This window comes from Mesoplodon densirostris, chromosome 2 (assembly GCF_025265405.1).
Source record: "Mesoplodon densirostris isolate mMesDen1 chromosome 2, mMesDen1 primary haplotype, whole genome shotgun sequence".
NCBI lineage: Eukaryota > Metazoa > Chordata > Mammalia > Artiodactyla > Ziphiidae > Mesoplodon > Mesoplodon densirostris.
In genome coordinates this window covers 67,647,463-68,779,237 of record NC_082662.1, presented here as the reverse complement: position 1 = coordinate 68,779,237, position 1,131,775 = coordinate 67,647,463, and the positions used below count along the sequence as shown (strand labels likewise).

Sequence of the window (1,131,775 nt, the reverse complement as noted above, 5' to 3'; positions counted from 1 at the left end):
GTCTTTTTCCTTTTGTTTCAAAATATTGCATATGCCATTTAAAACAGCTGATTTTATTTAAGTAGCATTGAAATGTGACACTTTTAAAGAGTCAACTTTTTAAAAAAGTCAACTACATCCATGTTTGAATCTCAGCTCTACCATTTATAGGCTGTGACCTTGAGCAAGATACCAAGTCTCTCTAAGCTCCAGTTGTCCCATCCATGCAAGGGCAATGGTAATACTGCCCTCCTCAGCTGGGCCATTTTAAGGATTAAATGAGGTAATGATGAGGGTTTCCAATTGGTATATAGAATTTTTATGTATTTAATCCTCACAACAACCCTCTCAGCTAGCTACTGTTGTAGTGTCCTTTTATATATAAGGAAACTGAGGCATGCACAGGCAAAATATCTTGCTCAAGATCACAGAGTTACTAAGTCATAGTATCAATATTTGGACCCTCACACATAATGAACTTTAAAAAAACTGTCAATTATTATTGTAGTTTAAATAAAACATTTCCTGGAACTCATTGTGTGAGTTAAAATTGGAGCTGTCTGGTTGAGGTAGGAATGGGAAGCCCAGATCTCTTCCTCCTGCTGAGGTGGCCATAACTTGGAAGTTATGCTTGGAAACCACCGGCCTTCCTATTGCTGGTAGAGAAAAATAAACATGAATAAAAAATGAAAAACTGACGGATCCTTATAGGTGTTCTGTTTGTAATGCCTTCTATGTCCCACACCTGTCCTGTCGCTCCTCAAATAAACAGGTACATCTCCTAAGATGACAGACAAGGCAAGAGCCATGATGAGAGGTTTCTGGGGGGCCTGTTTTTGTGAGATCCAAACGAGGGTAGGTCAGTGGCACAACCGGATAATTTTGCATTAAAATTTGTACTTAACAACTTAAATTGTTTGAAAAATATTCACTCATTAAGCAAACAGTCATAGAGTATAAAGTATGTATCAGACATGGTTCCAGTATTTGGGTGTTGCTAGTTGGGCTCAAGATACTGAAGTAGAAACCCAGCTATATATGCTCACACCTCCTCTCCCCGAGTCATCCCACTTGGCACCTGCAGGTGTCCCTGCCTGCCCATTTCCCACTGTGTGTAGTCTGGATGACCACTTCTTTGTTGCACCATCTCAATCCAGACACTAACATCTTTTCCCATGCGTTCTTATATATTCTGTAATGTTTCTATCGTCACTTCCCATAGAGGCATGTGTTGTTTCATTTTCTATTTTCAGAACCTTACTTCCATGCCCTTCCAACCAGGGTAAACTTCTCATGTGAACTTATTTCCGTTTTCAAGTCAGAAGGCAGGGATTTTCTTCAACATGATATCTCTGAAGGGACAGGGCTGTCATAGCACCTAACTTGCAAGATGATCATGAAGCTTGACCTCTATAACACAGGCTCTGGCACATAGTAGGCCCTCAATTACATGTGATTTCCCCTCTTCTTTAAGAACACAGTAGCCTAAATTATATACTGTGAGATCATTTACAATTTATGCATTGTTATACATCAAGGAGTTAAAAATATGGAGGTCATTTCTTCCTTTTCTAAGTTATCATCAAATAGAATTTATGAGCCCTCAGATTCATGGACTTTCAATGAATGATATAAAATTGAGGCAATAAAGCTCCATTCCATATTTTGGCTCAGAAATTCTTTCACATACATTTTTGGACCTAATAATAGTATTTTGTACTTGTAAAACTTCTTTTCAACTTAGACACTTGTACGATGGTTGGCATTGTTTCATGCTTATGTCAACTAGTCCTATGTACCAATGAGTTGAGTTTTAATTTTCCATGTGTAAATTTGGTGCCTGCATTTGTATGTGTCATAAGTGGGAAGGCTAATTGAAAAGTGATGAGATTTGAATCTAAGTGATTTGACATGCAGGGGTTTCTAGGATAATTAAATAATTAATTGCTTCACCTATCTAGCATTTATTGAGAGCCTACACGGTTGACATGCAGCATGCTATGTGCTAATAATACGAAGACGAAAGAGTTTCTCAGGAAGCTAACAGGCAATTAAAGGATTGCATAAAGGATTCCATAAAGGATTGTAGTGTGGTATGTGGAAAGTGCAGCAATAGCAGCACTGGTATAGTGGTAGCAAAAAAGCAGGAGCAATCAATTCACTAAGTTTTCAAGTATGCTATGATGAGGCCAACAGATCATGATATGATTGCCACTGAAAAATAATGTATGCTCTGTTATATTCGGAGATCCCAAGAGGAGGGGCATGCTATACCACAGGGGGCCACGTGAGCAAGCTCCAGTGTTGGTCAGGATGTAGGGGGAGGAAGGGCTGTGGGCAGGAGCCTTTCTTGTGGTGGAGCAAGGCAGGATAAGCAAGTTTAGGAGTGGCTAGTTGAATGACTGCAGCAGGATCTGGGGCTGAGGGGCTGGCTCCAGTTGTCTAGTGCCTGGTCCTGGGGTGATTAGGGAAAGTGAATGAGAGCTGGTAAAGGAGACTGTTGGGGGTATGGGCTCTGGATTGCTTAGTTTATATGTGAAAGGCGTGCTTCTGGGCTAGTTGTTTGCTGTCTTTCTCTAGGAATTAGCTAACCCTTGGAGGAGCGGTCTGTCCAGAAACAGCAAGGCCCCAAATATCAAAGCATCAAAATATACAAAATGAAGAATATGGTTAATACAAACATGTTGGCCAGGGCAGCCAGGAGAACAGGACTAAACCAAGAGCAAAAGAACTTTCTGGACAGAGGGTTCAGTTTATGCAAATATCCAGAGACATGGAAGAACCTGTTTGTACTTTAATATGTTTGGAGTCTGGAGTCAGGACAAAATGTGAGCAGTAGGGCTGGGGTGGTGCTGTGAGCAGCAGCCAGTGCGTGAAGTTTGCCTGGATAAGGCATTTGGACTTCATGTGAAAGGTAGTAAGGTATAACTGAAGGGTTTTACCGAGGAGGGTGACAATGATTTCAGTTTCCTTCTGTTTGGTGAAAATCTATGCTATTATATCTATGCTACTTAAAAATTAAAGAGGTTTCACATTTCATCTTTGTAAGATAAACAACATGATCTCTTTAGTACTTTCAATGGTTATGTAAAGAATATTTACTCTTTGTCTCCTACAGATTGTAAATCCTTGGTGTTCTCTTTCCAGCACCCTCCAAGCAGGCAGGTAGTACAGCAGAGAGTACAGGGTGATAAGGCAGTCGTTAGAGGACCAAGGCCTGGTCATTCCATTGGTTGAGTCACCTCACTTCTCCAAAGAGAAGATAAGATCATCCACTGGAGCTGGTCAGTTGGCGTGGATCCTGTATCTGCCACTTACTGTGTGAGTGACCTCAGGCAAGTTATTGAACTATTGTCTCAATTTCCTCATATGTAAAATGGAAATAAAAGAATATTTATATTACAGGATTGACAACAGGATTTGGTTTCCCCATCCATCATGCCTCTTCCAACACCATCTCTGTGCAAACCAATGCCTTATAATATTATTATGACGGTCTAGGCAACGTTGGACCAAAGAATGTACATCATCGCAGAATAAAGGGCAACGGGATGATGTTTATGGAAATCACTGGTACTATCATATTCCTCAACCCCCAGGAGCAGCTACTCTTCTAAAGTGGAAGAATAGAATATTGAAGACTGTTGTTCTTGGCTGAAGCCGGCATTCTGTAAAGTTAGTGTGCTGTCTTATAGGTTGCTATAAACCAGAGATTACTATCTGGCATGTTTTCCTCCTCCTGTTCTCTATGACCAAAATACAGACATTGGGGAACCAAAAGCTAAGGGGAGTGGTGCCTTGTGTGATTACATCTTATGCCTCCTAGCAACCTTTGTGCTTCCTGTCCTTATGCCTCTGGGTTCTATTTCTACTAGGAGATACAATAATTGTTCCCATGAATTGGAAGCTACCAGTGCTGCCTTGTCCTTTCAGACTCTTCATGCCACTAGGAAACTGCCCCCCAAAGAGACTGTATTTCATCTGGGCTTGTTGATCATGCAGAGCAAAATAGGGTTACAGCTACATACACAGTGAGACTAGGCAGAAGCAAGGATGGAAACGCTAGATGCTTCGTGGGATCTTAATGGAAGACTGTCACAACCCCACATAGGCAGGTCCACCAAGGACTCATATCCTTCAAGAATGAAAGTCTGTGTCAGTGAACTGAGCAAAGAACCCCAACAAATGAGTTGATGGTTCAAAGCAAAGAGACACAGAATGTGTAGCCTTGAGTTGTATTTCCCTCCTTGCTATTCTATAGAGATGATACATAGATAGCTAGATAGTTAGGAGGTTGGCTGGTTGACTGGCTGGCTGGCTGAATGGGCACAGACACACATACATATTGATACATACGTAGGTGTTTCCATAGTGTAGTGTTTATTACATTCACCTCACACACATACATACATACATAATAAAACCTCTCACCATAAGATGAAAATTGGAGCCCAAACTTTGAAAAAGTTTGTGATTTTATAAGGTTCCTGAAAAACAATATTTGCAGTTGGTCTTTCAGTCACCGTGTAAAAGAAAAGGAATTGTTTTCAATTATTAGTTATGTGGAAAATAGGCCAACTTACAAACAAAATATGTCCTCTAAACAAAACTAGGAAAGTCCCAAATAATTATAAGGCAGTCACTCTCTAACTTACCCTTTCTCCTAACCCCTTTCAAGAAGATAAGAACTTTAGCTCAGCCCAATTTTGGAATAGGAGCTGGGTGGGGGCTAGGGGTCAATCTAATCACATTGCATTGCACTGGCACAGTCTTCCTTTTGTGGGAGAGAGTGTAAGTACATTTTTATTTTGGTATCGTTTCCTTCTTTTACCTGATAATGTGTTGCTTGAATTAAGTTTTAAAGATTATAGGGGTAAGATTTGTTAATTTTCCTGCCTCCCAGAATCCATTCTCCTCTGTTTTCTTTTGAGAAAGATTTTCTTGTGAGAAATCACCTCTCCCCCACAAATCACCTCTCATTTGTGTCATTTAGATGGAATTCTCAGTCAAGGGGCCCTGCCCTTCTCTAACCAATGAGTGGGTTCATGACCCCGCACACATGTCCTAGGCTAATTGAACTTTATCTTCCAATAGGTGAGAGCTTGAGCAGAGTAATGCAAAGAAGGAAACGAAATCAGGTTGAAATGGACTCATCCCCATGGTGGCAGCACCATGTCTGGCTCCTCCCACCAGAATCTCTGGAGCTGTCCTGATTCTTGCCCCTTCTGAGCCCAATTCTTCTAATATTACTTCCGTCTTGTGAACCATCCTATATCCGTCCAACAAATTCATTTTGTTTCATGTTAATTAGAGATTAGATTGGATTCCAAGACTAGACTGGAGTCTAATAACCCTAACTAGGTCAGAGTAGAAAAGCTCTTAAAGCAGGCAGGAAGGGGAAAGATAGATACTCTTGACATAAGGAAGTCCTGAGCAAAGTGATGATGGTCTTAAACAACATGATGAGTCTGGATAACCTCAAGTAGCGCAGAACAAAGAGTCAGTACAAAATTAATCCTGAAGGGTTTTATTTTATTTTATTATTACTTTTTTTTTGCGGTACGCGGGCCTCTCACTGTTGTGGCCTCTCCCGTTGCAGAGCACAGGCTCCGGACGCGCAGGCTCAGCGGCCATGGCTCACGAGCCCAGCCGCTCCGCGGCACGTGGGATCTTCCTGAACCGGGGCACGAACCCATGTCCCCTGCATCGGCAGGCGGACCCTCAACCACTGCGCCACCAGGGAAGCCCCTCCTGAAGAGGTTTTTATCCTTGCCTGGTGATTCCCAATATGTGGGCTATGGATCTCTAGGTTACTGCACAGTCTAAAAAGACAAATTCTTTAAGAACCTCATCTGTAGATTGAATGAAAATCCATGGGATTACTGTCATGTGATATTCTGTGAAAAAAATTTAAATACAAGAAGTCTTACCATTGAAATGGTAGGGAACAACTGGTCTAAGTCAGCAGTTCTCAATTGTAGAGTGGTTAACACATTTCCCTTTCATGGTGCAATTTGATATTAGTTGAAATGTCAAGGGTTACAGGTACATTACTTCTTTTATAAATTAGAGCAGATTCAAGGCTGTCCTTTCTATAAATTCATCTTGTCTACTTGTATTCTGATTTGTTTTCTTGAGTGGGAGAGAACTGAGTGGAATTTTAACTGCTGCTCCAAGAATTGTACACAAATCATTTGTCTATTCTGTCTCCATCACAGAGCATGGCGAGCTTCTGGTACTGGTGTGACACTGATGATTATAGAGCTAATGCATTGTCGAGGTGTTTGTGAGTTGTAGTTCCATCATTACTTTCTTTTATCTTTCATTTTACCCTCAGGTACATTTATTATTTATTTTGAAAAATCCAAACTTATGCAAAAGTTAACAGGAGAGTATAAAAAATTCTTACATTCCCTTCATTCAGATTTCCTAATTGTTAACATATTACTGCATTCCATCTATGGCTTCTAATCTCTCATATGTATATATCAGAAAGATGAGAGGAGATGGCGTATCTATCTATCTATCTATCTATCTATCTATATCAAGCAATCATTCATTGCTGTGGTATTCTTGCAAAGAATGCATGCTTGAGTCTAGTCATGAGGAAACGGGGTGGACCCCAACTGTGCACTTAACTGTCCTTTCTCCTTAGTCTCCTTCAGCCTGGAATAGTTCTTCAATCTTTCCGACTTTCGCATCCATGGTAGTTTCAAATAGCGCAGGCCTTTCAGCAATGCTCAAAACATGCACTAAGTATATATTTTAAAATTTTCTAGTGGAAAAGCAAAATGGAATTTTTTTCTAGCATTAGGAAAAGGAAAAAGAATCAGGTGAAATTAATAGTGATAATATACTTATTTAACCCATTTCTTTCAAAATGTTATTTAAAAATGTAATCAGTACAAAAATTATCTATTTATGTTATTTTTTCCATATAAAAATTTTGAAATCCAATGTAAATATAGCACATCTCAATTAAGACTGGTCACATTCCAAGTGCTCAGTAGCCACATGCAGCCAGCACTAGCATACTGGACAGTGCCCTGTCACTGTGTCTCATAGTCTGGGTCCCCCAGTAGTTTCCTCATGACCAGACTCAGGCATGCATTCTTTGTAGAAACGAAGCTGTGCTCTTTGTGGTTTGTCACATCAGTAGGTACATGGTGTTGACCTGACTCATCACTGCTGATGTTAACCTCGGTCACTGGGTCATGAGATGAGGGTGTCGTCCAGGTTTCTACACTGCAAAGTCACTATTTTTTCTTTTGTAATTGTTAAGTATTTATCCTGTTCCTCTTCAAACCATCAGCCACCAGCCTTTACTTCCAAGGCAACTTCTGCCTAAATCAACTACCAGCATATTGATGGCCAGATGGTGTTTTCTATTTCCATCATTCCTTCTATATTTATTAGTTGACTTTCTGTTGTAAGGAAAAACTTTTCCTTCTTTCCTCTTCATTCACTCATATCAGCATGGACTCATGGAAATTTATTTTACTCAATAATAGATTTTAATCTGTTACTATCAGTATTTATTTTGATGCTTATAATGTCCATATTTGACCAGTGGGAGACCCTTCAAGCTGACTCCTCTGTCCCTTTGATGTATCTTTGTCATTCTTTGAGCATTCCTTCAATTCTGGTCCAATAAGATATTCTAGGTTTGTCTTGTATTTTTCCTGTCTCACCCTTGGGATTAGTTATTTCCCCAAGGAGTCCTGTTTCCTTCTAATGTTAGACAGAATTTAGAAACCAAGATTTTGGTATGATGTGCTTATTTATACTGGGTCAGCGGACAGAGCTAAGATGCATACATATACATATATTTATATACACATACATTAATATTTATTTATATAGCTGTTAAAAAACCATGAGTTCCCACTGATGCCCCCCAATTCCAATTGAACACTTTAGAGTTCTTTTTCAGTCTTCCCCTTTTCTATACTTGTAATCCTTCTTCTTATAGTGAGAAACTTGGTTCGCATTATTTTGAGTATGTTTATTTATTTGTTCAGCCCCACTGCATGTCACCAATGGCTAGATCATGCCAGCTGTTGTTTTTGTTTGTTTGTTTGCTTTGTTTGTTTGTTTTTTTGCAGTACGCGGGCCTCTCACTGTTGTGGCCTCTCCCGTTGCAGAGCACAGGCTCCGGACGTGCAGGCTCAGCGGCCATGGCTCACAGGCCTAGCCGCTCCGTGGCATGTGGGATCTTCCCAGACCGGTGCACGAACCCGTGTCCCCTGCATCGGCAGGCGGACTCTCAACCACTGCGTCACCAGGGAATCCCCCAGCTTCCTTGATCCTCAGCATCACTGTTGTCTCCTTGTCCTTGCTGCTGTCTTCTTGGTCTCATAAATACCTCCTTCACACCACTGCCTCCTTGCCCCCCCGAACTTGCAGGTACCTCCTTGGCCTTACTGCCTATCAGCCCCTCCCTTGCTTAGCCCCATCCATGCTACTTCTCCAAGAGAAAGGGAAGGGAAGGGGAGGGAAGTGAAAAAGAAGAGGAAATGCTTCTTGTTTTTAAATTAAGAAGTCAAGCATAGACTTAGGCTTTTGGGAACATGGCAGATTGGATATTTTGAAAAGCTCTCTCACTGACAAACACCTAAGTGATGGATAAATTAAAAATCAAACAACCATAAAAAGTTTTAAGTATTGATGCATTACTAAATGTTCAAGAAAGTAAGAGAAATTTTTAAAGGGCAGTAACCCCTAAATGTAATAAACAGAACAAAATTTAAAATTATGATTATTAAGAGCTGAAACCAGAGTGGTTAAGTGGACACTGATAACTGGGCTGCCCTGAGTGGGAAGGGGGAGGGAATGTAGTTCCCAGTATAATAGAACTTTGAGGATTGATGCCTCATAGAGGGATAAGAAATACTAGGCCTGAGGCCTGTGCAATGTGGGCAGATGAGCAGACCAGTCCCACATACATTTGGGCACTAAAAGGAGTCACACCTTCATCAAAAGGTGGGTTAGACATTGACGGTGAAACCAGCCTACTTCTTCCAAGGGGAAAAACAAAAGTTATCTCCTGAGAATTTGCTACCATAGACCTACACTCGTGTGGTGTCTGGGGTTTAAGTTTAGACTACCTCTGTGGCTAGGCGAATATCAAGCTGAGATTAAATTAAACTGGTTCTGGAGTCTGAAGCTCTTGCAAGTCTTCTCTGGAGAAGGCCATTTTAACCCTAGGCTACTTAAATTTCCCAAGATTAAGTTCAGGCAAATACAAACTCATGATTAAGGAAAAAAAAAAAAAAACCCAAACATCAAACACATGAGAAAACAAGCTCCACATTTAAAAAGCAGTAGAAACAACCAATCAACGATTTGGGCTCAATAAACTTCAGCTATGTGGATTATCCCATATAGAATATAGCATACCCATGCATGAAATAGAAATGAAACTTAAAAATCAAAGAACAAGAGACTATCAAAAACAATCAGAAATGTTTAGGAAAAAATATATAATCATTGAAACTATGAAGAGCTCAAAAGCATCCAGAACTCTCACACACCATTGGTAGGAATGTGATTGGTACAGATACTTGGTGAAAAAGTTGTGTCTATTAAAAGTGAACCTATAGCAAATCCTATGACCTGGCAATTTCACTTCTAAGTACACTTCCAGCAGGAGTGCATGCATATGTGCACCAAAAACATGTCCTAGAATGTTCATAGCAGCACTATTGGTAACAGCCCTTAGCTAGCAACTTCCCACATGGCCACCAATACATTGTATTGAAAAATTAATTATGGTGTATTCCTGCAGTGGAAAGCTATACAGTAATGAGAGTGAACAAACTACAACTACACTTCTGAGTATACATCCGAAGAAAACTAAAATTCAAAAAGATATATGCACCCCAATGGCCATAGCAGCATTATTTACAATAGCCAAGAATGGAAGCTACCTAAATGTCCATCAACAGAGGAATGGATAAAGACGATGTGGTATATATACATGATGGAATATTACTCAGCCATAAAAAAGAATGAACTAATGCCATTTGCAGCAACATGGATGGACCTAGAGATTAACATGCTAAGTGAAGTAAGTTAGACAGAGAAAGACAAATATCATATGATATTGCTTATATGAGGAATCTAAAGAAAATGATACAAATGAACTTATTTACAATCAGAAATCGATTCACAGGCATAGAAAACAAATGTATGGTTACCAAAGGGGAAAGGGGGAGGAGCAATAAATTAGGAGTTTGGGATTAAAATGTACACATTACTATATATAAAATAGATAACCAGCAAGGACCTACTGTATAGCACAGGGAACTACACTCAGTACCTTATAATAACTTACAATGGAAAAAAATCTAAAAAAGAATATATAAATAAATTATCTATCTATCTATCTGAATCTTTGCTGTACCCCTGAAACTAAAACAACATTGTAAATCAGCTACATTTCAATAAAAATTTTAAAAAACAACAAAAACCAAACTACAACTACATACAACAATATATATGAATGTCACAAGCATCATGTGTAAAAGAAGTCGGACACAAAAGATAATATGCTCATTATTCCATTTAGATGAAGTTCAAAAATAGATAAAACTAATTTATGCTGTAAAAGTCAAGATAATAATTATCTGTGGTGGGAGTGAATGACTGAGAAGGAGGATGAGGGGATTTTGGAGTAGTTGGTCATATTACGTTATTTGATCTGGGTGATGGTTACACAAATGTGTCTCATCTGTGAAACTTAACATGTACATTTAGGATATGTAAGTATACTCTTCTGAATGTATATTATACTTTAATAACAAGTTTGAATATAAAAATAATTCTAGCTTAAGAAATAGCGGTGCCTCAATGTTTATTCATTCATTCAACAAATATATTTATGCACTGTTCTTGTAGTTACCGGGAATATAGCAGTAAATAAGAAAGAAAGATCTTGCCCTTAGAGAACTTATAGTCTCCTAGCAGAGAGAGAAAATAAATTCAAAAATGGATAAAATTATAAAATCTCAGGGAGTGATAAATGCAGTGAAGAAAAAATTAAGAAAATGCAATTCAGAGCATAAGGAAATAGATAACATTGACTGGGATCCATCAGAGAAGACCTCCCTAAGGAGGTGACAATAGAGCAGAAGCTGGAAGAAGTGAGTGCAAACGATGTGCAAAGTTGGGAGGATGTAAGCCCTGAATTAGGAAGAACCTTAGGGTTCTGTTGGAAAAAGTCGAAACTCCCCTTAGAATAAAGATTGGCAGTATTTGGCTATTTCTTTTTCTCATGAAATGAGATGTTTTGTTGGCTACATGTACATAAGGTTCTGTTAACAAATATTTGTGACAGTATCTGCTTTGCTTCTCTACAAAATGTGGGGAGTTGGGGTTTGGTCAGCAAGGGGTGGGTTCTTACATCTGAATGACATTTGTCCTGTGTGTTGCAGTGGGGGAGACATTGAGAGCCACTAACCTTGGCCATGAGAAGCCACTGAAGGGAATAAAGTAGTGGAGTGATACGATGAGATTTGTGTTTTAGAAGGATTATTCCAGCCACAAGATGGAGGATCCAGAGGAAAGAGAAATAGGCAGAGAACATGTGACAGAGAGAGCGCAGGGTGGAGAACCATTTTAGAATTGCCAGCACAGAGCAAAACCAGTCAACAAACTAAAATAATAAAAATACACTGCGAACGTGGCTTATTTCAGATTCTAATGGCACATGTGACACCTGTGGAAGGGTTAAGCTGTTAGAGGTGTCTCCCTCAGGCCGTGACAGGCTAAAGAGAGATTGTGCTGATTACACTAGTCTCCCAACTTAATTTTCATTTAGTTGAGTGTGTTTTCACTTAACTCGAATAAGTACTGATGGAGGGCTTGTTGGGGTTTTTTTTTTTTTTTTTTTAAACTTGTATTTGAATCACTCTTGGGACCCAAACCAATTTAGCCCAAATTCTTACAAATATCAAATAAAATGCTGGTTGGCACCTTTTTAACTTCATCCTCTACATCAAGCAAGAAAATATGTTGCTGAATTATTTAGATAATCCACTAAGAAAACAGACCAGTCATAACTGGACATTGCTTCTCTTCTTCATTCTAGAACAAACTGTGTCCAGGCAAGAAAGATTTCCCCTCTCTTTCCTGTTTTCATAGTGTCTTCCCACAGTAGGCCCACACAGAGGGAAAGGGGAGGATTAACCCCATCTCTCCATCACATCCACCTCCAGGGGCTTTTTTTTTTTTCATTTTACTGGAGTATAATTGATTTACAATGTTGTGTTAGTTTCAGATGTACAACAAAGTGATTCAGTTATACATATACATATATTCATTCTTTTTTTAGATTCTTTTCTCATATAGGTTGTCACAGAATACTGAGTAGAGTTCCCTGTGCTATACAGTAGGTCCTTCTTGGTTATCTATCATATATATAATAGTGTGTGTATGTTCATCCCAAACTCCTGATTTATCCCTTCCCTCTCCATGTTTCCCCTTTGGTAACCATAAGTTTGTTTTTGATATCTGTAGGTCTGTTTCTATTTTGTAAATAAATTCATTTGTATCATTTTTTTAAAATTAGATTCCACATATGAGTGATATCATATGACATTCGTCTTTCTCTGTCTGACTTACCTCACTTAGTATGATAATCTCTAGGTGCATCCCTGCTGCTGCAAATGGCATTATTTCATTCTTTTTTATAACTGAGTAATATTCCATTGTATATATGTACCACAACTTCTTTAGCCATTCCTCTGTCAATGGACCTTTAGGTTGCTTCCATGCCCTGGCTGTTGTAAATACTGCTGCAATGAACATCAGTGTGCATGTATCTTTTTGGATTATGGTTTTCTCTGGATATATGCCCAGGAGTGGGATTGCAGAGACTTTTAATCTACAGTAATGTGGTGTCTGCTACTTTTCAGTATGAGTGATGCTGATTTCTCTCCACTGAGTAACTGCAGTTGGCCTGGCACACAAGAGATTTTCATTTTTATGGGGACATCAGCTCTGTACCTCACACTGGACCTGCCAGGGAGGCTCACAGGTGCTGTTGTAGTCACTCTGCATAAATAAAGAGAAAGTACTCCTTTACCTCACCAGGTTAAATAAGAAATATTGTTGAAGACCTACACATATATTGGTTTGGCTTTTTAAGGAACTGACTCATCCAGATTACCTCTGGCAAGTGAATTTATTGCAAGGATGCACAGGACAGTGGATTATCATATTTTGAGTCTGTGAAGAAGACAGCTATCTGCTTCCCAGTGTTCTTTCTCTCCTTTATGTAGTCATAGACCCCCTACTCAACCCCATCAGATTTTATCAGGGCACACAGCTAGAGGCAATGCAGCCAAAGGCAAAATCTCCCAGCTCCCCTTGCACCTGGGTATGCCATATGAACCAGTTCTCCCAAAAGAGGATGAGTAGAAGGGAAATATGCAACTTCCATGCCACTTAAATAAATTCTTTTCCCCTGACTTCGGACTATACTACAAAGCTATAGTAATCAAGACAGTATGGTGCTGGCACAAAAACAGAAATATAAATCAATGGAACAGGATAGAAAGCCCAGAGATAAACCCACACACATATGACCACCTTATTTTGATAAAGGAGTCAAGAATATACAATGGAGAAAAGACGGCTTCTTCAATAAGTGGTGCTGGGAAAACTGAACAGCTACATGTAAAAGAATGAAATTAGAACACTTCTTAACACCATACACGAAAGTAAACTCAAAATGGATTAAAGACCTAAATGTAAGGCCAGACACTATCAAACTCTTAGAGGAAAACATAGGCAGAACACTCTATGACATACCTCATAGCAAGATCCTTTTTGACCCACCTCCTAGAGAAATGGAAATAAAAACAAAAATAAACAAATGGGACCTAATGAAACTTAAAAGCTTTTGCACAGCAAAGGAAACCATAAACAAGACCAAAAGACAACCCTCAGAATGGGAGAAAATATTTGCAAATGAAGCAACTGACACAGGATTAATCTCCAAAATATACAAGCAGCTCATGCAGCTCAATACCAAGAAAACAAACAACCCAATCCAAAAATCAGCGGAAGACCTAAATAGACATTTCTCCAAAGAAGATATACAGATTGCCAACAAACACATGAAAGGATGCTCAACACCACTAATCATTAGAGAAATGCAAATCAAAACTACAATGAGGTATCACCTCACACCAGTCAGAATGGCCATCATCAAAAAATCTAGAGACAATAAATGCTGGAGAGGGTGTGGAGAAAAAGGAACCCTCTTGCACTGTTGGTGGGAATGTAAATTGATACAGCCACTATGGAGAACAGTATGGTGGTTCCTTAAAAAACTAAAAATAGAATGACCATATGACCCAGCAATCCCACTACTTGGCATATACCCTGAGAAAACCATAATTCAAAAAGAGACATGCCACAGTGTTCATTGCAGCACTATTTACAATAGCCAGGACGTGGAAGCAACCTAACTATCCATCAACGGATGAGTGGATAAAGAAGATGTGGTACATATACACAATGGAATATTACTCAGGAATAAAAAGAAATGAAATTGAGTTATTTGTAGTGAGGTGGATGGACCTAGAGTCTGTCATACAGAGTGAAGTAAGTCAGAAAGAGAAAAACAAATACCGTATGCTAACACATATATATAGAATCTAAAAAAAAAAAATGGTTCTGAAGAACTTAGGGGCAGGACTGGAATAAAGATGCAGATGTAGAGGATGGACTTGAGGTCACAGGGAGGGGGAATGGGAAGCTGGGACAAAGTGAGAGAGTAGCATTGATATCACTAGCTACTAGTAAAACAGTAGCTATCTATTTTACTACCATATGTTAAATAGATAGCTAGTGGGAAGCAGCTGCATAGCACAGGGAGATCAGCTTGGTGCTTGGTATCCACCTAGAGGGCTGGGATAGGGAGGGTGTGAGGGAGGTGCAAGAGGGAGAGGATATGGGGATATATGTATACATATAGCTGATTCACTTTATTATACAGCAGAAACTAATACAACATTGTAAAGCAATTTTACTACAATAAAGATGTTAAAAAATTTTGCTTGTATTCTATATGCTCTCTTTCTGCTTCGCCAGAGGCTGAAAATGGATATTGTGCTGCTGAGATAGCTTTGATTATGTAACAAGGACCACTCCACTTCCCAGGCGATGGCAAAACCCCTATAGTTCAGAAGAGAGGAAGTCTGACATGTATGGTTTCCCACAAAGTTGATTTAACCACAGTTCCACACTCTAGAACATGACACAATATACTCAACAATTCAAAAGTTATTAACATACACATGAATCATTGCCAGGCTTCCAAAGATTTTTTTTTTTTTTTTTTTTTTTGCAGTACATTGAAAAGCATTAGTAATCTCCTTCTGAAGGCTCCACTCACCCTGACTTTCCCACTTCTTCATTTCAGAGGGTGAGCCAGTTCCACAGCACTCACATAGGGCTCACCTAACACACAGCTGGGTAAGCTGATGACAATGGGAGAGGAGTTAATTGCTTAAAAATATTTCTTTATCTGTTGTTAATGCCTGAAATTCTTCATTAGAAATTCATCCCCTTTGTTTAAGGGAATGTTTTCTGATCCAAAATGAAAATATCCCTGGAATGTCAAGAACTGTGAGAAGTCTGAGATTTTATTTACTCAAAAGCTAACAAGTTATCCTGCCACAATTTCATATATACTGGCAGGGGACCTGCATCTCCTGGGTCAGGACAAAGGACTCTATTACTGATGGCTTCGCAGCCTGCATGAGCTTTATTCACATTGGTTCCCCTTGCCCCCAACTCTCACAGGACACCTAGGTGAAGTTGTGCATCACAGTTGAGGAAATCCCTGTTTTTGAAAGAGTGATGCTGGTAAACTTGCCCAACCTTGGGATAATGTCTGGAAGGAGACATTATCTTAATTATCCGGGGTCATGAAACGAATGTGCTTTCTGTCCTGGAGGGAGATACTATCTCTATCTTCCAAGGCTGTCTGTTACCCAAACAACCTTGAAAAGGCAGTTTGGAACAAAAGCTGATACAAGACATGCAGAAACACTGTGGAGAATTGTCAACCAACATGTGAGAAGGAAGACTATTAAGCCCTTAGCAACTCACACACAACTTTACACACAAGTGTATCTAAGGACACTCTCTAAGGCTGGCCATCTGAAATGGTTCCCCAACAAAAGAAAGGCAAGCACAAGAGGTAGCTTCCAGAATCCTCGTGACTGGGTAGTCAATAAAGAGTGACAGATCTGGATAAAATACTCAACTGGGGATCCTGGAATAGGAATAAAGATGTCACCTTCGCATACTTGACTTAGTTCCTGTGGCTCTTTCTGCCTGAAGTACTCTTCCCTTCCCCTTTGCAAAGATATTTTTTTCACTTTTTCCTTTAAGACTCTGCTAAGGCATCTCCTCTTCTGCAAAACCTGCCTTAGGCCCTTGCCTCCAGCTGAGATAGGTGTTGTGCAACTGTGTTCCTATAGCACTCCATGCCTATTTTCCTCTGAAATAGCATCTACTGCACTATACCACAACTTTATGCATATTGATAAGTTTCCCTTAATCAGTGGAAAACTTCTTGAGGTCAAAATCTGCCTATCTCTCAATCTCCATGGTTTGCAATAAATGTTTGAGCAACTGAACTGAACTGGGGAGAATGTCACTACCTAGATTTGACCTTGCATCTTCACTAGTCTTTAAATTCAATGTAAATCTATACCAGATTATAATTTCCTGCAATGCTATGAATTCTTTGATATTTCCCTAAGAAGGACACTTGATAGCAGGTGGAAAATGAATTAGATGAGAGTCTTTCTTTTGGTAATTATAAAAGCTAAATGAACAAGAAGTTATTCAAGGTTAGGTTAGATGTCAAACAAGGCTGGACAATTGTTCTGATCTCTAAGACATTGACTGTAAAACTGAATCTTGGAAACAGTGATACTCAGAGAGATTTTATGGTTGTGTGTTAGGATACAAGCTAAGCTGCTATAACAAAGACACCCCCAAGCATACTAGCTCAAATATAGAAATTTATCTTTTGTGTATCAGCCCAGAGTCGATGGATAGATGGACCAGGGTGAGTTCTGCTGCAAAATCCAAAGTTCCTGTTTAGTTTGTTCATCAGTTAAGGTTGTTTTTACATTTCATATCTTACTGTTTGGGGATTGGAAGCAGTCGATTTTTTTGGTCTTGCAAGACCCCCACATTTCTAGACTCTCTATTCACTTCATTTCTGTTTGAAATTGCCTATTTTCCCCCCTGTGGTATTATTTGTCTTGTAGCATTGCCAAGCACACTTGGCAATGTGTGCCAAAATGTGCCAAGCATATTTTATGTGTTGTTATTGTCAATAACAACACACGTAAAATTAAATTTCAGTTTTCCTACCTCTCCCTCTAAAGATGCCTGCTCAGGCATCACGTGATCTGCCTCCCATATTACCTCAGGAGATGGTTTTACCAAATATGATACATGGATCTCCATCTCTCCCACTTCAGAGAGCAGTCTTCTCAACACCTCACTGCTGGACTAATACCACATATTATAGTTTTGGGGGTTTATTTTTGCTTTGTTATTTGGTGACAGCTTGCTTCTGTTCTAAATATGTGTATTAGCCAGGCTCAGGCATTATTGTAGGTTGTATTATTGTTCTCAGTTATTTGTTGCTCCTCCCTGTGGAGGGGGTATAGTTCTCTGCTCCATTGTAGTAAGGCTTGGCCATGTGACTTGGTATGAGCAATGAAATGATGACAGAAATGTTGTGTGCCACTTCTGAGCAGGAGCTTTATTTTTATTTTTTTTTAAATTTTTAAAATTTTATTTAAGTATAGCTGATTTCAAACTGAAAGATTTTTATTTATTTATTTTTTGGGGTACGCGGGCCTCTCACTGTTGTGGCTTCTCCCGTTGTGGAGCACAGGCTCCAGACGCACAGGCTCAGCGGCCATGGCTCACTGGCCCAGCCGCTCCGTGGCATGTGGGATCTTCCCAGACCGGGGCACGAACCCGTGTCCCCTGCATCGGCAGGCAGACTCTCAACCACTGCACCACCAGGGAAGCCCTGAGCAGGAGCTTTAAAAGCCATCATGTGGTTCCTCCCACTTTCTTGCCACTGCTGTGAGAACGGCAGCACCCCCAGATAGGGGCTGTTTCTTCACCGTGAATGCAGGATGAAGACACACAAAACAGAGACAGAGCCAACCACAACCACTTCTAATGTGAGAACATCTAATAGTGTTCTAAGCTACTGATATTTTGTGGTTGTTTCCACAGCATACCTTAGTGAAAGCTAATGTTACAGCTAGACTGTACTACAGCAGTAAATAAATCCCCATTTCTTAGTGGCTTAACATAAGAATTTAATGCTCTCCTTTAGGGTGGGGTGAGGGGAGCTCCATTTTCTTTAGTGTGCAGCCTGCTTTTAGGCAAATTGTCATGAACAATCATTGCTTTGAATTTATCTGACCAATGTCTCTTTGTACCATGTACAACCAAATCCACTGGGAGGGAGCCTCATGAAGGTCTGAATTTTTATTTTTATTCTCTTGTACTGCAAATCCTCTTAGCCTGTTTATATAGTTTGACTCTTGCCATTCTGAGATTTGTTTTGAACTTGGATGTACCATGTTTTTCCTCATTAAAGAAGGATTAATTTGGTGGCTCCAAAATGAATTTCATTCTATTTTCCAAATCCAATATCCTTTTTGAACTTATTCCAGAAACTGTGAAGGAGTGTTGGTCTTATGATGTAGAGAGCTGTTTGGGCCTCTGTAGTATTGGTGTGGGGAGAAGCTGTAGGCTCTGTCTTCTTCCTCTGCACTCTCGGTCTTAAACCTCACATAGAATTTCTAAATGTACCAAAGTGACCTGCTTACTTCTCTCTTATCTAAAGATGGTGATTAAAATTAGCTCAGTGCTGAAGCTCTCAAAGCCTTTGAACAGATTTCAGCTGCTCGGTCTATCTTTGATTAGGATATGTTCATTTAGGTGTTCCCACTCCTTTAAAAACTCTTCAGTAAATTTCCAACCCTCTTGTCAAACACCACTGACCAATTGCCTTTCTAACTCCCAGCCTAAAGGACTCTAAAATCATTTCTCTGACCTTCTCCGTTGAGTAATTGGGCTTTGATTGGTGTCAGCTGCTGCCAACTGTGATAAAACTGTTTTCAGTAAGCCTTGACATTCTGGAGGTGACATTAGGTCACTTTCTCATACTTATAAACAGGACAATTTTAGAATTGAGAGGGGAGTTGATGTTATGGATCATCTTTCATTCAACAGATCTAAATTAAGAACTGACTTCGTGCCAGATATTGCTGGAATGGGGTAAGAACTTACTCCCTTCTTCAAATTCCCATTGAAAACAACAAATTATTGCAGATGGAAAAGATGGTGAGCCCGGACTGAGGGAAGTACTTTCCAGCTTTGAAATCACAGGGTGGGGAGGAAGAGGCCGGGGCAGGAGATGTGGCAGAAGGGTGTGTGTGTGTGTGTGTGTGTGTGACGTCTCCATCCAATCCTCAAACACCACCACGAGGTAAGTACCAGCAGTGCTTCTCGTATGTGGGGAAACGGGCACCCTCAGAGCACTCACTGACAGTTTGGCTCAGCTGATGAGTTACGTTGTACAGGCTCCTAATGAAGGTGGTCGTGTCAGGTTGAGAAGGGAAGCAAGAGCCCCACATAACTTTCTGGCTGCCAGAACAGCTGTGGAAAAGAACCACTGCACAGAGATGAGGTTCCCTGAAGTGACTGACCTGGGGCTGCAGCTTCCTCCCGATTTCCCAGGGGGCAGCCATACCTCTAATCTCACAGAGTAAAACTACAGCAAATCTAAATCCTCTTTTTCTCTATGTGTCTTTGAGCCTGAAATATTTGCTCAGGGACCCATATTCTCTGGGGCAGAATCTGCCTGAACTATGCTGGGCAAACATAGCTGTCCCTCTGCAGAGTGGGCAAACAGAGAACACTCACCGGACATGTGATATAAAGCAACAGCAGCTCAAAAGACAGCAGGCGTGCTAATGCCACAGGGCAGATGGCACCCTTTGAGTCACAGGAAGACGAAGGAAAACTCTCAGATAACCTCTTATTTGCATTTTCAATAAGAGTAAATTGCATTTATGATGCAAAAGCAGGCAATCCGGAAAAGGGAGGAGTCTGAAAGTCATCATCTTGGAGATGAACATCAACTCTGAATTCATGCAGTGGAGCAAGCAGACAGTGAATTGAACCCAGGAGAAAATGGAATTAATGAATGAGAGGTAAGCTTGATAAATTGTCCCAAGACACTAAGGAAAAGGATAAAGGAATGGAAACAATAAGAGAAAAGAGACACAGGACATGATTGAAGTGAGCTGACACCCTATAATTGAAATACCTTCAGGAGAGGACATCACAGGTGGAGGGAAGTAAAAAAGAAACAGTAAAGAAAAATATTTTAATTAATTTATTTATTTGGCTGTGTTGGGTCTTCTTTGCTGCGTGTGGGCTTTCTCCAGTTGGGGCGAGCGGGGGCTACTCTTCATTGCGGTGCGCAGGTTTCTCATTGTCGTGACTTCTCTTGCTGCAGAGCATGGGCTCTAGGTGTGCAGCTTCAGTAGTTGTGGCATGCAGGCTCAGTAGTTGTGGCTCGCGGGCTCTGGAGCACAGGCTCAGTTGTTGTGCGCATGGGCTTTGTTGCTCCACGGCATGTGGGATCTTCCTGGACCAGGGATCGAACTGGTGTCCCCTGCATTGGCAGGTGGATTCTTAACCACTGCACCACCAGGGAAATCCTGAAAAATATTTTTAAGTGGAAGAAAAATATGAATCTTAGAGTTGAATTAATTAAAATGACTAGATACATCAGGGCAAAGTTTCTTAATTCAATGATTTCTCAATGCTTTAAAGCATGCAGATTCAAGGGAAGCATTCGTTATAATGGAAAATAATCCAGCTGAGATCAAAACTCTTCCTTTTACAGTTTTATTGGAGCCAAAATGATTTTATGTAAACAAATTTAATTTCATGTTGAAAGTTGGTGCAAATGTATGAGTAGGGTATATTAAATCAATGCAGAGTAATAAAAATAAAATAAAAATAATAAAGTAAAAAAAAAAGAACACTGGAAGAAAACAATGCAACACTGTCTACATAATGACTGCTGTGAAAAGTTTCAGCTTAGAGTGTAGATTTCCTTTCTCTTTTTTTGAAGCAATTTCGAGGAGCAAATATTGTGTTACCAGAATTCTAGCCCTGGACACATTAGCCTTCATATGGAAGGGTTGAAGGAAAACAATCTCCAATGTGCAAGGCTTCAGAGCACATACTGTTAGTGTACCTTTCCTGAAAAAAATTATTGAATATGTGCTCCAGTGAACCAAGAAATTAATCATAATAAAGAATTTAGAAATCAGGAAGATTTATAAAAGAAAATGTAGTGAAAGGTGGAACCAGTGAAATAGCATTAAATTTAGATTACTATTGCTAATGTAGTTATGAAACTTTCTGCAAATGTCAAAAATAAAGGGAAGGAGAAGATACATAATGTCAAAATGTATTAAAAAGATTGAGATCTAAAGTCCTAGATGATTTCAACAAAAACTGGCTGGTAAAGGGGGATGTGAAATTTCACATTTTATAGGAGGAAGTATACTGTTTCATGTTTGATGTTAATAGAAATATGTGTTTGTATATGATTTAAAAATTTTTAAAGATGAACACCAATATAGTCCTGTAGGTTAAAACCTTTTTGTTTTTAGCAGTTGAAATCTTCCCCTCTCCCTATACACACACCCACGTACCTAAATATAAAAGAGGTCACAGTGACACCTGCTCTGGTTGAGACAGGGCAGCAGACCCAGAACTCTAATCCTTGGGCTTCCCTTTCACCTCCAAGGCCTCTAAGGCCCTGGAACAAAATCCTGGAGCTCATAGAACAAATTTGAAAACCATTGTTCTAGTAGATAAAATGAATAAATCTTCCATGTCATTAGATCACAACTTGTGCCAAGGTGCTATAAATGCATTACAGCCTCCAGCTAAAGATCTCCTCTGACCGTGGGGTGGCTGACCAAGCCTGGGCTGTTGGAATCCCATAGCCTTTGACCTGGAGCTGCCTGGTCCAGGGCTCCTTGAAGGGTGAAGGGGTCTGATGGTGCCCCTTGTTCCCCACAGGGTGGCTGTGTCTTTCCTCATTTGCTGTCTGCTTCACCATGTGTGCAGAGCACAGTTGAAGAGATACTTGTGCATCCTGGATCTCTCTTTCAGAAGACAGTGTAAAAATAACGAGATGTGGTCAGGGGAACCACACTAGCTCCAGGAGAAGCTGGTCCAGTGTGGGACATCGGGTTGGGCACAGCTCCCTGTTTTCACATATATCCAAAAACTTCTGTTCATTGGTGGCAGAATGCCTCTTTAGTGGCAACTTAGCCAGCTTCACGATGGCCTTTTCAAGGATATATGTTCATTCTGAAAAGTAGAGCATTGTCATTATTTTGAAATACTTAATATGGAAATTTTCAATGGATTCAAAATTATTCCCATTATCACAAGAAATTTCAATATTACTTTAAAAGGTAAATGAAAGAGCTGTTAGTTTCTTTAAATGCAATCTAAATGTGTACATTTTTGAGTAACAGTAAAAGTGCTTTACATTTTTTTTTCATCACCAACCCATACAAAGTTTCTCACTGATGGTCCCTATAAAGAATTTGAAAATATCATCATGAAAAATTCTTCATCAGGACTTTTGTATTATTATTTTAAGAATAAACTCTGATATAAATAAAATACAAATAAGAGTATGGAAGCAAGCTAGTTTTTAATTAAATACCTTGAGACTCTTTTATTTGGAAGCTTTATACAAATTCAGTATTTTAAATGTTCCTCAATTTTACTTTTTTCTATTTTATTTTTAATCATAATTTTATAATATAAAGAAAATATATTTTGCACCAAGCCCTGTATATATGCCTTCATATTTCCTCCAGTTTTCTGAGTGTGAAACAGAAGTATTATTTTGCATCTGTGTGTGTCATAATGTAAAAATGATTGGGAAACATGGTTTTAGGGAAACAAATATGCAGAGAAAGTGTCATCAATAAAAAAATAAATGGGGAATAAAGGAAGCCTATTTGAACATTGGCCAACATGTATTAAGTGAGGGGGCAAGTTATAGAATAATATGTATGGTTTATCTTTTGCTTTTGCAAAATAAAAATATTAGAACTATTGCTAGTGGATATCTGTGGCTCACTGTGACTTCTCCCTTCTGGTTACTGTCCTTCAACCCAAGCATGCAGTTACAAAGGAAGCAGCCATGTTGCTGGGACATAAGTGTGCCACTTTGTTCAGGATGGACTCTTTTAAGAATCTTGAACCTTCCCAGGGAGCCTTGGGACTGTGACCAAGAATGTTCAGTCTCCATTTGGCTGCTTGCTTGAATAGAGGAAATTTAAAATCACAAGATGTTGGATGACCTAGAGATTAACATGCTAAGTGAAGTAAGTTAGACAGAGAAAGACAAATATCATATGATATTGCTTATATGAGGAATCTAAAGAAAATGATACAAATGAACTTATTTACAATCAGAAATCGATTCACAGGCATAGAAAACAAATGTATGGTTACCAAAGGGGAAAGGGGGAGGAGCAATAAATTAGGAGTTTGGGATTAAAATGTACACATTACTATATATAAAATAGATAACCAGCAAGGACCTACTGTATAGCACAGGGAACTACACTCAGTACCTTATAATAACTTACAATGGAAAAAAATCTAAAAAAGAATATATAAATAAATTATCTATCTATCTATCTGAATCTTTGCTGTACCCCTGAAACTAAAACAACATTGTAAATCAGCTACATTTCAATAAAAATTTTAAAAAACAACAAAAACCAAACTACAACTACATACAACAATATATATGAATGTCACAAGCATCATGTGTAAAAGAAGTCGGACACAAAAGATAATATGCTCATTATTCCATTTAGATGAAGTTCAAAAATAGATAAAACTAATTTATGCTGTAAAAGTCAAGATAATAATTATCTGTGGTGGGAGTGAATGACTGAGAAGGAGGATGAGGGGATTTTGGAGTAGTTGGTCATATTACGTTATTTGATCTGGGTGATGGTTACACAAATGTGTCTCATCTGTGAAACTTAACATGTACATTTAGGATATGTAAGTATACTCTTCTGAATGTATATTATACTTTAATAACAAGTTTGAATATAAAAATAATTCTAGCTTAAGAAATAGCGGTGCCTCAATGTTTATTCATTCATTCAACAAATATATTTATGCACTGTTCTTGTAGTTACCGGGAATATAGCAGTAAATAAGAAAGAAAGATCTTGCCCTTAGAGAACTTATAGTCTCCTAGCAGAGAGAGAAAATAAATTCAAAAATGGATAAAATTATAAAATCTCAGGGAGTGATAAATGCAGTGAAGAAAAAATTAAGAAAATGCAATTCAGAGCATAAGGAAATAGATAACATTGACTGGGATCCATCAGAGAAGACCTCCCTAAGGAGGTGACAATAGAGCAGAAGCTGGAAGAAGTGAGTGCAAACGATGTGCAAAGTTGGGAGGATGTAAGCCCTGAATTAGGAAGAACCTTAGGGTTCTGTTGGAAAAAGTCGAAACTCCCCTTAGAATAAAGATTGGCAGTATTTGGCTATTTCTTTTTCTCATGAAATGAGATGTTTTGTTGGCTACATGTACATAAGGTTCTGTTAACAAATATTTGTGACAGTATCTGCTTTGCTTCTCTACAAAATGTGGGGAGTTGGGGTTTGGTCAGCAAGGGGTGGGTTCTTACATCTGAATGACATTTGTCCTGTGTGTTGCAGTGGGGGAGACATTGAGAGCCACTAACCTTGGCCATGAGAAGCCACTGAAGGGAATAAAGTAGTGGAGTGATACGATGAGATTTGTGTTTTAGAAGGATTATTCCAGCCACAAGATGGAGGATCCAGAGGAAAGAGAAATAGGCAGAGAACATGTGACAGAGAGAGCGCAGGGTGGAGAACCATTTTAGAATTGCCAGCACAGAGCAAAACCAGTCAACAAACTAAAATAATAAAAATACACTGCGAACGTGGCTTATTTCAGATTCTAATGGCACATGTGACACCTGTGGAAGGGTTAAGCTGTTAGAGGTGTCTCCCTCAGGCCGTGACAGGCTAAAGAGAGATTGTGCTGATTACACTAGTCTCCCAACTTAATTTTCATTTAGTTGAGTGTGTTTTCACTTAACTCGAATAAGTACTGATGGAGGGCTTGTTGGGGTTTTTTTTTTTTTTTTTTTAAACTTGTATTTGAATCACTCTTGGGACCCAAACCAATTTAGCCCAAATTCTTACAAATATCAAATAAAATGCTGGTTGGCACCTTTTTAACTTCATCCTCTACATCAAGCAAGAAAATATGTTGCTGAATTATTTAGATAATCCACTAAGAAAACAGACCAGTCATAACTGGACATTGCTTCTCTTCTTCATTCTAGAACAAACTGTGTCCAGGCAAGAAAGATTTCCCCTCTCTTTCCTGTTTTCATAGTGTCTTCCCACAGTAGGCCCACACAGAGGGAAAGGGGAGGATTAACCCCATCTCTCCATCACATCCACCTCCAGGGGCTTTTTTTTTTTTCATTTTACTGGAGTATAATTGATTTACAATGTTGTGTTAGTTTCAGATGTACAACAAAGTGATTCAGTTATACATATACATATATTCATTCTTTTTTTAGATTCTTTTCTCATATAGGTTGTCACAGAATACTGAGTAGAGTTCCCTGTGCTATACAGTAGGTCCTTCTTGGTTATCTATCATATATATAATAGTGTGTGTATGTTCATCCCAAACTCCTGATTTATCCCTTCCCTCTCCATGTTTCCCCTTTGGTAACCATAAGTTTGTTTTTGATATCTGTAGGTCTGTTTCTATTTTGTAAATAAATTCATTTGTATCATTTTTTTAAAATTAGATTCCACATATGAGTGATATCATATGACATTCGTCTTTCTCTGTCTGACTTACCTCACTTAGTATGATAATCTCTAGGTGCATCCCTGCTGCTGCAAATGGCATTATTTCATTCTTTTTTATAACTGAGTAATATTCCATTGTATATATGTACCACAACTTCTTTAGCCATTCCTCTGTCAATGGACCTTTAGGTTGCTTCCATGCCCTGGCTGTTGTAAATACTGCTGCAATGAACATCAGTGTGCATGTATCTTTTTGGATTATGGTTTTCTCTGGATATATGCCCAGGAGTGGGATTGCAGAGACTTTTAATCTACAGTAATGTGGTGTCTGCTACTTTTCAGTATGAGTGATGCTGATTTCTCTCCACTGAGTAACTGCAGTTGGCCTGGCACACAAGAGATTTTCATTTTTATGGGGACATCAGCTCTGTACCTCACACTGGACCTGCCAGGGAGGCTCACAGGTGCTGTTGTAGTCACTCTGCATAAATAAAGAGAAAGTACTCCTTTACCTCACCAGGTTAAATAAGAAATATTGTTGAAGACCTACACATATATTGGTTTGGCTTTTTAAGGAACTGACTCATCCAGATTACCTCTGGCAAGTGAATTTATTGCAAGGATGCACAGGACAGTGGATTATCATATTTTGAGTCTGTGAAGAAGACAGCTATCTGCTTCCCAGTGTTCTTTCTCTCCTTTATGTAGTCATAGACCCCCTACTCAACCCCATCAGATTTTATCAGGGCACACAGCTAGAGGCAATGCAGCCAAAGGCAAAATCTCCCAGCTCCCCTTGCACCTGGGTATGCCATATGAACCAGTTCTCCCAAAAGAGGATGAGTAGAAGGGAAATATGCAACTTCCATGCCACTTAAATAAATTCTTTTCCCCTGACTTCGGACTATACTACAAAGCTATAGTAATCAAGACAGTATGGTGCTGGCACAAAAACAGAAATATAAATCAATGGAACAGGATAGAAAGCCCAGAGATAAACCCACACACATATGACCACCTTATTTTGATAAAGGAGTCAAGAATATACAATGGAGAAAAGACGGCTTCTTCAATAAGTGGTGCTGGGAAAACTGAACAGCTACATGTAAAAGAATGAAATTAGAACACTTCTTAACACCATACACGAAAGTAAACTCAAAATGGATTAAAGACCTAAATGTAAGGCCAGACACTATCAAACTCTTAGAGGAAAACATAGGCAGAACACTCTATGACATACCTCATAGCAAGATCCTTTTTGACCCACCTCCTAGAGAAATGGAAATAAAAACAAAAATAAACAAATGGGACCTAATGAAACTTAAAAGCTTTTGCACAGCAAAGGAAACCATAAACAAGACCAAAAGACAACCCTCAGAATGGGAGAAAATATTTGCAAATGAAGCAACTGACACAGGATTAATCTCCAAAATATACAAGCAGCTCATGCAGCTCAATACCAAGAAAACAAACAACCCAATCCAAAAATCAGCGGAAGACCTAAATAGACATTTCTCCAAAGAAGATATACAGATTGCCAACAAACACATGAAAGGATGCTCAACACCACTAATCATTAGAGAAATGCAAATCAAAACTACAATGAGGTATCACCTCACACCAGTCAGAATGGCCATCATCAAAAAATCTAGAGACAATAAATGCTGGAGAGGGTGTGGAGAAAAAGGAACCCTCTTGCACTGTTGGTGGGAATGTAAATTGATACAGCCACTATGGAGAACAGTATGGTGGTTCCTTAAAAAACTAAAAATAGAATGACCATATGACCCAGCAATCCCACTACTTGGCATATACCCTGAGAAAACCATAATTCAAAAAGAGACATGCCACAGTGTTCATTGCAGCACTATTTACAATAGCCAGGACGTGGAAGCAACCTAACTATCCATCAACGGATGAGTGGATAAAGAAGATGTGGTACATATACACAATGGAATATTACTCAGGAATAAAAAGAAATGAAATTGAGTTATTTGTAGTGAGGTGGATGGACCTAGAGTCTGTCATACAGAGTGAAGTAAGTCAGAAAGAGAAAAACAAATACCGTATGCTAACACATATATATAGAATCTAAAAAAAAAAAATGGTTCTGAAGAACTTAGGGGCAGGACTGGAATAAAGATGCAGATGTAGAGGATGGACTTGAGGTCACAGGGAGGGGGAATGGGAAGCTGGGACAAAGTGAGAGAGTAGCATTGATATCACTAGCTACTAGTAAAACAGTAGCTATCTATTTTACTACCATATGTTAAATAGATAGCTAGTGGGAAGCAGCTGCATAGCACAGGGAGATCAGCTTGGTGCTTGGTATCCACCTAGAGGGCTGGGATAGGGAGGGTGTGAGGGAGGTGCAAGAGGGAGAGGATATGGGGATATATGTATACATATAGCTGATTCACTTTATTATACAGCAGAAACTAATACAACATTGTAAAGCAATTTTACTACAATAAAGATGTTAAAAAATTTTGCTTGTATTCTATATGCTCTCTTTCTGCTTCGCCAGAGGCTGAAAATGGATATTGTGCTGCTGAGATAGCTTTGATTATGTAACAAGGACCACTCCACTTCCCAGGCGATGGCAAAACCCCTATAGTTCAGAAGAGAGGAAGTCTGACATGTATGGTTTCCCACAAAGTTGATTTAACCACAGTTCCACACTCTAGAACATGACACAATATACTCAACAATTCAAAAGTTATTAACATACACATGAATCATTGCCAGGCTTCCAAAGATTTTTTTTTTTTTTTTTTTTTTTGCAGTACATTGAAAAGCATTAGTAATCTCCTTCTGAAGGCTCCACTCACCCTGACTTTCCCACTTCTTCATTTCAGAGGGTGAGCCAGTTCCACAGCACTCACATAGGGCTCACCTAACACACAGCTGGGTAAGCTGATGACAATGGGAGAGTTAATTGCTTAAAAAATATTTCTTTATCTGTTGTTAATGCCTGAAATTCTTCATTAGAAATTCATCCCCTTTGTTTAAGGGAATGTTTTCTGATCCAAAATGAAAATATCCCTGGAATGTCAAGAACTGTGAGAAGTCTGAGATTTTATTTACTCAAAAGCTAACAAGTTATCCTGCCACAATTTCATATATACTGGCAGGGGACCTGCATCTCCTGGGTCAGGGACAAAGGACTCTATTACTGATGGCTTCGCAGCCTGCATGAGCTTTATTCACATTGGTTCCCCTTGCCCCCAACTCTCACAGGACACCTAGGTGAAGTTGTGCATCACAGTTGAGGAAATCCCTGTTTTTGAAAGAGTGATGCTGGTAAACTTGCCCAACCTTGGGATAATGTCTGGAAGGAGACATTATCTTAATTATCCGGGGTCATGAAACGAATGTGCTTTCTGTCCTGGAGGGAGATACTATCTCTATCTTCCAAGGCTGTCTGTTACCCAAACAACCTTGAAAAGGCAGTTTGGAACAAAAGCTGATACAAGACATGCAGAAACACTGTGGAGAATTGTCAACCAACATGTGAGAAGGAAGACTATTAAGCCCTTAGCAACTTCACACACAACTTTACACACAAGTGTATCTAAGGACACTCTCTAAGGCTGGCCATCTGAAATGGTTCCCCAACAAAAGAAAGGCAAGCACAAGAGGTAGCTTCCAGAATCCTCGTGACTGGGTAGTCAATAAAGAGTGACAGATCTGGATAAAATACTCAACTGGGGATCCTGGAATAGGAATAAAGATGTCACCTTCGCATACTTGACTTAGTTCCTGTGGCTCTTTCTGCCTGAAGTACTCTTCCCTTCCCCTTTGCAAAGATATTTTTTTCACTTTTTCCTTTAAGACTCTGCTAAGGCATCTCCTCTTCTGCAAAACCTGCCTTAGGCCCTTGCCTCCAGCTGAGATAGGTGTTGTGCAACTGTGTTCCTATAGCACTCCATGCCTATTTTCCTCTGAAATAGCATCTACTGCACTATACCACAACTTTATGCATATTGATAAGTTTCCCTTAATCAGTGGAAAACTTCTTGAGGTCAAAATCTGCCTATCTCTCAATCTCCATGGTTTGCAATAAATGTTTGAGCAACTGAACTGAACTGGGGAGAATGTCACTACCTAGATTTGACCTTGCATCTTCACTAGTCTTTAAATTCAATGTAAATCTATACCAGATTATAATTTCCTGCAATGCTATGAATTCTTTGATATTTCCCTAAGAAGGACACTTGATAGCAGGTGGAAAATGAATTAGATGAGAGTCTTTCTTTTGGTAATTATAAAAGCTAAATGAACAAGAAGTTATTCAAGGTTAGGTTAGATGTCAAACAAGGCTGGACAATTGTTCTGATCTCTAAGACATTGACTGTAAAACTGAATCTTGGAAACAGTGATACTCAGAGAGATTTTATGGTTGTGTGTTAGGATACAAGCTAAGCTGCTATAACAAAGACACCCCCAAGCATACTAGCTCAAATATAGAAATTTATCTTTTGTGTATCAGCCCAGAGTCGATGGATAGATGGACCAGGGTGAGTTCTGCTGCAAAATCCAAAGTTCCTGTTTAGTTTGTTCATCAGTTAAGGTTGTTTTTACATTTCATATCTTACTGTTTGGGGATTGGAAGCAGTCGATTTTTTTGGTCTTGCAAGACCCCCACATTTCTAGACTCTCTATTCACTTCATTTCTGTTTGAAATTGCCTATTTTCCCCCCTGTGGTATTATTTGTCTTGTAGCATTGCCAAGCACACTTGGCAATGTGTGCCAAAATGTGCCAAGCATATTTTATGTGTTGTTATTGTCAATAACAACACACGTAAAATTAAATTTCAGTTTTCCTACCTCTCCCTCTAAAGATGCCTGCTCAGGCATCACGTGATCTGCCTCCCATATTACCTCAGGAGATGGTTTTACCAAATATGATACATGGATCTCCATCTCTCCCACTTCAGAGAGCAGTCTTCTCAACACCTCACTGCTGGACTAATACCACATATTATAGTTTTGGGGGTTTATTTTTGCTTTGTTATTTGGTGACAGCTTGCTTCTGTTCTAAATATGTGTATTAGCCAGGCTCAGGCATTATTGTAGGTTGTATTATTGTTCTCAGTTATTTGTTGCTCCTCCCTGTGGAGGGGGTATAGTTCTCTGCTCCATTGTAGTAAGGCTTGGCCATGTGACTTGGTATGAGCAATGAAATGATGACAGAAATGTTGTGTGCCACTTCTGAGCAGGAGCTTTATTTTTATTTTTTTTTAAATTTTTAAAATTTTATTTAAGTATAGCTGATTTCAAACTGAAAGATTTTTATTTATTTATTTTTTGGGGTACGCGGGCCTCTCACTGTTGTGGCTTCTCCCGTTGTGGAGCACAGGCTCCAGACGCACAGGCTCAGCGGCCATGGCTCACTGGCCCAGCCGCTCCGTGGCATGTGGGATCTTCCCAGACCGGGGCACGAACCCGTGTCCCCTGCATCGGCAGGCAGACTCTCAACCACTGCACCACCAGGGAAGCCCTGAGCAGGAGCTTTAAAAGCCATCATGTGGTTCCTCCCACTTTCTTGCCACTGCTGTGAGAACGGCAGCACCCCCAGATAGGGGCTGTTTCTTCACCGTGAATGCAGGATGAAGACACACAAAACAGAGACAGAGCCAACCACAACCACTTCTAATGTGAGAACATCTAATAGTGTTCTAAGCTACTGATATTTTGTGGTTGTTTCCACAGCATACCTTAGTGAAAGCTAATGTTACAGCTAGACTGTACTACAGCAGTAAATAAATCCCCATTTCTTAGTGGCTTAACATAAGAATTTAATGCTCTCCTTTAGGGTGGGGTGAGGGGAGCTCCATTTTCTTTAGTGTGCAGCCTGCTTTTAGGCAAATTGTCATGAACAATCATTGCTTTGAATTTATCTGACCAATGTCTCTTTGTACCATGTACAACCAAATCCACTGGGAGGGAGCCTCATGAAGGTCTGAATTTTTATTTTTATTCTCTTGTACTGCAAATCCTCTTAGCCTGTTTATATAGTTTGACTCTTGCCATTCTGAGATTTGTTTTGAACTTGGATGTACCATGTTTTTCCTCATTAAAGAAGGATTAATTTGGTGGCTCCAAAATGAATTTCATTCTATTTTCCAAATCCAATATCCTTTTTGAACTTATTCCAGAAACTGTGAAGGAGTGTTGGTCTTATGATGTAGAGAGCTGTTTGGGCCTCTGTAGTATTGGTGTGGGGAGAAGCTGTAGGCTCTGTCTTCTTCCTCTGCACTCTCGGTCTTAAACCTCACATAGAATTTCTAAATGTACCAAAGTGACCTGCTTACTTCTCTCTTATCTAAAGATGGTGATTAAAATTAGCTCAGTGCTGAAGCTCTCAAAGCCTTTGAACAGATTTCAGCTGCTCGGTCTATCTTTGATTAGGATATGTTCATTTAGGTGTTCCCACTCCTTTAAAAACTCTTCAGTAAATTTCCAACCCTCTTGTCAAACACCACTGACCAATTGCCTTTCTAACTCCCAGCCTAAAGGACTCTAAAATCATTTCTCTGACCTTCTCCGTTGAGTAATTGGGCTTTGATTGGTGTCAGCTGCTGCCAACTGTGATAAAACTGTTTTCAGTAAGCCTTGACATTCTGGAGGTGACATTAGGTCACTTTCTCATACTTATAAACAGGACAATTTTAGAATTGAGAGGGGAGTTGATGTTATGGATCATCTTTCATTCAACAGATCTAAATTAAGAACTGACTTCGTGCCAGATATTGCTGGAATGGGGTAAGAACTTACTCCCTTCTTCAAATTCCCATTGAAAACAACAAATTATTGCAGATGGAAAAGATGGTGAGCCCGGACTGAGGGAAGTACTTTCCAGCTTTGAAATCACAGGGTGGGGAGGAAGAGGCCGGGGCAGGAGATGTGGCAGAAGGGTGTGTGTGTGTGTGTGTGTGTGTGACGTCTCCATCCAATCCTCAAACACCACCACGAGGTAAGTACCAGCAGTGCTTCTCGTATGTGGGGAAACGGGCACCCTCAGAGCACTCACTGACAGTTTGGCTCAGCTGATGAGTTACGTTGTACAGGCTCCTAATGAAGGTGGTCGTGTCAGGTTGAGAAGGGAAGCAAGAGCCCCACATAACTTTCTGGCTGCCAGAACAGCTGTGGAAAAGAACCACTGCACAGAGATGAGGTTCCCTGAAGTGACTGACCTGGGGCTGCAGCTTCCTCCCGATTTCCCAGGGGGCAGCCATACCTCTAATCTCACAGAGTAAAACTACAGCAAATCTAAATCCTCTTTTTCTCTATGTGTCTTTGAGCCTGAAATATTTGCTCAGGGACCCATATTCTCTGGGGCAGAATCTGCCTGAACTATGCTGGGCAAACATAGCTGTCCCTCTGCAGAGTGGGCAAACAGAGAACACTCACCGGACATGTGATATAAAGCAACAGCAGCTCAAAAGACAGCAGGCGTGCTAATGCCACAGGGCAGATGGCACCCTTTGAGTCACAGGAAGACGAAGGAAAACTCTCAGATAACCTCTTATTTGCATTTTCAATAAGAGTAAATTGCATTTATGATGCAAAAGCAGGCAATCCGGAAAAGGGAGGAGTCTGAAAGTCATCATCTTGGAGATGAACATCAACTCTGAATTCATGCAGTGGAGCAAGCAGACAGTGAATTGAACCCAGGAGAAAATGGAATTAATGAATGAGAGGTAAGCTTGATAAATTGTCCCAAGACACTAAGGAAAAGGATAAAGGAATGGAAACAATAAGAGAAAAGAGACACAGGACATGATTGAAGTGAGCTGACACCCTATAATTGAAATACCTTCAGGAGAGGACATCACAGGTGGAGGGAAGTAAAAAAGAAACAGTAAAGAAAAATATTTTAATTAATTTATTTATTTGGCTGTGTTGGGTCTTCTTTGCTGCGTGTGGGCTTTCTCCAGTTGGGGCGAGCGGGGGCTACTCTTCATTGCGGTGCGCAGGTTTCTCATTGTCGTGACTTCTCTTGCTGCAGAGCATGGGCTCTAGGTGTGCAGCTTCAGTAGTTGTGGCATGCAGGCTCAGTAGTTGTGGCTCGCGGGCTCTGGAGCACAGGCTCAGTTGTTGTGCGCATGGGCTTTGTTGCTCCACGGCATGTGGGATCTTCCTGGACCAGGGATCGAACTGGTGTCCCCTGCATTGGCAGGTGGATTCTTAACCACTGCACCACCAGGGAAATCCTGAAAAATATTTTTAAGTGGAAGAAAAATATGAATCTTAGAGTTGAATTAATTAAAATGACTAGATACATCAGGGCAAAGTTTCTTAATTCAATGATTTCTCAATGCTTTAAAGCATGCAGATTCAAGGGAAGCATTCGTTATAATGGAAAATAATCCAGCTGAGATCAAAACTCTTCCTTTTACAGTTTTATTGGAGCCAAAATGATTTTATGTAAACAAATTTAATTTCATGTTGAAAGTTGGTGCAAATGTATGAGTAGGGTATATTAAATCAATGCAGAGTAATAAAAATAAAATAAAAATAATAAAGTAAAAAAAAAAGAACACTGGAAGAAAACAATGCAACACTGTCTACATAATGACTGCTGTGAAAAGTTTCAGCTTAGAGTGTAGATTTCCTTTCTCTTTTTTTGAAGCAATTTCGAGGAGCAAATATTGTGTTACCAGAATTCTAGCCCTGGACACATTAGCCTTCATATGGAAGGGTTGAAGGAAAACAATCTCCAATGTGCAAGGCTTCAGAGCACATACTGTTAGTGTACCTTTCCTGAAAAAAATTATTGAATATGTGCTCCAGTGAACCAAGAAATTAATCATAATAAAGAATTTAGAAATCAGGAAGATTTATAAAAGAAAATGTAGTGAAAGGTGGAACCAGTGAAATAGCATTAAATTTAGATTACTATTGCTAATGTAGTTATGAAACTTTCTGCAAATGTCAAAAATAAAGGGAAGGAGAAGATACATAATGTCAAAATGTATTAAAAAGATTGAGATCTAAAGTCCTAGATGATTTCAACAAAAACTGGCTGGTAAAGGGGGATGTGAAATTTCACATTTTATAGGAGGAAGTATACTGTTTCATGTTTGATGTTAATAGAAATATGTGTTTGTATATGATTTAAAAATTTTTAAAGATGAACACCAATATAGTCCTGTAGGTTAAAACCTTTTTGTTTTTAGCAGTTGAAATCTTCCCCTCTCCCTATACACACACCCACGTACCTAAATATAAAAGAGGTCACAGTGACACCTGCTCTGGTTGAGACAGGGCAGCAGACCCAGAACTCTAATCCTTGGGCTTCCCTTTCACCTCCAAGGCCTCTAAGGCCCTGGAACAAAATCCTGGAGCTCATAGAACAAATTTGAAAACCATTGTTCTAGTAGATAAAATGAATAAATCTTCCATGTCATTAGATCACAACTTGTGCCAAGGTGCTATAAATGCATTACAGCCTCCAGCTAAAGATCTCCTCTGACCGTGGGGTGGCTGACCAAGCCTGGGCTGTTGGAATCCCATAGCCTTTGACCTGGAGCTGCCTGGTCCAGGGCTCCTTGAAGGGTGAAGGGGTCTGATGGTGCCCCTTGTTCCCCACAGGGTGGCTGTGTCTTTCCTCATTTGCTGTCTGCTTCACCATGTGTGCAGAGCACAGTTGAAGAGATACTTGTGCATCCTGGATCTCTCTTTCAGAAGACAGTGTAAAAATAACGAGATGTGGTCAGGGGAACCACACTAGCTCCAGGAGAAGCTGGTCCAGTGTGGGACATCGGGTTGGGCACAGCTCCCTGTTTTCACATATATCCAAAAACTTCTGTTCATTGGTGGCAGAATGCCTCTTTAGTGGCAACTTAGCCAGCTTCACGATGGCCTTTTCAAGGATATATGTTCATTCTGAAAAGTAGAGCATTGTCATTATTTTGAAATACTTAATATGGAAATTTTCAATGGATTCAAAATTATTCCCATTATCACAAGAAATTTCAATATTACTTTAAAAGGTAAATGAAAGAGCTGTTAGTTTCTTTAAATGCAATCTAAATGTGTACATTTTTGAGTAACAGTAAAAGTGCTTTACATTTTTTTTTCATCACCAACCCATACAAAGTTTCTCACTGATGGTCCCTATAAAGAATTTGAAAATATCATCATGAAAAATTCTTCATCAGGACTTTTGTATTATTATTTTAAGAATAAACTCTGATATAAATAAAATACAAATAAGAGTATGGAAGCAAGCTAGTTTTTAATTAAATACCTTGAGACTCTTTTATTTGGAAGCTTTATACAAATTCAGTATTTTAAATGTTCCTCAATTTTACTTTTTTCTATTTTATTTTTAATCATAATTTTATAATATAAAGAAAATATATTTTGCACCAAGCCCTGTATATATGCCTTCATATTTCCTCCAGTTTTCTGAGTGTGAAACAGAAGTATTATTTTGCATCTGTGTGTGTCATAATGTAAAAATGATTGGGAAACATGGTTTTAGGGAAACAAATATGCAGAGAAAGTGTCATCAATAAAAAAATAAATGGGGAATAAAGGAAGCCTATTTGAACATTGGCCAACATGTATTAAGTGAGGGGGCAAGTTATAGAATAATATGTATGGTTTATCTTTTGCTTTTGCAAAATAAAAATATTAGAACTATTGCTAGTGGATATCTGTGGCTCACTGTGACTTCTCCCTTCTGGTTACTGTCCTTCAACCCAAGCATGCAGTTACAAAGGAAGCAGCCATGTTGCTGGGACATAAGTGTGCCACTTTGTTCAGGATGGACTCTTTTAAGAATCTTGAACCTTCCCAGGGAGCCTTGGGACTGTGACCAAGAATGTTCAGTCTCCATTTGGCTGCTTGCTTGAATAGAGGAAATTTAAAATCACAAGATGTTGGTACTTGTCATTTTCTGCAACAGGATGAGGAAATAGAGTGAAGGATGGAGGGAACTGATTTTTCCAATTCGCTGCCATGTTTTAGTCTGTGTCTAAGACCTGGCTGCCTTCCTTCTTGTCAGTTCAGGGAGACATCTTACTATGCTTATTGTAAATCCCCCCGCCCTTTTGCATTAATTCCTTCAATTGGGTTTCCTTTGCTCACATCCAATAAATACATAATCTATATGTTAATTCACAAGGAAAGATGAAAGTCAGGGACATCTACATTAAAATATTAGCAGAGTTTAACTCCAGATAGTGGACTGTGGGTGAAACAAGACAACATTAAACAACATTAAAATATTTTTTATTTTGCTTTTAGTAAAACTTGCATGACATACAAGAAGCATGTATTACTCTTGTGAGAAGAAAAATAATTAAAGAACATATTTATTTAGGGGATAAGAAGTTGGGTAATTATGGTTAAGTCTAATTTTTATGTTTAAGCTCCTAATTTTGAGCCTTATTATACATAATATAAAATGGAAGAGTTGACAAATAATTCTGAAAAGACTGATATTAATTTTTATGAATGTAATACTAAAATAAACATTTAGCAATATACTCTTTAAATACCTATAGAAGTAATTTTATTTTAATTTGCTTGCTAGGAGAAGAATTTACAAATTTTTTGTTAGTGTATAAATCGTACTCCATTTAAAGAAATATTTTATGAAGGGAAGGATATTGTCCTCAATTTCTTTTTTTTTTTTTTTTTTGCGGTATGCGGGCCTCTCACTGTTGTGGCCTCTCCCGTTGCGGAACACTGGCTCCGGACGTGCAGGCTCAGCGGCCATGGCTCACGGGCCCAGCCGCTCTGCAGCATGTGGGACCTTCCCGGACCAGGGCACGAACCTGTGTCCCCTGCATCGGCAGGCGGACTCGCAACCACTGCGCCACCAGGGAAGCGCGCCCTCAATTTCTTTTTAGATTATGGCGAAGTGAGCCATAGGAAAAGTAACAGTTTCCCAATCCTGAACCTCCTAGTGGTCTTCCACTTCCCTGCAATATCTGTACCATCAACTAAGTGAGATTTCAATGAAGTTTGATCAATGTTATTATCCCAGGAGATGGGGAGCAATGAGGAAGCATATTTGATTTAGGAGCTGCCTAATGGTTGGCGGGTTAATAGGAGACACACGTTTTTTAATGAATTACAAGAAGGAAAAATAATGCAAAGTCTCCAGCCCCCAATTACTTTCAAAATGTCAGGAAAATCTGAGCCATTGAAACCTGAGATTTAAATTTAAGATGCTAAGAGGGCATGAGTGAGAACTTCCTTCTGAATTGTCTTTTTCTGAGAGAACATAAAAACACCCAACATGTTAATAATTGGACCAAGTTGGCTATGTGACTCCAAAAGCTTAAATGCTGAAATAATTCATTGTAAGGACCGTGTGCTTCTATGCTTAGCACAGATGGGTTCACCTGTGTGAATTTCGGTTCTTGTTTAATACTATCGTCTTCAAGATGAGAAATGGAAGGTTGACATTTCCTGATGCATTTTCTCTGGCAAGTGAACAGAAATAATCACTGGCATTATTTGCCTGATGACAGTACAATGGGGTAAAGTGAATGATGACAGCCCTTGGCACCTGCACATCAGGTGAGAAAGGAAAAGAGTTTGTCCTAGTGGAAGAAGAAATATTGGATTAAAATGAAAAACTATTGGATAAGAGAGTGTTCAAATGTGTGGCTAACTCTGTTTTCCATCTCAGTACCTAACACTAAAGGTTACTTAGATCTGGTTCTTGAGTCTATCACTGACTTCGGCCAGTCTCCAAATGTAGGATCCAGTGGCTTTGAATTTCAGTGTCAGTGCTTTCTGAGCCCAATCAAACATCATTTAAGGCTAATACTGATTTGCTTCTTAGGTTGCCTCATCAGGGTGGGCCCAGGCTTTGGATTCAGACAACTCGGTTTGAATCTGGGCTCCTAGAGGTGAGACTTTGAAAGGTGACTTCATCTCACTGAGTATTGTTTATTGTAGAAGTGGCTAATAACACTCACCCCCCAGGCAGTTGTGGAGATTAAGCATGGTGAAAGTATATCATTCCCTTGAATGAATACTCTTGCAGAATATTCTTTATATTTTATCTAGAGGCTTTATTTCAGCTCTAACCTTGTCCACCTTTCAAAACTTCCACTACACAGCCTTCTTATCTTTCATGAATATACTTTGTTCATGGCACTAGCATTCACATATTTTCAGGATCTCTTAAATATTTGTTATTTGAAGATTTTCCAGAGCATTATTCTAGCGACTCCTTTTTTGTCCAAAGACTAAAATGCCATTAGTTGTTAGGATTTGGGGGCTATCAAGTCAGGAGCTTGGAAATATGATTCACCTCTGAGACTACAGAACTGTCACAAAGTAGGGATCGGTTGTCCTTGCCTCAGATGGTTATTGGGAGGACTAAATGAGATAATCTATAAAGCCCTTAGCATGATGCCTAAACACAGCTATGTGAGTGACGATGTTGATGATGTTGAATAGCCCTGTGCATGCCACCCAAAATAATACCTTATAAGCAGTAATTATGTCACAGATTCTTTTCCAATCAAATATTAGAGTATAGCTATAGGATAGAGATAGCAAATAGAGTTTGACTCCTCTGCCCACATGCTATCTGAATGCTGGATTAGGAAGGATTCTGAAGCTGCATCTTAGCTCAGTGGGAGAAAGTGGCTGGATTTTGTCTTCCTGGGGGCAGGGCCTGGCATAATCCAGCCTGTGACTGATTAGAGGTGTCAGATCTGAGAGCGGGGGCAGGATGATCCGATGACATTTATTTAGCATTCCTCTTCTAGGTCAGTTTTTCCATTTTTTGACTGCTGCCTGCTTAGGTGGAACAAAAGATTCCTTGATTCATCTATCTTACCCATTCCCACCTTCTAGTGTAAAAAAAAAAAGAAACTCTATGGTAACAAAAAAATTGGAGAAAAACAAAATAATAAGCACTATACTCAAACTCTTCCATGTTAGTTCCTGAAAAATTATAGCCCCCCACCAAAAAGTCATTACCAATTTTAGAGTAATGAAACTAAAAGAATAGTAGTTGAAAAGCAAGCATAGCACCAGTTGAAAACCCCGATCAATCAAGACCACACTAATAATATTCTAATAAGAAGCTTTCTTCCTCTAAACAGTGGGAGTTTTAACTATGTGTATGTCCATGTAGAATAAGATTTCTAGTGTTGCCAAGCCTTGGAGAGTGGTCAGACTTAATAGAATCCTAAGTTATAGGCTTCTATAAATTCTGCTTACACACTAATTTTAGTTCAGTGTGACACAGATTACTAATGGCCCCCAGTATCCCTGAATGGACACTGGGAATAATAATTGTTTGTATTTATAGGGATTGTGGAGGTTAAGTGAGATGCTGAATGTAACACCAAGGACACTGGGTAGCACACAACACAAGCACAGAAAATGTTAGTTATTATAAGTTCATGCAGTTTTAGGAGTTCTAGTGAGATGCTGCTAATTCCTTAAACTCTTTACTATTTTCTTAAGGGAGCCCCACTATACCACTTGAATGTATTTCCTCTCACTTAAGGTTTTGATCCATGTTTTTAAAAAGCATATTGCCTTGGGAAGACTGATACTTTATTTCCTTATATGTTTAGCATATTTATAAGTGTAATGAGCTAGACACCATGCAATGCCCTGTGTGGGAGAGGGGGTCACTAAGATGAATGTCACAGCCCCTGACTCTAAGGAGCCATAGGTCTTTCTGGGATGTGTGTGGCTGCCTGAATTAATCTGATAACTTCTATGATCAGGCCCAACTTACCTTTCCAAATGAATTCCCTGTCACAGGATATTATCTTGTGTCCACATTGAACCACCATGTTTCCAAGCAATCCTTCTGCTTTCCAAACTCTGCCTCTTGTCGCATTCTATTTCTTCTAACTTGGAAAGATTCCCATCCTCACTTTTAGAATAGGTCAACTGTAGCCTCACCTGTGAAATTTTCCTTTATTATCACAATCTGAAAGCGATACTCTCTTCTTTGTATAGCTGTAGCAGTGTATATTTTTGGTGAATGAATCAATATAGGGATGATAAATAAGTTTGTATCTTACTATAGTCATGGAGCATGGGTAAAACATGTCAGGCATGCTGGGTACGTCTGCAGAATCTGGTGGCAAGAGATTCTGAAGGCAAGCATCAGAGGTTTGGCACTTAATGCATACACACAACAAGCCTTATTGTATCCTGGGATATTCAAGGGCACCAGTTCCGATGTCAAATCCCAGCTCTACCACTCTATGTTATGGCCTCAGGAAAGTCACTATGTTTTCTCGTCTGTAAAATGGAGATAACAATAGTACCAACATCACTGGGGCATGAAGATTAAATGAGATAATAACTATTAAGCTCTTGATAAGAACCCGACACATGGTAGGAATTCAATAAATGTTCATTATTATTATCATTTGCCCTTTTGTGAACTTCTCATACTCCATGTACCTGTAAGACTCGACCCAGTACTAGGTTTGAATCTAGCTCTTCAGAGCCATCTTTCATGATAGATAAACATTTTAATTTCTTTTTTTAATAGAAATTTTTAAATTTATTTTTGGCTGTGTTGGGTCTTCATTGCTGTGCGTGGGCTTTCTCTAGTTGCCGCGAGCAGGGGCCGCTCTCCTCTGCGGTGTGCGGGCTTCTCATTGTGGTGGCTTCTCTTGTTGCAGAGCATGGGTTCTAGGTGCATGGGCTTCAGTAGTTGTAGCACGGGGGCTCAGTAGCTGTGGCTCACAGGCTCTAGAGTGCAGGCTCAGTAGTTGTGGCGCACGGGCTTATCTGCTCTGCCACATGTGGGATCTTCCTGGACCAGGGATCGAACCCCGTGTCCCCTGCATTGGCAGGTGGATTCTTAACCACTGTGCCACCAGGGAAGTCCCTAAACATTTTAATTTCTTATGCAAATATAAAACTGGAGACAGTTAGAAGACTATTTGGAGTATCAATAAATGTGGTTTGTGGAACTTAAATTATGTTTCAGATAAGCCAGTTCTTCAACTGGAGTAGTTCCTACTCCATTCTCTTTCAAGTTAATATCTAACCACACTTAATGGTCATCTCCTCTTGTTAGCTGGCAATAAGTGAAACCAATTAAAATGCAATAAATAAATGATAACTCTGGTGTAGAATGATGTTGGCTTGTGGCAGAGGCTTTCAGGGACGAGCTGCCCAGGAGGCCTGTCAGGTTGGCAGAATAAGCTGGAAACCTATTTAAATGTTCTTTGAAAACAACTGAAATGCTTTCCTCTGAGTGTCACCAGTAAAGCACAAAAGTATACCAAAGAGCATCTTGATGTGGTGCTGTTTACAGCAAATTTCCCTGATCAAGGACAAATACATCATTTATGTTATATTTTGTGTGTATATATGTGTTAGATAATGCATGCCATCCACTGTAACAGGAAATTTGGATAATGTAATTTAGAAAGTAAAGTACAGGTGAGAAGATTAGACCCTTATCTGCAACACTACAAAGGATGCGAAAGACAGCATTTAAGGTCAATCAGATTTTCTTTCAAATCATTTTCCGTGAGGTACTTAAACTATACTTCATTTGCTGTTTCATGGTTTCCAAGTGAACTGTAGGCTGGATGGTGGTTGGGTGAATCCCTCGCAAAATAGAACTGAGAAACATTTGAATTAGGTATGAGACATGACAGGAAGAAACATTTCAGCAGAGAGGAGCTAGAGAAAGAAAGGGCACTTATGAAAACAGCATAGCTGGAGTGGTTGTATACCCTGGGCTTTTCAGGAGAGTCCCAGTTTATACCTGTGCTCAGACATTTATTTAGCACCCCTTTTCACTGTCAGTGTCCCAGTTTATGCTATAGATTAAATATCCAGCAGAGTTTACACTGAATGCTCAATTTCACTTTCATAAGCCAGAAAAAAGTAGCATGGACCCAAATCTGCCACTGGCTGCTGAAATTCCAATTTGCGTAATGGGAATTTAGAAGGAAAGGTAAGAGACTGCATGCTGAAAAGCCTAGGCACATTCACTTGGTCACTTAGGTAATAAAGATGACACATCTGGGGCTGGCAAGATAATCAAGTATATTAGTACCTAATGCAAATTTTGTCCTCTGCAGGATTGATAATGCATTTGCCTGGGATCTCCTACTGCTCAACTTGTGACAGAAACATTGGCTCGCTTTTCAAGGTAGTTGAAATAAGAGAAAACAGACAAATGTCATGGCTTCTTATGAGATTTTATTCAAGGAGGTGGGCTAGAGGGAGATATGGTCAAAAGGATGATTCTGGTCCAAAGGCTCAAACTTGTTGCCCTGGAAACAGCCTCTCACTCAGAAAGCAGAGCTCATCTGTGGAGTCATCTCCTCAGGTCCCTGCATGTCTACCCAGGAGGGGCCAGCTGCCACCTGAGGGAGCAGAGTTTAACTCTCTCACTTTGGCAGCACATATACCAACACTGGAGTGAGTTCAAAAATATCAGCATGACTCCTGTGCAAGAAGTTATTGATTTATTCCAATTTTGGAAGTCACATGTTATGAATTTATTCAGTGTTGTACTAGAGTCTTTGGCCACTGGACTAAGGCAAGAAAAAGAAAGAAAAGTTGCCATGAGGGGAAATAAATAAACAAAGCTGATTATTCAGAGATGACATGAAAATTGTCCAAGTAGAAGATCTAATGTATATACACGTATACACACTTGCACACACAACACATTAGGAGAGTTTAGGAAGATTGCTAGATATAAGATCAATTCTTAAAAGTCAATTGCATAGTCATAAAATAGAAACCAATAGTTATAAAGTGTTAATGTTACATAAAATGTCTAAAAATAGCAACAAAAAATTGACACCAAGGAATAAATTTAACAAAAGATGTCTGACTTTTATGTAGAAAGAAGGCCTAAATAAATGGAGACATGACATGTTGCTAGATATGATAATCAGGTCTCCCATAATTGATCTGTTAACATAGCAATTGAATTGTTGATAAAACTTGATAGATAGCATCCAAAGTGAATAAGTGGAAAAGGCAAGCAAACAGCCAAGAAGAGCTTGAAAAAAGAAAAATGTGGCGTAACTTGACCTAGGCCTGTAAAGATTTATTTTAATGCTTTATATTAGCTTGATGTATGGGTACATAAGGAGATCACTTAAACAGAAGAGAGAGCCAGAAACAGACCCACCCATACATAGACACCTGACATATATAGAGCTCACATTGCAAACCAAGCGGGAAAAAATGGGCTATGCAATCGATGGTGCTGGGACCATTGGCTTTTCCTATGGAAACAAGTACAAGTGTTTTCCTATGGAAACAAGTACAGTTGGAACTCTGCTTCATATTCTAAACAAATCTAGTTCAGGTGACTTAGAAGTTTAACAGTGAAAAGAAATCTTTAAAGCTATAAGAGAGAATATAGGATAAAATCTTTACCTCAGGTAAGGACATAGCATTTTTAAACAATTCACACAAAATATAAACCATAAAGGAAAGAGAAATAAATTGGATTACATTAACATAAAATTTTATGTTTACCAGAAGACAGATAAAAAGAAAACTTAAAAGGAAATGAGCAAAAGACATGAAAAAGACATTTCACAGAACAAGAGTCCTGATGCTAGTAAATATATGAAGAAAATATTCAACTTAATTAGTAACGAGAGAAATCCAAATTAAAACACCAGTGAATTAGTGTCTTATACCCATTAGACTGGCAAGGCTGGACAATACTAGTTGTGATGAGAATGAGAGACACGTAGACCTTGTAAGAGTATAAATTGGTACAAACACTTTGGAAAATTATTTGTCATTATTTTTTTAACTTAAAGAAAACATATTACCTAGCAATTTCTTTCTTAGGTGTATACTGTACAGAAATTCTTGCTCGTGTGTGTAGTGTATAAAAATGTTCATCCTGTGTTTACACAAATGTCTATCCAAATGTCCATTGCCAGGAGAATGGATCAATACTTTGCATACTATAGTAGTGAAGATGAATGAATAAAACTGCTGGGGTTGAATACAACTGCCTCAATGTGCATAGGAACCAAAGCATAATGCGAGTGAAGAAAGCAAATCACAAAAGGATACACAGAGTTCACATAATAAAGTTCAAATGTACAAAAATAAGTAACATATATTTCTGGGTTATATATGTAACCATGTATGGTTATATATAATAATATGGTTTTTAAAAGTGCATATATAATAAACTATTTTTAAAAGCCATAATCCTTGGTGGGGAGTCAGGGAAATAAGAAAAACTAATGGGGAAGGATATCAGGGGCTGTGCCATAATTAGTCATTTTCTATTTCTTAAGCTGGCTTGGGCACATGCATGGTCAGTCAATCATTCTTTATACCTTAGCTATTCACTAGACATAATTTTTTGAATGTATGAAATATTTCATGAAAAATAAAATTTTAAAAATGTTCCAGCTGGCCACAGATTTTCATCAACTGATGCATGCAGTCCAATTATCTCCTTATTTACAGCTGGATCTACACTTTTAACTCTGGCTCATCCTTGAACAAGTTTACTGAACATGGTCTAGTGGTCAGATTAGCAGCTCTCTATAACGTTTTAGCCAACCCCAACCTCAGCATATGCATAATACAATTTTAATGACCCAGAACAACATATTTAGTCATCTAGTATAGGCAGTTTCCCCATTAGCAATTGCACTGGAATCCCCCAGTACGTAATTTCTGTCAGTGACTTTATTATGAAACTCCATCGCTGCCTGCTGGGGGCTATAGGAGGAACCAGATTTGATGATTCCAACAAATGTTACTTTCTCAGTGAAGCCTTTCCCAATGCCTGAAGGCAGAATTTGTTTTTCTTTTCTGCTCATCCCAATAGCAAATGAGGAGTACTGACTTAGACCTTATTGGCTGCCAAGAGGAATAAACGAGATAATACATTTAGAGCTCACAGTAGGCACCAGCAAATATTAGTCATTCTTATATTTGTATTTATATTCTTATTTTTGTTATTGTTTTTATTCCTCGGGCTTTATTGGAACACATGGCCCAGTATGACAAGCATCAGCTAATTGCATCTGGCTCTGTCTCCCTCCTTAGTCTGTAAACCTGTTGAGGGTGAAAAGTGTGTCTTCTCATCTATGTGTCCCTGGTGCCTAGTACTGCTCCTGGTGTGTAGTAAGCACTCAGTACATATTTCTTGAATTTAGTTAAAATAGAATTGGTTTATGGTTTAAAATTCTTCTTTTAAAGTTTAGAATTTGCAAGGACTTCCCTGGTGGTCCAGTGTGTAAGACTCCATGCTCCTCATGCAGAGGGCCTGGGTTCGATCCCTGGTCAGGGAACTAGATCCCACACACATGCTGCAATTAAGAGTCCTCATGCTGCAACTAAGAGTCCGCATGCCACAGCTAAAGATCCCATATGCTGCAACTAAGACCCAGCACAGTCTAAATAAATAAATAAATAAATATTTTTAAAAAAAATTTAAAAAATGAAACTGAGGATTTGCAGATCTATCCCAGGTTCCAGTCCCTTGAAATCACCTGAAATTTGTGCCTCAACTCTGTGCCTCAGGGATGCCAGTGGTATTGGCACTTGTCCCTCCCTGGCTGTATTCCAAGATTTGGTGAGATGCTGGCAGGGCTCTCATAAACACTTCCTGAGGAAAATGAGAAATGTCTACCCTTGGGCAGTTTGCTATTCTGGTAAAAAAAAAAAAAATTAAATGCTATTCATTAGCCACCTGGCTTGGTCAGAAAATGTAGGGCCCAAACATGGGTAAAACCCTCTTTTCCTAAGTCAGATTGGTTTCTTGAAAAGATCTATTTTGGAAAGAAGACAAGGAACTCAACATTATTGATCATAAGACCATAATATTGTTTTCATAGGAGAATATAATTTGTTGCTGAAAATAACCCAGTGGATTATCTACAGCCAGCCTGATTCAACTGGCTCTAGACTTTACTCTCCCATATGGATCAACCTGAGAAATAAGTGAGAGCTGATATGATGCACAGCAAGGTGAGGGTTCAGAGAGTATAGACATTTAAGACATACAGTTAGTTCACTCCTCCAAAGACCTTATATACTAATCTTGATCTGTGACTAATTCTAGTTGTATAGTCATATGCTAAAGTGTTTAAGAATTTCTCTGTTAGAGAGGAGAATAGTGTGATGTGATGGGTAATATAGATCAGTAGGAAATTTTATTGGAAAGTTTATTAGTGTAATTAATAAGCATATAAAATGTATTGGGTTAGAGGGTTTATAGAGATATAATTGTGTGGTTACATATGCTTGGAAATAATTTGTGTTATATGAGTAGAATAGAATACACTAAATCAGTGGATTAGGGGAATAGATTTTTAGACAGTAAACTATTTTAAGGCACTGTCAAGATGGAGAGGAGGAGGCTGTGAGAATCCCTGTTTTTGTGACCATAGCAATGACAAGAGCCAGGGACAGCAATCAGAATCTCATGAAATGGGGCAGAGATCTTAGCTAAGAAGGGACTTTATAATCATCAATCTTGGTGGTCCAGGTACTGAACCCCTCCTCATCTTAAGATACTAGGCTGAGCAAAACTCCATGCAAAGGAAGTAAGCAGTCATCAAGGCAGAGCAGAACATGGTTTTATAAGTTGGCTTTTGGTGTAAGGCTCAGAGAGAAGGAATGGTTGGAGTAGATGGTATGGTGTGAGATCAAATGGGGAAGGGTTTTCTTCATAAGTAAGGGAGATGTACTAAGCTTTCATCCTCAAGAGCCGGGATGAACTGCTTTTACAAGTCATTTCGTTCACTGGAGTGATGGTGATACAGGTTAATAAACCAAGGTTCATAAATAACCCGTGGTACTGTCACATTAGTGGCAGGTAAGGAAAGGCTAGAAGCAGTAGGTAAAGGAGCCCACATAATACAAAGACCGTGATTTGGGGGCTTCCCTGGTGGCGCAGTGGTTGAGAGTCCGCCTGCCGATGCAGGGGACACGGGTTCGTGCCCCGGTCTGGGAAGATCCCACATGCCGCGGAGCGGCTGCGGCCATCCAGAGCCTGTGCTCCGCAACGGGAGAGGCTGCAACAGTGAGAGGCCTGCGTACCGCAAAAAAAAAAAAAAAAACAAGACTGTGACTTTGGAGTCAGTCAGTACTTTCTTGAAGTCCAACCTCTGCCACTCACAGGACCTGAGATCCTGTGTAAGTTACTTAATATTTCTGAGCCTCTTTCCTATTTTTCATAAAATGGGATGGAAACAGGTTCTTCTTAAACATAGCTTTATTGGTTTTTGTTTTGTATTTTAATTAAGAACTAGAGTTTACATCTATCAAGTGCCTTCCATTATAGGGGCTTCAAATTCTCCTTTACTAATAAGCATTGAGTGTAACTCCAGTCTGCCCTGTGCTAGAACTTGGGGAAGAAAGATGAGTGAGACACTGTTTTGTTTTGTGGGGTTTTTTTTTTTTCTTCAACGAACTTACTATGTGATTGATAAAACAGGTAAACAAGGGTGGTAACCATTCTACAACCAGCAGTAGAAGAACCTGCTAGCTGCCTTGTAGTACACATCTGTTCTTTCTTACAAATGAGAAGCCCAAATTTTTCTGGGAACACTGCCCTTCGGTTAAAATACTATTTTACAAACTCCAGTTGACAAGTAGTTATGTCCTTGCAATTAAGTAACAGCCAGTGGGAGATAAGCAGGACCTCTGTGTGCACCAACTGGGATGTTTCCTTAAGGTTAAGGGATATTCCTTCATTGTCTGCTTTTCTTTTTCTGCTACCTGGAATGTAATAGCTGGAGAATAAGCTGCTATCTTGAATCTGAGGAAGATATCCTGTAGGGAGGGGGTGAGGCAGGAGCAAAGCAGATTTACCCCTGAACCTAGATCCTTGGTGATTATGAGGCAAAGTCCAGCTTTGGGCTTCTTACCTTCAAATATCATGAGAGAAAAATAAACATATCTTTTGTTTAAGCCACTGTTCTCCTGAGTTTTCTGCAACTTCTAGTCTAACTTCAGTGAATTAATGCAGTAGGATACAGTGAGAGACACTAAGAAGGGACTGGTGACTTTTTTGGGGGGAGGACCAGGCAAGGCTTCTCAGAGTAGGTGATGCTTAAGCAGGGGGCCTGCCACCCGATATGGCGCCCAGATATTAGGAGTTTGGTACTGTGTCTATTTATAGATACTATTGGCATGTCCTAGACAAACTTATTAGAAGGAAGGTTTGAGAGCTTTTATATAAATTGATCTGCCATTTGCCAAATAAGACAGGGCTGGAAATTTTCATTGAGAGGCTTAAACAACTGGACTGGTTTTTAAAATTTACTCTGTATGTGTGTGTGCGCGTGTGTGTGTGATGCTTTGGAAATGCTAATAACTGTTTTCTCCTCATATTTCTTTTTATGTCTTGACCCTTCTCCCACGTTTTGATCAGCTAAACTAGTCTGTGTTCACTGGCACAGAAGAAGAAAGTGGGTACATAGAGCAGAGGAAAGGAAATTTATTCCTTTCTTTTGAGTTTCAAAAGCACAGATTCTGACTGTCCAAAGAAGAGTGGGGAAAAAAATCTGTCACTAGAGATAGAAGACAGTCAGACAAGAAGCATGGATGAACCCCTAAGAAAGAAGTTCTATATGCTCTGTTCTCTGGACCCAGCCCCAGGCCAAGGTGGGTGCAGCCACTGGAAAACCCAGATGGGTTTGTGGGATCTGAAAACAGAGGGTCTCTTATCCCTTTCCTAGGTAGAGTCCTGGGTAAGTGACAGGGCTCCAGAAGATAAATGACTGTGCTGTGTAGGTGAAATGAACATTAGATACTCAGAGTTCCAATATAGCTTGGGAGCTACAGAATGATGGCCTAGAAGTAGCAGAGAAAGAGCGAGAGGGCCACTAAACTCAGAGAAGTCTGGGGGAGGAGGAGGAATGACTCAGAGGCAACCAGAGGGCATATTTCTGTGGACGTCCACATGGAAAGATGACTGGGAGGATGTGTTGCCCACCCTCCAACACCTTGATACTATATAAGGCCCCCAGACCTTAGCTGTGATGGATGACCCTGCCATAGAAACATGGAGCTGAATCTTACACTGCCAATCTGGTGAACAGCAGCTAAGTTCAGTTATGGAAAAATAAAGAAAATGATTGTTCTTGCAGACTTGAGTATGAGGATAGAAATTAGGATCTGTTGCGTATTCGTTCATTCAACAATAATTTATTAAGTGCCTATGAACTGGCTAGCACTGTTTTTAGACATTTGGGATGCTGCAGTGAACAAAACTAAATCAATTCCTGCTCTGGTGTAGTTTGCATACTAGTTAGGGAGACATACAATCTATAGAAAACATAAATGTTGTATTATCTTCAGGTAGTCATAGGGATAAGGTAGAGAAATAGAGAAGGGTCAGGTATAACTTACCTATGCTAGAAGGTGAATATTTGTACATGAATGATGAGGCTGAATAGAAATGCTTGCTTTTATTGCCAGTCTTGCTGTGTGTCATATTGATCTTGTGTAACTGATGAGAGCACGCAATCACTGATGACTCTCAAGGTGGGGAATGTCAGAAATGATGATGAAGTAGGTAAGCTGGCTATTAATACCTTCCAAAGATCAAGGCCAAAGTTGAAGCTAGATACCACATTTTGGCTAAACCCCAGGGATGAAGCTGAACTTCAGTGCAGGCCTCATACGTTATCTCTTTTAACCCTTTATCCACCCCACTTGGTAAATATCTACACTCAGTTTTCTAGATGAGAGCGCTAACGCTCAGAGAGGTTATTCAATTGGGCTAAGTTTACACCAACATTCAGACCCAGGCCCTCAATTCAAGGCCCTCGCTCTGTACTAAATTGGGTAAAATACTCCAGCAGGCTCCATGGGCTTTATTTCTGGACTCTCTCTAGCTTTGCAACGAATTTGGGGGTTTCAAACAGGACAGGCCTGAGAAGTCCTCTACCATCCTAAAGGGCCCTCTCTTGGCCAGGTAAGTCTCAGAAAGTCATAGCACTGCCATTTGGGATTGAGGGTGGAGTGAAGAAAGAGGGGCAGAAATGTTTTGCAGTGAAACTCAGAAGTCTAGATTATTCTGCAGCAAACCACTATGGATTACATTCAGCTGTAATCAATCTGCAGACCATGGCAGAGACATTTGTTGTGGTTCTAAACCAGAGGATTAGAAAGTTTGAAAGGATTTGGGGAATCATCCATCCAGTCCTTGAATTTCCTCAATAGGATCTCTGACTTGGAGACACTTTACCTTTTTTCCCCCTCCCATCTCTTGTTTTCTTAGAGAGAAGCTCTAACCTGACTGAGCAAAATGCCTGTGTTCAAAGAGGTCCTCCTGTTCTAGAGGTGAGCAAAGGGTGATGACCAGACCTCAGGGATGAGTAGCCCTGGGTTGTCTGAAAGGGACATCTAAGAACAAAACTCAAGGGTCTCTGTCCCATTCCAATGTACCACTCCATAAGGGCAGAAGAAGAAGATTGGAGCTGATTTTATCATAGTGGGGGCCTTCCTCAGTAGAGAGTTTAACAATTTGGCAAAGTTATTGGCCAATTGACTCACAGAATAAGCCTTAATAAAGGAATTCAACCTGAACAATGTACTGTTTTATGGCTAGTACATGTTAGCTCACCTGTATGAATTTACTCTGCTTATTTAATATCCTCTTTAAGATGAAAAATGATGCTAACTCAGAGTTAACGGCATATTTTGACACTGAGAAAGTGTTCCTGTGGGTTGAATGGCAGCCGCTCCTTCCTCAGACAGAGATTGAAAACTTCATCCTGAATGTCTTGCACTGGTGATGGTATCCTGGGCAAATGTCAGCACCGGCGTACATGTTGATGGAACAGTGCATCACCACAGGTACCTTGACTTTGTGGGCTCACTGGCCAAGGGTGTCCTCTTTCAGAGAGCCTTTGTCAGTTGCCATCATATTAGTATAAAGAAAACTCCTAAACTCATATTTCAATTTACAGGTTAGCTCTTGAGATATTCTCCATCAGATGGCATATTTCGCTTTTTTGTTATTCTCTATCTTACCACCTCTTTGAGTCTTAAAATCTTATCATCAGGAAAAATGATAGATTTATGGAGACACTCTGGATGTGAAATTATTCAAAGTTCCCTGAGAGATCTTGAAAGTGATGGGGGAAATGTTATGAAAATACTTCAGGAAACAGGAGAAACATATGATACTGATCTTTTCTGGGGCTCAGGTTCCCTGCCTGTGAACTCAGGGAGAGGCTGAATGTATCTTCTAGCCCTAATATCTCAAAAGTCTATATTTTTTCTCTTGCTTTTAGGAACAGATTCTTAGAAAAGTCTTCCTGTTCAGGTACACAACATTTTATTGATATGTCTCATTATTTTCTCTATAAGATAGTGTAAGTTGGGTAAGATGTCAGGCAGAAAATAACATTGGATTAGGACTCAGGAAGTGGATTGTAGCTTTGGCCGATGAAAGCTGTATGGTCTTGAGGAAATCACTTAACTTCTCTAAATCTGGGTTCATTCATTTATACTATAAAATGAAAGTGCTAGATTAAACTCTCTCTGATATTTTTTTTAAGTCCTAAGAACTTAGGTTTTGTAGACTATTGGGATTTTGTGCTATCTAATAAATTATAAAAAAAAAACGATAACCTATGCTTGTTATTGTGACTTCTTTCTAACAAGATCAGATTCCTGTAAATAGAAAATAACCCGTTGGGTTCTTACATTGGGGGGTGGGGCTGGAATGCTGGATAAACCAATGCTTTTCACACTCCTGTCTGTGGACTCCTGGAGTCCATAAATGTACTTTCAGAGGCTTGCAAGTTCCTAAGTCTGAAAAACACTGATGTAGAGACACCAAACCAAGCAGTACCTGTTATTGGAAGTGGGTCGGGGGTAGGTAGAGGTGGGTGGGAGGTTGGGAGTAGGCGGGTATATCTGTCAGGGTCTTGTCAGCAAATAGAAAAGCATTGAAATTGAGTCATTGGAGGAGAGCTTATTAAAGAGAATATTGCTAAAGGTGCTCAGGGTCCAGGAAAACCATGAAGGATGTACAGGGTCCAGATACCATAACACCCCAGGTTAGCAAGGATGGAGAAAGGAGTAATCACCAGAATAGAAACAGAGAGGCTGTGGCCTTCAGCTGAAGTACACAGCCAGCCCACAGGAGAGGCTGGGAAGTACCCCAACATGACCCTCCTTCCCACCTCCATTCTCCTACATGTTCACTGAACTCCACCAGGCGGTCCGCTGATGTAACCAGACAGATCCGCCTCCAGGGGGCAAAGGACACAATGGTACAGCAGGAAGATTGGTCTTTAGAAGCAAAATGAAGAATCCAACACAAAGGGATAGAGAAAAAGAGAAGGTTCAATCCTTTTAACAGGATGACTTAAATGTCCAGCACCATCTATACTGAAGGCAGGCTTTGCTTAATGTGATTCTATTTCATAAAGTCCCATAAATGAACATGCCTCTGCCTTTCCTCTCTCCTTATGGTACCTAATGCAACGCACTGCACACCTGAGAAACTCAACAAGGCATGTTGATTTGATTAGATGGAACTTACTAATGCTTTAAATTTGGAAGTAAAAGTTAGAGGGACATGATAGTTTCTCAAAACTCATACTCTCCCTTACACATTGGGAGAAAGAAGAGAAATAAAAATACTCTAGATTTGGGGTTGGTTATAAAGAAGTGAAATAAAAAACAAAAAAGGATGCCAGGATTTAATTTTAATTATTAACCGGTATTGGTGATGTCGTTTCAGTTTACAATGCCGTTTCAAGGTTGCTCTCTTAACCTGTTCTTTTAAACAACCTTTGAGTTATTGTTGTTGTTGTCTTTACCCCTACTTTATGGATGAAGAGAATGAGGCTGGAGGAGGTTGAGCAATTTTCCCAAGGTCACACTGCTAGTAAATAGTTCTCATTCCCATGCTGATTCCACCACACTGCTCATTACTTTAAAAAGATTAATACAGGATTCCCTGAGGGGGAATGTTGGACTACTAATTTATTCATTTCTTACCTTTTCTTTTTGTAAGTGGAAAATATGACAATTTTATTTGCAACCTAATCGACTATTTTGGGGGGGGGTGTTGAATTTAAATGATATCATCAATCACCTAGACAGATGATGTATGGCTTCAGGAAACAAAATTAAAAGAGTTAAAGCAGTTAAGCATATATTTTATTTCTCTTTTGCATTTTAAACAGAATCAGAATACAGTCCAACACTTGTTCATTATTTGCAAACTACTATATTTAACTTGTTCTTTTCTTTAACTGAGCAAGATTTCATGTCACATTCAGATTCTGCAGATGGATTGTTTGGAAATAAAATGTCAAATTTCTTGTTCACACACCTAATTTTTCTTGACCTAGAGAATTCCCCAAATCTAATGAAACTGCTAAGTAGAGGAATGAGGAGAATCTGGCTGCTCTCAGGCAGTTTTCTTCCTCTTTATGTATTTTTATGATATGTTTTGCAGTTACTAAATGGTGGTCACAGGGATACCCATCTGTCATGCCTAATTAGGGACTAGAAATGGGTCTTCAGCAAATATTTCATTAAAAATGCGATTTCCAAGCTGTAGAAAAATATTACACCGAAGCTAAAATGGCAAGTACCTTACAGAAATATCACAGAGAAATAGGGGGAAATTAATAATATACTATATTATCCTGACTTTAATTAGACTCAGGGAACGTTAACATGAGAAGAGAGCTCAGAGAGAAAGTAGCTTCTGAGGTAGAGACCTAAACATCCATTTAAATAAATTTGCTTCATTTAATACCCATGACATAACTAGAAAGTTGAACTAATTATTGTTATTGTATATCCAAGGAAACAGGGGCTCTGAGAGGCCTTGTAATTTGCCCCAAATCACACAGCTAGAAAATGACAAAACCAGGATTCAAACCTGAGTTTATCTGAATCGATTGCCCAAACTCATACCAGTGAATCAGCTACATTAATAAGACAAGAACCCAGATTTTCTGACTCAGAGCCCAGTGCTCTTCCAACTCACTATGATGCCTCCAAGCAAGGGTGAACCTGGACTCTGAGAATAAAGCCTGAGTCTTCGACTATTCTTTTTCCCTCCTAGTAAATTTCCCATATCCTCATAACATCACATATGTGAACCTTTATTTATGTTTGATGTAACCCATTCAACATGTATCAAGGAGGAAGAGCTAAAGAGATATCCACATCTATTCTCTCTTATTCATTATAATCATCTTGTTTCTTATAATATTCACAGTTTATCAAGGATTGTAGTGACTTAAAATATATTGTATAAAGCCATGCATCTGCATGGGTATTATTGAAAAGATTTGTTGGAGATGATATACTCTTTCCTCCTACATTACCATATGGAAATTTAGTCCCAGAGAGCCTCAATGACTGATCTGGTCACCCATTTATATCAAGTTCTAGAACCCAGGTTTTCTGATCTCCAGGAGAGTATATTATTTCCTCACATAAGTTTGTTCCAGAAACAACAACAACAACAAGATACAAAAAATAAATAATCCCAAGGCATGGTATGGTGAAGCAACAAAACTCAAGAAAAATAAAAAAGAGCCCTACTGTTATCTAGGTTAAAAGAGCAAATGGCATTCCGGAAGGAAAAAATCAGATTGGCCTCAAAGTTTGGAGATACTGGAGCAATATCTTTAGTGGTCTGAGAAGAGAGAATAAAGGGTAACCCAGGAATTTGTATCAAGTCAAGTAGTTCATTAATAAAGACAGGAGGAAATAGATTCTTAAACATTTGAGCTGCAGATGATGAAGAAATCAAGCCAACCACGAGAATCAAATGAAGGCCTCTGGCATTAGAAAGCCATAGTAAGAAAGAAGAGACTAATAGGCTATGAGAATCAAGGTCACAGACCAAAATGTAAGTGTTGTTATACTTGACAAAGGTAAGAGTAATAACACAACTGAAAACACCCAAGATGTGAGGTGGTGAGGGTTTGGAGAGAAATGAGAGACTTACATGCACTAATATCTTCAACTTTCATACTGGAGTCTCAACAGATTCAGTACGACATTGTTAAACCAAGAAACGGGGACATATGTACATTTCATGTAGTTACAAAAGTAACACCAGAAGAGCTAAAAGCAGAGCAGAAATGAAAATTTACGAAACAAAATATACGTAAAATATAGACCGTCTAGTCAAAGATTGAAAACACATGAAAATTCAGGTGATTTTATGATCTCATTTATATAAAAATCAATGCATATAAAAATATTTATACATCTCTACACACATACACACACTACCTGTTCATAAAGCTGACGAATACATTGAAATGGGAGGGGAAGTGGGGAGGACTATAACTTTTTACCTGTAGCATTTTTTTTACGGTACCTAAGTATTCATTTTATAACCTGGTAAATATGATATAATACTTTAACAATTAAACAAGTAAATGAAAGATGAACCAGCAGTAGAGATTACCTTAAAATTTTAGCAGTGATTTGGACCAGAAAATACTGGGACATGTAAATTGCTACCTACAATCTACAATTGACTGTTAAAATCCTATCACCTCAGTGACTCAGATAACGAAGTCAGATGTTAGGATGCCAAGTCAGGCTGCTACTGCTGCTGCCGCTGCTGCCACCACAGGCTTTGGACACTTTGGAAGTCACTAGCACTTTCCTATATCCAGGCTGGATCAACACAGTTCTATTAAATTGTGTGAGAGCCCAAACTTCATATTCAATCCAGTTGTTTTGTCCCATCTACAAAGGAAAATATTTTGACAAAAATTAGAATTTTCCTTATCCCACAATGATGCAAGCAGAACTTACAGTTCTTTCTCTTTTCAGGAAAGTAGAATATGAGAGCAAGTTAGAGAGAGGATTTGAAGAAAAGCAGGTAAATTCCTCACATTTTAGGAAGGAGGCTATTATGCATAACATCTAATCTCACCAAGAACATTTTTCAAGTTCCCTTCCAGTTTTCTCTTTGTTGTGTGACCTTGCAACTAACACCACATATATTTTAACAAAATTTATTTGTATTTCTATTTTTTGAGTATATGAAAAGAGATAGTTTTTACAATACAAAGCACATTTTCAACTCTACCGTTGTGTTGCATTTGAGCCTCCATGAGAATTTTAAGCAGGAATACTGAATAACAAGTAACTTATTTTGTGTGTGTGTGAAAAATTCTAATTCTCTATGAAGTGCTATTTTTCTGTAAGATAATTTACTGAGAATAGAAGTTCGATAACTGCTCTGTGATAATGATGTAGTTGTGTTATTGATGATTTTGAAAATTATTAATATGCAATCTGGCTATCTAAGATTCAGACAAAAATGTGTGTTTTGGTATGTCTGTTTGAGGTGTGTGTGTGTGTGTATTTTTGCAGTCGTAACAATTTGGGACTGACAAAACATAGCAGGAATGATCCTCTTACCCCACCATTTTGTGTCCTCCTCAGGCTACCGAAACCTGCATTAGAGCCAAGAAAGCTAGAATTTACATGAGGGTACAGAGCTCAGATGTAGTTCTGTCGTGGACCTTATCAAATCAGCATCCCTGGGGTCTGGTCATTTATTTAACAAGTGTTTATTGAGAACCTAATGTGTATCAGGCAGAACTAGCACTGGAGGTAGACCAGAAAACAAAGTTATGATTTCAATGTTGCAGGTAATGTTGACAGGCAGGTTTTACCAGGGAGCAGACTCTGAGTTGGAGATTTATTAGATTATATTCCTGGGTTCAACACATGGGGAAGGGAAGGGCAGGAAGAAGGATTGGAAAGGGGGAGAGTGAGCTGCACTATAATCTTGGTAAATTATAAACATTTTGGGCCCACGACCCCATCCCTCTTCTCTAGAACTCCTTGTTCCTGGGATTCCCATATTGCTCCTTTTAGGCCCTGGGCTAACAAGCCAAGTCATCTGCCATAGCCCATGAGTCCACTTATACCCTTACCTTGGGCCACATCTCTTTCTACACAAATTGGATGACCTGGTAAACTGCCCAAAACTCTACCCGTTGATAGGATTTCCTCTCATTACTGTCTATCAAGGATACTTCTGAGTGAGGTTGTGTTGCTGCCACAGTTAATTTGCAGCTTTCACCCCTGTACCAAACTGATCACCCTATGAACCAGGCTTGGGGGTCTTTTCCATTAGTGGGTCATGAGGGATGTCTCAGGGCCCCCCCATGTTGAAGAGCAGGTGAGGGAGGACTGCTGGTATGCAAACAGTGGTGGATGACACGTGGGTCTGTCCTAACTCTTCTTGTAGCTTGTCCGTGCCCTCTAGAATCATTCGTGCTCAATCCTGGCTGTATCACTTCCAGTTTAAGATGGATTGCTGCTGGGCCCATCCAATTTTATGACTTGGTGAGTCTGACAAAACTCAGGCCATGATGGACAGCTCTGGCTCTATGGTCATTTGATGCTCCGTGACCTGTCTTTTTCTCAGAGCCCTGGGGCAAGACTGCAAACATACATGGCTGTCTACTCAAGTGAATGCAGCTATTTCTGATCCTCTTTTCTGATAGGGATGGAAAATAATCCATTTGCCAGCTCAATAGCTGCATAGCATGTATCTGAGACTGTGTTAATCTTCTCTAGCATATGTAATACATCTAACAGAGCAATTGGGGCTCCTACTTTTTGAGTTTGCAGTAACAGGTCGTGATCCTCCAGGATTCATCTGTTTCCTTATAGGGGCCAGATTTATGAACTGAATGCTGTTATGATGAGAATCACCATCCCTACATCTTTTAGGTATAATAGTAGCACTATTTTCTGCCATTCTCTCTGAGATGTGACAGTATTATTTTCCCATCTTAGCTTAGAGTGTGGAACAATGTCAGAGGCTTCTTCTTGGCCTTCCTCACTCTGATAGCACTTGCCATACAGGCCAAACACTATCTGTGTGATTGTGTCAACTACTAGGTGTGTTCAGACTAATTATTCATTCAGGGACTTGGGAAGTGAGTACTGGGTGGGTCCATGGACTCAATGGACCCACTGTGACCTGAACCTGGTCCAGGGCTACATTTATTTCCTGGCCCTTCTATATCCTCATACTAATGGGGGACCATGATGCCACCTCCAAGTGTCAGTGGCAGCTCATACTCCATGTCCAAGAGTCCTCTCAATGTTTGGGTAATCTTCTTTCTTCAATGTACAGCTACTCAAGCAAATGGCTATAGGTCACTTTGGGGGAACCACTATTATGTACACCTGCATGGTGTTAGAAGGCCCTTCTTCCTGGGGCCCGCCCTCTTTCAGTCAGTGGATTCTGGATCTGAATCCTGGCTCAGGCCTGCAAACTGGGTGAGGAATTGTGACCTTAAATTGGGGAGACTGCCCTCGTCCTTGATTTTAATCTTTGCAAGGTATCAGTTCATCTATCCTTGATATCATTTGATTACATATATTGACTAGTACCCATACTGGCTGCACATTTATTCTCCACTTCCCCATTCAGGGATGCCAAATATAATTAACCATCTTTATAATCCTCTGTAGGTCAGGGCCCCTGCCTGCACTTCTGACTGTGACTCACCATAATTGCATCCATTAGGCTTCTGGCATCTGGACTTATGTTTTAGGGTCTTACTATCCACCTGCTATTTGCGAGTCTAGCACTATAATAGAATCTCCAGCTCAGCCCTGGCCTGCAGAAGAAAGACACCACTGAACTTCTTAGTGATACTGGCACCCATCTGACCAGTGCATTCTTTATTACTTTGGTAATTGGTGGATCATTTGGGCTTTCTGATGAAACAGTCCTCTAGCTGGTTTTTCAGGCTTGCATAGTATATCCACTTTATTATGGCTCCCTTCTCTTAGTCTTTTAACCCCATTTCCCTCTTTAACCATCTGTCATGACTATTCTAGCTCACTTTGTGTGGATCATCATTTTTACCATGCTTCTAGATATTATCCTGGTAGCATGTTCACATTATCTTCCAAAGTCCTTGTCAGGGTGTTAAATCTTGTATCCTGGTAGAGTGCTTCCAAACTGATAGGCTTTTCCTTATCAGACATTATGTTCAAGCCCCTTAATCAAGCATCCTCAGAATCCAGGCCTCTGTGTATCCTCCCAGCTGCTGCCATCACATTAGTACCTCTTTTGGAGAACACTAGCTAGGTTATATTGTGACCTTTCCCTAGTTATTTGTCTAGTGAACAGGAAGGGAGCTGGAGGGGAACACATTTGGTCCTTTGCATCATCTTCAAGTGAAGGAGGGGGGTTCTAGTTCTTAGTAGACTGGGCTACCTCTGTAGGTTCAGAGTATTAAGGAGTATCTGAGATTCAATACTTTCAGATGCATCAACGCAGATATCCCTACCCCATGTATCAGGGTCACATTCTTTATCTACCAGGCCCCTGAGCTTGGCAGAGTAGACCTTCCTCATTTTGAAATTTAACTTTCTTGGAGCTCTGCTATGCTTTTAGTGAAGTCCTGGGCTTGGTCCTTCATTTCTCTGCTTTCCCACTCTAAGAGGTAAGAGCATCTGTACCTGCTTCCAAAAAAGTCCTCTGGCTTTCTCACTTAGCTTTTAATTGATGATCAAGAACTCCTAACATTTTGTTATCTTTTTCCAGAGGTCATGTGGGCTTAAGGATAGCCACTCAATTCCAGGTACTTAGAGGTACTATTTTCCCAAATATATCTCAAAAGCTTGAAAAGCAAAGGCATTACCTTCCACTGGTGTACCTTCTCCATTTACTGCTGGTGAAACAATTGCACTGTGTGTCAGAGACTCCCTGTGCCACCAGTGATTGGGTTCTCGTTGCCAGCAAGCAGCAGGTAGTCCAGCTCCAAGAGCCCACCAGGGCACATGATTCCTCCAGTCACTCCCAGCACCAGATGTCTCAGATTTGGTGCATGGGAAGCAGACTCTGAGATGGAGATGAATGCGCACAATGTTACTGGGGAGTGTTTTCAACTGTAGAAGGACACCCAGTTGGGTAGAGAGAGAAGTTGAACTGGGATACAATCTCAATGGAGGCTGAGCTGACCCTAAGGGGGGGTTCTAAAGCTGGGATAAGCCTTCAGAATTGTCCTGACTTGGGGTGAAAGGGCTGGGGCTTTATATCCCACGTGGACCAGTCATTGGATGCTTCCTGCTCCAGGAAGGGTCTGTAACCTGGGGCAAGGTGGCTCTCTGCAGCCAAGGCTATCCCTGTTGAAGCTGATAGGGCTTTCTGTTGGCAATACACTAACCTGGGGGAAGAAGTTCCTTTCTTCCTGAAGAGGAATCTAGAGGGTGGTGCATCAGTGTCAAAGTACAGTCATAACAATGGCAATCAGCATTTCTCAGGGCTTGGTCTGTGCTGAGCACTGTGCCATGTGAGTTATTGACTATTTCATCTAATCTTCTCAAGAATTCTATGGGACAAGTGCCATTATTTCCCCCATCTTAAAAATGAGAAAACTGAGGCCCATCAAGGTTAACTGACCTTTCTGAGGTGACAGCTAGTAAGCAAAGGAACTGGAATTTGAACTTAATCACTTACACCAAGAAACCCACATCCAACCTTCTTCATATTTTCAACAAAAAGCATCCGTGCATCAAAATGTAGCCCAGCTGAATGAGACAGGTGGTAGGTCCTTTGTTGCCATTCTACCCTCTTTCCTGGGCGCTCTTCATTCATACTCAGGCATGCTATTTGTCTGTATTATACTTCTGTGCAAATTAAAAAAAACATTCTCCTCCAGCTTTGGTGGGTGTGACAATTCCTTGGGCACATGGCTTACCCAGCAAATAGCACAGTTTGGTGAAGAGTACAACATCCTTTTTTTCCAGGGACCTCAGGTCTGCTCCAGGACACAAAGCTTGCACAGATTCACACTGGATTTCAGCCCCCACTTGACCCCCTGGATCAGTAGCAGTGTGCACGTACCTTGTCATACAAATGGTTTCAAGTGCTGCTGTCAAATACAGTTGGCTCTTAAGTCTCTATTTCCAGCCCGCATCAGTGCCCTGAGCTTCGTATGCATTTAATTAATGAGCCACTAGATAGTCCCATTTGCAATTTCTTCAAGAACTTAAAACTGATACTTAAAGCTTAAAAAACTTACAAAGCCGAATTTCTTCTCTTCCTCCTCCATCCCCACAGAAATCTGTTATTTCTTCTGTACTTTCTAACTTTGTCATTGGCACCACACTCTCTCAACTGCCCAGCTTAGAAATATGAACTCAACTAACATTTCTTATGCCCTTAGTATGTGTCTGGCCCTGTGCTGATGAATAGGACAAACAAGGTCTTTCTCCTCATTGAATTTATGATGTGATGAGAGAGACAGAAAAAAAACTAGTAAACCAAGAGGTAAAATAATTTTCGATTGAGATTGCTATTATGAAAAACATTAGCAGGATGATGTGGTAGACAGAAACTGGGGAAGGGCTTTATTTTTGTTAAGGTGGTCAGGGACTACTTTGAAGAAATGACATTTTTTTTTTTTTTTTTCGGTATGCGGGCCTCTCACTGTTGTGGCCTCCCCCGTTGCGGAGCACAGGCTCCGGACGCGCAGGCTCCGGACGCGCAGGCTCAGCGGCCATGGCTCACGGGCCCAGCCGCTCCGCGGCATATGGGATCCTCCCAGACCGGGGCACGAACCCGTATCCCCTGCATCGGCAGGCGGACTCTCAACCACTTGCGCCACCAGGGAGGCCCGAAGAAATGACATTTTAACAGAGACATGGGAAAGAGAAAAGAAGCAAGTGCAGATGTTTCAAATTTGATGGGTTATTTGCAATGCTTCACTCTCTTGTATCCCACACAACCCAGGTCTATGGCTTTTATTTCCTAACCTGTTCTTCCCAGTTTTCTTGAAATGTATTTCATCTCTTGCCAGAAGTTGCATCCACCCACTAAATTCTGCTCACCTAACACCCTGTAGAATGCTATGTGACTTGGTGTGTTCTTTTCTCCTACAGAGAGAATTTTTTATTGGGAAAAGGGATTAAAATGCAGTGTAGACCCCAAGTCCTCCTATTTCCTACTTAGAATTTTACACTCTCCAGGGAAAAAAATCTAGGGGGTTTTGATTGCATCATTGGCTTTGGGGATCTTCTCATTACATTCAGTGTTTATTCATTCATTCAAATACCATGTATTGAACATCTTAGTGGTTCAGAGCATAGATATGAAGTCAAAACATACATTGGTCCAATCCCACTCCACTACTAACCTACTTCTGAGCAAGTTATTTAAACTCACTGAATACCCATGTCTTTATATGGAAAGTGGGAATAAAAAGTCATTTTCATGTTACAGTGATAGTAATAAAAATAACATTATTCCATTTACTGAGTACCTACTTTGTGCCAACCTATGCTAAATGCATTACATATCTTGTCACTAGTTTTCAGTTATCCTGCAAATGGATATTATTAGCCTGTGCCTTACAGATGAGGAGTCCTCAGAGATTAAGGGACTTTCATAAGATCACTCAGGTAAAAGTGGTGGTCCAGGTCTAGGTCTGTGGTGCTCTAAATGGCGATCTCTTCTCTGGTCCTTTGGCAACTACAAGAGAATTTATTTCATCACTTAATACAGGTCTCCCTTCTTTGGTGTTAGTAGGGATGCTTCTTCTAATTTTCATGCCAGAAAGAGTCTCATGTACTTATTATAGCTCTAGTGGTATTATTCCCTGTCCCACCTTTTTTTGGGGAGTGACTTACAGTATTTATTTATGTAATCAAAATATAGTTAATTTATAATGTTATATTAGTTTCAGGTGTACAACGTAGTGATTCAAAATTTTTACAGATTATTCTCCATTTAAATCTATTATAGAATATTGGGTATATTCCCTGTGCTGTTCAACATATCCTTGTAGCTTATTTATTTTATACATAATAGCTTATGTCTCTTTATCCCCTGCCCACTAGTTTGTTTTCTATGTCTGTGAGTCTGCTTCTGTTTTGTTATATCCATTTGTTTTATATTTTAGATTCCATATATTGGCGATAATATACAGTATTTGTCTTTCTCTGCCTGGCTTATTTCACTAAGTATAATACCCTCCAGTTCTATCCATGTTGTCGCAAATGGAAGAATTTCATTCTTTTTAATGGCTGAATAATATAGCAGTGTGTGTGTGTGTATACCACATCTTCTTTATCCATTCATCTGTTGATAGACATTTAGGTTGTGTTCATATCTTGGCTATTGTAAATAATGCTGCTATGAACATAGGGGTGCATGCATCTTTTTTTTTTTTAAATAAATTGCCCTTAGCACTATGGTTTTTTTTTAATTTATTTATTTTATTTACTTATCTTTGGCTGTGTTGGGTCTTCATTGCTGTGTGCGGGCTCTCCTTAGTTGCAGCAAGCGGGGGCCACTCTTCGCTGTAGCATGCAGGATTCTCACTGCGGTGACTTCCCTTGTGGAACACAGGCTCCAGGCACACAAACTTCAGTAGTTGTGGTGTGTGGGCTCAGCAGCTGTGGCTCGCAGGCTGTAGAGTGCAGGCTTGGTAGCTGTGGTGCACCGGCATAGTTGCTCTGCAGCATGTGGGATCCTCCTGCACCAGGGCTTGAACCCGTGTTCCCTGCACTGGCAGGCAGATTCCCAACCACTGCACCACCAGGGAAGCCTCCTTGCATCTTTTCAAATTTTCAGTTTCTTTTGATATATACCCTGGAGTGGATTTGCCAGATCATATAGTAGTTCTATTTTTAGTTTTTTGAGAAACCTCCATATTGTTTTCCATAGTGGCTGAACCAATTTACATTCCCACCAACAGTGTACAAAGGTTCCCGTTTTTCCACATCCTCATCAACATTTGTTATTTGTAGACTTTTTGATGAGGGCCATTCTGACAGGGGTGAGGTGATATCTCATTGTGATTTTAATTTGCATTTCTCTAATGATTAGTGATGTTGAGCATCTTTTCATGTGCCTGTTGGTCATCTGTATGTTTTCTTTGGAAAAATGTCTATTCAGGTCTTCTGCCCATTTTTAAATAGGGTTGTTTCTTTTTTTGATATTGAGTTTTATGAGCTATTTATATATTTTGGATATTAACCGCTTATTGGTCATACTATCTGCAAATATTTTCTCCCATTCAGTAGGTTGTCTTTTCATTTTGTCAATGGTTTCCTTTGCTATGCAAAAGATTTTAAGTTCAGTTAGGTCTCACTTGTTTATTTTTGCTTTTGTTTCCTTTGTTTTAGGAGACAGATCAAAAAAACTATTGCTATAATTTACATCAAAGAGTGTTCTGCCTATGTTTTTCTTCTAGGAATTTTATTGTTTCCAGTCTCACATTTAGGTCTTTAATCCATTTTGAGTTTATATGGTGTGAGAAAATGTTCTGATTTCATTCTTTTACATGTAGCTGTCCAGTTTTCCCAGCACTACTTATTAAAGAGATTGTCTTTTCTCCATTGTATATTCTTGCTTCCTTTGTCATAGATTAATTCATCATAAGTGCATGCTTTATTTGTGGGCTCTTTATTCTATTTGTTTGATCTATGTATCTGTTTTTGTGCCAGTACCATACTGTTTTGATGACTGTAGCTTTGTAATATAGTCTGAAGTTAGAGCATGTGATCCTTCCAGCTTTGTTCTTTTTTCTCAAGATTCCTTTGTCTACTTGGGGGTTTTGTGGTTCCATATACATTTTAGGATTATTTGTTTTAGTTCTGTGAAAAATGTCCTGTGTATTTTGGTAGGGGTTGCATTAAATCTGTACATTGCTTTGGATAGTATGTACATTTTAACAATATTAGTTCTTCCAATCTGTAAACATGAGATATCTTTTTACTTATTTGTATTGTATTCAATTTCCTTCTTCAGTGTCTTATAGTTTTCAGAGTGTAGGTCTTTCACCTCTTTGGTTAAATTTATTCCTAAGTATTTCATTCTTTTTGATGCAATTGTACATGAGATTGTTTTCTTGAATTCTCTTTCTGATAGTTCATTATTAGTGTGTAGAAAAGGAACAGATTTCTATATATTAATCTTGTATCCTGCAACTTTACTGAATTCATTTATTAGTTATAATAGTTTTTTTGGTGGATACGTTAGGGTTTTCTATATATAGTATCATGTCATCTGCAAATAGTGACAGTTTTACTTCTTCCTTTCCAATTCGGATACCTTTTATTTCTTCATTTCCCCCTTATTTTAATTTTGTTAAATTTGTTGAACTTGCCAATCCTCCAGACCATTTTTTGAGATAATTTTATCATTTCATCTGATTATAAATAGTACATATGCACTGAAAAAATACAAAAAAGTGTAGGGATGGAAGTAAAGAACACTTCACTTCCCATCTTCCAGGTCATTATTAATGTTTGATTTTTATTTTTTTCTCCACATTTGTAATATTTTTTTACTGGATAATTTATTTTATCTTGTCTAGGAACCCACCATTCCAGCAATATAAAGCAACATAGAAGGTGATCTATAACTCTTATCATCTTAATTTGATTATCCGTGGATCAGTTTGGGTTTTTAATATTCATAATCAGTCATCACCTAGATAAAAAGTCAAATAGAATTCTTACCTTGAAGGCAAATACTGCAATTCCCTTGAGGCCATTAGGGTCTTTGGGACTCCTCTCTCCTCCTAAAAATGCCTGGCTCACTAGATGCCTTGTTATATAAAGGTCACTGGTTACAGATAACAGTTCTAAGCTTGGTTGTTAGTTTTCTCAATCTTTGTGATCTCTTTGACCATCTTCTGAAATGTTAATAATAACTTTTATGAATTAGAGCCAGTTGAATTGCCAAACTCTATTGATTTCAGGAAAAACATCTACTCATAGACCTTAGTCTCACGAAGCTATATTCATCCTTATATAAGGGACTTACATAAATCTTTAAGAAAATGAGCACTGCCCAATAGAAAAATGGGTATGTAAATATATTTTATAAAAGAAGAAATATAAACAATATAAAATATTCTAATTAACTCTTATTATCAATCAAAGAAATATAAATTAAAATAAGACTATTATTCTTTATTGGAATAGTAAAGATTTTAAAAATTGCTAATACTTAAAGCTGATAAATATATGGTGAAATGTACTCATGCTGGCAGTGGAAAGCAATTTGGAAATATTATTGAAAACCTTATTCTTTATATCCTTTAATGCAAAAATCTCCCCTCTAGAATCTAGTCTAAGGGAATAATGACATATACAGAGAAAAATTTAGTGACAAAAGTGTTTATTATAGTGTTATATAATAAAAGGAAAAAAGAAAATATCTTCAGTTAGGACTAGGGTTAAGTAAAATATGTGTATCTTTATAATGAAATACTACGTTGGCTATTAAAATGATGTTTATAAAGAATTTTTAATGACATGGTAAGATAATAATACTATAATATCTTATCAAAAAGAATACAAAATTGTATATTTAGATGTTCAAAGCTGCATGAAAATATTCATATAAAATACTAGAAGTAAATACGTCTGATCAAAATTAACAGAAGTTATTTCTGGGTGGCACCATTATTGGCTAATTTTTAATTGATTTCTTTCTACTTCTTACATTTCTTTCAAATCTCCTCTTAGCAAAAATAATAACGGTTATTTTTTAAAAAGCAATATACCAGAGCATTATTCATACTATTTATCACCACTTACAAGTTATTTTGATCGTGTTGAATGTGTTGGAAAAACTGTTCTGATTTTGTCTCCTTCCTGTCCTCCTTTGAGACAAGGAGCTGGAGTAGCTGGTCGTCAGTAAACCATGACATTCAGAGTCTGCAGAGTTCCTGCCCCTGCTGCTCTTGAAGTGGTCCCCAGTCCCAATCTGCTTTTGTTATTGGCCTCAGGACTGGGGTCCTCTTGAGATTCTAAGGAACTATGCGCCTTCCCTCCTGCTGCTCTGTCAAGTGGAAGGAGCAGACCATGCTTTACATGGAGGCTACCAGCTCTCAGCGACCAATTAAAGTAACTGGCTGGAGTTGGTCAGAACTACAGGGAGGGCACATTCCTCAGAGATAAGGAAACAAGTTAGTTTGTCTGTACTTATCTTCCTACCCCTTTGTTCTTTGTCTCCAACATTACATCCTTGATGACTTATGGGTTCTAAGATGGGGAGAGTTGAATAAAGTCTTAGTTTTAACTGGTTCAGATCAGAACACTATATTTATTACAGAAATATTCAAGAGACATTAATAATCAAGATGAACTTTTGTTTTTAGTGGTTGCTATTACAAGACACCTAACAAAATACTAAATTACTGAGACTGCCAACCAAACCAAAATGCAAGGATGCTGACAGTGTGGTGCCATGTAAGCAGGATATGCTAGAGACTTCTCTTCATCATTTGGTATCTCATATTGATGGTGAGCAGCAATACTGCCCTTTGTTTATTCTCTCAGCCTAGACGATAATGATAAAAACACCCAACCCTCACTAATATTTTTTACAAAGTGCTCTCACATTCATTGTCTCAGTTAAGAGAAGAAGTCAGAATGGTAACAGGGAAAGAATTCAGGCTTTGGATTCAGACAGGCCAGGCCTCTGCTGCTTACTGTTTGTGGAACCTGTCTGCAAATTTGGAATTTTTTCTTACTTTGTGGTTTTGATATAAAAATTATTAATTACATATGCAACGATCTGGTTTGTTCATTCTTTTATTCGTGGTTCAAAAGGCACTGTGCTTGTTCAACCTCAGCAATCAGAAAAGTATAAATTAAAACAATATGCAGTATATACGGAACCAAATAAGACATTTTCCTCTTTATTTAGAACTGACAGTCCAGTGGGTTTAGATAAGCATTGATCAAATAAAAACAAACAAATTTAAAATTGCCACTGTGTACCAATGAACCTAGTGGCAGGGCAGGAATAAAGATGCAGATGTAGAGAAAGGACTTGAGGACGCAGTGGGGGAAGGGGAAGCTGGGACAAAGTGAGAGAGTGGCACGGACATATATACACAACCAAATGTAAAATGGATGGCTAGTGGGAAGCAGCTGCATCGCACAGGAAGATCAGCTCGGTGTTTTGTGATGACCTAGAGGGGTGGGATAGGGAAGGAGGGAAGGAGGCTCAAGAAGGAGGAGATATGGGGATATATGTATACGTATAGCTGGTTCACTTTGGTATACAGCAGAAACTAACACACCATTGTGAAGCAATTATACTCCAATAAAGAAAATAAATAAATAAACAAATAAATAAATTGCCACTGTGATAGATGCTATAAAGGATACCTTCATGATCCTACTCAAGTCGGAAGTTGCGCTTAAGCTGAGATCTAAAGGATGCGTAAGAGCGCCCCAGGGAGAGAATGGAAAGAGGAGCGTTCTAGAAGAGGAATTAGCACGTGCGGTGGCTGGGAAGCATGGCATGCACAAGAGACAGCTAGAGAACCAGAGGCGGGGTGACAGGTAAGCTGAAAGAGTTGGGCAAGGGCCTGACTGCGCGGGGATTTGGGATGAGTGAATACGTTTGTCTTAATCTACAACATTTCTGTTGAAAACTGGCAAAACTGTAAAAACTAAATTAGAGGGGACCCAGAGAATATGCAGTTAGATCAGTTAAGAGACAAATTTAGTAGTTCAGGAGACAGATCGTGATAGGTTCAACCAGGATGGCGATGGTAGAAACATAAAAAAGTGAATGAAATCCAGAGACATTTAAGAGGCAGACTAGAACTTGGTTATGGAATGAATGTATGCACTGAGGGGACTATCTAAATTTCTGGACTGCATAACCCAAAGCTATAAGAACAAGTTTGAATGGCAAATATCAGGAGTTTGTGATCTGGACATGTTAAGTCTGGGGTATCTCTGAGATCTTCAGAAGGAGAGATAAGTAGGTAGTTGGCACACAGTCAGATTTTAATAAAATGGAGTGTATTATTCATCATATTATATAAACATATATTCATACAGTTCAAGAAACTGCTTATACACTGCCCCGTGGGTTAGTATTTCCGACACTGGTCAGGGTCCGTAACTGTAGAAAAATGACTCCACTCTAGCTACTTGTAGCAGGAGAGTGTTTATTAAAGAAAACTGTTTAACTAAAAAAAAATCTATAAGGGAGCCAGAGGATTAACTCTGGATCCTACATAGCCATGAACAACACAGCTGGGACTACAGACTCAGACCAAATACCCAACCACACCCCTGACCTATTAAGCTCAAAGAGAGGACCCCAGTACTCTGGCAGCACTAGAAGAGCAGACATCTCTGTCAACTGCTGACCAGAAAAGCTGATATCCCAAGTATTAAAATAGCACCACACATGGCTCACGTCTGCATCCCAAATTTGGGAGACTTTGTAGGATGGGTGTAAACTAGAAAATACGGTAGCATTCTAGCTGCAAAGAAGTCTAGGGATCTAGTCTAGGAAAGCAAGTTAGAAGAGGGCTGGGTGGGTTTTGAGTGAGCTGATGTACAGTATCTTCCAGGCCTCCTTTTCTGCCCTTTACATTCAAGCACAGTTCTCTTCCCATCATTAAACTTACAAACAGCAGCTTGCTTCTGCCTAACCTAGCACAGCCCTCCCGCATACAAGCCAACCATGCTCACCCTCCCTTCAAGAGATGAAAAGAGGTGGACAGGGACAGAGGCAGCTTTTTGTCTCTCAAATATCTGTTTTTCTCTTCTTCTTTTCAAAGTCTGATTTTGTCTGGCCTGGTAACAGACCCCGTTTTTTAAAAAATCAACATTTCTCAGCTCTCCTGCTGATAGAGTTGACCAGGTGACACAGTTCTGAGGAGTGAAATATGAGTAAACGCTATTGGGTGGATTCTGGGAAGGTCTTTTAAAAGGGGTGAGGACAGATGCTTGAGTTCATGTTCCATTTTTGCCTTAGAGCTTCTTTTTTCTTCCTCTCCAATGTATGGATGTGCTGGCATATTCTTGAGTGGTTGCCTTGTGACTACCCCACGAGGGAAAAGCCCAGATAGCCATAGAAGCCTCTGCTCCAGCCCTAGTTAGCTCTTCCTTTTACCTGTGAGGAGAGTCAGATACTAGCTTGTAAGCCATTGTTCTTTGGGGTTGTCTATTATAAGCAAACAAATCTAAGTTTCTAAACAAAAAGTCTTTTAATTGGGCTCTCATATTCCCTCTTGTCCCTTCAAATCTATTTTCTACACCACAGACAAGTGATCTTTTAAAATGAAAATGATTATATAATTTCCTTATTCAAAACCCTTCAATGGTTTCTCATTACTTGTAGAAATAATTCTATAATCTTTAGCATGATGTGGCCCCTGCTTACCTCTCCAACCCTATCTCCAGGGATTTACCCCCTCCTTCACCAGGCTCTGGACATGCCAACTGTGCAGTCAAAATACATTCTCGGGACTTCCTGGGTGGCACAGTGGTTAAGAACCCACCTGACAATGCGGGGGACACGGGTTCGATCCCACATGCCGCAGAGCAATTAAGCCCGTGAGCCACAACTACTGAGCCTGTGCTCTAGAGCCCACCAGCCACAACTACGGAGCCTGCATGACACAACTACTGAAACCCGCTCGCCTAGAGCCCTTGCTCCACAACAAGAGAAGCCACTGCAGTGAGAAGCACACACACCGCAACGAAGACCCAACGGGGCCAAAAATAAATAAATAAATCAAAACAGTCCAAAATACATTCTCAAATGCCTCCTCTTAGAAGGAAATAGTTTCTCACTGTCCTCACTTTCTATACACCCATTAGATCTTAGCTTTAAATATCTCTTCACCATATTCTGACCCCATAATTTAAAGTAAGCCGTCCCTGTTAGTCTCTCTTGCTGCACCATGTTATTTTTCTCCCATAGCTTTTATCTCAAACTGTATTTACATACAAACTTAGTTCTTTACTATATTTCCCTCATAGATCATAAATTCAATGAGGGCAAGGCCTTTATCTGCATGGTTAATACTTACATTGAGACCAGATCCTTGTACACAATGTTTAATAAATATTGGTTGAATGTTAAATGAATTACATAATCTGTCAGACTCTGCTGATAACAGACATGTTTGAGCAATCAGATCTTACTATGTTATATTCATAGACACAGAGAATCAAATAGAGTAATGGTATTTTATTGTGGTAAAGGATCTTAGTTATCAATAGCCAAACACAAAGCTGGAAAAGTTCAGAGAGATTAAATGAGTATTTCAAAGGTCACAGCACCCACTTGTCCCAAATCTTAAAAAGTTCTAGAATTAGATAATTCACTTGTCAAGGAACTTTTATTCACTCAGTCATTTAACAAACACTTATTGAACATTTACTATATGCCAGGCATTGTACTAGGAGGGAGGTATTAGAGATGAAAGACCTATCCTGCCCTGAAAAAGTACATGCATAGGTGGATGTGGAGACAAGTGTTTTTGCAGAAGTAACTGTAATAGCCTCTGGGATTATAAAACTGGGGCACTTAACCCAGTTGAGGAATGTAAAAGAAGCATCAGGGAAAACATGATATGTGTGTGAAATCTTGAAGATAAATAGGAATTCCACAGGCTGATGGACGTGGAGGTGGGTATTTCAGTTGTAAAGAACAGCATATACAAAGGCATGGAAGTTGAAACAAAAAGGCCAGAGCCAAGTGGGGCTTTTATGAAAGACACAGTGAGCTCCTGACATTCCCTTAGGACTCAGCTCAACCATCACCAAGCTGGAGAACTCTCTGGATCTGGTGTGCCAGGCCTCCCTATCATAGAAAGTACCATGCTATATATTAGGATTGCTCATTTACTTGTCTGTCTCCCATACCAGACTGCACATAGAGATATGTAATGAATACATGCTAAATGGATGTTTGAATTTGGGCAAGGACCAGATTATGGAAGTCATAAGCATGTGAGAGACGTGATTGGAATTTTATTTTTGATAGATTACCATGGTCTTGGGAATTGGAGGGAGGGCTGATTCCGAGGGGCTAAAAATGAAGGCAGGGGAAGCAATAGAAGGGTATTACAATAGAGAAATTATTTTGCAGATCACTTTATACTTAAAGTAAAATCTCTTCTGGTAAATTCCTTAAAAATAGTTATTATTTAAAAAAACTGGAGGTAGGCAAATATGACCCAAGTTTATCCCATACATATTATATATTGTCAACCCAAAACCTCATAGGTATTTCTTTAATATGATATGATAGCATAGTAAATAATATTGCCCTCTCCTGTGGTTCCCCTTTGATTCCTAGTCCATCTCTCCTCTTTCTCTCCTCTTCATCAGCAAACTTCTGGAGAAAAAGTCATCTGCTTCCTAAACTCAACTATATCTTAAACAATGGCAAAATATGCTTTCCTAAAATTTCTCACATGTTCTGAATGGTTCATTATGTTGATAGCTCTTGGGCTTCTAATATATGTTTTTTCTCTTTTGCCCCAGCCTCATCCCCACTCAACAATTGATCTACTATATCGAACTGCTTTTAAAATGTTAAAAGTCCCTTCACTTCTCCTCAGTCTACATAGAACAATGTCATTGCCATTCACTTTCCAAGCTTCAAGCATAAGCAGTGCATCCGACTTGCAAATCAGTGTTCTCTAGCCTCAACTTCTTTCAAATGAATGTATCAGGGATACTTCTAACTCAATATATCCACATGCGAATGCATCATCTCCCCCTCCCCGTAAAACCTTTTCTTCTCCTGCATCCTTTATCTCAGTTAATGGAATCATCATATACTCAATTAACCAAGGTGTAAACCTCAGAGTAATTCTTAACTCCTCTTTCCCTGTCTTATACACTCTTCCAGATTCAATTAATCACCAAGTCTGATGAATACTCTCCATAAAATAACTTCTATATTGCAGTGTAATGAGCAGAACTGTCCAAAAGTGATGCTGGAAGCTCACTCTCATTATTTGAACAGAGAACTAGCTAGATCTAGGATTTTTCTTCTCCCAAAGGGTGGGGCTGCACCCAAGCTCCACTTCCCATGGGTCAAGAAGTTTCTTCCTTTCAGCAGGGTCAATCTCATCATCTCATGGGCCCAAACTTTCTAGGTTTTGAAGAACAAGCACTCCTGATCAATTCCTAAACTGCTAGCACCTCAAATTCAGATAGTCTTGTACTAGGCAGCCTATGTATTCCTGCAATGGCTAGGCTGTTTTCTCAAGCTTGTCCTACAAAGAGACAGACCTATGGCTAAGTGGAGGGCATCTCTCCACTGGAATGTCGACCCAAAATGTATGTCCAGCAAGCTTAGGCCCCAGCATGCCCTCTGTGAAATAATGCTAAGATCTAGAGACCCTCACCTTTTCCTGACTTCTTGATCCAGATTGTACATTATCCTTTTCCCTAAAAAAGCATATTGCTAAACCCTTGCCATATGACCTTGTAAAATATATCCCAAACCATTGTACATAACAGGAGATAAGCGATGAGAGACCCACCTGGCACGTCACAGTTTCTGTACTCCTAAAGCAACATCTTCTGTTAAAATCCTCGTTACCTCTCAAGTGCATCACTGCTTCCTGACAGAGCTCCTGCCTTAGGTCTTGCTCCTTCTCATGTTAACCTTCACACACCTGAGGGTAAACTTAAAATGAAAATCTCATCACTTACTCCTTCTTTTAAATCGTTCAGTAGCCACATAGGGCCTATAATGGTGGCTTTTTTTTAAAGGAAAAAAATTCTTTCAGACTCCCAGTGTTGACTTAAATTATTTATCATAATATTAACAAAATCTATAAACATGTAAGACTAGATATAACAACTCCTTTATCTCATAGATGATGTACAAATTAAATCCAAAAATAAATACACAATTAAATATAAACAAAACTGTAAAACCTATACAATTCTAATTAACAATATTAATTTAATGTGAAAGATTAATAGTAAAAAGGTAAAGCTAAATCTTTCTATATTTCTATGTTCTATTTTTAATCTGTATCTTAAATTTAAAAATACTCTTTTTAAAGAGGGCAATACTGTTTATTTAACAATGTTGTCCATAATGGTATTAAGTAACGTCACAGTTTTGTTTACTATTTTATGATATTCAGACCACCTACTTATCCTAATTCTGCCTAGATTATTCTGTGGAATAATCATCAAATGCCAATTTTAATGAGTTGTCTCTTGATCCCTATGAGGCTATCTTGGTAACTTGAAGATAGTTTATTATTATGACACACAAATTTGCATTAAATGATTACCTAATCCAATTATTTCTGGACTTGTGAATGGGAAAATAACATTTGAAGTCATTTTTTGGTTCTTGTAGTTGTTAAAGAACTGTTCATGGCTGCAACACCGAGCTAGTGAAAAAATGTCAGTAAATATTGGAAGTGATTCATTCAGACCATTTTGAAATGACTCAACCATAAATCAAGTTCTCTACCATTGTTTCCATTTTGTCTGAAATTTGGAAGAAAGTCTATTCAAACTAAAACAAAACCTCCTTTGTACAGTGCTCCATGATGTTATTTGGCCTTTATTTGGCATAAACAAAGTATTTACTTAATAAATGTCTCTGATCATTTGTTATAAACCAGAAACACTTGAAGGGGCCATCATTCCTCTTGCAATGTTGTCTTCATGATCTCACATTGGTCTCGATTTATTGCCTAACTTAAACACATATCATATTCTAGGAAACTGTGTTTTATTTCAGTTGTCAATGAGAAAGAAACATTTTTTTGGTAATAACTGATAAAATAATTCAGCATAAATACAATGAATTCAGTGTAGGACAATTGTCATTTTGCCATTAGGATGTGTTGATATAACCCCATACAATCAAATACACTTACTAACACATTAAAAGTTAAAAACTGTCACTTTAGGTCAGGGTTGCAAACTGGAAGTGCCATGTTTTGTTTGAACTGCACAGAGTTATTTCTTTTAACATCAGATTTGAATACTTTTTAAAATAAGGCATGTAGTCTCTAATATACCATGGACCCTTCTACTCTTGATTGTTTATAGCCAGCATGCTCATTTATTTGCAAAATGGAATCTGTTAAGTGTTCAACTCCCATATTGAATCAAAGGTGACAGTGTAACCATGGACAACAAATACAGTGGTAATCAAAATGATCCAGAATACATCTGTATTCATTTTAGGGCTTTGGTTTGTTTGCTTTTGTTTTGTTCAGATTCTCATCTAAATGGGGGCGGGGAAGAAAGCTTTTCTGGGAGAACATTTGCCTCTCAAGAGTGTGCCCTCACTTCCTCCACCCCAAGGGTCTGTAGACTCCAGCTTGAGAAATACTGGCCTATAGGATGAGACCAAATTCGTTAAGTGAGTGCTCATTCCATTTTAGTGCCATCTTAATTGTTCAGCAGACATTTCCTCCTCTCCTATCATATACTCTATCTTCCACACATCAATTGTTTCTCTCTCAGACTTTCCGTGAATGATAATGTCTTGATGCAGGTACACATTTTCTTCCTTCTGCCTCGAGTGGCCATTCCACGTTATTAGATGACAAACTCCCATTCATCCTCAAGATTTTTTGTGATCCAGTTAAAGTGTCATCTCCTTGGTGAAGGGTTTTCAAACTCCCCATGGCTGAGTTAGTTTCTTCCTGCTCTATACTCCCCACAGCACTGTTTTAAAAAACACATCACTGTAGTACTGATTCCTTGACATTGTAAATGAGCTCCTTGTGAGTTACTCACTAAGTCTTTTACTCCATAGGAGATGGGGAGCTGCATCATCACCATTCTTCTAAGAACCAGAAATATTACAGTATTTTTCCAGAACAAATACAGATGATAAGAATAAATGAAGGAAAAGGGTAAATATCAAACTATAAAGAAGGCTGGGATGAAGAGATCCATGACTCTTCCAAACACAAGGAAAGAGCATACAGTTTGGAGTTATGAGCCTCGAGTTTAATTCCCCATTTTTTGAAAATTATCTACCATTGTCTTTTCAAATATTGCTCCCATCTCATGCTCTCTCTCCTCTCTTTATGGAAATCTGGTTTAAATGTGGGTTAGACATTCTCACAGTATTTTCTATGTATTTTACCTTTTCTATATTCTATATTTTGTTTCTTTGTGCTACATTCTGTACAATGTCTTCTGACCTGTCCTCCAGTTCACCAATTCGCTCTTCACCTGGATTTAATGTAGTTTAAATACAACAACTCAGTTTTTAATTTGTTATTATAATTTGAGTTTTAAAGGTTGTACTTGGTTCTTCTTCAAGTCTGGCATGTAACTTCTTATAGTTTCATATTACTTGTAGATAATTTATAGCATGCTTTTTATTTCTTTAAACGTGGCAAGCAAAATGTATTATTTTATTGTTTATGTCTGATATTTCAAGCATGTCAATTTCTTGTGAGTAGAGAAGATACTCTTGTTGACTTATGTCTCCTTGCTGTCTAGTTATATTTCTGTACTTGACATTGTATTTCAAAAAATTGGAGGCCTAGGATAATGACAGTTTTCTCCAAGAGGATTTTTATTGGCTTCTGCCAATAAACCTGGGCTGTAAGAGTTTATTTCTGGTTCACCCTTGAGACTGTAGCCCTTTGGGGTCCCACCTTAATGTGGAAGGATTGTCAGACTCCCCAGATGGGGCAGGTCCTGAGGGGTGTTTTTCCCTCTTGTTTCAATGCTACCAGAACCACAGCTTGGTTTTGCAGCTATTTCTTCCAAATAGTCAAGTGTGCTCAGGCCAAAGCACCTTTGGATGCTAGACTTGCTTCTCTGAATCCTCAGCAACTCCTAGACTATGGCCTTGTCATTCTTGGGTTTTGTTAGTTCTTATGTGCTTTTAAGAAATGCTTTTTATATTTCATCTATCCTTTTTGCTGTCTTCAGATAGAGGGTTAATTAAAATTACCTAGTTGCCATCATTAGAAGAAATTTCTAGGTAGTTGTGTCACTACTAAAGTTCTCTGCGCCTTACATTTGATCATTTCTAACACCTAGAACAGTGCAGGGCACAGGATTTAGTGCTCAACTAGTGTTTGCTGTTGGGCCTGTAGAACAAGGGTAGCAACATCTAACCTAAAAATCTGAATTAAGGGAAAAAATGAGAATACACATATAAAAACACAAATTCAAGGTATAGTTGGATGGGTCTAGAGAGGTTTAGTGACCTGTCCATGGTCCCGAAGCCCAGTGTGGGAAGAGGCAGAAGTGGAAACCGGAATTCCTGATTCCCACTCCAAGGTTCTATGAAAAATGATGCTCTAATGAATGACTGTGCTGTGGTCTTAGAAAAGTAAATCTTCCTGGGTGTGATGGAGCTCATTTCTAATAGCCTCCTGTCAGGACAAAACTGTTTCAGAGCAACATGACTGCTTCCCAGGATCTCTCTGGTTGCACATAAATTGATCGTCTCAACTCACAGTCTGGTGATACTGCATTGCATACACAATCCAGTGAAGTAACAAACCAAATAAATGGAACATGCATAGCACTGTTACAAAAGGGAAAAAAAGGACAAGAACCTTGGAGAAAGGCAGCCTTTCTCTGATCACAGTCTCTGTCTTTAAATTGAGCCTAGATCTGTGTTGAATCTGGTTGGGACGAATCCGTGGAATGTGATAACAGGTGTGTTGCTGTAGCTTGAAACTTTAATTTCTTCATCTTGCACTTTGCTCACTAAGCATGGCTTAGTTAACATCCACTCAGTTCAGTTTGCCTCAGAAAGTCTTTACAGAAGACATGCAACGTGTACTGTGCTAGGGGACCAGGGGTCCGGAATATTAGTAAAACACACACAACCTTCCTTCAAAGAGACTGTAGTGGGTGTAGACAGACACAGGACTACAATTATTATATCTCAAAGTACCTTGCTCTTGGTGTCCCTAAAGAATTACTTGTTTGGAGCCTGAATGTGTGGGCATTGCTACAGGTGGGTTTCTCCAACAGTTTTGGTCATAGATCACGTTAGATCTTTAATCCACTGAAGGTTTACACCAGAGTAAACACTGATCTCTGTATTAGGTGTACATGGGACTCAAACATGGCTGACTACAGACTCACTTAAGATTTCTAATAGCACATGTGTTTCCTCTAGCTGTGTATCCTGCAGTTGTGAGTCCATTCTATTTCCCTGGACCTGAATTTCTCCAACTGCCAGAAGGAAAGAACGTTCTTAGGAAAATTCAGCCCTAAAGAGAAGCTGGAGGCTGGGCAAATCTTCTCAGAAATCTGTTTCTCACCAAATTATTCATTCACTTTTACAAATTCAAAAGCTGGGATAAGTTTCAGGGGAAAAAAAGGAAGAAATGTGATCTGATAAGCTTCCATGCTTCCTAGATTTTGGGTGCTAATTCACTCTGAACTGATCCAGCCTTCACCATCTAATATTTCCACGCATCTCTAAAGGGTATAAAGAATAGAGAGTTTCGGGATACACCGGTCAGGTAAGGATAGGGAACGTGTGTGTGAGTGTGTGTGGTGTGTGTGTGTGTGTATGTGTGTGTGTTGTTAGGTTTGTGGGAAAGACAGTGGGTATAAATCCTACCTTGAAAAAAATAATGCATATCCAAAGTGGATCTGGCATTTGACACTGAGCAGGATGAATTTCCTGCACAGTATTTGATATAAATGGGAAAAGGGAAGGAGGGGAATGATGCTGTGTCAGCATACGGATTGCAAATGCAGTAAAAATGGTATCTGAAATGACGAAGAGGAAATGGGAAACAGTTTAAAACACTCTGAGGAGAAAAAGAGAAAGCAGGGACTGTTGTTTGAGTGGACAAAAATAAATGTGAATCAGAAAAGGAAGGAAAGAGGGGAGGGGGACGGAAGAAGACAGAGAGAGGGGAGAGTGGGGGAGGAATTTAGAATGCATAGAAGCTAGTCCATTCCTTAAAGCACTGTGAAAATATGAAGATCATGTCCATTGAGTACCCTCCCCTCTGCCTTTCTTCTGAAAGCTTTATCTTCTGTGTCCACATCCTTCATTTACTTTGTCACCCATTCCCTTCTAAGATATTTAGTTTTCCTATCAAGAAGGAAAAAGTTTTCATTGACTCCAGTTGAAGTGTTAACACAAATTTCTGTTTTATGGAGAACATGGTGAAATAAATTGCTAAGAGTAGAAATGTGAGATCCATAGTAGAGACATGTTTTGGAAGGAGGGTCTTTCTGGGAAACTTCAGACACACCTACCAGGTAATCAACAAGGATCCCACACCAAGGGCAGTTATGAAATTACAGGAAAAAGCAAGATTTTGAAGAGCTGGAGAGAAATAATAACAGACAAACTATGAGAAATTGGTATAATTAATGGAATATCATTCACGGAGGTATATTTGAGAGTAATCTTCAACAAGCATTATAATTACCAGAGCAGGCAAGAGAGGAAACAAGTATTGATTACTCACCAGGTGCCATGTATGTTGCCATCTGTTTTTTTTTTTAAATATATTTATTTATTTATTTATTGGCTGTGTTGGGTCTTCATTGCTGCATGTGGGGTCTATCTGTATTTGCGGCAAGTGGGGGCTACTCTTCATTGTGGTGCATGGGCTTCTCGCTGCAGTGGCTTCTCTTGTTGCAGAACATGGGGTCTAGGTGCACGGGCTTGGTAGTTGCGGCTCACGGGCTCTAGAACGCAGACTCAGTAGTTGTGATGCATGGGCTTCGCTGCTCCACGGCATGTGGGACCTTCCCCGACCAGGGCTTGAACCCATGTCCCCTGCACTGGCAGCCAGATTCTTAACCATGGCTCCACCAGGGAAGTCCCTTGCCATCTGTTTTTAAATGGTTTGTCTCAATTCTAACAATAGCCATACGAGGTATCTCCTACTACACCTATTTTACAGATGAGAAAATTAAGGCCTGGAAAGATTTAGAAAGTTGCTTAAAGTAAAACTGACAACAAATAGCTAGATATAGCTATCCTCCTTTAACTCTCTATCCAATGCTCCTACACCCTGACCTTCATCCCTCTCCCCACAAGAAAGAAAGAAAAAGATGTGCTTTGCTGTAGGCACTGTTCTGTTCTTATCGAATCTTGAAAACAACTCTGCAAAGTAGATGTTATTATCTCTATTTTACAGATGAGGAAACTGAGGCTTGTGTGGTTCAGATAACTTGCCCAAGGTCACACAGTTAGAAAGTGATGGATTTGGAATTTTAAATTAAATCCAGCTGACTCTGAAGACTGTGTCCTTCCCCTTCCCTGCAGGACCCCTCGATCCACGTTCTGGGGAGTAATCCTGTGCTCACAGTGGGGCAGGGGATTAGAATTCTGAACAAAGTGCTTTCTAATCATTTTACTGTCAGAGGGCCTCCACTTTACTTAGTACCAAACTCCAATTTTTCCACTGTGAAAAAAAGCCTTTGCAAAATAGAAAAAGTGCTTTCATTCCAGAGAGAGCCCTAGGAATAAAAAACCAAAAAGGAATCTGCAAAGAAAAGCAGTGGGGGAGATAGCTAATACCACTAGTTTCATTCTCAGAAGGGAAAAAGAGACATTTTAGAAAAGATCTATTGTGAGAACTTGAAAACAAGAAGTAGGGTCAGAAGTGCTGTGGTGTCAGGCCTGTGGAGGAAGTAGCCACTAGAATAGTAGCCTTGATTGCCAGCCAGTGTTAATTAGGCTCGTGGGACCCACGAGCAAAGAAGATTGAGCTCTTGCCATCAGTTCCCACATGAAGGTTTTGTAATACGAAAACATTATTTAATTTTCCTTTCACATTGTCCTTTTGAATGCTCACATTAATACAATTATTTTCAGTGGAAACATCAGCAGCAAGAAATATAAAATACCAATAGCAAGCATTTTTTTAAATGCCCACAAAAAGCAGCTAGGAAACTGACACCTGATTGCCAGCACATTTTACAGCCTTGCTCTTTACCGTGGACCAGAGATGATTTTTCTTCCGGAGAATTTACACGTTTTCGTATGCATCATGCTGAAGATAGCCAGGGTCCAGTACAAGGCAAGTGACCGCTCCCTGCTTGGTAGAGAAGAAACACAAAAGCAAAGAGGAGTGGTTAGAACACTCAGGGAGAGAGAAAGGGGGAGGATCACTTCCCCTTGGTTACCCTCACCAGACCCTGCCTTTCCAGTTCTTAATATTCTTTAAAGTTATTTGTTTAAAGTCTGTCTCTCCCAGTAAACTGAAACCATGGGGTTGGGGCATATCAATCAGTCTTTGTGTAAGGCATAGCGTAGGGGTTAAGAATTTGGCTCTGGAGCTAGGATTACTGTGTTCACATCCCAGCTTCATTTGCGTTAGCTTTGTAACCTTGGGAAAGCCCAGTTTCCTGAGCCATATAGCAAGGGTGATAGTAATACCTACCTCACAGGGCTATTAGAAAAACTATACGATTTAATATTTGTTATAATATGACTGGTGCCTATATAAATTAGACGAACTTTTGCTGCTATAATTATTCTTCACAGATGCATCCCCACTACCTAGCTAGTACAGTGCTTACGTAGAATAGTTCTTTTTTTGTGTGTAAAGAATGAATGGATAAATAAAACAATTTTCTTTCTTTTTCTTTTTGGAAGAAAACGATTATTTTCTTAAGAGAACTGGAAGTCCACATTTGCCAAACTACCTTTATTTTGTTCCAAATGCTGGAATAAAGTCAAATATCAGGATAAATGCCCAAAGTGGTGCACTATGTTTCGTTTATGTAGTCACACTCCTAAGGATTCTAATAATATACATAACTTCTGTTTCATGATTGTTTACAAAGCAGTAATATCTGTGAAAAGGCAGTTCACATCCACCCTTGAATATATTCCGGTTCTTAGTGATCATGTTTTAGCTTTACCTCCAAATGTAATCAACATTGACCTACTGGGGATTCTGTAGAACAAAGAGCTTCCCTTTTTAGAACTTCCTTTGAAGCCAATTTATTATTCTTATTGTGAATTTTAATGCCCTTATCCTTTTTCTTTTTCCCGCTTTCCTTAAAGTTACATTCCAAAACACCTGTTAGGGAGGTTGTATCTGACCAAGGAATGAATACTTCTTCTCTGATGGTAGTTAGTACAGAAGGCTGAGTTGAGACCAGTGTTTACATAAGGAAATGGCACCATCATTTAGCAATGCCTATCGTCTGAGAGACAATGTTGACAAATTTGGAACACTCTGGTACTTCTCTGTTCTTTTGGGATGGGCTCTAACAGCCCCCAAGGGCCTTAATAATCTTTGCTAGGTGATTTTGTATTCAATGGACAGTCTTTTAAAGACTTCTCTTCGCCTGCATTGAGATATCCTGAAGAGATGAAACAACAGTGTCCAGAGGTGCTGCATGATGTTTGTAATCTCTTTGGATTCTAAACAACATAAACATTCTCAGCTATCAGCAGTATCACCTCCATTGTGTGTATTCTGGGACTGGGACTTCTTGTTTTTTCAAAGGGTGTTGTCAAATAGCCTATGACAGGAAAAACTTTGAAAAGTAAGGCCTGCCAATAATGAAATAATAATTCTGAAAAATCAGGAATAGCATACAGTATGAAGGCCTGGGTACAACCTCTTGTCACTCACGTAAGAGAATAGGGTTCATTTCAGTATTTCAATGATTATCAATTTAGTATGTGTCTCCTTTACTATTTATCTTGAATTATTGAAGTTAAACCTCCAATGTGTCCTTTATGCATTTTTTTAATTAAAATTTTTATTTTGAAATAATTGCAGACTCACATGCAGTTATGAAAAATAATACAGAGAGACCTTGTGTATCTTTTACCCAGTTTCTCCCAAAGAGCACCTTTTAACTCTGTGGCACAATATCATAACTAGGTTACTGATATTGATACAGTCAAGACAGAGATCCCACAAGGATGCCACACTTTCTTGTCTCAGCCACACCCTCTTCCTCCACTCTCTTTCTTCTCTAGCCCCTGGCAATCGCTAATCTGCTCTCCCTTTCTAAAATTTTCTTATTTAAAGAACATTGTGTAACTAGAATCATACAGTATATCCTTTATTTTTATCTTTAAGAGAAAGAATGCCTTGGCTAAAGATGGAGATAAAAGCTAAAAATTAAGGTCCTTGGCTGGTGCTGCTACTCACTAATGCTGTGACCTCAGAAAGTCATCTAATCTCATATGTAAAGTGAGTTAGGTCTGATGAGTTCAAAGGTCCTTTCTAATTCAAAATTGTTATAATTTCATGGCTCCAGTGCTATCAGATTGGAACTGACACAATAGGAGGACAGAGCTGACGCTTTGAGAACCAGGAGGGTCACTCTCCAGGCTTCTCTCTGAGGATGTTTCCAGCAATGTTTGCATCTTTTCTAGTAGGGGGTCCCTACTGGATATTCTACTGCTGTGTAAAAATCTCCCTTCATTTCCAGCTGTAGAAAACAGCAGAATTTCAGAGACTTTTCTCCCTGCCCTTGTGTTAAGTAGAGTTATAGAGGCTTCTTTGAAATGCACCTCAATAGGAAAGGTATAAAATTCTTATTTGAAACTCCGCCTCCTCTTATTCTTCCTGAATCCTATAGAAAGGACACTGGGGTGAGCATTATACAGGGACACCTCCTTATAATGAGGAGTTCACAGGCTAAGCAGACTTCAGGGCTGAAGCTGTTGGGAGGGTAGGCTGTTTGATGGCTCTTGCTCCAAATACAAGTTCTTATGGTATCAGGGCCAGTTTCATAGTCTGACCTGTCACACAGGGGCTTATGCCCAGAAGTGGTGTGTCTTTGTCACTGTCCTGAAATTCTTAACAATTTTATTTTTTACCTTATATTTTATACATAAAATACAATGGGATAATGGAGTAGGTGTATGAGCAGAGGAGGTACAGGCAACACGCGTGCTCACTCTTATTCTTTGTCACCCCATTTGCATATAGCCTTTCGAATGCCCCAGGGGCACAGAATTCTGGTGGATTCACAAGGTGGGAGCTCACTGAGACTCAAAGGTAGTATAAGATAACTGTGGCATGTCTATGACTCAGTGCTGACAGCCCCAAGTGGCCATGCTTTCTATTCTAACCAGAACTTCCTCTGCATGCAGGAAGAAGGCAGTGATTTCTAAGAAATATGTATAACCAAGAAAGATTATCAGATCCTTTCTCACTTGTCTTGCTTCCTTGAAACATATGTTGGAAATGATGAATAAAGAAAAGGTTCCTGTAATTCTTATTTCTTTGGGTACTTCCTCACTTATCAGTAAGTCAAAGGTGAAGTGTATGTGTACCAAGAAGTGACATAAAAGCAGTTGGATTAGTTTTGTGTAGAGTTCCCACTATTCTGGAAAGAATAAAACCCATATGTATGAGCTACAAAATATGAATTGTGTAGTGTTGGTGATTTTACCTATCAGTTAAATGCTCTGATATTTGCATTTAAAACAGACATTGCACAATATAAATATAAACAGTAAAATTCATCATAATAATTTCAAATTTTAATTTCTTTTTTACTTAGAACAACATTAAATAGAAAAGAAACTCCATGATGAGTTGAGAGACCACAGAAGAAAGGAAAAGCTTATATTTTAGTAGCTTTAACGACACTTTCCCCTGTTTTGTAATAAGGAGCCCCACAATTTCATTTTGCATGGGGCTCACAAATGACACAGCCAACCCTAGATGGTATAATGGTCCTGAGATGCTGAGCACAGGCAAATAAGGAAAAGCCTCCTTAGATGCACTGGTTGAATACTTTGGTTTAAAGAAAGCAAAACCAACTTGGCTAACTTAATCAAAAACATTTTTGTTTTCTTTTGTTTTGTTTGGGAAGGATGCAAGGTATTCATAGCACTGAAAAAAACAGCTGATAAAACAGTTCAGAACAGGAAGAAATCAGAAACTTCCAGGGATCCCAGTTCAGGAACCAAAGGACAATCTTATGGGTATTGCAGCTAGGGTGAATCTGTTCCAACTGGCTGTCTGTGCCTGTGCAGCTCCACTCTATAGTCTCGGTCCAGAGGAGGAGCTGGATGGGTCCACCTTGGCTTGCCACATGGCTAGAGGAGAGCAGGTCTCCTTGACTGACAGTACTCCAAGATTGTACACCACGGGGAAGGAGTCATTCCCTAATTTGAAACTGGAGAGCTGTGCTGCAGGAAGGGAGAATGCAAGCTGAGTGGAAAACCAACAAATGCCCATTACATAAGAGAGACATTCTGAAAAGGGTGCTGAGTATCTGTACCACCAGAATATGTGAATGATTATTCATCCTGACTTTAATAATCGTGTAGCTCCTACGGGTCCACATATCTATATATAACAAACGTCACAGAGATTATTTTTATTTATTCCTTCATTTTTAATGCAAAAAATATATATTGGGAGACTACTAAAATCTCTGTGTTAAATATTGGTGATACAGGGACTTCCCTGGTGGTCCAGTGGTTAAGACTTCACGCTTCCACTGCAAGGGGCACAGGTTTGATCCCTGGTCCGGGAACTAGGATTCTTCATGTTGAGCAGCACGGCCAAAAAATATATATATATATTGGTGATACAGTTATATGAAAGACAGATATAAAACCCACCTCCATGGATCTTATAACCTGGGAAGATTAGGATGACAGCTAAAGGATTATTAGAGATTATGGAATAATAATGAACATGTATTTTACATCACACCAACATCTGCAAATATATACACCAAGGATGCACAGGTGGGTTCTGATACTGATGTCCCAGTTCTTCCCTCTGAGTAGCTGATGGAAAGCCATAGCCAGTGTCTGCAAAAGCACAGTCTTATTCATTTTTCAAACATCTCTTTATTAGGCTCCACCTGTCTGGGATGGGGAACTCTTCTTTCAGGTTCTATGGATCCTTTTCTATATCCTACCTCATGGTTGAGAGAATGGGCTTTTGAAACCCAATTGTCTGTATTTAAAGTTGGCTCCCCCTCCTCATAGCTGTGTAAGCTTGAGCATATTACATAATCTTCCTGTTCCCTTCTGTGAAACGGAAATAATTCCCATACCTACCTCGGTAGGTGCTTAATAAATGGCAAGCTATTACCACTACCACCGCCACTAACTGAGTCTACTTTGTGATGTCACCTTTATTGATCACACTCACTAAGCTCTAAGGAACTCTAACCCCTCCCGCTTTCTCTCCGTTGTCTAGATTTACAGTGCGGTTCATTTTCTGCAATGATGGAAATGTTCTACATCTGCGCTGACATAAGAGTAGCCTTTAGTCACACATGGCTCTTGATCTTTCAAAATGTGGCTAGTGTGACTGAGGAATTGAATCTTTAATTTTATGTCATCTTAATTAGTTAAAATTTAAATTTTAATATTCACTTGTACCATATTGGACAATACAAGTCTCAAGAAAGGAGCTTTGACTGGATAAAGGACAACATAGAATCTTCGAGTTACAGTCAATGGGATTTCTCTGATAGGAATGTAGCTGAATTGGAGGAGAGGAGAGGGTTAAAAAGTTATCTTCTTCCTCTCTTTTTCTTGCTTCTCTTTTCCTCCCTTTTATTCTTCCTTCCATCTCATATAGCATTGACTGTAGGGGACCCCCTCAGTTCTCAACCTCATCATTATGTGAGGAGTCAATGGTGGGCCTCAAGGGGAAGGTGGGAGGGAGGTCTGCCTCTAACCTTGACTTTAGCCTGAAAGGTTAAAGCCTTCTTGCAGGTCTCACACATACCAGCTCAGTTCACCAGGGTAAGACCTGAAAGAAAAGTGGAGCAAAAGCCTAGCTAGTGACAAGGAGTTTGCATTTTTCTGAGGCCTCTGTTAGGCCTCTACCCATTAGAAGCTTAGTTGGGGGTCAGAATTCAGGCACTTCAGTTCTTTGCTATAAAACTTTAGAAAGAACTATCAGCTTTTAAAATTCCCTATTTAGAGCCCTGCTCTTAGCTCCTTTTAGGTACAATCTTTAGAAATAATGTTATCAAGTTTTCTTCCTCCAAAAGACTGCAAAATGCTGGCCACCTGATTCTTGTTAAGATGATATGTGAAGATAATGGCAAGAAATGTGCACTTTTGTCCTCAGCACTCCCTTGAAGGTGATTGATGTGTTCCTTCCACGGCTGGAGGCTTCCGCTCTGCCCTGAAAAGAATGAGAATTGCAGCAGAAATGCAGAGAGGAAATGGTCAAGTGGGGTTTTTATTCTGGCTTTCATTATAGGCTATTGGAGCCCACAAAAGAAACAAGTTGTGAAAGGAGAAACTTGGGTTAGAAGAGATACATTAAGAAAGGAGAGGGGCTTCCCTGGTGGTGCAGCGGTTGAGAGTCTGCCTACCGATGCACGGGACACGGGTTCGTGCCCCAGTCCGGGAAGATTCCACATGCCGCGGAGTGGCTGGGCCTGTGAACCATGGCCGCTGAGCCTGCGTGTCCGGAGCCTGTGCTCCACAACGGGACAGGCCACAACAGTGAGAGGCCTGCGTACCACAACAAAAAAGAAAGAAAGGAGAGGCTCTGAGAATCACAAAGACAGCCCTCAAGCATGCAGAACCAAAGGATTATGCCAGAATATCATACTGGCAAGGGAAACAAAAAGATCAGATGATCTTACCTCCAGGGCCTTGAAATGATATCAAAGCTAAGCTAAGATGTGCTTAGCATTTGAGACCTGAAGGAAAGTAGAGAGTGGGATGGGGCATGACCTTAGAGAAGGAGCAGGGGCCACACCTAAGGGAACTACAGGGAAGGGCAAGGAATCAGCAACAGAAGGTTACTGAGCCCTGATACAGTGGGGCCTTGTGGAAGCCAGAGCAGCCCTGCAGACCCTCCACTCAGCATTCTGGGAGGCACTGTCCATCATCTGAGTGAGGAATCCATGTAAACCCTTCATGTTGTCTTTGATGCCTGGTGGGGCCCTTTTAGTAATGGCTTCCAGCACACCTGTTGTTAGCGGGTTGTCCACCAGAAGAGGTGAGGCTTTGCTCAGCCCCATCTGAACTGCCCCAAGTGGACATTCCTCCATTTTTCAATCCTTCTGGGACACTCATAAGCTCCCTTAATTAAATGATGAAAATGTTTGGTGCTGATAGGCATGTTGGCAGTGGGTAAGGGAACATGGGTGGGTTGCACAGTAGAGAAACCCACCTTAGCTATGTAGGGAGCACTTCACTGTCTTACTTTGCTTAGAGCTGCAGCTCGGTCTTTATAATCTGGATGCTTTAGGCCCTCTTTCTATGTTTTGTCTTCCCAGGTATGCTACATTGTAGGAGACTTTGTTTTGAACTTTTTTGGTAGAAAAGCACGTTTCTGATCTTCTCCCTTTTGGACAGAAACAACGGCTCCATGTATTAGTATCAGACATTCACCTCTAGTTGTAATAATCAAGAGACTATTTCCAACTTGCAGTCTCTAAATTCATTGAAGATGCTGAGGTCTGTTAACATCTGAGTGGCTCTACCTAATTAATTGTTGAGTATCCAAAGGCAAGAATAAAGGAACTATAGATGTTTGGTTTTCTGGGGTCCTCAGTTTTCCTCCTACTCACCAAGAAAGGGAGGTAGTGATATTTGGCAGATCAGAGTATGGAGTTAAAGCCCCAACTCTGCTGATCATCCATACAATAATGCAGTTATAACCTCAGTTTCCTCCTCTGTACCTCAATATCCTCATCTTCAAGTAGTATAATAATGTCCCTCCTTAACTAATTCAGGGATTTATTAAATGCCTACTAAGTGCCAAGCATTGTGCTAGGCTTGTAACACAGAGGTACTGCCCTCATATGTTTTCCAGTGTAATTTGAAGAACTACATTAAGAAGAAAAAAGGTACAGTATTTTAATTGTCATTATATATATATATATATATATATATATATATATATATATATAACACACATATATACATTTTACAATTATCACAAAATAGACATCAAAAGAGAATTCCCTGATGGTCCAGTGGTTAGGACTCCAAGCTTTCGCTGCTGAGGCCCAGGTTTAATCCCTGGCTGGGGAACTAGGATTCCATAAACTGCATGGCACGGCCAAAAAAACAAACAAACAAAAACCAAAAACAAAATAGACATCAGGGCTTCCCTGGTGGCGCAGTGGTTGAGAGTCCTCCTGCTAATGCAGGGGACGCAGGTTCATTCCCCGGTCCAGGAAGATCCCACATGCTGCGGAGTGGCTGGGCCCGTGAGCCATGGCCACTGAGCGTGCGTGTCCGGAGCCTGTGCTCCACAACGGGAGAGGCCACAACAGTGAGAGGCCCGCATACCGCAAAAAAAAAAAAAAAAAAAAAAAAAAGTTTCCCGGGTCATACCAATGTTCAGCCAAAATCAAGAGCATTGCTTAGAGGATACCATTCAGAAAGGCATTGAAGGCATACCTTGCATTTAATCTCAATGACAATGAAGTGCATTTGAATAGAAATTCACCATCTCACGGCTCCTATATTGTTGTTACAATGATTTATTAGTGGAAACAACAACCACAAATGGGCAGCTTTGAGGTGGGAAAGAGAGCAATGTTGTTAGAAATAAAATGTTTTGAGTTTTTCTCTTTGCTTGTAGAAACTTTGCAAGATATTGCAAACTGCCAAAACGGGGTTGGATTCCCACTCTATTTTATCTCCTGTAGCAATTCTAATTTCTAGCATCAAAATGCCCTCCTGCACCACCCTCTGGTTCACAGATCCCAAAGAGGTTGCATATTCCATCTCAGAAATTCATTCTTCCTTGAACTTACAACATGTTTGCACTCTGAGGGCATTTAGGAGGAATTTCTTAGAAAAAGGCCTGCAGGGAGCCTGTCATAATGATGCGGTTTTAAAGAGCTCCCCAGACCACTTGTGCGGAATCACTGACCACCTCCTGTGTTTTGTTTTCTTTCCTGATCTCCAAGCTTTCTGCAGTCCTTTGGTTTGGTTTCCAAGGCTGAATTTACAATATAATGCAGACTGAAGAACAATTGCATTTTATCCCACAGTCTTGTTGGGTTTCAATTTCTCACTAGGAGAACCAAGTCATATTTTCCCACAGTTTTCCCCAATATGTTCATTTTTATTTTGTTCCATGTCCTCCCTTAAGATGGAATGGAGCAAGGAGGCAGGTAAAAGGTGCAGATCTTTTTCTAAATGGGGAAGCAGGAATTCCAGCTGTGTTTGTGTGTGTGTACAAGTACATGTGTGCGTGTGTACTTGAGTCCTTTGGGGTGTGGGAATAGGGAAGAAAATGGATCTTCTTCTATGGCTTCAAATAATGGCCAAACAGGAGCTCAGGCTTATCTCCCAGACCCTGCTTGGTTGAGTTTCATGATACTAACATCACATGGGTATCTCGATCTCTGATCTTCCTGTTCAGCTAATCATTTCACCTGGCAAGCAATTGTTTCATGTGGATAAAGGCCCATGTTTGGGATTTAGAGGCTATAATTGAAAGCCCCAGAAGTTTACTTTTGAAGCCTCATTTTTAACCAGAGGATGCCAATTGCCTTTTATTACCAGATCACGCTGCCTTTTATGTGAATTCAGTTGAGTGGGTTTTCTTTAAAAAGTAGACTTCGTGTCCTTCCCCCATCTGTTTCCAAATGTTTTATTCAATATTTGTTTCTCATCAAAATTCGGGTGTCACTTCCCACATCTTCACATACCAGAGGCTAGTTTGCTTTCCAACTTAATGCCCCTAGTTGGTGGTCCTCCTCCTCTCTGCCTTACAACTGTTCATTTCTTCCCTTTCCGTATCAGGCCTAAAAAGACGTCACAGGTGTTGTCACATTTAACATATTTTTCTTTCAGCTCTGGATAAAGACAGTGGCTCTGCAGTGTCTGATATGAATCTATGGGCTAAATCAATAATGAGCATGTCGAGACAAATAGACCAGCAATTGTTCTAGCCAGGCCAAAAGAGGCGAGCAAAATGCCAATTGCAGACCCAGTGGTGAGCCAGCTGCGGAGAGCAGAGGCAGTACTGGATTAATTAAATTGCAGGGGCTCAGCTTGCACCAGGAACTAAAGCGGCTTTGGGTAAGGCATATGGCAACAGTAAGCCAAAGTTAATCGCAAAGTCAGGTGTCCAATAAAGCAGCATCTGCTTGAAAAGGAAAGCACATTGGCCCCTGCATGGTGACTTTTTTCCTGCTCCTGTCTAGCAGGGAGATGTGCAGGGTGGGGTTAGCAGGGCAACAAACCACAGCGCTGTGGCTGCCAGGGGAGCTGGGGAGCTCTGGTCCTTGTGTGCCTGGGGACCTGGACCCACTGAGCACCTGCTCCAGGCAGCCAGCTGTAGACCTGATTACCGGCAGAGGCAAGGACAGCTCTGGTGCTTGTTCCCCAACCCCCTTTTCTCTCCCCCCAGCCCCCCATAAAACTGCCTCCACCATGCTCTCTAGTTTCCCACAAATTCTTCCGGCACTGCCTGTTATCAGTAATAGTCTGTGCACTCAAGTGCATGACCTCATTTATGGTGCTTTGGCAGAATGTCAGCGTCATGTTTTTCCCTCCACCTTTAATAATGACATCCCACTTGGCCACTTGACTCTGAGTCTGTCATAATTGCCACAAAGGGCTTCTATGTCCAGGAGTTTGTAACACTCCCACTCTCCTCCCTAAGAGACAAGAAGAGGCCAGAGGGTTATAGACTGTCAAAGGCTTACTGCTTTGCCTGGAATTTGTTTTTGTAGTTGTTATAGGTGATCACCATGGTTTTAGCCTTGGGCTGTTCTCCTGCTTGAAATCCAATTGCATTTTCTGAGGTTTATTCTGGTTGAATTTTCTGAGGGATATGTGTGGGATATATACAAATGTCACTTAAGAAAATAGCTTCCCAAGTCACCTAAATTTGAGAAACACTGGGTTTTACAAAGATTTCTTATTGTACAATGTTTCTTTATTGTGTAGAGTCTCAATATTTTTAAGATGCTGATGTGCCTTGTGAATGTAGACAGTAGATAGAATTGGAAAAATTTCCCAATTTTTTTAGCCTCAGAACCCTACTTTGGAAGAGTATTTATGGGTTGAAATGTGTCCCCCCCAAATTCATATATTGAAGCATTGTCTTAATTTGGGCTGCTGTAACAAAAATACCATAGACTAGGTAGCATAACCAGGATTTATTTCTCAGAGTTCTGGAGTCTGGAAAGTCTAAGATCAAAAGATCAAGGAACTGACAGATTCTGTGTCTGGTGTAGGGCTCACTTCCTAGTTTATAGATGGCTGTCTTCTCACTGTGTCCTCACATGGTGGAAGAGGCAGAGGAGCTCCTGGGATCTCTTTTATGGTGGCACTAATCCCATTCATGAGGACTCCACCCTCATGACCTAATCACCTCCCAAAGGCCCCACCTCCTAATACTATCACACTGGGGAACAGGTTTCAATCTATGAATTTTGGGAAGACACAAACATTCAGTCTACAGCAAACCCTAATTCCCAGCATCTCAGAATGTGACTTTATTTGGAAATAGGGTCATTGCTGATGCAGTTAGTTTAAGATGAGGTCATACTGGAGTAGTCTGGGCCCCTAATCCAATATGACTAGAGTCCTTATAAAGAGGGAAAATTTGGACATAGAGACAGACATACACACACAAAGAGAATGCCATGTGAATATTGCAGTTGTACTGTCACAAGCCAAGGAACTACCAGAAGCTAGGAGAAAGGCCTGGAAACCCGCCCCCCACCCACCCAGTGCCTTCGGAGGGATCGTGTCCCTGATGACACGAGGTGGGGATCTCAGATATCTAGCCTCCAGAACTATGAGAGAATAAATATTTGTCGCTTAAGCCACTCAGCTTGTGGCACTTTGTTATGGCAGCCCCAGGAAACTAATACAATATTCAGGGGAATCCTGTTTTGAAGAACTTACTTTGAGAAACACTGCTTATCAGGCTTACCAGAATAGCAATTATAGCAGTCTAAGAACATATTTGTGGAAGTTTAAGATTTTAAGAAGTTTAAGGCTCAATTTAAGATTTTCTGTGTATTTGTGGGTAGAGTTAATTGTGACTACATTGATGTTATTTCACATTTAAAAGAAAAATCTAAGGTCAACCATATGAGATATTTTGTAAAGCAAATGGACACACTGCCCTCTGATATCCCCAAATGCTCAAATTATGAAACTAGTTTCATTAACTTAAGCTGATGGTAATCTTCCTGCCTTGCCTGAATAACTGCTGCAGCTTTAATTAGATGGGCTGGCAAAAGTGTCCCAGGAGTTGTACTGTCTTTATTGTATTCCTATTTCCCACTGGCTTGAATTAAAATGGAAAATCCTACAATTCGTGACTGCACAGGAGCTGGTGATGTAGTTATTTTATTGAGGGAATTCCTGAAGTTGAATAGTGATACCCAAACTTGGGCGTTTCATGAACCAGTAAATTTTTAAAAATTGGGGACTGACATATGTTTGTAAATTTTTTCTTTTGTCAAGTAAGCATATTAAAACAACAACAAATGACAAAATGAAGAAGAATCAACAACCACCATGTGTCAGCGACATCATTTAAACTTTTTATTTTTCCAAATAAGAATATTAAAACAACAACCAACTAAACATACAAAAAAAAAAACCCCAAACCAACATCTCTAGCAATTGTGTACTAGTGATACTGTTTATAAAAGGAAAAGATATTTCGCAAACCAAAAAGGTAGAAAGGACAGAATGTCATGATGATACTAGTGGGTTATGTGTATTTGAGTGCTATGTGCCAGGCTTATTCTAAATGCTTTATATGTGTGAACTCAATTAATCCTCACAAAAAATGTAAGGTTGAAACTACTACCTTCATTTTATAAGAGGGGAAACTGAGGCACCGGGTTTTAAAGTTGCCTAGGGTCACCCTCTGGTAGGTGGTGAGACTGGGAGTTGAATTCACAAGTCTAGCTCTGGAGTGTATGATGAGGTTTTGAATACAGTACAACCTTATGTCTCTAACAAGAGGGTCCTTCCCAAAAAAGAAACCTCCGCAAATTGAATGTGTGTGGATATTTTTATTCTATTTTCCCCATTTTGTTGCATAGCTGTATAACATCATCACAGAGCAGTCTGGACTGGCATTTGGGAAGCCCCAGATTGCTTCTCTGAAGACTATGCTCCAGCAAGGGACCCAGAATGGAAATGCACTGTGCTGTTTATGGAGGGAATTCCTAAGGTAGATAGGGAAATGGCTCATTTTTCTTTAATCAGTCATCTCTATTTTGTGGTAGGGCTTGAGAAACCTTAAAAAATGGTGAGTACAAATCAATCATTTCAGCTGACATTTTGAAAATACTTCAGGGTGGCAGAAAGTTAATGTATCAAATGTCATCAAAGGTTTAGAAGAACCAAACCAAAACTAATATACTTTAAACTTAACCTCAGAATCTGGGTTGTGATTCAGTGCTGAGCTTGGCTCTGTGTGTGTGTGTGTGTGTGTGTGTGTGTGTGTGTGTGTGGTGAGCTGAACTCGATAGCCAAGCTGCAAACGGCCCACATAAGCCACTCAAAGGGAAGAGCGTGAAGTACATAGACGGCCTTCTGTAACTGGAAATTACTATATCAATGTAACTTTTGCAAGTGCAGACTTTCACAGTGTAGCATGATTTAGTGAAAGGACTACATGCTTTGGGAGCAGATAAACATGGCTTCAAATCCCAGCTCTATTCTTCCTTGCGGTGTGATCTTGGAAACATCACTTAACCCTCCTGAGTCTCTTTTATTTCTTAAATGGGAACAATAAAACCTATCTTATAGTTTTTATTTTGTTTTATTTTTTTGCGGTACGTGGGCCTCTCACTGTTGTGGCCTCTCCCGCTGCAGAGCACAGGCTCCGGACGCGCAGGCTCAGCGGCCATGGCTCACGGGCCCAGCCACTCCGTGGCATGTGGGATCTTCCCGGACCGGGGCACGAACCTGTGTCCCCTGCATTGGCAGGCGGACTCTCAACCACTGCACCACCAGGGAAGCCCTATCTTATAGTTTTTAAATGAGGATTAGGCTAATTCATGTCCAATGGTTAGCATTATTGCTGACCAAAAGAGAATTTTATTTTTAAACAAATATTTATACAGTGTTCATATTGCCAGACCCTATCCTGAGTGATCTATAAACATTCATAATAACCCTATGAGGGGAGGTATTATTATGATCTCCATTTTACAGCTGAGAAAAATAAGGCACAGAAAGGATGAGAAATTTTCCCAAGGTCATGGAGCTGATTTCAGAGGAGGAGTTCAAACCCAGGCAGCCTGGTGTTAGAGACGATGTAATGTTATGTAATGTCCAGATAACTGACGCTGAAATACTCTCAAATTTAACTATTTTTCAGTCAACCATACTTGAAAGATGTGCTTTACCAGAACTTCAGAAACAAAGGAAATAGTTGGATATGGACAGATGGTGTATGGATTTAACGAGCTGTGAATACGTGCTGCTAAACGCACAGACGTCGTATAGTACGGATTTCCTTAACTGCCACTTTCTTTGCACTAGGGGTTGGCACTAGTGTGTGGGCATCAGCTTCCCAGATGGCCCCTAGTCCTCCCTGATCTCTTCCCTTTTAAGCCTTGGGGTCCTTTCTGACCTGACTGCCATCCACCAACCCTCAAGGTTCTGTGCTGGCCCTCCCTGGTTGCAGGGGTTCTCAAACCCTCTCATGGCCTTCCTGCCTTTGCCAGTGTCTTCAGTGTGGCCTGCCACTCTCCCAACCCCTTCTCTGATTCCAGGCCACTTCCTCTCCATACTCTTCACCCCATCCTGCCCAGGCTCCCACTTGTACCCGGTCGTCTCACTGTCAGCACAGGACTTTGCATCCTCATTCTCAGGAGAAACAGAGGCCAGTGCACGCAAGCTCCCAAGCTCACCTCGCCCACCACGTGTGCACAGCAGTATAAGCACAGAGGTGCTTCCTCTTCTCCAAAGCTTTCCTGCACTTGCACATCTGATCTCATTCTTTACTCTACAGGGCCTTCCTTTGTTCATGATTCTCCCTCTTTCTGTCTTGCATCTTCCTTTTTGTCAGGTTTTCCCCATCTTGCAACAACTCCTGTCTCAACCCTGCAATGCCATCAGGATCCTGCCCTTTCTCCTTTGCTTCATTGACACACAACTTGAAAGAGAGCTTATACGAGCTCCTTTCTCTCGTGGAACCGACTTTTCAACTCCTACATCTATTTGGCTTCTTGCCATAACGCTTGAGTGAACTGCTCTCACGGCGGTCATCAATGGCCTGCTAATTGTTGAATCCAATAGTGTCTTCTCAGTCATCACACTTGACCTCTCAGCAAGACCCCGCATGGTCTGGCCCAAAGCCAGCTCTCTCACCTCATTTCCCATCACATCCCCCTTACTCACCCCTCCACAGCTACCCTGGCCTACCCACTGTTCTGCAGACAAGCCAGCCCTGCTGCTTCACAGCCTTTGCATGTACTGGTGCCTTTGCCTCTAGAAAGTTACTCTCCCAGATATTTGCATGGCTCTCTCCTTCTCTTTATTCGGATCTTTGCATAAATGTCGCTTTCTAAAAAGGAACTCCCTGGGGAATCCCACTAACGGGCCAGTGGTTAGGACTCCTCAGCTTTCACTGCTTGGTGTGTGTGTGGCAAAAATAATAAAAATTAAAAAAAAAAGAGCCCCCCCCCCACCGAACCCTGGTATCTACAGTGGCACCCTCTTCCCTCATCACTTCCAATTCCCTTATCTTTAGATTTTTTCATAGCACACTTCACTACTTTCCTGTTCCTGATCTGCCTCTCCCTGAATATAACTCTATGAGGGCAGGGATTATTATTATTTTTTTTTTTGCAGGTGTATTTTCAGCACCCACAGTGGTGCCTGGCACATAGTAGATGTTCTATAAATGCTGGGTTGAATGAGCAAATTTGAATGTCCCTCATCTGTTAGCTTTTGTGATGCTACACTCTTTGGTTCTCCTATTGCCTCCCTGACCAAACCTTTCATTTGCACTTGGCCTTCTTCATCCACCTTGGACATTAAAGTTTTGTTCTTGGTCCTCTTTCTCCCCTGCTCTATATCTTGCTCTTAGGCAATCTCATCCATTTTAGTCATGTTGGCCCTCACTTATGTGGTGATGTCTCCTAGATTTTTATCTCCTGGACCTTTCTACCAAGAGGTAGATCCATATTGCCAACAGCGTACTGTACATCTCCACCCCGAGATACCTTCAACTTAACATGGTCAAAGGGAGGACTCATTGTCCTCCGTCCAGATCATTTATTTCTGTCTCAACTAACGGCACTGCTACCCACTCAGTTGTCTAAGCTAAAAACTTATCTTTCCCTTCCATGTCCGAGTTTTGGTATGTCTGCTTCAGAAGAAATTCATTTCTTCTGCCATGATTGGGGCCAGGCCCTCATCATCTCTTCCCTGGACTATTTTAACAGTGTCCTGTATGGTCTCCCTGCCTTTAGCCTCTTCTACCTCCAGTCCAACATATCTACATAAACTACTGCCAGAATTCTTTTTCTAAAATGAAAATTCGATCACCAGTTTTTCTTTCAAGAGTTTCAGAAGATACCCACTGCCTTGGGATTAAAATCTTAACCCCCTGGTATGTCCCACATGATCGGGCCTAGGGAACACTGAATCAGAGCCAAGAGGACAAAGAGCTGTAGCATAGGAGCTGTTGTCTTTCCGGCTGGGTAACAAGGAGCAGTAAATGTCTCATACCACAGCCAAACTCAAGTGAGGCAGGAATAGCCAAGGGCTTCTCAGTATAAGGTGGTGGTGGGGTGGGATATTTAATCTACGAGCAAATCCAACACTATACCAACTAGCAAAATATCCTTTCCTCCAAAGGTATGGAACTTTTCATGAGGAGGATTAATGAATATCTTTTTGAAGCATGCTTACTTCATAAGTAATAATGATAATATTTATCATTTACTATATAGTGACACTATTCTAAACACTTCATATGTATTAATTCATTTAATCATTAGACAACATTAGGTAGATACTATGATTCTCGCCATTTTACAGATGAAGAAATGGAAGCATAGAGAGTTAAGTTAAATCTTCAAAGATCTTACAGATGGAGGTCGGGCTGGGATTCAAATTCAGGTAACTTGACTTCGGCATTAGTAAGGAAGTCAGGGAAAATGCAGGTCTCATTGAAAAGGAAATGAAATTGGAACTGGGGCATCATATTCCCTCCTTCTTTCTCTGGGGCCCTCAGTGACTGGGCTAAAGAGAATTTCATGGGTAACTGAGGCAGGAGCATACAGGAAGAAATTTGCTGGAAAGGAGTTTAGTTTTCTTGAACAATAGTTTGGTGTTTGAACAGAGATATGAAGGAGAGGTATGGGGAAGAAAGGACAGGGGGAGAGACGGCAGGGGGAGGGAGAGAGAGAATATGAGAATCAGAGATGAATGAGAGTCGTCGGTGGCCTCCTTCCCTCTGAAGCACTGAGTATGAAAAAATCCTTGTTTGGCCAAGGACACAACTCAGTTGATTAAAATGTGACCTTTCATTCCTTTGTTCTTGGTTTCTGCTATCCCTCCAGCAAGCCTCAAGCCACTGTATCTTTCAGAGTGTTCTATCAGCTGGAAGTGGATGGACAGAATGGCCCAGAAAAAGGGCTGATTTCACCCCCCCTTGAGCATTTTGATGGAGAAAGGGCTGAAGGAGTATCGGCCTTTGAATGAATTAAACTTGGATACAGGAGAGACCAGTGATCAAGGAGGCACCTTAGATGAGCCCAGGTTCCAGAGGCAATAGTACTAAACTTATTATTGTCCCAGATTCACATCCAGTACAAAGCAAGGGCCTGTCACAACCAGATGCATGCACTTCAGCCACATCAAAAGACCCATCACTGATTCATCCTCTAGGATGTCTCCCATGATGTGTCTGTCAGTGTGCTGCTGTGAACTTCTCTTCCCCTCTCTTTCCTCCTACTCTTGTCACTCCCTTCAGTTCCTTCCCCTTTTGATGGAGGTCTTACAGGTCTCAAGACACATGGGGTGTATTTCTATTATCATATAAAGCACATTAAATTATGCTTTTCTCCCTAAGCTGTGAACTCCTTCAAGAGCTCACTTTGAATTCTATTCTTGGTATTCCCAGCAAGAAGCACAGGGCACATGGTAGCTGCTTAATAAATGTTTGATGAATACATAAATGAATAAATACCTGGAAAACATTTAATTTTGCTGCAGCTGTTGCTGCTGTCACTCCTCAAGCACCTTGTGGGTTTCTTTCTTTCTTTCTTTTTTTTTTTTTTTTTTTTTTGCATTGGCACACTGTTCCCACTGAGAAGTAAACAACCCCCTTTCCCTTTGGGAGGTTCCAAGGGTGTCATTTGTTACATGGCACTCCTTATGGCATGCAAATAATCCTTTATCCATTGTTATTTCTGTCTTTTTATTTAAACATCAACAAAAAATCTGCTTTGTGTTAGAATCCTCCTCTAATGGTGAATCTACACTGAAAAGATTTTAATTCTTAGTAATGATTACAGAAAATTTCACTGAAGGATTTATTTTATGCTGGCTACTGCACTAGACACTTTCATCACATTTTCTCTTTTAATCCTTAGAGCAATGTCCATTTGAAAAAGCATTACTTTTCATTTTAAAATGAAGATACTGAGGCTTACAGAGGTTGAGTGACTTGTCCAATCTACCTTAGTGGAGAAGTCAGAATTCAAAACCAGATTCCTCTGAATCCAAAAATCCACACAAGGTGGAGCCATGATGAGATCTGAGTTTCAGAAGGCCCTCTGACTGCTGCATGGAGGATGGCTGAGGGCTACATGTCCAGAGCTGAAGAGGCAAGCATAAGCACACGGCCGTGGTCCTGTGAGAGCTGACGGGGCCTTCAGCTGGGGTGATGGTGATGAAGACTGAGAGAAGCAGACAGATTGAAAGCATATTTAGGACATAAAATTTGAGGAATATTCTGATTGAATAGATGGAGGAGGATAGGCTGGGGAAGATTTTTTTGTGATGTTCTACCTCTTGATTGGTTGCCTGGGCATATGAGGGCTTCATTTGCTGTGTAGGAAATATTAGAAAGGGAACGAGGATTGGCGAGATGCTAATATAATTCAGTTGTTGGTGGTGGAGGGGTGTTGAGGGTTATGTACTTGGGGACATTTGTGTATATGAAATTCAGAGGGAATTCCTTGATCTTCTAAATCGTCGTTCATGCTATGTAATCATTTGATTTACATTTCTCTTTAGTTACCAAAGTTTTACACTTAATGGTCAGAAGAATTCAAGGGAGTATCTACTAGTGAATCAGAGCCTCTTGGGGAAATCTTTTCCATATTATCCTGTTAAATGCTTGAGTGAGGTTTTCCCCTTTATTGCATTTTTCCATTGCCTGAAATCATTCTGCAGCCTTAAATGTATTGAATATTGCTCATTGTCAGGAAGCAAAGAGCTGATGGTGCTATCTCTGCTTCTACAGTCTCAGCCTTTCCTTGGTTGTCAGATAATCTATCCACCTCTATGAGTTATGTCCAACTGTCTCTTTGAAAACACTTGTTATAATAATGTCTATTTTTCTTCCACACCATCATCTAATTTAAAAGAATTATTATTTTTCCCTTTTTTTTTTTTTTTTTTTTTTTTTTTTTTTTTTTGCTGTACGCGGGCCTCTCACTGCTGTGGCCCCTCCCGTTGCGGAGCACAGGCTCCGGACACACAGGCTCCGCGGCCATGGCTCGCGGGCCCAGCCGCTCCGCGGCACGTGGGATCCTCCGGGATCGGGGCACGAACCCGTGTCCCCTGCATCGGCAGGCGGACTCTCAACCACTGCGCCACCAGGGAAGCCCTATTTTTCCCTTTAATTAAGCATTTGGCCCTTCAATATAGCCTTGTTTATAGTCCTGGGCACAAATGAAAATACCATGATTAAATAAATCCTAGGAGTCCTGGCTGTCTCACCAAGGAGACTGCAAAATGCTCTCAGATAGAAGGGCCTATAGAATGGTAGCAAGTGAAAAAAAGCGTCATCTCATTGTACAAAGGAAGAAGGACATGCAAGCCATAGTGGGCTGCCTCCCAATCTCCTCCCCTTAACCTCGGTGTCCAGTATAGCTTGCTTGATGTAGGAGATGGTACAGTGAATGTTGGCCCCCCAGCATCTGAATACCCTTCATATGTTTGTGAGCCACCTCCCCACACATCAAATTATAAAGAGCTGGACCCTACTAGAGAAACTGAAAATATCATGATTATTCCTTAGATCCTTGAAATTACAGTGTAGGCACATGACCCAGATGCTGGCAATGAGAGATAGCCACTCCAGGCTGGCTGCTGGATGCTGGTGGCATGGAGAAGCTGCAACTGCGTGGACTCTGCTCTGGTGAGTGGCACCAGCGACATCCAGTTTCCGGAGACTGCAGAGTTCCCGTTCTGGGACCAGAAAGCTGTGTCCACTGTCAGTGGTACATGTTGTGGAACCTTCACCCAGCTCTTGTGGCAGTGGTGTCTTCGTCAGACCAGCTTTGTGTTATGTGACTTTGGGCATTGGCCAAGCCTCCATGCCTAGCTCTCCTAGAGATTTTGTAAGCTACTCAATGCATTTTTATTCAATTCATTTTCTGCTCATATTAGTGAGGGGTGTTGTCCGTTGCTTGCAACTGATTGATGGCCTCGAAATTCCAGGCTGTATACTAAATTTTAAGGATTCCCAACACTCTGTCCTCCTACAGCTTGCTTCTTGGAATGCCTTTAGAATGAATTTCACTTTGCCTTGTATTATAGTTACATTTTTTAATCAGATTTTTGAGATCAGAGACTATACCTTATTCATCTTTGTATCATTTTGCTAATGCTGCATCCCCAATGCTTTGGAAATAGTGAAGACTATTTATAAAAATGACTTCAGCAGGCTGTAAATAAGCCGTACATTCATAGCTGCAAGAAAATAACATGGGCTAAGCCCACTTGTAAGAGTGGACTGTGGAACCCTGAGAAACACTAGGGGGAAGAGTTAAAGGATGTATTCTTGTGGTCAAGACTCAATGAGATGCCCCCTGTGAGGCTTGGCTTGTTAACAGGTCCAGCCCACTGGTCAGTAATAGCCAGAGTGATGACAGTAATCCCTCTTCTGAGAATCTCCCATCAGAGTCGATTCACTGAGCAATAATTGTCTGCGTCTCAAACCCACTGGGTCTTCTGGTGAGTTATGGACCTAATGCTATTCCCCTTTTCAGCAGAGTGGAGAGAAGTTTCTTTCCCTGTTAAAGAAAAAAAAAAAAAGTAGTCCCTAGAATCAGCAGCATGTGCTCTAGATTGTAGTCTTTATTTCTCAGTATCTCACTTTCCTTTTATGGGCATGAAGGAAAACCCTATATGAAGATTGCATCCATTTCCTATACACACACGACTATTAGCCTAATTTTTTTATTATGCTTATTGGACATATGTATAAGATGGTACCTGAGGTCACATTTCCCTGCTGTTTGGCCTGAGTCTAGTGAGCAAACCTTTACTATGTTGTGCCCATCAAGCCTGAAATTGACCTAGCTCATCTTGGCATGAACATGAATAGAACTCCTTTCCCTTTTACCCCATATCTGTAAAGCTAATTATTGGTGTGGTCATGTATTTGCTTTGCAGGTTCAGTTATGGTCTTGATCCCTCCCCTACACTGTGGTCTTAAAAAGCGGCATGTGAATTCCATTCCTACCCTTCCTCTCACCTGTATATTATGACTTAGCAAAGGGCATATATAATATACTTTCCCTATACTCTAAAATGGATGCCATTTCTTTTAGTGGAGAGAGGTCCTTCAAAGGATTCTCAGAGTAGAGTAACTTCTAGGCCACATATTCATATTTTTCTTAAAAAACTCTAAAAAACCATTCTAGCTCCCTGCCCCCAACCATAGCCCTATTGTTAAGTGTGAATTTGCCTTTACCTATCTAGGGTCATCAATACAGGGCATAAGAGTATAGTATAGTGTAGTAATTAAAAGCATAGCCTCTGATATCTGACTACTTGGGATCAAATCCCTGCTCTTCTATTTAATGGTTTTGGACTATTAAAATAACCATACCTTGATTTTTCATCGGTAAAGAGTTTCATAACCTATCTCAGTGTTAAGAGGGACAAGTTAATATTTACGTGTAGAGACTTAGAGCAGAGTTCTTGATAAGACCTCAATAAGTGTTAGCTATTATTATCTATTTGTTTTTATTTATCTTGTTTGAAACTACAGAGACAAAGCCATTCCTTAAATGGTCTTCTAAAACTACAAACACTGGAATTCAAAAAGAATTAAAACAGGACTTCCCTGGTGGTGCAGTGGTTACGAATCCACCTGCCAACGCAGGGGACACAGGTTCCATCCCTGGTCCAGGAAGATCCCACATGCCACGGAGCAACTAAGCCCGTGTTCCACAACTACTGAGCCTGTGCTCTAGAGCCCGTGAGCCACAACTACTGAGCCCATGCGCCACAACTACTAAAGCCCATGTGCCTAGAGCCCGTGCTCCACAACAAGAGAAGCCACTGCAGTGAGAAGCCCGCGCACCACAATGAAGAGTGACCCCCACTCGCTACAACTAGAGAAAGCCCGCATGCAGAAACAAAGACCCAATGCAGCAAAAAATAATAATAATAAATTTTTTAAAATAGTAAATTACTAGATTGCAAGATTCAAGACAGAGCATCAAGTACCCTGATATTAGTTTATATTGCATTTACAAAATTTTAAATATTCTATATATTTTAAATAAACTAAGCAACTACTTTAAAAAAAAGAATCAAAACACTAACATTGAAGCATTAAGGGTCTTAGCATACATAATGGATCTAAAAGTTAAGCAATAAATTAATTTTTGAAACATGGCAAATTCATCAATTATTATTAATTACCTCCTGTGCCATTAAAACATTATTTCATAGATTAATAGATTTTTGTCAACCTAGGTACTAGTTTTTGATAGATCATAAATATATAACTCAAAAGAGAATCATGGCATTTTATACATTTTAGACTTAGAAGGGGTCTTAGATATTAGATGTTCTCATTTTCTACCTGGTAAGGGAAACCCATTGCCCAAGGTCTCACAATACTCAGGGCTTTCAAGCCCAGTAAAGCCCATATTTTGAGTAAGTAGCAGGACTAACTGGAAGAGAGTTTGTACTTCCTCCAACTGTAAGATTCTATTCATTTAAAAGATTCATACAAGTACAAAAATGTAGTCTACAAGGAAACAGTATGTAGAAATAGACAAAGTTAGACTGTTATTCAAAATAACTCTTACAAAGTAAAATTCATATATAAGAGAATAACTTAGTTCATGTTACTGAATTTATAAATAGGTAACTAACATTTTAATCTTGTCATTCAGGTTTCAGGTCAAGTGTCACCCCTCAGAGAGGGTTCCTAACCTTCCTAGCTAAGGGGCCCCCTCCCCGACCCCCTCTCTCCCTTATCCTTCTTTATTTTCTTCATAGTTTATATCAGAAATTATATTACTCATTTAATTTTTTATTATCTCACTGTCTCACACTAGAATGTAATTTTCACGAGGGTATATGATATCTTGTTTAATATCATATCTGTCTGTACTAGAACCATGCCTAGTACACAGGTTAGGAAAAACGCATTTGTTTGATTGAATGAATAAATGAAGGCCTTGATAAGGAAGTGTGATTTTTTTTTTTTTTTTTTTTTTTTTTTTTTTTTTTTAGCACGGTATGTGGGCCTCTCACTGTTGTGGCCTCTCCCGTTGCGGAGCACAGGCTCCAGACACGCAGGCTCAGTGGCCATGGCTCACGGGCTCAGCCGCTCCACGGCATGTGGGATCCTCCCAGACCGGGGCACGAACCCATGTCCCCCGCATCGGCAGGCAGACTCTCAACCACTGCGCCACCAGGGAAGCCCAGGAAGTGTGATTTTATTCTGAGTGCATAAGAAGTGCAGTTAAAGAATTTGGTACAGCAGGGTAACATGACCAGAGCTACATGTGAGCAAGATACTCTGGCAGCACTGTGTGCTTATCATTAGCAACCAGGAAATTACATTTACTTTTGGACTTAAATTGAGAGTACTAGCAAATGTCATTTGGAGCAAAGAAAGGCATGCAAATTGAAGAAATTAGAGATTAGAAGAGTAAGAAGAAAAATGAAGAGGAGGAGGAGAAGCAGAAGAAGAAAGAAAAGAAAACATAAAAAGAAAAGGCTTGTGAAAACAAAGCCTGGGAAAATTAACTCTAGACAACCAAACAGTCCGATTCAGTGAAAGGGAGAGCTTAGCAAGGCAGCGAAGCGTAAATGGACAAAGAATTCTCCCTGGCAAGAGCTTTGGGTTATGAAATTTCTACCGCTAGAGATTAATTTGAGCCTTTACAATGTTATTTTCAGAGCTGCTCTACCATCTTTTCACCTAAACTGTTCATGAAATTTTATGCTGATACATGGACTCAATGATCCAGGAAGTTACTGGTATCTTGGGAACTCTATTTAGCCCTTGTGGGTCATATATAAGCACCAAGCAAGCTGCTTGTGGGATTAGGGGTTGGGTGGTGCTGATGCTCGAGATGATTTTCTGTGTATTTTAATATAATAGTGGTGGCTGCCAAGAAAAACGGGGTCCCTTAGAATGCTAGATTCGATTTGGAAATCTCAGGCAGTGAAAAGAAGAAGCCACATAATTAACTCTGAGTTAATGGAAGGAGAACAGTGTCATGAATCACACCAAACAGTAGATCATCTTAAAACTACATATAAAACTGGGCTTTAGGGCTTCCCTGGTGGCGCTGTGGTTGGGAGTCTGCCTGTCGATGCAGGGGACGTGGGTTCGTGCCTCCGTCTGGGAGGATCACACATGCCCCGGAGCGGCTGGGCCCGTGAGCCATGGCCGCTGAGCCTGCGCGTCCAGAGCTTGTGCTCTGCAGTGGGATAGGCCACAACAGCGAGAGGCCTGCGTACCGCAAAAAAAAAAAAAAAAAAAGGACTGTATAACCAACTGATAAGTTAAAAACACAGGACCTGATAAAAACAGCATGCCATACATATTTGTTAACTGAATGAAACATTTTCTCTGATTTGGGGGTAATGACTTCTTATTTCATAGGAAATCTGCAAAAGTTTATTCAATGCTGTTTAATTTTTATTAGGTGCTGTCTTGAAGGCACAGATTCTCTTCCCTTTTTTTCTTATCAGACTGACTCCGGAATAGTTTTTAAAACATTTTTAGGCCTTGGATGTAAAACCAGCTCTTGCAACCAGAGTTTAACACACTAGCTTGAACTTTGGTGCCACTGCTGTTTTTGAAAAGCATTGTGTGATTGGCTTTTAAGTATATGTTTTTAAAAGACTGAAGAATTAGTTACTTTAGTCTGAAGTCTCCAAGTCTTGAATGTCTGGCCACTTTTGATGCCTGTCAACATGTGCATACCTGGTTACCACAGATGAAACCAGGATCCCGATCTCTGTATGCTCCGCTGCTTCCTCGGCTCAGGACTCCTCTCCGCTGGCCTAGCAGAGGTGGGCGCTACAGCCCATTCTCAGGACAGCCTGTGGCAGCAGGACACTCAGCCAGCCCACGCTGCTGCTCTTGTACCAGTTGGGACCCACGGACTAAGAGATCCAGAGCTCAGAGGATCTGTGGCCATCAGAAAAATGCCCACCAGCAGGTTGCTCCGTGAGAAACTTGAAGCCTTAATCTGTTCATTGACAGGAATCCTCCGTTCTCTTTTCCACTGGACCTCAGCAGGACCAGGACATTAAAGCTTACTTGGGATTGTAACCAGATGGTGTGGATCTATAAGTCCATGTAAATAGACTGATCTCAGAAAGAATCTGTTTTGCACCCCCCTCATCAGAATACATAGCCATCTGTTCTAAGACACCATGTCTCTACTATCTCACATATACCTATACTTAGGTGTAAAAGTATACAAACTCTGTGCGTCATGGCAGTAGAGCATCACACAAACAAAGTCAAAGCACACAGGGAGCAATTCTGACCACACACTGCCCAATCACCCTGGGGATGTCTACATTATTTCTAAAGTTGTGATCTAGCAGCCATACTGATCGACATTTTAAAGAACTCAATTTAGAACCCTTATGGTTAGAGATTATTCTCCTTCATTACTTCCAAATTGCTAACATAGTACAGAAAGCAAGCCAAGGTCCAGGCTGCTCTGTGACATTTGTCAATGTTCTTTTATGTCAAGAAATAGAGTGAGGGCAGGCATCACTGTACCCACTCTTGAAAGATTAAGAAACTAAGGCTAGAATGACTTGTAATTGATCTAAACTCAAATTATAAGTGGTAAAGCTTAGTATTTAGGCTTGAAAAAATAACATGCCATAAGCTTTCCTTATTTATAACCTACATTTTTTCAAAAAGGATTTAAGGAGGTGAGGAAATGTTATTTCTTTAATCTGGTTACCCTGAGGAACACATTCAATAGCTTACAGATAGCTTTATAGATAAGGTATCATTCAGCTGGAAGAAAAAATTGAAAGCCCTCATGAAGGGTTTTTAAGAATATAATGAACCCAAGGATATAGACAAAAGGAGTTGAAGCACAATAAAATTAGGCTAGGTATTGTTAAACATCAAGGGTTTTAAAACTCTAAAATGGGTTAACAAGGTTACTTTCTCTAGGATTTTAAAAAAAATAAGATAGCATCTCATCTCTGGGAGGTGGTTGAAGTACAGCATACTAAGAACAGACCATGTGGTCAGCCTCCTTAAGTGTGCCTTTGAGCCTTATAATCTCTAAACACTTAGACTCCATTATCACTTCTGCTTATTTACTTCAGAATAACAACTGACACTTTGCAATTTACAAAGTGCTTTCACACATAGCTTGTCATTTAATTCTCACAACAACCTCCTAATATATTATGCACATTTTTCAGAAGTAAATAACAAAACTGAAATTTGAACCAAGTTCTTCTTAATCTAAATGTGATGCTCTTTTCCAAACATTCCATCTACCTCCCACTTGCACGTGGTCAAGCTGTAGCTGGAGAACTGGTGAATTCACTGTCTTCTGCTTCAAACCTGCTTCTTCTCCTACAGTCCTGGTCTTGGTTCATGGAACCATTTTCTACCCAGTTGCCTGAGTCAGAGACCTAGGAGTCAAACTAGACTATTTATTCTTTCTCTCTCCCACTTCTGCTCAATCTGCTCAAGTCGTGTTCATGTTTAGTTCCTGAATATATCTCATAATGTTACCTTCTCTCCATCCCACCACTACCTTTTTAGTTTTAAGGCTTCACCACCCTTTACCTGAATTACAAAAATAATTTTCCTCCTAGATTTTCTCCTTTCACCATTGTCTCCTGAAGTCCAACCTGGGACCACAGTGAAGAGCTTATAAGTAGGAGCGTAAAATGGGCAGATTCTCATGGAAATCCCTAGTCCAGAGCCCTTCAACACTCCCTCTCTCCCAGTGCAGTGCTTCCTAGATTTCAACATTTTTATAGTCCTTTCGTTTTGTTGCCATAGTCCTACACCATTGAAAGTGATATTCGGTGTACTGTTGAAAAGAATGCATTGATACCCATAATATTCAATACTGGAGAATCCATGTGACCAACCCTTATCACGTGCTCTTTGCAACCTTCCAAAGAGCTGTGAAAGACGTTTCAGTTGTTAAAGATCTGAAATGCTCCTGTCAGAACATTGGGCCTGAAATTTATGGGTCCAGGTAGAAACAATCACCAGAGCAATAACCATTTTTAGTCTATCCAAGGCATAAATATTCATGAAATCATGAGCTTGATGTGCTAGCTATGCTTTCCTGCAATATACATTAAAAAGCACATTAAACTATTAAGAAATTTTTTTAGTGTTTGTGTATTACCTAAAATTATCTCCTTATATCAGTGATAAATGTAGTATACTTTTGGAAACTTCTCAGTGTGAAATAAAAGACTCTTTATGATTTGGCCTCTATTTCACTCTGCAACCTCATCTGTAGGGCGACTGTAGGGTGGCCATATAATTTATCAAACAAACCAGCATACTTTTGAGTGTAAAGAGATATCCACACTTAATTTAGTTGGAACATCAGGTATAAAACAGTACCATCCCAGGAAAATCTGGGCTTATAGCCACCCTATTCATCTGCTCACTCCCTAATTTCTATTTTATACACTTGAGTGAAACTCAAGTATTTTCAGGTTCTTCTACCCACTAGATGATTTCAATCCTCTGAGTTTTTGTAAATTCTGTTCCTTTAGCCTGGAAACCCTTTCTTACTTTTCTTCTGATACCTAAATAACTCCTAGGCATCAGCTTCTCCAGAAAGTCTTTCCAGACTCCAGACTGGACCAAATGACTGTATCTGGTATTTCCTGAGAACATACCTTTATCTCATTTGTACATTAAGGCAATCTCTAGAGCAGGTACCATGGCTTACTGATTTTGTTCCCTGCAGCGCATACATACATATTCAAGGCACATATATGACCCACTATTGACAATCCAGTGCAGAGACCCTTGCTGTCCTCCTGTAGATAACACTGAAGTTAACACTACCTGATGATGCTACCACTACCTCAAAGTATTGCTCTGGAAACAGGTGCTTTTCTCCACTCTCTTTTCTATATTTACCTTTACCTTTGGTGCAGAAGCAGAATATCATGATGCTTAAGACATGGCTTAGGGGTTGGACAGAACTGGTTTAGAATTCTTCCTTTGCACTTACTAGTTTTGTGACCATAGGCAAGTAATTCAACTTTCCTAGACATCAGTTTTCTTGCCTGTAAAATCTGGATGGAAATAAAACCCACCTCATGGGAATGTTATAGCGATTAAGTGCTATGATACATCTAAAAGGATGACTACAGCACCTGGCATGCAGTATGTGCTTAATAAATGTTTCAGAAAAGATCCATGGGTGGATGTGATGAGACTGTAAAGAAATTAATATCTTTCTTCTGCTGGCTCATTAAGGAACCTTGGATTTTCAAGGCTGATTTGTTTGAATCAAAGTTCAGGCATAAAGTACCATCCACAGGCTCTGAAGAAGTATAGAATGAATACAGAGAATTAAGCCTTTACTTTGGGGAGCATGTGTTTCCTCTCATGTAAAAATAAATCTTTTTAAAAATTAATGATTTTGTCTCACAATATAGCACTGAGATCATCGGCTGCTCCAGGTCTATTTGGAGCGCCTGGTACCTCACTTTCTGTGTACCCAAAAAAGTAGGTTGATAAGTCCCTAATGCCTTCTCCTCCAGCCCATGAACAACCTGGTTAATTAATCAATCATGCAATAATTAATTAATTGGTTAACCAGAGAGTTATGGCATGCCTATGAAGTGGCGGGTGCTCTTCTAGGCTACTATTATGTGTTAGGCATTGTAATATGTACTAGGGATAAAATGATGGTAATATAAGTATGTGGTCTTAGGAGCTCAAATGAGTCAGACAAAGCTTTAATTACATAAGCTTCCCACATGTGGCAGTCAGGTCCCTGACAAAGCCATGCCCAGGTGCTGAGGGAGTGTGGAGGAATGGTACCTAGTCTCCACAGGGGTGGGGATGGTGTGTCAAGAATGGCTTCTGTTCTGTTTCACGAAGTTTTTCTTCAGTGGGGATTACTTGATATGGATGATCTAATCATCCAATAATGAATTGCACAGGGCAAAAGCAAAGGCCTTTTTCAGTGAGTCCTCTGACCCTCCCCATTGTAATGAGGCCGTGAGGGAGTTCGGCAATTCCCGTGCATGCCTTTAGGGATTCAGCAATGCTCCCTGCCCCCAATCCCCAGTCCTCAATGCTAGAAATGGAGAGAATTGGGTACAGCAGGCAGGGAGGTAGTTTAGGCGACTTCCGCAACGCTAGATAAAAACACAGGTAGGAACCAGTGGAGTGGAAGAAATCCAAGCTTAAGAGTCAACACGAGGGAGAGAGAGACAAGTTCTGATGACACCACAGTTTCAGCCTGGGTGACCTAATGATGGTGAATAGTATTACAAGTTAGGGAATCATAGGATGAAGAGGAGAAAGCTATAATGGGAGCTACATCTTATTTTTTAAAGGGTATAATTTTTAACAAGAACTAATCTTTCCGACTATAAATGGCAATTGCCTTCTGCCCAGTGTTTTCACATTTTCTTCAGGCTCCAAACAAAATGAACACTGTCACACGTGTCCTGGTACTACCTAAGCACACTTGGAACAGAGTACATTTGAACGATTAGAGAGACAGTACAATTCCAGTCTGTGCACAGCTCTGGTCAAGCTCTGTCAATTGTTAGCCAGTGATTTCCAATAATTAATCAGCCATTTTTTATGTCTCTATAGACATGTGTTTAAAAAAATGACAGAGATAAAAACTGGTGGCTGCTCACCAATACTTGGCTGCCATCCTGGACCAGCTTGGTGGGCTGTACATCCTTGAAATGTTCCTTTAACAATCCCAGTGTTGGCTACTTAAAATCAGCCTTGTCAGGGGGCTTCCCTGGTGGTGCAGTGGTTGAGAGTCCGCCTGCCGATGCAGGGGACATGGGTTCATGCTCCGGTCCGGGAAGATCCCACATGCCGCGGAGCAGCTGGGTCCATGAGCCATGGCCGCTGAGCCTGCACATCTGGAGCCTATGCTCCACAACGGGAGAGGCCACAACAGTGAGAGGCCCACGTGCCGAAAAAAAAAAATCAGCCTTGTCACATTGGCATACAGTGCAAAGATCATGTCTGATTAAACTGTTCTAGTTTGGAGTAATCAGTAAAATGTCTGAACTGTGGGCTCTTCTAAAACAATTACAAATATCACAATGCTCGCTCTGTGTTGTGTCAGAAATTATGCCAATCGACGTGTTGCTGGACAGCTGTCCTGCCCTAACACAGAAGTAAAAAAAAATATTTTATAGCTGTTAAATCAAAGTTTCAGCATAAGTATTTAGATGATCACAAAGTTAGTATGAAAATGGGTGCTTCTAAGGTGGTTAAAGGTTTTGTTCTATGACATAGCCAAACATCCTCTTTGAAAGCTCCCTTATACATTTCACAGTTTTGAAATGTTCTGTTCATCTCTATTAGTACAAAATTAAATTGTAGGCCATTTCTCAATTTAATTTAGATCTAATCTAGGTCTAAGAGATATAGCCTAGTTCCTGACCTCATGGAACTTTCATTTATTTTGGTGAGTGGGATGATGAGATAGGATATTTATTCTAACAACACATTTTTATGTCACTAAGTGTTACAAACACACTAAATAGGGAGTTAGAATAAAGAATTCCTAGGGGAATGGGGGCTACCTTAGTTAGAGTATTAAGGAAAAGCTCTCTGAGGTGATTTGGTCTAAAATCTGAATGATGACAGAAAGACAGTCAAACTAATTTGTGGGAGGAAGAGGACACCAAGGCAAAGGAGAGAACATATGCAAAGACCTTGAGACATGATAGAAAATGATGTGTTTGAGGAACAGAAAGCAGGCCTGCTGTGGCTAGAATATATTATGTGGGAGAGAAGGAGGAGGAGAGGAGGTCAGCAGGAGATTCAGAGTTCCCTGATACCTTTACAATGGAAAGACAGTGGTGGGTGGTGTGATTTAATGTGAGTGTGGAAATCACTCTGGTGGCAGTGTGGAGCATGGTATTCAGGAGACCAAAAGGAAACAGGAGGGCTTCCCTGGTGGCGCAGTGGTTGAGAGTCCGCCTGCCGATGCAGGGGACACGGGTTTGTGCCCCGGTCCAGGAAGATCCCACATGCCACGGAGCGGCTGGGCCCGTGAGCCATGGCTGCTGAACCTGCGTGTCTGGAGCCTGTGCTCCGCAATGGGAGAGGCCACAACAGTGAGAGGGCCGGAAAAAACAAAAACAAAAACAAAAACAGGAATACAGGAGGTAATGCATTAGTCTAAGCAAGAGCTAACTGAAGCTTTGGAAGTTGGAGGTGGAGACAAGTGGTTAGGCTGGGATAAATGTTGACAGTCAGGTCTACAAAACTTGCTGAAGGACTGAATGAAGGTTATATTAAAAAAAGAAAAAATATAGATGGCAACTTTAGAGTTTTAGTTTGAACAACTTCCTGGGTGGTGGTGCCATTTACTGACATAGGGACCATTGGGGAAAGAGCAAGTTTGGGGGGAAAAAAACAAGAGCTAAGTTTAAGACATTAAGTTTGATGTAGCTTTTTAGACATCCGAATAGACATATCTCATAGATAGTCATAAATATGTGTCTGTAGTTCATGCCAAGGTCAGGATTGGAGATATAGATTTGGAAATCATGAGAATAATGAAATGGTGGAGGGTTAATAGACTGAACATTCCTCTAGGGTCAAAGGGGAGGTGGATTGGGCAGACTGGAATAAGAGAGCCGGAGTGGTAGAAGGAGGGTATTCAGAAGGTAAGATGAATTGGGCGTTTGTGTGTGTTACTGGCAAAAATGATGCCTAAATTAGGAGCACAGGAAGGAGGGACTGAAGTGGAGGGTGGAGGATAATATGTCAGGGAATGGTGGTTGGTCCTCCCCTGGGATGGGAAGTCATTTAGAATGACTGCAAGAACAGAGATGGAGATGAAGACAGAGGCTCAGATGCTATAGCGGCCATGACTGAGGGGAAGGGACCTCAGTGTTGGTGGATGGAAGCAATCAGGAAGGATGGCGGGGACCAAATTTTGATGACTTGCACTTTAAAGATTCTGGGAGGAAGGAGAATAAAAGCTTTGGGAGCACAAATTGGAGCAAGCAGGACATACTCTACCCCTATGTCTGAGATACAGGCCTAGGAGAGATGGGGGTGGGGAAACCATCTTCAGGAAAGTGCCAGGAAAACAGTATCTTCAAGGGAAATCTTAGTTCCAGTTAGAGCATCAGAATCCTCTTGGAGTCTTGTTAAAACATAGATTTCTGGGCCCTATCTCCAGAGTTTCCAGTTCTGTAAGTCTCGGTTAGGGCCTGAGAATTTGCATTTTTAATAAGTTCCCAGGTGATGCTGATGCTGCTGGTCCACAGACCACACCCTGAGACCCACTGACTTAGAGCCAGAAAGTGAAGTCAAGTTTCAGAGAAAAGGTTGGGGAGATTGTTGATGACAGACTGAACACCAGAGGGTAACTGGGAAGTTTTGGAAGAACAGAAGGAGTGTGATAATAAATGAAAACGATCAGCTTGGCTATCTGCGGGTGCCTGGAGAAACCAGAGATGTGAGCTCTCCTGGGATCAGCCCTCGTTGTCTATGGAAGGAAGGTAATCAGGGAAAGCTTCATGGTCCAGGTCACTTCTATCATTTAGAATGGTGTGTAGACCTGGAGGATGGCCAGGGGACTCCTCAGGGGCAGCTCAACATCCAGGACAGCTCTGTGAGTGTGGAGCCAGTGAAGGGGCATCTTACTAGGAATGGGAGAAAATGTGAGCTCCAGGCCACTGCTCTCTCCCCGCAGAAAGGGGATGACTCAGCAGGAGGACAAGCCTAGTTAAAGAGCATCAGGTAGCTGAGGTCATGTGGCTCCAGCTATTGGGTCAGCTGGAACTAGAGGTGATTTAAAGACAAGTTAGCTTAAAAGATACTGAGCACCTGTTTTGCACAGTGAACACTGGCGTGCACCACTGTGGCAGGACATGTTTTGCCCATTAGGATTTCAAAATTCTGGAGGTGCAGGAAGGAGAGGAAGTTGTTTATCCAGGACTCTTTCTCTTGTCAGTCCCTGGGTATGGCTGTTTCCAAGCACAGCTGGATCCAGAGGCTCAAGGCCTGTCATCTTGGAAACCACCCCCTGTCACTCTCTCCTTCCCTCTCCAATATTTCAGCTAGGTTGGCTTCATTTACCGAATTGCTCTCTTTCTGGTGGCCATCAGCAACCCAAGCTTACACCTTCCCACTCAGAAAACCCAGTGGAAAGAAACCTTCTCCTTCCTAATAGCCCCTTGTAAATTGAGGTGATTTACTAATCCTTGTACTGATCACTGTGGCCCGTGGGACAGAAGCTCTGATCTGACCTTATGTCATGTGCTCACCGCTGGAAAAGGAGGCGATGAATGGGGGGTTCTCTGTCACCTCCTTCTCAGCCACATGTGCTGAAAGGGAAGAAATTGATATCCTAAAAGAAAATTAAGATATGTTAGGATATACACTACCATATATAAAGTAGATAAACAGCAAGAACTTATTGTATAGTACAGGGGACTATATTCAATACCTTGTAATAAACTATAGTGGAAAATAATTGAAAAAAGATTATAGATATATACATATATATATGTGCATAACCGAATCACATTGCTGTACATCTGAAACTAACACAATGTTGTAAATCAACTATACTTCAATCAACCAAAAGATATGTTCATATAAAAATGATAGTAATCATGTTCATTGAATGCCTACTCTTTGTAAGGTATGATGCTGAGAATGCATTGTTTCATTTGATTTTCACCAAGCCTGGTGATATGTGATTTGTGAAATAAATAACAAAAAAATTTTTATTTAAAAAAAATTTGTTTTTGAAAAAAAGAACAAATTCCTGTTACTTTTCCATGTTACTGAAGCGCTGAGAGGTGAAGTCGGTCTATAGGTTTCTGTGGCTTGTGTGTGGTGGGGCCGGACCTGGAATCAGTACTGGGTGGGGAGCAAGGACCAAGGGCAGTGTGTGTGTGTGTGTGTGTGTGTGTGTGTGTGTGTGTGGACGGGGTTCTGACTGAGGAGCCCAAAGAGAGCCACCCGGCGGTGGATGGAAGGAATGGGGCCCACACGTGAGGCAGGATGGTGACAGGTGGCCATGGGGTGGGGGGCGCATTCTCAGTGCAGGGGCGAGCAGCACAAACAGTGACGCAACCGTGCCAGAGAGCAAGGCATGCCAGGATGGTAAGAAGCTGAACACAGAAAACGTCAAGTAAGTGACGATGGACTTAATGAGGCTTTCCTGCACTCAGCTGTTGCTGTCACGATCACTTACTCCCCCTGCAAACACGTTAAAGCTGAGGTGACACGAACGTTGAAGGAGAGAGAATTGGAGTCACGTGGATTATTGGTACCTCATTGACATGTTTGTGCAAATATTTATACATTTCCCATCTGCTTTTCTATTTCGCGTCATGAATCTGGAGTGTTTAGCAGATCCACCCCCTTTTGCCCGTAGGCAGAGTGGCGCTTAATTAGAATGAAGCTGGGTAGAAAACATGTGAGTATGACTCCAACTTCAGCCCTAAGAGAATGTTCATTTTGTTACCTCATACAACACGTTAAGTAAGATTGTGGGCATGAGAAACTTACAAGGTATTTTCAGCGATTGTGAAGCTCACAAAACAATGTGCTGTTTCTTTTGCGGGTGTCCTGAAGGAAAGCTCTTTGGTGAGAGAATCACCAGGATCACAGTGTGCCAGTGCGATTAGGTCAGTGTGATGGATTTCTAGCTGCCCTTGAGAGGCACCCCCTCCCTCTTCCGTGTAGATTTCCCTCTCTTTATTTGCCTTCAACTGATCATAACAGCTGCAATAAAACCCACTTCAGCTTAATAAAAATGAATCAGAGAGGCTCATTCTATATATTCCAGCCTCACTCACCCAGTACTGATTATTGATCTGAAACATGCTATGCCTTAGCCTGGTCATGTTTAGCTTTATTTTCCCATTCAAGTTTCAGTAACAGCCACCATTGCTGCAATGGAATTGCCCTAACAGAAAGATATTATAGCGGACAGGTCAGAAAATCTATCTTGGGTCAACAGTTCATCATAATGAAAATTGCAGACGCCCAAGTTTGTTCACTGAGCAGTTAGCGGTTAGCAGATAGAGCAATGCTTTCCCCCTGATACATCATAGGCATAGGACTTGCTGACTCTCGTCAATAAACTCAATTTATTGTTTATTGAATTGTTCTCAATTTCTTCAGAACAGCTGATAATTAGAGCATTAAAAAATTGATTTTGCATAACCAATAACCACATAACCAAAACCGATCTGGCTGTCATTGCTGCGAAAGGGAAAATGACAGTATTTCGCCACTGAATGTCCCCTGAAGAACTGTTAAGGCAGGTGAAACCCAAAAGCATCTAAGTCTTTCCAGATGAGCCGTTTTGCCAGCTCCTCATTGTGAACTGAGAAATAGATACCTTGGAAATGACAGCAAAATGATACCAAGGCCATGGCTACCTTTCCTTTCATTTTGTGATTTCCATCCTCTTCAAACCACAAAGCATACAGGTGGATGAGGTCATCTTGCCAAGGACGAGAACCACAGAGCAGTTCCAAGATGGGAACATCAAGCTGTGTGTTCTGCCTCTTACTTTATTGTGAACAATAAACCCTGTAATATTCCATTCTATTCGGTAGAGGTTTATGGAGGGTCCACATGTCTCAAGCTCTCTGCTAGAGGCACAGCTTCGTGTGATTTGTGTGCACCTTGTTTCTGTTCATGTTTGAAAGTGCCACGGGGATGTTTCCTGGGGTAGGCACTTCACTGTCAGCCAGAATTTCTGCTCAACCCCATGGCTGTCATGGCGTGCTATTGTGTCATCTACGTTCTCACACAAAGCACACACTGAGGGGAGCAACTTAACGGTTGAAATTCCAGGTGCCATAAGCTGCAAGTGGGGCTCCGTGGAGGTGGCTGGACAGACTCAGTACAAATATTGGGAAGTAAGATCTGACCTGGTAATCCCATGCAAATGCATGATAATTGAAGAACCCAGAAATTACAGACATTTTACAAAAAGAAAAGAATTGTTTATAGTCACCTAGAAATAACCACTGTTATTATTTTTGTTACTTTAATAGTTACTCTATACGCACACACAGAGGCAATACACACATACCCATACTTACAGAAATGCAGATATACCTATTTTACAGCCTGTTTTTTCCCGTTAAAAAGATACTGTGAATATATATTCATTTATTTCGCATGTATTTACTAAGCATCTGTTATGTGCCAGGCACTATTCCGGGCATGGAGATTTGTGAAGAAAAGAGGAAATTCCAGACTTAGCGGAGGACTCGTTCTAGTGGGGGTATGAAGAGAACAGAAAATAAAGACATAAGAAATTATGATGACCGCATAGCAGGCTGATGTGATAGATGGAGCTTGGGGGATGCTTTTGTTTGGTTAGGCAGAGGGGGCCTCCTTCAGAAAATGACACTAAGCAGTGAATCAAATGACAAAAGGAGCTGGGCACAGGAAGATTTAAGGAAGAGCATAGAGAAGCCAGCTTAAACCCAAGGGCTTAAAGAGGCACCCATCTTGGCCGGCTATGGGAACAAAGAGAAGGTCCTTGCAGCTGGGGTGGATGAGGGTGGGAAGACAAGTAAAAGATGGGGGTAGAGAGGGAGGCAGGGACCAGCTCTTTTCTACGCAGTTATTTCTCTGTGTGATCAAAGCCATTGGAGGATTTTAACAGGAGAGTTACATGAATGGACTTGTATTAAACACACACACACACACACACACACACACACACACACTCTCACACCCCGCCACCCAAAAACCCTCTAGCAGCTGAGTGAGAGTGGATTGCAGAGTGGGGATGGGAAGACTGTAACTAGGGATGCCATTTAGGAGAGGTCATTAAAGTGGTCCTGGAGAGTGATGATAATGGTTTGAATCAGGGAGTTCAAGCCATTACCCTACAGGAAGCTTATTCATATCATCTAGTGGAATTAACTTATTCCAAACATAAGTAACATATGGGCAGAATCCCCCCCAGTAGGCTCTTGGGGAAAAGAAAACACATGTGAATCTTTGGATATTTTATTCAGGAACAAGAAAACTCTTTATCCTTGAGTGCCACTAGCAGGGTCGATGTAGAAAGAGAGAGGGAGAGATGAGAAAGACCATGTGAGCAGAAAACAAGGAAGAGAAAGAAAGAAAAGCACCAAGGGGAGAAATTAGAAAAATAGACATCAAGTGGTTGTGAGTGGTAAGGCTATAAAAAATGTCTGCTCATTGGACCTGCAGCAAAAGTCATCTACCTCCTCCAACATGTGTCATTAGTAAAATTATCTAATTGTTAGGAATTTGCAAAGAATGACAGAATCCAGTGGCTTATTCACAGCTATAAGTGTTCTGTTGTCTGAACTGTGGTGGAATATTATTAAAATATGAAAAGAAGCAGCACAGGGTCTCAGGCAGAAGCAGATATATAGAATAACAAGATGACATCTCAGAATCTTAAAATCATTCTCCTGATAATTATACATAAAGAGCTTGATAGACTCTCTTTCATGCACTTAACTCCCAACTGAAGCCAATTATAAGTAGAGAACCTGACTTTCATACTTTATTATCACATCCTTTCTTCTCATCAGTCCCTTTATCTCTTCTCATGTGTTGTTGGCTAGTATCCTTTTCCAGGGTGGATGCAGAGGAGAGAGAGAGAGAGAGAGAAGGAGAGAGGGATTTGGAATTTAAATGACTTCATCTTGACTTAGAAGAATGTCTTCTATGTGGGCAGTGTGTGTGGAAATTTTGTTTTGCCTGAAATATATGGGCAGTAATAGGGAAAATTCTATATTCACAGAATAATTGCTTAATGCAAAGAACAGCAGGAGTTGTAGAAAAAGCAGGCATTTGAGTGTTGGGGTGATAATGATTGGAATTCTGGGCTTGATATCTGTCCTGGGACCTTGTCAGTTTATGTAACCTCTCTTGGAGTCTTGGTTTTGTCATCTGCCAAATGGAGGTGGGATTACCTGTCATGCAGAGCCATTGCAAAGAATAGATATGATCACTGTGAAAAGTGCCCTACACCCAGCAAACAGTCCTTGTCTCCTCTTCATTGCTTTCTACTGCTTGGGCACACACCCAGTCTAGAACTCCTTCCTTAAAGCCTCCTTCTATGTGGACACATCTACACATGTACAGACAAAATACTTCCTTGCCTCTCTCTCAGTTGTCACTTGTCCTCTTGTCCACTAAATCCTGCTGCCATTCTTTGGTGAATGAAGCTTTGGGATTTCAAGCTGTCAGCTCCTTGGACCACAGTTTGAACCTGTCAGCTTGGTTATGGGCCATGTAGTATGTAAATAATGACACCTCTTAAAATATTTTTAATCCTTCATCTTGATGGATGCTTTTGTGTTTCACATTTGTCCTTTGAGTGAGAAGGAAACTAATAGTTCCACTAGGTGACAGGGTAATTACACATCAAGAGCTATGTTATAGCCCCAAGATTATGCTGAGATATCTTGCTAAAGGACAGAGTTTTTCAAAATCCCACCCCTCCTCCTGATGGTGTTAAGAGAAGGGAGATGCACTTTTTTTTTTTTTTTTTTTTTTTTTGCTGTACGCGGGCCTCTCACTGCTGTGGCCTCTCCCGTCGCGGAGCACAGGCTCCGGACGCGCAGGCCCAGCGGCCATGGCCCATGCGCCCAGCTGCTCCGCGGCATGCAGGATCCCCCCAGACTGGGGCATGAACCCGTGTGCCCCGCATCGGCAGGTGGACTCCCAACCACTGCGCCACCAGGAAAGCCCGGGAGATGCACTTTTAATTACACTTAAAAACTGGATCATCAGGGAAATAAATAGCTATTGATGACTCAGCCCATTTCAGAATTGCCCAGAAGTTGAGACCTGAGAAAATGTCTTGGCCTCGGCATCAGGCTAAGCAAAGCCAGTTTGATGGCGACTGGAACTGAATTCATGCCCCACATGCCCAGAAGTTCTCACAGCTAGAGGAAAAGATCTGGTCCATGGTCTTTGTTCTGTTTCCTTGTTTATTCTTGGCATAATCTGATTTTAGTGGAATGATTCTGAGCCTCCCACATACCTACAGAGAAGGAAGGTGGCTATAAAATCCCCCACGAAAAGGACCCATCCAGGTTAATCTGATGAAGTCGTGTAGTGTAATAATGTATAATAGTAAAAGCTAACATTTATTGAGCACTTACTATGTACCAAGGACTTTCCATGCATGACTCCTCTCTAAAACCTCTTAGTTTCCCCATTTTACAGATGAGTAAGCCAATGCACCAAATAATTAAATGACTTCTCCGAGGTTATATAGGGGCTGACTCGAAATTGAACCTAGGCAGCCTAACTCTAAAATCTGTGCCATTAGCCACAATGTTGTATTGCCCGGTATAGACCCACATGCACAATAGAAGCCCGACAGACTCAGAGTCAGGAGATCTGGGCTTAAGTGCTGCCACATGCTTGCTGTGTGCTTACAGGCAAATCCTGTGCATTCTCTGGTGTTTTGTTATAAGGATGATAGTACTGCTTTCCCAATCTCAGAGGAAAAATAACTATGATTTATTAAGAATATACTATGGGGCTTCCCTGGTGGCCCAGGGGTTGAGAGTCTGCCTGCCAATGCAGGGGACACGGGTTCGTGCCCCGGTCCGGGAAGATCCCACATGCTGCGGAGCAGCTGGGCCCATGAGCCATGGCCGCTGAGCCTGCACGTCAAGAGCCTGTGCTCTGCAACGGGAGAGGCCACAACAGTGAGAGGCCCACGTACTGCAAAAAAAAAAAAAAAAAAGAAAAAAAAAAAGAAAAAAAAGAATATACTATGTTCTGGTATTTTATATACAGTTTAAATATTCCTTTAAAGCACTTGAAAAGGAGGAACAATTATCTCCTGTTTGTGGCTTAAATTTTTAAATAACATACCCAAGAGCTGTTAGATGAAAAGCTATCTGGATGCAAAGCCTACCTCTTTCTTGGGTATGTAAACTTAGAGGGTAAACCTGAATACAAGACTCTGAAACTGAGACGGTCACACTAGTCTGCACACACTCATAATGTTGCTCTTGACCAGCCCGCCAGCTGTTCTCTGTCCCCCACTCACCATTGCTGTTCCTTCACCTTGCCTCTTATTTGTACCATTTAGTGATTGCTCACTACATGCCAGGAACTATGCAATGTGCTTTTCATCCTTTAATACTCAAAATAACTCTATAAAATAGGATTTGAAGGCTCTTTTCTAGGTTGTTCACTTTTGAACACAAAAAGGAAGAAAGGAAGGAATGACAGGAGCAAGAAGTAACATGTTATTGACCTCTTACTACGTGTTTGGCAGTGTTCTTAGAATTTTATGTAGGCACTACAATTCTTGCCTTTGTATAGATGAGAAAACCGAGGTACAGGGTGATGAACAGAAAGCCCACATCAGGCAGTCTCACTCCAGATCCAGTAGTCTCAGCCATGTCTCGTTCTCAAGGTGCCTCCTCGGGGTGGGTACTTTCATTCTAATTTGCCTGTGCAAAGACTGAAGCTCAGAGGAGTTGACTTATGACATGCACCTAGCATGAGTCAGAGCTGTGATTCAAACTGAGCTTCCCCAACTTCGAAAGGCCATCATTTTCGTATTGCGCCATGTTGCTTCACTAACCTGTCCTTCAGTCACTGAGGCCTGCACTGATTCCAGCACTTCAGTGTGAAAGGCACTCTGTGACACTTGAAGCCACATTTAAATAAATCCTCTGAACGTGACCCTAAGCCCTAGATGATGTCGCTTTGTGGCACAATATCAGCTTTATAACTTTAGAGGCAAAGAAAGCTGTGGGATAAAGCAACCCAGTGGGTATCAGACAGAGATTCAACAGTATGATGTGGGACCCCTATTCCTTTGGTACAAATGGTTCCCCAGACCTGTGGTTACACCTTAAACGATGTATGATCACCTGTGAATGTGTGAGAGATACTTGAACACACCCCAAAACAGAAGAGTTTTTCTTAGCAAGAAGCCTCACCCTATGACATCTCAAACAAAATACCTTTCTGAATCAGATATCCACCCAAAGTTTAGGGGCATAAAACAACAATTTTATTTAGTTCACAGTTCTGTTGGTAATTTGGACAGGGCTCAACTGGGCGTTCTTCTGGTCTGGGTAGGGCTTGGCTATTTTCAGTTGGCCCCTTCACATATCTGGGGCCTCATCTGGGAGGGCTGGAACCACTGGGGCCCTCCTTCAAAGGGTCTCTCATCCTTCAAAAGGCTAGCCTGAGCCTGTTCACATGGAGATGGAATGGCTCCTGGTCCAAGAGCAAACGCTGCAAGGTCTAGGCTGGAAATTTGCACAATGTCATTTCTGATACATTCTGCTCATGAAAACAAGTTATAAAGTCAACTAGTATTCATGGGGTGAGGAAGTAGATTCCACTTCTTGGTAGGTGCTTCAATGGCTGTATGGCTATATGTGTAATCTATCACACTTTCCTTACTTGGTTCCTTCCATATGGAAATTTCCCAATTCTTTTCTGCTCACCAGTCGCCACAAACCTCATTCATTTCAGAGAGTCAATCTTACTTGAAGCCTTCCCAGTTACACAAACCGTTTCTATTCCCTTCTGGCTATGGTAAATAATTTAAATCATAATTATATATTATCTTCTATAGTTCTTTACGTTGAAGTATTTTGTTTGAAGTGAATATTGCCACTCCGGCTTTCTTCTTGCTAACGTTTGCCAAATAGAGCTTTGCTCTTCCCTTTATTTTCAACATTTCTATGTCATTTTATTTGAGGTATGTCTCTTGTAAATAGCACCCCCCAGAATTTTGGTATCTCACCTAATCTCAGAATCTTTTAATGGGGCTATTTGATGCATTTGGGTTCATTATAATTCTTTTTTACCTTTACCTAGATTGCTTTTATTGGTTCCTTTTTCCTCCGGAGTTTTGAAGTCATACATTTTATCTCCTTCCTCATAGGGGTTAACTTTATATTTTCTTACATGTGTTTAATCTCTATACACTTCCTTAGTCTAACCAAGACATTTAACATGCTTTAAAACTCCCTTAGCTTCTCCCATGCCTTACTGAAATAACTTGAGGTTCAGTTCTATATAGTTATTTGTCCCCATTAATCCTGTATTCTCCTTGGAAAACAATTCTTTCTTAATTTTCACCATACATTTATATGCAACACTAGGGAAAATTGATAAATTAAGACAAAAAATTTTGTATACCTAGATAAACTACTCAAAGTTCAAATTCCTATGGTTGGGAAATTTGCAATTTAATATATTATTTCTTTTAATGTTTATAATTAATTTTATCAAGGTACATTTCACAGATAACAAAATACACCAATTTTAAATACAGTGCAATAAGTTTTTTTTAAATTGAAGTACAGTTGATTTACAATACTGTATTATTTTCAGGTGTACAGCATAGTGATTCAGTATTTTTTTTAACATCTTTATTGGAGTATGAATGCTTTACAATGGTATGTTAGTTTCTGCTGTATAACAAAGTGAATCAGCTATACATATACGTATATCCCCACAGCTCCTCCCTCTTGCATCTCCCTCCCACACTCCCTATCCCACCCCTCTAGGTGGACACAGAACCCAGTTGATCTCCCTGTGCTATGTGGCTGCTTCTCACTAGCTATCTATTTTACATTTGGTAGTGTATATATGTCCATGGCACTCCCTCACTTCATCCCAGCTTACCCTTTCCCCTCCCCATGTCCTCAAGTCCATTGTCTACCTCTGTGTCTTTATTCCTGTCCTGTTCCTAGGTTCTTCAGAACCATTTTGGGGTCTTTTTGTTTGTTTTTTAGATTTCATATATATGTGTTAGCATATGGTATTTGTTTTTCCCTTCCTGATTTACTTCATTCTGTAAAACAGTCTCTAGGTCCATCCACTTCATTACAAATAACTCAATTTCATTTCTTTTTATGACTGAGTAATATTCCATTGTATATATGTGCCACATCTTCTTTATCCATTCATCTGTCAATGGACACGTAGTTTGTTTCCATCCTGGCTATTGTAAATAGAGCTACAGTGAACACTGTGGTACATGACTCTTTGAATTATGGTTTTATCAGGGTATATGCCCAGTAGTGGGATTGCTGGGTTGTGTGACAGTTCTATTTTTAGTTTCTTAAGGAAACTCCATACTGTCCTCCATAGAGGCTCTATCAATTTACATTCCCACCAACAGTGCAAGAGGGTTCCCTTTTCTCCACACCCTCTCCAGCATTTATTGTTTGTAGATTTTTTGATGATGGTCATTCTGACAGGTGTGAGGTGACACCTCATTGTAGTTTTGACTTGCATTTCTCTAATGATTAGTGATGTTGAGCATCCTTTCATGTGTTTGTTGGCAATCTGTATATCTTCTTTGGAGAAATGTCTATTCAGGTCTTCTGCCCATTTTTGGATTGGGTTGTTTGTTTTTTTGATATTGAGCTGCATGAGTTGCTTGTATATTTTGGAGGTTAATCCCTTGTCAGTTGCTTTGTTTGCAAATATTTTCTCCCATTCTGAGTGTTGTCTTTTTGTCTTGTTTATGGTTTCCTTTGCTGTGCAAAAGCTTTTAAGTTTCATTAGGTCCCATTTGTTTATTTTTGTTTTTATTTCCATTTCTCTAGGAGGTGGGTCAAAAGGAACTTGCTGTGATGTATGTCATAGAGTGTTCTGCCTATGTTTTCCCCTAAGAGTTTTATAGTGTCTGGCCTTGCATTTAGGTTTTATTCCATTTTGAGTTTACTTCTGTGTATGGTGTTAGGGAGTGTTCTAATTTCATTCTTTTACATGTAGCTGTCCAGTTTTCCCAGCACCACTTGTTGAAGAGGCTGTCTTTTCTCCATTGGATATTCTTGCCTCCTTTATCAAAGATAAAGTGACCATATGTTCATGGGTTAATCTCTGGGCTTTCTATCTTGTTCCATTGATCTATATTTCTGTTTTTGTGCCAGTACCATACTGTCTTGATTACTGTAGCTTTCTAGTATAGTCTGAAGTTAGGGAGCCTGATTCCTCCAGCTCTGTTTTTCTTTCTCAAGATTGCTTTGGCTATTCAGGGTCTTTTGTGTTTCCATAGAAATTGTGAAATTTCTTGTTCTAGTTCTGTGAAAAATGCCATTGGTAGTTTGATAGTCATTGCATGGAATCTGTAGATTGCTTTGGGTAGTATAGTCATTTTTGCAATGTTGATTCTTCCAATCCAAGAACATGGTATATCTCTCCATCTGTTTGTATCATCTTTAATTTCCTTCATCAGTGTCTTATGGTTTTCTGCATATAGGTATATTTGTCTCCTTAGGTAGGTTTATTCCTAGGTGTTTTATTCTTTTTGTTGCAGTGGTAGATGGGAGTTTTCCTTAATTTCTCTTTCAAATGTCTCATCATTCGTGTATAGGAATGCAAGAGATTTCTGTGCATTAATTTTGTATCTGGCTACATTATCAAATTCATTGATTAGCTCTAGTAGTTTTCTGGTATCATCTTTAGGATTCTCTATGCATAGTATCATGTCATCTGCAAACAGTGACAGCTTTACTTCTTTTCCGATTTGGATTCCTTTTATTCCTTTTTCATCTCTGATTGCTGTGGCTAAAGTTTCCAAAAGTATGTTGAATAATAGTGGTGAGAGTGGGCAACCTTGTCTTGTTCCTGATCTTATTGGAAATGGTTTCAGTTTTTCACCATTGAGAACGAGATTGGCTGTGTGTTTGTCATATATGGGCTTTATTATGTTGTGGTAAGTTCCCTCTATGGCTACTTTCTGGAGGGTTTTTATCATAAATTGGTGTTGAATTTTGTAAAAAGCTTTTTCTGCATCTATTGAGATGATCATATGGTTTTTCTCCTTCAATTTGTTAATATGGTGTATCACATTGATTGATTTGCATATATTGAAGAATCCTTGCATTCCTGGGATAAACCCCACTTGCTCATGTTGTATGATCCTTTTCATGTGCTGTTGGATTCTGTTTGCCAGTATTTTGTTGATGATTTTTGCATCTATGTTCATCAGTGATATTGGCCTGTAGTTTTCTTTCTTTGTGACATCTTTGTCTGGTTTTGGTATCAGGGTGATGGTGGCCTCATAGAATGAGTTTGGGAGTGTTCCTCCCTATGCCATATTTTGGAAGAGTTTCAGAAGGATAGGTGTTAGCTCTTCTGTAAATGTTTGATAAAATTCGCCTGTGAAGTCATCTGGTCCTGGGCTTTTGTTTGTTGGAAGATTTTTCATCACAGTTTCAATTTCAGTGCTTGTGGTTGGTCTGTTTATATTGTCTATTTCTTCCTGGTTCAGTCTTGGAAGGTTGTGCTTTCCTAAGAATTTGTCCATTTATTCCAGGTTGTCCATTTTATTGGCATATAGTCGCGTGTAATAATCTTTCATGATCCTTTGTATTTCTGCAGTGTCAGTTGTTACTTCTCCTTTTTCATTTCTAATTCCATTGATTTGAGTCTTCTCCCTTATTTTCTTGATGAGTCTGGCTAATGGTTTATCAATTTTGTTTATCTTCTCAAAGAACCAGCTTTTTTTGTTTGTTTGTTTGTTTGTTTGTTTGTTTGTTTGTTTCTTTTTGCGGTATGCGGGCCTCTCACTGTTGTGGCCTCTCCCGTTGCGGAGCACAGGCTCCGGATGCGCAGGCCCAGCGGCCATGGCTCACGGGCCCAGCCGCTCTGCGGCATATGGGATCCTCCCAGACCGGGGCACGAACCCGTATCCCCTGCATCGGCAGGCGGACTCTTAACCACTGCGCCACCAGGGAGGCCCAAAGAACCAGCTTTTAATTTTATTGATGTTTGCTATCATTTCCGCCATTTCTTTTTCATTTATTTCTGATCTGATATTTATGATTTCTTTCCTTCTGCTAACTTTGGGTTTTTTTTCGTTCTTCTTTCTCTAGTGGCTTTACGTGTAAGGTTAGATTATTTATTTGAGATGTTTCTTGTTTCTTCAGGTAGGATTGTATTGCTATAAACTTCTCTCTTAGAACTGATTTTGCTGCATCCCAAAGGTGTTGGGTTGTCATGTTTTCATTGTCATTTGTTTCTAGGTATTTTCTGATTTCCTCTTTGATTTCTTCAGTGATCTCTTGGTTATTTAGTAGTGTATTGTTTAGCCTCCATGTGTTTGTATTTTTTACAGTTTTTTTTCTTATAATTGATATCTAGTCTCATAGCGTTGTGGTCAGAAAAGATACTTGATACGATTTCAATTTTCTTAATTCCAAGGCTTGATTTGTGACCCAAGATATGATGTATCCTGGAGAATGTACCATGAGTGCTTGAGAAGAAAGTGTATTCTGTTGTTTTGGGATGGAATGTCCTATAAATATCAATTAAGTCCATCTTGTTTAATGTATCATTTAAAGCTTGTGTTTCTTTGTTTATTTCCATTTTGGATGATCTATGCATTGATGAAAGTGGGGTGTTAAAGTCACAACTATTATTTTGTTACTGCCAATTCCCCTTTTATGGCTGTTCGCATTTGACTTATATATTGAGGTGCTCCTATGTTGGGTATATAAATATTTACAATTGTTATATCTTCTTCTTGGATTGATCACTTGATCATTATGTAGTGTCCTTCTTTGTCTCTTGTAATAGTCTTTATTTTAAAATCTATTTTGTCTGATATGAGAATTGCTACTCTTTATTTTGATTTCCATTTGCATAGAATATTATTTTTCAACCCCTCACTTTCAGTCTGTATGTGTCCTTAGGTCTGAAGTGGGTCTCTTGTAGACAGGATATATATGGGTCTTGTTTTTATATCCATTCAGCCATTCTATATCTTTTGGTTGGAGCATTTAATCCATTTACATTTGAGGTAGTTATCTATATGTGTGTTCCTATTACCATTTTCTTAATTGTTTTGGGGTTTTATTGTAGGTCTTTTCCTTCTCTTTTGTTTCCTGCCTAGAGAAGTTCCTTTAGCATTTGTTGTAAAGCTGGTTTGGTGGTGCTGAATTCTCTTAGCTTTTGCTTGTCTGTAAAGGTTTTAATTTCTCCATTGAATCTGAATGAGATCCTTGCTGGGTAGAGTAATCTTGGTTGTAGGTTTTTCCCTTTCATCACTTTAAATATATCTTGCCATCCCTTCTGGCCTGTAGAGTTTCCTGAAATATCAGCTGTTAATCTTATGGGGATTCCATTGTATGTTTTTTGTTGCTTTTCCCTTGTTGCTTTTAAGATTTTTTCTCTGTGTTTAATTTTTGTTAGTTCAATTCATATGTGGCTCGGCATGTTTCTCCTTGGGTTTATCCTGTATGGGACTCTCTGTGCTTCCTGGACTTGTGTGGCTATTTCCTTTCCCATGTTGGGGAATTTTTCAACTACAATCTCTTCAAATATTTTCAGCACCATTCTTTTTTTCTTCTTCTTCTGGGACGCCTATAATTTGAATGTTGGTGTGCTTAATGTTGTCCCAGAGGTCTCTGTGACTGTCCTCAATTCTTTTCATTCTTTTTTCTATATTCTGTTGTGCGGTAGTTATTTCCACTGTTTTATCTTCCAGGGCACTTATCCGTTCTTCTGCCTCAGTTATTCTGCTATTGATTCCTTCTAGAGAATTTTTAATTTCACTTATTGTGTTGTTCATCATTGTTTGTTTGCTCTTTAATTCTTCTAGGTCCTTGTTAAATGTTTCTTGTTTTTTCTCCATTCGATTTCCAAGATTTTGGATCATTTTTACTATCATTACTCTGAATTCTTTTTCAAGTAGACTGCCTATTTCCTCTTCATTTGTTTGGTCTGGTGGGTTTTTACCTTGTTCCTTCATCTGCTGTGTATTTCTTTGTCTTCTCATTTTTCTTAATTTACTCCATTTGGGGTCTTGTTTTCACAGACTGCAAGTTCATAGTTCCCATTGTTTTTGCTGTTTGCCCCCAGTGGGTAAGGTTCATTCAGTGGGTTTTGTAGGCTTCCTGGTGGAGGGGATTGGTCCCTGTGTTCTGGTGGATGAGGCTGGATCTTGTCTTTCTGGTGGGCAGGACTGTGTCCAGTGTTGTGTTTTCAGCACACACATAGCCCTGAACATACACATGGCCTTTGAGGTTCCCATGAATATGTTGGAGCTTTTCAAAGCCCTAACAGACATCTCATTTTCTAGCTTTTCCTTCCAAGCTTTTTGGTTAGTATATTGCCTATTCCAACTGTACCTTAGGCAGCAGCAACTAAAACATCAGCCTGCAAAGGTTTTCAACAAATTCCCCATGGGAAGCAGCTTTAGCATTGGACCAGGTGATAAAGACAAAACCTTTGAGCCTGTCTTCCAGGGAGCCACCAAAATCAGAACAAATAATTACAAGTCTCTTAAATGTGGCCCCTTTGCTCCCTCTGGTAAGGGGAATGAGAGCTGTTATCTTAATGGCTACTGTTAAGCTGAAAAGCAGGGGATGGGTCTGGGGTAAGTTAAAATGCCACAAAGTTCTCTGTTCTGACTGAGAATCAGCTGTTTTTGTTGAGTAAGTGCTATCCAGACTGCTGCAAGGCTTTGGTTAATTTTCAGAGTTCTGAAAAAGTTGATTCTGAAAGTTTTTATCAGTTTTTTTTTCATTACTTTTATGGAAGAATAGAATTTAGATCTCCTGACTCTGCCATTTTTGCTGATTTCGTTCCTCTAGTGGATTTTTTTTTTTGCTAAAGAGTTGTATTTTCTTGAATCTTTATATGCCTCATAATTTTTTATTAGAGCTTAGGCATTTTGAAATTTATAATGTTGGATGATGGATTTTGCTGTATTTCTTTAAATATCGTTGGCCTTTGTGAAGGTGGGTCCAGAGCTGTCTTTATTCAGGGGCTAATTTTGCTCCATTACTAATTAATACTCTTCTGAGGACTCTACCCAATGCTTTATATATTTGGTGGGTTTTCTATCCTTCCTGGTTTGAACACAGACTCTTCCCAGCCCTGTGGGAGCTCCAGGGTTTATTACATCTACTCCATTCCAGTGCTTCTTCTCCAGATTTGGAAATTTTTTTCTCCTGCATGTGCAGAGTAGACCGAGATGTAAGGGGACCTCTCTGAGTTGTGTCTTTGTGCTGCTCCCTCATCCCTGGTATTCTGCCCTTTGATATCACTTTTGTCATTTGACATCTCTGTAATATGAAATAGCTCAGCTCAGCAACTGCTGAGATATTTGGCTTCTCTCTGTCTGCACTGAGGCCTGGAAACTCACCCCAAGCAGTAAACTAAGAAAGTGGAAGGACTGAACTTTTGCGGGGTTTTGTTTTGTTTTTTCCTTTCAGGCAGCAATATCCTGTACTGCCTGTTGTCCAATAAATGAAAACCAATGTGTGGTCTCTTTTGACTGGTTTTCCAGTTGTTTAAAGTAGTACTGCTCATTCAGTCCCTGATACTCTGTCATGACCAGAAGGAGAAGCATTTGTTAACACCTAATTAACACAGATGTAAATAGTTCTTTGTCTTATTGGTCTTTTCATCACCGTTTTTTCCCTTACACCCCAAACTTTCCTTCTGCTTAGATTTATTTTTGTTTTGCAGAAGTATATTCTGGTAGAAGAGATTCTTGGGTGGTATGCCTTCTGAACCTTTGTGTGTCTAAAGCTATATTCCTTCATTGGTTGGCTTGTCAAATAAATCTATGTTCAAAATCAATATAGCTTTAAGACATTGCCCTATTGTTTTCCAGAATCTAGTGGTTTATATAAGGTTTTGCATACCAATTTGTTGATTGCTTTTTTCTCTTTAGAAGCATTTCAAATTTTTTGTTTTTCTTGGAATTCAGAAATACCTGTGTTCCATGAGACATAAACTCAATTGCTTCGATGGTAGGAGGATATTTTAAAAATCTAGCACTATGGAAAAAAAGTGTGAAAAATGAGGCTTTCCCCTACAGATTTTTATGAGCTCCTAGTCACCTGTGCACTCTCTCTGATGCTTCAGGCTTGCTTTTCATTCCTGTCTGTGTCCTCCTTATTTCTTTGAACTTCCTCATCCAGTCTGCCAATGGCTCTCGCCTGCTTCTGTAGGATATTTTGGGTCCTGTGAACCAGGCCTGTGCTACTTGTTTCGTTAACAGTCATCCGCTTTGCGTAGAAACATAGTCTGAAAGTTTTATTACCCATATAAAAAAGCTCAGAGAATTATCTGATAAAACTTAGAGATTTTTACAGTTCAGAATACAAATGTTCTGAAGTTAGATGTATCAGCTGTGCAGCTAGGTCTAAAAGAAAAATGTTTCAGGTAGAAATTCAAGTTCCAATATGAGGGTAACATATACTTGCTGGTAAATCTTATAACCTGGGAAATTAATTTGAGGCTTAAATGGGCACAAAAGAATGATATTAGAGGTGGTAGTGTGTTACAGGGAGCATTGAAATGCCCATTTTCATTTTGTGAATTGTTCTTAAATTATGCCATGTCATTAAAGTTGAAGCCAGCCCATGGAAGGACACGGCTGTTGATTAAAAGCAGGAGAAATAGTTTTGCTTTCAGGTGTGTGTGTTTCTAACCTAGTGTATCTGTTACACAGGATAAAAAATGACTATCCCCTTCCCAAACATTCAGCAGAGAAGAGGAAAGAAAGGATGTAATCTGGGGTAGATGCTTTTTGCAAGAATATGGTTTCTGAAATACAAGTTTCAATATCATTGTACTGTAGCATAGTCTGACAGAGGTTTGATAGACACTCAAAAGGTGAAAAAAAGTAAGTTACATTCTTTTGGGATTTTAACATCTTGTACAATGAAATACAAGTTTAAATACTTGGATCAACAACGTTTGTCAGTGTTCCGCTCTATGGCTGCTGCAGTACAAACTGTTTTCAGTGCCCAGTATGTATCTTTATGGCTGAACTAGGTTTATGAAGGGTTTTGTTTCCTAAGGGGCTCTGGACAAGTTGCAGAGTCCAACTATACACTCTGGAAGGGGAGAATATGCAAAAAGAGGTTGGAAGAATAAAATAAAAGAATATGAGAGAATACACACTTAGGAGTTAACCTTAGAAAACAGAGTAAAATTGCCTCCAAATTTCTGGTGTTAATTTTTATGTCTTCTCTACGCTCTCCCCAGCAGGTATGTGGACTTGCTGATGGGGTGTTTTGAGTGAGTCCCGGAATAGCTTGTCAAGGTCACCAGAATGCTATGGATGGGGTGCCCACTGGAACAAAGGAGCCTAGGGCTGGGCTTATTTAATGCACCACTGTTCTAGCCTCTAACCTTCTTGTGCTTTGAAATGCAGATGGCAGAAAGTGATAATGATAGGATGTTAATTTCAAATAGGCCCTGCCCATATTGAAAGACTGGTAGAAAAGAAGAGCTCTTTTGAAAAGAAATGCTTTAAAAAAAATTTTTTAAGGACAAAACAGAAACAGGATGTTCTGAATGCAGTGTAGAGAAAAGGTCAAGGTCCAAGACTTAGGCAGACATACAAGCATGCTATCCAATGTAGAAAGATCTACATTGGATTTGGGAATGAAGATCTTAAAAATATCTTCAAGAAACTACTGAGATATAGTTGGGTGAGATAGGAATCTTGGGCAATATGGATTCCTTATAACAAATGCCTGGTCTCAGAAAGGATGAGCTCCTGTTACAGAAGAAACAGCATGTGGTAGAGAGGGAGAGACTGCGTGGCTCTCCATTAAGTTGTACACAACTTTGGTGTGCAGTCAAGCTAGTTGGTGAAGAAACTTTGGACAAGCCTGATTCAGGGAAGTTTTAATTTTTCAAAAAGAAAGAAAAATAAAGAGTCAAGCATTTCTATCTTGGGGAAAGAACTTATGAGAGCAGAAATGATTAATCTCACAAATGCCAGCTGCTTACATTCAAATTGGCACTTTCGTACATTTCTGGTGACAATTGTAAACTAGTATGATTCTCTTGAAAGCAATATGGCAACATAAAGGGAGAACTGTAGAGACAGGCATAGCTCTTAGCCCAGGAATCTCACCCTGGGGAATGGGTCCTAAGGAAATAATTCCACCCAAGCAAGACATCTATGTGCCAGAAAATATTCATTGTAGCAGCTTTATAATAACGAATAGAAAAATGCCTCTGAGAAACAATATATGTATAAAACAGTTGTGAAATTCTTTAGTAAATTATGCAACATTAAGTCTATGGAATATTATTCAGCCATTAAAATTATAATTATGAAGACCATGAATAACAAGGAACAATGTTCACACTATGACATTAAGAGCAAAAAAGCTGACTTAAAACACAATGTACATTATGATGGCATCTGTTTAAAAATACGTATGTGAGTGGAAAGAAAGTGTGCACAACAATATAGTTATGTTAGTTTGATGGACTTATGGATGATTTATTTTCTTTTTTCAAAATTAGGTTTAATAAATGATACATTTTAATAAAGTGCAGTGGAAATAGAACTGATAAAAATAGTAAATAATGGAGTAAAACTGGCAAAGAGGATATATAAGGCAATGCTATATGATGCTTGTGGAAATTTTGTTGCTTTAGTTCAGCAGAGGATAATCACTATAAAAATGTGCAGTATAATTTACCTTTCATAATCAAAATGACCACGCAGGTGAAGTGAGTCCAATGGAGCTGTTCTAAGCCTTGGTGTTATGTGTATGGTTTCCTTTCCATGATCACCAGTTATGGAGATGGAGTGTAAGCAAAACTGACCAAACCACTAGCTTATCAGAAACAGATTTGCCGACTCCTGATTCCCCATCCCCAGTGACTACTGCCACTGTCTACTCCCACCAAAACTTACCTCCATGTGTTTAATATATCCAAGTGAATATGTAATATGAATGTATCCTTGTGTTTGTGTGTATGTGTTTACTTTTAACTTTTAGAAATCATGTACTATTTTATACATACAGAAAAATATATGAAACCTATAAATGCAGTCTACAAAATAATCATGACGTGAATCCTTATATAACCATCATCTAGATTGGAAACTGGAATGTTGCCAGTACCTTAGAGACATCCAGTCATGGCCCCTTCTCTCACTAACCAGTGGTAGCCAAGGTCAGGAACTACTACCCTGATTTTGGGGGGATAATTGTTCCCTGCTTTTTCTCATGGGTTCCAGGTGCACAGAATTGTGTTAGTCATAGCTGTTGGTTCATGACACACTGTTATGATCAGTGTATGCAGAGGTAGCTATTTTCATTCCATTTCATAATAATATGATGAACATGAATTCATTACCTAACCCAAGCACTAGAACATTACCACTAACCTATAGCTTCCTAAGTGCTCCTCAACTATCCCATTCCATTGCCTCCTTCCCAGAGATACACAGGATCCAGAACTGTGTATTATTCTTTCCTTGCTTTTTTTAGAAATAGTTTAATACCTATACATGTGTCTTCCCCCTCCTCTTCCTCATAACATTTAATTATGTCTGGTTTTGAATTTACATGGATGGAGTTATACTGCACATATTATTCAGGGATTTGATTCTTTCCCTAAAGTTATGTTTGTAAGATTTATCCCTATTAATGTGCTATCTCTAGTTTGTTTATTTTCACCTCTAAGTAGTACCTGATTCTATAGATGTACTGCAATTTATTTATTCAATTTAATGTTGGTAGGCATTTGTGTTTCCAATTTAAAAATTATGAACAGTGCTGCTGTAAACGGTTTTGAACACGTTTCTGGATGCACATATTCTGGTGTCTCTCTAAGTTATATTCTGGAAGTACACCAAATGTACATTTCAGCAGGGTTTGGAAATCAATATTCAACCAAAGTTGAGGCCAAATGTTAATGCCATACTAATAGAATCAATTCTGTTGCATAAGAATAAAATCTGAAATTTTATTAAAGTGTAATTAAATCTAAATGTTGAAATTTTTCATAACCAAGGTTTAAACATTTGAAATGACACACTATTTCTCAGTGCTGTTGATCATTATCAGTTCTGTTGGTGAAACTATGATCACCATAATGCATTTTTACAATAGATACTTTGAATTAGAGTCAGGGGAGAAACAAGGTATCATCACCCACTCTGCCAAGATAGGGTTCTATGAGGAAGATGTTGGCACCAGTGCTTATTATGCATTCCTTTCTTTCTAGTGGTAACAGGCTAGCTTCACTAAACTAGTTAGGTAAAAGGCACAACTCCACTTCAACTCAGGAACTTGAAAATTTGGTCTATTGTGATGATGTAATTTTACTGAAGCAAACCAAAGCTTTGGGTATTTCTTGAAGAAGATCATATCTATTTTCTGAAGTATATTTAAGCTATTAATAATATCCTCATACATTTTTATTTCTAATATTTTTGCCTTCAACTTTTTTCCACACCCATAAAATTGAGAAAAAAAATTGTTTTTAAACCTTGAATTTAGAAATGAAGCAATGCAACGTGGTTATGTTTCAAGATTTTGTTTTAAAAGTCGTGAAGATTTCCATCTCAGCTTTCTCTACATGCAAAATAATTTCAAATTCTTCTTTTGAGTAGAATGATGGGAGAAATTTTTTTTCAGCAGGTGTCAGGTAAGAAGTACTTACATTTTCAAGGCACGTGAGTTTGGTTGCTTCTTCAGCAGCTTCTAGCAAATACATTATTTCATGTGTTCTAGCACATCCTGCTTTATTGATATTGTTCACTGCAATGTATAGTATTAATGTTTTTGTTGTTTTTTTAACACACAGAGGATGCTTTTCTGATTTTTAAAAAAACATCCTGTGTAAGTACAATACAAGAGTGTTCCAAAATCTCTTGTATGTCATGTAGGTTGACTTTGGTGAGAGAAAAATAACGGAAATGGCCCAACATCATTCTTTTTTTTATTGAGGTATAGTTGATTTACAGTGTTGTGTTAATTTCTACTCTACAGCAAAGCGACTCAGTTATACATATATACACATTCATTTTTATATTCTTTTCCATTATGCAGGACATTGAATATAGTTCCCTGTCCTGTACAATAGGACTTTGTTGTCCATCCATTCTAAATGTAATAGTTAACATCTACTAACTCCAAACTCCCAGTCCATCCTTCCCCCTCCCTCTCTCCCTCCCCCTTGGCAATCACGGGTCTGTTTTCTGTTTGTGAGTCTAATTCTATTTGGTCAATAAGTTCATTGGTGTCATTTTAGATTCCACATATGTGATATCATATGGTATCTGTCTTTCTCTTTCTGACTTACTTCACTTATTATGATAATTTCTTAGTCCATCCATGTAACTGCTAATGGCATTGTTTTGTTCTTTTTCATGGCTGAGTAATATTCCATTTATATTATATGGTATATTATATATACCTCATTTTCTTTGTCCATTCATCTGTTGATTCTTTATCCATTCATTCATTTAGGTAGTTTCCATGTCTTGGCTACTGTGAATAGTGCTGCTATAAACATAAGGGTTCATGTATCTTTTTCAGCTATAGTTTTGTCTGGATATATGCCCAGGAGTGGGATTGCTAGATCATATAGTAATTCTACTTTTAGTTTTCTGAGGAAACTCCATACTGTTTTCCAGAGTGGTTGTACCAACTTACATTCCCACCAACTGTGTAGAAGTGTTCCTTCTTCTCCACACCCTCTCCAGCATTTGTTATTTGTAGACTTTTTAATGATGGCCATTCTGACTGGTGTGAGGTGGTACCTCATTGTAGTTTTGATTTGCATTTCTCTAATAATTAGCAATGTTGATCATCTTTTCATGTGCCTATTAACCAGCCATCTGTATGTCTTCTTTGGAGAAATGTGTTTTAGTCTTCTGCCCATTTTTCAATTGGGCTTTTGTTGTTGTTGTTGTTGTTGAATATATGAGCTCTTTATATATTTTGGAAATTAAGCCCTTGCTGTTCGCATCACTTGCAAATATTTTCTCCCAATCCGTAGGTTGTCTTTTCATTTTGTTTATGGTCTCCTTTGCTGTGCAAAAGCTTGTAAGTTTGATTAGGTCCCATTTGTTTATTTTTGTTTTTATTGCTATTGCCATGGGAGACTGACCTAAGGAAACACTGGTACGATTTATGTCAGAAATGTTTTGCCTATGTTCTCTTCTAGGAGTTTTATGGTGTCTTGTCTTATACTTAAGTCTTTAAACCATTTTGAGTTTATTTTTGTGCATGGTGAGGGTGTGTTCTAACTTCATTGATTTACATGCAGCTGTCCAACTTTTCCAGCACCATTTGCTAAAGAGATTGTCTTTTTCCCATTTTATATTCTTATCTCCTTTGTCAAAGATTAATTGACTGTAGGTGTGTGAGTTTTTTTCTGGGCTCTCTATTCTGTTCCATTGATCTGTGTATCTGATTTTGTGCCAATACCACACTGTTTGGATTACTGTAGCTGTGTAGTATTGTCTGAAGTCTGGGAGGGTTTGTCCTTTGTTCTTTTTCCTCAGGAGTGCTTTGGCAATTCTGGGTCTTTTATGGTTCCATATAAATTTTAGGATTATTTGTTCTAATTCTATGAAAAATGTCATGCATAACTTGATAGGGATCACATTAAATCTGTATATTGCTTTGGATAGTATTGTCATTTTAACAATATTAATTCTTCCAATCCAAGAACATGGGGTATCTTTCCATTTCTTTGAGTCATCTTTAGTTTCCTTTATTAACGTTTTATAGTTCTCAGCATATAAGTCTTTCACCTCCTCAGTCACGTTTATTCCTAAGTATTTTATTTTTTTGGTGAAATTTTAAAAGGTTTCTTTATTTTTACATTCCCTTTCTGATGTTTCATTGTTAGTGTAAAGAAATGCAACTGATTTCTGTATGTTAATCTTTTATCCTGTTACCTTGCTGAATTCATTTATCAGTTCTAGTAGGTTTTTTGTGGCATCTTTAGGGTTTTCTATATATAGTATCATGTCATCTTCATATAATGACAATTTTACCTCTTCCCTCCCAATTTGGAAACATTTTATTTCTTTTTCTTGTCTGATTCCTGTGGCTAGGACTTCCAATACTACATTGAAGAGAAGTGGTGAGAGTGGGCATCTTTGTCTTGTTCCAGATTTTAGCAGGAAAGCTTTCAGCTTTTCACCATTGGATATTATATTGGCTGTGGGTTTGTCATAAATAGATTTTATTATGTTGAGATATGTTCCCTCTATACCCACTTTGGTAAGAGTTTTTATCATGAATTGATGTTGAATTTTGTCAAATGTTTTGCTGCATCTAGTGAGATGATCGTTTGGTTTTTGTCTTTTCTTTTGTTGATGTGATATACCATATTGATTGATTTTTGTATATTGAACCATCCTTGTGAACTTGGGATGAATCCCACGTGGTCATGGTGTATGATCTTTTATATATGTTGTTGGATTCGGTTTGCTAATATTTTGTTGAGAATTTTTACATCTGTATTCATGAAAGATATTGGCCTGTAATTTTCTTTTTTGGTGGTACCTTTTCTGGTTTTGGTATCAGGGTGATGGTGGCTTCATAGAATGTCTTTGGGAGTGTTCCCTCCTCTTCAACCTTTTGTAAGAATTTGAGAGGGATCAGTAAAAGTTCTTTGTATGTTTGGTAGAATTCACCTGTGAAGTCATCTGGTCCTGGACTTTTGTTTGTGGGTGGTTTTTAAAATTATATATTCTATTTTATTTCTAGTGATAGGTCTGTTCAAATTATCTATTTCTTCTTCTTTTTTTTAATTTTATTTTTGACTGCATTGGTTCTTTGCTGCTGTGTGTGGGCTTTCTCTAGTTGCAGCAAGTGGGGGCTACTCTTCATTGCGGTGCGTGGATGTCTCATTGTGGTGGCTTCTCTTGTTGCAGAACATGGGCTCTAGGCACACGGGCTTCAGTAGTTGTGGTTCAGTACTTCAGTACTTGTGGCTCACGGGCTCTAGAGTGCAGGCTCAGTAGCTGTGGTGCATGGGCTTAGTTGCTCTGCGGCATGTGGGATCTTCCTGGACAAGGGCTCAAACCTATGTCCCTTGCATTGGCAGGTGGATTCCCAACCACTGCACCACTAGGGAAGCCCTCTATTTCTTACTGATTCAATTTTGGTGGGCTGTATTTTATAGAAAATTTTCCATTTCTTCTAGGTTTTCGAATTTGTTGGCAAGTAATTGTTCTTAGTATTCTCTTATGGTTTTTTGTCTTTCTGCAGTATTGGTTGATATTTCTCCTTTTTCATATCTTATTTTGTTTATTTGGGTTCTCTCTCTTTTTTTCTTGGTAAGCCTAGCCAGAGATTTGTCATTTTTGTTTACCCTTTCAAAGAACTAACTCTTGGTTTTATTGATTTTTTCTATTGTTTTTTAATCTCTATTTTATTTATTTCCTCTCTAATCTTTATTATTTCCTTCCTTCTGCTGACTTTAGGTTTTGTTTGTTCTTCTTCTTCTAGTTCTTTTAGGTGGTATGTTTGGTTGTTTATTTGAGATTTTTCTTGCTTTTTGAGAAAGGCCTATATCACTATGAACTTCCCTCTAATAACTGCTTTTGCTGCATCCCAGAGATTTTGTATGATTGTGTGTTTTCATTGTCATTTGTTTCAAGGTTTTTTTAAATTTCTTTTTTATTTCTTTGTTGACCTTTTGGGTTTTTTAGTAGCATGTGTTTCATTTCCATGTAATTGTTTTTTTCATTTCCTTTTCTGTGGTTGATTTCTAACTTCATGCCACTGGTCAGAGAAGATGCTTGAAATAATTTCTATACTCTTAAATTTGTTGAGGTTTGTTTTGTGCCTTATGTATGTGGTCAATTCTAGAGAATGTTCCATGTGTACTTGAAAACCATGTGTATTCTGCTTTTTATAGGACATAGTGTCCTGAAAATATCAATTAAGTCTAACTGTTCCATTGTATCATTTACAATCTCTGTTGCCTTATCGGTTTTCTGTCTAAAAGATCTGTCATTGTTGTGAATGGGTGTTAAAGTCTCCTATTATTATTGTATTCCCATCAATTTCTCCCTTTATGTCTGTTAGTATTTGTTTTATGTATTTGGGTACTCTAATATTAGGTGCATACATGTTGACAAGTGTAAAATCCTCCTCTTGTATTGAACCTTTAATCATTAGGTAGTGTCCTTCTTTATCTTTCTTAGTGGCCTTTGTTTTAAAGTCTATTTTGTCTGATATGAGTATTGCAACCCCCACTTTCTTGTCATTTCCTTTTGCATGAAGTATCTTTTTCCATTCCCTCACTTTCAATGTATGTATAGCCTTTGCCCTAAAGTGGGTCTCTTGTAGGCAGCATGTTGTAGGCTCTTGTTTTTTTATCCAGTCTGCCACTCCATGCCTTTTGATTGGAGCATTTGGTCTGTTGACATTTAAGGTAATTATTGATAAATATGTATTTATTACCATTTTAAACCTTGTTTTCCAGTTGATTCTATGTTTCTTCTTTATTCCTTTTTCTTTTTGTTTTTCTTTTTGTGGTTTGATGATTTCCTTTTATTTTTTGCTTTGTTCTCTTCTTTTTGGTTTTTGTGAATCTGTTGTATTTTTTTGATTTCTGGTTACCCTGTTTTTCAAGTGTGTTAACCCCTTTCTATACCTGCTTGTTTTAGACTGATAGTCATAAAAGCTCAAACACATTCTTAAAAAGAAGAACCTACATTTTCTTACTCTCCTCCCCAACATTTTATGATTTTGATGTCCTCTTTTACATTTTCATCCAACATCATTCTTTTTGTGGCCAGTAATTCTGCAACATTAGTGTTGAAGATTTGAACACACCACCTGAGGGTATGAACAATATGTCATATGTGTATGATTTCTAAACTACTTGTAGTCCTTGCCATATAGTTTCATTATTAAATGACAATTGCATTACACGCATAAAGTTTTGTTTTGGGTGGGAGTTAAGTAATATGATTAACAGAATTCATGCAATGGACATATACAGAACATTGCATCCAACAACTACATAGAATGTATTTCATTCTATTCAAATAGTTGCGGTGCGTGGGTGTCTCATTGCGGTGGCTTCTCTTTTTGTGGAATTTGAACATTTTCTGGCTCATAAAACCTATCTCCACAAATATCTAAAGATTGGAATCATATAGACACATTCTGACCACAATACAATTAACCTAAGAATCAATAATTTTAAAATTATATTTGGAAATTTTAAAATATACATTTGTAAAGTCAACCAATGGATCAGAAAAGAAGTCACATTGGAAATTAGAAAACACTTTGGAACTGACAAGAATTAAAATGCTACATATCAAATATTTTGGGATTCAACAAAAACTAGAAGGAATTTTATAGCCATATAGTGTAAAAATGCTGACACTGAAAGGTAAGAAAAAATTTTTTTAAATTAATAAGCTAATTATCAAAACTAGATTTAGAAAGCAACTGTGGAATAAACTCAAAAAACAACAACAAAAAAGAAATAAAAATAAATATAATTATCAATTAATGAATAGAATTAAAATGTAAAATATAGAGAATTTAAAAAGATAAACTGTTCTTTGAGGCTAATATAATTTACAAACTGATGACTGAGAGTGAAGAAACAGAAAAAATGACACAAACTATATTAAGAATGTAAAAGTGTAGAAGCTGCAGACATTAAAGATAATAAAGTGTTATTTATTTATAGGCAGTTTCATGGAAATAAATTAGAATATACAGATGAGATAGGTTATAATCTTGTACAATATAAAAATATAAATGTAATAGATTATGTTCTTTAATAGGTTATATGCACCATTCTTCTCTAGAAGAAATAGGAAAACTGATGGAGCTATAAACATTAAAGAAATTATATTAGTAGTCAAAATTCTTCTCATAATGCAAGCTCCAGGACCAGATGGTTTCACTGGCAAGTTTCACCAAGCATTCAAGGAAAAGTTACTTCTAATCCTCAGCAAATGATTCAAGAGGGATGAAAACGAAGGAATGCTTTCAAACGCACATTATGAGACTAGTTTAATCTTGATACTAAGAATTGAAAAGGATTATTCAAGAAAGGAAGAATACAGGTCACTTATAAATGTAGATGCAAAAACTGTAAACAAAACATATTAACTCAAATCCAGCAATATATGAGGGATAATATATTATGGTCACTTCGGGTTTAACCCAAGAATTCAAGATTGATTTAATACTAGAAAAATTAATAAATGTAAGTTATCACATCAACAGGTGAAAGGAAAAAACCCACATGATTATCTCCATAGATGCAGAAAAATTGTTTGACAAAACTTAACATCTATTCGTGATTGAAACTCTAGGCAAATGAGGGACGTTTCTTTTTTAAATTAATTTTTATTTGAGTATAGTTGATTTATAATGTTGTACTAGCTTCTGCTGTACAGCAAAGTGAATCAGTTATATATATATATATCTATCCCCTCTTTTTTGGATTCTTTCCCCATATAGATCATTACAGAGTATTGAGTAGAGCTCCCTTTGCTATACAGTAGGTTCTTATTAGTTATCTATTTTATATATAGCATTGTGTATATGTCAATCCCAATTGGGAAATTTCTTAACCCATAAAGGTATTTACAACAATTTTTTTAAACCTCGTGTTTGAAATAAAATTCTTAAGGCTTTGTCTTTAAAATCAGTAAAAAACAAAAGGCTTCCACCTTCCCTTCTTTTAGTATTTGTTGGAGATCCTAGCCAGCACAATAAGGCAGGAAAAATAAATAAAAGAATTACAAAGAAACTCAGCTGTCATTTTTCTACTATGATAATGAGTATTATTAGAATTCATATTATTTTACATTGAGCCTTTAATTTTTTCTCAGTTGTTAAGACTCATCATTATTTTCTACTAAGAAAGAAAAAAAATGATACCAATTAAATTCTGACATTGCCTTAACAATGTTCCTGCATACTGCATGAATTAGTCTTTATTTCTATAGAAGGATTTGTCACTCCTTTCAGAATTTAGGGAAGTTCTGCTCTCAGTTTATTGCTTGATGTATGGCAGATAATTATTTTGCACTAATTATGGCAAAAACCTGTCACACAACTTCATCTGCTTAGGGATATTTTCCTTTTTTTGTCTTCTGTATAACACTTTATTGTTTTGCAAATAAATATAATATGTTCCTCCCATATGATATGATTATACCTCTCATGATGAATATTTACTACATTAATATCTAGTTTATGCTCTGTTGCTCTGTTTCTGTGCCTTTTTGTGTACTCAATAACTTTTCTTTCAAAAACTTACTAATAGGGAGTTCCTTGGTGGTCTAGTGGTTAGGATTCAGCACTTTCATTGCCCTGGCCTGGGTTCAGTCCCTGGTCAGGAAATTGAAATCCTGCAAGCTGCATGGCATGGTCAAAAAAAAAAAAAAACTACTTAATAACAGTGTAATTATTTTAAAGACATTTTAATTGATAGTTACACACAGCATACGTATTAATAACTATGTGCACAATTCAACTGAAAAGGTGACAATAGCTCTGACCAAGTTCACTATTCACAGGCTATGATGACTACTATCTACAAAATAGTGATCATAAATTGATTATAAGATACATTTTAATTTCAGAAGTGTTTGAATGTGGAAAAGGATACACTTTGGAATTACTTAAATATAAGACAGTTTAGCAGGTTTGCAGGATACAAGATCAATATAGAAGAAAGATTCCATTTCTGTACCAGTAGTAGACAAAACACCCAGTTAGTTGGGTTGGAGTTGCTGACTTTTTGCTCTACGTAGGGCAGTATAAGGTGGAACAAAGTACACTGTAAGAAAACTTTCCCCTACCTCCCTGCTCCTCTTCTACTCTAAGTGCTTTCCTGCCCCCTTCCAGCCCCAGCACACACTTCTGTTTCTCCAGGGGTTTCTTGCACTGCTCTTGTAATGTTTTGGCACTACGAATCTTTCTATGGCTTCTGGATTGGATTGGATTTGGAAAGTGGAATCACATCTGGGTTAGTTTTCCATCTCATAGAGAGATTCAGTTTAGACTTTTCTAAACCTCTTCAAATATCTCATATTTATGTGTGTATTTTTTTTTCTGTCAACAAACAACAATATGAGAGGGTTTTAGTCATTCAATGTTTCTATAGAACAGGGAAAAAATCACCATTTGATCTCTTTCTTTGTTTCACCATTTATGATCTTCATACATGTATATCTGAAAAATGTAATTTTTAAAAAATTTTGATCATTTAAAAATAAATTTATTTATTTATTTGCTTGTTTGTTTACTTATTTATTTTTGGCTGCATTAGCTCTTCGTTGCTGCACGCAGGCTTTCTCTAGCTGTGGCAAGTGGGGGCTACTCTTCATTGCAGTGTGTGGGCTTCTCATTGTGACAGCTTCTATTGTTGTGGAGCACAGGCTTTAGGTGCACGGGCTTTGGTAGCCGTGGCACACAGGCTCAGTAGTTGTGGCCCGCAGGCTCTAGAGCACAGGCTCAGTAGCTGTAGCGCACGAGCTTAGTTGTTCTGCAGCATATGGGATCTTCCCAGACCAGGGCTCGAACCCATGTCCCCTGCATTGGCAGGCAGATTCTTAATCACTATGCCAACAGGGAAGCCCCTGAAAAATGTAATTTTTACCAAACCCTGTAATGTATTATAACTAATTTAAATAAATGAGTACAGTGTTTGTTATTGGAGCTAACTCTCAAAGATCTGACAAAAGCTTTAAAATATAATAGAGAGATGGATCTTGTATGTATTTCCTTTATGTCAAATCTTTGTGAATCTCAAATCTAAAGAGATTTGAGCAGAAAACACACACTTTTTAAAAAACCACTTTATCCTCAATCCTTTCAGAAAGTTTCTAAGAGTTGATCAGCCAATTTTATCTTGCACTAAATAAACTCTAATGATAGATATTTTATGATTGGCAAATCTTTTATGACTTCTGTGTCTTGTAGCTGACCATTTTCTAAAATACAGCACCGTGAAAAGATCACCTGCCTGATGAGACAGGTAAGAAATCTGTTTTCAGACATGGGGATGCTTACCTTTTTACTCTCTCTCCAATTATTCCTGCAACCATTGTAGCCATTCTCCTTGGGTGATGCCTTTGACTTCATCAAGTAATGTGCCTCTTTTTGTTAATTACACAATATGGCTTTCTTGTCGACCCAAATCTATGCTGTGCTCTTTCTTTTTCCATCTTGGCCATTGTGTTGTGAATAAATGAGCAAAATAAGGTACATTTACTGTATTGCTTTGGAAGAAAGTGATTGTCAAAATAATACCATCCCACTCCATATATCTCTTCCCCAAGTGACACAGCTGACTGCTTTATTGACAACAACAAATGTTCTCTTTTGCAATGTTGCAAACCCAATGTAGCCAGGGAAGAGAAAAAGAAGCATCATCCAGTTTCTGTCATCAGCAATCAAATTATATCTAAAGTCTTACTACAAAATTTATATTAACAATATGTGAAAGACAGGAATGCCTGGACACTTTTGATAGAGTTTTAGGATGGACACATCTATGTTAAATATGTTATACCTGTATCTAAGTTTTTCTTTGTAGGAAAGTTAGTGGGACTGTAAGCTATAAATTGCTCTCAGGTCAATTTTACAGTTACTTTTGTTAGTCTATTTTGTGAGCAGGCTTATTGTGGAGGAGAACAGAGGGTGGAAGAATTCTGTGCTGGGTGTCTCTTTTGCCCTGTAACTTTTAACAAGTTCCCAAACCGTCTGCCTAGGGAGGTGGCAGAATTCTCAAGAATTATTTACCATTTGCTGCTTCATCAATATGTTTAAGTTCTTTTCACTGTTTATAGCAATACTCCCTTAAAAATTATGTTGAGTAGAAGTAAATAGAGTGGGCTATGCACTCAATTAATAGCTGTAACTTTGTGCAAGTCGTTTAACCCCTCTAGCCTCAGTTTCCTCATCTGTAAAATGAGAATAATAAATGTATTTACCTCATAGGGATTAAGTGAGAAAATGTGTATGATCATATAATACAGAGACAGGATGAGAGTAAATGCTTAACAAATGTAGTTATTATTTTTTTGCTAATATCAAGGCAAATGAGCAAAGGAAGTGGATGTGTGGATAAGAGTGTTTATGGTGTAAGGGGTATAACCACATCTGATATCATGAACCATGTTATCAAAAAGGTTTCTGTTGTTTTTACCAAAACTCAAAATGTACTCTAAATCATAGAAGATTCCTGAAAGAACATAGAGCTGAAATGAGTTGGAGAAAATTACAATGCTAACCCATTGGCTGTAAAACTTATTTTCAGCTTCTGAAGGAAATAAAAGCTAATGGAAGTGAAATAAAATTACCTTGAAATGGATGATTAACTGATGAATAGGTGATTAGAAAAGTCTTTAAAAATGAAATGTGACTTAGATCAAAGCTTTTGGATAATTGAGTATTTAAGAAATACAAGATGTCTTATAAAAGAACTTTCAGCCCTATACTGAAAACCCAAAGCAAATAAACAAAACAAACAAACAAAGCCAAACAAATCGGGAGACTCTGAACTGTATACAGTGATTAAGTTAAAATGTCTTACCATTTCGCTATCCATTTTCATCAGTATAATTTCCCAAATTAACGCAGTCTATTGCATCAGATGGAATAGGTGAGCCTAGACCCGAGGATGTGACACATCCAGAAATGTCAAGCAATAAAGGGAAGACATTTGCTTTATTACCATGAATGTTGTGGACCAGGGGTTAACAGTCCCATAACCTCTGACCAACGTGTCTTTCATTTGATGAAAAAGCCTCACAAATCTAACATGATGAAAGATAAATCAGAGCTCTTGAAAAAACATTAAGTGTTCATTTCTGTGGTGAAATCTTTGCTTCTTTACCTTGTTACACATGAATCACGTTATTAAAGTGAAACAGTGGTGCTCATAGACATTGAGGGCTCAGCTTTATGTCTCCTGGTCCTCAAACTTCTAGTAAAATATACCAATTTCTAAGAGCCTATTTAGAAGGTCTAAAAAAGGGAAGAGGTCATGTGGCAGGAAACCTGAACAAATGAAAAATGAAGACATATTTCACAGAGATCTCATTGACTTTTAGAAATACTTTGAACAACAGCCATGGCCACTGGGGTGCTGTAATGACATGCCCCATTTTAAAATGTAACACTAAGTAAACGTAGGAGTGGAAATTTAACAATTGAACATTTAATGGCTGCAATTATGGCAAAAGAATAATGAACCTATTAGACAGAAGAACTGGCAATTACTCTATAGCTTATTGGAATACAGCTATGAAAAAGTAATACAGCAGCATACTTAAGAATGGTTATTAAAAGAAGATAATGCATTCTATTTACACTGACAGAAGCAATTTTTCTTTTGAAATGAAATGGGGCTTTTTGGCTATCAGACATATGAACTCAGATATGATGAATCCTACTATTTAAAGGTAATGCATTTTCCACATATGCTTCTCTAGCTGTAAATAATGCCTCCACTCAGATGGTAAGGGTGAGGTTATTTTGGTGGAAGAAATGGAAGAAGATGTCAAAATGGACTTAGAAACACAACATAAATCACCTGGCGAAAAGTGGGCTAAATTTAAAATGATCCAAATAGCTGTAATAAATGAAACAGCTATAAGTTCAAAGATGAGGGTTGTTAAGAGAGGGTGTTCAGAACAATTACATGATCTATAAAATCATCATTCTGGTGTCCAGGAGTGATGGATGTGTCCCACGAAGTTTTTAAATGTATATACTTCTAAGTACAATTTATATGGCCTTCTCCATTTTCAGATATAACCTTCCAAATGTGGTTATTAGAAACCTGGGAGTCAGCCAAACATCAGGCTGGCTGAAAACAATAACTTAGACAAAGTGTCAGGCACTGAAATTCAGTTGAAGTGTAAGAAAAGTGTCCTACTTATGTGCATTTGACAGAATGGAGCGAGGGCTCAGCCCTTCAACACCCAGACACCTACCTGGAGACAGATTTTGGAGGGGAAGATGCATTCTTGTAACAAGATGTCATTTCTGGCCATTTTCAAGGTAGATTGGAGGAATGTAAAATAAAGTCTCAACTTCATAGAATGCTGGAAATTCAGAGATCCTTGGGGGATGTCCTCTGATCCATCCCTCTGCCTACTAGCAGGACCATAGTTAAGCCATTTAAAACAGAGAGACTCTTCCACTTTGTCTTTCATGGAGGAAGCCTCAAAGTCTTGGTATTTATAATGAGAAAAAATGTGTAATTCCCCCTTTGTGGGGAAAGTCTGCATGAAATTCAAACTCAGATCCCTTTTCCTATTCCTCTCATATAATTTTATAGGACAGGATTAAAGCATGGTGACCAGGACTTGAAACTCAACTTTCCTGGAAAACTGATGTGTATGCATGCCCTACCCGCTCCAGTCTAAATTTTGCAACAATCCAGTCAGGTCACAGCCTGGAGCTTCAAGCCAGCTGTGCTTATTATGCCTTAGATAACAAGCTTATGTGGCAAGAGACTGTTTTTAATGGTATATTCTGTCTGCAATAGGACCATTTTGATGTCTGACACATGTGAAAAGAACAAAGTAAATTATCTTTTGACCCGGAAGCAAGTTGCTTAGGGCAGGGAATGAATGTGAAGCTATAAAACAACAAGATATTTTTATAGTTTTAGGGTCACAGACCTCTTTTGAGGATCTAAGGGAATCTGTAGACAATCACCCCAGGAAAATGCACATACATACTAGTTTTGCATGAAATCTCAGGGCTAGAAACCTAGTAGGAAGCTGGCAGCCCTAGATTGACTTATACATACGAAGTGGCCATTATCAATTTATGCAACACTTTATCCAGGTAAAACTTATGCAACTGCCAGTTCTCAAACATTTGATTTAATAAGGTCAATGATAGTGGTGAAACAAAAACCATGTAATTAAAAAAAAAAGAAAATGATTATAGCTAAATGGTTTTCCTAGCCTTCCTGCCAAGCCAGATTCTAACCCATTTGGATTTTGCCCTCTCTTTCTTCCCATGTTTGAGCTGGTAGAGGGGCAATGGTGAGCAAATGTCTAGTGTGTGGACAAAGAAAGAGAATTTTAGATGACCAGCTCCTGAGTAATGAAAGTTGACTATTAGTTTTGAGATAGGGAAGAAGTGAAAGATGAGAGGATGGCTTTGTCCCTATTTTTCTACCAACTCTAGTCTCACCAGTGAACCAAACTTCTCCCCATTCAGGTTCAAGATGATGGGAAGATTGCCATGATGACATTTTAAGTCTGATGCCACAGGGGCCAATGAAAATGGACTGAAAAGGCCAGTCCCTTTGTGGAGTTTGCACAGCAAACTCCGGTTTCTCACCTGCCCTGCTTTAATTTCAGTCTCTGCCCTCCTTGGCCCACACCTTGGCCCATCTTTCAAATTTCAAGTTGGGGTTTGGATCTGGTCTCAAAATAAAATCATGCTTATCCCATTTACTTTTTGACTTGACTTGCTCTTAGATTTTATTCCCTCAAAATAGCTATTGGTGTTTCCTTGAGTGAACTCCTTTTTTTGGTATGCAGCTGCCCAACTAATCCCCACCTTCCCAACTCTGCAGCCCAGAGAGAGGGCCTGAGAGTGGTCCTGAACTTGTGCTTCCTGACAACTCTCTGCCGTGTGTGGGTACTGGCAACAGGAGAGAGGGAAACTGTTAAGAGATTATTAATTATATGGTGATTATTAAGGTGGGATAGAAGCAGGGGAGAGAGAGGAGGGTACTTGGTTGACATGTACACAAAAGTCCTCAAATTTAAACTTCTGGCTTCTCTCATCAGACAACTTAGAAAGAGGTTAGAAACACAGGTTAAAAAGAGGGTAGCCTTCCTACGATTTTAAGCTCGTGCGTCATTTCAGATCACAGCATCTATTGTGCAGTGAAATATTTCTTTAAAAATATAATTATCTTATGAATAGTGCAATTACATTGCTTTGTGTGTGTGTGTCAAAATTGTCAATGTAAGTGAAAACATTTAATATATGTTCTAGATTTGTCATTTTTAAATTTTTATGTACTTAGAGCCTCAAAAAAAGAAAGAAAATATCCTAAGCCTGAGAAGCCCTGGAGAAAGAAAGGAGAGGGGAAGGAGGAGGGGAACTTGGGAATAGAGAAAAGGAAAACAGTACTGGACTTTGTTTTGGTGCAGAAGAAACTTAGTCTACCTTTTACCATGATCCATTTGCTGTCCCCTCCATTTCTTCCCAGGAAAGTTGAAATGTCCCTTTTCCTCTCCCTCTCTATTGCCTGATATGTACTGATGAATATATGCAAATTAAAATATGCAGAGGACATGGTGTGGCTTCCATGAGAATAACCTGAAGGATTTTATTAGATGCTAAAAAAAGGAAGTGCAAAAATTCCCTGATTCTGTGACTTCACATAGTGGGGTCTCCATAAACATTTGTTATATTGAATTCAAGTGAGTAAGTTTTGCAATCAGTACATTTTCAAGTTCCTCTGCAATGTCTGTAGCAAATCAATGAACAGCTTTGCCTGCAGGTATCACCATGGATCACTTGGGTAGTGAATTGGCCACTCATGACTTGTCTGGTTAACCCTCTGCATTGTATGCACAGAAGAAATGTTTGACTATTTGAAAGACCTAAATCTGTCTTTGACTAGTGTGATGTTGAGTCAGTCACTTTATCCTTCTGAGCTCTGTTTCCTTTTCTGAAAATAGAGGCATTAAATGATGACAGTGTAAGAGATGTTTTCCAGATCTAAATGTTCGTGATTCTGTGATTTTATGCTGTTTGTGATGCTGTTTATGCTATATGACACAAAAACTCAATCCTACATATTTTGTTGTCTGAGAACACTGTATCAATATTTCTCAAGCAAACTAATATTTCTACCCATGTATACAACTATGGAGCCTTTGTTTTTCTGAATACATCAACAGCTTATTTTCATTCAGTATGTCAATACAGAGGTAATAGAAACTTGGTCTGAGGCACGATTGGAGAAATAAAGCTTGTGATTATTAAGGAACTTATGCAAATTTCTCCACAGAACCCAGTCCCTTCCTCGATTGCCATGATGAGATTTTTTAGTCTGATGCCAGCCTTAGCCTACCTCTGGAGATTATGATTACATGTTTAAACACGTCTTATCGTATCACAGTGGGAGCTGGTTGAAAGCACCAACCAAATGTGCTTTCTTGCCACGCATTAATGGCAACAAGCTATTTTCTTTAGGAAATGCATTTTACTGATTAGAAAATACAAAAATAAAGCCAAAGTCTGGCAAACAAGGAGCTCAGAAAGGTGATTAATAAGAAAGAGGAAATTATGCTGCAAGAACATATCTTTATGAATGTGTACTCTCTGTAGCTAATATCTGAGGCAAATATTTTGGATTTTGAATTGGCCAATAAATGCAACTATCAACAGAGTGATAGCAGAGTAATTCTTAGAGAATACGTGTATTGCTTAAAGAATAAACATAACTCTTTCTTAATAAGTGGTGAAGTTTTGTTGATTATTGGCAGAAAAAAATTGAAAAGCAGTAAGGGAAAATTTTCAGAAGAAACACTTCCAGCTTATGCCACTATAGGTAAATTGTATTTTACAGAAAAGAGAAGCACAGAAACTTGTTTTATTAGTATGTAGCATCATCTCTTCAATATTTTCTTTGCTAGCATTCAGTGTTCATGGTAAAGAAAGCAGCTGTTTACATCCAATGTACTCTTTTCTTGGCTTCCTTCTCTTTAGCAGACTTTGAAAAAGGAATATACTTCTTTTACAAATGCAATACAAAAATTCCTGCACTAGGGAATAGCTCTACCCTCTCAAATCTACAAATCGATGCAAAGCTTTTATTGTTTTCTCATTTATTCTCCCTGTAGCATATAAGTGCACACATCACTATTGGTGTATTAATAATATTTAATGATAATCACGTTAGCAACATTAATAAAGTATTTTAACTCTCTTTCCCAGTTAAATCAATTCCCTTGTGCTAGAATGAAATCATTAGTAATTCCACATCGATTCACAAAAGTTTCCAATTTTTTTAATGTTGTATTTTCAGATTTCCACAGAAATATGGTAAATAAATAATGCCTTTGTGTGTAGCAATTCAAGTCTTCCATTTCAGCTTCTACATGTGGCATTTTTGTGATCAGTCATAGGGAAAGGAAGAGCAAGCTCCTGGGGTGTTAGAAGGGGCTGGGAATTGGCACCTTCATTTACCAGTTTCAACAAGAGGCTTTTTCAGTAATATACAGGTAAGATTGAGATTGTACTTTTTTCCTTGGTTTCCTTTCTAATCTTTCAATAAATTGCGTTCATCTTTTACTGTTTTCCTTTGTCTTAATCTATAGCACAGTCTTTTCTATTTGTAAGGAATCAGCTCATTAAATAAAGCCCTAAGTCTTGTTAGGTTAATGCAATCAATGTTTATTTCTTACTCATGGCACAGTGCAATGCAGGCCATGTGGCAATCCTGCGTGGCAATCCTGCATGTCTCTCATCCTAGCTATGACTTGGAGACCAGGCTATTTCCATCTTGCAAGTTGGGAATCCCAGAATCCCTTGCTTTTAACCTCTTTGTTGGAAGACAAAGTGTGTGGAGAAGGCACATCCACTCTTCTCTGCCTCAGATTAGAAAGGATGCAGACTTCCTTTAACTTTTCACCAGCAGGAACTAGTCACATGCACCCACCTAGATACATGAGGACAGAGAAATACAGTGAAGCACATTTTGTGAGTGAGGATATTTTTGGAGTACCAACACTCTCAGCCATATCTTAAAAAAATTAGAACTATTTCTATTGAGAAGAGGGAAAAGGAAAATTCAAGGTGTCGCTAAACAAAACAAAGAAATTGTCCTCCTCTCAAGAGTGTGGAGGGTTTTGAGGATTAATGAATTCTAGACATTCAATAATATCAATAATTCCAACATTAGTAATGCTGGGCATTTCCACTTTGTAAGGCACTTTTACAATACTGTATCCTCAGAACTTTTACAGTTTCCAACACATAATAGTTGCTCAATAAATATTTGTTGAATCCACGAATGTGTGTCAATTCAATTCAAACCTTTCATAATCTTGCATCTTATCACTGGTTGGCTGATTAGCCACTGGTAATAATACAACTTTGGTTACAGATGACTTTGCCAGTTCATAAAGATCATTGGGCAGCAAATGAGCAAAGTTGCCTCTTCCTTCATTAGACTTTGCCCAGCCAGCTTGTGTATATGGAAGTGCTCTGGATCTGTTCTCTAGAGAGAAGAAAAAGGTATCCAATTGCAGCCTCATTCTCCTTTTCTTTTTCACTTAACTAGCTTTCCTGACATTGATTAGGGTAAATTCTAATGGCTGTTACAGATAAACCCCAACATCTTTGAAGTATATATTGCTGAAGTTTATTCCTTACTCATGGCATCCAGTGCAGATACTCCTGGTCAAGTAAGCCTGTTTGCAAGTTATGTCACAGTGACTAAGGCTCCTTCCATCTTAAAGCTCCACTGCCTTCCACTTGTGTCTCCAGGTTACACTGTGGGGTCACCTCCGTTCAAGCCAGCTGGAAGGGGAATATATCAGAGAAGGTCTTACCTGGGAGGTTTTTATGGTAGAATTTTCATAGGCCTAGAAGTTGTGCAAATCACTTCCACCTATATTCTACCAGCCACCATTCAGTCTTATGACCGTATCGAGCTGCAAGGGAGACTGGGAAGTGTTTTTGAACAATTATTCTAGGAGGAGAAAAACAGACAGTCTCTGTCACAATAATCAACACAGATTAAGTAGACGTGGTATTTATAAGATATTAATTCCCAGAAAACATAAGATACTTATGTTAAGAGGACTAAAAATTTTACTCACACTCTACACAGGTAAATATTTTATCTCTTAGCTATTCACTCTTTTTCACAAGCTGCCACCCACTGGTAAAAGAAAAAGAAAAGCAACTAGATTTTAGTCTAATTGACTGATATAATGCCATAGAAGCCTTCTTATCTGGTGTTTGCATTATCCATATTTGGTTGGCTATTTGAGAAAACTTAACAAGGCAGGAAATCACAAAAATAAATTCATAAATACATTAAAGATTTCAACTTAAAACATAAATAGGCATTATTTTGCCTAGCTTTTAATATAAGTTCAAAGACTTTCATTTGTGTATGAATTATTAATTCAAGTGAATCTTATCTTTTTTGCATAAGCTACATTCACTATGTTTTCTGTAGTTTTAAGTTTCAATTTTCTTAAAAAGGAGCAAATTTCCAGCTTCCTCTTTTACAGTTGTCTCTCCCACATCTAATTTGATAGTCATTTTAAATGTGACTTATCTTTAACAAGATTTTCCAAGACATTATATTCATTTTTTAATATAAATTTACTTATTTTATTATTTATTTTTGGCTGCGTTGGGTCTTCATTGCTGTGCGTGGGCTTTCTCTACTTGAGGCGAGCGGGGGCTACTCTTCGTAGCGGTGTGCGGGCTTCTCATTGCAGTGGATTCTCTTATTGTGGAGCATGGGCTTTAGGTGCACGGGCTTCAGTAGTTGTGGCTCGCGGGCTCTAGAGCACAGGCTCAGTAGTTGTGGTGCACCAGCTTAGTTGCTCTGCGACTTGTGGGATCTTCCCGGACCAGGGCTCCAACCCATGTCCCCTGCATTGGCAGGCGGATTCTTAACTGCTGCACCACCAGAGAAGCCCTATATTCATTTTTTATGGTGAAATGCATCAAACAAATCAAAATATATCTCTCTACAATTTTAGAATGTACCTACCACTCAGCTTTAGAAATATAACATTACTTGTATTCTAGAAGCCCTACTGGGTTCCCCTCCCCAACAGGCTACTCACTCTTCTCCTGCTTCTTAGGTAAACTTTACCTTGAATTTTGTGTTAATCAGTCCCTTTGCTTCTGACATAGTTTTACTAGATATGTAAATATTCCTGAAAATATGTCTTTTTAAAATTTTGCTATTGTTTGCACTTTATATATGTGTAATCATAAAGGCTATCAATGACTTACTTTTTTTCCTTCAAAATTATCTTTTAAAAAGCATCCATGTTCATGTGTATTTCTACTGTTCACTCATTTTAATTATTTCATATTTCAAATACGTCACAATTTATCCATTCTACTGTTGATGGAGAGTGGATTGTTTCTAGGTTTTACTGTTATAAACATTCTTGTACATGTCTCCTCATACACATATACAATATTTTCTTGGCTGTGTGTAGGAAATACTGGGTCATAGATAGTGGGCATATTCAAATTCACAATGTAATGTCAAACAGTTTTCCAAAGAGGCTGGGCCAATTTACAATCCTACCAGCCATAGGATCATGATCATCAAAACTTGATATTTTCCTACTGTTTATTTGGGATGCTAATCCATCGTTGGATAAATGTAATAAGCATCTTTTTGCCAGCTTTTGGATTCTTATATCTCTCTTCCTTGTATCTTTTATTGAACAAGCATTTTTAAAAATTTCATGTGATAAGATGTATTGTTTTTAGTTTATAAATTGAATTTTATGTCTTGTTTAAGAAATCTTTATTATCCTAAGGTCATAGATGAATTCTCTTATATTCTGTTTTAAATGTTTCATAATTTTCCTTTCACATATAAGTAGCCAAACTATTTGGGGTTGATTTTTGTGTCTGGCATTAGGTAAGAATCCAATTTCATTTTTTGTTCAGTGAAGAGCCAATTGTCTCAGTGCATTTTATTAAATAATCTGTCATTGCCCCACTAATCTGCAATGCTGGTTTTCTCATATATTCTGTTTCTATGTTAAATGGGTTCATTTCTAGGCTCTTGCTGTTCTATTGGGCTATTTATCAACCCCTGAGCCAATGCAAAGCTGATAATTGCTATAGCTTTATAAAAATTTTTTTTATATTGTAGGAAACTTTCCCAATTTCCCTTTGTGGAAAAATAGGCAACTGTATAATATTGAATTCTCATATTCATGATCATGATAAAGTTCTCCATTTATTTAGCATTTTAATATCTTTCAATAAGAGTTTATAATTTTATCCTTGAAAGTCTTTTATATTTAAAAATTTATTACTGGGGAACCCTCTTGCACTGTTGATGGGAATGTAAATTGATACAGCCTCTATGGAGAACAGTATGGAGGTTCCTTAAAAAACTAAAAATAGAACTATCATACAACCTAGCAATCTCACTACTGGGCATATACCCTGAGAAAACCATAATTCAAAAAGAGTCATGTACCAAAATATTCATTGCAGCTCTATTTACAACAGCCAGGACATGGAAGCAACCTAAGTGTCCATCAACAGATGAATGGATAAAGAAGATGTGGCACATATATACAACGGAATATTACTCAGCCATAAAAAGAAACGAAATTGTTATTTGTGGTGAGGTGGATGGACCTAGAGTCTGTCTTACAGAGTGAAGTCAGAAAGAGAAAAACAAATACCATATGCTAACACATATATATGGAATCTAAGAAAAAGAAAAAAAAAAAGGTCATGAAGAACGTAGGGGCAAGATGGGAATAAAGACACAGACCTACTAGAGAATGGATGAATAGGGAGGGTGGGAGGGAGGATATGCAAGAGGGAAGAGATATGGGAACATATGTATATGTATAACTGATTCACTCTGTTAAAAAGCAGAAACTAACACACCATTGTAAAGCAATTATACTGCAATAAAGATGTTAAAAAAATAATAATAAAATAATAATAAAATTGGATTTCTATTTAAAAAATTTATTACTGGATAATTTATATATTTCTTGATATTATAAATGTATATTTAAAATTATATTTTCTAACTAACTTTTTCTTTAATAGCTTAGTAAGATCTTTTGGGATGTCTATATACATAATAATGTTATTGTCAAATAATAGTTTTGTTTCTTGCTTTATTGAAACTCATCAAAGCAATTTTTCTGTAGTCATTGAGATGTTCATATCATTTTTTTCTTCTTTTATCTCTTAATGTAGTGAATTACATTTATTGATTTTCCAATGTTAAGCCAATTTTGAATTTCTGAGATAAATGCAACTTGGTCAACCATGTTTGGATTTGGTTGGCTAATAATTTAGCACTTCTACAATTATGTCCATAAGAAACATTGGACTGTAACTTTTCCCTTTTGTGCTATCATTATCAAATTTTGATATCCAAGTTGTGTCAACCTCAATAAATTAAAAGAGGAATGTACTCTTTCTTCTCTACTCTGGGGATACTTTGTGTGAGATTAGAATAATATTTGGTCTCTTAATATTTCATGGAAATATCAGTAAAACCAGCAAAAAAACCTCTGGTTTGTTTTCACTAAGGGTTATGTGACTATTCAGCTTTCTTATTTATTTGTGAGTCAATTTTGGTAATTATAAGTATTTAGGAATTTGCCTAACTCATCTCAGTTTTCAGATTTTTTGGCATGAAGTTGATCTAAATATTTTCTTTTTATTTCTTAATCTCCCCTCTATGTGTAGTTATACCACCTGATGCCTTCTTAAAGTTATTCATTTGTCACTTTTTCTGTTTATTCTTTCCATATTTTTGCCTATTTTTAAGAAACTTCTCTTTCTTAAAGAACAGATATTTGATTTGTTCATACTGTTTATAGTAGCCTTTTTTCGCCTCCATTTCATTGATGTTTACTCTTATCCCTATTATTTCCTTCCTTCTCTATTTTAAGGTTTACCTTGTGTTCTGTTTCTAACTTAATTCATTAATTTTCAGTTGTTCTTGTTTTCTAATCAGACATTTAAGACTATAAGTTCTCTTCTAAGTAACATATTAGGTGCACACCACAAGTTTTGATAAATATTGTTTCAAAATTGTTCAGTTATAAATATTTCCTGATTTCCTCTGCATTTTTTTACTAGGAATTGTTTTGAAGTATAATATAAAATTTCCATGCATTTAGTGTTTCTTTAGGTTTTTTTTTGTCGTTGTTGTTGTTAATTTCTAACTATATGCATTATAATCAGGAAATAAGCTATGTTTGGTACTAATCCTTTAAAAATTATTGAGGCTGGCGGAGATCACCTTCCTCCCCACAGATACACCAGAAATACAGCTACACATGGAACAACTCCTACAGAACACCTACTGAACGCTGGCAGAAGACCCCAGACCTCCCAAAAGGCAAGAAACTCCCCACATACCTGGGTAGGGCAAAGCAGAGAGATTCCCGCACAGAGGAGCGGTGCCGAGCGGCACTCACCAGCCCAAGAGGCTTGTCTGCTCCCCCGCCGGGGCGGGCGGCGCTGGAGCTGAGGCTCGGGCTTCGGTCAGAGCGCAGGGAGAGGACTGGGGCTGGCGGCGAGAACTCAGCCTGAAGGGGGCTAATGTGCCACAGCTAGCCGGGAGGGAGTCCGGGAAAACTCTGGAGCTGCCGAAGAGGCAGGAGACTTTTTCTTCCCTCTTGGTTTCCTGGTGCGCGAGGAGAGGGGATTAAGAGCGCCGCGTAAAGGAGCTCCAGAGACGGGCGCGAGTCGCGGCTAAAAGCGCCGAGCCCAGAGACGGGCGTGGGACGCTGGGGCTGCTGCTGCCGCCGCCAAGAAGCCTGTGTGCGAGCGCAGGTCACTGTCCACACCGCCCTTCCGGGAGCCTGTGCAGCCTGCCACTGCCGGGGTCCCGGGATCCAGGGGCGGCTTCCCTGAGAGAACGCACGGCGCGCCTCGTGCTGGTGCAACGTCACGCCGACCTCTGCCGCTGCAAGCTCGCCCCGCACTCCGTGCCCCTCCCTCCCGCCCGGCCTGAGTGAGCCAGAGTCCCCGAAGAGGCTGCTCCTTTAACCCTGTCCTGTCTGAGCGAAGAACAGACGCCCTCCGGCGACCTACACGCAGAGGCGGGGCCAAATCCAAAGCTGAGACCCAGGAGCTGTGAGAACAAAGAAGAGAAAGGGAAACCTCTCCCAGCAGCCTCAGAAGCAGCGGATTAAAGCTCCACAATCAACTTCATGTACCCTGCATCTGTGGAATACATGAATAGACAACAAATCATCCCAAATTGAGGAGCCAGGAGTCAGTGCTGTGCCTCTGAGGTGGGAGAGCGAACTTCAGGACACTGGTCCACAAGAGACCTCCCAGCTCCACATAATATCAAACGGCGAAAATCTTCCAGAGATCTCCATCTCAACACCAGCACCCAGCTTCACTCAACGACCAGCAAGCTACAGTGCTGGACACCCTATGCCAAACAACTAGCAAGACAGGAACACAATGCCACCCATTAGCAGAGAGGCTGCCTCAAATCATAAAAAGTCCGCAAACACCCCAAAACACACCACCAGACGTGGACCTGCCCACCAGAAAGACAAGATCCAGCCTCATCCACCAGAACACAGGCAGTAGTCCCCTCCACCAAGAAGCCTACACAACCCACTAAACCAACCTTAGCCACTGGGGACAGACACCAAAAACAACGGGAACTACGAACCTGCAGCCTGCAAAAAGGAGACCCCAAACACAGTAACATAAGCAAAATGAGAAGACAGAAAAACACACAGCAAGAGAAGGAGCAAGATAAAAACCCACCAGACCTAACAAATGAAGAGGTAATAGGCAGTCTATCTGAAAAATAATTCAGAATAATGATGGTAAAGATGATCCAAAATCTTGGAAATAGAATAGACAAAATGCAAGAAACAGTTAACAAGGACCTAGAAGAACTAAAGACGAATCAAGCATCGATTAAAAACACAATACATGAAATAAAAAATACTCTAGATGGGATCAATAGCAGACTAACTGAGGCAGAAGAACGGATAAGTGAGGTGGAAGATAAAATAGTGGAAATAACTGCTGCACAGCAAAATAAAGAAAAAAGAATGAAAAGAACAGAGGACAGTCTCAGAGACCTCTGGGACAACATTAAACGCACCAACATTCGAATTATAGGGGGTTCCAGAAGAAGAAGAGAAAAAGAAAGGGACTGAGAAAATATTTGAAGAGATTATAGTTGAAAACTTCCCTAATATGGGAAAGGAAATAGTTAATCAAGTCCAGGAGGCACAGAGAGTCCCATACAGAATAAATCCAAGGAGAAATACACCAAGACACATATTAATCAAACTGTCAAAAATTAAACGCAAAGAAATCATATTAAAAGCAGCAAGGCAAAAACAACAAATAACACACAAGGGAATCCCCATCAGGATAACAGCTGATCTCTCAGCAGAAACTCTACAAGCCAGAAAGGAGTGGCAGGACATACTTAAAGTGATGAAGGAGAAAAACCTGCAACCAAGATTACTCTACCCAGCAAAGATCTCATTCAGATTTGATGGAGAAATTAAAACCTTTACAGACAAGCAAAAGCTGAGAGAGTTCAGCACCACCAAACCAGCTTTACAACAAATGCTAAAGGAACTTCTCTAGGCAAGAAACACAACAGAAGGAAAAGAACTACAATAACAAACCCAAAACAATTAAGAAAATGGGAATAGGAACATACATATCAATAATTACCTTAAATGTAAATGGACTAAATGCTCCCACCAAAAGACACAGATTGGCTGAATGGATACAAAAACAAGACCCATATATATGCTGTCTACAAGAGACCCACTTCAGACCTAGAGACACATACAGACTGAAAGTAAGGGGATGGAAAAAGATATTCCATGCAAATGGAAACCAAAAGAAAGCTGGAGTAGCAATTCTCATATCAGACAAAATAGACTTTAAAATAAAGACTACTAGAAGAGACAAAGAAGGACACTACATAATGATCAAGGGATCAATCCAAGAAGAAGATATAACAATTGTAAATATTTATGCACCAAACATAGGAGCACCTCAATACATAAGGGAAATATTAACAGCCATAAAAGGAGAAATCGACAGTAACACAATCATAGTAGGAGACTTTAACACCCCACTTTCACCAATGGACAGGTCATCCAAAATGAAAATAAATAAGGAAACACAAGCTTTAAATGATACATTAAACAAGATGGACTTAATTGATATTTATAGGACATTCCATCCAAAAACAACAGAATACACATTTTTCTCAAGTGCTCATGGAACATTCTCCAGGATAGATCATATCTTGGGTCACAAATCAAGCCTTGGTAAATTTAAGAAAATTGAAATTGTATCAAGTATCTTTTCCGACCACAATGCTATGAGACTAGATATCAATTACAGGAAAAGAGCTGTAAAACATACAAACACATGGAGGCTAAACAATACACTACTTAATAACGAAGTGATCACTGAAGAAATCAAAGAGGAAATTAAAAAATACCTAGAAACAAATGACAATGGAGACACGACGACCCAAAACCTATGGGATGCAGCAAAAGCAGTTCTAAGAGGGAAGTTTATGGCAATACAATCCCACCTTAAGAAACAGGAAATATCTCGAATAAACAACCTAACCTTGCACCTAAAGCAATTAGAGAAAGAAGAACAAAAACATCCCAAAGTTAGCAGAAGGAAAGAAATCATAAAAATCAGATCAGAAATAAATGAAAAAGAAATGAAGGAAACGATAGCAAAGATCAATAAAACTAAAAGCTGGTTCTTTGAGAAGATAAACAAAATTGATAAACCATTAGCCAGACTCATCAAGAAAAAAAGGGAGAAGACTCAAATCAATAGAATTAGAAATGAAAAAGGAGAAGTAACAACTGACACTGCAGAAATACAAAAGATCATGAGAGATTACTATAAGCAACTCTATGCCAATAAAATGGACAACCTGGAAGAAATGGACAAATTCTTAGAAATGCACAACCTGCCAAGACTGAATCAGGAAGAAATAGAAAATATGAACAGACCAATCACAAGCACTGAAATTGAAACTGTGATTAAAAATCTTCCAACAAACAAAAGCCCAGGACCAGATGGCTTCACAGGCGAATTCTATCAAGCATTTAGAGAAGAGCTAACACCTATCCTTCTCAAACTCTTCCAAAATATAGCAGAGGGAGGAACACTCCCAAACTCATTCTACGAGGCCACCATCACCTTGATACCAAAACCAGACAAGGATGTCACAAAGAAAGAAAACTACAGGCCAATATCACTGATGAACATAGATGCAAAAATCCTCAACAAAATACTAGCAAACAGAATCCAACAGCACATTAAAAGGATCATACACCATGATCAAGTGGGGTTTATTCCAGGAATGCAAGGATTCTTCAATATACGCAAATCAATCAATGTGATACACCATATTAACAAACTGAAGGAGAAAAACCATATGATCATCTCAATAGATGCAGAGAAAGCTTTTGACAAAATTCAACACCCATTTATGATAAAAACCCTGCAGAAAGTAGGCATAGAGGGAACTTTCCTCAACATAATAAAGGCCATATATGACAAACCCACAGCCAGCATCGTCCTCAATGGTGAAAAACTGAAACCATTTCCACTAAGATCAGGAACAAGACAAGGTTGCCCACTCTCACCACTCTTATTCAACCTAGTTTTGGAAGTTTTAGCCACAGCAATCAGAGAAGAAAAGGAAATAAAAGGAATCCAAATCGGAAAAGAAGAAGTAAAGCTGTCACTGTTTGCAGATGACATGATACTATACATAGAGAATCCTAAAGATGCTACCAGAAAACTACTAGAGCTAATCAATGAATTTGGTAAAGTTGCAGGATACAAAATTAATGCACAGAAATCTCTGGCATTCCTATACACTAATGATGAAAAATCTGAAAGTGAAATCAAGGAAACACTCCCATTTACCATTGCAACAAAAAGAATAAAATATCTAGGAATAAACCTACCTAAGGAGACAAAAGACCTGTATGCAGAAAATTATAAGACACTGATGAAAGAAATTAAAGATGATACAAATAGATGGAGAGATGTACCATGTTCTTGGATTGGAAGAATCAACATTGTGAAAATGACTATACTACCCAAAGCAATCTACAGATTCAATGCAATACCTATCAAACTACCAATGGCATTTTTCACAGAACTAGAACAAAAAATTTCACAATTTGTATGGAAACACAAAAGACCCCGAATAGCCAAAACAATCTTGAGAACGAAAAACGGAGCTGGAGGAATCAGGCTCCCTGACTTCAGACTATACTACAAAGCTACAGTAATCAAGACAGTATGGTACTGGCACAAAAACAGAAAGATAGATCAATGGAACAGGATAGAAAGCCCAGAGATAAACCCACGGACATATGGTTACCTTATCTTTGATAAAGGAGGCAGGAATGTACAGTGGAGAAAGGACAGTCTCTTCAATAAGTGGTGCTGGGAAAACTGGACAGGGACATGTAAAAGTATGAGATTAGATCACTCCCTAACACCATACACAAAAATTAGCTCAAAATGGATCAAAGACCTAAATGTAAGGCCAGACACTATCAAACTCCTAGAGGAAAACATAGGCAGAACACTCTATGACATAAATCACAGCAAGATCCTTTTTGACCCACCTCCTAGAGAAATGGAAATAAAGACAAAAATAAACACATGGGACCTAATGAAACTTCAAAGCTTTTGCACAGCAAAGGAAACCATAAACAAGACGAAAAGACAACCCTCAGAATGGGAGAAAATATTTGCAAATGAAGCAACTGACAAAGGATTAATCTCCAAAATTTATAAGCAGCTCATGCAGCTCAATAGCAAAAAAACAAACAACCCAATCCAAAAATGGGCAGAAGACCTAAATAGACATTTCTCCACAAAAGATATACAGACAGCCAACAAACACATGAAAGGATGCTCAACATCTTTACTCATTAGAGAAATGCAAATCAAAACTACAATGAGATATCATCTCACACCAGTCAGAATGGCCATCATCAAAAAATCTAGAAACAATAAATGCTGGAGAGGGTGTGGAAAAAAGGGAACACTCTTGCACTGCTGGTGGGAATGTGAATTGGTACAGCCACTATGGAGAACGGTATGGAGGTTCCTTAAAAAACTACAAATAGAACTACCATATGACCCAGCAATCCCACTACTGGGCATATACCCTGAGAAAACCATAATTCAAAAAGAGACATGTACCAAAATGTTCATAGCAGCCCTATTTACAATAGCCCGGAGATGGAAACAACCTAAGTGTCCATCATCGGATGAATGGATAAAGAAGATGTGGCACATATATACAATGGAATATTACTCAGCCATAAAAAGAAATGAAATTGAGCTATTTGTAATGAGGTGGATGGACCTAGAGTCTGTCATACAGAGTGAAGTAAGTCAGAAAGAGAAAGACAAATACTGTATGCTGACACATATATATGGAATTTAAGAAAAAAATGTCATCAAGAACATAGGGGTAAGACAGGAATAAAGACACAGACCTACTAGAGCATGGACTTGAGGATATGGGGAGGGGGAAGGGTAAGCTGTGACAAAGTGAAAGAGCGGCATGGACATATATACACTACCAAACGTAAGGTAGATAGCTAGTGGGAAGCAGCCGCATAGCACAGGGAGATCAGCTCGGTTCTTTGTGACCGCCTGGAGGGGTGGGATAGGGAGGGTGGGAGGGAGACGCAAAAGGGAGGGGATATGGGAACATATGTATATGTATAACTGATTAAATTTGTAAAATAAAAAAAAATAAAAAATTAAAAAAAAAAAAATTATTGAGGCTGTCTTTATGGCCTAGCACATCATTAGTTTTCATGAATATTCCAAGTGTACCAAAGAAGAATGTGTATTCTGGAGTTTTAGGGTACAATGCTCTTACAAGTACAAAAACATTCATTGTGCTGTTTAAATTTCATCTAGCCTTACTTAATTTTGACTGCATATTCTATCAGCTATTGAGAACCTTGTGTTTAAGTGCACTATTATGATAGTAAATTGTCAATATCCAATTTTAGTGTAAAGATAGACTTCCCAATAAACTCTTGAGTAAGCAGATGCATATAAAATTATGGAGTTCAGAGGAGAGCTCCAATGTGGAAATGCAAATCTAGAAATCCTTGCATGTAGATGATCTTTCAGGCCAAGGGGCTAGATGATATCACACAAAGAGTGAAAACAAGACAGAAGAATAAATGTCTGAGGATTGAGCCATGGGGCACTCCAGTGTTTATGGGATAGGGAGATGGGGAAGAACAGGCAAAAATGACTGAAAAAAGAAAGAAGTTAGTGAAATAGGGAAGAAAAAAAAAAAAAACCTAGAGAGAGTGACATGCTGAAAGCTCAGTGAAGAAAGCTGTTCAAGGAGCAGGGGCTGATTAACTGTGTCACATGTTGCCAAGTTAGATGAGGACTAAGACTTGAACAACAAACCCAAAGGATCTAGTGATTGTGTATTTCAACTGATGGGAGCAGATGTCTGCGGATGAGTGGGGCCAAGAGCTGCTATTGCTAGCTGCCAGAATTCAGGGCACTGGGTCCTGTCCTTGCTGTCAAGAAGCCAAGGAGGAGGGCCTCCCTGGTGGCGCAAGTGGTTGAGAGTCCGCCTGCCGATGCAGGGGATACGGGTTCGTGCCCCGGTCTGGGAGGATCCCATATGCCGCGGAGCGGCTGGGCCCGTGAGCCATGGCCGCTGAGCCTGCGCGTCCGGAGCCTGCGCGTCCGGAGCCTGTGCTCCGCAACGGGGGAGGCCACAACAGTGAGAGGCCCGCATACCGAAAAAAAAAAAAAAAAAAAAAAAAAAAAAAAGAAGCCAAGGAGAAGGGGAGTCTGATAAGAGCACTCAGGCTGCCCCGCTCTGCTACCCTTGCTACCCAGCTGTAGTGGGGCAGTCCCCACTGTGGTTGGCACAAGCCTGTGAGGTAACCTCCTCTAGGTTCCTGTAAAGAGAGAGGGACAGGAGTCTTTGTGCCTTCAGAGTTCTGGTCCATAATCCAAAGACTTTCCTTTTCCTTTCAGGGTGGAGCTCATAGCACAACACTCTCACTGCCAACACTTCTCCTTCCCCTGGTAAACTCTTGCCCACACGTCCTGGCAGCCAGAAGAAACAGGGCTTTTTCTTTGCCTACCTGATATTCTTTTACTCTCTCTCCCTTCTCAATGGTAAAAGGAGGTAGGTATTCTTCTGTGCACTGGTGGAGAAGCACAGGGTGAACTATGATCTAAAGAACTTCGGAAAGGGTTTAATGTTTGATAATTAATAATCCATTACGTTGGGCCTGTAAGAAAGGTGAATTTTCCAACTCACTCTTCTGTCCCACACATACACATACAAACTGGCTGTTGACTCTGGCTTGGAGGAAAATGGCTGCAATAGATAGGCCTTTAAGGGAGAAATTAAAATGTAACAGTTGAACGAAGGAGCCATCTTATTGGAAAGTTTGGGAATATCAGCATAAAAAACCCTCAGTTCTAACCATCAGTGCTGTCCCTAGAAGGGTAAAGGACTCAAGATAATTCAACCACTGAAAGATGGAGGTGAGTGGGAACACTGCCTTTGGTTCTGGTTAAGAGAGCCCCACCCCTAACCCCTGTATCCTGCACTTTAGGGAACTTAACTTTGGCCCTTATCTAGCCCGGCTCTTCCCTACTGGGGTAGAAGTGCCCATATCCCTACAGAGGCAAGGGAACAGGCCCACCAGGAACCTGCATCTCCCCAAATCTCGACTTCTAGGCTGCATTTTGGGTACTCATCATCCATGTCTCAAAGCCCACTACTAAGGATTATGCAGAATTCTTCCCTGACATTATGTCCTCCCAAGAGTGGACCAAACCTCAAATGAACATCCCTCTAGGCCATGGGTATGACCAGTGAGTGGTTGGTTGTGGTCGGAGAGAGGGATGAGATGGAACTCATCAATGGTCAGAGGTATCCAGATATGTTTGAACATCCCACAGTGTGGGATGGAGTCAAGGATGGGAAGAGTGAGCAGTGGGCTATCAAGGAGATTTTCCCAAACCACCAAATTCCAGCATGGAACTGAGAGGGTTCCAAGAACTCTTAAATTCAAAACTGATCTTCCCGGTTGTTATGAAGATATATTTGTCAAGGTAGAAAGACAGAACAGTTTTCATTTGACATTTTGTTACATTGATTTATGAATTATAAATATTTATACATATTGTATATCTTGGTCTGTGTCCTATAGATGTGAGGGTTGGTGTACAAGGGGTAGAAATACATTGTTAAGGCTGGTGTATATATAAAATAATGTCACAAAACAATGCAAGTATATGAAAAATAAATACTTTAGGTGTCTCTTTTCGTAAGGCACAGCATCTTGCTGCAAGGCTTCCCAACACAGGGCCCTAGCAACACTGTAACTGCTGAAGCCGCAAGGTGGTCCTGCAGATCAGGCTGGCTTCGTCACTCCTCTGCAGTGCAGTCCTCCTCCAAATAAAAAGCCACTTCCTTCCCCAGTCTGTGTACCTTACCATGCTCCTATATTTCTCTTTTCCTCCTGCTGAGCTGAATTGTGCCATCTTACCAGCTCCTTTTTGCTCCGCCTATAGTAAAACCCTACCCGTCTTTCCAAGCCTAACAAAAAGCCCAACCATGGTGATTTCTGATCATCCGCTTATGTTTCTGTCTCTCAGAGTCCCTGAGGTCGGGGAGCATATCTGATTCATCTTTGTTTCTCCAGGCCTCCTCTAGAATCCTACACATGCAGGCATTCACTGGATGTCTTTAGGATAAATGAATAAATTATGTAATTCTTAAAGCATATGTATCTAGCATGTTGGGTTCAGTCCTCGAAGATACACTGAATATATCAGCAGGAGGGCTGTTTCTTCTCTGTATAGTCTGCCTTACCAAATGATTTGAAATTCTGAAAATTATACTGTAGTTATCTTTCAATGAATCTTTCAGAGTAACTAGCTTAGATGTAAGATCATAGCTGGTTTCTGGTAATACCTTGTTAAGTTGATTAAAGAAGGAAGGATGTGAAGAGTATGATTTAAGATAGAAATGGAGACTGGTACTTCTAAAATGATGGTAAGGAATGTCCTATGTCCACAGATGTATCTTGGTACGGGGAAAGGGAGAGAAAAATTGGAAAAGATTAGAAATTATCTCAAGATCCTGCAGTGAGAATTCTATTTTTTTCTTCCCTTATCACTGTCCTTATTTTTAGGATTCAAAGTGATCTTTGAGGTGATTTCCACTGTTACTACACCTTTCCCTCTCAGTACAGGCTGTCATACCACTTGACAGTTGCATATTTCTATCTGGATTATACAACATACAAATACCTTCCTAAGCATCATGCTGTCATGAAAAAATAATGCTGGCAGTTTTGACTTTGTATGATCGCTTAGACCAATAATAGAGCTTTAAAAACCCTCCTGCTTATTCTCATTGGTCTTTGGAATAATTTTTTTCTGAACATTATTAGTTCAGCAGTGAATTAACTTCATTATGGCTTTAATTAAGTTTTTTTAAAAAACCATCATCACAGATAATACAGTTGCGACGGCTAAAAAGAGTCACTATCAAGCCAAATGTTACACTATGATTAGGCAATATATCAGGACGACATCTTTCCTCACAATTCAAGTCAAATAAAAATGAGGAACAGAGAGTGAGGTAGCTGCTGAAACAAGGCAATCCTCTGCAGTCATGCCCCTTTCACATTAGTGGGAAGACCAGGGCTTAAGCAGGAGGCAAGTCAGAAACAGATGCAGTGAAAAGTAGATCTGGTAGCAAGAGCAAGCAACTGGATTTGCATGCATTTTTAAGTTAGAGAGAACTGGGTGCAAATTCCATTTTCTAAAACCTTGGGCAGCTTAATCTCTCTGAGCTTTGATTTCTTCGTGTTTTAGTAATTATTTCCATGAAACCAGCAGTAGATCTCAATAGGTTGCCACATATAGGCTCAATCTTGAAAGAAATTTAATAAGGAAATATAAAGTTCTACTCCTATGATTTAAAAAAATTACATCACCAAACACACAAATGCAGTAGTAATTAAACACACACTTAGAGTGGGACCAACAGAACTTGTAAAAGAAAAAAATACACCAGCTTTTAACTGCCACACACAGAAACTTTACAGAGAACTGACATAGGCATTTTAAGTCATGGAGGGCAAATCTGAATTCCCAGGAAAAGATTTTGGCAACAGACATATTAAACATTCTTATTACTCCAGAGAGCTCAATGGGTGGAAATATCAGAGAAGAAAATATGCATATGTAGAGCTGATTCACTTTGCTGTACAGTAGAAACTAACACAACATAGTAAAGCAGCTATACTCTAATAAAAATTAAAAAGAAAAGAAAAGAAAACTTTAGGTCATTGGAAGAATGTCCAACCACCAGAATGGACAAGAATGAAGTAGGCTGTTTCTGGGGTTAGTGAACTCCCCATGCCTGGAACTAGTCAAGCAAAACCTGCACTGAAGGCAGGAGAGTGTAATGGGTAATGGAACATTCTGGAGACAGATTGCCTGGGTTCAAGTCCCCAGCTCTGTCACTTACAAGCTGTGCCTTTTTGTGCCTCAGTGTAAAATGGAGATAAAAGCAATGCCTGCCTCATATGGTTGTCATGAGGATTAAATAATTAACAAATGTAAAGCACATTAGTGCTATGTAAGCTTTAGACATTATTAGTTTAATATTTTAGACATAATTGGTCTATTAGTGGTAGCATTTCTTGGAGGGATTGTTGTAGAAGAAATTCATGTTTTGGATGAGTTTCACTGGATAATCAATATGGGATCTGTCTCTTCTGAGGTCCCAGGATTCTGTATTTCTATATTCCCTGCCTTTAAGGGTTTAAAATTGCCAATCAGTTGAGCACCGGCTGAGACATTTTTGAAAAACAAAACAACAACAAAATCTCATGATTCTCTAAAAAAAGTTTGACCACTTTTTTTTTTTTTTTTTTTTTTTTTTGCTGTACGTGGGCCTCTCACTGCTTTGGCCTCTCCCATTGCGGAGCACAGGCTCTGGACGCAGGCTCAGTGGCCATGGTTCATGGGCCCAGCTCACAGGCCCAGCTGCTCCACAGCATGTGGGATCTTCCCGGACAGGGGCACGAACCCGTGTTCCCTGCATCGGCAGGCGGACTCTCAACCACTGTGCCACCAGAGAAGCCCCACCTTTTTTTGAATAGTAATGAATAGTATGTTTGAACAATCAGTCATGTAATTATTTTATGACTCCCAAAATAAAATAGCTTCCCTCAAACCAGCACTTGGGCACCGAGGATCATCAGGGATACAGATGGAAAGAGGAGAAGAATGGGAATCAAAATTAAATTCATTTCAAAAGAGACCAGTCTATACAATGACTCTTTACAGCGTGATGGATACAAAATGAAGGATGATTGCCTAGGGCCATGGTGAATACATCCCTTTTCTGTGAATACCAAGCTTTGTTGGGGCTCAGGATGACAGCCCTAATGTGTGTCCCCACCTCAAAGTAATATGATCATTCCTTATTGCATTTCAGCTTCCTCACTGTTCACACTATCTTAGACTTCCCTGTCTCCAATCCACTTGTGTACTATTGCCTGAGTGTTCCTTCTAAAATGCCAATTCATCTCTACCTAACGCCTCTCATGGGCTTCCTCGCATCTACGCTATGACATGTAAATTCTTTGTCTAGTGACTCATCATCAACCACAGTGAAGTCTCCACACCTTACGCCTGTTTTCCAACTGAGGCTGTTGACCACCCATGATGTTTGTTAAAATATAGCTCCCTAGGGCTTCCCTGGTGGCGCAGTGGTTGAGAATCCGCCTGCCGATGCAGGGGACACGGGTTCGTGCCCCGGTCCAGGAAGATCCCACATGCCGCGGAGCGGCTGGGCCCGTGAGCCATGGCCACTGAGCCTGCGTGTCCGGAGCCTGTGCTCCGCAACGGGAGAGGCCACAACAGTGAGAGGCCCGCGTACCGCAAAAAAATATATATATATAGCTCCCTAGGATTCACCCAGATGTACTAAATCAGGATCTCTGCAGAGGAACCCAGAGGTTAAGAAACTCAACCCAACCATCCATCCACATTTGATCTGGCTACCATTACATGTTGGGGGGGGGGGTCTCTTTTAATTGCAATTTCAGTGGAATGAGGTTGGGCCCCAGCCCTCACATATACCTCCCTATCAACAGCAGCAGCAGCAGTAAGGACTTAACAAAGCTCCTATTGAGGCAAATAGCCAAAGTCAGTTTAGCCCTTTTCTCCAGCACTGTCTTCCAGCTGAACCAGAGATATAATTCACAGCAGCAAACCTGCAACTGCAACTCTTGACAGATTAATTCTATAACAAAAATCAGTCATGGCACTTGTTGCCAGCATACGTAACATTTTGAGCTTCCTGTCTAGCACCACTGAGAAGCAGACCTCCCTGACTTTGACCACATTAAATGAATGCACTGATACATTAATGCAATCAGCTGATCATGTGTGTGCCGTCATCCAGGTCTGCATAATGGTGATCAGCCTTGAGCTCTTGCTTCCTGTGGCACCTCCTAACCCAACCAAATTACCATCCTTACAAGCAGAAAGAATGTCTCTTCTGGCTGAAAATAGTAGTTATAGCAACATCTTGAGAAGGTCTTAGTTTTTGACTGTTCACCTCAGGCGATATGGCAGCTGATTTGCCTGTTAGTTTTTCCCTGAGCAAATATAAGCCAGCCAAGGGGAAAGAAAAAAAAAGCTCACACTTGAAATCCCAGTTTGACTACAGATAAAATACACTCTTGTTCAGAAAGCACCCTTGTTCACTCCTAGGGCCAAAGAGGCTAAACGGGAAAGGAAACATGGGCAGGCGGCTGTCTGAGCGCATCACCTTCTAAGGAGGCAAATGCAAAGGCTGGAGGGGTGACAAGGTGAGTGGAGTGGAGGGAGGGAAAATAAGTTCATTAAGTTATAGTAGTTCCGTTTTCTCCACACCCTCTCCAGCATTTATTGTTTGTAGATTTTTTGATGATGGCCATTCTGACCAGTGTGAGGTGATATCTCATTGTAGTTTTGATTTGCATTTCTCTAATAATTAGTGATGTTGAGCATCCTTTCATGTGTTTGTTGGCAATCTGTATATCTTCTTTGGAGAAATGTCTATTAAGGTTTTCTGCCCATTTTTGGATTGGGTTGTTTGTTTTTTTGATACTGAGCTGCATGAGCTGCTTGTATATTTTGGAGATTAATCCTTTGTCAGTTGCTTCATTTGTAAATATTTTCTCCCATTCTGAGGGCTGTCTTTTTGTCTTGTTTATGGTTTCCTTTGCTGTGCAAAAGCTTTTAAGTTACAGTAGCCAGGACATGGAAGCAACCTAAGTGTCCATTGACAGATGAATGATAAAGAAGATGTGGCACATATATACAATGGAATATTACTCCGCCATAAAAAGAAACAAAACTGAGTTATTCGTAGTGAGGTGGATGGACCTGGAGACTGTCATACAGAGTGAAGTACGTCAGAAAGAGAAAATAATACCGTATGCTAACACATTTATATAGAATCTAGAAAAAAAAAAGTTCTGAAGAACCTAGGGGCAGGACAGGAATAAAGAGGCAGATGTAGACAGTGGACTTGAGGACATGGGGAGGGGGAAGGGTAAGCTGAGACAAAGTGAGAGAGTGGCATGGACGTATGCCACTCTACCACTCTACATTTACACTACCAAATGTAAAGTAGATAGCTAGTGGGAAGCAGCCACATAGCACAGGGAGATCAGCTCGGTGCTTTTTGACCACCTAGTGGGGTGGAATAGGGAGGAGATATGGGGATGCATGTATATGTATAGCTGATTCACTTTGTTATACAGCAGAAACTAGCACACCATTGTAAAGCAATTATACTCCAATAAAGATGTTAAAATAAATAAATAAATAAAAATAAAAGTAAGACTCAAACTGGAAAAAAAAATGATTAGAGCAGTTGACTGACTAGATTATACCTGACAATGTGAATTGCATTGAGGGGCAGTAGAACCCTCAGAAAAGCTCTCGACTCTCCAACTGCATTGCTCATCATAGTGTGGTCAAGATGGGTGAAGACTTTTGCTGTCGATGTCATCGGAGAGACAAAGCTTCTAAGTAGCCTAGAGTGAACTTCACTGGAAGTATTTTCCCAGAAACCAGGATGTGACTCTCCCTGATTTGCCCCAGTTGGTCATTTACAGATAAAGCAAGTGATATGTGGGCTTCTCAGGAAGTAGAGCTGGTGTGGCCACCATCACCAGCAACCCATGCCTATAGAGAAGTCTGTGTCCTGTGTGGAACCAGGAGCAACCCTGCATGATTATTTCAATTAGACAAAGATGGCTAAAGGAGACACCTGGACTTCAATAATTTTGTGCCACATAGAGATGTCTCATTTTCAAAGCTCTTAATTTACAGTTTTATAAAATGATTCTGTGGCAAAAAGAAAGAGCTAATTAAGCATTTCATTAACTGACAGATATAACAAAGCACACAGTGACGGTAAAAAAAATCAGCATTGGGAAATATCTGTCCCACTCGAATGCTGAGAATTTCACAGCCTAGGACAGCATGTGCAGATGGAGGATTTTAAAAATTGAAATAGAGGAATCTTTAAACAGCATGTTATAGAAATACCTACAGGGAATAAACTCCAGGTAACGTTTGCTCTTCAAACCTGTACGTAGAATTTACCATTCTTAGAAATGATAGTACACCCTCTGTACGAAGGAAATCATGTTCACATTGGCAGTGATGTAATGAATACAAGGAAATTATACTGGAATTTACAGTGTTTTTTCTCTCTCATGCTCAAGATTTTCCAAAGTGTCTTACTAATAAGCAATTAAAATATGAGGGACCAGGGATGGGCAATGGTAAAATGTCTGCTCTTCCCCCAGTAGCTTACAAATTGCTTAGAATATCTCTTTGGTTGCTGGAGGAATGTTGATTGCTGATGTCATAGCTGTCCCTGCAGTTGTTTGAACAGGCAATGAGATCTGGAATTCTCTCTAGTTAGTGGAATTTAAGAAAAAACTCCACTTGTAGCCTCTTCCATGGCTACTGTAGTAAACCAGTATGAACATAGGGCCATGCATTTATCCTGAAAATGCGCTTCCCAAAGACAGCCACTAAAGCACATCAACAAATAAAAACTCTCAGCTTAATTATTTTTAATATAAAATTAATAGGTGACTAGTACAGAAACACAGAAAATACAGACAAGCAACAAGAGGAAATAAAATCAATTTATAACCTCACCCCAGGGAGAGTTAATAGGCGCAATGCATGGTGCATAGTAGGCACTTCAGAAATACTGGCTAGATAAATATTTCCTCTCATTCTTCTCTAATGAAAATATATACATTGCTTAAATAACAGTTAGATAATATTGTAACTATTTTTCTGAAAGCCCTGATTGTAAAAATTTTACCACTAGATCATAAATAGCTTTCCAAGTCATTAAATATTGTAACTGGTTACATGACTGCTTCGTATTACCTTTGAGGACATGTTTAGAGTAAAAATTAGACAACATTTAGTATCATCTTCTCATTCTTTCATCCATTCAATAAATATATATTTTTTAAAACTTTTTAAATTTTGTTTAATTTATTTTTTTTATACAGCAGGTCCTTATTAGTCATCAATTTTATACACATCAGTGTATACATGTCAATCTCAATCGCACAACTTTTCACACCACCCCACTCACCCACCAGTACTTTCCGCCCTTGGTGTCCATAAGTTTGTTCTCTACAGCTGTGTCTCAATTTCTTCCCTGCAAACCGGTTCATCTGTACCATTTTTCTGGGTTCCACATATATACATTAATATACAAAATTTGTTTGTCTCTTTCTGACATACTTCACTCTGTATGTCAGTCTCTAGGTCCATCCACGTCTCCACAAATGACCGAATTTCATTCCTTCTTATTGCTGAGTAATAGTCTATCATATATATGTACCACATCTTCTTTATCCATTCATCTGTCGATGGGCATTTATGTTGCTTCCATGACCTGGCTATTGTAAATAGTGCTGCAATGACCATTGGGGTGCATGGGTCTTTTTGAATTATGGTATTCTCTGGGTATATTCCCAGTAGTGGGATTGCTAGATCATATGGTAATTTTATTTTTAGTCTTTTAAGGAGCCTCCATACTGTTCTCCATAGTGGCTGTATCAATTTACATTCCCACCAACAGTGCAAGCGGGTTCTCTTTTCTCCACAACCTCTCCAGCACTTGTTCGTTGTCGATTTTCTGATGATGCCCATTCTAACGGGTGTGAGGTGATACCTCATTGTAGCTTTGATTTGCATTTCTCTAATAATTAGTGATGTTGAGCGGCTTTGCATGTGCTTCTTGGCCATCTGTATGTCTTCTTTGGAGAAATGTCTATTTATGTCTTCTGCCCATTTTTGGATTGGGTTGGTTGTTTTTTGATATTGAGCTGCATGAGCTGTTTATATATTTTGGAGATTAATCTTTTGTCCATTGATTCACTTGAAAATATTTTCTCCCATTCTGAGAGTTGTCTTTTCAACTTGTTTATGGTTTCCTTTGCTGTGCAAAAGCTTTGAAGTTTCATTAGGTCCATTTCTTTATTTTTGTTTTTATTTCCATTACTCTAAGAGGTGGATCAAAAAAAGATCTTGCTGTGATTTATGTCAAAGAGTGTTCTTCCTATGTTTTCTTCTAAGATTTCATAGTGTCCAGTCTTACATTTGTGTCTCTAATCCATTTTGAGTTTATTTTTGTGTATGGTGTTAGGGAGTGTTCTAATTTCATTCTTTTCCATGTAGCTGTCCAGTTTTCCCAGCACCACTTATTGAAGAGACTGTCTTTTCTCCATTGTATATCCTTGCCTCCTTTGTCATAGATTAGTTGACCATAAGTGCATGGGTTTATCTCTGGGCTTTCTATCTTTTTCCATTGATCGTTTCTGTTTTTGTGTCAGTACCATATTGTCTTGATTACTGTAGCTTTATAGTATAGTCTGAAGACAGGGAGTCTAATTCCTCCAGCTCTGTTTTTCTCCCTCAAGTCTGCTTTGGCTATTCGGGGTCTTTTGTATCTCCATACAAATTTTGAGATCTTTTGTTCTAGTTCTGTTTTAAAAAAATGCCATTGGTAATTTGATAGGGATTACATTGAATCTGTAGATTGCTTTGGGTAGTATAGTCATTTTCACAGTATTGATTCTTCCAATCCAAAAACATGGTATATCTCTCCATCTGTTGGTGTCATCTTTAATTTCTTTCATCAGTGTCTTACAGTTTTCTGCATACAGGTCTTTTGTCTCCCTAGGTAGGTTTATTCCTAGGTATTTTATTTTTTTTGTTGCAATGGTAAATAGGAGCGTTTCCTTAATTTCTTTTTCAGATTTTTTATCATTCGTGTATAGGAATGCAAGAGATTTCTGTGCATTAATTTTATATCCTGTAACTTTACCAAATTCATTGATTAGCTCTAGTAGTTTTCTGGTGGCATCTTTAGGATTCAATATGTATAGTATCATGTCATCTGCAAACAGTGACAGTTTTACTTCTTCTTTTCCAATTTGGATTCCTTTTATTTCTTTTTCTTCTCTGATTGCCATGGCTAGGACTTCCAAAACTTTGTTGAATAATAGTGGTAAGAGTGGACATCCTTGTCTCATTCCTGATCTTAGAGGAAAGGCTTTCAGTTTTTCACCATTGAGAATGATGTTTGCCCTGGGTTTGTCATATATGGCCTTTATTATGTTGAGGTAGGTTCCCTCTATGCCCACTTTCTGGAGAGTTTTTATCATAACTGGGTGTTGAATTTTGTCAAAAGCTTTTTCTGCATCTACTGAGATGATCATATGGTTTTTATCCTTCAATTTGTTAAAATGGTGTATCACATTGACTGATTTACGTATATTGAAGAATCCTTGCATCCCTGGGATAAATCCCACTTGATCATTGTATATGATCCTTTTAATGTGTTGTTGGATTCTGTTTGCTAGTATTTTGTTGAGGATTTTTGCCTCCATATTCATCAGAGATATTGGTCTGTAATTTTCCTTTTTTGTACGATCTTTGTCTGGTTTTGGTATCAGGGTGATGGTGGCCTCATAGAATGAATTTGGGAGTGTTCCTTCTGCCGCAATTTTTTGGAAGAATTTGAGGAGGATGAGTGTTAGCTCTTCTCTAAATGTTTGATAGAATTCACCTGTGAAGCCATCTGGTCCTGGACTTCTATTTATTGGAAGATTTTTAATCACAGTTTCAATTTCATTACTTGTGTTTGGTCTGTTCATATTTTCTATTTCCTCCTGGTTCAGTCTTGGAAGGTTATACCTTTCTAAGAATTTGTCCATTTCTTCCAGGTTGTCCTTTTTATTGGCATAGAGTTGCTTGTAGTAGTCTCTTAAGATGCTTTGTATTTCTGTGGTGTCTGTTGTAACTTTTCCTTTTTCATTTCTAATTTTGTTGATTTGAGTACTCTCCCTATTTTTCTTGATGAGTCTGGCTAATGGTTTGTCAATTTTATTTATCTTCTCATAGAACCAGCTTTTAATTTTATTGATCTTTGCTATTGTTTTCTTTGTTTCTATTTCATTTATTTCTGCTCTGATCTTTATGATTTCTTTCCTGCTGCTAACTTTGGGTTTTCTTTTTTCTTCTTTCTCTACTTCCTTTAGGTGTAAGGTTAGATTGTTTACTTGGGATTTTTCTTGTTTCTTGAGGTAGGCTTGTATAGTTATAAACTTCCCTCTTAGAACTGTTTTTGCTGCATCCCACAAGTTTTGGATCATCATGTTTTCATTATAATTTGTCTCTAGGTATTTTTAATTTCCTTTTTGATTTCTTCAGTGATCTCTTGGTTATTTGGTAACGTATTGTTTAGCCTCCATGTGTTTGTGTTTTTTACATTTTTTCCCCCTGTAATTCATTCCTAATCTCATAGCATTGTGGTCAGAAAAGATGCTTGATATGATTTTAATTTTCTTAAAGTTACTGTGGCTTGATTTGTGACCCAAGATGTAACCTATCCTGGAGAATGTTTTGTGCGCATTTGAAAAGAATGTGTAATCTGCTGTTTTTGGATGGAATGTCCTATAAATATCAATTAAATATATCTCGTCTATTGTGTCATTTAAAGCTTCTGTTTCCTTATTTATTTTATTTTTGGATGATCTGTCCATTGGTGTAAGTGAGGTGTTAAAGTCCCCCATTATTATTGTGTTACTGTCGATTTCCTCTTTTAGAGCTGTTAGCAGTTGCCTTATGTATTGTGGAGCTCCAATGTTGGGTGCATATATATTTATAATTGTTATATCTTCTTACTGGATTGATCCCTTGATCATTATGTAGTCTCCTTCCTTGTTTCTTGTAACATTCTTTATTTTAAAGTCTACTTTATCTCATATGGGTATTGCTACTCCAGGTTTCTTTTGATTTCCACTTGCATGGAATATCTTTTTCCATCCCCTCACTTTCAGTCTGTATGTGTCCCCAGGTCTGAAATGGGTCTCTTGTAGGCAGCATATAGGTGGGTCTAGTTTTTGTAATGATTCAGCAAGCCTGTGTCTTTTGGTTGGAGCATTTAATCCATTCACGTTTAAGGTAATTATCGATATGGATGTTCCTATGACCATTTTCTTAATTGTTTTGGATTTGTTTTTGTAGGTCCTTTTCTTATCTTGTGGTTCCCACTTAGAGAAGTTCCTTTAACATTTGTTGTATAGCTGGTTTGGTGGTGTTGAATTCTCTTAGCTTTTGCTTGTCTGTAAAGCTTTTGATTTCTCCATCAAATCTGAATGAGATCCTTGCTGGGTAGAGTAATCTTGGTTGTAGTTTCTTCCCTTTAATCACTTTTAGTATATCATACCACTCCCTTCTGGCTTGTAGTGTTTCTGCTGAGAAATCATCTGTTACCCTTATGGGAGTTCCCTTGTATGTTATTGGTCATTTTTCCCTTGCTGCTTTCAATAATTTTTCTTTGTCTTTAATTTTTCCAGTTTGATTACTATGTGTCTCGGCATGTTTCTCCTTGGATTTATCCTGTATGTGACTCACTGAGCTTCCTGGACTTGTGTGGCTATTTCCTTTCCCATGTTAGGGAAGTTTTCAACTCTAATCTCTTCAAATATTTTCTCGGGTCCTTTCTCTCTGTCTTCTCCTTCTGGGACCCCTATAACGCAAATGTTGTTGCATTTAATGTTGTCCCTGAGGTCTCTTAGGCTGTCTTCATTTCTTCTCGTTCTTTTTTCTTTATTTTGTTCCACAGCAGTGAATTCCACCATTCTGTCTTCCAGGTCATTTATCTGTTCTTCTGCCTCAGTTGTTCTGCTATTGATTCCTCTAGTGTAGTTTTCATTTCAGTTATTGTATTGCTCATCTCTGTTTGTTTGTTCTTTAATTCTTCTAGGTCTTTGTTAAACATTTCTTTTTTTTTTTTTTTTTTTTTTTTTTTTTTGCGGTATGCGGGCCTCTCACTGTTGTGGCCTCCCCCGTTGCGGAGCACAGGCTCCGGACGCACAGGCTCCGGACGCACAGGCTCCGGACGCGCAGGCTCAGCGGCCATGGCTCACGGGCCCAGCCGCTCCGCGGCATATGGGATCCTCCCAGACCGGGGCACGAACCCGTTTCCCCTGCATCGGCAGGCGGACTCTCAACCACTTGCGCCACCAGGGAGGCCCTGTTAAACATTTCTTGCATCTTCTCGATCTTTGCCTCCATTCTTTTTCCGAGGTCCTGGATCATCTTCAATATCATTATTCTGAATTCTTTTTCTGGGAGGTTGCCTCTCTCTGCTTCATTTAGTTGTTTTTCTGGAGTTTTATCTTGTTCCTTCATCTCGTACATAGCCCTCTGCTTTTTGGTTCATCTATCTTTCTGTGAATGTGATTTTTGTTCCACAGGCTGCAGGATTGTAGTTCTTGCTTCTGCTGTCTTCCCTCTGGTGGATGAGGCTATCTAAGCGGCTTGTGCAAGTTTCCTGATGGGAGGGACTGGTCGTGGGTAGAGCTGACCTTTGCTCTGGTGGACAGAGCTCAGTAAAACTTTAATCCACTTGACTACTGATGGGTGGGACTGGCTTCCCTCCCTGTTGGTTGTTTGGACTGTGGCAACCCAACCACTGGAGCCTACCTGGGCTCTTTGGTGGGGCTAGTGGCTGACTCTGGGAGGTTTCACGCCAAGGAGTACTTCCCAGAACTTCTGCTGCCAGTGTCCTTGTCCCCACGGTAAGCCACAGCCACCACCCACCTCTGCAGGAGACCCTCCAACACTAGCAGGTAGGTCTGGTTCAGTCTCCCCTGGGGTCACTACTCCTTCCCCTGGGTCCCAGTGCACACACTATTTTGTGTGTGGCCTCCAAGATTGGAGACTCTGTTTCCCCCAGTCCTGTTGAAGTCCTGCAATCAAATCCCACTAGCCTTCAAAGTCTGATTCTCTAGGAAATCCTCCTCCCGTTGTCAGACCCCCAGGTTGGGAACCTGATGTGGGGCTCAGAACCTTCACGCCAGTGAGTGGACTTCTGTGGTATAAGTGTTCTCCAGTCTGTGAGTCACGCACCCAGCAGTTATGGGATTTGATTTTACTGCGATTGTGCCCCTCCTACCATCTCCTTTTGGCTTCTCCTTTGTCTTTGGATGTGGGGTATCTTTTTTGGTGAGTTCCAGTTTCTTCCTGTTGATCATTTTCCAGCAGCTAGTTGTGATTCTGCTGTTCTTGCAAGAGGCAGTGAGAGCACGTCCTTCTACTTCAACATTTTGGCCCCTAATCTCCAATAAATATTTTTTGAACATTAACTATGTGCATGATTCTATTCCATACACTTTGACTTCATTAGGGAAGAGACAGAACTGTTGCCTTCAAGGAACTTAAACTGTAGTTGTGGGAGACAGACCACCAAATTAAGCATAATAACTAAATATTTGAGGATGATCAGCACCGTGGAAGAGAATAAAGCTGAATAAAGGGGACAGAGCATATCAGGGAAGCAGGGGAACAGTATTAATTTTAAAAGATAAAATTTAAATAAAATCTTGAAGAAGGAGAGGGATTCGGTCACACAGATGTTTTTGAGATAGTGTTTCTGATACTGGAAACAGCCAATGCAAAGACCCTAAGGCTGGAATATAATGGGCATATTCAAGGAACAGCAAGGTGGCTGGAGCATGTACAGGAGAAGAAGAGAGTAGGGCATGGTCTGAAAAGCAAAGATGGACGATCAAGAGTTTTGGCTTTTGGGCATTGGATGGATCTTCAAGGTGGCAGAGGAGTAAGACGTGGAGATCACCTTCTTCCCCACAAATACATCAAAAATAGATCTACATGTGGAACAACTCCTACAGAACACCTACTGAACACTGGCAGAATATCTCAGATTTCCCAAAAGGGAAGAAACTCCCCCATTTACCTGGCCATGTGACTGATGGGACCTTGATGCTCTGGCCGGGTGTCAGGCCTGAGCCTCTGAGGTGGGAGAGCCGAGTTCAGGACATTGGATCACCAGAGACCTCCTTGCCCCACGTAATATCAATCAGTGAGAGCTCTCCCAGAGATTTCCTTCTCAGTGCTAAGACCGAGATCCACGCAATGACCAGCAAGCTCCAGTGCTGGACACCCTATGCCAAACAACTAGCAAGATAGGAACACAACCACATGTATTAGCAGAGAGGCTGCCTAAAATAATACTAAGTTCAAAGACACCCCAAAACACACCACCAGACGTAGACCTGCCCACCAGAAAGATAAGATCCAGACTCATCCACCAGAACACAGGCACCAGTCCCCTCCACTAGGAAGCCCAGAGAACCCACTGAACCAAAGTTACCCACTGGGGGTAGACACCAAAAACAACAGGAACTATGAACCTGCAGGCTGCAGAAAGGAGACCCCAAACACATTAAGTTAAACAAAATGACAAGACAGAGAAATACACAGCAGATGAAGGAGCAAGGTAAAAACCCACCAGACCAAAAAATGAGGAGTAAATAGGCAGTCTACCTGAAAAAAGAATTCTCAGTAATGATAGTAAAGATTATCCAAAATCTTGGAAATAGAATGGAGAAGATACAAGAAATGTTTAACAAGGACCTAGAAGAACTAAAGAGCAAACAAACAATGATGAACAACACAATAATTGAAATTAAAAATTCTCTAGAAGGAATCAACAGCAGAATAACTGAGGCAGAAGAATGGATAAGTGACCTGGAAGATAAAATAGTGGAAATAACTACCACACCACAGAACAAAGAAAAAAGAATGAAAAGAATTGAGGACAGTCTCAGAGATCTCTGGGACAACATCAAATGCACCAACACTCAAATTATATGGGTCCCAGAAAAAGAAGAGATAAAGAAAGGGTCTGAGAAAGTATTTGAAGAGATTATAGTTGAAAACTTCCCTAATATGGGAAAGGAAATAGTCAATCAAGTTCAGGAAGTTCAGAGAGTCCCATACAGGATAAATCCAAGAAGAAACAAACCAAGATACATAATAATCAAACTATTAAAAATTAAATACAAAGAAAAAGTATTAAAAGCAGCAAGGGAAAAACAACAAATAACACACAAGGAATCCCCATAAGGTTAACAGCTCATCTTTCAGCAGAAAGTCTGCAAGCCACAAGGGAGTGGCAGGACATATTTAAAGTAATGAAAGGGAACACCCTACAACCAAGATTACTCTACCCAGCAAGGATCTCATTCAGATTCAACAGAGAAATTAAAACCATTACAGACAAGAAAAAGCTAAGAGAATTCAGCACCACCGAACCAGCTTTACAACAAATGCTAAAGTAACTTCTCTAGGCAGGAAACACAAGAGAAGGAAAAGACCTACAATAACAAACTGAAAACAATGAAGAAGATGGTAATAGGAACATACATATCGATAATTACCTTAAACATAAGTGGATTAAATGCTCTAAAGAAAAGACATAGAATGGCTGAATGGATACAGAAACAAGACCCATATATATGCTGTATACAAGAGATCCACTTCAGACCTATGGACATACACAGACTGAAAGTGAGGGGACAGAAAAAGACATTCCAAGCAAATGTAAATCAAAAGAAAGCTGGAGCAGCAATTCTCATGTCAGAAAAAATAGACTTTAAAATAAAGACTATTATAAGAGACAAAGAAGGACACTACATAATGATCAAGGGATCAATCCAAGAAGAAGATATAACAATTGTAAATATTTATGCACCCAACATAGGTACACCGTAATACATAAGACTAATGCTAACAGCCATAAAAGGGGAAATCAACAGTAACACAATAATAGTAGGGGACGTTAACACCCCACTTTCACCATGGACAGGTCAACCAAAATGAAAATAAATAAGGAAACACAAGCTTTAAATGGTGCATTAAACAAGATGAACTTAATTGATATTTATAGGATATTCCATCCAAAAAAAACCTGAATACACTTTCTTCTCAAGTTCTTATGGAACATTCTCCAGGATAGATCATATCTTGGGTCACAAATCAAGCCTTGGTAAATTTAAGAAAATTGAAATGATATCACGTATCTTTTCTAACCAAAATGCTACAAGATTAGGTATCAATTACAGGGAAAAAAACTGTAAAAAATACAAACACATGGAGGCTAAACAATATGCTACATAATAACCAAGAGATCACTGAAGAAATAAAAAAATACTTAGAAACAAATGACAATGAAAACACAAAGACCCAAAACCTATGGGATGCAAAAAAAGCAGTTCTAAGAGGGAAGTTTATAGCAATACAATCCTACCTGAAGAAACAAGAAACATCTCAAATAAACAAACTTACTCCTAAAGAAGTTAGAGAGAGAAAAACAAAAAAACCCCAAAGTTAGCAGAAGGAAAGACATCATAAAGATCAGAGGAGAAATAAATGAAAAAGAAATGAAGGAAATGACAGCAAAGATCAATAAAACTAAAAGCTGGATCTTTAAGAAGATAAACAAAATTGATAAACCATTAACCAGGCTCATCAAGAAAAAAAGGGAGAAGATTCAGATCAGCAGAATTAGAAATGAAAAAAGGAGAAGTAACAAATGACACTGCAGAAATACAAAGGATCATGAGAGATTACTACAAGCAACTCTATGTCAATAAAATGGACAACCTGGAAGAAATGGACAAATTCTTAGAAAAGCACAAGATTCCAAGACTGAACCAGGAAGAAATAGAAAATATAAACAGAACAATCGCAAGCACTGAAATTGAAACTGTGATTAAAAATCTTCCAACAAACAAAAGCCCAGGACCAGATGACTTCACAGGAGAATTCCATCAAACATTTAGGGAAGAACCAACACCTATCCTTCTCAAACTCTTCCAAAATATAGCAGAGGGAGGAACACTCCCAAACTCATTCTATGAGGCCACCATCACCCTGATACCAAAACCAAAGATGTTACAAAAAAAGAACATTACAGGCCAATATTACTGATGAACATAGTTGCAAAAATCCTCAACAAAATACTAGCAAGCAGAATCCAAGAGGACATTAAAAGGATCATACACTATGATCAAGTGAGGTTTATCCCAGGGATGCAAAGATTCGTCAACATATGCAAATCAACCAATATGATACACCATATTAACAAATTGAAGAATAAAAACCATATGATCATTTCAATAGATGCAGAAAAAGCTTTTGACAAAATTCAACACAAATTTATGATAAAAACCCTCCAGAAAGTAGCCATAGAGGGAACTTACCTCAACATAATAAAGTCCATATATGACAAACACACAGCCAATCTCATTCCCAATGGTGGAAAACTGAAACCATTTCCACTAAGGTCAGGAACAAGACAAGGTTGCCCACTCTCACTACTATTATTCAGCATAGTTTTGGAAGTTTTAGCCACAGCAATCAGAGACAGCAAAGAAATAAAAGGAATCCAAATCAGAAAAGAAGAAGTAAAACTGTCACTGTTTTCAGGTGACCTGATACTATACATAGAGAATCCTAAAGATGCCACCAGAAAGCTACTAGAGCTAATCAATGAATTTGGTAAAGTAGCAGGATACAAAATTAATGCACAGAAATCTCTTGCATTCCTATACACTAATGATGAAAAATCTGAAACAGAAATTAAGGAGGGCTTCCCTGGTGGCGCAGTGGTTGAGAGTCCGCCTGCTGATGCAGGGGACACGGATTTGTGCCCCGGTCCGGGAAGATCCCACGTGCCGCAGAGCGGCTGGGCCCGTGAACCATGGCCGCTGAGCCTGCACATCCGGAGCATGTGCTCCACAACGGGAGAGGCCACAACAGTGAGAGGCCCGCGTACCGCAAAAAAAAAAAAAAAAAAAAAAAAAAAAAAAAAAAATTAAGGAAACATTCCCATGTACCATTGCAACAAAAAGAATAAAATATCTAGGAATAAACCTACCTACGGAGACAAAAGACTTGTATGCAGAAAACTATAAGACACTAATGAAAGAAATTAAAGATGATACAGATGGAAAGATATACCATGTTCTTGGACTGGAAGTATCAACATTGTGAAAATGACTATACTACCCAAAGCAATCTACAGATTCAATGCAATCCCTATCAAACTACCACTGGCATTTTTCACAGAACTAGAACAAAAAATTTCACAATTTGTATGGAAACACAGAAGACCCTGAATAGCCAAAGCCATCTTGAGAAAGTAAAATGGAGCTGGAGGAATCAGGCTCCCTGATTTCAGACTATACTACAAAGCTACAGTAATCAAGACAGTATGGTACTGGAACAAAAAACAGAAATATAGATCAATGGAACAGGATAGAAAGCCCAGAATTAAACCCATGCACATATGGTCACCTCCTCTTTGATAAAGGAGTCAAGAATATATAGTGGAGAAAAGACAGCCTCTTCAATAAGTGGTGCTGGGAAAACTGGACAGCTACATGTAAAAGAATGAAGTTAGAACACTCCTTAACACTGTATCCAAAAATAAACTCAAAATGGATTAAAAACCTAAGTGTAAAGCCAGACACTATAAAATTCTTAGAGGAAAACATAGGCAGAACACTCTATGACATAAATCACAGCAAAATCCTTTTTTACCCACCTCCTAGAGAAATGGAAATAAAAACAAAAATAAACAAATGGGACCTAATGAAACTTCAAAGCTTTTGCACAGCAAAGGAAACCATAAACAAGATGAAAGGAGAACCCTCAGAATGGGAGAAAATATGTGCAAATGAAGCAACTGACAAAAGGTTAATCTCCAAAATATACAAGCAGGTCATGCAGCTCAGTATCAAAAAAACAAACAACCCAACCCAAAAATGGGCAGAAGACTTAAATAGATATTTCTCCAAAGAAGATATACAGATTGCCAACAAACACATGAAAGAATGCTCAACATCATTAATCATTAGAGAAATGCAAATCAAAACTACAATGAGATATCATCTCACACCAGTCAGAATGGCCATCATCAAAAAATCTACAAACTATAAATGCTGGAGAGGGTGTGGAGAAAAGGGAACCCTCTTGCACTGTTGGTGGGAATGTAAATTGATACAGCCACTATGGAGAACAGTATGGAGCTTCCTTAAAAAACTAAAAATAGAACAACCATATGACCCAGCAATCCCACTACTGGGCACATACCCTGAGAAAACCATAATTCAGAAAGAGACATGTACCACAATGTTCATAGCAGCCCTATTTACAATAACCAGGGCATGGAAGCAACCTAAGTGTCCATTCATAGATGAATGGATAAAGAAGATGTGGCACATGCATACAATGGAATATTACTCCACCATAAAAAGAAACAAAACTGAGTTATTTGTAGTGAGGTGGATGGACCTAGCATCTCTTATACAGAGTGATGTAAGTCAGAAAGAGAAAAACAAATACCATATGCTAACACATATATATGGAATCTAAAAAAAAATATCTTCTGAAGAACCTAGGGGCAGGACAGGAATAAAGATGCAGACGTAGACAGTGGAGTTGAGGGCATGGGGAGGGGGAAGAGTAAGCTGGGAAGAAGTGAGTGAGTGGCATGGGCATACATACACTACCAAATGTAAAATAGATAAGTAGTGGGAAGCAGCCGCATAGCACAAGGAGATCAGCTCGGTGCTTTGTGACCACCTAGAGGGGTGGGCCAGGAATGGTGGGAAGGAGACGCAAGAGGGAGGACATATGGGGATATATGTATATGTATAGCTGATTCACTTTGTTATAAAGCAGAAACTAACACACCATTGTAAAGCAATTATGCTCCAATAAAGATTTTTTTAAAAATGTGAATGTTAAGAGGTTAAGAGAGAATGAGAACAGAGAAAGTGGAAACAGTGAATCTGCTCCTGTTTTGAGGAGCTTTGGTGCAAAGAGGAGCAGAGAACTCAGGCAGTAGCTCTTAGGGGACATGGGGGTCAAGAGAAATGGAAGAAATAGCAATGTATTTGTGTGCTAATGGGAGCAACGTACAGTACCATCCTCTCTTGCATCTACCACTGCAGTGGCTTTCTCACTTGTTTTCTTCTGTCTGCATCCTACAGTCTTTTCTCCAAAAACCCCTGCTAGTGGTCCTCTTAAATCATAAACCAAATAATGTCATGCTCTCTTCCTATCACACTTTAGATAAAATCCAAAGGCTCTACCATGACTTGTCTGACCCTGCCTGGCTCACCCGCTTCCTTCATTTCCTACTGCTCATCCCCTCAGATACACAGCTCCAGCCACGCCAGCCTCCTTGTTTTTCTTCAGATGCACCAAGCATTCTCCTGACACAGGGCTTCGCACCTGCTGTTCCTTCTGCTGGAACTCTTCCCCACATTTTTGCAGGCTTTGCTTCTGCACCAAATGTCACTTCCTCAGTCCTTGTCTAACTCCCTTATGATCTCTCTGTCACTCGCTGTTTTTTTACTATGCTCTTTTTTTTTCCATAATACTTATTGCTACGTGACTCTATGTAATTCCTTATTACTGTCTACCTCCCCTCCAAAATGCAAGTTTCGTGAAGATAGGGACTTTGTCTCATGTTATTCATGTTTACCCCTAGTTGGTAAAGTAATGTCTGGCATATAGCAGGCACTCACTAAGTACATTTTAAATAAATGAACAATTGGAAGAATACAATGAACACTAGGAACACTTTAATGCTTTTTAACACATTGGCAGTTGAGGGTCATGGCTTTGAGTTCTGTCGGCCATTGCAGATGAGCAGAGGAAGTCCAGTGTGTACTTTTCTTTTCAGCATACATGTGTGCCCTAAAGATATTCTGTCCAAAGGTCAAGGACTTTTGATTCAACCTAATTATACCATTTACAGTACTAATTTAATGGGAAAACTCTGGTAGAAAAAAAATTAGAGATGTCCTCTGTTGTGGCAGAAAAGACACTGGACATGCATCAGAAGGCTTGGATTCAAGTCTTAGCTCTGCTACTTTCCAGTGCTGTGTGACTTTCTGTAAGTCATTATCTCTCTCTTTGCTGTAGGTCCCTAATTTTATATCTGTGAGAAATAATACCTCATGTACTTCCATCACCTCATTGCTTGAGGACCAAATGAGATATTTGGGATAGTGTTAAACAAATGGGCATAAATATTTTCCCTGAATTAAAAAGAAGTGTTTGAAACTAATCTGAGGGGGTGGGGGAGAGAACACAGAGAGTTCTGCTGCAGCTTATGCACCACCTGGCTCTTTAAAATGTGTCCTCAGGAAGAAAAATGAGACTATTGTCAAGACTGCAGTAAAGAATCATTTCAAAAGTGATAGTTTCCAGCTCTAATAAGTCTGTGATCAAACAATCAGTTCCTGGGGTAAAGACCACTACTTTCCACCAACTGACCTGGATGCAGGTACCATATATTTAATGTCAAGAGTGTGCAACCATAAGCAGTTTCTGCCTGTGAAGAAGGGAAAACAAAGTCCTGTTGTGTAAGAGACTGGACACCCCATGTAGCTGGAAATTGAAAGAGAAATGTGCCTCCATGGACCTCCCCGATGTGCCACCTGGCAAATGCCAGCCTGTCCCTGGAGTGACCAGAGAGGTGTTTTAAATTCAGCATTTGTGTGAGCTAGTGGCAAGAAGAGAGGAGTTGCCTGAAAGGACGTGCAAGCCAGGAACAGCAGGGAGGAGGAGAGCTCAGGGCTACCTTCTACTTGATCTCTCCCTCCCAACAGCATTTTTTTCCTCTCTTGCCTGCTCTGGGCCCCTCTTCCACTGTCACCTTCCTTTGCTTACCCATATTTCTGCCCCCATTACCTCAGACTATGCATGTCCCACTAGGGTTGCCCTGAACATGTATCATTCTATTTGTGGTGGCCCACATAATGAAAAGAGCCTCTCAGCCTTCCAGTTCCAAATATTTACAGAGAAATCTCATTGGCTCAACTCACCTAAACATTTTGATCCTGGCCATATAAATCTTGGGTCACTGCTGTCTTTGCTGTGGACTCCCCTTGGGAGAGATGCTGACCCTGGGCTGAAGCTGTGGCCAGAGTGAGGTCAGGTGGTATAGAGTTTGGCTGGGCCCATTGACAGAGAGTGTGGGCTTGGGCAGATTCCCTCAGAAGGGGATTGGGTGGCACAGACATTTTAAATGATACCTGGTGCAGGTGAGGGCATGTTATGTGTGTGGGCTGCCCCAGAGTTTCTTTTAGAATCATTGTTTATTCAAAGAGTAGAAGGCTGTTACTCAGAGAGACAGGTTGAGTAGGTTACTGAATCTTCCACTTGGAATCTTTCTTTTCATCCTGTCTATCAATCTAAAATATTTTTTGTCAGCCTAATTCATTTTCGAGGCTAACAAACTAGTTTCTAATGGGCCAAAAAGAGGCCTAGACACTAAGTCCCATTAAGTTGTAAGAGCTGTTTCATGATACACACTTTACTAGGTAGGCTTAGGCTGCCCAATCTATAAACCCACACAGCATCGAACAACCTGGGATCTTACTCCACTACACCCCTCCTTTGGGGACCACGTCCCCAACTCTGATTCAGTTCTTCAAGAGGCTCTTCCTGGTTCCTACTGGTGAGAACTGGACCTCAAACCATGACCTCATATTCCTAGGAACATCCTTTAGGCTGTGCAAACCCAAGCAAGCGATCACTATAACCTAGGAAATGCTATAACCTTTTCATCTGCCATATTGAAAGTAGAGGATTCATTGGCCAGATGGGGGTGATCAGGGCTCCCTGCTCTGACCATCAATGCCCCTGATACCATCTTTCTGGAAAAATGAATTTTTATGTCATCGGCATAGAGATGGGAACTGAAAATGCTCTGCCTCTGAGCACTGAGCTGCCAGCACTGCCTGAGTGTGGTCAGCACCCCTGATGGTCCAAGGCTTGGACAATCACAAGGCCTCCCGAGAGAGGTTCTCAGAATGAGAGTGGGCTTCCTCCCAGAATCTGAAGCACAGTGCCCCCCACCCCTCACCATTACATCCAGAGGACTGAGGCTCTCAGGACTGTCTTGAAGTGGAGGTACCTATGGATTTCTTTGTCAACAGCCAGTGCCCAGCCCAGTTGTGTTTATTAAAAGAAGAATGAGGAGCTCTGGCTCTGCTGGATTAATGAGGCTGATTGTGTAAGTTTGCTATGACTCCCTCTCATTCCTAAATATCTGCACTGGTTGTGAGAGACATTCACACAGATAGACTTCTGGTGGGCAGACAGTCTTTCCATGTTTGAGAGATCATTGGTGAGAGATAACATTTCTCATCTCACCCAGGCAGTCTGACTACCCACAAAGGGTGTCAGAGAGCCTGAAGGGAGAGTTTCCCAACCGTGTTCTTTCTGACCAGATGTCCAGATGAGGATGAGGATGAGAATGAAGATAACATCAGTAAGACCCATGGATACCTGGGGACATTAAGTGACTTGGGTAGGGTCCCATATATGGTAAATGGCCTCAGTCCTAGAGAGACAGGTTTCCCACTAAGGATAAATGCAAATGATCAAGAGTTTCACATATGCAGAGACTGGTTCACTCTCAATTTATCCAGCCCCATTGCTTTTCTGACTAACTTTTAAAAGGGGGAATATTAAACAAATACTGTATGATATCACTTAGATGTGGAATCTAAAAAATAGTACAAATGAATGTATATGTTAAACAGAAACAAGCTCACAGATATAGAAGATAAACTTGTGGTTACTAAAGAGGAGAGGGAAGCAGAGATGGACAAATTAGGGGTGTGGGATTAACAGATACAACCTACAATACATAAAATAGATAAGCAACAAGGATATATTGTATAGCACAGGGAACTAGAGCCATTACCTTGTAGTAACTTACAATGGAATATAATCTACGAAAACACTGAATCACTATGCTGTACACTGGAAACGAATATACTATTGTAAATCAACTATACTTCAATAAAAAATAAATAAAGGGGGGAATACTCACCTGGACGTTAGACATTTAGAGACTAAAAGGATTCTACCCTCTTTCCATCTTGAGCCACCTCTATGTGTTTACAGGATGTACTGGGGGTTTTGGAAGATTCACTAGCAGGAAATGCCCTTGAGGACTGTGCCTGTGTTTGTTTTTCAGACATGGAACAATGGCAAAAGAATGCACACATCTATGCAGGAAGGATGGCTTTGGAGGTTCTGAGACTGGGCTGCCATGTACAGTTGGGCAGTTGGGCACTGTAAAAGGGGTCTGGCCTAAATGAAGCAGGGGTGTATTAAATAACATGCCCAGGTCATGGAAGTGGAAAGTGACAGATCCTCTAGCACAGTGCCTGAAAAACAGTAGGCTGTCCGTAAATAGTTACTGAATGAATGAAAGACAGACTCCAAGCCCAACTTTCCATTCCAAGGTCAGTGTCATTTCCATTTGGACAGTGTCTGATTCCATCTTAAAAGTCCTTCATTAATTAGCATCAAGAGAAAAGGCATTCTTAATTTTCCATGTTATCTCTGAAACAGAAACGTCATGTTTTGATATTGAATAATCACATCAGGGCCATGCTAGTATGAAGATGGCAGGAACTTAAGCATTCTGACCCCCTTCCTTGTCGTGGGTAAACATCAGGCCACAGTGGACCTGGAATTTCCATTGTGTTTGGCAATGAAATACCTACCAAGTGAGTGTAAAATAAGTTTCAACAAATATTGGAAGAAAAGAATCCCACTTGAAATGATTGTGTTGCCGTGAATATGATATATGGACAAAGGTGTCAGTCTCCACTGCTGAGAAGTGCAGTGTGATCAGATGGGGAAACACAATGACTCATAACTGAGTAGGACCATTCCTGAGATTCATTAGGTAAGTTAATCCAGGACTGCTTCATGTTTTAAAGGCTAGTTATCACCGTGGAATATCACTCTAATGCAACCTGCCACAGCTTAGAGTTTAGCATAAAGTTAAGTAACCTCTCCAAGGATGTTATCTTAATCAAGTAGCATAAAAGAACTTGTCCACTAGTAAGGCGGGCCCATAGTGTGGGTGGTTGTAGCACTGGATGAGCACTCTATTTAGAGTTTAACAGGGAGAAATTGGCTTTTTATGGTCTCTTTTGGATTTTAAAGTCTGAGGAATTCTCTCTCTCTCTCCCTTTTTCTCTCTCTCTCCCTCTTTCTCTATCTTACTCTCACTCTCTCCCCTCCCACCCTTTATTCCTCTCCTCCTCTTGTTTCCTTTCTTGAGCTCACTGGGTCAGTGATGTATGTTCACTCCCCCAAATTTCTTACCCACTACAACTGTGTCAGTGAAGCTCTCTCTCACTGCAACTCTTGGTGCAAAAAATGCTGTCACTGTGTCATTTAAAGCTTATAAAATAACTTCTTCCCCCTGGATTGCTCCAACAGCAATCTCTCTTCTCATCATCCTCTTGAACAACAGAGTAAATTTCAATTATGTTTCTTATGAGTGTAAAAAAATGCTTCACTTACTGCCTGCTTGTCTTCTAGCTTGCCTATGGATGTTGGGAATTGAGATGGGGAGAACTCTGACAGAAGGCATATGAATGGGCAGAGGCGGAGGGTGCCAGAGATATGGCCAGAATCTATGTTTCTGCGTCCTGGGCCAGAACTGATTTATTAAACCATGTAGGTATGCAAGAGGCCATCACAGCTCTAAAGTGATCTGTTTATCCTTGCCGGTGAGAGAAGGGTTCACTCTGGTTCCACTTCTGTTTCCTTCCATCTTCCTTTCATTATGGTATCACATAACCAAGAGTAGGCACACATGGATGGGAGCCAGGACCAAGTGAAGCACAATTCACAGCAGACCTGTATCCATGAAGACACTCATCACAGAGAGCCAGTTGTCTGGTCCAGACTGGAATTAGAAGATTTTCAGGTTCTCGAGACTTAACAAACCCTCTTCTTCAAAATGGAGAAATTGGTCTCAAGTGTTAAATGATCTCCAAGATCTTTCTAGCTCTTCAAAAACCTATTGACGGTATCAATTTACATTCCCATCAACAGTGCAAGAGGGTTCCCTTTTCTCCACACCCTCTCCAGCATTTATTGTTTGTTGATTTTTTTTAACATCTTTATTGGAGTATAATTGCTTTACAATGGTGTGTTAGTTTCTGCTTTATAACAAAGTGAATCAGTTATACATATACATTTGTTCCCATATCTCTTCCCATTTGCATCTCCCTCCCTCCCACCCTCCCTATCCCAGCCCTCTAGGTGGTCACAAAGCACTGAGTTGATCTGCCTGTGCTATGCGGCTGCTTCCCACTAGCTATCTATGTTACATTTGGTAGTGTATATATGTCCATGCCACTCTCTCACTTTGTCACAGCTTACCCGTCCCCCTCCCCATATCCTCAAATCCATTCTCTAGTAAGTCTGTGTCTTTATTCCCATCTTGCCCCTAGGTTTTTCATGACCTTTTTTTTTTCTTAGATTCCATATATATGTGTTAGCATACGGTATTTGTTTTTCTCTTTCTGACTTACTTCACTCTGTATGTTTGTAGATTTTTTGATGATGGCCATTCTGACTGGTGTGAGGTGATACCTCACTGTAGTTTTGATTTGAATTTCTCTAATGATTGGTGATGTTGAGCATCCTTTCATGTGTTTGTTGGCGATCTGTATATCTTCTTTGGAGAAATGCCTATTTAGGTCTTCTGCCCATTTTTGGATTGGGTTGTTTGTTTTTTTGATATTGAGCTGCACGAGTTGCTTGTGTATTTTGGAGATTAATCCTTTATCAGTTGCTTTGTTTGACAGAAGAATGGATAAAGAAGATGTGACACATATATACAATGGAATATTACTCCTCCATAAAAAGAAACGAGATTGAGGTATTTGTATTGAGGTGGATGGACCTAGGGTCTGTCATACAGAGTGAAGTAAGTCAAAAAGAGAAAAACAAATACCGTATGCTAACACATATATATGGAATCTAAAAAAATAAAAAAGGTTCTGAAGAGCCTAGGGGCAGGATAGGAATAAAGACACAGACGTAGAGAATGGACTTGAGGACACGGGGAAGGGAATGTGTAAGCTGAGATGAAGTGAGAGAGTGGCATGGACATATATACACTACCAAATGTAAAATAGATAGCTAGTAGGAAGCAGCCACATAGCACAAGGAGATCAGCTCGGTGCATTGTGACCACCTAGAGGGGTGGGATAAGGAAGGTGGGAGGGAGACGCAAGAAGGAGGGGATATATGTAAACATATAGCTGATTCACTTTGTTATACAGCAGCAAATAACACAACAATGTAAAGCAATTTTACTCCAATAAAGATGTTAAAAAAAAAAAAAAAGCCTATTGAGCCCTAAGTATGATCTTAATTATTCTGCTCACCTAGTGTCCATCACCAGCACAGCACCTCTGATTTTCCCTTGGATATATTTACTGTCTTAAAGCCCCCCTCCACCCACAAGTTTTAGCAACTTAAAATGGAATAAGGATTGTCACATATCACACTTGGACAGTGTCTTTGTCATACAAAAGCACACAGTTCTCTCAAAGGAATACGATGGAGAATAATTCCTTAATTAGTTTAGGTTATGGTTGTATGTGGGGGGTTGTGAAGTGGGTGAAGGGAGATAGACAGTGAGAAGTGTTATAAAAAATTCTTAATTTAAGCAAAAAAAATGTTTCTGGCAAGGGATTTATTTCTTAAGATTGTCACTTTTTTAGCAGTTGAGTAAATGTTATAAAATATAGACCTCAAAATGTAGCTATATAAAGTATAGCCACGTTCAGGTAGTCTTCTTTGGTAAATGAAGTTGGGGGCTAGGTGAAAACTAGATTCACTCTGGAACCAGGCAGAAGTGCCCCTGTTAACCCCACAGCTTGTAGGGGATTCATTTCAGCCATGTCCCACATCAGCAGGTCGTGTGGAAAAAATATCATCTTGGTTAGAGCCAAGCTGCATAGCTTAAACAACAATCCTGCAGCCCAGAGATTACCTGTGGGGCATAAGGTCAGTGAAGAGAATACCAGTCTAGAGAACCTTATGTATCTGGAGAAAATTACCTTCCGCTGCACAAAAAGCATTATGAATTTCAAGAAATATCATTCTTATTTTTAGAATTCTATGACTAACGTGCTACTTAACCTTGAGATTCAGATATTACAGGAGCTACAGTGTGGTCCACCATTGGCATGTATAATGACAAAGCTGCTTTGTCAGAGACAGATTTATGTGAGGGCTATTATGTTATTCTGATATTAAGATTAAAAACAAAAAATATACGTATGCGGGTAAGCAAATCGAGCTTCATATTTTGATCTGGGATTGAAAGACGTTTTCTAAGGCAAAGAATTCTTCTAAGTTCCTTTTGTTTGAATGAATTGTCTTCCTCCTACACTTCTGAAGCCTATTTTGGGCGCTGATTATAAATTTAGGGAAACTTTTTAGTGGTATGGTTTTTATTTGATGAGACTGACTTCTGCAACCAACTTTTTCCCTTTGGTTTTTGCTTCTGACACATGTGTATGGCCTTTCAGCTTAAGTTTTACAAACTTTTTTTAAAAAGCCTTGTCTGGGATACACACAAAGGCATGCCGCTTCCAGCTGGGAGTGAGTGGTTCTCAGGCCTTGCTCCGAATAGCTGAACCAGGTTAGAACTCACATTTAGAGTCAGTGTCAGGAGAGTGCTTGTGTAATATCGAGACCATGAAGGAAGGTGTTGTAGCTGGAAATTACTTATTTGTGGCGCAGTAACTTGGAGTTTTAGGCTGTTAATATTTCTAGGTGCTTATTCCTCCTCTTCTTCTCCTTCCCTTAAAGGAGGAACATAAAAACTGGCAATGCCTCTACTACCCACATGGGATCCCTTGAGAACTCCTCCAGGTCCTTTGAGACACCTCTTCTCTCCCATTCCAGCTCTTCCCAGGCCCTCACTATCAGACAAAGGAGATCAGAAAGAAGATTGGCAGTGTTCAGGGTCATTTCCAAGTATAGCAAATGTGAATCTCCAGCAGGATAAAGGAGACCAAAAGAGAAAGAGCATAGACCCATGGAGACAGTGGAGAACAACAGAGTTAAACAAAGGCTGGCTGGAGGCATGAGGCAGTAGAACATTTATACAAGAAAAAAGAAAAAAACCTCTAAGAGAATTCTTATGTTAGGGATGGTTTCCAGATGTACCGCTCCTGTGATTGGTGAAAACTGCATTACATCATCATTACTCCCCAGACTGTTATGAGAAACCTTTAGGGAATTAAACACTGCTTTTACATAATTGCCATTTACTTAACCTTTCATTGTTTTGATGGTGGTAAAATATATATAATATAGAATTTGATTTTTTAATAATTCTTAAGGTACAATTCCATTCAGTGGTATTAATTACATTCACAGTGTTGTGTAACCATCACCATCATTGATTTCTAAAATGTTTCATCACCCTAAACAGAACCTCTGTAACCATTAAGCAGTAGCTCACCATCCTTCCTCTCACCCCAGTCTCTGTTAACCTCTAATCTACTCTCTGTCTCTATGAATTTGCTTATTCTAAATACTTCATGGAAGTGAAACTATACATCTGTCCTTCTATGTCTGGCTTATTTCACTAACTGTAATGTTTTCAAGGTTCATCATTATGGTAGCATGTATCAGAACTTCATTCTTTTTTATGATGAAATAATATTCCATTGCATGTATATACCACATGCTATTCATCTATTCGTCTGTGGTGAACACTCGGGTAGTTTCTACCTCTTGGCTCTTGTGAATAATTCCACTATTAGCTAGACTTTTAAAACTTATGATAGGGGACTTCCCTAGTGGCGCAGTGGTTAGGAATCTGCCTGCCAATGCAGGGGACATGGGTTCGAGCCCTGGTCTGGGAAGATCCCACATGCTGCGGAGCAACTAAGCCCACGAGCCACAACTGCTGAGCCTGCGCACCCTAGAGCCCGTGCTCCACAACAAAAGAAGCCACCTCAATGAGAAGCCCGCGCACGGCAACGAAGAGTAGCCCCCACTTGCCGCAACTAGAGAAAGCCCGCGCGCAGCAACGAAGACCCAACACAGCCAAAAAAACCCAGAAACTTATGATAGCCATTTGCTGATGAGTAGTTCTTCCTTGCAAGGTTATTTCTTTAAGGGACAATTTTAAAATATCTTTTCTGGGGAAAAGAATTTCCAGATCCATCTTGACTGCTTAGTATGGTGGGAACCACATTCTTGCTTTAATATTAAGGCAGCAAAATCACTTCTGACCCTGTCCTAGTTCCACCAAGATGAACTAATGGGTATCACACAGTGAGATTACTGACCTAGGGCCCTGAATGAAACTGGATGATAAACAGTGCTCAGCACTGAGCCCAAAATAGAAGAGAAGTGAGATTCTAAGAAATGAATAAGTGGTTGAATTATAGCTGAGAGAGTTAGCTGGGTGAGCTATGTGGCTTTAGAGCTAATAATGAGTCAGTTAGAGATTCATACTGGAGACAGATCATTCTAAATACTTAAAGCAAGAAGGAATTTAAGATGGAGAATTGGTTGCTTTCAAAATTCTCAGAAGGACTGATGGAGTGGGTACTTGGAGGTTCTAGAAGGCTCTCAAACCCATTCTTCACTGACCCTTAGGGTAGCTACCGTCTGAAACCATCACTGGAGGTAAGAATTCAAGAACATGCTCTTGTACATGTGATCCAGGGTTCTGGAACCTGGAATCATTGCGGTTGGTGCTGCTTCTGCCTTGGCCACCTCCGTGGCAGTGGCATTGCAACATCTAGAAAGTTGGAAAATGGATTCTGGGTAATATCTGTAGGAATGTCTCACATTCTACAACTTTGCTTGCCAGCAGAAGCAGCAAAATGGACAGAAAAGGCCATCTATCTTACTTTCACCTGAGTTCCCTTTACTCTGATCTTGGGAGCATTTGCTTTCCAACATAGTAGAACAAACTTAGATAACATTGCACTTTTTTCTCCCCAAATTAGTTTCATGAACACCAAAGACAATTTAGGCTGAATCAAAGGTCATGTATCACCTGATGTGGTTTTCTTTCTTTTTCAAGTAGAATAAAAATAGAGATAGACTGGGAGTTCCCTGGTGGCCTAGTGCTTAGGATTCCGGGCTTTCACTGCTGTGGCCCAGATTGGGGAACTGAGAGCCTGCAAGCTATGCTGCGTGGCCAAAAAAAAAAAAAAAAAAATAGAGATACATTGTCTAGGGCTGTTCACTGTTATTTGAAATTTGTTTGGAAAGGAAATTGAAAATTTAGAAAGAGAACTCATCACTTTGTAAATAATTTTTTAAATTAGAAACTTAGAGATGTTGATGAAAAGTAGTATTTCCATGGTAGTGGATTGAAAATGAGTGTCTGGGTCTGTGCAACAGATAGAGAACTCTGTGATTTTGGACAGGAGTTTCTCCTGGGGAAAGGGATGGAGTTTCCACTATAGAAGACCGAACATTTCAATCAGAGCCCAGCAAGGTCTGGAATGACCCTCACAGTTTCTGAGGAAGAGGCTCTAAGTCAAGGGCTCTGAACATAGTTCTGCCTCTTTCTAACAAGATGCAATTGGTCAAATTTTCCTCAAGTGTCAAATGGGCTTGAAAGTACCCCTTCTACCTAACTTTCTCAAAGGATGTTGAAAAGACCAGGTGAAGTAAGAGCTTTGATAATGTTTTATAAAAACAAGCAAGAGCTATCCATATATAAGGTACTGTTGTTATTGTTACCATTCTTCTGATTTCATCAAGTGCCTTGCACTGCAGAATGCTCTATATAGGAAGCTGTTCAAGAAACTGCAGTTGAGTTGATTACCTCAAACACAAATTAATTTTTCTATGTGTCAAGACATTATGTCAGGGCTGGGGAGGCAGAGGTAGTTCTTGTCCTCAAAGAACTTTTCATCCAAAAGACTCATAAGCAGTATGTCCACTAGGTACATAAACAGAGCATTTCAATGCCAAGTGGAAAGAGCAATAATTGAGGTGTACACTGGGGACTGTGGGAGCACAGAACAGTTCCCTAACTTGGCCTGGGGAGCTAAGAAATGTTTGCTAGAGGAGGTGAGACATAGAGAATGAGGGACAGTAAAAGTATGAAGACACCTTTTGGCAGTGGTGACCAACACTTTCATTTTTTTCTTTCAGTAAGGAGGTCTGTTCACAGAGAAATAAACATATTTATAGGTCACACTAAAAATGATTTAAAAATAGGAAATGTAGTGCTTTGTGCCAAAGCAGGTTTTGGTGTTTCCTCCATAACTGAAAGACTTTGGTTTTGGGATAAAATTTTAGAAACTCTATCTAGCATACTTTACAGTATCTAGTTGTAACTAGCATCTTTGCAGACATTGTACAGAAGTTGAGATCTGTTAGTGGGGAGATGACACTGAGAGATTAGAAGAGAGTGATGGTTGTGTGAATTGTCAGTAAGGATATATTGTCTAAGAATATTCTAACGCTGGAAAATCTCAGGAATAAGCTGCCTTAACCTGTCATAAGAATGGTTGGGAAAAGAATGTAGATAGGAGGGCATATATCCATTATTAGTACTGGAGAAATAAAATGTTTGAATTAGTGATTGGGAATATATATTAAAAAAAAAAAAAGGAAGAGAGTGATGGATTGTCATCCAAATTCAGCCACAGAACAAGAATGGCAAAGGCAGCCCCAATAGGAGATTCCTAGGTACAAGGAAAGCAGAGGGGAGCTGACATTAGGTAGGGTGGGTCTAGGTGGGCTAGAAAGTTTCTGAGTCAGCAAGAAATGAAAGGTGGATAAATTCAAAATTCCATGTGCATCATGAACTTGTGTTCTCTATTGCCTGTTTATAAGATAGCAGTCTTTCTGCAGCACTTCTGGAAAGGGGGGTTGGTCTACTGTGCGTGTTGTGAGTGCGGGTGGGAGAGGGGGTATTTCTACTGCTTCCTTCCTTGGGGACTTCTGCTGGAGTCTCGCTGCTTCGTGAGTTTAGGAGGAGCAGGGGAGGCATGACGTAGCACTACCTCTTGCTCTCTCTTCGGGAGCTGGCTTCCCTCAGGAAGCGTACAGTCTGCTCTGTTCCTCCGTGTTTGGTGTTTGTAGTTTTGCAGGGGAGAGGTAAGAGCTTTTAGTGTTCAGTGCAGCCCACCATTCCTTGGGACTTTAATCTGCGAAGTTCAATTTCTCCTTGGGAATTTCACAAAGGAATATGGCCTTAGTTCAATTATGTGGCAGTCTTTTTTACTGGAGAGTCTTTAGGTTGTCATGTAATCTCATTGCAGAAGCAGTAATGAGCTAAATCAGACATTGTGATGGACATGATTTAGGTTGGGGAACCAAATGGCAGAGCAAATTTTCAGCCTTGAGTATAGAATGAACTTGTACTGTTCTCTCCTGTACTGTTCTAACCAACTTCAAAGTTTTCTGGGGCAAAATCTAAACTTCCCGCTAGTGCTTGGTAAAGGGTGATTTCTTTCTTCCATGGAATAACCACAGCCCTGAGCGACACTTAGGTTAGGGAATATCTGGGGAGAAACTAGTTTCTCCAGCTTCAGCTTTCCATATGATGAAACCTCAATTAATTGATGCAACGGGGGGGGGCACTGAGTTCACGATGTTAAGTTCCTTCCTCTCCCTGCTGTCTTTGGAGGCAGTAGTTGACTGAGTGCACACACTATGCTCTGCTTCACTCCTCCCTTCCAGGGGAAGCCTACTGTTGTTCAGCACTTCCGATGATTATGGATGGGTAAGTCTGTTTAAATCAGGGCAATGTATGACCAGACCCACTTGGCCAGTAGACCTAAATCATCAGTCTCCAATATCAGCTTTCATCAATAATCTGCCTGACTTTTGGATCTCTCTTTTTATTGATTCTAAACTTGGGTCTCTTTATTGATTCTGAACCTGGGTGGAGAAGGGAGAGTAATGTTAAGAATAAACCCTCTCAGATCCTTACAGGTGAGTGTTGGGAGGTTTCTCCTCACTCCATTATCCCATGCTGTATAGTGTGGTGCACAAATGAGGGAGTAAATGCCACACCCTGGATGGCTGACTTGGCCAGTGACACAGCTCTCCCATGGGAGTCATCTCCTAGCTCTGGACGGAGATGTCATCAACTTGGGAAGGGCTTTTGCAGTGCATTTGCTTTTCAAATGGATTATTAGTCAGATTTAATTTTTTAAGTTCTATCCAGATAAATTCCAAGGTTTCACAAAACTCAGTGTCACCATAATGTCTCACATAAAGAAACACAATCCAGCAACAAAAAATAACTTGAAAGTATTTTGGTTCCAATTTTTACATGCATCTCCATAAGGATAACGAAAAGGATTCAATTCAAAACACAGAAGCACTTATTCAAAAATCCTGTTTGTTCCTCTCCAATTTTTTCACAGTCTCAGTTGTTTCCTGGGCCTTGTGCTCAAAACTTTGCCTGAATCTCCTCACCACTATCCTAATTGCTTTTTTGTTTTCTCTTCCTTGCCCCCATTTCTTTATATAAAAATTGACTTAGTTGTTTTTTTTTCTTTACCTACTTATAGGATCCTTTAGAATAAGTGAGACCTGAGTGTCAATATGAAATTTTTAATATCCAAGGGTGGCTTTTGAAAATAGACAGAAATTGGTTTTATTTATACTTACTTGGGTTTTAAACTAATATTAGTTGATTAAAATCAGTCATAATTTTAAAACCTGGTTTTCTTTCAGCCTTTAAGTTTAACTAGCAAGTCTTGTTATTCTATTTATTAACTTAGTAATTTTGGCATAAAATAAAAACAATTTATCAATGTCCATTAACTCAGGTTAACAGACCAAGTTCGCTGTGACTGTTGTCAAATTGGACCACTCCATCCTTCATTACTTGCTTTTCAAAAATCAATCCTATGAGCCCTTGAAATACGGTTTCCTTTGTCAGCGGGCCTGATGTCAGTAGTGGGCGCTGGAGAGATACTGCAGCAAGAAGGGGCTTTTCTTCTAGAAAGGATACTACACAAATGCAGCCTCTCCACGTGCCCATCTTCTGTGGTGTGAGTGGCTTTTCCAAAGTCTAGAGTTTTCTGTTATGATGGCTTTTCCACCTCCAGGCTACTGCAGTGTGGATGGTTTCTCCAGCATCTGGTGCCTGCAGTATACAACTGGAAGCAAGCGACTCTTCCCAGAGCCTCATCAGGTTTCCTAGCAGGATTCCCTCTCGTAAGACATTCCCATAAACAGCTTTCCTTGGCATCTTAGAGAGTGGATTTCTGGAAAGTTCCACCAGCAGAGCACCACAGTTACTTCTCTGCCATTCAATGAGCCTTCAGCAAGGTCTGGATCTCACTCCTATCCTGGGTAGGCTTCTTCCTGTGTGTTCTATCTCACACTAAGGGTAAGACTGCTTCTTATACCTGCTATTCCTTTATTCTTTATAGTGCTTTTTACTTCTTACTAGACAATCCCTTATTACTCCAATCCTCCATTATAGATAATAACTCTTTATATTAAACTTTCCCTGCAACTATGTCTGTATGACTTCTGTCTCTCGATTGGACCCTGCCTGATACATACCCTTTAAACCAGCAGTCCCCTTTATAAACTTAATTATTAAATATGCTTAGACTTTTCAACTTCACATATGTACTAAACACATTTACTTTTCCTTAAAACCTTTAAAATGTCTGAAAAGGAAAATTGAAAATCCTAACAAGCAAAATCTTCTCAAATACTTAAGCAATCCTTATAAGTGTAATAAGTTAAACTAGTATAGGAAATTTCAAATTCACATAAGCATTCCAATTTGTTTACAGTCAAATTCTTCTAGAGGACTTCCCTGGTGGCGCAGTGGTTGAGAGTCTGCCTGCCGATGCAGGGGACACGGGTTCGTGCCCCGGTCCGGGAAGATCCCACATGCCATGGAGTGGCTAGGCCCGTGAGCCATGGCCACTGAGCCTGTGCGTCCGGAGCCTGTGCTCTGCAATGGGAGAGGCCACAACAGTGAGAGGCCCGTGTACCGCAAAAAAAAAAAAAAAAAATCTTCTAAGGATTTCAATTTAAATTATAAATCTAAAATCAATTACTGATTTAATTTTGGCAATAGAAGGCTAATCTTCCAGATTCGATATGCCAAGTTATCTTAACTACTATAATCATTTTATTATTTTTTTCTAGTAAACTCCTTTTTTTAACCATTTTTATCAAGGTGTAATTGACATATTATATTAGTTTCAGGTGTACAATGTAATGATTCAATATTTGTATATATGATCACTTTAAATAAGAAATATGGATTAGCTTAAACTTGACACAACAGTATTTACACTGTAGGTTTGAGTTGCTTATTCATTCTTTACTTATTTCCAAACCTTCCCAGGGTTGAAAAGATACTGACTTAGCTATGCGACAATTTAATCTCTAGTTAGCTAAGGTCATTAGATCAGTAATTCATACTCATGTTACAGTCACCATCTTAGACAGGCTAAAGAAATAGTCATACTTATTGGTCAAGATTTTGAGACTACAGGGGAGATATAGGGACTAAATTCACCCACGTCATTCTTTCTGAAGAACATATGGATATGTTTAGTCCTTTTAAAAAACTATTCCCTATGTCATCAGGGGACTCAAAGGTCATACCGTTCCCAATGCTTTCGTGTGATCTGGGTAATATGAATCCCATATTTTCACTCATATTTCAGTTAACTTCTCTCAATTCTTGATCAAGTTCTGAACTTTAGCAATGAGTCACAATTCTGAAGACATTTTAATGCCATTTGGTTAGATTGTGCATTCCCATTCATAGTTTTTTTTTTTTTTTTCTGGGTCTCAGTTTCAAACTGCTATTAAAATATCTTAAGCTGACACAGAAAGCTGGAATCCTGCCATCTGAAAAAAGGGTAGTGGGATTGTGAGGTTGTGTATAAATGTTTTCTTCCATTTCCATTGCATCTGTGTTTCTGAAATCAGGTTGTAGGAGGCAGTGAGCAGCTGCACAGGCCCCATGAAGACTGAGAGTTCAAATCTGGTCATTATTACTTTTATGCTATGGGATCTGTTTACATCTTACCCTGAGGGTAAGACTACTTCTCCTATCTGCTATTCCTATATTCTTTATAGTTCTCTTTACTGGTTTCCTGGGTCACACTAGTCTTGGGGATAATTAAGAGCTTCTGTATTTGACTTGGAGCCCCTCAGTTTTGTTATCAGAACTCAAAACCTGGTCTCATCCCTTTCTTGTGGGCTCAGAGTAGCTTACACATCTTTACTTTTTTAAACTGCTATTTATTGAGCACACTATCTTCCAGGCTCTGTGATAGTCACATTACATAAATTATTTCATTTAATTCTCACCATGTGTTAGGTACTTTTCACCACATTTTTATAGACAAAGAAACTGAGACACAGACACACACACACGCCTATGTTGTGCCAGGTACTCTGCTAGGTCCCAGGGATGGAGTGGTGAGCAAACAGGAGTCCCCTCCCTCTTGGAGTTTACAGTCAAGTATGGGGGCGGGGGGAACGATATACATAATACATATATACCATAATCAACATAGAACCCGACCAAGGACTGTGGGGCAAGGAAGGCTTACCTACTTTAACTCAACTCCAGTATGTTTGATAGCAAAGCCCTTTAAAGCCCCAATTAGCTGAGAACTGTTGAAAGCATATGAACTTTAGGTTCCAACAGACCTGGATTCAAATCCTAGCTCTATTTTCTACCATCTGTGTTAACCTATCTGAGCTTCAGTTTCTGCATTTGTAAAATGGCAGTGATGATGTTGATGATGATGATAATGATGACGACAGAGACCTCATAAGCTAAGGATTAAGTGAGGAAATGTACATAAACATTTAGCACAGTGTCTGGCATTAAGATTTTATTTTTCTGTTCCTCTTGTTATTGTCCAATTTTTGTCCTTCTTCTTTGTTGGGCAGTATTAATTCTGATTTCTAAGAGTCTGACTCTTTGTCTCAAAGTCTCCTTCCTTTTGGAAAGATTATGGAACCTTCATGCAAATAAGATTCCTAGAGGCATGTTCTCAAGCCCAAACTCCCTAAAGTGGATATGTAGATTAGGTGCCCACCACACAAACAAAGGATCCTTATGAGAAAAAGCTCCTCATAATGAGCCAAAGACTGACAAACAAACAAACAAACAAACAAACAAACAGGGAAGCTCATCTCAGACTGTATCCTTGCCAGTTAGCTGGCTTTTCTCAGCCCTGATTCCTTGGGATTCTATCTTTCTTAGGAAAGTTAAGAGATGTCTGCTCATTGCCACTGGTTATGCAGCTCCCTCTGCCTGCTGTGCAGGTTGTTGCAACCTCACTGAGCCTGCCAGCCCAGGATGCAATTACTGCCAATTGCATTGGGACATTTTGTGTGAGAGAATGCCCTGTTACAGAACACACAGAGGGAAGCAAAACACTGATTATTTAATTTGCATTGTTTTTCCATGAATCTAAAGAAACTCCCTTCTGCAAGGAGCAGGGAGACAAAATGATTAATACAGAACAGCCAGGATACAATAAAATAAACCTAGTTACTTAAAAGAAAAGAGTGGGGGAAACTGATGGAAGCAGAAGCAGTCATAAAAAACCATGTTATTTAAATAATACTATATCTCTCCTGCCTTATCATTCTGATTACATTCAACTAATCTACAAAATTGAAAGGTAATGAGCAGTATTTCCTTAAAGCACATTAAATAATAGTGTCAAGATGCAAATTTATTCATTAAGTATAGAGGAGTGTGTTAAATATTCATGAATTGTTGCTCACAGTATATAATTAATCCCATGGTCTTTGTGTCCAAAGCACTGAGAAGATAAAGGGTTGCACCACCACTGTTACAAAATGATATAATTCCCCAAAATACCCCTCAGGGCAAAGGTCAGGCACCTAGCAGATCACAATCTGGAACTTCATTTTATAAATACATTACACTGCATTTTAATAGAAACATGGCTATCTGATGACACAAGATTTATTTTTCCACCTCCTGTTGTCTGATAATCTAGGTGAGAAAAAAACATTTCAGGCTTGAAGAAGCTCTTGCTTGGCCGGAATATACTAGATCTGAGATTCTCTTTGTTTTTGACCTCGGGCAAATGGAAACATTTTATAAAAGTCCCCTTCTTAAGCAGAAAATGTCATGCTTCTACCTCCTTTTCTAATCCCTTTCATTTTTGAAAAACGATTAGTCCTTTCATTTGGGATGGAGCACCTTGGTTTTAGAATCTCTTGAAAATACACCTCTTTTCCTCTACATGGTCTGTGTCATCTAGGGCTATATGGAGTATGCAAATGATTTCTCTCCCTAAATGGTTAATATATCTTTGCAGGTTCTGGAATGTTAAAGACACTTGTTATAGTGTTCCTTATTTACTTTCTAGGTTACTTGTATCACTATTTTTATTCATGAGTATTACTGTTGATCTCTGGGGAAACTCACAGGTGTGAAGTAGCAAACAAAAAAAAAATTCAGATTTTCACTAAAAGTCCAAGCAGCTGTAAGTATTCCTTTTTTTATATCTAAGTTTATTAATAAACTTTGTGGTGTTTGGAAGTTTTAAAACTAGGAACCAGGTTCTTCCAATTCTGTGACTTAACAAGAATGAATTAGATATACATGATGTCTTTTATGTAAACTATATAAGTATATTTTTATGTCTGGGTGTAAATTGGATTCTTGTTCTCAATTCTTTATTTTCACTTCTTTTGGTTATATACCCAGAAGTGGAATTGCTGGATCATATGGCAATTCTATGACTACTATTTTGAGGAATTTCCATAATGATTTCTACAGCTGCTGGACCATTTTACATTCCTATCATCAATACACAAGGGTTCCAATTTTTCCACATCCTCACCAACACTTGTTATTTACTTTTTCTTTACTCTTTTTCATAAAAGCCATCTTACTGAATGTGAAATCTCACTGTAGTTTTTTTTTTTTTTTAGTTTCTGCTTTATAACAAAGTGAATCAGTCATACATATACATCTGTTCCCACATCCCTTCCCTCATGCATCTCCCTCCCTCCCACCCTCCCCATCCCACCTCTCCAGGCGGTCACAAAGCACCTAGCTGATCTCCCTGTGCTCTGCGGCTGCTTCCCACTATCTATCTACCTTACGTTTGGTAGTGTATATATGTCCATGCCTCTCTTTCGCTTTGTCACAGCTTACCCTTCCCCCACCCCATATCCTCAAGTCCATTCTCAAGTAGGTCCATGTCTTTATTCCTGTTTTACACCTAGGTTCTTCATGACATTTTTTTTTAATTCCATATATATGTGTTAGCATACGGTATTTGTCTTTCTCTTTCTGACTTACTTCACTCTGTATGACAGACTCTAGGTCTATCCACCTCATTACAAATAGCTCAGTTTCGTTTCTTTTTATGGCTGAGTAATATTCCATTGTATATATGTGCCACATCTTCTTTATCCATTCATCCGATGATGGACACTTAGGTTGTTTCCAGCTCCGGGCTATTGTGAATAGAGCTGCAATGAACATTTTGGTACATGTCTTTTTGAAATATGGTTTTCTCAGGGTATATGCCTAGTAGTGGGATTGTTGGATCATATGGTAGTTCTATTTTTAGTTTTTTAAGGAACCTCCATGCTGTTCTCCATAGTGGCTGTACCAATTCACATTCCCACCAGCAGTGCAAGAGTGTTCCCTTTTCTCCACACCCTCTCCAGCATTTATTGTTTCTAGATTTCTTGAGGATGGCCATTCTGACTGGTGTGAGATGATATCTCATTGTAGTTTTGATTTGCATTTCTCTAATGATTAATGATGTTGAGCATTCTTTCATGTGTTTGTTGGCAGTCTGTATATCTTCTTTGGAGAAATGCCTATTTAAGTCTTCTGCCCATTTTTGGATTGGGTTGTTTGTTTTTTGCTGTTGAGCTGCATGAGCTGTTTATAAATTTTGGAGATTAATCCTTTGTCCGTTGCTTCATTTGCAAATATTTTCTCCTATTCTGAGGGTTGTCTTTTGGTCTTGTTTATGGTTTCCCTTGCTGTGCAAAAGCTTTGAAGTTTCATTAGGTCCCATGTGTTTATCTTTGTTTTTATTTCCATTTCTCTAGGAGGTGGGTCCAAAAGGATCTTGCTGTGATTTATGTCATAGAGTGTTCTGCCTATGTTTTCCTCTAAGAGTTTGATAGTTTCTGGCCTTACATTTAGGTCTTTAATCCATTTTGAGCTTATTTTTGTGTATGGTGTTAGGGAATGATCTAATCTCATACTTTTACATGTCCCTGTCCAGTTTTCCCAGCACCACTTATTGAAGAGGCTGTCCTTTCTCCACTGTACATTCCTGCCTCCTTTATGAAAGATAAGTTGACCATATGTTCATGGGTTTATCTCTGGGCTTTCTATCCTGTTCCATTGATCTCTCTTTCTGTTTTTGTGCCAGTACCACACTGTCTTGATTACTGTAGCTTTGTAGTATAGTCTGAAGTCAGGGAGACTGATTCCTCCAGCTCCGTTTTTCGTTCTCAAGATTGCTTTGGCTATTCGGGGTCTTTTGTTTTCCCAAACAAATTTTGAAATTTTTTTTTCTAGTTCTGTGAAAAATGCCAGTGGTAGTTTGATAGGGATTGCATTGAATCTGTAGATTGCTTTGGGTAGTAGAGTCATTTTCACAATGTTGATTCTTCCAATCCAGGAGCATGGTATATCTCTCCATCTATTTGTATCATCTTTAATTTCTTTCATCAGTGTCTTATAATTTTGTGCATACAGGTCTTTTGTCTCCTTAGGTAGGTTTATTCCTAGATATTTTATTCTTCTTGTTGCAATGGTAAATGGGAGTGTTTTCTTGATTTCATTTTCAGATTTTTCATCATTAGTGTACAGGAATGCCAGAGATTTCTGTGCATTAATTTTGTATCCTGCTACTTTACCAAATTCATTGATTAGCTCTAGTAGTTTTCTGGTAGCATCTTTAGGATTCTCTATGTATAGTATCATGTCATCTGCAAACAGTGACAGCTTTACTTCTTCTTTTCCGATTTGGATTCCTTTTATTTCCTTTTCTTCTCTGATTGCTGTGGCTAAAACTTCCAAAACTAAGTTGAATAAGAGTGGTGAGAGTGGGCAGCCTTGTCTTGTTCCTGATCTTAGTGGAAATGGTTTCAGTTTTTCACCATTGAGGACAATGTTGGCTGTGGGTTTGTCATATATGGCCTTTATTATGTTGAGGAAAGTTCCCTCTATGCCTACTTTCTGCAGGGTTTTTATCATAAATGGGTGTTGAATTTTGTCGAAAGCTTTCTCTGCATCTATTGAGATGATCATATGGTTTTTCTCCTTCAACTTGTTAATATGGTGTATCACATTGATTGATTTGCGTATATTGAAGAATCCTTGCATTCCTGGAATAAACCCCACTTGATCATGGTGTATGATCCTTTTAATGTGCTGTTGGATTCTGTTTGCTAGTATTTTGTTGAGGATTTTTGCATCTATGTTCATCAGTGATATTGGCCTGTAGTTTTCTTTCTTTGTGACATCCTTGCCTGGTTTTGGTATCAAGGTGATGGTGGCCTCGTAGAATGAGTTTGGGAGTGTTCCTTCCTCTGAAATTGTTTGGAAGAGTTTGAGAAGGATGGGTGTTAGCTCTTTTCTAAATGTTTGATAGAATTCGCCTGTGAAGCCATCTGGTCCTGGGCTTTTGTTTGTTGGAAGATTTTTAATCACAGTTTCAATTTCAGTGCTTGTGATTGGTCTATTCATATTTTCTATTTCTTCCTGATTCAGTCTTGGCAGGTTGTGCATTTCTAATAATTTGTCCATTTCTTCCAGGTTGTCCATTTTATTGGCATAGAGTTGCTTGTAATAATCTCTCATGATCTTTTGTATTTTTGCAGTGTCAGTTGTTACTTCTCCTTTTTCATTTCTAATTCTATGATTTGAGTCTTCTCCCTTTTTGTCTTGATGAGTCTGGCTAATGGTTTGTCAATTTTGTTTATCTTCTCAAAGAACCAGCTTTTAGTTTTACTGATCTTTGCTATCGTTTCCTTCATTTATTTCTGATCTGATCTTTATGATTTCTTTCCTTCTGCTAACTTTGGGGGTTTTTTGTTCTTCTTTCTCTAATTGCTTTAGGTGCAGGGTCAGGTTGTTTACTCGAGATGTTTCCTGTTTCTTAAGGTGGGATTGTATTGCTATTCACTGTAGTTTTAATTTGCTTTTTCCTATCGCATTTCCCTAATAACTAGTGATGTTGGGCATCTTTTCATGTGCTTATTGGCCTTTTGTATTTCTTCTTTGGAGAAATTTCTATTTAAGTCTTTAAAAAAATGCAGCTGATTAATACAAGATATATGTGCACCAGAAAAATATGCATTAAAAGGGCATAGTAGTTTTTACTTGTAGAAATTCCAGTAAGTTTTGTTTTGTCTTTTATTCTTTTTTGTACTTTTTGAATATTTTTACAATCTTATACATTCTTTGTTTTTGTGTTTTGGATTTTTTTCTACCTTTATTATACTTTTAGCTTTTACGTTTAGGTCTATGATTCATAAAAAATAGAAAGAGAAACCATAGAGTGGGAGAAAACATTTGTAAACCGTACAACCAACAATGGACCTGCATTACAACATATAAAGAACTTTCTCAACTCAGTCATAAGTGTATAAACAACACTTTATAAATGCACCAGATATTTGAATAGACATTTCATCAAATAAAATATGTGATGGTTAATAAAGACACAAAGAGATGATCAACATCACTCTTCACCAGGGAAAGGCAAATCAAAATTCACAATGAGATACTACCACACACCCACCAGAATGGCCATAATCAATAATACATGCAATATCAAGTGTCAGGGACGATGAGGAAAAACCAGAACCCTCATGCATTTCTAATCAGAATGAAAATAAGGCAGCCACTGGCAAAACATTTGGCAGTTCCTCAAATAGTTAAACACAAATTCATCAGATTCCCCAACAATTCCACTCCTAGAAATTTACCCAAGAAAAATGAAATCATATGTCCACACAATGAGTTATGTGTGATTGGTCATAGCACCACCACTCATCACAGCCCTACACTGGAAAAATCTAAACGGCCATCAGCTGGTTGTGGACAACAAAATGCAGTTCATGCTTCCAAAGCACTCCTACTTCATAATAGATAGGAACAGAGTATTGGTACATAATACAGCATAAGGGAACCCCAAAAATATATGCTAAGTAAATTAAGACTGACAGAGTATACATATCGTATGACAATATATATGAAATATCCAGAAAAGGCAACCCTATAAGGGCAGAACATAGATCAGTAGTTGCCTGGGACTGGGAGTAAGAGCAGGTATTGTCTCTGAACTGACACTGGAGAAGCTTGTTAGGCTGATGGAAAAGTTCAAAAACTGTACTGTGATGATGCACGACTTGTTAATTTACTAAAACTCATTGAACTCTACACTTAAAATTGGTTAATTTTTCAGTATACAAATTGTATAATATCTAAATAAAGCTGTAAAAAATAATCAGCAAAAGGTAGAGGGTGTGAGGTACAGTAAAACAAATTTGGCAATACGTTGAGAATTGCTGAAGTTGGGTGATGGGTAATGCAGGTTCATTATACAATTCCTTCTACTTTTGTGTATATTTTAAATTTCTCATAATAAAATATTTTTTAGAAGATTGTCCTATGTGTTGTATTGGATAAAAGAAAAACTACAGAAAACAAGGCTGTTTTGTTCTTAGGTAAAGGACAATTTTATAGGAAGGATGAGTCAGATATGAAAATGATTCTAGTAGAAGGTAGAGAAGCCTACCAGTGATTTTCAAAACAGAAGGGAGGATGAGGAAAGGCTTCACGGTGGTGATGGCATTTGAGTTGCATCTTGGGGAGAGGATGGCTTTGATATCAGCCCAGGGTCAATGTGGAAGTAAGAGTGTGAGAAGTTTGAGGGCACATGTGAGGGCTGCAGAGTAAATTAACTGGGGAGTGTGATGCTTACGGATACTGAGAGAGAAATGATTTCATTTACTCACTATGTCCTTTTCACTTTTTAAATTTTTTCCTAGTGTTATTAAGGTATAATTGACAAATAAAAATTGTATGTATTTAAGGAGTACAATGTGATGGTCTGAAATCCCTATATATTGTGAGATAACCACAATCAAGTAATAACACATCATCACCTCATATAGTTACCATTTTGTGTGTGTGTGTTGTGAGAACACTTAACAAATTTCTTCCATTCTCTATGTATTCCTTTTTTTCCCCTAGCTCTATTGAGGTATAATTGACAAATAAAAATTATATATATTTAAGATGTATCAAAACATCAAAACTTGATGTTTTGATATATGTATACATTGTGATTACTACAAACAAGCTAATTAACATATTCCTCAACTCACATTATTTTTGTGTGTGCAGTAAGAATACTTAAGGTCTACTTTCTTAGCAAATTTCAAGTACAGCATATAATACATTATTAACTACAGTCATTATGCTGTGCATTAGGTCTCCAGAATGTCTTCATCTTATAACTGAAATTTGTACCCTTTGGCCAACATCCTCCCCTTTCCACCATCTTTGTCCCTTGATAACCACCCTTCTACTCTCTGTTCTTATGAGTTTGACCTTTTAAGATTCCACATGTAAGTGAGATCATGCAGTATTTATCTTTTTGTGTCTGTCTTATTTCACTCAACATAGCATCCTTTACATACATTTATCTATGTTGTTGCAAATGGCAAGATTTCCTTCTTTTTTAAGGCTGGATAATATGTCATTGTAAACCACATTCTCTTTATCCATTCATCTGTTGATGGACATTTAGGTTGTCTCCGTATCCTGACCTTGTGAATAATGGTGCAATAAACATGGGAGTACAGATATATCTTCATGATAGTGATTTTATTTCCTTTGGCTCTACACTCAGAAGCAGATTGCTGTTCTGGTAGGTCTACTTGTAAATTTTTGAGGACTCTTCATACTCTTTCCTATAATGGCTGTAACAATTTACATTCCCACCAGCAATACATAAGGATTCCCTCTTCTCCACATCTTCACCAACAGCTGTGATTTTTTGACTTTTTGCTAAAAGCCCTCCTAATATGTGCAGGGTGACTTCTCATTTGTGGTTCCAATTTGCAAATCCCTGTCAGAAGTGATACTGAGCACCCCTTCATATACCTGTTTTTCTTTTGCATATCTTCTTTGAAAAAATTTCTCTTCAGGTCCTTTGCCCATTTTTTAATTATTTTTGTTTGTTTGCCAATATATCATTGCCAAAATCAATGTCATGGTGTTTTTCCCTACATTTTCTTCTAGGAGTTTTACAGTTTCAGGTCTTATGTTTAAATTCTCTATCCATTTTGAGTTGATTTTTTGTGTATGGTGTAAGACAACATTCCAACTTCATTTTTTGCCATGCAGTTATCCAGTTTTCCCAGCTCCATTTATTGGTGAGATTATCTTTTCCCACTGGGTATTCTTGGTGCCTTCATCAAAAACTAGTTAACCACGTATATGCATCATTTTTATAATCAAAGAAAACAATAAGTTTATATTCATGTTAATTAATTAATTGATTAATTAATTAATTACCTAGACCAGAGTTGGTAAATAAATGGTTCCAAATCTGTACTTAGGATCATCATCCTCTTTTGAATGGCCCACATAGAAAGTTTTCAAGTAAAGACATGTTATAAATAATTTAAAAATTAGAAAATATCATAGAATTCTTTTTTTTCTTTTTTTTTTTTTTTTTTGTGGTACACGGGCCTCTCACTGTTGTGGCCTCTCCCATTGTGGAGCACAGGCTCCAGACGCGCAGGCCCAGTGGCCATGGCTCACGGGCCCAGCCGCTCCGCAGCATGCGGGATCCTCCCGGACCGGGGCACGAACCCGTGTCCCCTGCATCGGCAGGCAGACCCTCAACCACTGCGCCACCAGGGAAGCCCGAAAATATCATAGATTTCTGACTTCTCTTGGGAGAACTTACAAAGAAGCCCAAGCAACACTTGCCTACCTTCTGTCTTGTCTATACTAACTCAGGGCTGAATAGTGGCTGCTGACTTGCCTTGTAGAGGCTCCCCACATCACTTATCATGGTAGCTCCATTTGAATTTGTGTCTCCTGGGCAAAACAGAGGTGTATGAAAGCTTGGAGCATTTAACTTCCCCAAGTCCCCATATTCCATGTGGAGGAATGGAAAATGTCTAAGATTTGAAGTCAGAGAACTCTGAGGTCAAATCAAGTCTCATCTTAGTCTCTTGGTGACCTTGCATAAATATCTCAACTCCCCAAAATATGTGCTTTCTTCTTTATAAAATGAGGTTACCCATATTACAGGGTTATTTTGAGGATGATGTGAGGTAATATATATGGAAATGCCTAGATGTGTGCCAGCGAAAGGAAGCCCCTATATACGTGAGTATATATGAGTTCCCTTCCCAGACTCTTAGTGTTTAACAAGGACAATAACAACAGCAGCAATGTTAACTTTAATCTCTTGAGTGCTTATTAAATGCTAAATACTATGTTAAATACGTGATGATCACTATTTCTAGACCCATCATTTCAGTAATACCTGGGGTTGTCTTCCTTTGGATATCATGTGGCTATGTCCCTGTCTCTGTAAAATTTTTTGTTTAAAAGTCACCTCCTCTGTGAGATCCATCCTGAGTACCCCTTTATTTATTTTTTCTCTCTGTGTTTCACTTTGGATGGCTTCTATTGCTATGTCTTCAAGTTCACTAGCTTTTTCCTTTCTCTGTTATCTTATTTTTCCTATCTCAGTTATCTTCCTTTCTCAATTAATTTTATCCTGTGTATTTTTAATCTGATACATTGCAGTTTTCATGTCTAGAAATTTGATATGAGTCTTTTATATATCTTTGTCTTTACTTAATTTTTTGAACATAGGGAAAACAGTTATAATAATTTTTAAAATATCTTTGCTAATTCTAACATCCGTGTCAATTCTGGATTGGTTTTAATTGGTTAATTTTTCTTCATATTTTCCTGTTTCTTTGCATTCTTAGTAACTTTTGATTGAATACTAGATATTGTAGATTTTACTTTGTTGGGTAATGGACATCTTTGTATTTCTAGAAATATTCTTGAGCTTTGTTTTGGGACACAGTTAAGTTACTAGGATTCAGTTTAACCCTTTCAGATATTGCTCTTAAGATTTGTTAGGTGGGACTAGAGTGGTATTAAGGATAGACCTAATTATTCCCCAGCACTCAATCAAGAACTTTCCAGAGTACTGTACTCAGTGCTCTATAAATAATGAGATTTTCCAGCTTTGCTAACGCAAATGGGCACTATTCATGGCTGTGTGAACTCTGGCAATTGTTCCTTCTAATACTTGCAGGTAGTTAATCCCCTGGTCCCAAAGGTGTATGCTGATAACCATCTGAAGACTCTAGGGAGCCTTCTGCAAATCTCTGAAGTTCTCTCTCTGTGTATCATTCTCCTTTCTTGTACTCTGTCCTGCCAACTCTGGTCACCTTGGCCTCTCTAGAATTCCAGCTTCTTATTCTCTACTCACAGTATTCACCAGATTTTTCTTGGGTTCCCCCTCCCTGAGACAGGAAACTCTCAAGTAGTAAGCTGGGGCAATCATAAGACTCACCTCATTTGTTTCCCATTTCTCAGAGATTACTATCCTTTGTTGCTTGGTGTTCAGTATCTTGAAAAACAAGGTTTTATATATTTAGTTTACTTTTTTGGTTGTTTCCGGCAAAGAGCTAAATCCAGCCTTCCTTATCATGGTCAGAAGAGGAAGTCTTTAAATTTTTTCTTTAATTGTTTAAAAAATATATTTTTTAATGTATGTATCACAAGAAAAGTCAGAAGGCTTGAATTTATTTCTGTCATTTATTGATCAGGTAAAACTACTTTTGGCATGTGTGCTGGCCAATACTATTTGATTTTTTTAATGATAAGTTTAAGAATTTAGAACCAGAAATCACATGAAAACATGGAACTAATCATCTTTTCTGTAACTAACACACCATCAGCAATAAGAAGTAAAATAAAGAATGCTTTTATTTTCCCTTGTGAGTGTCTAGAAGTAGAGAGGGCAGGAAAACATCTGGACATAATTGGAATTTCCAGAAAGCAGGACCACAGACAGGCAAGATGAATTTCAAGGCATCTTTTATCATCGTAAGTCAAGTTATTAATGAGACAAAAGAATACACTGTGTAAAGCATTAGAATAAGATAGTGTCATTGTGAAGGACATTGCTTTGAGGTGTCATGATAGATGGAAATGAATAGTGACTGCATTGATTCTTCCTTCAGGAGTTGTGAGACCATAGATGCCCAGAGTGATAAACAAAAGGCTGCATTAAGCAAGAGCAGCAGCAGCATTTGTGGGGAAGCTGAGCTTGGGTTGCTTGGTATAACATAGCATAGGCTATGAAGTGGGTGGACGGCCGAGGCACCTGAATTTCCTCAAACAGGTGAATGTGGAGATGGTGTGAGGAAGCAGGTGGGAAGGGACGTCTGTCTGCCTCATTATCACTAGGTGATCCAGGGACATTTCTGGTATTTTTAAAGTGATCCCAGATTATTTGTTTATCTTTAACCTGACACCTAATCTCATATGTTGCTATCTTGAATTCTGCTTTCATAATGCAAAATGAAGTGGATATTGTCAACTATCATGAAAATGAAGACTTTGGTCAGAATAATTCAATTTGGCTGCATCTCTTGGAACTAATTGGCTGCATAATTTTTTGGTTTCTTCATATCATATATAAAGAATTCACATATGGGAAAGTGGAGGGTAATAATAATATTAGTAGATAATACTTATTTGGCTCGCTGTAGGCCAAGTTCTTTACAGGCATCCTCGTTTAGTCATGTCAGTATCTACAGAAATTAGCTCTGATAGCGTTTGTGGATGAGGTTTAGCGAGATTAAGTAACTTGCCCAAAGCCATACCTTTTATGAGTAGTGAATCTGAAAAACCTCAGATTCCTCATCTGACAATGTAGGTATTTATTGGATTCCCTTGAGTTATTAGCACTAAATGAGGTATTGTGTGAAAAATTCTTACCTACAGTGCCTAGCACAGAGTAAGCACCTAACACATGATAGATAAGCACCACCTTCATTATCATCAGTGTTTTGCTCAAGACCACACACTTTAATAAGTTGGAGGCTGGATTTGAAAGCTATGCTTCTGATTCCAGAGCTTAAGCTTTTATCCACTGTTCTCCTGCCTGTAATTTTAAAAGTATTATAATCTACTTCATACAGACTTTGATGTGATTAGAGACATGGCTTCAATCCCTGGCAGGAAGATCTGACAACAGGAAAGTTGAAAGGAAGAAAGGCAAGATAGAATCATAGAAGAGGGGATCCATGGTTTCCAGAGGAGCTGGCTTCTTCTGAGCACCTCATAGAAGATTTTCCTGCCTACTCAAAACCTAAGGCAAGATAGTTTGTTATGTAGATGACTTGCCAACCAAGGAGGAATGTATGGGATGCCATCAGAAATTCCTATGCATATCAGTCAAAATGGAAGCATGAAATAATCAGATGCAGTACTAGTCTGCTATAGGGGAGTAGAGTTTGCCAACCCAAAATGTGCCTCTTTGGCAGATGGATGCAGAAAAATCAGGATTGGTAAGAGAGAGTGTTGCTCACCACCGAGTTCTACAAGGGTTGAGTCATAACCCACTGCAATTGCTGACCAACAGTGCAATTTGAGAAGAAATTAAGATGATAACAGGATGTGGCACTCTGTGCTTTGGACAAGCACGCCCCTTAGATAGTTAGATGTATATCTCAGGAAGAATTTTAGTGACCCCAGATTCTTGCATCTTCCCATATGTAGAAAATGACTAAAATCATTACCTCAAGATATCTGTTTTCTGTGATTAGCAGGAACTTTTAACTGAGCTGTACGCTTGACTGCATGTATTCCTCAGCCAAAAATCATACATAAACTGGCTTCTCCCACCTCTTCAGAGCAGTCTTCTCAGAGCTAACTGCATAGTTGTGTCCTGGGCTACAATCCTCAGCAAGACCCTGAATACAACTTAAACTCACAACTCTTATGTTGTGCATCTTTCTTTAAGTTGACAGGAATAAGGATTATTTTAAGCTGGTTATTTTTAAGAAATAGCACATGGGGGCTTCCCTGGTGGTGCAGTGGTTAAGAATCCACCTGCCAATACAGGGGACACAGGTTCGAGCCCTGGTCTGGGAAGATCCCACACGCTGTGGAGCAACTAAGCCCATGAGCCACAACTACTGAGCCTGCACTCTAGAACCTGAAAGCCACAACTACTGGGCCCATGTGCCACAACTACTGAAGCCCGCACATCTAGAGCCCATGCTCCACAACAAAAAAGCCAATGCAATAAGAAGCCTGCACACCACAACGAAGAGTAGCCCCCGCTCGCCACAACTAGAGAAAGCCTGTGTGCAGCAACGAAGACCCAATGCAGTCAAAAATAAAAAAAGAAGGAAAGAAATAGCAGGCACAGGACAAGCTATGAAAACCCTGTAGAAGTTACCCTTTATAAAAATACAGAGGATTTACTCTGATCAATAGAGAAGGCAACAGTTTGTATCACAACCTTACCCTTGTTTACTGTGCTTTTACTGGTAACCTCCCATAACTGAGTCACGCATCCCCAACATCTCCTTTTGTCTTTAGCTGAAGATGGTATTTAAGGTGGTGGCTTCAGCCATTTGGCAAGTTAATCAGTTTTCCTGGGTCTCTCCCATGTATACAGGAGATATACAGGTTATTAAACTTTGTTTTTCTCCAGTTAATCTGTCTTATGTCAATTTGATTATTAGACAAGCCAAAGAAACTAGAAGGGTAGAAGGAAACTTTTTCTTCTGCCTGCCTTTAGATTAAGTATTCTTATTATATTTTCTATTTCTATTATCTTGTTAGTTATATAATCTTTTATTATTTTTTAGTGGTTATCTCAAGATTGCAATTCATCCTTGGTTTATTAAAGTCTAACATAAATTTGTACTTTTACCGTTTCCTGTAAGATATAAGGAATTAAGAAAACTTTATTTATCCTTCTCATGCCTATTGATTTTTGTGTCATATATTTCTTTCTTTATTTATTTTTGGCTGCGTTGGGTCTCCGTTGCTGTGTGCGGGCTTTCTCTAGTTGTGGCAAGCAGAGGCTACCCTTTGTTGCGGTGTGCGGGCTTCTCATTGTGGTGGTTTCTCTTGTTGCGGAGCACGGGCTCTAGGTGCACGGCCTTCAGTAGTTGCAGCATGCGGGCTTAGTAGTTGTAGTTCCCTGACTCTAGAGCGCAGGCCCAGTAGTTGTGGCGCATGGGCTTAGTTGCTCTGCGGCATGTGGGATCTTCCTGGATGAGCACTCGAACCTGTGTCCCCTGCGTTGGCAGGCAAATTCTTAACCACTGCACCACCAGGGAATCCCATGTCATATATTTCTATTTAACATATTTTAAATTCCATAAATTGATCATATGCTATCAATATGCATTTACTTACATATCAATCTTTCTATTGCTTTTTACTTCTTCCGACATTTCTATGTTTCCATTTAGGGTAGATTTCTATCTTCTGTATTAAGAAATCCTTTCATATTTATTTCAGCCCGGCTTACTGGTGAAAAATACATTTGCATGAAAATGTCTTTGTTTTGACTTCATACTTATAGGATATTATCGCTGGTTATAAAATTTAAGGTTGGCAATTTTGAAGATGGCATCACATTATCTTCTGGTTTCATTATTTCTAGTGAGAAGTCATCTGTCAGTATTCTTGTTGCTCCTTCAAAATTAATGTGTCTTTTTTCTCTTTGACCTCTTTTAAGACTTTCTCTTCATTTTTTCCCAGTTGTATTATGAACTGCTTAAGTGTTTCTTTCTTTGTATTTGTCCTTCTTGGAGTTTAAAGTATTTCTTGAAACTGTGGCTTGTTGTCTTTCTTGTTTTAGAAAAATGTTTGGCCACATATCTTCAAATATTCTCACTCTTTTCTCCTTCTAAGACTTCAATTACATGTATGTTAAACTTTTCCTGTGTTTAAGACTGGGTCTCTACTGCTGACCTGTATTTCAGTTCACTAGTCCTCTCTTCAGCTATGTCCAGTTTGCTATTGAACCTGTCTATTGAATTTCATTTTCAGTTTTTGAAGTTTTCTTGTTGTATAATTTCTATTTAATTTCTTATTTATCTGCTGAATTGTTCATCTTGACATATTTTTTCTTGAATATATTAGACACAGTTGTTTTTGTTTTATATATGATAACTCCAATATTTGTATTTCCCATAAGTTCATTTCCATTATCTACTTTTTCCTTGGTCTCTTCTATTGGTTTACCTAATAGATTTTTATTAAATTTTTTTTGGATCTTGTATATGAAAAAATGTACACATAATTTGATTTGGGGTAATATTATTTTCTTTCAGAGAAGGTTTATTTTCATTCTGGAAGCCAGTTAGCCTGGGAGCAAATTACTTTAATTCACTTTGAGATAGAGTTGAATAGAATCTGGTTTCAGGCAGGCTGGTCTATTTCTCGTTAACCTTTTTCTAGTGAGTAGTCCTTTCAAAGACCTCAACTGGAAACCTTAGATGTTTGCCATAGTCTCTTCTCTTTGGGGACTTTGAACTTGAATTTTTTACTCCCAAGCCCTATTAGTGTAAAATTTTGCTTAGCTTCTCAGTCTCTCAGAGGCTGCCTGCAAATCAGCAAATCCTTTGAAGGGAAAAGAAGAGCCAAGTGTCAGACTTAACTCTTTGTACTTCCTTTCTTTAAGGATCTTGCTTCCTTGATGGCTCCCCAATGTTTTCCAACAGATTTTTTTGGTTCATATTTTATCCTGCTTTCCCAGTTGTTCTTGACAGAAGTTAGTCCTGTATAAGTTAGTATGCCATCATTGGAATCAGAACCTCTTATCATGCTTTTCAGATTGTAATTTTTGATGTACATATTTTATCTTTACTACTAGGTGGTAAACTCATAGAAGACAGGTCGATGTTTTACTTATAACACTTTGCCCTACCTATAGTACATACATTACTGACTGACTGAATTAATGAATTTTTATTGGATGTCTCCCAATTAAAAAGATAATATTAAACTCATTTTCTTCAAGAGTTAAAATTTCTCATAAAGATGCTATTCAAGAGTTATTGTGATAGGTGAATATAGACTCAGAAAAGTGAGCCAGCTAAACTACATCAAAGTTTTAAAATAGTGTCAGAAAAGTCAGACACAGAAATTCTGAAAACCTTTAACTCCCCAGGATTTATTCATCCTACACAAAATAGGTGTTCTGCTACTGACACTTTGATCCAACATCCTCGTGTTGTCAGAATTCAGAAGCCTTAAGCCCTCAAAGTGCTCCTCTTATTTTGATCCAAAGCCATAATCAGGTTTTGAACCATTGCAGAAAAGAAGTCTAATCTCTAGAGTCCAGCAGCAGCTATGGCACCAGAGGAACCATAAATACATAGACCAAAGGCCCAGCTAGGGGCAAACAACTGATAAATGTGTTGCTGAAAATCTGCCCAATTTCTTCTTTCCTTTCTTCAGTTACTTGCTATAACAATATTTATTTCTCCTTTCCTAGTCTTTTCAATTATGGTTTTTGTTATAGTTATTTATCTAAGAAATATTTTAGTGTTTACTATGGGCTAAATACCATGCAAATACTAGGGCTGGGTAGATGCTGACAGGGATATGGAAAGTATTAAAAAGAACACTTTTTTCCAAAATAGGGGAGACAGGTGTGCATGTGTGTGGGGGGTGTGTGTGTGTGTGGTGATATATATGATGAAGACGGTAGATAACCTAGACAGCATGAAATAAGAGCCATCTTCCAAATTCCAGATTGAATCCTTACTGTGGAAAATACATGTTTATTGAATGAACAACTGGATTTCAAGAAAGTTGTTGAAGTGTAGGTTCTGATTGCTACAGGAAGTTCTTAGATGTGAGGTGCTTATAACTTAGGTGACAGGAAGATGGTAAATTAGGTTCACAGGATTTGGCAAAGGTTATTTCAAAATAAAAGCACCTCTGAAGTATTGCCTATTTTTGTTAATATAAAAAGGCTTCTAAGATTCCAGCAGACAGGAGAGTTTGGGAACTCAGGGTCTCTGAAACAGGAGTTTTAATCTAAGTTGAACAGTCCAGGAAAATACGGGCAGGGGTAACTCCAGTCAGAGTCCTGGGAACCTGAGCCAGGAGAGAGTCTGATTACTTTATTTAAATAGTTTTAAACCAGTTGAATGGATTATTTGTTATGGTGGTTCCATAGATAAAAATGCCTGACTTATCCAGGATAGGCTCAACCAAATCCTTCATTTTGCCAGGAAAGAATATGATGGTAAACTCTTCTCTTTCAACTTGTTAGTGAAATGGTTTTAATAATATTTTATAGCTTGCCTAACTGAGGGATATAGTATTTTGATATTTAATTGGTAACATTTCATTAAATTAATCTTTCTTTGTCCAGTAGTTATTTACTGAGTACATACATTATTAGATTTGGGGGGATCATAAATAAAAGATATTGACTGTATTATTTACAACAATTTTGAATGCTACTAACAGAAAACCCCCAAATAATATGCAGTACAGTGGTAATATATGCCTTTTTCCAGGTAATTGCCACCATCCACGTTGTCATGGTCCAAATTGGCATTCATGTTCCCAGGACAAAGTAGGTGGGACAAAGAATGGGTATCAGCTGTCCAGTTTTGAAAGACTTTTAATTATTATTATTTTAGTTTACATACTGAAAAATTAAATTTTTTCATACAATTTTGAGTTTTAGTACATATATAGATTTGTGTAGCCACCACTGATGCCGAAAACTTGGCCTCTGTGCACCAGTGCTAAATCAAATCTTGGAGACAGAGTTTTGGGTGAAGTAGAAAAGAATAGCTTTATTGCTTTGCCAGGCAAAGGGGGACACAGCGGGCTCGTGCCCCTCAAAACTTGTGTACCAATCGGGAGGATTTGGTGAGGAGTTTTATAGCAGTGGTTCAGGGGCAGAGTTGTTGATAAGGATCAGGGTGTGTGCAGGGCCTGCACCCCTTTAAACTGGTTTTGGTGTTCTCCTAATGAGCTTCTCTGGTTCCTTTAATCTGGCCTCAGGTGGTATCTTGATGAGCTTCTTTGCAATGAAGAATGCTAACATCTTCCATTTGGTGAGGGTTTTAGTTCTGTAACGAGCTCAAAGATATTGTTATGTGTATCCCTTGAGGTGGAACCAGGACCCTGCCACAAGGCTGCACTATTGTTTCTTGGCTGCTCCTCCCTTGTCTCTGTATCCCCTCCCTTCCCTGATTAGCAACTGTTTGAAAGGATTCCATGTCCAGGAGCCCCAGAGGGTCCTACTCAGTTTCACCACCACAAATAGGACACAGAGTAATTTCATCAGCCCCCAAATTCCTTCATTCTACCTCTTTGGGGTCAACTTCCTCAACAAACCCAACCCCTGGCAACTGCTGACCTGTTCTCCATTTCTATAGTTTTGCCTTTTAGAGAATGTTATATAAATGGAATCATATGTCATAAAAGTGTGCAATATTTTAGTTTTGGCTTCTTTGATATAGTATAATGCAATTGAAATTCATCATATTGTATGAATGATAGTTTATTTCTTTTTATTGCAGAGCAATATTCCATTGTGAGGATGTACCACAATTAATCCCTTCACCTGTTGAAGAATATTTTGGCTATTTCCAGTTGAGGTGATTATAAATAATATTGATATAAACACTCATATACACGTTTTTGTTCTGAACATAAGTTTTTTCTTTAAATGCCTAGGTAATAGGGTAAGTATATGCTTAAAATTATTAGAAACTGCCCAACTGTTTCCAGTGTAGCTGTATCATTTTGCAGTTCTCTCTACAATATATGAGTGTATAGGTTGCTGTATATCCTCAACAGCACTTAATATTGTGAGATTTTGTTGCTTTGCTTTTGTGTTTTTTTCTGTTTGTTAACAATTTTAAAGGCATTCTAATAGGTATGTATGTGGTATTTCAATGTGGTTTTAATGTGCATTTTCTTAATGACTAATGATGTTGACCATAATTACAAGTGCTTATTTCAATCCATATATTTTCATTAGAGAAATGTCTGTATATAGTTAATTTTATATGTCAACTTGGTTAGGTGGTACCCATATATTTGGTCAAACACATGTGTATGTTGCTGTAAAGATATTTTTCAGATGAGATTAACATTTAAATCAATAGACTCTGAGTAAAGCAGATTACCCTCCATAATGTGGGCAGGCCTCATCCAGTCAATTGAAGGCCTTAAGGAAAAGGACTGACCTCCCCTAGACCTCTGACTAATACACTGTCCAACTCTTTTGCCCATTTTTATATTGAGTTGTTTGGTTTCTCATTATTGAGCATTGAGAAGTCTTTGTATATTTTTGTTATGACTTGAATGTTTGTGTCCCAAAATTCATATGTTGAATCTCTAACCCAATGTAATGGATTAGGAGATGGGGTCTTTGGGAGGTAATTAGGCTTAGATGATATCATGAGGGTGGGGTTTTCATGATGTGCTTAGTGCACTTATTAGGAGAAACCAGAGAGCACTTTCTCTCTCTCTTTCTTTCTTTCTTCCTTCACTGTGTGAGACCATAGCAAGAAGGCAGTCCTCTGCAAGCCAGGAAGAGGGTCCTCATCAGGAACCAAATGGCTGACACCTTGATCTTGGGCTTCCCGGACTTCAGAACTTTGAGAAATAAATGTCTGTTGTTTAAGCCAAAGAGTCTATGGTATTTTGTTATAGCAGTCCAAAACATTTCTGTATAAAAATCCTTTGTTAGATAAATGATATGCAAATATTTCCCCAAGCTGTGACTTATTTTTTAATGATCTTTCTCATAGTGTCTCATAGTGTCTTTCTCATAGCAAAAATTTTCCATTTCTATGAAGTTCAACTTTTCAGTTTTGTGTGTGAGTGTTTGTGGATTGTACTTTAAATGTCATATATAAGAACTGCTTGCTCAACCCAAGGTCATGAAGATTTTCTCCTAAGAGTTTTACTGGGGTTTTGTTTTGTTTTGTTTTTTAATTTGGGTGCTGTCTCAATTATCCTTTATTTGTAGTTTACCTTGAATTACTCTGGTAACCTATTGAGGGTTTTTTTGTTTTGTTTTGTTTTTTCTCCAATTCACGCTGTCTCGGCGCACGTACGTGTCACCAGCTCTTTATTTTAATTTTTATTTATTTATTTATGGCTGTGTTGGGTCTTCGTTTCTGTGCAAGGGCTTTCTCTAGTTGTGGCAAGTGGGGGCCGCTCATCGCGGTGCATGGGCCTCTCACTATCGCGGCCTCTCTTGTTGCGGAGCACAGGCTCCAGATGCACAGGCTCAGTAATTGTGGCTCATGGGGCCAGCCGCTCCGCGGCATGTGGGATCTTCCCAGACCAGGGCTCGAACCCATGTGTCCTGCGTTGGCAGGCAGACTCTCAACCACTGCGCCACCAGGGAAGCCCCTACTGGTTTTTTTTAAGTCTATGACCCATTTTGAATTAAATTTTGTTTTGTTTGAGAAATGGATCTAGGTTCTGTTTTGTTTTGCATAGTGCTATCCAATTGTTCTAGCACCGTTGGTTGAAATGACTATCCTTTCTTTATTATCCTTCATTAAATTGCCTTTGCACCTTTGGCAAAACTTAATTGAACATATTTGTATGGCTTTATTTCTTTACTCTCAATTCTGTTCCATTGATCTATGTTTCTATCCTTTCACCACACTGTTGTCATTACTGTAGCTTTATAGTAAGTCTTAAAATTGGGTAGGGTGAGCCCTCCAACTTTGTTCTTCTCTTTTAAAATCATTTTAGTTAATTTAGTTTTCTTTGCTTTCCATAAAATATTAGAATCAGCATGTCTACATCAACAAAAAATCTTGCAGGGATTTTTATTTATGTTTCTTTAAATCTATGAATATTCTTGAAAGAGTAGTTTGGAACTAAGGGCAGCCAGTGCAGTGCCTTGACTGCAAGACAGGTAGGAATGTAAGAAGCCCATGAAAACTTGTCTCCCCCAAACTTATATGTAAGCATTTCTCTCTCTTTTTTTTAGCTATTGTAAATTTTTTTTTTTTTTTTTTTTTTTTTTTTTTTTTTTTTTTGCGGTACGCCGGCCTCTCACTGCTGTGGCCTCTCCCGTTGTGGAGCACAGGCTCCGGACGCGCAGGCTCAGCGGCCATGGCTCACGGGCCCAGCCGCTCCGCGGCATGTGGGATCCTCCCGGACCGGGGCACGAACCCGTGTCCCCTGCATCGGCAGGCGGACTCTCAACCACTGCGCCACCAGGGAAGCCCAGCTATTGTAAATTTATAAATGGTCTTTTTTAAAGAAATGTTTGCAATCACTCATTGTCAATATATAAAAATACAATTATTTTTTCATATATTGACCTTCTTTCCTACAACATTGCTAAAATCCCTCATTAGTGCTAGAAGTTTTTTTTTGTAGATTTTTAGGGATTTTCTATGCAAACAACCCTGTTATCTAGGAATAGGGAGAATTTTATTCTCATTTTACGCTTTTTATTTATTTTATTTATTTATTGCCTTATCACACTGGACAGGACTTCCAGTATAATGACGAATAGGAATTGAGAAAGCAGAAAACCTTGCCTGTTGCCAAACATAGTAGAAAAACATTCAGCCTTTCACCATTCAATGTGATGTTAGGTCACAGGTTTTGTAGATGCCACTTTTCATACACAATTTTAAAGGATTCCTTTTTCCACCTCCTTCCTCTCTGTGATTTCTCCCACATACTCTGGCTCTCAGAAGCACCCTTTTCAGGTGCTCTATTAATCCAGGCCTTTAGCCTCCCTGGTTGCCCTGTACTTCCTCCAGTTGGGTCCACCTTGGAGTAGAGAATTCAGAGAAAAGAGCCTTCAGGGCCACTCCTGCTACTGCCACCACTACTGTAGTGTCATAGCTTCATTACCATAGTTCCATCTTGTAGGAACCTATCTCTCTAGCCCTCTGGCTGAAGAGAGAGATAATTTTGGGAGGATAGATTTCTGTCAATGCATGATGCACTGTTCTAGGATTTGGGATACCTGGAGTATAATCCAGGATATATGAGAGGAAAAAAAAACAAAACACCAGGGAATTCACTGCTATATGGGATGGTCTTCAAATTTTTGTTTTCATGCTCAGTCTGACTGCTATTATTTACTTTTCAGAGTTCTCAGATAATTCCTTTATATTTTTGGACTAGGGATTTTAGCTCTAATCAGTCAGAGATGGTATGGAGTGTTCTCACTCCTTAAATGGAATCAAAAACCTGTCAGATATTTTTTAAGAAAATTTCAACCTCAGGCTTACACAACATCCATGCTTACATGTCATTGACCAGAATTTAATATGACCACACCCATCTGCAAAGGTATGTGACCATATGCCCAGCCAAAAAGTAGAGGCTATGTCATTATGGAGGAATGGAAAAATAGATATTAGCAAAAAGCCAGCAATTTCTGCACCACTTTCCTTATTTCTAAAAATCTGAAGGTCTAATAGGGAACATAAGCATGCAAATCATGTGTTACATTATTATATTGTAAATGCTAAAAGAGATTTATCTTGGTGAGCATAGTTTCCACACTGGAGTCTCTGTAATCTGGAGCACTTTGAGGGTAGTCATGTAGGTCCCAAAACCTTTGTAATATTTTGAAAAACTTCACAGAAATGATATGTTTACCTTTAATTAGGTTTCCAGAGGTTAGCAAAGTATTACACTTTTTTTCTTTGGTTGGAATTCTGTCAACTCAATTAGTAATTTTAGTTTTCTTATCCTGATTATTAGTTTAGAATAGATGTAACATTTCTCAGTTATTAAAAATGTAAGACAAATTACTTTTTACTTAATAGGTGCAACGTAGTAGACAATATCTTCCAAAGAATGGGACCTTCATGTTTTTGGTAGATTTCATTAGTCTAGATTCTTTTGACAGCAAATAACAAAATAGCTAAAAAACAATTTTGTTTTTTGATAGTTTCTCTGAAACAAAAGAGAAAAGGGGCATTTATTGGCTCATGTGATCAGGAAAAACATACTGGAATGGCATCATTCATGATTTTTTGAGGGTTCAAAAGTATCACCAAGCAGCTAGCTTTTTATCTCTTCACTTCTATGCAACATGGGTATTTTTCTCTTTGAAGGGACTGTAGCTATTGGCCAGATAGGCTGTTAGCATACTTTTGTAGCAACATCATTGGGAAGAGTTACTTCCTTTATCCCAGGGTCTATACGTAAATCACAGGAAAGGGATCTGATTGTCCCTGCTTGGGGTAGATACCCATTCCAAACCAATCATCATGGCCAAGGTGATATGGTACAAAGTTTGGCCCATCCTGGATTACAGGCCCACCTGTATGATCATGGTTTGTTACTGGATGAACACAGGAGAAGAAAGAATGTGTGCCGGGAAAAGAAAAATAACAGCTATCTAACCTTCATATGGAGTGCAATAAGAGAACAAAATATTACACCTGATACAATTGTCTTATTTTTTTTTTTGGTTGAGTATCTTATTTTTTCTTCAACTCCATACCTATATAATCCATCAAGTTTTTCATTTGAGAAGGATAACAATCAGAGAAGTTCTTGAAATTATTATTTATAGTAATATATTCTAAACTTAACCGTCTTCTTTCTCTCAGGAGTTCTGAACTGTCAGTTTGTGTCCCCAAGTCAGGAATATATTCTATCATTAGAGCGAAAAGAAATCTCAACTTTATTTTAGCCATAGGTGGTATAGATCTGAAAGCTCTTTACTATTTTTTCTCTATCCCTTTGCCACATTCCAGCTATGATATAGATAGCCTAGCCCCAGGCTTGAATATTAATTTGAAATATTATAGTTTCCTACTTTAAAAAATGTCCCAAACTATTTTTTAACATCTTTATTGGAGTATAATTTCTTTACATTTTTGTGTTAGTTTCTGCTGTATAACAAAGTGAATCAGCTATACGTATACATATATCCCCATATCCCCTCCCTCTTGTGTCTCCCTCCCACCCTCCCTATCCCACCCCTCTAGGTGGTCACAAATCACCGAGCTGATCTCCCTGTGCTATGCAGCTGCTTCCCACTAGCTATGTTTTTTACATTTGGTACTGTATATATGTCCATTCCACTCTCTCACTTCTAAACTTTCAACTGTTACTTAGTAAATATTTGTTAAATAAATGCATTTTAAATGAATAATAAATATTTTTCATTCACAATATCAAATATCAAAGATATTTTTGGAGACCCTGGGAAGATGGCGGAAGAGTAAGAGGCGGAGATCACCTTCCTCCCCAAAGATACATCAGAAATTCATCTACACGTGGAACAACTCCTACAGAACACCTACTGAACGCTGACAGAAGACCTCAGACCCCCCAAAAGGCAAGAAACTCCCCACATACCTGGGTAGGGCAAAAGAAAAAAGAATAAACAGAGACAAAAGGATAGGGACGGGACCTGCACCAGTGGGAGGGAGCCGTGAAGGAGGAAAGGTTTCCACACACTACAAGCCCCTTCGCGGGCGGAGACTGCAGGTGGCGGAGGGGGAAAGCTTCGGAGTAGCGGAGGAGAGCACAGCAACGGGTGTGGAGGGCAAAGCGGAGAGATTCCGGCACAGAGGATCGGTGCCCTCAGGCACACACCAGCCCGAGAGGCTTGTCTGCTCGACCGCGGGGCGGGCGGGGCTGGGAGCTGAGGTTCGGGTATCGGCTTTCAGTCGGAAGCAGGGAGAGGACTGGGGCTGGCGGCAGGAAGAGAGCCTGAAGGGGTTAGTGCACCACGGCTAGCCCGGAGGGAGTCCGGGGAAAGGGTCTGGAGCTGCCGAAGAGGCAAGAGGCTTTTTCTTCCCTTTTGTTTCCTGGTGCGCGAGGAGAGGGCATTAAGAGGGCTGCTTTGGGAAGCGCCGGAGACGGGCGCGAGCCGCAGCTAAAGGCGCGGACCCCGGAGACGGGCGTGGGACGCTGGGGCTGCTGCTGCTGCCGCCGCGGGGCCTGTGTGCGAGCGCGGGTCACTGTCCGCCCCGCCTTCCGGGGGGCCTGTGCACCCCGCCACTGCCGGGGTCCCGGGACCCGGGGACGGCTTTCCCGGGAGAGCGCACGGAGCGCCTCGGTCTGGTGCAACGTCACGCTGGCCTCTGCCGCCGCAGGCCCGCCCCACACTGCGCACCCCTCCCTCTGAGTGAGCCAGAGCTCCCGAATCAGCGGCTCCTTTAAACCCGTCCTGTCTGAGCGAAGAACGGACGCCCTCCGGCAACCTACGCGCAGAGGTGGGGCCAGGTCCAAGGCTGAGACCCGGGAGCTGTGAGAGCAGAGAAGAGACAGGGAAATCCCTCTGTGCAGCCTCGGAGGCAGTGGATTAAAGCTCCACGGTCCACTTGATGTGCCCTGCGTCTGTGGAGTGCATGAATGGACAGCGAATCATCGCAAATTGAGGAAGTGGACTTTGAGGACAAGATTTAAGACTTTCCCCCCTTTTCCTCTTTTTACAACGAATTATCCCAAATTAAGGAGGTGGACTTAGAGAGCAAGATTTCAGACTTCTCGCCCTTTTCCTCTTTTTACAACGAAGTATCCCAAATTGAGGAGGTGGACTTGGAGAGCAAGATTTTTTATTTTTCCCCCTGCTCTCTTTTTGTGAATGTGTATGTGTGTTCTTCTGTGTAAGATTCTCTCTGTATAGCTTTGCTTCCACCATATGTCCCAGGGTTCTATCTGTCCGTTTTTTTTTCCCAATAATTACTTTTTAATTTTAACAACGCTACTATATTTCATACTTTATTCTATTTTACTTGACCTGCTCTTTCTTTTTTTCCTACCTTCCCTTCCTCCCTCCCTCCGCCCCTCCTTTCCTTCTTTCTCTCTTGCTTTCCTTCCTCCATCCCTCCCTCCCTTCTTCCTTTCACGCTTTCTTTTTCTTTCCTTCCTCCCTCCCTCCCTCCCTCCTGTCTTTCTTTCCTTCCTCCCTCCCTCCCACCCCTCTTCCTTTCACTTTCTTTTTCTTTCCTTCCTCCCTCCCTCCCTCCCTCCTGTCTTTCTTTCTTTCTTTCTTTCTTTCTTTCTTTCTTTCTTTCTTTCTTTCCTTCCTCCCTCCCTCCCTTCTTCCATTCACTCTTCCTTTTTCTTTCATTCCTCCCTCTCTCCCTCCTTTCTTCTTTCTTTCTTTCCATCCTTCCTCCCTCCTTTCCTCCTTTCTCTCTTTCTTCCTTCCTTCCTTCCTTTCTTTCCTTCTTCCTTTCTTTCTCTCTCTCTTTCTTTCTTCTACTAATTCTTTCTTTCTACTTTTTCTCCCTTTTATTCTGAGCCGCGTAGATGAAAGGCTCTTGGTGCAACAGCCAGGAGTCAGTGCTGTGCCTCTGAAGTGCGAGAGCCAACTTCAGGACACGGGTCCACAAGAGACCTCCCAGCTCCACATAATATCAAGCAGCGAAAATCCCCCAGAGATCTCCATCTCAACACCAGCACCCAGCTTCAGTCAATGACCAGCAAACTACAGTGCTGGTCAACCTATGCCAAGCAACTAGAAAGGCAGGAACACAACCCCACCCATTAACAGAGAGGCTGCCTTAAAACATAATAAGGCCACAGGCACCCCAAAACACACCACCAGACGTGGACCTGTCCACCAGAAAGACAAGATCGAGCCTCAACCACCAGAACACAGGAACTAGTCCCCCACACCAGGAAGCCTACACAACCTACTGAAACAACCTTAGCCACTGGGGACAGACACCAAAAACAACGGGAACTACGAATCTGCAGCCTGCAAAAAGGAGACCCCAAACACAGTAACATAAGCAAAATGAGAAGACAGAAAAACACACAGCAGGTGAAGGAGCAAGATAAAAACCTACCAGACCTAACAAATGAAGAGGTAATAGGCAGTCTACCTGAAAAAGAATTCAGAATAATGATAGTAAAGATGATCCAAGATTCTATTTCCAAGATCCAAAATCTTGGAAATAGAATAGACAAAATGCAAGAAACAGTTAACAAGGACCTAGAAGAACTAAAGATGAATCAAGCATCAATTAAAAACACAATAAATGAAATGAAAAATACTCTAGATGGGATCAATAGCAGAATAACTGAGGCAGAAGAACGGATAAGTGAGGTGGAAGATAAAATAGTGGAAATAACTGCTGCAAAGAAAAATTAAGAAAAGAGAATGAAAAGAACAGAGGACAGTCTCAGAGACCTCTGGGACAACATTAAATGCACCAACATTCGAATTATAGGGGTTCCAGAAGAAGAAGAGAAAAAGAAAGGGACTGAGAAAATGTTTGAAGAGATTATAGTTGAAAACTTCCCTAATATGGGAAAGGAAATAGTTAATCAAGTCCAGGAGGCACAGAGAGTCCCATACAGAATAAATCCAAGGAGAAATACGCCAAGACACATATTAATCAAACTGTCAAAAATTAAACACAAAGAAATCATATTAAAAGCAGCAAGGGAAAAACAACAAATAACACGCAAGGGAATCCCCATCAGGTGAACAGCTGATCTCTCAGCAGAAACTCTACAAGCCAGAAGGGAGTGGCAGGACATAATTAAAGTGATGAAGGAGAGAAACATGCAACCAAGATTACTCTACCAAGCAAGGATCTCATTCAGATTTTTTTTTTTTTTTTTTTTTTTTAAATTTTTTTTTTTTTTTTTTTTTTGCTGTACGCGGGCCTCTCACTGCTGTGGCCTCTCCCGTTGCGGAGCACAGGCTCCGGACACACAGGCCCCGCGGCCATGGCTCGCGGGCCCAGCCGCTCCGCGGCACGTGGGATCCTCCGGGATCGGGGCACGAACCCGTGTCCCCTGCATCGGCAGGCGGACTCTCAACCACTGCGCCACCAGGGAGGCCCTCATTCAGATTTGATGGAGAAATTAAAACGTTTACAGACAAGCAAAAGCTGAGAGAGTTCAGCACCACCAAACCAGCTTTACAACAAATGCTAAAGGGACTTCTCTAGGCAAGAAACACAACAGAAGGAATATACCTACAATAACGAAGCCAAAGCAATTAAGGAAATGGGAATAGGAACATACATATCAATAATTACCTTAAATGTAAATGGACTAAATGCTCCCAGCAAAAGACACAGATGGGCTGAATGGATACAAAAGCAAGACCCATATATATGCTGTCTACAGGAGACCCACTTCAGACCTAGAGACACATACAGATTGAAAGTAAGGGGATGGAAAAAGATATTCCATGCAAATGGAAATCAAAAGAAAGCTGGAGTAGCAATTCTCATATCAGACAAAATAGACTTTAAAATAAAGACTACTAGAAGAGACAAAGAAGGACACTACATAATGATAAAGGGATCGATCCAAGAAGAAGATATAACAATTGTAAATATTTATGCACCCAACATAGGAGCACCTCAATACATAAGGCAAATACTAACAGCCATAAAAGGGGAAATCAACAGTAACACAATCATAGTAGGGGACTTTAACACCCCACTTTCACCAATGGACAGATCATCCAAAATGAAAATAAATAAGGAAACACAAGCTTTAAATGATACATTAAACAAGATGGACTTAATTGATATTTATAGGACATTCCATCCAAAAACAACAGAATACACATTTTTCTCAAGTGTTCATGGAACATTCTCCAGGATAGATCATATCTTGGGTCACAAATCAAGCCTTGGTAAATTTAAGAAAATTGAAATTGTATCAAGTATCTTTTCCAACCACAATGCTATGAGACTAGACATCAATTACAGGAAAAGATCTGTAAAAAATACAAACACATGGAGGCTAAACAATACACTACTCAATAACGAAGTGATCACTGAAGAAATCAAAGAGGAAATTAAAAAATACCTAGAAACAAATGACAATGGAGACATGACAACCCAAAACCTATGGGACGCAGCAAAAGCAGTTCTAAGGGGGAAGTTTATAGCAATACAATCCCACCGTAAGAAACAGGAAACATCTCGAGCAAACAACCTGACCCTGCACCTAAAGCAATTAGAGAAAGAAGAACAAAAAACCCCTAAAGCTAGCAGAAGGAAAGAAATCATAAAGATCAGATCAGAAATAAATGAAAAAGAAATGAAGGAAACGATAGCAAAGATCAATAAAACTAAAAGCTGGTTCTTTGAGAAGATAAACAAAATTGACAAACCATTAGCCAGACTCATCAAGAAAAAAAGGGAGAAGACTCAAATCAATAGAATTAGAAAGGAAAAAGGAGAAGTAACAACTGACACTGCAAAAATACAAAAGATCATGAGAGATTACTACAAGCAACTCTATGCCAATAAAATGGACAACCTGGAAGAAATGGACAAATTCTTAGAAATGCACAACCTGCCAAGACTGAATCAGGAAGAAATAGAAAATATGAATAGACCAATCACAAGCACTGAAATTGAAACTGTAATTAAAAATCTTCCAACAAACAGGGCTTCCCTGGTGGCGCAGTGGTTGAGAATCTGCCTGCTAATGCAGGGGACACGGGTTCGAGCCCTGGTCTGGGAGGATCCCACATGCCACGGAGCAACTAGGCCCGTGAGTTACAACTACTGAGCCTGCGCATCTGGAGCCTGTGCTCTGCAACAAGAGAGGCCGCGAGAGTGAGAGGTCCACGCACTGCGATGAAGAGTGGCCCCCGCTTGCCACAACTAGAGAAAGCCCTCGCACAGAAATGAAGACCCAACACAGAAAAAATTAATTCATTAATTAATAAACTCCTACAAAAAAAAAAAATCTTCCAACAAACAAAAGCCCAGGACCAGATGGCTTCACAGGCGAATTCTATCAAACATTTAGAGAAGAGCTAACACCCATCCTTCTCAAACTCTTCCAAACAATTTCAGAGGAAGGAACACTCCCAAACTCATTCTACGAGGCCACCATCACCTTGATACCAAAACCAGGCAAGGATGTCACAAAGAAAGAAAACTACAGGCCAATATCACTGATGAACATAGATGCAAAAATCCTCAACAAAATACTAGCAAACAGAATCCAACAGCACATTAAAAGGATCATACACCATGATCAAGTGGGGTTTATTCCAGGAATGCAAGGATTCTTCAATATACGCAAATCAATCAATGTGATACACCATATTAACAAACTGAAGGATAAAAACCATATGATCATCTCAATAGATGCAGAGAAAGCTTTCGACAAAATTCAACACCCATTTATGATAAAAACCCTGCAGAAAGTAGGCATAGAGGGAACTTTCCTCAACATAATAAAGGCCATATATGACAAACCCACAGCCAACATTGTCCTCAATGGTGAAAAACTGAAACCATTTCCACTAAGATCAGGAACAAGACAAGGCTGCCCACTCTCACCACTCTTATTCAACTTAGTTTTGGAAGTTTTAGCCACAGCAATCAGAGAAGAAAAGGAAATAAAAGGAATCCAAATCAGAAAAGAAGAAGTAAAGCTGTCACTGTTTGCAGATGACATGATACTATACATAGAGAATCCTAAAGATGCTACCAGAAAACTACTAGAGCTAATCAATGAATTTGGTAAAGTAGCAGGATACAAAATTAATGCACAGAAATCTCTGGCATTCCTGTACACTAATGATGAAAAATCTGAAAATGAAATCAAGAAAACACTCCCATTTACCATTGCAACAAGAAGAATAAAATATCTAGGAATAAACCTACCTAAGGAGACAAAAGACCTGTATGCACAAAATTATAAGACACTGATGAAAGAAATTAAAGATGATACAAATAGATGGAGAGATATACCATGCTCCTGGATTGGAAGAATCAACATTGTGAAAATGACTCTACTACCCAAAGCAATCTACAGATTCAATGCAATCCCTATCAAACTACCACTGGCATTTTTCACAGAACTAGAAAAAAAAATTTCAAAATTTGTTTGGGAAAACAAAAGACCCCGAATAGCCAAAGCAATCTTGAGAACGAAAAACGGAGCTGGAGGAATCAGTCTCCCTGACTTCAGACTATACTACAAAGCTACAGTAATCAAGACAGTGTGGTACTGGCACAAAAACAGAAAGAGAGATCAATGGAACAGGATAGAAAGCCCAGAGATAAACCCATGAACATATGGTCAACTTATCTTTCATAAAGGAGGCAGGAATGTACAGTGGAGAAAGGACAGCCTCTTCAATAAGTGGTGCTGGGAAAACTGGACAGGGACATGTAAAAGTATGAGATTAGATCATTCCCTAACACCATACACAAAAATAAGCTCAAAATGGATTAAAGACCTAAATGTAAGGCCAGAAACTATCAAACTCTTAGAGGAAAACATAGGCAGAACACTCTATGACATAAATCACAGCAAGATCCTTTTGGACCCACCTCCTAGAGAAATGGAAATAAAAACAAAGATAAACACATGGGACCTAATGAAACTTCAAAGCTTTTGCACAGCAAAGGAAACCATAAACAAGACCAAAAGACAACCCTCAGAATAGGAGAAAATATTTGCAAATGAAGCAACGGACAAAGGATTAATCTCCAAAATTTATAAACAGCTCATGCAGCTCAATAGCAAAAAAACTAACAACCCAATCCAAAAATGGGCAGAAGACTTAAATAGGCATTTCTCCAAAGAAGATATACAGACTGCCAACAAACACATGAAAGAATGCTCAACATCATTAATCATTAGAGAAATGCAAATCAAAACTACAATGAGATATCATCTCACACCAGTCAGAATGGCCATCCTCAAGAAATCTAGAAACAATAAATGCTGGAGAGGGTGTGGAGAAAAGGGAACACTCTTGCACTGCTGGTGGGAATGTGAATTGGTACAGCCACTATGGAGAACAGCATGGAGGTTCCTTAAAAAACTAAAAATAGAACTACCATATGATCCAACAATCCCACTACTAGGCATATACCCTGAGAAAACCATATTTCAAAAAGACATGTACCAAAATGTTCATTGCAGCTCTATTCACAATAGCCCGGAGCTGGAAACAACCTAAGTGTCCATCATCGGATGAATGGATAAAGAAGATGTGGCACATATATACAATGGAATATTACTCAGCCATAAAAAGAAACGAAACTGAGCTATTTGTAATGAGGTGGATAGACCTAGAGTCTGTCATACAGAGTGAAGTAAGTCAGAAAGAGAAAGACAAATACCGTATGCTAACACATATATATGGAATTAAAAAAAAATGTCATGAAGAACCTAGGTGTAAAACGGGAATAAAGACACAGACCTACTTGAGAATGGACTTGAGGATATGGGGAGGGGGAAGGGTAAGCTGTGACAAAGCGAAAGAGAGGCATGGACATATATACACTACCAAACGTAAGGTAGATAGATAGTGGGAAGCAGCCGCAGAGCACAGGGAGATCAGCTCGGTGCTTTGTGACCGCCTGGAGAGGTGGGATGGGGAGGGTGGGAGGGAGGGAGATGCATGAGGGAAGGGATGTGGGAACAGATGTATATGTATGACTGATTCACTTTGTTATAAAGCAGAAACTAATTTTAAAAAAGATATTTTTGTCTTTTTTTGAGATCTTATAATTTTCCCTCTATGCACTTAACATTCACGATGCATGTATCACCCTAACTTTATTTATTTATAATTTTTTAAATTTATTTATTAAAAATTTTTTTTAAAGTTAGGCTGTGTTGTTTCTTCATTGCTGCACGTGGACTTTCTCTGGCTGTGGCGAGTGGGAGCTACTCTTCGTTGCAGTGCGTGGGCTTCTCATTGTGGTGGCTTCTCTTGTTGTGGAGCACGGGTTCTAGGCACACGGGCTTCAGTAGCTGTGGCACTTGGACTCAGTAGTTGTGGCACACAGGCCCTAGAGCACAGGCTCAGTAGTTGTGGCACATGGACTTAGTTGTTCCACTACATGTGGGATCTTCCCAGACCAGGACTCAAACCGTGTCCCCTGCATTGGCAGGCAGATTCTTAACCACTGCTCCAAAGTTAGGGTGAACCACTGCTTCACCCTAACTTTAAAATGTAATATCAGAATTTCTGGAAAGGAGTTTTCCTGACATCACCTCAATTTTTAATACTTGAATGCATTTCTCACTGTTTTGTCCTTTTCCCATCATCTCAGAACCTATCCAGTGCCAAGGTGTCTGGGATTCTCAGTTCCCAAAGTATTTGTTCCTATTTAGGAAGCCAAACAACAAAAAATGCATGCTTAGAAACAAATCTCACTCCCTTGATAATGACTGATTTAATACTCCTTCATTCATACCTATTCATTCTGCCATATTTCTTTATATCACCATGACCTCCACTCTAAATATGTAATATTCTTTCCCCCAGTCATTTGTACATTTGTAAAATTATGTTTTTTTCTTCTAGTTTTGAGATATAATTGGCATACAGCACTGTATAATTTTAAGGTTTACAGCATAATGATTTGACTTACATAAATCATGAAATGATTACAATATGTTTAAGGAACATCCATCATCTCATATAGACACAAAATAAAAGAAAAAGGAAAACAATAATTTTTTCTTGTGATAAGAAATCTTAGGATTTACTCTCTTAATAACTTTCATAAATAACATGCTGCAGTGTTAATGATATTAATCATATTGTATATTATATCCCCAGTGCTTATTTATTTTATAACTAGAAGTTTGTACCTTTAATCAACTTTAACCATTTCCCCCTCTTCCACCCCCACCTCTGGCAACCACAGATCTAATCTCTTTTTCTATAAGTTTATTTACTTGTTTGAAGTATAATTGACCTACAACACAATGTTATTTCCTGGTGTGAAATACAGTGATTCGATATTTCTATACATTTTGAAATGATCACCACAATAAGTCTATTTACCATCTGTCATCACACAAAAATATTATAGAATTATTGACTATATTCCCCATGCTGTGCATTTCATACCTGTGACTCATTTATTTTGTAACTGTAAGTTTGTACCTCTTAATCTCCCTCTCCTCTTTCTTTCCAGCCCCCACCCATCTCCCCTCAATCACCTGTTTGCTATCTGTATCTATGATTCTGGTTCTGTTTTGTTATGTTTGCTCATTTGTTTTGTTTGTTAGATTCTACATGTAAGTAAAATCATATGGTTTTCATCTTTCTCTGTCTGACATCACTTAGTATAATACCCTCCAGGTCCATTCACGTTGTCACAAATGGCAAGATTTCATTCTTTTTATGGCTGAATAATATTCCATTATATCTATTTACTGCATCTTCTTTATCCATACATCTATCGATGGGAACTTAGTTGCTTCCATATCTTGGCTATTGTAAATAATGCTGCAATGAACATAGAGGTCCATATATCTTTTCAAATTAGTGTTTTTGTTTTCTTTGGAGATGTACTCAACAGTGAAATTGCTGGATTTTGCGGTAGTTCTATTTTCAATTATTTGAGGAGCTGCTATACTGTTTTCCATGGTGGCAACACCAGTTTACATTCCCACCAACAGTTCACCAAAGTTCCCAATTTTCCACATCCTTGCCAACACTTCTTATTTGTTGTCCTTTTATTATAACCATTTCATCAGGTATGAGGTGATATCTCATTGTGGTTTTGATTTGCATTTCCCTGATAATTAGTGATGTTGAGTGTATTTTCATGTGTCTGTTGGCCATCTGTATGTCTTCTTTGAAAAAAATGTCTATTCAGGTCCTTTGTCCATTTTTAAATGGGGTTGTTTTTTTTTTGATGTTGAGTTGTATGGGTTCTTTGTATAATTTGGATATCAACCCCTTATCAGATATATCTTTTACAAATATCTTCTCCCGTTCAGTAGGTGGCTTTTTCATTTTGTTGGTAATTCTCTTTGCTGTGCAAAAGCTTTTTAATTTGATATAATCCCATTTGTTTATTTTTGCTTTTGTTTCCCTTGTCTGAGGAGACATATCCAAATATATATATATATATATATATATATATATATATATATTGCTAAGACTGATATCAAAGAGTGTACTCCCTATGCTTTCTTGCAAAGGTTTTATGGTTTCAGGTCTTACATTTAAGTCTTTAATCCATTTTCAGTTTATTTTTATATATGGTGTGAGAAAGTAGTCCCATTTTATTCTTTGCATATAGTGGTCTAGTTTTCCCAACACCATTTATTGAAGAGGTTGTCTTTTCCTCATTGTATATTCTTGCTTTCTTTGTCATAGATTAATTGACCATATAAATATAGATTCATTTCTGCGCTCTCTATTCTGTTCCATTGATCTGTGTGTGTCTGTTTTTATGCCAGTACCATATTGTTTTGATTTCTATAGCTTTGTAGTATAGTTTGAAATCAGGGAGCATGATACCACCAGCTTTGTTCTTCGTTCTCCAGATTGTTTTTGCTATTCATGGTTTTTGTGTTTCCATACAAACTTTAGAATGATTTGTTCTAGTTCTGTGAAAAATGCCATTGGTATTTTGCTAGGGATTGCATTGAATCTGTAGATTGCCGTGGGCAGTATGGTCATTTCAATAATATTAATTCTTCCAATCCATAAGCATGGTATATCTTTCCATCTGTTTGTGTCTCCTTCAAGTTAATTCATCAGTTTCTTGTGGTTTTCTGAGTATAGGTCTTTTACCTCCTTAGTTAAATTTATTCCTATATATTTTATTCTTTTTGATGTAATTGTAAGTGGGATTGTTTTCTTAATTTCTCTTTCTAGTAGTTTGTTTTTAGTGTATAGAAATGAAACAGAGATATGTATATTAATTTTGTATCCTGCAACTTTGCTGAATTCATTTATTAGTTCTAATTTTTTTTTTTGGTGGCAACTTTAGGATTTTCTATGTATAATATCATGTCATCTGCAAACAGTGACAGTTTTACTTCGTCTTTCCAATTTGGATTCTCTTTATTTTATTTTTTTCTTATCTAATGCTGTGGCTATGACTTTCAATACTATGTTGAGTAAAAGTCATGAGAGTGGGGATCCTTGTCGTGTTCCTGATCTTAGAGGAAATGCTTTCAGCTTTTCATTGTTGAGTATAATGTTGGCTGTAGGTTTGTCATGTATGGATTTATTATGTTGAAGTATGTCCTTTCTATACCCACTTTGTTGAGAGTTTAAACAGGATAACTTCTCATAGTCTTTCTTATCCCTTTCATCTTGGTTTTCCTTGAAAAAGCAACTCCATTTGATTATTCCTAGCTGAATTCATTTTCTCATGTTATACACTTGATTTATTACAACTTTTAAAAGTTTGGTCAATTTGATCCATGATCAGTCCTGACATAGGAAAATATGGAAGTTTTGATAATCAACATCAAGATGGAAAACTGGGGAATCACTAATCTGCCCTCTTCTTTTGACTATTTGGAATTCACATATCTTCTCTCGCATTCATGAGTCGCTTTTATGTGGAAGCTTTTTTACTTCTTCTAGGTAGAGATGGAGAGGTAGGTAGCCCAAAATAATCCTGCCTATAGTTATTTACAGGCTTTTGCAATCTCCTTTCATTGAGGAACTTGCTTCTAACCAATGGAATATCTCAACATTGAAAGGATATCATGCTCATGATTAGATTATAACTTTAATCTTACTAGCAGACTCTTTCCATTGGTGACTTTGATGAAGCAAGCTGTCATGTTGTGAGCTGCCCTGTGGAGAGGCTCACATGGCAAGGAACTAAGAGCAGTCTCCAGCTGGCAGCCATCAAGAAACTAAATTTAGCCAACAATTACATGAACTTGGAAGTGGATCCTCCCCCAGTTGAGCTTTCAGACGAGATGTCAGCCCTGGTTGACACTTTGATTGTAGCTTTGTTAGAGACCCTAAAGAAGAGGATCCAGATAAGCAATGCTTTAATTCCTGACTCACAGGAATTGTGATATAATAAATGTGTGTTGTCATAAGCAACTAAGTTTGTGGTAGTTTGTCTCATAGCAATAGGTAACTAATAGAGAAGTTCTTTGTGCTTTTGTGATATTCTATACATATTTCTGTCATAGCACTGATCACATTTTATTCTTCATTATACAGATGACTCCCAAATTTATATCTTTAGATTAGATCTATCTCCTGAGCTTCATATATAGAACTTCATTTCCATGTCCTATACACATGTCAAACTAACCACGTCTACTAAACTTAATTCATCTCCAATTGCTTCTTCTACTATATTTCCTAGCATAGATAGTAGTATCAACATCTGCCCAATTGTTCAAGCCAAAAGCTTGTGAATTGTCCTTGATTTCTCTTCCTTCTCTGTGATGCTTTTAAACAACAAGTCAGATATACTCCTGTGCTTAAAATCTTTCTATGCTTTTCATGTGTTATTCTCATAATAAAGTTAAAATTTCTTATGACAACCTGTAAAGACTTATGTGGTCTGACCTCTGATTAAACTGCTCATCTATTTCTTACCACCACCTTCCACCTCTCACCCATGTGGTTTTTCTCCAACCAGTCATAGTAAACTTCTTTTAGATTCTTGAACTTGTCATGCTTTCTCTCTTCATTATGACTTTCTGCATTATGCTGTTCCTTGTCCATGCTTATCTTCTTCATACCCCTTTTACTCAATTTGCTTCCACTCACCTTATTGATCTCAACTTAAATTCACTTTTATCAGAAAGCCTGCCTTGATAATTCCCTTGTCTAACCTCTTGTCTGTGTTAGGATTCCCTCTGTCATCACCCCCAAAGCATCTGTATTCTTCCTGTCCCAGCACTTATCCAATTGTTTGTGAAAGCCTTTTAACTTTGTTTGTCTCTATCATTACACTATAAACTCCATAAAGGCAAGAACTATGTCAAATTTTTTCACCAAAGAGTCCTTAGTGCCTAGTAGAGTGTTCAGTTTTAATTGATATTTCCTGTTCACTGTGATGTTGAGCACATTTTAAAGTGTTTATTGGCCATTTGTATATCTTTCCTTGTGAGGCATATGTTCAAATTGTCCATGTTAAATTCAGATTTTTTTATTATTTAGTTGTAAGAATTCTTTATATATTCAGAATATGAGTCCTCTGCAAATATTTTCTCCTCTCTGTGGCTTATATTTTCTTAATAGTGTCTTTTTAAAAAAGGTATAAATTTGATTAATCTCATTTATTAATATTTTTCTGTTATGATTTTTGCATCCTAGGTATCTTTACGTAACCCAAAGTCATGAATATTTTATACTTTGTTTTCTTCTAGAATTTTTTTTTTCATCTTCTATGCTTAGACCAATCATCCTTTTCAGGTTAATTTTTTTGCATGGTGTGAAGTAAGAAATGAGATTCATTTTTTCCATGTAGATATCCAATTTTTTCATCCCCATATGTTGAAAAGATTATACTTTTTCCATTAAATTACTTTGACATCTCTAAGAAAATCAATTGACCAAAATATGTGGATCTTTTTTGTAAGTGTGGACTCAGTGACCATTGTTCATGAGAACTGGGTAGCCCGTCCAGCCGAATATATAATGGAGAAGAAGAACCATTAGGAAAGAATGTAAGATTTCCACAGAGATTGAGAAGAGACATGGAAAATTATTCATTTATGATTTTGAAACGACCTCTCCCCTCTCCCCAGTCAGGGTAACTCACCTACCACACAGGAGAGTAATTTTTCCTGGAATAGGTCACTTATAGAGAAACATAAGTAGGTTACTTAGGTCGTGAAATCTATTTAATCACATGAAAAAGTGTAATTCCTTCATTAGATTTTCTTCGGAAGTTGTAGACAACAGGTGAAAATCAGGTCAGGTGCATGTTATGATTTTTGTTTTCCCAGTCTGTTTCTTAGCCCTGCTTAAGTCTCCAAGTAGATGCATATAGCTATCATGACATTAGAAAATTTTCATTCAAGCTCAGTAGATACGTATAGATAAAGCCATCATAAGAAAAAGCATAATCAGGGTAATTCACATTCACAGTCACTCCTAAAGCTGAGAGTGAATGCATATAGAGAATAATAACACAAGACTAATTGATCTACATGGATAAAAGGGATAAAATGGATCCATATTTACACCTACATTTGTTCCATGTCCTATGCTATTTAAATTCACAGCTTACTTTGAACTGTCCTTTAAAGGTGCTATTTGTTCAATGAATACATTTAAAAATAGTACCAGAGCCTCCTCTGGGGTTCCCTTAGCAGATTTCAGAGAAGATATTTGCATTTTACTGTATCATGGACATTTTTATTTCATTTTTCAAAAATAAACTCTACATTTTCAAATAAACATCGTTATTCTACAAGATACTACTGTCAGAAAGCCTCATCTTGTTTTAGATGAAAGTGTCTTTATGTCTTGGTGGCTATCTCCTGTATTAACCACTTCCAAAAGGCATTGCTAATAGAAGTTCAAGATGAACTTCCTGACATCTAACATGTGCTGTGTCATCTGGAGAGCTTGAATCACCTTATAGGTATATTTGAACATTACTTGCACATATAATGTAATGACAATTTTTATATCTGAATCATCATTTCCTTATACTTCTTATTTTTTTGTATAACATATGATATTTTTTGTTTGCATCATTCTTTTGTTTATTACCTTGTTCTAAGCCATCTTGTAATTACTGGAAATTTTGTTTTATCTTTCTAGCTCTTCAGTAAACTCCATAAAGATAAATACTACAGGGCTTCCCTGGTGGCGCAGTGGTTGAGAGTCCGCCTGCCGATGCAGGGGACACGGGTTCGTGCCCCGATCCCGGAAGATCCCACATGCCGCGGAGCAGCTGGGCCCGTGAGCCATGGCCGCGGAGCCTGTGTGTCCGGAGCCTGTGCTCCGCAACGGGAGAGGCCACAGCAGTGAGAGGCCCGCGTACAGCAAAAAAAAAAAAAAAAAAAAAAGATAAATACTACAGCCTACCCATCTCTGTATTTTCCAAAGCTCTAATGAAGTACCATGAATTTGGTTATATTCAATGTATATTTGTTAAAATCATATTTTTGTATAGATATTAATAAAGACCAGGACTAATTCTATAGTTATATACTAATTATATTATCAAACTTTCACTCTAGTTACATTGCCAGGAACACACTTAAGCTTATGGCTTATCCAAGTCTCAGTAATGAGAAGACAAGTTTGACAGTGTGGGATGATTAAAATGCTTAATGTTCAATTAGCCTTCCTGGATTAAGTCTAGTAAAGGAAAAGGCAGGCAATTTAAAGTTGTATTATGGAGAATATTATTTTACAAAAATCTTAAGAAGGCAATTTGAAAAGGGCATTGATTGCTCAAAACTTAAAATATCCAAGGCAACATTTTGAAACTACAAAGATCAGATAAAAGGATTATGAATATACTGAAAGTGAGTGGTACAGACTAGAAAACTGAAAAATGTAGCTAAACTCAATATGAAGAATTTATTTAATCTAGCAGTAATAAGAAAATGTGGACAATATAAATGACTCCTAAATCTACAGTGATATCCATTGTCATAAATTACAAGCATGAGGAATGCTATGATACTAAATGTAATTTTCTTGAGTCATTACATTTCAAAGACATAGCACAATAACAAGTATATAAAAATATGGATATATGAAATGTGAACAAATTTTCCCCACTGGAGCAAAGGAAATTAGGGCTCCTTGTGAAGCATTACAAGAATGAAGTCAGTAATAGGCAGTGGTAAAGCTGGGGGTGGTGGTGTATGTGTGTGTGTACCTACCAGCAATTGAATATGTCCCCAGAATTCAGGAACCAACTCTGAACATGAATTCCGTGAAATTTGCCATCATCAGAAATAACTTGTTTTAAAAGGTGGCTTCTGAATACACTGCTGGTAAAGAAAAGGGTTCCCAAAGCTCAGCCATTTTAGGCTTATTTTTTCAGAGCTTCAGTGTGAAATCTTCCCACATGGAGTTGCATCCTATTTCACAGAACGTGTGCTTTGAAGGGAGTCTGGGGGTGAGGCTAGTACATCCAACTTTCTATCTAATTGCGTGAAACACTGAACGAGGGGATGGTCTGATCTCTCTGAGAATATTTACACAAATTCAGTCTAAAAATCCACACTTTACTTTTGGACTCTTCTGAATTTCCTCCTGAGATATAATCTGAAATTTCATTCATTGACTCTAGCTCTGTCCAATGGAGCCACAGAGTTTAACACTAATTTCACACCTCCATTAATGCCTTTTAAATGTTTGAATTTAGTTCTCCTTTAAACATTCTATCAAGCTAGATAAATGTCTTCAATTCCTGGTATAATATGACTTCCAGTTCCCAAGTGATCCTGGTCCCTCTCTTTTGAATGGATTCTTATTTGTCTGTATCTTTAAAGTGTTGTGACTCCCACTGCGATAGAAAAATGGACAAAATATTGGAAGAGCTAATTCATGAAAGAAAAAAATATAAAGTGTCAAAAAATATGCAAAAATGTTTAACTTCCATGGTAAGCAATTAAATGCTAATTAAAGCAAGATAATCTTTCTTGCATATGTAAAATTGGCAAAGATGAAAAAAACCCACCAATTTTTGGCGAGGATGCAGAGAAGCAGGCACACTGTATGTTGGAACAACAAAAGAAAAAATCAGAGAAGTGTTCAAAAATTCATGAACAAACTTGTTTACCATATAGAAAAAAATGACAGTGGAGGAATGGATAAATAGATTATGGAACACTGTAGCAACAGAAAATGTTGTAGGATAATTTAGTGACATTGGGAAAATGCCTGAGATTTCTTATTAAGGAGCAAAGCAGGCTATAAAATAACATATTTTATATTTATGTAATGTAACTATTATCTATAGAAAAGTACCAGATAAATACCAAGCAGTTTGATAATGAGTGTCATACCTTTCTGTCTTCTCTATTTTTTTGATTGTGAAAATGTACTACTTGTCCAATCAGAAATCAAGTAAAAACAAGTTATAAAAATACTGCCAGAAGTGGTCTGATTAATCCTGAACCTCCCCACTTGTTCTTAGACTCTCCTAGCATCTTAGGTCATAGTGATCTTTTAAATTGCTACGTCTCATATTAGATTGCTCTAAAACCTCCAAATATTTTTCACAAGTACTGCAGTGAAGTCATGCTACTGTCTTTTTTGAACCAAACTGCCTGTCTTTACATTTGTTCCTGTCAAATTTCATTTGGTTTCATTGAACGCATATGTTGGGCTGTTGAATGCTTTCTTTTTCTTTTTGCTTCTTCTATTGTTTCATAGTGAACAACCACCCATAGCTCTACATGATCCACAGATGCATTTGCATGGTAATAATGTCCTCATCCAACATTAATGCCCTTTTATCCATCAAAGATTGTAGCGTATGCCCTTTCTACTAGAGATGAAACATATTATAACCAGCATCACCAAAAGATATGTTGGACAAGCCATTTTAATTTGAAGCAAAACTGCCACTGAAGATGGAAGACCATTCTAAGTTAATTTCATTGTCGGTGTTTTACTTCTGGAGAAGTTCAGGCATTTGGAGGAAAATAGTTTTGGAAGATTATATAGATTTTTGAGTGATTTCATAAGCATAGAAAACAGTATATTTGAAAAGTCTTACCAATGTTAGATTCAAGAACTCTTAACAGTGCATGGTGTAAGATGTTACTGGTATACACTGTATACTTGTATTATTCAAGAATTTTAGCCATAGGATGAGGGATAGTAAGAACCTCATTTTATCCTTGCAAAGCAACTTAAGATATTCTTATCACCAGTTACAACTGTTAGAAATTGAAACCTTTGTCATTTACCAACCAGGAGCTATAGTTTCTTGTCCTTAAAAGGAATTTCACGTTGACCTGGAAGAAGGTAAACACTGGCAGGTTCTCTTCTCTAATTATTTTGTTTTTAGAGTCTCAACTAATCTGTCTCAATAGACAGACTAAGAAAATTTATATGCTAACATGCAAAGCATTTTTTCCCAAGACAGCAGTCTCCTATTAAATGAGAAAGAAATCTAGGATGTGAAATACAATTGCTGTTAGGAGTAAAGGATTTCTAGATATCTTACACAAAATAATATCAAAGAATAGAAAGTATTGGAAAGGGAAGAGAAATGTCAGGAGAGAGTATGAGGGGCTTCTCTCCATGAGGATACACCCTGTGCTGTTTTGGTGATGGACAACACTTTTGGCCTATTTGGACCTTTTTCCTTGAACAAGTTCATATGCCAGTGTGAACAGAGAAAGGGAGGAGGGTATGAAAGAGATATTTGTCATTTTAAAATATGAGAAATAGCAGTTTCATTTTTTTTTTTTTTCATTTTAAAATATCATTGCAGGGCCTCCCTGGTGGCGCAAGTGGTTGAGAGTCCGCCTGCCGATGCAGGGGATACGGGTTCGTGCCCCGGTCTGGGAGGATCCCATATGCCGCGGAGCGGCTGGGCCCGTGAGCCATGGCCGCTGAGCCTGCGCGTCCGGAGCCTGCGCGTCCGGAGCCTGTGCTCCGCAACGGGGGAGGCCACAACAGTGAGAGGCCCGCGTACCGCAAAAAAAAAAAAAAAAAAAAAAAAATATCATTGCAGCACTGCATAGACCTGAAGACCAAAGGAAAATTGAAAAGGGAGGCTAATCTTTGCAAAGGAAATAGGTACCCAAAGAAGATGGGATGATCAGAGACAAGGATCAGTCTGTATTACTTTAACCACAGATCATTAAGACATTCAAAGTCTACTGTTGGTAAATGCTTAGAAGTATTTCTTACTTACTAGTTTCTCATCTCACATTCTCTGGTAAAGGAAATCATATCCTCTCTTGGCATAAGATCTAAAACAGCATTTTGCTCCCTAGTTTATTTTGTTGAGGTGTGGGTACTGACATCCATGTAAAGCAGTTTTTTTTCTTGTGTTCTTGATAAGGATTATGAACATAAATGAGTCATCCATATAGCTGCACAAGGCTATATATCATCATGACTAAGAATATTATGGCAGAGACTGCTAAATGTTCATCAAGCCCTGTTTGTTTTCCTCTTGGGCACACAGACAACATTGCCAGGTCACACGACTGAGCCTGGCCAGTAGGATGTGGGTGGAATTATGTACACCACTTCTGGACTTGCCTGAAAAACAAGTTCCCCATGCTTTCCCTATAAGCAGGCTACATAGGGAGGTCTCTAAGCATGCTGTGGAGGACAAAGCCACATGATGGAAGGAGCCTGTGTCTCTGAGTCATCCTTGGAGACAAGCTGGTTAGAGAGGAGCATCTATAGCGGACTCATGTTTTAGAGAGAAACAAACCTTATTTTGTTAAGCCACTGAAATTTGGGGGTGGGGGTTTTGGTTACATCTATTAGCCTATTGCAACCAGGTATTGATTCTAGGTCAAATTGCCTGGGTTCAAAACCTCATTCTATCCCTAGCTGGCCAAGCTTGAACAAGTTACTTAAATTCTCTGTGATTCAGTTTTCTCATACGTGAAATGGTGATAGTAACATTACATACCTCACAGAGTATTTGAGGTGACTGAATGAGGTATAACAGTCCTTTAATAAACCTGACATATAAGCATAGGTTATTATTACTTTATTACCAGAAACACTCTCATTTTAAGATCATATCCAAATAAAGGTCTCTTACAGAGTTTGGTAAAGAACTGTAAGCTAATTTGTAAAATGAGAAACTATCCATGCATGATGTCCAACTGCAAGTGTGCTGAGTTTTCTAGAAGAAAATAAGGGAGAATGGGAGGAGTGAAAGGAGGAAAGGAAGGAAGTAATGAAAGAGGGAGGGAGAAAAGAAGGAAGACTTCTCTATTTTAAGTAGCTTATGTACTAACCCAACTTTGCTAACAGGTCTTACATAGCAAGATAGGAAATCTACTTCAGCATCAGATAGTTAATGTAGACAAAGCAAATTCTGGAGGCTGACCAACATTTTCTCTTGCCATTGTCTGCAGTAGTATCCTAGACATCTTTCTGCCTTGGATATTGAATACATTGAATCTCTCTCTCTCCCCACCCCACTGCCGCCCAACTTTTTTTTTTCCTCTTCAGTGACATATACTCTCTGGCTTTGTTCACCTCTCCTCATTTATCTTGTTGTAAAAGTAAATCAAACTGAAATATACCAGTAGTCCATTGCCACTTAGTAAGCTTTATTCTAAGACATGATGCCTATAAATAAAGCAATATGGTGCCAGAGGAAAAGAAAACCTCACCAAATTCACAACTGTGCATTTACAGTTTCTTCTATAAATAGGTGAAGATTATAGGTTTTTAAAGTGAATGAAAGACTACAGCAAAAATTGTGTGAATTTGGAAAAATGAGTGAAGCATAAAATATAGTGCATGTAATAGAAATGGGTTTTACTCAGTAGCAATGACAACAAAGTTAAACACAGGGAAATGAGTGCTTTGTAAGTTAGGTAACAAGGAACCATGAAATGCCCTGCTTTTGGTCCCTTTGGAGTTTCTTAGAAGAAGCTGCTCACTATGTAGGCAAATATATGAATTTAGCAGTTGGTTATTTTGTCAATATGTTCTTCATTTATGAAAGTGGACTTCTATTTTTCTGAAGTCTCCAAGGCAGGAACAAAAGGAGACATATCTGTGGAGAAAGAAGAGCTTTTTACTCCATAAACAAATTGTGCCTCTTCTGAAAAGAAAAAAAAAAAAAGTAGAGAAGTAAAAAAAATGACGTTTTCTGCAATGTTACAATGCCCAAGGACAGTTCTGATTTGATGCCTTAGCAATTTACATGGAATTTTACTCTAGTGGTTTCTATAAGATTCAGCAAAAACAAGGAACAGGACAGTATGCTATCTCTGAGCCACAGGAGCCATTTCAGAACCTAGTGCATATATTTCAAAATTCTCCTCTTCTAACAGTATCACGTGAATGGGCTGTAAAGAAAAAGCCCTTTCAATCTTCATGGTGATTGAGTCTTGTGGGGCATTTGATTTACCTTCCAGAGGGTAGGTGGGCTCAAAATCACGTGTAGTACAAACATGAGCACGATACCAAAGGTAACATTTCACCTACCAGTACAGATGAATTATTTCAGTAACCTAGGCAACTGAATTGGTTCCACGATGAGGACAGTTAGGCTCTGGGGATAATTCAACAACAGGACCTGCCAGTTACACCAGGCAACCTCCATACTCAACAGATCTTAGGACTATCAGTGGCTTCATCATACTCAATAACAAAAGAAGAAACTGACTTTTACATACTTTAAACTAATCCTAGAATCTTATGATAATCGAACATGGCCAAGTATAAGCAACAACATATATGATAGAGCATATCAACAATTACTGAGATATTACTTCAATTATGCAAATATTTATATACTTTAGTATAGAAATTTCTCAGATCGTGAGTAGAATCAACATTAATTGGAGCTACTGGTTTCCAGGAATAGACTCTTCCAATGAGTCACTTACGTATTTTCCAGCTACTATTCTGTGCTAAAACGAACAATGTAGTGGAAAAAGTATTAAAAAAGGAGACGTGAGATAAGAATTTAAGTCTCAGTACTTCCATTAGTCTGTTTTATAGCCACCAGCTAGCCACTTCACCTCTACCAGTCAATTTCCTGAACTCCAAGATGCAGGAGTTGGATTGTTTAGTCACTAAAGCCCCTTGCAGTTTTACAAGTCAAGACAATTTACAAAGGCTAGCACTGGCCCCTTTAGTCATGGGATCTATGTAAACTATTAAAATGATGAGGTCTTGCCTCTTAAAACTACAGTTAAGGGAAAAGCATTTTTCCCTCTTGGCCCTGGGACTATAAATCATTTATTGTGCTAAGACATGCAAACAACTGACGCTGGACAACAGAGTTTGTTCTTTGCATTTGACATGCCACATTAAACCCTGGATGGGTATGTTGTTTTAAAAAAAGGTGAGCCATCTGATTATAGTTTCTCACTTATTGAAATTAAACTGAGCTTATAATTAACATTCAATTAACAGCACCAGTTGAAGTACTTTAGTGTTGTTTTTTTTCCTGAGGAAGTAATGAGTGATTCTCTTCTAGTGGCTTTATACTTCTGGAAAGGTCAGCAAAGTCCCCAATTCAGACTCTTGCTCCCACATTAGCTGATTCATTCCAAATCCTCAAAGAGCAATCTCCTTATATAATTTTCTCTTTTCCACAGTGGTCACAGTTCTCTAGCCATATAATAAAAATCATGCAAATCTGAGTTTGCTTACAGTAAAGACAGGCTTATTTGAATAGGGGGACCAATGTTCATTCACATCAGTGCGAATGGAGCTTGATGCGCTGTTTTTCGATGTGACTTTAGCTGAGCTGCAATCAGCAGAGGCTACGATACAGATTGCTATACTTCCAGGTCTGATTTGTGACAACTGTGGCATCTAATTGTGCCCTCAGTTCTAGATTTAGCAGCTTCTCTAGCTTTGTTCTTTTGGCCAGCCACTGAATATGATTTTATGTACTCTTAGCAATCAGCACATTTAATCTGGATTTTCTTTTTTATTCAGGATTCAAAATGTAACCCCACAAATTTCAGATAAAGTCTAAAACAGATTTTCTGTGATTTATACACATCAGTGAGAAATATAGGATTGCATGTATATCTTTATACACACACACACACATAAACACACACACACACACACAGGGACTCTATGTGCATACATACAAACGTCCTCCCAAATTGTTTTTTCTTTGATAGGTTTGATAACAATGTAAAATCATATATTCTAAAAGGTTTCTAATGCACATTACCATCATAACAATATAAATAATTAGTACTTATCACTAGGCTAACTTAGAAAGGATTCCAACATTCATTTTAAAACCCCTTTAGGGCTTCCCTGGTGGCACAGCGGTTGAGAGTCCGCCTGCCGATGCAGGGGACATGGGTTCGTGCCCCGGTCCAGGAAGATCCCACATGCCGTGGAGTGTCTGAGCCCGTGAGCCATGGCCACTGAGCCTGCACGTCCGGAGCCTGTGCTCCGCAATGGGAGAGGCCACAACAGTGAGAGGCCCACGTACCGCAAAAAAAAAAAAAAAAAACCCTTTAAAATTTTCTTGCTTTTTATCAAGGATTCTGCAGAATTAAAAATAATGTTTACTTTATTATCTTTAGCTTGCATATTTTTATGTTGATTTCAGAAAATTGTAGCCATTTTCCACAGTCCATTTGCCTAGAGCCTTGGATGCTATTGAAATATTTTTATTTTTCACAGGTATTACTTAACTTCTGGGATGTATACATATCAGTGATGAATGAGTTAAATTTTCCAATGTTTAGGTGCTGGATGAAATCTCTTTCAGTTGCTAGAAAATGGACCAGAAATTTGCACTACAAAGGTCTCTCCTTGAATTGCTGCTTTACCATTCTCTTCTCTATCATTAAATCTTAGATGGAAAATTTCTCAACATGGGAGAAATTAGACTTTAAATTTCCACTTTATGTTTCCACATTAGGAAGCTGAGGGTAAAGAGGAACAGGAAATGGAAGCAGAGAACATTAAGAATGCAGAGAAAAATAAGTCATGTGATTCTATCAAAATGATGATGACACTGGGAGTCATTCAATTAGGTCCCCATGTTAAGAATAATCTGGTTTTTGTTTCCCAATTTTAGAAAAAAAAAGATAAGAGACAACAATAAAAAGTGTAGAGTTGGGGTTTAGTTAAGGAAAAAAAGGGAAGGGAGGAAAGGGGAGGCCCCCCCTTACCACTCCAAAGGAAACACTGCCTATTCTACACATACCTACTGTCATAGAGTGAGGGAGGCAGGGCTCTGCAAAAGTCTCCATCAGAGACCATGACAGTGAAGTAGGAGAGCAAGGATGTTTTCCAAAGTTTCTTATTAGTAAGGGCTAAAACAAATAGGGTTGGTCCTCCATTTACCAGGAAACTAAATAAATTACATTATGTCATTCCCTGAAACACTCTGATAACCAAGCTTCCTTTTTATTTCAAAGTGGAACTTCTGTATCACAACAGGGGGGAAAAACAGTCTGTATTACAATTTTGACATTTTCATCTGTTTATTTTTCTTTGAGTGGGCATTTCTATCCATCATTAGCTCACAAAAACTAGCATACGTAGAACTGAAAATCACATAAGGAAGCAACAAAAGAATAACAACAATAATAGTTCCAACAATGTAAGTGGCACTTGGTCATTTTTATGGATGTAAATATTGAGGTATTAAAATGGTAGAAAAGAGCAGGAAAGAGGCTTTCGTCCAAGATGGACCATTTTAAAGGTAGCCTATCATGGGACTTAGCACTGGTAGAGACCTGGAAAGGGCTCCCAAGGTGAAATGCATCATCACTTCCAGCCTCCAAAACAGGCTGTAAGTTAAGCCCAGCTTTTGTCTTTTGAATCATTGGTAAGGATGTTTTTGGTCCCTTAGCTACTCTCTCAGCAAATCAACCCTCTAATATTTAATGAGCAATGAATATATGGAGAACAAAGTAATCTTAAGATGGGGATGAGAAATGGTATTTCTTTGCTTTTATTTCTTCCTGTTGTCTCTGCTACCTCATCTTTTCCCCACCTAAATAGAGCCACGAAAAAAAAAATCAAAAGTACTTTTGTTCACAGGATTCCTAGTTTATGGCCAGGGCCATCCTTGGGATACTTTTTGTGTAATCCTGATATAATACATTGTATTTGGCACTGAAATCAATTGGTTACTAGTCTACATAAACTCTATTCTATACAAATATTAGCAAGGGGAGCAATCTGGAATATATTATAGCAATGAACAAATTAGAGATCATCTGCTAATATGTCAGAATGCATAGGCAATAGCCTGATGGAGTGGTCATGGGCATCACATGGGACAGCATATGTGAAAGGACTCTACATGACAAAGCACTTTGGACATCAAGGTCATTATTATTATTGTTATTATGGTATAGTAACTGATACAGTTTGGGGAAAATAAACCCCAAGAAGGCAAAAGCTCTGGTCAGATTAAATACAAAGAATCATTTCCTCTCCATGTCTAACAGTTGGCACTTGGCAATGATAATGAAATGTGTGGAGAGACACATCTTGGGCCTATAAAATAGAAATTTGAATATACAAATATATATTATGAAGTATGGTAGGATACAAATTGATGTAAAAATATGCTTTGCTTTCCCTGTTTCATGATTTTAAAAAGCATAAAATTTTGTGTTGTTGGATGTTGAAGCAGAGTTAGTAAACCCTTTTGGTTATGTTTTAAGAATGTTTTCACAGTCTATGTTACTACAGTGTTGGTATCTTACTTGTTGAATAGCTTTCTGAAATATTTAGCACTCAACCAAAAATAACTAAACATTAATACAGATCATTCTAGTAATATGTTTAGTTATATTTTGGGGGGTAGTAAAAATGGAGTGATGAGAGTAGAAATTCAAGAAGATTTGCTAGTTAGCCCATTTTGAATGAAGTGTTTGAGATAGTCAAGTAATCCTGGTGGGAAGGATGTCCATATGTTCCTTGTGAATTAGGAAATGGCCTGAGGCTTTAGCTGTAGGAGGTACTGTAGGATGATGGTAAGTCAGGAAGAGATTCCTTTCCTGCCCCCAGGCCAACTAGTTACTGTGGCAAGACCCTTGTACCCAGAAAGCATTTCTTGGGTCAGTGTTTGACAATCAACCATTCTTCAAGGTGGTGGAGCTGCTCAGGTTCAACAGACAGCAGAGTCAATAACCTTGCCTCATGAGACCAAATCCCAGGGCTTTTGGAAGTTACTCACTGTCCAAGAATCCTGGGCAACTCTCCTGAAGGATAATCTTCCCATTTCTTAGGTCACTCTTGTCATGTTACTGGCCTTTATTTCAATTCCAGTTAGATTATAAAGTACAGTATGAAATGTTGAACCTTCAGAAAGAACGTAATGAGCACAACTACCCTCCACGAAATCCCAAGTTCAAATTACTGGCAGAATCACCGTCCATATCTGAGAATGTACAGAAACTTGATCATCATTGTTGTTGCCTTTATCATCACCAGCATCAGCATCATTAGCATCACAGTTGCAGTATCATGATCATGTCAAGTGGTGTGGCAAGGTCAGAAAAGCCAACATCAAGACACTGTCCAGTTTGGGTGTGTAAATATTATCCTGTGTTTCTTGGCCCATTTAGCAAACACTTTCTTTTCAGTGATAAACCTATGCCCCCCATATGGGGCGTGTTCATGGAGAAAATATTCATCACATTCGTCTCTTCCTTGTTCATAGTAATGGTAGGGGACTTTTCTATACCCTTCTGTCCTAGAAAAGAAATAAAGAAAAGGAGAGAAAGACTGAGATGAAGAATGAAGTATTCATTTACAAGACTCCATTATGTGCCCAGTAAATGCATTTACTTGCAAACCCATGCATGATTCTTGTCCATGAACTCAGTTAAAAGCTATTATACATAAAAGCTTTTAGGAAGACATACCAGATCCTTAGTGCTTTAATAAATCAAATAAAATTTATATATCACACCAATTACATGCAAAAATATAGCTATCCTTTGAAGGAGGAAATGGTGTATAATGGAAACAAACTTTGGATAACCTGATTGCTCTTGCAGAGCTTGAAGAAGCTTAGTGATTTTTCAGAGTAAGATATTTGGTTCATCTGTGCTCCATTATGCTTATAGTTAGGGTAGAAATATTTGATTATGAAGATTGTGGCTTAGTTACCATTTTGACAATATGATTAAAACACTCTCTGAATTATATTGTGCCAATTGTTGGTAGGGAAATATATTTCATTACCTTCATGAAGCATGGAACGTTTGTTTTATTATCTACTTAGAAACGATCCCACCAGCAGGAATATACTGTGGATAAACATACCCATTTTAAATAAGGATCTGGCAGATTACTCACTTAGTAGTGAAATATAATTTCCAGGAATTCTCATTAAGGTATCAGCTTCTCTGAGGCTTCAGGACATTTTGTCCTTCAAGATCAAATACAACCATTGAGTAGATAGCCATCTATCAACCATTAGAGCAACAGAAGTGACAAACCTGCTTTGCAAATTAAATAACCACTGAACTTGTTCTGTATTTCCAAGCCACAAGTCCCTGATATGCCTCAGACTAAGGGAAAAATGTTCCTTCTGACATTTGACATTAGACTGTGGTAAATATTTTTCTTTTTTATCATCCCTAAAAGTCACAACTTGATGCACTGACAGTAAAATGTCATGTCAGCAAAGAATGCTGGGAAATAATTGTTGCTTTATCTGTTTCTCAGATTTATGATATTAAAATGAATTGTGAAATTTTGACAACATATCAGAATTGGAGATGCATAAAAATAATTTCCTGTGATCTTACTTGCAATAGGTGTCATTTATCATCCCGTAGACGTGAATGCCATAACAGGCATCCATGGCCAGAATGAAGGTAAACCAACCCGTGCTGAGATAAGAGCCAGACTGGACTCTGTAGGCGGAACAAAAACAAACAATGACAAACAAAACAAAACAACACAGAAGACATACACAGAGCAACAGCAAAGTGTGATGAGAAACGGGCAACATTTTTATCAAAAACATAGTCCTTGTTATCAGGAAAAAGCATAAGGAAACTTGACAATCTGTCAAAGATAAACACTTATTTTGAATTATCTCTGAATAATTTATAGGCATGCTCTCACTCTTAGTACGTTAAGCCTAAAAGCTATGTTGTATGGAAGAGAAGCCAAATGGTGAATATCTGGAGTTAAATAACCCTGCTCCCTTCAGGTGAAAAATAATTTATTTGATTTCCCGTAAGACACAAATTAGTACTGTATATCAGAGGACAGGTTTTCTAAAGTTGCTTGGAGCCCTGATGGGAGCTGAGTGATAATGGTGTTATATTACTTACCTGGACATGTCACTTTCTCTGAGGCTTGCTAAGTGAAAATTGGATGCAGTGCAGGTGAATGACTTGGTCTGTGAAAGCATCTGAAAAGTTTTCCTTCACTGTTTTCCAGGCATTGTGAGACAAGACTTTTCCTTTGTAAGACCTATCGTACCAATCTCTTTAATACACTGTTATTGAACACCACATCTACTCTGTGCCCCTCACCATTGTAGGTGCCGTGGATGCAGTAATTATCACAAAAACCAAGGCTTTTGTCTTCCTGCAGGCCAGAGGATTGGATCTGGAGGGGACTATATTATAAAGGTTGATCAGGGAAGGCCTTTTTGATAACAGAAGCAAAGATCTGGGAAAAAAGGGGGTGGGAGAGAGTGAATGGGAAGAAACCGTGTAAGCCATACTGGAAAGGCAGCCTCACGTGGATAGCCTTTCAACGCCCTCTTGGTCACATAAGAGTGGGCCTTGGGCCTGGAACACTTCCTTACCAAGGAGTTCTCACAGCCTGTGCTGGACTTATCACCCTGTGTGTGAGTATCTTTCTCTGTTTCACAGTCAAGTTGTACACGTTTGCTTAAATGTCATATGGCACATGGCTAACCTCACTGCTATATCCATCTCCTTTAAAAAGAGGTTGGGGTCTTTTGTTCTGTGGCACAAGAAGGTTGCATGCAGGCCAATAGCCTGTGTCAGCTGCTGGGAGGGACCTGCTGGCTGTGGGGGACCGATGCCCACTATTAGAGCTGACCTTGCTCTATCTCTTCTCTGTGTGAGGATAGCATTTTTCTATCCAGTGCTTGACTGTGCTGTGTTTTCTTTTGTGACTCCAATACCAAGATACAGTGGGCAGAAGTGTTTGGAATTCTACTCCTGGTGATAAGACACAGATGCCCCTTGCTCAACAGACTGTATGAGAGAAGAGTGTCCCAGGAAGTGCTCCATATCACAAATATGAGGAGTGTGCTTGGTATGTTTAAGGAAGAGGTGGGAAGTACAGTAGCTGAAGGGGGAGAGTAATTAGATAAGTGCTGATTGGAGGATTCTGTCAAGTTCCAAATGGTTCAAGGGAATATTTGATCTTCATATTTGTCTTTAGCCAAGACAACCCAATCCATCCAAAACAGATGACTGCCTATCTGCTGAAAACTTTCCCCGTAGGGGCATCTGGGTCACCCAGGTTGTTTGGCAACTGAGTAGCACCACTGTCTTAAAAGGACTATGTTTCCTATCTTCCATCTAGATGTCTTGGTAAACTAGAACATGGCCGGCTCTTCTCCTCCAAACCAACACTTCACCACTGGTACAGAACTCCAGCCAGTAGGTGTTCCCACTGACGTCCAATATCCTTGCTGCAGTTCTCCAGGACCAAGCCATCAGTGTGCTACAATTAGGACCCTGAATCCTTTGATTCCTTTTTTTAATTTTTTAAAATATTTTTTAAAGAAGATGTTGGGGGTAGGAGTTTATTAATTAATTTATTTTTGCTGTGTTGGACCTTCACTTCTGTGAGAGGGCTTTCTCTAGTTGTGGCAAGCGGGGGGCCAGTCTTCATTGCGGTGCGCAGGCCTCTCACTATCGCGGCCTCTCTTGTTGCGGAGCACAGGCTCCAGACGCGCAGGCTCAGTAGTTGTGGCTCAGGGGCCTAGCCGCTCCGCGGCATGTGGGATCCTCCCAGACCAGGGCTCGAACCCGTGTCCCCTGCATTAGCAGGCAGATTCTCAACCACTGCGCCACCAGGGAAGCCCTAATTCCTCTTTTTTAATCAGGCACCAGTTGGTGTCAAATCACTTAAAACAGGCAAGAATTTCAGACTCACAGTGGGGGTTGATAACTGGATTTTTAACCTTTATTTTCATCGACTTTGGTTGATTTGGAAGGAGAAACAGACCCAGAGCATTTATATCTACCCCCTCTGCCTATTTGTCACTGAGTCTGAAATGCCGCTATGTAAATTGACTTCCTTTGTATCTCCTGGTGTGTCTTCTAAATGGAAAACATTCCAGAAGCAAGATCCCATTAAGTTACATGCACTCTCCTCTGTGATAGGAACACTAGCAGCAGCATGGGTTAGGAGCAGGTGCCAAATGGGTGGGAAGACACAGCACAGGGAGGGGAAGACACAAAAGAGGAAAAGCTGGCTTAGAATAGAATGGAACCTGCAGTCAATCCTGCATTCTGGGGTCCGAGGAGGAGCAGCGATGAAGGGACCTGCTTAAAGCACCATCTGCTTAAAAAGTCATTTGAAAATTGGGAGAGATCAGAAGAACAGAGTCTTGACTAAAAGCTCCCAAATCGAAACTAGAAATTTTATCTATGTACTGATTCTTTCCCGTTATTATTCTTGCTGAATTGTATTTTTCCCCCTCTTCTTGCCTTTTCCTTCTACTTTTTCTACCTTCCAATCCTCTCTATCCTTCTTCATTACTAGGCTGACCAAGCACTAGTAGAGATCACTAAAAATTACAGCATCTATTTGCACATGATGAGAAAAGACAGGTCTCACATATTCACCCATTTATTCATTTTTTTCAAGAAACATTCATTGTTATCCTATTATATGCCACTGACTCTGCTAGGAGCTGGTGATGAATATGGGATTTTTTTTTTTTTTTTGCAGTACGCGGGCCTCTCACTATTGTGGCCTCTCCCGTTGCGGAGCACAGGTTCCGGACACGCAGGCTCAGCAGCCATGGCTCATGGGCCCAGCCGCTCCGTGGCATGTGGGATCTTCCCGGACCGGGACACGAACCTGTGTCCCCTGCATCGGCAGGCGGACTCTCAACCACTGCGCCACCAGGGAAGCCCGGGATATTTTCTTAAAGAGCACACGGTCTAGTGGAGGGAGGCACACATGTTATCACAATTAGTCACAATCAGTGTAACAAAGTGGAGTTTCAGAGTCAGTACCAAGTGCAGTACAGAAGTGAGGATGTCTTGTTTCCCATTCCAGCTGTGCCCCTACTCAAATGTCAAGCTTTGGACAACTTATTTGACCTCTTTGGGTCATCTTTGTTTCCTTGTCTCTAAAGTGAGATAGTTCAACTAGTCCTATCTAAGGTTTCTTCTAATTTTAAAATCAAGTGATTCTGCAATCATCACCTTCAGTGGTCAATCTGTTTTATTCTTTAGCCATTTGGCAGTTCCATGTTCCATGTGTGTTGGATGGGTAATTAACAAGCATATTAATTGATCAGGTCACATTTAATGCACAGTTGTGTGATGGGCATGCCACTAAATGCCTGGGGTGTATATAGAAAGGGTATACAGTTTTACCTGGCAATGGTAGTGGCTACAGTCACTAAATTTTGGAGGGAAAAGGTCCATGTTTTCCTCTTTCACACGATTGCTCATGGAAGGTGTTGGAATGGCTAAGACCAAAGGCACAGCCATAGCACTGAGGGTAAAGCTTAATTTGAGTGAGAAAAAAATCCAAATTAGGGCAAATTGTTTTTCTTTTTATGCATTTTTCCAGGAGCCAGTCCCTCCACGGAGTTGCTGTCAAGGATCAAAATAATATTAGAGCCCTGGAATAAAGGGGGGATCACTTGTGTGACATATGGACCCCTCCTCTGCAAAGTAAGCTCCCCTGGCTCACTCTGATCCAGCCCAGATATTCATGTCTGAGAGTTCAACTGCCAAGCTTTCAGAACAGAACCCCATAGGGTACAACTGTCAAAGTGATTTCTCTACATATTTATCTTCTCTTTACCACAGGAAAAGAGGGTCAGGAATTTCAGGGTTTGGCATCTGGTCAAAGATCTTTCCATCTCACCACCTAATAAGGACATTTTTACATTTCTGATATTGATTACTTTTAAGCCTAACCTAATTTATTTTGTTCTGGATTATTCTGGATAGACATCATAATAATTAGCTCAAAAGCTCTTCAAGCAAACTGTGTTGCATTTGATTCAGACTGGGAGGTTCATACTGCCCAAGTGCCCTGTCCTACAAACAGCACTTAATTAGACAGTTGCATTTTTTCCCTGGTGTCTCTGATATATTTGGGATGTGGTACCATGTGAGGTTTCCTACCGATAATACTTGCTGGGGCTAGGAAAGTGGTTTCTTCTCAAAATACTCAGAGCTAATGTCCATATAATGATACTTGCAGTGGAATAATGGCAGCTGCTGGATTAATACAGGAATTCTTCTGAAAAAATGCCCTGATGATCTGGGTCCCTAAGGGAATTCACTGGCTTGGATGGCACTGTATCTGGGAATTCTTGTAGCTGCACCATTTCTAAACTCTCCTGCTGTGTGGGTGTACTAGAAAGGAGGAGGTATAAACTATACACCCTAGTAGACCTTTGCAGGTTCAATAAAAAACAATAACAAAAAGACTTGAGCTGATGTACATGAAGTTGTTTATGCTTTTCAGCTTAGAGAGACCTAGTGATAACCATCAGATGCCTTAAAAAATTCTAAAAGAGTCCCCTCTGGGACCAAATATTGTCTTGTAATTTGTCACTCATGCACGCAACACTATGTACCAGCTGGCCATCAGCCATGGCACTTTTTATACCTTCCACATTTGGGGATCGATAAAAACAATTATTGTCATCTACAAATAAACAATCAAGATTCCCATAGGGATGATAAGAGAATTTAAGCCCCTAACTCAGTGCAATAGGAAAGCTTAAATTACTGCAGCAGAATAATGAGCTATGCAGGGGAAAATAAAGGCAGGAGTGTTAAAAGGAAGCTATCAATCATTTGTTTCCACCGGCCAAGCTTTGCATCCCACTGCTCCTTGGTAATAAAAATAGTTACCACTTGGGAACAACTTAAATTTACTTGCTCATCTCTTGGAAAAATGATGCTGTCAACACCTTGATGTAGCACATGCTTGAAGGCATATCATTTAAAATATGATCTTTCATCTAGTTTATTACCAATAAAATATAAGCTACCATGCCCCTTGATGTTTACCCCTGTTCTTTGATGTCTAAAGGCCATCACATGGCCACAGGGATTCGTTGTCTGTCATGCTGGCCTTATGTTTATCAGTCTCAATATTTGTGGCTGTCAGCATCCTTCATTCACCTGCACGCTTGCTTCTGAGCATGCTCCCTCACCTTCTCCTTTCCGGAAACATATTATGAAGCATTTCTTTCCTATTGCCTGGCAAGTTGAAACTTCTAGTGAGTGACATTTCCCTGTGGGATAATTTCAGGGGAGGAACTGAGGAAACAGAAATGGTTACTTTTCAAAAGAAAACTGAATTACATTGAACTTATTATCTATTCACAGGATGCTCTAATTATCGAGCACAATTAGCTCAATGACTTGGGCTCTAAACTCAAGAAGCTTATACTTTGATGGGCAAAATAATAGCACTTTCTCTATATTATGATTTTTTAATCTCGGCCTATTTTATTTATTTTTATTTATTTATTATTATTATTTTTGCGGTACGCGGGCATCTCACTGCTGTGGCTTCTCCCGTTGCGGAGCACAGGCTCTGGACGCACAGGCTCAGTGGCCATGGCTCATGGGCCCAGCCGCTCCGCAGCATGTGGGATCTTCCCGGACTGGGGCACGAACCCATGTCCCCTGCATTGGCAGGCGGACTCTCAACCACTGCACCACCAGGGAAGCCCTTGGCCTATTTTAAATGAGACAGTTCTCTGTTGTGGGGTATGTCCTGTGTAATAAGTTCTCTTTCACATTTCACCAGATTCCTCTCTGTTCCAAGCTCCCCTGAGCCCAAAGAGGGCAGTAGACTTCTTGACTCCCTGGTGTATAGTCTTTGGCTCAGGGGGGTTTGCCATGGGGATGTCTCTGACCCCAAATGCAGGCTCTCCAGGCTCTCCTTATCTACAGTTCCCTTTCTGGCTTCTCACTGTCCCACTGGCTTTCCTCACCAGCCAAGCATCTTACTTCCTTCTCCTTCTTGACAAGTCTATCTGAAGCCATTCAGGTTTGCTCAATACTGAATTATTATCTTATCTTTCAACACAGACCTAAGAATCAGCAAATTCACTTGGCCTGAACCCAAAGGGCAGGTCGTAGCCTGCAATGGGGAACGTACAATGAGGAAGGGAAACAAGTGTCAAGGAACAAGGATGAGGAGTGCAGTTGCCTCCATCTCTGTGCCTGCCTCTTCTTCGTGGAATGGTTCCTTTGGGGGCCTTTGGTCCTACTGTTTCTAATTCATTTCTTCCATAAGCTAATGCAAACAAGGCCTGGGGCATTCCAAACAAAAATTTCAAAAACATAATAATCATTTATTAAAGCCCAGAGAAGATCCAGACCCTCCCAACAATGGAGATTTATTGGACAGCACAATATTGGCAGCAGTTTCTGAAATCTGCTATACTCGGGAGCAAAAAGGAAGTTTTACAAAAGAATTAATCAACACTTCATGTCTTGTTTTAACACTACTGGATCTCAGTTCTCTCATCAATATACTACACTGGCAGGATAAATAAAAATAGAAATTAAGTTTCCATATACCTTCCTAGGGAGACGGAATACCTGACAGAATACAGATTATTCAATTAAAAACATTCTTCCCCCATTTTTTTCCAAAAGTACATGGATAATGAAAGAATACATTTAAACAAAGAGACTGGCCAAGAAAAACAGCTGGTGATTATCAGTAGCACCTTGGGATTCAATCTAATATTGTGAACCAGTCTAATGAAAGCAGAGCTCAAAGTGTGGAAGCAATTTCAGCTGTCCCCAAGTCATATATTTTTGTATGTTATTCGACAGTCGGGAGCTATGGTAATACTCTGGAGTTTGCCCATTGTATTAACACTGTATATTTGTACTATCTGTCAATGGGACATGCCCAGCAAATCTTTAGGCAGCAACAACTTTCTGCAAATCAGGCAGCAGAACTCCCCAACTTGGCTTGAATCATTTGCAAATGGACATAAACTTTTCAAATGGATAAAAACATCATACTGTGGATGATTCCTAAGAGAATGCACCAAATGAAAGGAATCTAGGCCTGGAAAATAATGAAAAATAGACCACGGGTAAATGGAGAAAGCCATAAATCTTAGAGGACTGTACTACCATCCCAATCCGCTGATGCAAAATGCCTGTGCTAATCAGTAGGCTCTTGGACTGTAAATATAACAAATAATTTTCTTGCTGTAGAATCAACAGGACTCTACGACTAGTGATGAATGCAATGAAATTGTACAAAATGAGCATAATAAGAAATGACTGTGTTCTTTTCAAAATGTACATTTAAAAGTAAAATGATATAGCTCCCAAAGATATGATTTATGACTGCTGTAGAAATAGCAGATACCACTCACAAAAATTACTTTTTTCATTCATCTCAGAAATTAAAAGGTTATTTTGCTCTTACCCTTGGGCTTTAAAGCCCTCTCAATTGGAAAAGTTGATTTCTGGGATTTCATTCAATTTCTTAAATGAACAATGGAACCTCAGGAATGGCAAGGATGGATAGTGGAGATCTCTTTGGGCAACTTCATTAAGGCAGGACTGGTTCCATAACCATTCAGTATTGGCTGAATTGTATTCCCTCCAAATTCATATGTTTAAGCCCTAACCCCCCATTGTGATGGTGTATCGAGATGGGGCCTTTGGGAGGTAATTAGTCATGAAGGTAGGGCCTTATTGATGGGATTACTGCCCTTATGTGAAGAGAAAGAGACACCAGAGCTCTGTCCTTTCATGCTATATGAGGACATAGCAAGAAGGCTACAAGCCAGGAGAGTTCTCACCAGAAACTGACCATGTTGGCGTCTTGATCTTGGACCACCAGCTTCCAAAACTATCTGAAAATGAATTTCTGTTGTTTAAGCCACCCAGTATATGGTATTTTGTTCCAGCAGCCCAAGCAGACTAAGGCAATGGGTATTTCTCAGGGCCCTCCCCTGACAAACCTGACCTCCCACTGTATTTTCCAGGACTTCTCTTCCTGAACTCCCATGTCTAGTCACATGGGTCTATTTATGACTCCTTAGCACATCTTGTATGTGTCAGCCTCTGTCTTTTTTTCCCTTGACTTGTGTACATGTCCCTTCTTCCTGAAATGCTCTCCCCATGACTTCTCCTGTTTCTAATCTTATAAAGCTTTGATTCCCTCGTCCTTTCAAGAAAGATTCATTGAGTGCACTGTAGGTGTGAGGTACTGCGCCAGGCACTGGAAAGACCAAGTTGCCCCTGATCTCAAATCAGGGTCAAGGCAGGGAGACAGACTCGATGACTATTTTCAAAAATAGGGTTATCAAGGGGGTAATTCCCCTGTGAGTGCTATGAGAGTACTGAGGGAAGAGCAACAGATGCTGCTGGAGGGAATTGGGGAAGGTAGGAGTTGAGAACTGAGCTGCAGCTCAGGCTGCAGGCTAAGGAAGCACACCAGGCAGAAAAAGGAGCAGAAGGAGAGCCTTTCAGGCAGAGGGAATGGGCTGTGCAGTTGCACTTGAGGAATGAGACTAACGGGAATACAGAGTAGCTCTGATCCGTCCTCTAATCTGGAAGAAACCTCAAAGCATCATCAGTGCTTAATTTCCATAATAAATTATCGGTTAGAGACCGAATGCATAGGTAACACTGACTTATTTGTTTTCCTTACATTATGTTTTGAAATATTAGAGATGTCTTGACGTTCTGTATAGCTAGTTGTTTCAGCTAAAGGAAATTTATGGATCTGGAGAAAAGTATCTGGGGGAAAATTGGCAGAATTATATATTTTCTTCCTTGTTAAATTCTTCATTAATTCAGAACTGAGAAAAGTGTTAACAATATATGACTAAGAATAAAAACAATTAAAAATGTGTGAGGCTATTGGAGGTACCCAGTGGTGTTCATCTGTGTTATAAACTAAGTTACAAGGCAGAAGCAAACTCATCTAATCTCCACATAGTCTCCAAGCGGACTTCCTCAGTACACACCTGAAGGCTCACAACCTGTTCCACTTAAAAGGGAAACAGTTTTTACAAAAACATTTAAATTACTGAGTTTGCTTTTTTTTGTTTGTTTTTTTAATTGGAAATGAAAATGGATACCACTGCTGCTTTAAGGACATGAACCCTTTGAAATACCTTCCTGGTCTAGAAATGCTGAGCTACATGACTTCCATAGTAACATCTCCTTTACCCAGTGAAGCTTCTGGGACAATGGATTACACTATGTACACTAACATCTAATCTCCACTCTGAGGAACTGTTGCCTTCCCTGGATCTCCGGTTTTCCTAAATGGCCCACAATTTTGAGGACATGAGGTATTATGGATAGTCTGTGTGGGTTCTAGTTTCAGACTATTCAAGCTGCCATAGAGGCCCTTGTCTCAACAACAATAGATGTTCTGTCAACTTTCCTGTGATAGATTGTATTGATCGTCCCCTCCTTGAACATGGCTTGCTCACGCCTCAGTAACTTTCCTGCCTTACGACTTTAGGCTTGGCCAAATGACTTACTTTGACCCATGGACCATAAGTAAAAGTGAACATTGAGACAGTTCTCAGTGGAGATTTTAAGAAGTGTCACATGGTTCCCATTTCTTACACTTCTTCCCTCCATCATGAGAACAACACATCCCAGGTAGAGGGTGCTCCTTCAGCCTGGGTCCCGTGATGCAGATACGAGCCCAAAACTAGAGCCAAGTTCAGCTAACCTAGCAGAGCTATAGCTCATCACAGACCTGTGAATAGTAAATAAATGTTCTTGTAAGCCACTGAGTTTTAGGGTTATTTGATACGCAGCAAAAAGCTAAGTAAACTTTTTTTGATAAATAATAACTGCTATTATTTATGGAGCATTTATATGTACTAGGCATTGTACCAAGAGCTGTACATAGGTCATTTTATTTAATTCTCACAACAACCCCTTCCTATAGGGAGTATTAATATCCCCACTATACAAATGAAGGTTTGGGGAGATATAACATACTTGCCCAAAGACAGTCATATCAGAGAACTCAGGTTCTTAACTAAGTTCTTTCTTGGTTACCATCATTCTCAGTATTGCCTGGGGGGTATCACATGTCTGATAGAGCGGTCATCAAAAGACCTCAATGCTTCTGGTTCTATTGTTAACTCTCTAGGCAGTCTTGAACATGTTGCTTCTTCTAGGGCCACATTTTCTTTTTTTTTTTTGGTGGCAGAATAAGAGGATTGGCCTAGGTAGGCTTAAGGTCTTTCATCACTAAAGTTCTATAATTGTAGTTATAGTAACATAATCCATGTTAGAGACATTATAAATGTCTAGCTGTATTTTTGGCACAGAGTTATTATCACCACTTTATAGATTTGTGTTTATAGCCTTACCATTCAAAACACTTTTTAGAATTTCAACCATGGTCATGTTCAAACAATAGCTTTAGGCCACTGATGTAGATATGTACATCAACTTTAAAAAGAAATAAAGGGTATGTATGTCAATCCCAATATCCCAATCCATCCCACCCCCCTTTCCCCCCTTGATATCCACACGTTTGTACTCTACGTCTGTGTCTCTATTTCTGCTTTGCAAATAAGTTCATCTATACCATTTTCTAGATTCCACATATACGTGTTAACATACGATATTTGTTTTTCTCTTTCTGACTTCTCTCTGTATGACAGTTTCTATATATACACTACTATGTATAAAATAGATAGCTAATGAGAACACACTGTTCAGCACAGGAAACTCTACTTAATGTACTGTGGTGACCTAAATGAGAAGGAAATCCAAGGAAGAGGGGATATACGTATACGTGTGGCTGATTCACTTTGCTGTACAACAGAAACTAACACAACATTGTAAAGCAACTATACTCTAATTAAAAAAAAAAGAAACAAAAGAAAGGAGGAAAGGTTGAAGGGAAGGAGGGAGGGAGGAAGGGGTAAGTCCTGAAAATAAAGATCAAGTTCCTAGATTTACTTCATTCCCCAGGCATGGCTTCCTTTCAGCCCTTAGGTTCTGCAACCTTTTAATAAATTCTCCTCTTCCGGCTTGTGTCAGCTGAAGGAGGCATCTGTTCCTTGCAACCAAAGATTTGAAGTTGGATTGGTTGACCTCCAAGATCCTTTCTAACATAATGAGTCTATTTAATACTCTAGGTATAATTAGGGGCTTTGCTTCTACTGAATCCTTAATTCTTATTAACAATCACTATCTGATCTGATCCAAGTTCTATACTTAGGCTTAAATAAGTTACTTCTTTCTAACTTACCCTTCAACTTATCTTGAAATCATGCCCTTCCTAAATTGATGTGGTCTTCAGTATTCTGAATGCTAATCACCTGTCTCTACCTAAGGCATAGGTAGGTGCCTGTTCCCTGCTAACTTGATAACGGTAAATAAAGGAAGGTTTTGGCTTTCTCTCCTAGTTCTCTTATCAGCAATTCCCTCTGCATATAATTCCCTTAAGACTAAGGAGAAAAAAAAAAAGGAAAGATTGTAATCAGGTAGGAGAATATCTAAATAGAAAAAAGACTTTTTCCTGCTACTTTAAGTTTTTAGAAGAGAAAAGAAAGGACTCACTCTCCCTTAGCTTTTTTTTTTTTTTTTTTGGTACTTGGGCCTCTCACTGTTGTGGTCTCTCCCGTTGCAGAACACAGGCTCCAGACGCGCAGGCTCAGCGGCCATGGCTCATGGGCCTAGCTGCTCCGTGGCATGTGGGATCTTCCCGGACCGGGGCTCGAACCCGTGTACCCTGTATCGTCAGGCGGACTCTCAACCACTGCGCCACCAGGGAAGCCCTCCCTTAGCTTTTTGACTTAACTAGAAATTGAGTTAAACCAAGCTTTTCCTTTAGAAATAGTTCTAGCACAGAATCAGACTCAAACTTGCTTCTGACAAAAATGAGCCCTTGTTGACATACAGCATTATATTAGTTTCAGGTGTACAACATAATGCTTGACGTTTGTATGTATATATTTCGAAATGATCACCACAATAAGTCTAGTTATCATTCGTCACCACACATAGTTTCAGAATTTAAAAAATAATTTTTAAACAACTGAAAAGGATTAAGACAGGATTTAACAAGGATTTAAGACAGAGACTTGAGGTGGTTTCACCCCATTGAAGGAGAATTGGGTATCCATGCTTGATGCTAAGGTCTCCAGTATCACTGGGATCATCATTAAACCAGCTTCGTCCAGAGCCAAGCAGCCAGCTATACATAAAACTGAAATTTAAAAAATACAAAGCAGCACTGACCTTCTTCTGATTAAGAAAGACCAATTTTGCTGCCACTTCCTGCCTATCTGAATCTATTATCGCTATTCTGAGTTACATGGCTCAATAAATCCTGAAATAATTTATTTTGAGGGGAATATTTATTTTCAATAGGAAAAGCTAAGCTGTACCCCCATCATCCCCATCTATTAAAGTTGTTTTTATTTGGCTCACTAAAGATAATTCAATTAGAAGGATAATTCAATTAGAAAAGGTCAGAAGTAACAACTGACATATGGGTCTTCAGGGACTGAGAATTTTAGTCTTCAACTTAGAGAAGGAGGTTTTATTTGTCATTTTTCCAATAGGCTGAGATTCATTGACTACCTTATACACAATACCTTTGCCAAATTATAGGCTATCATCAATGTGTCAAACAGACACTTATCTAGTTCTTCTACTACAGTACCAGCTGATTCCTAAGAGGGGCATCTGTCTGCACCAGAAGAACACCCGAATTCAGGTGACTTAGTGATTGAATCTTCCTTGAAACAGTCAAAGCTAATGGAGTCTCACCTATTAAACAAGCTGATTGTCCACTAAGGTAGAAAGTTATTCCAATTTAATTCTGCCCAGGAATTTTAGTCCTAAGAAATCCATTGTTCTCTCTATTCTTGAGAAGGGATAGGGTTTGAAAGCTATTCAGATTTTCCAGTTGAGCTAGATTCCTTGCCTAGTGAAGCAAAGAATTGCTTTCATGGAGGTATGTCTTCCCATAGCGTTGATACACAGGTTGTCTGACAATCTGGGGAAAGGACCTGTGTGTTTGTTGCTTACAGTAAAATCTGTACCTGCGAAGTCCTTCTGTGCACACCCTCCCCATACCAAAACTTCTCCTGTACTAGGTCCTTTTATCTAAGGACCATCTTTCTGATCAGAGAAAAGGTAATGGCAATAATTCCATTCTTCCAATCAGAGGAGATAACTTTCATGTGACTCTGGAATTCTTCTAGCCCAGTAATTATTTTTCTTATTGAAGTATAGTTGATATGCAATATTGTGTTAGTTTCAGGTGTACAGCATAATGATTCAGTTTTTTGCAAATTATATATATTCCATTATACAATGATTATTACAAGGTGATTACAAAATAATGGGTATAATCCCCTGTACAATAGAGTATATCATTGTTGCTTATTTATCTTATATACAGTAGTTTGTATCTGTTAATCCCTTACCCTTAATTTGCCCCTCCCCCCTTCCCTCTCCCCTTTGGTAATTAAAAATTTGTTTTCTATGTCTGTGAGTCAGTTTCTGTTTTGTATATACATTAAGCCCAGTAATATTGTTGATCCAGAGTAGAAAAAATTTCATAAAGTGGGAACTAGAACACAGAGCAAAAGCAATATATCTTAGAAGATGCCAGGAGAAATGCAGAATAGAACTTAGAAAATTCCTCTTATTTGAGAGCATCTGACTGAAACGTGAGAATGTTGTTCTCTCCCTAGATTTTCCTACATTGCAACAGTCACAAAATGGCAGAAATCTCCACGTCTAGCTATAAAAATGAGAAGGACACAGGAAAACAGTTGAGAAGATCCTCTGCCTTGCATCTTTGCTTTCACCAGCTGGTGATAACAGTTTATGCCCATGTCTCTGACTAAAGGGGCTGCAAAGAAGTGACGAGAAGAGCTACTGAACTCTGAAGCCTGTTGAACAGCAGCAGCAGATGAACAGAATTGCTATTTTTGGAGCCCACGGATTGGATTTCCTTCATTCCTCCTCTCTTCCCCTTACCTCTGCTTAGTCTTAAGTGTCCATAATCATGCCAAGAGGATGAAAAGAAATACATCATTGTTTTTTGTAGAGGGGAAATATGAGGCATGAAATTTTGTGAAAGCTTCACCCCAAAATAAGAAAGTAGGTTGAAGGAAGCTGCCTTCCTTCCTTATGAACCAGTTAAAGGGAACTGGTGAGTGATGCCGACCAGCTCCCTCCCCATCTTTGCAGCCACAATCCTTGTGCTCCTAGGCTGAATATTCTAGACCCTTCCACCATTTTTCCACTCTGGAAAAACTCTTTACTGTCATCAGAGGCCCAAATCTCTGATGTGATGATTGTGATTCCACAATCCTATTCCTTCTTGCAGGGGCATCTTTCTTCCTATGCAGTACTGGGATCCCACTCTTTACACCCAGAGCCCTGGCTCCACTTCCCAGCCATAGCCCTGATCCCACTCTCCCTAGAGGCATTGTTTCCATCCTCTGCACCTTTTTGCAAGCTCCATTTACCACCACTGCTACTGATAATGGATTCTGATTCTATTGTCCTGGGAGTATAGTCTGGGTATTTGTACTTAATAAAAATTTTTAAAAAGGGGGCTTCCCTGGTGGCGCAGTGGTTGAGAGTCTGCCTGCCGATGCAGGGGCATGGGTTCATGTCCTGGTCCGGGAAGATCCCACATGCTGCGGGAAGGCTGGGCCCGTGAGCCATGGCCACTGAGCCTGCGCGTCCGGAGCCTGTGCTCCACAGCGGGAGAGGCCACAACAGTGAGAGGCCCGCATACCGTAAAAAAAAAAAAAAAAAAAAAAAAAAAAAAAAACTATCCTGGGTGATTATAATGTGATATGTGTAGCCAGGGTTGAAAATCACTGCTATAAATGCTTGTTAGGTTTGAGGATTCTATTAGAAGTTGAGTTCCACTTTATTATGAATTAAATTAGCTTTTGAGGATTGGCCTGAGAACTAACCACTGTTTTAAAATTTGTTTCTTTAGGAAAATATGTCCCAATTTATAAATAGCTGACTTGCAAACTGACTGGAAACTTGCTAGTGAAGGAATGCTGGTAAGCAAAGGTATCCTGACTTTTTTTGAAAAGTTTATTTATTTAATTAAAGTATAATTGACTAGTATAGTTGATTTACAATATTACATTAATTTCAGGTATACAGCATAGTGATTCAATATTTTATAGATTATACTCCATTTAAACTTATTACAAAATGATGGCTATATTTCCCTGTGCTGTACAATACATCCTTGTTGCTTATCTATTTAATACACAGTAGTTTGTATTTCTTTTTTTTTAATCTTTTTTTTTTTTTTTTTTTTTTGCTCTACACGGGCCTCTCACTGTTGTGGCCTCTCCCGCTGTGGAGCACAGGCTCCGGACACGCAGGCTCAGTTACCATGGCTCACAGGCCCAGCCGCTCCGCAGCATGTGGGATCTTCCCAGACCAGGGCATGAACCCGTGCCCCCTGTATCAGCAGGCAGACTCTCAACCACTGCGCCACCAGGGAAGCCCAGTAGTTTGTATCTCTTAATCTCATACCCCTGTCTTGCCCCTCCCTTCTTCCCTTTCCCCACTGGTAACCACTAATTTGTTTTCCATATCTGTAAGTTTCCTTCTATTTTTTTAGATACACTCATTTGTTTTATTTTTTAGATTCCACATATAAATGATAACATACAGTATTTGTCTTTCTGTGTCTGAGTTACTTCACTAAGCTTAATACCCTCCAGGTCTATCCATGTTGTTGCAAACGGCAAAATTTCATTCTTTTTTATGGGTTGAATAATATTCCATTGTGTGTATATAAATGTATCCCACCTTAATAACTATGTCTGGCACACATTAGGCACTCAATTTGTCCAACTTAGTTGAATAATTTTTAGAATGCAGTCTGTTCCTAAGTAGAAATTGGTAACATTTTTCCCCCAAGGAATTTTAAACAGTTTACCAGTGTTTTCTCATTGATGATGTAACAGAGGTACTTACTGATATATCTAAGGATACACCACATGTCAGAGATACAACCCAAATCACCATGCAAAATTTGGTAAACCTCACATGTGCCCCTTGTATCCATTTACCTCCAGAATCAGGTTTTCCCCCAGCTTTACTGAGATATCAATGACACATAACATATGAAAGTTTAAGGTGTACAATGTAATGATTAGGTACATGTACACACTGCAAAACGATGACCACAATATGGTTAGCTAACATTTCCATCCCTTCAGGCTATTACAATTTGTGTGTGTGTGCACACGTATGCGTGTGTGTTTTGATAACATTTAAGACTTATTCTCTCAAAATTTTTCAGGTATATAATATGGTATTGTTAGTTATAGTCACCATGCTGTGCATTAGAATCCCAGCTCTTAATCTTATAGTTGAGATAGAATCAAATTTTAAAATCCTTTTTTTAGTCAGTTGACCCACAGTTCAGCCAAAATTCTGATTTCATCTGTCAGGATTGAAATATGCTCTGTATTTTTTATAAATAACAAATCATAGCACAGCGGTGGCCATATATGGCATGCCAAAGAAAGGAGAATAAACAAAGATGGGGCTCCAAAAGGTGGGAAGATGTGTTTTTGTAATTTATTGGACCCACAGTAGACATATCAACATCAAGAGGTGTATTCACTGTTAAATTCCTGAAATCGTGAGGTAAAATCTCAATTTACCTAAGTTAATTTCAGTCTTTTGAATTTTTCACTGCAAAGCAAACTCTCAGAAAATTGTCATTTGTACCTTCCTGAAGTTATAAAGCACATGCTTAATGGAATCTCGTGGCAATTAATGTCTTACGTCATTCTACAGGCACAGGGAAGTCTCTTTCCTCCCTGCTTTTGGCTGCCATCATGCACTCCTCTTGTCACTGTTGCCTCCAGTTTTGCAATCAACAAAGTCCAGAAAGTGACATTTGCATACTGGCCCCATAGGAAAGCTTCCTCAGTCTTCCTGTCAGCACAAAGCTCATTCAATTATGTTTGGCCTCAGAAGTGCCGTTTTATTTATCAGAAGGCCACTTTCCAGTTTTTAAATGGCTCTGGACCTGCCACTTCCTTGAGCAACCCTGACTGTAAGAGCATTTGCCATTCACCTCGGGCTGTGCTTGTAGCTAGCAATCATCCATAACTAGTATGCTGCTAACAGGATTAATGCATGAGAGACAGTGCCCAGCCTTATTGAGAAGCCTTTCTAAAACAAGCTGGCAGCTGCTGATTTGCACATTGCAAGAGAAGAAAACCTAAGTGCTCGGAACTGTGGTGCTGTGAGTACTGTTTCCTTCCATTCATAGCTCAAGAATTAATGGTGATATTAACACAGCCAAGAAAGATGTCAGATAGTAGATGGCTCCAGCTGCTGAATTATCTTGTTTAATTTATTTGTTTGGATGATGGCTCCATGATTCTCCAGGATATGTGCATCACCCTCGACTCCGCCCTCTTCCTCATCCTTTGTGTCCCGTTAGTCACTGGGTTGTGTTAACTCTTCACGTTACCTCTCACATCTGTTTCTTTGTATCCCTCTAGTACTTTAAAACCCTGGGTAACAAGGTGGCTTGGGTGTAGGCTTCAGATTAGGACAGTCACCCATTGTGGTACATCTATGAAATCTGTGTACAGATTTAACAGAAGGGAATGATGCGGTGGCTGGGCTGGAGGCAACAGTGGATATAAGCCCAGTCTCAGGGAGCCACCACGAACACCCAAGATGTCCCTTCACAATCTTGGCATTTTCTTTAAAATCACAAAAAAATAGGAAGCGGGGACTGTGGTAAAATTTTTAAAAAGGGAAACACTTCAGCACTGCTATGAAGAAAGGTATGTTTTCCGATCTCCCTACCCAATAATTTTCTAGTCACAGGTGACTTTATTGTGGAAACAGCCTCTCTGTATTTCCTGGTGAGGTGTTGAAACTGGAAAAGCACAAGCTGGGCTAGACACAGAGTCAATATTCTTTGATTCAGTTTCAGCTCTTCACTGTGGCACTTTCCCCCATCATCTCTTTCAAGAAGGCAATGCAAAGGAAAATCAGATTTTTCTCTAATCAGGGGTAAGGAATGATGTCTAGCTTTGTGATAATCAAGGAATTTCAGAGAACTCAGTGTTGGTTAAAATATTATAGCCATTCAAGTCCTGATTTCATATTGCAACATACCACCCAAAACTTCTTTCGATTATTATCATTTTTTCCTTTGTACACCAATACAAAAGTAACAGTATTTAATAAGCATGTTAAACATAGGCCTAGCACTATTAAGTGGAAGGATCTTTGAGTGAATGAACGGATGAATTAGTTTCTCCCAACAAGTCACCTAGACAAATGTGCTTCTGTAAAGAGCGGGATGGAGCATGGAGGGGAAGGAACCACTTTTCTATTGATAACCATTATTTTCTCCTAACACACATATTTCCTTTCTTGACATGCATGACATACAGAGGATAACTCAGGGATATGTGATCTTAGCAGGTTCTTTTTGTCTTAAAAAAAATACATCCAGGATTTGGTTCAAGACTTCATCTTGTGCAATTTGTGTTTTAGACAAAGGTACGTTATTTTTATTTTTAGGCTACCTGGCATGTGAAAATAGAAGGAGAAAAAATTGGTAACTTACTAGCTTATTTAGAAAGAATCATTTTGAATATTAAGTCCTCTTGAATATGCTGAAATATCTGAAATGATTATTGTACCTTGAAATTACTGAGGGAAAGAAAACTGAAGTTTAAAGATTCAGTGCTAAGAAATACACTAACTAATGAAGGAGTAAAAAACAATATATATTTAGCGCCTAAGGAGTTATTTAATACATATATATATATATGTATAAAAACCTGGGAAAAAGGATTCATTTCTCTCAATTGAATTTATGCCCCACATTGTTTCAGGAGCACATTCGTCGCATAAAAACAGGGGAAGAGAACACATGTGCATTTATTTAACGAGCACTGTGCAGCTACTCAACAAACACCAAGCACAGCAAGGTGCCTGCCATGAGCCTGGCCCTGCACCACTAAGGTACTTTGCTTTTTGATGTTGAGTAATTCTTGTATCAAAAAGGAAAACACATAAACATCTTTGTGGTGTTTTTATGCCCAAGCCCTTAGAAGAGCCATGAAGTATTTTGTCTATAATAATATGGCATTGCTCTGAATAAAGAGTTCTATGGCTTGGGGAGGAACTGGTCTCAAAAGTGGCCCTAAAACCCCATTTCTTCCCTTACAGAATGTCCAAAATTGTCCCAACAGTGCTTCAAAGGAAGTATTTTTAAAAATCAGATCGATAATTTTCGACCCTCTTCTTGGGATCCTAGACCCTCACAATTCACCCTGCTCTGTTTCCTCTCTCCCTCCGGCCTTTGTCCTTCTCTCCTCACTTTGTTCCCAGCATCAGGGACGACGTGCTCATGGAGAAGTTTGACTCCCTTGTCCAGGATTCTATCATTTCCTGCTTCCCTGACCTACCTTTGATGACCCCCTGTTCTGTGGTGAACTGGAGTGACAAGACAAGGAGTTATTGCTTCTAAGCAGAGGGCTCTATCTGAACGATTATCCCTCCGGAGCAAAGAGCAATCATGTTTACTCACAGTGAGGAAACATGGAGACACTTGAAGCCTCATCAGTAAAGAAAACAGAGCTAACAGGGGGATTCTACAAGCTCACTGACAACCAGTTGGTGCTGTGTTTGGTTCATCTCTCTTTTGGCTATTTTATAGAAAATATTTCAAATTAAGAAAATAAAATCCTATGATAAACAAATGAGACCTAATGAAACTTAAAAGCTTTTACACAGCAAAGGAAACCATAAATAAGACGAAAAGACAACCCTCAGAATGGGAGAAAACATTTGCAAATGAAGCAACTGACAAAGGATTAATCTCCAAAACATACAAGCAACTCATGCAGCTCAATATCAATAAAACAAACAACCCAATCCAAAAATGGGCAGAAGACCTAAATAGACATTTCTCCAAAGAAGATATACAGATTGCCAACAAACACATGAAAGAATGCTCAACATCATTAATCATTAGAGAAATGCAAATCAAAACTACAATGAGATATCATCTCACACCGGTCAGAATGGCCATCATCAAAAAATCTACAAACAATAAATGCTGGAGTGGGTGTGGAGAAAAGGGAACCCCCTTGCACTGTTGGTGGGAATGTAAATTGATACAGCCACTATGGGGAACAGTATGGAGGTTCCTTAAAAAACTAAAACTAGAACTACCATACAACCCAGCAATCCCACTACTGGGCATATACCCTGAGAAAACCATAATTCAAAAAGAGTCATGTACTAAAATGTTCATTGCAGCTCTATTTACAATAGCCAGGACATGGAAGCAACCTAAGTGTCCATCTACAGATGAATGGATAAAGAAGATGTGATAAATATATACAATGGAATATTACTCAGCCATAAAAAGGAAAGAAACTGAGTTATTTGTAGTGAGGTGGATGGACCTAGAGACTGTCATACAGAGTGAAGTAAGTCAGAAAGAGAAAAACAAATACCGTATGCTAACACATATATATATGGAATCTTAAAAAAAAGAAAAAGAAAAAGAAAATGGCCAGAAGAACCTAGGGGCAAGACAGGAATAAAGACACAGACCTACTAGACAATGGACTTGAGGGTACGGGGAGGGGGAACAGTAAGCTGGGACAAAGTGAGAGAGTGGCATGGACATATATACACTACCAAATGTAAATAGATAGCTAGTGGGAAGCAGCCACATAGCACAGGGAGATCAGCTCGGTGCTTTGTGACCACCTAGAGGGGTGGGATAGGGAGGGTGGGAGGAAGGGAGATGAAAGAGGGAAGAGATATAGGGACATATGTATATGTATAACTGATTCACTTTGTTATAAAGCAGAAACTGACACACCATTGTAAAGCAGTTATACTCTAATAAAGATGTTAAAAGAATCCTATGATAATTCCTATGCTGCATAAATTGTTCCAGAGTCCCCTAAAATATGGACCATTCCCCAGTTAATATAACCAATCTGGCATCACTCTGATACTGAAACCCAAGAAAGAGCCAAAAGCAGGTAGGGATGAAAAATGACAGTACAATCCCATTTATAATTACAGACTCAAAAATCTTCAATTAAAACCCAACCAACTGACCACAGCACTAAATTAAATAGCCATATTCTATGGTCAAACAAGTTCTATTCCAGGAGGGCAAGGATAATTTAATATAAGTAAAGCTGTTACTATGGCACTTCTCAAGTGTGTTAGGTTGAACCCTAAATCAGTGGGATACTAAACAATATTATACAAGGGAAAGAGGAACAGGTAATGTTTGGGAATGGTGGGTTTAACAAATTTAACTGAAATATAACTGACATACAGCACTGTATGTGTTTAAGATGTTCAGCGTAATGATTTGACTTACATACATTTTGACACAATTGCCATAATAAGTTCAGTTAACATCCATCACCTCATGTAGATACAAAAAACATGTGGGTTTTTTTTTGTGATAAGAACTTTTAGGATCTACTCTCTTAGCAACCTTCAAATACAGAATTACTCACCATATGGCATTATGGTGTCTATATTTTTTTAACTCAATTTCTTGACTGCTGGACTTCTCAGTATCTTCATATGATAAGAGCTAATATATCTCTAAGAAGTGAATATGTGAGGCAGCATTTCCCTAAGCTATTTGACTAGATGACAATTTCCTCCCCCACTCAACTTTTTTTTGATGGACCAGCCTGAGGAAAAAGTGTTCTCGGGAAATATTTTTGGTGGAGCCTATGTTAATTTAATGCGTTGTATCAGTCATTGAAGGCGACACCATATGATTTCTTCAGGAGATGCCAGAAATAATTTGATACAATCCAATATTCAATCCAAATAAAATTGTTTTAATCTACAAACAAAGGGATACCTGCTTAATGTAATAAAGAATCCCTCTCTTAGACTAAGTGCCAGCATCATAAGTAATGGTAAAATACTAGAAGGTATGTGTCATTAAGGTCAGGAATAAGAAAAAATGTGTATGCTGTTATTATTTTTTTTCTTTAACATTGTTCTGGAAATTTTACATAATGGAATAAGACATGAAATGTTAATGATGAGAAGAAACAGAACTCTTATACCTACATGAAATAATTGTTTAAAAATTATAGAAGGAAAGGACCTACTGTATAGCACAAGGAATTATACTCAATATTTTATAATAACCTATAAGAGAAAAGAATCTGAAAAAGAATATATATATAACTGAATCAATTTGCTGTGCACCTGAATCAATTTGCTGTACATTAACACAACATTGTAAATTAACTATACTTCAATAAAGAAAATAAAAAATTTAAAAAATTGTAGAAGGAAGCTCAAAACTATTAGAATAAGAGAGCTTGATAAAATGGTCAAATACAAAATATATATATTTGAAAATGAATAGTTTTCTCCTATAACCAGAACTAATAGGTAGAAAATATAATGTACTGAAATATTCCTAAAATTCATAACAGCAAAAATATTTTTTAAAATACTAAAGAATAATCTTAATAAAAATTTGTGGGGCTTTCAGGACTGGACTACCAGTTTCACTCACTGGGAAGACTGAAGGCTGAAAATATGTCTATTCTGCCCAAATTAATGAGTTTGAATGCAATTCTGACCAAAATTCTACTGGTACACCCTATGTTCATAACAGCACTATTCACAATGACCAAGACATGGAAACAACCTAGATGAATGGATAAAGGAGATGTGGTACACACACACACACACACACACACACACACACACACACACACACACACAATGGAATATTACTCAGCCATAAAAAAGAATGAAATAATGCCATTTGCAGCAACATGGATGCAATTGGAGATTATCATATTAAATGAAGTAAGTCAGAAAGAGAAAGACAAATACCATATGGTATCATTTATATGTAGAATTTAAAATATGACACAAATGAACCTATCTATGAAGCAGAAACAGACTCACAGACATAGAGAACAGACTTGTGGTTGCCAAGGTGGGGGTTGGGGGAGGGATGGATTGGAGTTTGGGGTTAGCAGATGCAAACTGTTATATGTAGAATGGATAAAAAACAAGGTCCTACAGTATATATAGCACAGGGGAACTATATTCAATATGCTGTGATAAACCATAATGGACAAGAATATAAGAAAAGAATGTATGTATATGTATAATGGAATCACATTGCTGTACAGCAGAAATTAACACAATATTATAAATCAACATATTCAATTAAAAAAAATTCCACTGGGGCAAAAATAATCACAAAAGTAAAATGCATTGACAGAGCGGGGGAAAAACATTGGTGACACACATGGAATGCAAAGGGTTAATGTTATAATATAAAAATTGCTTTTTATAGCCAAAGCAATCTTGAGAGAGAAAAATGGACCTGGAGGAATCAGGCTACCTGACTTCAGACTATACTACAAAGCTACAGTAACCAAGACAGTATGGTACTAGTACAAAAACAGAATATAGATCAATGGAACAGAATAGAAAGCCCAGAGGTAAACCCACACACATATGATTACCTTATCTTTGATAAAGGAGTCAAGAATATACAATGGAGAAAAGACAGCCTCTTCAATAAGTGGAGCTGTGAAAACTGGACAGCTACATGTAAAAGAATGAAATTAGGGCCTCCCTGGTGGCGCAAGTGGTTGAGAGTCCGCCTGCCGATGCAGGGGATACGGGTTCGTGCCCCGGTCTGGGAGGATCCCATGTGCCGCGGAGCGGCTGGGCCCGTGAGCCATGGCCGCTGAGCCTGCGCGTCCAGAGCCTGTGCTCCGCAACGGGGGAGGCCACAACAGTGAGAGGCCCGCATACCGCAAAAAAAAAAAAAAAAAAAAAAAAAAAAAAAAAAAAAAAAAAAAGAATGAAATTAGAACACTCCCTAACACCATACACAAAAATAAACTCAAAATGGATTAAAGACCTAAATGTAAGGCCAGACACTATAAAACTCTTAGAGGAAAACATAGGCAGAACACTCTATGACATAAATCACAGCAAGATCCTTTTTGACCCACCTCGTAGAGAAATGGAAATAAAAACAAAAATAAACAAATGGGACCTAATGAAACTTCAAAGCTTTTGCACAGCAATGGAAACCATAAACAAGACGAAAAGACAACCCTCAGAATGGGAGAAAACATTTGCAAATGAAGCAACTGACAAAGGATTAATCTCCAAAACATACAAGCAACTCATGCAGCTCAATATCAATAAAACAAACAACCCAATCCAAAAATGGGCAGAAGACCTAAATAGACATTTCTCCAAAGAAGATATACAGATTGCCAACAAACACATGAAAGCATGCTCAACATCACTAATCATTAGAGAAATGCAAATCAAAACTACAATGAGGTATCACCTCACACCGGTCAGAATGGCCATCATCAAAAAATCTACAAACAATAAATGCTGAAGGGGGTGTGGAGAAAAGGGAACCCCCTTGCACTGCTGGTGGGAATGTAAATTGATATAGCCACTATGGAGAACATTATGGAGGTTCCTTAAAAAACTAAAAATAAAACTGCCATATGACCCAGCAATGCCACTACTGGGCATATACCCTGAGAAAACCATAATTCAAAAAGAGTCATGTACCAAAATGTTCATTGCAGCTCTATTTACAACAGCCAGGACATGGAAGCAACCTAAGTGTCCCTCAACAGATGAATGGATAAAGAAGATGTGATACATATATACAATGGAATATTACTCAGCCATAAAAAGAAACGAACTTGAGTTATTTGTAGTGAGGTGGATGGACCTAGAGTTTGTCATACCGAGTGAAGTAAGAAAGAGAAAAACAAATACCATAGGCTAACACATATATATGGAATCTAAAAAACAAATAATGGTTCTGAAGAACCTAGGGCAGGACAGGAATAAAGACGCAGACGTAGAGAATGGACTTGAGGACATGGGGAGGGGGAAGGGTAAGCTGGGATGAAGTGAGAGAGTGGCATGGACATATATACACTACCAAATGTAAAATAGCTAGTGGGAAGCAGCCACATAGCACAGGGAGATCAGCTCAGTGCTTTGTGACCACCTAGAGGTGTGGGATAGGGAGGGTGGGAGAGAGACACAAGAGGGAGGGGATATGGGGATATATGTATATGTATAGCTGATTCACTTTGTTATACAGCAGAAACTAACACACAATTGTAAAGCAATTATACTCCAATAAAGATGTTGAAAAAAATTGCTTTTTAAAAAGGCAAACACTGAATAAAATGGGCACAGGTGCATACAGTCACACCTTTCTAGCTCACGAACTTTGGTCTTCTGTCTGACAAATGTTCCTTCTTGGTGAGCTCTCCTCTGACCACCCTGTATCAACAGCAAATTGACCACTCTTCACCCCTAGTCCCCTCACCCAGCTTCATTTTCCTCCACAGCACTTATCACCACCTGATAAATACCAGTAGAGATTTGTTTACTCTTTCTCCTCCCATTTGACTGTAAATTACATGAGTGTCACTTATTTGGTTAATTTCTGTTTATCCCAGGATCTAGAGTAATACCTGTCATATAGTAGGGGCTCAATAAGAATTTGTTGATTGAGTGAATAAATACCATTTAGTCTCTTCTATTTACTTAAGTATTTCCTAAATTCACTGGATGTTTTGACTCATTTATTTTATATGTAACTTTCTTTTTCATTTATATCAGTATGTTCATGCCTTAGGTTCATGTACTTAGGGCTACCTCATTGGCTTAGGCTAGACTGGCTCTTTTACAATGAAACTGTACTTTATATGAAGTAGGACACTGAAGCTTTAGGTACAAACCACAGTTTAATCAAAATCCATCACAGGCCTATGAAAATTCCCATCTGTGTTGACTGATTGGCTCATCTAAGTGTATCAGAAGATTCCTATAAGCCAGGTAGTTTAAGAGGCACTGTTACCTAGCAGCAGGCTGGCTGTCAGGGATAATTAGGCAAATGTTATGCTTGGTTGGGTAAGTCATGGGACCATATAAGATACAGCATTGCTGAGTCTGCACCAGAGCTGTAGGTCACGGCTGTACAGCTTGTCCCCTAAACAAGGGCACAGGGCCAGGAAGGAGGCTGGGGGCATGTGGGGCCTGAAATCAGCCTTTATTCTGCTTGCCAAGACTTATGCTTTGGTTCTGGCTGCATAAGCCCAGGGAAAGGGATGCTTTTCAGTAATCCCTCACCTAGACGGGACACCTTTCTCTTCTGTTATGAAGAGATATGATAGCATTGGGCCTAACCATACTGGAGAGTTTTCTTAGTAAATTAAGGTCTAGTTCAGAAGGCAGAGAAAAAAGGAAATCATCAGAGATTCCACAGATAGAACATTTGTTGCCAAAAAAAAAGAAAAAAAAAAGGTCCTGGGAAGAGTTTCTACTAATTAGCAGTTAGGGGAGCAAAATGCCTTGTTTTAATAAATCCCAATAAGCTTAACTAAAAAAAAAATTTTTTTTAAAACAAAGAGACTTAATTGAATAGTTTCTAAGAACCTGTTCCACAGTTTGTTACTCCAAAGCCTGAGGCCAAATAAGAGATCTAAAGCCCCTTCCTGTCCATGGCATTCCTTTATAAAATCTGATTACAAAACCTGCTTAGCTTTTTACAATATTAAGTCATTGACTAAAAAATAAAGAAATAAAAATAAAAACAAGGGGACCAAAGTGAGCACAGTCCTGGAAACATGACCTTAAAAAAGACTCTGAATAAGTTTACACCCAAAATTAAGTTCAGTAAAATTGATAAATGTTTAAAACAGAAGTTCCATCTATCCTTCTTTTCATGAATCCATACATTTAGTGAGATTCTTCCAAGTGCCAATAGGTTACGGAAAATACAAGGAGGATGGAGTTAGGTGAGGAGATAGTACAATGTGTTAGGTGCTACAGTGGATGTCCAAATTGGGAATGTTGAAGAAGGTATTCTATAGAAAGTGATATTTCTGGGTATTAAAGTATGAATAGGAGTTTGCTTGTTGGATGAAGAAGGAGAGAGCATTCCTGATGGACAAACTGTATATGATGAAAGACAAAGAAGTTAAACTGTGGCACATTCAGTGGATGATAAGAAGTTTACTATCACCACACCATAGAGTATACATGAGGGAAAGGCAGGAAATTAGGTGAAAGAGGTAGATTTTTAAATCTGGACTGTAAAAGAGTCTTCTTCACTATGTTTATGTGTTTTATTGTACCTTTTAACCCACAGAGATCTCACACATGTTTGTTAGGAAATAACATGATTTGATTTTTATGATAATAAGTCTATGTGGATTATGAAATGCGTTTGGGAAGTATTAGTGATAAAATGACAAGACAGGAAGCCCAGTTAAGACATAATGAAGACGGAGACTAAGGTATGACAAAGGATTAAAGAGAAGAGAGACTAGAACTAAGGAACATTCCAGAAGAATAGCAAAATGAATGCAAGATGATGCAGCAAAGAGCCAACTGAAGGTATTTCTAATTTGAAGACTAGGTGGGATAGTGACACCATAATGGAAATGGAGAATCCAGAGACCACAATATTTTAGGCTGTAAGATATCAGAGTTTGGTACAGATGTGTGAAATTTGAGATGCCTCTGCGACCTCAGCTTGGGAAGTTCCAAATCAAATTTAGAATATGATTTCGGACAAGTCAGGTCTAGATAGAGAGGTCTTGACATAACCAGATTATGGATTAGGGGAGGAAGGGAGATTTAAGGAGAGAAGAGGAACAACAATGGATCTTTAAGGAACTCCAACATTTGATGGGTCTGTAGAGGGTAAGGGGTCAAAGAAAGAGATGGAGAAGACAGTGTCAGAGGTCATTTGATGCATGATCCTTTTAGACCTTGCTAGAATTTATATTCTCTCTCCATCTCTCATAAAGAGTATTTAAATTGTGCATACTCTTCTTTTCATTAATGTTTTTAATAGAAAAAAACAATATAGCAGCCAGATTAGGTGTTTACTTATGAATTTCTAAGAGTGGGTATAGTATCCGGCATTTCCTGAACACATCTGATTAAAGAACAATTAAGCTCTGATGTTTCATGGAACATACTCTGGAAAAAATTATACTATATATTTTTAGTAATCTTGTCTTATGTACAGAAGTTAAATTGACAGATTCATTATAATAAAGTACTTCTTACCTATTAAAAATGAAACACTAAATTGATCTGTTATAATTCAAATAGTCAACCATTTTTTCAAAGAACTATGACTTTGCAAGGACCAACCAATTTTTATGTTGTTCAGGGTGAAAGTCACAAAGATTTATACATTTAAACCAGATATGTATGCTTATAGACTAATACCAAATTTTTTCTATATACTTGATTTTTCATTTCAAATTTAATTTGGGCCCAAATCTACATTCACTATTATGAAATATTTCATGCAGACGAAGGACTAGAGGTAATGTGTTCATCAGTCCACAGAATAATAAATTACCAAGCTTGAAAAACACAGCATTATCAATTCAGACCCTTGTATTCCAATCCCTTGTCTCCCTAGTGGGAGTATTCATTACTTTAGTTTTTGGATTTAGTTTAGTATAGTTATATATTATATTTAGTATAGCTTTACTCCACATTTATGAGTCCATAAACAAGATATTATTTGGTTTTGTGAGTTTTTCAACTTTATATACATGGCATCATTTTTTATGTATTCCTCTATGACTTGTCTTTTTCATTCAATATTTTGTTTGTGAGATTCATCTCTGTTAATGCTTGTGGCTATAGTTCCTTCATTTTTTTTACTACCATTGTAAAATCCATTAAATACATAACAATTTATTTATCCATTATTTTGTCAATGGATATCTAAGATGTTTCCAGTTCTCTTTTTCCTCTTGCAAACATTACTACTATGAACATTCACACCTGTACTAGTGTTTCTCTAGGGAAATATCTCGGAGTAGAATTTTTAGGTAGAAAGGTAAGCAACTGTTTAACTACACGGTAATTCCAAATTGTTTTCTAAAGGCTGGGGCCAATTTCTATGTCTATCAATAGCATATAATAGCTCCTGCTGCTGTTTGTACATCCTCAGTAATACTATATATTTTAAGACTTAAAATTTTTGCCAATCTGGTGGGTGTATAATGGTATTTAATTTTGGTTTGAATTTGCATTGCTGGTTACTAATGAGGTGAAGAATATTTTCACATGTTTATCAGCTATACATGTTTCTTCTTCTGTGAAACTGTCCAGGTTATTGCTTACTTTTTCCAGTGGGTTTGTCTTTTTCTTAGTGATTTTTTCAGTAATCCTTTATGATCCTCCAGTCTGTTATGTGTATAAGTATCTTCTGCCTCTGTGGCTTTTACTTTTTACGTTTTTTGAAATTTTTAAACTTAAAATTAATCAATCAGTTAAACTGATGAAAACTTTAAAAATAAAAATTAATATATTAATTTATTAACTAACATAATTAATAAGAGTAATCAAATATATCAATCTTTTCCTTTACAGTTTGTGCTTTGGGAGCTATTTTTAAGAAATCCATTCTTAATCGGATGTCAAATTTAAGATTCTTTAAAAAGCACATTTCCTTTGCTTGCCTTACACTTAAAAATCACAAACCTGTTATTATACTTCGATTTATTTTACTAACAACTTACAAACAAAAGGGTTTAGGAAGCCTCAAGGGTACATTTGTGTCTCTCCTGTTGGCCCCCTTCCTTGTCTCTGCTCACTCATCATTTCCCATGTGGATGCACATGTGCGCACACACACACACACAAATGGTGCACCTGCACATCTTTCTCTCCCTACCCTCATCTCCGCTTCTGCCGCACCACTGAAGTGGTCCCAGGTGCACTGCCAGCAACAGACTTTCACACTTATCGCTTCTTTCTATCTGTGCTTGCTATGCACAATCCTTAACCAAGCTGTAAGTAGTTAGGGCTGCCATTCATTTTTCTTCAGTCCTTTATTCTCTTTCTCTCTTTTTTTTAATCCAAGAGCACTGACTTTTATTAATTCACGTTAAGTCACCCGAAATTATATTTGTTGCATTTAAATGCTCACTAATGCAAATGGCTGAACAAATCCATTTCAGTGGCTACTCAGTATAGTTGTCACTTCAACACAGCCTCATGACAACTCCCATGTCCAAACAATACTTTATTTGCTAAATTTTGACCCATTTTAACTCCCATGTTATGTTTTTTTTCAGCTGTCAAGTGTACATTTACAGCGTTTTTTCTCTTCCTAGAAGCCTTGTTAACATTCTCTGTCTCTCACCTCTTTGCAAAGCAATTAGAGCCGATTAAGTCTCTGAATATTTCTTCCTCCCCATCTTCCCCACCCCCTCTGAACTTTTCTTCATTTGCCATCTGTTTTCATTTATTTGGGTGGAGAGGGATAGCTTCCACTCCATCCAGGACCCAGTGTTTGGATCCTGCCCCTGCCAACTTCTAGTTAGACTTCTTCGTACTCCTTCAAAAAAGTCTCTCCTTTCCTGACTTTTGCTCGGTATATGATAGCACTCTGCTCTCTCCCTCAACTGGTCACTTTCAGCACTCTCTGTGCTAATAATCTCTTTATTCCCAACCCATTTCTTCCTCATTCCAGTGCAAACTGGCTTCTCCCATTCAGTCTCTAGGCCATGGACTCCAAATGATTTTTCTTAGGAGACCTTGGTTTTGATCCTGGCTTGGCCACGGACATCCAAGCTTGGGAAGAAAGATAAGGAATTTTCCTCAGCCACAGTGTCCTTGGGAGTAATTATCCCTACATCATTGGGTTGTTGTGAGGATTAAATAAAACAGTCTTTGAAATTGAACTTCGTGCCAGCACATGATAGGAGTTCTATGTGTATAAATTCGCTTTCTTTATCTTTTAATTTAGTTGCCTTTTCTTTAATCTCCTCTTTTAACATTGAAAAATAAATTTCTATTGCGTCTTGAGCTAATGATTAAAATTCTTTTACCCCGTAATTATCTCTTTTAACCAAGACCCAATGTCCTAATTCCTTTATTTATTAAAAATAATTATACATTCCCCTCAAACTACCTTACTCATTTCATTTTATTTTTATTAATTATTTGGTTATATTTCAGTGAATATTAGAAAATAAAAAGTAAAAATAACTGAAATTAGTGAACTTTAATATGCTGTTTTCCTGAAAAAACCTGAAGATGACCTCAATATGTTTTGTCTATTTTATAGATGACCATTTCCAGGAAAATTTTTAGTGAAATGGGATTGGGAAAAATACATTAGATAAATGGCTTCTGAAGTAGTGTTCTAATCTAATTATTAAAACTAATCCATATTCATAAGTTGAAAGCTGGCCAAAAAAATGTTACTTTGCTGCATTTATTTGAGAATAACCCTGACATGTTTTAAAACATACCAAGCAGACATCTTCAAGACACAGTACAGCAGTCTCAGCACAGTGCAACAGCCACAGAGATGGAAGAGATTTATATACTGGGTGAGATTATATACTGGATAAGGTAGATTTATATACTGGATGAGGCATACACTCAGATCCAGGAATTTTTAGAGGGGAAGGGGACACAGAAAAATGAGCAGGGGTCCTGTCTTATTGGTCGTTATATCCCTAGCTCCCTGAAGAATGTATGTAGTCAGAGAGGGTACTCAGAGAAGGTTGGACTGAATAATGAGAGTAGGGTTGAAATAAGACTCTTCATTTGAGAGAGGTGAAGGCCATCCCATTTCCAGATTAGTATACCTTTAAAATAACCTTTGATAAAAAATAGATTTTTAAATTCCTACCTATTTCTCTCTTCCCACTAGATCAGTTTTCCAGATGTAGAGGATAAACACAGCACATAGGCTATCAAATTGTGTGTCCTGAAAACTGTGTATTAGTGATCATAATTTCATTGATATGCATTACCAAAAATAATAAAATATGATAGAGACCAGAAGTGGTTTTTGTTTTTGTTTTTGCGGTATGCGGGCCTCTCACTGTTGTGGCCTCTCCCGTTGTGGAGCACAGGCTCCGGACGCGCAGGCTCAGCGGCCATGGCTCACGGGCCCAGCCGCTCCGTGGCATGTGGTATCTTCCCGGACCGGGGCACGAACCTGTGTCCCCTGCATTGGCAGGCGGACTCTCAACCACTGCGCCACCAGGGAAGCCCTCAGAAGTATTTTTTAAGCAACACTCTTAACACTCTTCCCATCACACACATACACACTCACACCACACGCACACACACACACACACACACACTGAGCTAAAAATTGGAAAGGGTAATAAAATAAGCAAATAATGAATTTTATGATAATTTCTTGGATATTCATAGGTAGACATAGCACTCAGCTCCTTTTCACAATGTTCACTCTACAATTGTTCTATTACAATAAGCTAATACTCTAAAAGTGAAAACAATCATGAACTCTTACATAAACATTTCAATTATCTTATGCACAAGAGAATGATAAAAGATGATTTATTTTAATGTGCATAGCTAATGAAAAATAAATGAGAAGTATTAATGGTATTTCTTCTATCAGATTTATGGAAATCTGCAATCCTAAAATATCTGTAAGAAAAAAAGCAATGCAATGAACCTACAACCATGAAAAAAAATCAAATAATACTAACAAAGGTAGATTATTTTTGAAAAATAAATATTTCAATACTCAGTTTCATAAAGTGTTTTTAGTTTCCATGAAAAACACAGAAATGCAATGAGAACTAGATATACTTAGATTTCACATATTTTTGCCAGCAATTTATTTTTTATAAGTATATTAGGAAGTATATGGTAGATGCTGGTATTATTGAAGAAATGCCCTAATTACTCCTCACTTAGTAAAAAGAATCCTTCCTTTTGGCCTGACAGAGGTTTCCTGTTTATTTTTTAATTTTTGAAGTATTTATGGGAGGAATGGGCAGTGAAGCTATGTGCTTGTCTATAAAGCACACCTGAATCATGGGTATAGGAGAGATCAGTAGAAGGATTAATGGAGGTTTGAAAAGGTATTTTACTTTTTTCCATCATTGAATACAGTGGAGTATATACAAAAAGTTTTGATCCAGAAAGATTGAAATAGGATTAGAATTTATATTTCTTTCCCAAGGCCTCAACATCAGTTTAAATTCTGAATCTGTAAGCAATTTGCAAAACATTTCTACTTGTCAGCTCGACTCCAGTCGTTCCTTTGGTCCCCTGGGGCAGCCTCTCCTTCTGAAAGCCCTGGATACTCTGGGGTGGGCAGAAATGCAAGAGTGCATGGGATCCCTTCCCTTCTGGAGTCTGATTGGCACCCCTCTCATGAAGAGTCTGCCATCTTGGTTGTGAAGGCATCTGGTTATGTGCTCTTAAACTGAGCCTGGATGATTAAAATCAGGGCCTGGTGAACAAGAGCCATGCCAGACAGAGCAAAGAGTGTGAGCAATACATTATTTTAGAGAGAGCACAGACACACCCCAGGGCTCCCAATCCCAGGTCTGATACTTATTAGTGTGAATTTGAGCCCATCACTCAATCTCTTCAAGTCTCAGTTTCTTCATTAGTAAAGTGACAGTAAAAGTACAGAAGCCCTCTACTTACTAATAGTTTAGATTATCAACAGCTGTTCAGAGGTCCATTTGCTTGTTAAGCCCAAAGTAACCAATTTTTAAATTTCTTTCAAAATAGCAGTCTAATCTGGTCCTTCAAAGTTTAAAACAAGGAATAAATTTTCTCTCCTCATTATTGGTATATTATGGGGGTACCTTTTTAAAAAACAGAATTCTTTTACCCATTGCAAATCTGGAGAGAACAGTAAATAGTCTCCCTGCTGCCCTCCCACAAGAAATGATGCCCACAATAGTTAGATGGAGAAGTGCCAGCTCCAGTATCTGCACTCAGTGCCTACCCCACTTCTTCACATGATGCAGAGCTGAACAGTCTATGAGTGTATGGGACCATTCTCAGCACAGGTGAGTAGTTTTATCAGCAATTTCCCCATGCTTCTCAAATCATGCTTGACCACTCTTGAGTTAATGGAGAGTGGGTCTGAATATCAGGACACAAAATCAGATGTATAAGACATATAACTTAATTGGTATTTAGAGCTTCCATTCAGCTTTATATGGAAAAAGTGAAGTCAAGTGATACGTGTGTGTGTGTGTGTGTGTGTGTGTATGGTCTGTGTGTGACTATAGGTTCCCACTAGAAAGGGAAGGAAACTCACCACTGTCATCACCAGGACCCCACACATGGTAAGCAAGCAACTTACATTTATTGAATAAATGAAGAGAAGATGACTAGAAATGAATAATTAGTCAAACTGGAGTACCTAGGCTCTTTGCTTCATTAGAGCTTCTTGCCACTCCCTGAACGTTCTGGGTAGGAGTGTCTTTGGCAGGCCTCCTACACACATCAACTGGGAAAACTAATCAGTAGAAAACTGCCTACCATCTCTTTGCTTTATGCTTACAGACTCAGACTAAACTATGGATTTTCTTTCTTTTATTAATGTCCCCAGAAATCTTTTAGACTAGTAAATCTCTCTGAAAACACAGCAGTAGTTAGCAAGAAGGAAAAAACAAAAACCTTTTAAACCATCTCTTAAAATGAACTCAAGGATAATTATAAGCTCACAGGTATAAACACGTTCAATCAAAATTGAATTCAGGTTTTTTTCCAAATATTTTATTTATTTATTTATTTATTTATTTAAGATTTATTTATTAATTTATTTTTGGCTGTGTCGGGTCTTCTTTGCAGCACACAGGATCTTCCTTGAGGCATGTGGGCTCTTTGTTGTGGTGCACGGGTTCCTCTCTAGTTGTGGAGTGCGGTTTTTCTATTCTCTAGTTGTGGTGCACAGGCTCCAGGGTGCATGGGCTCTGTAGTTTGTGGCACTCAGGCTCTCTAGTTGAGGCACGCAGGCTCAGTAGTTGTGGCACACAAGCTCAGTAGTTGTGACACGCAGGCTTAGTTGCCCCGCGGCATATGGGATCTCAGTTCCCCGACCAGCGATCGCACTGGCGTCCCCTGCATTGCAAGGTGGATTCTTTACCAATGGACCACCAGGGAAGTCCCTGAATTCAGTTCTAAAGAGGCTGACTAATAGCATCCCAGACATCTCGGTGTGTGGAGATCCAGACTGTGGCTGGCCAAGTGTACAATTCATTGACAGCAACAGTCATAACAAATGTTCTGATGTGAAATATGGGAGGAAAGTCCTGGACTGATGTTATTTCAATTTTGTTGTGGCTTAATGGAACTAGTCATACTTGTTAGCAATCCCTATTTTACTATATGTTTCTTTGTTTTCTAAACTGAGATGCTAGGCTAAATTATTTAAATAAAAACTTGATATGTGCTATATATATTATAATTATCAGTAACAATACAAGTGCAGATTTGTCTCTACTGAATTTCTTGGAATTTGAAGTCAGTGTTGTCCAAGAAGACCTTTTTCAGTTAATACTAAAGAATACTTTGTCTTTTTGTTTTTTTGCAGATTTACAACCACTTTTCCTTCCTAAAGCCCTTATTGAGCAACTATTACTTGCCAGGAACTGTGTTAAAAGCTGAGACTATCTCACATAGACAGGAGATGGTCTCTACCTCAGAGACTGACTGGAGAGATAAGCATTAAAAATTTATGATAACTTCAAGTAACAAACAAAATAAAAGAGGCATTCATAAATTATTAAGGAGGGAATAATTAATTCTGTTTGGGGAGGCAAAGGGGAAACAAAAGCTAAAGCAGGAGATCCTTGAAGAGTTTTCCAGGAGTCCTCCAGGCCTCATGTTAATAAACAACGCCCACATTTCATGTGTTTATCTGAATTAAAAAGGTAAAGTCTCCATTTTCCAATGCAGTGGTTCTCAGCCTTGGTTGTGCATTAGAATCACCTGGGGAGAGCTCAGAAAATGGGGAGGAGGAGACTACAAAGATCAATTAATTCAGAGTCTTTGGAGTGAGGTCAGTCACTGGTCCCACACAAAAATTTCCCCAAGTGATTCAGATTATCTCTAGGCCTGAGAACTATTTTTCCATAGTAAGCAACTAGAGGACACCTTCTTTGCCTTAAGCCAAGGGGACCATTATTTTGGGAGGAGGGTAATAGATGGACTAGAAATATATATAGAAAAGAAAATATAAGAAAAGCCAAAGGCTTAAAATCCACACCTTCACTTTTATATACTTAACTTCACTCAATGTAAAAACCAGGTCCGAAGTGGCCTAATAAACATAAATGATGTTTATTGATAGTTACTGGGCCTTGAGAATTATAAATCAGTATGTGGACCTGAAGATTCTTACATACTAAGTACTGTGGGGTTATAAGTACTTGAAATGATTCCTGTCTCATTTAAACTATCCTGAGTGGTTTCTGAACATTTTAAGTATGCAATGGATTAAATATAGAATATAGCACCAAACAGAAGTCTCCTGTCTTTTGAAAAACGGAGGTAATCTGAATAAAACATGGATCTTAGTTAATACTAACATGATCTGTACATATTGGCTTATTAATTATGGCAAATGAAAAATATTAATGTAAGATGCTGGATGTGAGGTATATGGAAACTCTGTACTACAATCTTTGAAATGTATTGTAAATGTAAAACTGTTCAAAAATTTAACTTTCTTTTAAAAACGTCTCTCCATTTTGTTTTTAAAGCTTATATACATCAGTCAGTGCTACCTTTCTCTTTCTGCACGAGAATTATTTATTTATTTATTTATTTATTTATTTATTATTATTATTTTTCAGTACGCGGGCCTCTCACTGTTGGGGCCTCTCCCATTGCGGAGCACAGGCTCCAGACACACAGGCTCAGCGGCCATTGCTCACAGGCCCAGCCGCTCCGCAGCATGTGGGATCTTCCCGGACCTGCGCACGAACCCATGTCCCCAGCATCGGCAGGAAGACTCTCAACCACTGCACCACCAGGGAAGCCCTCTACATGAGAATTTTAACTTCAGTTAACTTTCTAGCTCTCTTCCCCTGTAACCTAATAAGGTAGAATATCATCTATGTTACTAGGCCAACACTGCTTATGATAAAAATGTTACCTCGTTGATAAACTGCATCTGTGCTGGAAGAACTATAAACACCTGATAGGAAGCCATAGCTTTAGGCTTACTTGAGTGTGGAGGCTCCTCCTAATTGGCATGACCCTTGCGGGGGCCTTGGAAGCTATACCTATGGTGCTGTAGGAGACAGTGGCTCTGTCAAACATGAGGCTTTTAGACCAAGGTAGCTCTCACACCTGCCTGGCATGAAGCTCATTTCCTTACACTTCAGCGGTCACCTGGATGCCAAGAGAATAGCTTCTGGATAGTTGTATGGATTCTGCAAGATGTCTGCCAAGAGGAGAGCCTGATGCTGTCCTGCTGGCAGGCTGTATTTCTTGTCCTAAAGTTTTCTGAGCAACTAAATTGCCAAGCATAGCCTATGGGAGACCTGTGAGCCTATTAGGGGAACACTGCCTGGTGGATATTGACTACCTATATCATTACCTCCTCAGAGAAGCTGTAGACAGATGAGAAATGGTATTATATTTTCGTTCATACACCCAGACATACTTTCATACATCTACTGAGTAGTTGCATAAATCAATTCAAAGATCAGTGGTAGTTTAGGTAATTGTTCAGGCAAATTCTGTGCAATCATAGTTAATTCAAAGATGATCAAAGAAAAAAGGTAAAGGGCCCAAAGGGTCACACCTCTCTCTCCCTCTCTCTCTCTCTCTCCCTTTCTGTGCATCCATCCATCCACCCATCCACCCATCCATACATCCATACATCCATACATCCATTCATCTATCTATTTACCTATTGTTATTGAGGTTTTCCTTCCTGAGAGAACAATATCAGGATATAGTTAAAAACAACTTATTATGAAGTATAAATTGGTAACTCAGGTCTCCTGAAATGCTAAATGTAACAAGAGGGTATTACAGATCTTTGATATGTTTGAAGGTCCCAAAAATCAAGAAAAATTCTGAGAGACAAGTATATTTTTTTCTAAGAGGAGGACAAAACATTTAAAGAATTAGGTAGATACGGTATGTTTTTCTTCATTTCTGCTTACCCCTAAGTAGTATTGCAAATGGAAATCATGGGATATCATATTTGTAATACTGACTGATGGGACTGCTAGCTCTCTACTTAAAAACAAAATCAGTTCTAGATCTGTCGAAACAGCTTCTTTTTTTTAATATCTTCATTTTTATGTTAGTACTCTTTCATTCTCTACATTTATCAGAAAAATATATTTATTTCCAAGAATCACAACTAAAATCCCATGGCCATATAACTGGATTTCAGCAGTCACTGAAAGTTATCCCCTAACCCATGTTCAGAGTCCTGTCCTAAGCCAATCCAGGAGCTCCTTATGGATGAAATGCAGGGAGGAGAGGTAGCACAAGGGTGCCTTCCACTCCAGGTTCTTTCTTATGCTGATTGTGATGGGCTTTGTGTGAACTGAGACAATTCTTAGAGATTTCTGCAGGTGAGTGGGTTGCAGATTCCAAATGAGTAAATCTCCCTGCTTTACCATCATGGCACCTACCTATGACCTATGACATTAGCATGTCTATTCCGTTATACTGAAACCATTTGCTTGCCGGCTGTGTTTCCCATTAGACTCCAGTGTGAGCGCCTTGAGAGCAGAGGCTGGGTCCCATTCATCTTTGATTCTCCAACAAGTATCACAACTAGTAGGCATTCAATGATTAATTTTTGGAATGAAAATAAACTTTGGGGGAAGTAGAGCAAAGAATCTCAGATAGAGTCCGGTAGGTGATTTTGAAACTCTGGACCGTGTTGTTACATTCTTTACCAAAGAGAGAAAATATTTAGAAAGATGGTTTATAAAGTATCTATTTATTCTGCCAAGTTCAATTTCTTAAAATTGTTCCTTGTTCAAGGCTAGCAGAGTCTCCGGATCTCTTTTCTATTTTAGATGAATAGTCATTTCCAAATGCTCACCATACCAAGATTTCGTTATCTAATGTGGGCACCAAGAACTCAAGGTAGGAGCTAATAACCTTGTTGCTAGTAAAGATATCAAATTAAAAATTAACAATGCAATCACACAAAATTCCAGCGACAGCATCACAATTAGCTCTGCAAAACAACACAGTTCTTTACAGAATCTTCCTTTGCTTCTATACTGCATTTTGTCTGATAATCACTTGCCAACACAGACATCATACTAATTACAATTTGTTATACAAGGGGCAGGAAAACTGATAAATGATTCATTGATTATTTTCTTTCAAAAATAATTATTCCATTCTTGTCCTTAAGTTACATTTGGATAATAAATGGAGGCTTTAAGTGCTTTCCCAGGGTGTTATTTAGAAGAAATCACGTTGACAGTTTTAATTCTTAGCAACTTAGCAACTCTGAGTGGACACCCATTTAAAAACAAAAAAGAAGGCAAAACACGTACGCACAAAATTTGTATTCTTTGCGTGTGTGGAAATGAGTCATTCTTTTAAGAGTGTATCTGTTCTATAAAACGTTCTTTGTATAATAGTTCAAGCCCCACCATTCTAAGTTACGTGAGGTGCGTCTCCCTCTCCTTTATATCCCCAGATGGATGGCCAAGAGGGGCAAGATATCGGGTAGCATTTATCCTGGTTTTCCTGTCCTGAAGAGGTTAACACATAATAGCTAATTTGTCTTGAAGACAATGGCTGGGCAATAGCAGGAATTTGGGCGGAGGAGAGATGTGAGCCAGTTTACAAGGTCTTCAGTGACTCAGAGGAGGGACCAGGAGGTCTGAGAGGAAGATGAGTAGAGGGTGATGGGGTGAGAATCAGGGCCTCCAAGGTTCTCTTTTATGCCTTCTCTTCCCTGAGTGAGGGCGTAAATAAGTATGTAAGTTTATGATCTTCAAATATGTAACAAGAGGCCCAGGGCTTTCTCCATCTGGACAATTTCCCTCTGTGTGTACAGTGTTCCTCATCAGTAACATGTCCCAAACTGATCTTTGTGTGTTTTCTCAACTGTTCTCCCATTTCTGTATCCTCGTCTTGGTTAAGGGTGTCAGCAGTCACGTAGCCAGAAACATTTCTTCATCATTTCCCTTAAATGATGTTTGTTTGTTTTCCCTTAACTCCACGTGTTATTGCTGGATTTTTCTTCATAATGTTTCTCAAATTCATCCCCTTCATCTTCCTTCACTTAGAACCGAATCCTCCCTGTTCCAAGAAACTATAATTGCTTCTTGACTGGTCTCTCTACTTTCAGCCTTTTCTCTAATGTACCCATCTCCTGAACTGCTGCCGCAGTGATTTTTCTATAAAGCAAAGCTGATTACATCATTCCCTTTGCCTACAATACTTCTATTGCTTTCCACCATCGAGACGAGAGAACCAAGGCTAGGATTCTTTACCTTGTATTAAAAAATCTTCACCATTTTACCCCTGTTTACATTTCTGGCCTCATATCTATAAGTTGACTCTTGCATGGTTTATTTGAACCACTTAGAATAACTTATAGAACTCCATACTGTGTCATTTGTAAATTAAACAGATACTTATTATTTAGATATAAGGTGCCAGGCACTTTGCTAGGTCCTGAGGATATAGATATGATGTCTTTGCACAGGCTGTTCTGGAGTGCCCGTCATGGGGAGTCTTTACTGACTCTCCCAGGAAGAGGCAGCCAGGCCATTTCTGTGCCACCAGAATTTATTGACCAAACATACACAGCTCTGATATGGCATATTATAAATATGTGCTTTGGTATCTCTTTTCCTCACTAAATTCTAGGATTGAAGTCTGTGAAGACAGGGGCTGTGCCTCCTTCATCTCTGTATCCTCAGTGTATGGGGTAGTGCCTGGCAGGAGTAGATGGCTGGTAAATGTTTTCTGAATGAATGACAAATATTGTCCATCATACGTGTCCAGGAGACATAGACTTCATGCACGTTGGCCCTGTGCTCTACAAAGTACAGACACATCACCAGAGGACCCACATATATACCTACTGTCAAAGTAATCCCCCAAATTTCCTGATCAAAAAATACAACTCATTTTGTTGAAGAATAAAAATAAACAAAACTGGCAGGAAAGTTAATAATAGTTTTCTCAGGGTGGTGGGCTTCCAGAGGGAACCTGAGTACGGGCCTGAATGTCCATCCCACACCCTACACACACATACACGCACACTCCCTGCCTAGTTAACTCAATAATCCTTCATATCTTCACTCATGTGCATTTTTTCAGAAAACCTTCTCTAATCCTCCCTCTCCCCAGATTAAGTGAAGTCCCCCTGTCATGTATTCTTGTAGCATCAAATATCTTCTTTTTGTAGCCTTTATCCACCTGTAATTATATTTATTTGTGTAATCATTTGACCAATATCTATTTCCCCTTCCAAGCCATAAGCTTGACAAGGACAGGCTCCATGTCTGTTACATAGGAGATGCTCCAAGTGTTATTTGTTGAATGACAAACAAATGAATGATCTAATTTAATCCTCATAATAATTATCCAAGGTAAACACCATTATCATCTGCATTTTCTAGGGAAAGCAGACACTGAGAACAATTAAATACTGCCCAAGGTCATACAGTCAAGGATGAAACCCTAGGACAATTACTGGGTTTCTGCATACTGGCTTCCTGTATCACAGAGAACTAATCTAGAGCTTTTTAAAAACTTTAAATGAATGAGCTCAGCTTTATTATTCACTGTTGAATGCCCAAGAAAATTATTAATTTTAAACATGAGTTTTAAAAAAAACTGAGTGGATGCACAGAGGGTTTATCTTTTTTGATGTCTCAGCTCTGATTGGAAATAAGTCAGTATTAAGAGTGCTCCTGAAGTCTCCACCATGAAAATCCATGTGGGTGTCAGGAGTCTGACAATAGAAAAGGTAAGCCTATTTTCTCCTCTAATGTATGGTTCTTATAGAATTCCCAGTGTGAGTTTGAAATGATTAAAAATGTAATCTGATATTTGCAATGTAGTGAAACATACCTGACAACTTGGTATTGGAAAATTTATTGTTGTTTTACTTTATAGCCTTCCTAAAATCCTAATCCTATTTCTCTTACAGCATAGATAGGTTCTTTCCTATGAAAAGACACTGAAACGTAATGGCAGATTAAATGTGGACACATTAAGCAGTTGTTCAGAACCTCAGTAAAGGGTGGATCTTGATTACACAGGGTTTAATGGACCCCAGTGAATAGGGAGTAGAAATAGAGGCACATCTTGAGTACAGACGTACAACATGGGTACAACTTAGCCACACTGAACACATTTTCCAAGGCCCCTTGCTGATTTCGCTCTTAGCTGCCATTGGACTCAGCCAGAGGTGACCAAAATACATGCCCAGTTTGCAGGGTACTTAGCCAAGTGAAAAGCAGGTGACACAATACAAAATGGATTACAAGAATAGAAGCTGGACCCACCTGCTACCCTTCAGAGAGAAATTAAGGAGTATCGTTGCCCCCTCCTTTCCAAGTCTGGTGTGGACGAAAAGCTCTATGCATGAAGGAGTGCTGGTTGTCAAGGAAGAATTGGTTTCTAACTCATTAAATACCTGAATGCCCAGTTCATCGGTTTCTAATTGAATTTTGCTATTTTTGATGCCAATTTCAGCTACCCTTAAAACAAGCCAGTTTTTTAGTGCCCCTTGTTTCAGATGGGTTCTCTGAATATTATTCAAGCAGCCGTGCAGTTAGGACCAAAACTCTGAGGAGTCAGTTCTCCACCTGACATTTTGTGTCATATTAATACTGAATTTCAGACATGAATTCTTTTTTTTTTTTTTTTTTTTGCGGTACGCGGGCCTCTCACTGTTGTGGCCTCTCCCGTTCTCCTGTTGCGGAGCACAGGCTCCGGACGCGTAGGCTCAGCGGCCATGGCTCACGGGCCTAGCCGCTCCGCAGCATGTGGGATCTTCCCAGATCGGGGCACAAACCCGTGTCCCCTGCATCGGCAGGCGGACTCTCAACCACTGCACCACCAGGGAAGCCCTGACATGAATTCTTTTAATGGCCCGTTTTATAAGCTACTGTCTGAATTCTTACAAAAATTAGCAAGTTTTGTTCTCTAACCACTTAATAAAATCTCTCTCCTGGTTTTCTCATTCAGAAGGGGATAGTGGAAAGCAAGTCAGGGCACATTTGTCCTGCTAACCAGGCAAATTTCTTTACACCAGGGCAATGGGCAGGCTTTCTGGTGAGTAGGAATGAACTATATGTTAGAAAGTACAGGGTGAAGGGAAAACTGAGTTCAGAGCTGTTTTTCTCAGCTGGAAAAATACAGAATTCTTGCAAGCTACTGTAGAAGTGTTTGACTGTCATATGAAATAGTTTAGCCCTAATGAAAAATCCTCAGAATAACAAACAGGGAGATAGTTGCAAATGGCATGAAATATTAGAGACCAAAGCAATACTTTGCTGGGATTGAATGTCTTGGTGCATTATTCACACAATTTTGTTTTTATTCAGAGCTGTGTAGACACACATCTGCTTAAATACATTAACTTTTCCATTCTAACTGAGTCATTGGACAGAGTAGGTTCCTATCACCATGTGTAACATATCAGGGTCTAGAAATGAAACAGAAACCACTCTAAGTACTTCAAATAGAGAAAATTTAATACTGGAATTGGTTACACAGAAAGACATGAAAAGCCAATGAAGGGAAGATGAGGCATCCCAAATATAGGCAGCAGCCAGGAATACAATTCTCCCAGGAAGTGGTATTTCTGGAAACCAGTACACTCAGGCTGAAACATGTACCACTGTGGAGGCTGCCTAGCAGAAGCTGGGGCCGTGGAGGGAAGGGATGTCCAGTGGGAGTGGAGCTAAAGGAGAAACAGCTTCTGCTGGAAATACCCTCCAAAGGCACAGGGAGAAACACCTTGACTTCTCCCTCTTCCCATCCTCCAGTCTTCTGCTAGTATCCTCTGCTGGCGAAAACTACCCGGAAGTTGGTTGTCAAGGGAATCTGAAAAATGGTGTTTCTTGTGATTGACAGTAGAGCAGGGGAAGGGAGGGAAATGGACCTAAGGACAAACAGGCAAATGGCCAACAAGCTCATGTGCGCTGCCCTGTAGCTTCCCATCCATGGCAAATATCAAGTGCATTCCTTCTGTGCTATAAGCTTTGCAATTCAGTTAACTTTTTCTTTTCCTTATATTTCTACTGACTGTTATTGACCTATCCCTTGTGTCCTGGGTAACACATAGATGCTGAAGTTTGTTGTGATAGAAAAGCAGAGATCAGGAGGAATGTACCAAAGGCGGAGAACAGTGGGAAAGCATTGTACACTTTATTCGATTATAGCTTCATTAAAAAAGAATCTGGGTGGAATGTTTTATTTTCACTATTTAAATTTGTTTCCTTTGACAGAGTCTACATTTAAAGAAAGTACTCATGACTAGTGAGCATTTACTGAGTCCATCATTCTTTTTTCTTTTTTTTTTTTTGGACTTCCGAAATTTTATTTCGCCATACTTTATTTTTGGACAGTAGCTTTAAAGGTACTACATTTTTATAACTCTTAAAAATACTCCTGGTGTTGGAGTCACAAAGGACTTTTCATTCTCAAAGATGACAAGTTGTATTTCTTCACATTACAATTATGTTAGGAACAGAAGACAAGTTTCTTTTTCAATGTTTCTTGAGTTTAGTTGAAATAATATTTTCTGTGAAGTATAGTTATCTGCATAATTTTAAGCATTTCCATCTTCTGCCTTCTCATTTTGTTTTTATCAGCTCTTATTCCCACTAGTTGTGCCACCTGCAACTTCTCACTGAGCTGTAGCTGAGTCTGCAAGAAAAGCTCTGATAATTTTCTGGACCTAGCCTTTGGTCTAGGAGTATTCAAGGGTCTCCTACACACAGTAAAGCCAGCCCACTGACACCACGTTGTGGTGAAGGATACTGCAGTGTTTATTGCAAGGCCAAGTAAGGAGTACAGGCAGCTCAATAGACCAGAATGACTCCCATGATTCATTTTTAGGATGGGTTTAGTGGTACACAGAGTAAGAACAGAAGTGAGCTCTAGGTTGTGATCTGTTCCAGCAAGGAGCAGAATGGCTATGGGTAAAAAAAACGGAAAAAAGGGCAAAGTGTGTTCTATGCATCTATCATCTCTGCTTCCCATTTCCATCCCCATCTGGCATTCCCCAGGCTTCCTGGAGTATAGCGCTCCTGGTAACTTCTTCATGTTCCTGGAGGCTCAGGTAGACCCTCCATGGTAGATGCTCTTAGGGAGCTAGTACTGTCATAAACAGCAGTGGGATCTTCTGCACCTTTCCGTGCCATGAGCCTGCCTCTAGACAATCCCAGCCTCCAGGCTTTACTGCCCACATGCCATTTCTCTTGTGCCACTGATACTCATTAGGCCTGAATCTCACCTCCTGAGGGTAGGGCTATCTTCATGACTTCTCTTTATCAAGAGCCCATTATGTGCCTGGAATTGGACTAGATACTTTGCCTGTATTCTTTCATTTAATCCTCATGGGAACTCTCAGTTTGGATATGAAGAGACAGATTCAGAGATTAAGTAGTTTGCCCAGGGTCACCCAACCAGTAAGTCATAGAAGTGTGATTTGAACCAACTTCTGTGTCCAAGCATGTATTCCATTATACCATCTCAGACAGCCCAGGGCCAGTACAGAGCAGCAGTACTGCAGGCTACTCCTCACTTATACCAGGTGTCAGCATCTAAAGAACTTGGTAATTTAACCAGGCATCTCAAACCCAGTCACAGCTCTGCACACACACACAGGAGCTGAGGAGAACTGGATGGACAGTAAAGCCTTCATGGACACCCAGCTGGCCAGTGACATGTACACGCCCATGGTGTACTGACCAGGATTCACACAATATCGTCTCCCAGTGCCTGGGCTTCTAATCAGCCTTCCATCTCACAGGGTGAATCGGTGTCAGGTAATCAAACACATTTCTTTCCTTGTCCCTTCTCATTTAGGGGCCTGTATCTACTTCCTACAGCTTATTTTGTACCACTTATCAATACTAATATAAAGTTATTCTAACAATAATCCACCCAAACTGGCCATCATATCTGGTGCCTGCTGGAGTCTAACAGAAATCTTCTCATTTCAGTTGTAAAGCATCGCTTCATCTAACTGAATGACTGAAAACTGGCACACATTCTAACCTCAATGTTATGGGTCAGCAGGTAAATGCAAAAATTCTATTAGTTTTAGGACCTGGGGTTTATGCTATTCATTTTAAATAAAACTAAAATCCTATACAGAAATAGGAAAAGTACCAGGGATAGATTCATTTTTAAAAGCATCCACTTAGCTATTATTTAAGGGCCAAGAAGGCAGTAGTTTCTGAGTTATCATGTAGATACTTTTTATTCTTGCTATTGACTTTGACAAAGCATACAAAGAGTAGATACATTTCAAAGAAATATTAAAACACTGATTTGTGTAACATTAAGATATATAAAGTCCATTGCAGAAAGAGAGAGAAAAGTTAAAATGCTTTTTGTTCTTAATGAAACTGTGCCAGGCTCATATAAATCTAAATTCCTTACCTTAACCTGAGCTGAAAATAACAGGCTAACTTGACAGAGCTTTACAAATCCTAGCAATGAACATTATCATTTATTACCAGAAAGAGTGATAATAGGAGTAGCAGGGAGATATCACATATTAGGAAGTGTCCCAAGAGTTTAGCAAGACAATATTTCTTTTTCACAATACAAAGATAAAAGAGTCGTAAAACTGAGAGCTCATTTCATTCACTTGGAAGAGAAGGGCAGGTGGGTGTTCTTGTTAAACAGAATGCAACCCTTTCCTCCAGGAGTGTAAAGGAGAATGAACAAACATAGGAGGTAATATTTACTCCATGGTGTAAGAAGGTACATGGATTTAAAGTCCATCACAGTAATTAAATTTCAATGTTGACACAGTACATCTCAACATTCAGAGTTCTAAATATAGTTTATACAGTGCCTGTGAGCAAAATGCAATGCACATGAATATTTATCTCAGCAGCGATGATTCTGCTGCCACACGCTCAGAAAAGAAGGGTTGAGATTAGGACAGACCAGAAGAGAGTCCGCAGAATTTGATGATAATCATTTCACATAGTGGAGGCAGTGGTTTTCTAAACATTTTTGGTCACAGAACCCTTTGTACAAATGAAATCTAATTAGAAGCCAAATATTTGAAATGGATTGAAGTGGAGTAGGTCAGTTGATTTATGAGGGGGGCAGGGTGCTCCAGACCCTTGACTGCTTAATGCCACAGTAGATTCTGAGATGCACAACCTAAAATTCCTATTTCAACCCATAAGTAAGTAAAACAAAAATCCATTTGGTATTTGTTTGTTTTTAAGGTACTGTAGTGATTTTAAGGTACTCACAGATGGTAGAGCGCTATGTATTTCAAAGGAAGGGATTATGGAATCGGTTGATTATGATAGGGAAGAAGAATAAGATTAGAAAAAGTAAATGTTATTTACTTTCTGCCACTCTTCAGGAAAATGCCATCTTCTTTCATATTATTCTCACACCCTCATCTGTGGACTTGGTCTCAGCATGAGCTGTACATCCACTCTGTGTATGCCTCTATCCCTAGTCTGTCCAACTCTACCCTCAGAAATGGTGTCTGTAATGGGGCTCTCCCTTTGCTGAAAGTGGCTGGGACAGCAAGGTGCTGCTCTTCCTTTTATGCCTAACATGTTTCTCCAGGATTAGTTCAGATTCCCTTAGCATAGCCACTAGTGTATCAGTCAGCTTAGGCTAAGCATGCTGTGGTAACAAATAACCACAAGTCCTCAGTGCTTATAACAACTTATTTCTTGCTAGTTTTACATGACCATAATGGGTTTCCTGTATGTCTTCTTCACTCCGGGACCCAAGCTAATGGAATCCTCATATTTGGGACATTGCTGGCCTTGTCACAGAAAAAAAAGGCCATGTGGCAGTATACTCCATAATGGTTCTGAAAACTTTCTGCTGGGAGTGGCACACATCACTTCTGCTCACATGCCATTGGCCCCAAAAAGTCAACTGTCCAAGTTGGATATCAAAGAAGTGGGGGGGGGTGTATCATCTTTCCACAGGGAGGTGCCCCATAGGAAGGGGCCCATAAGGAGAAGTGGCAATATTTTCAACAATCTACTACAATTAGCTAATTGATAAGATTCCCTTCCTCACTCCACCTTTGAGAAAGCTCAACAGTATGATCTTGCTTTGTTTCTTTTGACACATAATGTCAATGGTGGGTACCATATTTCTCTAAATTTGGCATGACCCATGTCAATCTCCACTGAGAGTCAGAAGTAGGATTTCTTGTATGTTCTTCTTTTAGAGCTTGTTTTTTCTATTAGGATTGCCCATTAAATAATTTCATGCCTGAGGCTGCTGCTAGCTTTTAAAATATTTGGAAAACACAAACACATAACATGTCCTGAACAAAAGGATTGCTCTGCCTCAGTGCTGCTCAATCTCCCAGAAGGATGTTTTTTGGAATTCTATAATTATGGACTCATAGATTAAAAGAAATATTTTCAGTATACATTAAGAGTGACAGACCTGATTTGCATCAAGAAGAATTGGGCTGTGTATCATAGATGCTTATTAGTGGATTCATGGATTGATTGGCCCATAACATATTCATTCATTCATTTGTTCAGCATTTCTGTGAACCAAGCAAGCACTGTCCCACATAAAGTCGTGTCCTCATGGAGTTTACAAATACAACCTAAACTGGTAGGGATAGCTGACTTTATAAATGGCATATTCAATATCTGATATCACCCCAAGTGATACACTGATACCAGATCTACCATTTACGGACTATAAGACCTACCTAGCTTCTATAATTTTCTCCATACCAAGGTGGAGAGAATATAAGTAACTTCCTCATTCTTTTGTTGCGAAGACTTCCTGAGATAGTGAAAGCACTTAATTGTGTCTGGAGCATAGCAAGTGTCCAATAAACATTAGTCCTGGGCCTCATCATCACCATGACCACATTTAATGTTGGAATGGGGGTGAGGAAGAGAATCTGGCTTTGTAGAATTTCATTTAAAAAGGATCTGGAGGTCTTCACTGAAGAAGTTTATGATGGGTCAACAGCGTAAAGTAGCTATTTTAAAGGCTAAATCCAACTGAAATAATAGATGGAAAATGTCATATTTTAGCAAAGTTAAGTCTCCTTCAGTCTTCCCTGATCAAAACTCACCTAGAATATTGAAATATGCTTTTTGGTGTGAGGTATGTATTTCTGTATCTGCATCACACAGGGTCCTAAGAACATAGCCTCTATAAAGATGAGTCCTTGGCATTATATGCTAGCAAGCAGTCTACCATTTTTGTTAAACACTAGGAATCATGACATGCTCTAGCTTTAGTTTCTTCTAGGAATTTTTCAGACAACCGTTGGTCAATCCTACAGGGATGCTTTACAAGGCCCTTCAGAATGTCAAAAGGACTTACACCAATCCCTGATTTCCTGCTGATCTTTACCATCTGCTACCTTGACCTTTTCATCAAAAGCTCCTCAAGCTGCTGGAAACCCTGCATGTTAACACCCAGTATGATATACTCTTCCTGTGTTTCTTTGCCTCATTCTCAGCACTAGACTTGCATACATTTTGTCTGCCATTATGGTTTGAAGCCGTTCACCAGAACACAAAAATATATGGCAAAAAGAGAGGCTCCTAAGGGGTATATAACACACATTGCTGAACACTTTCAACTCAATACGGTGCAGTGGAGTGTTCGCTGGATGAGAATATTTGCCATGTGGGGCACGAATGTTTGCTGCCTGGAAGCATATAGAACAGTCTACCACACCAGCTCTCGCTGGCTCAGAGTACGCCGACACTCCAAGCATCCGAAGAATTATATATTAACAATGTGCTTTAATAAATTGTTCTATAAATGCATGTGTTTTCTTTTGGGAAACTATTTCATATACAAATAGTATTGTAGCTACCCAGACAGCAAGGGGCAGTATTAAATGGAACATGTGGTCAAATTCAGCAGCATTTTCAGAGGGGTAAGAATAAACTGTTTGCTTAGAGGATAACCAGGTCATGAGAGATATGGGAAAGTTGGTTAGAGCACCTATAGGAATACGAACATCCAAAAGAAAAAGGTTTACTTGAAAAGTGAAGCTGACATGCTCTGTCTAGTTCCAGAGGGTGGAAGGAGGACCAAAAACTAAAAATTATGAAGAAGCATATTTTTGTTTAAGTTGAGAAAAGTTTTTCTAATATTTTATACTGTCCAAAAAAGGAATAGTTTGTCTTCTGCAATAATGAGCTCCTTATCACTAGAGGTAGTAAACCTGGATGACCATTTGTTAGAGACACAATATATGGGACTCATTAATTGGGTAGTGTGGTGGTTTATAAACAATGGCCACAAATTGACAATTTGACAAATTGACGTTCCTTCCATAGAGAGGTAAGGTCTATGTACCCTCTCCTCGAATCTGGGTAGGCCTGTAATTGCTTTAATTAATAAAGGATGGTAGAAGTGACACTATGTCACTTCCAAAACTAGGTCATAGCTACACAGCGTCTGCCTTGTGTTCTTGGAATGCTCGCTTTTGAGAGGCTCTCTCTCAGAACCCAGCCACCATGCTGTGAGAAATCCCAGTCATGTGGAAAGACCACATGTGGGAAGAAAAATTCCTATTACATTTAAACTTTCATTTATATCTATTTTCTATTTGAAAAATTAGAAATAAACTCCTACTAACATTTAATATTCTACATGACAATGGCAGCATCACTCATCCATATATCAGAGAGTCAACATATTAACATTCTTTTCAGTATATTGTGACACACTCTGATTTAGGAGGTTTAGTCAAATTGGGTTATACATTTATTATTTTATTTAACTTTGACTTATTAATTAACCCTTTCAAAGTGCACGAGAGCCTTAAATATATTCCTGCAAAGAAACCACAGACTGACAAAAAAATACTACCAATGCAAACACAGGCACACAGCAGAAACCGGGCAGAGCTGACACTTTCCCCTCCGAAGTCAAGTTTCTTGCTAGGCACAGTGCCAGAATAAAAGCTCTGACGATCTGAACACAAGTAAGTAAACAATTCAGAAACTATCTAGGAGCATATAAAATACAGATTTATACCCATTCTATTATTGACCCTTGCCTTAAAGAGTTGTGCTTTGGTATATTAGTGATCATAGTATCTATGTGCATATTTGTAAATAATAAATAGAAATAGAAGATTAAAAAATAGGAAATTGTCAATATTCAAATATTTTTTACCCATAAAATGTCCATTTCATATAGATGGTTTAACCTAATTTATTGAGATTAAATGTTCAAAAATCACTTACCTTTAGAGCGAGGGCAATAGAAAATTGTCTGTAGACTACTGATTTAAGGAATAAGATGTATGATCAGCATGGATTTAGTGTACACAGGAAACTGTTTACCACTGCTCCCCAACTGTATGTATCTCTTGTGTCTACGCAAGCACTGACACATGACAAGTTACAAAATTATTGCTTTCTTTGTCTGGGGGATAAATAATTTTATTACAACACATGGACCCCTTCCAGTTAGAGTGGCTTCTTAGCACCCGGATATATTGTGAAGCACTGACTTGAATGACAATGATTATTCTTTGCCTGACTCCGTTCTGCAGTGATCTATGTAGAAAATCAACATTCCTTAGGAAGAAACAAGGCTTTAAAAAGAATGATCTTTATGGGAGCTGGTGGTTATAGAGAATTTTAGTGCAAGAAGATGAGGATTACTTTTTCCTTTGAGGCCGTGAGGTAATTAAAAAACATTATTTAGTGGCTTTTAGAACACCTATTTCCATGAAATCTTGGCGCTAAACATTTCAGGGAAATCAAAATAGATAAATCACCTAAACAGATAAGAAATAGATAAGGCAACCATACTTCTAAGCTACCTCCAGCTCCTTCAGATTCACTGAGTATTTAACCTCTTGACACAAAACCCCGTAACACTCCAAAGCATGTGTCTTGCTTTGGTGCTTGTCAAAATTAGCGTTTGAGAGACTGCATAGGGAATGCTTCTCAGCACAAGGGATAATTTCCCGTTGAAGCCCTCCTTCCAAATGGCTCAGGAAATCCACCCTCATCCTCCTCATGCAGTATCAACTCTTTCCCATCGGCTAATATTGTGCTCAGTTTCACAGCACAGTATCTAAAACTGAATTTACTCCTGAAAATCAAAGGAGGTCATGGGTGTTTTTTTCATTTGTTGTTTTCCATCATGGATTCATTCAACAAATATTCCAGTGGCTACCAGGTGCCAGGCAGTGATGAAGGAGACACAGAGCATAGCAATTTGCAGTCTGGGACTAAGAGACCACCAAAAACACATCAGAATTCCAAACACCAGGTCAATTTGGTTCCCTAAGATAACATGAAAATGTGAGAAGAATAAGACATGTGGTTGAAAACTAATGTGTTCTGGCACTTTTGTGTCTCTCAGTCATTTACATTTAAAAACTAGCTCCTTGAGAAGTTATCCCAGAGTTGAAATCATGTGACAGAATCCCTGGAGTGAGCTGAAAATGAGGTAGGTTAGGCCGAATGCAGTGGAGAGGGTCTCTGAGATACAAAACTGCAAAAGAGTGGAGAGTGGACAGAAATGTGTCACAAGAACTTAGCCAACTTTAAGGGGCTCCTACCGCGCAAAAATGGGAGAATTTGAGCATCAGTAAGGATAATAACTATAATGGATAGAAATACTTCAATAAATTTTAAATTCCTGTGTTCTTCATGATGTTAAAAAAAATATTGGGGCTTGCCTGGTGGCGCAGTGGTTGGGAGTTCGCCTGCCGATGCGGGGGACATGGATTCGTGCCCCGGTCCGGGAGGATCCCACATGCCGAGGAGCGGCTGGGCCCGTGAGCCATGGCCGCTGAGCCTGCGCGTCCGGAGCCTGTGTTCTGCAGTGGGAGAGGCTGCAGCAGTGGGAAGCCCACGTACCGGAAAAAAATATATATATATATTGGGTACTAATTAAGAATGACAGGGTGGGGGGGCTCCCCTGGTGGCACAGTGGTTGAGAGTCCGCCTGCAGATGCAGGGGACATGGGTTCGTGCCCCGGTCCGGGAAGACCCCACATGCCGCGGAGCGGCTGGGCCCGTGAGCCATGGCCGCCAAGCCTGCGTGTCCGGAGCCTGTGCTCCGCAACGGGAGAGGCCACATCAGTGAGGACCTGCGTACCGCAAAAAAAAAAAAAAAAAAAGAAAAAAAAAGAAAAAGAGAAAAAAGAATGCCAGGGACCTAAGTCCTAAGCATTATTCTGAAAACTATAAAAGAATAAAAAATTTATCCTCCCTTTTCTACACTAACTGTACCACTGTTAACCCAAGAGTAATTAAGGGGAATTTTTTGATTGTAGAAATATTACACCTAATAAATGAAGAATGCATGAGAAAATAAGAAACTTACTGGTTTGTAATCAATCTCTAATGAACTAGTGGATCTGGGCATTGAACCCTAATGGCTAACCTCTCCAAAAGAAACAACTAGACATTACTGTATGAGCTTTCTACTAAGTAGACAATATCAGATATGTAGCTGTCTTATCAAAAAAAAATCAAATCTGAATATGATCAAATTTCTAGATCCCACTACTAACTATAGAAATAAGAGGACCAAAGAACATTTTAAACTATACCGTGAAGATGCAGTCAGCAAAAGCTAGACTGTGAGAAGGTACAGGACAAACAACCAAGTATCTTTAACAAATGAACTGCAAGGGAAAAAAAAGAAGGAGGAGAATACCTATATATTTCTAAGAGTCTTAAAGACCTATCAATCAATGTAATATATAAATTTTATTTGGATTCTGATTTTTTTAAAGGTATAAGTATTTATGACACTTATGAAATAACTGGAGATGTAAACACTGGATATTTGATGATACAAACAAGTAAGGTTAAGTTTTTTAGTGTGATATTAGTATCCTGATCATATATAAAAACTGAGTTTTTATCTTTTAGAAGTCCATACTGAAATATTTAGAAATGAAATAATGAAAAGCATATGATCTTAGATTTGCCTCAAAATAATACAAAGTGGGATTGGGCACATGTGGCTAGTGGTGAAGACTGGTCAGGGTAGATTGATGAATTGATGTTTGTTGGGGCTGGTGATAGATATGCAGAGGTTCATTACACTAGTCTGTTCATGTTTGTGTATGTTTGGAATTCTCCACAATAAAAAGAAAAAGAAAAAAATTAGTCGACATATAAACGCATATACCCCAAAGACCAGCAGAAACTGGCTAATTGAAGCTGTTCCAGGTTTTTCAGTCACGTTAACATACATCTAATGGTCTGATTTTTCTCAGGGCCAAAGCTATACCCACATGAAACATATGAATATATATAAACATGATAGAAGGAAAATAGGAACACTCTCTCAAAGGTGCATTTGTGTAGAATATATAATATACGTATGTCCACATACACACAAATGTGTGTATGCATAGATATATCCCGAGATGCATCTTTTTGATCTATTCTGCTTGACACTGTTTTTAGTCTTGTTGGGGAAGGCTGAGATCAGGCTGAAAGCAAATAAAACAATATTTCAATTAGCACAAAACCACATTTCAGATTATATACCAGACAAATGAGGCATGGGTAGGTAGCGTATATAAAGTGTGTCCATGTGAATGCAGACACTGGACCTCAATGATTAAGGGAATTCTACACAACCAAATATCTACGTCTAGGTAGATTTCAGCCTGGAGAAAATGCACTAGATCCAGGAATTCACACTGCAAAGCAGCTCCAAGTTTCCTGGGGTTAATCTTTAAAACTGAATACATAAGGACTCTTCCAACAAGTCAAGCAATAAAAAGATGGATCACCTACTTTTCATATCACAGGTCAAAGCATCCATCTTAAAACTGCCCTATGAAATGTTAACACAATAAAATTCCTAAAAGGAAACACAAGCAAGCAAACAACCCCCCTCCCCAAACTCCTGAAAACTGACAAAGGCCAGTTTATTATATAATGGCATCTTGCGTCTGATTGCTTACCACAACTAGTTGTTTAGACAACATAGAAACCCTCAAGGGCCCCTGCATTATTAGAGCAAATTAGCATGTTTCAAGAAAGTGGTGGATTATTGCAGATGAAAGTGATTTACCAACAGGGGTTTTATGGTTGGCAAATGTGATTATATATCCATTAGCATCTGCAAGTCAAACAAACATGTGCCATATACCTCCCGGACACACCTCAGTGTGTATATCCTAATTTCCACCATTTCAAAAGAACAAAGGGATTTTATCCAGGTGTGGCCAAAAATAATTTTTTAAAAACCGAGTAGTAAACTAGGGCAAATTATTTTTGTAACTTAAACGATTATTAACTCCCCATCTGCTATGGCAAAAAGAAACGTCTGTCATTTTTTGAAGTGTGGCAAATGTTGACCATCTACTTAATCAGTCTACTGTGCTCACTCACTAAACATATTGAAATTTTATAGAAGAGAAACTTAGGGAAAGTAACAAATAGTCTCTTTCTCCATCTGAACGGAATACGGTCACAAAAAATGAGAAAGCTGCCCTCGCGGAGCTGCTTGGCCTATGTATACAATTCTGCAGGGCTCCATCACTGTGCTGAGGCAGCCTTGCAGGTTAAATCACCACTGATGCAGGCAGCGTTTGCAGGGGGAAGAGGACAGCGCCTTGATGCTTTGCGGGTGTCAATACTAAATATTCCCCCACTTCCCCGCAGCTTTATTTTTGACAGTTACTGGTGTGTTTGTAATGAACTCTAAGCAACAGCTGGAGGAAGACATGCTCAGTTTTCAAGGTCTATGGGAAATGAATGCTTTTATGACACGATTTATAAATGATATTATATCTATGAAATTTTAATGTTTTAATTTTGGCCCACATGGCATGAATTAGTGAGCCAAGATACCATCAGGCCCCGTTTTCACAAGAGCAGTTTCCACTAAAAGATTAAGAGGCCATAGCTCTTGCTAAAGGTTACCTTCCCAGCAGAAGGATGTGGTGGTGATGGAAGCCTAGCGTGGCCTTCCAACAAAACAATTCCCTTGAAGGAATCAAAATGAGCTCCATTCTATAGTCTTGTCATCAAAATCAGAGTAATGGGAAGATGAACAAGTTTTGCTTGGATAAGATTCAGTGAGGACAGATTAAATAAAACAAAACATATCAGAAAAGAAAGAAAACCTTCCTATGAAAAAATATTTACATAGCACAATTTTCCCTCCTTTTTAAAAAAATCGCCATCGTAGCTGAATAATTATGCACCAAGTCAACAAAGGAAAAGAAGAACCCTGTGTAGATGCAGTTTTAACCTTTGAACCATAGAAACAGAAATGCATTTTGTTTTTCTTTCTTTTTGTCTTTTTTCCTTCTTTCCTTCCTTCCTACTGCCGGTGGTGGCAGCTACTGTTCAATCAGGCGACACTACATGGGCACCTCTGTACTAGCCATCGTGGGCGTGGAGAAGTAATTTCAGAACTTGTTTTGGTCTCAGTCTAGGGAGGAGGGGAGAGTAACCACTGCAGCACAGTTTGGCAAAATGGATGATGACATTGCCTTATGTCTCAGACTCTGAATAGTTCATGGAGAAAGGAAATCAAGGACATTCACAGTGAACACAAAGCGACTCCATAAAGAAGAGATGAGGAGTTAGGGCTTGAATGGGACATGGAAGAGGATAGAAGTTTGATGGCTACAGTGGGAAGGGACACTCCTTCCAGGCAAGAGATCCAGCTAGATCAGTAATGGAGTTTCTGGCCTCCAGATAATGAATGAGTATGGCAGTTTCAGAAAAATACACATTATAGATATAGGTATATATAATATATATAGAGAGAAGTACATTTCTGTATAGGTATATCTCTATATCTATCTATCTATCTATCTATCTATCTATCTATCTATCTATCTATCTTTCAATCTCTCTGAGAGACTGAAAGGAATTCGTTACGCATGCAAATCTAGTCCTTCAGTTATCAGAACACTCTCGTTTCCATGACTACTGTGGAAAGGGTTAATCAGGCTCCTCAGAGCTCATCCTTCTGGCGTTTCGTCTAACATGTCATCTGTACATTCCAGAGTTATTATGCAACTTTTATGAAACTAAGTCTACAAGACAGGCTCTAAGTTGTGACTGATGTCTCTTTTGTAAGTCAGAGAAATTTGCAGGGCCCGTGTCTCAGTAGACTAATATTTCAGCTCTTCCTGGGGTGTTATTACCTGTTTGTGCCTGGCTTCCACAGCACTAGACTGCCAAGATTCCTTGGTCTAACTGCAGCAAGGGAAAAGCTATCATCAATTATGGATTGGGAGTAAACAATTAACTTTGCAGGAAGCAATTCAAATGAGAGCCAAATTTCTTTTTGGACATTCTGTGATATAAAAACTTTGGTTTATCAAGAGATACAGAAACACTTCATCTTCCATAGTGTCTATGGGTTCCATTAAGTTCTATCCCTTGGACTTTCCCTGTGTTGCTGTAAGAATAAAAGCACCATCATGAAGAGAAACATCCTTTGCCAAATAGCTAATAATCCTGTTCTCCACTGCATCTGATAGTCTCTAGGGGAGAAGCAGAGAAATTCTTTGAGCAGAGTTGCCTAAGGTTTCCCTAGCTGGCCCCAACTACACTGGCCACCTGTTCCCTGTTTAGAGAAACCATCCTCCCTCCTCCAACCTTCTGTTCCTTGTCTCAGACTAATGATGATATATGGGGTTCTGTTCCTCCTAATTATGAAAATTGCTTTCCATAGGTTCCAAGATTTTTATTTGATATCTTCTCAGAATCTTGGCTAGCCTCTTAAGTAAAATTAGATCTTAGAGTCCCCATATGGGGTCGACATACAGCTTTAACCAGGAGCTCTTATTTTAAAATGGAAAGCCAATGTTTCAAAGAAAAGATGCCCGTTCTTTATCACGTAGTCCACCACACCACCAAGTCCGGGCTTCCTACCTAAAGAAAAGTTCCCAGATCCTGGTGCATGATCACCATCATTGGTGAACACGCCATTACTCACTCCTTTTTCCTGTAGATCTTCATCAGTATGCTGCTCCTTCATGATTCCTTACCTATGTCTGTGGGAGCACCACCATCCCCTTAACTCCCTGAGCCAGAAACCTGAGAGTTACCCTTGATGCCTTCCCCACTCCCATATTTAGTTATCATCAAACTTCTCTCCTTGATATCTGCTAACTTAGTCCACTCCAATCCACCCACACTCTACTACTTCATTTTAGGCTCTTATGATTTCTCACTGGGATTAGAGCAAGTAGATGGCAATCCACTCTTAGTGCCCCCTGCCCTCCTTGTTTTAACCTTATTCCCGTTTACTTGTTTCTGCACACTGTAGTCGGAATGATTGCTCTGAAATGCAAATCTTCTATTATTATTCCCTTCTTGCAAGCCCTTCAGTAGCTCTCCACTACCATCAGATGATGCACAAGCCTTTTTCCAACGATGCCCAGAATGTCCTACCCCTTCTTTTTCTAAGTAGCTCTGATTTGTCCTCTGGAACATGCCTCGTAGATGTCTTCATATCCTTGTGCTTTTCTCTAAAATAACTTGTTTATTTGTCTGTCTCCTTGAGTTCCTCTGGGGATGGGAGGATGCTCTGTCTGATTGGTCTGTGAATCCTCAGCACAATAATAGTGTCTGACACAGCCTAGGTTCTCAATATGTTTGGTAAATGAATCAATGATGCAATTAATGAATAGTCTTTCTGCCTCCTGATTGGCCACAAAGGACATAAGTGAATATGACAGTAGTTTTAAGGTGCTATTGGAAATCACAAGATGGAGAGAAAAAACGCAATTGTTTTATTTTTACAATGAAACAGAGTGTTTGTGATGGATGTTGGAAAGGAACTTAAGAATGATTATCTTTCCATTGATAATTATAGTGGATTTCATTTCCTCTGCACATCAAATGAACATTTGTTAAGGCACGAACGAAGACATTTCATCACTGGCTTCTCCATGACTCTGCATGTTAGAATCTCTCCTCAGCTATGAAAATAGGTATTTGGGCTGCTTTAAACTGCAATTCCACATTCAGAGTTTCTATTAAAAAAACTCAGCTATTCAGATATCTTTGACCAAAGAGGAGTCCAGATAGAGTTTAGAAGCTCATCTCTTTTGCCTTACAGTTTGAGGCAGGCCACATATAGACCAGCAAGGGAGGAAGGTGACACATTTCTAACTAGTAATCAGATAAAATCAGCCCTGCAGACAAGGGAGTGACAGATGTCAAAGCCAGATTACTTCCCCCTCGTCCTTCCATGCCTCACTGGTGTTTCCTTATCCACTCCATTATCTTCCTCACTGGTTTTATGGAAGAGAGTTTAGCACCTCAGACACTTTCAGGGCTCTTCCTGGCTGCATGACCTTTCACGCCTGGGAAAGAAATCTGCTCATGCCTCAACTCCACTGCCTGAGATGGTTCCTGAGACTTGCACATTATTTTCAACAGAAGAAACTATAGGTCGTGGATTTCAGCTTCATAGAAGGAAGATCATTTTTAAAACTGGAGTTACTGGCTGGTGGAATGGGTTGCCCCAGGAAGTAGAGAGCTTCCTGTGCTTGAAGATTTCAATGAGAGGTGGATAATTACTATTTAATATGCTGGGGAGAGGATTCAGCCATGGGGACTAGGGGTGTAGAGCAGGTAAGAACACAGAGGGCAGACCATATATAACATTCCAGTCTCTTCCATCTTTGAGATTCTATGAGCCTAATAGATTTGACTCAAGTTATGATAAGTTCTATATACAGGCTTAAATAATTGTCCAAAAACTGTAAAATACCATCTAGAAATAAGACTGACATGACTATCTCATTTTTATGTAATCCACTATTTTAGACACACAAATTGGATAAAAATTCCTGATCATAAATTTAACACATCATCACTCAAAACCTGTCAGATACCAGGTCCTGTAAGTCCCTATTTAGAACAGTTTGCTTGCAAATTATTTATTGGATTTTCAAGTTTTGCACTGGGTGTTTTTACCCTTTCCTGGCTACTTTCCATGGATTATAACTTCTACAAAGGCATTTTTGCATTAATCCCTGCAGTATTTTTAGTATCTAAAACAGTGCTTGGTGCATAGTAGATATTCAATTATCATTTATTGAACAATGAACATTTTCTTATCCAGACAAAAAGATAAAGGCATCTGTCTACAGCAGATATTTTCCTTGTATCCCTCTCCACTTCTCCTGCCAGCCACTCACTTCTATCCATAATTTAAATACGCTCTCAGTATTTAAATACGACCAGACCACTCATTATTTCCTAGAAGTACAAGACCAGAGGATAAATACAAAATGTTAGCAGTATTTATATTATGAATGTGTTTATTTTTTCTTTACCTTTTTCATTTTTTAATAGTTTTTCTTAAATGGACTTTTATTAATAGTATGACACAAAATTAAAAGAAAGTGGAATGGGAAAAAGATCTCACCTTGGCCATAGCTTCGTACAAATCTGAGCAACATCTTTATAAACATAGCATCAAGAGGATGTTTGCCCTTTTTCTCTGTATAGATGAAGCACAAGCAATGTGACCTAATTCACATAGTCACACAAAGATCTGGGCAGAGACAAGCTGAACAGTAGGGCTCCCCAGTTGGATCAGGGCAGGGTCCAATCTAGAGTTGCCCCCTCCTGTGCAATTCACATGCAGAGCCCTGCTTCCTTGAAAATAAGAACACTGCCTTTGGGTGTTTAAAATATACGTGATGGATGCTGCTGCCTGCCAGTCAACAACAGGATTTGTAATGTGAAAGGCGGAGGCCGGTGACACAATGACCTGTCAGAGGGTTCATATTACCTTTGATGCTTCAACAAGTAACTGGATGCTTGTGAGGGGACTGAAAGACAGTTTCACTCACAAGGACTGGTAATTACTTTTAAAAAGTGCCTGTAGAAATCATCAGGTGCCTTGCATGCTCTGTGGATGAGAGCTGGCCAAGTGACTTCTAAGGTTTTTACAGCTTTGCCTTCAGCCGGAAGTACAGCTAAAACAATGAAACCTATTTCCCCATGACTCCCCTGGTAACGTACTTCTAATCTAGCCACATCGATCACTGAGAAAAGATTATCCACTTCTACAAAACTTAGTTAACTTTCTGAGCTATGGTCTGAGATCAGCAAAGCTTCTCTTAGCTGATAAGACAAGCAATTTTATTTTCTTCTCTGGTGAGCTTAAGGTACTAAGTCACTACCTAGGATTGTTCAGTATTGTATATTCTTGTCTCTTTACCAAGCTATGAGACTAACAATACTTTTAACACGCTGAAAAATTCTTTAGCTGCCTGCTTGCTGTCTGCAACAAATTTCCTTCATCAACTAATTCGTTAATCTGGGCCTTCTTGAGAACTCGGCTAATTTGTAAGAACAGGTGGCTCATTCCACAAGTGTTCAATAAAGATTCACACATGATTACACATACAGCACTGCCTTAAAAACAAATGAAGAAATGTGTGTATTTATGGAGAAGCTAATGAGACAGACAAGAGATTCTTCAGTAGCTAAGAGTGTGCATCAGGTGGTCTGGTAAAATTATTTCAAAACCTGGTGGGGGCAGGGAATGGAGGCAGGTGACATAAGGATATAAAGTTCTTGTCACATGGACAATTAACTATTCTTGGGAAACTACCAAGAAGTGATGGATATGAAAACAAACAAACAAAGGAACTAATCACAGCCTCACTCTTATTTTTTCTTTATTCTTATGTTTACCTGGATTTGAGTTCCTTCATTCATGTAACATTTCTGGAGCACTTACTATGTGTCAGGCACTGTTTAAGTCACCTCAAAGTCTCCTATTTTCCTTTTTTTTTTTTTAAAGAAGAAAAGATATGTCGTGTGGTTAAGAAAATATCATTATCTTATTTAAAGTATAAATTAGATATTGAGATATTACTGGAATAGGTTAGAAAAAAATTAGTTCATGTAAAAACATTATAAAGCTAATCAATCCACCAGTTGTTTGGACACAAAATTTAAAAAAAAAAGAGGGAATCTGGATCAAGATGGCAGAATAGAAAGCTCTTGTACTCACCTCCATCCATGGACACACCGAAACTACAAATACATATAGAACAACTATCTCTGGGAATGACCTGAAGACTAGCAGAACAGATTTTTTACAACTAACAACATAAATAAAAGGCCACTTCAAGACAGATAGGAGGAGCAGAGATGCAGTCTAGCCAGAACCCACATCCCCAGTGCAGCAACTCACAAGTGGGAGGGATATTACAACTGCAGGCAGAGGTCCTCCTTGAGCAGTGAGGGTCTGAGTCCCACACTGGGCTTCCCATCCTGGAGGACCTACATTGGAAAGATGAGCCACCAAAATATCTGGCTTTGAAAACCAGCAGGGCTTATGTCAGGGAGAGCCAGAGGGCTGTGGGAAACCAAGATTCTGTTCTTGAAGGGCTCATTCACAAACTCACTCTCTCCAAGTCCCAGTGCAGAGACAATGACTTGCAAAGCACCTAGGTCATATGAGAAGGAGATTCATTGACTAATGTTATGGCATATGCTGGAGGTGCAGGGATCTGGTGGAACTTTCTCTGGGGACAGGAGCACTGGTGGGCACCATTTTTTTTCTCTCCTTCCACCTAGCTGGCCTGGAGCTGTTACTCTCCATTAACTTAGCTAACATCATTCACCCTGTCCTGGCATTCCTCTGAGAACCCTCCCAGCCCCTCCAAAGAAGCTTCCACCCATCCACCCAATCTGACAGACAGCCCTAGCCAGCACTGGTGCCCCTCCAAAGCAATTCCTCCTCCAGAGGGCTAGCCCCAGCCTGCCCAACAAGTGGCCTTACCAGCACTGGCACCTCTCCAAAGCAGCTCCCACTCTTGGGGGGCCAGCCTGGTCACAGCACGCCCATAGCAGTTGCAGCTGGGTCTTGCCACCAGCTGACCTGGGGGACAACCCTATGCACCAGCATGCTCACAGCAACTGTGGCCCAACCACAACAGAAGAACTGACACAGGGGATACCCCTGGAGCACCAAACTCTGGAGACCAGGAGGGATTGTGCCACTGGGTCCCACAGAACACTTTCTACATAAGGCTACTCTTTCAAGACTGTGGGGCATAGGTGATATACATAATACGTGGAAACAAGCATAGAGAGTTAGGCAAAATGAGGAAACAAAGTAACCTCAGGAAAAAGAACTAAACAAAAGAGAGCTAAGTGATTTACCAGATAAAAAATGCAAAATAATACCCATAAAGTTCATCACTGAATTCGGGCAACTCAGTGAGAAGTTCAAAAAGAGATAGAAAATACAATACAGAAAGAATCAGAACTGAAGAATACAATAACTCAAATGAAAAGTACACTAGAGAGAATCAATAGCAGATTAGAGGATGCAGAAGAACAGATCAGTGACCTGGAAGACAGGGTAGTGAAAATCAGCCAATCAGAACTGCAAAAAGAAAGAAGAATTTAAAAAATTAGGATAGTTTAAGGGAATTCTGAGACAACATCAAGGGTACTAACATTTACAGTATAGGGGTCCAGACGACAAGGGAGAGAGAAAGAGACAGAAAACCTACTTGAACAAATAATGGCTGAAAACTTTCCTAACGTGGTGAAGGAAACAGACATCCAAATCCAGGAAGCAAAGAGAGGATCAAACAAGATGAACCAAAAGAGATACATACCAAGATACATTGTAATTAAAATTTCAAAAATTAAAGAGAAAATCTTAAAAGCAGCAAGAAAAAAAAACAATTAGCTATGTGCAAAGAACTCCTATAAGACAATCACCTTATTTTTCAGCAGAAACTTTACAGGTCAGAAGGGACTGGCATGATATATTCAAAGTGCTGAAAGAAAAAAACTTGCAACCAGACTACTCTGCCTGGTAAGGCTATCACTCAGAATCTAAGGAGACATAGTTTCCCAGACAAGCAAAAGAAAAGGAGCTCATCACCACTAAACTGGCCTTATAAGAAATGTTAAAGGGACTTCTTTAAATTGAAAAGAAAAGGGCATAATGAGAAACAAGAAAATTATGAAAGAAAATATCTCACCAGTAAAGACAAACATATAATAAAGGTAGTATATCAACCACTTATAAAGATAGTATAAAGGTTAAAGGACAAAAGTAGTAAAATAATCTATATCAAAAATAATTTGTTAGGCAATACACAAAATAAAAAGATGTAAAGTATGACATCAAAATTTACATTTTTACATACATATGTGTATGACATCAAAAACATAAAATGTAATGAGGGGGAGTAAAAATGTAGTGCTTTTAGAATGTGCTTGAACTTAAGTGACCATAACTTAAAAATAGACTGCTCTACACATAGGTTGTTATATAGAAACCTCATTGTAACCACAAACCAAAAATCCATTACAGATATACAATAAATAAAGAGAAATGAATACACAAATAGCATTAAAGAAAGTCATCAAATAACATGAAAAGAGAAGAAAGGAACAGAGAAGAATTATAAAAACAAGAAAACAATTAACAAAATGGCAATAAGTATACACCTATCAATAATTACTTTAAGTGTAAGTGGCTAAATATGCCAATAAAAAGATATAAGATGTCTGAATGGATAAAAAAACCCAAGACCATCTATATGCTGCCTACAAGAGGCTCACTTCAGATCAAAAGGCACACACAGCCTGAAAGTGAAGGGATGGAAAAAGATATCCATGTGAATGAGAACATAAAGAAAGCTGGGGTAGCAATACTTATCTCAGATAAAATAAACTTTAAAACAAAGACTGTAATAAGGGACAAAAGACTATTACATAATGATAAATAGATCTAGGAGCAGACAGCTTCACAGGTAAATTCTACAAAACATTTAAAGAAGTGTAAATACCCATCCTTCTCAAATTATTCCAAAAAATATGAAGAGTACAAAATGCTTCCAAACTCATTCTGTGAGTCCAGCATTACCCTGAGACCAAAACCAGATAAAGACAATACAAAAAAAAAAAAAAAAAAAGAGAAAGAAAGAAAGGAAAATTACAGGCCAATAATACTGGTGAACATAGATGTAAAAATTCTCAACAAATTATCAACAAACTAAATTTAACAATACATTAAAAAGATCATATGACATAATTAAGTGAAATTTACTCCAGGGATGCAAGAGTGGTCAATATCCACAAATCATCAATGTGATACACATTAACAAAAAGAGATAAAAATCATACAATCATCTCAATAGATTCAGAAAAAGCATTCAATAAAACCCACCTCAACAAAGTGGGTATAGAGGGAACATACCTCAACATAATAAAGGTAATATATGACAAACCCACTAGCATCATACTCAACAGTGAAAAACTGCAACTTTTCCTCTAAATTCAGGAACAAGACAAGGATGCCCACTCTCGCCACTTTTATTCAACATAGTAATGGAAGTCCTTGCTGCAGCAATCAGATAAGAAAGAGATGAAAGGCATCAAAATTGGAAGAGAGAAGTAAAACTGTCATTATTTGCAAATGACATTATACTATATGTTGAAAACACTGAAGACTCCATCAAATAAATGATTTAAATTAATAAATGAATCCAGTAAAGTTGCAGGATACAAAATCAATATACAGAAATCTGTTGTGTTTCTATACACTAACAATGAACTATCAGAGAGAGATAATTAAGAAATAAATCCCATTTACAATTGCATCAAAAAAAAATAAAATACCTAGGAATAAATTTAGTCAAGGAGGTGAATAACATATACTCTGAAAACTATAAGACATTCATGAAAGAAATTAAAGACAACACAGAAAAATGAAAAGATGGACACTGTGATCATGAATTGACAGACTGATTATTATTCAAATATCCATACTAGGCAAAGCAATCTACAGATCAATGCAATCCTTATCAAAATACCAATGACATTTTTCACAAAACTGAAACAAATGATCCTAAAGTTTGTATGGAACCACAAAAGACTAAGAGTCAAAGAAATCTTAAAGCAGAAGAACAAAGCTAGAGGTATCATACTCCCTGGTCTTAAACTATACTACAAAGCTATAGTAATCAAAGCTGTAGCAGAGTGGCACAGAAACAGACAGACCAATAGAAGAGAGCCCAGAAATGAACCTATATTTATATGGTCAATTAATCTATGAAAAAGGAGGCAAGAATATACAATGGGGAAAAGATAGCCTCTTCAACAAATGATGTTGGGAAAACTGGACAGCTATATGCAAAGAATCAAATGGGACTACTTTCTCATACCATATATAAAAATAAACTCAAAATGGACTGAAGACCTAAATGTAAGACTTGAAACCATAAAGCTGCTAGAAGAAAGCATAGGTAGTATGCTTTTTGACATCATTCTTAGCAATATTTTTTTGGATATGTCTCCTCAGGCAAGGGAAACAAAGGCAAAAAAAAAACAATGGGACTTTATCAAATAAAAAGCTTTTGCACAGCAAAGGAAACTATCAATAAAACAAAAAGGCTACCTACTGTAAGAGAGAAGATATTTGCAAATTATATATCCAATAAGGAGTTAATATCCAAAATGTACAAAAAACTCACAGAACTTAACATCAAAGAATAATCAACATGAATAAAAAATTGGCAGAGGATGTGAATAGACATTTTACCAAAGAAGACATACAGATGGCCAACAGACACATGAAAAGATGTTCAACATCACTAATCATCAGGGGAATGGAAATCAAAACCACAATAAAATATCACCTCATACCTGGTGGCTATCATCAAAAGACAACAAATAACAAATGTTGGTGAGGATGTGGAGAAAAGTGAACCCTGGTGCACTATTGGTGGGAATATACATTGGTGCAGCCACTATAGAAAACAGTATTAAGGTTCCTCAAAAAAATTAAAATAGAGCTACCATACAATCCAGGTACTCCATTTCTGGGTATTTATCCAAAGAAAAAGAGAGCACAATTTAAAAAAGACATATGTAGGATCATATCATAGCTCTACTTTTAGTTCCTTAAGGAACCTCCATACTGTTCTCCATAGTGGCTGTACCAATTTCCATTCCCACAAACAGTGTAGGAGGGTTTCCTTTTCTCCACACCCTCTCCAGCATTTTTTTTTTTTTTCGGTATGCGGGCCTCTCACTGTTGTGGCCTCTCCCATTGCGGAGCACAGGCTCCGGACGTGCAGGCTCAGCAGCCACGGCTCATGGGCCCAGCCACTTCGCGGCACGTGGGATCTTCCCGGCCCGGGGCACGAACCCATGTCCCCTGCATTGGCAGGTGGACTCTCAACCACTGCACCACCAGGGAAGCCCTCCAGCATTTATTGTTTGTAGACTTTTTGATGATGGCCATTCTGACTGGTGTGAGGTGATATCTCACTGCAGTTTTTTTTTTTTTTGTGGTATGCGGGCCTCTCACTGTTGTGGCCTCCCCCGCTGTGGAGCACAGGCTCCGGATGCGCAGGCTCCGGATGCGCAGGCCCAGCGGCCATGGCTCACGGGCCCAGCCGCTCCGCGGCATATGGGATCCTCCCAGACCGGGGCACGAACCCGTATCCCCTGCATCGGCAGGCGGACTCTCAACCACTGCGCCACCAGGGAGGCCCTCACTGTAGTTTTGATTTGCATTTCTCTAATAATTAGCAATGTTGAGCATCTTTTCATGTGAAACAGACTCACAGACTTAGAGAACGAACTTAGGGTTACCAAGGGGGAAGGGTGGTCGGGGGAGGAATAGACTGGGAGTTTGGGATTGACATGTACACAATGCTATATTTAAAACAGATAACCAACAAGGACCTACTACATAGCACAGGGAACTCTGCTCAATATTCTGTAATAACCTAAATGGGAAAAGAATTTGAAAAAAAATAGATACATGTATATGGATAACTGAATCACTTTGCTGTACACCTGAAACTAATACAACATTGTTAATCAACTACACTCCAAAATAAAATAAAAAATAAAATAAAATTACAAAGAAAAACAAACATATGCACCCCTGCATTTGTTGCAACATTATTTACAATAGTCAAGGTATAGAAGCAACCTAAGTATCCATTGATAGAGGGATGGATAAAGATGATATAGTATATATATATATTTATATTCAATGGAGTATTACTTGGCTGTAATAAAGAATGAAATATGCCATATGTGACAGCATGGATGGACTTAGAGGGTATTATGCTAAGTGAAATAAGTCAGAGGGCATTATGCTAAGTGAAATACGTCAGACAGAGAAAGACAGATACCATATGATTTCATTTATATGTGGAATCTAACAAACAAAACAAATAAACGAACATATAAATGGATACAGAGAACAAACTGGTGGTCACCAGTTGTGAGGGGGTTGAGGAGGCTGGATGAAGTAGGTGAAGGGGATTAAGAGGTACAAACTTCATGTTATAAAATAAATAAGTCAGAGGACATAATGTACAGCATAAGAATGTAGTCAACAATATTGTAATAACTTTGCATGGTGACAGATGGTTACTAGACTTACTGTGGTGATCAGTTTGTACTGTATATAAATGTAGAATCACTATGTTGTACACCTGAAACTAATATAATATTGTATGTCAACTATACCTCAATAAAAAAATAAATAAAAAGAAAAAAAGAATTACAGTAAAAATTCTGGCTGATTTTTTGTCGAAAAGTATCACTTTTCCATGAGAAAAATATAGCTTCCTTGATAAAAAAAAAAATGCCGAACATACGATAACAATAGAAGATACAAAGTGATGCTATTATTATGTATTTTGATTAAAAGGGGAAGAATTTCTTCTAAGAGAGTTACTACAAGAGAACATAGAAATGTTCTTTCTTTTTTCTTAATAAGAGAATTAAGAAAGTCATGTGGAATTTGCATAAATCATTACATTACAAACCACCAGAACCAAACAGTACTAACTATATAGTGAGTGCCACAATGGTTTTGAATTAACACATACATAACAGGATGATAATGAATTCAGTCTCTCTTTCTATATGGTAAATAAAAAGCACCAACTCACTCATGCACAGTGGACCTTTCTTTCCTATATACAATTCTAGCTATCCTTTTCTATTCTTTTATCCAGGAAAATGAATCCTTTGCATTTCTAATATAGTAAACACTTCTAGCGCTCTGAAGATTTAAAACAGAGGTTAACAGAAGTGAAGAATTAAACACAGTCCCCTAACAAAACATGATTTTTTTTTTAAAGAAAGAGGATTCAGTTCTACAACCTTGGTAAAATCATGGCTGTGAAGACCCTTAAACTGGTATGAGGATACTAGGCTTTAAAAATGTAGATGTTACCTCTTTTAAAAGTAGATGGATACAGAAGTAGCCCACATGTTTTGGTCCAAGGAATCAAGAGGGACTCAGTCATTTATTCACCTTTTTTTTGGTTCATTTATTCTAAAAACATTTACTGAACATCTCACGAGAACTAGCTAGGTAGCATGAGAAGTTCAAGGCATATGAAGGCAAATAGAACATTACAGTAAACTTTACCACAGTAAAGTTTAGTAAGTGCTAAGAGAAGGATATGTGAACTGGAGAGGGGATGTAAACCAGAGTTCCCAATGGAGGGGATGATGGATCTAAGGTTTGAAGAATAAGCAGGAGATAGCTATAAGAAGAAGGAGGTTGGGATATAGGAAGTTTCCCCAGGGCAAAGGGAAGGCACAGACTGGTATAAAAACAAGCAAACAAAACAAAAACATAGTGTACTTGTGAGAGTAAAAGTAGTTTGTTGTATCAGTAGACATAGGAGGAAGCCATGCATGTAGGAGACAAGTTCAGGACAGGTTAAAGAAAAGTTTCATCTGCTAAACTAGGGTCTAGAAATAGTGGGTGCACAACAAGGAAAAAGAGTGAAAAAGTAAAAATGACTTAAGGGACTTATGGGACAACATAAGCCAACCTGTATACACATTATGGGAGTATAATGTATATATTATTTAGGAGAAGAGAGAGAAAGGGGAAGAAATCATTCAAAAGAATATTGGCCGAAAACTTCCCAAATTTGGAGAAGGAAATAGACATTCAGATCCAGGAGTCTCAAAAGATCCCCAAAAAAGATGAACCTCCCCAAATCCACACCAAGACACAGTATAATCAAATTGTCAAAAGTCAGAAATGAAGAGATAATTTTAAAGTAGCAAGACAAGATTGACTTGTCATATATAAAGGAACACCTATGGGACTATCAGCAGATTTTTCAGCAGAAAGCTTGCATGCTAGAAGGGTGCAAGATGATATATTCAAAGTACTCAAAGGAAAAAACACCTGCTGAACAAGAATTATACCTGGCAAAATTGTGATTCAAAAATAAAGGAGAGATGATAAAGATTTTCTCAGACGAATACTAGACTTTCCTGACAAGAAATACTAAAGGGTGTTCTGCAGGTTGAAGCAAAAGGACACTAAACAGCAACGTGATAGCATAAGAAAGTATGAAACTCATTGGTAAAGGTAAATATATAAACAAATACAGAATACTGTACTACTGAAAGGATGGTGGATAAATCCCTTTTAATTCTAGTATAAGAAGAAAAAGATAAAAGTATCAAAAATAACTATAAATAAAATTATGTTAATGAATATACAATAAAAATAGATGTAAAATGTGGTATCAGTAACATATAATGTGTGGGAAGAGGTAAATGTGTAGTTTTTGTATGTAAGTGAAGTTGTTATCAGCTTAAAATAGATTGTTACAAGATATTTTACATAAACCCCACGGTAAGCACTAAGAAAATGTCTACAGAAGTTCTATAATAGAAATAGTGGGTGTGATGGTTAATTTTATGTGTCAATTTGACTAGGCTAAGGGATGCTCAGATAATTGGTTAAACATTATTTCTGGGTGTGTCTGTGAGCATGCTTCTGGACACAAAGAAGAAAGGGACAGCCTAGAAGAAATGGATAAATTCCTAGAAATATATAACCTTCTAAGACTGAGTCAGGAAGAAATAGAAAATCTGAAATTACCAGTAATGAAATTGAATCGGTAATCAAAAAATTCCCAACAGGGCTTCCCTGGTGGCGCAATGGTTGAGAGTCCGCCTGCCAATGCAGGGGACACCGGTTCGTGTCCTGGTCCGGGAGGATCCCACATGCTGCAGAGCAGCTGGGCCTGTGAGCCATGGCCGCTGGGCCTGCGCGTCCGGAGCCTGTGCTCCACAACGGGAGAGGCCACAGCGGTGAGAGGTCCGCGTACCTCAAAAAAAAAAAAAAAAAAAAAATCCCAACAAACAAAAATCCAGGACCAGACAGCTTCACAGGAAAATTCTATCAAACATTTAAAGAAGAATAACTACTTATCCTTCTCACACTATTCCAAAAACTTGAACAGGAAGGCATGCTTCTTCTTCTGATAGAGATTAGTATTTGAATTAGAGTAAGGCAGATGACTTTCCTTAATGTGGATGGGCATTACCCAATCCACCAAGGGTGTGAATAGAACAAAAAGTCATAGGATGGTTAAATTCACTTTCTGCCTGACTGAGCTGGGACATCTGTCTCCTTTGCTCAGCACTCCTGGTACTTAGGCCTTCAGACTCAGATTGGAATCTACACCATTGGCTCTCCGGCTCTCAGGTCTTTGAAATACACTACCAGCTTTCCTGAGTCTTCAGCTTTTCAGCCTCCATAACTGTGTGAGCCAGTATCTTATGACAAATAGATATAGATAGATAGATAGATAGATAGATAGATAGATAGATAGATAGATAGATGATAGATAGATAGATAGACAGATAGAGATAAATAGGTAGATAGATATTTTCTGGAGAACCCTGACTAATACAGGTGGCAGCCACTGAGAGATTTTTATCAGGGGTGTGATGTGATTGGGTTTGCATTTAGTAGGAGGCCATATCAGAAATAGAGATAATATTCCAGAAAATATGTATATATATATATTTTTTTGCAGTACACGGGCCTTTCACTGTTGTGGCCTCTCTCGTTGCGGAGCACAGGCTCTGGACGCGCAGGCTAGCAGCCATGGCTCACAGGCCCAGCCGCTGCGCGGCATGTGGGATCCTCCCGGACCAGGGCACGAACCCGTGTCCCCTGCATCGGCAGGCAGACTCTCAACCACTGCGCCACCAGGGAAGCCCCAGAAAATATTTTAATAATTCAGTGGAGAGAGAATTAAAAAGTGGTGGAAATGGGGAGAAGTGTATAGATATGAAGTAGGATAGATAAGATTTGGCGTAAAATTGAATGTGATAAACAAGGAAGAAGAATCTTAAATAACTGAGATTCTGGCTTTAGGCCTGAATAGGAAGGAGCCTTGTTCATCACCAAGGATGTGCATCATCTTTGCTCTTTAGGAAAAATAAGCCAAGAACACTTTTGGGAGAAAGGAGAATATGTTCAGTTTCAGGCAGTTTGAGTTTTAGCTTTGTTGAAGGGTACTGAAGTAGAGACATCTAGCAGATAACTGATATTTGGGTCTGGATCTCAGCAGGCATAGGCCAAGAATACAAATATCTAAGTGGTACCTGAAGCCATGAGCATGGGTGGAGTCACCTAAGGACTACAAATAAAATGAGAAAAAGAGAACCTAGGGGGAAAAAAAGTCCTAGGAAGAATATTTCTGGATTAAGAAGAAGAAAATCCATAGAAGGAGATGAAAAAAGAACAAAGGAGATGAAAAAGAGTGGCCTCCTCTAAGGCAAAAGAAGAGAACATTTTGATAAATGGAAATATGTCAAATGTCCCAGAAAGAGAAGTTCAAAAAACAGAAAATGTCTATGTACTTTGGCAACATAGAATGTCATTGGTAAGTTTATTGGTGTGGTAGTAAGAAAAAACAGCCATATGGGTTACAGAGTAAATGAAAACTTAGGGAGAGAAACATGGAAAGTGCACACCTCTTTGAAGTACTTTAATATGAAGTATTGAGGAGTTTTACCACAGTAAACACAGGAGAACATGGGATTGAGAAGATAAAAAATAAGAAAAAAATGGATGGAATTACGCAACTTCATAGGCTATATGGAGAAAAATCAACAGTACAGAGAAATAATTGAAGGTGTAGAAGGAAGGAGAGAAGGAAGGAAGGAAGGAATGGAGGGAGGGAGGGAAGGGGGGAGGGAAGGAGGGAAGGAGGGAGGGAAGGAGGGAAGGAGGGAAAGAGGGAGGGAACGAGGGAAGGAGGGAGAGAAGGAGGGAGGCAAAATAAGGACCCTTGGTCTGAGGGCAGAGGATCCAAAGCACAGGTGAAGAATTGCCCATTACTATATATACATTTTAATGATATTTCATAAAGGTTTATATTTTATAAAAATATTTTCATAAAGATATTCTATAAAGGTTTAAATTTCATATTGATTTAAGATGGACATTATTAACTCAACCAATATGAGTGCACACTATTCAGAAATGACTGAATTAACTATTAGATCCATTACTTCCATAGTTCAGAGCATGGCTCAGCCCTTCTTTAACTTTGCTGCTTCATTACAGAAAATGGATTGGGTTCACATCTAGCCTCAGACCAAAAATGATCAGTGATTTGGGCCACCTAGACATGGCTGAGATACTAAGTCATTTGATTCTTGAAAAGTAGTTTTTAGGAACTGATTTCCCTAATTTTATGAACATCAAATCGAAGAACACAGAAGTTTCATGGCTTAAAAAAAAATCTGATGCTAATAGCACAAGCGATAAAATATGGGTCTAATCAAAATGAGTCAGTATTGAACATTAAGCCATGCAGCATCCAATTACTCAGTGCTCTTTCTGGTGAGAAATATGATATTTAGGGATATAATGTAACCTGCAGCCATAAATAATATACACGGTGAGAATAAGCAGGAAGAAGCTCCCTAGATGCTGTCCTACATGATCTAAATTGTAGTCTTATTAGGCCAGTTATTACTTGTTTTTTTTTTCAAGCAGTCAGGTTTTCACATTCAGACTGCACTTCTAAAGTTGACTTGCTAATAAAGTTGCATTTGCAATCCATATTAACATGATTTTATTTTGAAAGTGTCATTTTGATTTGCTTAGGAGTCTTGTTTTGATTTGCCTGGGCTAATTTTGCAGCAGAACAAACCGAATTTTCTTTAGTTGTCTCAGCTCACACAAGGTTAATTTGACAGTCCCTGGACTGGGTTAAATAATTGACTTGCCATGTTTCTATTAATTCATTTTTGCCAGGCTGAAATCCATTTTCAGGCTGGAGTACTTTCTCCTCCTTGCATATACTGAACTTTGTTTTGTACCAATACAATACAATATGTCTTGGAAGGAAAAGGTAACCTGAAAATAGAGAAACCCATATTTTATCATTTTTTTTATTGTATTGTTTTTGCTGCCTTCACTTCAAACAAGAGTATATTTGGGCGGCCGAGAGAGTGGTATATGCCCTTCATTCATTTCCCTAAAGAATGGTTTATCAACTGCTGAAAAAAGACTTATTTTATTCTGCAAAATGCATATCAGATCCTTAGACAAGCAGTACTCATTAAGGTCCATTCTGTACGCCTGGGATGTTTCCACAGACAAGCCGTCCCCTGGGGCAGTTTAACCCATTTATTCTTCTCAATTTACCTCTAGGTTTCTAGCTGCAACAAGCACACAATAAATTAAATTAACAAAATCCATTTGGAAAATGAATCTTTTGTAATGGGTTCCAGGAAATATTTAGGCAGGAATGAATACTACTAACATTTCCACTCACACCCGAGATGACTGCTTTGATATGCGAACAGAGACACTCTTGGCAAACCTGGGATTTGAAGCAAGTGCTCATTAATGCGCCTGCATGCTAAGTAACGTGCAGCGTGTTGGTGTCTCCACTGTGCCTTTCCATTGCCCCCTCTCCATATGTAGAACCTCAGTCTGCTATGGTTTGGCTGGGTAGAAACTGCCAGTATAGGTGGGAATGGTTGTGTGTGTCGAAGTAGGTGTTAACCCATGCATTGGTTCAATGATGTCGGGCTCCTGTAAAGATTCCAAATTACAATGCGATCACACAGGGTTTATAGACAACACTCACGCTGGGATAGAGATGGTCTGAGAGAGTGCCAGGAAGAAAGTACACACATGATACGGAAGCGGGCTTGGGCACAAACCTTCCATAACATTTTTGTACATGAGCTTTAGTGTGTTAAAACAAGGTGAAATGCTTAGCATATAAATCAATTCAATTGCTGGAGAAAATGCACAAGCGTCCTGGAATGAGTACCAGACTATGGTTGGAAGGCAGGGTTCAAATCATGCCTCTAACTTATACTTCCCTTCTGAGCTCTGGGCAAGCGCTGAATCTCTCTGAGCTTCACAGGAGGGCTTACAGGATAGGATGACATAATAGGTAAGCAACCTCCTAATGCCCACTGCGAGTTATCCAGGCATTCTGACGGCACTGGGGATACAAAATAATATGTGATTCCTGTCTTGAGTTTCAAGTGTTTTCTTCCTTTCTTTAATATCTAAAGCCCTTCTCCCTTTGTCATAAGACCTCAAGAGGCAATCATCTTATTTTTACCAAACAGACACAGCTGCTGAGGCACAGAGGTATATAAATATTTGCTTAAGTCAAATAAAACAGACACTCAATAGAGAACGGACGGTCCTGACACCCAATTGACAGTTCCAAGCTTAGGAAGGCAGGTCCTCCCTCATCACATTCCACAAACTGATGACAAATTTACACACCCACCTGAGACAGGCTGAAAAATTATTGAGGTAAATAACTGAAAAGCACCTAGAAGAGACATAGTAGGTTCTTGGGACCACAATATAAGGATTCATGAGAAGTACCTATTTCCCATAAGCACAAGTTTGATTTGATTTGGGCTGTTCAAAGGATATCTTTGAAATATCAAAGGAATTAAAACTGCAATATTATTAAGTACCTTCACATTAGGATATTATTATATCTGGTGGTGTGACTGCCAAGTTGTGTAGCTTTAAAATGCTTTATTGTGTAAACGGAAAGAAAAAATGGCATTTTATAATATTGTTTTGTTAGTACATCATTGGAAACAGTCTTTCATTTTGCTTGAGTTTTTCTAGTAAAATGTCATAGGTAAATAACAATTGGTACCTCCCCTGTTTCTTTGATTACTGTTCTCTTGTTGGTATCTTACTTTGCCAGTCACATCAAAAGTAAGGTCATGATTGCTCCCATGAATATGTGTAATTATAGGGCCTACACCAACTTGCACTTAAACCTGGAATTGAAATTCCAATCAGATGCATTGTAGTACTGTGAAGCATCAAAACCCAGAAAAAAAGGGTCTCAAGGCTTTAAGAACATATTTAATTTGATCCAGACCACTAAAAACAGTACAAAAATACCTCTTCTACTTTCCACATAAATAATCAGGAGATATTAATCCTTTCCCTGACTCTTTTTCTCTCTCTCCCCCTCTCCATTCCTTCCTAGCTCCCTCCCTCCTTCCCTGTCTTCATTCTTTTTTTTTTTTTTTTGCGGTACGCGGGCCTCTCACTGTTGTGGCCTCTCCCATTGCGGAGCACAGGCTCTGGACGCGCAGGCTCAGCGGCCATGGCTCACGGGCCCAGCCGCTCCGCGGCATGTGGGATCCTCTCGGACCGGGGCATGAACCCATGTCCCCTGCATCGGCAGGCGGACTCTCAACCACTCTGCCACCAGGGAAGCCCCCTTTTCTTTTTTTCCTTTCTTTCATTCAACAACAATTTATTGAGAGTAGGGTGACCAACTCTCCGGGATTTCCTGAGACAGAATGGGTTCCAAAGATGTGAAATTTTCACTGATAAGCCTGAGAAATTTCCAAGCAAACTGAATGAGTTGGTCAGTTAATTGACCTAGAGTAGTTCCTGGTCTGCTTTGTTCAGGTACTACTCCAGGTGCTGGGCCTTTGGTAATAAATAAAGCAGATCCCATCTCATGCTGTATATTTTCCAATGAAGAGACCAAAAATTAATTCTGACAAAGCTAGCAAGTGTTAGGAAGAAGAATGAAACAGGATAAGAGAAAGAATGATGGGTAAGACAAGGAGAGGACTCATTTTATTTAGGGTGGTTTAGCAAAAACTTTCTGGTTAGGTGACATTTCAACAGGGTGGAAGGAAATGAGGGAAGACTGCATAGTATCTCAGGGAAGGGTATCCCAGTAATGGGAAAGGCCCTGGGGCAGGAGTGTGTGGAAGGGTGGGAGGAACAGCAAGGAGACCAGTGTGGCTGGAATGGAGTGAGAGGAAGCAGGAAGTAGGAGGTGGGGGACCTGATGGGACATCGTAAAGAAGGTGAGCTTTTACTCTGAGTCTGGTTTAGAAGCCACTGGATGGGGTATTCAAGTTTATAAGAAAGGTTCTGGTTTCTGTATAGAAAATAAACTATAGGGAAAAAGGGTAGAAGCAGGAAGACTAGTTAGGAAGTTCTTGCCATAATCCCTCTATTTTGGGGATGTTTTGAGTATGAATTGCTCTTTACCTTCCAGGTATTAAGCCACACCCCTTTGAAAGCTGCTTTATATATCAAGACAGTCTGAGATAGATAGATAGATAGATAGATGGATGGATGGATGCATGGATGGATGCAAGGATGCATGGTTGAATAGACAGATACATAGATATAGCATGTCACCATTTTGGTTCAGAATCTGGGAGCTACTTGCTGTTTGGAATTTAGCCTCTAGGGATCCCGATGGCACCTGCCATTTACTATTACCTCATACCTACTATCCGAAGAAGTCATCTTTTCTTTAAAAACAAAATTGTTTATTAACCAAATATAAATATGTACTTACTTGACTAGTTTCTAAGTATATCACAATACCAAATTCTCACTTAGAACAATAACTGAAATAAAATAAAAATACAACACTACTCAAAATAGAAACACTTTCAGAAGAAAATCTTTTTAAAAAGGACTTTTAGTAGTCTAAATGGTAGAGATAACAATTTTGAATTAATGTGCTCTTTTCCTCTTCCTTCCTTTGTGCACACCCCTATATTGTTCCAGAGGCATCCATCTGCCCCAGGGAGGATTAGGATTGTTAGGGCAGGATTGCAAAGGTCAAGGGAGAGTTGAGATGCAGCTTTGGCTATTCAGATCTTTGGCACAGGTGGCAAGACAATAGTTTTTAACAACTGGCTCTGTTGAACATGAAAAGGATTTTCTAAAATCTGTTAGCTTCAATTAACACACGAAGAACCAGGCCTGAAGCACAAATCAGGTATGCTTGTGCTTTTTCTATAAGTAGAGAGGACACACTTTCTGACACTTCAGCTGAGCTGGGAGGCTAATTGTTCCAGGAAGAAAAGGTAGGACTTAGAGGAAGCTCATTCAAGAGGAGAAAAGAAAATGGAAGGGCCTCCCCTTTCTCTGAGGAATTTCTCTGTGGGAAGAAAGAGGAAGAGAGTGGTAGGGGAACCAACAGGAAGACATGTGCCTTGATGTCTCCTGGGGAAAGGGGGGACAGTTGTGCTCTGGGAAGAGACTTCAGTGGTGGCCTCACCAAAGAGAAATGGCCTGTGTTTAGCACTCCAGAATCTTTCTCAACTCATGTGTGGTATAGAGGCTATCCAGAAGCTTCCTCCTATGCTCTGGAAGACAGCAGAAGGAGCATGCGTGGTAAGCTTTGAAGCAGGCATACTTTCAGTTGGAGTCATTTTGTTCCCAGCGTGGCAAGTCCCTGTGAACTTACCCAATGAGAGCCCAGAATAAACCATGGGCATCATCAATGAGATCAGAGGAGTCCTCCCTCCCACCCCAAACCAGGACCAAGGGACCCTACCCCCTACCCCCATATACCCAGACACCATCTTTGGGAACAGAAAGGGGGAGGGGAAGAATTCAAGCATTTTCCTAGAAAGGAGTATTTTTTGTGTGTGGCTGCGCTGCGAGGCTTATGGGATCTTACTTCCCCAACTGGGGATCCAACCCTGGGCCCCAGCAGTGAAAGTGCCAAGTCCTAACCAGTGGACCACCAGGGAATTCCCAGAAAGGAGTATTGTAAATAGAAATAAAAAGAAGAAACAGAACTGTCAAGGTGAAGTTTCTCTCCTACCCAGGAGGAAGGTGAAAACTCATGAAGTTTAGATCAATTTCAGAAAAATAAAGATGCCACGTTTACTTTGCATATTTGAATCTGCCATGTTACCCTTGGATCTCACCAGTTTGGTATCACCAGTGGATCTACCACTAATTTGGCATTTAATCCAAATCTGGCCTTGCTGTGAAGGTTACAGTCATTTGCTGTGGTTTCTGAATAATTATTTTGAATTAAATTCTCGGCAAGAATGGATCCAGGTGATATGAAGCCTAAAGTCTATATGATTGGGGGCCATGAAGGTCTTTAAGAAAAAAAAATGAAATTATAAATACAAATTAGGTATGAAAGGAAATATTTAGAAGGACCAAATAAATCATAACAAATCATTGAAGACATGGAGATTTAGCTCCTTTTCTTTACTCCATGCAAGCAAGGGGCCCTGATGTCCAAGCTTCCTTAGCTTCATGTTAAATCTCTGGTCCTCAGTTTATTCCAGTATGTTACCCTGTTTTCTATAAGAACTTACGCTGTCACATTAAGTCTACAGTCTACTTAGAGGCAAAATAGCAGACCAGGAGAGGATAGCGTACTTCCTTTCTATGAAGGGCCTTGTTAGAGAAAGGGGAACGTGGTCATAATATGCTCACTCCCATGCCTCTTCTACTTCTCCCTGGACATGAGATGCTTAATGGATCCTTCCTGCACAAAATGGAAGAAATCATTACTACTGTCTAGTCCTGCTGAAGGTATTAGGAACATTGACTCTTAGCCAAAGTCTCTTTGCAGGGGCAGGAGGAAGAAAGAACATTACTGAGCGCTCTCATGGAAGCTGTGCTAAGATCCCTTCTATGGCCTTTAGTTTTCTGTGGAGGAAAAATTTTTGCTTCACGTTTTCTCACAGTAAAATCAAACAAAACATATATTGAACCGTCAAACCAGTACAGTTTTCTCCACTGTGTAAATTAAATAAGGCAATACATGCAAAGTACTTTGTAATTGTACCCTGCTAAATCAATGTAAAATACTTTTTAAATTGTCTTTACTGTTGTTATTTCTACTCCTTTGGGGTGTGAAAATTAAATTGATTACTAAATATGCCTAACCTTTTCATCAGGGTGATGCTGAGACTCTGAAACCCTAAGTACTATCTTCCTTTGGGGAATCCTGGAGAAAACTGTACAGGTAAAAAGAGCAACATTTTAAAGAAAGTGCTGGAAACCATCAGCATGACTTCTGAGATACCTCTGGATTCTCCAGACAAAAGAGACGTCAGGCATCTGCCTCTCTCAGTCTTTCCCTTTGCAGGACATGGAAAGTGATGCAGATTTTAAAATAGATGGGCCGACAAGATTTAATTTCATCTCTGGCTCAAGGCCTAATATCCCTCCCTCCCTTTCCACACGTCTCCTGCCTGCCTGGTTTGATGAGAGTGTTGCCAGACAAGATTGAAAACTGATTGATTTCCCATTTTGATACAGCTATGTTGTTGGTTGTATTTTTCTTTAGTGGTGTTAGTTAAGTATTTAATGGAATCTTAAGAGAAAAATTCTGTCTGTGTAATGTAAGCATATTGTTAGATTGCCTGAAAGGGTCACCTCTTGATTAAGCTGAATGTCAGGAGTCTCAATAGTACCTTCTCAGTATTCCAGAGAGATGCCCTCAGTAAAGCCCCACATGGCATTGGGGCTGCTTGGCCTTTTAGGCACAGTCCAGATGTATTCATGGTGAGAGAGCTGGGTCAACACCACACGGGGGTTTGATCCCTTCATCTGCACATCTGATTAACAGTTTAGTTTTTCAAAAATAGAATTCTAATTAGAGAATTAATCTCTCTGACCTTTATTGTACAAACATGTATACATTCTATAATCTACAACAGATCCTGATTGTTGACTAAACAAAGTTTTCCAAAGTTATCACAGCAACATATCTGTTTTTACAAGGCAGAATTAAAGACAATGGATAGATGTTGCAGACAAGTAAATTTTGCTTCGGAAACAATAAAATGAATTAAAATGATTCTCCAACTAGACCAGTGGGAGGATAAGAAGTGACGGACAGAGGCTTCAGCTCTGGCTATTTTATTTTATTTTTTTTTTGCTGTACGCGGGCCTCTCACTGTTGTGGCCTCCCCCATTGCGGAGCACAGGCTCCGGACGCACAGGCCCAGCGGCCATGGCTCACGGGCCCAGCCTCTCCGCGGCATGTGGGATCCTCCCAGACCGGGGCACGAACCCGTATCCCCTGCATCGGCAGGCGGACTCTCAACCACTGCGCCACCAGGGAAGCCCTGGCTGTTTTAAAATAAAGTGATGTTTCACCACCCATCAGGGATGATGCTGGGAGAGCCTGCCCAGTGACCTCCTTATAATCCTGCATTTGTTCTCGCTGTACCATCCCTGTTACCACTATGTTAGTTCAAGCCCTACTTATCACATCTTAGGACTGTATCTACATTCTTGAGCTTGTTTCTTTATGTACAGTTTCAGTTTCTGACACCCTGTCTTCCACATTCACACTTAATAACCTGTCGTTTTTTCTTTGTAACAACTTTGTTGTGCTATAACTCACATATCATATTATTCATTCATTTAAAGTACACAGTTTGGTGAGTTTTAGTACATGCTCTAAGTTTTGTATCAATTCTGACCTAATTTAGAACACTTTTATCAACCCCCAAAGAAACCCTGCACCCATTAGCAGTCATTCCTCATACCTGCCCCAGCCCTAGGAGACACTAATCAATCTCCTTTCTGTCTCTATAGATTTGCCTATTCTGAATATTTCATATTAGTGGAACTATAAATTACGTGGCCCTTTTTGACTGACTTATTTAGCATAATGTTTACAATATTCACCCATGTTGTAGCATTTATCTGTATTTTTTATTGCTTAATAATATTCTATTGTATGCATATACCACATTTTTTTAATCCATTCATTACTTGACAGGCATTTGGGTGGTTTCCACTTTTTGGCCATTATGAACATTGCTGCTGTGAATATTCACATACAAGTTTTTGTGTGAATATAAGTTTTCATTATCTTAGAGTGAAGTAACTAGAACGTGTACAACTGTAAGTTTAACATTTTGAGAAACTATCAGATTGTTTTTCAGAGCAGCTGCACCATTTCACATCCCAGCAGCAATGTATGAGGGCTCCAGTTTCTCTATCTTTGCCAACTCTTATTATCTATCTTTTGATAATAGTTACTCAAGTGGTTAGAAAGTGGTATATCATTGTGGGTTTGATTTGCATTTCTCTGATGTCTAATGATGTTGAATATCTTTTCATGTGTTATTGTCCATTCATATATTTTTTTGGAGAAGTGTCTATTCAAATCTTTTGCCCATGTTTAAATTGGGTTATTTGTCTTTTTGTTATTGAGTTGTAATAATTCTTTACATATTCTAGATACAGGTCCCTTATCTGATAAATAACTTGCAAATATGTTATCCAATTCTGTGGACTGTCTTTTCATTTTCTTGTCAGTCTCCTTTCAAGCACAAAAGTTTTTAATTTTGATGAAATCCAGTTTATCTGTTTTGCTGTTGTTGCTTATGCTTCTGGTGTCAGGTGTAAGAAACTATTGCCTAATCCAAGGTCACAAAAATTTGCTCCTGTGTTTTTTTCTAGGAGTTTTATAGTTCTGTTTACTCCATTTAAGTCAGTAGTCCACTTTGTTACTTTTTGTGTATTGTATGAGGTAGAGTCTAACTCCATTCTTCTGTATGTGGATACACAGTTGTCCTAACACTGTTTGTTGAAAGGGTGCTCTTTACTACACATAAAGATATGGTTTCATTTCATTTCACACTCAAAATTCTTTAGTAGTTCCCTATTGAGTATAGTGTGATTTCTAGACTTGGACTCCATGAACCAGAAAAGCAAAATAATTTTGGAAGACTTAGGTAAGTTTGCAAACTTTTTGTTATTATTCGGGAGAGCAATAAGTAAAGCAAATAGTGTTTATACTCTCTCTACATAATTTAACAAGAATATATTTTACATGGATGTACACACCAGGAAAGAAAATAATCTCAGAAGTCAAATATTTTAAGTAAATTTAGCTTTATTAAAAACTCAGCAGATTGCCCTTCTTTTTTTCATGTTCCTGTGTACTGGTGGAAATACTTATCACAGTCTGTAATTTGTGAAATGTCATGACTCCTCCTGCCTAAGAAGCTTCATTTCATTTCAGCCATACTGAAAAAACAGGACTTAGTTTCTTATCTTCTTTGCTTCTGGCTGGGAATGTCCCCACCCAATCCCATTCTCCAAATGGAAGAAGCATACATATAAACTCTAACATATTATGAATGGTATAATAGTAATACAAAGGCCATAGGAGTGCAAGAGTTAGTTTCCAGCTTATCTAATCTACATTTCCTGGGAAGGGAGTTAGCATAATTAATGCAAAAACCTAGTTAAATCTCAGTATCACTACTAACTATTGATGAGACAACATTTCTTAGATTCAGATTTATTACCTGTAATTGGAGATAATCAATCGTGTCTGTCCCACAGGGTTACTGTGAGGATCAAATGATTTAAAAAATGTAAGTTACCCAGTGCAAAAGCTAGATGCATAGTAATTGATCAGTAAATGTTATTTGCCTTTCTCTCAGTTCTATATTAGTGGTTTGCAACCCTGACTACACATAGAATCACCTGGGGGATTTGAAAAAACCCATATCCCATCGACAAGCTAATCCTAACATTCGTATGAAAATTCAAGGGAATACTCTTGAAAAAGAAGAAACAAGGTTGGAGAACTCATACTTTTTGATTTCAAAATTTGCTCCATACAGCTATACTCAACTGATTTTTTGCATGAATGCCAAGATAATTCAATAGAGGAAAAACAGATTTTTTTCACAAATAGTACTGGGACAACTACATACCTAAAGGAAAAAAATAAAGTTCTTCACACCATACACAAAAATTAACTAAAAATTGATCAGAGACCTAAGTGTAAGAGCTGAAACTATAAAACTCTTAAAAGACAGTACAGGAGTAAATATTCCTAACCTTGACTTAGGCTAAGCCTTCTTAGATATGATACCAAAAGCACAAATGACAAAAAAAAATAGGTAAGTTGGACTTCATCAAAATTAAAAACTTTTGTGCTTGAAAAGTAGAAAGACTCCCAAAGAATGAGAGAAAATATTTCTAAATTATATATCTGATAAGGAACTTCTATCTAGAATATATAGAGAATTATTACAACTCAATAACAAAAAGACCAATAACAAATGGGCAAAAGATTTGAACAGATATGTCTACAAAGAAGATATACAAATGGCCAAAAAGCATACGAAAAGTTGCCCAACATCATTAGGCATCAAGGAAGTACAAAGCAAATCCAGAATGAGATAGCACTTCATAACCACTTGGGTGACTATTACCAAAAGATAGATAATAATGAGAGTTGACGAAGTCGTAGAAACTGGAACCCTCATATGTTGTTGCTGGGAATGTAAAATGGTGCAGCTGCTCCAAAAAACAATCTGATAGTTTCTCAAAATGTTAAACATAGAGTTAGCACGTGACCCAGCAATTCCAGTTCTAGGTATATATCAAAAGAATCAAAAATATATGTCACACAAAGACTTGTACATGAACGCTTATAGCAGCATTATTCATAAAAGTCAAAATAGTAAAAACAATCCAAATGTCTATTAACTGATAAATGAATAAATAAAATGTATAGGTATATACCCATATAATGGAATATTTTTCTGCCACAAAAAATAAAGTGCTGATACATACTGCAGCGTGGATAAACCTTGAACACATAATGCTAAAGAAAGAAGCCAGTCACAAAAGGCCTGTGTGATTCCACTGATATGAATTACACAGAATAAGCAAATCTATACAAACAGAATAGATTAGTGGTTGCCTAGAACTAAGAGGGATTAGGGATACTGGGAGTGACTGCTAAGGATACAGTTTCTCTTTGGGGGTGATAAAAATGTTCTAAAATTGATTGTGGTGATGGTTACACAGCTCTATACTGAAAGCACTGAACTGTACACTTTAAATGGATGAATTATGTGGTGTGTGAATTATATATCTCAATAAACCTATAAAAATGCCCTACTCCCAGAGTTTCTGATTCAGTTATTCTGGCACCCTGGCCTTAATTAAAAAAATATAGGTTCCTGGTAATTCTAATGTGCTCTTTATCAACTTCTTCCTTAGTGTTCTTGGCCCATCTACTTTAGAAAAATTCATTCAATCTGCCACTCGTGCTCCCTTCTTTACACCTGCTATTTTCTCACTCTTTCTCCAGTTGTTCAAGGTCCTCACTCTGCCCTATCCCCAAATCAGAACTAATCAACATAACGCACCTTCTTTGGATCTGATTCAAATGTCATCTCCAGGAGACCTTGAATGACCAGCCCCACTTTGCTTTGCGGTGTTCTCCACATTGATTTGTTCACATGCACTCGTTAGAATCACCAACATAGGTTTGCAAGTGGGAAGAAAGTTTTAAGGGAAGTAGTTGTCCACCCTACCCCCATCATTTTGGTGTAAAAGCTGTAAAAGCTGATACAAATGGGGTCCAGAGGAAACAAAATTCAATTCCAAGCATTTGCCTACTTTGCCTTTGTTGATATTTTAAAAAATTATCTCAAGCAATTCCTCATGTATTTGTCTGCCTGATTACATTACAATCCTCTTGAAGATATACAGTAACTTCATGTTGCATGAATTTCCTGTGCCCGTTAACAATAAAATATATGTTTACCCTAATGAGCTGACATTTCTAGTGTCTTCCTGAATTCCCTTCTTATATTATTCAAGGAAACTTTTACATTTAAGGGCATTAAGGCTATTTTATAAAAGGCAATAATCAACCACTCTGTTTCCATTACACTGAAGACAAAGAATTTAACCTGCCAAAGGGGACATTTAGGTAACCTTGGGTAAATTACTCAACTTGTCTGAACCTCAGTTTCTAACTGTAAAATGACAGAATACCAATTATGTATGTTTTTCATGAGTACAAGTTAATGCTCTTTAATGTTTAGGGAGTGCTTAACTGTGGTATCCGCTCAGGCAATATTTGTTACTTTTATCATCATAGTCATTATGGTTATTGGAAGTATTTCTAGGCTGGAATCAGTCCTTACCAACCCAAAGATTTTTACATAGCTGGAATTTATTTTTGCTTCAGAGCATTGAAAGTGCTCTTCATGGGCCTGCTTGAGTTAATAAAGTTCCTCAGATAACTTTCATCCAATAAGTATAAGTGCTGATAAAACTATATGCAACAAATGTTCCAAATACTAATTTCCACCAGTCCCTGCATCAATCCATACGTCTAAAGGAACTGGCTTTATTAACCAAGTAAACCTCCAGACTTCAGCCTTAAGAGAGGAAGAGCCTGTGTCCCCAGAGAGCACTGGCTCCATCAAGCACTAGCATTCTCCAAGGGTGGGCAGGGGTGTCCTCATTAGTTAAGTTCTTCTGCCAATTTTCACATTGAAGTTTTGTTTTGAAGCTGAGTAAAGCTGGCTTAATTGGGTTTTCCCTCCTGTAGCAGAAGTTTTGGGGGAAGGCATGTATCTTGAAAAGTCATTATATATCTTAACTGTAATCTGAGAAACTTAAAATTCACAGATGCACCTTATCTGTCAAATATGGAGACAGTTGGCAAATGCAGACCACAAAGGTGGAGATTTAGTACCCAACTGCATGAATTGTTGCTGCTTTCCTGTGTTTATTACTTCACAGTTAATCAAAGAGATAACTCCCAGGAGTTTGGTATCGTTCATCCCTATGTTCTGTATGATGAGGCAGGAAGGAGAAAAGAATATTCTCTTTGTAACACATTTCCAACTGGAATAAGGTACTTGGTTCACAAAACCTGGAATGAAAAACTAACATTAAATGTTTTAATCAATTTCTGAAATCTTTTTTAAAGCCAACAGACCAGGACATCACATTATTGTTAGTATTTGTGTACCGTTCTTTTGGTACAGTAACTTCTCAGTAATTGTATGAATATGTGCATATAATTAGGATAGATATTCAGAAACAGAATTGCTCAACAACCATCAAAATGATATTTCTACCCTGACCTGATATTTTACCACCAAGAGCAATTACACTGAAATAATTTTGTAATATGGAAGCTCTAATTATTGAACAGAATATAGTTTCTTTGCTGAGCATCAGAACTACAAAAGGTTTTACATGTATATGAGTCTCAAAAATGATGCAATTACCCAAGATGAATAAAAACAGAGGAAAAAACAAAAGTGGAGCTAAGGGAATAAGAGCAGATTCATTCTTCACCACCATCAGTGCTACACAAGACAGCTTCTAGGAGGACAAGCCCTCCCAGTTCACAAGCTGGACCCAGTTACCTGGAGCAGTTAAGGGCCTGTTTCCTAAATAACTCTTAATACAGGCCTCACCAAGTTTTTAGACAAGGACTCAGCAATTAGGGTCATTACGGCACGGGATCAAGTTACCTCAGGAATCCTTGGCTGATAGGAAGTTCTTCTGCCCCCTTATTTCATGGTCCAGAATAAGCAGAGCTAATACTTCCACCCTCTTCATCTCTCACTGTTCATACCTTTTGCTATTACACGTTTTACATATTTCATTTTAAAAATGTAGAAATGCAAAAAAGTGAAAGAAATAAAGAAATTATGAACTAAACACACAAAGATCTAAAGAGAAACTTATGTAAAGTAAAATAAAAATAATAATTGCTTAAAAACCTTAAGGTTTCTTGTCCTTTAGGAAATGACCCAGGTGTCTCTATGAAATACTCTTGAACACCAATGTGTATTATTTGAAGAAGTAAAAGATGTTTCAACATTAGAAAATCTATTAATGCATTATATAATATTAACAAAGTAAAGAATAAACAATCCATGATAAACTCAATAGATGCCAAAAAAGTATTTAATAAAATTTAACTTTCATTTGTGTTTAAATCTTAGTAAATTAGAATAACAGGGAACTTCCCAAGCTTGATAATTATCATCTATCAAAAATCTATAGCCAGGATCAAACTTAACAATGAAACTTAACAATGTCTCCATTAGAGGTAGAATAAGACAAGGATGCCTGCTATCACTACTCCTTTTTAATGCTGTTAGGAGGTCTCAGTCAACACAGTAAGAAAAGAAAAATAAAATGAGGTACATAATGGAAAGACAGAAACAAAACTGTATTTTTGTGTAAAAGATCAGTGTGTTTGCGTAAATAATACACGAGAATCTACAGACCATTAGAATTAGTCATTGTTCAGCAAGGTGGCTAGATACAGGATCAAACTAAAAATAATAATAGGATTTCTACACAGCAGTAATAACTCATTCAAGAACAATAATATTAAAAAGTACCTCATTTACAATAACAACAAACTAAAACATAGCTAAGAAAAAATATAACAAATATGTGTTGATCTTTGTGGAATAAATTATAAAATTACTTTCCAATTGACATCAAAGAATAAAATAGACAGAGGTATACCAAGTTTATGGATAAGAAGGCTCAAATTAATCTATGTATAAATGCAATGACATTCAAATTTTCAACAGCCTTTTTCATGAGACATTATAAGCCAATCTTGAAATCCATTTGAAAGAGCACAAAAGGTCAATAATAGTTAAGACCATTTTGAAGAAGAAAAGGGCAGACATGGCCCAACCTATCAGATATCACAATTAGTAATAATAATAGTGATACTACAGCTAAAAATAATAGCAGCTGACTTTTACTGAGTATTTATTAAATGCCAGGCAAAACCTTTCATGTGTTATGAGTTTGGTACAATTATTGTCACCATTTTACAGTTAAGAAAGAAATGAGGGCACAAAGAGATTAAGGAGCTCTCTCAAGGTACCAAGGCTAAGCAATGGCAGAGTTAGGATTTAAACCCAAGCAGGTCCTGAGCCCCTGCACCTAACCCTATGCAATAATGTCTCTAAAGCTATGGTGATACACACGGTGTCTTATTGACACAGGGATAGAAAAACAGCCACTGAAATATAATACTGAACCCAGAAAGTGACCCAGGCAAAAATGGAAACTTGATATCAATCAATGATCAAAAAGGAAGCATTCAATAATGCTGCTGAGATTGCTAGTTATCCATGTGGAAAAAATAAAAGAAAACTAGATCCCTTTATGTTACATAAAATTAATTCCACCTGGACTAACTGTGGGAAGCAAAAACTTGAACTTTTTTAAAAGAGAATATGGGATGATATCTTTAAGATTTTGGAGGTAAAGAAAAGGATTTTTTGCATAAGACATAAAAAGCCCAAACCACAAACTCATAAGTTGGTATATTTTACTGTAGTAAAGTTTAATACTTCTATTCACAAAGCAACACTGTAAACAACATGAGTAGTCAAGCAACAGTCTGGAAAAGATATTTGTACTGTGTGTTAACACAAAGGATTGCTATCCAGAATATATAAAGAACTTTACAGATCAGTAAGAAAAAAAACAACTCCCTGTTCCCCTAAAAAGGGCAATGGATGTGAATAGGCAATTTTCATAAAAGGAAACTTGATTGGCTGACATACCTATTGAAAGGTCCTCAACCTTCCCCATTGTCAGGGAAATACACAATAAAACAATGAGATACCATTTCACATCAAAAATCAGAATCTGATACCAAATGTTGAGTACAGAAGCAGTTTCTCTCATCCACTACAGACTTTTGGCAAAATCAAAGAAAGTTGAAGAAATATACCTCCTTCACCCTGTAACTTTATTTCTGGATAAGTACCTTAGAACAAGAAACTTTCACACGTGTGACAAAGAAATATGTAGAAGAAAGTTAATCATGGGTAGCATTATTTGTAATAGGAAAGGACTGTAAACAGTCAATCAAAATACCGAGAGAAAAAAGGACAATTAAGTTGTGGTATATTTAGACAATGAAACAGTACTGAGCTACCTACAAAAATAGGGTTAAATATCAATAACTTGATAGTTCAAAAATATTGGAGAATAATAGTTTTAATACTCATGTAATTCATTATAGTGTTTATACAAAGTAGAATATTTATATACAGCTGGGAAACATGTACAATAATACCTTATAGTTTTATATTGCTTATGGATATGTATACAGTCATAGTATAAGAGCATAGCCTGGTAAACCCAAATTCAGGATACTGCTTACCTCCAGTGAGAGAAAGGCAGGAGTAGCAGCAGGAGCTTGGAGCCAGGGGAAGGGACATAGGGACTTCAGCTGTATTGGAAAGGTTTTGTTTGTCAAAACACAATAGCCTCAGGGCTTCCCTGGTGGCGCAGAGGCTGAGAGTCCGCCTGCCAGATGCAGGGGATGCGGGTTCATGCCCCAGGCCAGGAAGATCCCACATGCCGCGGAGTGGCTGGGCCCGTGAGCCATGGCCGCTGAGCCTGTGCGTCCGGAGCCTGTGCTCCGCAAGTGGGGAGGCCACAACAGTGAGAAGCCCGCATACCGCAAAAACAAAACAAAACAAAACACAATAGTCTCCACTGACCACAAAGGCCATGGCAAAATCTGCAAATCAGATAGAGCTGGGTAGTGGGTATTTGAATGTTCAGTATTCTATTTCATTTATATTTTACCTCTCTTTATATTTGAAATATTTTTAATAAATAAAAAGGAGCTATGTGGAAATCAAGTTTTATAACCAGAATCATATTTTCCCAGGAGGTTGTGATTCCATGATAATTTCAGAGGTAGCTTCTCTTCTCTCTTCTTTTAGAAGCCAAGCAGCCTGCGACTGAAGCAATATTTATTAAGTACCTGCCATTCATGAGGCACAGAGCAAGGTTCTGGCAATGCAGTGGTGAGAGACCCAGCTAGGGAAAAAAAATATATATATATACACACATATATATATGTATATATGTGTGTGTATATATATATATATATGTATATACACACATATATATATATGTATATATGTATATATATATATTCCAGTGGGATTACAAATGTACAACTGCAAACCATGATCAATGCCATGAAGAGAAGAGCAGGGAATTATGACTGAATAACTGGGGCAGGCACATACTGTGGCAGGTTTGGCTGCCTAGAAGCTATTCACATCCCCCCTTCTCCCTTGCCTTCCTCTGCGATAGAGGTTGGGAAGCTAATCATGATTTTCCAGACTCCCTTGCATCTGGCACAGTTCTAACCAATTAGATATAGTTAGGAGCTTCTGGGGACAGGGGCCTTTCCTGAATAAAAAAGCTAAGCCTCACAGGAAGAAAGCCTTTCTGACCCCTTAGCTCCTCCATGCCTGCAGCAGGATGTGATGTTGGGCGTGGAACAGACATCTTGAGATGAATGAATATGGAAGTAATATATTCTGGGGATAGAGCAAGAGGGACAGGCTCCTGGGCCCTTGATGACAGGGCTGAGCCATGGTACCAGCCGTGGACTGTTTACTCCGAACTTCTTTTTAGCAGGTTATAAAGATCTGTTGGCTTGGGCCGCTTTTAATAAGATTTCCTTTTGCAGCCCAAATCATTCTAAACAGCTACCTTCGAGAAGATGGGACATTGAAGCTGAGAGGAGGGGAGTGGGGGGAAGCGAACCCTGCAGAAAGCAGGATGGGGCAGGGGAGAGGGAGGGTAGACAAGGCCAGCAGAGGAGGGGACAGCACATTTGAGGAACTCAGGGAAGCCCTCCGAGGCTGGAGCTTGATAAAGGAACCAGTCTGCAACTGGCTGGGAATCTGAATACTTGACTCTCTCAGGCTCCAAGCTGAGAACAGTATAGTCGATCTGTAAACCAAGGTGAATTCAATAGTATTCAGGTAGTTGATATTTTGAGAGACTCCTCTCTATAAAAAAAAGAATTAATCCCTAATCAATCTACTTGGGTTTTTGTGTTCGAATTTTTAAAAATGAAGTCCACCTAGTCCACCTAAATCCAGAGATTCAGCTTCCTCTACCCGCCCCTCCACTGCCTAGGAGGGAAAAAAAAAAAAAAATCAGCACCTCACCAGCCCCCTTGACATGAAGTAAATTGCAATGATAGGACTTAACCAGAGTCTAGCCAACAGTGTCTTAGGCATTCCCCATGCTACAAAGGTTTCTGTTTTGTTCTGTATTTATCTGAATGGGAAGAGGCAACTTCATTGTTGAAGACAGTCTGATTTGAACAGCACAACAGAAACCTAGTTGCTTTAATCCTGTCCTCACTGGGCATTATGGAAAGGGCTGGCTTATTTTCTAATGTGCTTCCTATTGGCCTATTTCCTGGATCATATAATTTTATGGCAAATGAAGGTTATTTTATAAGATAGTATTCACTGATCACCTGAGTAGGCAGAGTGCCAGTCCAGGCAAGAAGTCCATGGCTTGGAAGAAAAATGTCCATTTTCATCTGAAAAGCCTTAATCTGAAGGGTATTCTGCAAATTTCCACTCGGCTATTTTCGAATAGACCTGGATATTTATTATTAGTTTCTGGGTCTCTCCCTCCTCTCTCCCTCAGCTTTCTGCAGCTAAACTCTAGCTCTCTCATCCTTTTACTCTTTCATCTGCGTCCTCTCCTCAGGCTCCTGAATTCATTCACCTGGTTGCTATTCTCTGCACTTCTTCCAAATTGCCTGAGCTTCCCTAGGAACGAGGCGGTGGGAACACAGCACGAGGGGCCAGGTACTGCTCAGCTAGAACTGGCCACAGAGGAACTGTTACTCCACGCCCTTCTGCACAGGCAGCCTCAACCTGGACTTCCCTTTTATCCTGCCGGACGGCCTGGCTGACCTGAATTTAATTTGCAGACCACTGTACCCCCTGGGCCTACTTTGGCATTACTGAGTTCCGGCGGCTGCTTCCGGAGAACAGCTCTGTGTTTGGATTCTCCTCCCCCAGGTATATTCACTGCTTTGCCTTTTTCAAATGCTCACAAAGTTATTATCCCCAGCCTACATACCTCAAGTCTCAAAGGTCGTTTGCATTTTATTTCTGTTGCCTGAGCTGCTCGCTATACTTTCCAAATTGCAACCATTAGTGAATTCCAAAAACAAGCAGCTTCTTCCCTCTTTCCATCCAGGTCATGAATAAGAACGCTTAAATAAGACTCGGACCCACAGTTGTGCCAACAGCAGAGTTGGCGGCACATCTTCTTCATCCTCCTTCAGTAGGGACCCCACCTCCGCCAGCAGTACTCACAGCCTTCTCGGTTTACAGTAGTTGTTCAGCCAGTTTTAAACCCACACGCTCAACCTTCCAAACATTTATTGGGAATTATGCTAGGTGCTGTGAGAGATTCCAAATCATGTTAAGACACAATTATTGCTCTTCAAGAGGCTTCTAGATTCACAGAGTACTGGTATACCTTGGAGATGTTGCGGGTTTACTTCCAGACCCCTGCAACAAAGTGAATAGCACAACATAGCGAGTCACACAGATTATTTTAGTATCTCAGTGCATATAAAAGTTATGTTTATACCATGCTGTAATTAATTAAGTGTGCAATAGCATGATGTCTAAAAAACAATGTACATAATACTTTGGTTAAAACATACTTTATTGCTAAAAAAACACTAACCATCATCTGAGCGTTCAGTGAGCTGTAATCTTTGTGCTACTGGAGGGTCTTGCCTCCATGGTGATGGTGGCTGACTGATCAGGGTGGTAATTGCTGAGGGTGGGTGGCCGTGGCAGTTTCTTAAGACAACGAAGAAGTTTGCTGCATCGCCTGACTCTTCCTTTTTTTTTTTTAATTTGCGGTACGCGGGCCTCTCACTGTTGTGGCCTCTCCCGTTGCGGAGCACAGGCTCCGGACACGCAGACTCAGCGGCCATGGCTCACGGGCCCAGCCGCTCCGCGGCATGTGGGATCCTCCCAGACTCGGGCACGAACCCATGTCTTCCGCATCGGCAGGCGGACTCTCAACCACTGCGCCACCAGGGAAGCCCCTGACTCTTCCTTTCACAAACGATTTCTTTGTAGCATGCGATGCTATTTGATAGCACTTTACCCACAGGAGAACTTTCAAAATTGGAGTCAATCCTCTCAAACTCTACTTTATCAACTAAGTTTATGTAATAGTCTAAATCCTTTGTTGTCATTTCAACGTTGATTAAGTTCGCCTTCTATCATGGGTTTGTCCCTCAAACAGTTACAGTAGTAACATCAAAGATCACTGATCACAGATCACCCACCGTAACAAATATAATAACGAAAAAGTTTGAAATATTGTGAGAATTACCAAAATGTGACACAGAGACAGGAAGTGAGCATAGGGCTTTTGGGAAAATGGTGCTGATAGATTTGCTTGATGCCGGGTTGCCACAAAACTTCAATTTATAAAAAAAATGTAATAAAGGGAAGCACAATGAGTATGCTTTTACATACATTCATCAGATTTTAATAAGCACCTTAAGCGTGCCAAGCATTATTACGTGCTGAGGTTTCAAACAGGAAAAGTATAGAGTCTCAGTGAGTTTCCATTGAAACAGATAATGGCATATAATTATAATCCAATGCAAAAACGATAATGAAATGTACTCCTGGGATGTCATTCTCTCAGCCTTGGTTTCTTCATCTGTGAAATGGCACCATTCTTCTAAGTTGTAGTTAGGGTTTGCATAATATGAAGTAGGGACAACCCTTAGTATGATGCATTACACAAAGTCTTTAGAATGTTAGTATTGATAATATCAGTTGCAAGTATAATAATAAAGTGGGTATTATTGTTAGCAGTAGTACTACTATTATCCCACATTCAATCTGATTGATCAAGCTGTCTGGAACATTGTGATAGGATCATTCAGAAACATTTACTAGGTCCACTAGAAAAGAATACTGTGATGGATGCCAATACCATGATGTGCAGAAGCGGGAGAAAGCCATGCAAGTGTTAAGTGATGCTGATGCACACAAATAACTATACTACATTTGCAATGTAGTCCTCTGACTTAGGAATGCCACAAAGTACATAGGAGGGAACTGACTTTGCATTTCAGGGTAGGGAGAAATTGACATCATATCATAGGATCTTGTGTCATTGTGAGTTTCAATCCTGTATTACTCTGAATCAGAAACCCCAGATGTGTTTTTAAGGGTGGAGAGACTAAGAGGTCAGGTAAAGCTGGCTGTGGATAAGACCTTCTGCTACCAAAATGAGGTCATTCCTGCTAAGGCAGTTGCAGAAACTCTAGGGCAGTGATTTGCAACTGCTGCTTCATGACGAAGTTCTCACTGATCTGCAGCAAAATGAGAATGATAACAACAATGGTGAGAGGAGTTCATGCAACTAAATGTCCATAATTTAAAGGACTGATATTGTGTTCTTTCTGTTTTGTGGGTGTTAAAAAGTCATCCCTTTCATAGGAGGAAAGATGCTCTGAAGACTTCCCCTCCTGTATTGGGCCTCGAAATGCTCAACGTTCCATAATACTTATTTCCGTGAAACCTTATCTAGTCCCATGACTTTAATACCATCAATAAGCTGATATCTCCTAAATGTATATCTAGTAGCAGAATACTCCTCCAAGCTTCTGACTCATGTATCTGCCTGCACTGGATATCTCACAGGCACCCTAAACTGACGAGCCCAAAAAGGGATGCTCAAGTCTCCCTTCCCGCCTCAACCTCTTCCTCTCTTGGTCTTTCTACCTCAGTAAACAGTACATTAAATGGCAAGTTGCTCAAACAAGAATATAAGAGAAATCCTTGATACCTCTCTCCTCCTCCCACCACCCCCTCATCTATCAGTATGTCTCAGCAATTCTAGTTTCAAAATATTCTTCAAATCCAACTACTCACCATCACCATAGCCATCACACTAGTTACATCTGTGCCACTGAAATTTCGTCCCAACTGATCTCACTCCTTCCACTCGTGTACCCCTCCAATCGCATCCAGAGGCATCTTTTAAGAACATAAATCCTGCTTCAAAATCTTTAATTGTTTTCTATTACTCTTAGCATAAAGTTCAAATTTCGCATCATGGCCTACATAGTCTGAGACCTGTTAAGTCCAAGCATCAGTTTTAAAGAGGAAGAGTTCCCTGACCCTCACTGTCCATATAAAATTAATGTGTCACATGCTGTCAGAAAACCACGTTTATTTCCTTAATAGCATCTTTATCACTGTGAATTTTATATACATTAGTGTAAGTGATTAAAAACTATCTCCCCCACCAGACTATATGATACTTGAGGGCATAGATTATGTCTAGCTTTGCTTTTTGTTGCATTCCCAGGACATACTCTAGTAGCTGCAGATAGTATGTGCTCAATAAATGCTCACAAATGAGTGGAAAGGAAGAAAAAATGTAAACATCTTTACTTGGTAAAATTAAAAAGTTACCACCCTTCATAGGACTCTAATTAAGAATAATTTTTTTCCCTGGTCTCTGAAATTCAAAGATATGAGAAATACTGCTCTGTGGTTGAAAAAGATAAATCAGTTTGCGCCTCTCAATGTAACAGTCTATGCGAATGGCTTTTGAAAGCTTGTGGGAGGTACTAGTAGGGACCAGCCAGTGCTGGGCTGGTTCTCTGCTCTTTTGGACGGAGCAATTTCTTTGGTCTAATTCTAGCTCTAGAACTCTGGGCATGGCCTCTAGAACACTTAAGTAAATGCTAAAGGAGTAAAGGAGTAAAGAAAATATGGTACCCATCCCAAGGATAAGCTCTGCATATATTAGAAAAAAATATTTGCCAATTTTATCTGACATGCTGATAAAGTCTAAAGATAGAAAAATTTATTTATGGTAGAACCTTGTCCATATACCAGTTGGCTCTACAGTATCTCAAATCATAATATGTGGACTATAAATTAGAAAAGCAATATTCTAAGCCAACCAATCAGGTTTATATTCCCAGTGGCAGCTCGTGTTATAGCACTTGGCTTGTTCTATCAAATAATTTATTGAGATCCAGATGTTCCAGTTTCCAATCTTCCCTGAGTGAGTGGTTGTCAGGTACTCCTGTCCAAAAACAAGGCCATTGGTACTTAACTATAGGCTCCCAACACTTGTCAAATGATCTCCAAAGAATATAAAATTGCTTGTCATCTCTGTTAAAATTACATGAGTGAGATATTGGCTATCTGTGTTGTAATTAAAAACTCAATTACAAGAAATTCCGAAATCATTATCAACTTTTTCAGGCATGAATCATCTTATCAAAAAGCAAGCTATTTATAGCTTAGGCTTTTCCCAGTATTCATAAGATGGCTGAATAGGCCCAAGGAAAGGATGAGATCTGGACTAAGGTGGAAGCAGCCTAAAGGAGGGCAGAAGCAAGATGCAGACAGTGACATTACCTGTCAGGTAGCAATTCTTTTCTTTCTAGCACTAGTGTATATAACTGCAATTCTCTAATTAGATTGTGTCATTTCATTAGCATTGAGGACCACTGTCCCTAATGAATCTCTTTTTAAAATGAGCAAACAGGAGGTAGCTTATCATCACAGCTCTCATTTCTACTGTGCCTATCTACTAGATGACTATTATTGGAAAAATTAATTGCATTACAGTGGGTGCCACTGAATGTAAGCACATCTGGTTCTTAGGAAATGATTACCCAAAGTGGTCGATCATGTTAATTGACTACAGAGAGTAGGCATCAGTGATGAGAGCAAAGCAAGTATGTGTGCACATCTGAAAAGGAAACTCACCATTTTATAGCCATATAGTAGAGACTTGGATGAGAAAGCAGCCTTTGCCTGGAGATAGTTAGACCAGGTAGTTTCTTAAGTCAAAGCATGAATTATTAATGGTAATAATTCAATAGCAGTCTCCACTTATTGAGAACTTACTGTGTACTGGCAATGAGGCGAAGCCCTTTAAGTTCATGATCATACTTAGTCCCCATAACTCTATGAGAGGTGTGTTGTAGGTTGTAAGTGGTAATCAGGAAGCAAAGCAGTTTGACTCTAAAACCAGTACCCCTAGCCATAAAGTTGTACATTTTAGATATAGACTCCACAGAGATCAGAGCCTCTGGGGTGTTTTTATTATTAGCCCAGCCATCCTATCAGCCTGGGCTTAGCCAGTACATCTGGGATTAAGGTATCTAGGTATGACACTGAGCCCAAGGAGCTGCTGTGGGTATTTTTTCCTTCTAGTCATTTGGACATAATGGAAAACACTATTTTTTTTAAAGAAGAAAAAGGCTTAGCTTTTGCTTTTGTGATTGTAACACTAACCAGCAAACAGCAGTAAAGCCTGATTTTTAAAAAGTAGCACTGGGGCTTCCCTGGTGGCGCAGTGGTTGAGAGTCCGCCTGCCGATGCAGGGGAACAGGTTCGTGCCCCGGTCCGGGAAGATCCCACATGCCACAGAGCGGCTGGGCCCGTGAGCCATGGCCACTGAGCCTGCGCGTCCGGAGCATGTGCTGCGCAACAGGAGAGGCCACAACAGTGAGAGGCCCGCATACCACACACACACACACACACACACACACACACACACACAGTAGCAGCGATTCAAATTTTCCTAACTTTCTATTAAGACAGAAGGGGTAAGCAGTACTCCTAATCTGTAGCTTAAAACTAATGAATGGAGGTAATTTATATTGGAATATGCCATATCAGAAGTAGCAGCAACCTTTCCTTCCAGAGCTGCCTGTGGCATACCTGACAATGGGGACACCTCAGAAAATCTTCACTGTCCTAACTATTATTCCAACCATGTGAACTTCATACCACGTGCTTCACTTTCTGAAAAAGTGAACACTTATGTGTGACTAGAACAGAGGGCGCATATTGATGGAGTGTGAGAAGAAAGGTTGAGAGGGTGGGTCTAATAGGGCAGGGCCCCTGAAAGCCCGAGTGCCCATCTATAGGGCAGATGCTTCTGGGAAAGCTGGCACAGTTGACTGGGTATCAGATATTTACTTCCTTGAAGGAGGTAGTTTGTAATATACTTAAATGCTGATAATCAATGGATTTTTTTTTTTTTTTTTTTTTTTTTTTTGCGGTACGCGGGCCTCTCACTGTTGTGGCCTCTCCCATTGCAGAGCACAGGCTCCGGATGCGCAGGCTCAGCGGCCATGGCTCACGGGCCCAGCTGCTCCGCGGCATGTGGGATCTTCCCGGACCGGGGCACAAACCCATGTCCCCTGCATCGGCAGGCGGACTCTCAACCACTGCGCCACCAGGGAAGCTCTCAATGGATATTTTAAGGGGAAGCCAGTGTGGGGTGGCGGGGAGTGGCTGGGGGATAATCCAGCACTGCTGGAGAAAAACTTGTGCATGGAGGTGGGAGAGGAGCCACAAGAGAACTGAAGCTGCTCGGGGGGAAAGCTTTAATGGCTGCTGGGAGAGCAACCCTGAAAAGGATGATGAAGGACTTGCGAAGATGATTTCACTTGCTAAATCAGTGTTTGGGCCTTAGGAGAATGAGTAAATACTAATGACCTTGTCCTGAAGCCAGGAAGCACGACTGACCTCCCTCCTCCACTCCCCCATCGCCCACTCTCTTCCTTTTACCCATCCTTCCAGCCTTGGAGGTTTAAGAGTTTAAGTCCTTCTGGCATAGAGACAACCTTTCCTGTGGATCCCATCCCCTTCACACCTCCCACTTTCTTTGGGAACATGCTACACCATTTTTTCCTGTTTTCTTATATATTTCTACCTTTCCCATTATCGGTTCCTTCTCTTCAGCCTCCGACCTTAACTTAAACTTCTACGCTCCTAAAATAACCTGCTCTTGCCCCTGCATTTCCTCTCACAGCCATCCTAGCCCTCTCCACCCTCCCACCCAAAATTCTCTGCAGAGAAAGACCTGTGCTCACTCTCCCCACATTTATTCTGCAATTGACTGTAGTTGATTGCCACCCCTGCAGTGAGACTGCTTTGATACAGTCACCTAAAGTCACAGTTTCCTAAATTTAAAGGATTCTTTTTAAGGCTTTATACTGGCTTTTATTGCTTTGGTTTCCCTTTGGATCCCACCACGTTCCTGATCCTCTGTCCCTCTGGTTTCTGTGCTATGACACTGTATCAGGTGCCTTCGCACCATCTCACTGTCCCCTCTAGGGTTTCTTGGCTTTCTCTTTGGCCCACTCTTTAAACACTGGCCTTCCCAGGTTTCTGCCCTCGCTTCTCTTCTCTGAGGGTTTTAACCACCACTTAAATGCTCATGACTTACAAACCTGAATTGCCTACTCAGATCTGCAGTTCACAATTCAGGGCCATATATCCAATTGCCTCCTGGACACCTTCACTCAAATGTCTTATAGCAACCTTGAGATAAACGTGACAAAAAAAATGAACATATATCTTATGCCCTATACCTGACTCTCCTTCAGTATTCCGTACGTAAACCGTACTACAAATCACCCAGTCTGTCAGACTATAAGCTTGAGGGTCATCCTCACCAACTCTCACAAAATTAATCACCATACGTTGCCTTTCTTCACTATTTTTCAGATTTGCCCTCCTTGTTTTATCGGAGAGCTTAAGTTCCCGCTCTCACCGTCTTTCACCTGAACTACAGTAATATCCTCCTCACTGCTCTCCCTGACCCTCAAATCCGCCTGCCATCCTCTCCCAGAGTGACCACATTGTGCTGTGGCTTCATTGGGTTTCTGTCAACAATGGGGTAAAATCTGAACCTCTAACACAGCATACAGGCCTGCTGTAATCTGACCTTTCAAAGACACGTTTTGCTATTCTCTGCTTGATATTTTAAGCTCTAGTCATATTGATCCCCTTACTGACTCAGAATATACTGCACTAATTTTTACCCCAAGGCTATATTCATGTCCTCTCCTCCTCCTGGGACTCCCTTCCTCTCCTCTCCCTAACTTCCTCTGTCTTTCTGACTCTAAAAGCTTAGTCAGGGATCCCTTACTATCCCTTTCTATGCTCCCAAGCACCTGGCACATATCCATCATTTCCACAATACACTGACATTCTCTGTTTCTCCAACCTAATTATAAATCCTTAAGGCAAAATCAGTGTTATTATTTCTCTGAATCCTCAGTGCCTAAAGCAGTTCCTGGTACATGGTACGCACTCTTCTGATTTTCACTTAATGCAGCAATAACAGAAACAAATATGTGTATAGGACTTTAGATTTTTCAGAGCATCTTCCAACATATTATATCTCACTGAATTTACATGGCAATCCTTCTTGGCTATTCAAAGTGTATATTTTACTTCAGTTTATTCCATATGGAAATAAATGGCAGCTGTAGCTGAGAACTACCTGAGAAACACAACGCAGAACAATGTTATTAGAACACAGTCCATCTTTATTTTACTAGGAAGCTATGGTACTCCTCCAAATAAAGTTCATGAGTAAAAGAAAAGAAAAACAGAAACAGAAGCAAAACCACAAGGTGTTTTTTTAAAATCCCCATTCCCCATTCCCATGTAAATCTTACAGTGTACTCCAGTGTTTCTGATCTCTAAAACAAATGATTCAAAGTCATTTTCCCGTGCTGTTGTTGGTAATTGAACATTTTACCTACTTATTTCTCCAACCTTTTAATTAGAGGTTGTACTTCTTTTTTGGCCAAAAATTTCTAGCCCTTATGGAGTCCCCAGTTCTCATTTTGTATTTTTACCTGATTTTTTTTTAACTTTTAAAATTTACAAATTGATTTTGTATGTAAAAGCATTAAACTGAAATGCTGTTTAAGACTTCATTTGCCCAATAGAACGGTAGAATAAAAGAGTTATCAAATGCTACTTTTGCTCATGAAGCAAATATAGTTAGCTTATAATACCTGTAGCCCATTACCAACACCATTTAGTGTTTTTTTCTTTAAGACAAATAGCTTTACCTCTGACCTAGAGAAAAAGAAGCCATCTAGCAACAAAGAAGCTCATGATTTAAATGCTGTTCAGAATTTTAAGAATGGTTTGTTCAATACTTGAATTCACTTCTTTAAAGATAAGAGAAAGCCAATTAGATTATTTAGTTACTGCTTCCCTACTAAAGGGAAAAATATCATCTGCATAAAATATTAATATATTCATATTCTGTTCCATTTCTAACTGACTACTCTATAGAGGAAACACTTGTTTCTGATAGATACCAAATATAGAACTCAAGATTCTTGTCTCAACATCTTTATTAGCTGCTGCATGAGCCTGAAGGACAATATTCTTTTGCTTTACTTCAAAAAAGAACCTTCCATATGCCAGACAAGAGATTGCTGCAAATGTTAGTAGATTTTCTTAAATTTATAAAAATAAGAGTAAATACTTATACTTCACTTATTATGTGTCAGACACGCTTCTAAGCACTTTACAGGTAGTAATCATTTTGTCCTTCCTATCATTCTGGAAGCCTAAGATCAGAAGCCATAGGACAGACTCTCACCTATACCCAACACCTCAACCCAACAGAGCCTTCCATATGATTGCTGTATTCCACAGAGATGATTTCATATTAAAGACTCTCTTCCTGTTGAAAAACTTCAGTGAAGTTACAGAACCTTTGCAAGTTAGAGTGAACAAGGACTCAAGAAATCATTCAGTTTAACCAAGACCTAAATGATGTGCTAAGTGTTGAACACCTAGTTGGTGGCAGATTAGAAACTAGAACATAGTATTCTGACCCCTGTATATTCTACTATTCCATATCCCTTTTCTTCTGTGAAAAGTGAGACACTCATTTGTGTCATATTTCCTGATCACCTACAACATACCAGGCACCATTTGCCAGACATTGTAAATATGGTTAAGAATAGAGAAAATGCCTACCCTCATGGAGTTCACGCTATTCAATTCACTAAGTAAACAAGGATTTACTGACCCCTGATTATGCACCGAGCTCCAGAGACGGTCTGCAGAGGTGGGGATGGGAAGAGGTGGAGTGGGAGAGGGAGTACTATGAGAAATAGTCCCTGATTTCCAAGGAGTTACACAAAAGACAAGGGAAAAACATGAAACACCATAGGAAAATACAGTACAATTAAGAGCCCAGTGTAGGGTAAATGAATACTGAGCGATTTCAGAGCAGGGGAGATCCAGAGAGTGGGAGGGATGTGGGCGTGTACATCATGGAGAAAGCTGAGAGTTGAAGGTGATGGTTGCCTACGATGCAGTATGCAGCAGCCAGATTTAGAGACATGGATGGACTTTAACGGTATAAGCCTGAGTGAAAATAGTAGGAGACACATGAAATTTAATATGTGTGTTAAGCAAAATAATTGTATATACAGTAGTAATAATTATTTGGTAAAGGTGTATACAATAAAAAATAATGCACATAAAACATAATAGAATGCCTGCCTATGCAGAGAGGTAAGGAGATAGGAATAAATATAATAAAAACATTAATTGATAGATTAATTTAAAGATAAGATCAGGGCCCTCACAGACCAATGTTGATGAAATTGTGTCATGACCTGATTAAGTTAACTCTCTGACATCAAGTCCAGGGAAAAACAAATCAAGGTGGCCTGGGATAGACACAGTGGAGCTTTGTAGGCTGTACAGACCATGTTCAGGCTGAGAGAGGAATGGAAAAGGTGATCTAGGTGAGGGGACAGTATGAGAGGGGAGAGACCATTATGCCCAGAGGGGAAGGTGCATGTGGAGGGAGTAGAGGAAATATGGGCAGATATATGGCTTGGGTCTCTTAGGGGAACCCTCAGAAGTCAGGCAGAGGCCTCAGAGGTGACAGAAAACATGAGCAGGGGAGTGATGCAGTGAAAGAGGAGACTAAGGAAGGGGAGGCTGCCAGCGTCCTTGGGAAGAACGACCCAGATGGTGAAGCATCTAGGAATTCAAATTGTGGAACATTCAGATGTGTGTGGATGAGGGCTGAATTAGTGGTGTCCATGGGGAAGAAAGGGAGATGAAGAAGGGACACGCACACTGTGAGAAGACCACAAAAATGCCACAGAGATGTATTAGTTTGGTTCTTTGTGCAGGACAGTTTTTGAAAGTTTGCTTCAGTGTAGCCGTGGTTCCTGAAAACAGTTAAGTGGGTCACTTGCTTAGCTTTCCTTAGTGGTAGATTAATTAGCCAGCTGTAACTCCCGGATCTCTATTTTTAAATAACGACTTGCATAAATCTCTGAAGACAAGAACTCACCACTAGTATACAGCATATTCCAGCAGCTGCAAGTTATTATGCCCAGTGGAAATTAAATATCTTTTAGGGAAATCATGCAAGATCTCATGACAAATATGAAATTAACCCCTGCCACCTCTATGTCCAACTCATTTCTTTGCTTGCCTGCCATCCTAATAAGCAGAGTCTCTGGGGTCCTGAAATGACAGCAGAATTGGCAATATTTTAAAAAGACATTATTCGTCTATGAGCATTAGTGAAAGACAGAGCCTTTGTCCCAGGCTGAGCCAGAAGCTCTGGAAATCAAACACTGATAAAAACACACAATAGGCTCCTACTGAAAAACTATTAACCCATGGTCAGACAAAGATACTTATAACTCCAAGGATGTAAACAAATAAACAAACAAGCCATTTGATTTATCATTTTAAGCATTGTGTCTCCTCTGCTTAACATCCTCAAGCTCCCATTCTTTTTCCTTCTGACCAAATGCATTCTCATCTGGTTATTACTTCTTTCTTTATTTACAAGCTTCAGGTTGCAGATAACATGTGACTTTTTACTTTCCCTTTTCATTGCCTATTTTTTACATTCAGGTTCTTGTAGTTTGTAGGAGATATGAAACACTGCATTCTCAGTCAGAGTGAAAATGGAAGAAAGAGAAAGAAGGGCAAGAGCTGGCTGTCAGTAACTCCTACACAGCTGCACTAGGAAGGGTCCTGAGGTCTGGAGCATTGTTGGATATTCAGGTGCCATTTGTAAATGTGTGTTTAATAAAATGGCAGTCAATACTGCCATAATCACCAAGAAAAGGACTTAATTTGTTTGGCCATTTTCAATAAAAGACAGAAGTCAGGCATGGTTTTGGCAGGAAACCCATCCCTGGGTGGGTGAAAACAGAATCCTCAAATTTCCCAAGTTATTGTAAAGACTCCATAAGAAATCCTTGATTTCCCATGTAAACACCAACAATCCAGAATCCAAGAGAATAAAAAGATGGAAGCAACCTAAATGTCCATCAGTAGATAAATGGATAAAGAAGATGTGGTATATATACCCAATGGAATACTACTCAGCCATAAAAATGAATGAGATAATGCCATGTGCAGCAACATGAATGGACCTAGAGATTATCATACTAAGTGAAGTAAGCCAGACAGTGAAAGACAAGTATCATATGATATCACTTATATGTGGAATCTAAAATATGACACAAAAGAACTTATTTATGAGACAGAAACAGACTCACAGACATAAAGAACTGATTTGTGGTTGCCAAGGGTCGGGGAGGGATAGAGGGGGAGTTTGGGGTTAGCAGATGCAAACTATTATATATAGACTAGATCAACAACAAGATCCTACTGTATAGCACAGGGAACTATATTCAATATCCTGTGATAAACCATAATGGAAAAGAATATGAAAAAGAATAGGTATATATATATGTATGTATAACTGAGTCACTTTGCTGTACACCAGAAACTAACACAATATTGTAAGTCAACTATATATCAATTAAAAAAAAGATGTAATGCTTTTGTATAGATGGCATACTTTAGGGTCAGAGGCAAAGGAAATGTTAGCAGTAAGGACCTGAAAAGAGAACAGAGGTGATGGTTACCACAGCACCCCTGCTTGGAGAGGCCCATCACTCAAGCCCATCGCTGTGGAGTTGGGATCTGCTGCCCTTTTATCAGTTCCCACCTTGGTTCCCCAGGCCTTCCCTTAGCTTTCCACATGCTCCAGGACATCTCTGACTCTCAGAGGGAAGGCTTCAAACCCCAGTGCTGCCAGACAGCACTGTTTTCCTTTCATCTGAGTCCAGACCTGGGCTTTCACCTTGACCCTGTGACCTCCTATGTCAAGAAGTTAACACGGTCCCTGCCTCTAGCTAATGGTTTCCAACATTGCTGAATGGGAGTCTATCTAATCAATTATGTGAACTTCAGACTTTGGCATAAAGGTCATTATTGTGTTGTGCACCTGGCATCACATTGTAATGAGGCAAACCACATTCTCCTACAGTCAATGAGGGGGAAAAAAGCACACAAAATGGAAATTACTCCTAAAATGACCTTGCTAGATTTCTACATCTGGCTAGCAGAGCCTGTTTCTATACATCAAGAAACTGACGTGGCAGCTTTGTCATACAACTAGGCAGCCCAATCCCACGTTAACAAACATGCTATTACGGAACATACGGCATAAGTCCATGAACTGTGTGCACAGTTGATGAATTCCCAGCGTAGTACCCATGATATTTACTGATTCACTGCCACCCTGCCCCAGGCTGCTTCCAAACATGTCAGGAAAATAAAATATCATCCATATATACATTCAGAAATTATTCCGTATTTACGCATGCTAATAAAAACAAAAGCTTGCTTTTTAAGGAAGAGGCAAGCTCCATAATCAATTTTCTGAGAGACCCCAAGGTTTGACACCTTCTGCATACACTGCATTCACTGGAATAGCAGCTCGAAAAACACAGGAGGCCTGGCTCTGTGGCTTCTCACCCCTTCCTATGCCGACAGCAGCTGAGAGCAGCCAGCCAGCCAGCAGAGCTGAGGGCACCTGTTGACCACTCATTTCCTCTTGCCAAACAACTCGCTTTAGATTGTTTCTTAGTGACTGAACAAATATTTAATGAACCAGTGAATGAATTAACTATGTGAATAGCTGTGACCCGAGGGTGACCCAAAGCTTCCCTGCCCCTTTCATTAATAATCAGCTCCATCTCCAATTCCTCAGCTTTGCTCTCTTCCCTGGAATATAACATTTGGGTTTATTAAATAGGGCATGAAGTTCTGAAAATCACTGGTAATGTGATCTTCATGAACAAATCACTTAACTTCTCAGAGCCTCAATTCCCTTATCCATAAAATGGGTGAATTTCAGCATTTGTCTTGTAAGCATTCTTTAAGTTGCAAGAGACAGAAACTTAATTCAAACTACTTTAAGAGAAACACAAAGAATAAGTCTAGTGGCTCACAGGGCTGGGAGGGATATTGGGCTATCTGACCCAATCAACGGATGGGAGCCTGGGCCTCAAATGCTAGGATCAGGACTCAAAGCCACCAGAACGCACTCCCTCCTCCATCTCTCAGCTCAGCTCAGCTCTGCTTGGCTTCACTTTCCTTCTGCAGCCATACCTCTTCAACTTGGAATGAACTTGGTCACTTTTAACACTAATTTCACAGTCATTTAGCATAATGAACACAATGGCAAAACTGTTTATTTTTCACTTTCAAATCGAATCCTTCTCTAGTATGTCAGGGGAGGCCTGAGATTGGCCCCACAGGTTCACATGTTAACCTTAGGGTGAGAAGTCTGATTGACGGGCATGGCATTGTGCCTGCCCCTGCACCTACGGTGAAAGGATGTGGCCAGAGTGAATTACCAGAAGAAGGGGGATCAAAACCTTACTGAGCAAATAAAGCAAAACTAAAAGCTGCCCCTGTCCTAACCCATCTCACCAGGTTGTTGTTAGCACCCAGGCACATGGCAAGTGCTGAGCAACCATAGGTTAATATTATACTTAAATGGGCTTTGTAAGCTGCCAGACGTCATACTTGAGTCCTAGCAAATTAACTACCAATTCTATTTATTATTTCTTTCTCTGAGGGTGGAAGCTGTAGAGGCCAGTATTAACGACGATTATAATGATAATAGTTAATATTTAAGGAGCAATTACTGCAAGTTAGGAATTGCTTTTCTGAGCAACTTATATATATCAGGTATGAGATAGATACTAAAACTGTCCCCAGTTTTTATATAAATAAACTAATGCAAGGAGAGGTAAAGCAACTTGCCCAAAGTTATCAATACTTAACCAGCAGTGGGGTGAGGGTTTGGCCCCAGGAAGTCTGGGCCAGAGTTCACACTCCCAACCACCAAGCCTCAATATTTCTTGTACTAGGATAATGGGATGTAGGTTGAAAAGCAACTAGTATTTTGCACTGTGCCTTTTCCTGATGCACCGAAAACTCCATGAGGTTGGTAATTATGTCTATTCTACTCACAGTTGCATAAATATGTCACTCTTAAAGTCTATATGACTGGTGTGAGAAGAGTAGAGATAATTAGGATTGGGTTAGACTTTTATTTGAGTGCCTGACTATCATTCAAATAATATTGCTTTTGAAAATGAATATGCACATTCATTTTTCTGAAATTCAGAAAAGATGCAGAATATTCAGGTGCCTAATAACTTGGCTGCTAGTTAATCATGCTTGACACTTACATAGCACTTCACCTTTTAAAATTATTCTAGAATATGTTAGTTCATTAATCCTTACAACATCCATGTAAGGATGGAACCTTCAGGGAAGGTTCCTGAACCTGCCTCCCATCTCCCAACAAGCTGGTATCTAAATACTTGGTGGATGAAGGAAGGAAGAAAAAAATCAGATAAACCAAGTAAGGAAAAAAACGCATGCCACCAAGAGTGACAGAGACACGTGGGCAGTGAATGCAAAAGGAATATCCTCTGACTTAGAGGTTTGCCCTTGACATGTAAACTTTAAACATACAATATCCATAGAATAATTATTATTCACTTCTGATTGGTTATAAATGTAAGAAAACAGCAATCAATCCACTTCAAATGCCCGTACACCAATCACTTAACCTTATCAGTGGTCATTTCCATTGATTAAGACTTCCTCCTTAAATTTTCATAGTATTTTTATATGTATATTCCACGTTCTGTTTCCCACCCCAATTCTACTTTTCTCAAAAAGGATCTGACTGATGTTAACATCTGGTATGGTTTTGGCTATGTTCAGTATCAATTCCTTCATGTTCTCTTGTCATCTGGCTAACAGTTGCTTCTAGATAGCAGGAGATGCTGAGGTGGTCCCACCAGTCACCTGAACAAAGATATTCTTGGCCACTGCTTTTTCATTCATATACTGTGACTGCCCCTGTTTCTCCTCAGGCATGGACGTTAATCACCACTGACAACCCAAAAAGGTGGATAGAGAAAGGTACCTGAACAAGGTAATAGGGTTAAACACTATCCTAGGAGGCTTTGGAGCCACAAACAATACTTTAAAAATTATTGTGAAGGCAATCCCGTTAATAGAATGGCATAAAAATCAGACCGAATGCAGGTGAGCATACAATCCTGGTTATAAACAATCATCTTATTTCTAACATCAGCTCATTCTGCTTTCTCAAGGTACTGAGGATTAAAGGGAAGGCAGTACAAGAAAATAGTTATGAGCTCAAGTTCTAGGATCAGGAAGACCTGGCTTCAAATTGATTAAACTAATTACTAACCGTGTGATCTTAGGCAAGTTGCTCAATCTCTCGGAGTATCAGTTACCACAGGATAATACCAGAACCTACCTGGTAGAACTGTTAAGGGATTAAGTAAGATAATTCACTCACAGCTCAGCTCAGTGCCAAGGATATACTGAATACTCAGAAATAAAGATTATTAACTGTCTCCAGAATTCTTTGATATTCTCACATTCAATTTTGAGGTATGATATTGAGGCTGCTTTAAAATGATAAACCCAGGAATTCCAGATAATGACTGCCGTGGAAGAGGAATACACAGGCTAGAAACAGAAATGCTCTAAATCACCCAAAAGGTCAGATACTTGCCAGCTGTTAGCAGACTAACATGCGATGTTGACAGTGGGCAAAGTCAGGGAATAGATGATATGTCTGTGATGAGCTTGTGTTTTCCTGCTTGCACCCTCTTCCCTCTTCTTGAGATGTTACCCTCACCCTATTTTATTTGGAGCATTTGAGGCCCTCCCAGATGCCTTGGAAGTTCCAACAACTAAATGACATCTTTACCTACTCATGAGTGCTACTCTGGCAGCTTAAGACTCTCAAGGTTACTGATGGTAGCCTTTGTCGATTCCCTGTCACCACATTATTAACCTGGAAGATTTTTCAGCTCCTTTCCCTTCCTTCAAACAGCTACAAAGATAATCCATAATAAAGGCACTTGATGGTGCCTCTGATTACCCATTAGCATGGGACATGGCAAGGATGTTGAAGGTTGAGGGGAGGTGTTATCAAGTTCATGGTTTAATTTGCATTGGTACAGGGAAATCTGAGCAGATCTTTTTAGAATCAATCCACTGAGGGAATATATAGAAGGAAGCATTTAAACCACGGTGCTCAAGCAGGGTGAACACTTATTTCACAGACACAATTACAACTGCCAGGAGAGAAAATTTTTCCAAAACTATTTAATCTCTGAAAAGGGCAATAAGCTTGTCAGCCTCTTGGGCATTTCACCCTTGGTGCAGTGGTTCATAGCAAATCTTTCTATGACCAAAACCCATTAGATTCATCAAGTGTCTTCATTCTCTCACAATAAAAGTCTTTTAAGACTCCGACGATGAGGTAAGTTTTGTGTGTGCAATATATCCTCCTCTCTGTCACCAGCGCAAAACCTGGGGATATGATAGAGAAAGGAGCCTTGAGAAATGAGGATGTTCATCTTGCAAGTGTTTGAGATGCTATTTCTAAGGTAATTTCCCCTACAAATCAAGAAGTCCAATTCAATTCAAGTTTGTTTTCCAGAATGTCTAGTAAATCCTCAAAACCATGAACTGTACACTTGCTTTTGTCTCATTTTCTACCCATCCTTCTTTGCGCTCCATGAATTCATCATGGCTATGAAAAGTATTAAGACTAGAATTAGCAGTCAGAAAAAGGGCTAGAACCAGCTTTTTTCCCCCATCATGTCTATTAATGACTGCAACATTATAAACATAAAGTTTAATTAGGAACTAAAGTGTCTACAGCAATTAAATATGAAGGAAGTATTAAAAAACACAGCAGGAAGGATCATATTTTTAAAGCATTTAAATTGCAAATGATGTTATTGACAGAACTTTTACATGAAATTTTGTGTTGGGGAAAAAAAAGAAAGAAATCTAAAGTGAAGCGTTGACTCCATGGCATTTACAGACAAATAAATATTTACGATGGATCAATTTGCAACCATGAGCAGATGCTTCAGGACATATATAGAGCTAATAGGAGCTATCCTTAATTTTTACCTCACTGAGTCAATGAGGAAAAAAAAATCAACTTAAAGGATTCCAGAGTAATGACATGACTCTTTAGTGTTATGGCCACTTCAAATTAAAGGATTCATCTTCAGTTACTGAGAGAAGAAAATTAATGAGCTTCATGCGTGAATATTTGGAAAGGGCTACAGCTCAATCTCTGGGCATAAAACTATCTGAAGTTGTAATCACAGGGTTTTAGGTTTCTGAGACCAGATTCTAAAAAAAAAAATTGCCTCCTTTTGGTTCTGTAGTTCACTGCTTGATAAACAGGGCTGGAAACAGAAGTTGTGTGCCCACTAAGCTATTGAGAAGAGCTGGAATATTGTAAACTACAGGGACAGGGTGAATGCTGGAGAGAAAGCAAAGTTCTAGCTTCATGGAAAGACACGCAAAAGAGGAGGGAAGATGAGCCTTCATTCCTCTAAGTTTATGCTATTCCAAAATACAGTGGTAGCAAATTCAGAACAAAATGGAAAGATGAAGAAAGGTCAGGCATCACTTTCTGAATGTTTTGCAGTACTGCACAGCTTCTGCATTTGTCATTGTTTTTGGCATTTGTCCTTGAGCTTGAATCTGGACAGTTTGCTTTCATCTTTAACTCCATCACACATTAGGCCCACTGCAGAGAGGTGTTCATTTGAAGCCTCTGGTAATAAAAGTTTGGCATTTGAAGGAACTGTGTTGAATGAGTTGTCTTATTCCTTGCAAACAAGTTGTATAAATAGCAGTCTAATGGAAAATGAAATATGCAAGTGTAAAGTAAAAGGGGAAGTCCAGAACGTGATGAGTACAAGGGGTTGGGAAGTTTGTAGCTAGTGGTGCTGCCTCCTGTACCAGTTATGAGAAAGATGTTAATGTTCTCTCTATTGGGTTTGAATATTGCCAAAACAACTGGACGTTTGTTCACTGGCTCATGGGATGACCTACAGCCGTAGCTTATTTCTAAGTTAGGGAAGAAAGGAACAGAGGTTGATCTTTTTGGAATTCCTATCTAATGGCCAGGAATCCTGGAAATTTTCTTTTCTAGTGCAATTATGTTTTTTCCTACTCTGTGTTTGAATAGCAAAGGAACAGAAGCATGGCATTCCCAGTTGAAGTCTTCAAGTTGACAGTCTGATACATTGATCTGTTTTTATTTACTTTAAATTTAAATTCAAAGCCAGTGTTCATAGGTGTCTTCACAACAAGCTGCAAGCCCATGGGAAGTACTCCCTGGCTCCTCTGTTTATCTAGTTTGGCCTCCTCACTATGATCAATTAATATTTCAGAAAGTTAATTTTTTCTGAGATTGGAATAGATGTCACTTTCCAGAAAGTCATTTACATTGCTATTCATTTTCTTTTCAGTGCCTTGTTTATGACTAAAAAAATGCACTGATGATTTCATAATGAGAGCATATTATGTAGAAGTGGAAATATAATCTTTGAAAAGTATGACTTTTTATGTGTTAGGTAACATTTCTTTTCAATTTTCTTTTTCATGTGATTTTTTTTTCTTTTCTAAAGGGAAATATAAGTGTTAGGAGAGAAGTGAAATATATATCAGGATTTTTTCCTATATATTTTGAACTACTATAAAATCTAAAGGGACCATATGATTAAAGTCCTTCATTTTTTTTTTTTTTTTTTTTTTTTTTTTTGCTGTACGTGGGCCTCTCACTGCTGCGGCCTCCCCCGTTGCGGAGCACAGGCTCCGGACACACAGGCTCCGCGGCCATGGCTCGCGGGCCCAGCCGCTCCGCGGCATGCGGGATCCTCCGGGATCGGGGCACGAACCCGCGTCCCCCGCATCGGCAGGCGGACTCTCAACCACTGCGCCACCATGGAAGCCCGTGTCCTTCATTTTTAAAGAATTTTCTTTGAGAAATCCTAGAAGCTAGAGACAAATTGTTTTTATTATTGTTTAAGTTTTGTTTAAGGGCATAGACTATACTACATTCTTTAAAGAAACAAAATATTTGTCTCTATTTCTCTAATATTTCATACAATATGTTAGATTTTTAAAAGCAATACTATTCAAAATGTGGAAGATATCAATAAAGTCATTGACCATGAACATCTTGAGGTCATTTATTCATTTATTTCATAATTTAGTTAACAAGTAAATGGTAAGCACCTCCTACATGTGATTACTTATGGCAAGTATTATAGCAAGCAAGAACATGAATACAGTATAGTTCCTACCTTTAAGAAATGTATAATATAGTAGTAGAGACAGATATAATCATAGAACAATAATATGCAGAAGGTTCAAAATGTTATGAGATTTCTAGTTCAAATGGCTTACTGCAGGTACTGCCTTTCTTCTTAAATTACTTCTGATGTGACTTTATAGCAAACCATTATAAAAGCATGGTAAGACTGGAAAACTGGGCATCCTAACAGTAGAGCAGTATACTGACAGGAATTTGGGATGACATAAATAAGAACAGATTGACAGGTTTTTCTGTCCCTTGTAGATTAAGGTAGTTTTTGGTAGACCAATTCACCTGCTAAGAATTTTTTTTAACGCAAAATAAACACAAAAATTCTCTGTTTAAAGATATATACAGCTACAGAAATAATAAGTACTAGAGAGGCTAAAATCATGGAAAGAGGAGACACTTGGAAGGGTGTAATAATAATCTTCAGTGGCATTTTCCCTGGAAACATGCTGATTCTTGCAAGGTGAGGCTGGGAACCGGGGCTTTCACTGGGTAGAGGACCACTGCTAAAGACAGAGAAACCAGCAGATACTTTGGCATTTAAATGAGATGGACTCACAAAATTGGATACTTGAGGAGCTTCAAGCCAGAAGTGATTCTTCCCTCAAAATACACACCAAACTGTGAAAGTATACAAGACAGAAGACTAAAGAGATAAACCACAAACTCTGAGAAGTAAAGTGGAAAAATGTGTAGTCTCCTGATGCTGAGAAGATAGATGTGTAGTGGGCCTAGTGAATACAGTAGGCTCTTAATTGAAAGCAATGAGGTCTCTGGAGGAGAGGCAGGAAAAACCAGCAATAGACTGAGTTTTAGTTTAGTTTAATAAAAACTTCAATAGAGCCCCCAAACTGGCTCATTCTTGAATGATTTAAGATAGCCCCTCACTCTACCTAGCAGGAGAAAAAATAATCCTTTTCTGATGCTAGATGACAAATCTGGGACTTCTTCAATATTTATACCCAGTGTTCTTCATTTATTAAAATCATCCTAGATAGGGCAAGAGACAGGACCATATGTCCAAAAACCAAGGGAGAAAAAAACAGGCAACAGAAACAGATTCATAGGTGATACAGACATTGGTGCTATAAGGGGTATAAAATAACTGATTAATATGAAGAAAAAAGAAAAATGATAGAGAAAAAAGATAAATGTTGGAGAATTTTCCCAGGTAATAAGAATCCGAATCAGTCATGTTACATTATTTATTTTTATTCACATACATTATATATGTGTGTGTGTATATATATACACACACATACATATATATATATACTCACATGTGATTTTCTAAGTTTTTATAGGAATTTAACCCTACACAACTGTGACAGTTAGTTAAATTCACTATACAGTGGATGTCTTTGTGTCTTATACTGGAGCTTTGCATCTAACATTTAGGTATTTGGGAAATAAAGACGGACATAAAGTTCCAGACAGTGAGAGTAAACTGGAATCCAAAAGAATGAGCTGGATAGGGATGGACTAACACCCATACCAGTCTCTCACTGCCTCTAACTTTAATGGCAATTGTCATGCACAAGAAGCTCTTACCCTTCATCACCCACTTGAACACACATTTGGCTGAGGGTTCAGAGAAGCTGAAAGAGGAGTAGTAGCTGAACACTTGACTGCTGCCCAACCCCAATGAGGTGAACAAACAGATCAGTGACAACGTGTATGAGATGCAATGGCATTTGATGTCACTGCATGACCTTCTAAGTGTAAAATCTATATGGCTACTACATCAATTCTACCTTCCAAATCCCACTGTGGCCCACCTGAACTCAAAACATGTAAGCAAGAGAATTCTTGGAAATGTAGTTCAGCCTAGCTTAATCGACACACACAAAAAGCCACCAAAGAATCTATAAAAGTAATTAGATGGGGGTTGCAGAAGTAAAAAGTGTCCTATCTTACAATAAGAACTAAATTAATGCATAGAACACCAAATTGGACAGAGTTGAGAGAAAAAAATAATGAATTTGAAGACAGTGGGAAAGATCCAAATGGAAGCACAGAGAGAGAGACCAAAGAACCAGTAGGGGGAGAGAACAGAGCAAAAGAGAAATATTATGACATATACGTAATTGGTTTAGCACAAGGAGAAGAGAGAATTGAAAAGAAATAGTATTTGAAGAGAGAATGGCACAAAATTTTCCAAACTGAAGAAAAACATCAATTCACAAATTCAAAATTCTCAGCAAACTAAAAGCAAAATAAATACTGTTAAAAAGAATTAAGGTACATCAATAAAAAACTGAGTTAAAAAAAGAGATAAATAGGGGCTTCCTTGGTGATGCAGTGGTTGAGAGTTTGCCTGCCAATGCAGGGGACATGGGTTCATGCCCCAGTCCGGGAAGATCCCATATGCCGTGGAGCAGCTAGGTCCGTGAGCCATGGCTGCTGAGCCTGCGTGTCCGGAGCCTGTGCTCCACAACGGGAGAGGCCACAGCAGTGAGAGGCCCGCATACCGCAAAAAAAAAAAAAAAAAAGAGAGAGATAAATAAAATAAATCTTAAATGCAGCCAGTGGAAGAAAAAGACACTATCTTCAAAGGAACATCAGTAAGAAAACAGCTGCCTTCTCAATAGAAATGAGGTAAGCCAGAAGGCAATGGAATAATACCTTAGAGGTGCCAAAAAATAACTGTTAATGTGGCATTCTACACCCAGTGAAAATGTACCTCAAAAATAAAGAAAAGAAAAAACATTACTAGAAAAAGAAAAATTAAAACAATTCATTGTCAGTATGATTGTACTAAAGGAAATATCAAACAAAGTTTTCAGGCCAAAGGGTTATGATCATAGAGGAAAATATGGAAATCGAGGAAGAAATTAGGAGCAACACAAAGATAAATATGTGGATAAATATAACTGAATATAGATGGCACAAAAACAATGGTTATATTTAAGGAATTTTAAATATATGCAGAATTAAAATGTGTGATGACAATAACACAAAAGGGATAAGTTCTATTATTATTATGGAAGAGGTAAAAATAAACATTTGTATTAGTCTGTAATAAGTCACGGATGAATATTTTGATCTCTTAACCATTAAGAGAATTATTTAAAATGTAAAGCTGAGAAAATATCAGATAGAAAAAATTGAATGACAAAAACCTCTTGATTAATCCCAAAGAAGGCAAAATACTAAAAACCACTTTTTACAAAACCCTCAGATGGGCCAAATATTAAACAAATAATAAGAGGGTTGTTGTAAACCCAAATATATAAGTACATTAACTATAAATGGACAAAGTAGTTCAAGTAAAAGATTAATATTTTCAGGCTAGGTTTTAAAAACTTACATGTGTTTACAACAATAAGGAGGTACTATGTACCAGGTAAATACTAACCAAAGAAAACTGGTTTAGCTATACTAATACCAGCTCAAAAAACTATAAGTCTAAAAGGATTACTAGGGCTGAAGAAGGTCATATTATAATAAGGTGCCAGGCCCCCAGGATGATATAATAATTCTAAATCATTTATGTATCCGATATTAAAAAAAACAAACTTAGCATGTCTCTGGAATCTCTAAGCCATACAGATAAAAGTGAGAGCCCCCAGAATAAGTGAAAATTTCCAGGAGAACCCTAACTAACCACAAGATCAGAAGTAGTAATGAAGGCTAGAAATAATAGAATGTGGGTGATTGGTCAGATAATTTTGTGTGTGTGTGTGTGTGTGTGTGTGTGTGTGTTTACTATACCAACCCCTGGTTCTTACAGCAGCCAACTCCTATGTTTGCCTCTAGGATTAAGCTCTAAGTATAGCTATATAAAGTGAGAATTCTGAGAAGTACCTCTGGTAATTTATGGTCTTCTGTACCAAGATAAGAGGCTATGAACTATCTCTAAAGAGTGGCCTGTCTAGTTATATGTCTCTCTTCCCTTCTTTAGTCCCGGGAACAAAGGCTCGTGTTATCAGAGCCTGTATTTGCTGCTAGGTCAATAGAGATTCTCATTTGTACTGAGTAAATAAATGTCACTATCAATACTTTTCAATCAAGATCCTTAGATACAAATATGAGCAAACATGCATGAATCACTAAGCATTTGAGGGAAGCTACAGCATGAAAAGAGTCGCTGACTCAACAAACAGAGGAAGTAACCACCAAGAAAACAGAAGTTAACAGAGGAAACAAGGGGAAAAAAGTATGTTAACAGAGAAAACAAGAAAAAAAAAGACACACGTATTTTTTAATCTCATACATATTTTAAAAATATATTATCTATGATAAAAGCAACTGGCTGCTATGAAAAATAAATGAGCAGAGTTCTTGAAATTAAAAACAGAATTACTATAAACATAAATCAGCAGAATGGTTGAAAAATGAACAATGAACTAGAAGATCAAATTGAGGGATTGTCCTACAAAAAAGTACAAATGAAAGAGTTGAAGAGTATGAAAGAAAGAATGACTCATGCAGAATGGAAGCCCATCCTGAGTATTAATAAAGGTTAATGAAACAACTAGCTATTTCTGCATGATCATAAAGCTGCATTAGTACAATAGTCACTAGCTACACATGGCTATTTAAATTTACATTTAAATTAATTAAACTGTGATAAAATTATAAATTCATTTAAAAAAATCTACTAGCCATATTTCAAAGACTCAATACCACCTGTGATGTGGGCAGCTACTATTTTGGACAATACAGTGAATAAAGATTATTTACAAAGAAACAAGGAACTGACTGATGTCAGCCTCTTCTTCAGAAAATTTGGATGCACAGAGCTTGTAGAACCAACCAAGTCTTCAAAGTTCTAGTAAACATTATTTTCAACCTAGAATTTCACACTTAAATTATTTTACAACTGTAAAAATGAATTTGATATTTTTAGACACAAGTTCTCAGGATGTACTATCCCATAGTTCTTTTTGAAGGGAGCACTTGAGGATATGCTCCAGAAAAAAACAAAAGAATCTAAAAAAGGATTAATGTCATAGAGTGTTCTGCCTACATTTTCCTCTAAGAGTTTTATAGTGTCTGGCCTTACATTTAGGTATTTAATCCATTTTGAGTTCATTTTTGTGTATGGTATTAGGGACTGTTCTAATTTCATTCTTTTACATGTAGCTGTCCAGTTTTCCCAGCAACATGTATTGAAGAGACTGTCTTTTCTCCATTGTATATCCTTGCCTCCTTTGTAACAGATTAGTTGACCATAGGTGCGTGGGTTTATCTCTGGGCTTTCGATCCTGTTCCATTGATATATTTTTCTGTTTTTGTGCCAGTACCATACTGTCTTGGTGACTGTAACTTTGTAGTAGAGTCTGAAGTCTGGGAGCCTGATTCCTCCAGCTCCGTTTTTCTTTCTCAAGATTGCTTTGGCTATTCAGGGTCTTTTGTGTCTCCATACAAATTCTAAAAACTTTTGTTCTAATTCTGTGGAAAATGCCATTGGTAGCTGGATAAGGATTGCACTGAATCTGTAGATTGCTTTGGGTAATAGAGTCATTTTCACAATGTTGATTCTTCCAATCCAAGAACATGGTATATCTCTCCATCTGTTTGTATCATCTTTAATTTCTTTCATCAGTGTCTTATAGTTTTCTGCATACAGTTCTTTTGCCTCCTAGGGTAGGTTTATTCCTAGGTATTTTATTCTTTTTGTTGCAATGGTAAATGGGAGTGTTTCCTTAATTTCTCTTTCAGATTTTTCATCATTCTTGTATAGGAATGCAAGAGATTTCTGTGCATTAATTTTGTATCCTGCTACTTCACCAAATTCATTGATTAGCTCTAGTAGTTATCTGGTAGCATCATTAGGATTCTCTATGTATAGTATCATGTCATCTGCAAACAGTGACAGATTTACTTTTTCTTTTCAGATTTGGATTCCTTTTATTTCTTTTTCTTTTCTGATTGCTGTGGCTAAAACTTCCAAAACTATGTTGAATAATAGTGGTGAGAGTGGACAACCTTGTCTTGTTCCTGATCTTAGAGGAAATGGTTGAGTTTTTCACCATTGAGAACGATGTTGGCTGTGGGTTTGTCATACATAGCATTTATTATGTTGAGGTAAGTTCCCTCTATGCCTACTTTCTGGAGGGTTTTTATCATAAATGGGTGTTGAAATTTGTCAAAAGCTTTTTCTGCATCTATTTAGATGATCCTATGGTTTTTTTCCTTCAGTTCATTAATATGGTTTATCACACTGATTGATTTGCGTATATTGAAGAATCCTTGCATTCCTGGGATAAACCCCACTTGATCATGGTGTATGATCCTTTTAAAACATAAACAAGTTGAAAAGACAACCCTCAGAATGGGAGAAAATGTTTGCAAATGAAGCAACTGACCAAGGATTAATCTCCAAAATTTACAAGCAGCTCATGCAGCTCAATATCAAAAAAGAAAGAACCCAATGCAAAAATGGGCAGAAGACCTAAATAGACATTCCTCCAAAGAAGATATACAGATTGCCAACAAACACATGAAAGGATGCTCAACATCACAATTATTAGAGAAATGCAAATCAAAACTGCAATGAGCTATCACCTCACACCAGTTAGAATGTCCATCATCAAAAAATCTACAAACAATAAATGCTGGAGAGGGTGTGGAGAAAAGGGAACCCTGTTGCACTGTTGGTAGGAATGTAGATTGATACATCCACTATGGAGAATAGTGTAGAGGTTCCTTAAAAACTAAAAATAGAACTACCATATGACCCAGCCACTACTGGGCATATACCCTGAGAAAACCATAATTCAAAAAGAGTCAGTTACCACAATATTCACTGCAGCTCTATTTACAATAGCCAGGACATGGAAGCAACCTAAGTGTCCATCAACAGATGAATGGATAAAGAAGATGTGGCACATATACAATGGAATATTACTCAGCCATAAAAAGAAATGAAATTGAGTTATTTGTAGTGAGGTGGATGGACCTAGAGTCTGTCATACAGAGTGAAGTAAGTCAGAAAGAGAAAAATAATACTGTATGCTTGCACATATATATGGAATCTTTAAAAAAAAAAAAGGTTCTGAAGAACCTAGGGGCAGGACAGGAATAAAGATGCAGACATAGAGAATGGACTTGAGGACACAGAGAGGGTGAACGGTAAGCTGGGATGAAGTGAGAGAGTGGTATGGACATATATACATTACCAAATGCAAACTAGATAGCTAGTGGGAAGCAGCTGTGGAGCACAGGGAGATCAGCTCGGTGTGTTGTGACCACCTAAAGGGGTGGGATGGGGAGGGTGGAAGGGAGACACAAGAGGGAGCAGATAAAGGGATATATGTATATGTATAGCTGATTCACTTTGTTATAAAGCAGAAAGTAACACACCATTGTAAAGCAGTTATACTCCAATAAAGATGTTAAAAAAGGGGGGGGGGCCTTAAACGTACCAGTTCAAAATAAAAACATATAGAAAATAAAAAATCAACTTAATAATGTTATAAACAACAAAGCAAACAAAAGAATGTTAAAGGAAGGAATTAATAAAAGTAGAAAGTAGACACCATAGCAATAATTAAAGGTAAACTTTAAAAAGATAAGATTGATTAATCACAGCAAAAGCTGATTCTTTGCAAGGGTAAAGAAGATCTACAAAAAATTGACAAGTCTAATGAAAAACTATATGAGATAAGTTAGGTAAAAATAATTAACTTTTTTATATGTCAAAAATAAAACATTAAGAGCATACGTAAAAAGTCATACTCACTAGAACAATAAAAGTATAAAGCACAAGGACATAAATCTATGCAAAATGTGCAAGACCTATATGAAGAAAATGATGAAATTTTACTATAAGACATAAAAGGAGCCTTGAATAAATGAAGCAATATATCATATTTCAGGGTGAGAAGAGTTCATATTTTAAAAGTTGATTCTCTCAATATAAATCTACAAAGTTAATAAAATTTCAATCACCATCCATGGTTACTTATAGATTTAAACAGAGAATTATTTAGTTTATAAAGAATAATAAAATGTTCAAGGATATCAAAGAAAACTTTTGAAATTAAAGCATAATTAATTGGGATCTGTCTGACCAGTTATCAAATTTATAAATAAAATGATAAATGGACTTAGAAAAAATAAAGGAAATGGCTGAAATCTTTTATTAAAAATGTATTTTAAACTTCTATATTGAAAAAGTTACAGTAAGCAGAGTTATAAGGTAACTAGGAGAAAATACCAATAACATGCATAATATACAATGGTTTATTATTAACTTTATACAGAGTTCTTTGAAAAAATTATAAAGACAAGATATTAGAAATATCAAAAAGGATCATTCACAAGAAAAGAAATACATGTGGTTAAGAAATTTAGGCACAATTCATCAATCTCACTAGTATAGGAGAATAAGTATTAAAATAAGAAGATATTATATATTAGATTTAGAATGTTGAAAAGATTGATAGTATTTTTGAAAATGTGGTGAAAACAGCAAGTTCATATACTATCCAGACATATACTCTTTGAAGCAATCTGTCATTGTGTAGCTCTCAAAATATAAAATGCATATACTCCCGGACCTAGAAACCTCACTTCTAGAAATCTCTCCTATCAAAAATCTTGCATTTATACAAAAGTAATATATACTGAGTAATAGCAAAAAAAAAAAGAGCAGAGAGGATTTTTTCAGTTGCCATTTATAGAAGCCCAACTCAATTAGTTTAAGCAAAACATTAACAACAAAAAAAGGAAAAACCATATATCCATTAAAAGAAAACAACAGGAAAAAGAAGAAAATTTATATATATGTATATAAATACATACACACATACATATATGTACGTATATGATTATTTATAGATACATATATGTATACATCTATTTATACGTATATGTACATATATCTATATATAGATATTCTCAAGACATATTGTTAGAGAACATGTAAAAAACAACTCAAGATGGCAGAGTATAAGGACGTGCTCTCACTCCCTCTTGCAAGAGCACTGGAATCAAAACTAACTGCTGAACAATCATCTACAGGAAGACACTGGGAACTCACCAAAAAAGATAAGCCACATGCAAAGACAAAGAAGAAGCCACAATGAGACTGTAGGAAGGGTGCAATCACAATAAAATCAAATCCCATAACTGCTGGGTGGGTGACTCACAAACTGGAGAACACTTATACCACAGAAGTCTACCCACTGGAGTGAAGGTTCTGAGCCACACGTCAGGCTTCCCAACTTGGGAGTCTGACAACAGGAAGAGGAATTCCTAGAGAATCAGACTTTGAAGGCTAATGGGATTTGATTACAGGACTACGACAGGACTGGGGGAAACAAAGACTCCACTCTTGGAGAGCACACACAAAGTAGTGTGCACATTGGGAACTAGGGGAAGGAGCAGTGACCACACAGGAGACTGAACCAGAGCCACCTGGTAGTGTTAGAGGGTCTCCTGCAGAGATGGGGTGTGGCTGCATCTCACTGTGAGGACAAGAACACTGGCAGCAGAAGTTCTGGGAAGTATTCCTTGGCGTGAAACCTCCCAGAGTCCGCCATTAGCCCCACCAAAGAGTCCGGGTAAGGTCCAGTGTTGAATCGCCTCAGGCCAAACAACCAACAGGGAGGGAACCCAGCTCCACCCATCAGCAGACAAGCATATTAAAGTTTTACTGAGCTCTGCCCACCAGAGCAGCAACCAGCTCTACCCACCACCAGTCCCTCCGTTAAGGAAGCTTGCACAAGCCTCTTAGATAGCCTCATCCACCACAGAACAGACAACAGAAGCAAGAAGAACTACAATCCTGCAGCCTGTGGAACAAAAACCACATTCACAGAAAGAATAGACAAGATGAAAAAGCAGAGGGCTATGTACCAAATGAAGGAACAAAATAAAGCCCCAGAAAAACAACTAAATGAAGTAGAGAGAGGCAACCTTCTAGAAAAAGAATTCAGAATAATGATAGTGAAGATGATCCAGGACCTTGAAAAAAGAATGGAGGCAAAGATCGAGAAGATGCAAGAAATGTTTAACAAAGACCTAGAAGAATTAAAGAATAAACAAACAGAGATGAACAATACAATAACTGAAATGAAAAATACACTAGAAGGAATCAATAGCAAAATAACTGAGGCAGAAGAACGGACAAGTGACCTGGAAGACAAAATGGTGGAATTCACTGCTGCGGAACAGAATAAAGAAAAAAGAATGAAAAGAAATGAAGACAGCCTAAGAGACCTCTGGGACAATATTAAATGCAACAACATTCACATTATCGGGGTCCCAGAAGGAGAAGAGAGAAAGAAAGGAACCGAGAAAATATTTGAAGAGATTATAGTCAAAAACTTCCCTAGCATGGGAAAGGAAATAGCCACCCAAGTCCAGGAAGCGCAGTGAGTCCCATACAGGATAAACCCAAGGAGAAACATGCTAAGACACATAGCAATCAAATTGGCAAAAATTAAAGACAAAGAAAAATTATTGAAAGCAGCAAGGGAAAAAGAACCAATAACATACAAGGGAACTCCCATAAGGTTAAAAGCTGATTTCTCAGCAGAAACTCTACAAGCCAGAGGGAGTGGGCTGACATATTTAAAGTGATGAAAGGGAAGAAACTACAACCATCATTACTCTACCCGTCAAGGATCTCATTCAGATTTGATCAAGAAATAAAAAGCTTCACAGACAAGCAGAAGCTAAGAGAATTCAGCACCACCAAACCAAACAAATGCTAAAGGAACTTGTCGAAGTGGGAAATACAAGAGAAGAAAAGGACCTACAAAAACAATCCCAAAGCAATTAAGAAAATGGTCATAGGAACATACATATCGATAATCACCTTAAACATGAATGGATTAAATTCTTCAACCAAAAGACACAGGCTGGTTGAATGGAAACAAAAACAAGACCCATATATATGCTGTCTACAAGAGACCCACGTCAGACCTAGGGACATATACAGACTGAAAGTGAGGGGATAGAAAGAGATATTCATTGTAAATGGAAATCGAAAGAAACCTGGAGTAACCATACTCATATAATATAACATAGATTTTAAAATAAAGAATGTTACAAGAGACAAGGAAGGACACTACAGAATGATCAAGGGAACAATCCAAGTAGAAGATATAAAAAGTATAAATATATATGCACCCAACATACGAGCACCTCAATACATAAGGCAACTGCTAACAGCTATAAAAGAGGAAATTGACAGTAACACAATAATAGTGGGGGACTTTAACACCTCCCTTACACCAATGGACAGATCATCCAAACAGAAAATTAATAAGGAGACACAAGCTTTAAATGACACAATAGACCACATAGATTTAATTGATATTTATAGGACATTCCATCCAAAAACAGCAGAATACACTTTCTTCTCAAGTGCCCACGGAATAGCCTCCAGGATAGATCACATCTTGGGTAACAAATCAAGCCTCAGTAAATTGAAGAAAACTGAAATCATATCACACATCTTTTTGGACTACAATGTTATGAGATTAGAAATCAATTAGAGGGAAAAAAAACCTTAAAAAACACAAAGACATGGAGGCTAAACAATACGTTACTAAATAACCAAGAGATCACTGAAGAAATCATAAAAGAAATCAAAAAATACCTAGAGACAAATGACAATGAAAACACAATGATCCAAAACCTATGGGATGCAGCAAAAGCAGTTCTAAGCAGGAAGTTTATAGCAATACAAGCCTACGACAAGAAACAAGAAAGATCTCAAATAAACAATCTAACATTACACCTAAAGGAACTAGAGAAAGAAGAACAAACATAACCCAACGTTAGCAAAAGGAAAGAAATCATAAATATCAGAGAAGAAATCAATGAAATAGAAACAAAGAAAACAATAGCAAAGATCACTAAATCTAAAAGCTGTTTTTTTGAGAAAATAAACAAAATTGATAAACCATTAGCCAGACTCATCAAGAAAAAGAGAGAGGACTCAAATCAATAAAATTAGAAATGAAAAAGGAGAAGTTACGACACCACAGAAATACAAAGCATCCTAAGAGACTACTACAAGCAACTATGCCAATAAAATGGACAACCTGGAAGAAATGGACAAATTCTTAGAAAGGTAACCTTCCAAGACTGAACCAGGAAGAAATAGAAAATATGAACAGACCAATCACAAGCACTGAAATTGAGACTGTGATTAAAACTCTTCCAACAAACAAAAGCCAAGGACCAGATGGCTTCACAGGCAAATTCTATCAAACATTTAGAGAAGAGCTAACACCTATCTTTGTCAAACTCTTCCAAAACATAGCAGAGGAAAGAACACTCCCAAACTCATTCTATGAGGCTACCATCACCCTGATACCAAAACCAAGGATACTACGAAGAAATGAAATTACAGACCAATACCACTGGTGAATATAGATGCAGAAATCCTCAACAAAATACTAGCAAACAGAATCCAACAACACATTAAAAGGATCATACACTATCATCAAGTGGGATTTATCCCAGGGATGCAAGGATTCTTCAATATCCGCAAATCAATCAATGTGATAAACCATATTAACAAACTGAAGAATAAAAACCATAAGATCATCTCAATAGATGCAGAAAAAGCTTTTGACAAAATTCAACACCCATTTATGATAAAAACTCTCCAGAAAATGGGTATAGAGGGAACCTACCTCAACACAATAAAGGCCATATATGACAAACCCACAGCAAACATCATTCTCAATGGTGAAAAACTGAAACCATTTCCACTAAGATCAGGAACAAGAAAAGGATGTCCACTCTCACCACTATCATTCAACATAGTTTTGGAAGTCCTAGCCATGGCAATCAGAGAAGAAAAAGAAATAAAAGGAATCCAAATCTGAAAAGAAAAAGTAAATCTGTCACTGTTTACAGATGACATGATACTATATATAGAGAATGCTAAAGATGCCACCAGAAAACTACTAGAGCTAGTCTATGAGCTTTGTAAAGTTGCAGGATACAAAATGCACAAAAATCTCTTGCATTCCTATACACGAATGATGAAAAATCTGAAAGAGAAATTAAGGAAACACTCCCATTTACCATTGCAGTAAAAAGAATAAAATACATAGGAATAAACCTACCTATGCAGAGAACTATGACACTGATGAAAGAAATTAAAGATGATACAAACAGATGGAGAGACATACAATGTTCTTGGATTGGAAGAATCAATATTGTGAAAATGATATACTATATTACCCAAAGCAATCTACAGATTCAATGCAATCCCTACCAAATTACCGATGACATTTTTTACAGAACTAGAACAAAAAATATTAAAATTTGTATGGAGACACCAAAGACCCCAATAGCCAAAGCAGTCTTGAGGGAAAAAAACGGAGCTGGAGGAATCAGACTCCCTGGCTTCAGACTATACTACAAAGCTACCGTAATCAAGACAATATGGTACTGGCACAAAAACAGAAATATAGATCAATGGAACAGGATCAACAGCCCAGAGATAAACCCACGCACATATGGTCACCTTATCTTTGATAAAGGAGGCAAGAATATACAGTGGAGAAAAGACAGCCTCTTCAATATGTGGTGCTAGGAAAACTGGACAGCTACATGTAAAACAATGAAATTAGAACACTTCCTAACACCATCCACAAAAATAAACTCAAAATGGATTAAAGACCTAAATGTTAGGCTAGACACCATCAAACTCTTAGAGGAAAATGTAGGCAGAACACTCTATGACATAAATAACAGCAAGATCCTTTTTGACACATCTCCTACAGAAATGGAAATAAAAACAAAAATAAACAAATGGGACCTAATGAAACTTCAAAGCTTTTGCACAGCAAAGGAAACCATAAACAAGACGAAAAGACAACCCTCAGAATGGGATAAAATATTTGCAAATGAAGCAACTGACTAAGGTTTAATCTCCAAAACATACAAGCAACTCATGCAGCTCAATATCAAAAAAACAAACAACCCAATCCAAAACTGGGCAGAAGACCTAAATAGACATTTCTCCAAAGAAGATATACAGATTGCCAACAAACACATGAAAGGATGCTCAACATCACTAATCATTAGAGAAATGCAAATCAAAACTACAATGAGGTATCATCTCACACCGGTCAGAATGGCCATCACCAAAAAATCTACAAACAATAAATGCTGGAGAGGGTGTGGAGAAAAGGGAACCCTCTTGCACTGTTGGTGGGAATGTAAATTGATACAGCCACTATGGAGAACAGTATGGAGGTTCCTCAGAAAACTAAAAATAGAACTACGATACAACCCAGCAATCCCACTACTGGGCATATACCCTCAGAAAACCATAATTCAAAAACAGTCATGTACCAAAATGTTCATTGCAGCTCTATTTACAATAGTCAGGACGTGGAAACAACCTAAGTGTCCATCGATAGATGAATGGATAAAGAAGATGTGGTACATATATACAATGGAATATTACTCAGGCATAAAAAGGAATGAAACAGAGTTATTTGTAGTGAGGTGGATGGACCTAGAGACTGTAATACAGAATGAAGTAAGTCAGAAAGAGAAAAACAAATACAGTATGCTTACACATATATATGGAATCTAAAAAAAAAAAAAAAGAAAATGGTCAGAAGAACCTAGGGGCAAGATGGGAGTAAAGATGCAGACCTACTAGGGAATGGACTTGAGGATACGGGGAGCAGGAAGGGAAGGGTAAGCTGGGACAAAGTGAGAGAGAGGCATGGACATATACACTACCAAACATAAAATAGACAGCTAGTGGGAAGCAGCCGCATATCACAGGGAGATCAGCTCGGTGCTTTGTGACCACCTAGAGGGGTGGGATAGGGAGGGTGGGAGGGAGGGAGATGCAAGAGGGAAGAGATATGGGGACATATGTATATGTATAACTGATTCACTTTGTTATAAAGCAGAAACTGACACACCATTGTAAAGCAATTATACTCTAATAAAGATGTTTAAAAAAAAAGGTAATATGGTACTGGCACAGAAACAGAAATATGGATCAATGGAACAGGATAGAAAGCCCACAGATAAAGCCACGTACCTATGGTCAACTAGTCTATGACAAAGGAGGCAAGGATATACAATGTAGAAAAGACAGTCTCTTCAATAAGTGGTGCTGGGAAAACTGGACAGCTACATGTAAAACAATGAAATTAGAACACTCCCTAACACCATACACAAAAATAAACTCAAAATGGATTAAAGACCTAAATGTAAGGCTAGACACCATCAAACTCTTAGAGAAAAACATAGGCAGAACACTGTATGACATAAATCACAGCAAAATCCTTTTTGACCCACCTCCTAGTGAGATGGAAATAAAAACAAAAATAAACAAATGGGACCTAACGAAACTTAAAAGCTTTTGCATAGCAGGGGAAACCATAAACAGGATGAAAAGACAACCCTCAGAATGGGAGAAAATATTTGCAAATGAATCAACGGACAAAGGATTAATCTCCAAAATATATAAACAGCTCATGCAGCTCAATATTAAAAAAACAAACCCAATCCAAAAACGGGCAGAAGACCTAAATAGAAATTTTCCCAAAAAGACATACAGATGGCCAAGAAGCACATAAAAAGCTGCTCAACATCACTAATTATTAGAGAAATGCAAATCAAAACTACAATGAGGTATCACCTCACACCAGTTAGAATCGTCATCATCAGAAAATCTACAAACAGCAAATGCTGGAGAGGGTGTGGAGAAAAGGGCACCCTCTTGTACTGTTGGTGGGAATGTAAATTGATACAGCCAGTATGCAGAGCAGTATGGAGGTTCCTTAAAAAACTAAAAATAGACTTACCATATTATCCAGCAATCCCACTACTGCACATATACCCAGAGAAAACCATAATTCAAAAAGAAACACGCATTCCAATGTTCATTGTAGCACTCTTTAAAATAGCCCGGTCATGGAAGCAAACTAAATGCCCATTGACAGACAAATGGATAAAGAAGATGTGGTACACATACACAATGGAATATTACTTAGCCATGAAAAGGAACGAAATTGGGTCATTTGTAGAGACGTGGATGAATCTAGCAACTGTCATACAGAGTGAAGTAAGTCAGAAACAGAAAAACAAATATCGTATATTAACGCATATATGTGGAACCTAGAAAAAATGCTACAGATGCGCTGGTTTGCAGGGCAGAAATTGAGACACAGATGTAGAGAACAAATGTATGGACACCAAGGGGGGAAAGCGGTGGGGATGGGGGGTGGGGTGTGATGAATTGGGAGATTGGGATTGACATGTATACACTAATATGTATAAAATGGATAACTAATAAGAACCTGCTGTATAAAAAAATAAATTAAATAAAATGCAAAAATTCAAAAAAATAAAAAAATGAAAAACAACTCAAGTGGCAGAATAATGCTAGTATAACTGCATCTACTAATATGAAGCAGCAGAAAGAACAAACACCATGTAAGTGCAGGGTGTGTGCGGGTGTGTGTCTATGCATAGAAAAAGGGCTAGACTCTTACTAGAGGTTACTTTGAAGGAAAAATGGAGGCAATCTTTCACATTTTTAAATTGTAGTTTACATATTATTAAATTCTTCCCCTACAAAAATCGTAATATTCAAATATGAGGTTTTTTTCATGTAAGAAGAATCATTTAAGGAAGAAATGATGTTATGGTAGCACAGAAGAAGAAGAAACTAACACCAGGAAATAATTCCGAATCTGGAGCCTAAGATACAGTCCCTGCCCTTTGGGACGTTAAGGGGGATAAATATTTCTCAGGTGGCCATGACACAAGTATAGAGGTCTGTAAGAGAAGTGAAACCAAATTGTAGGAGAATTCAGGAGAGAGCTATTACTTCAAATACATTACCTAATAATTCACGTTTTTCCACCACTTAATGTTGAGAGGAAAATTCAATTCATTTGAAATCATTTATTCATATCCCTAAACTGAGCAGCATATTGATTTTTTTTTTTTTTTTTTTTTTTTGCTGTACGCGGGCCTCTCACTGCTGTGGCCTCTCCCGTTGCGGAGCACAGGCTCCGGACACACAGGCTCCGCGGCCATGGCTCGCGGGCCCAGCCGCTCCGCGGCATGTGGGATCTTCCGGGATCGGGGCACGAACCCGTGTCCCCTGCATCGGCAGGCGGACTCTCAACCACTGCGCCACCAGGGAAGCCCAGCATATTGATTTTGATATTCATTTTCATTGCATTCAAGAGGCTTTCAGTGTGGAGCCCTTTCCGGTTTGAACTTTCCTCGAATCACCCACGATTCTACTACCACTCTCTGAATGTAATAAAGCATAGTCAGAGTACAGGCAGAGGGTGTTTTTGCTCAGTTTAGTTGACTGTAACATTTGTGTGCCAAGTACTGTGCAAGGGCTGGAGAGGGGAAGATGAAAATTCCATGTCTTGATGTGAAGACACTTGAGATCTATAGGGAGGGCAGAGGAACATGCTGGGCCTGTGTTCAGGGCCCTGTGGGAGGAAGGGGGAGGGAGCAGCACTGCACTCACTCAGCGGGGGAAGGAGCGGACTGGAAAAGAATTCTGAGGAGGAGCAGCCATTTAAGGGGAGAACAACAGCAGGATTTACTTGGGGGAAGGAGGTGTGGAGGGCAGGTCCACGGGTGTGAGACACGCAGCTGCCTATGGAGAGACGGAATCCACTGTGTCTGGATTGTAAATAGTAAGAGCGAATGAGGAAAGAGATGGGTGGAGGTGAGGTCAAAGAGGTCAGACTCTCCAGGGCTTTGAATGGAGAGTTTGAGAATTTACATTTTATACTTGGCGGGATTTGAAGGGTTTTATTTTATTTATTTATTTATTTATTATTTATTTTTTTCAAGTAGGTCTGTGTCTTTATTCCCATTTTACCCCTAGTTGAAGGGTTTTAAATCGCAGAGTTAGATTTATCTTATAAATGGATCTCTCTGGTGTAGGATAAGAGAAGGGAGCAGAGACACCAGTTAGGAAACACTGGCAAAAGATCCTGATGTCCCGACTAAAGTGGTAACAGCAGGTAGGGGAAGTAGACATGGGTCTGAGAAACTCTGCCTAGATAGTCAATTTACTAGACTTGACTTGTGAGGATTAAATGAATTTATATAGAAAAGGGTCTGAGGGCTTCCCTGGTGGTGCACTGGTTGAGAGTCCGCCTGCCGATGCAGGGGACACGGGTTCGTGCCCCGGTCCGGGAAGATCCCACATGCCGCGGAGCGGCTGGGCCCGTGAGCCATGGCCGCTGAGCCTGCACGTCCGGAGCCTGTGCTCCGCAACGGGAGAGGCCACGACAGTGAGAGGCCCACGTACCGCAAAAAAAAATAAAAATAAAAAAATAAGGGTCTGAGACCAGTGAATGGCATATGGTAAACTATTTGGTATTATTATTCTTGGATCCACTATGTTCTCTCTGCTCCTTAGTACTTTCTGCTCTGACTTCTTGGACCATCTTTCCTCTGGTGTCTCTCCCTCACTCTACTGTTCCTATCACGACACATTTGAATGGTGTATATGCTCTCTCTGGCTGTGAGCTGCTAGACTACATGTCTGTGTCTCACCTGTATTGTCTTCCCCAGCACCCAGCATACTACCTTACTCAGGGTATTCAAGACATTTTTGGTGAAGGGTAGGAACCAAAGCCCATAATATCTTACAGTACTATTTTTAGCTCAAAAACATGCCTTTTAGGTAATAAATTCAGTGTGGACACCCATTTTCAAGTTCCTGTCCACAGCTCTTAGTATGTTGTGGGTTAAATCATGTCCTATGTGTTGGTGCTGTGATCTCTTATTCTAAGGTGGAAAATCTATGTCATCCAAGCCTTTGATTTCATCATCAGCAGGTGACACTTCAGAACAGCCCACCATGTTTTAACTTGTGCCCTGGAGAGTATGGCTCAGCCCTCACAAAACAAACACACTCTGCACCACTTTCAGGCTACTATTCAAAGAACTGAGAAATTCCATTTTCCCTGAGGTAGTTAGAATGGCCCCCTAAAGATGCCTACGTCCTAATCCCTGAAACCTGTGAATGTATTACTTTACAGGGCAAAGAGACTTTGAAATTGTAATTGAGGATCTTGCGATGGAGAGATTATCATGGATTATTCAGTCCCAGTGTAATTACAAGGGGTTTTATAAAAAGAAAAAAGGGCTTCCCTGGTGGCGTAGTGGTTGAGAATCTGCCTGCCAATGCAGGGGACACAGGTTTGAGCCCTGGTCTGGGAAGATCCCGCATGCCGCAGAGTGACTAGGCCCGTGCGCCACAACTACTGAGCCTGCGCGTCTGGAGCCTGTGCTCCGCAACAAGAGAGGCAATGACAGTGAGAGGCCCGCACACCGCGATGAAGAGCAGCCCCAGCTCGCCGCAACTAGAGAAAGCCCTCACACAGAAACGAAGACCCAACACAGTCAAAAATAAATAAATAAATAAATAAATAGATAAATGAAAACAAAAACACCTTAAAAAAAAAAAAAGAAAAAAAGGAGGCAGGAGAGGAAGAAAGGAGATGTGAGAATAGAAGCAGAGTTCAGAGTGATGTGGGGTCATGAGCCAAGGAATGTGGACAGCCTTGCACACATCTTGCTGGAAAAGGCAGGAAAACAAGATTCTCTCTTAAAGCTTCCAGAAGGACCAGTCACAAAGGACCTTGCCAGCCCATTTTCAACTTCTCATTCCTGAACTGTAAGAAAAGTAATTTGTGTTGTTTTAAACCAGTAAGTCTGTGGTAATTTGTTACAGCAGCAGCAGTGGGAAGCTAATACACTCCCCTAACTCAAATCTCATTGGTACAAAAAATATCCAGTTTATTTGTTCCCTTTGATGTAGTTCCAATATCTCAAGAACTGTTCTTACATTTCATAGTGTCAGAGTAAGCATGACTCTTCATTCTTTTTATGATTCTAACCAAGATATTGCTGTAGCATCAGCCCAAACAAACCCAATATTATACATTTCCATCTATTCTTAATACGTTAAGTCAATTTGACCCAAGCCAGTACTCTGAATTTTTGCCAATATTCTTGGAACAATTCTTTGAATGCAAATTCGATAGCAGCTATAATCCTCTCCCCTCCCCCTTTTCTTTAGCTTCCATTTTGTGTTCACTTATTTGTTTACCTGTTTTTTTTTTCTCCTTAGACTGCACTGAGTGATAAAAAGATACTTCCTTAGACCACCAGCATTCAAATCATTTCACACTTTTTGTATCAACAGTTGAAGAATAACTCTGTTGGTCTTTCTAAATAATGCCATTCCCATTTCTTGATGAGCTTAAAAGTGACAAGCTGTTCAACTCATAGACTTTTATATTAGAAGCTTCTCAGATCTAGAAAATTCTGTCTTACTTGGTAAGATATTTATTCTAAATATAAATTGTCCTCACCAAATTGACGCTCTACACTCATGATCTGGTTTTTCCTGGCAGTTTCGGTATATCTTTATATGCCAATAAAAATCTTTCTTATTGGTTCTTAGGTGAGAAATATGCTCAGTGTCTCAGACATCATCATCAATTGTCAACTTCTCATTAACTTAAAAGTGACACTGTGCTCCAAAACCTGTAAAATTTTAGAGCATAAAATGAGAATGAAAGGAGGCCATGGGATATGTGCTACCTGATGCTCACCTAGGAGCCTGGGGTCCAGCTCAGCCCCTGTCTGGTGCCTTCCATTAGGCCCTCCTCCTTCCTTCCCTCCCTCCCTTCCTCCCTTCCTCCCTTTCTAGAGCCTCCCTTATATGCCTTTCTCAGCAACATGTGCTCTAGTGGCTGACTTCTGGATATCATGCTTCAGCAATACTGGGGCTCAAGTGACAGACTTCAAACAGGATGCAGCCTTCCTGAGTCTTTCTGCAGACACTCTAGGGGCTGTTTTGTCCACAGACATCAGAGGTGAAACTCTTCTGCATAACAAATCCATCTAAGGCAAGTTTACTAGTCAAAACAAAGTGAAAGGAGTTAATAAGGACATGAAAAGGTGATCAACATCATTAGGAAAATCCAAATCAAAACCACAATGACATACCACTTTCCACCCACTAGGAGAGCTATAATTTAAAAAATAGAGGGTAACAAGTAATTGGCAAGGACGTGAAGAAATTGGACCTCCATAAGCTGCTGGCTAGAAAGTAAAATGATGCAACTGCTTTAACAACAGTCTAGCACTTCCTCAAAAGTTTACACAGAGTTGTCACATGACCCAGCAGTTCCCCTCCTAGGTACATGGCCAAGAGAAATGAAAACTTATGTCCATGCAAAAACTTCTGTATGAATGTTCATAGCAGCATTATTCATAATAGCCCCAAAGTCAAAACAACCCAAATGTCTATTCACTGATGAATGAATAAATACAATGTGGTATATCCATATAATGGAATATTATTCAGCCATGAAAAGGAATGAAGTACTGATACATGTGACAGCATGGATGAATCTAGAAAACATGCTAAAAGAAGCCAGTCACAAGGGACCACATATTGTATGATTCCATTTATGTGGAATATCCAAAATAAGCAAATTCATAGAGACAGAAAGTGGATTGGTGGTTTCCTAGGGCTAGAGGGGGCTGAGGACCTGAGGGATGACACTTAAGGGGTATGGGGTTTCATTTTGGGGTGATGAAAATATGCTAAAATTAATTATGGTGATGGCTGTACAGCTCCCAATGTACTAAAAGCCACTACACTGTACACTTTAAATGAGTGAATTATACAGCACGTCAATTATATCTTAACAAACCTGTTTTATAAAAAAGAAGTGGAACAAATGAATATTTCCCACCATATTACATCCTGAGCTGCATCACTGGTTGCATAACCCATACTATCTCCTCCACCAGCTCCCCCTCTGGCTCCACCTCCTCTTTACTTAGGACCAACAGAATCAAAACCAGCAGCAGCTCCTAAGAGACACAGTACCGAGCTGGCCAGAATTTTGTATGTTTTGTTTGTGAAATAATGAATGGCAGGGGGCATTTGCTTAATCCTGCTGGCTTCTTCCTGAGAAGTCCTGCCAGAGCCCAGCTGCATATCATTTTTCATTATTTCCAAGGGGATGTTCACCTTAAATATTTATTTCTGTTACCTTCCACGTATGCTCTAAGGCTTCACTCCACTACCTCAACATTCATGCATATTTACTTCTATTGATTTCTACTCATTTCTCCAGGGCCTGCCCTGCACAGAGAGGTGACAGCTGATTGCTTTTATGACATTATCTGAGTGTTGTCTGAGCTAAGCCTCCTTAGCCAAATTGTCTCCAGCCTCCCCTTTTCACTAGCTAATCCTCCTGTCTTGGACCTGAAACCCCCATTATTAGCCTCTCCTTTGGGATAAGGCACAGAAGTCCTGCTTGAACTATAAATGTGCCTTGGAAAGGAAAGCATAATTATATACCCGTGTATATTTTTCCCAATACAGAGTCAAACACAACAGTTGCTCAATAATGTTTTTCAAGAATGGGTTGGGAAGGTCTGGGGCAAGCAGCACAGTCTAGGAAGGGTTTGCTATGTCGAAAACCTCAGCAGTGGGAAGATGCACAGAGCCAGGGAAAGCCTCAGGGCAATGAACATCTGTTTATGTGGGTCACTGAAAGAGAGAAAAGTACCATTAATGGAAAGAGGAAGTTTTAGTGTAAGAGATCTTTCACTTAATTTACACTTTTGCCTGGGATGGGCCCAGACTCCTTTTTTCCCTGGGACAAGAGTCTTCTTTCTTTATTCCATCTTAATGCAATATTATTCTACTACTATTGAACTTCTGTCATATTTCAGTGATAGTAAAATTAGCCTCCCTCTCCCCTTGGGTATACATTGGCTAATAAAGATTTGCAAGAGCCCCAAGATTCAATAGGGTGCAGGAGACTACCTAATGAAAGCAGAAGACCATTCTCATCTCAAGGGCTCCATTTCCAAGGGCCTCAGCAACATTCTGAAGTTTATTGGCATATAAGGTGTCAAATAAAACTCACGTCTCATATACAGCACATTATTAAATAATGATTACGTCTCAAAGTAGGAGCTGAACGCGTTTCATTTTTTCCTCTGATGTTAAATAAAGAGGGTTGCCCTCAGTGGTTGTTGACAAGAACAAACAGTCAAAATCAACACTGTGCCTGGCTCTGAAATTAAGTGGCACCTCTTCTCCCCATGCACAAGCTGCTCCATATGTCCATTTTTAAATTATTTCTGATTGTTAAGATCAGCAAAGGTGAAATATTAATGATTGTGCAGTCTAAAGCCCTCCATTCTGAGCTCTATTTTCAGTGTTTTTAATATACGGTGCTGCATTTCAAGCAATGTACAGACAGAGGGACTAGTTCTGCTTCTCGGGGGATGTAGAGGTGATTCTACATCTAAACTTCTTGAAGTCTTTGCCTCTTTGGAAATGAAATTCTCAAATTAGGCTGACTGAGTCTTGCCAGTTTAGGTTGTATGTGGATCTATTTATAAATTGAAGAATGACCACCCTGTGGTGTCAATAATTGACGATATAAGACAGCTCTAGTTTGATTACATGTCTAAATATTATCCTGAGTTTTGTAATAATAGTTTTGGCTGTCCATTTTTTTGCCTAAGTATGCTAATTAGCACATCACTACCTAAAATAATAATGCTTCTACTAGGTACCAGAAAATATTTAGCCCCATTAACTGATAGAGAATTGTTTTCTGTTTAGTAGGACTATGGTGTAATGATACCACCTCCTTGCTGGTCATGTTGGGTCTCAAATGTGAAATTACAAGATAAGAGAGAAGTACTAGAAGCTTCTGATCTATCACTGAACAGGCCACACCTGAAATATGCTAGAAAAAAATGATCATGGCATGATCCTATTAAAAGGCTTTCCAGGGCTTCCTTGGTGGCGCAGTGGTTGAGAGCCCGCCTGCTGATGAAGGGGACACGGGTTCGTACCCCGGTCCGGGAAGATCCCACATGCTGCGGAGCGGCTGGGTCCGTGAGCCATGGCCGCTGAGCCTGCACGTCCAGAGCCTGTGCTCCGCAATGGGAGAGGCCACAACAGTGAGAGGCCCGCGTACCGCAAAAAAAAAAAAAAAAAAAAAAAAAAAGTATCTTTAAAAAAAAAAAAAGGATGACTAATAAGAAAAAAATAAATTAAAAAATAAACATTAAAATAAAAAAGGCTTTCCACATCAGAATACATTTCTACAGTCTAAATCTTTTAAAATATCAATATTAATAGTACTACTTAATAGTTTAGAGACACTCAGGTTGTGAATATAACTCCAGCAATAGTAAAAGCTCACTGTAATATGATCTATTATGCCACTGACCACAGTTATGTTAGGTTCTGTCAACTCTAAGACTCCACACAATGAAGGCCCAAGATATCATGGTGTTACCCTCGAACACAAACATCTAAATGTTCTTTAAACATCCATTTCTGGGTTTCCTATGCTACCTGCGTGTTTGATCTGCATTTACATTTCTGTATAATTCAATAAACAGGTTACTTTCTTGTAGTATAAATGTATAAATGCTCACACTAAATAGTGAAGCCACACTGAATATTAATTCACTTATTCCCCCAGACATTCAGTCAATACTGTAGTGGGTTGAATTGTGACCCTACAAAATTATGTCCACCTGGAACCTAAGAGTGTGACCTTATATAAAATAAGGATCTTTGCAAATGTAATTAAGGCACCATTGAATGGCTTCTCCACTGGCAACTCCTGCTTGCCGATAGTCTTTGATGGGCCAGTTATTCTTTCTGCCCACTTCCTTGAATTCTTCTGCTGGCTTCCTTTATTTTAGTGTATAGAGCTTAAAGCATACTTAACTTCATGTCTGTTTCATGTTATCAGGCCTGTAAGTGTAATTTAAATTTTGTCTATGCTCAGATACACATTCAAATGTTTTAGCTGAGAATGTGTATTTTTTTTAACATAACCATATAATATTCCTACATTCTGTCCTATACATTAGAAATATCACAATATTATTCACTCACCATTTTTCATTCATTAACTTTTGCTTGCTTGTGTTATGGTGGGAAGAACACAAGTTTATTGTTAAAAAAAAAAGAGCTAGGTTTGGAGCTATTGTGGTGTTGGGCAAGTTATCTAATCTTTACTGGCCTCAGTTTCTTCTGTAAAATGGTGTTATAGATTGAATTGTGCCCTCCTAAAATTCATATGTTGAAGTCCTAACCTCCACTACCTCAGAATGTGAACTTATTTGGAAATAAAATCTTTACAGGGGTAATCAAGTTAAAATGATTTACTAGGGCCCATTTAGGTGGGCCCTAGTACAATGTAACTGGTACCCTTATAAAAAGGGGAAATGTGGACACAGAGGTAAGCACAGAAGGTAGACAATGTGAAGACATATAGGGAAAAAGAAAAAGCCATCACAAGCCAAAGAGAAAGAGCTGGAAGAGATCCTTCCTTCGAAGTCCTCCAACACCCTAATTTTGGACTTGTAGCCTCCAGAACTATGAAACAAGAAATTTCTGTTGTTTAAGCCACCCACTTTGTGGTAATTTGGTATGATAGCCCTAGAAAACTAATACTAATGGCAATAATAATACTTACCTCAAAAGGTTATTTGAGAAGATTAATGTGTCAGGCATTGCTGGTCACTTCCCCAAAGACCATCACCTTTTCTTACTTGCTAACAGAACTCTGATTTTTCTTTAGGTATCAGGAAGAGATCCTTTGATCTCAGAAATGTGGATGCAATCCTTGGAATAGGGTGAGCATGTGATGCAGCTATAGTTAAGGAGATGTGAGGGGAAACTGCTGGGGGAGGGGTTCTGAGAACGATACTGTTCCTGGATAAGAGAGTCACGGGTGGAGAAACACTGCCCTTTGTCACCCTTGTCTCAAGGCTTGGAAGTGGATCGTGGGAGGATGTGATGCTTAACACTGACATTTCAGAATGTAGGAATGCTGGGGAGGGCAAAAGTATCAGAGAGATGCTGAAATGATCAGGAGCTCTGATTTCATTGATTGGCTGAATCAACTTCAGCAGCTCCCTATATTCAGTCTGCTTGCTATATGAGGAAAAGAAACTTCTACTGTTTGGGCATCTGAGCCAGGGATTCTCAAACTGAAGCAACAGGGCTGCTATTTCATAGTATGCACTCATTAAATGTGGGCTGCCTTTCCCCTTTGTTCTCCTGTCAAAGCCTCCGTAGCTTTGTTCCCCATTCTGCATCTTGAGGTTTACTCATTTAGGGTACCTGGATATCCTGCTTCTCAATCTTTGGTTTCACTAATTTGGAAAAATTGTATTTAGCTTGTTCATAAGCATATTTTGTTCTTTTCTTTTCCTTTACTCACCTCATAAAATTTGCTTCCTTCAGTCAATTTTCCCTAAACTGATTCTCCTTCTGTTTCAGCTCAACAAAATGATTTAGTCTCCCTGGTGTTTGTGTGGCTTAGAGCATAATCTCTTGGGATAAGGACTTTACCTTTTGAAAGATTTGCCTTATAAAGCATCATGTATACATCTCGGGATTTACAAATTATAGATGGAGCATGCCCAGGGCTTTGGGACTGCCTGCATTAGAGAATGGATAGGAAAGAGGCTGGAATCATCGAACAGGCTCTGGCCTTTTCCACCAGGAGGTCAGTAGTTTAATTTGGCCCAAGGTAATAGCAGGCAGAAATCCAAATGAGAAATGGCTTGGATGAGGAGGCAGGGAGGCAAAGAAAAGGAGTGCATTTTAAACTAATTTCCATTTAATACATTACTGCCAACATTAGAACAAGGGAAAAAGAGAAAAATATGTGTCTTCCTCCTCCTCCTGGGGTCCTCCCCCCACTACCCTAGTAGTAATCACTGAGTATTATTCCAGGAAAGGTTTATGAATGCGTGCCATGTATAATTAGAGATAATGTTTACTAGTATTGCCTTTTTATTTTGTATAAATGGGTTCACTGTAAATACTATTCTGCAACCTGTTCCTTTACTTCAAAATATTTCTTGGATATTTTCCCACATCTATATACATTCCATAAAAGATGAGTAAAAGATGCCTGAGTAAAAGATGAAATTACTTTCCCAAAATTATCCTTCAGGAAAGAAGGATAATTATTTTGGAGTTCTTACAATGCCTCTCAGATCATGGAGAGCTTTCCTCATTACTCAATTTTTTAATTTAATTTTTATTTTATATCGGAGTAGAGCTGATTTACAATGCTGTGTTAATTTCAGGTGTACAGCAAAGTGATTCAGTTATACATATACATATAATCATTCTTTTTCAGATTTTTTTTCCCATACAGGTTATTGCACAATATTGAGTAGACTTTCCTGTGCTATACAGTAGATCCATGTTTATTATCAATTTTATATATAGTAGTGTGTATATGTTAATCCCAAACTCCTCATTTATCCCTCCCCCCACCACATTTCCCCTTTGGTAACCATAAGTTTGTTTTTTCATTACTTAATTTTGAACAAAAGATTGTTTTTTGGGAAAGATGCATCAGCCTGCAACAACCTCATTCAACCGTAATTCTGAATGCTTATTGAGGTTTCCTGACGGAATTGCTTAAAAGGGAGGTAAAGAAATTGATCAATTGATCAGATTAGTTTTTATTCCTGAGTGTAAGAACTCAAAATTTCAAGCTTGATATTGTGTAAACAAGCCTTTCAAAGATCTCTTAATAAACAACAGAATAAGTAGTTGCGCTGTGAAACCCCACATATACCCTTAGAGAATGAGTGATAGTAAAACAATTTTCCTGATGTTATGTGAACGGGGACTTGTGGTTTAGGATAAAATTTCTAGTGAGAGCGTCATATGTGGTCCAACAAATGTTGCATCTCAAGTAACAGATGGAAGTAAGTGAAACGTACTCTGAAAATTATATGTTAGATAGCACAGAAAGGAAATCCAGTTTGTTTAATATTTAAATAATTTAAATAATACTGATACAATAAATGCAGAAAGTGGAAACATTTCCAAAGCAATTATGTGATCTTAAATGTGAATGTGTAATTAGATTAATAAATTAAATATAAGTAGACATTTGACTATTCCATTTATAACACTAAAAGCCTATACATTTTAAGTAACCAAAGCCTTTAAAAAAGAATCCTCACATTGAATATGAGACTGCTTTCTATTCTAGGCAACTTTCTATGAGAGCATAATGGAAGATCTACTCCATTCTTGAGGGCTGCCTGGTATTCTATAACAGAGGTACCCCCATGGTTTATTTTGCCAGTTGTCTATGATGGCCATTTATATTTTATGTTCTGCAATTACAAACAAGATTGCAATCAGTTTCCTCAAATGCGTCTTCATGCACTCTTGCAAATATGTCTATGGAATAAATTCCTCCAAGTGTAATTTCTGGGTCAATTTATATTATAGTTGAATAGAATTTTCTATTCCTCCTTTATTTTCTTTCTTCCTCACAAGGACGAGTTCTATTAGTATAGTGCATTTGTGTTACACTGTATGTGGCGGTCAAAATCAGCAAGGGAAATGCTTTATTACCTTATATATTTTCACTCTGAAGTCCATAGGGCCCCCTCCCCTCCATTAAGCCCAGCACACAGCAGGATCTCACTAGGGGAGGACCTAACAGAACTGAGACTCTGGGAGCTGCAAATCTGGAGAATGACTCAAAAGATAAAAAGACCATCTGATGAGGGAAAAACCATGGAAAGAGGAGGTAAGAGAGGACATAGAAAAGGAGATTAGAGCAGAGGCTCCCTGGTTTTCATCTGAGCTGAACTCTGTGTAGTCTGATAAGGGAGCTGAGAAGCTAGAAAACATATCCTCTGGGTTTTATGTACATTTTATTTCCAGTAATGGGACTCTACCTTCACACTCTACCAGATATTATCAACATTACTAAGAGGTGATCATAAATATTGCCAAAATGCCCTCCAGAAAAGCTGTTTCAAATTCCTCCCCCACTGAAAGTTTTTCCCTATACCCTCATCAGTGTTTTCTGTCATCAAACTTTTAAATTATTGCGAATTAGTGAAACATATCTCAGTGGTACTTCTTTATATATGTTTAACCATCTTTTCTTGATCATTGACCAATTCTATGTCTTCTTCTTTGCCTATTTTTTTTGACTCCTGTTGTTTATATTTTTCTTATTGATATGTAAAGAGCTTGTTGCATATTAAGGAAATTAATCCTTTATCTGTTAAGTGGGGCAAATTACTCCATCTGTTACTTAGAGTTTTATGTTGTTTAATTAATTAATATTGCTATCCAGAAGATTTATATTCTTAAGTAATCAAATTTATCAATTGCTTTTCTTACAGATTCTGTTGTGAAGTGCTGTTATATTTTAATGCCAGCTGGTTAATGTATCAGAACACAGAAAAGCAGTCAGAATCTCATTCTAGCCACTTACCAGCAAAGCAATTTTGGACAAGTCACATAAACTTCAGTAATTTTCTACCTCTACAGAGAGGAAACTTTATCATCTGTCTCCCTCTGTTTTTCTCTGCTGTCCTGAGAAGTGAATGAGGCAAAGTTTATCAAAGGCCCTCCACCATACACAGTGTCCATGAATGGTAAAGTAGTTTAGATCTGCAAATGAAGGACGAAATGTGACGGAGTTTTAGAAACTGAATTCCTCAAAAATAAACACTTGAACTAGGAAAAAGTAATTCAAATTTGTGGGATCAACTATATAAATTTCAAGCAAGGCAGAGAGAGGATTTTATGAAAGCTTCTTTCTCTTGTTGATCAAAGCTCCACCAAACCATCCCAGATACTGTAAGCTATCAGATCATCTTAATGACCCTCATATTCAGAAAGTTCCTTCAAGTGTCTTGTCAGTCATGGAGAGTGGTGGTTAGGAAAAAACCTAACCACTTACTTTTTTTTTTAATTTATTTTTAAAAATTTAAAATTTTAATATAATTTTAAAGGTTACTTTCCATTTACAGTTATTACAAAATACTGGCTATCTTCCCCATTTTGTACAATATATCCTTGGGCCTATCTTACATCCAACAATTTGTGCCTCCCACTCTCCCACCCCTATATTGTAACCAACTCCCCCCACTGGTAACCACTAGTTTGTTCTCTGTATCTGTGAGTTTGCTTCTTTTTTGTTATATTCACTAGTTTGTTCTATTTTTTAGATTCCACACATAAGTGATATCATACAGTATTTGTCTTTCTCTGACATTTCAATTAGCCTAATGCTCTCCAAGTCCATCCATGTTGCTGCAAATGGCATTAATCCATTCATTTTTATGGCTGAGAGTATTCCATTGTGTGTGTGTGTACATGCCACATCTTCTTTACCCATTCATCTGTTGATGGACACTTAAGACACTAACCCACTAACCACTTACTCTTCATATCATAGGGGTTCTAACCAATTGAGAACAGAAAGAACAAGCTATTTGGTGATTACAGTAGAGCATCAGCTTTATGGGTGATAAAAAGCATTGGAGAATGTGGAAGGACTTCTTACCACCTTCTCTTGGGACCTCACTGCTCTGACTTGGCCACCAGGTACAAGCAGAAATGCAGAGAACAAGAGGGCAGCGCCCTGGTTGGGATGCCAGAAGCAGCTCTTGTGTGGCCTGTTTGCTGCATGGAATCACAGGGGCAAAGCCCTCAGAGGGGGACAGACTGGTGCACAGGGCATGAGAGAGCTCAGCCAAAGGGTCTGTGTTGTCCTCTTGCCCCTGACCAGCCTGGTCAAAGACACTCAGGCTTTCTGCATTCTCCCCTTTCAGATAAGGCCCTCCCTTGGGGAGAGTGAGGACACAGAGAGAGGAAAGAAGGGTTATTTTTTTAAAATATTGCCCACGTTGAAGAGGTGCTGATAGGAACTCCCTTGTCTTCTATTGGAAACATGAAGAAGGAGAGACAGAGATCAGTATTCATCCCCTAAGATTATGGACTTTGATGTGGACGATCTTGGCTTTGAATCTACTGACCCTAGCTGGGTACCATTAGGCAAGTTACTTAAATTCTCTGACCCCTAGCTGCCTCCTCTCTAAAATGGGACATGAATGCCTACCTGCTGGGGTAGGGGGTAGAATTCAAGAGACAACACATGTAAGGCTATTAGCAGAGTAACTGGAGCAGAATGTGAACTCAATAAATGTTAGTTTTCTTTCTGTATCACCTAAATCTTTTACAAGGATCAGGCCTAGTTTTGTTCCTTCACCTCAGTGAAGGCAAACAGTCACAGATTAACCTCCCATCCATGGTTTGTTTGGCTTCATGTTTTTGAGGCTAAACTATACCATTTCTTTTATCTTTTTCCACCTGGGCCCAAATTTTCCAGTCTTGGACATTACCATGGCCCTCTTCAGAACTCTCCTCTATTCTGCTTCATTTCTCTTAATTTATGGAGCAACAGACTGGACGATGGCTCTGCTCCCAAAGACCAAGAAGATCCAACAGGCTCAGATTCAACAGACTTTCTTCCTCTGTCCACCCTCCCCCTCAAAAGCTGCCCACAGTTACACCTCATTCCCCTCCAGGAACTGGAGAGTCCCTTTCTTTGAATTTCTGTGGTGTCAATGACTGCTCATTTCCTGCCATTCCAATATTATAGCTCCCCCTTCCTCAGAGAATCCTGAATTAGGGTTATTAATACTCCTGACTAGGTCCCCTGAAGAAAGCAGACCATCTGGCACCTTTGGTAAGGTTCCAAATTGTAATTGTTAAAAACGAATCCCCCCAACTAAATTAAAAATAAAGAACTAGTACCAAACTTTTCCGTTTCTTCATGCATGTGAAGAAGGCAGATGGCAGAATGGGCCCAGCATTGAAGAAAGCTCCCACCTGAGGCCACAGAGCAGTCAGCTTTCAAGGGCAGTGACTTCAGGATGCAGACATATGGAGAGGTCATTTGTTTCTCATTTACCCAACAGATAAGAATATGGAAATAGTCTCAGTCCATTTGTTTGATGGGCCTCCTAAGCCAGTAATAAACAAATCAATACAATTAGTTTTGGCTCATCATCATTAAGGAAACTTCACTGTTGGGACACAATTTAATTATACCTCTTGCTTCACAGGCAAGGAAAGCTCTCGAGACAGGTGGTTTCTCTTGGGGTTGTAGCAATGTGGTCGGGAGTGGGGTGGCTCAGTGGCAGTGTCTTTATGACTCCTTGAGAGTGGTGTGCCTGTGTAAGGCACAGCTGGGGTCTGCCCAGGGTTGTTCTAAGTGCTCCTGCTACAAGTTTGGGGAATTCATTTGAGCAAATCTGCATTCTGTGTGAAGCTCAGATATAACAATGCTAACAAATTGAAACAATGCATAAAGATTAAAATAAGGATGTCTAATCCAGAAATGAAATCAAACCAGAAGCCAGAATGCCTGGTGTGGGTTCTCCATGTCCCTCTGTGATAGTGACAGCGTTACAGAGCTGCCTTCTGCTTCAGCTTTTCCAGCTAAGTCTCTGGCACATTGTGACTAACAAGCAGCTAATACTCTGTGTAAGTGAGACTTGCGGACTCAGTGTTGCTGGTACAAAGCACTCTTTGGACCACAGTTGATGCTCCATTGACTTAAAGAGTTGAATAGCACCTGTCTACATCTCAGATGGATTGTTGCATATGGATAGAGGAACTGTTTCACATCTTTCCACTTCCTCCCCTCACTTCCAAGTAGAATTCATTCTTAAACCTAAAGGGAGGACTGTCCAGTTAGAAGAGTTGAAATTTTGATTTGGAAGTGATCTTAGACATACCAGTGTGGCCAACATCCAAAGTTTCAAAATAGGAAACTAAGGCACAGAGTAGCTAACTTATTTGCCTAGGTTACCCAGCTTGATGTGAAGAGTTTAGTACTTGCATCTAAAGCTCAATTGGAGGGCTCCCTCTGCTACATCCTAACAGCAAGTCCCTATTTCCAAAATTCCCTGCAAAGGAAGACTCTCAAATAACAAAACCTGTTGAAAGTTTAACTTACTATCTCAACTTGTAGTACTTTCCCACTGGGTTCCACAGAGATCATCAATGGAGAAAAATCATTTGTCTAAGATTATGCAGCTTCTAAGCCAGCAATCAATTAAATATATATGCTTGGAGTTGATTTTATATCTCTTTCCTTTTCAAAGTCCAGTGAGACACATGTTGATTTAAAAATCCATATTTAAACATATGGAAGGGTTCTACAACTAGATATTACAACTTGGATGTGAGTTACCTAGGATAGCCTCCTGACCTTTATCAGACTGTGACGAAAGTGAGAAATAACTTCTTTTCTTAAGCTACCATAATACAAGGGTTGATTGTTATAGGACATAGCATTACTTATCCTGACAAATAAATGAAATTTTTCACATCATTGGCAGCCATAGTATACATTCCAGCAAGAGCAAGAAATTCCCCCCTTAAGCACCTAATTCATATGCAACAAAATTATGACAAGGATACTGTAATTTTTATCACTCTTCTCTAATAATAGTAAAATTCAGCCTTTCTATTATTCTCTCCATTTTCTAATACCAGTAAAAATGTGTATTAAGTAAGTACCTAGCACACGTACACAGTGTGCACTCTGTGAAGGTTAATCTTAAATGTCACCTTGATGGGGTCACAGGGTGCCCAAACATTTGGTTGCACATGAATCGATAGACTGGGTAAAGCAGATTGCCCACTCTAATGTGGGTGGGCCCCACCCTATCAGTTGGAGGCCAGGATAGAAATAAAAGACTGATCTTCCCTTGAGTAAGAAGAAACTCTCCCTGCCTGACTGCTTTGAGCTGGGACATTGGTTTTTTTCCTGCCTGTGGACTCAACATTGGCTCTTCTTGGGCCTTGGGCCTGTAGGTCCTTGGACTGGAACTACATCATTAGTTCCCTTGGGTCTCCAGTTTCCAACTGCAGATCTTGGAACTTAGCCTCCATGCCAGAAAAGCCAATTCCTTAAAATAAATCATATATGTATATATTTATATATGTATATACCTATTTTATCCTTTTGGTTCTGTTTCTCTGAAGAACTCTAATACACACCCAATGAGTGTTTGTAAATGAACAAATGGATTAGAAAACTTAATTCAAGAGACTTGATAATACCAAAATTTCTTCCAAGAAAAAAAGCAACTTTACTTAAAAACAGGATTCTCCATTAGAATGTCAGAAATGAGATTTCTAGATATTTAAGGTGGTATGGATTCTAGAAAGCATAGGATGTGGTTAAGATATCATTTAGGTCTCAAAATGGATAGGAAAAGTATTAGGAAAATGGAACAAGAAACACGTTCAGAAATCCTACTACCAAGATTGAGTCAAGGTTATGATAAACACCAAGACATTTTGACAGATATTCTACTATTTGAAAAATGTCATAGAGTTGCAGAGATTTACAGAGATATGAGCATAGACCCTACTAAGAGCCTGAGCAGAGATGAAAAAGGAGCTCTGATGAGAAAGGGGAACAAATCTGGAGGTGTGCGACATATACATGAAATTGCTCATATCCTCCGAGGAAATGGCCCTGCACATATGTAACATTTTCAGATTGTGGAGATTCTTGATAAGTTTGTTGCTATCAATTTGAAAAAGTTCTGAATGACCAAATTCAATACCTCTTCTTCTTTAATGCATATGTTGAAAGGACAATGTGGACCAAATAAATAAATCAATACATGTTAAACATGTTTTGAAATCAGAATAAACTGTATAATAAAAAGACAGAAATCATACCAATGTCTTCACTGACTTTTATTCTGAAGAGCTGAAAACACACCTATATATGTTATCTCATTTAAAGCAGGAAGACAGGCATTCCTTTCAGACAGTCCAAGAAGGCTTACATTTTAGAAAACTAGAAGCTGTCAAACTAACAGGGCACATTTGAGAAATAATCAAAATCAGGAATCAGTACATTGAGATCTTAACATAAAATCAGGAGCAAAGGATACGCTTGAGCAGAGACACCAGAGCTGAAGAGATGACAGTGGTAGTTTTTGTGTCTTTCTTTCAAGCCAAGATCACCTTTCTACTTCTGGTATCCCCTAAATTCCCTTGTCATACAAGTCCCACTCCAAAGGCTATTTTTAGTGTTGTGCCCTCATCAGTTTTTCTAGGTTTCTCTAGGTGTGCCCCGAGGCCACGTCTTTTGGACTTTGCCCACTCTACATGGCAGCATCTACCTCTCCAGGCACTTGAAATACTTCCAGTACAAATCGTTTATTCTTTACTTCCAAAGACAGCATCCAGTTTTGAAAGGTTACTGAATGGTATAAGCAACTGTAAAAAAAAAAAGAGTCTAAAATTGAACTTAACAGGGAGTAAAATGATATATAAAAGTAGGTCTAGTGGTACTTTAAAAATAAGTCAGCAAACGCAAGATGTCAAGTCTCTGTTCTGTATCCCTCACTCATCCCTTTGCAGGCCCAGCGCTTAGAGTGAAGTAAGAGTGTAGGGTTAGAGGCAATTCAGACAATCTCAGGGCCCCAGGAGATGACCTCTCCTTGCAGGAGAATCAGCTAGTTGATAGAACAGGTGATGAAACATGGCTTATGAATGACATTACCCTGCAACAGATCTGCAGTACCCCAAACTTCCAAACCCATGTGCTTATTAGTCTTAACGTATTTATTTAACCTTCACGTTTCCCCTTTATTCATTCTCTTATTTTGAGTCCATCTAGATTCCTGCTCAGTACTTCCCTCAGGGTGGCTTATACTGTACGCTTAAGTAGTGCTATACCATAGCCTACTTCCATGCCCAAGTTAGGTTTGCATAACTACTTCCTTGTGTTACCGTGGTGTTATAACATGAAGGGTAGCTTGGTTTCCTAAGACATTTTGTATGGCATGGGTGGGGTTCAGTGTTGGTGATAAACTACTGCTGATGAGTTTTCTTTCAAACCACATTAAGTTTTTATCATCAAATAACCAGATACCTAATTTGCAATAAAGATAATGTTTTCCTTTTTAATTTTTACTAAGCTCATATTTTTTGGTCTTTTTTTTTTTTTTTTTTTTGCGGTTCGCGGGCCTCTCACTGCTGTGGCCTCTCCTGTTGCAGAGCACAGGCTCCGGATGCACAGGCTCAGCGGCCATGGCTCACGGGCCCAGCCGCTCCGTGGCATGTGGGATCTTCCCGGACTGGGGCACGAACCCGTGTCCCCTGCATCGGCAGGCGGACTCTCAACCACTGTGCCACCAGGGAAGCCCCTTTTTTGTTTCTTTTTGATGTAAGCCTATTTTTCTCACTCAAGCCTACTTATTCTAAAGCATCGTTAAATCTACTACTTTATTTTACTTCTCATTAATTATGTGTTTTATTTATCCAGTGTAAGGTTCTCTTGGTAATTTTGTTGCCCTAAAGAACACCAATAAAATTATTCCTGTTCATTAACTCACTGGGCCTCCAGTCCATTCTTAGAAGGGCCACAGGTTAACTCATTGTCAGGGAAAGAGCAAAGATCATGAAGTGCGAAAACCTAACTAGCCACCGTGTAGGTTACTAACTTCTGTGAACCTTAGTTTACTCATCTGTCAAACAGGAATAATAATATATGATGCAAACGCCATGGGATAGTGTATATTAAATTGTATATTCATATCAGGAAGTAAAATTGGAAGTTTTGGCTGAACACTCTGCTTTCATAGATAATAGATGTCAAAGTGATTTATGAGACAGACCAGTCTGCAGGATTTGAAAAGGAGACAACTAAAACCAATTACATGATCTTAAGCAGGTCAACTACACAGAATATAAGAGGCTTAAGACAGGAAAGAATGAGTGGGAACTTCAGCATGAGCTATGCTGTGAGGTCCCTTCCCCAAAGGGGTGTTCACCCCTTCACAGCCAATCAAGTGAAAGGGACTTTCACAGGACCTCTTGGAAATTTGGTATCTGTCCTCTGCAGCAGAGGAGATGTAGTGGAACTGGCATCTAACATTCAGTGGCAATAATGAGTTGAAAAGTGTCTCCCAGAGTTTCTTGGGACAAAAGTTGTGTGAGTGTGTGCCTTAGATTAAACATAGGCCATGTAAGCAACGGAACCAGATTGAGGTTGTGTTAGCTCCATTCCGTCCCTTTGAGATGGGAAAACTCATCAAATAGAAGCTGGGGGTGGGCCTCTTATCCAACACCCTCCAATTCCTTGGGACTATGGAAGGAGTAAGGAACTAGTCAGAGGAAAATGAATCATCGCCTATATCAAGAGAACTATGCAGTTGGGAAATTCCCAGCACTGAGGGTAGAAGTGGGATTCCAAAGGAGCCATGAAAGTGTCCAATGAGAAAAAGTGTCTTAATATAGGCCAGGCCCAGAGAGCATGAGGCCAGCCTACAGCAGAACTGGCCATGCAAGAGCTTGCCTCTCCTCCTTACCTCTTGCTCCAATTCCAAATGGTCTATAAATAGCAGCTAGCTAGTGCAGAGAGAAGCAAGAGAGGAAAAAGGAACCAAATGCATCACATTTCCAGGCTGTGGGCCCACTGGGAAGAGAAAGAATAGCTATAATTTTGAATGAAATTAGGTTTGACTGTTACAGGGGACTGGACATCTCAAGTACCAAATTGTGACAGTATTTGGTTGCTTAAAGTGACCAGAATATTTTTATTTCTTAAAAGGTATCAGAAAACCCATGGGTATATATCCAAGTTGAGGTTTCATCTGGCAGCAGAGAAAAAACTGAAAATAAAGAGAGAGGTGACAAAATAATTTTATCATTACATTCCACAAGTTGTTAGCTTTCAAAGTATTTGAGATATATATATATACACACACACACACACACACACTATATATATATATATATATATATATATATATATATAAAACAGTATAAAATGTTATATAAAATATTATGCTAAAAATTGAAGTGTCTACAGAGACTGCAATGTAAAATAGATGGGAATTTCCAAGGTCAACCCATCATGTGCAGATTTTCAAAAAACTGTTCCTGGATCCTAGAACTTAATCCCCACTTTGAGAATCCAAGAGGGTCTAGAGTCTGGTGTAAGGAAGAGAAAGAATGAAGGGATTTCATCAGAAGGCTCTTGCTTTCCTAAATCTCCACCTCCCCACTTCTACCCCAAGTCTGATGAGGGGAAAGGAAGAAGATCACTGGGAGGTCTACGGGCTGTGTTTCCTGGTCAGGAGCTAGAAAAGACTGATGCCTCACTAACTGCTGATTAACAGGCCTCCCCTCCCAGAGTCATTCTGGGGAGGGATATGAATGTTTCCCATGGAGCAGAGGTGGGTCATATAGGAGAGAGAGCAAGTGTAGGATTTTCTTGCATCATCCCTAGATGATGTCTGCCTAGAAGGCTCACACCCAGCATATGTACCCTCTAGCTCCTAAGGGCTGAGAAAAGAGCCACAGGAGACCATCTAGACTAGACCATGCTTAGGAACATGCTTAGGATGAGGGTCCTCAGAAGAAGGGGCCCAGCAGGGAACCTCTGAAGGAGCCATGAAACCTTCCTCAACCAGGCAGATCACCTTGAACCATCTGTCAGGCTCAGAGAACTATCAGCCACATAAAAACTATCCAAGTAAGGATAGTGCGGTACTATCCCCCTTAACCTTCCTCCCACCTCTTGTTCAACCCAGAGCTGAGGTGACCTTAAATAGCAGCTATAAGATGAGAAAAGAGATGAGCAAAGGAGAGTAGAGAAAGGGCCTCAGCCCATGGTCCCCTCTCAGACTGCAGAGCTCCACCTGGGGAAGGGGAGAAGACTGAATGCTAACTCAGGTTCAGAGTTTTGATTATTCCTTAGAACTGGAAATCACAGTTACTGAATTGAGACTGTATTTGTGACTTCAAGGCATTTTAGGACCATTTTACCCTTGAGTGAGCAGAGGAATTATGGAGCCTACTAGAATTTTCATCCAGGAGCAGGGAAAGAGAATCCCTCTCCAAAAAAACAAATGTAAAGGGACGGTAGAAAACAAAAGTTGCATTTTGATTGTATAGTAGTTGACAGTATACCCTAATGCTAGAACAGCCCTGGCACATAGTACGTATTCAATAAATATTGTATTTACATATATATGCGTGAACACACACATACACCTGTAATGCTGGAAACTATAAAGCTTCCTACAGTAATACCTCTAAATAAGTACATTGTTCTGACAATTATTAATGGTGGTAGTACCCAATTCCCTGCGATCTTGATAAATAAGGTTTGTAGTGGAAAGCATTCATCCATTCATTCACTAATTGAGATGACAAATGTTGACTAAACAACTTCTCTATTCCAGGTACCATGATGGGCAGTGCAATATAAGATGGTGTCGCTCCTGTCTTTACAGATCTCACTGTTCAAAGGGGGAAGACAGATAAGCAAACAAACAGTTGGTTCCAGAAATCTTGAAATTTTGACCAGGGAGGAAGAGAAAGGAGAAGAAAGATGATCACAAAAAGTCCATGAGTGGTATTTGCCCTGGGCTTGCTGAGTTCTGAACAGCCAGCAGCCAGCATAAAGGACAGCATGGGCTGGGGATATAATGGTACCAGCAAAGAACCAGAAGCATTTTGCTCTCTTCACAAATTCGTGCAGCACTGGTTCTGGAAGTGGAAGCCAGGTTGTTACACAATCATGGACAAATGACAGATATTAGAATGAGCTAGAATGGATGGCTGGGGAAGTAATGGGGGTTGAAGGCCAGAATGCCTGGAAATTGTCTTAACGTTGTTTTGCATTCATTCATGTAGTCTTTCATTCAATAAATATTTATTAAGTGTTGGTTCTGAGGCAGCCTGTATGCTCTGGGATGTGGGCGCTGGAGAACTGTCCATTGGAAGCCCACCTGATCTTCCTGTTCCTGTTCCTTCCTGATACCTCTTCTTGCCAGGGCTTCTTGTTCCATTCCTTTCTTAGAGAAGACAGTACATAGTCAAGCAATTAAGAACAGGGGCTTGGAATAAACCCTATCTGAATTTTGTCTAGGTGCCTCCAGTCAAGTCATTTAATTTCACTGAACCTCAGTTTCCTCATGAGTTAAAAATGCTACAGTAGAAGTACCTCCTTGGAGAGTTGTTGGGTGGATTAAATGAAACAATGCATGTGAAGGCATTGGCACACTTCCTTCCACACAGGAAGCCCTGGATAAAGGTTAGTTATTTACCATGATAGTTCTCTTTGTTTCTTTTCTGCTCTGCTCCCTGGGAAATTGGGCACTTTATTCTACTCACTACAAATGCTGTGGTGTTTAAAATATTCCTACTTTGTGAAGCATTTAATATTGGTATGTGGGATCTTTTCTCTTTTTTCCTCTTAATCAGTGTTATTGTTAACAACTCAGAAGCAACACAGTGATCATGACTCCAAAAGGATTGAAATCTCAGGGGCTCATAACCTTTCAGAAAATGGAAGCTCTCTTGGGCTGAAATTCCAAATGCTGGCTCTTACTGCAAAGGTGAGGGGTGTGTGTGTGTGTGTGTGTGTGTGTGTGTGTGTGTGTGTGTGTGTGAAGAAAATTTGATAAAATTCTCTTTGACAAATTTCTGAGTCATTGGAGCATGAAAAAAGGTGTTTCTCATCCCTTGAAAGAAATTCTGGGTGCTTTTTTCAGTGCATTAATATCTCAGTAAGCAGCTTGATTTTAAAATGTCAAATTTGCCACAGAACTTGGTTCTTGGGAAGGACAAATGCCTTTGATTTGTTTGAAGAAATTTGATTTGGAAATAGCCAAGTGGTTAGTTGTTGAGACTAAGGCTTTGAAGTCAGAGTATGGATTTCTATTACAGGCCTTTGCAAAGCCCCAGACATTTGCATGTAAAATATTTCTAGAACTTTTGCATATGATTAGATATTAAAATAAGCATGCTTAATGCATTTATAAGATCCCATCTGTCACATACACAGTGCACTTTAAAATGTTACCCAGTGAGGAAATATTGTCTTGTTGTTTAACCTTAATCAAATAGGAGAATGAACAGACAGTGCTGATGAACTATGACTGCTGAAGTCCTAAATGCACAGTTGTATATAATTCTGTACATTGTGCATTGGGAACCTGTTAAATAATAGCTCTTATGAGATCTCCATTTGAAAGAGATGCTAGAATGTGGAGCTGAACCAAAGAGAGCCAAGAATCACTCAAGCATAAAAACAGAAGTCTAAAAGGGACCTTGCAAGGTTAAAACATCCAGTCCCTATCAGAAGTTACAGACTTGTGGGATGTTAGGACTGGGGAGACCCAAGGGAGATCACCTACTCTGAACCGTCCATTTGCCGAAATCAGAGTTTGTTAAAACCTTATCTGTGTTTTGCTTTCAGATTTTCAGAAGAGAAAATTCTACAACTTCCTCAAGCAACAGATTTTTGTGCTTAATCATCAGGAAGCTTCAACTACCTTAATTTCCTCCAATTAGGCCTATTTTCTTGATGTGTATGGATTTAAAATAACAATACACCATACATTTCTGTTAGCGACTAATGGTAGAACATGACACTCTGACAAACTGTTAGAAATTGGATACAGTTAATTCAGAGAGGAGAAAACTCACCAGAGGGGACCCAATCAGAGTTTTTCAATAGATTCACATTTGCCCTATAATGATGCAGGACCCGAATGGTTAAAAGGGAGGGTTTGGAGTAGATGATCTAAGTCCGAGCTCTGTCCCTTACAAACGGTGGAAATGGGCAAGTTACTTATCTTCTCTAGGTCTCTATTTCTTTGTAGAGAATAGCAATGGATAGTATTGGAATGATGCTTTAAAAAAGACTCAGAAAAGTGTCTAGCCTATTGAAACACCCACTCTACGGTGTTTTGACTGTGGTTGATATTACGGTTATATACCATATTTGCAGGGTAATGAAGGATAGTGATTACCTCTTGTCATTACCTCTATCATCTCTAACAAATATGTTACTTTAAGCTATATACATACATAAGAATTTACTGCTATAAAGAGGGTTTGAAGGACTAGTATTTGGGGCAGGAGTGAAGGGATTCTTAAACAGATTACTGAAGGATCTTTTTCCTCTTTGTTCCTGAGATCAATTAAGCACGATAGCAGCTGGAGGTACTATGCATCCCATGCAGGGGAATGGACTAGGTGATATTTTGGTATCTTTCTAGCTATGATTTCCTGACCTTTGTCTATCCAACATCATCTTTGAACTCCATCTTATTTCCTTAGTTTCCTGAAGCATTAATTCATGTTTACACTTAAACTTAAGAACAGATATAGAAAGCCACATATACAAGGCTTGTGTCCAATCGCAAGATCCCGTTATAAGGAAAAGCTATTATTTTAATCTTTTTTCAGCAATACAGAGGAAAAGTCTTGCTTGTTATCACTGGAGATTCTAACCTATCTGGGTAAAATGAAGTCTAAATGATTATTGGTAGTGGTAACTCTTATGCAAATCTATTTCGGATCAGTAGTTGAATGTTAATTTGCACCATAATGAAAAGCAAATCCTCTAAGTTCTCACTCTCATTATTAAATACAAATTGATGTCACAACATGACCAGTAAAGAAATAAAAAAATCTTCCTCTATTACTTCCATTTGTTAGTTTCACACATTTAATTATAGACGTGGGAGTTGTCAATTTTGTTGCATTTATTAACCAACAACTATAGACAACTTCACTACTTTCAGGTCAGTATGTTATATAAAAAAATGTGACTTTTTTTTTAACAGGTGGATTGACCAGTAAAGGGCTAAAAAATTTGGATAATAAGGGTTTGACACTCACATACTCAGGGGAGTCCTTACAGGCCATACATCAGGATCTTGTTTGATTGTATGTTGTTATGTGAGGTTTGGGGAAAAAAGAAGAATGTTGACTTTGTTTTTCTATACATTCCAGTGACCGGCCCCTCCCAAATCACTTCCTGGAGTAGCCTCTTCTAATGATGTGAAGATGTTTGTGGAGTGGATAGTATTTCAGTTCTGCTGTATGTCTCCAGAATACCACTTTAAGCATGTTGATACTGTGCTGAGGAAGGTATTATGAATTATTGAACAAGAAGAAGAGCTACAGCCACAAATCTGAACATGAGAAGAAGAAGGTCAACCAGAGGAAAAAAATTCTACGGCCACATGACTGTAAAAAATAATAGTACTGGGAATATTTTGATTTTAGAACAGAAAAAAAAACATTATTTTGTCTTATGGGTATGAAAAGCCCATTCCCATCTGAATGGGAGTTAGAGATACTGGGCCTGATGGCAAGGAATCTGACTTCACTGAGGAACTGAAGTCTCTCTAAAATTACCTATAGTAGATCAACCAGAACAGAAAAGCCTGGATACATCAAACATAGGACAAGCATTGGTTCAATCTGGGATTCAACAAAATTTCCTCAGAAAGTAAACCAACAGGGCCTCCACAAAACAGAAAAGGACATGTTTGCAAAAGCTCAGGACAGGTGGTCTACATCCGGTGAAGAAGAAACTTCCCTACCCCAAACAAAACAAGCTTTGACCGCATGACATGATAGAGATGGCACCTGCAAGGTGAGTGACATGATAGAGATGGCACCTGCAAGGTGGGCCTACAATAGGCTGAGACTTCATTTAAAGACCATAAAGCAGTTAAAGGGAAATTAGCCCAGACCAGGTGAACAGAATAGGATCAGATGAGGTTAGGAGATGAAAACAAACAGGACTGCCTCTATTCTCGCAAACTAGAGGGGGGTTAGAATGGGAGATTGTCATCCACAGTAAGAAACGGGGCCAGTAGGCAGAAGAAACTCACAGCTCCCTTTTCATCCCTCCTATCAACCCTTCCAAGAAGGACTATGCTATGGATTGGTCTGGTTCAAAGATATTTTCCTTGGTCACTGGCCCACAGGTGTCACAATGCTGAAGGTAAGTGATCAAAGACAGAGCCTGAGGAAAAGTGGTATCTTTGGAACAAGGTATGGAGTAAAATGATGAGATACCTTGTCTTTCATGTTCACTGCTTTGTCACCAGGACTTAGAAGAGTGTCTGGCACGTGATAACTACTCAATAAATCTGTGCTGGGTGGATGAATGACTGAATGAAGCAGTGAGTGGAGGCTGGAGGGCGCTCTTTCTCTTGGTGCAACCCTTGCCCCAAGAACGTCTGGAGCAAAGGGCCCCAAGAAAGCTGGGAGAGGAAGCACAGGCCAGCTCTGTCCTGGACAACTAGGACAAACACGCTCGGGCTCTCTCTATCTTGAGCTGCTTCTCTTCTCTGACAAATGTGCTCTTCCAGAGCCAGCCTTCATTCCTTATTAGATGGGTGAGATGCCAAAGGCCAGGCTCCAGTGTAGGCTTAGGGTAAAAGGAAGACAGGAAGCTCCTTGCCCTAATTTGCTCCAGACTCTATGTTATACTAAGACCAAGCCACCCAAAAGGATCTCTGATGGTCCAGCTTGGCTCACAGAGTACCAGGACCTCAGCTAAGGTGCTACTCAGATAGTGGGTCATGATTCCATTTGCCTCTTTTAACATAAAATATAGGACTCACCAAAAACATGCTTGATTAAAACACAGGAATATGGTCTGCTGTCAGCATATCTAGGGATAAATATTTTGGGGTACTTTATAGGTTTTAAAAATATTTCTCCTTTTTCTCTTTGTAGTCAATGGAAAGTAGAAAGATAGGCACGACAATAGGGCAAAGAGCCGGGGAAGAAGACATTACTGGTATTTCCAAGGAAGCATGTTGGAACACAAGTCAGAAAAGAAAAGATCAAGACAATCCTAGATCATGGCATCCATGAGAATATTTTTCTCCTGGGTCCAGAGAGGCAGGAGCCAAGGCAGGTGCAGGGGCTGAAAGACACACTAATCACTGACGAGGATTTCCCTCCCACTGGGTGATTGAAACATGTCTTAAAAGCCCCTCAACGTGAAGGGATATTCAAGCTACTTGTAAACAACACAAATAGATGTGACGGCAGCCAATGGTCTGGGCTAACCAGCTGTTCATTTTCGTAAAGGGCAACACGACTTTCAGTTTAGGGTTTTAATGGCAACTTGTGCCTGATGCCATAAAACCCTGTATCCAAACTGCTCCTCTGAGGAGGGGAAAGAAATCTGTGCAAAGCACAAGGATATTGTTCAGAGCTAATGTGCTGAATGGTCTCCAGTCCTGAAAATCATACCTAAGCTCATTGGTTCTCCATGAAAATGGCCCTGTTCCATTAAGGAAAGCAATCAACGGTCTTTTTGAAGCTGGCCTGTGTGTGAATCAGAATCAGAATCGCTTACATGTTATTTACTTAATGTATTTTCTCACTCGCTTTTCAGTATTTATTTATTATAACTAGGGTACTAGTTAACTACTAGTACCCTCGTAATAAACAATACAAATTTACACTAGAGCAGGAGTCTGTGAACTATAGCCCATAGGTTAAATTCAACGAGTAACCGGTTTTCATATGAGCTAAGAATCGTTTGTACATTTTTAAAGGGTTGTAAAAAATAACAAAGAAGAATAAGAGACAGAGATCATCAGTGACCTGCAAGACAAAAATATTTACTATCTGGTCTTTCACAGAAAAAGTTTGCTGAATCCTGCATTAGAACATTGTTTATTTTCTTACATCCAGAATTATGGACAATGAAATAAGGAGGAACCGACATGTCAGTTTTGGTTTGCCTAAAGATTTACAAAGATTCTGTGAAACAACGGAATCCGTCCCCTAAGAGGGAAATCATAAAGACACATAAATTATAAAGTGACCTGTTATGAAATAGTATTATATTAAACAATTGTTACATTTAAATCATTGACTAAAATCACTCAGACCTCATTTCCTTATTCTGTAAACATTTCTGAAAAATCATCTCAGTGATAGGCCAAAAATGACAAAGCCCCAAATTAGCACAAATTCTTATGACTATAGGTACCACTTATTGTGCCCTTACCAGATTAAGTGCTTCACATACAATATTTCATTGGCTGTTCAAAACAAACCCATGAGGTAGACAGCCTTCTCCTCATTTTACAGCTGAAGTGACTGAGGCTCAGAGGGGTTAACAGCATGTCCAAGCCTCGTGGTTAGTAAGCAATGGGACAAGGATCTGGACTCCGTTCTAGCTGATCGCAGAGCAAGGGGAAGTAATCTTTGCACTATACAATCTCAACACAATAATGTCTCCCTTAGAAGAGATGCAGTATACTTTATTTTTCACTTTTTTCACAAATACAGCACAACCTGGCCAATGGGAAGTCCTGACATCGCCTGCTAGGTGAAGCCTCACACCTTGGGATCTCAGCCTCCTCCCTACGTGTGCAATGCATGCACATGTGCACACACAGGCACGCGTATACACGCACACACACACACGCGCGCACACACACACAGCCATCCTGCTCAAGACACAAACGCACCCTTTCTGAAAGTTTAAGAATCCATAAAAGGAAAGCATCTCTTTTCCTTTTCATTGTGATTTAAAAAAGCTGAGGTTAGGGTTTCTTATCTTCATTTGAGGCTATTTAAAGGGAGAAGCTGTAAATGACAATCATTTTAGTTGAGTGTTGTGTTTCTTATTTTTACTTAAGCAGTGCAGCCTTCCAAGAGGTGTTACTAAAATAAGGTGCAATCCCACAGGGCACTACGTTGCTTGTTTTCTCTCACATGTGTCTCTCCCTCTCCTTTCTTTCTCCCTTCTGCTTGATGTCTCCGCTTTTGCTACTAAATACAGGAGAAAGGAATTAGAAAATACCCTTCAGGCTGGAACAAAAGGGAAAGAGAGCTGGTTGCATCTTTTTGTTTGAAACCTCTAACAGCTCCAGCCCTGACTAGGCCCTCAGTTACCGGCCTGTGTCTCTAGCTGTTCTGGGAGTAGTTTTACAGGGAAGTTTGCTGTCACATCAAAAGTAACAACTGTAAACTGGACTTACCTTCCTTAAGAACCCAGTTCCTTATCTAGATATATTGCTGTCCACAACAACATTATTTCCCAGACTTAGAGTTTCATAATAATTTTATTTCCCTTTCTCCTTTGCCCCCCATCCAATCACCAGGTCATACTGAACCTGGCCGCCTACTGCTCTCCCACATTTTCACCTACTTCTCTTTCTGTACTTGCCAGCTCATCACCTGACACCTGGACTATGTCTGAGGGCTTTGAATTTGACCCCCTGTCTTGAGACTCTTCCCCTTCACACCCCACTGCAGCATAATAAAGCTCTCAAAATTCGGAGGCTTAAAGTAGTAACCACCACTTATCTGCTCACGTTTCTGCAATGTCGGCAGAGTGCAGTGGCAATGGCTTGTCTCTGCTCCACATGTGTTGGTGGGAGCAACTTGACTTGAGGCTGCAGGAGTCAAGCTGGCAATACTGACACATCTGGTGCCACAGTTGGGTGGCTGAGCCAGCTGGGGCTGCCTGGGCCTATCTCTTCCCATGATCTTTCATCCCCAGGGCCTCTATCTACCTGGCTTCTCTCTCCAGCAGGCCAGAGAAGTTGGACTTCTTTACATGGTAGCTCAGGATTCCTGGAGGGCCAACATGGAAATGGCAATGTCTCCTAGGGCCTAGGCACAGAAGTTGCACTGTGTCACTTTTATTTCATTCAATTCACAAGTCTAGCCCAGATTCAAGGGGAGGGGATAAACTCCACCTCTTGATGGGAAAAGTGACAAAATAACATTGCACAAGGGCACGTAGGATGGGAAGGCTTTTTGTGTGACCATCCACAACAAAATAAAATCCATATTCTAGCACTTATGTTTCTACCTTAATGGATTCCAGTCTACTCAAAAATAGAATGGTCAGCCCTATAAAAAGTTAATTTCCCATCTATAAGTATATTCAAGGACTGATTGGGTGGTATAGGGGCAGCATCAAATCCAACTCTACAATCTACCTTTCCAATAGCATTGCAAATTTGCAAGGAGAAAGATGACTCAATAAATCAAGAAAAGTATGGACATATGTCAATCATTTATTTGTGGTGAAGAATTTTTTTTTTTTTTTTTTTTTGGTGGAGAATGCTTGTAAATTCTAACTTCACATTGTAGACCACAATGATTTTCAGATGTTTACCTTAGACTTATGACCTGTGGAAGCAAACACCAGTGTCTCACTTTGTGAGCACAGTTTCTCATCAAACCAGAATTCTCACTCCTTTGTCAGACTATACATTTTGGTTAGTGCCATCTTGTCTCCGGAAGTTACTGCTGCATAACTACTTTGTTTATCAGTCCTACTCCATTTCTCACTCCTGACACTTCTTTTCTCCCACCAGATGAGCTTGTTCCTGTTTCACAAAGGCAGCCAGCTATTAGCCTTGAATGCTTTCAACTTTCTGCTCCATATGTGTCCTTAGCTTTGCCCCTCTTTACTGGCCCCACCCTAGCCCCAGACTTAGGAAACAAGAAACCCCTTCTATCCAAGGGTTATCCATCCATCCACCCCTTCTCTAAGTTCCACCCTCCCTCATCTTCTCAGTAATACTATTCCATCAATTAAGCCCTAACTTTTCTACATCTTCAACCCATCACTCTCTGAGAACCGTTTCTTTTCCTCCAGTTTATAAAATATTCATATTTCACTCATCTGGAATAAACTTCCTAATCTCTACCCCCTAGCAAACTATGACCTCATTTTCTTTCAAGTTCTCACAGCCAAGCTTCAAAAGTAATCTCAGCTTGTCTTTGCAATCTCATCAAAAACCACAGCTAATATTTACTGAGGACTTGTAAGGAAACCAGAACTGTTCTAAGCATTTTACCCACTTGGTCTCATTTACTCCTCATAACAGCCTTGGGATGGTTCTATTTTTATTCTCAGTTGGTAGAAGAGGAGACTGAGGCAGACAGATATTTAGTAACCTGCCCACAGTCAACAGCTAGTGATTGACAGAGTTTGGGTTTGAACTTGGATGGCCACCTCCAGAGTCTGTGGACTCATTCATCAGACTTCAGCGACTCAACTATTCATGCTGTTCAGTCCACTGCAGTCTGGCTTCTGCCTTTACTGCTTCCCTGAACCTGCTCTCACAAAATCACCAAGGCTATGCTAGTTGCCAGTTTCATTTGACACCTGTTGGTCCTCATCTAAGGTGGCTGACAAATTATTTGTGAAGAGGGATGAGGAACAATGAAACTGAAAAGAGAAGAAAGAGGGCAGAGACTTTCCATCTCCTGTTCGGGTTGGGAAGGCAAAGTATGGGAAATTTGGTCCTTGTCCAGCATGGCTGAGACCAAGAAAATGGATCTTTTCTCCCTCCCATTCATGGCTTATGTATTTTAGAACAAATTTCTGCATGGAAACATCTGAAATGTTAGTTAATTCAAATCACAAACTCACAAATAAAGGTAAGTGTTCATTGTGCTTGCGAGTCACTACACAAATCGAGTGTTTACCTCCTTATACACCAATTTTGCAAGGGCTGTTGAATACCCTTACTCACTAACACCTGCACAGAACATGGGCCTGCAAAGAGCTATGGCTGTTAGAAGAACTTCATAAAACTCAGTCTTATAAAAATTGGTCAATTGTGTTGAAATGTGCAACTATTGAAAAAAGTCCCCATTGTTAAAAAAATAACCTTCATCCTGTTTCAAGTTCGAAAACAGAACTTAGACATTCTTGTGAAAGCTGTTTGGAAAAATACAATGACAACAAGAAGTTTCACAAATTATGCCAAAAGACTGAAGAATGTAAAACAAAGGGCAAATAGTTCATTCTTAGATATTTGAATATTTTTCATTTCTATCTCATTTAGTCAACAAATATTTATTGAATGCTAAGTATATGCATGTTGCCATACTCTGTGCAGAGAGAGATTTGAGAAAAAAACAGGCCCTACACTTTTCAGCTTTAAATGCTAGTGCTCACTATATGTGCAAACTGGTGAACATTTGTTCATCCATGAGGCATATGCTGATTGCCCACAATGAGTAGGTATGTCACTGCCTTTAAGGATCCTACTTTTGAGGAGCTTATAAATCACTGGATAAAAAAAGACAAGAATACCATGAACAATAATACAAAGTAGGAAAAATACTTTTAAACACTTGGAACAGCTATAAGCATATAGTAAGCATTCGATAAATATTTGTTAAATAAACAGTCAGTGCTATAACATAAGTTCATGTTAAGTGCTACAAACACTAGAATAAGGAACTCAGTGGGTGTTTCAGTGTATCAGTGAAGATATATTTGAACTGGACCTGAAAGAGATTCAGACTACCATTGATAGGCATGGAGCAAAATGTTCCAGGGCAAAGCCACAGAGGCAGGAAAACCCAAAAGATATGTGACCAGTTGCTTTTGCCTGGATTGGGAGGTTAACCAAGAAGTTAGTATTTTAATCAATAGATAATAAGGAACCAGCAACATTATTGAGGAGTAGTAGGAAAGGATTAGAACTTTGACTTAAGAAGGTGAACTGGCAATGGGGTGTTAACATAGACAGGAGGGGTGAGATTCTGAGAGGGAAAGAAGAAACCAAGTCATGCTTGTCTTTCTGTCAACAACCAGCACAAGGCCTGGCTATCAGTCAGTAGAATAGACATCTGCCATCTGCTTACAGCATCCAGTTCCTGCTTCTGGTAAAAGCACCTGAGCAAAATCATCCTTGTCCCATGCTCAGCCTAGTTGGAGCTGATCCCAGCTCCAGGGGAGAACAGTTCACCCAGGCAAAACCTTGGCCTCAGTGATGGGTTCTTGAGATGTGACCTGACTTGGACTAAAGTAATCAGAACTTTAGTTTTTGTCCAAATTCTTGGGGAAGAAAGCCCTTGATTTTTCTTCCTCTTGGATTTGGGTACATATGAGGGAAAAACCTGTTTGAAAATAGAGACAACACAGGAGAAAATGTATTTTATGCTTGTGATATAATAACTTCCTAAGTTGCTAAAGCCATTTTTAGCTGGAGCTTTCATCTAACTTGGAAACAAAAAGGATCCTGGCTGATACAATAAGAGCTTTATTTGAGGAATAAACATAAGAATGGGTGATTGGTTTTATATGCAGAAATAGAATAGACCTAGTGGGAGAGGAGGCCAGTCTTTTGTTAGACTATCTACCATATCATGCCCCATTCCTAGATGCTGTCAGTCAATTAGTTTGACTTAGAATCTCTTTCACCCATGAGCTATGATTCATTTCCACCCAAGAGTATTATGATATGTTTCTATTAAGTCAATCACAGAGAATCACAGTACTAGGCACACAGTAGCAATGCAATCAATCCTTTGATTGATGTGTGGCAGAACCTAAGCTTTAGAGAGAAAACAAGTCATGAAGGATCCTGTTTCCAAAAAAAAAGTATAGTTTCGCTGCAAGTAAAAAGAGGTTAATACTGGAAATGCCACTCAGCTGGACCAAATAATCTCCACTGCGCAAATGCTAGAGAAGCAAAAGGGGCCATTTTCGTTTGTGCTCATCGGAAGCAATGGCTCCATTAATACAAAAAAATAAAATAATAAAATCAAATACCCATCAGAACATTTCAAACTTTTTTCATTCTAGGAGCTTACTACAAACCAGTCACAGCCACTCAGTATTCCCATGGTGGTATTCCACTGCCAAGGCTTTGACTGTTCTGAAATGAAGTAACTGCTCTCCTCTGCCTCACCTGTCATTAAATCGGTGGGCTTTATACATCATTCATAAGCCTCCTGGTGTTATTTATCGTGAATCTCCCTGGCTCAAGTCACATTTGATCAACATACTGAGATACAAGTGTTCTAGCCACTAAACAAAACTTTTGTAAGAAGAGAAATGATTTGAAACATGTTCTGGATTCAGCTTTCCTTAATACAGTTAACTGGAATAGCTGCCAGGTATCTGTCTGTGAATTATTTGATAAATTTGTGACTTTTCCCCCTCAATGTTCTGAATTGAATTTATTCAATATTTACTGAGCGCCTACACTATGCAAGACAATGTGCTGGATCCTGGGGCAATCTGATGTTTTGTGCTATTAGATATCCTTCAAATCCATAATAAAGTAGCAAAAATGTAAATGAGAAGGACATGAAGGAAGAAACAGGAGGAGGTGTGTTGTGTTAGGGTAGCAATAAACAGGGAAAAAGAAGTCTTTCAACAATAGTCTTTTGTTAGGGAAAAAACTCCCAACAATTTTGGCTAACTCCCAGGCTAAATCATTGCAACACATAACCAGAGGAATTTAAAAGAAATAGATACAATAATTGTCTCCTGCATAAATAATATTATTTTACTACTTAGCTAATAATATTGTAATAATCAATAAGTTATCCTTCGTGTCACTTTTTCTTTTATACTACTGAGGCAGAAAAAGCAATGATTCCCCATCTGCAAATACAGTGAGAAAGACTATTATTTTTTCGTGGGTGATGCCAGAGTATCTCCCTTCCTTCCTCCTTGCCTCTCTTGATTCCGTCCTTCTTTTCTTGCCTCCTTCGTTTCTTTACTTCATAAATATTTACTCAAAACCACTAAAAGGTTTAGGAGAAATTTCCACAGTTTTTGCTATTGATTAGAAACCCCTTCTAATTAACTGCACTGGCCCTTCATATTCTGAACCTGGAATTCCATAGTCCCTCAATCTCAAATGATAGGTGTCTAGATTCTCAAGTATAACAAGAAAAGACATAATATTTTGGTAAAAAAATGAGTAAAGAACAGGAACAAAACTATGAATAAACTCCCCATTTATCAGTCCTTTTAGTGGTGTGGGTGAAGGTAGTAGCGTTGAGAGTTTACATCATTTCATTTACTGCAGGGCTGGTATATTGAGTGATGAGAAGCTGACAAATTTGGGGGCAGATCTCCCTCAATATACTTACAACCAAGAAATACATACAACATTGTCTTTTTGCAGGGTGTTCTATTTAGTACAATTCAAGGCTAAAGGATTTTTTGCTTCTTACTGTATGACTCTAGAAGGCTAACATCAGGCTCTTCATCAATGTGACCCAAATAGCCATTTAAATCATAGGCACTAAACAAGTTGGAAGTAAAGGCTTTATCTAGTTGCTATTGCTACCAATAGGATATGAGTTCAGCAGCTTCACCAATATTGTACCAGCAGTGACTATTATACTTTTAAGAGAATTTCTAATCTACAGATGTAAAATGATAACTGCTCATGGGTTTTAATCTGTGTCTTTCTATGACTTGCTCTCTCAAGAACCCCGGGGAGCTATGTGCTGGATTCTCATTTGGTGAAGTGGTAGTCAGAACAAGCAGATATGTAAATAAAATGGGTCACTCCAGAGCAATTTCACCTCACTGAGACATCTCTCCTCTTCTAAATAAAAGATGATCTAGGGAGTTGATACAAGTTTGTATCTCCTTATATCTGAGTCAGTGTCATCATCACAATGATCTAAAACAACTATCTGAAATTGAAGGTCAGTTTTTCTGGAGACTAACAATATTCAATCTAGATTTATTTGATATTAAGGCTATTACAAACCACCACAGGGAGAAATGTTTGTTATGACACAATTTATTTCTATATGAGCTTTCTTTATACCAAGAGTCATAAAACATATTACAGTGATACATAAGCTAATGGTCCCTGTAGAATGCTGATTTTTCAATGTTTATTTAACTTGGAATGAAAAATTGGTTGTTTTATTTTCTGGCAGGTAACAGCTGACTTTCCAACAACTACGTTAAAGAAAATAATCCCAGAGGTTAAGAAAGACCAGAAAGAACATAGACCTGGAACATCATGATTTACCCTCTCCCAGTGCCTCACACAGAACTGAGGAAATGCAACACTGTGGTGAAAATAAAGGAGGATTGGAAAAGAATAGGAAACAATAGCAATCCTCACTAACAGGGAAAACCTGTCAACCAAGGAATATTTGTTCCTAAAAGAAGTGAAAAACACTCTCTTGTCTTTTCCCAGTAAATATACAACTCCTCAGCTGCTTTCAGGGTACCGCTGATACAACATTTAAATGATAAAGTAAGACAATTTGAAGTTCACCATATCAAATACAGAAACGACTCCCCAGTGAACTAACTAGAAAGAAGAAATCAACGGCTGTACTGTTGAATGTTTTAGGCCTCAGGTAGTATTTTCATAAATTAAATTTATAACCAGCTGGCTTGCTTGCTTTTGCTCTTTCATTGAAGTCAAAACATCAACTCCCATTGAGATGATGCTGACAGGTTTCAGATAGACTTCTTGGCTTTCTCTTTTCTTTTAGCCCCATTCCCTCATCTTAGCATAGAAACTCTGGGAAATTTTGGCGTCCAAGGGAATAAAGGGTAGGTAGGGTTCTTGTAAAAGCACATAGAAGTAAATCAGTTGGTCAGTGGTAAAGCCTTTTATTCTCCAAGGACACAAGTTCAGGAGAAAGCCTAACTGGGTGTAGGGCAAATGACTCAATATCTAAAATGCAGGAAATTCAATGCTTGATTGTTATTTACTTGAGGGTTTCCAAAGTCCTCTGCTAATATATAGTTCATTTATTCCTCCTCCTTCTCCTTCAAATTCCATTCTCTTTAATCTTTTACCACTCGAAGGGAAGAAATGGATCCCAATCAGATTTTTTTCCCCGCAATTTATAGAATGCCTGCTTTTTAAAACATGTTTGAAGCTTTGATAAGATCAAACATGATGGCAACTGAGACTTTTGGCAAAGTTGATGGCAAAAACAAAGAGGCTTTTGGGAGATGGAATAGTGGGAAGAATGCTTCTGACTTAGATGAGGCTAAGTTCAAATCTTAGTTCTGAAGCTAGCTGTGTAATCCTGCACAAGTCACTTATCCTCTTCAACTCTCAGCTTCTCCATCTATAAAATGGAATTAAGAGCTACCTTGTAGGGACTTCCCTGGTGGCATAGTGGTTAAGAATCCACCTGCCAATGCAGGGGACACGGGTTCGATCCCTGGTCCGGGAAGATACCACATGCTGCGGAGCAACTAAGCTCGTGCGCCACAACTACTGAGCCTGTGCTCTAGAGTCCGCAAGTCACAACTCCTGAGCCCGTATGCCACAACTACTGAAGTCTGCACGCCTAGAGCCCGTGCTGTGCAACAAGAGAAGCCACCACAACGAGAAGCCTGCGCACCACAGCGAAGAACAGCCCCCATTCACCGCAACTAAAGAAAGCCCACGTGCAGCAATGAAGACCCAACACAGCCATAAATAAATAAATAAATAAATATATTTAAAAATAATAATATTGTTTTAAAAAAAAAGAGCTACCTTGTAGAGCAATTGCAATGACTAAATAAGATGATAATGTAAAGATCTTAGTATGATGCCTGTCCAGTACAAAGTGTGGCATACAACAGGCAATGAATAAATGGCCACTGGCTCTGTTATTGCTGTTGCCAGGGTTTAGGTTATCACCCCATACTCTTTCATTCTTCCCTGAGAACAGATGACAACACCCAACTAGGACTCGCAAATTGGGGGCTGGTGGCAAATTTGTTAGCAAGACAGTTCCCTCATTCTTCCACAGGAGACTTCCTCCCAGGATACCTGCCACAAAGCCTAGTGAACTGGGTAATTAACGACTAAGGCTGTGACCACTTCATGTGTTGTGATCAACATCACCCACAATGACAAATATTTATTGAGCATTTCAAGTATGTGTTAGAGATAAAATATATTTGTAGGAACCAGCAGTTGTGGTTTTAAATACCTTTCCATATTGATTAATCAGATGGCTTCCTGGAAACATATATAAAAATAAATAAGTCTTCTGAAATTGTTTCAACTGTGTCTGTCAGAAAATTAGCTAAGGCATAAGTCAGGAGAACTGGAAGATTTTAAAGGAAGACATTAGAGTGAAAGTGGTGCTCCGTCAAGGCACACAATGCTGAAGGGATGATCTAGAAAGAAGCGGGCAGGGTAGACAAACCATGGTGATATGCTGTACCCCAGGCCTGGCAACAGTGGGGCACTGGAGAAACAAGAGGAGGGGCAGTGGTCACTGGAACACAGAGAGAGAAACAACTCTGTGGAGAGAGTGCCTGAAAGGAGCTCTGATTTTCGGTATAGCAACAGAGCCTGCCTGGCATGATTTTGCAAGGAGGGAACTGGGAGAATAAATACTCCTACCTCACTCTCCTCCCTCCTTCTGATCTCCTGCCAGGCCACCCACTGGCTAAACCCAACCAGAGGGCAGAGAGCAAAAGAGTCCTTGGCTGCAATCCATATGGGCCGACCTCCCAGGGCAGAGAACTAGGTGAAGATCATAGAGTGGGCCTGGAGGGCAGATGGAGGACCTTCCGTCTACCCATAGACCCAGGCAAGATGGAACCAAGTCTTAAAGTGGGAAAGCTCATAGACCAGGTGATCCTTTAGAGCAGGAATGGTATCTTGCTCACTTTATAATCCTATTGTCCAATAATTACCTCACTCAGAGTAAGCACCCAACAAATGTTTGTTTTAGAAAGAGCAGTATTGCTTGGGTATTCTTCAGTATTGGATTTTTAAAAGAACATTTTCAGTTTGCTACTAAACTGATCAAAAGCTTGTCTCTGCAGAGTCATAGAGAAATATGAAAAGACAAAGTGACAAAAGTTTGGCATGTGAAGTCAAAACTGTCTTATCTCCAACGAGCTGTGCAAGGCAGCTCTGCACATGAATGCATTCCACAGCAAAGTTTGGCTCCCTCACAGCAAGTTGAAGTTTAAATCCTATATTAATGCTATTGACTGATACAAATGGATCCCCACAATTTACCTAAAGTAGCAGTGCTTTTAGGTTAACATTTGGAGGAGCAAGTTTAAAGAAGAGTACAGGGGCCTCCCTGGTGGCGCAAGTGGTTGAGAGTCCGCCTGCCGATGCAGGGGATACGGGTTCGTGCCCCGGTCTGGGAGGATCCCATATGCCGCGGAGCGGCTGGGCCCGTGAGCCATGGCCGCTGAGCCTGTGCGTCCGGAGCCTGCGCGTCCGGAGCCTGTGCTCCGCAACGGGGGAGGCCACGACAGTGAGAGGCCCGCATACCGCAAAAAAAAAAAAAAAAAAAAAAAAAAAAAAAAAAAAAAAAAGAAGAGTACAAAAATGAAATAATCCTGTGAATTTTAAAGTTAAGCTTCCGCTATTAAATTTTTAAAAACTTTCTAGGTTTTTCCTATGAAAATTCTCTGTGGTGTTTTTATTTTTGATCAGAAAATGTTAAAATAATTGTACTAGGAGAAAAATTCCTAAATCTTGGCCATAATTTTTACAAAAGCTGACTAAATGTAAAACTTTAGGAACTGTTTAAGCAGGACAAGTGACGTTGGGTCACAGGTCACACATTGGGATGTCATTTAGGATGGTGTATTTCAAACAGTAAGCAATATACTTCACATAGCAATCTAGCACACACTCAGATATATACTAAATAACAACATAAAATGTTTTTCTTAGTGTAGATAGTGGTCAAACATTTTGAAATACACTTTCCTAAATGCCAGTATGGCATTTACTCTACTTAAAACATGCCTTAATGTATGATATTTAAAAAGTGCTATTGATACACGTGACTCTTCTATTTATCCATCCATCTGAAACAAATACTGTGTCTTTCTATGTGCCATGCATGCTGATAAGTTGTATTCCTTTCTGGTCTGTTTATTTCTTTAAAAAATGCTGACTACTACCCACTAAATTAATTTCAAGACCCACTAATGGATAGAGATTAACAATTCTAAAAGGTTTGATTTGGCTTAGCTTATATATAACTGCCAATTGTGCAGCCTAAAAAAGAAATAATGGGGACTGGAGAAACTAAAGAGAAAAACAACAGGATCATTTATCCAGGGACCTATGGCGATGGCTGGGCCCATTTTATATGAAGAATTGGGAGAAAGACCAGGAAATAACCTATAACCTATTAGTTCACTCATACACACATTTTTTTCCCATTAATTCAACCACTCATTCCACAGATTTTGAGTTCCTTCTCTGTGTTGTGTCCTAAATATAGAGAGATAAAAAACACAGCACCTATGCTCTCCAGCAGTTCACAATCTGGGAAGATGGAGACAAGTGTGGGAATAATTATTACACGGATGACATCAGCTGCTTTAGATGTACAGAATGCTGAGGAAACAGGAGGCCCTGTGATCAGCTGGACTGGGAGAGTCAGGTACACTGCCCACAGGAGGCCATGCTAAAGACATGCTAGGTACCTTCAAGAACCTCCCCAGCTTGCCTTTTCAGGGCTTCAGTCAGGGTAACCAATGTCTCAATACTTATTCTGCCTTTTACTACTTGAGTGACCTTGAACAGCCTTCTGAGCCTCAGTCTTTCCATCTGTAAAATGAAAATAAGCAACGTCTCAATACTTATTCTGCCTTTTACTACCTGAGTGACCTTGAACAGCCTTCTGAGCCTCAGTCTTTCCATCTGTAAAATGAAAAGGTAATGATACCCACCTAGTGAAGTTGTGATAAGGATTAAGTAGGATGATGTAGAATAAGGAGCTTAGCACTGTACCAGAAGGCCAACGCATGCTCGCTGCTACTATCACTACCACTGTCAACATCAAGATCATCATTCTGCTTTCTCCCTCAAAGATGGTGGCAAGAGCTCCCTTGCAAAATGATATCCTGAATGACTGTACTTTTTGAGGCTGGGTCCCCTGAACTTGTACAAGCATGGCAGTTGTTCATGCCGAGAGGGAGACCATGGCCTGAAGTCTTTAGAGAAGAAAGATGTAGAATAAAGCCTCCAGCATGAAGCATCATTGCTCCCGAGTATCTTTACCTAAAGTTTTTTTTTTTTCTTTTTGCAGTATGTGGGCCTCTCACTGTTGTGGCCTCTCCCGTTGCGGAGCACAGGCTCCGGATGCGCAGGCCCAGCGGCCATGGCTCACGGGCCCAGCCGCTCCGCGGCATATGGGATCCTCCCAGACCGGGGCACGAACCCGTATCCCCTGCATCGGCAGGCGGACTCTTAACCACTACGCCACCAGGGAGGCCCTACCTAAAGTTTTAATACTGTTATCTGAAGAGTTTAATTGGTAATTTTAAACATTTTGATGCTTTTGAGGCTTAAGAGCACAGGGTATAATTACTTAGAGATGAAATGTAAAATAAGGAGTGAAGAGCTATCAAACTCCAAAGTCTGCCATGGGCAACCACCAGGGGAGAGACAACTTAAGTATAAAGCACAGCTCATTAAATTGAACTAAGATTCAAATGATAACTGATCGTTGATCACTATGTGTCTTGCATAGTTAGAGGCGTCTATGGAGAATATGAACTACCAGCAGATATGGGATGAAGAACAATTTTATAGATAAGAAGAAAAAAACAGAGACAGATTAAATAAGACAATGACCAATCTTGATGGCAAAGATTCAATTTCCACTTCCATCTTTCCTAAGTTATATTTTTTTATGTTCTGATCTTACTTTAATAAATAAGATATTCAAATACAATGGTCACAAACATTACTCCTCCTCACCTGACTACAGAAGCCTAACCAAACCATGGTAAAATCTACTACCATTCCTTCTCCTATCCATTTACCCAAAATGCTTAAACAAAATTAGAAATTCTGAGTCCCCAGCCTATTCACTGGATCTAAAAAGGAATTCATCCCCATTATCAGGCTAAATGTTTCCATTGAGAATGATTTTGATGATGTGAAGAAGAAAAGTAAATGCTCTTTAAGAGACTACATCTCTATGTATTAAATCAAATAAATGAACGATAACAGGATGCTGGTTTGGGTTATTATCTTGTTACTTCTTATAGCAGTTGCTAATGCAAATGAAGAAGAATGAAGCCAGGGCCATTTAACAATTGTCTTTGAAGGCAATGCCAACTCCTGGAAACCCACAGGGATGAAACTTTAGGTGCAATAGTGAGACTTGGTTTTGCAGTGCATCATTTATTTGCTGGAATCAAAGATTGCCTTATTTCTTGACAGATGGAGCCAGGGTTCCAATGATCAAAGGGAAAGAAATGAGAAAGGGACTTCTTACTGAATAGTGGACAAAGAACTTAGCAAAATTTATCCTTGAGACTTTTCCAAGTGGTATAATTTCTAATAAAATAACCACAAGTAGCTTCCATTTTGTCTCAAGTTTTATGCTTACAACTTCACGGCACAAAGGCAACCTAATTTTTAAAATTGGCAAAAGATTTGACATGTCTCCAAAGAAGATATGTAAATGGCCAAGAAGCACATGAAAATATGCTCAATCTCACTAGTCATTATGGGAATGCAAACCAAAACCACAACGAGATGCCAACTCACATGGATTATGATAGCTATTAAAAAAAAGAAAGAAAAAAGTAACAAGTATTGGCATGGATATAGAGAAATTGAAACCCTCATATACTGCTAGAAGAAATGTAAAATAGTGCAGTTATGGTATAAAACCATTTGGCAATTCCTCAATAAGTTAAACATAGAATCATCATAAGATGCAACAATTCCACTCTAAGGTATATACTTAAAAGAACTGAAAACTAGTGTTCAAACAAAGACTTGTACAAGAGTATTCACAGCATCACTATTCACAATAACCAAAAGGTAGAAACAATTCAAATGTTCATCAACTGATGAATGGATTAATAAAATGTGGTATATCCAGACAATGGAATATTATTCCACCATATAAAGGAATAAAGTACTGACACATGCTAAAACATGGACAAACCTTGAACATACCATGCTAAGTGAAAGAAGTCAAATACAGAAGACCACATATTGTGTGATTCCATTTATATAAAGTATCCAGAATAAGCAAATTCATAGAGACAGAAAGCAGATTAATGAGTGAATGTCAGGGGCTAATAGGGAGTAACTGCTTAATTGGTATAGCTTTTCCTTTTGTGGGATGCAAACGATCTGACACTAGATAGTAGTGATGGCTGCACATTGTAAATGTACTAAACATCACTGAATTATACACTTTAAATGGTTAAAATGGTAACTTTTATATTATGTGTGTTTTAATAGACACACAAGCACACAATGGCAGCTCCAGAAGTTCTATATAGACTTGAGGGAAGTGCTTAAGGGCATCAACACGTTTGAAAAGATCTAGAGGCTCTGCATCAAATCTGTGTTTGCTAAAAATAAACAAACGGGACCTAACCAAACTTAAAAGCTTTTGCACGGCTAAGGAAACCATCAACAAAATGAAAAGACAACCTACAAAACAGGAAAAAATATCTGCAAACGATGCAACCCAAAAGGGCTTAATTTCCAAAACACTCGAACAGCTCATACAACTCAATATCAAAGGAAAAACAAAAACAAAAACCCAACGCAATCAAAAAAATGGGCAGAAGACCTAAATAGACATTTCTCCAAAGAAGAAATACAGATGGCCAATAGGCACACAAAAAGATGCTCAACACCACAGATTAATAGAGAAATAGAAATCAAAACCACAATGAGGTATGAACTCACACTGGTCAGAATGGTCATCATCCAAAAGTCCACAAATAATAAATGCTGGGAAGGGTGTGGAGAACAGGGAACCCTCCTGCACTGTTGGTGAGAATGTAAATTGGTACAGCCACTATGGAGAACAGTATGGAGATTCCTTAAAAAAAACTAAAAATAGACCTACTATATGATCCAGCAATCCCATTCCTGGGTATATATCCAGAAAAGATGAAAACCAATTTGAAAAGATACATGCATCCCAATGTTCATAGCACCACTACTTACAGTACTCTAGACATGGAAACAACCCATCAACAGATGAGTCGTTTAAGAAGATGCCATATATATATATATATATATATATATATATATATATATATATATATATATATAATGGAATATTACTCAGTTGTAAACAAGAATGAAACATTGCCATTTGCATCCTCGTGGATGGACCTAGACAATATACTAAGTGAAGGGAGTCAGACAGAGAAAGACAAATATTATATGATATTACTTATACGTAGACTCTATAAAATAATACAATGAATCTACATACAAAACAGAAATAGACTTATAGACATAGAAACTAAACTTATGGTTACCAAAAGGGAAAGGGAGGGTGGTAGGAGGGATAAAATAGGAGTATGGGAATAACAGATACAAACTACTATACGTAAAGTAGATAAAAAGGATTTATGTATAACACAAGGAATTATACTGAATATCTCGTAATAACCTATAATGAAAATAATCTGGAAAATATATATAACTGAATAACTTTGCTGTGTACCTGAAACTAAGAGATTATTGTAAATCAACTGTACTTCAATAAAAAAACCAAAAAACTGTGTTTGCTAAGCATGAACATGGTTTTCACTTAATTTGGATATTTACTTAGGATGGCTGGGAGTCAGGGAATGACGGAGATTAAGGAAGGGAGACACTTATGAGAACTATCCCACAGCACTGCTAAACACTAAATGCACATGTTAAAACATCTCATAGAAGTAGTCAGTGTTTCCATTTTTAAATAATCAGTATGGGATGCTATTCCTTATACTGGATGCACAGAAAATAAAATAGACTTTTTGCATTCAACTAAGTTCATATTTTGTTATCTGTATTTATTTAAATGAGTATAGCCTATAATTTCTGCTTGCAGTGTCACCTCTTTTCTACCCTGTAATATGGAAACACTGCTAATTTTCTTCTCCACTCTCCTGGCAATTTTTTTTTTTTTTTTTTTTTTTTTTGCGGTATGCGGGCCTCTCACTGTTGTGGCCTCCCCCGTTGCAGAGCACAGGCTCCGGACGCGCAGGCTCCGGACGCGCAGGCTCAGCGGCCATGGCTCATGGGCCCAGCCGCTCCGCGGCATATGGGATCCTCCCAGACCGGGGCACGAACCCGTATCCCCTGCATCGGCAGGCGGACTCTTAACCACTTGCGCCACCAGGGAGGCCCTCCTGGCAATTTTTATTGTTTTGTACAGTGATAGGGAGCAAGCATGTTTACAAACTTGTAATAAGCTACTCCCCACCAGCAGCCCACAATCAATCCCATTCTAGTCCCATATTTCTGTTAGACAGGGGTACCTTATTGTCTAAGGACACTATTTTAATTTGCCAGGCCATCTTGAATCTAAGTTTAAAAACTAGGAAAGGGGAATTCCCTGGTGGTGCAGTGGTTAAGAATCCGCCTGCCAATGCAGGGGACATGGGTTCAAGCCCTAGTCAAGGAAGATCCCACATGCCATGGAGCAAATAAGCACATGCACCACAACTACTGAGCTTGTGCTCTAGAGCCCACGAGGCACAACTACTAAGCCCACGCGCCTAGAGCCCATGCTCCACAACAAGAGAAGCCACTGCAATGAGAAGCCAGTGCACCTCAACGAAGAATAGCCCCCGCTCACCACAACTAGAGAAAAGCCTGCACGCAGCAAAGATGACCAAATGCAGTCAAAAATAAATAAATAACGATAATAAATTTATTTAAAAAAAAATCTAGGAAAGGGAAGAAACCAAATTTCTCAGAACTAATAGCTTAGAAGTTCTTTCTATACAACTTAAGCAGAGGTATGTTCACTCCTAGTGATATTTACTGACATGCTAAGAGTATATAAATCCCAGACATAGTACATCATCCTGAATTGTCAGTTTCTTTCTATGATAAGGGATCTAAGAACATTATTTTTATATTAAAACAGACACTTTATGAAGAAAGATGCAAGATCCATGTGTATTTTTAAGATTATACAAGACTTAAAAAAATTTTCTCACCAGTTTCCAGACACTGAAGAGGTAGGTTCATTCTCCTGTGCCTTCAGGAATACATAAAAGCACTTTGTAAACTGCAGTACACCATACAAATTGGCAGCAATGTAGCACTGGGCCCGCTGGTGCAAAAGTATGAGGGTCTCAGCTAATGCCACACAGAGGAGTCACAACCTTATTGCAGAAATGTATTGCATTTTGGAAGTTTTAGCCACAGCAATCAGAGAAGAAAAAGAAATAAAAGGAATCCAAATTGGAAAAGAAGAAGTAAAATTGTCACTGTTTGCAGATGACATGATACTATACATAGAGAATCCTAATTATGCGACCAGAAAACTACTAGAGCTAATCAATGAATCTGGTAAAGTTGCAGGATACAAAATTAATTCACAGAAATCTCTTGCATTCTTATACACTAATGATGAAAAATCTGAAAGTGAAATTAAGGAAACACTCACATTTACCATTGCAACAAAAAGAATAAAATACCTAGGAATAAACCTACCTAAGGAGACAAAAGACCTGCATGCAGAAAACTATAAGGTACTGATGAAAGAAATTAAAGATGATACAAACAGATGGAGAGATATACCATGTTCTTGGATTGGAAGAATCAACATTGTGAAAATGACTCTACTACCCAAAGCAATCTACAGATTCAATGCAATGACTATCAAACTACCAATGGCATTTTTCACAGAACTAGAACAAAAAATTTCACAATTTGTATGGAAACACAAAAGACCCCAAATAACCAAAGCAATCTTGAGAAAGAAAAACAGAGCTGGAGGAATCAGGATCCCTGACTTCAGAATATACTACAAAGCTACAGTAATCAAGACAGTATGGTACTGGCACAAAAACAGAAATATAGATCAATGGAACAAAACAGAAAGCTGAGAGATAAACCCACGGACATATTTTTGATAAAGGAGGCAAGAATATACAATGGTGAAAAGAGAGTCTCTTCAGTAAGTGGTGCTGGGAAAACTGGATAGCTACATGTAAAAGAATGAAATTAGAACATTCCCTAACACCATACACAAAAATAAACTCAAAATGGATTAAAGACCTAAATGTAAGGCCAGACACTATAAAACTCTTAGAGGAAAAGATAGGCAGAACACTCTATGAAATAAATCACAGCAAGATCCGTTTTTGACCCACCTCCTAGAGAAATGGAAATGAAAACAAAAATAAACAAATGGGACCTAATGAAACTTAAAAGCTTTTGCACAGCAAAAGAAACCATAAATAAGGTGAAAATGCAACCCTCAGAATGGGAGAAAATATTTGCAAATGAAGCAATGGACAAAGGATTAATCTCTAAAATTCACAAGCAGCTCATTCAGCTCAATATCAAAAAAACAAACAAACCAGTCCAAAAATGGGCAGAAGACCTACATAGACATTTCTCCAAAGAAAATATACAGATTGCCAACAAACACATGAAAGGATGCTCAACATCATTAATCATTAGAGAATTGCAAATCAAAACTACAATGAGATATCATCTCACACCAGTTAGAATGGCCATCATCAAAAAATCTACTAACAATAAATGCTGGAGTGGGTGTGGAGAAAAGGGAACCCTCTTGCACTGTTGGTGGGAATGTAAATTGATACAGCCTCTATGAAGAACAGTATGGAGGCTCCTTAAAAAACTAAAAATAGAACTACCATACAACCCAGCAATCCCACTACTGGGCATATACCTTGAGAAAACCATAATTCAAAAAGAGTCAGGTACCACAATGTTCAATGCAGTTCTATTTACAATAGCCAGGACATGGAAGCAACCTAAGTGTCCATCGACAGATGAATGGATAAAGAAGTTGTGGCATATATATACAATGGAATATTACTCAGCCATAAAAAGAAATGAAATTGAGTTATTTGTAATGAGGTGGATGGACCTAGAGACTGTCATACAGAGTGAAGTAAGTCAGAAAGAGAAAAACAAATACCGTATACTAACACATATATATGGAATCTAAAAAAAAAAAAAAGGTTCTGAAGAACATAGGGGCAGGACAGGAATAAAGACTCAGACATAGAGAATGGACTTGAGGACATGGGGAGAGGGAAGGGGAAGCTGGGACAAAGTGAGAGAGTGGCATGGACATATATACACTACCTAATGTAAAAGTGATAGCTAGTGGGAAGCAGCCACATAGCACAGGGAGATCAGCTCAGTGCTTTGTGGGATAGGGAGGGTGAGAGGGAGGGAGACGCAAGAGGTAAGAGATATGGGGATATATGTATATGTATACCTGATTCACTTTATTATAAAGCAGAAACTAACACACCATTGTAAAGCAATTATACTCCAATAAAGATGTTAAAAAAAAGAAAGAAATGTATTGCAGTTAGTTCACATAGTGTTTGTACATATATAATTCATTCAATCCTTACAATGCCCTTGCGAGGTTGGCATTTCATGGAGAGTGGTAAGGAAGCTCTGAAAATTTAAGCAACTTTCATTTGTAGGGATAGTAACAGTTAGACTAAGAATCCAAAGTACCCTAAAAGGCGAAGCAAAATGCTGGGCTGAAAGAGAGATGGAGTATTTCTCCAAAGTCAGTAGTTAGAGAACTACTCATCCCTCAGAGGGGAGGCAGAGTTCTCATCTAGAGCAACTGAAATAAAGAGAGCAGTGGCACCACGGAAAGTGGGGGTAAAACCTGGTAGCTAAAACTCACAAATATGCACACAGAATGGCAAGATCCTCAGCATCCTAGCAACCAAGGTTATATCTCCAGGAGAGTGGGGTGTTTCCTAAAGAAATTGTATGTCTCCCTAGAGTAAAACCTACATATACAAAATTAAGAGTCCTCAAAAAAGCTGGATCAGCAAGACCAAGCTACAGTGAACACAAAACCCTCCACCCAACACACAACTTTCAGTCAGCTTTCATTCTCTGCTTTATTCTTAAATATAAATCAGCAGCAGAAGATTGCCATAAATTGAGGAAAACTTCCAAAATGAAAGCCAAAAATCAAAACAAACAGAAAAAGAGGAAATGGTAAAAAATAATATGCACATATAATATGTGCAGAAAACATAAAAAATGTAATGACATGATATAAATAAAAATGATACTGTATCCATAAAAAAAGAACAGGTTGTTATGGAACAGAAATAAACTGAGAATGCAAAAGAACTCTTGAAAAGGAAAAATTTAATAGCTGAATATCAAAAACCTAATCATTAGAGTATACATTTAAGTAAATCTGCTCAAAAGCAGAATAAAAAAGCAAAGAGAAAAGAAAAGGAGAGAAAACCAGAGAACAAAGCCATATCTAATATAAGATTAACAAGTTTCAGAAAGAGAACTGAAAAAAATAGATAGATGAAATTATCAAAAAAATAATTGAAGAAAATTTCCCAGAGTGTAAGAACAAACCAGAATCTGCATATTCAAACTGCTTACTGAAGCCTAGCATAATTCATTTAAAAGGACCCACACTTAAGCATATTACATTGAAATATCATGACTCCAGAGATGATGAAAACTGCTTAAAATTTCTAATGATAAAAAATCAGGTCAGGCACAAAGGAGCAAAAGGTCTGAAACTAATCAAGATAGTATCAGACCTCCCAACTGGAAAATGATGGCACAATTCCTCCAAAATTCTTAGGGAAAGGATTTCTCAGCTAAATTCCATTCTTAACAAACTATTGGTCCAGCAGGAGGGTAGAATAAAGACTTGTTCAGAAAAAAATGCAAAACAACTCATCTTTCTTATTCACCCTTTCTTAGGGAGCTCCTGGAAGATGTCCTAGAGCAAAATGAGGGATTTACCAAGAAAGAGGAAGACAAGGATCTGAGAACCAGAGGTGCAACAACAAATGTGATGTGGGGATCCTACAATGTCAAATATGCGAGAGGCCTGGAGAACATATGTTTGAATACTCAGGGAAAGATACTGATGTGCACGTGGCAGTGCTGATGGACTGTTTAGAAAACGATGCAAGTAAAAATACAAGGCAATTAATATCACCGGAAAAAGTTTTTCAAGAAAAGAAACATAAGCATAGCCTATTTCTTGCCTTTGCAATAAACATTATTTATACAGTTTTAAACGCTGAACTTTTGCTTTAAGTAAAAATTATGACAAAGCTATACTGGGAGAATGGGGGTAGAATGTGTGTGGGGACATGAGAGAGAAAAATTCTCAACTGCCATCCCAGGAATTTCATAGGAGATGTCTAAAGTTCAGACACCAGAGAAATATATGTATGTTATTTAAAAACATGGATGTAAAGAGTGTCATCAGAAGATGAGAAGTGATTGCCACTAGAGGTAAGAATGAGGAGTGGTGGATGAGCTGCTATTTTTAAACAGATTTTTAAGTATACATATGCATTCTTTTCATAAAAAATAACTCCATGTTGTCCTATAATAACAAAGGATTAAAAATTTTGATATAACCAATATAAGATTTGTTATCAGCCATCCATATCACAAAACATCTGTATCCAAAAGAAAGAATGTTCATGATATATTGTTGAGGGGAAAATAAAAGTAGGCTAGAGCAGTAGATTTTGTATAGTCCCATTTTTGTAAAACACGGACACATATAGACACACACACAGTGGGTATATGCTGTAGATACAAAAATGAATAGTCTCTACCCTCAACTTCTAGTCCAGTATGGAGGCACACATATAAGCTGACAGTTTTGATATGATATGTTTGTCAATAGCATGCAGGGATTCTCAAACTTGAGCATGCATCAGAATTACCTGGAGGGCTTGTTTCAACAAAGATTTCAGGGTTCCACCCAGAGTTTCTGATTAACATGTCTGGGGCAGGGCCTAAGAATTCGTTTTTCTAACACAGTCCCAGGAGATGCTGATGCTACTGGCCTGGGACCACACTTCTAACACCACTGATACTTTTATGTGTAGGGTTCTCTGACATGCTTGGACCAGCAAAGGTGTCAAAGGCTTCCTGGAGAAGATGCTCCCAAGTTGCATCTTAAATGGTTCTTAAATGGTCTCCGAAGTTCTCACCAAGTTGGAAAACCATTTTCAACTGCTCACAAAGCTTACCAGAAATTCCAGATTTACCAATGACAAGACTGTACATACTAACTACCAGCATCATGTTTCCCTGCTTTGGAACACAATTCTCTAGTCAATACTGGTTATTTCAGACAAATCAGCAGCTCTGCTTGGCATTTTTCTATGTCTTTAATTACCAAAATGGAGAAACGAAAGAATTATTACTTAAGAATTGTAGTTTGATAACCAAAATCTTCTGAGCTAGGGATGACTGGGAGGGACCCAAGTGTGTTTGGGTCCTGTTTCAGTCTAATAAACAGAGGACACAAGACTCGCCAGCTGGTTAAGAGAGAGTCAGGACTACTCCTTGCTGTGACTCTGCTCCCTGTCAGATGTTGTTCCTCTGTTCATTTCTCCAGAGCAGAGGGAACAGTGGAAAGTGGAGAAGGACCAACATTAGTGACTTCCTACCAGAGCCCAGACACTATCTTATGCCCTTGATAGTCCCTGCAATGGTAAGGACATCCCTAGGTGTTTAGAATGGGAAGAATGCATCAAAAAAAGCAATCTCTGCTCACATGTTGGTCAGCTAGTTTCTCCTCACTGATTTTTTCACGTTTTATTTTTGTTTCCTAAGGACGAAAATAAAGGAGACATATGATTTGAAATTCAGACAGTATATAATACATCACACAGAAAGTCATTTACTGAGCACAGACTAGGTTGAAGGCACTGTGGTGAGCATTGCCAAGGATAGAGAGATGACCGAGTCATCTTCCAGATAACATAGCACATGTCCATGAGCAAACATGTCATTAGTGGAAATACCACTCCCTGAACTCAAAGTGCATAAGCAGAGGCTGACTGATGAAATGTCTTTGATTTAAGAATCCACAGCCTGGTTCCTCATGGCTGCCCTGTCTCTCACTAGCTGAGTGATCTTGGATAAGCCCCCTTTTCCTTATCTGTAATCAGGAGACAGAAAGATCCCCTTTCCTTGCTTCACAGGGTAGGCATCGAAATCCAATGACTTCAAAAACAAGAAAATAGTTTAGAAAATAAAGGTCCTATGCAAATGTATTATGACATTATTGCCAATTTTATCTGCCAGGAATTTTCAACATTATTTTCAAGATTAGAATGGCATATGAAGCTCTTCATGAGCTGATTTCTGAAAACTTCTCCAGTTTCACCACAGTGTTTCATGAACTTGCCTGCTTCTCACTGGACTGTGTGCCTAGCACAGAGCATGGCCTTGAATTGGTACTGAGTAAAAATTGTTAAATAAGTGGGTAAGCAATGTTGTAGAAGCTGTATGAGAGAACTGAAGAATACATTTAGAGCATCCAGACTCATAAAAATGTATAGATTGAAAAAACATCTTCTAATATCCCTTTATCTAACTCAAAGGATCTATAATCTGATCAAGTTTTAGAGAGATGAATGCTAAAGACTGGATGTCATGCTAGAAGCTATCAGTTGACTCACTGGGAAAGGAAAAACTCTAGATGGAGATACAATGAAGCCTGTAGTTGGCCACGTCTAGCATAAATTAAAAGCTAACCTCCTTCTCTAGAAAGATGCCAACTTCTTTGCTTCTGATTCTGTGAGAAGTAGAAAGTCAATTCCAGTTACCTGAAACATTGGTATGAACTACTCTAGTAAAACTAACCTAAAGAAAATTTGTATTGAGAAATTATCGGAAACACTATTTTCCACAGTTGTTAAGATGCCAAACTGCACCCATTATAGAACCTCCTAGAGAGTGAAAGTAAACAGCACTTAAGTGAAATATAATTCTCTTGGCATCTCTCTTGCGTGGGACCCTGACCTCTTTGGAATGCGTAAGTCAAGATCAGAAGGCTATTTTCTATCATAATATCTTCATTTTCAAATCATTTTCCTTCAATCTTCATAAAATAATTTTTATGGAGCATCAGGCTGTGCTTTAAAAACTTGACAAGGCCAAGAAATCTAAACCACAGTCCCCTTCACACTTCAGCCAAAGCTATTGAAAACAGAAAGTAAGATCCTTTTTGGTTTAGGGATTCTTGATGGGGGTAGGTTAGGGAAGGGGAGAGATGCTTAGGAACTACAGAGGGCCCTGGGTTTCTGGCCATGGTCAGGACTTCTAAGAAGTCCTGCCTTGTACTCTGCAACACGTTCTTGCAGACAGAAGGCAGAGCCCTCCCAATTCCAGGCTGAATGAACTGATAGAGCCATCACTCTTTAAGGCCAAGTTGGATAACATTGCCTTAACCTGTCCCAGAAACTGTTTGAATTAACAAGGATAGCTCTGTTTTTGGCTTTGCTCGGCTTTATCTTGGTCTGGCCAAGACACTTGGATCTTATAATTCAAAAGTATACCAGTAAGTGTGCTGGAATAAAACCAAGTTGGTGCTCTAAAGACTTCAGAAATTGAGACTTCAAGGAAGAGAAATCTTGAGTAATCATAATTGTGATACTATCGATGTCAGAAATCACAGAAGGAAGCTATAGAAAGCCAGTTATTTAAAGAGAAAAGAAGAAAAAGGAACGATCTAAAACACAGTAGGAGACCATTTTGACTTTCCTTATCAGTCCTATGTGTGAAAAAATGAGGGTTGCATTCCCCAGGAGGCTGATGAAAGAGGAAGAGCCAAGTTGTTTCCACTCAAATTTTTGAGTCTAAAATTCCATGAAAGAAGTACATTTTTGGATTGGCAGTCACATTCTGTTGGTGAAAGTCAAAAGAGGGATCCTAAAAGGGGTAGTGTCAAAAAGCCCACTGAGTCGGGTCCCTTGTTGGGTGGTATTAGGATAATGCCAAGCTGAGTACAAATTGGAGGTTCCCATCAGATGACAGATCTGCTTCTGGAAACAGAAGAAAAAAAAAGATAGGAAATTGTTCTTGGTTGATTTAGAAAAAAAAAAAAAAAGCACCTCATACTTTTTCCCCTAGTCTACATCATTGCTCAATAAATCCTGAGGTGAGTTATTTCACAACACAGATAGATTGCCTCTTGGACATGTATGGAGTAAAACCAATCTAGTCAACTTTGAACTATGTCATGCTAATGAAAGCAGACAGTGATGTGGATAATCCAAAAGAGTGCAAAATCAGAAAGTCCCTTATTTGGGTTTATAAAATATACTGTATTATTTGACAGGCATCGGGTTTACCTTTGTGCTTGTGTTTTACTTGCAGAAATGTGAATATTAATGTGTAGCCTCTAAGTACACATCAACTGGCAGAGGAGACAACTGAGGTAGGAGGAATAAATCAGTTTAGAATGGAACATTTCTGCAGATAAATTCCAGGTGGCAAATTTAGAGCTGACTAATCATTCCATTATAAAGGGGAATGGACATCAACTCATCTGAAAGGGGAAACTGCAGCTGATGTTTCTTCACCTGACCCAGGTCACTCCATTAGAAGTCCCTTACCTCTGACCCTGAGGTCCTTTCCACTCAGTACCACTTACCTGCTCCATGCATCTGCACATTAGTACTTAGAGTGCACTGGAAGAACATAAATGAGATGACAAAAAGTTCTAATAAACTGATGAGTGAGACACCATCAAAGGGCTGTTTAGTGAAATTAAAATGCTTGAAGACTGAGATGGGCATCAAAGGGCTTACCTTGCCAAAGTGTGTCCTCAGAGATCATGGCCAGAGAAAGAACCTATTTGATGAAGGATACTGGCATTTGTCTCAATTTAAAATTGTTTAGCTCTTCACATGGTGTTTCCTGCAATGTTTTTTGGGTGCTCTTAGTAAATAGGACAGCTACGTGTGCAAGCTCTAGGATTAAATCTGTGTTGGGATCCCACCTTGAGCACATTTTCTTCTCTATGGTTCCTCCCCCTGCTGGCTTAGACAAGTAACATAATCTTCCCGAGGCTCACTTTCCTTACCTGTAAAATAAAGCTAATAATTGTACCCGCCTCATAGGGTTATTGAGACTATCAAATGAGATGATGTACGAAATACACAGCCCAGGGCCTGCAATATAGTAAGTGTTCAACAAATATTTATTATCATTAAAATAATAATCATAGGTCCACACACCTTTGTTCAACCTTCAGGATTGAGCAAACCCACATTCTCTCATATTTCCTTAAGATTTGGTGTCCACGTTGCTTTTTGCTTCTCTTTCTACTCAGTAGCTCGTGAAAAAAAAGTACGTCTTTTATCTTGTTTTCTCTGCCTAGTTACTGCCAGACAAGGACTCTCACGATAAAAAACAAGTTTAAAATTTCCATTTACTTTAAACAGTGAGTCATAAAATTAATCAATTATAGTACATGAGGCTATAATGTTCCTGGGTGGTCTGAAGGTAAAAATCGGAAACATAATTTGATGAGGAACAATAAGATTTTATCAAATACAGTTCTACTTTCTGGGAACGTGAAAGGATATACCTGTGGGTATTTTGCCCTTGGTATAGTCTCTGCTTTCTAATCCGTGTTCTTGCTGCCCTTCCATGGACAGCCTGGCCCCATCCTGGCCCCATCATCTCTAATATGGGCTGTTGTAATAACCAGCTATGACCCTAACTGGGCTCCTTGGTACCCTTGGTACCCTTTCATAAAACATCATTTTCTGCCACAAAGCTCACTTTTTTTTTCTTTTTTTCAGTACGCGGGCCTCTCACCGCTGCGGCCCCTCCCATTTGTGGAGCACAGGCCCCGGACGCGCAGGCCCAGCGGCCACGGCTTACAGGCCCAGCCGCTCCGCGGCATGTGGGATCTTCCCGGACCGGGGCACGAACCCGTGTTCCCTGCATCGGCAGGCGGACTCCCAACCACTGCGCCACCAAGGAAGCCCAAAGCTCACTTTTTGAAAATATAAACATCAGGGTTAGAAATTCTTGATCTGGCATACAAGGCTCTTTCTCAACTAGTGCCTAACTTCACTCCCAGGATATCTCCTCAATATTTTCCATTAAAAGAAAGTTCTACCAACACCAAACTTCTCTCCAGCACACTTCATACCTTCCTGACACTGTGTTTTTCCTCAAGCTATTACCTCTGCCTGGGAAGTCCTTTCTCATCTTCCCTCCTAAAAAATTCAGAATAACCTTCATGAAACCATTCATATTTATATTCTATTGAGTACATACTGGGTGTTAGGGACTGTTCTAAGCACTTACAACATAAACATTAATTCAATCTCCACTAAATCCGATGAGGTGGTACTATTATCATCTCTATTTACAGAAGAGAAAAGCGAGGCACATAGAGGTTAAGTAATACGTCCACAGTCACACTAATGGTAAGTAGGAGCTATTTCTGATCAGTTAGATTTAATTCTGTCCTCTTTTCTAGTATAGGATCTTGTTTATACTGCCATTTTGGTGCTGGTTACAGTCTGATGTGTTATAAGCTCCTTTTCTTGTTTACCTTTGGATTCTCAGTGTCTAGCACTGTACCTTACATGTAGTCACTAGTGCTTATCTAGGGGTTACCAACTACATGAATCCAAGAAAGAAAAATGTAGTTATGCTCTCTACAGATTACCCTAACATCATGTATGCTATTACATCTTTAGTTGGTTGCAAAAATGGATATAGTGGCAACTGATAGAAATAAGCGTGGGTAGATGAGAGGAAATAAAAAGTTTCAGAGATGGTATACTTTTGTAAAAATAGATGCTTCAACCTAAGCAATAACCCAATGCCTTACACACTCCTAAATCCTTAAGAGTTCCTGAAGCATACAAGGAGAAATTGAAAACATAAAGCATAGCTTTTTAAAGCCCAAACCTTTTTTTAAAAAAGTCCTTTTTTCATTTCTATACATTAGGTTTTATTTTAAGCTATACATATTAGGGAGAGTTAAGAGCCTCTTAAAACAGCTTCGTTTAGTTTTGACAGTAACTATTCTGCAAAAACTTTGTACTACCTCATTTCTCCAGGACTCACTTCTCCAGTTAGGTGTCACAAGAAAACAGATAATGTATATTTCATGCCCTCCATGGACATCATTTATCTTGACCAAAGTTTTTTCTTTTTAATTTTTATTGGAGTATAGTTGCTTTACAATGTTGTGTTAGTTTCTGCTGTACAGCAAAGTGAATCAGCTATACATATACATATATCCCACTTTTTAAAATTTTCTTCCTGTTTAGGTCACCACAGAGCACTGAGTAGTAGCATTCCCTGTGCTATACAGTGGGTTCTCATTAGTTATCTATTTTATACATAGTATCAGTAGTGTATATATGTCAATCCCCATCTCCCAATTCATCCCACCTCCCCTTTCCCCCTTGGTATCCATACGTTTGTTGTCTATGTCAGTGTCTCTATTTCTGCTTTGGAAATAAGATCATCTATATCATTTTTTTTAGATTCCACATACATGCATTAATATACGATATTTGTTTTTCTCTTTCTGACTTACTTCACTCTGTATGACAGTCTCTAGGTCTGCCCATGTCTCCACAAATGGCCCAATTTTGTTCCTTTTTATGGCTGAGTGATATTCCATTGAATATATGTTGACCAAAGTTTAGGTGAAGTGTTACTACGGGAGAATTACTATGAATAAGTTACTATACTATTATAGAAATCCTTCAGACATTTCCAAAGACATCTCAGGATCCATTCAGCCTTTAAGAAAGGTGTGTGGCAATGAGCAACTGTGTCCTTATTTCAAAGAAGAAAAACTAAATCATGGGACATTTAGCTCATGATATCACTGTTTCTGATTTCCAAGTTAATGTTTACTGAGCACAGTGTTACAGATACAAAAAAGCATAAAACTGCCCTTTGCTCTCAAGAAAGCTCACTTCTAGCTGGTCAGGAAGACATCTACTCAAATAGCTACTCCGTTCTACAATCTGGCCCATACTCAAGAAATATGAGAGCCCGAGGAAAGAAGGAATCACTCTGCCTACATGTGGGCAGAGCAGGGAGGGTTCATGGAAGAGGTGCCACTTCTGAGCCTCAAAGAAGCACCAGATTTGGCCTGGTGAGTTGGTTTGGAGGAGGCAAAGTGGGGACCACAATTACAGGTGGAATGAAAGGCATTTACAAACATAAAGGCAAGAAGAGAAGCTTAAAATATCGTTTTGTTGGAGCATGGGGTGTTTAATGACATAAAAGGAGGAGAGAGAGGGGAAGAGAGAGAATAATAATAAGATTTTCCTACTTCATATAAGGAAGGCAGAGGCTATAGCTATGAATCTTATGCGTGAATATTAAGAAGGAAGATGTCAGAGGTCTGTAGGAATTAAATACAATTAAATGATTTATTACAAAGTCAGAATATGTTGTTTGATAGCATTTCATACAATGATGATTCATTTTTTTAAGGAAAACCATAAGGCCTTCCTAAATGGTCCACAAGTCATCAGTATTTGAAAAATTAGTACCCAGGTTTGGTTCAAAACTTTAGAAGATGAATTATCTTCGGCAAAAATAAGTTTATATTAAGCCTTGATCACACTTAGAATATTCAGTTCTTTATATTTGGACATTAATTTAAAAAATAATGCTGCTTGAGAACCTATTATTAACCAAGGACATTCTTAGAACTGATTTTAAGAAATTAAGAAAATACAAAAATGAAAAAAGTTCCAAATGAAATGAAATAATTAACCTTATTATTAATGTAAAATTATATGTAGCCTCTCTATAATAAGGAATTCAGCAAGTTAAAAAAAAGAAAAAGACTTCACTGAACACTGAGAGTAAACAAATGATATATTTATCAGAGAACAAATTCACCTTGGAAATCAAGAAAGCACACCTGTGAAAATAATCAGGCAATAGCAAATCTTATTGAACAGGGTTGCCGAGAGGCAATGATATGAAACCTAACACAAGATTAGGAAATGTCTTCCTCGTTTTTGTAGTACTGCATTTTCTATTGGTATGGGTACACAAGGTTGCAAGGGATTACCGGCAAAAAGGAGCTTTCAGAACCCTGTGTTGACAATAGAAAGAATAGGTCAGTTGAATGCACAGCAAAGCCCACTCACACTGAACCTCTGGTCAGAGCAAGAGACCACTTTACATCATGCCACCTGGATTGGGGATTGGAGATAAAATCCCTAGACTATGCAATGGTTCAATTCCTAAAATTGGTGATCCATAATCAATAGTTGTGTCAGTTTTCAAAATACGGAGAATTTTTAAAATTAAAAAATCCTCAGATATGTTGTAAATCATCTTAGACGAAAATAAATTTGGATTATACGTAAGGTCTTTATGTTTCAATTCCCTTATCTCTGTATGTGTTTGTGTGTGTGTATGGAGGGGGAGGAATATTTTTCCTCATAAAATTATTGTAAGGATTAAATGAGGTAATGTAATAATTGGCACAGTGCCCAATACAAAGCTAAGGATTTGTTAAATAAATTAAGAATAAAGCCCTAACATTTATATACCCACTGTATGTTTGGTTAAGAGATTATTTCCAATATTTAATGTATTAAATAATGGCTGAAGCACCACAAACAGGTAAAACAGAAATGTTGACCCTGATTTCTTAAGAGTTACACAGTCCTCATTAAATGAAAAAAACTGTGACTCAGGATAGCTCAATAGTAACACTGATCGATTCAATTTTAAAAGAAAGCAACTTCCCTTTAGGCTTAAATTTACCACCCATAGCCTTAATGACCAACAGTTTCCCAAATGTGATATGCTGATGGACTTCCAGGTCCTTGGGGAATTACTGCCATCCTCAATCATCTGTCCTTTAATCTAGCTTAGAACTCAGTTTCATTTGATTATTAGCAGTCTGAGCTTAAGTGAGTTTAGAAAATTGCATATTGACCCAGAGAAAATTTATACTTTTTGCAGTCAAATGCTTTAATGCAAAAGAGATTGGATTACAAATTTCATTCAAAGGAGTTTTAAAAACAAAGAAAGAGATTTGGGTTTTCACTCCAATTTGAGGAATTTTAGAAAAGGTTGAAGCATAAGGCAATAGGTCTGTTGTCATTTGATATTCTCTATGATGATTCATCGATGTTTAATCATCAATGGAAAATAATTTGCCAGTACAACCATGAACACAACAAAACTGATATTATTTTGAAGTTATACTGAAATACTGACCAGAGTCCTATGGAAACTACTTTTTCAGGAAGGAAAAAACATTAATTTTAGGAGATTTATAGTTAAGTCTTTTTAGCTTTGGTTAAATAACATTATTCAGGGAAAGTATTACCAGGACCTCAGCGCAGTGCTTTTCACATTTTTAGATTTAGTCAATTATTTACCCAGCATTCAGGACAATCATTATCTATGATCTAACATTCAAACATGGGAATGTCAAACCTCTTAGAATTCCTTTAACCTTTAGCAACTGAATAAGAATGTTTGTTATTTCTGAAAAAGGAGATACTAGATTTTTCTCACCATTTGCTAGTCACACTTTTCATAAATTTGTCTTCCATAAATATGTATATGTTTATTTAATCATTTATTTTCCCCATATATAGGCTAATACTAATAACAGTTACAGTATCTTTCATCTTATATATATATGCTTTTAGATTCAGAGTCTTGCTTGATATTTTCAATCAACCTTTGACATATATTTTTAATATCCTTAACCTATTAAATATCAAGTACATGAAATATTACCTCAACTTTACTCATAAGGAAAATGAGATACTGAGAAGCTAAGTGACTATGAGTACTAAATATGAATTACCAAAATATAAAATGGCAATAAAAAGTCACCTTCCAGTGACAGTTCATAGTGTGCAGTTGAACACATACATCAGCGAATTGCAGTGAATTCCATACAAAGACATATTTGTTTACATGACAATAAAAAATGTTTACCAGAACGTTAACTTCTCTCACTAGTGTATCCTGTAAATAGCTACCTCTTCTAAAATACTTTTTTATAATCTTTCTTTGCATTTATTTGTTAAAATGTCTGCATCCCTCACTGGAAGAAGTGCTTTAAGGAAATGCCAATGTTCTTCATTGTTGCGGGGTTTTTAGTCCGTAGGAGATGTTTAATAAATCTTGTGATGTAAATAGATGAAATGCTGATTTGTCTACTATGTGAGCTGATTTCTTAGGATAGAAGCTTATATGTTCGGTTAACAACCTGATAGACCAAAGCGCTTAGACCATGACAGTTTCTAGTCATGAAATACCATGTTTATGTTCACATGAATACAATGAGAGGTGGCAATTTTAGCGGCATGTAAAAATGGGCTTGCTCTCTGGCCAAAGATTCTTATCTCTGTCTCTGATTCTTGCCACCTAAGACAGGTTTTAACCCATGTTAATGATCACATCATTTGGAAGGAAATCTGGGAGCCTGGGCTTTACTCAGAGCCCTGCCACCTTAGTTCCTGGTGGGGCCTGCCATGGTTTGCTTTTTTTTTTTTCTTGCGGTACGCGGGCCTCTCACTGCTGTGGCCTCTCCCGTTGTGGAGCACAGGCTCCGGACGCGCAGGGTCAGCGGCCATGGCTCACGGGCCCAGCCGCTCCGCGGCATGTGGGATCTTCCCAGACCGGGGCACGAACCTGTGTCCCCTGCATCGGCAGGCGGACTCTCAACCACTGCGCCACCAGGGAAGCCCCATGGTTTGCTTTTTGAGGTTGTCATCTGTGAGGAGTGAGCAAGCAGCAGCATTGGTCATGCAACTTAAATGAGTACCCAGTAATCAATAAGAGCAATCAGTAAGAAGACTAAAATAAATAAATGAATGAATAAATAGATAAAAGATTTTTTTAAAAAACCTCTGTAATCACAATGTGATACTATCATAATAAATAAGTCTCATCACATCTCACCTCTATCTGCTATCACCAGCAGTTTTCAAAAATAATTGTCATGTTAAACCAAGGGTGCTGGATTTCATAAGGTAGTCAGTGCTATTTCTCTGCATTTCCTCCCATCAGGAACAATTTGCAGCAAGCGCCTAGCCTTAGGGAATTCAACAGAAGTGACCCATGACTTGCAGCTTTGTAGGCGCCTGCTAACCATAGTTTCACTTCCACAATCCCGTGGACTGCTGTCTGTCTCCAGCTCAGCCAGCCATTGTAGTCACAGCTGGTGGTGAAGACAGACAGGGAAAAGGAGGTTTGATGGAGGGCTAGAAGCAAGATCCAAAGTCAGGCACTCGTTAAGATATTTTTCCTTGCCAAAATGCAACTCATTTCATTGCTTTTTCTTTCTAACTAGAAATATTTGTACACAGGTACCATGAAACAGTTTCAGAAAATATAGAATACTATAATGAAGAAAGTAGAAATCATCCATAACCCCACCACCGGCTCTGCTGACTATTTCTTCGGACTTTAAGGCATAATGCATACACAAAGTACAAAATGCAGCAGAAGGGAAAACCTAGAATAAGAGGGGGGATAAAATCTCTTTCTTTTTCTCTCATAGAGTTAAAAAAAAACTTAACGAAAAATCAAAGCAAAACAAGAACAAAACCTAACAAGAATGACAAGCATTACCAGAAATCTAGAAGATACACAAGACAAAGTTTTCCAAAGGAGGGGAAAAAAAAAGACAGTGATCAAATCAGCTTGTGCCAAAGAACCATGGCACTGAAAAGCATTAAGTAGCAGAGTCAAGAGCTCTGAGGAAGAACAAAGAGAGACACAGAGGGAACAGTGTGAGCAGGTACCGGAAGGAGAGAGGACAGATGAGCACAAGAGTCAGAAGGCAGCAGGGATGGCAAAAGGGCGTCACCACAAGAAGAAAAGCAACATAAGACTAAAGATGCCCACCTGCCACATCTCACCCTCGAAGACCACCTGTGTAAGTTTGTGATCTGCCCGATTCTTTTGTTTTATTTTTGTTAAACAATAGAAATATTTTTAGACGGTACAAGTGAAAGAAAAAGACTTCCAGTTATATTCACTATTTCTAACTCAAAAAAAATCACTCAGTACTACAAAAGAGAGAAAAAAAGAAAACTAATGAAGGTAACTTAGCTACACATTTTAGCTGGAATTTTTTCAGTGTAAGAAATAAGACATTCTAAAAGAAGGTCACCTTCTTATCACGTTTCCATATCTTATTTCATTGGCAGCTCTTTCCACATAGAGGAGAACCAAGTGTGCAAGAGATACCTGAGAAAAAACTGACTTGGTAGAGAATTGTGGGGGTGTGTGTGTGAGAGAGAGAGACAAAGACAGAGAGAGAGACAAAGAGACAGAGAGAAGACAGAATTTGAGATAGATTTCCCTCTATGAAATGAAGAGCTACAAAAAATCAGGTGGATTTGCCTTGAATTTTATTTTTTTTACCAAAATGTGATTTTCATTTTATTTGGATCCATCTAGCTTCTGATTAAAAAAACAAAAGTCAGCAAATTTTGATGTTTGAGCTCTTCATCCATTTTAGAGTGGAGGAAATAAAGCCTGGAGACTATGGGAAGTGACTTATCCAAGTTTATCCAGTTAGTTAGTGAGTTGCAGCGTTCACCTGCTTTTGTTTCTGGGGTTCGCTAAGTGGCATCAGCTACAGGTGATCCAGCACCTGTTCTTTCAGAAATGAGGTAAGTTAAGGGCCCTACTAAGATGGGAGATTGAGAAAGCTGCCCTTAGCAGGAGAGGGGCTACCAGGGCTGTGATGCTGATCTGTGTGTGTCTGTCCTTTCCCATAAACTCTTAGCTAAAAGGATACTTCCCTAAGGAACAGGTCTTTGAATCCAGGGCAGAGGGGATTGTGCTTAATTCTGCCAAGAGGTTTCACAAGACTCCTATGAGAAGGAGGCTCAGAAAACAATCCTTCTAAGTGTGAAATCAGCTCCAGGCAGATTCCAGTAGTTGCAAGAAGGCTTTTGAGTATTGTCTTCAAGTATTTACAAAATTGACATTCTCATCAACAAATATTTGTTGAAGACCTAATATATACCTAGTACTCTGCACAGAGAGACGTAAGACAGTCTTGAGGGGCTTCCAATCTTGCCAATCTCATTGGCCAGCCAGAATCATATGTAAAGGATAAGGAAAAGCCAAAACAGTCTGAACAAAGTAAGATTCAGGACAGGAAAAATAAATGGCTGAGAAATTCAGAGGAGGGAGAGACAAATAGGGCTGTTAGAAACAGCTGCATGAAAGAGTTGACTCTTGGGGTGTGCCTGAATGGATTTATATGACAAGGATACAGAAGGAAGGGCATTTCAGTTGGGGGAACAGTACCAGCAAAGATACAAAGCTCAGAGCATGTTGGAGGATAATGAGCAGATTCATTTGCTTGGGCTAGAGAATATTTGTAAGGACTAGCTGGTGACAAACTTGGAGAGAAGGTAGGGCAAAATTCTTAGGACAAGAATCCAGATGAAAGATACTATTGGCATGAGGAATCATCAAAAATTTGTGGGTAGGGCTTCCTTGGTGGCGCAGTGGTTGAGAGTCCACCTGCCGATGAAGGGGACACGGGCTCATGCCCCGGTCAGGGAAGATCTCACATGCCGTGGAGCGGCTGGGCCCGTGAGCCATGGCCGCTGAGCCTGCGCGTCTGGAGCCTGTGCTCCACAATGGGAGAGGCCACACTGTGAGAGGCCCACGTACCGCAAAAAAAAAAAAAAAAAAAAAAAAAAAAAAAAAAAATTGTAGGTAGGTGAATGAAATGCAAAGGTGATTTAAGATGACTAACGTGTTAGAAGTATAAAATGTGGATTGAAGGGCAAAAGATGGGAAGGAGAAAATAGATGGAGAAAATTTTAGTAGTTTCAACATGAGATGATGGGAACCTTGAAATAGAAATAAAGCATGTAATCAATATTACAAAGTAAGAGATGGTGGACTTGGTAATGCAATCAGAGTTTGGTTGGAAAGATGAGCCAAGTTTTAGACAGATTAATTTGCCTATGGAAATTGCATACCTAGTTTAAGAGACTAATGTTTAGAAGTGATGTCAGAGGTGGAGATAACATGTAACCATGATGGTTGACGCTATGGGACTGAATGAGTTCTCTCGGGGAGGGAATGTTTCATTTATGCTTAATGTATCAAGGGAACAGAAGAAAAAGACCAGTGTCACAGCTTCTTGGAAGTACAGTAGCAACTGACCAAGTCTGCCAACTTCCACCTGGATTCCCTTGAACAGCCTCTGCTTCCTGATGCTTCCTGATGACCCAAGAATGATGACAGTGGCCAGGGGTCCGGAAAGAATCCCACAGTCCATCACTGTGAAAGTGAAACCTGAGTAGCTGGAAACCCTGGTGACTTAGCCAATGCCTTCCAGAGCTCAAGCGTCTCAAAATTCCATTCTGGAGAACATGCTGATTACATATCGAGGGCCCCTATGCTGTTTTCAATATGATACATGTAAGAACTTTTTTTAAAGGAGGGAAAAATCAAAGTCTGAAAGATTCCTTTATATGTAATAAAATGTCAGTGAAGGAAATGTGATATTAGCTTGGAATTATTCTCTTGATTTTATAACATGGATGTAAAATATTTAATAATAATAACAAATATTTACTAATGCTTACCATGTACCAGGCACTAGCTATGACATTTATAAATATTATTTAGTTTGATTCTAACAAAAGTACAGAGAGCAGATATTATTATTCCAACCTTACTTTACACGTGGGAAAACTGAAGCACAGAGAGTTTACTCGTGGCCTAAGTCACGTGGGTAGGCTGTTGGGGACAGTCGTGTGCTATAATCTATAGCAAAGAACGAACATCTACCCCCATTCATCATTATAACCCAAATCTGGGCGAACCTCTTCTAACGTGAAAATCTAGTAAAATTAGTCTATAGTTATAGACAAAACAGATGAGTCAAACACATACAGACACACACACATTTGTGAGAGGGGAAGGGCTAATGGGTATTTTAACTATATCAATGACATAATCCAAGAAACTTTTTTTATAAAGCTACCCTTAGTAAGAGCTCACATTTGCAGTTCATTTAACAAAAAGGCATTAAGTTACAGTTTCTGCTTGGACTGATGGTTGCATTTCAAAACCCATAATAGAGATGGACCTTGGTTTCACTAATGCCTCCACATACACGGTTTCAAGCAAAATGTAGTCCATTTACAAGAAGTACATAAACGTTGTTAAACTAAATTAGATGTAATTGTCACACTTTCATTAGCTATTAACATTATGTAAAGATAAACTAATGCATAATGAGTTATTTCATTGTCACATAATTATAATTTTAATGATTACATTATGACAACTATAGTACAGTGCATATTTTCAATTTTCCCATTAGTGGGCAATTATTTATAAGGTTTTCTATTACAATCTGTCCATAGAGACCACGTTATTAATGCCTTCATTTTCCTATAGTGAAGACCACAGTGTTGAAATCAATATGACGGCCACAGGGTGGACTGCAAAGTAACATATAAAGAACAACAAAACTACAGCCATGAAGTCAGCTCATTCAATACACACCTGAGGAAATTTCAAGATGCAGAAAAATAATATATTAATATTCTTATAAGAAGTTCTAGTTCATAAGGTTTTCTCAAGTATATTTCCTTCAATTTTTGGTGCCTTAATTCTCCAACTCTCTCCTAAGACAGTTTCCATGGTATGAAATATTCAATAGCCTAATCTCTGAAAAATGTCTTAAACAGTGTTCACCATTCAGCGAATTAAATTAATAGCCCACAAAGCCATTTTGAGAAATTTTTTGAATTGTTCAATCTCGGGGTTGTACGTCAAGAAGTAAAATGCTGATGCACTGTATGATCCACCCCCAAAGATGATGAAGAGTGGGGGACATTTACTAGAACAAAGGCCAAGGGCAACGTGATTGGGCAGTGATTATGGCAACAGTAATTGTGGGTCCTGAAAACTAGTAATAATAACAATAATAAGAGCATCTAATAAACTTTTTGCTTCTAACCCCTACCTCTGAGAACTCACTCATTATTCTTTTTGTGAAGATTGAGACTATCTGGGGGACTTGGAGAGATACCTAGCAGTTTGCAAAGAGATTTAAAAATGTAGTCTGCTAACCACCTGGCCTTAGCTGGTGTGTGACTTGTTCTTGAGGCCTTGTATGGAAGCATCAAGCTCTTCAGGGCTTCCCTGTAGCCCTGTGAAACCATATATGTCTCCCCCAACTACACTGGGGCTGTCCCAATTATCTGTGACTCCCTGGCATCTTGGACTCTACAAGGTTTGTGGAAGAAATTAATGAACTAGTTAGGTTTAAGCCCCACATTTCAAAGTACCTCATAGCTTATATAATCTACTTGATGGTAAAACTAAACAGATTTTAACATGGCCCTGTGTCCCTCCCTGAGTAAAGCTGTTGGTTAAAGTGTTCAATAAACATGTATCCGTATAGTTTGGTGATAAGATTTGATTGGTTTATTTTTTCCATTCAAATGGAGGAGAATCAAGAATCCTGGCACATAATAGGTCCCTGGTTCTTAAACATTTCTATGCATAAGACACACCTGGGGAACTGATTAAAATGCAGAGCCCCAGGTTCTATTCCCAGAGATTATGAATCTACAGGGCTAACAGGCTATGTTTTTGTCAACCCTCTCCAGAAGATTCTGAAACAGGTGCTCCATAGAATATATATGTGAACCAGTAAACATGGCACTGGTCTAAGATTCAGAAGACCCTGTGATCAAAGCTTCACTACAGTAAAAGGTGCAACCTTGAGAAAGTCACTAAAACTATCCTGGTCTCAGGTTTCCTCACCCATGAGATGTGTGTGTTGGGCTCATTTTGGAGTTTCCTTACTGAAATCTCTGGACAAGGGTACCATGAAGTTGGCAATAGAAATTCTTGAGTTGTGTATAAAATTTCAAAAGGTCATGTAGGAGTCATTTATTTGTCCAACACAAAGTCTTATTGACACATCCACTTTTTTGCTTTTCAGCTGAAACTATATCACCTCTGGTTATCAGAATTTTTAATGGCAGTTGTATTTGTCTCAGATTTATAAAAATGGAGAAATAAATACTACTGATCTGTGTCCTTTTTGTAGATCACATCTTTCAAAGCATAAAGCCCACAGGGGTAAAATTGCATAAATGTTGGGATGCAGTGGGATAGACATTTCTAAGTTCCATTCCAACCCTAGGAGTTCTTGACTAATGTTGCTTCTTAAATTAAGGACCTAACAATTCCAAACAGACTCACTTTATCCACTCAATAACTGTGTCATGAGCATCTCCTATGTGCCAGGTGCTATTCGAGGGGGCAGAGGTACAGCACTGGGTAAAACACAGTCTTACTCTCATGGTGCTTACAGGTCTAGTGTGGGGCGGGGGTAGAAGAACAAGAGCCAAAAGATAATGTCTCAGGCCATGATAAGTGTGACATAAAGGACAATAGAGTTTGGTAGGCAGGTTGTGGTGGGGCGTCAGATGGAGGGTGTCGTCAAAGAAGGGCTCTCTGATAAGGCAACATTTGAATCAAGACCTAAAGGAGTTGGGGCTTCCCTGGTGGCGCAGTGGTTGAGAATCTGCCTGCCAATGCAGGGGACACGGGTTCGAGCCCTGGTCCGGGAAGATCCCACATGCCACGGGGCATCTAAGCCCGTGCGCCACAACTACTGAGCCTGCGCTGTAGGGCCCGCGAGCCACAACTACTGAGCCCACGTGCCACATCTACTGAAGCCCCCGCACCTAGAGCCCGTGCTCCGCAACAAGAGAAGCCACTGCAAGGAGAAGCCCGTGCACCGCAATGAAGAGCAGCCCCTGCTCGCCGCAGATAGAGAAAGCCCGGGCAGAGCAACAAAGATCCAATGCAACCAAAAATAAATAAAATAAAATAAATAAATTTTTAAAAAAAGATCTAAAGGAATTGAAGGTAAAAAATCATACAGGTCTCTGGGAGGACTCCAGACATATTGAGTTATAGAATACATACTTTTCAAAACAGGAAGATAATTCATCTTCTATATTATCATAAGCCTGATTTAAGCTAACATATTTATAAGCTCATGTTTTGGACAGACTCCAGGCTTACAGAAAAGCACATGATCATGACTCCTTAACAGGAATTGTAGAGGGCACAGGTGAAATCTCTAGCCCACTGATTATCTGACAGTGAGGTAAGCCTGGACTTTTGTACCATACTTATTTTTTGCCACTTCAAGAACACATCTTGGTTTGCCACACATCCCGGTGGTCAACATATTTTTTAGTTCACTCTGGGATTTGTTCTGTCTTGGCAGGGTTTCTCAGCTGCTTTCATTTCCTACCTACTGACAGCCTGATGAGCATGATTTATAAATATTAAAAATAAGGGGGAGAGACCCGGTGCAAAGAACCTGCCAACACATGCCAGAACCTCTGATGAGTTCCCGGTAAAACTAGAGAACATGTTTCAAACACCAGTGGATTCTCCACATCTAGGACAATGTCTGGTACCTAGTTAGCACCCAGGGAATATGTGCTTAAAGAATGAATGAAATGTTTGCAAGAGACTTGAACAACGCTCTACTTCCATGCTGCCTATCTCAAGCCAAAATAAAAGCTCTGCTTAAATAGAATAGCTTGGTGTGAGTATATGTGGGAGTATGTTAGTAAACAGGATGTTTTCTATCCTTTATGAGAAAGCATGGCAGCTGCTCGCTGAGCTACTAATAGACGAAGATGCTAGTTTTACATCCTTGAAAGCCCCTATTTGCATAGGCACTATATAGAAGGCAGAAGTTAGAAATGGAAACAGTATGTGATCACTTTTGCTAGAAAGTTCTGCCTGTGGTTTGTGATTTCTGGAAATGTGGATGTGCTGACAACAAAATTAACTCCTCCAAAGAACTGAGAATTGCCTTGTCTCATCATCCCTCTCCCTATAATATACATGACTTGACGAAATTAGACTGTTATTTTCATTGCGGTGATCTGCAAAATCATAGAATGATGTGTATTTTGGGAATGCCTAATTAACTCTAGTTAGTTCCACTGAGGTTTTAGCTACTAATATAAGCATTGCAAATATCACGGAGGTGTTCACATCTAGTTTTAGTAACCCAAAGAGATGCTCAAAGGACTTGAAAGAAAAATCTCTTTAGAAATCAGACAATAATGAGGATTCAAATCAAATGGTGAACCTATGGGATAAAATCAGACACTGATTTGCTAAAACTTGCTTTGCAGCAACCAGCAAGAAACATTTTTATAGTCGAAGCCAATATTAACAATCAAAACAGCAGAATTACAGGCATATATACACAAAGTCCATCCCTATTCACAGTTTTTATCACAAACATTAACTAATATTGATCAAGCTGTTTGCCACAAAAGTTTGCTTTAACATATACCAGCATACAAAGTGGGAGCCATGTTTCCTAGACAATTGCCAGCACCTTGCGTCATACTTGTAAATAATGGGCTACTCCTACTGAGCACCATCTGCTTAATATAGAAAAATGTTCATCTTAATTAGGAAATTCTTCTTATTATTTAATATTTATTGAACACCCACAATGTGCTTGGCAGCCAAAACACCAGAAACACACTCTCGGCCCACTAAGAATCCACCTGCTAAGGAAAATATGATGAACCAGTTATGCAGTCATTTCTGTTTTTAACATATTTTATGTAACTCTATCCAGGTGGCAGAGTTGCCAATGATTCACTCTTTGGAAGGGTCCTGTCTCCTAATTAAGGTGGGATGGTTAGCTATAAGTTATGAGTGAAGTAGATGATAAAGAACAAATTAACTATGGTCGCCATGAAGAATAAGTGAAATTTGCTCCACTGATGGAAGAAAGTTTAATACACAATTAAGTAAACCCAACTGTGTTTGTTATGGACTGACAGATTAGGACTGCATAACATATTAGAAATACAGAATGCATAGTAGAAAAGTTACCTTGAAAAAGCAACCATTCTTTGTTTGCATTTACCTTCAGTGCTTCTGCACCTCCACAATGATACGACTATGCCGTGTAATATGAACATCTTAGTTGGTAAAGATTTAATAGTCAAAGATCTACTCTCAACTAGAAGAATTAAGACAAACTGACAACCTCTCCCAGAAGCCTCCAACTATACACCCTTCTCTTTTTCCTACACTCCAATCAGCAAAAGTTCAAGAAAACTTGACATTTTCAATATTGCAACTGTGTAGAGAAGCATACTTGGGGAGAATAAATGACCTATTCACATCAAGAGACTGCTACATGTATGCCTGTAATGGTGCCTGGGCATGAATTATCTAGCACTAACTTTAATTACCCTTTTAGAGAAAATTATGAACTTTGAAAAATATGGTTTTGCTCCAATAACTGAATAGCACAAGTATGTTATTTTTTTTCCAGGTCTTGAGTTTTAACTAGTTCTCCACTTCACATGGGAAAAGTTTCCCCATCCACCTTTCCAGTGTCTTACTAAGTGTTTCTAGTTTTGTTTTGTTTCTTTATACTTCTCATTAAATCATATAGGCTCTTCATTCTGATTTCTTCATAAGGAAAACATACAATGAATTAAAAAGAATGTGATGACATTGATCATAATACTACTTATTGTCCTTAAGTTTTATTGTTTTTCACAAATCAGCAATACCAATTGCCCCAGTTATCCCTTTGGAACATGGTGAGTCAGAGAATGGAATATTATCCAGCATCTTAATTTTATGGATATTCAGGCAAAAGAGAAATTACATGTTAGTGGAGGTAATGCTGTGATGATGGCAGTTGTCAAACGGTGTCAATATGAACTTTAAATGAATATAATTTGAGAGAAATACATGACAGAGGGATAATGACTAGCTCATATATTTTCAGGGTAATAAATACCTAATGAGCAAAATTGTAAAGCAAACAGTAGGTTGAACATACACCCAAATGTTGATTCTTGACTCAGAGTCAGAGAACAGAATGATTTGTCTGTCTAGAATGATAAAGCATCACTTCTTCATAAGCTAATGAGCAGCACCATCTGGCATGATTACAGAGGAGCAAGATCATAAGAAAGGGAAGAATAGAATGACAAAGCTGCAGTAGGATTTTCACAGGAAGTTAAAAAATTCCTCACCATAAAAATAATCATAATAAAAGTAACTTTAGATGGTCACAGAACACTACGCCAACAGTATAAAGATTATAGGACCAAATGTATTCAAAACAATTGAATATAACTCCTGATATCTTAGAATCTTTCTGTACCACAAAGGTTCTCAAAGTGTGGTCCCAGGACCAGCTATGACAGAATTACCTGGGAAGTTGTGAGAACTGCAAACTCTAGGTCCTTGTACCAGAACCACCAACTCAGAAACTCTCAGGGTAGCCCTAGCAATCTGTGTGTTAACCAGTCCTCCAGGCGATTCAGATATAGGCTCATGCTTGGGAACTACTTCTCTACCAACCCAAATAAGAGTCAGAGATTTTTGCTGTTTTTGTGGATACCAAAGAAATTAGCTAATTTGGTCTATTCTGTTTAAACAACTGGTCCATGTGCTGAAGAATAAAAATCAGTCAGACCAGTTCCTTGAGTGACATGATGATCTCTTCAAATAAGAGAACTGTCATCCTAGTATTATTTTATAGAATAACAGCAGAACAAATTACCTTAAATCTGTACCTTGACGTAGAAAACAAACTTACGGTTACCAAGGGGGAATGTGGGGGGGATAAACTGGGAGATTGGGATTGAGAAATACACACCACTATATATAAAATAGATAACTAGTAAGAACCTACATACAGTTAAGCACAGGGAACTCTATTCAATACTCTGTAATGACCTATACAGGAATAGAATCTAAAAAAGAGTGGATATATGTATATGTATAACTGACTCACTTTGCTGTACAGCAGAAACTAACACAACATTGTAAATCAACTATACTCCAATAAAAAATTAATTTAAAAAAACCCTGTACCTTAACTGTATAGTTTCTGAACACATGTATTTTCTTCCTTTTAATTTGCTTTGGTAGACCCCATGAGATAAGTTTTGCAAGTTTGACTGAATCCTTTATTTACTTAATTGTTTTTCCATCCCTTGGTCATTCATTCAGCAAGTATTAAGTATCTACTATATGCCACGCACTATTCTAGGTGCTGAGATATATAAGTAACAAAAACAGACAGTGATCCCTGCCCTTAAGGAACTTACATCCTAGTAGGGGAGAACAACAAAAACAATAAATGATAAAATTCCTAAGTACATAAAATATTAGAAGGTAAACAATGCTATTGGGGAAAGAAAGGAAAAGTTAAACCAAGTAAGGAGAATTGGGAATGCTGCTTATTGGGAGTGGGGATTTCAATGTTAAGTAGTATCATGGTAGATTCACTGAGTGGGAGACGTGAGCAAAAGCTTGAAGATGATGGAGTTGATCATGTAATACATGAAGAGAAAGGGTGATCCAGCAAAGGGCTGAAATAAAGGCCTGCAGGAGGGAGCATGCCTGGTGTGTTTGAGATGCAGCTTGGAAGACTGTATGGCTAGAGCAGAATGAGCATGAAGGAAGTTTAATAAATAGAGGCCAGAGAGGAAACAAGGGTCCAGGTCACCCTGGAAGGCATTGTAAGTCATTGTAAAAACTTGTGCTTTACCACCTAGAGGGGTGGGATAGGGAGGGTGGGAGGGAGACGCAAGAGGGAGGAGATATGGGGATATATGTATATGTATAGCTGATCCACTTTGTTATACAGCAGAAACTAACACACCACTGTAAAGCAATTATACTCCAATAACGATGTTTAAAAACAAAAAACAAAAAAACTTGTGCTTTTACTCTAAGGGAAATAGGGGACTACCTCAGGGTTCTGAGCAGAAGAGTGACATGATCTGAATTATGCCAAAATACTCACTAATTTTCCTCTAAGTCTGTGTACAGTTTCATCAACCATTTATGTAGCAGGTTAAAAGACACTGCTACTATTTTTTTCCTTTTCTTTATGTTCTTCATAAAGTTATTTAAAACTATTTTCACTAAGGCAATTCACTTTCTTTGTTATCAGTGAAGAAAATATTGTCTAGAAGACAATTAGAAGATAAAGTTGGATAGTGATCAGTTCTCCTTTACTTGGGTCTTTGGTTTCCTGCCTTCTGTGGCCTTTCTGCCTAAGGTCCAAGAGTACAACCTTGGGTGCTAGGAATTGTTTTTTCACCAGGCAACTGACAGCTAACAGAATTGTGAGTGAAGTCTTGGAACCTGCTTTGCCACTGAAGAGAAAGTAAAATGCAAACCTGTATTTGAGGAATGGCTCTGTCAGTGACTTATTAAAAACCTAGTGCCCAGTCACAAAATATCTGGCAAAGGTAATAGACTTGCCAGCCTTTGGGTAAGATAGAGCAAGGGGTGGTCTGTCTGAGTAGAACTGTGGAAACTTTTCTATCAAAATCCAATCCTATAACTTGACTCATTTGGTATTACTGTGACCCCTATATACTGAAGAAAAGTGTTTGGAAATTCACAAGTATTTCAACAAGTGGCAAAGGGACTTGGAAACTTAAAAAAAAAAACTATTGGGTATTATTTCTTTCACTCCTTAACTCATTTATTCATTCATCTATCAAATGTTTACCAAATACCTATTAGAGTCAAACACTGTATCAGGTGGTGGGGAAACAAATATATAAGAGCTGATATTCCCTTAAAGAGTTTATGGACTACCTGGAGAATTAGACATAAATAATAATGCATGGTAGAGAGTGATGATTTTTACTTTAAAAAAAAGTCCAAATGCTATGGATTTTCAGAGGAGGAAATATGAGTTCTAATTAGAGATATTACCAAAGTCTTCATGGAAGAGGTAACATTTAATTTGGTCATAAAGGATGCATTTGTGTGCATGGTAATGGGAGGAAGTAAAATTTAGGCAGAGGGAGCAATCTCTGCAAAGGCATAGAGGCAAGGCTATATTCATAGTCACCCATATGAGAGGAAAAGAAGGCCTCAACTAGAGCAGCAGTAGTGGTAATGATAGAAGAAAGAAAATGAGCTACTGCTGAGGTCATTTCAAGGAAACCTGAAATATCTGTGAGCCATTTAGCTGAGAGAAGTAGAGTGAAAACAACACATTTGTTTGCTCTTTTAATGGTAAACCACCACTGTGCTAGGTCTGAAAATAAACTGGAGATAAGCAAAGTCCCTGTTCTTAAGAAGTGTGTTGTCTAATGAGAGAAATGGACAAATAAACATAGTAAGATGAGATAAATAAGACCCTCATTGAATTCTTAAGGACTTCAGGGTGCCATCATGTTTAAATGGCCAGGAACAGGTCATAGTCACAAAACTGGCATCCAACTACAAGTAGATTACCAAGGCTATTTGAGACATAGTTATCCTTCCCTTATGTATTTCTCTGACTCAACGAAAAATGAAATGTTGTCCTGTCTCTTCATTCAAAGCAATCTAACATAGTGCAGTTCTAAGTGTCATCAGCAGATTAAAAGTACTGGCCTGGCTTGGGAGCTTGTTCAAAATGCAAATTCTCAGGCTCCACTCCAAATCACCTGAATCATCAGGTGACTGCATGCACATTCAAGTTTGAAAAGTACTGTACTAAACAGAAAGAGAGAGAGGGAGGGAGACAGAGGGAGGAAGGAAGTGAGGAAGGGAGAAGGAAAGAAAGAAAATACTGTACTGATCTAGAGCACTCATTCTTTAGTAAAAAAAAAAAAAAAAGCTAAGGAGGGAAGTCCATTTAGAAGGTCAACATTACTATATCTAATAAATAGTCTCTTATTTTTGTTTTCAAAGAAGCAAAAATTCAATTCAACAAACATTTGTAGAGCTCCTACAGCATCTCAGCAAGATATTTTGAAATGTTGTCCAAGCAAGTAAAAATCTAGTAGTATAGATGGATACTGTATAGGTTGAAAAGTCTCAAAGAAACCAACTCTGTCTTAAGAGTCAAGGTATACAAGAATTGAGGAAAAAAGAAAGAGATTGCCCCTGCTTCATATTTTTCATGGACAGTATATAACCATTCTTAATTTCCTTGATTTTGATCTAAACTTGGGAGATGAAAAAAAAAATCAAAGGAGAGGAGAAATCCAAATTATAGTAGGGAAGCAAATCAACCGAAGAGATAAACCTCATGACTTAAATAAATAAAAATCCCATGACTTTAAACAAACAAACAAACAAACAAACAAACAAACAAACAGGAAAGGAAAAGAAAAGAAAAGAAAAAAAGACCCTTAAAGCCCTTATAAAGTTTAAAGTGTAGATACACTCTAACGAAGCTTTCGATTTAAGGTCTATTTGTCTTTGAGGTTCACACCCTTTGTAGTGTTCAAAAGCCTTTATATTGAGGGACTGTTTAGCATAAATGTCTATTGGGACTTCTTTCTATACAGCATAATCTGGCTATGTATCTAGCCATTCTGTCAAGTCATATCCTAAGCCTCAGGAGAACATCATTTTCTGAAGTAGACTGGTTGCAAGTCTTGATTTCTACAACTATCAGTAGTCTGAATATCAGTCTTCCTTTTAAAAATATAGTCACTGAATTAAAGATGTTTCTCGTTTTACTCCTAAACTAAGCTGTTTTATCAAATTAGTTTTACCCACTGCGTGCGTGCACATGCCCTTGCACGAATGTGTGTAATTTTAAACAAAAGAGAGGTCAGTACTGATATATTGGTAAATTAAAAACATCCCTTCCAAATTCCCATTATTAAAATAGATTCTTCCCTTTTTTTAGTGAATTTTTAGTTTCCAGCCTGTGTGTATTACAGAGGAGGCCTAATGTAGGTCACTACATGCCATCATGAATAATAGGAAAAAGGAAGTCAACTATTTCCCAATGCTTGTTAGCATGAAAACACAGCCCTGGATGCCTTATTATGCTTTTGACTCCGAAGTCCTATGGGTCTGCCCGTGACTGCTGTGTGAACTCACTGTTTCTGCCAAATACATCAGCTGGGGTGGGAACATTAATTCATTTTAACAGAGATGAGTCAACGTTGCTCCTGAAAAAAGTGCTGAGATGCTATATTTGCAAAGACTGTCTTCAAAAAGAAAAAAAAGAAAATACTGTTTTTAATACTGGGTTCTGTCTCTCAATCCAAGAATTTTTCTACTTTGCCTATTTTCCCTTGGTCCAGGTTTTCCTAAGGTTAGTACCTATTTATTCCAAGTTAGAAATAACTAGACATCTTTGTTTTCAGAGTCCAGGTAGAGTAACAGGATTTCTTTGGGTGAACTAGGCACGTGTCTGTGCCTCTTGGCTGGCGCTCGGGCTAGCACATCTTCCAGTTTTTGCTTTTGCCCCTCCCTCTCGCTGTACTGCATTTGTTGAGGCAGTTTGCCTGCCTTGTGTCCCAACAGAGGGGACTCTCAGAGAGTTTCTAAATTCTCAGGGGGGAGGCTTTCCTCTTTCCATTCTAGGAAATACTAAGGGTTTGTAAACCTAAGGGATGTGAGACAATTTAATCCCTAAAATCGATCACACAGCAGCACAAGAAACTTTCAAAATGGCCAAAGCTAAAACAACGAAATCTGGGCTGCACTTAAAACCCACACCAGATGACAAAACCGACTCCAACACAAGGCTGTGAGAAACAACACATCACTGATTTATTTTTCTCTCTGTAGGACTGAGTGGGAATGGATGGAGCATGCAGGCAATGATTAGCTATGTAGCCATCTTGATATTTACCAATCAGTTTCCCATTTTGACAGTGTCTTCTGAAACTAACTTTAGTGTACCCTGTTTCCTAAATGAACCTTAAAAGTAACTCTTTCCCTTCACATCCTCTGCACCTGAAGCAGTAACGTCTTGAAATATTGATCTATTTGCTGCTAGCTTTCATTAATTTCATCCATCCCTGAAGGCAGAGCCACATTTGTGCCCGCTAATGAAGACCTATTTAGGGGAGCTCAGGGCCCTTTATCAGCCCTGAATTAGCTTTGCAGTTTTAATGGGATTATTACTTAATTAAATAATGTGCCTGCATTTGCCAATGTATTTCTAAAGTGGGATGCAAGCTGCAACTTCCTACACACCCATAGGTAAGCAGAATACCTCACACAGGCTTTGTTGCTTCTCCAAGAGAATAACATCCGCTTTACATCTGTACATGGCCAGGCACATAATCACATTCTGCAAATGTTGAATGCAGTACCATGTGCCACTGTCAGCCCTACAGCACCTCTAGGGTATTTCAGTCTTAAAATGTATTAATGCAAATGTGGAAATGTCAGCAAGCTAGTATTATGTATGCACACCAATCATTCAAAGGGGGAAAAGAGATCCATTTTGGTCCAGATTATTTTGACTACAAGACCTTTAATTACAAAGGTTTCTGGTTTGTTGAAGGTAGCTGTTTCCCAGAAAAATATTTGGTAAGTAAAAATATAAAGGGGACCACTCCCCAAATGACCTAGAATTCCAAAGAAAACTAAGCCCCAGAAGATGAACAGAGAAAGGGCAAGCAGTCTCTCTCTCTCTGTTCTCTCAGCCTTTCCCAGAAGGTCACCGTTTCTAACTGACATGCCAAATAATTTTAGTCAGTAACTGATAAGAAAGCAAATTAAATTTCATTTGGTTTGAAAAAGTATTCCAATATGCATATGAGTTGATCTAAACTCATTCTAAGAAATTTAACAGGGTACATGTTCTTTTATTACTTTATGTTTTCTCAATAAGGAATCCCTTACGATAAAAATAAAACCACTGGAAAAATGAAAAGATGCCTGCCTTGAATGGAGGAGGGGCTAGTATTTTTTAAAAATGATTTTGACAATTTGAAGAATCAAGTTGAGAAGCAAATTTTTCTTTGAAGAACTTAATTTAATTACTTTCCTATCATGAATCACTCTAACTACTAGGAACAATATATATATATATATATATATATATATATATATATTTTTTTTTTCAGTATGCGGGCCTCTCATTATTGTGGCCTCTCCCGCTGCGGAGCACAGCCTCCGCACGTGCAGGCCCAGCGGCCACGGCCCACGGGCCCAGCCACTCTGCGGCACGTGGGATCCTCCCGGACTGGGGCACGAACCTGAGTCCCCTACATCGGCAGGCAGACTCTCAACCACTGCGCCACCAGGGAAGTCTGGAAAAATATTTTTTTTTATTTTATAAATTATACATCATAATGGTGACATAACTTCTCCATTAAAAACCTGATGACGTCAACAGATGAATGGATAAAGAAGATGTGGCACATATATACAATGGAATATTACCCAGCCATAAAAAGGAAAGAAACTGAGTTATTCGTAGTGAGGTGGATGGACCTAGAGTCTGTCATACAGAGTGAACAAGTCAGAAAGAGAAAAACAAATACTGTATGCTAACACATATATATGGAATCTAAAAAAAAAAAAAAAAAAAGGTCATGAAGAACCTAGGGACAAGATGGGAATAAAGATGCAGACCTACTAGAGAATGGACTTGAGGATACGGGGAGGGGGAAGGGGAAGCTGGGACAAAGTGAGAGAGTGGCATGGACATATATACACTACCAAACGTAAAATAGATAGCTAGTGGGAAGCAGCCGCATAGCACAGGGAGATCAGCTTGGTGCTTTGTCACCACCTAGAGGTGTGGGATAGGGAGGGTGGGAGGGAGGGAGATGCAAGAGAGAAGAGATATGGGGACATATGTATATGTATATCTGGTTCACTTTGTTATAAAGCAGAAACTAGAACAACATTGTAAAGCAATTATACTCCAATAAAGATGTTAAAAAAAAAACCTGATGACGAAAATTAGCAGTTGCCTCCAGGAACTGCAGGCAAATCAACCAAAATAGTTTACACAAAAGTCAAATTATATGGACAATGCTTTTTCCTCACCCCTTCATGCCTGCAGTGATGTATACCACTTAGCTTCCTCCTATTTACTTAGGAGAAAAATATTTAAAACATTTATTAGGATATAACCAACACACACTTTGTGAGCATGTACCTACACGAATGCTTGCATAAAACATTTTCTTTGATGCAAAATAATCTTAAAATGTTCACAGTAATCATATTTTGGTTGTGCTGTTATTTTTATTCTAAAAGCATTGTGTGTATGCTGTGGGATAAAGCAGATGAGTATTTACATTGGTGTCTCTAGGACCTGTGATTGTCAGCATGGCAGAAAGAAGAACAGATGTAAGATAGATGAGGTAAGCTAAAAACCTGGTAGACCTGAATTTGTATTGGAAGTTTCAGTTTGAACTCAAAAAAACTTTATCTTTAAACAATATATACAGCATATGTTGTTTATATACTAGCTCTGTCCAATGAAAAGACCACGAAACAAAGACCAATCCAGTAGTAATGAGCATGTGTAGTGCCAAGATTATGCTCTCTTCAATACTAAAAAAGACAAAAGTTCTTTGGAAAAAAAAGTCTGAACCCACGCTTGCATCAGGATATGCACAAGAAGAGCCTGAAACATCCTATAATACCAGAAAGCAAAGGAGATTTAAAAGACTTTGTTTTACAAGACTACTAAAGACATGTCAAAAGGACTCAAAATCCAGTCTGAAGAGGTTCCCACAGCTCAAAATAGGACAGTTAAGCATAAGAACATAACTGGAATGAATTAAAATATTTCAAATATGTTTAAGTACATAAGTCAATATGTAAATACTGAAAATAATAAATCTACTTGTAACTTTTGGAGAATGATAGGGCATGAATGCCTTAAAACTAAAAAAGAGGGGATTGGTTCAAGATGGCAGAGTAGAAGGACATGCTCTCACTCCCTCTTGCGAGAACACTGAAATCACAACTAACTGCTGAACAATCATCAGCAGGAAGACACTGGAACTCACCAAAAAAGATACCCCACATCCAAAGACAAAGGAGAGGCCACAATGAGAAGGTAGAAGGCGCACAATCACAATAAAATCAAATCCCATAACTGCTGGGTGGGTGACTCACAAACTGGAGAACACTTATACCACAGAAGTCCACCTACTGGAGTGAAGGTTCTGAGCCCCACGTCAGGTCTCTGAACACGTGGGTCCAGCAATAGGAGAAGGAATTCCTAGAGAATCAGACTTTGAAGGCTAGTGGGATTTGATTGCAGGACTTTGACAGAACTGGGGGAAACAGACTCCACTCTTGGAGGGCACACACAAAGCAGTGTGCACATCGGGACCCAGGAGAAGGAGCAGTGACCCCATAGAGACTGAACCAAATCTACCTGCTAGTGTTGGAGGGTCTCCTCCAACACTAGGGTCACAAATCAAGGCTCACAAATCAAGGCTCAGTAACAGAAATAGAAAATATGAACAGACCAATCACAAGTAACAAAATTGAAACTGTGATTAAAAGTCTTCCAACAAACAAAAGTCCAGGCCCAGATGGCTTCACAGGTGAATTCTATCAAACATTTAGAGAAGAGCTAACACTCCAAACTCATCCTATGAGGCCACCATCACCCTGATACCAAAACCAGACAAAGATACTATAAAGAAAAGAAAATTACAGACTAATATCACTGAGGATTATAGATGCAAAAATCCTCAACAAAATACTAGCAAACAGAATCCAACAGCACAATAAAAGGATCATACACCGTGATCAAATGGGATTTATCCCAGCAATGCAAGGATTCTTCAATATACGCAAATCAATCAATGTGATACACCATATTAACAAATTGAAGAAGAAAAACCATATGATTATATCAATAGATGCAGAAAAACCTTTTGACAAAATTCAACATGCATTTATGATAAAAATTCTCCAGAAAATGGGCATAGAGGGAACCTACCTCAACATAATAAAGGCTATATAAAACAAACCCACAGCAAACATCATTCTCAATGGTGAAAAACTGAAAGCATTTCCTCTAAAATCAGGAAAAAGACAAGGATGTCCACTCTCACCACTATTAGTCAACATACTTTTGGAAGTCCTAGCCATGGCAACCAGAGAAGAAAAAGAAATAAAAGGAATACAAATTGGAAAAGAAGAAGTAAAGCTGTCACTGTTTGCAGATGACATGATACTATACATAGAGAATCCTAAAGATGCCACCAGAAAACTACTAGAGCTAATCAATGAATCTGATAAAGTTGCAGGATACAAAATTAAGGCACAGAAGTCTCTTGCATTCCTATACACTAATGATGAAAACTCTGAAAGTGAAATTAAGGAAACACTCCCACTTACCACTGCAACAAAAAGAATAAAATACCTAGGAATAAACCTACCTAGGGAGACAAAAGACCTGTATGCAGAAAACTATAAGACACTGATGAAAGAAATTAAAGATGATACAAACAGATGGAGAGATATACCATGTTCTTGGATTGGAAGAATCAACATTGTGAAAATGACTATACTACCCAAAGCAATCTACAGATTCAATACAATCACTATCAAACTACCAATGGCATTTTCTACAGAACTAGAACAAAAAATCTTAAAATTTGTATGGAGACACAAAAGACCCCAAACAGCCAAAGCAGTCTGGAGGGGAAAAAAACGGACCTGGAGGAATCAGACTCCCTGACTTCAGACTATACTACAAAGCTACAGTAATCAAGACAGTATGGTACTGGCACAAAAACAGAAATATAGATCAATGGAACAAGATAGAAAGCCCAGAGATAAACCCACGCACCTATGGTCAACTAATCTATGACTAAGGAGGCAAGGATATACAATGGAGAAAAGACAGTCTCTTCAATAAGTGATGCTGGGAAAACTGGACAGCTACACATAAAAGAATGAAATCAGAACACTCCCTAACACCATACACAAAAATAAACTCAAAATGGATTAGAGACCTAAATGTAAGACCAGACACTATAAATCTCTTAGAGGAAACCATAGGAAGAACACTCTTTGACATAAATCACAGCAAGGTCTTTTTTGATCCACCTCCTAGAGTAATGGAAATAAAAACAAAAATAAACAAATGGGATGTAACGAAACTTCAAAGCTTTTGCACAGCAAAGGAAACCATAAACAAGATGAAAAGAGAACCCTCAAAATGGGAGAAAATATTTGCACACAAATCAACGGACAAAGGATTAATCTCCAAAATATATAAACAGCTCATGCAGCTCAGTATTAAAAAAACAAACAACCCAATTCAAAAATGGGCAGAAGACCTAAATAGACATTTCTCCAAAGAAGGCAGCACATTGAAAGCTTCTCAACATCACTAATTATTAGAGAAATGCAAATCAAAACTACAATGAGGTATCACCTCACACTAGTCAGAATGGGCATCATCAGAAAATCTACAAACAACAAATGCTGGAGAGGGTGTGGAGAAAAGGGAACCCTCTTGCACTATTGGTGGGAATGTAAATTGATACAGCCACTATGCAGAACAGTATGGAGGCTCCTTAAAAAACTAAAAATAGAACTACCCTATGACCCAGCAATCCCACTACTGGGCATATACCCAGAGTAAACAATAATTCGAAAAGACACATGCACCCCAATATTCATTGCAGCAGTATTTACAATAGCCAGGTCATGGAAGCAACCTACATGCCCATCGACAGATAAATGAATAAAGAAGATGTGGTACATATATACAATGGAATATTACTCAGCCATAAAAAAGAACGAAGTTGGGTCATTTGTAGAGACGTGGATGCATCTAGAGACTGTCATACAGAGTGAAGTAAGTCAGAAAGAGAAAAGCAAGTGTCGTATATTAACGCATGTATGTAGAATCTAGAAAAATGGTAAAGATGAACCGGTTTGCAGAGCAGAAATTGAGACACAGATGTAGAGAACAAACATATGGACACAAAGGGGGGAAAGCGGCAGGGGGTGGGGGTGGTGTGATGAATTGGGAGGTTGGGATTGACATATTTACACTGAAGTGTATAAAATGGATGACTAATAAGAACCTGCTGTATAAAAAAATAAATTAAATAAATTTCAAGAAAAAAAAACTAATAAAGAGAAAGAATTGGTACTATCTTCTACCTCATGGTCACCAAATGGTTAATGAGACCAAGTTTCTCTTTATAAGGTATATCAGTTAATAAATGAAAAAGAAATGATGAAATATCACCATTCTGTAATCTCTAATGAACTATTCGATCTAGACAATGATCATTAATGAATGCTAACATAAAGAGACAGAAAACTAGATGGTCTTCATGCTGATAGAAGTATCACCTAATAGTCTTGATAATTTTTTTAAAAAAAATTAGACCCGAATCCAATAAATCCTCAATATAGAGATACCAAAGTCGAAGTACCATGGGGGTGTAATCAGCACAATCTGGATTGTGGACAAATGACTAGGTTTTTTTCAATAATAAAGGGAGAGAGTGGGAGCGAAGAAGCCATGTGTTAAGAGAAATATAGGAGACATATCAATTATTTGTAAAGCCCTTATGCTAATCTTGATTTGAACATGCACTGACCTTAACACTAATCCCGATTCAATTAACTGTTAAAAATTTTAATGAGATCATTGGAGAAATTTGAAAACAGACTAAATATATATTGTTATTACGAAAGTATGCTGATTTTTCTGTAGGACAATGGCATTGTGTTTATTTTTAAGAATCTTTATCTTTTAGAGATACATGCTGAAATATTTATGAATAAAATAATATGATGTCTGGCATTTGCTTCAAAATAATCCTTGGGGAGGGAGAAAGTGTACAGGGATATAGATAGAACAAGATTGCCTATGAGTTAATAATTATTCAATCTGAGCTGTGGTATACAAGAGTTCATTACAGCATTAGTTTCCCTATAAGTCTGACATTTTCCTTCATAAAAAGCTAAAAAATATCCTTCTTTGAAATCTGGCAATGAACATCAGGTCACTATGGGAAATCTTTAACAATAAAATCCACACAGCTAAATTTAGGGTACAGATTTAAATCATTGTGGAGATTGCTACCCTTGAGGTCGTTTTGGTTGACCTTTTGTCAACCAACCAGATTTTACCAAAACCATCTGTTCTGCTCATTTCTAGCATAGTTGTCTTCTTTGGTCTGGTTGTAGTATTCAGTGAAGCACCAGACGGGATTAGACTTGGGGAAGAAAACAGCAAGAAAGCATCATAAAATCATCTTGACTTGTTTTTTCTACTTTTATTTTGGTAACTCTACCAATTGAATGATACCTGCAAATTAATTTTACCAAGTGTCCTTTTCCCCACTATACAAACAGCTTTCCTCATCACAGCCAGTAGGAAAATGAATCTCCCAAAGCTATTCTCTTCCGGTGCTTGTTGTACAATCCACACATCTGTGACAGTTCTGTCTCACTGAAAGCTCACAGCAAAGCCAGCATAATATAAACACATGGGGACAGACAGCATGCTGAGCTCTTCTCTGATACCACAGAATTATTCTAGGGCTTATAGTTATGACTAGGGCATACCCCGAGGGCTAAGTGTTACTAATGAAAAACCAAATATACCTAATTAACTGCACTGCTCTGGGCTAGTGAGAGACCAAAAATTTCCAAAGCCACTTGAGAATGGTCGTATTTATATAGAATGGTGCTACATGTGAGAGTATTTCTTTGAAGCACATACCTACTCCTTTAACCCCTAGTGCCTGTCTCTTTGGACTGTTTATGCTATACTGATTCAAATCTTAACACTGGGATTCTTCTTGCTAACACTAAAGTGGAAGGGGTCACTATCATGGCTATTTGTCTTGCATTTCATTAGAAGCTATGCATTTTTGGTTCTCAGAAGTAGAAAACACTAAATTCCACCTACATTATCAGTAGGAGAGTTGAGCCAGATAAGATTTTGAAATAGTTATCAGCATTTAAATTATAACCAGAGACATCAGAAACTCCCCTTCTCAAGCACACACTGCAATATAGTTGAAAGTTTAAATTTGATAATAAGGAAGAATAAAAGACAGATATTTTGAGGAAATCAGAATGTTAATATTGGAATTATAGTCAATGCTCAATTTATCCATAGTATTACACAAAAAAGCAAAATTCACAGTAATTCAAACTTTCAGCAATCAGTTTCAATATTTTCCTTCAGCAGTTCTTGATTAGAACTAGATATATGAACTAAGGTAAACTGATTTATAATTCTACTTCTCTCTCACATACTGGTTACCTTTCTAAAGAGGAAGAAAAAGTGGTGAGCAATAGTTACACGGGAGAAGAGGAGGAGGAAGAGGAAGCAGGGGGAGGAAGCAGGAAAAGTAAGGAGTAGGAGAAGAATAAGACAGGCAGGCCTCGGGAAAGGTGGTTTACAGAATGCTGCAGGAAACGGGATGTAATGAAAAAAATGCAAATTGGTTTTTAGATCATTGAGTGAACGGTATGTATATCTCATTTCTCTTCAAGAATCCACTGTTAATGATTTTAAGGAATGCATAATTTCAACATGGTATTCTGCTTAACATGTTAAATGCTAAGTTATGGTGTTCATGATCATAGGACCTATTTGCAGGCAAGAAGCTATGCAACCTTATTAGAGAATCAATAGCTTGTTCTGTTTTGTGCTCTCAGTAAATTTTTGCCACAGCTTCCAAAGGAGTTTAGGTCCTAAAGTTCTCTCACATTTCTATTTTAAAACAGAAATGTGTAGACTTCTTTCGGCTAAAATCCAATTTATTCAATAGCAAATTGAGCTAAATAAGAAGAAATCTAAAGATATCTTGGGGAAGCAGCCAGTGTTTTTTTGGAGCCTCAAGCCAATCAAAAGGGAGAGAACAGAAGGTGGGGTAGGTGGAATAAATGGGGCCTAGCTGCTGGCTCATCAAGTAATCATAATAGTCAAAAACATATAACAATCAGTTTGAAAAGTTACTCTGTTCATTTGATAGCTGGCAAAAGAACTCAGCAAAGATTTAGCATAAAAGACAATAAGGCTGCTTCTCAGAGGACTCACCTGTCTTTCCCAGTTTCCTTCTTAAACACTCCATCACAGTAACTCATGCGCTTCTCTGTGGTCACGTAAATCTGGGCATTGGGATAGATGTCAACAGTCTTTTTCAACATGTTGTAAACAATGCCATTGCCGTCTTTCCTCATATTGCGGAAGGGGCCCCAAATAACATAAATAGTAGCATTTGCTTCCTTGAAAAAATAATCAGGGTTTTTCAGCAAAAGAGGAACGCTGGTATGGGATACAACTCGAATCATTGTCATGCGGCCAACATCTTCTTCATAGCCCTTGGTGGGGGCATTGTTCATTCTCCAAATGCAGGAAGACTGATCTATCTCGTTCCCCACCTTCTGGCCAACCATCTGACCTGAGTTTGACACTATGGCACAAAGGTTACAGTCCAGTTGCAAAGGCTGAAAAACAAAAAGAGAAACAGGATGGGGGAAGAAATGTGTAAATTAGTAAGTTCCATCTATCCAAACAAATTCCTCTGGGAAAACAGAAAATCTAGATATTGTCATAACTGTTGAGTGTGGGAATACCTCTGAAATATATTTATACCAAACCAACAATAGTTGTGTTGCACTTTAATTTATTATTTAATTATGCCTGTCTACTAGACGGTAAACTCAGTAACGACAGAATCAATGTCTGTCTTCTTCATTTTAACCCCACTCCCCAGAAGTCCCTGGAATACTATAGTAGCTCAATATATAGCGGTTAAGTCAGGAAATGAAAGCAATTTAATTTAGATAATTAAGATAATTTTATTAATTAAGATAATTTATTAGGACCCTGAACTTAATATTAGGGAAGAAATGGACTTTTCTGATTCATCTAGAATTACTGATTTAGTTGAAAAGAGAAAAGCAATCCAGAAGAAACATATCAACATACCAACAGGTTCAATCTAGGTGGGCAAATTGAGTAGCAAAGAGACTCAGAAAAGTCACCAGGATAATTATCACACAACTGTCAATGGTAGGGACTCAAAGTAGTTATTTGACTAACTATTAACTACTATGTACTATGTTCTAGGGGTTGGGGATTCAGCAGTGAAAACTTTAAACAAATATCCCTGCCCTCACAGAGCTTACACTCAAGTGAGGGAAGAAAGGCAACAGACAAATCTGCACAGTATATGTTAGATGCAGGTAAGTGTTAAATAGGGAAAATTAAAGCAAGGAAGGAGGTAAGGATGTATCTATGAGAATGTATGTGTGTGTGTTGCTGGAGTGACCAGAAAAGGCCTCAGGAAAAAATTATATTTGAGGAAAAACTTGAATGAAGTAAAAGGGCTGACCATGGGATTTTGCAAAAAAAAAAAAAAAGCATTCCTGCAAAGCAAAAGCAAAAGTCACTGCAAATACCCCAGGGTAGGAGAGGAACAATAGGGAGGGCAATGTGGTCTGGCAGAGCATTGAGAATAGCAAGTGAGTACTGGGGCAAGAGAGGTGGCAGGGGAGCCATCACTTAGGGCCTTTTACTTAAGAGCCACTGAGGGTTCTGGGCAGGGGAATGACTGATCCAACTCACATTGTAACAGCTTTGGCTGCTGTGTGGAAAACTGACACAAGGAAGGCAGGGGTAGAAACTGTGAGAACAGGATGCTGCCATAATCCCAGCAAGAGAGGATGATGGCTTGGACCAGGTTGGGCAGCAGAGGAGGTGGTAAGAAGCTGGTCACATGCTGGATTATTTTCTGAAGGTAGAGCTTGCTGGGTTGACCAGTAGATGGAAGGTGAGATCTGAGAGAGAGAAAGGAGTCGAGGATAACTTCAGAATTTTAGCCTAAGAAATTGGAAGCCTGCAGCTGCCTTTAACTGAGAAGGAGAAGGCTTCAGGAGGAACAGACCAAGGGAGGAAGCAGGAGCTCATTTCCAGACCTGTTAGATTTAAGGTGACTTGAACACAGACTCCTGCAGCAAATGTTATAACAAACCTACTCAAGCAGCTTTTATTTATCTTCCTGATTATTAAAGTAATATGGGCTTGTTGTGGAAAACTTGAAAAATATAAAAAGAATTAAAACTCTCCATATTTCCACCACTCAACAGCTGCTACAATACCATTTATACAATTTGGCCGCCTTGATTTTTCAATTAATTTCACATCATTAAACTTTCCCATGTTAGTAAATAGTCCTTAGAGATATTTTTAACGCCTGCATAATATTCCATTGTATGGATGTACCATAATGTACCTATCTGCCTCTTTCTGGGCATTAGCTATTATCTGATTTTTTTAATCACATAAAAATTGCTTTGATGAGCATCCTTATGCTTCCCATTGTATTCTGGATGCCAACAGTTATTACATTAATTTAACTTTACTTCTTTGATTTCATTTTTATGGTACACTGTAAAATACACTAGAATCAAGGGCATTTATTTGAGATGTCAAATTAAGAATTTCAAAATAACTTTACTTATGCAGCCCACAAAGGTCCATTTGTGAAGTGCCTTAAAACTCTGCTATGAAAGGGACTGTCCATCACTCCTGCTACAGTAAGATTCCTGAACTAAGGTGGGCAGCAGGTGATCCAGGCACCAGGTTAGAATAGGTCTGCTCAAAGTGGGTGAGTATATTAGAGCACTTGGAAATGGGGTTCTCTAGGTTGGTGCCATAGTGAAAACTTCACCAGTGGGCAAATGGAGGCACAAGGGGATGCCTCTGAGAATCAGGCATTGACCTAAGCCCCTTCCTCATGCACCCAGGAGCCCACAGTCTTTGGGGATGATAAGGAAGAACACGATGTTCTTCCTGCCAGGCGATTTGCAGCTGGGCCTGACATCCATTACACTTAGCTGAGTCCTCCAAACTCACTTAGAGTCACACAAATCAATGCCTGATTTAAATTGTGTGGGTCACATGGCACATTCCAACTTATCACCAAGATGCATATGGTACAGGGGGGTTAGGTTCCATTTATTGTTCCAAGAAGTTGCTTCACTATATAATAAAAACATTTTGAGGATAGGGCCTCCACACATTAAAAAAGAATCAAAAAGAAAAAAGAAAGATATAAAGAAAAAGCCTTGGATGTGTTCTAATCTACAACATGTAGCAATCTGCATTGGATTTCCAAGTCGTTAAAGTGAGTCAGCTGGTTCTGCTGTAACAAAGCTTAATTTAACTAATAAAAATCAGTGTACTGGTTTCACTTGACAATTGTGACCTTTGAGAGTGATCAATTAAGACATCACAATCTGTTTCATGACAACATATCAGGATGCTGCAGCTGTGCAGTTTATGAGGTCAGCAGCTGACTAACAACTTGAGGGCAAACACTGGGAATAACAGCCTCTTATCTATGTGACTAACATGTAATTGGGCAGGGTGCTACGAATGTAATGACTTTGGGGATAGGTGGTGATCTTTAAAGTGTCCCTTTCTTTTATACTATTCGCTTGGCCATATTGTCACCACGGCCAGAGTGGTAAGAAACTTCTGCATGTCATATACTTCTTGTTCTCAGACCTGCCTAGCTGTCTGATTTCCTGAATGAGGTGCCAGGAGACATGGCTGCATGGAGTGACTGTTCTATTTACCACTTGGTTGCAGGAACCATCTTTACAGTATGATAGGAGTGCAGGGCTAGATGAATGAAACAATCCTAATCATAATCAGAAGCTTCAGGTAACAGCAAGAGCTTGTTAAAGCGCAAGGGACTCATTTATATGTTTGAAGGCATCTTCAAACTACAGTAAGCCATGATAAAAAGAAAGACGCACCTGGGCATGAATGGATGGTTTGACCCAAGAGCTGCTCTTATCTGGTTATCTCAGTTCCTTTTATTAGCTTTATCGCTGCATCTTGTGATCTCAACTTTCTTTGTTAAAACATCCTGCTGTTTCTTGAGCTCATTTATGTTATTTGATTTGAGGCCCTTGCTTGAAAATTTATTCCATATGTGTCCACTCGCTCAGTTCTGCCTCAGTAAGCAGTTTCTTTGTAGACTGAGGCCCTGGATTTTCCGAGACCTTTGGAAAGATTTATCTGGCTCCACTTTATCAAGCCTCATCTTAACTTTCAATTCTCCTTTTCAGTTGACTTGTCCCTATTTTTTGTTTTTCTTTATTAAAAACAAACTTGACCTCTTTGTCTTTTCTTCTTGTACACTCAAAACATCAAGCCAAACGCTTTGCTTGGGCTTGGGCTGTGTCTATAAACTGAGATCACCACAAATATACAACCGACCCTGTCTAGGCAACTGTGTCACTGTTAAGAGAAAGCTCACAAATGTCAAACGCTTTTTTTTTTTTTTTTTTTTTTTTTGCGGTAGGCGGGCCTCTCACTGTTGTGGCCTCTCCCGCTGCGGAGCACAGACTCCGGACGCACAGGCCCAGCGGCCATGGCTCACGGGCCCAGCCGCTCCACGGCATGTGGGATCTTCCCGGACCGGGGCACGAACCCGCGTCCCCTGCATCGGAAGGCGGACTCTCAACCACTGCGCCACCAGGGAAGCCCTCAAACGCTTTCTTTCATTTGACATCTGAGACACTGATTTTTTTTTTTTTTTAGTTGTAACATCATTATATAGGCATACCTTGTTTTTACGGTGCTTCGTTTTATTGCGCTTCATAGATATTGCGTTTTTCACAAATTGGAGGTGTGCAGCAACACACGTTGTCATATGATGGTTAGAGTATTTTAGCAATAAAGTATTTTTTAAATTAAGGCATGTACTTGTTTAGACATACGGCTATTGCACACTTAATAGACTATAGTATAGTGTAAACATAACTTTTACATGCCCTGGGAAACAAAAAAATTCGTGTGACTTTACTGCAATATTCACTTTATTGCAGTGGTCTGGTACTGAACCTGCAATATCTCCAAGGTTTGCCTTATTTGATTTGGGTATTTTCTCCCTCTGCAAAATAATACTGGCTCTATACCTGCATATCTGGAAATCAGCTTGGGGAACAGTCAGCTTGGGGAAAGTTAAGTATTTGGTGACATCTAGTAAACAATCAAATAATTTTTACCTAGTACCTATTCTGTGCAAGGCTCTGTTAAGGGTGAAATAATTTTAGAATTCTAATCAGTGTGAGCTTTAACCTCAGTACACAGCCTTGAAGTAGGTGGGGAAGTTTTATGATCAACTAGGGTCAATTCATATACTATTTTAAAGGTCTAAGGGATTGCCTTGAAAAACAAGTCCTTTCTCTGCTAAAACAAATCTTGACATTTGCCTCCTTATAAGAAAAAGGACTTGATTCCTGTCTGGGATGCAGGGAGAGAATGAGAGAGAGAAGAAGCAGTGTGAGGGAGATATATAAGTATGGTGTATTATATTTATTGATATTAACATGATTGAATACATACTATGGGCCAGTCATCCTGCCCAGCACTTTATTACATTATTCCATTCAGTTCTCCTAATAAATTCTTCAAAAGTTAGTTTTTATTTCCCATGATTGAGTTGAGGAAATTGAGACAAACATGATGTCCAGTGGGTACTAGATGTCTTTCAGGTTAAAAAGAGAGCACATATTATCTTTCATGAAATGCACTCACAGCACTATTAAGAAGTGGGGGATATTAAAGAAATATTTACTATTAATTTGCACTATTCCTAATATACATATAGGCAAACACCTCAAATCTCACCTAGTATCATATTAAAATTATTTATATTAAATTATAAATTAATGTTTTTAACCATGCTGGCGGCCAAGAATTTCAACAAAACAGGACAAAGTTCTTAGCTGATGAAAGTCTCCTCAGGAGTGTTACAGTTTGCATGGGGGTAGAATTAACCTCTCCTTTCTGACAATGGCATTATGATGGCAGAAGAAATTATGTGGACATTTTTTTCTTAATATTTCAGTTTGAAATACGACTGAAATTTTAGTCTAAGATAAACTAATCATGACCAGTTTTACTGGCTTTAAAATGGTCCTCCACATCTTTTCACTCAATTTGCTTTTCAAACTTCTTTTCATAGCAGCAGTGAATCGTGTTTCTTTCTGAAGCATTAAATGATTACGGTCCATGTTCGAGAAAACAAAAGGCCATGGCAGATGTTGTTATAAGCTGGTCTCCGTGGCTAAAGAGAATACCTCCCCATGTCGGAAAGCCTCCTTGAGGCAAATGCACTCTAGAAGCCCCCAGGGGCTGCTTTCAAGTCCTTGGGAAGCAAAGTCAGCTGGAGACGCCAAGCCCTCCTCTAACTCTTTGAGTCGCTCCCCTCTCCATATGAAGAAGGCATGAAGGTTCTAGGACACTGGCTGCCTGGGATACTATGCTCATCCTGTAGGTCATTTTACAGGCATGCTGATTTTTATTTTTATCTTCCCAGAAGCATGAGCATTTAGAACAGAAATGGATTCTCGTTTGTATAAACATTGAAGAACGTAAGCGCCAGAAATCCTTGATACTATGGAGGTAAGGAGGAAGACATGGCTCTTCTCATCTCTTTTTAAGAATCTGTGGTATTTTAATAATTAGCTTTATTTTCCTGTGTGTAAATATTATTTAGGTGGACTCTAGGAACCAATTTACCATGACATGCCCAACTGATCCTTGCCTGGTTGGAAAAAAAAAGAATGACCAAAACTAACAGGTCATTCACTCTGATCGGCAAGTTTCACCTTTTGTTGAGTCACAGTCACTTTTCTCTTCAAACTAGGACACATATAGTTAAAGACTTCTTTCTGTTTTTCTGCTCTAAATTTACACACACACACACACACACACAGAGACGGTCACCCTCATCCAGCTAATGAGACAGCTCACCCTCCTGGCCACTTTCTCCATCCTGCTTCCTACCAACCACTCTGGAAAATTCCCCTTCTCTCTTCTTTGGGTAAGAATCTGACAAACTGCCCTTTCCTTTTTGAATGATATATTGGGACAACTGCCAAGCACTTTACATTTTAATCAGTAAGAAGAATGAAATATTTAACCTTTACTTTTTTCTCCATGAATAAGCTTATAGACAATACAATAGATAATTAAAATCTGTGAATTAAAACTTGCAAAACAGTGTGGTTTCCCCAGCAAAGAGAAATGGCCAGGTACGAAAGGTCACCTGTCAACCAGTTCTAGTTATTAAATCTCTGCATTTATCACTGAGGTGGCTCTACAGAAAACGAAGGTCAAGACATTAAATTATGAAACAGTCAGGATTAGAAAAGGTCGCTAAAAATTCAAGTAAAATTTAACCAAACCTGCTAATTCTAAACCCTACAAGTAAGCAGACACAGCCAGGGATGAAACACAACACTGGAGAGAGATAATCTATCTTCCTACTTTAGCCCCATATTGAAAATGAATTTCTATTTGATGTCTTGAAGTCTAAAATGAAACTTGCTCATCTCAAATAAAAGCAGGAGCTTCGATAAATATTTCAGAACGGAAATCATGTTTGAATCGAACCAGCTTAAATTATTAAGAACATTGTTTTATACTATTCTAAGGGCTGCTTTCACTTCAACCATGAGAATGCAATTTAAAGTATCGGCAATGGGGCACCCCTGGCACCTTAAATGCTTTACAGGACAATTAGCAACTCACAACTCACTAATTTACTACTTTAATGTTGAAACAAATGAGATCTTTGCTTTTCATCATGCAATTTGAATAAATTTGAACAAAGCAGGTTGAACAAAGCTCTGGAGACACACTCTTCAGTTTGCTGTCATTTATTCCTCTACTCTTCCTGATGTCTTTAGAGTTTTCGTTTTAGAGGCTTCAACATGTATAATGACGCCATTGGGGAATAGACTTTGCCTTTATTCTCCTCGATGTTCTTTTGAGGTCTTTCAAGTGAAAGGTACAAAAAAGGCATTAACAATCTGGCATTGTTTTTATTGCTTGACAAAGAAAAAAATGTATTTTAATTTTTCCTGTGTTTCAGGAATGGTTAAGCAAGCTGTTTTCATCTACACTGAGTCACTTTCAGCAGACCTCTGTGAACAAAGAATTGTAAAGACTGTTCTAGAGAGAAATCAACACAGTTCAACAAGCCAGCCTGTATATGTACTTTTTTGCCCCTCCACAAGCTAGCTTCTTTCAGTTAATGCAGCTTTCAAAAGCAGTGTGTATAAATCATACACTGAGTAACAGCACATAAAAAGATAGATGTGATAACCCATAGTTTGGCTCTGACTCTGTGGATTTGGGATATGGCATTTACCTTGATTCCTACCTGGTGACATTATATCCAAGCATAAAACTTAATAGGGGGGCGCATAAAAATGTTAATGTCAGGAGATAATTCTAAAACCAGCACCATAAAACTATGTTTTTCCGTCACCGTAGATGATGTGTTCTCTTTATTTGGAACTTCCTTTAGAAAATGGATCTGTATAATCATGAAGGCATGCCAAAGGAAAGCAGTTTGCTTTCTCTGGACTGGAAGGCAAACAATGAGTCTTTTCAAACCAAAAAAGAGTTTTCACCTATAAACTGAGAAAATGGGAGTAATTCATATTTCACTATCACTATCAGATCATAACAAAATTTGACTGATTTTGAGGCCAACTTACCTCTGGATTATTTTCCTCTCCCTTCAGGAAGATGAGCTCAGGACTCAGTGCTAACATACTATCCAGGTGGATCACATAAAGAGAGTAAGAGAGAAAGCTGATTTATGCTATGGTATTAGTATCTCACATGTCACTCAACTAGGGACATGGTTCTCAACTAGCTGTGCATTACAATGACCAAAAGAGCTTTTAAAAACTTATAATGGGGCTTCCCTGGTGGCACAGTGGTTGAAAGTCTGCCTGCCGATGCAGGGGACACTGGTTCCTGCTCCGGTCCGGGAAGATCCCACATGCCGCAGAGCGGCTGGGCCCGTGAGCCATGGCTGCTGGGCCTGTGCGTCCGGAGCCTGTGCTCCGCAGCGGGAGAGGCCACAACGGTGAGAGGCCCACGTACCACAAAAAAAAAAAAAAAAAAAAAATTATAATGGCTGACTTCACCCCAGACTATTTGAATCAGACAACTCTTGAGGATGGTGCCTGCATGTAAGTTTTTTTTTTTTAAGTTTCACACATGATTCCAATGGGCATCTAGGTTTGAGAAATATTGTCCTAGAGGAATTAGCAATGGCAAATTAGACCATAATGCCTGATAAAAAAGGATGAAAAACAAAATGGTAAATTTGGATCCCTCACGCACTAGATGATAGTGTAGTAAATCCTTCCATTACCTCTCAAACACTGCTAGATTGGTGAGCGGCACTTAGAATTGAAATCAGTCCTAAAAGTCAGAGGTTATGAAGAACAAATGGGAAATATATTGGAGGTTTGTATGTAGTACCAAGCATGAGAACTTTATTTCCACAAACATATTGTTAATTATATAGCATTAGAGGTGTTCTTTATGTTCTGGTCAGAATTTGCTTTGGAAGCAAGGAAAATCATGTTACCTTACAAATGCTCTTAATTGTCATGTAGAATTTCTGCCAGCATATAAGGCTAGTGATAAATTGAACATTCGTTGACATTCATTCAATACAGTTTTTTTGGTTTTTTTCATCTTGTTTTATTTTCTAGGCTGGAGGATGCTTTAGGGGGTTTGTAGTTTGAGAGGAGGGGGTTGGTGAAGAGGGAGTAATTGCAAATACAAGAAAAGGAGCCACTAATGGAGTGAGAACCCAGGAAAGATAGGAGTCAATAATTTAAGGAATATTACTAGGTCATAAAAAGAATGAAATATTGTCATTTGCAGCAACGTCAATGGACCTAGAGATTATCATACTAAGTGAAGTAAGTCAGACAAAGACAAATATTACATGATATCACTAATATGTGTAATCTAAAAAATAATACAAATGAACGTATTTACAAAACAGAAATAGACTCACCGATGTAGAAAACAAATTTATGATTACCAGAGGGGAAAAGGGTGGGGTAGGGCTAAATTAGGAGTATGGAATTAACAGATACATACCACTATATATGAAATAGATAAAAAACAAAGACCTACTGTATAGCACAGGGAACTATAGTCAATATCTTGCAATAACCTATAATGGAAAAGAATCTGAAAATCCTTTTCAGAATTTTATATTTTAAATATAAGTGTATTTATATTTACTTCTTTTATATTCAGATTTATGTATTCAGATATATATATCTGAATCACTTTTCTGTATACCTGAAACTAATTAATACATATTTTAAGTCAACTATAGTTCAATAATAAATAAATAAATAAATAAATAAATAAATAAAAGAAACTTAAGAGTACAGTTGGATGAATAGCCTTTGAAAAAGTAGAGACACCTCTTCCTCTGAGACAGGAAAAAAAAATTAAGACTGAGGAGAAACATGTGACCTTTCAAGATTGGAATACAACTAGAGTTTACTCCAGATTCCCTTATATTTCTATAAAGCAAGTAAGGGTTAATTATTGAGAGACTTAGAGGTAAGCTTAACAGACTTGGGAAGAGACATGAACTTTTGAGAAAGAGAATATTTTGAGCAAGAATCAAAAGGATTGCCAATTGTGCCACAGTTAGAATTTAGAAATTATAGACTTTTGATGAATATACTGTAAGGTTATGCATTCTTTCTCACACTGTTTAGGAGCACAGAGGCAAGGATGAAGAAAGAGTTTAGCTAGCTTGATCCAGGGCTTGAGATTGAGGCAAGTGGTGTACTGAAAACTCAAAGTTGAGAAATAACTATGGGCACTAGTAACATGAATTCCAAGCTGAAAGTGGAAGGAAATGGTAGGAAAATGAGTAAATGGAAGAGATAAGGAAACAAAAATGTCTTAGTGGGGTTATGTTCCTTCATTGGAGACAGGGAGAGATATACATGTATTGTATATCCTAAGGGTATGCTTTTTTGGGGAATAAGGAGAAAAATGTGCCTTGCAGGCTTCAGGAAGGAAGCTGTAGTATAAGTCATTCCTTCCAATTTGGAAATGCAAAAACGAAAGAACAGAGGATATTCAAATTCATTATCATTAAAAAGTACCATGTTCTTGGATTGAAATAACTAATATTGTTAGACGACCATACTACCCAAGGCAATCTACAGATTCAATGCTATCCCTATTAAAATACCAATGGCATTTTTCACAGAACTAGAACAAAAAATTTTACAATTTGTATGGAAACACAAAAGACCCCAAATAGCCCCAAGAATCTTGAGAAAGGAGAACAGAGCTGGAGGAATCATGCCCCTGACTTCAGAATATACCACAAAGCTACAGTCATCAAAACAGTATGGTACTGGCACAAAAACAGACACACAGGTCAATGGAACAGAATAAACAGCCCAGAAATAAATTCACACACTTATGGTCAATCTATAACAAAGGAGGTAAGAATATACAATGAAGAAAAGACAGTCTCTTCAATAAGTAGTGTTGGGAAAACTGAAGAGCTACATGTAAAAGAATGAAATTAGAACATTTTCTAAAACCAGATACAAAAATAAACTCAAAATAGATTAAAGACCTAAATGTAAAACCAGAAACCATAAAACTCCTAGACGAAATCATAGGCAGAACACTCTTTGACATAAATTGTAGCAATATTTTTTTGGATCTATCTCCTAAAGCAAAGGAAATAAAAGCAAAAATTTTAAAAAAATGGGACCTAATTAAACTTAAAAGCTTTTGCACAGCAAAGGAAGCCATTGACAAAACAAAAAGACAACCTACTGAATGGGAAAAAATATTTGCAAATGACATAACTGATAAGAAGTTAGTATATCCAACATAATATAAGCAGCTCATACAACTCAACATTAAAACAAAATCTGATTAAAAAATGGGCAGAAGACCTGAATAGATATATTTCCAAAGAGGAAATGCAGATGGCCAACAGGTACATAAAAATATGTTCAACATCACTTATCATCAGGGAAATGCAAATCAAAACCACAATGAGATATTACCTTACATCTGTCAGAATGGCTATCATCAAAAGTCTACAAATAGCAAATGCTGACGAGGATGTGGAGAAAAGGGAACTCTTGCACACTGTTGGTGGGAATATAAATTGGTACAGCCACTATGGAAAACAGTATGGAAGTTTCTCAAAAAACTAAAACTAGAACTACCATATGACCCAGCAATTCCACTCCTGGGTATATATTTGAAAAAAACAAAAACTCTAATTCAAAAAGATACATGCACCCCAATGTTCATAGCAGCATTATTTACAATTGCCAAGGTATGGAAGCAACTTAAATGTCCATCAACAGATGAATGGATAAAGAAGCCGTGGTATATCATATATCCAATGGAATATTACTCAGCCATAAAACAGAATGAAATTTTTCCATTTGCAGCAACATGAATGGACTTGGAGGGCATTATGCTAAGTGAAGTAAGTCAGACAGAGAAAGGCAAATATTGTATGATATCACTTACATGTGGGATCTAAAAAATATAACAAACTAGTGAATAAAACAAAAAAGAAGTAGACTCACAGATATAGGGAACAAACTAGTGGTTACCTGTGGGGAGAGGAAAGAGGGAGGGGCAACATAGGGGTAGGGGAAAAAAGGGTTATTATGGAATTATATGAAATCATGTATGTGAAACTGTTGAAAATTGTAAAACACTGTGGAATTTAAAGAATCATTCAATAGGAGAAAAAAAGAAAGTAAAGAAAGGAAGGAAGGAAGGAAGGAAGGAAGAGAAAGAAAGAAACCAGCATGAGAATATCTGCTTCAGTATGTTAACTTGCAAAATTCAGACCATCTTTCCATGTAAGATAACTAAAATAACCGGAAAAAATATAAAAACCATCTCTTTAAGACTATCCAAGACCTAACAAGATAGTGAGGAGTTGCCAGTCTGGAGAATTCTGGAACTCAGGGAGGTACACCAACACTAAGGACTATTTTTGCCCTGGAGGCATTTGTGGCTCTGGAATAATTAGCTAAGTTCTGTTTCTGGCAGGCTCCTGGGTCTAGGAGGACAGAGATCAGAATCCAGAGCCCAAAAAGGGTAAATCAGCATCCACTTTGAACTATGTGGAACCCTACATAAAGGACACCCTACATCAAGGACACAGGGCAAAAATTCCAGAATTAACCAAGCTCCCATAGCACCTGCTGCCATGGGCTCTCCTAATCTAAACCAGACAGTGCACCCCCCACCCCATATTAAGCAAAATAATCACCATGTAGTAACCTTGTAGCATCCTGACCAATCACCTAATGCCATCCTGCCAGCAGGAATTGTCTTTGTCTTGAGGCTATAAAAGTTGGCTACTAGCCCACAAAGGGGGCCGGCTCTCCCTGGTCTACCAGGAAGTTGGCCCACTGTATTTGAAGGGCCCCTCACTAACTCTGCTCTTTGTTCTTCATAAACTCACTCTTTTCTAAAATACTTCATGTCTGGAAATTCTTCTTCCAACCTGTGCGCAGACATGACAGACTAGGACTCCTAAGAGGTATCCTAAGAGTAAGTTTGAAATAAACCAGTCTTGCAAAAATCTATCATCTTCTTTCACGTCAATTGGTTGGCTCTGAAAACCTCAATTTTGGAAATTACATTATGTAGTCCTAAACATCTAAATGACCTTAGACACCTGGAAAAAGCAAAGAAACTCTTCCCTGGAGGAACATAATAGCACCCTAGGCCTCAAATTATTGCTACAAATACAATTTCAAATATATGAAAAGACAAAACACCATTAGAGAAAACCAATAGAAACAGTCCTATAGGAGCTCCACATAAGGAATTACAGGGCACAGACTAAAACAGCTATGTTCACTGTGTTCAAGGAGATAAAAGCCAAGTAAAAATGTTGGCAGGGAAATGAAAACTATAAAAAGTGATGGACTGTACATGAAAAAGAACCACTTAGAAGTTCTATAACTGATAAATATGATACATGAAATGAAGGATTCAATGAATGTATTTAACAGCAAATTAGCTGAACAAAGAGCAAACAAAGCTAAAGAGAATTAGTGAACTAGAAGACAGGAGCAGCTGTTCAGAATGAAACATGAGATTTAAAAAAAAATAGGTTAAGAGACACAGAGAATACAATTTGAAGGCCTAACACAAATTTATTTGAAAGACCAGAGAAGAGGAGAGAGAGAATGGACAGAGGACAATGGCTGAGAATTCTCCAGAACTTATAAGAATCTACAAATTCAAAAGGCTCAGCTGATGACTCCCAGGTGAAATAAACAAAAATAAATCAACATCTAAACATATCATAGTGAAGCTTCATAAAAACAAAAAAAAAAGAGGAAATTTTAGAATTAAAATACCATAAAATAGTGTATAATTTGAGAGGGAAGTAAATGGAGTTCAAATATCTTAAAGTTCTTACATTGTCATGGGAAGAGGATAAATGTGCTAAGTAACATTATACTTTCATAAACTTAGGATGTCTGGTGTTATTCCTAGTGCAGTAGTTCTCATACTTTTTGGTCTCCGGTGTCATTTACAGTCTTAAAAATTATTGAGTATTCTAAGGATCTGTTGTTTATGTGAGCTGAATATGTATTAATATTTACCATATTAGAAATTGAAAATTTAAAAAATTTACATATCCATTTATTTAAAAAAACCAATATGTCCATTTCATATTAACCTAAGTAACACACTTTTTTTATGAAAAGTAATCATAGTTTCCACAAAAATAGTGAAAAGAATGATATTATTTATATTTTTACAAATTTCTTTAATCTCTAGCTTAATGGAAGATAGCCAGATTCTCACATCTGTTTCTGCTTTCAATCCATTAAAACATGTTGTTTTGGCTTAAGTAGATGAAGAAAATCCAGCTTCACAAAGATATGTCATAGTAAAAGGGAGATAACTGTGGATATTTTTATTTGAATCTATACCAAAATTTGACAAGTGGCAGTTTCTTAAAGTTTATTTGCAATATGGAATCTAAAACCATATCAATAAAATTGTCTATGTTGCATTAGAATCCATTTGTCTAGCTTGTATCTTGCATAGATCTTCAACTCATGCATGATTTTATAACATGATACACTGCTAATGTGGAAAAATATTAGTCCAATGAGTTATGCAGATATTTGAAACATTGATATTTCCAAATGTATATTTTAAACACATTTATTGATGTTACCACTGACCTCATCAGAAAAGCCTTTTTTTTAAGTTTTAGAAAACCAGAAAGCTGATGGTGACAAATAGAAATTTTCCAAAATGCTAATTTTGACTTGAAAGTTCAATTTTTGTCATTAGTTAAATATACTGCCTGTTATTTTCTCGAAGTGACAAGCTCACTTCACTCATTTTAGAAAATGTCTGCCAAATACCTAAATCTGAATATTCATAGTTTGTCTGTTGGCTGTTATTTCAAGTAAAAATGATGTTCAATGAAACTTGCAACTCATATGAAATTTTTAAAAATAAAAGAATTAGGAAGAAAAATCAATGTAAGTTGCAACATTAATAATAAAATCATATGATCACTTCAAAAGGAAAATCATATGACCATATGATCATCTCAGGAGATGCAGAAAAAGAGTTTGATAAAATTCATCATCAACTAATGATTAAAATCTCTTAGTTAGGGACTTCCCTGGTGGTGCAGTGGTTAAGAATCTGCCTGCCAATGCAGGGAACATGGGTTCGAGCCCTGGTCTGGGAAGATTCCCACATGCTGTGGAGCAACTAAGCCCGTGCGCCCACAACTACTAAGCCTGCGCTCTAGAGCCCACGAGCCACAACTCCTGAGCCCGCATGCCGCAGCTACTGAAGCCTGCGCGCCTGGAGCCTGTGCTCCACAACAAGAGATGCCACTGCAATGAGAAGCCTGCGCACCGCACCGAAGACCCAACGAAGACAAAAAAACCTCTTAGTTAAGGAAAAGTAACAGGGAGATTCCTTAATCTAATGAAATGTTTCTACAAAACAAAAATTCTATAGCAAACATTGCACTTCACATTTAATGGTAAAATGTTGGAAACTGTCTCTTTGAAGTTGGGATTTCCACTGTCACCATTGCTATGCAATATTGTACTGAGTTCCTAGCCAGTGCAGCAAATCAGGGAAAAAAATGAAACATATAAGGATTGGAAAAGAAGAAACAAAAATAAAATTATTCACAGATGACATGATGGTGATGTGGTTCAAGGCAAGCCACCCAAAATATGCCACTTGGAATATTGATCATTTTGAATTAGAGTTACTTAAGAAATAGCCTGTGCAATAAGGATACTCTGACCCTCCTTTTTTCCCCTGAATGCAGGAAATACATCTGTCACGTAGAAGGTACCCTCCCTGTACTAGAAGGTAAAGAGACATCCTTATCACCAGAGATAGAGAATTTAGGGCCAAGAAGGCTGTATAAACAAAACTTGTTACTTCTTCACTAATTTACTACCCCAAGCCCAGACTTCTTTGTCTTGTTAATTCTTCACAAATTTATTGTTTCTTTTTCTAAAAGGTATAAAAGCTGCCTGCTTTGGTCACTTCTTTGAGTCTCATATTTTTATGAGCTCCCATATCGACAAAATTAATTTTGTTTTTCTCCTGTTAATCTGTCTTAGGTCAATTTAATTATTAGGCTGGCCAAAGTACCTAGAAAGAAAGAAGGGAAAAATATTCCTCCCCTAAAATGGTATCAAATAATCCATCTATAATTTGTTATAATTTTTATTAAAGTTAGAATTGTTAGGTACAAATCAGAATGCAAATCAATTGTATTTCAATATATCAGCAATAATAAAAAATTTTAAGTATATCATTTACAACGGCATCAACATATAAAATACCTAGGAATAAATATCATAAAATATGTGCAAGACCTCTGTGGGGAAAATAACAAAACTTTATTGATAAGCATTTTAAAAGCTCTCCATAAGGGGATGTGGGAACAGATATATATGTATGACTGATTGACTTTGTTGTAAAGCAGAGACTAAAAAAAAAAAAAAAAAAAAAAAAAAACCAAAAAAATAAATAAAAATAAAAATAAATAAATAAAAAGCTCTCCATAAATGGAGGGTTATAACATGGACATGGAATAGAAAACTTAACGATGTGAAGATGTAAATTCTCCTCAAACTGGTCTATAGATTCAAGGTAATCTTAATCAAAAATCCCAAAATACCACAAGATTTCTTTTCTGGAGCTTTATAAGTTGATTCTAACATTTATATGGAAATGCAAAGGGCCAAGAAAGCTAAAACACCGCTGAGGAAGAACAAGGTGGTACTGGCACAAGGACAAAGAGACCCATGGAACACAGTAAAGGGCCCAAAAAGTTGTGATGAAAGCACCAAGCAGAGTAGTGGAGAAAAAAAATCAGGCTTTAAAAAAAAGTGGAGCTGGAAGAACTGGACAAACTCATGGAAGAAGGTAAATCTAGACTCTTACTTATATGCAAAAATCAGTTTCTGGTGAATTGGAAACCTGTATCGGAAAGACAACAGTAAGCTTTAAGAAAAAAATATACAGGAGAAAACTTCTATAGTATCAGAATAGGAAATTTTTTCTTAAGACATAAAAGCACTAACAAGAAAGAAAAAGACTGAGAAAATAAACCATATTAAATTTAAGAATAGCTGTCCTTCAAAAGATGACATTAAGAGAGTGAAAAGGCAGGCCACAGAGATATTTATACAGTTGACCCTTGAACAACAGGTTTGAACTGCAGGGGTCCACTTACACAGGGATTATTTTTTCGATAGTAAATACTACAGTACTATATGGTCTGCCGTTGGTTGAAACCACGGATGTTGAGGAATTATGTCTTCAGAGGGCTGACTATAAATTATATACGGATTTTCAACTGCATGGAGGATAGGTGCCCCTAACCCCCTCGTTGTTCCAGGGTCCACGGTATATATTTTCTCCCTCTCCTAGGGTGTGTGTGTGTGTGCGTGTGTGTATCCTAGAAAGAGTTAATATACAAGATATATAACAAATTCTTACAAATCAGTAATAAAAGACAGGAGACAGCCAAAGCAACAGAAGACTGACAAAATTCAATTGTTACGTAAAAAAGGAAATTCAAATGGCAAATAAACATAAGAAAAGGTGCCTATTATTAGTAATCAGAAAAATACAAATTAAAACAATAAGATGTGTTTGCAAATTTACCAGGTTGCCCGAAATTAAAATGTCTGACAATACCAAGTGTTAAAAAGAATGTACTGTATAGTAACTGGAAATCTCAAGGAATAACTGGTAAGAGTGTTAAGTTTATATTAACACTTTGAAAACCTGTAGCATTATCCTGTATACCTGAATATATGTATATACCCTAAGACCCAGGAATTCTACTTCCTGATATATGTATCCTATAAAAGTGCATTCTTTTATGTACCAGGATTCATGTACAAGAATATTTAGAGCAGCATTATTTATAAAACCCTTAGATTGCAAATAACACAAATTTTCATCAACACACTTGTGCAAGGGAATACTATCTAGCATTGAAAACAAATCAACAACATGGATGAATATTAAAAACATTATGTTGAGCAAAAGTCAGATACAAAGAAACACATAGTAGAAGATTCTATTTATATAACACTCTTAGTAAGCTAAGAGTAGGATTTATTTAATGTGATAAGGAATATCATTCTGAAAGCAAAACCAAAACCAAAACCAACATCACAGTGCCCTACCAGGGTAGCAGTCACGTGTTGTAAGATGGTAGCTAAATGGTCTTCAAAAACAATGTTTTGTAGACAAATATGTTGAGAAATGCCACATATATTCTCCACCTCTTGAAGACTGCCAATGCATATTAAACACTAAAGGCTATGTAAAGTTATTCACTAGGGAAATCTGTCTCATTTTGCTTAATTCAGAGTTCCAGAAAATTATCTGGAAACCTCACCTTATTTTTGGGGGGGCGGGGGGCTAGGAAACTGATTAACATCTTATGGGATAAGAGTTTGGAATATAGTTTGGAAACTCTGCACTAGATATAGTCTTGTTAGGGCTGGGAGCAAGACATGAATGCCCACTGATATCATAATTATTTCACATTGTTCTGAAAGTTCAATAAAATAACTGAAGCCCAGAGGCAGGGTTGGGGGAGGTATTAATACTGGAACAGAGAAGAAAAATCATCATTATTTCCAAATGATATGATAATCTTCCTTGCAAACACAACCAACCAAAGAAAAATGATTAGAACTAATAGCAGAATTAAAAAATGGTAGCCAGCTACAATATGAATGTACAAAATTGTACAATATGAATGCACAAAATAATACCATCAGGAAAAACAGAACTAGAATAAAAAGAACTCTAATGCACAGTAACAACTAACATGAAAAATACCTAGGGAAAAAAACTGAATATGAAATTTGTGAATGCTCTAAGAAAATGAGCACCTTATATAAGAATGAACTGCAATAGGCTGTCCGGATACAGAATTATAAGTGGTTTTTAAGAAAAAAACAAAACAAAACAAAACTTGAATTTCTACATCCAGGCTAGATGATTGCTGAAGTTTATTTCAGGTCTAAGATCTTGTAATCTACTATTGGACAAGTTAAACCCTTTGAGTTATAGAAATCTGATATAAGGTTAAATATAATATTTATACTTGCTTTGGAGTCTCTTTTTCCTTTATTGCTATGGTAATTATAATTTGAAATCCCTTTCTTGTTTGAATAATTATTTTTAAACTATTTTAAATCTTCTTCTAGATATCATGGGTTATTGACCCAGTAAATGAAATTACTGAGCCCACAGTATTTTAATGCTTTAATGAAGTGACTTTCTAAAATGCACAGTCCCTTAACCATGTAAAGCATAGCAATTAGTTAAAACTGAAAATTACCATTCTTCCAAGACCCAAGATTGCAGAAACTAGACAAACTAAAGACTCCACTCAGGCTTCAGAAGATCAAACAACAACAATAAACAAATTACTTGCAGGATGAATGAACCAAACCGCTTTGTTGAAAATTATGGTACATCTTGGCCACATTTTTAAGAGCAGATTTCAGACTTTCTTAGAGTCTTCTCCAAAGTCTACGTAACTAGATTTTAGAACTATCCATGGGATCATTTTGATAAAGAGTAATTTGGGCATCTCGCAGGCACCAAATACTATAGCAACTTTACATGTTTTAAAGCTGAAAAAAAAAAAAGGTTCTTAACTGAAACCAGATCAGTTGCCATAAAATGTTAAAGCATAGCCAATGCATAATGTAAACAAATTTTTAATTTTTGTTTCACTTACAAAATAGGTTTACTGACAGGCCATGGAGAGAATGGGATTCCTTCTCCCCTTAAAAGAAGGAAATCTGAACCTTGCAAGAATCTTGGCTGCGTGCTGCAGCTAACATACAAATCCTCAGCACAGCTTCCTTGCCTCACTCCTGGGCTCCAGTCTGTAGCCGCAGATCTAAAACACAGGGCCTAATTAACAATCTAATGAATTAGGTAGGAATATATTATTGATTGGCCTGATCATAAAAATAAATAAATAACCTTTCAGTACCATATAATTCACTCGGTGGGGAGTAGGGAGTCGGGAAATGAGGGGGTGAGGCAGAGAGGGCGAATGTGAAAAGTCAAATAATTTTTCTAGTTCTAATTTTTATGAAAACATTTTGTGTGTGTGTGTGTGCAATGGCTGTAAACAAACAAGTGCTAATTTTAGGCAAAGTTTAGGTAACATTTCAAAAAATGGGATTTGCTCCAATTAAGTGTTTATTTCTTGTTAGAGGAGACAAGAAGTTTATGATACCGTGGTCATATCCTTTCTATACCTTTTCGGTTCCAAAAGCATACATTTGCCCATAAACCATATTTTCCAAAATGGGTCAAACAATGAAGACATAATTTAAAATAAAAGCTATTAACACTAGGGCTTTGAAAGTTTAATATATAAACATTTATATATAAATATATATAATTTTATAGAGTAATTTCAATACCATCAACCTTCAACATTCTCTCATATTCTGCTTCTATCTCATCCAAAAGAACTTAAGTTGTTTTGGGAAAATTATAATGGAACCAGTTTCCAGCAGCATAGTAGAATAAAAACAAGCATTGGCTTTGTCATCAGACTAGCATTCAAATCCCTCTCTGCCCCTTTCTAGCTGCGTACTTCTGCAAAGATTTCTCAACTCTTGACTCTCTGTTTCTTAACTTCTGCAACTAATTTATTAGCTACCCTTGAGCAACCTCCATATTTGTCCCACGGCAAATTTGAGTAAAATTCAACATTACTGCTCACTTCCCACAAAAGAAAAACCACCCCACAGAGTATAAGTGGACAATGGAAATTTCACCGAAGATGATATGGGAATATGGAAAAAGGTTCTCCCCTTCCAAACATTCATTTCTTCCAAGCAACACACCCTAGACTCTATATCTCTCCATTTATTTACAAAGCAGTATATTTCTCTGGGTTCCTGCAAGTTGAATGCTCACACCTACCACTCACCCAGCCCCCTAAAGACTCTCTAGTTATTAGGATCCACCCTTCTTAGGGGTGAGTAGAGATGCATCGATAACAAATCATGTGATTAATAAATAGAAGGACGCACGTACACATTTTCGAGGGGAAATAAAGGCTTTTTATTTCTTGCATTGTATCATGTGAGGATTCCCTTCAAACTTGTAAAATCATTCTGTTTAGGTTTTGCTCTGTTATTTTTCTTAGAATATGTTAGTAATAAATTTAAATATGTTTCAGAAGGATTGTACACTTGTTACCTTCATTTTTTTTCCCATACAAATCTGCTTGGTAGAAAAATGCTACTTAGAAAACATCAGGAGGTAAAATGTCAGATGCAGCTTAAGGACACACAGAGCAAAGGCTTCTGTGTGGATCACGCATGTGGAGTATGAATGGTGAATAAAATCATTCTTCCATCTCATGATAAGAATAATTTCTCAGACCTGAGCTCCCCCACTGCCCCACAGAGGAAATCTAAGTAACAATTGTGATCCATTCTTAAGACTGCACTGCAAGCTTTAAAAGAAGACCAAGGCCAGGAAAATTCCACTAATGCTTATTTGTCTTCTCTGAGCGATAAGATAGTTCCAAATCAAACAGCATTGGGCTTTGTTTCTTAGAAACAAAAGGATAGATTACACTAAAAAATCTTTTAAGAAAATTAATTTTAAAATAGATTCCTAGCTGGGTGTTGGGAAGACTGTTCTCAAAAAAAAATAGAGTGTTATTTGTAGTCCTTTTTGGAAAAATAGTTAGGTTTTATGTGTAGTATGGATAACCACAGATGGCAGTAAAGTGTATAATGTATGCAAAGGGGAATGGTTCCAGGCTGATATTTTTTCCCTGGAAAACTTTCTAATATTTCCACATTAATAATGGGCCATTATCTAGAAATTGAAGCTGCTAAGTCCAGACACCATAAGACTTGTAGTTATGCTTTGAATGTGTTCTTGCAAGTATCCAGCTGCAAGTTAAATGCAGTGTAGCCTATGGCTTCCCAAGCTGAATTTCGACTTTTATTTCTAGCTAACTGACCTGTGCTCTGGTTTTTGACTGCAACATGAGGTCAATCCACAGAAATATCCTGGATGAATGAGAGGACATTGCCACCAAACCCTGAGTTCCAACTCTCAAGCTGGAAGTCTAACCTCTAATTTACTCTAGTCCCAGGCTGATTAGACCCATTATTTAATGAAGTCTCTCTTGGTTGTCTGTCTATCTAATTATTTGTATTCATGGAGAGAAAGTGATAAGCCAAAATGCTAATTATCCATTTTTTCTAAAATAAAATGTCCATCTAATAACGAGTTATTAAAATAGAACTTTCATCTGACATAATACATCTTAACAAGCTCTTTGTATCCAGGGATTTTCATTGCCGGACATATTATCTAATAAAAAGGAAGATGTCTACTTTCTATCTATTCAGGCTTTGTTAGCATTGGTCATCAGCTTTTGAATTTGAATGCTGTAGGAAATAATGGGATAAGATGGGGACATCCAGTCTTTAAAAACAGACTTTTTAAAAAAAACCTACGCATAACGTATTGATTTATAACATCACGTGTCCAGGTACCTGGGTCTAAAATAGTGGTTCTCAACTGGGAGTGGTTTTCCTCCCTAGGTGCCGTTTGGAAATGTCTGGAGAGATTTGGGGTGTGGGGTGTGGTTCTACTGGCATCTAGTGGGTAGAGGATCTTTCAATGAACAGCAAAGGACCCCACAACAAAGAATTATCCAGTCCAAAAAGTCAGTAGTGCTGAGGCGGAGAAACTCAGGTCTAAAAGAAATCAAGGAATCCTCATAAACGATCAGGCAACAGGTCTAATGAAATTAAGCTATTCAAATGCTATGAATTTAATCTTTTCTGTGTTCCAAGTTTTACTGATTTTTCACAAGAGTCTACCTTCTTAGAATAGTACTAGTTGTACTGAATGTAAGTTAAGCCCTAATTTCATAAGATCCCAGGTTTACATCTCAGTCTTGTGCTAGATTAAGTAGAAAACTTTCCCTCTGATGAAAACTGGATGGAGAAAAGTATGTACTGAAGGAGAAATAGGAAAGAATAGAAAGAGGGTAAATAAGAAGAGACAGGGATGGTTGAATTAAAGTGAGTAAAGTCAATTCCAATGTTATAGGTCAAACATATATATTCCTAATAGCTTTGAGACTTATTTCTAAAGAATATGCAATCCTGCAAAAAGTTTTGTTAGCTAGTGAATTTACGGGCTACCAATATCATCAGCATTACCTGCCCACATAACCCACATTCACTTATATATAACCACGCAGCTGGAATAATTTCCATCCTGTCACAGGCTTACATCACACAGTTAAAACTTGAGGCCTTTCACACACAGGGACTGCTTTAGTTCAAGAGCTGAAATAACTGTCACCACCACCACAATTTTATTAATCACTTAAAAAATTAATAGACATTTTGATAATTGGGAATAAAGTAATTTGGGGAGCATAAATAATGCGCCATTTTGTTTTCTGTATGAAATTGTAGTATTCAACTTCCAAGGTAAAGTCCTAAGTTATTTTTTAATCATAAAACAACTTACAGGTTCAACCTCTTCTAGTCTTCCTAAAGGAAAAGTCAAGAGAAAATAGTTTATATTGTAGACAGGTTTCTGTTTCCTTGGCACACAAACTCCTAGCACTAGAGAGCTGTGAAGAACACAGTGGTTTGGGGTTGGCAAGCTCTGAGCATTTCAGTTCCCAGCAGCCAGGCTCCTCTGAGGCCTGCCAAAGCCACAGAGCAACACTTAGTCTTTGGAGCCAAACCCCCTTGGTCGGGAACCATCATTCTCTGTGCAAAAACTCAGTATGTGCTCCATTAGCTAAAAGGTTGATTACCAGTAGCAGAATCTTTAATAAATCTTAGCTCAGTTTTGAAATCTGAAGGATGTTAGTGTTATAGAAATTCAGTAGTCAATAAATCCATAATGTAGATGCCAGAGAGGGGCAGCCATCTCTATTAGTTAACATCAGAGTCCCTCTCATGGCTCAGATTGAATATAATAAATTCCTTTCAAAAAAAACAACAACAACAACTTGGAGAGTAAAGATAATAATAGCTGCAGATACTGGCAGAAAGAATCATCAACATTTACTTACATGGAACAACTTATCTAAAACTCATGTATACCCAATGAAGAAATATTTGTTAGAATACAGGGTGGCTCCTCCAAAACAAAATGAAACACAGAAATAAAAGTACCGTGAAAACAATATAAATAGTAAATCATTTCTATAAATAAATAAGCACCGGGAAATCTATCAAAACCCATTAAAACAGGAATTGGATATATAACTGAGTTTGTATGTAAAGGCTGGATTAAAGGTCAGTATGATACAATGATAGGAAGTGGTAGCAGATCATCCATAGGGGAGAAAGCAAATACCCAGCTGTGTTAAACTGTTGGCTATTATAAAAAATTAAATCATATACATTCTTAATAAGTGGAGCCAAAAAGTTAGGCTGAGTGTATAAACAGTATTATGTAAAAGCAGAATACTAAATCATCTAGAAAACAAACACATTGAGATGTTTAGCATTTGATCTTATTTTCATCATTCTCTCTAAGTATGCTCAGTTTTTCATTTCCTCCTTGACAGATAAATTGTGTCCAGCACAAAAATCCTCCAGAAGAAAGTAATTAAAATGTGGTTCATGTGTGCCATATTTTCTTAATAGAAAACATTTTTAAGAGGATAAATTAAAAGTGATCTCAAAGGTTAAATGTAATGGAGTGTGCCTAAGATACACAGTTACCAATTAAAAACATATTTGTGGTAATTAGCATTCAAAATAAACATGGAGATCCTGAGCTTGGGAATCCACATTTCTTACTCTCAAAAGGCATATAGGTCCATGAAAGTAACTGAATCCAAACACAAATGACACAAAGCAAGACACTGCCCTCTGGCATTCCTTGGAATGTCTTGCGTGGCTTTAGGCTCCCAGTCATAATCAGCCAGCAACCAAATTTCTCTAAGTTTCTTGACCAGGTCATGTTCTTGCCTCAGCCTCAGAACTTGGACTATTCTGTTTCTTTTTCCCTGGAATACTTTGCCCTCCACTTCCCCTGCCATTTTTGCAGGTACCTTCTCATCATGCACCACCAAGCTTAAATGTCAGCTTCTCAAAGAAGTCTTATCCTGACCACCCATCCAGCTCAAAGTAAATCCTCCCCATTAGGTCTTTTCATAGCACACAGCACTGTACCCTCAGAGACATTATCATAATTGTAATTGTGTACTTATTAATCCATTTACTCATTTATTGTCAGTCTCTCCGGTTAGACCCTAAATTTCTTGAAGGAAGAGAACAATCCGTTTGCAACTGCATCAACAGCATTAACAATCTACCTGCCCCAAAGCAGGTGTTAATAATATTTTTGAATGCATGAAAATAGATTCAGATGTACTGTAAATATCACACTTGTTATCTACGATGTTTACTGATAGAGTGGTTTTAACACCATTACCCAAACATCAATGTTAAATAGTGTTCTGCTTTATTTGTATAGCATCTTATATTTTTCAGAACGTAAGTCTTAAAATTTTTTTTAAGTGCAGTGAATTCTGAGGAATCTCCAAGAATATGGAGACCTCTGGTACCATTGGGTCATACAGTTCACCAACTTCTTATTGAACTGGGAAACAATATAAAATATAAACTGTACTCAGTGTATTCAGTGTCTAAACCACACAAATATATGACTTTGTGGACATAAGCACGTGTGCACATGTGTCAAAACACACCTATAAGCAGATTCCTAGTCAGGAGCTCTGCTGGACAGTCATGATGATAAAGATATGTGAGGATTTAGCCCTTGAGTTCTTTCTGCTCCTGAACTTTTCAAAAATTGCTTTTTTAACCTACATTTTACTTTAGCATCCAAGAGGTCTAATATGAAATTTCAGATAAAGTACCATATTAAGTTAGAGGGACTGAATCTAAAAGAGACTTGAATTTATAATAAAAAGGTTATGATAGCTTGAGAAGCCAGGATCACAGGATTTTTTCCTTCGTTAAGCAGGTCAGTTCAAATGGGTACAACATGAAAATGGAAGAGGGGTTTGAAAGCAAGAAAAATAAAAAATAACAACACAGTAGGATTATTCATCTACACATAAGACTACAAAATAATTTTAACCTTCATGTTTAAGAAAAAGGCAGATCTTAAGTGTTATTTGAAAGGAGTACAATGTGTAATATTCAATTGCAATTTTTTTTTTCCCCCGGTACGCGGGCCTCTCACTGTTGTGGCCTCTCCCGTTGCGCAGCACAGGCTCCGGACGCGCAGGATCAGCAGCCATGGCTCACGGGCCCAGCCGCTCTGCGGCATGTGGGATCTTCCCGGACCGGGGCACCAACCCGTGTCCCCTGCATCGGCAGGCGGACTTTCAACCACTGCACCACCAGGGAAGCCCTCAATTGCAATTTTAATGATTATTAATTAGTCGGTAAATTTTATAAAAGCAAGGAAATTGTTTTATTCTTTGTATAACTCCAGCATCTAAAATAGTGTCTGACATCTAGTAGGCAATCAGTAAATATTTGTTAAATGAATAATAACAATAATAGCAACTTCTATTAACACTGTCAAATATTGTGCTAAACGGCTCATAAATAATATACCAATTAACCATCACATCAACCTTAGGAGGAAGGTTTATCATTACTATTTTATAAATGAATTAAAACAATCCAAATAATTTCTCCAGGATCTGAGAGCAAAGCTAGCATTCACATCCAGGACTAGCTGACTGCAGAGTCTGCTTTCCTACCCACCACACGAAACAGGCTTTTAGGACTTGCAGAAGTGTATGGAGGAGAAATGCAACCACATTTAAAAGGATGTGCAGAAAAAATATCAGAATGTAAGATGAACTACAGAGCTGGAGAATAGGGCCTATTTCTGTGCAATCAGTTCACTGAAGCTGCAAGTACAATGCCTAAGATGTTATGGAGGTGGGTAAAGGCAGGATGGGGGTGGGAAAGGGAGTCCAGAAAAAATAGATAGCAAATAAATAAAGAGCTCATTCCTTTCCATGGTAACAACTATACCTCTAGCTGCAACACTGCCAGTGATGTCAGAAGAACCTTGCAGAAATGGCAGGGCATTTCTGCCAAAACAGGGCAGACCCTGTTTTTCAAAAGAAAAATAATGAAAAAATAAAGTCCTGTGGTGCTTTTCCTCTATCGGGCCTGCTTATAAATTCATAGCACAGCATGGAGGTTATTAAAATCCCATATGTGAGAACCACACACAGCACAAAGAGATATGAATTGGCGTTCCAAGGAGATAATGGTATCTAATAGGCAAAACAAGTAGTAGGGTTTCATTTGTATTCTGAGTACATTTGAAAAGGGCTCAGCATCCAACTACTGCACGTGGATAGTTGACCATCCAAAGACCGTTTCTCCCCTTCCTTCCTAGGGATTAATAAGTGGGATATAAAGAGTAGGGCTGTTATCTGCTCAAGTCTGGATATTCCCATGACATTTTTCCTTTGCTTGCAACTGTTTGAAATAGAGTGGATGAAAGTGTCTCTGGTTGACTTGGCACAAAAGGGAAACAGAGCAAATCTCCCCCTGCTCCCCGTGTAGCATCAGGCAGTCCCAGGAGTCTGAAGGAGCTCACAATTTCTGGTCCAGAGTACACCAGAGACTCATCTCAGGGCCCAGCACAGGATGGTTTACACTTTGTTATTTTGGGGCTCATTTGTTCACAGGTTTATTTATTTGTTTGTTTGGTCAGAAAAGGTTGCTGAAAGTCCTATTAGGGGAAATCAAACATGACTAATAAATAGCAGCAAATGCTATTCTATGTGCTCTGGCAATGAGGGTGGAAAGCAGCATCTTACAGAAAGTCAATTTTAAGAATATCCTATGATCTTAATCATCAGAAAATCTTATATCTGAAATTTTCTAAGTAACTTAGCTCTAGAATTTAATTAAGACAAACTAATAGCTTCATTTTTAATTCATTTACTCTGAAATCCAATTTTCAAAAGCAGGTAAATTCATGGCCATAAACACCTGGACCAGAGTATGGGTAGAATACACTACTCTAAGAAGCCAGAAGTTTAAAATTCAACTAGAACACAAAGTAATTCTACAGTCTTTCCAAATAACTGAAAGCAGCTCTTTTGCCCCTTTCCTATGTACCCATTTCTGTCCCCATCTAACCTTAAAAACCTAACTATAGGGTTCACTATAATTACAGTGACCCCTAATTATAGGGATCACTAAGCAATTGAAACTAATTCCTGACTTACACTTTCCTGAATGCACACCATGCCTTGCCTAACCTGTCGATTGTTTCCCTAGATAAAAAATTAAAAATGAAGCATGAAGTGGTTAAAGAATGATTATCTCTCTACCCCCAACAGGCCCCTAAGGAGTCCTGCAGGCAGATCATGAGGGCAAAATAACATCTGAAAAGAGAGTCAGACAGTCTGTACACAATGGAGAATGATGCAGAACCCAACCTCCTGCCTCAATGATTCACTAAGAGTCTTGCCCCCATTTTTCACTTTAAAAACTGTCATGGCTGAGCAGAATCTTTGGAGTTGGTCTCTGGACACAAGTCCACCTTCTCCCCAGATTGCCAGATTTCCTGATTAGAGCACCTTTCCTTCTGCTGACACCTGCCTCTCGAATTATTGACTTTTGAGCAGAGAGCAGCTAAACCTGAGTTTGGTAACATAACCTAAACCCAAAAAAGCATCTAAACAGAATCTAAACCAGAAATCTGAAATGTATGGAAAAAGGCATAACAAAGATAGGAAATTAACTAAAATGTGAAGGATTTCTGAGTTGGATCATCCTTCATTCATTCATTCATTCAGGAAAAACTTAATGGGCGTATGGCACTGTCCCATGCCCTGGGGGATTCTGCAGGGAAAAGAGACAAAGTCTCTGTCCTCGTGAAGCTCACATTTAGTACTGAGAGGGAAGGTAGAACACCTCCTGCAGCCTTAGAGTTACCTTAGTTTAAAAAAAAAAAAATTAAATGGCTTGCCTGTTGACCTAAATTTTCTTCAAGGAAACCTTGAGCTCCAATGTAAAAACTCATCGCTGAGTTGATAGCTTTAAATGAGGAGCAACAAACGTGGGAGACATGATGAGGAAACCATCCCCAGCCTGGGAAGTAGAGGAACAGAAAAACCCCAACTAAGAGCAAGAAGAATTCAGCAAGATGAAAGGCCATTCTGGAGAGAGGTTCAGGCTAAAATGAGCTCTAGTGTGGGAGAGAGAAAATGTTGGGTCTTAAAAGTGGGAGCATCCTTAAATGAAGCTTTAGTATCAAACCTCTTAGATCTCCTAAAATACCTCTGTTGACTTATGTCAACCACCTAACTACCATATCTGAAAAGATAAGATGTTCTTGGGCTAGTAATTTAGGATAATACCCTGCTCTTTCAAGAATCCTTTACATGGGGGTTATAAATACTCTCTCACTGGGTATCTGGAGATAAGAATGTAGAAAAAAACAGGAAGGAATAAAAATTTCAAGGCTAACATTGAGGAGGCCTGAGTTCTAAGCTCATCTCTAACACCAATAGTTATGAGATTGTTATGCAAATCACTTTATTTCTCTATGTTATTTCATATGCCAATTGCAGATAATAGGACCTCCCTATCCAAACTAAGGGTTATCAGGAGACTAAAACAAAATGGATTTTAAGAAACAAAGAAAGGACACATTTGGAAAGCTCACAGCTCATTTTCACAATTCAGGTCAGCCTGGTTTAAGCCTCTTGGCTGAGAGTAACTAAAAAACAACATCTATAATAATGGTATTTGCTATAATTTACTGAGTGCTTAATACATGTACCAGACACATATCTCATTTAATCCTTACAATGACCCTGTGGAGTTCCTGTGACTATTGCCCACATATTACAAATGGGGAAGCTGAGGCCCTAAGAAGTTAAATATTTTGTGAAAATTCACATATCTGGTAAATCAAATTCAGATCTATCTGACTCCAAAGCCTACAAGTTAAACCACTAAACTACTGTAGTTCTTACCCACCTCTCAAGATTCAATTCAGTTCATATCAGTATAATTTAATTCAATTAAATCCACAAACATTTTTTTTTCAAATACATAGGCTTTCAGAGTTCAGGTAGCTTACACATTTGCAGAAAATGACATATACATGCCCTTGCTATAAGGTCCCAACTTACTTAGCCATGAGTTCTTAGCAGTGGAAGCAAGGTGAGTACATTGGTAAGGGACTGATGTCACATGTGTTGGCACTCACGATTTGGGTCCTTAGCACAGTTCTAAGATGCTCTTGACTCTCCAGGGTTGTAGAGTCCCACCAGAGTTAGGAAAACAAATTCTTCTCATCTTACTCTTAACACTTACACTAATTTATGCAGCTCTATTTAAGCTCCTGGTTCATGAGCCAGCCTTGTCATCAGTGTAAGCTCATCCTCATCCATAGAGAGAAAACAGTCAGTTCCCAAAATATCTGTGCCTCCAGCTTTCTGGAAATCCCATCTTCTTGATTGCTCAGTATAGTTCTAGGTATTAGAAGGATTTAAAACAAATATAAGGAACGGTCCAATCCCCTAAGGTAATTATAGTGACAATCACAAACATTTATAGAGTGCTTACTTTTGTGCCAGACACTGTTTTTTTGTTTTTGTTTTTGTTTTTTTGCGGTACACAGGCCTCTCACTGGTGTGGCCTCTCCCGTCCGTGCAGGCTCAGCGGCCATGGCTCACGGGCCCAGCCGCTCTGCGGCATGTGGGATCTTCCTGGACGGGGGCACGAACCCGTGTCCCCTGCATCGGCAGGCGGACCCTCAACCACTGCGCCACCAGGGAAGCCCCAGACACTGTTTTAAGTAATTGACTCATTTAATTCTCAAAACAGCACTATGACATAGGTATTACTGTTACCTTGATTTTACAGTGAAGAAACTAAGACACAGAGAGTTCAAGTGATTTGTCCAAATATTAAGCTGGGATTGAAACCAAGTAGTCTTGTCTCTAGGGCTGTGTCTTTAACTACTATATCATGCTGCCCCACATGACAGACCCTATATGATGGGGGAGAAAAAAAGATCTGAGACAATTAAATAATACCATTAGCTGGTATATTTATTTCCATAATAAATAATAGATGAGAATGTTAATGGGGTTTAAAAGTAAGACTTTATTAGGTGGAGGAAGGCTCATGAAGAATACAGAACTGAAACCCAAGAAATGCCCTGTTTGTAATGTTTGCCCACATTTGTTTTTTCACCCAGAAAGTACTTCATGTTTTAATCTTGAGGGTTTTTTGTTTTGGGGGGTTTTGTTAAAAGACATTTGATGAGGTACAACATATATACAGTAAGAAAACAAAACACTATTCTGACTTGTATCATTATAGCATAATTTTACCTGATTTGGAATTCAGAAATGGAACCACATGTGATGCATTCTTTGTGTCTGGCTTTGTTTGCTCATCATTACATCTGCAAGACTCAACCATGCTGTTTTGTATGTATAGAAGTAGTTCATTCATTATTCCATTATATTAAATATATGACATAATTTTTTCATTCCACTGTTGATAGACAAAGGGTTATTTTAGACTTCATGAACATAATTGTACATCTCCTTTCCTGCCAAAAGTACACATTTGTTTTAGGTATCCAGGAATGGAATTACTGGGTCATAGGATATGTGTATGTTCTTGTTATCTTTTGCTATTGATTTGTAGCTTAATTCCACTGTGATCAGAGGAAATACTCCACGCAACTTCAATACACTGAATTTTTTAAAGACTTACTTTATTGACTAGTATGTAATCAATTTTATTGACTGTCTCATGTTTATCTGAAAATGTGTATTTTGAAGCTTGGGGGTATAGAGTTCTATATGTGCCATTTAAGTTAAATTTTTTAACTGTGTTTTCAAATATACTATATTCTTACTCATATTTTTGTCTGCTAATGCTAACAATTAAAGAGAGAGTGAGATCTATTAAAATCTTCAACTGTGATTGTCAAATTTTCCACTTCGAAGGTTTTTCAGTTTTTGCTTGAAATATTTTATTAAATACATATCTTTTAAGATTATTGAATATTCCTGCCAAATTGCTCATTTTATCACCATGACATGGCCTCTTTCATTTTTAGTATGACTTCTTTCCTTAAAATCTACAATGTCTAATATCAGTATAGCTATACCAGCTGCCTTTTGATAAGTGTTTGCATGGTATATCTTTTGCCATTCTTTTATTTCCAATCTTTCTGTGTCCTGATATTTAATGTGTGTCTATTCAGGTAGCATAAAAACCATTTTTATATGGTTGAGAGATGCATCTTTTAATGGGAATATTTAAGCCATGTATATTTAATATAACTATGAATATATCTGGATTCAAATTTACCACCTTCTTGTTTCCTATTTCCATTTGTTCTTTGTTATTATTATATTCTTGTCTTTTAAAAAATTAATCAATTAAAAAATTTTTCCATTTCTTCTTTATTGACCTGTTACTCTACATCCTTTTTTTAAAGTTTTTTTTAAGTATTATTTTTTTAAGTTATTACCCTAGAAATTACACTATTCAACCTTGATTTATTAGAGTATAATTTAGTATTTTCATCAATTCCCAAACATAGCAAGGATATTACAACATTTTAATACTTTACCTTGCTCCTACATTTTTTTACTATTATTGTCATGTATTTTAATTTAACTGGATATTATTATTTTTGTTTTGCATGATATTTATCTATATTTACCTTCATACTAAGACTTTCTCTTGCTCTTCATTCCCTTTTTTTTTGTTCCTGTACTTCCATAAAAGTTCACTTCCTTTTGTCTAAATAATTCTCTTTAATATTTTAATGTGAGTCTGCTGACAACAAATTCTGTTTTCATTCATCTGCAAATATCTTTATTTCATCTTTACTTTGAAGGGTATTTTCACTTGGTATAGAATTAAGTTGGCAGGCTAATAATTATTATTTTCTTTCAGTACCTTGAAAATGCCATTCCATTGTCCATTGGAATTCTGGATTCCACCATTTCTATTGAAAAAGCAGCTTCAATCTTGCTATAGTTCCTTTGAAGGTTTTCTTTTTCCTTTTCTCTGGCAGCCTTCAATGTTTTTTTCTTTGTCCTAGGTTACTAACAGCTTCATTCTGATGCTCCTAGGTATGGTTTTATTTGTATTTATGCTGCTTATGGTTCATGGACCTTCATGAAGTTGTACCTTAAGGTCTTTAACATTTTGAAAAATCCTTAGCCAATACAGTTTTAAACGTTACTTCTGCTACATTCTTTATCTCCTTGACTTCTGGGACTCCATGTACACATATGTTATGTCAACTATTTGTAGTGAATGTTTTCTTTCCTTTTATTTATAATCTCTTGTAGACTAATTCTGTCATAAAATACATTAAAGATTTTGTGGCAAAGTCAACTGATATAAATATTTGTAAATACTCTATTCTTATTTACTCATCTTGTCAGGGACTGATACTAAAAGTGGTCTCAAGATTATACTTTGAGAAGCACTATGTTAGTTTTCTTTTTCACTGGGTTTCATATGTCCGTTGTGTTCTTTTCTTTATCGTTCATCCTTTTCCTCTCTGTGCTTCAGTCTATCATATTTTACTAACATCTTCTGCTTTACTAATCTTCTACTATGTGTAATGTACTATTACACCCATCTCTTATAGTCTTAATTTATGTTTTTCAATTCTAGGATTAACATTTGATCCTTGTTTATAGATTCCAGTTGTGAAATAATCAATTTTCACATCTATTTTTCTTAAACATATTAATCATAGTTATTTTAAAATCTGATAATTCATTATATCAAAAACATGTAATATATCTCTATTTCTTTTGAAATTCAGTTATTTGGTCTTATTTCCTGACATACCTGGAAATGTCCATTGATTACTGTACATTTTTTTGATTATTGTACATTTTAAGGATGATAAGGCTTTGGATGATATCTTCCTACACAGAGAATTTCACTGTCTTCTGGAAGACAGCATAGACATATTACCTTCGTCCTGTAGAAAATGGTCTATTTCCAGTTTTATTTTGCTTTTAGAGTCTAGTTCTTCTGGGTCTCAACTGAGAGTTTTCCATTTTTACCAGGGCCCTTCTTCCTTATAGGGCTCTGAACTATAATTTCTGCCCTTTAAATTCTATGGGATTGCTTAAATCCCTGTTTGGAATTTTGCTCTCTCTCTCCCTCTTTTTTTTTTTTTTTTTTTTTTTTTGGACTTTTGGTCTCTTAACTGCTGCATTCTTCTTGGTTTCTCAGTTTCTCAGTCTGCTAGTGCACAGTGTAGAGGTCCAGAAATTCCTACGGAAATTTGCATGCATAATGCTGGCTCAGATATCTCTGAGTTCCCTTTTCTCTTGCATCTTGGTCTTTCATATTATGGCTGTCTTAGTACTCCTGAATATGAATTTATGTCTCCTAATTCCACTGAGATTCCTGTGAGATCTAGGCCACTACCTTCTGTTCAGCCTCTATGCCCCTTTTATGTACTACAAATGCATCACAGAAGAAAAAAAAGCCACAGAGAAGGTCCTTTTTTCAGTTGTCTTGACCTCTCAAATTCTGGCCCTTTCAGGTGCACTCTGATGCCTTCAAGCAGTAATTGATCCAGCTTCTTAGTGGAAGAATTAGTCTGATACCAGTTACTCCATCACGTCTGTAAGCAGTGTGCTTACAGGATTAAATAACGTAGAAAATACCTAACATCACTAAATAATAGTAAATATTTAATAAGTATTTACTAATATTATTATTCCTACATATTAGCTAATGTTTAGTTCAGGGGCATTTTTTAGTGAATGTTCCTGGGAGCCCTTACTCCAAACTTCCAATTCCATGTGCTGTTTATTCCAACACTTGCCCCTGGCATTGCAAGTGCATCTGTATTGCCTTTAGGTTACATGATATTAGATTTTCCTGGTGTCTGGTAGTTTTTTACCACCATCAAAAGTCCTTTAAAATCCTCTAAAGGTGTGTGTGTGTGTGTGTGTGTGTGTGTGTTTTGTTTGCTTTTGTTTTTGTTTTTAGTAGCCCAAACTATTTGCAAACAAATCTTACATAGATTCCCAATAAATGCACCCAGAGCTGCCTGTTCTGGTTACTCTTATCTCAACCTTCCTTGTCATAGATAAATAGATAGATAGATAGATAAACACTCCTGAGTTGTACCGTCTTGGAGCCCAAAACCTCTGAGGAACCCAGTTTAAAAACTACTACCGGGACTTCCCTGGTGGTCCAGTGGTAAAGAATCCACCTTCCAATGCAGGGGATGCGGGTTTGATCCCCGGTTGGGGAACTAAGATCACACATGCCGCAGGGCAAGTAAGCCCGTACGCCACAACTACTGAGCTCACGTGCCTCAACTAGAGAGCCCATGTGCTGCAAACTACAGAGCCCACGCGCTCTAGAGCCCCCGCCACAACTAGAGAAGAGAAAACCCGCATACCAGAACAAAAGATCCCACATGCCACAACGAAGACCTGACACAGCCAAATAAATAAATAAATAAATAAACAACAACAAGAAAAACTACTACCATAGTGACAATTTCTGGACACTGCAGCTCTTAAAACAAAATAATCCTCAAATATTAATGCCATAATTTTGAAAACATTGCCCAACATTTTATCTTCTTTAAGTCCCACCATAGAAAGGCCCCGCATGGCTCAACCAAAATTTCTGGTGATTTTTACACATCACTCCACTTCTGTAGTGCTCATCAGAATCCAAGTTATTATGCATTTCCTGCATAATATGCTAAATACACGTCATGGCCTAAGTACTATGCCTGTTTATCATCTGAATAAACAAGTATCAGATGAGGCAGCAGAGTTATCACGTACAATCAAAAACAACTCTGACTCAAGATGGTCTAAATGTCAATATTAGACTCTTCATTGCTAGAAGAAAGCTACACAGAAGAAAAGTGTGTAGTATGAAAGCACTAGGAAGGAAAAAGAAAAAAGATGAACAACCAAGCATGTTATATAGAAGGGCAGACATTCTAGGTTTCATGTGCTATTGTTTGGGCACAATGTCACAGTTAAAAGGATAGAGTTGAAAAACACAATTAATTTAAAAATAATTCCAATCTTATTTTGGTCTCTCAAAAATAAATTTTAAAATAAATAGATAGCTAAATAGATAAATAAATGAGATCTAAGCTATAATCCAACACTCCTCCTCCTTTTAAATAAACTTTTTAATTGGAGTATAGAATAAGAAAAGGCATAAATAATAAATATATAGCCTAATGGATTATTTCAAATTGATCCTGGGTATGTAACCACTACCCAAAGTCATGAAATAGAAAGTTACAAGGACCTCAGAAGCCCCTCTGCCCTTTCCCAATTACTACCTTCTCTCTGTTCCCAAAAGGCAACCACTATACCACATATAGGTTAGCTTTGTCTACTTTTGAATTTTATATAAATTAGATATACAGCATATAGCTTTTAACATCTGATTTCTTTTATCTTATCTTTGTGAGACTCACCCGTATTTCATTCTTTTTCAGTGCTATATAGTGTTTCATGATATAAATATACAATTTGTTTATCCATTCCACTGTTGATGGACATTTTTATTATTCCTAAATGTAGCTATTATGAAGAAAGCTGCTATAAACATGTATGTGCATGACGTTCTGTGCTCATATGTACTCATTTTGTTTGAGTAGATACCTAGAAGTAGAATTGCTAGGTTATAGGATATAGGCATAGCTTGGAGCTATTGGGAGTTCAGTTCCAGACCACTGCAATAAAGCAAATATTGCAATAAATTGAGTCACACAAATTTCTTGGTTTCTCAGTGCATATAGAAGTTATGTTTACACTATACTGTAGTCTATTAACTGTGCAAAGCATTATGTCTAAAAAAGCAATGTACATGCCTTAATTTAAAAATACTTTATTGCTAAAAAATGCTAACCATCATCTGAGACTTCAGTGAGTCATAATAGTAACATCAAAGATCACTGATCACAGATCACCATAACAAATATAATGGTAATAATGAAAAGTTTGAAATACTGTGAGAATTACCAAAATGTGACAGAGATAAGAAGGGAGCAAATGCTGTTGAAAAATGGTGCCAATAAACTTACTTGACACAAGGCTGCCACAAACTTTCAACTTGTAATATACGCAATACCTACAACATGTAATAAAGCAAAGCACAATAAAACAAGGTATGCCATATGTTCAGTTTTAAGAGATAGTGATAAACAGTTTACTACAGGGGTTGTATTAATTATACTCACACCAGGGCTTCCCTGGTGGCACAGTGATTGAGAGTCCGCCTGTTGATGCAGGGGACACGGGTTCGTGCCCCGGTCAAGGAAGATCCCACATGCTGTAGAGCGGCTAGGCCCGTGAGCCGTGGCCGCTAAGCCTGCGCGTCCAGAGCTTGTGCTCCGCAACGGGAGAGGACACAACAGTGAGAGGCCCTCATACCGTAAAAAAAAAAAAAAAAAAAAAAAAAATTATAGTCACACCAGCAGCGTAGCAAAGTTCCAATTCCTGCATATCCTTGCCAACACTTGGTTTTGTCAGTCATTTTTGGTTTGGCCATTCAGGTAATATTTTTATCTCACTGTGGTTTTAATTTGCATTATCCTGATGAGTAATGAGGCTGAGCATCCTTTCACTGTCAATTTCACTATCCTTCACTCTTTTGTGAAGTTCCTGTTCAAGTTTCTTGCCCAGTTTAAAAACACTTCTCAAAAATCTCCTGGGGCTTCCCTGGTGGCGCGGTGGTTGGGAGTCCGCCTGCCAATGCAGGGGACGCGGGTTCGTGCCCTGGTCCGGGAAGACCCCACATGCCGCGGAGCGGCTGGGCCCGTGAGCCATGGCCGCCGGGCCTGCGCGCCCGGAGCCTGTGCTCTGCAACGGGAGAGGCCACAACAGTGAGAGGCCCGCGTACCGCAAAAAAAAAAAAAAAAAAAAAAAAAAGTCTCCTGCTTTCCTTTTCTTCTCCCAGAAGCCCAAGTGGCTAATCTGCCACACCCCATGCCTCCTCACCTACTTCCATTTATTTTCCTTAACAAAGGTGATGTGGCCTAACTGCCATACTTTGCTCCTAACCTCTTTGTTTCATCCAAGAGTCAGATTCTCCCCAACACAGGAGAGCCTGGGATGCAGCCAGCAGGAATCCTCCCCCCTTCCTCCCCTGCTGCTACTCTATACCATCCTCCTGTTTCTGAATCACCAGAAGCCCAGGAAACGTCTCTTTAGCAGTTTCTTGTAAGTTCTGTGAGTTTTTTTTAAATTCCTTCTCATGACTCTACACTCTCCTATGCCATGTTGGGCACCTGGCATCGACTAAATTCTGCAGATGGACTAGGAAAGAAAGAACGCACACGGGAGACCACTCTATGATCTTGGATGTCAAATTTGACCATTTGCCAGGAGAAGCCTGTTTTTCTGAGAGATGAGCCACACATTACAAAGAGAACGAGCAGCCTACCAGCTCTCCTAATCTTCCTCCTGGGTAGTATTCCTCATTTTTCAGTAACCTCAAACCAAAAGCCATTATCAGATTCTCCATCTTTCTCCACCATGGAAAACTACTTGGCCACAGTTTGACAGGCACAGATGGTACCACCAGCTGCAAGTTTTTTCAGTTCTTGTTGACTCTAAACTGCCCTTAGTCTTAATCTCTTTGCAGTTTGCTCAGTAGGATGGGAGAGGGGGCCAAACTTCTAATCTGGGTACAAAATTCATGATGGGAGATTTAGAAGGGTCTGGTGAAGGGTGAAATGGGGTTAGGGATATTGGCAAGATACATGAGAAAAAAGCCCTGGGGGAAAAAATGTATGGATAGTCAAAATGAATCAGAAATTTTTAAATAAAGGATGAGGACCCATAAAGAGAAGAGTCACAGAAAGAGGAAAACATTCTTAGGTCTCATGGTAATTTTTCTGCTGGTCTGAGAATTTCTGTATCAAGTAAGGAATAAGGAAAATAGAAATCATTTCTGGGAAGTACACTGAAATGGCTATTCAGTTAGAATAGCCTAAACTGCCAGTTCTGATTGTGTTAAGTGTCATCTAACAGACCTGGATGATCTTTTGTACCACAGAAAACACTAAAAAAAAAGCAACTGTAAGAGTCATTTACATATATTCTGGGTCCTGTATAAAGCAAGTAAGCATCACTCATTCCCGACAAGAGATTCTAGCCAAAGATCTATCAACAAGGATGCAGGGAAAGTTGGAAAAGACTGATCATGTATCTTATTGCTAGGGACAATGCTGCCAGTTCTGACATCTTCCTCTCATCCTCCCAAGGTATAAACCTATGAATCCATATCTATCTTTTAGTTACCCTTTGTTTTTATATCCAACTACTATAAAATACCAAAGACCATCAGTCTAAGGGTAGGGAAATGAGCCAAGAGGCCTGGAGTAAGTCCTTTTCACCCCCAAACACTGTTATATGGTAAAATCTGGCCTTTGTGGGAAAAAAAAGTAGAAAGATGGTGCCATTAATGCAGTCAGAGGAGTGAGAAATACCAAAAGGCACAACTGGGGGCACTAGCTTCTTGTCCTGAGGAATGGCACCATGTCATTCTACAATTGCAAACTCTGAGCCCAGTCCAACCTCTGACATCAGGGGAAAATTCAGTTAGATAATAGCAGTAATTTCTTTGAATTTTTGCCATGTGCCAGACATGATACTAAGGACTTTACATACATTTTCTCAGCAAATCCTCACAATAGTTCTGTGAGGTCAGTTCCATTATTAACTTCCAAAAGTTAAAAAAGGAATATAATACTAACAAACTTTGCTAATTTATACATGTATGTTGTAATACCCAGAGCAACCACTAAGAATACTATACAAAGTGATACCACCAGAAACACTATAAAGCAATAAATATGGAATCCTAAAAATGTTCAAGTAACCCTCAGGAACATGAGAAGCAGAGAAATATGAGAAATGGAGGAAACAAACAGAAAACAAATAATAAAATGTCAAACTTAAGCCCTAACATATCAATAAATACCTCCCATATAAGTGGTCTAAAAACACCAATTAAAAGTCAGAGATTTCAGGCTTCCCTGGTGGCGCAGTGGTTGGGAGTCAGCCTGCCGATGCAGGGGACATGGGTTCGTGCCCCGGTCCAGGAAGATCCCACATGCCGTGGAGCGGCTGGGCCCGTGAGCCATGGCCGCTGAGCCTGCGCATCCAGAGCCTGTGCTCTGCAGCGGGAGAGGCCACAACAGTGAGAGGCCCGCGTACAGCAAAAAAAAAAAAAAAAAAAAAAAGTCAGAGATTTCTGCAAAGTGGATAAAAACAACAATCCGACAATATGCTGTCTATAAGAACAGACACATGCAACAGCTTGGACGGCTCTCAAGAGAACTATGCTGAGTTTAAAAAGTCAGTCTCAAAAGGTTACATACTGTGTGATTCCAGTTATACAACATTCTTAAAATGGTAAAATCATAGATATGGAAAATAGACTAGTTGTTGCCAGGAGTAAGGAAGAAGAGAAAAGGAGGGAGCTGGCTGTGGCTATAAAAGGGTGATAAAAGCACAAGAGATCCTTGTGATGGAATTGTTCTCTACCATGACTGCAGTATTGGTAATGTAAACCTACACGTGATAAAATTGCATAGATGTAAACACACACACACAGACATACACGTGCATGTACAACCAGTGAAATCTGAATAAGTGTGGTGGATTTGTATCAGTGTCAACTTTCCGGTTGTGAAATTATATTTCCACAAGATGTTACCATTGAAGGAAGCTGGGTGAGGGTATACAGAATTTATCTGTATTATTTCTTACAACTGCTATGAATCTACAATTATGTCAAAATAAAAAGTTGTTTTTCTCTTTTAATGGAGGAAGAAATATACACTGAAAAGGAAGGCTTCCATTTGCTTCTGCCTCCCAATCGTTCTATTCTCTTCCCCAGGAGTAACTACTGTGGCTATTTTCCTATTATCCTTCCAGAGATAGTCAGCAGTCTCTCCACATAGAAATATGTGTGAATGTACACACAGATTTTTACACAGATTTTAACATCATGTACACTTTCCCCCACGCCTGACATTGCTTTATCAATTTATCTTTGCGCTTTTAGTAGCGATAGAGCACCTTGTTTTAATAGGTGTATAGCCTTCCTCCTATAGATACTGATTTATTTAATCAATCCTTTGTTCATGGAAAAACATGATGCAACAAAAAACAGATTTGGCTTATTTCCAATTAGTTCCTATTATAAATAATGCACCAGGTGAGCCAGTAATCACTGAATTGATTTTTTTCTAACCACATCAATCCTACCCCATACATGCACCCTCAAACAACGAGGGTAGTTTGGTTCTGGGGTCTTGGGAGCCACGCCTAGATCTTCTAATCACTTTATGGTGTGTTATGCTCTGAACTTACCAAACACTGAGCAGATTTTTATTTATCTTTGTTACCATGCATCACTCAGCTTCTCATTGTTACTTTATTTTTAGGCTTGCAACTTTCCCTTGGTAAAAGCGAACCTATTTATAATTTCTTGCAGACATTTTTCTCTACTTTAAGAACATGTTTCCTCTCGATTCTCTCCTAAAACCTAGAGCACCCTCTCTTCTTGATTCACCTCCCTGCTGTCTCTGCCACGACTTGTCTTCCTTGAATGGGGAACTACTTTTCCCTACAATCCCATTTTGACAAGCAGCTCAATCAAAAGTATAACTGCTCTTTTTCTTTGAGTACAAGGGAAGTAACGTGTTGTAATATGCCTCACAGGCGTGTAGCCAGGTATAAATAGTATGGTGTGTACTCGAATGGGGAGCAGGCACTTGTACTTTGACATCATATGATCCCTCCCCCTTTCCTCTTTTTCTTATGTATGTATACACACAATATACTTTTCCATCAGACATATATAATACTAAGTAAAATGAATTATAATACAGATAATATGTAGTCTAACTTTACATTACCTATGACTTCAATAAAAAGTACATGAAAAATGTTATTAGAATTAATCTCTCTTTCCTGAAATAAAGAATAATAAGTAGTAAGGAAACACATTCAAGTAATCGTGTTATTAAATTAATACTAAGTTACTAAGGTTTCTTCCCAATTGCCCATTTTTTTGATTGTCCCACGAGACCTATATGTGATGCAAACTTGCACAGTCATGCATTTCAGAATTTCTCACAGCCCTCCCACCCCCATGCAATTTATTTGGAAGGAGAACAGTCCACCACTCCATGGGCATACACAGATCAAGACCAAGCCCAGTACTCCCTGGCCACTTTCAAAAAGCTTTGCTCTCTGGTCACTTTACTCTCTGGCCACAAATCCACTCTAGAAAAAAGAAATTTTAATAAGTTTTTTTTTTTTTTTTTTTTTTTTGCGGTACGCGGGCCTCTCACTGCTGTGGCCTCTCCAGCTGTGGAGCACAGGCTCCGGACGCGCAGGCTCAGCGGCCATGGCTCACGGGCCCAGCTGCTCTGCAGCATGTGGGATCTTCCTGGACCGGGGCACAAACCCATGTCCCCTGCATCGGCAGGAGGACTCTCAACCACTGCGCCACCAGGGAAGCACAAGAAATTTTAATAAGTTTTAACTCCAACAAAGATACGAGGTTTGTAGTTACAGGGGCTGACAAAATAGTGTCTCCAAGTTACTGTATATCTCAGGGGCACTGACTGGTCGACTTATGCCAACAGTTTGCAACTGAGGGGGTGTGATGAATGGCCAATGAAGCTGTGCTAAAATTTCCTCAAAATCACTTGTGAGATTGTCCTTGAGAATTTTATGCCAGAATTTAACAGTGGCTCTCATGAAACCAAGAAGATGAGTACAGGATGATGCCTGAAGCTTGATGTCAAGTTCTGCCATAGAGACCAGAGTAGAGGCTGCCTCTGGGACATTATTGGTCATCAGATATTGCTGAATGTTATCACTGAGCTCTTCAATTTGGGAAATCTATTTAAATAAGCAAGATGCTGTCCAATCTCTTCAATTTGGTTAACCATGGCTTCAAGATCTTCCATTCAGGGCTGTGCAGTCCAGCAGATGGCTGTTAATGGAACTGAAAAAAATGGGTTTCTTGCTCCAGACAGTGATTAAGGAATTGCTTTGATTCTTCTGCATTTTTTAAGGCACTCTGAATTCTTTTAGGGATTTCTGATGAAACTGTAAGTACCTGTTCTTCTAACTGCATTTTACTTTCTGTCATCTGTTCTATGAGTTTATCAAGTTTCTTTAAAGATTTAAGGTCACTTCCGACTTCCTCTTCTATAAATACCGCCACATAGGAAGGGAGATCACCATTATCTGTACCTTCGCAGACTGGTTCATGTGCAACAAGAGCTGCAATATTTATGTCACTTTTCTCCTTAATGTTCTTCCTTTGGTCACCATTTTCAGAGCCGCACGTGGTTGCCAGCACCTCGCCGATCTCGCTGGGAGCATCTTGCCTCAGCGTAAGTCCTCAGCCCCTTGAGCAGCCAGCGTGGCCAGTGGACTCCGGCTCCGGCCAGCGATCTGACACCAGTTGAGCCTCGGAGACCGTAGCTCCCAGAGCCACAGCAACTTCCTTTTCCCTCTCCTCTTTATGTATCACCTCCCCTCATCTCTGCGGAATTTCCAATCTTTCAAATAGACACTTTAAATAGAATAACAGTTGTAAATTAATATTTATATATATACTAATTATGTGTAATAATATATATAATATATAACATATAAAAAGAATGTAAATTTTTTGCTGTGAGAAAACATGAATGAAAAAAGAAAAGCTGGCTATTTCCCAATGCCAATTGTGGAAAATCACAACAAAAAGCATTTTTCAGTTATTTGTTTACTTTGTTTTCATAACCAGACTCAAAGCTCAGCTCATGCACTGGTATGTTAGCTCATTTCTGCCAATTAATCAACAAAGGAAAATGTTGACAGAACTGAATATGTTTGTGTGCATGCGTGTGTGTGTTGATATTAATGTAAAATTATGGCCCAATAGGTAAATGACGTACCAAGATGATCCATAGTTGTTTTTAAATTGCTCCCATGTAATTTTTTAAACGTATGTCTCCAATGTCTGGTAAGTGCTCAACGCATATTTGTCGAGTGAATTTGAATGAATAAATGAGAATGCCTGTTTATGTCAATGAGTTTTCTTAGAGCATCTGTACCTACATGTCAGATGTCTGTTTCATTAGTGTTGCATGTGTCTGTGATTATGAAAGTTTAATGAAAGGTGATGAGGCTTCTCTTTGGCTTTCCCTCTTCAGGTAAATATTCTGTAGCCCTTGCAATATTCCATTATGTGCAAGCTCTGCCTTATCCCTAAAGATTATTACTTTGTGCAGCAGGACTATTTTAACGTCTGATCTAGTCCACCAGGTGAAGCAAACAAATTAGACAGAGCACCACAGCTGCTTGATATAGGATGTCCTCATGTTTTTGCTCCCTTTTTTAATACACCCAAGCATCACATTTATTTTTTTCAACAGCTGCTGCACATTGAGCAGACTTCCTAATTAGCTAATGTTTAGAAAGCCCTTTGAAGATAAAAAGCCCTATGTAAGTGCTAAGTGTTATTATTACCTTGACAAAAGAGTTCTCTTTTACCCTGGCTCACTGCAAAATGTGTAAGCTTTCCTTCTCTCTAACTAGTGGTAGTGAAACTATAGGCTACATAAATCTCAGGAGAAAGAATTGGAAATTCATCTGTGGCCCTTGAATGTAAACAACTGGGTACCTCTGAGTGTTCCTTCATGTCTTAATGTAATGTTTACTAGGCACCAGAAGAAAAGAATGCTGGGGATGGGAAGGGTGAGGCTATGGAACGCTTTGGGGGAATGCAAACCTTTGAACCCAGGTTTGCCTGGCCACACACCTGAGCTCTTTCAACAAAAGGTAACACTTCAAAGTCACGGTCATTAGAGCCTCAAGAGGGTACAAAATAAGTATGGTGTCATTACTGATACAATCTTTTATTATTATAGAAATGTAGAAGAGGCAGGGAGCATGTCTGGCTGCTTTGATCAGGGAAGTCATTAGCAAAATGACCTTGATCGCTTTCTTAAGGAGATAGCTGTGCTACATCCTACAGAGTAGGTCGACTGGAACTCTCAAATCATCAACTCATGGATTAGCACTTGATATTATTTTCATTCCAGAATGTATTCAAGAGATAGGAGGTGAAAATAATGGGAGAAGATGAATTGAAAGAACAAATACCCATGCCATGGAAATCAGCTCTGGCCTTCAGTGCTAATTTAAATAAATTATTCTTTTCTTTTTTTTTTTTTCCCCGGTACTCGGGCCTCTCACTGTTGTGGCCTCTCCTGTTGCGGAGCACAGGCTCTGGACGCGCAGGCTCCGGACGTGCAGGCTCCGGAAGCGCAGGCTCAGCAGCCATGGCTCATGGGCCTAGCCGCTCCGTGGCATGTGGGATCTTCCCAGACTGGGGCAAGAACCCGTGTCCCTTGCATCGGCAGGCGAACTCTCAACCACTGCGCCACCAGGGAAGCCCTCTATTTTTTAAGTAAATAAATTACTTAAATTTATTTCAATAAATGATGTTATCACCAGTTTTTCCTAATGGCACTAAAGTTCCAAATTTGAGTACCTGGAAAGATAGGACAGTCATGGCATTCATTGAGAGGGAAGGAATTTAGAAGAAAAGAAACTGGGAAGGGGGAAAATAATAAATTCTACCCAAAAGATTGAAAATTGAAAAATTTTCCATTAAAACCCCCAACTGTTAGGCAAGGACTCTGCAAGCAGCTTTAGTACCGTCTGGCCATGCAGAGCTCTTAATCAGCCTGCTTCTCCTGTTACTTGAAAACTGCTGCTTCCGCTTCCTGGTGCCAAAGTACACTTATGGAACAAGGACACACTCGAGAGGCTCACGTGCCAAGATAAAAACACTTTTTGCTGTCCTCCCTAGATGATACTGGAAGTAGAAAATACTATGTCTTTCACAGCTCTAGGGCTAAAACTCTGGTGAATGGAGAAATCCATACTCCAGATCAACTTTGAAATAATCTCTTGGAACAGACGACAATTCATAGCTCCCTCCTGCAAAGCAGGAACAGGGGTAGTGAGCTGCTTAGCAGAAAGCTTGTTTGTGGCTAATATATTAGATAAATTATTCAAGAACAACATCCTGGTGAGCCCTGTAATTTCTGCCAAGTAAGTAAGCCTGTTGACCTACAAAATGTAGATCAAAGACCAAATGTGCATTTCCCACAAGATTCCTTCCAGGCTCTAGAAACTGGGTTGGCCAAGTTGCTGATCTGAAACCCAAAACATGGAGCACAAAATATTGTCACTCAGAAGTTACAGTGTAGGTGAGATAGAGAGGTTCAGATAACAGAGAAAGAGAATCTTGGACTCACCACTGCCAACAAGTGACATCAAAATTCTCCATAATTTGACCTAATCACTCTTTCCAAATAGATCTTCCATTACTACCAAGCTTCCTTCCTCTAACCTAAATCACTTGCTTTTCCATTTCTTATATATCCTGTATTTCCAACCTCCACTTGTTAATTCCTACTATCACTTTTTTTTAGAATGCCTTTTCGTTACAACTCCCCATTTCCAAAATTTCCCCCTTGTTCAATGGTTATCTCACATGTCACTTCCTCAGGGAAGCTTTTCTCTCAGGGAGAAGTATAAGTAGCACTTCTGCTTCATTTCTCATATGGAAACAACTACATTCCCCTGTAAAGTGATGCTATTAAAAGAATATATTTTGATAATGGCTTTATTAGTCTGGAATCTCCTTGAGAGTGAGATCCATATCTATTTCATCTTAGATCCTTTTTGGCTGTCAGTCCAGTACTTTGAAAAGTAGAAGATGCTAAATAAATATTTATCTAATAAGAAAAATCACTCAACAGTCCTCACATTTATCATCACTTATTGCCAGGTACTATTCTAAGTGCTGGGATATGCTGTGAACAAAGGGGACTAGCATTTCTGACCCAACAGAATTTACATTCTAAAGTATGAGGCAGAGAATAAACAAAATAAATAAGTGTGGATGGGTGGGTAGATGGATGGATTACAAAGTAAAAAACTGGCTTTATCAGTGGGAAAATAAACTTTCCCAGAACATTTTCTATTCTCTATATAAATCAGTTTCTGAGGCCAAAAAAGTGATGGTTCATCTCATCCACAATAATTTTAGATAAATAGAGGACAGAGAATCTGATTTCTCAATTAATTGCTGTACTGACTTCAGATGCCCTTGCACAAGTCACTTTTGGTGACCTTGTAAAAAATATTTTAGGGGCTTCCCTGGTGGCACAGCGGTTGAGAGTCTGCCTGCTAATGCAGGGGACACGGGTTCAAGCCCTGGTCTGGGAGGATCAAACATGCCGCGGAGCAACTAGGCCCGTGAGCCACAACTACTGAGCCTGCGCGTCTCGAGCCTGTGCTCCACAACAAGAGAGGCTGCGATAGTGAGAGGCCCGCGCACCACGATGAAGAGTGGCCCCCGCTTGCCACAACTAGAGAAAGCCCTCACACAGAAATGAAGACCCAACACAGCAAAAATAAATATAAATAAATTTAAAAAAAAAAAGAAAAAGAGAAATGGTCATACAATTACCATTATGAAAAAAATATATTTTAATGCCCATGAGTTTATGAAGAAGCAGTTTCTTTGGGTCAGAAAGAGCATGTTTTAGTCTGGGGATGCCCCTATAAAAAGAATGTTTTTTTCAAATAAGAATTAACCACTGAAGGTGGAAATATGAGAAGGCAAAAGTTTGGAAGAAAAAGGGAAGATTTTTACTTTGAAAAATAGATGCCTATTTATGCTAATTTAATCAAGCCTGTAATGAAGACAGTTTTCACAAAGCAGGTGGGACCTGAGATCTTCAGATAGTGGCCAGTTTCTGTGTCACAAGTGAGTCCATGAAGCTTATTGTTATTAAGTTACTAATTTTTCTTTGCAACATGGAATGGTGAGAATCATTTCACGTGTCACCATTCTACAGATGGGGTGAGTACCTGGTCCAGCAGGTGGCCACATCTCATGCTTGGTCTCTGCTGCATTGTCACTGGGAAAAACAGCTAGAGGCATTATATTCTCCACATTATTTCATAAGCTGATTCAATTTTAGAGAAAACATCTATTTGTGGCTAAAACTCGACTTCAAACTTAGTGAAAAACACTTAGTGAATAAGAACATATTTTCAGTGTTCCAAGCTGGCTCTTGAAAGGAGAAAGTAGCATAACCATTCAAGTGCATTTTCATTTCCTTCGTGATTTTCAAGGCTCATAATATTCTGATTTGGAATTTTCTACCTATTGTAGAGACAGTATTGCCTAACATCTAATGTGGTCTCTGAACATTTCCACTTCAGTCTCAGCCTCTAGCATAAGTCATGCACTCTTATTTGTCTCCTGCCCCTTCTTCATTCTTATTTTCTGAGATTCTAAGAGACCAGTAGAATGGAGGCTGTATATGCCACCAGAAGGGGTGAGGGTAAGAAGTGAGTGACCATAGCATCAGTGAAATGATTTAATGCACCAGCTCAGAATCAGCTTGTCCAAGTTCAGCTCCCAGCTCCACAATTACTAGCTGTGTGACTTTGAGCAATGTAGCAAATTTCTCTGTGCTACAATTTTTTCTTTGGTAAAATAAAGATACTGCAATCGAACTGTCAAGAGGGTTAAATAAGTTACTCTCTGTAGACAGTGAATGTCTGGTGCCTAGTTAGCTCCATGTGTTTGTTAGTTGTTCTTCCTGCAAGTGGAAGAGGAAAAAAAAGAGATTCTTCTGTGGCCAGGGTCTCAGCTTGCTCTGGCTAGGATTCAAAGTGATGTCTGAGCACGTTGACAAATTGGGGGGCAGGCTTCTTGAAGTGTGTGCCTGTAAGGGATAGAGGAGCTTCCTGGGAAAGTATTCTTCCCAAGGGCTGAGCTTCACGATTTAGATCCAGTAATGAAACCTTGGCCCTGGTGGAGGAAAGAATTGTTCTGATTATATCTGATCTGACTTCAGGCTTGTCTCATAAGTCAAGTAGGCTTATTTGTTTCTAGGGAGATAATGAGCCATATTAAAAAGGGAAGACACATTTTACTAAAATCCTATTAGACACTGGAGCACAGATAGCACGGTCCTGGGACCCCCCTCTAAAGAGTGAAAGACACTCTTGGGGACAGAGAGGTGCTATTCTCCACTTCCACAGAGCAGCAGTCGAGGGGGAGGGGGTGGGGAACGGGGGACAAAACTTTTAGTGGTCACAGACTACCCAAATGGCACTCAGCTAAAGAAGGGCTAAAACTATTGATGTCCACAGCCCTCTGAATGCCATTGGAACCAAGATACAATGAAACGGTTGCTTTGTTACAATACAGGGACTAAAAATGTGACATGGCTCATAAACTATAAAGCCATAAAGAAACTTCACCTGCTAGATGTACAATCCTAATTAAGTCAGAGAAGGAATAAATAATTTCATTCCTTAAGCATTAAACAAATACTTATTAAACCCCTCCTATGTCCCAGGCATTGTGTGTTACATGCTAGGGATACAAGGTGGCGTAAAACGGACCAGTTTCTGCCCTTAAGGAGCTCACAGTCTGCAGTGGACTGGAGTGAAGAGACAAGCCCCCAGACGACTAGAAATCAGTCAGTGCCCTGGAGGGAAAGGTACGCAGAGCTGGGGGAGCACATGAGGGCACACAATGTGGATCTGGGGTACCAGTGAGGGCTTCATCCTTGAAGGAATGACTTCTATGCTGAGGAGCTGAAGAATAACTACAATCTAGCTGGGCAGAGAGAGGGAAGAACAGCATTCTAAGCCACGGCAAGAGTATGGGTGAGGGTCCAGATGCTGCTCCATACAGAACTGTTATAAGCAGGGGCCAGCAAAGTGTGACCCACAGGTCACTGCCTGTTTTTGTAAATCAAGTTTTATTGGAACATTCATTTGCATACTGTCTATAGCTGGTTTTGTGCTACAAATGGTAGATTTGAGTAGTTGTGACAGAGACTGTATGGTCTGCAAAGACTAATATTTACTATCTGGACCTTTGCAGAAAAAAAAAAAAATCTAGAACATAACAGGGCAAGTGGCAAAGTGGTGAGCTCTCTCCCAGAGAATTTCCTTCAGCATTTTTCTGGTGTTGGATTGCACAGACGTATAAAGCAAAATGGAATGAGTCGACGGGTATGCTTTTCCATTCAGGTTATGAGTCAAACTCAAAGCAATAGCCCCTGTGGCACTATGAAAGGAAGAGGTGCTTTGTGGTATGTTTTTACATTGGTGCTTCGTGGAGCCTTTTCATAGGACATATTTTTATCCAAGTTCCTGGGAGGCAGTAACTCATTACATGCTGCTGAGACCAAAAATTGTGTTTCTAGATTATAGCCTCAAATTGCCAGCAACATGCAGAATAAACACACTATCTGACAAGCTACATGACAAGCCCTCTTAAGATGAAACGTTGAAGGCAGGTGGCACAGCCAGTGTGGCCACACTGTCAGCTCTTGACTGAAATCACAGTTGATATTCATCTGGTTCAGAGAGGTATCAGTAATATATGAACAGAAAACCTTTACTTTGGGGTTTTAGAATGACAACAAAAGCTTCACGGAACTTTTGCCCCATTCAAAATTTAGTGCATGCTTCTGCCTGGAACCTTCTCTCTTACTCTCCTATAATCCTACCATCCTTTGTTCGTAGTTACATTTATTTCCATTGCCTACAAGAATTCAGATAAATATCCCCACTTCCTGTTTCCATAGTGCACTGTGCTTACCACACAGTGGTGGTGCTTTCCTGCCATCTGCCCCATTCCTGTAAGATCCCTGAGGGCAACGCTGTACCCTTCTCACCATTGTAGGTCAGTGCCTGAAACATCTGTGGGTCCTCAGTATATATTTATTCTAAGTATAAATGAAAAGGAAAAACCAATAATGATTGAATTAATGCTATGAAAGGAAAGTTATATATGTGGTTCACTCTTTAGTTAACAAGCATAATTACATGAATAATGAGCCATATGGTTCTGATATCAACCACCATTTCCCTCACACTGAGGAATTAGCCAGGTGTTGCTTAGAGAATATTCTCTTTTCTGGTTGTAGTTTATATCTTGTTCTGCTTTATTTTGTCTAGATTTTGCAATCGCACTGATTCTCTGCCTCAGAGTCCTACACTGCCATTTTCCAAGACTGATCTGCTAGAATGGACATTTCTTTATGTCAGAATTTTTAATATTTACTCTAAAGACTTCTCAATCTCTCATATATAATAAAGATTTAATGAACCATATTTCTATGGAGCTTTGTCTATTCCAATTTTCCTTGCAAAGTGCTGGCTTCCAAATCTTATGCCTAGCAACGGTACTATTTATCGGCTATAGTTTTCAGCGCTTGTATTTTCTGTCAGACCAGGGAAATGGGAGGCAGTTTTTACCCAGATGAAAAAGTGATTTCTTGATTGATTTCAAGTTATGATATCAGGGGCGCCTTGATATTTGCTGTGTGGGGACTTTCTGCTTAATCATTTTATACCCACAATCACACAGAAGAAATCAAACCAAGTAGGGAAAGACCTAGAGCTTCTCAATGAAGATGTTCAAAATGGGAGAAGGATCATGGTACAAGGCATTCATTTTGCAACCTGTGTCCTTACATTTATTCTTATTCTTATCACTTACTTCTTTCGGGAAGTAGATAATCCATGGAGGGGAAAAAAACTCACAGGTGATGCTTCAGCAAAATCAGGAATCAAGTAGAATTGACTGTGTGCATTTTTTGCACTTAAGATCTAGTTTCAAATGTCTTCAAATGTCTAACAGTATAAACAGTAGATACTTCATTTTAGAAGCTGAATTAAAGGTCAGGGGAAAAGAATTTGGAGGGGCTAATCAGACTGGGTTTTTAAAAGGAGAACCATGGACTTGAATTCACAGATTTCTTTCCTGCTTTGAAAGCAAAACAAATAGTGCATTGGACAAAATTAAGCTTGGTTAAAAATTGAATATTTCATGCACAAATTGATTTATAAAGAAAACAATGCATTCTGAATGCATTGAAAGGAATTCTGAAATGTATTAAGAATCAGCTTAGAGAAAAAGAAATTCAAGAAGTTAAATCTGATTAAAGAAACCATCCAATGTGAAAAGAGAAACAGGAGGGACTCAGTCTGAAGTAGTAAGGCAATAGATTTTTCTGAGCCTGGCAATTCTGTAATTTCACACCTAACACATATGTTTTACCAGGGATTGTGGGTAATATAAGGACTTGAAGGAGAGAGAAAAGAGGAGAGAAAAAGCAAATGAAAGTGGAAGATTATATTTACAGATCCGTACATCCATGTAGTTGACACAAGAACGATAACCATGAATTAAACTAATAAACCTAATCCTCAGAAAATTAGAGACAATGTACATGGTTCTGTTAGTTTATCAGTTTTAAGAATGTGAAAGAATGGAAAGACTATGCTTGTCATTATTTTAAAAGAATTCTAGGACCTACTTTTACAAACATACTCAAAGCTCTTGTGAATTCTTCTTCGAAAGCATCTTAATTATGTGGGTGACACATTGATTTTCACTGGCACAAACCTCAGAGCCACAGACTCTAGGTTCTGAAATTATTTAAGATATCACAGAAAATTCTACTCATTGTCTTGTTAAAACAAAAATAATAGCTTTATCTTCAGTAACTGTGGAAAATAATTTAATTTTTTAAAGAGTTTTTAAAAGGGATGGGTTTTTCTTAATAATTCTGTCCCAAGTTTCCTTGATCCTTCAGGAGGTCAAGAGTCATTCATTTCCAGAGTCTATTCACTTATCTGTCAAAACATCCAATATCTGTTTTTGGAGTTTTAAATGTTCCTTGCACTGAGTTTCACAATATTTCTCTGATTAAAGAAATATTTGGTACCATTATTGTCAGAGAATAACAATCTAGAATAAGGAGACTTAAATGATGAAGATTTTTGAGAATTTTTCAAGTGTATCAAAATATTCTTCCTTCATTTTTATAAAATTGACATGTCTAATGTAAGAACTTTATATTTTCAAATATACTTAGTTTAAAAATATCATAGCAGCTGGGCTTCCCTGGTGGCGCAGTGGTTGAGAGTCCGCCTGCTGATGCAGGGGACACGGGTTCGTGCCCCGGTCCGGGAAGATCCCACATGCCGCAGAGCGGCTAGGCCCGTGAGCCATGGCCGCTGAGCCTGCGCGTCCGGAGCCTGTGCTCCGCATCGGGAGAGGCCACGACAGTGAGAGGCCCGCATACCGCAAAAAATAAAAAAATTAAAAATCACAGCAGCCAAGAGGTGGAAGCAATCCCAAAATCCATCAACAGATGAATAGATAAACAGAATGTGATATATGCATACACTGGAATATTATTCAGCCTTTAAAAGGAAGGAAATACTGTCACATACTACAACGTGGATGAACATGGAAAACACTATGTTAAGTTAAATAAGCCAGTCACAAAAAAACAAATACTGTATGATTCTATTTATAGAGATATCTAAAACAGTCAAATCATAGAAAAGGAAAGAAGAATGGTGGTTAGCAGGGAATGGGGGAGGGGAGAATAGGGAGTTGTTTAACTGATATACAGTTTCAGTTTTACAAGATGAAAAAGTCTGGAGATCTGTTGCAGAATAATGTGAATGTACCTAACACTACTGAAACTGTACACTTAAAAATGGTTAAAGTGGTAAATTTTGCGTTATGTATTTTTTACCACAATTTGCAGAAACAAAACCAAAAGCAAACCCTGAGGTATGTTTCTGACTCATTTATATTTAATTCATCACTCATTTGCAGAGAAATCAGAGGGCCATGAAACCTTTGCCATCAGCCCTTTAATTAGCCTCTAGCTCTTTTTTCTGAGACACAAAATCTCCTATTTTGACAGGATTAAATGAACAGGAGCACACAAAAGGAAAGGTTTAAATTTTCCTTGAAATTGTAATGCTACCATCAGAAGGCCAATGAGGTTCTAAACTTGAAATGTACACTTGACAATCATTGTTAATAACTAAGATATACCATTAGGCAAATTCCCCAGCCTACTTATTATGTATGAACACAAGCAATTATGCCTTTGCAGAATACACATACCATATACTGCAAAACACGGAATCAAATTAATGCATAATATCGGGGGGCAGGGGGCGGTGGTGGTGGTGTGATGAATTGGGAGATTGGGATTGACATATATACTCTAATATGTATAAAACAGATAACTAACAAGAACCTGCTGTATAAAAAAATAAATTAAATAAAATAATTTTTTTTAATTAACACATAATATAACCTAGCATGGATAACTGATAACAGGAATATTGATTAGCCATCAGAAATATTTCATCTCAACACTTTGTATTTTTATTATTAAGTAAGGAAATAAACAAGTATATTTATTATTAAACTATTGAAAGAAATGCCTGGGGTAGAGAATATTTGAAATCAGGGCCCAAACTTGTTCATTCTCAACAGAGCAGCAGTTATTAAGTTATTCTGCTTAGTGTTAGGATACAGGTACTGGTAAAATAAACAAAGCATAGTCTGTGCTCTTAGAGATCTTATAACAAAATGAGGAATTTAGCTAGGCCTCTATATATAATTAAAACGTAAAGAGAATAATAAAAGAACCATAAACAAAGGGCTATAGGAATGCAAAAGAGAGAGAAAAATAGACTGAAGTCATAGACTTATGGTCATCTAGACTCTGCTTAAAGACATCAGAGATAAAATCTACCTCCCAAGAGCATCCATTTCATCTTGAGAAGTTCTGGTTGATTAAAAACTCTTGAATGTATGTCTCCCTTTAGCATATAATTATTTGAAGGGCTGGGTTATTTATCTATATGGTAACCCTTATTAATTATTAGTAATTTAATTAATTCATTTAATCAAACATCATCAAAGTGGATGTGGAAAATCCAAGTGGAGCTGACTTGGCATTTGGATATGAGAATCTGGAAGACTGGAGAGAGGTCTTAGCTAAAGGTATGCATTTGGGAGTCATCAACTGATAAACGGGACTTGAAATCCTCCATCATTTCTCAAGCCTTTCTTCTCCTCTCTCAACAATCCAAGCCCATCTCTCACCTGTCCTAGTTGATTCTACTTTCTGGGGTGGGCAGAGAGGACACAATTCAACTCAAAACACTTATAAAATGTAAATATAATCCTGTCATTTCTCTTCAAATGATCTCATGGGTCCCCACTGCCTCTAGGATAAAATCCCTGGTTTACTAAATGCTTCTTAATCTGGCCCCTAGGTTCTCTCGTTTTACTTCTTCCAACAGTCTTTCTCCCCATCCCCCTCCCAGATATCATCAACAATAAATGTAAAATTATAATAGCAATATGTGTTTTCATAACATGGTGCTATAAGAGATTCTAATAGTGGATTTGAGCTAATGAGGGAGATGAGAGGATGCTTCCTCAAGGAAGTGATGACTAATCTGAGAAGTGAAATAGCTGAAGGTTAGGTATTTGAAGAAGGGAGACAAGAGCATCCCTGACAGAGGGAGCAGCTTGTCCTCCATACTTAAAGGATGGACTAAAGGAAGGTGAGGGGAGCATGGCGTGAGATGAGGCTGGAGTGGCAGGGAGGGCCAAACAAAGCAGGGCCCTGTGGGCCCTACCCAGCCATGCCCACAAGAGTGTGGGGAAGGCACAGGAGCCTCACCCAGGTGATTTAAAAAAATCACCCTGGTAACTGCAGAGAACCGGAAAACAAAGGGAAAGAGGCAAATGTGGATGTGGGAAGCCCAGTTTGAAGCTATTGGAGAGGTTCAGGCAAGAGATGATGGTGTTCTCTTGCTTGGAAATGGTCTAAGTGAGTTCCAGATATATTAGGTGGTAAAAAATGAGTGCTTGGAAGTGGATTGGTTATGACGAGTCAGGGAGAAGGGAATGTCAGAGATAATTTCTAGAATTCTGGCCTGGGTACATGGAAGGCCATTAATGCCATTTGTTAAAATTGGAAAGAGCAGAAAAGGCTTATGAGTTCTGCTTGTCCATGTTGGGTCTGAGAAGCCCCTGAGACATCTTGAAGGAAATGTTGAGTGGGCAGTTGGGGGATCGGAGGCCTTGTCCACGGTGGATATATAATGAATCTCCACCATGTAGATTGTAACTGAAGCCATAAACATCAGTAAGTCAAAAATGAGGAGAAGAAAGTACCTAAGATACTGAGCTTAAACTGCAACATTTAAACACTGGATAGAAGAGAAGTCAGCAAAATAGATGAAAAGGATCAATTCACATCATGGATATGGAAGGGAGAAAATATTTCAAAAATTAGGAGTGGTAAATGCCAATAAATTTTGCCAGTAGGTCAGCTAAGAAAAAGACTGAAAAAAAAAAAAAAAAGAGGAAGAAGAAAAGAGGAAGGAAAGAGGAGGAGAAGAAGAAGAATTTAAAAACTTATCTGTCATTACTTTTCTCCTCTCCAACCTAAACATCTCATGTCTTTCATCTATTAAGCATGTCACAACATTCCCATTTCCAGTGCCTTCATATAAAGTCACTCTATTATGAATATGCCACAGAGCACTTTTGTTCATTATTCCCTCACCCCTGCTACACACTTGCTGGTCATGGGGGAAGATACAAGATTAGTCAGAGCAGAAGCTTATTCTCAAAGAGCTTTCAGTCCAACAGAAATGTGGAGGCACACTCATATATAAGTAAATACAATGCAAAGTGCCTCCAAAAGAGTCTGTTATTAACATTCAGAAGAGGTGGTCATTATTTTCATTAAGTTTTTATAGAAAAGGAAACATTTGAGCTGAGTCCAGTAGGGTGAATAGAATTTAGACACTGATGAGATGGTGGGAAAAGATCTTCCAGCTAGGAAAACAAAACAAAATTTAAAAACCCAAAAAATAAAGGCAGCAAGGAAGGAAATCAGAAGACTGGTGCTGGGGAGTGTGCACAGGAGCACTAGGGGAAAAGGTGGGAAAATTAGTTGGTGGAGGGCTATGATTATTTGGCTAAAAATTTTAGACTGTTTCTTATTGGCAGTAAGAGTTCACTAAATGTTATTCATGGTTCCCATTTGTGTCTCATCCTGGAAGTCCCATTTTATATCCCTTGAGTTACGTACTGTGGGCATGCCTCTTTGGAACAACCTTAGTACTTTCCCTCAAACACAACTCTTTCCTCCCTCCCTCCCTCCCTTCCTTGCTTTCTTCCTTCCCTCGTTCCTTATTTACTGACAGTACAATTATTATGTTTGGATCTCAATAAGGTTTCACTGAAAGTACTGACCTGGTACAGGGATGGCTCAGAGAGAGGGAGAATTGCTTGTGGCTATCGTAACAGTTTTTATGGAATTATGCTCAGGCATAAATTATCACTATGGATTGGTATCAAGACTAGGAGATTCAAGAAAAAATTAAAAGAATAAGAATGCCTTTTGCTGTATTCTTTTTTTCATGATACTCCTTTAATTTTTAATTAACTCTCATTATCATCTCCATTACCTGCTTTATATCTAATACCTTCCTTGTCCACCCCAGCTCTCCTATGTCCCTTCATTGCTTTACTTTTCTTCATAGCACTTAACAACATCCACACACTATATTTTACTTACTTATGCTGTTTTTTTTTGGTCTCTCTCCCGTTTCCCACTAGAATGTAAACTCTGTGAGGTAATTTTTTTTTTTTTACTCTATTGTTCAATGCTGCATCTCCAGAGCTTAGAAGAGGGTTTGGCAAATGGCAAGCACTCCGTGTTATTGAACGCATTACCTAATTTGTTTTGGCGCTTATATCTGGATCCCATCAAAAGCACTCTAAACAGACTGGTTTTCTTCTTAGAAAATAGCAGACAGCGTCAAGAGTGCAGTAAACAAAAGTGATGAAGGGTGGGCTCAAAAAATATCCAGGAGGTAGAGAGTCCAAAGTATTTGACAACTCAATAAATGCTTAGAAAAGGTGAGAGAAAGAAATCAAAGATAATTCAAGTTTTCAGACTGAGTAAGTAGGAAAAGTAGGAGCTACTGGCAAAAACTGAACCAGGGATACTAGCAAAGAAGCAGGTTTGGAGATTAAGGTTCTAGAAACTGATTAACAGTATTATTATTGTTTCCTATAAAATATTACTTTGCACCATAATATATTATTTTGAAAAAGCAGAGAAATGTGATAAATCCTTGCATTCCAAATAACCTTCTTTAAGCCAAAAGTATACACTTATGAGACAATACCATATGGGAAGGCGAGACAGAGAGAGGCAGAACAAAGAAATTCTGACTTTGATAGATTAAACCCTTGACTTGATAAATAGTTCATGCAGATCAGGAACAGGAAGGCCTGTGTGCCAACACAAAGGGCCAAAAATAATCTTGTAGTTTAAAAGAGTGAATGAATGATATGCACTCTGAGCTTGGAAAGGCCTCAGCTGTGATCATGAAATATGGATCAAAAGCACTGGCTCTCTGGGTGATACGTAAAGTTTTCTCTCTGCCTGTGGTGGAAGCTATTTTTTCTCATACAGAGTGGGCCAAATTCAGATTACAGATTCTACATTTTATAGTTCTTCTAGCATAAATTGCTGCAAACCAAGCGAAATCCAGAATACACTTTTTCTTGGTTGGTGGAGAAAGTGGCAATCTATAAAAGGAAAGGAGCCAGCAGATTTATCCTCTCTATCACAAAGGGAAATCACAATGCATAGCTCAAAGTGAAAGAGAAAAAGACCATATATCAGAAAAAGGACTGAAAGGAAATACACTAAAATGGAAATTTTCTTTGGTGGAGATATGCATACTTTCTATTTTATTTCTTTATAATGAATATATATTACTCTCCAATTAGAAAAAAATAAATAAAAGGTTGCTTTAAAAGACTGATCACTGGTTTAAAGCTGCTTGAAAATAAGCTCATGGGTCATTTTAAAGAAATTCTGACAGCTTGCAATCTCCACGGAAAGAAGAAATTAATTGAGGAGGGACGGGGATTTCTTTTATCAACAAAAGTCACTTTGAGTTTAAGCTAAGCAAAAAAGAATCCACATGATTGTTTTGAAATGACTAAAGCATAGGCAATTCTAATCACCCTGATGAGATGCTAAATACATTAAATTATATTAAATTCATAGATATCTCTTAAATGCTGTTTTAGTACATAAAGTCAGCCTCTGCATCCAAAGAGTATTTCAAATAATGTATATTTTTTAACCTCAAATTTTCCCTTCTTATCTCAATTAGGGTCTACAAAAATGTTTGGTTTGTTTTGTTTGACTTTGTTTTAGGACAAAGTATAAAAAAAAGTATAAGTATAAAAGTATAAAAAAAAGTATAAAAAAGTATAAAAGTATAAAAGTATACTTTTAGTATACTAAAGTATACAAAGTATAAAAAGTATACTTTTATACTTTATACTTTGTATACTTTTATACAAAGTATAAAAAAAAAAAAGAGGAAAGAAATGCAAGGGGTAAATAATCAGCCTGATAATAGCTAAATATAGATAAATGTAGAATTGTCAGTACTGTCTACTTTCCCCAAACCAACATTCGTAGAAGTTCTGGAGCAATACTTGCAAAGCATAACTAATCATTTGGAAGGAAATAAAAAAGAAACCTCTCCTCTGTATAGCCAGCCACATAGGTACACACCTCACCAAATTCCATAAAATTTCACATAAATAAAAACTGCTTTGATTTTTAAAGTGACAAATCAATCATCCTCTAAATGCAGCACACCCTTGGCATTTAATAATTTAAGTTCCATTATCTGGATCTATGAGAATTAAGCCAAAAATTCATTCCATGACATACACGACAAATACCCACTGAAGGGCAGGTGCTGTTCTAGCTATTGAAGATGAGTTGTACATGCAGCAACAAGGTCCCCTCTTTTGTGGAGATGACAAGACAGAAGTGGAAGGCCAACAGGAAAAAAGGAGCCATTCCCCAAACTAAGATCAACTCTAAAACTACTGTACAGGGTAGATGGTGGGCTGGTGGGTAGGCAGGGCTGGCAGGCCCAGGCAACCTGGGACAGGAAGTCAAACTGGTTTGGTTCTCACTGGGGCAGCCACTGTGAATCTACATCAGTGACAGCGGCAGGAGCAGGACAGCTACCAGAAGGAGGTGGAAGGTGAACATTTGGCAGGACCCACAGCTTCAGTGGCACCTCTGTAGCCATAGCCCCTATCAAGGTGGCAGATGTCATCCTGACATTGGTGCTGCTTGAAAGGAGCGTGGGAACAAGGTGAACCTGGCAGATCTGTACAAAGACGAGAAGGGTGCCTCTACCCTGGGATGTCCCAAGATCCACCTGCTGGGGTTTGTGGAGCAGAATGGGGCTGGAAAGGCCAAGGAGGCCCAAGTCCATGTCTGAGGGTCAGTTTCACTGTGACTGGAAAGTGGGGATGAGCCCACGATATGGAAGGCAATGTTCAAATCCTAGCTGACCCCATGGGGCCTTTGGGAAGGGGACAGATTTATTACTAGATAATTCTCTGCTGCTACTCTTTGAGGTAAATGACACAAGAAGTTCTCCATGGCGATAGATGCCAGCATTGTGAAGGCCCTGAAAGTGGAGCCCAAGAGTAAAGCCTTCACCTACAGCCTGGCTCCCAATACCCTCTTGCAGCTCTGAGGTCCACACCCAGTGGCCTTCTGTGACCCCTTCCTCTATCCTGCCTGCCCAGCCCTGGCAGGGGGCCCCAGTCCAAAATTAGATGGAACCACCCAACTAAAACCTTGGCCAGATTTCTGCAATAATCACTCTGGTTCAAAACAAACAAAAAAACTGGTACAGGGTAACTTAATAGTCACAGAGGAGAGGGGCCAACATTTCGCTGTAGTACCACAAGGGAAGGCCTCTCTAAGGAAGTGACAACTGAGCCGAGATTTTTCAGACAAGAATGGCTAGCCATGTGAAGACCATGACCTCAACAGTGTCTAGGCAGAGGAAACAGCAAGCAATCCCCTGACAGAAATATGTGCAGCATGTTCTGGGAATAAAAGGAGGCCAGTGTGGGGATTTCCCTAGTGGTCCAGTGGTTAAGACTCCACACTTCCACTGCAGGGGGGACGGTTCAATCCCTGGTTGGGAAACTAAGATCCCTCAAGCTGCGCGCAGCCAAAAAAAAAAAAAAAAAAGCAGGAAAAAAGGAGGCCAGTGCGGCTAGAGAGAAGATGTGGGACGGGTTCCTTTATTGACCATGATAGGGAGTTGGCATTTATTTTGACCGCAATAAAATGCCAATAAAGATTTTAAGGAGAGGCACCAAGTAATCTGGTTTAGATTTTTAAAAAATCTCTTTGGCAGCTCTCGAGAATGGGTGATTGGGATGGGATTGGAGGATGAGAGTAGAAGCAGAAGACCAGTCTAGGTGACAAAGTTGGTGGTGTCTTAGATTAGAGAGTCACAGGGAAAATCAAGAGAAGTGGACAGGTTTGGAAATATAACTGACTGGCATTCTGATAGATAGGATGCAGAGGCAGACAGGCAGTGAAATGTCTAGGATGCCTCTTAGGTTTTTGGCTTAAGAAACTGAGTGGATAACCGTGCCATTTACTGAGATGGGGAGGAATGGAAGAGAATAAATTTGAACAGAAAACTCAATTCTGAACATGCACTGAGATAACTAATACACAGCCCCGTGGAAGTGTCAAGCAGGCAATGGAATATACAAGTAAGGAACTCATGGTAGGCATCAGGGATAGAGGTATAAAGTTATACAAGGGTATTTCAAGCAATGGAATGGATATGGTCACCTGGGAATAAAATATAGATAGAGAAGAAAAGAGGACCCAAGGCTCAAGCTCTTTAGCACTCCAGCAATTAGAAATCAGCCAGAGGTGAAAAAGCTATCGAACAAGTCTGATAATAGCCGTAAGGTCGAGGGAAAACCAGAAGACAGGCACTGCACTGAGTGCTTCACTGTCAGTTCCCGGGAACCTACAAGGCTGGTAGCATTCATGCTGTAAAAAGGAGGAAGTAGTCAACTGGGTGAGATGCTGGTGAGAGGTGAAGTCAGCCAAGGACACACACTGAACAACTGTGTTGACAACACTTATGTCACAAATGAAGTCAACAGGATCACTTCAGTGTTGAAAAACTAACCAATTTTTTTTTTTTCTTTTTTTGCAGTATGCGGGCCTCTCACTGTCGTGGCCTCTCCCGTTGCGGAGCACAGGCTCCGGACGCGCAGGCCCAGCGGCCACGGCTCATGGGCCCAGCCGCTCCGCGGCATATGGGATCCTCCCAGATCGGGGCACGAACCCGTATCCCCTGCATCGGCAGGCGGACTCTCAACCACTGCGCCACCAGGGAGGCCCTAACCAATTTTTTAAACAGAAACTATAATCACTTTCAAATTTATAAAGTGATTATAAACTATAATCACTTACTGGTTACAAATTACCTGAGTAACTAGTAAGTCAAAAAAGGAAATAAAATAATGGTAGTATTAAAACAGTATTACAACAGCATTTTTCAACATTTCATTATTGTCCCTCTACAGAGCCTGTTTAAACAATCTTTTCCTAATTGCAGTCCCACCCCCATGAAATTTTTAAATTTTTATTATTATTTTTTTTGCGGTACATGGGCCTCTCACTGCTGTGGCCTCTCCCATTGCGGAGCACAGGCTCCGGAAGCGCAGGCTCAGTGGCCATGGCTCACGGGCCCAGCCGCTCCGTGGCACGCGGGATCCTCCCGGACCGGGGCACGAACCCGTGTCCCCTGCATCGGCAGGTGGACTCTCAACCACTGTGCCACCAGGGAAGCCCCCCCATGAAATTTTAACACCACAGATAGACTATATATTATCTATGTACTGTGGCCCTTTGAATGGCCACAAACCATTATATTATCAAAGCACTTTTGCCCCACCCGAATCTCCCCAGAATCAATTTTCACTCCCCTGTGGATGTAACATCACTCTGGTTGAGAATGCACACTTTATAATTATAGGCTGCTGCTAAAGTTGTACTTAGGGGAAACTATGTAATTCGCTCATCATTAGAATGACCATATAATTTATTATCCAATTGACATATTTTTGAGAGGAAAGAGGGTGTTATTGGTAATTGTACTGAGACAGTAGGCAAACACCAACATGTCCCAGGCAAACTGGGGTGTGTGATTCTCCTGTCAACATGAACTCTGAAAAAAAACTGTAAAAATATAATTGGCAATAAATGAATTCTAAAATGAACAAATCAATAATCTAAGAGCTGGTGTGTCAGAAAAATGAAAAAAATGAGCAAACATGGAAAATCTAAGACAGACAGAAAAAGAGAAAACGCAGAGCAAATTAGAAGTTATAAAATTATATGAAAACATAGATATAACAGATTTTAAACATATCATAGAACACTATATACATTCTGTACTAAGAAATTTGAAAGTCTAGATAAAAAGGGAATTTTCTGGGGATGTATAAATTTTTTTTTTTTTCTTTTTTTTGCGGTACACGGGCCTCTCACTGTTGTGGCCTCTCCCATTGCGGAGCACAGGCTACGGACGCGCAGGCTCAGCGGCCATGGCTCACAGGCCCAGCCGCTCCGCGGCATGTAGGATCCTCCCGGACCGGGGCACGAACCCGCGTTCCCTGCATCGGCAGGCAGGCTCTCAACCACTGCGCCACCAGGGAAGCCCTATAAATTTTTTAAATGAACTCAAAAAGGACTTAAAAACAGTATGGATAATCATGAAAGAAAAGAAAATGTTATCAATGAAATATTTTCAAAGATAAATTTAGGCCATACATTTCTTTGGAAAAAAATTCTTTGAAATCTTCAAAACACACATAATGATATGCTACATAATATGTTTCCAAGCTGAACAGAAAGACAGAAAGTTCTCCAATTCATTTTATAAAGCTAGCACAAGCCTAATGCCAAAACTTGACAGTTAATACACAAAGAAGAAAACTGTAGCTCAATCTCGCATATGAATATAGACATGAACATCCAAAGAAATTCTAGCAAATTAATCCACTCTCACAAGCTGATTAGTATGCATGATTCAGGACAAAATCTACCTTACTTTTCAGCACTAAGTTACACTTGGAACTTTTGTACTTCATTTAACACTTTTCCTAGTCACAAGGGTAAGGAGTTAGAAAAGAATATGATGCTGCAAATCCTTAGAACTATAAAAGTGAAATATGTGTCAGAAACTTGAGATGTGGTGTTTAAAATAGTATGATCATATATCAGAGTAATAATGCTTAGGAAAGCTCCAGTAACCTAGTGTTTGCTTCACAACTGTCAGCCCCTGTATTAGTGTAAGTACTAAAAGAGTTTATGACACTAATATTTCATGTTTTAGATGAGATAAAACAATAATTTTAATCCATGTCGTAGAGCTGGTATAATAGAAAGCTTATCTAAGAAGCTGGAAAACGTGTTTATTTTCAACCTGTCTTGGTTTAAAAATCTAAGACATGATTCCTACATTTACCCGCCTTACTGATGATACTTTTATTAGACTATTAATTGCACTTGAGCTGAAGAATCTGATTTAAACGAATACTTTTTTTTTTTTCTCGATATGCGGGCCTCTCACTGCTGTGGCCTCTCCCGTTGCGGAGCACAGGCTCCAGACGCGCAGGCCCAGCGGCCATGGCTAACGGGTCTAGCCGCTCTGCGGCATGTGGGATCCTCCCGTGCCGGGGCACAAACCCGTGTCCCCTGCATCAGCAGGCGGACTCTCAACCACTGCGCCACCAGGGAAGCCCCCAAACGAATACTTTTAAAATGTGTCACTCAAAGAACATTTTCATGGTTTTTCTCTTAGTCTTATTAACTCTCAGTAGTAATACTTTAAAAAACTCAAGCTTAAAAATAACTCTTTTTGAATTCAGTACTTGGTAAATCTTGTGAGGGAGATGTAAGCATTCAATACATTCATCTATTTTAAACTTGTTCAAATTTCTGGACTTTGAAGTGGACTAGTTTTTTTTCTTCAAATTTTTATTTTGAAAAAATTTAAACCAACATAAAAGTTACATGAGTAAGAGAATGAACATGAATATCCTCTGTACCTAGAATGACCAGCTGTTAAAATTTTGCCATATTTACTTTATCTCTTTATCCATCTATGTATCATTCTATATTTCCCTATATACATATTTTTGCTATGTGTTTGAAAATACATTCCAGACCTCATGACCCTTCAATATATATTGTGAGTATAGTGATGGTTCCTTTTCTAGGCACAATATATTTAACAAATGAGGAAATTTAATAGTGAAAGTAATAATTTCTAATATAGAGTCCATTTTCAAATTTTGCCTATCAATACTATAATACAAATCCTGTTTATTAGTTTACAACTTTTATAATCAAATTATATATAAAACTTGGAAACTTCAAATATGGTTACAGAACAGAACACTAGCAACCTTGCCAATGTAAAAGGGGAGAGAAGAGCAGGGGAGCTAATATGCTCATCTTGGTGGGGAGGCAAGATAGGCTGCCTAATGGTGATGGAAGAAAAACTCAAAGTCTAAGTTTAGTATTTAAACTTAAAAAGAAAATTAGCAGAAGAAGCAAAATATGAACATAACCATCAAAGTCTGGGAAGGGAAGGAGAAGAAAGGTAGGGAGAAAGGATGAGTGAAATCCCCCCTTTTCATAGAGCGGAGTCAATAAATAATGTCTAAAGTTGGTAAGTCGAGGAATGGTAAAATAAATAAATAAGGCAGGATGATTCTATCTCAAAATATTAATCTAGTTGTTCCCTGTGCATTTCCCTCCAGTTCTTTTGTCTTATTTGTACCCCAAGAGTTATTTTCCTCCTTCCACACCTATCCCCAGTCTACACCAAAGGGGAAAACAAAGTTTCAAAGAGCCAGACTAAGAGGTTCGCAGGGCTTTTCCTCTAGGAGAGGCTGGATGTGGAGAAAAGTATGAGAGAAGGTGAGAGGCAACACAGAAGAAAGAAAGGGAAGATATCCTGGAGGGACAGAAAGAGAACAGCTCCCACAGAGGTCTGGAAAGTAGAACAGAAAGGGTTCGGAACATGAGCTGTCCTCAACTGTGGACTGCTCCACACCAATCCATCCCCTGCTGGACAACAGGTCTGGTGTTCAACAATCATGGACACTTGTAAGACCCTCACCTGAAAAAGGGTAAAAGGGAACTTTGCCCCTGACCTGGGTGAATCTAGATTGGCCCAGCAGGGAATTTCTCTATAAGAGTTCAGTGGAGAATGCATCACCACTGGTACCTATATTGTTTGATGGAATATAGGCAACTATCAGAAGAACTGAATTTTTTTTAAACTGAGGCTTTAAAAAATATGACTGGGGAAGAACAGAAGCAGCACAGGGAATTTCTGCTTTATATTTCAATTCTTGTGTACTATTAGATTCTTTTTTTTTTTTTTTTTTTTTTTTTTTTTTGCGGTACGCGGGCCTCTCTCACTGTTGTGGCCTCTCCCTTTGCGGAGCACAGGCTCCGGATGCGCAGGCTCAGCGGCCACGGCTCACAGGCCTAGCTGCTCCGCGGCATGTGGGATCTTCCTGGACCGGGGCACGAACCCGTGTCCCCTGCAACGGCAGACGGACTCTCAACCACTGCGCCACCAGGGAAGCCCAGATTCTTTTTATGTACATTTATTACCTTTGTAGAATTTTTAAAGAGAAGATTAAAACTCTTGGCTTTCATCACTGAATACCTACTGTTAGCCAGGCACTATGCTAGGTGCTTTAAATACATTTTCTTCCTTATTATTCAAAAAAAATTAAGTATTGCATATGTAAAGATAGGGGCCTAATATTAATTTAATAGTGGATTACTAAATGAATGCACAGTGTATGCGCACAGATATGCTACATAAATAACAAATGTTGCATGAAAAGCTTAAAAAATTCCAGAACTCCAATCTTGTCCACCAACCACCTCATCACATATATGATCATTCTGCCTGGCTTGCATAAAATTGGCATCAGCTTTTTCAAAGTTCTTGTTTGAGAAAGAAAAATCTATCATTCAATGATAATTTCAATTTCTGTAGCCTCCCTGTGTCTTGGAAGTTCTCGGTCTGCAGTGGTTTAGAGGAGAGGAGGTTCTTCTAGCACAGAAACCTTAAATTAGAATGAATGGAGACTTGGCATAGCACCTGTGAAAGCCTGCCAGCCTCTGCTCAGCTGCCTTTCCACATCCACTCTCATGTGCAAAGGGAGTCAGAATGTACAAGTGTCTGGGAAAGATACTTTCACATTCTGAAATGTACAAAAATCACAGGTGGTCTCTCACACTAAATCAGACTTTCAGGGTAAATCAATAGGGTCAAAAAGTGCACAAGACAATAAAACTACAGACTACACAGTCAGTGCTAAATAATGAGTTATTTCCATAACACAGTGCATAGAAAGTTAGAAAATAAATAACAGGAGCTACTTTTCAAGTGCATTCAGCATGGGTGATTTTATTTTGTAGGGTTCTCTAAGAATAGAATATCCTTTACAGTAAAAACTTGTTTTCAGAGCTTCCGGTTCATAGGCTTTTAGGAAAAACAGGAAGAAAGCTGTCTTATTATACAATTACTGCCACAGTTTGCAGAGAGAGTATTAATTAAACACTGTCAATAGCTTTGTAAAGTTTCATTTTCTTTAAGTTTCTAAGATGAACATCAAGCACTTACCATAATAACTAATATTTGTTAAACCACATACCAGACACCATGCTAAACACTTTATATATATAACTTCATTTACTTCTAAAAATGCCTTCTGAGATAAGACATACAAATATGGCCCTATTTTTTGGTATAGTTAGGCAACTTGTCCAAGATCACTGTATTAGTATGGGTTTTCCAGAGAAACACAGCCAATAAGATGGATGAATGGACAGATGGATAGATGGATAAGTAGATAAATAGATAGATATTGATAGATGACAGATTAGATAGATTAATTGATAGATTGATAGATATATCTAGAGATATAGAGATAGATATATAAAAAGATTTTTTTAAATCAGGAATTGATTAACATGATTATGGAGGCTGAGAAGTCCAAGATCTACAGTTAGCAAGCTGGAGACCCAGGAGAGCTGACAGTATTGTTCTAGTCCAAGTCCAAATCCAAAGGCAGCAGAAAACCAATAATCCAGCTGGAAGACAGGCAGACAAAGAATTATTTCTTTTATTCTATTCAGGCCTTCAACAGATTGGGTGAGGCTCACCAATATTGGGGACGGCGATCTGCTTTACTCAGGCTACTGATTTAAAAATGTTTACCTTGGGCTTCCCTGGTGGCACAGTGGTTGAGAGTCTGCCTGCCAATGCAGGGGACTCGGGTTCGTGCCCCGGTCCGGGAAGATCCCACGTGCCGTGGAGCGGCTGGGCCCGTAAGCTATGGCCGCTGAGCCTGCGCGTCCAGAGCCTGTGCTCCGCAACGGGAGAGGCCACAACAGTGAGAGGCCCGCATACCGCAAAAAAAAAAAAAAATGTTAACCTCACCCAAAAACATCCTACGTACACACCCAGAAATAATATTTAACCAAATATGTGAGTGTCCCATGGCCTAGTCAAGTTGATACACAAAATTAACCATCACAATCACAAAGCTAATAAATGGCAAAGCAAGAACTTGAACACAGGCAGTCTTGACACCAGAACCCTGGTTCCTAACCACCATTATATACTCTTCTCATATCTAGTAAGCAAAAGTACAGTAAACCCTACTATAAATAGTCAACTTCATCGGGGGTAGCACCATGGGAACTAGATAGTTGTTAGGGTTCACCAGGATTTAAATAGCTTAGATACCACCATTTCCTTGCTAGGAAACGATACTATATTATATTACCATACTATATTATATTATCATTCCATCTCATTCTATTCTGTTCTATTTAATATATATCCAAAGTTAAAAACATAAATATTCTCATACAAATACATAAGGGGCCTGTGTCAAAGATATACTAAAATCATTAACGAAGGAACAAGCAAGCAATAAAGCTAATTCAAAAGAGAATACAAGAAACTGACAGGAAGGTAGGTAGGGCAATAGGCAGGTGGATGGATGGAGAGATGGATGGGAAAAGATTGCTGAAAGACATTTCTAAGATATATATACAAAACTGCCTAATGGTCTAGAGAGCAATAATACCCAATAAAATGTTCTCTACTATTAGAAATCATTTGCTTCTCTATTGGACAGTAGTGATTTGCATCCCATAGTTTTCTATTCATTAACATCAGCTTTATAGAGTCTGGACTAAAATCAATGGTAAATAATAAGCCAAAGAAAATTATATTGTCCAACAAAGTCTACTATGAATCAAGAAGAAAGCTGACATAGTCCTGATATTCATAGCCTAGAGTCAAAAGACCAACAATTGATATAAAATAATATTATATGCCAGGGGATAATAAGTAGTACAGAGAAAACTAAAGCAAGGTGAGGAAAATGAGTAGCAGGATGGCAACGGGGAGCTGACATTTTATAAGAGATGGAGGAACTTTTGTTTAGGAAGTGAAGGAAGAAGAGTCTTAAAGGAATCAAGAGAGAAAGGCATAAGGACATCTGAGAAAAGACTGTTTTGGGAAAAGTAAGAACCAGTGCAAAGGCCCTGAGGCAGGACAGCTAGTTTGAACAAGAATTGCAAGGAGGCCAATGTGGATGGAATGAAAGGAGCAAGGGAGAGAGTAGGAGTAAATACTTTCTGAGATGAGGGTGGGAAGTGGGTCCTACTGAGAGGTGGGGATGGGAAGCAGATCCCATAAAGATATTGCTTTTTACTCTAAGATGGGGCATGACTGAAAAATTCTGAGCATAGGAATGACAGGATTTGTCTTCAGCTGAAAGAAACATGCAGAGGAGATAATGGACGTAAAACTCTTAGTACTGTTTAATGAATGTTATTATGCTATTACTTTTAGCGTTAGAAATAATATTCCAAGGTAGAGACACTACCCTGCTAGGGTTATCATGGACCTTGCTGTTAACAGCCTCTATGCGGGTATGAGATATGCTTATAAACATCCAGCAGGTTTGTTTACCCACTGCCTCTATTCTCCTTCGCTCTTTCGTTCATCTCTTAGCTCCCTTCTTCTCCTCCTTCTTCTCTCGCCCTTCTCCTCTCTGCACTCTGTCCTCTCTCTATACCTCTGCTCTCTAGCCTTGTTTTCTCGTTCTTCTATACTATTTCATTCTCCTGCTTTTACTCTAAGGAAAAGGGATTTAAAAAGTCAGCTACAGGGCTTCCCTGGTGGCGCAGTGGTTGAGAGTCCGCCTGCCGATGCAGGGGACGCAGGTTCGTGCCCCAGTCCGGGAGGATCCCGCATGCCGTGGAGCGGCTGGGCCCGTGAGCCATGGCCGCTGAGCCTGCGCGTCCGTAGCCTGTGCTCCGCAATGGGAGAGGCCACAACAGTGGGAGGCCCGCATACCACACACACACACACAAAAGTCAGCAACAGGAAAGCGGGAGAGGTAAAGAGGCCCACAGGGGCAGTGTCTGCTCCTTACCGCTGGGGGAGAGGAAAGCTGAGCCCACAAGCAGGGTGATGGTGTCTGCTTGCTTTGCCCATGCTTACCCACCACGGTAAGGAGGGCTGGCCTGCTCCAGGCATAGGCACAGCAGCTGTCAGCTTGGGGTTCAGCAGCAATTGGTTGCAGATTAATCAGCTATTCCCTTGTAAACCAGAGCCAAGGGTCCTGAGGGCCTAGGAGGACAGACAGGTGTGGTGTGTGACAGAGAGAGGAAGGCTGGAAGAAAGAACTGAAAGAGACTGGGGGGCCCCAACAAGGGAAAGACATTTGATACTTTGATAACTTCTCCTACTTCACAAAGTTTATAGCTCTCTCTTTTTTTTTCTTTTGCGGTACGCGGGCCTCTCACCGTTGTGGCCTCTCCTGCTGCGGAGCACAGGCCCCGGACGCGCAGGCCCAGCGGCCATGGCTCATGGGCCCAGCCGCTCCGTGGCACGTGGAATCCTCCCGGACCGGGGCACGAACCCGTGTCCCTTGCATCGGCAGGCGGACTCTCAACCACTGCGCCACCAGGGAAGCCCTATAGCTCTCTTAAAGAGAGTTGAGGAACCACTGGAGAATGATGGCTACTCAGCTCCTACAATACACCAGCATGGAACTCATTTCTACATACATTTTCCTCATTTCAATCTCACAACAACCCTGTAAGTATAGCATATTATTCCAGATCTGGCAGTTCTCAAAATTCTTGATCTTTCTTCAATACCATTCTCCTCTCTAGGGGCAAAAAGAACTAGCTTAATATAGTAGAAATGGTCTTCACTGAACACCTCGCTATTCTTCTAGGCACTAGAGACACAGTCACAGTGAATAAAATGGACAAAATGCACGTCCTTGTAGAGCTCACGTTCTAGTGGGGTAGACAGGCAATAAATTAGATAAATAAGCAAATTAGAAAATATGTCAGATATTAGTAACAGCTAGGGAGAAAAAAATGCTGGGAAAGGGAACAGGACATGCAAAAGGCAGGGGGTGGGTAGGAAGGGGGACCAGGGAACGTCTCCTTAGAAGCACAAGGGTGACAGGCTCCTCTTAGACCATGTGACTTTCTCAATCAAAAATCTCCCTTTGAACATATGTATATGTATAACTGATTCATTTTGTTATAAAGCAGAAACTAACACACCATTGTTAAGCAGTTATACTCCAATAAAGATGTAAAAAAAAAAAAAAAAATCTCCCTTTGACAGGCTTTCCTGTCTTCCCAGAGGAGCTAGAGGGAACAGTTTCCGTTCCTGGACTGTAATGGTATAGCTGGCTCTTCCTCATCTTCAAGTCTCAGATTAAATCTCAGGAAGGCCAATCCTGGCTAAAGTTGCTTTCCTCATCCTTTACCAGCCATAACTCCCTAGCATAATATCACATCTATTTCTTTCATAACACTTTCAACAATTTGTAGTTTAATTGCATGTTGGTTTATTTGAATGTTTGTCTCCCCCACTGTTTATATTGTGAGTTCCAGGAGGCCTGGGATAAGGTCTTGTCCCACACCTGCCCACATCCAGTGCTCAGCTCAGTGCCTGACAACTCTTTGATGAATATGTGAATGAATATGCTACTTATAGCAATCCTCATAGACAGCCTTAATTCCTCAGTAAAAACCTGTCTTACAATTGCTTTTCACCTGCACATTTATCATATAATGTAAGGGAATCCTGCAATTCCATGGCGTTAACACGCTATCAAGGCTTTAAGAAAATAAAAGGCAAAGAATATCAAAGCACTTCAAAGCTAGAAGGTGTTTGGCCCCCATTTCTCCTCTGTAGTCTGTAGGGTTTTGCTTTAGATGTTGAGGAGAAGAAAGAAGTAAGGTAGGCCTTTGTTCTGACCTTGAGGACGGGGAAGGCCGCCTGCATACCAGTAGCTGACAGGCCATGATGCCTCAGAGTTTTTCTAGCTGTTCGTCCTGGCTGCGTGCCTGGCTTCTGTCTGGTTTGGACTAGTTTCCCAAGCTTTCTAGGTTGCAGATGCAGCTCCCATAGAACTCAGAACACACACTGATCTCGCATTTTTATTTTCATTCCTCCTGGTTTGGAGTTGTCATCATGCTTAGCCTTCCTTTTTTTTTTTTACAATCCCTCCAGACTGCAGAACAAACTGATATTAAAGCATAAGTTTTATTAAAAAAGGCTCTTTTGCTGCAAAGTGGTAGGGCTGCAGATGTCCATTTTACTTTTGTTACTTTGTATCTAAAAGGAGAAGCTTCGGAACTCAGATGTTAAAGCACACACATTAGTCTTTCAGTTCTGAAGATATTTATCTATCAAAAAGTGGGGAAAGGCAGCTTAGAGAAACTCATTTAGGGAAAAAAAAAATCTAACAGGATAATCAAATTAATGACTGAAATGCCTTTTAGCTAAAAGTGGCTTATTCAGCTAAGGGAAGATGGAATACACACACATCATCTATGACCTTGCCGTGGTCATTCCAAGATTCGTGATGCAAAATGCACTGAAAAAGCCCCCTTAAACCTAACATGTTAATGAGTAAGCACACAGGCCAGCTCTAGACTCCCAGAGCCTTTGGGGTGCCTCCTCCAATCCCTGGCCCCTGCTGCCAAGGAAAGTCTTACTCCCAAACACAAAGCCTTTCAGCATTTTAATTTTCTCAGCCTTTTATAAAAACTAGACCATTTTATCACCTGCCTTGGAAAAAGAATTGTGCAGATTATATTTCAAATATTTCAATTTCATCCTTTGGCAGAGTTTGATTTCTCCTGGGGAATTAGTTGCTGGCAAGGCTGGGCTGTCAGAGGCTGTCCTAACAACTTCTCTCTGGTCCCTGGCCAGGCAGGGGCCAAGGTCTTTAAATTCCTCAGCGATTCCTTTCCCAGGATGGCTGTGCACCATTGTGAGAGACAAGCTGACTGCTCAAAGCCCCAGCTGCCTTGTGGGGAGCACCCTCCTGGACCAGAGAGGTGTAAGAGGTGAGACTGGCCACAGCAACAATGATCTCCCATCCATCCTACCCTGTCCTCACCACCCCTCAAAGACTCGTCGATCTGAAGGGCACACACAGAATCACCATGAGCTCCTAGCTGGGAAAACACTCCTATTTCTGGGCCTCTGTGCCCAATTACCAGAGCCTTGGGCCAACAGCTGTTTCCTCTTGACTTTTGTAGAGGCAAAAAATGAAGGTTAACCTCTGGGTCACTTGGAAGCGCCACAAATACCCTCTGAGGGACCACAACAATGATAATAACTGATATTTTCAAGGTGCTTTGAAATTCCCCAAGGGTTTTCATGTTTGCTGCCCGGAATTCTAAGGACAGCCTTGTGAGGTAATTATTTTCATTATCCGCACTGGTCCCTTCCCTGTACTTTAAATCCCTGAAACAAACTCTTAGCTCAGGACATGTGTTCTTGCCTTTTCTTCTGTCGAGAACAGTCTTCCTTCAGCTTTCGGCATGGCTTTCTCCCTCTCTTCCTTGAGGTTTCTTCTGAATGTCACTTTTTCACAGAAACTTTCCCCAAACACCTCCTATGAAATAGACTGGGACTCCAGCTCCCTTTCCTTGCTTCAGTTCTCCCTCGTAGCACTTATCACTTATGTATCACTTGTACATCTACCTATGTTTTGTAGTTTATTGGCTCCTGTCACTAGATTAGGTGGTCTGTGCTGTTCACTGCTCTATCCCAAGTGCGTAGAATAGTGCCTGGCACATAATAGGTAATCAGTAAATAATTGTTGGAAAAAATGAATGAATGAATGAATGAATGATTGAGGCCCATTTTACAGTGGACCACACCCTATTAACAGAGTAGGACATCAAGAGGAAAAACATCTGACTCAATATATGAGTTTCCTATCTCTGCTATAACACATTACCACAAATTTACTGGCTTAAAACAACACAAATTCATTATCTTTTAGTCATGGAGGTCAGAAGTCCAAAATGCGCCTTACTGGGCTAAAATCAAAGTATTGGCAGGGCTACATTCCTTCTGGAGGCTCTAATGGAAATTTTGTTTCCTTGTCTTTTCCAGCTTCTAGTGGTAGCATGCGTACCTTACCTCGATGGTCCCTTCTTCCAACTTCACTCCATCTTCTAAACTAGCAGCATAGCTTCTTTAAACCTCTGATTCTGACTCTCCTGTCTCTGTCTTTCACTTATAAGGACCCTGGTGATCACACTGGGCCCACTAGGATAATCCAGGAAAATCTCCTCATCTCAAGATCCTTGACCAAATCACATCTTCAGCTCCCCTTTGCCATGTAAGGTAACATATTCACAGTTTCCAGGAATTAGGACATGGACATCTTTGGGGGCCATTATTCTGCCTACTATACTCAAGGTCACTCAGTAAATAGCAATGCTGAGATTATAATGCAGGTTAGGCTTTCCAAACCAATGACTGATTCATCAGAAAGAAGGAAAAGGAAAACGGAGACAGCATCACTACCAAAGACAGACAGGTGGCAGTGGCCTGGGGACCATTCCAACCTCTTCTATTGGACGCTCACCTTGATTCCATCCTAGGTGGATATCCTGGTAGATAATCCTGGATGACAGTGACGTCCATAGACCTAATTTCTTTATCTGTTGACAAACAGGACATGAACTTGGCCCCAATTCTTTGGGTCCGAATCACAAGCAGAAGTGCTCGAGCATAGGGTTTCTCAGCCTCAGCACTGATGATACTTCGGGCCAGATAATTTTTTGTTGGGAGGCGAGAGTGAGGGCTGTCCTGTACTTTGTAGGATATTTAGCATCAGCATCATCCTTGGCTTCTACCCACACCACCTCCATCCCAGTGATGACAACTAAAATGTCTCCCATTATTCATAAATATCCCATGGGGTGGGGGAGGGATTACAAAATCACCCCAGTTAAGAACCACTGCTCTAGAGGAAGCAGACCTAAATGCCAGAGCCCCGGTGCAGGGGAGCAGGGAAGTCAAGCCTCCAGATGAATCAAGTGTCCAGGAATATGAAATTATAGGTGTCTTTGTCTTTATCTACATTAGGCCCATCACAATAAAGAATTCTGGCTGAAATACATTTGGCTGCACTGAGCATAAAGTACTTCCCCACACTGCTGGCAAAACATAATTAACCAAATGACAATGGCTTTCACATACACATTGATTCCTGTAATTTCAAGTCTCCATTACTAGATAAATCAGCAGCAGAATTATGTTTATCAGCAAAAGCCTCCTCTCCTGGCAGACTTTTTGTTAAAAATATTAATCTTAGAAGAGTAATACTCTCCCTCTGCTTTGTAAAGCAGTCTACCTATAAAAATGTTAATAGCCACAGTATCATTTTCAGTATGCTTTTCCTCCCTTCGCTGTGCCCCTACCAGAGCAGCTGTGGGCTCTTCTGACCAGAAGGCACGATGTAAGTGGCTGGTCCACGGAGGGCCACGTGCTCAAGGGCTGACGGGAGAAAGCTTTGCAGTCCTTGCGCAACTGGTAATTCCTTGTCTGGGCATTCACCACCTCACACAGCCCTTTGGAAGTGTCGCTCTGGGCCAGAAAGCACAGGAGGGTTAATATCACCCCATCCCCCAGTACTGGAGGTAGAACTCCATTCGACGTGACCAAGTTATGCTAGGAAAGTACACGGAAAATGTCACAGCCCCCAAGTGTTGAACAAGCCCCTAGGATTCTCCCCAGGCTTGTGAGTGTTTTTTAGGTGAGGGCTTCTCAAACATTCAAGCAAACCCTCTGGAGATCCTGTTAAAATGAAGATTTTGATTCAGTAGGTCTGGGCTAGACCCTGGGATTCCACATTTCTAACCAGCACCACAGGTGATGGTAACCTATAGATCACACATTAGGTATCAAATATTAAGACAACCTGCTTTTAAACTCCTTACCCTTAGACAGCTGGAAAAGGCCTCATTCCAAGAGGAGGATATCCCTGAACAGAAGCCACGGGTACACTTAGTTCCACCTCACGCACAAAGAGAAGTTTGTTTGCTGCCTCAGTTACTCTGCATTCCAAGCCATGGGAGAGAGAATTTCCTGACTTATTTCTGTATCACTGTAATAGCACAGTAGCTTCTGCCATTTGTTAGCATACACATCTGGCAGCCCTCTTGCCTCCGGGGCCAGCAGGCTCCAGACTCCAGAGTCCTGCAGAGCCCGGGCGAGCATCCAGCTGCTGACACAGCAGCCAGAAGGGGCTTGGGGTCTGTGGGAGTGACTGTGCTCCACGTCCAAGGGGGTTCAGCCTAGCCTCTGCTTAAACGACAGGAGGGGACAGAGCTGGGAGGAGAGTCTGGAGATCAGAGGCTGGACTCTGCCTGGACTGACCGGCATCCCTCGAGCTGTGGGCAGATTTGCACAACTAGGGCTGTGAGGCAAATGCAGATGTCTTCCTTGGCCTGTGAAGGTAGCTCTGCTAGTCTGCACTCTCATGGCATATCAGCTTATCTGGAGGAAGCCCTGGCTACTTGCTTATTCAGCTGCTGTTCACAATCTCACAGCATCCCAGACCAAGAGGGGAAGAAAGGGATAGTCACTAAGGAATCCCCTTGACATGGCAGGGTGGGATGGATTTCTGCTTAGATTTCAGAGATACGGTTCCCCAACGAATCAGCTCTCACCCCTGCCTGCACCACCCAATCAGCCTTGCCCTTTGACCTTGATCTTTCCCCTGCCTCATATTTTTCCTCATCAGATAAATGGGAATAAAAGGAGCTACTCTTCACAGAGGTGCTGGGAGTGCAGTGTCTCGAATCTTGCATTGAGCCAGGGGTAAAAAAAATCTGAGATGTTGTCACAGTCTTCACCACTAATAGTTGTTTTATTTTGGACAAAATAAAACAACTTAAACTTGTAGTGACTTAGTTTCCTCACCTACATAATGGGTCTAAGATCCCAATGATTATCTCATGAATTTCTAATGGAGGTCAAACATGAATATGACTGTTGTAAACTGCCCCAAATGCTGAGATTCCATCACCAATGCCAAATGAGATACAAGAACCTTGTTTATACCACAGAGATACACTACTGTTTAGAATTGGAAATCTCTATACTTAAGCATCTTGGGATTCACTTATATGGTAAATTTAAGAGCATTCCATGACAATCATTAGGGTAAAACAGAAAATATTCTGTGCCTTGCCATGCTAAGAAATACAATACTATGAAACATGTTTTAGATCAAAGTCCTATTATTCTAACAAATAATTGAAATGATACCAAAAGAAATTAAGATAACTGAGCCCTACCTTGCTTCCCTTATGTAAATGCAATCTACCCTGAGTTCTTCTTGGTAAGCTAATGGCACTCTGAGGAAATCTACGGTGAGAAACTGCAGCTTCCTCCCAGCCTTCTCAGCCTGCCCTAGCATTCTAATCTTTGCCTCATGTCAGGCAGGCTTTGAAAGTGTGACCCTGCCTTCCTGACTCACTTATTCTCCTTCCCCAGAATAGGAGTCCTTATTAAAATCCATGCAGCCCCTTCAGCTGTGGCACTGCTGGCTGAGCCCAAATTGAAAACATGGAAAATAGCGAGTAAGAAGGGGAAAACAATTTTACACGGCTCTTTTGGATCAGTAAAATTAATGATTTTTACCAGGAATAAGTTATTCTTACTCCAGCATGGTTAGAGACAGGTGGTCAGTCAGTCGAGGCTGGTAGAATAAGGTTTCTCTGTAAGAGATATTCCTTCACTTAACAAACATTCCTTGAGCATCTGCTATGTGCTCTATGGCAATTGGAAAACATAATTTGGAAAAGTAGGTATTAAAAACCTCAATTAATTATTTGCTTGGTCTTTACTGAGGTAGGCATCAGGGAGAGTTCTACTCCCAAACGACCTTTTGAAGCAAGTAGATGCAGACATGTTATCAAATAGTGAAAAATGTAGAATGTTCTGGACCAAACTAACAAAGTCAGTATTGGATTAAATGGCATCAACTCAAGCATTTTGAAAGAGCTGGAATAATACTATGAATATGTGTAACTCCTGAGTGTGCATTAGAATCACCTGTGAAGCTTTCTAAAAATACCTGTGATATCTGTGACACAGCCTAACCTCTGAAAAGCCTAGCCTCTCAAAGTATGGTGCCAAGACCAGAAGCATCAGAATTATCTGGAAACATATTACAAATGCAAATTCTTGAAACTGGCCTCAGATCTACTGACTCTGAAACCCTGTATTAGGGCCCAGAAATTAGTATTTTACCCAATGTTTCAGGTGAATCTGATGAATATTAAAAGTTTGAAAATTGCTTCTCTAAATCATATTTTCCAGGGACTTAGGTGTGCTTATAGAAGAAGTCAATTTGTCATTGGATTATTTCATACTATTGTGGTTCCCACAAAAGCAAAATATAAATGCAGACGTCTCAGTGGAGGAGAATGAACATAAACATGGAGACAGAATCACATCCTTATGAGTTCAAACTAAAGATTCGAAAAGACACATGCACCCCAATGTTCATTGCAGCACTATTTACAATAACCAGGACATGGAAGCAACCTAAATGTCCATCAACAGAGAAATGGATAAAGAAGATTTGGTACTTATATACAGTGGAATATTAGCCATAAAAAAGAATGAAATAATGCCATTTGCAGCAACATGGATGGACCTAGTGATTGTCATACTGAGTGAAGTAAATCAGACAAAGATGAAATCACATGATATCACTTATATATGGAATCTAAAAAAAGAGTACAAATGGGGACTTCCCTGGTGGCACAGTGGTTAAGAATCCGCCTGCCAATGCAGGGGACACGGGTTTGAGCCCTGGTCTGGGAAGATCCCACATGCCGTGGAGCAACTAAGCCCATGAGCCACAACTACTGAGCCTGTGCTCTAGAGCCCGCAAGCCACAACTACTGAGCCCATATGCCTACAGCCCCTGCTCCGCAACAAGAGAAGCCACCACAATGAGAAGCCCGCGCACCGAAACGAAGAGTAGCCCCCGCTCGCCGCAACCAGAGAAAGCCCACAGCAACGAAGACCCAACAGAGCCAAAAAATAAATTATATAAATAAAAAATAAACTTTAAAAAAGGGTACAAATGAATTTATCTACAAAACAGAAATAGAGTTAGTTACAGATGTAGAAAACAAACTTATGGTTACTGGAGGTAAGGGGGGGAGGGATAAATTGGGAGATTGGGATGGACATATACACACTACTATATATAAAATAGATAACTAATAGGGACCTACTGTATAGCACAGGGAACACTATTCTTCAATGCTCTGTAATGGCTTATATGGGAAAAGAATGTAAAAAAGAGTGGATATATGTATATGTATAACTGATTCACTTTGCTGTACACCTGAAACTAACATGACATTGTAAATTAACTAGACTCCAATAAAAATTTAAAAATTAAAAAAATATAGATATATAGTTAGATAGTAAGTTTAGAAAATCATAAATGGTATAATTAGGTAAGCATGGATTTGGTTGGCCAATGTCAGAATACTAGAAAGCAATAACAATACAGAGAGGCTTCAAAGAAGAAATCTTTAGCAAGGACTGCCTTATCCAGTATATAATAAACACATATAATTCTACCAGCTGAAATCATCTTTGAAGTAAGAGATACTATCTTACTAAATGTATTCCTCAAAGGTCAGCAATACTTAATGGTTACAGGTTCAGATTTTAGATTTGCTTGGGTTCTTCCACTTAGAAACTCTATGATCTTGGGCAAATTGATTAAGCTCTCTGTGCCTCAGTATTCTAATCTATAAGATGAGAAAATAGTACCAACCACATAAGATCGTTGTGACGAGTGTGTTCTTATACGTAAAGCACCAGTAAGCACTTGATAAATGTCAGCCACCATAGTCATTATCATATGTTCTTTCTATCTCCTACTGCATCTGGCCCATCATTCAAGTATTTGTTTTCTTAAATTGAAAGACATTAATAAAAGTCTTAGGAATTTTACAATACATATAGACAGGGAGTGAAAACATGCATAAACAAGGATAGCTAGATTCACTGAGAAGAGAGGCAGAAGATAATTTTTTCATTGACTGATTAATAAGAAAATTTTAAATGAAGGTTGAGATAAATTGATGGATGTCAAACCCATAATTGGCAATTATGAGAACTTAATGGTAGTTGAACAAAATTATAGAGATAAAAATAGAATCTTAAGATTAGAAAGGATCTTGGCAAAGCGTGTATTCCAAATCAATAGAAGAATATATATTTGGTAGCATCCCTGTGAGTCTTGGTACAAATACTTCCAGTCATTGAGACCTCATTATTTGACAACATAGCACATTCGAATTTTGAACAGTTTTAATGACATAAAGTTGTTACTTATATTGAGCTCAAATCTGCCTTCACACCTTCCAATCACTGTCCTCCCTCCTGTGATTCTTATGAAATACAAATCTTCCTGAGCATTCACACCCACTGAACATATTATAACTGAGGAGAGCTACATCGCTGGATAAAACTAATTTATTTTTCTTTTAGGGTTGAAATAAATACTACCTTGAAACTCAGACATTTAAAAATATGTTTAGATGTGCTTCTCTCTGTGTGAAGGCACCACTACAGACAGGAAGGGAATGGAAGGGACTTGAGATATACAGAGGACCCGACCTTTAGGAGCTTATGGGTATATAGAGGAAGTCAGCTCTGCACACAAGTAATGGGAATAAATGGTTATATGTGCTCTGATAGAAATAGGTAGAGGCTACATTAGGAACACAAGCACACCAAGGAGAAGAAGGTAATCAGAAAAGGCCTGGAAGGTAGTTCACCAGGTAAACGAGGGGGAGGGGCAGACATTTGAAAATTCAGAAAGGCATGAAATACATTGTGTATTTTGGAATTCAAAGTGATTCAGCATGGCCAAAGCTTTGAATACCATGGGGAGGGAGTTCAATGAGAGAACTGAGAGGCAGGCAGATGTCAGAGTCTATAGGCTGAATGGTCTTAAGGACTAGTCGTATTAATAGATTGATTCAAAACACAGGCTCTACCCTTGCAGCCACCTTATCCACTACCTCAAGGAATGCCATTAGCCCTGAGCCACTTAGCACAGCCTACACATGGTAAAAACCTGATTCATCACGGCCTTATTTCTTTCCAAGGACGTGGTATCGACTCTGTTCTATACAAGGTAACTTAGAGTTCAGTGAAGTTAAGTACCTCATCTCAATCTGAGCACTATGGGACCAGCAGAGGAAAATCTATCTCACAATTTGTTGAGTCCCAAGTTTTCCAAATGTTTCTGGGTCTTTTTCATGAATTAGAAAATGAGAAAAAGGAAATGGCTGGATAAAGAAAGTGTACCACATCCCAAAGCTTCAGTGAAGAGGAATTGATGGGGTGCAGGCTCCAGTTGTTGGCCAATTAGTGATGAAACCTCCAGAGGAGCATTCTAGCAGGTTCAGCTCCCACAAGACATCTGAACCAAATGTTTTGTTTTCCCTTTGGGGATCCCCACTGTCATTAACCTGGGGAAGCTCCATTAAAAACACTCATTTGGTGAAAGGTAGCCTGTCCACACTAATGCACTGCCGCAGAATTAACTCCAGGTTAGGAAAATCGTGAAAGTGAGCACAAGGAAATTTATAGCACTAATGACTTTAACAAATCTGAGCTGATTAACTGGATGCCATGAACTGAAATCCTTGTGTTCCAATCAATCTTCCAGAGAACTTCATGAAAGCACACTTGAGGGAGAAAATCCATGAGATATTCTAGGCAGGTTTCTTTACAAAAAGAGAGGAATAATCAGGAAAGACACAATACACTGACAAGTAGGGTGATTATTAACTACTAATTCTTAAGTTAACACTCTTTGGTAAATAAATGTCTGCATTTACATTAATTCCCCATAAAAGGAGTCTTGACACTTTTTCGAACAAAGACCCACTTGAGACACTCATCAGAGAAAAATTTGCCCTAATCAGTTGGAAGTCATAGGGAAAAGACAGTGATAGGACATTTTCAGGATAAGACCATTACCAGAATGGGAACCCATAAATGATTCGTGAAATGAGTGACCAGAAAGATGAGGAATTGATAGCAATTCATCCAGTATTTAAATCAATAAGTTGCAGAACGTTTAGGAAATAATGGTTATGGACGAGAAGTAATGCTAATGATGTAGCATTTGAACAGGGAAGGGGGAGAAAGTTTCTACTCAATCATTACTTAGAGAGTCGAAGGAGTGAGTGACTGCAAACAGGAATGCATCTGGATATACCCTTCTGGGCATCTGCCTGTGTGATTAATTTTCCAATAAAATTAGAATAAGTTTCTCCTCATGAGCTGTAGAAAACATCCACTCCTTTCTCCGTCCTGTTCCACTACTCATCAAAAAGCAATTGTTTTTTACATCAAACTATGCAGTGGTTCATCTCCTTCTATTGGTTGGGTGAAGCCACTGCAAATCTGAGTGACTGAATATTCAATGACCATTTTAAAAGCATCTTATTCAAAAGGAATGGCCAATAGCCTCACATAATTATCACAGCTATGCTAGCTAATGTCTTTTGGTCCTCAGTATCCATTTTTACCTCCTTCTGTGCTCTTTCTCCATCCTACATAGCAAGAGCTGGAAAACTAACAGCTACATTTCCCAGATTTCCTGGCCACTAGGGTTCTGCATGCCATTTACATTCTGCCAATGGAAAGCACTCCTGCAAAGTGTGAATTGCAGAAGGAAATGGGGCTCAATCTTCCTGTAGCATTGGTGGCTGAAGGGTAGTCTCTGGCAACTGTAGCATTTTCATTGATTAGACACCATTATTTGTGATGTGGAAAACTGGCACTCCCAGTAGCTTCCTGCAGTTATCTGACCTTGAATAAGTTATGTACCTTCTCTGTCCCTTGGATTACTATTTGTAAATAGTGGGATAATAATATTGTGTGGGGTTCCTTTGAAGACTATGTGAGTATCTGGAAGGAGGTGTTAGGTATTACTTCTGCTGCATATACCCACCTAGAAGAATGCCTGGCGAAAAGAAGTGCTTAATAAGGGCTAGCTAAGAAGATGATGATTTGAGACCAACAGGATATACCTGACAAAGGAAGAGATGTGATGTCAGAGACAGAGGATAGTTGTGTGGCACTTAACAAATTACTTAACCTCTGTGCTTCATTGGTTGAATGTTCTCAATTCAAAGTGGAGAACATATCAAGTTCACAAAATTATTAAATGGGATAATATGCCTATAAACTTTGTAAAGCGTAAAGAATTATAAAAGTATTTATCATTATTAGTTACAACAAAAAGTGCTGAAGAGGGTCACAGGAAGGAGCTGTGACTTCTACAGAGAATCAGGCAAACCACCATGGAGGAAATGGCCTTTGGACTGAGCTCTGTGGAATGGGTATATTTTCTACATGTGGAGACAGCAGAAGCTTGCCAGTTTGAACTAAGGCATGAAGGTGAGAAACTGAAGGGCCAATATAGAATATATTATTCTTCTTCTAACATCTTTTCTAGTAGTTATGCCACATAAGCTTTGAGAAACAGTTAAGAGAAGGAATCCTAAGTGGAATCTCCTAATTGGCTTTCTGCATACTTAACATCACTTATGGAAAAAAAAAAAAAAAAAAAAACAGTCATGGGGGCAGGACACATTGAAAAGAGAAAGCTCATGGGCATGATTATGTAGCCTACAGAATTTAAGATGCATTCTTCTACATTAAAAGCAAAAGAGAAAAAAGAAAGCTTCCTACTAGCAGGAAAATGTCAAGGTGGCTCAGATGGTGAATATTATTCTGTTCCCATGATTCCTATGGTTCGTCAGCATAAGTATTTTTAACACAGGCACGCCATTCACTGAAGAGATGAATGACCTCATGTTAGGTGACTCCATTCCCAACTTCTAAGTGGGGATAATAAGAACAGGCTGAGAGTGGGTTATTTAATGAAAAGGAAAATTATAATGATCATGCTGGTTTCAAGAAGCAAGTGAGCAAATTGACCACAGACCCATGCACTAAAAATAAATAAACAAGTAAATTCTGGAGATGATGAGGGCAATTGGAATCAGGTCATATTCATGTGGCTCCCATGGATATCAAAGACAAATCTGCCTCTTTGAAGGAGATATTCAAGAAAGAAACACAAGGGCTATTTGGCATATAGCTCAGCACCTAAAACTGTGCCTCATTTTCATCCTCTGTGGATTTCTGATGGTATCAATTTCCACCTAATTTAAAATCAAGAGAATATATTACCATATTCGCCAAGTTCTTTAATTTGAGAAAGTCAACATTTTCACACTGAAAGGCTGTCCTGAACACATCCTGTCTGAAAGCTCATATTGTTTCAAGAATACAGGGTTAAAAGGCTCAGTGCAGCCAGGGATGAAATACAGCTATCAACCATACTGCTTTTGAAACAGGGCTTAAGTAACTCACAAAACAGCAGTTTCTTTTGAAAAATATAAGGAGAGAAATATGAGGTCAATTCATCAGCAAGATAGCAAGAATGGTGGTGTTCTGGTTGTTGTGCCTACCAGTACAATACAGTAAAAAGTCAGGAGGAGGGCTTCGCTTTTGTTCTCAGTCCAGATGTGAACTGTGACACGATAATCGACTTAGACCAGCTTATACTAGTAAGTAAAAATCGCAACTCTTATACTCATCATCTACAGCTCTTATACATCATCATCAACAAAAGCAATCAAGATTAAGTCATATATGAAAGATCTAAGCCATTGAACCCTGAGCAAAGGAAGTAGTGTCGATATAAAGAATAATGTTTCAGCACATTGGATGCTCCAGAGTCTGGATTTCAAGACTCAGCCCTGACATTTTGAGCAAATGTGATTTGGAGCCAGTTGTATAACCTATCCTTGTCTCTGTTTCCTTATCTACAATATAGGAGAATAATTTTACATAACTCAGAGACTATTTGTGAAAAAATTTTCAAATTCAATGCTTCATTAAAAGACTTACATACACACTGTTATGGTTAATTTCATATGTCAATTTGCCTGGACCATGGTGCCCAGGTATTTGGTCAAACATCATCCTGGATATTTCTGTGAAGTTTTTTTTGGATGCAAGTACCATTTAAATTGGACTTTGAGTAAAGCAGATTACACTCAATAATGTGGGTGGGCTTTATCCAATCAGCTGAAGTCCTAACTGAACAAAGACTGACCTCTCCCAAGTGAAAAGGAATTCTGTCAGCAGACTTCCTTTGGACTCAAACTGCAACTCTTCCTTGAGTCTCAAGCACAGTGGACTGCCCCAACTCACCAGGCCTCCATAACTGCATGAGCCAATTCCTTAAAATAAATCTCTCTATATATATACACACATATCCTGTTGGTTCTGTTTCTCTGGAGAATCCTAATACATACATCATGAAACAGATGAAATTAATTGGCTTAGATGGTTCAAAACAAGAAAGTACCATCTTGATAAGTTCCAAGAGAAAAATCATAGTCATTTCAATATAGGCCCCAAAGTCATTTGATAAAATCAACACATATAGATACAATTTTAGAAAAATAATTTTAAAACCAATTAAGTTATTCTTTAATATGGTAAAGAAGACCCAGTCAGATCAACTTTATGCTGAGTGATCAAGCATTAGAAGCACTCTTTTAAAATTTGCAACTGTTTGATAAGCTCTGGTCAGTGCAATAAACATTGAAAAGAAATGAGAAAAAGATCATTTAAAAACATTGAGACTGCACACCAGAGCAATCCAAAGGAAACTTCTAAACCTTAACTAGAACTTTTTAGTATAGCAAAAAATGCAAGACAAATATGTGAAATTAATAGCATTTCTGCATACCAAATTAAACAGCTATAAATATGATTTTAGCTTGTACTAAAGATAAGAAAAAGAAAACAGCTCAGCAAACATTTATTGAGCTCCTATTAGATGCCACAAGAACTTTGTTTAAAATGTATATACATGCTCTTTTTCAGCAAATTACTTAAAAATTACTTGTATAGGTAATACATCCTTAATAGAAAGAGCAACTGTTATTAAAACATTTGTTTTTATTGTTAACATATAATGCAATTCCAATCAATATTTCACTAGTGTGGGTAGATGAAGTTATTTGAAGCAAATTTGCATTCCCTCTATACTCACCTCCATAGGAAGAGTACACTTCACTCCAATGATGTTGGACTCGGCCATGTAACTTGCCTTGGCCTCATGGTAGGTGAAGTGTACTTTCTTGCATCTTCATATTAGGCTTGGCTCTGTGACTTGCTTTTGGTCAATGAGATGTCAGCAGATGTGAAGCCAGCAGAAGCTTGCAATGTGCTTCCAAAGTTGAGCTTAATCTCTTGTGCTTTTGCCTTCCCCATGAGAAGAATATACTCCAGTTGGCCCAGAGGTCATCAGTGAAGAGTGACACAGGAAGCAGACCTGGGCCCAACTTGCATATTTGAAGCTAAGCCCAGCGGAGCCCACTGGATGGGCGGTATCCCCGCTGACCCACAGAAGAGTGAGCAAGAATAAATTATTATTGTTTAAGCCACTGAGTTTTGGGGTGATTTGTTAACACAGCACTGTTATGCACATAGTTGTCTGATACAACCAAGACTTTCCATTTTGTTCAACAAAATGATGTAGAGGTGAATTAATATTCTGAAAAAAAAGGTGAGCAAAGAGGAAGCAAGTCTAATCCCACAAGGAACAATAATTTTAAAAATAGTATTTACCAAAAACAAATGTTGATGAATGAACCAAAATAATGAGCACAAAAAACAGAGCTAATAAAAAAATATATATATACACACATACATACATACATTCACACACACACACACACACACACACAATAGACTATTACTCAGCCATAAAAAAGAATGAAAAAATGCTATTTGCAGCAACATGCATGGACCTAGAGAATATCATACTAAGTGAAGTAAGTCAGACAACGAAAGACAAATATTATATGATATCACTTATATGTGGAATCTAAAAAATAATTCAAATGAATCTATATGCAAAACAGAAACAGATTCACAGACATAGAAAACAAACTTACGGTTACCAAAGGGGAAGAGGGGGTGTAATTAGGAGTATGGGACTAACAGATACAAACTACTATACATAAAATAGATAAGTAACAAGGATTTATTGTATAACACAGGGAACAATTTTCAATACCCTGTAATAATCTAGAATGGAAAATAATCTGAAGAAATACATATATAACTGAATCACTTTGCTGTACACCTGAAACTAACACAATATTGTAAATCAACTATATTTCAATTTAAAAAATTGTGGACAAAACAGATACTTTTCAGAAAAGTGTTTAGAATTGTATGATCCTGTTTTTCTTCTTTCTTTTCTTTTATTGTATCTATATGAGAAGATGAATGTTAACTGAACCTACTGTGGTAATCATTTCACAGTGTATGAAAATCAAACCATAAAAAAATAAAAATAAAAAATATATATGAAATGGGCTTACCAAAACAAAGGGAAAGAGAGGATTGTAGGATAGTGTAATGATAAATGGTTAGCAATGTAAAAACTATCCATAAACTTTTACATACACCACAATTACAACTTCACAAATATGTGCATATAGAGAAAGAATATATAGAAAATGATTGCATAACAGGATATTTAAATAAAAGTACTTCTGTCTCAAGGGTTTTGGGAGAAATAACAAAGACCAGAAAAATATAACATTTGTGCACGGTATTTCCACATACTAAAACTATAGGCAAAATAACCTATACAGGACATTTTGAAATTATCAAAATGCTTCAGTGAGCATTTGCCTATCTCTGGCATATATAAGAAATGTGGAAGAGGCATTTTTTGAGGAGAAAAGTAGTCCCTCTCTTTATCCTCAAGTTTTATAAGCCTTTCCAGAGCAGAGATGTGATTACATAAATGGTAGCTATTATTACAAGAGACAGTATGTGTGGTGGTCAAGAGTAGGAACTCTGGAAACAGGGTATAAGTCTCAGCAACTCCACCTTAACCTTTCTATGCCCCTGTTTCCTCATCTGAAAAATGGGATGATACTAATACCTACTTATTAGGGTTATTATGAGGCTTAAATAAATTAGTATATGTAAAGCATTTAGAACAATGTCTGGCAAATAGTAAGCACTACATGTGTTGGCTTATTATCACCATCATCATCACTATTATTACTGTTACGATATTGTTACCATCTTCTGGGAACATGCTGAAAACATCATCCTGTGAGCATTGGGAAAGATAACTGAATGATAGCTAAGTGTCCTCAATCCAACTAATATTATTAAACTTTATTAGAAAGAGTCATTGGCAAAATACAATACCATATGGAACACCAAAAAGTTGTCTAGTTTGTACCTTTTCTTCCCAGAAATTCCACAAATAATTTACATTGCCAAAAAAGTGGTTGGCTGTACAATAAAAGAAACTGCTGAAGTGTATGAGTATGGCTAAGAGGAATTTAAAAGCTCACACTGACTTCCACATGTATTCTTGGGGTAATCTTTGAAGGACTTGTATTTCATAAGCTTTTTGAGGAGAAGGCAGGAATTATTTCTATAATACTTATTTTTTTTCCCGAAAGTATGTTGTATTCAGTATAGAAAATTAAAACAATGATGTATTCACGATGCATTTGTCTTATACATCCCTTCCCTATGGAGCTGGACTAGTATATATTTCAAACTATTTTCAACCACTCATTCTGTGTCTTCCTCCATCTCAGTTAATGGCAATTCCAGCCTTCCAGATAGATACACAGGTCAAAAACCCAAATCCATTTTTTACAATAAATTTTTTATTTTAGAACAGTTTTAGATTTACAGGAAATAAGAGGGCAATACAGAGTTCCCATATACCCCACATCCAGTTATCCCTATTATCAAAATCGTATTTTGGTATGATACATTTGTTATAATGAATGAAATACTGGTAAATTACTATTAACTAAAGTCCATACTTGATTGAGATTTCCTTAGTTTTGACCTAACGCCCTTTTTCTGTTCCAAGATCCCATCCAGGATACCACATTACAGTTAGTAGACATATCTTCTTAGGATCCTCTTGGCTCTGGCAGTTTCTCAGACTTTCCTTGTTTCTTTTCTGGTGTTTTTCTCATTAGTCGGGGTTATGGGTTTGGGGGAAGAAGACTACAGAGGCAAACTGCCATTTTCATCACAAGGGAACATACTACCAACATGATTTATTGCTATTGATGTTGACCTTGACCACCTGGCTAAGGTAGAGTCTGTCAAGTTTCTCCACTGTAAAATTACTTTTTTTTCCCATTTCCATGTTGTACTCTTTGGAAGGAAGTGACTATAAGCAACCCACAAAGGAGTAAAAGAATACTCACTTCTAAAAGTACTCCAAACGATATACCTATCTAGACATTTTAAATTCTATTTTTTTTGATGACAGAAACAGCTGTTTCACAGATAGATCTGTGTTTCACAGATAGATATTGCTTAAAAAATATTTAATTCTAGTAATTTGTTCTAGTAATAAGTGCAATATGTGCTCATTGTATAAAAACTGGAAAACATGTTTAAGCAAAAGGTCACCTAAAATGTACCACCCAGACACAGACCACTACAATTAATATTTCGAGGTATCGTCTCCAAAACTTTTTTCTATGTCTACATATAAAGAGTTAAAATAACCCTCTGCATATACTACTCTATCTCGCTTATTACCATTTAACATTAAGAAAAATTGTTCTGTAGTTTTAGACAGAGTGTTCTCGTCTTTACAATTCCCGAGCCTAGCAAAGTGCCCAGCATGTAGTGGCTTCAGCAAGCGTGATCCAATGAGCTTTCTGACTTGAACGGATGAAGCCTCCATGAAACCATTTAATGTAATTTGCTGACCAAGGCATTCTCAGTCTCTTCCTTTGCCTCACAAGATAACCAAAGTCACAGGCATAGCATCACCAATTTGGGGCCTTGGAAAATGAATTAGATTAGTGAAATAGTACGTTGCCTGTAAGGACTAAAAGGTAATGGTGTGTGAGGTGTTTAAACACACAGGCCTATGATCCCTTATCCCAAATCCTTTTGACTAGGTATATTTTGGAATTCAGAATTTTCAGTTGAGGAGGATGATAGAGCAAATATTCAGTATATTATGAAACACTACGATCGGGCATAGGGAAACACATCATAGTCAAACAGTCATATTTTTTTATAGCAAAGCATGTGAATAATCACAATAAATAGACCATTTCCTTGTGTTTTATAATTTCTAACAGTGCATTCTAAGAATCCTTTGTGTCTGGGTTATGGGAACACCCTCTAGAGGAGTCCCAATTCCTTTAGCCCCAGTTTATTACCAGCTAGGAACCAAATTTTCGGTTGATTTCTCAGCTTGCAGAGTTCCTAGAAAGTGCAAGCAGTAAAATTCAAATTGTAAAACCACTAGGGTACAGGTCTGGCATTTTGAAGTTCCAGGGACAATTTTTTGTTATCTAAAGACCAAAGATATAAATAAGCTTCCTTATCTGTTTTCTGTGCCAGTTTTCATGATTTCTTTCCTAGCCCAACGTTTCACTTGGGGAAAGCTTGTAAAAGCCCAGCTTTAGGATGGGGGAGGGGTGTTTCCACTCTCTGCCTTTGCTGGACCCAGGCCTTGCCCTCTAACCTGTAGGGTGGATATTACCCATCTCCTCAGTCACTGATACTAATAAACTCCCAGGAAACCACACCATCAGACTTCAGGCTTATACGTCTCTTTCCATTCCTTCTCAGTTTCTGGTGCCTGACGATTTCCCTCCTTTCTAGCAAAGCCAGCTGGGCATTAAATAATATATCCTATTTTATCCAGCATGTCCTGTTGTTACAGCAGAATTGTCAGGTTATCTCAGGCTACCGTATTGCCAGACCAGAACTCTTGATTTCATTTTCCTTTTAAATGTTTATTAAATACTTTAAAATATTCTATTAGACAGATTACTCAATTAACTAGATATACCTCTTCCAAAGCCTTACAGAATAATATTTAATATAGGAGCTATATAGTTACTCTTGAAATAAAAAATTCTTTACTGAATATTTTTCTTTTGTAAGTAAGCCTACTCTGGAAAATGAGAAGTCACAATTTGATGCCATCTACTTAGTGACAAATTATCTTCCAGATATTAAATACAATTGTTTAGTTGAAATTACTTGAATGTTCACTATTCTTAACAGCAACAGAATCAATCTGTTATGCTGAAATATCAATGCCCTGTAGGTGGTATTGTTCCAGGATACTTGTAATCGAACCAAACCTATTTCTTTCTCTCCCTTAGTGAACCCCAATCTTAATTTTTCTTTAGAGTGGAGTTCATTGCTGAGCCTTAGCACATTGTCTGGAACTGAACAAGGACTTATTCAATATTTGGTGGCTGAACTGCTGCTTGATGAATGGTTTTGTGCTAGTCACTCCATCAGGCTATTAGCTGGAACTTGAGAAAAGATGAACAAAAACTCTTACCATTGGGGCCCCAGTTCTATTATCTTTTTCAACTCTCAAGTCAGGGTGGTCTTTGTGGGTACTCTGTTTTGTTTTCCTTTGCTTGTCACAAATGAGGTAATTTGATATTTGAATTTCTAATAGGCCCCTTTCAAGAGTGTTAACATGACAACTGGCAAATGAGCATTTTTCTATCTAAGGTTGGATAATGAATAAAATTAGCTTATATCTTCCTGGGGAACCAATTACTACATTGAAAACCGTGATAATACCAGATCTTCCATCAATAACAGATGTGATTTGTAAAGTAAAAATCAATCTGTTTTGACTGATGATGCCTCATAGCAATAAGGAAGATTTCATCTGAATAATCATCATAAAACTATATGATTAATCTGTTGAGTAAGACTAGAAATTCAGTAAGTAATGAGTCTTATCGGGTCATTTTCTGGCTTTATAACCTTGGGAAATTGTGACCTTCACATCCCTACCTCAAAAGGACAAGCTAATTTCCTAAACATATGTCCCTGAGCAGGGAGATATATAGGGCACATCTCTGCAGACACCTGAGCCAACTGATGGACTGACGGATATGTCTTCTCATACTCGGCCTCCCGGCAGGTTTGAAGCATAGATTTGGAAAGATAACTCCTCACATCCTCCAGGCAGCACCTTGTTTAAAGATGAGTTTCAGAATGTTTGGTTGCTGTTGCTGTCAAATAACTATAATATGTAATGTATATATATATGTGTATATATATATATATATATATATATATATATATATATATATATCAGCTAGGACTCTTGTGGTTGCAGATAACCAAAACACAATCGAAACCTGCAGACATGAAAGAGAGTGATTTACTGGCTTCTACAGTCAAATCACAGAGGTGGGTAGGCTGACTTCAAGAATGGCTGGTCTCAGCACTAGAGTACTGTCCAGGCCCTTGCTTGAGCTCTGCAACTGGTTTCTACTTCTCTCAACGTCTTGGTCTCATTCTCTCCAGGGAACACAGCCACTGACACCCAGAGAATCATATCTCCACAGCTCTACCACTAAAAAGAAAAGAGGGCCTTTCTCACAGCATTACACAGAAAAACAATAAACTCTGGGAAGGGTTCAGAATGGCACATCTAGGGCCATGTGTACACCCCCTGACCCGTCATGAGATTGGTCAATCACTGGCCTGAATTTTCTGCTCACCCCTGTAGTCAGAAGGGAAGGGATTGTTTCTGTAATAAAGGGACAGTGGAGAGCAATAAAAGGCACTATATATACTTAACCAGATAATTATATTTATTAACCATTTTATGATATAATATAGTGTATATGTATATAGTCTCTGTATGTTTGTATTTAAGAAAGTGTAAATTGTCCTGTGAGCATGCATGCATGTATATATTGCATGCATGTATGTGCATATGGATCTATTTTCTGTATATTTTACATAGTGGTTCATGAATATGGATGGATGCATACATTGTACATATGCATTACTGTTTTGCAAGTAAGAGTGTAGTTTTTCCTTTTCCAGGGATCCCATTCACATCCCCAGATCATAATTACCCAGTGAATGCATCCTCTACCTTCTATCCCCTAGAGTAAGTTGCATTCCAGGCAGATTGCCCTACTTACTGCCCCCACAGGTGTCTGATTTCTTTCTCTGGCAAGTCAGAGGATCACGCAGGCCTATGGCGGTGCCTCAGGGGCCCCTTGAACATGGGGTGCCATGTCCATATCAGGGGTACACAAAATGAAGCATTATTAGAATTGACCTCATATACAGTTTTTGTGGCATCAGGATCAAGGTAAGAGCACTCCAAGACGGGGTAACCAACCAAACAATATGGGGAACTGGAAGATAAAAACTAAGGGGAATGGAACCAGAGAGAGGTGAAAAGTGAATCAACAGAGCGTGAGGCAGTGGTGATTCCTAGTGCAGACATTAGTTTACTATGGCTAAGTGTAGCGCTCTTGGCCTACTTGGGTGTGGTAGGAGCCAAAAGAAAATGGCCAGCACAAAATTTTCTCTCTTCTCTTCAACTCTACTTTCCCTTCTCTCTCTGTCCCATCAAATCCTTACGCTATGCACATGGCTCACCTCTCCCACAAAAGCTTTCTGGAATTATAACCCACAGCAGTGTCCGTCCCTCTCATTTGGCAGTGGAGCTTAGACTGACTTGAGATCTGGCCACTGTTTGGGAGCTGCTCTTTCACAACCAGACTGAGAAACATAATCTTGTCTCCACTCAATAAGTACACTCCCTCATGCTTAGGAAAAAGATAAATTATCTTCAAAATGACGAAACCAATATGCCCATGCCAAGGAAGTGATCTTTGCTATATGTTAATTTAGTTGTTTCCTTTCCTATAACAAGCCCATAGTTGAAAGTTATTTTGCTTTACGATTACACAAATGGAATGTTCAGATTTTAGTTAACAATTAAATTGATCAGTTTTAAATTTTTGGAACATATTTGCATATAATTGCTCTCAATATACTTATGTAAAATCCAAAGCCTATATTCCCAAATATAGAAAACCTATTCATGGCAGCTTTAGTTACATGTGTACATTTATTTGAATGTGTGGAGTGTGTGCTTTTACTGCCAAGAAAGTCAGCTCTGTTTCTTAATTGTCGCTATAACTACAATTCGGGAAATGCTACTGCAACATCAAAATGTTATGCACGTCTTTAATTAGGCTAGTGCGGCCTGTCTGTCACAGCAACTGATCCTAAGTATTCTTATTTAGTCTACTTGAAGCTTTAAAATGTTCTCTTTTTATAAGAGACATATTTCGGCCTCATTAAATTGTTAAGCAAACCAATATAAGCCCTACAACTTGATTGCTATGTTCTAGAAATCCTGTGCTTCTTAACTTAGCACATCTTTAGCACCATCTGAAAGAGCACTCTGCCCCAAATACCTGAAATCCTCTGCAGCTCTAATGGGTTAGGGATCTCTTATCAGATCTGAGGGGAGACATTTGTCACCCCCCTGATCACCAGGAAGATCTGGCTGTGGCATCCTATTGAACTCCAGAGCTTGATTCTCTTATCTAGTAGTTAATACAAACAAGTTGCAGGTTGCTTGCTCTGAGCAATGTCTCACACCAGGTCACCACAAAAGAGATAACACAATGAATGATTCCATGGTTTGGAAATTACAGATAGAATCTAGCCTAAAGTTCATTTCCTTCTTTTTCCTCAAAATCTGACATGATCTCAACAGGGAGAAACAATCATTACCTGGAAACAAGCCCTGCGGTACTTTGGTCTTTTATACCTTTTTTTCTGCCGCAATTAATTTAAAATGAATCGTTAAAACTTGCATTAAGGAGAAAGCAGAGTTCCCAGGATACTGCCAAGCACAGATGTTTTTTTTTTTTTTTGAAACACATATAGATGTTACATGCTTTTTTATCATGTCCAAGGTCAAAGGATAATACAGTAACTGCCATAAAACTATAGGTGGAGTCTCTCAAATTCAGTCCTGTTAAAATGGAAGGCTGCATTATTAATCAGTAGTGACATGAAAGGGCAAGTATGAACAGCTAGCAGGTCAAGGATTAAAGCGGGGGTGGGACACAGGGGAAGTATAGGACCTACTGTAAAATCTAAATCTTTCCCGGTCCCAGCTTCAGCATGGCACTACCTCCTGGTGGTGGTCAGCTCAAACGTAAGTACTGATGAGGAATTCTGGGTTCTGTGGCCAGCAGGGACTTTCAGCATTTCAGCACTCACCGAGTTAGCTGGCACTCATTTTGTTTCCCTGCTTCTCAAGACTTCTCCTCTCCCAAATATAAGAACTTTAGCCTACACTGGTTAGGAAAGGGAAGGGCGACAGGGTAAAAAATGGGAGCCAATCACCAACTGCATTATATTTAGACTGTCATTATTGTAGTGGGATGGGTATTTTAATTCTTTCAATTTAACTCTTCTAGATTAGTCCTCATAGTTTTCACTGCATATTCCTTTTTATGGATCTGGACCAGAAAAAAAATACTCCAACCATATGAAATATAACTAAGTCCATCTATTTATCTCTCCTGTGTTCTTTGTACATTTACTTCTTGCACTTCCTTTGGGAGCAGACCATTCAAAAACTAGGTGAATTGATAAAATGAAGCCGAGCTTGAACTGGGTATAATTTACTGTATGGGAGGCCTTCACGACAGACTCACAGATTCATGAGACTGCTTATACTTCTACTTGTGCCAAGCCAAAGGGACTGGAACTCATCTCATTTTTGTTTTTTTATTTTATTTTATTTTATTTATTTATTTTTTATTTTTCACTTACTATTTCTTTTTTTTAACATTTTTATTGGAGTATAATTGCTTTACAATGGTGTGTTTTTAAAGATAACAAGAGAATCAAATTTTGCTCCCAAGCAACTCAGCTCTCCAGTGTCCGGGAAATCTTCAACCTAATCCTGCCACTCCCACACCCCATCTTTTTTTGACAGTAGTGGAGAGACATTCTTTCTTGTAAACATTTCTGCTCATAAAATTTTTGTCCAGCGGCAGCAATGTCTGATCCAGCTAAAGCATTGGGCCATAAAACCATCATCAACAATGATCATGTTTGCAGATGCTCTAAGTCTGGAAATCATTGCTGGCATGTCTATGTGTTTAAAAAAATTCTTGGACTTCTGGTGGTTTCTAGAAAGCATGTGTTTTCTTCTGAGAAATTTCTGAAAAAACCTCAAGGACCAAGATTTTCAAATAAATAGATCATCTTGGTTACCACTTGACTCAGCTCAGCCATAGCTATTGACTCTTCTCCAGATTAGAATAGAGTGAATAGGCACACAGGAGTGTGTAGTTATCTTTGAAGCAAAATTTGAGGGCCACTATTATAGCTATTTGCCCCAGAACATCAAATCCACCACTTATCATTTTTGCAATATTACTTTGGCTCTTGAAGATTTTTCGTTCTGAGTCTGATAGTCTAATACAATTATCTCTGGCAAGGCCTGCACTTGAAGCCATTATTTGGTGAGGACTAATGCACAGAGCATTTGGGCTAAGAGTAGAGCACAGACATGGGGGGTGGGAAGGGTAGAATTTTGAGAAGGAAAGATGAAATCAACAAGGGTCACCAAAATTTGTTTTCCTCCCAATTTAGCCTAGAACTATCTGAGTTTGGAGGAAAATCTGTCATTCTTTTGGAGTGTTATACATTGTTTTTCAACTTCCATGCAAAATTTTCTGCTTATTACCTGTACTAATGTTACAGCATGGGGCCTCCCTTTCTATCATGCATAGACTAGAGGAATAAGTTAGCTGTATATCTGCTAGTTTTTACATAAAATGAAATTGCCTATTTCAAATATTTTTAGTTTATTTTAGATAGGTTACTATCCCATTGCTTTATTTAGTTAAATATTTCTTGCTGTTAAAGTAGATGAAAACGCTTTGTGTGATTCCAGTCAATAAATATCCTACATGGGCTCAGAATGTATTTTTAATTTTTTATTATAAAATAGACATAGAGAAAAGTGCATACAACATGAATGCATATTTAATAAATCTTCAGAATGTGAACCCCCATGTAACTTCCAGCTGGATCAAGAGACAGGATGTTGCTGATACCTCAGAAACTCGCACTAATCACAAACCACACATTTCTCTCAGAGGTAACTGCTCTCTCACTTACGTTATATTTAATTCCCTTGCTCTTTTTTTTTCCTTTTTAGTTTTACCTCCTATACATTTCCCTAAACAGCATCGTTTAGTTTTGTCTCTTCCTGTGATCTGTAAATTGAATCACACTGTTTGTATTCTCTCATTTTTTGCATCTTTTGCTCAAAATTATGTTTGTCTAAGATTCATACGTATTATCACATATGTCTGCAATCTCCTCATTTCCAATGATGTGTGGTATTCCAGTGTATGTAGCACAATTCTAACCATTCTCCTACTGAGAGACATGTGGTTGCTTCCAGGTTCTAGCTGTTATGAATAATGCTTATGCATGTCTCTAGTGAATATACGGATGACTGGAAATGCTCAGACATAGGGTATGCAGATCTTCAGCCTTAATCAATAATGGGAAGCTGTTTTTTCCAAAGCGCTTGTTCCCCCTGCTGGTATATGAGTTTCTATTGTTCCACATCATCACCAACACTTGGTATTGTTGGATTCTTGATTTTTTGCCAATCTGATATTTAGTGTACATTTACCTCCTTGTGCTTTTTTCTTCCTTCTCATTGTGGTTTTAATTTGCAAAACTCTGATTTCTAATGAGATTGGGAACTCCTTCATATGTTTACTTCCTGAATCCAGATCCCTTAAAATTTAAAGTCTGGTACTCAAGACTTTGGTATTTTGGTGTTGTCCACACTGAGCATTTCATGTCATAACTGGTAAGTACTGGGACAGCAAAAGAAACTCATTCATTGAACATCAATTTGGAACTGGGCACTTCAGGCACTTTGTCCTATTTAATCCTCGTAATAACTTGCTAGTTGACCTTGTTTTTTTAAGTGTGAGAACTGGCACTCAAATCATGCCTGTGTGCCTCTGTAGTCTAAAACTCTTTCCAGCAAGAGGGAAGGGATATGGGAACAGATGTATATGTATAACGGATTCACTTTGTTATAAAGCAGAAACTAACACACCATTGTGAAGCAACTATACTCCAATAAAGTTGTAAAAAAAAACTCTTTCCAGTAATCATGTTCCCTCTCAAGAAATTACCTCCACATGATCAAAATAATGATCAATATCCCGTAGTAAAGTCATTGTATTAAAAACTATACCAAAAGAATTTCAAAGGTGGCTGGTTAATATGTCTAATTAAAGAACTGCAGCCCTAGGTCAGTTTTCCCCTTCACACTCCAAAATCCAGTTTATTAACTTTTTTTTTTTTTTTTGGGGGGTACGCGGGCCTCTCACTGTTGTGGCCTCTCCCGCTGTGGAGCACAGGCTCCGGACGCGTAGGCTCAGCGGCCATGGCTCACGGGCCCAGCCACTCTGCAGCATGTGGGATCCTCCCAGACCGGGGCATGAACCCGCGTCCCCTGCATTGGCAGGCGGACTCTCAACCGCTGCGCCACCAGGGAAGCCCCAGTCTATTAACTTTTAAACAAATGAAAGCCTCTGATATTTGGTGGCATTTCCCTCATGAAAGTAATTTGTGAGACAATTCAGTCACGTTTCATTTTCTACCCATGGCAGGCACTTGTGAAATGATTAACACAACCCAGTAGAGTTATAGGATATTACACGACAGCCAGAAATAAAAGTAGCAAAAGACAAGAGTGAGACAGACTATTCTCTAAGAGATACATTTTTATATAGGTAATCAATTTATTAGGACACTCAACAAATTCAAGCAGTAGACACTTTTTAAAAAATTAATTCAAAGCCAATTAAAGGATAAACATCAAGGCTCCTAAAAATTTATGTTATTAATGGTGCCTTTTTTTTTAAACTATAAAGGTCTAATAAAAAGCTTGTAAATCCTGCAGATATAGAAACAATTTTCAAAGAATCAAATTAACCAGAAGCAATGACTCAGGCATGAAATTGCCTACAAAAGGGTCTGGACCAAGCCAGTTTTCAACATCCCTCCCTGATGCTAAGAATAACTCTTGGGATGGGAGTAGCATTCTGTGGGTAACTCTCCTCTCTCGTATCTTTGCAAAAATGACCTTTCAATGGGATCTGATCCAAAACTCTTCCCAGTGATGTAGACACACTAATGACTTGTACCTTTGTCACCAACAACTTCCAACAGGCTTGGACTTGGCATCGATGAATATTAACCTCACATTCATCCCACTCCATTGAAACAAATGGTGAAAACAATTTTATTAATCACTTCTATACACTTCATACATTTTGTGAGGTCCATTTTATTTCTATTTCGCTCCATGACACAAATCCTTGCTTGCAAAAGTGCTGGCACAGTGTATACTTTCTACTTGTCAATATACCTCCATCCTCTTCTGTACCATCAATTGGCTACAAAGATTTAGAGGTTCAGTGATTATAGGATTTGAATGATTTGAACCCCTTTAAATTTGGAAACTCTTTAAATCCCATTATCTCTGCAGCCACTGAGAATTTTTAAATCAGCTTGGCCTTTTCTAGCTCCAGGTCTAAGGATTACAGAGTTTTAAAGAGTATAAATGCTTCTCTGCAGTTCTACAAAGAGCTGTCCCCAACCAGTTGACCTCCAAGAAATAAAGCCAGCCAGTTCTCCAGCTGGTAACTGCTGATCAGAATTTCTAAATGGAAAGATATATATGTTATGCCACAGACCACCAGGAAAACATGTAATTGCTTCCTCAACTCCACATGAAGCCAGTGAATCAGAAGATTTGATGTAGGAGGGGCAGCAGACTTTAGACGTGTGTCAGTAAATGTCTAAGAAGGAGAAAACAGAAAATGTCAGGGACCCAAAGAAGCTCACTGGGGCAGAGAGTAATGAGTTCATTGATTGCAAGCCACCTTGCTCCTAAAGAAAAGCTGTTACCATGGATACCCTCAAACCCTATGTAACCCTCTGAGGTCTTACCTCTTGCGTCCTCACATTTATGTATCCATAGTGAGTTCGAAGGGGCCGTCTGTATGTGTAGGAGAATGGTATCCATTTTGCACCAGGTTGTCCAAAGCAGTTTAGTAGCAAGGGAAAATTCACTTCATTCACAAGGCGCACAACCAGCAGGAAGAGGAACGCTGCTATGAAGCTCACTGCAATCACAGACTTTTTCTACAAAACAGTCAAAAAAAAAGAAGACTGAATGACTTTCAGTCAAAAGCAGTCTCTGAGAGGTGCTTCCTCTCCCTTTCTCTTTCAAAGGGATCAAAGGACTTTGTCATTTAGGATATTTCACTTGGAGACAGAAAATAATCATTTGGTGACCAGGTTGCCCTAGTGTGCTGAGCCTCTGAGAACAAACAGCAGATTTCTTGGATTATCTTTCCATCCCATCCCAATCCCTCTTTACCTTCCTATCTTCCTTGGTGACTCCTATGCAGTTTTCAAAACCCAAATCAGACATTCCCAGCTACAGGAAGCCTTTCCTAACTGCTCAATTCCCTCCCCACCATCATCCCCTCAGCCCCAACCTATCTACCCTAATAGAGGTAAGAAGTCCTGCCACTCCAATACTTTGGAGGCACTTCTACTGTTGTGCATCTTTCATGGTATAATTCCTTATGTGACTTTTCCTGCATGTAATTTTGAGCTCCTGGAGAACTGGGATGTACTGCGCCATACTGTTCTGAGTATCCTAGGTCCTTAACACAGCACCTTACATACTGTAGGCACCCAACAAACACCTGAGTGAATGAATAAATGGATTTTTCACATTCTTATAGACCCAGTCTCCTTACAAATCATATTCCGCTTCTTTATCTAGCACCCTCTACAGGAAGGAAACTTTGTGCTCTACGATATGCAAAAGATTCAAAAAGCTAACAATAAGAGTAGGAAAAAAATCCACGTCAAGCAGCATAACAACATCCCCTAAACATGTTGTCATCAAACCAGAGTAAGAGCAACTGCATCTGACTGCCATGGGAAAGGAGAGATGTATTTGAGACTGAGCTTGATAAAATTCATGCATTTTAATCAGTAGAGATGTGTGATCAGAGCTTTCTAGGAAGAGGGAACAGAGTAAGAGGCAAGAAAACATGAAGTTATTCACAGCCACATAGCACTTTGTTTTACTGGGACACAGAGAAGAAAAAGCTGAAAATACAAACGATAACTTTATGGACTGTCTCAGATACCAAGCTGAGAAGTCTCTACTGAATTTGTTAGTTGATGGAAAGCCGAAAGAGATTTTTGTTTGTTTAATTTTTGAAATGTGACTGTTTTAAGTTATAATCAAACGCCAGTGTGTAAGGTGCTTTGGAGCAGGGAGAAACCAAAGATAGGCAGAAACTAGTTAGGAGAGCATTCCAATTGGTTGGGACACAGGTAATGAGGGATGGAAATGAGAGCAGTGGCAGGGAGTGTAAAAAGGTGAGAAAAGACATGAGAAACTCAATCTAGGTGGAAGACAGAGAACTTGGCTACAGAAAATAATCTGATTGGATAGAAGTGGCAGATGGAAAATTCAGAGATGCCTGAGATTTTGAGTCCAGGTAACTACAATAATACTGATCATATCAGGAGAAACCAGGGTGGTTAGAGCAGAATTGATTTAAGAGAGTAAGAAGACGAAGCCCTTGGCTTTCTAAGTCCTACTTTTCAAGGACTGATGGGTCATCAGGACGGAGCCATCAAGGGGTCAGGCAGAAAGTCAAGTCTAGAGCAAGAAGAAAGAGCAGAGCTGAGGGCAGATGTCAGGAACAACTCTGCCTTGTCTCCAGGGTGCAGATGTAACCGAAAGCGGGGGTCTGGCTGTTTGCTGCTCAAAAGCCAGTACTAAAGAGGCAAGATTGATGGAAAGGAAAGTTTGCTTTATTTTGGATGCCAGCACCGCGGGGGAGGGTGGACGCCTGCCCAAAGGCTGAGTGCCCCCCGGCACTGACAACCAGTGGTCAAGAGCTTTTAAAGATGGGGGGGGGTGTCTATCAGCTCTGACAGTCATCTTGAAATTAGTCATGTGGCAGTCTGATCAGCATCATCTTGATTGTGTTAGGGACAGTTAGCCTGGAGTTCCAGGGTCGTTTGGTTCCTATTTCTTTGAAGCCAATTCTCGTAATTGTGGCAGCTTATGTCATGGCTACAGTCTTGTCATCACATAGTTAACCTCTTCCACCTGGTGGGGATTTCAGTATCTACAAGACAGCTCAGAATGTTATCTATAGCCCTTGAGGAGGAGCTAAAGGTCCTCAACTAGGCTTACTGACTAAACTATTATTATTTAGTCTTGCTGGACTGTTTTCTTTTGCTTCTGCATTTTCTCACTTCTCTGATTAAACTTATTCTCTGGCTAAAGTTTTTCCACAGACAAAAGGCAGGCGGAGGACATGGGGGTGTTGGGAGGACCACAGGGTCCCACTCCGTTTCAAAGACACAGTGAAGTATTCCTTCCTGAAGTTGGGCTTTGCCCCTGATTCTTCTTCACACTTAAGGGAAACTAAGTAACTTCCTGGGAATGGGTGCTGTTGTGTTTTTAGCTCGCCACTTCCTGGTGGAATTGGCTTCCTTTTACTCGTCACAGAATGTCCCAAAGGAGAAATGAAACCCACAGGTGGCCCCTGTATCCTCCCTGGTCAGAGTCTCCGTCAGGGCAGCAGAGCAAGACCACAAATTCAGACATGCCTAAAAGAAGTCTTTGCTCTTGCTCAGCTCCCATGATGTGTAAAAGCCCATCCATCCCCCTGTCCAGCCAGCCCAATTTTCCAATCACCTGAAAGTCCCTTGAGTTCTGCCTCCTCAAAACCCCTCATCTCACCAGTAACTACCATAGCCTTACCTCATTTAACTTTCTAATCATGAAAACCTGTTTTAATTTGTTCCTCTGTGGAATCACTATGTCCACAACACCGCAATGTGTCAAGGTAACAGCTTAAATGAGGTGACGGATCTTACAAGTTGAAAGGGACATAGACCAGAACAGATGGCTAAATAAAAGCCAAAGGGCCAGTCACCCATTAAGTAAACTGGTAAGAACCTTTTTTACGGGTAGATTGTTGCAAAACAGCAGCTTGCTTTGAAGGAGACCCAGATGGGATTTGTGCCTTTGTCTATTCCAGAGCTCAGCATGGCTCTCTGCTTCTCTCAGCTGCCGCATTGCATTGCACGGCTGAGGGTTTGGGGACAAAAGCATGGAGGGCCCTTCTGAATTCACTGATCTCACACAGCAACACATACATAATGCATCCATGAGAGGAAAATAAATCAGCCATTTTGACAGAAACTTCAAAATGGAATTAAATCACACTTGTAAAAGCCTGCTCCTCAAGTAATCCGTGTCTGCCTCCCATGTTCTGTCAAAGGGAACCAAGTAATGAGCAGAGAGCAGACGAGGGGAGCAAACGGGGAGTGGAAGCCAGACACTGACTCCTCTGTGCTGAGCCTGGATCACAGTCTGCAGTGGGCAGATGGGCTCTTTTCACAGCTCCGGCTTCCAGCCCCATTTCTGTTGCATTGTCTGAACCCGGTTCTCTGCCTTTCTTTATATTTCCATATTCTTGTTTAACATGAACTCATTCCCATAGTGCTGATATAAAACCACCCTGAAATTTCACTAGAAGAGGTCTAATGTCAACCACATTCTGGACACAAGGACAACGGGACTCAACATGAAGTACATTCTTCTAGTAGTCACTTCTGCCAGATCATGACCTTGAGCTTCAACAACTACAATGAAAACCATGGATGAGGCTACTCACAATCTACAGACACCAGAATGCAGTGAGAATGTGTGTGTCTCTGTGTAGGGATGTGGGAGTTGGGGAAGTAACAAAATACCAATATCCATGATATACGTGAATATATTCACTCCTTCAAGGTGCAACTGCTCATTGAGTCCACATTCTGTGTAGACTTGGCAAGGTGCTGAAACACAGAAATAAAACCATAAAAGACAGACAGACAGACCATGCTTCCAAAGAGTCACAGTTCAGTGCACCTGGCAAGTAAACAGAAAATTATAATACCACATATCAAATGGGGTGATGGAGGTATGCACAGGGCACTGCGGCAGTCCAGAGAAAGAGGGGGGAGAGCGGTGCCTGGGACAATTCAAAGAATGATTGTCTGAGGAGGTGATGTTCAAATGCAGTCCTAAAGAACAAGAAGGAGTTAGGCAAGTGGAGATGGGAAGGCCATGCCAGGCAGAGGGAACAGCACAGACAAAGGCACAGGAGGTTTTGAAAGGCCTTAATTTGGTCAGAAACGTGCAAGTCATTTGATAAGTAGTGGGAGATATGCTGGGAAGTGGACAAGGTTCAAATCATAACAAAAAATAATAAGCCAAATGCATTAAGTCAGATGCATTTATCTGTCCCATCTACCTTACATTAGGATAATGAAAGGATAAACACATCAAAGTGCTGTTTTGTAACTCTAAAATATTCTTCACTTTCCAATCAAATGTATCAATCACTTCATTTTATTCCGAGCTGCCAGCACCACACCTTGTTTCCAGTTGTTTGAATTACATTTATCCCATCAGTTGCTTGTCTTTTAACTGTTTTGAGTCTATCAACAGTCAGCAAATTAGACTCTACTTGTTTACACATGTGTTCTACTGTCTAACGATTTGTTTATGGATGTGATCACTGCTGCCTTTATTGAGGTAATCAGAGCATCCCCTAGATTCAACAACCAACAATTAGGTAAGAGAAAGCAACAGTAAGTACTTGTCAAGTTTATAATGCATAAGATTCAGTTCAACAAACTTTTAGTACTGCAGAAAACAGACATAAATTTAATAAGTCATTGCCCTAAGATCAGACATGTGAACATTAAATGATATAATGGGTGGAAAAAGCAGAGCACAGTTCCAGGCACATAGTGAGCACTCAAAAATGGAAGGTGTCACTATTATGATATAACCACTAACTGTGAGATCCTTGGTGGACATTAGCCAGTGGTGAGCATTGGCCAGTCCGTGGGAACAACGATAAGAACTGAGAGATATCTTTTTCTTAAATATTCCAAGCAGCTGCAAATACTTGAACTATTCAGTATAACATCCACACAAGCTCTGAGAGAATGTCACTGTGCCCAAATAGATCTGATGAATTGCTTTAGGGAAAGCTTTCTCCTTCTTTTGGGCAAGTTTGAAGGGGCCTTTAACAGCTGAGACATTTAGAATTTAATCCCCTCTGTGCTGCAAAAATATGCATCAAAAATGTGGCATTCCAGTTGCTCGCTCTTTAGAGTAGGATATCAGAATTTATAGCAGAAATACCTATTTCAAAATAAAACCCACAGAGAATTCATGATTTAGGGAGAAAACAATTGCAGAGATTTGGACCTAGCAATTTTGCAACCTTTATTAACATTTTTATGTTTTTATTCTTCTTATCACAGAATTTAACCACAGAATAAATTCTTTAACTTTTAGGTTAGTCGGTTGCTAGATTTTTGGTTTCTTTTTCATAAATGATAAACAACAGTACAAAGGCGTATTTTTCTACTTAAATCATATTATTTAATGACTGAATTCGTTGCTTACATGGTAAAACAGTGCACTTTTGTCCATATGCTGTCATTTACTCAGTAATAAATATGAAAGCACAGTATCAACTGTATTATTTATACCCTTACTCAGTAAACACACATTGATAGGACCCTACTCATTGCTTATTTGTGACCTGATCAAATAGAATTTCTTTTCCCATATAAAAAGTTGTGCCACTGGCCAAGCTCCAAATCTGGTTCTCCCTGAATACAACAAAGCTTCATCCCATTTGCACAAGGATGAATTAGCAAAGCTCAGATTATATACATAAATCCCTTCATTTGTTTCACTTTATTTATTGAATCAACAAACTGGATCCTGCTTGCTAAACTATGGTGAACTCTGGGGGAAATCTCACTCATTTGTTGGGGGGATAAGAAAAGGAAGGTAAAAAAAGGTGGACAATCCTAGATTGGTGGAGCCCACACAGGAGCTTACCAAGGGCAGTCTTAGGCAGCATAGCTGGTAATAGGATCTTAGAGGCCATCAAGAAGAGAGTAGTGAATGTCAAAAACAAGGTCAACATGGGAGAATGAGCAGCATTTCAGAATCCAGGAGGCTGATGAAGAAAATGTGATAGGTAAAAGCAATACATTTTGAGAGTAGGCTTTGAAGAAGGCAGAAGAAGTGAAGCTAGAGAGGCAGGAAGGGATTTGGTTATAGGAAGTTATATATCATGCCAGAGTCTGGACTTTTCTGCAGAATATAAAGAAGGGGTCTAAGTGTGGGATAGAGAGGGTCAGATCTGATCAAGGAAAGCTCACTCTGGAGGTGGTGTAGTCAATGAATGGAGAGGCGGGAAAGACCCTTCAGGAAAGATAATGACAAAAGCCAACAATGGACTACTTCTTCAGATATCACTAATGGACATTAAATTCTCAATATGAAAACTGCAATTGTTACTTTCAGAGACTGTTTTTTCTTTTCCTAGTAGGGCCAGTGGGAATAAAATCCTGATATAGCAGATACGGATGAATAATCATCATAGACTTAAGAGAAGATAATATTTAATGAGTGTTATTAGTTGGAGAAATATTTCTGTAATCCCTACTTTCCAAATGAAGAAATAGAGATATGAAGAGGTTGAGTAACTTGCCCAAGGTCACAGAGCAAGAAAATAGTAAAGACAGGTACTGAACTCAGACATTCTGACTCCAGATTCTGTGTTTTACTGTATGAATTAACTAAGTTGTTAATTGTTACTCATACCAACAGGAACACTCTTACAGGATTGGTTCAGAAATTTTAAAAACTGGTACTAGCCATTAGCAGATTTTGTAATACATTTTGTCAATAAGCAAAATACCTAATTCATATGGAAAATTATGAGGCTGATCTGAAGCATAGTAATTATATTATTTCAAAATCAGTAATTTGTGGACAAATTTAACTCTGGCTCTATTCCCAGTATTAAAAAAAACAACTACAGGGTACCATTGATTAGCACTAAGGGAAAATAAAGCAATTATTCTTCCACTTCTGCTGGAGAATATTAGGTACCCTTTGTCAATCAATAGTATGGAGCCTTAATTCAGGCAGTTTATAGGAACCAACATGACAGAATGGGTATGTCTTTTTTTCTCAGCTCCACAATTCTATAGTCTTTTTTTTTTTTTTTTTTTTTTTTTTTTTTTTTGCTGTACGCGGGCCTCTCACTGCTGTGGCCCCTCCCGTTGCGGAGCACAGGCTCCGGACACACAGGCTCCGCGGCCATGGCTCGCGGGCCCAGCCGCTCCGCGGCATGTGGGATCCTCCAGGATCGGGGCACGAACCCGTGTCCCCTGCATCGGCAGGCGGACTCTCAACCACTGCGCCACCAGGGAAGCCCTATAGTCTTTTTATTCAGTGAAGATGCAGCCAAACAGCAAAATGTTGATGGTTTCTTTAAATAAATACATGCATAAATATATAAATAAATAAAATTAAAATGAATTTTTTACAGTAGTAGAACATCTTCAATATGGTAATCTACTTTAAGAATTTGGAGCCATACTTGTATATTAATGCATATATGTGGAATCTAGAAAAATGGTATAGATGAACCAGTTTGCAAGGCAGAAATAGAGACACAGATGTAGAGAACAAACGTACGGACACCAAGAGGGGAAAGCAGGGGGTGGGAGGTGGTGGAGGTGGGGGGGATGAACTGGGAGATTGGGATTGACATGTATACACTGATGTGTATAAAATAGATAACTAATAAGAACCTGCTGTATAAGAAATACATAAATTAAATTAAATTAAAAAAAAAAAGAATTCGGTGCCACATCACACATCACCTTCAGACAGTCCAGTTCAGACTGGGTACAGTCCAGTAAGAATTACAAATCCAATAAACAAAAGCCAAAGCAATAGAGTTCTCATGGGCACCCCCATTGTCATAAATTATTCTGTTCAAAACGCTAGTCCTAGAGAAGAGTTACAGATGGCCAAAACTTCTTCAGGGATTTTTTTCCCCCAAAGGAGACTTCTTATAGCTGCAAACACTAGAGAAGTTCAAGTTAATGTGAACATTCTGAGTGTCAGATGGCATGATAAGAGGTCACACTGAACTTTCTAACACATTTTAAAACCTAATGAAACATGTCAGTGAGTTTTCAATATGCCTGCACATTTTTCTTCTTTTATTTGAGGAGGGAATTAGGTTTCCTGACCCATTTTGACTTTTAAACTGCTACAGTACCAAATGAAAAAAATCAGGGCTACATTCACTGAGTTTGTCTATTTTGTAAAATTATATAAAACCAGTTTTATATCATTTTGCTTCTTCATCTTTATCGTATTGCTTCAGCATATATCCTTTCACATAGCAGAAGAAAATGAAAGTTCTTCAGAACCACAAGATAGAGCTGAAGACAGATACTGAATATGAAAAATGAAGGACCCCGCAAGCAGTCTCTCAGTGTGGCTGTACAGATAGACACAGAGAAATTTAATCCAAAAGACTGTTTCTCATGATGAGAACATCAGAGACTGGGGCAGATGAACCTGAAGTTATCTTTTTTCTCTTTTTCATTAAATCCTTGTACTTATGGGAAGAAATATGTTCCAGTCCACCTGTTGTCCTCTCCCTGACCCCTGACATTCTGTTGAGGGAAGAGAGGGGCTAACTAACCAGGGGCAATGAAGATAGGTCATCAGACCAGGTGCTTTTGTTTTATTCTCAGCCAACTTATAGTCTTCAAAGGCCTTATTTGGTTTCTACGAACATCTGCTTGGCTTCTTTTACTCTGAAAAAGATGAGTTTGTCTTTTAGAATCCAATTCTTTGTGTTTAGGACACAGAAGTGGAGCATAAGGATAAATTCTGGTGGTCGTAATGTCATTAGGGAGGGAGTCCTGCCCAGAAGCATCACGATAATGATGAGAATGACAATGATGAGGACGATGATGATGACACCGAGTTTTCTTACCACGTCACATGAATCTATGTGACATTACAGTATAAAACACCTTTTAAGCACTTTCAGGCCTACCACCTCACATGATTCTCCACATAGCCAGTGAAGTAAGAAGGGCTGGTTGGATGCTTGAAAGCCTCATCTCCCATTTCTCCTTTCATGCCCTCCATGTTTCCACCTGGACTTCTCACCACGCTCCAACACCCCTTGGCTACCCAGTTCCTGTGACTTTGTCCAGGCTGCTCCGCACTGGTGCCCTGCTGTTTTCTACCATCCCCATCTCTACAAGTTCAAATATAACTCAGCTTAAACAGTGTAGCCTCCCTAAAGCCCTCTATTTCTCCCTGGCTTCCAGTTCATGGATAAGGGTGGGGTGGGGTGGTGAGTAGTGAAAGAAGATAGAAGAAAAAGATAAAGAGGAATGCAGAGGGAGGAAGGGAGAGAGGGAACAATTCCTCTATAATTTTCTTTACAAAAATTCCTTGAGGGGCTTCCCTGGTGGCGCAGTGGTTGAGAGACCGCCTGCCGATGCAGGGGACACGGGTTCGCGCCCCGGTCTGGGAAGACACCACATGCAGCGGAGCGGCTGGGCCCGTGAGCCATGGCCGCTGAGCCTGCGCGTCCGGAGCCTGTGCTCTGCAACGGGAGAGGCCACAGCAGTGAGAGGCCCGCGTACCGCCAAAAAAAAAAAAAAAATCCTTGAGGACCTGAACAAAGGCTGAGAAACATCTCTCATACAGACAGCATCAAACACAGTGTCTTGAACTTAAAAGACATTCAGTAAACATTTGTGGAAGAAAGGAAAGAAGAAAGGGGAGAAAGAAGAAAGGATGGAGGGATTCAAAGTTATTCTCTTCTAAATATAAGCAGTAAACCATCCAAAAAGTTTTAGTTTAGGATCATTAGGAAAAATGTTTTTCTATGAGGGGAAACCCCACAAATTGTTCTTTTCTTTCTTCTTCTTAATTCACCTCACTTGGAGATTTCTGTGTAGATTTGATGTGAGTGTGGAGGGGAGGTCGGGGAGGAGGGTTAGGAGGGGGAATATAAAGTGAAGTGGGAAGAATTTGAGTCTTTGTTAAACCGGACTTTTCGCTGAGCATTGCTTTGAAGTTCCTGATAGAACTCTCAGATCTGCTTAGAGCAACATCATTTATACAGCACATCATGAAAAGACTTACAAGAATTCACATTTTTTAGAAAACCAACTCTTGTCTGAGGAGAACACTTAAAGCTAGAATTCCGCATCATGGAATGAAAAGTGCATAAAAGAAGGATTGCCTGTCCTTCTAATAAGGACAATGGCCCATTTTCTGAGAGAAGGAACTTGCAACTGTTTGCTGTGTGCTCAGCAAGTATCAGGTATTGTACCAGAAACTTTATAGGGATGAAATTAGATTCTCACCAGCAGCCTATCTGTAGACTCAGGGTGGTCAAGTTACACTAAATGAGCCAATATAGGTATCCTTGGGCACATTGCTTAACCTGTTTGTGCTTCTGTTTTCTTACCTAAAATTGGAGAAAAAATAGTACCTGCCTAATATGATTGTTAAAGGTTTAAATGAGTTACTACATATGAAGGGCCTTACAGTACTGCCTGGAAAAGGGAAAGTGCTCAGCACATGTCAGCTTTTGCTGTTAGAGTATTTCATCAGATCTAAGACACCATCAATTGTTCATCACACCGTTACTCTAAATATGATAAGAAAGGAAAACAAGGTGGGGAGTCTAAGATGTCTCTGCAAAAAGTGACACCAAAATACTATTCCCTTAAAGTTAGAATATTCTAGAAATAGAGCTGCCATCCAGAAAGGCACAGCAAGAAGAGAGAAAGGAAAAATAATCCCCCCTGAGAACTTGAACTACAGTCAGATACTCATGCAGGTTTTTGATACGAGTTCACACCACCAGTGTGATTCAAGGTAAAAGTCAGTAAATAATTCAATTTAAAGTGGTCTCCAGATGGTAGTATCCCCAGGTGACCATCTGAAACAACACAAATCCTATCTGGAAGAATTAAACTCCGTTGTAGGCAAATAGCAACTGCAAGGTATTGTGTATAAGACACACCTCCTTCTCAGATATGTGAAAAAATAGAAAACCATTTTTAAATACATGAAATATAGTGGTATTATTATAGCTGTCATGGTTATCATTGTCATCATCATCATTCTAGGGAACAAAGGTAATCAGAAACGGAGCCTGGACTATTTTAAACACCTGTCCCTCACCCTAAAACCTAAAGGAAGTATAACCACAAATCCATGAAGAGAGGATGACAGAGTCCTGGAGTTTCCCAGGGTACTGGAATTCACCAATGTAAAAAGCCTCTGGGTTTTTAGTCTTCTTGTCAAGACTGCACAAGTTAAAAAAACAACAACCCCCCTTTTTTTGAAAATAGTTAGACTACCCTTCACACACATTCATATGGACCCCATCCCCATGCACAGATATCAACTGCTGCACCTCCCAGCATCTCTTTAAAGAATTCCCTTACAGGCCTAAGTTGAACCTTGGTTGAGGAACTCATACATATTAAACAGTCTTTCGCTGAACACAAGTACAGTTTTGCCAGGGCACAGGTCTCATGATGATAATAAGTAGTATTGTGCCAAAAACACTTGAATTTCTAAGTAAGACAGTTTTCCTATTAATTCTGGATTTAACATTCGACTGTAATTTGAATTGCTCATGAAACATAAAGCATATTAATTTATTACTTATAGTCTCCTGTGCTAAAATAGCAAAGGCAGAAAGATCTCCCCTGTTACCCACAAGGTCTGTCATCAGTGAGGCTTTGATATTTTTTTTTATCATAACCAGATCAGTCAGTGCCATATTTCCAATAGCCTACTAGCCACCTCTATTTGGATGTCTGAGGCAACTCAAATTCAATAGTAATAGTCCAAATCCAAACTAATGATACCCTCTACCCGCAACCCTCTCCCCCTCACCTCTGAGTGTGCCTCTGAGTAGCTACCACTAGTTACTTTGGAGCCCCAATAATTAAAATCTCAACTTTGCTTAGTAGCTATATGACATGGAGCATCTTAATTTTCTTTCTCCCTGTTCCTCATCTATAAAATCATAGAGTCATTATAAAAATTAAATAATGAGGTAACACATAAAGGACCAAGCTTAGGACCGAGCACATAGCAGGCAATCAATGATCATTGATTTCCTTCTCTTCTCCACATATTGGTTCCCCTGCACAAGCTATCCTTCCTTCATGGAATGTCTTCTTCTTTCCTTTCTCTGTCAGAAAACTGCTACTTATTCCTTAAGACCAAACCCAGAGGTCATCTCTTCTGAAATGATCCTGACTCTCCACGAAGATTTTAGAGCACTTTTTTCTGAAGCATAATTCACAACACGTGGTAATTATTTGATTACCAGTCAACCTTCATCATTCAACCAGATTCTGCAAACACATGGCATACCATGCCTCCACATTCTCTCCAGACAGACATTACTAATCAACCGCAGTACCATTTCTCTCCCAGTGAGGATGCAAATTCAGAACACTTTCAACACAATGCTCCAGTCAGTAGTGATGCTAATAAATGCGACCTGATATATTTACCTCTGTGGCACAAAACAGTTAGCAACTAAAGGCCAGAAGCTATACCTTGATAAGTCTATAACCCATGTGACCACAGATAAGACTGTTATCCTCTCTAGGTCTCAATTTCCTCATCTGTATGATAGAATGTTTTTAGGATCCTAGCTGCTCTCAAGTCTAATGACACTATAATCATGACCAGGAACCCTGATTGGTCGTAGCTGATGTCACTTCGAGGAAGGTTTGCAGCATAGCTCTGTACATAGCCCCCACTCCAGGTCCAGGCCCATTTTTTATCACAGAGTTACGCATGCCTTCAGACACTCAAAAATTGAACCTGGTGTCTACGTAATTGAAATAGAAATGGAATGAGAATTTGTGATCTCTCAACTTGGTAGACAGCAGCTGACACTTACCAAAGCCTACCTGATTGCAGCAATTTTGCACCTGCTGATAAAAAGTTTGCAGCAAAAGAGATCATTCCTTTTTAATCCTTGTCTGAAAAGAAGCTTCCATATACTTTCACCCAGTTATACAGAATAGGATCAGGTTCAGTCTTTCATATGCATATGGACACTGATGGGTTAACACCCCTGGTCAAACCACTTCCACTGAGCCCTGACACTCACAATAGGAATTTTAAATGTCCACTGAGTTATTTTGTTGAAAACCTGATATCAAAGCAAAGAGAGTATGAACATTTTCAATTCTATGTATATTTATTAAAACAAGAAAAAAAAAAGAACCTGTTCTTGTATCTTATATGTGGCTGCATAAAGATGAGGTTTCTCTGGAGACTGTTACTTCTATAAACCAAATATTCAGATTTATTCGGTAAACATTATCATAAAAATATACACAAAGGTAGTTCCAGGAAAAGAATTACCAATAAATAGTTGTGAAGAAACAAAGGTCACTTTCCCAAATTTAGAAACAGATTCAGTTGATGGGAGGTAAGCTTGTGCTAGATCTTCATATTTTAACTAAAATCTCAGCTCTGGTGCCCAAGACCCAGCCTAGGCGGGTATTCTTTTGCAGAATTGGGTCCCAATGATCGAACTTTCACAATCTCACCACCTCCAACACCGAGCCTCCCATTTACTAAATGTCTCTGTTCACTGTTGCAGTGACTGGCTTAATATCTCTTTCCCTGTGGGACTGTGAGCTCTTGAAAAGCAGACGCTCTACCTGGCTTGTTCATCAATGCTTCCCCTTTGGCAAAAGCAGTCAAGCCGGAAGCCTTGCGGAAACAAACCTCCAAAACACATGAGTAATCTGGGAAGGGTTCTGGAGGCCCAGGTGAGTATGACACAGTTCACCTCCTCTAGCCACGTATCTACTGGACTAGCTCAGCGACAAGGGCTAGGCCACCTCCACACCCTCGTTCCTTCTTGAGCACCTGACCACCAATTCGTAAGATGGTGCTTAGAAAACACATCATTCCTGTTCACTTAAAAAACAATATTTGCCAAATTTGTTAGGTAATTTTCCACAGCATGAAGTTGGCCCAGAGTCAGCATATTTTGACATTTTTCTGCATTTTGTTATTTTGGGGCGTTATTTTGCAAATCGGGCTTTGCTCCTGATTTTAACAAAGCCTCTTCTTCCTGAGCAAAATAGATGAGCAGCTCAGCAAGACAGGGCAGCTTTTATCTGCAAAAAAAATCTGCCTTTCAGCAAAGCAGATAACACCAGCAAAACGAAGGCAGACACAGGCAATAGTTCCTGTATGTGAATAGTGATTCTTTTCTCCAGTGGGATAAGCAAGTGGCAAGATAGTTTATTCCCATGTGGCACTGATAGCAGGCCCTGAATACGTCTGAATATATCACTTTTATTGCCTTTTATATTGAATTATTGTGAAAGAAAAAATACTTTTGTGAGAATTCAAAATCCAAATACTTTAAGAGCTTTTAGAATCTACCTCCAGGACATTAAAGAAAGGCTTAAGAAAACAAATAATTCTGTTCTGCTGAGCAATACCAGATACCACTCCCACTGAGAGAGGGCCCCTTCACAGAAAGGGAGATATTATCAAATATTTATGCTGACTTTCAGGGAAAAAGGTTAAGTGTTCTATTTGGGGTCCAGGCACTCTGAGCCTGTCTCTGCTGCTTTAGAACTTGCCAGGTAAGGGACAAAATTTGCCCCAGGGTGCTTTAGCCTGTAACATTTCAGCATCACATGCTCCTTCTGAGACTTAATTTAAGATGCTTCCTAATGGTATATTTCACTAGAACGCTCACCTCTCCATTATCCATCAACCATAAAAATTCTTATTCAATATATATCATTTCTTAGGTTTTCAAATATGTTTTTAGTAGATTTCCTCTTCTTTCCATGCAATCAAGAACTCCACAAACCAAGATAAGTTGTTTCAACCACTTTAATTCTAGGCTTGTCTTTTTCTATTTAGGTGAGAAGTTGTCTGTATGGTAAGATAAAGCCCAAGTGGCTTAGCATGATATAAAAGCCCCTTTATGGTCTGACCTCTGACTATTTGTCCAGCCTAGCTCTTGGCCTCCCCAAGCTCATTCTTCATATCTTAGCTATAGTAAGCATCCTGTGGTCCTTGAAATGCTCCATGCTTTTTTTTTTTTTTTTTTTTTTTTTTTTTTTTTTTTTTTTTTGCTGTACGCGGGCCTCTCACTGCTGTGGCCTCTCCCGTTGCGGAGCACAGGCTCCGGACACACAGGCTCCGCGGCCACGGCTCGCGGGCCCAGCCGCTCCGCGGCACGTGGGATCCTCCGGGATCGGGGCACGAACCCGCGTCCCCTGCATCGGCAGGCGGACCCCCAACCACTGCGCCACCAGGGAAGCCCACTCCATGCTTTTTGATAGCTTCATATATTGGTATAGTTCCTTCTATCCAAAATTTCAGTTTGGGAGAAGAAAACAATAAAACAAAACAAAACAAAACCAAAAATAAAAATCTGTCTTCATGCTCTAAAAAACTTCACCTCCTCTCAGACCGTTCCCCTAGCCTTTCTACTGCCTCATCAGGAAATTAGTCCCTAGATTCTTGGGGAGTCTATAGCCAGATGAGAGAGAAAGAGAGACAAAGAAAGAGAGAGAGAGAGAGAGAGAGAGAGAGGAGGGAGGGAGAGAAAACAAATAGAAATATAAGAACAAAACAAACATATATACATATATATGTATAATTTGCACTGGGTCAGCCATGTTATAATTGTAGTAGCATTAACTGAGCATCTACTATGTGTGTGGAATTGTGCTGGACCCTTTAGACACATTTCCTCTAATATTTACAAGTGTAATACACACAAATACTTTTATCTCCCACTTTACACTTTTGAGGAAACTCCTGGTCAAAGGGGAAAAATGATTTTCCCAGGATAACAATAAGTAGTGATGTCAAGACTCAAACCAGACTGTCTAAAAAGCTAGTGATCTTTCCATTATACCTCAAGGATATCTTCTCTCATAGACCTGTACTGATTAAGTTATATCTCTATCTACTCCAATAAACTATAATACCTTGAAGGAAAGGACTACATCTTGGACCCCTAGTCCTGGAAACTCATTCTTTGGCACATACTAGGTGCTCAAGAAAGGTAGGTGAATCAATAAATTAAATGAATACAATAATTTGCCTTTGTGCTTTTCAGGTGAAAAAATGGTTATTGTAAGTGGAAACTGAGATGCTTGTACATCTCTTGATGTTTTGTTTTAATCATTTTCAAGAGGAAATGTAGTCAAAAGAAAAGATGATTTGGAGACAGAGATTATAATCTCAGCTCCACAGTGGACAAATTAGTTCCTATATATAGATTTCTAAACTGTAAAATGAAGATTATAAGAGCCCCTTCCTCACAAATTTATGAGGTTTAACTCTGATAAAGGCTATGAAAAGCCCTTTCTTCGCGAACACCTCATTTCCATACAAATGTTGACTGATGTTGATAGTCAGCTACAGAAGATGATTTTCCTCAAAGACTAATTTATTTTAAAATATTACTTTTGTAAGAAGAAAGATGAGGGCTAAAGAAATTTAATATTTTCTACAAATCAATACACATTTATTGAGCACCTACACCATGTCTATACAGGATCTGAGTTCAGTCTATTCTCTTAAAATAAGAAAGTTGATGATGGCAGAAAAATATGAGGAAGAAAAACTAGTATGTATTCATCATAAAATAATTTAATGTCTTTCTTTCCCATTAGGGTTGAAATTCTACATGGGCAGGAACTGTGTCTGTTTTTGTTACTACTACATCATCCTCATATAATATCTGGTACACAGATGGTGCTCAACAAATATTTATTGAATACACATTCATAGTTCATTGTTTAGTAAAATACTATCATGGACATTTGGGGTTTCTAAGATAAGGCATGGTCTGGAATCATCAATTTTCCATATAGGAAAAGCAACAGGAATTTGCAGACTGAAAACTGACAAGAGGAAGGGACGAGAAGGTTGAAAAAAGAAAAGAATTCCAGGAAAATAGGAGCAAGCCAGGACCTAAGTGGAGTGACCAAATGACATTTCCTTAGAAAATGACACCTGAACTTTCACCATCTACTGATATTAAAGTTCTCAAAGCATTATATTGCATGTATATTCTCCCCCCACCTAACATACACACACAGACACACAGACATGTGCGCGCACGCACACACACACACACACACACACACACACACACACACTCTTTCCCCAAGAAATTGGCTTTGATCTGGTTTTATTCTTCCTTATATATAATTCTTCCTCTCTAGAGCCTAGCCCAGTGGAGGCTCCAGAGGACCTAACCACAGACACTAAAGAAACCTGAGTTTGCTCCCAGACAAGTGAAATTTACAGCTCTGAATCTGTAATTTGGAAAATGAGGATAGTAACCTACCACTTCTCATAGTAACAGTGAGGACTGAAAAGTAATATATATTATGTAACTGGCACACAGTGAGTGCTCAGTAAATGGCTCTTCTATTTCCTACTCCCTATCCTCTCTCTATTCATCCTACATCATGAGAGAAACAATTTGTAGCTACCAAGTCTCAGTTCAGCAGAGGTGGGAACACACGTAGACACATACAGATTCATTCAAACACCTTACCTTTACCAAATACAATAGTACTAAAGTCCAACACCTCCAAAGAATAATACACTTGGTAGAACATTCTGAAAGTTTTAAACTACAAAGGCCCATGTTAGTAGCACCCTGAAATACAACCTTTGGGTCTCTTCAGTTGGAAAAATCTTCAAGAAGCTCTTTGATATCACAGAACATACCTATTTTCAGTAGCTTTAAACTATAATTGCTCAGGCTCCCTGGTGGGAAAAGAAATAAAGTCTCATACAGAAAAAGAAAACATCTCAGTAAGGTTTTCTGGAGGAAAAAAATCTGTCACTGGTTTGCAAAAATTCTTAACAGAGCTCTTTTCATAGCATGGAGTAGGGAAACTACCAGGAAGAATCAAATTATTATATAATGGAAGCAACAAGGAAAGAATCACAATGCTCCATAACCTGATCTCTTTTTACAAACTGAACATCTTCTCTTCCTCACCCCAAATTATGGAAATTTAGCTTATTTTACCTTCTAACAGGTGAATAAAATGTATAAAATAAATAAAATACTCCCAGGATATTTCACTTTCATAGAGTAATAGACATTACTATTAATTTCACATAAATTATATGCCTAAATACACCAACTAACAACATGCTACTACAGACCCATCACTCTGCTTCTCTTAAGTGGGTTGAACTTGACCTTCAAAGCCCTTGAAATGCAAAAAAACTTACTCTTTTCTGACATTTATGAGTGTCTTTTCTGCTTGACTGCTTTTTACTACCTGGAAATAATAGTGAAAGCATTGTAGATGAAACCTGCTATAAACACTAACAAATAACAGGAAAGGCAGACAGTTTTATTCCCGGCAGGTTAAAGCTAATCTAATCAAATCTAATTCTCTCTCTTTCTGTAAGCCTACCACTATGTTCCATTTATTTTTGATTAGAAGTGCGATACGATAGTCTTCTGTTGGACTGCAGTTAAACAATACTGAGGTTTACATTTTCCCTGCAAACAATTCTGATGAAACAACAGATTTTAAAGTTTGTTTGTTTGTTTTTTTTTTAAAAAAAACACCATCTAGTAGCTAAGTTCTAAGAAGATTCTAAGGGAAACTTTTTCTCACTGTTTATTGCCTTTGAAAATTTGCGGATGGGTTCCATTCTAACCAATAATAAAATACACCTAAGAGAAAAGTGTTCTTTGGTCCTGGGTTTCAGAGATTTAAGGAAAAGAGCTCTTTTGAAATACTGACTAATGGTAGTAAAGACATTATGTGTATTTTTTTTTTTTTTTTTCTTTTTGCGGTATGTGGGCCTCTCACTGTTGTGGCCTCTCCCGTTGCAGAGCACAGGCTCCGGATGCACAGGCCCAGCGGCCATGGCTCACGGGCCCAGCCGCTCCGCGGCATATGGGATCCTCCCAGACCGGGGCACGAACCCGTATCCCCTGCATCGGCAGGCGGACTCTTAACCACTGCGCCACCAGGGAGGCCCCATTATGTGTATTTAAATACTGAATAATGGGAACAATGAGACCTGAAGAATAGTTAGCCATTTAGTCAGCAAGGTACAAAGAGCTATTTTCTTTCCATTGAACAAATGCAGTCTCTCCTCAAAGATAGAGCTCCCTTAGTGAGCACAAAGCAAGGTTACATTCCCCCAAAATGACTGTGCATAAATGACCAGTTTACCATTATGTGAAAGATTTTCACTGACCAGTAAATTATCCTGTTTCTCCTACTCTTTAATTGTGGCATAAAGCAAATGCACATCCACCTACACACACACACACACACACACACTTATTTCTACCTATAACGTACCAGTTGTTAGAAACAGAAGGAATTTTACTGATGGTCTTAGAAGAAGAAAGAGGAAAAGACCACCACTCTATCTTCTAATTAACATTAGTACATGACTTTCACCTAAAAGACTAAGAAACCTTCCACAATATGTTGGAATTTCAACAAGACATTTAATGTTTCCAATGTTAAACTTGAGAATGATATGAAGAGCAGCACTGGAGAAGATAGTTTAGTGGTTTCTTACCAAACTAAACCTACTATTACCATATGATCCAGCAATCATGCTCCAAAGGAGTTGAGAACTATGTCCACACAACACCTGCACATAGATGTTTACAGATGTTTATTCATAATTGCCCAAACTTGCAAACAACTAAGATGTCCTGCAGCAGGTGAATGGATAAATAAACCAAGGTACATTCAGACAATGGAGTATTCAGCGTTAAAAAGAAGTGAACTACCAAACCATGAGAAGACATTAAGGAACTTTAATAAATATGTGTTACTAAATGAAAGAAGCCAATTTGAAAAGACTACTTACTGTGTGATTTCAACTATATGACACTTCAAAAAGGCAAAACTATGAAGATAGTAAAAAGATCAGTGGTTGCCAGGAGTTAGGGGAGAGGGAGAGATGAATGCGGGAAGAACAGAGGAATTTTAGGGCAGTGAAACTACTCCGTAGGTTACTACAATGATGGATACATATCATTATAAATTTGTCCAAACCCACAGAATGTATAACACCAGTAATGAAGCCTAATGTAAACTATGGACTGTGTGTGATAATGCTGTGTCAATGTAGGTTCATCAGTTGTAACAAATGTACCATTCTGGTGAGGGATGTAGACAGTCGGGGAGGTTACTCATGAAAGGGGCCAGAGAGTATATGGAAAATCTCTGTATCTTCAGCTCAATTCTGCTGTGAACGTAAAACTTCTTTCTGGTCTATTTTTTTAAAAAAGAGTGGCAGCTGTGATAAAAAGGAAAGAACACCTGTCTTGGGTGTCACTTGGCTCTGGTTCTAGTCTGGGTATATCTACTAACCAGCTATGTAGCCTTGGGCTCTTTTGGATTCAGCATCCTTATATGTAAAATTGGAGGATAGAATCAATAGATTTAATATCTTCGAAAGCCAATTCTAGCACCATGTGGAAATTTTGTAGGCCTAATGAACACACAAGAAAGGTAAATGACAGATTAGTGCCACCCTAAAGGGAAAAGAGGACCCTTACTGGCATCTACCAAAGTACCCACAGTTTTCTGTTACCAACTTTATTGATCAAATCTTCAAAGATATAACACTACGGCAACAACACTGTTGACAAAATAAGCATTTAAAAAATTCTCAATAAGGTAGAAAGATGGGTAGAAACCAATATGATTAAATTTTACAATGATAAGTGGGATAGGTCACGAATTCAGAGAAAAAAAAAAAAAAAGCATTGCTCCAATAAAAGATGGGTGGAAATATTTCCTTGATATTGCTAGAAGGAAAAAAGAAGACCTAAGGTTTTAGTTGACCAAAAAGTTCAAAATGATTGACACAGCTGCTCTAGAAAATAATTAATTGAGGGAACTAAGGATTAATCTGGAACAGAGAAAACCTGAGGAGTGATTAAACATCAAAATACTCTCACACAGAAGAAGGAGTTGGCATATTTTTTTTGAGTATAGAATTAGGTTTACCAAGTGGAAATTCACTTGGAGATAGATTTTGACTTCATACAAATAATAACTTTTGTTTCATATACTGGAAAGTGTTTCCAGGGTATTTAATATGTCCTAGGCATAATCAAGATATGGGGCTACAGAGATAGGCATAGACTCATGCTCAAGGAGCTCAAGTCAAGTAATAAATAGGCTAATTTGAGAGGAAGTGAACACTTCAAAGGAGGAAGTAGTTACGTAAAGGCTTACTGGTGACTTTTAAAGGGAAATCTTGTATTGGGTGATTTGTTAAGTTAAACTGGTTGTGCAAGCGGTTTGTGTGTGTGTGTGCATGTGTGTTATTCCGCTATGAGAAAGAAAGAACTTCAAGTTCAAATCCTGCCATTTGCAACAACATTGATGAACCTAGAGGGTAATATGCTAAGTGAAATAAGCCAGACAGAGAAAGCCGAATACTCTATGATCTCACTTAAATGTGGAATCTAAAAAAAAAAAAAAAAAAAAAAATTGAACTCAGAAACAGAGAGTCAAATGGTGGTTACCAGAAGTTGGGGAATAGGCAGAATGGGGAGATGCTGGTCAAAGAGTAAGAGCCTTCAGTTATAAGATTAAAAAGTTCTGGGGATCTAATGTACAGTATGATGAGTAGTAAATAATACTGTATTGTATACTTGAAATTTGCTAAGAGAATAGATCTTAATCATTCTCATCACACACACACAAATAGTAACTGCGTCAGGTCATGGATGTGTTAGTTAACTTGATTATTGTAATCATTTCACAATGTATACGTATATCAAATCATCACACTGCACACTTTAAATATGTACACTTTTATTTGTCAATTATACCTCAATAAAGCTGAATGGAAAAACAAAACTTCTTTACAAACTTCACTCCAGGCTACTGGTCCAAGGTGTAGCAGGGCATTTCCTTTAAAAATTGCATTAAATAAGCTGATCTTACTTAATGGCATTTATATATCAAATGTCAGGACTTCAGTCACAGGGAGTACTTAAATGAAATGAGGAGGAGTCATGGTCATCAGTTCATTCATTCTTTCAACAAACATTTCATAAGGTCCTCTCACACTTGCTCTGTGGAGGTCTGCCCTTATGAGGTGGAAAACTCACCACTTTTTCATGAGAATTCCTCAGTACCCAGGTCTATCACTGCACAGTCTCCCACTAGACTGAAGCCACCATTTCTAACAAAATAATTTAAATGGGGACCCAGAATGCTTTAACTTCCCATCAAATGGGGCACCAACAACTACCCATTTGCAATGTTGCTGTCAGAATATTAAGTTCCTGAGAAGGTTCACTGATTATTACTGGTTCAGTTGATGTTTTGTGACAGGCTACAATGAATACAAATCCCAGCAATTGTCTTGGAGATCTCTCAAAATAGCACTGTAAGATTTCCTCGGTGAGACTGCTAAGTCTTGTGGCTATAAATCTCCCCCCAGTAACACTGCTTATTCAATTTAAGGCTGCAATCCCAGAGAGATTAATGAGATGGGTTGTCTACTAGTCAAGGGAAGAACACAAGATCTATCCCATCTATTTCATCTTCTGGTTTAATCATCATAAGTGTTATGTAATGTGACATTCACACATTATTGAAGACGTTCAAGGAACAAATTGCATATCACTAATCAGCAGATCATTTTTCAGTTTCATTTCTTGCAGACTCTAAAGTTAATGATGCCCTCCCTTTTCTATTAAATCTTTTTTTTCAGAAAAAGTTATATTAAATAAGAAACTGAACATGGGAACAATAAGTATTCCTTTTTTCTTTTGCGATTTCGGTGCTTTTCCCTAAGCTAATGAAACCCAGCAGTGTCAGAAAAATGGCTTAAGGAGCAGCAAATTATTTTCTTTCAGTTCGTTAAATCTCTGACAAGCAACTTGCTCCTTCAGGATCCAAAATGTTCTTTTCCCACTTGATTCTTTCATGTCTGCTATTCCTCTTTACCTTAGTGGTTGCAACACACTTGGATGCTATTTCCAATCTGCTAATTGGGTCCAGGGGAGTGTCTGGATGAACTGCGGCAGTGAGGCCGTGATGAACTCGCTGGGCTCCATGCTCTCTGCCAGTATCTGCTCCCAGTGGAATCTTCTCTGACAGGGCTGCAGGCATGCTCAGGGCTGAGACAGCTGATGGAAGGGGGCACTCTGGCCTCAGGCACTGCAGTCTCAGTCAGCTGGGAAACAGAGGGCTGGTCCAACCATCCGGATCTGCACCCTCTCCAGTAACGTACTGGGGGACTTTAATTAAGTAAGAAACTCTTTCAACAATATTGTAAAATATTGAAGAAGTTTCATCAAAAAGAAGCTCGGGGTTCTCTGAAATTTAAGCTTTTAGTAGGCTCCAGGAACCCTTTTTATTTTAAAGTAAAAGTCAATTAGAACATCCATCTCTTCCTTTCCAGTTCAAAACAAGCCAGTCTCCACAGATTACGATCCTTCACCCTCTTTACTACCCTCTTGTTTAATAATTTAAGCATTACTTCATTCTGACATTTCTGAGCTGGAGCTTTCAAATTCAGCCATTCAGGCAAACACGGTGCCTTCTTTGGCACAGAAGCTTGGTAAACAGGTCGGGTCAGACATTCTGTACAAACCCCTCCACCCCCATTTTATTCACACAGAGCTGTCCACCTCCTGAAAGCCGCCTTCCTTCAGGGAACATGCAGTAGCTGATCTATCACTGAGTGAAAAAGAGCAGCAGCAATGTTTGGGGAAGCCCCTAGGATGTCACTGCTATTAGGAAATAGGTCTCCAAACGCAAATGTTCCAGTCTTGGGAGAACGTGAGCTAGTCTTGGAAGGGGAGGGGAAGAACAGCTATCAAACTTGAATTTGGAACAAAAAGACCTGGATTCTGGTCCTGTGTCACCTCTCTGGGCCTTGGTTTCCTCTGCTGAAAGAGAATATCTGCTTCAAAGAGCAGCTATAGAAATACACCCACATACTCAAAGAGGCTGCTGTCTAGCTGTAGTAAAAGGGAAAAATGGAAATAACATAAATATCTACCAGAAGGAGAAGTGGGTAAGTTAATAATGAAATATTCATTCTATGGGCAAGCAGCAGTTTAAAAGAATGAGATAGATCAGTGTGTTTTATTACGGAATGATTTTTGCAAGACATGCATGGGCTTAAAAAAAAAAAAGCTAGTAGTAGAAATTATGCATAGTATGCTATCATTAGTGTAAAAAGAATACAAAGTAACATTGTACATTTTTTTATGTTTAGTTTGCATGTAAATGAATAGAAAACTATATTGGATATAATACACTATTAATGGTAGTGGTTAACCCTGTGGGGCGAGCAGGGAACTGAGACAGAAATGCTGCTCAAAGGGAATATTTACTCTTATTTGTAATATGTTAATTTTCTTCTTAAAGAGCGTATTTTTTAGAGTTACAGATGTAGAAAATAAACATGCTTACCAGGGGGTAAGGCAGGAGGAGAGATAAATTGGAAGAACTGGGATTGACATACACATACTACTATATATAAAATAGATAACTAATAAGGACCTACTGCATAGCACAGGGAACTCTACTCAATACTCTGTAATAGCCTATATGGGAAAAGAATCTAAAAAAAAAAAAAAGAGTGGATATATGTATATGTATAACTGATTCACTTTGCTGTACACTAAAACTAATACAGCATTGTAAATCAACTATACCCCAATAAAATTTTTTAAAGTATATTTCTTTATTATACGTGTAATTAAAAGTTATTTTTAAAGGAAAGCAGTGCTTGTGAGATACGTGTGTGAAACTACTCTGGAAAAAAACAAAAAAATGCTTGGTAGACGTGAACTTTTACTATTTTCTCTGCCCAGGCCAAACCCCACATATCCTGGCCATTTTCTTCTTGGACAAGTTAGGCAAAGTAACTCCCTCCTCAGTTCAGTTCTCCCACCATGAGTGGCTCCAATGAAGGGGGAACGTCCTTTCATTGGTTACCTCACTGTGTAAATGACCAAAAAAGTGAATGGGTGGACCCCAGGCTGGGCCTACAATAGGCCCTTGGTAGAAGTCTATTCATTACAGACTCTGTTGATTACTAGGCCTCAAAGTACATCTAAACTTCCTTTTGGATGCTTCCTGTCAATGCTTCATTCAGTCTAATTTAATGGAGTTGATTTAAGTCAGTGTTTCCCAACCCCTTTTTTTGCAGCCCCTGCCAAAGGGCAATTTTTTTTTCCTAATCACACCATTCATGAATTTCTGCCCTCTTGGGGTGCTTTCATCCCTGTTGAGGACTTAAGTAAGCTACCCATTCTTTACTATGTACCAGGTACTGCTTAAAGCATCATACCTGATTGGACATACTTAGTCGCCCAAATCAGCTGGGAAATCTGAGGCACAGATAAGTACTTACCATAGGTTCCATGGTCATAAGTGTCAGACCTGGGGTCCGAACCCAGACAGTCTGACTTCCTTCTGTGTTCACACTGTTTCTCAGAGAAAATGTGCCCCAAAATGCTTGAGAAAAATATCTTGCCTCACAGACAGAGATCAATGGAGTTTATTCCGAACGAAACTGTCACCTTTCCATCATGTTTACAGCACACAGAGGTTGAGAGTAAAGGTAACACACCAGAGTGTAAGTAACATAAGGTCCTATAAGCACAGTTTTCAAGAACACAAGTAGGAGGACAAAACAAACCTGTTTTTGCTAGAGTTCATAGCAGTTAAAAATACAGAACAAGATGAGAACATATATTGGCACAAGACATCACTTTGGAGGGTGAAGACTGGTTCCACACACCATATGCAAAAATCAGATTTTTGAGCTCCATGCCTTCATACACCAATGAGCAAAGTATATGTTTTCCTCCTCCCTGTGGGGAAGCCTGGGTCATTTGGTGTCTTTCCAACCTCATCGCCTGGGACTTCTAAAACAGTGCTCCCTCCCTGGCTCTGGCCACACCTGTCTCTCACATTCCCAGAGGCTCACTCACACACCTCTGCACATGCAATGTCATCCAAGTCCAGCCTACTTTTGAGGGTCTACCTCAAATCCAATCTCCTCCCCACCTCAGACAAGCCCACATCCTGTCCCCTCCTGGGAGACCCCTGCCCAGCCAGCCAGATCTGATTTCTCCCTCTTTTGAGCTTCCTAGCACATACCGAGCGTACTGCTCATCTGAAGCTCTTTGCGGTAGGGGTTGACTTGGTTCTGTGTGCCATTCCCTCCGAGACCTCCATTCCCAGGTGGGAAGGCTTGGCTAGGACTTACACTTCTAGGTACTTTCCCCGGGGCCCAGCAAATAGTGATTGATGGGTTGGCATGTTTGAGGGACTGGGTCTGATGTGGTTTGTTGTTTAGAACGTGCATACCAAAACATCTATCTGGAGGAGTGAGTAGAGACATTGTTTTGGTCACTCTGAAAGCAGAAATTGGACCCCAGGACTTAAAAAATGTTAATATTGGATATAAGGATGGAGAGAATAAAATAATCAACATTTCAGCTCTGGCTTCCTGATCTTATATGTTCCCCCAAAGCTTCTAGACAACAGACAACAGGCATAAAAGCTTTTAGGCCCACAGGCTAAAAAGGCAGCAGGTAAAAATCCCAGTAAGCAGAAGAGCCCCCCCTCTCAGTCGCAAAATGAATCAATATTCTCTCAACGGAGAGCGGGACATATAATTTCCTACTACTTCTGAGGAGGGCAGTGGAGTGTACGCAGTAAGAACACTGGCTCCCAAGGCAGGCTGCTTGCTAATCCCAGCGCTGCTACCCACAAGCTGTGCAGCCTTGGATAAGTTACTGAACTATTCTGTGTCTCAGTTCCTTCATCTGAAAATGGAATTAATAACAGTATTCCCACCTCAAAGACTGTGGTAACAATTAAATATGATACACTTAGAAGAGTGTCGTTAACTACACTATTGTTTGCAAAAGTACAATCACTTGTTTATTATATTATAAAAAGTTCATATAATCAGGAAAGAATAAACTAGCAGATGCTCTTTATGTCTGTATAATGTGGAAGAAAAACAAACTCACCCAAGAGACTAACTTTCAACAATGCTTAAACTCTTTGGGCATCATTGTGCACATTTCTCACATGACAGTATAAAGTAGGCTGGCTTTTATTTATTTATTTACATTCCTGAAACATTTATTTGACAACAATAATAATTTATAGACAATATAATCAGGGAGAAAATAAAATTAAATGGTAAAACCATTTCAAGAGACAAAGGAGAATATTGTTGTTTGCAGGTACTGTGATTGTCCACATAAGGCAGCCAATAGAATCTACTATAAGTATATAATGAATAAAATAACTCAGTAATTTGGCCAGATTAAAAATCAATAGCAAAAATCAATACCCTCTCTGTGTTTTTGTAGTCATCAGTTAGAACATGTAATGTACTATTCACAGTAGAAACACATAGAATACAGGCTGGCTTTTATAACACCCACAATCTGGGCTAGAGATGACAAGTCACTCTTTAATCAACCTGCTGCTACCAGATGATTCTAGATAAACTATTCATCTTCTAAACCAATGAGTTCCTCACACTTACTAAAATGAATCCAAAATAATAGCTGTTAGCTTGAGGTGGGGGAAGGAGGCTTCCGTTTAATGTGATCATATAACTCCATTTCTTATGGGATTTATGCACCACCCCACACTCCACTGGTGTCAACAAATGGCAGAAAAATAACCTACAACTGATAAAAAGCAAACTTATAAATAACTTCAACTGCCCGTATTCTCTTAACTAAGCAAATTATCTTCATAATGGACAGTGGCTATGAATGAATTTACAAACAGACACATGCTGTGATCATTTGTGCAAAATAAGAAATTATTTCACCTAAAAACACTTTTCACAACCAAGGACACATAAGCAGTTTTGCCTCAAGGCTGGCACTGTACCACTGCCTATCGCTTCCTCTCTGGCCCTGAAAGGTATAAAGGCCGAGCTTGTCCTGGTTTAATAACTTATTTTTTTTCCTTATTGATTTCTTCCTACAACCATCTGCTGGCAAGATTAGCAGACCAGAATTCAGAGCGGATTGAAGCATGTACACTTTTTAGTGTAAATTATTGCATTTCATTGGGGTTTCTTGTAGGACATTTCAAATGGTGTGTATCTTAACTGGGTCTTTTATAAACAACCTCCAACCCTACTTTCCAGAGACAACATAAATGAACAGAAACTGTGAATTTCAATGAAGGGACAAGGTCTTCATGTTCCAATTGTCCCACTCTCCTGGTACATTCACAATCAAGGCAGCAGTTCTAGGGTTCAGGCTATGGCACTTCCTGCCTAATTTTGCAATTCCCATCTGCCTTGGCTGAAGTACACCCATGAGCTCAGTGGCTTTATAGCATCGACTATGGCACTTTTCGGAGGAAGGGAAAGGCCACTGCATCTTATTCCACCCACACAGAGAAGGAGTACAGCCCAAGGTCAAAACCAAGGACTGGCAGAAACCTTCCTCTCGGGACTGCTGTGTACCCAGGAGCACCCAGGAAAAGAGAAGGCCTGGCCCTCTCTTCTCTCTCACTTGAGTCTCCGTGGCTGGAGACAAGGGAGGGCCTAGAGAGGCCTGTGACTCTTCAGACACATTTGCTCCTGGGGTGTTGAAAACATCACACTGAGGTGATGGCTGCCCCCGTCCAGCAGAATGCTCCCTGTGATACCTTTGTCTGTGTGTGTCTGTCTGTCTAGCTCAGTATGTCTATCCTGGCTCTCCATCACTCCCTCTGCCTCTCTGTATCTGTCAGATTGTTTCTGAGTGTGTGTGTGTGTGTGTGTGCGTGCGTGCACATGTGCCTGTATCTGCCTGCCTCTCCCTCCAAGTATGTGTCCTTCCTTACCTCCTTCTCTCTGTCTCTGTCTCTTTCAGCCTGTGTGTATCTTCCTGTCTCTTTCTCTCTCTGCTCTGTCCCTGTCTGCCTCTTTGAGGCTCTGCTGGTCCATCTGTGCTTCTCTCATGGTTGTCCAGTCATTCAGCCTGCATTATGACTTTCATAGGCCCAGCACTTTTGCCTTCATGGGCTCCTTCCTCTACGAAAAAAAATGTTGCAACACATTTTATGATTGCATTGGTAGAGAGACAAATATAATCCAGGATGGATCCATAACTGTATATTCATTATTATTATATTTAGTTTTTCTCCTGATTAAAAAAATAAATAGTTTATGGACCCCCTAAAATTATCATGGGCCTGAGGCAACATGCCCCGTGGTCAGAGTCTTTCTCTATATATACTCACACCTGCACACACACACACATACCACACCCTTCCAACAGAAGGCTGACCCTGCAGTCCCAGCTTAGAAAGTTGTAAGCAAGATCATCTAGTCTACTTTTGCTCTAAGCTTTGGGGCTAAAGTTATTTTGTTCCGGCACATTCTTCTACTTCTCACAGGTTAGGGTGGTAACGCTTGTCCTGTCCTTATTCGGGCAAGTTACGATCGAAGCTTCTGGTGAGAGCTTCAGGATAGAAAGAAAGTGTGTGTTTCTGCCTGTTTTAAATTCTAGGTTAGGCACAAGGAGTTTCTCCACGCAGCCAGGTCTAGTCCACCAGACATCTGCCTTGGGGATGTAGCTGAAGCTCCAGCCCGACTCAGATGCTCTTTTCCTTGCCTCATTTCCTGCCTCTCTTTCTGGGAGACCTGGCCGGATGAAGGCAGAAGGATGTGTGGCCATGCATCTTCCTATCCACAAACGTACTGGCATCCCATTGTGACACAACTCACACCACCATCATCTCTCTGGGGATGCCTTGGCATCTCACACATAATAAAGCTTGCTTCGTCTTCTCAGAGAGCTAGCTGGGCAATGACACGTGGTGGGGGTCAGGAGCAAGTGGATTTGTTCACCTTAGCCTGGGAAGACTGAGAATAATCATTTGCCTCCAAACCTAACCACCATCCACACTCTATCCCCAGAGATAGTTTTCAGGTTTGCTATTTGGTTCTTTAACTTGTTTCTATAATAGTCCTAATTAAAAAGTCCCCCCCAAAATCCCTAAGCTTTTTGCTATTTCCCTGGGAAATAGAAGAAATGAAATTGATTTTCTTCTTTATCAGTAAAGCTTATAAATTGAAGGCACAAATCCCAGGAAGCCAGCACATTAAATTTATCTTAATGCTACTAATTGGACTCCCCAAAAATGTCCTTTTTTGCTTGTTAAAGTTTCAAAAAACAACTAAATCCCACCTGTTTCAATTATACTTTCCTATCTATTTCCATTGGCCCCAGTAAAATAAAAATAGGTCCAATGTGCTCTTTTAAAATTAGAATTCTCACTTTTCCAATGATTTTGATAATTTCTGGCCCTGAACCTTTTTTGCCAGTTTTGCTTACAATAATGTCCTCTTCCTATTTGCTTTTATTTGCTAATGGATTTTCTTCTCTGATCCTTTGGTGTTACCTACACACATTTACCTTCTAATTTCTTTCTGGTCTCAGAGACCTGTCAACGATTCACCTTATCAAAGACGAGAGGAAAAAATTAAAATTATAAATCTAATAACGGTAATACTTTAAGGCATAAATTTCTCTCCTTTCAATATCCTACGCATATCTAACTCAGTTCTCTGACATTTCCATTGCTTTGAACCAATCACAAAATTCTCATCCTCCAACAAGCAAGGACACAAAAAGGATGAATGACAAAGAGATCAGGTTCCTAATAACATATTCATGAAGGTTCCCTTTTGCATGGTCACATGAAGTCTATAAGTTAGGCTCAACATGTGAATTTCCAAGCAATTTGAATCCCAACATCTGAAGAAAAGATGCCACCTATTTATTTCTTTATTTTTTTTAACATCTTTATTGGAGTATAATTGCTCTACAATGGTGTGTCAGCTTCTGCCAACAACAAAGTGAATCAGCCATACATATACATATGTTCCCATATCTCTTCCCTCTTTCGTCTCCTTCCCTCCCACCCTCCCTATCCCACCCCTCCAGGCGGTCACAGAGCACTGAGCTGATCTCCCTGTGCTATGCAGCTGCTTCCCACTAGCTATCTATTTTACGTTTGGTAATGTATATATGTCCATGCCACTCTCTCCCTTTGTCACAGCTTACCCTTCCCCCTCCCCATATCCTCAAGTCCATTCTCTAGTAGGTCTGTGTCTTTATTCCCATCTTGCCCCTAGGTTCTTCATGACCTTTTTTTTTCTTAGATTCCATATATATGTGTTAGCATACGGTATTTGTTTTTCTCTTTCTGACTTACTTCACCCTGTATGACAGACTCTAGGTCCATCCACGACCCAGCCACCTATTTATTTGTTAGCTAACTGTTTTCACACTTGGGTTCGCCTTGGAGGACACAAACAAAAGAAATGCAATGGAAACACAAAGGTGGATGCCTGTATTTATATTTCCCGACTCCCCATCTCAGCATCGTCAAAGAAACATAGAAATCATAGGGATAAAAAACCTTGTTGCACAGGAAAATAATCTAACTGGTTAAAGTCATGACAAGATGTGTAGGGTTAACATTTCAAACCCAAACTTAAGGTAGATGATCAAAAAGGGCAAGACATGGAGACGCTCAGTGGTACCAACCAGGCCAGATTTTCTTTTTATTATTGATTTCAGGAGCTATGGAAGATCCTGATCCCTTGTGCCTTCCCCTAAGTTGACGGGACAAAGGAAACCGAATGGACCTGTTCCTGCTCAGGCATATGCGACCCTTCAGTGAGCTCTACCCCAGACTACCTGAATAGATTTGAATTTGTTTAAATATAAAGGCTCTATTATAATATATAAAAATAGAAATAAATAAATGTTATTATTAATTCAGCTGGTTAAGTAGGACATCCAAACTCAATGTGAGTTAGAAAAAGAAAATGGAGTTTCCTCTTTACATGGAAAAAACAAATTTTCAGTCCTGTGTAACATAAGCAAATAATAATATCATAGAAAAAAAAAAACAAAGCTACTACCTAGCTCGGTGGCTTTACCACAGTGTCCTGGGGGCATTCTGAGGTACAGTGGAGGCTCAGGGGTCACTGGGGGGCAAGAGGGAAACCATGGAAGGAAGTGCCATTTCTAGGACTTTAACACAGTGGGTCTTCCATAATACACTATTGCAAGAATGATCCCAGTGGTTTAAAAAAATTAGTTTGAAGATATAGATAATTCCTCTGACTTAAAAGAAAACTCAATAAAGCTTTTCTCTAAGAAACAGGAATTTGTATCACTTAAAAGTTTTTTTTTTCCAAATCTTATTTGCAGCACTGTTGATAAAGCTAAAAACTGGAAACAACCTAAATACCCAATAATCAAGTATTGGGATACAGTTAGTATACAGTTTTAGGCAATATTTAGAATGATAGTGTAGTTTTAAACATTTTGACATGGGAAGATGTTCATAATAAATTTGAAGGGTTTCAAACAGATAAAAAAAGAGATTAAGTATGGTATAATCTCATTTTATATTGTCTATGTATTTATCACGTATGAAACTATATATTTATACAATATATAAAATATCAATACACATATACATATGAATATGTATTTGTGTCCATAAGCCTCTTGCCCTCTCCCCACCTCTTAAAATCCTTCACGAAAGCTTAATATCACCAGTCTCTCAAGGCAGGACAAAAGGAAGGAAAGGAACTGAACAAATAAAGACAGAACTCCTTCAAGCAGGCAGAAGAAGAGAAAAATGAGCAATACGTGTAATATGATTTTTGTCTCCTCACACAAGGTGGTTATATATTGTTTCTAATCAGTTCAGGTGACTTGAGGGCATGGATTTTGGCATCAAAAAGGCTTAGAGGCGCCCTACCTTTTCCATTTCCATTTTCCATGCATCCTACCTTCTCCATTAACCTTTTCCTCCCTTTTCCATTTCTGTCTGAAGATATTTCTACCTCTCTGGTGTCATCAATTAAGCTAACATGGGTAGAGATGATATCACAGCACCCGGCACCTGGTGTGGCTCAATATACAGTCTCTTCCTCCCTCTCCTTACTGTCAATTGTGCCTAAACATGTGTTAATGATCTTCAAGAATTATAAGTGTAGGCCACATGGATTAACATTTTCTTTGAAAGCTCCTAAATAGGCAGTACAATTGTGTAGCAAAGTGAGGTCTGGGGCCTTCCCAAGGACCAAACATTTGAAAACAAGAACAAGATGCTGAATAAACCCAAACCACAGCCAGTTTGTAGTCATTATCCTCTGGATCCAGCTCCTGAGTTCCAGTTAAACAGAAGGGTGCCATCTATTGGCCAGGCTTCACTTTCCAACGCTTTTCCCAGTGACCTTGGCCCTACTTGAATTCCCATCTGTGTGCCTTTGCACTCTGCGTGCACTCTGTGCAGATGAGGAGCACAGGCACATGGCTGCAGCAGCTGGCACAGGCTCTGCCCCGTAGGCTGCAGGCATCTCTGTCTGGCCAGCTTCACCACTGAGAAGCAGCCAAGGCTGCAATCTGACGCCTCCCTCAGACTGGAACCAAACGAAGTTTATTCACCCCTTTACTTCATTAACACCGAAAATAAACTCATAATTAAGTGTGCTTTTGTTTCATGTTGTTTTCTTCCTAAGAAAATTTGCAGACTCGAGAAAAATCCATATTGATTCTAGGCAATATCTCAGGGTAATAATATCTTCAATTAAAAGGAAGAAAGCTCACAATAAGGTGTCTTCACCCAAATAACAGTGACTCTGCCAGTTACTATCCATGTGGCTCTAGGCAAGTTATTAAAACTCTCTGTGCTTTAGCTTCCCTATCTGTAAAATGGGGTAATAATGTAATAACAGTCAGTACTCAAAGGTTATTATGATATTAAAGAGTCAAATTTATAAAACATTTATAGACTTAGGTGGGGAGAAAGAAGGCAATTTCAGTGAGCATCTACTTTGTATTAGATGATTTCATATATTATCTCATTTGTCTCTATGACCAAATTGTAAATGGGTGTTCTTGATCTCATCTTACAGAAAAGAAAACAGAGTCTCAAATAGAATAAAGTGACTTGCTAGCAAGTGACTGAGTTGGAATTTGAATAGAGGTTGATCTGAGTCCAAATCTTTGTACAACACCATTCACATAACATTAATAATGGTGATAACAGCTACCATTTATTTCATTCTCAATTCTATGCCCATTATTTTACTTCATTCTTACAAGAATCCTTAGTGATAGTACATAAGACCAGCCCCTGCCATGGCCCATAGTGCATCCAACTCAATCTGCTGTCTCTGGTGGCATCAGTGAGGGACATGCCAAAAGAAGATCACAGTCCTCACCCTTGATCGAAACAGTTACAGCTCCCAAAATGGCACGCTGGGTATTCATTTACCAAAAATAGTAAATGCTGAAAGAACCATACAAAAAACATAATTCCTGTACCCAAACTGGAAAGGACGCAATGGTTCTAAGATGAAAACAGAGACATTTGTAAGCAGCAGTCTCCAGTATTTCTTTACTCCTAGACACATATGGTTAAGAACATGTCCTCAATTTACTCACACAAAAGACAGACATATACAACTGATGAAGTAAATGTAAATAGGACTTCTGAAATTTTTTCCAACTTTCTACTTTGGCATCATTGACTCAGGATATAAATGGTAGAGGGGAGGAAAGAGGAGACATAGGCAAGTGAAGGAAAGAGAAAGAGAAGTGGGCAGGGGGAAGGAATGGAAAAGAGAATGACAGATGAAAGAAGGAGAAGGGGCAGAACAGGATGGAGGGGAGAGGCAAGAAATAGAGGAAAGGAAACAGAAAAAATGTTTACTGAGCACCTGCTTTGTCAAAAAGCCTTTATGGTAGGAAAACATTTAGCACTCTTCTGGTTGAATAACCTATATCTCTACCCTGTTTCTGAAATTGCATCTACGTTGAGGATGTCTGTTAAGTTTTGGAAACTTTCCACCTAATTCTTCCTATTTCATTGTTGGATTCTGAGGCAACACAGGTGAGGAGACCCAGGTGAGGTGCCTGAGGTTGGCATGCCTGGTACAGGTGTCACAGCTGTGCTCTGGCTCTAAGAAGCAGGGAGACTGCCTGAGGCCATGGCCACTGTGGACTCCTCTTCTGCCTTGGACAGCTGGACCACCACCGCTGGCAGACATTACCCCGGCCACCACAGCTGAGCCCAGCACTCTCATGTGCTGCACTCACTTGATAATGGCCACTACCTGCCTCTGGCAAGCCATCAGGAACACTAGTCATCTCTTCCCCACAAAGCCTTCTCCCATTTATGCTGTAAAAACATCCCGCCATGGCTCCGAGGCCTGTTGGCTAGTGCAAGTTGATTGATAACAACTGTGTCTTCCAGGGGACTATTCCACCCATGAGGATCAGAGATGGCCAGATGACTCGAGGTAATTTTCTCACCAGAGAACACTGGGCTCGGGCATCCTGGCCACATTCAGCAGAGAATCCTTCCCAGTCAGATCTACAGAGGAGATTTTTCACAGCTATAAGCTTTTACTTGAGTTGTTATTGGAGTTTTCCATCACTGACTGTTTAAGAAAATATTAAAAATCTACACACAGACTTGTGCTTTACAATTTCAGTTCGCCAGCCTGGCTGTGTGCATCAACACACAGTCTAAGGGAAGCAGGCTGGTGATGTCTGCTATCTGCTTCCTCAGGTGTGTAAAAACGCCTCCCTGGGGGACAGTTGGCCTCCTCTGCCAGCAACAGTGACAAAAGGAGTGGGAGAGAGTACTATCAAACCTCTGCTGACTTTGGGGAGGGGGTGGAATGTCACGTAATTGGGCTATAGAATGAATTCTTCATTCTGGTCATTGTACTCAGTGCTTAGAAAACTCTGAACATTCTTTTTGCCTCAGGGAATGTACAGTATGATGAGTAAAACCATTTTGGAGTGAAATTCACCTACTTTTAAACCCTGGCTTTACCATAAACACATTAGCTGTGTGACTTCGAGCAAGTCACTTGGCTCCTCTAAACCTTGGATTCCTTGTCATTGAAACTGGAGAAACTACACCTACCTTGAGAGGTAAGGTTTAGTAAGGTCATATAGGTGTGGCAGGAACATTTATCAAAACTACTTCTAGGGCTTCTCTGGTGGCGCAGTGCTTGAGAGTCCGCCTGCTGATGCAGGGGACACGGGTTCGTGCCCCGGTCCGGGAAGATCCCGCATGCCGTGAAGCGGCTGGGCCCCGTGAGCCATGGCTGCTGAGCCTGCGCGTCCGGAGCCTGTGCTCCGCAACGGGAGAGGCCACAACGGTGAGAGGCCCGCGTACTGCAAAAAAAAAAAAAAAAAAAAAAAAAAAAAGCAACTACTTCTAAATTGTATTGTTCTCCCTTTATTTCTAATTCTCTGTTCCTTCTCCTTTCTGACAAGTAGGTAAACTCTATCATTCTTTGACTCAAGGATTTGGGCTCATCAAAAAGTAGAGGTAAGCCAATATCAAAGGCCCTTCTTGTGTTATGTAAACACTCAAGTCCATTGGGAAAAATGCCCAGCAATAGTTAGAAAATGTGATGTTGAAAGATACCATTTATAATAGCAACTAAGGACACAAAGACCTAAATTGGTTAAAGATATGGGTAGATGAAGCTACAGATACAAAGGCTCAAACTTATAAAATTATAAAGATGTCATCTCCCCCAAATCTATAATTTTAATGTAATTCAGTAAAAATATTGGAAATTTCCAAGCCAATTATAAAACTTATGCAGAAGAGCAAAAGGTCAAGAATGGCCAAGACACTCCTGAAGAATAATGTACAGGAGGTGGGGAGGTGGGAATAGACTTGCCTAATCAGATTTAAAGCTTATTATAAAGTTATAAAAGCCAATGACATTATGGTACTGACACAAACACAGACACACAGACAATGTCATACAACAGCCCAGCAATGCATCCACACATATATGGAAACTTGATAGATAATAGTGATGTCATTGCAGATCATTGGGAAAAGATAAGTGGTGCTGAGACAATTAAAATAATAGTCATATTCAAAAAATAAATGCAATAGTGCCCCTTTTTCATCCCAGGTCAATTAAAGACTCATGTGGGGAAGGGGGTGTCGGTGTATAGTGAAGTTGAAGTAGGAAATATTTTTATAATAAGACACTAAACTATATATCATAAGGAACAGTTTGATATATTTAACCATCTTAAATTTTTTAATTTATTAAAAGACATTATTTTAAAAAATATAAAAAGTGAAACTCTAAATCACAAATTGGGAGAAGATACTGCAACATAAATAACTGACACTTGATTTATAAGCAGAATATATAAGAACTTCTACAGATTAATTTAGAAGAGAAAAACAACCCAGCAGCAAAATGGTAAGACATGAACAGATATTTTACAAAAGAGGAAATAAAAATACCAATAAACAAATATATATGTATATTTTGGGAACTCCTTCCATGCAGGCACCAGAATGCACAAGAGAGATGCTTGGCAGCATTATTCATGATAGCCTTAAACTGAAACCAAAAAAGGTCTAACAAGAGTAGACAGATGAATAAACTGTGGTTTAATTACACAGTGGAATGCTATATCACAGTGAAAAAGCCCATCAACATAGACAAATTTCATAAACCATGCAGAAAGAAAAAAGCAAGTTGCAGAAGAATATACATAGATGATATCATCAATATAAAATTCAAAATCACACAACACTAAACAATATATTATTTAGGAATATATACATAGGGAGTAGAATTATATTAAAAAGCAAGATATTAATAAACACAAAGAAACCTTACTTCTGGAAGTGAATGTAGGAGGTACAGCTAGGGAAGTCTAGAAGGGGCATCCAACAGAACTGGTAATACTCTATTTCTTAAGCTGGGAGGTAGCTCCATGGGTTCGCATTATATTATTCTTCATTATCTTATATGTTATATATATTTTCATAGGTATAAAATAACGTTAATGGACTTGTGGGATCCAATGAAGACCAATAAGATGTTAGGAGAGGTTTGATGGGAGTTATTATGAGAGAAAGATTCTTCATATTCTGAGAAGTTACCCAAAGCCAACTGTCTCTCCTTCTGGAAGACATGGTATGCAAATATAAAGCCTGGAATCACTTTATCCATTCTCCCCCCACAAAGAAATACATCTTAGGCGCAACCTCATATCACATTAACACAGTACAGAGGAAGAATGAAACTGGTACCATGATGATACTATTAAACTGTTGAATCAAACCAGTCCTGAAGTTAGCGCCACCAGTGGACCATCCAGACATATAAGTCAGTAAATCCCCTTGTTGTTTAAAATGTATAAATCCTCGAGGGATTTATTAAATACCAAGAAACAATCAATTAAGAAAAAAATAAAACAGGAGAACCTAATGGTAGATACACAGAAGAAAACAAACTTATGGTTACCAAAGGGGAAAGGCAAGGAGAGGAGGGATAAATTAGGAGTATGGAATTAACAAACTACTATACATAAAATAAATAAGCAACAAGGATTTACTGTATAGAACAGGGAACTATATTCAATATCTTGTAATAACCTATAATGGAAATTAATCCATTTAAAAAATATATATATATATAATTGATTCCTTTGCTGTACACCGGAAACTAACACAATATTATGAATCAACTATGTTTAAATTAAAAGAAAAGAAGAGGGAGGAGAAAAACTTTTGGGGTAGAGAGAGGGAGTCAGGGGGGGTAAAAAAGATTTACATCCCCATTTCTAGCAATGAAGACTCAAGTATTGTCCAGGAAAGACCTCAAGATGGTTACTAGGCACTGTCCGGTAACTGGTCAAGTGTAGACAAATGAGCAATGATCAGAACTTTGGAACAGGTAGGGACAGAGCCCCAAGGAAGGTTTCTTGCTACCTGGGAGAGACGGGCTTTAAAATCAGAATTTAATATTTCTAAAAATAAAAGTGCTATTTCTTACATATCTGAGTTTGTAGACCAAGATTCAAATCTGCTACACCTGCAAGACCCCAGGATAGAATTTCCCAAAGTAAGCTTTAGAAAACACTACTCCTCATGAACAAAGGTTTCACGTTCATACAGGTTTAGGAAATGTTGTATGCTACAAACTATTCACACTGATTCACAACACACTTTAGAATATTAAAGCCCTGCAATGAATCTTTCTCTAAATGCATTTGAGCAATGAACTTTTCCAGAGGGACATCTATCACAAGCCGAAAAACTATAATTGCACCAAACACAGTTTGGAAAACACAGTCTCCATATGGCATAAGAAGTCAGCCTCTCTGTCTACAAGGACGCCATATCATTAGCCTCTCACTCAGTATTCAAAGCAGAACTCTAGGCTCCACTTACTGCAGTCTCGGAGAGTGACATTTTTCCATCTCCTAGTGAAGCAATGGCCTTCCGCCAGGTTTGAATTCACCACAAGATGAAGTTCAACATTCCCCAAATTTGACTGCTCCTGCTGTCACAGCAGCAAACTGTTGGTGAAAGTCTCTATCAATAAGTGTTGAATCACACAAGTTTGTCAAGAAAACAGTAAGAGAGCATCCTGGAAAAGCATCCCATTTCCATGCCTGTCCCCTTAAAATGCTTATGTTTGCATTTACTGTTTCCTTCACAGATTAGAAATGAGACAGAGAGGACTGGGACTAGCATTTTAAAAATAATATAAGAATAGTATTAGAATTTATTAAGTTCTGCCTATAGAACTGCTGACAATCTTTTATTGATTGAAGAAGTGTGGGCCACAGGAATAGTTTTAACTCATGTTCCACTCAAGGTTCTTGAACTGCTTGCTTGTGGATTCCTGATGTGGAATAATGAGTAATGGGAGAAGATGCTGATCAGAGATAAGGTTGTATTACTGGAGTTTGGGAGAGCTGAGGGCAAACCATGAAAGACCGCCCCATACTTGCTCCAGGCCACTGTGTGATTAAAAAACTTACAGAGACAGATTTCACAGCTGGGTCCTCCAACTTCACTTTGCACAGCAGGTGTGTTTTTAAAAGGCTGTGGGTAAATTAGAACCTTTATAAAAACTTTAAAAAATTAATATGAGTTGGAATAGGTTCAGAGTCTATATGAAGTTGGAGAATTAGGATAAAAGTTGCTTACATGTATACATGATATATATGTACACACAAGTACACACATATATAATTAATGCATAGTTTGAAGGGTTTTTCATTATAGACAGATGACAGCTAAGTAAAATTCCTTCTAACTATAAATATATTTTACAAAGATTAAAAAGAAAAATACCAAAATATTAACTATGTCTAACTTTGGATGTTATGATTATGGTTGGTCTTTTTCTTCCTTTTAGTTTTATGCTCCAAAGTTTCTGTGATAAATGAGACTCTCACCTCCAAGCCATATAACATGTTCCCACTGAATGAAGCAGTGAGGTGCCACTGGCTTTGGAAATGGCCAGAGATTCTTAACAACAGACCTCCATAGTATATAAAGCACAAGAGTGGCATGAGGACTAAGTGTGTGGAGAGGTAAACTTCCAGAAATATCATTCCACCATCGTATAGTAAAATTTATACTTCTTGAGTGGATGTTTAGATGGTTTGCAACTGTTCCCTATTATAAACAAGTCTGCGATATAAATCTTTGCTCAAATTTTAGCTTTTTCTTTTCAAGAATAAAGTCTCAAAAGTAAGATTAATAAATCAATGAATATTAACATCTTAACACTCTCAATGCATGTTGCCTATTGCTTTCCAGGTTGATATACCAGGAAATATTTATATTGGGAACATACAAATGGGTCTATCTTAATTTCCTAGCTTTAAGAATTAAAATTTGTATTTAACCTTTACTAACTTGACAAACAGAAAATGGTATCAAAGAAGTTTTCATTGGGCTTCTCTGGTGGCGCAGTGGTTGAGAGTCTGCCTTCCGATGCAGGGGACACGGGTTCGTGCCCCGGTCCGGGAAGATCCCACATGCCGCAGAGCGGCTAGGCCCGTGTGCTATGGCCGCTAAGCCTGCACGTCTGGAGCCTATGCTCCACAACGGGAGAGGCCACAACGGTGAGAGGCCTGCGTACCGCAAAAAAAAAAAAAAAAAGAAGTTTTCATCTTCTTTGAGTACTAGGAAGGTTAAAGCTTTTCCTATAAGTCTATTTGCCATTTATATTTCCTCTTTAGTGAATTGTGAGCTTTTCCTCTCAACTCAATTACCTATTGATGTTTGTTTTTTTCCTTCAAGATATATATAAACTTTTTACATTAAGGTTATTAACCTTTTGTCAAATATGTATTATGAATATTTTTCTGGTTGTGTTTTAACTTTTTATGTAATAAATGCTGTTTTTTTTCTACGTTTCCGTTGCTTTTAAACAGTCAAAATCCTTCTATATTCCAAGATCAAATAAATATTCACTAAATTTCCTTAGTTTTTTATGATTTTTTCATTTATATTCTAATCTGTGGAGATTTTTATTTCTGTCTATGATATGAGATGAAAATATAACTTGATGTTTCCCCAGATATCTAATTTTCTCAACATTCTTTTCCTGACAATGCCTTCTTTATGAAATACATTAAATTATTTCATATACCGGATGTATTTCTTTTATAATAGGAAAAAGGCTATAATTTTTTAACTTTATAAATGCAATAAACCTCTCATCACTGAAAGGACTATAAGTGAACCTTTGAACGCTCTTATAAATGGCCTCTCCTCTCCCCACAACTACCTCCTTTATCTTTTATGTAAATACTAGTCCATCTACTAAGCTGCCCAAAGCAAAGTATAGCCCTCTGTTCCCATTCTATACAGGCTCTCTCCGTTATTCTTTACCTCACTGCAGTGTCCACCAAACTAGTGAGGATGCTGAGTTACCCCTATCCTCTCAACACTCACAATCCCTAGGGCACATACATTGGGTCAGTCAGTCCCAAGGGAGTTCTGTGGGGTAGCTGGGACAGAGAAAGGCTTGCAAGTTTAAGAAGATGACACTTGATGATAGAGTTGAAAGGAAAAGTGAAATGAATACATCATGCTGCCTCAGTGCAAAAAAAAAAGAGCATTTTACTCCACTGGCGCTTACTCAGAGAATGACACTAAGGTGGAAAAGCTATTCATGGTTCAAGTACAAATGTAATGAAAGAACACTGGACTAGAAACAAAGAAGCCTGAGGTTCCAATCCTGATTCTGCCTCTAATGACTTTGGACAAGTCAGTGAAGTTCCTGGGACCTCGGCTCACTCATCTGTAAAATGAAGGGCTTGACTGTTACAAGATGCACTTTAGAAGTTCACAGGCCAATTGTGCAAATATATTTAGTTTGGTTCACATGGTGTTTTAATTTTTTTAATGTAATAGGGCATAGCATTCCATTTCTAAAAGTTCCTTTGTCATGCAGCTAGTTTCAATCACTTATGTTCCCTACCTGGCTTCAGAAGAGGTCTAAACAACCCTTAAAGTCCCAGCCTACTTTATAAATGTATCCAATACATCAGAAATTCATGTTAACTGTACCTTCAAAATACACTGGAATCTGATTACTTCTCAGCCCTCCACTGCTGCCACCCTGCTCCCAGCCACCAGCTTCTTTCACCAGGATTATTGCAATGGCCTCCTAATGGGTCCCCCATGCTTCCACCCCAGCTCCTCTGTGGTGTTTTCCCAGTAGAAGCAGTCTTTTTCTTTTTTTTTTTTTTTTTTTTTTTTTTTTTTTTTTGCAGCGTGTGGGCCTCTCACTGTTGTGGCCTCTCCCGTTGCGGAGAACAGGCTCTGGACGCGCAGGCTCAGCGGCCATGGCTCACGGGCCCAGCTGCTACGCGGCATGTGGGATCTTCCCGGACCGGGGCACGAACCCATGTCCCCTGCATTGGCAGGCGGACTCTCAACCACTGCGCCACCAGGGAAGCCCAGAAGCAGTCTTTTTAAAGCATAAATAAAGTTGGCACTCAAATGTCACCTAGTCTGGGATACCTGCTCTGACCACCCTGTTTTAAATAGCAGTCCCTTTTCCCATGCTCCTGATCACCCTTATCCAGCTCTATTTCCCACATACAATTGTCTCCTCCTCACTTACTGTGTGATAGTACTCCTATGTTGTAGATTTTGTTTTGTTTTGTTTTTGTCTGTTTCGTCCCACTAGAGCATAAGATCGCTGAGGACAGGCCTTTGGGTCTGTTTTGTTTAGTGGCTGCTTATAGCTCCAGTGCCTGGAATAGAGCCTGACACAAAGGGGGTCCTCAATAAATTATTGTGACTAACTATGAATTTACAAATAATCTCTCTCACTCCAAGAATAAGTTCTTCTGGTTCCAAGAAGTGACATCAGTTAAGTGTCATTTCAAAATGGAGATAGGATCCTCTCTTCTAACCTTTCCCATTACAGCAAATCACTTTACACCCACACTACAGCTTGCAAAATTCTCAGCAAGGAAGTCACTTGCCAAATCAACCAGGACTAGGGAGACTTTTATGTAATAAACAGGCCAATCCTTTACTTATCATTCCCCACAGAGACATGAGTTCAAACAAGAGGGAGACTTCTTTTCCACAGCCATCAAGTAAGGAATCAATATGAGGATCAATTTATAAAACAAACAAAGCAGCCAGTTCCAAAATGCAGGCTCAGCAATGCTCATATGAAATAGGTCAAAGTTACACGGTATCATCCATGTTCTTTGAGCCCATCATCCCTTGGGGCCATCTCCAGGTCTATTTGCTGAATTCAAACACGCTGGCAATAAGATCTTTTGTTTCTCAAGAGTCATACATTCTCCTTCCAAAACTAGTAAAGGTCAACCCCTCTCCCCTCCCCGCCCCCCAAAAAGACCTGAGCTGCTTGCAACAGCTTTTGGATAAATCTCATCCAAGCGTGGACTGAATAAGGACAGGCTCCCTTCACAAAGGTGACCACTTTCAGTAAGAATGGGTGTGCTCATCCCGCACAGGAGCTCCCGGCCCTTCCCCTCCTTCCCTCCCTCTCGGCACCTTCCATCAGCTAAGGGATTTGCACAAGTCTGGTCACAGACTTTTCCATCTCACAGACAAATACAATCTAGAAATGAAGAAATAAAGAGAGCTGGGAGGAACCGTCCTAAGGTTGTCAACTTTTTATTGTGTCAAGCAAAGGCACTCTTTCGAAAAAGACCTTCTCAGCAGGGTATTTTGGCGCACTCCTGGGAAATAATAAGTACATAATCTCAAAATACGTTTAACAATTTTAACTTCACGAAATACCTGGTTTTCCTCGCAGTATGAGCTATAGGTCAGAGAAATTTTCTCAGGAGCCAGCATTTGGGAAGCATTGCTGTAAATGCCCCTGAATCCCTTATCTAGAATGATAAAAATCAGAGTGATTGTGCCATTGGGGAGATGGCTATAACTCTAATTTAATGCCTCACTGGGTTTCAGGCACACATACAATTGGGATCCATTCTAAGTCACAGTGCTCTAGAGCAGTTACAGTCTGGGTGAGAAGACAGGGCTCATTAGCAAGGTCCAGGATTTTGTAGGGTATATTCATAGTGGATGTGGTCTTTACAGAACTAAGCCGTGAGCTTTCCTTTTTTCTATTCCTTTCAGAATTCTTCACCAGCTTTTGCTGATCAGCAAACAGCACTTGGTAAGTGACCAAATATGCATGGCCTTATACTAGGGAGCCACAGTAGGATAGTCAATCCTATTATAACTGGGTAGCTACCAAATAAAACTTTAAAGCAGATGGTGCAAATCAGTGGTGCACTATGGCAGCTAAGTATTGAGGTGGTAGTTGGGATAGCACCTAGGAATATATATATAACGTACATGTACACATACGTTAATTGCCTATGTTTAAAAATGGTGGAGTTTACTTAAGCCTCTGGATTTCTGACTTCTTTTGAAAAACTCTAAAGATTTGGCAATAACAAGCCCTCCTTCCAGTGTGGCCCCTTGTGCCTGGTGCTGGGCAGAGACAGGCCATGCCCTCTTCCCTGGGCTGAGTCATTTCATTACCCACTTGGAGGCTGCAAGCATCTGTGCTGACCTCTGGCTTAGCGTATGGAAGGTTATTTATACTTTGCCTAATCCCTAAAAGGACTGAAAGAGGCTTAGAAGAGATAGACAACAAGGAGAAAGGAGAGGAAGGAGAAGAAAGCATGCGATGAAGCCAGGAATAGGGCCATGTCCCAGTGTCCACCACACAATCCTGTCCACTTAGCTGGAGATGGGCTGCAAATTTGGTTCCCGACTTCTTCACGACTGACTGCAGCTTAGGGTCTAAAACCCAAATAAAGCCAAATATTCTCCCTTTAGTGAAATACAGTCTTTCTATAGTAATAACATTACATCCCATGAAGCTATTAAACATGAAACAGCAATACAAAGCCACACAAAGTGCCAAAATATGTGGTATTGGTGACAAAGTGATCTGACAAAGAAGCCCTTGGTTGGGCTTGGGAAGACAGGTACATCACGGTTACACAGAGCTCACTACGGGCTGCATAAAGGAAAACACAATCATGTCAAAACAATAGAAAAAAAAACTGTGTCAGGTTCATTCAGCCAACAGGTGCTGCCCATAATTTCCAGCAGCTCTGCTTTCTTCCTGAAGTATTTTCTTTGAGTTGTTGTGAAACTATGGGAGACACGACGCTAGTTAAAAATGAAGTGCCTCCTAGAGTTTAGGGCATAAGTACCTCAGCTCTGAGACTTCGAGACCCAATTTCTCTCTCTCTCTTCCAGTCAAGATCACCCGCACGTGGCTTTGCTGACTAGATGGGTGTGGGAACTGAAGGAAAGGCTGAGGGTCACCAGGCGGGGCTCAGGTAGGAAAGGGTCCACTCAGAACGCCAGTCCCGCCCTTGGCTCTGGTACCCTAGCACAATGTATTGTTTTTGCTTTCTCTCTCTCTTAAATCTGCATCAGGCATCATCAAGACAAATTCTGGCAACTACACAACAATCCCACCTCTATTCTGCATGTTGCTGATGTAAAGTTTTGTGTGGCCTGAGTAAAATTAATGGCAAATCCATTTGGCAAAGCAAAACAAATCTTGAATTAACAAACAGCACCACTACCACTTCTCGTGGAGAAAGATGTATTTAGTGCATTTTCTTCAGTTCAATATCTTATCTGTATCACAATGGGGAACAAAGAGCTCATCACATCAATAATGGAATTTCAAGCAGCCATGCGAATAGGACTACAATTTTCTTCCCTACATAAATGGAGATCTGTGAGTTCTACAGGGAATGGACTCTATCCAGATGAATCAATTAAAAAATTATAAAGCATTTTGGTGGCTGAGTCAGAAGGACATGAGAACATTGTGAACTTCCTCCACTTCTCTCTATACTGCAGAAGGTAGAAAGTTGAAATTTTTTTCATGAGATATTGACTACATCCTCATATCAAAGCAGCCACAGTCATTACAGAGTCTGCCAGTATTTCTGTAAGAAAACCTTTCTGGGGAGGATTTACAGAATATTGGCTGCTTTTGATTCACAAAGAGCTGATTTTAAAGTCGGGGTTTCAGTAGCCATGAATTCATTTCATTTGCATATCACACATAGTCAGAGCAAAGTCATTTCTTGGACCTCTGATAGCAATTTTACAGAGGTGATAATTAAGATAATAGTCTACTTTCTTCAGAAAGTATGTATTTTTTTTCAAATCTGAGAATTATGAAGATCAGATTCACATTCAGCCTCAGGACTAATATACTTTCCTTCATAATCTTTATCTGATTTTCAGTTGGGCCCTGAAGTAAAGGTGGCAAAAGTACAGTGTGGGGAATGCGGGTACTCTTCTCTGGCACAGAGAAGAAAAGAGAGAAGCCAAGGGGAAAATACTGCGAGGAAGGCAGCTCTGTGTTGTCTGACTTTGGACCACAGTGGGCCAGAGCTTGGGTGGGATGCGAAGGGAGGCAACAGAGTAGGGGACCTATCAAGATCCTACATGAAGCAGACTAGTGACCAAGTCCAAGACAGGTCAGTTCAAGCTGGAAGAAGGAGGCAGAGAGTTCCACGGGTCCATCAAGCAAAGAGTCATGATCAAGAGGCCAGGCCTTGAGGATCCATACTAGGGAAGACAACTGGGGACAAGGGCTCAGCAACCTGAGCCAAAGAGGTCACGATGTAGGAAAGAGATCTCAATACAGACACTGTCTGCTGCTGCCCCACAGCCGTCCTGGGCTGGAAGGAGAGTTGGAATCCTCTAGAAAGACCGGGGACTTGGCCAAGGTTGGGAAGCTGGCTGGAGCGGAGGGGCTTTAGCTGGCAGTGTTAGCTCCCAGCCCAGTTCTCTCACCACTCACCGTGCTGTCTCTCAAGAAGACCTAAGCACGACCCTCCATGGGACACAACCCAAAGAAAACACTTCCCTGGGCCATCGGTGGCTGATTCCACAGAGCAACTGAGTCTGAGACTGCAGGTAGTCACAAAACTAATACATGGCTGAGAGGCAAATGAAACGAGGACAGATAGTTCCCAACTTGCCGACATGCAGGATTGTTTCTGCCCCGAGTGAAAGAAAAGGCAGCATGGTTAGTGGCCGGTATACTCGCAGGGAGGGTGGCAGCAGGAAGCTCAGATGGGTGGCTGGAATCAAGACGGAGCAGGGAGATGAGAACTGGAGGTGGCACCCACTGAGCCAGTTGTTAGGCCCTCAAAGCAATAGCTGCTCTATTGTTCCTAGAGACCAAGCCTCGTCCTCTAGGCTTTAGAAGGCTTTGCCTTCATAGGCGGGAGGTCACATCTGCTGCCCTAACAGCCTGTGCTCCACATCTGATGATAAGAACAAGTAAATTCATGGTCCTATCCAGGAATGCAGGGTCTGGTCCCAACAAAGCAGGGGCTTCCAGCTCTACTTCCTCTGAAACGACTTCTTTTGAGACCCAGCATCTTTCTGGAGCAAGAGTATAAGTCCTGGAAAGTGGGGACTTGAATAAATCTATAGACCTACTTGATAGAGTCATCGTGATGCTAAGGAAGAAATGTCCTGAGAAGTGGAGCCCTGGGCACCCAGGAAAGGGAGGTGGTCATCCAGTGCTCCACCTTCACACCTGCCTTGTCTGTCCCTGTGTTTCCTGGAGCTAGGAGAGGGTTTACTGGAGACAAGGTGTCCAATAACATACTGTAAGTGAATAAATAAATTCCACAACATGCAAGTTTCTATTACTAGCTATTTGCAGTTGATGAAGTGACCCCCTCTGAAAAATTGAGGGAATTTGACCATAACCCAGAAATGTTTGAAAAACTCATTATATATAGCCCATTTGCTTAGAACCTCAAGCATAATTTTTCTAACTAGGATCCTCAGACCATCTACCTGTGAAGCTGCAGATTCCTGGGCCCTAACCAGACCTACTGCTCCCAAATCCTTGGAGGGGGATGGCCGTGAGCACAAGAATCTGAAGCTTTCGTAAATACTACAGGTGATACTCAGGCATATGATGATTTGAGAAACACTGAGACTTACATTTACTGAAAAATCCTCTATTCTAGATCCTAAGTTTGAGACTTCATATACACTTTCATTTAACCCTTATGATTACGCTATGAGGCAAGTATTATCCTCCTCATTTTATAGATAAGGAAACTGACTTGAACAAGGTCACGCAGCCAGTAAGTAGCTGAGCCAGGATTCATCCCAGGTCTGCCTAAATCCAAAATCCTTGCTCTTACACATAGGAATGAGTTCAATGAACACTGGACGCAGAACCAAAAAAATGCAGAATGTTCTGTGTCTCATGTTCAGTCTTATTTCACTTTAGTTTTGATGAACGTATATGCTTGTGGTGAAGAACTCAGAGGAAATGTGGTTGCATTTGTGTGCACTCATGTTTTCACAGCTTACAAACGTGAGGAGAGCAGAGGCAGGAAAAACATAAGAAGGAAGGAAAATAGCAACATGGATGAGCAATGCAATGTTTGTGCACTGAAGTGAAATGTTACAGTTGAATTTCATGGTCTTGATTTAAAACGGTTAGCAATGCTGGGTTATTAGCCTATAACATGCTTAGACCATGACATTGTACAAATATCACCGTCCCATATAACTACTGTGACCTGCCTACAGGTAACCTTGATGGCCGATGCAACCACAAATGGTCTCAAAAAATTGAACTGTGCCCAAAAAACATGACACACTGAAAGCTGATGTGTTGATTTTTAATTGTCCCTTACTCTAGTCGAAATGGCTTTTCTTCTTTCTTCAAAGCAGTTGCCACAGTCAAATATCACCTATATAAATATTCCTGGAGCAAAATGGCATTGAGTTTTATTGTTTGCATGCTGTAAATGGTCTCTTGACATTCCCGCAAGAGCTAACTGGCTTCATATAATGATGAATTGGGAATTTATTTTTTAGAATCTAGAGGTATAAAGGCCATTCCTTAAAAGTGGAAAACATGTCTCTAAGAAATATAATCTAGTAAACAAAGCTTTACAGTTATAGTCAAGAGTCTTGGCGTATGGTCCATCAATAATCAGTTTGGTGGTTTTAGGGCCAAAAAAAGGTTTCCCCATCTTGTTTTAATCACCTGATACAATATCTACCGCTATTATTTCAGCAGAATTTAACAAGAATCTATTAATTCAATCACTGTGAAATAGCTTTGAATACTTAAATTCTTATTCTAATGTGATTAATAAGGATCACATCTGAACAAGACCAGGTTTTGATTTGGATTTTAGGAGCTCCTGGTACTTGGCCCCACCTCCTTTTGAGCCACTGCACAGTAAGTTAATCCATACACCATCTCGAAGGATGGATTTAAATAAGTGATTCCTGCAAAGTACTTTAAACAACTCACAGAAAGAGACATTTGAAGCACAAATTATTATTTTTAGAGAAGATATTACAAGAGTAGGACAGCAGTTACTACAATTACCATTCAGGAAAGAATCTCCTTAAATGCATATGGCAGATGTGCTTGGTGAACTGAAATATCTTCCTGGGTCTTAAACGTTTAAACTAATAACACCTATCTAGTTACTGAAGATAATTTGATGGCTATAATATATATAGATAGATAGATTCATTATAACAAATGAATTCACTGCAGTATGAAGAAAAACTGAAGCTACTACTATTATGCTGATGTGGCTGCCCAGAGCTAACCCCCAACTCCCTCCAGACACATTCTCTGCTGGTTCTAATAGAATTTCAGGCTATTACTTAAGTAAATTTCCTCATCAGTAAAATGAGGGAGACAGAGGTAATCTGTGTGGTTCCTTCCAGCTCCATGAGTATGCAATGGTTTCTGCATGTTATACAAAGTAACAATGGTATTATAATGGTATGCCATTGCAAAATGCCAATCAGGCCCAAGAGCTAATCAACAGATAACAGACAGAAAAAGAGCACTTCCCAGGCCCACAAAAAGGGTGACCCTGACTTTGGTTTAATGAATAATGCTAACACATCAACAGAAAGAATATGTCAATCGCCAGGGATAAGCATTAGAGAAACATGATGTTCAGAGGCAAATGTGTTTACTTAGCAGTGTCCAAGAGTGAGACACTGGAGCTGAGAAAACTAAACCAATTCCATTACCAGAAAGGTAACCACTATTATGAGGTTTGAATATTTTGTCACTTTTCCAGAGCTTCAGTATTGCATGCCTAAATGATCTTCTTTCCTTATTGACTCCATGTTCCTTGAGCTACCATCTGATTAATGATACAGTTTCCCAGTAACCTCAGTAAGAGAATGGGGGTGGAGGACAGAAGAAGTGACAAGCGGGTGGGGCACAGAGAGACTTGATATATGAATTTAAATTTTGATGCCCCTATAAAAAGGATACTGTATGATAAGTTAATTCTGACTTATAGATCAGTCATGATAATATCAGCATATAATATTTATCAAGCACTTGCTATATTCCAAGCACTACTGTAAGTGCTTTACACACATGGGCCTATCTAATCAACACAGCATCTTACAAGGAAGATCCCATGCTAATATGAGGAAACTGAAGCTGAGAGAGATTGAGTAACTTACCCAAGGTTATACAGTTAAAAGTGGCAAAGGACTTAATCCATAACCTTTATGTTGTTCTTCTAATTTAGTTTTCATGAGACAGAGACTGAACCGGATGACCTGAAGATAACCATTTTCTATACTCATAAGACTGAAGATCAGATCTGGACTATGGTGGCTCAGCTAAGACTGTTGCTGAGAACCCTTGCCTGAGGTACCCTTAGACAAGATCCTCACAGATACGGCCTTCAGATCACCACGTAACCCTGGACCCAGTGAGCCTCAGAGAAAAGAAAGTACTTCCTCGTCAAGGACATGACAGCCATCACTCTGAGAGGTCAGGAAATACCACCTGTGAATATTCCCTAAAGTTTTTCAAGGGGAAGCAGGAAATCCTCAGGCACACTTTTCCAATCTCCAGGGACATCCTGAAGGATGACAAACCATGCTCCCTGCCCTCCAGCCCACTCCAGGATGGAGGTATAATTACCCATTTTAAGTTCTACCACAAACGTTTTTCACACTTGCTGATTTGTTTCTATTTCCACTGACATCTTTCTCATCCCGGATTTCCTCACCTCACGCCTAATGACGCAAGGGTCTCTTAGCTGCTTTCGTTATTTCCAGTGTTTACCACCTCTACCTTGTTCTACACAAAGTAGCCAAACAGACTCTTGAATTTTGTATTCATCTTACACCAACTTAGTTGGCAAACTGATTACAATTTAATTACTTATACAACCCAAATATTAACATCAAAGAAGAGGCATCAAAGTTGACAAAGCAAGGGATTTCCCTGGCTGTCCAGTGGTTAAGACTGTGCCTTCCGGTGGAGGGGGTGCAGGTTCGATCCCTAGTCAGGGAGCTAAGATCTGGCATGCCTCGCAGCCAAAAAAACAGAACATCAAACAGAAGCAATACTGTAACAAATTCAATAAAGACTTTAAAAATGGTCCACATCAAATAAAACAAACAAAAAAAGTTGACAAAGCAATACTCTACTGTATTAGCCCTCTGTATATCCCTCTTTTAATACCATAAGTAGTATAGTAAATATTCCCATATCTTTACAAATACAGATCTCCATAAAAACTGAGTCCAATAATACACAGTTACAGCAGAATGGCATGGAATTAGCATGGTGGCTCTGGGGTTGGGCAGAGCTGAGGTAGAGTTCTGGCCCCACCAACCTGGGCAAATCTGATACATCTCAATGAGTTTCAGTTGCCCCAAGTGTAAGATGGAGATAATGAGGGTATGTTCCTTGCAGGATTGCTGTGATTAGGAGGTAGTTTGTAAAAGGTGCTGGGCACATTTTTTGGTACATGACAAGTGTTCAGTAAGTGTTAGCTATGATCATTTGGTACATGACAAGTGTTCAATAAGTGTTAGCTATCATCATATCATGATTATTACAGCATTGTGGCTTAGTGGTTAAGAGCTCAGACACTGGAGTCATAAACACATGGTTTGGACAAATGAAAATTGTGAGTCAAGGTCTCTATAAATTTAACCCTGTCTTCTTTCCATGTGAAAAACACTTCCTTGGTAAAACTACTTAAACCACTGGAAGTTCTCCATCCCAGACACTCTTGAAATGTGGTCCAGCAACTGTTGGAATAAAGATATAGGAGAGAAGAGGCTAATATTGCCCAGAACAGTAGTAAGTTTTCAGACCTCTTTGATCAACACATATTACTGAGTCTCTATTATGCACCCGGCCCAAAGATGAATGGCATGCTCCTGCCCTCAGAGAACTCATGTCCCAGTTCTAATCACAGGATGTTTTGTTGGGTCCCAGCAATATGGTTGCCCTGTTGTGTAGCACCTGCTCCATGCCTGGCTCTGTGCTAAGCCCTCTGCACATGGTATTCCATTGGTCCTATGGGTTATTCTTTGAGAACAACAATATTTCTCCAATTTTTCATGAAGAAACTGAGACTTAGAGAGATTGGATGTCTTGGCCAAGGTCACACAGCAGGTGGATGACAGGGCCAGGATCTGGCTGACTCTACCATATAGGTGCTTACCGCTGGGCTTATGTCTCCTGATTGTCCAAGCATTGCCAATACTTGATTTTTATCACATAGCAGCTGAGATACAGATGACAGCTTTCAAATAGAAAAGTCACCTAATTGGCAAAAATCTGGAATAGTGTGAGTGCCCATCAATAAAAGAATGATTAAATAAATTATGGTGCAGCCATTCCAATAAAAAATAATTGAATAAATTATGGTATATCCAAACCATATCATGCAGCCATTAAAAGACAGACAGATACGTATTAACCTAGATGGATGTTCATGGTATTTTGTTAAGTTAAAAAAAGAATCCCTTAAAAAAACTGTTAAATGAAAAAATGAGCCCAAGGAGAATAAGACGGAGATGGACATATTGAATTTAATCTGAGCCTGGACCTAATTTTCTTTAGACCTAATTTTCTTTGATTTATCTGCAAACTAAAATACGCTTTTAGTAGAAACTGTACCCCCGTGAAACATACATGAAGAAATATAGAAAAGTGGTTAAGAGCACAAGCTTTGCAGTCAGACAGATCCAGGTTCATATATCATCTGCAACTAACTACCTGTGACCTCGGGCACGTTACTTATCTCTAAGCCTCAGTTGCCTCAACTAAAAATGATGATAATAATATTCCACCTTATAGGGACGTTGTCCTGATTGAATGAGATAATGTAAAGAAGGTGCCAAACACAGTACCTGGCACATAGCAAGTGCTCAATAAGTGGTGACTATTACTTTTAACTATAATCTAATTGCCTTCAAAATCAGCCTTTGCTAAAAACAGAAACCCTTCTGTAGATTGACATTTAAAAGGCCACCACCACAAAGAATATGCCAAGGTTTCCAGGAAGGTACTTGTGAAAGCGTGGGCTGATGAATAAATGACATTTGATTTTCTATTGCAACATCTTTCCATTTCAACATCTTCTGATTAGGCAGCCACATGCTACTCTCTAGCTGCTCGGCTTCCCTCCCGCATTTTCAAACCAGAATGATTTCAAATGTGAAGCATGGTCCCCAAAGCTTCCTGTTTGCCATGATCACAGATCACCCACAGGTCTTTGGGTTCTAAGGCCCTGAAGCAGGTGAGGTAATTAGCTCCATGATACAGCCTAGTTATTTCACGCTTCAGTTGCAAAATGAAAGAAAAAAGCAAAATGAGGGCATGAGAATGAGAAAGGAGGACAGATGAGCCAGTCTCCATTCACCCTCTGGAGTGCTGTTGTAGGTTCTAGAGCAACTGTATGAATGAAGGAGAAAAGTTTAAATTTGGAAAGAGATTCCTAGATTTTTGGGCAACCCCAGCTGCCTTGTAAACCAGAGCAAATAAATACAAGCTTATCAACAGTGAAAAAGTTACTGCCCAAGTTTAGTTAAATTCAGCTTCAGAGTGTGTATACTCAGCACTTGTATTTACACACTGATAGAGAGAGAGGTATTATTGCCAATACCATGTAGGTCATAGCACCCATTTCACTTACAATTTCCCCACAGCAATCTATGGAGTGCTGGCTGCTTTAAAACTATTTAAAAGGAGGCATTGGTATTAGGTTATGGACTTCTCCAAGAAATAAGGGCTTAATTTTTCTTCTAATTTTTATTGGAGTACAGTTGATTTACAATGTTGTGTTAGTTTCAGGTATACAGCAAAATTAATCAGTTATACATATACATATATCCACTCCTTTTTAGATTCTTTTCCCATATAGGCCATTACAGAGTACTGAGTAGACTTCTCTGTGCTATACAGTAGGTCCTTATATCTATTTCATATATAGTAATGTGTGTATGTCAATCCCAATCTCCCAATTTATCCCTCTCCCCCTAGCCCCCTGGTAACCATAAGATTGTTTTCTATATATGTAACTCTATTTCCATTTTGTAGATAAGTTTATTTATACACATTTTTTAGATTCCACACATAAATGATACCATATGACAGTTGTCTTTCTCTGTCTGGCTTACTTCACTCAGTATGACAATCTCTAGGTCCATCTCTGATGCTGCAAATGGCATTACTTTCTTCTTTTTATGGCTGAGTAATATTCCATTGTATATATGTACTACATCTTCTTTATCCATTCCTCTGTTGATGGACATTTAGGTTGCTTCCATGTCCTGGCTATTGTAAATAGAGCTACAATTGGGGCTTAATTTTTATTACAGAAGAATGGTGGTGGTCGTGGTACTAGCAGGTAATATTTATTGAGCGCTGACCAGGTGCCAGGCGCTATGCTGAGTGTTTTACCCAACAATGCATGTGATACATACTATCATGTAAAATAGACTAGAAGAGGTTAAGTAACCACTCCCAGGGAGTGATGACCCACAGTTTAGACCCAGGAAGTCTCTCCTCTGGGCCCTAGCTCTTACCTTTCATTTAGGTCTCTAAAGTCCTTGGTCCCTCCAGTATCTAGCATTTGATTTCTTCTTTAGAAGTTTCCATTGCTGCAGCTGCTTCTAATATTTTGTAAGCAAATGGTAACCTAGAGCATTTCATTCTAATGCTTCTCACCTACGTTTTTAATTTTTTCATCTCCTAAAAGGAATCATGGCCATTGAGCTGAGTGACATAATTCTACATTCTTACAGAGCATGCATTCATCTTCTATGTTCTTGTTTCTTGGGGTTTCTTTATAGCATATAAGATAGAAAAACAGGATTGAAAAGGCAGGGAGACTATAAATCTTCCCATAGAAACAAGACACCCCAATCACATTTGAAAGAGTCTAGAGTTCTTTCATGCCCTTGCTTCTCTAGAAAATTTTGAAACCCTGAAGCAAGATGGCAGAGTAGAAGGACGTGCGCTCATTCCCTCTTGTGAGAACAGCAGAATCACAACTAACTACAGAACAATCATCGACAGGAAGACACTGGAACTCACCAAAAAAGAGACCCCACATCCAAAGACAAAGGAGAAGCCACAGTGAGACAGTAGGAGGGGCGCAATCACAATAAAATCAAATCCCATAACTGCTGGGTGGGTGACTCACAAAATGGGGAACACTTATACCACAGAAGTCCACCCACTGGAGTGAAGGTAATGAGCCCCACGTCAGGCTTCTGAACCTGGGGATCCAGGAACGGGAGGAGGAATTCCTAGAGAATCAGACTTTGAAGGCTAGCGGGATTTGACTGCAGGACTCTGACATGACTGGGGGAAACAGAGACTCCACTCTTGGAGGGCACGTACAAAGTAGTGTGCGCATCAGGACCCAGGGGAAGGAGCAGTGACCACACAGGAGACTGAACCAGACTCACCTGCTAGTGTTGGAGGGTATCGCGCAGAGGCAGGGGGTGACTGTGGCTCACCATGAGAACAAGGACACTGTCAGCAGAAGTTCTGGGAAGTACTCCTTGGCGTGAGCCCTCCCAGAGTCCCCTGTTACCCCACCAAAGAGCCCTGGTAGGCTCCAGTGTTGGGTCGCCTCAGGCCAAACAACCAACAGGCAGGGGACCCAGCCCCACCCATCAGCAGACAAGCAGATTAAAGTTTTACTGAGCTCTGCCCACCAGAGTAACAGCCAGCTCTACCCACCACAAATTCCCCCCATCAGGAAACTTGCACAAGCCTCTGAGATAGCCTCATCCACCAGAGGGCAGACAACAGAAGCAAGAAGAACTACAATCTTGCAGCCTGTGGAACAAAAACCACATTCACAAAAAGACAGACAAGATGAAAAAGCAGAGGGCTATGTACCAGATGAAGGAACAAGATAAAACCCCAGAAAAACAACTAAATGAAGTGGAGATAGGAAACCTTCCAGAAAGAATTCAAAATAATGATAATGAAGATGATCCAGGACCTCAGATAAAGAATGGAGGCAAAGATCAAGAAGATGCAAGAAATGTTTAACAAAGACCTAGAAGAATTAAAGAACAAAAAAACAGAGATGAACAATAAAACAACTGAAATGAAAACTACACTAGAAGGAATCAATAGCAGAATAACTGAGGCAGAAGAATGGATAAGTGACCTGGAAGACAGAATGGTGGAATTCACTGCCATGTAACAGAATAAAGAAAAAAGAATGAAAAGAAATGAAGACAGCCTAAGAGACCTCTGGGACAACATTAAACGCAACAACATTCATATTATAGGGGTCCCAGAAGGAGAAGAAAGAGAGAAAGGACCCGAGAAAATATCTGAAGAGATTAGAGTCGAAAACTTCCCTAACATAGGAAAGGAAATAGCTACCCAAGTCCAGGAAGCGCAGAGAGTCCCATACAGGATAAACCCAAAGAGAAACATGCTGAGACACATAGTAATCAAACTGGCAAAAATTTAAGACAAAGAAAAGTAACTGAAAGCAGCAAGGGAAAAACAATAAATAACATACAAGAGAACTCCCATAAAGTTAACAGCTGACTTCTCAGCAGAAACTCTACAAGCCAGAAGGGAGCAGCATGATATACTTAAAGTGATGAAAGGGAAGAACCTACAACCAAGATTACTCTACACAGCAAGGATCTCATTCAGATTCCGTGGAGAAATCAAAAGTCAAAGAGGAAACCAAAAAATACCTAGAGACAAATGACAGTGAAAATACGATGATCCGAAACCTACAGGATGTAGCAAAAGCAGTTCTAAGGAGGAAGTTTATAGCTATACAAGCCTACCTCAAGAAACAAGAAAAATCTCAAATAAACTATCTAACCTTACACCTAAAGGAGCTAGAGAAAGAAGAACAAACAAAACCCAAAGCTAGCAGAAGGAAATAAATCATAAAGATCAGAGCAGAAACAAATGAAATAAAAACAAAGAAAACAATAGTAAAGATCAATAAAACTAAAAGCTGGTTCTTTGAGAAGATAAACAAAATTGATAAACCATTAGCCAGACTTGTCAAGAAAAAGAGGGAGAGGACTCAAATCAATAAAATTAGAAATGAAAAAGAAGTTACAACAGACACCACAGAAATACAAAGCATCCTAAGAGACTACTACAAGCAACTCTATGCCAATAAAATGGACAACCTGGAAGAAATGGACAAATTCGTAGTAAGGTATAACCTTCCAAGACTGAACCAGGAAGAAACAGAAAATATGAACAGACCAATCACAAGTAATGAAATTGAAACTGTGATTTAAAATCTTCCAACAAACAGAAGTCCAGGACCAGATCACTTCACAGGTGAATTCTATCAAACATTTAGAGAAGAGCTAACACCCATCCTTCTCAAACTCTTCCAAAAAACTGCAGAGGAAGGAACACTCCCAAACTCATTCTATGAGGCCATCATCACCCTGATACCAAAACCAGACAAAGATACTACAAAAAAAGAAAATTACAGACCAATATCACTGATGGACATAGATGCAAAAATCCTCAACAAAATACAAGCAAACAGATCCAACAACACATTAAAAGGAAGATCTAAGTGGGATTTATGATCAAGTGGGATTTATCCCAGAGATGCAAGGGTTCTTCAATATATGCAAAACAATCAATGTGAAAAAACATATTAACAAATTGAAGAAAAAAACCCATATGATCATCTCAATAGATGCAGAAAAAGCTTTTGACAAAATTCAACACCCATTTATGATAAAAACTCTCCAGAATGTGGGCACAGAGTGGACCTAACTCAACATAATAAAGGCCATATATGACAAACCCACAGCAAACATCATTCTCAGTGGTGAAAAACTGAAAGCATTTCCTCTAAGATCAGGAACAGGACAAGGATGTCCACTCTCACCACTATTATTCAACATAGTTTTGGAAGTCCTAGCCATGGCAATCAGAGAAGAAAAAGAAATAAAAGGAATACAAATCAGAAAAGAAGATGTAAAACTGTCACTGTTTGCAGATGACATGATACTATACGTAGAGAATCCTAAAGATGCCACCAGGAAACTACTAGAGCTAATCAATGAATTTGGTAAAGTTGCAGGATACAAACTTAATGCACAGAAATCTCTTCCATTCCTATATGCTAATGATGAAAAATCTAAAGAGAAATTAAGGAAGCAGTCCTATTTACCATTGCAACAAAAAGAAAAAAATACCGAGGAATAAACCTACCTAGGGAGACAAAAGAACTGTATGCAGAAAACTGTAAGACACTGATGAAAGAAATTAAAGATGATACCAACAGACTGAGAGATATACCATGTTCTTGGATTGGAAGAATCAATATTGTGAAAATGACTATACTACCCAAAGCAATCTACAGATTCAATGCAATCCCTATCAAATTACCAATGGCATTTTCTACAGAACTAGAACAAAAAATCTTAAAATTTGTATAGAGACACAAAAGACCCCAAATAGCCAAAGCAGTCTTGAGGGAAAAAAGCAGAGCTGGAGAAATCAGACTCCCTGACCTCAGACTATACTACAAAGCTATAGGAATCAAGACAGTATGGTACTGGCACAAAAACAGAAATATAGATCAATGGAGCAGGATAGAAAGCACAGAGATAAACCCACACACCTATGGTCAACTAATCTATGACAAAGGAGGCAAGGATATACAACGGAGAAAAGACAGTCTCTTCAATAAGTGGTGCTGGGAAAACTGGACAGCTACATGTAAAAGAATTAAATTAGAACACTCCCTAACACCATACACAAAAATAAACTCAAGACCGGACCCTATAAAACTCTTAGAGAAAAACATAGGAAGAACACTCTTTGACATAAATCACAGCAAGATCTTTTTTTGATCTACCTCCTAGAGTAATGGAAATAAAAACAAAAATAAACAAATGGGACCTAATGAAACTTCAAAGCTTTTGCACAGCAAAGGAAACCATAAACAAGACGAAAAGACAACCCTCAGAATGGGAGAAAATATTTGCAAATGAAGCAACTGACTAAGGATTAATCTCCAAAACATACAAGCAACTCATGCAGCTCAATATCAAAAAAACAAACAACCCAATCCAAAAATGGGCAGAAGACCTAAATAGACATTTCTCCAAAGAAGACATACAGATGGCCAAAAAGCACATGAAAAGCTGCTCGACATCACTAATTATTAGAGAAACGCAAATCAAAAGTACAATGAGGTATCACCTCACACCAGTTAGAATGGGCATCATCAGAAAATCTACAAACAGCAAATGCTGGAGAGGGTGTGGAAAAAGGGAACCCTCTTGCACTGTTGGTGGGATTATAAATTGATACAGCCAGTATGCAGAACAGTATGGAGGTTTCTTAAAAAATGAAAAATAGAATTACCATATGATCCAGCAATCCCACTACTGGGCATATACCCAGAGAAAACCATAATTCAAAAAGACACATACAGCCCAATGTTCATTGCTGCACTATTTACAATAGCCAGGTCATGGAAGCAACCTAAATGCCCATCAACAGACGAATGGGTAAAGAAGATGTGGTACATATATACAATGGAATATTACTCAGCCATAAAAAGGAACAAAATTGGGTCTTTTGTTGAGACGTGGATGCATCTAGAGACTGTCATACAGAGTGAAGTAAGTCAGAAAGAGAAAATCAAATATCGTATATTAACGCATATATGTGGAACCTAGAAAAAAGGTACAGATGACTGGTTTTTAGGGCAGAAATTGAGACACAGATGTAGAGAACAAACGTATGGACATCAAGGGTCAGAAAGCAGCGGGGGGGTGGTGGTGGTGTGATGAATTGGGAGATTGGGATTGACATGTATACACTGATGTGTATAAACTTGATGACTAATAAGAACCTGGTGTATAAAAAAATAAAGAAAATAAAATTAAAAAATTAGAAAAAAAGAAAGAAAACTCTGGAGGAAGTAAATTTGGAGGGTCACAAGTATGTCCAAAACAACTTACCAGATTTTCTAGGTCTGATGTGTAAATTGGTGATTTCTATTTCTTCAATCACATTATGCATCGTGCAGTATGTAGAGTCCAAACCCTTTTTTTGGGTTTACTGTGTTTTCTTACTGCCAGATCTTTATTTCCAGCTAGACTCCAAGCCCCTTGAGGGCTGAGCCACACCTTACAATGCTATGCATACCCAGCCCTCCCAAAGAATCTTATATATAGTAAGCACTCAAAAGAATTTTGTCAGAGATCATTTATCTTCTAAGCAGACTCCAAAACTCTGGAAAGTCCACACTCTAGACTGCATTGCTTCCTCTAATATTGCTCCATCCCAGGGGAGCCTTCAAGTGACAATAAAATTGATTTCCTTCCTCAGCAACCTGAAGCTCTGATGGCTCTGCAATTATCATCTAGATATAGACCCATCTGTGCTAAAGGTGCCCATTTCTTTAAAACGCTAAGGAAGTAAGGGCCTGAAGAAGCAAGATTAGATGAGAATATCTGGCCTTCCAATTTAACAACTATGCAATTTTACAAGGAAGTACATGGCACTTTTTAAACTGAATTGTGTCATACACAGCAAGTGCTTAAAAATATTTATTGAATGAATATCTTCTTCCAAAAAAAATTAAACTTAACACCTCATCCTACTTTACAATCAAATCTCACCATAAAAGTTGGAGATATAGGCTTATGACAAAAAACACTGTAAATAACATACAAATCATTTTAATGAAGGACCAGTTCTACTTTGAGAACATACTTGTTACACTAGACAATTTAAACGTAACAAAGCCAGGGTAATTTGCTTATTTCCTTAGGTGGGACACAAAAACTTAAAGGTCACAGCGGTTTTCAGGTTCATGAGAGGTGCCTGAACACCAGTGGCCGAGTCAGACGGAGGCCAAACGGGCAGGGCTGCCAGCCAAAGAACTCCACATTCACCTGCTGTATAGAGTGGGATTCTGCATAAGATTCAACTTAATGAAAGGAAAAGCACCTACAAGTGCAAAGATACTGAACAGAAAATAAAATAACACCATCAGGCTTCTATCACACTCCTTTTTCCCCAGTATCATTCAGCAGAATAATCTGTCATTCTTTCTTGGCTGATTATCAACTGAATCTCAACCCATTTCAGAAGCTACTCGTTTTCATTAGTGAACAGTGGATTTAGCAACAGAGCATAAGCCAAGACTCAAGTGGGGCAATGAAAGAGCAAATGCGGAAGATTTACTGGAATATACACTGCAGTACGAAGTGCTACTACTGCTGAAGAGCACAGCTAAAGACACTTGAAAATTCTTTGAGCTAAATCAGGTGCTACCCAAACCAGTGGTTTTCAAACCTGACTATGGTTCAGAATTGCCCATGGGGCTTGTTGAAAATATAGATGCCTGAACTCCACCTAGATTTACTAAATCAGAATCTCCAGGAGTGGGGAGGGGCCCAGACAACTGTATATTTCACAAGTCCCTCCAAATTATTCTGATGCACAGGCAGCCTTCAGAACCACGATTATAAGCCACATCAGTGTCACGGTGTGAATCTTGGCAACAGAAAATGAATTTCTTTAAATTAAGAAACATGGGGCTTCCCTGGTGGCGCAGTGGTTGACAGTCCACCAGCCAATGCAGGGGACACGGGTTCGTGCCCTGGTCCGGGAAGATCCCACATGCTGCAGAGTGGCTGGGCCCGTGAGCCATGGCCACTGAGCCTGTGTGTCCAGAGCCTGTGCTCCGCAACGGGAGAGGCCACAACAGTGAGAGGCCCGCGTACCACAAAAAAAAAAAAAAGAAAAAAAAAAGAAAGAAAGAAACATGAAGACATTTTGGCTGGTGATAATAAAACCACATTCATGTAGTATAGGTATTAAAATATTTCCCAACATCCAAGACAGTTCACTGTCACTTTTAAAAATTGGAGGTTTAAATCATATGCTCTGAAATCTTCTTTATAAACTCAACATTATAATGCAATGCCTCCCTGTGATAGTTCTCTACTTGCAGATAAGAAAATTTCCTCTCTCGCTCATAATAACTAGCTACTTTTGACAACTGTCAAATGTTCTCATTGCTAACATTTGGAGATTCATCAAAACCAATTGCCAGCTAGACATCTGGTTTTGTAAGTTTCTTTAGAAATATAATCAGTAGCCCTGGATATGGACAGGATATTCAAAGTATTGTGAATGCCTCAGATTACTCTGATTTTAACTTCTGTGGCTGAGATTTATCCCATTTCTGTGAAATCACTGTTCAGTGTGTCCTGTTTATAACTTACACAGCACTTGTTCAAGTCTCGTGAAGATTGAAAAAAAAATTCCAAGTAATTTTGTTTTCAAGAACTTTATGATGTACTCCAAACCATTTCACTGGAGATATTTGCTGCCATCCTATGAACCCATAATAAATACCAGAAGGAGTTTTTTTGTTTGTTTGTTTGTTTTGCGGTTCGCGGGCCTCTCACTGTTGTGGCCTCTCCCGTTGCGGAGCACCGGCTCCGGACGCGCAGGCTCAGCGGCCATGGCTCACGGGCCCAGCCGCTCCGCGGCATGTGGGATCTTCCCGGACCGGGGCACGAACCCGTGTCCCTTGCATCGGCAGGCAGACTCTCAACCACTGCGCCACCAGGGAGGCCCAGAAGTAGATATTTTTAAATCATACTCAAAAGAACACACATCCAGTTCTAACCTACCCACATGTATCCTCCAAATTCCATTTTTTTAATTGTCTTACATTTTATTTTTGGTTGATACAATCTAAACTCACGGAAGCAGGAGGATGCCACTTATGATACCACTTTAACATACACCAACCCTGCTGGAAAACAGCTTGTTCAGGAACCTTCTTTTCTTTCCATCGTTACTCTTTGCACCAATAATGGGGGTCTCTTCCTGCCTCTGAGTTTCAGTGCCTTTTTGTTATGATTAGGGAATATTCCAAATAGCTGGCCTTTTCTTACATGAAGATTGTCTTTAAAAATTACTAAAATTTTAAAAAGTGAATGGATTTGCAATCTATTCAACAATGGCTGCTTCAAAGAAAAAGAATCGAAGAGCGGGAGGGAAGACTATTACCTTTTTCTTTTCTTTTTTAAATTACAAAGGTAATTTAACACTTGTTATAACAAGTCAAATGCATATGAAGTAAAAATATATTTTTAAACTATTTTTAAGTACCTTAATTTTACCTTTAAAATTAGATAGTTTCAATTCCGAGTTTTATAAGTACCTATATTTTCCCACACTGGTTAAATAAGTTAGATTTGGGGCCCCTTTATAGCTTTTCCTAATTATACCTTACCATGTGTGCATGTGTTTGTTTGTGTGTGTGTGTGTGTGTGTGTGTGTGTGTTTTACCACTGAGAATTTTTTTGGCTTCTTTAATTCTATTTTCACCCTGTATCATTATACTTCGTTTTTTCCTTTTCCTTTATAGGAGCTCTCATAGAAATAAAGGGATTTGATTTCTATTTTATTTTCCTTATATCATTATTTTTCTGACTTTTATATATTCCCTTTTGCTTTTCGTATTACTGTGGTAAGAGCACTTAACATGAGATCTACCCTCTTAACAATGTTCTAAGCATAAAATACGGTGTATTCAACCATAGGCATAATGTCCTACAGCAGATCTCTAGGACTTAATCATTTTACGTAACTGAAACATTGTACCCGTTGAATAGCAACACTCCATTTCTCCCTCCCCTCTACTGCCTTTTGCTTTTGTCCTTGTTTTCTTTCTACCCTTTCAGTTTCCAATTATTGTTCTGGCATAGATAGCCTTTCCTACATACAAGAGAAAAAGATCAAGCCCTTAGCATAGACACACACATCTTCCTAGTAGGAATGAGTCTTTCAATGGGGGCTGCAAACTCAAATTCATTCAGGGAGCAGGAGGCAATAAAGCAGTGAACCGGGGAGAAGATAAGACACTGAGGAGCAATGGGGACAGTAGCAAACTGCACTAGAAAGCCACCTAAATGCAGGTGAATTTAAATTTGTAACAACCAAACAGAATACACACAGGGGCCAAACTCAGCCTTAGAGGACCAGTTTACAGTCTCTGCAAGACTGCATTTCCAGCCTTGTTTTTTCTCTCTCCAGACAGGAAGTTCAATTGGCTTTTTCTTATTTGCACCAATGGAAAAGTACTATAGAACAGATAAAACAAAAGAGCAGATAAAATCTGCATACAGATGGCCTCAGTCTGCACTGCTTTTCCTACAAATTTTATCATTTAACTGTAATTTGTTCAAGCTAACAAAATAAAAATTAAAAATAGTTTGTATCCCTCCCAAGCCCAAACAACTCAGTGGTAAAAGGGAGAAAGAAGGCGATGAAATTGACACAGGTGATGAAATCGGACACAGGAATGTAGTCAACATCATAGGACAAAAACAGCTTAATGAAAAATTCAGTACAGCTTTAAAGCTAGAAATTCACAGGCAGATTGTGGCAATTACTAAATACCCAATGTCTATGGGACAGACATTGGATTTAGCCTTTGGAGATGGTTGAACCTGGTGAAATAAAAGCCAACTATAGTCTCTCCCTTACCATTTTGTCATTGTCAAGAGGGAATGATTTTTCACAAAAACAGCCTTTGAAGCTTTATCCAATGAAAATTCTGCCCACTGCTTACCAAAAATGGAAACAACACAAGAGGAGGATAATTGCCATTTTCTCCTATCCCAAAAGAGAGACTTCTAACAAACTGAACAGGGGAGAAAGATCAAAAACTCGGCATGAGACAGCTTTGCCATCCTGATGAAGGGTAAGTCACTAATGCCACAGCAGCTTCCTTAATTGTAGCTAAGCACACCAATATCCAGCTTAGCACGTGTTTCCTCCTTAGAGCATCAGAGTACTATTCTCCTCTGATCCACTTATGCCTAGAAATAGTAACTGTCCTAAGAGCAGAGGAAAATCACATCCTAGATGGTATATATTTAGCATCTCTGTAGCATTTTGTGGTTTCAAGGTTTCGTATGACCATTTGCATGATTCCTTCCTACAAAAGCAGGGAAATTTTCTCTGCAAAGGCAGAGAAATAAAGGCATTTGCCAAGGTCAGAGAGAAAATTAACAGAATGAGAATCCAAACTTATAGCCCCTTCCAGACCATTACTTCATTCACAGAGGGCTTCTATCTCATTTACCGCCATTTCCCCCTTAACTACGGATTGGCCACTGAGAGGCTTTGAGAATCCTTTGAAGGATCTCAAGATCTGTGCCGCAGGGCTTCCCTGGTGGCGCAGTGGTTGAGAGTCCGCCTGCCGATGCAGGGGACACGGGTTCGTGCCCCGGTCTGGGAAGGTCCCACATGCCGCGGAGCGGCTGGGCCCGTGAGCCATCGCCGCTGAGCCTGCACGTCCGGAGCCTGTGCTCCGCAACGGGAGAGGCCACAACAGTGAGAGGCCCGCGTACCACACACACACACACACACAAAAAGATCTGTGCTGCACACACCATCTTTCCACAGAATCCCATTGAAAGATGCGGGTCAGTGCACAGGGAACTAATTGTAGCCCCAAGAACCTAGGCCATCTGCTAGAATACTGGAAACTAAAAAATTCAGAACGTTTTGAAAAGAGGGGCACGCTCCTATGCTAAAAGAGTAACTGATGCCTAGTATGCCTGCCTTACAGTGTTTTCAACCAAGCTTATCGGTATATGTCACCATGGTGACCAGGATTAATGTAATTGCATCCATAATTTTCCATTGAGGGTATGCTCCAATTAAGCCCATCTTAAAAAAGAAACAGTAAAAGAATCCTTTAATTTGACCAAATTTGAGATACATTCTAGCAGGGTCATGGAATATACTAGGAAGTCTGATGCTTCACAAACATTTTCAAGACCTGGGGTGCTGACATAATCAATCTCTTTCTGTCATGCTCTCAAAAAAGCTTTGATTCTGTATCAGTTCAGGTTCATCTGAAGCTTTAATAGTGAAAGGCTTCACATTTTAAATGAGCTCCTCCATCTTCATCCAAGCCCAAAGATAACAATGGCAGTATGTTTTGTCCAGGACTTTAGGGAACTCAGCAAACACTCATCTCTACTTCTTTTTCAGAAACGGAATTTGTTGCCAATTTACTAATAGATGGACAATGTAGAAGAAAGTTTAAATTGGAAATAATTCTAAACATAGGAACCCAAGGCTCCTGGGAATTTGTAAAACAAAATTATATTTTTCTCTATATTCTATTTTCTTCAGATTTCCAGCCTTGGGGTGCATGCATGTGTCTGTGTGTCAATATGTGTGTGTCTGTTTTGTTTCATATGAAAATGCTGACTGATAATACCCCAGTACAGTAAGACAGAGGTCTTCCAATACCATAAAGTAAGCAACACAATACAGAAGTGGTAAAATTCTATTTTGTATCCTCACTTTCTCTACCTCCTCCCTCCACTAGCATTATACCATCAAAAAAGAGAATCTGATCGATCAGTTCATGACAGTAGACAGTGATTTAACTTCTGACACATAACAATAAAGTAGACTTCATCAGCAATCTTTGATCTGTGAGAGATTGTCTTATGATCTCCCAATACACAAACCTCATTTAAATTGAATGCTATCACTGAGCAGCTTACCAATTAAATCAAGATGTCTTAATATTACAGAAAAGAGATTCTTAAATGCAATAACAGCATTTCTCAGCTGTGTTTACAGCCTTGGACATTGCTATTTAAATACCCCCAAGGATATAAATGCTAGGAAGAATTTCACTTTGCCTAATTTCAGTTCACTGTCTTTAACTATACATCTCTCTCAGCACCAGTAGCATTCAGGAGTCCAAGCCTGGTCCCAGATTCAAAAAATTATGAAAAGAAACCGTGCTTAGGGGAATTGTATCAGATGTATTAGAAATATCATCTATACATTTTCCAGACTAGTTAAATAATACATACATACCTTTTCAAACATACATATGCAATAGCTCCCATTTGACAACTTAAGGACTCAGCACACATATTATCCTAGTTATTCCTATAAAAACTTTGAGGAGGGTGCCTGTTTCATACCACAGTGGTAGATACCAAGTTGCAGAGAAGTCAGGCAGATGACCTTGAATGAGACCTATAAGCCTGGATTCAAATCCCAGTGTCCACATAACTACTACACTACAGTGCCACCCATTCCACAAGCCATCTCTATGGGACTGTGTGCCACAGTTACAGAAGCTGCTGAGCCAAGTGCAGGACTAGATGAGCCCACCCAGGCTTGGCCCATAGCCCTCCATGGCCAATTTAGCATCACTAAATTTCTCCCATTTGTTTCCCTGGTTCTTAGTACACTTACATAATAACTCTCCCCACCATCCACAAAGACCCAAACAAAACCATTAACACACGAAAGCCATACTGTGGACTAATTTGAAATTTGGACATGTTTCCCTTTTGGTGGGTGAGGAGAGTAGTTTTAATCATATTTGAGTCAGCAAATTCATTCATGAGGACCCTTATCTAACATCTTTTCTGAGTGAGGCACTATACTAGGTGCTGAGGCAAGGGAGTCTCTACTTTTCTAGGAGCTGACAGGTTTATAAGTGGAGTTTGGGGGACACAGAAAGACTGAGAAAGGAGAGCAAGGGATTGAAGAATGCACTGATCAAAGTCAGAGTGAGGGACTCAAGCCAGAAGGAAACTTGTGACCAATCACAGAAGTACGATAAGAACTCTAACAGAAGCCAATGCGAGCTGCCATGGGTCTCAAGGAAGCCTTTCCAGGGTTCATTTTGGGTCTGGGAACTTCAAGGTGAGTAAGAGTTCACGGAGCAGAGAAGCAAGAGAAAGGCCACCACTCCAGGCAGAGGAAAGAGAGCGGACAAAGGGACGGGGATGTACAGCAGACCCCAGTGTGATCGGAGAACAGAGAGGAAGTTAGAGCTACGTGAGATCAGGCTAGAAAGGGAGGCAAGAATCAACAGGTCTAGAGAAGCTGCATAACAAAGAGTTGAGACTTTATTCTCCAGGCTGTGGGATTCAGTGCAGATGTGAACAAAGGACTGGCAGGATAGGGCTCAGGGTTTTGAAAAATAATTTTGGCAGAAATGTAGACAAATGATTAGGGGAGAAACTGGGTGAAGAGTAGCTTTACGCTGTAATGTCCAGGAAAGAGATCATCAAAACCTGAAAAAAGACAGTGGGGTTGGAAAAGAAGAAACATAAATAGACTAGAGCTGGTGACGTTGGGGTGAAAATAGGAGAATTTAGTACCTAGGGTAGGTGGTTTTGCCATGATCAAAGGAGCAGAACAGACTGGTGAGGGTAGAAGAGATGAGAAAGAAGGGAGAAAAGAAGCGAAAAAAAATTTTTTTTTTTTCGGTACACGGGCCTCTCACTGTTGTGGCCTCTCCCGTTGCGGAGCACAGGCTCCGGACGCGCAGGCTCAGCAGCCATGGCTCACGGGCCCAGCCGCTCCTCCCAGACCGGGGCACGAACCCGCGTCCCCTGCATCGGCAGGCAGACTCCCAACCACTGCGCCACCAGGGAAGCCCCAGAAGTTCAATTTTAGACGTTTGAAACTTGCGCTGCCAAGACTTCTAGGTAAAGATCTGTCATAGACAAGGGGAAATTCAGGGTGGAGCCCAGAAGAAAGGTCAAGGCTGTAAGCACAGATTTGAAATTTCATCAAATTTGGCAACTAGCAGGTTATTGGTGACTCTCGTTGTTCTCTGAAAGAAAAATTTGTGTAGAGTGGTTGACTGAAGCCAGAATACCCAAAGTTGAGGAGAGAATGGAACATATCTTACATTGTTAGTGAATTACTTCTAACCAGTTCATGTGTGTATTTTCTATTCCTTCCCATGGGTAGAAGCTCCTTAGGGCAGGCATTGTGACACATCTCCCTCGTGTGCCTCAGCCATGTTGCAGGCACTAACAAACATTTGCTGAATTAAAGAAGAGTGGTGGAGAGGTAGAGTCGTTCGATAAGAAGTCCTTTTCCAGACAGCCCTTAGAAGTGTACTTGGAAGCGCCTGAGATTGCAGACAGCGGCTCTTTCTCTTTCACCTCTGCAAATGAGATTCAGGTTTCCTCCTGGATGAAGGCATCTGCTTATTTTCCATGGATTAACGCTTCCAAGTGAGCAAGAACTGACTTGCCAAGTAGTCTAATTCACTTGGCTGGGGTGTCTCACTTAAAAAGCCATTAACAAGCCAGACTAGAGAGGTGAGGAATGCCCAATTAAGGCAATTGATGCAGTGTCCAAATGCCTAGCAGCTGTGCCCTCCTCCTACTGCTGACCCACTATGAAAATAAGATTTTTAACAATTCTTTGATAGCACAGCCAAAACTCTGTCTGGAAGCCATTGAGGCCTGACAAGGACAGGTTAGAAATTATAGACCATCCTCTTCTTCATGTCTCTGTTTTTAAAGCCCTGAAAGAAACTTTTGTGAATTAGGCGATGATTCCTTAGATGTGACACTCAAAGCACAAGCAACAACAACAACAAATAGATTAAGTGGACTTCATCAAAATTAAAATTTTTTGCTTCAAAGAATACCACAAGAAAGTGAAAAAATCCATAGAAAGGGAGAAAATGCTTGAAAATCATATATCTGATAAGGGACTTGTATGCAGAATAACAACAATAAAAAGACAACTCAATATTTTAAATGGGCAAAGCATTAGAAAAGGACTTTATCCAAAGAAGGCATACAAATGGCTAATAAACACATCAAAAGGTACTCAACATTACTAATCACTAGAGAAATGCAATTCAAAACCACAAAATACTACTTCACACTCACTAAGATGGCTAAAGTCAGAAAGACAGGCAATAACAAGTGTTGACAAGGATGAGGAGAAATGTAGCCCTCATACATTTCTGGTAGGATTGTAGAATGATGAAGCCACTTTTGAAAACAGTTTGGTGATTAAACATATGGTTACTATATGATCAGCACTCCCACCATAGGTATATACCCAAAAGAATTAAAAACATGTTCATACAAAAACCTATACACAAATGTTCGTAGCAACATTATTCATAATAGCCCAAAATGAATACAACTGATGAAGGGATAAACAAAAGGTGGTAAATTCATAGAGTACAAAATTTTGGCAATAAAAAGAATGAAGTATTGACACAAGTTACAATATGAATGAACCTCAAAAATACTATGCTAAGCGAAAGAAGCCAGTCACAGGAGGCCACATGCTATATGATTCCATTTATAGAAAATGCCCAGAGTAAGTAAATCAATAGAGATAAAAGGAGATTAGTAGTTTCCAGGGAGTACTTGTTGGTACTGCTAATAAGTACTTGCTTTGGGGGAGGGGGGTCGAAAAAATGAAGAAATTAGGAAATGGTTGTACAATTTTTTGAGTATACTAAAAGCCCCTGGATTGTGTACTTTAAAGGATAAATTTTATGGTAAGTGAATTATATCTCAAAAAGCTATTATTTTAAAAAGGAAAAAAGAAAACTTACGAATACATACATCTCTCAAGGCCACCTCCTCGAGGGAGAACATAAACAATTTCTGTCCAGGAAATGAGTCGTGTTAACACAGAATACATCAGTGCTTTGAGAAGAAATTTATTAGTGTCCTACCTTTGTGACTTCTGGTTTCTATGTGGCCACATGGGACAGTTTCTCAGTCTTCCTAATGTGTCATCCTCTTTCCATCTTTGTCTTTGTGAACAAAGGAGGAGAAGAGAAAAGAGAGAGAAGGGAAAAGGAGGGAACAGAAGGGGAAGAAGAAAAGAGGGGAGAGGAGGAAGTAGGTACTCAGCAGGGAGGAGAGGCGAGGACAAGAGAAGAGAGAAAACAAGTGTTTGGTTCCTAGAGAGCAGAGTGGGAAAGCACATGCTTCATGTACACAGTGCAAATTACAGATCTCTGACCCAAAACAAGGAAAAATAAAACATTTCTAGGCTTAGCATAATAGCCATTTTGTACCACCCCCTCCTTTTAAAAACTGAGGCAGTGATTTGATTAAAGAAAAGCATTAGCTAAACAAAGGGCTTTAAATAGGGATTGCTAGACTTGAAACCCATTTTCCTAATTCCAAGGAAGCTAAGCGCTCTCAGTTTCCTTCGATTAGATCCAGAGAGAGAGGTTAGCTGTTATAACTGCATACTTAGGGAGATGGTGACATTAAAAAAGCTGTAAAGAACAAAAACAGTCTCAGCTTTGATATTGCAAATACATTTTAGAAGCGCTTTTAAAAGAGAAAACAAAAGAATGTTTTCCTTAATGAGAAAATTCAAAGCCAGTCACTGATGAGCGTGGAAGTTGCTTTTGGATGAAAGGAAAAGGTGGGAGAGTAACAACAGCTACCATTTGCTGAACAACTTCTGCACACCAGGCACTGTACATATAAGATCTTTAATCCCAGTAACAGCCCAGCAAGATAAGAACCATCATCTCCATTTAAAGAAAACTTGCTTCCCAATTCCCACTACCTAGGTCCCATATTCAGAGGTATGAGACGATATCTGAGTATACTAAATGTATATCTGATAACTTTAATGTTGAGAGAAGTACTGTCCAATAATGTGAGCTATATATATAATCTTAAATTTGCTAGTAACCACACTAAAAAAAGGGGGGGGATTCATTTCAAAAATTTATTTTATTTAACCCAATATATCTAAAATATTATCACTTCAATGTGTAATCAACAATTAAAATTTTTGAGCCATTTGACCTTTTTCAAGATTTTTGTACCAAGCCTGTGAAATCCAGTGTATGTTTTACACTTATAAAGTATCACAATTCAGGCTAGCCACATTGCAAGTATTCAATACCAACACATAGCTAGTGGGGCTCTACAAATTTAAAATTATGACATGCATATTCCAAATTAATATTCACAATGATTCTGTGACATATTTTGCAGGTAAATAATCTGAGACAGAAGAAATTAAATGGTCTAACAGAGTCACATAGATTATCATCACTTTTTTTCAACAAGAAGGAGAAGGGTTGAGTAGGTAAATAAAAAGATCACGTCAAAAAAAAAAAAAGATCACATAGCTGTTAGGTGCAAAGCAAGTCTCAAACCAGGTCAGTGCTCTTTCAAAAGTGCTTTACAGTTCGGCATTTTCCAGCTTTCTCACTTAAACTTGGAGATTGAATTAAAAAAATAGTATTACGGTAGGCTAAACTGCCAGAACAAAGACAATAGTTTATTTCCAAATGCTCCAATTCCGTGTGTGTGTGTGTGTGTGTGTGTGTGTGAACACCCATCTGTTAGTTGTGGTGGTGGAGGGTTTACTCTGATCACTAGTTATTCAGGGACTCAAGCTGAGGGCACCTTAGCTGACAGGCTTCTAAGGTCACTCTGGCCACCCCACCCCTGTTGTCTGGAAGGGAGAGAACAGCACAGAAGAGACTTGTAGGAAGTTAATGGTCAAGCCTGGAAGTGGCACACATCACTTGTACTCACATTCCAGTGGTGGACACTGTCAGATAGCCACACTTAACTATAAAGAAGGCTGGGAAATGGAGAGAAGATGGTCAAACTAAAGAAGAATAGGAGAATGGATTTGGGTGATCAGCCAGAAGTTACTTCTCAACATGGCTAACTACATATAATTCCGCAAGGAACTGAGAAAGAATGCTAGCAAAGATTAAAGGAGTTAAAAATTATATATAGACTTGAAAGAGGAGGAAAAGCTGGTATTTGTAAGCACCTTTCATGTAAAACCATGCTAAGTATTTAATGTAGGTTCTCCCAATTAATCTGCATAAAAATTCAATGAAGTGGGTGTCATTTTCTCAATTTCCCAAAGAAAAAACTGAAATTAGTCAAGGTTAAATAAGTTGCCCATGGAAAACAGATAACAATTGTTGGAGAGAGTGCTCTTACAATCTCAAGTTCTTTCCAGTATATCACACCACCACTAAAGAACTAACAGTGAAAAAAAAGTTACCATTTATGGAGTGCCTGGACTACAACGCACTATGTGATGTATTATACATACTTTATCTTATTTAACCTTCCCAGCAAATCTAAAGACACAAATTTATTTTCCAACTTACATTTAAGGAAACTACGATCCAGAGAGGATAAGTAACTTTCCAAAGGTCACGTAGCTAAGCTAGTAATAGTTCATAGATTTGAACCCACCGATGACTTCAAAGTGTATATATTTTTCCCCAGAATTAATTTATCAAAGGCCACCTTAATAGGAAAAAGAAGAAATGAGGCAGAGGATAAAAACTTGCAACTGAGAGGTAGAAATAAAGAGTAGGAAGATAAAAAAAGGAGGAGAATCCAGAAGAAAAGATTAAGGTGCTGAGAGAAGAAACTTCTATTAGCACAGGGCCTTCTTCACATCTCATTTCAGCCCTGCATCAGATTTCATAACAAAGTTGTTTCTTCCTAGGAGAATTCAAGCCTCCTATTTCCACATCCTCCCCTCCTCCTCCATGGAAGAAGATTAGGGTTACTGATAGGTCAAGTTCAAGGATGCTGGCTTGGACCACATATTTGGAAACTGGGGAGTTCAAAAGAAGAGCATCGCTGAGGCAAACTGCCCCTTCTATGTGTTCTCTCCATGTGACCAGGGTGATGATAAGGCTGGACCATATCCTTCAGATTCTGCCTTCTATTGGGCCAACTTGAGAACCCCAGGAAACAGCTGGTGGCCCACAACAGCTCTGCCAACACTCTTGAGGCTGAGCCTCCTTGCTCTTGTGCTTACTTCTTGCTTACTGGACCTTATAGATTCTTAAATGGTAAAAATCCAAAATATTGGAGCAGGCTGAGTAAAAAGATAAGGCCGGTTATCTACATTGCCCCAGACTGAGAAAGACTTTAAATGTTCTGATAAAAAGTCGGGACCAAAAAAATCCCTGGACATATCAGTATGTGTTCAATCCAGCACTTGTGCACGTGCTACTTCCCGCCCTTAGCAAACATTTTCACACACCTATTTCAACTCTTCCACCAGAAAAAACGTCCTATCCATCCTTTACAGTTGAAATCCAATGTCATCACTTTTATGAAAGCCTCTCCCCTGTCCTCTGCATAGTTGGTTTCTTCCCCCTCTGAGCTCTCCAGAGATCTTTGTTTATTGTCTACAGAGGCAATGGCACTGCATTACAATTAGCCATGGCTGCATCACCCATGTCCTTGGCTAAATTGTCGAGCTCCTGGATACAGAATGTTTCTGCACATCTAATTTCCAGCACACAGCCAGGCAGGAGACAGATCTTCAACAAACTTCTGTGGATGAACTAAGAAAGGAACACTTCAAAATGCCTCAAGATGGCCTATTGTTCTTTGGTGTTTCAAGAGGCTCAGCTTCTCCTGGCTGAAGGTTGACTCATGCTGTGGGCATCCTCTAGTGCATTTTTCATCTGCCATAATGGCCTCTGCTTATCATGCATCCTATTGATCTGTCTGAACACTGGAATTTATTATTTATTAGATTTCTGTAATAGCTTTCCTCCAAATAGCACAGCATGATATGTAGAAAACGCCAAGGCAACAGCAAGGAAGACCAGAACAATGACAGCACAGTGTGGAAAATGGAGAGGAAGAGTAGAAGCCGAGGGCTTCCCTGGTGGTGCTGTGCTTGAGAGTCCGCCTGCCTATTCAGGGGACATGGGTTCATGCCCTGGTCCGGGAAGATCCCACATGCCGCGGAGCGGCTAGGCCCATGAGCCATGGCCACTGAGCCTGCACATCCAGAGCCTGTGCTCCACAACGGGAGAGGCCACAACAGTGACAGGTCCGTGTACCGCAAAAAAAAAAAAAAAAAAAAAAAAAAAAGAGTAGAAGCTGAAGGCTAAGAAGCAATGTCAAGGGAAAGCCACTCCCCTCACAAGAGTGGCAGCCAGGCTCCTGGGAGTCCCATACCAGACCTGGTCTTAGCCCTGACCCCATCCATCTCCATGTTTGTTTGACAGTCTGGCAGGAAAAATAGTATGAGAAAGCACTTTGAAAAGTTAAAAGCATCCTACAAATGCAAAGTAATATTATTCCATTATCATTAATCAACATTAACATAATTCATCCAAGAGCAGGAAGTGTTTCATATTCATACCAGTGAGGAGGAAAGTTTGGAGTATCTGTCTTCCCCAACTAGACTATACACTCTTCTAAAGCAAGGACCATGCCATATTCATTTTTGCACATGGCATCAAACCCAGCATTGCCATATCGAGAAACGTATTCATTTTGTCAGGAGTCCTCGTGGGTCATTGGCTGTTAAGTGCCCTCTAAATAACTTCCTTTCACTCTAGTCTGAATTTCCATGGGAGATGGCCCTAAGAGAAGGAAACTAGTTTTCTTTTCTCCAATTATACTGATTCCCTGATAAATTCTAAGCCTATATAACCATTTAACTTCTACCATATTTCTGGGAAATCAGGCAAGGGTCAATGTAAGTAAGCATACCTCAGACCTTTCAGCTTTGTTGACTGGCCCCCCCAATGAGCCTAAAGGTGCAGCTGAAATGAGTCCCCACCTCCTCTAACTTACTGAAAATAAGTATCAGAATGCCTGAAGGGATGCACTGGCTCCATGTGCTCTTCTACACCCCTCCCCCAGATACCATCAGTATGACTCTTCCTCACCGTGCCCCAGCCCACTGCACTCAGCTCAGCCCATTCCAGGCCTGGCCAATGGCCCATCCCCTTCAGCACACTCAGGAATTCAACATAAGCTATCTGAAGGCAGGGGGCAGGTTTTACTGCTCTAATGATTCCTAATATGGTATTGGGGACTCTGTTTACTGAACGTTAACTACATCAGGAAACCATCACTATTTTAAAGAAATTATTGACAAGATCAAAATGACTATTTTATGCTGGTCTAATTAACAGTTTTTATGAGATGGCTGACCTTTCTATCTAGAAAATTGTGGCAGAACCTAGATCATGAAAACTCAATACATTACATGGAAAATTGCTTTACATACAAAGCAAGTAAGAAGTTATAAATTTTTAAAATATTCTTGTTATTCAAAGTATTGCACAATTATGTTGAGATTACAATCTTGTTTACAATTCTAAACAAGTTGGGAGGCTTCAACCACATCAAAATCATTTCACCTCTCTAAGCTTCGGTTTATCCATTTATAAACTAGGGATGCTAGAGATAAAGAACATATTTTGAAGGTTTCAATAAGGATTAGAAGGAAGTATAACAAAGATTGGTTCAAGATGGTGGAGTAGAAGGACATGCTCTCACTCCCTCTTGCGACAACACCACAATCACAACTAACTGCTGAATAATCATCTACAGGAAGACACTGGAACTCACCAGAAAAGATAACCCACATCCAAAGACAAAGGAGAAGCTGCAATGAGACGGTAGGAGGGGTGCTATCACAATAAAATCAAATCCATAACTGCTGGGTGGGTGACTCACAAACTGGAGAACACTTATACCACAGAAGTCCACCCACTGGAGTGAAGGTTCTGAGCCACACGTAAGGCTTCCCAACCTGGGGGCCTGGCAACAGGAGGAAGAATTACTAGAGAATCACACTTTGAAGGCTAGTGGGATTTCACTGCAAGACTCTGACAGGACTGGGGAAAACAAAGACTCCACTCTTGGAGGGCACACACAAAGTAGTGTGCGCCTTCGGACCCAGAGGAAGGAGCAGTGACCCCAGAGGAGACTGAACCAGACCTACCTGCAGCTGTTGGAGGGTCTCCTGCGGAGGCTGGTAGTGGCTGCGGCTCACCAAGGGACAAGGACACTGGTAGCAGAAGTTCTGGCAAGTATGCCTTGGCGTGAGCCCTCCCAGAATCTGCCATGAGCCCCACCAAAGAGCCCAGGTAGGCTCCACTGTTGGGTTGCCTCAGGCCAAACGACCAACAAGGAGAGAACACAGCCCCACCCATCCGCAGACAAGCAGATTAAAGTTTTACTGAGCTCTGCCCACCAGAGCAACAGCCAGCTCTGCCCTCCACCAGTCTCTCCCATCAGGAAACTTCCACAAGCCTCTTACATAGCCTCATACAAAGAGGGCAGACAGCAGAAGCAAGAAGAACTACAATCCTTCAGCCTGTGGAACAAAAACCACATTCACAGAAAGATAGACAAGATAGACAAAGAAAGACAGACAAGATGAAAAGGGAGAGGGCTATGAAGGAACAAGATAAAACCCCAGAAAAACAACTAAATGAAATGGAGATAGGCAATCTTCCAGAAAAAGATTTCAGAATAATGATAGTGAAGATGATCCAGAACCTCAGAAAAAGAACAGAGGCAAAGATCGAGAAGATGCAAGAAATGTTTAACAAAGACCTAGAAGAATTAAAGAACAAACAAACAGATGAACAATACAATAACTGAAATGAAAACTACACTAGAAGGAATCAATAGCAGAATAACTGAAGCAGAAGAAAGGATAAGTGACCTGGAAGACAGAATGGTGGAATTCACTGCCATGCAACAGAATAAAGAAAAAAGAATGAAAAGAAATGAAGACAGCCCAAGAGACCTCTGGGACGACATGAAACGCATCAACATTCGCATTACAGGGGTCTTAGAAGGAGAAGAGAGAGAGAAAGGACCAGAGAAAATATTTGAAGAGATTATAGTTGAAAACTTCCTTAACATGGGAAAGGAAATGGCCACCCAAGTCCAGGAAGCACAGAGAGTCCCATACAGGATAAACCCAAGGAGAAACACGCCAAGACACATAGCAATCAAACTGGCAAAAATTATAGGAAAAGAAAAATTATTGAAAGCAGCAAGGGAAAAATGACAAATAACATACAAGGGAACTTCCATAAAGTTAACAGCTGACTTCTCAGCAGAAATTCTACAAGCCAGAAGGGATTGGCATGATATACTTAAAGTGATGAAAGGGAAGAACCTACAACCAAGATTACTCTACACAGCAAGGATCTCATTCAGATTCCGTGGAGAAATCAAAAGCTTTACAGACAAGCAAAAGCTAAGAGAATTCAGCACCACCAAACCAGCTCTACAACAAATGCTAAAGGAACTTCTCTAAGTGGGAAACACAAGAGAAGGAAAGGACCTACAGAAACAAACCCAAAACAATTAAGAAAAGGGTCATAGGAACATACATATCGATAATTACCTTAAACGTGAATGGATTAAATGCTCCAACCAAAAGACACAGGCTTGTTGAATAGATACAAAAACAAGACCCATATATATGCTGTCTACAAGAGAACAACTTCAGACCTAAGGACATATACAGACTGAAAGTGAGGGGATGGAAAAAGATATTCCATGCAAATGGAAATCAAAAGAAAGCTGGAGTAGCAATATTCATATCATATAAAATAGACTTTACAATAAAGATTACAAGAGACAAGGAAGGATACTACATAATGATACAGGGATCAATCCAAGAAGAAGATATAACAATTATAAATATATATGCACCCAACATAGGAGCACCACAATACATAAGGCAACTGTTAACAGCTCTAAAAGAGGAAATTGACAGGAACACAATAATTGTGGGTGAATTTAACACCTCACTTACACCAATGGACAGATCATCCAAAATGAAAATTAATAAGGAAACACAAGCTTTAAATGACATAATAGACCAGATAGATTTAATTGATATTTATAGGACATTCCATCCCAAAACGGCAGATTACACTTTATTCTCAAGTGCACACGGAACATTCTCCAGGATAGATCACATCTTGGGTCACAAATCAAGCCTCAGGAAATTTAAGAAAATTGAAATCATATCAAGCATCTTTTCTGACCACAACACTTTGAGATTAGAAATCAATTACAGGGAAAAAACATAAAAAACACGAACACATGGAGGTTAAACAATACATTACTAAATAACCAAAAGATCACTAAAGAAATCAAAGAGGAAATCAAAAAATACCTAGAGACAAATGACAATGAAAACATGAAGATTCAAAACCTATGGGATGCAGCAAAAGCAGTTCTAAGAGGGAAGTTTATAGCTATACAAGCCTACCTCAAGAAACAAGAAAAATCTCAAATAAACAATCTAACCTTACACCTAAAGGAACTAGAGAAAGAAGAACAAACAAAACCCAAAGTTAGCAGAAGGAAAGAAACCATAAAGATCAGAGCAGAAACAAATGAAATAGAAACAAAGAAAACAATAGCAAAGATCAATAAAACTAAAAGCTGGTTCTTTGAGAAGATAAACAAAATTGATAAACCATTAGCCAGACTCATCAAGAAAAAGAGGGAGAGGACTCAAATCAATAAAATTACAAATGAAAAAGGAGACGTTACAACAGACACTGAAGAAATACAAAGCATCCTAAGAGACTACTACAATCAACTCTATGCCAATAAAATGGACAACCTGGAAGAAATGGATAAATTCTTAGAAAGGTGTAACCTTCCAAGACTGAACCAAGAAGAAATAGAAAATATGAACAGATGAATCACAAGTAACGAAATTGAAACTCTGATTAAAAATCTTCCAACAAACAGAAGTCCAAGACCAGATCACTTCACAGGTGAATTCTATCAAACATTTAGAGAAGAGCTAACACCCATCCTTCTCAAACACTTCCAAAAAATTGCAGAAGAAGGAACACTCCCAAAGTCGTTCTATGAGGCCATCTTCACCCTGATACCAAAACCAGACAAAGATACTACCAAAAGAGAAAATTACAGACCAATATCACTGATGAATACAGATGCAAAACTCCTCAACAAAATACTAGCAAACAGAATCCAACAACACATTAAAAGAATCATACACCATGATCAAGTGGGATTTATCCCAGAGATGCAAGGATTCTCAATATACGCAAATCAATCAATGTGATAAAACATATTAACAAATTGAAGAATAAACACCATATGATCATCTCAATATATGCAGAAAAGCTTTTGACAAAATTCAACACCGATTTATGATAAAAACTCCAGAAAGTGGGCATAGAGGAAACCTACTTCAACATAATGAAGGCCATATATGACAAATCCACAGCAAACATCATTCTCAATGGTGAAAAACTGAAACCATTTCCTCTAAGATCAGGAACAAGACAAGGATGTCCACCATCACCACTATTATTCAACATAGTTTTGGAAGTCCTAGCCATAGCAATCAGAGAAGAAAAAGAAATAAAAGGAATATAAATTGGAAAAGAAGAAGTAAAACTGTCACTGTTTGCAGATGACATGATACTATACATAGAGAAGCCTAAAGATGCCACCAGAAAACTACTAGAGCTAATCAATGAATCTGGTAAACTTGCAGGATACAAACTTAATGCACAGAAATCTCTTGCATTCCTTTACACTAATGAGGTAAAATCTGAAAGAGAAATTAAGGAAACATTCCTATTTACCATTGCAACAAAAAGAATAAAATACCTAGGAATAAACCTACCTAAGGAGACAAAAGACCTGTATGCAGAAAACTATAAGACCCTGAGGAATGAAATTAAAGATTATACCAACAGATGGAGAGATATACCATGTTCTTGGATTGGAAGAATCAATACTGTGAAAATGACTATACTATCCAAAGCAATCTACAGATTCAATGCAATCCCTATCAAATTACCAATGGAATTTTTTATAGAAACAGAACAAAAATCTTAAAATTTGTATGGAGACACAAAAGACCCCGAATAGCCAAAGCAGTCTTGAGGGGAAAAAATGGAGCTGGAGGAATCAGAATTCTTGACTTCAGACTATACTACAAAGCTACAATAATCAAGACAATATGGTACTGGCACAAAAACAGAAATATAGATCAATGGAACAGGATAGAAAGCCCAGAGATAAACCCACATACCTATGGTCAACTAATCTATGACAAAGGAGGTAAGGATATAAAATGGAGAAAAGACAGTCTCTTCAATAAGTGATGCTGGGAAAACTGGACAGCTACGTGTAAAAGAATGGAATTAGAACACTCCCTAACACCATATACAAAAATAAACTCAAAATGGATTTGAGACCTAAATGTAAGACCAGGCACTATAAAACTCTTAGAGGAAAACATAGGAAGAACACTCTTTGAATAAATCACAACAAGATATTTTTTGATCCACCTCCTAGAGTAACGGTAACAAAAACAAAAATAAACAAATGGGACCTAATGAAACTTCAAAGCTTTTGCACAGCAAAGGAAACCATAAACAAGATGAAAAGACAACCCTCAGGATGGGAGAAAATATTTTCAAATGAATCAATGGACAAAGGATTAATCTCCAAAATATATAAACAGGTCATGCAGCTCAATATTAAAAAAATGAACAGCCCAATCCCAAAATGGGCAGAAGACCTAAATAGACATTTCTCCATAGGAGACATACAGATGGCCAAGAAACACATGAAAAGCTGCTCAACATCACTAATTATTAGAGAAATGCAAATCAAAACTACAATGAGGTATCACCTCACACCAGGTAGAATGGGCATCATCAGAAAGTCTACAAACAACAAATGCTGGAGAGGGTGTGGAGAAAAGGGAACCCTCTTGCACTGTTGTTGGGATTGTAAATTGATACAGTCACTATGGAAAACAGTATGGAGGTTCCTTAAAAAAGTAAAAATAGAATTACCATATGATCCAGCAATCCCACTACCGGGCATATACCCAGAGAAAACCATAATTCAAAAAGACACATGCACCCCAATGTTCACTGAAGCACTATTTACAAAAGCCAGGTCATGGAAGCAACCTAAATGCCCATCGACAGATGAATGGATAAAGATGTTGTACATATATACAATGGAATATTACTCGGCCATGAAAAGGAACGAAATTGGGTCATTTGTAGAGACATGGATGCATCTAGAGACTGTCATACAGAGTGAAGTAAGTCAGAAAGAGAAAATCAAATAACATATATTAACACATATATGTGGAACCTAGAAAATGGTACAGATGAACTGGTTTGCAGAGCAGAAATAGAGACACAGATGTGGAGAGCAATCGTATGGACACCAAGGGGGGAAGCGGCGGGGGGTGGGGGTGGGGGTGGGGGTGGGATGAACTGGGCGATTGGGATTGACATGTATACACTAATATGTATAAAATGGATAAGTAATAAGAAAATAAGTAAACATTTTAAAAAAAATGAAGGGAGTATAACAATATAGTCCCTGATACATAGTAGGGCCTCAAATAGTAGTAATAATTATTTATATTGTAATTCTTTCATATGTCTACTTACTAGTAATAATTACAGCTAATCCTCACACAGCACTTTAGTGACATAGTGCTTCGGGTTAAATTGTGTCCCTCCCCAATTTCATATGTTAAAATTCTAAACCCCAGTAACTAAGAATGTGACTTTATTTGGAGATACGGTCACTGCAGATGTATTAGTTAAGATGAGGTTATATTGGAGTAGGACGGGCCCCTACTCCAATCATACTCAATATAAGTGGTGTTCTTATAAAAAGGGGAAATTTGGATATAGACATGCACATAGGGATAAAATCATGTGAAGATAAAGGCAGAGATCAGGAATGCCAAAGATTGCCACCAGGTCACCCAAAGCCCTCAGAAGGAAGCATGCTACCAACACCTTGATCTAAGACTTCTAGCCTTCGGAATTGTGACACAATAAATTCCGGTTGTTTAAGCCACCCGGTTTGTGGTGTTTCGTTACAACAGCCCTTGAAAACTAAAATAGGTGGGTGTTCTTATGATCCCCATTTTAAAGATGGGGGAACTGAAGCACAGGAGTTTATTATTATATCAAGTGAGAGATACCTATTTACTTATTGTTCTCAGAAAATAACCCTGGCTTTTACAGGCATCCCAGGTAGGTAAGGTACTTACTCACATGTGTGAGTTTGGGTACTAAAAATGTGGGGTGGGTAACAATTTTTCTCTTTTGAACAATGGCTCTGAACAGTTCTTCCTTTTCTCTTGAGAGCCAGATACCATCAGCTGAGGGTCTTGACTCTTGGTGCCCCCTACAGAGAATGCCCATGTCAAGCCCTGATACCTCAGGTTTAAACAGTGGAATCTCTGTGGAGAAGCTGAAGCCCACCCTTCCTGGTTCTGACCAAAGGAGGGCTGTATTTGATGGGGGAAAGGGCAGCTGTTAGCATCTGACTATCTAAGTAGGGCCCTCTGGGGTGCTCTTGTGAAGGAAGCATTTAAATGTAAATTTGATTGATTTGCTCTTGCTTATATTCCTCATCTTCCATGGGCCCTCTGGGAAGAAGAGAAAGAAATCCACTAATTCCTGATAAGTTGATCCTAGAAACCCTGGTTAAAAAGCTGAGACTGTCTATTCAATTTTTCCAAAGCAACAACCTTTCAAAGCAACTACAAAGTGTTTCTCATGGCTGCCTCTGTTAACTACGAAATGTGTTTGAAGACTGAATGTTCTTGGAACTGCTACACAGAGAAACTCAGGTGCAGAGCCTAGTTTATAAAACAGCAGCAGGAGATTCTAGTCAAGAGGGTCAGATGAAGGTATGTAGCATACAAGACTTCGGTCAGAGACAGGCATCTGCTATTCTGCTATGATTTGCATGGATCCGCAAAGCACGTAGCTTCAGATTGCTTCCCACTGGCCTGGAAGAGACTGAAATCTCACTGGGAAAGAGCCAGTAACTTTGGGTAATTCCTCAGCATGATATTAACATGCAAATACCCATTCCTCCAACCCCGCAGCCAAAATTCTCCTGGAGCATTTCCTGGCTAATAGTGAAGCCAAGAATGTGGGATCTCAGATCCTAGACGGGGAAGCAGCAGTTTAATAGGTCCCAGGCCGGCACAGAGGGACTTGGGAGGAAGGGAAGCACAAAAGTACCTGGAGAAAGGTGGAAGGTCAGAGAGCTCTTTCCCCACCCTCAGAGCAAGCCACCAGGAGGCAGTGTGGTGCAGTGAATAAAAGCATATGCTCTGGCACCACAGATGTGGGTTTCAGTCAGAGCTCTCCCACCTAATCATTTTGTGTTCTTGGGTAAATTATTTAACCTACCTCTCAGTCTACATTTTCACATCTATTTAATAAGAACAATAATACCTGATGGCAGTACTTCTTACATTTTAAAAAAATTACCAACCCCCTAAGGAGCCTCTTTAGACATATTATTTAATTGCCCACCTATTAAATTTTAATACACAGATATACTCCACATCTGTTTATATATTGTATGTATATATATACTTTACACATAAACAAAGTAAGATTATTTGTTCCCAAGAATCATTTTTGCCCTTGGTTGAGATCTTGACCTGCTATGGAGTATTTGCATCCTCCCAAAATTCATATGTTGAGTCTCTACTCTGACGGTATTTGGAGATGGGGCCTTTGGGAAATAATTAGGGCATGAGAGTGGAAACCTACTGATGGAATGTATCCTTATAAGAAGAAGAAGAGAGCTAGTCCTTTCCCTCTGTACTCTCCACCATGTGAGGCTACAAGGAAGAAGGTGCTCACCAGATACTGGATCTTGGACTTCTCAGCCTCTGAAAACTGTGAGAACTAAATGTTTATTGTTTAAAACCACCCAGCCTATGGTAATTTGTTGTAACAGCCCAAGCTGACTAAGACTCGTCCCTATTGATTATGCATGCCTTACAGGGTTCTTGTTAAAGAGTAAACGATACACTGTAGACAAAGTTCTTAGTATAATGCTAGCACTAACCCATCAAGCACGGGCACTGCCCATTTAGAACAGATAAATGCTCTAACAGCTGGTCATCCATACCACTGCATAACCTGTGTGGTAGGTTAGACAGTAGGTCATAACTCTTCACTCTCCTGTACAGACATTATACACCCACACCTTGCCTTGACCTCATGGTTGGTGGATGCCCTTCCCCACTCTTCACTTTTGAGTTTGCTTGTGAGCTTGCTTTGGCCAATGGATGTTAGATTACTCTCAACTAAAACTTTCAAGTCTTTTTTATAATATGGCTGCTAATCCGCATCTCATGCATCCTATAACTATGCAGGTGACTTTTTTGTAATTGAAAGCAGGTCTTTATTTATAACTCTCTTAATTTTAATCATATTAGAAAACACCAAATCTAACTAAACAGGACTCTTCCAGCGCTAACACTGTATGAATTGGTTGTTCCAGTATTTATATTATTATTACTGGAAAGGAATTTGAGAGAAAGTGAAGGAACCAGGAGGGATGGGTATAGTACAGCAGCAGAAAACATGAACTGAGCATTTACTATAAAGTAAGCACTATTCCAGTCCATTTAGAGACTTTATTTTTTGATCCTATAACAATCCTATGAGGCAGGCACTCCTCAAGTGCCCGTGTCTCAGGGGTTTGGTGAGGTCAAGTACAGTGTCCAAAATCATACAGTTCCTCAGTGGTAAAACCAGGAATTGCTCTGGCTCCAAAACTCAGGCCCATAGGTTACTGTAGCAGAGAGACTTTCCCTGATCTCATGCTGATAGGTGGCTCATCTGGGTCTATCTCTGCTTGGCTAGTTCCTGTAGACCAGGGGTCCCCAACCCCCAGGCTGCTGCATGTTAGGAACTGCACAGCAGGAGGTGAGCAGCAGGCAAGCAAGCAAAGCTTGATCTGCCGCTCCTCATGGCTCCCCATCGCTCACACTACTGCCTGAACCATCCCCCGACCCCTGCCCATCCGTGGAAAAATTGTCTTCCACAAAACTGGTCCCTGGTGCCAAACAGGTTAGGGACTGATGCTGTAAACCACTCAGGCCTTGCATTAATATCAGGTCAAGAGTTCGTCATTGCTTAACCATAGGTCGTACCTGTTGCTTCTTCCAAGATACAGGTTACCCAAAGGAGGAGGGACAATAGTCACCCAGCACCAGGAAGCAGGGACTTGGTGAGGATAGAGGGTACCAGGGAGTAATTTATTGACTGTTCAACTACAGCCCTACTATCCTGGAAAAGAGGAATCTGAGCAGGACATGTAGAGGGCCTTAGAGAAAGGAGCTCCTCTGGTTGGATGAAATGTACAAAGGACGCTCCTTGGGCAGGGTCAATTGGAAAAAGGGCCCTTTCTCCCAAATGGCCAGGGCATAGGCTTGGTGCCACCTGAGTGGAATGTAGGCTGGGATCCAGAGTCCATTCATGTCCTCTCAGGCAAGGGACTTTGTTCAGATCCAATTTCCCCAAATGTACCCAGTGGCCATGGAGTGAGGTGAATGGACCTCCCTATAGATCATCCAGTACCACTCTCACTACCACTAGATGTTAAACCCTACTGACAACACAGAAATAAGCTCAGAGGCCACCTGCTATGGTCTGAATATGGTTTGGGTTTGTGTCCCCCCAAAATCCATATGTTGAAATCCTAATGCCCAATGTGATAGTATTAGAAGGCAAAGACTTTGAGAGGTAATTAGGTCATAAGAGCAGAGCCCTCGTGAATGGGATTATTGCCTTTACAAAAAAGGCTCCAGAGAGATACCTTGCCCCTTCCACCATGTGAGGACACAGCAAGAAAGCACCAGCTATAAATTAGGAAGATGGCCTCACCAGAATGTGACCATACCTTGATCTTGCACTTCCCATCATCCAGAATTGTGAGAAATAAATTGTTGTTGTTCATAAACCACCCAGTCTGTGTTATTTTGTTACAGCAGCCCTAATGGACTAACATACCACCATATGATGGATAAATACTATCAACTTTGGGAAAGCACACTTCCTTGAACTATATTAGTCATAGATAGTCATAGCTAGTTTCAGTGTTGCTGGTTACTGATGCATCTCTCTATCCACAAATATCGTGTAATAACGCATATATGTGGAATCCAGAAAAATGGTGTAGGTTTATTCAAGTTCATGTGGTTTGTACATAAGAGGGCCAGACTTTGATCTTGGGAAATCTGATACCAGAATCCAGCTCTTTAGCACAACACCGTGTAGTACTTTACAAAGACGCATACTCAGAATTGTTTTATCTATACTGGTCTACACTTCTTTTATCTAATTAAAGCTCCATAATTGCAATTTTTAAATATACTAATAATGGAATGAACACAGATAATGAACTCAGTGCAGAAAGAACCAAATATAATAACAAACTAAGGTGTGATATGGTTACAAACTGTTCTTAGGCCATTGTTCCAACTCTTGACACTAATGTGTACTCCAAATTTGAGGAGAGGTCACTGTTGGAATGTCATTGAATTTTCATTAGAAAAAGAAATAACTTGGCTTTTGTTTCTCAGATCTGTTGTATTGGGTCCTATTATCAGTACAAACAAGAGTATGGAGCTTCTAAGCCAGCTCGTCTATAAGCAAGTATTAGCCCTTTGGTGACCCGCTAAACTCAGATCTCCTATTTCCAAATCTTTTGAGGATAATATTTGAGAAGGTTTTCCTTTATACTTTAACATTAAAAAAAAAGCCATTGGCCGTTGATCTCTGTCACAAAGAAGCCCTCTGCTCCTCCCTACTCAGTGCCATGAAAATGGAGTCCTCCATCAAATAGAAATACTTAACGCATGCCTTGACATTTAGTAATGTGCTTTACTGCTCTGCCATTTCCACACGTGGAAAGGTAACTGGGAGGGCCATGGTGCATCTCTCTCAAGCCAGTCACAACCCCTCCTGAGCTAGGAAATGCTAATGTACCCGAAAAAACAACAGCCACATGGGATCAGCCACCTACGGAGAGTAAAAAGTCCTCCCGGATAGTATCACTCCCTGTCCAACCAGGCCTTGTGGAGATAAGCGAAGACCAACCAAGTGAGAACAAGCACAGGCTATTTATCCAGCGCTTACTACAGCGAGGGAGTCAGCCAGTCACGGTCACTTGTGTTTTTGCAGAGACTCGAAGGCAGGCAGAGGAGTGGGAAAGTTTCCCATGGTGGAAAGAAGGGAAGGCTTCAGGTGTGTCCTGATTGAAGGCCGCTGGCACAGGGAAGCTGGAAACAGGCTAATTAGAAATGGGACATCCTATGTGACTGGTTAGGTGGGCATATTTGGCTTTCTCTGGTTGGTCCTTAACTAGAAGTGGGAAGAAGAATTAGGAAAGCTGTCAGTCATTAATCAAGTCCTGGCCACATGAGGCTGAGTGTTATAAGAAGTTGTTGTTTAGCTTCCTGGATTGTTACTAGAGATAGCATGACTTCCTAGAGTCTCTGGGCTATTTATTGTAGATAAGGTTAGTTTCCTGGGCAGGTTGCTGCAGGCCATGGGTCAAAGTTCTATTTTTATATATGGTCTGGCACACTGTTTGTATATTCGGTCTCTCGGCGCAACATGAAACCTAAGCCGGTGCAGCGAGCATTAGCCTGGTGAGTCTAACTTGAATCTGATAAAGCCTATCTGAATGTAGGGCGACTCCCTTCCCCAAGCTGCTGTATTCTCTGTTCAGATGTCCATAAACATTTATCATCTGAGAATGATCATCAACACACAGGGCTCTCTCTCTGACTGGTGTGAACTTCTCCAGGCAGAAACAGTTACTTATGTTGCTTCATTTCAAACTTACAAACTGATATACAGCAAACAATTTGAATCTAAATTTACTCTCAGCTAAAATAAAAAGGGTTACACATTTTATGTTTTCTTACAATATGAAGCATGTCTCATTTACAGAGATAACGTTTTTCCTGGAAGGAAACCAAGTGGGAGACTGAGGAACAAATAATTAAAAAATAATTTGTAAGACGGGCATAATAGTTCCTCTAGAGTTCTGAGACCCACTTTTTTTTTTTTTTTTTTTTTTTTGGTACGCGGGCCTCTCACTGTTGTGGCCTCTCCCGCTGCAGAGCACAGGCTCCGGACGCGCAGGCCCAGCGGCCATGGCTCACGGGCCCAGCCACTCCGCGGCATGTGGGATCTTCCTGAACCGGGGCACGAACCTGTGTCCCCTGCATCGGCAGGCGGACTCTCAACCACTGCGCCACCAGGGAAGCCCTGAGACCCACTTCTTACAGGGTTTTTAAATGTGCTGCAACAGTTTGACCCAGAGCACAGAGTAGACACAGAAATGTGGTGGATTAAGTCAGACATAAAATAGAGCTGAAATGAATTTGAAAGAGCTTCATGTGCACTGGTTCCAAACTGACCTCTCTTTCTGGGGTTACCAGATCACCTATGAATTAACCTGGTTAATACAAGTGTTTAAGGAAAAGAATTGGATTCATGCCATAAATTTCTCAGGTTAATGCAAGGTGGAGAAGAAAGCTCAACCTTGGTCAGAGAGCTTGTTTTTACAGGAGTCATGATTTGATTCATAGTATTACTGAAACCTCAAGGCTTTGCTTAAAATTTGGCACTCTTGAACTATAATGTTCTTAAAAATTCCTAAGCGGTAGGCAAACCACTATGCCATGGTTTATTTCCAAAATTTCAATAGGAAAATCCATCCTCATCTAGAGCAAATATATTTTGCTATAATATGCATCTTTCTGCCTTGACATCCTAACCTCAATTCTCTTGAGCCCGAAGCATAATTGTAGCTGATTGGTGTTTACCTCCAGAAACACACTTTGTTAACAAAGTAATGAAATTAAATGTTCCACAAATGAGTACTTGCAGGTTTTAGATATTTCCCACTGCCCCGCCCCAAACACAGATTATAGAAACCACATCCCTTACAGAAAAGCTCAGCACAATATTTTCCAAGGTCTTAGTATAGTCCAGCTGCAAATCTCTTACAGCACTTTGGATACATGCTATATGGTCACATGAGAACAAATAATACTAGAAATACGCTCATACTCAATACATGCTGATTATTAATGTAATTGAACTTTTAAAAAGAGTAAGAAGGAAGTTTTGGCATTTTCTTCCCAAAATATTTTTTAAATATAGGTCAGAAATTCACCCAGTCAGTATCAGGATGACAACCTAAATTGCTGCTAAAACACACTCCAGTAAGTGGGATTTTAAACCCTGATATGTGCACAACACAATGATACATTTGTATTTATTCAGAGTAAAAATTCTAGTTTTTTTTAAAATTTTTGTTGGAGTATAGTTGATTTACAATGTTGTGTTAGTTTCAGGTATACAGCAAAGTGAATTGGTTATACATACATATATATCCACTCTTTTTCTTTAGATTCTTTTCCCATATAGAGCATTACGGAGTACTGAGTAGAGTTCCCTGTGCTATACAGCAGGTTCTCATTAGTTATCTGTTTTATATAGAGTAGTGCATATATGTCAATCCCAATCTCCCAATTTATCCCTCCCCCCCCTTACCCCCGGTAACCATAAGTTTGTTTTCTACCTCTGTGACTCTACTTCTGTTAAATTCTAAATATCTGCTACGGCTTTAATTCATTTTGCAGATATTTACTAAGTGCTGTCTCTGTGCTAGGCATCAAGTTGGTGATGAAGATACAAAAATGGGTAAATACATCCCCTGCCCTCAGGACATCACTGTCTACTGATAAATTCAGATGGACAAACAAATAGTTTTTATACTACGTGATAAATGCCACAAGAGAGATTGATCTTGAAGTTCTCAGGCATCCAAGATGAGAAGGCAATGACTTCTTCCAGGAAGGACCTGGGAAGGCTGACATTCAGCCTAGACACCAACACCATACTAGATATTTACAGCCCGAGTCCACTTTGACTGATGAGGGCCACAGCACTCCTGAATGTAGGGGAGGGAGGAGTTCCAGGGTTCAGAAAAAAAAAATAGGGATATGCTTCCTGAATTTTCCTGTCAGTTTGCACAACCAACTGACATTTCCAGTTGCATCTGGTTTTGACTTCATTGTAAACTCAAAATTATTTGGGGGAAACAAAAAACAAACAACAAAAAAAGGAAAAACAAACCTGTATTTCTGCCTGATAAATAAAGATTTCTCTTTTTATCACAAAAGTCAGTTAAACCTAACCCAGGAACTGCAATTATTCTTTGGGGTTTCCGATTGTGGGGATTCTAGTAAAACTCCATTTGCCATCTCTAACAAGATTCTTAATAACTATATTTGTAAGTATTTTTAATTGAATGCAACACTCTAGAAGAAAAAGGAAGTCATTCCAGTCTAGGGTCCCTTGAGAGCAAATAGGCCCCAGCATTAGAGACATGTGTCCCTAGGTTGGCACTAAATGCCAGGCCAAACACTGATCCTGAATGTACTTTAGGAGACAAAACAAAGTGAATTCTCTTTTTCAGAAGAAACACACAATATTAAGTCAAATTTCAATATTTCTCACCCTCCACTATCTGCCAGACAAGAAGAAAACCCAGAGTGTGGTATTTTATACCCGTAGTCTGGGTGCAATTGATTTACTTTCATTAGAATCATTCATCTATCAGGGTTGAAAACATAAATGTCAAAGCAGCCATAATATATCTGCACCAATAAAGTCATCGGTTATGCTTTTATACCAGAGAGAGAGAAGACTTTATTAACCTTCATGAGGATTAAACACAAAAATAACGTTAAAAGAAAACACTTGGGCTTCCCTGGTGGCGCAGTGGTTGAGAGTCCACCTGCCGATGCAGGGGACACGGGTTCGTGCCCCAGTCCGGGAAGATCCCACATGCCGCGGAGCGGCTGGGCCCGTGGGCCATGGCCGCTGAGCCTGCGCGTCTGGAGCCTGTGCTCCGCAACGGGAGAGGCCACAACAGTGAAAGGCCCGCGTACCACAAAAATAAAAGAAAACACTTGGGGGTATTTTGGGTGACTGGTGTGTGTGTGGGTGAGCGGAGTGGGGTAGGATGAAGCAAGTAAGTAATAACTGGGGTCCTAAGATGAGCAGCGAAAGAGAAAGTGGCTCAAAATAAAATAGCTCCTTTCAGAGCTTAAATCTTTGATTCCCATACAACATTCATTGTCCTCTCATCCCAATTTGTCATCATTTTCTCTCCATGGTGTAATTCATAGATGTATGCAACTTATTAGCAAATATTTTCCCCACTTTTCTGCAAGCTATTATCTAAGTAATACTATTTCCTTACAAAATGAGAGGGTATTAACTAGGCTCTCTAAATCCAGTGAAGCAAATGGCAGGTTAGAAACTGCCTCCAGAATAAATAGTGACATAGGCAATGCTACTTTTGGGGGCCTTAAATGTTATTGTTGGTGGGGTACGGGGGGGAAGGTTCTTTTCCTTCTTTAATGGGTCTGTTTTTCCCCTCACGTTTGTAACAGCTCCTTTTCTTACCTCCATCAGTGGCTAATCTCAGGAAAAGGAGCTTCTGATGGACTCATCAGACTAATACTCATCACTTGAAAAGTATAATGTGTTCTTCACAGGGGACCAAGCCTTAAGCTAAAGTAACAAGTTTCTAATTATGAAATTTCTGGCATCCACACACAGGAATGGGGACTGAGGAAGGGTTGTTCTTTGGACAGAAGGCATGAAATTCAATATCAGATTAAATCTCATTTCAGGAAATTTAGAGGCTCTTTAAAGTCTTTGGGAATAGTGGATTTTGATTATATCGAATATACGAAATAAGGAAGGCTTTGTCTCATAGATAAGCAGGTAGGTGCTCAGTTTCTCAGCAGACAAAAATAAAAGAGGGCTTCAGAAGAGCATCACAAGAATCACTGTATTGGCTGCTGCTCAATCCCTGCTCTTGATCCACAAGTCAGGAAGCAGCCATCTGCTTAGGTACTTAGCTGTCCTATAATGCCAGGTTGCCACCCATGCAGTCTGAAATAAACTAAGCTGACCCTCCTGCATTCTCTGCTATCATCAGATGCCCACAATATCAACTAAATTTCCAGGGGACCACAACTCCAGACCAGATCTCTCTTTTCATAAGGGATTCATACACTTTCCAAAGTCACCTGGTGAGAAAACAGTGCATTTTAATACAAGACAAAGGCTATCCTGTCATGCAGAACTTTGTATCAGGCTGATTTAGGGGAAATCTTTCTATCTGCCTTGGCCCTTTGTCCCCTTGGAGATTTACTGAGAAGCTAATAAGCACCAAAATCAATCTCCAGCACCAGAAATCTCTTGTTTCATAAAACTTAGAGGAATCAATTATAACCTGTTTGTGTTGAACAGAGAATCAATATACTATTATTTAACACAGGAGACCAAGATACCTCATCTAGAGGACAGGAAACTTGATGTCCAGCTTACATAAACCATTCACCTGCAAGAAGGCAATGTTGATTCCAGCACTATGGTTCTGTAAGGCAGTCTCAGCTCCATCTAAGTAAAGAAGGGCTTTCCAACCGACCATCTGCCTATTTGTTAAACAAATGTTTAATGAGCATTTACTTTGGGCCAGCACCATCCTCTAGGCTGGGCCCACACAGCTGAACAGAATACATTTCTTGTCCTCAAACTGAGGGGGGGAAATGTGTTAAGTATTATAAGGGAGGCAAAAAAATGAGAGAATAGCATTTTGTTCCTGACAAAGGCAATAAAATCTCTCCAGAGAAGGTGGCCCTGGAATAAAATCTTGAAGGTAAAATAGAAGTTCACCAGACAAAGCCAAGGATGAAGAAAAGGCTTCGCAAGCAGAATGATCAGCAGTGTCAAAGGCAGAAATGTATGGAAGAACAGAGGGGTCAGGAAATGTTGAACAGGTCAATGTGAGGGGAGCATCATATGATGGCTGGAGGTCACATATAAAGTTGGTCAGGTGTGTTTCTTATGAAAGAGTTAGGATATTCGAGAGTGGGTCAAGGATGCCTTTGAGACTTAGACCAAAACTCTGGATCCTCTACTCATAAAAGTTTGCATACGTACTCAGAGAGTTCACCAATTTCTTGACTGCAATTTGTAGACCCAGGTTTAAGAATTCCTAAAGCTAATCTTAAAAAAAATGGTTCTGAAGAACCTAGGGGCAGGACAGGAATAAAGATGCAGATATAGAGAATGGACTTGAGGACACAGGGAAGGGGAAGGGGAAGCTGGGACGAAGTGAGAGAGTGCCATAGACATATATACACTACCAAATGTAAAATAGATAGCTAGTGGGAAGCAGCCACATAGCACAGGGAGATCAGCTTGGTGCTTTGTGACCACCTAGAGGGGTGGGATAGGGAGGGTGGGAGGGAGACGCAAGAGGGAGGAGATATGGGGATATATGTTTATGTATAGCTGATTCACTTTGTTATACAACAGAAACTAACACACCATTGTAAAGCCATTATACTCCAATAAAGATGTTAAAAAAAAAAAAAGAAAGAAAGAATTCCTAAAGCTAGGAGGTTTTAGCCAGAAAGTCTACATAATTAAGTATTTTGAGGCGGGGGGTGAGGGGGAATCATCCTGGCATCAATAAGCAGAACGGGAAGGTGAATTAGTAGAGTCAGGACAACAGAAAAATGTTGAAACATTGCACAAAACCCCACTGAACAGGTTCTTAACTGTACTGGACAATGCAAGATAGTAACATGGATTTTTGTAAGCTCTAGCCTGGATACTTCCAAAACCACATTTCAAATGTTTAATTTTTAACACTTAGAGCTTTCAATGAGGCCAAAAATGGAAAGAAAAAAAAAACAGATGAAAAGAGAATTTCAGAATTCTCTTCTTCAAGAGGGTGGCCACCCAGCAACAGACCAATCATTCCCTTATTCATCACTCACATTACAGAGTCAAAAATGTAAGTTCATTCTTTCAACACAAAGCTCATGCCAAGAGCTGGGTAACCAAATTGCATGGAGTGTGAAACAGCAGAGATATTCCTTGAGTCAAAGTATTTTTATCTTAATAATTCTATACCAATAACCTGTATACTTAAGGGAGAAATCCATCATATGCTATAAGGAACAAGCAGATACAAAGCCTATTCCAAGGATCACATTCAAGTCTGACAAGAAATATGTATCTTACTGTTTTCCTCTTTTGTTTTGAATTGCTGAGCACATGAAATGAAAGGAAAGAGGGAGGGCAAGCAGAAGTAGGGTAACAGGTTCTCGTTGCTGATCTCTTAGTCAAGAGACTAGGACTTGGAATGATGGATGAAAGGTGATCTGAACAACGTACGACAAAATATATTCCAAGGAGCATATGGGGAGAGGGAAGTTACGAAGCCCAGCAACGGTTACAGCCTGGTGAGAGCCACAGTTGGTCCTACGGTATTTTAGGCCCTTGTACAGCCAAGTCCATATTACGGTGGTGGCACAAAACAATAATAGCTTTGTTACAGGGTACATAGTTGGAACTAGAACCTAGACCTTTTGGACTTTTCCCAATTTCAGTGCTCTTTGCACCGTAAAACGTTGAGTTGGTTTCTCGGGAAATTAATCAAATTACACTCCATGACTCTGATCCGTGTGCCTCTACAACTCATCTTCATTAGAGGTTCCAGAATGCAAAGAGTTTCCTGATACTTACATCTCACACTAATCATTCTCTCTTCCCAACAGAAGCAGTCCTGGAATCTTCAGTTTACAAGGGCTTCCCACCTCATCCCCAGGAGGATCCCTATTCCAGGTGCACCAGTCTGCACTAACCAATCCAAAGCCAACCTGGCCACCAGGTGAGAATAAACTGCTAAAAGCTCAGGTTTGTGCCCTAAGGGCAGGGGATCCCCTGGGTGACAAGTGTTATCTTTGGACATATCAGACCACGCACCTGTCAAGACTGGGATGGTGTTCACCAGGCTTCTGCAATATTTTTGAAACTGTAAATGCCCCGATCGGGCACAATTTGAAGTTCTTGCTCTTGTAAATATCTCTGAGAAGAGGAAGACCCCAATAACACCATGGCATGCTCCCAGCTCCAGGCATCTGCATGAGCTACTTCCTTGGTCCAAACCCCCTCTCCCACCACAACAGCTTCACCAGGTTACCTTTCACTGCCCCTTCAGGACCTGGCTTATATCTTACTTCTTCCAGGAGGAAGTCCTTGCCACCTCCCCCCATGTCAGAGTTAGGCCATCCTCTACTATGTGCTCCCATAGTGCTTCCCCCTAAGTTACAATGATCTGATTACTTGTTCATACCTGTCAGTAGATTACAAGACATGTGAAGGCCTGAGTAGTCCCATTACCTGGCATATAGTAGACATTCAAGTATTAATTAAATGCAATGAATGACTCAATTAATCATGCATGAAGATATGAGATAGTTTAAAAATGAACCAAATTGCTAAAATACTTTTAGTCTGTGTAAAACGCATGTATTTAAAGAACAACTGTAAACAATGAGAATTAATTTGTGTAATATGCATACTCTCAACACCTAATTTTTTCTGTCTCTAATGTATGCCCCCAAATATAAAATTAGTATATATAGGCCTTTAAGAAATTACCTATAGTCATACTATGAAGTTTCAGGGCAAAAAGTTGAGAAGTTTTACCCTATCCTCATACTTCTGATGAAATTTACCAGATTATTAAGTGAGCTCTTTGAAATGTGAACCAGGGAACCTTCAAAAAATTAAGAGAAAATTATAACAAAAAGAAATTAATTGGGCAAAAAGTTTCTACTCTAGTAGAGTTTGCCATGATAGGTTTTCAAGCACAATCGTGTTTACAAATAGCAGTAATAAGCCTCTTCTTCATTCACTGATAAGTACCTTCTCTGTAACAACCACCATGAGTCACAGGAATGACTCAGGTCTGGGACAGGCTACATCTCAGGAATCCAGAGCAAGATCTAGAACCACTCCATGGGTCTCTAGAGATCCAATTCTCCAACACCAGCTTGCTTAACACAAGAACTATAACTGAGTTAGAGGAAGCAAAGTCTATGTGTCAAATATGTCATTTCTACCATGGAATTTTATTCAGTTACAGACAGAAAATTGCATGCTATCAAATAATGACATTTCATACATGTCATATGACACGTTTGCCATATCCAACCCTACAGCTGCCTCAGGCCACTCACAACACACACTTAGCAACATAGAGCCAAAGCCCAATCTCCCTTTCACTCTTCAGGGCCCTTGTCACCAGGAAAAGCCCCACGTGACACCTCTAGGGAGGGCTTATTTCTGTGCACAGGGGAAGGCTGCCCTAGAAGACCCACTTGGCCCCCAGCACCTGCTTGGCTACAGAGACAAGCTAGGAGAAAGTACCAGCAGAGGTCTCACATCCTCGAGCCCAGAAATTTGCATTTGTGCCCATTCTGCATTTGTCATAGGGTCACATGGGACCTCAAAAACATTCCGTGAGTTCTCAATACTCCAGCCTTCACTGGGTTTTCTAGGATGATGAGAAGAACAAAGTCCCAAACTTAAGTAAGGGGCTAGGAAATAGCTAGGAAGACAGAAGAAAGGAAGCAGATTTTTCAGTCCTAAAAACAGACAGCTGAAGGCAGAGCAGGATCAGCCATATGCCTTGTGAGCAATTATCATGTTATCCTGTGCCAGGAACCAAACTGCAAATGTGAAATCATTCATCTCATTGAATCATCCCAAGCAGCTTCCATGGCGGGAATTAGTACCTTTGTTTTACAAAGGAGGAACCAAGTCTCAGAAAGTTCAAATCACAAAGCTAGGCTCAATTCCTTTACTTAATTACCAGGTGACCTTGGGCAACATATTATATAAAATCTCAAGGCATAGTTTCCTTAGCTATATAATAGGGACAATAGTATTATCTTCATCATAGGATTGTTGAAAGGATTAAATACAAAGTGCATGCAAATCCCTTGGTGCCTGATATGGTAAGAGACAACTACAAGTAGCAAAAGTAATTGTTATCTATACTAAAAATAATAACAACAACGATAATAGTAGTATGATGACAAATGCAACAATATTACTATGAAGTGGCAGAGCTAGAATTCAAATATAGGTCTTTCTGATTCTAATGCCTTCCGTTTTAATTCTTATATCTGCAATACAGTACTTAGGTAATAAGAATCAAGATGCATGAAGGGATGGAGGGAGGGAAGAGTGAGAGGGAGGGAGAGAGGGAAGAGGAGAAAAGGAGGAAGGAATAAAAGGAGGGGGAAGAGGAAGAAGTGAGGAAAGAAAAAATAAATATTTGATAAATACTGATACGTATGAATATATTATATATATAACTTTTTTCTGCAGCAAATGAAAATTTTTCCAGTTTTTCTTTATCTCAAAGAGGTAATATGCACATGTTGCATTAATTCTTTAGGTCGAGTATGTTTTATAGAACATATGGTTTTCCTCACCACTGTACCTCCAGCCCCAAGCACAAAGTCTGACATGCAGAAGTTCTCAATAACAATAAATATTTGTTGACAGAGTCTCCCCTCAAATGAGATTTTGAAGAGGACAGAGGTATGGCTATTCAAGCCTCCAAGGTCTCTGAACTGGACAGGAGGATGCCTCCTTCTAAAAAGGCGGTACTGCGGCTCTGTCTGAAGACAGCCTCCTGGGCCAGGCCAGGCAGTGAGAACCTGTGCTGAGCTTCGGTCTCCTCAGATTTATGTTTGCAAGAAAAGGTCTTCAAGTTACAAAACAGCTGAGAAGCAGTCACCCTGAATGGCAGGGAGGAGGCACTATTTCTGCTAAGAATGAAAAATTCAGAAGTTCCACTGGATGTAGGAATAAAGATTTTGCTGGATATAAGACAATAATTTAGACTATCTTATCATGAGAGAGATAAAATATTTGATTCACAAAGCTTTTTCAACCTCCTTCTGGACTATGATTAAAAGCAAAATCTCCTTCAAAAAATGAAAGAGATTTAGGATCACAATTTAATTTCCTCTTCTCCTTGAGCAAAACACACAAAAACACAAAACAAAGTAACTGAGGATTTCTTAGAATTCTCAGTCAATAAAGGAAAGTTATTAAAGAAGCAGAGAGAGGTTTACGTTTTTCCACAGGGAGTTAAAGAGTACTATTATGATTTCAAAACTTATATGTTAAAAGACTTCTGAATTGATAGATTTAATCGTGTATGAAATTAAAATGAGGTGTTATCTTAAAAGGCTGAATTTATTTTAGGACAATTCAAGCATTTTAATATATGCTCAAGGCTGACTGTTTATCAGAGCTGGCATTTTTAAAATAACAAGGGATGATGCTAATACTTTTTTCCTAACAAGATTTGTAATTTATGTAGCAGGAACAACTTAATGTGCCGGTGATTTGTCCTCCTGCATCTGTACTTGATGACAAAGCACTGATTTTTACACATCAAAGGAATTAAACCTAGCTTTCCTGTGCATTACTGACCCTTACTGGGCCCAAAGTGGTTCAGAAGAAACAAATTACACTGCAGTAAAGTTTCATATTTCCTTTCCACATTGGATTTCATTCAATGGTTGCCTGAAAGCTGCTAATCAGTAATAAAGTTTTGTCTTTAGAAATGCTGTTCCCATCTGATGTGAGGGAAGAAAAGAGAAACAGTTTGAAAGTGGTCATTCTACCCATATATTACTAAATGTATCCTTCAAAGATATAAGTTAGGTGGCCTCCTTCCAGGAAGTTCATCCAGGCCAGAACAGAAAATGCAAGATACAGTTGGTGAGAGTCCATAGAACTCAATGATCCTGGAGATTTATGCAACAACAAATGTTTCTTGAGCACCTGTGAAAGCCCAGCACTTTTCTGGCATGCGGGCTACATCAGTGCACACTTCACACAAAAGTCCTGGACCATGTGAGGCTTACAGTCTATTAAAGGAATACATACAGAGATATACACCTCTGTGTGTGTGTGTGTGTCTATGTCTGCATGATTTCAGATGCTGATAAAGGAAAATGAAAAAGAAAGGGGGATAAGGAGTAGAAGGAGAGACTGTAATTTCAGCAAAATCCTGGAGGTGAGGGTAAATTATGCAGATATCTGGAGCTATCCAGATATCTGGAGGAAAAGTACTTCAAGAGGAAGAAACAGCAATTACAGAGACCCTGAGATGGAGAAAGTGCCGAGGGTGGAGCGAGTGGGGCTCAAAGAACAGCAATGCGACCGGTATGCCCAGGCAGGGGATGAAAGTGAGAGGGCAGGAGGTGAGTCACGGATGAAAGAAAACTTGCCAGTAGTTGAACCCATCACGGAGCCTGTTTAAATCCCTTTAAATTCACCACAAAATCTGTGAGGTCTCTGTAAATTTCCAGAGCCCGGCAACCCTGCCACCTCCAGAAAGCACTACTGTCGGCAAAGCACTTCCTCATCTATCTCCTGAGGCTTGCACTCAGTGGATCCCTCTCTACCCTCTGAAATGCCGGAGAGAGGAACTGAATCTAGCTTCCTATGACAGACCAAGCAAGCAATGTCCAAGACTGTTTGTTACCTCTTCCAACTGTTCTCCAAGACAAAGGGCTTTGTTCCTTCAAACTTCCCCTCAGAATATTAGAATTGTCAGTCCACTCACTGTCCTGACATCTTCCCCAAAGACACTCCAAGCTTGAGCAGGGCATTCTGAACCACCATCAGGCATTCTTCCATGCAAGTAACATTTACAGACTGTGTAAATATGGAGTGAACAGAACTAGGTAGGACCTCCCTCAGCTAGACCCGTATTTCTCAAACTTGGTTGCACATTAGAAGCGCCTAGGGGTGAGGAAGGTGAAGTTAAAACTCCCAGCGCTAAAGCTGTGTCCCACACCAATTAAATCAGAAACTCTGGCAATGGCCCAGTCATCAGCATTTTTAACTTCCCAGGAGTTCCAATATGTAACTCTGGGCGCCTTATTCCTTTGCTAAAACTAACTTCTGGCAGCCACAGCACATGGTGCATGGGACACTAACTGTTTTTAAGTCCCCAAGTTTGTTTGCACACGGAGGTTAAGCCACATGTTGTCTGTCCACTACCATTGCAATGTTTCTTTAAATCAAGTGTAAATCATCATATTTCTCCTTATGAGCCTTAAAGGATTCGATTTAGCCTATCTTTTCAGTCTATTAAGGTCCCTCTGAATTGTGATTTTTACTCCAGCTTAGGTCATCCACAAATCCAATCACTATATGTTTATTGATGTCAGAGATACAAACTTTGGCTAGGTCAGAGTGAAGACTCTGCCTATAAAATTCTACTAGAGACCTCCTTCCATGCTATGCTCATGCTAGCCTTTCATATCACCATATCTGACACCCACAACAACCTCATGATGTAGATATTATTATGCCCAATCTAAAGAAGAAAAAACAGTTATTCAGAGAAGCGAAATCACTACCTGGGATCACACAGGTTAAGTGAAAGAGCCAAGAACTGAAGGTAGCTCTAAATCTGATTCCAACTCACAAGCTCTTTTCATTAGCTGCTTCTCATGGTTATTTAACTAGTTAGCAACTCACCCAACTGTCTTATTACCCAGCAACCACTGCTTCAAAGACAGCATGAGAACTTTTTATCTTGATGAACTGAAACGAACTGCCTCCACCTATTTCTCTGATAGTGGTTCAACAGATATTTATTGAATACTTTCTATGCTGTAAGCACTGAAATATTGAGAACTCAGCAATGAAGAAAACAGATTTTAAAAATTTCTTCTTTTATGAAGCTTATATTGTTATGCCAGTCACAGAGGAAAATGAAATGAATCTGTCATAACTTAACTGATGAACCCTTGATAGCACCTAATTGTCACAACTTCCTTTTATAAGTACTCAGAAATCATCTTTTTGTGACTTGTTCCAGAACCTTTACCAAAATTTATATTACAACAATCTTAAAAACATCTCATGTGCTTTTAAAAAACACCATAGTGCTGTTAAAAAAGCAAAATTCAACTGAGTAAGTTTTAACATGTTATTGGCTTTAATTAGCAATTCATGAATCAGGCAGCATCCCATCTAGCAGACAGAAAGGAGCTTCAAAGAGCTATAAAAGTCAAGAGATTTTATAGACAGAAGGGGGCAGGACCAGGGAGGTTGCACTGGGCAAAAAGAGCAGATTGGTTCTTGCAAGGTTACTTCCTTTAGGGATAGCAGGGGTTTATCAGGCAGATTACCTAACTAATGCTGATGATTCCTGATTGACTGGTTTAATATTCCATTTCTGGGAGAGGCAAAACTGTAATTAAGTCTCAGTTTGGTGACATCGGGCTTAGCATAAACGACTCCATTTTGGGCCTGTTGTCTTGTTTTTAATTGTGCTTTTAAATATTTGAGAAGTAAGACAATCTGGAAATGTGGTTGCATCACGAAAGGATGAAAATATCGAAGCAAGCTCTCTATACGAGTACTGTCTAATAGAACTTTCAGGATTGATGGAAACATTGTATATCTGTGTTGTCCAATCTGTGCCACTAGCCACATGTGGACATTGCACACTTGCAATGTGGCTAATGTGACTGGGGAAATAAATTGTTAATTTCACTTAATTTTAATTAATTTTTACTTAAATTTAAATGTCACATATGACTAGCAGCTGCCATATTGGGCTATACAGCTCTAGAGGAATCTAGGTTATGAAATGACTACCTCTCAAAGTGAGGAGAGGGACAAAAAATTTATAAACTCACTGTTTATGGCCTTTGGTCATTGCTTTTTCTTGGGTTTCTTTCAATGACATTTAATCCTTTTCTCCCAAAACAATCCTAAGGGGCAAGCAGTCCATTAATGCATTCACAAAAAGTAGGCATTCATTTCAGACCTAAAATAAATTAGTCATCACACATGGAACTCATGTGCTTTGTCTCTGCAAATACATCTCTTTTGTGGGATTCTCACAACTAAGAACGTGTGCCTGAACTGGTGTCTGCCTTCCCCTAGTCAGATGGTGGTAGCCACCAAAGGTAGATGATCTCATTTGCTAGCTTATGTCTAGGGAAGGCAGACTCCTAAACACAACTCAGAGGCAGAATAAATACCTGGCACTCTTCACTTCTCTAAAAGACTGTGTGTTTATTTGTTGTTTTAATGTGCATGTAACTTCACAAGATTTCTGACAAGTGCTCAATAGGCCTCTAAGTTAGCACATCCCTGTGTTTCTACTAGGAATAAGTAGAACAACAACAAAAAATATGGTCTTAATAGGGCAGAAACTGGCATAGGTACATTTGGTTGCAGCGTTCATTGCTTTCAGGTCAAATATTTTTCAGCATAATAATACTGAGAAACAAAACCAAGATGAAACTCTATTGTAATTAATACAAGCTACTGTGACATAACCCCAAAATCAAATTTCAGTGGTTTAAAACATAATAAAGATTTATGTCTTGTTCAAATCACATCACAGTTTCATGTGAGTTGATGGGGGACTCTTTCCATGCAGTGTTTCAGGGACCCAGCATGCTTCCACCTATGGCTCTACTACCCCTGAGCTTTTCCACTGCATCTTCTGAATCCAATCACTGGACAAGGGAGGAGACAAAATGTGGAGGATAATGCAAGAGGATTTCAGAAGTCAGGTTTTGAGGTGTCATATGTTATTCCCACCAAACTCCACTGGCTAGAATTCAACCCCATGGCCCTACCCAACAACAGGGAAGAGTGAGAAGTACAATTTCAGCCATGCGCTCAGGAGGAAAAGGAACAGGGGCTTGATGAACACATAGCATTGTCTTTGCCTATCACTAATTTGGGTTATTTGGGAAATAGTCCAGCCTGAATTAATGAAATTCATTCATTTACTCATTCAGTTATTCATTTCAAGCATAAGCAGTAGATTTAACTATTTACCAAATGTTTTCAGCACAGAAAGGATCAGACTTTACTATCAAAGCCTCAGATGTTTTCCTTCTCCCTTCCTGTGTCTTAGGTCCACCAGTGGCACCCACAGATACTACCTAGCCCAGCAAGTAACTGATCGAATAGTGCAAACAGAAAATTCATGACCAAGAAAGTGGCCCTTATTTCACTAGACTAATGAGCTTCCTTATAACGAACCTGAAACATTTCATGATTAATCCCCAAAGAATGTGCACTTTTTATCATGCACCTGCATTACAAAATGGTCTCAAAAAAAAAAAAAACCCCTCTTCTCATGGAAATCACTTTTCTTCCCAGAAAAAAATCAAATTGTTGAATTTCTTCAATACTGCATGGTAGATGTGAAATAAGTCCTGATGTTTCCTAAATTTTTAAAGGTCCAGGGTGGATAATGAAATCCTCTCCCTCATTACCAAAATTGCCCATTAATACTATATACAAGGATAGCTGGTTTTTTGGGGGGGTTTGGGTTTTTTTGCGGTACGCGGGCCTCCCACTGTTATGGCCTCTCCCATTGCAGAGCACAGGCTCCGGACGCGCAGGCTCAGCGGCCATGGCTCACGGGCCTAGCCGCTCCGTGGCATGTGAGATCTTCCCGGACCGGGGCACGAACCCGTGTCCCCTGCATCAGCAGGCGGACTCTCAACCACTGCGCCACCAGGGAAGCCCCAAGGATAGCTGTTTTTTCCCAAGAAAAATTCCTCTTCATGATCCAGCACTTCTTTAAGTCTGGTGAATTTAAACTCTGAACAGTCAGGAAGTATTTTTCAAATGACCGAAAAAGAGAACCTGCCAAAATAAAGCTCTTGATTAAAAGTCAACATGATTACTGTAAGCACAGGCTGGGGGCCCCAGCCTGCCAAGCCCTTAGAGAATGCAGCTTATGGGACAAATAGAGTCCAGAAAACACCAGTTTAATTTTAACAAAATGAGATTGTCTGGAAGCATTTCGCTATATTTAACATAGGGGAGCAGTGTCCAAAAATGAGGCTTAGATTTTTGGAAATAACAATTAGGACCCCATCTAAGGGGCAAGATCCAAAGCGTAATTATTGCTAAATGGAGTGTTTTTCTGAGGGTGGAAATAAAGTCTTTAACTTGGCTTCATGAGCCCAAATGGACAAAAAAGGTATCTCTGAAATGTTGTTCTTTTAATATCTACTGGATATGTTTAAATGAGAAAGTCTAGCAAGTGTGGGTTGTTATAGAGTGAATTGTGTCCATTCAAAGTTCATATGTTGAAATCCTAACCCCACTGTGACTGTATTTGTAGGTGAGGCATTTAATTAAAATTAAAAGAAGTCATACAGGTGAGACCCTAATCCAATAGGACTGATGTCCTTATAGAGACACCACAAATGCACACACAGAGAAAAGGCTATCTGAGGACACTGGGAGAAGGCAGCCATCTGCAAGTCAAAGAGAGTTCTCACCAGAAACCAACACTGCTGGCATCTTGATCTTAGACTTCCAGCCTCCAGAACTGTGAGAAATAAACTTCTGTTGTTTAATCCACACAGTCTGTGGTATTTTGTTAGGGAACCCTAGCACACTAATACAAGGATGAATACAGAAAGCCTCAGGCCACGTTAGAACAGGTGTCCAGGCGAACAGATAACAAATTCAGTTCCATATAGATAAGGTCCAAGTCACAGATTCAGAACAAAGGGTAACATCAAGAAATGTCTGCTAAATGGAAGCGTACTATCCCTTCAGCATACTAGTCAGAGGAAGGATATTTATGGTTCACATGAGGAAAAAAATGAAAAACCTAAGGTACGTGCAGCTCTCAGATGCAACTACAGTGTGGCAAAGCCTGCCAAGTCACTACATTGTTGACATCTAGAAAATGCAGCCCTGAATCCAAGTGGGGCTGCTCCAGGCATTGATCAAAGTAGGTGGAAAATGGAAGCCAGGTGGTTGAAGGCCCCTGGGGACAAGCTCAGGTGGGGGGCAGCAATTCTCTAAGGAGAGTAGGACTCAGCAGGCAAGGGTGACCAAGGGGCTACACAGGCTGAAATCGGATCTGTAGCTCTTACTGCAAGTCCCCCACTGAGTATACCGAATAACCAATGGAACATAAAAATCATCCTGGGCATGAAAAATGCTAGCACAGGCCAAGTGGTTCTTTACCAACTTTTAAACAATTTGTTTTGGTCCCTAATGACTTCCTTCATCTTGGGAGACTTCAAGATTCCAGGCAAGTAAGCAGATCTTTGCTCCCCACAAGAAACACCACAACCTCTTCTTCCAGCTTCTCCCCTAAAGATACCTTGCTAAGTTAAAGCAGACAGGCTGCCAGCCCACATGACACCCTCATGTGTATTAGGAAAAGGGTCCTCCCTTGGGGATGCAGCCTTGCATCTGGCAAGGGAAGCACAGGCTGGCAGACAGCCCCCATTTGGGCCCTTGGGCTGGCATGCTTGAGCAGGAAGCAATCTGCACCACTATATGAGATGCTCTGATGTAAAAGACAGAGTTTTTGAAGCTCATGAGCCACTGTGCTCACAACAATAAGAAGTCCATTCTTTTATCCCAGCACAAGCTCAATGGCTGCAAGAAGAACTCCAAGTGCAACCGACATAGGGTAGAAACAGCCATCATAATGGGCACAACATCACAAACTTAGCCTCAAGAAAGTGCAACTTAGCAATTTACCAAGTGAACGTTACTGTATCAGCCCAGCAAATTCTAAGACATCTTTGAAAATAGGAGAATAAAATAATAAAAGGCCTGAGAAAGCACCAACATATATGCAAAATGAGCCACTAAACACAAAAGCTTTGAGAAGTACAAAAGATAAATTCATCTCTAAAGATGATGCATGGAAGGTTTCTGGAGACCAAAGAAACTCAACACTAGGACAAGAAGAATGAAAGAAAACACCAAAGAGAGAGATAAAGAGAGAGAGAAGCCCCTTAAAATCCTTATCAGCACTAATTGTCCAGAGAAATGTGGGGGGAGAAAAGCCTATAGAATACAGGCAAACCCACTGGAAGAGAACATTTAACATGAAAATCATTTATGATGTATATTTCTCCAGGTACAGTGTGACTGGAAAATGGTAGAGGCAGATGTTTAAAAAAAGGGAAACCAACAATTACTTCAGAAACCCCATCATCATAACAGAAAGAGAATCCTGTTATGTACAACAGGGCCACTCAGATCCTAATCAAAGACGAAAGTCAGAGACAGGTACAGTGACTCACCCTACCTTTCCCAAGCCCACCCTCAGCCTTTGAGGTCTGACTCAATGGCTTGGCACTAAAAAGTCCCCTAGTGCTTCCCTCAGAAAGTATTAGACTGAAAGCCCTAGGATTTCATCCACAGTGGCAATTCCAATGCTCTGGAAGGCAGAGGCACATGGAGTCTCCATTCTCCTTCCAGTAGGTTGTGACCAACCAGATTCTAATCCTTTCACAGTCTAATTCCCCACCAAACGTTGGGTTGTAATCCTGAGTTTCTGTTGCTCAAGCAGGCATGAAATAATAATGGCTAAATTTGTATGATACCTGCTATAAACTAGAGTTTGCATCCCCACCAAAATTCATATACTGAAATCTTAACCCCCAAAGGTGATGGTATTAGGAGGTGGGGCCTTTGGGAGGTGCCTAAGTCATGAGGGTGGAGCCCCACAAATGGGATTAGTGCCCTTATAAAAGAGGGTCCAGAAAGATTCCTTCCCCTTCCACCATGTGAGGATACAGTGAGAAGTCTGCCATCCAGAAGAGGGCCCTCATCTAACCATACTGGCACCCTGATCTTGGACTTCTAGCCTCCGAAACTGTGAGAAATAAAATTTTGTTGTTTATAAGTTATCCAGTCTGTATGGTATTTTGTTATAGCAAACCAAACAGATTAAGACAATACCTTATCATTTGCAAAACACTTTGATATAGAAAAATCAGTGTCTTAGTGATTGTCAGGACACGCTGTAAGATGCAGCACCATCCCAATAGCCTCCCATATCCCTTGAGCCTAGAGGTGCTCCCTCTAGGGAGCCAAAGTCAGTTCTCAGGAGGACTGGCCCAGAGAAAAGTTCCCAGCAAGTCCTGAGATAGGGTAAGAGCTATGTGGGTGGAGAGTCTTGGGGTCCTAGGTTCCTGTGGTGCCGAAGGGGTGGTGCAGTTTCCAGGCAATCCATCTCCTTGTCCGTTGGGACTCATCACTCCATGGGTGGGAGCAGCTGAAACCAAACACTAAAGTGGGGTCCTCTGAAGCACAGGGACAGGGCTCAGGGCCCAGTTCCTCTTGCCCAGGTCTAAGGACAGTACAGCTTCCTCATGAAGTAGGTTCCAAGGTCATTTTATATGATAGGTACATTGGAGCATCCAAGGAGAAAATTTAACAGCCAGTAAAGAATTTGGACTGTGGAGAATCAACACTGGAGAGGAGATAAATTTAACATCCATCCTTTAGCATCAGTTTGAAATGGGGGCAGGTAACCACCCTTACTGTGTAGTCTCCCAAATGGTGCTAAACACCATAAGTGCAAGGAGCTGAAGGAGCAGACAGCCAGGCACCAGGGAGAGAAGCACAGGCTCTGGAGCAAGACTGCCAGAGTTCAAATCCCACCTTATCACTCTCTGGACAGCTGAGGACTTGGGTTCATAATTTATAAAATGGGGCTAACACCTACCTCACAGAACTATTAGGAGAATTAAATGAGATTAATCGTGTAAGATATTCAGCACAGTGACTCAGATACAAGAAGGAAAAAGCTTGTTGTTGCTAGTTACCACTGAAATGACAGAAAGAGGAACCAGAAGTCAAAAATATTAGATTGACAACCCCCTCTTTTTTTTTTTTTTTTTTGCGGACGCGGGCCTCTCACTGTTGTGGCCTCTCCCGTTGCAGAGGACAGGCTCCGGATGCGCAGGCTCAGCGGCCATGGCTCATGGACCCAGACGCTCCGCGGCATGTGGGATCCTCCCGGACCGGGGCACGAACCCGCGTCCCCTGCATCGGCAGGCGGACTCTCAACCACTGCACCACCAGGGAAGCCCCCCCCGCCGCTCTTAACATGAGGTGGAAACTACTTGAGGCTTCCTTTTTTGGGAGTTCTTAAGAAATGTCAATGACATAAAAATAAAAAACATATTGCTTCCTCAAGGAAAGCAACCATTACCCCATGATATATTGTCTAATGCTGCTAATTTAGGGGAATGAAAAGTACTAAATCTTTCATATAAAGAAAGACAGGTTAACCTGGGCAAGGTGAATGGAGTTGTTTTGTAGGAAGTAACCCTTTAACTGTGAGTTTAGTGGCCCAGTAGAAATACCTTTACTGCTACGATTACTGTTAATAACCATCACCACCTACTGAATACCTTCTAAGTGCCAGTTACTTTGCTAGCTGTGAGAATTAGTGCTACTCCTTATGCATCTCTGAAAGCTACAGATGTATTTAGTTTTGCTCAGAAGTATTGAGTCACCTGTCTAAAGCCCTACAACTGAAGACTGGCAGGGTCAGGATTCAAATCCAGAGATAACTCCAATGACCATACTCCTAGTTCTACCACCCCCACTGTCTTCCACAGCCTAGAGGAAAATTAAAAGCCACCAGCCCTGGGCCTCCCTGGTGGCGCAAGTGGTTGAGAGTCCGCCTGCCGATGCAGGGGATACGGGTTCGTGCCCCGGTCTGGGAGGATCCCATATGCCGCGGAGCGGCTGGGCCCGTGAGCCATGGCCGCTGAGCCTGCGCGTCCGGAGCCTGCGCGTCCGGAGCCTGTGCTCCGCAACGGGGGAGGCCACAACAGTGAGAGGCCCGCATACCGCAAAAAAAAAAAAAAAAAAAAAGCCACCAGCCCTCAGCTATCTCAGGCTGACAACAGATGAAGCATGATTATATTCATGCTAAAAGGTGGTATTTTTTTCTGTGCTGCTCCCCTCACTTGAAAGGACTCCTTCACCAGGGCTTCATAGAACTTTATCATGTAAGACCTCACAGGATTTTCTTATGGTCTCATTTTTCTGTTTCCTGAAATATAAGCTTCTAGGGTCAAAAGACCATGTCTCACATTTCGTTATATTTTCTCAGTAGCTAGAACAAAGCCATAACATGAAAGGAGCTCAAGAAACACTATTTGAATAAATGAATGATGTCCTAAAGAGAGAAACAATGTAAGAACCAAATTGGGGGAATGTAATGGCACTGGTTATGGTGAGAAACATACAGGCAACTTCATTCAATTCCAAGATGGAAAATAATACAGACATTTCCTGTTTGGGGAATCCATGGTCTAATCTCTTAACATCCCTAGTGCTTAATCTGTCAGTCACCACACACAGATTAAGTACTTACTGCCAGGTATTCATTATCAATTCTTTGAAGCATAAAATCAGCAGCATCAGCTAATATAGCTGTGGAAATGCTTTTGGTTTCTTTGGGAGGAAAAAAATATATGTACTTTCAATGTCTCAATCCATTGTAGATTTCCCTCCTCCTTGACAACAGAAAAGTAGTAGCAGCAAGGGTCCCATTCACAAATGCACACTTATTTCCCTCAGAGGATGCCAGATGGGACCAAACAAGATGCTCTTTTGAAAGGGGGCTCAGATATCCAGCTGGCACATCACCAGGATCTCTCTCTCCACCTCTTTATCTACCACTTTTTTGGCCCTGAGGTCAGTCTTCTGCAGGGCATGATGACTTGGGGACCAACCTGTGATTTGGAGAACACTGAGCAGTCAGGGAGGTAGGCGGGGAGGTGTAATAGACTATCCACCATTAAGAAGGCAAAGGGAGACCCTGGACGAGTGAATGTACAACAAGCCCTTTCTTCTAAAGCAGTCATTCTCCACAATGTTGACATGTCAGAGCATTTGAAAGGCATGGAGCTCTTCACTCAGGTAGAACACCACGGAGATGCTGATATACTACACTTACAATAATCGCATAAGTGTTTTTGGCCGATCAGATCCAAGCTGGCCCATCCTTCACTTAGCACACATTTAGTGAGTCGTGATTCTGTGCCAAGCATTGTGCTAGGGGATTCGGAAAATGAAGAAAAGGAAGAGATCTTGCCTGCCCTCAAGGGCCCCACAGCCCCCAAAACAAATGATGGAAGTAACAACAGTAGTGGGAAAAGTACAGAATTGCTAACATTTGCTGAGTGCTCGCCATGTGCCCAACATTGTCCTAAGCGCATTTACATATACCAATTCATCTAAGCCTATGTAAGAGCCCTATGAGGTAAGGTACAATATAATATAAAATTCCAAGGCTATTGGCATTCTGATGGAGTGCTGTGGAAATCCAAAGAAATCTCCAGTGCCACCTCACTCAATTTTCTTAAGAAACTATCAGTAGCAGTTACCAAAGGGCTAAAAGATTATGGCAAAAAAACTTAAATTGAGAAAGTTCTATCAAGTAAATCTCCTCACACTCCATAGAAAAAGACTGCTATTGCCTGATTTTAGCCTTAAAACTCACATCCTGCAATATGGAGTATTCCAAACAGTGCACGTTTGAGAAACATGTTCCTGGATATCCAGGCCAACAACCACTCTCACACACACCCCACCTCCCACCTCCACAGTGGGATAAAAAGGACTCCTTCTACCATCATGGCTCTCCCAGGGAACCCAGCTCCACCCTACTCTCCTCGACAAACAGACAGCAGACTTTGTTTAGAGACCAGATTAAAGGGGCAGTTCTCAATTCTAAATCTTTCACTCTAGAATTTAGAGTAATTCTGGCAGGTAAGATGATCAAGTTTTAATCTATAATGTAGAATAAATGGTGAAAACATATGATGGAAAAAAAGGATTTCCAAGAATTTCTACACTTCGAAAACAATTTCTGTCTGAATCAACATGCTAAATACAAACCATTTTATCATCAAATATTTACTACTTATGTTTTCTTATCACTCCTTGGCTTTTATTCAGTTTTTTTTGTTTTGTTTTTGGTATTCAAACATAGACTTTCTCATACTTTTCCTCAACAGTTTCACATGTAAATCACCCTTTTCTCTCATTTGACTGTATCCTCTGGAGGGTAAGGCCCATCCTCTTGGTTCTAAACCCTCAATGTGTGTCACAATCACCTGGGGAGCCTGTAAAACTTACCAACCCCCCCTCCCTGACCTTAATCCCCAGAGGTTTTATTTAATTGACACTGGGTAGTTTTTTAGAGCTCTCCCTAGCTCTGATCTATTTCTCACATGTGGCTACACACTGAAATCACCTGGGGAGCTTTACAAACTAGTGATGCCTAGGTCCATATCCAGAGACTCTGACTTGACTGATGTGAGTTCTACCTTCGTTGATCTGAGTGCAGCCTCCATTGATCTGAGTGTGTCCTTCATTGACTTGAGTGTTTCATTTATTTATCTGAGTGCTGCCTCCATTGACCTGAGTGAAGCTTTCATTGATCTGAGTTTCACCTGGGTCCCCAAAATTTTCTTAGGTGCTCCAGGTGACTCTACTTTGAAGCTGAGACTGAGAACAACCTTACATTTCTTTGGCACCTATCCTAAGACCAAGCACAGCACTTGCACATGGCTGACAGCCATTAAGTTTTCTTCAATATATAATAACAATTTCGTTTAAAATTTTCTAAACTCTGATTCTACAACTTCCCACAAATTAATCAGAAACAATAAAGTTTAATTATACGTTAAAAGTTACCATACTTGGAACCCTATAAAACTGCAGACCTGATTATCTCAGGAAGTATTTCCTTCCTTGACAGACAATTACTTCACAATTAAGATGAACTGAAAGGGCTTCCCTGGTGGCGCAGTGGTTGAGAGTCCGCCTGCCGATGCAGGGGACACGGGTTCGTGCCCCGATCCCGGAAGATCCCACATGCTGCGGAGCGGCTGGGCCCGCGAACCATGGCCGCGGAGCCTGTGTGTCCGGAGCCTGTGCTCCGCAACGGGAGAGGCCACAGCAGTGAGAGGCCCGCTAAAAAAAAAGATGAACTGAAGAACTTTCAGATCTCCCTATTTAACACCAACAGTCCAAAGGCCACATCAATATACACCTAATAAATCAGTATTTCGAAAATGCAATGGGCTAAGGCCACATATAGATGACTTGCCTACATTTTTTAAAGACTCTAGGCAGATTTTTCACTGAAAACAATTCATCTCGACATCTAAGACTTAACTGATTTCATCAGCATAAAATAGGCAGTCTCTGATTGCAGACACTTCATTCCTGTCATTTAATGTTGTCTAAGTATCACCCCTACTTCCCTTTCCAACAACTCACCAACACATCCATGTGTTCCCACGCAGAGCTTCAACAGAGGCAGGACTGGAAGAGGATGGGGTAGAAGGACTTGCAGTAGAGGTCGGGGCGCTCTTCACCTCCGTCTGAGGCTCAGCTTTCAGAAAACAGAATTTAGGGCTTCACCCATGTATGTATCCCCTCCACAACCTTGCAGAGACCTTACACAAAGGTTTACAATAAATACTTGTGCTGGGGGCTTCCCTGGTGGCACAGTGGTTGAGAGTCCGCCTTCCGATGCAGGAGACACGGGTTCGTGCCCCGGTCCGGGAATATCCTACCTGCCACGGAGCGGCTGGGCCCGTAAGCCATTGCCACTGAGCCTGCGCGTCCGGAGCCTGTGCTCTGCAGCAGGAGACGCCACAACAGTGAGAGGCCCGCGTACCACAAAAATAAATAAATAAATAAATAAATAAATAAATAAATAAATACTTGTGCTGAATTTCTTTAAAGCCTTGGAGTTAATTGTATATGTATGTATATATGTGTGTTATCCTTCTGCTGTAGCCAGAAAATTCCCCCGATTTGCCCTCTGTGCCCTTCACAGTCATCTCTGACATCTAGCCACTTTAGCCAGAAGGAGTGCTGAGTCAGTTAATTACTTTTGCTTTAATGGGGATTCCATTATTTTACCAAGTCAATGCTCCCAGAGCTTTGGATAGTTAAATTTTACTAATGCATTTGCCAGTATATTTTGCACATGCCAAATGCTATGTACATGGGGGATATTAGTAATTATAAACTAGAAATTGCCACTCTGAATCCAAGGACAGATTCATGCCCTATTGCAGGTCTTCCTGTTAGAATCCCAAATGACACTATCTAAGGCACTTCTTTGTTTTTGTTTTTGTTTTTTGCGGTACACGGGCCTCTCACTGTTGTGGCCTCTCCCGTTGCATAGCACAGGCTCCGGACGCGCAGGCTCAGCGGCCATGGCTCACGGGCCTAGCCGCTCCGCAGCATGTGGGATCTTCCCGGGCCGGGGCACGAACCCGTGTCCCCTGCATCGGCAGGCAGACTCTCAACCACTGCACCACCAGGGAAGCCCTCTAAGGCACTTCTTTACCTCCTTCTTGCTGAGGCCCCTGATTCTCCACATCTCACCCCACATTTTACCTTTCTTTTCCCTCTTATTTTTATTTTTAATTAGCAGATCCATTGAAATATATTTTATTCTTTGTAGTCTTCCTTTTTTGAACAGCTATTTTCTCCCTACCACCTACCTCCTAAGCAGAAAAGTTATTATTTTTTCCTACACACAAGAGAACTACAAACAATTATCATCAGTGCCAACTAGCCATATAGACACTTATAAATTCTGTTTCCTTCTCAATGATGAATTCTCTTTCCCTTTCAGATTCTCAGTCTGAAAGGATTTAATAATCTGCGTCTTTTTTTTCCTTTTTTCTTTTTTCTTTTTTGCTCACTGTCACATTTTCAAAGGTCACTCTAGCTGGGGTAGAGTAGGAGAAGCCTGAAAACTCAAGTGTAGATGACATTTTAATGGCACTTTCCATGGCCCTGAGAGCATCTGGGCCTCAAAATATTTGTTTTTATTAATTACAATAGCAAATAACATTGTCTAAGTACTCACTCTATGCCAGCACTGAGCATTTTATGCACATTATTACTTTTTCATCCTAACAACCTTACATATTATTAACCCCATTTTAAAAGGTGCCATCAATTTTCACCTGGACTTCGACATCATCTCCTTTCTCGTCTCCCTACATTCATGTTCTGAACACTGCAGACAATGGTAAAGTGATTTGTCTTGAAACATTAAAGAGATCACATCATTGCCTCCCACTCCACTGTACTTCCTTCTCCTTATGTCTCTCCTTAGGAACATTAATGCTCTCCCACTGCCCTTTGAGTAAAGGACAAAATCCTTATCATGACTCTGTACTGGCCCTACCTGTCCATCCAGTTTCATTTCATGACCTCCATCTCACTGGTTCTCAGTACGACAGCTAAACTGTTCCCAGCATGCTCCAGGCTCCCTCCTCAGAGCCTCTACTCAGTCTCACTCCTCCTTTACCCACTCATTCTCTGCCTTTTGCTCAAGAGTCACTCAGTCAGGGAAACCTGACTTGACCTCCCAAAGTTCACATGCCCTTTTGTAGCACCAGGCCCTTCTCTTCCGTACTACTTAGTTAGCACTGTTGGAATTCGACAACTTTGACTAATGCCTGCAAGCTCTAGACTGATGGCCCTCAGAGTGTGGTTCTGGGACCAGTAGCATCAGCATCCCCTGGGAACATGTTAGAAATGAAACTTCGGGGCTCCCACCTGGTAGGCACTAAATCAGAAATCTGGAAGCATAATGCAGTTATCTGTGTTAAACTCTGCAGGTGATTTTGATGCTTGCTAAAATTTTAGATGCAATGTAGACTGTAAGCTACAAGGGGAAATTTTGAATCATCATGGTGTTGTACCATATTTGATGAATGAATGAAGATGAAAAACCTAAGACTCTGAAAGGTTAAATAACTTGTCCAAAATCAAAGATCCAGCAAGTAATAGAATCAAGAATATGACTCTTTATCGCTATGTTTGCCTCAATTTTTTTTCATTCCAAGAAAAACCAAGAAATATTGCTCATTCATATTTACACTGAATAATACTTGGACCAGCCTCTCAAATTCCCCTTTCCCTTATACATTTTTCCGTATACCCTCACTTACATAAACACTGATGACAGGATGTTAACTTATAAATACACAGTAAAATTACTGAGAAGTTTCTAAGAACCTTACTTTGGGATTCTAAAGGCTGTAACCAGGATGAGATGAAGTGAAATTTAAAAAGTCACTATGAGAAAGTTTCTTTAAATGAGCATAACTGAATTTATAAAATAGCAATATGCTACATAAAGACCAATTGATGTCAATAAATAATTTGGAAATTACACAATAATGGAAGCGGATATTCACAACTTTCACCTATCTAAAACATTTATATGTGACATCTAAAATTTCCCAATCTATTATAATTAGAAGTCAATTATCAGTTTTCCTTATACCTTTACACATGCATACTCATGGACACGCACACACACCACACTATTCTAACAACCTAATTAGTAGCTAATCATATTTAGGTAAGCACAACTATTGGTTTTTCATCTCTCATTATAATGATTTCAAATCACAAAACTTTAAAATTTTGTTTTTATAGTAATAAAAATGCATATAAAGTTAAACTCAATCTTACTGTCACCACTTTAAAAAATTTAAGGTAAAACAAGTGAAAGTTTCCTCTTCTGCTGTCAACCTCACCTTCCAGAAGTAATCACTTTTAACTCTTTAGGGGCTATCTATCACAAAATCTTTCTAAACATACCAAGACATATCTATCTCCACATACAAATGCATATGTCTACATACAAATATATGTTTGTATACAGCATATAAACCCACACTTATTCAGTTTTTGGATAATAAAAAAGGAACACAATAGATACGCTGGGATACAATTTGTTTTTGCATTACTGTGTTATGGACAGAGGAACTTTGTAAGGATATTATTATTAATCTTCAAATGTCAAAGATGCAACAGCAGTCTTCTTCCCAATCATTAAAAACACTGGGTGATCAGAGGGCCCCAGTTAGGCTGGGCTCTCAAAGCATGTATTTCAGGGGACAAAGAGGAATAGGACCAGAAAATGAGAAACAAAGTCTCCTGGGAAAAGACTTGGGAACAACCTTTCACTCCAAGGTTACTTTCGGTCACCACAGTACTGCTCCTAACCCCCACTGAGACACTGCACTCTCTTTTCCTTGTCTACACATCAAGCTTTAAAAGGATTGGATTCCTAGACCTGGAAGCAGCCATTGCTTACACACACACACACACACACACACACACACACACACACACACACACACATCCTTCCTTTGTTTTAAGAATCTGGTTTCAAACTTGTGTGTGTGGTATTACATTTCCTATACTCATTGTTATATTTTTCAGAAAATATCAATAACATTTAAACCAAAGACTAGCTCAACTTAAAGCTATCAAACAATATTCACTTCATAAGAGAGCTTGTTTCAGGATATAAACAAAGCATGATAACAAGCATCCAATCAGAAAATAGAAATCTAGGCAATGTAGCCTATTTCATTGCTCCCATGTGCAGGAAACCATGAGCTGGCTTAAGCACACAGGGTGATTTATTAGAAGGATTCAGGGGTCTGTGAGAGACCTCCAAAGGCATAGATGAGCTGGATCTTGGGAACATACTGGAACTGGGGACTGAGATGCTCCAGAGAAACCTGGGAGTTCTTCCTCTCTGTTGCTTGTCTCTGCTCCTCTCCCTTCCTTCTTCCATGTCTGTAGACCTGATTTCTCAATTTCCCTATTTACATGGCAGAAAATGTCCACACCCGAAGACATGCTGGAAATCTGGTAGAACCAATTACAAAGTCCCAGATGCAGGGGCTGATTAGCATAGCTTAGTATTGAAACCCAACTGTGGTCCAATCAGTCACTGCTATAAAGTTGTATATACAAAAATGGTTTCTCCCATAGTCACCATGTGGAGTTGGGCAGGTGGAATTACCAGGAAAGAGGACACTGCACTAAGTTTGGGAGATAACCCGCTAGAAATTTACTACAAATTTTATTTTGCCCAACCACAGTTTTCCATTTGAATACACAAACAAGCTCTCATTTAATCAAGAGTCTTAACTCTCCCAGTGGGATGGCTGTAAATTTCAACTTCCCAACTCCTTCCTGACAAATGGGACACATAAATTAGGAAAACAAAGATTGCCAGACCAGAAAATGTAAAGCTTCTAAGGGTTTTAATTCAAATATGAGCTACCAAGTGCATTCCATGTTATGCAGAAAAAGTTATGAAGCATCTTATTTTAATTAAGAGAGCCGTGAAACTATTGATGAAATTTTTAAGCATGAAATCCAAGTACACAGCACAGAATTTCCTTCAAGTCAAATTAGCATATGGCCACAGGACCCAACTCTGAAATAGTCATGATAAACCACACCCAATTAGAATGCACTGGATCTTAGTTTCATGTAAATAATACATTATACCTTCAAAAGTCAGGTATCTGGAGCACATACCACTCAGGGAAAAAAACTCATACAGTATTGTACAATGCTGATCCTGGAGACTTGGTTATATGGCATCGTAACACTTCAGTGATAGCTACACAATCTCTAAGGTTATTACTTTTTCATCAAAAGTGGCTTTTATAAAAGAGAAACACAGTTCTGCTACTCATCAACTCAAAAGAGATTTTTCTTTACGGAAGCGGCAAGCAACCTCTGGATGGGGAGATGTGTCTACATTACAAAGCCCACTACATGATTTAGCAGTCTGGGCCAGCATCAATCCTGGAGAGGCACAGCATCTGTCTTCCACTCTAGATTTATTGATTCAGAGCTTCCGTTTGGGTTGTATCAGGAGTAAATGTGGCCATCTCCGTAACCGGTCACACCCTTCCATCTCTTGGAGTTTCCAGTCACTGTAGAATGACCCTAATGAACATCTGGCACCACATGAAACTTAAATCCATTGAAGGAAAGACAGGACCTTAAGCCACGGACACAAAGCTAGCTCCTCTTCACAGAACTGAGCTCTTCTAAACTTCCCTGGCACTGCCACATCCTGGTTTTCCTCCTCCGTATCAGCCCCTCTTACTCTTGCCAGGACCTACCCTGAGTGTCCTGCTCTTCACACTCAATGCATTCTCCCTCAGTCTCACCTAGAGTTTCAACTTTCACATAGTTATTGGTTCTGATCCATCTCAGTTCCAGAACCAAAACTCCGCCTACAGATGAAAATCTCCTCTTGGCTCTCACAAGGTACCTCAATTTCGACATATCTAAATCCATGCCCTCCTCTCCTGATCCTCCCAAAGAAATCTGTTCCTCCTCCTGCGCTCCCTTTATCAGGCAATAGCACCACCATCTTTTTTCAGGGACCAAGCAGAATCCTGGCGACAGCCTTGATTCCTCTCTTTCCCTCGCCATTCGTGTCTAATTAGTCACCAAAGCCTGTCAACGCTATCACCTAAATATATCTCAAGTCCATACACTTCTCTCCATCCCTATAGCCACTACCTTAGATCAAATGGCTGGTAGTTTCCACTCAAATTGCCGCAACAATACGTTTCCATGTCTCTGGTCTTATCAACTCCCAACCTTTCTCCACGCCGCTATCACAGTGCTTGGCCAAAGGTATAAATCTGTTCATGTCACTCACCGGAATAAAACCTGGCAACTGCCCTCCACTGCCCTTAAAGACAAACTCTGTAACGGTGGTTCTCAACCAGTGGCAATTTTACCTCCCACCCTCAAGGGACACTTGGCAATGTCTGGAGACATTTTTGGTTGGCACACCTGGCGACGGGGGCGGGGAGGGGGGTGACGTGGGTTGGCAGAGACCAGGGATGTGGCCACACACTCTATAATGCACAGGACAACCCCCAGCCCCGCCCCAACAAAGAATTATCTGGCCCCAAAGGTCAACAGTGCTGAGATTAAGAAACCCAAAAGGCATAGAGAGCTCTGCCTAACCTTCCTACCTTCTGGTGATTTACTACATTCTACACCACCACCACACCCCACCGGACCTAACATCAACAAACCAGCCAAATTAAACTTTTTCTCCAAGACACTGTGATCTCACTCTCCTCTAGGTCTTCCTGCACACTATTTATTCAGCCTGGAATACTATCCGTGTGGTTTTCCTGCTTTCTTTACCTGACTAATTCATAGCCTCCTTCAAGGTTTCGGCTCTGATATCACATACACTGAGAACACGTCCCTGCCCCATGAATTAGGTGCCCCCTCAGCCCAATCAGCTCCCTGTCCTTCCCTGTTTCATAACTGCCTGTTGGCTTATCGGTGACCCACACTGGTCCATGCCTATCTTGCCTTTTGTTTCGTTCTCAGCATCTAGCACAAAGCTTTTCACATGGCTGGCACTTGCATATTTATTAAAAGAATTATGATTTGAAATCAGCATCACTGGTAATCATCAAACTACCAACACTCTTCATTTAGCACATCTTCATCAGCAGCCTTAAAAGCAGCAGCCTTGTCTATACTTCAAAGACCCAAAAGAAAGTAAGCTTTGGCAAGTTCAGAAAAGTGGCAAAGATGCCCTGTGATATTAGTCAAGGTACTTAGAATTGTTGAAAACCATGCTGGTGAGTAAGACTGTTGGCATCAGGTGCATTTTTGGAACCCAGCCATCTGATCTAGCTTTAATAACAATGAGGCATGGCAAAACAGCTTGTTAAAAAAAAGTAAATACTAAATCAGTTAACTGTCCCAGAGGTAAAACCACACACACACACACACACACACACAGAAAATTTCAGTTCTTGGACAAAGTTAAATGAAAAAACCAAATGAAACGGAAGAATAAGTAGACATTACTTTTCATCCAAGGATATCAACTAAAAGGCAATGGCTTGCTGAGTAACCTGGAAAAAAAAAAAGGATGCCAAATGAATTCCTCTGACTCAGAGTTTCAGGGAGCATGCTATCCAGAAGAGCAGACCTCGATCTCAGAAATCCCTAATCAGAAACTCCAGAGGTGGTGACTGGCGATCCGTGTTTTAACGAGCCCTGCATGGCATTCTGCTGCCTACTGAAGTTTGAGAACAGCTTCCTAATTCATCCTATAACTAGGGCCCAACTCCATTTTCACAACAACAGCACTTACGTAGGCCCTACTATGTACCAGACCCCGTTCTAAGCTGTTTATACATTAATTCACACCATAATAATATTACATTCCCATTTTACAGATGAGGAAACAGATGAACAGTATCATTCTGTCCCTGTGAATTACAGAAACTTCTGGTTTTCCTTGAAGAACAACTACCACAGAATCTGAGCTTCTGAGCTTTAGGACTCTTTGCTAAAACCTTTCTCCCTCTTACCAACCTCATTTAAGGGTTGTCCGTGTCATCCATACCACACTTATTTCAGAGTTGTTAATCCTTGAACTTTATTAGGCAATTTAATGATTAGGGCAGAATCCCATCTAGCAACTACAAGGGTACGCCTGCTAATCCTTGAACTTTATACTCAAACCAAGTGCATGCCTGTTCCTGGCTTCCCTTGGGGAACTCATTCCCACAAGACAATTCCTCTAGCCCAGCAGTTCTCAAAGTGTAGTCCACTTGAGGGTGGGAAGGTCCCTGAGACCTCATTAGGGGACTACAAGGGCAAAACTGTTTTTATAATAATACTAAGATGTATTTGCCTTTTTTGCTTTGTTGACATTGCCACCAAAGATACAAAAGCAATGGTAGTAGGTAAAAGTGTTAGTGCCTTAGCATGAATTAAGACAGTGGCACCAAACTGCAATGGTAGTCATTGTGTTCCTCAAGGCCATGCACTTGCGATAAAGTAAATTGTGGTTTCAGTTTAGAGGGTTCTTAATGGACCAGTAAGAATTGTTAATTTTATTAAACCTTGAGTATACTTCCTTTTAATATTCTATGTGATGAAATGGGGAAAATGCATAAAGCACCTCTGTACACGTAAATATAATTGTTGTTACAAGGAAAAGCACTTGTCTAACTGCTTGAGTCACGAGCTCAACTAGTTGCTTTTTTCCTTGAACACAATTTTTATTTGAAAGGAAAACTAACAAAGTATGATTATTTAGACTCGGGCATTTGGCAGATCTTTTCTTGAAAAAATGAAGGAAGTGATCCTACCACTTCAAGAAAAACAACTAACAGTATTTGATGCCAATGATAAAAATTTAGTTTTCAAATGAAAATTAGGATTTTATAAAACTTATATCTACCACCATGAGTTTGACAGCTTCCCAGTTCTTACAGACTTTTCTGATAAGATATTTGAGAGGAGATATTAAGGAATGTAATGCTACTGTGTAATAAAATGTGTCAACATTTGTAAGATCTTCATTAACTCAGTGAACCAATATTTTCAAATGACTGGTGCAAGATGTGACAAAATCATGCATGGGTAAAAAGTCCACTCAAAGTGCAAGCTAGACAATGGATTTTAATGTAACAGTATATGAAAAGTTCATTGATTCAGTTTCAGATTTCACACTGAAACTAACCTTTAAGAAATCACCACTTGGGGCTTCCCTGGTGGCACAGCGGTTGAGAGTCCTCCTGCCGATTCAGGGGACACGGATTCGTGCCCTGGTCTGGGAGCATCCCGCATGCCGCGGAGCGGCTGGGCCCGTGAGCCATGACCGCTGAGCCTGCACGTCCGGAGCCTGTGCTCCGCAACGGGAGAGGCCACAACAGTGGGAGACCCGCGTACCGAAAAAAAAAAAAAAAAAACAAATCACCACTTAGAGTTTTGTTATAGTACCAAAGCAAAATGTCCCTAATTATCAGAAAAGGCTTTTCAAATACTCCTCCCTTTTCCAACTACATATCTGTGTAAAGTTGAATTTTCTTCATCTACTTCAACCAACACAACTTATTGAAACAGACTGAATACAGAAGATATGAGAATCCAGCTGTCTTATATTAAGGCAGACATTAGAGAGATCTACCAAAACTTTTTTGTTTGTTGTTTTTTTTTTTTTTTGCAGTACATGGGCCTCTCCCTGTTGTGGCCTCTCACGTTGCGGAGCACAGGCTCCGGACGCGCAGGCTCAGCAGCCATGGCTCACGGGCCCAGCCGCTCCGCGGCATGTGGGATCTTCCTGGACTGGGGCACGAACCCGTGTCCCCTGCATCGGCAGGTGGACTCTCAACCACTGCGCTACCAGGGAAGCCCTACAAAAACTTTTTTTAATGCTACCATTCTCACTAATTTTTTTGAAAGTATAATTATGTCTCATAAATATATATTATCTGTGCTAACATGTAATGAGTTTATTATTACTTTTAAATGAATTAATAAATAGTTTTAATCTTCCCAGTTTTAGTTGCTAATACCATAAATATCAATAGATGCAACTCACATAAACAAAAGGTTTTTAAGATTCTCAGTGCTTTTTAAGAGAATAACAAGGTCCTAAGACACAAAATTTGGGAAGCACAGCTTTAGTCTATAAAACCCTCTTCTTCCTTGCATATAGTTCCTTAAGATCCTACTCAGTATCTCCGATTACTTCTCTGCCAAAAGTCGTCCCTGGTTTATACCTAACCAACTCTAATCACACCTTTATTCTGTAATCCTTCACTGTATATGTAACATAGTTTAGATCTTTATACCTTTAGAAGCCCAGTTGAGTACACAAGACCTGTGACTTCAACCCAGCTAGTTCACTTACTAGTGTAACCTTGAAAAAGCTCCTTGTTCTCAGCCTCAGTATCTTTATTTATAATGAAGAGATAATCATAGTGCCTACTTCATTAAAGGCTGTATTTGGAGTAGGGAAGTCATTAAAGTTAAGTGAAATCATAAATGTGAGTCCCTGATCTGATGCGATTAGGGTCCTTAGAGGAAGAGACAGCAGAGAACTAGTTCTTTCTCTGTCATGTGAGGATGACAGTGAGAAGGTGGCTGTCTGCAAGCCAGAACGAGAGTTCTAACTAGAAACCAAATCAGCCAGACCTTATCTTGAACTTCTAACCTCCAAAATGGTGAGAAGATAAATTTCTGTTGTTTAAGCTACCTAACCTATGGTATATTGTTATGGCAGCCCGAGCAGACTAAAATAAAGGATTAATCATATAAGAAGGGTAAAGCACTTAGCACAGTTTCTGGTATATGGTAAACACAATAAATATTTTCTGCTATTACTATTATTATTAATTCGATGAATATTTATTTAGTATATACTCCAATTTCCAAGTCTCCTGCCATCATGGAGCTTATAGCCTGGGGGCGGTGGTGGAAGGTGGGAGAAGGGGGGAGACCAAGTTTGAACAAATAATTATTCAAAACACATATAGCTATAGTTATGTTAAATGTTGTGGAGGAAGTCAAGGATGTTAAGCAAAGATATAAAAGAGACACCTAATGTAGATTGGAAGGGAAGTAGACATTTAGGAAGTCATCTTTTAGAAAATGACATTTATGATTTCACCAAAGGATGAAGAGAAGTCTTCCAAGTCTAGACCCCTAAAGAGAAGAGGCCTTTGTGGACCTTGCACAGCATGGGAGAATCTCGTTTGATTATTAGATATTTTTTTCTATCTAATTTAAGCTACATTCAGTAGCACAAAGGCTTCTTTCTAGATTTTTTTATGCCCCTTCTAAACTTAATGTTTATTCTGGCTTTATATTAATATCCTAAGCTTACCGTTTGTTGAGAATTACTGGTAGAAGTAGAATAATCTTCCAGGGAAATTGAAAAATGACCTTTACAGGCAAAAAAACAGGAGATGAAAGGATCAATAAACAAAAGTCCCCAGTTTCTCAATTCACCTGACTAATGTTACAATCAGAAAGAATTTAATTCATAAGGTCAGACTCTTCAGAGAAGTAAAGACCAGTAAGGTGAAAACAAGGACACATGGGAGTCTTATGAAAGGAGATTCCAGTCTCCCTGTTAAGTGATTTTTCCTGATCAAAGAGCAAAAGCAGTGAAAAGATTTGAAAAATGATCCACAGTGCTGAGAAGTACATAGCGGCGAATATTCCAGTTAAGGCAGTCTATTTTAACCACCTGGACTCAGAAACAAAACATCCTCTTACCAAAACACAGGCCCCAGCAACAAGCAGCCAACAGAAGGATGAAAAGCAGCTATGACTTCCTGTTGGCAGAGACAATGCAAAGGAACTCTGACGCCATGTCAAGATAATAAAATATTAAAGTGTGTCTCAATTTAACTTTTCCTTCAGCATTCCCACAGATGTTCTGTGAGAGCAGGACTCTTCAAAAATTCTTTTTCCAGCTCAAGTAGAGTGCTGGGTCTTGAGAAATCAGGAACTGTAAATAGTCTAGTGGAAGGAACTTCTGGTGGGAGCCAGCAGATCCTGGTACCAATCTCAGTTTGTGACTATGGGAAAATTTCGTCATAAGATTCTCCACCTCTCACGAGGATAATGGCCTTTGAGGAAAATTAGTTCACACGTAAAGATACTCTGATTTTTTAGAAATAAGCGATATTAATATAGTCAATACAATCCCACATTTTAGACCAGCATTACATGAGTTTAAGAACACACACAGTCCCCGACTTAGAATGGCTGGACTTAGTGATTTTTTGATTTTACAGGAGTGTGAAAGGGATACACATTCAGTAGAAACTGTGCTTTAAATCACGAATTTTGATCTTTTTCTGTGTTAGTGATAGGCAGTACGATATTCTTTTGTGATGTTGGGTGGCAGCGGCAGCTTTCACTCAGCCATGCAATCACGAGGGTAAGCAACGGATATTCAACACTTTGTTATAAAATAGGCTTTGTGTGACATGATTTTGCCCAACTGTGGGCTAATGTAAGTGTTCTGTGCACGTGTCAGGCAGGCTGCGCTAATGTAAGATAGACTAATGTTCAGTAGGTTAGGTATATTAAATGCATTTTTTTTTTTTTTTTTTTTTTGGCTGTACACGGGCCTCTCACTGTTGTGGCCTCTCCCATTGCGGAGCACAGGCTCCGGACACGCAGGCTCCGCGGCCATGGCTCACGGGCCCAGCCTCTCCGTGGCATGTGGGATCCTCCCGGACCGGGGCACGAACCTGTGTCCCCTGCATCGGCAGGCGGACTCTCAACCACTGCACCACCAGGGAAGCCCTAAATGCATTTTTGACATGGTTATTTACAACTTGGATTTATGGGGACCACACCTATCCTAAGTTGAGGAAGATCTGTATGATGTTTACCATTAGAATTTAGTATATTTAGATCTAGGGTAACTCTTCCATTATATAGATCTAGAAGGTGTTTTGAACTGTCAAAGAGAGCTGGCCAAAGCAAGCTGTTACCTCCTTAATCTTATCTACTGTTTTTCCCCCCAACAGTGGGTTTTTCCAAGGGTCCCTGGGACTTTCCTTAAGTCCCATGACCAGGCCTGCCCTTTAACTCTCGGAAAATGACCTCATCTCCACTGTTAGCGAAAGCAAGTCATCATTCTTTACTATTCTCAACTTCCCAACTTCCCTAATTCTTCCTCAACATACAAGCTAATGTATATGCACCTCCACCCTTTCCTCTCTCCCTCCCATCTCAAAAGAACAAGTGTCACTCACCCAGGCCAACCTAATCTCCCACCTGTACCTGCACCTCTGTTCCTCCAGCTCCCCCAAGAACCTCAGCCACTTCTCTCCTTTCTCTGAAACCTCACATTCCTAGACGTCTCCTTTTCTACAGGGACATACATACTCGAGGTTTGTCCAAATTTTTTAAAAAATGCCGTGAGCCTATGCTCCAGTTTAGCTAGGGCCCCCTCCACATCTACTCTGCATTCTGCACAACCAAGCTTCCTGAAATAGTAGTCCATACCAGTGGTTCTCAAACTTTAATGTGCAATCAACTGAGGAGCATGGTGAAATGCAGATTCTGATTCAGTAATACTGGGGAAGCACCAGAGATTCTAAATTTCTAACAAGTTCCCAGGTGATGCTGACGCTGCTACTCTGCAGGCCACACTTTGAAAAGTAAGTTTCTACACTCTAGTTTCTGCTACTAGAAACCAACATTCTTTTTTTTTTTTTTTTTTTTTTTTTGCGGTACGCGGGCCTCTCACTGTTGTGGCCTCTCCCGTTGCGGAGCACAGGCTCCGGACGCACAGGCTCGGCGGCCATGGCTCACAGGCCCAGCCGCTCCGCGGCATGTGGGATCTTCCCGGACCGGGGCACGAACCCGTGTCCCCTGCATCGGCAGGCGGACTCTCAACCACTGCGCCACCAGGGAAGCCCCAACATTCATTTTTGAATGGGATTCTGGGGATGCAAAACTGCCTGATTCTATTCCCTTATGTCCTTTGAGTAAGAGCACCTTGCTCCTGGGGGCCTCAAATAAATATAGCACACCCTTATTTATCATATATTTATGTATATGTATATATATGTGTGTGTGTATATACATATACATCCATAAGAACAATGGCAAATAGTATATTGGTGCCAGGGTTTGGACTGGATGACTAACAAGCTTTATCTCAAGAAAAGGGGACCTCTGTGTATAAGCAAATATGCTGAATAGCAAAGAAAGTTTTCTGACAAATGACGGAAGCTTTATTTTACAAATCTGATCAACAAGGGCAGTTAAATGCCTGAAACCCTTGTAAACCAAAGGCATGAACCACTTCTGCTCATCTAGCTGAAATTTTTTTTTTTTTTTTTTTTTTTTTTTGCGGTACGCGGGCCTCTCACTGTTGTGGCCTCTCCCGTTGCAGAGCACAGGCTCCGGATGTGCAGGCTCAGCGGCCATGGCTCACGGGCCCAGCCGCTCCGCGGCATGTGTGATCTTCCCGGACCGGGGCACGAACCCGTGTCCCCTGCATCGGCAGGCGGACTCTCAACCACTGCGCCACCAGGGAAGCCCTAGCTGAAATTTTTAAGAAATTACCTCACCAAATAATTTTATTTGTACTTATTTGTGTGTGTTGGGGGATATGCTGTTTTGTTTGCTTTACTTGGTTTTATGCTTTGATATAATATAAGCTAAATCCCTCCAACAGCTGGGCATATGTCCCAAAGCTTACAAGAAAAGAAAGAGCAACCATTTCAAAGCAGCATGAAGTGACTAGGCTGAAAGCATCTTTTACTGTGTATTTTTCTCTAAGGCAAGAGCATTCTTCCCCAACTGGCTATGCCTCAATAGGGATTGCCTTTCCCTGGAGAAAGGTGCTACTGTGTACTCTTCTAACAACTTTGTGCTGCTTTGCAAAAATCCTTCCTTCCTGTCTCTGATCCTGACTCTCACTATACGCTACCCTCCGATCTATTAGTGCAGACACAGATAATACAGTCCTTGGGTCCTATCCCTATCACAGAACAGTCATGGACAAACAAGCATAAATTACTATATGGGAGAAATGTCATGAGTAACTACAATACTTTTGTTGCATTAATTACCAATTAGACACAATGAGTTGTCTTAAAGCAAGGATTGTTAAGCTCTACCCCAAAGTCAGAAGGTTCTCATAAGGAAAAGAGCATCATCAGATAAACCTTCCTTTACCTGCCACAATGGAGCTCTCAGAATTCACATTCTATGATCCAAGGACTTAGAAACTCATGCCTCCAGCCAGGCTCGGGGTCAGGTTCTCACAATGCCAGCCCCCGCTTGACAGCCCTCCAGGGTCCCTTCAAGCCTCCAAGATGATGCTCCAACTCCTTAGCCTGGACCAGAAGACCCTTCACCAGCTGTAGCTGGGCCCTGCCCTCCACCTGTCTCTGCCTTTTCACTCTCCACTTGCGCTACTTATACTTCCCCCAAGAGCCTTTCTCTCTCCAATTCCACGTGGGGTGAGGGGACAAATCTAATTGCAAATTAAGCTGGCATTTCCATTTAAAATTAGGGAATTTCAAACGCTAGGCTATTTTCTGTTGTTGTTGGATTTACTCTTTGCAGGCTTTTGATCTCTGAGTAGTCATTCTATTCACTGTTCATCATAAGGTGTATTCATCTCAGATTTTAAAATTTTAAATTCACTAATCACAAAGTGAATCTGAATCCATCCACATTTCACTCCACTGTCTACTGACCTGTAGGCTCCAGCCCAGAACAAAAAGGGGACACCAAGAAGCCCATGGTGACTGCATACAGAAATGGATACAAAACAGCCAGAGAGGTCCTATGCACCCATGGCTGGTCTCTAGGTTTCTGGAAGTTGTAGACTTAGCACAGGGGTGGTGGTGACAAACAAAGGCAAAAAAGTACAAGTTGCTTTGCTGTAAGAAAATAATTTAAGAACTTACCTGTATGAAGATGGGCACACGAAGTGTATTCTTCCAGTAGAAGAACAAATTCTCCCATCATATCGTACACCCTGGCAAAGCCAGGATCCCTTAAGGAAACTCCCTTTCCCATTCTCCTTTGGGAAGAGGGGGGCAGAGGGTTACACCCTCTTAGCCCCATCCAACTCTTCTGGAGAGGTTGGCTCTGGACTGCTGCCTACCAGAAGCTAGTACCTGGTAAGAACCCCAGGCAGTTCCAAGTGCTTAAAAGACTAGGTAAATGAAAGATCAATTTCCCACATATAACAATCCCTTAGCAGACTTCACAATTCTAACCCTACATGAACTAATTCCTTCCAAATCCCAAAAGCACAGTAATAACCACTTTTGCTCTTACCTACAAAACACATACAGATTATTTCTGACTCTACTAGTATCCACTCATAGGCTGTTAATTACTGCTCATTTCTTTGAAGACAGATCAGATCCCAATTTCCAAATTCTCCAAGAGCTAAGTCTCAGAGCAATTTTAAGAAAAAAAAACTCCTAAGGTGTAGATCTCTGTATGAAAAGCTCAGAGAATGCAGGGAAGCATGAAGGCTCAAGGCAACCCCCAGGATGGACCCAGTGAATGGAAGTTAGCTGCTGTAGACATGCAGACACTGCCACGAGTGGGTCTCTGTAAACACAGTGCTGTTCACTGCTGTTTTCTATAAGGGGAGGTGATTTTGTGTGTGTGTGTGTGTGTGTGTGTGTGTGTGCATGTGTGTGTGTTTAGGGTAGGGAAACTGAAGAGTCAGGAGAGAGGTTTCAATCAACACGGCTCAAATGCCTAAGCAATGGGTCTCCATGCTGACATCCTATGGCACTGTGTGGCTACCCCCTGCCTTCCAGCAGGATTACAAAGTAAGTACATACTTCTTTGCCTTTCGTAGTAACAAATTCAGTGGTTTATACAATGTCCAAGGATATTTTTTAGTCGACAGTAGCATAATTTACAAAACGTGATGTCTAGATCCAAGAATTAATTTATCTGGAAGTTGCAAATTTATTGAACCTATCCAGTCAGTTAATTGGAATATACATACATACTGAGAGTAAAATATACATATATATCATAGCCTAACCTTTCCTTTATTCCTGGGCCTCACAATAGAATATCAAGTAAGCAATTATAGAACTGCAGGATGTAAAACAACCAGGGTATTTGGCTGAAGAAGCTGTGACTCTGAAGTGTGATACTTTCATCTATTGTGTGTCATTATGAAGGCAGTAATTTGTTTCAGTGCCATTTAGAATGCACGGCTACTCTGTAGAGAAGCATCCAAAACATTAAGAAGAACATCAGAAGGAAAACTGTAATTTCTTAGGAATTGGTGCCAGAACTAAAACTTTAACAATAGCAGGAGGTTAAAATGGCACATTTTGAGTTTAAAAAAAAACTCAGGCTTGAGGAAGTGGGAGGGAAGAGATGGAGAGAAGGGATGGATATGCAGTTTCCTTGGAAACTAAACGTGATATTATTGCAGCAATAAGCCTCAAGAATCATTGTTTACAGGGTGAAAATACTGCTCATCTGCTTAAAACTGGACAAGGGTAATTTAGAACCTAAATAATTGTGATCTCTACGAGAATCCTCAGGGAACTCTAAAGACTGCTGTGGAGTGGAGGTACTGTGTACCAGCTCATAAATCTACAGAGGAACACAAGAAAGGCCCCCAATAAGTCTGCAGAAAGTAGACAATGGCGGCAATGAGTTACAGGTACAATTTTCAGGGCACTGATATAAATAGGCACCACAGGGCAACTTGCTCTCCAGCTCTCCTTGATCCTTTCTCATGGCCTTGGGAATGTATCACAGTCCCAGACAAGCAGGTTTGCAGGGAGACTGAGCTTCATTCCTCGTCCCCACTCAACCCCCGCCTTGCTCTCTGAGCCTGGACACCCACTAACCTCACCGGGCCTCATCTGGGAAAACAGAGAAAACATCACTGTATTCTCAGGGTTACTTTGCAAATTAAATGAGGGAAGAAATGTCCAGAACATTGCCAGGCACATAGCAGGGGGCTCATACATGTTAAAGATCTTTATCTTCCCAATGGTCAATGGGTTTATTTTGACCTGTTTGCAGGTCATGTGGACAATGTCATGTGAACAAAGAAGTAGATTTCACCTGAGAATCCACGGCAGGTCTTTACAGAGAAACTCATTGGGTATGGCATCTGGTCAAGTCAGAGTTGGGGTATGTGGGTCTTTTCTGCCATTCAGACTTCTCTGCCATTAAGAATCAATCCTGCTGATGACACAGTGATGGTGGGTGGCAGAGGAGCATGTGTGAGCAAGGAGCCGAGTTGAATTCGGATTGTCTGAGTATAAGAGTATTCCTCCATGAGGACAGAGCCTGTGCCTGGTCTGTCCACCTTTATGTCCCTAATGGCAAAGCAATACCTAGAACATAGTATGTGCTCCATAAAGCATTTGTGGGATGAATTATAAGGGCAGCAGAGTGTTCCAGGTGCTCGTGGGCAAAGCTATCTAGGGATCAGGAGCCAGGAGTAGGGTTCAGAGTGAGAGCACAAATGAAAACCCCAGACAAGGCAAAAAATGCTTCCCTCCATGACACATGCATACATGCATTTGAGTGCCTGCTATGTCCCAGGCACTGATTTAAGTGCTTTGGAATGAAACAAAGAAAAGGCCTCTCTTCCTGGAGCTTACATTCTAGTGCTACTCAGTTATGTTACAGTAAAATGATTTACGTGTCAGTCTCCCTCCACTCATTTGTGAGCCTTCCCATGCAAGGCCCATGTCTTGGTCATCTCTGATTCTGCAGCACTGGCTACAGTCCCTGCGGGCCCACAGGAAGGGCGAAGGAGGTATTTTTTGAACTGAACACAAAGTCAGGCATTAAGAGAAGCAGAAGCGGGCTTCCGTGGTGGCGCAGTGGTTGAGAGTCCGCCTGCCGATGCAGGGGACACAGGTTCGTGCCCCAGTCCAGGAGGATCCCACATGCCGCGGAGCGTCTGGGTCCATGAGCCATGGCCGCTGAGCCTGCGCATCCGGAGCCTGTGCTCCACAACAGGAGAGGCCACAACAGTGAGAGGCCCGCGTACCACAAAAAAAAAAAAAAAAGAGAGAGAGAAGCAGAAGCAGAGAACAACATTGGCTTGGGTTAGGAAGCACTGCAGTCCTAGATTTACATCTCAGCTCTACCAATGACTAGCCTGGTGACTGTCTGCTAGTGACTTACCTCCCTGATCCTGTTTCCCCATCTGTAAAGTGGAGATAGTGGGTCGTCCGTAGCTCACGGGGTTGTGATGAGGGTTAAAAGATGTGCTGCTTTAAAGCAATCAGTGCAGAGGAGAGCCCTTGGTGGTCAGGAAATGGTCCCTGCTGCTCTCAGGTCATGATCAGGATCATTACCGTTATTATTCCTCAACAGGGACAGGAGCACGGCTGTGCTCAGCTGAAGAGTGTGAGAAGAAAACTGGAGCAAATCCTCACCTGCAAACCTTTTAACTCACAATAAGACAGCTGGATACATAAGCACTCTCCCCCACTTACAACCATGTCTAAAGGAGACCCCCCAACCAGGCCAACACAACCCATTTTGGGTGACAAAGCATCCTCTGATCAGCCACAGCGCACAATGACCTCCCTAGAGTGAGCCCTTATTTCCAGCCCAACTCCAAATAGCATCAGTTCCCGCTGATGGGTTCTCATTAGTTGGTTTGCTCCCAGTGACCTTTCTCAAAGGGTCAACGGTCAACTTTGTATTTCTAGTTTTTGTCCTGGGTAAATCTGGAAAAGCTAGAACTTTCTGAGCTTTGTGACTTGGATAAGCTAGCTTATCTATAATGAAGCAGAAACAGTTTTCGCAGAGAAATACTCCTGTGGAGATGCATTTTGCTCACATAAGGGATGATCATATAACACAGTTAATGACTGGAAATGAGCTAAAGGCAGAAAATTATGAAAGATTATAAAAATAGTTATTAAAATGGGTTACTTGGATGGGCTCAGAGTGAAGAGGGAGAGGAGAAATGGGAAGAGAAACAAGAGAGACTAAACACTAAACAATATCCATAGTTATAATTTTATATGGATGCATACACTGAACCATGTATTGATGTATACGTAGTATATGACAATGCCCCGAGGTTTCAGCAGCATATATAACATAGTCAATAACATATATATGTACATATAAACATTCCTTGTCTCCATCCTTTCAATACATATATATAACATATATTCAATAATATATATGAAGTATATATGAACATATAGTTATTACTTGTCTCTACCCACCCCCTAAAAATGCCATTTCTGAAATTTATTACAAAAGTCAGCTACAGCAGCAACAACAAAAAGGACAATAAGACTTGAAGTTTTGTGCTGACCTTTTTTTTTAGGTAAAGAATAATGTAATAATATATCAATAAATAAATGAACTGGAGAAATAAGCTTACAATAAATCATACAAAATGTTCTCCAGACAAGTCTAAAATAGTAGAGCTAAACCAGTGTACAGAAACGTCTCCCAAATTCTCATTATATTACCACAAGACTGACAGTAACTACTACTTCATTGTCATTCTTTTCTATTCTTCTCCATAATCATATATTGAACAAAGCCCCAAACAGATAGCATTAGAACTGCGTTACACATGCCAGCATCTGCAAACCCTGTAATATTCCTTACGTCTAGCCTTAGACACCAATACCGTAAATATAGACTCCATTTCTCAAACGATGATTTAGCTCATAGGAAAATAAGTGGCAAGTCAAAATTCAAATGACTTAAGTTGTTTTAGGTAATTCATAGGTTGTAAAAAGTAATGAGAAGTAAAAAAAAAAAATTATGAGGGTATTACAACTCTCCCATTAAAATGAAAATCTATGTTATAACTTTATGCTCTTCAAATACCATACCAGACTAAAGCATCAAGCAATATATAGTGTTCTGTTCCTAAAAAATTACTTTGTTTATGTGGAGTGATACCCTTACTTGTTAATTTTAAGAAATACTTGTCCAGCCTTCTTTTTAAACCAGAATCATCCCCAATGTTTAAAAATAAACATGACCATCAAAGTTTATTTTTAATCAGCAATTCATTTGAATAATTAAAGTGAGAATCATTGCTAAAAAGGCCAGAGGACATTATACATACACATACACACACACAAACACACACACGCACACTTCAAGTGCAACAGTGTAAACTGAAAGCAGATAGCTAATCACATCTCTAAAAAGAAAAGAAACTCCTATGAAATCATCATTATGAAGCTTTATGAATAGCACTAAAGGATTTAGCACATTTATGAGCAATGATCTGCAACAAGACTCAATCAGCCAGATACTAGTTTCATGCTACAGAGAAGGCTATGTCTAGACTCATTCGCAAAAATTGCCATGCTGTTACTCTTTTATTCTCATTTAAGCGTGGCTGCTCAGTACAGAGGGCATTCTGCATCAGGGTGCTGAGTGGACAAATGATTGCCAATAATCAAATGGCATGATTTATCTTTTGAAAAACCTTGGAGCAATTCTAAGGAACACGAATGTAAGTGCTAAGCACTGCTTACATAGTGAAAATGCTTATTCCATTTTAATCTTCAAACCCAGGGTACAGAGAAAACAAATAGGCAGAGTGAGTTTGATCCTGGACTCTCAAATTTCTATCAGTAGGATCTGCTAATAACACAGGGTGATACTTAAGAGGGATTCAGCAACCCTCGCAGGTATGAGACACAAGCATTCTGATTCGAATTTCTGGGTATTCGTGTCCTGTCATAACATTAAAATAATCATGCAAATCTGCCTCCAGCTGGTCTCTGATTTGCATTCATTTTTTTCCATTTGAAATGATTTATACATACTTATACGAAATTCTAAGTTCTAATCTGAACATTCAATCTTGGAAGAACAGACATTTACAGTATTTAAACTAAATTTACAATATTAATAGCTAGCAATTATTAACATTTTAAGCGTGTGGATGACACCAAACCTGGTTAATAAGCAAACTACCTGCATGCATGTTTTTCACAGAATGGAGCACTAACCATATTTTTTTGGCTAATGTAGAAAAGAGTTGGTTGCCATGGATATTACCTCCTCAACACACAAATGATAAAAGCACTTAAAATACTGCATATTGATTATATATAAGGGGACACGGAATGAACCCTATATAATTAAAAACCCTTCATAAACCCTGTGTAATTGAAAAAGTTGAACATTCTCCATTCTGTAGTTGTATTTAATTTTAATAACTTGCTTAAGAACAGCTGGAAAACTTATCCTGTGGAAGTCCTCACCTACACAAAGGTCATTCAAGCAAAAGCCCAGGAACCATCAGGAGGTAGCCCACACTGTTCTAGGAGAAGTGGAATAGAAGCAACCAACACTATCCTATGGGACTGGAGCCACATCCTGGATCCCACTTTCATTGAAACCCAACCACATGCCTGAATAAATTCAGTCCTTTAAATCAAACCTCAATCAACACTAACAACAACAATAACAGTAGCTATTATATTTTTAGTGCAAACTTGACCTGACACTTTCGTTGGGAAACTTAAGCATTAGTTCTATTCTGCAAAAGAAATCCATGTTTCTGCAAAACAAAGGCCCTGCCCTCACAGGGCTTCTATTTACTACCACTTGAAAAACAAAATAAATAAACAGGATGTCAGGTGATGAAATGTGCTATGAAGAAGAACAAAGCAGGAATGTGAAATGAATTAAGGGGTTCCATTTTTATATAAGCTGGTCCAGCATTGACTCTCTAATAAGGCAAAAATTAAGTAGACTTGAAGGAAAGTGAGGGAACCGTACAAATATTTCATTTAAAAACGCTTCAGGCAGAGGAAACAGGGCAGTGACCCAGAGGCAGGAATGTGCTTGGCCAAATGAGAAACAGCAAGGAGGAAATTATGGCTAGAGCAGAGTGATCGAAGGACAAATAAGTCCTTTGATGAGGTGAGAGAAACTGAGTTGGGAAATCCACATCATGGAGAGTCTTGTAGGACACTATAAAGTCTTTGGCTCTGACTCTGAGAGGGAAGACTTCTGAGCAAAGAAGGGAGGGCCTAAGTAATATGTGAAAGGATCACTATGATTGCTGTGCTGGGAAAAGACTCTAGGAACAAGGGTAGAAGCTGTGAGACCAGTTAGGAGACTGTGGCAATAATCCAGACAATAGGTGATGGTGGTTTGGGCCAAATGTTAACAATAGAGATAGTGAATTTGCAACAGCCAAGACATGGAAGCAACCTAAATGTCCATCAACAGAAAAATGGATAAAGAAGATGTGGTGTGTATATATATACATATGTATATTAAAAAAGCGGGGCTTCCCTGGTGGCGTAGTGGTCGAGAGTCCACCTGCCGATGCGGGGGACACGGGTTCGTGCCCCGGTCCAGGAAGATCCCACATGCTGCGGAGCGGCTGGGCCCATGAGCCGTGGCCGCTGGGCCTGCGCGTCCGGAGCCTGTGCTCCGCAACGGGAGAGGCCACAACAGTGAGAGGCCCGCATACCGCAAAAAAAAAGAAACCTATTGACCTTGACCAGTAGTTTTCAAACCATGCTGTGTACCAAGAATCTTTTGGAAATACAGACTCCTAGGTCTACATCCACAATACTGAATTGGAATCTACAGGGAGGAAAGGCATTCAGTCAGGCTTGGGAAGCCCTTCCCCCACCCCTCCGTGGGGTCTCAATAAACATCAAGGACAGTTACAACTTACAACTTGAACACATTCTTGTTTCCTTTCTCTCCATACCATTAGGGCCCTGAGATGGTCCAACACCTGCTGAGTTTTTCCAATTTTTTTTTTTTTTTTTTTTTTTTTTTGAGGAATCAGAGGCAGAATACTCTACCGAGAAATTACTCATGCCTCTGGGTCTAGTGAAGTCCTATTACATCCACTTCTAAAGTGCAATACAAGACCTTTCTTTTAAAAATGACTTTCTCTACTGGGGAGGCCAGTTATTTTTCTGCTTCTTTACACTTTTTGTTCTCCTGTGTAGTTGCTTTGCATACTTTAATTAATGTTTAATCTTCCTGCACTTGTGCCTTAAGGAGAGCCCCTCTGAAGGGCACAGAGTTCAAAATCATGGCCTCATAACACTCTGCAGGTTTAACATTAAATAATCATGACATGGGCCTCCCTGGTGGCGCAAGTGGTTGAGAGTCCGCCTGCCGATGCAGGGGATGCGGGTTCGTGCCCCGGTCTGGGAGGATCCCATGTGCCGCGGAGCGGCTGGGCCCGTGAGCCATGGCCGCTGAGCCTGCGCGTCCGGAGCCTGCGCGTCCGGAGCCTGTGCTCCGCAGCAGGGGAGGCCACAACAGTGAGAGGCCCGCATACCGCAAAAAAAAAAAAAAAAAAAAAATAATAATCATGACAATTCAAACCAAAGACCAAAACCCCACTCAGACTGCCAGGAACACGGGGTCAGCGTGCAGGCCTTCTCTGCCAAATCTGTGATTTTGTTTCTATTCTCATCCTGTCACACTGGTACATAGATGACTCTTCCTGCTTCCTCCTTTCCAGGGAGGGGCTGTATTCTGTGAGAAAAGTGCTCCGTCACTCAAGGCTGATGACAGCAATGGAGCAACACTGTGATAGAAATGATTACTGAAGGCCCATTAGGAGATGCCAACAGAGACTCTATATTAACCATCATTCCCCCTGTACGCAGCGACCTGAAAGAAAAAGGAGGGAAGACTTTCAGCTGCTATGTATCTTAGAGAATCATCTGACAGCTTATTTATTAAATGCATTTTAATATTAATTCTCCTCTGCGCCATAGCTGACCTTCAAAAGAATTTACTGAGTCTCAAGAACACAAAGCACAATGGCCGAGGGAAAGCATGGATGGGAAGAAAGCTGCACTTAAGCTCTTTTTCTCCTGTGCGGTTACATACAAAATTGGTTACGATTAAATACTACGTTAGGTGGCTGATCTTTTAATATAGAGCCTAAAACACAGATAAATTAGAACCCAATTAATTGGGATCCAACTTATTTTTCTGTCTGCTCATTTAGGAGAAAAATGCATGTCACAGGAATGCACAACAATATAAAGGAATTTTAAGCTCCTTCTCAGACATGTCCTAGATCCAAAACACATTCTGCCTCTCCAGTCCTATAAAATGAGGGCTGCATGCATAATGATGACCCTCAAACAGTCAGTACACACACAGTTAAATTTAATCTCCTACATTTACTAAGTCAAAATGTGGACTGAAAAGCTCTCCAAAAGGAAACTTGCATTTAACTCTTTCTTAAAATTTTGTTTAAAAACACATAACATAGGGCTTCCCTGGTGGCACAGTGGTTGAGAGTCCGCCTGCCGATGCAGGGGACACGGGTTCGTGCCCTGGTCCGGGAAGATCCCACATGCCGCAGAGCGGCTGGGCCCGTGACCCATGGCCACTGAGCCTGCACGTCCGGAGCCTGTGCTCCGCAACGGGAGAGGCCACAACAGTGAGAGGCCAGCATACCGCAAAAAAAAACAAAAACAAAAAACAAACAAAAAAAACCCCACATAACATAAAATATACCACCTCAACCATTGTTAAGTATACAGTTCAATGATATTAAACACATTCACACTGTTATGCAAACATCACCACCATCCATCTCTTTTCATCTTGCAAAACTGACCTCTGTCCTCATTAAACAATAACTCCCTACCTTCCTCTGTTTAACTCAATCAAAAAATTCTACTGAACAGAATTCCCCATTCTTTAAATATTCTGAATGATGTTTCATTCTTATATAGGGTAAAATTAGGACCAACTTTTTTATGAATCAACTTATATTTTAAGCCCAGTTTATACATTATGCTCAGGAAAGAACTGCTATTTTGTTCCAGAAAGTCATGTTGAATCTCCGAACATCTATATACCAAAGCTGGTGGGTGTTATGAATGCTTATGTCCTTCAAAATTTCATGTGTTGAAATCTAACCTAATCCCTATTATGATGGTGGTGCCCTCATGAACTGGATTAGTGCCCTTGTAAAAAGAGGCCAAAGAGTGAGCTTGTCCTCTTTCTGCCACGTGAGGATACAGTAAGAAGTTAGCAGTCTGTAAATTGGAAGAGGGCTCTTACCAGAACGTGACATCAGAACCCTGATCTCAGACTTAAGGCCTCCAGAACTGTGAGAAATAAATTTCTGTTGTTTATAAGTCACACAGTCTATGGTAGTTTGTTATGGCAGCCTCAACAGACTAAGACAATGGGTGACCAATCACTACAGTTAGCCTAATTTGAATTAGAAGCCATAGATATCTTTCTTTACTCTCTCTGAATCTGTTTATACCACTAATTAGGATTAGGGACGCTTTCACAAAAATCTGGGTGATGACTATCCATAAAACCACATTTTAATCTTTTTAAAGCTTTAGGAAAAATGACTATCTCGGACTCCAGTGAAGAAACAGTGCTTGTGACCTCCCTGAGATGAGCATCCTGTAAGTCAAACCAAGCCTTCTGGGCACAATGCAGAGCAGGTACAATACTGAGACCAGCCTCGCGGCGGGTATTATTTGCCACGTAGCAGCAAGGCTGCAAGAGGTGTAGGCACCCTCTGGAGCATTTGCAGCCCCAGTATAAGATGAAGCTCTGTGTCAGTCTTTCTTGGTTCTGAGTCATTAGTTCTAGGGTGGAAAGGCATTAGAAAACCTTTCAAGCCACAAACCACGTATCTTAGGGAAATGGCTAATTAGAATTCACCCTAAACTGTGATAGAATTAACAGACATTAAATAATCATTATTTATAATTGAGGAATCAAGTTACCCAAGAGAAAAAAAAGGCAAAGCTTAGATTGCCTTGGTTAATGTTTAAATTGGAAAAATAAAAGGATAAGTAGTTTCCCAAATGACCAATAACTTATGTTCCCAAAGTTAGTAACGTAGGAAGTATTTTTTCTGGAGAAGCAATGCGATTGGGATCTTCGTTTTTAAAAGATCACACAAAAATTATTTCATCCACATTAGAAACAAAGTATAGGACAAACAGTCTGTCCCGAGCTCTGGAACAGTGGCCAAGGGGTAATGTGGCTAACAGGGGGAAAAGAAGTTTTCTTCCTTCTTTTCATGGTATAGACCTAAGGAGAATATTTTTAAGGAAAAAAAAAAAAAAAAGTCTTTGATTTCTCTCTTTCTTCTTCTCTATACTTCTTTCTCATCTTCTGGTACTTCTTTTACCGGGACCATGATATTCTCAAACTACCTTAATTCCACTGTTTTCTCAACTGGGTCCCCATCCTGGCCAGGCCAACCCCAAAGGCCTGTGCCTCAGAGCAGCTGACCCCAAGGGATTCAAAGCAAATGAATCAAACCAAGATATGGATGAAATAAGACTTCATGTTTTCTGTTTTGCTGTCAAGTAATAGCTTTGCAATATTTAGCATCAAAAAGTCAAAAATTCAAATAAAACATGAAAATACAGTTGACACTTGAACCACATGGGTTTAAACTGCATGGGTCCACTTATATGTGGATTGTTTTTTGATAGTAAATACTGCTGTACTACATGATCCACAGTTGTCTGAATCTCCTGATGTGAAACTGAGGATACAGAGGGCCGACTATAAATTATACATGGATTTTCGACTGCTTGGAGGGTCAGTGCCCCTAACCCCCATGTTGTTCAAGGGTCAACTGTATAGTCTCACCTGACATTAAAAATAATGAGATTATCTGGTGTGAGAGGGTATGGAAAAATAAGCACACCCAAAAAACAATGTAAACCGTTTACAGACTCTCTGGAGGGCACTTTGGTTATACATGTCCAAAGTCCTTTTTTCCTTAAGTATAATGTTGACCCAGCAAAAACACCACTAAAAACTATAAGTAAGTCCCCTACATTTGAACCTTCAACTTGCGAGCTTTCAAAGATGCGAATGTGGAGCTTACTCATGAAGACCTGATGGGATTGGAGGCCCAGAGAAAGGACAAAGAGAGACAGAGCAAGAAGAAGTTACTGAAGAACCGAAGAGATTCACAATGCAGGAAATGGCAAGGGATTTTCTTTCCTTGAGAAGGCACTGTTAGTTTTTAAGGCACAGGACCTTAACAAAGAACGGTACACAAAGGTTGCAGCAGCCATTCAGAATGCAGTCCAGTGCTACCGTGTCATCTATGATGAGAAAAAAAGAGCTACTACCCCGACATCATTGGATCATTTTTTCAAGACAGTATATAGAATTGAATCCAGCAAGGAACCAGAATCTGTGTCATCAACATCATGCATGAGTGACACTGCTGCTTGCCCTCCATCTCCTATTGCTGACGATCCTTCAGCTCTACCATCTCCCACCCCCTCTCCCTCCTCCAGTCAGTAACTCTTCTTGCCTGATCACTCGATGGCAGCTCCTGTATACCAGCTGTTCTACTGTACTACTGTACTTTTCAAAGTACTGTACTATAAGATTAAAAATGTTCTATTTATTTTTTGTTTGTGTCTGTTTTTATGTTTTATTTGTGTGAAAAATATTATAAATCTATTACAGTACAGTACTATATAACCAGTTGTGTTAGGTGGGTACGTAGGCTAACTTTGTTGGACTTAACAAACAAATCAGACTTACGAACGTGCTCTCAGAACGGAACTCATTTGTATGTAGGGGACTTACTGTACATGGATACCATTAAGTAGCACATCATAGAAACATATTTATTGATATGAAAAAAATCTTCATGACCTATTGCTAAGTTAAAGAAATGGGCAGACTACAAACATATAAATGTATGTTTTATAATACATATAAGTATATGTATTAAATTATATGTAAATATAAATTTAATATAAATTTGTATACTAACATTGTAAATTAAGCTAGCTTATACAGATATACATATACATATATAATAAAATTATACAATTATATATAACTTTTACTTATATAAAATTTATCATACACTTTATATACATAAAATTTATATATGATACATATAATGACATAATTTTATTATATATGTGTGTATACAAAAATAAATAAAATATTAGAAAGACATTCACAAAAATGTAAACGGTGGTTAGCTCCATTTTTTTTTCTTTGTGCTTGTTTATGATTTTTAGGCTATCTGCTAATGATAAAATTAATTAGAACATTCTGTAATTACTTAGGGAGAGTTATTTTTTTAATTTAGTGCAGAACACTAAAAACGACAGTAACATCAATAGCTCCACTAGAGAAATGCCAAGATAGGGTAAGAGGTAGAATCTATCAGAGAGTTTGTAAGTAGGAGATTATAGACTATCTCTATATAATATTATTATTTGGGATAACACTGTCCCCAGAACACACACACAATAGCCTCAGCAAATACCTGCTGGGTTAAGAACAAACAGAAGAAATACTTAGTCCTTAAAAATACACAGTTCTACCTTTACACTTTCCTCAAAATATCTGGCTGTTTCTTCCACTGTAATAAGCAATACTGTACATCCTGATGCTTTAGGATACTTGAAACCATGTTAATTATTCCTGCGGAATGTTTAAAAATTCATATTATTTACTCCTGAGAGACCATGACAACATCTTTCCAGATTGCACCAGACTATTCTTGTGTGAATCAAGGGTTTTAATCTCTAGGATGCAACAGCAATGCTTTGGGCTTGGATCAATGAAAGGAAATGAGCTACTGTGGTTTGTGTGCCTTTCACCAGACTCCCCCAATACTTAATTCACAGTGCTGAGTGTATCAAAACTACAAGTGTAAATTAAACTAGCTTGTCGGATACAAAAACAAAGCTAAACCATATGCGGTGCAAAACACACCCATGGCTTTTTCTCAGCACCACAGATCTCTCTTCCGTGCCAACTCCCTGACGGGCAGAGAGATAGGCCAGTAATGAACCAGGCTTTACAGAATCCAAGGCTTTATATGGACCTTTGAAATAATTTCCTTTTTAAACATTTTGTCCCCTCTCTACAGCAACACAGTTTATTACTACTTTTTGCATTTTTTTAAAGTCTTGGACATTTTTTAAATGCCCACTTTTTTCAATCAAATGCATTTTTTCATTCTGATTCCATAAACTCAGCCTTGGAATTGACTAACATCATCCTTTCTTTTCTCCTTCCTAATGTGTTTATTTATGCCTATTCAATACAAGGTGTTACCCAACTCCAAAAGTCTCCTTTCTTTGGCTGGGGCCCTATTGGCATTCCCCTCCTGCCCTAGAGAGTGACTGATCTGACCTGTGAGGCTCCTGTTTTGTCTGCTTCTCCCTTCTCTCCTTGGAGGGAGTGCCCACAGAGCACCCAGACCTCCTTTGTTCCTCCACACCTTCCCTATCGGTGTACCTGTGACTGCACAGGATAATTCTGGGTGCAGTAGCCGGGAGCCCAGTTACCCACAGATGCAAGTTACACACTCCAACCTAGAACTAGTGACATTTTGGTTCTCCCTCTGCCAGTTCTTTCATCTTATTTCTCGGTTAGTTCAGAACCTGGGCAGGAGAGACAGCTTCTCAAAGACGCCAACATCTTGAGCATTTTGCCATGAACCTTAACGATATTAAAATTGGCAAAACACACTGGGAGGCATTAAGGCTAAGGGTGGGTGGCTCTGAGCTTTGGCATGCTTTACTAAGCATGGGCCATAACAGCTTTTAACTTTGGCAGTTTGAAAAGTTTGTACTGGGTCGTGGGTCTGGTTTTATAGTCTGCAGCTACCTTCAAACTGCTGTGGAAGCATCAGGTAAATATCAGATGCATTGTGTACCTCAACTTGAATTTTCACAACGATCTTCAAAAAGCAAAAGTCACTGTATTTCATCAAATCTTAAAATGCTCTGAATGTAAGACACCCCATTATCTTACCCACCACCAAGAAAGAAAAGAATACTGCCAATATTATAACGTCTTTCATTGTAAGACACATATAAGTTTTAAATACATTAAAATGTGAAGAAAAAGGTGAGTCTTAAAATCAATGAACTATTTAATATTATCCTCATTTTTTATTCAAGGAATAAGACCCCCTTCAAAACATACCACACGTTCTCTTACCTCTGAGTTTAAACACATGCTAGTCCCCCTACCAGGAACAGTCTTTCTCTGGCTCTGGACCTGGTCACCCGCCCTTTATCCTTCACATCAACCTTCAGTGAAGTCTTATGTGATTCCCAGGTCCGGCTGGGTCCCCCTGTAAGTTCTCTCACAGCACTTATTCTTCTTTTAAATACTTTGAAGCCCTGGAATTATTTCTAATTATTTATTTCCACGTTTATAACTGTGTATAGTCACACCCTGTTAGGCCTGGCCATTCCGTGATGGCAGGGACTGTCCAGTTTGCCTACCACTCTACTTCCAGGGCTTATAACACATAACAGGAGCTCAATACGTTGACTCATGGGTATCTTGACAAAGCACTCACAAGCCTTAGCTCATTTAATCCTCACTATGCCACTGGAAGGTAGGTGCCATTATTTCCCCCGTTTTATCAAGTGAAGAAACTGAGGCTTGAAGAAGTCAATTAATTTAACCATGTCTCACAACAGAGAATTCAAACTCCAGCCAGATGTGCCTGACACCAAAGCCAGGTCATTAACCATTAGGCCATACCCAGCTCCAGCTCACAAGCAGAAGGCATGGAGGCAGGAATAAAATGGCATGCTGTGGTACAGAGAGACATCGAGATACAATGGATAATGCATGTGCAACAGATTCAAGTTAAACTCTTATTGAGGACCTGCCGATTGCCTGAAAGTGGGCTGAGCACCTCTGATATGAGTCATTTATTCTCACAATCATACCATGGATTGGGACTTATTATCTCTACTTTACAGTAAAGAAAGAGACTCAGAGAAGCTAAGTAACATGCCCACTCACACAGCTGGTGAGCAGCAAAGCCAAGGTGATGAGCTGTAGGTCTGGACAATGGATTTCAGAGGAGTCTGGAGCATGCTTTCTGAAGATCTCTTTTTTTTTTTCTTGGTCCTATTCCCCAAGCTAAGTGCTGACTGTCTCTGGCCAATTGACATTGACAAATGTCCATTTCTAACAACTTTTTCTGACCAACTCTGATCTTCATTTAAGGGTTTGTGAGGAAAGCCTGATAATATTTAACTGAAACAATAACGGGCACCACTATGAGTAAATAGCATTTAGACAAGGCAAACCAGTAGAAATGCACAGACTCAGCATTAGGCACTGTGTTAAACTGGCATCTGTACAGACTGTGTCCAAATCAAGGGGTGGCCTTTCAAGGCAAATTATGTGGCTCATTGCTGGGGCAAGCCAGAGTTGGAATAGCCAAATTACAGTTCGGCTCCTTAGTAAACTTGAATTTGACACCTCTTTCCTCAGGAGATTGGGAATTATCTTCCCAACATGTACTTTAGAACATCAGTGTCAGCCCATCTGCTATCTAAATTTAGATCTCAATACAGTATGTAAAGCATCTTTCTGCTGTGGTCATCAGCAGAGAAAAAACCTCCAAAGGTCCCATCATTAAATGAAGACCCACGGCATCTATTCCATCCTCTAAGGAACCTGTCATTTCTTCTGCTGCTTTTAGTGAAGGACTGAGGGGAGGGGGCTGGGAAGCAAGCAGAGAAGCAGCGTGACAGAGGGTCAGGAGACCCAGATGCCGGCCCCACTCTGCCGTACACTAGCTCTGTGACCTTAGTCAAATAGAAAAATCTCAGGGTCACAAAGAATCTTTAAGGTCCATGAGTTCAGACACGTTACTGATGTTTGAATCCCTTTAATAACATCACTGCTAAGTGTTGATTCGGTTTACGCTTTACACTCAAGTGACAGAGAAATCATTACTTCCATTCCCTCTCCAGTGCTCTATAACGTCTGAGAATCCTGGAGAAGGCATCGTAGCCCAAGTCTTGAAGGTCGGAGAGAACCTGAGGTCTGAAAGGCAGCTTAGCTCTTAACAATACTGGGGAGCAGGAAGAGGTCACAAGCCCATCTCTACAGAAAGAGTTATTAATTATTAATCAAGGTTAAGTGATCATGTAACATTCCAAAAAATAAAAAGCAAAAGAGGAGTCCTTGACATAAGTGGCTTGCCTGTAGAATAAAAAGAAAACTCTTAAAACGCTGAAACCATGTTTTCCACGTTAAAGGTTTGACCGTAGAGAAAAAGATATTTAAAGTATAACACCTACATATAATAAATATAATAAATTGATCATATAGCAAGCTCCTCTAATTGTGGTTGTGGACTGGTGAAGGTCTACAAATTGTTATCAGGCTACAAGGAGACAGGAGTTTGCTCTAGAATGTAAATCAACTTTGTCACGAAGCGAGCTTACGGTTTGCTTCAGTCAATGTGTGTGTGGCGGGGGGGGGGTGTGCATGCCACGACTTTCTCAATGAAGGAAGCAGTGCATTGATTTACATTCTGGTGCAAGTCCCTTATCTTGGTTCAAACAGTGACAAACAGTTCCCAGACTGGCTACTTCATGGAGCACTGTCGGAGACTAATAAGGTAGCATTTCCCAATGGGACTCTGATGAACCTGTAGCATCTCTTCCTTCACTCTGTGATGTACAACTTCCCCAAACCACCAAAAGCAGGAACATCTGTTGTCTTATTCAGAAGCTGATGCACTGTCTTATCTAGACTATGGTAGAGCCTTCTAGCAGGTCCCCATGCCTTCAAACTGTTCCAACACACGTTCAAGCCAGCCTCCACATTGCTACCACAGGAATTGTTTTGAAACATATCTAGACAATTACTCCCCTGCTTAAATTCTTTTGAGAGCTCCGCAATGCCTACTGCATTAGCTTTAACCTTTTGAGTTTAATCACCAGCCATTCCTTTCTACCCCTTGATGCCCGCAATTATTAGTCATTTTCTGAACACATTACATACTTTCTTCCACCTGTGCTTTAACTCATATTGTCTCCTCTACTTGAAATACTCTTTCCCTTCTAATCCACCTATAAACTCCAACTCATCCTTTAATAGCCAGTTCAAATAATGCCTCTGAATGTCTCAACAACCATCCCAGAAAGAACTATGTATTCAGACCCTCTGTGGGTGTGGGGGGGGGGAGGGTGGTTCAGTGCCATAAATAACAGGGCAGGCTCTGGAACCTGACTCCACAACACCTATCTGCATAACTTTGGGCAAGTTACTTAACATCTCCTGCCTCAGTTTCCCCATCCGTAAAACAGGAACAATGACAGTACTTCCTTCATAGGGTGGATGTGAAGATTAAGTTAACTAACTCATGTAAAGCATTTAGCACAGTGCCTCACATATAGTAAGTATCCCTATAAATTATTGAGTCAGGCCAATTAACTTCTCTAGCCTAGGAACTTGAAACCCAGTGACAGGGGCTCTTGGTATTGAGGCACCTTTATGAACCTTTATATAGTCTGGAGAGCAGGTCCATCAATGTCTGCTGCTGCAGTTTCTGGGGTTGCCCCTGGTCCCTACCCAGCCTGGGCTGGATGCTTAGGGACTGATTCATTCTTTGAGTAACTCCAGCATCTTTTAAAAATTTTATTTTCTTCTTCTTCTTCCCCTCCCCCTCCTCCCCCTGCTCCCCCTCTAATCCTCTCCCCCTCCTTCTTATCCTTCTTATCCTTCTTCTGTTTTTTATTTTTTAAAACTTGAGCCAGGGGGCTTCCCTGGTGGCGCAGTGGTTAAGAATCCGCTTGCCAACGCAGGGGACACGGGCTCAAGCCCTGGTCCGGGAGGATCCCACATGCCACAGAGCAACTAAGCCCGTGCGCCACAACTACTGAGCCCACGCGCCTAGAGTCTGCGAGCCACAACTACTGAGCCCACGCGCTGCATCTACTGAAGCCCGCGAGCTCTAGAGCCTGTGCTCGGCAACAAGAGAAGCCCACACACTGCAACGAAGAGTAGCCCCCACTCGCCGCAACTAGAGAAAGCCCGCACGCAGCAACGAGGACCCAACGCAGCCAAAAATAATAAATAAATAAATAAATTTATTTTTAAAAAAGTACACCACAAGATTTGGATTAAAAATGTACATTAAGAAAAAAAAAAAAAAAAAAAAAAACTTGAGCCAGGAAGAATCAGCCTCTCTCTTGCTTACAGGTACCTTAGTTAGTGCAGGGATAACAGGAGCTATCGTATTGCTTATAAGGCTTAAAAAAGATAATGTACAAAGCACTTAGAGCAGTGCCTGTCAGTGAGTAAGTACCTGGTAATTAGTAGCTTTTACTATTATCTAATGATAGCTCTTGGTATTTACCTAGTGTTTTATAATGTAAACTACACACTCCTGTGTTGCTTGCTTATTCTCCTTAACAAATGGGTAGAAATGGTAGCCACAGTATATGGATGAGGGAATGGTGATGTTTAGGAGTATGCCCAAGATCATGAAGGTGGCAAGTGGTTGAGCTGGGAACCCTACCAAGGCCCTTTGCTGACAAGTGCAGGGTTCTCACCACTGTTTCAGGCTCCCATGTGGTTTAAGCAGTGATGAGTGGTGATGGAGTGGGGAGGCAGCTTCCTTTCCCACTTTCTGGGAATAAGAGTAGAGATAGGAAAGCACAGACACTTTCTAGGGGACAGAGCAGAACAGTCTGAATTGAAGATGGTGTCTCTTTCTGTGGTAATGATGAGTTAGGTTGGAGAATTTAGGCCTGGAGTCCTTTTCCGAACTGCCTTCTGAGCCATGGACAGTGCCTAGAGTCAGCCTGTTTCTAGCTTCACCCATCTATAATATATCCTGCCGCATTTACTGAACAATCATTTTATTTAGAGCCTTTCATGTGCCAGACGCTGTGTTAGGGACAGAGATGAAAAGATAAATGATACCCATTAAAAGGTCTATCTTTTTTTTTTTTTTTTTTGCGGTACGCGGGGCTCTCACTGTTGTGGCCTCTCCCGTTGCGGAGCACAGGTTCCGGACGCACAGGCTCAGCGGCCATGGCTCACGGGCCCAGCCGCTCCGCAGCATGTGGGATCTTCCCAGACCGGGGCACGAACCCGTGTCCCCTGCACCGGCAGGCGGACTCTCAACCACTGCGCCACCACGGAAGCCCAAAAGGTCTATCTTTTAAAAGCTTACAATATATTGGAGAAATCAGACATGAAAACAGTTAAGTATAATACAATATAGCATCAGAGAGCTGAAAACAAGTGTTTGGGAACAGGGAGCAGAACCACACTGCACAGACACCCACCTTTGCTGAGAAAGGGGACTGTTAAGTAAGCCAGCAGGATCCCATTAAAGGTCCATTATGCTCCCATTTTACAGGTGAAGACTCTGACCATGGAGCCTTGTTTGCCCAAGGTCTAGCCAGGCTTATAATTGGTAGAGTCAGGTGTCAACCTAAGTCTCTGAAATTAAAGCAAGAACTCTGAGACTCCCCACTACACTGCCTGTTTCCCAAGACAATGGGTCCAGGAAATCACCTCTGAGTATTCTCACTAAGGTGTCAAAAATAAACAAGGATCCCTTCTTTATTACCTTCAGAGGCCACCTGGTGGGTGGATGTGAGCCAGCGACTGCAGCCACACTGCCGAGGCTTGGGTCCTGCCTCCCCCACTTATTAGCTATGTGACTTTGAACAGGCCACTTAATCTCTATGGGCCTCTTAGTGGGTTACTGTGAGGACTAAGTGAGTTAATATATGTAAAGGACTTAAAACCATGCCTGGACCGAAAGATCTAGAACAGCAAACACAGTACTGAAGAACAAAAAAATTAGAGGAATCACACTAAATGATTTCAAAACTTACAGTAAAGCTACAGTAATCCAAACAGCACAGTATTGGTGAAAGAATAGACACATACATCAATGGAACAGAATAGAGAGCCCAGAAGCAGATCCACACAAATAGTCAAGTGACCTTTGACAAAGGAGCAAAAATATTTCAATGGAGAAAGGATAGTCTTTTCAAGTAATGGTGCTGGAACAACTGAATATCCACGTGCAAAAAAAAAAAAAAAAAAAAAAAAAACTAAACACAGGGTTTACATCTCTCATAAAAATTAACTCAAACTGTATCACAGACCTAAATGTAAATGCAAAACTATAAGATTTTTAGAAGAGAACAAAGGAAAAAATCCAGGCTACCTTGGGTTTGGAGATGAGTTTTTAGAAGCATCACCAAAAGCATGATCTAAATTGGACATTATTAACATTAAAAACTTCTACTCTTCAAAAGACTTAAAAGAATGAAAAGAGAAGCCACAGAAATTTGTAGATATTTGCAAACACGTATCTGACAAAGGACTTGTATCCAAAGAACTCATGAAACTCAACAGTAAGAAAGCCCAATAAAAATGGACAAAAGATCTGAGCAGAGATTTCACCAAAGAAGGTATATAGATGACAAATAAGCATATGAAAAAATGTTTTACATCATTATTAGGAAATTACAAAATAAAGCAACGAGATACCACAGCATACCTTATAGCCATACCTATTAGAATGGCTAAAATACAAAAAAGAAAATTGACAATGCCAATTGCTGGCAAGGAAAAAGAGCAACAGGAATTCTCATCCTTCACTGGCACGAATACAAAATGGCACAACCAATTTGGAAGACAGTTTGACGATTTCTTACAAAGCTAAATATAGTCTTGGCATATAATCCAGCAATCACACTCCTTGGAACTTACCCAACTGACTTCAGAACTATGGCCACACAAAAACCTGCAAGCAAATGTTATAGCAGCTTTATTCATAGCCACCAAAACTTGGAAGCAACCAAGATGTCCTTAAGTAGGTGACTGGATAAACAAATTGGAGTATATCCACACAATGAAATAGTATAAAAAGAAATGAGCTACCAAGCCATGAAAAGACATAAATAAATCTTAAATACATTTTGCTAAGTGAAAGAAGCCAATCTGAAAAGGCTATGTTCTGTATTATTACAATTATACGATATGACGTTCTGGAAAAAGCAAAACCACAGAGACAGTTAAAAAAATCAGTGGGGTCAGGGAATCTCAGCGTGGACAACGCGAGGGAAAAGGTGGAGGCGATGGTGGTCGGCGGTGCCCACGGAAGTCGCGTGTCCAGCGGGAGGGACCTGAATTGCATCCCCGAAATGGCTGACACACTGGGGGCTGTGGCCAAGCAGGGGGTTGATTTCCTCTGCATGCCTGTGTTCCACCCACGTTTCAAGAGGGAGTTCACTCAGGAACCTGCTAAGAATCGGCCAGGCCCTCAGACACGATCAGACCTACTGCTGTCAGGAAGGGACTGGAATACACTGATTGTGGGAAAGCTTTCTCCATGGATTCGTCCAGACTCAAAAGTGGAGAAGATCCACAGGAGCTCCGAGGCAGCTATGTGACAGGAGCTGAATTTTGGGGCATATTTGGGTCTTCCAGCTTTCCTGCTTCCCCTACATCAGGACGATAACACAAACTTGGCAAGAGTTTTGACCAACCACATCCCACTGGCCACCACTCCTCCATGTTCTGGATGTGGGTGCCACTGGTGGCACCAGAGGACCTGAGAGATGCGCCAACTTCACACACAGAGGAGTACAGTGGAGAGGAGAAGACGTGGATGTGGTGGCACAACTTCCGGGCCTTGTGTGATTATAGCAAGAGGATTGCGGTGGCTCTCGAAACTGGTGCTGACCTCTCATCTCATCATGTCATTGATCGTTGGCTTGGGGAAGCCCATCAAAGCAGCCATTCTCCCCACCAGCATTTTCCTGACCAATAAGAAGGGATGTCCTGTTCTTTCTAAGATGCATCAGAGGCTGATCGTCCAACTCCTCAAGGTGGATGTGCAATTCATCATCACAGGCACCACCCACCACTCAGAGAAAGAGTTCTGCTCCTGCCTCCAGGACTTGGAAGACTTGAGCCAGAATCGACCTCCACCCAATGCCTATGAACTCTTTGCCAAGGGCTATGAAGACTACCTGCAGTCCCCACTCCAGCCACTGATGGATAATCTGGAATCTCAGACATACGAAGTGTTTGAAAAGGACCCTAGCAAATACTCTCAATACCAGCAGGCCATCTATAAATGTCTGTTAGACTGAGTGCCAGAGGAAGAGAAGGACACCAATGTCCAAGTGCTGATGGTGCTGGGAACAGGCCGGGGGCCCCTGGTGAATGCTTCCCTGCGGGCAGCCAAGCAGGCTGACTGGCGGATAAAGCTGTACACTGTGGAGAAGAACCCAAATGCTGTGGTGACGCTGGAGAACTAGCAGTTTGAAGAATGGGGAAGCCCAGTGACAGTAGTCTCATCGGACATGCGGGAATGGGTGGCTCCAGAGAAAGTGGAAATCATTGTCAGTGAGCTTCTGGGGTCCTAAGCTAATAATGCGCTGTCACCAGATGATGGCGTGAGCATCCCTGGGGAGTATACCTCCTTTCTAGCTCCCATCTCCTCCTCCAAGCTGTACAATGAGTTCCGAGCCTGTCGGGAAAAGAACCGCGACCCTGAAGCCCAGTTTGAGATGCTTTATGTGCTATGGCTGCACAATTTCCACCAGCCGTCTGCACCCCAGCTCTGTTTTACCTTCAGCCACCCCAACAGAGATCCTATGATGGACAACAACCGCTACTGCACCTTGGAGTTTCCCGTGGAGGTGAACACAGTGCTGCAATGGTTTTGCAGGCTACTTTGAGGCTGTGCTTTATCAGGACATCACTCTGAGTATCTGTCCAGAGACTCACTCTCCTGAGATGTTTTCACAGTTTCCCGTCCTCTTCCCCATTAAGCAGCCCATTACCGTGCGTGAAGCCCAGACCACCTGTGCGCGTCTCTGGTGATGCAGCAATTCCAAGATGGTGTGGTATGAGTGGGCTGTGACAGCATCAGTCTGTTCTGCTATTCAGAACCTCACAGGCCGCTCTTACACCATCAGCCTCTAGCCCTGTCTGCAAGTGTCTAGAGCCTTGGAAGCAGCTTCAGGTTCTGCCCCTGTAGCACCAGTAATTACACCATGGGTTCTGATTTGCCTTGCCCATCAGAAAGGAGCATTTCAGTCCACTTTCCTGCCTTACGTCAAGATGGGCAAAGGATGAGAATTGCAGGGCTCACGCCACCAATCTGTGAAGACTTCAGGCCAAGGCATGAGGAATTCGTGTTGGATCTGCGGCTACTCCAACAGGCACTCAGCCTCAAGTGCTCTCTGGGATAGCCCTGAGAACATGTGGATTGAACAAATTTTCAGCCCTTTTCGCTGCCCATCTCTGTTCCTATTTTGATGATTTTGTGTAAGGAGGAAATACAAATAAAGTGAGGTTACGGCCTTTCCTGCTCCAAAAAAAACAAAATCAGTGGATTGGGGAAGGGTTAACTAGGTGAACTGGTGAAGCACAGAGAATTCATAGGGTGATGAAACTATTCTCTATGACACTGTAATGGCGATACCTGCATTTCTCAAAACCCACAAAGAGTGAACTTTAATATATGTAAACTTTTTTTTAAATCATGGAAAAGGTTAGGGGAATCCCAAGATGAAATGCAGAATGTGACCAAACAATCTAACTGTATTACAAATGTATGAAACAACCTCACTGAAAGGAGTGGAGAAAAAAAAAAGGTGCTCCCTAAGCAACTTTGGAAATAAGAAGTCTGTAAAACTACAGCAAAAGAAACTGTACATAAGAGGCACTGTACTCTAGTGGATAAAGTTATTTTCCATGGGGGTCTTGTCAACAATTCTGACATTGCTATACATGCACACTGGAACTGAACAATTAGGTAAATACATGGCGGATGGTGGGAGCCAAGTTTACCGTACTGTTGGAGAAGGAGATCACAGATCCCCAAGGGGAGGAGGCCAGAATGGTCCACGTGGTAACGGATTAGAATTGGAGACATCAGTAGGCTCATGTTTAGCTTAATACAGATACAGATGGTTACATACAGATCAATTCATAAATTAGTACATACACATACATTTCCCTGCTCTGTCCGCTGAGAGGGCCTCTAAGCAACAGCAACCCTGTAGCAACAACACTTAGTGCCCAGATCTTGGTTTTAATACCACCCTCGGAGAAATGACTGATTCTAGAACTAGGGCAGGAGATGTTAAGATGAGCCTGGAGTATCTTGTGTCAGAAAATAAGAAAGTACTCAAAAGAACAACAACCATCTCACAATGATAGAAGTAGGTCAGAGGACACAGAGCAATGGAAAGGGCTCCCAGTGGCCAAAGCTGGAACAATCCGAGCAACAAAGTAATATTTTATGATAACCCGAAGTATAAAATAAATCTCCATGAATATCCATACCGATGTAAATAAACAATTGAATAAATAAATACATGGATGAGAAGAGATAAATTGCCTGGGCAGGAGAACTGCAAAGAATTTGTGTAGCTACTCTGCCCTCTAGAAGGTGAAGCATAACTCCCCACTCCTAAGTGTGGGCTCCACACAGTGACTTTTCCAAGAACACAGTCTGGATACGGGGGTAGTAACTTTACAGGAAAGAAACCTGCTAAACACTACTGCAGCTAGGTGACAAAGGTCAACATCAACCATGACAAGTCATGTGGACAGTATGTGCCCTTGATAGGGTGTGATGGGAATGGCCTTTTATCTCTGAGGTCTTCCTCTCAAAATCTGTAACCCCACTCTAATCATGAGAAAACCTCAGACAAATTCCAGCAGAGGAACATTCTACAAAATACCTGACCAGCGTTCTTCAAAACTGTCAAGGTCATCAAAAGCAAGGAAAGTCTGAGAAGCTGCCATAGCCAAGAGGCTCTTAAGGAGACATGACAATTAATATGATGTGGTATCCTAAATGGAACCCTGGAACAGGAAAAGCACAGTGGGTCAAAACTAAAGAAATCCGAATAAAGTCTGGGCTTTAGTTAATAATAATGTACCAACATTGGTCTACTAATTGTGACAAATGTGCCATACTAGTTTGTTAATAATAAGGGAAACTGGGTATAGGGCATGTAAGAACTCTCTGTACTGTCTTCACAGTTTTTCTGTAAACCTAAGCCTGTTCTAAAACATAAAGCTTATTAAAATAAACAAAAATAAACCATGCCTGGAGCATAGTAATGCTATATAATTATTAGCTAGTAATGATGCTGGTAGTAGTAGTCATGGATCGGGAGGGGGAGGGGGGAATATTTGCTATGTGAGTCCTTTTTGCTCTTCCTGTGGAAATTTAGTTTCAAGGAGCCAGAAAGCAAGCTGTCACTGTGCTGGTCGCCAAGCAACGACCACTCCCAAAACCTATACCCCCAACAGGAATAGCACTGCCAGCAGCTCTACTGATTGACACTGGTGACTTTCTAGGGGGGAGTCACCCCTCATTCTTACAAGTAAAGGGCAAGTCACCTCACACATCCTCCAAGGCTGACAAATTTTTTAAAAAATGATTGGTGTAAATGTAAAGATGTCCATAAAGAGATGCCTTGTAATCTGGAGGAACTTCTGACAAAGGGTCAAGGAACTGATCCCATACAGTGGCTGCCAGATGACCTGGAAACCCCAGAAGTCAGAATGGTGGTTTTTTTAAATGGTAGCACTCCCTGATGCATTGAGTGAGTAAAATATGGCTTGCATTTCCCTTGCTTGAAATTTTAAATCCTCTCTAAATGGAAAACCTCCTCTCAGGCTGACCCACGCCAACCACGGGTACTCTCCAGCTCTCCCAAAATAAACAGGATCAATACAGAGGATCAAGTCCTCATCTTCCACCGACCTCCATACAGACCTGCTGCAGCCACGTTTACACCAAGTATGTGGGCAAAGGAGAAGAGCAGACTGGAGGTACAGCACTTCAAAAGTAGATGTTGCTTCTGAAAGTGTAAAAAAGCCCCAGGGCTACAATCACATCTCATTAATGAAACACAAATAAGCAGGGACTGACTATGCTTAATTTACAACAGAAGTTTCCAGACACTAATCTTCCCATTCTTGTCTGGGCTGGAGAGTGTTATGTTCATAACACACCTTGAGAATGGAAGCTGAGACACAAAGTAGCATCTTAAATGCAGTGTGCTTCTGGGGACTTCAACTGAGAAGCAACCAGTTTTTCCCAGGTACTATCGCTTTAAGAGTGACAAGAGTGCCCTCTAGTGGGAAAGAAAGGGTCCTGCATGCAGGGTATGAACCTTGTGCCCGACACCTCGTTAACCTGACCGTTGCAGGTTGCGTTCATGCTGTTGGTTCCTGCTCTCTGTTTTCTCCTTTTCATTATCCTGATGGTGTTCCAAGAGAATAGGCCACATCCCATATACAAGAAAATTCGTGGGGGAAATAAATATACCCAATTTCAGGCGGACTGGGCCAGGTTCAGCTTTACTTCTCTCCTGATTAGCATCTACCTGGCCTATAGCTCGTCTTCGACACTGAAAAGTCTGTTCCAACCAGACAGCTGGTATCTCCTCACCACTAATACAGACCGAGCCAACTCGTTAAGCCAGTAGGAAAGGTCCTAAAGAACACACCCAAATGGGGAAAGTTGCCCATTTCCAAGGGGCCCAACTCAGGGCAAATACCAAAAGGGTGAATATTTCTTGATTTTAACAGACCTTTCTCTCAAAAACAGCAGCCCAGGCTTCCCTGGTGGCGCAGTGGTTGAGAGTCCGCCTGCCGATGCAGGGGTCACGGGTTCGTGCCCCGGTCCGGGAAGATCCCACATGCCGCGGAGCAGCTGGGCCCATGAGCCATGGCCGCTGAGCCTGCGCATCCGGAGCCTGTGCTCCGCAACGGGAGAGGCCACAACAGTGACAGGCGGGCGTACCACAAAAAAAAAAAAAAAAAAAAAAAAAAAAAACAGCACCCCAGAGCACTACACCAGACAGAGGAAAATAAGAAATGAAGGGGCTCAAAGTCGATGGCCTGATATAGAATATGGTTGTCCCCGTCCAGTCACTTCCTTAGAAGGCAAAAGTAAGTCACTCAAAGAAAGTCATGTTCATTTTTTTTAAACGAAACACATTTTGAGTTCAGAAGTTGGCAATACAGAGCAAGCTATACCAACAACAAAACACAGAAAGGTCTGACTTTAGAAAGTAAAAAGTGGACCCCCTTGCCCGGACTCATTCCCTGCTTTATTGAAGTGAATGAGGATTATCCCCAATTGAAATCCCTTCTGCCAAACAGGTTTGTTAACCAGAAGTTACCAGTTGGTCTAATTTGCACACACAGGCAGGTGATGCCCTGAGCTGGGAGCAGCTCTAGTGGGTGGTCCATCTCCCCAGGGGCTCACAGTTACTCTTTAGCCAGCCCATAGCTATATAGGGACCCAAGGGAAGAGGCAGTGGAACGCCTGGCTTAGTTAAAGTTATTCCGGCAGCAGAAACGGGTAGGGCAGGGGAGGAGAGCATTATCAGTGTCCTTCAAGAACAGGCAACTCCATATGACATGCAAATAGGCAATAGGCACAAGAAAAAATATCACAATAATATTCAAAGGAACGCAAATTAAAGCAATGACGTTATATCATTTTCTACTTATCAGGCTGGCAAAGTAAAAAGGAATGACACATCCGTAACTGAAGAAGATCTAAGGGAAGAGATACCAGAAACTACGAGAAAAGGGAGTATAAAAACGGTCTCCCCATTTCTGGAGACCAGATGCCTCCAATGCCTTAAAAAAATGTGCTGACCTTAAGACCTAGCAATTCCCTTCTGGGAATTCTAAAGAAGGACTTGGACAAGCTTTTCCAATATGAAGCTCCCTTTTCCAAAAGTTTATAAATGATCACACAGTAGGACTTAAACTTTTGGCCTCAGATAAATAAGAAAATGGAGACATAACTCAACAACCAAAATGCATCCAAGAATTAGAGAAAATGTAGATGGAATCTCCAAGCCTTTTCTCCACTTTTACGTGGTCTTCGGCTAATCCCATGATTAGCCCAAACCTCAGAATAACCTGTCATGTTTCTAGCTAGTCCCATGAGTTCAGAGTCACACCCAGGCATTTTATTTCCAATGTAAACACTTCCGGTCTGCTAGGGGCTTTGTTTCTGCCTGCGGCCACAGTCGACATCCTCAGCATGTGTTCCCCTTGGTGTAAGCTGGTTATGGTGCAGGCTGCTTAGAGCCTCTGGCTCAGCCTTGGGAATCACACAGGTGCTTCACTCTCAGCGTTACCAAAGGCTTGTGGGTATTTCAGAATCGAAGAGCAAGCCCACTCTCACCTAACACAATGCTTTATAAGCAATCCTGACCCCTTCATCCAGAGGAGCTCCACAAATGCATGATATGCACAAGGCACATGCGTCATCGCACCTGGCAGGACATGTTGAGAAGCTGCTCTTCTGTGATAAATGTTTCCTCTGCATCTTAAATAACCTGGATATTAATAAGCCATTGTTAAGGTGATGGCTGTCAGGCTCTTCTAGAATGGATCAGCCTTGTCCTTAGAAAAGCAAAAAGCTAGAAGCCCAAGTAAACACTTAAGACATGACAATGACAAAAAGACATGAATAATGAATACCTTCAAAAATATGATCTTCCTGGGAGACTTTATTTACACATTCAGCCATTTTTTGCTCTTTCTCTGGCTCTCAGGATTGAATCCCTTTGATAATTTTTCACTTAGAAAAAGACCAACAAATCCACGACAGAAAGGGAATATTGTTCCATTAATCAGATACCATACGCCTCATAAATCATTACAAATTTAGATTTCTGCCTTGAGTAGCCAAGTGGAAAGAGCACTACAACCGGAGTCAGGAAACCTGGATCCTTGTGACCTTGAATCTCAAGAACTGGCTCTGTGACTTTGAGGCTCAGTTGCTTTTCTGGGTTTTGGATTCATTCTCTGTAAAGAAAATGACTAAGCTCCTTTGGAAGGTGAATCTGGGATAACAGCTGTAGCAAAGCTGCCAGTGCTACACCACATCTCCGTGGCCTTTATTACTTCACCCCTTGCATCTCTTTGCCCGAGGCTGTCTGGCCAGCAGATCCTTCATGTCTCAGGTGGGATAACCCGGAGGCACCTGTGCTACACTGTATCCCAGACTTTCCGGGTGGGATCAAGTGCCAGTTGTCCACAGGGACAGCTTGCTTGATAACACGGCCTTGGCTGACATCCTTCCTCCTGTTTTCGGGATCCTCTCCTATATAACTCATGCACCCTGGAATTCTTGTCTCAGGTTCAGCTTCTGTGGAAACCCAAACTAGAGCAGGGGGTTATGTGCCTTTCTCTCAGGGTCTCGGTCTTTGCAAATGGCCTGTCCTTAAACAGTTACTCTTTTCCTTGTGATGTGAGAAGGAGGTAATTTTCTCCAGAGCTGACAGGAATGCAGAGTTTCGAAAGTGACACGGCTTAGCTGTGTATCTCCCCTCTAACAAGGGGGGCTCTGATGGCTCCTCCTGACACCCTAGCAGAGCCCTTACCAAGGAATCCCCAACAAAGGCAGAGGGCAATGATCTAAAGACATCAACACAGGGCCACTATCCCACTTCCTGGGCTCCCCGTTCCCTCTCTGATAGGGACCCCCAATGTGTTAATACACGCTTAGAAAGAGGCCTGAATGCCAGATATGTCAGGTCACAAAGCAGGCTGAATGGGAATTGTGGCTGAAGATTCGAGGCCCAACCACTCTTCAGTGTCCAAGAGGTTGAAATGTCAGGATTACAGCCCAGAGTGTAACAATGCTACAGAAGTCCCGGCTCCACTGAGACCAAGAAAACCCCTGGCTTGGCAGAAACAGGCTCAGCTGCAGCCAAGATCTGCTGAAATAGTCACCTCTGGTTCCCAGCCTGTTGTATGTTCAGGCCACCATTTGACCATCACTAGAGAAATCTTTGCACCCAGTCTGAGGTGCTGTCATCATCCAGATAAAACAGATGGAAACCAAGCAGTGAGCGTATACTGTTTACCCATCTCTGTACTCATGCATCTGGAGATGTTTCACAGTGTCCCACCATCGCCCCCCCGCCCCACTGTGTAAGCCACCGTCACAGGGGATCTGCTGGGCCTTGTGAGTTTAAGCAGCGCTGCTTTCCATGGCTGGTTGCAGAAAACTGGCACTATCCACAGAAAATCTTAGATCACAAAGGGAAAGACATGATGAAGAGAGGACATGCTAAAGCTCCAAGGAAATTTCAGTAAGGGAGATGTAAACAAGCAAAAGGAAAAAAAGCAGTGAGAAGGGAATGGAGTCTACCTAGACTGAGACAGGATGAAACCTCTCCACTCACCGATTTCACCGTCACCAAAAGAAAAGTAAACCTGATTCATCACTGTTGGCTTTACTTGACACCTTTAAAGAAGAGAGGAAGCAGGAACAAAAGAGAAAAGGTAAAAGAGGAAAGCTGAGGTCAACTTGAAAGAGGTATGCCTTTCACACCAGAGCACTCAACATAAAAGCCAGTCCCCCAGGCGGTGATTGGTGAAGATCCCTTCAGGAAATATAAAGAAGTTTCCCTTCAGGAAATATAAAGAAGCTCTTAAATTGGGACTGAAAATGTGATCTTCAGTGCTAGAATATCTTAGAGATAATCTAGCCAAGCTCCTCATTCTACACAGGAGGAAGTACAATCCAGAAATGTACAGGACCGTGTGCGGAAATGTGAAGAAATCTGCATTCTCCTGAGAAGATCTAGCACCACTGCCAGAGTACAAACTCAGGTCATCTCCATGCTCTAGGGAGGGACGTCAAGCATTCATCTCAAGGGCACAAGTGAGACGCAGATGCTTGGAGAGCACTGCTGCAGTCTACTTTGTGCGGTCTGAGACACAAATGGGGCTTACTTTACTGGAACCCAATGCTGGGTTTGTTCCATTCATTTGTAAGTGAATGAAATGAGATTCTTACTTAAGAATCTCACCACATCACCCAAGAAATGTCACCCAACAGACTAAACAACTCATAAAGGCCCTCCTTTGCTTAAAGGTCTGCTTATAGACTAATAGGGAATGCCAGACTCCCAGGAAATATACACCTTTCCACTGCACTTCTTGTACAAGTCTCTTCTTTTTTTTGTTGTTTTTTTCTGTTTTTTGTTTTTTGGGTTTTTTTGCGGTACGCGGGCCTCTCACTGTTGTGGCTTCTCCCATTGCGGAGCACAGGCTCCGGACGCGCAGGCTCAGCGGCCATGGCTCACGGGCCTAGCCGCTCTGCGGCATGTGGGATCTTCCCGGACCGGGGCACGAACCCGCGTCCCCTGCGTCGGCAGGTGGACTCTCAACCACTGCACCACCAGGGAAGCCCCAAGCCTCTTCTTTTAAATGCCTGGACATGGCAGACTGAGACCAACCATGTCCTGCTCCTCGCTTTACTTAGTTGAATGGCTTTTGAAGGCAAAATCCTGCATTTTTGTCTTTGAAACAAAAATGATTATTATGTGTCAGGCACAGAAGGATGGAAAAGATTCAGGACCTGGGACCCCAGATGCCAGAAAGGCTGAGAGCCTCATCCACACTGTCCTGGACATTTAGAGAATGATCACCAGGTACTACACACTGTGCTCCAAATTTCACATGAATTATCTTATCTGGTTCTTGCCACAACACTATGAGGCAGTCACGCTATCCCCATTTCACAGATGAAGAAACTGAGGCTTAGGAAAGGAAAATAACTATGGTTACACAACTAGTACACGGGAATCTGAGGACGAAAGTCTGCCTGGTTCCCAAGCCTTTGCTATCCTACGTCTCAAATTAATACATATTTTTATTCATTTGGTCAATCCCCACCTTGGAACAGAACAAGTCATGGCTGGTGATACATGAATAAATGGAAAAGCTGTATTAGAAAAGGCCTGGGGGATTAGAGAGGACAAGAGAGGACAAGTTATGGATTGGCTGCTGCTGAGTCCCCTGGGGACAGGAGACAGGCTGTGGAAGAGAAAGAATGACACACTTTCTTGTGGCTCAGTGGAAAGCCCATGTCAGCAGCCTTAGAACACACACGGGGCTTAGAGCTGCCCGAGAAAATGTACTTTGCATAAAAGAGAATTGCAATTTCCCAGCATTTGTTTATACATGTGGAAGTGTCTGAATTTTCTCTGAGGGAAGGGAGGGGAAGCAAATAACAAAGAGAAAGAATTAAAGATACTGGGGGAAAAAAATTTAAACAGAAATTTTGCTGTGAAGTGGGAAACCTGTTCGCCCAAAAGAGGGAAAAAAGAATGAAATGTGCCAATGAAACCAAAAAGAAAATAAACTCATCGAGCCCCTGGCCACCCTCCCATCTCTCAATTCGTAGCCCATCCTCTCCTAACGTGACGAGCAGCTGAAATTTTTGCAAGCCAAGCTTTATAACATACCAAAGAAATGTCTTCTGGGAAAAAAGAAACATTGGAGAATTAAAAGTTCCCAGTAACAGACTGTTGAGGACGTCAAGCATTCACGTCAAAGGCTCAAGTGAGGATGCAGAGGCGCGACAGCACTGCTGCAGCCCACCCTGTGCAGAAAAGACACAAACAGGGCCCTCTTTACAGAAAGCACAATCTTGGGTTTGTTCCCTTCATTTATAAATTTATTGAGCATATTCCACAGTGACGTAAGAGGCAAACATGAATACCCCAGGATCCTTTTTCAGCTTAAAAGTAACTTTACTGCAAGGCTGGCTGTATTTACTGACAAGACAGGTATAAAGAGCAACATTCCAAAGAGAGGGATCCTTACAATGGGAGAAGGGTCATGATTAGAGAAGACTCTTTGGAAGAAATGGTACTTAGGTAGATTCTGAAGGGTGTAGAGAGATGATGTCAGATCAAGATGAAGGGCTAAAAGAAGTGAACAAGGACAAGGAAAGAGCAGAGAATCAACACTGAGCACAGGCAGGAGACAAAACTGAGAACACTTCATCATTCGTTCAATCTATATGTGAAACATTTACTGAGCACCTACCACTTGCTAGACACTGTTGTGGATGCTTGGGATACACACGAACAAAACAAACATTCCAGTCTCATGGAGTGCACGTTCTAGTTGAGGAAGACAAGCAATAAACAAAATAAATAAATGGTACAGTCAGGATGCTGAACTCTGGGGAAGGGAGAACTGTGGTTGCCAGCTGGTTGGTCCAAGAGGGTCTTAAATATCAGATTAGGGTGTTTGAATTTGATTTCACAGACACTGAAGAGGCAAAGGAGCTTTTCTGAGAAAATGTCTTGGCAGTAAAATCAGTGATCAGTAGAGGTTAGTGATTGTTGGTGGTGGTGAATTCAGGACGAATTTAAGAATACTAAATTTGCAGCAGCACATGAGATCATTAGACACAGCATAGAATGGAGGGAGGCATGTGGGAGAGATACTAAGGAAGAGGTCCCGAAGTACATTCCACTGAACACTGGTCTTGCTAGATACTTCCTAAGAGGGTTCTACCAGGAAAGAAATTTCAGAATAAGACACCCAACAACCTAACCCCCACCTGGCAGCATATTAAAGGTTCTGAGTTGTCCTGTGGTTAAATAAACAAGCAGAACCATGTTTAATTCTGCCTAAATCAGCAAGTTGCACTCTCTCTTGACCAATTAATTTTTTTAGGGGTCAAGAAGAGCAGAATACCTATTAAAACCTGGCAGGACAAAGTTTGTGAACTGCTGATCAAGGGCGAAAGTAATCAAACCCTGTAAATTCTAAGGAGAGGATGGATTTGCGAAGGAGAGAAGCAGCTGAATGGCAAGCTGAGGCAAACGCCTGATGGGAGTAGCCAGGAGAACAGGGAGGAGGGGAGGGGAGGAGCCACCAAAGTCAAAGAAGACAGGAGGATGCCAAGATGCCACTAACACAGAATTCTCAAGAACATCTCAATCAAAAGTTGAGGGGCTTCCCTGGTGGCGCAGTGGTTGAGAGTCCGCCTGCCGATGCAGGGGACACGGGTTCATGCCCCGGTCCGGGAAGATCCCACATGCCGGGGAGTGGCTGGGCCCGTGAGCCATGGCGGCTGAGCCTGCATGTCCGGAGCCTGTGCTCCACAACAGGAGAGGCCACAGCAGTGAGAGGCCCGCATGTCGAAAAAAAAAAAAAAAAAAAAAAATTTGAGGCACCTTCTGGGAAGGTGCAATGAATGCTAACTGACTTCTTCTGAAAGCCTTCCATCTGACAGCAACGAAAACAAAGAATTAAGAAAGGGACAATCTTCCTTTTATAAAAACAGAGAAGTTACAGCTTCAGACAGGCAGCATCCTAGATCACGCCTGCAATCAATCCTGAAGGGATGGGGAAGGACAGTGCATTTTGGAAAAGCAAGAAAACAAGAAAATGTTGTTTAGAATTAAGCCTTGTTTAAGCAGGCTAGGAATGTAAAGAACATCTTAAATCATCAATCTTGAAAAGCACATCTTGTCCACTCACACAGACATATATAATTCAAGCATCTCTTGTCCTCAGCTGCTTACAGGTTGTCTGTATTTATTAAATTGCCCTTTACATCTTTCAGCTGGCAATAAGTTTTAAAAAGCAAAGACCCAGGAAGCCATTTCTGTTTATTTACCAGGTTGTCTTAGAAGACCAGTACAGATCCAGATTATCAAAGTCACCTCCTAATCAGAGAGCAAACTTATAAATTAATCATTTAATCACTTACAAGTCCACATTGGAAAAAAAACTCAGAATAACATAAATTTCTTTTCTGATCCCACTACTCAGGAAAAGCCATTGAGAAAGCAGAAGATGATTTACACATGTTAAAATTTTAAAGCCCCCATTAAACTGTCATGTGAAATTCAAATTTATCGAATTTTTCAACACATATAGAATTTACTCTCTAGCTCATAAATCCCAGCAATTCTGTGATGTCATTACTACAGCATTAATGCAGCTATATCTATTTAAAGAGCCATGCAGTCCTAAATCAGAAGTGAGTTTCAAGTCACTAATTATTACCATAATTTTAAAAGAACAGTACACCTGAATAGTATTTTGACCCAGAGGTGCTTCTCAAACAGTAATGGGAGAAAGTTATTAAGCTGCAGAGTCTGATTCAGTAGGTCTGAGGTGGGGTCTGGGATTCCACATTTCTAACAAGCTCCCCAGAGATGCCCATGGTGCTATATATACCGCACTCTTTGAGTGTCAAAGCAATGGACGATCTTCCAGGGCTGAGGCTTAAGGGGAGGCAGCATGGCTAGATGAATTAAGCTGAAAGTGAAAGCGACTGAACTGCTTTCTTAGTTTGCCTGGTGAATCCTGTTGAACCTTCTAGAAAAGTGTTGCCGCCCCTTCTGTTTGGTTACACTTGGAAAGCTCAGGTTCTAAAATCATACGTGCAAATTGTGGAAGAACAAATGCAAGGGAAAAATATGAAATTGTAGTAATAGTGTGGTGTTGGTGCAAGACTCTGTACTCTGAGCTGCTAAGAAAAATAAAGAGGGGGATTCTTAGCTTAGTCTGGGTTAAGGTACAGGATTCAGACTTCCCAGCTGATTCTTAGGACCTCACAAGTTCTAGACAAGCTACTGCAAGATAAGCATTCTTCTCATTTTGCAATAAAGGAATTGGAAACACAGAAGATGCACAAGTCCACTCAACTCATAACAGAGCTAAGAACCCAGGAGGTTCTCTGACACCAAGAAAGAAGTTCTTTCCTCTATATTACACAACATGCCAAGGAGAGCCCCAAACCACTGTTGGTAACCAATATTTGAGAAAATCATTGATGTCAAACTTTCAAGAAATAAAAATATCAGGAGCTGTAGACTAGTTTGCTTAACAAAATTGGGGGCGGGGAGGGAAAGTGGAGTGTCGTACTTATTAAAAGAGGTGGTAAACATTAGAAGCCGGCACAGGTTCACTGTCCAGATGAAATGAAGGCTCCACTAGGGCAGGGGGGATGTGTCCCTGTCTATTTTCCTCACTGCTGATCGCCAAGATCCTCAAGCCGTGCTTAGTCTACAACAGGTACTGAATAAATATTTGTCCAATGGCTGAACAAATGAATGAACCAGAAAGAGGCCAACACACTCCAACATTTACTGAGCTCCTAGTAGGGGCCAAGCACTATGGATGTAAAAATAAATAAGATTCAGTCCCTGACAGACTTCCCTGGTGAAGTGGCTAAGGTTCCGCACCTCTACTGCAGGGGGCACAGGTTCGATCCCTGGTCGGGAAAATAAGATTCTGCATGCCACGCGGAGCGGCTAAAAAGTTAAAAAAATAAAATAAAATAAAAAAAGATATAGTCCCTGACTACAAACAGTTAACATCTGTTTTCTTAATAATACTTTGGAAAGAAAGCTATGTGACACTTGATGTTCTGATTGCTCCTTTCTCCTTCCCTTTTCTTGGCCTCTGAGCAGACATTAGTGACACTTCTCCATCCATTGTGGCTGAGCAGCATGCTTCCTCATCCTCTCATTCCGTGCCCAAGAGCCGGCTGTTATACCTGAGCCCTCCTTGCTCAGTGAGGTATTGTGTTGAAGTGAGAAAAACATGGGCTCTGGAGTTTCAAAAACCTGGCTCTTTAATTGAGTGCTTCTACGTACTGGAGACTGCTCTGAGCACGTTACTGGTACCAATCATTTAGTCCTCACAGCAACTGTGCAAGGGGACATCACACCATTTCACAGATGAGGAGACTGAGGCCCAGAAAGGCTAGGGACTTGCCCAAGGTCAGCCAGCTAGGAAGTGGCCAAGTGAGCTTAAAACCTGGACAATCTGGCTGTAGAAGCCATTCTTTTAACCATTCTCCAAACTACCTCTCAAAGTGCAGGCGCTGGTGATCACGCAGTCAGATTCACAGTCTTGATCTCAAGCACATGTTTGGTACCTGAGACTGAGCGGCAGTGATCCCATCTGCTTCAGTAGGAAAGATAGTCTTTGTTTCTCTTCAAAAAAAGGCTCCATACTGCTATTACATAACAGTTTTTCTCCCCAGAAGTTCTTATCTCAACATGGGAGTCAGCCAAAGAGTACTTTACTGAATTGTTTGAAAAATGTTCATGGATTCTCCAACATGAAGAGGCAAGGAGAAAAAAAGCCATAGTGTTTGATATTATATTCTAACAGAACCATTCAATTTACTTTTTCTTTCACATGTTTTAAGTCCTCTTCTGGATACAACCTTTTATGAGAGGGACCACTTGAGAAAAAAATGGATGCTATTAAAGTCTGTCTCACCACCATGTCCTGAACACCACATTTCAAATATGCACAGATAGATAGACACACACACACACACACACACACACACACACACACATATACACAGACACATCCACATCCACATCGACACCCACACACATACACAGACATACGCATACTGTAGACACACACGCACATACACACACAGCTTGGCTAGAAGTCCACATTGGGTCCTGGGCAATTTGTGATCACCTAACAAGGCTTTGACAGATGAGTCTGCTAATGAGACTGTCACACAACTGGAAAAGAACTGCAAATTCTATAAGCACTGTAAACATTCTCCTCTCTTTAAGAACAGAAGACAAGTTAGTGGTAAGGCGATTACTTTTTAAATAAATCCAAAGTTAGTTTTAAATCCTCTACTGCCAAGATCCATTTCATGAAATAAAAATAGGTTCCTTCCCACCACCCAGAAAGCCTACCATAAGGGTAAAGAGAATAAGTTCAATTTTTCTAAAAACTGTTTTTTAAAAAAATCACTGTCACTAGTTTAGGCATCTAATTTCTTTGTGATAGGAAAGTAATCCCTCCTGCGCCCTCTCCCTGCTCTGACTTCAGGCCAACATATTCAAACAGAACAAAGCCAAAGAAATAAAAGACATGGTGTACCCAGACGTAATACTCCACGTGAATGGACTCAATGTGGCTCGCAGTAATGTGGTCCTGAAACAGATGCAAAATTCAGAAAAAAAAAAAAAAATCAGGTCTTCAAGACAGTGAAGCGTGGCCACTACCAGCAAGTTCTGCCCATTTCCCTCACCAGACAGCCAAAGATGGCCGCTCCCTCACCGGCTGAAAAGGTCCAAAATGATTTTTCAGTATCTTTAGAAAGACTACAAGTTCTCTGATAAAGCATTTAAAGTCTTTCACAGTTTTATTCCCACCTTCCTTATTGTACAGTGGCAGAGATGACTGTCTCCCTTTTTCTCTTAGCAACATATCTTGCCACCCTACCTACAGTATCACTCCTCCTTGCAGGTAGGCACGGCCAGACATCTTAACTCTGTGCCTCGGAGTGTCATGTAGCTTCACATCTCATCATGGAAAGGAGGCTGCCTTTCCTCCTCTTCCCCATGGCTAGCAGTGGCAAGCCAGCCATGACGACATGCACACAGACGACACCCTAGGAGATGATGAAGCACCAAGATAAAAGAAGCCCATGTCCCTGGAAGACACCTTGGCAAAGGCAACTATCCTTTCTAGATATCCAGCTACACCTATATTGTCATGTGAAAGAGAAACGAACTTCTATTGGATTTAAGCCCCCGACTTTTTAAATCTCTGTTCTAACAGCTTAGCCTCTTCCTTAACGAATTCACTCATCCTGGACTTGCATCCCAACCAAACAGCATTTTTCCAACCTTCCCAACATTCCCTCCCATCTCCAGGGGTACCTGCCCCTTACTGGGATTCCTCTTCATGACTAAATGTATTCATCCTCCAAGGTCTAAGTGCTCTCCTCTCTCCCCTCTAAAGATTTGTCCACTTACAGATCCCTCTTTCTTAGAGATTCTGTTGCCCTTTCAATCTGAAGCTTTGGCACTTGATCAGATACTAACTGGAACGGACTCCAATTGTTTCATGGGCATTTTCCTTCATCTCTTCCTGGGAGGGGCAATGCAGTGTATTGTTAAAGCCTAAAATACCACACTGCCCCTCCCAGGAAGACATGAAGCAATATATCCTTTAATCATAGTTACTGTGACAAGAATGAAGCATGCTAAAATATCTATTATAATGAAGATGCTCAAAGAATTTTATTTCCCCGTTTCATTTCCAGACGAGAGGAGTTCTACATGTTATTTCCCCCAAAACATAGTTATAGAACTTGGCATACAACAGGGATTTTAATAAGTGTTTTAAATTGTAAAAACCCTCATGTATCTTTTATGCTTTTTCTGCCACAAGCAAGCATGATGCTGACCATCTGCATAAAAGATAAGCTTTAGTCTTTCATAATTTAAAAAAAAAAAAACACATGCTTTCTTTTGTTGAATCTTGACTCCTAAGATTTGACCTGGATTCTCTAGTTGTTCAAGTGACTTGAGCACAAGCCTCACAGGGGCCTTGGGGGACACAAGAGGAGCTATTTGCTTCAGAGTTTGGCTGGAAGGAATATTAGACTCTTTCAGTCTAGCATGCCAGTAGCTGTGGTCACCTCTCAGCCTGTCCAGAGGTAGACAGACATGCAAACTCACTTCTTCCCTGTGTTACAGACAAGAGGAACTATCGCTTATTCAGAAATGGGACAGCTCTCAAAACTCATCTCCACTGCAGAAATCCCTGGCTATGCAGGGTGTTCCAATTCAGCCTTATAAAATAGACCATGCCGGCCAATGAAAACATGCTTTAGGCCTGCCACAAAGGAGACTAGCAAGCTCCCTGGTGCCAGCTCAGTAGATGGAGCCGCCAGGGACATCCCAGCATGGGGTGCTAAAACCACATCTCCAGGCTCCCCCCCCAAAATGCCCTCCATTCATTCCTGCTTTCATCCAGATTAACCCGTCATTAATTATTTCAAGAAATACTTACTGGGCTTCCCTGGTGGCGCAGTGGTTGAGAGTCCGCCTGCCAATGCAGGGGACACAGGTTCGTGCCCCGGTCCGGGAAGATCCCACATGCCGCGGAGCGGCTGGGCCCGTGAGCCATGGCCGCTGAGCCTGCGCGTCTGGAGCCTGTGCTCCGCAACGGAAGAGGCCACAGCTGTGAGAGGCCCGCGTACCGCAAAAAAAAAAAAAAAAATACTGACTGAGTTGAGTACCTACTAGAGGCAAGTCATCGAGCGTACAATAAGAAACAAGACAAAGCCTCAAGGTTGTTACAGTCCTGAAAGAGGCAGAAATAAACAGGTGACTTCAATATCATCTGATAAACAGTATGCTAAAGGAAGTACAAGGACCTGTGGGAGTGGCTAGAGGTGAGCACAGGCAGGTAAGCAGGGAACCATCTGACCACCAGGTGCTGCGGGACGGACCTGATGCCCTTCAGGCTCCAGGGCGGTGTTAAGAGCCACCCCTTTTTTGATCCTCACCTGGCAAAAGAAAGGCCTTCCTTACCTCAGCAGCATTCATTGCAAGGGCGGCCAAAAGTAAAAGGGGCATGAATCACCCACAGTGTTAATGAAATACCTTATAAATGCCAAACAGGTAGAATGCAAAACTCTCTGCTCAAGGGATCTTGATACCTACTTCCACAGAGCATCAGATGAATCCCTTTCACCATGAAAATCAGTAAGAGCTGAGGCAAGAGAGAGGCAGGGGAAGGAACCGCTCCTGCAGTCAGAAAACCAAAATGAGACCAATTATATTGTTCAAGAGCCTAGTTTTCACGGTGAGAGGCACCACATGTACAGACCAGTGACTGACAGATACATCTAGCATGCGCATTGAGCAAAGCAGGGAGGAAGTAAAGAGGTTCTCTTGTTTTGGAATGGGGATTGATCTTATTCCTCCTCAAGATGGGTAGGGATTCAGATCTTCAGATCTTATTCACATACTATTTCCATCCTATTCTGCTTCGTACTTCCTCTATCACTGGGAAAGAGACAAGCATGGAATTTCAGAGCTAAAATCTTGGAGATCATCTGGCCAGACCCTCATTTACGGGTGAAGAATCTGGGGTCAGAGAAGGTAAGTGTCTCGCCCTACTGGTTAGTGACAAAACCAGAATTAGAACTCAGGCCCTGAATGCTCACTCAAGTGCTTGTCCCACTAATCCACTTTGAGCCCAGAAACCTGGCACTAGACAAGTACTTATCTGGGAAAGATTATGCTTTGCTTAGAGACCTTTACCTTTAATACCTCTGTCTCTCTGAGAATCTACGTCACAAAGACATAGCTATCAGGACAAAAGCTGCTGCTGTTTAAAAGCTTTCAGCCTGGTTTCCTACAGGGATAAAGACCAAGGAGTAAATCTGCAAATGGAAAAAAAGAAGCCACTCTCACCAAATAAACGTTTCTTCCCAGGAAACAGGAAATGTGCATGTAAGAGTGTATGTGTGTGTGTTTAGATGTGTATATACATGCATATATACATGCATGTGTATGTTTTTACGTGTATTTGTATCTATGTGAATGTGAGAGTGTTATAAATGTACTTATGTGTCTGAGTTGTGAATGTGTGTGTGTGTGTGTGTGTGTGTGTGTGTGTGAAGGTCTCATTTGTGAATTTGTACGTATTTGTCTTTGTCCATTTAGGCTACTGTAACAGAATACCATAGACTGGGTGGCTTATAAACAACAGAAATTTATTTTTCACAATTCTGGAGGCTACAAGTACAAGATCAAGGTGCTGGTGTCTGGTGTCAGCCTGCTTTCTGGTTCATAAATGACTGTCTTCTCACTGTGTCCTCACATGGTGAAAAGGACAGGGGATCTTTGGGGTCTTTTATAAGGGCACTAATCCCATTCACAACAGTTACGCCTCACACGCAGGACCTAATCACCTCTCAAAGGCTCCATCTCCACATAACATCACATTGAGTATTATGATTTAACATATGAATTTGGGAAGGGGGGGTACCACAAACATTCAGTCTATAGCAGTGTGCATATATATGTGTTTATGTGTTTGTATATATAGTTGTATATATTTATGTATATATTTTTAACTCTACCTTATATTCATGGGGGGGGGCGGAAATGAAGGAAATGGAAACAAGAATCTTTATTCTGTTGGTTTTGGCTGCCTTTACAAAACTATGCATCTGTCTCACTGGATAGTTACTGGGGGATCACCTGCCTAGAAGCCCTTTTTAGTGTTTGGTGGATGAAAAAATTTATTACTCTGAAGTTCTAAAGAGCAAATGGAAGCCTGAAGAAATATATATATAGAAATATATATATATATTTCTATATATATGGCTATGATTAGGATGGCTTTTATTTAAAAAAATAACAAATGTTGATGAGGGTGTAAAGAAAGAGAACCCTTATACACTATTGGTGGGAATGTTAATTGGCACAGCCACTATGGAAAATGGTATGGCAGTTCCTCAAAAAACTAAAAATAGAAGTACCAAATGATCCAACAGTCCCACTCCTGGGTTATATATGAGAAGGAACTGAAATCAGTATCTTGAAGAGATATCTGCACCCCATGTTCATTGAAGCCTTATTCATAATAGCCAAGATATGGAAGCAACCTAAGCATCCACTGATAGGTGAATGGATAAAGGAGATGTGAGATAGATAGATAGATAGATAGATAGATAGATAGGAAGAATGGAATATCACTCAGCCAAGAGAAAGAAGGAATTGCTGCCATTTGTGACAACATGAATCGACTTTGAGGGCACTATGCTAAGTAAGATAAGTCAAAGGAAGACAAATACTGTATGGGATCACTTATATGTGGAATCTAAAAAAAACTGAACTTGTAAAAATAGAGTAGAATGTTGGTTACCAGAGGCTGGGGGATGGGGGAATTGGGGAGATGCTGTTTTAGGGTACAAACTTGAAACCAATAGATAAAAAGTTCTGGAGATCTAATGCACAGCATAGTGATTACAGTCAACAATACTGTATTATATGAAACTTCAGAGTTGCTAAGAGACTAGATCTTAATTGTTTTCAACACAAAAAAAGAAATGATAATTATGTGACAGTGTCAGCTAATTCTACTGTAGTAATTGTATTGCAATATATAAATGTATCAAACCAACACACTGTACTCCTCAAACTTATACAATGTTATATGCCAATTATAACTCAATTTTTAAAAACTCATTGAATTGTAAAAAAAAAAAAAGCAGCAGCAGCAATGGTACACGAACCAATAAATACTAGGAGGTTTCACTTCTCTCCATTTTAGAGAGAAAGCACACAGAAACTCATTGAGTTGAGAGGGGTATTGTATTTGGAAGGCTGTTTGAATCTACATATAATGACCAATTTAGGGAGGTGCCCATGAAGAGCATTAGAGCTGTTGAAACATGGGGTACAAGGATTCAAGCATCAAGCTCTGGCCCTATGGCTAATGCACTTGTTCACACTTCCTAACTGGCCTCCACCTGAGCAGGCTGGCAATACCAATACTGCCCTCAGGAAGCACCCCACACTGTGTCATCTGGGGGGACCTTGCAGGAGGACACATCACCCCCAGGACCCTCTGCTTTGTCACCCCTCTAAAGCACTAAGGGGTTGTCTTTCTAAAGGGCCAGAAATTTCCCCTCCACAAGCCCTTCTGAAAATGACTGTACCTTTTCTCATGTTTAAGGAAAAGGACATCTTTTCAATTGGCACTTTTTTGCATTCTGAGACTGCAGTCTTCTTCACTAGACTGTATGATCTTTCAGAGCAAAGACCATGTACTTTTTCTCCATATCCCCAAGACCTGTCATGGTGCATGGCATATGTTTAACTGAGTGGAGATATTACCTAATATATGTCTGAATACCATAGAGACAAGTTTTACCACAAAAGCATGAAGATTTGTTCTGGAGGTGATGCAACAGCATTTAGAGTAAGGTTCTGAAATCATTTGAGCCACGCCAGTGGCTTACCAAGGAGTGTTTGGGTCAAGGATTTGGGGAGGGCTTCCTCAGGGCAGCAGGGAATTCAGAGTCACAAGCAGCTGAAAGCAAGTAGAGCATATTCAAGTAGATATTTCCTGCTGAACCAGACGAGCAGTTTGGCCCTGGGTAAGGAACTGAATCCTTTAGAAGGATTTCCAGCCTAGACGATCCCCATCCTGAAGCCCACGGTAACCCACGATTTCCCTTGTGAGGACGTGATCTCAACTGGATGAAAAAGGAAGCCAGTAATGTCTTTTGCTCAAATACTGAAGATTACACACAAAGAGTTATAAAATCAAAATCTTTTGAGCTGACGGAGGTGGGGGGGCAGGGTGATTCTGCTCCATTGGAAGTTTATACTTTGAACAAAATGACGTGCACTTTCATTGCATTTATTTGGTTCCTATCTCTGTCTATTTCATGTTTCTTGAGCATTACCACTTGGATCACCTGCCTCCCAGAAACATGTTTCTACCAACACACTTCAACTGTGGAGCATGTTTACTTAGAGCAAGTTAAAGAAAATCTCATTCTCACGCAGCTGATCATCGGTTCCCAAAAATTCTCCCAAACATTAGGTCTATACAGCAGCTAACAGCTGAAGGTGCCTAAAAAAATGGCAAGAATGTCCGTAAACCCTCAGGCTTCCCAGACAGACATAGTATAATAGAAAGGACCAGCTCCACGGAGTCTTCTGCCAGGTAGTCATTTAGCCTAGCAGTAACCTCCTCCCTGCATAAACAGGCAGGGTGGCAGCAGAGTGGACTGAAAACGGACGCCCACACAGGCAAACCTCACTTTCAATCCCTCCTGTCACTTCCTGGCTGTATAATGTTGACCGAGTTACTGAACAAATCTGAGTTTTGGCTTTCCAATCAAAAAAGTAAGTTAAAAATGTCAACTTCAGGGCTTCCCTGGTGGTGCAGTGGTTGAGAGTCCGCCTGCCGATGCAAGGGACACGAGTTCGTGCCCCGGTCCGGGAAGATCCCACATGCCGCGGAGTGGCTGGGCCCGTGAGCCATGGCCGCTGAGCCTGAGCGTCCGGAGCCTGTGCTCCGCAACGGGAGAGGCCACAACAGTGAGAGGCCCGCGTACCGCAAAAAAAAAGAGAAAAAGTCAACGTCATAAGCTATTGTAAAACTAGGTGAGATGTTATTTTTCAAGCACCTAGAGCTGACGCTGACACTGGATAAATGATGGTTAGCATCAGCACCAGGATTTGTACGAGAATTGCCACTTCTGAGGCCTATAGATTCAGCAGACTTTGGGGGAATAATCTCATCAAAGGGTTATTGACAAAGACTACAATTCCAAATCATCCTAACCAAGGGAGTGAAAAGAAAGACATAACTTCCCAAATATTTCAAACCTTTTCTGAACAACAGTAAGGTTCCTAGAACCTTACACAAAGATGTCATATAACTCTGGGGTTAGATGCCTCCCCACCTCTGATGCTTAACCAACTGTAAAACCTATTTATTACCAGGCATCTTCTGGGGCTTGCTCATCTAAAAGGAATATTTTACACACACACACACACACTTTGGTAAACAGTTCCATTGGGGATTTTTTTTTCTCCTGTGAAAACCAAGTAGGATAGAATTAGCTCAAGGATCTCTACACAGAATCACAGAAGACACCACTTAATGAGATTAAAATTGAGTTTATCAAAGATGACTAGATGATATATTATAGACTGCAAACTTACCACTAATTTCAAAGCCCTCGCCCATTAGCAAGTCCTATAAATGCATTTATTTGTACGCTGTACCTCAAGGAACAAAGAGCCTATTGACAACAAAGGTATTTTGGGGAAAGTCTGCCTCCCAACAGAAATAAATGCATTTAAAACAGCGATTGGCCAGGCTCCTTCATTTAGTGAACCCTCTGAATTTTGTTTTTGGAAGTGCACTTATAAATGGCCTATAGCTGTCTCTTTTTATTAGCTCTTTACAATGAAAGATATAAACTTCTCAAATAAAGCACCTGTATTAAAAGTCCACTGTGAGCCTGTTAGTGATAGGCAGTGCTGCTTCCCCGCCCTGTGCAGAGGATTCCGGAAGATTGCACACGAGCCAGCACGAAAGGCCTGACATCAAAAGAGCCCCATCCCGCACAGAGGTCTTTAATGAGCCACAGCAGAAAAGCCCGGGGTGTGCACCAAATCACAGATTCAGGGGCACAACTCTAGGGTGGGGCGGAGCCTTTCAAGAGCACTGCTGTGGGCGCCCCTTTGCCACAACAAAACGAGGGACACGTGTGACACCTGGCATCGATTACGTGTGCCCAAGATCAGAGCAGAGCCCCATGAATGGAAAGCTGCACCGGGAAGGAATGCAGTCGCCTTTCTACCGCATGCTTGTGTGCTGGGTCAGGCCTGGAAGACAGAGGCTGCCTGAAAGGAGGAATGATGTCTCACCGGGCAGGTAGCCCTACCACGGGTGCTCTCACTGATTCAGTTTCACAACGTCGTACAATTAGACGGCATATTTTTTAGCCATCAAAACACACAGTCAAAAGAACATAGGTTCTTGAAGTCAGCCCCACGTCAGATGAATTCTGACGTTGGCCCTTATTAGCTCTATGGTCTGGGCCAGTGACAGAAACCTTTTGAGCCTTCATTTCCTCAACTGCAAAATAGGGATAATAATGTCCACCTCACTAGATGCTGTAGTAAAGGAGATAACTTATGTAGAAACTCCCAATTTGTCTCTGTCACATCAGTAGATATTCAATATTTGGTTCTTCTTTAAAACAAGTCACGTGACAACACGGAAAATACATATTAACTTCAAAAAGCAAAGCATTAACATAAACACAGTTCTGTGCCATGAAGCAAACAAATATACAAAACAGAGTAGAAGGAAAAGCACTAGAACCTTAGCCATTCTACCTTTGCATGGAGGGATTATGAGTAAGTTTTTTCTCCTTTCTGAAATTTTCTTTGAAGAAGATAATACTACTTTTATAATGGCAAAATTTTATAGTTTAAGGAAATGGTAGTTATTAAAACTGAGAGTTCACAATGAGATATCACCTCACACCAGTTAGAATGGGCATCATCAGAAAATCTACAAACAACAAATGCTGGAGAGGGTGTGGAGAAAAGGGGACCAACTCTCTTGCACTGTTGGTGGGAATGTAAATTGATACAGCCACTGTGGAGAACAATATGGAGGTTCCTTAAGAAACTAAAAATAGAACTACCATATGACCCAGCAATCCCACTACTGGGCATATACCTAGAGAAAACCATAATTCAAAAAGACACATGCTGTTCATTGCAGCACTATTTACAATAGACAGGTCATGGAAGCAATCTAAATGCCCATCGACAGACGAATGGATAAAGAAGATGTGGTACATATATACAATGGAATATTACTCAGCCGTAAAAATGAATGAAACTGGGTCATTTGTAGAGACGTGGATGGATCTAGAGACTGTCATACAGAGTGAAATAAGTCAGAAAGAGAAAAACAAATACCGTATATTAACGCATATATGTGGAATCTAGAAAAATGGTACAGATGAACTGGTTTGCAAGGCAGAGATAGAGACACAGATGTAGAGAATAAATGTATGTATGCCAAGGGGAGAAAGCGGCGGGGGTGGTGGTGGTGGTGGGATGAACTGGGAGATTGGGATTGACATGAATACACTAATATGTATAAAATAGATAACTAATAAGAACCTGCTGTATAAACAAATAAAATTTTAAAAAGCACAAACAACAAAAATAATTAAATGTTTGACAGTATTTAATTAACTGTGTAAAATAAGACTAAAATTATAAACGGTCCCAGGGTTATTATTAAAATTTATTTGACTTATAAATTGAATAAGATATATATGCTGAAATTAAAGAAGAAAAAAAACCCCACTGAGTTCTTGAAAGAGACAGTGTGTCTGAAGCAGGGTGGTTTTTATGACACAGACAGGGACCAGTACATTCTCGGGGCAGCCAGTAGAACACTAATCACAGCAGAAGTTCAGTCACCACGCCTTGTGGTCAGGAGTACACAAACAAGAGTCAACGGAGTGTTCCAGGGAAGGCTGAACAGAAGTCACTGTTGCTGGCTGTACCCACTAATAAAGAGGAAGCTCAGCAGTTAGTGGGCCTCTCCAGATACTGGGGACAGCACGAAACCCATCTGGGTATCCTTCTGGAAGCTGCCTTAGAATGGGGCTCTTCTCAACAAGCACTGGAAGCTGTTCAACAAGCTGAGGCCCAGGCACTGGCCTTGTGACCTTAGTGCTCACTAGCCCTAGGGAACTGCAGGTATCCTCAATGCCCACACATGCTGATTGGAGTCTATGGCAGCAGGAAACCACACTAGGGTGCCAGACTCTTGGATTCTGGACCCACAACTGCCCGAAGCCACTGCCCAATATACACCCTTTGAACTGCAGCTTCTCACTGCTGTTGGGCTCTGGTGGAGACGGAACATCTCACCATCAAAGGACCTTATGTGACCCTGAGGCCTGAGGTAACCATCCTTGCTTAGGTTCTCACCAATCTTACTAACAAAATTGGACAAGTTCCATCATCAAATGGAAATGGTACATCCAAAGCCAAGCCAGGCCAGGATCCCAAGGGATCCGTGGACTCCATAAGCAGATAGCCACCCTGCCAGCAGGAACAGTGTCCTGTAAGGGATGCCCCGGCCCCTCCCCTAACCACCTGGGGGCCACCCCTTGAAGAGGTTCTGGCTGAAGGCATGGCCTGATTTAATGATGGTTCTGCAAAATTGAAAGCTGGTGGAGTCCACTGGGCTGCCACGGCCATCTGCCACATGGATGGCCACCTCTTAACAGAAACTAGAGGACGCTCCACCCAGTGGACTGCATGAGGTGGTAATGGCTGTGCAAGTCAACCCACCCAACATGCCTCGCTAGATTTTTACTGATTCCTGGGCTGTGGCAAACAGTCTAGCCATGTGGTCAGGAGACTAGCAACTAAACAACTGGACTATTAAAGGACTCCCCATGTGAGGACAAGGACTATGTCAATACCTTGCCACATGAAACAGGCAAATCTCTGTCACTTATGAGGATGCTCATGGCAAAGGGCCTTTCGAACAAGAACACGAATGGAATTCCTTAGCCAACAAGCTGCAATGGTAGTCTACTGGGTGCATTAGGAACCAGTCATGGAAGCCCACCTCAGATGCAGGAATGGGCCAAATCCAAGGGAGTAATCCTCAAAGATGCAGAAGCCCCGGATGTGGTTTTGCACATCTTGCAATTCCTGCCAACAAGCCCAAGCAGTACGAGGAGAATTAGGACATATCTGCAGGGGCATCTGCAGGCTTGGGTTTGGCAGACTGATCATATTGGATCTTTAACACCCAGGTATGGATTGCTCTGGTGACTCACAGCCATTGACACTTCCTCTGGATATGGAACTGCCACCCCCATATGGCACCCACATGCCAATATCACCCTGGTCATGCTGGAAAAGAAATCTCTGCCACATGTTCAGGTACCTTCTGGCCCCCCAGTCAGATCAGGGAACTTCTTTCACAGCACAAACCACACAACAATGGGCACAATCCCATGGCATACACTGGACCTTCCATATTCCATACCACCCACAAGCTAAGGGAGCCACTGAATGGTGGAATGGAAGACCAAGACAACAATTAAAGAAGACATATCAAGGATTATTAGCAAGATGGTATCCTCATCTCACTAGAGACAGTCGGACCCTCGGGGGGATGGAGGGGTCAGTGTCCCCTCTCCCCATACCTCCTGAGGTCAGAGATGCTCTAGCACTGCAACGCACACTCTGGAGAATGCGGAGCTTGGAGGGGGTGGAGAACCAGGCAGTAGCCTGAATAATTTATACTTGAGGAATCCCAATTTCAGTATATCTGACCACTCCTCTTCTTTTTTCCATCTTCAATCCTCTGCCCAGGAAGGTTTGTGGTCCATGCAGCAGTTAGCACCTGACACAGGTCCCCCACCCCCACTCTAACTTGGAAGTCATGCTGCTCCAGGGTGCTTAGCTCCTCTAGGACTTCACAGGAAATAAGGAGGGGGGTCTCAGAACACCACAATGCTAGGATTCCCTGGTAGCAACAGGAACTCCCACTCCCCTGTAGGGGTAATGTTATCAGACATGCAAAGTTTGTACAGGACATAACTTCATTGCCTGGATTGAATGATGGGCTGAAAGGACTGAGTGAAACAGCAAGAGCAATGGGTTCCGGAGGAGGTACTGGCCCCTTAGTTAGGACAGACAGCACGGGTGGCCATCCCCAGACACTCTACACCTCAAGTGACAACAGGAGCACCCCCTGCCTTGGGAGGTATGGGGGTGGGGGGAACACAGATATCTCTCCTCCTCCCCAGGACGCATGGTGATGCCTAGACTGACAACACCCTCATCAAAGTCAGCACTGCTGTAGCCAAATAAGATGACTTGAAACAAAGCTGGATCTGCCACCCAAGGCTGAGAGAACTCTTTTGCCTCAGACCCCCACCTTGGTGGCCTGGCTGATATATAATGACAGAGGCCATCAATGGATCTGTCCACTGAGTGACTCCACTGATACAAGTTCACATGCAGGATCATTCCAGTGTCCTCTGCTTTAATGTCACCTATAACATGATTGGAAAGGACTCCGCAGGGGGTCAGGTGTTGCTGACTCATACAGGCAATCTGGGCAGAGGCAGAGGTGTAAATATTTCTCTTCAAGCCACAAGCTGGCAACAACAGGCAGAGACAAGGTATAACTGGATTAGTCAATGATACAACAACCACACCCTGGTGGGAGTCACTTGTTCTCACTTGGGATATGTTTCTTTGTGGACCTCAGTGGGCTATGGCCTTTCCCCTCGAGAAGAGTCTTGCTGCCTCAGGGTCTTAAGACCCACCATCCACGTGGATAACTGCATGGCAGGTTAGAGGGTCCCCACTCTGCTGGCCCATCAAAGGGTGGCAGGTGACATCGTTCCCAAGGGGAAGACTGACAATTGGTTCCACTCAACTAAAATTAAATACCAGGATAGCACACAGGCCCCAGAAAAGATATACACCCACTCCTTGACCATGGCAGAAATGGCTAACTCCATCATCTAGGCCATTCAGGACCAAGAGGGCTCACTGAACTCGCCAGCTAAGCTGACCATGGGCAACCAGATCACCCTGGGTTACCTCCTGGCAGAACAGGGTGTTCTAGCCAACACCTCTTGCTGCGTGTGCATCAACAATTCAGGGAAAGTCAAGACCGAGCTGGAGAAAAACCATGCCAAAGCAGGATGGTCAGCATCTGTAAATCCACAGTCCCATTCACACTCATTCTTTAATCTTCCCAGATGGCTAAACCCTGACACCTGGGGCTCCTGGCTGAGCGCCATACTCCAAGAAAGTCTGACTTCTTCAGAAGGCCCTGTGAGTGGCCCTGACCACCTGCTGTCTCAAGTGGGCAGGCTCTGTGAGGCTCTGTGGGGCCTGAACCACACAGAACACACCTCTGCCTCATGTTCAGGGTGGCCAATGGTCCCATTGGGTGTGATGTGCTTCGTTTGGTTTTTTTCCCTAGCATCCCAGTGAGGGCTGGGGGTGGACTGTTGGGGGAGCAGCCTTCGCACAACCTGTATCCTCTCCCCAGCATTGACAACTGGAGCTCTGGGCCTGGGACCTTCCCTTATAGGCAGGCCAGGTGCCAAGCTTCTACTTGGCCCCAAATTCTTCTTCCTTATGAGAAGAAAGTGTTCCCTGTCTGGGTGGTACGTGGCACCCAGGCAGCCCCACTGGCACATGTGCCCCCTGCGTTCTCCACAGAGAGATAATGGGGTCTCTGCCTGCAGAGGGGTCTATGCAGTCCATCCTCCTGTGTCAGTTATCAGGAGAAACTTGTTGGCCATGAGACAAGCACACACCAGAGACACTGATCTTGTTGCATCACTCCTCCTTTCTGAGTAAAGCCCTGTACTAACTAGCACTTCGTGTGATAAGTCTTCCTTGGAAACTTGCAGCCCACAGGTGCTACAGTGGATTGAGGGCTGTGGACTCCTACTTCTGGGGCTTGGCACTGTTATGCTCTTTGCCGTCCACCAAGTGGTAGGAATCCTCACCTGGGACTGGTAGCTGGATCTTCTTGTCTACACATAACAATGTCAGGTGGCAATAACTGCTACGTGGAAACATAAATCAGGTTATGGAAAAAGAGAGATGTGGGGTGAATTACAAAAGATGAAGTTGGGTCATATAGGACCTTAAAGATGAGATAAAGACTGTGGATGTTCTAATGTGATGGGAACAGTTAGAGGGTGTGCATGTGGTCACCTAACTTGTGTGCATGTCCCCAGGCACACAATCCATGGCTCGTAACACTAACAGGAGGCTGCCTCCCTGAATGAGCAGACAGCCCTTCCATCACTGCCATCTCTGAAGACAGACACCACTGATACACTACCAAGTGGCTTTGTGGAATCTTTATTCCAATCTCTTGATGCTACTGAAAATAATGATAATACCTTCCTCAGCACCATGGTGAGGAATAAATAAGATAATCAACGTAAAATGTTGAAAACAGTGCGTGTCATAAGAACATCATAAGTGTTTATTTCAACACAGTAAAACATTAGAAAAGCCCACTTAACACAAAAAGTTTATTGTAAATAAATACAGACTCTCGACTTTATTTCCATTTCAAATTTACAATAAAGTCTACACTGTGAATAACATACCTGTTGCCATACTCCCTTTAGTTGCTGTCTCAGTCAGATGCTATAGCAAAAATAACATAGGCCGGGTGGTTTAAATGAACATTTATTTCTCACAGTTCTGGGGGCTGGAAAATCCAAGATCAAGGTGCTGCAGATCCGTTGTCTGGTGTATAGATAGCCACCTTCTCGATGGATCCTCACATGGCCAAGATAAAAGGAAGAGACACAGAGACAGAGACGAAGACAAAGAGACAGAGAGAGACAGAGAGACAAAGACAGAGAGAGACAGACAAACAGAGGGGAATCAAGCTCCCCTATCTCTTCTTATAAGGGTACTGATCTCATCATAAATGTCCCACCCTCATGATCTCATTACCTCCCAAAGGCTCCATCTCCAAATACCATCAGATTGAAGATTAGGGTTTCAACATATGAATTTTGGGGGGCACACAAACATGCAGTCCACAACAGTTACCATGTACCCCTTCACCACCATCTGTTATTAAGAGAGTAGAAAATTTATATATTTTAGCCAAAGCAGATACAGTATCACTCTGCTGTCAATAGAAATATTACTAATGGCTTAGGGCCCCCATGATGGCTTTTCATGCTGAATAAAAGCCCAAGCCCCAAGGACAGTCAGTCTTCCCCAGAGGGAGTTGTTTGGGCCTCTCCATGCTGCTTGGGCTCCTGTAACACCAGCTTCCTTGTTTACACATCCACCCACATCTTTGAGGCCATGCATTTCACAAAGCCCACCACAATGAGCACACAAAAATCTTAAAGATGATGCCAGAAATCTATTTCCTACCTCAAAACTTCCCTTTTAAAAGCATCACTGCAGATCTGGGAAACTCTGCATTTTGTCTTAATCATTGTCTTATGTTTCTCTGAGTTTTGGAAGTACAAGACCTAGTTTACTGAAGGCATGAAGGTTACAAGGCTCCTGGACTCAAGAAGGCTGAAACAAGACATTTATAAAAGACCCTGGCTGGAGTTGTTTAGAACTACCATCTGAATGTCCACTGTCCACTAGGTGCTAGGTACTTAATATGTACACTCTTATTTATTTATTTATTTATTTATCCTTTTGTAACTGGTTTCTTTTTTTTTTTGAATTTTTGAATTTAATTTTTTTTATTTGTTTATACAGCAGGTTCTTATTAGTTATCTATTTTATACATATTAGTGTATATATGTCAATCCCAATCTCCCAGTTAATCCCACCACCACCCCCCCTCCACCACTCTCCCCCCTTGGTGTCCATACATTTGTTCTCTACATCTGTATCTCTATTTCTGCCCTGCAAACCAGTTCACCTGTACCATTTTTCTGGGTTCCACATATATGCGTTAAGATATTTGTTTTTCTCTTTCTGACTTACTTCACTCTGTATGACAGTCTCTAGATCCATCCATGTCTCTACAAATGACCCAATTTCGTTCCTTTTTATGGCTGAGTAATATTCCATTGTATATATGTACCACATCTTCTTTATCCATTTGTCTGTTGATGGGCATTTAGGTTGCTTCCATGTCCTGGCTATTGTAAATAGTGCTGCAATGAACATTGTCGTACATGACTCTTTTTAAATTGTGGTTTTCTCAGGGTATACGCCCAGTAGTAGGATTGCTGGGTCGTATGGTAGCTCTATTTTTAGTTTTTTAAGGAACCTCCATACTGTTCTCCATAGTGGCTGTATCAATTTACATTCCCACCAACAGTGCAAGAGGGTTCCTTTTTCTCCACACCCTCTCCAGCACTTTTTATTTGTAGATTTTCTGATGATGCCCATTCTAACTGGTGTGAGGTGATACCTCATTGTAGTTTTGATTTGTGTACACTCTTTTAATTCTTAACATATCATGGCATGGTAAATATTATTATCCCCATATTATAGACAAATTAATGGAAATACAGAGCAGTGACATCATGTGCTCAGAATAAAGATGGACCTGGGTCTCTAGCTCGTGGTTCTGACTCCAAGGCCCAAACTCTTTCTTCTGTTAGATGTTGCTTCCCAGAGCAGCAGTCAGAGAACAGTACCCATTATATGAGTAAGGAGATGTTCATTTGATTATAAAAAAAAAAAAAAAAAATGCACTTCATCATGAAATGTACTCCCTTACGTCTGTAAGAGACATTCAGTCCTCACCAAAGGAAAACAAATGAAAGAAAGAAGGACTTTTCCCTTAAGGGCATCACTACCAAGTTTCATGGTTAGTAATTAATTCCATTTGAAACAGGGCCCTAAGTTTAATGAGTGAGTGAGAGAAAGAGGGAAAGAAATGTAGAGGAGAAGCATAAAAATGACACTAAAGAGATGGAAGGGCTTGGAGAGGGAAAGTATTAAGAAAATAGAAGACTTTGTGTATTCTGTTTTTCTTGAAATATTAGGAGTAACTTCCTTATCAGCAAGACTCTTGAGACAGAACTCTGAAAACATCTTTCGAGGCAAAGAAATGAGGCCCTTTACTATCTGGGGAGGGTTTCTATATTAACTTAAGTCTTGCAAATCCAATAAGATTTCCAGACAGACTCCCAGGAGACCTCGCTGTCTCCAACACCAGCAGGAAGATTTACACTAACTGAATGTGGCTCTTCCACAGGGCCCACTCAACTGGCTCCATCTATCTAAATAGGATTCTAACATAGAAACTGGGAATTAAAGTAGGAGACTGGAGGCTGGTGGGTGTCAGTGAATACCTTAGCAAGGGCACAAGTCATATCCTGACTGGTATCTAAAAATATATCAGGATGAAGCAGATCTTGCTGTTAAAGAGAAGGCAGAGACAAAAAAGGAATCATCCCCAGATCTGCAAAATCTGAGAGGACGCCAGAAGCAGTCCACAACAAAGATTTTGAACCCAGCTAAAAAAGAGTCTGCGGATGGGAAACACATGCTTTTTTTGTACAGAGAAACCCACTTCTGATCTTCTGACTGTATTCTAGGTACTGAAATAAGATGACAAAAGATTCTTTATGGCTCCTTCCAGATGGACAACAGAGTCTTGCACTGCAATTTGAAAGGAGTTCAATGTGAAGCTGAGTCCCAAACCACCATGCATATGCTGATCACCAGCGCTCAGTGTTTCATCATTCTGCTGTATCTGTATCTAAACATTTTCAAATGCTCAGACCCTACCAAAGTCATGAACAATTTGGTGGGATGCAGTGCAGACGCAGTGCCAACACAGCCCAGAAACACAGTGAGACACCACCTGTGTCTTCCTGCAGAGGAAGGAGATAGGAATGGACTGGACAGTAAATGGTTATATAACTTAGAGAACACTTCTAAATTACACCTTCTAGTAGACGTGAAATATACCGTTCAGCGAGAAAAAAAGCCCATCTTGTATGTTTCATGTTGTCCTGTAACTATCTCCATCTCACACTTGGCCATTGTTCCTTGCAATTGCCTGGAAGTTAAATGCATCTTTTCAGGAGTTTCAGGTAAATGCTGCACAGCCAGAAAAGAGAAGGACTCCCATAGGGATCTTCTCTCATGTGCATTTCGATTATAAAGTGTTCCAAATTTGCCAGTGGGTCTTAGGAAGTTCAGGTAAGAGCAGAACAGGTAAATGAAAGCCCCAGATACACACAAACACAAATAAAACTTATTCTGAGTCATTAAATGTGAACTCTTTCCCTCACCAGATCTTTCACCAATATGTGCCAGTTCAGCCATATTGGTTGTTGGTAAATGGTGGCTAACTCTGTGCCTCCCCAAGATCTAGTAACTAAACAGTGAGTAGCTAGCTGGTGGAGCAGAACCCAGTCCAGGGTGATGGCCAGCCAGCACTGTCCTGAGTGGCTGTGCTCATACTCCACCCACAGGCAAGGAGCCAAGGGATGTGAGTATGGCTTCCACTTCCTGTCCAATGTTATAACTACCTCTAATAGTTGAATTAGTTATTCATTTACTCCACAAAGATTTACTGAAGTTCTTGCATGGATTAGACATTGTACAGGCCCTTGTAATGCAGATAAACAAGAAAGACAGACTCCCTGATCTCCTGGATTCATAGACTAAAGGGAAGGGAAAGACAATTAAACCAACAGTTGCAGCCCAGCATCATCATCAGGATACTGGTAGAGGAAGCCTGGAGCACAATGGGAACACCTAACCTAAACTGAGAAAGTTAGCCAAGGCAAGGCAAGGGAAAGCAGTCCTGTGAGGCATAAAGAAAGTCTGGTTTGGTTAGTGGGTAGGGAGCTGGGGCCGGTGGGGAGAAAAGCAAGAGATGAGGCTGGAAGGACTGGCAGAATCCAGAAAACACAGGTCCTTGTAGGTCATGGAAAGGAATATGGACTTGATGATAAAAGCAAGGACTTTTATGTTCTACAAAGATCATATTTGTTGTACTGAAGAGAAGGGTCCTGGAGGGAGCAAGACTAGAGACAATGGGGAAGGAAGTGGGGAGACTGAGGCAGACATAGATAGAGAGAAGACGGTGTCCTGAGCTACTGCAGTAGCAGAGAATGTGGAGAAAAAAGGGTGGACTCAAAAAGATTTAGAAGCAGAATTGATGGGCCTGGGTATTGACTAGATGTAGGGATGTAAGAGAGAGGCAACAAGGAAGGATATTATTGCCTAGGTACCTGACTTGGAGAAATGGATGGATGTTAGCACCACTCCTAAGATCTGAGGACAAAAACAAACATGGGAGGAAGAGTCAGAGTCTCACTGAGGACATGCTGAGCTTTGAGGTACCTACAGGGCAACCCAGTGAAGTCATCCAGGAAGCAGCTGAGTTAATGGTGTCAGGAGAGGGGTTGGGGCAGAAGACACAAATTTGGGTGTCATCAGTCTAAAGATGGTAAATGAAGCCATAAGCATGGATGGAATCATCCAAGGAGAGGAAAGTGAGAAGAGGAGGGAAGTGAAGAAGAAGGCTGAGGCCAGAACTGTGAGATCGCTCACATTTAGGGCTGGCTGACTGAGAAGAGCCTGCAGAGGAGCCCCAGAGAAAGACCAGAGGATGGTAAAAATGAGGCAAAGTGCCAACCAGCAGCCACTTCGTGATCAGTAGTCCCAGTGCCTAAAACCTAAACAGGATTTAATTAGTGGGTCCAGGACCACAAAGGCAAGGGGTAAGGAGAGGAGGGGAAGTTTTTAATTCACTTGATCTTCTGCTCTAAGAATGGATTACAGCAGACAGAAATCTTATTAGCTACTTATAGGTTGAGAGGGGCTATCCCAGAAAAATATAATGCAGGCCATGAATGTAAGCCACATTTGTAATTTTAAATTTTCTAGTGGTTACAGTAAAAAAGTAAAAATAAATAGGTGAAATTAATTTTAGTATCACACTTTATCTAACCTAATATAGCAAAATATTATCATTCACTAAGTAATCGATATAAAAATTATTAATGAGGTATTTTACATTCTTTTTTTTTTTTTTTGGTACTAAGTCTTTGTCATCTGGTGTGTATCTTACTCTTACAGCAGATCTCATTTGGACTAGCCACATTCCAAGTGCTCAGGAGCCACATGTAGCTGGTGGCTACCATATGGGACGATGCAGGTTTGCAGTTTACATACAAACACTTTACCTTTCCCCAAGTTTTATTCAAACAAATGAGAACTCTGAAAAAGTGTATGATCAACAAGAGCTCTCTGAAAGGCCTAGGTAGCAAGCAGGATATCAAATCCAGATGAAGGAGAATTGGAACAATTAGGGAGCTTTTTTATTTTTAACACTGTCACAAAAGGAAAAGAAGTTGGGGACAGGCTGACCTCGTGCTCGTTGCTGAACAGGGCAGCAGATGACAGCTGCTGTGAAATGGAGATCAGAGCTGGTTTTCTGTTAGGAATAAGTCAATACAGCTTTTTAATACACAGTAAGTGGAGTACTGCATGTCACCATCCAGGGACATGCTACATTATGCAAGGTCAGGTGGGGGAAACTGCAACCAACCCCTCTCTGGCCCAGTCAATGCCGTCTAAAAAGATTTCTAGCTGGAGCTTCTCAGAATCATTTAGTCATCTCTTCACATCACCTTGAAAGGGTGCATGTGATTTCCTCATCATGGGGATGTTAACAGGACTCGGCTCTGGCTCTCCTCCCACCGCAAGCTCATCATCAGGGAGCCGGGTGCCCAGGAAGGAAGCGCGGATGGAGATGAAGCAAATTGCCCAGCTCAGGATCACCGGGCACTCCAGCAATCATAGTCAGGAGCCCAGCTCCTTTTGCTGGCCTCACTTCTCCAGCTTAGACCTCACAGCTGCACCTGAAACTAAGAGCATTCTTTTTCTCTTCAGATAACTCCAAAAGTTGTTACTTAGAAACTCTCACCCCCCAGGGAGAGGAAAGGGGGAAATGTTAACACCTAAACTTAGGAAATGGAAGCAGATTCAGGCCTACCCCTCCAGCCTTCTGTCTCACACGTCCTTACCTTCCCCACCTCTCATTTCATACTTTGGTAATAACATACAGCTGGTGCCCCCCTCACGCCCGTGATGCATACGCACACACGTGCACACACGCACACACACACACCAAGAGGAGAGGCAGAATAGTGTTTGTGTAGTTAATAGATTAGGTTTTGAAGACAAATCCAAATCTCACTGCTGACATTTGCTAGCTGTGTGACCTTTGGCAAATGACCTCTACTACTAGTTTCCTTATCTAAAAAATAGGGAGAATACCATGCCAACCTCACAGAAATGTGTGAGGATTAAAATGAGGTAATGTACTGAATAAGCGTAATAGAAATTAAAATGAGTAGCACCGACCCTGAAACATGCTAAGAAGTATATAAGTGATTACTATTACTTATTACACCACTATAGGGTGTTCCATAAGTGGTAGCTATGATTATTGTTCTTAAAATCTCTACTTCCTTTCTTCAAAGCTAACCTAGCTATTACCTCATTCTGCTGGCTTTTTCTGTCAATGCCACTCTACCAATCCCCTAAGTGCCACACATAAAAGCACACTCAGACACTCATTTAGATTTGATGCCCCTCCCTGGGCAGCTGGTACTTCACACACTGCCCATTCTTAACTCAGTGGTGCTATATACAGTAACTATCTGCTTATGGTCTTTGTCACTTTCCTACAGCAATGCCTCTTAAATGCTTTGAGGAGGTAATATGTGAGCAGAGACAGGAAAGAAGGCAGCGAGGGAGCCATGTAGATATCTGAGGGAAAGATGTCCTGGGCATGATTAAGAAACAGCAAGAGAGCTGGCATGGCCAGAGCAGAGTGAGTAAGGCAGAGAGAGGAGAAGAGGTCAGAAATGCAAGGCCAACGGGGCCAAATGGTAAGGCCCATAACCCATGGAAAGGGATATGGATTTTTTTTTCTGAGTAAGATATAAACTTCCTGGAGGGCTTGTGCAGAGGAGTGGTGTGGTCTGACCCACATTTTTAAAGGCCATTCTGGCTTCTATGTGGAGAACAAGCAGTAGGGAGGCAAGGGTGGACACAGGGAGACCAGATGAAAAGGCTTGAGCATCAATGGTCCAGGTGAGACAGGGTGGTGGGCAAGGTGGTGATGGCAGAGATGCCAACAGGACTTGCTGATGGACTGGATGAAAAAAAAACAGAGGACAACACCTTGGTTTTGGCCCTAGAATCTGGTGTGGTAAGCCAACTAATGGCTCCCAAAGATATCTGTAACCTAATCTCCAAACGTGTGAATATGTTATCTTCCATGGCAAAAGAAACTTGCTGATGTGCTTAAATTAAGGACCTTGAGATGGGGAGATGATCCTGGATTATCTGGGTGGGCCCAATGTATCTCAGGGGTCCTCATAAAGGAAATATGGAGGCAGGAGGGTCAGAGTGAGAGAAGGAGATGTGACAATGAAAGCAGAGGTCAGAGTGATGCAGGGCCAGTAGCCAAGGAATACAAGCAGCCTCCAGAAGCTGGAAAAGATAGAGAAATGGAGACTCCAGTAGGAACGCGGCCCTGCCAAGCCATTTTAGAACTCTGACCTCCAGAACTGTGAAATAATAAAGTTAGTGTTGTTTTAAGGTAGTGGTAACTTGCTACAGCAGTAATAGGAAACTAAAATACCTGAGTTTACTATGATGCCATTTATTGAGACAGAGAGCACTGGAAAAGGAGCAGGAATCAGGAGCTCTTGTTAGGTCATGCTGGATTTGAGGCACTCATTAACCTATCCAAGTGGAGATACCAAATAGATAGATGATGACCAAGGCTGCAGCTTATAGAGGGTAACTGGAACTTCATGTGACCTTGGGCAAGTCCTTTAATTTCTCTGAGCTTCAGTGTCTTCCGTAAAATGGAGTTATATCTTATTTATCCACCTCAAGGATCAAACGAGACATTTTATGCAAGTGTTCAGAGCGTGCCACTAATATAAGGCATTTATTATTCCTATAAATTGGCCTCTTAACCCAAATTCAACAGGAGTCATTTTTCAAAGACTTTTAAGGTCTTTTGTCTCTGCAAAGCTCCACAGAATGCACAGATCAGCACTTGGAGGAAACACAAGATAAACCTGGGCATGCCCCATTAATAGATGGTAAGGAAAATCCCACCCTCAGAACTCTCATCACCTGCCTCTCTCTCCCCAAAGCCAGCCAAGCCAGACTAGCTGTGACTTGCTTATATCCAACAGCTGAGTGATGGGGATGTATATTTTATTTCCTACTAAATGGTTAGTGGGTTTGAAAGGGCCTTAGAGCCCAGTCAAAAAAGTCCAATCTCCCACCAAATGCAGGATCCACTCATTCGTTCATTGTACAACCATTTGCTGAGCCCAGGCTGAGGCCAAGCCCTGTGCTAGGATGGCCAGGTAGAGTGGAACACAAGGCAGGGAGGTGCTCCCAGAGTCTATTGTTCCTAGAACCTCTCATCCACCCTGTGAGGGAGGCATTTGCTCTTCACGAGGCTCTGGAGTTCTATGGACCTTCCACTTAAGGGGAGCTTTGGGGCCAATTCCCAAACCTACTTGACTCTCAGTTTCATCATCTATATAATAGGGACTATAATCCCTGGAAAGCACTTAGCATAGTATTTCATACCCATTAAGCGCTCAATAACTGGAAGCTTTAATTGTTATAGTTAATGTTATTCAAGTATCACCTACATTTTTTTTAGTAAACAGCCTAAAATATGTCTTCTGAAATACCCAGTATGACAGAGTATACTGGGTATGCTCCTCCTGACAGCCTTAAAATATCTGAAGGCAGATTTTGTTACCCCTCTTCATCTCTCTTCCAGGGCAAATAGACCCAATTCCTTTACCCTCCCTCACAGAACCCAACTCCAAGAACTTCTTCCCATCCTCATTGCTTGTTCCTTTGTGTATAATGTTTGGCTGCAGCCCTCTTAAAATATGGCCCTCCATGGAACCCAGTAGTCTGACCAATGTCAAGTATAACGGAACCATCATAGAGTAAATGTCTAGAATTAAAGGACTTAATAATCATTGCTTCAATTATTCATGAGCAATCCCAAAGACCCATGACATGTTCTAGTGTGAAATTTCACTGAAGTACAAATTTGGTTCAACTACATGACACAACCAGTGTTTGGGGCAATCATTTAGAATCCAGGTGCCCAGCATCTTTCTAGCAATAAAACTTGGAGATTCCCTCCTTGTCCTTGGGTGCAATAATACGTGTGAAGTGATTACAAACTCAGGTTTCTTGTGAAAATTTGCCATCAAGCAAAGGAAGATACTTTAGTAAATAAGGCTCTGCATAGGAAACACATGATCCCTAACAGAAATATGATTTGGGACAAATAAGGATCTGTATAAACATTTCCATATTCACAAGTCTGAAGGTTTGGGATGGCCTCAAACTGTATCTTTTGCAAATGTCATGTGCCCTCTGTATACATACCAATGAAGCCAAAGAATGAGCTAGATTTTCTACACATGAAATAGGCAACGCTGTGTGTACAAAACTGAATTAAGAAACAGGTCCCTGAGTTCCACAGCCAGCTCTGCCAGGCACTGCCTGACCTTGGGAAACTGCCACTCTTCTGGGTCTCAATCTCTCTGCCTATCCAATGAGAGGTTGGAATGAGTCAAGAATTCTTCACCTGCTGTCCAGGGACAGATAGGTCAGGGGAGATGTTTACCCACTGAAGTTTTAAAGATATGGATATGTACATTTTAAGGATAAAAGAGCCATAGCATTTATCAAATTCTAGGCATTGTGGTAACTGCTTTACATAATAATACCCATAATTATTGCTAATATGAAAAGCTTACTATGTGCTTCATAAATATTATTTTACTGAAGCATAATATTCTAATGCAGTAGGTACTGTTAGTAACCCATTTTATTTAGAAAGATCAGGTAACTTGCTTGAAGTCACTCAGTGTGTGAAGAGCAGAGGTGGGGTTTCCACACAGGCCTGAATCCACAGAAGCCTGTTCTTCTCCGCTGTACTACACTGTTTCAGGATGAGGTCAGTAGGTAAGAGTTGGTATCACACCACCGTAGAACTGTCTTTAATTTGCCTATTTTCAGGCTAGCACTTTCTCCAACCTCAGCAGTGGTTTGCAGAGGCTGGTCATTCAAATGAGCAGGTCCAGAGGCTAGACCAGCGCGAGTGGCCTTGCCATTAGCAAAGTTGCTCACTCCAAGAGCTGCAAGTGCAGCAGACTGAACTCAGAAAATGTAGTCGGTCATGCTTATAAATGAACCACATCTTTTATTTATGCTAATACTATTGCAGTTTGTATCGCCTTTAAAAAGAAATAAGACCTGAGTGGGCTTTAAAGACTCAGATGAGAGAGAATACTACAGGTAAAAAATTTCACTTCTTATTAAGTTTTTACACTCAAATCCATAAATTATCTTGTTAGTGTTTCTGCTTATGCAGCAGTTTCCTTGGAACACATTTTCATCCTTGGGAAATGTTAGATGAACTGAATTTCTCCTGTTCCTTTGTATCCTCAAACTAAACTAGAGGATGATTGACTTTCCATGACTTCACAAGCTTTGAGGCCCACTTACAATCAGAAGATGTGCCTAAAGCAGAATTGTAATATATGTCTATAAATGTCTGCACACACAGAAAAAAATAATTTTACATTAGTCACTGAAACTAACTCTGGCTAATTTTAACAAAAAGTGGGGAGAGAAGATTTTTTAGAGGAATACTATTACATTGTGGAATCCAAGGCTAAGATACATACTAGAAAGGTCTAGAACCAAGGCCTGGAGCATGTGGAGGACTCAGGAATAGGTTCTGTGTCTCCGATTTCACCTTAAATTCTCTCTGTGGATTTGCTTCATTCCTCCATCTCTGTGTCTCAGGCCACCTGACAGAACATGGCCTCCAAACAGCTCTGCACTTTTGTCCCCTGTTTCAGCCCCCAGGAGAGAAACTAACTTCTATTTCTCAGTGCCAATTCCAATATCCCAGGGAATCAAATAAGAAAAACCCCTGGATCAATCCACTGTGGTTCAGACACAGAGTAGCCTAATGCAGCATGACTGCCTCCATGGTAATCATGGAGATATAGTGATAGGGAAGCAATTTCCAAAACAGCAAGGGGGCTAACGGAGGGGTGGCCAAGCTACACGCAAATGAAATACTATGTGTCCCCGACACATCCCTCCTGAAGTAGACATTTAAATCAACTGAAAGCTCCTAGCTCAGAGTCCAAAGCCCTCAACTGTGGCTAGGAGCCTCACCATCTGGACCCTGACCTCTGTTCTATCTGCCCTGGGGGCACACTCACTCTCCCGCACTGAGCTGTAGTCACTGCATCTCTACAATGACAAAGTTCCTTCTCACTTCAAGGTCTTCACATAAAGTCACCACACTCTCCATCCCTCCCATCTAGCTACTTCCCCCTAGCGTATCTTCCACTTAGACTTCCTCATAACACCTATACCAGACCAGATCACAACTTCAATTAAAAGGCTGTGTAGCCACTGCTCTATTCAAAACAGATGACCAACAAGGACGTACTACATAGCACAGGGAACTCTGCTCAATATTCTGTAATAACCTAAATGGGAAAAGAATTTGAATAAGAACAGATACATGTATATGTCTAACTGAATCACTTTGCTGTACACCACAAACTAACACAACATTGTTAATCAACTATACTCCAATATAAAATAAAAAATTTTTATAAAAGCTGTATAGCTTTTCAGTTGATGATTTTTTCTTGCCTCTCATATTGTAAACTTAATGAGAACAGAGCCTATCTCTCCTCTCTGAATCTAATTCCACATTGCCTAGTATGGCGTCCTGCAATATCAAACTCTCAAAAATTAGTTAATGCATATTTTCAAATGAAAAGATGAGCAAGTGAACCAGGCCAAATCCTAAACTTTCAAATGTAACGGTATCCAAAAGTTAAGAGTAGCCTAGAATTAAATAAAGTACTTCTCACACCTCATTTTCCAACTCAGAACACTTCCATAGACAGGAACCAATTGGCAGGTGATGGGTGGCAAGGACAACCCCAAAAGCACAAGGGATGCTTTGTTACACCACGGAAACCCTGAAAACAAAGTCAAACTGTGGTCCACCAAGAAGCAGAGTTTCTGCACTCGAAGAAGCCAAGTACATGTTCCTGGGGAGCATGCTTTTCTGAAAAGCACTGGGGAGTGCTTTTCTGACAATAGACTATTAGCCACTCACTTGAGAACCAGAGACCCCAAAACATCAAGCTTCTTTTCAACCTAAAATCAAAAGATACATTACCAAATGACCACTGCTTAAGACCTACAGCCCCTGTTAAGTGTAAATGACTTCTTCTGTGGTTTTACTACTAAGTGTGACTTTGGAGTATGATTGTCATGTAGTAAATTTAAATTCTTCTGACATTAAAAAAATTATAGCTACTCCAAATCAGTCATAAATCATTGGGGGTGAGAGTTTGCTACCCAATTTACTTAAAGACATACTACAATATACTGACACAGAAAATACATGAAAACCAAGCCTAAGCTCCAAAGGCCAAATTTCCACCATGAAGTGCCTGGAAATATATCCTGAAACATAATACATCTAACAAGTGATTCTACAGTAACAGTCTCACTTATTTTTTTCTTGAAAAAACAAGCCCAATTCTAAAAGGTAGAGAACAAAATATGAACTGTGTCATTATTTTAAGAGAAGATAAATTTGCCAGGTCAATTATCTGCTATTATGGGGATTCTCTCTACTTGATCTCAGCACACTTTGTACTCTCTTTAGGATATCTCCTCCACTTAGCAAGCTCTCAGATCCAGGGGAGGAAACTTATCATTTCCATACATTCTTCCATATGTCCCTTTCTTTGCTAGTTCTTTCCATGTAGGTTTTTTCTTCAGCTGCATAAATATCTTCTCTTAAAAGTAATACAGAGTACTTAATTATGCACCCTTCATTTTAGTAAGACATATTTTGTAATGAGGAAAAAAAAATATGCTCATGGTAGAAGCTGTAAAACTAGAGAAAACCAGAAACAAGAAAATAAGCACCTCTCATTCCATGACTCAGAAGTTTAGTTAACACTACTCTGGGCCTGGTGTAGGACACAGTCCTTGTTCTAGGAAAGAAACTGATAACCAACCATTACACAAGTAATGAATTGCAATTCTGATAAATGCTACAAGGAAAAAAATACAGGATAGGATGCTATGAAAACTATAATGGGACCTCTTACTCTAGTTAATATCTTGGTGCCAATGCTTCTTATACTTTTTCAGAGAAACTGTTAAATATACATAAGTTTTTATCCACCTGGGAATGGATAGTACATACGACTTGAAGATAAAAATTTCATTTGTCATTTCCAAAGCTAACTTCCACAGACAAAGGAGTTATTTATCTCAGAATTTCTCTAAGAATTCCCAGGAAACAACAGTAGGCAAGACAGCCATCAATGAGTTACAAATGGCCACAGATGAAATCAAGGAATTATGTTTTCAGGATCACTCAGAAGCAGTCAAATAACCTCTGGCCAAAAGGAAGCCATTGTTGAGAGCTGGAAGAGGTCATCACATCATACCAAAGGTATAACCGAAAGCATATAAGAACACATTCCAGATTCTTCTTCTTCTTCCTTCCAGGGTCTTACAAAGTTGCTCACCCACCATTACTTTATCAGAGTTCTAGGTTTGCAGGGAAGATCCCATAACAACGTCATTTGGGAACTCCTCCACCTCATCTGTCCTTTAAGATCTAGATAGATGGAACCCCCTCAACTCCATGCCCAGTAGAAATACAAATCTCTCGCTTAGATTTCTGCAGATTTCTATATGAGGCTATGTTCTCATGGTCAAACTTTGCCTACAGGATTTTACTTCTATATCTGATATCTCTGTTATACTCAGCATTAATTTAGACAAATGATGCAATCAAGTTTCCCACATTTTGGGGAAATCGTAGGGCTCACCACACCTGAGCGTAATGGATGAGCCTCACCCTGGGAAAACCACCTTCTTGATCATGGTATCTCCCCTGCCAGGTAAGTATTCAAATTTATTTTTGAAATGTGTTTAGGTACTGGTCTCTACCTCCTTCATAAAAGAAGCAAGACTTCTAATTCATAATAAGTGATATCATTCTAATTCCCCTAGGAGTATCAGTATCCAGGTTTACATTCACATTGAGGTTTACAAGCTATAGATAACTGAGATCAGATTCTTTCCTGAGAGCAAGATTCCAGGGGAGGAGAGGATGTGGACAATATGAGGGAACTAAAAGAATGAAAAGGAATTATAATGAGGCCCTGTGGGTAGAAGGTAGAGAAAGAAGAAATGAGCATGGCCAGCCCCGTTGGTTTCCATCCAGATATCAAGAGGCAAACGACAAATTAAACTTCAGTGATAATTCTCAGCTCACTGCCTGATCTTCTCATAGTGTGCCTTATAATTTTAAAAATGAATGTTTAATTTAGCACATTTTCAAATACTTTCAAATTGCCATTTTTTTACAGTGGAAATTCATCTTAATAATTTGTTAGTAGAAGAAACCCTAGAAGTAAAAGTAATGTGATCCCTTTCTAAACCTGAAAGAACACACTCCTCAGCCTTATTCTCAGCTAGGCTCTTCTTAACCTTCTCAGTCAGTTCCTATACTTCAGATGAAATTTCCTGTCTCGGTTTTCAGGGAAGAATGACTTCACCCAGGCTCTGCGTGGTGCCCTGGCAGGCAGGCAACGCCAGGAGCAAGCAATGCAGATATGGCCTCAGCCACTCCCTGCTCAGCCTGAGAGGGGATCTGCCAGGCCAGAGAGGAATCTGGGTTCTCCAAAATGCTACAGCAAAATAGTCTGGCACTGAGCAGAACACACCACCCAATGGTCAGGAGCCACTGAAGACTTCAGGAAGGTGAAGATAGGACTTGGCTTCTTCTCCTTTGAGCAGAACATTCCAGAATGACCTATGGGAAGCTCTAGATAATGAGTCCCTTTGACCAATTATACCATAGCTCCTAAGAACAAAAGACAAATGTCCAGCCCTGGGATCTCATGCCCTTTCCACCTCACCTCAGTTTACAGGAGGCTCTGGTCTTCTGCGTGGAAACAGAGGGAGAGGGAGCAATGAGTGTGTAACCAGAAAGTCAGCAAAAAATTCCATTTGCTTTTTTGTAACTAGTCAACTTCTGTTTATGACAGAAGTCAGTATAAACCACAACAGCAATGAAGCCCAGGTACTGTGGTTCTCTTCCTGTATTCTAGGCCTCTGAGTGATGTATGACTCCTCCTAGGAATGCAAAGGGTGCACCAGACCTGTCAGAGAAACTATAAATCATCCAAGAAAATAAGATGAAAACAGGGTCAATGAAACCCCTCATAGAGTGGCAGCTTTCTGATTAGCTGCCATACTGCTGTGGACTAATGAAGCCCAAAGGAAGATGCTCTTTTCCTTTAGGTGTAAAAATCTTCATTTTCTTCAGACATTACATACACACACATATACATACACAAACACATCTACAGATCTGAGAACTCATTGTATTGGTATTACTTTTTTCAAAATGACTGAGACTTACCTAACCCACTATGCCTAATCATACCTGAGATTTTCTTTTTCCTCTCTCCTAGGACCTTTATTTCAAACAAAGTATTTAAATTCCCCATAAAATATTTTAGAGACCCTACATAACAAGTTTCAGAAGGCTGATGGATGAAGACAGCACCTTTGCTAAGGACACCTCTTTGATCATGAGTAATTCTGCATAGTTACTTTCTTTCTTTTTTAACAGCCTTGTATAGTTTCAGTGATCAACAAACAGAACTTGGCTGAACACAGTGCCATCCAAGAATCTGGGTTGAATTTCTCTCTATATTCATAAATGAAGAAGGCCTTGATGTGGAGATTAGAATGTGATTAAACAAGAAAGGTGGTACATCACAAAGCTGGGGTTCCTAGCTGGGAGTCTTCAGATGGGCTTCAAAGATCCATGAATCCATTCAAACTACATGCAAGGCTGTGGATTTTTATGGAAAAAGAATCCATAGTTTTCAATAAAAGCATTGGTGAGCCAATGAAATTTAGGAACCTTAAGGAGTACAGGCAATAACTGTTTGTTGAATAAATGAATAAATGAACTCATGGAGAGCGGCTTACCACCAGTCATAACCTTCCATGATCAAATTCTTCTTTGGAAGCACTTTAAAGAAGATGGTGGAAAGAAAATTGGAGATATTGAGCTATTACCACATATGTAAGAGCCAGGCTCTGACCAAGTTGCTGTTCTGTCCCTCAGTTCTTTTACCAAACATTACTCTTTATATATAACTCTTTTCCACACTTTTGAAAATTGCTTCAAGTATTAGGACTCTGTAGCCTAGATGCCAGGAGATCTAAATGTCTCCAGACAGAATGTCAGAATGTGAGCTGCAAGGATAATGGAAAGGCAATAGGAGCAAAAAGACAAGGACAGTAAGTACACTGGGGTGCAGAAGGAAGAAGTAGGTGGAAAAAAGAACCTAGACCTGCCACAGAAGCTTCTATTCTTCTCCACATTGCATCTTTGTAAAAGCCTATGTGCATGGGCTACCCACTCTGGTCCACCCACAGGACTGTATGTAAACATGAGGTGGGCTAGAGAGTAGGGCAATAGGAAAAAGGGGCTCAGTCATAAAGAAGTGCATACTGATTAATAAGGAAGGAACTGGAAGCAGAAGCAAGCAGAAAGATGCCTCTACATACCAAGAATAATAAGAACACAAGCATAATACCACATACAAGAATATTTACAAGGCAAGGAAATAATCATGGCATCAAGGGAGAGTAGAATAGTTGTTAAGGACAGATCCTCTGGTGGCAGACCAACCTGAGGTTGAGCGGGGGTGTACTTCCTAAGACTGTGTCCTGGGCAAGTTACTGAACATTCCGAGCCTCCGTTTAAACCCTCCTCAGTGAAATGAGGATAAAAATAGGACAGATATCATTGGGTTATTGATTATTATGAGATAAAACGAGAACGCAATTAAAGAATAATGTGTTTGATGAGCACTTAATTAGCAACAGTTGCTTTTCTTCTCATCAGCCATGTACTCATGGGATTAGTCAGGGAAGAAGTTAGTCTGCAAAGGGGGGCCCAGCCCACTCAGACTTGGAGATGTGCGTGTACTACAACTGCAAACCAACACTGGAAATTTCCTCCATGACCAATTAAACCTTACCCAGGTGGTGAAGACCCTGAGTGAGGCCTATGTTTTTTTCCAGAAACTCATGAGCAGGGAGCATGTGATGACTATTCTTTTGGCTCACAGGAAGGGAAAAACAGAAGTTAATTTCTCAGAAAGATAGCAAAAAATCGTCTTTAGGCTCTTCAGAATGTAAAAATCTCAGACACAGGGAAATATATATGTGTTCCCTTTTCAGAGTGAATGCTGCCACACTCATATTTCCCTTGACAGCAGCAGTGAGCCTGGGGCAGGAAAGATGCTTAGGAAGTGCCACTATTTTATTTATTTATATACTTCGGTCCCCTGATTTCAGTCATCATTCTCTGTCCCACACTGCTGTCATTGTTATTAATAAGTTCACTCTCGTCCATCTAAAAATTAACATTCCTCATACTTGAATAATGGATTTTCTGCTTGCTTAATTCAAAAAGGCAAAAAAGGGCTTCCCTGGTGGCACAGTGGTTGAGAGTCCGCCTGCCGATGCAGGGGACACGGGTTCATGCCCCGGTCTGGGAAGATCCCACATGCCGCGGAGCGGCTGGGCCCGTGAGCCATGGCCGCTGAGCCTGCGCGTCCGGAGCCTGTACTCCGCAATGGGAGAGTCCACAGCAGTGAGAGGCCCACGTACCACACACACAAAAAAAATAAAGGCAAAAAAAAGTATTTTGTTGCTACTGCTCCGCCTCACCTCACCAAGTGACATGATTATTCAGCTCACAAAGAACTCGGCTGCACCATCCGATGATTCCTGCACAGAGCCCTGCAGGCCATCAACAGAATCACGTGGAGGACACAGTCATCCCAAGCACAAGGCACACCGCTGAGGTCAAAGCACAGACCAGGGCCCGCTCACAGAGCTCCAAGTCTGAGAAGCATAGCATAGCACAGGAAGGGAAATGACGTCATTTCCAAGGTCATTTTATAGACTTCGCAAAACTTCTCTGTCTGCCCCTCTTGCTCTGATCAACACTGTTCAATTTTTTAGGGATGAGGGCTAAAAAGGGAACAAAGATTTGCTCTGGGAGAGAATTTAAGAAAACTAACTAAAACAATAATAACACCAATAAGAGAAACAACCAACACTCATTAAGCATTCACTATGTGACATACCCTATGCTAGACACTTTACACAAATCAGCTCATTTAGGCCTTACACCCCCCAAATAAAGTAGATACTATTACTCTCCTGAATTTACGGATGGGGAAAGTGAGGGTTACAGATATCACATAACTGGGTAAACCAGAGAGTGACCCACAGTAGAGAGGCTTACAGAGAAGACCTACAATATAACACATCTAAAATCTTGCCAAGGCATCTCAAGAGGCTACACGGCCCTCAATAACATGGACAACATTGCTTTCTGCCAGGGAGTTTTGCCTTAATACTTAAACTTTGTTTATCCCAATCAATGATAGGGAGGTTCAATCTCTATTACCATAAAACCCAAATTATAGGAAATGTATATGTACAATGCAAAAAAATGTTAGCATAAGTTCAAGTGCATGAAACAGGAAACTCCACTTAAACGAGCTTAGACAACAAATGAAACTTATTAGTTCACGTACCAAAAAAGTCCTGCAGTAGGACAAACTTTAGAGATGGTTTGATCATTGCTCCAGCTCACCCTCTCTGCAATTCTTTCACCTTTGCCCTCCTCCTTGTGTCTGTGTCATCCTTAGGCTGGTTTCCCTCATGGAAGCAAAGTGGCTGCAGCAGCACCAAGCCTCACATGGGTAGCCCAGACCATGAAGAAAAAGAGCAATTTTCTCTTTCTCAAACAAAAGTCCTGTGCATCACACTGACTTGACCAATTTAGATCACATGCCCAGTGCTGACCTCATCAGCATAGACAGGGAAAATGTTATACACTGACTTAAGTAATGACAGGGTGAGGTCTGCCCCATACTCTTCAAGAAGGATGGTATTTGAAAGACGGGTCCTGCCAATCAGGGTCCATCCCCCCCGCCAGGCTAAGTGGCTGCTATCGAATGAGGTATAAAATGGTTCCCAAAAGAATTATCTAGGTGCTGTGAGAAAAAGGAGGTGGATGCTAAAAAATAATCAACAAACGTCCAAAAGTGTGCCAAGCAGAGAAGGTCTGAAGGGACTATAATCATAAACACGTTAGAACTAATTGCATTTAATTTTGTATGTGGAGAAGTGGTAAAATGCTTGGGAAAAGTCTATTTACTTAAATAGGTTCAAGATTCCCTTTGTTTATATGATTCATTTGTTTAACCATGGCCACCTTCAAAATAAGCATCAGTGCAGACTTTCAGCCAAGCCCTCCATCAGCCTCCAAATGAGCAAAAGCCATCTGCATTAGCAACATTTTCCTGATTCAATTCTCCCCACTCAATTTTAATTTTTATCAGACATGTTTTCTTTTCAATGAACTCCCTGGCATCAACTGTGAACTTCGGAAGTCCTGGAGGGAGGCAGTACAGCAGAACAGTTAAGACCACAGGCAAGGGGAACACTGGGTTTCCTGTGAATTCTGTCTCTTATCAGCTTGAAAATCCCAGACAAATCATTTAACTTCTAAATTGCTTCACCTGTGAGGATAATAACAGCACCTATCTCATAAAGTCAGGATTAAACAGTGTACCTAAGCACTTAGTACACAGCCTGGAACAGAGCACACGTTCAACTCACATTAGCTCTTTTATTAATAAGAAATTAAACTAAAGTTCATGTTAGTGCTAGAGACATTCTTTAATCTTACAAATAATTCACTAATCAAAGGAAAAAAACTCCCTTTTGCATTCATCATCACAACATACAATTAAACCTCATAATAATGACAACAATATTTGATTTACTGACTGCTTACTATGTTCAAAGGATTATGTTAGGTGTTTTCCGCATATGAATTCTAAAAGGTAGGTATTTTGTTGTTATTTGACAGGAGGGGAAACGAAGGCTCAAAGAGGTTAGGAAAGTTGCCTAAATGTTGTAAAGCCAGTAAATAAGAAAGCAAATACATGAACACAGATGAGTCTGACTCCAATGCTCATACTCAGAAATTTCCAAGTTAACTGACAATTCTAGTTTCTTTAGCAAATGAAGAATTGTCCCTCATAAAAGAAAGCTAATCTTCCCAGTTAAAAAGAAAAAAAAAAAAGAAAAGAGCAAAAGAAAATTGTTTAAAGTGGTACTTGTACAATAATTTTAGGAAAGGTAGTAGCCAGATGATAATAGCACTAACAATCCAGCATGTATTTTATGGAGCTATTAATACATGCCTCGAGTGGTCAAAGGCTTCACCACTCACTTGAGGCAGGTAGTAATGGCCAATAAAACTTTCCTGGTCATATCTTAATGCCATGTTATATCATCATACTTGTAATGAAATGCCCTTAAACTTCAGTTTTATCAGAAAAGAAGAAAAAGTGGTAGTTAAACAGCTAGCAAAGTGGGGAAGAAGTATAGAAATTAGAAAGAGCCCTGAGCTAGGACCTTGGCCTAACTCTACTATGCATCTAGGTGACTTTCAACACATCTCAAATCTTAGGATCTCAGCATCTCCTTCTATAAACTGAGGTTCCTTATGGTAAGTTAAGACCTCTTCCAGCTTCAACAGTCTATGGTTATACAGAATATTTCATTCATTCAACAGGAGCTCACAAAGTGCAAAATATGCACCAGATACCCCCTATGCTAGGAGCTGAGGACACAGCCGTAACCAAGGAAGAAGTCCTGCCTCTGATGCTGGACTTAAGAGGTAAAGGGACGACTCAGTTTAAATACTGCCCTGCTTTCTAACTTTCTCTTCTCATACATCATGAACATGTTGAAGCAAACATAACAAAACCTTGATAACAGTTGAATTTGGGTGGTGGTATGGGCCACAGTTCTTTGCACTGTTCTCTCTACTTCTGTGATGTCAGAAATTTTTCATCATAAAAATTTAAGATAGAAGAGAAGAGCTTCAGGGAGACTTCTGCTTCTGATAATAAGCCACTAGATATGCTAGATCTGCCAAATAAATCTTTCCATCAAAGACAAGAAGGAAAGATAGACAAAATATTTATGAAATGCTTAAAAACATCCCAAAGTCAACCACATGGGGGGTAGGGGTGGGGCATTAAATGAGAATCAAGGGAAGTAAGGAAGTCCAGAGAAAAGAGAACAACATTTTGGACCCCTTTTCCCTTTACAGATGCTTTGAAGAGCCAGGGGGATAGAGATTTGTGTTCACAGTCTGCTGGAAATAGGGTGAATAGACCTGAGCATATCATTTGCTTTGGGTTAGGATCCCCAAAGAGCTACACCCTAGCAGGAAGGAAGAACAAAAAGCTAACAGGCCCCTGCAGAGGACTGTGGCTTATCTTCAAACCATCTCAGTTCTGAAACTGAAATAAGGTGCTTCTAGAATGCTAAAGCTCCTAGGACTTGCAGAAGCAAACTTAATCCCCTCTAGAGTTGGATAATGTTGACTAAAAATTATATCTGCAAACAGTTGTGCAAATATAATATTTCACACACAATTAAAAATAACTAAGCACATGAGAAGATAAGAAGATATAAATAAAAACGAGCAGGAACAAGAGAAACAGAAATAGATCCACAGAGCTCCATATTTGGAATTATCTGAAACTTTTTATTAGAAGTTTTACTTTTTACAAGGTTAGAAATTTCAACATGGAATGGTATAGTGGGGTGAATGGTGGCTCCCCCAAAAGATATGTTCATGTCCTAATTCTTGAGACTTGTGAATATTACTTCATATGGCAAAGGAATAAATATTACCTCATATGGTAAAAGATCTGACCAACTTACAGGAGGAGCTATTCCTGGATTACCCAGGTGAGCCCAAAATGAAATCAGATGTATCCTTATAAGATAACAGCATAAGGAGTTTTAAGACTGACACAGAGAGGACAAGACAATGTGATGATGGAGCACAGAGACATGTGATCACAAGACAAGAAATGTCACCAGAAGCTGAAAGAGGAAAGGAATGGATTTCTCCTTGGAGCATCCAGAGGCAATGTGGCCCTGCTAACACCCTGACTTCAGACTTACAGACTTCAGAACCATGAGAGAATAAATTTCTGTTGTTTTAGGCCATTCACTATTTAGTAATATAGGAAATTATTACAAAGGCCCTAAGAAATTAAAATAAATGGGAAACTCAAAAAAAAAAGAGAACCAAATGGAAAGTTTAGACCTAAAAATATATTAACTAAAACTAATAACTTAATGAATGAATTTAGCTTTAGTAAAATAGATACTGCTGAAGTAGGAATTAGAAGTCAGAAGAAAGCTAGAGTGGGGCGCATAAAGACAAAATGATGGAAAATACAGGAAAAGATACATTATAGGATAAAGTGAGATGGTAATTAAGCCCAAGTAATTAATAAAGTAAATAAAAGTAATTATAGCCCAAGGAGGAAAGAAGAGTGAATGGAAGAAAGCAATATCTGACAACATAATAGCTGAGAACTTTTCAAAACTGAAGAATAACATCTGGCCTTAGAGGGAGTTAAGACAAGGAGCCCTAGAAATTCCAAGCAGAATTAATAACAAGAAAACTTCATCTAAGCATATTATTTTAAAACTGCTGAAAACCACAAACAGAAAACTTAAAATCAGTCAAAGGAAAAATAAAGGAACAAAAATTAGACTTTAACTTATCAACATAAACAAGGGAAGCCAGAAATAAGTGAATATCCTTAAAGTGTTGAAAGAACCTAACTGACAGCCTAGAATTCTATGCATGGGGAAAATATCCTTTAAGAATGATGGTGAAATAAAGACATTTCAGACAAACAAAGAAAGAATCTGTCACCAGCAGACCTACAATAAAAGAAATACAATAAAAGAAACACTAAAGGACGTTTGTTCTTCAGGCAACAATTAAGTGATCCCATAAGGAAAATCAATGACACAAGAATAAATGGAGGGCTTCCCTGGTGGCGCAGTGGTTGAGAGTCCGCCTGCCAATGCAGGGGACATGGGTTCGTGCCCCGGTCTGGGAAGATCCCACATGCCGCGGAGCGGCTGGGCCTGTGAACCATGGCCACTGAGCCTGAGCATCCGGAGCCTGTGCTCCGCAATGGGAGAGGTCGCAACAGTGACAGCCCCGCGTACCGGAAAAAAAAAAAAAAAAAAAACGAATAAATGGAGAGCAAAGAGCAGAATAAATATATGAGTAAATCAGAATAAATGATTGTGTAAAACAATAATAATATCTTGGGCATTTGCAATATATAGAAGTAAATTACACAACAATAATGACATATAAGACAAGGTTGTAAGTCAAAAGAGACATAAATAACATTAAAGTGTTCTAAGGCCTAAATCAAGAATGCATAGTAGCTCTTAGACAGCCTCATCCAGCAGAGGGCAGACAGCAGAAGCAAGAAGAACTACAATCCTGCAGCCTATGGAACAAGAACCACAATCACAGAAAGATAGACAAGATGAAAAGGCAGAGAGGGCTATGTACCAGATGAAGGAACAACATAAAATCACAGAAAAGCAACTAAATGAAGTGGAGAGGGCAACTTTCCAGAAAAAGAATTCAGAATAATGATTGTGAAGATGATCCAGGACCTCAGAAAAAGAATGGAGGCAAAGATGGAGGAAATGAAAGAAATGTTTAACAAACACCTAGAAGAATTAAAGAACAAACATCTAGAAGAATTAAACAACAAACAAACAGAGATGAACAACACAATAACTGAAATGAAAAATACACTAGAAGGAATCAATAGCAGAATAACTGAGGCAGAAGAACGGATAAGTGACCAGGAAGACAGAATGGTGGAATTCACTGCCACGCAATAGAATAAAGAAAAAACAATGAAAAGAAATGAAAACAGCTTAAGAGACCTCTGGGACAACATTAAACACAACAACATTTGCATTATAGGGGTGCCAGAAGGAGAAGAGAGAGGGAAAGGACCTGAGAAAATAGTTGAAGAAATTATAGTCGAAAACTTCCCTAACATGGGAAAGTAAAGAGCTACCCAAGTCCAGGAAGTGCAGAGAGTCCCAGGCAGGATAAACCCAAGGAGAAACACGCAGAGACACATAGTAATTAAATTGACAAAAATTAAAGACAAAAAAAAATTATTGAAAGCAACAAGGGAAAAGCGACAAATAACATACAAGGGAACTCGCATAAGGTTAGCAGCTGATTTCTCAGCAGAAACTCTACAAGCCAGAAGGGAGTGGCATGATATATTTAAAGTGATGAAACAGAAGAACCTACAACCAAGATTACCTGGCAAGGATCTCATTCAGATTCGACAGAGAAATCAAAAGCTTTACAGACAAGCAAAAGCTAAGAGAATTCAGCACCACCAAACCAGCTCTATAACAAATGCTAAAGGAACTTCTCAAAGTGGGAAACACAACAGAAGAAAAGGACCTACAAAAACAAACCCATAACAATTAAGAAAATGGTAATAGGAACATACATATTGATGACTACCTTAAATGTGAATGGATTAAATGCTCCAAACAAAAGACACAGGCTTGCTGAATGGATAAAAAACCAAGACCTATATATATGCTGTCTACAAGAGACACACTTCAGACCTAGGGACACATATAGACTGAAAGTGAGTGGATGAAAAAAGATATGCCATGCAAATGGAAATCAAAAGAAAGCTGGAGTAGCAATACTCATATCAGAGACAAGGAAGGACACTACATAATGATCAAGGGATCAATCCAAGAAGAAGATATAACAATTATAAATATATATGCACCCAACATAGGAGCACCTCAATACATTAGGCAACTGCTAACAGCCATAAAAGAGGAAATCAACAGTAACACAATAATAGTAGGGGACTTTAACACCTTACTTACACCAATGGACAGATCATCCAAACAGAAAATTAATAAGGAAACACAAGCTTTAAATGACACAATAGATCAGATAGATATAATTGCTATTTATAGGACATTCCATCCAAAAACAGCAGATTACACTATCTTCTCAAGTGCTCCCAGGACATTCTCCAGGATAGATCACATCTTGGGTCACAAATCAAGCCTCAGTAAATTTAAGAAAATTGAAATCATATCAAGCAACTTTTCTGACCACAACACTATGAGATTAGAAATCAATTACAGAGAAAAAAAATGTAAAAAACAAAAACATATAGAGGCTAAACAATACGTTATTAATAACCAAGAGATCACTGAAGAAATCAAACAGGAAATGAAAAAATACCTACAGACAAATTACAACAAAAACACGACAATCCAAAACCTATGGGATGCAGCAAAAGCAGTTCTAAGAGGGAAGCTTATAGCAATACAAGCCTACCTCAAGAAATAAGAAAAATCTCAAATAAACAATCTAAACTTACACCTAAAGGAACTAGAGAAAGAAGAACAAATAAAACTCAAAGTTAGAAGAAGGAAAGAAATCATAAAGATCAAAGCAGAAATAAATGAAATAGAAACAAAGAAAACAATAGCAAAGATCAATAAAACTAAAAGCTGGTTCTATGAGAAGATAAACAAAATTGATAAACCACTAGCCAGACTCATCAAGAAAAGGAGGCAGAGGACTCAAATCTATAAAATTAGAAATGAAAGAGGAGAAGTTACAACAGACACCGCAGAAATACAAAGCATCCTAAGAGCCTACTACAAGCAACTCTATGCCAATAAGGACAACCTGGAAGAAATGGACAAATTCGTAGAAAGGTATAACCTCCCAAGACTGAACCAGGAAGAAACAGAAAATATGAACAGATGAATCACATGTAATGAAATTGAAACTGTGATTAAAAATCTTCCAACAAACAAAAGTCAAGGACCATCGATGACTTCACAGGTGAATTCTATCAAACATTTAGAGAAGAGCTAACACACATCCTTCTCAAACTCTTCCAAAAAACTGCAGAGGAAGGAACACTCCCAAACTCATTCTATGAGGCCACCATCACCCTGATACCAAAACCAGACAAAGATACTACAAAAAAAGAAAATTACAGACCAATATCACTGATGAATACAGATGCAAAAATTCTCAACAAAATACTAGCAAACAGAATCCAACAACACATTAAAAGGATCATATACCATGATCAAGTGGGATTTATCCCAAGGATGCAAGGATTCTTCAATATATGCAAATCAATCAATGTGATACACCATATTAACAAATTGAAGAAGAAAAACCATATTATCATCTCAATAGATGCAGAGAAAGCTTTTGACAAAATTCAACACCCATTTATGATAAAAACTCTCCAGTAAGTGGGCATAGAGGGAACCTACCTCAACATAATAAAGGCGATATATGACAAACCCACAGCAAACATCATTCTCAATGGTGAAAAACTGGAAGCATTTCCTCTAAGATCAGGAAAAAGACAAGGATGTCCACTCTCACCACTATTATTCAACGTAGTTTGGAAGTCCTAGCCACAGCAACAGAAGAAAGAGAAATAAAAGTAATATAAATTGGAAAAGAAGAAGTAAAACTGTCAGTTTGCAGACGACAGGATACTATACATAGAGAACCCTAAGGATACCACCAGAAAACTACTAGAGCTAATCAATGAATTTGGTAAAGTTGCAGGATACAAAATTAATGCACAGAAATCTCTTGCATTCCTATACACTAATGATGAAAAATCTGAAAGTGAAATTAAGAAAACACTCCCATTTACCATTGCAACAAAAAGAATAGAATACCTAGAAATAAACCTACCTAGGGAGACAAAAGACCTGTATGCAGAAAACTATAAGACACTGATAAAGAAATTAAAGATGATACAAACAGATGGAGAGATATATCATGTTCTTGGATTGGAAGAATCAATATTGTGAAAATGACTATACTACCCAAAGCAATCCACAGTTTCAGTGCAATCCCTATCAAATTGCCAGTGGCATTTTTTACAGAACTAGAACAAAACTTCTTAAAATTTGTATAGAGACACAAAAGACCCCAAATAGCCAAAGCAGTCTTGAGGGAAAAAACCGGAGCTGGAGGAATCAGACTCCCTGACTTCAGACTATACTACAAAGCTACAGTCATGAAGACAGTGTGATATTGGCACAAAAACCGAAATATAGATCAGTGGAACAGGATAGAAAGCCCAGAGATAAACCCATGCACCTATGGTCAACTAATCTATGACAAAGGAGGCAAGGATATACAATGGAGAAAAAACAGTCTCTTCAATAAGTGGTGCTGGGAAAACTGGGCAGCTACATGGAAAAGAATGAAATTAGAACACTCCCTAACACCATACACAAAAATAAACTCAAAATGGATTAAAGACCTAAATATAAGACTGGACACTATAAAACTCTTAGAGGAAAATGTAGGAAGAACACTCTTTGACATAAATCACAGCAAGATATTTTTTGATCCACCTCCTAGAGTAACAGAAATAAAAACAAAAATAAACAAATGGGACCTAATGAAACTCCAAAGCTTTTGCACAGCAAAGGAAACCATAAACAAGACGAAAAGACAACCCTCAGAATGGGAGAAAATATTTGCAAACTAATCAACAGACAAAAGATTAATCTCCAAAATATATAAACAGCTCATGCAGCTCAATATTAAAAAAACAAACAACCCAATGGAAAAATGGGCAGAAGACCTAAATAGATATTTCTCCAAAGAAGACATACAGATGGCCAAGAAGCACATGGAAAGCTGCTCAACATCACTAATTATTAGAGAAATGCAAATCAAAATTACAATGAGGTATCACCCCACACCATTTAGAATGGGCATCATCAGAAAATCTACAAACAACAAATGCTAGAGAGGGTGTGGAGAAAAGGGAACCCTCTTCCACTGTTGGTGGGAATGTAAATTGATACAGCCACTATGGAGAACAGTATGGAGGTTCCTTAAAAAAACTAAAAATAGAATTAAAATATGACCCAGCAGTACCACTACTGGGCATATACCCTCAGAAAACCATAATTCAAAAAGAGTCATGTACCACAATGTTCACTGCAGCACTATTTACAAAAGCCAGGTCATGGAAGCAACCTAAATGCCCATCGACAGACGAATGGATAAAGAAGATATGGTACATATATACAATGGAATATTACCCATCCATAAAAAGGAATGAAATTAGGTCATTTGTAGAGACGTGGATGGATACAGAAACTGTCATACAGAGTGAAATAAGTCAGAAAGAGGAAAAACAAATATTGTATATTAACGTATATATGTGGAATCTAGAAAAATGGTACAGATGAACTGGTTTGCAGGGCAGAAATAGAGACACAGATATAGAGAACAAACGTATGGACACCATGAGGGGAAAGTGGTGGAGGGGGGGTGGGTTGTGATGAATTGGGAGATTGGGATTGACATATATACACTAATATGTATAAAATGGATAACTAATAGGAACCTGCTGTTTAAAAAAATAAAAATTTTTTAAAAAAAGAATGTATACTAAAATCTCTAATGTAACCATTAAAATAATAATAAAAGAATGTAAAACTTCCAAGCTAACAGAGAGAAAAAGTGGAATGGTAAACAAACAAGTAAACTCAATCCAAAAGAAGGGAAGAAAAATAGGAACGTGGAACAAGCAGTACTAAAAGAAAGCACTTAATATAATAATAATTTTCAATCCAACTATGTGCATGATTACATTAAAAGTAAGGGAACTAAATGTTCCAGTTAACAGAAAAAAGTAGTCAAATCCAATAATACGCTGTATATATAAGAAACACATTTAAACATATGGATGTAGAAATGTGAGAACTAAAGAGATTTTTTTTTAAAGATATGTTAGGCAAACACTAACCAAAAGAAAGCTCGTGTGGCTTTATTAATATCAAACAAAGTAGAACTTATGGCAAAAATTCTTATTTGGTGTATGGGGAGTCAAATTGTAATGTCAAAAGGTTCAATTCATCAGGAAGATATAACAATTCCAAATTTAAAATTTCTTTAACATTGTTCCAAATATGTAAAGGCAAACTGACAGAAGTTCAAGAAGAAAAAGACAAATCCACAATCATAGCATGGGATGTGAACACACATCTCAGAAACCTATACAACAAATAAGACAAAACAAACCAGTGAAGATATAGAAAATCTGAAGAACATAAACAGTAAACTTGGCCAAATAAACGTATAGAACCTTGTATCCATCAACCAGAGAATACACATTTGAAAGTGCATAGCAAACGTGGGCCATATGCTATGAAACCAAACAAGTCTCAACACATTTAATGTACTGAAATCAGAGTATGTTCTTTGCTCACAATGCAATGAAGCTAAAAATCAGTAACAAAATAATGGCTAGAAAATCCACAGTAGAAATTAGAAAATACTCTTATCTGAATGATAATAAAATGATTTCATATAAAATTTTAGGATGCAATAAAAATAATGCTTAAAGTGAATTTTATTATTTAAATATGTATATTACAATCGATTAAAGCTGAGAATCAGTGAATAAAGCACCCCATTTCAAGAAATCATTTTTAAAAATCAGCAAACTTAAAGTAGAAGAAAATGGAAAAAGATAAGAGCAGAAATGAGTAAAGAAAAAACAATACAATACAGAGGATCAACCCAGGGAAATGTTAAAAAGATTAATAAAATTGATAAACCCTTGGAATGATTGATTAGGAAAAAACCAATGTCAGAAATTTTTAAAGGGGACATCTCTACAGATCATACAGAGGTTAAATATATAAGAAGATATTTTGAACAAATTTACACCAAGAATCTTGAACATTTAGATGAAAGGGGCAAATTCTAGAAAACTTTACCTCTCCAAAACTTCCACAAAATGAAATAGAAAATCTGAAGTCTTAAACTATTAAATAATTATAATGTATAATTTAAAACTTTAGCACAAAGAGAACACCAGACCTTGAAAGCTTCACCAAATAATTCTCCCAGAAATTTAAAGAAGAAACAATGCTGATCATACACAAACATCTCCAGAGAATAGAAAAAGAGAAAACATTTTCTAACTCACTTTAAGCATAACTTTAATAACCAAAGCCTGAGATGGACTTTGTGAGAAAGGAAAATTTGAAGTCTATCTCACTCATTCATGAACAGAGGTAAAAAGCCTAAAAAAACATTAGCAAACCAAACATAGCAATATACAAAAAGATTAATCCATCTTGATCCAATTAGGCTTATTCCAGAAACACATGGTTGTTTAACATTTTTTTTAAATGTTATTCACCACATTAACAGAATTAAGGAGGAAATACATATGATTTAAATACATGTAAGAATGCTTAAATAAAATTCAATATCCACTGATGATTAAAACTCTTAGCAAAATAGAAATAAGAGGAAAATTCCTTAAAACTATATCTTTTTTTAAAAAGACTACTGCAAAACCAACACATATTGATGAAATTTTGAAAGCTTTCTCTTTAAAATCAACATCTTGGTTCTAGCCAGTACAATCAGGTAAGAAAATGATATAAAAGATAAAATAATTAAAAAGAAGAAATAAGTGTCATTTTTAGCAGATGATAGTACTATGGATGTAGAAATTAAAAAAAAACTAGATAAATGGCAATAAGTGTGTTTAGCAAGATTGCTGGATAAAAAATATCAATATACAAACATGAATTGCATGTTTATATACCAGCTCTAAACAAAATGAAATTTTTTCATAATAACATCAAAAATACTCAAGAATATCTAAAAATAAGTGCCTAAGAATAATTCTTTAAAAGATGTGAAAGATCTCTATGTAGAAAACAATAGAATATTATTGAGAGAATTTAAAGACAAATATTCCTTGAAGCTATATACCATATTCATAGGTTGGAAAATCCAATTTGTAAAAATGTCGGTTCTTCCCAAACAGGTCTACATAGAGTTAATGAAGGTTGAAAAAAGAATGTTCTACGCTTTACTAAAGCATAGGATACAAATACATCATTTGTATACATCATATCAAATACATACATTTTTAGAGTACGGTTTGATGACCTCTATAATCACCACCCCAATCAGTACCCCCATATCCCGTGCAGTTCATTCCCCCCACCAATCTCCTCTACTCTCTACTCCAGTCAAACACTGATTTGATATTTATCACTACAGAGTAGTTGTGGTTGTTATAAAACTTCTTATAAATGGAGTTGCACAGTATGTCCTCTTTTGTGTCTGGCTTCTTTTGCTCAGCGCACTGTTTTTGAGATGCACCCATGTTGTTGGGTATATCAGTAGCTCCCTCCTTTTCAATGCTTGGTAGTTTTACAATGTAAAAACATATTGGTTCTTTCTAGCTTTGAGCAATTATGAATAAAGTGCTATAAATATTCATTTACAACTCTTTCGTGGACATATATTTTCTCTAGGATATGACATAAAAGATAAAATAATTAAAAAGAAGAAATAAAAGTGTCATTTTTAGCAGATGATAGTACTATGGATGTAGTTTTCTCTAGGATAAACACCTAGGAGTGAAATTTCTGAGGATTCAATGCAGTCTGAAAAACCACAAATAAAATTCCTTAGTTTTTGTGGAATTTGATGAGCTAATTCTAAAATTCAAAAGGATATATAAAGGGTTAGACTTAGTCTTAAAATAACAACAGGTAGAAGTGCTGGCTCTATCAGAAATAAAGACATTATAAAACTTATTATAAAAACACTACAGTGTGGTGTTGCTGCAAAAATAGTCAAGCAAATCTATGGGATTCAACAAAAAGGCCCAGAAATAGATCCAAATCTGAATTTCCCCACATAAGGGGAAATTCAAATAGCTAATAAACAGGTGAAAAAATGGTTAACCTTATTCTTATCAGGGAAATGCAAATTAAGATCACAAAGAGATACCACTAAACACCTACCAAATGGCAAAAATTAAAAGTCTGACAATACCAACTGTTGTCAAGGATATGGAGCAACAGGAACTCTGGTACACTTCTAGTGGGAGAGTAATTTGAAACAATCACTTTGGAAAACAGTTTGGTATTATCTACTGCCAGGAAAAATTGTGAAAGACTTTGAACAGGGGAAAAAAAGTACTGAGTGTCCAGGCTAGTGCCCCTTCTATGTTATCCTGCCTTTCATTGTCTTTGAGCTATGCTACAACTACTTAAGTTGTAGAAACTACTAATAATGCAAATGCTTCTTATCCATATAAATGTAAATGAATTGTGTCTGGTAGAATGCAATGCATGATTGCACCGCATCTACTCAAATTCATTTCAGCATCCCTTGTTGCCTACATATGCGTGGGTCTTTCAATACTCCTTTGAACTAGTTGTAACATCTTATTGGTTCTCTCATTAATTGAGGTGTCAAAAGAAATCTCTGACACATGTTCATTTTACATTTGTATCAGAGTAATGATTTTACTTTTTTTTAAAAAGTACTGTTTGGGCTTCCCTGGTGGCGCAGTGGTTGAGAGTCCGCCTGCCGATGCAGGGGACACGGGTTCGTGCCCCGGTCCGGGAAGATCCCACATGCCGCGGAGCGGCTGGGCCCGTGGGCCATGGCCGCTGAGCTTGCGCGTCCGGAGCCTGTGCTCTGCAACAGTGAGAGGCCCGTGTACGGCAAAAAAAAAAAAAAGCCCTTGCCTGAAAGCCATCAGGGAGTTTGGTGCCTTGCCATAAATTTAAAAATAAATAAATAAAAAGTACTGTTTAACACCACTAAGGCTGAATACACATTTATCCTATGCCCCAACAATTCCAACCAACAGAAACACGTGCATCTGTGCTCCAAGAGACACGTGCAAGAATGTTCATAACATCATTATTTATAATAGCTAAAAACTAGAAGCACCCCAAATATCCATCCATGGCCAAATGGGTAAAGAAACTGTAGTATATTCGGATAATAAAATGTAGCAAGTGAATGAATAACAGCTACACAGCACAAGAGGGAAGAACCTCAGATACAAAATGCTGGGAAAAAAGAAGCCAAACAAAAAACAATATTTTACTTTATGACTCCATGCATATGAAATTCAAAACAGACACAAAACTAAACCACAATGTTTAGAAATATATGTTTAGGTGACAAAACTTCTAGTAATAATTTCTTTGCTTTTCTTTATAAAGTCAAGACAGTGATCTCCTTGGGAGTGAGAGAAGGTAATTGGAGGGGTGCTTCTGGAACCTCAGTGTCGGTAACAATCATGAACATGTCGAATGAAAAAAATGGCACAACGTAAAAGTTGAGCATTATGTTTTATTCAGCGGACTTTCTGAGGACTTAAGCCCAGGAGACAGCTCTCAGATAGCTCTGAGGGACAGGTCTTAGGAGGTAAGGGAGGAACCAGGATATATAGGAGTTTTGAAGCAAAAACCAGGCAGTCAGAACATCAAAAGATTACTGTTAATTAAAGAAAACCAGACATCTCAGGTTAATGATCTGAACGCTTTTCTATGTATAGGAAGATGGAAAAGTCTGGGCTCATTGAAATCATTCCTTTGATATGTACCACAGCTATGGGGGCCCAGTATGCTGTGTTTTCCATCCTGAGTCTCCTCAGAATGCACTGTTGGGGGATGGCTGCAGTTACTGATGGCTTGATGGTGGGCAGCCTGTTTTCGTCCTTGAGTTCCCTCTGGGCTCACCGTCGGGGGTAACTGTAATATGATGGCTTGTTGACTGCAACATCCTTTGTTTACTGAGATGGCAGGCAACATTTCTCATTAACAAACATTCACTTTATGATAAATCATTAGGCTATTTAATTGTTTTATGCACTTTTCTTAATGTGCATTATCTTTAACAATAAAGAAAACTTTAAAAAAAAAAAAAAGACTTCAGGGAGTGAAAAACCCAATAGCCAATTATAGGCAAAAACTATAGTAGTCACTGTATTGTCCAAAAAGCAAATTTTGCACATTAATATTCCAAGTCATTAAAGAAATAGCCTTCAGAGACTATTTTCTAATCCCCCAAAGCAGTAAAATAAATGCAATAAGTTGCTGAAAGACAGGAAGCCTAACAGACCAGTGCCAGGACTGGGGTTTGTTTTTTTTTTTTTTTTTGTAAGAGGCTTTGCCAGGTTCACAAACTGAGTATTTTCAGCCAGAAGTTAAAGTTTAAGCTTTATCCTGCTTCTCTGAAAACAGAAAATTAGCTGCTATTCAAAAGAAATTAACAGCTACATCTACCTCATTTCAGGGGAAATTGTTTCTTTCCATCTCCCCATAACTTGATACACGTCTGCATGTGTCAGGTGGCGGTGACAGTCCCTTTGTCATCAGCATAGGTGAATGTTTCCTAGGTAACCAAGCCCTCTCCCAGCAGTGCTAGCTCCTTCAATCTGTCTGGGCTGAGTTCACCAGGCAGAGTTGGCACTATCCCCACTCGTGAGAGGATGAAAATTTAGAAAATTCAACCAACAACCCTTGGCTGTTCATGTTTTGATTCATTTGTCAGAGTGTTAGAAGGGCATGTCTGAGGGCACTATGACAAAAGCTGCTCCACATTTATAAGACATCCAATTTCATTCCACCTTGAGGGGAGAAAATGACTGGAGATGAGGGAAGGAGGGGACAACTGAGAGAAGAGGAAAGAAAGTGTATAAACACCTCTGACACCCATGCCCTAATCTTCCAACACTCAACACCAGAATACTAACTCCTTTCTTTTCAGGAATAAAAATAATAACAGTTACTATTTATTGAACACCTACTATGTGTCAAGCACTTTACATCAAATATCTCATTTAATCTTCTTCACATTAGTCCTGACAAGTAGGTAGCTTTGTCTTCATTTTCCAGGAGGAAACGGTAGCTCAGAGAGGTTAAGTGATGTGTCCAAGATCACACCTAGTGAGAAGTCTGACCCAATGCCTGCAGGAAACTGTTATCGCCCCCACAGCCCATTAGGGCAATGATTCACCCAGTCTTTGTAAAAGGCAGCTAATGAACCACAGTCCACCTCTAGAACTCCAGAACTCCCCAGCTTTGAAATGATATATAAAGTTGCCATGAATGTTACCCCCAAAAAAAGTAAAGTAGTAAATAAAATTTCTTACACTAGAGAAAACTAACACAATAAACTTTATCTATACAAAGTATACAGTCTTACTTCATACTGTTCCTGCCAACAGTCAGCGAGGCAGATATGATTTAGATTATAGACAGGGACACAAAGGTTCAGAACGTTAGCTGCCTGCTCCCAGATCCCAGGGCTGTAAATGGTAGAGTGAGGACCTAACTGACCTGAGTCCCCAGTCATTTCACGTAGTGAGTGTGCACACACATCACTCAAACAGGTATACATGTTACCAGGGACTACGTGGATATTTATAATTTATGGAGAAGCCCTCAGTAAATGTTGGCTGTTGTCCTTATCATCCCTAATACCTCAGGTAGAAATCCACACGCCTTAACTTAGCATACAAAGTTCATCAGTATTTGGTCCCCACCTACCTCTCCTACACCATCTCCAGCACTTCAGCCAGGACCAGATACTTGCAGTTCACCCTGACCATTTTCTCCCTCATCTCCACGCTTTTGTTCTTGCTGTTCCCTCTGTCTAGAATGCTCTCTCGCTTCTCCACCTGGATAATTCCCCTGATCTTCCTAGACTCCTCTTAACTTTGTCAGCTGCTGCTTTCCTGGGGCTCCTGTGGCCGATGCCTGCCTCTGTCAGAGCCCTAGGTGCCCTGTGGTGACTACACACTGTGTGGTGTGGTGACTACACTGTGTCACGCTTTTTTCCATCGTCGAGCTCCAGGGTCTTGCTGGCCTCTACCTCTTCACAGAAAGTTCTCAGGAAATGCTGAAAGGGAACGCAGGCAGTCTCAGGTTCTAGGCATAGACCACAGAGGGACAGTTTTTTTTTACCAAAGTGATAGAAATCCTCTTCTGTCTTTCTCTATTTCCCTTTACAGCAATCCATGAAAGGCTAAAAAGCATCTTCTCATAAAACAGTCCATAAAACTGTATGAGGTAATTAAGTGTCACTAGTCCCCAGAGCACCGCATGCAGATAAGCAGTCTGAGGGACTGCCTTCCTCTCATATACATTGGGGCTTTCTTTTTCTTTTCTTTCCCTCCCCCCAGGAGAGTTGCGCAAAACAAAAATGTTACAATGATTCCATGTTACTCCTATTTATTTTTAGGCTATGACTTTTCACTAAGGCAAGGATGTGCAATTCTTGTCATATCTTCAAAATCTTCCCTACTGCTCTTCTACAAACCTAATGGGGAAATTGTATGTATCAGACACTCGGTCCAACAAAGCTCAAATCCAAAGGATTGAACTGAGATGAATCAAACCGCCTGCCTCTAAAGACAGGCCCAAAGAAAAAGAAGGTGGAGGAGGGACCTTGCTTTAAGAATATGAGATATGGGAAACCAGGGAATGTAAATGGAATCGTGTAAGCTTAAGGCCAGGCAGTCTGGGGTTGAATGCCAACTTTGCCACTGACCATTGAGTGACCTTGGACAGCTCACCTAGGCAGGACCAGCTACATAATTTGCAGGACCCTGTGCAAAATTAAGATGTGGAGACTTGTTCAAAATTATGAAGAATTTTTAGACAGCAACTGCAGAACATTAAATCAAGTGTGGCCCTTCTGAGCATGGGGTTGTGTGATCATACATGTCACATGCCATGAAGCTGTCCCTTCATCTAGCCTCCATGTATCTCAGTTTCCTCCTCTGTAAAACTGACAAAATAATAGCACCCATCTTGCAGAGCTGTTGTGAGCATCAGATTAGAAACTCCCATATAATATAAGAAAAAAAATGCTTGGGCTTCCCTGGTGGCGCAGTGGTTGAAAGTCCACCTGCCGATGCAGGGGACACAGGTTCGTGCCCCAGTCCAGGAAGATCCCACATGCCACGGAGTGGCTGGGCCCGTGAGCCATGGCCGCTAAGCCTGCGCGTCCGGAGCCTGTGTTCCGCAACGGGAGAGGCCACAACAGTGAGAGGCCCACATAACGCAAAAAAAAAAAAAAAAAAAAAAAAAAAGGCTTATAAGACAACCTGTTACATATCAAAAAATATTAGCTTTTGTCATGGTTACTTTTTTGAAAGTCAAGTTAAAACCAGTATAACTAGGGCATTAATATTCAATTACAAAACAATTCTTTACCAAGGGATTAACCACAAGGTCCTTTAAATAGCAAACTTCTTTATTTAACTATGATTCAGTTTACAAAAGACTGATGCCTGCAATATTTACTAAAAAAAAAAAAAAAAATCTATTAGGCAAAACAAAGTATCTCTAAAAAATAGACGTGAACCCAAGACAGAAAGATGGGCTTCAGACAAAATGGCTTGAGAGACATTTTTATGTACAGTCTATAGGAAAGGAGATCTCCCTCTGTTCCTACCTACCGTTCTGACCTGTCTATAGGACAACATTATGTCTAGGACAGGGCTGGGGTGAAGAGCAAGGGTTTTGGAGTCAGAACTGTGTTGGACTCTCTGACCCTAGATCCACTAACTCTTTGACCTCAAGCACTTAATTTCTCTAAGCCCACATTTCCTCCCTAACAATACAAATTTACAGGGAGATTACAAAACAGAGTCACAGAGAGATTACAAAACAGAGTCACGGGCTTCCCTGGTGGCGCAGTGGTTGAGAGTCCGCCTGCCGATGCAGGGGACGTGGGTTTGTGCCCCGGTCTGGGAAGATCCCACATGCCGCGGAGCGGCTAGGCCCGTGAGCCATGGCCGCTGAGCCTGCGCGTCCGGAGCCTGTGCTCCGCAAGGGGAGAGGCCACAACAGTGAGAGGCCCGCCTACCGCAAAAAAAAAAAAAAAAAAAAAAAAAAACAGAGTCACAGGGGTGTTGAAGCTTTAACTGATAAATATACATAAGTGGTGCTTAGCTTGAGGTCTGGAGCTCAGTACTGCTATATAAACAGGTGCCTCAAGGGCAGTAATATGAAACCACACTCTTAAGTCAGGTCCAGGAAACGGCAGTCATTTAATGCGTAATGGGCCAGAAGTACCTCACTCAACCAAAACTACAGTTAATATTACAAGCACTACCTGTTCATCAATATCAGAAAGAACCTAAACTGTGCATTCAATGATCTAAAGGCTCAAAAGATTACTTCTAAACTTAGGATTCCCCAGGCTAAATGAAAATTTCAACACCTGTAGTAGTAGCATCATTTGCCAACAATATTTTACATTTATTAGCACTTTCAAATGGATTGACGTATTTGCTTATCCAAACTGTAAAGATTTTACAGATGACACACTCTCATTAAAGCATGGACACACAAACTGGGGCCAGTACAAGACCCCAGCCCAGCTCCTTGACTTCAAGGAACATGTATCTTAAATGTGACTGACTGTACCACATCCAGGGAGAGAAATGACACTGCCAAGTTTTATCTTACAGCCTTCTAGGAGAAATTCTGGCTGTGTAATCATTAAGGCCACCATATTTAGAACCAGCAATGTCCAAATATGTGAATAATGCTGCAATGAACATGGAGGTACAGGTATCTTTTCGAGTTAGTATTTTCATTTCCTACAGATAAATATCCAGAAGTGGATTGCTGGATCATATGGCAGTGCTATTTTTAATTTTTTGAGGAACCACCATACTGTTTTCCACAGTGACTATACCACCAAGAGTGCACAGGGGTTCCTTTTTTTCCACATCCTCGCCAACACTTGTGATTTCTTATCTTTTTGATAACAGCCATTCTAACAGGTATAGGTGTGAGGTGATTATCTCATTACTGTTTTGATTTGTATTTCCCTGATGATTAGTGATGTTGAGCAGCTTTTCATGTACCTGTTGGCCATCTATATGTCTTCTTTGGAAAAATGCCTATTCAGATCCTCTGCCCATTTTTTAATTGGATTGTTTGTTTTTGTTTTTTTGTTTTGCTATCAAGTTATATGAGTTCTTTATATATTTTGTATATTAACCAATCAGACATATGATTTGCTAATATTTTCTCCCAGAATATAACCGGTTAGGCAATGATAGACAAAACACCAAGCTCTGCTATAAACCAGCACACTTACATCTTTGGCACATTTTCATTTCCAGCATTCTATTTGAAATTCTGCCTGTGCAATCATTGTAGCAAAATCATAATTGGGGCAAGTAATTTCCAAATACCAATGACAATGACCAGAGTTAATCCAAGGACTCCAAGTACTCTAAAATAAGACAACAGAATATTCTCTCTGACCCAATATCTCCACCACATTTAATGATCTGTTTAAATCCCATTAGTGTTTCCCCATTTCTAAAGGATAAAGCCCATACTACTTTGTAGGACCTACATGGTCCTTCATGATCTGACTCCAACTATATCATCTCCTCTGGCTCCCAAAACGAACTCAGTGACAGTCATCCGCAACTTTTCACTATTCCCCAAAATGACCTGTTCCTTCATGCCACCCTATCTTTGTACCTACTATTCTTTTTGCCTGAAATTAATTAATTAAATCATTCATTCATTTGTTGACTATACTATGCTAGAAGCTAGATACACAGTGATAAACAAAATAACCATGATTTCTGCCCTTTTAGTCTTTTGACTGACAGACAAACAAACAAATAAGCATGTATTCATATATTAAGAAAGTGTTATGCACACAGTAAACAGGGAAGCATAACAGGGAATATCAGGAAGAGTTCTGTCTCATTGGTATAAATCAGCAAAGGCCTGTCCAAGGCAGTAAACTTTAATTTGGGACATGAAAGGTAGGAAGAAATAGCCTCAAAAAGAACCTGGGGGCAAAGTATGGCAGGCAGGGGAATAGCAGCCCAAAGGCTCTGAAGCAGGAAGGAACTTGGCATGGTCCAGAACTGGATGGAATGAAAATAAGCAAGGGATCAAGATGCAGGAGATGATTTCTCAGAAATAAGCAGGAGCAAGGTCATGAGCACTGTAAGCCTTAGAAAGGAGTTTAGATTTTATCCAAAGTGAAATGGAAAGCCACCAAAAGGTTTAGATAAGGAAACTGACATGACCTGATTTACTCTTTAAAAGAGCACTTTGGCTTCCCCATGGAGTTACTCCAGGGTACAGGTGAAGAAGGGGAGAGCAGTCAAGAGGGAAAACTGCCTGGCATTCCCCACCCAGTCAGAATGACTGTCTCGTGCTCAATTACAAATTCCACCTCCACAAGGAAACTAATTCCACCAGGTCTGACTTGACCTAATGGGTCTTCTAAATGTATCTGATTCAAAAATCTTCAAAGGCATTAAAAAAATAAATAAACTCAACAAATTTATTTATTTATTTATTTATTTATTTTTGCTGTACCCGGGCCTCTCACTGTTGTGGCCTCTCCCGTTGCGGAGCACAGGCTCCGGACACGCAGGCTCAGCGGCCATGGCTCACGGGCCTAGCCGCTCCACAGCATGCGGGATCTTCCCGGACCGGGGCACGAACCCGCGGCCCCTGCATCGGCAGGTGGACTCTCAACCACTGCGCCACCAGGGAAGCCCTCAACAAATTTATTTTTTAATTCAGCTTATCTCATCAAAAATCAAGCAATTTTTTTTTAATCTCCACAAGTTCCTTTGAAGTGGGTTGATTTGATACTGGAATGGATTTCAATAGTCCTAAGTGATTCTCTGCACCAGGAGGTAGAACACCAAAGTTGGGGGGGGAGGGGGGATTTGTGGCCTTGTGCAAGGTTGTTACAGATACAGATCCCGGAGCCAAAGTGCTTGCGTTCCAGTCTCACTACTGCCAAAAATGGTTTGGTGACCTTATCTAACCCCTCTGTGCCTTGGTTTCCTTATCTGAAAAATGGACATTAAATGAATCAATAAGTGTAAAGTGTTGAGAATAGTGCCTGGCCCTTACTGCATATAGTAAATGCTAGCTAATAACAATAACTGTAAAATAATATGGTCACACAAATTTTCCACTCACTAGCCCAAGGACCTTGGGCAAAGAACTAAAGTTTTCTGCAATCCTCAGTGGTTCCTCCCAGGTAAAATAGATATGATAATAATAGTATTTTTCTAATAGGATTGTTGACTGTTAAAGGAAATAATGTATATGCCTTAAATACAGTACCTACAATAAAGTGCTCAAAAAGCTTACCGATATTATTTTATCATTAAGTTATTAAATTATTGTGGGCAAGTTTCAAATAGGTTTGCCCATGCATGACTATAGGAATATTTTCTTTGGCCAAACTCCTGGATTCAAATCCTACCCCCTCCTTTAATAGTGGTACAACCTTGGGGAGGTTACATAGCCTCTCTAAGTAACCTCTCCAAGCTTCAGTTTCCTCATCTATATGGGAATGTATAACAGTACCTATTTTATGAGGTACTTGTCAGGATTAAATGACCTAATACAAAACTATGAAGCCCCGACACAGTAGCTGTAAGTACTCAATAAATGTAAGCTATTGTTACAATTACTATTATTCATACAGACCCTAATTTCCATTCAAAAAGAATTAAAATCTTCAGCTTCTATTTTACCTCCATTCCCTTTACCCCTCCTCTCACCCATAGCACTTGGCTTCTCTCTAAATGCTTGATAATAAACTTCCCAAAGGTAAGAGGGAAAAAAAGTCAAACACAGACTTACACAAATCTGGAAAAATATATAGTGAATTTCAATTGTTCCAATACAGAAATCTAGAGTGGTATTTGGTTTGAACGTCATTTCTCTAAGTAAGATTTTAGTATCAAGGGTCCAGGATGGGTGAGAAAGAAACAAACCCTAATTTACCAACAAGTTAGAAGTCACATGCGGAAATCTTGGCTCAGTTAAAGCAATCAACCAGGCCACTAGGGTTAAACAGCATGGCAGAATTAAATAAACATTAAACCAGCCAAGGAACAAATAATTAAGTGACATAAACCAGGGTAGGAGAGAAAGTTCTCTTAACTCCCAACTGAAAGAATGTAAAGAAAAATAAATAAGAAAACAGGCGTGGGCTTCCCTGGAGGCGCAGTGGTTGAGAATCTGCTTGCTAATGCAGGGGACACGGGTTCGAGCCCTGGTCTGGGAGGATCCCACATGCCGCAGAGCAACTAGGCCCGTGAGCCACAACTACTGAGCCTGCGCATATGGAGCCTGTGCTCCGCAACGAGAGGCCGCGATAGTGAGAGGCCCGCGCACCACGATGAAGAGTGGCCCCCGCTTGCCACAACTAGAGAAAGCCCTCGCACAGAAACAAAGACCCAACATAGCATAAATAAATAAATTAATTAATAAACTCCTACCCCCAACATCTTAAAAAAAAAAAAAAGAAAGAAAAAGAAAACAGGCATCAGGTGTCATTGGTTCGGTCATCTGCTGCTGCTGGGGAATGAATTTTCTCCGAGAACTAAATGAGAAAGAAAGGAAGACATGGTTGAGAAGGTCAGCAATAAAAGAGCGACTGATAGTAAAGTCAGCCTCTAGACCATGGCAAAGGTGTGTGGGGTGACAACCATGGGCTGTCAGGAACGCCACACCACTGATTTTATACCAGGAGTAGAAAAGACTCACATTTCCCAGAGAAGAATTCTTTCTGTTGGAATGGCTTGTATCACGGGTCTCTGCAACACAGCTTTATCTGCTTAGCAACAGAGTTCTATAAGGCTCCCCTTGTACAGGGCTGAGATGACCGTTCTTTAGACATAGTCAGCTGAACCTGGTTCTGCTGTCCGTGGGTTCTGCTGTCTTCAGGTTCTGCTGTCCGTGGGTCAAAAATATTCAAAAACACTCAAATTCCAGAAAGTTCCCAAAAGCAAGACTTGAATTTGCCTTGTGCTGGCAACTATTTACATTGTATTTACAACTAGTTACATAAATTTTACATTGTATTAATTATTATAAGTAATCTAAAGATGATTTAAAGCATATGGAAGGATGTGCATAGTCATATGCAAATACTATGCCATTTTATATAAGGGACTTGAGCATTAGATTTTACCTGTGGGGTGCTGGAACCAATCCCCAGCGGACATGTGGATACCTGGATACCAAGGGACAACTGTACTAGCTAATGATCTCTATAACACCTGAACTGGAGAGGGGCTAGGAGGCCAAAGATGAAAGGGGGGAAATCAGAAAAATGGGCTCCACAATAAACAAAGGCACAAAAATGGAGAGCCAGGAGAAAGCAAAAATTTAGAGATTTATTTTCTTTTTTATGCCAATACGAGCCTGTAAGAAGAGATTAAATCAGCAGTTTCCAATGCTTTTTGTTACTTATTAAAATCCCAAACGAGGCTATGAATCAACATTAAAAAAAATAGCTATCATCTTTCACCAGGCTTCATTTTCCCCATTCCTAATCCTTAAATAATGACTTTTAAAATATGAGACTAAATCAATAATTAAGAAAGTGAACTCTAGCACTAACGCATTAACTTCCATGACCAAAGCCAGTACAATCTGACTACAGAAGCTGTTTCCTGCACCCCCAGGGCTCCTTGTTAGCCAGCAGAGAAACAGGGGGCACAGAGTGAGAAAGGATTTGACATACAATCAGCAGAAAACAAATTCCTGGTTCATAAATCATCATAAACTGATTTTGAAACTGATTTGAAAGAAACAGAGTTTCTAGACACGCAAGAGGGATGCCACCAGTGACGGTTCATTTCAGACCCAGCCCCTTGCTGCCAGGCACAGAGCCACATGCATTTCAACACTCAAGGTGGCCTGAGTCCCATAGCATCAGAAAGCTCGGGGTTTAATGAGAACAATGGGGGCAGAAATCAAACGATTACAATGCTTAAAAAGGTAATTAGAGTGCACTTGACTTAAATTTCTAGTTAGTTTTGGTTGGGGAATACATGGGTTTGAAGCCTTCCATAACTCAGCAGCTATTTATTGAGCAGGATGTAGTACAGTAGGGCTACTTGAGGTGTGGTTGGTCCACAGATGGGCATCAACAGCGTCACCTGGGGGCTTGTTAGAAATGCATATTTTTGGACCCCAGCACAGACCTATGAAATCATAAGCTCTGGAAGCGGGGCTTAGCAATCTCTGGTGTAACAAGCCCTTCAGGGGGTCCTGGTGCAGTCCGAGTTGAGCAGCATTGTGGTCAGCTTATCTGTGAGAAGCAACAGACTTAGGGACCAAGCTTTGGAGTCTGATTCCAGTCCCACTATGTGACTTTGGGGAGTTACTTACCCCCTCTAGGCTTCAGTCTCCTCTTCCACATGGAGTGCTTGGCTCCATACCCATTAAATATCCCTGACATTCATGACATGGGGCCCCAGGTGTGAGTACCCTCACCGCCCCTGACCCTGGCTCTTACAGTCTACAGTAAGACCTTAACAGTTCAGCATAGGGGTTAACACACTTTATCTGTAAAGAGGAAGACAGTAAATATTTAAGGCTTTGCAGGCCCTACAGTCTACATGTCAACTTCTCAACTCTGCCATTACAGCATGAAAGCACACAAAGACACTAAGAAATGAATAAACATGGCTGTATTCCAGTAAAACTTTATTTAGGGATATCGATATTGGAATTTCATACATTTCACATCATTAAATCTTTTTCTTTTGATTTTTTTCAACCATTTTAGCATGCAAAACCTATTCTTAACTATATAAATATATATATATAACAGGCAACAGGCCAGATTTGGTCCAAGGGCTGTTAGTTTGCGGACCTTGGTCTAGTGTTCTTGCATATTGTTAAGCAATATGAAACAGTTTCCTCATCTGACAGATGAAAGTAATAATACCCATCCTGCAATCTTGTTGTGGGATAATAAATATCTGTAAAATATCTGACAGGCTACCTGCCAGAGAGAAGGCACTCGGCAAAGGGTACCTGCTGCCATTATTACAATGAAATGTTCATCACATGAAAAAATGCTAACACTGATTCAGGAAGACTAGGTGGAACCGGGCAGGAGTACAATGCAGAAGGACAGCCAAGCAAGACAGAGCTGCAGGTTTACAAACCCATTTGCTCTAAGCACCATTGGACATACGTCTATTAGCATATTGCTGACTTTATAGACACAAATAAACAGTCAAAAAATAAGCAAACTGGGGCTTCCCTGGTGGCGCAGTGGTTGAGAGTCCGCCTGCCGATGCAGGGGACACGGGTTCGTGCCCCGGTCCGGGAAGATCCCACATGCCACGGAGCGGCTGGACCCGTGAGCCATGGCCGCTGAGCCTGCGCGTCCGGAGCCTGTGCTCCGCAACGGGAGAAGCCACAACAGTGAGAGGCCCGCGTACCACAAAAAAAAAAAAAGCAAACTGTAGAAAGGAACTCCAATCACCTCTCTTGACTTGAAAGAAGACATGTGGTTTATTCTGGATGTCTAAATTGCTGCCATATGTGTACCTCCCTCCTAGAGCAAAGGGACTATTCAAATAAAAGTGTATAAAGTCTGTCTCTGATCTCAAAGCCTCCAGGAGTTCACATGACCACGCTGAGACCAAAGCAGCACTCTCTTGGGAGAATTCACAGCTGCTCAACATCTGGGGGGCCAATCAGGCTCAGGATATGGAAAAGCTTAGGACTCCATTTCAGATGAAATCTCAAGCATTCATCAAAGGCCCAAATGTGTATCCCTGGGTCTGGCACTCATTACTTGCTCTTCATTTGCTTTTTCTTTGGGTGCCAAGAGTCTGACGAACAGAGGTGTCCTCCCCTTCTGATCCCTACCCCGTAGGCAATCCTTTCCCCCAGGTCCCCTTACACTGTTCTCATTGCCTCTAAGTTTAGCAGTCTCTTCCGGTGCTAAGGATGACTACCTGCATGAACACGATGTCCTTCCTATACAGTAGCCACTATCCGCATTTGGCTGTCGAGCCCTTGAAACATGGCTGGTGTGACTGAGGAACCACATTTTTTATTTCATTTTATTTTCTTTAATTTACATTTAAAACCTGATACTCGATACAACTCTTGGAAAACTTTGAAGCATCTCTGGAGCAACTCAGACATGTGAATCTACTTTTTTCAACTGTACATTTTATAAAATCTAAATAAAGATCAAGTATTTGTGATGAAAATTTAGCATCCGAATTGAAATATGCTGTAATGGCAAAATATATACAGAATTTTGAAGACTCATGAAAAACGAATATAAATAGCTCATTCGTAAGTTGATATTGATTACATATTGACACGAAAATGTTTTGGATATATTGTGTTAAATAAAATGTATTACTGGGCTTCCCTGGTGGCGCAGTGGTTGGGAGTCCACCTGCCGATGCAGGGGATGCGGGTTCGTGCCCCGGTCCGGGAAGATCCCACATGCCGCGGAGCGGCTGGGCCCGTGGGACATGGCCGCTGAGCGTGCGTGTCCGGAGCCTGTGCTCCGCGGCAGGGCGCGGGGGCCACAGCGGTGAGAGGCCCGCGTTCCGCAAAAAAAACCAACAACAAATATATATATATATATATATATATCATTAGGTAAATTCTGCCTACTTCTTTTTGCTTTTTTATTTATTTATTTATTTATTTATTTATTGCTTTCTTTTTAATATGGCTCTTAGAAATGTAAAATTACCTAAGTGGCCCGCATTATATTTCTCCTGGACTGCACTGTTACAGAGCATTAAATAAAGGTATTATTGTCATTACTCAAACTCATCACAAAGCTGGAATCAGAGTCTGTGTAGCTCTGACCTCTGCAAGCCACAGTCCTCTTCCTGCCCACACCGTAGAGAACAGACCTTCTTTCCTGGTTACCACTTTCCCTGATTGGTAAGGCAAGCCCTCCACAGAGAGAGACTTTCACATCTCTTTCTTTAGTCAGGCACACGGTTGGGGCCAAGAATAACAAACAACAATACCAGGAATCGTAGCCCTGCTCTCCACAGGTGGGTATTCCACTTGTCCCAAGGAGGAGAATTGTCCCAGGACAGTCGCTTGCTCATTCCAATCCTTAAAATCTAAGATGAGCTCCACATGCACATTTTAATCGCACATTATGACTCATTCCCATGCAGGACATACACGTTTTACTTCCAATTCCCTTGTGATCATGATCTTCTCAGAGCAAGATGCAAACAGAGTTTTCATAACTGACCAAAGTTTTTATTTTGTGTCTGGTAAATGCACAGCTAATAAATTCCCTAGGAAACACAATAGCCTTTGAAATTAGAGAGAAATCCCTTCCAGAAAAGGCTTTTACATGCAAGAGTTTTCAAACCTCAGTAAATACTAAGATATGATTGAATGAATGTGGGCGCACATTTCTATTTATATTTACTATGTATATGTAGAGAAACACACTTTTTTTTTTACACAAACACTAGAATGACTTAAGTACAGGACCTCTCTTTTCCTGGCCCCTGAGCATCTCTTTAGGAGTTAACTTTCCCCCAGTCTTCCATGTACCAGAAGTTGTGAGTCTCCACCCCTCCACATCACACAGGAAATGAGAGACAGGCCTGGAGATATGGGGTGTGGGCAAAAGGCTCTCTGAAAATGTTACCTACCCCAAGGCTGCTGCTTATTGAAGTCCCTGGATGCCCTAGGCCAAGATCTTTGATTTACTGACTTTAAATCAAGTTCAAATCAGAAGCAGGGCCTACTCTTAATTCTTGAGTTGAGGAAGAAAGAAAACAACAGTGAAAGCACAGATAATCTCTTCACTGCATTTGAGCCATTTTCTTTACCTTCCTGCTGACACACCTTGACAAAGCTGCTAACAAGGAAAGGAATTAACCAATTTGGAGTTTAGCTCCTCTCCCTTTCCAGGCTCTGGTGGAAGTGCTAATTGGCAGTAAAACGCATAAAAGGTGTACATCAGAGTGGCCAGGGACCAACAGGATCTGGATAATCCATAAATTAAACAATGACCCTTTTAGTAACCAGGATCTAACTGCAGCTTTCTGTAATGGGATCCTGGTAACACTTGTAAATCTACTCTGTTCAATTAGAAAAATGCCTTTCTCCACTTTTCCCGGAATCCAGGAAATAGAGAACTCATCCAATTCCCAACCCTCAGGCATAAGCATGTGTTAAATTCTCAGAAACAGCTGAATATGTTCCTCCTGGGGAGGAGATATCATAACTTTCCCCAGTCATCTGCTGGAAAGCTTAATGGGTTCCCTCTGCTTGCCTCAAATCTAAACTTTTTTTCTCCCACCAGCCCCAAGATAGGTTTCCTTGATTCAAGCTGTTATCTAATTATTAATGATACCAATAATAGTTTTGCCACATGTGTAGAGCGCATTCTGCTTTACAAAGTGCATTCACGAACTTTATCTCTTTTGGATTCCAACACCGCCCCAGGGGGGATGCTGGCTGGGAAGCCTGAAGCTTATAGAATCTGTGGGTCTCTTTAAGAAAATGAATATAAATTATAAATACAACCATGCCAGAACCTCTTCCCAGAGCCTTGAAGGGGCCCTGAAGCTTTGCCTAAGGGTAAATCGAACTCTATCACTCCTCTCCTTCACTCCCACCTTCAAAGGGACATGGGGGTTTCTCAGGAAAGAGGGCTGTGGTCATGTGACTTGCCCAGGATCAAAAGGCTGTTAGTGTTAGAGGCAGACTTAGAACCTTCTTATTTCCCTAGTCTCTGTGGCCCCTCTATATTCTCTAGTTCCTCTGTCACAAAGGAAATTCTGAGGAAGGAACAAATAAAAATAACACAGCTAAAAGAGAGCTCCATCAGGAGATTGTTAGGAAGCTGTCTAGACTCAAAAGATGGTGAAATAAACTCAAAGCCCCTATAAACATTCACTGAATTGGCACTGAAGGTAAAATACACACTACAACACTACCCAGAGCCTGAGTCAACCCCACCTTCACCACTTACTAACCATGACCTGGGGCAAGTTAGTTTGCTTCTCGGAACCTCAGTATCTTCATTTGTAATAAAAGTTCACATGAGATGATACATGTAAAGCACTCAGCCCAGGACCCAGCCTGAACACACTAGGTGTTCAATAAAGAACAACTGTTATTGCTGCTGTTGTTCTCAATTCATCCAAAAAGCAAAGCTTGTACACAAGCAACTCATTGCCCAAAGTGTGCTAATGGAATTTGCAAAAGCACCTGCTCAGTCACAATAAGCCTAAAAATTAGGCAGGGCAGCTACTGAGACTTCAGCATTCTTTGGGCAGCAGAAAGAAATGTCATAGCAGATTTATTAAACAAAGTGCCTTGTCTATTCTACTTGCTGAGGTTATCGTAGAGTTTCAGGTTTGCAATCTGTGTACCTGTGAAGTTTCTGTGGCTTTCCAGTCTCAGTGAAGCCATATTATTTTCCAATCCTTTGAAACTTCATAGTTTGAGAACCACAAATTGTGGTGTGGATGCTGAGGTTTGTTTGTTTGTTGCTTTTGCTTTTTTTGTTTCTATTAACCCAGGGAACCGAAATGACCATGACAAAAGGTAAGTCACTCCTATACTTTTCTTCTTTCTTCTTTCCAGTCCAGGTCTCTCTTCTCCCTCCCTCTAGATTTCAAATTGGCTCCAGATTTTAGGAGAAGCCCTAACAGATCTAAAAGAAACAAACTGAGAAGGAACTTAAGGAGCAAACTAATTGATAAACTCTCATCTGCTTGCTTATGCTAGAGTGAAAAATCCACGCATGTTTAAGAAGAATTAGGCTACTCCTAGAGGAGACCAGGTTAGGTTGTTGTCTGTAAGTAGCATCTCAAAAAAAATTAAATCATTTATACATTCAACATTTAGGAAACACTTTACTGTGAGTCAGACTAGTTGCTATGGATATCAAGTTGACTAAGACAAGGTCTTTTCTGCCCCCAAGATTCAATTAGGTAACTACCAACACCGCCACTACTCATATACTCACTAGGTATACCTTTCTTCTCATTGAGTCTGTAATCTTACTTAGGGCAAGAACAGTATTCATTTACATATGCTTAGTAAACACCAGCTGATTGACCTACTAAAGGCCCCTGTGCTATATGAGTTCATAGTAAAACAAAAGAGTTGAGCTAATTTACAGTACAGGGTAATACTTGCTGCTACAGAGACAAGAACCAAACCATGGAGCCACAGAGGAAGCCTGAGGCAGGGGAAGACTTGACCACAGACGTGATGCTGAAATAGGAGTTGAAAGATAAGTTGAACTCTCTGTGGAGGAAAAGTGATAGCAGAGGGAATTTCCTGCAGAGAAAACAACATGTACAATTACAACTAATAGCTAATTATTATCAAGGACTTATTATGTGTCAGGTTCTGTTCTGTAGAAATTAGCTCATTTATTCCTCATAACCTTAAGAAGTAGGCACTATTTTTGCTCCCATTTCACAGATGAGGAAACTGAGGCTTAGAGATTTCACTGCTGGAACAGGTTGGTCTGACATCAAAGACCAGGCTTTCAATCCCTGTGCTATACTACAAAGGCACAGAGCCACAAAAGGAGGGCCTATATCTGCAGACTTGGAATTCATTTAGGTAAGTGTCTAGATCATGAGGAAGGGAGTAGTAGGTGGTGAGGCCAGATACGTGGGCAGGGGCCAGATTCTGAAGGAACTTGAATGCCAAGCTAAACAGCTGGGTTTACCCTGCAGGGCCTGGGGAGCCAAGACAAGCATTTAAGCCTACAAATGGCTTGATCAGCACTGCACTTCTGCACAATAATCTGAGAGTGATGTTGAAGATGGGCGAGATTATGAGGCGCCTGAAGGAAAGGAGGCTATTTCAAAAGACAGACAAATACTAGGCTCTGGACAAGGCAGAGGTGATAGGGATAGAGAATAATGGGCAGATTTGAGAGATTTCCTGAGACAGAATTAATGTAGTATGGTGAAGGATTAGATCTGGGGCAGTGGGGGAAAAGTAAATAAGAAGACACCAAGCCCATAACTTGATATCAACATTCATCAAATTTCCCATCAATCAAGAGCAAAGTAGAGACTTCCCCGGTGTTCCAGTGGTTAAGACTCCGTGCTTCCACTGCAGGGGCACGGGTTTGACCCCTGGTCCAGGAACTAAGGTCCCTCATGCCTTGTGGCACAGCCAAAAAAGAAAAAAAAAAAAAGGATCAATGTCATACGAGGACAGGTGACTGGTAGAGAAGATAACAGTAGCTTAGTCATGCACCTACTGTGTTATTGTCTAACTGCTTCAAGTTCCTAAGTATCATCAACCTGGCAAAACCATAATCTTCTCCAAGGCAGAAATAAGTGTCTGTGTCCACATGTTCACTCAGTTTCCATTTCAGTACTGAATCGAAAAAAAAAACCTTAATACAACTCACTAAATACGTGTTAAATATCAAAGGTATACGTGATACTGTTCTCAAAAAAGTACCTGCTGACCAAAGGTAGAAATCATAAAAGAAAATACAAACAGCTTTTATTATATAAAATACTAAAGTATCTGTAATTTATAAGAGAAGAAAAACAAATGACTTCTATAAATTTAAGCTTTATTTCACTAATAACCAAATAAATACAAATTAAATATCTTTCTTGTCTACCAAATTTCGAAGACTTTTAAAACACCCCATGGAAAGAGACTGTCCCTTGACTTGATTATTCACAATGGCACAGCTCCCCAGGAGGGCTGCCTAACCAGGAGCATGGCAAGAAATAAACCTACTAAGACCTGAGGTTGTTTTTTCTGCAGTAAACTAGCCTATCCTAACTAATGTGCAGATATTCCCATTTAACCCCTAGAATAACCCATTAAGGAATGCATGATCATCTCCATTTTAGAAACTGAGGCAGTGAAATCAAGAAACTTGCTTATGGTTACACAATTAGTAAGTGGTGGAGCCATAATTAAAATCCACATATTTCTGGCTTCAAAGCCCATGCAATGTGGAGTAAGTATGTATTCCACAATTAAATGATTATTGAGGTAATCATTATTCTGTTATGAGAACCAGCTCTACACATGGGCAGAATGGGCCCTTACCATGCACAATACCTTGAGGGGATATTCTGTATGCCCCAAAAGACCACCATTTGCTGCCATGGTATAGGCTCCTCTTCTTAGCTAGTCAAAGGTTCCTATTTAGGGTCACTATTGTTTAGGCAATAATGATACTTTAATCAACCTCTTTGTATCTCGGGATAATAAGATCTACCTCAAAAATCTGCTGAGAAGAGTAGATTTTGCCCACAGAATAAAGGTGACCCTGACTCAAAAGTTATCCTTCTAAAACACAAGCTTCATCACAGTAAATCATATTCAGTCTTCAAAACACAGCTCCAATATCATAAGTAGGAACCCTATCCTGATTATCCAATTAGAGGGTTCATTGCTTTCTCCCTCCATGCTTCTGTTATGCCTTCCACAGACCTATTATTCTTCACATTGTAACACATTCATTTACTTTTCTATCCCCCTTACTATACTGTAAGCAAATGGAGAATGGAGTCAATGGCTTATGCATCTTGTGATACCAACACCAATATGGCAGAAAATATTTCATTAAAAACAACAACAGTATATCATTTTACCCTCACAAAACCTTATCAGGCATTCTACAACTTGGGCAAATTGAGGTTGCAAGTTGCAGTGACTGTCTAAAATCATATGCAGGAGACCAAGCTTGCACTGAATCCAGGTCTCTGGACTCTCCACTCCACCATGCATGGCCTTTCAAAGACAAGGGGAAAAAGCCCACCAGAGGCCATCAAGACCATCATTGCACAAAGGTACTTTGTTTCTCAAAGGTGGTAAGGACTCTGAATAGTATTAGGGCATCTTAGAAAGTCATCACCTGGGAAAGTACGGGGGACAGAGTTAAAATATAAAGAAGGTTGGCAGATCTGGGTCTAAGTCCAGGCTCACTCTGTCCTTAACCCTGTTCCCTTGGGCAAACCTCTTAAGCTCGGGAGCCTCAGCTTCCTCATCTGTAAAATGCGGTTTTAAACAATGATACTCACCTTACAGGGTTTGGTGTAAGACCAAGAGTTATATTATATGAAACGGGCTGAGGATATAGTAAAGATTAATTAAATTGTAGTTATTATTATATGTGAGGAAAAAATAGCACCTATTGAATGCCTGTGCCACAAAGTATTTTTCAAATCTTATATTATTTCATCCCCACAGCAACCCTGTGGAGTATTACAACCCTGAGGTGCTATTACTTTAATTTTATATTGAGGAAACTGAGACTCAGAGACATTTAAGTAGCTTATCCAAGGTCATGCAGGTAGCACTTGGCAGAGCCTGCATTCAGACCAAGGTCTTTCTGAGTCCAAAGCCTTTGCTCTTTGCAGTTTACCTGTCTGCACCCCAGATTAGTTTCAGGGGAAAAAAAATAAAGGAGGAATCAGATATGCCCCAAATGTCTGAGGTCAGTGTGAGGGGCTGGAAAGGGAAGGAATGGTTGGATCAGATTCATTTGTAGCTTGGGATGCATATTAAAAATGTTTGGAACATGTGCAAGATGAGGCAGGGGAGAAATCAAAAGGGAAGAAGACAGCCAACAATAAATGTCACGCTCCTCAACTTCTCTTTCAGTTAATAACACAATAAATAGTAGAGATGACTCATCTTCATATTTCAGTCCTTGGGCTAGGAGTCTCCAAGGTAAAAATCCCATATTGTAATACCAAGGTATTATTTTCTCTTGATCTTGATACCATTATGTCCCAGAAAATGTTCTGAAACCAAACAAAGGAAGTTCAGAAAAATCACAGGAAATACCTCATCTCCTTTACTCTAAGAAATGGAAACAAACTCTACTAGGTTAGTCTCTTACTTGCATCATTAACACCAAGGCATGTTGGAAGAGGATTCAGGTAACTAATACAGCAGTAGATGGCTTCAAATCATCCTACAGAAAAGCAAATGCTCTTTCACAATAGCACAACCAAAAAACTTGATTTCTGGTGTTTTCCTCTGTCACACACAGCTCTCCCAAACTCGGAACAAATAGGCCTTTGCGTTCCCAGTCAAGGCCCAGGAAACTTTCATGCTGTGAATGTTTTTGATTCATGCAGTCAGGTTAGGCACGAGTAGAAGCAGTAGTCAGACAAACCAACAAACAAACAAACAAACTCCCTATGGAATAAAAAGTTCTCAAGTGAGGCACTTGTACCAAGTTCCACCACCTGATGCCACAAGAACCCAGAAAGATGCTCAGTCCAGGCTAAGAACACACTTGGAGAAAGAAAACTCAACAAAGAAGGGGTGGCTGAACAGACTCTGATAGGGAGTGAAATAATTTTGTCTGTTTATGAGCAAAAGGAAGGTTTGTCTGTTTAAATTTATAAGCAAAAGGAAGGCTTGAAATTCTCTACTAATAAATACACCCTCTTGTGAACTTTTCCGAAGTAGAACTAACAGCATACAGAGTTAGCAGATCTCACAGAAAACTCATTCCTAAGGGACTACCTGTAAACTCTGAAGTTTCTATCTTCATACGATCAAATGTTCGGTAGAACTCCCTCTGCACACTCTCACCCCCATTCAAAGCGCTACGCCCCTCAGCACCAATAACCCATGTCCAGCCTTTCCTTTTCTCTGCGTGGCCCCAGAAAGGCCTCAGGCAACAGAGCCGCGGGACTCGCGGGCGCACCCCTCCCCTCCCTGCCATCCCCATTATTCGGCACACAGCCGTGCTCTCCCCTGGAGCCAACAGTCTGCAGCTCCTTCAATGCAGGCGCGAGAAGCAGGAATGGTCGGAAGAGAAGCCGTGCCAGCTGCATGTTTCAGAATCTCCCTCCCTATGCATTTGCCAAACGAACAAAAAGAAAATCAACGCCAGGAAAAGACAACTGAGATGAGGATGCCGTGGGACCGCGGCTGGCTCCACGCCTCTTAGCAGCAAGAGGCTGCCCAACCACGCGTCCAAGCCATAGATGCGAGTCGTTACCTTCAGGATGCAGGCCATGGCGCTCCGCCGGCCCTCCTGCCACCGAGCAGCGGGGCTCCTGGGTCAGGGGCAGTCCAGGCGACAGGCTGGAGGCTGGTACCGCTGCAGGACCGCTCCAACCCACATTCCCGCAGATCCAAATAAGGGGACCGCGGTGAGAGCTGCGCGGGCACTGGCCCCGCCCCCCGAGTCGTGGGCCCGCCCCCGGCCCCGTCCACTGGCTGGCGACCCGCGGGACCCCGCCCCCCAGGTCACGTGCCATCCCGGGCGCCGGCGGCTGCCCCTCGGTGCTTGCTACTTTTTCTTTTCTCTTTTTTTTTCTGTAAACGTTCTGTCGTTCATTGTATATAAAGTCGCCCAACAGCAGGCAGGGATCTAGGTCCCGCTGGGAAGAGAAAGTGGCCTTTTCTTCTCCTCGATTCGGTCTCCCCTAACAGATCAGCGAACTCCTAGCAGACACTTCACACTTTTTAATTCAGTGGGTTTGGAATCACCCCTCCACAGGCTTTGGGTACAAAAGTACCCAAAGGATTCTTCAAAAATAGCAAATAAGGGGGTTTCCCTGGTGGCGCAGTGGTTGAACGTCCCCCTGCCGATTCAGGGGACGCGGGTTCGTGCCCCGGTCCGGGAAGATCCTACATGCCGCGGAGCGGCTGGGCCCGTGAGCCATGGCCGCTGAGCCTGCGCGTCCGGAGCCTGTGCTCCGGCAACGGGAGAGGCCCGCGTACTGGGGAAAAAAAAAAAAAAAAAAAGGGAGCACAAATACCTATCCTTGAAAGATGCCGTGAGCCGTATACTGTGTATGATATATTTTGTTTGTAAGTAAACACACACATAAATGTATGTGTGTGTATATATAATGCATTGCTCTTTCCTGCTTTAAGCTTATGTTTGTGAAAAAATGTGTGTATACATAAATATACTGTAAATAGCATATATGTGTATATGAAAATATAGTATATCTCATATATACATTAATTGTATAATTAATATATAAATTGTGTGCATGTGTGTGTGTGCACGGGCGGTCGCACACATGCACAGGACTTAGCTCTTTCCTGGAACAAGTTTATAATTTGATGAATTTTGTTGCAACTTCAGTAACAAGGTTAGATCTACACATTCCTATTAGGACTGGAAACCCAGAGAGGCCATTTTTCACCATCCAACCTGAACTCTCTGATGCTGAAACAAAGGGTGATGTAGGAGGTCCACCTAAGAAGCACGTGGCCTGGGAGAAGACATGTTGTGGGTCCTCTCCACCTCTCCTCAGCAAACCCTCTTTCCTTGTTGAGTGAAAATCAACAAGGAAAGCCCAATTCCCCAGCAAGAGCTGACTAAGAGAAGCAGAATTATTTCTATAACGAAAGTAACATCACACACATAGCCCAAAAAGGGAGAGACCGTCCGTCCTGTGTACATACACAGATCTCCACCACTTGGTCTGTCAGAGAAATCTAAAAACCAGGCCCAAAATATTTACCCAAGAGGTTTTGCTTGCTGGAAGCCCAGTCTAGTTTGCCTCCGTGGAGTCAGGAAGAGCACTGCGGGCTGCCGGTGGTGGCTGTGATGTCATGAGATTGGCTCACAAACCGCAAAGCAGAAACCTCGGCTTTCAAGAGATCTGGTGTTTTCTTCATGAGAGCACGCAGAATCCTGGGAGAGCAGGAGGAACCTCGGGAAAGGGTGGAGGCTGAGCTGTGGAGGAACTGCCTGCTCCCAAGGGAAGCTCCTCTTCTCAGTCTCGCTGAGGGACCACACTCTGCTCTCCCACTCCTTCCTCCAGCCCCGCCATCTGCTTCAGAGATATACTGTATTTTCAGGAAGAACTCCTAGATCATGACTGCATATTTCAAACCACTACTTTAGCTCAGTCTCTAGTGGGTCAGGAAAACCCAGTATTTCATCCATTTATGAATTCAATAAACCTTTATTGAGCTGCTACTGGAAGAATAAATCTTTTTTTGAGCTACCACTAACTGGAGGAGGAAACCTTTATGGAAGTAGTACAGGACCTATCGGAGATGAGAGAATGATTTCCATGGTCTCTAACATCAGTTGAGTTTCAGCCAAGTGGGAAAGATGAGAGATACATGATAAAATAACGTGGTAAAGTCCTTAACCAAAGTGGAAGCAAAGCTCTAAGGAAAGAAGGACTGAGCCTGACAGGGTGGCAGGTGGGAAGGGCAAGGGTGAGCAGAGGTCTCTTTCTCCATCCAGAAAGTCTGCAGGTCTGGGAGACAACATGGCAGACTCCAGCGTGCAACCCCGCTGAGCATTTCCTTGCTGGGTGACCTTGATCAGTCTTCTTAACCTCTCTTTAATCCTTAGTTTATTTAATAATATATAATTCCTTGTGAGAATTAAATAAGATAATGCTTGTAAATCCAACTTACCTCACTCTCTGGCACTATGAACATTCTCAAAACTGTAGCTCTTTTTCCTAAGGGTGGGGGGGCTGGGAGGATGTTCACTAAAGGTAGCTTGTAGGAGAGTATGAATAGGATGATTGCCATTCTTCTCGGGTGTCTCAGAAAAATAAACACTGAGGAGGCAAACATTTAGCATCTTGTGACTTGGGCATACCACAGGGAGGGTTTCACTAGCTCCCCCAGTCTTGAGTATGGATCTCTCAATTAAACTCCCACCCACCCATGTCCACGCTTCCCAAAATGTTATTCTTTTATTAGCATCCATAAATTATAACTAAATATAGACAGGAATAGTCATGTTTTATAACAACCTAAAAACAAAGTCAATCAATTCTAGAATAAATCTGGACCAGAAGTTTCACAGAACAATATTAACAATCACTTTCAGCTGGACAGCAGTTGGAAGGGGAAGAGCAGTTAGATGGTAATAAAAGCACATTCTGAACCTATTAGGGGATGAAGGTGCAGCTAGATGTGCAGGTGGGTGGGGGCTGGGAGGAGGGTATGGCCAGGATTTTGTTTGTTTGTTTTAAAACTGGCCAAACTACAGGGATAGCTTAGTCTAGCCCAGAGACGTAGTATAATTTTCCAAGTCTCAAGTTATGTGACTTACAGCCAAAAGCCTGTTTCCAAAAATAATAATAACAAAACAGAGGCACCCTGCAATTATATGCAGTATCCCATCTGATCCTCACAACATCTGTATGGATGTTGTCATTCTCAGCTGGTAAGGGGGGGGGGACAGAGATTTGAACCCAGATAGTTGGACTTCTGCCTCTGCCATCATAACTGCTATACTCGGCTGCCAAGTAGGTGAGGGGCCTAATCTCTACCATTTGACACCATTCAAATTTAGTCTATTGTCTTAGGTTTTTTAAAATATTTATTTATTTATTTATTTATTTGTCTGCATTGGGTCTTAGTTGCGGCATGAGGGATCTTTAGTTGCGGCATGCGAACTCTTAGTTGCGGCATGTGGGATCTAGTTCCCCGACCAGGGATCGAACCCAGGCCCCCTGCATTGGGAGCATGGAGTCTTAGCCACTGGACCACCAGGGAAGTCCCCTATTGTCTAAGATTCGATAGTCAGAAAATGTAGGGTAAGAATATATCCTCCCTAGGATACATCCTAGGATACAAAACCTAGAGCAAGTAGGTAAGTCTGTGGAAAATAGATACATTCTATCTTTTTGAGTGTACAGGATAGGTACACTCACTTGTATCTATAAACCCTAAGCTCTTGGGTCCTACTTTAACAGAGACACTGCACATCCCATCCAGGTCTCCTGTAAAACCAAGCTGTTACCACCTTCTGTCCATGAGAATTATCTCCAACCAAAGACTCTCTCTGCTGTATGTCGAGTATGCCATGGGTGGGGCCTGCCATGTAGTAGCATGCCAGCCCTTGCTTCCCTTCAAGGTAAGATCCTTGGGGACTAGCCCTATTGCTGCCTTAGCCTCCTGAGGGCTCTTCTTGGTGCTAGTTAGTCCATCTTCCTTTTCCTCGCCAGCATTTCACCAGTGAGATCTTAACATGCCTTAAGGCTGAGACCTCATGAGTTATGACAAGTCATGGGCTAAAATGTCCTATTTAAATTCAGTTTTGCTTCATTGTAAACAGTCCCATTACCAGGTAATTCTCTGAGTTAAATAGTTTCCTGATAGAACTAGAATTAAAATGCAGACTCCCATAACTTTTCCAGTTTCATCTTGCACACATATTAATTTAATATATTTGTATTCAACACAGAGACATTTATTAGGGTTTTAATTGGATCTCAGTTTTTCCCATCTAAAAATTTTAAATGAATTCCAGATATCATAAAACTCTTCTTGTCATCCACTACATAAATTATGCTTCTATAGGAGACTGTGACTGGAAGATCCATTATACAATGTTAGGGGAAAGTCATTTTTTTACATTCTGAGCCAGGATAGGAGATGGTTTTCTTCTAGAAACCATTGCACTGTTACAATTTTTACCTAGGAACTTTTTCATATCCTAAAGCACATGTCTATCTGTCCACATCCATGTGTGTATCTGTATCTGTATAAGTGTCCAAGTATCCTGTAGCTGTGCCCTTCTAGGTGGATATTTATGAGAATATATTGACATGCGAGTTAAACTTTATTTCCCTCCATTTAGGGTAGAAGCTCATTCCAAAATGTCATCCATTTCGCATTCCCAAGACTTGAGCTTACTGCTTTTTCAAAGCTTTACACAGTTCTAATCCAGAATTCATCATTATCCCTGACTATACTGATACTTATCTGGGATTAACTCCAAAACAAGTTATGCAGTTTGACTTTAGGTTGCATTTTTAAACTATTGTATATTTTCTCATTTTCTCTTAATGTTCTCCCTTAACTTCATCTCAGCTCTACTCTTTCTATTGAAAGTTCCCATCATTTCTCAAAAAAAATTTTTGCAAATGAACCAAAAATTTTTTAAAAGATACCTGTTTTTAAATAAAAGAGAAAAATCTGAAATTAATGTTTTTACCTAATTTTTATTACCTAGAAGAAGGTAGGTTTTAGCCAGATTTGGTTTCATTAAAGAATTCCCTCTAAGATTTTTTAAAAACGTAATCAACTGAAAGCAAACATGGCTGGAAGCACTGACATGTCATTTGAATTTGGTTTGTATTGGATTTCTCCAAGACTATTGAAGTCTCCACTATTAATTGAGTCTGATATTTCTTAACCACATTTCCCAGAGTTTGTTTTCTTTTTATTGTGATGTTCTTCCCATGTGTGTTTCTTTACACTCTTCTTAAATTTCACCCCTTAGTGAGGCTTGGTGACATGCTGCCTTAAAATATTAGAGAGGAAATTTGGTATCTGAAATGTATCCATGGTGGATCTGATGGGAACACCCGCAGGAGGGGTTTAACACTTGGCCTCCTTCTGCAGTGTGTCTTTGCCTGAACCATTTTTTCTCTAAAAATCTGGCTCTAGAGAGAGCTAGGGTTTTTTGTCAATTCTTTGTGTCAGTACAAACCCTCACTTTTTGTATCTATATCTGAGCTATGTAGGAAAAGTAGAAGACAAATTATGTCATGCAATCCAAAGAAGAAAGGTCCAGGGAGGAGTCATCTAAATACGCTCATAGAAAAGCCCCAAAATACAAGGTATTGTTTCATGTCCAACAATGTCAAAATCAGTGAGAGCTGCTCATAGCACACCTGTGTGAAGTTAGGATGGACAACCTCAGAGAGTCAAGGTACATTTCCTATGCTGAAATGTCATTCATCCTTTGGAAGAGCAACAAATATAAAGTAACAGTGGGATTAGGAATCTAAAAATTGTTGTTCATTTGTTTTGATTTAACAAACATTTGCAGGCACAGGTGATGTGTTTAGGAAGCAGAGGCAGTTTGGCTTCCTCCTATATTCAAAACCTGCAGGGGTTCCTTTTCATCTCCAGAGCTGGATGTATTATAGGCCTTCCAACATTCCTTTCCATTATTGCCCTTTATCTCTTACATCAGGAGTCAGCAAACTTTGTTAGTAATGATCTATATAGTGAATATTTTAGACTTTGAGGCCATTTGTTCTCTGTTACAACTACTCAACTCTGCCACTGTAGCACAAAAACAGTCATAGACATAAACAAATGGAGAGTGGCTGTGTGCCAATAAAACTTTATTGATGGATACTGAAGTTTAAATTTCAAATAATTTTCAGTGTTATGAAATATTCTTATTTGATTTTTTTTCAACCATCTAAAAATGTACAATCCGTTCTTGATTCTGCATGTATGTAAAGCAGTCTCCAGGCCAGATTTAGCCCAAAACTGGTTTGCCAACCCCATCTCTTAATCTTTGCACTCTTCATTCAGCCAGATTTCACCATCCTTCAAGGCTGAACCAAATCTCATTTGGCCTTTGATGCCTTTTTGGACCACCCTAGTCTATTGTAGTTTCCCCTACTTGAATTCCAGCAATTACTGTTTGCAAAAATCTTTGGTGGTTAATCACATCCTGTCTAGTGGCATTTCTTCTAACATTAACTTGTCCTATTACCTGAATCTTTATTTTGACTTTTATTTTTGGCCTTACTTCCCAAATAGACCACAAGTTTTCTGGCTTATTTTTTTTTCTTTGCATTCTTCACCTCTCTGTGCCCCAAGCAAGGAAACACAGCAACTCTGAAGAGATAATTAAGAATGCCAAGTGAGAAAGTGTTTGCAGCCACAAATTTATAAAATTGAAAATCAGACTGTCCTACCATTTTGGATACTACTCAAAGATTCTGAGAAGAGAATTTTGCATGTATTAGTAATCCCACCACCACATATGATATTCTCAGATCATCTTATATTTCTCTATAAGGCATATATCAGATCATCTTATTCTTTTTTATTTTTCAATCAACAGAGTGATTACTTGATTTAGGTGGATTTTGCAGTCCATATTTAACAACAAAAGTGGCCTGTAATTACCCCTGTGGGTGTTTTCAGTTGATTAAGAAGTCAGTGATGGTTTTCTTCTAAATGAAAACTGCCTTATTTGTATCATGATATTTTTTCTAAAAAATCACTATGTACAGTATTTTTTAATCAGTCACAGTGCATTATGTTTATCCGATATTTATTCTCATTAAAAAATGAATTGGGACTTACGCTATTATTTTTTTCAGTTCATTCCACTCTGTTTTATCTTTATTTTTATTAAAATGAAATGAATAGGATCTTATAAATAAATTTGTTTTGTCGAATAGATGAAGAGATCTGGATTTTCAAAGATATTAAGTATTTAAATAACTGAGTTTGCAGTTTTTACTGACACTTTTGTAATTAAGAAATAGTAAGAAGTTACATTCTAAATAATGGCATAGTACAAATAATATTAGTCTTCCCTTCCAAGTGGTGAATTCAGCAGTATTTAGGATAAGTATGGCATGATTAGAACACTGGAAAACTGCCATTTCCTTTATCTCTTATCAGCTTACATTTTAAATGAGTTACAGTTTTCTCCATTTTTGAATTGTAATAAAAATTTGCCATTTAAAAATAGGTGAAAATTATTAAACCACCTCTCTCCTGATAAACTAGCCTCTCTGTATTTTCAACAAAAGTATGTCTATTGGCACAGCCATTGGATGAACCCAAAATTTAAAAAATAAACTACATTTGTCTAAACATACAAAAATGTTTCATACCTATGTCCTGCTCTTTCCTTTGATCTGTTTTTTTTTCACTATTTTTGGTATTCCCATCACCCCATTTTACCTCTTCCTTCTTTTACAACATCCTTTACCCTTTTATCCCTGGGAGATTTTTCAGTTTAAATTTAACAAGAAAATTAAATTCCAAGGGAGATATTTCACCTTGAGAATGTACTAGTTTGGCTCAAGTACTTGTCTGAATAAAATGCAAATACTCAAAGTTATTGACAAGATTTGTGAAGGGCCTGAGATTTTACCCTACATGCAAACTAAGAAATTATCTGTACACGTTTGTGGCTCTTGGCTAAAGCCCAAGATCCTGGGACCAGAGATATAGGACTATAATTTACAGGCATAGGGCATTTAACACTCACAGCAATTACCCCAGGCAGAGTATTGGCATCTGCACCCATTCCCCAAACTCTAGTTCTCACAACATAACTTGGAAACCACATACCTGCACCCACTGTGGGTTGCATTTAGTAGAAGAACCCTGAGTTTAGGGAACTCAAATTTTTATAATGGGCAATAAGCATGCTGGCCTTTTGCTCCTGAGGAGAATTCTCTCTCTTCCAAGACTGGTAAGTCTACAAACATCCTTGAAAAGATAATCCAGAACAAAGGCAAGATATACACAAGCTTAAAAGACCAAATTGAGAATTGTCTCCTACTAGTAATCACAGTCACTGTACATGTCATTATGAATTTTGTCTGATTTGGTACTCTGTACCTGTCTTCAACAAATTTAGGCAACTGGAAAAGCATATGAGGTATTCAGTGGTATTTGTTGAATGAATGTGAGCTGCCTCAAGTAACTTTTTAGGAAGAAGAGTTTGTAAAAATCATACTGATATTAACTAATTCTAAAGTATACACAGGTTCATGGGACTTCCCTGGTGGCGCAGTGGTTAAGACTCTGCGCTCCCAAGGCAGGGGGCCCGGGTTTGATCCCTGGTCAGGGAACAAAATCCCACATGCATGCCACAACTAAGAGCTTGCATGCCACAACAAAGGAGGCCGCAAGCTGCAACTAAGACCTGGTGCAACCAAATAAATAAATAATAAAGTAAACAGGTTCAAAATATTTATTTCTCCTCTAAACCCAGACACCATATTCCATCAAGACACTGTATGCTTTAAAATGAAATATTTACCCACTGACTTCAAAAATATCTTATTATTTTCTTTCTGTTTCTTCTACACACACACACACACACACTTTCTGTTTTTCTTTTGAACAGAGATTACATAAAATGTCATTAAAGCTTTAGCTATGTAGAGAATGGTGACTGCATTACTGTTGTGTAAGTGGTGCTCTGCTAAACATTCAAGGTGCTCATATAACTAAATAAGGCTTTTCCCCTTTACACTACACTTCTTTTTTTTTTTTTTTTGCTTTTTTATTTTCAGCAAACCCAAATATTGCTAAGCCCAGGAAGAAATTAGAGAAAATAAGTATAGTCGGGCCCTTTATTTGCAGAATTGCTCTATCTATTTTTGAAGCAGTGGCTACTGCACAAATGTTATTAATGTCTTAAGTGCGCATCTGAATTAACCCTCTGTTTTCAAGCAAGATTGTGCTAACTTAATGCATCTCAGAAAGGAGAGAGCCCATCATATTTGAAAAGGAAATTTTACAACATTCTATAGGGACATTCAGCTCCAGTACTTCTAATCTATCCCAAATCCTCCTTCATGTGAAACCTGACATTTCCCTTGCAACAAATTAAAGTCATTACATACAACTCTGACCTCCCCATCTCTTTTTTGCCCACATTCCACTTGTATTCTCCACACTCCAGTGTCCGTGTGCATCTGCATGTCCAGAACACTGGGCCCTGAAAAGTGTGTCTGGCAGTGGAGCCTCTGATGAGACATAAAATAAACTTTCCATTTCCCTTCAATGGTAAACTTCTTCCTCTTCTCAGGCGTCTCTTGTCTGCAGTCGGGGCATGGGAGTGACATCACTAAACTTGTCATGTGTGGTGTACTGTGGGGTCAGCTGAAGGCTAATTTCTAGGAAGCACGCCTACTCAGAAGACAAACCAGTGCTGGCATTGAGCAGGGGCACTCAGCAAAATGATGCATTTGAGACAGCATTTCCACAGGGTACACAGTGCCAAAGACCTTGTGCACCAACCCAGCCATGCTAACAATCAGCACACTAGTGTCCTTCAGGGACACTTCAGGTGGCTTCTTTATGGATTTAGGAAAAGCAAAATAATGAGATTTAGCCAGGAGTTCATCATGAATGAAACTGAAGACATGTTATCAAATGAAATACTTCTGGAGTCCTGCAGAGCTTTCTTTTAGCTCTGCACCTCAGGGTAGACATACCCAGTTATCATTTTTGTTCAGGATGTTTCAAAGCTAAAACCCAAGCTGACCCTAGCAATAAGCTATGCTCCTTCTCCTAATTCAAAATTTGTGTGTTGGGGGAGGGGAAGGACAGGTAAGAATGATATATAGAAGAATAAAAACACAAACACAAAATGATATCTCTCCAAAGCCAACACGAAGTCTAAGCGTGAGATAATACATAAGGATAATCTAGTAAATGACTTTATCCAGCTCTATGCAGTTTTTAATCTCATCCCTCATTCCCCACTTTTCTTTCTACCTCTGCATATTTTTCACAACTCATTCCTCCAGCTGAATGGTCTTCCCTTCTCCTCTTCAGCAGTTAAAATTCAACTCATCTTTAAATATCTCATTCAAAAGCTACCATCTAGATGATGACCATCCTAATAGGAAATATTTATTCAACAAATTCATTTGTGTTAGACATGGAGCCCTGAACAAGGCAAACACAGTTCCTGGCCTTATAGTACCTGCAGCATTCAATTACTCTCCTAAACTCCTATGGACTTTACTGTAACTCTGACTGATATGGTAATTGGGATATTCTTCACTGTATTGTGAGCTTTGTTTTATTGTGAGTTTGTTGATGGATCTCTTTGATAGGCCTTTTTAGAGATTTTGCCATCCTTATAGAGCCTGAGAAGGATGTCAGGCCACAGAGCACATTTCCAGACATACAAAACTTTATTACCTCAATGGGAGAATAGAGCCAAGTAAGTAAAACTGCTATTTCAGTAAAAATGAACTAAGACTTATATAGAGAACTCTTTTGCCTCAATTCTTATGGTCAAAAAATGTTTCTGAATGTGCTTGTCCACTTTATAAGAGGAATATTGCAAACAGAATTAATATTTCTTTAAAGGCTGATATTTTTCAGGGTCACTCTTAGCAATAATAGTTTTCACTAAGCAGAACTAAGATAGAGGTGGGCTAGGAAATTGGGCTTTATATATAGTGATCCAAAACCATGCTCAGGAACTCAGTGAAAAAATTCCTCTTATTGGTTACCATCTTAGCATTGCTTCTTTTTCAGCAAACAAAAGTGCAAGGGGAAAAATCCAATTATTTGAAGGTTCCAGTTAGTTGGGTTCCCATGAAGCTTATTCCCATACTCATTAGTCTGCTGGGTTACAGCTGGGCAAACCAACTATGGAGAGATGTTCTCTGATCATCTGCCTGTGGTGCGGTAGATTATCTCTCATGGTATTTAATCAGTAACTGCAAATTACCCATATTTTGAACAAATGGTATTTAACAATTTAATAAAGGACTCTATCAACATGAGAGTTAACAACATAATCAAACCAAATAAAACATCAAACAAACACAATTATAATTACATTATATACTGGCTAGAACTCTAATTGTTTCCTGGTTATGTCTCATGCCTGTGTAAGTCACAGGCTCCTTGTAGAAAAGGGCTGTGTCTTTTCTTTCTTTGATTTCCTCTGAAAGGCTCAGTATGATGCAAGACACATAATCAAGTCCTGACTGAAAATATTATGGTGTCCCCTCCCTCAGTATATAATTTAGCATAGAAACCCTACTAAAACAAATTAGCTGGAAGGAAATCCAACAAAGCTCTTGTTTGTTTTTTTCATGGAAATTACTTTGATGCTTTACACACACACACACACACACACACAATATACATAAGAAGAATAAATATATATTCATACACACACACACACACACACACACACACACACACTATCAACTTTTTGTCCACCCCAAATTGTTTCTTTTTTGGTGTCTCTATTTTGTTGATGCTTTTCGAATATGTATGTACATTTTGCCTATTGGGTAATCCAGCATTGCATATAATAAAACCGCCTTGGGAAAAATAAACACAACAAAGGCATTTAATATGCACAGAGACCTAGGCAGAATCTCAATAACTGGTTCTGATCCCCAGGACACTTCTCTTAAAGGAAATGCTTCATTAAGATATAAATACTCTACTGAGTAGCCATATCAGACCATTTGTCCTAGAAAATAAAATTTCTTGGATGATGCGCTTTTCATCACTAAGCTACTTGGAAACAACAAGCCCTCTTGATATCATTGCCCAAGTCAATGAAATTCCTAGAAGTTTTAAAGTTTTCACTATCTATTATCATTTTACTATTGTACAAATGTACTTAAAATTGAAGAAGCCTAAGAAAGAAAAAAAGGCAACTAAGAATCCATTGTCATAAAATTTACTTTGACTGCCAGAAGAGAATAGTTTTGATTCCATTTTCATATCCAAAGTATCCATGTGTATTATAGTTCCCCTCAAGCTGATATAACTTGTTTGCCAGAAAATTTCAAAGTTTGAGTGAACTTTTTACAGCACTCTTTCATTGCAACTCCAGGTTTTCAAAGCCTGTATCTTTATTTGTTATATTTTTTAAAGCAAACATCTCCTATTCATATTCCTATGCACCAGCTAAACTGTGTTTCTCATCATGGTTGTGTGCAAATCCACTGAGTTTAAAAACAAATATGATTTTGAAAGACACTGTGTTGCTCTAACAAAGGGAGCATTGTCCATCTTCCCTAACAGCCTCTCTCTAATTAAAGAGGCCCTGATGCTCTGCAGAGTGCCAGGCTCCTTAAACACCCCCCTCCCACCTGCTGTTTTCACTGTACAAACAGTGGAGAAAACAATTTGTGGTTTACTGGGGTCTCCTCCCTAGAAGAAAATTTAATATTGTTTCAGAAGGGATAAGGAAGCAAACTTTCCTGATGGAAATACATTCCTTCTTTAAAAATCCCACTGGCTGGGAGATTTGTTTTTTAAAAAGGGGGCTCCCTTTACCACCATCATTGAGCTATCCATTTTTTGATTGCTGTTGTTGCTTTTTTTTAACCGTGGCCTTTCACTTATTTTATCCATACTGATAAACCATCTTTGACATTCTATTTTCCAAAATTTGACTCTGCAAAAACGCAAAAGCTGAGACATCATTTCATGACTAGAAATGGCATCATCAACTTCCTCACTTTCTAAATATCATCTTGAAATGGATATTTTACACAAACAACTAAGGATGTGCTGGTCTGTTTTGCAGTCATAACGTACCACATTAGAGCTTACAAAGGGAAGGTTTTCTTCTATTTTTCTAAGCTTAATCTGGGTATTTGCTTAGTGAAGCTCATGTCTAGAGCACTTCACATGTTTATATATATCTATACACTTTTATAAAAAGAATACAATAATAGCTAACATAACACCATGATCTTTCTAATTTCTTTCCACTTCTTTATGAGAACTGTTTACTCAGTTAGAGGTAAACCATAAGATAGTCTAAGTTAAGGCAAAAGTAACAGCAATAAAAATACTCTATAATCATGCTTTAAAGGTTCCAAAATAGTTCATTCCCATTCTCTCATTTGACCTTCACAGCAAGCCTGTGGATCAAACAGCTGATAAATGTTAAGGGGTGATACAAAGTCCAATTCTTGTGCTCTAAACCAGAGATTGGCAAAATTTTTCTGTAAAGGGCCAGATAGTAAATGTTTTAGACTTTCTGGGCTTAACAGTCTCTGTTGCAACTAATCAACTCTACCATTACAGTGCAAAAGTAATCATAGACGATATATTAGTGAATGACTGTGACTGTGTTCCAATAAAAGTTTATATGCAAAAATAGGCAGTTGACTGGATGTGTGGTGGCTTACTTCACCAACTTCTGTTCTAAACCACTACATTCTAAAGTTTTGAGAAGGTAGAAATCACAAGACAATCATAGACCAATTACAATATTGGACTTCAAGAGAGGGAGAGATTATAGTTTGAGCAATGAAAAAAGGCTTTATGGGAAAGGAAGCACTTTAGCAGGGGCTGAAAGATTAGTTAGATCTACATATGTGCACCAGAAGGTTGGGTATTTCATGCAAAGAGAACAACATGAGCAACTCTGCATACAGGATGCAGAATGGGGTATGTACAGGAGGAGTAGGTAGTTTGGTTTGACCGAGACACAGATACGTGAAAAGGACTAGTGAGATAGGAAAGGTGGGATTTTCCTCAGGTAAAATATCTTGAACTGAAAGATAAAATCTCATTCTATGAAAAAATTAGAAACCCTTACATGTTGTAGGTAGAAGAGTAGCATGAGAGAGGAAATAATTATTCATTCTTCCTTATGATGATCAGAGAAAGTTGGGCCAGAGAGACTGAGAATTGAGTTGGGTCCTAATGAATGAGGATACCTTTCCAGTTATTGCGGGGAACATAGAAAGACCCTACTGAATGATGGGATTGAAAGGCTGTATCAACTAAACTAAGGCAGTGATAGGACAGCTTGCTATTTCCCTCCACCATGAGCAGAAAAGAGTCAACTAACAATCAGAAACCTAAAGCTATATGATGTATTAAAATTATTTGCTTGTGAGCTGTTAGTCAGGGATTCAGGTTGAGCTTGGCTGAATGGTTCTTCTGTTCCGCTTGAGGCTGCGGTCATTCACTTGCCTGCATTCCCTTGGCGACTCAGCTAGGCTGAGTGAGGCAAAGGTCCAAGAAATCTCCACTCATATGTTTGATTGCTTTGGTGGCCACTCAGCTCTCCCTCTATTTGTGGATAGCATGGACTTCTTCACAACAAGGGGGTCTCAAGGTAGTTAGGCTTCTAACATGATGACTGGCCTCCAAGAGGGAGCATTTTAAACGGTGAAGGTGCAAGTTGGGTATCCCTTAAGGTCCAGTCTTGGAAATTACAAAATGTCATTTCCACCACATTCCATTAGTTAAAGTCAGCAACAGGGCAGCCCAGAATCAGGTGAAGGGGAAATAAACTCCACTTCTTGATGAGAGAGTGGCAAGAGCACTTTATAAAAGAGCTTGTAGGAGGGGAGATATCGTTGTGGTGTTCTCTGGAAACACAATCTAGCATAGAAGTTAAACATAAAAATTAAGCCAAGACCAATGAAACTTCTAGGGACCTCACAGAGGCAAACTCAAAACCACTTCCATAACCCAGGCCTTATGGGATTCACATGGAAAACAACCCTTCTGAAAACGAACTTGTCATCAAAAATTACAAACCACATAGGGAAACAGGATGTAGACACAGCAGAGAGTGGAAATTGTACACGGTGACCTGGGATAATAAAAGAAAATGAAAGAAACTTAGAAATAAACACATTTAAATTGTGCAAGGAGCTAAAGGTAGAAACAGAAAACACAGAGCAAGAACTGGACAGTATAAAAAACAAACAGGCATGTTTGGAAAGTATTAAATTGATATTTTAACAGTGAAATAAAAATCCTTCATTGAAATAAAAATCCTTAAAAGGTGAAAAGAGAATAAATAAAATGGAAGATAGACCTAAGGAAATTATTCCAAGACAGTGTAGCACCAAGAGAAATAAGTATTCAAAATATGAAATGTGAAAAGAGTATTAAGAAACTAGAAAGTCAAAATAAGAAGCCTAACATATATCTAATAAGATTTCCAGAAGAAGGGGGAGTCAAGATGGTGGTATGGGAAGACGCAGAGTTTACGTCTCCTCACAACTAGGGCAACTGCTGGCCGCTGGTGGGGGACTCTGATGCCCAAGGAGATGGGAGGAACCCCAAAGTGAATCAGTAGGACGTAGGGGGACTGAGGGGGGAGGAGAAGTGGAGGCCAGACAGGATCGGCACCCCTGAGGCCAGGGAAATCAGGAGAGGCAGGCAGGAGGGACTCTCCGGAAAGAGCGGGAGAGGATCAGAGGGTGATCGCCTGGCCCACTTGGGCTGAGGATCCTGCTGAGCTCCCAACCCGGTACCCCCACCCCCTAAAACCCCATCCAGGCTGTGTGGGTCCTTGAGGGCATAGGAGGGAGGCTGGGGAGTTCAGGAGAGGCAGGTGGGAGGGGCCCAGTGGGTGAGGCGGGAGAGAAGCGGAGGGCGATTGCCCTGCCCACTGAAGCCTAGGAAGACTTCTGGGCTCCCAGGTGAGGTTCCCTGCCCTCTGAGACCAGGGGTGGGGAGCACGCCTGGGCCCCTTCTCTTCCTTGAGCCTAAGCCCACTCCCCATGGCTCCCAGGGCCTTTTCCAGCCCTGTGGTTCCTGAGGATTGGCTCTGTCCACTGCCCAAACCTTGCTCTTTCTTAGGCCCCACACTACACAGCCAAGGCCTTTCCACCCCCCCTTTTCTTTTTTCCCTCCTCTTTTTTACTATTGTGGTACTGATATACCTTCTGGTTGTTGATTCATATATATTTTTATTTTTACTTTCTTTCTAACTTATCTGTTAGCTTCCTAGTCTAATGTTATGTTTTACTTTACTATTGTCTTTGTTTTTTTTTTCTTTTTTTTTTTGCAGTCCCATGCAGCTTATGGGATCTTGGTTCATGAGCCCGGGGTTGGGCCAAAGCTCCTGTGGTGGGAGCTCTGAGTCCAAACCACTTGACTAACAGAGAACCTCTGACCCCAGGGAAGAGTCATTGGAGTGAGGTCTCAAGGAGTTCCTCATCTCAGCACCAAGACCCAGCTCTACGCAACAGCCTACACACTCCAGTGTCGGAAGCCTCAGGCTAAACAACCAGTAAGACAGGAACACAATCACACTCATAAAAAAAATAAATGATATGGCAAAAAGTTATATCACAGATGAAGGAACAAGGAAAAATCCTACAAGACCAAATAAATGAAGAGGAAATAGGCAACTTACTTGAAAAAGAGTTCAGAGTAATGATAGCAAAGATGATCCAGAATCTCGGAAATAGAATGGAAGCACAGATTGAAAAAATACAAGAAATATTTAACCAAGATCTAGAAGAACTAAAGAACAAACAAACAGAGATGAACAACACAATAACTGAAATGAAAAATACACTAGAAGGAAACAATAACAGAGTAACTGAGGCAGAAGAATGAATTAGTGAGCTGGAAGACAAAATGGTGGAAATAACTGCCAAGGAGCAGAATAAAGAAAAAAGAATGAAAATAACTGAAGACAATCTCAGAGACTTCTGGGACAACACTAAATGCATCAACATTCAAATTATAGGGGTCCCAGAAGAAGAAGAGAAAAAGAAAGGGTCTGAGAAAATATTTGAAGAGATTATAGTGGAAAATGTCCCTAACATGGGAAAGGAAATAGTCACCCAAGCCCAGGAAGCACAGAGAGTCCCATACAGGATAAACCCTAGGAGAAACACACCAAGGCACATACTAATCAAACCAACAAAAATTAAATTCAAAGAAAAAATATTAAAATCAGCAAGGGAAAACCAAAAAATAACATACAAAGGAATCCCCATAAGGTTATCAGCTGATTTTTTCAGCAGAAACTCTGCAGGGCAGAAGGGAGTGGCAGGATATACTTAAAGTGATGAAAGAGAAAAACCTACAACCAAGATCCTCTACCTAGCAAGGATATTCAGATTTGATGGAAAAGTCAAAAGTTTTTCAGACAAGCAAAAGCTAAGAGAATTCAACACCACCAAACCACCTTTACAACAATTGTTAAAAGAAATTCTCTAAGTGGGAAACACAAAGAAAGAAAAAAAACCCAAAAAACAATTAAGAAAATGGCAATAGGAACATACATATTGATAAGACCTTGAATGTAAATGGATTAAATGACCCAACCAAAAGACACAGACTGTCTGAATGGATATGAAAACAAGACCAATATATATGCTGTCTACAAGAGACCCACTTCAGATCTAGGGACACATACAGACTGAATGTGAAGGAATAGAAAAATATATTCCATGCAAATGGAAATCAAAAGAAAGCTGGAGTAGCAATACTCATATCAGATAAAGCAGACTTTAAAATAAAGACTGTTACAAGACATAAGGAAGGACTCTACATAATGATCAAAGGATCAATCCAAGAAGAAGCTATAACAATTATAAATGTTTATGCACCCAACATAGAAGCACCTCAATACATAAGGCAAATGCTAACAACCATGAAAGGAGAAATCGACAGTAACACAATAATAGTAGGGGACATTAATACCCCACTTACGCCAACAGACAGATCATCCAAACAGAAAATAAATAAGGAAACACAAGCTTTAAATGACACAACAGACCAGATAGATCTAATTGATATTTATAGAACATTCCACCGAAAAGTGGCAGAATACACTTTCTCCTCAAGTGCACATGGAACATTCTCCACGATATATCACATCTTAGGTCACAAATCAAGCCTCGGAAAACTTAAGAAAATTGAAATCACATCAAGCATCTTTTCTGACCACAGCATTATGAGATTGGAAATCAAGTACAGGAAAAAAACTGTAATAAACACAAATACATGGAGGCTAAACAGTGCACTATTAAATAACCAAGAGATCACTGGAGAAATCAAAGATGAAATAAAAAAAATACAGAGAAACAATTGACAACGAAAACACGACAACCCAAAACCTATGGGATGCACCAAAAGTAGTTCTAAGAGGGAAGTTTATGGCAATTCAATCTCACCTCAAGAAACAGGAAAAATCTCAAACAAACAATCTAAGCCTACACTTAAAAGAACTAGAGAAGGGCCTCCCTGGTGGCGCAGTGGTTGAGAGTCCGCCTGCCGATGCAGGGGACACGGGTTCGTGCCCCGATCCCAGAGGATCCCACATGCCGCGGAGCGGCTGGGCCCGCGAGCCATGGCCGTGGAGCCTGTGTGTCCGGAGCCTGTGCTCCGCAACGGGAGAGGCCACAGCAGTGAGAGGCCCGCGTACAGCAAAAAAAAAAAAAAAAAAGAACTAGAGAAAGAAGAACAAAGAAAACCCAAAGTCAGTAGAAGGAAAGAAATCATAAAGATCAGAGCAGAAATAAATGAAATATAAACAAAGAAAACAATAGCAAAGATCAATAAAACTAAAAGCTGGTTCTTTGAGAAGATAAACAAAATTGATAAACCCTTAGCCAGACTCATCAGGAAAAAAAGGAGAGGGTGCAAATTAATTAAATTAGAAATGAAAAAGGAGAAATCACAACTGACACTGCAAAAATACAGAGGATTATAAGGGACTACTACAAACAGCTATATGCCAATAAAATGGACAACCACGAAGAAATGGACAAACTCTGGAAAGGTACAATTTTCCAAGACTGAACCAAGAAGAATTAGAAAATATAAACAGACCTATCACAAGTAATGAAATTGAAACCATTATTAAAAATTTCCATCAAACAAAAGTCCAGGACCAGAAGGCTTCACAGGTGAATTCTATCAAACATTTAGAGAAGAGCTAACACCGATCCTTCTCAAACTCTTCCAGAAAATTGCAGAGGGAGAAACACTCCTAAATTCATTCTACAAAGCCACCATCACCCTGATACCAAAACCAGAAAAAGATATCACAAAAAAAGAAAATTATAGACCAATATCACTGATGAACATTGACGCAAAAATCCTGAATGAAATACTAGCAAACAGAATCCAACAGCACATTAAAAGCACATGATAAAGTGGGATTTATTCCATGGATGCAAGGATTCTTCAATATCTGCAAATCAATCAATGTGATCCACCATATGAGCAAATTAAGGAATAAAAACCATATGATCATCTCGATAGATGCAGAAAAAGCTTTGACAAAATTCAACATGCATTTATGATAAAAACTCTCCAGAAAATGGGTATAGAGGGAACCTACCTCAATATAATAAAGGTCATATATGACAAACCCACAGCAAGCATCATACTCAATGGTGAAAAACTGAAAGCATTTCCACGAAGATCAGGAAGAAGACAAGGATGTCCACCCTTGCCACTCTTATTCAACATAATTTTGGAAGTCCTAGCCACAGCAATCAGAGAAGAAAAAGAAACAAAAGGAATACAAATTGGAAAAGAAGAAGTAAAACAGTCACTGTTTGACAATGACATGATGCTATACATAGAAAATCCTAAAGATGCCACCAGAAAACTACTAGAACTAAAAAATGAATTTTGTAAGGTTGAAGGATACAAAATTAATGCACAGAAATCTCTGGCATTCCTATATACCAACAACAAAAAATCAGAAAGAGAAATTAAGGAAACACTCCCATTTACCATTGCAACAAAAAGAATAAAATACCTAGGAATAAACCTACCTAAGGAGACAAAAGACCTGTATGCAGAAAACTATAAGACACTGATGAAAGAAATTAAAGATGATACAAACAGATGGAGAAATATATTATGTTCTTGGATTGGAAGAATCAATATTGTGAAATTGACTATACTACCCAAAACAATCTACAGATTCAGTGCAATCCCTATCAAACTACCAATGGCATTCTCCACAGAATTAGAACAAAAATTTTTCCAATTTGTAGAGAAACACGAAAGACCCCAAATAGCCAAAGCAATCTTGAGAAACAAAAACAGAGCTGGAGGAATCAGGCTCCCTGACATCCAACTATACTACAAAGCTACAGTAATCAAGACACTATGGTACTGGCACAAAAACAGAAATATAGATCAATGGAACAGGATAGAATACTCAGAGATAAACCCACACACATATGGGCACCTAATTTACAAAAAAGGACACAAGAGCATACAATGGAGAAAAGACAATCTCTTCAATAGGTGGTGCTGGGAAAACTGGACAGCATACATGTGAAAGAATGAAATTAGTACACTACCTAACACCATACACAAAAATAAACTCCAAATGGATTAAAGACCTAAATGTAAGACCAGACACTATAAAACTCTTTGAGGAAAACATAGGAAAAACACTCTTTGACATAAACCACAGTAAGATCTTTTTTGACCCACCTCCTAGAGTAACAGAAATAAAAACAAAAATAAACAAATGGGAGTTAAACTTAAAAGCTTTTGCACAGCAAAGGAAACCATAAACAAGACGAAAAAGACAACCTCAGAATGGGAGAAAATATTTGCAAATGAAACAACAGACAAAGGGTTAACCTCCAAAATATACAAACAGCTCATGGAGCTCAATATCAAAAAAACAAACAATCCAGTTAAAAAATGGGTGGATGGGACTGCCCTGGTGGTGCAGTGATTAAGAATCCGCCTGCCAATGCAGGGGACATGAGCCCTGGTCTGGGAAGATCCCACATGCCGCAGAGCAACTAAGCCTGTGCACCACAGCTACTGAGCCTGCGCTCTAGAGGCCACAAGCCACAACTACTGAGCCCACATGACGCAACTAGTGAAGCCCATGTACCTGGAGCCCATGCTCCACAACAGGAGAAGCCACCACAAGGAGAAGCCACCGCAATGGGAAACCCGCATATCGCAACGAAGAGTAGCCTGCTTGCCACAACTAGAGAAAGCCCACGTGCAGCAACGTAGACCCAACACAGCCATAAATAAATAAATAAATAAATAAATAAATAAACAAACAAATTAAAAAATGGGCAGAAGACCTAAATAGACATTTCTCCAAAGAAGACATACAGATGGCCAAGAGGTACATGAAAAGATGCTCAACATCACTAAGTATTATAGAAATGCAAATCAAAACTACAATGAAGTATTACCTCATGCTGGTCAGAATGGCCATTATCAAAAAATCTGGAAACAATAAATGCTGGAAAGGGTGCGGTGAAAAGGGAACCCTCCTGCACTGTTGGTAGGAAAGTAAATTGATACAACCACTATGGAAAACAGTATGGAGGTTCCTTAAAAAACTAAAAATAGAACTACCATGTGACCCAGCAATCCCTCTACTGAGCATATACCCTGAGAAAACCATAATTCAAAAAGAGACATGTACCTCAATATTCATTGCAGCACTATTTACAATAGCCAGGTCATGGAACCAACCTAAATATCCATTGACAGATGAATGGATAAAGAAGATGTGGCACATATATACAATGGAATATTACTCAGCCATAAAAAGAAATGAATTTGAGTTATTTGTAGTGAAGTGGATGGACCTAGAGTCTGTCATACAGAGTGAAGTAAGTCAGAAAGAGAAAAACAAATACCATATGCTAACACATATATATGGAATCTAAAAAAAAAAATGCTACTGATGAACCTAGTTGCAGGGCAGGAATAAAGATGTAGACATAGAGAATGGACTTGATGACATGGGGTGGGAGAGTGAAGCTGGGGTGAAGTGAGAGTAGCATCGACATACATACACTACCGAATATAAAATAGTTGGCTGGTGGGAAGCAGCAGCATAACACAGGGAGATTGGCTCAGTGCTTTGCAATGAACTAGAGGGGTGGGATAGGGAGGTTGGGAAGGAGGCTCAAGAAGGAGGGGATATGGGGACATGTGTATGCATATGGCTAATTCGCTTTGTTGTGCAACAGAAACTAATACAGTATTGTGAAGCAATTATACTCCAATAAAGATCTATTAAAAAAAAGAAAAAAAGAATTGCAGAAGGAAATAATGGAAAAGATGAAGAAGAACCAACATCCAAAGAAAGAATGGCTGAGAACTTTCCAGAATTGAAGAAAGAAGTAAGTCATTATATAAGTAAGTCATTATGGATCACACCAAATTTCAAATACAATAAATAAAAACAAATCAACAACTATATACATCTTAGTGAAAATGTACAACTTCCAAAACAAAAAGTAAATCTTCAATGCTGCTGAAAGAAGGAAAACAAGACATGTTAGCAATTGGACTGACTGAGTTCTCCTCAGCAATGATACATAGATAATAGAATAACATGTTTGAAGTATGAGGGAAAATGACTATCAACTCAAAAATCTGTGTGGCACTAAACTATCATTCATAATGAGGGCAAAAAAAGCTCATGTTGTAAGGAACAGAAACCATCAAATCAGATCTTTTTTTATTATTCACCTTTATCAAAACATATTTCATGTACAATAACGAGCATCCATTTAAAGAGTATAGTTTGTGAGTTTTGACAAATATATACAACCATGTAACTACTACTACAAATCAAGGTACAGAACATTTCCCTCACCTTGAAAGGTTTCCTTATGCCCCTTTCCAATCAATTCCTCTAACCAACCTTGTCCCCAAGTAACCACTGACCTGCTTTCTGTCACTATAAATTAGATTTTTTTCCTAGAGTTTTTAAATGAAATTCTACTGCATTTAATCTTTCTGTCTGGCTTCTTTCACTCAGCTTAATGTTTTTGAGACTCATCCCTGTCAGGTGTATCACTAGTCTCTTTCTTTCTTTTTTTTTTTTTTTTTGCAGTACGCTGGCCTCTAACTGTTGTGGCCTCTCCCATTGCAGAGCACAGGCTCCGGACGCGCAGGCTCAGCAGCCACAGCTCATGGGCCCAGCCGCTTCACGGCATGTGGGATCCTCCCGGACCGGGGCACGAACCCGTGTCCCCTGCATCGGCAGGTGGACTCTCAACCACTGTGCCACCAGGGAAGCCCAGTCTGCTCCTTTTTATTGCTGAGTAATATTCCATTGTACAGAAAGGAAAATTGATGCTTTAATATTAATTTCAGGCAAAAGAAAATTTAAGTCAGAAAGTACTATTAGGGTTAAAGAGAGACTTTGCATAATGATAAGAAGTACATTATGCCAAGAAAGTAATGTAAATATTAATTTCCATGCTTCTAACAATATAACCACAAAGCATCTAAAGTGAGAACTGTCTGACAAAATTACTAGGAGCAATTTTAAAATTCACCATCACAGTATAATTTTTAAAAGACACATCCCTCTGAAATGGATGGATCAGGAGTCAAAAGTAGGGAAGGATATGGAAGATGGGGGAAGAGGAGGGAGTTGAAATTTACAATAAGATGTCAGTGGAGGCTTCCCTGAAAAAGTCTTTCATTAATTGAAGGGCCTCTTACACTCTTACATGCTTATATGGCGAAGCACATCACCTAGCTCCACTGGGAACGAGGTTGGTGTGAAGGGGTTAACATTATTAGCTGTTTTGTAGGACACTGGTGACCATGCTTCTGGGGAAGATTTAAAAACAGAAGTTGGATGCTTTTTGCTTCTCCACGAAATAAAAACCAAAACAACAGGGCTTCCCTGGTGGCGCAGTGGTTAAGAATCCTCCTGCCAGTGCAGAGGACATGGGTTGGAGCCCTGGTCCAGGAAGATTCCACATGCCGCGGAGCAACTAAGCCCATGCGCCACAACTACTGAGCCTGTGCTCTAGAGCCCGTGAGCCACAACTACTAAAGCCTGCGCGCCTAGAGCCTGTGCTCTGCAACAAGAGAAGCCACCGCAATGGAAGCCCGTGCACCGCAACGAAGAGTAGCCCCCGCTCACCACAACTAGAGAAAGCTGTCGTGCAGCAACGAATCCCCAACACAGCCAAAAATAATAAATAAATAAAATAAATTTATTAAAAAAACACAAAAAAACCCAAAACAACAACAGTAATAAATAACGTTAACTGAGCCCTCAGAATGTATCAGGCCACATGCTAAACATTGTGCATGCATCATCTCTTTGACTTCTTTCACCAACTTTTGAGTTCATGGAAGAGGAAACTGAGACTCAAAGAGGGGGCTAGGGAGTAGCAGTATAGAGGTTTGAATTCTTGAACTTGTGTCTAAATCAGTACTTAAGAACTCAAAACCAAGAGCACAGACTTCCATCATTAACTGCCTTTTCTTCTGACAGTGTAGCTCATTCCTGACCCAGAGGCGAGTTCATTCTTACTCAAACTGGGAGAAAAGAATCAGCTGGATTATCTCTTTGTAAAGCATTCCATCTGCAGAGAAGCAAGACAGGTTTTTTGTTGTTGTTGTTGTTTTTTAAACAGTCTGCCCGGGGCTGGCCTTGGGATGGAAGTGAGAAGCATCAGGGTGCATATCCATGACTGACAATGAAATGCAGGAGATCAGAGCTAGAGAATGACATGCAGATACAACACATCAAAGGATGAGGAATGGCCTAAAAAGAGGCAGCTCAGGATGGACCCGGCTCCCTGCTGCCAGAGGTGGGACTGGGAAGCTGCAGTGGTCCTCACACTATCTGATCTCGCATAACCAAATAGCCAAAGCCTTGCCCTGGATTTGCATGGATCTTTGCTTCCTATGATTCCTTTGATTCTTACTGCACCTCAAGATCATCTTGTAAGAAAAAATAAACAAAAAAATTTTAAAGCAAGACACACTCCAGTTCTCACCGATTTTAGAAAGCTATAAAAACTAGAACCTGGGGTTTCCCTGGTGGCGCAGTGGTTGAGAGTCCGCCTGCCGATGCAGGGGACACGGGTTCGTGCCCCGGTCCAGGAAGATCCCACATGCTGCGGAGCGGCTGGGCCCGTGAGCCATGGCCGCTGAGCCTGCGCGTCCGGAGCCTGTGCTCCACAACGGGAGAGGCCACAACAGTGAGAGGCCCGCGTACCACAATAAAAAAATAAAATAAAATAAAATAAAAAAAATTGAACCTGAATGCATCCCACGTGTTTGTGCTACCTGGCCTAAACTTAGGCTTCTGAAAATGGCCCTTTCCATAATCTGAATTATGTCTTACACAAGAAGAGAAAGGAATAAATCACTGGTATTCTGAAGAGAGCTTGTCACTTTCTGCAGAAAGAATATGAAGAGATACAACACTGAGAGGACACAAATAAAAAACCTGGAAGAAAAACATTACCTTAGCTTTTGTCAAACACTGTGTATGTTGGCCACCTAGCATGAGGTGGTGCTAATTAAATCTTTGGTGATGACAATGAAAAATTATGACACTTTAGAGGGCTCACAGCAAAAATGTCAGTTGAATTAAATGAAATGAAGGTGATACTGTGTTTACATGTGCAAAATAAAGGGAGCGATGAGCAACTGTTAAGTGAATTTAATTAACCTGGATCATCAACTGCTTAGATTCAAATTCCCATTCGTCTGTGTGACCTTGGCCATATTGCTTGACTTCTCTGTGCTTCAGTCTTCTCTGTGAAATTGGGACTATAAGGTTATCTCATTCTAGAGTTGCTGTGAGGATTACATTAAATTCTATGTGTACACACAAGGCACAGTACCTAGCATGCAGTGAGCACTCAGCAAATGTTGGCTTTTTATTATTATTTCTTTAGGTCACTTCCTCTACTCTTTTCCTTTTGTGAATAAAATGTAATCATAACAACTTCACAGAAACTTTTTAACTAGAGGGCTCTAAACACTTAAAACCGAAAACTCCACAGCAAAGCTGACTTTTATCCCACAGTTAACGTGATGGTTAATGTGGCCCAGTGTTACATAAACACTGAACTTCTATTCTTTCCTCTCCTCACAAAAGACATTTGTCCTTAATGAAAACAGAAAACCAATCTCCTAATTAACATTTTCAGAAATATGGCTCTATTTTATGCACCATTTTTAGCCAAAATAGATAAGCATATAAGAAATGTTCTCATAGGCAGTAGGCTAAAAACAACTTTGGCTTCAGTATTAGAAGAACTAGAGAGTAGGTTTTTATGAGGGAAAAGTTTGTTTGTCTGTCCTCAGTCACTGAAGCACTGGCATAATAAGCACTTAATAAGAGAAGCAATTATACTCCAAAAAAGATCTATTAAAAAAAAAAACTGTACTCCAACTATACTTAAAATCAACAAACACTTAAAGTTATAAAACTTAAAAACAAATAAATAAATAAATTCCATTCAGTGGCTGACAATCAACAGCATGTTTTGCACTGTGGAAAATTCAAATAAACTGAAAGAAAAAAAAAGAGAGAGAGAGAGAGAATACAACTCAGCCATAAAAAAAGGAACAAATTAATGCCATATGCAGCAACATGGATGGACCTAGAGATTCTCATACTGAGAGAAATAAGTCAGACAGAGAAAGACAAATACCGTATGATGTCACTTACATGTGGAATCTGAAAAAAGGGTACAATTGAACTTATCTACAAAACAGAAATAGAGTTACAGATGTATTAATAGAAAACTAACTTATGGTTACCCAAGGGTAAGTGGGGGAGGGATAAATTGGAAGATTAGGATTGACATACTCACACTACTATATATAAAATAGATAGGACCTACTGTATAGCATAGGGAACTCTACTCAATACTCTGTAATGGCCTATATGGGAAAAGAATCTATGAAAGAGTGGATATATGTGTATGTATAATAGATTCACTTTGCTGTACATATCTGAAACTAACACAACATTGTATATCAACTATACTGCAATAAATTTTTTTTAAAAAAAGAGAAAAGAAATCTAAAAAAAACACATAAGAGAATATGTATGAGAGTGCTTAGTTGGTCCTTCTGGCTTCATCCTCCAGACATCATGTAGTGTAGTGGAAAGAACATAAATCAAATAGACCTGAATTCAAATCCCCAACTTCTTACTAGACTGTGATTTTCAGCAAGATAATCTTTCTAAACTAGGCCACAGTTTTCCATCTGTAAAGGGGGCAACGTTTGTAGAACTGCTGTAAGAGTTGGAGATAAATATGAAAATTTCCTGGACCTAACAACACTCAATAAGTGGTACATATTCTTACAAAGATTTCCCAAAGTTTTTATCATCATGGATTCCTCTAAAGTTTAGTTGATTCTGCTTAAAGTAGCCAACACTTCCTCTTTCACACATTTTTCCACCTTTGTGTGTGAATGCAGAATGCTGTAGCATAATGAGCTTTCATTCTGGAAAATGACAGATCTGGGTTCAGAGTTATCTCTGATACGCTGAGAGAGGGTTTGCTCCGAAGTGGGCAAAGAGAGAAGAAAAGACTCTGACCTTTCATTTTTTATTAGCTCAATGACCTTAGGCAAGCAAGGACTTAACATCTCCAAGCTTCAATTTCTTAAATGCAGATAAGAATAATAATAAACCTAAATCATAGGGTTGTTAGGAGGATTAAATAAGGGCTCAGGGAATTCCCTGGCAGTCCAGTGGTTGGGACTTGGTGCTTTCACTGCTGTGGGCCCGGGTTCAATCCCTGGTCAGGGAACTAAGATCACACAAGCTACACATTACGCCCAAAATTAAAAAAAAAAAAAAAAAAAATATATATATATATATAAACTTAAAAAACAAAAAAATAAGGGCTCAGTTAGGACTCTGTTTTATCTGATCACCTCAGAGAACTAAATGTAGTGAGCATCTAGAAGGTAATCAATAATGAAGGATGAATAAATGATTGAATATATACATGAAGGAGAAGGAAAAAGAAGAGAAGGAGGGAAGGAAGGAAGGGAGGGAGGGAGGGAGGAAGGGAGGGAGGGAGGGAGGGAAGGTCAACTGAAGAAAAAGGCATAACCTAAAAGTTGGAAGTTAAGTTTCACTTGGGGACCTTACTGAGGACTATAGCCTGGAGACAGCTCTCAGATAGCTCTGAGGAACTGCTCAGAAGAGGTAAGGGAGGAGCCAGGATATATAGGACTTTTTGTTAAAAATAAACCAGAAAACAAAAAACCTGTAGCCAAACATCAAAAGATTACTGCTAATCATAAAGAACAGACATCTCAATTTAAAGTTTTTAGTGCTTTTCTATGTATGGGAAGATGGAAGAGTCTGGGCCCATTGAAATGATTCCTTAGATATGCATCTTAACTATCTAGGGCCAGTATCCAGAGCACAGAATGCTTCCTGATTTTCTCCATCCTGAATTCACCTCAGGGCGCACATTTGGCCACTGGAGTGGTTGATGTCTTGATGGCAGACAACATTCTTTGTTTACTGCAATGGCAGGCAATATTCCCTTTCCAAGGAAGGAAGGTTGGGAGGAAGGGGGGAAAGAAAGGAGGAAAGAGAGAAGGAAGGCAGGCAGGCAGGCAGGGGGGATGGAGGAAAATATGTATCCCACAAATATTTCAGGACCTTAGTACCTTACATCAAGATTTTGCTTTGAAAACATAGGGTAGTGAAATCTTGAGGGCAAATCCTGAAGGAAGCCATTTGTAAAAATTAGCACTTCCAATAAACCTGTCATCTCATCTTTCCCAGGCCTCATTAAGCAACTAGAACACCTTGGAAAAGCACCAAATACCAAATCATGAAAAATGGGAGAAAAAATTCCCAAGGCAAACGAATTATTTTATATCTTCCCAAGCATCTGTTCCTTCATACTGAAATATTTCATGTAAAATATATTTCATGTAATTCTAATAATTAACTAAAACAAATATTAAACAAGTAACAGAGAATAGTAAATAACAAATCTCTTCTGATTTCATTCTCATTGTTCTAAGCCTTCCATAAAATATAAACATTCTTGTACTCAAATTGCTAACAAAATTAAGAATGCATTGCTAATTTTATTAGAATTATTTGGAAGAAAATACTATTTGAGATCTTAAAAAAAATCATAGAAGAACAAAACACGTAGTTAACATTGTTCTTTAAGGGAAAAAAACTATTGAAATCAATTAAAACTTTTTTTTTTTTGTATGGAGGAAAAGGTACTGAAAATAGTCTGTTTTGAGCAGTCATAGTTTTCATTTTTTCTTAAATGTATCAGACATAGATTTCACAGCTCATAATTAATTCGCAGCGCTGACATCACCATTAATTTTTAATCAAAGAAGAGCTGCTGTGAGTGCTACTGCTATTTCACCAAGGTTAGCAGGGGGTTGTCTCCAGGCTCAGAAACCTTATTTGTTCTGCATAACAGAGACTGATTTCTAAAAGGATGGCCAGATGCACCCTGTAATCCCAGCTAATTACCTACAGGTGATGGAGACCAAACTCAGTGTTTTGACTGAAAAAAAAAAAAATCTAGTTTCACAGATAATTACACATTTACACAGGCTAGGGATTTGGGGTTTCATATTCTTGGCAGTGTTAGACTTAGGAGTTTTGTTAAAAAATATTTCCTCTGTATGTAGAAAGGGAATTCTCCACAATCAATTTACCATCCTTATGCTCGTAAATATATATTTATAGGAGCTCCCCAGATAACATGGTAACATTGTGCCAGGGAGCAAATATGATACAAGTTCACAGAACTTTTCTGACATGAAATCGCCAGGTGAGGAAATGGTGTCAATGTGGGTTTAGGAGGGCCCCAGGCAAGCTATTCCCCAATCAACACCAAACAACCCAAGGCAAAACCAGAGAACAAATATTCAATTTCAAACCTGGTAAGCATTCTAAAAAAACAAGTACTATCAACTTAACAAAAACCCCACTGCAAGGAAATTTGTTTTTCTTGGGTTTTAATACCTTTAGGTAAAAGACATAACTTGGTCATTTAAACAAAGATACTGTATATAATTGTATAATATATATATAGTTCAAATTAATTTCTTTTTGGAAAATAATGTCATGTTTATAAAAATCTAATAGAATGTCTAATTAGGAAAGATTAAGTCTGGCTAGCCTAACCAAATGTAAATAAAAGTCAAACTATTTTAACACGTTTTATGAGTTTTATATACATATACACACAGATCCATCTTAAAGATGTATGTATATGTATGAAGATATGTATGTTAAAGATAGCTATACCTGGGCTTCCCTGGTGGCACAGTGGTTGAGAGTCCGCCTGCCGATGCAGGGGGATACAGGTTCGTGTCCCGGTCCGGGAAGATCCCACATGCTGCGGAGTTGCTAGGCCTGTGGGCCATGGCCGCTGAGCCTGCGCGTCCGGAGCCTGTGCTCCGCAACGGGAGAGGCCACAACAGTGAGAGGCCCACGTACCAAAAAAAAAAAAAAAAAAAGATAGCTATACCTTATATATCATATATGTTAAAGTTAACATTTTAAATAGCTTAAAATATTTTTAAACATCTTGGCTTTTATACACATACATAAAAATACATACAAGGAGATTTTCTAAGATGAAAAATATTAGTGGTATTAGTAATAATTTCTATTTTTTACTTATTATTCTCTGTATTTTCCAAATTCTTAAGATGAATATGTATTGGTTTTATATTAAGAAAAAAAATTTTTTTAATATTTTTAGCCTTAAAAAATTTTAAGCTTACTAACTCCTTTATACGCCAAAGTTGAGATGTATTATAAAATAAAGGAACCTGGTTCCCAATATGTTACATAAATAAAATTAGTTTCCTCACTAATCTCACCTCCCACTATCAAACCCTCCATTACATAGCAGTAAATACTCAATAAATGACTTATAAGTGCCTATACAGTGGACACACCTTTCCGAGGACTCCAGGAAAAGATCTAGTTGAGCCACTTAGTTCAATAAACACAACATGGATGACATTTAATAAATTAAGTTTATCATTCAATATAACATCAATACAAGTGCAACTTCAAATAACATTGATTGCAAAGCCATATAAATCCAGGGTTTGAGGCAGGAGACAGATGGGCTCCAGGTTAGACATTTACAACTGGCCTTCTGTTTACATTACATGTGGCAGGAAAAAGTGGGCTTCAGGCCAGACACTTACAACTAGCCTCCTGTTTGCATTTCCTGAGACAGGAGATAGGTGGGTTTCAGGTTAGGCATTTAAAAGGAGCCTCCTGTTTGCTCTCCAAAATGGAAGCAATGACAGAGACAGGGTGAATACCCAAGCTTTGTCTCTTGTGGATGTCCTAAGATAACAGTCATGGCAAGAAGAAAGAGGGGCAGAACATCGTTTGAATAAAGGATCAAGGGATCTCTGCTCCCCCCTTTCCTTGGGACAAGGGAGACACTACGCATGCACAGAAAGGCTCCTTGGGGGTCAAAAGTGGGGGGACAGGCCATAATGCGTCTTGCTTCTCCCAGACACCTTCACGGCAGGATCCATCTTGACTGAGAGGTGCATGTGCACCTATGAGGAAGGTCCTGAGACTAATTAGCCAGGAGAGACAAAGCAAGATGATCGGCCAGAAAGGAAACAAAAACCCGGAAAACTGACCCCTTATAAAGGATTTAAACTTCCCAAAGGCGCGACTCTCTTTCTGAGTTCGCCTGTGCGTATTTCCGCATGTACTTTGCTTTTCCAATAAATTTTTTACTTCTCTCTTTACCTTCTGCCTCCTCACCTGAATTCATTCCTGACAAGGCAGACAAGAACTAAGGACCCAGGCCCTAGCAGCTGGCCTCTGTGGTCTAGCAGTTAGGACTCCCAGCCCGGGAACTAAGATCTTGCTTCCAGCTACTGCTGCCGCTTACTGCTGTCTGCGTCCGAAATCAGGTTCATTAAATGAAATACCCAGTTCTAACCCATCACTCTCAACCCTCCCTCCAATGCTATTAGCTCCCCACCATTTCAGATAACTGGGTCACTCTCTGCATAGACATGTAAGCCTTTAGATATGAACGGCACTCAAATTTTCCCAGCTTAAAGTATCATCTCCACTATCCTGTCAGAAGACCTGAATTTCCTACTATCCAAGACTCTTAGCCAAGATATTAACAACAAAAAGCAAAGAACTGGGGCTTCACTAGTGGCGCAGTGGTTGAGAGTCCGCCTGCCAATGCAGGGGACACGGGTTCGTGCCCCGGTCTGGGAAGATCCCACATGCCGCGGAGTGGCTGGGCCCGTGAGCCATGGCTGCCGAGCCTGCGCGTCCGGAGCCTGTGCTCTGCAATGGGAGAGGCCACAACAGTGAGAGGCCCACGTACCGCAAAAAAAAAAAAAAAAAAAAGCAAAGAACCAAGATTTTTTTTTAACAGTTGGGAATAAAAGCAGGTGAATTACTAGAATGAGTGAACAAAGTTAACAAAGGCAGGGAAATGGGAAAGGAGAGCATACACGCAGGTGGATGGAGCAGTACGTAAGTGTAGGGAAAAGTGGGGCACATTTGGAAAGACAATTTAGGGCCATGTTGTGGAAGACTCTGAAAGTGAGTCCAAGATAACAGATTTTATTGTTAGAAGATAGCAGTCCACTGAAGACTTCTGATCGGAAGATAACACGATCAAAGTGGTGCTTTAAGCAGAAGATGGATTGGAGCAGGAAAGACTAAAGGTAAGAAGACCCAGAGATGTCAGTGTGATGAGGGCATGCACAAAGGTGTAGGTGGAGGGAAGGGAGAGAAGAGAATTTGGTGGGCATAGATAAAGGGTAAAGGAGGATTCAGATATGACTTCAGGAAGCAAAAAGGTCAAGGAAAGGTTTTAGTGACAAAAAAGAGAGGCCTGAGTATTAGGCTATCGGGAAGGAGCTGGTGGAAAGGAAGAGACTGAACAAAAGCATGAGGGAAAAGGGGATCAAGGCAAAAGAAAAAACATTACACTTTCTGAATATTTACTATGTGTCAGACCTAGGCTAGATACTGTAAATAAATATCAACTCTCTGAAAGCAAAATCTGTATCTTTTTCATCTTGGTATTTCCAGTACTTCACACTTAGTAGACACTCAGTAAATATTTGTTGAATGAAAGGCACAGAGAAAGGAGGAAGGATTAGCCTTCGTTACATAAAAGGACACTTTCTCAAAGGCAGGAGTGAATGAAAGGAATGCCAAAGGAATGGTGTAGCAAGCCCTGATGGCTCAGCAAAATGAGAGTCAAGGTTATTTGTTTAGATGAATGATAATGATGTGGGTTGTGGGAGTGATGTGATTAAGGCTTGAAGAATGGGAAAGGGTTTCAACAGCTATTGCAAATAGTGAAATAAGGATTCTTCTAGACTAATAAATATGTCCAAATGTCAGTGAGGGAATAGCTAATGTTAGCATGACCCTGTAGGTCCCCATTTTCTGACTTCCACGCCCTAAACAAGAATTAAGAGTAGAGAAAGCCAGATAGAGATCATTCAGGTCTTCTGACCATATGTAATCTGCATATAACATCATCATGTATTTGCCACATTATTTTGAGTTATCTGTTTGTTTCTCAATACACAGATATCTTCTCAAAGATAGGACTTATGCTTATGCATCTCCCAGTCCCAAATATGGTGCCCAGAACATCATCAGTGCTCATTTAATATTGGTGGAACTGTGAACCAAGGGCTCTGCACCAGCCAGTGGGAACAACAGAAGTTCAATGCCAAGCAACGGGCTCCTGGGTGGCAGATAGCACATCAGCCTGATGCACATACTAGATAATGTATAAAATGAAGACAGAATGAGGCGAGTAGACTGTAATGAGGAAAGAGAATTGGCTACAAAGAACAAAACAGCAGGTTAAAAAATACATTTAATTAATCACACAACAAGAAGCCCAGAGGCAGGGCGGTTCCAGGGTTTGTACAAGTGACTCAGCAAAGTCTAGGACACAGAATTTTCCATATTTCTTCTCAATTCAGCATATTATCAGCATTCACTCTTTTTGGTTGCAAAATAACTACAGAAGTTGTAGGCATTATATTCAGATAGTACATGTTCTGGCAAAAAAAAAAAAGACAGAGGATTTCTTTTTTGTATTGGGAAGGAAAACCTTTTCTAGATCTCAGGTGCAGAGCCCAAGTACCGTCAGTCACATTAGGGTCATATGTCCCTGCCTTATTTGCAATGTGGGTTGGGAAAGCTTAGGCATTTCCAGTTTATATATTGGGAGAAGTCTGTTCTTTCAAGAAGGAGGAAGCAGTGGCATTGTGGGTAGGGGAGATGTCTGGACGGTAGCCAACAAATATCATCCTTAAGAGGGGTTGAAAGAATATTGATCGCAAAGAGAAATCCTCTTGGGATTTCTGGGATTCCTGGGAAAGCCTCAGAATAACTGTCTTGCCTACTGCACCACCTGTAATCCCACTGAACACACCAGGCATGTTGGTCCTGTGATTTAATCTATAGCTGATTGTAACAGGGTGTACATCTAAGGGCAGTCAGTAACATGTCAGTAACATATGACATGGTTCAAAATGATAACCAAACCGACTAAATTCTTTTTCAACTATTTATGTTAAGGATATTTGTAGCAAGGATGATATATTCCCAAATAGTGCTTTGTCCCTGCACTTCCTTGTTTGTGTCTTTACATTTATTCAATAAGACATCTGAAGTGCCTCAAGGAGAATTAGTATTGTTAAAGCAAAAATGCAAATGGGAAGCAGGGCATAACTTTTCAATTTATCAGTATCCTTTAGTTAAATCTCCTTTTTCTTTTATTTATTTATTTATTTATTATTAAAAAATTTTTTTTAGATGGGGACCATTTTTAAAGTTTTTATTGAATTTGTTACAATATTGCTTCTGTTTTATGTTTTGGTTTTTTGGCCGTGAGACATGTGAGATCTTAGCTCCCTGACCAGGGATTGAACCCTCACCCCCTGCATTGGAAGGTGAAGTCTTAACCACTGGACCACCAGGTAAGTCCCCCCTTTTTCTTAAGAAATGCTGAATGAGTAACTTTTTTAGTTCCTTGCTACTAAAACTGCTGACCTATAACTTGGGGTAAGAACATAGACATTTGAGTTTATTTTTTGTATGGTGTGAGGGTGTGTTCTAACTTTATTAGTTTACATGCAGTTCTCCAGCTTTCCCAACACCATTTGCCAAAGAGACAGTCTTTTCTCTATTGCATATTCTTGCCTCCCTTGTTGAAGATTAACTGACTGTAGGTGTGTGGGTTTATTTCTGGGCTCTCTATTCTGTTCCATTGATCCATATGTCTGTTATTATGCCAATGCTATGTTGTTTTGATTACTGCAGCTTTGTAGTATTGTCTGAAGTCTTGGGATGGTTATGCCTCTGCTTCGTTCTTTTTCCTCAGGAATGCTTTGGCAATCTGGGTCTTTTATGATTCCATATAAAATTTAGGATTATTTGTTCTAGTTCTGTGAAAAATGTTATGGGTAATTTGATAGGGATCACATTAAATCTGTAGATTGCTTGGTAGTATGGCCATTTTAACAATATTAATTCTTCCAATCCAAGAGCGTGGGGTATCTTTCCATTTCTTTGAACCATCTTCAATTTCCTTTATCAATGTTTTATAGTTCTCAGCATATAAGTCTTTCACCTACTTGGTCAGGTTTATTCCTAAGTATTTTATTTTTTTGATGTGGTTTTAAACGGATTGTTTTTTATTTTCCCTTTCTGATATTTCATTGTTAGTGTAAAGAAATGCAACAGATTTCTGTATGCTAATCTTGTATCCTGCTACCTTGCTGAATTCATTTATCAGTTCTAGTAGTTTTTGTGTGGCATCTTTAGGATTTTCTATATACAGTATCATGTCATCTGCATATAATGACAATTTTACTTCTTCTCTTCCAATCTGGATACCATTTATTTCTTTTTCTTATCTGATTTCTGTGGCTAGGACTTCTGATACTATGTTGAATAGAAGTGGTGAGAGTGGGCATCCTTGTCTTGTTCCAGATTTTAGCAGGAAGGCTTTCAGCTTTTCACTGTTGAGTATTACATTGGCTGTGGTTTTGTCATAAATAGCTTTTGTTATGTTGAGTTATGTTCCCTCTATACTCACTTTGGTAAGAGTTTTTATCATAAATGGATGTTGAATTTTACCCAATGCTTTTTATGCATCTATTGAGATGATCATGTGGTTTTTGTCTTTTCTTTTGTTGATGTGGTGCATCTAATTGGTTGATTTGCATATGTTGAACCATCCCTGTGATCCTGGGATGAATCCAGCTTGGTCATGGTATAGAATCTTTTTTACGTGTTGTTAGATTCGGTTTGCTAATATATTGTTAATAATTTTTGCATCTATATTTATCAAAGATAGTGGCCGATAATTTTCTTTTTTGTATTGTCTTTGTCTGGTTTTGGTAATAGGGTGATGGTGGTTTCATAGAACGACTTTGGGAGTATTCACTCTTCTTCAAGTTTTTGGAAGAGTTTGAGAAGGATTGGTATAAGTTCTTCTCTGTATGTTTGGTTGAATTCTCCAGTGAAGCCATCTGATCCTGGGCTTTTGTTTGTAGGGAGGGTTTTTTTTTCTTTTTCTTTTTTTACAGATTCTATTTTACTTCTAGTGATTGGTCTGTTCAGATTATTTATTTCTTCTTGATTCTGTTTTGGTGAGCTGTATGTTTCTAGAAACTTGTCCATTTCTACTAGGTTGTCAAATTTGTTGACATATAATTGTTCATAGTATTATCTTATGATTTTTTGTATTTCTGTGGTATTGGTTATTATTTTTCCTCTTTCATTTCTTATTTTGTTTATTCAGGTCCTCTCTCTTTTCTTCTTTGTGAGCCTGGCCAAGATCAATTTTGTTTACCATTTCAAAGAACCAGCTCTTGGTTTTATTGATTTTTTTCTAATCTCTATTTTATTAATTTCCTCTGAGATCTTTATTATTTCCTTCCTTCTGCTGACTTTAGGTTTTGTTTGTTCTTCTTTTTCTAATTCTTTTAGGTGGTAGGTTAGGTTGTTTATTTGAGATTTCTCTTATTTTTTGAGGAAGACGTGTATCTCTATGAACTTCCCTCTAAGAATTGCTTTTGCTGCATCCCATAGATTTTGTATGGTTGTGTTTTCAAAAACAAACTCAAAATGGCTTAAAGACTTAAATATAAGACAAGACACCATAAAACTCCTAGAAGAGAACATAGGCAAAACATTCTTTGATATAAGTCATACCAATGTTTTCTTAGGTCATTCTCCCAAAGCAATAGAAATAAAAGCAAAAATAAACAAATGGGACCTAATAAAACTTACAGGCTTTTGCACAGAAAGAAACCATAAACAAAATGAAAAGACAACCTATGCAATAGGAGAAAATGTTTGCAAATGATGAGACTGACAAGGGCTTAATTTCCAAAATATACAAACAGCTCATACAACTCAATAACAAAAAAAACAAACAATTCAATCAAAAAATGGGCAGAAGATCTAAATAGACATTTCTCCAAAGAAGACATACAGATGACCAAGAGGCACATGAAAAGTTGTTCAACATCTCTAATTATTAAAGAAATGCAAATCAAAACTACAATGAGGTACCACCTCACACTGGTCAGAATGGTCATCCTTAAAAAGTCTACAAATAACAAACGCTGGAGAGGGTGCAGAGAAAAGGGAATCCTCCTACACTGATGGTGGGAATGTAAATTGGTGCAGCCTCTATGGAAAACAGTATGGAGGTTCTTCAAAATACTAAAAATAGAGTTGCCATATGATCCAATAATCCCACTCCTGGGTATATATCTGGACAAAACTATAATTCAAAAAGATACATGCACCCCAGTGTTCACTGAAGCATTATTTATAATACCAGGACAAGGAAGCAACCAAAATGTCTATCAACAGATGAATGGATTAAGAAGATGTGGTATATATATACAATGGAATACTACTCAGCCATAAAAAAGAATGAAATAATGCCATTTGCAGCAACATGGATGCAACTAGAGATTATCATACTAAGTGAAGTCAGAAAATGAAAGACAAATACTATATGATATCACTTACATGTGGAATCTAAACTATGACACAGATTAACTTATCTATGAAACAGAAACAGACTCACAGGTGTAGAGAACAGACTTGTGGTTGCCAAGGGGGTGGGGGGTGGGGGAGGGATGGAATGGGAGTGTGGGATTAGTAGACGCTAACTATTATATATAAGATGGATAAAAAACAAGGTCCTACTATATAACACAGGGAACTATATTCGATATCCTGTAATAAACCATGATGAAAAAGAATACTTAAAAAAAAAGAATATGAGCTATTTGAGTACTAGCTATATGCCAAAGGACTGGGCAAGGGGCTAGGATTTCTGAATATCATCAACAACAATAATAACAAACACTTGTCAAGTACTTTACTCTGCCAGGCAGAGTATTAATTCTTTTAAGGCATATAGCAACCCTATGAAGATGGTACAATTATTACCCCCATTTTAGAGATGCAGTTTGCAATAGTCTCTGGAAAAGGTATTGTTGGCCTACCAAGCATCCATTCTCACTGTCCTCTTTCTAACACTATTCCACTGTGTTCCAGCCTTCACTTCAGAAAAAGCTGTGATGCATCTAAGATAAATCCGTCCTGCCAACATAGTAATTTGTTCCAGGCCTATGACAATTAGCACATGGCACTTCCTCGAACAGGAGGACTGGTTCAAAAATAGGAATATGATCCCATCTGGGCCAATGAGACACAAAGGGAGGTTGACTTGGGGTTCCTGCAAAAGAGTCTCCCCACTTGTAAGAGGTAGCTGTTGTTAGAGATGCCCACTCTTTCCCTGAACATGGTGATTTGCAGACACAATGTTTGGAACTATAAGAGGTTTTTGCCATGGTATCAGGACAATTTTTGGCAGCAAATGGGTTACTCAACTAAGACTGGCTAACAAATTAGGAAAATTTGTTGCTTCACAAACAGAGGGCCTATAGGTAGATAGGGAACTTTGAGTTAATTTCTTGGCTAAGCAATATCCTTAAGAGAAAAAAATACTGGGCTTTTCCACTATTCTTCTCCTCCATGCTTAGCATGTTGACTTGATACTTGCACTTGTCTCCCCATGATGGCTGACACTATTCTGGGTATCACAGGTAGCTTCGTTAGTTCTTATTGGCCATGGTTTTATCACATGCCCATGACTAAACCAATCTCGAGCAAGATTAGAATTACCATGTTTGGTTTGACTAATTAATATTCCCCTTAGGCTCTAGAGGGTCAAACTTCCAGGAATATGTAAAAAACAAACGCTTGACAAAATCTGAGCTCTCTCAGAAAAGATAAAGGCTAGTGTATGCCCAGTCACCAAGGGGGATACCAACCTGGTGACAAAACAAACAGATGAAGGAAAACACACTGACTTCTTGACGGGCGGGAAATATGGGGAGAAAAGATCCAGAGCCACAGGATTAGGCCAACCCTGAAGACCATCCTACCTTGAATTTCCAGTTATGTCAGTGCATTTTCTTATTGTTGAATCTTCTTGTGTTTAGAAGTGGAGCTGCTGTACTGAATTAGAATGTGCAGATTACGGTCTGCTGAATGAGGGGGCACAAGCCACCCACACGGGGCCAACAGGTAGCTCCCTCAGCATCTGAGCTCCCATCTTGTGAAAGTGAAACTTACTGGGTTGTTTTGATTGAAAGGTCAGTTTCAATACACCCTCACAAAGAAAGTAGAATCACAAGGTGTATTACTTACAGATCTCAAAAGGAGGCAAGGGGGGCAGGGGGTGGGTGCAGTGAGACAAGGAAAGGGCAGAGTTCCACCCTAGCTCATCAGTGAGCAGGAGATGGACAGCAAGGTAGCAAACACCTATTACTTATAAGTTGGTTGGGACAGAGGTCACTAACTTTTCCCAGGCTTAACACTAAGTGCTTATTTTAAAAGGTGCCCTGGGAAAAGCAAAGTGGGAACTTATATAGGAAATCCTAAACTCAAGTTCTTATCTAAAAGTCCAGACTCTGGGTATGAGCAGGGTTATCACACCGTTAAACGCCTAGGTAGCAACTCAGAAAAACAGAAGTTGTTTTTCTCATCACACTTGTCAGAGCCAGGTTTTCCATTACTTGCAACCCAAAGAATCTCAATTGGTGCAGCGGAAGAGGCAGGAGTCAAACAGCATCTGACTACCTACCCTACAATCTAGATCTCAACTACTATGCCATGCTATGTCCCCAGAACCTACATGAGCAATGAGATAGTGGCCAACTGACTTGACTGGCTTAATTGTGAGCATCTCTCTCAATTCTCCCCTTCAGGTTATAGCAAGAAATGAGGACCAGACATTCAGCTGCAGGTATGAATTTCCAGGCCCCTTTTCCTCAGTCCTGGATCTTGTTCCAATCTCCCTCATTGGCTTTTCTTCTTTGCTTTCTCTTCCCATTTCTTTCCTAATATTTCCTAGTATTGTCTGTACCCAAATCAGGTTTTAGCTTGGGGAAACCTAAAATAAAACAGTCAAGTAATGATAAGAATATTCAAGAAAAACAAAGCAGAGGGATTTGATGAAAAGGAAGATAGTAAACCATTTTCTCATATCACTGGGGAAAATTTGAGAAGGTCTTGATGTTAGTAGCCTATGGAAGGAAAGAAAAAGTGATGCAATTCTATTTTATTCAATCCATTCAGCCAGTATATATTGAACACTTATTCTTTGCCAGGCAATTTACTAAGCTCTGGGAATGTAATAGTGAGCAAAACTGATAATCTCTGACTTTTTGGAGCTTGCATTCCTGTCTGGAAAACAGACCTTGGCAAAATAATCACACACAAAAATATAAATATAACTGCTGTGGAAGAGAGGTATGCAGTGTACAGTTTAAAAGAGAAGTTACTGCAAGATGCAGTAGGACAATGGACTGACAGTAACAAAAGATAAAGATGATTTTAATTACCTTGCCAGGAGAGGAGTATCCAAATAGTATCACCTTCCTGCTAGAGTACTGTCTAGTCTAGTAACAGACATGTATTAAAAGAAAAATAATAAATTATGATATATCAGCCAGATAATCTGATTAAACTCACATGTTTGTCTAGTTCTCTTATATAGGTACTAAGGAGCTTCCATCCCTTTATAGTTAGAAAACACTACAATAAATGGGGAATCTAGAATCTTCTAGATTGAGGGTCAGAATCTCATCTTCATATAATCAGGAAATTTGTTAGCACTCCCATTGGGGAGAAAACTGAGATTTTTATTGTGTTTTGTTTTTAATATATTATGCAATTTCAGACAAAAGGTTGTAAAAAATAATAGAGTGAATACTCAACTTAATTATTCAACTTAAGAAATAAAATATTTCCAATATAAGTTAAAGCTTAAAGTACCATGTGCCTTTCCCTCCAATCACATTCCCTTTCCTAGTACACAGAGGTAACAATTTTCCTAAATGATGTGACTATCATCATCATAAGTTTCTAAAATACTTACTATATAAATGTATGTATCCCTAAAGAATAGTTTCATTTCATATGGTTCTATACTTTATATTAATACAATCATATTGTTTATATTCTGCAACCTGCTTTTTCTGTCCATGGTTTTATAGATATGTGATCTGTTTATATGAATGTATATAGATTCTGTTTGTTAATTTTCACTGCTATATATAATATTCCAACATATTCATTCATTCTCCTGCTCATGAATATTTAGCATGTTTCAATTTGAATCCTTCTATCCATAAGCATGGCATGTTTCTCTTCTTAAAATAACCGAATTTTAACTTCTTCAAACTTCTTTCAAAAACATTCTATGGATTTTGCATGATATCAAAGAATGAGTACTCAACTGGTGTGTCAGAAGTCTAGCACTGAAATTCTATATTGTTTAATATGTCACATATGTGTGGATATTTGGTCTGAGTATAATTAAAATGGATCTGGGGAGTACATCCCTAAAAAGATTTTTTCTATAACATCCTTAAATATTTTTTTCATTGTTACCACTGAAATTACAATAGCATGCATGCATGATTACCCTGTAGGCTCAGGAGAAGAAATGTGATAAGCCTTTGTTCCTATGCAGATATAAAGACAGGTCAGAAAGGGCTATCATTATTTGAATTCATGACATATCTTTCTTCTAAAGCTACTTTTAAACTATATAATTTAATTTTTCTTGAAAGCATTCCTGAGAAATAGAGGTGCTTTTAGCCCATGTTAATAAGTGACACTGAAGTTTATTGGATCACCCCAGATCACAGCTTTGATTCTTGCTCAAAATGGCATATACTCAAATTAAGCTGTCTCATACACTTTTCATCTTTGATAGAATAGTTAGAGTCTACATCATTTTAAGTTCTGGCACTAGAAAAGCTATTTCAGCAACTGAATCAACCAAGGCTCCAAATCCCCTTGGACAATTTTATCAGTTATGGTCCATTCGGCTGGCAGTAAAAGGAACCCAGTAGCATAACAATAGGAAAATTTATTATCTCACAAAGGAAGAGGTCTAGAGGTAGTTAGTTGATTCAGTGGCTTATGATTGTCATCAAAGACCCAGGTTCTTTCCAGTTCCTCTGTGCCTTTCTCAGTATCACATTATCCTCAGGATGGTAGCAAAACAGCTGCAGCTGTTCCAGGCATCACATCCAGATACAATAACATTCAGAGAAATAGAGAAATATATCTTCTTATAACTCTTTCTCAAGAATGCTCCTCAGAAGCCCTCTCCTACCCTGACCCAGCAGACTTTTTCTCTGGTTTCACTGTCCACAGTTGAGTCACATGTCTATCACTCAAGCAAATATTAACGAAGGAAGTGAGGCTTATATTTCAGCCAATTAGGCCCACACCTAGAGCCAGGTTTGGGGTGAGCTACACTCAAAACACATGATTACATGCAGGAGGAGGAAATACCCAAACAAAATCAAAGTTCTGATAAAAAGGGAGAAGAAGAAAAGATCCAGGTTAGGCAATCAATGTCATCCAGTAGAGTCAGGTGTCCTAAACCTCCATTATACACTAAGGATACATTTCAAATACCAATAAAGTGAATTCTGGCTCTGCTTTAGCCCCATGAAAGATCTTTACAAACTCCCAGAAAAACTACCCTACCTCAAACCCCTAAATCCTGTTGACTTCTGATCCACAGCTGCTATGGTCTAATGTCTGTGTCTCCCCAAAATTTGTATATTGAAAACGTAATGCCCAATGTGATGGTATGGGGGGGGGTCTTTGGGAGGTGATTAGTGCCCTTATAAAAGAAATGCCACAGAGCTCTCTAGCCCCTTGCACCACGTGAAGACAGAGAGAAGGCATCACGTACAAACCAGAAAGCAGGCCCTCACCAGACATCTAACCTGCTGGCACCTTGATCTTGGACTCCCTAGCCTTGAGAACTGTAAGAAGTAAATTTCTGTTGTTTATAAGCCACCTAGTCTCTGGTATTTAGCAGCCCAAATAGACTAAGACAATAGCTTCCATCAGCAAAGGTAGTCATCAGTAATTTGGTTATTCATGGTTTAAAATAAAGATGAATCTGGGCCTGAGTTGATTAACACTAAGAATGACTATTTATTGTCCTGTTTAGTGTCAAACTGATTTGGGGACTTATTAAATTTAATGTTAAATGGCAGACTAATATTCATTTGCTTGAAGAGCTCTCCAATGTTCAATGTAAATTTTAAAGTATATGGAATTAAGTTAAATTACTGGAAACACTTCCTTCATTTCCCTCCCTCCCATCCCACAAATACAAACTGTTTAGTTAGCAGACCAACTTGGAAAAAATAAATCAGACTTCAAGTAGGTATTTTAGATTAACCTGAACGTTAGCTGTCTTTTTTGAGTGACAGCTAGGTATTTGCCAAATACTATAGATAAAACTCATCCAGACACTCTGCAAGGAACTTTCCTGATCCAGTAGTCTGCATATACTATGCTTTTTTTTCAAATTCACATATTCTTTAAAATAAGTGGCTTTTAAAATGCTGCCAATATACCTGAAGATGTCAGTCCAATTTAGACAGAAATTTAAAAGACTGCCTCAGTTTGAGTGAGGCAACTTTCAAAAATAAGAATGTATCCAGAAATTCTAATGATCAGGTTCTGGCCAGGTATATTGAAATATCTTCTCATCTGCTTCTAGTGCCAGATTTAGATGCCTATTAGCTAAGCTGCAACCCAGGTCTTTAAATTATAAGGGACTTCCAAAACTGCAAAAGTTTCCCAGTAAGAGGAAACTTCTGATGTTCATGTGAGTTTACATGAATTTCTTCTAACCTTGTGATAAGCTTTTGTGAGGCTCGGCTATAGGCAGTGTGCTATTACACCCTTTCCAGGTTTCATGAATTCTTCAAAGTTGATTTGAAAATACACGTGGTCGCCTCACAGTGCTTTAGCATCATCTCAAAGACAGTTCTGCTTTTCACCCTGAAACAAGTTAAACATGCATTTCTTTCAAATACAAGTTTACTCCATTTAAGAATTCAAAAGTATTTTTGATATACATATATAGAAAGAAATAGTCTTGGGCTTCAAGAAATAAAGCCTATAGATTTCATCAATGTACATGAAAATTGGCCATTTGAAAGCTGTCAGTTTGCCTTCTTCTGGTATATTTGGAGAAGAGATGTCTGGTTGGGAAAGCCAAGTGAAGTTACTAGATTAGGCTCCAGCAGATTAAAGGAGACCGTCAATGACCTCAAAACCTGGAATATTATTTTAAGCCATTCTCCTGGTTAATTCCTATGATTCCATTTGCATTCGATCATTTTTCTGCATTTTCCTCCCACTAGACACCTTTTCAAAACTAAATTCTGTGCTGTCAATAGCAGACAGTGGTAAGAGAAAAGTACACCATGGAGCCTTCACAACAGTTGCCTATGGAAGAGGAAGGCTGACATACAAGGCACTTGGGGAGACAAGAGGGCAGGAAGCAGAGAGGTTGCAGGGAATCTCTTCTCTCTCTCATTTCCTCAGCTGCCAACCATTCTCATATTTTCTATGATTTTTCCCCCTCCTTTCCCCCCCTTCTTTCCCCTTCTTCAGTTTCTGAAACATAGAAAAATGCTTTTTAAAATGTCATGCAATTAACAGAAAAGATAATGACTATCTGTTACAGTGTTTATAGTTTGTTCCATGTACTAAGGAAAAGCCATCCTTTGCAGAGCAGCTCTTTCTTCATCCCCATCTCCACCAAGTCCTAGGGAGGGTAAGAGCTGCCTTTGGGTCACTAGATCTTGCATCTAAAGATCAAGGTACTTGTTAGAAAAAAACCTTTTTAAAAGCGCACTATTAAAGAAGACCTTGAAAGGGAGGGGGAGGCCATGGAAATCAAGAGCCCCATCTGGCTGCACTTGGCAGTCCGTTTGAGGTTAAGAGTTGAGCGCAAGGGGAGGGATGGAAGATGTACAAGCCCTTAGGGGCATTGAAACCTTGTCCACTATAGAAGCATGCGTGGCACATAAGAGACATTTAATAAATATTTTAAAATTAAGAACAAGAGGAATGAAGAAAAAAATTTAAGTATATGTAGTCAGAGTTACAAATTAGATCTCCTTATATATTTTCTAGGAGTCTCTAATAAAGATGTGAATTGCTTTTTATTACGTTTGTTTGATGGATTAAAGTTCTTTCTATGAGAATCCTTGCCTTGGTTTTTATTCCAGTTACATACAATCTTATCCACAATGTCAGGAGGTTGAAGTCATTTAGTAGGCTGCAGAGCTGGGGTGAGAACTAGGTTTACGACTATTATTTTCTTGGAGAAAACCACAGAATTCTTACCACTTTAATATATTATTTTAGAGGGGTAATAGTGTCAAATACATTATTTTGCAAGTGAAGCAGTGGGATGAAGGTAGAATGGGTAAAATGTATTTATACTTTCAAGATAAGGGTTGAACATCTGTTGGGTACTAGGCATCGTGCTAGGTGAGACATAGCATAAGGAAATGTGGTTAGGGCATAAGAAAATCAGAAATTATGATTTAAATTAGGGGCATGGTAAATGCATTTCTATCCTTATGAAGATGTAAATCAAAAATTATTCAAGGAGATCCCCTTATGAAATTAGGGACAAGGTGGCTGGAGATTTCTATTTAGTCATCTCAGCAAAGTCTCCCAGTATGGGGTCCATGCGACCCTCCTTCTGGGAAACTTCTTCTCCCTTCTTTTTGGAAACTTCTCTCTCCCTGACTTCATAAACGTAGAGGTTCTAATGAGGGCTGCCTGTGGTAGGACCCCATTCTTTTGGCCACCAGTGATGAGTCTAAAAAGGAGCATGTGATCCAAACCAGGCAAGGATACTGCTAGAGGCTTTGTTTCCCACCAAGTGGAGGAAGTCATTTTGCATTTGTTTAACAAATTCTTTACCTCACATATTTATTCTTTTCTTTTTTTGTGAGAACATTTAAGGTCTATTCTCTTAGCAAATTTCAATTATACAATACAGTGTTGTCAACTACAGTTGACATGTTATACATTAGACACTCAGAGCTTATTCATCTTAAAACAGAAAGTTTATACTTTTCACCAACCTCTCCCTATTTCACTCACCCCACAGTCCCTGGCAGCTGCTTTTATACTCTATGAGTTTGACTTCCCTTTTTTTTTTTTTTTTTTTTTTTTTAGATTCCACATGTAAGTGATACCACACGGTATTTGTCCTTCTCTGTTGGCTTATGCCACTTAGCACAATGCCCTCTGGGTTCATGTGTGTTGCTGCAATGGCAGGATTTCCTTCTTTTTTAATGTTGAATGATATTCTGTGTGTGTGTGTGTGTGTATCACATTTTCTTGATCCATTCATTTGTTTTTAACACTTAGGTTGTTTCCATACCTTGGTTATTGTAAATAATGCTGCAATGAACATGGGGGTGCAGATATCCCTTTAAGTTAATGGTCTCATTTCCTGTGGATATAAACCTGGAAGTTGGATTGCTGGATCATATAGTAGTTCTATTTTTAATTTCTTGAGGAACCTTCATACTCCTTTCCATTATGACTGTACCAGCTTACATTCTCACCAACAGTGTACAAGGGCTCCCTTTTTGCTATATTCTTACCAGCGTTTGTTATCTGGTGTGCAAAGAGAAAAGGCAAGAGATGGAGAGAAAGAGAGGTCTGGCAGAGCAAGAGTCCCTGACTCCAGTGTGTCTATCCTCAGATGCACCACTGCTTTCTCCTGCAGACAACTGAACCCACATGGATTCCCATTTTTGACTAAACAAGTTTGAGTTGGGTTTTTATCATCAGCAATCACAATATTTCTAACTAGTAAACTTAATAAATTTAAAGTGGTCTATATAAATAGGCAAGGGACTTAGCTAAACAAAAGAATTATTTTATGAGTTTTATCAAAATAGATTTTGGGGCTTCCCTGGTGGCGCAGTGGTTGAGAGTCCGCCTGCCAATGCAGAGGACACGGGTTCATGCCCTAGTCCGGGAGGATCCCACATGCCACGGAGCGGCTGGGCCCGTGAGCCATGGCCGCTGAGTCTGAGCGTCCAGAGCCTGTGCTCTGCAACGGGAGAAGCCACAGCAGTGAGAGGCCCGCGTATCACAAAAAAAAAAAAAAAAAAAAAAAAAGGCTTTGGAAACCAAAGACTAGTTAAAATCCTAATCTTACTACTCACTTGTTTAGTAACCTTGGGTTACTGCCCTTGCACTGTGGTTCCAATACCATCTGTAAAGAGCAATATATACATTGCTCTTTACAGATATATATTATGTAAATATATATTATATATATTCTTCCTGAGGATCAAAATTAATAGTGTACATTAAATGCTGTAATTGTAGTCCACTCCATGAAAGGTGAGCATTGTTATATACCACTGTGATGAACCAGAATTAGAGAAAGCAACAGTTACATATACACTGGTGTTATCCTGAAAGAATGCAGCCTGGAGTGACTAAGGAAGTTTTAGGGCATTCCTCAGTCTGATGAGGAAGGAATTGTGTCTGTGTTAAGCTCTCAGAAATGATTCAGAGCAAAACCAGCAGAATTATTTTGTCACAAGATACTATGGACAAAAGACCTAAAAGAGCACATAGATTACCTCCTTATAGAGTTCATAAGGAATTATTTGGTGACATGTGAAAGAACTAACATTTCTAGAGGTAACTAACCCTTCTCTGAAAATTTCTGGGTTTCTCCAGGGGTCTCAGCATATAAACTGGACAATTTGATTAGACACTGTATAGATTACCGATGTCTATGCATAATCAATAACGAGAAAAGTTGCATCATTAGATCACTGGGGAGCTTTAAAAATAACCTTAACTATTGATTTATGCAAAGGGTTCTGGCAAACTGCTTAGATAAAAAGTCTGGTGCTAAAATTGCATTTGCAGTTCTCGGTTGTATATAAATTCAATGTCACACCCTTTGGATTGATGATCTGCTTTTCAAAATTTGGCAAGTGGCTCAGCCATTTTGCAGTAGCAATCGAAGTACCATCACAATGTGTAACCAAAGTGTAAAAGAGATCATCTGGGACATCTTAAATCATTGACAATTGAAACCATAAAACTAATATTAAATGAAACTTCAGAAATGCCAGCTTTTAACTCCAGAAGTCAAATACTCCACCTAAGATGGAAAATGAACAAGTAGACCTTTCTCCCCACCACTCATTCCCCTCCCACCTAGAATGTGAAACAAGAAAGATGCCTTCAAACATTGGAAAGCATCTCCAACCAACCCTTGCTTTGAGCCTCTACCACTGTTCTCACCTCTCAGGCAGACTAATCATTTCCTGCATGGGGCTCCTACAGCTCCTTGCTCGACACCTACTAATGGGGCCATCATGTTGTATCACAGCCACTAAAATAAGTGTTGTCTACCACTCATGACTTCAGGCAAAGTCATAAGCCTTATTCATTCTTGTTCCTTGAGACCTAGGTCTCTAACTCAATAAACATTTGCTGACTATTGACTTTTCCTCTTACAGAAAGGACACCTATCCTTGCTGAGAGGTTGAGTATTGAGGCCTGAGTAATTTTAAGAGAGATCCACCTTCTTGAGGACCTTCAGAGAAATATTCTTTGTCCTCATGTGTGTCACTGTTGAAGATACCCGATAAGAAGCCAGTGAGGTTTTTAAGATAATTGAACCCCTCCAGTTACATAGAAGCCAAATCATTTAACTTCTTAAAAAATAAGTGAACCAACTGAGATGATAGCCAAGGAGGATGGCTTCCCCCCAGGGTGGGAAAAAATGGCTTTACTGAGGCAAAGTAGTGTGTGCCTCTCCAAGACTGTTGGTTATGGAAGTGGGACAGGGCCATAGATTACTTCAAATCTGGATTAGTGCACTAGGACAGTTATCTGGTTTAACTCAGCTTAGACAGAAGGATTTGTTTATCCAGATCCTAGTGTATTAAAAAATTTTTTGCAAGGCTGAAATTTCTAGATTGTTCTTGAAAGTTCCAAATGTTTCATTATGTTTCAGAGTACAAAGTACTCCAACAGATAAAGGTTTGAGATGAGTTTTCTTTTAAGGCCACAGTAGGATAAAACATACTGTAATCCACTTTTGAAAAAAGAATTAACAAAAGAAAGATATTTGCCTTCTATTCAGAAGGACTATTTAACAATCACAAAAACTTTGATAAAATCAGGAGTTCCAGAAGAGTGATTCCTGCAGAAACATCAGAATGATCTAAACCTTACTCCATATAGTGAATCCCACTTTGAAAGCAGAAGCAGGTGGAGCCTGGGGTTTGAATTCACCATTCTAGCTTTACATTGTACTGATTCCTTTTTTGAAAAATGTGCCAAAAAACCCCCCAAAACTAGAAAGCTTAAGAAGGAGGCTTGAAATATCAACCTCTGTATGTTTTAGGGCAACAATTCTCTAACTTTGGCATTATTTGAGGCCCTCAGATTGCATATTCCCAGGACCAGCCCTGCCTCAAAAATCTGCATTTTAACAAGTCTCTTGTGCAGTTCTGGTCTTAGACCACCATTTTAAAGACATTTCTTACAGACTCTTTTAATAAGAAGGATACAGATCTTGTTAAGTATGCTTTGTGTTGTGAGAAGAGGATGAGAATTGAAGCAATAATATTGAATGTATGTAGTATGGTTTCATGTCCTACTTATTGATTTATTTTTTTCTTCTTTTTTTTTATTATTATTATTATTTTTATTTTACAGAATTTACTACAAAACACCATAAAAACTGCCTTCACTTAAGCTCTCTCTCCCCGTATCCGGCGAGCCAACTGGATGTCTTTGGGCGTGATGGTGACTTTCTTAGCGTGGATGGCACACAGATTAGTATCTTCAAATAAACCCACCAGGTACGCTTCACTAGCCTCCTGAAGCAAACCAATGGCGGCACTCTGGAACCTCAAGTCGGTGTTGAAATCCTGGGCGATCTCCCTCACCAACCTCTGGAAAGGCAGCTTCCCGATCAGAAGCTCGGTGGATTTCTGGTAACGACGGATTTCTCGAAGCGCAACGGTCCCGGGTCTGTAGCGATGAGGTTTTTTCACCCCGCCGGTAGAGGGGGCGCTTTTCCTGGCCGCTTTAGTGGCCAGCTGTTTGCGGGGCGCTTTGCCACCCGTGGACTTACAAGGAGTCTGCTTGGTTCGGGCCATTTTCTTTCACCCAATGCCTAAGTATTACGCCGCTTCTCCGACAGCCGCGCCGCTCCCGCTGCCCAATGAAGAGACGCAGTCGCCGAACTAACGGAAGAAGCTCCTCCAACTAACGAAGAAACCACTCTGGGTTCCAGGCGCCCCCTATACCTCCGTTTTTATACCCACGCTTCACGCTGCGTCTCTGCATCATAGTACCCTAATTTGCATACACCAACGACTTTTTCTTTTCTTTCTTTCTTTCTTTCTTTCTTTCTTTCTTTCTTTCTTTCTTTCTTTATTTTTATTTTTTATTAGTTTCTGCTTTATAACAAAGTGAATCAGTCATACATATACAGCTGTTCCCACATCCCTTCCCTCATGCATCTCCCTCCCTTCCACCCTCCCCATCCCACCCCTCCAGGCGGTCACAAAGCACCGAGCTGATCTCCCTGTGCTCTGCGGCTGCTTCCCACTATCTATCTACCTTACGTTTGGTAGTGTATTACTGTCCATGCCTCTCTTTCGTTTGTCACAGCTTACCCTTCCCCCTCCCCATATCCTCAAGTCCATTCTCAAGTAGGTCTGTGTCTTTATTCCTGTTTTACCCCTAGGTTCTTCATGACATTTTTTTAAAAATTCCATATATATGTGTTAACATACGGTATTTGTCTTTCTCTTTCTGACTTACTTCACTCTGTATGACAGACTCTAGGTCTATCCACCTCATTACAAATAGCTCAGTTTCGTTTCCTTTTATGGCTGAGTAATATTCCATTGTATATATGTGCCACATCTTCCTTATCCATTCATCCAATGATGGACACTTAGGTTGCTTCCAGCTCCGGGCTATTGTGAATAGAGCTGCAATGAACATTTTGGTACATGTCTCTTTTTGAATTATGGTCTTCTCAGGGTATATGCCTAGTAGTGGGATTGCTGGGTCATATGGTAGTTCTATTTTTAGTTTTTTAAAGAACCTCCATACTGTTCTCCATAGTGGCTGTACCAATTCACATTCCCACCAGCAGTGCAAGAGTGTTCCCTTTTTTCCACACCCTCTCCAGCATTTATTGTTTCTAGATTTCTTGATGATGGCCATTCTGACTGGTGTGAGATGATATCTCATTGTAGTTTTGATTTGCATTTCTCTAATGATTAATGATGTTGAGCATTCTTTCATGTGTTTGTTGGCAGTCTGTATATCTTCTTTGGAGAAATGCCTATTTAAGTCTTCTGCCCATTTTTGGTTTGGGTTGTTTGTTTTTTTGCTATTGAGCTGCATGAGCTGTTTATAAATTTTGGAGATTAATCCTTTGTCCGTTGCTTCATTTGCAAATATTTTCTCCCATTCTGAGGGTTGTCTTTTGGTCTTGTTTATGGTTTCCTTTGCTGTGCAAAAGCTTTGAAGTTTCATTAGGTCCCATTTGTTTATCTTTGTTTTTATTTCCATTTCTCTAGGAGGTGGGTCCAAAAGGATCTTGCTGTGATTTATGTCATAGAGTGTTCTACCTATGTTTTCCTCTAAGAGTTTGATAGTGTCTGGCCTTACATTTAGGTCTTTAATCCATTTTGAGCTTATTTTTGTGTATGGTGTTAGGGAATGATCTAATCTCATACTTTTAAATGTCTCTGTCCAGTTTTCCCAGCACCACTTATTGAAGAGGCTGTCCTTTCTCCACTGTACATTCCTGCCTCCTTTATCAAAGATAAGGTGACCATATGTGCGTGGGTTTATCTCTGGGCTATCTATCCTGTTCCATTGATCTATCTTTCTGTTTTTGTGCCAGTACCACACTGTCTTGATTACTGTAGCTTTGTAGTATAGTCTGAAGTCAGGGAGCCTGATTCCTCCAGCTCCGTTTTTCGTTCTCAAGATTGCATGGGCTATTCGGGGTCTTTTGTTCTTCCAAACAAATTTTGAAATTTTTTGTCCTAGTTCTGTGAAAAATGCCAGTGGTAGTTTGATAGGGATTACATTGAATCTGTAGATTGCTTTGGGTACTAGAGTCATTTTCACAATATTGATTCTTCCAATCCAGGAGCATGGTATATCTCTCCATCTATTTGTAACATCTTTAATTTCTTTCATCAGTGTCTTATAATTTTCTGCATACAGGTCTTTTGTCTCCTTAGATAGGTTTATTCCTAGATATTTTATTCTTTTTGCTGCAATGGTAAATGGGAGTGTTTTCTTGATTTCATTTTCAGATTTTTCATCATTAGTGTACAGGAATGCCAGAGATTTCTGTGCATTAATTTTGTATCCTGCTACTTTACCAAATTCATTGATTAGATCTAGTAGTTTTCTGGTAGCATCTTTAGGATTCTCTATGTATAGTATCATGTCATCTGCAAACAGTTACAGCTTTACTTCTTCTTTTCCAGTTTGGATTCCTTTTATTTCCTTTTCTTCTCTGATTGCTGTGGCTAAAACTTCCAAAACTAGGTTGAATAAGAGTGGTGAGAGTGGGCAGCCTTGTCTTGTTCCTGATCTTAGTGGAAATGCTTTCAGTTTTTCACCATTGAGGACAATGTTGGCTGTGGGTTTGTCATATATGGCCTTTATTATGTTGAGGAAAGTTCCCTCTATGCCTACTTTCTGCAGAGTTTTTATCATAAATGGGTGTTGAATTTTGTCGAAAGCTTTCTCTGCATCTATTGAGATGATCATATGGTTTTTCTTCTTTAATTTGTTAATATGGTGTATCACATTGATTGATTTGCGTATATTGAAGAATCCTTGCATTCCTGGAATAAACCCCACTTGATCATGGTGTATGGTCCTTTTAATGTGCTGTTGGATTCTGTTTGCTAGTATTTTGTTGAGGATTTTTGCATCTATGTTCATCAGTGATATTGGCCTGTAGTTTTCTTTCTTTGTGACATCCTTGTCTGGTTTTGGTATCAAGGTGATGGTGGCCTCATAAAATGAGTTTGGGAGTGTTCCTTCCTCTGAAATTTTTTGGAAGAGTTTGAGAAGGATGGGTGTTAGCTCTTCTCTAAATGTTTGATAGAATTCGCCTGTGAAGCCATCTGGTCCTGGGCTTTTGTTTGTTGGAAGATTTTTAATCACAGTTTCAATTTCAGTGCTTGTGATTGGTTTATTCATATTTTCTATTTCTTCCTGATTCAGTCTTGGCAGGTTGTGCATTTCTAAGAATTTGTCCATTTCTTCCAGGTTGTCCATTTTATTGGCATAGAGTTGCCTGTAGTAATCTCTCATGATCTTTGTATTTCTGCAGTGTCAGTTGTTACTTCTCCTTTTTCATTTCTAATTCTATTGATTTGAGTCTTCTCCCTTTTTTTCTTGATGAGTCTGGATAATGGTTTATCAATTTTGTTTATCTTCTCAAAGAACCAGCTTTTAGTTTTATTGATCTTTGCTATCATTTCCTTCATTTCTTTTTCATTTATTTCTGATCTGATTTTTATGATTTCTTTCCTTCTGCTAGCTTTGGGGTTTTTTTGTTCTTCTTTCTCTAATTGCTTTAGGGGCAGGGTCAGGTTGTTTGCTCGAGATGTTTCCTGTTTCTTAAGGTGGGATTGTATTGCTATAAACTTCCCCTTAGAACTGCTTTTGCTGCGTCCCATAGGTTTTGGGTCGTCGTATCTCCATTGTCATTTGTTTCTAGGTATTTTTTAATTTCCTCTTTGATTTCTTCAGTGATCACTTCGTTATTGAGTAGTGCATTGTTTAGCCTCCATGTGTTTGTATTTTTTACAGATCTTTTCCTGTAATTGATGTCTAGTCTCATAGCATTGTGGTTGGAAAAGATACTTGAAACAATTTCAATTTTCTTAAATTTACCAAGGCTTGATTTGTGACCCAAGATATAATCTATCCTGGAGAATGTTTCATGAGCACTTGAGAAAAATGTGTATTCTGTCGTTTTTGGATGGAATGTCCTATAAATATCAATTAAGTCCATCTTGTTTAATGTATCATTTAAAGCTTGTGTTTCCTTATTTATTTTCATTTTGGATGATCTGTCCATTGGTGAAAGTGGGGTGTTAAATTCCCCTACTATGAGTGTGTTACTGTCGATTTCCCCTTTTATGGCTGTTAGTATTTGCCTTATGTATTGAGGTGCTCCTATGTTGGGTGCATAAATATTTACAATTGTTATATCTTCTTCTTGGATTGATCTCTTTATCATTATGTAGTGTCCTTCTTTGTCTCTTCTAATAGTCTTTATTTTAAAGTCTATTTTGTGTGATATAAGAATTGCTACTCCAGCTTTCTTTTGATTTCCATTTGCATGGAATATCTTTTTCCATCCCCTTACTTTCAATCTGTATGTGTTTCTAGGTCTGAAGTGCGTCTCTTGTAGACAGCATATATATGGGTCTTGCTTTTGTATCCATTCAGCCAATCTGTGTCTTTTGGAGGGAGCATTTAGTCCATTTACATTTAAGATAATTATTGATATGTATGTTCCTATTTCCATTTCCTTAATTGCTTTGGGTTCGTTATTGTAGGTATATTCCTTCTGTTGTGTTTCTGGCCTAGAGAAGTTCCTTTAGCATTTGTTGTAAAGCTGGTTTGTTGGTGCTGAACTCTCTCAGCTTTTGCTTGTCTGTAAACGTTTTAATTTCTCCATCAAATCTGAATGAGATCCTTGCTTGGTAGAGTAATCTTGGTTGCATGTTTCTCTCCTTCATCACTTTAACTATGTCCTGCCACTCCCTTCTGGCTTGTAGAGTTTCTGCTGAGAGATCAGCTGTTAACCTGATGGGGATTCCCTTGTGTGTTATTTGTTGTTTTTCCCTTGCTGCTTTTAATATGATTTCTTTGTGTTTAATTTTTGACAGTTTGATTAATATGTGTCTTGGCGTATTTCTCCTTGGATTTATTCTGTATGGGACTCTCTGTGCCTCCTGGACTTGATTAACTATTTCCCTTCCCATACTAGGGAAGTTTTCAACTATAATCTCTTCAAATATTTTCTCAGTACCTTTCTTTTTCTCTTCTTCTTCTGGAACCCCTATAATTCGAATGTTGGTGCGTTTAATGTTGTCCCAGAGGTCTCTGAGACTGTCCTCTGTTCTTTTCATTCTTTTTTCTTTATTTTGCTCTGCAGCAGTTATTTCCACTATTTTATCTTCCAACTCACTTATCCGTTCTGCCTCAGTTATTCTGCTATTGATCCCATCTAGAGTATTTTTCATTTCATTTATTGTGTTTTTAATCGATGCTTGATTCATCTTTAGTTCTTCTAGGTCCTTGTTAACTGTTTCTCGCATTTTGTCTATTCTATTTCCAAGATTTTGGATCTGGGAAATAGAATCTTGGATCATCTTTTCTATCATTATTCTGAATTCTTTTTCAGGTAGACTGCCTACTACCTCTTCATTTGTTAGGTCTGGAAGGTTTTTATCTTGCTCCTTCACCTGCTATGTGTTTTTCTGTCTTCTCATTTTGCTTATGTTACTGTGTTTGGGGTCTCCTTTTTGCAGGCTGCAGATTCGTAGTTCCTGTTGTTTTTGGTGTCTGTCCCCAGTGGCTAAGGTTGTTTCAGTAGGTTGTGTAGACTTCCTGGTGGGGGGGACTAGTTCCTGTGTTCTGGTGGTTGAGGCTCGATCTTGTCTTTCTGGTGGACAGGTCCACGTCTGGTGGTGTGTTTTGGGGTGCCTTTGGCCTTATTATGTTTTAAGGCAGCCTCTCTGTTAATGGGTGGGGTTGTGTTCCTGCCTTGCTAGTTGCTTGGCATAGGGTGACCAGCACTGTAGTTTGCTGGTCGTTGACTGAAGCTGGGTGCTGGTGTTGAGATGGAGATCTCTGGGAGATTTTCGCTGCTTGGTATTATGTGGAGCTGGGAGGTCTCCTGTGGACCCGTGTCCTGAAGTTGGCTCTCCCACTTCAGAGGCACAGCACTGACTCCTGGCTGCAACACCAGGAGCCTTTCATCTACCCGGCTCAGAATAAAAGGGAGAAAAAGTAGAAAGAAAGAATAGTAGAAGAAAGAAAGAGAGAGAGAAAGAAAGGAAGAAAGAAAGGAAGGAAGGAAGAGAGAAAGGAGGGAGGGAGGGAGGAAGGATGGAAAGAAAGAAAGAAAGAAAGGAGGGAGGGAGGGAGGAATGAAAGAAAAAGAAGAGTGAATGGAAGAAGGGAGGGAGGGAGGAAGGAAAGAAAGAAAGAAAGAAAGACAGGAGGGAGGAAGGAAAGAAAAAGAAAGTGAAAGGAAGAGGGGTGGGAGGGAGGGCGGAAGGAAAGAAAGACAGGAGGGAGGGAGGGAGGGAGGGAGGAAGGAAAGAAAGAGAGAAAGAAGGAAAGGAGGGGTGGAGGGAGGGAGGGAGGAAGGGAACGTAGAAAAAAAGAAAGAGCAGGTAAAGTAAAATAGAATAAAGTATGAAATATAGTAACGTTATTAACATTAAAAAGTAATTATTGAAAAAAAAAAACGGACAGATAGAACCCTGGGACATATGGTGGAAGCAAAGCTATACAGAGAGAATCTTACACAGAAGAATACACATACACATTCACAAAAAGAGAGCAGGGGGAAAAATCAAAAATCTTGCTCTCCAAGTCCACCTCCTCAATTTGGGATACTTCGTTGTAAAAAGAGGAAAAGGGCGAGAAGTCTGAAATCTTGCTCTCTAAGTCCACCTCCTTAATTTGGGATAATTCGTTGTAAAAAGAGGAAAAGGGGGGAAAGTCTTAAATCTTGTCCTCAAAGTCCACTTCCTCAATTTGGGATGATTCGCTGTCCATTCATGCACTCCACAGACGCAGGGCACATCAAGTGGACCGTGGAGCTTTAATCCACTGCCTCCGAGGCTGCACAGAGAGATTTCCCTGTCTCTGCTCTCACAGCTCCCGGGTCTCAGCCTTGGACCTGGCCCCGCCTCTGCGCGTAGGTTGCCGGAGGGCGTCCGTTCTTCGCTCAGACAGGACAGGTTTAAAGGAGCCGCTGATTCGGGAGCTCTGGCTCACTCAGGCAGAGGGGAGGGAGGGGCGCACAGTGTGGGGCGGGCCTGCGGCGGCAGAGGCCAGTGTGACATTGCACCAGACCGAGGCGCTCCGTGCGCTTTCCCGGGAAAGCCGTCCCCGGGTCCCGGGACCCCGGCAGTGGCGGGGTGCACAGGCCCCCCGGAAGGCGGGGCGGACAGTGACCCGCGCTCGCAACACAGGCCCCGCGGCGGCGGCAGCAGCAGCAGCCCCAGCGTCCCACGCCCGTCTCCGGGGTCCGCGCCTTTAGCTGTGGCTCGCGCCCGTCTCCGGCGCTTCCCAAAGCAGCCCTCTTAATGCCCTCTCCTTGCGCACCAGGAAACAAAAGGGAAGAAAAAGCCTCTTGCCTCTTCGGCAGCTCCAGACCCTTTCCCCGGACTCCCTCCGGGCTAGCCGTGGTGCACTAACCCCTTCAGGCTCTCTTCCTGCCGCCAGCCCCAGTCCTCTCCCTGCGCTTCGACTGAAAGCCGATACCCGAGCCTCAGCTCCCAGCCCGGCCCGCCCCGGCGGTCGAGCAGACAAGCCTCTCGGGCTGGTGTGTGCCTGAGGGCACCGATCCTCTGTGCCGGAATCTCTCCGCTTTGCCCTCCACACCCGTTGCTGTGCTCTCCTCCGCTACTCCGAAGCTTTCCCCCTCCGCCACCTGCAGTCTCTGCCCGCGAAGGGGCTTGTAGTGTGTAGAAACCTTCCCTCCTTCACGGCTCCCTCCCACTGGTGCAGGTCCCGTCCCTATCCTATTGTCTCTGTTTATTCTTTTTTTCTTTTGCCCTACCCAGGTATGTGGGGAGTTTCTTGCCTTTTGGGGGGTCTGAGGTCTTCTGTCAGCGTTCAGTAGGTGTTCTGTAGGAGTTGTTCCACGTGTAGATGAATTTCTGATGTATCTGTGGGGAGGAAGGTGATCTCCGCGTCTTACTCTTCCGCCATCTTCCCAGGGTCCCCTTATTGATTTATTGATGTCGACAAATAAATGGGTCATTCTAGTCAGGCAAATTATATGTCAGCTATTAGCATTGTGTTCCAGAATTCCAAGATCTAAGGGACCCTTTTGGCCCATGAGCTAATTTGAGGATGAAAGGTTAGAGAGCAGTGCCATGATAACAAAATTTCTGTGGATAAGTAGTGCCATTTTCTCGTTGTCACTCTTCTATTAAACAAAGTAGGTAATTTAATTTGTATAAATATACTTTCTTTCCAGAGGGCTTAAATATATTTTAAGTTTCCATTTTTAAAGTGGCTTATAAATATTTAATATGTCCTAAATTGGTCTGTGTGCCAAAATGTCACTCACCTCTGGTGAATCTGTGCTGGACACAGACACTGGGGTTAATGAAACACAACTATTGAGTGTTTCCTACATTTCAAGGCACAGTAAAAAGTTCTGCACATCTATCATCTCACTTAACCCTCATATCAACCCTATAACGTAGCTACTACTAATATTCCTATTTTACGTATAAGGAAAATGAGACTTAGAGACGTTAAGAAACTTGAATACAGTCATTTGGCCAGTAAGTGCTGGAATCAAGATTTGAACTCATGTTCATCAGACTCCAGACTGTGTGTCTCAACAACTAAAGGTACATGCAGGTCTGTCTGGTTCTCCTAAATGGACTAAGAATGGACAACTAGTCATATTTTATTGTATGGGTAAGTCTAAACTAAGGAGCAAGAAAGGTGCTGCTCCCTTTCTAGACTAGGAGAGAGTATTAAAGAGCAGTTTTCTTCTATCTTGTTTTAATATGTGATAGTGACGATGCTTGGCAGGCAGCGGGTCAGAGGAGCTCTCAAAGTCTAGCCTTCAACACAAATACTACCCACTGAGAGCCTTTCCAGAGAGCATCACGTGCATGCCTAATGGAAAAGCTTTTACCTCAGTAAAGGGGCTCCTTGTTTAATGTTTAATATATTGCTCTAACTAGTTTTCTGTAATAACTATCACAGCATCTGGGAATAAGATGGAATTTATAGGTTGAGAAGAGGTAGACTTTTGGAAATTCTCAAAGGCAAGCATTGCGAAGCCTATAACTAAGCTCTCAGGCAAACCGACGTCATCTCCTGGGAAAGCCAGTAATTTTAGAGTGAAATCATAGAGGAGGATGGCCAGTTATAAATACAGAATGCTAACTGGAAGTTACTTCTCTTGTAACGCCAGCTACCAGAACATAGCCAGAAATTAGACAACAAAGAGAAAAGACTTCTGAAAAGGTAAAAGAGAGATCAAAGCCTGCGTGGTTTCCTCATACAAAAACTCAGCTCTTGCTGAGCTCTTACTAACTCCTATTTAATAAACAATGTTAGCAGAATTGGTAATCAGCCATGAGTGGAACAGATAATACTACTGGTAAGCACATGAACTGTTCCAATCACTGCTGATAACCTGACAGAGGAAATTATTTTTTAATCTTTTATTAAACATAAAAAATTTGAAAGTTACCACAGGGTAAGGATAAAAGAGGGTAAGTGTTCAAAGCCCTGTATAACTTGTGATATCATAAGGACATCACTACCCACAGCCCGTTAGTGCCCACTGTATAATTAATAGATATATGATTCATGAGTCTATAAGAGAATTGTTCAGTAATATTCTGCTTACTGTTTTAAAGGCAGGGAAGGATATTTGAGGAAGAGGCAAGAGTAGAAGCTTTTTCGTTTCACCTTTTAATCTTTGAACCATATTGTATTAGTCTGTTTGGGCTGCCATACATAATACTACAGACCAGGTGGATTAAACAACAGAAATTTATTTTCTCAGAGCTCTGGAGGCTAGAAGTCCAAGTGAAGGTGCTGGCAGGATTGGTTTCTGATGAGACCTCTCTTCCTAGCTTGCAGACAGCTGCCTTCTAGCTGTGTCTTCACATGGCCTTTCCCCAGTGTGAGTACAGTCCTCTACCTCCTCCTCTTCTTATAAAGACATCAGTCCTATTGGATTAGGGCCCCACCTTTATAACCTTAATTATCTCCTTAAAGGCCCTATCCATAGTCACACGGGGGGTAAGGTCTTCAACATATGAATTTGGGGCAGGGGGTGGTGGTGATACAATTCAGTCCGTAACATATGTGAATGAAATATTTATTCAAAAAATAGAATAAACTAAATTTTAAAATAAAAAAGCAAATATTTACCTGCCATTCCCTCCCCTTCCACAATTAATTGAGCAGCTACTATGTGCTAGGTGTGTGATAATACTCTGGAAGAAGATGAATCACAATAGAGGGAACTTACAGGGGAGTAGAAAAAGAACAACCAAATGTTTTGATATTTAATTTAACTTCCTGGAAAAGAAATAGCTATTTTCTAATGATGTTTCCAAGATGTTGCTGTACACAATACATCAAATACTCTCTTCTCTTTCCATCCTCCTTCTCTCTTTCTCCTCTTTTTTCCCCCTCTCAATTCTTCCTCTCCTCTTATTTCTTGTTTATATTTTCAGTTACTTTGTTGTGAAGTCATTCATTTGATTGCTCCTGATAAAAGTCTCTCCTTCAAGAAGTAGCCTAGACAACCTAAATGCCCATCAACAGATGAATGGATATAGAAGATGGGGTACATACACAAAATGGACTATTACTCAGCCATAAAAAGAATGAAATCATGCCATTTGCAGCAACATGGATGGACCTAGAGATTATCATATTAAGTGAAGTAAGTCAGACAGAGAAAGACAAATATCATATTATATCACTTATTTGTGGAATCTTAAGAAAAATGACACAAATGAACTTATTTACAAAACATAAATAGACCCACAGATATAGAAAACAAACTTATGGTTGCCAAAGGGGATAGTGGGGGCAGAGGGGGGAAGATAAATTAGGATTAACATGTACACACTACTATATATAAAATAAATAAACAACAAGGACCTACTGTATAGCACAGGGAACTGTACTCAGTATCTTATAATAATCTTTAATGGAAAAGAATCTGAAAAGGAATATATATATGTATAATTGAATCACTTTGTTGTACACTTGAACCTAACACAACATTGTAAATTAACTATACTTCAATTTAAAAAACAAAATAAGGGCTTCCCTCGTGGTGCAGTGGTTGAGAGTCCACCTGTCGATGCAGGGGACATGGGTTCATGCCCCGGTCCGGGAAGATCCCATATGCCGTGGAGCAGCTGGGCCCATGAGCCATGGCTACTGAGCCTGCATGTCCGGAGCCTGTGCTCCGCAACGGGAGAGGCCACAACAGTGAGAGGCCCGCGTACCACAAAAAAAATAATAAAATAAATAAATAAATAAAAAACAAAATAAAATAAATTTAAAAAATTTAAAAAGTAGCCTAGAGACTATTAAAAGTTTCAATTCAGTCTTGCTCATTTAGAAGAATTTGGGGTTTAGTAAAAATTTTGCATTTACCTCGTTTTCTTGCTTAGTGTGGAGGGTAGCAGGGATTCTGGTTTCTACTTGGGGCTTGTTTTCACTCCTTTTCCCTTTCTTCTTCTTCTTCTCATTATTTTGAATTAGCTGGCTAAATCTTTAGCTCTCTGTCTTACGTATCAGGTGTGATTTTGTATACACATTATTTTAGAACAAGACTGAGAAATGCTGTTCTGGTTTGACTCTTTGTCGTAAAGACAAGAGCCAGAAACCGAGGCAAGCGGTGATGACTCTGAAGCCTGCAGCTGCAAGGTGCAGGTTCCTGACTGCCAGATGTATCACTTGCCATCCTAATGCAATTCTGCTTCAATGGCAGTTGAGGGCAGTTTGTTGAACAGGCCTAGTCATTTCAAAGAAATGTTTAAAAGGAATTTTTTTCCATCTTTGATTTGTGAGTTAAGGTTCCTGCTTTAAATCTGTTTTGCCCAACATCTGAAATACGCAAGGGAGGGCACCTTCTCTGTTCTGCTACAATACGCTTGCCTGCACTTGAGACAACTCGGATGGGTTATAAATATCCTTTAATTTGCTAGAGTACTGAAGCACAGCTTTGTATCAGGTTTTTCTTATTCTTCTTCTTCAAACCTCCTGGCATTTCTTTTATCAAGATTCAACAGCAGTGGGCCTGTAGCTTAGCTGCCTATTTATGCTTAATACAAGACTGAGAAAACATTTCACTGCTATAGATAACTTTCTAGAAAGTTAGATCCCTATTTCATGTGGAAAGTTCAAGATGTGCCTGCTTAAAACTGTCTGTTAAGCAGTCACTGTGGAATTACATTTACTGAGGGGGAAAGACAAGCTTGAAACGGGGAGCAGATGCCATCCAAATGGCCTTTGAAGTAAATTTTATAATTGGGACATTGAGATTAATAGCCATAAAATTGACTTGATCAACTCCCAAGCGAATGACCAGCTGCAGGGCTAACATACCTCCGTGCTGACCTGCTCCACCCTTCCTATTCTAATAACAGCTCTCCCAAGTGAAAATTTTCAATTATGTCAAAATGTCCTGCGCCAATGGGGAGTTCACTGGGATGACACGTCCTATTCCCAATTTGCATTCTGGCCTTATAATGATCCTAATCTGTTCAAATTTCTGACTGCCTGGCTGAAAGATAAGCTCACCTTCAAAATAACTTAATAAACACAATCTTCCCGAGAGCTTAACTTTAGCAGTATGAAAAATGTTGTGATTTGAAGGCCATTTCAACCAGAGGTGCTTATCTTGCAAAATTCCCATGGTTCTAACATACACACTGTGCAGGATACCTAAAGTTCACCTTTGTGGGGACAGATGTCCATGTCCACACTGAAATGCTTATTTTGCTACTTCACTATTTCAAGGATAGCATTTGTCTCATCTTAATAGATGGCAGGGGGAGGCGGGTGGCAGAATTACAGAGCTAAGAGGTCATCTGTCTAGTGATTTCAAATCACAGCTTCTTAGCTGGTTCCAGGCTGACTGCAAAGAACTTGTTAAAAACACAATGTCGGGCTTCCCTGGTGGTGCAGTGGTTGAGGGTCTGCCTGCCGATGCAGGGGACGCGGGTTCGTGCCCCGGTCCAGGAGGATCCCACATGCCGTGGAGCGGCGGGGCCTGTGGGCCATGGCCGCTGGGCCTGTGCGTCCAGAGCCTGTGCTCCGCGACGGGAAAGGCCGCAGCAGTGAGAGGCCCGTGTACCGCAAAAAAATAAAAATAAAAATAATAATAATTTTTAAAAAACACAATGTCATAGGTCCTGCCCCGGAAGACCCTGAGGTGGACCCTGGGAATTTGGAGTATTTAAGGCTCCCTAGGTGATTAGGATGTGCAGTTAAGATTGGGAACCATCGCTACAAGTCCAAACCCCCAGTAGAAACAACTCTGTTCTATCACCATTTATTCTTCCACGTTATACCCTGAAAATTCTTGAGCTTATGAACAGAATAGATACAGAAGCAGATCATGGAAAACACATGCAACTTGATAACCAGGGCATTAACAACAACAACAAAAAGTAGTAACAATAGAAAAACACTAGCATGGTTTTTTAAATGTTACATCCTCAAAAAAATAGGTATAGTAAATATAGGACTTAACCTTAAAAAAAAAAAGTTGAAGTTAGTTTGATGGAGAAAATTACAAAGATTGGGGAGAGCTACACAAGAAATACTTCTACACTGGATATACAGAGTGTGGAATGTGGTCACATTGGATACTGCACTGCACCCATCCATGGCTGAACTTGCCATGTTCAGCAGTGTGAGGACACTTTGCCACCACTGCATCATGGTGCAAAACATCAAAGGGCCGATGTGACCCATAAATGATCCAACACAACATCCCACGTCATACTGATAGCATTATGCTAGTGGCCAGTGGAATATGAGCTAAGTCACACTTAGAAACACATGATTGTCATAACAGAACAATCTTCTAGACAACATTTCTACCAAGTGTTTATTTTGCTTCTACTTGAATGCTTCTGCCTGAGGTAGCTTACTCCATTTTTGGAGAGCTCTAATAATTAAAAGCTCTCCGTTGAGCTAAAATTTGTCTTTCTGTAGTGTCCAGCCATTTATCCAAGTCTAACTGTGCTTCTGCATGAGAGAGCTTTTCAGGTATTTGGAAACAGTAATCTTCATTCTCCTACATCTTCTCTTTACCAGGCTAAGCATCCCCAAGTTTCTCACATGCTCCTTATATGGCATTGCTTAGAGTTCTCTGACCACTCAGCCTACCTCTCTTCAAAATGCTCCGGGTTTTGATGTCCAGAAATGACCATAATACTCCAGATTTGGCTGAACAACATAGACATGAGTGAGACTATTAGCTCATTTGTTCTAGGCACTGTATTTCTATGGATGCAGAGCAAGAGAATAAGCTCTGGCAGTCAAATCACATCAATGGCTCATCACTTGCAGTCACCCATACCCTTACAGAGAGAGTCCATTTTATCCCTGAGGGCACACACTTGCTCTTGGCCACAGGAACCTCACACAAGGCCTCTGTGGCTACATAAACATGAGCTGAGGTAGTTTTGCCTGACCTCACCTTTCCATGTCCCTTTTTTTTTTTTTTTTACGGTATGTGGGCCTCTCACTGTTGTGGCCTCTCCCATTGTGGAGCACAGGCTCCGGACGCGCAGGCTCAGCGGCCATGGCCCACGGGCCCAGCCGCTCCGTGGCATGTGGGATCCTCCCGGACTGGGGCACGAACCCATGTCCCCTGCATCAGCAGGCGGACTCTCAAACACTGTGCCACCAGGGAAGCCCCTCCATGTCCCTTTTCACAACTTCCTCCCTAGGCAGCGGCTATTTGTGATTCTGGACACTCTCCCTTGAAAATTATATCACGCTTACCACATCCCATTTTATACAAGTTATGCGATTGTGGATGGACATGTCCCTGGAAATATCCACATCTTCACATTCAGGAGTGCTCATGCCCCTGAACTGAACCCAGGCCTCCAAGTCACTTCCTGCTAGGGCTTAGGGGTCCCATTCTGTCCACAAAGGAACATGGATAACCCCAAAGCCCTAAGCATGTGTTATCATGTCTCCCTAGGCACATTATGGGTTTTGGTACATAAATGTTGGTTAATACATTTATCTCTGTAAAATTTTATGCTGTTAGATTTGTCTATTATGTTATGGTCTCTGTGGTTCTAGACTATAATCCAACATCTTTGTTACATTCCCAGATCTATATCACATGCCAATATGATTTGCATGGCAGCAACAGTCTTATCCAAGGCATTATTAAGACTGTTGAAGAGCAAAGACAAATGCCAACTCCTTGTGGCTATGTCCCTAGAAACCTCTATCCGCATGACATTGATCCATTAAACTACACTCTTTGGTTATTGTGCTTCAATAATTATGAACCTATGACTAGATGACTCAAAAATAAACTTACAATTAAATAAATTATATCAAAAACAAAGGTCATAGAAAAACAAGGAAAGCCTGAGAAACTGTGACAGACCAGAGGAGACTAAGGAAACATTTCAACTGAATGTAACACAGTATCCTGGATGGGATCCTGGACAGAAAAAACATTAGTGGAAAAACTGGTGAAAACCAAATAAAGCCTGCATGTTACCTAATAGCATTATACCAACATTCATTTCTTAGTTTTGATAAATGTACCATGATTCTAAAACATGTTAATATTAGGGGAAGCTGGGTGAAGGGTATGTGGGAACTTTCTATCCTATTTTGTCACTCTTTTATAAATCTAAAATAATTTCAAAATAAAAAGTTTTAAAAGCTTTTAAAAGAAGTTTTTGAAAAAGACAATAAATGCTCAAAACATCACTTCCCAATTTTACTACATTTTACTATTATCTATGGTCTTGTGGTTATTTATTTCTATGGTATCTATATGCGTACATTGTTAAACACTCCCCAGCACACCACTCTTCAAGACCTTCCTACTAATCAGAAAAATGATAATAGTCTGCTCATGCCCTTGACCATGGCAACCATTTTTTTACCAATTGATTACTACAGGAGAATCTGATCCTCTGCTTTCCTTGGAAACAAAATGATGATACAGTTTTGGATCTCTTTTTGTCTACCTTGTCTGTATGTTGCATTGTTTCTGAAGCAATCAGGGTTTTCTGAAACCTGTAGTAATTTGAGGAGCATTTTAAATATTAAAATCAGAAGAATCACTTTCTTCTTAGGTTCCAAACTAAAAATGAATTCCCCTATTGTGCAAAACTGTTACACCATTAACCATCTCCCTCAAAACACTCAAGGCTTACTACCTAATCACTCCCTGTCCTGTATATACTGGGTTACAATCTTACCTACCTAACCATCATGTGGTCAAGACCACATATCCCATGTTGACTACAGAGTTGCCAGGATATACCCTGCAAATGCTTTTCCAAAATCAGATACATTATGTCTAAAGCAGTCCCTTGACTAACTGGCCTAGTTACTCCTTTAAAAGAGTTAGGCTGATCTGATGGAAATTTTTTCCTGGTAAACTCCATGCTTATACATCATCCTCTTCTAAAAAGTATGTGAGGTGACTCTCCTGTTTATTAGTTTCAATGCAAACTGTCTGAGACACAGACAAATGTAAGAGAACTGCAGGAAATTGCTTCCTAATTGTCAGACTCCCACACTATGTTCAGGAAAACACAGTCACGAGGCTTGCTTCAGAATTGCTTCTATTTACCTTCATTTTAATCGAAAGCAAGTAATTAAGAAATTTTCTCTCCGGAAGACTTCTAATAAGCAAATTTCCATTATCCTTAATCACATAGTGTGAGCTGACTCTATTTTTCTTAATGAATCTTGTAATGTGGACGTGGACATGCATTAATCCAGCCATGGCTGGGCAGAGCTGAGCCCATGAAGACAAGAATCAAAGGGTCTTGCACAAATTAATAAATGCAGGGTGCACACTTTATGGTTTAAGAGTCGAAAGGACAAGAAAATCTGTATCTCTAGCCCAAGGGACTAGACATTATTTATGTTTTTGATGTAACCATGTTCTATTGACACATCTGAAAATGTGACAAATTGGATGACAACTTAGAGGATAGAATAGAAGATTTTAGAAATGATAATAGGTACTATTTATTGTGCCAAACAATCTAGTGTGCACTTTAAACAAATTACCTCATTTAAAATAATGGGGATTATTATCCTTTTTTCATAGATGGGGAAATTGATATTCAGAGATGTAATCTTGTCCTAGATGATCAGGGTGGTAAGTGGTCAGTTGAGATTTGAACCCAGGATCTGTTGGTATCAAAGTCTTTGTTCTGTCACTATGCCTCTCTCTTTGGATCTGTATTCATTTGAACTACTGAACAATAAAATGATGAACTAACTTTTTTGCAGTGAGAGCCATATGAAGTAGTCCTCCCATCCTATTAGTAAAATCTTTCCAGAACACACCTCAATACACAAACATGTATAGATTCATAAATTATGTACTTGTGGTGTCGTAATAGCATAATGTGTACATTATAAAAAATATAAAAGTAGGAAAATTATAAAATGCTATAAAAATTGAAATATGTTCTAATATTTTCTTCTCCCAACTCAATGGGTTATCTTGAAGACCCCTGCAATCTATGCACCATCTCTGACTAAGCCTGCCCTTTGCCAAGTTTAATTAATTATACACTGTCTTGGTAAATTCTTATGAATACTTTGACCTAGTATTTTTACATGTGAGTTTATTATTCCAAATATAATTAACAACAGGCAGCACTGGTGACTTTTCACCTGTAGGTGACATGAAAGGAGCATAACTCTTGGAGAGGATCAAAGGGTAAGAGCCAAGCCTAACTTCAAGCCTATCCCATGCCTGGGACATGACCTGTCCCCTCACAAGAGTCTCCATAGCCACACTGTACCATCTGTGCAGGAGTGCAAGTAGCATCACTAATGAACAGGGGTTCTGAATATTAACAAAAGGTTATAAATCGTACAGTGCCTAGTGATGATCAAAGTGCTATGCTAATATTTCTTAACTCAGATCCACCATCTATTTTGTGGACTGACTGTGAATTTTTACTAAATGACAGAAATGTGGAGAGTTCATGCAAAATCTAAAGAATTTTGCAAGTAAAAATTTCTTTTTTCACAATAATCAGTTATATTGTTGCTATGATGCTCTGTATTTAGTTAGAAGATAATGCAGACTACACTTTATCAGTTAAATTCCCAGCACATGGAGGAAGAGGTTTCCAGAAAAATAAGAACACTATTGGTGGCATAATTCACCAGGTAATAAGGGTAGATCTGGGCAACTGTACTACAGAGTGAGCTCTTGATTAATGGCTGTCCTTATGGTGGTCCAGCTAAATATTCTTATATATCACTTTGATTCATTAGTTATCAAATTGTGTTCAGTGAAGTTCAAGAATGGTGCCTGCCATGCAGGTGAGGGTGGAGAGGAAGAAAAGCAGGAGATCAGCAGGGGGCGCTCTGAGCCCCCTTCTCTAACCAGAGCAATCCTCTCTTCTGATCTGTTTTATATATTAGAGATGCTAAGAGGATTTAACAAAAGTGTCTGTTAAAAAAAAATTAATCAAAGTACTAATGTTGGAAAGTTAAATTTTTATCTCTGTAAGTAAAATATAGAAGTTTCCTGCTGTTCATTTTTAAAAGCTGGGGAAGAACGTGAGGCAAAAATCAGATTTGATGAACCTCCAAGGGCAAAAAATAATGTAAAAAACTCAGCAAATTAATAAATTTTAGTTTCTGCATAACGCTCCACGTTGAGATACATTTTACTCAGATTACCCAAAGTTAGAATTTCCAACTTCATCCCCACTGAGGATGACCTCGATGACGAAGTCACTCAGCTTAGCACACTTCTGAGAGTCTTTATTCAGATGTATCTGGAGGATTGACAAAGGATGTGCTGGGGTTTTGAACTCTGAATGATTATCAACCTTTGTGGGTGCTTAGTGAGCAAAATCAAGATAAATGAATCTTCCAGCATGTGCGAGGGATTGTAAGAATTAAAACACACTGAGAAAACCAGTGTCCTTGCTCTGAAGGATTTTTCTGCAAAACATATTGGTAGAGAACTGTCATTCTCAGTGGAGTGTAACATTTCAGCCTGTCAGTGCTGACAGCCGGCTCAAAGCGGGCCTCATTAGCGTTTGCTACAGGCAAGACAATGCACATGCGGTCTCTGGTAGTTGAGGCGAACCCGTGATCACAAGCACAGACAGACAGCCACAAACTTGGGAAAACATAATTGCTTTGACATGAGTGACTCAGTGTCTCAAATAGCTCTAGTGCCTATGCTCCAAAGGAAACTCCTTACTTACTTGGTCAATGCGACCCCAATCCGTTTTAGGGCAGAATAATCCGCGATAGGAAACATACCCTCCAGCCAGGCAAATCTACTGCAAGTTTATTATCACTCCCAAACCTTTGCCCTCCTTAAATATCTCGCTCCTGAAATTTCTCTCTGCTTCTATGCAAATCATCTTCAATCTTCAAGAACTAAATCGCTCCCTGCTCTTCAATCAGCTCTCCTTATAGCAATTTCTCTATACTCCAAATTAATTAATTCATTCACCAAGTACTTATTGAGCATTTACTATAGGTCAGGCGCTGTTATAGGTGCCGTGGATACAATGGTGAGGGAGACACACAAGTTCCCACTCTTACTGAGCTTAAAATCCTAGTGGAGAAGACCAGAGTTAACAACAACAACAAAATTATATATGTAATTTCTCTCTCTCTCTCTCTCTCTCTCTCTGTGTATATATATATATATACACACACATATTTATATTTACATTTATACATTATAACTCCAGGAAACAGTGCTATGAGGAAATATCAAGCAGGATAAGGGAGTCTCTAATATCCACTGTCTGTGACACTCATTTTTAATACAATACCTTGTATTCTGATTTAACTTTTAATCTGAAACGATTTTGTAAGAGTCTTAAGGGAGAGATGTACCACCTTTATATCCTACACAATGTCTAGCTCAGATCATGCAACAGATGTTCAATAGATATTTGTTGAACTTTCTCAATTAATTGAAATCCATTTGCTGACGTCATGGAGAGAGATTTTGACTTGATGCTGACTAATGGGCTGGCTTAGTCCCCACATAAGGATGAGAAGCTTCGGGAATGGTTTGCAGCTGTCACAATGACAGATGCTAATCTAAGTCACAGATATTTTGTTTTGAAATATGCATAGATGCCATCTATGTAATACTTACTGTAACTATACTATGATGGTTCTTAAGATATAATGCTCGGGCTTCCCTGGTGGCGCAGTGGTTGAGAGTCCACCTGCCAATGCAGGGGATGCAGGTTCGTGCCCCGGTCCGGGAAGATCCCACATGCCATGGAGCGGCTGGGCCCACGAGCCATGGCCCCTGAGCCTGCACTTCTGGAGCCTGTGCTCCACAGCAGGAGAGGCCACAACAGTGAGAGGCCCACGTACTGCAAAAAAAAAAAAAAAGATATAATGCTCATATTTTCTCCATTTTCTGGTACAGTCTTCAATCCATATATTTTTATTCTTTTCAAAATGAAGTTTGTAACTATTTAATTACATTAATGACTTCATTTATATATATTTAAGAATTTTTCATACAAATCATGGAAAAAAATAACACTGAGTGAAACAGCATCTGTGGGTGCTCTTTTTCTGTAAAGCCCTTAGTTTCCTTATATAACCAAAATCTGAAAGGCATGTTCTTTATGCCATTCTTTGCTCTATGAATAAGTTATGTTTTATAGCAAGTCACTCTGTTAACTATTTTTGAGCATCCACAGCCACAAGACGGACCTGGGTGAAGAAAGTGGAAATGCAGGCAATGATGAAATTCTGCATTTGCCCTGGGGTGAGGGGCCCAGGCATATATTTAACGTACTAACTTTATCAGTGGCTTTCATTCTTTTTCATCTCATTATGATTCAGAAAGAAGAGCACCCCTCCAGGATGACCTTCATCTTGTGGTTGCTTAAACAGAATGTATATTCTGGAGTCAGATGAACATGGCTTCAAATCATGTCTGCCACTCACTTGTCAGGTGACCATCTTTCTGAATCTCAGTTTCCTAGCTGTAAAATGGACATCAAGAGCTGTGGTGAGAGTCTGGCACCCATGAGGTGAGACAAGCACCATCCTTAAACCCAGAGTGGGAGGCAGGGGGGCTCAGGCTTGGGAGGAACCTATCTGTGTGCACGGAGTGAGGCGTGTGTGTTTTTGCCATAGGGACAGTTGAATTTGGGGCATTCTTCTCCAAGAAACAGCCTTCTCTTCCCCCAGCAAGGATTGGCTGTTACCTAAAGTCCATCAAAGGCACTTCCAACCAGGAGAGAACCTCACCAAGACAGCTGATGTGGCCCAAGGGTGGCCAAGGTGGGAAGTGGGCATAAGAATAAACACCCCTCCAAATTCAATGTGAGCCCCAGCGAGAGAGGGTGGTGGGGTTGCCAGGGCTCAGAAATGCAAGCTGATTCCCCACCCTACCCTGCCTCGCCTTTTCTTTGTTTCCTCCTGTGAATGCCCTAGCAGCAGTAGCTGTCTCCTCCACCGGGACAGTGGTGTGCAGCAAGCAAGCTGGGTGGGTGTTTGTAGTGGGGCTTTATGGTGCCTGGGAGGAGATGAAGATGAGGAGGTTTTTCCTTACTGTATAAAAGAATATTTGTATGATTAAAGTAACACACACCAAAAAAAAAATGAGTTGTGGTGAGAAGTAAATGAGATAGGATGTATATTAAACACCTTCTGCATAAGAGACTGTCAATGTATTGCTACAATTTTCATCGTTATTTCTCACCTGCAATCACTTTGTGCTAAGTATTGACATAGAAATATGAATAGGACAGCTTCTAAGACTTCAAGAAATGCATAGTCTAGATCGGGAGAGAGATACGTAAGCAGAAATTTCCAACTAGTGAATGAACAAAGAGTAATGAGTGCAATGATAGAGAAATGCCCAAGGTAGTGTGGGAGCATGGAGGAAGAGTATCTGAGTCATAAAGTGAGAGAAGGCTTCCTACTGAGTATCACATAGGAGGTCTTACCAGATAAAAGGAAGTTTAGCAAGAGGGAGAATGGAAGAGTAGTCCAGGTACAGGGAACAGCACCTGTAAAAGCATGGAAGCAAGTGTGTGCAGGGAGCTACAAGCCATTCCGTATTGCTGCCCACAAGGTCTAGGGCAGAGAGTGGTGAACATGAAGAGAGGAGGCTAACGATAAGCAGGAAGCAGCTCACGGAGGTATGTCATGGTAAGGATTTTGAATTTCATCCTGTAGAAAACTGGTAGATAATGCAACCAGAGCATTTAAATAAATAATTGATATAGTTATATTTGAATAAAATATATCACACTGGTAACCTTGTAGAAAAGGTATTGGATAAAGATGTTAGGAAGTGGAGAAGCACGTCAACGAGACCCTAAACTAGGGCATGGTTGTAAGGATGGATTTAAGAATTGAGAGGTAATTAGGCAGGGCTTGATGTAGGGAGGAAGGAGTCAAGGAGAATTCACAGGTTTCTACATAGGTGGCTGAAATGGAACGATTTTAGAACGTTCAGGAAAATTGTGAGGGCCCAATGGGGGTTGATTCATCTATCCTCCAGGACCCTGAAACACCCTACAATTATGGCAGGAGTTGGCATGGAGAGTGATAGCAAAAGCTAGAGACTCCTGTGAATTAGTCAGAATGATATTCTGGCTCCATAAACAGTAGTCGCTTATACACTGGTACAGCTTGGTGGTGTCAACCTCTCCAGTGTATGAGTTTTACACCAGGGAGATGCATGCTTGTGTGAAGCGGCAGTGGGGTGCATGGGGAACACTAATGCACACCCTGACCCTCCACCTGTGGTATGCATACTGAACAGGGCTGGAGGGACAGTCTCATACTGGGGGGAGAACCAGGGTCCAGCCAAGACTAAGGGAACGCAGCATTCTGTGACAAAGGTTTAAAGATTAGGGGGTTTGTTAGTAGTGTCACAAGATTTTCCCTCACCCTTAGACCTATCAATGCACATACCACCTTCAGTGGTGCCAATATTAAGGGCTCTCTAATTTATTAGCCCTTCCCCTCTTAGCAGAGCAGGCTATTAACTATTCTGACCTAACTATTCTGACTATTCTGAACTATTCTGAGAAGTTTCAAGTTCACACACCTCAGAACCCATCACAGTGGATGAGCAGCTTAAACTGCTTGTTCCTAGAGCCTCGATGTGATGAAGACAATGAGTGTCAAGGGCCTGCAGTCCTCATTACTTCTCCTGGCGGCGTCACGTGCAGTGCCGGGACCCTCAGGGATACATCCTACTGCTGTTTAACAGTCGACTGAAGAGGGGGTTACTCAGTGCATCTGACCTCGCCTCACCAAACAAGACCAAACTGGCTGAGTGTTTCTAAGGATTTCCATTACCTTTCAACAGACTCATTAACCGTTCTGAACTTCTGACTTTACAATCCATTACAGGGACTTCCCTGGTGGCGCAGTGGTTAAGAATCCACCTGCCAATGCAGGGGACACAGGTTCTATCCCTGGTCCGGGAAGATCCCAGTGTCATGGAGCAACTAAGCCCGTGCACCACAACTACTGAGCCTGTGCTCTAGAGCCTGCGTGCCACAACTACTGAGCCCGCATGTCACAACTACTGAAGACTGCGTGCCTAGAGCCTGTGCTCTACAACAAGAGAAGCCACCGCAATGAGAAGCCCACACATCGCAACAAAGAGTAGCCCCCACTCACCACAACTAGAGAAAGCACGTGCGCAGCAACGAAAACCAACGCAGCCCCCCCCCCAAAAAAATCCATTTTTGCTGAGCATGTATGTGAATGCTCTAATTTGGCTAATAAAATATTTAGAGGAAGAGATACCTGTATAATGTCATCAAGAGGTTATGTAAATTGAAGAAGGAGTTCTTCTGCCCTTGATTCAAGGCCATTCATATATATCTGTAAAAACACTGAGTTTTCTTTATCCTCTTAGGGCTGAAAATGCTGCCCTTTTTTGGTCTTCTAACAATGCCAGCACTAACAAACATGTCTACTGAAATATGTTATCGAATATAGAGGTTACTGAATGCACCAGTGGTACAGGATTCAGGCTATTTATTAAACCCTACCTTCAACTATACTGAGAAAGCAGATGTTTTCACAAAGATGTTTTTAAGAAAACTCTCTCCAGATAGCACATAAAAAGACAGAGACAAATCCAAAGTTTTGACTGTAGGCTTCTCATTCTCACAAAATAACTCAGCATGGTGTTCACCCCTCCTACTATACTTTCTGACTCTCTTCTTGGCTGTGTTAGTTAAATAAAGAATTAACTGTAGGTACAAAACTAAGAGACACCTTGACACGTACTCGGGCAACTGTGACCTGCCCACCCCCATCCCTCCAGTTGGTGAAATTATTTGGAAAAAGAGTGGCCTCACCAACATTATAAAAGTGTAAATAAAAAGCAAACTAGCATCAACAGCTGACTGTTTATGGTATGGCCACACAAAATTGCAGGAGCAAAGAGATTGCTTGCTTTTTAGGAAGGCTGGATTGGCACAGAATACACTTTCCATGGTTATGTTTTCTGGCTGCTGTTTGGAATCAATTTTAGGGCAAAAGTGTGCGAGGCTGGAGGTAAGAAATGCAGAAAATCTTGTATAACAGTAGTTTCAAGGGCACATCCACTTCTTGATAGAAAATAATAGAGGACACTGACAGCTTATTTAAACAGAATAACTCAAGTTGGGTTCTGTGAACAAGGATTTGATGGCACCTGTGCGAAATACACTGGCAAACAGAGGAAGAAAGAGCTTTCATTTTTGCTTTTGTCTTTTAGAGTTGTGATTTTGCTTTTCAAATGCTCCGGGCACCCCTGACACCTGAACACAACTTTGTGAATGCTCATATCCAATTGAGGATATGTTGACATTTACCTTTCAATGTATTTGCAAGGTTAATTTTGGTTGTTCCACTGCCATGTGCATTGCAAAGAACTTCATATTATCCCAGAATAATCATGGAATTTTCAATCTGTAGTTATGTCTAGAGGTTACAGATTCATCATGAACTTCAGCAACCTACAAACCCTGTAGACTTGAAAAGTCCTATTTAGAACCAAGTGTCCATGACATTTCAATCTGGATGTAGAAAAGTGACAGGTAATCAGTTTTCCCACCGTGGCCAGCCAAACATGGCTGGGTTGGAGATGTTAAGTCAACTGCTGAAACCAAGTCCCCCTAAAACCTGCACACTGAGTTCATGAATAATCTCTCTATCCACAACTTTATTCCCTTTCTCATCCCCTCTTACCTCAATCCCTTTCTTGTCTCCTCTGACCTCAATCCTATGCTAACTGAACACTAATCAATCAGAGTCAAATGACTAAAATTGCTGTTGTAGATAACAGCATTAATGTACTAAAATCACTGCTTTTGATAACATTGTTAATGTACCAAAATTACTGTTATAGGTACCATCATTAATGTAGAAAATTGGGTTGTTTCTACAGGGCAAGATGAGCTAACAGACCCTGGAGTCAAGGACCACCTGGCCAGAGAATTGTAAACCAGAGACATCCTGACTCCCAAAACTAAGATTAAGAAATGTCACTGAGGGCTTCCCTGGTGGCGCAGTGGTTGAGAGTCCACCTGCCGCTGCAGGGGACACGGGTTCGTGCCCCGGTCCGGGAAGATCCCCCATGCCGTGAAGCGGCTGGGCCCGTGAGCCATGGCCGCTGAGCCTGTTCGTCCGGAGCCTGTGCTCCACAAAGGGAGAGGCCACAACAGTGAGAGGCCCACGTACCGCCAAAAAAAAAAAAAAAAAGAAAGAAAGAAATGTCACAGAAATGTCGCAAGATGATGATTAATCTCAGCTCCTCTGCTGTTCCCCTTAAAAAACCCCAAACTCAAAGGCCAAGTTGGAGTGGATCTGAGACTTGTCTCCCACTCCCTTGCTCAGCCCCCTTTAATAAACCCTTACTTTGCTACAAACACCTGCTGCCAGAATTTGGCTTTCTGCGCTGTGGGCACACGAGCCCTTGCTCTGTTACACTGAAGTTATGGAATGAAGCATCAGTTTTCTCTGTGTCTCTGGAGTTCAATTTATTTATTGATGTTGAAGGCTCACCTTTTTAAATAATAAAGGATGGATTGGCCTTTATCTTACTTAATTTTAATTAAACTCAACAACATTTATAAGCTAACTTCTGCATGCTGAGGAAAGTACAAGGTACAAAGTACATGCCAATGAGTTAGACTAAAATAGTACACCAAGATGATGACCCATGCAACACTAGTAGTGCATGAGAAAAAACCAATCTGTTGGATATTAATAATAGAATGCCAAATAATATTTTAGTCCTCAAAAAATTTTAATGTATGTGAAAGAAAAATACTAAATGCAATTTTACAGTTGTTTTCATGATTATGCATGGTCCACCTTTGAGAAATGGTATCTTGTGCCCGAGAACAGCAGAGAATCCGGGAAGAGATACCCTGCTGCTGGATGCAGGGTCTCCACGGTGATGCAGAGGCACATTCACCATCAAAACCAATGAATTCTCTATTCTGAACTGGCTACTTGCTGGTCTCTGTATGCCAATGTCTTCACATTTTCTTGCTCATGTGTCCCCTAACAGAAGTATGAAAAACTAAATACCCCTTTATATATTCTTAGACCATTATCTTAAATGTTTCAATATTAGTTAAAATAGTTGCAAAGACATAATTTGTAGCATATTGGAAATGTTCGCATTTATAAATATCGTGTTTCATTATGTTTTTAAGTAAATACAGTGGAATCTAAATACCAAAATGCTTGATACTCACCATGATCTATTTAAAAGATACATGAGGGACTTCCCTAGCCGACAGTGGTTGAGACTTTGCCTTCCAATGCAGGGGGTGTGGGTTCGATCCCTGGTGGGGGAACTAGGATCCCACATGCCTCAGGGCCAAAAGGCCAAGACACAGAACAGAAGCAATATTGTAACAAATTCAATAAAGACTTTAAAAATGGTCCACATCAAAAAAAAAACCCTTAAAAAAATAAAAGATACATGAACATACTCTGACAGTTGGACATTTTACAGAATACTTTTTCTCCTTGTGAAGTTTTTCCATTCTACTTCCCTCACATAATTTTATCCTAATGTAATATTATGCTATGCTGGAAAGTATTTTATTGATCACTCCATTTCTCTGCTACAAATATATTTCTAAAATGAAATTTATAGGAAAGAAACTATTTCTTTTGTAAACATGGAGCTCTAAGTGTTACATTATTTTTTAGTATTGTGTTATTCTTTTTTTTTTTTTTTTTTTTTTTTTTTTTTTTTTTTTTTTTTTTTGCTGTATGCGGGCCTCTCACTGCTGTGGCCTCCCCCGTTGCGGAGCACAGGCTCCGGACACACAGGCCCCGCGGCCATGGCTCGCGGGCCCAGCCGCTCCGCGGCATGTGGGATCCTCCGGGATCGGGGCACGAACCCGCGTCCCCTGCATCGGCAGGCGGACTCTCAACCACTGCGCCACCAGGGAGGCCCTGTGTTATTCTTAAAATTATTAGTTGTAGGTGGTTGATTAAAACAATATAACTATATATGTTTCCAATTTTGAAAAGTACTTATTGGACAAAACAAGTAAAATGTTACTAGGAATACACCTCAGTACAATAGATTTTTTTCTCAATTTATGTAAGCTTGGATGAATATTATTTAGTGTTGAAATAAAATATAATTCAATATCAGTTCAATGCTATCAATCTTTTAATGCATTTAAGTGCTTGAGGAATCGTTCAGTGGAAATGGACAGAGTTCTGTTATAACAGTGTTACTCAATTCTTGATCTCCTAAGTTAGATGCCAAAAATCACACAGTGATCTATCATTAAAAATTATTTTTTCATGATCTTTCATCTGACAATTCAGAGGGGTCCTCTTCAATTTTGTTGATAATGTGGAATTGGAAACAGTCTGACTTGTAAAAGGGTATGTTATCGAGGCATTAGAGCCATTTACTTTTCAGTTCCTGGGAACTCTAGCTAACAACAGTCACTTTACAGAGATTTATCAAGTGACCATTCATCATTAATTAAACTCATTATAGTCTTTCACTTCCACAAGAGGCACCTTGTTTGTAAACTTAAAATTAGGTGAAACTGGAACTTGTACATTTTAGGCTTTTTATTCCCATTGCCTGTGAACAAATCTATATCTTCTTACCAAACTCTCATTTATAAGACATGTCAAAACAACTTCCAAAGGACCTAGCAAATAGAGAGACAAACACTTGATATTCATTTATAAAAAGAGATTATACTACTTTCATTTCATAGTTGAAGATTATTGTTTACAATTAGAAATCGGACAGAATTGGAACAAGCAAATCAATATCTGAGAGGGAGATGTTCATCCTATTTACATGAAGAAGTTGGCTTTCTAAAGTCCAGTGCATTACATGCTAGCTTGCATTTAAGGAACATTTCATTCTATACTTAGAAATTAACAACAACAGGTAGTAAGGGCTTGGCTTAAAAGTGAATATGGGTATAGCAACAATTGTTGTTAAGAGCATTCTTTACAATAGAATCCACACATATTCTGGTTAAATTAATCTATATTGTATAAAGAGATAGAAATAAAATAAATTTGCAGAGAGAAGGTTTAAGGATGACAGTGAGTAGGAGCCTTGATCCCAAGTTAAAATATATGTTATACATATATATATATATATATATATATATATATATATATATATATATGTATATATATATATAAAATTTACAATATCCAACTCGTTTTTGGTAAAAATTCATGAAACTATTTCTCCACCACCCTAAACTAATGTTAAGAAACATTTGTTTCATTTTCACAAAGATGCAAAGTTGTAGTGATGAAAGTAAATGTGGACATTTGTACTTTGTCCTCTTCGAAATCATGCAAAATACTCAACCGAATAAAAGCACTCACCCTCTTTTCATTATTGGGAATGGTGACTATGCCAGGATGATGTGCTTCATAATCAATAAGTAACTATTCCCCAGTATCCTTGTTACAAATTTTAACTATCTTAAGATAAATTGGTATGGTATATGTATGTCAGGGTCCAGACAAAAAACCAAAAACCGCAGGAGGCATTTTTTTTTTTGTTTGTTTGTTTGTTTTTTGCGGTACGTGGGCCTCCCACTGTTGTGGTCTCTCCCGTTGCGGAACACAGGTTCTGGACGCACAGGCTCAGCGGCCATGGCTCACGGGCCCAGCTGCTCCACGGCATGTGGGATCTTCCCGGACCGGGGCACGAACCCGTGTCCCCTGCATCAGCAGGCGGACTCTCAACCACTGCGCCACCAGGGAAGCCCCTGCAGGAGGCATTTTTAACATGAAATTACTACAGGGAACTGGTTTTCCAGGTGGTGGAAAGCTGAATGGGCAAAAGGGGTCACCAAGGTAACTCCGATATGCAACAGCATGAGCAGTGGCTACCCAGGGAAGAGGCTGGATCACCGAAGCTCAGAAACTCAGGGAGAGTCCCTCGGACCTCTGAGGAGGGGCAGGACCCAGCTGCTGCTGACATTCTGAGAACATGCCCAAGGGCTAGTTCTGAGAGTGCCAAAAGAGACTGGAGACCAGAACCAACTGCTGCTGTCAGATGAAGCCCATTGCTGGGGTGCTGCTGAGAGGAACAACAGGAAAACAGGGAGGAGAAAGGCCCTTCCTCCATCCTTGACATCTCTTTCTGCTGTCCCTATTTGCAGACCCTAACAGGAAGCCAGCTGGCAAAGGAGAAATTTACAGAATTGCAGCCCAGCCCCACAGAGTAGTGCGTGGAAGGGGGGATTTGCAGCTGAGAAGTAACACCTGCAAAACTGGCTCAGCATAGGGCTGAGTGAGCCTTGAGCTTGTCCCCTGGATGATAGTGGCTGCCCCTCCAACTAGAAGGTGGGCACCGTGTTTTGCTTTCTTCTCACTCTTGCAAGCTAAGGTCTGAAACAGAGTCTAGCACTTAGTAGGCCCTCCATAAATATTTGTTGAATGAGTGCAATTCAAACACAGATGTCTATGATTGCAAAGCCCATGGCAGTAATTCTTTTCACTCTCACTGCAACATCCACTGCTTTTAAGGGGGAGTAATCCAAACGGAATCACTTTCCACCTTAGAAGTTTGCCTACAACTGGTTTCAACAGCCTATTTTATTGCCTCCAATGCTACCAGAGTGAACCAGAAAAACACGGATAAAATATCAGCAGTGACTAATGACTTTCAGCCTGCCTCTTTTCACAACATAGAACAGAATTTTACCTGATGACGAAGCTGACATACAACTTTCACACACACAGAGGGCCCAAGTTTTATTCTGTGCTAAACTGGAACTACAAATAAGACAAAGTGATAACTGCTACAAGAATCTCAGGAATATTTCAGACGTGATTTTTTCCAAAAGAGACCAATCTATGTAAATACATCAGTCTCTCTTCAAACCTGTAAAAACTTAACTGACCTCAGTGCCAAAAAACAAGTTGTCAGAATGAGTCGTGGCCTTCTTAAACCCACAGATTCACAGGTTCACGGATTTGCACCTTGCTCTTGAGAATGCACTCTCCACCTGCTCTTCTGCCCTGAGTCATGACTCCCAGCGCAACAGGCAGCCTCTGCTCTTCAAAGCCCGCAGACGTCAGTGCCATTCTCATTTGCATTTTTAAAAAGAAAAAGAAGAGGGAGTTTTCAGATTAAAAAAAAAACCAAACATTCATTCCACACAACCTGGGATAATCCAGTGGGGTACACCCGTTCTAGCCACAAGCAGGTAGGCATTTAGACTTTTTTCCACCATTCCTGATGGGCTTAAATCACCTTTATCAATGGTGTCACACCCATGGCAGAATACCAAGCCCCGTGACTGCCACAGGAGTGAGCAGGTCACTACAGCCTTGGACCACCTTTCGCCCAGCACAGAAGTTTGAAGCTACACTACTTTTAGCATTAGTTGGCTTTGTAGTCTATGAGGCTGAGTGGCAGTCAGTAGAACTTCTTTGGAAACTTGTAGTTGAACTTCAAACCTCTTCTGTCCCTCCCATCACCTTGAAGTTCAAGGCATGTAGTGATGTGGATTCCTATGGCTCCCATGGACAAATGTTGAGCATTAATGTGGTTTTGGTTTTGAATGTTGTTTACTGAGTCATTGTATTTTCTGGAAGGAGAAGCTGGGTTTTTTTGCCTGATGCTCAGTTTGGAGGTGAGTTTTGCCCTTTCCTCTCACTTGTAGGACTGTCTGATTATATTCCTTTTCTGGTTCAGGCAAATGAGCTGCTGGGTTATTTTACACTCAGTCATACTCACCTGCTGTGGATTTTATGGCAGTTATGGTGTTAAAGCCAGAGTCTCACTTGGAGAAATGAAGTGTTGGCATCTGAGTTGGAAAAGCTTAGGCAGAGGTTGTGTTTGTACACTATGGAGTAATGCTAGACCAACATACGGCTTTAGACATGTCGGTGTCTCTGCCTTTGGGGCCCATCTGTGGGGAAGGTCTCAGGCACACCATCTGGAACTGATGTCTGAAACAGAGTCGGCTTGTTAGATCAGTATGGGTAATGGGTACCTGGAGCCACTGAGCAGACAATTTTTATTGTAAGTCTCCTACTCCCACAGCATATATCCTTTCTGTTTAATTGAACCAGGAGGGGAGGGCGTAGGGCACAACCTTAAAAGGAATGACATGGCCATAGGACACGACAAAAACTGGTTAGAATCAACGAGGTCCAAGATGGTGGAAGATTTGACTTCCAGTAGACCTTGAGCCTCATTATACGCTCATTGTAACACATTAGCATGCCAAATGACACAGCCACCAGCCCTATGACAGTTCTGAGGCCAACCATAAAAGGTCAAAAAGTGGGCGGTGGCCCAATTCCTGGAAATCCCCACCCCTTCCTCAAAATAATTGAATAACCCTCTCACTCGTTAGCCTATGAAATTACCCAGCCCATAAAAACTAACCAAGCCATATTTCAAAGCCTCTTGCCTTCTGTGATGGCCCACACTGTCTGTGGAGTGTGTTTCTCTCTAAATACATCTGATTCTTACCTATCACTTTGTCTCTGAATTCTTTCATGATGAAGAAAGAACCTCAAATTCACCAGGAACATAATCACTTCTTTCTTCTCATTGGTCTACCACTATTTCTTCTTTTTTTTTCCTTGCTCTCTCTGAACCTTTGCCATTTCACATTTAACCCTATTAATTTATCAGGATTTAAAAGGTTGTGGACCCCCAATTCAAAGCAATCTTTAAATTGTGGTCTGTGGGGGGTGAGGGATGGGATGAATTTGGTGAATTGGGAGATTGGGATTGACATGTATACAATAATATGTACAAAGTAGATAACTAATAAGAACCTGCTGTATAGCACAGGGAACTCCACTTTGCTATACAGTAGAAACTAACACAACATTGTAAAACAACTACACCCCAATTAAAAAAAATACTTCAACAATTTTTTTTTTAATTTCAAAAAGAAATTTGTAGGCACAGAATTAAAAAAAAAAAAGTTCTGGTCTGGTTTTCTATATACCTCCAATGCTGGTAATTACAGGTGATAAAGGGATTCTATAATGGCTTCATCATCTAACTCATGAGATTAATGCTAGTATCTCTTTTAGACAGAGTTGTATCTTACCACCAAGATTGTTTTCCTTTAGATTAGCAATTCTCAAAGTGTAGTATTAGGAATCGTTGAAATACTTTCAGGGAGTCTGTGAGGTCAACATTTAAAAAATAATAATACTAAGATGTTATTGGCCTTTTTCACCCTATCTTTTTACAAGAGTACAGTGGAGCTCTCCAGGCTACATGATGTGTGATATCACAATAGACTGAATGCAGAAGCAGATATGAGAATTCAGTTATCTATCTTCTAAGTGACATTAAAGAAATTTTTTAAAGTGTAAAGCAATGGCATTATTCTCACTAAATTTTTTTCATTGTGGAGAATATAGCTAGTTTTCACAAAAAATGGGTTACTTCTGTTAACATGTAATGAGTTTATTAGGTTTAGGTTTATAATTATCATTTTAAAATTAATTAATAGATGCATATTTTAAAATATTTATCAATAGATCTAATCCACATAAACAAACAATAAGGCTCATTGGGGTCCTCAATAATTTTTAAGAGTATAAAGAGTCTGCAGATCAAAAAGTTTGAGAACCACCTTGTTAGATTATAACCTGAGCAGAGAAGCATCAGCCTGCATTTTAGAGTCACTTTCATAAGGTGCAAACTTTGTGGGAGTGTTTTAATAGGTCAAAATAAATCCTGATAACTCGAACTCCAAACCGTATTAAGAATCTAACCACAGCTCACCACCCTCATGGCCTATACTCTAATCCACTTCTACTGGAGATATTTTCTCCAAGTGTGTTTCATTGCATCCACTTGCACACCACTGCAATCCATCCTAGATATCACAACCAGGATGACCTTTTAAAGATGCACATCTGATCATGTATTAACTCAACATGTGCTATGTATTTAGCTCTAAAACCAGGTACTAGGATATGGAGATGAATAAAACAATGCCCAAAGCCTATATTATAAATTAGAATGACATAGATCTTAGAAGAGAGGTACAGGTAAGGTGTATGAGAGAGAAGTACAAAGGAGAAAATGATTAATTACCACTGGGAGATTCAAGGAAATTTTCATGATGGATGGACTAACTGAAAATGTCTAGTAATGCTAACTTCAATTTTACCATATTTGAGTTTGCAAAATAATCTTTTCACTTTGTTGTAACCCTAGCCACACTATTCAAGGCTTAGTCTTAAAACATCCAGAGGATCTTTTGGTTCATTCCTGCTACCAAGAGTAAGTTATTTCGGTAGGCAACAGAAGCAAAGGAAGGGAGCTAATTTTTACTGAAAAAAAAAAAAAGAAGAAGAAGAAGAAGAAAAAAAAACAAGAGCAGTGATGAATCTGGGCCCCTGCTGTTGCTGAGATTTCTAGGCATTTGGCCCCAGACACTTAGTCCAGATGGGTTTTACCTTGGAAACAAACAAAAAAAAAACCATGACTAAATTTCACAAACTCTGATCTGGTGTCAGGAAAACCCACAAGATTCAATCAACAATTTATAAGAGTATTATATAAGGCATCAGATCGGTGTGCTGTGAAAATTCCCATGAGTATAAAAAGAAATGAAAATTAGATATGTCAATACACACTGCCCACTTCCATACTATTGCTAGAATAAGAACCAAGAACTTGAAAGATTAACAAAGAGAGGCACATGGAGTCAGAGCAAGAGAGGGATGGAGGGAGACAAAGAGGGAGAGAGGGAGAAAGGGGGAGAGAGACAGAGAGAGATAACAAAGGGTATAACCTTTATTGAGACTTCCTAGTTTTGAAAAGAATAGAAGTTTTTGCAATAAATAGCCTCAAATATCACATATACCCATGTCACCCCTAAATATTAGATGACTTTTTGGTATCATCCACCTCAGAACAGAGGCGAAGTGAGTCTAGTGTCTAAACAGTATTTCATATGGAGAACTTTCAGTGACTCCCCATTTCCCCAATTTAAACAGATTTTCCATACTGCATCCAAATCTCCCCAAGCCAGTCACAACCTTGATCTTTATTTCCAAGTCCTGTTGAATATTTTAAAACTAATAATATCTCATCAGACCTCATACACTACTATCTCCATCAACAATTGCATCCAGTGGGGTCAGGTTCCTGGACTACAAGTCCTACCACATCAGAAATTAATTATAACAAAACATTTCCTGTGAGTGAACACTAGATCATGTTTAAACACTAGGTGACTCATTCATGGATACTACTATCCTCTCTGAAATCTCACACGTTGCAATTTAAAAATTTTGCACACTGAGTGGCCATCCCTTGTTTGTTGGCCTAGTCAGGAAGATCCGGAAGTTCTCTTGATCCCTGCCCAAAGCGTTGGTTCATCCAGGGACCACAATGATATTATCAAGGACCCAGGTCCTTGTTCCATGTCTCCAGTCTCCTGTCCACAGAGTTGGCTTCCTCCTAAGCCTAGTTCCCCTCGTGGGACTGGTAGCAATCAGTAACGTATGCTGTTTTGTTCACATCCAGCAGGAGAGAGAACCATTTCCAGAAATGTTGTCTCAAGGGTAATAATATTCTTTCCCAGAAGCCTCTGGAGAATTCTTTATCAAGTCTCATTGCTCTGAATTGGTTTCAGACGTACCTAACCCTGAACCCATAACTGGAAAGGAGGAATGGGATCACCTTAGCTGAGGATCAGCTCCCCAGCCCTCATGGCTACAGCATAATAGGGAGAGTGAAATTGGAGTGACAACCATGATGTCCACAGCAGTTCAGGACCTTATAGGAACTTCTTTTATAGTCCTAGTTATCTGACTGTAATTCTCTCAAGCTTTGATTGGTGAGCACTTGTACTGTAGAGCTGTAATGCCTGCCCCTCCCCAAACTTACTTAATTGTTTTATTTGTAGATATTTGTCCAGATTCACCATTTGTTTCCACCAAAACCCCTTTTACTTGACAATAACTGAGAAGATATTCTCTGATTCTTGTCTCAGAAAAGAGAGGCCACATCTTCATTAAGCCCTAAGGCTGTTGTGAAAGAAGGCATTAATTAATGCACTGAAGTTGGCCAGCTCCTGAAGTGACCCTGACAGGTGGGAGTGTTGATTTCTCACCCTTCTGGCTGAGGAACCTTTATCAACCACAGAGCATCTGGAGGGGTCATGACATGACTCCAGGGGGTTAATGTACTTTATTGCTTTGATGCTGAAACTGCAGTCATTTTCTTCTCCCAGAGGCATGGTTAAAAATATGGCAATTCACAACTCGTTATTCTGCGTAGATGTGCACTTCAATGGATAATTTGCCCTGTGGATTTATTTGGTTCATCCAAATACTTTAAAGACCCTGAGGATGCTGAGGGAAAGCTGCATACAAAAGCATCTCCTGCGAGGCCTGAGATGGCCTGAAGCATCCCAAGAGAAATCCTCTGATGAGCTGAGACTTTGGAGTCTTCCACTCCAGGCACACTTGGACATCGCCTGGATGTACACAGATGTTTCCAACAGAAGTAAACAAATCCAACATGATTCTCAATGGGCTTCAAGTCATAGAGGAGACTACCTCCTTGTCTACTGGAATGTTCCACTTAGGCCTTTGTTGTTCTCTCCTTTTGCTAAAGGATGATCAGTTTTTTTCTGATCCAAATCAACAATCCTCACCTCCACATGGCAGAGAATTTTATATAAGCTGTTCATTCGCCTGCTGTCCTTTTTCTAATGCTAGGGACAACTAGCTAAAAATTCAATAAAAATTCTCTCTTAGCTTGCACATTAATAGCATCCTGCTTTACCCAGACAAGGGGGAAAAGATTTACTTATATTCTTGGCCATGGCTTCATCATGAAAAAATTCCTCTTTATAGACATTTTATTCTCAGAGGTCTTCACAATACAGATTTTAGAGGATTTTTTTTTGGACATTCTTTGATCCAAATATTTGTTCAAGACACTGTGAACATCTCATGTGACTGAGTACCAGACTGTGTTATTAAACATCAACTGAATTGACGTGAACATATCTGTGAGACTCACATACAGTAACTGGAAAGTACAGGATCCTGGGTGAGCCACAGTGCAACCCGAGGGAAGATCCTAAATGATGGCTTTGCACTACACAAATCCACAAACTGAAAGAAGTCAAGAAACATTAGCTTGTCATCCAGACCTCCTTTAAAGTTTAACAGGCCAAATTCCATCCAATGCAGCTGCTTGCCTATTTTGAGTTCAAAGCTCATTAATAAAAACAGAAATAAAAAAGACTTCTCAGGGGCTGCTCATAATTTTTTTAAGCCACTGCCACTATCCAAGACCATGGCAGTCACTCAGGATCATTCTGTTTGCTGGCAAATCAGTTAAGGGTGAGATAACTGAAATTTCTGTGCCATCAGCTGAAGTTACCACTTGCAAAACTGAGCCAAAAGGAGGATTAAAAGACGTATGCATAAGAGCTAGGGACATTTTCTAAGAAGAGACAGTCAATTCCAAAGTCAGAGGCATCACTCAGCATCTCTGCACAGCATCAGTTTGATCTATTGGTAATAGATGTCTGAGTTGGCTTCAAATTGGATGAGTCAATAGGTTTCCAAACTGACTTAGAAGATAGACCAAAAAATGGATATGTCTTGTTACTAAGCACAACCTACCTTCTACCATTATCTATCCATCTGAAATATCACTCAGTAATAAAAATTTCGAGATTTGAAATTTGCCTCTAAGTTTGCTGCAACTGGAGCCAACTCACCATTTTCCCATTCATTTATCATCAGAAGAGAGATCCTCATTATGACCTCATTGCATCTGCACCAGTGGCCTCGACAGAGACTCGTTCTAAAGCATAGGAATGATCTAGGCCCTGATGATTTGGAGTGTAGAGGAGCAAAACCACCCCAAGAAAGTCTCTGTGGCATGCATATCATTGTGAGCTGAAAACCACCAAGGCCCAAAAGAATCAGGAAGAAACTGACCTTCCCCCGCCAACTGCCTAAATGATGTAGAGGACCTGTTCTAGGAAGGGAGTTATCAGCATAGATGACTGTAGTATGAACTAGGTTTGTATTATAAATAGGGAGAAACCTAGCAAAGTCTATTTGTTAAAATTTCTCTTTGTCCCATCGTCTCTATACAGCCCAGCAAACAATTATTTACCAAACATCTGCTTTTTCATCTCTGTGTGAATTGCCTTCCTCCCCTTTGAAGTCCCAAACCACTATCCCCAAATCCTCTTTTGTCTTTAGCTGAAAATGGTATTTAAGGTGAGGGTTTCAGCCATTTGGGGGAGGTACTCAGTTCTCCTGCGTCTTTCCCATGTTTACATGTTATTAAACTTTTGCTTGATTTTCTCCTGTAAATCTGTTTCATGTCAATTTAATTCTTAGACTAGCCTAGAGGGGTAGAAGAGGAAGAGGAAAATGACAATGGTTTATTGCCAAAACCTGCCTGGTTTGATTAGAAAGGTTCCACCTGGAAGACTTTCTTTTTATTCCTTTATAGAGCCTCTATGGAATATCTACCAGCAGTTTTGTGATGGATACAAAAGTATCTTCATCCACCTGGAATGAGGGCTATTGTTAACTTCTGTTCTAAAAACAGGAGAGGAAAAAAAGGATATCTGCTTACAAGTAGAAATCTAAGAGAAGTTCTGGTTATTCAGTCACGTCTTCCTCTGTAACCCACGGAGTACCTTAGGTAGTGAGAGCCCTGGGCAGTGTACATACTGGTTAGAGACACAGTCTAGAGCCAGCCATAAAGCCCAGCTCCTCCACTCAGTAGCTACAGGAGCTAGACAAATGACTCAAGGTCTCTATACCTCAGTTTCCTCATCTGTGAAATAGGAATAATACTACTACCGACCTAAGAGGCTGTTGTGAGGATCAAATTAAGTTGCATACATAAAGTGCCTAGAATAATGCTTGGTATTTAAAATCAATATATACAATAATATTAATAATAATACTACATATTCAACAATTCATATATATGAAATATATATTTCAAGACCATAAAATAAAAGCTAAAATAAAATTAAATAAACTTATAGTAAACAATATATAAGATATATGATAAAAATACATATAAGAAGCTAAATAAAATTATTGTATTCTTTAAAATCACTTGAGAAAATGAAGGTACGATTCAAGTCCTAGAAAATGAATAGAAAACTATAATATACACACAAATTATAAAAGGGATCCCAACGTAGAAAACACATAAAACTTCTTAAAAAGTCTGCTCTAGAGCTTATATGTTAGTAGCAGTAAATTTACAAAGAATATGTGTGTAAGAGATTTTTTTTAATGATCCAGATGTATCCAACAAAGGGTGAGATGACACTTTTTCTTTAACCCCTTTTATTATTGAGCAGAGTCATTAAAATAATTTTATTAACTTTATAGCTTAATGTAATAGGTATTCAATAGTACCTGGTCAGGACCTCAGTTTAGGAAGTGTTAAATTTAAGATGTCCACGAGACATCCAAGTGGAGATATCAAGTAGGCTATTTGTTCTTCAAGTCTGTAGTTTGGGAGGAAGAACTGGGTTAGAGATATAAATTTAGGAGTCATCAGCATATAGATGGTACTTAAAGCAATTAGACTGGATGAGATCACCATGGGAGTGAATGCACATAGAGAAGAAAATAGGATCATAGGCTGAGCCCTGGACTACTCCAACTCAGCAAAGAAGACTGAAAAGACTCAACTACTAAGGTAGGAAAAAAAAGAGAAAATGTCATGTCCTGAAAACCAAGGGAAGAAAGTCAAAGACCGTTTTGTAAAATGTCATACTTCTAATTTTACAGTAGGTCATACTGACCTTCCTCCAAATTAAGCTGCTAGTGAGCTTTAGAAAAATTTACTAGTATCTGGAAGAAGTGGTCACTTTATATATGTAAGGTCAGAGATGCACTAAGAGATAATATGATATGTTTACATGTGAGGAGACTTGAGGTTTAGTCCAAATTCTAATGTTAACTGGCTCTGCAACTTTAAGTCAGTCAAAGTCTAGTTGTGTCTCAGTTCCCTCATCTGCTAAGTTTTTTAGTTCTTCACTCATTCAGCAAGTATTTAGTGTCTACTATGAGCAAATGCCCAAGTGGGATCAATTCCATATCACCTAATCATTAGGATAGATGTGATAATGTAAGTTTTTGGGGAAGTTCACTGTGTAAATATGTCACATGCTGCACATTTTTCTGCTGACTGTTCTTTCCCAAAGACTCTTAAAATCTAGGATATGCTATAATCATGTCCCTTAGATGCCTTTGATGCCATCCTATTCAGAAGTAGAAGAATGACCCAGGACCTTCTTTCAAAATTCACTCATTCTTTTTCCTGTGTTGAGTGTCCAGTGGATGCTAAGCCCTGCACTAGCTCTGGGAATACAAATATGAATAAAACACAATTGTTGCTTTCAAGTAGCTCATAATCTGGTAGAAAGACAGTCAAGTGAACAGTGCAACAGGCTTTCCTAAGACTTTTCTCAGTAATCTCTCTTAACTATGCAATGGTCAGAGCCAGTTAAGAAACCACAGATGGCAAATCTTCTTTATTTTTATTGACAAATTTAAAATACTTTAAAAAATTTGCTACTAGAGAAGGAAACTGTCCACTTCCCATCAAGTGAGAATAGTTAAAGAAATCAAAGTGCTTAAAAAAAAAAGTAACCTCCTGGAAACAAGTTGATTCCCTGACCAAAACTATTATCTGAAATGTTTCTTGACTGAGGAGTGAATCACCACGTCTGGGCAAAATAATGCAGAAGAAAGTTAGCATTAAAGTGACAACAAAATTAAGGTATTAAAGCTCCAAATATCAACATCCTGACAGCTAGTTCCAGGAGCATTCACCCCTCTAAGATAGAGCCAAAAATATCACCTTAGAATTCTCTTAGGGATTATCTGAATCTGCAGGCCAGCAATTTCTGTAGCTCGGCCCTCCTTGATAACAAAACCAAATATTCTGCTGACTTAAGGTAAGATTCAATCAGAACTGTCAACTTCAAGGATAGGGAAGGAGGTGAATGAAAGTACCCTGAGGGGGAAAAATTGCTTCTTTTCATTGTCTTAGCATAAACAATTACTTTGTTATTAAGAAAGCAAGATTGAATTACAATTAGAAAGAAACAAAATGTTTGCCTTTCCAAGGTCAGGGCAAGAAGGGATGAAGTAAAGTTGAGGGAGGGAAGAATTAAAACTGAAAGTCCAAAATGTACAGGGAAAATGACTTCGGAAAGTATTGAGCGGAATTAATAACCGCGGCATCTTTATGATAACCAAAGGGCTCACTTTTAGAGTTTTCCTTTATATATCATGGCACTCACTATCTTATAAAGGAAAGAGATGGTTATTTCTCCAGAAAGCTAAACAGTCTCAGTTCTCAACAACCACAGAAGGGTTAGTTATGTTCATGGCTGTGTCCTTTAAGGCAAACTACTTGATTGGTTTATTTAAATTGTCTACTAAAAAAATAAATAATGCAGGGGGCTGCAAATAAGAAAAGTGTATTTGGGGTCTTAAGAACTGCAGTTTGGAAGACACGGATTTGGGTAACTCTGAAAGAGCTCCAAGGAAGAGAAAGAGTCAAGGGGTTACAAAGACAAAAAGTCACAAGACTGGTAAAAGTTGCCTGGTGAGAATTGTGATTCAAGACAGAAAAGACACAAGACAGAAAATATTTGCCTTTAAGGAATCACAAGTTGTTTCATGGTAGGGGTCCAATAAGTAGATAGGCTGTCATGAGTTATTCTAGGGTAAGTTTCTTGTAAGCATCTTGAATTTCTGGCAGGTGTCCTGGATGACTTCATCTAACCTTCAAAAGGTCAGATTCCATCCAGTCTGAGATATGCATAAATCACACTTCCTTAATGGCCTCCTGGCTCCATTTCAGTGAGCTCTCTTAGCAATACCGACTCCATTTTGGTTTTCCTTTCACAAAATAAAAATATCTTTATAAAAAAAATTCTTCTGAGTCTACATTTCCCATCTCCATTCTTAAACCATTATAGTTTGTTAAATTAGTGGTTGCTTGGTTTTCTCCCAGTTTCTCTCATCTGTTAGATTGGGGGAGGGGGTGTTGACTTAATATGAATTTAAGAAGAAAGATTTCATATTTCCTTTGAAAAATGCAATACATGTCATATTCAAACTCCAAATTGATTTATAAGGGTAACCTATATAATTTTCAAATATGTGAATAGACCTCAAAGAATGAGATGGCTTTTTTCCTGATAGGCAGATTGCAGAATGAAGTCTCCATTAAGGCCATTTTTTTACCCTTTAGAAAATTTTAAATGACATCCTAATAATAGTTAACTTCAAAATGTAAAACATTAGTGCTGACATTAGCCAAATAAAATGTATAGTTATTGAATCACAGGAAATGCTAACACTTTGCATTTCCAATGCCCCCTTTATTCAAACAACAATAAAAACATTACAAAAGCAGGCAATCTTTATCTCCCATAGCCAGCAGTATTGCTATCTATAATAGGCAACATGACGAAAATGCTTAAGAACCAAAGAAAATGTTATATTTGACTTGAGGTGCTTTTGCCATGGCTCAGGACCCTGTGAAGTCTTCCAGGAAATACCCACCCATGCCAATGTGCATGGCCAATATGACAGGGAAGAGGATGAGATTTCAGGGATGCCAGAGTGCCCATCTGCTGTGTCTCCTCATTAGCCTCTCATGATACCAAAGAGTCCTCATGATATCAATAGCCCTGTTTGAAAGTAAAATATGAATCCAGACAGGAATAAAATCCAGAGGTTATTAGCACTAGCTAGTATGTGAGTAGGTGTTAGTAGCTGTTTCCTTGGAAGGAAAAGGATACATATACCTCATAGAGTTGTCGTGAGGGTTAAAAGAATCAATACACAAAAGGTATTTAGAACAGTGCCTGCAGATTCTATATAATCAATAAATTATATACATAAATATAATGTAGTAATAGTGATGAATTTTGAATAGAAATCTCCTCCACGGTTCATAGAACATGAACAAAGAATAAACTCAAGGCACTATGAAGCTCTCTCTCCTCTCCAGTGAGACTAGGGAAAAGGTTTAAATGTGCTGGTAGGTTATGGATAGTTTATAAAAGAATACGCTATATAACCTTATATTCTAAGTTGGCAGTCATGGCCACAATTGTACTTCTATCCTTCTCTCTCCTACAGCTGTTAACATTTGCAGGTGTCACCAGAAGCTTTTGTGTGCCAATTCCAGTATAAATACCTTATCTAAAAAGTGTCAAATCCATTAGAATAGTATCTCTTTATATTATTCAAGAAGGATGTTCCGGGGGCAACCCCAATTACATCTATGCTCTTCAATACCCACTCCTAGGGACTGCTGCCACATGTACCATGCAGAGAACACAACATACAGAATCTACGTGGAATTAGAAAAGCAAAGCCATCCAAGATTTTCCCAGGTTAAAAATGACAGATCAGGGCTTCCCTGGTGGCGCAGTGGTTGGGGTCAGCCTGCCGATGCAGCAGGGGACGCAGGTTCGTGTCCCGGTCCGGGAGGATCCCACATGCCGCGGAGCGGCTGGGCCCGTGAGCCATGGTCGCTGGGACTGCGTGTCCGGAGTCTGTGCTCCGCGGCGGGAGGGGCCACAGCGGTGAGAGGCCCGCGTACCGCAAAAAAAAAAAAAAAAAAAAAAAAGACAGATCAGCATCTGGACAAAAAAAAAAAAGGCATTTCAACTCTCTTTATTTTGCAATATTTAAATATTCTGAATGCATAAGTATGTGGAGTCTTTTATCTAGTGAACCAGGGCTGAATCTTCTGGACGAACATTTAAAGCATGTAAAAGAAAATTCTTCAATGAATAATCAGTTCCAGACAGCTCTGTACAAAGAATATTTTTAATACAAGTCAAACACAAAACAAAATATTCAGCGTTACTTTCTATCAGAAAACTCTTTTGCCTGGCTATAAGACATGAAATCTGCTTCTGGTGAGGTTTTGTACCCAAATATGAATTCATTTAACACAAAAGAAAAGACCAGTGCATAAAAGATTTCATGACTTCATTTATTACAAATGTTAATTCAACCTGGGTCTTCCCATGGAAGCAAGCTAAAGACAATCTTTTGCCATTTTGGTGGAGTAGACAGCAAGGAATTCAACCAGGTCGCATCTATTTTTTTAAATTGAGATATAATTGATATATAACATTGTATCAGTTTCAGGTGCACAACATAATGATTCAATATTTGTATACACTGAGAAATGACCACAATAAGTCTCGTTAATATCCATCACCACACAGAGTTAAACTTTTTTTCTTGTGATGAGAACTTTTAAGATCTACTTTCTTAGGATCTTTCAAATATGCAATACGTGTGGTAAACATAGTCACCATGCTGTATATTACACCTTTACGACTTTTTTATAAGTGGAATTTTGAACTTTTTGACCCCTTTCACCCATTTCACCCACCCCCTACCTCCTATCTCTGGCAACTATCAATCTGTTCTCTGTATTTCTTTTTTTGGATTCTACATATAAATGTGATCATATGGTATTTGTCTTTTTCTGTCTGACTTATTTTACTTAGCATAATGCCCTCAGGATCCATCCATGTTGCCAAAAATGGCAAGATTTCATTCTCTTCAGCCAGGTTGCATCTTGACTACCCTGCCGTATTGAAAATCCAAGAAAGGTCAAAGATTTGACAGCCCTTGAAATAATTCATCTCATCACATTCCCCAAAGCATTAGAAGACCAGCTGATATTATACCTCTTAACAAGCAATCCTCTTTAGTTTGAAGATTGCCATATCCTGACACTTAATGTTTTCCCTAGCCCCTTTTCATCTGCTAACATAAGCTTTTGCAACAAATGACCTTGCTTCATGCTAGTTCATTTAAAAAAGGGGGGAAGAAAGCTTGAGACAAGCATCCTTATGATATAAATAATAAAATGTCCTTTGGAAAGTTGCCTGATAAAATTGTACATTTTAATATAACTATACTGATATTTCTTATAGATGTGTCCCACCCCCAAAAGAGAAATATCAGAGACCACTAAGAACATTACCATTTGAGCTAAAACCAAGTTCACAGACTATAAGATCCTAACTGATCATTAACAAAAGTAATTTACAGAGGTCCCTGAAAGTACAATATCTCTTGTTCCAAGAAGAGACATAGTTTTGAAAGAAACTAGAACAGAGAATTAGTGAAAGAAATGAAATCAGTCTGTCTGGTCGGCATGTCAGGTCAAATTACACAAATACAAATGTAAACTATTACATCCCTAGCTACCTATCTAATCACAGAAATAGGATAAATGGGGAGGGGGGAGGTGGTAGAGTGCCCTCCCCATTTTCCTTTGTTCAATTTTAGATCCATTTCCTAACTCCTGAACGTACGCTGATCACACTGGATTATTTTGCATTGTTTTCTCTTCTCTCTCAATCCCTCTCTCTCTGTCTCTATGTGTATGTGTATCTTTCTCCTTCCCTCCTTCTCTCCCACTATCTCTCTCCCTCTCTCCTTTTTCAAATATGGTCTGCATTAGTCAAAACTAACTTGTCTAGTGATTCCTGGGCAGTCTATCAGATATGGGTTCCACTAAGGAAATCAGCTGTAAATCCGATTTGGAGAATGGAGGATTTAAAATGATCATGACCATTAATTCTGAAGCAGAATGATTTTTCCAATGGAAAATCACCCAGGATTTAGTTTCCCCAACTCATCCACCCCCTTAGATACAGTCCTTCTTCCAACTAAAACAAGGAATTGGTTACTTGCCAAGTCATAGTCTGGTGTGGTATATGAGTATGTGAAGTGTGATCATAAAAATATCAGAATAAACTTTTTATCAAAAATATCAGTCTTGTGTATGCTTGAGAATTTCTAGAGAGTGTCTACTTCCAATCACATTGGGAGGCTGTTCAATTGTGCCACTACTCCAGATATTTCTGAAACTCCTTCATAATTCTCTTTTGTGATTGCAGCATATCAATATCTTTAGTTTGAAGTGAATCTTCAAACTCTGAGGTGTATATTATTTTTGAAATGTTTTCCAAGTCATTTAGAGTGAAATTTAGTGATTAAAATTGGGTAAATATTGTTTGAGGTCAAACTAAAATATGACTATTAAGTTATAGCCAGAATATGTTATTCATCTTTTACTCCTTTCAGTGTCTAACACTATCACATTCTCAAAAAATGCTAGTCAGAACAGATAATAGATTTCATTGCATGGGTCATAAACTAGTTCTGAAGACCATTCTGAGAGTTTTAGAATAACCACAGTCTCTCTTAGGTGTCTACTCTGAGTGAATTAGCACTGATTTTATATGTGTAAATTCCACTGTTTTTAAAATCTCCTTACTTTATTGCCACATTCCTAATATGTGTCCATTGATTGGGTCTGGCCATTTGCAACAAGTACTTATACAGCCTAACTTCTGTTCAGATATCCTGGGATTCCTGTTAATGATAAGTTATGATTTCCATTTTGGTTTAGAGCAGGGGTCTGAAAACTTTTTTTTGGTAAAAGACTAGACAGCAAATATTTTAGACCTTGTGTACCAAGCAGCAAAATTAAGGATGTTATGTATTATTGATGAAATTCAAAATATAATGATAATAATTGAATACAAGTTTTTATAATATAGATCTACTAATAAGAAGAATAAAATTCCTTTTTGGAGGGTAATATCTCACTTAATTTGGGTCATAGTCAATATTTCCTATCATAAAATTGATAACAAACGTTCATTTATAAAAACAATCCTTACAAAAAGAGGCAGTGGGCCAGATTTGCCCAACAGTCAGTTTGCCAACCCTTGGTCTAGTGGCTGCAGTGAGTCACCACTAACTCCAGGGGTTGATTTATCTCTTCAAGGAGAAGTGGAAGGCACCTGCTATGGTCTGAATATTTGTATCCACCCCAAATTCTTATGTTGAAATCCTAACCCCCCAAAGGTGATAGTATTACTAGGTGGGACCCTTGGGAGGTGATTAGGTTATGAGGATGGAGCTCTCAAGAATGAGATTAGTACCCTTATAAAAGAGGCCCTACAGAGCTCCCTAGCCCTTTCAGCCACATGGGGATTCAAGGAGAAGTCTGTGATCTAGAAGAGGAGCCTCACCCGACCATGACCCATCACCCTGATCTCAGATTTCCAGCCTCCAGAACTATGGGATATCAATTTGTTGTTTATAAGCTACCCAGTCTTTGGTATTTTGTTATAGCAGACCAAATGGACTATGACAAACCAGTCTGCATTTAACCTCATGAAAGGTAAGAACCATTTTCCTGGCAGCCCAGTACACTTGATTGTTTTCAAGCCCAGCTCCTTGGTGCTGTAGCGTAGAGAGGAATTGAAGGAAGAGGCTAAGACATCTAGCAGGTGACTGGTTCTGGATACTGTCCTCAGATTTACTGTATTTCATTGGTTCAAAGACACAAAGTTTTTCACATTTTAATATACATGAAATATATCTGATGGCCTTACCATAAATGATTTAATTTAATTGGCAAGATTTATTTCTTTCTTAGTGCAAATAAAACAGCAAGGAGACTTATAATTGATGGTACCTTAGCTTCTATGAAATACGGTAATATTTCTCATTCAAAGCTGCAGTTCAGCTCCCTCTGGAGTCGCTTCGCCCCTGTTTAAGTAACTGCTTTTCTTATTAGAGCTTATGTTCTGCTTCCTTCTGTTGCCACAGAAATGCGCCCTTTTGGAAATGTTGTTCCCAGTGAAGGCCTTGGATGCACATCAAGAAGCTATCAGTTTTGGATTTGTTGGTATCTGAGTGTGATAGGGCCTTTTTTAGGGGTGAACTTATAAATTTAGAGTTTATATTTTTAAAAAATTAAAATTCCTTTCCTTTCCAAATGACAGGAGAGGGAGAATTCTTGAAATTTAGTGCATCCAGCATACAACCTCTCCCTTCTGGACTAGCTTCCCTGGAGGGGGAACGCCAGCTCGCCTACTGAGTTGGCAGAGAGCCAGTTCCCTTGACGACTGCTTCTCCAAATTTGATGTCAGGCGCCACCTGGTGTCTGCATCAAGCAGGCCCAACAAATGGTCCTGCTGAAGGAAGTTTGAAGGATAGGCAAAAGTTGGAACGTAAAGAATAGAACCAGGAAGTCAGGCTCAGACCAGATGAGGCATCACAACACATGTATCTGCTTTACCACATGGAATATGAAGGCCCTATATGAGTAACGTAACTAATTTAAAAAAAAACAGTTACTGTGGAAAGGGCATCAAATAGAAGTCAGATGTCCTTGGTATTAATTTTGGTTTTGCTATTAATTAGCAGATTGCCTGTTACAAGGCAGGTATTTATTAGGTACTTGAGCCTAGCATTGTGCTAAATGCTCTACATAGATTATTTCATTCAAACCTTATACTAACCTACAATGTCTGCCTCTCCTTTTCTGTTACCTGTGCAATATTCTGGGAAATGACTTTTGAGAAACAACTCAGGAGGTTTAACACCATGTTCTTGGATTGGAAGAATCAACATTGTGAAAGTGACTATACTACACAAAACAATCTACAGATTCAGTGCAAGCCCTATCAAAATACCAGTATCATTTTTCACAGAAGTAGAACAAAAAATTTCACAATTTGTATGGAAACACAAAAGACTCCGAATAGCCAAAGCAATCTTGAGAAAGAAAAACAGAGCTGGGGGAATCAGGCTCCCAGACTTCAGGCTATACACAAAGCTACAGTAAACAAGACAGTATGGTACTGGCACAAAAACAGAAAGATAGATCAGTGGAACAGGATAGAAAGCCCAGAGCTAAACCCACGCACCTATGGTCACCTTAATTTTTTTTTTTTTTTTGCGGTATGCGGGCCTCTCACTGTTGTGGTCTCTCGCCTTGCGGAGCATAGGCTCCGGATGCGCAGGCTCAGCGGCCATGGCTCATGGGCCCAGCTGCTCCACGGCATGTGGTCACCTTATTTTTGATAAAGGAGGCAAGAATACACAATGGAGAAACAACAGCCTCTTCAATAAGTGGTACTGGGAAAACTGGACAGCTACATGTAAAAGAATGAAATTAGAACACTCCCTAACACCATGCACAAAACTAAACTCAAAATGGACTAAAGACCTAAATATAAGGCCAGACACTATAAAACTCTTAGAGGAAAATATAGGCAGAACACTATGACATAAATCACAGCAAGGTCCTTTTGACCCACCTCCTAGAGAAATGGAAAGAAAAACAAAAATAAACAAATGGGACCTAATGAAACTTCAAAGCTTTGGCATAGCAAAGGAAACCATAAACAAGATGAAAAGACAACCCTCAGAATGGGAGAAAATATTTGCAAATAAAGCAACTGATAGAGGATTAATCTCCAAAATTTACAAGCAGCTCATGCAGCTCAATATCAAAAAAACAAACAACCCAATCCAAAAATGGGCAGAAGACCTAAATAGACATTTCCCCAAAGAAGATATACAGATTGCCAACAAGCACATGAAGGGATGCTCAACGTCACTAATCATTAGAGAAATGCAAATCAAAACTACAATGGGATATCATCTCACACCGGTCAGAATGGCCATCATCAAAAAATCTACAAACAATAAATGCTGGAGAGGGTGTGGAGAAAAGGGAACCCTCTTGCACTGTTGTTGAGAATGTAAATGGAGAACGGTATGGAGGTTCCTTAAAAAACTACAAATAGAACTACCATACGACCCAGCAATCCCACTACTGGGCATATACCCTGAGAAAACCATAATTCAAAAAGAGTCATGTACCACAATGTTCATTGCAGCTCTATTTACAATAGCCAGGACATGGAAGCAACCTAAGTGTCCATCGACAGATGAATGGATAAAGAACATGTAGCACATATATACAATGGAACATTACTCAGCCATAAAAAGAAATGAAATTGAGTTATTTTTAGTGAGGTGGATGGACCTAGAGTCTGTCATACAGAGTGAAGTAATCAGAAAGAGAAAAACAAATACTGTATGCCAACACATATATATGGAATCTAAAAAAAGCTGGTTCTGAAGAACCTAGGGACAGGACAGGAATAAAGACTCAGACAGAGAATGGACTTGAGGACATGGGGAGTGGGAAGGGTAAGCTGGGACGAAGTGAGAGAGTGGCATGGACATATATACATGACCAAATGTAAAATATATAGCTAGTGGGAAGCAGCCACATAGCACAGGGAGATCAGCTTCGTGCTTTGTGACCACCTAGAGGGATGGGATAGGGAGTGTGGGAGTGAGACGCAAGAGGCAGGATATATGGGGATATATGTGTATGTATAGCTGATTCATTTTGTTATAGAGCAGAAACTAGCACACCATTGTAAAGCAGTTATACTCCAATAAAGTGTTTAAAAAAAGAGTTGTGAAAGCAGAAGACAAGGGAGCAGAGAAAGCCTCATCATTGGTCTGACCAAGGGCTAAAATCCTCGCTAATGGTAGTGAAAGTGTTTCCACATAGACAAGGCTATCCCCAAGTTGTTACAAACTTTTGTTACGAATCTTCTTTTTGTGATCTCCTGGCCTCACCGAAAATCAAATGACTTCTTGGTAAAAGTCAGGGTTCCCAGAGCTATTTCTACTACTCTGTGGCTGTCTGAACTCTCCATCATTGTGCAAATGCCAAGAATTGCATCACTTCACTGTAGCAAGGGTCTCACCATTCCTGCAGCCTTCCCAGCCATCAATCTCCCCAGCACCACTCACAGACAGGGCTTGGGCCAGAGATGAATCACAAACATAAGGAAAGAAAAATGTATAAACATATGGAGGAAATAAAACTCTCCTGGAAAGCGGCAAAATTTATTTTCACTCCCCATGAACTGTCCTCCAGACTTGCAAACCTCTACCTTCTTGAAAAAGCATCTGGAAGTTCAGAATTACTTTCATCTGTCAAATGCATGAATTGTGACTCCAATATTTTGCATCTATTTTCTTACTTAAGACTTTTGAGAGCACTACAGGGAGAGCATTTTCTCTCATCTTTTACCATCCTCACTCTTTAGAAGTTCAGGATTAGTTTAGGTGGGCTCATAAAAAATAATAATAATAATTTGAATCCCAGGAAAGCTTTGAAGTAAATGAGATCATATCTTTGAAAATTATGTGTAACCTGAAAAGTACTGTGAGTGTGTCAGGGTTCAGTTAGGAAAGCAGAGTATTGTGAATATTATGGGATAAAGGATTTAGTAGCGGAATTAGACTTTACCCAAGATATGGGAGGAGCTGCAGAAGTAAAGGTCTGGAAGAGGAAATAAGAGAATCAGAGAAAGAGTCATTAATCAATGCACCTAAAGCTCTGGCACAGATGGACAAATTATTCTACCTCTCCTAGCCTAGGTCTCCTCAGCTGTAATGGTAAGGAATGGAGTATCTAGAACCTGACCACCTGTGTTCAAATTTGGATCTCCCCTGTGTTAGCTGCATAGCCCTGGGCAAGTTAATTTCTCTCTCTGTATCTCATATCCTCATTTGTAAAATAAGGATAATAACAGCACTTATCTGATAGGGCTGTTGTGAGGATTAAACAAGAGAATACTTCGAACAGTGTCTGGAATATGTAAGCATTCAGTCGATGTAGTAATCTTTACCGTAAGAGGAACATAGTGACAACTAAATGAGATGTATATCAAGCAGCTAATGCATTACCTGGAACATAATAAGAGCTCAGAAAACACTAGCTATATGCTATGATGATTTAGGATTTTGAGTCAGAGACATTGTAAGGACAATCTGGGAAAAGTTTGGAGGTTGGAAATGCATGACATGTTAGGGGCAAGTAGTATGGATGGAGGATAAGTTCTGAGGGGGACTGATGGGAAGTGTGACTGGAGACACATGTCAAGTCTAAAGCAGGAAGCACTTGACTATCATATAACCAAGAGTCATGGCATGCCCTGGAGACCCATATAATGAGAGATGTGTGGGCGTTTTTTTGTTTGTTTTTTTTTGCGGTATGTGGGCCTATCACTGTTGTGGCTTCTCCCATTGTGGAGCACAGGCTCTGGATGCGCAGGCTCAATGGCCATAGCTCATGGGCCCAGCCGCTCCGCGGCATGTGCGATCTTCCTGGACCGGGGCACGAACCCATGTCCCCTGCATCGGCAGGTGGACTCTCAACCACTGAGCCATCAGGGAAGCCCAGAGATGTGTATTTTAAATATTATCTGGCACAGCTCGTAGACTAGAATGGGAGAATAGGAGTAGGGAATCAAATCTACATGGAGAAAGACTAATTAGAAAGTTCTCACAATAAAATAAGGCAAGCAGTAAAGAGGACCTGGATTATGACAGTCAGGTTGGAAGTGAAGAGACAGAGTAAAGGTATGTCACATGGCAGAACTAAGAGACCATTGAAATTATTGGATACTGGATACAACAAAGAGGAGGGATCAAGGGTAATTTTTAGGTTAAGGGAATTAGAAAAACAAAAATAGGCATTGGCAGAAGATGATTTTTGAGCAAGTACAAATGAACTACTCAGGTGACTATGTGTGGTCTGGAGCTCAAGAGAAATGTCAGGGCTGGAGATAATGATCTGAGATGCATCTGGTGAGAGATATGAGAGTGGAAGACGAAATGCCCTCACTGCCAATCTCACTCTGGAATATGGAAAAAAAATGTTAAGAAATTGAAAAGGAAAAAGAAACCCCCTAAATATAGTATTATCAAATCTTATTTAACAACACATGTGTTCATGTGAAAAGGTAAACAGGTAGATATAGACAGAACAACATGATCAATTAAGATTTATTCAAGAAGTTGAAAGATGGTTTAATGATGGAAAGTCTACTAGTATAATTTACCATATTACCAATTTAAATGAGAAAAAACAAATGACCATTTCGATAAATGCAGAAAAAAAACATTTGACAGAATTCAACATCCATTCATTATGTTTTTAAAAAGCTCTTAGCAAGCTAGGAATAGATGAGAAATGTCTTAACATGATAAAGAGTATCTAGAGCAAACATACTCACTGGTATATCATTAGAAACATTCCTTATAAAGTCAGAAACTAGACAAAAATATCCTCTATCAACATTTCTATTTAACATTTCACTAGAGGTCTAAGCCTGTATAGCAAGACGAGAAAAAGAAATAAAAGGATTATAAAGTAAGAATAAAAAATATTACTCTCAGACAATGTGGTGTATAGCAAAATTATTTTAAGTTAACAAATCATTAATAATTTATAAAAAAATTTCTATAAATTTGGAAAATAGATCAATATATAAAAGTGAATTGCATTTCTAAACACCATCAACAGAAAAATGTATTTTAAAAGGTGCCATTTATAATAGCCGCAAGTATATACATATCATGAGAGGAGCTTCAAGACGGCAGAAGAGTAAGACACAGAGATCACCTTCCTCCCCACAAATACATCAGAAATACATCTACATGTGGAACAACTCCTACAGAACACCTACTGAACGCTGGCAGAAGACCTCAGACCTCCCAAAAGGCAAGAAACTCCCCACGTACCTGGGTAGGGCAAAAGAAAAAACAGAGACAAAAGAATAGGGACGGGACCTGCACCAGTGGGAGGGAGCTGTGAAGGAAGAAACGTTTCCACACACTAGGAAGCCCCTTCACAGGCGGAGACTGTGGGTGGCTTCAGAGCCACGGACGAGAGCACAGCAACAGGGGTGTGGAGGGCAAAGCGGAGAGATTTCTGCACAGAGGATCGGTGCCGACCAGAACTCACCAGCCCGAGACGCTTGTCTGCTCACCCGGCAGGGTGGGCGGGGGCTGGGAGTTGAGGCTCGGGCTTCGGACGTCGGATCCCAGGGAGAGGACTGGGGTTGGCTGCATGAACACAGCCTGAAGGGGGCTAGTGCAACACAGCTAGCCGGGAGGGAGTCCAGGAAAAAGTCTGGAACTGCTGAAGAGGCAACAGACCATTGTTTCGGGGTGCGCAAGGAGAGGGGATTCAGAGCACCGCTTAAAGGAGCTCCAGAGACGGGCGCAAGCCGCGACTATCAGTGCGGACCCCAGAGACAGGCATGAGACGCTAAGGCTGCTGCTGCAGACACCAAGAATCCTGTATGCAAGCACAGGTCACTATCCACACACGCCCTCCCGGGAGCCTGTGCAGCCCGTCACTGCCAGGGTCCTGTGACCCAGGGACAACTTCCCCAGGAGAACACACGGTGCACCTCAGGCTGGTGCAATGTCATGCCGGACTCTGCCGCTGCAGGCTCACCCCGCACTCCGTACCCCTCCCTCCCTCCAGCCTGAGTGAGCCAAAGCCCCCTAATCAGCTGATCCTTTAACCCCGTCCTCTCTGAGCAAAGAACAGACACCCTTAGGTGACCTACACCCAGAGGCGGGTCCAAATCCAAAGCTGAACCCCAGGAGCTGTGTGAACAAAGAAGAGAAAGGGAAATCTCTCCCAGCAGCCTCAGGAGCAGTGGATTAAATCTCCAAAATCAACTGGATGTACCCTGCATCTGTTGAATAACTGAATAGACAACGAATCATCCCAAATTGAAGAGGTGGACTTTGGGAGCAATTATATATATATATATATATATATATATATATATATATATATATATATATATATATTTCCCTTTTCCTCTTTTTTTGTGAGTGTGTACGTGTATGCTTCTGTGTGTGATTTTCTTTGTATAGCTTTGTTTTTACCATTTGTCCTGGGTTCTGTCTGTCCGTTTTTGTTTTTGTTTTTTTTAAGTATAGTTTTTAGCACTTGTTATCATAGGTGGATTTGATTTTTACTTTGGTTGCTCTCTTCTTTCTTTCTCTTTTTTTATTACTTAAAAATTTTTTTCTTAATAATTATTTTTTATTTGAATAACTTTATTTTACTTTATTTTATTTTATTTTATTTTATCTTCTTCCTTTTTTCTCTCCCTTTTATTCTGAGCTGTGTGGATGACAGGCTCTTGGTGCTCCAGCCAGGTGTCAGGGCTGTGCCTCAGAGGTGGGAGAGCCAAGTTCAGGACACTGGTCCACAAGAGACCTCCCAGCTCCACATAATATCAAATGGCGAAATCTCCCAGAGATCTCCATCTCAACGCCAAGACCCAGATCCACTCAACGACCAGCAAGCTACAGTGCTGGACACCCTATGCCAAACGACTAGCAAGACAGGAACACAACCCCATCCATTAGCACAAAGGCTGCCAAAAATCATAATAAGGCCACAGACACCCCAAAATGAGAATGGACTTGAGGATATGGGGAGGGGGAAGGGTAAGATGGGACAAAGTGAGAGAATGGCATGGACATATATACACTACCAAATGTAAAATAGATAGCTAGTGGGAAGCAGCCGCATAGCACAGGGAGATTAGCTTGGTGCTTTGTGACCACCTAGAGGGGTGGGATAAGGAGGGTGGGAGGGAGAGAGATGCTAGAGGGAAGAGATATGGGGATATATGTATATGTATAACTGATTCACTTTGTTATAAAGCAGAAACTAACACACCATTGTAAAGTACTTATACTCCAATAAAGAGGTTAAAGAGAAAAAAAAAGAAATATATATATATATATATAATGTGGGCATAATGTCATATACAGCTCATATCATGTATATATATTTATATACATATATATCACATATGTGATAATGAGGAATAAATTCAAACTAAAGGTACAGAGAACTTTATGAAGAAAAATACTTAAATATTAAAAGATATTATAGATATCTCTCTCAGATAAATGGAGAGATGCACAATGCTTGTGGATAAAAAGATTCAATATTATAAAGATGTCAGTTTTCCTGAAATTAATTAATGTTATGTCAAAACTTAGTCTTCACGGATTTGACAATATGAATTTAAAATGTATATGAGAAAATGACCAAAAGTGAATAAGAAAATTTTGAAGAAGAAAAACAAGATTGAGGGATTTGTCCTACCTAACATCAAAATGTATTATCGATCTGTGGTAATCAAGACAACTTGATATTAGCCGGAGATAAATAAAAGAGCAATAGAACAAAATAGAGACCCTGAAACTGACCCATGCATATATAGAGGCCTAATCTAGAACATATGTAGCATCATAAGTCATTAGGTAAAGTATAAACTATTAAATAATCATACTAAAACAATTGATTTAAAAAAATTGATTTTTCCATGTGCAGAAAAATGAAAGTATACCTCTACCTCACACTATAAACAAAAGTAAATTCTAAATGATTAAAAACTTAATTTTAAAAACCAAACTTTCAAGAAGATTACAATATATTGACTTCAGGTATTTGTGATTCTCACACAAAACACTAAAATCACAAACCAAAAATGAAAAGACTGTCTAGGCAAATGTATTTGCAACGCCTAGAACCACAGTAGTGTGGCTCCCACAGTCCCATAACAGTAATAGACTCACACAAATTGATAAGGAGAAAGATAAACAACTCAGATGAAAAATGAACCAACAGTATGAACAGGTAAACCCAATGGTCAATAACACTATGAAAAGCAGCTCACGAATGTACAGATGTTGAGCAACTGGAATGCAAATCCACCAGGGATGGATCTGTTAAATCAGCAGGACCATTTGTAGAGCCACTGCCATTTCTAGTGGACTTGAAGGTGAGCTCGTGCTTCACCCTGCAATTTCATTCTTATGTGTGGACCCCAAAGGGCCCAGTACTGCCCCCTAGGGTCATTTGGAAATTTGTCAGCTGTCTCCTGACTCCAAATGATAAAACCTACCTCCATTCAGAAAGATATGGGAATATTAGCAATTTAATACTGAAAATATGAATGCAATGGGTTATATCAACATAGCTATGTAAAAGAGTGAGATTTCTTCCTGTATTTGCAGTCTCTTAGCGGAGTGCCTGTGATGCACATCACATTCTTGTTGAATGCTTATTTGAAAATAAAACTGTTTTCTTTCACTTAAAAACTCACTAGTAGGGACTTCCCTGGTGGTCCAGTGGTAAAGAATCCGCCTTCCAATGTAGGGGACGTGGGTTCGATCCCTGGTCGAGGAAGTAAGATCCCACATGCTGCAGGGTAACTAAGCCTGCTCACCACAACTACTACTGAGCTGGTGCACCTCAACTATAGAGCCCGCATGCCGCAAACTACAGAGCCCATGTGCTCTGGAGCCTGCCTGCCACAACTAGTGAAGAAAAAACCTGCACACCACAACTAGAGAGAAGCCTGTGCGCTGCAACGAAGAGCCCACACACCACAGCAAAAGGTCCCGTGTGCCACAACTAAGGCCCGAGGCAGCCAAAAAAATAAGTTAATTTAAAAAAAAAAAGAAAGAAAAAAGAATAATGCAGTTCTCATAAAAAGAAAAGTATTTTTAAAAATTAAAATGCTTAAAAAAAACCCTACTAGTAATCAGGGATATGCAAATTAAAACCATAAGATACCATTACAGACCTATCAAAAAAATAAAATCCAGCAATAGCAAATGTGGTGAGGTCATGGATCACCTGTAACTTTCATACACTGCTGGTGGAATTATAAATTGGTATTCACTTTGGAAAACAGTTTGACACTGTCTAGTAAATCTGAAGAGGCACATACTCTTTGCTTAGTTATGTATACATACCTAAAAGAAACTCTTGAATATGTGCACCAGGATACATGTATACAAAGGTTCATAGCAGCACTGTTTTTGGTTTTTTGTTAACATCTTTATTGGAGTATAATTGTTTTACAATGTTGTGTTAGTTTCTGCTGTATAACAAAGTGAATCAGCTATATGTATACATATATTCCCATATCCCCTCCCTCTTGCATCTCCCTCTCACCCTCCCTATCCTACTCCTCTAGGTGGTCACAAAGCACCAAGCTGATCTCCCTGTGCTATGCAGCTGCTTCTCACTAGCTATCTATTTTACATTCGGTAGTGTAAATATGTTAATGCAACCCTCTCACTTCATCCCATCTTACATTTCCCCCTCCCCATGTCCTCAAGTCCATTCTCAACGCCTGCATCTTTATTCCTGTCCTGTCCCTATGTTCATCAGAACCTTTCTTTTTTTTTTAGATTCCATATATGTGTGTTAGCATACGGTATTTGCTTTTCTCTTTCTGACTTACTTCACTCTGTATGACAGACTCTAGGTCCATCCACCTCATAGCAAATAACTCAATTTCATTTCTTTTTATGGCTGAGTAATATTCCATTGTATATATGTGCTACATGTTCTTTATCCATTCATCTGTTGATGGACACTTGGGTTGCTTCCATGTCCTGGCTATTGTAAATAGAGCTGCAATGAACATTGTGGTACATGACTCTTTTTGAATTATATTTTTTTCAGATTATATGCCCAGTAGTGGGATTGCTGGGTCATATGGTGGCTCTATTTTTAGTTTTTTTAAGAAACTTTCATACTGTTCTCCATAGTGGCTGTATCAATTTACATTCCCACCAACAGTGCAAGAGGGTTCCCTTTTCTCCACACCCTCTCCAGCATTTATTGTTTGTAGATTTTTTGATGATGGCCATTCTGACCGGTGTGAGATGATACCCCATTGTAGTTTTGATTTGCATTTCTCTAATAATTAGTGATGTTGAGCATTCTTTCATGTGTTTGTTGGCAATCTGTATATCTTCTTTGGGGAAATGTCTATTTAGGTCTTCTGCCCATTTTTGGATTGGCTTGTTTGCTTTTTTGATATTGAGCTGCTTGTATATTTTGGAGATTAATCCTTTATCAGTTGCTTCATTTGCCAATATTTTCTCCCATTCTGAGGGTTGTTTTTTTGTCTTGTTTATGGTTTCCTTTGCTGTGCAAAAGCTTTTAAGTTTCATTAGGTCCCATTTGTTTATTTTTGTTTTTATTTCCATTTCTATAGGAGGTGGGCCAAAAAGGATCTTGCTGTGATTTATGTCATAGAGTGTTTTGCCTGTGTTTTCCTCTGAGTTTTATAGTGTCTGGTCTTACATTTAGATCTTTAATCCATTTTGAGCTTATTTTTGTGTTAGGAATTGTTCTAATTTCATTCTTTTACATATAGTTGTCCAGTTTTCCCAGCACCACTTATTGAAGAGGCAGTCTTTTCTCCATTGTATATTCTTGTCTCCTTTATCAAAGGTAAGGTGCCCATATGTGTGTGGGTTTATCTCTGAGCTTTCTATCCTGTTCCATTGATCTATATTTCTGTTTTTGAGCAGCACTGTTTTTAATAGCTCAAACCTGGAAACCACCCCCAAATGTGTTTCTAGAGAAAAACAGGCAAACTTCAGCTTCTTGGAACAATATCAATAAATATCCCAAGCATAAATGAGTAATCAAGAATTAAATTTACTTGAAAAGACACCTCCTTTGCCCTTGGCTAGTGGAAGTTGATCTCCAGGTCTTTGGAATGTCATACCTGATAGGAGTGTCTTTCTTTGCCTGGGGGCCTTGGCCACCAGACAATCTAACACTGTCATTTATGGTGGGGGGTTGGGACACTCAGTATCCACTTTACCTCTGGAAAGCCTGCAGATTAGAAGTTAGCCACATGGGCAGTCAACCATGGAGCTCTAATAAAGACTCTGGACACCAAGGATTGAGTGAGCTTTCCAGGCTGGTAATATTCCATGCATGTTGTCACACATTTCTGCTGGTAAAGTAAGTCCATCTATGACTCCACAGGGAGAAGATGACTAGAAGATCCATGTGTAGTAGTTTCCTTGGCCCTGCTGTATGCATTTCTTCCCTTCGCTGATTTTAATCTGTATGTTTTCCCTACATGAAGCCATAAGTATGAGTGTAACAGCTTTCAACGTGCTCAGTGAATCTTTTAGTGAATTACCAAGTATGAGAGTGGTTTTGAGACCCCCTGAACTTGCAGTTGGTATCATACATGAGGGTATACTTCCCTCCCCAATTTTGCAATGATTTTCAGGGAAAGAAGCAAGTTACATACATACATACATTCAGTATAATACTATTTATAAAAAGCCCCCAAATAGGCAAAACAGTGAAGGCGCTGAATCTTTCTTTGTGCAGGCTGTCTACTGCACAGTTTTAGGGGACACTTTCCCTCCCATAGCCTTTGTAAACAGTGACTCCCTAGACTCGTGCAAGCACACAGTGCTCCGGTGGACAAGGAAGTATCACAGCAAACATTTTCAGTAACAGTACAAAGCACACATGAGAATGATAACCCCAGCCCAGGCCACTGTTTATCTCTTTGGTGGGGAAATAGGGGCAAATAATAAAGAACGCCTATACAGGGGACTTCAGCTACAGCTATATTTTATGTCTTAGGCTGGGTGATGGATAGCTGGGTATTCTTTATATATTCTCTAACCATTATTGTATGTATTAAATAGTTCATTTTAAAAAACCCTTTATCTAAAGGACAAAATAACCCAGAGAAAGAAAAAAGGTCAGAGATGAGAGATAAAAGGGGAAAATCAGCAGAGCACAACCTCAGTGAAATCAAAAGAGGAGTTTTAAATAGGACATAATGTTCACAGTGCTTCAAGGAGTTGAGGATGATAAGAAGTGATTTGTGGATTTGGCAATTAGATCATTTTAATCTTTCAAAGAGCAGTTTCAACAGAGCAGTGAGGGTGAAATCAGACTGCCTTGCAAGAGGTTGAGGAGAGAGGAGGAAGTGATGAAGTGGGACCAGTGAGTGTTGAGGCTACTATCTGGACGTTCAGCAGTAAAGGAGGTGGAACAGGAACTGCAGCTGCAAAGAATCACAAAGTTAAGAGTCTGCTACAGACGCTAATGTTTGTGTCCCTAAAAATTGTGTGTTGAAACCTAGCCACCAATGTGATAGTTTTAGGAGGTAGGCCTTTGGGAGGTGATCAGGTCTTGAGGATGGAGCTTCATGAATGGGATTAGTGCCCTTATTAAAGGAACCCCAGAGAGGTCCCTCTCCCCCTTCCAACAGGTGAGGATACACAACAAGAAGACTCCATCTATGAACCAAGATGTGGGTCTCACCAGACACCAAATCTGACAGTGCCTTGATCTTGAACTTCCCACCCTCCAGAACTGTGAGAAATAAATTTCTGTCATTTATAAGCCACCCAGTCTATGGTATTCTGTTATAGCAGCCCAAATGGACTAAGACAGAGTCTTTTTTGTTGTGTTTTGTCCTTAAGGGAAGAGGAAATTGGTAAGCTGATTGTAGACAGGGATAAATTAAATACTGGAAAAAAAGAAAAAAGAAAAGATATGGCTAGACTGAGATTATACCAAATCATTTTTCCATAGAGGAAAGAGAAGACAGAAGACCCCCAGTATGATGATGATTGGTAGTATTATACAAAGTGATAAAAACAGTAGTTATAACTAAAAAAAAAAAAAGGTTGGAAAGAAAAAATATAATTTCATTGTCATTCTTTGGGAATACTTACTCTTATTCGTCATGTACATTCTAGGAGACTAGGTATAGTAGTTGCACATAATTTAAATAGTATCCTTACCAAGGTCTTAAATTATCACACGCAAAAAATCATTTGTAAGTTTGGAAATATGAGTGCATTTTTCTGACATGTTACAAAGGATGATTTGTTTCCATGCAAATCTTTTTAATCCATACCTAGTAAGCAATAGACTAAAACCTGTGAATCTACCTTATTCCCTAAAGATATTACCTTATTCTGACCAGCTGACAAATTAGCCACAAGACAAAACTGAGGAAAAATTGATTTAAAAATCTTTCTCTGGAACTCTGGTGCTTGAGTGAAAATGGGGATAAAGGGGTGAGGACAACTAGATTGACATTTTTGTCAAGAATCCTCTGAAGGGACCTCAACGTTGCTCTTTAGGCTGTTAAATACAGTGGCCGCTGGCCCTTTTGTTCAAGGCCAGGACTTAGATAAGAACTAGATATGTCAGGACATGTCTCCAAGTTTATGTTTGTACCCACCGTTTTTCCTAGAAGCTGAGCGCCTTCAGTGAAAAACGCTTGAACCCTGGCCACAGGGTAGCAAGTACTGGGCATGCGCGGGCCTGGGGGCAGAGGCGGAGGCGGTGAGCTGCAGAACAAAGGGTCTCTAGGGCCTTCCTTTGGTGGGGGGGCTGGCGTGGCCTGCCATGAAGCAGTAGGGCAGGAGGGTATGAATGCAGTGTGGTCCCTGGCAGGCCCACTACCTCACTGGGGAGACTGTTGGTGTGTGAGCTACTTCATGAAACACCGTAACATTCCTAGATACAAGTGACTATGTTTTGTGAGGCCCCGACACACACACACACGCACACACACACACACACACACAATCATATCACACAGAACAGGAGCTGCAGCCTGCTTACCTAAATTAAGACTGAGCATTATCAGGTCCAGGATGAAAGACCTGGATCTGCCATCCATGTCAATGCTGGCATTGCTCCCAGAAACACAGTGGCTCACAAAGGTATCACAGGAACCTGGAAGTGGCTCAGTCGGCCAGGCCAGCAAGCAGCCAGCAGCTGCTGAGGCTGATAGCAGTCCTGATCCTAAGTAAGACTCGGGAACTCCCAAATATACTGGGTGGGGGGGGGAATAGGCGAATAGGTGGGCCAGGCCTGGAACCAACAGGATATGGAAATTAGTATTACTACAAGCTCATGTACACACACAGGCAGGTAAGCTTGGAATCATTTGAGATACACATCTACACTTGGAGCAATCACAGCTTCCTTTTTCTTAATTCCTGTGAATCAGGAGCTGTTCTTATTAACTCTCATTAAGGTCATTTTTAACTCACAAATGGAAGGAACATCAGGAACTACTTTTGCTCAGAAGGCCACAAAATTTATTCAAAGCAGAAGTTCTTTCTCATTCTGTATAGATTCTTGCTTTCTATCTTAATTTCACAGTTATGCCCAGTCTTTCTAAAATTATTTTTGTCTTGCTTTTGTTGATTCTTACACAAATAAGAATGTTGGCTCAGCGGAATGGAGTCCTCCTTCAGATGCCCACAGCTTCTCACTGACCTCATGTCTTCACCCCTTGGCAGGGCACTGTGGCTGGTGACCTAGGCTTCTGATCCACAGCTCCCCTAAGAATGATGAGCCTAAATGGATCAAAACATAACTAATTTGGTAGCTTTAGCCTAATCTTTCAAAACTCCAGCCACAGGTCCCCAAAACCCAGGCAGGGTGGAGAAACCTCAGGAAAGAGGGAGTTCCCTATCCCCAAAAATGGGTGAGGGGAGGACTCCAATGTCCACTCCTCCACTTCCTCAGAGACTTAAAGCACTGCCTTTTCTATCAAAGGAATAAAAACAGAGAAAGGCAGCCACAGGATGGCAGGGAACCCTGAAGTCCAGAAAACAAAGAAAAACTAGACTGCCTGTTAGATAAAGGTATGGGCAGCAAATAAAGGAGAAACGGAAGAAGAGGATTTTCCCTCGGCAGCAGTAGGAAGGATAGAGGTGAACACTAGCAGGAGGAAAAACAGGGGGGATAGTGAGGGAAGAGCATGAGGGGAAAGGGGGCAGAAAGCAAGGGGGGGAGAGAGCCCCACAGTGTGACCATTTTATACAAGAGGTATTCAGAAATCTAACATAAAGGACAGAACTCTCTGTAACAACTTTGTCAAAGAACCAATAGGGTGAACCCACTCTTTCCATGTACAGTCATCTTGTAGCAACTGCAGCCTTGTGTAGAAAGCAGGACTACCCAACATCACAAATTTCACAGGTTCCCGTCTAATATGTGACTTAAAACTCCTATGCTCATGGAAGGCACAGAGCTGTCCAGAAGGAGAAATAGGGCAGCAAACGTCCTATGGAGTCTGATGGGATATCTATTGACAATGGGTTGATTTGGTGCATTATCTCACCATAGCTGTTCTACTATGGTTACCCAATCACATGTATGACATGACTTTTAAAGTATCCTTGTGCTTATACTAGTTACATGAATAATAACTTGCTTTGGTCATTAAAAGTCAGCAAATTAGCATTCTGAATTGGGATGGGACAGAATACTATCTATCTGGAACAAATATGTTTGTTTCCAATCAAATGGTTTTTGTATGTCAGCTGTATAATTCCCTCATGGTGCTGGAGGCCAGATCTGTGATCTCTTAAAAACTATGCGCAGAGTCTGCCACACAAGGGAAACAGGACTGATGTTAGGGAACCCCTGGCCACCAGGGGAAAGCAGGTATCTTTCCAGTTCTACTGCCTCTTCTTCTAGGTTCCTAGAACACATCTTTTGGCTCATCTCCTGAACTCTCTGACTCTTTCAGCAGCAGCCTCTCACTATCCCATTTCTGACCACAGGTCTTCACTGCTGACCTTCACTGGAGGGTGCCCCTATCTCATCCTTTCCACAGTCATCCTACTTCAGCAGCTGCTGCTTGGCTGTCTTCTTCCCTCATGTGCACAACACCCATAGGTCCCCATGACCACAGCTGTGCTCTAGTCTAGCTGATCAATAAATGTTATACCAATAAATTATAATACCTATGTTGTCCCCAAACTGATATTGACCATTTTCCTTCATGCCCTTTATGAATCCCAAGAGGTCCCCTGAAATTATATAAATCAAGTATTAAACTCTTATGCCTAGAAGGTCCAGTGTGTAACATAAGTGACCAAAGGAAATGGATAGGGAGACACTAGGAGATGGTGGGGACTGAGGCAAACTAGAAAGAACATGCCCCAACTCAAGAAGGAACAGCTGTCTTCCTCAACCAATTGTTGCCATGTGGGAACAAATAAGGGCCCATTCATTCCAAATCCTTTGACTTTTTCAGAAATCTCCCATTTTTTTTCATGCTGGCAAATAATTTAATATATATACTGTATGAACTAACACTATGAGGAACAAAAGAAACACACCTGTAACCCCAGTTTGTGATGTATGACATGTTGGTTAAGAATAGAAGTGTCAACAATGAAAGATCATAAAGAGAAATTAAGGAAACAATCCCATTTACCATCACATCAAAAAGAATAAAATACCTAGGAATAAACCTACCTAAGGAGGAAAAACACCTGTACTCAGAAAACTATAAGATACTGATGAAAGAAATAAAAGATGACACAAACTGATGGAGAGATACACCATGTTCTTGGATTAGAAGAATCAATATGGTGAAAATGACTGTACTACGCAAAGCAATCTACAGATTCAATGCAATCCCTATAAAATTACCAATGGCATTTTTCACAGAATTAGAACAAAAAAAGTTACAATTTGTATGAAAACAAAAAAGACCCTGAATATCCAAAGCAATCTTAAGAAAGAAAAACAGATCTGGAGGAATCAGGCTCCCTGACTTCAGACTATATTACAAAGCTACAGTAATCAAAACAGTATGGTACTGGTTCAAAAACAGAAATATAGATCAGTGAAACAGGATAGAAAGCCCAGAGAAAAACCCACACACCTATGGTCACCTAATCTATGACAAAGGAGGCAAGAATATACAATGGAGAAAAGGCACCCTCTTCAATAAGTGGTGCTGGGAAAACTGGACAGCTACATGTAAAAGAATGAAATTAGAACATGCCTTAACACCTTACACAAAAATAAACTCAAAATGGATTAAAGACCCAAATGTAAGGCTGGATACTATAAAACTCTTAGAGGAAACCATAGGCAGAACACTCTTTGACATAACTCGCATCGAGATCTTTTTTCATGCACCTCCTAGAGTAAGGAAAATAAAAACAAAAATTTAAAAATGGGACCTAATAAACTTAAAAGCTTTTGCACAGCAAACGGAACCATAAACAAACCAAAGGACAACCTTCAGAATGGGAGAAAATATTTGCAAACGAAGCAACTGAAAAGGGATTAATCTCCAAAATATACAATGCAGATTAATCTCAGGCAGCTCAATATTAAAGAAACAATCCAATCAAAAAATGAGCAGAAGATCTAAATAGACATTTCTCCAAAGAAAATATACAGGTGGCTAAAAAGCTCATGAAAAGATTCTCAATGTCACTAATTATTAGAGAAATGCAAATCAAAACTACAATGCAAATCAAAACTCACCTCACAACGGTCAGAAAGACCATCATCAAAATATCTACAAACAATAAATGCTGGAGAGGGTGTGGAAAAAAAGGGAACCCTCCTACACTGTTGGTGGGAACATAAACTGGTACAGCCACTACGGAGAACAGTATGGAGGTTTCTTAAAAAACTAAACATAGAGATACTGTATGATCTAGCAATCCCACTCCTGGGCATATATCTGAAGAAAACCATCATTCAAAAAGATACATGCACCCCAATGTTCATTGCAGCACTATTTACAATAGCCAGGACATGGAAGCAACCTAAATATCCATCAATAGAGGAATGGATAAAGAAGATTTGGTACATATATACAATGGAATATTACTCAGCCATAAAAAAGAACAAAACAATGCCATCTGCGGCAACATGGATGGACCTAGAGATTGTCATACTGAGTGAAGTAAGTCAGACAGAGAAAGACAAATATCATATGGTATCAGTTATATGTGGAATCTAAAAAAGGGTACAAATGAACTTACCTACAAAACAGAAATAGAGTTACAGATGTAGAAAATAATCTTATGGTTACCAGGGGCCAAGGTGGGGTGGAGAGGGATAAACTGAAGGATTGGGATTGACATGTACACACTACTATATATGAGATGGATGACTGATAAGGAACTACTTGTGGTGCACAGAGCTTACTCTGTACTCTGTAGTGGCCTCTATGGGAAAGGAATCTCGAAAGGAGTGGATGTATGTGTGTATGTAGCTGATTCACTTTGCTCTACACCTGAAACTAACACAACTCTGTAAATCAACTGTACTCCAATAAAAATTTAAAAAATAAAAATAAATAAAAATTTTAAAAAAGAATAGAAGTATCAACAGGGCACTGATATGTGAATCTGTGATGAGCAGCAGCAGGCAGATAATGACCATGGGTCACATCACGGCTCTCTAGCTTCCATCATATTATGATGAGTGGCACAGAGAAATGAATCCTAGATGGAAGCTACACAATATTATTTGCTTCTCTCTTGCTGATTACATAGAAAAGGAAAGAGAAGAAGAATCAGTAATATATTTTAGGGGCACCCCAGTCAGGCTATATAACCATGATCTGAATTCTGGTTTCAAAGTAACAGGCAGCCCTAGAGAAACTAAATTCATATCTCTGGACCCAGGGAGGTTCCATGGGTTTCAAAACCCTTTGGGAGGGGTTGGAGTCAAGATGGTGGCAGGGGAGGACACAGAGTTTGCATCTCCCCACAACTAGGGTGCCTGCCAGATGCTGGTGGAGACCTTGACACCCAAGGACATGGGAGGAACCCCCAAGTGACCAGGTAAGATGAGGGGGGAGTGAACAGGGAGGAGAAGTGGAGGCCAGACAGGACTGGCACACCTGAGGGGTGGCTGGGAGGGGGGAGGGGTTCCCATGCCTGCGGGGACCCTGGGGGATCGGAGGATCAGGGGGAGTGCACCTAGCATCTCCCCTGTCCACTAGGACCCCAGGAAGTCTGCAGGGCTCCTAGGCCGGGTCCTCCACCCTCTGAGACCCCTTCCAGGCCGTGTTGGTCCTAGGGGCGTTGGAGGGATGGAGGAGGGGGTAGATGAAGAGAGGCAGACGGTGGTGGGGGCCCCTCCAGGACCAGAGGATCAGGGGAGGTGTGTTGGGCATTTCCCCACCCCATTCGGCTCTGGGAAGCCTGCTGGACTCCAAGGCTGTGTCCCCCAGCCTTCAAGACCCCCTCTGGGCCATGTGGGTCTTAGGGGCATAGGAGGGAGGCAGGGAGAGAAGAGGATAGGCAGGCAGGAGGGGCCCTCCAGGACCGGAGGATCAGGGGAAGCACAGCGGGCACTTCCCCCTGCCCACTTGGGCCCCCGGGAAGCCTGCTGGGCTCCTGGGCCTGGTCCTCTGCCCACTGAGCCCCACTATGGCTGTGGGGGTCCTAAGGGCATAGGAGAGAGGGAGGGGGCAGAAGAAGAAGAGAGGCCAATGGGGAGGGCCCCTCCAGGATAGGAGGATTGGGGGGGAATGCACCTAGCATTTCCCCTGCCCACTCAGGCCCAGTGAGCCTGCTGGGGTCCTGGACCTGGTCCTCTGCCCTCCAAGGCTAGAGGCAGGCCTGGGCCCCTCTTGCTGTGTTGGACCTAAGCCCTACCCCCCAACCCCCCCAGGGCCTTTTCCTGTGCTGTGGGTCCTAAGCATAGGCCCTGCCAACCCTCTAAACCCCACACCCCCACAGCCAAGACCTTTTCTGTCTTTTCTTTTCTTTCTTTTTTTTTGTTTCTTTTCTCCTCTTTTTTACTACTGTGGTTCTGTTTTAACTTTTGGTTCTTGTTTCATCTATATTTTTATTTTTTTATTCTTTCTAATGTGTCTGTTAGTTTTCTAATCTAATTTTATTTTTTACTCTTTGTTATTGTTCTGCTCCTTTTTATCTTTTTTTTTTTTTTTTTTTGCCACCCCATGCAGCTTGTGGGATGTTGGCTCATAAGCTGGGGTCAGGTGAGAGCTCCTGCAGTGGGAGCTCTGAGTCTGAACCACTGGACTAACAGAGAATTTCAGACCCCAGGGAATATTCATCATTCCTCACCTCGACACCAAGACCCAGCTCTACACAACAGCCTACAAACTCCAATGCTGGAAGCCTCAGGCCAAACAATGAGTAAAACAGGAACACAATCCCACCCAACAACAACAAAAAATGAGATGCCAAAAAAATATGTCACAGATGAAGGAGCAAGGTAAAATCCTACAAGACCAAATAAATGAAGAGGAAATAGGCAACCTACCTGAAAAAGAATTCAGAGCAATGATTGTAAAGATGATCCAGAATCTTGGAAATAGAATGGAGGCAGGATTGAGAAAATACAAGAAATGTTTAACAAAGATCTAGAAGAACTAAAGAACAAACAAAAAGAGATGAACAACACAATAACTGAAATGAAAAATACACTAGAAGGAATCAATAACAGAATAACTGAGGCAGAAGAATGAATAAGTGAGCTGGAAGACAGAATGGTGGAATTCACTGCTACAGAACAGAATAAAGAAAAAAGAATGAAAAGAATTGAAGACAATCTCAGAGACCACTGGGAAAACACTAAACGCATGAACATTTGAATTACAGGGGTCCCAGAAAAAGAAGAGACAAAGAAAGGGTCTGAGAAAATATTTGAAGAGATTATAGTGGAAAACTTCCCTAACATGGGATAGGAAATAGTCACCCAAGCCCAGGAAGCACAGAGAGTCCCATATAGGATAAACCCTAGGAGAAACACACCATGACACATATTAATCAAATTAACAAAAATTAAATTCAAAGAAAAAAAATTAAAAGCAGCAAGGGAAAAACAAAAAATAACATAAAAAGGAATCTCCATAAGGTTATCAGCTGGTTTTTCAGCAGAAACTCTGAAGGCCAGAAGGGAGTGGTGATATTCTTAAAGTGATGAAAGAGAAAAACCTACAACTAAGATTACTCCACCCAGCAAGGATCTCATTCAGATTTGACAGAGAAATCAAAAGCTTCTCAGACAAGCAAAAACTAAGAGAATTCAGTACCACAAAACCAGCATTACAACAAATGCTAAAGAAACTTCTCTAGGCAGGAAACACAAGAGAAGAAAAAGACCCACACAAACAAACCTAAAACGATTAAGAAAATGGTAATAGAAACATACATATTGATAATAACCTTGAATGTAAATGGATTAAATGCCCCAACCAAAAGACACAGACTACGGAGCCCGCATGCCACTACTACTGAAGCCCATGCACCTAGAGCCTGTGCTCTGCAAAAAAGAGAAGCCACTGCAATGAGAAGCCCACACTCTGCAATGAAGAGTAGCCCCCAGTTGCTGCAAATAGAGAAAGCCCACATGCAGCAACAAAGACCCAGTTCAGCCATAAATAAATAAATAAATAGATTTATTTATTTAAAAAAATTGAAACTGTAATTAAAAATCTTCCAACAGGGACTCCCTGGTGGTGCAGTGGTTGAGAATCTGCCTGCTAATGCAGGGGACATGGGTTCGAGCCCTGGTCTGGGAAGATCCCACATGCCACAGAGCAACTAGGCCCGTGAGCCACAACTACTGAGCCTGCGCATCTGGAGCCTGTGCTCCGCAACAAAAGAGGCCACGATAGTGAGAGGCCCACGCACTGTGATGAAGAGTGGCCCCCGCTTGCCACAACTAGAGAAAGCCCTCACACAGAAACGAAGACCCAACACAGCCAAAAATAAATAAATAAATAAATAAATTTAAAAAAAATCTTCCAACAAACAAAAGTCCAGGAACAGATGGTTTCACAGGTGAATTCTGTCAAACATTTAGAGAAGAGCTAACACTGATCCTTCTCAATCTCTTCCAAAAAATTGCAGAGGAAGGAACACTCCCAAATTTGTTCTACAAAGCTGTCATCACCCGATATGAAAACCAGACAAAGATATCACAGAAAAAGAAAATTACAGACCAATATCACTGATGAATGTAGATGCAAAATTCCTGAACAAAATACTAGTAAACAGAATCCAACAACGTATTAAAAGGATCATACAACATGACCAAGTGGGATTTATCCCAGGGATGCAAGGATTCTTCAGTGTACACAAATCAATCAATGTGATACACCATATTAACAAACTGAAGAATAAAAACCATATGATCATCTCAATAGATGCAGAAAAAGCTTTTGACAAAATTCAACACCCATTTATGATAAAAACTCTCCAGAAAATGGGAATAGAGGGAAACTACCTCAATGTAATAAAGGCCATATATGACAAACACACAGCAAGCATCATACTCAATGGTGAAAAACTGAAAGCATTTCCACGAAGATCAGGAAGAAGACAAGATGTCAACTCTTGCCACTCTTATTCAACATAGTTTTGGAACTCCTAGCCACAGCAATCAGAGAAGAAAAAGAAATAAAAGGAATACAAATTGGAAAAGAAGAAATAAAACTGTCACTGTTTGCCAATGACATGATGCTATACATAGAAAGTCCTAAAGATGCCACCAGAAAACTACTAGAACTAAAAAATGAATTTTGTAAGGTTGCAGGATACAAAATTAATGCACAGCTTGCTAAAACACTAATTCTCTAAGCCCCAGGCTGTCAGGTGGGCATATGGTAGCTGGAGCCCCTGAGCTTGTCACCTCTAGCCACAAGCAGCCAAATCTATTTATCCTAATGCAGTATAAAAATATCATTTTTGATATGTCACAATGAAGAAAAGATTAGAAAGCACAGCAAACAAATCTGTCTGCAGGGTTCTTTATGGATGGGTTTGCCTTGGAGGTGGCCTGGGTTTGTCATGGACATGCTGCTCAGGTCTCCCCTCCCTGGGCAGAAGCACTTGTTTCCCTAGCTCCTGGGGGTGATGGCAGCTGACAGCTCTCAGCTGAGTCCCTCAATGGGGCTCTCGCTCTCTGCTGAATAGAACCACCTGACTCAGGGTCACTGCCCTCCCCCAGGACAGCCTGCAAGCGATGACTGTTCAATGATGGAGAATGGGAGTGAAGTCCTGGCTTCCTCTCCCCAATTCTTGTCAAGTCTGAAGGGCCACTCCAGCCCTAGAGCTTCTCTAGGTTCAACTGAGGCCTCTGTTTCAATGCACCACAGTTTAATTTCCCTTTCTGCCCTATCCTGCTGTCTTTTCTTCCTACAGATGCTGATCCCGGGAGCACACACAACAAGCCTCGTGCATACGAATCTCCATCTCAGAGTCAGCCTCCCAGAGCCAGAACTGACCTGAGACCACCTCTGATTCAATCTCTTTTTCACGTAAAACTCAACCGCTCTGGAAACATGTAGAAACATAACTCAGCATAACCTTGCCAGCTCAGATGGGCCTCATTTCAACGTCCATTTCCCACATAGGTTATTACGGTCTTAATTCCTTCTAAGTTCTTTTTCTTATGTAGCTCGTGACGTCTGTCTGTTTTCACTATACTGGACTTCTTCAGTGGGGTTAAGAAAACAAGTTTTAGGGCTTCCCCGGTGGCACAGTGGTTGAGAGTCTGCCTGCCGATGCAGGGGACACGGGTTTGTGCCCCGGTCCGGGAGGATCCCACATGCCGCGGAGCGGCTGGGCCTGTGAGCCATGGCCGCTGAGCCTGCGCATCCGGAGCCTGTGCTCCACAACGGGAGAGGCCACAATAGTGAGAGGCCATAGTAACGCAAAAAAACAAAACAAAAAAACCTCCCAAAAACCCCCACAAGGTTTACACAGTGGGGAAGAGAAATAAATTCACAAGAAGTAAAACTTCCCATTCTAACACCCTCCCTTCATCTCAGGCCAACCACAAGCATCAGATGTTGCTGTCCAGGGGCAGATGGAGGATTGGATTGCCCATGCTATTATCCTTACTTAAATAATAATTACAGTAATAATAATAACCATTACTACCACCATCATACACTTGTGATGTCATAAGCTCCCCAGTAAAAGTTTTTCTTAATATATTATCTTTAACTTTTCCAACAAACCCAATGAGGACAGTATTATTAACCATTTCTATAGACCACAAAAGTGAGGAGAGTCAAGTTGCCTGAGGTCACACCATTCTGGAGCTGGGACTAAATGCTGGATCTTTTTCACTTCAAAGCTTATTCATGTTCCTCTGCACCAAATCTCCATATCCTCTCTTCTTCTCACCTCCCCAGTTCATAGTTCACTTTGGAGGGAAAGTGAATCCCACGAGGGCAGGGATTTTTGTTCTCCATTGTGTCTCAGTGCCTACAGCAGTGGCTGGCATGTGGTAGATGTCCAATTAGTTGTTTGTTTGCTTGTTTGAATGAATGAATGAGATCCAGTGGCACAATCCTACCAGAGTGGACTCAAGCATTAAAGAGTGCTGAAGAGGGCTTCCCTGGTGGCACAGTGGTTGAGAGTCCGCCTGCCGATACAGGGGACACGGGTTCATGCCCCGGTCTGGGAAGATCCCACATGCCATGGAGCGGCTGGGCCCGTGAGCCATGGCCGCTGAGCCTGCATGTCTGGAGCCTGTGCTCCGCAACGGGAGAGGCCACAGCAGTGAGAGGCCCGCGTACTCCAAAAAAAAAAAAAAAAAAAAAAAAGAGTGCTGAAGAATACATCTGAACTTATTTATGTTTCTGAGCAAGCAGCTACTGCTGGCCCATAGAGTTTGTCCAAATTTGAAAAGGAACCCCTTTTAAAAAACCATTATATACACCTATCAGGAAATTGTCCTCCTATATCGATTTCTTAGAACAAGATACTTTACTGCCATCTGACCGAAAATAACAACTGCACAGATCTACCCTACCTATGATGTGGACAATGTCCTCTGTAATGTGGTACTTTGTGCACCAGACAACCTGCACAGCCACGTGTGGTCCCTCTACCTGGACTGGCCAGGCATAGTTTATGCTTTCGTCTAACTAGATACTGGGGTTATATTTGTATTATTTTCTGATAGGTGGACTCTAACCCAGATTTGTTTTTAATTCCTCACTCAGCTACCTTTTGTCAACTTTGAGATAATGACCAAAAGTCTCAGAAAGTTTGCTGGATGATAGTCTTGGTATTACCCAGGCTCTCCACTCTGTAAGGTTCATGGTTTCAGAGAGCTCTCTTAGCACTCTTTGATGGAGAGCTATTTTCAAGAGCTGTACAATTTCCTGACATTCTTTTTTTGCTTGTTGAAGACAGATCCTCTTGAGACAGTACGATATCTTAAGTACTTTAAAAACTCTGAATGTCATTGCCTCCCTTCTGAATCAGGCTTTCTTTCTCATCAGTAATCTTTCTCTCTGACCTCCTTTTACAGGCTTTTTTACTCCCTTTGTCCCAGACAGATGAAGCAACTGGTCTGGAAAAGGTCAAAGTCAGCATGCCAAAAAATGAAAAGAAAGGGAGATTGAAAGATAATGTTAACCAATCTCCCTCTGAGGTTCTTGAGAGTGACACTAAAAATATGAAATCATGAACAGTCTTTGATCAGGGATGCCCAGATGCCAATATATAAACCAACTGAGTATTTTATTTTATATACAATTCTTTACACAGACCCAGGAGAGAAAACAAAACAAAAGGAATAACAGGCCATCCTACTGTTATAAAATATAATAAAGCAAAGGCAAATCTGACAGGAACCAAAAATCTAGTTGGCTTAATTCCCAAGATACTGAAGTGAACATGATTTGGGTGTATAAGTGGGTCACAGTAAACAAATAACAACTCTACTTTGATGATCAGTTCAGCCCACTCACCATGGCAACTAAACTAGATCTTAACATCCCAGGCAGACCTAAGTTGTTGCCACATTTGGGAGCCCATTGCATTTTGTTTCTTCTTCTGTTGGAGTATTTATAATATGTTGTATGGAATTTTCAGCTCACTTATCAATCTCTTCCCCATTGGGTTGGGATTACTTGAGGCAAGAACAACATCTTATGTGCCCCGTGATGAGTATAATGCCTGGCACCTCACTGCTGTCCACAGTGTATTATGGGAGTCAGTTGGACGGTGCTATGGACTGAATGTGTGCCCCCAAAATCCACATTTTGAAGACTTAGTCTCCAGTGTATTTGGAATTGGGGCCTTTGGGAGGTAGTTAGGTTTAGATGAAGTCATGAAAATGAAGCCCCCATGATGAGACTGACCCTCATAAGGGAATAAAGAGATTACAGCTCTCTTTCTGTAACATGTGAGGGTACAGCAGGAAGGTGGCCATCTGCAAACCAGGAAGAGGACCCTCACCCATTCATGCTGGAACCCTGATATTGGACTTTCAGCCTCCAGAACTGTGAGAAATAAATATTTGTTGTTTAAATCACCCTGTCTGTGGTATTTTTGCTATAGCAGTCTAAGCTAAAACAGATGTTTTTCCATTGGTGCAAAGGAATTAGACACCATTTTTATTTCGAAATCTTCCTTCTGGATAGTAAAGGAAGAGGTGTCATTACCAGCATTCAGAAGGCTCAAAGGACAATGTCCGCAATAGGGAGCTTTTTCCCTCAGTATGTTATTAATACATTGATTTCCTGTCATTTCTCCTGATTTGCTGAAATTCACCCATTTCTCAGAAAACTTTGTGTATTGTACTATTGTGTACAATGACTCAAGCAATGAAATGCAGGTGCCTAGAGGAAGTCTGTGACCCTCATGATACTGGGCATGAAGTGAAGAATTTCCCTACCTACTACACCAGGAAGATGTTTAATGATGATACACAGCAAGTGTCATGTGCTACACAAATGGGGCTCTCAGTAAGAGACTCTACCCACCAAAGGACTTCTACAATCTTTCTCTGTCATTCTGCCACATTCAAGGATAAACCAACAGACAGCCCCCACTGCAGATAATACTTATTCTTCAAAAAAGAATACAGTTTCCAGAACATCCCAGTACAGAACATTGTGGCCCAAAGGGTAGCAAACATCACAGCTAACATTTAAAAGCACTTACTATCAGTATGTGCCAAGCATTTGGCTAGGGACTTAACAAGCATTCATCCTTGGAGCCACCCAGGGAAGGAGGTGCTCTTATAATCTCCATTTTCTAGATAAGGAAACTGAGGTTTATTAAACAGGTTAGCAATTTACCTAAAGTCTCATGGAAAGTAAGACGCAAAGCCAGTCTTGAACCCCAATCTGTCTGCTGGAACTCTATACTTTGAGCAAGTGCATAAACAGAAATTAAGTGTGGTAAACAATACCAAAGCTTACCAATATATATGGGTTCTTCTCTCCTTCTGAAAACATGGTTGGATTACATGATCCTACCCATTTAAGTTACTTTAGCCAATGAAATGACATAGTATACTTCGTAGCAGAAGCATTTAAGATCCAGAGTGCAATTCTCCACTTCTCCTGCCATAGAAAAGCCTGAATCCTCATGTTGAGATGGAAGCATCATCCAATGCCCACTTCAGATATGGGGCCAAGGATGATAATAGAGAAGGAAGCACCTCCTAGATGGCCAAGTAAAGGAGATTGATGGACTTGGAGAATTTCCTAGGGATCAGAATAGAGCCCAGTCTAGGAATATTCTCTACTTCTAAGGTAGGGAACCATCACATGTCAGTAAGTTTTCAGAATTGCTGTGTTTCCCATTCTTCCTCTTATAGAATATGAACATTTATTGAAGTTATCCTGTCCCCATTATAGGGAGAGAAAGGGGGAGGGACAGTTGATTTGTTTTTTTTAGTTCACAGTGTTTCATGGGGATTTGGGATTCTCTCTTTTGCAGGATGTTATGGTCTGAATGTATGTGTCCCCCCAAAGTTCATATGCTGAAATCCTAACCCCTGAGGTGATGATATTAGGAGGCGGGACCTTTGGGGATGATTAGTTGATGAGGGCAGAACCCTCATGAATGGGATTAGTGCCCTTATAATAGAGGTTCAAGAAAGCTCCCTTTCTTACCATGTGAGGACACAGCAAAAATATGCCATATATGAACAAGGAAATGGGCTCTCACCAGACACCAAATCTGCTGGCATCTTGATCTTGGATTTTCCAAACTTCAGAACTATGAGAAATAAATATCTGTTGTTTTATATTCTACTCAGTCTCTGGTATTTTATTATAGTGGTCCAAATGGACTAAGATGCAGGGGGTAGGGGCCATATTCTGTGTGTAGGGAAAAAAAATTAACCTAACATTTGGTTACCAGATTATGGTAGGCATTACAAATTACTTCCCAATATTTCTCTTCTCCTCTTCTTCTCGGAATACTAGCAGATTGTACTTCCCTGTCTCCTGAAGTCAAGGCATAGCCATTGGCCAATGGAATATGAGCAAAATGATGTGTCACTTCTGGGCAGATGCATTTAAGATCCAGTGCAGAATCATCCATGCTTATTTCCCCAGTCACAGCAAACCCTGAAAACTTGTGTTGAGATAGCAATGTTGTAAGATGATAAAGTTTCCATCAGCCTGGGCCCCTGAATGACTGTTGTTGAACATTGTCCCTTGCCAACACAAGTTAGATGTGTAGTATTAGAAAAAATAAACCTTTGTCATCTTAAACAGAGAGAGTTTGATGGTTGTTTGTTACAACAGCATAACCCAGCCTATACTGATCATACCCTAAAACTCAGCATTATGACGGCCCTGACATTAGGAGCTCAGGCTGCAAAGGTTAGAAGGGCAGTGGGAGACACCTAAAAGAGAAGCCAAAATGAACCTGAACTCTTCATTAGCCAAACTGATCAGCAACTGCTCCTTAGTGAAGATGAAACAGACCCAATAGAGTTTATTATAAATGCACATATATAATAAAAGATAGATGGCTTATGGAGTCATTCATTTGTCAAAAAAGTACTTTATTCATCTTCAAAAAAAACTGAGTTAAAGATCCCTTTAGGGATCCCCAGGAAGGACAACCAGGTGAGGAACACCTGGAATAGCAGTATTTCTCATAATGTGGTTTGTGAACACGTTACATCAGAATCACTAGAGTCCTTATTAAAAATCCAAATTCCCTAGGCCCTACCATTGAAACTCATTGCTTTAGCAAAATTCTGTCTTAAGGAGCCTTATTTCTGTCTGGGTGTGCTACATCATATGCTTTGACTTCTAGAGTTACATAACTCCCACTGCAGTAAGCCCACAATCCCCTTAAGTCAATAAATGTTTAAGACCATTAACAATTCCTTAGGAGTTAATGCCCAAGCTAATACTAAAAAGTGAATTAGAACCATCTGTCCTTTAAGCAGGCATCCTTGGTGGACTTGGAACAAGGAAGAACACATAATTACCAATGAAATCAGTATTTGAAATATCCTTTGCTGTTAATGTCAACAACATGAAACACCTACCATGTTCTTAATTTTAACCATTATTCCAAGTGTTAGGTATACAATGATGATGGTTCCATGTCCCAAGGAATTCCTTGAGGAAGGAACAATATAGTCGATTCTCATTATTCACCATTGTTAATGTTCTATTAAATCACCACAAGTGCTGAGTTAGCAAACACTGAAACACTGCTCCTAGGAAATATAGGGTTAGGTTCCTGCAAGCCTCCAGTCATAACATTTTTCTCATCCCATAAATACATAACCTTGTTTTATGTGTGTTTCTGTTTAAAAACAATTTACTTAATATATATTGCTGATTAATTAACATCGAACTCACGGCCCACAGGGCTGTGACTCATACCTGAATAAAGCTCATATAACACGTGTATTTTCTCTGTAAGGCACATCACAGCCTTCTTGCACTTAGGAACACTATACAAGCACTTCAGCACTATGTTTGCGGGTGGGCATTTTAAACAGCAAAATCACTAACAAAAAGCACAAAAATGTGAAAACCATAGCCTGAAACAGCCACAAAAGGATACTTGTTCAATCTGTGAGAGCTAAAACAAGAAGGCTGCCCCTTTAACCTCAGCAAGGAACATGCATGATGGGTGGCTCAAATCTTTTGCTTCTGTGGGTATATCCACTAGTGACCATGAAAGTGCCACAAGTGTTGCCTGGGGGATCACAGGTACATTTTAGCGAGTGGAGAAATTCACAAATATGGAATAGTGAATAACAAAGGTCAACTGTGTATACAAGGGTAATACGCAAATACTGTAATGGAAGCATAGACAAGGTCTGATGGAAACACAGAGGAAGAAAACAAGAGTTTTGTGGGAGATGGTAGTGGGAATATAAACTGGTGCAGCCACTAGGGAGAAGAGTATGGAGGTTCCTTAAAAAACTAAAAATAGAGCTACCATATGGTCCTTCAATCCCACTCCTGAGCATATATCCAGAGAAAAACATAATTTGAGAAGAGACATGAACCCCAATGTTCATAGCAGCACTATTTACAATAGCCAAACACATGGAAGCAACCTAAGTGTCCATCCACAGATAAATGGATAAAGAAGATGTGGTGCATATATAGAATGGAATATTACTCAGCCATAAGAAAGAAGGAAATAATGTCATTTGCAGCAACATGGATGGACCTAGAGATTGAAGTAAGTCAGACAGAGAAAGACAAATATCATACGATATCACTTATATGTTGAATCTAAAAAAATGATACAAATGAACTTATTTACAAAACAGAAATAGACTCACAGTCATAGAAAACAAACTTACCAAAGGTTACCAAAGGGGGGAGGGAGGATAAATTAAGAGTTTAGGATTAAAATATACACACTAATATATATAAAATAGATAACCAACAAGGACTTACTGTATAGCACAGGGAACTATACTCAATATCTTTTTTTTTCTTTCTTTCCTTCATTCATTCATTCTTTCTTTCTTGTTGCCTGCATTGGGTCTTTGCTGCTGCGCACGGGCTTTCTCTAGTTGTGGTGAGTGGGGGCTACTCTTTGTTGCGGTGCACAGGCTTCTCATTGCGGTGGCTTCTCTTGTGGAGCACAGGCTCTAGGCACGTGGGCTTCAGTAGTTGTGGCACATGGGTTCAGTAGTTGTGGCTCAAGGGCTCTAGAGTGCAGGCTCAGTAGTTGTGGTGCACGGACTTAATTGCTCCACGGCATGTGGGATCTTCCCGGACCAGGGCTTGAACCCATGTCCCCTGCACTGGCAGGCGGATTCTTAACCACTGTGCCACCAGGGTAGTCCCTCAATATCTTGTAATAACCTATATCCTATAATGGAAGAGAATTTAAAAAGGAATATAGGGCTTCCCTGGTAGCACAGTGGTTGAGAGTCCGCCTGCCGATGCAGGGGACATGGGTTCGTGTCCTGGTCTGGGAAGATCCCACATGCCATGGAGTGGCTGGGCCTGTGAGCCATGGCCGCTGAGCCTGTGCCTCCAGAGCCTGTGCTCCTCGACAGGAGAGGCCACAACAGTGAGAGGCCCGCATACCGCAAAAAAAAAAATAATAATAATAATAATATATATATATATATATATATTTTATATATATGTACAACTGAACCACTTTACTGTATACCTGAAACTAACACATTGTAAATCAACTATATTTCAATAAAACTTTAAAAGATAATAAACGATCACATACAAAAGTTTCCAGGTAAAAGTCTGGTGGGCAAGGATGGAGGCAGACAGAAATGTAATCAAAGAGGAAGTAATGCTTAAGCAAAGACTTGTAAGGGGAAAAGCAAATTGACCCATAGGGAAAGAAGAAAGTATTCCAGGAAGAGGGAAATGTGTGTGGGAAGAACAGGAGACTGAACAGACTGGCAGGAGATGATGCTGAAAGGCCTTGCATGCCATGCTGAGGAGGTTAGACTTTATCTTCTATAAATATCAGTGAATGATATCCTGGGTAACTGAACAGACTTCTCAATTTTAATTTCCCTTCTATTTGCCGCATTGCTACCTCACGCCAAGTACCAGGAGAGTGTAAATGATTATCTTCAGAATAACAATTGCCCTATCCCTTTTGTAATTTCTCCTACTTAAATTTCATTTCCTAAGCATGGCTTGCCTGAAAGCTGCACATTGTGATTTATTCACTGAGTAATTTCACATTTAGGAGACGATGTTTTGGCAATGTTTTGACTAGATGCAAATCCCAGACATCAAACATGACAGGAATCAATATCTGTCTAACCCCCAGATAACTACAACTCAATCAAATAAAACCAGTCAGAGTAGCTATGATGTACATATCAGTAAAGTGCTTTTGACCAAGCAGGGGAAAATACCATGAAGGAGTGAGCCTCTGTGTATTTGGAGAAGGTAAACCAATTCAAAGACTGGACAAATTAACCAGCCTACCAACTGATTACTTGGGGCCCTGTTATGGTTATCATTGTTTTAAGTGCCTGGAGTCCTTCTGTTGCTTTACCAGCCTTAGACAGTGCTTGGGCCGCCTGCCTTTCATTTACTAAATGGAATTGCCACAGTTACCCAGGTGACCATATGTGGTCACTAGGCAGCAGTTCAGACCACTACCATCTATCACCTTCTTTATTACTATCATTCCTTAACTGCCCTTCCTTATAATCCCTTAATTGTCCTTCCTTATGCTAGTCTCAATTTTTCTCTCATCTATTCTCCACACTCCTTCCAGAGTAACCTTTTTAAAGTGGTAAAGCCAACACATTGCTTTCCAGCTTGGGTTCAAGACCCATCTTGCTTAAGTTTCCCTTAACTCTAACATGACTCTCATACTTACATTCAGTGTTTGAGCTAGTGTTTAAATAGGTCACTATTTAACATTCTTCATCCAAACCATGATTTGCCCTGCCTCAGGACCTTTGCACATGCTGCTCCCTCAACCCCGAACATTGTTCCCCAGGCCCCACCACAAATTTCTTCTTATTTATTCAGTCTCACCTTAGACCTTCCTCTCCAGAAAGCTTTCCCTGACCACCACATCACTCTCCCTGCCTAATGGGGCTCCCATCATTCCCTGTATTTTCCCTAACAAAGCATGGATCATCCTGTATTATTCTTTCCTATTTACTTGACTATATTACCCCATTAGACCGTATGCTTCACCAGAGCAAGGACTGTGTCCTAGTCTCTCCTGTATTACAAAAGCCAACACAGTTCCAACACTGTGTTCATAAATATTTGTACAATGTTTGAATAAATGAACAATGAATGACTCAATACTGGACTCTTCCCCCAAGGAGACATGACAGGATTTAGAATCTGAAAAAAAATGGGTGTGATTCCAGTTCTGCCAGTTACTGGTGTGTGAGCGTGGGCAAGTCACTTATTTTTTCTGAGGCCTAAATCTTATCTGCAAAATAAAGAAGACAATAATACCTATTTCATAGAATTGTAGTGATGTTGTTTAAAACATGCATAAATAGGCACTATAAACTGTGATTTGTTAAATACATGCTAGCTGTTACACATATAGAAAATACATATTTTTATTGTTCAGAGTGTTAATGTTTTCAACCACTGATTTCATTTAAAAAGAGATTTTAATTTGGTGCTGTGGGTGCAATTTTATCCTAGAAATGAAAATCACTGCACTGTGAATAGATTAGGATATTAGGACTCTCATGAAATGCAGCAGGAAATTGGAAATGTTCTAAAAAAAAAAAGAAAAGGCTAAGTAGAGGGAGACTGTTCTAAGCTTCCAGCATTTACTGAGTAAAAACAAATGCACTATGCAAAGATTTTTTAAAATCCTCTATCCAGTATAAAAGAGGAAATATGGCCCATGATAACTTTATTTGCTGACACCAAAACAATAACTTATAGACAATCCATTTTCTGTGTGGTCAAGAAAACTGGACACTGCAGATGATCTTGGGACATGTAGATGATGGAAATTCTACTCTTTAGTTCATTCAACCGTACAGAACTTTCAGCTTGCTTCTCCATAGACCCTGCACAGAAAGCTTCAATGGCAATAGCTCAGCTTCACTAAATGACCAGGGGAGCTAATGGACAGTCATGCTGATCTTTTCATGCAGTGAAAAGAGTATTTCTCATTGTTGGCTTTCAGACCATTTCTGAATCTACTTCTTTTTCAATTTCTAAATCAGGAATCATTTTTAAAGTTTAGGGAACTGGCTGGTTTATCAGCATATGCCCTACCAATGAACTCCAATACAGAACAACCAAGTTGTTCAAATATCAATAAAACAATGGCCTATTCAAATCAATTCCTGGCCCTAGACCTCAACTGTAAGTGCAAGTCATGTCAGCAGGTAGATTTTTCAGTTGCTGCTTTCACTAAATTGCAAAGATATAGTTTGACAGTCTAGAAAATATTTCTCCAATTATTTCCTCTGAGTTCTGGTAATGAGGTAGGCAGGCCCTCAGCTCCCCTGTCTTTTAGTTTATCTCTGCGTATGCACACTGCTTCACCTCTAATTTCCCAGTTTCTCTTAGAGGAAAAACTGTCCATCTTTCTTGGGAGCTTACCCTTTCCTATGAGGTCTATGCTACCTGTCTTGTCTTTCTGTATACTAGACAGGAAAAGAGAGTCAGTAAACTTACTGATTAATTGACCTGAATCCACCCTAATACCTCCCTCTGCATTGCAGCTTCAACAGCTACATTGACTCTATTTGATTCCCTGAAACATACCCAAGCTTCCCCTACCTTCAAACAAACAAAAAGTGCCACTCAGCCAATTCATTTCAACAAATACTTACTTAGTACTTAAATATGTTCAAAGAACTATGATGGCACCATGAGGAACACAAGAGAAATGCGATAATCTTTTCCCCAAAGGGCCTTCCAGTCTGGCCCAAGAAATGAAACACATACACAGTGCAATGCTGGCTTGAAGAGCCTGGCTCTTCTGCAGACCTGTGCGAGGTGCTCATGCCCTGCAAACCTCAGTTTGCTCATCCGTAAAACAGAAGCTATGATGGCGCAAACCTCAGCGAATTATTGTTGGACTGAATGCATTAATGAATATGAAGCACTCAACACAGTGTGGCCCAAAGTCAGTGTCAGATAAGTGTTTTTTTAAAAAATATAAATTTAATATATATAACATAGTAGAAAAGCTCTTGCCTCTACAATTTCCGAATGACTTGCCAAATTAAATAGATGTTCTATGATCCTTTTATAAAATATACTAAAGGAGGAACCATGAGGCTTACCATGAGGAGCCACTGAAGGTTTTTTTTTTTTTTTTTTTTTTTGCATTACGCAGGCCTCTCACTGTTGTGGCCTCTCCCATTGCGGAGCACGGGCTCTGGACGCGCAGGCTCAGCAGCCATGGCTCACGGGCCCAGCTGCTCTGTGGCATGTGGGATCTTCCCAGACTGGGACACGAACCCGTGTCCCCCGCATCGGCAGGCGGACTCGCAACCACTGCGCCACGAGGGAAGCCCCACTGAAGATTTTTTAAGCAGGAATCTCACATGATAAAATTTATATTAAAAATAGAAATGAAAGCTAACAAGCTGAGTAGTGAGTATTGTTTTTCAGAAAACATAAATAAAATCTATCTATCTATCATCTATGCTTGTGTAAGCTTGTGTTACTAGGAGACGGGTGGGGAAAAAGACAAACCAGGCTGTTGATAGATTACTCTACGGGTGTGGGCAAGAGAGGAAATGAATAGATTTGTCTTTATGCACATCAGCACAATATTGTTACACTTGATACAATAAAATTACTTTTTAATTTGAAAAATATCAAATGGAAAAACGTGATTTTAAAAAGATCACTCAGCCTATAATGTGGAGGAGAGACCATCAGGTCGTGAGGGTGGGAACTGGAAGGCCGGGTAGGAGGTTTTGGTGACAAAGCAAGAGTTGATGGTGGCCTAGACAAGGGTTGAAAGAAATGGAGATGGAGAGAAGTGGACAGGTTTGGGGCACATTTTGGAAGTAGAGCTAATGTATTGAATGACAGGAGGTGAGGGAATAGTGAAGGCAAGAATGGAATCAAAAATGACTCCAAGGTTTTTGGTTTGAGCACTTGGGCAGGTGATGGTATCATTTCATGAAAGGTAAGACTGGGAGAGTGACTGGTTTGGAGAGGGGTGCTAATAGATAAAAGCATTCCGTTTTATAAATGTTAGGTTTGAAATGCCTTTTGACATCCATGTGGAAATGGATTTCCCTCTGGACTGTGTTATTCAGTATGTGAACTGGGAGCATTACATGAACATTGGCATTACAAAGGAACAGCATGGAAGGCAAGCCATTCTTCCTGCCTACTTTAAGATATTGCTTTCCTACAGACCAAGAGTTGCTCTTGCTCAAAGAAACACAGCACAGAGACAGCTAGTTTTCTATCCCAAGGTCTGTTCTCTCCTTCTCCCTATGAAATAGAACCTTTGATTTTTAACTGGGCACATGGCCAATTTGCAGCTAAATTCACACCAGTGATCTACAAAAACTGTGCTGTCCAGCAATTTCAGAAAAACCACATTAAAATATTGTTGGCATGTGCCTTTTGCACCTTATTCCTGTATCTCTTTCTCTATCCTGCTATCTGAGATAGATATGAGTGCTGGAGCTCCAGCAGCTATGTTAGACTATGAGAATGAGGTCCACACCAAAGGAATGAGAGAGAAGAGAATTGAAAGAAGCTTGAGTCCCTGATGACTCAAAGGAATCAGCATACTAACCTCAGACAACCTTCTTGTTGACTTCTTTTATAAAAGGAAAAATTAAAATTCTATCATGTGTAAGCCACTGTTACTTTGACTATTCTGTCATATACTGTCATCAAATCTAGTTCTGTCTAAGAACAGAAAGAAGGTACTGTTAGTTATAGGATTTGATACTCTCAAAGTTCCTTATCTTTCTCTTCATGACCCTCATATAAGCAACCTCTATATTCATAATTGGAATTTGCTATAATTTCCTTCTTTTACTATTTTTTTCAGGTTTGGGTATTAAAGTTATGCTGGACACAAAATGAATTGGGTTTACAAAATAAATTTGGGCACTTTCTATTTTTTTTTTTTGGACTGGAATAGTTTTAAAACACTGAAATCATCTGTTCTTTAAAAGTTAGACAAGATTCAGCTGAGAAACTTACTGATTCTGCTGTTCTTCTTAAACAGTTGATATTTAGTTATATTTCCAATGTATGCTATAGATATTGGTCTATTCAAGTTTTCCACTTCTTCCTATGCCAACTTTGATCATTTGTATTTTACTAGGAAAACCTCTCTTTCCTCTGGGTTTTCAAATTTATCACCAAAAAGTTGCACATAGTATTCTCTCTGTTGTACCTCATCTCTTTTTTTATCTTCAATTAAGCCTCCTTCCTTATTTCTAAACACTTCTTTCTCTTCTTCACCTTTCCTTATATTGAAGTCTCTGTCCCAGTTCCTTTGCTTGCTTTGTGCCCTTTCTATATATTTTCTTTAGGTGGGGCATAGCCTCAAATATCTCTCTTTCAGCCTGACCCATGAATTATATATTGGCTCTGCTTGGATCCTTAGGTTTTAGTTCCTTTCTCTAAGTCATTTACTGTTTCAAATACTGCAGAAGTTCAAAGCCAGTTTGATTGCTTTGCCTTTGTAACCACCTTTTTCTTTCTGCAGTTTCTCTTTATCCTGCAGTTCAGAAATTTTACCAGGACATGCCTAGATAAGTCTTTTCAGTCTTTCCTCAGACACTGTCAAACTGTAGTCAGGTCTTTCTTCAGCTCTCTCATTCCTCTGTTTCTTTTCCTTTAGTTGGAATTCCTGTAATTCTCAGGTTTTTCATAGATCTTTCCTCCAAGTCTGTTCTCTTTTCCATTATGAGTTCCATCTCTTTGAAAGTTTGCTCTGTGTCTTGATAAATTTTATCTTTCAGACCAGTACACAGCTCTTGATTAGGACAATGCTCTTCTCCCTCCATCTACTGAATGTTTTCATTTATAAATCATATTTTAATTAAGACTTATTTTAATTAAGTCTGTTTCATGCTCTCTTTTTATATCCTTAAGTGCTCTTTTCGTTATTTTATTCATGTTATCCTTTATCTTCTCCAGCAACTATATTTCAATAAGAGTTCATTCCAAGAGTCATACTCAGCCTCCTCTCTCTACCTGAACCACTAGTGTGCCTTCTTATTTTCCTTTGCCTGCTTATCGAGGCTCAGATACAGCTTCTGGAGTACCTTAAATGGCCAAAGCCTCAAAAATTGAAGAAGACATACTGTTTACTGTTCTTTGGGACAGGTCCTATGCAGCAGGCAGGCCATCATACCCTATCCATCATCTCTGCACCCAATTTCCTCCCATTTGCTCATTCTCTGGAATAGAGAGGATTCAGCCCACCTGTTTGGCTATTCCTCAACCCCTCAGGGTCCAAGGAAACTGTATCCTGATAGCAATTCTCCCCTGGAGCTGACCCAGAGCACAGATATCCCTGAACCAGTTTTCAACAGCTGCTTGCCCACCCTCAGAGCCCTATGTGAAGTCCCAACAGCTTGGCTCTGAAATGGACAGACTAGAGTTGGGAATAGAGAGGAATAATAATATCATATTGAAGCCACCATCTTCACAGAGTACCTTCTGTGTACGTGGGTGAGTATGTTTTTGATGTTTTGTGTTTATGTGTGGTAAAATGGGTGAGTGTGTTTTAACTAACATTTATTGCATGCTTACTAAGTATTCTGGGCTGAATAGTGTTCTCCCAAAATTAATGTTCACCTGGAACCTGTGAATATGACCTTATTAGGAAATAGGGTCTTTGCATATGTAACTAGTTAAATTAAGATGAGGTCATACTGGATTAAGGTGGGCCTTAAATCCAATTACTGGTGTCTTTATAGAAGGCCACGTAAAGACATAGAGAGACATACAAGGAGAATAATTTGTAATGACAGAGACAGAAATTGGAGTGATGTGTTTACAAGCCAAGGATCACCAGAGATTGCCAGCAACCACCAGACCCTAAGAGGCAAAAAACTATTCTTCCCTAGAGCCTTCAGAGGGAGCATGGCCCTGATGACCCCTTAACTTCTGACTTCTAATATCCAGACCTGTAAGAAAATTAATTTCCATTGTTTTAAGCCACCCAGTTTGTAGTACTTTGTTACAACAGGCCTAGGAAACTAACATACTACATTTCAGGTGCAGTGTGAAGAACTTTAAATTTCTTATTTCATTTAATTCTCACATCAATTCCATGAGGTAAAGCTATTATTATTATTCCCATTGTATAGACTAGTTAACGGAGGCATGAACAACTTAAGCCTCTTTCCCGTGATCAAGCCATTAGATGGAGCCTGGACTCAAACCTCAGCAGGTTGGTTCTTTTTTTTTTTTTTTATGGTATGCGGGCCTCTCACTATTGTGGCCTCTCCCATTGCAGAGCACAGGCTCCGGACGCGCAGGCTCAGCGGCCATGGCTCACGGGCCTAGCCGCTCCACGGCATGAGGGATCTTCCCGGACCGGGGCACGAACCCGTGTCCCCTGCATCGGCAGGTGGACTCTCAACCACTGCGCCACCAGGGAAGCCCAGCAGGTTGGTTCTTAATCACTGCTTTCTCTAATCTCCCAGGGACTTAGGAATTTAAACACCCTTCATATGGTTGTTATTACAGGCAAACACATACCAAATACAGCTTGTTGGTATGATTGTAAGGACTTGGATTGCTAGCATGAAAGAATCTTCTGTAAACACCTGTCCAAACCAAAAGGAGGGAAGCCAGGATGCATGTAACCAGGAAAGTGATCCAGCAGCCCCTTCATCACTGAGTGTGAGACACTGAAGGGGAGAGTGAACAGCATCTAATGGTGCTCATGGTCTGACTACTGCCCTTTGTAAGAACCATTCCTTCTGATGTGTGTTTTCATTGGTTCTATTAGACAAAAATGTTTTCTTTTATAATTGAGATGCAGTGGTTACCTGGCAAAGTTAGAGAAAGTAAACTGTGTGGCACGACTCCTGAAATAATGCAGTTTCTAAGGGCTACCCAGATGATAACAGTGCACCCTCGCACGTAGGTACCCCTCCTTTCTGTGCCCTCACGTCCTGTGTCTGTTGCTGCTGTTGCAACCTCTTCACAATATTATACTTTTCTGTTTATTTGTCTGTGTCCATTACAGGAAGATAAGTTCCTTGTGGGTCAGGATGATGTTTTACTCATGAATATATCACCAGCCCATGCACAAATGGCTAAGAGTAGTATATTATCTTGTACTCTTTCATAGTTGAATCTTTGGAGGATGATTTCTTTTTTTCAATTATGTACACCTTGAATGGAAGAGAATTTTGGTTAAGCTGGGCTCATCTGGGGACATGGACTGCCTGAGATGGGAGTGGAAGGCATTCTAAGTGGAGACAGTAGCATTGATACACTGCACAGAAACAGGACAAAGAAAGCATGAGTATGAATCAGATAAGGGTGATAGCACTGTGATTACTGTGGCTGTAATTAGGCCCATACTAGTTAGAAAATGAGAAAAAGGCAAGGCTGCCTTTAATGTCTAAGAAAGCAGAGAGAGCTTGTTTTCTACGTGTTGTGATTTCACCAACTCCAGCAAGGTCCCTCTGATTGTGGTAAATGCATCCTCAATCCCACTGATACCTAAAATTAAAGCTTTTTAAATTATAAAGCATGTCAAATTATGAAGAGGATTGGTAAAAAGAGCACAATAATTCATATAAATCATTGTGTCTTAATGACTATGTGTTTACCACACCCTTTGCAGAGAACATAAAATGTGGAGATGAAAGAACATGAGGATTTTGGATGGAAGATAGGAAACACAATGACAGAAGAGGAAGAATAAAAAATACATATAACTAATTTCACAATTATGCCCGGAGTCTTGCTCTATAAATGAGGTGAGGGGTTCTGTAGGACAAAGTATTTAAAGACCATTTATTCCCTAGAAGGCTGTATTTTATTTTTACATTGGAAAATCTAGTTTATTAATTTATTAGAGCTCCCTTTACCAACAATCCCTCACACCGTAGGAAAAGGAGACAAATATACCAGAGCCTAAGTCATTGAAAGTGAGTATTTTATTTCTATTGCATAGAATAGAGTAAGGAAGTATACATAAGTGATTTCTACTTTTTCCCAACTGCTTTTGATCCTGCATTAGATTTGCTAGGAGGCCTTATTAAAAAGTCACTTCAAGGACAAACAAGTTAAAATCTGATTATTATTTCTTTTGACAATACTTATTAAAAACTGGAAAGACAGAGATGCTGTCAATTTCTCATTTTGGTTGACCTTGCCATTTTCTAATGACATCAGCAGGAATAAGGTATATCTCTGCCAAAGGTAATACTATTTTTGTAAGAGGATATGTTGGAGAAATTAACTATCTAGAAACAACATTTTTTTATATTTATATCACGAAACCAAAGAAAAGAATAGAGAATAATATTGGTCAAATATATCTTCATTTAAAGTCCATCCTGCATTCTCACTACCAAGTATTTTAAAAGGACAAAAGCTCATGTTAACAAACTAATAATAATCCTCTTAATGCTAGTACTACTATTAAAACTAATAATGTTAGCTATATATAATGAGTCTATGTGCCAGCTGTATGTGCTTTTATATTCATTTTTTAAATGTAATTCTCACAAAACCCCTAAGTCTATCTACATTCCAAAACTGGTTAAACACTGTACTTTGGTCAGTCAGACCCGGTTTGGAGCAGAGTCTCTGCCATTTATCAGTTTTATGTGACAAGGAAGTTACATCCCCTCTCTCTTTTGCCTTGTCTAAAAAGCAGGATAGTCATAGAACCTACTACATAGGTATGAGAGTTAGCTTTATGTGTCAGCTTGACTGGGTCACAAGGTGCTCAGATATTTGGTCAACCATGATTCTGGGTGTTTCTGTGAAAGTGTTTTTGTTTTTTTTTTTAAAGACTTCCTCTTCTTTATTTTTTAATATTTATTTATTTTATATATTTATTTATTTGGCAGCACCAGGTCTTAGTTGTGGCATACGGGATCTTCATTGCGGCATGCAGGATCTTCACTGTGGCATGCGAGATCTTTTAGTTTTGGCATGCGAACTCTTAGTTGCAGCATGGGGATATAGTTCCCTGACCAGGGATCAAACACGGGCCCCCTGCATTGGGAGCACAGAGTCTTCACTGCTGGACCACCAAGGAAGTCCCTGTGAGGGTGTTTTTGGATGAGATTAACATTTAAATCAGTAGACTGAGTAAAGCAGATTGCCCTCCCTAAGGTGGGTGGGCTTCATCCAATCAGTTGAAGGCCTGAATAGAACAAAAAGGCTGACCCTCACCGAAGTAAGAGAGAATTCCTCCTGCCTGACTGCCTTTGAACTGGAACACTGGCTTTTTTCCTGCCTCAGTCTCAAACTGAAATATCAGCTCTCTTGTGTCTCCAGACTCTGCCAACTCACTTTGCAGATCTTGGGGCCTGCCAGCCTTCATAACCATTTGAGCTAATTCCTTACAATAAATCTCTTTGTATATATATATATATATATATATATCTCATTGGTTCCAATTCTCTGGAGAGCCCTGATTAATACAATAGGGTAGTAAGATCTAAATAGTACAATGAAATAAATTATTTACTGAGTACAGTGCCTGGCACATAGTAGCACAAACTACTGTGCAACTACCTCTCTAGTAATAGTCATAACACAAATTTTTTTAGCCCCTTTATGAAGTGAACGTGTCTCAGGGTTGTTATCTTGAACTCAAAACCCAGAATAAATAAAATTGCTTATCATGCATTTCATATACCTTTGTTGGTTGAATTATTTGTTTTAAATAAACCACAGACTGGCTGATTTTAAGATCTATTTTGGGTTACTTAATAAATCAATCAAAGTTGGCTTATTACAGTGTCAGGAATTTAGAAGCCAACTATCTCTTTTTTCTTGACTTTCCTCATATATGGATATTTTAGGTCCATCATCTTTTAAAGCTGTATTTTTCTGAAAGAAAGAGAATCTTTGAGGAAAATAGCAGTTCAATAAATAAAATATTCAATCAATACAGTAATATGAACCTATATTACAAGAGTGACAGGTTAATTACTGTCTATAAAATATTCTTGTGAAAGATATGCAATTTTCCAACCTGGAAGATAAGGATATGGTGGACAACAACATGGTCATGGTGATGAAGAGAAAGGAGACAGGGAAAGAAGAGGGGTCTAAGGGAGAGGGAGAGCATATTGAAAGACACTAAAGCACAGAAACAGCAAGATGTGTGGAGAGCAGAGAGAGACTTCTCATGACTCAAATAGGGCACAAGTGGAGGGAGGAGCACAGAAGTGGTAGATGGTGCTCAGATTATGGAGGGTGTTCAGTGTCATGCACAGGAATTTAGATGGGTCACATAAAGCATCTGTATTAATCCAACATGATGGTGCAAAGTACTTTGATAACACCTCATTGCTTAGAACAAAAGACACTCCTTCGCCTTTCAAGTTCACTAGTCTATTAGTGTGGACTCCTCAGCACATGATTTGCTATACTGTGGTCTTCTAGCAGAATCTATTTGATAATAGTCCTTTATCATCTGAATAGAGAGCTAAAATGGGGGGAGGGAAAAAGAGAGTTGGGGAAGAATTCACAGTTTGATACTTGGTCTTTCTCCATTTTACCATTTTCCTAATGGTAGAGGGGATTGTGGGAATGGTAAAGATGTTCCACCTGCCTCCCCCCTCCCCCTGGCAAAAGCTGGAAGCCCCAGGAGAACCATCTGTTAGGGTTTGAGGATCACTGTTTCTTGCCTGGAGCTTCTGCTGAGCACTGACTCATTATAAAACTGATGCAAAGCATGCAGCGTGTTCTGTGGCTACAATAAGGAGAAACAGGTTTCCATGCTACTGGATACTGAGGATTTGGAGATCAGTTAAGAGAGATATCAAGCTGCCTGGGACAGCTGCCCACCTAATAAGAAACCACACACCTGAAAAGGCATGCGGTACACTTTCCTGAAGGGAGGTTGAAGTGAGAGGGGAGCATCCTCTTCTGGGGCTTTCCCTGGACTGGAGGTGGATCAGGGGAGCCTAGCTGAGAGTACACATCACTTATACTAAGGTCAATCAGATGATGGGGAGCCTGCTTCCCACTGCATCCAGGTGGAGATAGGATCTGCAGATATAAGCAACTCTATATGTCACCAGCATCTGACGGAGGAGCAAAATTATCCAACAGAAAGGAATTCACCTCCTTATCTTTAAGGTGTGGGCAGTAACACAAGTGGATTGCTCTCTCTCCCTACCCCAACCCCACTTATGCCTTGAGGGGCATAAGCACAAGAGACAGGGAGGAAAAAGATGGAGGAAAAGGAGGCCAAATCCTATTGTGCCCTTCATGGACCCTACTCAGAGGGCAAGGATAGAAAATGTACCTGAGATGAAACTAAGACCTTAATAGCAAGATTAGACTCCCAGTCACTAGATTGGGACTGAGGTATAATTAACTGGCAACTCTGTTTTCTTTCCCTTTTCTTCTCCCACCAGTGACTTGGGTTCTGAATTGCAATCAAGAGTCATGATTAATATGGAGATAGGTACCTGGCAGTGGGATATTGCAAATGACAGATCCTAATGTGTGGGACTGGCTCAATCAAGGAGAGGTGTGAGCAGTGGGCTTTCCCTTGACCCCAGCTGGGAAGCTGGCATTCCGTGTAATGCAGTAGGAAAACTGCTGATTAAACCTGCTGGTTAAACTGTCACCTATTGTATCTTAGGATCTCAAACTTGCCACTTGAGGCTTATCTTGACCACTGCAACTGGCTAGTGAGAATCTGGGGCTAGGCTTCTTCTGTGGGTAAGGGCAAATGTCCCCTGAAAACTGGCCCTGTGCAACAGAATAATTAGTAATTGATTGTGAGAAGAGATTTTTAAAATTTAATATGAAGGCAATAAGTATGGAGCATTTTATATTGTGTAACTGTGTTTGGGGCTATGCTTTTACATGGTGCTCATTTTAACAACCCTGTTTCATTAGGCAATGCAGTTGAACATCTTTCAGATGGCAGGAATGAATGAAGAATTTCACTGAGGAATGAAATCTCAGCCTAGTGCATATGGTGGTCATGGGATAAACTGCATCTCCAGGCTTAATCCACCTCGGAAACTCCTAGGAGCAACTTTGAGAAACATTCATAAGGGAACTTCGGCCTAGACCACCCTTATATTAGATCTCAATTTTTTTTTTTTTTTCGGTACTTGGGCCTCTCACTGTTGTGGCCTCCCCCGCCGTGGAGCACAGGCTCCGGACGCGCAGGCTCAGCGGCCATGGCTCACAGGCCCAGCCGCTCCACGGCATGTGGAATCCTCCCGGACCGGGGCACGAACCCGTGCCCCCTGCATCGGCAGGCAGACTAGCAACCACTGCGCCACCAGGGAAGCCCAAGATCTCAATTTTTGCAGCAGCAAAGATTGCTTTTACATCCCACAAAAGGAATAAATGGGACATCTAACGTGCCGCTAATCTTTCCCCCACAAAAGCCATGATCACATTCTAGATTAGCGTTGATATGGTTGTTAAGTCAACTAGACTAATAGGATAAAAATATAAATTGGGGAAATGCTAAACTTAGGCCCCCCAAGTTGCTGCACTTTGAAAAGGGAAATGATCTGGTCAGTTTTAAAGGCAATCTACTGAGTACTGTACTACTGGGTAGAGTCACTTTGCTAATAAAGCATCACAGGATACATACGTTGGGCCATTCTTTCTCTCTTTTCTTTCACAGGTCTCAAGTAATAAGAATACTACAGCTGCCCTAAGAAGTTTCCATCATCTCTCCTTCCCTTTTTCCAGATTTTTTTCTCCAAAACATAAGAAACCCTGGAGCTACTACCCTGTTTAGAACAACTTGAGGCAAGCAACTCTAGGCACTAAAGGAAATCTGCCTTGTCTCTCTGCTTTCCCTGCTTTTCTCTCTCTTCTCTCATAGTTGCTTCTTCTACTTTTCTCCCACTGGAGTGGTTAGCTTTGGAGTGGGAGCATACCTAACAGCCATCTGGCCTGCTTTTGTATTACATCATTCAGACCCATCTAGCTTCAGTTAAAAACTTTCCACAGACATGGGGTTATGCATTGAGGTTCAGGGTCAAACTCCAGCTTTGCCTTGCATCTTCATTTGTGTGTGTGTGTGTGTGTGTGTGTGTGTATGTGTGTGTGTACATCCCCTTGGAGATCTTTTTGGAGGACTTATTGGTCAAGAGCAGGATTCAGACTGTGGTGGTTTCAAAGTATATCTACAAATTCTTTGACACTCTTCCCTTCAAAAGGTGGAGCCTAATTCTCCTCTTTGTGTATGGACATAGTGACTTGATTCTAATGAATAGAATGTGGTAGAAGTGATGGTTTGTGATTTCTAATACTGAGTCATAAAAGGCACTTTCACTTCCACCTTGCTTTCTTGAACAGCCTGCTCTGAAGGAGGTCAGCCATCACATTGGGGGGACACTCACGCAACCTGTGGACAGGCTCACATTGGAAGCAAATGAAGCCTCCCACCAACAACAAGCATCAACTCGCCAGCCCTCTGAGTGAGCCACCTTGGAAACAGATTCTCCAGCCCCAGTCAAGCCTTCCCATGGATGTAGTTCTGGCCAACATCTTGACTGCAACCTCATGAGAGACCCTGGACCAGAACTACCTACTCCTGCATTCCTGACCCACAGAAAGTGTGAAGGTAATAAATGCTTATTATTGTTTTAAGCTACTACATATTGGGATATTTGTTACACTGCAATAGATAACTAATGGTGATTTTCATACTGAAAATGGTATAATGCTATAATAACAACCTAAAATGTGGGAGAGGTTTTAGAACCAAGAAAGAAGAAGCTGAAAGGACTTTAAGGAGAATGTTAGCAGAACCTTGATAGCCTTTGAGGAGGCTACTGGTGTGATCTTAAAGGAAAGTAAGAAAAATGTTACTGGAAACTGGAGGACAGAAAATCCCTGTTATGTAGTGTCAGAAAGCTTAGTGACACTGTTACCTTCAGCTACATGGAAAGTTGAAAATGTGCTAATAAATTGGTTTATCTAACTAAGGTGATTTCCAGGAATTGTGTTGATGTTGTCACCTGTTTTTTTCAGACTGATTATAATCAAATGTGAGAGAAGATAAATAAGCTAAAGAAAGGACTATTTAATGTAAAAGAGTCAGGACTTGCTGGTTTTGAAAATTTCCATCCTCTCCAGATGTCAAACTATACTAAAATTAAGAAATGCCCCCAGGTAGAGAATAAATCCAGGACACTACCAGAAAAATTTGTAAAGATGAAGCTGAGGGAGTAACTATAAAACCCTTTGATTAGACCTCAGAAAGATGAAGGAAGGTGCCTCAGAGAAGTTTTAGTTAAAAAATAAGACTTCTAAAAAGCTTAGGGCTTCTTCTCTCAGCAGTCTCAGCAGAAGCCTGAGTAGGGAAGGGCATATCTCAAAAATATTCATGGGTGTGGCTTAATGACATGAACTGTCAGTAAGTCATAGGAGACCCACAAGTTTGTTTCTTTTTTTTTTTTTTTTTCCGTATGCGGGCCTCTCACTGTTGTGGCCTCTCCCGTTGCAGAGCACAGGTTCCAGACGTGCAGGTCCAGCGGCCATGGCTCACGGGCCCAGCCGCTCCACGGCATATGGGATCTTCCCGGACCGGGGCACGAACCTGTGTCCCCTGCATCGGCAGGCGGACTCTCAACCACTGCGTCACCAGGGAAGCCCAACCCACAAGTTTTAAAGAGAATTTCATGGCAGAAATACAACTAAGTTGGACTGAAAGGAACAATATAGCACAAATGAAGAGAGATCTTTGGGTTTCCAAACTTCTACAGGGAGTAAGCAGGCTTACGAGACTACTCAACTATAAGCCTTGTCTACCTTTCATGAAAAAGGAAGGATGACTCAGAAGGTGAAACCAAGAGACCAGGGTGCAGAGTCCAGAGGGATGGAGACTTATTCCCAAGCATTGATTCCCAATCAAGGCACTGCAAACTAGTGCTCTGCTATATTACAGAGTTTCTGTGGACCTGTGGCTCTTGTAAGCCTCCTGTTTTTACCCTTTGTGGATGGGAGTATCTTTGGCATTTATGTTATACCTGTTCTAACATTGTATACTGAGTATTTGTGGGGCAGATAACTTGCCACTTTGGTTCATAGGTCTTCAGGTCAAGAGCAACTACATTTGAGGAATTGTACTTAAGGAACTACACCAGAGGAGTCTCATCCACACCTGAATCTAACATAGATAATGTGATCCTAGAATTTAAGTCAATGCTGTAAAGGATGAGACTTTGTGGGGAGGTTCTTGGGAGTGACTAAGTATATTTTGCATGTGAAAAAAAATGGAAATAATTTTTGCTGGAGGGCAGACTAGAGTGGTTTTAAAACACATCTGAAAATTCTTTCATACTTCTGCCTTCAAAGCATAGAGCCTAATTCCCCTCCCTTTGTATGTGGGTTGGACTTAGCGACTCCCTTCTAATCAATAGAACATGGCAGAAGAGATAAAGCATGACTTCTACTACATATTGAGGTAATTTCTTACACAGCAACAGATGACAAATCTCTATCCCAAGTAGTGCCACAATACTATTCCTAAAAGCTCTCTAAATAAAAATCAGATTCTGGTGTAACTGAAAGTACCACACTTTACATAGACAGTATCCCTTCATTTGAGACAACTTCATAAATAATCCCTTCTCTGTAAATTCTTCATTTCTCCTCTCCATACCCACAATTTTGTTGTTGAGATTGTTTCTCTCTGTGTCTCCCAGAATAATATGAAGACATCTTGAGAAGAGGAGTCATTAATATATGACCATGATACCTTGAATATAGTAGGTAATTAAAAGTGTTTATTATCCAAAAGAATGAAAACCAGGACAGATATTATACATTTAAATTTTTAAGTTAATAACAGAAGAATGTCTTTTACATAGCAGGTATGCCATAAATATTGGTTGCATGAATTACTGATAGACTGAACTTGATTAACAGCAAAAATGTTAAGAAGAAAAAAAGAACATAAGGATAGAGGTTTGTTCAACTGGGTAAAGCTATCCCTGAAGCCAGGATCATTTTTAAAAATTAGCAAGATATTATTGAATATTTCCAAAAGACATAATACCATATTGTAGAAGGAATGAAGATAACAGAGAAAACAATTGAAATATATGGCTAGAAAGGAATCCAAAGAAAAACAAATTCTTTTTCTCTTCATTTCCAACCTTATTGCATTTTAAAAACCCAATCACATCTTTCTTTTCCAATTAAAAAAAAAAAGATTACACAAGTTTGAGGTAGAAGATAGAAATTTTTTCCTAGAAGAGGCTGTTTATCTTCTTAATAAGTTCAAAAATATAGATAATAATCCATCAATTGGATGCTGCTTTATAAACCATAAGGAATTTTTCACATTACCTAATTTATCTTTTGCAACAACCCTATGAAGTAGGATTTTTGTTTGTTTGCAGATAAGGTAATTAAATTTCAAAGGGTTTAAAGGATTCGTTCAAAGTCACACATAAGGTAATTAGGAGCGCCAATACTTAAACTCAGGTCTTTTGACTCCAAATCCAGCTACACCTCACTACATCACAATGAAAAACTGAGTTAAGTACATGGGAAAGTCAATTCAGTTTATCAGAGAATGAATGATCAGCAAGCACAGCAGTATTTCCTAGCCATAAAAATTCCATCTGTAATGAGGTGGATAGACCTAGAGTCTGTCATACAGAGTGAAGTAAGTCAGAAAGAGAAAGACAAATACCGTATGCTAACACATATATATGGAATATAAGAAAAAAAAATGTCATGAAGAACCTAGGGGTAAAACGGGAATAAAGACACAGACCTACTTGAGAATGGACTTGAGGATATGGGGAGGGGGAAGGGTAAGCTGTGACAAAGCGAAAGAGAGGCATGGACATATATACACTACCAAACGTAGGCTAGATAGACAGTGGGAAGCAGCCGCAGAGCACAGGGAAATCAGCTCGGTGCTTTGTGACTGCCTGGAGGGGAGGGATAGGGAGGGTGGGAGGGAGGGAGATGCATGAGGGAGGGGATGTGGGAACAGATGTATATGTATGACTGATTCACTTTGTTATAAAGCAGAAACTAATAAAAAAAAAAAATTCCATCTGGAACAAACTGCCCAATTCCAGAAATATAGGCCACATAAAAATCATACCTTACCTGAATTTAGAAGGGAAAACTCAACAACACTGCCAAATGATAGCTCAGTTTCACAGGGTAGCTTCCTTGACTTTATAACGAGCAGTATTTTCATTCATCATTATTATGGTGACTCATTTTCTCAACTAATAGATGACGGCTGTAGGCATAAAAAGAAAAATGTTATTCTTTAAACAAGTTTATCATATGATTTAAACTTTTTTCAATTTTTTCAATGACTATAACTTTGAATCAACATAATACCTGTACTGAATAACTATTACTTCCAGTTGAAAAAAATTGTATTGAAAATGTCAAAAGTATATGCATAGAAAGGCAGAGTCAAGATGGTGGTATGGGAAGACATGGAGTTTGTGTCTCTCCACAACTAGGGCACCTGCCAGACACTGGTGGGGGACCTTGATGCCAAGGGAGACATGAGGAACACCCAAGTGAACTGGGAGGATGTGGGAGGACTGAGGGGGGAAGAGAAGTGGAGGCCGGACAGGACTGGCGCCCCTGAGGGGTGGCTGAGAGGGGGGAGGGGTTCCCATGCCTGGAGGGACCCATGGGGTCTAGGATTGGGGGGAGCATGCCCAGCATTTTCCTTGCCCAATTGGCCGGGGAAATCTGCCTGGCTGTCGGGCCAGGTCCTACACCTTCAGAGGCCCCCTCCAGGCCTCATTGGTCCTGGGGGCATAGGAGGGAGGCCAGGGGAGAAGAGGAGAGGCCATCCAGGACTGGAGGAGCAGGAGAAGGAACAGAGGGCATTGACCCTGCCCACTCGAGCCTGGGAAACCTGCTAAGTGCCCAGGCCTGGTCCCCTGCCCTCCAAAACCCCCTCTGGGCTGCGTGGGTCCTGGGGACATAGGAGGGAGGCTGGGGGAAAGCAGGAGAGGCAGATGGGAGGGGAGGGACCCTGTAGGACTGGAGGAGCAGGACAGGAGGGGAGGGCACTGGCCCCACCACTCAGGCCCTGGAAGCCTGCTGGGCTCCCAAGTGGGGTCCCCTGCCTTCTGAGACCCGAGGTGGGAGGCATGCCTGGGCCCCTTCAGTTCTGTTGAACCTAAGCCCCACCAACCACCCCTCCCAGGGCCTTTTCCAGCCCTGTGGGTCCTAATAATAGGCCCCACCCACCACCCAAAACCCACCCCTGCTTAGGCCCTGCCCCCCACAGCCAGGCCTTTTCTACCTTTTTTCTTTTTTTTTCTCCTCTTTTTTACTATTGTGGTTCTGTTTTACCTTCCAGCTGTTGTTTCATATATATTTTTATTTTTATATCTTTTCTAAAATAGCTGTTAGTTTCCTACTCTAATTTTATTTTTTACTTTGTTATTGTCCTCCATTTTTAATTTTTTTATTTTTTTTTGCCACCCTGCATGGCTTGCAAGATCTTGGTTCATGAGCCAGGGGTTGGACTGAAGCTCCTGCAGTGGAAGCTCTGAGTCTAAACAAATAGACTAACAGAGAACCTCAAACCCCAGGAAATATTCATCGGAGTGAGGTATACCAGAGGTCCTCATCTTGGCAAGAAGAACCAGCTCTACCCAACAGCCTACAAGCTCCTGTGTTGGAAGCCTCAGGCCAAACAACCAGTAAGACAGGAACACAATACCACTCATTAAAAAAAAAAAAAAAAAAGAGACAACAAAAAAATATGTCACAGATGAAGGAGCAAGGTAAAATCCTACAAGACCAAATAAATGAAGAGGAAATAGGCAATCTACCTGAAAAAGAATTCAGAATAATGTTAGTAAAGATGATCCAGAATCTCAGAAATAGGATGGAGGCATGGATTGAGAAAATATAAGAAATGTTTAACAAAGATCTAGAACAACTAAAGAACAAACAAACAGAGATGAACAACACAATAACTGAAATGAAAAATACTCTAAATGAATCAATAAAAGAATAACTGAGGCAGAAGAATGAATAAGTGAGCTAGAAGATGAAATGGTGGAAATAAATGCCAAGGAGCAGAATAAGGAAAAAAGAATGAAAAGAACTGAAGAAAATCTCAGAGACTGCTGGGAAAACACTAAACACATGATCATTCGAATTATAGGGGTCCCAGAAGAAGAAGAGAAAAAGAAAGGGCCTGAGAAAATATTTGAAGAGATTATAGTGGAAAACTTCCCTAACATGGGAAAGGAAATAGTCACCCAAGCCCAGGAAACACAGAGAGTCCCATATAGGATAAACCCTAGAAGAAACACACCACGACATATATTAATCAAACTAACAAAAATTAAATTCAAGGAAAAAATATTAAAATCAGCAAGGGAAAAACAAAAAATAACATACAAAGGAATCCCCATAAGGTTATCAGCTGATTTTTCAGCAGAAACTCTGCAGGCTAGAAGGGAGTGGCAGGATATACCTAAAGTGATGAAAGAGAAAAACCTACAACCAAGATTACTCTACCTAGCAAGGATCTCATTCAGATTTGACAGAGAAATCAAAACTTTTCAGACAAGCAAAAGCTAAGAGAATTCAGCACCACCAAACCAGCTTTACAGCAAATGCTAAAGAAACTTCTCTAGGCGGGAAACACAAGAGAAGAAAAAGACCCACAAAAACAACCCCAAAACAGTTAGGAAAATGGTAATAGGAACATACATATGGATAATAACCTTAAATGTAAATGGATTAAGTGCCCCAAGCAAAAGACACAGGCTCACTGAATGGATACAAAAACAAGACCCATATATATGCTGTCTACAAGAGACTCACTTCAGACCTAGGGACACATACAGACTGAAAGTGAAGAGATGGAAAAAGATATTCCATACAAATCGAAATCAAAAGAAAGCTGGAGGGCTTCCCTGGTGGCGCAGTGGTTGAGAGTCCGCCTGTCAATGCAGGGGACACGGGTTCGTGCCCCAGTCCAGGAGGATCCCACATGCCGCGTAGCAGCTGGGCCCATGAGCCATGGCTGCTGAGCCTGCGCATCCGGAGCCTGTGCTCTGCAACGGGAGAGGCCACAACAGTGAGAGGCCCGTGTACCACAAAAAAAAAAAAAAAAAAGAAAAAAAAAAGAAAGCTGGAGTAGCAATACTCGTATCAGATAAAATAGACTTTAAAATAAAGACTGTTACAAGAGATAAGGAAGGACACTACATAATGATCAAGGGATCAATCCAAGAAGAAGATATAACAATTGTAAATATTTACCCACCCAACATAGGAGCACCTCAATGCATAAGGCAAATGTTAACAACCATGAAAGGGGAAATCGACAGTAACACAGTAATTGTAGGGGACTTGAACACCCTACTTACACCAATGGACAGATCATCCAAAATGAAAATTAATAAGGAAACACAAGCTTTAAATGACACAATAGGCCAGATAGATCTAATTGATATTTATAGAACATTCCACCAGAAAGTGGCAGAATACACTTTCTTCTCAAGTGCACATGGAACATTCTCCATGATAGATCATATCTTGGGTCACAAATCAAGCCTCAGAAAATTTAAGAAAATTGAAATCATATCAAGCACCTTTTCTGACCACAATGCTATGAGACTGGAAATCAATTAGAGGAAAAAAAAAAACTATAAAAAACACAAATACATGAATGCTAAACAGTGCACTACTAAATAACAAAGAGATCACTGAAAAAAATCTGTAGACACTTCAAAAAGCAAAAACTGAATGAGTCATATTCTCAGAGAAGTATACAATAAATCCAGAAATAATTTTTAACTCAAAAATTCAAAATGCTTAGAAATATTAAAATACCATCAGAAAGCAAAGATAGTTCAATCATTAGAAATTTACTCAAATATTTTCCATACTAATAAGTCAAAGAAGAAAAACCATATAGTTGAGGATGACTCCAACACTTTCTTCCTGTAGCCAACATGCAACTCTCTGGCCCAGAAGAGGTCAGCCATGAGGTCTTGTGAAGTTACTTCACACAGTGGGAGTCAACTTCCATATCCCAGACCAGCTTCTTGATTTTCTATCCTTGAAATTATTAGCAAAGCTTAACATTGGGCAAGATCTCTGATTCATTTGAGTCTGATTTTATGATCTGATCCTTTGTGGTATATCAGATTGTAGATTAGGGTTTGATGCAAGGATGGATGTCTATTTGTGTTAAGTGGTGAAAGCTTTGAAGCAAATTACAGATGACAAATCTTACCAATGAAATTGGAGGAATTCAGAATTTGTAGGAAATAGACGTAGGCCTAGGGGAAATGGCAAGTAGATTGTCAGGAAGTGGCAGGCAGAAAGTAACAATTAGCCACCAGAAACAGTTTAAACCTTTTCAGTGGATCAGTGGCAATATGCCTCAGTGAAAATGTTTTTGCAAATCAACCAATCAGTAGGAGCTGCTCCCCTCTGAAAGTCACCTTGTCAGGAACAAGCTCCAATAAATCTCCTTTGAATGCCAAGCAACTGTTACTGAACCAGGCTTGTTTGCCCAACACACAGCAGACCAAATGCTGAGACATGGAGGTTTGGAGCTGAGAAAGAGTTCATTCACAAGGCAGCCAAGAAAGGAGATGGGAAAACAAGTCTCAGATCTGCCTCCCCAAAGGCGAGGTGTTTGAGATACTTATGGGATAAAGAAGCAGAGTAGTCTTGGGCATGGGGAAAGGGGTTTGGAGGTAGGAAAAAGGTGAGGTAATCAGTATTCTGTGCAGACATATCTGGGTTACATGCTTCTTCACTGATAAATGTACAAAAATGGAGGCACTTAGCATGATCTGAGGGTGGAGTCTGGGGCCCTCTGAAATCAAAAGGTTTCTCACAGTACACCAGTACATGCTCAGTTTTGGGGTGGTCCCAACCAGTCTAGGATGGATTGAACTGGGCAGAAGCCAACTCCAGCTTCCTGGGAAACAACTTAACTCCCCCCGCCATTACTATAGTGACCCATAAGTTAGAGGTGTTATCTACAGAGGTGGTTAAGAAGTTTGGTGATCTATTACCTAGGCTATGTGAAGCTTAGAGGGTATGCAGTTAAAAAAAAGAAAAAAACAACTAAAGTAGGCTTAATTAGTAAAGGCTGATTACAAGCAGAGGAGTTTTTAACAAGCCATTCCTTTACCTGCTGTTCTGTAAGACACACTCAAGGACTTCTGTTAAGGCACCAGCTTCTGTTAGCCCTATGGGGTACAGTTTCACAACAAACAATCTCACTCAAGTAACCATGCTTTTACAGATTATGTCAGATCATTTTACACTTCTGAAAATCCATCAATCCCTGAGCTCCAAGCTTCCTAAAAATCCCTATATTAAATCAGCAGTCTGCTCTACTCAGAGTGACTGTGTCTAGCCAGCATAGCTCTCACATAATAAGCAAGAAATTCAGCTTTCTCTTTTATTCAGATTTTATTCATGGCCTACTTATCATTTAACATTACTTGAGGTTCCCTCAAGATCATTTTGAAGACCCCTGCTTGTGGCAGCACACCAGGGGACCCTTGGACCAACAGGAATACTCACCGGGGCCCTTGTGCCCAAACTGTTTTGCCATCTGCTGCCACATAAGTCAACAATGATCTGAGCTCTAATTTCATTAAACTCTTGTTACTGAATTTTCTCATTTAAGGATTTGTACTCAGATTTGAATAAGCGAATCATAACTACATCTTTGTATAAGGTAATGAAACCTTTCACGATAAAGATATATCATTTGATAAATATTTTAGTCATTCACCTGTTCACCTGCCACCTGCTTATTTTTCCACTGTTTTTGTTTTGTTTTGTTTTTTTTGCATTTGTTTGTCTATATATACAGGGGTCTTATTCCATGTTTTTTGTTTTGTCCCAGTTGTCTTGCTTCTGTTATACTCTGCTTGTACAACCGAGTGTGTGATAGGGAACTGAATGGAGATATAGGCTTGATAGGCCTCCAGTAGAATCCAAGCTGACCATGACTACTAGTGAATGGAGGTCCAGAACCAACTAAATAATTTGTGAACCTATAGAAAAAATTTTAATTATTAAAAATTTCAAGATAGCAACAGAAGAAAACAGAAGAAAAAGCAAGTGTGGTGTCCTTCTAAGCATGGGGGCTTGTGGGACTGCCCAGGTCACACACCTATGAAGCTTGCCCTATTTTTTTTTTAACATCTTTATTGGAGTATAATTGCTTTACAAAGGTGTCTTAATTTCTGTTTTTATAACAAAGTGAATCAGCTATACGTATACATATATCCCCTCCCTCTTGCGTCTCCCTCCCACCCTCCCTATCCTACTCCTCTAGGTGGTCACAAAGCACCGAGCTGATCTCCCTGTGCTATGCGGCTGTGAAGTTGTCTTATGAAGGCCCTTTGGATTGGCAATAAATTTGTGAAAAGATGATTGGTCAATATTTTCACTGGAGTTCCCTCAAAGCTTGTCTTCTTCATTTGTGAAAGAAGATCACTTTGTTTAGTCCATATTCTGGGGTCAATGATAGTCAGGTTGTTGATAGTTTTCCCCTTTCTAGCCTTTGCTTGGTTGAGGAACTTGAGACAATATTCAAAAGTATACACTTTGGGGACTTCCCTGGTGGTCCAGTGGTTAAGACTCCACGGTTCCACTGCAGGGGGCATGGGTTTGATCCCTGGTCAGGGAACAAAGATCCTGAATGCCATGGGGCACGGCCAAAAGTAAATAAATAAATGGCCAGCACTTTAAAAAAAAGTATACAACTTGGCCAATTACAGTACCTTTCTTGTTTGTAATGGGTTTGTCTGTGTCAGTAGCTCTCAACTGGGGTGATCTTGCCCCCCAGGGAACATCTGGCAACATCTGAAGACTTTTTTTAAAGTTTTATTGAAGTGTAGTTGATTTACAATGTTGTGTTAATTTCTACTGTACAGCAAAGTAATTCAGTTATACATATATATACATTCTTTTTCATATTCTTTTCCATTATGGTTTATCACAGGATATTGAATAAAGTTCCCTGTGCTATACACAGTGGGACCTTGTTGTTTATCCATTTAATATTGGAGACATTTTGATTGTCACAACCGCAGAGAGTGTAGGTCAAGGTCAGAGATGCTTCTAAACATTCTACAGTGCACAGTACAGTCCGACACAACAAAGAATTACCTGGAGAATCAACAACAGTGTGTAAAGCTCCAGACAATCCTCATTGGTCTCTCCTGCAGCTTTGATTGAATGAGGACCAAAAAGGGGGACCAGGAATAAAAAAATTCCCATGCTCTTAAAAAAGACTGATTGTTCTGTAGCCATAGTGGCATACAGCCAATCAGGGAAAGCCCCTTGCTTCTGGAATTCAGCCAATCAGGAATAGATTTGCTCCAATAAACTCACCTGTGAGTACCAATCAGTCAACAACAATCTTATTGAAGTAACCAAACTCTATTCAGAGCGACTGTGTCTGACTAGCAGAGCTCTCTCTTATTATAGTAAGCCATCAATTCAGCTTTGTCTTTTTATTCCACATATTGAATAATGCTCCCATCATCCTTTGACAACATCTGTGTCCTCATGGTATGTTCCTTATGAGTATTTGGCTGAGGAGGAAAATAACTCAAGTCTGATATATGGACAATTCTACATGATATGCTGGCACCAACAAAAGGTGGACTTTTGCAGCAGTACAAGCCCATCTGGGAGTGTTCTGGAACAGTGAGGAAGGGAAATTCTCCCAGTGAGCTAAATTTTTGAGTAGTATGTTTATTATCCACTTGATCCAGATTAAGAAATTGCATATGTACAGATCTACACTTATTCATAGACAATGGTTAATTGTTTGGTTTTGTTGTCAGGGACTTGAAAGAAATAGAATTGGAAGATTAATCATAAGGAAGTCTGGGAAAGAAGTAAATGAATAGACCTTTAGTGATAGGAACAATGCGAAGGTGTATCCTGCGTGAATGCATACCAAAGGACATACACTATAGAGGAGGTTCCCAATAATCAGGTTGACAAAATGACATATTCTGCGTATGCCACTTTTTTCCCCCAGCCAGTTTTGTGCTTGCTCAAAGGACCAATGCTCAAGTGACTCTGGTGAAAGAGATGGAGCTTAAAAATATATATATATTTCCCCTCACTGAGGCTGACTTGATGTGGCAGATTTTATTTTCCTAAAGATGGTCACAATGCTATATCATATCCCACATGCTCTTCTTACAATGTGACCTTGACCCTTTTCCCATCAAATCATGGGTCAATGTCCCCTCTCCTAGAACTTAGGAAGATCTTTATTATGGCTTTGATCAGCTAAACACAAAAAAGGTGATACAATTTGATTTCACAAGCTAAATCATAAAACTGACATGCACTTCCAACTTGTCCTTTTAGGACACTCACTTTTGGAGCTCTAGGCCACCATCTAAGAGGGCTGAGGCCATCATGCTGTGAGAAAGCTCAGGCTTTAGGGAGGGACCATGCATAGGTTTACCAGCCAACAGTCAGCATCAAGTGCCAGACATGTGAGTGAAGACATTGCCAGATGATTCCATTCCTCAGCCATCAAGACACTCTCAGGCTTTAAGTCTTCCCAGGCCATATCTGCTATCTAAACAGCAGTGATCTACCTAAAGTAGTGATATATCTATCTAAAAAAGATTATTATCTATCTAAATCCCTGATCCATAGGATCCATGAGTATAATAAAATGGTTGTTTTATACCATTAAGGTTTATTTATTTATTTATTTTTGAGGTGGGGGACATTATGCAGTAATAGATAACTAGAACAAAATTTAAAGCCTGGAAGTGGAGATGTCCACACCAAAAACATAAAATATGTGGCGCTCACTTTGGGACCAGGCAAAAGCTGGATGGCTCTGAGGAGAGTGTTTGTGGAAGTCTAAAGGGCTTCGAAGAGGCTTTTAATGAGTGCTCAAAGGATAGTAAGGAAAATGTTACTGGAATCTGGAGGAAACGCAAACCTTTTTATGTAGTTTTGGAAAGTTTGGTAGCATAGAAAATAGGAAATGATGTAAAGAATTTAACTATGGAGATTTCTAGGCGAATATTAGAAGTACCAGCTGGCTTCTTCTCACTGTCTATGATAAAACATGAAAGGAAAGTAATTAGTTAAATAATAAGCTGTTAAATATAAAGGATATAGGACTCATTGGGTTTGAAAATAAAACTGTCTCTAACCCTAGTAGCTTCCAGGCTTAGGTCAAATCCAGAGTAGGGTTGTAAGACATTTGTTAAGACCTCAGAAAAATCCAAGGCCATATCTCATAGAATCTTTCAGATGGAGAAAAGGCTTTTAAGAATCTTAAGGGCTTCCAGTGATAAACCCATGCACATATGGTCACCTTATCTTTGACAAAGGAGGAAAGAATATACAATGGGGAAAAGAAAGTCTCTTCAATAAGTGGTGCTGGGAAAACTGGACAGTTACATGTAAAAGAATGAAATTAGAAGACTCCTTAACACCATACACAAAAATAAACTCAAAATGGATTAAAGATCTAAATGTAAGGCCAGACACTATCAAACTCTTAGAGGAAAACATAGGCAGAACACTCTATGACATAAATCACAGCAAGATCCTTTTTGACCCACCTCCTAGAGAAATGGAAATAAAAACAAAAATAAACAAATGGGGCCTAATGAAACTTAAAAGCTTTTGCACAGAAAAGGAAAATATAAACAAGATGAAAGGACAACTGTCAGAATGGGAGAAAATATTTGCAAATGAAGCAACTGACAAAGGATTAATCTCCAAAATATACAAGCAGTTTATGCAGCTCAATATCAAATAAACAAACAACCCAATCCAAAAATGGGCAGAAGACCTAAATAAACATTTCTTCAAAGAAGATATACAGATTGCCAACAAACACATGAAAGGATGCTCAACATCACTAATTATTAGAGAAATGCAAATCAAAACTACAATGAGATATCACCTCACACCAGTCAGAATGGCCATCATCTCAGCACATACCCTGAGAAAACCATAACTCAAAAAGAGTCATGTACCACAATGTTCACTGCAGCTCTATTTACAATAGCCAGGACATGGAAGCAACCTAAATGTCCATCGACAGATGAATGAATAAAGAAGATGTGGCACATATATACAATGGAATATTACTCAGCCATAAAAATAAATGAAATTGAGTTATTTGTAGTGAGGTAGATGGACCTAGAGTCTGTCATACAGAGTGAAGTTAAGTCAGAAAGAGAAAAATAAATACCATATGCTAACACATATATATGGAATCTAAAAAAAAAAAAATGCTTCTGACGAACCTAGGGGCAGGACAGGAATAAGGACACAGAGGTAGAGAATGGATTTGAGGACACAGGGAGTGAGAAGGGTAAGCTGCGACAAAGTGAGAGAGTGGCATGGACATATATACACTACCAAATGTAAAATAGATAGCTAGTGGGAAGCAGCTGCATAGCACAGGGAGATCAGCTCAGTTGTTTGTGACCACCTAGAGGGGTGGGATAGGGAGGGTGGGATGGAGATGCAGGAGGGAGGAGATATGGCGATATATGTATATGTATATCTGATTCACTTTGTTATAAAGCAGAAACAAACACATCACTGTAAAGCAATTATACTCCAATAAAGATGTTAAAATAAATCAATCAATAAATAAGTCAACTACTAAAAAAAAAAAGAATCTCAAGGGCTTCCAAAAATCTTAAGGGCTTTCCCCATAACAATCTCACAAGAGGCCAAAGTAGAGAAAGGATTATCTCAAAATAATTTGTGTTTGTGGCTTTTATCTAAAAAAAAAGTGTATTATAAATCACCACATAAAAACCCCACAATGTTTTTAAAAGAATTTATCAGATTTGATTGAAAGGGAAAGAGACAGTGAGAAATAAAAAGAGGTGTTTGGACTACTATAACCTACTTCTACAGATGATGTCACGGTTGTCCAGTTATACCTGTGGATGTCCACCAATCCCTGAACTCCTTGCATCAAAAAATCCTATATAAGATCAGCAGGTGCAGTCTAAGTTTACTCGGCTATAAACACAGACAACTTCTTATAGAGAAGGAAGGATGATTCAAAAGGCAAAGGGAATGAAGCCATGACTCTAGGGGCAGAGCCAAGAGTCATGGAAAACAACTTCTAGGAAGTAGGACTGAGACCTATTCAAGGAATTTGCAACATGTGCCTGCTAGGTTTCAGGATTGCTATGGAGCAGTGACTGCTGTGTTCTTTCTATTATATTTTCCTCCTTTACCTATAAGGGGTTCCCCTATGTCTATTCCACCACTGCATGTTGAACATGTGGGGGATATAAATAATCACATTTACAGGTCTTCAGAGGGAACCACACCCAAGGAGCCTTATCTACACCTGGACCTGATCAGGTGGCAAGATCCTTTAGGTGGCAAGACCCTTTCAAGCTGATGTTGTAGTGAAATAAAACCTGAGGGGATCCTAAGAGAGGGGATGAATAAGTGTTGCACATGGAGGGATGTGAACTGTGACCAGAAGATGACCAGGGTGCGGACCTAGTGTTTCTCATGGATAAAATCACACACAAGTAAATTTGAAATTCATAATTCACATTAAGTTCAATTTGTTCCTTAGTATATCAATTGTATAAGAATAAGTTCATATTTTCAAGCCAGTTATTGTATCAGAATTGACTACTTGAAAGGAGAATTTGTAGTTTGAAAATTAATTGCTTAGCATGGAGTTAGGGCAAAGAAAGGAGTTATGCAAGGAACATAGTCTGATGAAATCTGATGAAGAGTTCCTGCCCTGTAGCAGAGAAAGACTCTAGAGACCTTGATGCTCATGTAATTCAGATTTTAAAACACTCCAGAAAATTCTGGATGCTCATTGCTATGTGTTTCTGTAAAGTCTGCTTTTTAATATGCTGGCTATATCCTTTTGGTAAGAGTTTTAAAATATATATTAATGTCACTGATTAAGCAACAATCAAGTAAAGTAATTTTTCTCCATGGACCTAAGAGAATTTTGTAGTACTCATAATGTGTTAGTTTGATTAGTTTAAATTTCAAAATAGTAAGCCTTATTTTCCTTAAGGCTTTGTACCACGTATAATCTATATTGACACTTTATATTTTACAAGTTGATATATAAATAAAACAAATAAGTAAAATGAGGTATATATATCTGACATATCAGTCATATAAAACTTAAGCCACTCCACTAAAAAGTATTTTAGCACTCCTCATTGCTATCATCTGTAGACTTGCCACCCCCCCTTATTAATGAAATTATGAAATTTTAGTCACATTTTTTACCTGCCCTAACTTTTAGAATCTTCCTACACCATCAACAGGAACAATTCATAAAACAATTCATAAAATTGACAGGACCTTGTCATAAAATTGCTGGACTCTTAAATTGCAATAAGCTTAACTCTACTCCCAGGCTCTAAAGTGGATCTTGTCTTCAGTAGAACTTCCCCCGCTCAGATACATTAAACTTTGACACTGCACTCTCTAACCACAACTCCATGTACACGAATATGTGTTATTCTATATTTTTAGAAAGAATTTAACTCTTTAAAAAAGTTACTGGATAGAACTCTGTTCATCAACAAATACATGCTCAAAATTTATATAAATTTTAGCATTTCCTTTCATTCTCAAACGTTTCCTGATCTGGATAAGAAAATAATATTTTATGGTTAAGAAATTTGAAGTGTTGACACCTTCAGTTGACTTTTTCTATAAGCCAAAATATTATCAATTGAAAAATTACTATAAGGGTGCTGAAGTACCTGATAAGCTCAGAACAAAAGCAAGTTATATATAAGTGAAGGATATTTTCAATTCTATGTTTTAAAATAAAATGTCGTGTGTTAGTCCCAGTTTTCTGAGAAGCAGATGCCAATACAGGATTAAATGTGGAAGGATTTTCTTAAGGGAATATTGTGAGAGGAAATGGGGAGGGATCTAGAGAAGGCTGGGAGAGTTGTCAGACTGCAATGGAAGTCTAACACTGAGTGAAGGAGGGAGGAAGGAACGTTGGGTGGAAGAGACATAAGCTGAGGTTGGAGTGCTGTCAGGCACATCTCACAGCCACCACAAATGTGTAAGTATTTCAGCCCAAACATTTCCACAGAGCATTATTTTTTTTTGGCCACCATTCAGAGTACCTTTCTACAATTGTTTAAAAAGTCACCTATGGGACTTCCCTGGTGGCGCAGTGGTTAAGAATCTGCTTGCCAATGCAGGGGCCACAGGTTTGAGCCCTGGTCCAGGAAGATCCCACATGCCGCAAAGCAACTAAGCCTGTGCACCACAACTACTGAGCCTGCATTCTAGAGCCCGCGAGCCACAACTACTGAGCCCTTGTGTCACAACTACTGAAGCCCACACACCTAGAGCCCATGCTCTGCAACGAGAGGCCACCTCAATGAGAAGCCCGTGCACCACAACGAAGAGTGGCCCCCACTCACCGCAACTAGAGAAAGCCCGTGTGCAGTAACGAAGACCCAACCAGCCAAAATTAAATAAATAAATAAATTTGTATTTTTTAAAAAGTCGCCTGTTTCCTTTCTTTGTTGAATTAACTTTGCAATTAACTTTGTAAGTTAATTGTCCTATGTACATATGTATGTTTAAATTTTGACAACCAAAGCTTCTATTTAGATTGGCTTCTATTTAAAATATCAGAGCTGTTTGGATTCAATTGCACATAATATGTGTTCCACAAACAATTCCTAGTACATTTCTATTCCATAGGTTTCTTAATTTACTAAGAACATTGTTTTTACTACAAGGCTGTGCTTCTTAATAAAATCTGTTTCATATTATCATTGTTAAACCCAATAATTTTCTTTTTAGTGAGAAACTTTATTACTGAACTTGGAATTACATTCAAAATATTAGCTGTTTCACTTTGACATAATAAATTCCCAAAAGTTTTACTTTGATTCCATAAATTGGATGAAAAATTGAACCATCACTGGAATGAACTGACTTTATATTTGAATAATTTGATGACAGTAATATAAAATTGGCAACATGTGACTATATGTGAAGTTCTGCTGATGAAGCCAACATGTTCATATTCTTTAATAGTTTCTTACTTATCTGTCTCTAATGCTATTTATTCACTGGTAAAGTGAACTATCACTTTGCTTTCCTATCTACACATAAAAAGTTTGAATAAAAAATGAGCAAGAAATTACTTTTTAATTATTTTTTAATCTAGATTAAAAAATCATGCTTTCCACTGTGATGTATTAATGTTTATTCTGAAAGTGCATTTGTAAAATTATCAACTTTGGACACAGTCTTTTTCAGAAAACTGCTAATTTTGAAATAAATGATACTGCTTCTTCAGCAGATTTGTGTCTCTTGTTTTCCGAGTGACCAGATATGGCCCCCACGTGGGTTGCAGTATTGGCAAATGTTTTGTGCAAAATACATTCTGCTCATCATCAATTTCTATGAGAAATGTAAATTCTGTATGAAATATTTTACTAAATAAAGCATGCACTTTATTTAGATCATTACTGCTGAAAAAGTGTATTGGAAAACACAATACTGTTAATCAAATTATAAAGTAATTTCATTGTACAGTAAATAAAAAAAACAATTATAAGAAGAGTTTTTAATATATACTATGAACAGGAGTGTTCAGCCTCTATTTTCTGCACATATTTTATGCACACTCAACCAATAATTTTCCTTGTTTCCCACTGACTCTGCCTACTAATGGCCTGGTAGCCTTGGGTGTCTTGAATGTTGTAGCACAAGCCACATCACAATGGCTGGAACAACAGGTGTTGTTAGGGACATCACCGTTGAATACACCTACCACCACCTGCAGCCAGAGTTACCTGTTTCTAGGCTACAGGTAAATAAATTTAACCTCTGTGTTGAAATGCTTCATTTTACCAGTGAGCACCATTATGCTGTCTTTGAAAGGAAGGTATTGGTTTATGGCACCTTGGAGGGGTCAAGACACAGATTCATGTTATCTTAAGGTCATCTTTCAGATTTCACCATGTGTCAAAGTGAGAAATCTGTTAACTGCACATACATTTCATATACTGGTAGATGAGACCATGGCAGTAGCTAGAAGTGAAAAGTGGAGATCTAATGTCACACAACAGGTTCCCCATAAAGCAGACTCAGAGGTGGAGACCACACAAGAAGTTTGTAGGAGTGTGTTCTTGGATCAAAATATGTGGTAGGAGCAAAAGAAGTAGAACTGGGCAGAGGGAGAACTGAGTAGCAATGAAGTCACAACAAAGGCCCTTGTTGATCCCATAAGGAGCTCTGGAGCTGGGATGGTTCTTATAATTGCCCAAAATAGAAAGAGGATGGGACTTTAACTCCCTGCATTTATCAGTCGTTAGATGAGACAATGTGGTTCTGAGGACAAGCTTTGGAATTAAATTAATAGACCATACATTTTAAGCATTTAGAGAAGAACTCAGTTGAGAGCTGTCTGTTGCCAGCCACTACCAGTAGCTGGAGAAATGAGTGCTTTGGTCTTTGGAAGAATCAAGGCAGCATACCTTGGCATCTACTATTTCTCCAAACACATCCCAGCTTATCTCAATGAAACTCTTCATAACAACTTCTCATTAAAAGTGGAAAACCTGGAACAATACTAAACTGGACAGGAGTCAGTATAGCAGGTGTAATTCAGTGCTGTCCTAGACAAACTGGCATGTATGACCAAGTACTTCCACTCTCTCTTGGTTCTACTCTTTGGAGAACCTTTGACCACCATTTGATTTCTATTACCCAGTTTCATCCCCTGCCTACTTCTTAAATATTTATCTTTCCCGAAGGATCCAATCTTTGTCACCTTCTCTTATTACTCTATATTTACATTAATCTTGTACATATTGATGACTTCATTCATTTAAAAAACTTTTGAGTGGATTTTATGTGATAAACACTGTGCTAATGTCTGGGGGTTAAAAAAAGATCTCATCTATGTTGTTGCATAGAGGTAAACACATAACCTAGGGGAGTATATAAAAGATTCATTAAGGGGCACCGAATCCAATCATCTGATTGCATTTTGGAAAATCAAACTGGCAACAATGTGGAAATGGTTTGGACTGGACAAAATGTTATAATTAAAAAAGCTAGGAAGAAAATATGGGGCCTAATCTAAGCCAGTTCAAGTGATGCTGGAGAAAAGAGGACTAATTTGAAGACATTACAAAGAGACATAATATATAGGAAAATTGGATAAGGAGGTAAAGAAAATGGAAGAGTTATGATGACAACTCTGAGGCTTCTCACTAGGGTAACTGGCTAGATAGTAGTGCTACTCTCTAAGAAAGAAAATAATATAGGATAAGGAGTAATTTTAACTTGTTGCATCTGAAGTGCCTGTGAGACACCCAAGAGATAATGTGTAACAGGCAGCTGCATATACACTAGAGTTCAGAAAAGAAATATGGACTGAAGACATACATTCTGGGAGATCAGTATCATATAGTTGATGTGGAAGACATGCAAGGAGATAAGACTAACAACAAAAAGACTATAGAGTAAGAAAAGAAAGATAAATTAATCCTAGGAGGACATCACAATTTATAAAGTAGAGGAAGAAAAGCCGTCCAAGAAGGCTAAGCACTCAGAGGAAACATCTGGAAAGTGAAATACCATGGAAATCAAGGGATTTGATTTGAAGGGTCTGGTTTGAAGAAGACGAGAGTGGCCAAAAAAGTCCAGTCAGGCACTGAGTTTTACAGAAGAAGAAATAAGATGTGTCCATTGATTTAACAACAAAGGGGGCACTGAAAATCTTGACAAGAGCAAGCAGTCTCAGCGGTGGGGCAGAAGCCAGACCTCAGTTGATTGAAGAGTGATTTGAAGAGAAGACATAGTAAATATGAATATAAGACATATGTTCAGGGATATAGGAAGGAGAAGGGATAGGAGGTAAAAAGAAATATAGGGTTGAGATAGGTAGGATTCGTTGTTGCTTTTAGACGAACATGCCTTGAATATGCTTATATGATGAGAAACAGCCAGAAAAGAGATAAAGTTTGAAGATACACTTGAGGAAAATGATACCTGAAACAAGGTCACTAAGAAGAAAGAAGAGGATAAATCTGAGAGGAATATACTTAAACAGGAAGGTTATTGGGAGGTTGAAAAAATTAAAGGCAAGGATGGGTGCTATTGAGGGCTGAGTTGTATCCCTAAAGACATATAGGGATACAAGTTCAAGTCCTAAACCCTGGCACCTGCGCAAATGACCTTATTTGGAAATAGGGTCTTTAAGGATGCAATCAAGTTAAAATGAGTCATATTGAATTAAGGGGGGCCCTAATCCAATGACTGATATCCTTATAAGATAAAAATTTGGACACTAACACACAGATACAGAGGGGAGAAGGCTGTGTGAATATGGAGATTATTTTAACAAAATATAATATTTTGGTTTGGAACTCAGTTTGGCTAAAGAAATTTTACATTTGTTTGAGGTGGGGGTAATATGCAATATTTGGTTTCAAGTCTCAGGTACTGATAGTGATTGGAAAGTTTGTTCTAGTGAATAGTTTAATCTTTCCTGTAAAATCTTATTGATTTTCATTGTAAATTATTTCATCCACTGTCTTTCATTCCCTATGCCTAGATGATCAGATATTCAAAAATAAGCGAGTTCAAATTAATAATGTTTTACTCTAGTCTTTCTTCAATATTTTTTGGTCAATTGTTTCATTCCCTTCAAATGATTTGTAATGTAAATGAAAGAATCTAATAAGTCACGAGTTAGATTCTGACTTCTTAAATTAACTTCATTTAATAGCTCCAACTACAGGAAAGAGCAGACCTTCTTGCTTTTCGGGTGAAAAGAATCACAATTTGAAATGTCAGTTGCCTCAGGCAGGCACATCACATTGAGTTGTATTTAAACATAGCTTCACATTGAATTATAATAGAGAAGTCACTGATGCCATCTTTTTTAATCTATAGCAGAAAAAGGAAAAGGATTTTAGTATTCCTTAACTTAGGAAAAATGGTTCATATATATGTATAATAGTCCAATATATTTACCTTATATGATGATAATTTTTCTCTGAAAAAAATCTAAAAATGTGTACAGTTATCCAATAATTGATACAATTTGGTATAATATCAGCATATATATGAATTAATGTGATAAAAATATAGAGATAAAAAATTAGTTCCATAATTATTTTAGTTGGCAACAGTGAGGATTTCCAGTTAATGATTATCTAAGGGAGATAAGACAAAAGCATTTTGAAGTCTAGAAGTATAATTTTGTGAAGAAAATAAAGCCATCCCAGACAGAACAGATTTTAAAAGAGGCTCTCCCCTATTTTAGGTAGATCCAGCTAAAGATCCACAAAACATTCCCAGGTTAGGCCAGCAATATCTTCTCACAATAAATTCTTTTTTTTCTTTTTTTTTAAATTAGTTTCTGCTTTATAACAAAGTGAATCAGTCATACAATAAATTCTTTATAATACATACATTAACTTAAATTACTTGCTAAATATTTCTTAGTCCAAAAAAGGAAATCAAGACTACAAATAGAAACAATTGAGAAAATAACAAAAATGCATCAAATTAAAAATTATTTCAGCCTAAGTGATACTCAATAAAAAATGTATAACTTTAAATATTTTTAGTAAAATGAACTAAGAGATAATAGAGGAAAGAAAAATTAGCAGCTCTTTAAAAATGAAGAAAAAGGAATAATATTAATAAAAGCAGAAATTATTATTAGTGAAGGAAAACAATAGGACTTTGTTTATGCTTCAGCCATACTGGTGGTTTTTAGTCTCCTTTTTCTGCCTCAGGGCATTTTCATAAGCTGTTTCCTCAAACTGCACTGATATCTGCCTCTTCTTCTTCACCTAAATAACACTTACTAAATCTTTAGAGATCTCAGTTTAAACATTATTTCTGCAGAGGTTTCCTTGACACCCATATGGGTTAACTCCTTCTTGTATATGCATCCACACACCCTAGCTCTTATCACAATTACATTACTTATTCACTGCTAGATTATAAGTATCACAAAGGCAAGGACCATATCTGATCATTTCACCACTGAATCTCTAATGCCCAATATAGTGCTCTCCATATAAAGTGGGCTTGAAACATTTGTGTTAAATGAATGCATAAGTAAATAAATGAATGAAAGATGTCTTGGGAGAAAATACAAACACACAATTTTCCAGAAATTTGAATCCACAAATAAAAAAGAACCACAAATACACAAAATTAAGCACGGGAAAAGGAAAGAACAGATATTAAGGAGAATTTAAAGAGCCATATAGGTGTCAAGGAAACCTCTCTGAAGAAATGTTTAAACTGAGATCTCTATAAAGATTTAGTAAGTGTTATTAAGGTGAAAAGAAGAGGCAGTTTGAGGAAACAGCTTATGAAAATGCCCTGAGGCAGAAAAAGGAAGGTGGAGTGGGGGGGAATCTGTGTGGCTGAAGCAGAAAAAAGTCCTCCTTGGTGCACTAGAAACACTTCCTTTAAAGATAGTAACAAGGGACTTCCTTGTTGGCGCAGTGGTTAAGACTCTGCGCTCCCAATGCAGGAGGCGGGGGTTTGATCCCTCGTCAGGGAACCAGATCCCACATGCATGCTGCAACTAAGTAAGCCTGCCTGTTGCAACTAAGACCTGGTGCAACCAAATAAATTAAAAGAAAAAAAGACATTATCTAAATAAATAATAAAGTTGGTAACAAGTCAGGAAGCCCAATAGCAACAGTTATTAAACACTGACTAGGAATTTCAGTACAATAAATAAGTTAGGAAACCAAAATATGATGCCCAGCCATTGTACCCGAAGGGTCAAAATTATTTTTATTTTCAGATGATACTGTTATCCAACTAAAAATGAAAGAGAAGAAACGGAAAAAGCAAAGATTAAAACTGACAGGAGAGTTTAGTAAGATATCTAGTCACAAAACTATGTACATTGTTTCATGTTAGTCTCATCCTATTGACAGCAATGCTATTGGCTAGGAATGCTTGGGGCACTGTACTACTTGTGGCAGCTCCCCAACACATTTCCTCCAACAGAGCCAACGTTGTGGCTGGATCTGCCCTTGTGGTTCTTATGATTGCAACACATACCTCAGCAACAACTATCAAGGAACTTTGAAAAGACAAGGTTATTACTCACAGCTCTTAGAGAATACATGTGTGCCATGTATTCTCTAAGGGCCACACAGGGAAGTTGCAGGTTGAGAGAGAGGGAGAAAGCGTGTATCTGGGTTTCTGCCTTTATTGGGGTCAAGGATGGGGTCCCTAGGGTTTTGTGGGCTTACTCTTTATTAGATTTAAAACATAAGAGCAGGAATTAGGGTGCAGGAAGGGAAAAGTCAGGTTACTGTTTTGCTAGCACCTGTGTCATACAGCTGATAATAAGTTGATTCGAGATGGATGCCTTTGAAACAGATGCTTTAGCAATCAAAAGCTAAGTGTCAGGCATTTATATTACAATCAAAAAAGCTTACTGTCAGGCACTTATACTACATATATTTATATAGTATAATGCTAATTTTTAAGAAGATATATATCTGATTACATTCAAACATTCATGAGTATCTGTCTCTGGGTGGAAGAATTACAGATGATTTTCCTTTCCTTTACACCTTTCCTTTACACTTTGATAGAAACTAATTTTATAATCGAGTTATAAAGGTATAAAATAATTATAAACATACCTATTTGCCAAAAAGAGCCTATAAATATAATTATATTCATAAGTATCAGTTATTATACAGTATAAAATAGCCTCAAGTTTTAATATAATTGTGTTTTCCTCCAAAATAAACAACCCCAGCTTCTGTAATAATTGGAGACATTTACTTCATCTCTACCTGTATAAGGAGAACCTTCCAGTGGCACTTACCTGGCTCCACCTTCTACTCCTTAATTTAATTTCCAATTTTGGGAAACATGTCAATCATGAGAGTTACCTGAGGAGAGCAAATAACCAATTTTAAGTCAATAGCCTTAACATTATGTATAAGAATTTATCTGGCCTTCCTCTATTTTAACGTACATCAGCTTTGTAAATGGCTCTTTTTTCCTTCTTTGATACTCAAAGACCTTTTTTTCACTTCATATTTGTGTTTTGGATTGGTCAGACTAGCAGCAGTTAAATAAGAATGAAAGGAAAGAGAGAGGAAGGAAGGAAGGGAGGGAGGGAGGGAGTGAGGGAGGAGAAAGAAATTCATGAACTTAAAATCAAAAGAATGATAATGGATTAAAGAATGAAAAGTTAAACTACACACTTCCTCTGACTTACTGAAGTCTAAATCCCTCTCTATATGATGCATGTTCAAACTGAATATTCATATATTAAGACAGAACAGAGAGGTAAAATGATAATTCAAAAAGAGGGATAATGCTTTTAAAGGCATTTTAATACTTAAAATCAATTGTGTTACTGACACAGGAGTACAGAGGCTATAAAAAATGTTCTGAGTCCTAAAGTAATTCTTAGCAACTGCCAATATTTCCAAGTTATTCAGTTTTATTGCCAAAAAATATACTTGGATAATGTTGTTTAAGCTTGTTACAGACATGCCTTTATTACATTATGAATAAATATCATATCCTTTTCTTTTAGGGGATGAAGGGAATAGAATAATAGAAGAAATATCCAATAAAAGGTTTTGGGATTTTTATAAAACTCTAGCCAAAAACATGTTCATTATACTTTAAAAGAGTAAATATTATGGCATATGAATTATATCTCAATTTTTTAAAAAAACATTGCTCATTTTGATATTTAGTGTCCATTATCAAAAGGAGCAACATGACAGTGGCTTAACAAAAGATCTGGAATCTTTAATTCCTAATAATCTAATAATGCAGAAATAACATTAGCATAACCTAAAGAAATATATCATTAATTTGTCCCTTAGATTTTTCTCTCTTTTAAATATCAGCTCTCAACTGACCAATGATTAAGTGCTAGATTCCAATAATTTAATGCTTGAATTCTCTAAAATGCTAATTTATTATTATGAATGCTTGATATAAGACACAGAAGTAGGGGGTGACTTGAGCAAGACAGTAGAATAGGAAGCTCAAGACTTTCCTTCTCACACTGAGACACCAAATTAACTACAATACATAGACCAATTCCCTTTGTGAGAAAACCCAAAAGTTAAGAGGCTCCTGTGCCACAGGCAAGCATGAAACTAGCTGCATCAAAACCAACAAGAAAATTCATGGCACCCACTCTCCAGAGCCTCCCTGCCCCAGGCATAGCGTGATCAGGAGGAAACTCCCACCTGCCCCAGCTTCTTCCAGAGGAGGGGAAAAGTTGGAGCATGTGTCTAACATTCTGACTTTTCAGAGGGCTGCCCGAGGGAATGGTTTCTGTCTGGTCTGTCTTAGAGGGCATACTTCCAATCTCATTTTATGAGGCCTACATTACCCTGATACCAAAGGCAAAGACAAGAAATAAGACTACAGGCCGGGCTTCCCTGGTGGCGCAGTGGTTGAGCGTCTGCTTGCCGATTCAGGGGACACGGGTTCATGCACTGGTCCAGGAAGATCCCACATGCCGTGGAGCAGCTGGGCCCGTGAGCCACAGCCATTGAGCCTGAGCATCTGGAGTCTGTGCTCCGCAACGGGAGAGGCCACAACAGTGAGAGGCCCGCATACAGCAAAAAAAAAAAAAAGACTACAGGCCAATATCCCTGGTGAATGTAGATGCAAAAATCCTCAACAAAATACTAGCAAACTGAATCCAATAGCACATTGAAAGGATTATACACCATGACCAAGTGGGACTCATCCTTGGGATGCAAGGATGTTTCAACATTAAAAAAAAAAAAAAAGATCCACCACATTAATAGAACAAAGTAGAAAACTATCGCATGATCATATTTGACAAGATTTAACACATTTCATGATAAAAACACTCAACAGACTAGAAATAAAAGGAAATTAATTCAACATAATAAAAGCCATGTATGACAAGCCCATAGTTAACATCATACTTAATGGTACAAAACTGAAAGCTTTTCCTCTAAGATCAGGAAGAAGGCAAGAATGTCATGTTCGCCATTAATATTCAACATAATACTGTAGTCCTAGCTAGAGCAACTAGGAAAGAAAAAGAAAAGCCATCACAGTTTTAGAAAGGAAGAAGATATCTGCTTGCAAATAACATAATCTTAAATGTAGAAAACCCTAAAAGATTCCACCAAAAAAAAAAATGTTAGAAATAATAAACAAGTTGAGTAAAGTTCCAGGATAAAAAAATCAGCGTACAAAAATCAGTAGTATTTCCATATATTAACAATGAAACAACAATGAAAAATCTGAGAAGGAAACTAAAAAAAAATCCCATTTAAATATATCATTAAAAAGAATAAAATACTTAGGAGGATCTCCCTGGTGGCACAGTGGTCAAGAATCTGCCTGCCAATGCAGGGGACTTGGGTTCAAGCCCTGGTCCAGGAAGATCTCACATGCCATGGAGCAACTAAGCCCATGTGCCACAACTATTGAGCCTGTGCTCTGGAGCCCGCGAGCTACAACTACTGAGCCCATGTGCCACAACTACTGAAGCCCACGCACCTAGAGCCCAAGCTCCGCAACAAGAGAAGCCACAACCATGAGAAGCCTGCGCACCACAACGAAGTGTAGCCCCTGCTTGCCGCAACTAGAGAAAGCCTGTGTGCAGCAACAAAGACCCAACACAGCCAACAATAAATAAATAAATAAATAAATAAATAATTTATTTTTAAAAAATATTAAAATACTTAGGAATTAACTTAACCAAGGAAGTGAAAGACTTGTACATTGAAAACTATAAAACATTGCTGAAAGAAATTTAAAATAACACAAATAAATGGAAAGACATCTTGTGTTCATGGATTGGAAGACATAACATTGTTAAAGTATCCATATTACCAGACGCAATCTACAGCTTCAATGCAATCCCTATCAAAATGCCAATGCCATTTTACATTATTCTGCCATTATTACAGAAATATAAAAACCAATCTGAAAATTCATATAGAACCACAGAGGACCTTGATTAGCCAAAACAATCTTGACAAAGAACAAAGCTAGAAGCCTCATACTTCCTGACTTCAAAACATATTACAATGTTACAGTATTCAAAACGGTATGGTACTGGCCTAAAGACAGACATATGGACCAATGGAACAGAATACAGAGCCCAGAAATAAATCCATGCATACATGGTCAAATGATCTTCAACAAGGGTGCCATGACTAAACAATGGAGAAAGGATAGTTTCTTCAACTAACAGTGCTGGGAAACCTGAATATCCACAGGCAAAAAAAAGAAAAAAAACTGGATACTTATCTTATACCATACACAAAAATCAACTTAAAAGAGATCAAAGACTTAAATGTAAGACCTGAAACTATAAAACTCCTAGAAAAAAATATAGGGGAAAAGCTTCAAAACATTGACCTTGACAATGATTTCTTGGATTTAACACTGAAAATACAGGCAAAAAGAGCAAAAATAGACAAGTGGGACCACATCAAAATTGGAAGCTTCTGTGCAGCAAAGGAAACAATCACCAGAGTAAAAAGAAACCCTACAGAATGTAGAAAATATTTGCAAATCATATATCTGATAAGGAGTTAATATGCAAAATATATAATGTACTCTTTACATACAACACAATAACATAAAAACAAATAAACCGATTTTAAATGGGGCAAAGGACTTGAATAGACATTTCTCTAAAGAAGGCATACAAATGGCCAACAGGTTTATGAAAGGATGCTCAACATCATTAATTCTTAGGGAAATGCAAGACAAAACCACAATGAGATATCTCACACCTGTTAGGATTGCCATTATTGAAACAATAGAAAACAACAAATGCTAGCAATGATGTGTAGAAACTGAAACTCTTGGGTGATGCTGGGAATGTAAAATGGTACAACCACTGTGGAAAACAGTATGGAGGCTCCTCAAAAAATTAAAAAAAGAACTACCATGTAATCTAGCAATTCTACTTCTGGGTATTTATCCAAAAGAATTGAAAATAGTATCTCAAAGAGATATTCACATTCCTATATTCATTGCTGCATCATCCATAATAGTCAAGATGTGGAAACAATCTAATGGCCCATCCGCAGACACATGGATAAAATGTGGTATGTACATACAATTGAATGTTATTCAGCCCTAAAAAGGAAAGAAATCCTGCCATGTGTGACAATGTGGATGAACCTTGAGAACATACATTAAGCTAAGAGAAATAAGCCAGTCACAGAAGAAGAACACTGTATGATTCCACTTATATGAGATAGCTAAAGTAGTTAAACCCATAGAAGTGGAAAATAAAATGGTGGTTGTCAGGGTCTGTGAGAAGGGGGAAATGGGAGTTGGCTGCTTCAATAGGCATAGAGTTTTAGTCATACAAGATGAAAAAGTTCTAGATATCTATTGTACAACAATGTGTATATAATTAACAATATTGTACTGTATACTTAAAAGTTTGTTAAGAGGGCAAGTTTCATATTAAGTATCTTTTTAATCACAATTTTAAAAAACAGAGCCCATAAATGAGACCAAACTTAGATGGGCAGTTACTCCAAGACAAAGGAGGCAAGAATACACAATGGGGAAAAACAGTCCCTTCAATAAATTGTGTTGAGAAAATTAGACAGCTACATGCAAAAGAATCAAATTGGACTACTTTTTCACACCATGCACAAAAATAAATTCAGAATAAAGATATAAATTTAAAACCTGAAACCATAAATCTCTAGAATAAAATATAGGGAGTACACTCTTTGACATCGGTCTTAGTAATGTATTTTTGGATATGTCTCCTCAGGCAAGGGAAATAAAAGCAAAAATAAACAAACGGGACTACATCAAACTAAAAAGCTTTTGAACAGCAAAGGAAACTATCAACAAAATGAAAAGGCTGCCTACTGAATGGGAGAAGATTTTGCAAACAACATATCCAATAAGGGTTAATATCCAAAATGTGCAAAAACTCATATAACTCAACATCAATAAAACAAACAACCTGATTAAAAAATGGCCAGAGGATATGAAGAGACATTCTTCCAAAGAAGATATACAGATGGCCAACAGGTACATGAAAAGATGCTCAATATCACAGAAATGCAAATCAAAACCACAATGAGATATCACCTCACACCTGTAAGAATGACTATTGTCAAAAAGACAACAAATAACAAGTGTTGGTAAGGATAGGGAGAAAGGGAAACCTTGTACACTATTGGTAGGAATATAAATTGGTGCAGCTACTACAGAAAACAGTATGAAGCTTCCTCAAAAAACTAAAAATAAAACTACCATACAATCTGGCAATTCCACTCCTGGTATTTGTCCAAAGAAAACAAATACACTAATTAGAAAAGATATATGCACCCCTATGTTTATTGCAGCATTATTTACAATAGCCAAGATATGAAATGAACCTAAGTGCCAATCAAAAGATGAATGAATAAGGAAGAAGTGGTATATGTATATATTTATACACAATGGAATATTACTCGGTCATAAAAAAGAATGAAATCTTGCCATTTGCCACAGTGTGCATGAACCTAGAGGGAATTAAACTAAGTGAAATAAGTCAGACAGAGAAAGACAAATATTGTATGATTTCACTTACATGTGCAATCTAAAAAACAAAACAAATGATCAAACATAACAAAACAGAAAGAGTTATAGATACGGAACCAACAGGTGGTTACCAGAGGGGAGGGAGGTGGGGGAAAGAAAGAAATAGGAAAGGGAGATTAAGAGGTTCAAAATTCCACTTGCAAAATCAATGAGTCATGGGTACGAAATGTACAGCATGGGGAACATAGTCAATAACTATGTAATATCTTTCTATGGTGAGAGATCAAAACTGGACTTATTGTGGTGATCATTTTGAAATGTACTGAAATACTGAATCACTATGCTGTGCAACAGGAACTAGCATAGTGTTGTAGGTCAATTATACTTCAAAAACTAACTGACTCATAGAAAAAAAGATCAGATTTGTGGTTGTCAGAGGCAGCGGGTAAGAGAAGAAGGAATTGGATGAAGGCAGTCAAAAAGTACAAACTTTCAGTTATAAGATAAATATGTACTAGGAAAACAAACAAACAAACAGAAAGACACAGAAGTGGCAGAGGAGACATTCCATTGCAGAAGGGGAAGTTAAGAACTTTACCTGCTTCTTAGGAATGAAAGGCCAGGTGATTGCCACACAGAAGAGTGAAGTCTGGATTTTAGGGTACTTTTGATTTTAATGTATTTCTGTTAGATATGTTCATCTGAAGGAGCCTTGCATAGCTGAACAGAAGAATGACAGATAAGAATCCGCTGGTAGCCCTCAGGTCCTAATCATTCCAGAACATCTATGACGGTGAAACTTTTAAGTATAAATTAGAGAGATTAGACATTACACTTTGGTTTTTAAATGTCTAAAAAATTTCATAGATGTGCTTACTATTCTTCTGTAAATAACTGTATTTCTAATATGCTTAATATAAATGACCTATATGTTTATTTAAGATTTTTAATTGTAATACTAGATATTCTGTATGGCCTGTCTCCCCTATAGCCACACCTGACTAGCCTGAGTGGGAGACATTGTCCCAGGACAACTCACATGCAAACTGGCCAGGGATCTACAACTTAAAATAACTTAGTTTAAAACTCAGGTTAAAAATTGAGTTAAGCGACTTCCCTGGTGGCGCAGTGGTTAAGAATCTGCCTGCCAATGCAGGGGACACGGGGTTCGATCCCTGGTCCGGGAAGATCCCACATGTCCTGGAGCAACTAGGCCCGTGTGCCACAACTACTGAGACTGCACTCTAGAGCCCATGCTTCGCAGCAAGAGAAGCCACCACAAGGAGAAGCCTGTGAACCACAGCAAAGAGTAGTCCCCGCTCACCACAACTAGCGAAAGCCTGCACGCAGCAACGAAGACCCAACACAGCCAAAAATAAATAAATTAATTAATTTTAAAAAATTGAGTCAAATTTTTGACTGGATGCCATGAGGTAGAGAGAAGTCTAACCAACTGTAGCTCTGCACAAGCCAAAGTTCTGAGGGAACCAGAATTATGAGTCTAAGTGTTTCTGGAGGGTTGCCTCAGTCATAGATAGAAGAATAAAAAATTCAGTTTGCCATATCTTTTAGGATATCCCCTAAAACTGACATAGAGCTATTGTATTCACACTTAAGGCATCATACAATATATACACATACTTTTCACTCTGCTTTTGGAAATACATACAGTTCCTACCCATATTTAAAAGTCAGGAAAGCCCTCTTCTCTCAATTTTGCTTTTACTTTGAATTTTCTCTTAAATGTGTAAATCAGTATTAAAGATCAATGGTACTGAGAATGGTAAAGCCTGGTAAAAGGGCTACTATAAACTTTATAGAGTAGATAGAATTTTTACAAACAGTAATTTAATATAATTATGTAGAAACTGTACTTTTGAAACCATCAAAAAGGCTATTCTCATCTAATGACATCTGTTTGACTGTTTGTTGAGATTATACAAACATGTCCCTCACCAGTGACTTACCTGTAGAATTTATCTCTGGTGAAACTGCTTAGCAGACTAAGTCTGTCCTTGGCACCTCCCCTTAGTCACCTCTCGGCCGTCCAGTACTGCTGTGTTACATCCTTTGTACTTCCCCAATCCTTAAGCCATCGCTCTAGGATTTTTCTAGATAAGCTTCCTCCTTAACAAAATGTAGCTGCCCTGAGCCCAGCCAGATTACAGGCTTAGGCATCTAATAAAAATGAATTTACTTAAAAGATTTATGACTGATAATATCAGTAGTTTCAAGCGTAAGCCTTCCAGATAACACTTAGGGAACACTTAAAGGAAAAACTGAGTGGGAATTTTAGGCAGCATTTGAGACCTATAAGCTTTTGGCCTACTCACAACACATAGAGGTCAACATGAAATCTATGTCCAGGGTACTATGAAGAGCAGTAAGATATTTATTTGAAACTCATGCTTTTTCAATTATTAGTGTATAATGTATAGAACATTTTTCTTTAAATCGGGACATTTATAAAAGCTGTTGAATATATTTTCAGTGCCATTAGACTTCAAATGATTTTACTGAGGGATTTTCCATGAACATGAAAATGTATAAGCTACACTCTGGCACAGATGTTATACTCAAGTCTGAAGGCAGCCGAGCACACAGACAAAGGATATGGACTGTGGACTCATCTTTGGTTCAAATCATTGCTACTCAGTGACTATATGACCTCTGGCAAGTGGCTTAACCAATCTAAACCTCAGGTTCCTCAACCATAAAATAGAGATTAAATAATAGAGAATTTTGAGGATTAAATGATAAAATGCATGTAAAGCACTCATCTAGTATAGTCGAAGTACATAAGAACTCAATATATATTAGTTATTGTTATTAATTGGCAGATTGTGTACTGAATATGTTTTTGATGTTTACCATTCATAGTGGCTATAATTTAAAAATATTTTTTAAACTAATGCAGCACCAATTTTGACTTAATATATTCTGGTTATTATATTCAAAATGAAAATGACTTTACTAGTTTTTTTGATTAAAAAACACCTAATCAGACATTTGAATCACAAAGAAAATTATAAAGGAAAAAATCACTCAAATTTATATATGTAGAGATTATACCTCATTATTACTTTAATAATATTTTTTTTGCCAAAACAGGATTAATCTACCATCTGTTTCTGTTTTTGAGATATAATTGTAGAGCACTTGTTTCTTGATTTCTATTCAGAAACTAGCCATGAAAATGGAAAGGTAGCCTCTCTTTTTGGAGAAGCAGGAGAGAGTAGAAGTGAAGCCTCTGGTTCCATCCTGCCTGGGTTCAAATTCCAGCTTTACTACTTACTAGACATAGCATTGTGGGTAAGTCAGTTAAGTGCTGCATCTCAGCTTCCTTATCTGTGAAATGGAGTTATTGGAAGGATTAAAGGAGTTAATACAGAAAGTGCTTAAAATAGTGCCTGGTACATAGTAAGAAAAATATAGGAGTTAACTATTATTATATATGGTCATACAAAGGTACCTATGATATATTGTTATACAAATAAAAGTCAGCTCATAGAACAAGTTATATAATATTTCCCATTTGTATAAAAAGAACAAAGTATATAATGATACATCTATTTATATACATAAGCATAAAAATATTTTAAAGTCTCTATATACAACTGCTAATGTGATTATCTTTTTTTTTTTTTTTAGTTTTGTTTTATTTGACTATATCTCTCTTTTTTTTTTTTTGCGGTACGCGGTCCTCTCACTGTTGTGGCTTCTCCCGTTGCGGAGCACAGGCTCCGGACGTGCAGCCTCAGCGGCCATGTCTCACAGGCCCAGCCACTCCGCGGCATGTGGGATCTTCCCGGACCGGGGCACGAACCCGTGTCCCCTGCATCGGCAGGCGGGCTCTCAACCACTGCGCCACCAGAGAAGCCCTATGTGACTATATCTTAAACTATTTTATTATATCTATTCAGGCACAGTAATTATATAATTCTAAAACAAAAACAAAATAAGTACATTCTGAGAAATATAGTTTCCTTCTTTCTCCTCTATCCTCTTCCTTCTCCCCACCTCACAGTTGCCCACTTGGATAGTTTTAATTTTTCCATTAAGATATAAATGCATCAATATATAGAAGTGCATAAACTATATGAATTATATTCACTTCCTTGCCAAAATAAAGCTAACTGCACAAAGTATTCTGATAGCCACTGACAAGTTAGGTCGGCAGAGCCCAAAGAAGTTACTCCTTATGTCACAGCTGCCCAGTGCTCTCTTAGGAGGATGCACCTGATTTATTCAATCCACGTCCTATTGACTGATGTTTCAATCTTATCACCAAAAATGCTGCAAAAATAGGTTTGTGTTTGTGAAAAAAATCTGCTTTTAATCTTTATATAAAATTGGAATAATTATTCGGAGAGCAAACAAATTTCCCAGCCCTAATGACAGGTACTCAATATTTTATATTCTCCAGAGTCGTCTGATTGCAATAATATCAAACTCCAACATTCCTTCTAAATTTAAAAATAATGGCTTTTACTAAATTTTTTAATAGGTCTTTATTGGACTATAATTTCTTCACCATACTGTGTTAGTTTCTGTTGTACAACAAAATGAATCAGCCATATGCATACATATATCCCCATATCACCTTGTTCCTAATCCTCCCTCCCACCCTCCCTACCCCACATCTCTAGGTCATTGCAAAGCACCAAGCTGACCCCCCTGTGCTATGCTGCTTCTTCCCACTAGCTATTTTATATTTGTTAGTGTATATATGTCCATGCTACTCTGACTTCACCCCAGCTTCCCCCTCCACACCCCGGATCCTCAAGTCCATTCTCTATGTCTACGTCTTTATTCCTGTCCTGTCACTAGGTTCTTCAGAACTTTTCTTTTTTAGATTCCATATATATGCGTTAGCATATGGTATTTTTTTCTCTTTCTGACTTACTTCACTCTGTATGACAGACTCTAGTTCCATTCACCTCACTACAAATAACTCATTTTCATTTCTTTTTATGGCTGAGTAATATTCCACTGTATACATGTGCCACATCTTCTTTATCCTTTCATCTGTTGCTTGACATTTAGGTTGCTTCCATGTCTACGTCCTGGCTATTGTAAATAGTGCTGAAATGAAGATTGTGGTATGTGTCTCTTTTTGGATTATGGCTTTCTCAGGGTATGTGCCCAGTAGTGGGATTGCTGGGTCATATGGTAGTTCTAATTTTAATTTTTTAAGGAACCTCCATACTGTTCTCCATAGTGGTTGTACCAATTTACATTCCCACCAACAGTGCAAGAGGGTACCCTTTTCACCACACCCTTTCCAGCATTTATTGTTTCCAGATATTTTGATAATGGCCATTTTGACCAGTGTGAGGTGATACCTCACTGTAATTTTGATTTGCATTTCTCTAATAATTAGTGATGCTGAGCCTCTTTTCATGTGCCTCTGGGCCATCTGTATGTCTTCTTTGGAGAAATGTCTATTTAGGTCTTCTGTCCATTTTTTAATTGGATTGCTTGGTTTTTTTGATATTGAGCTCCATGAGCTGTTTGCATATTTTAGATATTAATCCTTTGTCCCTTGGTTCATTTGCAAATCTTTTTTCCTATTCTGAGGGTTGTCTTTTCATCTTGTTTATGGTTTCCTTTGCTGTGCAAAAGCTTTTAAGTTTCATTAGGTCCCATTTGTTTATTTTTGCTTTTATTTTCATTACTCTAGGAGGTGGGTCAAAAAAGATCTTGCTGTGGTTTATGTCAAAGAGTGTTTTACCTATGTTTTCCTCTAAGAGTTTTATAGTATCTCCTCTTACACTTAGATCTTTAATCCATTTGGAGCTTATTTTTTTGTATGGTGTTAGGTAGTGTTCTAATTTCATTCTTTTACATGTAGCTGTCCCGTTTCCCAGCACCACTTATTGAAGAGGCTGTCTTTCTCCATTGTATGCTCTCCCTCCTTTGTCATAAATTAGGTGACCATATATGTGTGGGTCTATCTCTGGGCTTTCTATCCTGTACCATTGATCTATATTTCTATTTTTGTGCCAGTACCATACTGTCTTGATTACTGTAGCTTTGTAGTATAGTTTCATGTCTGAGAGCCTGTTCCTCCAGTTCCATTGTTCTTTCTCAAGATTACTTTGGCTATTCGGGGTCTTTTGTGTTTCCATATGAATTGTAAATTTCTTGTTCTAATTCTGTGAAGAATGCCATTGGTAGTTTGATAGGGATTGCATTGAAGCTGCAGATTGCTTTGGGTAGTATAGTCATTTTCACAATATTGATTCTTCCAATCCAAAAGCATGGTATATTTCCCCATCTGTTAATGCCACCTTTTATTTCTTTCATCAGTGTTTTATAGTTTTCTGAGTACAAGTCTTTTGCCTCCTTAGGTAGGTTTATTCCTAGGTATTTTATTCATTTTTTTGCAGTGGTAAATGGGATTGTTTCCTTAATTTCTCTTTCTGATTTTTTTTGTTCCTAGTGTATAGGAATGCCAGAGATGTGCATTAATTTTGTATCCTGAAACCTTACCAAATTCATTGATTAGCTCTAGTAGTTTTCTGGTGGCATCTTTGGGATATTTTATGTATAGGATCATGTCACTGGCAAACAGTAACAGTTTTACTTCTTTTCCAATTTGTATTCCTTTTATTTCTTTTTCTTCTCTGATTGCCATGGCTTGGACTTCCAAAACTATGTTGAATAAGAGGGGCTAGAGTGGACATCCTTGTCTTGTTCCTGATCTTAGTGGAAATGCTTTCAGTTTTTCACCATTGAGTATGATGTTTGCTGTGGGTTTGTCATACATCGCCTTAATTATGTTGAGGTAGTTTCCCTCTATGCCCATTTTCTGGAGAGTTTTTATCATAAATCGGTGTTGAATTTTGTCAAAAAGTTTTTCTGCATCTATTGAGATGATCATATGGTTTTTATTCCTTAATTTGTTGATATGGTGGATCACATTGATTGATTTGCATATATTGAAGAATCCTTGCATTCCTGGGATAAACCCCACTTGATCATGGTGTATGATCCTTTTAATATATTGTTGGATTCTGTTTGCTAGTATTTTGTTCAGGATTTTTGTATCTATGTTCATCAGTGATAGTGGTCTATAATGTTATTTTTTTGTGATATCTTTTTCTGGTTTTGGTATCAGGGTGATGTTGACTTCATATAATGAATTTGGGAGTGTTCCTCCCTCTGCAATTGGTTTGAAGTTTGCGAAGGATCAGTGTTAGCTCTTCTCTAAATATTTGATAGAATTCACCTCTGGAGCCATCCATTCCTGGACTTTTGTTTGTTGGAAGATTTTTTTTTTTTTTTTTTTTTTTTGCGGTATGTGGGCCTCTCACTGTTGTGGCCTCTCCCATTGCGGAGCACAAGCTCTGGACACACAGGTTCATCGGCCATGGCTCACGGGCCCAGCCGCTCCGCAGCATGTGGGATCTTCCCAGACCGGGGCACGAAGCCGTATCCCCTTTATTGGCAGGCAGACTCTCAACCACTGCGCCACCAGGGAAGCCCTGTTGGAAGATTTTTAATTACAGTATCAATTTCATTACTTGTGATAGGTCTGTTTATATTTTCTAATTCTTCCCGGTTCAGTCTTGGAAAATTGTACCTTTCCAAGAATTTGTCCATTTCTTCGTGGTTGTCCATTTTATTAGCATATAATTGTTTGTAGTAGTCTCTTATAATAATTTGTATTTCTGTGGTGTTTGTTGTGATTTCTCCTTTTTCATTTCTAATTTTATTGATTTGCATCCACTCCCTTCTTTCCTTGGTGAGTCTGGCTAAGGGTTTATCAATTTTGTTTATCTTCTTAAAGAACCAGTTTTAGTTTTATTGATCTTTGCTATTGTTTTCTTTGTTTCTATTTCATTTATTTCTGTTCTGATCTTTATGATTACTTTCCTTCTACTGACTTCAGGTTTTCTTTGTTCTTTTTCTCTGGTTGCTTTAGGTGCAGGGTTAGATTGTTTATTTGAGATTTTCCTTGTTTCTTGAGGTGAGATTGAATTGCTATAAATTCCCCTCTTAGAACTGCTTTTGCTGCATCCCATAGGTTTTGGGGTGACATGTTTTCATTGTCACTTGTTTCTATGTATTTTTAAATTTCCTCTTTGATTTCTTCAGTGATCTCTTGGTTACTTAGTAGAGCACCATTTAGCCTCCATGTATTTGTGTTTTTCTCAGTTTTTTTCCTGTAACTGATTTCCAATCTCAAAGCATTGTGGTCAGAAAAGATGCTTGATATGATTTCAATTTTCTTAAATTTTCTGAGGCTTGATTTGTGACCCAAGGTGTGATCTATCGTGGAGAATGTTCCATGTGCACTTGAGAAGAAAGTGTATTCTGCCACTTTCTGGTGGAATGTTCTATAAATATCAATTAGATCTATCTGGCCTATTGTGTCATTTAAAGCTTGTGTTTCCTTATTTATTTTCTGTTTGGATGATCTGTCCATTGGTGTAAATGGGGTGTTCAAGTCCCCTACTATTATTGTGTTACTGCCGATTTCCCCTTTCATGATTGTTAGCATTTGCCTTACGTATTTAGGTGCTCCTATGTTGGGTGCGTAAACATTTACAATTATTTTATCTTCTTCTTGGATTGATCCCTTGATCATTATGTAGTGTCCTTCCTTATCTCTTGTAACAGTCTTTATTTTAAAGTCTATTTTATCTGATACGAGTATTGCTACTCCAGCTTTCTTTTGATTTCCATTTGCATGGAATATCTTTTTCCATCCCTTCACTTTCAGTCTGTATGTGTCCCTAGGTCTGAAGTGGGTTTCTTGTAGACAGCATATATATGGGTCATGTTTTTGTATCCATTCAGCGAGCCTGTGTCTTTTACTTGGGGCGTTTAATCCATTTATATTCAAGGTTATTATCAATATGTATGTTCCTATCACCACTTTCTTAATTGTTTTGGGTTTGTTTTTGTGGGTCTTTTTCACCTCTTGTGTTTACCGCTTAGAATAAGTTTCTTTAGCATTTGTTGTAAAGCTGCTTTGGTGGTGCTGAATTCTCTTAGCTTTTGCTTCTCTGAAAAGCTTTTGATTTCTCAAATCAAATGAGATCCTTGCTGAGTACAGTAATCTTGGTTGTAGTTTTTTCTCTTTCATCACTTTAAGTATATACTGCCACTCCCTTCTGGCCTGCAGTTTCTGCTGAAAAATCAGCTGATAACGTTATGGGGATTCCTTTGTATGTTATTTTTTGTTTTTCCCTTACTGCTTTTAATATTTTTTCTTTGAATTTAATTTTTGTTAGTTTGATTAATATGTCTCATGGATGTCTCTCCTAGGGTTTATCCTATATGGGGCTCTTTGGGCTCCCTGGAATTGGATGACTCTTTCTTTTCTCATGTTGGGGAAGTTTTACACTATAATCTCTTCAAATATTTTCTCAGATGGTTTCTTTTTCTCTTCTTCTTCGGGGACCCTACACTTTGAATGTTGGTGTGTTTAGTGTTGCCCAGATGTCTCTGAGATTGCCTTCAATTCTCTTCATTCTTTTTTCTTTATTCTGTTTCTTGGCAGTTATTTCCACCATTTCATCTTTTAGCTCACTTATTCATTCTTCTGCCTCAGTTATTCTGTTATTGTTTCCTTCTAGTGTATTTTTCATTTCAGTTATTGTGTTGTTCATCTCTGTTTGTTCTTTAGTTCTTCTAGATCTTTGTTACACATTTCTTGTATTGTCTCAAACCGTGTCACCATTCTATTTCCAAGACTTTGGATCATCTCTACTATCATTAGTCTGAATTATTTTTCAGGTAGATTGCCTATTTCCCCTTCATTTATTTGGTCTTGTAGGATTTTACCTTGCTCCTTCATCTGTGAGATTTTTGTCACCCTCCCTTTTTTTTTTTGATGAGTGGGACTGTGTTCCTGTCTTACTGGTTGTTTGGCCTGAGGCTTCCAACAGTGGAGCTTGTAGGCTATTGGGTAGAGCTGGGTCATGGTGCTGAGATGAAGACCTCCAGGAGACCTCACTCCAATGAATATTCCCTGGGGTCTGAGGCTCTCTGTTAGTCCAGTGGTTCGGACTCGGAGCTCCCACCACAGGAGCTTCAGCCCGACCCTCAGCTCATGAACCTGGATCCTGCAAGCTGTGCAGGGTGGCAAAAAAAAAAAAAAAAAAAGGGAGAACAATAACAAAGTAAAGAAATAAAATTAGACTAGGAAATTAACAGACATGTTAGAAAGAATACAAAAATAAAAATATAGATGAAACAACAACCAGAAGGTAAAACAGAACCACAGTAGTTAAACAGAGGAGGAGAAAAAAAAAAAAAGGTGGAAAGGCCTTGGCTGTGGAGGGCGGGGCCTAAGCAGGGGCGAGGTTTGGGCGGTGGGCATGGCCTATGCTTAGGAGTAATGTGATTATCTTAAGGAGGGATTTTCACTGGCTCTATTATGTTTCAATTTTTTACAACCTTTATATTTGGTATTATTAAGAAATCAATAAAAATAGTTCAATTAAAAATGTGTTTTTTGAATTAGGGAAAAGAAGAAAAAGAAAGTACAGGAAAACAACAAAATTCTTAGTTTTTAGAAAGATGACAATATTTATTAGGTTTTCATGCTAAAAGAGAGTTTGGATTTTATAAAATACAATATAAGTGGAAGTATATTACAGTAAACCTAAAGTTATAACTTCCCTTTACTAAAGAGACATCATTCATATTATGTAAAGAAAAATATGCAAAAGGAAAAAGAAAATACTTAAATAACTCTAAAATTGCTAGTAAATACACCCAAGGTTGTTAAATTTAACAGAAAGTTGGCTGAAGCATTAACTACAAAATAATGATAAAACAATCAACATATTTCTGCTTTATTTTACTGAGACAAGGATGCCATAATAAGCTTGAAGTACTTTTTAAAAAATTAATTAATTTTTGGCTGCATTGGGTCTTCGTTACTGTGCGTGGGTTTTCTCTAGCTGCGGTGAGCAGGGGCTACTGTTTGTTGCAGTGCGTGGCCTTCTCATTGCGGTGGCTTCTCGTTGCAGAGCACGGGCTCTAGGCATGTGGGCTTCAGTAGTTGTGGCACACAGGATCAGCAGTTGTAGCTCATGGGCTCTAGACCCCAGGCTCAGTAGTTGTGGTGCATGGGCTTAGTTGCTCCGTGGCATGTGGGATCTTCCCAGACCAGGGCTTGAAACTGTGTCCCCTGCATTGGCAGGCGGATTCTTAACCACTGAGCCACCAGGGAAGCCCCAGCTTGAAATACTTTTAATGCCCCCACTGTATATATTCTGCCTAATATATAGAGGAGTAATCTCTATAAAACTTACAATTCTAAAACAAAGTTTCCAAATTTTGTTTAATATTGTATGACATCTTTTCTCTCTGAGAATTAATACAGTGCCTATTGGCAGGTTTATTAACCTATCTAAGCCTTAGTTTCCTCAACTATAACATAGGGAAAATATCCTATGAAGATTAAGTGAGAACGTGCAGTCCTCATGCAGAATATGAGAACAACAGTACTTGAACTTTTTCACTCTATCATTATCTCTTTGTTATATGATAGCCTAAAAAGAATAATCAGGGCTTCCCTGGTGGCGCAGTGGTTGAGAGTCCGCCTGCCGATGCAGGGGACACGGGTTCGTGCCCCGGTCTGGGAGGATCCCACATGCCGCAGAGCGGCTGGGCCCGTGAGCCATGGCTGCTGAGCCTGCGGGTCCCGAGACTGTGCTCCGCAACGGGAGAGGCCACAGCAGTGAAAGGCCCGCGTACCACAAAAAAAAAAAAAAAAAAAAAAAGAATAATCAGTGTGATTATTAATACTATTTTGTCTAATGTATAGACTGTGCTTTTAGCACTTGATAAACTTACATACTAGCTTAAGTTGAATTCTTAGAAAGTTAAAAATATTATATCTTAGCTCTCCCATATGCCATTTCTGTCCAATATGTCTTTCTCAAAGGCCACCAGTTACATATACTATCCCAAATTTCTGACCTATGCTGATGACAGATCTCCATCTATTGTGATGTCATCCAGTACTTGATGGTAATATTTCACATGATACTTTTTCCTGGCTACAGTTTAACGAGCACTTCCTGTTTGTAGAGTCAAGCTTACCACATTATCAAAATACGTAACTCAAGGATTACAGTATGACTTCCTGTGATTTTATTTCTATATCGTTGCCTTAAGTAGCAATGAGTAAATCTTCTAAATTATGTCAAAAGACTTCTTGTCCATGAAGCAATATATTCTGCGATCTCATTGACAAAATTAAAAGACCATCCTTGCAATTTTGGGGTCAGTAGGGATATCACTGTTATGAACCCAGGATTTACAGAACACTGGCAAAAATTCTGAGGTACAGCGACTTGGATCAGTTTGATATACTACTCACAGATTATATTGCATTTGTGGAAAAATCAAGATACTGTTTCAAACTAAATTTTAATCTTGAATTTACTGACATATGTGTGAATACAATTCTGTACTGGGTTTTCGCCAGAAAAGGTAATCCTGACTTTGTGGAATTGCTCCTCAAGAGGACAAAAGACTATGTTCAAGACAGAAGTTGTAACCTGGCACTGATATGGAGGTAATAATCTATATGTTTATGTTGAAAACATAAAAGGAGCAAATTTCTCTTTAGGAGGATATACTACTTCTTTTTTTCTAAAATGTATATGCATACTGACTACATATGGATAAAGAATGCTGTTGATTGCTCATTCATTTGTTCATTCCTTCATTATTTATTCAATAAAATTTCACCTATATGTAAATTATTATGTACCAATAAATTACTAGTGGTTTGCTCTATAAAGCTTATATGTAAGTGTTCAAGGTAATGCAGTGTTACACAACCTAGATTTCTGTAACTAGTCGAAGACATTGTTTTTTTTTTTTTTTTTTTTTTTTCTTTTTGCGGTATGCGGGCCTCTCACTGTTGTGGCCTCTCCCGTTGCGGAGCACAGGCTCCGGACGCGCAGGCCCAGCGGCCATGGCTCACGGGCCCAGCCGCTCCGCGGCACATGGGATCCTCCCAGACCGGGGCACGAACCCGTATCCCCTGCATCGGCAGGCGGACTCTCAACCACTGCGCCACCAGGGAGGCCCGAAGACATTGTTTTTTGTAATACTGTGATCTCTTCTTTTTGAGAATACTGAGAATGTTTATCTATAAACTATCTAAATTGACTTTCAAAGTATAATTCAGGATATACACACATATCCACTTAGTCATACTTGTTAAACATAATAATTCCCTATTTTTATGTTAAACATTATAAATTTGCCTCCAAATTCTCCAAAATTGAACACAGTGAAAGTCAAATACCTGATTCAATCCGCTATAGAACCAAATTTTCACGTTGTCTGAACATGTCAATCTAGCTAATGAATACTACTGAGGATCTTAGAATAAAATGTCCAATATGACCTCGTTGTAGTCTGTAATACAGATTTTAAAGTTACTTAGTTTGCACTAACTGCAATTTACTCTTTGGTTTTAGGTATTAGTTTGATTAGAACAGATGTGCATTTATTCATTCATTCAACAGAGTACTTATCACCTTACTATGCATGAGGCACTGTACTAGGTATGATGATAGAACCATGTATTCAGTGAAAAACAAGACAGATAAGATCAGTTTAAGACTAAACCGATTTAGATTCTGCCTGAAGCAGAGTTGTTTTCTTGATTGTGTATCACTGTGGTGATGGAGAACCACTGGATTACTTTCCTTAATGATAACCCAAGTACAAAAACTGAGAGCTGAAGTCTTCAATATCAATAAATAAAACCCCAAATAGTACTTTTTGGTTGTTTTACGACCATTATATTTGTAACTATAGCAGACATCAGCAGCTTCTAACACTGAGTGTCACTAGCTGGGTTAAGTAGTGCCTATGTGTATCCCTGGCAGGCCCATGGGAAAGAAAAATGAAGTAAAACAAAGGAAGAGAGGATAAGTTAAAAAAAAAAAAAAAAAGATTAATGAGGGGCAAGAAGGGAAAACTGAAAGGAATGAAAGGAAAATGAAAGAAAAACATAGGGTGGGACATGATAGAGTGCCATTAAAAACTGCCTTAATAAACTGAAGATTAACAGATTTTGACTTAGATGCATCCACAAGGTAAAACACATTACAGGCCAATTCTACATACCACAATATCTTTAGGATCTTTCAGATTCACAGAATTTTAAATTCAGATGGAACCTAAGAATTCATTAGCAAACCTCCCCTAACCCTCTTCCTGGGCAGCAACTCCCAGAGTGCATCTCTGGTTGGTGCTCATCTGGTCTCTGACTGAACAACTCTAGTAGTAGTGAGTTAACTATTTCCTGAGGTAAATCATTCCTTTGCCAGGGACCCTTCTCTTTCCTAGCCACTCATTTTCCCTCAAAGATTTTACCCAGTCCCATGACTTTAAATATTACGATATGCCAATGACTCCCACATCTTTATCTCCAGCCATGAGCTCTCCTCTGAGCTCCAGACTCCTCCTATATGAGGCTGTCTGCTCAACATCTCCACAGAGCATCTCAAATTTAACAGAATCAAAACAGAATACTGCTCTTACTCACACTCTACCTGCCAACTTGCTCCTTCCCCTGAATCCTGCACTTGATTAATGGCCTCTGTTGCTCAGGCCAAAAATCTAGGATTTATGCTTGCTTCTTCTCTTTCTTTCACAACACATCAGCAAATCTTTTTTATTTTATCTCTAAAATATGTAACAATTAGTTATACTTTTCATCTTCTCTGTTTCTAACCTAGGTGAAGCCACCATTGTCTCTTGCCTAGACAACTCCAATAGACTCCTAAAGAGTCTTCCAGCTTCCACTCTTCCCTCTTACAATCCATTCTTGACTCAGAAGCCTGAGTGACCTTATAAAAATGTAAAATAGGTCATACCACCCACGCTTAAAATCATCCAAAGTTTTCCTACTACAGATGAAATAAAAATCAAACTCAATACCCATTTTTTAAAACTCCCATATGGGGACTTCTGTGGTGGTGCAGTGGTTGAGAGTCTGCCTGCCAATGCAGGGGACACGGGTTCGAGTCCTGGTCCGGGGGGTCCCACGTGCCGCGGGGCAACTGGGCCCGTGGGCCACAGCTACCGAGGTCCATGTGCCTAGGGCCCATGCTCTGCAGTGGGAGAGGCCACCGCAGTGAGAGGCCCGCACACCCCAACGAGGAGTGGCCCCGGCTCGCCGCAACTAAAGAAAGCCCACACACAGCAACAAAGACCCAACGCAGCCAAAAATTAAAAAAAAAAAAAAAAAAAAAAAAACCTCCCATATGATATGTCCCCAAATCCAATCTCCTGAATTCTAATCTCATGTCATTCTCCCCCTTGAACACTATATTCCAACCACACATTGGTTGTCCACTGTCTACTCTTGCTAAAAGTAAGCTCCATGAAAGGAGGAACTTTGACTATTGCTTCAGCTTTGAATCCTCATGTCTAGAACTATGCAGATACACAGCAAGTGGTTAATGAAGATTGTGTTGGATGAAAAAGTGAATTTTTATACAGCTTTATTAGATTCTTCTTCCTCATAGTGCACTGACTTCTGTCTCCATTTCTCCAACTCTGCCCCCAGAGATATAGAGTACAAAGTCTACTCATTCTCTGTCCTGTATGAAAACCTCTCAAATATTTGAACATAGCTATTATGTTCCCATAATGAATACCTTATGTTTACTATTATCTGTTGTTCTTTATTTCCATAGCAGCATGATTCTTTGGTCACCTTCCCCTGTATACACTCCAGTTTGATAATTTCGCTAATCCAATAATGAAGTGTCTAAATAGGTCTCTGGAGGAGAAGAGACAGAATTAATGAGAGAAAGGAACTTAAGTTTGTTCATTTTTGCAATAAACCTGCAAAAATAGATGCCACAGTATGGTAGACTGTAAGTGGATAAAGAGAGATGACATCATTCAGTTAAAACAACAATAATCATTTATTAAGCATTTTCTAAGTACCAGGCACTGTGTTATTTGCTGAGGATATCAAAAACAAAGTAGACATATTTCCTGATTTTGGAGAGCTCACAGACTAGTACGTAAGCCATGAAAAATTATAATTATACTATAAGTTCAAAAATAGAAGCATATAGAGGTAGAAGGAACAGAGGACATCGTTAATATTGGGGAGGAGCAGGTATCTGAGAAGGCACTTTAGAAGAGGTGATGTCTTAAATTTATTTTTAAAATGTAAAAATAAGTTTCCCTGTCTTTCCCTTGAAGAAATGTAATCTAGGCAGAGAGAGGCTGACTAAAGCCAAGAGAGATACAAACATGTTGTACCCAGTGACTACAGGCAATTCAGCAATTGCTAGAGAGTGAGATGGAAATCAGGTAATAGTGACAGATAAGGCCTAAAAGAGAGCCCTTGAAGGACCTTTGTAGGCCATACCAAGGAATTTGAAATTGATACCACGGGTGATGCCCAATCAGTGAAGGTCTTTTCAGACTCGGAGTATGAAAAGATTCATCAGCTCCCATTTGAAGACTGGACTGTGGTAAGGGAGGGTGCAGCTAGAATTAGGGAGACTAGTTAGTAGACTGCTCAAACACTCCAGGTAAAATGGCAGGTCCAGAATTTCTGTAGAGGAAGGGTTGAGGGAAGCAATCTGATTGAAAAGAGGGAGGTGGTTAGAGGAGGTGCTTGAAACTGAATTTGCATAGCATGCCCAGTGTGCTAACTAAGATTACATGTGTACTTATAATAGTTTTGGGGGAAGAACTAATCTGCTCTACCACCATCCCCCCCCCAATCCCTAGGTAAATTATAATGAGGACTTAAACTAAAAACAATAGCAATAAGAGAAAAGGAAAAGGAGAGATATTACTAAATAGAATAACCAGGCATTACAGTAGGTGATTAGAAGTAGAAACTGAAAGAGAAGAGTTACTCTTCAGATTTCTAAATTTTGAGACTCATTGATTATTGTATTAGCTTCCTTTTGCTGCTGTAACAAAGCTGCCACAAACTTAGTGGCTTAAAATAATATAAATTTATTATTTTATAGTTCTGAAGGTCAGAGTCCAAAATGAGGCTACAAGGGCTAAAATCAAGATGTCACAGGGTGGGTTCCTTCTGGAGGCTCTAAGGGAGAGCCTTAGAGGGCTCTAGCTAGATGCTCTAGCTGCCTTTGCCAGCTTGTAGAGCTGCCTACATTCCTTGGTTCATGGTCTCTTCCTCCATCTTCAAAGCCAACACTGCACTCCTATCTCCTTCACTGGCTCTGCTTCTATCATTCTCTGACATCTCTTATAAGGACTCTTGTGATTATACTGGGCCCACCTGGATAATCTCACACCTCAAGATCCTTATCCTAATTATCTGCAAAATCCCTTTTGCCATATTGAGAGGCTATTTCAGTCTACCACAATGGTCATGCCACAAATCTATCAAAATTATTACAAGAGACTACAAAGTCAGTTTTGGATGCATGTGTTTGCATTGCCTAAGGGATATCCAGGTAAAGATGTGCAGTAGGTGGCTATTATGTAGTGTCATCCTTGATGTCTCTCTTTTACATTGCACATCTTAGTCTGTCAGGACATCTGCTGAGTCTACCTTTAAACAATATACAGAATTTGATCATCTCCACTGTTATCACCTAAGCTAAGTGATTTCTCTCCTTCTATCCCATAACAAATTCTCAATAATAACAAATTCTCAATAATAACAAATTCTCAATAAAGGTGAGATCGTGCTGCTTTTTTTACTCAAGATCTCCAGTGGCTCTTCCATTCCATTTAGAGTAAAAGATGAAGTTCTTACAGTGATCTGCAAGGCTTTATACGATGTGACATCCCATTACCTCTGTCCTCATTTCTTACTACCCCTCACCCTTTTCACACTTTTAGCCACACAGCCTCCCTTACTCTTCCTTCACCACCCCAGGCACACTCTCCTGCCTTAGGGTTCTTAAATGGCCAAATGGCTAACTTCTTCATCTCCTTCTTCTTTACCTAATGTCACATTTCAGTAGAGCCCTCTCCTATAATCCTATTTAAAATTTGAAAATGCCAAAAGTTCAGGACCAGACACTTTCATGAATTCTACCAAACATTCAAAGAAGACTTAATCCTTCTCAAACCGTCCAAAAAATTGAAAAGGAAGGAATGCTCCCAAACTCATTCTATGAGGCCCACATTAGCCTGATAGCAAAGGCAGATAAACACACTTTGAAAAAAATAAATAAATAAAATAAAATTACAGGCCAATATCCCTGATGAACACAGATGCAAACATCCTCAACAAAAGAATAACAAACCGAATTCAACAATACATTAAAAGGATATACACCATGATCAAGTAGAATTTATCCCAGGGATGCAAGAATGGTTTGATATGTGTAAATCAATCAACCTGATACACCACATTAACAAAACAAAGAATAACACCATATAATCATCTCAATAGAGGCAGAAAAAACATTTGACAAAATTCAACATCCATTTATGATATAAACTCTCAATAAAGTGGGTATAGAGGGAACATACCTCAACATAATAAAGGCTATATATGATAAACTCATTGTTAACATATTATTCAATTGAAAACCTGCAAGCTTTTCCTCTAAGATCAGGAACAAGAAAAGGATGCCCACTATCACCACTTTTATTCAACATAGTATTGGAAGTCCTAGCCACAGCAAATCAAAAAAGAAAAAGAGACAAAATTGGAAAAATTGGAAAGAAAAAAGTAAAACAGTCAGTATTTGCAGATGACATGATACTATATAGAGAAAACCCTAAAGAGTCCACCAAAAAATTATTAGAACTAATAAACGAATTCAGTAAAGTTGCAGGATACAAAATCAATACAGAAATCTATTGCATTTCTAAACGTTAGCAACTATCAGAAAGAGAAATTAAGAAAACAATCCCATTTGTAATTGTATAAAAAGAATAAAACATCTCGAAATAAATTTAACCAAGGAGGTGAAAGACCTGTACTCTGAAAACTATAAGATATTGGGACTTCCCTGGTGGTGCAGTGGTTAAGAATCTGCCTGCCAATGCAGGGGACACGGGTTTGAGCCCTGGTCTCGGAAGATCCCACATGCCGTGGAGCAACTAAGCCTGTGCGCCACAACTACTGAGCCCGCGAGCCACAACTACTGAAGCCCTAGCACCTAGAGCCAGTGCTCCACAACAAGAGAATCCACTGCAATGAGAAGCCTGCACACTGCAACGAAGAGTAGCCCCCTCTTGCTGCAACTAGAGAAAGCCTGTGTGCAGCAACAAAGAGCCAACGCAGCCAAAATAAATAAATAAATAAACTTACCACAAAAAAACCTATAAGATATTGATGAAAGAAATTGAAGATATTGATGAAATAAATGGAAAGATATACCATGCTCATGGATTCAAAGAATTAACAGTTAAAATGTCCAAACTACCTAAAGCAATCTACAGATTCAATGCAATCCCTATCAGAATAACAATGGTATTTTTCATGAAACTGAAACCAATAATCCTAAAATTTGTGTGGAATCTTGAAAGACCATGAACAGCCAAAGCAATCTTGATAAAGAAGAACAAAGCTGGAGGTATCATGCTCCCTGATTTCAAACTATACTACAAAGCTATAGTCATCAAAAGTATATAGTACTGGCACAAAAACAGACACATAGATCAATGGAACAGAATAGAGAGTCCAAAAGTAAACCCATGCTTATATGGTTAATCAATTTATAACAATGGAGGCAAGAATATACAACGGGGAAAAGACAACGTCTTCAATAAATGGTGTTGGGAAAACTGGACAGCTACACATAAGAGAATCAAACTGGACCACTTTCTTGCACCATATACAAAAATACACTCAAAATGGTTACAGACCTAAATATAAGACCTGAAACCATAAAACTTCTAGATGAAAACATAGTATGCAATTTTACATCAGTGTTTGCAATATTTTTTTGGATATGTATCCTCAGGCAAGGGCAACAAAAGCAAAAATAAACGAATGGGACTACATCAAACTAAAAAGCTTTTGGATAGCAAAGGAAACCATCAAAAAAATGAAAAGGCAACCTATTGACTGGGGAGAGTTATGTGCAAACAATATATCTAACCAGTGGTTAATATCTAAAACATATAAAGAACTCATACAACTCAATATTATAAAAATCAAATTTAAAGAGGCGCAGGGGACATGAATAGGTATTTTTTTCCAAGGAAGACATACAGATGGCCTATAGATATGTTAAAAGATGCTCGACATCATTAATCACCAGAGAATTGCAAATTAAAACCATAATGAGGGCTTCCCTGGTGGCGCAGCAGTTGAGAATCTGCCTGCCAATGCAAGGGGCATGGGTTTGAGCCCTGGTCCGGGAAGATACCACATGCCGTGGAGCAACTAAGCCCCTGCACCACAACTACTGAGCCTGCGCTCTACAGCCCACAACAACAGCAACAAAGACCCAACTCAGCCATAAATAAATAGATAAATAACTAAATTTATAAAACCACAATGCGATATCACCTCCCCCCGTCAGAACACATATTATCAAAAAGACAATCAATAAGTGTTAGTGAAGGTGTAGAGAAAAGGGAACCCTTGTGCACTGTTGGTGGGAATGTAAATTGGTGCAACCACTATGGAAAACAGTATGTAGTTTCCTCAAAAAAATTAAAAATAGAGTTACCATATGATCCAGCAATTCCACTCTGGGTATTTATGTGAAGAAAATGAAAATATTAATTAAAAAAGATACATGTACCCCTATGTTCCTTGCAGCATTATTTTTTTTTTTTTTTTTTTTTTTTTTTTTGCTGTACGCGGGCCTCTCACTGCTGTGGCCTCTCCCGTTGCGGAGCACAGGCTCCGGACACACAGGCTCCGCGGTCATGGCTCGCGGGCCCAGCCGCTCCGCGGCATGTGGGATCCTCCGGGATCGGGGCACGAACCCGTGTCCCCTGCATCGGCAGGCGGACTCTCAACCACTGCGCCACCAGGGAAGCCCCTTTGCAGCATTATTTACAATAGCCAAGATATGGAAGCAACCTAAGTATCCATCAATAGATGAATGGATACAGAAGTGGTGTCTGTGCATATATACATACATACAATGTATTATTACTCAGCCATACAAAAGAATAAAATCTTGCTATTTGTGACAACATGGACAGATGTAGAGGGTATTATGCTACGTGAAATAAGTCAGATAGAGAGAAACAAATGCTGTATGATTTCACTTACACGTGGAATTTAAAAAACAAAACAAATGAACAAACAAAACAAAAAGGAAACCGACTCAGATACAAACTGTTGGTTTCACGGCAGGGTTGGTATGGAATTGAGAAAAATAGGTGAAGGAGATTAAGAGTTACAAACTTTTAGTTATAAAATAAATAGGTCATGGGGATGTAATTTACAGCATAGGGAATATAGTCAATAATGTTGTAATAACTTTGTACGGTGATAGATTATTGTGGTGATCAATTTATATTGTGTATAAATATCAAACCACTATGTTATACACCTGAAACCACTATAATATTGCATGTCAACTGTATTTAAATTAAAAAAATAAAAAAATAAAATTGAGAAATGCCCTCACTGCACCTTCCCAGCACTTCCATACTTCTTATCCTGCACTACTTTTTCTTTTTCCCAGAATACTTATCAAACCTTCTAACATATTATAAAATTGGCTTGTTGTCTATGTTCATTCTGTTATGTATTGTCTGTTATCCCTCACTACTATATTAGCAAGAAAGCGGCATCTTTGTTTTGTTCATTCATATATCCCAAGTACCCAAAAGGGTGCCTGGCATACAGTATGCATTCAGTAAGTATTTGTTGAATAAATTAACAGACAGTAGTTATCATGTTATGGTCATAGAGGAAATTGCCTGAGAACAATGAATCAGATGAAAATTAGTCAAAACACCACATCTACTTTACCTAGATGTTGAGGGCAGAGGAAGAGGAATCAGTGAAAGAGGGTTGAGAATGAATAGTCAAAGAGGTAGATGCATAACTTGAAGAGAATGGTCCCACGGAGTCATGGGAAAACATCTCAAGAAAGTCAAGTGTGTCAAATATCAAAGATAAAAGTATTATGAAGAAAGGTCTATTAAATTGGCAGCTGGAAACCAGAAGAGAAATGCTAGGAAAATTTTTAGAAATAATTATTATAGCTACAAAATGGAATCATTCCCTGCATGTCTATATGGAAATATTATGTCCCATTTCATAAGTGCATATATGACAGGTTTTCAGATACAGAGGGCTCAGTTCATTAACCTCACATTTAAAAATTGATTCTTGCTTTGCTTGCCTCATTCCATCCATATAAGTACTGTAATAATTAACTGTCAGGACAGATTAAGCAAATTTTGGTTTACAATAACATGATCTTTAAACATGAGGATTAATTATATGTCATTTGGGTACAGACTAGACTTTTGAATCTCATTTTAAACCTATTTGAGTTTTAGTTATGTTTTCAACATTTTTGGTCCAAAATATCTTCTACAGTAATGTCAATCTTAATATCTTAAAATCAACTAATATCTCTAAATCTTAACAAGGGCCACTTACAGTATTTTTTGTCCCCTAAGTCCCATGAATTCCCATACTTATAAGTCTCTTAAGGCAAATATCTTCTTAAGAGTTAACAAGATGAATAAATTAGCTTGCTTTTGAAAATGTTAAATGATTGCGCTTCACTAAAATTCTGATTAGGCCCAAAAGCTACAAAATAACTTTAAAATTAATAATATTTTTCAGGATAATGGTAAAAAATCAATTAACATATATTTGAGTATGTACTATGGGCCAAGCATTGTTCTAGGCATTTAGGGATATAAAAGTGTATTAAACAAAGAGTATTGCCCTGTAGAACTTAAAATTTTATAGTTTATCTTGCCCACGCACTGATTTTGAAGATAAGAAAATGAAATATTAGAGACATTAAGCAAGCTGTCCAAAATGATAAGAGCTTAATGGAGCTATGTACAAAGTGCCATAGAGTTTATTAGACAGGGTCTTATACTATGAGTAAGACTTGTCCCAGAATTGAAAATGGAAGGGAAGAACATATACAAATCAAAGAAATGTAAAAGAGTTGAATGCAGTGGTGATTTGGGAAAGTGAATACCAACAATCAGGAGAGGGAATGTAGAAGTAGTTTAGAAGTTCAATTTTGGATATGTGTTGGAAGTATTTGTGAAAAAGATGAGATGTTCAGAACAATATTGATCTGGAGATGACTCTAGGAGAGAGTGTATATATATCTTATACAGAGTTAGAAGGATATATATAGTGCCACTGGTAGAGTGATGACAAAAATCCCACTTCTTAATTTCTAAAACACTATTCTGCACTGCACCACACTATTTTTTTTTAATCACAAAACCTTGGCATTTCAGAGCTCAGTGAAGCTTTGGAGATAAACTAGTTGGTCTAGTAATTTTCAAACTGTACTTTTTTGAGCTCCTGACAAGAGAATCACCATATGGGAGGTCTCTAGGACCCCAAATACACTTCAACCAGAGAACTTATCTAATACAAATGATGTATTTTATATAGCTAGTTCTTGCATAACAATATTCCAGTGTTGGTTTATGTTTGTAAATGAAACATTCTTTCCAATCTTTTTATTGCCAAACACCTACTATGACCTTCAAGTCTTAGATCCAGGATAACCTACAGGCAATGACTAACCCAGGTAGAGTTAGGTGTCCCTCCTTGGTGTTTCTACAGTTCCCCAATCATGTTTCTATCATAGCAATGATCACCTTGTACTGTATTTATTGAATTACTTGTTTGTTTCCCTTACTAGACTATAATAAGCATCTTGAGATCAAGGACTACATCCTTCATTTTTGCATATCTAGTACTCAGTACACTCTAGACAAGCCAGTGTTAAATAAATTAGTTAATGAATGGATGAGCAAATGAATACATAAATGCATGAGGAAATGGAGACTCAAAGAAGCTGACTTATTAGTTAGGAGAACTAAAACCTAGAACTAGAACCTTTAAATCTCTATTGTTTTTAGCACTATACCACGTTGCCTCCCATCTTAATTATTTGAAATCTTAAAGTTCTTTTTGAATAATGCTTTTCTTGCTAGGCATAATTATCCGAAACTAATATTTGTAGTTTGTATGCTGTTCTGCAGAATATATTAGTATTTTATTAGATCAATCAAGAGAACTCCAGAGACAAGGACCATGAATAAAATTTCCCTTTTTTTATCCTAAAAGCCATGTCTACTTGGCCAAATCAAAGCTTGATAATTAATACAAAATTCCCTGTGGCTGATTCTACCATGTCCTATCTACATATACTGACCAATTCAATAGCAAACATAAATGTCTATTAAATGAAACAACTGCAAGAACTATACACAATTAGAAAAAAATAACATTTTCATTTCTGTCATAAGGGAGGAGTAATTTTCAAGTCCAGTCATCATACAGCACTCCAGGAAAAACAAGATTTCAGAGAACTCTCAAAACTCTACTGAAGAAGGCAAATTAAATTCTGTCCTTGAGGGACCTGATATGACCCTCATCATAATTTACATTTCTTCAATCTGAAAATACCAACTCTGATTTTATTAAAGTGAAAAAATAGAATTAAGGTAGTTGCACTTATTCCTTTTCAGTCTAATTTTCAAACTCAATTCAATCTCAAGCCTGATACGTGATCAAGAACAACAAAAACAAAAGGGTCACAGAATTCTATTCTATTAATAAAGCGAAATAAAAAAAATCTGTCCCTCTTTTCCATTTTAGATTTTCCAGAGCTATATCAGTTTCATAATATTAGTTCTAATCACTATGGATTTCTCAAATGAGAAACAGAATTGCTATTACTAAAACTAAACACTTTCCACACATTGTAAATCTTTTTGTTTGTTTTTACAAGTGTAAACGGGATTTAAGTGTGTAGTACAGTTTTCTTATTTTTTGACCTTCAGGTTGGCCTAGATTCGGAGTGGAAAATTCTTTTTAAGACATAGTATATATAAAGGAGAAGTTACATTAATGTTATTTAAGATATTTACTATTTAAGATAATACTATTATTTTCTCTTTACTGTTAAGACAAAGTTTTTACCACATTTCTTAATTCTATATTCAATGAGGCTTTTCTTGTTTGTCTGATTCACAGAACTTTCACACCAGTATACTGTCCAAGCCCATTAAGTGGAATCACACCTCTACTTTACGTAGCTCAGACGAGACAATCCAATATCTTAAAAATACTCCTGCGGGGCCTCCCTGGTGGCGCAGTGGTTGAGAGTCCGCCTGCCGATGCAGGGGATACGGGTTCGTGCCCCGGTCTGGGAGGATCCCATGTGCCGCGGAGCGGCTGGGCCCGTGAGCCATGGCCGCTGGGCCTGCGCATCCGGAGCCTGTGCTCCGCAACGGGAGAGGCCACAACAGTGAGAGGCCCACATACCGCAAAAAGAAAAAAAAAAAAAAATACTCCTGCAATATGGAATTGTAGAAAGAGAAAAAAAACCTATCAACATTGTGTTAACAATATTGCTCTACCCCTCAAGAGTGAGAATAATGGTTGATCATGAACTGGTAGACATCCAGGAAGATGCCAAAACATGTTTAGTGCTTTGTTCCAGAGTGCTTTCTGTCATTTCAACCAGGGAAATAGAGGTAAGCAAAATATTGTGCTTTGGGTGTGGGCTCAAATATTGATCAATTTTAAGATAAAATTGTGAGACAAGAATAAAGTTAATTTTTCATCTATCAAACCAGTGAATCACTGAGTATATGCTTATAAATTAAAAACAGGCAAAATTCTAATTATCTTGAACATTTAGCTCTTTTATTTCATAATTTTATGTCTTCTAAATATGAAATAATTTTTTAAAGTTAGTATAGTTTTAGTAGTTATTAAGTAGATGTATATTATTATTACATTCTAATTACATAATAATCTGTTTATTAGGATTTCTATGTCTCAAAAACAGAACAGGGCTTCCCTGGTGGCTCAGTGGTTAAGAATCTGCCTGCCAATGCAGGGGACACGGGTTTGAGCCCTGGTCCGGGAAGATCCCACATGCCGCAGAGCAACTAAGCCTGTGCACCACAACTACTGAGCCCACAAGCCTAGAGCCTGTGCTCCGCAACAAGAGAAGCCACCGCACTGCAACGAAGAGTAGCCCCCACTCACCACAACTAGAGAAAGCCCACACACAGCAACAAAGACCCAACGCGGGCAAAACTAAATAAATTTAAAAACAAAACCAAAACAGAACAAATTAAACTTTTAACAGATTTCTTTTCCAATAGAATATTGTAAAATTAAAGTTACATTTCTCTCCACTATAATCACATACCAAGAAACATATTTTCCTTTTCAAAATTCCTGAACAATTTTAAGCATGAAAATATAAAGGCTTTAAATATTTGCTCAATTGAAAATATCTATCCCTCAGAAATGTGAAGAGTTTCTCCTTGATAAGGTTTAAAAAAAAAATCAACCACATGAAGGGCATGTTTATCCTGTCAAAACGAACTGCAAGTTTTAGCATCAAATTGTATCATGTCTATTAGTATCAAGAAATAAGTCTAAGATAGACAACTGATGGGAATATACTGTACAGCACAGGGAACTCTACTTAATGCGCTGTAGTGTCCTAAATGGAGGGGATATATGTATATGTATAACTGTTTCATTTTGCTGTGCAGTAGAAGCTAACACAACATTGTAAAGCAACTATACTCCAATAAAAATTAATTAAAAAAAAGAAATAAGTCTGCATAAGGTAAAGAAAGCTACCCCTATAAATTTAAACCAGTCAAAGTACCAAGGAATCTAGCAGTTTCCCTTATCTTTAAAGGTGTGACTTCAGAAATAAACTCCTATGATATATAGTTCTGCTGGGTCTTTAATTTTTTTAAGCTTTAACAATGCATATCAATCAACCATGCCTGGGCCAACTGTAAGAACAGCAAATTCGTCAAATTATTTTGGCAACCAATTTTTTTTAAGCATTTAAAAAGAATTATTTTATTTATCTATTTTTGTCTGCATTGGGTCTTCGTTGCTGCGCATAGGCTTTCTCTAGTTGTGGCGAGCGGGGGCTACTCTTGGTTGTGGTCCACGGACTTATTGCGGTGGCTTCTCTTGTTGTGAAGCACAGGCTCTAGGTGTGTGGGCTTCAGTAGTTGCGGCTCATGGGCTCAGTAGTTGTGACTCACAGGCTTTACGGTGCAGGCTCAGTAGTTGTGGCACATGGGCTTAGTTGCTCCGCGGCATGTGGGATCTTCCCGGACCAGGGCTCGAAACTGTGTCCCCTGCCTTGGCAGGCAGATTCTTAACCACTGTGCCACGAGGGAAGCCCTGGCACCAATTTTTGTTGCTATTTTTTGTTGTTTTTGTTTTTGTTTTTATGACTGCACCACATGGCATGTGGAATCTTAGCTTAGTTCGCTGACCAGGGATTGAACCCGCGCCACCTGTACTGGAAGCACAGACTCTTAACCACTGGACCACCAGAGAAGTCCTTGGCAACTAATTTTTAAAACAAAAAAATAAAAAAAATTTTTTTTGCTTCTTTATATATACAATGGAATATTACTCAGCCATAAAAAGAAAAGAAATTTATTTATTTGTAGTGAGGTGGATGGACCTAGAGACTGTCATATAGAGTGAAGTCAGAAAGAGAAAAACAAATACCATATGCTAACACATATATATGGAATCTAAAAAAAAAAAAGGTTCTGAAGAACCTAGGGGCAGGACAGGAATAAAGATGCAGACATAGAGAATGGACTTGAGGACACGAGGAGGGGGAAGGGTAAGCTGGGACAAAGTGAGAGAGTGGCATGGACATATATAAACTACCAAATGTAAAATAGATAGCTAGTGGGAAGCAGCCACATAGCACAGGGAGACCAGCTTGGTGCTTTGTGTCCACCTAGAGGGGTGGGATAGGGAGGGTGGGAGGGAGACACAAGAGGGAGGAGATAGGGGGATGTACATATATGTATAGCTGATTCACTTTGTTATACAGCAGAAACTGACACATCATTGTAAAGCAATTATACTCCAATAAAAATGTTAAAAAAAATTTTTTTTGCTTCTTTAGTAATTTGCTTGTCCTTGTCCAGTGTTAGTCCTGCACAATTTTTATAGGACATATCGATTCTCAACCAGGTCTATGAATGCTATTGCTGAGGTACACTCAAAATAGAAGAGTACTAGGAGAGAATGAGTTGATCAAAATCACCTGAGTGGCAAAGACGTTAAAGCTGGATTCCAATCAATTTCAGCTTAATAAGTGAAGTAGCATTGAGCAATAAGGTGAAAAATGGCATAAAAACCAGCTTAAAGAACTCTAAATAACCCTGCTTTTCATTTCCACATTTGCCAGTTTTACTGTAAATATACATTTAGATATCTTTACTTCTAGACCACAGTTCTGTGATTGCAGAGGCTATGTGTATTTTGCGTAGTCTAGCAATTATCCCAAGCACCAAGGTCAATGCTGAGTATACATGAGATATTCTTTAAATAATTGTTTACTGAACAATGAAAAATTATATATCATTTAAGTTAAAGTGTCACGTAGTCTGTAGAGTGTAGGTTCTTCTGGAGAAGTACCTCTATAACACAGCAATGTCTTTTACTTCTAAATCAGCCTAATAACATTTGGCTTCTAGAACTAAATCTTTAAAAGGGTAGCTTATCTAAAACGTAAAAAGTTATTTTAATGTGTACGGGCCTCTTGTTAGGTCTTCTCATGATTCAGCAGCATGTAGTTTTACTCTACAATGGCTGGAATCACCTGGTGGAACTTTTAGGATTTATGTTGTCTGTGCCCAACACCACACTAACTAAATCAGAAATTCTGGAGTAGAACCTCAGCATTAATATTTTCTAAAGTCTCCTAGATAATTCCAGTCAAACTGGTCAAATTGGCAACACTACGCTAGAAGAAGCTAATAAACCATAAGAGTATGATCTGTCTAAAATTAAAAACATACAGATTCACTGTTGTAAGAAATGTTTTATATCCTTAGACACATTAAACATTATATATGATTGTGAGAATAAAATGGGAGTAAAAATTCTTGCCTCAAGTGAAAATGTTTTAGAAAAAATATTATAAGGGTTAAATAAATTTAAGATACATTTTGTGAATTCAAATAAAACAATTAAAGTGTTTATAATTTCCCTTTTCCCTTTTCTTTAGATGCAGCTAAGTTTAGGAAGACGTCCAATTATTTCAAATTGGCTGGACTACATTCCTTCAACAAGATACAAAGATCCATGTGAACTATTACATCTTTGCAGAATAACCATCAGGGCTCAACTACTGACCAACAATATGCTCCCAAATGGAATATTTTCACTTCTTATTCCTGTTCGTCTACAGAACTACCTGAATTTAGAAAGCTAATGCACATCTTTTTCTTCTTTTAAGGACGCTCACTGTTGTATGGTTGAGAAGTTAATAAACTATTAACTTCACACCAATTTTTACTGCATTGAACATTCCATTAGAAAATATATTTTCACATGACACCCTAAATGAATCACTTTTAAATTAACATATGGCTCTACCCATTAACTTTCTATACAGTGCAACAAATTATTTGCATTTTAAAAATATTTTAGATTTATGCTTTTATTCTGTTTTTAAAAGTTGTTTTCGGCCTTAGAGCATTCTTGTTACTTGTGGAAAATCTGGTCATATTAATATTGTTAACTCTGAAGCTCTTACTTTTAGTATATCCTAAGTTAGGTAAATATTATTTTATATTTTATATCCATAATAACAAATGTTTATTGAGTTATTTTGCAAAGAAAACACTGTGTTTGGTAGTAGGGAATAATTAATGAAATTAAGAGGTGATCCCTTCCTTGAGAGAAGAATTTATAGTTCTGTAGCATCCGTGGCCACAAATAACACAAGGTAAAGAATTAGTCAACTAAAGTGTTGGGAATAGGATGACAGAAATGGATTATATTTGTACATAATTAGCCTTAAGTTACAATGTGGAGCTTGGGTGTTTTGGTATGTGATACCCCTTCTAGCCCAGCAGTATTTTTTTAATGAGATATAATTGTGTAAAACAAAATAGTTTCAGGTATATAGCAGAATGATTCAATAAATTTATATACTGTGAAATAATCACCAAAATAAGTCTAGTTAACACCCATAATCACACATAGTTACAAGTTTTTTTTCTTGTGATGAGAACTCAAGATCTATTCTCTTAGCAACTTTCAAATATATAATACAATATTATTAACTATAGTCACCATGCTGTACATTACATGCCCATGACTTATTTATAACTGAAAGTTTGTACCTTTTGATCACCTTCACCCATTTCATCTTCCCCAAATTATATGCATTTTAATACAAAAAAGAAACAATTTTGACCCAACATCACATCAAAATGAAACTATTATCAGTTAAATCTGCATATCCTTTGGTTACAAAGAAACTTGTTATCTTAAAAAAATTAGAATGTATTCTACAACAATTTTTTAGCTCTTTGCTTTTTGAATATCTAGGGTATTAGACTGTTCTCTATAAAACTATGTGGTCAAATTGTTGCAACATAAAGATGAGAACTGGAAGATAATTCTCCATGGGTCTCTCATATTTCCACCTGTCTTATGAGCAGAGGAACTGTCTTACTCTTGACTATCTTTTTAAGGATGTTTGTATAGTGAGCAGCCTTAGAAGATAGAGATAGTGGCTCCCTCTGAGCAGAGGTCAGGTTTGCTCAATATCTAATATAATAAAGGCAATGTCTTCCTCTGGGGAAGTGATCAAGGAGGTTTGCTTGAAGCTCATTTTAAAAGCCTGGTGCTTTCCAAGCTTGGGATTCTTCAGCTATAACACCAATCCACTGTGTGCACATCTACCTGGACAACTACACATCTTAGAGGATGGGGGTACGTGGAACCAACACAAACAAGAAGCTCATGTTGCATGCTGTGCCACTAGTAATAAAGTTCTTCGTTTCTGACCCAGTCTTTTGTCTTCTGACAGAAAAAAAGTATGGTAAGCTAAACTGCTAGTTTGCAAGTTAAGGTAAAAATCTTAGACACTTCACAGTCCTTGACAATGAGAATCTGTTCCCCACCTCATCACTGCATTTAGATCTATTTCAGTAGAGTATGGTAGACAGTATCCATCCTCACTATCTGCAATCTGGGGACTATCAAAATTTTGACAATTCATAAGAAAAGGGCATTCATTTTGGTCCTATAGTAAGACAAAACAATTGTGTGATTTAACTTTCTAAAGAACAGAATGGAAATAGCCAAGTAACAATATAACTAGATCACTTGCTTTTCCTCTCCTTCCACGTTCGTTCCCTTAACTGCATTACAGGGTTGGATTATAGAAATGCTTATATATTACACTTAAACTACATTTAATTATGATTGAGCATATTTTAAGCTCATAAATAAGTATATAGGGAGTTCAAACAACACACTATGTATTAATATTTGAATATTTTACCAGTAGCATATGGTAATTTAGTTGGAAATATGTGTTAACATGAAGAAAGTTAAAAAAAAACCCTTAATCTAGCTTATAAAGAAAAACTAGATTGCTGATCCAGATGAAGTGATTCTTCTGGGCAAATATTTTAGCAAATCTTTTTACATTTATTCCCTAACTTCCATCCACTCCAACAGAGCTTAATGAATTTTATCTAGTCATCACTTCTACTGAACATGGCTCATACCTATGCTAGAGAGTGGGCAACAAGCAGCACCTAAATTTCTGGAACTTCTTTCTTCTTTTTTTGGGGGGGGGGGCGCCATGTCACACAGTTTGTGGGATTTTAGTTCCCGGACCAGGGGTCAAACCCGGGAACCTGGCAGTGAGAGTGCCAAGTCCTAACCACTGGACCGTCAGGGAATTCTTTGAAACTTCCTTCTACTGGAATTCTTATTATTTCCATATTTCTCAACATGGTTGATGGCATCACCACCTAGAATCATATTTAACTCTTCCCTTCTGTATTAATTTGCTAGGGCTGCCATAACACAGTACAAAAATTAGTTGGCTAAAACAACAGTAATTTATTGTCTCACAGTTCTGGAGCCCAGAAGTCTAAAATTGAGGTGTTAGCACAACCACACACCCTCTGAAAACTGTAGGGGAATCCTTCCTAATTTCTGGTGGTTTTCCAGCAATCTTTGGCATTCCTTGCCTTGTAGATGTATCACTTCAATCCTCTACCTTCACATGGCATTCTCCCTGAGTCTCTGTGTCTTTACATGGCAATCTTCTAATAAGGACACCAGTCATATTGGATCAGGGGCCCACCTTATTCCAGTATGACCTCATCTTAACTAATTATCAATACATTTGAAATGATCCTATTTCCAAATAAGGTCACATATTGAAGTACAGGGGGTTAGGACTTAACAAATCTTTTTCAAGGGGACACAATTCAATCCATAACACCTTCCCCTCACTAAAAAATCGGATAAGTCATGAATCGCTAAATCTGGTTAATCAGCACTAAATCTCCTTAATATCTTTCAAATCAATGTCTTCTCTCCTCCACCAGCCACTCCATCCTCTCCATTCTCCTCCTTTACACACACACACACACACACACACCCCTGTTCCATTCTGTTTCTACCCTTAATCAATTCTCTTCTGAACTACTGAGTTTCTTAAACTATCTCATCTCCTTGGTTTCAACCACACATCCCAAAACCATTTATGCTACCACCCAGATGATCCTTCTAAAATGGAAATCTTATCATGTTATTCCTCTACTACCACCACCACCACCCTCTTCCACTCTCCAGCAACAGACCTTAAAACTCTTCAGTCATCTAAAGGAGAAACTGATATAAAGCCCTTACTTCATCTTTTTGCCACTCTCATATGCACTCTATCCCTCAGCTAAACCAAGCTGCTTACTGTTTCACATCTCTTTGCTTTTACATATGCTGATCCTTATCTAAAGTGCTCTTCCCTTCCTGAACACTTGACATATTTTACTACCTTTTAAACTCCTTTGACCCACAAAGAACTGTAAACATTTTTTGTGCTACTACCCTTCTTATGTTCCTCTATTATCGTACTTAACACATGGTGTTCCAACCCTACTACATGCGTTTTTTTTCTTAACTACACCTGAAAAGCCTAACTCAAGGTCAGACATCTTTTGTGCGTCTAGCACCTAGTACGTAGTCTGTTCCATAATAAATATTATTGAATTATATTTTTGGTAGTTTTTTTACCAAACTCTGAAACTTTTGCTTGAAGGGAAAGATTTAAAAATGTGCTACCAGAGAGGTTAAACTAAAAAGCAGCTAAAAAATAATTTAGGAAAAAGAAAGATTTTTAAAAATCGCTGCTTGCTAAAGAATGATCAGAATAGCTTTAAAATATTTTAAATGCATACTCACCACATATCTATTAGAATGGCTAAAAAAATTTAAAAACTGACAATACACCAAGTACTAAAGAACATGTGGGACAACTGGACCTCTCATACATGGCTGACAGGAATGCAAAATGGTATAAGCCCTCTGGAAAAGAATCTGCAGGCTTCTCATGAAGTTAAATATACACTTACAATATGACAGGGTCATTCCACTCCTATTTAACCTAGATAAATTAAAACTTAACACTCACACAAAAATCTGTACACAAATGTTTACACAGCTTTATTCATAATCACCAAAAACTAGAAACCTAAATGTCCTTCAGTGAGTGAATGGATAAACTGTGGTACATACAAACAGTGGAATACCAGGCAGCAATTAAAAGGCACAACCAAATGGATAGATTCTAAAGTACATTATGCTCAGTAAAAGAAGCCAGTCTCAAAAGGTTACGTGCTATATGACTGGCAAAAACAAAACTATAGGGAAGGAATGCTTAACCATACTCAGTGATTGCTGGGTTAAAGTTAGGAGTCAGGGAAGAATTTGGCTACAAAGGCAAAGTGCTAAGGGAATCATCTGGTGGTGACAGAACTGTTCTGCATCTTGAGTGTGGTAGTACCACAAATCCATAAATGTGCCAAAATTCATAAAATTGTAGATCAAAAAAGATTTAATTTTACAGTTATGCAAATTTAAAAATAAACAAATGTATTACTTCCTAGGCATGAGGATAAGCTGCCCTTTTCCTCTATTCCCATATACCGTACTCCTAGACTTGAAGATTACTTTATGTGAGGAGAAAGGTGGAACAGACTAAAAGAATGGCTTTGAGGTGGAAATTCAAGGAGTTTGCTAAAACATTATGGACATTTATCTTAAAAGACTGAATTATAAGATAATGATCTATAATTTTAGAGAAAGGCAAAGGCGAAGAGGTACTGAAGAGTAGAGCAAATAGACCTGAAAATTAAAGGATGGATTGTCTTCCTAGCATTCACCTCCATCCTATAGTACCATGACTTTATAATTATATCTGCATTTGATTTGCTTTTTCATATGTTTCGGCAACACACAAAATGACTGAAGAAAAAGTATTTAATTTTAAGAAGATAGAAACCCATTTTTATTTCAGTATTCCAAATCTAAAATAAAAGGGATTAATCTGTTGGCTGCAGTTTTTGCATCAAAAGCTGCAGAATGATGATGAAGAATTTCTTAAAAGTCTGGTGGAATTTAATATTGGGGTTAAATGTAAAGGGAAGTTAATACATTTGAGTAAATGATATTCAGCATATTTAATACTTCGCACCTGTCTCTGCTTGCCTGTTTTTCTTCTGCAGCCTGCTCCCCTTCTCCCTGTTATTGCTTCCTCCCTTTTCTTCCCTGCCCTCCCAAACAATGCGCCATTCCCTTTTCCTCCTCAGTACCTTCTAGAAATTTGCCACAAACCTAAATTATCTAACTGCTTTTAGGAATGACTGTATAAAATATAATTCATTTCAAAGGCTGTGAATTTAAATGTGACTAATGGTCAAATTCAAATACTGTGGTGCTCTATTTCTAAAGCATGAGAATAGGAAATAGAAGTAGTCTAATAAGATATTTAGTATATACCTAATTATTAACACTAATTTACAATTATTTTTCAAAAAATTATGTGTCATTCAAATTATAACTTTTTCAATATATCTGGCAACTAATGTGTACTTAGAATGCTGAATAAAGTCAAAAATATTAGTATTACATTTTATAAAATAAAATATGTATATATTAACAAAAAATAGGGCCCTAATCAGTCTGTGAACAATTTTTTGTAATAGTAATTCACAGTAATACAAATAACTATGAATCTTGCAGCTTACTGAATGTATACCCTGAGTTCCAGATACTTAAGTTTCCAAGAGTAATTTCCCTATCTTAGGCCTTTGGGCTGAGATTATGTGAATAAGTCTTCTACTGAGATGGAACTATAGAAATAAGGTGTTTGAGAAGACAACAGCTCTTTGCAGTTACTGAACAACTGATGGTTTTCCATTTTCTTTTGTCCATTTATAAAACCAGAATAACCTTTTGGTTAACTCTAAAAGGTGGTGTGTGCCACATGCCTGTGGAAACACAATTTTATAAAATGCTCCCTTGTGAACCAACAATTAAGGCAAACATATCAATATTACCTTTCTGCTGCCTTGTTTACTCACCTAAAAAAGATGGTCAAAAATGAAAATTTGGAAATGGGAAAAGAGAAGAAGTTGGTGAGTAGAAAATGGAACACCTGCCTATTTGGTAACTACTCCTTGCAGAAACACTCTCTGCATTACAACGTATCTATTTGCTGAATTTTACCCTTTAGAACTATACTGAATGCCAAAAAGAATACTTTAAAATTCTCGGTATCATTCTAAGACATTCAGAGGCATCCAGTGTTGGAATTTGTGGGTATTAATTAAGAAATCATTGAATCATAATAAGAATGTAAAAGAAATATTCCTTCTGAATAACAGTGTAAAAGAAAACCTCGCCTAAGTTTTCAGACCTGCAAAGAAAGATTTCTTTTAGCTAAACTATTTATGATAACATTTTAAACCACAACTTGTAAATATAAATAAACATGAAGTTTCATAAATGAGAAAAAAGCATCACGTTAGACTTTTTTTCTAACATAATCAGTTCTTTAAATAGTTCTCATTTTTTAAGTTATATAACAAATATTTTCTTATATAGAACATATAGATGATAATTCTGAGGTTAATATAATGTAATTTTCAATTAAAATACAAAATTTAGCAAATATTACTTTCTTTTGCTCTTGGGAAAAATGAATTCTAGGTTCCTCATATTAAGACATTATTTCATTAGTATAAGATGTAAGTTGTTATTATTCTTCAGTGTTTCCTGAAACTTGTTCATCCCTGGGAAAATCTGCTTCATACTTCTTTTTGAGATTACTTAAATATGTTCGTAAACTGTCTGGGTCCAATTGAGAGTTTCGAGCAGTTTGAACGAGCCTAGTAGCTAGATGGTACACAGCTCTCTGTCTTTCCAACTCAGGGGTACTCCTTTGGCTTTGCTGTTATTGAAAAAATATAGATAAAAATTAAAATATGAATACTATCATTTTTATTTTGGCAATATTCTATCTCCTTTCATAGAAATAAGAACTCAATGGTTAACAAATCCCTTTGGATAAATCAGCCCCATCCAACTAGCAAATCACGTACCAGAAGAAATAAATATTATTTTGGAGAATAACATTTCTCATGAGTATTTACTACTTTATGGCAGATCCTTAATCTTTGAAAGCCACTTCTCAATGAAAAAAAATCTGCTAAATGGTCAAATATCTCAACACAACACCAAAGAGTAATAGAAAATCCACAGAGTTATGTTCTACAAACACTTTCTCATCAAAAAGGTATGGGAAAATAGCACTCTGCTCATTGCTATGCAGTATTCATAATTTTAAATGTCACTCAGAGTACTACTCTGTATCTCCTACTTTAATTCCCCAACAGATAAACTAGTGGACAGAATGGGTCATCAGTAAACTGCTTGTCGCTCAAAACAGTTCATATATAGGATTGCTAGAGCTTAAAAGAAAATACTGCCTGAGGGGTAAATTACATTTTTAAAATAAGCAACATAAATTGCTAGCTGAAATTATGTCTTAATTATACTTTCAAATTATACTTAAGGATACCCAAGAAATAATGTTTAAAATGGGAATCTTCTAATACTTTGGAAGACCTTTAGATATTCAGTCCTTGATTACCTCCCTTCAGGGTTGGGAGTATAGCTAGAAAATTCTTCATTCATTTCTTTGCCTGAGCTAGATAGAGGAAGCAGCATTTTCAATCTTAACTATTTATGTAAAGACTCAGTTTCCATTCACTAAGGGAAATACAATCCCTTCAACTCCTCAATAGCCAAGAATTCCAGACATTTCTCTACTTTCACTATAGGAAAAATAAATATGACTCCGTGAGGTAGAATAAGATTATCATATATTGATCCATCCATCTATTCGATACACTGATTGATCAACTATCAGTTTATTATTTAAATGACAGTTATTGAATATCTATTATTATCTATATTCCAGACCCTATAAATTGCATTCATGACTATGGGGGCATACAAAAATGTCATCCTGGCATGATAATGGAAGTTAAAAAGCTCAGTCTTACAGTGAAACAGACATGTTTACAAGCAACTGATTAATCATGAAAAGTCCCATAAGAGGGATATAAAATGTTCAGAGGAAAGAAAGTTCATTTCCAGCTTGTGTCAAGAAAAGCTTAAATAGGATGGAGTATTTGAAATGAATCTTGATGGATAGAAGAGCCTAGAAGGGAGGGCATTCCAGATGGAAGAAACAGAGAGAGCAAACACATTAGAAAGTATGGTACACAATCAGGTCAAAATGATGAAATGACAAGTAATTCAATGTGGCAGAAATGTACATTATAGTTAAATTGAGTAATGTTATATAACACTGAGGTAGTAAACAAAGGGAGATCATAAAGCAGTAGTTAACAAACTTTAGTTTGCTTAAAAATCATCTGAAGGCTGGTTAAAAATGTAAATCCTTGAGCCACAGGAGACCCTTGAAAATCTGGGATGGTACCCAGGTGATTCTAATGTAGGTAATCCTCAGATTACATTTTGAGAAATAATCATAGAAGACTTTCAACATTAGGCTAAGGAGTTCAACTTTTATTTGGTTAGACACAACTGAAAATTTCTGAGCAGGAAACAACATTAGAACTATGCAATAGAAGACAATCTGGTAGAAGTATGTAGGATGGGTTGGAAAAGAGAGAGAACCTACTGCTTAGTCCTAATGAGAGGTAATTAAGAAGAAGGATTCATAGCTCTGATGGGTCACTGGGAGATCTTAAAGTGAAGAGATGAGAAGATTTTTCAAAAGATGATAAATTTAATTTTGAACCTACCGAAGAGTGAAAACATAAATTAAGATTTCAAGAAGAAATATGGATAAAAATATATAGATTCAGAGTCAAAAAGAAATGAGAGTGGAGGCTGAGGAAAGGTGAGATCACCAAGAGTATAGAATTTTAAACAAAGAAACAACGGTAAAATCTTAGGAATACTTCTATTTGGTAGGTGGAATAATATAAAGCACTAGTAAAGAAAGGAAAGAAGTGATAATCAAAGAGGTAGGAGAATGAGAACATCCAGGAGAGGACAATTCCACAGTAGCCAAGACAGGGAAGAATTATGAAAAGGGAAAGAAGGGTAGTGCCAAATGCCATATAGGGAACAGGGAAGATGAGAAGTGAAAAAAAGGCCATACGATTTTATGAATAGTTAGTATTTAAGAGGAAACTTTCTGTAGAGTGATGACAAGATCCAGTTTGCAAGTGGATAATGGAAGAAGCAAGTATAGACTACTCTTGGGAAATTGGCAGTAAAAGGAAGAGAAATATAGTTTGAGAAGGTAAAAAAAAAAAAAGGATTTATTGGGAAAAACCTAACCATATTCATAGGGAAAAAAAAAAGCCACTGAAAAAAAACCACTAAGGATGCAAAGAGAAGAAAAGAAACTGGTGAAGAAACTGATCTTAATCGAGATGGAAAGAAGGTAGAAAAGTTAACCTTAAAAGGTTGAAAGGTAATGTCTTCCTCTGAAATAGGAAGGAAGAGAAATAGGTGAAAAACAGAAATTCCGAAATAGAATTCTGAAGGAGGAGAAGGTTCAAGGACTCATCAGGATGACCTCAAGTCTCTCAAAAAGTATAGGAGGTAAATTTTTTTGTAGAGAGTAAGGTTATTGAGGGCTCAGGAAGAGTAGAAACATTTGGAAGAGTTACTATAAGAAACCACATAGATTAATGGGACAGAAGAAAAAACTATTCAGTAAAATATTCAACCAAAGTTAGTATATACTAATTTGCAGTGGCTAAAATTAGCCTGAATATATTTTGAGCAGCATCAGGAAATTCAAAACCTAGAAGGCTACTGGAGAGGTTGCCCATAATTGGAATTTGGCAAGAGGAATTCTGAAGAACTAGGTAATGAGAGGTTCTTTAGAAGTGAAGCACTGCCAAAATTACTGGTGAAGGAATTCCAATGGAGTAGTTAGGCAAGTAAAGTCATAAAAGCAGTCTAGGAGGTCAAAAGACTGAGGAATGCAAAAGAAAAATTGAAGGCACGTTAAGAAAGAGTGAAAGACACAGGAAACTGTTAATACTGAAGAAAATTTCATACTGCACCTTGCTTAGTTTACTGAACACACTGGATTCTTAAAACAATATAAGGCAACTTGATGTAAAAAAATGAAAAAGGATTTCCAAATTTTCAGTTAACAGATGCGAATTCAGTGTTGGATCTACTGCTTCCTAGCAAATCACTTAAGCTCTATGAACCTCAGCTGTAAAAATGCACATAAAGATAATACCTTTATTATTTATCTTTTATTAGACCTAACTGCTTCATGAAGAGTTATGAGGCTTATATATGGTAATGGATAGAAGAGCTTTGAAAACTATTTAAAAAGACATGAAAATGTTATGCATAGTGATTTTTATTTTTAATGCTTACTTTATAGAGATTTCTTTTCTTATCATAAAGTCAGTGTAGTAACAAGTAGGAACTGAACTGTTTAACTTTTGTCTCCTGTCTTATTAGTAGGTATGCTGGGAAAAGTTATAATAGATCAAACCAAAAAAGTTTTGAGAAGTAAAAAGGATTTTCTTTATTTAGGAATTAGGTTTTTGTTTTAAATATTTTAATTATTAATTATATATTTTTAGATCCAAGGCCATAATAAAAATGTACACTAAAAGTATTTTCTTGAATTTGAAAAACAATTCTTATTGCTAGAGTTTCTTACCAAAATTTGTCTGGTTATTTGACTTGTGATTTCTTTGGCATCCAAGACAATTGATGTTGGGAGTGATGACACCTCTGCAGCTTTTAATCCTAAAATTATCAAGAATGGGGCTTCAATATTATTATTGCTGGTTTTGTTAAGTTTGTTTTAATCAGTATTAATCTTTTCTTCACAGATTTAAATTTCCTTTCTTAGGTAGTTATGAACTACTTAATTCTCAAAATTAAGTTTCCCTAAGTTCTGGATGACAACTTACCAATTATGAGATTTAATTACTTGCTAAGACATGTAAGACAAATTGGAATATCAATTACCTCTGAAGATACCTCTGAGACAGCAGAAAACATGATAGGGAAAGGAAAAGAGGTGATAAAAAAATCAAATGGTAGTAATAACATTGAAATTCCAACTACAAGTTCAGTTGGTTTATAGGTCAAAGGAAATAACGGGTTTTTCAGGGTAGAAGAAAGTGTAGTCAGATATAAGCCTAAAGCTGAATATTCATCTATCTAGCAGATCAATGAGGGAAGAATTTCTCTGAAGACATAATGGTAGGTGACTACTCTTCATGCAAATTCAAATACCAACTAGTATTCTCATGTTCCCAGATTTTTATGTGTAAATGCCTTATAGGCTTTCTTCTATGTGCTAATAGTTTATTTATTGCTTTAGAGGCAACAGAAGCAACACTAACATTTATTTAGAAGTTACTAATTGCTAGGCACTATGCTAGGCAGTTTGTATTTGATAATTCATTTAATCTTCACAAATCCACATATATCACCATTTAATAGATGAAACTGAGGCTTATAAAGATTAAACATCTGATACAAATTAAGTTATCCATTTGATTTTCCCATTTCAAATAGCAAAACAAAGATGCTATTTTCACCCTCACAAATGTCACATTCATAGCTAAAATAATTTTTGGAACTTTATGTGTAAAATTCAACTGAAAATTCCCTGAATCTGGGCCACTTTACACGTCACAAAATGATTTAGATAGAAAATATCTAACCAAGTTTATGAACACACATAATTTGGTAATACATTCCATTTTAAGACTTAAAATTTAGTTATCAAGTTCCCTGAATCTGAAGAAAACAGAAGGATGCTATTACTGAGTGTCTAAGAAATACATAATTTTCAATTCATTATATAACTTGCAAATATAAACTAATTACATTTTTCTAAGGATAGAAACTATACTTCTGGGACTTTCATGTATTCTAATTCTACATAGTTACTGTTAATATGTTTTAAAATAAGCTTTATATAAAATGTGAGTTTGACATAGAAAATACAGTCTTAGATCATATAAGCACTCAAAAGAATGAGAAGGAAAGTTGCTTAGACTGACAGTCAAGTAAAGAGAAGAAAGTTTGTCTTATGAGAATATGTAGTGTTTCAGTGTATATATATAATTTCTATATGCAATACCATAATTTTTTTCTTCTGTAAGTCCCTTAGAAAGTTTGTAGGTATACAAGATTGCTTCTTTATTTCTTGAGGTGTTCTTCACATGTTGAACTTCAAAATGCACGTTTTCTACATTAGGATATAGAACATCTATATGGCAGAGTTCCAGGAAATGTGTAGCGAACAGTGTAAATGCCTAGAATATACAACAATGAATATCAGTATTTTTAAATGAACTAGAAAATTTTATTTTAACTATTTAAACATAAATTTTTAGTTTAACATTCTAAGTAGCTGAGCAGAAATGTAGAAATGAAACTGATGAACTTTGAGGCTAACATGGTCAATTCATATTAAAATGTTTTGAAATTTTATATTCAATGAAGAAAAAATATTTATTATGATTACACACACACGTATGTTACGCTACGGGAAAGAGAACAAATGCAAAAATCCTAAAAAAAGAAATCTGAAGATACTGAAAGGATGAAGTTTACCAGAAATAAAGCTATTAACTGAGGTGATCATTTATTAGAGAAGTAATCCACAAATGAAATCATAACATTTCCCTCAACTTTTAAAAACCTTTACTTTAAAACTAGCTTCCTTCCATATAAGTAGTTTTGGGAAACTGAAATCAATGGATTGTCTTAGGTATTTGAAATTGCAAAGGTTTTTGCTTTTATATTTGCATTGTGTTTGGGATAGGTACTTAAGGGGAAAAAGGTTGAGGACACTGCTTAGTAATCCCCTGGAGAGCTTGTTAAAGATGCAAATTCTTGGTGCTTATCCCTCTCACATTCTCACAATCAGCAGTGTAATTCAGGGCCCCAGGAAACTGCATTTTCCCTAAGTACTTTAGGTGATTTTGATGGAGGTGGTTCAAGTGACTTTTGACCAGCGCAGTGGCTTCCCGCCCAGAATTACTGAAGCAGAAGGAGATATGACTCTAACTTGTTATGTTTTAAGATACAAGTGAGAAACTAAATAGGTGATTAGTGGAAATTTTAAATATTAAGACATTAAAAATAAAATATTTGACTGGCAAATGGCTATCAACTATGGAAAGGGGGTAGCAGAGGGAGGAATGGTTTTGTATATGACAGAAAAACAATAAATCTCAAAACCTACTAAACAAACCAAAAGGTAGTATAAAACAAACCAAATTTACAAAGCAACAGGAAAATATTTAGAAACCTAGTAAACCTCCAATATTTAGAAGCTAGAGACCATGTTCATAATAACAATAACATCCTCAAATTTTATATATCAAATCAATCTATTCTAGTAACTCTGTATATAAAAGAGCAGGAAACAAGAGCAGGAAACTCTATTTCGGGTTAATTCGATTTAACAAATAATTATTCAGGACTTTTATATTGCAAGGATTGTGCTAGGCACTAAAGATACTAGGTTAGAAATTAGGCTCCTTAAAAGTAAGTAGCAATAATTATATTTTTACTATCAAGCCAGCTGCTTCAGGATGGTGGGGAACATGATAAGACAAGTGAATTCCATGAACACAGGCCCATTGCTGCATTGCATTTGTTATGAAGTGAGTTCCTTAATCAGAAGCAATGCTGCAATTCTGTAGGGAATACTGTGATGGTGGATAAAGCATTCTGTTAAGTTCATGGGTGGTAGTTTTTGCAGAAGCCACATATGCAGGGAAGGCAACTCTGTATCCACAGTAAGTATCTAGTCCAGTAAGAACAAGTTGCTGCCCTTTTCGTGATGGAAGTGGTCCAACATAATCAACCTGCCACCAGGCAGCTGGCTAGTCATCTTGTGGAATGGTGCTGTATCAGAGGCTCAGTGCAGACTGGGCACTCAGGGATGGCTGTGGCCAGGTTGGCCATGGTGAGTGGAAATCTATGTTGCTGAGCCCATATCCAACCTCCATCCATGCTACCATGGCCACTTTGTTCATGAGCCCCTTGGGTGATGGCAGGGGTGGCTGAGAAAAGAGGCTGACTGATATCCACAGAACAGGTCATCCTATCCACTTGATTATTAAAATCCGCCTCTCCTGAGGCCACTCTTTGGTAAGTATTCATATGGGACACAAATATATTTACATTTTTTTGCTTATTCAAGAGAGATTTATCCACATCCCTCTTCCCCAAACATCCTTGTCACCAATTTTCCAAAAATGTTCCTTCCAAGTCTCAGCCAGACTATTGGCCACAGCCCATGAATTGATATATAATCACACAACCGGCCATTTCTCCTCACAAGCAAAATAACAACCAGGTACAATGTTTCAAGTTCTGCCCAATCAGACAATTTTCCTTCACCAGTGTCCTTCAGGGACTATAAAGGGACTATAGTGCTAGAGCTGTCCACTTTTTCTTTTTTTTTTTTTTTCTTTTTTTTTTGTGATACGCGGGCCTCTCACTGTTGTGGCCTCTCCCGTTGCTAAGAACAGTCTCCGGACGCGCAGGCCCAGCGGCCATGGCTCACGGGCTCAGCCGCTCCGCGGCATATGGGATCTTCCTGGACCGGGGCACAAACCCGTGTCCCCTGCATCGGCAGGTGGACTCTCAACCACTGCGCCACCAGGGAAGCCCGAGCTGTCCACTTTTGGGTAGCACCTGAATATCATACAAAATGATCTGTAAGCAAGGTTAAGACTTATCTTCCCCTGTCAACTCTCTATAAGGCCACAGGTACAAGGTGAAAGAAAGTAGTTTAGTAGGAGTGGGGACCATGAGTACTTGGGCCATGCCTTCATGTAACTTACTTGTGCCTTCAGGGACTTCTCAGGCCCAATCATGTATATACCCCTTCCATTTGATGATGGAGTGCTGCTGTGCATGCCCAACGTTATGGCTGGTGGATCAGATAACACCCAGCTCATGATGGGCAGCTCAGGTCACATGATAACTTGGTGGTCCGTGGTTAATCACTGTGTCTCTACTAAGGCACAGTAGCAGGCTATGAGCTGTTCCTCAAAAGGACAGTAGTTATCTACAGAGGATGGCAGGGCTTTGGGCTTCGCTCCAAGATCCTAATGCGCTGTGCTACAGTTCACCTACAAAGGGCCTGCCAAAGGGGCCAAATAGCATCTCTGTCACTGATACTTCAAACGCTTGATCTGCTTGATCATATGGCCTAAGTAGCAGAGCATGGTATGTTTTTATTAACTAAAATTGTTTAATGAGCCATTTTGTAGGTGCCTGTAAAATCCAATTGTGATGAATTTATAAAGGATACATCAAAAAAGACTCAACACATTATTTACAATAGCCAAGGTATGGAAGCAACCTGAGTGTCCATCAACAGGTATATGGAGGGCTTCCCTGGTGGCGCAGTGGTTAAGAATCCACCTGCCAATGCAGGAGACACGGGTTCAAGCCCTGGCCCAGGAAGATTCCACATGCCGTGGAGCAACTAAGCTCGTGCACCACAATTACTGAGCCTGCACTCTAGAGCCTGTGGGCCACAACTACTGAGCATGTGTGCCACAACTTCTGAAGCCCACGCACCTAGAGCCCATGCTCCCAACGAGAGAAGCCACCGCAATGAGAAGCCCGTGCACCACAACCAAGAGTAGTCTCCGCTCACTGCAAGCAGAGAAAAGCCCACGTGCAGCAACGAAGACCCAATGCAGCCAAAAACAAAATAAATGAAATAAAATAAATAAATTTATAAAAACAGATATATGGATAAAGAAGATGTGGTATATATATATATATATATATATATATATATACACATACATGTATATATAACACACACACAGTGGAAAATTACTCAGCCATTAATAAGAATGAAAAAATTTTAAATTGAAGTATAGTTGATTTACAATGTTTCAGATGTACAGCAAAAGAATATATATATATTATTTTTCAGATTCTTTTCCATTATAGGTTATTGCAAAATATTAAATACAGTTCCCCGTGCTACAGTAGGTCCTTGTTGTTTATCTATTTTGTATAATCCCTAGTTTACCCCTCCCTACTTTTCCTTGGTAACCTTAAGTTTGTTTTCCATGTCTGAAAAAAGAATGAAATTTTGCCATTTGCAGCAACATGGATGGACTTGGAGGGCATTATGCAAAGTGAAATAAGTCAGACAGAGAAAGACAAATACTGTATGGTATCACTTATATGTAGAATCTAAAACTACAACACAAAGTGAATAAAACAAAAAGAAACAGACTCACAAATATAGAGAACAAACTAGTGGCTACCAGTGGGGAGAGGGAAGGAGGCAGAGGTAATATATGGGTAGGGGGAAAAAAAAGGGTTATTATGGGATTATATGAAATCATCTGGGTGAAACTTTTGAAAATTGTAAGGTACTGTACAATTTTAAAATCTTTCATTCAATAAAAGAAATTTTTAAAAAGGGCTCAAAATTAATGTACTTAAAATAAATAGAGAAGAATACCTTTAAGCTCAGCAGATATTCACAAACAGCGTAACAAATGCCAATACCTTCTTCTGTATTAGTACCTCTGCCAAGTTCATCAATTAATATGAGTGATTTGTCATTAGCATTATGTAGAATATATGCTATCTGAAAATATAATTTCAGTATTATTCACTGTGACCAAACAGCTGTCACTATTATAGGAAAAAATGAGGAAAAATCCAGTCTCATAATTAGTTCATTTGAAATATATTTTTACAGAGAAATCCTGCTGAGCAGAAACTAACACATTGCTTTTCTTTCTAAAAATCTCATTACTAGTAATTTCAGTAGAATAAATGTATTAACAGAATACATTTTTGGAGTGTACATAAATAGTCATATGCATATGTGTATGAGACAACAGGGTAAATAAACATTATCTAAAATATTGATATTTCAGATACAGTGGAATAAACCAATGAATTAAGTGTTTAAATAAAGCACAAAGATGGTCATTTTCTTCTCTACAAATGATTAATCAGTTGTTGTAATAAAACACTCGGAACTATCTCTCAAATTCATTTTAACATCTCTATAGCCAGTAAAAATGAAAAGAAAAACTTAGGGAAAAGCATCCAAGTCCATTGATTCCCAATTAAAGAAACTTAAACCCATGCCCAATAAAGACGTGTGTCATGACACAATAGTAACCTTCATGGCCATTTTACCTTTCCATAGGACTAAGCTTCTTGAGAGCTAGGACCACTTAAAAATACACCTCAAGTACCTAGTTTATTGCTATATTCTCCCATAGATAGTCAACACATACTAAATAATTATATAAATATCATATACTGTGGGCAAATAACTTTATTCTCCCGCTAACTAAAGAAAAAAATTATCTGTATAGTGATCCAATAACTCCTATCTACTAAAGATAGCCCAAGAGCTATACTGAATTCCTTTAACCCTTCAAGCTTAATTGACATTTGCTCAGATCAAAAATAGGTGATGATACGTACTTTGTTAGAGGAAGTGAAAATTCTACAAGAGCACAGAAGAGGATGATTTTTAAAAGCCTTTTAACACAGTGATCTTTTATTTTAAAATCAAGCCTACCAGGAACAATAGATACTATGCAAAATGTTCCTGAATAGGTCATTGTTTTCTGAAGTCTTTTATATATTTCACACAAAAACATGAATGTGCATTTTTATTATTCAATAATACTAGCTTTTTCTTTAAAGCTGTATTTTTCATTAAAACATTTGCTTCCATTTCCACATAAGACAGAAATTAGGAAGCTGTCTTTGACTGCCCTCTGGCTCTTGTAGAGGAGTATAAACACATCTGCATGCTTTAGTATAAGAATACTTTCTTATGTTATAATTGACCATTAATAGGAGAATTCAATATGTTTTTAACAGAAGAAAAGTTGAGTTTGGGTACCTCTTTCATTTCCTTCATAAATGTTGATGAATTTGTTTCAATATCATCATCAGTACTTATTCTTGTAAAAATCTGTTCAGCAATTCTAAAGGAAGCATATTCTGCTGGAACATATGATCCTATAAAATATAAGGTCAAAGTAAACTGAGATGCTTTTATAAAACATAAGTACTACTAACATTTTGCACTTTCCACCAACTCAGATTATTTACTAGCCTGTCTAAGAATTAATGTGGTGGAAAGATCACTGGGTATGGAACTAGTAGATGTGGTCCCAGCTCTGTCATTTACTGTACAACCTTGGACAGCACTTAATTCTCCCAGCTTCATCTTCCTCACATAAAAAATGGAAATACTTACCCTACCTATTGTACAAAGTTATTTGGAAATTGAAAATAGATAATATATATTCAAGTACATTAGAAAGATTTGTTATAAACTTGATAAAAATTTTAAATAATATATTAAGATGATAAATCATACTCAAAATATGAAAATCTGAAGGAAACGGTTATGAAGCTCAAGTTGATAAAATCATTATAGAAAGATATATTAGGAAATATCTGTTATTAGAAGAGTACAGAAATACCCCACAATTAGAATGAATGCAAAACACTTAATTTGTTTAATAAGGTAAATTTTCATCCACAAGACTGTTTCTGTCTGAGAAATTATCAGGCTAACTAATCTAAAATACTCATCTTTTGAAAACAAATCAATCTGATTAATGTACCTAACTCTATACAAAATGGGATACAAATGGCATTCTAAAACCATAGGAAGATAAAAATATACAAATAGTTGAATGGGAAAAGTATCAAGTATACAGAACTCTGTACAGACAAAATGGTGAAATAATGGGGGTGAAGAAACAAAGCCAGATTAGTCCAGGATTTAAAACAAAGGCAAAGGTGAAGAATAGGATCTACCTCTGAATAATAAGGACTAGCAGGAAGAGAAAGCAAAAGTCAGGATAATACTAATAAAAATAAAAGTAATAATAATAACAGTAGCAATTATAATGATCACACCTCAGAAAGCAGATATCTTAAAGACAACTTTCTCACAGGATTGCCAAAAGGATTAAATGGGAAAATAAATGTGAAAGTACCAAGTACAGAATATGGCGTATATGGTATATGTTAATATTTTCTCTTCTCTCCACCAAAAAGGCTCTCAACTTATCATCATATCAAAGAAACCTACTGGCTGGTATTTTGCTTCTAATCTGGCTCTCCTCTAACCGTACATTAACCAGAGTGAGCTATCTAAAACTCAAATCCAATTATGCCATTCTCCTGCTTAAATTTCAATAGCTCCCTATAGATTTCTGGATAAAGTTCTATCTCCTCCATTCAGTACCTAAGGCCCTTCACAATCTGACTCCTGCCCATCTCTCGAGCTTTAAGCCTGCCACTTCTCACAGCCATTCTTTGTTCTACAAAGCAAAAGAACCACTAAGCCTCTGGATTCCTTGTGGTTCTTTGGGAACATCATACTGTTTTTTGCTTCTGTGCTTTGGAACATTCTCTTACCTCTGTCTGGAAAGTCTCCTTCTTTCTCATACCCTTCCCTTAAGTCCATAGCATTTTATATATATTATCTCACTTAATCTTTACAACAGTTCTTAGGCGTAGGTACTATTATAATTTTTATTTACAGATAGAAAAACTAAGGAGGTTAAATAATTTGCCTAAGATCATACAGCCAGTAACTAGACAAGCTAGGTCTAGCTCCAAAGCCTATATTCTTAACTTCAGTGCCTTTCAAGTCCTACTGTTTCCTTTATAATCAGATCATATATATAGTTTTAGGTATTTCAGAGGCTGAAGATGGACAGCGACAAGAGAAGTAGAGTAATAGTAATTTTCTTCAAATATTTGAGAGGCTATTCTCAGGAGATACTAGATGATTCTGAAATGCATAGAAGATAAGAATTAGGACTAATGAGTAGAAGTTATAGGAAGTAAAATTTCAATTCAGTATAATGAATGTTCTAACAATTACAGCTATCGAACAGTTAGATAGCCTGTTTTTTTAAAGGACAGAACTCCTTATAACAATTCAAACAGAAGTAAGATTATCATGTAACATATGAATCAGTATTCTTATAAGGGGAGGGAAGTTATCTAAGATGACCTTTTAAACTATAAACTCAATAAAATATTTACTCTTTTTTTTTTTTTTTTTTTTTTTTGCGGTATGCGGGCCTCTCACTGCCGTGGCCTCTCCCGCTGCGGAGCACAGGCTCCGGACGCGCAGGCCCAGCGGCCATGGCTCACGGGCCCAGCCACTCCGCGGCATATGGGATCCTCCCAGACCGGGGCACGAACCCGTATCCCCTGCATCGGCAGGCGGACTCTCAACCACTGCGCCACCAGGGAGGCCCTATTTACTCTTTATTCATTCATTCATTCATCTCTAATTTTCTCTCCCGGTAGTAAGGGTAAATTTGCACTGTATGATCAATATTGCTATTGCTGTATTTCTCTTACAATCCATTACACTAGACTAAGGTTTTTCAACCACATCTTGGGCTGGATAAATCTTTCTTGTGTATGTGTGTGGACTGGGGTGGGGTGGGTGAAATGGAGAAGGTGGCTGTCCTGTGCATTGCAGGATATTTAGCAGCATCTCTGGATTTTATACTCCCCTCAGTTGTTACAATTAAAAATGTCTCCAGACATTGCCAAATTCCAGGGGATGAGGGGAACCAAAATCATCCCTGGTTGAGAACCCCTGCATTAGGACCAATCATCTCATCTCTGATTCATATAGTCCCCAAGGAACCCAGTTTTCAGAGATAAGCGGTGAGTATGCCTCTATGACAAGAAATACGTAACAATGTTGGGCCAGTGACAGCCATTTACATGTATGTGTATACACATATGTGTGTAATATATCAGTTGCTGTAGCCAAGTTATTGGTACCCCCTAAATTAACTAAGGGAAATGTTTCTGTGCCCAATCTTATAATTTTGGGAAAATCTTACATGGGTTATTAGAAGCAGCAGTTTATCCTACTTATTTCATTTTTCCTAGCAATAAACTTTTTTAATCTCAGATAATTATATGATTCAGTTTAGCAGCAGTTGATACAACATTAACAGTTATTGTAAGGAAACTTCTACTTTTGTTATATCCCACAAAATTTTCAGTACAATGTAATCCAAATTGGACGGAGCTTAATAAATACCAAATAGTAAAACTTATGGTGTGTATATATATATATATATATATATATTAGATACTATTATACTTTTAGGTAAGAAAATCTACTCCAAACTGTTCTTGGGTTAATTAAGCAACTAGATCTAAAATACTGGGCACAGGCGGAGTCAAGATGGTGGACTAGGAGGATGCAGAATTCGTGTCTACGCACAACCAGGGCACCTACCAGGCACCACTGGGGGACCACGGACACCTAAGGGGATGGGAGGAACCCCCAGGGACTGGGTAGGATGTGGGGCATGTGGGGAGTGAAAGGGGAGGAGAAGTGGAGGTGGGATGGGACTGGTGCTCCTGAGGGGCAGCTGGGGGAGGGGAAGGGATCCCACACCTGAAGGGGGAAATTGGGGGACCATTGGGAGGGCAGAGAATCAAAAAGGAGTGTGGCCAGGTTTCTCCTGCCCACTTGGGACCCTGGGACCCTGCTGAGATCCAAGGCCTGATCCTCTGCCCACCAAGGCCCCCTCCAGCCTGGCGGGTCCTGAGGGAGTGGGAGGGAGGGAGGGGAGCAAAAGTAAAGGCCAGACCTCAGAGACTGGCACCTCTGAGGGGTGGCTGGGGGAGGAGAGAAATTCCTACACCCAGTGGGACCCACCCACGGTTAGTGGTCCAGCAGAGACGGGGGAGGCCCTGGGGGAAACACTGGGGGAGACAGTGTGGGGGGCATGCAGAGGAGGAAGGGAACACGGCCAGTGCTTTCCCTGTCCACTTAGGCACCGGGGAGCCTGTTGGGCTCCCAGGCCTAATCCTCTGCCTTTGGAGGTTCCCTCCTGACATGCAGAGCCCAAGCCCCGCCCCTACACCCCCACCCAGGGCCCTACCTCTACACTCGGAGACACCCTCCAATGCGCTGGACCTAAACCCCATCCACAAACCCTCCCTCAGGGCCTTATCTCCAAACTCCAGAACCCCACACTCCAGAGGCCCTCCTTTCCACGTGCTGCCTCTCCCCTTTGGCACAGGTCCTAAGTAGAGGCTCTACCCCACGCTTGAATGTCACCCTACCTAGGCCCCACCACCAAGGCCTTTTCTGGCTGCATGGGTCCTCAGCCTACGCCCCGCCCCACGCTCAAATGTCACCCCCCCACCCGCCTAGGTGCTGCCCTGCCCTAAACCCCACCCCTTCCTAAGTTCCACACCCCCAAACTCCACCCCCAAAGCCAAGACTTTTTCGCCCCCTCTTTTAGATTCGGGTTCTGTTTTACCTTGCTGATTCATTGTTGATTCATTTATATTTTTATTTTTCCTAATAAATATTTTATATTTCTAATTTTCTTTTATTCTTTATACTTTGTTATCGTTCTCTCCTTTTGGCCTGTTCGCCCCATGGCCCTCCTTTTTTTTTTTCTATCTGTTGTGGTTTTATTTTACCTTCTTGCAGTGGTTTCAATTCTATTTTTATTTTTCTTAATATATTTTTTATCTTTCTAACTTTATTTTGTTTATTATTCTTTGATATTGCACTGCTCCTTTTTTTTCTTTCTTTTTTTTCCGCGCCACGCAGCTTGCGGAATTTTGGTTCCCAGGCTGAAGGTCAGGCCCGAGCTCCTGTGGTGGGAGCTCCGAATCCAAATCACTGGACTAACAGAGAACCTCAGACTCCAGGGAATATCAATTGGAGTGAGGCCTCCTGGAGGTCCTCATCTCAGCACCAAGACCCAGCTCTATCCAACTGCCTGCAAACTCTGGTGCTGGACACCTCAGGCCAAAAACCCAGTAAGACAGGAATGCAGTACAACCCATCAAAAAAATAAAAAATGAAATGACAAAAAAGTATGCTACAGATGAAGGAGCAAAGTAAAAACCTACAAGACCAAATAAATGAAGCCAAAATATGCAAACTACCTGAAAAAGAATTCAGAGTAATGATAGTAAAGATGATCCAAACTCTTGGATACAGAATGGAGAAAATACAAGAACATTTAAAAAGGATCCAGAAGAACTAAAGAGTGAACAAACAGTGACGAACAACACATTAACTGAAATTAAAAATACTCTCAAAGGAATCGATAGCAGAATAACTGAGGGAGAAGTACAGATAAGTGAGCTAGAAGATAAAATGGTGGAAATAATTGCCAGGGAGCAGAATAAAGAAAAAGAATGAGAAGAATTCAGGACAGGCACAGAGGCCTCTGGGACAACATTAAACATGGGAACATTCGAATTACAGGGGTCCCAGAAGAAGACAAAAAGAAAGGGTCTGAGAAAATATCTGAAGAGATTATAGTCGAAAATTTCCATAACATGGTAAAGGAAATAGTCAATTAAGTCCAGGAAGTGCAGAGAGTCCCATACAGGATAAACCCAAAGAGAAACACGCCAAGATACATATTAATCAAACTATCAAAAATTAAATATAAAGAAAAAAATATTAAAACAGCAAGGGAAAAGCAACAAATAATATACAAGGGATTCCCCATCAGGTTAACAGCTGATCTTTCAGCAGAAACTCTGCAAGCCAGAAGGGAGTGGCAGGACGTATTTAAAGTGATGAAAGGGAAAAACCTACAACCAAGATTTCTCTACCCAGCAAGGATCTCATTCAGATTCGATGGAGAAATTAAAACCTTTACAGACAAGGGATTTCCCTGGTAGTGCAGTGGTTAAGAATCCATCTGCCAATGCAGGGGACATGGGTTTGAGCCCTGGTCTGGAAAGAGCCCACATGTCGTGGAGCAATTAAACCAGTGTGCTACAACTAGTGAGGCTGTGCTCTAGAGCCCGTGAGCCACAACTACTGAACCCATGTGCCACAACTACTGAAGCCCACGCGCCTAGAGCCTGTGCTTCACAAAAATAGAAGCCACCACAATGAGAAGCTGCGCACCATAATGAAGAGTAGCCCCCGCTCACCATAACTAGAGAAAGCCTGCGTGCAACGATGAAGATCCAACACAGCCAAAAATAAATAAATTAAAAAAATAATCTTTAAAAAAAAACCTTTATAGATAAGCAAAAGATAAGAGAATTCAGCACCACCAAACCAGCTTTACAACAAATGCTAAAGGAACTTCTCTTGGCAGGAAACACAAGAGAAGGAAAAGACCGACAAAAACAAAGCCAAAACAATTAAGAAAATGGTAATAGGGACATACATATCGATAATTACCTTAAATGTAAATGGGTTAAGTGGTCCAACCAAAAGATACAGATTGGCTGAATGGATACAAAAACAAGACCTGTATATATGCTCTCTACAAGAGAGCCACTTCAGATCTAGGGACACATACAGACTGACAATGAGGGGATGGGAAAAAGATATTCCATGCAAATGGAAAACAAAAGAAAGCTGGAGTAGCAATTCTCATATCAGAAAAATAGACTTTAAAATAAAGACTACTGTAAGAGACAAAGAAGGACACTACATAATGATCAAAGGATCAATCCAAGAAGGAGATATAACAACTGTAAATATTTACCCACCCAACATAGGAGCACCTCAATACATAAGGCAAATGCTAACAGCCATAAACAGGGAAATCAACAGTAACACAATAATAGTAGTTGACTTTAACACCCCACTTACACCAATTGACAGATCATCCAAACTGAAAATAGATAAGGAAACACAAGCTTTAAATGACACATTAAAAAAGATGGACTTAATTGATATTTATAGGACATTCCATCCAAAAACCACAGAATACACTTTCTTCTCAAGTGCTCATGGAACATTATCCAGGATAGACCATATCTTGGGTCACAAATCAAGACTTCGTAAATTTAAGAAAACTGAAATCGTATCAAGTATCTTTTCCGAACACAACGCTATGAGACTAGATATCAATTACGGGAAAAAAAAACTTAAAAAAACCCAAACATATGGAGGCTAAGCAATATGCTACTAAACAACCAAGAGATCACTGAAGAAATCAAAGAGGAAATCAAAAAATATCTAGAAACAAATGACAATGAAAACACAACGACCCAAAACCTATGGGATGAAGCAAAAGTGGTTCTAAGAGGGAAGTTTACAGCAATACAATTCTACCTCAAGAAACAAGACAAATCTTAAATAAACAACCTAAATTTACACCTAAAGCAATCAGAGAAAGAATAACAAAAAAACCCCAAAGATAGCAGAAGGAAAGAAAACATAAAGATCAGATGAGTAATAAATGAAAAAGAAATGAAGGAAACAATAGCAAAGATCAATAAAACTAAAAGCTGGTTCTGTGAGGAGATAAACAAAATTGCTAAACCATTAGCCAGACTCATCAGGAAAAAAGGGGAGAAGACTCAAATCAACAGAAATAGAAATGAAAAATGAGAAGTAGCAACTGAAACTGCAGAAATACAAAGGATCATGAGACACTACTGCAAGCAACTATATGTCAATAAATGGGACAACCTGGAAGAAATGGACAAATTCTTACAAAAGTACAACCTTTCAAGACTGAACCAGGAAGAAATAGAAAACATGAACAGACCAATCACAAGCACTGAAATAGAAACTGTGATTAAAAATCTTCCAACATGGGGCTTCCCTGGTGGCGCAGTGGTTGAGAGTCCGCCTGCCAATGCAGGGGACGTGGGTTCGTGCTCTGGTCTGGGAAGATCCCACATGCCGCGGAGCGGCTGGGCCCGTGAGCCATGGCCGCTGAGCCTGCGCGTCCGGAGCCTGTGCTCCACAGCGGGGGAGGCCACGGCAGTGGGAGGCCCGTGTACTGCTAAAAAAAAATCTTCCAACAAACAAAAGTCCAGGATCAGACGGCTTCACAGGCGAATTCTATCAAACATTTAGAGAAGAGCTAACACCTATCCTTCTCAAACTCTCCCAAAATATAGCAGAGGGAGGAACACTCCCTAACTCATTCTATGAGGCCACCATCACCCTGATATCAAAACCAGACAAAGATGTCACAAAGAGAGAAAACTACAGGCCAATATCACTGAGGAAGATAGATGCAAAAATCCTCAACAAAATACTAGCAAACAGAATCCAACAGTACATTAAAAGGATCAAACAACATGATCAAGTGCGGTTTATCCCAGGAATGCAAGGATTCTTCAAAATATGCAAATCAATCAATGTGATACACCATATTAAGAAACTGAAGTATAAAAACCATATGATAATCTCAATAGATGCAGGAAAAGCTTTTGACAACATTCAGCACCCATTTAGGATAAAAACTCTCCAGAAAGTGGGCATAGAGGGAAGCTACCTCAACATAATAAAAGCCATATATGACAAACCTACAGCCAACATCATTCTCAATGGTGAAAAACGGAAAGCATTTCCTCTACGATCAGGAACAAGACAAGGTTGCCCACTCTCACCACTATTATTCAACATACTTTTGGAAGTTTTAGCCATTGCAGTCAGAGAAGGAAAAAAAAATGAAATGAATCCAAATAGGACAAGAAGAAGTAAAACTGTCACTGTTTACAGATGACATGATACTATACATAGAAAATCCTAAAGATGCCACCAGAAAACTACTAGAGCTAATCAATGAATTTGGTAAAGTAACAGGATACAAAATGAATGCACAGAAATCTCTTGCATTCCTATATACTAACAACAAAAAACCAGAAAGAGAAATCAAGGAAACACTCCCATTTACCATTCCAACAAAGACATAAAATACCTAGGAATAAACATACCTAAGGAGGCAAAAAACCTGTATGCAGCAAACTACAAGACACTGATGAAAGAAATCAAAGATGATACAAACAGATGGAAAGATATACCATGTTCTTGGATTGGAAGAATCAATATTGTGAAAGTGACTACATTACCAAAAGCAGCTACAGATTCAAAGTAATGCCCATCAAATTATCAGTGGCATTTTTCACAGAACTAGAACAAAAAATTTCACAATTTGTATGGAAACACAAAAGACCTCGAATAGCCAAAACAATATTGAGAAAGAAAAATGGAACTGGAGGAATCAGGCTCCCTGACTTCAGACATACTACAAAGCTATAGTAATCAAGACAGTATGGTACTGGCACAAAAACAGAAATATAGATCAATGGAACAGGACAGAAAGCCCAGAGATAAACCCATGCACATATAGTCACCTTATCTTTGACAAGGGAGGCAATAATATACAATGTAGAAAAGACAGTCTCTTCAATAAGTGGACCTGGGAAAACTGGACAGCTACATGTAAAAGAATGAAATTAGAACACTCCCTAACACCATACAAAAAAATAAACTTCAAATGGATTAAATAAAATATTTCCAAACAAAGCAACTGACATAGGATTAACCTCCAGAATATACAAACAGCTCATACAGCTCAATATCAAAAAAATGAACAATCCAATCCAAAATGGGCAGAAGACCTAAATAGACATTTCTCCAAAGAAGATATACAGGTTGCCAACAAACACATGAAAGGATGCTCAACATCACTAATCATTAGAGAAATGCAAATCAAAACTACAATGAGGTATTACCTCACTCTGGTCATAATGGCCATCATCAAAAAATGTACAAACAATAAATGCTGGAAAGGGTGTGGAGAAAAGGGAACCCTCCTACACTGTTTGTGGGCATGTAAATTGATACAGCCACTATGGAGAACAGTATGGAGGTTCCTTAAAAAACTAAAAATAGAACTACCAAATGACCCAGCAATCCCACTACTGGGCATATACCCTGAGAAAATCATAATTCAAAAAGAGTCATGTACCACAATGTTCATTGCAGCACTATTTACAATAGCCAGGACATGGAAGCAACCTAAGTGTCCATTCATAGATGAATGGATAAAGAAGATGTGGCACATATTTACAATGGAATATTACTGAGCCATAAAAAGAAACGAAATTGAGCTATTTGTAGTGAGGTGGATGGACCTAGAGTCTGTCATGCAGAGTGAAGTAACTCAGAAAGAGAAAAACAAATACCGTATGCTAACACACATATATGGAATCTAAAAAAAAAAAAAGGTTCTGATGAACCTAGGGGCAGGACAGGAATAAAGATGCAGATGTAGAGCATGGACTTGAGGACATGGGGAGGGGGAAGGGTAAGCTGGGACAAAGTGAGAGAGTAGCACTGACATATACACACTAACAAATGTAAAACAGATAGCTAGTGGGAAGCAGCTGCATAGCACAGGAAGATCAGCTTGGTGCTTTGTGACCACCCAGAAGGGTGGATAGGGAGGGCACAAAGGAGATGCAAGAGAGAATGGATATGGAGATATATGTATGCATATAGTTGATTCGCTTTGTTATACAGCAGAAACTAACAGAACATTGTAAAGCAATTATAATCCAATAAAGATGTTAAAAAAATAAAAATAAAACACTGGGCACAAAATGTTTTAAATGGGGAGCAGAATTGGTAATTATAAAGTAAATCCACAACTTACCAATTTGGGCCATAATCTGACAAAGAGCAATCTGTTTCAAATATGTGGATTTCCCACTCATATTTGGTCCTGTTATGATAAAAAAATTACTCCCTTCTGTAATATAGGTGTTGTTGGCAACAGGTTTTTCCACAGATATTTTTTCAAGAATGGGATGCCATCCATGTTTGATTGCTAAAGTATCAGTAAACTCTGGCCGAACTAAAGAGAAAAATGTTTTTGAAAGATTAATATATTTATACTTAAAGATTTTGTGGTATGTACATACTGTTTATACTTCAGTGATTTTACCTGGGTCAATTTGGAACAATATCATTAAGGTATTATTTTATCTCCAATCCTTCTAAATTATAATTGACATAGTCTAATCACATCACAACTTTTATTCATTTCCAGAAAAATCTAAGACTTAGCTCCCTGTCATTGTGCTGGGCTCCAAAAGAGTTCATAACTTTTTCAGATTTGCATAAATTAAAACGAATCAACCAGCCATTGATAACACTTTTAAAATAACAATTAATTTACAAGTACTCTAAAATTGCACATTTACTTAATCCTTGTCTTAAGCATTATTTCAAATCTGACATACCTAGCTTTCTGAATGAGGTCTGAAAATAGAGTAAAACCAAATAAAAACATAATTTTATGTCCAAAGTTATAGAAATTTTGTGTAAAAAGAAATCTCAGAGGGTAGAGAAAACAGACACAAAAGATTTGTTAATTTATAGCAAGAAACAATGATCAGGTCTGTATAGATAATTTCTGAGGTGAAGAGGTGGGAGGACAAGTAAAAATTAAAGTGCTACATGTTTCTAGATGAAACACATGGATACACTTGAAAGCATTCATTATAAAAGTGAGGCTGATTAGAATTTTTTTTTTACTATTTTAAAATCATTTTTAACATCAAAAATTCACTATTTATAAGTTTTGAGTTTCAGAATGGTCCCTCTGAAAATGGAGCAATATCAAATATCTTAATAGTTAAGAAAACTACTATTAAAATAGCTGATCTCTAATGTAAGGTTTTAACCCCAAAAGAGACATAAAAGATTGAAAAGTTTTGGCCTATATAATACCAATTGAAAAATTTAACATTTCCATAAGAAATACAGAAATATCAAAAATGAAAAAATCTTTGTAGAATACCTTTTCCCATCATACAGTCTTTCTTATTTGGGAAAACTTTAAAGTTTCTTGCTGTTTTTTTTTTCTTTGTGATTTCTCAATTTCTCAGTAAATAATTTTCTGACTTTTAAAAGAAAATTTAAGGATAATTTCACTTTCTCTATTTTGAGTCTTAGTCTAGGACCATAAGCAAGACATTGTATTTCAGGTAAAAAAATAAAAAAATGTAAACCATTCATAATTGTTATATAAAATTGCTTGAACAGAATACAAATTTCAGTATGCAACGCATTTATCCCAAAGAAAATAACTTACCATAGTCAGAAAGAGTGCAGGCATGAGCAAATGACAGTAGCATATCCAGCATTGACACAGTGTCAGACAGTTTATATAAGCAATGAATATGTTCATAAATCTCACTAAGCAGTTTGCACACTATCCTGAAAGTATATGTTTGGTAAGATAAGTAGTGCCTTTTACAGAGGGACATAAAATGCAATTGTAAAACAATATAAAATTCATTGTCTGAGGTAAAATAACATTCACATTTGAGTTGTACACTACAGGTAAAGTCTATTGTTCTATTGCCTCATTTTAGAGATGAGGAAATCGAAGCTTATACTCAAGGTCACAGTTACTTAGTAGCAAAGAATCCATCTTCTAGTGTGTTAACACCAAGTTTTAAAAATAACTGCTTTTATTAAATATTAATAAAATAAAATTTTATTATTAGAAATATTTTATATAGGTCAAAGCAAGCCCTCACTATACTTCAACAGATCCCATCTGCTAATAATTTTGTTTTTGCAATGTTAAATTCAACACAAAAGCTATTATGTATTTTCTCTCACCCATTCCCTCTCTCCCTCTCTCTCTCTTCTCACACACACACACACACACACATCCTAACAACATAATTATTTAACCTTTTATGTGGCAGTTATCATATTGTGACATAATATAAAACTTTTTCCCTTACATGGAGAAATATGTTCCCCAGCTTACTGTATCTTATAATCTTTATGGTCTATGCTCTGAAGTTGTTTTGAAAGCGCAACATTTATCTTTATCATCTCAGCTTACCAATGTCCTAGTTCTTATTTCTAGACACATTGCTACCATTTCATGAACAGCAAAAGATTGGCATTATTGTGATATTGTTATGTAAGTACTAAGGCATGTGAATTTGAGGGCTTACATACTAAAGAAAAAGAATAAACCTAATGAAACTTATCTGGGCCCAAGATAAGCCCAGATGTACCAAGTTCTACATCATGGTGGAATATATACTACAAAAGTATCAGTGGTACTACAGGTATTTCAAGCTCATGTCATTATGACATTTCTTAAAACTTTATAAAAAGAATGAATGAAGTACTGCTGAAATGTAGAAATTTGGTTGGGTATCAAACTTTTTCTATAACACAGTATAATGTGTTTGTTTGGTTTGGTTTCATTTGGTTTTGTAATTAAGATTTGCCCTGAATGTTCTGTGAGGCTCAGTGATCCCAATCACAATGACAGACTTTAAAGTTTTAAATGGTTTTCCAGAAAATCGTCTTTCCTTGCTAACATTTGTAACTACAATTTTCCACAACCAGACAAAAAGTCAATTAATGAAACTTATAGTACCTCAAGTTAAACCAATTTAATTCAGTATTCAAAAATTTCAAGTGCTCTTACATGTAAGTCATGTGATAGATTTCTCTCAAAGACTCTTGGCATCTTTCATTCATTTTAATTAAATCTGCTGATGTAAAGCTGTAAGAATTTTTCACCTTAGAAATCTGCTAGGAAATTAAAAAATAAATGTCAAGATACATATACACTCTTATGAAATAAAACATACAGATTTAAAACAATAGAAGTATAGGTACTTCGGTTAATCACTTTAATTTTTCAGGTAATAATCTCACCAAAAAAAGTCCCAAATACTGTTTGTGAAAGAGAAAAGGAAGATCACTTCTAAAGTTAAAGCAGAATTTTTTAACCTGGTCCATCTGACATGACTATTTTTACAGGTCTTAAAGTAGCCATGTAGAAATGTTAAAACACTACATCTTATTACGAAGTAATAATATGCATGGTAGATAGTAATCCTCACTCCCTCTCTGATCCCTCCCTGTTTTAGCCCTTGGCCCATATCCAAACCTCACTCAATCTCTAACCCCATTACTAACTCTCAGCCCATTCTTTACTTCATCCATCCCTCATTACTTGGTAATACAATACGTATTTTAAAGACCCGAAGTTGAATGGTTTGTTTTTGTCAAAAGGTACTCCCTGGGGGCAGAGAAAACAAAGATTAGAGTGGGTGAGACTTTCCCAAACTGGTACATTGTGGAGGAGTTAACATGTATATAGAAAAAAATATCACCCTGGCCCAAAGGTTTGGCAATACTGGATTTTAAAAAATCAAGCAAATTTCTCTACTTTAGGACTTTTATTAAACCTTTAATAGGCAGATGTGCATTGAGAAGATAGTACAGTACTTTCCAAACTTCTTTGATCAAAACTTCCTTTTGAACTTTCTTTCTTCATTTTCCTTTTTTTACCCATACCAAGCTCCCAGAACTGTGGGAAACACTGTGTTTGGTATTTCTCTAAAAAAATCTTCTCAATCGCTTTTCGATTAGTAAAGCTATTAGGTGGGTGGGTAGGAGTAAGAGAAGCAATACACAAAACATTCAGAAATTTGTCATGTAATACTCAAGAAGTGCCTGAAAATATGTAAATGCAATTCTGTAAAATCAGAAACAATAATTTCCTAACCAAAACTCTAGAATGAACCTTAATAAACTCTGAAGGAAGCTGATCATTGGTTAGGGCTGTACAATCTGTAGTCATCTGAATGAAAAATCCTCGAGTAGAGCTAAAACTTGTCCTTAAAGGAAGACTGTATTTTTCTGCAAGCTGCGATATCATTCCTAGTGACCAGAAACAAGAAAAACAAAAACAAAGAAATTTTAGTGAGAAAAATTACTCTTCATGTTTAAAAAAATCATATAACTTTTTCTTGTTATTTTATATATAAGTAGGAAGGTCTTGTTACCTTTTATTTTTAATTTGAAGTATAGTTGTTTTACAACATTACATTTATTTCATGTGTGCAACACAGTGATCCAGTGGGATTTTTTTGCACATTATATTCCATTATAGGTTATTAAAAGATATTGAATATAATTCCCTGTGTTATATAGTAAATCCTTATCACTTATCTATTTTATGTATAGTAGTTTGTATCTGTTAATTCCATAGTCCTAATTTGTCCCTCCCTCCCTCTCTCCTGTGGTAACCATGAGTTTGTTTTCTATGTCTGCGAGTCTGTTCCCATTTTGTATACAGGTTCATTTGTATTTTTATTTTTTTCAACTTTGAAGGCAGGAGAGATTTTTTTAATGACATTTAATACAAGAGACCCATTGTCTACTCCTGGATATCTCTGTGTCTCCTAAGAGAAGACACGTGTGAGTCCAATTAAAACTCAATTTAAGCCACTAACTTGTGCTCGCAACTGTGTCATTCATCTGTGTTTGCCCCACCGCAGTGTCGAGCCCACTGCTCTGTTCAGTGCTGGTTGGTGTTCTACCAATGTCTGCCAATTTAATAAATGACTGAATAAACAAAAAAGTGAATGAGAAAAACTGAGAGCCTTAGCCAGGTTCTCCTTCTGATCATTTAGATGGTGCTTACTTCCAAATTAACTGAGAAGGACCTGGTGCTAGAATAAAAATAAATAGCTTACTAATAAGTAAAAAAGTTTTAAAAACTTAAAAAAGTAAAAAGTAAAAAAATAGGTTTTTTAAAAAAAAGGCCAATAAAAACAAAACCAGAAAATCAAAGAAATGATAGAAGGTTCCACTTTCAGCTAGGATATTAAAAAGTCACAAAAAACCATCAGTGCCACTGTAACCATGAGAAAACAATAAATTTAGAAATCTTCTGTCATGAAAGATATTGAAAGAGATCCGGACACAAGTCTAAATGAACAGAATTCCAAAGAGAGACAAGCCCTAGATGACTGGGCGTGAGTAAGTGGAAGGCAGCTGCTGTTGGTAAAGAAACTCTGCTGGGATGAGGAGGAATGAGCCACACTTCAACCAGCCAGGCCTGGCTGCTTGGCAGATTGGAAAACAGAGAGACAGCCAGCTCTCGCTATAGCCCATTCTCCCTCCAAATATTTTTTTAAATTAATTTTTATTGTAGTACAGTTGCTTTAAAATGTTGTGTAAGTTTCTACTGTACAGCAAAATGAATCAGCTATACATATACATATATCCCCTTTTTTGGACTTCCTTCCCATTTAGGTCACCACAGTGCATTAAGTAGAGTTCCCTGTGCTACACAGTATGTTCTCATTAATTATCTATTTTACATATAGTATCAATAGTGTATATGTGTCAATCCCAATCTCCTAATCATCCCACCACCCCCACTCTCCCTCTTGATATCCCTACATTTGTTCTCTACATCAGTGTCTCTATTTCTGCTTTGCAAATAAAATCATCTATACCATTTTTCTAGATTCTACATATATGTGTTAATATACAATATTTGTTTCTCTCTTTCTGACTTACTCCACTCTAGGTCCACCCACATCTCTACAAATGACCCAACTTTGTTCCTTTTTATGGTTGAGTAATATTCCATTGTATATATGTACCACACCTTCTTTATCCATTCCTCTGTTGATGGACATTTCGGTTGTTTCCATGTCTTTGCTATTGTAAATAGTGCTGCAGTGAACACTGGGGTGCATGTGTCTTTTTGAATTATTGTTTTCTCTGGGTATATGCCCTGTAGTGGGATTGCTGGGTCATACGGTAGCTCTATTTTTAGTTTTTTAAGGAACAGCCATACTGTTTTCCATAGTGGCTGTATCAATTTACATTCCCACCACAGTGCAAGAGGGTTCCCTTTTCTCCACACCCTCTCCAGCATTTATTGTTTATAGATTTTTTGGTGATGGCCATTCTGACCTGTGTGAGGTGATCTCATTGTAGTTTTGATTCACATTTCTCTAATCGTTAGTGACGGTGAACATCTTTTCATGTGCCTCTTGGCCATCTGTATGTCTTCCTGGAGAAATGTCTGTTTAGGTCTGCCCATTTTTTGTTTGGGTTGTTTGTTTCTTTGATATTGAGCTGCATGAGCTGCTTGTATATTTTGGAGATTAATCCTTTGTCAGTTGCTTCATTTGCAAATGTTTTCTCCCATTCTGAGGGTTGTCTTTTCATCTTTATTGTTTCCTTTGCTATGCAAAGGCTTTTAAGTTTCATTAGGTCCCATTTGTTTTTGTTTTTATTTTCATTACTCTAGGAGGTGAGTCAAAAAAGATCTTGCTGTGATTTATGTCAAAGAGTGTTCTGCCTATGTTTTCCTGTAAGAGTTTTATAGTGTCTGGCCTTACATTTAGGTCTTTAATCCATTTTGAGTTCAATGATTAACTCTTATCAATTCTTCCTTCAACTTCTGCATCTCTCTCTTCTCATATACACCCTAAATAATGCTTTGTTAACTTGTAATAGCTTAAAATAGTTCCTCTTTCCATTGCTCCACTCAAATTCACTCAACATATCTTCTTGATCAATTTCATTCCATAGAGCAAAAACATCTCAGTGCCTCTTCATTCTCCTTGGGAAAAATCTCCAATCTGGCCTTCGAAAACTAAATTCTGATCCCCAGTCTACATTTCTGACCTTATCTCTTAGTAGTTCTGTAAGGAAATGCCTTATACCATCCTAACAAATTTCCTCACTCATCCCTTAAGGTTTCCTCAGGACATTATGCTTCAGTATGTACCACTGCCAGAGGGCAGAATTCCTTTTTAGGCTATTCTACTAAAAATATTCCCATCCTCAATGCCTCCATACCCAGTCACACTCTGACCCCTCTGACCTACTATTTTTTTCTTCATGTATCTTAAATCCATGTGAAATTATGTACTATATGATTGATATACTTTATATATCAATATGGATATACATATATGTATATATATATATATATATATATACATACATATATGTGTATATTTCTTTATTATCTGTCTCTACTACTATTATAGCTCCATGAGGACAGGGACTTTGTTCTGTTTACTATGTATTCCCAGTACCTAGGACAGTGTCTATATTAACTAGGAGATTAGTAAACTCACAAAATGAATTACTGTACTAGCTGAAATGCTACCTCTTCTAGACAAAAATGATATCTCTTCCTCCAATGAAACCCTTTAGCACTGAGACAGTATTTTTCATGTAATTTATACTCAACATTGTATGAAGGTAAACTACTCTCCTAGCCTTCATGTAACCCTATATTTAAATTTGAAGGAACTCTAAATTTAAGTTTGTAGAAAAGAAGGGACACATTATAACACTTTGAGATCTTTTTTTTTTTAAAGGCTCCTTAAATGATAATATCTGTTAACATTATCTGTTATTTGTTTTGGTAACAAAAAATAAATTTAAAATATGCATCGTTAATATAATCAGCAAAAAAGCACAACATGTCCTAAAACAGTTTGTTTTATTTCTAAAAAACAGAATAAATATGTTCAAGTAATTACATTACCTGCTATGTCATCTACAATCTCTGTATATGTTCTTCTGGCTATGTCAAGAAATTCATTTATGTTAGACCTCACTGCATAGCACTTCTGAGTCCTCATGTTCAGGCATCCTTTCATGTATCTTGCATCATCATTAATTACTGTTTTAATCTTGTCAAGTATGATTACAAACCTAAAAAAGAACATTATAGGCAATAAGTCAAACAGTTATGTTAATTGATAATTTGAATAACAGTTAATGATAGCAAATAACATATTTTCTTAAAATTTTTGTTGAAAATTATTTTGCAAATAAATAATATATATAAAATTACATAAATTAGGACTGTGATTACATCAATTGTAAACTATTTTGTCAGTCATAACTACTCTCCTAAAATAACATGAGACCACTAAGAACAATCCTACAACTGATGATAAACAGATCTCCCAAATTACACATACTAACTGTGTCTGTGAATATAAAATATATCCTTGAAGCACTTTATAAAAATTCTGGCTTCATGCTCATTGACTCAATAAAAATTTACTTATACCATGTAGCAATCACTGTGTTAGGTGCAGGGATTCAAAGAAGGATTAACATATGGTCCTTGCCCTCAGTTGGTGCAAGGGAGATTAAGCATACTATGAGACAGTATAACAGGAACCTTTCAATTATCAATGTCTAAGTGCAGTGATCATGCAGACCAGGAGTCCGGTAACACCTATTTTCCTAACCTTTTATTTTACAGTATTCTGTTCTGTATTTATCTGTAATAAGTCAGTTTTATTAACCTCATTTTGTGACCTCATATAAGGTGTGAATCTTGAATCAATAAAATAACAGTTTTTAAGTATCACAAGCCTTTTTGTTCAAGAACCAAGGTGCCACTGCTAAAAGCAATACTAAAATTAAACTGTAATTAGATCTTATTCCGTATTCATATAGACTATATTTTGGTTACATTAAGTCCTTCATGGTTTAACACAAAAGAATAATATATTTTTATATTTGCAAGTCTTTCCATGGAGAATAGTTAAAACAAAAAGAAATATTAAAATTTTGTATGATTTCAATTTTTTTTTTTTTTTTTTTTGTGGTATGTGGGCCTCTCACTGCTGTGGCCTCTCCCGGTGCGGAGCACAGGCTCCGGACGTGCAGGCTCAGCGGCCATGGCCCATGGGTCTAGCCGCTCCGCAGCATGTGGGATCCTCCCGGACCAGGGCACGAACCCGTGTCCCCTGCATCAGCAGGCAGACTCTCAACCACTGCACCACCAGGGAAGCCCCTGATTTCAATTTTTAATGCTATTCTAATTGTCCATTAACACAAACCCTCAATGTGCTGTTACCCTATTTATTTGTATTTATAAAATGTAATATATAAATACATTTTTAATGAACAGTTTAAAATTTCTGTTAACCAAAGCTCAAGTAATTGTTCTATAGAATACAATTAGAGTTCTTAAAATCAGTTATGATCAGGAAGAAAGAAATAATCTGCTGTTTTATTAACAGTTGAATGACAAAGACCTCTTATCTTCCAAGGAACCATGGTAAGCTCTTAATAAAGGTGTGTTACAGTTCTTCAGAGTAATCTATTAAAGAATAAAGAAAAATATAGTTAAGGATAATAAATTATGACATTATTCAAACAAAGCATTTTAGACTTGTTTAGTACTTTACATTTTACCAAGTATTTTCTTGCTTCATCTTCTCATTTATATACTCATAACAGAAATTTTAGGTATGTAGGTTAAGACAGATTGTATCTGGCCCATTTTTCAGATAAAGAGCACATGGCTAAACAGTGGCATCCACTGCTTTACTATTATGACTTTTATTTTTCTTGCTGCCCAATTAACATTAACATTAAACTACTTATTAATGTAGTTTAACTAGTTTCATTAACTACTTATTAATGCAGTTAAACAGTTATCATTGTACATTCAGAGTACTCTACTACATGTAACTCCAAAATTGGGGTTAAATGTATTAATATGTTAAACTAAAGAAGCGTTTTGTATATTTGTAAATAGAGCAACTTCTCCATTCTTATATGGCAAAAGTAGGGATTTTATTTTGCTTAATGGAAACTATGAGTGATCACTATTTGAATAAACAGAAAAGAGAGAAATCATAGGTAACCTGACTTTTACCTCCTATTTTAGTTTTGTTATGAGGCAATGGCAATAACTTTTTTGCTTATTAATAGAAAAATAATACTTACATACCAAGAAAAACTAGAAATGCATAAGAGCATAAAGAAAAACATTTAAATCACTCATTATTCTACCACCCTTCCAAAGATAAATACTCTAAGTATTGTGATATATTTCCTGTCCCTTTTTCAAATCAAAAAATTTATATCATTACATGCTCCTTTTTTCCCCATCTATTCAAAAATAGATGAAAAAAATCACCATTCTGTAACCATCGGAGTTACTTCAGGTAAGAGGCATTAATAAATAACAAAATCAATGGGTGAAAGTTTGACAAGAAACAGTATATTTACACAGTCTCACGGTATCTCTCCACAGATTACTGATAAATTTATAGTGAGGTAATTAATCAAAGTTATTATCACCAAGAAGGAAAAGAAAAATGACATCATGTGCTTCCTGATGTAATACACTGAGAAAGATACAACATTGCTCATAGAGTATTATTGCCAAATATGTGTAAGCAGAATTTAATCATGAGGAAACAATCATGCAAACTGAGGAATATCTTATTAAACAACTGACACGGCGCCAGTGGCTGCTGGTTGCCCTGCATATTTGGCATTGCCAGGGCGCTCGTGATCCAAGCAGTCATACCACCTCTGCATCTAGCCCTCACAGGGGCAGACCAAGAGCTCCAAGGCAGCCTCAGGACCAGACTCCTGTGGGTGGACCACATGCAGAGGTGGGGATAAAACCAAAGCTGAACCCCAGGGACGGGGTGACTAAGGAAGAAGATCGAAAATCTTTCCATCAGTTGTACAAGCTGCAGGTCAACCCCCCCCCCCACCCCGATCAGCTAGGAAGACCCTGTTTTTATGGAATATCTGAGTAGACAATGAGTGTTCCCACAAATGAAAACGGTCTAGCTCTGGCAGCTGTGGACTTTGGGGGCAAGCACACGCAGGAAGTGGGCCAGATCAGAATCTGAGTGGTCCCTACAGGGCACACAGCAGGTCCAGAGACCAGCTCAGAGGCAGAGGAGGGCCTCTTGGGAGGCAGAGGTGAGCTGTGGCTGACGGCATGTAAGGACACTAATAGCGGAGACTCCAAGGAAACATAATTATTACTATTAATTTTATTACATTTTGATTCATTCTGTTGCTGGTTCTAGCTTTTTTTTCTTTCTTTCATTTTGTTTCTTTGTTGTTGTTTTAGTTTTTTTTTAATTCAGTCTTCTGGGATTTCCATGGTTTATAAAATATTTTTATTTTTATTTTTTTATATATTTCTATTTTTACTTTGCTTTTATGTTGTTCTGTGTTCTTTTCCCTTATTTTTTCCCTCTTTTTGTTTAATATATTTTTCTTTTTTTTATATATCCATTTCTACTTTGCTTTTCTGTTGCCTGTGTTTTTTCTCTTTTTATTTTATTATTTTTAAATCATTTTTATCAGTTTGTTCTGTTTCCTTGCTTTATTCTTCATTTGGCACACTGTTTTGTCTTTGTTTTTAGGTTATGTGTTTATGTTGTTTTTAGGTTATGTGTTTATGTTAGTTTTAATCCTAATTGTTTGATTTCATTTTTGAGTTCTTGTATTTCTCTGGTTGTTTTCTTGATTTTTGTTTTATTTGGCTCTGTTTTGTTTCTTGCACGTGTGTGCTTTTCCTTGTTTCTGTTTTTGTTTGTTTGATTTTGTTTTTACAATTTCTCCAGGGTCCTGTTTGCCTTCTCTTTTTCCTTTAATATATTTTCTATTTTTTAAGATATATTTTTATTTCTACATTGCTTTTCTATTGTTCTGTCTTTTTTCCCCTTTCTCTTTTTCTTTTCTTTTTTAATATCATTTTTGTCAGTTTGTTTTCTTTCTTTCTTTTTTTTTTTTTTTTTTTTTTTTTTTTTTTGCGGTATGCGGGCCTCTCACTGTTGTGGCCTCCCCCGTTGCGGAGCACAGGCTCCGGACGCGCAGGCTCCGGACGCGCAGGCTCAGCGGCCATGGCTCACGGGCCCAGCCGCTCCGCGGCATATGGGATCCTCCCAGACCGGGGCACGAACCCGTATCCCCTGCATCGGCAGGCGGACTCTCAACCACTTGCGCCACCAGGGAGGCCCTGTTTTCTTTCTTTGCTTCATTCTTCAGTTAGAATTCTGCTTTGGTTTTGTTTTTTGGTTTTGGGTTTTTGTCACCTTTCCTCTGAATTGTTTGATTTCATTCTTGGGCTCTTCTGTTTGTCTGGTTGTTCTCTTGTTATTTGATTTATTTGGTTCTGTTTTTGTTTCTTTTCTGTGTGTGTGGCATGTTTCCTTGTTTCTGTTTGCATTTGTTTGATTTTACTTTTTACCATTTGTCTGGGGTTTTGTTAGTCTTTTATATATATATTTTTAATCCCCTTTATTGCCAGAACAAGTGACTTGCAGGGTCCTGGTTCCTTGACCAGAAGATGGGGCTGAGGCTCGGGAGTGGCAGCACTGGGTCCAGGATGCTGGACCACCAGAGAATTCCCGGTCCCAGGGAAGATTAACTGCCAAGAGCTCTCACTGAGGCCTCTATCTGAATCTAAGACCCAGGTACACCCAAGTGCCAGCAGCTCCCAGCACTGGACACATCATACCGATCAACAAACAAGACAGGAACACAAACCCACCTATCAGCACACAGACTACCTAAAGTCATACTAAGCTAACAGACACCCAAAACAAATCACCTGACACGGCCCTGCTCATCAGAGGGAAAACTCAGCTCCACCCACCAGAACGCAAGCACCAGTCCCTCCCATCAGGAATCCTACGCAAGACACTGGACCAACACCACCACTGGGGGCAGAGAACAGAAGTAAGAGGAACTGTGACCCTGCAGCCTAGGGAAAAGAGACCTCAAATACTGTATATTAGACAAAATAAGAAGACAGAGAAATATCTTACAGACAAAGGAGCAAGATAAAAACGCACAAGACCAAATAAATGAAGAGGAAATAGGCAAACTAACTGAAAACGAATTCAGAGTAATGATAGTAAACATGATCCAAAATCTTGGAAATAGAACACAGAAAATACAAGAAACGTTTAACAAGGACCTAGAAGAACTAAAGAGCAAACAAACATTAATGAACAACACAATAACTGAAATAAAAAACACTCTAGAAGGAATCAATAACACAATAACTGAGGGAGAAGAACGGACTAGAGAGCGGGAAAATAAAATGGTGGAAATAAATGTCACAGAGTAAAGAAAAAAGAATGAAAAGAATGGAGGACAGCCTCCGAGACCTCTGGGACAACATTAAGCACAACAACATTCAAATTATAGGAGTCCCAGAAGAAGAAGAAAAAAAAGTGGGGCTGAAAATATTTGAAGAGATTATAGTTGAAAAATTCCCCAGCATGGGAAAGGAAATAGCCACCCAAGTCCAGGAAGTACAGAGAGTCCCATAAAGAATAAACCCAAGGAGAGCTTCCGGGTAAGATGGCGGAAGAGTAAGACGCAGAGATCACCTTCCTCCCCACGGATACACCAGAAATACAGCTACACGTGGAACAACTCCTACAGAACACCTACTGAACGCTGGCAGAAGACCCCAGACCTCCCAAAAGGCAAGAAACTCCCCACATACCTGGGTAGGGAAAAGCGGAGAGATCCCCACACAGAGGATCGGTGCCGAGCGGCACTCACCAGCCCGAGAGGCTTGTCTGCTCGCCCGCCGGGGTGCGCAGCGCTGGAAGCTGAGGCTCGGGCTTCGGTCAGAGCACAGGGAGAGGACTGGGGCTGGCGGCGAGAACTCAGCCTGAAGGGGGCTAATGTGCCACAGCTAGCCGGGAGGGAGTCCGGGAAAACTCTGGATCTGCCGAAGAGGCAAGAGACTTTTTCTTCCCTCTTGGTTTCCTGGTGCACGAGGAGAGGGGATTAAGAGCGCTGCTTAAAGGGGCTCCACAGACGGGCGCGAGTCGCGACTGAAAGCGCGGAGCCCAGTGACGGGCGTGGGACGCTGGGGCTGCTGCTGCCACCGCCAAGAAGCCTGTGTGCGAGCGCAGGTCACTGCCCACACCGCCCGTCCGGGAGCCTGTGCAGCCCGCCACTGCCGGGGTCCCGGGATCCAGGGGTGGCTTCCCTGGGAGAACGCACGGCGCGCCTCGGGCTGGTGCAACGTCATGCCGAACTCTGCCGCTGCAGGCTCGCCCCGCACTCCGTGCCCCTCCCTCCCGCCCGGCCTGAGGGAGCCAGAGTCCCCAAAGAGGCTGCTCCTTTAACTCTGTCCTGTCTGAGCGAAGAACAGACGCCCTCCGGCGACCTACACGCAGAGGCGGGGCCAAATCCAAAGCTGAGACCCAGGAGCTGTGAGAACAAAGAAGAGAAAGGGAAACCTCTCCCAGCAGCCTCAGAAGCAGCGGATTAAAGCTCCACAATCAACTTGAAGTACCCTGCATCTGTGGAATACATGAATAGACAACACATCATCCCAAATTGAGGAGCCCGGAGTCAGTGCTGTGCCTCTGAGGTGGGAGAGCCAACTTGAGGACACTGAAGGTCCACAAGAGACCTCCCAGCTCCACATAATATCAAACGGCAAAAATCTTCGAGAGATCTCCATCTCAACACCAGCACCCAGCTTCACTCAACGACCAGCAAGCTACAGTGCTGGACACCCTATGCCAAACAACTAGCAAGACAGGAACACAACGCCACCCATTAGCAGAGAGGTGGCCTAAAATCATAAAAAGTCCGCAGACACCCCAAAACACACCAGCAGACGTGGACCTGCCCACCAGAAAGACAAGATCCAGCCTCATCCACCAGAACACAGGCACTAGTCCCCTCCACCAGGAAGCCTACACAACCCACTAAACCAACCTTAGCCACTGGGGACAGACACCAAAAACAACGGGAACTACGAACCTGCAGCCTGCAAAAAGGAGACCCCAAACACAGTAACATAAGCAAAATGAGAAGACAGAAAAAGACACAGCAGGAGAAGGAGCAAGATAAAAACCCACCAGATCTAACAAATGAAGAGGTAATAGCAGTCTACCTGAAAAAGAATTCAGAATAATGATGGTAAAGATGATCCAAGATTCTATTTCCTAGATCCAAAATCTTGGAAATAGAATAGACAAAATGCAAGAAACAGTTAAAAAGGCCCTAGAAGAACTAAAGATGAATCAAGCATCGATTAAAAACACAATACATGAAATAAAAAATACTCTAGATGGGATCAATAGCAGAAAAATTGAGGCAGAAGAACGGATAAGTGAGGTGGAAGATAAAATAGTGGAAATAACTGCTGCAGAGCAAAATAAAGAAAAAAGAATGAAAAGAACAGAGGACAGTCTCAGAGACCTCTGGGACAACATTAAACGCACCAACATTCGAATTATAGGGGTTCCAGAAGAAGAAGAGAAAAAGAAAGGGACTGAGAAAATATTTGAAGAGATTATAGTTGAAAACTTCCCTAATATGGGAAAAGAAATAGTTAATCAAGTCCAGGAGGCACAGAGAGTCCCATACAGAATAAATCCAAGGAGAAATACGCCAAGACACATATTAATCAAACTGTCAAAAATGAAACACAAAGAAATCATATTAAAAGCAGCAAGGCAAAAACAACAAATAACACACAAGGGAATCCCCATCAGGATAACAGCTGATCTCTCAGCAGAAACTCTACAAGCCAGAAGGGAGTGGCAGGACATAATTAAAGTGATGAAGGAGAAAAACCTGCAACCAAGATTACTCTACCCAGCAAGGATCTCATTCAGATTTGATGGAGAAATTAAAACGTTTACAGACAAGCAAAAGCTGAGAGAGTTCAGCACCACCAAACCAGCTTTACAACAAATGCTAAAGGAACTTCTCTAGGCAAGAAACACAACAGAAGTAAAAGACCTACAATAACGAACCCAAAACAATTAAGAAAATGGGAATAGGAACATACATATCGATAATTACCTTAAATGTAAATGGACTAAATGCTCCCACCAAAAGACACAGATTGGCTGAATGGATACAAAAACAAGACCCATATATATGCTGCCTACAAGAGACCTACTTCAGACCTAGAGACACATACAGACTGAAAGTAAAGGGATGGAAAAAGATATTCAATGCAAATGGAAACCAAAAGAAAGCTGGAGTAGCAATTCTCATATCAGACAAAATAGACTTTAAAATAAAGACTACTAGAAGAGACAAAGAAGGACACTACATAATGATCAAGGGATCGATCTAAGAAGAAGATATAACAATTGTAAATATTTATGCACCAAACATAGGAGCACCTCAATACATAAGGCAAATACTAACAGCCATAAAAAGAGAAATCGACAGTAACACAATCATAGTAGGGGACTTTAACACCCCACTTTCACCAATGGACAGATCATCCAAAATGAAAATAAATAAGGAAACACAAGCTTTAAATGATACATTAAACAAGATGGACTTAATTGATATTTATAGGACATTCCATCCAAAAACGACAGAATACACATTTTTCTAAAGTGCTCATGGAACATTCTCCAGGATAGATCATATCTTGGGTCACAAATCAAGCCTTGGTAAATTTAAGAAAATTGAAATTGTATGAAGTATCTTTTCCAACCACAATGCTATGAGACTAGATATCAATTACAGGAAAAGAGCTCTAAAAAATACAAACACATGGAATCTAAACAATACACTACTTAATAACGAAGTGATCACTGAAGAAATCAAAGAGGAAATTTAAAAATACCTAGAAACAAATGACAATGGAGACACGACGACCCAAAACCTATGGGATGCAGCTAAAGCAGTTCTAAGAGGGAAGTTTATAGCAATACAATCCCACCTTAAGAAACAGAAAACATCTTGAATAAACAACCTAACCTTGCACCTAAAGCAATTAGAGAAAGAAGAACAAAAACATCCCAAAGTTAGCAGAAGGAAAGAAATCATAAAAATCAGATCAGAAATAAATGAAAAAGAAATGAAGGAAACGATAGCAAAGATCAATAAAACTAAAAGCTGGTTCTTTGAGAAGATAAACAAAATTGATAAACCATTAGCCAGACTCATCAAGAAAAAAAGGGAGAAGACTCAAATCAATAGAATTAGAAATGAAAAAGGAGAAGTAACAACTGACACTGCAGAAATACAAAAGATCATGAGATATTACTATAAACAACTCTATGCCAATAAAATGGACAACCTGGAAGAAATGGACAAATTCTTAGAAATGCACAACCTGCCAAGACTGAATCAGGAAGAAATAGAAAATATGAACAGACCAATCACAAGCACTGAAATTGAAACTCTGATAAAAAATCTTCCAACAAACAAAAGCCCAGGACCAGATGGCTTCACAGGCGAATTCTATCAAGCATTTAGAGAAGAGCTAACACCTATCCTTCTGAAACTCTTCCAAAATATAGCAGAGGGAGGAACACTCCCAAACTCATTCTACGAGGCCACCATCACCTTGATACCAAACCAGACAAGGATGTCACAAAGAAAGAAAACTACAGGCCAATATCACTGAGGAACATAGATGCAAAAATCCTCAACAAAATACTAGCAAACAGAATCCAACAGTACATTAAAAGGATCATACACCATGATCAAGTGGGGTTTATTCCAGGAATGCAAGGATTCTTCAATATACGCAAATCAATCAACGTGATACACCATATTAACAAATTGAAGGAGAAAAACCATATGATCATCTCAATAGATGCAGAGAAAGCTTTCGACAAAATTCAACACCCATTTATGATAAAAACCCTGCAGAAAGTAGGCATAGAGGGAACTTTCCTCAACATAATAAAGGCCATATATGACAAACCCACAGCCAGCATCGTCCTCAATGGTGAAAAACTGAAACCATTTCCAGTAAGCTCAGGAACAAGACAAGGTTGCCCACTCTCACCACTCTTATTCAACCTAGTTTTGGAAGTTTTAGTCACAGCAATCAGAGAAGAAAAGGAAATAAAAGGAATCCAAATCGGAAAAGAAGAAGTAAAGCTGTCACTGTTTGCAGATGACATGATACTATACATAGAGAATCCTAAAGATGCTACCAGAAAACTACTAGAGTTAATCAATGAATTTGGTAAAGTTGCAGGATACAAAATTAATGCACAGAAATCTCTGGCATTCCTATATACTAATGATGAAAAATCTGAAAGTGAAATCAAGGAAACACTCCCATTTACCATTGCAACAAAAAGAATAAAATATCTAGGAATAAACCTACCTAAGGAGACAAAAGACCTGTATGCAGAAAATTATAAGACACTGATGAAAGAAATTAAAGATGATACAAATAGATGGAGAGATGTACCATGTTCTTGGATTGGAAGAATCAACATGGTGAAAATGACTCTACTACACAAAGGAATCTACAGATTCAATGCAATCCCAATCAAACTACCACTGGCATTTTTCACAGAACTAGAACAAAAAATTTCACAATTTGTATGGAAACACAAAAGACCCCGAATAGCCAAAGCAATCTTGAGAACGAAAAATGGAGCTGGAGGAAGCAGGCTCACTGACTTCAGACTATACTACAAAGCTACAGTAATCAAGACAGTATGGTACTGGCACAAAAACAGAAAGATAGATCAATGGAACAGGATAGAAAGCCCAGAGATAAACCCACGGACATATGGTCACCTTATCTTTGATAAAGGAGGCAGGAATGTACAGTGGAGAAAGGACAGTCTCTTCAATAAGTGGTGCTGGGAAAACTGGACAGGGACATGTAAAAGTATGAGATTAGATCACTCCCTAACACCATACACAAAAATAAGCTCAAAATGGATTAAAGACCTAAATGTAAGGCCAGACACTATCAAACTCCTAGAGGAAAACATAGGCAGAACACTCTATGACATAAATCACAGCAAGATCCTTTTTGACCCACCTCCTAGAGAAATGGAAATAAAGACAAAAATAAACACATGGGACCTAATGAAACTTAAAAGCTTTTGCACAGCAAAGGAAACCATAAACAAGACCAAAAGACAACCCTCAGAATGGGAGAAAATATTTGCAAATGAAGCAACTGACAAAGGATTAATCTCCAAAATTTATAAGCAGCTCATGCAGCTCAATAGCAAAAAAACAAACAACCCAATCCAAAAATGGGCAGAAGACCTAAATAGACATTTCTCCACAGAAGATATACAGTCAGCCAACAAACACATGAAAGGATGCTCAACATCTTTACTCATTAGAGAAATTCAAATCAAAACTACAATGAGATATCATCTCACACCAGTCAGAATGGCCATCATCAAAAAATCTAGGAACAATAAATGCTGGAGAGGGTGTGGAAAAAAGGGAACACTCTTGCACTGCTGGTGGGAATGTGAATTGGTACAGCCACTATGGAGAACGGTATGGAGGTTCCTTAAAAAACTACAAATAGAACTACCATATGACCCAGCAATCCCACTACTGGGCATATACCCTGAGAAAACCATAATTCAAAAAGAGACATGTACCAAAATGTTCATAGCAGCCCTATTTACAATAGCCCAGAGATGGAAACAACCTAAGTGTCCATCATCGGATGAATGGGTAAAGAAGATGTGGCACATATATACAATGGAATATTACTCAGCCATAAAAAGAAATGAAATTGAGCTATTTGTAATGAGGTGGATGGACCTAGAGTCTGTCATACAGAGTGAAGTAAGTCAGAAAGAGAAAGACAAATACTGTATGCTGACACATATATATGGAATGTAAGAAAAAAAATGTCATCAAGAACCTAGGGGTAAAACAGGAATAAAGACACAGACCTACTAGAGCATGGACTTGAGGATATGGGGAGGGGGAAGGGTAAGCTGTGACAAAGTGAAAGAGCGGCATGGACATATATACACTACCAAACGTAAGGTAGATAGCTAGTGGGAAGCAGCCGCATAGCACAGGGAGATCAGCTCGGTTCTTTGTGACCGCTTGGAGGGGTGGGATAGGGAGGGTGGGAGGGAGACGCAAAAGCGAGGGGATATGGAAACATATGTACATGTATAACTGATTAAATTTGTTATAAAGCAAAAAATTAAATAAATAAATAAATAAATAAATCACCCAAGGAGAAACATGCCGAGACACATATTAGTCGAGCTAACAAAAATTAAACACAAAGAAAAAATATTAAGAGCATCAAGGGAAAAGCAATGAAAAACATTCAAGGGAATCCCCATAAGATTAACAGCTGATATTTCAGCAGAAACTCTACAGGCCTGAAGGGAGTGGGAAGATATATTTAAAGTGATGAAAGGGGAAAACCTACAACCAAGATTACTCTACCCAGCAAGTATCACATTCAGATTCGACGGAGAAATCAAAAGCTTTACAGACAAACAAGTTAAGAGAATTCAGCACCACCAAACCAGCTTTACAACAAATGCTAAAGGAACTTCTCTAGGCAGGAAACACAAGAGGAGGAAAGGACTTACAAAAACAAACCCAAAACAATTAAGATAATGGTACTAGGAACATACTTTTCAATAATTACCTTAAACGTAAATGGATTAAATGCCCCAACCAAAGGACCCAGACTGGCTGAATGGATACAAAAATGAGACCCACATATATGCTGTCTACAAGAGACCACTTCAGAACAAGGGACACATACAGACTGAAAGTAAGGGGATGGGAAAAGATATTCCATGCAAATGGAAATCAAAAGATAGCTGGAGTAGCAATATTCATATCAGAAAAAATAAACTTTAAAATAAAGACTATTACAAGAGACAAGGAAGGACACTACATAATGATCAAGGGACCAATCCAAGAAGAAGATTTAACAATTGTAAATATCTATGCACCCAACATAGGAGCACCTCGATACATAAGACAAATGCTAACAGCCATAAAATGGGAAATCAACAGCAACACAATAATAGTAGTTGACTTTAACACCCCACTTACACCAATCAACAGATCATCCAAACAGAAAATAAATAAGGAAAAAAAAGCTTTAAATGACACATTAAAAAAGATGGACTTAATTGATATTTATAGGACATTCCATCCAAAAACAATAGAATACACTTTCTTTTCAAGTGCTCATGGAACATTCTCCAGGATAAACTGTATCTTGGGTCACAAATCAAGCGTTGGTAAATTTAAGAAAATTGAAATCGTATCAAGCATCTTTTCCAACCACAACGCTATGAGACTAGATATCAATTACAGGAAAAAAATCTGTAAAAAAAATACAAACACATGGAGTCTAAGCAATATGCTACTAAACAACCAAGAGATCACTGAAGAAATCAAAGAGGAAATCAAAAAATACCTGGAAACAAATGACAATGAAAACACAATGACCCAAAACCTATGGGATGCAGCAAAAGCTGTTCTAAGAGGGAAGATTATAGCAACACAGTCCTACCTCAAGAAACAAGAAAAATCTCAAACAACCTAACCTTACATCTAAAGCAATTAGAGAAAGAAGAACAAAAAAACTCAAAGTCAGCAGAAGGAAAGAAATCATAAAAACCAGATAAGATATAAATTTTAAAAAAATGAAGGAAACAAGAGCAAAGATCAATAAAAGTAAAAGCTGCTTCTTTGAGAAGATAAACAAAATTGATAAACCATTTAGCCAGACTCATCAGAAAAAAAAGGGAGAAGACTCAAATCAACAGAATTAGAAATGAAAAAGGACAAGCAACTACTGACACTGCAGAAAAACAAAGGATGATGAGAGACTACTACAAGCAACTATATGCCAATAAAAGGAACAACCTGGAAGAAATGGACAAATTCTTACAGAAGTATGGTTATACCTTTTCAAGACTGAACCAGGAAGAAATAGAGAACAAGAACAGACCAATCACAAGCAGTGAAATTGAAACTGTGATTAACAACCTTCCAACAAGCAGAAGTCCAGGATCAGACGGCTTCAAAGGCGAATTCTATCAAACATTTAGAGAAGAGTTAACACCTATCCTTCTCAAACTCTCCCAAAATATAGCAGAGGGAGGAACACTCCCAAACTCATTCTACGAGGCCACCATCACCTTGATACCAAAACCAGACAAAGATGTCACAAAGAGAGAAACTACAGGCCAATATCACTGAGGAACATAGATGCAAAAATCTTCAACAAAATACTAGCAAACAGAATCCAACAGCACATTAAAAGGATCATACACCATGATCAAGTGGGGTTTATTCCAGGAATGCAAGGATTCTTCAATATATGCAAATCAATCAATGTGATACACCATATTAAGAAACTGAAGTATAAAAACCATATGATAATCTCAATAGATGCAGGAAAAGCTTTTGACAACATTCAGCACCCATTTAGGATAAAAACTCTCCAGAAAGTGGGCATAGAGGGAAGCTACCTCAACATAATAAAAGCCATATATGACAAACCTACAGCCAACATCATTCTCAATGGTGAAAAACGGAAAGCATTTCCTCTACGATCAGGAACAAGACAAGGTTGCCCACTCTCACCACTATTATTCAACATACTTTTGGAAGTTTTAGCCACAGCAGTCAGAGAAGGAAAAAAAATGAAATGAATCCAAATAGGATAAGAAGAAGTAAAACTGTCACTGTTTACAGATGACATGATACTATACATAGAAAATCCTAAAGATGCCACCAGAAAACTACTAGAGCTAATCAATGAATTTGGTAAAGTAACAGGATACAAAATGAATGCACAGAAATCTCTTGCATTCCTATATACTAACAACAAAAAACCAGAAAGAGAAATCAAGGAAACACTCCCATTTACCATTCCAACAAAGACATAAAATACCTAGGAATAAACATACCTAAGGAGGCAAAAAACCTGTATGCAGCAAACTACAAGACACTGATGAAAGAAATCAAAGATGATACAAACAGATGGAAAGATATACCATGTTCTTGGATTGGAAGAATCAATATTGTGAAAATGACTACATTACCAAAAGCAGCTACAGATTCAAAGTAATGCCCATCAAATTATCAGTGGCATTTTTCACAGAACTAGAACAAAAAATTTCACAATTTGTATGGAAACACAAAAGATCTCGAATAGACAAAGCAATCTTGAGAAAGAAAAATGGAACGTATGAATCAGGCTTACTGACTTCAGATATACTACAAAGCTATAGTAATCAAGACAGTATGGTACTGGCACAAAACAGAAATATAGGTCAATGGAACTGGACAGAAAGCCCAGAGGTAAACCCACGTACATATAGTCACCTTATCTTTGGCAAAGGAGGCAAGAATATACAGTGTAGAAAAGACAGGCTCTTCATTAAGTGGAGCTAGGAAAAGTGGACAGCTACATGTAAAAGAATGAAATTAGAACACTCCATAACACCATATACAAAAATAAACTCAAAGTGGATTAAAGACCTAAATGTAAGGCCAGACACTATGAAACTCTTAGAGGAAAACATAGGCAGAACACTCTATGACATAAATCACAGCAAGATCTTTTTTGACCCACCTCCTGGAGTAATGAAAATAAAATCAAAAGTAAACAAATGGGACCTAATTAAACTTCAAGCTTTGCACAGCAAAGGAAACCATAAACAGGACCAAAAGATAACCCTCAGAATGGGAGAAAATATTTTCAAACGAAGCAACTGACAAAGGATTAATCTCCAAAATATACAAGCAGCTCTGTAGCTCAATATGAAAAAAACAAAGAACCCAATCCAAAAATGAGCATAAGACTAAATAGACATTTCTCCAAAGAAGACATACACATTGCCAAGAAACACATGAAAAGATGCTCAACATCACTAATCATTAGAGAAGTGCAAACAACCATAATGAGGTATCTCCTCACACTGGTCACAATGGTCATCATCAACAAATGTACAAACAATAAATGCTGGAGAGGGTGTGGGGAAAAGGGTTTCCTCCTACACTGTTGGTGGGAATGTAAATTGATATAGCCACTATGGAGGACAATATGGAGGTTCCTTAGAAAACTAAAAATAGAATTACCATATGACCCAGCAATCCCACTACTGGGCATATACCCTGAGAAAACCATAATTCAAAAAGATACATGTACCACAATGTTCACTGCAGCATTGTTTACAATTGCCAGGACATGGAAGCAAGCTAAATGTCCATCAACACATGAATGGATAAAGAAGATGTGGCACATATATACAATGGAATATTACTCAGACATAAAAAGGAGTGAAATTGAGTTATGTGTACTGAGGTGGATGGACCTAGAGTGTCATAGAGTGAAGTAAGTTAGTAAGAATAAAAGAAATATCGTATGCTAACACACATATATGGGATCTAAATAAACGGTACTGATGAAACTAGAGGCAGGGCAGGAATAAAGGTGCAGATGTAGAGAATGGACTTGAGGACAGAGAGAGGGAAGGGGAAGCTGAGACAAAATGAGAGAGTAGCACTGACATATATACACTAGCAAATGTATAATGGATGGCTAGTGGGAAGCTGCTGCATAGCACACGGAGATCAGCTCGATGCTTTGTGACCACCTAGAGGGGTGAGACAAGGAGGGTGGGAGGGAGGCGCAAGAGGAGGGGGATATGGGGATATATGTATACTTATAGCTGATTCACTTTGTTGCACAACAGAAGCTAACACAACACTGGAAAGTAATTATATTCCAATAAAGATATTTAAAAAAACCCTGACCCTTACTCTTCAAGATGTCAATATCACAAAAGGCAAAGCAAGGCTGAGAAACTTTTCACTTTAAAAAAGTGTAAAGAAACATGACATTAAATACAATGCATGGTCCTTTACTGGATAATGTACCAGGAAAAAAAAAATAGCATAAAGAACAGTATTAGGACAACTGGAAAAATGTGAATATAGGCTATATATAATATACAGTTGATCCTTGAACAACACGGGTTTGAACTGTGAGAGGGTCCAGTTATGGGTGGACTTTTTTCAATAGTACAATAAATACCACAGTACTACATGATCTGCGGTTAGTTGAATCTGCAGATATGGAACTGCAGATACAGAGGAACTGTGGATGTGGAGGAACTGAATATTCAAAGGTCCAACAATAAGTTATATGCAGAATTTCCACTGCACACAGGGTTGGTGTTCCTGACCCCCATATTGTTCAAGGGTCAACTTAATAGTATTTTACCAATGTTAAATATCCTGAATTTTTAAATCATATTGTGGTTATGCAAGAGAACATCTTTGTTCTTAGGAGATATGCACTTTAGTATTTAGGTAATGCAACTTATTCTCAAATGGTTCAGTAAGGTAATAATAAGGACGATAATATGTTTGTGTGCTGTGTGTGGAAAGAGAGAGAATATGGGAATTCATTATACTATTCTCACAACTTACTGTTGGAAATTTTTTCAAAACAAAAAGTTTAAAAAAACTGATGCTAGATATGTTTTAAACAACATATACACATAAAAATTACCTTTAAAGGATCCACGAGTTCCAAGGTATGTTTTAGGTATATTAAATTTGTTATCTTTGATTCAGCTGCATTAACCTATTAAGATAAAAATCCAAATGTGGACACCATAAATATTTAACACATTAATGGGTTTTCCTCTTGAACATTCTACACTTTCATTTCCCATACATTTTTATTTATCAATCTAGGCAGGATAACAGCCTAGACAATGATTACAAATTACTGACCCATCATGATAAGCCTAATACACTAGTCTCCTGTGAGTCTGACAGTGAGAAGAGTTCACCTCACTGTATCCAACTTTCATTTCTATATAAAACCCTTTGTGTCCAGCTTAACCCACAGTAGCAAAAGGAGATACAATTCAATACTGACCAGCACTAAGAGACTAAGATTAATTTTAAAAGGCAGAAAAGACACTGATAAATGGATGATACTTGAAAAACTGAATCCAAACCTCCCAGATAGTTATAGAACATGAATTTCCCTCATCGGTTCCTGTTTATGCAAGTAAAACAATTTTCATAATTCCAGTGGTCCAAACTAATTATAGTTTTTCAAAATAAAGCAACATCAACATTCTAAATTTTATAAATAAATTTTTTTTTTTTTTTTTTTTGGTACGCGGGCCTCTCACCGCCGTGGCCCCTCCCGCCGCGGAGCACAGGCTCCGGACGCACAGGCCCAGAGGCCACGGCCCATGGGCCCAGCCGCTCCGCAGCATGCGGGATCCTCCCGGACCGGGGCACGAACCCGCACTCCCCGCACCGGCAGGCGGACTCTCAACCACTGCGCCACCAGGGAAGCCCTATAAATAAATTTTTAAAAAATCAAATCATACCATCTCCAAAGCCAAACATTGGTACTAAACCTGGGGAAATGAGGAATGCTTGTGAATGGACTAATTTACCAATACTGACAAGGAGTTTTAGGATATTACAATTATGATGTAATGTGCTTGATATAGAGCTGTTTTATTTTTATTGACATATAGTTGATTTACAATGTTGTATTAGTTTCAAGTGTACAGAAAAGTGATTCAGTTTTACATATATATAAAAATATCAAGAATATATAAAGATTAAATAATATGTAATACATATTCTTTTTTTACATTCTCTTCCATTATAGGTTATTACAAGATATTGAGTATAGTTCCATGTGCTATAGTAGGCCCTTGCTGGTTTTCTATTTTATATATAGTAATGTGTATATTTTAATCCCAAACTCCTAATTTATCCCTCCCCCTCTCCCACTTAGTAACCACAAGTTTGTTTTCTATGTTTGTAAGTCCAGTTCTGTTTTGTAAATAAGTTCATTGTGTCATTCTTTGGATTCCACCTAAGTGATATCATATGGTATTTTTCTTTCTCTGTCTTACTTACTTCACTTATCTTGATAATCTCTAGGTCCATCCATGTTGTTGCAAATGGCATAATTTCATTCTTTTTTATGGCTAATATTCCACTGTGTGTGTGTGTGTGTGTGTCTGCATGTGTATACATGACATCTTCTTTATCCATTCATTCATCTGTCAATGGACACTTAGGTTGCTTCCATGTCTTGGCTACTGTTTTTTTTTTTCCTTTAATAAATTTATTTATTTATTTTTGGCTGCATTGGGTCTTCATTGATGCACGTGGGCTCTCTAGCTGCAGCGAGTAGGGGTAACTCTGTTGCAGTGCGTGGGCTTCTCATTGCAGTGGCTTATCTTGTTGCGGAGCACGGGCTCTAGGTGCACGGGCTTCAGTAGTTGTGGCTTGTAGGCTCTAGAGCACAGGCTCAGTAGTTGTGGTACACAGGCTTAGCTGCTCTGCAGCATGTGGGATCTTCCCAGACCAGGGCTCGAACCCATGTCCTCTGCACTGGCAGGTGGATTCTTAACCACTGTGCCACCAGGGAAGTCCCTTGGTGCATGTTATCTTTTTGGATTGTTTTTCTCCAGATATATGCCTAGTAGTGGGGTTGCAGGATAATATGGTAGCTCTATTTTTAGTTTTTTAAGGAACCACCATAGTGTTCTCCATAGTGGCTGTACCAATTTACATTCCCACCAACTGTGTAGGAGGGTTCGCTTTCCTCCACACCCTCTCCAGCATTTATTATTTGTAGAATTTTAATCATGGCCATTCTGACTGGTGTGAGGTGATACCTCATTGAAGTTTTAATTTCCATTTCTCTTATTAGCAATGTAATTAGCAATGTTCATGTGCTTTTTGCCCATCTGTATGTCTTCTTTGAGAAAATGTCTTTTTAGATCTTCTGCCCATTTAAAAAATTTATTTATTTATTTATTTAGTCTGTGTTGGGTGTTAGTTGCGGCATGCAGGATATTTCATTGCAGCATGCAGGTTCTTCATTGCAGTGCACAGGCTTCTCTCTAGTTGTGGCATGTGGGCTCCAGAGCACGTGGGCTCTGTAGTTGTGGCGCATGGGCTCCAGAGAGCATGGGCTCTGTAGCTGCGGCACACGGACTCTCTAGTTGTAGCGTGCAAGCTTAGTTGCCCTGCAGCGTGTGGGATCTTAGTTCCCTGACCAGTGATCGAACTGGCATCCCCTGCATTGCAAGGTGGATTCTTAACTACCGGACCACCAGGGAAGTCCCATTCTGCCCATTTTTTGATTGGGCTGTTTGTTTTTTGATATTGAGCTGTATGAGCTGTTTGTATATTTTGGAGATTAATCCCTTGTCAGTCGCATCATTTGCAAATATTTTTTTCCCATTCTGTAAGTTGTCTTTTTTCTTTTTTTATGGTTCCCTTTACTGCACCAAAACTTTTAAATTTAATTAGGTCCCATTTATTTATTTTTGGCTTTACTTCCATTACTCTAGGAGATGGATCCACAGATACTGCTGTGATTTATGTCAAAGTGTGTTCTGCCTATGTTTTCCTCTAAGAGTTTTATAGTACCTGGTCTTACATTTAGGACTTTAATCCATTTTGAGTTTATTTTTCTGTATGGTGTTAGAGAATGTTCTAATTTCATTCTTTTACATGTAGGTGTCCAGTTTTCCCAGCACCACTTATTATTAAAATACAGAAGAGACTGTCTTTTGTGCATTACATACTCCTGCCTCCTCTGTCATAGATTAATTGACCATAAGTGCATGGGTTTATCTCTGGGCTTTCTATCCTGTTCCATTGATCTATATATCTCTATTTTTGTATGAGTACCACACTGTTTTGATTACTGTAGCTTTGTAGTACAGTCTGAAGTCAGGGAACCTGCTTCCTCCAGTTCCACTTTTCTTTCCAACATTGCTTTGGCTATTCAGGGTCTTTTGTGTTTCCATACAATTTTTTAAAAATTTTGTTCTAGTTCTGTGAAAAATGCCATTGGTAATATGATAAGGATTGCACTGAATCTGTAGATTGCCTTGGGTAGTATAGTCATTTTGACAATATTGATTTTTCCAATCCAAGAACATGGATATCTTTCCATCTGTTTGCGTCATCTTCAGTTTCTTTCATCAGTGTCTCAGTTTCTGGAGTACAGGTCTGTTGCCTCCTTAGAAAGGTTTATTCCTGGTATTTTATCCTTTTTGATGTGATGGTAAAAGGGACTGTTTCCTTAATTTCTCTTTCTGAACTTTCATTGTTAGTGTATAGAAATGCAACAGATTTCTGTGTATTACTTTTGTATCCTACAACTTTAACAAATTCATTGATAAGCTCTAGTATCTTAGGATTTTCTAAGTCTGCTATCGTGTCATCTGCAAACAGTGACAGTTTTACTCCTTCTTTTCCAATTTGGATTCCTTTTATTTCTTTTTCTTCTCAGATTGCCATGGCTAGGACCTCCAAAATGATGTTGAACAGAAGTGGCAAGAGTTGACATCCTGGTCTTGTCCCTGATCTTAGAGGAAATGCTTTCAGCTTTTCACCAATGAGTATGATGTTAGCTGTGGATTTGTCATATATGGCCTTTATAATATGTTGAGGTAGGTTCTCTCTATGCCCACTTTCTGTTTTTATCATAAATCGATGTTGAATTTTATCAAAAGCTTTTTCTGCATCTACTGAGATGATCACATGATTTTTATTCTTCATTTTGTTAGTGTGGTATCTCATACTGAATGATTTGTAGATATTGAAAAATCCTTGCATCCCTGGGATAAATCCCACTTGAATATGGTGTATGATCCTTTTAACGTATTGTTGGATTCGGTGTGCTAGAATTTTGTTGAGGATTTTTGCGTCTATGTTCATCAGTGATACTGGCCTGTAATTTTCTTTCTTTATGGTATTGTTGTCTGTTTTTGATATCAGGGTGATGGTGGTTTTATAGAATGAGTTTGGAAGTGTTCCTTCCTCTGAAATTTTTTGGAATAGTTTCAGAAGGACAGGTGTTAACTCTTCTCTAAATGTTTGATAGAATTCCCCTGTGAAGCCATCTGGTCCTGGACTTTTGTTTGAACGGAGGTTTTTAATCTCAGATTCAATTTCAGTACTTGTAACTGGTCTGTTCATGTTTTCTACTTCTTGCTGGTACAGTCTTGGGAGATTGTATCTTTCTAAGAATTTGCCCATTTCTTATCTTGCTAAGAATTTGTCCATTTCTTCTAGGTTGTCCATTTTATTGGCATATAGTTGCTTGTAGTAATCTCTTATGGCCCTTTGTATTTCTGTGGTGTCGGTTGTAACTTCTTTTTCATTTCTAATTTTATTGATTTGAGCCCTCTCCCTTTTTTTCTTGATGAGTCTGGCTAAAGATTTATCAATTTTGTTTATCTTTTCAAAGAACCAGCTTTTAGTTTTGTTATCTTTTCTGTTTTTTTAGTCTCTATTTCTGCTCTTCCATTAACTTTGGGTTTTGTTTGTTCTTCTTTCTCTAGTTGCTCTAGGTGTAACGTTAGGTTGTTTATTTGATATTTTTCTTGTTTCCTGAGGTAAGCTTGTATAGCTATGAGCGATTTCTCTTTGAAGCCTCCTAACCTATATCCCCATTGCAAAATACCTGAACTTTTCCAAGACTATATGGATCAATTTAGAAGAAATACTCAAATGAATGTTGTTAGCCCCAAAACAAGTTATCTCGTGCTCTCTTATAACGAATCTCTGAAACTAACTGGAATATTAAAAATAAATAAAATTCACCAAACATAAGACAATTATCATCACTATTACTGAAGAAGAACATCTTCCAAAAATAGCCAAGATACTCTTGAAGAAGAACAGCATGGAAAGACTAACTCTAATGAATATCAACTTATAATAGAGTAATTAAGAAACTGTGGTATCAGCACAAGGGCAGACAGAGAGTCCAATGGTATAGAATAGAGTCTAGAAAGAAAATCATATATGGGCACTTGATTTATGACAAAGGTTGACTGTGGAGCAGTAGGCAAAGGAAAGTCTTCTCCATAAATGGTACCAATACAATTATGAATCTGTACAAGAAAAAATTAAATATGGCCCCTTCTTCACACCACATACAAATATCAATTCCAGGTGGACTGTAAATCTAAACATAAAACAATAAAGCATCTGGAATATAACAAAGAAGAATATCTTCATTACCTTGGATATTCTAACCAAACTTTTATAAGTTTCATAACTGATGATTTGGCACACATTAATCACAGGTTCAAACTAATGGCCAAGTTGTTTACATCTCCCCCATGGTCTGGTTTTTGTGGGCACACAAAAATCACATTAAAATACTCCAACCACAAATCCCACCATCTGTGTGTTTTGCTTCTTACTAAATAGGGGATGTTTTCACCTAACAAGTTCCTACTACTGCAGTAATTTAAGGTTTTGCAATATTTTTCCCCCAGTCCTCCACCTCCTGAGTAATCCTGGTACCTCCCCATGTGATTCTGCATGACGTACTTCTTTCTCTCAGGAATTGTAAGTAATAAGAATATCCTTTGGACTTCCCTGGTGGTGCAGTGGTTAAGAACCCGCCTGCCAACACAGAGGACATGGGTTCGAGCCCTGGTCTGGGAAGATTCCACATGCCACGGAGCAACTAAGTCCATGTGTCACAACTACTGAGCCTGTGCTCCACAACAGGAGAAGCCACCGCAATGAGAAGCCCGTGCACCACAACAAAGAGTAGCCCCCGCTCACCGCAACTAGAGAAAGCCCGCACACAGCAACAAAGACGCAATGCAGCCAAAAATAAATAAATAAGTTTAGATTTTAAAAGTATATATATACATATAGCCTTTAAATGGCATTAGCCTCTCCATGTCATCACTCAGTGATCTCCATAAATTAAAATCCCACAGGTACAATCAAGACACTGGGGTAGGTAAAGACTTCTTAAGCAGGATACAACAAACACTAACTATAAAGGAAAAAAATAAAGTAGACTATATTTAAATTAAAGACTTCTAATAAGTCAGACAGAGACAAATACCACATGATCTCACTTATACATGGATCTAAAAACAAACAAAAAACCAAACTCATAAATACAGGGAACTGATTGGTGGTTGCCAGAGTTAGGATGTGGGGGAGAGGCAAAATGGGAGAAGGTCAAAAGGTACAAACTTCCAGCTATAAAATAAATAAGTCGTGGTGATGTAATATACGGCATGGTAACTACAGTTAATGACACTGTATTGCATATTTGAAAGTTACTAAGAGTGTAGATCTTAAAGTCCTCATCACGAGAAAAAAATTTAAAACTATGCATGGGGATGAGTGTTAACTATACTTACTGTGGTGACTGTTTCATAATATATATAAAATAATGAACCATAGAAAAGGAATTTCTATTCATCAAAAGACACCACTGACGCAGGATAGGTTCTCCAAAAACCAATTTTTAGAAACCAAATAATTTATTTGAAAAGTAATTCCAGGAAGTATAGGCAAGAGAGTGGGGAAGTAAGAAGGCAAGGGAAGAACATCAATATAGGATGTAATGATGATCCAGTTACCAGTGTATGGTACCATGGCTCAATCATGCTGGAGACCTCTCAGAGATGGTGTAAAGTAAGCTTCAGAAACTACTTCCAGAGGTAAGGAAAATGGGGCAATTGTTCACCAACTTCAGTTCAGTATTTGTCAAGACCTATCACTGGGTCAGCAACTTCCTGATTACTCTCTAGTCTCTCCGGTGGCCAGAGAAAGTCCTCAGGCAGAAAGTTTCAGCTTGCTTGCAGTGAGATGTCTTCCATACACAAAAGTGAATGCCAAGGGGATGTGGGTGGCACACCAACAATGTCTACTCCACAATACTGAGCAAAAAAAGCCAATTACAAAGTGGGAGAAGATATTCACAACACAGAAGCAACGAAGGGCTTATATAAACAGCTCTACAAATCATAAAAGATGATAACTCAATAGAAAAATGGGCAAGACCTTCACAAAAGAAGATAGTCAAATTGTCAATATACATATGAAAGGGTATTCAACCTCATTAACAGGAAAAAGCAAATTAAAACCACAATGAAATACTACTATCTACCAACCACTATGGCTAAGATTTTTAAACTGACAATATCAGGTTTTGGATAAGAGCAATGGGACTTCTCATACCCTCCTGATGGGACTGTAGATTAGTACAATCATTTTGAAAAACATTTTGGCAAACATCATGTTTGCCAAAAGTTCAACTAAAGTTGAAGATACACCTCAAGACTCAGAAGTTCCATTCCTATGTACCCAATAAAAATATGTCCAAAATTTTATTAAGAAGCAGGTATAAAATAATTAAGCAGTATTATTTCTAATTGCCAAAACCTGCCAACAACTCAGAAGTCCAACAACAGTGAACTGAATAATGGCATACTCATACAGTGGAATATTATATAGCAATGGAAATAAATGAGCTACAGCTACATGCAACAACATGACTAAATCTTACAAACACAATGTTGGATAGAAGAAGGCAGATATAAAAAATACACACTGAATGATTCCTTATATTTAAAGTTTTTAAAAGAACAGGTAAAACTAAGTTATAAAGAAAAACAAAAAAGTAATTAATAAAAAGTGGTTTCTTTTTGGAGGGAGGTAGACAATAATGAACAGGAAGGAACAGAAGGGGAGTTCTGAAGTACTGGCAATATCTGTTCCTTTACCTGAGTGGTCATCACATGGGTGTTCACTGTTGTCATGCCTGAATACATTTCTGGCTGTAACAATTGGGTATAACAATTGGATTCTATTGGCATCTAGTGGGTAGAAGCTATGAATACTGCTAAACATTTTAGAATGCACAGAACAGTAAAAGAATTATCCATCCCAACATGTCAACAGTGCCAAGTTTGAGAAATCCTGCTGTGGAGGAGTTGTCTTACTATATTTACACAGGTACTCTCTTAACCTCTTATATCATTAGTGATTTCCTGTTTCTTCTTTCTCTGTCTCTCCTTCCAATCTCTTCCTACCTTAATGGCTTTGAAAAAGTAAACAGCAATGAATCTTACAGTTGCAAGGTATTAAGTGTTGCCCATACCACATGAGCAGAGAGGCAGACTCTTCCCTAGGTGAGTACTCCAGATGAGTATCCAGCCCTGAATGACACTTTAACTACAGTTTGTAAGACCCTAAGCAGAGAACCAAGCTAAGATATGCATAGACTCCTAACTGACAGAAACTGTGAGATAATAAATATGTGTAGTTTTAAGCTGCTCTAGTTGAGGTCATTTGTTATGCAGCAATAGAACACTAATACAGTCTCTTTACAGCTTGCTTCTTCAAAGCCAAGAAGAGAAAGAGCTTCTTCGTGGAGAACTGGGAGACAATTCTCTACTGGCCTTTTGTGTTTTTGCATATCTTATGAGCAAAGGCACTGACTGCCTTTGTTCTGGACAGACTTTTCAAGGATATTTATATAGTGAATAGCCTTGAAAGATATAATGTCTCCTTCTACAGCAAAGGGCAGGTTTGCTTACAGTCTCAGAAGATAAAGATGGTGCCTCTCTGCATAATAGCAGGCAAATATGCTTACTGCCCATTATAAAAGATTCAGGTTCCCTAAGATCAGCAATTCTCTCCTGTAAAACTCTGTATGTGCAGGTATCACCTAGCCCTCTTCACATCGCCCTGTGGGAAAAGGAGCTTGGAGAATCAGTGCAAGAAAATGTTGATACTCTGGATATTGCCATTGTGAGTATAAAGTCCTTTCTCTCTGACCTAGGAGTCTGTGTCTTCTGTCAGCATGTATGAAACTGTGGCAGGCTAACTTGTTAGCTTGCAAGTAGGGTAGAATATCAGATACCTTACAGTTCCTGATAATACTACGCTGTAATTGCTTTTTTTTTAACCAAAATCTCAAAATGAATTATAAATTCCTTTGGATTAGAGATTTACTTCTTACTGTATCCCTAGCACTCATTACAATGCTTGGGAAAATAACTTGTTGAATTAATTAAAGAAGGAGCCATGTACTACATACTCTATATGGCAGTCTGAAATCAATGGAAAAAAATTAAGTTATTCAAAACAAAGCAAAGAAACTTGGGTAAAAACTTGAAAAAAATTCTTTGATATCAAGGTTTTCAAATGTTGCAGGAAGTATTTTGGATGTTTATAATGGAAAACACAAACATTCTTAATGCAATACATTAAATTGTAAGGTTATAAACACTGCATAAAAAGAAAAGACATTTGGATTAATTAAAATAATAAATTTAAGTTTTATTCTCAATGAATACTTATGATCAGAAAATATGCATTTTCTAAAATCAATATTCTTAAAGAGAAAATATGAGAATTCATCTTAGGCAAACAATTCCATACTGGAAATTTTCAGAGAACATTCAGAAGTTTAAGCCAATCATAAAATTCAGCCAAAAGAACATTTAGTTCACCCACAAGCTTAAGCAAATAATGCAATTTAACCAGCACAAGTCTGAATTAATTTAGTAAATATCATGTTTAATTAAGATATATATATATACGCTTATATTAAACGAAGGAAAAGCCTCATTTAAAATATATCTCCAGATGGTTAAGGAAACAGCAACTGAGAAACAGTATAAGGAATACTGAAATTCATGAATTATGTATAAAGTCAATATATTGCTTAAGTTTCCTTAAAAGTTAGTATATCTCATCTGAAAAGTATTTTTTTTACTTTATTTTTTTCTTTTTAAAATGTTTTATTGGAGTATAGTTGATTTACAATGTTGTGTTAGTTTCAGGTGTGGAAAGTATGTTTTAAAAAGCCTCCACAAAGGACAGATATGCTGGTTAAGGAAAAAATGTACAACTATGACTGATCCCCCCAAAACTAAAAAGGGTGGGAAGTAACACTGGCCCATAAAAACCTTATGGAGCTAGTTACAGATTGCCTTTTCTAGACTGGAAAAAAAGATGCCAGATTCTCAGTTTACAGAATTACCTTACACTTAGCCCACTGGGCTTTTCTAAAACCTGACAGTCAAACTGATTACAGAAGCTGGTTATTTAATCACAGATATTTCCCAGAGAGCTAGTTGGCTAAACTGATATTCCTTTCTTAATATAACCAGAAACAGTCTAATGCAAAAACATGTTCAGCTGACCCTTGAACAACACAGGTTTGAACTGCATGGGTCCACTTAAACGCAGATTTTTTTCAATAAATACACATGTCTACTGGAGATGTATTTTCTCTTCCTTATGATTTTCTTAATAATGTTTTCTTTTCTCTAGCTTACTTTATTGTATGAATACAGTATAAAAACATATAACATACAAAATATGTATTAATCAGCTGTTTATGTTATCAGTAAGGACTCCAGTCAACAGTAGGCTATCAATAGTTAAGTTTGGGGGAAGTCAAAAATTATATGAGGATTTTCAATTTGCAGGGGGTCAGCACCCTTAAGCCTCATGTTGTTCAAGGGTCAATGGTATATTACTAATTCTTATAGCCAGAGCAATTAAATCATGAATATGTATGACTGTGTAATACTACACATTACACAAGGTGACAACAAAGAGACTGCTCTCAGGTATAATCTGATAATTAATTCTTTCCTATAATAAAATATTACCTGAATCTAATGATGAGGAAACATCAGACAAACCCAAATTGAGCGAAAATACATACCCATAATTTTCAAGTGTCAAGGTGATGATTGAAGACTAAATAGACACAAAAACTAAAGGCAATGCTTGATTCTTAACTGAATCCTTTTTCTATAAAGGACATTATTGGCAGGACTTCCCTGGTGGTCTAGTGGTAAAGAATCCGCCTTACAATGCAGGGGACGCAGGTTCGATCCCTGGTCAGGGAACTAAGATCCCACATGCTGCAGGGCAACTAAGCTCATGCATGCCTCAACTAGAGAGCCTGTATGCTGCAAACTACAGAGCCCACACACTATGGAACCCACATGCCATAACTACAGAGCCCACGTGCCCTGGAGCCTGCATCCCACACCTAGAGAGAAGCCTGCGCGTTGCAACAGCCTGTGCGCCACAACAAAATATCCCGCATGCCTCAACGAAGATGCCACATGCCATAACTAAGACCCGATGCAGCCAAAAATAAATAAATAAATAAATAAATAAATAATACATCTTAAAAAAAATAATAAGAGATATTATTGACAAAATTGGAAAAACTTGAATGGGGTCTGAGGATTAAATGTTATTAAATGGTATTATCATCATTAATTTCCTTATTTTGAAGGTTCACTGTTGTTGAATAGGAGAATAGCCTTGTTGTAAGAAATACTAACGTATTTGAGAGTGACAGAGCATCATGTCAGCAACTAACTCTTAAAATTTTCAGGAAAAAAAGTTCTTTGGGGCTCCCCTGGTGGCGCAGTGGTTGAGAGTCCACCTGCCGATGCAGGGGACACGGGTTCGTGCCCCAGTCCAGGAAGATCCCACATGCCACGGAGTGGCTGGGCCCGTAAGCCATGGCCGCTGAGCCTGCGCATCCGGAGCCTGTGCTCTGCAACGGGAGAGGCCACAACAGTGAGAGGCCCGTGTACTGAAAAAAAAAAAAAAAAAAAAAAAAAGAGTTCTTTGTAATGTACTTGCAAATTTTCTGAAGATTTGAGATTTTATTTAATTTTTATTTTCACTTTCTAAAGATGCTGAAACCAAAAGGTCTTACATGCTTCCAGAGAATGGAGGGGGCAAATATGTCAGTCATATCTAAAATTCAGGAGTCTCAATGGTTTCAACTTCTCAATAGGAATATTATAAGCTACAAGACAGTGGGGAAATGCCTCCTAAATTCTGAAGGAAAATTACTTCCTGACGAATTCTGTTTTCAGCAAAACTATCAATCAATCATGAGGAAATGAGAAAACATTTCAGACATATAAAGTCTCACTCTTTCTCAAAAAGTTACTAAAAAATGTGCTCCATGAAAGGAAGAGAGTAAGTCAAAACAGAGGAAGACTTGGGATATAAAAAACAAGAGATCCAGGACTTCCCTGATGGTCCAGTGGTTAAGAATCCACCCTTCAATGCAGGGGACGTGAGTTGGATCCCTGGTCGGGGAACTAAGATCCCACATGCTGAGAGGTAAGCCCACGCGCTGCAACTACTGACCATGTGGGCCACAACTAGAGAGAAGCCCATGTGCTGCAACAAGGACCCTGAGCGCCACAGTGGAGGATCCTGCGTGCCGCAACTAAGACCCAATGCAGCCAAAAATAAAATAAATAAACAAATATTAAAAAAAAAGAGAGATCCAACATAGGAAAGACAAACAATGATGTTGAAGAGGAATCTGGGGTCATAGCTGTATACTAGCACAAGAGAGGTAACCAATCCAGATTGGAACAAGTTTGAAACCTGTGGGAGTGACATCTTCCAGAGGTTGAAAGTGACTGAGTACCTGAAGTGAATGAATGAATACTGAGAGGATATTTAGAATATACTGAAAGGATATTTATATAGTTGGTGAAAACATCTATGCTTGAATCAGTAAAAGTACAAGGTAAACCACACACACAAAAAGTTATTAATTCTGGGGGAAAAATGTAAAAAGTTGTGCATGCTCAGTTCTGTGTAGCATGGATAGTCATGATCATTTTGATCTAACTAGAATTATGTTATAACCTTACTGGGTGAGGGGAAGTAGGGAAGTGTCCATGTTTATAGAAGGAAAAGGAAAGAAAGCTAAATAGTCATCCTTCTGGAAGGGAATTAACATGTAATATCAAAGGATATATCAAGAAAATGAAAAGGCAACCCAATAAATGGTAGAAAATATTTGTAAATCATATATACAATAAGGGACTTACATCCAGAATATATAAAGAACTCTTACAACTCAATAATAAAAAGACAATCCAATCAAAAATTAGCAAAGGATATGAGTAAACATTTCTCCAAGGAAGATATACAAATGGCCAATAAGCACAAGAAAAGGTGCTCAACATCATTAGTCATATCAGCGAAATGCAAATAAAAACCACAAGAGACTACTTCATACCCACTAGGATGACTAGAATCAAAAAGTCAGATAATAACAAATGTTGGCAAGGATGTGGGGACCCTCATAGACTGCTGGTGAAAATGTAGAACGATAGTCACTTTGGAAAACAGTCTGGCAGTTCCTCAAACAATTAAACATAGAGTTACCATATGAGCCAGCAATTCCACTCTAGGTATAGATCCAAGATAAACAAAACTTACATCCACACAAAAACTTGTATATAAATATTCATAGCAGCATTATTAATAATCAAAAGTGCAAACAACTCAAATGTTCATCAACTGATGAACAGATAAACAAAATGTGCTATATCTATACAATGGAATATTATTTATCAATAAAAAGAATCAAATATTGATGTATGCTACAATATGAATTAACCTGAAACATTATGCTAAGTGAAAAAAGCCAAACATAAGAGACTACATATTGTGTGATTCTATTTATATGAAATGTCAAGAATAGGCAAACCTAAAGGAACAGATAGATTAGAAATGCCAAGAACTGGTGGGAAGAGGATTGGGAGGGATGGAAAGTGATTGCTAATGGGTACAGCATTGCTTTTTGGGGTGATGAATACATTCTAAAATTGACTGTAGTGTTCGTTGTACAACGATGAATATACAAAACATGGTTAAACTGTATATACTTCAAATGGGTTAAGTATATGCTTTGTGAATTCTACCTTGATAAAGCTGTTATATTTTAAAAAATAAACTGTGTGATATATGTAGAAATAAAATATATGACAATAGCCCAGTGGGAGGAATGGGAGGAATGGCAGCATACTACCATAAGGTTTTCTTTTTCAGCTTTATTGAGGTATAACTGACATATAAAATTGTAATATATTTAAAGTGTACATTGTGGTGATTTGATGTACATATACATTGAAAAAGGATCCCCCCATCTAGTTAATTAATGCATCCATCACCTCACGTATTTATCTTTCTTTTTGTATGTGAGAACATTTAAGATTTACTCTCTTGGCAAATTTCAATTATACAATACAGTGTTATCAACTATAGTCACCATGTTTTATATTTGATCTGCAGATCTTATTCATCTTATAGTTGAAAGTTTGTACCCTTTTACCAACCTCTTCCTATTTCCCTGATCTGCAAGCCCTGGCAACAACTTTTCTACTCTCTCTTTCTGTAAGTTTGTTTTTTTTTTTCTTTTTTTTTTTAGATTTCTCATACGCGAAACCAAGCAGTATTTATCATTTTCTGTCTGGCTTATTTCACTTAGCATAATGCCCTCAATGCTATCCCTGTTGCCACAAATGGAAGTATTTCCTTCTTTCTCACGACTGCATAATATTCCAGTGTGTGTCTCTGTGTGTGTGTATCTTGGCTATTGTGAATAATGCTGCAATGAACATGGGAGTGCAGATATCTCTTAGGCATCCTGCTTCTATTTCATTTGGATATATACTTAGAAGTGGGATTGCTAGATCATATGGTAGTTCTATTTTTTTAAATTTTTTCAGGAACTGCTATATACTCTTTTCCATAAATTTAGCTGCACTAATTTACATTCCATCAGTAATGCACAAGGGTTCCTTTTTCTCCACATCCTCACCAACACTTGCTATCTTACATCCTTTTGATGATGGACATTCTAAAAAAGTGAGAGGTGATATCTCATTGTGGTTTTGATTTGCATTTCCCTGATGATTAGTGATGCTGAACACCTTTTCACGCACCTGCTAGTCATTCATATGTCTTCTTTGGAAAAATATCTATTTGGTTCCTCTGACCATTTTTTAATCAGATTGTTTGTTTTTTTGCTATTGAGTTATATGAGTTCTTTATATATTTTGAATATTAACTCCTTATCAGATATATGATTTGCAAATATTTTCTCCAATTCTGGAGTTACATTTTCATTTTATTGGTTATTTTTTTTTGCTGTGCAGAAGTTTTTTAGTTGGATGTACTCCCAACTTCTGTTATTTTTGCTTCTGTTGCCACTACTCTATGGTTCTTATACCATATGTGAAGTGACGTAATATTATTTGAAGGTAGACTGAATTCAGCTAAAGATGTAATCTATAAACCTGAAAGCAACCATTAAAATAACAAAACAATGAGTTCTATCCAATAAATCAACAGAGGAGTAAAATGGGGTCATAAAAAATATTCAATTAATCCAAAAGAAGGCAGAAGAAAAGGAAAAGAAAGCAAATAGAAAAAACGTACCATGATGGCAGATTTAAATCAAAACGTATCAATAATCTCAGTAAGTACAAATGAAATAAACACCCTAATTAAAAGTAACATATTCTGGGAATTCCCTGGTGGTTCAGTGGTTAGGACTCTGCACTTTCACTTCTGAGGTTGTAGGTTCAAATCCCTGGTCAGGGAACTAAGATCCCACAAGCTGCGTGGCCAAAAAAAAAAAAAAAGAAGAAGAAGAAGAAACAGGTAACCTGAATAGCATCATATCTATTAAATATTTAAGAAGTTGAATTTGAGTCAAAAACATTCCTACAAAGAAAATTCCAAGTTTTAATGGCTTCATTTGTGAATTCTACCAAACATTTAAGGAAGAAATAGTACCAGTTTTACACAAGCACTATGAGAAAATTGAAGAGGAAGGAATGCTTCTAACCTCATTGTATGAAACCAACTAATTTTGTTCCAGACATCAGTTATTCTAGGTTACCTCTCATTTGCATATATTGAATTTTAAGGTGTTTCAATTATTTAAGGAAACTTCCAATTCTCTGCCTGCCCAACAGCCAAAACGTTTCCATATAATGTTTTTATTGCAAATGAACCTTAAGAGTATTATCTCTACAATATGGAAAGGCTTCTTAAACATAGATAAGCCTTCAATGGATTTGCAAAGTAATCAAATTTTAAATCAAATTTTACTGATGTGCAAGACGTCTTTCCTTTTTAAGCACACGAGCAAAAATATACAGGTGACCCTTGAACAACATGGGTTTGAACGGTGCGGGTCCACTCATAGGTGGATTTTATTCAAAAAATACAGTATGACACAATCCAGTTGCAGAACCCTCCTATGCAGAGGGCTGACTGTAAAGTTACACACCTGTGTGGGTTTTCAACTGTATGGGGGGCGGGGAGGGGGGCACTCCAACACCTGCATTGTTCAACAGTCAACTGTACACGTATTTCATTAAAGTAAATATTTTTCAATTCACCTTAAATGGAAGAATGAAAACCATCTATTACTTTCTTTATAGAATGTGCCTATAGGCACTAAGTATTTACTTATTATTTTTTTAATAGATCTTTATTGGAATATAATTGCTTCACAATACTGTGTTAGTTTCTGTTGTACAATAAAGTGAATCAGCCATATGCATACATATATCCCCATATCCCCTCCCTCTTGAGCCTCCCTCCCACCCTCCCTATCCCACCTCTCTAGGTCATCGCAAAGCACCAAGCTGATCTCCCTGTGCTATGCTGCTGCTTCCCACTAGCTAACTATTTTACATTTGGTAGTGTATATATGTTGATGCTTCTCTCACTTCATCCCAGCTTACCCTTCCCCCACCATGTTCTCAAGTCCATTCTCTATGTCTACATCTTAATTCCTACCCTGCCACTAGGTTCATCAGTACCACTTTTTTTTTTAGATTCCACATATATGTGTTAGCATACAGTATTTGTTTCTCTCTTTCTGACTTACTTCACTCTGTATGACAGACTCTAGGTCCATCCACCTCACTACAAATAACTCAATTTTGTTTCTTTTTATGGCTGAGTAATATTCCATTGTATATATAGCACTAAGTATTTAAATTTGTAAAATATCCAAAGACTTTGTTTCATTCTTAAATGTTAAGCATATTTGAAAACTAATCAAACTTCACATAATGATCACCTTTTAAAGGATGTTTGGAACTAAAACAATTTTTCTCTAATTTATTAAGCAAATTACTATAATCTAAGGTTTTTGAAAACTATATCCAAATTCTTTAAGTAAATATTTGATTAATGAAACTATACCAATTCCTCACCTAAGAAACTTTTCATTTTAAGTATATCATATATGATAATACACTGAGGAAAAAAGTTTCCTTTAAAAAGGCATAATACTCCAGATATTAATAATGAAGTACTTTTCCAAAAGATTTTCATATTTTCCAATTGTTACATATTAAGACAAGTTATATCACATAAGGTATAACAATATAACATATAATTTATACATAAACATACCGTGTCTTGCTTTGGAATTTGGACTAAAACAGAAAGAAGCTGCTCTGTATCAAGAAATCTTGCTATAACTGAAACAAACAAACAGAAACTATGAGCAGTTAAACTTTGTTACATTTTTAAAATATACACTATGTAAAATATTATCCTCAAGTAATAAAACAGAACAGTTTTACCTGCAAATATTACTTGTTTGAATTATTTTCATCTATCTTACATTTACCAGGAGTAAAATAATAAATTCTAGTGGTCTTTTCCTAATTCTGATTACTCAGAACTTGTCTTCAAATTTTGCCACTGTTGATCACCCCTTCCTTCTTGAAACTCTACTTCTCTGACTTTTAGATATTGCTTATCATAATTTTCTTCCCACCTTTTTGACTTCTAACTTTTCTACATGATACTTAAAAGATCAGAGAAGATTAGTTTGAAAGCATAGTTCAACCACTAACCATATAACCTTCCAAAAGTTACATAACTTCTCTGAACTTTAGTTGTTCTCATCTTTTAAATGTGGATAATAACATCTTCCTCCTAGGGTTGTAGTGAGGATTAAGTGCGATAATATGTGTAAAGTACCTTTCATATACCAGAGCTCAAAACTGTTATTTTATTCTTCTCAACTCATTTTCCAGCTTCAAGTACACTATAAAAGTATATGTATAGATAATTGGAATCTATCCCTTTTAAATGTCCTCAGGTGTTTTTTTCTTTACCTTAAACTATAGTAACTATTTCTTAATGACTCATGGTTATTATCATCATTGTAATGTGTGATCCCAAAAGTTTTTGTGTAAACTTATTGATACTTTCACAAAGTGGCCCCAAACTGTTATCCTTAAAAAAAAAGAACTAAATACAAAAATTTTATGTCACTTCTTTCTTGTTCAAACTTTTGATGTTCTTCAGTTTGCCTATCTCTAGAGCTGTGCCTCTTTCTAAATTACCACTTCTATGGTAATTATGTTAAAACTGTGGTTAAAAAATTAGAGTAAATAGGCTGAGTATACTATTATACTGTTATACTATTATATTATACTACCATGACATTTTATATGTGAGTCCACTAGTCAGACTCTCTTAAGCCCTCACATAGATTGGCCTCTTTTTCAGTCTCTTCCTTCTTCCTCTCCCCAAATCTACTGTAACAAACAATGTTTCTAAAATAAGGATTTGACCATATATATTACTCTCCTGGTTTAGAATCATCACCTCCCTATTGATTTCAGGATAAAATCCAAATTTCTTAGCATTATATAAAGGCTTTTCATAAACCAGCCCCAATTCTCATTTCCTGCAATTCCCCAAGGCTTCAAGTCATAAATAACTACTGGCCATGCCTTAAATACATCAAGTTCTTTTATAACAATGTAATGTAAGTATAACTGCAGAAGCTTATGTTAACTCTACCTTCCTCAACTTCCCAGAAAAACAAGTGTACCCTAGAAAGTAATGACTGTTCAAGATCACAGTCAGCAGCACCCATACCGGATCTTTATCCCAGCCACTGCATCCAAAAAACATTTTTGTTACCCCTATGCACATCAACATACATTGCTCAGGCATGTTCCCTTTGTCTTGAGCATCATTTCTAGAATTCTCCTGTTGTCAAAATCCTACTCATTCCCTTAAGACAGAGCTAAAATATTATCTCTGTGAATCCTGGATTCTATATTTATCCAAGCTCCCTCCTCTATGTTTCCACAAAATATTAAATTATTATTGTGTTTTTCACACTGTATCATATTTATTTATTTAGAGTTCTGTGTCTCTAACATGAATGTAAGATCCCTGAGGACAAAAACTTATAACTTAATCTTCATGTTTTCATCCTTATTGTAGAATGCCTGCAAGAAAGTACATACTGTACTTTTTATGAGGTTCACATTCTCATATTTTAATAAACTATAAAAATTACCCTTGTTCTGTATTCCTGCTCTCCTACTTTATTACATGTTAAGATAAATTATAAACTGTCAAGATAAAGAAAATATAGAAATATTTAACATTTGTAGATGCCAATTTAAAACTTTCTGTTATAAGGAATTATAAAACTTAAAATATATGAAAACTAAAGCTTCAAATAAAATCCAAGTTTTTCATTAAAATCTCATCATATAGAACATTATAATCTTTGGAACAACAGAATACAATTTTCAACATGTTCAATAATAAATCAATAGCTTAACAAATATGAACACCCATTATGTCCTAGACTCATATGGGAATCATCCAACAAAACATTCACTTACAATACAGTAAGATAAGCACCATAACAAGATACTATAGACAACATATAGAAAAGATACCTAATATAGACTTGGGGAGTCAGAGAGGCTTCTAGAAGAAGTGACATCTAAACTAGGATGGTAAATTATGAACTGCAGTTGGCTAAAGAGTAGCTTGGGAGAAGAGGTTACAGAGAAGAAAGAGAAAAGATTCTAGACAAATATTACAGAGTGCAAAAGCCAGAACATGATATGCACTAAAACAGACACACAGATCAGTGGAACAGGAATAAACCCATGCACATATGATCAATTAATCTATGACAAAGGGGGCAAGAATACACCATGGGGAAAAGACAGTCTCTTCAATAAATGGTGCTGGGAAAACTGGACAGCTACATGTAAAAGAATGAAATTAGAATATTTTCTCACACCATATACAAAAATAAACGCAAAATAGATTAAACACCTAAATGTAAGACCTGACACCATAGAACTCCTAGAAGATAACATAGACAGAACACTCTTTGACATGAATGGTCAATATTTTTTTGGATCTGTTTCCTAAGGCAAAGGAAATAAAAACAAAAATAAACAAATAAGACCTAATGAAACTTAAAAGCTTTTGCACAGCAAAGGAAACCACTGACAAAATGAAAAGACAGTCTACTGAATGGGAGAAAATATTTGCAAATGATATACCCGGGAAGGGGTTAATATCCAAAATATATAAACAGCTCAAATAACTCAATATCAAAAAAACAAATAATCCAATTAAAAAATAGGCAGAAGACCTGAACAGACATTTTTCCAAAGAAGACATACAGATGGCCAACAGGCACACAAAAAGATGCTCAACACTGCTAATCATCAGAGAAACGCAAATCAAAACCATAATGAGATATCATCAAAACCATAATGAGATATCACCTGACACCTGTCAGAATGGCTATCATCAAAAAGACCACAAATAACAAATGTTGGCAAGGTTGTCGAGAAGAGGGAACCATAATACACTGATGGTGGGAATGTAAATTGGTGCAGTCACTGTGGAAAACAATATGGGGGTTTCTCAAAAAACTAAAAATAGAACTACCATATGACTCAGCAATTCTACTCCTGGGTATATATTTGAAAAAAAAACAAAAGCACTAATTTGAAAAGATACATGCACCCCAATGTTCACAGCAGCATTACTGACAATTGCCAAGATATGGAAGCAACTTAAGTGTCCATCAACAGATGAGTGAATAAAGAAGATGTGGTATATGTGTGTGTACATATATATGGAATACTACTCAACCATAAAAAAAGGATGAAATTTTGCCATTTGCAAAAACATGGATGGGTCCTGGAGGGTATTATTGCTTAGTGAAATAAGTCAGGCAGAGAAAGACAAACACTTATACATGGAATCTAAAAAATAAAACAAACGAAAGAGTATAGCAAAACAGAAACAGACTTACAGATACAGAGAACCAACTAGTGGTTAACAATGGGGAGAGGGTAGGGAGGAGGGTCAAGAGAGGGGTAGGGGATTAAGTGGTATAACTTATTATGTATAAAATAAGTAAGCTACAAGGATATATTATACAGCATAAGGAATATAGTCATTATTTTATAATAACTTTAAATGGAGTATAATCTATACAAATTTTGAATCATTATGTTGTACAACTGACACTAATACTGTAAATCAACTATACCCCAATGGAAATAAATTAAATTAAAAAAAATTTTTAAGCCAGAACATGAGACAGGATATGTTCAAGTAACTAAAAGAAGTTCAATTATACTAGAAGGCAGAATGACAAGTGACGAGTAACAAGAGATGCTGTGGGAGATGATAAAGAAATAGCCATCCAGAAGAGTTTGGATTTTATCCTAAAAGTAATGAGAAGAGAATGAAGGATTTTATGCAAGTGGATATGTGGTAGCCCCACAAAGATGTCCACATCCTAATCCCTGGAACCTTTGAATATGTTATCTGGTAAAGGGGACTTTGAAGATGGGATTAAGTTAAGCATCTTGAAATGGAGAGATTATTCTGGATTATTTGTTAGTCTCAAAGTAATCACAAGGGTCCTTATAAGAGGGAGACAGGGGAATTCCCTGGCAGTCCAGTGGTTAGGGCTCTGTGCTCTCACAGCCAGGGGGCCCAGGTTCTTTCCCTGGTCAGGGAACTAAGATCCCACAAGCCAAGTGGCCAAAAAAGAAAGAAAAGAAAAGAAAAAAAAAAAGAGGGAGGTAGGAGGATCAGTCAAAGAGAGAAGATATAAGGACAAAAGCAGAGGTCAGAAAGTAGAGAAGAAACTATTCTGCTGGCTTTGAAGATGGAGGAAGGGCCATGAGCCAAGGAATGTAGATGGCCTCTAGAAACTGGAAAAGGCAAGGAAACAGTTTTGCCCCTAGAGCCTCCAGAAGAAACGGTGGACCTGCTAACACATTGATTTTAGCCCAGCAAAACTGATTTCTGACTTCCAGAACTGCAAGATAATAAATTCATGTTGTTTTAAGCCACTAAATTTGTGGTACTTTGTTACATCAACAACGAGAAACTAATGAAGAGTAATATGCTCAGATTTATATTTTCAAAAGATCTCTCAGGCTCTCATATAGAGAAGAGACTGTAAAGAACAAGACTGGAGGAGGAAGCCAAACAGAAGGCTGCTGCAATAAATCAGACTACAGATAAATGGTACCCCAGGCTGGAGCAGCAGCATTGGGAATAGAAGCTAAACAAGCAAGAGATATATAGAAAAGAGACTTTGCAAAATTTGATGATTAATTTCAGGGAAGGGAAGTGTCAAGAATGACTTTCAGGTATCTGGTTTGGTAAACAGCTTGGATGTAGACCTATTCTCTGAAATCAGAAGGGATTGATTTAGAAGGGAAGATGGCACAGTTTGGACACATTAAATGTGAGGTGATTAAGGAACATCTTAATAAGTGCTCAGTAGGCAATAAGATATATGGGGCTGAAGGTCTATAGAGATATTTGGGCACGAGATGTAAATTTGGAAGTTATGAATACGTAAATGATAATTATAAGACCAAGAAGGTGGGTAAATCATATAATAAGAATATACGGGGTAAAAAGACAACCTAGGACATACCTTTGAAGAGCCATAGCATTTAGGGAACAAGCAAAGGAAAACAAGCCTAAAAAGAAGACTCAGAAGTCATTCTCACTTCCATTTGAAAGAAAGGACTTTGGGGTTTTTACTCTGTTACCTGATCAATGACAGAGCTTTCTGAAGACATTCCAAGACAGTATACAGTCCTGTAGTCTATTTGGAAATAGTAAAGATAACATTACAAGGGAGATACCCCATTGGTTTTGACTGGATAGTCATAAACTTGTTAAAGAAATGAGTGACAGGGGCTTCCCTGGTGGTGCAGTGGTTGAGAGTCCGCCTGCCGATGCAGGGGACACGGGTTCATGCCCCACTCCGGGAAGATCCCACATGCCACAGAGCGGCTGGTCCCGTGAGCCATGGCCGCTGAGCCTGCGTGTCTGGAGACTGTGCTCCGCATTGGGAGCGGCCACAACAGTGAGAGGCCCGCGTACCACAAAAAAAAAAAAAAAAAAAAGAAATGAGTGACAGAGCTTAAAAAAAAGGAAATTCCAAAGAAATAGGAAGAAAACTAAGAAACTGTATAATTACAGAAGCAAAGAAAGGCAGTAATTCAATAAGGAGAGATTTTTGGCAGCACCAAAGAAGTTGGATTTCAAATAGGAGAACTAATATGTGCCCATTAAATTTAAAAACAATGAGACCATGGGTGAATGTTTTAGGCTGGGTGCTCCAGAAGCAGACGCTGAGATGAAGATTCATGTGCAAGTAATATATTAAGAATTTGCTTCCACGAGAAACCAATAAAGAAGACAAGAAGGACAGGAAGAGAAAAAAAGCCAAGAAAAAGTATAATTTCAGGCAAAGTCCTATGGAAGGTAACTTCAACCGATCCTGTAGAAGCCTTGTGGACTTTATTTATTTATTTATTTATTTATTTTTTGAGGTACGCGGGCCTCTCACTGTTGTGGCCTCTCCCGTTGCGGAGCACAGGCTCCGGACGCGCAGGCTCAGCGGCCATGGCTCACGGGCCTAGCCGCTCCGCAGCACGTGGGATCTTCCCGGACCGGGGCACGAACCCATGTCCCCTGCATCGGCAGGTGGACTCTCAACCACTGCGCCACCAGGGAAGCCCGGCTTGTGGACTTTAAGTTACATTCATGGTTTTTGCCAAAACAGTGTGAGACAGCTGGGCTTTCATACTCCCACAACATTCAGTCATTTAAGGTCCTCAAGGCACTTTTGGCACTCCGTGCCTGACAGCAAAGCCCTCTAATAGCCTGAGGGCAGGCCTCTAAAGAGAGTCCAGGTACAGGCCATTAGAAGCAAAAGCACACATAGCAGGGAAAAGGGGCACACAGAAAGGTAAAAGAGACCCAAGAAGATCTGGACAGAGAACCAACAGTATCTGCTATAGTGACCTTGACAAGAGCAGTCTCAGTGCAGGAGTGGGCACAGAAACAAGACTGATTGATTAAGACGTAGTGATGAAGAGAAGATAGTGTGTGCAGAAAATTTGTTTTTCAACAAGATGTTTAATGGAAGAAGAGAGATAAGGTGTTGTTGTGAACAAGGCTGACCAGTTAAAAAGTGGCCTTTTTGTACCTTTCCCAAAGCCTCACAAAATACACAGGAATATATAGAAAAAAATGAATATACAAAACAACATTGGAAATGCAGAGTCACAGTCAGTATAATGTCAGAATTTTGAAGAAATTATACTAATTAAAAGGTATTTAGAATTGGACTTAGGAAAACCTAAAGGCTGTAAATGGCTTCTAGATTTTCAAGTACCACTTCCATTTAGACCTCCAGAACAACAGGAAGGGAGGTTGGGGAAGTGAGGTTATGGAAGACAGATCAAGTTGCTAGAAACCAAGAACTGGACTCAGATCAGTGCATATAAACTGCCCCTCCACCTACAGATTTAAGAAGAAAATTGCACTGCCATGCCAGTGAACATATGCCAAGGGCAATTCTCTTACCTCATGTTATTAGTTGGATTGTATCCCCCAAAAAGAAACTTTGAAATCCTAAACCCTAGTATCTGAATGTGATATTGGAAATTGGACCTTTGCTGATGTCATCAAGTTAAGATAAGGTCATTAGGATGAGCCTTAATCCAACAGGACTGGTATCTTTTTAAGAAGACAATGTATTTTGTTAAAAAATTTGTATTTGGGCTTCCCTGGTGGCGCAGTGGTTGGGAGTCCGCCTGCCGATGCAGGGGACATGGGTTCGTGCCCCAGTCTGGGAGGATCCCACATGCCGCGGAGCAGCTGGGCCCCTGAGCCATGGCCACTGAGCCTGCGCGTCCGGAGCCTGTGCTCCGCAACAGGAGAGGCCACAACAGCGAGAGGCCCGCGTACCGCAAAAAAAAAAAAAAAAAAAAAAATTGTATTTGTAAAAGTAGATGATATTCATTTACCTGACTGAAGTCCAAAAAAGAGTTCCTCATCTTGAAGCAGTTCTTGAACACAATCTAACCTCATGTTAATGGTTTCAACATCAATTAGAGGTTCTAATATATTAGAACGAAGTCTTCTACTTCCTCCAGGAGTCTTAGTGTAATTTAGAACACCAAAGAGTGTGTGATTGTTCCTTTAAAAACACAAGTTAGGAAAATTTCATTAAGTATACTAAGGAAAATCCAATAAAACTGTAATTTAACTTTTAAAATAATCCTATCATCTACGGTAGTGATTCTCAAACTTTAATATGCATACAAATCACATGAGGATTCTGATTCAGTAGGTTTGGGATGAGGCTTGAGAATCTATGTTTCAAATACACTCTCAGGTATGCTGTCAGTCAGTGAAGCACACTTTGATTAACAAGATCGAGAGAATCTTCTTGCATTTAGTTAATGGCTTTTTTCATAGATCAGTTAACAATACTCAGACTAATATAAAATATTCTAGTCCATGGCATTCCATCAATAATAGCAAGATATCAACAACACATCCTTAAGGGGAGAGAGAACTTTTACACTGATAAAATGAGTATTTAATATAATCATTCTGTTCTAACTTAAGAAGTTAGAGAATTATAAAAGAGAAAGAAAGAAAATAATATCAGGTACAGAAACTTTTAAAAACAAACAAACAGGACTGTACAGAGAATGACCAGGAGGGCTGATTTAGTTAGGTTGGTTGAGAAAGACCTGTATGTATATTCGGCAGTTGAGTTAAGAAGGCATCCATGCCAAGATGATGATGAGATGGGAATAATGATGACAATTGATGGTGAGTACAGCTAACATATACTGAACACAAAGTATGTGCCAGGACTTATTCTAAGCACTTTACATATATTGACTTATTTAATTCTAACAATGATGGTATGAGATAGATGCTATTATTAACAGTTTATAAGGGAAGAAACTGAAACACAAAGAAATTAAGTAACTTGCCCAAGGTTTCCAAATAAGTGAACAAGAAAAGAGTTACCGTTTAAAAGGGCAAAACAGAACAGCAATTTAAGCCCAGGTAGTCTTTCTGGCTCCAGAACCAGAAAGAAGACCAAAGTTGGTGGAGCACTGCAAGTGAGGGTAAGAATTAAGGGAGATGAATGAAGAAGTTGAAAGAGACCAGAACACAGAAGTCCTTGTAGGCCACGGTAAAGAGTCTAAATTATATTCTAAATATAACAGGAGCTCTGGAAGATTTTAAGCAGGAAAGTTCCAAGATCTAATTTCTGGTTTAAAAGGATCACACTCTGACCACTAGGTTGAGAAGAGACTAATTGTAGGAGGGGAAGAAAGCAGAGAGACAAGTTAGGGGCTATTATACTATACAGCAGTCCAGGCTAAAATGATGGAGGTATGGGTTAGGGTTGTAGCACCGGAAATGCTAAGAAGTGATCCAGAATACGTATGTACTCTAAAGGTTGAGTCAGGAGGATTTACTGACATATTGAATCTGGGTTAAGAGAGGAAAGGAAATAAAAATGACTCTAGTCATCAGACTGCCAAATTTTTGGTATATCAATTTAAACAAATTTTTAGGGAACTATTCAAATCAAGTCCTGGCTGGGAGTGGGGGTCATCATAGGTAAGTCACAGGCACAATTTTGAGAACTTGTCTTCTGCAGGAACAAAGGAAGTGGGGAGCATACCTAAATCTGCCATTTGTTATAGAAATCAATGGGTGAAACAGTATGCTGAACAAGTAACAAATCCATAGAAGCATTAGAGCTATTCAGACAGTTCAGAAGATAGCATGCCCATCTTTTAACCTAATATTCTTTGGTTCAAGTCTGTGAAAAGACCTCAATTTCTTCTTTCAACTATAATATGAACTCTTGGAGGTCAAATATCCTATCATTTAATATATAGCAGGAACTCAAGCAATGTTTGACAATGATAATGGTAAACAATGATTAACTATGAAATGTGACAAAGTAAAACTGAGTACAAAACCCTTTGTAATAATTACCAGCCTTGGTTATTGACTGTCTATGTTACCCCATGTTACTTTAATTTAGAAAGTCAATGACAGAGTACTTTATCCAGATATTATTTTATCCCTTTTTTCCTAGCAATAGAAAAAATATTATTTATTCACTAAGCTGAAAAAGAATAATTAAAATTAATTATAAACTCCTTTAAAACGTTATAATTTTAGACCATGATTATTCAGTGGAACTACAAAGGTGTTGAGGTCACTACACTGACAATGACAAATAGTATACACAGTACTATTCTTACCTTTACTAAAAGTAGTGCCAACAGTACCTAGATAGATCTAAACTGTTCTTGATGATTAAAGTAAATAACAAAAAAATTAGATATTATAGGTTTCTAAGTTTGTGACTATAAATAATGTCTGGAGATTTCACATAATTAAAAGTTAAGTCAAGATAAGAGCACACAAAGTGACAGAAATACTTAAACACTATGGCTCTGAAATTGGCAGTGAGCACCTTAAGGTTTCAATTGTATAAAGTACTCTTTACTCTATTCAGTACTCGTAATACTAAAATTTATGATTATTTTAAGTTTATCCCTTTCATTGATATCCGAAGTTATATTTAAGTACTGAAAGCTGAGATTTTACTCCAGGCTTACTTACTCCCAACTTGTACTTTACCAAAGCAAATAGCTTATGGTTTCCTTGCACATACCATATTGCTATATTGAAAATCATGCTTTCAAGACTTTGTTATTCACTGTCTTACTACCTTTTCTATTTCTTAATCTGGATAACTTCTTTTTTTAAAAAATATTTATTTATTTATTTTTGGCTGCATTGGGTCTTCGTTGCCGCGCGTGGGCTTTTCTCTAGTTGCGGCAAGTGAGGGCTACTCTTCGTTGTGGTGCATGGGCTTCTCGTTGCAGTGGCTTCTTTTGTTGTGGAGCATGGGCTCTAGGAATGTGGGCTTCAGTAGTTGTGGCTCATGGGCTTTAGAGCGCAGGCTCAGCAGTTGTGGCACACGGGCTTAGTTGCTCCGCGGCATGTGGGATCTTCCCGGGCCAGCACTCGAACCTGTGTCCCCTGCATTGGCAGGTGGATTCTTAACCACTGCGCCACCAGGGAAGCCCATGGATAACTTCTATTTATACTTCAAAACTCATATCAGGAAAAAAAAAAAACCCTCATGTCAGGTATTATCTTCTCTAGAAAGCCTTTTCTAATTACTCCCCTTTTACTCCTTAACTAAGCCCAGTTAACTTTCTTTCTCTGCTATGATCCCATCATTTTTTTATGCAAACTTTCATATCACTATACAGTCGTACCTTGGTACCTGTAGGGGATTGATTCTAAGACCTCTAGCAGATACCAAAATCCGAGGATGCTTAAGTCCCTTATATAAAGTGGCCTACTAGAGTGGGCCCTCCATATCCACAGGTTCCATATCTGTGGATTCAACCAACTGTGGGTCCCTAGGCTATGGAGTGCCTGATGTACTTAGTACATGTTAATGATACTATGATACTATGCATCTCCTCCTTTAGACTGTAATTCCTCAAGGAGAAAAACCATTACTCACTAATTCTTTGTACCAAATTGAACCCATATTAAACTATATAGGTTTATGCCTACTATAAGCACCACCACAGGTTGATTACATTATCTTCTAATAACATTTTGATTCTAGTTTAGGTATCCCAACCACTATGAACCCTTATAAACACTGTGTGTTTGTGTGTGTGTGTGCACACACATGGGCAATCTCCCATTCTCCCTCTTATTCATGCTTACCATAAATATTCTTCTGACTAAAGCTAACAATAAACCAATAAAACCAGCAATCTAGTCATACACAAAGACCAAGTTGATTCAAGTATTTTCACTTTCTCAAATGATTATGTAGCCCCTTGAATTTCCTGTATTTAATGCTTTTAAAACTTGTTATTTTAACTTTGTAGCATTCTGCACACAACTTTTTTTATTATGGTAAAACATACAAAACACAAATTTTAGCATTTTAACCATATTAAGCACACAAGTCAGTATCATTAGGTACACTTGCAGTATTATGCAACCATTACCATCATTCATTTCTCATCATCCTAAACAGAAACTCTGAATCCAATAAACAATAACTCTCCCATTTCCCCACTTCCCCCAGCCCCTGGTAACCTGTCTACTTTCTGTCTCTATAAATTTGCCTATTCTAGGTACTTCATATAAATGGAATCATAAAATATTCTTCCTTTTGTGTCTGGCATATTTCACTTAACATAATGTTTTCAAGGTTCATACATCTCGTGGCATGTATCAGAATTTCATTCCTTTTTAAGGCCGAATGATATTCCATTGTATGTATACACCTTATCTTTACACATCTTATTTTATCAGTCACTCATTGATGGACATCTGGTTTGTTTCCACATTTTGGCTACTGTGAGTAATGCTGCTATGAATATTTGTGTGCAAGTATCTGTTTGAGTCCCCATTCTCAATTCTTTTAGGTATATACCAAGAAGTAGAATGTCTGTATCATATGGTAATGCTATGTTTAACTTTTTGAGGAACCACTATGTGGTTTTCCAAAGTGACTGCACCACTGTACATTTCCACTATAAATGGATTAGGATTCTCATTTCTCCATATCGTCACCAACAATTATTTTCCATTTACCTAATAATAACCATCCTAATGGGTATGAAGTGGTAATTGTGGCTTTGATTTGCATTTCCCTAATGACTAGTGACGTTGAGCAACTTCTTAAGTGCTTATTGAACCTCTGTATATCTTCTTTGGAGAACTGTGTGTTCAAGTCTTCTACCTAGTTTTGAAATGGGTTGTTACTTTTTTTTTTCTTGTTTAGTACAAATATATTTTTAAAACCTGATTTTGGTGAAACATCTAAGCAGCTCACCAACAATGGTGTAAGGATTAAAAATATGTTTATTCGGGCTTCCCTGGTGGCGCAGTGGTTGGGAGTCCGCCTGCCGATGCAGGGGACACGGGTTCGTGCCCCAGTCTGGGAAGATCCCACATGCCACGGAGCAGCTGGGCCCGTGAGCCATGGCCGCTGAGCCTGCGCATCCGGAGCCTGTGCTCCGCAACGGGAGAGGCCACAGCAGTGAGAGGCCCGCGTACCGCAAAAAAAAAAAAAAAAAAAAAAGTTTATTCAATATTTCTCCATCGAACAATTTAAAGAAATGTAAATTAACTATTCATAGAAAAATGACATAATAAACTGATACATTTTCTAAGAGAAAAATGGATGATCTTACCTAGAGTCTTGATTATTAATTAGTAATTCAAGGTTTTGGGTTGATGATGAATCTATCATAGCTGTCTGTTCACTACCCTGGAAACAAATCTTCAGTGATTTTGGTGCGTAAACTGAATTTTGAATAAATTCAACATATTTTAATAAAGCTGCAACAGCTGCAAGGCAGTAATACCTGTAAAGTGACCAAAGATACATCACTATAAATCTTTGGAATAAAAAAAAGTATTGCTATAAAAGAAAACATTTATTTCACTTTAATATTAGCAAAATTATAAATATTTGCATAGCATTGCTTAAAATCAAAGGGAAAAAGTGTTCCTGATTTTTGATAACTAGTTAAATTACCTCTAAAACATAAAAGTTGATAAAAAGAGACAATTTTCTAAAGTCTGAGACTTAAGGGATATTAGACTCCCAATAGGTCACATGTTAGCAGTCAACATTCAATGGTAATTTGTGTCAATTTTTGATGTACCATTCTAAATACACATTAAAATAACGTTGAAAAAGTCTGAGAGTTGTAAAGGTACAGTCAGGAGGTCCCAATGTATAGGAAAGCATGTTTTGATCTCGGTGAGAGTAGTCGTCATGATTAACTGAGCGAACAAGTGGTCTAACCTGGCTCAAAGTAAGTATCTGTTCAGCATGTTATAAGAAATATCCATTCCAAAAAGATCATTCCCTGTCTCATTCTGAAGGAGTAAAGGTATGAAGTAACAGGAACACAGCTTTAACTGTGTTTCACTTCTGTACCCTCAGATTTCTAGTTTGCTGTAGCTACTTGAGCTTTTCAATTCAAAGTAAAGTGAGCAGGAACCATTAAGGCAGTAGATTATGACTAATTTGGAGAAATTCCATAAAAGTTTAGTTAGCAAGATATGCCTTGTATATAACTTTGTTAACTATTTTACTATTTCAATAATTACTGAGTGTGCTTTATAAGCCAGGCACTTTTCTAGGTGGTAGGGAATATAGCAAAGAACAAAACACACAAAAGACCTTTCCGTCCTGGAATACACACCAGGGATTTACTACTTGCCCTAAGTTTTAACTTACTTGGATTGAACCTCCATTAGGACAGTGCTGAATTCTGTTATGCATAATTGTTCAATGTACTCTAATCCTTTTGTTTCATTGAAGTATTTCCTTTGGACAGTAGTGAAATTAACGTTCTGAAAAGAATTTTTAATTTCAAAATAAATTTTAAGTTTCATGCACTTGCCCAAAACTGCTTTCTTAAATACATGCTCATACATGGGTAGATGACTTAAATACTGAATAAAGTTTATTTTTCAATATTTATTATTTTCTAGAGTTAAATATGTTTTCTTAGTTATTTACAAAAAGAATGATGGTCTGTCTTGCTAAGTGAATTATAGCAGTCTGTAGCTCTTATTAAGCCATATTTACATGAAATTTAAGTAAAATAATAAAAAATAAATATGAGAGTCTCTGACTTCTACTAATTTTATTCTACAGCAACAACAGCAACAAAGGTTTTACATTCAGCCTCACATACACTATCATAATTTAGAGAGGGTAAATCTTTGTAATACACTAGCTGGGGAAGCCAAAAATACCAATTCCAGCTATCAAATCTATGAAATGCTATTTACATAAGGTGAATTTAATTTATAGAATAAAGAAAAGCAGATAATGGAACTTTTTTTTAAAAGAGAAAAAAAAGCATGCAGCTGCAGAGTAAAAGGTCTGCCTACTTTGAATAAAAGTAATAGGTAAGAAAGGTATTAATAATATAATAACAATGGACCGTGAAAGAGCTGCAAGGCTGAAAAAAAACGTCATAAGCAGGTAGGGAATTTGTTATGTGCTAAGATTGTTTGAAGAGTTATCTCATTTAATCTTCCCAATAACCCTATGATGTAAGTCTTGTATCAATATTAAGTACAATTTTCCTCTAAGTCAAATTCTGAGAAGTCAAGCAACTTTTCTAATATACAACTGATATGTTCCAGAGCTGAGACTTGAATTTGGATTTGACTAAAAAGTCCATGTTCCTTACGCTTCATATTGCTTCTTATTTAATTGAGGTCTTTTTATGGTGTGATGATAATGATAACAATAGCATTGATTTTCCCCTCTGTTTATAATGCTTTTATACCAAATACTTCTATGGCTCTCTCTCTCACTCCTATCAGGACTTTGCCCAAATGTAACCTCATCAGTGAGACCATTTCTGATTACCTTATATAAAATATCAATTCTCTAGGAGGAAGATACTATTATTGTCCCTATTTTACTGACGAATAAAAACTGAAGCTTAGAGAGGTTAACTTAACTTGCACACAGCCATTTAGAATCAGGATTTGAAACCACAACAGTCTAGCTCCTCTATTCTTTTTCTTTTTTTAAATTTATTTATGTATGTATCTATTTATTTTGGGCTGCGTTGGGTCTTCGTTGCCGCCCAAGGGCTTCCCCTAGTTGTGGCGAGCGGGGGCTACTCTTCGTTGTGGTGTGCCGGCTTCTCATTGCGGTGGATTCTCTTACTGTGGAGCACAGGCAGTAGGCACACAGGCTTCAGTAGTTGTGGCACGCGGGCTCAGCAGTTTCAGCATGCAGGCTCTAGAGTGCAGGTTCAGTAGTTGTGGCGCACAGGCTTAGCTGCTCCATGGCATGTGGCATGTTCCCGGACCAGGGCTCAAGCCTGTGTCTCCTGCATTGGCAGGCGGATTCTTAACCACTGCGCCACCAAGGAAGTCCCTGGCTCCTTTATTCTTAAGCACTATGCTATATTGCCTTACATCTCAAGCGTAGTAAATGTAGGTTGTTTTCGCCTTTGGAGGATTCATCTATCCCACATTCTATGTTGTTCTGCCCACGTAGAACTGTCAATTACAGTACTCTGTGCCCCACAGCAAAAAGCAAATGACCTGGGATTAATCAATCATAGTGCTTTTACCCTCAGAAACAGTGATTAATCTAACATGTGGGAACATGAACAAAGCAGGAACAGTCAGGATCCTTCTCTTGAATTCATATGTGGACACTGGAAGGAAGAAGTTATTTTTTACTCTCAGTTGGCTAAGTTGAGTTGACATCAGCCTGGAGCCATGAGCAATAATTTTATTAAACCTCACAGAGAGATGGCAGTAGAGATGAGAGTAAGGATAGGATCTATCCAACCATTTGGCTTCCCAGTTACATAAGCCAAGAAATTTACTTTTTCACTTAAGCTACTTTAAGTTGAATTTCTGTTACTCACAACCAAAGGACTTAGAATGCTTAATAAATACAAAATAATGAAGGTATATGGAAAGGTATACATAAATAAGGGTGATGAAAAGAAGTCTAATGTCATGAATGAAAGAGATAGAGTCCTGTCTAATAGAGACAATAGGTTTACAATAGGAACCATTTCTGGCAATAAGTCAAAGACAGCTGAGCTACATTGGATCTCTAAGAGCACAAGAAATCTTATATGACGGTAGATGCTGCATATATTAAGAACTATAAAGAACTCATTGGACCATAATCTCAACTTGGTTTCAGATGTGTTAAAGATAAGGCTACAGACACAACGAAATATAATATTCTGAAAATAATTTGCACTCCTCAAGAACTATTCTATCTGCAATGCTGCCTACTTGGTTCAGAACCACAGCCTCCATTCCACAAAGCAGGGAGATGTGCTAAAGGGAAGAGATAAACCGCATGGTAGACAGGCCCTTACTGAGAGGGAGAACATTAGCTGGATAAGGTTCCAGAGCACTTCCCTGTCACAGTCCCACAGATGGTGAGACAGTATGTGTTGCCAGGGGAAGTTGTAACAATTCTATAATAAAAATCAAATTCTCCAAAAGAAAAAGTACTTGCTGATAGTTGCTATCCTCTAGAAGAATAAGAACTTCACTTTCAACTAGTCTGGCAGCACAATAACTACTTTCCAGGAAGCTATACCTAAGGAAATCCATGCTTTCTCTAAGTGTCTGCTTCCTGTATACTCTGGGAAACTCCTTATTACCTAAAAGATTTTTCCTTTTTTTCAAAGTGTACCAAAGGGTACCAAATCAAATAAGTGAATTCCTTGTCATTTTTATTATATGCATTAATAGTCCCTAAGCTTAGGACTTGTACTTAGTGAGTACTTTAGGGTAAAGATACCCGAATTATTGTTCTTTAGGATGATATTATAAAATGGATTTTAAATAAGTAAGACAATCTTGAATGTTACTACTGAGAATAAAAATCACTTACCTTGAAATTTTCTGTGATGAGAGTAAACAACTTGGTTGAGTTCCCCACAACACAAGCAGTATTTGACATTATTATTTCCAAAGGTGATAAAATTTTGAGTTTAGTGATCACCTAAAATTGTTTGAATAATTCCTTAAATGTAAGCTTAGGATTCTCTAAAACCAAAAAAGTTTCGTATTTTTCTGAGAGATAAAATTAAGTCAGAGACATACAAAATCACAACTGTTCTAATTATATGTTTCAATTAAATATACTTCTAATGGTAATATGTCAAACATACATCCTATAAAATTATAAATACAAAATATTATAATAAGCATAGGCTATATTTTACTCACAATAGTTTGTATCAGCTCTAAGCCCCCAAATAATTTGAACATATCAAATATGTATTCCTAAAAAAATTTTTTTAATAAATTCATCTACTCGGCATTTTATTCATCTCCATGAAAAACATAAACATTCAATAGCGTAACTATGGTGATTCAATCAATATGGCCACATGGGTACAGCTTAGAAGTTGAAAGGTACAGAAACACAGATGAGAAACATCTGCTTTATGACTGATGCTTTTCACAGTCTAAGGTGCATTTCTTAGAACTATTCTAGACACAGAAATACTTTATCAATATACTGAACATTCCCGGTTTTTTAAAAAAAACTTTTACCCTATTCTTTTTAAATTGCATAGAAATGTGAAATACCAAATATGCAGTACTAATATCATTTAGGTTGTTAGGTATATTAGAAAATTAATTATTAGGTAGGGAAAGGAAGTCTATCTACTGGCAACCATAAAGGGGAATTAGGGAAAGAAATAAAGAACAATAAAACATTAAAAATAACATAGTATTTAATATGTTTTAATAATAGTAATGGAGTCAAATAATTTTTTTGAATATAGGAGTAGACTACCTCTACCTGATAAGTCACACAAATTCCCATAACAACAGGCCAATGGCCCAAGTTAATGATGAGTGATAGGAAGTGAAGGCAAGAAGTTGAAAGACTTAAGTTATGACTGGTCTAAGACACCAGTTTCCCTTATCTCTGGAAAATAAAATTCAAATACAGTTCAGTGGAAACAACCCTCTGGAGATAGCATTATTACATATGCTATCTTTGGAATGAGTCCAATATTTATTAATTTGAAGATATTAGTTTTAGAAACTATATTAATAGTAATTTGGAATATTTAAGTAACATCAAAACATGTTATTTTAGAACAAAATAGTATTAAAAAATTAAAATCAGATGTAAAACTTTAATTCAGAGTAACCTACATTGGTGTAATAATGAATAATCATTATTCTACCAAAAAGTAAACCAATTAGGAAAGCACTGACTTGAAAATCTGCAAAGTGCCCTCTAGATGAACCATTTCCTAGGAGTATAAATACTTACCTTTGCATATGTTGTGTTGTCTGCAAACTGAGATAATATAATTTGTGGGCTTTTTAAATCAATACTTGCCATTCCTATTTCACCTCTGGCAAGTCCTCTCCCTTCTACAACAGCTACAATAACTGATGGAGAGTGTGCAGAAACTGCAGATGAGGATGTAGCTATTTAAAAAAAGTGTTTTAAGAAAATGTATAAACATTAACAATACTTTCTAGTTCTTTCTCATAAAATCTCAAAGCACCAAGTCTAGGACACAGCTATTACTATCCAAGAAAAAAAAATCTCGTTTTGCTCATCAAAATATATCTTTCCATATATCCAGACCAAATAAAAATGTTAATTCTCTATTTTGCCAAAACTTAACTTCACATTTAAGAATAATAAACTTATATATTGTCTTATTTTGCATTTTATTGGAATGAAGTCATAAAGAAACACTAAATTTGCGATCAGAAAACATATTATTTATCTTACCTTGTCATTTGAGAGCTATATGAATTTGAGCAAATTATTTCATAATAAATAATCATATATCACAAAATATAATGTTAATACCTGCCCTACCTAACTCAAGAGGTAGCTGAAACATTCAAATGGGATAATAATATATATCAATGTATTTTACAAAGTATAAAACATTATATGGCTATAAACTCCATTTATGAGATATCTGTGTAACGTTAGATATCTTATTAATGTGCCAAGAATGTTCCAAGTTCTTTACTTGAATTAACTTTACTTCTCATGATTCTATCAACAGACATCATTATTTTCTCCATTTGCTTTTCAGGAGACTGAAGCATGAATGGAACTGGTAGAATTTGTATACAGGCAGCCTGGTTCCAGACCTGGTGCTCTTAACCACGACATATATTAGTGATTTTGAGATCTATGCCTGACAAACCATAAATATTCAGGTAAGTAGTTTAACCTTTCTAAATTTACCATTTCTTTATCTGTAAAGTGGAAATACCAAACCTTTTTAACAAAGTTGTTATTTAAGAATTAAACATAATATAGAAGGGTTTTATAAAGTATATGAAATTATAAGGCATTATTCATGAATAAAAAAATGTCAGACTACTAAACATACTTAAAATTTTATTTTCAAAGAAGCAAAATTGTCTTTTATCCCCTTTTCAACCTTTCAATATACCTTTTCTCCCCTCCTCACCCTCCCTAATCCAGAATCCTTTTTTCTTTTCTATTCTTCTAACACCTACAAAATTATTTTTACATTTATGCTATCTTAGTCACTAGTCAACTTAAGAGTTCATTTAAAAATCTATTGTGTCTAGATCTCAGAACCTTTTTTGCCATTAAAGCCTTGTTATACATGGTGATTGAGTTTATATTAGATCTATAGAAGTCAATTTAAGTTCTGCAATCGAATATGACCTTCCCATTCTTAACTGGAAACTTAATATCAAGTTTCAGTACTTGGAAATTCAGTACACACAGAAGACATCTCCCTTAAACTTTAAAAGAACATTTACGCTGTTATCTCTCTGTTATAAGTAATACTAAAATAAGCATCATAGTACATAAAGCTTTTTTCTGGGTCTCTTATTATTTCCCTAAATTGGCTCCTTATAAGTCAAATTATTGGAAAAAAGAAAACCATCACTTTTAAAGGATCTCACATATATTGCCACATTTCTTTTTGGGATTGTACCAACTTTTAATTCCATCAGCAGTATATGAGAAAAACCAATCTTACTGAATCCTTACCGTTACTAACTTCTGCAATGTATTATTATTGTTGTTGTTACTATTATTATTAGCTAGTTTAATGGACTGGTGCTTTAAATGTGTATTTTTTTAAGTTACTATCAAAATTGAACATCACTTAATATATCCATTTGTTTTCTATATTTTGAGATGTTTACATCCTTTTTGCCCAATTTTTACTGGGTCTTAATGTTTTTCAATCTGTTTTTATGAGAATCTTGTAAATCAATGACAACAACTTATAGTTGCTACCAATCTTACTTTTTTTTTTTTTTTTCTGTATTCAGTTCCTTTCCCAAGCAGCCCTTTACTCCATTCATCCACAACATAGCCTGGCATTGAAATTACACCAAATTAATTGATTGATCAACCGAACACAATGTTAGTATTTTTTTTTTTTTTTTTTTTTTTTTTTTGCGCTACGCGGGCCTCTCACTGTCGTGGCCTCTCCTGTTGTGGAGCACAGGCTCTGGACGTGCAGGCTCAGCGGCCATGGCTCACGGGCCCAGCCGCTCCGCGGCATGTGGGATCTTCCCGGATCGGGGCACGAACCCGTGTCCCCTGCATTGGCAGACGGACTCTCAACAACTGCGCCACCAGGGAAGCCCAATCTTACTTTTTTTGATATCACAAAGATTTCTATTTTTGTATAGAAAGTCTTTTCCTTTATAATTTCTTCCATTACTTTTCTGCTACAAAACTCCTCCTTCATTGAGACATTTGATATTTATTACTATTTTCTTCTAACTTTTTGAGTTGTTTAGTTCATTCTGATCTCTCATTTGGGCAGAACTTTGAGCAGTACATTTGGTTCTCCACCTTGTCTGGCTTGTCTGGAATGAAAGATAACCAGAAGTACAGATTTAGACTCATTCATAAGCAGTTGCTAATGATTAGGTGGATGGTCAGGGACTTGAAGGAACAGAACTGGAAGATAGTGACAAGGAAAGTTGGGGAAGAGGTATGTGGATGGATCTCTTAGAGCTGGCATAGACTTTGAAAATATTTGTCTCATGTGAATGCTCACCAAAGGGCATCCACTGTAAAGGAGACTCTTGATAATAATGGACAAAATGATACACCCTATGATGTCAATTAGCCTCTTTTCCCAGCCACCAGTGTTTCCTTAATAGACCCATGAACAAATCGGCCATGGTGGCAAGAATGGAAACTATGCATCGGCTCAACAACGTGAACTTCCTCTTACGAAGGCTGACCTGGTTAACCCTACTGCTGAGTGCCTAACTGGCCAACAGCAGAGATCAATCAACATAAATGCCCCATACAGTACCATTCCCCAGAGGGACAACATACCACCTGATGGTAGGTTGATTACACTGGATTTCTTCCATCAAGGAGGGAGCAGATATTTGTCCCCACTGGAATAAACACATATTCTAGATACAGATTTGCCTTCCTTGCCCACAGTGCCTCTGCCAGCATCACGATCTATGAACTTACAGAGTGCCTCATCCACCATCATGGCATTTCACACAGTATTGCATCTGATCAAGGAACTCACTTCACAGCAAAAGAAAAAAACGCATCAATGGACTCTGGCCCATTGAAACAATTAGTTTTACCACATACCCCATCACACAGAAATGCCTGGCTTAGCTGAAAGGCAGAATGACTTACGGAAGACTTAATGCCAATTGGGAGACAATACCCTAAAAGAATGGGGCTCTGTCTTACAGGATGCAGTTTATACTTTGAATCATAGATGCTGTATTCCTCATAACCAGAATACACAGGTCCAAGAATCAAGGGGAGGAAATAGGAGTGGCTACTCTCACTTCACTATTATCCCAATCAACCAACCCAAAGAATTTTTGCTTCCCATTCTGGCAATTTTGAGCTCTGCTGGTTGGGAGATCTTAGTCTCCACAAGGTTATTGGTTCCACCAAGTGACACAACAATGATTCCACTGAATTGGAAGATGAGATTGCCAACTGTCCATTTTAGGCTCCTTATTTATGCTACTGAACCAATAGGCAAAAAAAAAAAAAACGGGGAGGGGGTTATCTATGGATGGGGTGGTTGCTCCTGCCAGGGGGATATCATGTCGCTATACACAATGGAGGCAAATTGGACTATATATGGACCCCAGGGGGTTCTCTAAGGCAGCGGTCCCCAACCTCTTTTGGCACTGGGGACCGGTTTCGTGGAAGACAATTTTTCCATGGATGGGGGAGGGGGTAGGTTCAGGTGGTAATGCAAGCGATGGGGAGTGACAGGGAGTGGCTGTAAATACACATGAAGCTTCGCTTACTCACCCACCGCTCACCTCCTGCTGTGCGGCCCGGCTCCTAACAGGCCATGGATGGGTAACGGTCCATGGCCCGGGAGATGGGAACCCCTGCTCTAAGGCACCCCTTAGTATTTCCAATAGTAAATGTTAATGGAAAACTACAGCAACCAAAAAGAGGCAGAATGACCAAGGACTCAGACCCTTCAGGAATGAAGGTCTGGATCATTCCACCCGTATTGCTGCAGGTAAGGGAAATATGGAATGGGTAGTGGAAGAAGGAAGCTATAGATATCAACTATAACCTTGTGACCAATTACAGAAATATAAACTGCAGTAGCTTTGGATATTCTCTCTATGCTTTGTTATATGCATGTTTATTTGTATAAACTAACCATTTTTCTCTCTCTTTTCACTTTTAAAAAATTTATGCACAAGTTATTGGAGGTTAACTTTACAACTTAGTCTTTAAGTAACACAATATTCAGTGTGACCACGTCTGAATTTGAGATAATTAATATGCAATGACTGTTGGGACTATGAATCTTCTCATTTTGGGAAAGAGTGAGAACCCCCTCACTCGTAAGTACAAATGTATACATCCTGTTAGGTAGAAACACAGAGTTGTTTTGTTGTTGTAAAGAAATCCAAATGTGTGTAGAATGACATATATGGACGCTGAATAGACAAAGGAGTTATGCCAGTTATCAATTTATTGTCACTCGGCTCCAAATTCACACTTCAATGTAAGCTCTGCAACAGGACAGAATTGCTGTATTTCTCCTTTAAAGTGTGCATAATGTATACTCCAATAAAGATTTTTTTTTTTAAAGTGTGCATAATGTTAAGTTTTCTCAATTGAGGGCACTGGAGGGACCTTGCATGATGAAGGGCTCTCCTGCAGTTTCCACTGGGTCAGCAGTGTAGGTATGAGGACATCTGGTGGTGATGTGCCCAGCTACATACCCAGAATGTGTTGTCCTCTGGCAATCACACAGCCGCAGCATGGCACGGTAACAATCATCTTACAGCTCTCTCAACAGAGATATCCTGCATTCCAGGCCTCCTGTCCATACTAATTCCTTAGGCTCTTTCACTCTCTATTCAGTCTGTCTCCCATAGTCCTCTTTATGCCACCACCCTTCCAACAGGGAGACTGTGTGCTCCAGGCCTCCAACCCACACCAGAGCCCACTCCCATTGCACAGCCATGTTCTAGCCACCAGTTATAGTTCACCCACCCTGCCGGCTTCCTGTTTGCCTGGCCTGGCAAATCTGCAGTCACTACTGAAATTGCCATTCAGTATTCACCTTCTCCAAAGAGGTCAGTACCCAAGCGTTGGAAATGGGACCCAGAAGGGGGACACTTCCAAGTAGGACCTCTTAGGAGTCCCCTTAGCCCTAGGGTGCCTCACAGAGTTTCCTTATATCCTATAGTTACTCTTTTATGAGTTTAATAATTCTTTATATTAAATCTTCCCTGTTTAAATTATTGTTTGGTTCTACTTCAGATTGTATCTTCACTGCTACAGTCTCTGTCTTCATGGAGTTTATAGTCCATCAAAGAAGATGGACAACTTAAAAAAGATAATCAACCTCATTTATAACCAGGAAAATGCAAATTCAGACTATAGTTAGGTAGTATTTTACAACTGTTAAACTGGTAAATATTAAGGAGTCTGACAGTACCAAATGCTGGATAGGATACAGATCAACAAGAATGCTCATATATTGCTAGTAAGAGTGTATGTTGGTAGAACCACTCAGAAAAACAATTTGTCATTATTTTGTAAATGTATACATTCATATATCTTTGAACCAAGAGATGTTTACACATGTAGACCTATTTCACCCATTTTCCCCTCAAGAAAATCTACATTTAGATAAATTCTAAAATTTAAGTATTAAAAAGTCATTCAATAGTATTATCAGGATCAACTTTTAGATTTAAGCAAACGTATAGAAGGAAGGGCTTTCTCTTTCTTGTGCTTTTTTTTGTCAGAATGATAAAATAATGTAGACCTGCCTTTTTAAACAAACAATATCACAAATTATGTAGACTTATTAATCCAGCTTCAAATTGTAGATATGGCTAAATTGATGTATTTATCATTCAGTCTTCCATATTAGTTACAAATAACTTCATATTAACTTAACTACTCTAATATATAATTTATAAAACTTTAAAAGTTTCAAAAGATCAATTAGGCCAATATTCCACTCACTTTACCTGAATATTCCATTTGCAGTGTCCAACTTTTATAACCTGGTCTCTGGGGATTTCCAGCAGATAATGGAGTTTTTAGTATTTGAGGATAATTACTATCTCGCGCAGAGGATGAGCTTGTACCGACAGTAAAATGTGATGCAAGTGTGTTTTCTGCATAAGGTCTTTTGTTTGTAAAGTATGAACCTAAATTCAAAAAAAATTAAATATCAGATCTTAAAGATTCCAAATTATGCAATGTTGTACTAATTCCTATAATCTCTATAAAACTTCATCTGATAATGATTTTTTAGTGTAATAAATTATGACAAGTTTAACATTACTGATAAATAATCTTGTACTAAAGTATAATGAAAAGTGCTTGCTAATATGGCTTTTTCTTATACAAGTTGACTGACACTATTCTTGCTAAAATAACAAACTACCTTCTAATCTTCAAATATACGATATATTTACTTTGTATAGTAATTATAATACATCTTTTCCTCTGTTGACCTCTTCATTGAAACTCTCTCCTCCCAGGTAACTGGTGTAAAGAGAGTTTTAGGCTCACTTCGATTCAGTTCCTTGTTTAGTTACTTACCTGCTGATATATTACCTATTTTATAAGGTTGTCATAAAATATGAAAGAATGTACATAAACAGCCTAGCATAGTGTCTTGGCACATAGGAGGTTTTTTTGTTTGTTTTTTACTTGAAGTATAGTTGATTTACAATGTTGTGGGCACACACAGAAGTTCTTACAAGTATATATTGGGTCTCTTTTCTCCTCTTCCCCTTGATTTCCATGACAACTCTCTATCTTGATTCTCCTTAAACCACTTCTTTTTAGTTTCCTTTGCCAGGTCCTTTTTCCCTCTGTCTGCCTCTTAACTGTTGGATTCCCAAGGTTCCATACTTTTTCACTTTCTCTCAAAATCAAAATTATACATTTTCTCTGGGCATCTCATCTATTATTTTGGTTTCTATTAATATCTATTTCCTGACAATTCTCAAACCTTCATATACAGCCCTAACTCCTCTCCAACACTATAAACCATGGGGTGGCAAACTCCCTCTGTAAAATTGGGACAAAAGAAAAATCTACCTTGCAAAATTATTGTGAGGATCAGAGATACAAAATGCCAAGTAAGAAGCTAGAACAGAGTAGTGCTCATTAATTAGTGGATGTTATTACTGTTGAAAATAAATGGGTGAAAAAGCATTTCATGAAGGGGGGATTATACTGACAACGTAAACATGTACGTTGCCTTGGAGGAACTGCAAGTAGGTCAGTTAGGTCAGAAAGTAGGGTAATTATTAAGAAATGATAGGAGATAAGATTGCAAAGATTGAAAACAGATCCCAAATGGCCTTGGATGTCCTGATAAAGAGTATGATTTTAAAAAAAAGTATGATTTTTTTAACTGCAAATACAGAGTCACTGATTGAAGTGCCAAGGGACATAAAATTTTCATTTTCCGGGACCTCCCTGGTGGCGCAGTGGTTAAGGATCCGCCTGCCAAGGCAGGCGACACAGGTTCAAGCCCTGGTCCGGGAAGATCCCACATGCCACGGAACAACTAAGCCCGTGCACCACAACTACTGAGTCTGCGCTCTAGAGCCCGTGAGCCGCAACTACTGAGCCCGCATACTGCAACTACTGAAGCCTGTGCGCCTAGAGCCTGTGCTCCACGAGAGAAGCCACTGCAATGAGAAGCCCACACACCTCAACGAAGAGTAGCCCCTGCTCGCCACAACTAGAGAAAAGCCGGCGCGCAACAACGAAGACCCAACGCAGACAAAAATAAATTAATTAATTTAAAAAAAAGAGAGAATTTAAAAAAATTCTCATTTTCCATATAACTCTAGCGACACTGTAAGTAAGCTTGAAAGAAAGAATACTTAGGAGTATGAGGCAATAACTCAGACATAAAATCATAAGGGCCTGTAATGGCACAAAAATGGAAAAGGACAGAATTATTTAAAAGATAAAGTTAGATAGAATTTAACTATTCGGATGTTATGAGTGAGGGGATACTCGAAATTATTGGTCTCCTAGGTTTAAGATTTAGAAAACCCTATGACTGAGATAAGTAAGAGAAACAGGTTGAGGAGCTGCAGAGAGATGAATTAAATTAATCATAGAGTGAGTCTGAGGATTTCCACTGGTTCCTCACCAGAAACTTCAGAAGACAATCTGAAATAGGAATCTGGAGCATAGATGAGATCTGGGCTGTGGTGATGGTCACATTCAGACAGAAGTGGCCTAGGAAAAAACCTCCAAGGACAAACCAATAATTTGGGAACTAACAAAGGTAAGCATAGTTCTCTGGAAGGCAGGAGAAAAACAGGGGAGAGTGGAATCTACGAAAGCAAATTAAGACGGTTTAAGAGAAGACCGGTCAAGAACACTAAACACAGTGGAAAGGTCACACAAGATGAACTGAAAAGTGACCACTGAATTTGGCATTTGTTACCTTATCATTGACTTGCAATGTTGTCTGGAAAAAAAGGTGATGGTTTTGCCATGGAGAGTGACTGAATATAAAATAAACGAGTTGAACTCTCCTTGAAAAACATTTTTCATACTAAACATATTATTCACCTCAATTAGATAAAATGTTAAATCTGCTCTGTTTTCACGGCATCCTAGGACTTGGAGAGTTAAGCTCAGGAGCCAAGAGGTTCACCACTTCTATCACCAAACTCATGCACAAATTCAGGCATCTGTCATCAGGGGCAGAGAGCTGGGACATCACACTGCAAGTTAATGCAACCCGCCTCAGAACCGAGCCACCCGCCATCACAGCCTTGTAATAAAACTAATTTGAAGAGTCCAGCCCTTTAGTCACTCAGAAACACTAAGTTCCCGGAGCATCCCATTCTCATCTTCCAAACAAACCCCAACTGATACTTCTGTGGTAACCACCAACCACGGCTCCCTGAGCCTCCGGGAATTCACACAACGGCTCCTTGCCTTGAGCTGGCTGCGCGCTGGGCGGGTGCTGAGGGAGGCTGCTGCTGCTGCTCCGGTCGCCCGCCGCTCCAGACGTGCCTGGAGGGGAGGACGAAGAGGCGGCCTGGGCTGAAGGGCATCTCTGAGGAGTCTCCTGGAGTCCGAAATTGTAGCGGGGACCCTGGGACCGAGCCTCTACCGAGGAGGGGGAACCCGCAGGGGCAGAAGGCGAGGTTGGTGGTATCTCAGGCCTCAGCATGCTCTTAAACCCTCTCAGAACACCCTTCTACACCGCCCAAGCGCAGAAGCGACGCTGGGAAAAGTGCGAGCATGGTGCGCAGGCGCACAAAGCCGCACGGCGCAGGCGCACAGCCCGTGCCGCAACCGCCCACCTTCCCCCGCCCCCACCCCATCCACACCGAAGAACGTACTCCCAAGCGTTCCGGCCCCGTCACCTCCCGCAGGATTTGGTCGAGCTAAATGTAAGGTACAGACCTCCTCAGCTGAAAGGAATTCAGGGCCCATCAATCCAACTTGGTAGACCCATTATTCGCACTGCACCTTATTTCCTAATCACAAGGTGTTTGGGGCTAACATTCCGCCAATACCTCCAAATACACTAGTTTCTTTTTAATTACAGAAACTGTCATCACTGTGCACGCAGTGCCCGTGATAGCGAAAACAAATTTAATGCTCACACAGTAGTACAAACCACTTAACATTGGTTTCGTGGCTAAAGTGCCACTAACCCCTTACAGCTTAAATATTCACAGGGCTGTTATCACTGCAAGATTGCCCTTCACCCAGTAAGCATATGGCTGTGTACACAGTATAGGAGGAACCAGGTTAAGAGGTATCTCTTGCAGTTTCCTCTCTCTCAATTTCTAGTACTGCGTTTTCACACATAGGTATGAACTGGTTAAGAGCAGACTACACAAACTCAAACTAGCTTTACAACAAATGACCTTTGGGAAATTTTGTGCCTGCTTACTTTTCTTGAATACACAGTAATACAACTTCGTAGAGATGCCAGGATTGAAAGCAGAATACTCTGGATACTATTAGAAGAAATGCATTACTCAATTCACGCAGTTGTTAATACGTCAATAAATCAGGTATTCATAGAACAGTTCATCCACATGCAATGACTGCAGTCCTCAAAACTCCAACTTCCAATGACAGCACTTAAATAAAATTATGTTCCATCCAATGACTTCCAAACCTTCAGAAACAAAATACTGGCAATGCAACTCAAACTCTTCAAATTAGTGAACTGTCAAAAAACAATGCTAGACATTTCAGTCTTTGGTCAAGTGTTGAGAATCATCACTATACACATGTAAGATGATTCTCTAACTCTTACATAGGGTATTGCAAAGACGCTTGAGCAAATTTCAACTTCCATCAAGAAAAATGTTCATTAAAATACTTTATTTTCACCAAGAACATAAAACTCTTATAAGAGATTAGCTGTGGTCTCATCTTTCTGAAAACACAGGTAACAAAAAAATACTGTGGCAACTATCAACTTGTGTTTCCTTACTCGGCAGGGAAAAAAGCCAACAATCCCCCTTGGCATTCTGACATAAAATATTAGAAAGTGAGAATATAGTCCAGATTGCAATCCTATTCCAAGATGGTGAATTGTCACTTGCTTAAATCACTTTGTAACCAGCTCAGTAACCACAAACATGAAATATTCCCAAATTTCAGCCATTTATTTTTTCATCTTTTAATTCCTATGGGGTTCATCAATTCTTTATCAGTTAACATTCTCATTGATAAAGACCAATTTATATTAACTATAGTTATATATAACATATCAAGGGAGTACATGGGAAAATCAGAACACAAGATTTCATCAGCTAAATGGAGTTCAACTCAGTTTGCTGTTATGGAGACAAACAAGATAAATACATTGAAGCATAAACAAAATATTATGCTCAGAATAACAGCATTCCAGAAGAAAACGGAAAGCTGAAGATACAATAAAGGTCTCTAATTTACAATATGTATAATTATATAATTTATTAAAATCAACACAATTCATGTACAAAATATTAACATGGCAGCCATTAAGTTTGTTAAGCACTTCAAATACTGAAATGTTAAAACAGTAACTACACTAAGCAACTTTTGCATCAAGGGATCTAATCTAGCTCACTAGTTCAGGCTGAACATTCACTCTCCGAAGTATTTCTTCAGGCATGCAAAAAACAGGGCTAACAGGTTTAATCTGTTCTTCTCCCAAAAGTGACAATCCAGCAATTCCAAACAGAGTATGAAAAGGATCTACCTATTAAAAAAATAAGAATTTATAGAGTATTACAAAATGAAAACTTCTAAAACCCTGCTTCTGAACAATGATTATACTGGAGCCTATTGTATTCCCTTTATTTGAACATATGCTTAAAGTTTTCTGAAATAATGATGGTTTCAAATTGTGTTTTTAAACACAGAACCTGGTCCACACACTCATTTCTTGGCAATAAGTGACCAGAAATTTCTGTAAACTTGTTTTAGATCTTTCATATATTCTTAAATGACAATTATTTTAAAAGCATCCCTTCAAAGCAACACTTGGAAATACCATCCTTTCCCCCCACCCCCTTATTCCTAATTCTGGAAACTTAGAACCCTTAAAACACAAAGCAACACTGAAAATTTTAACTGTTACATAAATAGTCACAAATATACTTGCCATATCTCCTGGCCTGTCCGCAAATCCTCCCGTTTCTTCATCTTGACATGCTAAAATGAAACTGCGCAGTTTCTCTCTGTCAATCCAATGAAGCCTTCCAATTATCTTTAGGGAAGCCAACACCCACCAAGAATAGCATACATCTGGTAACTAGGAGGAAAAAGCCACAAGTTGCCTCAATTGTACTTTCTGGTCCAAATATTGGGGGTGGGAAGGGAATCAAGGGATGTATTGACAATGCAGTGTTTGAAACACTGAAGTCCATAAATACAATTGCTTAGAATTAAAGATAATCACTGGAAAAGAGAAGACCAAACACTCCATTCCATAGAAAACCATGCTGAATGTTTCAGTTTCAGTACTCAGTGATAACCATCCATCTACCTTATTTTCTATTTGCAATGAATACCTAAATAAGCCCCTTAATCCAAGAATCTGGTGGTAAGGCTCAGTGAGATCTATGGTACTATATGTTCCACTGCCTTAGGTAGAGCATTTCCAATAAGTGCTGTCCAAGCAGGTACACAACCTGCTTAAAAAAAAAAAAAAAAAATCACCCTGGCTCCTCAAATCATGGTAACTTAAATGCAGAAGTTCCCACCTTAGACACTTTCAACAAGATCCCTAGGTGATTCACAGGCACATTAAAAGCTGTCCTAGGGCTTCCCTGGTGGCACAGTGGTTGAGAGTCCGCCTGCCGATGCAGGGTACAAGGGTTCGTGCCCCAGACCGGGAAGATCCCACATGCCACGGAGCGGCTGGGCCCGTGGGCCATGGCTGCTGAGCCTGCGCGTCCGGAGCCTGTGCTCCGCAACGGGAGAGGCCACAACAGTGAGAGGCCCGCGTACCGCAAAAAAAAAAAAAAAAAAAAAAAAAAAAAAAAAAAAAAAAAAAAGCTGTCCTAGATTTTAAGTGCAATCCTCACCCCCAACCATCTTCTACTTATTGAAAAGCTGCCCAGGTTTTTCATTGGATCTTAACTAGAAACCACTTGTGGTTATTTCCCTACCCATTAACTTATTCAGAAATACTGAGCAAGCAAAATTAAACAAAAATACAATGACCCAGATAAAAGCATCACCATGCTCTATCATATTTTAGGTCAGGGGCTCAGCTGGCTACAGCCACTGAGTCAAATCTAGACCACAAGAATAGCTTTTAGTATGTGTAAATGATTTTTAAAAATAATAGTTTTGGGCCTCCCTGGTGGCGCAGTGGTTGAGAGTCCGCCTGCCGATGCAGGGGATAGGGGTTCGTGCCCCGGTCTGGGAGGATCCCATATGCCGCGGAGCGGCTGGGCCCGTGAGCCATGGCCGCTGGGCCTGCGCATCCGGAGCCTGTGCTCCGCAACGGGAGAGGCCACAACAGTGAGAGGCCCACATAACGCAAAAAGGAAAAAAAAAAAAAATAATAATAATAATAGTTTTGCGACAGGAAAATTATGAAATTCGCACGTGTAACAAGACCATAGGTCAAAGCTAAAAATATTTACTACCTGGTCGTTACAGACCCAATTCACAGTGTGTGAGAGCTAAGCAAATTGGGTTTCTCTTTAAAAATTAACAGATTTTAAATAAAAATGTTGTAATCCAATTTTAAAAAAAAGCTTTCATTTGGCAAATCCATTGTCCTTCCCCACCCCCCATAAGTGGGCATGGAGATTTCTGTACAAGATGCATGTGTTAATAGAAGCCTTTGACTCCTCGATATACATAATGCAAAGTAGTTAAGGTGAAAAGCTCATTATCAATTTACAAGAGCAATACTGAGATACAGAAGACAAAAAAACTCCTCACTCAAGGTTATAAAACTTAAAAAGTTAATCTTATGAAATGATAGATACCTTCTCTGGCCTTCCATTGAGTCCACCTGATGGAAGCTGTCGTTCACAAAGCCACCAACCAAGTAAATCAGAATTTACTCGATGCAACTGACTAGTAATAGCCAGGAATCCTGTGCAACAATAGATCTAAAATTACAGACATAAAGTACATGTGTGTAATAGTTTTTCAACAGTAACATGGTGATAAAAACTACTTAAATTAAAGCTCCATTTTCTATCTACAAATTTGCTGACAGTAAGAGTTGCAAACAAAAACACAATTGTTTGAACAAATCCAACCACACTACTAGAATGCAACTTTGCAATGCAAGACTACTGTCACAATTTCTTCATGGCTAAAAGCAAGCTTTATTTGACAACCATTTACATATACAACATCCTCTGGCACAAGCAAACAGGTGTTGGGGATAGGTAGGGAATGTTTTCATCTGGTTAAAAACTAATTGAAAATCAAAATATATTTTTGGTAATTACAAAACTACTTATGTTTACCTGGGTCAGAGGATTTCACCAACAGGGGACTGTATACAAAGTAAACTACTGTAAAAATGCCTTCCTTAATCAGCAATTAATTCTTATGTAACATCCCACATTATATTATATTCAGTCAAATTAACTTGCTATTTTCCCAATTACACGGGTTATCCCTTCAAAACTAACACTACATTTTAATCTAGATTGATAAATTACCTGCCCAGCATGGGATTCAGAACCTGGCCTGCAACCAAATCCACCATCAAAGTTCATACATGATAAAACAAATTCGATTGCCTTTTCCACATTAATAGCATCCAGCTTCCCCTGTAAACAAAATATACCCATTAAATTCCAGAATAATCAAGGAAGCTTAATCATTCCAATACAACATTTAAAACTTACCAATAGAGCCAAAGTTGCCACCGCACAAAAAGAGAATCTTGTGTCGATTTCTCCTAAAAATAAAGGGATCAAGCCAAAACATTTTATGTTATCAGAGGCTTCTGATCATATTATGTAGTAAAAGTTAATTAAAAACCTCTGTACAACTACCATGGTTAAATTTCCAAGAGTTCAGGCTTAACATGTAAGTACATGTTAGTCACCAGGAGGAAAGCTAAATCTTTAAAAAGTGATCCATAATCACTTACTTTATTTCGAAGGAAACTAAGAACTAGAAAACTGCTTTGTCAAAAATATAAGCAAATAAATTGCTTTCAAAGCCCCAGAAAAGTAACAGAAAGAAAAAGACTAGTCAATTTCTCAGAATAATAAACTTACCCTATTATATAAAAGTAGATTTTCACATCCCATGAAGCAGCTGGTCTCTCCTGCCTGCACTGTATTCAGCCCTAAAGCAGAGATTATCTACATTTATCAAGTCAAATACTATTCCCTCCCTCCACTCAAATATTCAGTAAGTTTGTAAAGTTTTTTGAATATTTTCCCCTTGCCAGAAAGTTTTAAAAAAACTTTACAAAGCCACCAAATATTGGGGAAAAAAGTTTCACCTACCTTATCTTTTAGACTGGCCCCCTCTGTTCCAGTACTCCTGTATGCTGATATAACTAGCACAGTGCATGCTGGAACTTCCAGCAGACCATTAACTCCAGTTAGACCAGCTGCTTAGTGGGACCTGAAAAGATGAAAAACTTAAAAATCTCCTGATAAGTTATTAGCAAAGCCCCCAATTCGCTGAACTTTAAAATTTGCAACAAAGCTTATTACTACAATAAACACCAAAGCAGAACATTTTTGGATTGGTATTTTGGGTGCCATGGATTAAAGGGACATTACCCCAAATATCTCCAGCGAAAGAACCATCTTCTTTCTGTAGACTCTGAACATATTCCACAACTTTATTTACATCAATAACATTAATACTATCATAGAGAGTAAGAATCTGTAACAAAAACAAACTATGGTAAGTAAATACCTCTTCAACACTGGTAAATTTGTTCTAACAATGTTCTTCCTCAACTACCTTTTAAGTTGTCAAGCAAGCATGTCTTTTTATGTACCTTGTAAACTTTTCTCAAATGTGTACTTCTACTATGTAGTCAAATTATAGATATTACCAACAAACACAAACCTTTAACCACAAAGCATTATTTTTCCATTTATAAATTGTTAACTTAGCACTCTAAGACTCATATATACTAACTTACATAGACTTTAAACCCTTATTTGTGGATTTTCACTAATATCAAAATCAAAGCTAACTCCAAGGAGGGAATTCCCTGACGATCCAGTGGTTAGGACTTGGCGCTTTCACTGCCATGGGCCTGGGTTCAATCCCTGGTCAAGGAACTTACGATACCGCAAGCGCAATTCATTCAAAAATGTAAAAATAAATAAAAATAAAAAAATTTAAAAACTCCATGGAAAACTGCAGCAGAGTTGTGAAATGACAGAGTATAAACGGGGAAGCACAAGCAGCTTGGTATTTCCAAATATTAGATGAAAAGCAAGATGAGACTAGAAGGGAGGAAATGGCCAGGCCATGGAGAGAAGCAAATGCCATGCAGAAGTTTGAGCAATACAAGAAACAGATGAAGGAGGCTTCTACACATGTGGTAAACAGGCTTTGAGCAGTTTATGTAATCCATTATGCTATTTGCTGTTCTCTGAATAAGGTTCCACATGACAATCTTCAGAACATACTGTTTTCTATAATCAGACAAGACTTATGTAACGTAATCTATTGGGATAAGATAGGTCATGCTGTCTATTAAATAAAAGATTTCAGTGGCTTAAATTCAAAGGATTTTTCTTGCTCGAAACAAACAAACCTAACTCCACTGAGTGATTTTCAAGTATTTACATATACTCAAGATAAACGTAATTACCATCCAAGGTCTCAGTGTAATTTTAGAATTTACATCAACTTTGGATTCAGCTAATACATGCCATCACATCACTGACCTTGTAGAACATATACTTCATTTGAAAAGATGAGTAACTTTTTAACAGATACTGATCTTGTCATGTTCCTGATACCTAGTTTCAATTTCCCCACTCTCACCGAAGAGAATACATCAGCAAGACTGCTGAATTTTTATTAGTATTTACCTGGACAGCACTAAGAGTGTACAAAAGATGAGGATCATGTCCAATACTAGCACTTATTCCACCACACTCGTGTTGACAAGACTTAATAAATGTCAGAATTTCTTCTCTATTCATGCGATGTAGCTGTCCCATGAGATCCATTACAGTCAGACCCCAATAGATGCCACTCATTCTCAAATATTCAGACATACAGTATTCCTAAAATACAGAATTACTTTAATGCGCCAGTTTGAATTGATGCCAGGTTAAAGATATTGAATACATGAAGCTAAATAGTCATGGTGTTACATGGCCCTAACTCCATAGCTACAAGGTTATGGGAATTCATCAATACTAGATTATTTCCCAGCATGGTAAATTTCAGCTCTTTGTATCCTACAGGGGAAAATATTTACTTCCAATTAAGTTGTTCATTTAACTTTTTCTAAGATTTTCCCAGAGGAAAACTGGGAACACCATTCTTTAAGGTTAAACTTTTTCAAGGTCTCAGCGTAATTCTAGAGCTTAAGTGTTATCTCACATCACCGTAAACTCAGGTAATACATGCCAACACATCATTGACCTTGAAAGCATTACCTCAACTACAAAAGTAAATCTATTCCATGCCTCAAAATTCTTACAAATCTGGGCAGGAAGGGAAATCTACTTTGTCTGCGAAAGCCTCTAAATAAAGTGTTGGTAAGGACCATGGTTAATTCCATTGCCCCTCAACCACAGATACCAGTCCTTGGCACACAGGAGTTGGACACCATTTTTAAGAAACATGGGCCATACTAACCTGCTTATGCAAAATGGCCAACACCTTTAAAAATACTTTTCAACATAAAAGTATACATACGTAATCATCTTTCTTTGAGCCATAGGATGCTATATAATCTGCATGCTTCTCCACTAATAGGGTGTCGGGTGCATCTGACTTGATAATAACATCCTTCTGCGGTGTGCCCTTTCACACAAAAAGTGATTTCATAAATTTTTATCTTTTAACGTTTGACCCCGGAGCATATATTCAATACACATTTGAATTCTGATTTCATCTTGCCATATAAAAACTTTCCATTTTAAAAGTATCTGACTAAAAAAGAACTAAAGCCCTCATAAAGATGCAGGTATTTTTCAGGTCTCAGGGTAATTCTAGAGCTAAAGCAGTAATAATCAACTTTAGATTCAGAATACATGCCAGCTCATCATCGACCCCAAAAATTACCTCCGTCTTCATCTCTCTTTGCTTATCTTTCACTTAAAGAGTTAAGTAAAATAAACATACACTATCAAACTTTATGAATTTAAGACAACACATGGCTTACATGTGGCAAAAAGTTGAAGCATTAAAATAAAAATCTTGCTAGCCCATAATTTTCAGTTAAGCTCTTTAATGAGATTTTATTAATCCTAGAAACTCAGGTTTCAAAGCACCTTCCATGTACCCCAAAAGTTATTTATCAAGCAAGCAGTCCCTTTAGCCTAATCTTCTCCAGCTTTAGTCTTAGTTTCTACAAGCCCCCAGGTGATGAGGATGCTGCTCTAGTTCTTATTTTAAGTAGGTCATGATCACTAGCAATAAGAACAAAGCAGTTAATTTCCTTCACATCCCATTAATATTTACTAGATTAAGACCATACTATTAATAATTATAAAGATTCTGAACCATACATTCATGGCCAAATGGAAGGTAATATATATGTATATATAAAAGGAAAAAAGAACTACCTGGCTTTTTTGAGAGATTAAGAAACCGGGTCGTTGAACCCTGAGGCCCGCCGGATAGGAGGAAGTCTGGCCGCATGTGCAGCCGCGAGATCTGCAGAAAACGCTAAGTAATACTTCACCCTGTCTCTGAGGCATCAAAAAACCTTCCAAGGCCTGTGTCTTAACTCTACCATTCTCCAATACCTAGAAAACAACCCACTGGTGCCTGAACTGCTTAAACATTAGCCTACCCAGTCTCCTCCCGACTCATCTACACAGCAACCCAAAACACGACCACACTCACCATGTCTGAGATCGAAAAGAGAACTTGGCTCGTCGCTGGGCGGATTTAGGCGGCAAGCGCATGCGCAGAGGCGTCCTTCAGGTCACCCCCGCGCCCGGCATAGCTGACCACACTCCCGCCTGAAGGAAGGAGCAGTTCCGTGGTTGCCCTAGGACCCCACCGACTGCTCATAGCTGTCCTCGCTGCCTGCGCCTAAAGTCTCTGGCGCCAATTTTCTCGTCTCGTAAGGTCCGCGGTTTTGTCTACAAGGGTTTTAAGTAATGTGTAATACCTGAATAACTTTTTTCCCCCCAAATGTATTTATTTATTTATGGCTGTGTTGGGTCTTCGTTTCTGTGCATGGGCTTTCTCTAGTTGTGGCAAGCGGGGATCACTCTTCATCGCGGTGCGCAGGCCTCTCACTATCGGGGCCTCTGTTGCTGCGGAGCACAGGCTCCAGACGCGCAGGCTCAGTAATTGTGGCTCACGGGCCCAGGTGCCCCGCGGCATGCGGGATCTTCCCAGACCAGGGCTCGAACCCGGTCCCCTAGCATTGGCAGGCAGATTCTCAACCACTGCGCCACCCGGGAAGCCCTTGAATAACTTTTTTTTTTTTTTTTCTTTTTGCGGTATGTGGGCCTCTCACTGTTGTGGCCTCCCCCGTTGCGGAGCACAGGCTCCGGACGCGCAGGCTCCGGACGCACAGGCTCAGCGGCCATGGCTCACGGGCCCAGCCGCTCCGCGGCATATGGGATCCTCCCAGACCGGGGCACGAACCCGTATCCCCTGCATCGGCAGGCGGACTCTCAACCACTGCGCCACCAGGGAGGCCCCCTTGAATAACTTTTAAGAAATAGTTTATTCTTGAGACTCTTTGAACTTTGAAGATCTGAAATGACTGGTAATTAATAGAGTTGCACGTAGTTAAGTGTTCAGTAAATGTTTTTGAGTGAATGTTAATTAAATGTTCACATTCCCCTCCTGTTTGCCTTGGCCATTACGGCCGACTCCCTCACCTACTCCCCCTACTTCTTTAGGAAGTACTAATATCTGAAATATTTGGAACTGAATTTTCAACAAAGAAACACCCATGTGCCTTTTATGCGCTTTCCACAGAAGTCGGATTTACTAGGTGTGTTAACACAGCTGTTTTCAATTGTGCTTTCTTTAGGACTCCCATACTTAAGCATTTTTGAGCACCCAGTAGAAAATAATGGCACCACACATCCTTGCATTCCGTAACGATTTGGAGAAGGGTTCCTGACACAGTGACATATGTGGGTTATCAGTAATTGAGAGAATGTTGGATCTACTGTGATGATAGATTTCATTATTTCGCCCTGTAGTTCTGTTGATATTCGCATTTCTAGCTTGAGGCCACTTTATTAAATGCATATAAGTTTAGAATTATCTATTTCTGCTGAGTTGAGCCTTTTATCATTACGTGATGATTGTCTCTAGCCCTAATAATTTTTATTTTAAAAAGTCTGCCTTGTTAATAGTGTCGACGAAAAATTAATCCGTTGCTCCAAGAAAGAAATGGAAATTTTTATCCGAGCCAAATTTGAGGATTATAACCTGGGAAGAGCATCTCAGAAAGCTCTGAGGACTGTTCCGCGGGTTACAAGTGAAGGTACAGTTATGTTTTTTGAGACAAAGGGCTGTACATCAAATGACATATTATTGACAGTTTACATAATCCATATCTAAGTGTCATCGTGGTAGGTCATGTGACCCCTTACAAGATCAGGAAGGAATGTTATCTTTTAAGGAGCTGTCTTGTTGATGCTGGGAGAATGTTGCTTTTTACGGTTGAGCAGGTATTCCTGCTGATGGGGGAGGTTTGGTTGATGCATAATGCAGATACACAATGCACAGTGGGGGCAGAGCGGAGGCCAAAGGACACAGAAGAATATCTTTATGTTTAAAATTTTCTTGTCTTGCCTTAAAATATGAATTTTATTTCACAATAGTAATGTAATTTCCCAGCTTTCTTTTGCCTCTTAAATCAGATTGGAGAGGAGTGTTGTAGAGTGAGAAAAACCAAGGCAGAGAGGGAGAGGTCCTGTCTCCTGGGAAAAGTAATACTCAAAATAAGAATAAGACAAGCATCCTATCCAAAATAAAACATTCAGGTCGAGGCAATAACTGCTGAAGTAATGAAAAGTAAGCCTCTCTTCCTACTTTATGAATTCATTCATCAGATATGTATTGGATGCCTAGAATGTGCCAAATATTATTTATTCTAGGTGTTGGGGTACAATGGTGAGCAAAATGGAAATATGTATAGGGAGTATCTGTTCTAGCAATTCTTGTAATTACATTCAGCAATTCTATTTCTAGCTATTTATCCTACATATACACTCCCTTGGCTATGAAGTGACATGATGTGCCAGAATATTCATAGCAGCAGTCTTCATAATAGCAAAAAATAACAAATATTTTAACCATCAAAAGGTGAAATAAACTATGGTGTATTCATTATGCAGCCATTAAAAAGAATGAGGAAACTCTGCAAACATTGTGTGGAAAGATTTACAAAATATGTTAAGTGAAAACAAAAACAGAATGTACCAAACGATGTACCTATGTTCCATATGCTACTACTATCTGTGTGGGAAACAAAGGGAAAAAAATATATGGATATATTTGGGAATGCACAGAACCAAAGCAGTTACCTACTGGAGGAGAAATGGGTGGCTGTGGACAGGATTTAAGGAAAGCTTCTCACTGAGTACTCTGATACTTTTGAAACTTGGTATGTTTTACCTCTTCAAAAAAATGAAGATATCTCCCCTCCAAAGAAAAGTAGCTACCTATATATATATATATATATATATATATATATATATATATATATATTAAAAAAACAAGTTCATCTCTGCCTCTAGACCTTCGCTGTCCAATACAGCCACATGGAGCACTTGAAATGTGACCACTCTGATTTGAGATGTGTTGTAAGTATAAAATACACACCCCATTTCAAAGACTTAGTAAGAAAAATAGAAATATCTCATTAATAATTTAAAAGTATTGATTGCTGAAATATTTTGGATATATTGGGTTAAAGTATTTTCTTAAACTTAATTTCATCTGTTATTTTTTACTTTTTTAATGTGACTATTAGAAAATTTTAAATTACACATGTAGATCACCTTATGTTTCCGCTGGACAATGCTGCTGTAGTCTATGAGCTTTATGAGAGCTGTAGTGTCTGTTTTGTTCACCATTTCATATATTACACATATCATTTTGTAAATAAAAGGATTCCTCTTTACCTACAATTTTGTTCAAAGACCATATTGTGACTGACTACAACTATGAACATAGTTTCATTAACATTCAATATCTAAACTGTTTCTACTCTGGTTTAACATCTTTATTATGTCACAGAATAGCATTTTCAGGGGACAACAGTATCATATTTTACCTAAAATGCCACTGACTATAAGACACATCCCAGTTGCAAAAACATCAAAGGTAGAAAAAAATAGCCAATGGCTATTAACATAAAACTTACCCAGATTTCTGAGATGTTAAATAAGAAAAAATATGCATTTTGGAATGAATGAAACATAGTAACTGAGTCATTTTTTTAAATGAAGTATATCTTATTTACAATGTTTCAAATGTACAGCAAAGTGTTTCAGTTTTATATATATATTATTTTTCAGATTCTTTTCAATTATAGGTGATTACAAGATATTGAGTATAGTTCCCTATGCTATAAAGTAGGTCCTTTTTGTTTACCTATTTCATAATAGTAGCGTGTATCTGTTAATGCTGAACTCCTAATTTATCTCCACCCCCCTCCCCCTGCTATCCTCTTTGGTAACCATAAGTTTGTTTTCTATGTCTAGTTCTGTTTTGTAAATAAGTTCATTTGTATCATCTTTTTAGAGTCCACATATAAGTGATATCATATGATATTTGTCTTTGACTCACTTCACTTAATATGATAATCTCTAGGTCCATCCATGTTGCTGCAAATGGCATTATTTCATTCTTTTTTATGGCTGAGTAATATTCCATTGTGTGTGTGTGTGTGTGTGTGTGTGTGTGTGTGTGTATACACACACACATATACATTTTCTTGATCCATTCATCTGTCAATAGATATTTAGGTTGCTTCCATGTCTTCACTATGAGTCATTTATTTCTGAAATAGCAAATGTAGAAGCAGAATATTACATGCTCCATGCTTCATATTACACTTGTAAAATTGTATTACCTTCTATATATTTTATGACATCCCTGATTTTTTTTTATTCCTCCATTTTTGGATTCACTTCAAGCAAATGAAATCTTGTCTAAAGTCTTAGAATTGCAGGCCTTCTTAACTAAGTAGTTCCAATAATAAAAGGAAGTCTGATAGGAAAGATGCAGGTATATAAGGACTAGAATTCTGGAGCGATTTAAGAGAAACTTTTAAACAAAGTTGTAGATGAAAAACATTTTAAAATGTAAAATCCTGTCCAAGGGACTTCCCTCGTGGTCCAGTGGCTAAGACTCCATGCTCCCAGTGCAGGGGACCCGGGTTCGATCCCTGATCAGGGAACTAGATCCCTCATGCCACACCTAAAAGATCCCGCATGCAGGCAACAAAGATCCTGCCTGCCACGTCTAATACCCCATGCAGCCAAATAAATAAATAAATATTTAAAACAAATAAAATGTAAAATCCTGTCCTTTAATTATGAACTATAAAAAAGAGCTTGAAGCTTAAAAAAAAAGATACATTGAGACATCTAGGTTTTAAGATTTAAATT

At 39.2% G+C, this 1,131,775-nt stretch overlaps 5 protein-coding genes, 3 non-coding genes and 2 pseudogenes across 8 annotated transcripts; 2 read left to right on the top strand and 8 right to left on the bottom strand.

Moving 5' to 3' along the window:
- Positions 1-257,029: 257,029 nt before the first annotated feature.
- On the bottom strand, positions 257,030-814,222 carry ST6GALNAC3 (ST6 N-acetylgalactosaminide alpha-2,6-sialyltransferase 3). Its single transcript, XM_060084618.1, has 5 exons — positions 814,105-814,222; positions 576,638-576,832; positions 475,900-476,309; positions 258,280-258,387; positions 257,030-257,216 (listed from the first exon to the last, which is right to left on the bottom strand). The coding sequence occupies exons 1-5, from the start codon at positions 814,120-814,122 to the stop codon at positions 257,030-257,032; spliced, it is 918 nt and encodes a 305-aa protein (XP_059940601.1). The 5' UTR covers positions 814,123-814,222.
- LOC132480409 (protein arginine N-methyltransferase 5-like) lies at positions 727,698-729,558 on the top strand (annotated as a pseudogene).
- Positions 773,176-773,328, bottom strand: LOC132484822 (U1 spliceosomal RNA; annotated as a pseudogene).
- Positions 814,223-864,239: 50,017 nt separating the features above from the next.
- LOC132483991 (histone H3.3A-like) lies at positions 864,240-864,808 on the bottom strand. The gene has a single exon (XM_060089974.1). The coding sequence runs from the start codon at positions 864,687-864,689 to the stop codon at positions 864,279-864,281; it is 411 nt and encodes a 136-aa protein (XP_059945957.1). The 5' UTR covers positions 864,690-864,808; the 3' UTR covers positions 864,240-864,278.
- A 136,221-nt stretch (positions 864,809-1,001,029) lies between these two features.
- Positions 1,001,030-1,018,261, top strand: ASB17 (ankyrin repeat and SOCS box containing 17). Its single transcript, XM_060084593.1, is given in 4 exon segments — positions 1,001,030-1,001,427; positions 1,014,004-1,014,090; positions 1,014,314-1,014,506; positions 1,018,055-1,018,261. Coding segments are annotated over 4 exon segments (885 nt in total).
- A 6,858-nt stretch (positions 1,018,262-1,025,119) lies between these two features.
- MSH4 (mutS homolog 4) lies at positions 1,025,120-1,117,701 on the bottom strand. Its single transcript, XM_060084581.1, has 20 exons — positions 1,117,464-1,117,701; positions 1,114,508-1,114,690; positions 1,108,299-1,108,459; positions 1,106,895-1,107,005; positions 1,103,733-1,103,848; positions 1,102,675-1,102,848; positions 1,097,416-1,097,588; positions 1,089,686-1,089,753; positions 1,072,131-1,072,205; positions 1,056,100-1,056,164; positions 1,054,587-1,054,756; positions 1,050,804-1,050,940; positions 1,049,697-1,049,800; positions 1,048,329-1,048,453; positions 1,046,886-1,047,086; positions 1,036,325-1,036,443; positions 1,034,912-1,035,040; positions 1,030,538-1,030,712; positions 1,029,098-1,029,186; positions 1,025,120-1,025,311 (listed from the first exon to the last, which is right to left on the bottom strand). The coding sequence occupies exons 1-20, from the start codon at positions 1,117,699-1,117,701 to the stop codon at positions 1,025,120-1,025,122; spliced, it is 2,805 nt and encodes a 934-aa protein (XP_059940564.1).
- A 1,438-nt stretch (positions 1,117,702-1,119,139) lies between these two features.
- RABGGTB (Rab geranylgeranyltransferase subunit beta) lies at positions 1,119,140-1,127,019 on the bottom strand. Its single transcript, XM_060089973.1, has 9 exons — positions 1,126,745-1,127,019; positions 1,125,873-1,125,980; positions 1,125,035-1,125,232; positions 1,123,760-1,123,865; positions 1,122,866-1,122,918; positions 1,122,677-1,122,787; positions 1,121,987-1,122,112; positions 1,120,144-1,120,293; positions 1,119,140-1,119,738 (listed from the first exon to the last, which is right to left on the bottom strand). The coding sequence occupies exons 1-9, from the start codon at positions 1,126,877-1,126,879 to the stop codon at positions 1,119,598-1,119,600; spliced, it is 1,128 nt and encodes a 375-aa protein (XP_059945956.1). The 5' UTR covers positions 1,126,880-1,127,019; the 3' UTR covers positions 1,119,140-1,119,597.
- Positions 1,124,817-1,124,888, bottom strand: LOC132484777 (small nucleolar RNA SNORD45). Its single transcript, XR_009531327.1, has one exon. It is a non-coding gene; the product is annotated as a small nucleolar RNA SNORD45 (small nucleolar RNA).
- On the bottom strand, positions 1,125,515-1,125,597 carry LOC132484780 (small nucleolar RNA SNORD45). Its single transcript, XR_009531330.1, has one exon. It is a non-coding gene; the product is annotated as a small nucleolar RNA SNORD45 (small nucleolar RNA).
- Positions 1,126,152-1,126,230, bottom strand: LOC132484778 (small nucleolar RNA SNORD45). The gene has a single exon (XR_009531328.1). It is a non-coding gene; the product is annotated as a small nucleolar RNA SNORD45 (small nucleolar RNA).
- Positions 1,127,020-1,131,775: the final 4,756 nt, after the last annotated feature.

What these genes read in the sequence shown, in the direction of transcription:
- MSH4 (XM_060084581.1), bottom strand. Translation starts at nt 1,117,701, where the DNA reads ATGCTGAGGCCTGAGATACCACCAACCTCGCCTTCTGCCCCTGCGGGT. An exon ending in CTTTTTTGGACTTCAGTCAG is followed by an intron (nt 1,089,754 to 1,097,415) that starts GTAAATGAATAT and finishes TGTTTGTTTCAG; the next exon opens with TTATAGCAAGATTTCTTGAT. An exon ending in ATCTATCACATGACTTACAT is followed by an intron (nt 1,048,454 to 1,049,696) that starts GTAAGAGCACTT and finishes ATATACTTTCAG; the next exon opens with GATAGTGTGCAAACTGCTTA.
- LOC132483991 (XM_060089974.1), bottom strand. Translation starts at nt 864,689, where the DNA reads ATGGCCCGAACCAAGCAGACTCCTTGTAAGTCCACGGGTGGCAAAGCG.
- RABGGTB (XM_060089973.1), bottom strand. Translation starts at nt 1,126,879, where the DNA reads ATGCCTCAGAGACAGGGTGAAGTATTACTTAGCGTTTTCTGCAGATCT. An exon ending in TTTCGCTGGAGATATTTGGG is followed by an intron (nt 1,122,919 to 1,123,759) that starts GTAATGTCCCTT and finishes CTTTATTTTTAG; the next exon opens with GAGAAATCGACACAAGATTC. An exon ending in CTGAATCCCATGCTGGGCAG is followed by an intron (nt 1,122,113 to 1,122,676) that starts GTAATTTATCAA and finishes CTGTAATTTTAG; the next exon opens with ATCTATTGTTGCACAGGATT.
- ST6GALNAC3 (XM_060084618.1), bottom strand. An exon ending in TAAATGTGAGGACGCAAGAG is followed by an intron (nt 476,310 to 576,637) that starts GTAAGACCTCAG and finishes TTTGTTTTTCAG; the next exon opens with CCTTTGCAACTGGACTGTAA. An exon ending in AAGGAAACTGGGAAAGACAG is followed by an intron (nt 258,388 to 475,899) that starts GTGAGTCCTCTG and finishes TTCCGCCTACAG; the next exon opens with AGTCCAGTCTGGCTCTTATC.